Genomic DNA, 968228 nt, shown 5'->3' with positions numbered 1-968228 from the left:
AGCCTAGAAATTTTACCTGCCCACTATATATAACATTATCAACTTTGAAGATATGGAATTAGAAATAAAGCTGGAGCACAGTTTAGGAAATTACTACGTCCCTTCTTTGGGGGGAGTTCCAATACAAATGAAGGGGGAAAATATTAAAATATACATTTCAATAATAATGAATTATCTTGGTGGTAGTCAAAAAAAATAAATGATGCCCAGAACAATGAGAGCTCCACCATATAATGTCATTGGGAGAGCCACAGAGTCTGGGAGACTTGGGGTCTGTTCTTGGCTCTGTCACAAATTAGCTGTGTGACTTTAGCCAGTTCAAGTCAACTGAATTCATTTTAGTCATAGAATACCTCAATCTCTGATGAATTAAATTTAAGTCCCCTGAGGGGTAGTGAAAAGGAGCGTGATGGGCATGGATTTAATTAAATTCAATTGAATAAATATAAAGATCTACTATGTGCCCAACACTGTGCTAGGGGCTGGGGTTATGAGGAATAAATTAAAATAAAACAAAACAAGGACGTCTCGGCTCTCAAGGAGCTTACACTCTATTGGAAGGACACCATGTGAACACAATTAAGTAAACACAAAGTGGTTTAAGAGGCAGAGAGTGCTGAGATCTCGGGAGGATCAGACCTCATGTAGGAGGTAGGGCTTCAGCTGTGCTTTGAAGAAAGGTGAGGAAGGAGTGGATAGGCAGAAACGTTGTCATCGCTGAGGAAATGCACACCAAAAAACCATACAGGGTATCATCAAATGGAAAAGGAGGTAGTCTAGTTATGTAGGAAGGGGGAGAAATAATGGACAGTTAATTCTTATGCTCCACTGGTCCCTGCATATTATCACGATATCTAGAAGTCTCCTAGAACCTTTCATGATCTCTAGCAGAAATATATAGAAAGACATGAACAAGTCAGACAGGGTGAGAAGGCACAGAAGATTTCAAGCTTCACTGTGGGAGGAAATATTCATATGAAAACGATCACAAATCTACTAAAGTAGTGAAAAATAAGTAAAGACATAAAAAGAGTTGGAATGGGGAGCAGTATGGTAGAGCAGAAAAAATGATAGATTGGAAATGACAGGATATGGGTTTAAATCCCGGTTCTGATACATATCTGTGTGATCTTGCACAAATCATTTAATCTTTTGGGGCCTCAGCTCCCTCATATGTAAGGTATTGTACCTTTAAAGTTCTGCCCTTTGACATGGCTGAGTTTATTTAGTCTGCTTTTCTTAGAATTCTAACAGAGATGTTTCCTTTGACAGAGGTCTGAATCAGTTGTTTTCTTCATTTGAATGTGACAAGATATACTATACTGAAAAGGTATAGACAGCAGAACTGTTTTCTGATTATGGAACCAATTTAATTTATTATAGACAGAAAATGAAAATTTTATAACTAAGAATAAGCCATGGGAGGATTGTTCCCAGAAAGGACCTAGAGTGGGAACCTAGAAAGATTAGAGGAGAAAGCAAGAGGTGAAATGATAGGTTTCAGAATTGCATCATCTAAGCTTGAAGCTAGAAGTGAGGGATACTACAATTGCTGTTGAAGAATAAGTCCAGGTGAGCCAAAAAAATCAATCAAACTTGGAAATAGAGAATCAGAGAAGTCACCAACAGATCAGGTAGTTTAGAAGAGCCATCATGCCTAGTGAGTCAAGCACAGCATGGATTAACTAAGCTTACCAATAAAAGCATTTGTTCAACACAGAAACTATGCTTCTCAAGGACCTTTAATATATAGTTTCTAAGATGGGAAGATAAAAACAAAATTTGCAGTTCTAGAGCTGTGGAAACATGCGTTTTCCTCCTTCATGTGCCTCCTTAGCAGGTTTCTGTAAGTATATGACCATTTGTCCCCACAGATGCTGAGTGCATTGGTGGGAGAATGTAATATAAGTTTATGAGTGGATTATAGTAGATTTACTATTACTGCATTTGCCTTAATATACGAGGGCCTATGACATTATTTTACCTTATTGCTAAATAAATGGTTATGTTTAAGATCTAACAGTGTCATCATTTTGAGTGGCTTGTTTATGAAAATAGAAATGAATCAATGGGGACTATAAAGTGGTAAGTGGAGAAAATGTACCCCACAAAAAGACCCTGAGAGAATCTGAGTGGTGGTCCTTCTCTTTGAATCTAGACCTGCTAGTGTGAAGGCAAGTCAGAGTGAGCAAGCCAGCTCATAGAGCAAACATCCACACACCCTTTGTGAGGGATATGAAGTACTATGTTGTGGCTATCCCACACACTAGTTACATGTAAAAGGAAGGTTTGAACTAAATGGTATCTCAGGTCCTTTCTAGCTCTAAATCTATGATCCTATAATCTACTAGAAGCAATAGCTAGTTATTTCAAACACATTCATGTAAAGTAAGAATGAAATTAATTTAGTAAAAATTCAGAATGCCACACGAGCCAGAGAGAGCTATGCAAGGGGGAAGGAAGACAAAGAGACATTGTTTTGATTTTTAAAGGTATGTGGAGACTGAAATGGGAATAAGGGAATTATGAAAGACAAGCAGAATTAATCACTGCATGAATTTAATCAGCAAAAGATTTTTTTAAACCAAGAGGCTCAATAATATAAGCAGCTTCCATAATCACAGACTCCAAACACATACAACAAGAGATAAAATATTTAGTCCCATAAGAAAATGATGTGGAGAATACAGTCCGGATGAGAAATGACCAGGTTCTAAAATGGCAGTTTCATCACTCATAAAGGAAGAGAGAAAAGACTTACCTGGTGGGTACTTTTGATCACTAGGGAAAACAGAGGATATTCAAGAGGTTGAATTATAAGGAGAGAGTAGTAGAAACGATTATAAATGCACAAATGCACCTTCGCTGCCTGCAGCACCAGAGAACCTCAGAGGTAACTTTCTGTGATGAGCGTTTAGCAAATAACCAATGCTATAAAGGAAACTTATATAAAATTATCCTTCATGTAAAACAATGACAAAATGAGTAAAAATTCCAGTAAGTAAAAAAGTGTATCTGGAAAAAAATGATACTGAAATGCCCACTAGTATAGGCTAGGCTCATGAAGATCTGTTGGGGATAACACTCAATCCTTCCTCTTCATTCCTATTGCCACTAGCCTGTTCTAAGCATTCATCTCTCTCTTGGACTATACTGCAATAGCTTCCTAATTAATGGAGCTTCTATATCCCAGTCTCTCCATTCCAGTTCTACCAAAATAATCTCCCTAAAACTTTGTTTTCATTAAGAACTTTCTCATGATGGCTACAATACCTCCTTATAGCTTCCCAAACCAATTCCACATTGTCTAGGCTAGCATTAAACAGTCTATCAATACACTTTACCCTTGAGACCTTAACTTCCACTGCCTTTAACACAAACCCTCTCCTAAAGTCAGGTTAGCCTCATTATTTCTTTGACACAGGTCAAGCAATCAACAAGTATTCATTAAGTGCTTGCTGTTCTAAACACTAGGGATTTAAGGATGAAAAAGAAACGGTTCCTGCCTTCAAGGGGTTTTCTACATCCTATTGAGGGAGAAAATAGGTACGCAAATAAGCATATACAAAATAAATGAAAAAGAAATACAAGGTGATTTGAATGGGGTGGGGGGATGCACTAGCAGTAGAGGGGATCAGGAAAGGACTCATAATTGTTGTTCAGTTGCGTCAAACTCTTTGTGATTCCATTTGGGGTTTTCTTGGCAAAGACACTGGAGTTTCATTTCCCAAAGATATTTTGGGGTTCAGGACATACTGGGAAAGTCTACAGCTTCCCTAGGATCATTCTTCTTCAAATTATAGAGGACCCTAATATTTAGGGAGTTCTATAGATACAGAGATGGGTTGATTCTGGGGGTCCTTAATTGAGTATTCTAAACTATTAGACACCTGCTAAAATCTTCCTAAGGGTATGAGTTGTAGACCAGCTATGCTCAGACCACTAAAGATATCAGTAAAGGTGTGAGGCCAATAAGTAAATGAAAGATCTTTCCCACCCATTCAATAGGCCTCAGGTGGGGCCAACAAAAGGAGGCTTGATTAGAGGCAGGCCCACACCTTTGTGATGCCAATCAGTGATTAAAGACCTTTCCCATCCACTCAATAGACCTCAGGTGGGACCAACAAAGGGAGGCTTGATTAGAGGTAGGCCTACCTCCTTTACTTAGTAAGCACTAAGCCTCAGGCCCACACTCTTTTGATGATTGGATGTAAAGCCCTCAGGGCCGCAAAAGAGTATAAATACCCAAAAGGTAGCTATAGAACTCAGAATCTGTAGAGAATTCAGAAGTCAGAAGAGAAGCCAGAATTCAGAGTCCACAGAGCTGCAGAAGAGAGTGATGAGGAGAGAGTGGAAACCAGGGAGCTTCAGAGAACTGAGGGGGGAGAGAATGAAGGCAAGCAGACAGTTAGGATTCATGAGTGATTATTTACAGGGAAGACCCTAATGGGGGGAAGGTTACAGGATGACTTGGTTACTTGCTGTAATACTGTGTTATAATTTCCTTGTTACTACATTGAGGTAGGCTTACAGGTTTTGGAATATAATTACTGTTATATCAAATTGGGGTTCTTGGTCTTGGGATTGGATTCTCTGGTATCTAAATAAATGTTATACTTCCTCTGCCTTCTACATAGAGAGTTTTTCATACTTTGCAGTTCCGAACCATTCAGGCATGTTCATGGTCATCCACAAGGTCATGAATCTTGCCTTACACAAGGTAATCAGTGATTTGTAGCAGATCACTACTCCAAGATGTCCAGCCAAATCAGGCCATGTTTGCTTCCTTGTATACCTGGACTAAGAACAAGCCAAATGAAAAGAGGGTAAGGAGGAAAGGAAGACTGTATTTCTTTTTGGCCTAATGCCTGGCTTTCCTTATATTCTCTGCCTGATTTCTTTTTTGCTCACTGTGATGTGTTTTAGGGGCTAGATATAATTCAGTACTTATTTTCATGGCTGCTTCATGGCCTCTAGTGTCACAGAATAAATGAACATAAGAAACTCCTATGGGTTATCTGAGTATATTTTTTCTATCTCAAAAATATTCCAATTCAAGCTATTTATGTGAGTTCTGCCTCTGCAGTTCTGATGGGAGGATTTGGCCAGGCAAAGCAAATGAGGAGGAACAATGCAGCCACATTCAAAAGGATTTAGATCACTTAATTGATTGAAGTAGCAGATGGCAAATGCAGTTTGGTACAAAGAGGGAATAAATGAATTAGTCTGGGAGCAAAGAGCAAATCACGGGATGTGTGTTAAATGCAAGGGCACTTGTCAGAGTCAAGCTTTGAAGAAAACAAATAAACTCACTGAATCATCAATTTTAGTACAATCCTAACAACTGATTCAGGTATTGACAGAATCCTATTCATTCTTTTATTCATTTGATAAACATTTATTAAGTGCCTACTGTCTATAGAGCATGGTATTAGGCTATGAGGAAATATATTGTTTAGATAAAATCTGCTCTTTATCCTCATGGAAATTACACTCTAGTAAGGAAATAAGATTCAAAAACATGTATAATTATAATGCACAATATCATATGGAAAGTGCATTAGGGAACCTTCACTGAGTCCTACTCTAATGCCTCGTTATTGTGTGACTCTGGTTTCTCAAATGCAATGTGAGAAGAGCTAAAGCTCTGGGAGTTTCTCCTACTAGGCTGGAAAGACTTGAAGTAAGATCTCAGCAAGTCAGATCAAGTGGACAAGCTTTTATGAAGCGCTTACTATGTGCCAGGCACTGTGATAAGCACTGGGAATTCAAACACAAGCAGAAAGAAAGACCTACCTTAAAGGAGGTTATATTCTAATGGAGGAAGATTTCAGCCCAGCTAAGCACTTAGAAGCTCATCACTGAATGATGATAACCATGGTCACTGGCAAAACAAACAAACAAAAAAAATTACAAAATCGTTATCAGGTCTGATCTGAGTAGCAGAAAAGGGGGAGAAGATGCTGGGAATAAGACAGCTTTTTTTTTGCCTATCTAGAAATATTAGCTTAGCTATCGATATGCTAAATGTAAGATCCTTGGCCATTCAGGGGATGCCCATCAATTGGAGAATGGCTGAACAGATTGTGGTATATGATTGTGATGAAATACCATTGTACTATGAGAAATGATGGGGGGGAGGGGCAGAGCCAAGATGGTGGTGTGAAAACAGGCACTGCTTGAGCTCTCCCTCAAATCCCTCCAAACACCTGCAAAATTGACTCTAAACAAATTCTAGAGCTACAGAATCATGAAATGACAGAGTGAAACAAGTCTCCAGCCCAAGACAGCCTGGATGGTCACTGGAAAGGGTCTATTGCACCATGCTGGGAGTGGAGCACAGGCCAGCCAGAGGCACAGACCAGGCCAGAGCAGACTAGGTGGAACAGGCCTCAGGGCACTGAATCACTGAGCTGTGGTAGTTTCCAGACTTCTCAACCCAGAAACACCACAGAAAACTTAGCAGGTGTATTGGGAATCAAGATGGGCTCTTAGCACTTATTCAACCAAGTGCCCTTGAAGAGTTTGGCCTTTGTTTCTTTGATTAAATTAGGAGTCCTTGATGACCTCCTTGCCTCAAAGGAAAGCCTAGTTTGCATGGGTTTGAGTGGCATGTTTGTGACATCAGAGGCTTTTAGACCATGTGGGTTTAAGTAGCATTTTTGTGATGATTTTAGGTCACATGGGTCCTAAGGGGAGTTGCTAACTCCAGAGCAAAGAGTAAGAGCTTAAGTTCTGGTCACTCAGATGATGTTTGATGATGGCTAAAGAGCACGTAAAAACAGAAGACAGAACTATTTGCTTAGGGCTCTCACTCTTGGCGGTGCACTGATGTGAAAACTCCAGGCAGCTGTAGTTAAGAGCCCTCCAGCTTGTAAACCTGGATGTTTGGTAACTATGAATTGAGATTTGAATCAGACAAGATCTGTCTGTTGATGTTTGTAATTTGTTTGTGTTTGCTCTGAAGTTCAGGATGCTGGCTTTTTCCCCTGAGCTGAGTGAATGATATTTATATGTTGGATTAAAGTAAGATTGTTAACCCCATAACATTGCTTTCCTTAGTAAAGCAGATCAAAAGAACCTGGGCTTGCAGTGTTCTTTGTGCTGGTTGTTGTTGGTTTTACACAGCCACAGTAGCTCCTAGCCAAATTGTTACAACAGCAGGTCAGTGGGAAAATTGTTGGATCTGGGTGAGAGAAGTATGTGGTCCGGCCCCAGGCCAGGGGCAGCAGAGGTGGCTACAACTGTGGCAGCTGCTTCCAGAGCTCCAGGCCCACAGACTGTGGGGGGAATCAAGTGGCTGATCAGAGCAGGAGTGCAGGAATCTCTTTTATGGCACTGAGGCAGGGTTCTCTTGCTTTGCTCTACTTGGATCTGGGTCACAGTCCTGGTTGGTGGTCCTTGGGGGAGGAGGAGCACTGGTGTGGCAGAGCTTGTGGTGGCTGTGGAGAGGGAGTCCTCCTAGTAGTTACACGGTGGAAAGGAGTGCTTGCACTCACAGACCAGGAGACTTATGATGGAAAATGCTATTCATCTCCAGAGAAAGAACTGATAGAGCCTGAATGCAGATTGAAGAATACTTTTTTTTTGCTTTTTCTTTTGGGGGGAGTTTTTCTATTTTGGTCTCTGTTTTCTTTCACATAATTGCTAATATAAGAACATGTCTTGCATGACTACAAGTGTCTAATCTATATCAAATTACTTCTCAATGAGGGGGAAGAGGAGGGAGAGAGGAAGAGAATTTGAACTCAAAATCTAAAAAAAAATGTTAAAATTATTTTTACATGTAAATGGGAAAAAATAAGATATTACATATTTTTTTTAAAAAAAGATCCTTGTCCAGTGACCAAAGAATGGATATAAGAGGAGCTAAATTATATGCATCTTGACATTCTTGATGTCAGTGAAACTAGAAGGCAAAAAGAAGTTGAAGCTAGATGAAAGGATGACTTCAAGGTTCTCCCTGGAGAAGAAAATAAAGGAGATTGCAGAATGAGTTTTAATGTGCAATCAAAGGCAGTAAGAAACATGATTTCATGAACACTTGAATATCTTGTTTAAGAGCACTCATGACAAGCATTTCCAAATGAAAACTCTCATGAAGATAGTTGCAACCCAAATGTGAATATCTGTTGTAGAGGATGAGAAGGTAGAGAAAACTATGAAGAAACTAATAGGACCTTCCAAATTAAATCAATCTATTCTTTAATATTCAGTGACTTCATTGCAAAGGTGGACAGGGTGAGGAGAGTGAAAATATTGTTCAGGAGTAATAAGAGTGGCCAAAGGTTTATAGACAATACATAAACCTCAAGCCTATATATCATTAATGCCTTCTTCAAGAATAGAATCTGGAGGCACTGAACATAGCACTAATTTAATTACAAAAATGAAATAGCTTCCATTTTAACAAATGTCATTTTAATAGAAAGGAAAGGATTGATTATTGATATGGGGCAATTTCAGAATCAGCTCTCTGTATAGTCAGACCACTGATTTATTAGATCTAAGATCAAAAACACCATCAAATTACAAGAAAGCATAAAGATGAGAAGATTGAGTATGCAATTAAACAGCTTCAACATGGCCACACTGAAAAATTGGAAATGGATAAAAAAACAGAAATCAACACTGATAATCACTACGGTATAATGAAATTTAAACAGTGTAAATCACCACAAGAAGGAAACTAAAACTGCTTACAAATGACTTAAGCCTTAAAACACTTGGTTTTATTGAATGGAGAGAAACCACTTTAAAAAAATATAAACTTGATTGTAAAATCTTACAAAGGAGAATCATAGAAGATTACAAACAATATTACCTTACAAAACAATGAGAAGCAGTAGAGAAAAAAAACAGATTTATAGAAAGCTTGACAAGAGAACCAAATAAGCCATATCATCTTGTGGACATTCAAGGACAAAACTAGAAGGAGGCAACATGGCACACTGGAAAGAGCTAAGTCAGGAGTCAGAGAAGCTAGGTTCAAAATCTCACCTAGAAAACCTCTCCCAGAAAAGAGCAGGCTCACAGTTCTTTAATCTTGCCAAAAGCTATGAGTCTTTACACCCTGTTAACAAAACCCAGACAGAAATTTTTTTGGTAACCATTGTGTCTGGAGCGGAGATTATAGTCCCTTGTCCCAGATTGTTATCTGATTTAAGATTTAAAATTTTCAAGATATTTTCTGGCTTGGCATGCAAATAAATTGAACAAGAACTAGTGGTAAGCAAAAGAGGGAAGGTCATTGTTCTTCACCCACAGACTGCCTTTATCAGGGAGAGGTTTCCTAGTGACTATGTCCTACTGACTAGAATTAAGATATCTGGCAAACGTTCCAGAAGAGACCATAGATCATAGATCTCAAGCTGAAAGGCACTGAAGAGGTCATATAGTCTGTTCCCACCATTTTACCAATAAGGAAGCTGAGACTTAGGGAAATTAAATGACTTATCCCAGCTCTCATAGGTAGCCATTTTAAATGATATTCGAACCTAAATCCTCTGACTTCTGAGTCAGTGCTTTTTTCACTGCATCATGCTGCTTCCAGTGTTCATTTTCTTTTCTGGAAAAAGAAAGTATATGTGGATTTAATGGAAAAAATAAAGGTGGAGTTAAAATATAGAAGAACATAGTTATTTCTACAATTAATATACTCTACTAATTGGTAGACCACTGACTATTTTATGTAAAGAGTTAAATAAGTGAACTTTGTGGAATTCTCTAACCTTTTCTTTAGTACTTTTACCCAACTCCTAATGCCTATTTTGCCCTCAGCTAAGAGACAACTAATCCCTTCAAGGTGTTAGTCAGAATGCTTTGCTGTTATTTCACCCATTTGAAAGGATTATTCTTAAATACTCAAAGTCCTTTAAGCCTGATAGAAATGGTAGTACAATGTTAGGGATTTCTATAGGTAGTAAGTATATTTTTTCATCAGCTGGATCTGCTGAATGTCTATCAAACCTTACTTTTTAAAGGAGAAAATAGAATACTTTCTTCACGGATTATTTCATTCCTTATACTTGTATCTTCAGCACCTAGCATAGTGCCTTGCTCAAGGTAAGAGCTTACTCAATGCTCATGGATTGAGAAATCAATTGATTGATATGTCCTTATTGATTCTGTATCCTCCTGAATTTTTATCCCTATATCTATAGGCTCCTTCCTTACTCCTTTGAAACATGCCTAAGTCTCCTCCAACCTTAAAATATTTCTTCCCCTCAAGCTATCATCCTTTGTCCTTCCTCCACTTCTCAGCCAAATTCCTTGCAAAAGCTGTCTAAAGCCTCTGCACTCTGTCTTCCAACATAATCATTCCACTGCTCCCTCCAAAGTTACCAATGATCTCTTAATTGGGATATCTAATAGTTTTTTCTCAGTTTTCATACTTCTCAACCTATTTACTATATTTGACATCTTTGACCACCCCTCCTGTATACTCTCTTTGCTCTGGGTTTTGCGACATTACTCTCTCCTTACTCATCTGAATGCTTATCTGAATCTACTTCCCTTGCTAGCTCATCATCTATATCACACTTCTGAATTGTGGGTGCTCTCCAAGGTTCTGTCCAAGACCCTCTTGGTAACCTCATTAGCTCCCATAGGTTTAATTATCTATAATATAGATTCTATATGCTGGTGACTCCCCAATCCATATATTCAACCCCAATCTCTCCTCTGAGCTTCAGTTCTGCATCTCCAATTGCCTATTGGACATTTCAAACTGGATGTTTCAGAGAGATCTTAAATTCAACATGTACAAAACAGATCCCATTATCTCTCCTCCCCCTCCATGCTCACCCCCCCCCCCCCGCCTCAAACCCAGCTCTCTTCTAGATATCCTTATTTATGTTGAAGGTAAACTATACTTACAGTCTCAACACAACACTCCCCCTTATTCCACATATCCAATCAGTTGTCAAATCTTACCATTTCTACCTTCACAATATCTCTTTCATCCAATCTCTTCTCTCTACTCCTATAGCTACCTATAGCTGGTTCAGACCCTTATCATCTCTCACCTAAATTATTTCAATATCCTTTTAACTGATCTCCCTCTCTCCACTACAGTCCATCCTACACAAGGCTGTGAAAGTGGTGTTCATTAAATGTAGCCAACTACATCACTGGCCTGTTCAATCAACTCCAGTGGTTTCTTACTGCTTCTAGAATAAAATATTAATTTCTCTATTTATCTTTTAAAGCCCTTTACAATCTGGCCACAAAATATCTTTAGAGCCTCATTTGACATTACTACCCTCCTCCACCCAGTGTGAACCACACGAACTAGCTTCATACATGATACTTCATTTCCTGCCAAGTACCTTTCCATTGACTATCCCCCATTCCTGGAAAGTACCTTGAGTATAGTAAATGCTTAATAAATATTTTTTGACTGACTTTCTCCTCACCTAACTCTAGCAAAATCCAACTCTTCCATCAAGACAAAGTTTGTTGTTTTTGTTGTTCAGTCATTTCAATTGTATCTGATTCTTTGTGACCCTCTTTGGGGTTTTCTTTGCAAAGATACTGAAATGGTTTCACCATTTCTTCTCTGGATCATTTTACAGATGAGGAACTGAGGCAAACAGGGCTAAGTGACTTGCCCAGGGTCACATAGCTAGTAAGTGTCTGAGCCAGATTTGAACTCAGGAAGATGAGACTTCCTGACTTCAGGCCTGCCACTCCACCCACTCTGCCACCTACCTGCCCAGACAAAGTTTAAAGGCCACCTTATAGGAGAAAAAAACAAGCATTCATCAAGCACTTACTATATTCCAGGCACTCTGCTAAGCGTTTAATGAATATTATCTCATCTGATCCTTATAAAAAGTGTGAGAGTTAAGTCTTATTATGATCCCCATTTTACAGCTGAGGAAACTGAGGCAGAGAGTAGTTAAGTGACTTGGCCAAAGTCACATAGTTAGTAAATATATGAGGTCACATTTGAAGTCCTGTCTTTCCAACTCCAGGCTCATCACTCCATCCACTCACTGTACCACCTGGCTGCATGAAACCTTTCCTGATCTCCCCAACTGCTAGTATCCTCTCTCTCAAACTACCTTATATTTAACTACTTTTATTTTTTAATATTTAGTTTGCATTTACCTGTATAGTACTTAGAATCTCTCCCTTAGAATGTAAGCTCCATGTGAACAGAAATCGTTTCATTCTGTTTTACTGAATTCTGAACTATTCATTTATATACCAAGAGCCTAGGATGGTGCCAGGCATGTAATTGGCACTTAATAAATGCATGTTGAGTGATTGATGGATTTGTAAGTGTTGGGTTGCTGTTCCATCTATCCAGTAGAAAATAAGATCTTAAGGACAGGGACTTTCATTTCTGACTCTATATTTTCTGCTTCTAGTATAATGCCTTATATACAGTAGGCATTTAATAAATGTTTATTGAATTAGATTGAAATTATATAACTCAGATTAAAGGTGCAATTTTTCATGCAAAAAAGAAAGACTTTTACAAGAAAAATTATGAGGTTCACAAATAAAAAAAATCTGCTCACAAATATCTATATTTCTCTTACTGTCATCATTTTAAGAGGCGTGTGATCACTGAAGGGAAAAATTTGGCCCTCTTTTTGTTGAATGCTTCTTGAAAAGAACCATGGCCAATTGAACATGCAATTGCATACTTAATAACATGAAAAATACAATCAAATTTTCAAAAAGTTTGAGGGAAAGGTGTTTTACCTAAATCAGCCATACTGAACAGTTTTCCCTTTTGCTCATTAACATATAAATGCTCACTTATTTGTGTCCTAATTCGTTCTACACAAATATTCTTCCAAACACAGTAAGTGCCCTATAATATTAGCTAACAGTATACTGGCAGTTAAGATACAAATTCTACTTAAATTTTTTCCCTCAAAATCATGTCCTTGAATCAGCAAAGTTTGTGAAGTTTCATCACATTTGCCTGGAAAATTCTTAGGTCTTCCAAAACCTAAAGAAGCCTTCCCTGACCTTTTGCATCCCATCCAGAAACTGTTTTCCCATTCACTTTTACTTCTTCCTTTCACTGCCTAACTTCTTTAATTTTTTTTTTTGTATATCACCACTCCTCACTATTTACTTTCTTCTCCACCCTTTGCAATCAGGCTTCTGTCCTTTAACACCCTAGTAAAATTTCTCTAAGGTCACCAATAACTTTCTAATTCCTAAATCCAATGGCCTTTTTCAGTCTTCAAACCTTTTGGTGCCTCTGTAGTTTCCAGTACTGTGGGCCACCCTCTCCAAATAGCTTCCTTCTTCTCCCTTGGCTTCAGAGTTACCACACTCTCTTGATGCTCCCCCTACCTCTCTGATTCTTCCTCTCTTTTCTTTGCTGGATCCTCAATTTTTCCCCAACTTTTTAATGTGTGAGTTCTTCAAAGGCCAGTCTTCAGCTGGCCCTCTTCTCTTTTCTCACTATATTCTCTCCCTAGGCAATCTCATTCATTTCTTTTTTTTTTTGGAGGGGGGAAGGCAGGGCAATTGGGGTTAAGTGACTTGCCCAAGGTCACAAAGCTAGTGAGGATGTCAAGTGTCTGAGGCCAGATTTGAACTCAGGTCCTCCTGATTCCAGGGCCGGTACTCTACTCACTGCATCACCTAGCTGCCCCAATCTCATTCATTTCTGAAGCTTCAAACACTACTTCTTAGAAAGCTGAAGTCTTTCTTTTTCAGTATTAAGTTGGAATCAATGAAATAATGGAATCATTACCAGTACCAAGCCACTATGCTGCTGACTCCCATATCTATATATAAAATCTTGATCTGTCCTTTGATCTCCAGATCTGTGTCTCCAAATGCCTATAGAACATTTTTACCCAGATGATCTTAAAGGTCAAGACTTATTTACCTGCTGCTAGCATGTAGAATAGAATGGCTCAGTGGATGCAGCACTGAGCCTGGAGTCAGGAAGACCTGAGTTCAAATGTGGCCTTAGATACTAGCTATGTGACCCCGAAAAAATCACTTAACCCTGTTTGCCTTAATCCCCGGAGAAGGAAATGGCAAACCCAGTATCTTTGCCAAGAAAATGGGGTCATGAAGAGTCAGACAAGACTGAAGTACAGCAAGAAGCATATAAGATGCTGGGTGGGGCTACCCGCAGAAAGAAAGAGCAAGGGGGTACCCAAAGATACCCCTCAGTGACCTACTTTCCACTCACAGAGAAGATCTCCTACCATGTTTTAGAACAGATTTGGACAAACTGAAGCATGTCTGGGGCCAAGTATTTGAAGGGCTGTCATATGGAAGTGTTATCAAGTAGAAATGAATTCTTCAACCATGGTAACCCATGAAATAAAGAAAATTTGATCAAGAGAATATTATATATATATCTACTTTTATATCTCTATAAGATTTTTATGAGAATATGTCAATCAATCAACAAGCCCTTATTAAATTCCAACTATATGCCTATGAAATCAAGGGCGCATAGCAAAGTCAAGTTCAATGTGTTAAAACAATGGGCCAAACCTAATAAGAGAAAATTTACTGGGGATCAACATAAATTTTTAAAAATAAACTTGTCAAGCACATATTTCAAGGGCTTCCTTGATAAAGGTATGGAAGGGGAACAGACAGACTTTCATGAATAATGTTTTACAGCATCTTTATAGTTTTGCAATTGGTTAAATGGTCCAGAAAATAGAAAATACTACTGTGCTTTTTGTATGTGGAGGTTCTTCTTTCAACAAGGAGTTTCTCATCCATATACTCATGCAAAATTCCCTGAAATGGATTACAGCTGAACTAATTATGTTCAACAAATGTCTTATTTTAAATATCAAGCAAGTCATAAAACAGGAATATGTGTGCCTGCCAAAGATGTTTACCACTGACCTGGAGGTTATCCAATTCCGAATCCAAATGAAAGAGGCACTCCTGCTAAATGGTAATGTAATCCAGAGGATCCTATTTGTGGATGATGTGATAATTACATCAGGCTTGTAACATCTTTAAAAATCTCCCAAATGAGATCTATAATTTTGTAAAAGTGTTTGACCTAACGATCCACATTAGAAAAATAGAGTGGATGAAAATTGCACTTTTGTACAGATTATGTTGTAGACTTGAATGGAAAACCTATGAAGCTGGGTAACATATAAAGCTTTATATCAGCATATACGTTTTGGACAGATATTACAGGTGGACAAAGAATTATGTTTGGAATTTATTAGGAGACAGAACAAGCTATGTCTTCTTTGGGAAATGGTACAATTTTTTAAAGACCACAAGCTGCTCCCTGAATAAAGGCCCATCTTTTTAATATCAATATTCTTCTGATAATACTATACTATATTGCACTGAATCACAGCATCCCAGAGTCTCCAAAGAATTAAAATTGTAGGATACCCAAAGGACAAAGACAGGATACATGGTACGGTGGAAAGAATGCTAAATTTGGAGTCACTTGACCTGAGTGTGAATCTAAGCTCTAGTACTTGGATGGTCACTATGTGACCCTGGGCAAGACCCTAAACCTCTCATAACCTCATTTTCTTTATCTAAAAAATGAAAGGGTTGGCCAAAATGACCCCTTGGGTCCTTGCTAGTTCTATTTGTATGATTTGATAAGCCTGAGAATTGTATGGGAGAAGTGGGATAATGAACATTATCAGAGAGTTGGATGAATAGAAAAGGAGATAAGAGGTCATGTCTGAAAACAAGGGACAAATAATGGACAGCTTGTTCGCTCTCCAACACATTGAATAGACCTAATTCTGGGGATTTGTGAAACAACATAGACAAGAGTTGTTAGACAATGAAAAGGTGTGGTTGGGATGTAATCTGAGGGGTGAGGAGTAACTATATTGATGATGTCACAGACCCTTTTGTGGAAGAAGGATTAGCCTTGGTGAACTGAGTCTCCGAGAATATAGCTAAAATTGAGCAAAAGTGGTGGGATGGTAGATTTAGCTTGGGGACAGGAAAAAAAACCCTAACAATCAGATCTATCCCAAAGTGAAATTGATGGAAAAGGTAGGAAAGGAGGAAGAGAAGGGAATGGGTTTCCTCCCTTCACCGTAGGTCTAAAGCAGAGTCTGGATGACTACTTGTCAGGATGTTGTGGTAGTAATTTTTATTTAGGTATGGTTTGGCCTAAGTACCTTCCTCTGATTTCCTTTTAACTTTGAGATTCTATGACTCTGTAATGTTTAACTTTTCTCTCTGCTTCATCTGACTATTCTATCCCTTAAAATCTCCCCTATCCATTTCCTCCTTTCTCTTCCCATTGTTACTACCTTAGCTCAAGCTCTCATTACTCCATACCTTGACTACTGAAATTAACCTCCTTTGTACTTCCATTCTTTCTTCCTTGTCCCACCCAATTTATCTTGTATATTCCTGTCAGAATAATATTTTTTATGCACAGGTCTGGTGATTATACTTCCCTGCTCAAAAAATTTCTAGGACTTCATTGTTTATTAAATTAATGTTCAAATTCTTCTGCTGATCATTCGAGGCCTCTGATAATCTGATGCCTGTTTAGTTTTCCAGACTTAGATATATTATTTCCTTCCATGCACTCTAGGCTCTAGCTAAACTTGACAATTTTGACCCTGAGCATGCATTGTGTTTTCATGCCTTTGGGACCTTGCTTAAACTTTTCCTAATGTCTCTCATGCTCACCCTATTCTACTTTTCCTATTTAATTTTTACCTTTTCTTTAAAGTGCAACTCAAATGCCACTGTCCTCAGGAAGATTCCTATATATAACTTCATACATAACAACTTTATCCCCAGACCTCAAATAGTTTGTCTTTGGGGTAAGTTTCCAATTTACATCATAAATTGTATATTATGCTTAAAACAGAGATCTTTATTCTGGAAAATTCAGCTACCCTAGGTTCAGTGTAGGGCATTGTGGCTAATCATAATTATGCAAATGTGGCTTAAGTACCCATTCAGTTCATTCTCTACCAAGAGACCAAACAGGAATCATAAATCAAGGAACAAAGTTTTAAATTAGGAAACAATAACAAAGTGACAGAGAAAATCAAACAACAGAATAATATTTCTCAGCTTTCACACCACATACAAAGGGATACAATCTCAGATAGGCTTCCATGCTTATAGGGAATGGAAACCAAGACTTTCAACTCCAATTCTAGCATGTTTTTTTCTATACCAAAACTGATGGGGTGCTGCGTCCTGGACCCCAAAAGGTAAAGACCAAGTCTCTGGAAGCAACCCAGAATCTCCCTTGTTACAGGCACATACAGAACTCACCTTGTAGTTCCTCAGATAAAGGCTATCAGTATAGGCACTGGTGTGCCTGGCCCAAGAACTTTGTCTCTGGCACCTGGAATAGAACTTTCTTGGTGCTCCAACAAAGCTATCTCTGTTGACACCCTGAATTTTCCCATATATTCCAGCAACCCTCACCCAGTCTACTTGCATATACTGACTACTCCCTAATCTCACCCCAGATCGCCTAATTAGCATACTTGGCTTTCTTTTCCCTGTCCCCTTTCCATATAAGCACCAGCATCATCCTCATTAACTTGCAGGTTTCCTAAGAACTTTGCCAGCTTCTATAAGTGTTACAACAAACTTTGCCACTTGACTGAAAGATGGTTTGAGTGTGTGAATTCATTCCAAGTGACACTGCCCTGTACCCTACCCTGCCATTTTGGAGTTCTAAGCACCCCTAAATCACATCAAAAACTCTTTGATTAAAAAAAGTCCTCCATACATTTTTATACCTTGTACTTCCTTCCTGCCTCCATGTCCCCCAATATCACTTTGATCTAGTGGCAATGGCCTACTTACTGTTCCATTCACAAAACCCTGCCTTCACCCATCTTCAAGAGTTCACTGGCTGTCCTCTATGTCTAGAACTCTCTCCTTCCTCATTTCCTGGCTTTTCTCACTTCCTTCAAGTCTCAGCTAAAACCACACCTTCTGCAAGCAGCTTTTCCAGATCCTCCTTAATGCTTTCTCTTGATTGATTATCTCTTACTTAGCCTGTATATATCTTGTTCGTACATGGTTGTTTACAGGCTGCCTTCTCCATTAGACTCTGTGCTCCTTGAAAGAAGGGACTATTGTTTGTCTTTCTTTGTCCCCTCAGTGCTTAGATAGTGCTTGGCATACAGCAGATGCTTAATAAATTCTAGTTAACCAACTGAATCTAACATAGCAAAATAAAAGCCTTTTAACGGTAAGGGTGGTTCGCAGGAATTATAGAATGATTTAGAGATTCTTAGGTTGAAATCTCTGTTCCCCAACCACTATTTCTGTTGAATCATATTCTTAGCATGTTTTTCTTTAATAGCAACATATGAAAGTAGCAGAGGGAGTCTGTCACTTTCTTACCCTTCATCACTAAGCATGCCTGGTGGTCTTTGGGGAGATATTACTAGCCTATAGATCTTGAATACTAGGAATGGAATTTTCTGTACATATCGAACTATTTTGGAGGCTCTCACACTAAAACTATGAACCTTTAAAATTACTCTTTTTGATGAAGATAGATTTGAAATGTCAGTACAACAAGTGAAAAGATTGAGGGCATGCATTTGGACTTGTTCTAGGAAAGGTGGCAGACTTTTTGGGCCTATCAGATCACCTGAAGTTAAAATTAAGTAGGTATGATAAAATTCACCCTCAAAATAGGATATCATTTTCATGACTTTATAGGTTCTGCCAGACATTAAAATGAGCTTTGGACCACATGTTAAAGCGCTAAGGAAATCCCCATGGATCTAAAATAAATTAGACAGCGTACCTAAAGGAAATTCATGAACTGGGCCTTTCCTTATTAGGTTTTCTAAGTCTCTCCTGGGAATCTCTCTCCTGGGAGGCTAGGAATATGTGTGGCTGCAAACAGACCTTTGTTTTTCTTGAGACAAAGTCAACACAGTCAGCAAAGGAGATATGACCAGGATTAGAAGCAGGAAGAATTACCACTGGTCAGTGTAAATGAAAATAAAACTAAGGAAAATATTTTAGGGTCTGAAGATTTTTTTTGAACCTCTATCAAGTTAGGATATGTGGTCACACAGGAAAATCGAAGCCTGAGTAGATCTAAGAACTTATTTAATTGCATGTGTCTTGGGGGAAGGGCTGTGCTAAATTCACATTCTAAGGATCTCCTAGCACCAGTGACAAAATGCATGCAGTTTTAGTTGGAAGCACTAGTAGGGATCATCTAATTGACCCCCTCATTCTACTGAGGAAGAAACTGAATCTTAAAGAAATTAATTTATTCACCCAAAGTCACATAGCTTGTTTGTGGCAAAACTAGGACTAGACTCTCAGCTGGTAGAGAATTCTCTCCATGGCACCACGCCATCTCTCATATACTATAATGCAGATAATAAATTGTAAATATTGTAACAATAACCCATTTTCCTTTTTTCTACATTTATGCTGGAATATATTCTGGTCATCAGTGATGGTAGCTTTTAAAAATAATCAATTTCATGGCAAAGTGGAAAAAGACAAGAAATTCCATTCAAGATGATTTATAAATTGAAGGTCCTACTAATAATAGATTGCCTTTATAAGAACCTTTCATATCCAAAGTACTTCACAAACAATAGTTAATGAATTCCCCAAATCCCCATAGGAATATACACATACATTCATGAGTTCACTAGGAATATAATTTATGCCAAGCAAAGAATAAGACCTTTGGAATACAAAGCAGCATTCCAATAAATTATAATTATAACTTCAGATCCAAAATAAATATCTTTAATTTTTAAAGTGGTTAATTTAGCTCAATGAGAAGTTTTTATTTGGCTTCTAGAAATATAAATAATAATGTCCCAGCAATGCCTAGGAGTTTCAGGGTTTGGATCTTACAGGCAAACACATTCCATAAAATTAAGTACTTCTACTATGAGAAAAGGTTACACTCAGCAAAACTGTGCCTTGGATGTAATTTGGTTTGGGTGCCTAATCCTTCTCTTTCTCTGCCTTTCTCCCTGTCTCAGTCCTCTCATCCCTTCTTCCCAAAGATCTCAAGGCCTGAACAGATGTTGATCCTTCCTATGAGGGAGAAAAGCACCTGACAAACACTTTCACACTAAGGTGTTAGTGATTTTTATGTTATCCCTTTCTAGGAATATTTGTGTTTTAAATAAATACCCTGGGTGAGGATAATGTGCGAACTGGCTCTTCCCAACGCCTGGAATGTTTCTCCATTCTCACCTCCCACCTAGAGTGCCTGGCTTCCTTTAAGACTCAGCTCAGCCTCCTTCTGCAGAGGTCTTTCTAATCATTTTGGTTCTCTTACAGAGGAAGGAGAGAAGGTAACCTACAACATCTCTTAACATTTTAGTGTGAGTTAATTTTTCTCTTTCTTTCCTCTAGGGCAGCAATAAATCTCTAGATACCTGGGGGATACTGAGAAGGGAGAAAAGGTTACTCACAGGGGAGGTGAACCAAAGGAAAAAAATTCACCTCATATTTCATTTTACCCAGGTCTTATTCTGATCCCAGTTAAGGGAGGGGAGGGTCAGAGGAAGGAGGAGGGGCAGGGCAGGAGGGAATCCTCTTTTCCTTATTTATCTTTATCTGCTGGATCAACCATCCTGGATTTGTGGCAGGATTCAAAATATGGACTCCCTCCCACACCCCTTTCAACTATTCCCTGGATTTAAAGGTCCAGTCTTTAGTACTGAGAATTTGAACTGAGCGAAGTTTGTATTTAGCATTGTTACTTTTTTACTTAGGCAAATAGAGATTTGGTGAACTATCTGAAGACTCATTCCAACCTCATGCTGTAGATTTTTAAGGTCAGCAAGATCTGTCTCCAGATCATCAAGAGAGCTGGTTTGTTAGGTCAGAAACATAACTCAGTTAAAGACTTAACAAAAGCATTTGTAAAAAGTTCCAAACGACCTTTGCATTGTTCAGCTCCTCCTAATAAAAACTAGAGAACTTGCACCATCATCATCATTGATAAGCCAGTTCTTTTGAAATAAGTGCTTACTATGTGCCAGGTACCAAGCACTGGGATGATACGATGAAAGGTAGAAACATGATCTCTGCCCTCAAGGAGTTTACATTCTAACAAGGAGCAAAAAAAAAAAAATGCAAGCAACTATGTACATACTAGAGAGACACAGAGTGGACGGAAGGCAGTTTCAGGCAGAAGGCACTAGCCATGGGGGAACTGGGAAAGGGTTCTTTCAAAAGTCTTTTTGCAGAAGGAGAGATTTGGACTGAATCTTGAAAGAAACAAGAGAAGCCAGGATGCGAAGGTGAAGAACAAGAGTGTTCCAGAGGGACAGCCAGTGGAAAGGCAGAGTTGAGAAGAACAGGAAAGCTAGGGTTCTGGATCATAGACTCTGCAGAGGGAAGTAAAGTACAAGAAGAATGGAAAGGCATGAAGAGTCCAAGTTGTTAAGGGATTCAAAAGCTAAGTGGTGGATTTTATATTTAATTCCGCAGGTAATGGGGGTAACTTGGTAACTGAGGAGGGAATGAGACCTGCGCTTTTGGAGGATTACTTTGGCAGGTGACTTGAGGCAGAAGACCAACTATCAGGCCATTGCCATAGGCTAGAAGTGAGATGATAAGGGCTTACACAAGCATGGTAGTTGTGGAGGGGAAAGAAGGGTACATATAAGAGACATATTATGGAGGTAGAAACTACAAGACTTAGTGATGGATTGGACATATCGGGGGGGAAGATAAATAAGGAGGTGAAACCAAGGTTGCCAGCCTGGGTGACTGGGAGGATGATGGTGTTTTAGACAATAATAAGGAAGATTGTAAAGAAGAGAGCTTTTGTGAAGAAAGAGAGTGACTCTTTCTTTGAACATTGTGAGTTTCAGATGTCCATGTGAGGTTCAGTAGGTAGTTGGAGATGTGAGAAAGAAGATAGAGAGGTTAGGACTGGATAAATAAATTTAAGTATCATCTGCATAGAGATGATAGTTGAATCCATGAAAGCTGATGAAATTAAGAAGAGGATGGTAGAGAGAGAAAAGAGAAGGCCAAGGATAGATCCTTGGGTGACATCCACAGTTAATAGGAATGACCTGGATAGATTTATATACTTCTTAGCCATGTATAGTACCTTAAAACAAATTGACCCTTTATTGGGGTATAAAGACCTTATTCCCTCTCCCCCCGCAAATGTGGAAAATCAGAACTACTACACACGTTATTTATATCATTTACAAATTGCAAGGCAATGAAATCATATTTAGTAAAGGACTTTTGAAGAAGGAATTCAAGTTAATTGGAGACTAAGGAACTTAATTCTAAAGACCTGGTGGGTCAAAGAGCAAATTATAGAAACAATAGAAAATTTTATCAAAGAAAATGACAATTATGATACAATATACCAAAACTTAATGGGATGCAGCTAAAACAGTTCTTAGGGAAAATTTTATGTTTCTACACATTTTTATCAGCTGAAAAGAGAAAGGATAAACCAATGAATTGGGCCAAAAAGCCTAGAGCAACAAGTCAAAAAACCCCAAGTAAACAATATCATAGAAATTTTGAAAAGCAAAAAAGAGATTAGTAAAATTAAAGAGGAAAAACCCATTGAAAGGAAGGAGAAGGGAAGGGAGAAAGGAAAGGAAAGGGAATAATCTATCACCTACTATGTGCTGGGCACTGTGCTAAGCACTTTTACAAATATTATCTCATTTGATCCTTATAATAACCCTATGAGGTAGGAGCTGTTATCTCCATTTTATAGTTGGAAAAACTAAGACAACTGAGGTTCAGTGACTTACCCAGCTATAATATATATATATATATATATATATATATATATATATATATATATATATATATATATATATATATTTGTATATAATACCCAACTAGTTAAGTATTTGTACCAAATTTGAACTCAGTTCTTCCTGAAAAACTAGGTATTTTCCCCCAATAAAAAAATTGATAAATGGTTTATCTTATAAATAAGAGAGATGAAAGTCAATTGCATCAAAAATGAAAAGAGAGAATTCACAACAATTGAAGAGGAAATAAAGAGAATTATCAGAAACAATTTCCCCCAATCATATAACAAATAAGACTAATAACTTATAGGAAATAAATGAATATTTATAATATTTATTAAAAATAATAAACAATAAACAATTTATTAAAAACAAAATGAAACAATAAAAATTTTAAAAATTAAAATACAAATTTATTAAAAAATAAAATGTACTAACAAAAGAAAAATAAATTATTTAAATAACTCAATATCAGAGGAAGAAATTGAAAAAGCCATAAGGAAAATCTCAAGTAAAAAATTCTAGAACCAGATGGGTTTAGAAGTAAATTCTATAAATCATTTAATGAAAAAAATATAATCTTATTATTATATAAACTGTTTGCAAAAGTAGGAAAAAAGAGACCCTTCTAATCTCTTTGTATGATACAAATATTTTTAAATTCAATTTTATTTTATTTTATTTTCAAGTACACATTCTCTCCCCCTTTTACCTCTCCCATACTCCATTGGTTACATTGAGAAAGCAAAACAAGAGGGAGGGAGAGGATTCGGAACTCAAAGTTTTAAAAACGAATGTTAAAAATTGTTTTTACATGTAATTGGGGAAAAATAAAACACTAAATAAATTTTTTAAAAAGAGAAAGCAATACGAAATCTCTGTTCCAAATATATAGATATTGTCTTTATTTGCTTTTGACAGGGAAAAAAAGAGTTGAACTGATTCACCAAGGAACTGTGGTAGGGAAGAAAGGAGTGTGTAGTTTGTGAAGTAGTCTGGGGAAGAACTGAGGGGTAGAGGTCACACTGAGGATGATGAACAGAGTTAAGGGTTAGAAAGCAGAGGGAAAGCTAGAATGATAAAAGACTAATCAAATAAAGGAATTTCAGAGTTCATGAACATGGAAGTGGAGCACTTGTGGGTGATGGCAAGATCAAGGCTACGACCGTCTCTGTGTGTAGCTGAGATGGGGTGGAGGGGGATCATGGGAATAGCCTAGACTGAGAAACTAAAAGTTTAGGGTGTTTGAGGTAGGATCAATATCAAAGTCCCCTAATATGAGGTCAAGAGAAAGGCAAGGCAAGAGGGTGGAAAGATTGTGAGCCAGGCACTGAACTCATTGAAGAAATAAGGAGAGTGTCCTGGGAATAGATAGCTAACAGCTACCAGTGTCTTGATTAGATGATGAATTTGTATTAAAAAGAACCTCAGAGGAGGAGAGGTTATTTAGTGATGATGGGAATAGGAGAATCTGGAAATGGCAATGGAAAACAAGGAGGGTTCTCACTCCCGCCTACCACCAGTGAGTCAGGGTAGATGAGCAAAGTGCAACCAGTACTAGACCTTTGCATTGTTTAATTCTTCCTAATAAAAACTAGGAAGAATTCTTAATGTTATAGTTAATTTAATTCTTCCTAATTAAAAATAACTGTGGGGAAGCTAGGTGGCACAACGGCTGGATGTCAGACTGTAACCAGAATGGCCTTTGTTTTCTTTGAGTGACTCAATTTATCTCAGTGAGCTTTACTAGGTGCTAAGCCCCAGGCCCAAACCCCATTAGGTGTTAACGTAATCCATGTGGATGTGAACTTCCCCGGGTCCTAAGGGGAGGGGCCAACTCAAGAACCAATCACCAGAGCCTGAGCTCTGGTGATTCAGATGATGTTTGATGTCTGAAGCCCTATAAGAAGGGAGGACAGAGCCATTTGTACGGGGCTCTGGAGATGGTGTTGATGAGGAGACTCCGGGCAGCTGTAGCTAAGGAGCCCTCCAGCTTGTAAACCCAGATGCTGAAACTTTGTTGAACTCTGGTAACTGTGTTAGGATTTGAATCAGACAAAGTCTGTTGATGTTTGTAATTTGTTTGCATTTTGTTTTGAAGTTCAGGGTGCTGGCTTTTCCCCCTGAACTAACTGAATAATATTTGAATGCTGAATTAAAAGTAAGTTTGTCAACCCCTTCACCTTGCTTCCCTTGCTTAAGCAGATCAGAAGAACCTGTGCTGTTGGCAGCTTTCTGGGTGCTGGCTGTGGGTGAATCTTATACCCCCATAGAAGCTGCTACCCAGATTGTTAAAACATATGGCGTAGTCGGCAGGATCTGCCTTTAACAAGGAAGCATGGCGTGTTGGGGTACTGGGTTGGTTGAATATTTCCCAGTTTTTGGATTGCTCTTTGTACTTGGAGTGGCTATGGTTCTGTGAAGCCTCAGGAGCAACAAAGTCCTGAAGGAAAACAGGCCGGTGGAAGTGCTGGGCGTGGTTTCCCAGGGGCCCAGAGCAGGAGATAATCCCTTCTTCCCAGGGCTTAAGCTGATAAGCCTGGCCCCGGAGGACTGTACTGAAAGGGTGAATATCTTGAGATTATATTATATATGGAGCTTTGAAACAGGAGTGGAGAATGGCCTTGGAGACTTGGAGGATGGCCTTCCTACAGATTTGGCAGGAGGGGCTGGTGAGGAGAAAGAAGAAGCAGACAGCAGCTGCCAAAATATTGATCCAAGAGACTGCCTGCATGAGAACTTTGGAAAGGTGAGAGCAGTGAGCTGCTTTCCAACTGACTTTGGTGAGGTGAGCACAAAGATGGGGAACCACCTACAAAGAGATTCCAGAAGACGCCAGGTGAGGCCAGCTGGAGTTGGAACCCAGGAGCCTGAAGTCCAGCCCTGGGGCAAGATGGAAAATTTGCAGCAAGGCACTGAGTGTGCCTTTTTGGTCCCTTCAGCTTGGGCTGCTTGGGATCCAGGAGGGAGGCATGGATTTGTTTTTGTTGGGGTGGGGGAAGTGCCTTGGACCCCCAGGGACCCCACCCTGTTCGCTTTATTGCCCAGCGGACCCTCGGGACTTGGAACTGGGGACTGGAACTTAATGGGGAGAACAGACTCTAAAAGAACTTTGTTTGGACTCTTTCTTTGAAATTGGGACTTTGGGTGCCAATGGAAGCCTGCAATGGCAGTTTGGGGAGGAGATATCCCCAAGAGAACTCTATTTGTTTGTCTGTTTGCTTTAGGACTTTACTAACTAAAGCATGCCTATGCCTCAGGGTACTGGGGAAAAAGCCTGCGATGGCAGTGTGCTGCTGAAGAAGCACTTTATTTGGACACTTTATGAGCTTAAGAGATTAACTTGCTTTGACCTAGGGGTGGACATTTGAATAGTTAACAATTATTTTGGGAATGATTGATTGAAGAAATTATCTTGCTGGGACCTAGGGGTGGGTCACATTTGAATTGTAAATCAATATTTGGGAATGTCACTGAATGATATGTTTTGCTTTATTATGAATGATATGTTTTAGTTTCCTTTGTAATTGGATCACAGTGTATGTTCTAGGATACATGGCTGATTAGATTGTGTATCCTAGAACAAGGGGTGGAGTGTAACCAGAATGGCCTTTGTTTTCTTTGAGTGACTCAATTTATCTCAGTGAGCTTTACTAGGTGCTAAGCCCCAGGCCCAAACCCCATTAGGTGTTAACGTAATCCATGTGGATGTGAACTTCCCCGGGTCCTAAGGGGAGGGGCCAACTCAAGAACCAATCACCAGAGCCTGAGCTCTGGTGATTCAGATGATGTTTGATGTCTGAAGCCCTATAAGAAGGGAGGACAGAGCCATTTGTACGGGGCTCTGGAGATGGTGTTGATGAGGAGATTCCGGGCAGCTGTAGCTAAGGAGCCCTCCAGCTTGTAAACCCAGATGCTGAAACTTTGTTGAACTCTGGTAACTGTGTTAGGATTTGAATCAGACAAAGTCTGTTGATGTTTGTAATTTGTTTGCATTTTGTTTTGAAGTTCAGGGTGCTGGCTTTTCCCCCTGAACTAACTGAATAATATTTGAATGCTGAATTAAAAGTAAGCTTGTCAACCCCTTCACCTTGCTTCCCTTGCTTAAGCAGATCAGAAGAACCTGTGCTGTTGGCAGCTTTCTGGGTGCTGGCTGTGGGTGAATCTTATACTCCCATAGAAGCTGCTACCCAGATTGTTAAAACACAGACCTAGAGTCAGGAAGACTCCTCTTCCTGAATTCAAATCTGGCCTCAGGCACTTATTGGCTATGTGACCCTGGGCAAGTCACTTCACCCTGTTTGCCTCAGTTTCCTCATCTCTAAAATGAGCTGGAGAAGGAAATGGCAAACCACTCCAGTATTTTTGCTCTCCCCCCCCAAAAAAACCCAAAACCTAATTGTGGTCACCAAGAGTCAGACATAACTCAAATGACTGAATAACAACAAAATAAAATCTAGAGAAGCTCAGGAACTTGAATTTTCAAATTAGTCTGAGTGTACTAATTAACAGTTTTCCAATAAAAAAAATTCACTAAGAAAGCTTATGTTTATGTTGTTTACATACACATGCTGCCAGATTCAAACTGTTGTGCACTCCAAATAATCTGTCATATTTTTTAGGATTAGAGAAAATCAACTCAGTGACAAATAAGAATAACAGAAGGATGTATATGGGGACAACAGGTGTTTTCTATAGCAGAACTTCCATTAGCTTCAGGTTTCATAGTTGGTTCAGTTAGGGATATTGTACAACACTGGAAGAGAACTCCAGTCTTTCAAATCAATATCTCTATATACATATATGTTTAGATATATAGATACAGATTTGTTGTCGTTTGTTTTGGTAGTGTCAAACTCTTTATAATGTTGTTTGGGTTTTTGGTTTTTTTGGCAAAGATACTGGAGTGGTTTGCCTTTTCCTTCTTTGGCTCATTTTACAAATAAGGAAACTGAGGTAAATAGGGTTAAGCGATTTGTCCAGAGTCACACAGCTAGGAAGTGTCTGAGGCTAGATGAGGTCCTCCTCATCTAGGCCTGGCACTCTATCCACTTTGCCACCTAGCTGTCCTTCATTTCAGAAGATGACCAACTACATCATGGGCGATATCTTGACTTATGCATGAATTGGATTAAATGAGGCAGAGTCGCACAAAGTCATCAGCCTCACTCTTTCTTTCAGAATCATTGAAGTCCAGCGGCAGGACAAAAGTCAAGATGACTGGTGGTAGCCCAGGATGTAATGGATGACTTTGGTATCTTTGAAGCCTGACCAACCTCTAAGCAGTCCACAGAGCCTGCTTCAGCCACTTTCATGGCCATTGGAACAAACTGTTCTCATCTACCCATTCCACCAGGGGAAGTTTTCCCATGCTTGTAGTAGATATCTCCCTAACTCATTGACAGGTTTGAGGCCTATTGATTACCCTCGACCATCTGCCAAGACAGTTCACCAGGGTGTGACTGCTGTGGATATATTGTATATAATATATATGCATAGTTTATATATATTATATTATATATTACATATGTTTTATATATGTGTATATATACATATATATGTACATATATATGTATATATGAATAGCTTCTTCAAATCACAGATGAGAGTTGGGTGTATCAGGTGGACACCAAAGGTGGAGGAGCAGCCCTGAAAAGGGCAAAGGGCTTGGCAAACCTTCACACCAAAGTCCTCCTGAACACTTCATGTACCCCTTGTACATATGTACAAGGAGATAGAGAAAGCTATCTTAATTCCTCTTACACTAGGTATAAACATTTTCCATCTTACAAATAGAAGTATGGAAATTGTAACCACACAAAATGTAGTGTGAAAAATATTTTAGAGTATCTTTGTAAATGGTAACTCTCTCACGTTGAGTACTAAGAATTGACACTTATATAATACTTTATGCTTTTTTCATTGACGCATGAGACAAATAACAGGTTTCTGTAACATAATCTTTGAGGTTTGCCTGAGGTTCAGAGATGTTAAGCAAATTATCCAATGTCGCAGAGCTAGCATGTATCAGAGGTATGATTTAAGTTTTCCGGACTCTATCTACTATATTGCCATCTTACAGTGAGACAGGAGGTATGTTGTGGAAGTGCTATTGTTTCGATTTTAAAATGAGTAAACAGAAGCTCAAAGAGAGGCTACATGATTTGCTATGGTCACCCAAGTAATAAATATTGAAATTTGGATTTAAACCCATTTGTCCAAAGTTTGTTCTACTGACTCAAAGTCCAAAGCTTATTCTACTACAAATCCACCTCCTCAAAAAAATAATTTGTGGTTCATAAGTGATAAATATGGATTTCCAGGTGTAGAGAGCACTAGCTGTGCTGTTGTAGCTGGGGCAAAGTGGGACAAAGGTCAATAGAGTTTCAGAATTCTCTGGGCAGCCCAGATGTTGCTATTTGCATAGAACTGGGGGCCTGTTTGGGGGAAGTTAAAAATTTCCTAAACATGGTGTCATTTAATTCCTTTTTCATTTGAGTAAGTAAAGCCCTAGGGAGATTTAAGTGAGCCAGGGTAAATCCTGTTTAATGAAAGAGAGGGCCCCAAGTACAGAGAAAGACCCCAAATATAGAGAGGCCCGCATGTAAGGAGAGGAGTCATCAGGTGGAGGCAGAATAGACATCTCTAGCTGCTTCTTCCTCTGCCTTTCTCCAAGGAAAACTAAATCCTGACAAGAAGGAATCAGGAAGTTGCAGCTGGGCAACTAGGCTAGAATTATATCTATCTGCTCTCTTGAATATTACTAGTCTAGGTAGTATGATAAGGTTCGAGCTAACTTCTGATCACTTTGTCCTCATTGGGAAGACGGGGGACCTCTAAAGCTCTATAGCCAAGGCTCAACCCCTTTCCCATAAAATTCCAGTTCCACAATGAACACACATAGAGAATAGCAAAGAAAACTCATTTATCCAAATCGTAGCAAGACAGAAATCAGAAAAGGTATACAGAGGAGGATACATACCAGATAATGCAGAATGAAGGAATTCTCCCATTGGGAGTGAGGTAACTCAGCTCACTCAAGAGAGTCCTGGATCTTTCCCAAGTCTCTAATGTAGCAAGTTGGGGATGAATACCACTATTTCATTTCACATCTTCCCAAAGTGTTTATTTCTTTTCTTTCAGCAAAATGAAGTAGGATTAGTCTCTTCCATCTTGTCTGTCAAAGCTGGAAACAAAGTGATTTGACTTAAAGCTTGGTGAGTCCCAAAGTGGGCTGGTGTGCGAAAAGTCCCAAAAGGGGACTGACTGACTTTGAAGTGTCCTTAAAGGGGGACCAATCCTTGAAGAGTCTCAAAGGAGACTGGTTAAGTCAGGAGCTCCGTAGCCAAAACCTCTGCCTTGAATAAGGGCAGAGCCTTCATGTCCACCAGAAAGGAAGAAGTCCCATACCAATGGGGGCAGAGATGTGGTATCTGTCAGGGGATATCTGAGATGCCCAGTTGGGAGGGCGTGCCTGGCAGGGAACAGGAGCAACGCAATGACATTAGTAAAAGACATCAGTAGCTTTGTAGTGTCAAATACATGAGCTTGGGCCCTGGGCAAAAGTTCCCCTACATATATATTCCTTAATGAAGGTAGCCTAGCCATATGTATTTCTGATGTATAGATGATCCATTCAATTTTTATAAGTCTATTCTCATTCAATGTGCTTGTGTTTATAGGAATGAGATAAAAATTTATAGGGGAAATGTTCCATATGTTATTTTATTTATATTGTTACATAAGGGAATACCTTTATTATTATTTTAATGAGATATATGACTGGCTATATTAGTAAAATACATCCGTAGAAATTCAGGAGCTATAGTTGGGGAGACATTATGACCAACAAAATACATAGAACCTAGGGTAGCTGAGGGGACCAAAGTGGGAATGGTGGCAGCTTACACAGGTAATTAATTTGAAAAATGGCTTGGTAAATATTTTAAAATTATTTTCAGGTTTGTTTTTGTAATTATCCCTGACAATCTTCCCAATTTAATACAGAGTTAGGCAGTGTGTTGTAGAAGATTAGGGGCTGGATTAGGTGTCAGATCTAGATTCGAAACCTGCTTCTGATACTTACTAGCTATATGACCATGGGAAAGTCATTTCACTTCTCAAGCCTCAGAACACTTTTCTATTTCTATACTTCCAATACAAAGGAAATCATAAGTCCGTGACACAATGCAAATTTAGAACTGTCAACTGGATGGAACCCGCCTCTAACCTGTGGGTGGCCAGAGTCAAACAAAACAGGCTAGAGTCAAATCAAACAGAAGTTGAATTTCAAAGGGAGGGAAACAGCTTGCAAGCAAGGACATATGTGGCAGTGCCCTGGCCCTAGCTGGGGGGGGGGGGGGCGGGGGGGCGATGGACCCGAGGCAGTGTGGGGAGATCTCAATACTTATACCAATGGCTACTCGGGGAGCTGTAGCCCTGACAATGAGGGGTAACAGCAGCAATGAGACAAGTTTGATTCATAGCAGGACTTCATGACCAGAACTTGTCTGAGCTCAGTGCTGGTCAAAGCAATACAATAATTATGTGATTTTGCCAGAGGGTGAGATCATCCAGAGGGTGAGCATAAAAGATTGCTGTTATACCAAGCTCAGGGCATAGCTTGCTTGCTGGGCCTTAGCTCTGGAAAACGGAATGTCTCCTGATATCTTGACAGAACTGTCAGCAATCTATCAGACAGAAGGTTTGAATATAATGGAAATGCAACATTTTGGAAAAAAATAGGGGAAGGCAGCTCCCAAAATTAGTTCTAAAAGTGTTTTTGAATAATGGCAACATTAAGGGAATAGGGGTATAGCCTTCCAGAGTAACTATTATGAAAAGAATCACATTGGTTTGGACAGGCAAGTTCAGGAATGTTTGTTTAAGAAATCAGTCTTGTTACTTACATTTAAATCTCATTTGAGAGTACAGTAGATGAGTGTAAAGAGAGCCACTTCACAGTCAGGAAGACTTAGGTTTGGGTCTTGCTTCTGAGAGAGTCTGGCTTTGTGACCTGGGCAAGCCATTTATGCTCTCAGTGGTCTAGACTCAATAAAGAGCATAAATGGCAGAGCAGCCCCTGACTGGCATTGCTAGAAGGAGTCTTCATGTAAGAAATTTACTATACTAATGAAATCACAGGTCCAATAAAAAAAAATTCATATATATGACCATCAGGATATAACGAGTATAAATCTATAATACGCTGTTTTTGTTGAGACGTGACCAACCCTATGGAGTTTTCTTAGCAAAGATACGAGTGTGGTTTCCCATTTCCTTCCCCAATGGATTGAGGTAAATAGAGATTACGTGACTTGCCCAGGGTCACACAGCTAGTGAGTATCTGAGGCCACATTTGAACTCAGGTCTTCCTGACTTTAGACTCAGCACTTCATCCACTGAGCCACCTAGCTGCCTCAGTGTAGCATGTAGATCATGCTATAGAATTTCTTCCAGGGCTACTTTCCAACTCCTAGTCTCCCTAGTGGCTGGGTTCCTAGTAAATTGCTACTACTACCAGTAGGTGCTATCTCTATTACTGTTGCTCACGAGTCCCTATTGGTGTGTTTCCAATTAATATCAGTCAATCAGACCTCAATTAGGTTTTAGAAGTATTTACTAAGATGGTATAGTAAGAAGGCTTTGGACAAAACATTCTTCTTAAACCTAGGACATGTTGTTCCACCAACACACAATTTCCATGGTGGGGACACATCACAGTCCCTGAAACTAACGCTATCCTCTGGAGATTGTTCTTCCATATGAGAGGGATGGCTCACAGTGAAGTTCCCTCACTAATACACTCTTACATTCTTATCTCTCTTTGCTACATTTTGCCAACTAGTTAGGTGTTAGTTTCATTTCCTGAGAAACATGTGATTTTCCCGAAATGATGAAAGGAAATTGAAACTGAACCTCAATAACCCTTTTCTGATTGGTCGCCCCCAAATTTCGTAAAAGGAAATGCAAAGTGAGGTTTTGCAAAACACAGTCCTCTGATAGGGTACAGATTAGTTATGAATAATTATAGTAATGAAGGATAGAAATGGCTTTGCACCATTAGTTAGCCTTAGTAGGAAGATTGTGAGCTTCCCTCACCAGCCCATGGTGAGGTAGGATAGGGGTTAGAGGTAGGGGTTAGGATTGGGATAAAAAGAAGCCTGTGAGCTTCCATATCTTGCACTCCCTGGCTGCTGCTGCTTGAGCAACCTCGACCTTGCTCATGAGAAAGAATAAAGGCCTTTTCTGATCTCTGACTTGGACTCCAAGCTTTTGATTCTGGTGGTTGTCATCCCACACACATATATAACCACTTCCACTGCCATGAACCACTACTGTTTAGGAGGCTACCTCTGATGGGAACTCTGGGTCTCCTGAACTCATGAGGTTGTTTGGATATTTCCATTTTTTATCCCCATTTGATTGGACCTTTTTGGACTTAATCATAGTCCCATGCCGGGTACCTTACCCTCCCATCTTTCAGCTTCCTTTTATGTATTATCTTCCCCTATTAGATTGTAAGGTCCTTGAGGGCAGGGGCTGGCTTTCTTTTTTGCATTTGTGTCCCCGCCATAGTACCCGGCGTATGATAGACAGTTAGTAAATTGACTGACTGACTTACTCACCTAAGATCGGGAAAAAATAAATATAGATTGACATGGCCATAAGCTCAGAGACCCCACTGCTGAGTGGGGGACAGGGCTGATACCCCTCTCCCACCTGACTTTTGGGACCAACTTTAAGTAGTCCAGCCTCATCACAGACACAAAAGAAAAAGAACAACATAGGGTGGTGGGCTGACCCTTTTGCGTTCCCAGTCAGCAACCCCTGAGTCATAAGGTTTTTGGTTCCTAGACAGGTGGAAGACTTTTTACTATCACAAAGTGCAAACCCTTGGGTCATCCATATGGTTGATTGCACTGATACCAGGCTGGGGATATTTGCACATGCTTCAAAGTCTTGGTTTCATAGGCTAGCCCATCCATTGTTTGACAAGGTTAAGTAACAGGAACAGTGAAAAGAATCTCTTGCTCCATTTCCTATCTTCTGAGGATATGCCTGAGAGAGCCTCAAAGGGGAAGCAGGTCCAGTCAAAACAAAAATAATCAAAAGATCCTTTAAACTGTATTGCTTCATCTAATCTATGCTTTTGCCCTTATCAAGCTTTCCCTGGTACAGTATCATATTTACTAATTTTCTGTTATTTATCCTCCTTACCCCACTGTGCCCACCCCAACTAATTCATGAGCTCCTGTAATGTCAATTAAGTTGGGTATCTTTGATTGAGTCTTATTAGGTGCTAAGCTCCAGGCCCAAACCCTTATCTATTAGGTGCTAAGCCATTTGGGTGTGAAGCCCTCAGGGCCCTAAGGGGAGTTGCTAAGATCAGAGCCAATAGTAAGAACTTAAGTTCTGGTTGCTCAGAGGATGTTTGATGATGGCTAAAGAGTGCATAAAAAGAGAGAGCAGGGCTATTTTCTTAGGGCTCTCCCTTGTGGTGGTGTGCTGGTGTGGAGACTCTGGGCAGTTGTAGTTAAGAGTCCTCCAGCTTGTAAACCTGGATGTTCAGACTTTGTTAAACTCTGGTAACTACGAAATGACATTTGAATCAGACAAGATCTGTCTGTTGATGTTTGTAATTTATTTGTGTTTGCTCTGAAGTTCAGGGTGCTGGCTTTCCCCCCTGAACTAAGTGAACGATATTTGTATGATGGATTAAAGTAAGATTGTTAACCCCTTAACAATTGCTTTCCTTAGTAAAGCAGATCAAAAGATACTAGGCTTGCAGCATTCTTGTTGGGCTTGTGTTGGTTTTTTGACCCCACAGCAGCTGCTAGCAAGATTGTTATTGCAGCTCCTGGAAAGTGCAGGGGGGAGAAAAATAGAGGAGACACACACACAGAAGAGAAGAGAAGACTGTAGGGCCTTCCCCAGAGTAGACAGAAACTTATTGTTTGTTGAGTTAAATTAGAATGGGGTGTGATTGATGTGATGGGTCAGGAAGGAGAGACAGTAGACTTACCTTCCTCATTATGTTTTGTTCAGGCTAATAAAAGCATTAGTTTAGTCTCTTAGAGAATACACCAACTAAGAGGCCTTGGGGAGGAGGCAGGGCAGCTGGACTGAAGGGCTGAGTGGGAGGAGGACGCCAGTAGAGGATTAAAACCTCAGCTGCAGACAGTCAACATGTGGCTAATCAGAACTCAACTGTGTATTTTGGTAAGGACTCTTGAGGTCTCAGTAAACTATCTGATGAGTATAAACTCTAAATTACTCTCCCTGCCTCTCTGCCCCTTCCACATATACACAACAGGGAGCAGGACTGAGTGGGAAAAGCTAAAACACCAATTTCTCTCTGCCTGTTCATTTTCTAGCTAGGGAAGCAATGTCTCAGAGATATTATGGAACTTGCCTGGGGTTATGCACACCTGAAAATGAAGCTTCCCCAGCCAGTCTTTATCCTTCCTCCTGAGCTACTAGATCTGTTTCAAATGGGCTTTATGACTTTGGGGCACCATTTCAAAAGGTGCTGTTAGCTCAAACAGGTGTGTGCCTTTAGCTGAACTAAGGCTAGTTTCTGAAGAAATGCACTAGGAGGTGTACCCCCCTGGAGGAGAGCATTGTACTTCCCTTAATAAACACAGAATATTAGTGCTGGGAGTGACATTGGGGATCATCCCATTCCATCTTCTTAATTTGCAGAGGGGGAAATTAAATAAGGGGTAATACCTCGTCTATATGTGGTAGAGTTGAGCTCTGAAACTAGGTTTCCGGGACAACACATTCAGGGTCTCCTGTTCCCCTGTGAATGCCAGATGTTGCAACAGCTGACGTCACAAAGTTGTATGCTCCTTTTGAAGTACTTGATTTTTTTTTTGTTCAGTTGTTTTTCAGTTGCGTCCAACTCTTTGTGACCCCATTTGGACATTTTCTTGGCAAGGATACTGGAGTGGTTTGCCACTTCCTTCTCCAGATCATTTTACAGAAATGGAAACTGAGGAAAATAGGATTATAGTACTTGCCCAAGGTCACACAGCTAGTGAGTGTCTGATGCTGAATTTAAGCTCTGGTTTTCCTGACTCCAGGGCCAGCACCCTATTCACTGCACCACTATAGAACTCTTCTTTTGATCCTGAAAAGACTTGGTGTTCCTACCTTAACCCACCCTCCAAAAAAATATAAAAGGGACTTCTAGAGTAGAGATTTTGGAGCAGGATGTTGTGTCAGTTCTCCAAAGTCAACCTGAAGGTGGGTAGGAACTAGTAGCGAGCAACCCCCAAACCTATTCAACAAGTGTCTATTAAGCAAGGCACTGTCCTAGGCGGTGGCGAAACAAAGACAAAATGCAACAGTTCCAGCCCTCGAAGAGCTTATTCAACATATAAGCAGGTGTGTGTGTGTGTGTACATTTATATGATCATTGAGAATAAAACAGAAGGAACAATCCTATTTTACAGATGGGGAAGTTGAGGCTCAGAGAAAAGAAGAGACCTGGTCAAGGCCACCCAGCTGGTCTATGGCAGTCAGAACCAGAACCCTAGTCTCTTGACTCTTCCTTCAGTTTCCTTTCCTGCTGTACTAGCTGCCTTTATTACAATTTAATAATGAGCCTTTAGAAATGCACTTAGGAAATATAGATGAGGCCTGGAGCCCTTGTAAGTATTTCAAAGAAGGTAGTGAAATTATGTTGGCTAGGTGGCAGGAGTGCATAGCGTGGATAGAAGATTCATTTTCCTGAATTCAAATCTGGCCACTAACTGTGTGACTTTGCCTCAGTTTCTTCATCTGTAAAATAAGCTGGCAAAGGAAATGGCAAAGCACTCCCAGTATCTTTGCCAAGAAAACCCCAAATGGGGTCACAACTGAACAACAAAAATGAAATTAGCTGAATGGAGCCATCTTTGACACTTCACCTTCCCTCCCAACAGCTGCCAAACCTGATAAACTCTGTCCTTTCTACTGGTGTGGATGGCCTCTGGGGTAGGAACAATAGTTTAAATCTTGCCCCCAGGCAAATTAGGCTAGTTCTTTCCTTCAAAGGCCTTGAGGATTTCCTTGAGACTTGGTTGGTTAGGGGACTGAAGCAGAAGTGCTGCCGGAATAAGATTAATATGCAATTAGGAAGTATTTAACAAAGTAAATAAAAACACAAGGAAACATAGATAATGTTAATATGTGGTTTTCTAAGTCAGTATTTAGCTTGCAGGTATCCTAAAGTCTGCTTTAGTGACCTGATTTCTATTTGAGTTTGATTCCTTTCAAGACTCAGAATGTTAATGGCACTCTCTCATCACCTGAGTAAAAACACCCAGGAGGAGCTGGGGAGGGTGGGGCGGGCAGAAAGGAGCTCTGGTTTATCACAATGGACTCAGAAGGGAAATTGCTCATCTGAATCAACTTAATGTGTCCATGTCTATCCTTGTTGAATACCCTTCTCCTGCTATAGCAAAGTTAAAAAAAAAACAAACCGTTGAATGACCTGTGAGTATCTCATTTGTCCTAATGTTGACCCAGACCTCCCAAGGGACTTATCTGAGTCAGGCCTGGTCCAGAACAACTGACATTGTAGCACTGAAACATAATGAGCTCATTGAAGCAGGAATGGACAGTACTTGAGGAAGGTGAGCCCGGATTTGGCCTTCCTGCTTACTTGGTGGTGTGTTTGGTGAAGCCTTTAGTAAACAGTGGTTATTTCTGAAAAGGTGAGCCTTTTCACTCCTGGGAGATTCTGGAGTAAATTGTACAAAGATAACAAGGTATGTTCGGTGTCCTTAAGAAATGTTTTGGAAGATAATTGTGGTAAACTGTGTTTTAGGCTCTTCAGCTTTGTTAGACTTTCCAGCCTGGTAATTGTAGCCTCCTCCAAGTTCCACTAGAGAATTTCTTCAGAACTCAAGTTTACTTTCAGAGGAGCCTGGAGAGATTAAATTTTGGAGGAAGGACAAAAAGATATTCCCCTCCTTAGAAAGGGAAAGATTTGGAAGAACTGTTGCACTTAGTCTTTATCGGGACACGATGTCTTTGTATGACTAGTGATCATTATCATCCAATTTACTTGGAGAGGGAGAGGGTATGGGGAGGTAGTCCCCTGAAAAGAGAAATTTACCTGCTTTAAGAGAGTCATATTAGCGTAAATGTTTGTGGTTTTGAATGACTTTTTGGGAAACAAAGCAACTGAACAGGTGGTCCTGGATCTTATAATTGTATATGGACATTGCCAAGCCATTGAAGAGTGGCATGAGGGATGCCTACTGTAAAGGAATGTGAACAGAGACAGATCCCTGGAATTTTAGGATTGTCTAAGGACTGTACTAAAAAAAAAAGCCCAAACCAAACAAACCCCAAAAAACAACAAACTTGTTTGAGGCTCATTTGTTTTTTAATTTGTTATATGAGAGTAAAAATACAATTTTGTCACATAGATTTTGTTGTGATTCTTTGGTGCAAGCCACCGGGAGGAGGTACTTGAAAGGACAATGCAAAATCCAGAAATATTTCTGGAATTGGGAATATAGACAAATGTGCCATTTGTACCCCATTTAATTAGCAGAGGACAGAAAGGAGGGGTGCTATTTCACTTTTTAAAGTTCGCCTCTCACTCTGAAGAGCACAGAACTCAGGTCCCTGTAGTATATTCTCAAGCCCAGCAGAAATGTTGTTCAGTTGTGTTCAACCCTTTGTGACCCCATTTTGGGGTTTTCTCGTCAAAGATACTGGAGTGGTTTGCCATTTCTTTCTCTAGGTCATTTTATAGATGAGAAACTGAGGCAAATAGGGTTAAGGATCACACAGCTATTAAGTGTCTGAGACTGGATTTGAACTCAGGAACTGAACTCTTCCTGGTTCCAAGACCAGTGCTCTATCCATTGCACCACCTAGTTGCCCTCAGAAGAAATGACTAAATGGAAATAAAACATATGTATTGGCCTGGACTTCTGGCTTTGGTGCTTTTTGGATTTCTTTTGCGTTTTCCCCCAGCACAGGAGAGCAGAGTCAGGGTATGTAGTATCAGGGTAATGGCAGCACAGGCATGAAGCAGCTGTCTGCCTAGCGGGGCAGAGTCAGATCCACACATCTCAGGTCTACAAGCTCAGGACCTAATAGTGGCAATTGTTTTATACTGACACAGGAGGTAGCCATTGACACCGGCAGAGCAGGCAACATGCAGAGACACTGGTACATTTGGTGGTAAAATGCAGGGTCTTTGTAGCCCATTGTGTTATCTAATGTAAAGCTTACTGGCCCCTCCACATAGTTGCCAAGATAACATCAATAATCATATTTGATTCTTCCTCAGGAAGGGCTTGCAGAACTAAGGGGGTGTCACTGTTGGGAGAGAATTTGACTCATGGCAATAAGGGGGCGCTGAAAGTGGCTAACTAGCCCTCTTAGAAGAAGAGGAGGGCAATCCTTCAGAGGGCACTCATGGGACAAAGATTTTCCAACCCTACCTCTTCCTTGGAATTCCCAGAGAGGGGAGGTTCTGGCTGGTGGACCAAGGAAACCTTAGGGGTTGGAGGGATGGGGCAAGTCTCCCCAGGCCTGTGATGAGGAATAGGGAATATGCTGGAAGTGTTATCTTTTTTTGTAGTAGTGTTTCCGTTTCATGGTGTGTTGTGGTGTCACCATTTCAAAGAATCCAGAGTCAGACCACATCTAATCCAAGTATAGGTATCTATTGAGGATTGATGCCCCTCAGAAGTGGGCTAGGTTCCAAGAGGAACCAGCAACTCAGTAAGACAACACAGGCAAATTTATAATGTGATGATGCTGATTACGCCACAGAAATTAGGAGTATTAAAAAGGCAGGAGGGGTTTGTTAAGGGATTAGGTAATAGGGGAGGGTCCCTTCGATGGTTCGGTGGTCAAGCATCCTGGTTGTGTTGCTTTCTGATTGGCTAGCTATTGTGGTCCTGTCTGGTCAAGATAGATAGTTAGGTATTGTGTTCTTGTCTCGGGCTAAATGGATGATGTGATTGTGGTTGAGTACAAGGACATACCTGTTCAAATATGTGAATTGGATCTGGGGGCAGTGGCTATATTGAGTTCGGGGGCCTATGGTGTGGTTAAAGCCAGCTTGTGTGGTTAAATCAGGACATGCCTGCTGTTCAGTGGGGCCCATAAGGAAGTTAGAATACTGGGGCTGGCAGCTTTATTAGGATTCCACCATTCCAACCGCCCGCCCCCCCCCCCCCCCTGCAAAGAACTCATTTGGAAAAAAGAGACGAAGGTCTCAGCTTTTATAGTTTCTTCAGCCTGAAAAGGGGCATAGAGCTGTCTCTGTCTTGATGCGTCCTCAGGAAGTGGTTAACTGGAACTGAGCATTGGCCACATCCAGGGGGTGATGGGTGGTTATGGGCTGGTATCCACTGTTTTCTACCAACTGTATAGGTGAATGGCATGTAGTCTGAAAAACACAAATCTGACAGGCAAGTTCAATATGCAGAGCCCAAATATCAGGAGAGAGAAACTAAGAGTCCCATTAGAATAATTTACATTTGTCACACAGGATTATCTGATCTTGATACTTTCCCCAAATTTTCTGCTCCGACTCCAATTCCTTTAGGAGGTTCAGATGCTATTGAGGAAACATAAGTAAAAACACGTTTGCAGGTAGAAGCTTTCCACCCCTGGGTTCAATAGTTATACAAATGAATTTGCTTATAAGATGCTAGCTTTACTCCAATTTTAATAAAAACTCGGGAGGATACTTTAAGTATATTAATTCCAAAACAGTGCATATCAATAAGTTGTTTATAATAAAGCATGTTTGTCCCTTTAAGAAAATTGATATATAACCTATATTAAATTGATTGCCTTCTCAATGAGGGTGGGTGGTGAAGGAAGAAGGGAGAGAATATGGAACTCAGAGTTTAAAAAATGAATGTTAGAAATTGTTTTTGCATGCAACTGGGAAATAAGATATACAGGCAATGGGGTATAGAAATCTATCTTGCCCTACAGGAATATAGAAGGGAAGGGGATAAGAGAAGGAGGGGGTATAATAGAAGGGACCTCAGATTAGGGGAAGGGGTAATCAGAATGCATGCTGTCTTAGGGTGGGAGGAGGAGAAGAGATGGGGAGAAAATTTGGAAATCAAAATCTTGTGGAAGAGAAGGTTGAAAACTAACAATACATTAATAGAGAAAAAAAAGAAAATTGATTGCACTGAAATTATCTTTCCCAAACCAAGCTGAAGAGGTTTCTGATTTAGTTTCAGTAATTAATAGAATAACAGCTAGGTCCCTCAATCATTTGTACCAATATCCAATTATTCTTACATTATTTTGAAACATTTAAGGATTCATACATATGAGCATGTGTATATATATATATGTATATATATATATATACATATATATATATGTGTGTGTGTGTGTGTGTGTGTGTGTGTGTGTAGTAATAGGCAGATGGCTAGCCCTAATACCCACTTACTAATTTGTTTAGGATGTAGAAAGGAATGTAATTTTTAGGCTGAATAGCTCAGATCTTAAACACACATTTTATTATAATATCTCAGATATATCCCAGTCTTAGTCTATGGGATAATGATTACCATTGTGCCTGGACCTTTGTTTCACAAATTTCTTTTCCCTTTGTCTAATTATTTCCATATCATTCAAAGAGAATGTTTTATTCCGGGAGAATGTTTTATTCTTTCACTTGACTAGGCAAGTAAGCAGCTGACAAGCCAGAATACTAATTTATCCAGTTGTTTGGGATATAGAATTCAGGTGGAAAACAACAAGATTTCCCACACTTGCATTGTGCTTGTATCTTTTACTGACCACTTGCTCCGATTATAGAAATTCGCTATAAAAGGAAAAAGCACGGATATGATTATACGGGATAAAACATCCTTAGCTCTGTTTGGGTTTAGATAAGATTTACGGTTATCAATTCCACCTCAGCCAGACTCAGGAATAGCCAGGTGGGAAACTTTCCTGTTCACAGGAACACAATGGGGAAACTGAGCCAGGAGATCCCACCTTGGGCTGATATCAAGATCTATGCCTAAATTCAAACTCAAAATCAGTGCAGTTCCAAGGACTTTTTCATCAAATGACAAGCCTCACCCATCACTGCTTAGGGCTAGATATAATTGTTTGTACTCTTATGGAGTTGCAATAAGCAATAAAAATTTACCAGAACTTAACGTACACAAGGAATTTCACTTAACAGCTTCACTCTTTTTTCTTTTTCAAGTTTAAATTTATCCTGGTGTAAAGACAAATCATTATTGAGAGCATTTCTATATTATACATAAGCTTGCAAATTTTGATCAAGCCAAGTTCATTGTTTAGGAGCTCCATAACCCAAACAGCCCCTCCGGGGCTGATGATCTTGCCCACCAGATGGTTTCCAGGGATCTGGCAAGTTTACAAAATGAGGGAAATCAGCAGGGACACAGAGAAGGGGCTGCCTGTCCACCCCATGATATTCTTCTTCTGGACTGATGAAAACCACATACTTTCTGTGTGGAAAGTCCCCTATTTTCAATCTTTAATCTGTTTTACCCTGAATGATTTTTTTTTCCTTGCCAGGATGTCTTTCGGAGTTCCCATATTTTGTTTTTAGAATCCAAATATATGGTAGCTCACACACAGGACCTCCAGTCACCCTATATAAGTAAGCCCTATATCAGAGGCAACCTTGGCCATCAGAAGCAACCTTGGCCATCTTCCCAAGGGAGGGGAATAGTGATATCCACTCCATCTACTGTTAGAGCTGCTGTGGGACCAATTTTAGGTTTTAATATAATGATAACCCCAAATAACTTAGTTAACAAATTTACAATTTTCATTAGTCACTGAGCCAAATTTTTTAGTTGTAAGAGAGGGTTAGCAGGGCTTAATAAAATGACATAACTGGTTTTAAACAATTTTTTCCACTCTTTCAGTTTCAACAAAATTGAGATTAAAAATTGTTTTGTCTAACACCATTTCTAGCTCACAATGGTCACTCAAATTTTACAATATAAGAGAATTTTAAAATACAATTTAGAAATACAGTAATAACACAAACAGTAAACCTCAGATGACATTAATTGCATTTCCAAATCATCACATATAAAAATTATTGATAGAAGGTTGGGCTCACCAAGTGCAGAGGCTGGCTGGCTTCTTACTCATACTACCCTGGCTCATCCCCCTTTCCCTTCTTCCCAGAGTTACAGAAACTGATGAGACTGAGGCTGCTTTCCTAGAGGGGAGGGCTTCGTGGTGCTCAGGGGCCCAGGGCTGTTGCCAGTGGGGCCTCAGATGTAGCTGCTGCACCTCCCTTCTCCTTCTTTTCTCCATGTCCGGGACTCAATTCCCTACCACTATCTTTTCTTAATCTGTCCTGTTTTTAGCCATTCTAACTTTTCACTATAGCCTGAGCCTAGTCAGAGCTGGGACTACAGGGTGAAGGATCTTAGGAATATTCTAAGCTTTTACTCAAGTAAACTTCACTTCTACATCCACCCCTTAAAAACTTCTGTGAGAGTAGGAGTTTTGAACCTGCCAGTCAAGGTAAGGGAGACTCTGGGAAAGATCCAGTGGTCCTCTCCCCTGTACTGGAGAGTTAGGTATTGTGGGCCTGTCTTGGTGTTATGGTAATTAGAATGGGACTTTTTTTTTTTTTTACTGTTTTCTTTTGGAATGCGCAGGTAATCAAGTACCTTTGATGAGTTTTGCTTTTCAAATGTAATGGCAATCAAAGTGGACTTTTTGTTGTCTTTGTTTTAGAGCGCTTCTCAGCACTAAGGAATCTTTGATTGAATCAGGAGTCTTTGATGACCTGCTTACATCAATGGAAGGCCTGGATCACATGGGTTTGAGTTGCATGGTTGTGACACTGTTTGACCCTGAAGAAGTGTATATAAACTCAGAGGTTAGCATTTTGCCTTTGGGGGCACACTCATTGAAAGAGTGTTGGTGATGAGACTGGGTAGCCGTTGAAGCAGCCCTTCCCACCCCACTTTGAAAACCCAAATGTTGGTGCTTCTCTCTCTGGTAATTGTTTGTGCATTGCTTGGACAGACAGCTAGAAGCCTGTCTGCTGATTGGTGTTTATTTGCTCTGTTTATATAATATATGCTTGTAATTTCTGTTTGTATTTTCTCTGAAGTTCGGAGTGCTGGCTTTTCCCCCTGAACTAAGTGAATGGTATATGCATGTTTAATTAACGTAAATGTTAACCCCTTAAAGTTGCTTTCCTTAGAGAAGCAGATCAAAGAACCTGTGCTAGCAGCCTTCCTGCATGCCTTTGTTGTTGGTCTTTCACCTCCACAGCAGTTGCTAGCAACATTGCTGTTACACTTGGTCTAAATGGATGGTGTGATTATGGCTGAGTACAGGGATAGACTTATTCAAATATGTGAATTGGATCTGGAGGCAGTGGCTAGCTAGGGGCAGCGGCTGTTTTAAGTCTGGGGGCCTTTGGCGTGGTTAAAGTCAGTTTGTGTGGTTACATCAGGACATGCCTGCTGTTCGGTGGGGCCCATAAGGAAGTTAGAATATTGGGAGTGGGGGCAGCTTTATTAGGATTCCATCGGTAGTCTTGATGTTCTGCCACTTCTCTTGTTTATGGTCACTTTTTTTCACATTGAATTATTCACTATGAACTATAAAGATTTGGACTTATTTGGACCTTGGACTTGGTCTTTCTGAGGACTCTCCCAGATTCAGTCACTGCTTCCTGGAATTGTTATATTGTTTTATCTTTGACATGTTCCTCTTTTCATTTTTGTCTCTGTCCTTTAGTCCTGTTTGAATATGAAAACTTGAGGTTGACCAGTAACAACCTTAAATTACATAATTTAAGAGGTGGAAGATTCTCTGGGAGACCTTCAGGATGTTATCACCAAGGGGTGAAATGTATTTGAAGTACTAGCTTAACCCTTCTTCCCATGAAAATTAGGCTACTTTTCCTTAAAAGATATCCAGACCTTCCTTGAGACTCGGTTGGTTCAGAAGACAGACTGTTGACATCTTATCACAGTAAAAAAGATTCCTTGAGGAGCACTGGGGTGGGGGCTCTGATGCTTGGTTGGTGAATTACAATGGGTAACTCGGACAAGGGAGTTTTGCTGAGTTGAATCAAATGCCTCTCCTGTGAGGACTAACTAAATTTCCTTTTGTTCTAAATGACCTACCATTGTTTCTTTTTGTTCCAATATTGAACCTAAAGTACCAGGGTACTACTGGGCCTGAGTCTGGTCCAGCTTTAGGCAACTGCAGTTTTGTGGGAGTACAACATAATGAGATAGGTAAACCTGAGTTGGCCTCAATTTTCCTATCTGTAAAATGAGAATAGTAAAAGCACCTGCCTCATAGCATCGTTGTGATGTAACACATGTACAGCCCTTTGTGATCTCAAAGCACCAAATAAATGCTTGCTATTATTACTGTAACTAAAACACACCGAAGCATTAGTCTAGTCAGTGACGCCAAAAGCAAAGTCCTTTGTTTGGTACATATTAATTCATACAGAGGAAAGTTTGATACTTAAGTGAGAACCCAGGTATGAAAACCCAGAGGGGAAGGTAGGGGAAAGAAGAGAAGAATACAACTAGAATTGTGAGTGCTCTCCCAAATCAGACCATCAGCTGCTACTTGGAAAGCAGCATGGCGAAAGGCAGGGATATAGAGAAATAGATGATGAGCAAGCCTCGAGCTCAGTGATCTTTAGGCCTTCATGAGAGAAAGAAGGGAGTTTAAAATGCTGCTGGGAGAGGCGACTGGCTGTACTTGGTAGGTGTCTAGGTTATGCCAGTGTAACCAGAATGGCCTTTGTTTTCTTTGAATGACTCAGCTTACCTCATTGAGCTTCCCTGGACGCTGGGGCTTGCTCTTCCGGGGCAGGACCAGAACTTCCTGTGTGATGAGTCATGGGGCTGGCTGAGGGGAGGTGTTAATGTCTATGCTAGGGGGAGGGGCCAACTCAGGAACCAATCGGCCCTGGTCATTCGGGCGGAGCTTGATGATGTCAAAAACCCTATAAGAGGGGAGAGGACAGCTTGAAGATTCTTCTTTTCCTTTTCCGGTTGGAGCCAGCGACAGTTACATCGTCAGTTACAGCGACCGTTACATCGTCAGTTTCAGTTGCAGCTTCAGTTACAGACACAGACACAGCTGAGGCAGGAGCTGCCAGTAGCAGAGCTGATCTACGGGAGGAAGCTGAACAAAGACTTCAGGCCAGTGGGTAATCTTATTACCATCGAGGGGGAAGCATGATTTTGCTTTACGCAATCATGCTTCTCTGTAGCCTCCTGGTTACTCTTGCAAGGCGTACTTATTGGGCCTGGAAGATTTTGATCAACATATCAAAATGGGGCTTCTGGTTCATGGGTTGGTTACTGTGGAGCCTAAATAAATGTTTTGATTCTTCTGGCCTTCTACTTTGAGAGTTTCTTATATCCGGCGGTTCCGAACCTTTCAGACATGTTTATGATCCTCTTTGAGATTATAAACTCTGCCCTCCTGATACATTTGGCGTCACGAACAGGATCGCTAGGTATAAGATCTCTATTTAGAAGCAGAACAATTTCAGAGGAAGAGATGAATATCCCAGGATGGGAGGATCCATTTTATTCCTCCCTAGCAAAAGAATTGGCTAAAAAGCTGGACCCTGTGAAAACTGGGAACCAAGGCTACGGAAAGGAGATCCTAGGGATTTGGAAAAGTGTTTACGAGAAGTTGGGATTCAGTCAGGGGCATCACTATCTAGGCAAAGCTGGATAGTGTTATCAGCCTACCGGCTAGTATACGAAAGATTGAGATTAAGTGAAAGACATGGGGGCACTCCTACCCCACAGGAAGAAGAGGAATCTCAGATAGCAGGAGACCAAACTGACTCAAATGAGAACTTTTCTATTAATGTGGCTAAGAGCAACAGGAGACCAAAAAAGCCCAGAGTGCATTTCAACCCAGCCCAGAAAGAGCCTGACTGCCTGCTTCGTCCTAGCCATGGTGGCAGAGGAAGTGAGTGGGGAGAGAATGAGACAATGTTAGGGGCTGAGGCACAAAACACTACTGGGGTTCAGGATGTGCCTCACACAGAGAATAGGAGATGGTTAAATGATCAAACAAGGGCTCGACCCATACAAAGGAGGAAGACAGAAACCCGAGGTGAAGATTCAGTTACAAGGGAAATTCAGGAAGATTTCTCACCGCAAGAGGTCACAGATATTTTGAGTAGATTCAGCCAAAGAATAGGAGAACCATTGATATCTTGGATGGTAAGACTCAGTGATCAAGGGGCCGGTGGAATATCAGTAGATGGGACAGACTGCATGAGATTCATAGGTATCAGCCATGATCCTCTAGTTCAACAAGCTTTTAGGGAACATCATCAGCAAGGAGATGGTGATAGCAGGACTACTCTGTTGGCATTAGCCGCTGTGGGATGCAATAAGAGATATGCTACTGATTCTATGTGGCCCACTGAGCACAGACCCTGGTATTCACTTAGAGATTGTATCATGAGACTAAAGGAGGAGGTAATGAAGACTGCCATTATGACAGGAACTGCAGACAAATATTACAATGATTCAATGGAACTGCCTCATAGGAATTTAATAATTAGGACAGCTCCCCCTGCTTATAAACAACTAATTTTGAATTTATTACTTGGAGAAGTAGGGAGCCGTCTTACAACAGTGATAAATAAGATTTTACAGTTATATGACTTAGGTGACTGGGGAAGGGATAGATCTCCTCAAGAGAGAAGGGTGAATAACCAGCAAACTTGGCGCCAAAGGAGAGTAACAAGGAAAGAAATGTTTACTGCTTTATTGAGAGCAGGAGTAGGTTTTGAAATGATAGATGGAATTCCAACCAATGAATTATATAGAATGTACAGAGATAAAGGCCTTGATAACAGGAGAGATAGGGAAATCAGAACTGCTCCTGCAAATGCTACAGATGTTGAACCTTCATACCCAAGTGAATCACATGAAAGGGAATACTAGGGAACAGGCCAGGCCCCAGCCCAAATTAAGGAAATACACAGGCTGGATTGTAGACCTCACATTAACTTGACCATATATTGGAAAAATGGGTCAAGTACGGTAACTGAGGCATTAATAGATACTGGGGCCGAGGCCACCCTTATTTATGGAAATCCAGACAAGTTCAGCCATGGAACTCCTATTACCATTACAGGACTAGGAGGGACTGAAATATCAGCCAGACAAGTTAAATTGATGATGAAAATTGGACAGTTGCCCAAGAAAGAATATAGTGTGGTTATTGTGCCTATTCCTGAATACATCATTGGAATAGACATTTTGAAGGGTATGACCTTAAATTTACCTGAAGGGAAATACCAATTTGCTGTGAGGAAAATAGGCATTAATGCAGTCTTAGTGGGGAAAATCAAGATGGATCCAATCACTTTGCCCGAACCTTCTGAAGTAATTACTTTGAGGCAATATCGTGTGCCAGGTGGGCAAGATGAAATTGCCAACACTATAAGAGAATGTGTTGAGGCAGGAGTGTTAGTCCCTACAACTACTCAATGGAACAACCCTGTCTGGCCAGTCCGAAAGTCAGATGGAACATGGAGGATGACAGTAGATTATAGACAGCTGAACAAAGTGACTCCTCCCTTGTATGCTGCTGTCCCAGACACGGTTACTTTAATAGAGAGAATACAAAAACATGAAGGGACTTGGTATGCAGTTATTGATTTGGCCAATGCCTTCTTTACGATCCCAATAGACCCCAAGCAATGGAATCAGTTTGCTTTTACTTGGCAAGGCCGACAGTATACATTTACACGCCTGCCGCAAGGATATATTCATAGCCCAACTATTTGCCACAGGATTGTAGCTGAACATTTGGATGAATTAAAGTTACCTGGTGTACAGCTTACACATTACATAGATGACATCATGATACAGGGAAAGAATATAAAGGAGGTGGAGGAGAGTTTAGTATTATTAATTGACCATATGAAAAGCAAAGGATGGGAAATCAACCCCGCAAAGGTTCAAGGGCCAGCTCAAACTGTAAAATTCTTGGGGATACAGTGGAATAGAGGACTGCGAGAAATTCTCCCACAAGCTCGACAAAAAATCCAGGATTTTCCCACCCCTACCAATAAGAAAGAGGCCCAAAAGTTCATAGGGCTGTTTGGTTATTGGAGACACCACATCCCACATTTGGGACAGATTTTAAAACCCTTGTATAAAGTCACCAGAAAGAAATATGAATTTGACTGGGGACTTGAACAAAGTAGAGCTTTTGAGGAAGCAAAGGCTGCTATTCAATTAGCTCTAGACTTATGGCCTATGCAAAATGGGCCAGTGGAGTTACAAGTGACTGTACAAGATGACTATGCAAATTGGAGTCTGTGGCAAAAACAACAAAGCCGAAGTGTACCTTTAGGCTTTTGGTCAAGGAAACTGCCCTCATCTGGAGTGCAATATACACCTTTTGAGAAGCAGCTGTTAGCTGCATATTGGGCTTTAGTAGAAACTGAGCAACTAACTCTGGGTCATGAAGTGGTATTAAGGCCTGGAATTCCAATTATGACTTGGGTAATGAGTACCCCAGCTTCTCACAGAATTGGACATGCACAAGAGGCAAGCATAATCAAATGGAAGTGGTATATTCAGAATAGGTCCAGAGCAGGCAAAAATGGAGTTTCTGCTCTACATGAATCTGTGGCGAACATTGATACTGAGAGCAATGAAAAGCCCCTTGAATCTAAGCAACAGATGGTACCATCCTTAGTGAAATGGAATAATGGATATGACGGACTAAATGAAGAACAGAAGAAACATGCTTGGTTTACTGATGGGACAGCAAAATATTTAGGACAGAAGAGACATTGGAAAGCAGTAGCCTATAACCCCTGTACAAGGAGAACTCTGGAAAGTTCTGGGATAGGTGGAAGTAGCCAATATGCTGAACTGATGGCAGTGCATCAGGCCATCAGAGCAGAGAAAGGAGGACAGTGTCATATATTTACTGACTCGTGGGTGGTAGCTAATGGATTAGCTACGTGGATGCCTATATGGAGAAATCAGAATTGGGAGATTCATGGCAAACAAGTTTGGGGTAAAGAGTTATGGGAAAATATATGGGACATGTCTTTGGTTACAGATCTGTCAGTTTTTCATGTTGATGCTCATGCAACCCTGACCACACCAGAACGTGAGTACAATGCACATGCGGATCGACTAGCAAAGATTGCTACTGAATGTATTGTCCCTACTCCGACTCCAACTGATGACCCAGCCTTAGCAAGATGGGTCCACCAGACTGCTGGCCATTTAGGGGTCCAGGCCACCCATCGATGGGCACAGGATCGAGGTATCAGTATTTCTCATGCGTTGTTAAAACAAATAACAGAGGAGTGTTGTATATGCCAATTAGAAAAAGAACGAACTCTTCCTAGGATAGTTACTGGAGAAATAGCAAGGGGAAAAGTTCCAGCCCAAATTTGGCAGATAGATTATATTGGCCCACTACCCCAGGATAAAGGATGTAAATATGTATGTACGTGTGTTGACACCTATTCAGGTGTACTAGTGGCTTGTCCTTATAAAGACGCAACTCAGAAAAACACCTGTAAAACTCTAGATATTGTAAGTTTATATTATGGAACCCCAATGCAGATTCAAAGTGACAATGGGTCACATTTCAAGGGCAAAGAAGTGAAAAGATATTGTGTGTTGAATAATATAGAATGGATATATCATATTCCATATTACCCACAAGCATCTGGGCTAATTGAAAGAATGAATGGATTGTTGAAAGAACAGCTGAGAAAATTAAGCTCAAATAATTCATATCGACATTGGAAGGATAATTTGTCTATTGCCTTACGTAATTTGAATAATAGACCCTTAGGGGGGAGTACACCTCTAGCCAGAATGATGACCCCAAATCTGCAGATCAGAGAACAGCAAACATGTGAGATCCAAAACATTGAATTTTGGACTGTGAGGGAAGATGTCCCACTACCAAGTCCAGGAACACCTGGTTCAGCAGGATATGATTTACATTGTATAGAGAATTTTAGGTTAAATAGGAAAGAGATAAGAAAAACCCCTACTGGAGTATGTATGAGAATCCCCAAGAATCATCTTGGATGGATATTACCTAAACCAGGATTAGCGGCTCAAGGAATACATGTATTGGCTGGAGTGATAGATTCTAATTATCAAAAAGAAATTGTTGTGACACTCCAGAATATGGGTAAAAACCTGTACAATTTTGTAGAAATGATAGGATGGTTCAAGTCATTATTATCCCCTGTGAAAAAATACCCTTTGTGAAAACTGACCCTCCTCCCAAAATAACTACTAGAGGGGCAAAAGGGTCTTGCTCCATTGATAGAATAAAGTCAGGAGCTAAGGTATGGGTAAAACGGAAGCCAGATGATATTCCAAAGGCTGCAGAAGTTATAGCCCATGGGAAGGACAACACTGTAACAGTTGTCTATTCAGGGGAAAATAATTACCAAATCGTACCCCTGAACCATATATTTTACCGTGAATAGGTTATAATAATAGATTCACAGACTATTCTTTTTGTCCTTTGTTTTGGCTAACCTTGTTGCTAGTTTTGTTTCCTTCAGGCTTAAGCACCCTGCACTTTCCGGTGACTGCCTAAGCATGTAGCATTCTTGGAATTCCTGCCAGCTCGTTAAAGAAATGACCTCTGGAATGGGACTTTTTGGGGGCAGGGCCATCTCTACATCCAATTTCAGCATGAAGAAGCTATGGAAAATGAGACCTTCACCCCTCACCCCAAGATTTTGAGCCCCAATCGTTCAAGGGGGGGGGTGGAAATGATGATAGTGTTCTGTTTACTTATTTTGTGTTATCCTTGCTGTGTTGTTTTATTGTTATGATATTATTGATCCTATGTAATGGATACAAGGATTTAGGGGTGGACATTTGAATTATTAATAATTATTTTGGGGATGATTGATTGAAGAGATTATCTTGCTGGGACCTAGGGGTGGATCGCATTTGAATCGTTAACCAATGTTTGGGAATGTCACTGAATGATATGTTTTGCTTTATAATGAATGATATGTTTTAGTTTCCTTTGTAATTGGATCACAATGTATGTTCTAGGATACATGGCTGATTAGATTATGTATCCTATAACAAGGGGTGGAGTGTAACCAGAATGGCCTTTGTTTTCTTTGAATGACTCAGCTTACCTCATTGAGCTTCCCTGGACGCTGGGGCTTGCTCTTCCGGGGCAGGACCAGAACTTCCTGTGTGATGAGTCATGGGGCTGGCTGAGGGGAGGTGTTAATGTCTATGCTAGGGGGAGGGGCCAACTCAGGAACCAATCGGCCCTGGTCATTCGGGCGGAGCTTGATGATGTCAAAACCCTATAAGAGGGGAGAGGACAGCTTGAAGATTCTTCTTTTCCTTTTCCGGTTGGAGCCAGCGACAGTTACATCGTCAGTTACAGCGACCGTTACATCGTCAGTTTCAGTTGCAGCTTCAGTTACAGACACAGACACAGCTGAGGCAGGAGCTGCCAGTAGCAGAGCTGATCTACGGGAGGAAGCTGAACAAAGACTTCAGGCCAGTGGGTAATCTTATTACCATCGAGGGGGAAGCATGATTTTGCTTTACGCAATCATGCTTCTCTGTAGCCTCCTGGTTACTCTTGCAAGGCGTACTTATTGGGCCTGGAAGATTTTGATCAACATATCAAAATGGGGCTTCTGGTTCATGGGTTGGTTACTGTGGAGCCTAAATAAATGTTTTGATTCTTCTGCCTTCTACTTTGAGAGTTTCTTATATCCGGCGGTTCCGAACCTTTCAGACATGTTTATGATCCTCTTTGAGATTATAAACTCTGCCCTCCTGATACAGCCAGGCCCTTGTGACTGCTCCTAGACCGATGGAGAGGATGCCTGGTTCTTTTGTCATGCATAAGGGCAGCTTGATGACAGGTGAAAGGTCAGGGGGTTTGTAGGGATAGTGGGTCTGGCTCAAGTCTTTCTAATTTGATTTTCTGCCTCCGATATCACAAGTAGGGAAACACCAGAAATTGGCCAATGAAATACCTCCTGTGCCATGGGGAAAGTAAGAAGAGGAGCAAGGCAGGAGAGAGGAATGTATCTAGAGCAAAGAGAACTGGTTATAAGAAAGATTAGCTGCTCTCCACCACCCCACACAATTGGAGACTTTTTGAACCAATTTAAGGTCTTTTCTAGTTCTGAGTTTCTATACATCTGTACCAATTCTGTATCAATTGCAAAAATCCTTCTACATAGTACGTAAGAATGACAGCATTTTTATCCTTTCTGAATTAAAAATATGGTAGATTGAAGGAGCAGTGGTTAATTTCTATTTTAATCAAGGCTAGAGATATAATTCATAGCAGCTTCTTAACCAAGAGGAAGCAACCAGATAGTAGGCCAATAAGTATTTATTAAGCACTTACTATATAATTAGTGCTGGGGATAGAAAAAAAGGCAAAAACATACAGGATAAATTGGAAATAATCAACAGAAGAAAGAGACTGGCATTAAGGGGACGAGGAAAGGCTTCTTGTGAAGGGAAGGCTATGAGGCAGAGACAGAGCGAGTGAGTTCTGGGCACGAGCAATAATAGCTGTAGTCTAGAGATATGGAATGTTTTTTTCTGAGGAACAGCGAGGAGGATAGTGCCACTGGATCTCAGAGCTTGTGGAAGCAGAGGAAGGCATAAGAAAATGGGAAAGTTAGGAGAGGGGTAGGTTTTGAAGAGCTTTCAAAGTCAGATTATTTTCTATTTGAACCTAGAGGTGATAGGGAATCACTTGAGATTACTGAATAGGGGTCAGCCCTGTGCTTTAGGAAGGTCATTTTGACAGCTGAGTGGATGTTGAACTGGAATGGGGAGAGGCTTGAGTCAGGGGAACCTCACAGAGGGCTATTTCAATAGTCCAAGCTTGTTTGTCCTTTGTTTTCGAAGAGGACCATGGCATCAGGGAAATGATGACGTGACTTACGGTTGACTTTGATTTGAGGGAGGGAGGGCTATGCAAGGTTACCAGCCTCACTTTCTCCTCCAGAACCATCTGGGTCCAGTGGCCTGATATTCATCCGGAGGACTGGAGAAGCCGGTGGTGGGATTCAAATGAATTAACAACCAGTTCTCCACAGAACCAAGCCAAGGAGCTGTCCCCGCTGCTGACGTGGCTGGCACAGGCCCTGCCCCCACTAACAGCCTGTTTGTGGAACTCCACCTAAAATTAAGTACTGGAACCAGTGGGTACCGACTGAATCCCGCCACTGGAGATGACCCAGGATGCAATGGGAGAACTTGGCCCTTTTAGGCTCAGGCCTTTTCATGTACTCACTTAGAGTGAGGTAATGCCTATTCAGTGAATAGGCCTCTTTAAGAAGTGAGTCAAGGGATGGCCCCTTTAATTAGAAAAGAAAAAGAAAAAAAATCAGGGTGGGAGAAGAAGACCCTTAGGGTTGCTGTTCCAAAGAGAAACAGTTATCATTGACATTCACTCTAAGCCAGGAGGGCCCCAAATACAGCTATTAAGTGGAGCTTGGGCAGGGACCTATTGTGGTCCAATCATGAGCTGCAGAGTGAACTGGGTTGAAGGTTTTGAGAATAGTCCAAGCATGAAGGTGGTAAAGGCCTGTGCCAGTGTCAGAAGAGAAAAGGGGGTGTATTTGAGGGATGTTACAAAGGTAGAATTGTAACACTTGGAAACAGATTGGATATAGGGAAGAGGGCCACAGAAACTGAGGAGTTGAGGATGACATCTAGGTGGTGCAAAAATAGGAAAGTTAGGAAGAGGGGAGGGCCTGTGGGGGAGGAAAGATAATGAATTCACTTTTGTCAAGCAGTAAATCAGAGGCTTGGACATTTGTCTGGGCTGAAGAATGGTATGTTGACACTTGGATCGTTTCAAGGAAAGTAACAGAATTGTAGCATGCTAAAAGTAAAGAAAAAATACCATTTCACAGCATCTGCCCTTCCCCTTTCCATCTCGTCTTCTGCCACTGGAATGCAAACTCCTTGAAGGTAGGGACTGTCTCACTTGGTTTTCTTTGTATCTCCAGTGCTTGGCACATAGCAATAAGCCCTTAATAAATGGTCTGTCTGATCATTCGTCTGCCCCTCTCCATCTATCTATCATCTAATTTTCCATTGCCTTTATAACTAGTATCCCCACCCCACCCCCACCCCCATCCCAAAACTTCTTCCAGAAGATAACACATTGTGGATCAGGTACACCATAAAACAATGTGTCTGTTGAGAAGAATTAAGGGTATTTACAGGCAATGAGAAGTTTTTTAAAATTTAAATTTTGTTTTCAGTTCCAAATTTCCCATTCCCCTCCTTACCTATTGTGAAGAGAAGAAAAATAAAGCCTGTTACAAAAATGTATCATCATGTGAAACAAATTCCCACATTAGCCATGTCCAAAAAAATAAAAATAAAAAAGGTAGGAGAGAAGGAAAAGATTTATACTCTGATTTATACTCTTAAGTCCATCAGTTTTCTACCTGGAGATGGAGAGCATGTTTCATCACAAGTCCTTTGGAGTTGTGGTTGGTTATTGCACTGACCAACATTCATAAGTCTTTCATAGTCGATTGCCTTTACAATATTGTTGTAATTACATAAATTGTTTTCCTGGTTTTGCTTACTTTCTCTCCATCAGGTCATACAAATCTTTTCCAGCTTTTTCTGAAACCTTCCCCTTCATTATTTCTTATAGTACAATAATAGTATTCCAACAATTCATATATCACAGCTTGTTTAGCCCTTCCTGATAGGCATCCCCTTAGTTTACAATTCTTTACTATCACACACACACACACACACACACACAAACTGCTATAAATATTTTTTACATATGGGTTATTTTCCACTTTCTTTGAACTCTTTGGGGGGCGCGGTATAGACAAAGTAGTGGTATCTCTGGGTCAAAGGGCATGCACAATTTAATATCTTCTTGGACATAGTACTAGATTACTTTCCAGGATGGTTGGACTAGTTCACAACTCCATCAACAATGAGTTAAAAAACCTGTTTACCCACAGCCCCTTCTGCATTTGTCATTTTGTGTCAACTTTGCAAATCTGATGGGTGTAAGGTGGTACCTCAGAGTTGCTTTAATGTGTATTTTTCTAATTATTAGTGATTTAGAGCATTTTTCATATGGAAAATTTTCGTATTTTCATTTTCTTGTAATATCCAAGCCATTATTTATAGCTTGAATTTCTTTCTCCAAAAACTGCCTGTTCATATTCTTTGACCATTTATCAATTGGTCAATGGCTTTTATTCTTAAATAAGTCAGCTCTTAAACTGAGTCCTTAAATTTGGCTCAGTTCCCTGTATATTTCAGAAATGCGATCTTTATTAGAGAAACTTGCTGAAAATATTTTTCCCCAATTTCTTAAATCTCTTCTAATTTTAGCTACTTTGGTTTTGTTTGTACTATAACTTTTTCATTCCATGTAATCAAAATTGGCCATTTTATCTCCTGTGAACCTCTTTACCTCTTGTTTGGTCATGAATTCTTTCCCTATTCATAGATCTGACAAGAAATTCCTTCTTTGATCCATTAATTTGCTTATGATATCATCCATTATATCTCAGTCATGTACCCATTTGAGGCTTATCTTGGCATATGGTGTGAGATGTTGGTCTCCACCTAGTTTTGGCCTGACTTTTCTAGTTTCCTCAACAGTTTTTGACTGATAGTTGTGATCTTTGGGTTTATCAAACACTAGGTTACTTTGCTCATTTGCTTCTGAATATTGTGTACCTTATCTGTTCCTTTGATCAACCTTTCTATTTCTTAGCCAGTACCAAATTATTTTGACAATTATGACTTTATAATATAGTTTGAGATTAGCTACTCTTAATATTTTTCATTGATATTTGATATTTCCATATGTCCTTTTTGTTTCTCCAGTTGTTTTGTTAGTATTTTTTCTAGGTCTATAAAGTTGGTTGTTTGAAATGGCAGTGGATGAGTAAATTTAGGTAGTATTGTCATTTTTGTTATATTGGCTTGACCTATCCATGAACAATTACTATTTCTCCAATTATTTAGGTCCACCTTTATTTGTAATTCTGTTAATATAGTTCCTGTATGTGTCCTGGCAGGTAGACCTAAGTATATTATGCTGTTGGTAGTTATTTTTAAATGTAATTTCTCTATCTCTTCTGTTTTTTTTTTCCTTTGGCACTATGCAGAAATGTAAGTGATTTCTGTGAATTTATTTTATATCCTGTAATTTTGCTGAAATTGTTAATTGTTTTGGTGTTTTTTTAGTTGACTAGGGTCGTCCAAGAAAGCCATCTGCAAAAAGTGAGGTTTTTTTCTTTGCCTAGATTTATTCCTTTAATTTCCTTTTCTTATTTCTATAGGTAGTATTTCTAATATGATATTGATTAGTAATGGTGATAATGGACTTCCTTGTTTTACCTCTGATCTTTCTGGAAAGGTTTTTACCTTGTCCCCATTACATTTTAGATAGATACTACTTATTTTAAGGAAAGTGCTATTTCTATGCTTATGTGTGTGTGTGTGTGTTTGTTTAAATGGGACTAGGTGTTGTATTTTGTCAAAAGCTTTTTTTTTGGCATCTCTTGAACTAATGAACAACTATGTTGTTTTTTTTTATTAATATGGCCAGTTATGCTTATAGCTTTCCTAACCAGCCCAGCATTCCTAAAATAAATCCAGGAACTTGATATGACCCCCCTTTACTTATTTTTCAGAGACTTTATGTAGTATTAGAATTGTTTTTTCTTTCAATATTTGGTTGAATTTGCTTATACATCAATCTGGTCCTGGTTCCCCCCAGGGGTCCATTTAAGCCTTGTTCGATTTCTTTTTTCTAAGTTAAGAGTTATTTAAGTATTCCATTCTCTATTGCTAATTTGGGAAATTAATATTTTTGAAAATATTCATTCATTTCATTTAGATCACCAGTTCTACTGGCATATAGTTGGGTGAAATAGCTCTTAACAATTGCCCTGAGAGATTTTGAATGTAACCATGTGGTTGTGGCCTATCTGTGGGAACTTATGGTTACTAGTAGGAAACCCAGGCTGAGTGAACAAGTCAAACACTGAGAAAAGTGGGGTGTCTCACTCATCTAGGTGAAGTGCGAGGCCCTGGGTGTGCTATTGTGGGAGTGTTGATATCCCACATTGTTTGTAGGCCTGCCTGTAGTACCACATGAAGGTGTAACACCCACAATTCCATCTCCTATGCCTCCGTACTGGCTTTCTCCCATGCCTGAAATGCACCTCCTCCTTAACTCCTCCTCATAGAGTAACTTTCTTCCTTCAAGATGAAGCTCAGGTACCATCTACTGCATGAAGTTTTCACTGATCCCCCCCCCCCAAACACTAGTGCAATCTCTGCCAAATTACCTTGTATTTAACTATTACATATTCGTGTATTAATAATATATTTATGTTGTAAATATTTTTCTGTGTACTTGTCTCCCTCATTGTAAAATGTAAACTCATTGAGAGGAGGCATCATTTAACTCTTTGTACTTGGATCCTCAATGCTGAGTACATAGTGGGCGCTCAATAAATACTTGTTGAATGAAAAGCGTGTGTAAGATGGGGCTTAAGCTATATCCTAAAGAGAGGGATTCTGTGATGATGCAGAGGTAAGGATGGCGTGCACTCTCAGCAAGGAGGACAGCTAGAGGACACTTGGGGACCAGTGATAGAGTGACTTGTGTGAAGAACACAGAGAAGAACAGTTTAGCTGTATCATAGAATATAGGATGGGGAATAATATATAATGAAATCAAAATGATAGCTTGGGATCAAGTTGTGAAGAGCATTAGAGGCTAAGCAGAGGAATTTAAACTTTATTCTAGAGGCAATTTTTGTTGCTGTTCAGTCGTTTTTGCGTTGTGTCCAGCTCTTCATGACTCCATTTGGGGTTTTCTTGGCAAAGATACTGGAATGCCTTGCCATTTCCTTTTCCAGCTCATTTTACAGATGAAGAAACTGAGGCAAATAGGGTTAAACCCAGGGTCACACAGCCTGTAAGTGTCTGAGCCCAGATTTGAACTCAGGAAGATGAGTCTTCCTGACTCTGGGCCTGGTGCTCTATCCACTGTGCCACCTGGCTACCCCAGAGCAATAGAGAGCTACTGAAATTAAGTAGAAGAGTGAAATAGTCAATCTGTTAACATGCATTTATTAGGCACTTACAATTTGCCAGGGATTGTGCTAAGTGCTGGGGATAAAATGAAAGGCAAAAGCAGTCCCTTCAAGGAGCAAACCTTCTCATGGGGGAGAAAATGATAAATAACTGGGTCTAGACAGAGTAGATAGAAAGCAGTCTCTGAAGGGGAAAGCACTGGCACCTAGGGGCCACAGAAGGTGGTACTTGGATGATGTCTTGAAGGAAGCAGGAAAACTTGAGGCAGAGATGAGGAAAGAAAGCACATAGATAACCAGTGCAAATGCATGAAGCTGATGGTTAAACAAGTGGATCATTGTAGTTGGATACTTGGAAGGAGGTAGAATGTATGCAGAATGTACTAGAAAGGTGGGAAGAATTTTTTATTTGTTCCTAGAAGTACTGGAATTTAGGGAATAAGGAGGTAACATGGGCCAATCTACACTCTAGGAAAATCCCTTTGGCAGCTAAATGGAGGATGGATGGGAGTGAGGAGGTGGTTCAACAATGAGACCAATTAGAAGGTTACTGCAATAGTGCACGTGAGGTGCTGAGGACAAATCTAGGGGTGGGGAACCTTGGGTGCGGCCTTTTGACTGAGTCCAAGTTTTGATTTGTTCTATGAAGTTTGGTTTCAGTCAAAGGGCTGCACTTGAGGACCTACAGGGCCTCGATGCTGCAGATACCCCACCACTAGGGTGTTGGCTGTGTGAGTCAAGAGAAGAAGATATATACCAGCGACAAGGTGAAGGTAGAAAGGACAAGATAACAACTGATTGAAGAAGAGGGTGATCATCAGCAGCAAAGGTAGAGAGAGGCCAAGAAGGATGATTGGAAAAAAGGCCTTTAAATTTGGCAAATGAGAGATCATTTGTAACTTTGGAGAGAGGAGTGTTAGTTGGATGATGATTTTGGAATCCAGATTATTAGAAGAGAGTGGGTGGATAAAAAGTGGAGGGGTGGCAAATGTAGATAGCTTTCCAAAGGAGCTTAGACAAGGAGAGGAGAGGTAAAGGATGATAGCTAGTGGGGATGGCAGTATTAAGGGAGAGCTTTTTAAGGACCAGAGGGGCATGGGCAGGGAATGTACACAGAAAGGAAGGAGCATGGGTGAGACTGAAGACAAGAAATTGGGGGCAGTCTGTTGAAGGAGATGAGATCAAGGGTGCAAATACAGGGGTTAACTTTAGAAAGGAGATCACCTCTTTGTCTTACATGGTAGTGAAGAAGAAGATAGTGGGGGGAGATGTTAGTGATATGAGGAGGGGAAAAGAGGGAACTCTCGGTAAATTAATTTTTTGTCTGGAGTCAGGAAGATCTCTGTTCATATCCGAACTCAGATACTTGCTAGCTGTGTGACCCTGGGCAAGTCACTTCACCTTGTTTGCCTCATTCTCTTCATCTGTAAAATGAACTGGGGGAGGAAATGGCAAACTGCTCCAGGATCTTTGCCAAGAAAACCCCATATGGGGTCATGAAGAGTGGGATGTGACTGAAATGACTGAGTAACAACAAAAGATTGGCCATGGAACAAAGGAAGGCAGGGAAATTGAGGAATTGTGAGTTACCCTCCATTTGTGTGTCTTACAAGTCAACCTCACTACCACTGTAGGCCAACTTTGAGCCCATTCTTCCTATAGATGCTGTGTTTTTGGGGGAGTGCGCACAACTGTATAGAAGGAATGATTTGTGCCACCTGTACTTACTTTACCTAGGGGTGTCATTTCTGCTTTTCCAGTTGGAAAAAGCAATGGAGATCAAGTTAGAGTCAGAATAAGGAAGATGCCTTATGATATATATCCTTCCATTGTGGTATAATCCCTGCCCAAAACACTTCCTGAATGGCAGAGGGATCCCTAAAAGAGTAGGTCCTCTTCATGGAAGATGCTTATTTTGTTAACTTGAGTAAGGATGTCTTTTAGTAATATGTTCTTGGGGCTATTTCACTCAAATTACTGGCATGGGGCAGAAAGGGAGACAAAATATCTGTGAAGTTAGGGAGACACTGGCTATAGTAAAAAATAATAAATAACAGCATATTTCAAGTACAATAGGCAACAAAATGGCTACTGCGGCAACTCAAGGGTCTAGGTTGTAGTCCCAACTTTGCCATCAAATACTTGTGTGACCTTGGGCATGCCATTTCACTTTTCCTAGCCTCAGTTTACCAATTTATAAAATAAAGTAGTTGGTCTAGTTGATTTCCAAGGTTTTTTTCACCTATTAAATTTCTATTGCTTCATAACTTTTCTCATCCCAGACAAGTAATGGGACCCTTTATGTTTTTGTTTTCTTTTAAAATGTTTTCTTGATGACATTTTCTTTTATTACATCACTATTGGTTCTCAAAGTCTGTTCCTGCTTCCCCCACCAATGTGGACCTGTCTCTTGTAGCAAATAAATTCAACCAGGCAAAACAAATTAACACATCAGTCATTTCTGAAAACGTATGCTTCATTTCACACCTATGGTCCCACCTCTCTGCTCTCTTCATCATCAGGTTCCTAAAGACCCAACTGGACACCAAAATCTTTAAATGTTGTGTTTTACATTCTTATAGTCATCATGTAAACGATACTTCTATTTATGTCAGTTCATATGAGTCTTTGAGTGGAACCTCTTAAAGGAGGGTCAAATTGCTAAAGTTCTTCCTTGATGTTTGGACAATCAATTAGGAGGCATCTTTAAAATTAAGTCCTTTGTATAGGGATTCCCATCATAGGGATTTTTGTTTCACATAAGTTAGGCCAAATTTTATAGCAGATGTTTACCAAAATTGCTGAAAAAAAGTCAAAATTGTAGGAACAGAATGCATTTAGAAACCAAAAGATACAAACAATATGGAAAATTTACTGAGACCAGAAATATAAAGTTGTAAAATATGGAAAAATGTAAATGGCAGTAATGTATATAAAACATTTTCACTTTTCTTAATAGATCTTACACACAATAACTTTCGCATGGTATGACTTGATTAAATAACTACCTAAAAACCCAACCTGAACATGACTTTAGGAAGAATCAACCTCAGAACACTGGTATGGCGTTTCCTCTTGGTGGGCAAGGTTGCTAAACTGGCAGAGATTGAAGTTAAATGATGTGGAAGACTTCAACATTCAGTCTGCTTGTTTTGGAGAGCTACTGAGCAATTCAATTAAACCACATGTTGCTCTTTGCTTCAAAAAAAAAAAAGCCTAGATGCTTGAAGAAAATTCATTAATATAGAACAATCAAATCTAAGGAGCACAAACAATTGACGGTTGATATTTTTAAAACTACTTTTAGCAAAATTATTTCAGATTCTATCATGCTTGCAATATTTTTTTTCTTCCTTAAAAGGAAAAGAGGATTAAAGACTTAGAATTGGAAGGGGTCCCATTCAGTACCACTTCTTTATATAATGAGAACAGTGGGGCACACACAGTTGGATGGTAGAGCAGAGGCTAGAAGACAGGGGCTTTCTGAAGTACATCATCCTAGCTTTAGTTTAGCAGAGAGACAGTAAACCCCAGAGAAACAACTTCTGGTCCGGCTGCCAGAGGCGATTCTAGATCACTGCCTATTATGGCAAAGACACCAAAGGACATTTAGTGGCAAATCTCTAGGCATCAAAGGCATTTTCTTTATCAGAACCATAATAGTTTACATACAGTATCTCATTTGATCTTTTACTGACTCATTTTTAGTTCCTTAAAATACTGGTGTTCATTCAAAAGGCGTCTAGGTGTTTTCAACTTTGGTGGGTAGTAGGAAGCAGAGAGAAGAGGTCACCTTGTGGTTTGAAGATTACAGAGACATCTCCAAACAATAAAGTCTGAGAAATGACGGCATTCCACACTAAGGTATTTAAAAAAAGAAACAGATGAGACATATTTGAGACAGAAAGATGTTGATTTTATGGTTTATTGTCACATTAAAAAAGTAATCTTACTGATGAATTAATATTTACTTTTTAATATAAAAGTGCTTATTCTTACAAATCCTTAAGGCTCATTCTGTTACATTACAGTAAGATGTTTTACCATTCCAGAAACTGTGCTACATGGGTTTCGTATGAATTATAGAAACAGCAAAATCTCCAAACAGTAAAACAAGTTGTCCATGATTCCATTATCTTTGTACATGTGAACTTTAAAATCAGACAAAATACACAAAACCAGAAACAAATCATTAATAATAGATAGGCTTCCCACCCCTTCTAAACCTTCTGCCATTGGAACATATGCACTTTGCTTTAGGGGTTGTTTGTCTGGAATGGGACAAATATAGCTGTGTTTAGACACCAAATTTATTTTCTGCCCTTTTACAGAAAGGAAAGAGGGAGAAGAAAAAAAGAGGATTTCATGTTTATGCTGAATTAGGCAGATATGAAGAACCACCAAGTTCAAGCCCTACAGGTCCTCGCATTCCAAACTTCTAGGAAGAAGTCCAGGGGGTAAGAACAAGTCATGAGGAAATGACTGAACTTATTTACTGTCTATCAACTTTCATTTCCTTTAGAATGAACAGTTCATGAGTTCTGAGAATGAAATGAAAGAGTGAACCTTATCAAAGTCACTGGTCTGCATTCATGGCATCTAGTAATCACTTTGCTCATATTACTAAAATACATAGATAAAAGCATATGATTTTGACCATCATTAGTAATATAATTTCCCATTTTGATGCATAGTGAAATCGTCACACCTATTTCAGTTAAAGTAGCCACTGTGTAGCAACATAAATTCCGGGCTTTCTCCGTAAAAGGGTCCAAATGCGTTGACAAATAGCCCCTAAATGAATCTCATGTAACAAAAATAAAATTAAGTTATCTTAATATAGAATGAACAGACAAAATGAAAATGGTAACTGACCTAATAAATACAGCACTTCAAATCATTCATCAGTGCTACAATGATAATATGTACATTTTTACAGCATAAATTACTGTACAGAATAGTCCCATTTTAAAAAAATTGTTCAATTCTACAATCACTATGACCAATTCCTGTAAGCAAGGGACAAGTGAAGGTCTATAATTTGGCATTGTAGAGACTAACGTCTGGGTCATTGGAAAAGTCGAGTTGGAAATGAGTTGGGCTCCTGAGTTGCCAGTGGCTTCCAGAAAGCCAAGAATGTGAAATGATATGTAATGTAAGGACTTGAATGGAATTTGATGAAGCTCACAAGGCCAGAACATGATCCTTGATATCCTTGTGTTATATTACTATTGCCTTCTCTATGAATCAATACCAGTTACTGGCATGACATAACTATGGAATTTTAGGTTCCTGAATGAAGTGATGCAAACTAAAAAGGATTTTAACAACTTGATCCCACAGATGAACAAATCCTAACACCTACCCCTGAAAGTTTCTTGCAACTACTGAGAGTTACTGTAGGAAAATATTTATTAAAACTCTGGTAGGGAAAAAAAAAGATACTGTTAGAAATGAAACCCACATTATTAGCAGTTACACTTTATTAATGGGTTTTAATGCAGCTAATGCAATCATATGGGAGATTTTCATTCAAATAGCCACCACACACTTGCCAGAATTGTGGATTAACCCCCACAAAAGCTTCGCTTTGTCTCTGGATTTAATTAGGCAGGATTTTGTAGGAGATTACATCCATTGACCATTTTCGGCAGCCTCAGAGGAGAAAGGGCTGACAAAGTTGTTCCTAGTGGCCCCAAAAGGGGAAGTTCTGATATTCACAGTCATTGTTTTATAAAGTTTCTTGTTAAGCTCCAGGGCCAGCATATAGGGACAATTGGCAACCTGACTGATGCTTTATCTAAATGATACCCAATACTAGATGAAAATTTCATTTTATCATTTACATAACCGACTTCCATGACACAAAATCCCCAATGATGACCTGCATGTTCCAGTTTTCACCCAGATACTTGGTATTGTGTAAATATGCTAAGCATCTGATGGCCCAGACAAACTTAATACACCTTTTTCTTCACCTGGTATTGATAAGTGATTGGTCCATAACTAACCTGACCATCCGAAGGGGCCTCTCTTAGTCTACATCTTATTATAAGAAAGGTTTTTCTTTTCCTAAGCTTAGGACGGACCCAATCCCTACGCTGGCAGATCTTACCCTCAGACCAAGGCCCTGCAGCAGACTTTCAGATACATTTTACCCACAGAAGGAAAAAAGTCTGTATGTCCTATTGTTCTCATTCAGTCGCATAGTATTAAAGGCTATAGAAAGATCAGAAAAGGTTCTCATTACTAAATTAGTGTGAAAATAGCGCCCAATTTTTAGACTAGGTTCAGCAGCAACCACTTAGACCCTAAAGCAAATGCCTGAAGCAAGATTTTCAGTGATCTATTTTCCTATTTATGGGGAGGTGGTGGAAAATAGTAACTTGAGGAAGATTCTTCCTCTTTTTAGCAAGATGATCTCATATTTCCCAAGGCCAAACAATGAAAAATAAGTATGGGTCACAGGAGGGTGGAGACTAAGTCACCAACCATAAGTTACTTAGCAACCCTGATGCACCTGGCAAAGAGAGTACACACACTCTTGTTTGCTAATTAGTACGCTGCACATGGCTAGAAACAGGGTAGCAACAAAGGTAACATCTATCTCCCTCACATACTGGCCAGAGGGAAAATTTCCCAGCCTTGGGAATCTGTATTTCCCTCCTCCCCAATCCCAAAGGTATAGAGATTATTCTAGTCACCCTCTCCGGTTTCTAGCTTTCTGAATTGAAGTTGAAGCTGGGAATCTTTCTTAAAAAGGTTATCAGTAGGGAGTATGGTTTTTCCATCTCGTGATTCCCACAGGTTTGAATATGGGAGTTTGCAGAGGTACTGAATGTTCTTTATGAGTGCTGCTGCTATAGTAACCACATTAATACCTCCTGAGCGCTTGGTAACTTGGGATCTCAAAGTACATGAACAAACCTTTGATTCTCATGTTGTCTCAGTGAGGTAGGTGTTGCTGTGAATCTCATTTGCCAAGGAAGAAACTGAGGCATGGAGAAGCAGCTTTGCTCAAGGTTACATACCAGAGGGCGGTAGGAGGGATGGGATTAAAAGGTCACACTCCCTCCACTGACGTACTACAATTTTGCTTCCCCAGTGCCCCACGTGACTTGACTCTGTCCTATTGAAAAGTCAAGATGCTAAATCTGTGACTTCTACTGTACTGCATAGAGGGGAAAAAAGAAAAGGAACAATGCAGGTCACAGATAAGGGCATTTTGGTCTGAACTGACTACTCTAGAAATTGCAAGGGATTATTAAATAGTATACAAATTGCTGAAGAGTTAATATTTATATTTTACTACACAAATATGTCTCTGTGTATTTGTGAAGACTTTGGTGATGCTACAATAGTTTCTCTAACTAAAGATGGGGGTGGGTTATGCATAGGATTATTGCCATCATAACTTATAGAGCCATGTCCTGGCTTTGTAGTGATCTGTATACTGTCAGGGCAAGATGACAAAAGGGATACAAAGAGATTTCCTTTAAAAGCTAGATTATCTTTAGCCACAGTGAATAATACACAACCCAGGAAGACAGTCTCCAGAGGCACATCTCTGGATATAAATCTTTTTCCCTTTTCTTCCTAGTTTGCGTAGTCTTGAGTATCCAAAGCCACCACCCCGAATTCCAGGGGAAAATATCAATTTTTACCTTATGGAAAATTGAAAAAAAATTAACAATCATTGATAAAAAGGTGGAAGGGACCTTAGAGTCCAGTGTTCAACCTTCTAATTTTACAAATAAGGAAACTGAGGCACAGAGAAATTACATGTAACTTGTCCAGGGTCACACAGTTGTTAAGGAATAATAAGCAAACTAAACAACTTATATGTTCTACCAAGGTCTACAAAACTTCCAAAGTTTAAAACCATCTCTAGGAACAAAAATGATTTTTGCCATATAAAACAAACAGGCTATTATTTAGTTTTTTACATCTCATCAATATGTACTGACACTTAAACACTACAGCTGGGCCCAGTGCTCACTAATAATTACTGTCTTGCATTCACTCCTCAGATCAATGCATTTTAAAATTGGCTGCAAGAGGTAAATTGTCAACTTAATACATGGGGATTTAATCCCTTGATTCCCATTAGTGTGAGTGAGAGCTGTGATGCTAAATCCCTCTGCATCCCATCAACAGTGTACCACCCCCCCAACAGACTTACAGTACCAATTAATTATAAAAATGGTCATATGCAATTAGTTAGAGAGGGTAGTTTTTATAATTTTCCTTATGTCAAACAAACAAGTGTAGTCTGAAAGCAGAGTATTTCAGTATGGGACAAAGGGAAAACGAATCAGAAGCCTAAATGATTAGTCAGAACAATTTGTTGATTTAAAAGCTATTTTTTTCTTGGAAATGGGAACATGACAAAATAGAACTGACCCCAAATTTAAAATTCAGTTTTATTATTGGTTTTCACTTTTCTTTTTACTTTTTGTGAATCTCCACTGGTTCCAAGTTTCAGTTAAAATGGAAGCACTGCAAAACAAAAAGTGATTCTGTTGGAGTTTAGCCCTCAATCAAGTTTAACCCAAGGGGGAAAAGACCACTGTCCAAAGGATACCTCCTCATTGGAAGATCTCTAATGCAAGGAATACAAAGTATTCTCTCCCTCCTCTTTTGGAGAATGACCCAGTCCTTCATGATCAGTGCGCCAAAGATCCTGCTGAGGGATTAACTGAACCACTGTGACTAGATGGATGTAACCTCTGAAAGTCCTCATTGCCACTTTTTGGCTAGATTATTTGTGAGTAGCTCAAAGAAGTATGGCAGGACGAAAAGTGAAAGGGCTTGAAATAACTTCATTGAAATAAACAAAGGTAGAAAGAGAGGTTTCTGAAGGGAGAGACTTAAGATGTCATTTTTTTTTAAAAGGAGTTCTTTTTCCTACACAGGAGGGACATAACATGTCAAGTTACTGTTCTAATACCTGCATTTCCTGAATTAAAAGTTCACATTAAGCTTTTTTTTTACAGGGCTGGCAAAGATTACTGTATAATGAATGGTGCCAGGAGTTGGAAAATGGCAACTGCAAGTCAAGTCATTTGCTCCTTCAGCTTAAGATGAGCTCAGACACTTCATTTCAGCACAAAGACAAGATAACTGGCTATTTAGGGGTAAATAAATCTATGTCAGACTAAAAAATACATGTGTAAACATGCATTTTGAGGCCTTTTGTTTCTTTTGGACAGTTCTCTGGTGAATTAGGCTTGTGTGTGTTTATGTATGTGTGTGCGTACGTATAGAGGGCCTGTACAAGGCTGGGAGGGGCAGCATAAGGAAGGAACGGTAGAATTCATGAAAAGAATATATATCTTTGCATCAAGAATTAGGCTTATTATGCTAATTATCTAGTGGGTACGCAATAAAAATATGCATAAAAAGGATGTTTCACGAATGAAAGATATTGATTTGAAAAACATTTCAATTTCGAATTTTTCTTATAAAAATTTATGGAATTTAGTTGATATTCTTTACTTACAGTTCAACTTCTCCCATTTTACAGCATAAATCACTTAATGTAACATCTGCAACCTCAGAAAGGCAGACATGTTTATAAATTCCAATTTCATGAAGATTAAAAAAAACACAGATAAATCACAAGAATAATTCTGTACATGCATTAAGGCTGGTGACTGCTAAAGTCTCTTGGGTATCTAGAAACAGATAAACCACAATGTTAACTGGGTGTGCAGAGTGTCTACTTCCTTAGGAAAAAAAAAGTCTGCTTTTTTGTGTAATATAGATTTTTTTTTAACAGTAGCTCTGGAAAAACTGTGAAAACTGTGGAAAAATGTTATTTAAAAATATACATGTATACATGTGTATATATACTTCATATATATTATACATAAATACTACTGCACAGTTTCAAAGATGTGATCTTAAGTAATGATTAGCTGCACTAATTAGTTTTGTAACAATTACTGCACTTCCAAGGTGAAATGAACATCCAATGACATGTACTGAATATTTAGGCACTAGTAATATCCTTCAGACTGACTACATTTTTATGGTTTAGCTGTACTGTATACATATATTTAAATGTATTCATTTACACAAACTGCATATTATGTATGGAGTGCCAGAAATGTACACATCATGATGCAATGCATATAGAATTGTTATAAATGTGATAATTGATTTTTAGTGCAGAAAGTTTCCTTGTATTGCATTTCATGTGCTTAAATGTGGTAAACAATTTGAAAGCACTTCAACTTATTTTTATTCCATCTCCTTCATTTTGTGGGACTGAATTCTTATCTACAATATTAAGAAGTATGTGTTTTAACCAAATCTCTCCCTTTGCATAATTCTGCACGAGTCTGATTTGTGAAGGCATATCTAATCAAAATATTTCATAAGGAATGTATAACAAATGCCAGATCTTGGCTTGGGATATATTTGGATTACTCCCATTTGAAGGTAATTCTGTCATTGTGATTAAGGACAAACTCCTATTAAAGTTGTTGAGGGCTTGACCTCAATCAAGCCCATATTTGGTTCCTGAGAACATAATTTGTCTTCAAAATTAAAAAGAGGTCAAATGCAAAGATATATAGAAAACTAAAAAAATGAAAAAGGATGGGATAGGAATGACTTTTTTACTAACAGCAATCAAGAGAAGACCAGTCACTAAAATTTTCTGTTGTCACAGTTCTTCTGTTTCCAAATGAAACAGATGCTATTGCCTCACCATTGGGGCAGAGGAAACAAATACCTGTGATAGAATCATCTACTCTAATCACCAAAATGACCCACTGTTAAAAGCCTTGTTTGAAATGATCATTGCTAAGTCACCAACCAAAATGTTGTCAACATAATGAGTTTAAGTATACTTCCTCATTTAATTCGGTTTCATGATTAGATCAGGGGTTTACCAAAAACCAAAATGTACATAACTTAAAAAGACTTAGCAGAGATACTTCTGATGCAAGCTATGTTGTAGCATCACAGGAGAGTATTCAATCATCCTGAATTGCAAAGCATCTCTACGGAACACACTGTACATAAGAGGTCTAACCTTTCTTCTGAGTTCATAAGAATAAAAAAAATTGTGTGACTCTAAACTCTACATATGCAACTAAAGTTTCCAAAAGAGAACATAATTGTAGCGATGTGCCAATTACTAGTTAGAGATATGTATAAAGAAAATCTATGCAGCACATAAGGTGAAATGAATATTGAAAAAAATAATACTGAGTTAATATAACCCAAACACCTTGAGACAAAAGCCCAAGAAAAGTTTGGTAAGGCCCTCACTTACTGAGGCATAAACTTCCAAATTAACTTCAAAGTCATCACCAAGATACCTTTAGCATTCATACAACTTGAAACCAGTAAACAGAGCTAAGTAATTTTGGTGGACTTGACTTTCCAACTAGGTATCAGGCTGAAAAATGGGAAACATACCACAACTAAAGGAATGAGAACCTCAGTACCTAGAAACTGGGTGTAGGTCAGCATCTCTTCTAAATCCCTTTTAGCTCTACTGCCTTGAAGTAGTTCAAGCAACATACTGTATCACATCCCTTCTTTAGGGTGACCTGATATCACATATGCAATGGTGGTATCAGTAGGATGCATTATACAGATATAAAATACACATATGTATAAACACACATATGTATATGCATGTATATGTGTGTACACACACACACAGAGTTTGGACATGCTAGGCTTTGGAAAGATATGGCTATTTTTTATGACCCAAAGGTTTTTTTTTTTCTGGGACACATTTTCTTAACTCCAAAGCTCAAATTAGAAGTGACAAAATCTTATTAAGGCTATATTTCCAATGAAAACTGAAAACAATAAAAGATGTCAAAAGAGTGAACATAAAGTTAATAACAAACAGAAATGCATTGATGGCAAAGGGAAGTATGCATATGACTTACTACAGAGGATACAAATAGGCATTGATCTCTGTTGACCTAAACGAAACTGTAGTTTTTGTTGCAGGATTAATATCACCCCTCAGCCCTCTTCTCAATAAAAGGAAGCTTGTCAACAGTGACTGGAAATGTTTCCCAAATCAAGAAATATTAAAGCCTTGCACTAGTAGATTATGCAAGAAGAGTGAGAGGATTATATGGAATTATTATAGTAAATGGTTCTTAGCATGATAAGCAGCAAACTCAGACTTTTGGTAAGGAGACAGTCTAGGTTATATCTCGATTTGGTCTACATTTGCAAGAAAGCTATCATGGAAAAGACTTTTAAAATTTCTGGCAGTTAGATAAGACAGTGCTCCATATGGCCATTACAAAAGAGACAGAGAAGTGAAAAAGGTATGTATATGTGTGTCTGATGTCATCTGTATAAGTGAATTCTGCTTTTCAATTGCAAAGCCTTGCCACATGTTTTTAATATCCATTTAGGTTCCAAGCCGTTGGATTTTTCTTTTGTTCATTTTAGTGCCATAACTACCACTCTAATGGGGATGGGGGAGAGAAGAAGGAAGAGGAAGGTAATTAGGAAAAATCTCTTTTGCTTACTGTTGTATTTTTTAGGTGATAATAAGGCTGAATGATAGATGAAATTATAATAGAAAAGAGCAATAATTAAGGTAACATGAAATCCACTGAAACTTCCTGCACAAAAAATAACATATTCAACTCCATTTTTCAATTACTCATCAACTCACACCAATCTGCAAGTAGGGGGGAGATAATATATTAAGACTGAAAAAACGACTGAAAATAATGTATGTTCTAGGAGCATCTAAACTGGCAGTCAAGCTTTCAATGTGCTTTATTGCACTTGATTAACTAACCCATGAGATTTTGGCTTCATTTTCTAAGAATCCAAGGTATAATATTGAAATTGAAAGCAAATAGTGTGTGTGTGTGTGTCTGTGTGTGCGCGCGCATTTTCTCTAATCAGATGCTTCTGATTACTTCTGCCTATCCTAAGGTTATGGAGACTACAGGAGGAGAAGATGAATTCTGAAGAGCTGCATATATTTTACAAATATACACAGACAACCTCAGACACACCCACACTTACAAACACACACACACACTCCCTAGAAAAATATTGTTCGATGCTGAAGAAATATTCACCTTCATTTGGATAAATGCTGTGACTGAGAATTTCGGTAGCACAGTGTCCAGAATAATTGAACAGTCCATGGGAGATTATTACACAGTCCAGCTAAATGGCACGCAATCACTATGATGAGTGAACACTATTTCGCAGCCAATGCAGTCCTTGCTGGGAGTACTGAACGAGGTGTTCCATACTGCTATGCAGGGTGACGGGCCCCATCAGCAAATCCAGATCGTTAAAGAACTCTAGGGAACAGAAATAGTCATTATTAAAAGAAAATCCTGTCACATCTGCGAATGAAATCACATTGAATAACTTGGGAAAAAATCACTCATGGCTTCTATTCATCAAGGATTCTGTCCTGTTCATGGTACTACCACAAATATCAGGAAAAGGAAAAAAGGATGGAAAGGTGGAAGAAAAGGAAAACAGAAGAGTGAGACAGAAGAGAAAAAGGGAAAAGGAACACGAAGATAAAGGGATTACACATTAACAGATTATCGAGAAGGCACACAAATCACAATATGGGACATTTCTGGATCAAACTAAATGATATTTTTCATCATTCTAATCTCTCAGTCTGTGCCCTGGTTGGTGTATGGTTGTTTTGTGCCCTGTGAACATGTAGTCAAAGGAAGCAGCAATGTTTTTCATGACAATTTTCTCACTGGCGTTGGTACCATGTTTCTAATGGGCATCCAGTCAACTTCTGAGATTGAGGAAAAGGGCTGTGGAGGCAGCAGAGTAACCATAGTTGATCCAGAGATGGGAGACAGAGCAGGAAGAGGTGGGACTGTCCTCACCCTCCTGGTCGGGGGAAGATGGCTAGGAGCTCTGCTCAGCTTCCCCAAGGTGGAAATGAGAATGCCAGGCTATTGGGAGAGCAATGGAGGATGGCTGTAAAAATATCCCTATTTTATCTTTCATTCTCTCTGCCTCAGTGTGCCACTGATGACACCTTCTGGCATTGGGTATTTTGTTGTGTTTCCTAGTGAATATTTATGGGCTGATGTCTTGTTCCTTCAGCTTCTCTTCCTTAACCCTGGAAAACATCCTATGCAATAAAAATAACCTTTAAAAACAACAAGAGAAATGGTCCTTATTTGGGAAAAAAAGGTTCAACCCTTTTAGAATCTCAGAATTGGAAGGAATCTGAGGTCCAATCCATAAACTGAACAGATATCCCCCCTTTCATGCCCTTGACAGGGAGCCATCCAACTACCACCTTTCAAGGAATTCGCTAGTTACTGAGGCAGCTCATTTGGCTTTTGGCCAAGAAGTTTCTCCTTCTATTAGGCCAAAACCTGTTATCTGCATTTTTTTGAAGGTACTACTCTGGGAATGAGCAAAATAAGGCTAATAATCCCTTTTCCACAGGACAATCCTTCAAACAGGCAACAGAATTTATCCTAACCCCAAGTCTTTGCTTCTTCAGTTTCTTTGATTTATCTTCACATGATGTGGTTCCCAGTTTCCAAACTTTCTCCTAGTTTGGATATACTCCATTTATGAATGGCTTTCCTAAAATGTGGAACTTAACAGCTGACAAAAGTCACAAGGCAGTGAGGCTATATTTTGTAAGAAGGCAGTGAGGCTATAATCTCCCTTGTTCTGTTTACCACACTTCTATTAATGCAGCCCAATTACATTAACTTTTTTAGCTAGCAAGTCAAACCTGATGCTGTATCATTTAATAAAAATACTAACACTAGTAAGGCAAAGTTAGACATCAAGGAAGATAGGTAGCTTTACGTAGGCAGGAAAAAACACCCTAATGATACTGTCACGATCATTAGCTCTCCTGATCCACCAAACAGTTTTCATCCATCACTTTCCTCCCTTAAGCAAGGTACTTAGGTGGTCCAAGTGCTTGGCTTGCAGTACAGAAACCTGGAGTTGGACTCCTTAGATACTCACTAGCCGTGTTACCTTGGACAAGTTATTTCACCCCTTTCTACCTCAGCTTCCTCACCTGTAAAATGAGGATTATAATAGCACCTCCCAGGGTTGTTGTAAGGATCACATGAGGTGACACGTACAGCCCTTTGCAAACCTTAAAGGTGCTATTGCTCCTATAATCATCATTATTCCAAGGAGTGATAATTGTTGGATCTCTCATAGGTCACCCAATGCAAGAAAGAGATTAGAGCACCCTCATGGGGAAAAAGGGATGAGATCTAAAGTACCAGGATGAGTCAGGATCTGGAATTCCTGGGTACACAGGGCAGAGTTGGAACTGGGAAGCCAGCAGCCAGGGAGGGGATCTAAAGCCGGATGGGTCTCCACAGAGATGCAGCAGCATACCAGTGCAGAAGTGTGACTGCTGCTCTTTGCTTTTTTATGTTTCTGCCCTTCTTTAACTGGGGTGATATTTCTCACCTTCTCCTTTCTATTATGCTAGGCTGGATGCTGGCCTCTCCTCCCTCACTCCCACTGCATCTGTGAAGCAGTGGGAAGGATATCAGCCTTACCTTGGAACATCTCCTTGGCCCTTGAGGCCATGAAATGGGGGGACAGTGTTGCTGGAAGCCACTTTGTTTATAAGCCACTAAGATTGTAAGGTCTACTGTGTCAGCCTCTGACTCCCTCAGGCAGATGTTAAAGACAGGGACTGTAGTGTGTGTCAGGAGTTTCAGAGAAACTTGCAAAAAAGGGTGTGTTCTTGAATGAAGGAAGGAATTTTGTCACAAAAATATCTGTGGTGGGAGACAGAGCCATGTAGTCACTTTACAGGAGGTATTATCATCCAAGGTGCTGTTCACAGCTGTTATCCATGTCAGACTAAAGAAAGGTGACATGGAAAGGTGAATCTTTAACTGGGAAGCATACAATAGTACAACCCAGAAGTGACATACAGAGTGAGGTAACTAGATAACTTCTTTCAAGAACAGGCTGGTAGCTTCAGTTGCAGTGGGATGTTCACTTTGGGGGAGAAATTAAGCTACACTGGCCAAAATGGGATTGCATATCTTAGGTGGGGCTAGGTCTATAACAAAATCCAGTGTTACCATCACCCATGGATAGAAGAGGGTTGGCAGGGTTCGCAACAAACCTATCAACCCTGCCCTCCCCCTGCCAATTCCTTCCACTGAAGTCATTAGCCAGAGTACATATTTGACAAGACTAGATAAGTCTGAAGGTGATTCATCAGAAAAATTTCCGTCAAAGGTGACTGTGTGTAAGATATAGAACAAGGCCTAGTAGCCTCATGATAAGTCACTATGGCAAAGGTAGAATCCTGCTTATCAAAGAGGATACATGTGTGACCAGAAGTATAGAGATACATCTGAGACTGACCTTTATTCAGCTGTAGGTATTAAGCCAGCCTGGAAAGTGGACATTTAGGACAGAATATAAGCAACCAGTTAGCGCTGCCTGATCTGCTCAGGCAGCCCTGGCTAATATTGAATGGCAAGAGAGTTAAAAGTTTGTGGGAGGGCCTATCTGATACACTTGGTACCCAAATTCTGTTTTCTGTAAAAGCATGTTTGCCTGCATATTGTGATGGCGAAAATGAATTAACTACACATGGTGCCCAGTGGATTTAACGTTGATTGAACTGTCCAAGCATTCCGAAGATGTTTCACATCCTTATGGTGTGGGGGAGATAATGAGATGCTCCATGTCCCCAAGGTGGTACTTCCCTACTATATATGGGACTTTACCTGTGAGCTGCTCCTCCCACACTTAATAGTTTTTGTCTTTACCTATCAAACTCGCAGGGATTACTGTGAACAGGGTTGGGGTGCAGAGGGCAGTAGGGCCTGTGAAGGAATAGCTCTCACAAAGACATTGGATGCATGATCATAGGGCTTAGATGACTCAGGGACTTCATGCCTTCCTCGTTCCATGTCCACTAGACTACCAGAAAGTCATGCGGTGCCTCAGCCGGCTTTAGAGAGGTGCAAGAATGTTGCTGGGATCAGTTTGAACCCGAGGCAGTTGTTAAATTTTCAGTGTGCACATTTATACCTCAGAACTCAGCAAACAGCTACAAATCCAGGCTTGTTGTTTTGTTAATTGTCTAGATTTAAGAGTGATTGATAAAATGTTAATAATGCAGTGGCTTGACCACTGTCTGCTACAGGCAGTTTGTACTACCTAAGATGCTGTCTAGGACACTAACTTGGCTTGGGGTAAAACCTTTTCTCTCCCCTCCTCCCCCAATCTAGTAAAAGAAATACAGAGTCCAAAGCATCACTGTAAATCCAAGACGAAGTTGGCCCTGTTCTTGGAAATATTAATTCTAGGAGCTGAGATGGAAGCAGGAAGGCAGGAGCAGGAAATGGAATTTCAAGTTAAGATGTTTTCTATGAAGAGCAGCAAGTATTTCCAGAAGTGATGGTGAAATGACCATCTGATATAAAATGCCTCCTCTGAGCTTTGTCACTGAAGTGGTAAGCATTCCCTATTCCTATGCCTCGCGTGTACTGGGTATACAACAGCTTGGGCATCAGAACCACTCCCTTCTCTGCTGCAACCATAAAGCTATGGGAACAATCTCCTCCCTGGATAATGACAGAATGCCATTCAGAAGCTGACTTTTTTCCTTTGCTGTGGAATAACCTTGTCATTTCTGCCTTTTCTTTACTCAGTGCTTAAAAAAAGTACGGTGCTTGCCACATTTATTTTATTCTTATATTTTAGCAGGCTCCTAGTGGGGTTGCAGATAGAGGGCAGGAAAATGGAGGTAGGAATTGACTCTTAGGTCACAGCCCAGTGTGTCTTTAGTCTGAAGTCAAAGAAGTCTGCCCAATGGTGCTGAGCAACCATGGGATTTAAAAAAATACACACATATACACAAATACATATATGTAATCCTTGAGTATAACTATAGATCTGACATTAATTTTATGTCACCAATATTATAATGCTCTATTTTCCCTGTGGGGGTGTAAAGGTAGTTTACTGACATTTCTCAAATTCTCCATCATACCTTTGTGAGATAGGTATGCACAGAATACTGGACTACATTGTCTGTCACAGTGAGCCAGTGTGGAGCAGAACTCTCTCCTGACTGCAGGCCCTGTGACGACATAACAACAACTAATAAAAACTAGCATTTACGTTGTGGCAAAGCACTTTACAAACGCCATCTCAGTCTATCCTCACAACCACCCTGGGAGGTACGTGCCATTATTATTTCCACTTTAAAGTTAAGTGGCTTGCACAGGCTCATAGAGCTATTAAGTGACTGAGGCTGGATTTGAACTCAGGTCCTCCTTAATCCAGGTCAAGAGCTCTATGGACTGCACCTCCTAGCTGCCCACATCACCGCACTACTATGCTATTTCTGCTTAGTCATACTATAAGAGGTGCTATTGGCGACACACTGGTCATCCTGATGAGCTATGTACGGTTTTGGTCAGGTGTCCACAGCAGAGTGACCAGGATTCTGTAAGGGGCTAGAACCCACAACACCTGAGAAACAATACTGAACCTAGAGAAAAGAAGACATAGAGGAGGCTATGACTGTTTTCAAATATTTAAAGAGCTCTCCATGTGGAAGAGAGGTTAGCTACAGCTACACAAAAGCATGGCTCCAGAGGGCAGAACCAGAAATAATGGAAGACTTTTGGTCCAGTATACAGAACCAACAATTAGAACTGTCCAAAAACAGAATGGGTCTATTGCAGAAGTTAGTGATTTTCCTGCCACTGGAAATGCTTAAATGGAGATTGACTACTTTTGGGGGACGCTGCCTTAGGTTAGAAGACTTCTTAGTCCCTTCCAATGTTAAAATTCTATGATTTCCTCAAATCTGGCTCCAACTTTATCTCCTACTATTACCCTATGTGAATCCCTTCTCTAGTCAGGAACCACGGTAACTCAGGAATTTTAAAGATTTTCAACTTTTTTCTCATCTCACAATGTCTTCCCCCCGCCCCCCATAAGGAGCTCCCTGGCCCTTATTCACTGATCCTTCCAGGCCCAGTTCAAATGCCACCTCCTTCATGAAACCATAAAGCCACATGTGACCACACCATCCTCCAGTTCTCTTCTGAACTCACACAGAACTTAATGTCTGGGACATTACTCATCTGGTACTTAACATATGCTGCTTATGTTATCTGTAAACTCTTGATGTCAGAAACTGTATCTTACACTTCTTTGCATGCCCCACCAAAAACTATACATAGTACTTTCTTCACACTAGATACACATCAAATTTGATTGAGAAAAACAATGCCAATAAGGAGGTAAAATCTGCCAACAAAAGCTTTCCGCTGGCAATATGGTATAATGGAGAGCATTCTGGAGACATGAATTTGAATCCTGGCTCTAATATTTATTATTTATTGGCAAGTCACTTAGCATTTCTGAACTTTATTTTCCTCATTTGTAAAATGGGGATAATTCTTTATTGCCTACCTCAGAAGGTTACTGTGAGGAAATCCCTTTGGAAAATTTAAGGCCCTATACACACGTGAGTTATTAGTATGCCCAGGACCTAATCACAGCACATTCACACTTAGGTACATGATAATAATAGCTATCACTGCCATACAGTGTGACATTTCAATAGAGCTTTAAGGTTTCCAAAGTCCTTTCCCTACAACTGGGTCATTTTACAGGTATTATCATCCTCATTTTATAGATGAGAAAACTGAAGAACCACAGAGATGAAGAGACTTGACCAAGGGCAGGTGATGGTCTTGTAACTACAATTCCACTGCTTTTTCTAATGCTAGTAAGTAGTGGGTAGTGCTGGGACTCCAACCCTAATCCTGGGACTCCCATCCTAGCATTTGTTACCATGTGCTGTGACAGCTGAACCATATATCATGCCAACAGATCACCTGCTCCTCTGGACTCTAGCTAGTGGACCAGTTTTTTTTATTTTTACATTGCATACCTCTGTTCTCCTTGGCGAGGTTGTCAGCCATCTCCCAGTAGTCATAGCTATGCAGAATGCTGTTGGTGATGCTGACATGGTTGGCTGCCATCTGATGGATCCTATGTGGAATGCTAATTATGGACGATGGTGAAGGGGTGCTAGTGCTTGAGAGACTCCCCTGAGATCCCACTGAGCTGACTGGAGAAGGACTGGGAGACATGGGGGATGGAGTTCCTGTGCTCCTGCACAAGAGAAGATTGAAAAGCAAAACACTGAAGAGAGGTAAGTGTGGGGTGGGGTACACAGGACAATACTTGGGTGCACTTGGATATTAACAAGCAGTTTCATAGAGTCATGCAGAATTAATTTCCATTCACCAATGTCAACTTACTTTCCACTGGCACCCCATGGAGATGGGGCCTGGGCAGCTTTAGATGAATTCTGTGGAGGGAAGGAATGGATTTACTGAGGGTTCAATTTTCTTGAGAAGCAGAAGAACACATCATTACAAACTTAGAGAAAAACATATAAATTGAAATCAGAGACAGAAAAGAACTAAAAAAATATGAAAAGAATAAAGAATATGCTTTACATTCAATCTAGAAGCACATTATTCAATATGCCTCAAGATAGGTCAATAAAATTTTAATATGGTAAGAAGACCACATTACATGAGCCAAACATTTATATCTACAAATTGAAAAGAAATTTTGCATTTACCGATAAAAGTTGTTAAATGGACAGTTCCTAAATATATATATTTTTTACAACTAATAATGCTTTCTTGAGTGTTAATCTGTAGCACTGTTATGGGGCAAAATGTTTTTTGTGATGCTGATGTGAATTTTTCCTCTTTGGAGTCTAAAGCACAGGCATCATCTTGGTTCTGCAGAGAGAAGTGTTGCTTTGATTTAGCAAACTGGAGAAAGCTAAGTACAGAATAGGTATCACAGAAGCACTTTATGAAATGGAGACTGAATTTTTACTTCATGTAAGTAGCGTTATTCAAAGTTACATGAAACAATCCGTCAGAAATCTGAGGGACTATGGCAACAGGTGCCATGTAAAGGAGGGGGAAAAGCTCCTAATAGATAAGCCACTATTGTTTTTTTTTCTAGAATCAAGAATGACACTTTTCTGAATCTAGCACTAATAGATAGATCAGCTTTGTTTTCCTCTCTTAGTTATTAAAATTTAGCCACCCAATATGGGCTATCACAAGTATACCTTGGCTGTAATAAACCTGAGCAAAAGAGTTCTATGGTACCAGAAACAGATGAAGCAGGAAAGAAAATGCCCAATTCTTCTTAGCTGTCCTAAAAGTTGAAGCCCCATAATTTAAAGGAACGTGGGTGTGGACAGAAAGACCATCTTTTAGTATTAGCTTTGCATTGGGAAATTGAATTCCTTTCCACCATACTGTCATTTTTTACCTAAAGGTTTTATAATGACTGAATTTCAGTCAAGGTTTCAATAATCTCTAGTTGTAAATACCTGGTTTGTATTATAAATTTCCAAAGGAGAAGAATCATGTCTTATGTTTAATATGGTACCTGTTCTGTACTTACTCTTAAAGATAGATTGGAGACAATGGACAAATAAAAAGATAATCATCATTACATCAGGGAAATTTTCTAATCCACTCCTCATTCATTATGCTCAGTGCTTACATTTAGCTGAAAAAACCTGAACTCTTCCCTTTAACATAGGGTTACTCTTTTTCAGAATTTCCTCTTAGGTGCCAAAGTTTAAAGCATTTACCACATTTTCTGACTTTGACTCCATTTTCCTAAAAGTCAAAAATAAGGCCATAGCCATGTTGTGTAGGTTCTGGTACTCTTCACATTTGAGAGAGATTCTATTTGGTTGACTATGGCTTGGAACACTTTTCAATATATTTTTGATAAACTGTTCAGTTGAATGCTATGAAGACAGCAGCTGGAAAGAATATCCTTTTTCCAGGTAGGAACATGAACTGTTTCTATTTGGTTCACATGGTCTCCAGGACATGTAAGAGAAAATTACCTAGTGAGGCTAGAAACAGGCTTTCTGGGGAGTGAGGATGGCAAGTGACCCCTAAACTTCCTGTGAGGTACATGCTGATTGGTGACTCCCTGGCTGGGAGTGCCATATATATCTTGAGGAACACAGTCTCCAGTCTATTCTACCACCACATCAGCTACCTTGCTTGTCTAAGGCTGACCCTATCCAGAGGGGTCCCCTTTGATTGATGGGTCCTCTCTGAGAAAGATTAGGAGGGGGGATATTTCATTTTCTTTTTCTCACAGGAAACTTAAAGAGTTGCTTCTACATGAGTCAATAGGCGTCTCTGATATGAATGAAACTAGACAAAGGAACTGTTGCTATGGTATGTGAAAGATCACAGGATCGTAGCTTTAGAGCAAGAAGGGGCCTTACAGCTCTTAGACCAGTTCTCTTATTTGAAATGAAACTGAAGCACAGAGGAGTGAAATGACTTCCTCAAAGTCGCCTAGGTAAAAAATGGCAGAGGATTATGCTATAGAGAATGGTGAGCTCTCCTCTACCTAAACTGAGGACAAAACAAGAGGAAATATGATTAAAGGGCAGAATGAGGCCTTTGGATTAGCTATAAGGAACAATGTCTTGATAAGATGACTAAATATTAGAATGAGTTGATGAGTGATTAAGTGTATTCTTTCTCTTGAGGGGTGCTTATCTTGGGGAGGGGAGGCATGGTACATCCTGAAATAAAGAGATACATTAGATGGCTTTTCCAAGGCCTCCTCAATTCTAAAACTCTGTGATTGTGTCATAAACTGGCTTCATATACACTGAGGGAACACACGGTCATCTGCCTGAAAGCAATGGATTCTGTCCATCTAATCACATTTATCCTCAACAGGGGCTTTAAGCAATATATGGTATATTGAATATACTATGTTCTATAGCCATGGTCAAGTTACAAGCAATTTACAAAGATGATACCTTGAAATAGTCAATAAGTGCTTTTGAATACTTTACAGCATGGTCCCTTTTGAGTCGAAACATCCGCCAATACAGAAGAGCCAGACAGCGGTAACTATAGCCCAAAAAGAGAAAATCAGTTTCTTAAGAGTAGTCATAAATCTTAGATAAAACTAGAAAAACATCTTCAAACATATCAGTTGTTTCAAGGCACTCATTAGTTATAGACTGAGGTTCTGACACACCAAGTCAAATCTACATTTAGAAAAAAATTTAAATTTGAGAAGATCTATACTTCATCACTAAGTGATTGCTCAATACAGTACTGAAATCACAAATACATTCATCAGCTTCACAGTCCTTTTTTAGGGAGCGTGAATAATGGGGCTTTTCATCGCCTCTTAGTTTTCCTTTTACACCACTAGAGGGTAGTGTCTCCCTGTCACAAGTGAGTTGAAGGCTACAGGGCAGGAGGAACAAACTCCTGGATACTGAGCAGTGTAAGGAAACTGCTATGTCCCCGTTTCTCATTGTAACACTGCCTCAGGTGCTTGGCTGATTTTGAGTCTGCTCTGCTGGGAAAAAGAAGCAAACTCTTCTTTCAAATCTTCTTTCCTCACTTTATGATTAATCTACTACTTTTATTAATTAGGGAGAGTTTACATAAAGCTGGAAAAAAATGTAAGCAGTTTTTTCCTCTGAAACACGCACTTTCTTTGGTGCCTTCTCCCAATATCTAGTTTATTCCTCTCTTTATATTTTTATAAATCAAGTGGCAGTAGTGTTAACTGGCACACCAGGTATAGCACAGTCATCTACTGTTGTATAGATTTACAGGCAAAACTCGGCAATCAGAGTCACAATTCAGAAATATTTTCTTGAAGGAACATATTAGAAACCCCTCAGTCCATAAGGAGTAGCCGATCTTTTTATTTTGTGGTCTGATTCGTCAATTTGTAGACCATAAATTGTACATATAAGCTACCTGCCAGTGGAAATTACTTTGAAGTTTATCAAAAGTATGGAATAATTTGGTTCCTTCTTAGGAATTTCCCCAAAATATGACTTAGGAATATGAAGTGATATGCCCTGTGAAGTTGGGATGGAAGAATCATCGTTACCATCATTATCAGTGTTGTTAATAGCAGTCGTATTTGTACACTGCTAAGTCCCTACACAGGACTGTATGATTTTATTATTCTTGCTAATAGCAGTCATGTGAGAGGGATGATAATCGATTACATAAGGATCATAGGATTTATTTTCATTATTAATAGTCACAATTAGTGCAATGGTTATCCACTACAAAGAAACACAGGACTTCAGAGCTGGTAATAAACTTTAGAGATCATTTAATCCAACTCCCTTAACTTACAAATGAGGAAACTAAGGCCCCAAAGGTGAATATTAGTGAACGTTTAAAAAATAAATTCTTTTACTATCGAAACGTGTTGAACCTAAATAGAAGAAATCATTGAAGACAAGACAAATTTTATTATGCAACAATAAAAGGGTTTTGAATAACAAAAAGCAGTATGTCTAAAATTAATGGAAAATAAGTAAATTGGAAAAATAAGAATGGGAAAATACTTGTAGTAACTATCTCAGAGAAAGGTCTGAAAAATAATTCATAAGGAGTGGATCCATAGCTCTACAAGCATCGATACGGTCCTGAATGGAGCACTGATCAAAGGATACAAATTACACAATTTATGAGGGAGGAATTATAAAGTATTAACCACAAGAAAAAATGCTCAGACTTCTTAATAACCAAAAAGTTGCTACTTTCACACACTCTGAAAAAAAAACACAAAAGTTGGCAGAACTTTGGGGAAATGGCACTCTATAGATTTGGTAGGGCTATAGACTGGTACAAACATTTTGGCAAAATGGCAGTGTGCAATGAGTCACAAAATAAGCATAACATAACTTAGCAATTGCATTGCTATGACTTTATCCTAAGAACATCATAAAGAGGATCTATATCTATAATAATATTCACACATACCCTATTAGAACAGGAAAAACTGAAAACAACCTGTATGTCCAACAACTGGAAAAGGACTGAATACATTATTTCTCATTAATTTATTCACTCCATAAAGCCCTAGTTTGTCACTTTGTTGCGGTGAGCAGGACAGCCTCAGTTTTTGAATACTATGCCAATGGAGCAGAAACTCTGGCAGGTTTTACTATTCTGGAAAGGTTTTCAGTATGGTCTTGGCAATAGACTGAATCTGCTTTCCAAGGACCAGCCTAAGGACAGAGAGGCCCATCATGCTAGGCTAGCCACTTGGCAATTAATTTTTTTGCCCATGGCAACCCATGCAACAAGGAAAAATACAAAATGGTCCTTCTGGTAACTCTAGTGATGGTGGTGGCAGAAAAGGGGCAGAAGATGCCAAGAATCACCAAAGTTCCAGACCATTACTAGGTTAGCCACTGCTACCCTAAAATGTAAGCTCTTTGTCCAGTGACCAATGAATAAATACACTACTGGAAGAAATGGATCTTATAAATCTTGATATTCTCACTATAAACAAAACCAGAAGACAAAAGGAAGTTGCAGCTAAATGGAAAAATGGTTCACAGATTTTTCTTGTAAAGGCAAACAATAGAGTTGGTAGAATTGGTTTTATTGTGCATCTAAAAGCAACAATAAACATAATTTCATGGGACATTTGATCATTTTGATTAAAATGCTTACTATAAATAGTTGTAAAAAGATTACCATGAAAATAGCTGTAGGTTATATGTCAACATCTGTTGTGAAAAATGAATAGCGAAAATCTCCGAAACACTTGATGACATCCTTCAAACTAAACCAACATACACTTTAATATGGACAAGTACATATAAGGGAAGATAGCAAACAAAAAGAAGGTAGTAAAATGTGGTTTAGGAATAAGGAGAGACAGAGGACAGAGACTTTTAGGTCATAACGAAGTCTTCTCAGACATAACGTCTGAGCAATATTTTTTTCAAGAGGAGAACAGGGAGGTATCGGACATAGAGAGCACCAAATAATACTATTATTATAAAAACTGAATATATTTTTAACAGACAGGAAACGGCTGGTTATGGATGTAGGAGTCATTTCTGAATTAGTGTTCCATCTACAGTTGGATTTCTGATTTTATTAGTATCAAATTAGACTTGATAACTGTAAATATCAATTTGGAAGAAAATATTTTAAAAAATGAGATCTGGGATGCGAGGTATCTTTAATGTGACCTATTCAAATAAGTTAGTGATGCCAAGAAATAAGAAATAGAGAAAATAATAGACCTCAACACAGACTATCATAATTTCCTAATGAAACTTAAGCAATATAAATCAAGTGCTACAAGAAGGAGGCCAAATAAGTCTACAAAGTATGTCACCCAGTAAACAACTTATCTTGCTAGGTAGATAGAGAAGAAGCCAACTGGTTTAGAGTATAAACCTTTATGTAAGAACCCGGAGAATGACCAACAACTCTATTCAAGAGGACTAATGATAAGGCATGCCACTCATCTCCTTACAGGTGATGGGCTCAAAAACTGAGAATGAGACATATATTTTTGGGAAATGGCTAATGTGGGAATCTGACTCATCTATCCTAAGGGTCTTATTTTTCCTTTTTTTAAAAATTTTCACCACGAGGGAGTGAGAAGAAAATAAATGATTAATTGAAAAAAAATAAAAAAATTACTGTGAAGGCCAGTGGAAGGTTATGGATAGCTTTATTCCATAAAACATGAGAAATACCAGGAATAAAAATAGATTTTACAGAAAATTTGATGACAGACCCAAGGAAGCCAAATCATCCTTATACATTAAAGGATGAAACTGAAAGAGATGATAAATATATGAAAAACTGGAAAATGTCTGTAAAGATTTTTATAACAAGCTGCTTCCTCTATTAATGAGAGGAACCACCACATTTAAACTCTAACATCAGTTCCCAATGTATTATATGTGAGCAAATAGAAATGGCATTAAAGAACACAGATGGGAAGAACAGTTGGATTAGACTAACTATACAAAGGAGACCTGTGATGTATGAAATTTAATTTTAAGGATACTGGAGAATCACTTATGAAGTTAATCAAGAAGGGGAGATAACAAAGCTTGAAAAAGATCTTGAACTTCATATACAGGCTATGTGACCTTCGGCAAGTCACATAACATCTCAATACCCCTGGCAACTCTAATAAAATAGGTTGCAGAGAAAGTGCTGCTCCGTATTGTTGGAGAGCACTCCCTTTACTAGTGAAATAAGAGATCCATTCCAAAAACAAAACAAAAAGTGACCAAGAAAATATCAATAATGCCTGACTAACATGCCAGCTTTCAATGTCCAGAAAACCTTTATGAAAATAATTACGTCTATGGAGGTTATGTTTAATGAAGGTTTGATAAGACAATATTAGCCTTTTGCAAATGATATTCTATGGAAGACCTTATCTTCACAGTCCCATAAAAGACTAAAAGGTGTGCTAACACAAACCCCTTTGTGCTTACTATCTGTTGAGTTCAAGATATTGTTTCAGTAGATAAAAATGACCCCTTCAAGGCTCTCCTCTAACAATGAACCTCCTATGCATGTATCAAAATCATATGGGATTCCTTAAAAGATGTAACGACACGATTGAGATCAAGCAAAGTGTAATAAAAGAAAACACGCCTCCCAAAGGCACTTGCCACTGTTGTAACCCGTGTCCTCTACAGTCTATATGCAAGAGAGATTTCCTACAGACCAATCAATCATGTCAGGCACTGTGCATGGCACTAGGAATACAAGTGCAAAGAATGAAAACTATCACTACTTGAAAGGAGTTTTCATTCTAAGATGATGAGGTCCTCCAGGTGTGCTTGTTTGTGAGTGCTATGTTTATCATATCAAATCTCTGAACACTGCAAAGCCTCCTAAATGAGATCAATGATCACTTGGAAGGGTTTGGTCTATTTATCCACATGAATACTCAACGGAATGAAGTGATTATGATACAGACATACGAAAAATCAAGGGAATGAACAATGCTTATGAAATATTTAGATGGACAATTCATAAACCTGATCTTTTCAGATGTGTAACTTGAACAGATACTGTGAGTGTCCAATGCTCTGGGCCCAGAAATAAACAGAAGGAAAATGGTTGTACTGATTTTGGGAAATTACATGGTATTTTTAATGCCCTCAAATTTCCTGCTGAAACAAAGACCTATTTTTATTTAATACTCATATTATTCTGGTGATGCTGTATGGAGGCTGGTCATGGAATGTCAGTCTCTTAATAATTAAAGTTGTGGGGTCCCCAAAAAAGCAATGGAGAGTTAAGTGGTAGGTATCAACATACTACCAATGAGTAGCTGTACAGATGTGAGACTGGAAAAGGAGGTGGGCTGGTAACACAGGAATAAATTGATGAGGGATAAACAAGAGGCATGTCATTTGCTTTATTGTTATCTACTTGAAATCTAGAGACCTACAGAAAGGCCCTCAGCGCACTGAGAAGACCATCTGTGGAAAATGAACAAAGAAAGCACAGGGAGGGATGGAGTACTCACATCACTGAGAGAAAATATCTACTGAACTTTAAAAAGTATGTGTGTGTACATATATATGTATGTACCCACAAACGTGTATATGTATGTATATGTATGCATATATACATACACACACATCTTAAGAGAGTGAGAGAAGGGAGCAAGGGAGAGAGGCAGCATGAGTGGGTTAGACTAGGTAGCCTCTGGGTTCCTTCTAGCCCTGTATCCAATATGAATATAAAGAAATATTATGGTATTGTAAAAAAATATAAAGCACATAGGGAGAAACTTATATGGAGATGATGAAGTACTAAATGAGCAGAACCAAACCTGTATATATACAATGACTATAAAGACGTAAAAAGAAAAATAAAATGAGAAGAAAGGAGGAAAGAAAACAGAATTGGAGGTATAACAACTTCAGGGAGGCCAGACGGGACACAAACAAGAACATTTCCTTTGTTAATTCCTTTTGTTCCATCTTGTTAAGGGCTAAAAGTTTTCTCTAAGATTTCCTCCCTCTTTTAAATGTTTAATTATTTTTTGTCCTTTTAAAGTTTATTAATCTTTTCAAACTTTATTAGTGTTTGTAGTTATAATACATTTTTAAAAAAATGTAATAAACCTGATCTTCAGTTTGCTACAAATATGAGCTTTAAAGCATTATCTTGGTTCTGCTACACTAATCCTACATGTAAAACAACAGATGAGTTATTATGATTGTACCTAAAATGTTAAACACAAAAGAAATTACACGGACATTGGTACGGTTAGTATACAAGTCATTAAAAATCCAGACCCATCAAATGCTGAAAAACTAATTACCTTGATGTACTAAACCTGACCTGTCAAATGCCAATCATTAAGAATTGCTCAGGCATACCTGCAGAATTCAGGCCATTCACAAGTCATTCAAGGATTGCAGTTGAATGGCTTCTAGGAATCCCCTAGCCTCCAAGGCAAGATCTACCATCTTGAGGTCAGGAGACATGACAGAAAGCACCCTCTTCTTGCGTTTATAGCACCTAGTTTAAAAGAAAACCACTGACAGGGCTGGAGATTTGAAATGAATCATAATATACCTACCATAATGCAGCTAATTGTTTGTCCTCTGGAGTGGCATTTGGGCCTGAGTGAGTTTTTAGTCTCATAGCATACCTTAAAAAAAAAAAGTAAAAGAAATAAACATGATCATCCCATGTAAACAGTAGAGTATGCTTTGTGTTAAAAGTGAATCTCCCAGCCCTTTCAGGGCTTTACATAGTGTTTGCCACTGTTTTCTTAAAAGCTGGCTGAGGTCGCTCCTTTATCAACAGGCATTACGTTATGATGACTACAAAAGAATGATTTTTATGTCCATTGAGCTACTTTCTGTTCTTTAATAATACAAGTTCAAATGCTACAAATAGCTAGAAATGCTGCTATTTCAAGAAAAAGCCATGTAAACAGTAACATGTCCATTGCTACAAATTTCTATAGACAGCTGAACCGCTGAGTAGCTTGACTGAAGACTGAGGCAGTGCTCAATACTTCCAGGCTTGCATCCAAAAGAAGCCTCATCTCTTACACTTCTATAAATGTTTGGATTTCCTCTTTTTTCTTTGTTTGGAACTCTTACTTTGACAGCCGTATAAGTGTCTTGAATGCATTTTAATCTATATTTTGCTTCTACAGATGTTTGTTAAGGGAAGCTGCTAGCTTTTATGGACTGTCCTTCCATTTGTTGCTCTAATCATAGTTATTCATTTTTCTCCATAAAACATCCAATTAACAGGCAGAATTTTTGAGAGAACTTTCAAGCCACTTCTACATTTATTGAGAAACTTGAAGGAGAGAATTATACTCCCTGTCCCTATCATTAAAGCCAGTTTCTTTTATTTGTGTTGCCTAGATATTTAAAGTGAAATTGGTGTTGTAGTCTGAATTATCTAGATCAGGCCTGCACCACCTGCTGCTGTCTCAGGCTGCTTGCAATACTCCAAAGGCTTTTGGAGAAAAATGTAGAGGAAAACATCCTTTGTATATAGAGGAAATCCTCTGGCGTGCTGCAGGCCCCAAGTTGTGCAGGCCTGATCTAAATAAGGGCCTTAATTAGGCAGTTAGGTGGATAGAACACGGGACCTGAAGTAAACAAGACCCTAGTTCAAATTCTGCCTCAGACCCTTAATAGCTGTGTGACCCTGAGCAAGTCATTTAATTTCTATCAGCCTCACTTTCCTCACCCATAAAATGAGGACAATAACGGCACCAACCTCACAGACTTGTAATAAGGATAGCACTTTGCAAACTTTATGGCATTTTTTAAATGTTAGTTACTGCTATTACGAGGATGAATTATTCATTATATCATGCGTGTGATACCGGTCACAGTTCTAGCAAGGAATGTAAAGAATTCTGGAAGGAGGTAGTTTATTCCTGAAAACAATTATAATTTTGAGACCTCCATTCTGCCATTCTGCTTTACTGTCACATTACGCTGGCAATATCGTGCTATTGAAGCAGCAGGGTGGTCTGGAGTCAACACAATGCTTAGGTTATCAGACATATCTGACGTCTTCTGAAAGCTGGGCAATGCCATCTCACACAACTATAGTGTCTTTGAAGATTATGTATTCTGATACCGAAATGACAATCGTGAAGGCCAAAAGTATCTACAGAATGTAGTATATGAATAGAGTTGGTAACAGTACTTCCCCTCTATGTCAATGTATATTAGAAAGACTATGGCTTCCAAGGTGTGCTGCAGTAGGAAGAACACTAGTCCCAGTCTTGCCATTTACCAGCAGTGTGACTGTGGAGTCAGAGCCCATCTGGGCTTCAAGCTTCCTCATCTGTAAAAGTGAGAGAGCCGGATTAGGGAGAGGGGACCTAACTCTAAGGTCCTCTCTAGTGCAAAACGGTCTATTATTCTAAAATGATTAAAAATCTTGAATATAGAAAGGAGATTAAACAGGGATATGGTCAGTGTTAAATCACAAGTAACACTGACAAGAGTGAATCTGAACTTTTCACTAAATTTTAGAAAGGTGCTAGTGTTGGCACTAATTTCAAAGAAGTAGTACTTTAACACTGGGCTATAAGCAATAGGCCATTACAGGATATAAAACACAAGGAGGCTCAAGAGTTTTAATCAATTAAGTAATATAAGTATATTAAAAATTATAAAGGGAAAGTTAAGGCTATATTTTTGGACCTAAAAAATATGGAGGATAACCATGCTTTTTCACAAAACATTTTTTAGTGTTACCATTAGAAAAAGAATAATGGTACAGGTAGGCAATGGATTCACCAAGAGGATAAGTGTTCCATCTTCTCATTGTATCTCTGGCCAGAGGTATGGGGGACATAAAACAGAGGAAATTCAAACTTTGGGGTTTCACTGAGGATCCTGCGCTGAAATGACATGAACATGTTATAATTGTAAGATATGATGTTATGGATGTGTTTATTTAGGAACAGGACAATAGTGGCTACCATTCTTTCCTATGGCTCCCATCGGGGTCTACTAATGGTAGTCATTTAGAGATGAATTGTAGCATAACCCTGTTGCCCTTTCCAAGCTATTCAATCCCAGTAGTTATCATTAGCACCCATCAAGAGTTATTATTTTTTGTACTGAACATTATTTTTTGCAGTGTGGTGTTACAGGGATGGTGGTTTGTGTTCATATCTCACACACAATCAAATAAGAAATACAGGTAAGTGATTCTTGCTTTCTAATTCCTTACCTGATGAGTTCTACTGTTTCTGAGTACATTGTATAGGGAGATTTAGATTCCATTGGGCCTTGCTCCATTGCATTTCCACACTCAATAAATGACAGGGCTGCTTCAGCATAATTCAAAGCTTTTCCAAATTTTTCCACCTAAGCAGCAGAATAAAAACATGGTCTCCCTTAAGAACAGTTATAAAACCAACATTCTCATAGTATTTTATGTGCTTTACTGAGATACCTAGCTTATGAGTTTCAAAAGTCCTGTTAATGAGGCTGAGAGAAAGCAACACTAAATTCGAAGTGAGAGTCTAACACAAAACAAAACTGCTAATAAACGGGGTAAATCTTGGCACTACCTAAGCCCTTCAAACCAAACTCAACACAAATAAAAATTGCCATATTTTAGGCTTTTTAATTGAGTCTTGCTATTTATCAAAATCCAGTTCGATAGGAAAGTAGACAAAATTTACCAGCTTACTATTACCACTCAGGCAGCATAACCCATACGGCGCGTATGTAAAATAAATATTACGCATGGTAAAATGAATTCAAACAACATTCTTTGCTACAGATGTTCCATAAATTGTGACTGGCTTTAGTTATATGAGCAAGTGGTTATATGCAGAGTTGTACCTCACCCATATAACAGGTGGCGATTATTTCGTATTCATAATTCAACAACAGCAACTTCAATTCAACAAAGATTTATTAAGCTTCTAATATGTGCAAGACAACCTACTAAATCTAGCCGGCCTCAGCCACGCTCCCCATCCCATTCAGGCCTCCTTCTTACCATTGATTTCCACCTCTGGGAATCATACCGACATTGCTACTGGGAAGGGAAGTCACTCCATTCCCCTAGGGCCACAGGTACCAAGTATATCACTTACCAAACCAAAACACCCCTCCTTGTCCAACATTTCCCTATATGTGCTGTCTTTTCCTATTAAGAGTATAAGCTCCTTGAGGGCAGGGCGTGTATTTTTTTTAAATTAGTAACTGCTGTGCGTGGCATATAGTATGCACTTAATAAATGATTTTTCATTCATTCCAGATGCTTTTTTCCTAGGTCCTCAGAGATAAAGGTTGATATGATGTAGATCCTGCTCTTGAGGAGCGTTTTGTGAAGAGCATGTGTTTGGGGAAGATATATACACAGGAGGTTCTAGGGAAAGGTTGGCTGAGAAGACAGATTTGGGAATTTGGGAGATGATAAGTGAAGCCATAGAAATGGAGGAGGTCACTAAGAAAGAGAGGAAGAGAAAGTAATATAGGGGTCAGAGGAAAAGGACGAGGCAACAAAAGAGAGAGAAGAACATCAGAGAAAAAGAAATAGAACCATTAGAAAGCAGCATCAGAGAAACTAAAGGAGAGTGAACGAAAGAGTAAGTAGCCAACAGAATCCATTCTACAGAGGTCAAAGAAGATAGGGACAGAGAGAAGGTGAGTTAGCGGAAACAATGAGCATAGACTGTTCTTCCTAGAAGTTCGGCCATAGAGGTGAGGGAACAGTCAGTTCAGGAAGGCAAAGGGTTCCTTTAGGATGGGGAGGCATGATTTTACAGGGACGTAGGATCATCTATTTAAACCTGGAAGTGACCTCAGCAGCCAGAGTACAAGTGTAGAGTATAACACCTCCCTTCTGGGGAAATCAGAGACCAGAAAGGTTAAAGGCACAGTGAGTTGAATGACTTTCTCAATCCCAAGCACATTAAATAGCTGAAGCAGGATTTGAACTTAAGATGTATTAGCTTTTACTATGACTCTGTGAGAGATAATTGATAGAACAAGAGCATAGAGGAGATGGGTGGAGATGTTATCACTCATTCAAAGGTTTTATACAGTTTAGAGACTTTGGGGGCAAGATTCCAAATTGCTTTAGAGACTGGGTAGGCCAATTTACAGCTCCACCAAGTGTATACCAGTGTACTTGTTTTCTGCTAGCCTCTAAATTTTTTTTTTCTTTTTGTCATATTTGCCAGTCTAAGACATGTGAGGTACAACTTCAGAGTTGTTTTAATGTGCATTTTTAACTGGAGCATTTTTCATATGGATATTGATAGCTTGGATGTCTTCCTTAGAAAAATGCTTTTTCATATCCTTTGATCATTTACTAATTGCTAAATATCTGTCATTCTTATATACTTGTATCAGTTTTTTTAATATAGCTTGAAGATCGGCTCTTTATCAGAGAAATTTGCTACAAAGATTTTCCCCTTCTAATTTTGAACATATTGATTTTGTTTGTATAAAACCTTTTAATTTTATGTAATGAAAATTATTTATTTTATTTTCTAAGATATTCTCTCTCTTTTGTCTGATTATGAACCTCTCCTCTATCAATAACTGCAAAAGGTATTTTCTTCTATACTCCTCTAATTCATTTATGATGTTACCTTTTATGTTTAGGTCATATGCCATTTGGAACTTATTTGGAGTATGGTGTGGCACCTTGGTCTAAACTGAAATTCTGTCAGATTGCTTTCCAGTTTCTCAAGCAATTTAAAAAAAAATAGTCTATACCAGAGTAGTAATGCTTTCTGGGTCACTGTTTTACTATATTTGATGTTTTTCTTGAATATTGCATACTTAAATCTTTTTCTATTTTTTTTAGCTAGTACCAAATAGTTTGCATGATTACTACTTTGTAGGACAGTTTGAGATCTGGCACTGCTAGGTCTCCTTTCTTCCAACTTTTCCCCACTATTTCCCTTGATATTCTTAACCTTTTGTTCTTCCAAATGAATTGTTATTATTGTTTCTGGTTCTTTAAAGTAATTCTTTGGTAGTTTCCTTAGTTTGGCATTGAATAAACAAATTTTGGTACTTGTCTCACTGGCATGGCCCAATCATGAGCAGTTAATACTTCTGCACTTAGTGAGTTTTTTGTTTCTTCAAAGAATATTTTGTAGTTTTATTCATATAGTTCCTGTATGTTTCTTTGGTAGGTGGATTCCTAAGTATTTTATATACTCTGTAGTTATTTATTTATTTTTTTCTGTACTTATTTTTAATAGAATTTTCCTATCTCCTTTTAAGATTTGTTGGTAATTTACAGGAAGGCTGATTGATTTTGTGGACTTATATGCTATTATTGTGATGAAATTAACTGTTTCAATTAATGAGTATGCTGTGCAGTGCCTGGCACAAAATAAGTGATTAATAAATACTTGTTTCCTGTCGTCCTTTTAGTCGACTCTGGCTCTCCATGTAGACTATCGTATCTTCTGAAAAAAGTGACCATTTTGCTTCCTTTTTTCCTGTACTTCTATTTTTGATTTTTTCTTCCTGTCTAATTTCTAAAGCTAGAATTTCCAGCACTATGCTAAATAATAAGGGTGATCATGAACATCTTTGCTTTACTCCTGATCTGACTGCAAAGGCATCTAGTTTATCTTCAATACATGTGATACATATTTCATACGTATAATAATATAATATTTGATACATAGAATATTGCTTTTGGTTTTAAGTAAACATTAAATAACATTTTTAAGTAAACATTAAATATTAACAAACATTTATCACATCAAGGGTAGGGTCCATTTATTCCCAGACCTTTAGTATTTTTTTTTTTAAGGAATGGGTGCTGAATTTTGTCAAATGCCTTTTCTTAATCTATTGATGTGATTTAAATTTTTGTTGTTTTTATTATAAATGTAATCCATCATTATTAGTTTTACTAATATTGAACAAACCTTGTATTCCTGGTATAAATTTTACATCATAAAGTACAATATTTATCATGTATTATGGTGACTTCTTTGCTAATATTCTACTTATTTTTTTTTGTTTTGATATTCATTAGAGATACTAGGCTATAGTTCCCCACCCCCCATCCTGACTCTTCCTGGTTTAGGTAATGACCATATTTGTATCATACAAGGAACTTGGTAGGATACCATTTTTCTCCTGTTCTTGAAAACCATTTATATGAGACTAATTGTTCTTTCAATGTCTAGTAAAATTAACTTCTGAGTCCAGCTGGTCTTAAGTCTTTTTTCCTTTGGAAATTCATTTGTGATTCATTTTTTCTTTCTGAGATTGTATTACTTAAATTATCTATTTTTAGTACTGTTTATTTGGTTAGTTTATATTTTTGTAAATTTTCACCTAGTTAATTTAAACTGTTAATTTTATTGGCATATAATTGGGCAAAGTGATTTCTAAATAATTTGTTTTCTAAATAATTTTTTTTCACATGTGATTTCTCTTTTTGCATTTCTGATACTGGTAATTTGGTTTTCTTTTAAAATCATAACAGCTATTTTTATTTTGTTAAAAATAGCTTCCTATTTATCAATTCTTTTTTTTGCTTTTAATTTTGTGAAACTTTTCTTTGATTTTCAGAATTTACCTTTTGACGTACAATCTGGATTTTAAAATTTATCGGTTTTCTGGTTTTTTTAAGTTTCATATCCAAGTCTGATATTTTTTAATGAGCAATGTGATTAGTCACATGAAATTTACCCTGAGAACTCCTTTAGGTATATCCTCCAAATTCTGGTATGTTGTCTTATTGTTTCATTTTTCTTTATGATATTTTCTATTGTTTCTATGATGTTATTTGACCTAGAAATTCCTTTGAACTGTCATTTAGTTTCCATTAATTTTTATCCTTCCTTCCAAGACCTTTCTTGAATATAATTTTTATTGCATTTTGGTCAATAAAAGATATGCTTAGTAATTGTGTACTTTTGCATTTTTTGTGAAGTTTTTATGCCATAATACATGGTAAATTTTTGCAAAAGTGCCATGCATAGATGAAAAACACGTATATTCCTTTCTATTCTAATTCAGTAATCACAAGAGAGTTATCATATCTAACTTTTGCAACATCCCATTTAGATCCTTGACTTTTCTGGTTGGTCTTTTTTGCTTGATTTGTCAAAGTCTGAAAGCAGTACTTAATGTCCCCAATAATTAAAGTATTTATATTTTTCCCTGTAAATTGATTAGCATTTACCTATTTGGTTTGCCATTTGGGACATATATGTTAAGTACTGGTATTAATCCATTGTCTCTGGTATCTTTGGGCAAAAGGTAATTTCCTTGTTTCATCTCTTTTATCACGTCTATTTTATTCTGTTGCCTTATCTGAGATCATGATTCTTACTCCTGTTTTTTTGAGTCCACCTGAAGTATAATGAATTCTTCTCTAGCCCCCTGTTTTAACTCTATGTGAATCTTTGTTTCAAGTTCTTATAAACAATTCTTTATTGTATTGTTTTCTAATCCATTCTGCTATCCATTTCTGTTTTATATGCATTCACCCAATTCATGTTCATAGTAACGGTTCTTAATTGGGTATTTCCCTCCATTCTATCCTCTTTTTTGTTGATTCACTACTCCTTTTTTCTTTTGCTCACCCAGACTCACATCATAGATTTTTATTTTTTTCTTTACTTTTAATCCTTCTATTATCTTCACTCTAATGATGGAGTTTGTTTTGCTTATGATTAATCCTTCCTTTATTCTCCCCTTCTTCTTAAAACCCACTTCCTTCTTATTCCCTCTTGTTTTTCTGTTGAGTCTGATGCTCTCCTACACCAAGCTCTTAGTATGTTAGAGTGTGTGTTATGTGGTGTGTGTGTTGTGTGTACATGTGCATACGTGTGAATGTCCTTAACTGTTTGCTTGGTTCAGAGGAAAGTGAGATTTCATGGGATATCTAGTTCCTCGAAACCTTTCTCCACATTTGGATAGTTTTTTTTCCTATACTTGAATTATATAAAATAGTAAGTTCTTCCTTTCTGTTTCTCCTTTCCTCCTCTTTCTTTATCTTATCTGGAAATCATTACAGCAGACAAAAAACATTCATAGATCTCCCTGTCAGTCTTATTTTGTTCTATGGATCTTGAAAATGTTAAGGTTCAGAAGGGACAATTGTTTCTTCTCCCTCTCAGAAAGTAAACACTTTCTCATCGTACAGTCTCAGTTACTCCAATGTGTTTGCCTTTCTAGGTTTCTCTTGATTTTGTGTTTGCATCTCAAAGATTCAACTTAATTCTGATCTTCATTCACCAGGAATCTTTAAAAGTTTCTTTATTTGTCCATCCATTTAATTATTTAATTAAAGGGATTCCCACTCCCCCCACCTCCCCCAGTAGGACTATAGTCAATTTTACTGAATAAACTATTTTTTGGTTCTAAGCCTTTATCTTTTCCCCTGTGGAATAACATTTTCCCCCCAAGCTCTCCTGTTCTTTGAGGTATTAGGTACTAAATCTTGTGTGATCCTGACTGTGACTGCTTAGCACTTGAGCTCTTTCTCTCTGGTTGTTCCAAATATTTTTTCCCCTTTAAACTGGAAGCTCTGGATTTTAGTTATAGCATTCCTGGGAGTTTTCATTTTGGAATATATTCTAGGATGTGAATGGTGGATTTTTTCAATTTTCACTTTGTCCTCTAGTTCTAAGAATTCTAAGCCATTTTCATTTATGATTTCTTATAATATGGTATAAAAGTATTTTTGGGGGGGTTATGTTTTTCTGGTTGTTTTAGATTGTGCTTGACCATTTTTCTAGGTCAGTTGTTTCTGATAGGCTATTTTTCTGTCTCTTGATTTTGTTTGAATATTTCTTGCCTCACAGAGTAATTTAATTCTTTTTGGGCTGCTCTAATTTTCAGGAAGCCAGTTATTTGGATAAAATTTTGTACCCATGTACTGAGCTTTTTATTCTTCCAATTATTTCTTCTAGAGCTCTCACTTCATTTTTATTATCTTTTTAAACTCTTGTTTTATGTCTTTCAGGAATTCTAACAGACCTGTGGACGTAAACCATACCCGTATCTAAGACTCTGCTCACAGTGGCTGTGGAGTTACTGTCTTTCTCTAGGCTGTGTACTGGATGTGGCTGGATGCATGATATTTCTTTATCACTGATATTTTCTATAGTTATTCTTATTTCAAGGCTTCCTTCCTGAAAAATGACATTTTGTCAAGAGCAGGCTTCAACTGCTCCTGAACATCTGGATAGGTGGGTGGGTCCTTGTCTGATCTCTATTTTTATTTGAGGTTCTACTGCTTTCCTAGACCACTTGTATTTATTTTTTTCAAACAAGCATTTTACAAAGATCTCATTTCGTTCTTATAACCACCCTAGGAACTAGGTGCTATTATTATTATTACTCCCATTTCACAGCCGAGGAAAACGTGGCAGACAAAGTCACACAGCTCTTAAGTGTGTCTACGACTCTCAAGTCCAGGGCTCTCTCTGCTGAGCTCCACGCGGCTGCCCCTTTACTGTGCAGACTGACAGCTACCTTCTCTTTAAGAACTCTGTCCAGTCTTCTGACAGGAGTGCTTGACTATACATTTGCCTGCCCTGAGCTTTTCTGGCTGACACTCTCCAAGGCTGTGACAGTGCTTCTCCTTCTGCCAACCTCAGATGAATGAAAGTACTTACTGTAGTTGAATATTACTTGATATGGCACTCTTTTTATTTTTTTTCATTCTTTTTGTTTGGAGGGGGGAAGGCAGGGCAATTGGAATTAAGTGACTTGCCCAAGGTCACACAGCTAGTAAGCATGTCAAGTGTCTGAGGCCGGATTTGAACTCAGGTCCTCCTGACTCCAGGGCCGGTGCTCTACTCACTGTGCCACCTAGCTGCCCCACTCTTTTGTTTTCTATTCTCTGGAATACTGTTACTTCAGTTATAGAGACTGGAAAGTTTTGGCAAAGCTGTTTTCTTAACTGGAAGACCTCTCAGGTGCCTTCAGTTTGAAAATCCTGTCATCTTCTCTATCAGTGCAGTCTACTTACTTTAACGTCTACAGAGCCTTCATCCTAGACTAAGATCTTTTTAGGCAGACATCAAAACTTCTATTTTGTGCCCCTCCCTTCCATCACAGTACCTACAAAATATAGAGCTCTTTTTCTGTTTATACTCAAATAACTGTTGACCGACAAAGATGTGGCAATACGAAGGCTTAAATATCAACAGTTCTGTAACATACACAACAGATTTTTTGGGAAAGCCTCTCTTAAAACAATAGTAATTTCCACTCTGTGAACTTTCTTTAAAAAAATTCTTTTTAACTGAATATCTTTAGATTTTACATTATCCAAAGTCCCGAGAGCTGTGATGTTGCTGAGAAAAAACAACACTGGTATTGCTGGATAATGGTCATTTTGGATGAAGAACTATGAACTAAGGGTGTGTGCGTGTGTGTGGGGGTAAGAATCCCATTTAGAAAAGGCTTTATATACCTTGCTTAAAAAACTTAAGCAACTGAATCTGTAGTTCTTCATTATAGGGCATCAGCCAAATGAGTAAAATTATTTAGTTTACATCAATGATGATGACTTTGATGTCCTGTCTGAATCACAGCAGTTTCACCATTTATAGCAATTCAGATATGTCCTTCCTTTGGGCAGAGAAATGTAAATACCACAAAAGTTTTCCTGGAAAATAATTTGGTCCTAGGACTCCTTGTGTGACCCTTTTAGCAAGTCTTTTAACCTCTTTGGGGTTGTTTTCTCATTTCTAAAATGAAAGGGTTGGGCTAGATAATCTTTTAAGATTCCATACAGGTCTAAATCTTATTGGCTTATGATAAACTCAAAGGCTAACAATACAGAAAAACACAAACTTTGATTAAAAATTTTTTTAAAGGAAAAAAAAATTCCACTACCTACTGCTCTGTTGGCAGTAGTTACTAATTAAGCCTTAGGAACAAACTGAAATATTCATTTATACAGGGCTCTCTCCCAGTCAGACATTATTGGCTGAAGTCATAGTTTATTGGGCTATGAGCACTTGATTATATAAACATTTCTTAATTTAACAAACCCAGCCATCCTTGTAATAGATTTTATAATTACCCTAGCTATATTGCACTGATGATGAAGTTTCAGTACAAAAATAATTCAGAAGAACGTTATCTGGAAAGAAAATAGCCTTACCATAGCGTCTGCTTTATGTTTCATCCGTTTAGCTTCTTGCATAAAATAATCTGCACTGCGTGGCCTACCAAGAAAGAATAATATTACATTTTATTATTTATGAAGTATAAGTTTTTAAAAAGATATTCTTTCTCTTCATACAAACCTCTGCTGCACAGATTAAAAACTGCATTTTCAAATTACTACCTATATGTAGTATAGCATTCATTGTTATTTTCATTCTTTCAAGTTAGTGATTCAAAACAGCAAATATAGGCTGATAATGTGCATTTACAAACAATGTAATAAAGACTCTAGATAACTCTGATAGCTCTGATTTGCGAATCTTGTCTCAAAGTACACCTAAGAAAACAAGTTTTCACAGAGCATTTAAACATGAATGATGTTTTTTCAATTTAAAGGCTGTAAAGATGCCTTGCAATAATTGTGTGCATGTGTATGGGCAAGTGTATTTATTTACGTATCCAAATGAAAACATGTGCTTTCCTTTACCCCTACAATAGAAACTACATTTGTGTACATACAATTATTTTGGAACATTATATAAAAATGAAATGAGCTAATGTCCTGTGATTATATTCTACTCACAATGAAGTTAATTGTAAAATGATGTCTACCTTGTAACAATGCAAACATGGCATGTATTCTCTGGAGTTCTGATTAGCTAGCTGGTAAACATTAACAGCAGACGTGCATTATTAAAAGCAATAACCCCAGCCAACATAGGTTCTGCCGGGACTCAATTGGCTATATCTAAATATGATATATCCAGGTCCCAATATGATTTTGCATAGTGGCCTAGAGTCAACTATGTCCTGGCATAGGCTACATTAAGAGACAATCATTGGAACATTACTTTTTTAAAAGTTTAGTCTAATCAGTTGTTATTGCTTCTCCTTTTGCTTAAATAATCATGTATATGCTTATCTGTTTACATGCTTTATCTGCCCAGCTGAATGTAAGCTTCTTGAGAGCAGGGGCCATTTTTCATTTTATCTTTATATTCTTAGAGCCAAACATAATATATGGCACATAGGAACCATTTAGTGCTTGTTGCATTGTAATGTGATTTTGTGTGTGTGTGTGTGTGTGTGTGTGTGTGTGTATAGATCCATACATAAACATTTTCTTTTTCCTTGCTCCCTACTTTAGACATAATTAGCTTAGATTTTTAGCATCATGGAGTGGCTTGTGGTTTTTCTTATTTAAGTACACTCAGTCCATTAGTGGATGCATGATTAGTCAGAATGCCATCTCATTTCAATATGCACTAAGTAGTGATATTAATAAGAAACTGCTCAGCTTGGTAGAAAAACGCTTGTTTTGAACTACGGATGATCTCAGAGTCTAGTGCAGACATCGGCTTACTTTAATATCTGAAGGTCACAGGATTGTTACCTTGGCAATTATTTAGCAACTATCCTCTAACAGAAGTCAAAATGCTATTTTTACAAATGTTTGGAGAAGGAAACCATATTGTAAGCACTGCTGTGGCTATTATCAGGTCAAAAAATCTTGAGAAAGATAGACCATAAATGACTTGCCCCAAGGCACACAGGGAATTAACACTGAAGCCTAAATAGAATCTAGGTCTCCACAAGTTATTTTCCACTAGATTACTTTACCACTTAGTGTAAGTGTTGCTTCCCTCCTCCCCTTTCTTTTTTTTTTTTTTTGCTAACTCATATTGAAGGTAAGAAGAGTAAGATTTTCAAGGAGATAAGCTGCAAAATATCCTGTTCAAAACAGTTAAAATTGAACTTGTCATCACCTTTGGCTCATCATTTCCCTTCTGAAGTTCCCACTTTTAGTCAATAGTACTACCCTTCCTTTAGTTGCCAGGCTGTATGTAGATCTTGTGTTCCTTTTCGACTCTTCCCCTTTCCTAATCCTTTTAAAAAGTAAGTCTGTTATCCAGTCCTTCCTTCTAAATAGCTCTCTCCAGTCCAGCCATCACTACCCCAGTAGAGGTCTACATCACCCCTTACTGTAACAAGCTCTTAACTGGGTCCTCCAGTTTTGCTCCCTTTAGTTCATCCTGAGTACTGTCCCAGAATGTTACTAGTATAACATACCTCATTCATTATGCCATTTCTCTACTCAAAAACTTATAATGGCTCCACGGTGTTTATGGGATCAAAAACAAGTTCCTCATCCTGACATTTAAAGCCCTTTATTATCTTAGCTATAGAACCCTATTGTTACCACTACACCTTTACACACATCTACCTTTGTTCCAACTGAGCTAATCTTTTTACTATCCTTGGAACATGCCAACTTTCTGCCTTCACAATTTTATTTATGTCATTTCTACCCCCCCACCCCAGAATATCATTTCACCTCAGTTCAATTTTCAACTGAAAAACACTTATTGTAGTTTTCCATGTACTTTAAAGGAAGCATGGCATGGTAGATAGGGAGCCTCTTAAAAGAGTTCAAGTCTTTCCTCTGATCCCTATTAGTTAAGTGACTCTGGGCAAGCCACTGAACCACTCAGTGTTCCTGAAAACTCTCTGAGACTACAGCTTTTAGAAGAGGTATTGATTTACACCGGTAGAGGAAGTAGTCTCTGGGAAGTCCATATATCAGTGAACTCACAAGTCCAATTTAAAAAAAATGTGCAAAGCACTGACCTAAGCACTCATCATTATAGGATCATAGATCTAGATCTTGAAGAGACCTTAGTCCAACCCCCTCATCTTATAGTTACGAGAACTGAGACCCAGGGAAGTAGAATGATTTGCCTAAGGTCATATAGGTAATAAGTGGCAAAATTAGGATTCAAATCCAGGTTCTCTTACTACAGAGCCATACTATGAATTTCACTTCAAGCTCCATTACTATTTTACCTGCAAATCTGGTGTATCATTAAGGCAGAATTCATGACTTCAAAAATAACTATGAATATGCCTGAATGGCCCAGAATTGCAGGATATAAGGAATTCTCTAAGTAGAAGGCAGAGGAGTTAAAGCATTTATTGAAACTCAAAAGTAAAAGACCCATGGACCAGTGTCCCCAATTTGACATCCTGGCAAGAACCTTCCAAAACTAGTATGCCCATCTCACAACAGTGACCAGGAGGCCACAGAAAAACATTATGGCAGCAAGCCAAGCCATACTAGTACTTCCCACCTCACCCCCCAATCAATGCCAGGGCCCTCCAGCAAGAAGACCACCCACTGGCCTCAAGCCCCTGCTCAGTACTCTCCGGTCTCCACGAGGGTCAGTCCTGCTTTTTTGTAGTGTCTGCTGCTGTCACCGCTGCTTCTGCCACAATCTCCAAGCTGTGTTCTGCTAGCTGACTGCTTCCTCTCTCCTTCAGCTCTTAACTGCTCTCACCAACTGCCTCCTAGCTCTGCTCCAACCTTTCAGCAAGCTCCTCCCACCACAGGTTTCACGTCATCATGTGTACCAGAACTCAGGCTCCTACCATTGGCTCCAGCCCTAGCCACTCCCCCCAGGACCCTGAGAGCCCCGCCCCCGAAGTCCATTCAAATGGGTGGGGAAGATCTTCCCACTCACTGATTGCCTTTACATCTGGCCATACCAATCTCTTCCCTTTCTGACTTCCCATAACACCATCTACACCAGAGAGGTCAAACACAAGGCCCAGGGCCCCAAGGCCTTTAACATTTCCCCAGTACCTCAGGAACCAGATTAAAATGTAATGGGAAATATCTAACAAAATAAAAATACAACAGAACACAGATAATGTTAATATGTGGTTTTCTAAGTCTGTAGGATCTTTATATATGGTTTTGTGGCTCCAATTCTATTTGAGTTTGACACCACTGATCTATACCACATATTTTGGTATTTGATTATACTTTTTTATTGTTCTCAAGTAGTTTAGTGCACGTAAGTATTGTCTCCCAAGGAAGATTAAAAGCTCCTGGAGGGGAGGGGCCGGGCCGTACTATATTCTTCTTTGGTATCCCTGATAGCACTTAAGAGATGCACAGGCACTGAATAAATACTTGTTGAATTGAATTTCTGACGAGCTAACACAGCTACAGTGGCTTTGGGAGAGGTTCAGCATCCTGGCCAATGAGCCAGAGAAGGTCTCCATGGCAACTTCAAAAAATAGAGGAAAAATTCTCTATTTCATTATTTGTTCCACATTTTGGTATGAGGTTAATCATGTTTCTCTTGCCTTCTTTTGAAGAACTTGTCATGAATAGAATGTAATTTTAAATGTACTCCATTTTCATTAAAGGGTTTTTCCCCCCACAACCCTCTTCTGTAATAATAGTTTTTGAAATCTTATTTTTTAAACCAATTTCTTTCTATGATAATCTCTTCCTTCCTTATAATAGTTGTCCATAATTATGTTGAACTCAGTGTTTTAATATGCAGAAATGTATCTTTCAGCTTAATATGACTGTTAAGATACTGAAAGTTACAAATTACAAGGTAGTACTACAAATGATTTTTTTTTGTTAATTCCCAGATATCCTGGGAACATCATGAGGGCCAAATGCAGCTGCAAAAATGGCTTAAGAACATCAGATGAAAGATGTTCTACAAAGAGATACAGTGATGGGTATGTCAGAGGCACTACCCTCGTTCTTGGGCCTGAAGAACAGCACATCATCTAAGTCCCATAAGAATTGAGCCTGACCATCTGTCCATTTTCCCATTTTAGAAGATTTCTGGTTCTCTATCAGGTAACTATAAAAACCATTGTGAATTCATCCAGATTGAAGAAACAGTCATTTGTAGAATGATACAATAGATCAGGCAGCAACAAATAAGGATTTGTAGAAAAATAACCAGTTTCATTTTTAAGTTACTACTGTGGCAGTTACTGAATATAATATGGCATAGGTACTAACATAAAATTTAATTTTCTCTGCATTCAAACAGATTTTTCATCTAATCTTTTATCTTTTATATGGCAAACCTAGAGAATTTTCTATTTCATTTACATAATATATCCTTTCTACATTGTTTCTCACGGTGACAACATTTTATGGTGATACATTAACAAACCTAATAAAAGTTCAATTAAATGTAAATGTAGCCAAATACATATTTTGTGTTCTCCTAAGATGGGATTTCCAAAGCATTATAAAAGCCAAAGCTTAGTCATTTAAACCTTTGTGTCCAAGAACTCAATACAACAATAGCAGCTTGAGGACTTCGTTCAAATGTAATGTTTTCTTTTCTTTTTCTCTTTGCCTCCCCCCAACATATGACCTTGGTTCTAAAAAGCAGCATGGTTTTCAGTCGCCCCCAATATTTCTTCTGGCACTTGGGTATTAAAGCAACTCAGCTTTCTATTCTTTCTTATGGCTGAGACAGAGCTGAATGGTCTCCCACTGAGCGGCTGGCAGACTTCTTTCTATAATTCCTACCTATGTTAAATGCCGCCCCCAGGCATAGCCATAGTGTTTTGTGAAAACTGGCAGTGATGAGCTCAATGTGTTTGAACAAACAGGTTCCCCAGCAAGGCAGAAATCTGGATAATTTTCTCAGGGGATTCTGAGATCCAAGTAAGGCAATTGGAGTGCAACATTAAAAATGAATTAATTGTCTGGTTTTCAAATTATTATTTTATTGATTGGTAAAGTCCAAATCTTCTGCTGTGCGAAGAAAAATCCCAAGGAGTTTAATAATTATCTTTAACACATAAGCTCATGTCTCAGAAATCCCATTTTAAGAAAGTTGGTGCTTGAGAGGGAAGTCTGCTAACATCAAATGCTAGACCTTGTTCTGTATGATAAGTATGTGGGATATTCCTGATAAAAGGCTGGAATGCATTCAGCCAGCAAGGATACCAATGCAACTTTTGTTTCCATGACCTTGATGTTGGCTTGGGCAGCAAAGTCCCTGAAAGCTTGCTTCCCAGCAGTGCAGTTCTGGTGATTATTCATTGTATTTCTTACAGGCCATATGCCCCTGCAGACAACTGCATCTCTCATGGCCAACATGCACATGTTTTGCAGGATGCACAAGCTAAAACTGGCAGATTTTTGTCATTCAATCAAAAGCAACTTTCTAAGTGGAATATTATCAATTTGCTGATTGTTTTTCTCTAGGCATGGAACTTAAAATACCAGAAAACTCTTACTATGATTTGAGAGGTAGCAAAAACTCTAATTAGGTTGGGGGAGTGGCTAGATTCAGAAAGACTGGAGTTCAAGTCCTGCTTAAAACATCAGCTGTGTTACTCTGGACAGACTTGGTCTGAGTTTTCTTACCTGTAAAATGGGGATAGTATAGCATCTCCTCACAGGGTTATTATGAAGATCAAATGAGGTTCTGAATCTTTAAGCTTGTATATAAATGTTAACTTATTGTTTTATCATCATTCTTTTCAAATCTAGCATTCTTTTTGGTTGAAAGAGAAGGTATTATTAAATGTACTCAGTGAGGAGATAAGGCTTTTTTAGCCCAAAATATACATGAGTACTATATTTAGATTAATAAAGCCCTACTAACAGCTTCTGAGAAAATAGGGTAAATTCAAGCATGAGCAGTAAACAGAGCACTAGGTTTGTAGCTCAAATCTTGGCTCTGTCACAGGTCTATGACTTCAAACAAGAGACGTGACCTTTATGGCCATCAGTTTTTTTTAAATCTGTAAAAGCAAGGGGTTGGACTGGAGGGATTCTTAACTTGGGGACTCTGACTTGTTTTTAAAATATTCTGATATCTATATTCCAATATAATTGGTTTACTTCCTAACCCTATGTATTTTATTATATGTATTTAAAAACATTATTCCAAGAATTCTAGAGGCTTAATCAGACTGCCAAAAGGGTTCCTGACACACACAAAGATTAAGAAACCCTGGCCTTGATCATCCTAGTTCTAAATCAATGATTCTATAATTTCACTGTATGAAATCACCAAATGTTTTGAGGAAAGGAGGTGCTCTTTGGGTGAAAAGATGACCACAGCAACCTCAGGAAGATATAGCTTAGGAAAGAATTTCAGATGCTGTCTGGTAGCCAAGTCACGCTGAGACATTCAACCATTCGCTGAAGGGCAAAGAGATCCTTCCCACTTCCATAAAATCAAAGCACTATTATGAGCATACTGCTGACCATGGTTACATCTGAAATATCTGGCCCCCTCACTTTTTCCCACCTACATCTGACATGTCAAGGCCTTCTAGGAATAATTTTTTGAGGGGAACCTTCTCTTAAGAGTGTGAAGTTTAGGTAGCTTCACTACATGTTAGCACTCCGACTGGAACAGATGGGATATTTGGTGGCTTGGCTGAATGCAGCTTTCATGACTGACTAATGTGAAATATGGGCACAAGACAGCACATTCTTCAGGAGTAGCAGCAGGCAGACCTGGCACTTGGGGACCACTGTCTTCCCAACAGTGGCAATATGGCTGGCTGGAACTTGGTGGCTTATTTTCCAGCCAAGTGATTTTGCCACTTAGGTCTGTTCAGGACTTCTGTATTGAAGCCTCTGCCATGTGGTATTTCTCTCTTCAGCTCAATAATTCTCCTGTCAATAATTACAATCCTGGATTTATTCTAGCTCATGGCTTTTGGGGATTAATGAGATCCAACAGTGACTGGGGATCAATTTGAGCCAAATGTTGCCACTAGTTGTCTTAATTTTTTTTTACTGAATTCTTACTAAGTTTGTTATCATACCAGTGTCACCTTAAAACTCTGGCTGCCAAATGGTGAAGATGCAGAGTGTTGGAGAAAGCACAAGTCAGCCTGACACTCTGGGTCTGCAACTTATGAGGAACAAGCTGACCTGGATAACATTTTTTTTTCCAAAGTGTTTGCTCAATCTGGTTCTGCCTGCCACATGCACAACTTCTGAATCATGAAGGTATAAAAATTGCTTGTGTTTATTTAGTAACTGACAAAGAATAAGGGGCTCTTTTGAAACTTAGTCTTGAAGGCTCAGAATTTAAACTTACACTATTGTTGGTTCCTTACATTCCACAGAAGTAGAAGGGTGAAATTGTTAGAAAAATTTCTCAGGGAACCTTGATTGTATCTCTCATCAATTAATATTTCTATTATATTGTAATAAAACTACTTTTGTTTTAAAGTGGCAGCCCAATGAAGATCACAAAATAAATGTCACTATAGCACCTTTACCTACTGGCTCACTGTAAGCTCTCATATTGGATTTTGCAATTGTCATATGCTCATCCAATTTTGAATCGAATTAGTCTTTTTCTTCTTCTCTTCCCTTCTTCTGATACCTCCCTCTGGTCAATTTGCTGCTCATTATCACCTATACCAAAGGGAGGTCAAAGTAGGGAAGGAACAGAGATGAAATTCTAATCTCTCAACGGGGCTATTAGGTAAAAAGTTGAGGAAGAGGACATTGAAAACATTCATTCAAACTGTTGTTTTACCTGTTGAGAGCTGAGGATAAAGGGTAGACAAGCCCAAATGCCATGTGTAATAATGGAGAACTTGGATAACATGCCAGACTCTTGGTCAAGCAATTTTATTTGCAAGCCCAGAATTACAAAAGTCCAGTCCTAAGCCACTTTTAATTTCGTATACTTTGTGTATACAACAGATCCAGGAGCAAATCTGTTTTAGAGGATATGCAATCTTATTATAACATCTAAAAAGAAAAGGCAGCACTTACTTTTGCTCTTAAATCTTGCAGGAAATTTTCTGTCTTTCCCACTTCAGTAGAGAAGTTGCTTTTTTCTGAGTTGCATATTTATCTTATTTTTATGGATTTCAAATAACTATGGGGCACATGGCAATTGGAACATGCAATCTATCCGTGTCGTATATGTGTAAGAGGTTTTAAAAATTTTTATTGTTTCTATCTCCATAAAAGAGGAAGCAGTTTTATTGTCGATGCCTGCCAGAGAAATCATATGTATTGCTAATGGGAAGAACAAGCGATAAAAGCCTCTTAGTTGATACAGACAGTGGCAAAGTTGTATTAGTTCCAGGGACAGCAGAAGGAAAACATTTCTTCTTATAAGTAGTCCAAGAGCAGCAGGTTGAGGCAAAACTATTTTATTGTTGCTGCTTCTGACTCAGTCTTCATTCATACACATTTTGGACACATCTCTGCATTTTAGTTTCCAGCACATACTTAATGTATTCTCTACATCCAGCACTCAAACTTATGTGCAGGCAGTTTTTTAAGTTGAATCACCTTAGCACATTGATGACTGTGCTTGACTAAGTACAACAGTGACAAAAAAGCATGGTGAAGAAATGGAAACACAAGAAATATCATGGAATGAAACCCAAGGTCAGGCTTCCAGGAGTGATAAACTTGGAGTAAAACCCTGAAACAATTTTTAGTGTAGCCTCTGTTTGGCCATGTTGCATTTTGAGGCTTAGGAATAAGAGTCATAGATTCTCAATATATGTTTCTACGTTGTCCTTAAATACAATTCTGCTCTATCTATATTCTTTTTTTCTCCCTAATGCTTAAAGTTTGTGTACAAGATTGATGATTCCCTTCTTCAATACTGGAGACTAACTAGTTTCTCCTCCCTTATACCCTTAAAGTATAGCATGTTATCACACTTCCCAAGGGTTTCATTAAAACCCCTCTCACTGTTCAGTGGGAGCCCTTGGAGATGATTAGGGAGAAAAGAGGAGCTGGTGTGCAGCCAGGAAGAATACAGGGAAATGAGATCCAATAGGGTTTGCTGCATCAGCAGACAGAGGAGAAAACAATACCACCCCTACCTCCCCACTCCTGTGGACCACCTTTTGTCTCAAGTCTAGTCTATTTGAAACTAATTCAATTTTAAAAAATTTTCATTTTTAATCTAAAATTTCCCTTGCCCTTCCCTTGCTCCTAAATTTTTCCAAAGTTCAGTTAAGTAAATGAAGTCTACTACTCATGTAACCTCTTAAAAATCACTGACAATATCTATACTCAGGATCTGTGTTAGGGGTTGGGGAGTGCAGGAAGGGAACAACAGAATGTTATTCTGCCACTTTTTTTGGCCACCTCTCAAGCATCTCAGAATGATACTTTTACTCATTCTCTCCTGCTTTTTGTTTTCTTCTATTTCCTGGATAGCAGAAATGGATTAACACAGGGTTGGAGGTAGCTGGAGTAAGTTTTGGTTGGGGCACGTACAGAGAGAGCATTTTTGCTCAAATCATCTCAATCCTCTTTTTCCCTCCACTTCAAATACCATCTATACTATCGGTATAGTACTAGGAGGGAGAGTGGGGCTTCCATTAGAAAATCACTCCTATTCTCTGCTGGCTGGAGTTTAAAAAGTAAACACAACTACAGTAATATAAAACTATCCCAAGTCCAATATTCAGGTGCTGAGAAATCTGTTATTGCTATTGTACATATGTGTGCATATCCTGACCAAACATTCTAGGGCAAAACAACCCCAACTGTTTCATGAGTTCAGCTGATTGTGTGTAGCTATAGCACATCGACTTCAAAAGCCCATGGTTTGAAATGAAGAAGCAACGTACTTCTACTAAAGTAAGTTAAAAAAAAGGCATTTAGAATTAAGGACTCAATTTACTTTATGAGCTTAAGTACGTAACTCACTAAGCCACATGCAAGAAACTGACCGTACCATAATAAGTTAGGAGAAACTAGAGCCATAATTAGAGTGAGGCAATTGGGCCTTTGCTCCAGAGCACCAAAATTTAAGCAAAAATTTGACACACACATACTCTTTTAGTACCAAGGAACTTAGCACCTAAATGCGAATAGTTAGTTAAAATACAAAGCCACCAGATCACTGGAAATGTTAATAAAACCAATCTGTGAGCCACTGTAGTAATTAATTCCCCTTACCGCTCAACTAAATTAGTCTTAATTACTTCTTGTATTATTTTCAGATCATGAATTACAAACTTAACCTATGGGTATGTTTTGTACCGCTTGCTTTGAATTCTAAAATTGTTACAGCTCTGAAACAAACAGACCATATTATAAGTTAAATTCTGTCTCAAAAGGCCTCTACCTCATTTCCTAGTCATAAGTTCCAAACCATGTCACCTGCACTCTGCACATCATCCTCATCTTTCCACTAGTACCTAAAACTCTAGGAATCCTAGGAAGTTGAGCTCTGATGGATGAACTCTTGCTTCATCTTGTCCCTAAGCAGGTCTTTATGACCCTCTCTGGCTACCTCCATTCCATGCCAGTGTGTGCATGATACCTCTGGATGCTGCCTTCATTTCCAGTTACCTTTCATGTGATGTCTTTCCCTGCCAGGATCTAAGTTTACTGAGTACAGGGACTGTCATGTCTGCTTGTACTGTGATTCCCAATGCTTTGCACAGTGTCTGGCACACATAAGTGCTTAATTATCTATCTCCCTCCCTCCCTATTCATCCAACCTCAACATAGTAACAAAAAAATCCCATACTCACATATCATCAAAGATGAGCTTTTGTCTCCTGCAGTCTCTGTGCCCATTGGATAATGGTGACCATGGCTCTGTCTGGGGTCGTGGTTTATTATAGAAGAGAATGTTTTCTGAGCTGTTGTGCACTGTTTTCTAGATAATAAACAATACCAAAATATTTGAGAAATCAGCCATCTAACTGAAAAATTAACATAAACCACAACAGATTTTTTGTATTATAAATTACAACCTAATTTACTCTTTTTTTTGTTTCAAGGAATAGATATGACTATTTTGTCTTTTCAGGTCACAAACACCAGTTTCCATAAACTGCTTTTTGGAAGACTGGAATTTCAAAGTGATATGCAGAAAAAAGCCAAAGATAATTACTACAGGGTTTTGTTTTGTTTTTTTGAGAAGGAAAAAAAATGGAGCACTGTTGTTTTGTGGAAGGAAAAAAAAAAGAAAGAAATTAAGTACCTTCACTAGGGAAAATGATTTCCTTTAAAGCAGCTAAAGTAATTTTGCAGGATTTATAGATACAGAATTCTATCTTTAAACATGGACCTATTTCATACGAAAAATGGAAGGTTAAATTCTGTAGGGCACAGGAAGGAATGTAACCCAGGAAATCTGACTCTACAATTTGAAAAACTGAAAATTCTTTTTAGAATATAAAATAATTTATTCATTTATATTAATGAGCCTTAAAAGTGCACTGATAAAATTATTTCTAAGATTTAAATCTATGATACTACAACTCTAAGACCTTTACTTAGTAATATCAAAAACATCTCTCTAAAATTGAAAGCTACAATTTTTGTACTGAGGAAAATTTGTCAGGAATGAGGATGTCCAAAGTTTCACCTACTATTTCATGAAATTCCATAGATATTACCTATAACAATAAGGGAAGAAAATGATTTAAGTAATTAAGGACAGGCAAAGGAGAGGCAAAATTATCTCTGTGGATGATGTAATCATTTACTTTACCTGAAAATTCTTCAAAAAATTTTTGTGAGTTTATGGCTGCACAAAGGTCCTGTGAGATGGTGAGGTTTTTCCCCACCTTGAGATTTATTTTGGCAGCTTTTCATTTCATTCCCCTCCTCCTGCCCCAAGTTCAGCTTTTTTTCTAGAGAATTGGATTAAGATTCAGGTTTAGCCAGGATAGCTGCTAAATGAGAATTGCAAGGCCAAGTTTCCTGACAATGATAGTAAGTTTTATGTTCCTGGATGGTCTTATTTATCATCAATTAACAGGTTAAAGAAACATATATATTTATTAGACCTTGCTTTTTCTCACCCCTTTATTATTAGTAAGCCCTTTCTAAAGGGTTACCTGATTTCTGTCACATGTGGAGCTCCTGTCAATTTTCAAGAGAAGCAATGACTGTTAAAAGAAATATGGCTGGGAAAACTTTGTCAAGAAGATTGTGTCCTGAAGTTATACTATTGTTAGGCTTCATAGAGAAGAACCACCTGCTGTCAAAGTCTCTTCTCATTGGAGGGATTCCATTCACCAGCGGGGTTCTCTCCACAAAAAGAGGGTGCTGTAGCAGTGCTGCCTTTCTGTGGTCTATACTGATCCATGAGAGAGCAGATCAGAAGGCACTGGCACACCTCAAGAGCAGGTTTCTGAGATACCTACTGCCCTATATGATCCCACCCCCAGGGAACTTTCTGAGCAAAGACTTGTTTCCAACCTGCTATTTTACATCGTCACCAAAGGATGTATTATTTTTGGCTGTTTTCTTTTGAGAATTGAAACCGAAAGCTGTGGGAAATTATTTTTAAAGAGCAAAAGAGGCTTATAAATAGTTCTTTTTTTTTTCATCTTCCTGAGCCCCTCAAGAGCCCCAATTGGGAGGGCTGAGAGGCAACTCTTTTATACCGGATCTCTTGTAAAGCAGCAAGTCAGCATTTTAATGCTTTGTTGGCAATAGGGATAGGGTTGGGGAGGGGTGGGAAGGTGTGTGGGAGAGGGAGAAATTCCAAGTTTGCATGTGAATGTTTTAATTAGGAAATAACAACATAAAAACTTACAGCAAGGTCTCCAGCATGGGGCTGCAACTGATTCTCCGTCTTATGCTTTTTGCTGGAGGAGATGGAAGTGAACAGACTGCTGCCATTAGGTCTACTGGAAGAAGTTAAATCATCATTGGAGTATTTGTGTTTTGACACATCTGAGAGGGGTGAAATGGGTGACCGAAGCATTTTCTCATTTTTATTTATTGGTATTGCCAAGCTGGAAAAGGAAATTACAGTAATGGAATGTCACAAAGCCGGCACTGAAGAAGGTAAATGTTTTATATATTACCAAAACCTCCAATTTAAGACCTGCTGGCAGGGAGAAGTTTAGTAGGAATTATTATTCCTGGAAATGACTTTATGGTATTAGGACCAAAAGTTCATTTGCAAATTTAGATCATGGTTTCCTCTGCCATGGAGGGTAAATTGCAAACCTGGAGTTAGCCTAAAAGTGTATCTCTTTCTAATAATTATAATAATAACAGTGATAATACTTATTAGGCATTCTTCATCTGAGGACTTCAAAATAGTTTACGAATATTTATCCTTCTTTTATATCCACAAAGCATGGATAGTAAGCAAGTAATCATGATATTAAAACATCTTATTCCAGGGTGACTTTAAAAAATTAATTTTACCAAATATTATAACAAATAAAACTCTCATTTAAAAATCAGGCAAACTAAGTTCCAAAGTGCTCTGCGAGACAAAGCTACCACTTTCAGTCATTTAGTCTATGGCTTATCTGGGCACCACTGAATCAGAAACCAGTAAGGGGATAGATGTGATTAGAAGCTAGAACTTTTGTCTTCTATCCCTTTGCTCTGCCTATAAAGTCACTCTGCTCATTTGTGCTGAGCTTACTCTAAGGACAAAAGATATACTCTTGCTCACCGCCTCATAAAGTGTGTTTTATCATACTAATAAAAATTAACAGGAATAATGATAGTACCTCAGATTTATAAAGAACTGTTGCTTAGAACTCAAAGTATCTTCCTGTCTACTTTGCCATTTGTCCTTATAACTTTTCTGTTAAAGATGAAAATAAGGTTCTACTGGATAAATATTTTATAACAGATCTCAAAATTTTGGAAGTTGGTGTATAAATCACAGGCATGTTAGGGCTATAGCTGGGTTGATGGGACAAACAGATTATACAGTAAGGAAAAACTAGGAATAGTACGGATAATTTCCAGTTAATTAGGAATGACTGCTTCAAAAAGCAGTTATCCTAAGCAAGCATAAGCCACAAGAAAATCTGGCTCACAACTTCAGTTCTAGAACAAATTTCCAAAATATCCTTGGAACCCTGAAGAGATTCCTTTCAAGTTTCAAACCACCTTCCTTAATGTTGGAAGTAACATCTTCCTTTCAGTTGCCTCCCTAACTCTAGCTGCTTGGATGACGGAAAAAGGAGAAATGTCTACTCTTGGTGAGGGCCGGGACAAGAGGAGAGGCAGGTACTCCTAGATTTCTAGGCTAGGGCTTCAAAAAGTGGAGTAAGTGGGTTGGTATCTCTATTAGTCCCAGAATTATTTAGCAGTAATAGTTCCCATAATCCCAGGGGGACCCTTAAGAAAGAATGCAACTATACTTTATTCTGAAGCCATATCTGGGAAAGTAGAGTCCAAAATACATCATGAACTATGAACATAGCTTCTACAGCATTCTCCAAACTATAAGGGAAGATTCCAGTTTGAAAGTCCATGGTTACCATTCTCAGGAATATGTATTTCTCTCCTAATCAAAGCAATGGGGGAAGGGGAAGGCAGTTGTAGGGAAGGTAAAGATACTTTTCATATTTAGAGAGCTGGCTTCTACAGGTTCAAGGACATTTGGAAATGTGTTTTGAAGTAGAAAAAGGGGGTAGGGTTTACTCTGTATATGCTATTGGGGAATAAAGGCTTCTCTGGTTGGCAGATGAGATTGACAAAAAATTACTAGATACACTGATCATTTTGGGAAGTGGTTTCTGTAAAGTTACTCGAAGTACCCTGTGACCACTATTACATGTGAGTAAAAAGGGGAGCAGAAATATCCCATGTGGGGACAATCAGTATCAGAATTACAACTGTGGTTCAGACTTTCTTGGGGCACCAAAACTGGGTCATCTTGCAATTGATGAACTAAGGGTGGGGTCTTGGAAGAGCATGTTTTTGCAACCATGGGCACTTAAGGCTCACTAAGTTACTTAGGTTGAGGGAACTAGGTGGCACATTAGACAGAATGCTGGACTTTAAGTTAGGAAGATCTAAGTTCAAATTCAGCCTTAGACACTAGCTATTTGTCTGTGGGCAAATCATTTAACCCGTCTGCCTCAGTTTCCTCACCTGTAAAATAGGGAGAACAACAGCACTCACCTCTGAGTTGCTGTGAAGGTCAAATGAGTTGATATATATAAAATGCTTTGCAAACCTTAGAGAGCTATGTAAATATTAGCCACTGAGGCTGTTTAAGCCTAATGAAGGCCAGTTTTCAAAATGGAAGTATTCAAGCTAAACTAGCTTCTACATCTATAATCTGAAAAAGGATTTCCCCGATAACCACTTTCAAAAAATAGCCATTACTACAATTTCCTTTTCAGTTACATTCAGGGAAATAGGGCGCAAGAAGCATTCGCTTGGGATGTCATGAGCTAAATATATGCTGATATGAGGACAAGTCTAGTGTGCCCAATTCTCAGTTCTATTTGGAAATTTCAGTCTTCTTCCTAAAAAAAGCTTTATGGCAACGTGTGTGCACTTTCCCCACCCACCCCTCTAGCTCTCCAATTTCCTCTTCAAGTTTTAAGACTGCTTTCCATCTTTTTCTAACCTTTCAGTTTACATTTTTATGTGTTGTGGTGAACATTAATCTCCCTTAGAAAATTCTCCTACACACAGTCAGGGAGACTGAAGAATCTTTTAATGCTAGTACAGAAAAGTTTTGTATTTCTAAGTGGGAAGGAATTTCTATCAAACCTGTTGTATATAATCTGGGACCCCCTTAGAATACTATTCTCGGTAGCATGCAATGTGGTATAATGCAAGTCCATCCTAGACCCCATCCAAGGAAAGAAGGGAGTATTACTAAAGGTCCCAAAGGGCTTCATTATCTGTAGGCAAGAACTTCAAACTCATCATGTACTATTTCAGGAAACTCACACATACCCTGTACCCTAGGTCACCCTGCGGTATCATAGATTTCTATGCCTTGCAGTGCAGTAACTAATCCTGACTTCAGGGACTCGTAGACCCAGAGCTGGAAGGGATCTCAAAGTATATCTAGTACAACCTCTCTCATTTTATAGTTCAAGAAAATGAGGCCCAGGGAAGTTAAGGTTACATAGGTAGTAAGTGACTGGGGTAGGATTAGAACCCAGGTCCTCTGACTCCATAGCCCATTTTTCTATACTCTGATATCTCCCCTTTCTCAACACTGTTTTTCCAAAACAACTAGGAGGATCTCAAAAAACGTTAGCTTCAGATAAAGCCTATGAAAGAAAATATGGCTCTGATCACAGCTCACTCTGCTGTTATTCACACTGTCTACGTGCATGCGTGTGTGTTTGTGGCATTAGGGCCTATCCATTGCTCTGCAGCTAACACTGATATAGGGCTTTAAGGTTTCAAAGTGCTTTACACGTATCATCTCACTTTATCCACACAACAACCCTGAGAGGTGGGGGCCATTATTTACTCCCATTTTACAGATGAGGAAAATGAGGCAGACAGAGGTTAAGGGGCTTGCCCAGGGTCATACAGCTAGGTAAATATCTGAGGCCACATCTGCACATGAGTCTTCCACATTCCTGTGTACTATGGCACCCCTCTGCTGCCTCTCATCCTGCTTGTTATTCATTCATTTTCACTTATATCTGACTCTTCACAAACCTAGCAAAGATACTGGAGTGCTTTGCCATTTCCTTCTCCATCTCATTTTACAGATGAGGAAACTGAGGCAAACAGGGTTAAATGGCTTGCCCAGGGTCACACAAGCTAGTAAGCGCCTAAGGCCAAATTTCAACTTGATCAGTCTTCCTGACTCCAGGCCCAGGCCTCTATCTACTCTGCCACCTAGCTGCCCTTCATTCTGTTTGCATGCATCCTACTCCCCAGTGTGTCTCAGACAAGGGTTCAACGCGTAGCTGGGGTGTGCTTGTTCTGAAGTTACCCAGGTGCTCTGCCCTCACCCTAGAGCACAGATTCATTAAGCCAACATTCCTGAAAAACTCCTTTGATCTCCCCTCTCTCCATGTGCTTTTGATTAACAAAAATACTTTCTTAATCTAAACTTTGACCCTAAGCCAATGTTCTTTCCTTTACATCCTCCAGGTCATCTCCCCATTCTGTGACGGGAGCATTGAGGCCATTTCTGAATGCTCTGAAATAAAACTGAGAAGAGCAAACACCTGTTTCTCACCCTGCTACTGTAATTCTCTTCCTGGCCTCCATCTTCACATACAGCAGACATTACTAACGAACTGGATCACATAGGATCCTCCTTTCCCTAAATTTGGGAGGTAATTGCTATGCGGTGTGTTCAAATTGTATATTATATCATTATGTATATTATTTGAATGGTTAAAAATTAACTACTGGCATATTAGAGCTAGGGGGAGATTTGAAGCTTTATGAATGACACAAAATCGTATGTCCCAAACTAATTCCATTTGGGCAAAGTAATTATCCCTTCACCACAGGGGCAGCAGTCAGGTACTAGGATAGTACACTCTATCACCGAAGACAAGTAACAACCCTCACCTAACTACAACTCTGTGATTCAACTCCAGGTAGATTTAGAGTTCCAACCTGGGTCTAGCCATTAAGAAGCTGGCCTGGCCGTGACATGATATACAACTTTTGAAAGTTTTTTTTTAAAACTAACTTTACATTAAAAAAAATTTTAATTGATATCTTGGGTTTTTTTTTTTACATCACCAAAAGTTCTCCCAGTATCCCTTCCCATTCTCTCTCTCACAGAGTCATCCTACATAATGGGTTGTTGTCTGTCCTTCATGCTCAAAGAGGACCATGACATCAGGGAGATGATGTCATGACTTACAAGTGAACTGGATTTAAGTGTCAGGGAGCGGTGAGCAAAGTCATCAGCCTCACTCTTTCCTCTGGAGCTATCTGGGTCTAGTGACAAGATGTAGATCAGGACAACTAGAGATGGCCCTGGATGTAGCAGGAGGCCTTGGCCTTTCCCAGATCTCAGTTTGACTAAGACAACACCCATTCAGTAATTAAAGCTAGGTAAAAGTGAGGCAAAGAGTGGCCTCTTTTACCTAGTTTTGGTAGGGGGTGGGAAGAAATCAATCCAGGAAGGGAAGACCCTCTGGGTTTCTGGCCAAAACAGAACAGTTGCTATTTACACTCACTCTGAGATATCAGAATCCAAAGAGTAACCAAGTGACACCTGGGCTGGGCCAATCAAGGACAGCCAGAGTAATTTGGGTTTAAGACATGGTCCATAAAACAAACAAACAAACAAAAAACCTCAATCTATCTTGCTAGATTTCAGTCATCAAAATTTACATTCCTTTGGGCAGAGCACCCGCAGGTAAGGGTATGATTCCCTACGTGGACCAAGGGAGAGGAGGGAGTGAGGGAAGAAAGGAAGGAAGGAAGCTTCTACATAACAAATACTATGTTAGAGGAGAGGAAAAACACCAGCAAAATCAATACACTGATCAATACACTGAACGGTCTGAAAATATGTACAACATACCAAAGCTACAAACCTCCCACCTCTTTGAAGGAGTGGGTAGGAGTGTCTTTTGAAACAGTTGTTATCGCTAGTAGCTCAACTTCAGATTCAAAAGGAAAACACATACCTATTGGTATTCAAGTGGCAATGGCTTGTCGATGAAGTGCTGTTGGCCAAAGTAGTCAGTCGTGAGGAACACTCTTTCTCTCCCTGAGTCTTCTTGATCTCCCTAAATTCCTCCTCATTTTCACACTGTATGAAGATAAGGTTAAAAAGGATCACCTTTTTTAAAAGGCAACAGAAAATAACTCATGATGGCAGACCCCAGTAGAAGAAGCCCCTAAATTACTCTTGTTCATTCATGTTTATTAAGGCGGCCTGTTTGTAACACTCACCCCTACTAGTGTATTTTCACAGTAAACCTTCCACTGAAATAGGATGAGATTCCGTTGTATTAAAACAGCTTATTTAAGAGAAAAACGATAACTCCATCATCAAAGTACTACAGAGAATGTTTTGAAGGATGATGTCTTCTCTGCCAGCATCCTGGGCCAGTATTTAAACCCTCCAAAAGGCAGGCCAATTCTTAATTAAGATAGAAACGTCAATTTAACTTGCTCTGGCATATTTGGGAACTGGAGCAGAGAATGTCAGAACAACTGTGTACCCTCTGGGCTTAGAGCGGTGAGGTCACTGACAATTTGAGAACTTTCTTCTGAAACTCATTACTCCTATGAATTTAAATCAAAGACTAACTGTAGTTAGTGTCCTCAGTCCTTTAAATTCAGTTAACTTATTATGCTGGAATATCCTAGGATCCTTAAGAATCTTAACCCACGGGGCAGCTAGGTGGTGCAGTGAGTAGAGCACCGGCCCTGGAGTCAGGAGGACCTAGAGTTCAAATCTGGCCTCAGACACTTGACACTTGTACTAGCTGTGTGACCTTGGACAAGTCACTTAACCCCAATTGCCCTGCCAAAAAAAAAAAGGCAAAAAAAAAAAAGAATCTTAACCCACCTGGAAATGATGGGTTTGGAGAAATGGAAGATTTCAGGTTTGGTGGGTAGTCCTACAACTGTACTTAAAAGACACTTGTTTCCTTTAGAAGGGTATGGAGTCATTGGAGTACAGTGTAGGTTGTGCTAAACAAAATTCCATTTCTCCATGACATCAGGATTCATAGAGGATTTACTGCAAGCTGCAGGTCAAGTATACATATCACATGAGAAGTGGAATTATCCCACATCCACTGTTTACCAAGGATTGGGCTACTTCATTTAGGACAGAAAGTCTCTAACTTTTTATCTATCTAGCTGTCAACGTATTCCCAATGGCCCCTGTCTTAGTTGTTCCCTGATGCTCGAGCAAAAATATTAGTCTAGGGGGACTTACTCAAAGATCCCTGATTGCCCCCACCTGGCCCAATAGATGTAGCACCGTATGGCTCAGAATCTTTAGGAGCCCGTCTTACTACTCTCCCAATCCCAAACATTTTATAGGGACTCATAATGTGCTCAGTGTCTTATGGCTCCATAATGCCTAGTAAAGGGATCCATGAAAAGTGTTTCCTTCATCTCCGCAGTACTTGATTTTATTGATTATTACATTAGATCATACAAGGAATACTCTATATTAGCCATACATTACATGCAGTCTTATAAATTAACTAAATAAAAAAGGGCAGGGGAAAATGAGTACTTTAAATTAAGAAAAGCGCAGCATATAAACCTGTTTCCTCAAGCATCCACTTCCTCTCTACCCCCAAATGTTTCTGAACTCTCAGTGTCTCCTAGCAGTGGTTACCCAGAGCACTCATCTCACCTCTGGGAAAGTACTGGTGCCATGTGCTTTAGTCTAGGGAGGATAACTGTGACTTGAACTCCTTCCCTAAAAGAATACCTGTATTGGACTTAGGACAGTAAGAGTATTGGCATTTCCCCCCCTAGTTTAGTGGCACTACCAAAACCTGATCCTAAGTTCCAGGGAAATCTTCATGGTGGTAAAATATACCCTGCATCTTATTCTCTGCATGCCTTTTCACTTCAGGGGAATTGGGAACTATTTACCCACCTCCTCCACACTTTGGAGTCAATTTTGCTTCCATCTTCCCCATTTCAATTGAATTCAATAAGTATTTATTTAAGTGTTCCCAGTATCGCTGGTAGAGGTAAGGGAGCTTAGAAAGGGCTCCTCAGAAAAGAGTCCCACATTCATTTATTTTTTCAAAAGTCCCTTTGTCCAATCGTGCCACCCCTGTCACTAAGCCTTCTCTCAAGCAGTTTGAAATGCCTGTCCTCAAAGACATCCTGGGAAGCACGAATAACCTCCCTTACTTTTAGTGCTAAACCACCCTCCTACTCAGAAAGCTTTTCATTCAGTCTTGTCCTCAGTTTGCCCTCAGAAGGTATGGAATTTGAAGATGTGGAGCATGGAGGGAGGAGGAGGATATGAAGGACTCCTGAGAGTTACAACTTTATGGTCCTAAATAGTTAGCTAAAGTTAAAGTCTTTTCAATGCATTGAGGCCTTCGAGGTTCACTGAATACATCTGTATATCCCAGGATTCTAGGAGAGTTATGAGATAATGGACTGGGTCACTTACAGAGGTTGCTGCATCTCCTTCCCTGGAGACTTTCAATGTTTCTGAAAACTGGCCATGAAAATAAACACTGGCCCATGTGTTCAAGGCCTAAAAGAAATTAGTAATGGCCTAATGAATATTAAGGAAGCAGGCCAAAGAAGAGTTAAGTCCCGTCCTGTCTTTTTTATTTTCATTCTGTTTTATTCATGTGGGAATCTGTGTTTGCAGAAGGAAGCTTTGAGCATGTCTACTTTAGGTAAAGGTTTCTGTTCACTTAGCCTATCGATATGAGAGCCAGAATTGGGAAGTAAGAAAAGCTAGGCGAAGTAAATAGTAGGAATTGTAAATGTATGAGAAGGCCAATGGAAATTTAAGGGCCAAAGAAAATATGTGTGGATTTGATGATTACTACATGATTTGGTGGAATTGCATAATAACATTATCCATCATGCCATGAAGAACTATGAGGTCAAATTATTATGGAGTATTTGGTGGGGGGGGGTATTTCAGTAAGCAAATACTTAACACATGGAATCTCATGGGATCCAATCTTACTCTATTGTGAGATGTGTTATAAGGTAGTTTTGATGTTTTTGCAAGTTTGAGACAGATAAGCACTATTTGGAGTGGGGGGTGAGGGAAGGAGTTTTAAAAATAAGTTTTGCTTAGAATTGGGGAGGAAACAAGTTGCTTTCAATGAACTCATCTACAGAAGTCGGTAAGGCATTATTCAATAGATTCTCAATGGGTCATTGGAAGAGCTTGGCTAAAGTTCCTGAAGTAATCACCCAACATTTGAATGATCTATCACATCTCTACTTCTAGGACAGTGAATACATCAATGTTGGGCTAAAAACAGACCGATGGCTGCTACTTCCCCTTTGGCTCAGTGAATCTGAAATGGCAAAGTCAAGCTCTCACAGCAGGAGGATGAATGTTAATTGTAACTCCTTACATTTATGTTGTATTCTTATTGTTGTTAAATCATCTTCACATAGATCTCTTGAGTTTTATCCTCATTTTACAAATGGAGAAATTGAGCGAGATGATGAGAAATGCTTCTCGCAAAACAAAAAGTAACTAAGTATAGTGAACTGCTGTCCGAGAATACAACTAAAACCTAGGATTCCTGATTACCTATCTAGTGCCTTTAATATCCAATTACCTCAGCCTCCAAAACATGTTTGTGAAAGTGCTTTGAAAGCTGTAAGATGCTATAAAAATTTAAGAAGGCTAAATTTGCACTAATAATTAAAATGGTGATAATTTAAAGAGCTTGTCCTGAATTTTGATCACTGTCAAAGGATACTAGGGTCAGTTTTTTACTGGTGTTTCCCATTGTTACCTAAGCTACTCACGTATGGGGCTGATGCCTCCCCTGTGCTCAAAACTTCCAATTCCCATTTCCTATATAGCATAAAGTCCAAATTCCTTTGCCTGGTATTCTGTAGCTTTCACAATTTGACCCTTATCTTAGAGAAATCCTCTGGTCATCCTCAAACAGGTCTGAGTCTTATTGTCACCTGACCTTTCACCTTCTTGCTGCTTTGCCTTTGTTACTGGGGATCCCCACCTCCACCTTTCCTTCCTGGACTGTCCTTCCTTGCATCAAAATGCTACCTATCATCTAAGGCCCAGTTCAAGTCTCCTTTCACCTGTGGATTTTCCCAGATCACTATCCATCCAGAGATGTTCTCTCTATCCCCAGAATACCTGCAGAACTTCTTGGGTCTTGTCCACTCTTCGAGTACTTACCTTCTGCCTGCTACCAGATACTTTTGTGGCTTCTACAGGAAGCCATTTTTCCAATGACCCTAGAAGCTACCAGTAGACAGACTGTATGTACCTATTGAGCCTTACACATCTCTGTGTCCTTCAAAGAGCCTACCTAGCACGGGGTCCTGCACATAGCAGGGGCCCAACCACTATTTACCGAATGAATGTATCTATCACATTGAATTTAAGATGTCTACTGGATGGAGGCATATTAGATCTGCTTAGATGATGTCTGGTAGACATCTTGACAGCAACAAGTCCAAAACAAACTTCATTATCTCTCCCCCAAACCCTATTCCCCTTTCTCCCTTTCCTATTACTTTAGAGTGTAAACACTATCGTCTCAGTCCCTCAGGCTTACAAACCTCCAAGTCTTCCTGGCTTCCTCACTATCTCTTGCTCTCACCCCCCAGCCCCCACCCAATCTTCCGCCAAGGTCTGTCCATTTCATCTTTGCAACATTTCTCCAATATGCCCCGCCCTTCATTCCTCTGACACTGCTACCGCTCTGGTGCCAGCCCTCACTACCTCACACCTGGACTGTTGTAATAGCCCAGTAGAGGATTGCCGTGCCTCAAATGTCTCCCCGCTCCAAACCATCCTACACGAAGCCTCTGATCATGCCACACTACTTCCCCATCCCAACTCCAGTGGCTTCCTGAAGCCTCCAGAAGCAATACTCTGGAATTCAAGACCCTTCCTAACCTGGCCCTGCTACCTTTCCAGTCTTCTTATACCTTACATCCTGACACACAGTGTTTGATTCAGGATACTGGCCTTTATGCCGTTCCATGAACAGAACACTCCATCTCTTGGCTCTGGGCATTTTCTCTGGCTCTCCCCCACATCTGGAATGGTTTCCCTCTTCTCCAAATACTGACCTCCCTGGCTTAAGTCCCAACTAAAATCCCACTTTCTACAGAAAGCCTTCCCCAACCCTTTTTAATTCCAATGCCTTCCCTCCGTTATTTATCCTGTACACAGCTCACTCTCTATATATTTCTCCGCATGGTGTCTCCCATCAGATTGCAAGCTCCTTGACAGCAGGGGCTGTCTTTTGCCCCTTTGTGCAAACTTAGTGCTTAGCACAGTGCCTGGCACCTAGCAAGCGCTTAATAAGTGTTGACTGAACTGACCTGACCACAGATTGACCCAGGGTTCCTCCAACCCTTGCCTCTAGTCCTCAAACAAGCTACAAGCTGACCAGGCCTGGGGAAAGCCACAGGCCTGCCCCGTAAGCCTACCTTACGTTTCCGCTTAGTTTTCGGCAAACCCTTTTCCACGGGCGGCAGATCTGGGGCGTGATTCTGGGGGCCGGGGTCCGTCTCTTTGGGGCCGGGGGCGGCCAGGGCGATGGAGGGCTCCTGGGGGGGCGAGGGCTCGGGGATCCTGGACAAGAGGGCCAGGTCGATTTTGACCCAGAGTGCCTTGACCTCGTCGCTGTCCTTGAGCGGGGAGAGCAGCTCGTTGCGGCCAAAGGGCACCAGGGTGTAGAACTGCTCCTCGAGCTCCTTGGCGGCGTCGCTCGACGTCCTGGCGTTGATGGAGCCCACCGCCTTGTTGGCGGTGCCGTTCCCGGGGCCGCCCTCCCGGAGCCGCTGCTCACCCCCCGCTGAGGCCGCCCCCGCCCCTGCCGCCGCCGGCGCTGCCGAGGGGGCCGGGCCAGCGGCCGGGGGTTTGAGGCCCGGATAGTCCTCCTGCTCCGATTCCGGCTCAGAGTCGGACGAGGACGACGAGGATGAGGACGAGGACGAAGACTCGGTCTCAATGAATTCCTTGGACTTGGGGGCCGTCTTGCTCAGGCCCCGCGTGCGGCGCTTCTCGCAGGCCGCAGCTGCCGCCGCCGCGGCCGAGGTTGCCGAGCACGAGCGCAGCTCTTTGCGGTGGCTCGTCCTGGCGCCCCCGCCGCCGCACGGCCTGGTCTTAGGGGGCTCGGGGGTGGGGCTCTCCACCAGCACCTCGCTGGCCGCCAGCTCCTCGGCCGGCGGCCGGTGGCAGTTGGCGCCCTCGCTAGCTGAGGCCCTCTCCGTGGTCGTGGTCGTGGTCGTGGTCGTCGTCGTTGTCGTCGCCCTCCTCGGGGGCTTCTTGCAGGCCGACCTCCGGGGTGGGGGAGGGGGCGGTGCGCCTGCGCCTTCCGCAGCAACCGGGGTGGGCCCTGCGGGTCCCGAACTCAGAGCGGCGGGGACAGCGGCAGGGACTGCAGGGGGCGCTGTGGGGGCGGCGGCGGCTGTGGGAGGCGCAGGCGCAGTGGTGGGAGGCGACTTCTGCTTCACCCCTTTGGTCCCGGGGGCCTTGTTAGCAGTCCTAGGCCTCTGCTCCTCTTTGCAGGCGCTCTTGATCTCCTTCTCTCGGAGGCCCGTCTGGCAGAGGGTGTTTAACTTCCCGCACTCCTGTACCTCGTCCTTCCCCCGGCTGTAGTACTGGCTGCCCTCTGACCCGTGGCTCTCATTTTGGTTCAGGAGCGGAGGCTTATGGGGATTCACTTTGTTGAGCCATTTATCCAGCTGCCACTTGTTGGAAGAAGCTTGTTCTGGCTAAAAAATCGGAACAAACAAATAAAAAACACACCTCAAAACGTCTTTTATGAAACTTAAGGGGGAGGCCTGGTGGTTTGGGTTTTTTGATGGATTCCTCTGGATGTGTGAAGGAAGACTAAGGAGTAGTGTTTGAAGCAGACAGGGAAGATTTGTCTATCATCCCTCAGCCGGAGGGGGAAGGGAGAAGGGTGATGTCATCCATCCCCACATCCTTGATTGCTCAAATGGACTTGCTGTCCTAAAAAGTGAAATGGCATCCTGCCTCTTCCTCATCTTCTCCAAGCATTGTTAATATGCTCCTTAATGGATATTTTAAAAATATATATTTTTTCATTATAATATAAATTTATTATTTATTATTTTATTTATTTATTTAATATGCTCCTTAATGGGTATTTTTAAAAATATATATTTTTGCATTACAATATAAATTTATTATTTATTATTTATTTATATTATTTATTATTCTCTCACTTCCCTACCCATTGGGAAGGCAAGAAATAGGGTATTCATTATACATATGAAGTCATACAAGATGTTTCTGCTTCATGTATATTTTAATAGTCCTCTTTGAACACCTAGATGGGGGTGGGGAAGGTTGGTAATTTTTTTTTATTTCTCCCTCCCTGTCAGTTTTTTATAATTTAAAGGTTAACTTAGCCCAGAAACTGCCTCTGTTCCAAGGCATTTCCATTCTCAACCCTAATTTTAGGAGTCTGTTGATAAGAGCCTCTTAATGTGCCGTGATGATATCAAGTTGGGGAGAAGTAGATTGTGTGAGGAATAGAAAGATATTTTCTAAAGTGAAATGTATGGCAGTAAAGAATTGGTAACAGGTGAAGAACCAAAGTGCAAGGGCCGCCCCCAAGTACATGTAGCAAAAAAGACTGCTTATTTGGGAAGACAGGGTATAGTCATCTCACAGTAGGAGCATTAACTTTAGGGAAATTACTAGGTTGCTAAGGTTGTATTCAGTATGTTTCAAAAGGGACTGGTACTTGTACTTTGCTCTGTCAGCCTGAAATCCATCTTCAATCCCTTTAAATCCCTATATTGTAGAAAGCAATGAAGGCAGTGGAAGCAGTGACAGAGATTCTCCCTGGGAACATACTGTACTAACTAGGGACATTTAGGTAGGAAATAGTCATTTCTAGTGGGGTTAGTGCCGTCTAACACCCATCATCATCATCACAGAAAATAAGGACATTGACATCTGTTGCTATTCCAGTCAGTCTTTCAGTGACAGGAATGTATCTGAAATATTTTCACTTTTCCAGATTAAAAGAAAATAACTGAAAAGAGAAATGATCAAGTAAATTCTACAAAGATTTGCCCTTTATTAATGTAATAATGATTATGAAGTAAAAAACTACTATAGCACTTTAAGATTTGCAAAGTGCTTTATGAATGTTATTTCATTTGGTTTTCACATCCTGGGAAGGTGATATTATGTTCTATTGGGTACTATTAGATCCCCATTCTGCAGATAAGGCAGCTGATCAGATAGGTTAAGTGCCTTCCTATGGTCACAAGCCTAGGAAGTAACTAAGACTGGATTCAAACTCTTCCTTGACTCCAGACTTAGTGTTCTATCCACTGTACCACCCAGCTGCCTACCAAAGTATATAAAGCAATTGTGGCTAATCAAAATGAATGAAATGCAGCATGCAGTGGTTTGCAAAGCAAATGCCTCTAGAAGCTCCTCAACAAACAGAGGTTAGCGGAAAGCTAATTTAGTAGGACTTAACACTTTTGTGAAATCTAAAACTGGCCTCACCACTTTTTTTCACTTTGGCAAATCACTGGCCATTTTAGTGCATGAAGTTTTCTGCCTTTAAAATAAAAATGCACTAAATGTTGGAGTGTGTAAAGATGTCTTTGAAAGCTTTTTTTAAAAAGTTGGGGACCGCAGGAATTTTTGACAATGCACAGGATTTGCAGCTGCTAGCCCCACTACTTGAATAGTGGCACTTCTTCAATTTCTACTATTTTAAAGTCCATGCTTTTGCTCCCTCATATAATTAGGCAAAAAAAACACATACATACATCTGGGCTGTAGCCAGAACCCTGTCATAAGCAGAAATTCCTCAGAAAACAATAAAACAGTGAATAGAAGGGCGAGATAGAATTTAATCATTTTCTTATAGGGACCACTGACTGATTTAGATTCCTTCATCCTACAGAATACTAACAGAGAAATCTTCCCAATATACCATTTTCATCACACCATTTCCTGCTCAAGAACCTAATGGGATCCCTAAATTGCCTACCAAATACAATTCATATTTCTCAGGCTGGCATTCAAGACCTTCCACCAACTATCCCCCACTATTCTATCTCTCACCGCACTCCAACTTAGCCAGTGTTGGTCCTTTGAGAATGTCAGATATATATTGCAATTGATGGCAATCTTACTTTAGGGTAAAATACCACTCAGCCTCCTTCAATCACCTTGGAACTTATGTAGAAACAATTATTTAGCACCTTATTGTGTCATCTTTTGTTTCTCTATTTCATTTCTATCGAGATTGGAAGCTTTTCAAGGGTAGCACTACATACATATTCCATTCCTTTTGTATCCTCTAAAACCCCTAGCTGACTGCTCAAAACATTTTCGAACTGAATTGATTTGACTTGTATAGTCACTCTGCTAGAGTGCTAAGGGCATTCTCACTAGCCCTGTACCAAGTGTAATCTATTGTTCTAGCCTGGCAGCATTCTACCCTCAGTCTTACTAATCCAAATTCTGTAATCCTTTAAATTACAGCGTAAGTGTAAACTCTTAGATGATGTCTTCCCTTGACTCCACCTCCTCCACAGTGATTCTGTAGCTAACTTTGAGTTTCCTTATTTAAACAACTATTCCTGCACTGCCAAGTATTGTCTTGGTTTTGTTCTCTTGCTATTTATGCCATCTCCCAAATAGATTGTAAGCTCATTAAGGGCAACGCTGCCTACTTGTGTTATAGCTTCTATAGTACCTAATGCTTTTTAGGCAGAGGAAACTTAATGAATGAATCCCTATTACTTTTTATATGATGACTCTCTAGTGAATCCTATGATGACATAGAACTTTGTGTGTGTGCCAGAAAAAAAAAGATGGCATAGGAATGAAAAAAGCATCTTTTTCCGTATTCTAGAGAGCAGTTATATGAGGATGTATAAAATAATGGGAAGGAAGCTAAAAGGTAATTCCAAAATCTGAGTCTTGAAGCAACTAAGGGGATGGGATAACTCACCAGTTATGGAAAAATGGGACGCAGTCACTCTTTCATGTTAGCTCACGGATATAACATCATTATGCTATGGTGGTTTATGTAAAATAAAATGGCTTTCAACAACTCAGGCTATAAATAACTCATAAAAAATGGAGATGAGTCCAGAGGATTTTTTCAAACAGGCAAACTAAAATATCTGCTGGTACCTCAGGGTATGAAATCTCTCCTTCTTGTACTTTGGGATGTTATCAGTGATAGAAATGGCATCCTCAGCAATTCTATTTCAAAGCAGCACAAGAAGATACAACCCTAGGATCTCAGTTTGTTATGGGGATTTGATGGCATCTCTAAAGCATTAACTGGTTTAGGGTTAGGCAAGATGACTTTACAGAGCAGTTTGTTACATAGAAACTACGTTCTATGAGATGTTATGAATGGACAATTGGGCAAATGATACTGTGGTACAGTTTCATGATCTAGAACACCATAGAAATGTATTGTTATTATTATTACTACAGTAGGATCTCGTTAAATACAACTAATGATGCTTTTATTTCCAGTGTCCAGCCCAATGCCTCGAACCTAGTAATTGCCTAATAAATGTTTGGTTGATTGATTGACATTAATTAGGGCAACCCTATCCCCAGAACACCTGTACACCCACCGTAGAACTGATGGTGAAACTATGAAGTAACTAGAGTGATCGTAAAGAGTGATTTTGTGGAAACAAGTTTTATTACTTTACGATCACATCTTTTTTGGTAAAGAAGGGAGATACATACTTAGCATTGTTGGGGAGTACACTGTAGGGTAAAATTAAATTCTTCTCAGATTGATGTTCTCTATATTTTGTAATGGAAAGAGCACTAGATTTGGACGAAGAGCATCAGGGTTTGAATCCCAGTTCTGTCATGGGCTATTTGTGTGACTGGGAAAGTTGGGTAACTTATGTGCATAGCTCTTGGCTTGGGGACTAGACCTATGATTTCATTTGTATGAGGAGCTCCTGGACGAGTGAAATCATTCTGCCAATGCAGATCAACATCTAAACAAATTTAGAGTCTAAAGAGTTGCCTGTAGCAATGAGACTTGCTCAGGGTAATATGGCCAGTCTGTGTCAAAGGCAGGACATGAACTCAGTTCTTTCTGGCTCCAAGACCAGCTCTCTATTAATAAATGCTTGGTTGATTGCCTGAAAACTTATTAAACTTCCTTGGGCTTCAGTTTCTACATCTGCAAAATCAGGCAGCTGGACTAGATGACCTCTAAGGTTCTTTTCAGCCTTGGGTCTATGCACCTAAATTTTGGACATATAAATGAATAAATATACCCACATTTTTTTTCCTTATGGGAAAAACCTGTTTAAATTGATTCCACCTGTACAGGAAGAGTACATTTATTATTTTTTTTGGGGGGGTAGGGTAGTGCGCTAAGAAGAAACATTTATTTTTTGTCAAACCTATACATTATTTCCTAGAAACAAGACTTAAAATGATAGAGTATTATTAATATATCTTATGCTGCTCCTGCATTTTATACTCTCATATTTTTACTCATAGGTGAGCGAATTACTAGGAAAGGTAACTGGCCTCAGGCACCTTTAACTATGCAGGATCTTTTTTTAAGAGACCTGTGATCTAGCTCTTTAGTCAGGAGCTTCTTTGAATCATGCTCTGTTAATTGACCCCACATTGTTGCTGGCGGAAATGTACAAGGGAGCTGAAATCTTTGTAATTACCTCAATGACATTTGGAAAGAACCTACTTTAAAGAGAATTGTAACTGTGATCTTCTTAGCTAAGTTTTCAGTTTAATTTAAGGAGGTTTGAGATTAACATTTTATCAGAAAACTGAAAGATCCTGGACATTATGCATTTTACAAAGGGCCTGATACTCTTTTTACCAGGACATTTCTTACCATTTCTTATCACTAAACTCAGTTTGTTTTTTTTTTCCCTCTAAAATTATGACATAAACATTTCTCTTTTTATATTTGGAGGCCTGTTGTCTCTTCTGTTCCCTGCAAGTGGGCTGTGAAGAACTCTGTTAACTGCCCTTATGTGTTTTTGTTGACTTCAGATTGTACAGAAGTAATAAGAGTATAGCTTCTTTAACATGTAGGGTTTTCTCATTCTTTAGGTAACTGGAGTGGCTCTGAGTGAGGAATTAAAAACAGCTGTGGAGTGATATTACATGCCTTCAAGGCCCCTCTCAAATGCCCTCACCTTTATGAAAGCATCCCTAATTTCCTCAACTGTATCTAATTTCTCCCTCCTTTAGACCCCACATAGAACTTTGTTTATACTTCTTTAAGGGTATGGATAGTGTCATTTATAACATCAGTGTTTGTGTATTTCTCTCCACCTCTCCCCTCCGCCCCCAAAACCTCTGAGGTTATAAGCTACTCAAGGTCAAGGACCATTTTTATCTTTTATCTTCCTAGAGTCATACACTTAGAGCTGGATGGGTTAAAGGTCATCACCCAGAGTCTAGTCTTCTTCTTATACAGATAAAGAAACTGAGAGAGGCTAAATGTTTTGCTCCAAAGTCACTCAGGAAATAAGTAGGAGAGGGATTCCATGGCCACTGTTCTTTTCCATCACACCTCGGAACATGACTGTTGGAAAGATGCTTATGTCTAGAGAAATGAAGAACCCCTTGGGAACATTTGTCACCTAAGGAGTAGCTGAGGATAGCTGGAAAAGAAGGGGCCAGCCAGAAGCAATGAAAATGGCCTGAGGAGCCCCTTATGGAGGAGAGTATCTAAAAATCCAATGTTAATAGCAGGAGCAGAGAAATTAGTAACAACAGATAATGTGTCTGCTTCAAAGATCTTTCCTCTAAGATTTGCTTTTCTTGGCATGTGTTTATGGGTAGCATAAACAGTACTAGTCTTACTTTTTGAAAAGAAAAGGTGAATGCATTAAGTGGAGGGGAATCCTTATTTTTTCTCCATTATCCACAACTTTAGTAAATCTCATTGTAGTGCCTGTACTACCCTAAGACACCACTAATCCCCACAGGAGCAGCTCCCATGGGACACCTGAAAGAAATTAAACAGTGATTCTAGTGCTTTCCCTCAATGCAGAGCCACTTTTAAATGATCCATCAAACAGACACATTTTAACTAAGCTTACCTGGGACTGGGGGTGGGGGTGGGTGGCACAGTAGAAAGAGCATTGACTTTGGAGTCCGAAGTCTTGGGTTCAAGTTCTAGTTCCGATACTACCTGTGTGACCTTAAGCAAGTCTCTTAACATCTCTGAGTCTTGGTTTCCTCACATGTAATTGCAGGGGTTGGACTAGATGACCTCTAAGCTCCCCTCCTGCTCAAGATCTATGATTCTATGAATTAATTCCATAGTAGGCGGTTAGAACCTCAACCATATTAACATCGTTTTTAACTGTTGGCCCAATTTCATGGGCCTGTTTAGAAATTTGATCCCCAAAGTGGTGTAGGTAACTTTGTGAGTTCAAAAAAAAATCTTAGAAATGAAACTGTAATTCATACCAACTTCATGTTTCTACACTAAGGTACAGTTCCTTTTTATTGCTTCTTTAAACATCAAAGTCTATTTCAGTTCCACGACTAGAAATTTGTTCTCAGCCCTCCCCCAAGAATATTCACACTCTGAATTACTATTTAATTTTTCCCTTTCTGCTTTAACATAGAAATAGCAATGATTTTTATTGGAGCCTTATAATGTCTTTATATGAGACACCTAGATCTTCTCCAAAGATACTCATCATGGCAATAAAAGGTTTTATTATTATTTGTAGGTTGATACTAATTTTTCTTTTTATATCTTCACAAAGAAAACACGACTAAGAAAGTGTGGGATTTTTTTTTTGCTAATATTTATAGCTCTCTCTGTCCTTCTAACCCGTGACGAACTGCAAAAAGGTGAGGCCATAGCCATGTCTAATCCATAAACCCCCTTTCTCTGTGATTTATATATGGTCACACTTATTAGGCCATGAACTTTTCTATCTAGTTATTGCCTCAGTTGACCCCTAGTGAGACTTGATCCATAGGTTATCCTTCATCTGCTGGGTTCCCTGAATACCTGGCAACAAGGGAAAGCCAGGATGGATATCCGAGAGACAAAGAAGGGCAATAGCCCTCATGCTTCAAATGCAGGCCCTTTCGTACCCACAACAGCAGTGGGGATGGGGGAAGAGCAGGGAAAGTGATTGAAAACAATAGTTGGCTAACTGATAAATAAAGTCTCTCTTCCTAATGAGGGGATTTGGCTTAGGATAGCTACCAGGCCTGGATGGAGGGTCTGGGAGGACTTGGGGAGGAAGGAGACAGGGGTCTGGCCTTATGGAAACACTTAGGAGAGAGGAAAACCGAAGCAGAGGGAGGGGGCCAGGAGCTGTGGGAAGACTGGGGGGGGACCTTACCTCTGGGCTGGAGTAGTGAGACGGTTTACTGCCTTCACTCCCACTAGAGCTGCTTTCGCTCTCCGAGTCGGAGCCGGAGCTGCTTTCCGAGTCGCTGGAGCTGCTGCTGCTGCTGCTGGAGCTGCCGCTGCTCGACCCCTTGCTAGAGAGGCCCGAGGGTCTGCTATTGGCCTGCTGCTGAACCACCGCGCTGCCAGCCCCGAGGACAACCCACCGAGGAGGAAAAGAGAACAACATAAACAAACACAAAAACATCACTGGCTCCCTGTTCTTTTTGTCAAGGCTCTCTAGCCATAGCTATGTGTATACCTACAATTTGGAATTGGGACTTAAGAAAAAAAAATCAGGGTTAGTAGAATCCGTCTGGAAAAAAAAAACTGGGCCAGGAAGTTGATGCCTCTAATATTCGGGCACTGGTTACATATGTGTCAGTTTTAGTAGGGAAGAAACTTTCCCCCCCTCCCCCCCCCAATTGCCTATTTCTATTGTGCTGATGCATGGGGGATGACTTTTCAGGTGCATTTCAAAGTCTGATATAGCAAGAAAGGAAGAGAAAAAACAGTGCTCGAAATGCGCCCCCAAAAGTGTAGAAATGATTGCTGATTACTTCATTATTGTGGCTAAGGAGAAGCAGAGAGACTGCAGGGATTAGGAAAAACAAAGTGGTTAGAAAAATTGGCATGTTCTCTATTCTGCTTTATGCCTGAGTTTTCTTGGAAGCTTGGGCCAACCCATGTTATATTATAGCTCTGTCTCCTCTCATCTTCCTGCCTACACTCAGTCTGATGCTGCTGTCCCCACACAAGCAGGGTCCCCATCACAAACAGTGAGCTTCTTTTGCATCCTTATTGAAGGGCTGAGGCCTACTGCATGCACATTTTTAGATTTCTAGACTTTTAAAATTCAACCCCAATGCAGCAGTTTACAGGAATAGCATTTTAAAATTCATACTTGATGTTCACATTCATACTCAAATTTGCCAGAGCATAATCATGTACTCAAAGACAACAGGAAAAATTTACTCTTTCCAAAGGTAATTAACCATAAAAATTCAAATAGCATACACCCAAGCAAAGATTTTTTCTGCCGAAAAAAACCACTCAGCACTCACAAAATATTTGACATTTTCAAGGTCCTTTATTAATTGAATTGAATAAGAAGTGAATGTTTGTGTGTGTTTGAAAACTAGTTTAAAAACTGAGAAAACAATAGTTCCTGGAACACACCAATTCATTTGGTCAGCAAAATTCCTGTTTGCCATTTACTTGTCGCTTGTTGCTGGTATGGGATTGTATGTTAATAAATAACCAGCTAATTGGAAATTATCCACATTATGGTTCAAAGTGCATGATATCTTAGATTAAATGAAAAACTTTTAAAAAATAATTTTTATTGTTAGCTTTTGGTTCTACATATTGCCCAGATTTCTCTTTTTAATCTCTTCTCTTCCCTGTTCCTAGAGTCCTTCCTATCCCTTATAACAAAGAATTTATAAAGGGAGAGAAAAAGAGGAAGAAGATAAAAATTTCACTTAAATGTATGAACGAATCAAAAAAGTCTGATGTTGAATGCAGTGTTCCACACCTATGGACCCCAACCTCTACACAGAAACAGGGGAAGGCATATCCTCATATCTCATCTTTGGGGGCAATTTTCTTCTTTATAATTTAGTAACATTCAGTTTTGATTCTTTTGTGGTGGTGGTTCTTTTCATTTACAGTGTTGTTGTCAGTGTGTGTATTGTTTTCCTGGCTCTACTTTAAGTAAAGGACTCTTTTAGCTTGCTTTTTAAAGTAGACATTGTTCACCAGGACAGACACCTATAATTTCCATAGTTCCCTGCTCCACTCTTCATGCACCATGGAGGTGACTCCGGACTTCTGAAGGCAATGTCAATGAAGTATAGATTGGAAAAGCTCTGAATAGGGTCATACAGACAGAGAGAATAGGGTACAACCTACTCCTTCACTACCAGCCAGCCTAGCTATGTATGGAAAGACTCATCATCTGAAAGCTGACTAGTAGAAATGGATTCTTGGGCCATAGTGACCGACCCACCAAACAGATAAAAACAGTCATCCATAAATCTCAGGTCAGAATGTTATTAAAGCAACAGTCTTGTTTTTCTCAAAAGAAGGACAAAGGAAGAAAACAGCTTATAGAGAATTTGAAAACAGAAATGAATTGTCTAGCACAAGGGTTAAGGGAAACCAGAGTTTGAGAGCCCTCATGGTTCTGATTCTTTCCCAGAATGTCACTGTCAATACCTGCTGCCCGACAAACTTCTTTAACATCAGAGAACATCTGTACATTTATGCTTTTCCCTGGCTGCTATGATTTCATTTCCAGGCCATCATTTGTGTCTGGTGTTGAGTGAGGAATCCAGAATTTCTAGACAGAGGATAAGGGAAGTTTGAGGATAAAAGGACTGTAATATATCTTTCTTCTCTCCTGACCTAAAAATCGATCTTCCCTGTTAGCTAAATAGAAATGGCTACTATTGCTGGAGTCATAAAAGAATTGTTAGACTCTGCAGGAACATCTGGAATCCATGTTAAGAGTTCTGCCGGTAGTCTCCACCAAAATGAAAAAGCCACATGGCAAAAAATGCTTCCCAGTTTCAAGGGATATGCAGGGAAGAGGGATGTCTCTCTTCCACACTTTGGAAATGTAGTCGCTGAAAACTGGGAAATCAAGATGAATAAAGAACACCTCAATTGGTTCTGGATAATGGATATTGGCTTTGATCACTGACTAGTGTGTTCAAACTGCTTTAAGTTAAAAAAAAAGACAGAACATATGGGGTGCTAGTTATTAGAGTACATTCATGCTTTGTATATTTAGTGAGATACTGCCACTCCCAGGGTGACTTACTAGATTTTAAAAACTGTACTTTAAATTTTCAGTAAAATGTGCATTAGGCAGTCAATATATTTCCTTACTTTTATTGCCACTATCTCATAGTAATAGCACCATTTGATGCCAGGTGGGCAGAATTTAAAATGTGAAATATATGTTGCCAAAAATGAATTCCTCAAGTTAGGAAGTTTATCTACTTTGACAAACTGGCTTGCTTTAAAAAAATATTTAAAAAAGAACAAACAATTTTGAGGGATCTTTTTTTTATAGTTCACCTGAATAGAATGTGGGATTTAGAATGTATCTGTGCCCAAGGCTAAGGTGAAAGGTATAGACCATGAGGAATGTGGAGCCAGGAACGTTGACTTTCCCAGCATGGGGGCAAGTCATTTCTTCTTTGGGACATGCTTCGGTTGCTCCAGGATATAAGATCAGGATCACCTCTACCTTTATTTCAGGGAAGCTGGCAATTACTCCTTGAGGATAGCAGTGCTATTGAAACACCAAGTACTCTTATCACTGTCACCATTACATGAACTAAGCTGGTTCAAGTCCAGCAGGGAAGCTGTCTTGGAGGGTGACTGGCATGACCCAGTTAGCTGATGAGGACAGGAACCTTAGTCTTAATACAGTGACAAATAAAAAGAAAGAAATTCACCAAGTCACAAGGGAATCCTAGCTACAGAATCAAGAAGATACAAAAAAGCCTTCATGAGAGGGTCCTTTAGGGTATGTGTGCCAACAATTAAAAATCTAAAAGTTAAAAAAAATTCAATCAGTCAGATGATTGCTTTTGTCTATAAGATGCCAAAGAAGTGGTTTGACCAATCTTTTTTTTGAGTTATTTAAAAAATCAATTATTTCAGTATCATGTTGACACAGAGGTACAAAATTCCTATGAAACTAAAAAGGTGTGTAACATTTTTTTGGAACTTGAGTAGTACCCAGGATAGTGCCCTGAACCTTGAAGACTCTCAATAAAATTTTTATTGATGACCATAATATTGGAATCTTTCTTTAGCCAGAACTACTCCTAAACTTTCCTAAAATAATGCTAGCTCACATTTATTTAGGACTTTTAGGGTTTATAAGCACTTTCCTCACAACAACCCCGGGGTATGTAGTACAAATACTATCTGCTTTTTGCCGATGAGGAAACTGAGGCTTATAGAGATTAAATGACTACTTGCCTGGAGCTACAAAGCTGGTAAGTATCAAAGCCAAGTCTCAAACTCAGAATGTCTGCCTCTAAGACCACAATACCAAGATAACTCTTAAGGATTTAAAGTCTCTCTTTAACTGCTAACCGATCTCTGGGAAAGGAGTTTCCAGAACCAACAATCTTGACCGCCAGGGAACACTTCTTTACATGTAGCTTAAATTCCTTCTGCTACAATTTACGCACATTCTCTCTTGGATGGTTTGTTTGCTTTCTGTGTTTTGGTTTCAAGAAATATTTTACTGGTTTTGTGAGTTGTTTGACTAAGTACTCTGATGCTTGAGGGAGTTCCAATTTTAATCTAAACTGTGTGCTCATCATGTCCCTTCTTTAGCTGCCAGACTAGTCTTTTTGGGAATCTGGCCCAGGCTCAGTCTGAACATGGATCTTCAAAGAACGTAGCCCTAGAGTGTAAGCTACTGTGAAAGAGGGGTCACACCTTTTGAAATGAACTGCCTGCAGCCTAGCTCATTTTGGACCCCTGCATAAATAGTGAAGGATCATTTTGATACTTTAGTTAGAAAGCTATTTGGAGACAAGACTTTTCATCTATTTAGTATTCTATAAAATGTGCCAACAGTGCCTAAAACTAGTGGGAATTCCACATGTATTACAGAAAGCTACAGTTCCTTCTGACTATATGCTCTGTGAATACTCCATAAACACTTGTTGATTTATTGACTAATATCAGTACCCTGACAACATTATTCTTCTTGCCCTCTACCTCTCTCTCTCTCCTTCCTCCCTCTCCCTCTTTTCCTCTCTCTCCCTCCTTCTTTTTATCAATGTTATTTAAGTACCAAACTACATTTACATGGTGGGAAATGAGAATGATAAAAGCTTATCCCCTGGGGCCCTGGCAAAACAAAATTCATCCAAATACTGTGTAGATTCTTCTTAAAAGAGATGGGTGGGTAGCACTAAAAGTATTCTTATTTTTTCTATAGTCTCAGGGATTTTGGTACCTTAGCTATGAACTTAAAAAAGCTTGTCACTGATGCCCTATCACCAGGCAACTGTGAAAGCCTCATTAGAGGGGGGATGCTTTAATTCAAAAGAAGTGGAAACTTCCTGACACATAAAGATAATAATCATGGGGAATCTTAGTCCCCTATTGAGATATACTCAGGGTAGAGTGAATGGGGTTTTGTTATCAGGGTACTGAAACCTAGATGGTGCTGATATCATTCATATATTTCTCTATCAGTTTAGAAATAACGGAACCTACACCTAATTAGCAAGAATAATTAGTTGAAATATGGGAAGCTACCAGATGTTTTCATTCCTCCCTAGTAACCATATCCCAGATGAGGTCTTCTATGGCCACTCTGACCACTGAGTATTACCTGCCCCAGCAGGGCCTTGCAATATTCTAGGGTCTTTACCTAGAGGGGCCTGCATTCCTGGACCTCTGTCTCTCTGCCTAAATAGAAGCCTGTACTGTAGCCTCTTCCTCACCCCACATGGTGCTTGCCCTTGGGATATTTTCTGAAGCTTTCTCTGGATAGGAAGGTAAATACGTATTTATATAGTGCCTACGATGTTTCAGGCACTGTGCTAAATGCTTTTTATGAATATTATCTTACAACAACCCTGTGAGTTAGATGCTACTCTTTAATGTACACATTTTACAGTTGAGGAAACTGAAGCAAACAGAGGTTATGGACTTACCCAGGCTCCCACAGCTAAGTGTCTGAAGCCAAATTTGAACTCAGGTCTTCCTGACTCCAGGCCCAGCACTTAATCTAATGGGCGACTGGATGTCAAAATAATTTATTATTGCTCTGGCTATCTTGGTATAACCTGATTCCCAGGTCAAGGAATCAACATGACAACTGAAAGTGCTTACTCTCAAAAAACAAAATAAAACCCAAACCCTGCTTTTCTATAGTTTAGTAAGGACATCTTGCCTACTTCTCTGAGAACTGATTTTAATGGAAAAAAATTACTACCTGTCCAATGGAAGTAAGCAAGCAACTCAGTCATATAGAGGAAGGTTATCTCCAGCATCTAACATGGTGCCGGGCATACTGCAGGTACTTTCAAATGTTTGATGATTGATGTGATACACCCAAAAGAGGCTAGGAGAAAAATGTTGTCAATTCTTCTACCTACAAGGCTAATGTTCTTTCAAACTGTATTATATGATTTCTTTAGGCTTAGTGTCTTCTTCTTTAAATATTAAAAACTCACATTTATAAGTTACAAAATATTTTCTTCGCAAAACCCTGTGAATTATGTAGATGTAATCTATTGCCTGCTAGCACAAGGCTATTCATGCTGGTAGACCATGTCTTAGAACGACAATTAAAAAAACATCCTGGACAAGCCCCACAAATGTTACCTGCAGTCTAGAAAGGAAACTCTGGGTTTACACAGTCTTGGTTCAGTTTCATAAATTACTCTTTGGTTTATGTCCCTACCAAAGTTTTTCCCTGGAACATCAGAATTTGACTCACATTTAGGTGTCCACAGGAAAAAAAATTTCAAAAGAAAAAGGGCCTCAGTTCTCATGCTAGTATTCAGGCTAACAAACGCCCATTATAGTATTATATAGTGCAGGTTTATGTCTAGCCATGACTTAATCAGTGTTCCTCAAATACAGCGTTAAAAGAAAAAGGCAAGTTTATGCCTTATCAGATTGATACCATCCTTGTCTGAATAAAGGTCTTATTCATGTTTACCTTATTGATAAGGTGTTAACATCGACAAGGGGTTAAGCTTACAAGGGCTTCACTTTATTGAGGAGACACGAGAACACACATCTTCTACGTGATATGATTATTCCCATTTTGTAGGTGAGAAAAATGAACTAATAACTTTTTAGTAAGTGCTCAAACTCAGGTCTTTGGACTAAACCTAGTGCTCTTTACCTTATGAAGGAGTGTGGAAGGAAATTTGAGTTGAAGCTACAACTGTGTACTGTCCAATTCAGAGGTCAAAGATCAAGGTCAAGAATAATAATTAGCATTTTGTGTAGTGTTTTAGAGTTTGAAAAGCATTTTATGAATATCTAATTTCATCTTCACAACAACCCTGGGAGGTAGGTGCTATTATTAATCCCCCCCTCTTTTTTTTTTTACAGCTCAGGAAACTAAGGTAGACAGGTTAAGTGACTTGTATGAGGTTACACAGCTAGTAAATGTCTGAGGTCAAATTTGAACTCAGTGCTCGATTTCAACTGGGCCACCTAAGGGCTTTAAGGTTTGCCAAGGACTTTATATACATTAATTCCTTTAAATCCTATAAGATTTCCATAAGCTCTATCTGCTGATTCAGCCATTCCTACTGGGCTAATATTAAATTGAGGAGTCTGAATTCACATAATGCAGGGCTGTCCAAAATACGGCCCACGGGTTGCACGTGGCCCACAGTGCAATTTTATGCAGCCCCCCTGTGGGTTTTAATTTTCATGAGTGAAAAAATAAAATAATAATTTATATGGACTGCGTATTAGATTTTTTAATTCCATCACTAATAAATAATCTTGTTGATGTTAATTTTCTTTGGTGTTTTTAAGCAGTATTATGGACGGAACATATTGCATGGAATTTTCAACCCATCTGTGGGATGTGTTCCATCTGTACGATGCAGACTAGTCAGTATGTACCTACCTTTACACTGTTGTGTCGTCACTTTGTTGTTTTGTGTTTGCTTTCAGGCTTAGTGCCTTTGCCTGTCATATTGATGACGCACATTCCCCCACTTTCTATTAGCATACTGTATTTTTTATTTTGGGTGCAGCCCTCGAATAATTATTTTATTTTAATGCAGTCCTAAGATAACCTAAGGTTGGACAGCCCTGACATAATGGATTAGGGGCAATATAAGAAGGTATACTGAGATATAGATTATAACTGGTAAAATGGAAAGACTCTTCCTTTCCCTTTTTTCCCTATGGGAAAGCAATGGAGGAGAGGAAAAATGTTTTTTTATTTTGATTGTTGTTGTTTGTAACCATACTCACCATCGGGTAAAAATTTAAAAAGTTTACAGAACTGAAAAATATACTTTACAAGACATAATTATCAGACCTGAAAAGTGGCCCAAGTCCTGACTTTAGTAAGGGATAAATTGGAAACAGCCTGAAAACTGAACTCCTGCCAAAGAGAAATATAAATGTAGGGGTACCAGTATCTTTTCCCCTTCCCTTACCCCACTGAGTAGAGCTTGCCTAAGGAAATACATGCTAGAAGATGGAGAAATACTTAGGTAGGACCAGTAAAACTTTTGATGTTCTTGATTGATTTGAATAATCCCATCCAGGTGTTTAAGAAAGCTAATTAGGGAGAAATCTGGGGTTTTGTAAACTCCTAAAGTAATGGAGAGTGTTCAATCAAGAACGGAATCAAGGTTTGTGGTCACTATATCTGAATCTAGAGTTTGTGATGGGAACTCTCCTAAAGGTGGAGCCTAATAAGGGATCAAACTTTTCTATGGCTAGAGGCCAACAAGGTGGCCAAAGGGAATAACATCGGTAAGAGAGAGTCTCTGGTTTGGGACTATATTACTGAGCTGGGTTGCACTGCAGGGATAATTGTCTCCCATCAGCCAAGGTGAACCCCTAAGGGTTTTTGCCTTTGGTAAAAACCAAACCAAACTACAGAGACCTCAAATGAAGTTTTTTTTTTGGATCTTTCCTGGGCCAAGAAAACCATGTAGTTCAGTAAATGAACCAGACCTAGGACTCCCTGCTGGGAGCAATTAAAAGCATCATTCAAGGTCATCTGCCACAATCTAAAGCAAGAGAAAAGCCTACATATTTGGTACTTCAAGTGACTAGGATTTAGCTCAATCTTTGGGAGTAAGTTGCTCATCAGAGAGTTCAAGAAGGGTTCTGTTTTACTTTCAATAGAATTTGCCTTCTTTATATTGTGAATTGTGTGCTTAAAAAAAGGAGGTAATATCATTGTACCTCCCAAAATTTTCCTAGATTCCCTAATTCTACCCAGGGCCCTGGTGTCAAGAGAGTCTTTGAAAAAAGTCTTATGCACCAACCATGAAGAGAGGCTGGCAATATATAGTTTGCATTAGTATAGTGTTTTATAATACAAAATAGAGTATTCACATGTTCTTATCTGATTTTCATACTATTCTAGTTGTTAAATAAAAAGACAACAGAGGAAGGTCTCCAGAATATCAGATGAATTCCCCATAAGTCTTGGCAGAAAGACATGAACAAGGATTAGACAGAATGATGGGGTATAGACAGGTCATCATCTACATTGGTGAAAGGAATATCCACCTTGGCAATAGCAAGGAACCATTGAAATATTGGGCTAATAACCATATGAAGGAGGTAGGCCGGGAATAATCTTTTTGAGATGAGGAAGATGAGGCACTGAGCAGAAGTAACTTGCTCATGGTCACACAGGAAGCAAGTAGTGGAGGTATGGCCAAAACCTAGGTCTTGTGACTTTTTTGGGGGGTGTGGGTGGGAAGTGAGGCAACTGGGGTTAAGTGACTTGCCCAGGGTCACACAGCTAGTAAGCGCCAAGTGACTGAGGCTGGATTTGAACTCAGGTCCTCCTGACTCAAGGGCTAGTGCTCTATCCTGTGCCACCTAGGTACCCAAGTCTTATGACTTTTAAGTCCTGTGTTCTACTATGCTGCCTCCTTGAGATATAATTATATTGATTCTTTGGAAGGGATTGCCCAAAGGATGAAGAAAAAAACATGTAAAAAATCCCAATGATACACTATGGGACTATACCAAATTAATACAGCCTGAGAGATACACAAAATAATTAGAAAGCCAAAAAAGGCCTGAAATTTAAGAATTGTGAGAATGCTGGCAAGAAAGAGATTGCTATTTTCAGTGAGCATTGCTAAAAATGTCCGGATAAATTTACTTAAACTGTATATGAAGAAGATTCCAGATACATGATGACATGAAGCCCAATCCCTTCATAGCCCAAACAAGAGGGGGAAAAAAAGAGTGGAATGCTAGTCCAAAATGTCCCAGGATGGAAATGACAGCGAGGAAATACCAAGGGAAGCCAGGGCTGCAAATAATCAAACATTCCAAGTCACTAACTGCACTATTTCAGATCTGCGTCCAAAAAATGTAGTGCAATAGTGGGAGTTAAGGAGGCAAATCCAGAGGAAAGGGCTGGAGATTTCATTAGGGATGACCATGAAAGGAGACAGCACATGGCAGTACTCTCTGGATTTTCAGAGCTGGATACAGACTGAATGATTTAAAAGAATATATTTTGTTTATTTTAGGAAAAGGCTGGGAATTGTAGAAGGGACTTTTGAGGTCATATAATCCAATGTTTCCATTTTGCAGGTAAAGAAATTGAGGCCCAGGACAATTCACTCAGATATCATCACAACTTCTGTGAAAGGCATAATAACTGAGATCTATTAAATGGTTAAATATCTACACTTCTTTTGGCCTGGTTTATCATTTTCTTATTAGTATGAGTTGGCTTTTCCTTTCTCCCGGGAAGCTGGACAGATATATCCTTTATCTTTTCCTTTCAGTGTGTGTCTTTGCATTTTTCTTTACAAGTATAGAACTAATACTTAGCAGACCTTGTTTGCTTTTAAAATTTAGTCTAATATGCCTCCATTAAGTCAAGACAATAAGCATTTATTGTGATCTTGCTATGTGCCAGGTACTGTGCTAAGTGCTGGAGATACAAAGAAAGGTAACAACAACAACAAAAAAAAAACCCCACAAAAAAGCCCGTTCTTGCTTCCAAGGAGCTCACAGTCCTGTGGGGGAGGCAGCATACAAACAATTACGTACAAACAAGATATCAGAAAGGACAAGTTGGAGATATTGTTGGAAGGAAGCCATCAGCAGCGAGAAGGATCAGGAAGGGTTCTTTTCAGAAGAACAGATTTTTAACTGGAATATGAATGAAGTCAGGGAAGCAAGGAGACAGAGATGAGAAGGGAGAGAATTCCAGGCATAGGGCATAGCCAGTGAAAATGCCCAGGGTCAAGAGATAGAGGTCAATGAAGCTAGTGTCTTTGGAACACAACATGTAGGGGAGAGTAAAGTGTAAGAAGACTGGAAAGGTAGGAAGGGATCAAGTTATGAAGTGCTTTGAAAGACAAACAGAGGATTTTATATTTGATTCTAAGCCACTGGAGTTAATTGATTAGAGGAGTGATTTCTAGGTGCCAGGCACTGTGTGAGGTACCAGGGATATGAGGACAAAATAATTAGAATGCCAGACAAAGTAGGAAGAGAATATACCAGATAAAGAATGTAGAGAGGCAAAGACTTAAGAAAATAATTCCTTGAAAACTAGAACTGGGAAAAAGGAATCTAATGATGTTCTGAGTCACAAAGAAATAATAAAACAAAATCAAAAGAATGAAAAAATAGAAAAGAATGTGAAACATCTCATCAGAAAAGCAACTGATCTAGAGAACAGATCAAGGAGAAATAATATAAGAATAGTCAGACTGCCTGAAAAGTATAATTAAAAAAAATGAATCTTGATACATTACTGCAAGAAATTGTCAAGGAAAATTACCTGTAAGTTCTAGAACAAGAAGGCAAAGCAGAGAGAAAAATCCACTGATTGCCACTTGAAAGGGGTCCCAGGAGGAAAACTTAGAGTAATATCATAGCCAAGTTTCAAAGCTCCAAGGTTAAGGAGAAAATATTGGAAGCAACAAGAAAAAAAAAACAACTTAAATATCATGGAGCTACCATGAGGATTACACAAGACCTAGCAGCTACTATGTTGAAGGACTGTAGGTCTTGGAATACTATATTTAATGGAGCAAAAGAGCTGGGGTTATCACCAAGGGTAACTTACTCAGCAAAGTTAAGTATGATCTTGAATTAAAAAAATGGACATTTAATCAGCTGAAAGACTTTCAGGTATTTGTGACAAAAACAGCAGAACTTAAGGGAAAATTTGACATATAACATCCAGGAGAAATATAGAGTATACATTAAGGACCAATTATAAGGAACTCAATAAGATCAAATTGTTTAATTCTTATATGTGAAAATATTGTCAGTTCTATTATTTGGGTAGTTTGAAAAAAAGGCTTGGGCTGAGCTGAGTATGATGGGGTAATTCTAAAAAAAATAAAACTGTATAGGGAGAGAGAGAAAACAAGGCAAAAAGAAAAAAAAACTGATACAGAAGAAGCTAGTGGGGGGGGGTAGGTAGTGCAGAAACCTTACTCTCATCGGGAATGGGTTAAAGAGGGAGCAATATCTATATCTAGAAAAGTATAAAAGTCTTCTAAATTCAGAAAGAAAAAAGGGGGAGAGGATAAAGGGAGGGATTTTTGGAGCGGAGCGTAGGTTAAGGAATAGGAGGGCAAGGTAGCAGGTAGAAGTAAAGCAGAGGAGTGGGGAGGGATAGGAAAAAGGGCTAGAAGGATAGTGAGGAAAAATAGGAAAGAGGAAAATATACAACAAGTAATTAGAATGTGAATAGGATGAATTTACCCATAAAATGGAAACTGATAGCATATTAAAAATTTGAATTCAATAATATATTGCTTTCAGGAAATGCTATAAAAATAAGAGATACACACAAACATAAAATAAAGGTCAGGAGTAGAATTTATTACGTAAAAAAAAGTAGGGGCAGTAATAATGATCTCTCAGACAAAGTTAAAGCTAAAATAGATTTAATCAAAAGAGAAAAATAGAGAAACTACACAATGTGTCAGCTATATTATTCAATATCATTTTAGACCATTTAAAATAACTAGACAGTATAAAATATCTGAGAGTGTATCTGCCAAAACAGCCATAGGAACTATACAAATATAAATATAAAACACTTTTATACAAATAAAGTTTGATCTAAATAATTGAAATGATATTTATTGTTCATGGCTAGGTAAAGCCAATATAATAAAAAATGACAATTTTGCCTAACCAATCTATTTATGTAATGCCATTCCAATTAAAATACTAAAGTAAAAAAAATCTTACTGAGTTAGAAAAAATAATAACAAAGTCCATTTGGAAGGACAAAAGCAGTAACTTCAAAGAAACTTGGGAAAAAAGATACAAAGGAAGCATCAGTATCAGACCTTAAACCATATTATAAGGTGAGAGGATTAGTATTGTTGAAATGTAAAATGGATAATTTTGATTATTTTAAATTAAAATTTTCTTGTATAAATAAAACCTATGCAGCCAAGAATGGAAGGAATGCAGAAAATTGGGGAAAAAACTTTCATAGACAATCTTTCAGATAATGTGATGGGGTTGGAATAATGCTGTGGTGCAGGAGAGGAGGAGCTGGTTGATTTGGAAAAACATGGAAAGACTTGGACTTATGGAGGAAGATGTTATCCACTTTCAGAGAAACAGATAACAAGTGGAAGTAGATATAGTACAGCCTTACATACATGTGTATGATTGCATATGTGTATCTATGTGTATATTTATAGCTATCCATTTATATGTATATATGTGTGTATATACACATACATAATACATACATACATATTATATATATACATATATATGGAGAGAGAGAGAGAGAGAGAGAGAGAGAGAGAGAGAGAGAAAGAGAAAGAGAGGCTTAATTGTGAGAGAGATAGAGACTTAATTGTAGTCTTCCGGGGGAAGGAGGGAGGGGAAAAATTAAGTAGAAAGTACACAGCAGAGAACAAAGGAAAACCTACAAGGAAGCAAAGAAAAGCTGGACAGCTTTGAAAACAATGTACAGAATTTATTATATAGGTTTTCTTGAAGTGGAAATTTATTGCTTTATATTGAATCCTCTCATGTTCTGTTGCATACATGGCAATATTTTTTTTTCTTATTGTGTATTTAAGTTTAAAATAAATTTAAAAATTTTTTTAAAAAAGAAAGAATCTGGAGAGGAGATCACATACAAGATGTACCAGGTAGAAGGAAAGTGTTATTGTTATTAAGGCAGAGTATTTGATTTCATTTAATGTTTCCTAGAAAAGCACTGCCAAGAGCTATCGTGTTCATCAACTGGATCTTCTGACAAAACCAGGACTTAATTATGTTAAAGTAATGCAAAAAGTACATTGTGTAAAAAATGTAAAAATGTCTTTTTTTTTTGAAAACTAACAACCCTATGAAAGTAGGTAAAATTATAAAAGTGCTATTGTACCATAAGAGTAGGTATTTCTAGAAATTAATATTCACTTCCATTATTGTTGGGGACCAATTTCTATCCCTGGGTATCAACCCCTGTGGGGCAGCTGATATCTTTCAGCAATTAAAAGGGAAGCCTAGAGACCCAGATGGGGTAAACTGGAAACAGTTCAACAGTAAGGGGAAGAAGTATGAGAATGTACTTCATTTACTCTGGAGCTAAGAGTGGAACCAGATTTGGAAAAGACAATCAAACTCTAAGGAAGCCTTGGGCAACATGGATCCCCAATGTCCTGAAAATACCTCATATCCCAAGGGAAGGTCACGAGAAAATAGAATGTGCCACGTCTGGCAGAAATTTTTTTTTTTTAACAGAGAAAGCTCTAAACTTAGAGATAAAGCATGGCTCATATTTTATCTCATGCTCCTAGGATATCTGAAAATTTAGCCATTACAGACATAAGAATCTAATGATTCTACTTAATCTACTTGGGCATTTGCATACTCTTAACAGGGCGAGAAGGAAGCATCCTATATGAAAATTAAACATTTTTAAACAACTTTGGACCTCCAAATGCTTAATCACTGTCAGACACTTGCAATGGTCAACTCTACTTGGTGGGGCTTCAGTTGTTTCCTATGTTTCAGTACTCTAACATACTGAATGCCAATAAATAGTCAATTCTTAAGCTCGTGTACCTATTTGACTCATGATTTCTGGCTTCTTTAGACTCAGGGAGTTGGCTTATTCACGGTTGTGTTAAAACCTTCTTGGGTTCATGAACTTTCCAACTATACATGTGTGTGAGCACAAATATTTATATAGATGCATATATGTATACATAAATATATGCCATATAAAATATATAAATATTACAAAGTATAATTTTATATATCACAAATATGTTATATTTACATAGATATATGAAAATATATACATATATATCTACATATCTTCTTACCTACTAAAGGTACAGATGGTAAAATCTTCTTTCCCCTGCCCCTCCTATCAGTGTGGCATGCTTAGCCTAACTTCTTAACCTTTTCTGGATGTGGGTACACCGTTTCACTGGTTTTGGAGAGAAGAAATGATTTCTAAATCTCTTGCTCTGAGCTTTGGGTGTCATCTAGATGACAGTTTTATTTGAATAGTATCATTTTAGTTGAATAGTATCTTGTATGGGGCACATGAAGATGGACCTTTCATGAATGAAACAACAAAGGAAGAAATCTTCAACTATCTGGGATCAGCCAAAATAATCTCTGATTTTGCTGAAAATAGTTCTTCAGGTAGGTTCTTAACTCATTGCCAGTCACAGTGAATAAGACACCAATCATCTATTTTACATCCAAGTGTTTGATTTTGCTTACTTTAAGAATTGTCTTTCTGTCATCCCTATTTCCAAAACAGGCATTATTGAGTTTGAGAATTTGATTTTTGAGAAGCCAAAACAGATAACAACCCCTGCCACTGCTGTCAGTCCTGAACTGAGGTCTTTAAATGGGTTGGATCCCTCTGTTCTCTTCCTGGAGATGGAACTGTTCCCATGAGTCTATTAATATCTTTGGGAAACAGAGAAATGTTTTCATACCTCATTCATGTAATGGATGAGATCTGAAATGGGAGTCATGATGGGTGAGAACCCTGGAGGTTGTTTGGCCTGTCACAATATATAATGCTTCTCTGAAAAGAGTGCATTAGCTTAGGCATGCCACCTCTGCTCAGTACAGCTAATAAAGTATCACTGCCAGGAACTGGAGTTCATAGAGAGACTCCACCTCTATTTTAACACTGTCCTTGAAAGTGGCTTAAGTAGCTTGTGTAAGCTCTATGTGCCCACAGCTGACCAAAACCTAAAGCATGCCAGTTCTCCGTGCCCAGTATCAGGTGCATGGTACATGGTTTCCCTCAGTGATGCCAAAAAACAAAAAAAAAATCACAAGACAAAAAGAATCTCCAAAGCAGGACACTTTTGAGTCTGTCTGTCTGTCTGTCTCTTCCCTCTGCACCCTCCTCTCTCTTCTGTCACTTTTCTGCTTCCGTCTGTCTCCTTTGTCTCTCTGTCTGTCTCTATCTCAGGGGAGCATCCAAATGACAAAAAGCTAGATGAACCCACTGGTATGACTACTTTCCCGCTGGGAGGGTCTGCAAAAATGAAATAAGGTGAAGGTAATCCGGGTATTAATGGCTTTCTTGGTCAGAGTGTGGCAGGCCTGGCTCTGCAAGATGAAAGGGTGCTTGAAACCTGGTGCTGCATTAACTTGGGGATGAAGTGATTAGTCAGCAGGCTGACAGCTGTGCCAGATTCCAATGTATGCTCTCCACGGCTGCCAAGTGTTTGCTTGTCGCCCCAGATAAATGGAGCATCAGCAGTGTTTTATTTGACCTGCTCACAAGAAAAATAAAGCAACTCTGACTTCCTCGGCGTGTTTGTCATTGACCTTGCATCTGCCCGATGGGAGCAGGAAGCCTCCTCTCTGAGGACCTGAGCTGGTTAACTCTTAGTCTGATGGGATCTACACCAAGGCCAAGACAGTTTGCTCCTTTGTTCAGACCAGAAAAGAACCTACCTTCTGTTAAGATAACTGCCTTTACACTGGAAAGGTCCTAGTAATGCATCATCTCTCTGGGGTAGCAAAAGAAGGACTTGTGGTGCTTAGAGATCCCCAGTGATATTGGGATGTCAAAAATAAATGCTACATGAGCCTGCCTGATACAGAGGGAAGCAAGTTTATCAGAATAATTTTTTAAAAAGCACTGACTCTAGGGTCAGAGCACCTGTCTTCAAGTCCTGGTTTTGACATCGACTAGAAATATAACCTTGGGCAATTTACTTAACCTCCTTGGGTTTCAGTGTCCTTATCTGAAAAACAAAGGGTTTGGACTAGAAGAGCTTCTGGGGTCCCTTCCAGCTCTAGATCTATGATTCCGTGCTACAAAGTGGTCCTATGAATCCATGAACAGGTATATATTAGGAATATCCACCACAGACCCCCCACAATACTAGATTCCATAATATGATGGGACACCATATAGTGAAGCTCTAGTAGACTTTGAATTTGCAAAGTACTTTAAGTTCCATGGTGTAATTGGATAGAGAGTTGGACTCAGGAGGATTTGGCTTCAAATCCCCCCTCCCCCTCCTTTCTTCCTCTTCTCCATCCTTTTTCTCTTTCCCTCTGTTACCCCCACCCCCCAGTAAGTTACTTAATTTCCTAGGCTTTAGGTTACTCATTTGTAATAAAAAAAAGGGAGAAGCAACTGGATCAGGTGACTTCTAAGGTCCTATCTGGCTTTAAATCTATGATTCCCATTGTGATTTCATCATTCATGAATTTATCTAAATTCTTCTTGACTAGATTTATTCTTAAGGAGACTCTAGATGGTCCATCCTTAAACTTTTGCTCTTTATTGAGTTCAGTAACCCTTGATACAGTAGGATTTCATCTATTTTTTATATGTATTTATTGATATTTTCTTTTTTACATTATTATAGTATCCTATGCATTCCTCCCCCTTTCTCTCCACAGGAAAAGAGTATTTTTCAGTGAGGGAAAAAAAAGTCAGCACAAATGATCTCTTTATTGAAAAAGTCTAAAAGCACGTGCAATGTGTAACACCTGGGGACATCCCACCTTCTAGAAGGGGTAGGTTGGAGTAAACTATTTATTAGTGATAGTAGTATTAGTAGTAATAATGATTCCTTACTTTGTATGTAACACTTTTAACTTTTCAAAGTTAAAATCCATTATATCACTTAATCTCATAAAATCCTGGGAAGTAGGAAAGATGGGTATTTTATAATTACTATTATTGTTGTTGTTAAATTTTATTTTACAGATTCCATTATACTATGCTATTTACTGGGAAAAAGAAAAAATTCAAATGACAAAGTCCTTGCCCTCATGAAAGTTACAGCCTAGAAGAATAGTACACATATTATATATATATATATATATATATGCATATATATATACACACATATATATATACACATACATATGTTAATATCTAAAACAGATGAAGGTAAGTAGTAGAAAGATAGAAAACATGTTTTGTCAAGTCCAGGGGGGAAAGGTTGTTACTGATGGGAGGTTGGGGGGAGAGGGAGTAACGGTGAAGGCTTTGTATTTAAAAAGATGGGCAGGAATTCAACACGGAAAGAAGAGAAAAAAATATTTCCCTGTCACAGGGTGTCAGAGCAAATGCACAAAGGTTAGAAAGCAAAAGACATTTTGGGGGGCTGATAATAGGCAAGTTTGACTGGACCAGAACGTTGGAAAAATATAGTAGCATCATAATACGCAGAGTTTATGAAGAGCCGAAAGATATTAGATTTTACTTGGAAGTCATAATTCAAGGGGTTCAAGAAAGCACCTAGTGAGGAAATAGTAGTGTTTGTTGTAGACAACATTTTCAGGAGTTTGGAAGTGAAGAGGAGAAATGGAATGGCAGCTGAGTGAGGTGGAATAGCAAAGGAACGAAGGAAACTGAGGCATGGGGTACTGAAGTAATTCACTCAAGGTCACGTAGTACGGGAACTAGAGAACCCAGATCTGATTTCCACCCAATCTATGAGGAAGACACTTCCCCCAGTAACTGCTACAAATAATCGATCCCTTCTTGTGGCTTAAGGAGCATTTTTGACAATCTTGCCTAGTAAAATTTCTCTTATTTTTCAGAGCTGTAAGGACCTGTCTTCTCCCACTATACTTTCTCATTCCTGGTGTTTCCCCAAACTGTACCTGTAAAGTTTAACTCCCGGCTGTTTATGTCTAAGTGATATGGGCCATTCCAAGTATGGAGCAGCCATAACAAACTTTTTTTTAAATGCTTCTTTACAGACTTTATTTGACTGTCCTAACTTGTACTTACACATAGACATTTTCCCTTTCCCTTTCCATGAATCTGGCTGGTTTAGTACAAAGCACAATACAGTAATGGTCTTGAAAATGGGCAAAGCAAACACCCAAGGGAGTGTTGGAGGGAAGCATGGAGATGAGGCTGCTCTCAGATCTTAGCTTGGATCATTTCTGACTCCTGGGAGTTCTCCTCCAATACCATCTCTGTCTGAATAAGCAAAATCCAGTTCTCTCTTGTGTTTAAAGCAAATAAAGTGCATCTCTGAATATCAGCAGCATGTGGTGTTTAATTTGCATCTCACCAAGGAATACAAGACACAAGGAAGATGAGCTAAAGGGATTTCTAATAGAAACCGAATTATAGTTTCTGAGACACAGAGCTGTGGCCAGAGTAGATCAAGCTGTGATCTTGTTAGCTGTTATAAATTAAGTTGGGTTTATTCCTTCAGCTTGGAAATCCTAGAGAAAAACATTTAGGGAAATTATACAGGTGATTCAGCAGGAGGCGCTGCTCCTAAGTTTGTACAATACTGAAAACCTGATGCAGCGTAGGTGTGAAGATAAGAGTTTTGCTGAAGCTTATTCAGTTGAGATCCTTGACGTCTGTAGTAAGTGGTATTCTGCTAGCAATGGATGCTAGGGCACTCTGGGTCCTGTAATGGAGATGAGCTTTGGAGGGTCCACTTTAGCAGATGGTTCCAGGAAGAGCACAGCTATCAAACCAGGTCATTTTGTGTGGAGCTCATGATGCTGTGTATGGCATTGTTACCTTTGTTCCCACCTACTTTCCCTTTTATTGTAGAGAGAATCACCATTCTCCCAGTCCCCCATTCTTGCAATGTAGGAGTCATCTTGGATTATCTCTCACTGCGTCCCCATATTCAAGCTGTTACCAAGGCCTGTGGATTTCGCCTTTGCAATATCTCTTGAATACACCCCCTTCTCCCCTCTGAAACTGCCACCACTCTGAAGCAGGCCTTCATCGCCTTACACCTTGATTATTGCAATAGGCTGTCTGCCTTAAGTCTCTCACCTCTCCAGTCATCCTCCATTCAGCCATTAAAGTGATTTTCTCAAAACACAGGTCCGATAATATCATTCCCTTCCTCAATAAACTCTAGTGGATTCCTGCTGCCTCCAGAGGCAAATGCAAAATGTTCCGTTTGGCATTCAAAGTCCTTCATAACTGAGCCCCCTCCTACCTTTCCAGTCTTCTTCTACCTTACTCCCTGGCACATACTCTCAGACCCAGTGATAGTGGCCTCTTGGCTGTTCTGAGAACAAGAATAAGACACCCCATCTCTCAACTCTGGGAATTTTCTCTGGCTGGCCCCCATGCATGGAAAGCTCTCTCTCCTCCACTCCAACCAGCAACCTCTTCCCGTTTTCCTTTAAATCCTAACTAAAATCCTACCTTCTATAGGAAACCTTCCCCAACCTTCTTAGTTCAAGTGCTTTCTTTCTCTTAATTATTTCCTATTGATCCTGTATTTAGCTCACTTTGTATATATTTATTTACATGTTGTCCACTATCCCCATTAGACTGTAAGCTCTTTGAGGGCAGGGACTGTCTTTTGCCTCTTTTTGTGTCTTCAGCACTTAGCATACTTCCTGGTACATAGTAGATGTTTAATAAATGTTTGATTGATTGATAGTGTGGTGCACTGGTGCCAAATTTCTAGTCAGAGAACCTGAGTTCAAATCCTCGCTCGATTTACTATCTGTGTGACAAATCATTTAACTCCTCTGTGCCTTAGTTTCTTCATTTGTAAAATGACGATATTGAGCTATGTGACTTTGGATATCCATTCCAGCAGTGCGATCCTGTGATCTTAAAAGACCAGGGAAAGCTTTGGGAAGTTTGCAAGAGGTCAGCAATAGTGGTCTGGTGCGTGCGTGCGTGCGTGTGTGCGTGTGTGCGTGTGTGTGTGTGTGTGTGTGTGTATTGGGGGGGTGGTGCTTCTGAAGCTCTGTGAGAGGCAGAAAGAAGCTCATTCCGAGTATCTTTGTTACCTTGGGTGTTTGTAGGTATTCTGCAGGTGGGCCTTGCATTGTTCTAGAAGTAAGTCCTAGACTACATCAAAGAGGTGAAGATAAGTCCTGCAAAGTTAGCAGGGGAGCCAAATTTCTGATCCTCTGTGACAAACCTCAATGTCCTGTCAACTGGAACGATTGCCTCACAGTGAACGTATTCTGTGACACTTTACGGTAAATTTTCATTGCTGACACCATTTAGGACAAAAGAACAGATAAATGGAACCTATAGATAATCGGGTGTTTTTTTTTTATTCACTACTCGTTTGATCACTCAAGCCCAAACATACTCTATAGCAGAATGGCTAAGAAGTTGCTACACAGTGACTTAAATTCTTTCTCTTTTTTTCCTTCTGCTCAGATTCTGATAGGTGTGCTAATGATCAGTGGGAAGAACAAATAGAATCAGAGAATTTAAGAGCTGGAAGCTATCTTAGAGATCATTATTTCAACCTTCTCATTTTGTAGTTGAGGATAATGTAGGCAGAAGGAAGGGGAAACATGAGAGGTACAGATCATCTACTACTCACCTAAAAATGAGTTGCCTGGTGTTTGTTATTCTGCCTTTTCTCCAAATAATAATTCATATCTGTAAGATACTTTTGTATTTTCCTGACAACTACTCCATGAGGAAGGGATTTCAAATACTATTAACCCCATTTTGCTCTCTCTCTGTCCTTCTTCTCCCATCCTACTGTGCAGAGCAGTGGGGCTTTTGCAAGGTCATCTAACCATGGCTGTTCTCTCAGGCTGACTCCTAGCTAAGTTCATGCATCTTATCCCATGACAGACTAGTTGTGGTGAGATAAGATTGGAGATCCTTGCCAGAGCCAGATAGCCAGGACAGAGAACATCACCTTCTGTTACTGCCTCAGTCTTGTCCTGAGTTCACTGGATGGAGCCCTGAGTCCATTCTCTGTATTGGAAGTCTCCAACCTTTCTGCCTCTGTTTCTGGTGATCAGTCCTACCAGAAGTGTAAATTAAACAGCTTGGAGAAACTGTGTCATTTTCTCTCTTTTGCCACTCTGAAACAAATGCAGACTGTACATTTTTTAGAACTCCTGGGTCCAGATTAATCTTATGTTTGGGGGGCTTCTGGAGACTAGGAGACTGGTGGTTTGCAGCTGCATGATGCTTTCTTAGGCGCTTTATTATTTTATTATGCACTGTATGATAGCTATTCTGTACTATTTGTTTACCTATTGTTCCTATGCTAAGAGTGAAAACAGAGGTATATAGTAGTATGTATCTATGTGTGTTTGCTTCCAAGAAGAACCAATTTTCTTATGACAGTCACAGGACTACAGAGTGTCTAGAAAAGGTTGGGGGCTCAGAGCTTATTTTTATTGGGTAAATTCACAAAGCTACACCTTCCCCTGCTCCAGTGGTATATATGAGAGAGAGAGAGAGAGAGAGAGAGAGAGAGAGAGAGAGAGAGAGAGAGAGACACACACACACACACACACACAGACAGACACAGAGAGAAAGTCACTGACTCTTTCAGGAACTTCCCTAACACTTCTGTTCCAACAAGATAGGCACAAAACACCTGAGTAGCAATGGGACTCCTCAGGGCCTACTAATGCAACAGACTAAAAAACTTAGGTGTAGAGAGACAAAGTAATTTGCCCAAGGTTATACAATCAGTAACTATTAGAGCCAGCATTCAAACCCAAGCTGGTCTGACTCTAAATCCAGTTGTTGCTGTTGTTTGTCCTTCATCACAGAAATGATGACATGACTTGCAGTTGACTTTGATTTGAGTGAGGGAGGGCTGTGCAAGGTCATCAGCCTCACTTTCTCCTCCAGAGCCATCTGGTTCCAGTGACCAGATACTCAACAGGATAGCCGGAAATGGTCTAGGATGTAATAGGAGACCCTGGCCCTTTCAGGCTAAGGCCTTTTCAGGTTCTTACTTTGAGTGAGGTAACGCTCATTCAGTGAAATAGGCTTCTTTAAGAAATTAATCAAGGGATGGTCCCTTTAATCAAAACTCAAAAAAAAAATCAAACTGGGAGGGGAAGACCCTCAGGGTTCCTGGACAAAAGAGAAATAGTTACTATTTGGTATTTACATTCACTCTATGCCAGGAGTGCAGGGACCAATCTATGAGCTCCAGAGTCAATTGGGTTTAAGGCTTGGTTTTTCTGGCTAGATTTCTAAATCCAGTATTCTTTCCACTACACCATGTGGCCTCTCCTAAACCATGTTGCAGTTTTGTTGTATAACAGTTAAGCCTTTGCCATGTTCTCTGTTTCAGTTGTCACCTTCCATCTTTTTAATCGTAATTCAAAGCTTACTGAATAATTCTACCATTTGTATAAGGAAAGGGTTCAGGAAAGAGACAAAGAGAACATCTGATTAATGGTAACCGTATCAGTTGGAAATAAGAGTTTGGTTTTAAGGCTAATTGGGATTTATGTGTCAACTTGTAAGAATTTCCTAAATACTAAATACTAACTATTATGCTCCAACTTTGCCAATCTAATGAGTGGAACCCCAGAATTGTTTTAATTTGAATTTCTCTATTAGTGATTTAGAGCATTTTTTTTCATGCAGCTATTGATAACTTGGATTTCTTTCTCTGAAAACTGCCTATTTATATACTTTGATCATATATCAATTAAGGAATGGCTTTTATTCTTAAAAATTTGAATCAGTTCCCTATATGTCTTAGAAATGAGATCTTTATCTGAGAAACTGGCTTGCAAAAAATTTTTTCTCCCATTTACCTGCTTCTCTTCTAATTTTAGCTGCATTGTGAACCCTGGTCTTCCCCCCAATCCAGGGCTCCAGTGTGATTAAATTAGTTCCTCTATATAGATTTGGCATTTTGAGAGGAGCATAACATCTTTCAGGCCTCTAGAGTCACATTTCATATGTGAGAAAAAAGAATTTAGTAAGGAATTAGGACTGGAGATGAACCTTGAAGGATGTACAGGTTTTATATACACAGAAAAGAGAAAGAAAGGCATTCCAGGTAAAGTAGACAACAAGCAAAGGCTTAAAGGTAAGAAAAACCATGGAACACTGGGGCAATTAAGGAACCTACACTAATTAGAGGTCATATGTTAGCAAATAGTGAGGAGAGAGGTTGTATATGAAATAGAAAGGATGCTGGGCCAAGAGTCAGAAGACCCGAGTTCAAATTCTGATCTGTAATTTGTGACAATGGAATATAAGCTCCTTGAGGGTGGGGACTTCAGCATAGTTCCTGGCACATGGTAAGCACTTAATAAATGCTTGTTAACTAAATGACAGCCTCTATAGACTCTTAGCTGCCTCTCCTAGAAAAAGGGGAACTGCATACTTACTTTCCCTTGTCTGAAGCATTGTTTTAAGGAAGGTGTTTTGCAAACCTCAAAGTGCTACATGTGATTTATTGTTTCTCTTTGATAATTCATACTACAAAATGAATTTCCTTGTTCAAAGGTTTGGGGGTCATAGTGAAAGGTGCCCTAAGAAACTGGTGCGGATTGAGAGATTTCCTATTGAGTGTGAAGCTGGAATCCAAATAAGAGGGGAACATAGGTAATTTAAAACAGCCATTGTTGTCAGGTAGAGAACCATCTAGCAATCTTATTGTAATTCAATGCCACAGTCACCATGCTGGGTGTGTATTGGCCTGGGACAGCTTGGTAGGGATTCTGTCAGCTGTTGATGGCCACATCATCTCTTTGAGCTGTACTCCACTGAGGCATCTTGCCAATTCTGATGCTCCCCCAAAAGTAAACAGAGGAATCTCCACAGATATTTTAGATTTGAAAAATTGACATTTCACAGCAGTAGCTGAGAATGTACTGAATCTGTGATGGGCAATTATAAGAATGACATTTTATTTAAAGGGATGATTGTCCAGGGTAGGGCATCTGTACTTTGTGGATCACTGAAAGTGGAAAGGTTGGCTCATGGGTACATGGAGTAAAGGAAAAAAAGAAAGACAGCAACAGAGAGGGGGAGAAACGGAAAGAAAGGGAGGGAGAAAAAAAAGGGAGAGAGAGGAAGTGGAATAAACTAGAATGTGGTCAATATAATTTTATTTGCTTTAATAATCCTGAGTGTGGTGCCAATATGTCTGGGTTCTGTGGCTCCCTGGCTGCACTGTCACACGGTGTGTGATCAATCCTCACTCCCATGAAATGAGCCGCCCACTAGAAGGGAAACATCACTAGAATCATATGACATTTCCATAAAAATCTCAGCACTAAACCAGGCCATATTTTGATGTAGCTTTCTCAGTAGATTTGAATAGCCCCAGTGCTACATGGCCCTGGGAAGAAGTCAGGCCTCTGTATCCTGACTGCTTGTTTCTTTACTGAAATATATCCCATTTCCTTGTCACTGAGCCAGCATGACCAAGAAAAAGACACAGTCCTTGGGGTATTCCTTTGAATTGATCTACCCTGTTTCCAAATAAATGTGGTCTTTCCTTTTCCAAGAAAGGAAAAGTGAGTGGTTGGTGCCTGTATACGTAGACTGTTTGGGGGATGGGTCTGAGGTGGGAGAGGGTGATGATGCTAGGTGTTCAAATTGGTTCTGATATGTAGATTAGATGTTTTCAGACGAGAATGCATTTGTCCACGCCACTTGGGTGCCATTCAACACATGAGAAGTCCAAAGATCCAGCTTTGAATTCTGGCACTGCTACTCACCTATGTGAGTTTGAGCAGATTAGTTCATTTCTCTGTTCCTGTTTCTTCACCTGCAAAATGAGACCTGGCCTAGAGGATCTCTAAGGTTTTTTCCAACTCTAAACCCTATTCTTCAGTAGGTCTTTTAACTCTAAAATTTAACTGAGACTCATACCCTAATTTGGCATCATGATATGCCCCTGGCATCTAGGTCCCAGTTCTTCTGCCACTTGGGGTTGCACACCTCTTTGGCATCCTCTTGTCTCCTTCCAAAAATACAAAAAGTACAGGTAACCCCATAGACTATTGGGGAAATGACTAATTACTTTGGAGATAGTCCAATCCTACCTATCTACTTTCCTGGATTCCCTTAACTGCTCACTAAATCAGAGGTTACTAAAGAAACATTTTGCAGACTGTTTCTGTATTACTTAGGTGGTGACAATTCTGCAAGCTTAAGGAGGCTCTGTGGAGCCAGGATTTTAAATAAGTAGGAGTCTCTTGTAATTAAAATAATTTTGAATTAAAATTGCCACTTCAGTAATTGCTTTTATATTATAATATTTACTACCAGTACCACTGTGTAACTTATCACATTAATTACAGTTGGAAAAAAGTTAGGTGATGAATAATTAATACAATGTGATAACCAAGGAGCATGCCGCTTTGGAAAGACAGCCAGAAAGAAACTGTCGGAACCAAGCTCCCCTCCCACCCTACCCCCCTCCAAGCCCTGTTAATGAGAGCCTAGTAGTCTGACAGCCATGTGCTTGCAGGTGATACCCCTGCTATTGATCACCTGCTGTTATCAGAGGTCAAGGGGAAAATTTCTCTTTGGCCTTGTCAGTGAGGCACCGGAAACAGATCAGGAATTCTCATCAGTGGCAGCTGGGTGAAGCTTTCACTTTATTAAAACAGACAGTTTCCTCGGCCCAAGTAATTCAGCAAAGCATAAATTAGAAACAGCTCCAAAGGGTCAGTGAAATTCTGGAGCAGCAGTCCAAGCTTCATAAAAAATGTAAGGCTGATATTTTCCATAAGCACATACAAGGTTAGAGGGAAGAGAGCACAGCAAGGGGTGGAGGGAGCATTTCTGCAAAGCAGCTTCCTGGGTACACACAAACAGCCAAACCACTTCCCTACCACTTGCCAAATAAAATCCATCGAGGCAATACACACCCGCACCCACATACACACCTACTCTCACACATGTATACATACACGAGCTGTTGTTTTTGTCCTTAGTTCTTGAAGAGGACCCTGACATCAGGGAGATGATGCCATGACTTGCAAGAGAATTGGATTTAAGTGAGGGAGGGCTGTGCAAAGTCACTTTCTCCTCAGGAGCCACCTGGGTCCAATGACAAGATATAGATCAGGACAACTGGAGATGGCCCCGGATGCAGTGGGAGACTTTGGCCTCTTAAAGTTAAGGTCTTAAAGTCTGATTGAGGCAACACTCATTCAGTGATTGAGGTTGGGTAAGAAATGAGGCAAAGAATGGCCTCTTTTACCAAATCAAAAAAAAAAATCAATCTAAGAGGGGAAAACTCAGGATTTCTGGCCAAAACAGAACCAACTGCCATTTACATTCATTCTGAGCCCTCAGGGCCCAAACAATGACCATGTGAGGCTTGGGCTGGGACCTACTGTTGGCCAATCAATGAGAGCCAGAGTGATTTGGGTTTAAGGCAAATAGAGGATGAACGGCCATATTCTGTGCACTATTTCAACTGGAACTAGGACAATTCATCCCGATGCTTGAATTGGTAGGAAAATAAAGGAAATCAGGTGTCTTCATTAAAAAGGTGTAAGACAGAGGTTTCAAACTCATCTGCAAGCCCAACCAGCAAAACTCCTTAGAGAGGTTAGCGACCCAGATTAAATTGTAATTTTGAAATATTTAACAAAACAAATAAAAATACAACATAATGTTAATTTATGGTTTCCTAACATTTTTATAATACGTATTATCTTGCTGTTTAGTCACGTCTGACTCTTCTTGGCAAAGATCCTTCTCCGGTTCATTTTACAGATGAGGAAACTGAGGCAAATAGAGTTAAGTAACATGCCCAGGGTCACACAGCTAGTGTCTGAGATCAGATTTGAACTCAGGAAGATGAATCTTCCTGACTCCAGACACAGCGCTCAATCCACTGCGCTACGTAGCTGCCTTATATATGTATCATGCTTTACATAGATTATCTCATTTGAGCTTCATGACAGCCCTATGAGGTATAATACAGGTATAATCTTCATTTTACAGAAGGAGAAACTGAGACCAAGGGAAGATAATCCCATGGCCAGAGGGATAGTAAATAACAGAGGTGGAACTTGGTCCTTGGTCTTTAAAAAATTTATTTTTTTAAACTTTATTTAAAATTTTATTTTTCAAATCCACATCCTCTTAACTTACTCTCTGTGCCCTCTCCCTGCCCTGCCCCCACACTAATTGAGAAAGCCAGAAAAACAAAATCCATGTCACAAACGTGCACAGAGTCCTGCAGGGATCTGTTTCTTATTTGAGTTTAATACCAATGATGTAAGATACCTGTTTCAAAAAATATTGCTAAGGTGGCAGCTAGGGGGTGTGGTAGATAGAGTGCTGAGGTTGGAATCAGGCAGACTTCAGTTAAAATCTGGTTTCAGACACGAGCTGTGTGACCCTGGGAAAGTCACTTAAACTTCTGTTTGCCTCAATTTCCTCATCTGTAAAAAGGGGATAAGAATAGCACTTATCTCCCCAGGGTTATTTTAAAGCTAAAAGGAAATAATAGTTGCAAAGCCCACAAACCTTTGAGTATTGTATAAATGCTCGTTATTATTAATTATTATTATTATTCTAAATATACGACACTAGCAGAGAAAATTGTAAGCTTCATGTAGACAGGGACTATGTCTTACGTAATCTTCTTTAATATCCTCCCTAGGGCCTGAGCACAAGGGAGTCACTCAGCAAACCCCTATTTAACTTCCCATGAGCCCAACTGAATAGAAGAGCATTGAGCTCACATGATCTCATATTTATAGGCATAGTTGTGGAGGAGGCGGTTCACTACTACCCCCCTCAACACTTACCCTTATCGCCAGCCTCACAAACAGAAGTTTGGGTTCCTCCAAAGTCCCCTGAAAGTATGCTATTCAATATGAAATTCTACATACAAATCCTGCCCCCTCCCCCAAAAGCTATTGGGATTTCCTTAAAATGGTTTTTTATCTAAGAGCAATTCTTTAGCAAGTGGATACCCCATTGGCCTTTTGATTGAGACCCATTTTCTAGTGCTTTTCTCTGTCATGAATTTTTAAAAAAAAGATGATATTATAATGACTTAAAGTAGAAAAGTGATGCCTGTGACAAACAGCATCTGCAGCAAAATGTCTAGGCTATTATACTGCTTGAAATTTTGCAAAGCATCTTTGTACTCTTTCAAGGTTAGGCAATAATATTCTAGACAAAATGACAAGTGAGAAAATTAATTATAATTAATCACAGATCTGGCAGTTTGGAAGACCTAGGAAGTCATGCTTCAGGTTAGGAAAGCCATATATTAAATGCAATGTAATACAACAGACATTGTGATGGAAAAAGGCAAAAACAAAGAGGAATAAAATATCTTCCTGGTCAATTACAAAGCTGAAAACTTCAAGGTTAAAATACCGTCATTTAGAGCTTCAGACCAGCTGTGAGATAAGTCTTTATGCAACCATTTCCCAACGAAATAAAACCTGTTTACATCTCAGCACCCGAAACATATGCTATCCAATTTAGAATCCCAGAGTTACCATGTGAATCAAATAGGACTTCTATAAAAAGAAAAAAAATGCCAAATTACTTTTCAGCCCAGGTGTACAGAATGAATTTACTGAAGGGCCGTTAGCATATCCAAACTAGCTGAGCTCTGGCAATCCTATGTTGCCTGCTATTACAGTTGGACAATAGCATATTGAAAGATGCTATTTTAGAAGAAGAAAAAAAAGGTATTGCTAATCATGTTGCACTTAGTACGGATATTCCCTCCCCTCGTGGAGTTTTAGTGACGACAGCAATATCTACAAATGGAGACTCCACTTTGCCAGATGCCTCTTCCTTATCACAGTTTAATTCTTATGCTCAGAGCTCAATGACAATTGACACGGTTGCAAAAAAGACTGTTAAATTGCCCTCAAGCCCCCAAATCTGAGGGGCCCCTTAACTTCATTTTTGCATTGAAAACTGCATCATAGTGACTCCTTATTACAGGGTCCTTCCTCCAGTCCCATACCAAATAAAAGCAAAAGTGATAAAATTCCTTTAGGGAGCAATTCTTTTCCTTTATGCTATATTTTCTTTTTTTGCTTCTGAGGCAAATTCTTCTTAGAGCAATATTATACCACAGACAGGCCAGTTCTACTGTAGGGGTCAGGTTCCACTCTAGGCACTTTTCTGGTGATGGGTGTTGTCCTGGGCCTTCTTCTCTTCTCTCACTACATTATTATTTCATTTGATGACCTCATCAGCTCCTGGGGATTCCATTATCATTTTGACGCTGAAGATTCCCAGATCTACTTTTCTAGCACCAGCTTATCTCCTAACCTCCAGACTCACATTTCTAACTGACTATTGGATATTTCAAACTAGATGTCCCATAGACAATATTAAATTCATTGTGTCCAAAATGCAATTCATTTTCTTTATCCCCAAACCCTTTCCTTTTCAGAGCTTCCCTATTACTGCTGAGGGTACCGCCAGCGTCCCAGTCATCCAGGCCCACAACCTAGCTGTCATCCTTGATGACTCACTCACTCTCTTACCCCTCTATCCAGACTTTTGTCAAATCATGTTGACTTTTACATCCATAACATCTATTGTTACATCTTCTCTTATTTCCTCGGACACTACCGCCATCCTGGTGCAGGCCCTTATCACTTCACACACTAACCTGCTGGTTGGTCTCTCTGCTTCAAGTCTTTGCCCACCCCAGTCAATCCTCTGCTCAGCTGTCAAAATTATCTTAATGCACAGGTCTTAATATGTCACCCTCCCCACTCCCATTCAATAAAACTCCAGTGGCCATCACTTCCAGACATAAATACCCTGTTTGACATTCAAAGCCCTTTAACCGGGCCCTGTCTTACCTTTCCCGTCTTCTTCCATCTAACTTAGCCGTGGGCACTCTATAATCCAGTGACACTTACTTGCCTCCTTGCTATTCCTTGTATAGGACATTCCATCTTTCCCCTTGAAGTGTTTTCACTGGTAGTCTCCCATGCATGGAATGCTCTCCTTCCTCATCTCTGGCTCCTGGCATCCCTAACTTCCTTCTGTATGTTGTCTCTCCATTAGATGGTAAGCTCCTTGTGATAAGGGAACTGTTTTCTGCCTTTCTTTGTATCCCCAGTGTTTAACATAGTGCATGTAGGTGCTTAATAAATGCTGGTTGACTATCTTTTAAATAGTGAAAATTTTCTATCACTAAGAACTCCTAGAAAGAGCAGATGAAAACAGGTGAATGCCCCTTGGTGATGAAGTTTCCATTGGATGACTACTAGATAGATAGATAGACAGATACCTAAGCCAGACGAAGGCTGCTCTGTTGTTCCCTTTTTCTGTTCAGTATTCTCCAAACATACTTTCTTATTACAAATTTTGTTACCAGAGGTAGAAATAATATAGGAGGCACAGGGATGCATTCCAGGATGTCAGAAAAGGGAGTTACACCATACAAATCATAATACTAATGAAAGCAATGTCAAATATTCCAGGAGACATAAAATATGCACCTGGGATTCTTGTGGCTGACTGAAGGGTTAAGGGGTAGGGGTGTGTGTGCGTGCGTGCGTGCGTGCGTGTGTGTGTGTGTCAGAGAGAGAGGGAGGGAGGGGGAGAAAGAGAGAATAGAGAAGAAAGGGCTCAGGCAAACAATAAAAAGCTATAGTAAGGGAGGATCTAGAAAAAAGGAAACTTACTGGGCTGATCTGTGCTAGGGAAAGAAGACTGCAAATGTGATCTGCTATTCCTAGCAGTTCCCTGGGTATAGGCCTCCCTTCGCCTAAACTGGATTAATACTCCCAAGGGACCCCATCCGATAAAATCACTTTAAAGGGGCTAACAATTTGTACTACAACCAATATTGCAAAAACGAACAATTTTTAAATATTTAAGAACTCTGATCAATGCAATGATTAACCACGACTCCAGAGGACTGATGATAAAGAATGCATGCTCACCTCATAAGAGAGGTGAGGGAATAAGTAGGATGAGACAAGCGTTTTTCAACAAGTCCAATGCAGGAATCTGTTTTGCTTGACTATGCTTATTTGTTATAAGGATTTTGTTTTCCTTTGGGAGAAGGGAAGGTAGGAAGGAGAAAAAAAAAACTTGGTAATTGAAAAAAAATTAATTAAAAAAGAGGCTAAATCAGATTTACCTTTAAGGACAGCCTAATATGTTCCATGATTTCAAGGTCTCCTTGCCCCCCACCCCAAATTTCTCCTTTCTTACTCGCAATTCTCTTTAAAAAGAAAAACAAGACCAACTTTATTACAAGGGGATTTTCTTCCTAAAGGAATTGTTAATTGAGGTCAGCCTCATTATCTTGGTCAGTAATGAAATTACAGGTGCCCAGGGATTGTTTGGTAAGATCTCCTTTACCCCAACTTCATTGCAAGTGACTCCTGGGGGCAAGTCATCTCACCTCATCTTTGGTACCCCTCTTGCTATTGCTTATTGCCCCAAGAAAAGACGTGTGGGTGGATTTCATCTTGCTAAGAGCTATGGAACCTGGGTTTGTTGGTGTGGCTGTGAGGGCAAAAATTGGCCCTTCTTTTGGCACGTTAATGAGTAGTTAATACTGTTCCAGCTGGAGGAAAAAAAAACCACCATGAAACATAATTCTTGGGAAATAGTGCAGGTTCACTCTCCTAATCGCAACAAGACGTTTAAATAGCACTAGTACACTTTTCAAATTCTCTGTCTGCTTCTGTTTTAAGTATAGACAACAAAAGGGAGAGGCTTGAAAGCCCATGTTTAAGGATCTCAAACTCTACTTCTTCAGATAGAAAGAAGCAAGGATGGATGAAACCAAGAACTCATTGGATGGATATCTTCACATCTGTGTATAGTTGGGATGGTACTGGGTAGGATGGAATCCCAGAAGTGCCAGTACTCTGGGGGAAGGTAAAAATCTGACATCTTAGGCTCCTACTTAAGAAGCCTTGATGACTCTCTATTACCTTTAATATAAAATACAAATTTTTCAGCTTAGGTTTGGCATTTAAAGCCTTTGACAGTATGCCTCCATCTACCTTTCTAGGCTTCCTGCTTATCACCTTCCCCTTATCCCTATGCATATTGCAGTCCAGACTGACTGGGCTACTTGCCTAATTCTGTGCATTTGAACAGGCTCCACTCCAGCTCCCACTGTCTGGAAGACTCTCCTTCCTTACCTTTACCCCCAATGGGCTCTCTCCTCCACTTCAAATAATTGTGTATTTTCTTATCTGTTTATGTGTTGTATCCAGCTTCCCTCCCTTGCTCCCTATACACTGTAAGCTTATTGAGGGTAATCCCTGGCCCTCACCAGTGCCTTGAAACATAGCACTTAAAATACTTGTTGAATTGGACCGGGTTTATGCAGAAAGAGTGGTATTATAGTAAAAGGAGACCAAGAAATGTAACTTGGAATAGCTGGAGGAAATGGGAAAGTTAAGTCTGTAGTGTTGGGTTTCGTCTTGTTCTTGGCTATGTAAGAACCATGTTTATTTGTGCTTAGATCCTAAGACATGCAGGAAGGAAGAAATATTGACAAATCTTATGACAAATGGCTACTTAATTCTTCAAAGGAAAAGCATTTTTTACCATTTTAAATGGCTATCCTGGATTTTGAAATGGTGAACATTTGGTAGACAGCATACAGAATAATGATCAAAAAGAAGGAATGACCCAAGTTTTCAGGGCATAGGTCAAATACATCAAGAGTTATATCCAGCAAAGACAGTCCTTGTCAGAAGTCAAACATTGCTGACCCTTTGTTGATATGTTTTATTCACATTTAGAAGTTTAATTGGAGAGCAGAACAAAGAGGTCTCAATTCAATTAAGGGAAAATAACAGACTGACAAAGGGCAGACAAAAATCAGCAACCCCTTTACACTCTGTTGTCAGAATTTAAAGCATGTTTCTGCTGACCTTTATGACTAAACCTGGAATGCACTAGAGAATGAAGGCCAATCCAATTTTGTTCATATAAATGTTATACAGGCAGAGGTGAGGACACTAGAAGACCATGGGCATATGCAGCCAGTCAGTCACTCAGCTAGCACTTATTAAGCACCTATTATATACTAGGCACCAAGCTAAATACTGGGGATATAAAGAAAGGGAAAAGACAGTCCCTGCTCTCAAGGATCTCACCATCTAAGAAGACAACATGCAGTTAACTATGTATATATAGGTTATATACAGGGTAAACTGGAAATAATCTCAGAGGAAAGGCACTAAGATTAAGGAGGACTGGGAAAGGACTAGAAGATAGGACTTTATCTAAGAACCTGGCAAGCTAGGAGGCAGAAATGACAAGGGACAGAGTTCCAGGCATGGGGGACAACTAGCAAAAATGCTTCAAATAGAAGATGGAGTATTTTGTCTGAGAAACAGCAAGGAATTCTGTGTCATGGGATCCTAGAATACATGGATGTGGAGGTGGGGTGGGGCATAAGGTATAAGAAGACTGTAGGAAGTAGGACGGTGCCAGGCTATGGAGGGCTTTATAAACCAAAAAGAACATTTAAAAAAATTAATTTATTTTTAGTTTTCAACATTCACTTCCACAAGAAACAGAAGATTTTTCTATCTGATCTTGAAGGTAATAGGGAGCCACTGGAGTTTACTGAATAGAGGGATGACACGGTCAATCTTATGCTTTAGCGGATCAATTTGATAGCTGGAGGAAGTTAGGTTGGAGTGGGGGGAAGACTTGTGGCAGGAATACCAACTACCAAGTGATTGCCATAGTCATGCAGGGAGAAAAAAATAACCACCTTTTTCTAGAGTCAGTCAGCCTTGATCTATCAGAATGAAGAACTCAGAGCTGGAAGGTACCTCAGAGGTCATCCTGTACAACCTTTCATTTTACACGTGAGGAATCTGAGGCCCAGAGAGGCTAAGCAATTTGCCCAAAGTAACACAGGTAATAAGTGATCACACGGTAACCAGCATCGATATAGGAATGATAGCACCTGGGCCAGAGCGATAAGGATCAGCACTAGATTTAGCTATTGTCTCTCCGCAAGGACAAAGGATTCATCGTACAGTCTGTTTTAGACTAGCTTGCTGATTGGTGCTTGGAACCTAAGGCAAACAGGGATCCCACATCCTTGAAAGAATTGTTACTTCAGGCTATGAAAAGAGATGAGCAGTGGGTAGAAGGAACAAAAAGAGAAAAAAACCACATCAGTGACAAGAATCTGTTCTATGTAACCTATCACAGTTCTGTGGGGGCAGAAATCAAAGGAATTTCAGCTCAGGGGGTGGGGTGGTATAGCTGGTAAACAAACTGATTTCATCACCCAGATACAAGCATCAAAATTCAAAGCCTTTGTTGACTGCAGTCTAGGAAAAAAGGGGATTAAAAATGGTACCAAAGTCTAATAGTGGCTAATGCAACTGAATAAACAATTGGTTGTACATGAAGACAGGAGATGGATCAGGCACTTAGCAGGTTAAGACTGAGGGGCATTCATAGATCTGTGTGGGATAAAGGTTAGGGCATGGTGGCTCATTTCTATTAGTCATTCATTTGCACGAATGCCAACAACCCAGAAAAAATAGTTGGAAGGGGGTAGGTAAAAGGTTAGTTTGCTCCAGCTTTGCAGGGCACATTAACCTTTCGACAGGAGGAGGTGAGCTCATTTGGCTCTCAAACGGAGTAACTAAACAGCTAAGAGCCAAGAGTTGCTGACACACTTACTGAAGCCTATTTCTGGAAGGATACTTGAAAGATTGAATCACTGGTTGGTAGGCAGTGTGAAGGGGAAGGTCTTCCAGGGAATAATGAAGATCCTGTCCTCTAAAGTTCTGATAATTGGAGCTATCGATCAATCAATGAATATTTACTAAGTCCCTACTATGAGCCAGGCACTGGGGACACAAAAAGAGGCAAAAGACAGTTCCTGCCCTCAAGGATCTTACAATCTAATGAGGGAGACAACATGCAGATAAATATATACAAAGCAAGCTATATATAGGGCAGCTAGGTGGTTCAGTGGAACACCTTCCTGAGTTCAAACCTGGCTTCAGATGCTTATTAGTGGTTTGACCCTAGGCAAGTCACTTCATCCTTTTTGCCTCAGTTCCTCATCTGTAAAAAGAACTGAAGAAGGAAATGGCAAGCCACTCCAGGATCTTTGCCAACAAACCCCCCCAACCCCCCAAAAGGGGTCACAAAGAGTTAGGCACAACTGAAGAACAACATGAACAAGCTATATACAAGATACATAGGAAATAATCAACAGAAGGGAGGCACTGGAATTAAGAGAGACTGGGGAAGGCTTTCTGTAGAAGGTGAAACCATGGTGGTCGGAAGTCAGGGGGCGGAGGTGGAAGATCTGGACTTAGAGTCAGAATTAGCTCTGATGTAGGTAAATTTATACTATGGTGTTGAAGAGGGAAGGTGGGAAGAAGGAAGATAAGAAGTAGAGAGGAATAGAATGAGATACTTTCATTAGATACCAAATGGATTGGGGATAGGAAAGACTGGCTGAACTATAATGATAATTGGGGAGCAAATATTGAAAAATGAAAAAGGAGTCTATCTGCTAAAGAGGCATTAAATACTTTACTGAGGAGACCTAGTGTTGAGTACCCGACTAGTCAAAAGACCTAAATATGTTTACCAGCTGTACTACCACTTTCTAGCCAGCTGTATTTATGACCATGGTCAAGTCACTTCCTTTTGCTGAGTACTAGTTTAGGCATATGAAAAGTGGGATATATTTGGACTGCATACCTCATAAGGTTCCAACAATTATTAAGCGCTTATTATATGCTCTGTTATGTACCAGAAACTGTATTAGGCACTGGGAATAAAAGGACAAAAATAAAGCAAGTCCCTGCACTTAAGAAATTTCAAATTTCTTGCTTCTATTCTAAGTATAGACAACAAAAGAAGGGAATATAATGTATATGTTGAGTATAAAAATATGTTACATATTATAAATATGCAAATATAACACAAAACAATATAATTATAAAATAAAAATTATAATAAAATACAAAATAATAACCTGTATTTATAGAGCCAATTAGCCACCCAGGCAGAGGTTAACAGAAAGATCAGAAAAACTAAGATGACAAATATTTATTCCACTCTACACATAGATTATCAATTTAAGTAAACATGCAACCAAAGAGGTCAAGTTTTTAGGTTTAAAAAACCCATTGGCTTGGTGCAATTTCCCCTCTCTTTTGACCCCTTCTTATGCTCAATGAAAAGATATAAGATGGAGCGATACATTTGTTGGATGAAAAAACACAATGCTAAGGCACTAGAATCGCATTTTTGGTATCTTTTTAAAATTAGTAATCTTGTTTATTTGTAGTTGAGTTTCCTTTAGGCTCATTTGAACTCCTTTCAGACCTGAGTGAGGACAGGGTAATCAGATTTATAAAAGCAGGAAAGGGGAAATGGATTGTGCTTCCATGGGTAACCTGTTTGGTTTTTTAAATCTTTTTTTTTCTTTTTGGAGGAGGGGAAGGCAGGGAAATTGGGTGACTTCCCCAAAGTCACATGGCTAGTAAGTGTGTCAAGTGCCTGAGGTTTGAACTCAGGTCCTCCTGACTCCAGGGCTGGTGCTCTATTCACTGCACCACCTAGCTTCCCCTCTTTTTGGCCATTTTGACTGAACCAATGAGTAGTTAGCTACTCAGTATTTGGCTAGTCCATCCAATTAACTCAGTCAACTGGTTGTGAGAAGAGGCACGTCTATGATTCTTCTTCAGAAAGAATTTTTATGGGATGTCAGGGAAAAAGTATTGAAACCCATCCATGTTATAGTTTGAAGATGGCTAATGCTAAGAGTTCTGTTGTAAATTAAAAAAAAAGAACAAATACCACATATCATTTAGAGCTTCCATCTTTGTTTTAAAAAAGACTTGTGCATGGTTTCTCCTTAACGTATACTTATGCACTTACACGTTGCAAAGAAGGGATTCTTTAATCAAATATAGACTTCATGAAGGCAAGAACTGGTTTCCATTTTGTTCTTATACACCTGGGACTTAAAACAGTGCTTTGTACATAAAGGCTCTTAAAAAATGCTCTTCGGATTGGGTTGGATTGTATTGGAATATGAACTCTGGCATCAAGAGAGTACAATGTGGTGACAAATATTTGTTAAAAATAATCCATAATTTAAAATTTTTCTTTAGCCATTGAATCAGAATAAATGTGAATAATAGGGAAGGAAAATCCAAGGCTAAAACTATCAACATAAAAGCATGGTTCAATGATTCTTATTTCTAGGGAGGTAGGAGAGGATTCATTCTAACTCCAGGGAAATGTGGTTTAGTCTCCTATTTTGATGCTTTGTCCTGACTTGGCAGGCTAGTGAGACTGGTTAACTTAGTCATTAAAGCAAACAGTGCTAATGAGTCCAAGGCTGCTTAGCTTTGCTCCATTCTTTTGCCGCAAACTGTACCCATAACCACAGCCAATCACTTCACAAAGGCATGACCTGAGTCACAAGAGAGGCCACTCCAGACAGAGTAAATTGGATTAGCACACAGCCATCACCGCTAATGCAGAAACAATTTAAAGCACACATAATTACAACAAAAGTGATCATGGTGATAATGATAATGATAGTCATTGGGCAGAGAGGATTCTCCTGGCCAGAATTCAAATACACCAACCCCTAGGGAGAGATGTAGTTATTTCTTAGTCACTACACTTAGAAAAAAGAAATACCTGACCTCTCTGAACATACTTAGCACAGGCACCACACATACACACAAATGAGTAGAGGATTTTTATGTCTTTTGTTTTGGTCTAGGTCTGTGATTTCAGTGGTCTGGGGAACTCCTTTTATGATACACATCAGCAACTGGTTTGTAATTTATACTTTTATAGCATTGCCTGAGGCACTGAGAATTAAGTGACTTGTGCATTGCCATACAGTTGGTCTATGGCAGACGCAGAATTTGAACCCAGGTCTTCCAGACTCCAAGGCTTGATCCTTTATTCACTATACTGCATTGCCTTCCCTTATATATGAGAGCTTAGGTCATTCTGGGAGTTCATGTATATTCATGGTAATTTCCATAGCCGTCTAAAAGGCTTAAGACAATTGAACGTGTCAAACAAGGGAAGAATTGTGGTTTAACTGAATTTTACCAAACAACCACTTCATTTTTATATCTCACAGACCAGACAGTAAGTCATTACTAATCTACATAATCCTAAATCTCCCAAAATATCTTAAAGGGCAATTAGGGATTTTATAGAATGTGTTATTTATTTACTCAGAAGGCTCTAATAGCCTCTTCTAAGCTACTATCTTCTGTTGTGTAAAATATCTATTTGGGACCTTTTAAAATGCGTATTATTTACCTGGTAGAGCTCAATGGCTTCTCTGGAGCCATTTGGCTCTGCTGTGTAAATTAGTACTAGGAGGGGATGAAAAAAGAAGCTGATGTTTAGACTTGATGGCTTGCATTTGCTTATATTCAGGGGTTATGCTTTATTATGCTAATAAACAGGAAAGTGTTGCAATATATACTCACTTTATCAAATCTTTGCAATGGCCTCACTATTTGCCTACACACCAGAAGGTATTGTATGTATACCTACGGGAAAGAACAGGCATCTGGGCTAGAGAAATACTTTGTTATGGGCACTGACGGTGGTGGATCGCTCTGCATGATGACCATAGAGATATTAAAATACCTTTCTATTATGCCATGGTGGCCTCGATTCATGTTTTTAAGAAACTATGGAAATAGGTTGGGCTAGAACATGTCACATAATAATAAGATCTAGCATTGATATTTTGTTTTAAGGTTTGCAAAACACTTTACATGTTATCTCATTTGATCAATGAGATAACTATTTGTTAGAAAACAGTACCACCAAATGGACACTACAATAAAAAGAGACCACGCCTCCCCCCTATAAACCGATCATGTTTTGGAAAAAACCTAAGCATTATTTTTATAACATGAAAATGTTTCGCTTCCTTTGAACATAAACTTGGATGGCAATGCTGAAGAATTCCAAGCCATGAAATGAAGAATAAGTGTCTTTAATCACCAGAAGGATTATGAATGGATGGGATGAGTGGAAGAATTCGGGGTTCACAGGTGATTGTAGGTGGTGGTGGAGTGTCTGGATGTGCCTCCTGGAAATTTAGCTGCAGGGGGTGGGGGGGAGAGGTAAGGACGGGAGGGCCTTTAGCCCTTCCTTACACACTTCTGTGCTCACTTTTTGGAAGTGCTGAAGGGGTGAGAGATGGGAGTGGAGGGAAGTGGGGCTATGGTTGCTGGGCCAGTAGCTTGCCTATTTCAGTGATTAATGGGTATAAACATTACGCAGAGCAGAGAATACAGGAAGGAGTTGAAAGGAAATTTATCTCCCCTCTGTGACCAAGGAACTCACAGTTCCTAGTATATGGGAGAAAATCAGGAGGAATATGAAAAAAAAAAGTTTCCAAATGAGATATCCCTTCCATATGTCTTGGAAGTATGGAAAGAAATAAAGACTTCTATACCAGAGGTATCAACCTTGCCCAGCAGGGGAGGAACAAGATTAAAATGTAATTGGGAAATATTTAATAAAATAAAATACAAAAACATAGATGATGTTAACATTTGACTTTCTAAGTTAATATACAGGGATCCTTCTGTATGGCCTATTTCTGTGTTTGATACCACTATTCTACAGTACAGAATTGTGCACTTGTGTCCAGTACTTTGTGACCCCATTTCGGGAGGTTTTCTTGGCAGAGATACTGCAGCAGTTTGTCATTTTCCTTTCCAGCTCATTTTACAGATGAAGAAACTGAGGAAAACAGGGTCAAGTGACTTGCCCGGGCTCATGTAGTAAGTAAATGTTTGAGGCCAGATTTGAACTTATGAAAACGAATCTTCTTTACTCCAGGCCTGGCATTCTATCTATGTACCACCTAGCCACCCTAACTATAGAATTAAGCCCATCCAAAAATGAGACTGTATTTGTAAAGTGCATAGCATGGTGCCTGGCACATAGTAGGTGCTTAATAAATGTTTATTCTTTTCCCTTCCCTTCTCTCTCCCAGAATCTAGAACAAGTCTTCAGAATCTAGAACTGACTATAGTGTAGGTTGGTGACATAAATCAGCATTTTCCTTTTAACCACCTCTTAAAGCTTTGGTGCCCGTAGTGCCAGTGGCAAAATCCTACGAACAGTAACTACAAATCAGCGTGGTTTTTTTCTTCCCTTAAATTACCCCAAAACATAAAGCGTGTATACAGTATAAACAATTAACAGATGATGATGTTATTGGCATTTTAGAAAATAATGAATCTGAAGGAGTTTGTATTCCTGTAATCATATTCCCATAAAACAATCTCCACGTTATTGCCAGTGAGCTGGCTGGTAACAAATATGAGTATTTGATAGGAGAGCCTCAGAAACTTACTGGCCATGTCACTGTGGGTAAGGCATTTCTATGAATCCCAGTTTCTTCATCTCTAAAATCGTGATAATACTTCCTGTCTTTAACTCACATAGTTGTTGTGAAGTTAAAATAAGATCATTTGTGTAAGGTACTTTATAAATCATGAAATGCTATAAATTTGTCAACTCTAATAACAATTGTTCTTTCTTACTCTTGATGGCCAGTAGTATAGATGGTGAGACCTAAATGAGACTGAATTTCATCGGACTGATGTCACCTACCTTTAAAACTGACTGCGTATGGGAAAACATTGGAAAAATCTAAAAACAGAGGTGGATATAGTATGTGCAGACAGGCAGCAAGGTGGTACAGATGGAAGGCTGACCCTGAAGTCAGGAGGAAGACCTGGGCTTAAGCTCTGCCTCTGATACTTACCAGTTGTATGACTATGGGCAAATGATTTATCAGGCTTAGAACCTTTAAGACTCCTGATCTGCGTCAGTGGCAAGAACATCCACATTGGGAGTTTCAGCATTCATACAGATGAAATTACAGGTCCACACCCAAATACAGGGTGTCGCAAAAGCTTCAGTGCTGCTTTTAAGTTTAAAAGTTCAAAACTATGCTAAGACTCTTGGGATGACTTGTATATTAAAGTTTAAGCTTTCATAGTGTAAAACCACACTAAGATTTTTGGGACGACATGCATATTAAAGTTGAATCTTTCATAGTTTTAATATTAAGCTTTCATTAATATTACATTTTAATAGTTTTAGATATGTCTCTGTATTTGGCATCTAGCTTAGGTGTTTGGTAAGAGCTTTTAAAATAAATGTTTGCTTTAAAAAAAATCCTGCTAAAAGTATAAGGGACCACTGATTTACATCGACGATCAATGCTTTAGGATGAAAAAAAATATATATGCACATATATACATATGTATGTATGTGCATATATATTGTATATCAGGATTTTATCCTCTTATTGCTTTATTGGATTGTGTCATTTCTTCCCAGCTAGATTGACAGAGGCCTCTTTTTCAACTTTTTTTGTATATCCTAACTTTCTCATGTAGGTCTTCATTCTGCTCTCTGAAGCAATACAGAATAAACCTAGTCCCTCTTATACATGACAATTTTTCAAATATTTGAAGTGTTTTACTGTTTGTTGTAAGTTCTCATACATAATAAATATACCCATGTAATCTATATGTATGTCATTGATCAGTTGAATAAGTCAGCATTTCTTTAAACACTTTTAGCAGGGCATTTTTTCAAAGCAAACAGTTATTTAAAAAGCACTACACTGGCTGCCAAAGGAGATGCAAAAGAATTAGGAAAAAGGGGCCCCTGTCAATCTAGTTAGGAAGAAATGACACCATCACATGGAACAATAGAGTACCTACAATAGAACATACAATAGAGTATGTGATCAGACATTTGTCTGATCACATACACACTGTTCTCAGATGTGTTGAGGGAACACAAAGTCAGGTCAGGGACATCCGTTCCATGACGGCAGCAATGATTCTATAATCATTCTATAATCTCTTGTCTATACAGGGCATGAGACAGGAGGGCATTCCAAGCCAGGGCACCAGAGCAGGCTCTACCGATGGTTGCACAGAGTGGGGGGATTTCGTAAGCCTTCTGTGGGTGAGGACAAGAGTGGTCTAGTGGGAGAAGAGGGACTGAGTCTGTGAGTAATGACAGATGGCATACTGTAAATATGGAGTGAGAAGTACCACTGATGGAAGATCTGGAGTTGAGGAATTTAGATGGAGTAGAGACAACACTGGAAGCTCTTATGCAGAAGATGATGTAATGAAACCGGTGGTTCGAGGATAACCACCCATAGTGGGAGAAATATTATCATTATAGCTGCATGTACAAGATGGACTGAACAGAGGGGAGAGTGAAGGCAGGGAAGATCGGATGAGAAGGCTATTAAAAATAATCCCATTATGAAGTTATTAGAATCCTGGACTAGGGTGGTGTGGAGCAATATGGAAGAACTAGCAGGATTTGGTGTCTGTATATGGGGATGAATGAAAATGAGACAGAGCCCTTGGGAGCTATAAGATGAAAATGTTAAAGGTTTAGTATACTTTTCCTGTAGAGGTTCAATTTAGAATCATGAGCTCTCTGAGTAAGAAAGTGGGAGCTTGTCTATTCTCTGTTTCTGATACAGAGGCAAAAAAGTATGATTTATTCAGTAATAGAACCACTTTAGTTTTTCCTGTTGGGTTCATATTTTTTGCTTTTTGAGTTGTTTCAGTCATGTCGGACTCTTTGTGACCCCATTTGGGGTCTTGGCAAAGATATTGGAGTGGTTTGCCGTTTCCTTCTCCAGCTCATTTTACAGATGAGAAACTGAAGCAGACAGGGTTAAATGACTCGTCCAAAGTCACAGAGCTAGTAAGTTTCTGAGGCAGGATTTAAATTCCTGAAGATGTATCGTCCTGGTTCCAAGCCCAATGCTCTATCCACTGTGCCACATAGCTGCCTTCTGGGTTCATATTAGACCAGTACTAATTCAGAACTGTTATCATACAATAATTATTCTTCAGTTTGTATGATAAGAATTCAAATATAGGGACAAAATCATCGAATGTCTCTCAAAAGTCAGATCTCATAGAACGTAAAGAGTTGGAAGTAAAGTTAAAGGTTATCCAATCTTATTTGTCATCCATCCAGTGCAGGAATTCCTTCTAAATCTTTGCCTCTTCTTTAATATTTCCAATGCCAGGAAACTTACTACTTTGGAGGTAGTCTGTTTCATTGTTGGACAGTTCTAGTGGTTGGAAGTTTCTTATATCAAGCCAAAATCTGCTTCCTTCTAACTTTGGCTTGTTGGTCTACTTAGTTTTGCTCTCTGCAGCAATATAGAATAAGTCTAGATTCTTTTCTATGTGAGCGTTTTAAAATTTGAAATGTTCATTAACATTAATTAATAACTATTAATTAAATTAATCATTACTTATAAACACAATTACTATAATGCAATTATTATTTACTGATTCAATTAACATAACATGATTAATTATTACTTATTAATCTTGAAATGTTTATTTTTCATATTTGAAATATTTTGCTTGCTCTTAGCCTTCTCTTTCCACAGCCGAAAATTCCTCAATTTCTTCAACCATTTCACATTTGACATGGTTGCTAGAGCTTTTACCATTGCAGTTATCCTCCTCAATGGAGTTCTAGTTTATTAAGGTTCCTTAGGCCATTGAGTTTCCCACAAACCACAGAAGAAACACCAACATAACTGTAGGCAAGATTCCTTGCATAATAGATTTAGCAGCACTTTCTGCCTAGCAGACATGAGTTCTCTGGTAACTCCTGTGGCTAGTCTAAGAGGGTGTACTGAATTAACACTTTTCATGACTCTGCTGTCCCTTTTCAGTTAGGATGATCACTATTAGTAGTAACAAACTAAATAACACTATTTATTGGAGAGCAGCATTTGGCAGACAGTGGGTCTGTTCTGGACTTTATCCAAGTTGGCATAGTTTCTGAGTTAATATAAGGATTTTGTTACAAAGCGGTCTCACTCAGCCAATCTCTGGGCATAGATTCCCCCCAAGAATAGTGTTAGCGAAAGTGCCACACTGAAGGCTAGAAAATCCAGGGCTTTTCAAAACCAAGATATTCATCTTTTTTTTCTGTCCCCTAAAGGGGCGCCTAGCAATTTTATTTACTCCTGAAAGGCATGGCTCTTGACTTTATATGGAAAGCTAGGCAGTGCAGTGGACATTTCAGATCAGGAAGACCTGAATTAAAATCCAGCTTTTTTTTTTGTTGTTGTTGTTTAACTTTTACTAGCTTTGTGACACTTAGCAAGCCACTTTATCTCTGTGCATCTCAGATTTCTCACCTGTAAAATGAGAATGATAATGACACCTACCTCCCAGGGTTGTTGTGAGACAAAACGAGACATTTGTAAGGCATTTTTGAGGACCTTGAAGAGCTGGTTTTCATCACCATCTACATCATTATCATCATGTTAACAATGTACCACAACTCTGACTTTCCTCACTGGGATGTCAATAAATTGCTAAGATATTAACCAAAAAATTACACTTATTTGCTAGTAGGCCTGAAAAGAGGTGAAGGCATTACTCTCAACCCCATTTTTTACTCTCTCCTTGGCTCTTAATTGAAGCTCGTTCAAGGTGTAATCTCATAAAGACAGATGTGGCCCTAAAGAAACCTGCCTCTCCTGTGTTGAGCCTTGTCTCTTGCCACTCACTAGAGGTGGGTTTCCACTCTTTTTTTCAATTTGGACCATTTTAGATACTGTAAATGGCATAGAGGTTAAAACCTTTCAATTTTCATATACTCTACACTTCCTTCCCAAAAGGAATTGAAGGTTTGAGATTATCTGAAGTAGATTGGAGAAAAGATCAAAACTAGACGATATAATGTGCTTACAAAATCCCAGACAGCTCAGTATTCAGCTGCCATATTACCTCTGGGTTCATAACGAACAGCAGTGGAGGGGTATTCAAGATAAGTGGATCTTGGACCTGAGACACTGCCAGATGGACAGACAGGTTAGAGCCTAATGATTCATCTCTGTGGCTCATAAAAGCATAGCCATTTCTGGAATTGTGAGCTGATATTTCAAAAGACCATTATATGCACAATTTAACCACATGGCCATTCATGCCCTTTGAGTGCCATCAGATTAACAACTGCTTTCATGTTGGCTTTTCTTACTTATTCATTCATAATAAATACATTCTCCATCTTTCTCCTAAATATTTCCTATTTCCTGCCCAATGTGATTTATTTAGTTGGAACGACACTACCTTAAAAAATGTAAATCTATATTTATATAAATATATATTATATATAAATATATATAATATATAATAATATAATATAATAATAAATAAAAATATATAAAACTATAATAAATATAAATACAATTTTAAAACATATTAAATATAAAATCCAAGTTATTGCAAATAATACTTAGATATCACAAAACATATTAATTCCTGATCTGTTGCTATAAAGCATCCTTACTAGCTCTGCCCTTTCTTTCAGAAACAGATGGAAGTAGTCCAAGTATATGATTAACTTCTTAGTCCCAGCCATTTCCTCTTGCTCTCCTTCCTAGATTTCAGGATTGACCTCTCGCTTCTCTGCTCAGCTTGATAAATCATGTGAATACTTTTTTTGATCACTTATCTCCTATTTACTACCTATGAAGGAAGATCAATCATATGTGGAGGCACTTCATATTCTATACTCATATATGTTCTTTCTAACAGCATTTTGCTTTTTTTTTCTAGCAACTTGGGCTCTCTTCTTGTCCCCAGTGTCTGTCTATAGTACTAAAGACATGCATACATCACCAACTGAGCTCATGCAAGCATGCAGATATACTCCCCTTAAAAATTAATTTCATTTCAATTTGTTTCACTTCAATTTTTTTTCAAGAAACATTGAATGCCTGCCTATCCTGTTAGCTCCATAGCAGCAAATGGTAATGGGTGAGAGGATCCCAACTAGAATCGGGAAGATGGGACATATGGTCCCCATCCCCAGGCAAACTCTCCAAGATTTTAAGTTGCAGATAAGTTGTGGATCTGCATCAGTGGAGGGAGTGTCCACACAATGATGAATTCATAGATCTAGAGACCCTCTGCCTCCCATAAATTCCCATTCAAGGTAAATATACCTGAGAAGCAAAGCTATAATAGAAGAAAGGGGACCGCAGACTGGTGTTTCTCCTTTTCATACATAGGATTTCTTTTAATTGAACTTTTCTTTTCTAAAATTTTTGTTGTCCCCTTCTCATTCTTGCTCTTTTCTTTATCATAAGCGTTAGTGGAGTTGGTCAAAGAATATTGGCATGCTGGCCATCTTAATTGCATGTCATTAAAGAGATCTATCTAAGACTCACCAATGAAAAACCGTTAATAGTCAGTGGGAGAAAAGAACAATCATGGCCATCCTGATTCTAGATGGTGCACACCACCATGCTCAGTCTCTCCTTTACTAAGTTGCTTTACTGAAGTGATAAAAAGGTACAATGAGCAAGCCGAGGCCTGATTTCTCACACTGCCTTGCCAGCATTTTTTCAGTTCTGACCTCAAATATGCCTTAGATGATTGTTGCTAAGACACAGACTGAACCCAAAGCTCAGATGGAACCAACGAAGGGCAAAGGCTTTCTGGGGAAGGGGCTGAATCCACAGACAGGATTTTGGCTAATGGTCTCCCCAATTTTAATTTGTTAAGATTCAGTTTTAATCACTGTACTCCTGCTGATATTGAAAGGATACTGTCCTAACAGTCAAATTACTGGTTGTTCCAATAAAACCAAAGCAGGAAATAAATGAAGCAATCTTGGTAAAGACCAGCTAGAAAGAATTTCAAGGCATCTGGCCAGCTCCTCCCTGATGGCTAGGTACCTGAACTATTTCAGAGAGATGAGATGCGGCTACCTATTCTCAGGAAAGGAAATAGCACAATTTCTGTTTGTAGCGTATCTCATAAGGTCTTCTCTTTGAGTCTTTCCCAGGAAGGTAAAATTCCCTTTGTCACTGGGAAAAATTGATGTTAGTAGTTATTTTCTGTGACATAAAATTATGATAATTGATGTCCCTAAGAGACCACAGCATTCTGGGCTTCATAAAGGAGAACATTTGAAATAAAATATTAGCTTCAAGGGCAGGGACTTTTTGTTTTTAACTTTGTATCCTCAGAACTTAGCTCAGAGTGGTGCATAGTAGGAGCTTAACAAATGCTAGTTGACTGACTTTTGGTGAAGTTCTACTGATATGATTTATGTAAAGCATATTATAAATGCTGGCATTTATCAAGCCCCTACTATGTGCCAGGCTCTGTGTTAAGCACTGGGGATGTGAAGAAAAGCAAAAACAACAACAAATCCCTGTTGTCAAGGAGCTCACAGTCTAATGGAGGGGACAACATACCCCTGTTTTCCCACAATATATTACACAAGAACCCCTTGACATCTGCATTTTACTGTTTAGGAAGCATGGTTATGGAGAGGTGAGACAACTTGTATATCTAGTAAGTGACCAAGCAGAGAGGTTCAAACCCTGAGCTTTTGACTTCAAATTCAGTGACCTTTTCACCACCACGAAGCTATCCTTATAGCATGTTCACATCTCCAGTTGTCCGGATCTATATCTTGCCACTGGACACACACAGTCCTCCCTCACTTAAATCCAATTCATTTGCAAGTCATGACATCATCTTCCTGATGTCATGGTCCCTTTTGAGAAGGAAGGACAAACAACAATCTGTGAGTAGTAAGAGCTGCCCCACTTGGGACCCAACTGGTCAGTTCCAACTGGGCAATGCAGCTTACTCCTTCCTTCCTTCTTCCTTTCCTTTCTTCCTCTCTCTCTCCCTATATAGGGTATCATACCTGCAAATTTTGATCGCTGAAACCTCAAGATATCTTGGGGTTTACAACATAGATTTTTTTTCTTTTTTGGAGGGGGGAAGGCAGGGCAATTGGGGTTAAGTGATTTGCCCAGTAAGTGTGTCAAGGGTCTGAGGTCACATTTGAACTCAGGTCCTCCTGACTTCAGGGCTGGTGCTCTACTCACTGCGCCACCTAGTTGCCTCTATAGATTTCTTTTTCAAGGACCATGCCTTAAACCCAAATCACTCTGGTTCTCACTGTCACTGATTTGGCCCTGATAGGTACCAGCTGAAACCTCATTCTGCCATTCTTTGGGTTCTGATGGCTCAGAGTGGGTGTAAATAGTAATTGTTTCTCTTTTGGTCAGGAACCCTAAGGGTCTTTCCCCTCCCTGACTCAATTTTTTGACTAGGTAAAAGAGGTCATTCTTTGCCTCATTTCTTCTAACCTAGCCTTAATCACTGAATGGGCTGCCTCAAAAAAGCTGAGACCTTGGAAAGAAAAGGCCACTTTCTCTCTTTGCATCCAGGACCATCTCTAGTTGTTCTGATTTATATCTAGCCTCTGGGCCCAAAGGCCCCAGAGGAGAGAGTGAGGCTGGTGACTTTGCATAGCTCTCCCTCACTTAAATCTAATTCACTTGCAAGTCATGTCATCACCTCCCTGACGTCATGGTCCCCTTGGAGAACAAAGGACAAACAACAACCATATCTGGAATGCTGTAGGCAAAGTGAACTGCTGTTCTTCCTTTATGAAGTTGGAGAAAGTAAATGAAAAACTAAAGTAATGGGGAGGGGAGAGGGTGTAGGAGTTGATGGATGTGGACACCCTAAACTAGAACTTCAGAAAGTGAAAAAGATAAAATCTGGGAGAGGCTATAATTTGTCCATAAAATTCTGAAGGATACGAATTTGCTCGCCAAATTCTAGGAATTCATTTTGTATAGCAGGTGGCAAGTTTATGGAATTTATTAATTTATAGGATCAGAGGATTAGAATTAGAAGATTATCTAATCTAATCCCTTTGGCAGCTAGGAGATGCAATGGATAGAGCATTGGTCTTGGAATCAGGAAGACTCATCATTTGTAGTTCAAATCTGGCTTCAGACGCTAGCTGTGTGACCCTAGATAAGTCATTTAACCCTGTTTGCCTCAGTCCCTCATCTGCCAAATGAGTCGGAGAAGAAAATGGCAAGCCACTCCAGTAACTCTGCCAAGAAAACCCCAAATGGAGTCACAGAGAGTCACTCATGACTGAAACCACCAAACGACAAAAACAACACTCCAATCCCACAAGTGAGTTCAAGTCCGTTGAATTTAACAGAAACATTTATTAAGCACCCACTTAGGGCACAGCGCTGTGCTAGGCACTAGGAAAGATACTAAATTTAGATAAGATACAGCCCCTGTCCTTGTGGAGTTTATCATCTAGTAGACATTGACAGGTGACAGAGGCAGAAAATAGACTGAAGTGAGGTTTAGATAAATTAATGAATTATTGTTCAATAATAGAGCTTATTAAAAGATGCTAATCTTTTGAGTATGATACAGTTAGAGGGCATTCACAATTCTTCACAAACTGACTTAAGGTACCACTTACTGTTTGAGCCATAACACTAGACTGGAAAGAACAGAAATATGACCTCGTATGGCACTTCTCAATGCAAGTTTATTCAAAAGCATATGCAAATTGAGGTAACTATATTCCCCACCTGACTTAGATGGCCTAAAATTCATTAATAAAAAATATTGGAAAACCTGAACCCAATTAATTCAAAGCCTGCTTTTTTTTAATCCCTTGCATTTTGAATTAATGAGTTCTTACTGTATCTCCAAATGATTACAAATGCTTCTCATTTATGGTGACTTCTCCTTTGGCCCTAAAACATCCACAAAGCCCATGGAAGTGGTCAGCAAAATAGACCAGAGTAGGCAGCTTTTTCTTGCATTATTAGGGTCGCATTACAAAGTCAACAAATCATTTTGAAATCTCTTTGTGACTAGAGTTCACATAATCCCAAAGAATAGGCAAAGGATACTTTTAGACACTTTAGTAGATACTATTCAGGTATAAATTGTTGAACCCAAGGTAAAAAAAGCCCTAACATATACACTTGAAGATATAGCATATGTATAAGAATGATACTTTGTGTTGTAAAGAGCTAAATCTATTTGATAAATATTTTCATTTTTTTCCCTTTCCCTCTTTCCTATGAGGTCTATATGTTTACTCATTTATCCTTATATTTACTTGCCAGAGTGAATTTGTTTCTGCTTTGGGAGATATGTCTTTCTTTACCATGTTTAGTACAGTGCTCTGAACAGAGTTGTCATACAATAAAGCAATAACAATTATTTAATTTAATCAATTAAGAATTTTAGCTTATTTGAGCGTGTTATAAAATGGCATAAGTTAGTATCATTGCTAGTCCAATGTCTTTCAAATTTTTTTGTACGCAAAGTGTCTTATCTTCTGGAAGTGTATACTAGAATTTTATTGGTTATATTACTGGGTGACTGCTTTCTGTGCTTCCAATCATATCTTCAAAAGGATTTGGTGTCATCCTAAAAATAGGTTTAGGTGAAGTCCACCAAAGTTTACCACCATTGCTTTGTGTTTTAAGCTGAACTATTTTTTACCTCCATATGTTTTGTGGAGAAGGTAATTTATTAAAGAAGGAAAAATGACAGTATTTTTAAAAAAGATAATATAGAGAAAAATAGATAAAAGGAAATACTGTGTCAGAAATAAAATGTGTTCAGACCTCCAACTTCCTTTTTCTTTTCAAGCAACAAAACCCTCCACAATTTGTTTGTTAACTGCCAAATTTCTAAAAAGCCTTTCTAAGACATTTCAATGGCAACTAATCTCACAACATGCAGAGTGTATACAGTTTGTCAAAATGAAGGGTTTTCAAGGGAAATAAAAAAATATGATGTTTATAAAACTGAGGTGGAATAAGTTTGGTGGTCTCAGTCTACCACCCGTAGAGAATGCTTTTCACCCATGCACAACAAATAATTCAGCCTAAGTGACAGATTTTGCTCTGGAGAAGCACTGGACTGAGCTGGTTTACAGAGTCAATTACTGCTCATTCTAAGAAAAGAGTGAGATTGGGGAATTGAAGGCAGGGCTGGGGTGGGGGTGGAATGCATCACAGCATCACAGGCTTCCGTAGAGGGGCTGAGGGTGAGCCAGACAAGGTTCAAGTGGCTGCCAGGAAAGCATGGGGGAAAAATCTCTTTGTGCCACTGTATGACATACTACCTCACTTGTAGAACCTGGTAGTTCTTTAACTTACAGGCACCAACAAAAATTCCCTCCTGCTGTGTCAAAATGGTGGGGGGAGGGAGGAGAAAGAGACCTATTTCAGGAAGCTACTTTACATCTCCTAGTTCAACTGTCCTTTATATAGTCTTTAAGGCAAACTCTAGTGCCAAATGCTGCTCAACCATGTTTATTTATTATATTTACATGTCTTATTCTGTAATACAAGTGAGAAAAAAACTAAACAATACAAGGAAACAAGAAATGGGGAACACGGAAGCATGAATTGTTGGGTTTTGTGCATAAAGCATTTCAATGGAGAATCTCATCAAAAGAAAGATAACTTTCAGTGAAAGGATTTGGAGAAAGTCAGAAGAAAACATTTCAAAATAAATGAAGTACTTATTGCTAAAAAATAAGCTTAGATTTCAACAAACTCTAAAGCTCACAATTTACTGTATCATTCATGCTTTCCCCACCAAGTTTCTTATCTCTTGTCTCATAGCACAACAAGGGATTCTGCACACTCTCTATGAAATACAACAAGACTGTGATTTTTGCAGTAATAAACTCCACACATGCATGACAAATCCAAGCATGCAAAGTGTTTAACATCCCAGTTCACAGATACTTTGGGGACAAAAATCCGATTATGAATTATATGCCACAATAAATAGGGCTCAACGTTTCATAAAGCAATTTATAGTTCATAAAAATGACAAAATGTACCTGTCAGACAGAACGCGGAGAGCAGATCTCTGTGCGGCCTGCTGGAAGAAAGGGCAGAGATGTTTATTTTATATTCTGACTTTTAAATTATGTGCTCAATCAACACTTAAGAAAAAAACGTGTTACACACATTTTTGTCATGTGGCCAAATTTCAAACTACCAACCAAGTAGCAGACAGTGTTTCATGAAATGAACATTCCAGATGAATAAATGTGAGACTCTGTGATGTACACCATCACACAAGAGAATTGTCACAAGGCAGGCGCGGTATTTTAGGGAGTAAGAACTCTTATTCAGGTAATTTTCAGCAAGTTTAAGGATGTCAAACAAGGACAAAAATTCTCCTTTTACTCTGATCCCTTTCCCCATGTTTCAGCATTTTTACCTGTAAGAAGACTGTCTGCTTTGATTTTTTTTAACACCGTTCCGCCTGCCCCGTACCGCCCACCAAGTTATAATTTTGGACCAGCAGTCGGATTTATGGGAAGGGATCTGTCTTCCTTCATTAAACTCTGCTCCAACTTTTCCACATACCTCCTCTTTCTCTGAACTGTCTCTATCCTTCCCCATTCAACTTCTTGTGTTTGGTTGGGAATTAGGATAAGGAGAGAACAACAGACTGTCCCATATATTCTCTTGCCTCTAACTCTAGTGTCATTCTTAGGAGGCACAAAGATGTTTGAAGGTCAAGACTGACTTTAGAATAGTCCAAGATATAAAGAAAACGGGATGTGTTTTACTTGGTAGGTTTGTTGTGCTTTACTTGGTCATTGCACAAACCAGAGCTCCCAATAGACTGGTAAATATGGATAACTGGGGAGCTTCTAAAATATTCCTATATATTACTTCCATGATACTGATAGAGTTGGCAAATGGGGAATCTTCAGAATGCAAACACCTAAAGAGCAGAAATGTCACTTAAAAAATTTTTTTTACAGCAAATAATTTTACAGCAAAAGATTTTTCCACAGCAAATAATTCTGGTCCTCTGCATGTCAGTACCTTTTTTCTTAGCCAAGTTAATCAAATCAGTTAGTGCATTATTTTTGAATACCCACTGGATGCAATGTCTTTTACTAGGCAATGTGGGTACCAAAGAACTAGGAGAGATAGTCCTTGACCTTAGAGAGATTGACACCTAACTGGGAAGTCTGAAAAGAAAAAGACCTAACTTTGAATACATTTACAAGGTACTGTGTCAATAAGAAGAGGTTAACATGATGTCCAGTGTGTACATATCTATGAAGGAATACAGGGGCAATGGAGGTAAACAGAGCTGGATGTTGTCCAAGAAGGAAGGTATCCTGGAAGAACAAAGTGTTGAAAGATGGAGAGGGGCTTGAATAGGTATAGAGAAGAGAGGCTGGAACGGAACAGCACATGCAAAAACACAGAGCTAGACCCCACAGTACTGGGCCTGGAGTCAGGAAGATTTAGTTCAAATCTCACCTCAGACACTCACTAGCTGTGTGACCCTGGGCAAGTCACTTAACCTCTGTTTGTCTTAATTCACTAGAGAAGGAAATGACAAACCACTCCAGTGTCTTTGCCAAGAAAACTCCATGTAGAGTATGTCTTCCTTTGTATTGCCAAAGCTTAGCATGGTGCCTGACACACAGTAGGTGCTTCATAAATGCTTGCTGTTTGACAAGCATGCATGGGTTGTGATCTGTATCACTGGAGGAAGTACCCACATCGAAAAGATCATAGATCTGCTAGCTATTGAAATACATTGTTTTCACTCTTCATTTTAAAATCAGGCCTTTCCCCTCTTCCTTATTCTCATGTCTATCTCCTAAGAAAGTTCAATCTATAGTGTTTTCACTGAAGATGGCAAGTGTTCAACATATAAACACTACATATTCCAGATTCCCCAGCTAAAGGGATTTATGAAACCCAACAGGTTTTGGGGAGCCAAACTTGAAAAACGGCTTGGCTCACTATCATTGGAAAGTCCTTGATGAAGACACATGAAAAGCTCTGAGTTCCCCAAAAGAAAAGTGACTGTCTTATTACCATGATCTTGTTACTCCAACTGACGTTTAAGAGTTAGTACGTCCTGTTTTACCTAACATTGAGAATGAAAGCTGTGACCAAAAGTCAAATAGCGATTTCAAGCATCGATTTCTGGCTTTCCATGAGAGACTGTGTTTTTAGGTTCGGATCAGCGCTGTTAGTGTATTTTAAAAGCAAACAAGCAAAACGACATCTACCAACTAAGTTTCCAAGATACTGTCTTTCTCCTCTACTCACTGGTCCTTAGCACAGGGTTAAAAAATGGTAAAGGATCACTCAAGAAGCATTTATCATAAGCTGTTCATAGTGAATCAAAGTGAGTTCTAAAAGGATTTTGGAATTAGGCTAGACGAATAGAGCTGGAAGGGATCTAATTCAACAGCACTGCCCTGCCCTCCCATTTTAGATTTGAGGAAACTGGGGTTAGACTTGCCTAAGAGTTACATGGTTAGTGACAGAGCAAGAAATGGAACCCAGGTCTCTTGATTCCTAGTTGTGTTTATTCTTCCAGGCTACTTTTCGATCTGCTCTTTGTAACAGATAGCTTCAGTGAATGTCACTGTAGTCTTATGAGAATCAGAAGATGAGTATTGATAGGGTCTTTTGTACTAAAATTTCCAAGGTCTCCCAACTGTGTAAATTAAAAACCCAAAAGGCCAATCATCAGGGTTTAATGCAACCCCTCGCTTCCTCTTCAAAGAAAGAAAACTCATTTTCATGTTTTTAAAATATTTAAAATACTTTAAAATATTTTCATCATGGTTAATTTTTAGATTTTAATTTCTGCTTCTCGCTTTTTTCTCCCTTATTACCACCCCCCCGCCAAAGTGTACAGTTGGGAAAGCCCCCTTTCAGTTTAATAACAGGGACAAAATGGTATCTTTCATAAAATAGTATTATCTTCCTATGACTGATCACTCTACTAATATTTCAGCGCTATTTATGTAAAAACTTAAGCAACAGGGTGGTACTTAGTACCATCTATTGCTTGCTCCACTATTTTTAATAGTCTGATTTTGATTGTGCTATTTAATTTGCATTTTATTTCACATCATTAAAAACTTTACTGAGGACAACTCATCATCCATCAAGGAAAGAGATGAGAATATGTTAAATGTTCTATATAATTCCTTGAAATAAGAGACTGAGCTAGGTGTGTGATTTTTTAATAAGGATGATGGCTTTAGATTAAAATTTGATACCACAAACCATGCCCAAAGACTTCTAGAATTTATGACTGTAAAAAAAATCTCCTTTGGTTTCTGTACATTATTTCATTTTACTGTTGGAAAGTAATGAAATAAATAAACATTGGATTTAAACTTTACTACAGGGTATGAAATAGCAAAGAAAAAATTACTTAGGTGACTCATGAAGTGAAGCCTGAAAAACTACCCACAATAAATTAGATGAATAGCCCAATTTCACTTGCTCAAGAGCCATAGATTACAGGGAACCAATTTTCTCTCTTCCCAGATCTCCCCCTTTCATCTCCACACCCCATCCAAACTTCTCCATTACTTTACCCTAAGCAAAACGGGTTATGGATACATTTAAAAGAATACTTCATTGATCTGCCCTGGGTTCATTAATCATTCATAGACTTGTACCCCAAGTGTATGTGAGACAAAACAAGTTCTCTGCCAACAGTAATCCTTTTCAGGTCTCATTCTCTAGAGATTATATCTCCTCTTTCCTTTCTTTACTGCAGTGCGCCTAGTGCCTGGGAACCTAATCGGCAGATATTCAGGTTTCACTGTGTACTAAATGAGCTACCAAAATTACTTGAAGTATCACAACGTGCAATGTGTTGTTGAAGGGAAATCAACGAGGAAATTAAATGCTTTTGTTGTAATTGGGACAGGACAAAATCAAGAGAGAGTTCATGGTTTCTGGAGCACAGGGGTGGAATAAGGTGAGGCTGCTGAAGCTCAGAGGGGTCCGAGGAAGCTCCAAGCCCTTATAATCACAGAGAAGACACCCAGAGGCTCAGCTTGTCAGGTGACTATTTGGTGGCAGCAACAAATCACAAGGAGACCTTTCGGAAGTGCTTTTAGTCATTATGGTAACCAGAGTACTGGACTAGGAATCATAAAGATCCATGTTTAAATTCTGCCTCAGACATTTTCTAGCTGGTTGACCTTGGGCATGTCATTTTCTCTTGGTAGAGAAAATGTTGACTATGCGGATTAAACTTAAAAGCGTGCAGGATTCCCTGCCTCTTCCCCTCACCGGGGCTGGTTGTTAAATATTTACCAGCACATTCCTGTATATACACACACAAACACTACACACATATGTATACACACGCTCATGCTTACATTATACTTTAAGGGCCTATGATCTCATCCAAGGAGACATTCCCTCCAAAAGGAAAAATCACAACTCATCCATCCTCATCCTGTGCACTTCTCATAAATTACACAAGGGGTCTCATTACCTAAAAGGTCTTCCTCCAGTTTCTTGACATTGCTTGCATACCAGCAGAGCACAGCTTACGTGACTGACCCACTTCCTTTTGCAGACATCTCTCTTTCCCTCAATTTTTCATTGCTAATACAAATTACAACTCACAGGAAGGGAACAGGCAGGTTTCTACAGACAGTATTTTACAGTGGATCACATAATTATAGTCACATAACTTCCTGGAAGAGGCTGAGACTAAAGCATTCCTCTGTACTTATCACTTGTTGTTGTTGGTGATTGCTGACTTTAAAAAGCATCTGATTTGGTAGAGCAAATGCTGCTTTAAAGGTTCTCCTCCAATGAGATATCTTCCCCCATATATATGTGTATATGTAACACATATACATATATAAAACCACACAAGAGTATTTTAAAGATGTAAAAAATGAGAAAACTTTGTTCAATGGCTGTCAGATTATCAAGCAAGGAATAAAACATGGAGACATATTGGTATGGGCAAATGCCTTGCCGAAGGGGTTTGCCATTGTCATGGAGGATGTCTACCACAAAGGCCAAATCAAAGACATACATTCACAATAGAGATCTATGTATATACACACACATACACACACACATATGTGTATGTAATTATATACGTGAGCATGCACATGCACACATATACATATGTAACATGTTTATGTTACAGTTAGCCGTGAAAGTTAGCAGCAGGAGCAATAAGGGATTGAGGATCTCAGTTTAAGCAAATATAAAGCGCAAGGAGAATATTTCAATGACCTACACCTTGTGCTTCAGCAAGAACTAAGTCATAACTATGCATAGCTGAGGCACATCTGATGGAAAGAGAACAGTGTTCCCATGGTGGATAGGCCTGCAGAGCAGGACTATACTTCCCGTGATGCTATATGGTAGAGATGTAGACCGATGGGTGTGAAAAGCCTTCTGGGAAAAACGGAGTTTTAAAAAGAAGTTTTCCTGGGGTGACTTGGAACTCAGGAGTTCTGGGACAAATGAAGAGAAGAGAGTTAAAGTGTTGGTACCAGATAATGACCTGTAAGAAGAAAATTCAGACCAAGATCCAGAAGAGAAAAATGCCCCTCTTGGGGATCCAAGAAGTCTTGCGAGATGACCATTACCTGAGAGGGAAATCTGCCTGAACACAGCTTGAAGGCTGAAACCACAGGCTATGTCTTTATTTCCTAATATTCCAGCTCCAGATACCCTAAGGGGATACAAGACACCCTAAAATCTAAGGCATTTGTTGTTGAGAATAATGTTACTGAGCTCAGACCATTCACAGACCCAAACTGGGACTGTAGATCAGTGGGCTTATGGATATAAACTCACTCACAGGGGGAATGGAAACTGGGGGTATGGATGCTGACAGTAACTGATAATTTTGCATGAAACCTCAACAGACAATACTATGTGCCATGTTTCTGCATTTGTTTGATCAACTGCGTGTAGCTATAATCTTGATGTTATAGACTGTACCTGCTTGTGGCGTATACATCTGTAATAATTACTAGGACTATGCTATATGCAAATTAGCACATGTTTAATGTTAAGTTCCTACAGCAATACATGTGTACCTGATACATTTGTAGGGAGTGCGTGCTTTTTTTTTTTTTTACCAGAGTGTGAAAAGAGGATGTAAATCCAGTGTACAGACACATATCCAGTGAGAAGAGGATTCTTTTTCCCTTGGAGCAATGGGCCACAGAGATGGGCCTGACTGGACTGGTATAGAATGACATATTCCACAGAGCACAGAGCTGTGTGACCGTGGCAAAAACTCTAATTGATACAAGGACTGTTTTGCAAAGATGGAAGTTTAAAAGGAGATTCTTTCCCCCCAGGTGGCTGTCTTAGAAACCAGAAACCCAAGTGAGACAAATAGTGGTATAACTTTCATGTTGGTCACAGACAGGATCCCTAGGGAACAGAGGGAAAAAAAGAAGATCTCCTGACACAGTCAAGACCTTGAGGAGAGGCCTTCAAGATTGCTAGGGTGGTATCCAGTCCTTCAGGCAATATGAAGCATGCTCAACGGCAGCTATCAATAGCAAAAAGACAAGTAGAAGCGGTGAAAATAGAGGTTGGTAGTAGTTTTCAGCTTTGGTGGTGACACTGATCACACTAAAGGTGCATGTGGTCTTCCTCACACTGGAATGTAAATCTTGGGGGAGTTTATTTCCCAAATAATCTTGGGAGGGACCAAAAAGGAGTACTGTACTCACTCAGGAATGTGCATTTTTACAATTATTGTGTTTTTTTTTTTTACAATTTTTGTCTATCCTACTTAGATATTTTCTAGTATTAAGGTATGTTCCCCCATGCTTTATTATTAAAGTAGAAACTAAATTTAGAGGACCTAAGAAGCTTTTAGGAAAGTGGATGGGGACAAGAGTCAGCTGTGATAGATCCTAGTAGTTCTTCCTTCTCCCTTGGATCCCTAATATATGTGGATCCAGAGTTGAATGGCATGTGTTACATATATATCCATAAAATATGGGTTTATTTCACTAGTAGAAGGTGAAAGGATTGAAGGCAGCACAGTAGAAAGAGTACCAGATTTCCAGTTGGAGGACCTACACTTAGAATCTTTACTTAATACTTGTGTGAGCCTGGGCAAGTAACAACTTCTCTGCATCTCAGTTTTCATAGCCATAAAATGAGAGGGTTGAACTAGATGGTGATCAATATTCCTTTGCCCTCAAAATGCATGATCCTATGATCAAAAGGAATGCCATTCTATTTTCTAGCTTACCAGGTAAAATGAAATGTTCCTTGAAAGACATAAAGAGATCCTTTAAGGGAAAAACAAAGACAAAAAAGAATTAGAAGAAGAGGGGGAAATTCAAACCAGTTTTGGGAGCCCAAAGGGTAGAAGCATGCAACAGAAAGAAGGACTATTTAATATTTCAAACTCTTCCCCTGGAAGTAGGGCTGGACCTCTGGGAAGTAAGCAGTTTCTTGGGCTCTGTGGAATGATAGGGATTCATGTTTGCTACCAAGGAACATGACATTCCATATTGTTTAGAGAAAGAAAGGAGTCACGTTGGTTGTTGGCTCCCTGCTGGATAGGAACTGACCTTCACAGATGCAGACCTGACATAAATAATTGGGAGGGTATATTGTCTTCTTAAAGTATGTATTATGGGATGAAATGGAGAGTCTCTTGAGACTTGTCAAATCTGATGATCACTACCCACCTTCTAGTGATTCATGTAGGCCAAATGATATTGCCAGAATCTGGAAAGATTTGCTGGGGATGATAAATTTCCACACAGGAAACTAAAGGCTATAACGGAATATAGGTGATGTTTTATCTATTGAAAGAGAGGGGCTTCAGAAGAAAGACAAAAATATATAAAATAGTGAGGTTAAGAGATGGTGGTGCTTGAGAATAGGACTTGGATAAGGTTTTCATATTCAAGAATGATGGCCATGGGAAGATCTTATCAAATGAAGGCTGACAAAATATATTTGCCAGGAGACTTGAGGATCTTGTCAAGAGGGCTTTAAATTGAAACCACCATGTGAAGGATACAGCTACTCACATGCACTAAGCCTGAGCCAAGTCACAATTATGTGGGGTGACTTTGGCTTTGTCCTAAGACACCAAAATCAGAGCTGGGGGGAGATCACACTTCCTACAAAGGAGATGCTTCCTCTTCCCAGTAACCACAATTCTTATGGCTCTTGGTTCTAAAACAGTTTGGCTGCTGCCCTTAGGTCTCCATGGCTCTGGTACTCCTCTCCCACGGCTCACCTTCTTTCCTCATCTCCTATCAAGTTTCTTATATCATCATCCATTTCCCAGTTTTGATCAGTTAGTCCTTAATATACTTCTATCACAATATCACTTCTTAGGCATAGGTTGGACTTTCTTGGCATGATTATATCTAGGCTTGTAATGTCCTCTATACTACCACTGTCCTCTGCCCCCTTCAACTAAATTTGACCAAAGTATAAAATTTTCTAGTTAAGGCTCAGCCAGAATCTCAGAGACTAACGCAGGATAAAGAATATCAATGGAAAAGCTCAAATAATTCATAGGATGAAATATCCAAGAAGAGAGGGAGTAATACAACCTATTGTTCAGTCATTTTAATTGTGTCTGACTCTTTGTGACTCCATCTGAGGTTTTCTTAGCAAAGATACTAGAACAGTTTGCCATTTTCAGCTCTTTTTATAGATGAGGAAACTGAGGCAAATAGGGTTAAGTGAGTTGTCCAGGGTCACACAGCTAGTAAGAAAAAACTCTATAGCCTTAGTTATTTACACAAAAAAGGTTGAACATAACAAACCAAATAAACTAGAGCTGTAACTCATGGAAGCAAATTATAGCTCCTAGGTATTACCAACCTTTGTTAGAATGTGACAAAACTAGATTATGATAATCAAAGGGCACAATCTATTTAAAAGGAACATGGCAGAGAAAAGTAGAAATGGAGTAAGATTGTATATCAAGATGATACAGTCATGTGAGAAAATCTACAAACTGTATGCTGTACAAAATTTGGGTAGAGACCAATGGAGGGCATGAACAGAAGTGATAATGTGGTAGGAGTATATAATGGACTAGTTGGTCATTATTGGGAAATGGATGATTTCTGGAAATAGATCACAAACGTGGCAAAGAGGGATGATCCAGTAATGATTCTGGCACATCTGCTGGAACTTTCTGTTAGTTAAAAGTAGAGTAGCTGATAAATTCTTGAAAATTTCATTCTGTTTATTGTTGTGGAATAAAAAAGGGAATTCTGAATGTAATACTGACTAGTTGGAACTAGTTGAAGTAGAACCATATGGAAATTTGTATATGTAGAGAGAACTTCTGTGTTGGGTAGAGATAAACAGAAGAGGACCAATGTTCTTTAAGTTTGAAAATCTGTACAATAAAGGAATAAACTCCAGGAGCTTCATCTGGTCTTTTGTCCTTGCCTTAACTTCATTTGCATGCCAATCAAAGGGCCTCTTGGGAACAAGGTGGACCTTACTATCCTCTACTATACTCCTGTGAATGGCTTTTTTTCTTGTTTGTTCCTTGTTTGTTTGTTTGTTTGTTTTTTTTTTGCATGAAGAGTAAGAAATAGGTTTTAGGACATAGGCTTACAATCTCTGATTGTAAGGAATTTCCTAACTCTAAGTCAGATACTTGTCTGGGACCTCAGATCTTCTATCAGCAACAGACAAAAAGACACAAAAAAAGAACAGCCTTAAGCTTAGGTCAAAGAATTTTGCTGACTTTTTTCAGCTTCCTGGCTAGGTGTGGTAACTCAAAGTCTCAGCTAGGCACTAAAAGAATATCTGCTTATCTTTATAAAGGAGAGACTTTGTAGTTACTACATCTTAGCAGATGAAAACAGAAAGTAGTACCAGATGCATTCTTGAAGAGCTAAAGTCCAGCATATGGTAGCACAGAGCAGGTTGGTGACCACAAGACTAGCAGAGACATCAAAGAGAAGCAACATGACGGACAGCCCAGAAGACATGATGCCAAGAATAGATTATATGATGCTCTGTAAAAAGCAGAGCTGTGATGTCCCGAAGTGAGTAGTAGCATGATGATCTCGACATCTGTAACTCCATAGCATCAGAGATGCGCATTGCTTTGGCCATGCGTGTTCCTGTGTGTATATGTATGTGCATGTGTGTGTGCATGCATACACATACTCTCCACACATGTGTCTTGTCCACATGGGTTTCCTGGTGTGTGCCTTGTCATTTAAATTGTCTGGCTTCATTTTCACTAGACACACATGTTCAGCATATGCGCTCTTTCCCACTGGTAGTGTTGTAACTTGTAGAAAGAGTATATCTGTTATGAGCAAGGGGAATCCTTTCTGGTTACTCTTCTGTGCTATTTAGTTAGATATCCTTCATTCTGTACTGTGTCCATCTTCTGGCTGGGTGGTAAAAGTAAAAGCATGGGTGGGGCTCATGAGTAATGATTTTGGGTGGGGGCTGATTCACTTATTGCCTCAAACTTGGGGTTCACTATTTTGGGGACCCAAGAGTGAGGGAATCCCAGGTACCATGAACAGAGAGGTTTGAAGCATGAGTAATATGAAACGGGATGAATTCATAAAAGAGTGGCACAGTCCTGTGAGGTGAGGGTCAGGAATGACAAAAACAATTATAACAAAATAAGTTTAACACCCAAATCCAAGGACGAGAAGAAGAGCCTTTGTTGGGGGCAAGAAGAAGCCCAAAGGAGTCAAATTAATGCTGCTTGGGATGAGAGAATGGAAATGATTCAACTCTCATTTTATGTGGCTTTTCTTTACTAAGGAGAGCAGTTAAGTGCCATACTTATAGTAATTGCTTTGTAGAGATTTGTTGTGATGTCTGATGACTTAAGGTAAAAAAACTTTTTTTTGAGGGGGGAAGGCAGGGCAATTGGAATTAAGTGACTTTCCCAAGGTCACACAGGTAGTAAGCGTCAAGTGTCTGAGGCTAGATTTGATCTCAGGTCCTCCTGACTCCAGAGTCAGTGCTCTATTCACTAAGCCATGTAGCTGCCTCTAAACAAACATTTTTAAAGTGCCTCCTCTGAACAAAGTACTGAAGTTAAATGATTGAGATACAAAGATAAAGATGAAATATTCCCTGCCCTCAAGAACCTTCTGTTCTACTGGGGGCATACACTATGAAAACAGATAATACATTTATGTTCTCCTGGGGTTATTCATACACAATGAACACAGATAAGTATAAAAAGATAATTTGAGAAGGGAGAGAGAGAGAGTACTAACAAATGGGTGATCAGAAAAGGTTTCCTGTAGGAGGGACTAAGCCTCAAGAGAAACTAGGAAGTCTAAGTAATAGAAGTGAAAAGGGAATGCATTTCAACTATAGGGAACAGCCTACATGAAGGAGACTGGAGATGGAATGTCAAGTTTGGGGAATAGCTAGTAGGTCAAGTTGACAGAGAACTGGGCATTTGATAGACTGAAAGTATAACAGTTAACATTATATCATTCCTGCCAGAAATGTCCATATGATTTCAGGCTACATTAAGAGAAGCATAGTGCCCAGAATATAAGAATTAACATTCTTCAGTCATTTTTCAGTCGGTCCAACTCTTTGTGACCCCATTTGGGGTTTTTCTTGGCAAAGATACTGGAGTGGTTTGCCATTTCCTTCTATAGTTCACTTTACAGATGAGGAAATTGAGGCAAACAGGGTGAAGTGACTTGCCCAGGGTCACACAGCTAGTAAGCATCTGGGGCTGGATTTGAACTCTGGTCTTCCTGGCTCTAGGCCTGCCACTCTATCCACTGCACCACCTAGATGCCCAATAATTTGTCTCTAGACATGACAAGCATTTCTAGAGTATCATATTAAGATCTAGCCACCACAATTTAGGAAAAATAATGATAAGTTGGACTGTGTCCAATGGAGAGTAACCAAGAGAGCAAGGGGACTCAAAACCATGTCTTACTAGGATGGAGTGGGGGGATGTCCAAACTGGAGAAGAGGTGACTTAGGGTGTGATATGTCTGCTATTTTTAAGTACTTGAGGGCTATAACATAGAAGAAGAATTAGACTTGTTCGTCTTGGCCTCAGAACACCTAGAAATAAATGGGTGAAAATTGAATAGAAGTTGATTTCGACTCAATACAAAGAAAACTTTCCTATGTGTTGGTTTCACAGGTTCCGAAACATGGTCTGAAGACAAGCTAATAATGGTTCATCTGGCCTTGATCTCTGAAAACAAATTTCTTCAACTTAATAGCTACGAAAGATGACACTGCCAAGGGGGGAGGGGTAGTGGAAAAGAGAAAGAACAGCATATGGAAATGAGCCAGGGCTTAACATACCAACATGTCTTTTGCATGTGTGGTAGAAAGAGGGTTATGTATGGAGTCAGAGCCTTCTGACTTGGTTTGAATTTATGCTCTTTTCTTATCTAACTGTAGGACCTTAGACAAGTCACTTAACCTTTCTGAGAGTGAATTTCTTCCTTTGTGAAATGAAGAGGTTATACTAGGTGCCCTTAAAGGTCCCTTCTATCTTTAAATTTAAAATCCTTTAATAAGAAGAACTACTTCAAAGGATAATGGCTTGTCTCAGGAGTAAATGGATTCCCTATCATTGGAAATCTTCAGTTGAAGGCTGGATGACCATTTTTCATGGAGATTGTAGAGGGGAATTCTTGTTTAGGTATGAATTGGATGAGATGGCTTCCCAGATTTCTGGGCATCTACTCTAAGCAAGCTATGTTAAATGTGTGGTGTTACCAACTAACTTCTGTGATTAAAAAAAAAAACTTAACATAACCCACTTTGTTTTCTTTTAAAAGCATGCACACAAAACTCAATTCCCACTAATTATGGGATTGATTCTGTTTTGTACTTCATGTTCCCAAGAATTTTTTTAAATATATTTGCTTTTGAAAGAAGGACAGTACATTTTTACAAGTAACAATGTATGATATCTTGCCAAGACCGTTCAGCCTGAGAACTTCAATCTTGAGGATCAGTATGTGATATAAAGCCAATGTTGAAAGTTTAAATTCTGGGTCCCCAAGCCAAAATTCTAGGGGACAAAAAGGTTCTTTTGCTTTTTGTTCAATACAAACTAAACAGATACCTTAAGAGGAATAGACTTCCCACAATACAGTTCTTCTTGGGCAATACTCAGACTGATCACTCACAATGTCAAGGATCTAAAGGAAAGTCTTCGTAAGTACATATAGTCAAAAGGATTTCCAAGTTGAAAGTTCTCCACACTAATGAAATCAGAAATATATACATACATACACACACATATGTATACGTGCACACACATATCTACATATGTTAATATACATATTGTCAGACAGGCATTTATTAATCATCTATCACATGTTAGTGGGAATACAAATATAAAAAATGAAACAATTCCTACTCAAGTGTTTTATGTCCATTAAGGGGGAGCTAACAAGTACACACATGAGCATACACAGAATAAATATGAGACTAAACACAAATGAGTTCAAAGTAGTTAAATATGAGGTATTTTAGGAGACAGGGAACTGACAGTGGGAGGGATAAGTAAAGGCTTCATGTAGGAGGTGGTGCTTGAACTGAGTACTGAATGAAACTAGAGAATCCAAGAGTAGGGGGTGAGAGGTTAGTGCATTTCAGGCATGGTAGATGGCCAGTACAAAGGCAAAAAAAAATAGGAAAGGAGTGCTATGTATGAGGAATGGGAAAAGGGTTCCATTGACTGGACCTAGAATATATGAAGGGAAGCGATGTGTAATAAGGCTGAAAGGTAAGCAAGGGCCAGCAAACAGAAGAATTTATATTTATTTGAAGAGGTTATAGTGAACCACTGGAGTTTATTGAATTGGGAAATGACATGGTGAGACTTGGAAGCTATACAGAGGATAGACTGGATAGCGTAAAACCTGAGGCAGGAAGCTCAAGTAGGAGGCTATTACAATGGTTTGTTCAGGTGAAAGGTGAAGAGGGCATGAACTAGAGTGGTGATTGTGTGACTGGAAAGGAGATAGATGCAAGGGATGTTGTAGAGATAAAAGGGGCAAGAATTTGACAAGTGATTTTATATATGGAGTGAAGGAGAGTAAGGAGTTGAGAATGACATCAAGATCGCAAAACTTGGATGACTAGAACAATGGTGGTACCTTTGACAATGGGGGAATTACAAAGAGGGATGCTTTGGGGTATGTGCGTGGAGGGTGGGGGAACGTAATGAGTTCTATTTTGGACAGATGTTGAATTTGAAATGCCTATGGGTCATCTGACTTGAAATGGGAATACGTAGGGATTGTTTCATTCTTTGTATTTGTATTCCCAGAATTTAGTGCCTGGAACATAGTAAGTGCTTAAATAAATAACTGCTGATTGATTGAAACTCAGGCAGAAAGACTAGGGATTGATATACGAGTTTGGGAATCATCTGAAAAGACAATAGTTAATACTGTGGGGGCTGATAAGGTTATGGGGGGGGCAGAAGAAGGGGGTGGAGAGAGGGAGAGAGAGAGAGAGGGAGAGGGCGAGAGAGAGAGATCACTGGCAAAGAGAAGTTTAGTTGAGTGAAGTTGGAAGTCAGAATGGATAGGGTTGATAAATCAGAGGAGAGGAAATGGAGGAACTGAATGTAGACAACTTTTTGTAAGCATTTGACTAATAAAGGAAGAAGAGATATAGGATGTTAATTTGAGAGAATTATGGGGCCTAGCAACTTTTCTTTTCTTTTTTCTTTCTTTCTTTCTTTCTTTCTTTCTTTCTTTCTTTCTTTCTTTCTTTCTTTCTTTCTTTCTTTTTCTTTATCTTTGTTTTTTTAGGATTGGGCGGACTTGGGTGTGTTTGTAGGCAGCATGGAAGGTACCAGGAGATAATACCATAAAAAAGAAGAGGAAGCTCATGGCAAATATTCATGACTGCAAGTAGCCTAGTGCCCTTAATATATTTAATGAGGAACTTTCTGGTTTTTGGTTTTTTTTGAAGGGGGAAGGCAGGGCAATTGGGGTTAAGTGACTTGCCCAAGGTCACACAGCTAGTAAGTGTGTCAAGTGTCTGAGGCCATATTTGAACTCAGGTCCTCCTGACTCCAGGTCTCGCGCTCTACTCACTGCGCCACCTAGCTTCCCCAATGAGGAACTTTCTAAGAGAGTTAGGAAAAGTGTTGGATTTTTAAGCAGAGGTAATCCAATATTAATGCTCTCAGTTCACTTCCTTCATTCCTCAAAAGTTCTCAGAATCACTATTCATAATCTCCATCTTCCTTCTGTTCAAAAAGAGGTATTCCAACTTTCCACCCAGGATAAACCACTCACCTATACCCTTGGCTCTTTTCCCTTTCATGTCCTCTAGTATCAACTCCAATTTTTTTGCCCCCTCTGCCTTTTGCATCTTTAATCTCTTCCAATACAGTCATTTCTTCCCTTCCCTCATTCTAAAAGAAGCATCATCTGACTTATACACCACACCCAACTACCATACCATCTTTCCTTCATTCCTAAACCTGAATATATTGACTCTACCAGATACTGCTACTTCCTCACTATCTCTCTCTCCTTACATGCTTGGAACTGGGTGTCTGCCCCCATGATTCTATTAAAAATGGTCTGTCAATGGCCATCAATTACATTCTAATCGATTTGTCTTTATTCTCATTCTACACTCTTTCCATAGTGACCTAATCCACTCCAATTGGTTCCAATTGATACCAGTTCTGTGTAGAGGACTTCCAAGTCTGTATCTCTATCTCTGACTTCTGTTCTGAGCTCCAGATCCAGTTTTCTACCTGCTTATAAGAATTTTCTATCTGGCTGTTCCATTCCCACCTCAACTAGCCAAAACCCAACTTATTTTCTTTCCTCCTTCTGATATCACTGTTCCTGCCTGTGGCCCCACCATTTACCCTGTCAAATGAGATAATATTTGTAAAACCCTTACCATAGTGCCTGACACATAGTATATGTGTCATAAATGCTTCTTTCCTTCCCCTTTCATTCTTTTCCCCTATCTCTTCTGCTCATAACCTTGGAATAATATTTATCTCTTTTCCTTTCCTACACCTTTAATAGCCAGTCAATTACAAAGCCCCAATCGTTCTACTTTGTTTCCTCCTTTCTTTTCCCATGGTGAAAGCCATAGTGAAAGCCTTCACTACTTCCTTCCTGGACTGCCATAGTAGCCTCCAAACTTCTTGTATTTACTCTCTCTCTCCCTCTTTTAATCTGTCCTTCGCGTCACTTGCCAGAATATTTTTTCTTAAGCAGAAGCTTGGTTATGTCACTTCCTGTTCAAAACCTTAAATACTTCCCTACTGACTCCTGAGTTCAAATTCTTTTGTTGTTCAGTCATTTCAGTTTTGAATGACTCCTTGTTATCCCTTTTGGGGTTTTCTTGGCAAAGGTACTGGAGTGGTTTGCCATTTCCTCCTCCACTTGTTTTTACAGATGAGGAAACTGAGGCAAACAGGGTGAAGTGACTTGTCAAGGGTCACATAGCTAGTAAGGGCTGAGTCCAGATTTGAACTCACAAAGATGAGTCTTTCTGAATCCAGGCATGACATTCTATTCACTGTGCCACTTAGCTGCCCTCAAACTTTTACCTGGCAATGAGAATTCTCCATAATCTTGTACCATCTCACTTTTCCAGCCTTGTCTCCTCCTTCTCTCCTACCCCAATGCATTCTATGCTGAAGCCAAACATGATTATTCTCTGACTTCATGAACACACTCTCCCACCTCTGTGATTTGGCTCACACTATTCCCTATACCCAGAATGTTTTTTTTCTCTTCCTTTCTCTATTGAATTTTTACTTATCCTTTAGTTCCCAGTGAGAGCTTAATAAGTGCTTGATCTAACTATCTAAGGTGCAACTCAAATGCTACCTCTTTCCTGAATCATTATCTAAAATTTCTATTTTCTCCATATTTAGTAAATATTTGTTGAATGGGTGAATGACTGTTAACGGAAGGACAAGAGCTCATTTTTTTGAAAAATGATTTGGGAACTTTTTGCAACTTGGAATATGGAGCACTTAAGTTGATTTGATATTACTGCAAATTTTAAAACTAGATTTAACATTTTAAAAATGAAGAGGTAAATTATGTTTTGGAAGCATCTCCTAGTCCCAAAGTTGTACCATCTTACAGTAAGAAAATGCAGAAAAGAACGTGCAAAAAAAATTTAAAAAAAGATAAAAAAAGCAAAAGTTGCATCATCTTACAGTAAGATCATGCAGAGAAGCACAAAATTTACCACACGTTGCAGCGTGGTAGAAGGTCAACATTATACAGAGGAACGAGCATTGGATTCAGAATAGTAGGACTCGTATTCAAAACCTGATTCTGCCACTTTCTACTTATGTGGCCTTGGATAAGTGAGTTAGCTTTCCTGGGCCTCAGTTTCCTCACTTGTCAAACGAAACAGACTAAATGGCTTCTGAGGTCTTGTCAGGTTCCAGAGCTGTGATCCTATAACTATGACTGCCTTTCACCTCTGGTGACACATTCATTCAGCTCAGCATTAGGATTTGTTTAAAACAAAAGATTTCCTGCTGGGGATATTTGGAGCTGCGTTGATTGTGATTGACTGACTGCCTAAATGTATGATTACTTCATTCACAGAGTTGACAAAGACCTGATAGACAGTAGTTTCCAATTAACTGAATTCTCATCAACGATCCTGTGTTAAAAAGAAGCCAATACATTCCACCTGGATGTTTAATGCAAAATTTAAATGGAAAACAAAGGAAAAAATACCCATGGTGGCTTTTTTCTTTCTCTTTTTATTCTGCCCTATGGCTTAATATTCAAAGTATCTACTTATTTTTAATAGTTCCTAAAGTGGGTAGCTCCTTCCATTTAAAAACCACTTTAAATGTTCCTTTAAGTAGTTTTCATGTTCAAAATTATTCAATTAAAAAAAGTTGATGATTAATTCATCAAAACAGGATGCAATGAACATATGATATTTAATTGCATAGCATTTTGAGTAATTCTTGCTTAGGGGTGATTCACTTGACTACGCATCAAAATGATTAAAAAAATTCATTTCTGATGCAAGCAAAATTTGATTTTGGAACCTTGTCCCTCTAACTTGGTCCTGATTGCTTCTTTAACTCCTGTTTATATAATTCTACAAAATTTTGGCAGAATTCGAGAGCACATACCAGGGTGTTGGCTTTTATGAACCCCATGGGATGTGAAAGTCAAGCTGACTGGATGAACTTTGGCTACATATTCCAGACAAGCACAATGACTCTATTTATCCAGACTTGGCAGCCTGATTGCAGATTGACTCTGTGGGTAATAAATTTTCACAGCCACAGAAGTTCAGCAGCAACCAACCTGATCCTGAGATGAAAAATGCACCCAGGGAAGCAGAGTCGGGTTGCAAAAATATGCAAGATTATTATTCCATGTATGAGTACCAGTCACCTAATTTATTTGATCACTGATTGACATGCATGGCACACTGATTTCAGAGGCCTTTTTTTTAAAGCTCTGCTTTCTGTTACGCAATTGTCATATTATAAAAGGATGAAGGGGTGTGTGGGGGTGTGTGGAATGAGCCATTCACATTGCAATTGGCAATCTGCTTTTAATATTACACTCCAAATTGATTTAAGTTATCCAGTGACCTCTTCTGCAAAGAGCAGAGAGTTGGAAGGAGAATGTTTCTGGTCCCATTCCATAATGGAGGGAACCTCCCAAAAAGCAGTAAGTATCATGATTCAGTGCTCAAACCTATCTTACCTACCACCTTGTCATTTTGAGGCAACAAAGCTTCAAATACTTTCTGAGAGACTTGAATGAGGAAATTATTACTTTATGCATTATAAATCAAAAAGAATTGGCTCTTTAACTTGCAGATTTATGTTAACTACCTAGCTATCTATTAAATTAATTGTGTGCTCTTCAAATATTGATTGGGGATTAAAAGGTAACTTTTCTTCGATGTGTGTGGAGTAAATTATGCCAACAGGAAAATTTCCCTCTGCAGATTATATCCTATGATCGCTGCCTGTAAAATTAAAATTGTCAGTTTAAATGAATAAACTATGCTCATTAGAAGAGAAAAATGCAGTTATATAATTAAAATTAAAAGACTGCCTAATATGTGTGGATAATGTAATTACTGCAAGCTGTAGACACACACAGAGGCATTCAATTCTGCTCCCTGTTCCTTTTACCTTTTCTTAGTTCCTAAGCCCATATATTTGTCATCTCTGCAACATTGTCCACAGCTGACATTATCTTGGCTGCTCCTTATTGAGTCTTAATCATGTGTTCCTCTCCTCATGTCTTGGCCAAAGTAATTTCATCTGGATCCTTTCTCTGGGTATAACTCCCTGAGCTTTCCCTGGCTTAACAGGCAAGAGCTCATCATTTCAGAAAAAAGACTTTTTAAAAAATGATCCATTCTTCTCCCTTTTCTTCACTTCACAGATTTCAGCTGTCCCATGTCTTCTAAATTCTTTCCTTTCTCTTATGGCACTATGTCACTTTGGACAGCTAAGACCAAGAGTTAGAGAATAAGAAGCCAAACATTATTCTAATTGGGATAAGGATAGGGGCTGGAACTATGATTTCATTGATATAAGGAACTTCCAGGTGAACAAACTCTTTCTCCCAATGCCTGACCTTTTCTTTCATTGTATAGTCTTACAGAGTTGTCTGTAATGCTGCTACTCAGGGTCATATAGTTAATACATGTCAAAAGCAGAACTAGAACCCAGGTGTTCCTGGCTTTAAGACCATCCCATATTCGCTATGTCAAGCTCTCTGTTTAATAACCACCATAACACATTACTAGCTCACACAAGATTCCTTGGAAAATGCAACCACAAATAGAGGATTCTTGTCAGTGATCTTCCCATTATCAGGGTCAAGTGAATTATGAGAAAGGCAACATTTTTGCCAAAGGTGTTTTCCAATGCCACGCAGAATGTCCTACGCAAAGTCCAAAAGCAGAGGATATTCCCATTGGCGGATATGACTGTGCTGATTGTCTTATACCCTGGAAGAGTCCACTCCAGGGACTCTTCATTAAGGTAGCACAACACAGTGAATAGGATGCTGGGACAGGAAGCCAAGAAGACCTGAGTTCAAATCTACCTCACACAGTGTAACTTAGGCCTCCGTTTCCTCATTTGCAAAACGAGAAGGTACAGACTTGATGATGTTGCAGATTCCTTGGATCTCTAAATCTATAATCCTATGGTCTATGTCAGGGGTAGGGAACATTTGGCCTCCAAGGTCCTTGGGTGCAGCCTTTTGACGGAGTCCAAGTTTTACAGAACAAATCCTTTTATTAAGGGGATTTGTTCTGTGAAGTTTAGATTCAGTCAAAGGACCACACTTGAGGACCTAGAGAGTCACATGTGTCCCTGAGGCTGCAGATTCCCCACCTCTGGTCTATGTTGACTTGAAAGAGACTGGCCTAGCAACTTCTACGGGAAGAAAACAACTAGATGAAAAATACATAATCCTCAAGGAGTCTGTGTGTGTGTGTGTGTGTGTGTGTGTGTGTGTGTGTATCCACTTTTTGTCCATTAAAATATAATCAATTTAATTCTTTTCATGATGCCATTTGATGCCCGACATATCCAGTATTCCCAAGTCTTTTTTTAAAAAAAGTATTCATACAATAGGCACTAGGCTTCTGCATCATCTATAAGCCTTTGACCTTTCTTATTTCTTATATGCCATGGTTTCCAAAATATTTTTCTCTGTCTTCCCCAAAACTTCCATTTCCACTGAAGTCAGTGAGTGTTAAAAAAATATCCTGACTCAATTCAAATGACCTTATTGAGTTTTTCATAGTTTTTTCTCTGCTTCTTCATAGTCTGTGACAGATGCTGGTACAAAAGCTGCAACTATTTTCAAGGTGGTCTTTGTGTATATGCTGATCACGTTCACTACAATGCACTACAACAAGATGTCCCATGAAATATTGTTCCTGTTGTGTGTAGATACAAAATATAGCCAAATATATGATGCATACCCCAAAATATAATCTTTTATTTCCTTTTCTAAGCTAAGACTCTGAGTCATCCTTTCATTTGGCTGCATTTTGCTTTTACCTTCTGATTTCATTTATAGTGAGAATGTCAAGCTAGATATGATTCAGTTCCTCCAGTAGTGGTAGGTCAGTGGACAAGGATCTTAAATCTAGAGTACCAACAACTAAGTTAATGTTTATAAATGGTCTAAAACTAATGTTGTCTTAGTACTCTCTGGCCTCTTTTCTACCACTGTGTCACTGTTACCATAGAAGCAGAAATGTTCTACAAAAGACTGATGACCATATATGTTTCCTTTTAATATCCACTAAGAATATTCAATAAAATAAAAATATAGAGCAGCACTGGAGTAGAGGTTTCCCATAGACTCCAATGCCTCATTGTAATGTGATGGTGACCTTGTGTTTTCAAAGGCTATGCCAGTTGAGTGCAAACTATGTCAGATTCCACAATACTCTTTCCTAGTTAACAGACTGTATCTGCTTTTGAAGGCCCAGGCACACTAAGTACGGGAGACTTATCACCTTCCTAAGCTGATGGTGGTGGACAAAAGATGGTGAATTAATTCACTGGCAATAGTCTTCTCTGGTGCTTCTTAAACTGTAGGTCACAACCAAAATTTTGCAACGGTAAAAGGTTTCTGAATGCACAACGACCAAAAATTAATAAAAAAATCAAACACACAATGAATCTGAGGTGTTTCTGGCAGCACTTGGCTGTGTTGCATTGAGCAATTTCATTGCAGGATTGGTTCTGAACACAAAGCATGTCCTCAGGTCACACAATGCCAACAAAGACTGGAGAAACAGGAAAAGGGGTCTTGGGTGGAAAAAGTTTAAGAAGCTTTGCTCTACACAATGGGGTAGGTAACTTTATTAATATAATACTGTTGAATCTAGAGTGTGTCTTTCCTTGAGGAAGAAGACAAAGGAATCCTGTCATTTGGTGAATTCAGACGTTTAATTAAAAGAAGCAGAAATAAGATTCAGGTTCTCACATTTGTTTTGTAAAGTTATTATGTTGCATGGCACTTCCTATTAGAATACTACTAAACAACGGGTATCTCCACTAAAATTATCCCAAGACAATATCTACAAATGAGTGATAATCTCTTTTGTTGTTGTTCAGTCATTTAGTATGTCTGATTTTTTATGGTCCCCTTTGGGGTTTTCTTGGCAAAGATACTAGAGTGGTTTGCCATTGTCTTCTCCAGCTCATTTTATGGATGAATAAACCGAGGCAAATAGGGTTAAGTGACTTGCCCAGGGTCACACAGCTATTAAGCGTCTGAAGTCACATTTGAACTCAGGAAGATGAGTCTTCCTGACCCAGGCCCAGCACTCTATCCACTGAACTACCTAGCTACCTGATAATCTCTTAGGATTGTTGAATTAAGGCAAATGAAAAACAGAGGAAATCACTTCTTACAGAAAGGAAATGCTGAACATGACCACTACAATGTACAATGACAAAATGTCCCATGAAATATTGTTCCTGTTGCTTTTGGATATAAAATATAACCAAATAGATGATATATAACAAAAATATAATCTAAATATATCATATGTTATATATAATTAACATATAAATGTATTAATATATTTATTAATATGTACATGTAACATTAACTTAAAAACAAATTCAGATTCTGTCAGCTTGTAGTGAATTCAAACTTAAAAGTTAGGGCAGAAAAATTGTGCTTTTTTGTTTCAAAATGTCTGGTTTTCTCTACTCTTAAGTGCCTTATTCCTCTCTTATTACAGATTCCTTTTCCTGCTAATCTTCCATCATTTGGAATTATCTATATTTGCCAAAATCATTTCCTGACTTGTCAAATTTCATCTTATATCCAGTCTCATATTTCCTCTATCATCTTTGACATCTTAACTTCTCTCATAAAGCAACCAAAATCTATTTTTACAAACCTCACAATTAGTTTCTGACTTTTCTCGAAACTTTCTTCTTATCTTCAATTTAAGCTCCGTCCACCTCTGCATCTATATATTACTTGAATTTTTGTGTCTAGACAATCTAATCATTTTGTGGCATTTCATGCTACCTTTGTATAAAACACAATATTTCAAACTCAACTGTATTATATCAATACTCAATTACATGTGAAAATAGTTTATGAAGAAGACACTGAAATGTCTTCATGTCTATTACATTCTTGTCACTGTTGTTGAAATGTTAATATAGCTAATGGGAAAACAGAACCTCAAAGGCTTAGAGATTTAGTTTTTTGTATTTTGCTACTACAAAATACAAAATAAAAAAAATACAAAAAAATAAAAAAAATTATAGGTGTACTGGTGAGTGACATATAGGATTATCTCAGGAATCTGAGATTTCGAGCTAGAAAAAACCTTGGAGATCAGTTAGTCTAATGCTCTGGTCTTGCTCAAATTCCCATTAGTAGTAAATGGCACAGATGGAATTTGAACCTAGGTCTTCTGTTTCTAAATCCAGTGCTCTTCAGTTGAAGACACATTAATTAAATGCAATCTTTTTTTTTTCTCTTAACTGACTTATATTAACAGTATTTGTAAACCACCAATTGATGCCTTGAGGGGATAAATCAAAATCAGTGAAGAATGTTTCAAGCAAATCTCTCAGTGAAGACGAATAACCTGTCACTAAATATGTGAATCTATTATTCAATTCGACAGTTTAGCTAACCTCTACCATGCTTCCTCTAAATATTAATGGTGTCGGTATAAGAATCCTTAATATTTAATATGTTACCGCTTACATGTTGCATTAGTAAAGATTCTGTAAGCTTGGCTGGTTAGGTCAGGGTGCACTGCTAATGAAATCAAGGCCACAGATCTGATCCCTCTGAGGACACTTAGCGCTGCAGAGGAGAAACTCATTTTCATGGTCATAGGTTAAACCCCTGGTCCCCAATCCCTTGTTTTATAAATGCATGTTGCTGGTCCTACTGGGAACTGAGTGAAAGAGTCTGTCTACCATCACAGAAGCAGCTCAGAACACATGTCTTACTGACACCAGGCTAGGAGCATCATCTTTGTTTACAAAGGGAAGAATAAAAAATAAATAGCTCACCTGCTCATTCTCTTCTTCGTCACTACTTAACTTAAGGTCATCTTCTAGCATTCTGGAAGAAAGGGAAAAAAAAGGTGTTTAGTTGACATAATATTTTAGCACCAGAATGACATTTTTATTTCAATAGACATTCAATAATGAGGCCACTTATTTAATTTGCTGACTTTTATGTTTGTTTGTTCTCTTAAGTCCCTTTCCTCCTAAGCATTTTGCAGACAGCAGACTCCTACTTCACGACCATTAATTCCCACGATGAGAGAAAATGAACAAGAAAATTAACCTTGGCAGGAATATGACCAAAGGGTTCTTTCCTTTATTTCTGTAAACAAACCATATGTATCCTCTTTTGAGGGGTCCTTCAGACAGCACTTTTGCTCTTATTCTATAAGGAAGCTGGTGTGACTATAAAAGTAATATGACTGATTTTCAGGTAAACATGCCAGAATTTATGCACCTAAATGTGTGCTATCCTGCTAAAAGGAGTCCATAGACACCTTCTGCTGGCTAGGGGCAGCAAATTTGTCCTTCAGAGACAGTTTATAATCCACACAAGGCTTGTAATTCAACCGACTCATTAACTTACATTCACAACTTTTTTGGCCCAAAATTTACCCAATTCAATCTTCCACCTCAGCTTTATTCATTTGGACTTAGATCCAAAAAATTTTCTGTTTTTCTAAAAAATAAAATACAACCACAGAAGGTGGGAATGTATCACCATTGGGAATATTCAGATAAATTTACTTGAAGGCAATTCTTCCACCTCCAAAAATATTTTAAGCAATGGTAGCATCATTGGGGTAAGTGTGTTTTCCTAAGGTGACTCCATTAAAGAGGATAATGCTCACATGGATGTGAAAGATCTAGTACATACGGTGAAAAATCAGTCACATGAACTAATATGTTAACATTTTTTAACCACCTTTTGGACACATAAATGGCTTATTATTATTAACAATAACATTACCCCTGCAACAGATAAAAGGTTTAAGCCTGGAGAAAACAACAAGGAATTAATCTGTCTTGGAGATGGCAATGACATCTCTATGGGACAGATCATTTACTCATTGTCTAGGTTCATTTCCCTTTCTCTATTCTGGGGCCAATAAAGTCAAGTAAACTTTCCCAAAGTTATCACTTAAAATTAAAGTCAAGAAAGTAGTTACAGCAATTTTATGGAGTTTGTGTCTAAATACATATGAAACATGGTGAATTAATTGAAATTATTTCCCTTTAACATAAATACATAGAAATAAACCTAATTTGTAAGCTAACACAAATGTTTTACCTGACCATTGGAACAAATGTATAGTTTTCTTAGCTAACTATTTTGAAGAGGACAATACTCTCATGGATGTGTAAATTCAATTACTTTTAAAAAATCAGTCATGTGATTTTTGTATTCTCCCAAAGTATTCTAACTAAGATCTAGCACCCAACTTTTTATCCATAAGGCTAAAATTTAAACTTTTAGGGATACTTTTGATCTAGTACACAACTTGCTTTGTATACATATATTTGTTTGCTTGTCTCCCCATTAAACTGTAAATTCCTTGAGGGAAGGTGCTGTCTTTAGCCTCTTTTTTATATCCCCAGTGCTTGGCACAGCGTCTGGCACACAGTAGGTGCTTAATATATGTTTATTGATTGATTAGTGCTACAACAAAATTATATTCTCATAAGAACTGCCATATACTAGGTCCATCCAAGCCAGATTTCTGTCATTATAGGGTCATGTTCTGGAATGCCATGGTTGTTCTCCCTGATGCCAACATCAAAAGGTTAAGACTGTCTCTAAAGAACGTGCTTAGCTTTTCTTAAGAGCCCATTATGATTCTATCATCCATGACTTTTTAAAAAATATTTTGGAAGTAGTTTTCAATCTATACCGTTCCTTATAATGATATGTTGTAGTGGAAACAACCTTGAATAGGGAATTAGAAGGCTTGAATTCTAATTCTTTTGCTCTGATCTACCTGAGTGACCTTCAGAAAATGAGTAATAATAATGATAATGTGACAACTGACATTTTTATAGCACTTTAAGGTTTAAAAAGCAGTTTATAAGCTTCCCCTCGTTTTGTCTCTCATGATAAATTCTAGAAGTTGTTGTTAATTTGTTTCGGTCATGTCTGACTCTTTGTGACCCCATTTAGAGTTTTCTTGGCAGAGATACTAGAGCGGTTTGCCATTTCCTTCTCCATCTCATTTTTACAGATCAGGAAACTGAGGCAAACAGGGCTAAGAGACTTGCTCAGGGTCACACAGCTAGTGAGTGTCTGAAGCCAGATTTGAACTTGAGAAGATGAGTCTTCCTGACTCCAGGCCTGGTGCTCATCCACTTTGCCACCTAGCTGCCCAACCCTGGGAATTAGGTGCTATCATCATCCTCCCTTTTTAACAGATGAGTAAACTGAGGCAAACAAGTGTCAAGTGCCTTGCCAGGGTCATACAGCTAGTAAGTGTTTGAGGCTGGATTTGAATTCAGGTCTTCCTGACTCCAGGCCCAGAATGTTATTGCTTTCTTCACTGAGCCATCTAAAAGTTTCTTAAATGTTCTCATCTGAATGTTCTCCAGTTGAAGGACTCAAATGTCATTTTGGTGACAAAAACTGGAAAAACAGAGCAATATTTCCCCCCCTTCTTCTTCCTGCTGAGAAAACAGCAATTGTAATTTTGTTCCTCTCAAGAAGGCACAGCATTGTAAGAATTCTGTGTCCTGAAGTATGGGTGGTCCCCTTGGTGGGTAAATGAGTATATGGAAGACAGGCAATCATTTCAAACCACCTTCCTGTCACCGTGCCTAAATCACACAAGGGGGTGGCTAAGGAGTTTAATCTTCAGGTGATTAACAGGGCATGCTTTTCAGGCCCACTGACAACCTGAGGAAGAACACACATATCCACAAAGGGCGTGCAGCCCAGTCATGCTGCTAGAATTAGACATAAGTGTCTGTCAACAGGGCTAGGAAACACCTACGACAGGAAATTCCCAGGAATTGAGGGCAGTTGTGGGAGCAACTGAGAATGCAGTCATCAGTCCCTCCTTAACCAGGATAGCAGGAAGCAGCAAACAAGTATTATGAGCTACGAGGTATCTTCTAGAACAATCTAGTTCAACTCTTATTTTAGAGATAAGGGAATTACAACCCAAAGAGGTGAAGATACTTGCCCAAAGTGACACAGTCAATTACAGATCGGTCCACTTGTGATTCAGTAGTGATTTCCATTAGCCATGTCTAGTCTCTAAATCATACTAGCATAGAGAGAGAAGTCTGAGCTATAGAAACTTTGGGGGGATTAAGGGTGGAGCAGACCTGAAATTCTAATTGGTATGAGAAACTCCTAATGGGCAAATTCCTTCTACTTATGCACATTAGCACCTGCTCTGGGAATCAGAGTCTCAGAAAGATGATTGGGGCCCCATAGCCATTATATGTCAGAGGCAAGACCTGAAATTGGGTCTTCCTGACTCAGAGGCTAGCCCTCTATCAAATACACAGTACTATGAGACTGCATTTCTATAGAAATATTAACAGGCTAAATAACACACTAGGGTTGTTTTTGTTTTTTTAATTAAGAGAAGAGGGGGTGGGGAAGGAAGAGGCAGAGCTGTCAGTAAGAATTCCTATGCCTGGGGCAAATTCTGTTGGTCCATGTGAGCACCTGTAACCACTGAATCTATCATTTGTCCTTCACTGTCCAGTTCATGTTCCCAAAGGGATTGGGATAAAGGCAGGCCTTGGGGCAGGGTAACCACAGCAATGGGATCCTGGGGCTGATGGCTTAGGCTGGGAGGGGATCGAAAAGAAAGGATTTGGAATGCCAAAACCTGAGTGTTGGCACCTGGAGCAAAGTCCCATATACTTGTGTTATGCTTTTTAATATCTCTGAAGATGGTACAGAAGAAAAGGATGTTGCCCCCATTCTAATTTCTAAATGAAAACTGTAAAACCTTGACTATTGGCCTTCATGATGAGGCACTGTATCATGCTAAATTTGTTAAATAGTATTCTAATTTTTTTTAGTAATTCCATAATCTTTACCAAAACAAGCAGGACTTGTTTACATTTTCTGAATTAGAATAAATTATTTATAAGAAATCAAAATATGGGTCTAATTTTGTAAACTTTTTAAAAATAAGTTTTTATTGCTATCTTCTGTTTTTTAATATCACCATAGTTACCCCAAGTATCCCTCATTCTACCCCTCCAAGAGAACCATTCCATATAACAAATAATACTTTATAGAAAGGGAAAAAGGTCAGCACAACTGGTCAACACATTGAAAAAGTCTGAAAACATGTGCGATGTGTGACATCTGTGTACCTCTAACCTCCACGAAGCAGCCTTCCCTCACTCAAATCAAAGTCAAGGGCAAGTCATGTCATCATTTCCCTGATGTCAATGGTCCTCTTTGAGAACAACGGACAAACACAACAACTTCCACGAAGAGGTAGGCTGGGGGTGTCCTCTCAGATCTCTTCATTTGTGTCCTGCTTGATCTCTATAATTTTGTTACATTTATTTTTTATTTTTGGTGTGTAGTTCTTTACATTGTTGTCGTTACTGTGTATATTATTTTCTTGGTTTTGCTTCTTCACTCTGCATCATTTTTTATAGATCTTTCCATGCTTCTTGGTAGTCGTCACATGCATCATTTCCTTCAGCACAGGAGTATTTCATTATATCCATGTATCATAATTTGTTTAGCTATTCCCCAATTGATGGGAATTTACTTTGTTTTTTATTTTTAGCTTTTACAGAAAGTACTACAATAAATATTTTGGAGTATATGGAGACTTTTATTTTTTAACATTTTAGTTCCTTCATTTGCCTAATTCGAAACTGCTTTCCAAAATGATCATACCATTTCACAGCTCTACTAACAACAGCCCTCTTATAGGCCTCTTCTTCCATAACCCCTCCAAAATGGGCTGTTGCCATTTTTGGTCATTTTTGCCAATTTGTAGAATGTCAAGTGAAACTCCAGCATTGTTTTGATTTGCATTTCTCTCATTATTAGCGATTTGGGTCATTTTTTCCATGTGGTTGTAAATACTTTGCAGCTTCTTCATTTGAGAACTATTTGTTTATATCCTTTGACCAAATATTTACCTATTGAGGAATAGCAATTAGTCTTTTATACATATATTAATTGATCATATATCTTAGACATCAAACTCTTATCAAGAAATTTGATACAAAGATTTTTTCCCCCTATTCCAGCGCTTCTTACTCATGGGTCATGACTCCATTTGGGGTTGTGAAAAATTTGGCAACAGTAAAAGATTTCTGAATGCACAACAACCAAAAATTAATTAAAAAATCAAACGCATAATAAATCCAAGGTATTTCTGGCAGGGCTTGTCCATATTGCATCCCACTTCGTTGTAGCCTTTAGCGCTGAAGACAAAGCATGCCCACTTTGCACTGTGCATGCTCTCAGACCATGCAACAACAACAACAAATTTAAGAAGCCACGCCCTATTCAGCTACTTTCTTTCTTATTCTGGGTGCATTAATTTTGTTTGTGCAGAAGCTTTTCTGTTTCAGGTAATCAAAGTTATTTATTTTATCTTCTATAATTGCCTTTATCTCTAATTTGGTTAAGAACACATCTCTTACCCATAACTATGAGAGACACATGATCTGTTACTCTTCTAAAATAATATGATCTTGAAAATTAAGGTCATGTTAGAATGTATTGTAGAATATGGTGTTGGGTGTTAGTCTAAAGCCCAATTTCTATCAGATTGCTTTTCCTTTTCTCCAGCATTTTTAATCAAATAAAGAGTTATTTCCCAGGTAATTTATGTTTTCCACTTAAATAAATAATGAATTATTGAGATCTGTTGTTTCTGATTTTCCTTTATTCAGTCTGTTCCATTGATCTCTCTATTCTTTAACCAATACCACATGGTCTTGATGAGTGGTGTTTTATAATATATTTTGAGTTCTGGAAATGCTCCTCTACCTTCATCCCTACTTCTTTTCATAATTTCCCTTGATATTCTAGATATTTTGTTTTTCCAAATGCATTGTTATTATTTCATAAAGCTCTATGAAATATCCCCTTGGTAACTGGATTGGTTTGGAATTAAAAATATATATTAATTTTGGTAGCGTTGTCATTTTATTCTATTGGCACAGCTTCCTTATGAGCACTGAATGTTCCTTCAGTTATTTAAGCTCTTTTTTATTTCTTTAAGGAGTTCCTTGTAATTGAATCTATGCAAGTCTTTTGTGTGCTTTGGGAGGTTGATCCCCAGATATTTTGTATGTTTTATAGTTGTTTGAAATGGGATTTCCCTTTCTATAATTGTTTCTTGTGTTTTGTTATTATTTTTATAAAAATGCTGTTGATTTTTAGAGATTTGTTTTGTAGCCTGCACCTTTGCTGAAGCTTTGAATCGTCTAGGTATCTTTGTTGATTTCCCAGGATTTTGCAAGTAAACCACGATGTCATGTGCAAATAGGGAACGTTTGATCTCCTCTTTAGCCATCTTTATGCCTTTAATTTCTTTTTCTTGTTTTATTGATATCGTTGGCATTTTCAGAACTATATCAAATAATATTGGGTGGATGGGTTATCCTTGTGTTTCTCTGCTGTGTTTATCAGAAAAGGTTGTAGTATATACACATTGCATGTGATATTTGCTTTTGGTTTTAGATAGATGATTTTTATGATATTAAAAAAAGGTCCCTCTATGCCTATACTCATACTATGTCAAAGACTTTTTTTCTGTGTCTATTGAAAGGATCATGTAGTTTTGGATGCTTTGGTTTTAGTATGATTAATTATATTGATTGTTTCCTAACATTGAATCATCTTGCATCCCTGATATAAATCCCACTTGGTCATAATGAATGATTGCTTGGATAAATAGCTGTAGTCTGTTTGACAGTATTTTGTTTAAAATTGAGTCAATGTTCATTAATGATATTGGCATATAGTTTCCTTTCAGTTTTAAACCCTTGTTTAGGTATTAGGACTATATGTGTCTTATAAAAGGATTGTAGAGTGCTTTCTTTCCCAATTTTCAAGAATAATTTGTAAAGTATGGGTACTGACAGTTCTTTAAAAGTTTGATAGAATTCTCCTGTGAATATATCAGGACTAGGAGTTTCTTCTTTGGTAGTTCCTTTATAGATATATCTATTTCTGAGATTGGGTTATTTAAGGTCCCTTTCTGGTCTTCTGATAGTTTGGACATTTTATATTTTTGCAAGCATCCCTCTATTTCTTTTGTGCTCTCAATTTTACTGGAATATAAGTGCATGATATGTTCTGATTTTTAAAAAAATTCCTTCTAGTTTTGCTGTGATTTCACCTGGCTCATTTACTGTTTTTATTGATTTGATCTTCTGCTCTCTTCTTTTTTAATCTGATTAGCTATGGGTTATCAATTTTATTTGTCTTTTCAAAGAAACAACTTTTAGTTTTGTTTATCATTTCTATGTTTTTGTTGTTTTCAACTTATCTATTCTCTAATTTTTTAATATCTCCTCATGTTAATTTTAGGTTTATTTTTTGGTTTTCCAATTTTGAAAAATATATGTTCAGTTCTTTTAAAATATTTTGTTCATGTTTGTCTGTAATGATATGATTTTTTCCTAGGACTACTTTAGCTGTAACCTCAGAAATTTTGACATGCTTTTTCATCATTATAATTTTCTTTTACATAGTTATTATTTCTATGATTTGTTCTTTGACCCATTCGTTATTTAGGATTTCATTGTTAAGTCTTTATTTATGTCTATCTTTTGTTTGTGGTCCCTGAATTAATGACTATTTTTATTGTGTTCTGATCTGTAAAGGATTCTCTTTCCATCTTTTTACATTTGTTTGCAGTATCTCTGTGCCCTAGCATGTGGCCAATTTTTGTAAAAGTTCCATGTGGTGCTAAAAACTATGTATATTCTTTTTCTGTCTCATTTAGAAGACATCATAAGTCTTTTAGTTCTACTTTCTACATCAATTTGTTCAGTTCCATATTTTCTCTTTTATCTTTCTGTTAGACCCATCCAAAATTTAGAGAGGAATATTGAAATCTCTCATCACTATTGTGTTACTGTCTATGAATTCTTGTAGCTCAGATGTTTCCTTTTTGGATTTGGGCATTTGAAGCATATAAATGTATTAATGATATTGGTTTGTTGTCTATTATTCTTTTCAGCATAATAGTTTCCTCATTTATCCCTTTTTATTTTTTGAATGCTTTTCATTTGTCAGCATGATTCCAACTCCTGCTTTTTTGGATTCACTGAGTAATGTCTTTGTTTTTTAAATGTGTTTCTCGTAAGCAACAGATTTTAGCGTTTTGTTTTCTTATCCAATCTGTCACTCTTTTTTTGTTTTATTCGATTGTTTAATATATTCACATTTAAAGTTATAAGTCAGGTTTATATTTTGGTCCATCTGTCTCTAATATTGAGTTTTTTCAAGCTATGATTTTCCTTCCTCTTCTGCTGCAGATGCAGTATTATGTTAATTAATTACTTTAATATTTTTAAGGGGGTCTTATTCTCACCAGCTCTCTTTTTAAAATTAATTTATTTTCAGTTTTCAGCATTCACTTCCACAAGATTTTGAGTTCCAAGTTTTCTCCTCATTTCTCCCCTCCCCCACCCCAAGACAGCATGCATTCTGATTACACCTTTCCCCAATCTGCCTTCTCTTCTATCACCACTACTCCTTATCTCTTTTCCTTCTATTTTCCTGTAGGGCAAGATAGATTTCTATACCTCATTGCCTGTATATCTTATTTCCCAGTTGCATGTAAAAACAAATTTTAACATTCGTTTTTAAAACTTTGAGTTCTACATTCTCTCCTTTCCTCCCTCCCCACCCATCCTCATTGAGAAGGCAAGCAATTTGATATAGGTTATACATGTGTAGTCATGAAAAACACTTCCATAATAATCATTTTGTGAAAGACTAACTATATTTCCCTTCATCCTATCCTGCCCCTCATTTATTCTATTCTCTCCTTTGACACTGTCCCACCTCAAAAGTGTTTGCTTCTGATTACCCCTCCCCCCATTTGCCCTCCCTTCTATCATCACCCCCTCTCTTATCCCTTTCCCCTCTACTTTCCTGTAGAGTAAGATAGATTTCCATACCCAATTGAGTGTGTATGTTATTCTCTCACCAGCTTTCTTCCTGTCATACCTTATTCTTTCCCCTTGTTTGTTACCCTTTTCCCTTTGGGATTTTATTAATTCCCTTTTCTTGCCTACTTTTATCTAGTTATATAATTTCCCCCTTACCCCCTCCCCCATACCTTTTTCCTCTCAGTCAAGTAGATATTCCTTCCTCTCCTCCCTTTGAACCAGTCCTAGTCATTAGTTTTTTAAATTTTATTTTTTGCATTCCTTTCCAAATAGGATTTCTCTCACTCTCTCCACTGTCCATCCTCTCTTTCTGTCTACTCTAGACATTTATTCTCTGATTAATGACCCCTATAATTATTTGGTCTCTCTCCTTTCTCTGTATTGCTTATACAATCAAAAGTTCCAAGGTATCCATTTTAGGCTCTCCCTTAGGTGGCTTTTGCCTTGTATGGCTTGTGCCATGGATTTTCTTTTGCACTGCGCCTCACTCCCAGGCAAGGTGGGAAGATATTGGTCACTAAGGGAAGTATAATCTTTTATGGAGCTTATCCTGGGAGAGGAAGTGTGCTCTTCTGAGGGTTGGCATCCTGGGGCAAACCCATATATGTCCTTTACTAAATATTGCTTAAATGCTAAGTATTTCCACATGGAAGTCTCATTGGCCCCACAAATTAAAGATGTTCATCATTGTTTTCTTGAGATATATTCTTTCCCCTATTTATGTTAATGGCACATATCCTTCCAATCACCAAACTTGAAACCTGGAAGTAATGTTTTAGTCTCTTTTCCACTAACTCTATATCCAATATGTCATTCGGTCATGTTGTTTCTGCCCCCACAGGTTTCCTATCCAACTTACCCTTTCCATTTCTTTGTCAGTACCCTAAATTCAGATGCTTATATCCCCTTGCTTAGACATGAATGTGGGAACTGAGGGTTGTTATTAGACTACTGAATTAAATGGAACATCTCAGCTGAAAGTGTTCTCTCTCTTCTCGGATTTTTCTAGCTCATTTTGGCTCTCTGCTCCTTTTCATCATACCTTTTATCTTACCTTTTATTATATTTGTCTGCGTACATATCACGGCACTCTCTAAGCTATAAGTTTTTTCAGGGAAGGGACTATGTCAGTTTTTAATTTTTATATCCTCAACACCTACCACAGCACCTTCCACATAATAGATATTTAATAAATGTTTGTCAAATTGAACATTATTCAGGTAAAAAAGAGATGAATCCTGAGGTCCACAATTCTTTTATTTTTGACCAGACCGATGATTTTAATGGGGGCAGCTAGGTGGCTCAGTGGATAGAGTGCTGGGCATGCAGTCAGGAAGACCTGAATTCAGCCTCAAGAACTCACTAGCTATGGGACCCTAGGCAAGTCAATTAAACTCTGTTTGCCTCAATTCACTGAAGAAGAAAATGGCAAATTACTCCAATATAATCATCATCATCATCATCATCATCCAATAATAAATCATTCTAATATCTTTTCCAAGAAAACCCCATGTATTGGCATGCTCTGATATACTGGGTCATCAAGAGTAGAACACCACTGAACAATTGCAAAACAACAATGATTTCATTGGTGTAGGTAAAGGTTCATATCTGGCTTCATCCACTTACTAGCTGTGTGGCCATGGATAAATCACTTAACTGCTCTTTGCCTCACTTTCCTCATTTGTAAAATGGAAATGAGACCTACTTAATAGGGTTGTTGTGAGGATCAAATGAGATAAGATTTGTAAAGTACTTAGCACAGTGCTTGACCCAGTGGATGCTATATCAATGTTGGTTTTTATTATTATTTTGAATAATAATAATAATAATAAATTGGGAGAAATTTCTCCCAATGCAGATCAGTGCCTCCTTTGAAACTTTATAGTATTAGAAAGTTACCCAGGTCCCTAAGAGGTTAGGTGATTTGCCCAGTGTTACACCCCTTACAAGTATCAGAGGTGGTACTTAAACCCACGTGATTTTGACTCTGAGGCTTGCTTTTTATCTGAAACACCATGTTTGCTCTCCCAAATTCTACAATAATAATGATCAATACCCACTGAATATCACTGGCAAACAGAATAGAGTTTTCAAGCACATTTATTATTATGGTGATTGCTTTTAATTTAATTCTATTTGTTTTTAAGGAAAAAAAATGTTTTAGGAATATGAGTAGGTAGGTAACCTTATCAGATATTTATTCCTGAAGGAGAGGAAGAAGTGGGTGAATTACTCCGGGTAGGGATGAAGGATGTTATTGAGGAAGAGAGACCTGGATTCTAGTGCTGGCTCTGCCAAAAACTAACTGTGTGACAGGGAATAGGTCATTTTACCTGTCTGGCCTCAGTTTTCTTCTCTGTAAAGTGAGGTTGGATTATATGTTTTTTTAAGCTCCCTTCTAGCAGTTTCCCTTCTCTGCCCTTCTTGCCACACCTCATTTCATTAAGGTTTGAGGTTCCATGAAGTCTGCAAAAACATTACTTGAAACAAGACTCTCTCATAGTCATCAGGGCCTACCCCAGGTAAAATTGGGAAGCAAAGTTTGTTCAGTGTCCCTTTACTGTCTTTTTTGTACTCTTTTTCTGTTTGGACATTTGCTCCTCCTCAGGTGCCTGATACCAACATCCTCACTCCCTTTTCCCCCCACTGGTCCTTAAAAGGCCCCTTCAGCCCGAAGGTGAGTTTGACCTTTAGTGTCCAGATTCCCATCCAGAGATTCCTCAACAAAGCTTCTTAGAAACTTGGGAGGGGGAAGGATCATATTTCTGGTTTCATAATTACTGCAAGGTTGACTAGATGGGTGTTACTTTTGCTGTCAGTGGTTTTAATCCCATTTTCTCACATAAGGACTAAAAAAAAAGCACCTAAGAAAGTCATACCCACTTCTTCCTCCACAGTGGAGGCCCCTTTAGGGAATCAGTTGTTGGCTCCAAATTTAGGAGTCCCTTAAGTGAACCTGACTGTCTGATGATGAAAGGACAGTAAAATATAACTTTGTGAATTAAGGCCAGAAAGAAGAGGTGCAGGGAAAGGTGTAATTTATGGCCTTAACACCTGATGAGCTGTTAAACAGCTGTCAGGAGAGCTCTCTGTGGTAATCCAGTTAGCTTTTAGTGCCTAATTATGACTTCACAGTGGAGTCTGAACTAGATAATTGAGAACTGCCACACTTAAAGGACTCAAACAGGGTATTTTTTAATGCAATTAAGTGACTGAGACCCCGTCCATGCTCCACTTGGGAACCGTGTTAGACAACAGTTTCTTAAAATTATTGTCCCTAGCATGTTATAACATGCTTCCTGAACACAAGGTGGAGAAGGATAAAAAGACTTAAAAGCCACTTGCTGAATGGCCTGGAGTCTTCAAGCAGGGCTGAAAAGGCCTTCCAGGAACTCATCAGAGTCATAGCATCATAGAAGTAGAAGGCTAGAAGGGCCTTTAGAGATCATCTTGTTCAATTTCCCTCTTTTTATGGAAAAAAAAGGTTTTCTTTGATTTTTTTTCTTTTCTTTCGTTTTAAACAAGTCCAAGTAACTCAGAAATAGAGCCAAATATAAAAATGTTTCCTTTGAGTTGCCAAGTACTACTTACCTCAGCTAGGTGGCACAGTGGATAGAGTATGGGGCTTGGAGTCAAGAAGACTCATCTTCCTGAGTTCAAATCCAGCCTTAGACACTTACTAGTTGGGTGACCCTGGACAAGTCACTTAACCCTGTTTGCCTCAGTTTCCTCATCTGTCAAATGAGTTGGAGAGGAAAATAGCAAAGCACTCCAGTATCTTTGCCAAGAAAACCTCAAATGGGGTCACAAGGAGTCTGATGTGACTGAAAAATGACCAAACAACAACTTAACTGGCTTTCCTTTTTATTGAAACTCAGAACTGGAAGGTATCTTAAAAGGCATCAAGTACGACCTCCTTGTGGCACAGGTGAGGAAATGAAGCTAAACCACCTGCCCATTATCACACAGAAGTAGCAAGAGCACCAGTACTGGAATATCAAACTGTGGGACTGAATGTGGACCTGACCACGGAGTACACTAATGCTCTTACACTGTACCATAGCGGCCTCCAAATTTAAAAACTTCCTCACCACCATCACTTGAAATTTTTTTTATTACAGCTACAAACTATAGTGGGGGAAGCTGTCTTTCATCTCTCTCTCACTCACACACACATCATCCATACACACTCTCAAAATTACATTTTTAATATTTATCATCTCTTCAAGGACATTCATGTTCTGACATGTAGAACCCAAAGTGCATCAAAATGTCTTGTTTCAAAGCACCATATACCAGCATCTTTCCCAGAGAAAGAAGGACTTTATCATCAACCCTTGTAGGTTTAACGTTTGGCTACAGTATTTTCCCTGGATATAATTTTTTAATCAGGGAAAAGAAGGAATTTATATTGTATATGATATAAACATTTTATGAAACACAAAGAAATCCATAGCATCTTTAGAAGGCAGAAATAGCTCACACATTTAGAGCTGGGGGAACCTCACGTGTCATCTAGTTTATCACCTCAACTCTTCTACCAGTCGTGCTGATAAATGTTTAACAACCAGCTCCTGAAGGGGGGGGAAGGTAAGCATGACCCAATTTTAAATTTAATCTGTGTTATCAACATTTTTTCCCATTGCTTTCTTCAGTCTCGACAATTAACAAAATAATAAATCTGGCTCTGATTTATAATGTTTCCCAACTTCTGAGGTTACATGCTCACATTGAAAATTTAACAATTGACTCTCGAGTCACTTACAAGCTAGCTCCAGGACACCCCCACCTCTACTTCATTTTAGAGCAGAGGAAACTGAGGCCCAGAGAAGTTACACAGTATTGTTCTCAAATAAATCTGTGTCCTGTAAGCAACAGACAGCTTTGGTTATATCTAAATTGAGTTTCAGGTATTACTGAGCATTCATTTCCTGTGTTCTGATTATTGCCAGCAAGTATTCTATGCCTGCACATTCTGGGAACGTTCACATTATATGTAGCTATACAGTCATATTGGCTAGGCCCATGTCTTGGTGCATTGGTCCAATTTGTTATTCTCATTACCTCAGCTACCTACCAATAACAGATGGCCAACTGCTTCTATTGCTTATCTATATTTTAAATAGGTATTCCAAACAGTCACATCATCTAATTAAAAATGTAACGTTAGGTGTTTCACAGAACAGTGATTTTTAATTAATAGGATTTCGCCAGAATTTTTTGCTATTCAGACGCCTTAAAATCGAAATCTTTTATCTTTTAAAGTTCACTCCATTTTGCAACATGTTTTAATGTAGTTTATCTGGCCATCATCTGAAGATGAATGGGGGATAGAGCACAGCCCTGTACGGGAATCTTCTCCATAACATTCTGGACAGTTGGTTAAATAACTAGGGAACAACTCATTATATTTCTGGACAGATGATTGTTTGAAAGTTGTCATTTATGTTGTTCTAAAACCTGCCTTCCTGGAACTTTCTCTCACTGAATATACCTTCTATCTTCCAGAGAGGGCAGGTCATGATATATGTCTAATCCTGCTGGACCTCTATCCAAATGCACTTGGACGTCTCACTAGCATCTCAGACTCAACATGTCCTAAATGAAGTGCTTTATGTTTCCTCCTAAACTTGCTCTTCCTTTAAACATCTCTATATTTTTAAGAGGACTACCATCCTTCCCAGTTATTCACGTTCATAACCTTGGAATCATTCTGGATTCTTGCCTTTTCCTTACTCCCCACTTTCGATCCGTTGCCAAGTTTTGTCTATTCTGTTTCTATAACGTCTCTGGAATTTATCACTTTCTCTTCACTCATACACCCATCACCCTTGTTCAGGCCTTCATAACATCTTCCTTGGATCACCTTAATAGCCTACTAATTGGTATCCCTCTCATCTCTAAGATATCCTCCACACAGTAACCAAAATAATCTTCCCAAGACATATGACAATGTCACTCCCTCTGCTCAAAAACCTTCTATCATGATACAAATGACAATTACAATAGAGTAAAATGTAAACCTGTTGGATGACTTTTCATTTTTATCTTTTTATACCCCATCCCTACAATGATGCCCTGTATGTAGTGGGTACTTAACAAGTATTACCTAAATTGAACTTCAAATAGTAAGCCCTTCTGATATCTGAAGGCAGTGACTACTACATCAATATTTTTTTTCTTTTACATTCCTAACACCTGCAGTTTCTTCACTTGCGTAATGTGATCTCAAAATCCTTCAGCCTGGATTTTGCTATCTACCTAGGAAAATGCCATTTTGTCAATGTTCCTCTGGGGGCATGTTCTCCAGAACCAAGCACAATACTTTCAATGTATCCTGACAAGAACAGACTACAAGGGGATTCTCGCCTACTCTATTCTAGACATAAAACTTCTATTGACTTGGTCTAAGATTACATTAACTTTCCTCTGGTAGCTACATTACACTACTGACTCGTATTGAACTTTCGATCAACTAAAACTCTTAAGTCATTAAAAAAATTTATTACCATTAACATAGTTCTCTTACATCCTGTGCTAGGGCTGATCATTTTTTTTTAAATAAAGCACTTTGGATGTCTCTTGTGTGCTTATCAAGGACTGTGTTTTCTGCATATGTCTCATCTCCTTACTAGCTATAAGTCATAATGAGAACAGCAGACAGTATCTTACCTAAATTTTATAGCTTCCCTAGTTCAAAACAGCACTCTGTGCACAGTAGCTGTTTAATAAATGCTTGTTGAATTTAATTCATTGAATTTTTGAACCTTAGTTGAAGATTTTCCATTTATTCCTACTAATTTTCATCATTAGTTTTGGCCATATATTTTTGAGTTTTGACTGTGTCACCAAATTTTCAATTATTCCTCCTAGTTTTGTGTCATTTACAGATCTGATAAACATAATTTCTACAGCTACATTCAAGTAATTTCATAGTACAGAGTGCATATCAGGCTCTGAGGCACATCACTAAAAACTGTATTTCAGGTTGGCATTGATCCATTAATCTACACTCTTTGGAGAGGGTTATTCAATTGGCTATAAATCTACCTAAGTTTAATAGTATTATTTAGCCTATATCTTTTTTATTTTGTCCACAACATTATGAGAGTCTTTGTCAATATCCTGATAAAATCAAGGTATATTACATCCATGAACTTAAGTTACTTTACCATGTACTAGCAATACTTATCAAAAAAGGAAATCAAGTTAGTTTGCAATAATCTATCTTGGTGAATCTGTGCCTGATCCTAGTGAACAAATGTCTCTGAATGCTCCAAAATAAAGCACAGGTAAAGGTGGGTGAGGGAAAAACCTATAGGGAAAGAATACCTGGATTGGACACTGCAACTGGGAATGTTGGGACATAGACAGCCTAAGGATATTAGGCACCTAATACTTAATACCTAAGGGAGGGTGCCTGAAATCAGGGAAGAGTGTTACAAATGAGAAATAGCTAACTTTGTGTATTTAACAATTGTCTCCTAATGGTTGTCTCTGAACCTTTTGAAAAATGCTATTCAGTCTTACAGTCTAGACCATATGAAGGTAAAGAAAAAAACCCAACAATAACAGTGTTATGATTTTCAGTGCTGGAAAGGAAAAAGGAGGAATTGAGAAAAAACATTGATAGACAGCAGCCAAAGAAGTCCAGGCAATGCTTTTATTGAATCCAAGGCATCCTCCTCATTCTCCCTGATTTAGTTCTAGTCAAGGCTGAGCTGGCAAAGAGATTCAAGATGCCCTCTCCTAGCTCAACAAATTTCTTTTAAAACATGGCATTAGAGTTGTGATAACACTTTGTTGAATAGTCTCAGACTATCAGTAATAATGTATTCAAATACGAGAAAAAATATTTCAAAACCAGATTTGGAGGGAGATAAAATTAAGATTATATAATGTCATATTAAGAGGGGGCAGTCTGAGGAAGCAAAGCATGGGTTTAAGGGTTGAAGGTAACTACAAATCAGATTTTTGAGGCATTCATTGGAATTTCATACATCAGCAAATTTTTCAATTGCAACAGCTTCCAGTCGGGTCAGAGGACCTGAGTTCAAATATCACCTCTGACATTTATTACCTGTGTGACCATGAACAAGTCAGTTAACCTTTCCGGGCCTTAGTTTGTTCTTCCCTAAGCTAGGTAGCACAGTGGATAGAGTAATGGGTCTAGAGTCAGGAAGTTGTTTTTGTTTGATCATTTCAGTTGTGCCTGAAGCCAGTTGTTCCTGGCTTCATTTGGGGTTTTCTTGGCAAAGATACTGGGAGTGGTTTGCCATTTCCTTCTTTACAGATGAGAAACTGAGGCAAACAGCGTTAAGTGACTTGCTCGTGGTCACACAGCTAGAAATGGGCAAGGCCAGATTTGAACTCATGAATATGAGTCTTCCTGATTCCAAGCCCAGTGCTCCATCCACCTTGTCACCTTAACTGCTCAGGAGTTAGGACTTGAATTCAAATCCTGCCTCAGACACTTAGTAGCTGTGTGACCCTGGAGAAGTAACTTAACCCTGTTTACCTCAGTTTCCTCATCTGTCAAATGAGCTGAAGAAGGAAATGGCAAACCACTTCCATTATCTTTGCCAAGAAAACCCCAAATGTCAGACGTGAGTCAGACATGACTGAAAAATGACTGCATAACAAGATGAGGAGGTTAAACTAGATGGCCTCTGAGGTACCTTCTGACTCTAGAGACTCTGATCTTTAATTTCGCACCCTTCCCCCGCCCTTCCCCAATTCATTAAGTCCATTGTACATGCATGCTCCACTTATATAACATCAGTTCCCTGCTAAAAAACAAACAAAACTTTCCATGACTCTGCTTCCTAGAAAACAGTTCTAAACTCCTATGATTTTTAAAGTCCTTCATAGTTGTATGAGCTTGGGTACACTATTTCACTTCTTTGGCTTTAGTTTTCTCACTTGTGAAACGAGAGCGGACTATACTCAATGATTCCTTAGGCCTGTTACAGCCCCAATGGTCTATGGTTCTTTGGGTCCTAGTGTCTATATCAGGTATACCAAACTAGAAAAAAAAATGCAGAGAAAAGAAAGGAAAAAGAAAAATAAACTAACCCTAGAAAGCAACAATCGAAAAGTGGATTTATGCGGTATTTGAATGTGTGTTATGTTTCTTGTAGGACTTAGAGCCGGAAGAGATCTTAGAAATAGTATAGTATAACAACTAGCATTTATACGATACTTTAAGGTTTACAAAGCACTTTATAATGTCATCTCATATGAGTCTTGAAACAACCCTATGAAGCAGGTTCTATGATGACCCCCATTTTGCTGCTGATTTTACAGATGATTTGTAGATGAGAGAGATTAAGTGACTTGCCCAGGGCCACACAGCTTATTTTTATCTGAGGCGGGATTTGGATGCAGATCTTCCTGATTTCAAGTTTAGTAATCTATCTGCTATGCCACCTAACCATCTCATCTAGCCCAACCATTTTAAAGATGAGGGCCCAGGGAACCCAGAGACTTGCACAGGTCACACAGATAGTAGAAGAGGCTAGGTTTGAACCTAGGTCCTCTGACCAAATCTAATGCTCTTTTCATTATACCAGCTGCCTCTTATACTACCCAGACTGTAAGTGCCAAGAGGGCAGGTACTGAGTCATATGCATGTTTTTGTATAGGATTTAGCATCAAACAGCATTTCCAGCTTTTAAAGTCTCTAACTCTAAAACCTAGCATTCTTTTTGAATACTGTTATTCCTCTAACCTCTTTTATTAAGAAAAGAAAATGAGATAATCAGGGCCATTCTGGTCACTCTTGAGGAATTACTTTGCAAGCTTTATTTCTGTAAAGATTTTGAACATAGGCAGCCAACGGAATACACTTGTGCTTTTCATTCCTCAGGGGGTCCTGGCTGCTCTCACCATGTGGTCCTCCTGACTTTCTGGCTAATGTTTCTCTCTGACAAGTCCCAAGGGGACCATGGTAGACAGCTACCTCTGCTTCCTGAGAGTACTTGGAGGCAGGTCTAGCTTAAACCAATAGGCAAAAGGGAAAAATTGGCTTGGATTTTTCAAAGGAGCTCTCTGTATTAGAGGTATATAGTCTCAGGCAGCCTAAGATTTTGCATTCAAATTGATAACCAGGAAATGAGCTGCGTATTCCATCAACCATGAAAAGTCCTGATACAATCTTGATTCTCTGAGTAGGATAAAATGAGTTTATACTGAAGTTAACATCTGGAAGGTCAGTGTATTTCTTGGCTCCTTTTTCACCATCATCATGACCTGAATTCTTACCTTTTCTTGAAGACCGGACTCATTGTGAAAGACCCTGATATTGGGAAAGACTGAAGGCAAAAGGAGAAGGGAACAGCAGAGGATGAGATGGATGGATGGATGGTGTCATGGAAGCAATGAACATGAACCTGGACAGACTTTGAGAGATAGTGGAGGATACAAGGGCCTGGCACGCTGTGTTCCACAGGGTCACAAAGAGCCAGACACAACTGACCAACAACAACTTTCACTCTCGCTCTTCCCACAACAGAGGTTGATTATTTCACCTGTTCTCTATAGTCCAAAGAGGGATCCTGCCAACCTCAGTTACATTGGTGCCAAGGAGTGATAACACTATCAATATCAGTATTTCTTCCTCTTCCTTTCTTTCTTTTCCTTTACTTCCACCTCGAGAGGGAGCATGGACAAATCTCTGCCTTGAGAATCAGAGGACCTGTCTTTTCTATTTACTACTAACATAACCTCTGACAATGCTCCTCATTTATCTGGGACTCAGTTTCCTCATCTGCTTCACACACTGCCAGAAGTCAGCCCACCTCTCTCTAGCACCCTTTCTTACTTAGCAGAAAAATGGAAACTGGGTTGTCATAGTTATTTCAAAGGTGGATGGTGAATAGGAGAAATGAATTGATAGAAAGAGAAAAAGATAATCATGATATTTTAGAGTTGAAGGCCATCAATAGCCATCTTGTCCAACCAATAATTGAAAAGGAATCATTACCATAACATACTCTATAAGTGTTCATCTAGCCACTGCTTGAAGACCTCCAACAAGGGGCAACTTGACACCAGCTGTGAGAACCTATTCCATTTTTAGAAAGCTCTAATGATCTGGAAGTTTTTCTTGCCCAGGTCTAACTTTGCCTTTGCAATTTCCACTGATTGCTCTTACTTCTGCCTTCTGAAATTCGATTTATGTTAATAAGAAATATCGCATATGTGTATAGTTCTCTGCAAAGCATCACACATATATTATCTCATTTGAGCCTTACCACAACCTTGTAGAGAAGGTATTATTATTTTCATTTTGCAGAAGGGGGAGCTGAATCTCAAACAAGTTAAGAAACTTGTCCACAGCCAGAATTGGAAAGTATTAGAAGCAAGATTTCATCTAGTCCAACTTCCTTATTTGATAGATGAAGAAACTGAGGCCCAGGGAGGTTAAATGACTCACCCAAGGTCACACTTGCCCAAACATTAGAGAAAGGATTTGAATCCAGGTCCTGTAATTCTAGACCCCGCACTCTTTTCTCTATATCATACTTTCTACTTCATGGTACACTTCCCCTACAAATTTCAAATCGTATGTTACTAGCAGTTTTTGCATCCAGTCTCCTGTCCTTTAAAGCTATTTAATCCTGATGGCTTTTCCCTAAACCTGGAATAATTCACTAATCACTTTTCATGCCAAGACTTTTTCCATCTTGGAAATGCCAATCTCATTGGCGGATGTCACGATGCTCCTTACCACCCAATTTCAGCTGTGTTTGGGAACTGATAAGTACATCCTCCTCCTGTCCTAAATCAGGCAAATGAATCTAGGCATTACCTAGCATATTTCCCACCTGGTAAGAAGTGACTCACAACCACATGGCCCAAAGCATTTGGATATGTCAAAGGACTATAACTGCAAACCCTACCCCCAACCCCCACCCCCAACAGGATTCAAAAATATAGTCAGTAGATGACAGATAAGAGATTAGCAAACAGATCAAAAGAGCCATTTGCCAGGGCTTCAATGGATCTTTTAGCAAGTTGTCTAGGCATTGTTCAGTGCATTACCAGAAGTAAATGTCCTCTCAAAAATGCTGTTTCCACGTACTACTTCAATGCTCCTTGGAAAGAACTATTTGTTCTTGAACTCAACGATGGAGATATACTTAGAAAAACACAGTCACAAAATACTTAAGCTAATTGGAACAATAAGTCGGGTAGGTCAGAAAAATGAGGCTATGGAGTATTAATGTATTCAGTGCCCTACTAGAATGCACAGTCTTTATCACCTAGAGAATTAAATACAGAAGAGATGCTTGAAACACATTATTGTATAGTAATAGAATTAGCAATTTAAGTCAACAGCAGGCTTACTAAAAGGAAAGGTGCTCCTCCTCTCACTAGATTTAAACATTAAAACTATTTCAATGCTATAGTTAAAAAAATTCAACTGGCTAAATACTTTAGACTCTTTGAAATGAAAGGCCATCTCTCAAAGTAATATGAAGAACATTTCTCCATATGGTTAGCACTTGAAAAGGTGAATTTCTAGCCCTTGTGGTAAATTAGGCAAATGAGGTGAGTTATGAATTAATAGCAGGGAGGCCAAGAGGAAAGGGTTCTGCTACTGGCTTTGATGGAACAATGTCTCTAAAGGGCTATCCCATGGAGTCAGTACTCTATTCCACGCTGGCCAAAGGTGGCCTGGAAGGTGACTTTTAGTGGCATACAATTGAGAGTGTTGGAGAGGGATGTGGTCTGATACTTGTTGGAAGAAGAAAAGCCTAGGTCCTCCAATGCTGGAAATCTGAGGGTTGGGAAAGGAGTTCCTAATATTTACCTGACTGGCTGTATCTGAGTGACTAAGGATACATTTCCAAATCCATGTAGAACTAAGATGGAGTAAAGGAGGCTTTGTCTCAGGATGGGAGCATTTAGAGGGGTGTTAAAAATACTTGTTCTTTGCTACTGAAGAAGGACATACTAGAGCATGGTGACAGGATATGAGAAAGTATAGTGGGAGTGGTCCTGTTATAGCTTCTGCCTTACCCTGGAGGAGGGAAGCTTGGCCCCAAATGGGGGAAAAAAGCATGTTCACTAGCAAGAATCTCCTGAGACACACAAAACATTAAGCCAGGTCGAAGTAGTGGAGGTTAGAACTGTTTGTCATTCCACTCTGGCAGAGACTGAGGGTAGTCTTAGCTCACTGATTTCCCTGGAGGATCATGCTGGGCCACCTACTTTGGGGTGGGCAATCTTGAGGCTAGAGGGCGCTTAGGAAAGAATGAGGGACTGCCCACCCTATTCAACTGCTTATCCTTAATGATGACACTGTGGAAGGCCATGTGACCCAATAAGCCTTGGCTAAAAAAAAATTGGACTGGGAATCAGATATCTAGTTCCTGGTTTCTGCTCTGACACTAACTCTGGGCTTCTATTTACCCTTCTGGAAAATGATGGGGTTGAACGGTTTCTAAGGTCTATTCTAAGTTTCCCTCCTCTGCTTCTGATGCTTCAAATTTCACCCCCATTTCTCAGCTGCCTTCCCATTCTCAATGTTCCCCCACCCCCTGTGGCTTTCTCACCCTTGGAACATCCTTCTCCATCTGTAGCCCTCTTCCTCCACTGTCAAGAGGAGTCTCCCTCTTAAAGCTTCCATCTTGAGGATGGGCCAGCCCATGCCAGCCATCCTGCATCACTCTCCTGGCTCTGCTTCTGACTCTCTGCTCTTCAGCACCATGCCCCCCTCAAGTGTGCCTTTTCCATCCTTCTTCCCACCAACTACTTTTCACTTCTCTTTTACGTACTATCTCTGCCTATTAGAATGTGAGCTGTCTTTGAGGACAGAGACTGTCTTTCTTTTTTACTTATGTTTGTATCCCCAGCATTTATCACAGTGCCTGGAATGCAGTGGGTGCACAACGAATGCTAACTGACTTGATTTTACCCCATCTCAGTTCAGCCTCAATTTCATTAAGTGTTGAATAAGCCTTACCATGGCTAAGTTACTTCTGCTCTCTGTGGTCCAACTTTCATTCATTGTAAAAGGAAGAGGTGGACTAAACCATCCCTAAGGTTCCATTTGCTACTGGTGTGTGTGTGTGTGTGTGTGTGTGTGTGTGTGTGTGTGTGTGTGTGTATGTGTGATTACTTCACCCTCCCCACCATCCCCCAGTAAACCAGCCGTTTTTGATTCCACATATGAAGAAGCAATTGACCTTAGCACTTAGTCGTTAAGAATAATTAGTCAGAATAGGAAGTGGGTGGAAGTGAATAAACATTTATGTAGTAGCTATCATATGCCAGGCACTGTGCTGGGTGCTTTACAGATATCACCTTATTTGATCCTTACAACAATCCTGGAAGGTAGGTGCTATTATAATCTCCATTTTATAGGCAAACAGAGGTCAAGTGACTTGACCACAGATACACAACTAAGGGAGTATCTGAGGCTTGCTTTGAACTCAGGTCTTCCTGACTCCAGGTCCGACATTCTATCCACCATGTCACCTACTCATTTAATAAGTAGGAACAATATCTCCCTGGGGGAAGCATCCCTAGAAAGAGCCTCTTGTTATCTGGGATGTGGTCCCCTCTCCAGCAAATAGAGGCCCTTTCCATGTTACTTGCCCCCGGAGCAATCATCCATAGTTATGGCTTTGCATATAGCCTCTAACTGCCCTCCATACACTGCTAGAGAAGGCTGCCACCGCTCCCATTTCCTTCTCAGCCTTGAAGAAGTCAATGAATGATTTCTTAACAAATCTCTTGGAAAAATGTTGCTACCCCTCGGCTTATACCTTCGTTAGAGGTACAAGAGTCGCCATGTGGAAAGTGTATTTAAAAGACATAGTAGGTACTTAATAAATGTTTGTTTACCTGACTTCCTGATGTGTTATTTCCCATCTCTGTTAAGCATCTAAGTCTCTTTTTTCTTCCCTAAGAGCCATACACAAAACATTTAGGCTGAGAAAGAAGCCTCCAACCAGAGAGAGAACATATGAGTGCTCAGTTTTTAAAAATATGCTCCTTCCTTAGTGCTAGATTCATATCTGAGATATTCATCCTGTAGGAAGTGTGCCAAAACTTCAGAACTAGTCACTCACCAGCCAGTGGAAGGAAAGAACCAAGAGCTAAAATTCTGGATGACTTATTATAACTTCTTACTTGATTCTTTCCCTCCTCTTCTGTTGGCGGTGTTGTTCAGTTGTTTCAGTCATGTCTGACTCTGTGACCCCATTTGGGGTTTTCTTGGCAGAGATACTGGAATGGTTTGCTATTTCCTTCTCCAGCTCATCTTACAGATGAGGAAACCGCGGCAAACAGGGTTAAGGAGTCAATAACCGCTCTTCGAACCTTTGGTGAGACAGTGAGGATGTATGAGTATTCTGGAGTCCTTTTAGAGATGCCTTGGAGGAGAGGAATTCAGGCGTACCTTGCTTTTATTTTTACTTCCTTCCTATTCACCACTTGGCCATTCATAATGCCTTTTCAGTATTAACTTCTTGCCCTCATATGAGACACTCTTTCTCAGGCTTTTTCAGATCACTGGGCATGCCTGTGAATTATAGGAATGCCTACTGCTTGAAGGAGAAGGAAATAGTGTAAAAGTCCTGTAAGGGGGTAGGTACTGTTACCCCCATTTAACAGATGAGGAAATTAAAGCTGAGAGAGGTAACCATCACTTGCTAGGGCTCATAGAGCTAGTATCTGAGGTAGGATTTAAACTCATGTCTTCCTGACTCAAAGCATTCTCCTTGAGATCAGAGATTGTTTAATTCTTTGTATTTGTATCATCTAAACTTAGCATGGTACTGGCACACAATTGGAAAGGAAGAAAGAAAAATATTTATTACATGCTTACTATGGGCCAAGCACTATTCTAAGTGCCTAACAAATATCTTCTCATTTGATCCTCACAACAACCCTGGGTGGTAGGTGCTATTATTATCCCCCTTTTATAGAAGAGGGAACTATAAGGGGTGGGTGCCAACCCCGGGGCTGTTAGGACCCTAGCATTTGGCCTGTTTCCTGGGTAAACCAGACAGGCTTAGTAGGAGTGGAACAGCAGGCACCCGGAGGAAGGGCCTCCTTCCTTGGGAAGCCCCTGTAGTCACCCTACACATTCAGGCAGAGCCTGTCCACGAGGGACACACAAGCCCATAAGGAGGGACCCAGCTGGTCATTACTTAATGCTCTTGAACTGTTGCCTAACGCAGTGCTTTGTTACTTTACTTACTGGACCATCTTTGATACTTTACGGGGACATCCTGCCTCGTGTCTCACATAGCCCACACAGCTCTGATACCATCTTGCAACATGCCCGAGCATTCCCATGCCCTGGTAGATACCGTAGTACAACATTTCCCCTCGTTCACATATCCCTACAGATACCGCTGTGAAACAGTCCTGCTCTTTCCCATACCCTTGGAGATACCATAGTGCACCATACATTGCAACAATCCAGATCCTTCCCATGCCCATACCGATACCCAGACTGAAACAAAGTGCAACGGTATACCCGTACTGCAACATTGCTATCCTGTCCCACTGCAACATTTCTGTTCCTTCCCATGCTGTCATCCTCATACCCATTGGCCACTTGCTTATGCTCATGTAGTACAAACCCTATAAAAATGGATGATTTCTCCCAATAAATCAGAGTGCCTTCCATCTTGACTCCCGCCTCATCATTGCATGCCGAGACAGGTCCTTGGTGGACAAGGACCCCCAGAGGAGAGGAGACCCAACAGGGAACTGTGTCTGAGAGGGTTAAGTGACTTGCCCAGGGTCATACAGCGAGTAAGTGTCTGAGGCTGGATTTGAACTCACATCTTCTTGACCCTAGCCCCACCACTCTATTCACTCCATCATCTAGCTGAAGTAGGGACTTCACAAATGTTTGTTGATTACATGGCTTAGAAACAAACTTTAACAATCTTTGGTCCAATCCAGTCCTTCATTTTACAGGGAAGGAAACCAAGTCCCAAAGATGTTAAGTGATTTGCCCAAAGTCACACAGGTAGTAAATAATAGAATTAAGAATCATCCTCTGAGGTAACTCCAGATCCAGTCCTCATTTTTCTTATGATGATCTTGATAAGTCTGTAATACGTCATAGAAACTTGAGAGCTTTTGATTAGACTGCAAACTTGATATAAGCGATATTAGACACTAACAAGTATCAAAGGTTAAAAGCCCCAAATGGAGGAGATAAACTCAAGACAACACACTGGGACTGAATTATATCCTGAAGAAAACTGCATTGAAATTTACAGTCTCATAAATGACTGACCAATCATTTAAGGTAGAAGGGCATCCATTTTTTAAAAACTTATTCCTCTGATTTTTCTTTTGTTATTTTTGTTGGGTGAGGCAAATCTGATTTAAAGTCAGAAACTTCTTGTCTTAGGTTCTTAAAATAAAACCTTAAGCCTGTTCTTTTTGTTGCCAATCCAATGAAACGAACTGGGTGGCCTGCAAGGGAATTGTTTAAGAAAAGAAGAAAGTTTAGCACCCTTTTCTTATCTCTCCCAGGACTCTATCCATTCTAGTAAAACATAAGTGACACAGACAATTAATAAAAAATTAGGAAACTGAAAATTTATTTTTTCCATTTTGATGCAAGGCTGACTATGATTAAGTGGTCTCTGAAAATATTAGACTTTATAATTACCTTTCTCCATCTCTCTCACCAAAGAACTCATGAATAGTAGAGACCTGTTTGTACTAATATTTCTATCAAAATCTGAGCTATGCTTTAAGACTATATCTTTTTATGAAAATATTCTCTCTTCTAAGATTAAAAAATAATAATTCATTCAGTAAAGATTTTTTTTAAAGTTACAATGACTTTAGGAAAATTAGTTTCTGAGCTTGATGTACTTTGGTATTAAAGAATTCCGTTTTCAAGGATGAATGAGTATACTGGCTGAGAGGTAAACAATGTATAAAAGAATCCTATTCATTGTTGGCTAGACACTGAGAGTAGAGTAGATTTTCCATTGAAGTAGGATGTTTCCCCACATGAATCTTGTGATATGCTTCTTTCAAAACTCAATTGTATTACAATCTAGAGTCAACTCTTAGATGTATATTGAAAGGCATTTTTTGTGTGTGTGTGAGTGTGTGTGTGTGTATGAGACACTACAAACTGATGTAGCTAATACTTACCTACTATCAGCAGTTTGTGTTTGCAACCTAATTGGTTAAGTGATGGCTGCCATCCTCATACCTAAACTGAATACTCATTGAATCCGGAAGAGTGATAAATTGTACTCATATTTACTTTTTTGTTCCCATTGCTAATTGGTGGGGACAATTTCCTTGGTTTTAAGTTGGTTATTGTTATATTGTGTGTGTGTGTGTGTGTGTGTGTGTGTTTGAAAATTCTTTTGATGTGGTAAGAGGCCCTAATTAGGATAGTGAATTTACTTACACTTAAATAAACAATTGGTTTGAGGAAGAAGACCTAATACAGACATAATCCTACTAATGTACTGGATAATGATGGAAATTAGCCAGTTCAGAGACTTTAACCAAAACATATACATGTGTGTGCTTGAAAGGCTACAGCTGCGGTTCAAGCACACATTTATGATTAGGCCAATTAGCCAATCAAGGCATCTTTATTATTCTTTGCAGAATTCATAATTATGATGTGCTAACAATCAAGTTCATTTCTCTGCCTTCAGATAAGAACACAATAAGATCTCCTCAGACAAATGAGGCCCTGTTTGGACTCAAAGCTATCTGGAGGAGAAAATCCTATAATCCTTCTCAGGTATTTGCCCAATTGTCTGGCTACAGAATAGCAACATGTGAAGAGAAATAATATGAGAAAAGGATGTAAAGGTAGGATGTCACTGTATTTTGGAGGGCCTTGAATGACAGGCTAAGGGGACTTGGCTTAGTAGATAATTGTCATCAAAGGCTTCTGAGTAGAGGAATAGCACAATCATCTTTGTCCATAAGGAAGATTAATTTGGCAGTGACTCAAAGATGGTTAGTAGTGGATACAAAGTCAAAGCAGGAGAATCTGTGAGGCTACAATAGTGCAGGTGGTAATAATGAGAACTTGTATTACAGTGACAGCAGAGGGAACAGATTACAGGGGATGTTTGTAAGCAATATTGCTAAGGCAAAAATTGCCATGACTGAGCTGCTTATCAGTTGGATTTGAGAAATTAGGGAGAGGGATCAATCAAAGATCACAATAGGGTTCCAAACACGGGAAACTGGTGTCTCACATGAGTGAATGGACGGTGCTACTAGCTGAAACAGGGAAGCCATATGGAAGAATATGTTTTTGGGAAAAAACAGTAAGCGTGGTTTTGGTATGTTGAGTTGAAGGTGCTTCTAGTGCAGCTATATCTGGATAGATGCAATATTTGAAATTGTGGGAGTAAATTAGATTGTTCAGGGAGAAGAGGCTAAGGACAGGACCTTAAGGGGATGGTGAAGGAGAAAGAGAAGGAAGGAGTGGGAAAGAAGTAGGTAGAGAACCTAAATAGTGTTGCAGAAGTTAAGCGAGTTTTGAGTTTTGGTATATCCAGAAGGAGGGACTAGTTAATGGAATCAAAGCTGTTGAGGGTTACAAAGGATGAGGACTGAGAAAAGATTATCGGATTTTGTAATAAGGGGAATATCAGCGACCAGTCGCCTTTGAGAGCATCATTGCCCCTATGGGAAGGAGAACCCCTTATTCAGGGTGTATTCTTACAAGTAGCAGAGTAGATGAATACTCTTAAATCATAGGCAGATTATTTTTAGTGAATATAGTTATTATCTCAGACTTTTGCATTGACCTATAGCTTTTTGATAAATCAAAAAGTTAGCTTTTGCTCAAAGTGTGGGTTCAGAAAGGTAGAAAGTTGTGAAGAGTAGTGACTAGTGAATTTCTGAAGTGACCAACCAGGTGGTTGGGAGTATGTATGGGGGCAGATCTGAGTGGGGGAGACAGACTGGAAGGACAGGAGAAAGTGAATGATTATAAGTTATAATGAGGGTTACAAGTAGTCTAATTTAGATCAGGGAGTAGGAGAGCTAGAATGATAGGATTCTATGGTCAGAGAGTGAAATTTTAGAGTGCACATAGTAGATCTCGTGACGGGTGCATTTTCCTTTGATCTTCAGAGCTATACGTAGGACTGTGCTGGTACATGGCTGAAGGAGATGGAGGTAACCAGAGTGGAGGAGAATGGGGAACTGTGAGATCAAAGTGTTCAAAGGGATCCTCAAATACTCAAATGGCACTGTGATCTATTTGCTGTAGTTCCAACAATGCAGATCATAACCCACTCATAACTGCCCATTGTGTGAGATTCTTCCACAAATTCACCACAGGGGATTCCTCACTTTATCTCTTGACGTTGGAAGGATGCTGACATAGCTCACAAATTATCCACTGGTTATTTCTCCCGCTCACCATCTGAGCAGCCAATCTTCTTTTTCAAATCGCACATTTCTTTGATGACATCACTTACTCAGGTTCTTCTTCATAGTTTCTTATTATTATGTTGCATCCTGCTTCCACACACCAGGCACTTCTCCATTGCTCTCTGAGTGATATTCATTTTGAATTCTTCAAATTCATAGTGTTCTCTAACTCATACTTTAAAGGGTTGTTGTGATGATCAAATGAGACATTTGTAAAGCTCTTCGCAAAGTGCCTGGCACATAGTAGGTGCTATATAAATGCTTCCTTTTCCCAGCCATACAATACCACCACTGTCAGGAAGGGGATACTGGAAAGACTAAGCTTAGGGACAAAGACATTAAGGAAGTTTAGAGAATGACTTGGATGGCCATCATAAGGAAGGAGACAGGGTGGAATATACGTTCACCATAGGTTTTACTCTCCATCATTTCTGTAGCATTATTTTGAACTCTTTCAAAGTTTTTTGCACACCTTTCCAATGAGAGGGTCCAAAACAGGACACATCCTCTCATGAGGGCTCCACATCCTCCTATATTCCTATTGTACTATGAGACACAATAGTGCCTGTGTTTCAAGAGTGATGGCTTCTTCTATCTTGCCCATCTACCTGCTTTCACCCAGGCTAAATTTAAAGACAAAAAAGAGTTTGTCTTCTTACTTGTGCCATACCCAGCCCCCAACCTGAGACTTCTTAGGGGGTTTGCACACCCTTGTATTCTGGGAGGTAGACCGAAGTGGCCATCTTGATTCACATCAGCATCTTAAATAGCCAATGACAATGGATTTGGACAATTAATGAAGTCATAACCTGACAGGACAGAATTCCTGATACCATTCTCATTCTCCCAAGTAGTTTAGTCACTGAAGCCACATGTCCTCAGAACTTTCAGCAAGCTGTGAATAAATTGAAGCTTTTCTCCTAATCCCCCAATGCTCTATGCTTTGGAAATAATAAGCCTATCATTTAAATGTAAAGAAGAAGAAACTTCTTTATGGCCATGTCTCATATAAAAAAGCATTCTATTAGGTATTCATTGAACTGGGGAGATTTCTACATGATCCCCAAACCAAGGCATTTCCACGAATTCAGCTCTAATGTTACTACCTTTGTAGTACTTTACATATTATCTATGATACTTTGAGAATTTTTCATTATAAAACTAATCCAGGACAGCACTGTGCCTAAATCAGATAATACTAATCTCCTAAAAATAATGATCTGATATACACCGAGACCAATTCTCATCACCTTCCACATATTCCTTTTTAGAGTGCATATGAAGGGGGGAAGGGTGGGAATTTGGCTTAATATTTTAATTCCATTTTCAGTTGTGAGCAGCTAACTGGCTTTTACAATAGAAAGCCTGGTCACTCAGCCAATATGTACCTGTACCCAGCAGTTAAATGCCCCTTAGAAATTCTCTGCCCAAAGCAATACATAATCTATCAAGCAGGCCCCATAATAAACTGAAATCAGCCATATCTATTGAAAAGAACTGTTCCATTTACCTGCCTGGAAATACTGTCAGCAGCACTATTCAAAGTCATTCCTCAATGAGCCAAATGCTTTAGTGTTTCCCTATGGTTTCTGATTGGGTGTATATTTTGCCTTAGGTGAAGTAATCTAATGTTGCACAACCTAGCAGCCAGTCTCCCCAAACAGAAGGCTAGACCAGCCTCTTTATGCATTCATCTATTTGACCTTCATGTGGCAGAAAGGAATCTCACTGTAAAAACATATATATAATTCCTGTGAAAAAGCCTGAGCTAAAGCACACAGTTCTGACTGCAGAATGGTACTTCAAATGACATTTTAAGTTAGAAACTTAAAGAAAATCAGGGGAATTGATCAAAATCATAACTCTGCAATCATAGATAATGCCAAAACAGTGTCATTCATTGCCTAAGGTCAGGGGGAAAAAGCCTCAAAAGAAGGGATCCCTGTCTAAGAAGGTTTTTCTTATTTTTTTGCAAAGACCAATTTTGAGATTGTTACTTGAGGGCTTAGAAGCTGAATTACCTTGAGGGCTGGCCCTAGGCAAAATTATGGAGGAGGTACTCTTAGGTGTTTTTGCCCTTAGGTTGTTCTCTGGCTGCCTTGCCCCACCCCTATGTGTGGTTCTACATCTGGCCCTGGATAGTATTCCTCATCCATCAAAGTGAATCTTCCTCTGGACCATTGTCTTAGGGCTTAGCTCTTAGGTGACAATGGATGCTAATAGATTAGTCAGATCTGCTAATGTGTTAACTAGCTATAGACAAGTCACTTCATTTCTTCTGGACTTATTTCCTTCTCAGGAAACAGAAGTAAAACAACCATGGCGTGAGTATCTCAGATTTCTCTCTGCCATCTGTTTTCATAATCTTATCCATCCGAAGCAGTAATTCCATCACTTGACTGATCTTTTGCTTGCCCCAACATAGATAAATCAACCCTTTTTGTTGTCTTTAGTGCTCATCACTAGCCTTGGCATAGGTACCCCTGACATTGTTCTTATAGGACCATGACCTTATTCATATTCATCCTTAGTTATGTGACCTTGTTTCTATCTTATATGCATTTTCTATATAAAGTGAATATATTCCCCATGATGAGGACAAGTTGACTTCTAAGTTCTTTTCCAGCTCTGAAATGCTCCTTCTATAATGTGTTATCCTGCTTAGGTTCCTTGAATTCTTGGTTCCTTCCTCCCTCCCTCCCTCCCTCCCTTCCTTCCCTCCCTCCTTCCCTTCTTCCTTCCTTCCTTCCTTCCTTCCTTCCCTCCCTCCCTCCTTCCTTCCTTAGAAGGTCTTAAGGAGATGGTTGTGGTGGTGGGAGCCTCTAATTCCAGCTCCTGGGGAAGTTGAGGCTGATGGCTGTCAGGCTCTAGAATCCTTAGCTCAAGTAGGCTATGCCTATTATATGTTGTTAAATTTGGCATTGGTATGGTGAACTCCTAGAATGCAGTAGGGCACCAGATTGCCCAAGCAAGAGAGAACCAGCTCAGGTTAAAAATGGAGCATGACAAGTAGCTGATTAGCCTCTGCATTTTTTGAGTAGGAGACTTGGTCTTAAATAAAAATAAAATAAAATTGATCTTAATGAATGACATTTTTCTTTTCTCTTACTAGACTGGTGATCTCATCACTGAGGAATTTCTTTTACCAATGCAGCAATGGTCTCTGAAGCTTATAGTTGTATTAGAGTTGTTTGGGGACACTGAGAAGTTATTTGCCCACGGGTCACACATTCAGTATGTCATTGAGATTTGGGAACACAATACTTTCTGACTCTAAGGCCAGCTCTTAATCTACTCCATGCTGCCATTTATAGCAGAAATTTCAGCCACTGGTGGAGGAGAAATTTTTCATCACCTGGGCCTTTTGACTTCTACTCAACCTATGGTTTTATACTATGCAAAAGTTCTGAATTCTACAAAACAGTTTAAGGGGGTCTGCAAAGAATAGAGATGTAATGGGGTACAAGCACACACTGGAGAACTGTTTGTTTTGCTTTGAAGTCACTGATGGCTATATTCTTTTGGTTTTAAATATTATCATATCTTTGCTTATTAGAGATAACTAGGTAAAATCTATTAACTTGAAGAGGCAAGAAGATATGTGTTAAAAGAACCCACCATGATTCTGATGATGAAACAAACACCTACAAACTTTGTTCAGGCACCAAATTCCACCAAAGAGAACCAATGGAAATAAATATGATTATAGCTATCATAAATGTGGGTTTACTTCCAAAGGTTTTTAGGTTCAATATATTATTTTTCCTAATTTCAGAAACCTGAAAAAATTACAAGCATATTTATGAGCAAAACACTGTAAATTTAAGAATGAATCTCTTGAGTTTTAAAAATGAAAATATAATGAACTGAAACAACCCCCTTCCCCACATTGGATTCTAAAAATGAAAGCGAAAATGAAAATTGTTTAGAAGCATCTTACAAGGTAAGCCTTTCTTTCCAAGCTAAGTAAACGTTCCTACCCCTCATGTATTCTGTGTTGGAGCCAAACTGGGCTACTGGCTCTTCCTTGTACGTAATATTCTATCTCCCATCTCTGTGCTTTTGCATAAATTGTCTCCCATGCCAGGAATGTCTTCTCTGCACTTCTACTCCATGGAATCTCTAACATCCTTCAAGACTTAGAGTCCAGTGTCAACTCCTTCTATGAGAGGCTATTCCTGATTTTCCCATTAATTAAGACATGCCCCTCTTCCACCTCTGCCATTGAATTTAATTTGTATTTTTGTATATATTCTTATATTGACTTATTTGGGGACATATTATTTTCCTCAATAGAATGTAAACTTAGAAGTAGAGACTTGCATTTCTGCCTCTGTGGCCCTAGAACCTAGCCTAGTGCCACCCCATAATAGGCCTGCTGAATTGAATTAGCAGCCAAACAATTTGCCTTTTCAATTTTTCTTTTCTAGGTTGGGGACACGGTGGAAATGTCAGTCAAGTAAGCTGGGAGACAGGCATGGGGAGAAGAAAGAAAATCACATAGAGGTCCAGAGCTTGATTACAGGTGCTGTGGGTGGTACAATGATGAATTAAATAATTCTGTCCTCAAGAAAACTACAGTGCTATAGAGCAGAGGTGTCAAAGATGCTGCCCATGGACCACATGGGGCCCATAACACTCTCAAGTGTAGTTTGAACCAGATTAGAATGTAACAAAGAAAAATTCAATAAAATGTTGATATTATTAATATGTAGGTTTCTAAGTCAAAATGTGGTCTGCAGGATCTGTATTACAGTTCAGTGGCCCCCATTGTTGTAAATGAGAACAGATATGGAATAACTCCAGTATAAAGCAGAGTATCTTTTATTGTTGTTGTTCAATCATGTGCAACAATTTGGGACCCCATTTGGGGTGTTCTTGGCAAAGATACTGGAGTGGCTCGCCATTTCCTTTTCTAGATCATTTTACAAAAGAGGAAACTGAGGCAAACAGGGTGGAGTGACTTGCCCAAGGTCACAAAGTTAGTAAGTATCTGAGATCAGATTTGAACTCAAAAAGATGAGTCTTTCTGACTCCAGACCTGGCACTCTATCTACTGTGCCACCTAACTGCCCAATACCTGCAGAATACCATAGGCATGTACAAAGTGCTGTAGGGGCACAAGGGAGGAAGAGATCATATCCATTTGGGCAAATTAGCCTTTATAGAGGAAGTATCTTCTGACCTGGGATTTGAAGGGTAAGTTGGATTTCAATAGGTACAGCATTGGGGAGGGTAGTGGAAGGGGATCTTAGAGGGAATAACATGAATAAAAGTATGGATGTTGAAAACTGGATTCTTTTTCAGAAATAGTAAATAGTCCAATTTGGCTTAATGGCAAGGCATACAAAGGGAACTTGTGGGAAGCTAGAAAGGTAGGCCCTCTCCGTAGAGGACCTCAAATGCTAAGAAGTTTGGATTTTTTTTTCTGTGGGCAATTGGGAGCCACTTAAAGTTTTTGATTAGTGAAGTAACATGATCACTGTACTTTAGGAAGATTAATCTGGCAATGGTGTGTAGGATACATTGCAAAGCACTTTGTAAACCTAAAATGCCACTGCTGAACTAAATTGTCTGGGCTATGTAGAATGCTGACTTTGTCTTTCTGTTCTCCTTTGATATAAGAGAGATTTTTGTTTTTAATTTATTATGGTGATCATGTAACCAGGAAAAGAAAAAAACAAGTTCCCCTTTTGCTGGAATAATGCCTATGATTACAAATGATAGATGGCCTTCTTATCCATATAAAAACAATTTTTGAAATATATATCCTCTACCTTACCATGAATACTATCAACCACACCTCAATCAGTAACAATAATAAACATATTTTTGTAAGCAAGAATAAGAAACAAGTAACACAAAACAAATAATAAATATATTTTATAAAAAAGAAGAAAACAAAAACAAATAAATACGAAATGTAAAAAAAACCCTAAAATGCTATGAGGTGGGAAGGCCAACGAGGTAGGAATATGACTTCATTTCTACATGCCTTATCTAAAAGAAGCGGAAGAGATAAACATGGTAGTAGAGTAACACTGCATGCTAAGAATATATATTCACAGGATGAAATCCAGGAAGCTGAGTGGGGCTGGGGAGAAGCATGATACAGGACATTTGGGTGATGATCAATAGATGGAAAACTGTAAATGATGTTGTGGGTATATGCTATAGACCACCCAGACAGGAGAAAATAAGTAAGAATTTCAGAAAACAGATTAAAAAAAACAGCTCAGACACAGAGGCATGAGATAGTAGTGATGTAGGTTGTCAAACTATCCAGACATCTCTCTTAGTCAAAAACAAAGCATCTGAAAAATTCTTGACTTGCTTGAATGTTAATTTCAGTCTTCAAGAGATGGAAGAAGTAATGAGAACTATTATTTTAAAACTGATTTTAACCCATAAGAAATAACTGGTGGCTGAAGAGCGTATGGGAGGAACTTTGGAGTCAAGTGACCATTTCATCTTTGAATTGATGAAAGAAGAGAGGAAAGCCAGGTATAGTTTGACATATACAGACATGGAATTTCACAGGATTCAGAGAAAGGAAATGTAGAATCCAATGACCTAATATCTTTCAGGTGAAGTTGGTCCAAATAGGATGGAAAGCTCTCAAGAATGAAATTCTGAAGACACCTGTAGAAATCATCCCAATGAGAAAGACCAGCTGGGGCTGTGTTTCCAAAATAGAAGCACAAGGAACTCATCAACAAACTAAAAAGAAAAGTATAGAAGATGAATCAAGGTTGGTCCTTTAAGAATAGTATCAGAAGTGCTAAAGCTCCAAGTGAGCTAAGACTAGTGATGAACACTAAGGAGAACAGAAAGGGATTATGTAGCTATGTTGGGGGCAAGAGGAAGACCAAAGAAAGGATAGAACTGCTGCTGGGGATGCAAAAGATTATGAAAACCAATGACAGAGAAGTTCAAAATATACTTAACTCTCATTTTGATCCTTTTTTTTCTTCCAAGGAGAATGATCTTTGAATAGAGAAAGGACAATGCAAGGTTAACAAGGAGTTGTTGAAAAGACTGAGTAGATTGCTATAGAGCATCTAACTGTTCTAAGCAGATTCAAGTCACCAGATCCAGACCAACTGTATCAAAGTACTGAAAAAAAAAACACCAAAACCAAACAACATATATGATTGTTGAGCCATTTTTAAAGTACCTTTGATAAATCAGGGAGGATAAGACATGATATTAAGACTAGAGAAGGACAAATACTGACTTAATTTTCATAAAAGTGAAGGGAATAGAATCTGTACACTATAAACCAGGGAACTTGACTTCTATTTCTGGCAAAATTCTAGAACATATTATTAAAGGGATGGTTTATGAGCACTTAGAAAGGGAAGTGGTAATTTCTAAGAGCTAGTCTGGCTTCATCAATAACAGGTCATGGCAGAATAACCTCATTTCCTTTTTTTTGACAGGTTTACTAGGCGAAAAGATGAAAGGGATACTCTCAATCCACATATTTGGATTTCAGCAAAACATCTGACCAGCTTTTCTCATACTATCCTTATGGAGATAGGATGGAGAGACATGGGCTAGATTATAGTACAGTTTCATGTTTTGGGGACAGGTTGAAGAACTGAACCTAATGAGTAGAAATTAGCACATCAGTGACAGTTTGGAGGGAAGCCTGTAGTTGAATACCATGGAAATTTGGGCTAGGTCTTTTGCAGATAAGACTTTTATCAATGACTTAAAATGAAAGTATAGAAACTTATCAGATTTACAGACAGTACCAAGTTGGGAAACACAGATGGGATGATAGACTCAGGATTGAAAAAGATCACAACAGGCTAGAATAATGAGCTGCATCAGATAAGATAAAATTTATGGGGATAAATGCCAATTCCTATATTTACATTAAAATATCCAGTATAAGATGGAGAGGTCAGGTAAAGCAACAGTGAAGCACGTCCAAGTAGTCTAGTCGACTACAAGTTTAATATGAATCAGCACAGAGACGGAGTAGCTAAAAAAAAAAGCTAATACAATTCTAAGCTTCATTAAAAGAAGCAGAGTATTCAGGAACATGGAGGTGACAGTCTGATTGCACTCTGATTGCCAGACAACACCCAGAGACTACAGTGTTCATTTCAGGGCATCATGTTTTAGCAAGTACATTAACAAAGTGGAATATGTCTGTCCATAGGAGGGTAAACAGGATGGTCAAAGGCTGGAAGTTGGAAATTATTGATGAAAGAACATGGGAACATTTAGCCATGAAATGAGAAGACTAGATGGAGAATTATAGTTTCCTTTATGACTTGATGGTGTGTCCTACATAAAAGTGATTAGACTTGTTTTGCTTAGCTCCAAAGAATAGAACTAAGATGTACGGGCTTTGGGGAACTGAAAAGTTCATATGAGTTAATAGTATGGCACAGCAGCCCAAAAAGCTAATATGATTTTGGGCTCTATTAAGAGAGGCATAAAGCTTCCAGCAATGAGGAATGATAGATCTCTGTGCTCTGCCCCAGTCAGACATGTCGAATACTGCACTATATTTTAGAATACTGCACTAATAAGCTGAAGAGTAATTTGTTGTTGTGGTTCAGCCATTTCGAACTCTTTGTTGGCAAGGATCCTGGAGTGGTTTGCCATTTTCTTTTCCAGTGGATTAAGACAAATAGAGGTTAAGTGACTAGCCCAGGGTCACACAGCCAGTCAGTGTCTGAGGCCAGATTTGAGTTCAAGTCTTCTTGACTCCAGGCCCACTGTTCTATCTACTGAGCCATCTAGGTGCCTCCTGAGGCAAACAGAGGTTAAGTGACTTGCCTAAGGTTGCAGAGCTGAGTCTGGTTTGAATTCAGGTCTTCCTAATTCTAGGTCTAGCGTTCGATCCACTGAACCACATAGCTGCCTCGTGCAGAAGAGTAATTAGACAAAGCCCTTCCTGTGAAGGGCCTTGACTTCATGCCATAGGAGGATTAACTGGAGGAAATGGAGAGTTCTTGCCTTGAATAGACTCAAAGGCAACAAGATGGTTATACATGAACTGTATGTAGGTATTTGAAGGGCTGTCATATTGGAGATGGCTTGGTCTATTTGCCTTCAGACTGTAGAATTAGAAGCTGTTGGTAGAAGTTTCAGACAGAAAAATTTGGCTTGATAGAAGAGAAAAATTTCCAACAATCAAAGCAATCTCAAAATGGAATGGGCTTTAGTGGGTTCTCCTTTAATATGGACCATCAAGCAAAGATTGGGCAAACACTTGCTGGGTGGGTTGAAGAAGAGAGTATTCGATTGGATAGGACAGCAGCTGGAATCCTTTTGAATTCTGAAATCCTGTGATTCCAGGGACTCTAAATCCTAAACTACTTTGAGATAAAGTAGGGTGGTTCTTGACCCTGAAGGCAGTAAGGAAACATCAAAAGAATATGATTATCTTCTATCCAGGCAGGAGCTCTGGGATTATTGCTTTCTCCATCTTCTAATTCCTCAGGGGTTCTTAATATGGGACCTGTGAACTTATTTTTAAAAATATTTCAATAACTGTATTTCCATATTATTGCTTTCCTTTTAATCCTATGTATTGTTTTTATGCATTTAGAAATATTAGTCAGAGAAGGGGTTATAGGCTTTACCAAGCTGGCAAAGGGGTTCATGATTCAAAAATGGTTAAGAATCCCTGCCCAAGAATCTCATCTATGTCCTAATGTTTATTCAATGTTAATTCTTTTCTCATTTATATATGCCTATCCTAGTAAATCCTTGTAAATTGTTCAAGAGAAGCATTCTGCTCAACCATCTCTTCCAGTTTTATACTTATTCTAAACTTTTTTTGGCAATCACTAAATTAAATTCTTCAAAATTTTTTCACTTTTAATTCAACCTCACTTTTAACCATGTTGATGGAAAGAAAACCCCATATAAAATAGATATTATTTATTATATTTCCTTTATTCCTCTGCACCCCACAAAATAGCCACTCAAACAACTCTATATAGTTGGTCTTTTGATATAAATAAGATTATAAATGTACAGTAAGACTTTGTTAAAACAAAGATAAAAATCAACATCAAAATTGAAGGGATAAAAATGAAAGAATATGATATGTAATTTAATTATATCTGGACCTATTTAATTAAACTACTGACTTAAAGGGAAATGGAAAGATGGATAACAGCTAAAACACTGACACAGTCATCATTTCCTACGGAAGCTGAACCAATGTAAACCATCACCACAACAAGGAGAGTGAAAGAGGCTGGAAACTATCTTAGCCAGCAAACATTTCATCTCTTTGTCAAGCACAAGGGAAACACCCATTTTGTGTATAAACTCCTTTGTAACAGCTTTTGAAGGAGTGCAACAGAAGATTATGAGTTATACTGGGATCATAAAAGAAGAAGCAGTGGATAGAAAAATGAGTTCACAAAAAAATCAGATCATCCTGAGAGCATTCAATGATGTAACTGCAATAAAGAGACAAAAAAACTGGAAAAGATCTGTTAATATTTCTCTTACAAACTATTTTCTCAATGAATAGTACAATCACAGCATTTGGACTCCAACATCACAGTCCCCAAGTTAATCTTATAACTATGACATTTATAGATATGCTCAAATATCATGAATTCTGATAATTAATGAAAATTTTTAGTAAAACCCCTGAAAAAACTCTTCCTGAGTTTTCCTTCTGAAAACGATATAGGTAAGATGAGAAAACCAGTCTTTGTTACAGCTACATTCTTGGTAGACTCAACTAGAAATGAAACCTCTTTCAGTGTTTTCTTATAACATCTTGTCCTGCTGTTTCCTGGAAAGCCATTAAATTCTTCAGTTTCATCCCTTATAGTTGTAGTTTCAGTCAATTTTAACTGGGTTATAAATGGGATTAAATAGATTGCCACGTGCTTCATTTTTAATAAGTCTGGAAAATAAATTCCATCAGCAATAATAACAGGGCTATACAACTGGGAGAACCTCCAGCAAAGTCTCAAAAGGTATTTATCACTCCCTTAAGTAAACAATCCTCTGGACAATGCAAGTGATTATACCTCCTGTCAGTAAAAAGACACTGTAGTGGTTGGACAAGCTCAGCAGAGCACATAGTGAACTTATGTGGTTAGTTGATTTGAACAGGAGAAAAATTAATTTAACGGGAAAATGCCCACAATAGGGGTACTGTTGTAGAAAATGTAGAAATTCATTCTGAGGGAGGTCTCCTTTTGGTAAAAAGATTTAATGTTAAAGGCTTTGGGAAGAACAAAGGCAATATAATTATCTAACAGAATATAATATGTATGAGGCCTTAAGAAAAGCTTGTACCAATCTGCCAGTCTGGTCACACCATGGAGAGCACGTCTCATGGGTTCTCTCCCTTTCCCTCAGTTTTCTTGTGAATTTTTTTTCTTTCTCAACATTTAGAAGAGATCTGGGAAGCAAGTACAGACAAACTGACAGTCAAATTTAAGAACCCACAGATTGCAGAAGGGTTGGAGTACAGGAGAGGGGGAGGACAGGTCAAGTAAGGTTAGAAAAGTGCCGTTAAAATACAAGACAGGGTGTGGCTGCCTGGTTATCCTCACATACACCCTTGGTCTGGAACGGACCCACGTCTTCACTCTCTGTTCTGAAGCTTTCCCATCCTGTTCATGCCCAGAGAGGACCATTAATTCCTTCCCTGGCAGGGCACAGTCCCAAAGAATAAGGGAGTGACAGATGCTGATCTGGGTTGCTGTTCCTCACTGTCACTTTCCTGGACGATGACCTTGTGACTGAGATAGTGGAAGAGGAGCTGCTGTTTCCCTTTCAAGTCTCATCTGGCCCCTTCAGCTCCCCCTGACCCTCACTTTAGAAACAGACTTAATTTACTCTTATAATAATCAGAGACTTGACAGATAATTTAATACAATTCTCTGACTTTACACATGAGTAAACTGAGATCTAGAGAGATTAAATGATTACTATTTTGTAGTGCATACTATCTTTTACATGTGTTTGTTTTCTTGCCAATTTTCTGCACACTCCTTGAGGAAGCTTCCAAAATTGAGATTGCTTTTAGATAGGGATGAACAAGGTGGATATAAAGCCCAGACCTACACTGAAGCAATCAATCGAGAGTATAATATAGATGTTAATGTAAGAGGAGTCCAATGAGAATGGCTAAAGAGTTGGTCATGTCCTGTGGGGCTTAGATAAAAAGAAAAGAAGCTACTTAGGAATCTGGTGTCCCAAGAGCAGGCTAGCCTCATGGTGGAGCATCTTCTGCCAAGCCCCTGAGAATTGCCTTGGAGGTTGAGGGGGAAAGACTGTCTCCATCTCCCTTTGCCCTATGAACGTTTAAAGGTCAGAAGATTTGGACCTTCCATCGGCATCCTAGTAGGATGCCTGGAGTGGCAATGGCTCCTGGAAATGTTTGTACTAGGGGAAAATAAACTAGACATACTTCAGAGTCCAGCAGAAAGCTGAATTGCTAGCATCTCACAGCCTTTTCTTGGTCTTTATCCTTCTTGGACCATCTCTAGCTTTGAATACTGTAGATCAGCCTCACCTACTGGATACCTTCTTCCTCTTAACTTTCTTGACCTGCTCCTTTCTGGTTTTGTCCTGCATGTCTGAGAATTCCTTTTGATTTGCTTATTGAAAGTTTATCATCTAGGTCCCACACCTTAACTATGGCCAACTCCTCAGTTTCTGTACTGGGAACCCTTAGTTTCTTTCTCTATGCCTTCTCTTTTAATGATCTCATCACCTGTCACGCATTCTATTAGAATTTCTTTATGTGACTTCCAGGTCTACACATTCAGCCTAATCTCTTTTCCGAGCTCTAGGTGCATCATCACCTGTCTATCGAGCATCTTAACATCATCGTGTGTGTGTGTGTGTGTGTGTGTGTGTGTGTGTGTGTGTGTGTGTGTGTGCGTGTGTGTGGTTCGGACCTTTGATTTTGATTTCATCAGTGTAGGGAGCCCCTGGTGAAGAAATTCCTTGTAGCAATGCAGACTGACAACTGTTTTGTGACTTATGGTCATAGCAAGATGCCAGAGACAGTATGTGGCTGGCCCAATGTCAGTCACATGGCCAGTGTGTGTCATGCACACAGGTATTCCTGACTCCGAGATCTTTTCACTATCTACAACTCTTATCTTCACCTCAATGTGTCCAAAAGGAACTCATTATCTTCCACCTCAAACCCACTCCTCCTCCAGATGTCTGTGTTTTTGCTGAGGGTACCACTGTTCTTCTAGTCACCTGTTTGTAACTTCAGAGTCATCTTTAACCCTTCTGCTTCCCTTTTACTTTTCATCTAATCAGTTGTCAAGTCCTGTTCATTTGCCCTCCCGACATCACCCATATCCTTTCCATTCATATAACCACTAGCCTAGTTTATGCTTTATTTCATTTCTTGGATTATTGCCTTCTAATTAGATCCTTGGCTTCTAGTCCCTCTGTCCTTCATTCACAATATAGTTTGCCAAAATAATCTTCTTGAAGCACAAGACTGACCATGTTACTCGTCTGCTTAACAACATTCAATGGCTCCCTATTGCCTCTAGGAGAAAATCCATGTTCCTTAGTCTGGGATTTAAAGCCCTTCACAATCTGACACCAATCCATCCATCCATCCATCCATCCATCCCCTCTTCCTTCTCCTTTTCCTCCTCTTTCCTCTCTCTCTCCCTCCTCCCCCATCCTCCTTTTTCTCTCTCTTTTTCTTCCTCTCTCCTTCTTTCCCTCTCTTACTCCCTCTCTCTTTCCCCTCCTCCTTCCCTCGAAACATAAAGTTTACTTTTCCCTGGCTTCTTTCACATTACTTTCTGTCATGGAATCTATATTCTACTTATTGTTAGCTGAAGTTAGCATTCCATGTCTTACCTTTCTGCCTTAATATAGGCTGTCTACCATGCTGAAAATGTAGGTTGAGTTGAGCAGTAAGGCTGGAATCCAGGCTATAAAGGGTTGATAAATGAGTGGATGGAAAAGGAAGGGGAGACCTCTTAGAATCCTTGGCGTTCATGATTCAGCTTATGTGCTATCTCTTTTGGGAAACCTTTCCTCATTTTTCTCAGTTATTAGTAATCTCTTCCCCAAGTCATATGTATAATGTTTATCTATTTACATGTTGAATCTTTGAGGTAGGATATAAGCTTCATGAGGGCGGGAACTCCTTTATGTTTTGTCTTTGTAATCCTAGCACCTACTACGGTGCTTTGCACACGGTGGGCATTTAATAAATATTTGTCTGAGGGGATTGGAGTGGAACCTATTACCTGATCCATAGAGGGGAGCTCCCCCTCCTCCCACGCCAATGTCCCTCCTCTAACAAGAGATTGAAGGTTCCTTTTTCGCCTCCTGCCCTAGGTGCCCTTGTTACGGCCTAGCTCAGAGCCTAAAACTTTTCCCATTGAGAAGAACGCCAGGGCTCAGGTGAAGTAAAGTTTGAGTACGTATTGCAGATTTTGTATGTTCCCCTCAAAATGGCAATTTGTGCGTCGTAGAGGCATCATCAATTCTGTGATCACAGAGGAACTTCTATTGTTCTTCCCTTAGCCATAGCTATTTTTACCCCATGATGCTGAGTGCTCCTTTCTGTCTTGGTGTGCTTCCTCCTTTTGAGGAAAAGTAGTCTGTCATTAAATTTTTTTTAAAGGATTCTAAGTAAAAGCAAGGGATTTTTCTTACCTTATTTTTACCCAGTTTGGTAAACAGGAAAGGCAACGAAAACACTTATTTTATTTTCACCCAAATGTATCATTATTTCCAATGTCAAGGCAGTCTAAAAAAACACAGCTTCTCCATATAAAGACATGGTTTTCATTCCTCTAGAGTAAGGATTCTTAACCTTTTTTTTGTGGATCTTAACCTTTTTCATGGATCCCTCTGGCTATCAGGTGAAGTCCATGGATCACTTCTCAAAATAATGTTTGTAAAGTTATAAAAAACATACACAAGATTTGAAATGGTATTATATGTATTTGTAAGTACAAAATATAAAATACATAGGATCACTAAAGCTTAAAATTGTACTAAGACTTTTGGGACATCCTATGTTGAAATATAGCTATGAAGATATTTTTTAAACAGTAAGTTTTTGGACCCCAGGTTAAGAACCCTTGCTCTAGGAAATGTTTTTCAGACATTTACAAGCCAAGGAATTATAGAAGAATTTTTAAAATCCACCCAAAGAGGTTAATAAATAGAATAAAATCCTCTGGATGGATTTTGTTTCTATGGGATCAAAATTTTGACTTCAGAACAACCTATTTGACTCCAAATGAACCTAGAGTTAGGAGCATAGGTTTATAGAAGAGGGTAGCACTTAGCCTTAGTTATCTAGGGGATGGGGGGGATAGTAAAGACTCACATTTCTACAGTACTTTGAGATTTGCTAAATGTTTTGCTCATGGCAACCTTATGAGATAGGGCAGTACAAGAACTATTAACTCTCCTTTACAAATGAGGAAACAGAAGTTGAGGAAGGTGAAGTGACCCTTGGCTGTGGGTTCAGAGCTATTAAAAGTCAGGACTGGGATTCAAAGCCATGTCTCCTGATTCCAAGTTCACTCTGTTATACCATGCTATTTCTATAATCTGTAAAAAGAAGGCTAATTAAGTTGGATCTTTGGAAAAGGAACTTTTTGTTCGGGTACAGGTTGGACCAGATGTCCTTTGAAGCTCTTTCCAGCTCTGAGATTCTGTGTCCTGTGGTGTTTACTCATCTGTAAAACAGGAGGAGGGGAAGAGTGGGACTAGATAACTGCTAAGCTTCCTTCCAACTTTAAATTTATGATCCTATGACATGGGGTACTTGATAATAACATATGCATGTTTCAGAACAAATATGGAATTTGATTTCTAAATATAGAATTTAGATATGGAATTTAGCTTCCAAATCCTCACCTTTTTTGGGGGGGGGGGTTGTTTTAGTTCAGTCTTGTCTGACTCTTTGTGGCCCCTTTTGGGGTTTTCTTGGCAAAGATACTGGAGTTGTTTGCCATTTCCTTCTCCAGCTCATTTTGCAGATGAGGAAATTGAGGCCAACAGGGTTTTAAGTGACTTGGCCAGGGTCACACATCTATTAAATATCTGAGGCTTGATTTGAACTCAGGAAGATTAGTTTCCCCGACTCCAGGCTCAGCACTCTATCCACTGTGCCACTGAGCTGCCCATTTGGAATGTCTCCAAAAGAACTGCTACCATATCTCATTTTATACCCAATGACCTGGTGCAGTTATACAGCCCACCCTTTTACAAGAAGAAATCAAACAATAACATGCCCCTGCCTTCCCTGATCCAAGTATTCTCACCTCTCATGCCAGCAGGCGTAAGAGCTTTTTCTCACATTTCACAAGGCTACATCAGCACTTCCTGTATAAGGCCTTGTTTTTGGTTTAGTTTAGCTTTTTAGCCCAGCTGTTAAAATTTACTCTGGAAAGCATCTGGGTATGTTGGCAATACTGCCCTGGCAACTTGTAAGAAAAGCGACATTTCTGAGACATTAGCTTGCAGTAATGTTACGTATACTTCCTTAAAGTGACTGATAGGACCTAGATGAGAAATGACTTTTAAGCTACAAAGCTACAGTTCAGAAAATGACTGATGTGGGAGTCACATGGTGTTGTGGAAGGGATATTGGGCTGGAGGTTGGGAGACCTAGCTTATAATCCTTGCTCTGCCACTCATTTGGTGAATTGCTTTGGGTAAGCCTCTTAACTTTTCTGGGTCTGAATTTCTCCATCTGAAAACTGAAGGGATTAGACAAGATGATATCTGCAAGTTTTTTGAGTTCAAATATTCTAGGACTCTCTGACTCCTGACTGATTTTGGTGGGGTGCTACCATCTTGTTAATAGCCGGTTCTACAGATGACTAGAAATCTAATGACTGAAGTAAAAGATTTAGTGATGACAATGTAATTCAAATAAATGAAGCACAGCCATGGGACTTTGGCCAACCATTAAAGATGGTCATTCTCTAGATTCTCGGCAGCTAGGTGGCGCCAGAGTGCATGGAGTGCCATTCCTGGAGTAAGAAGACTAATCTTTGTGAGTTCAAATCTGGCCTCAGCCTCTTACTAGAGGTATGACCCTGGACAAGTCATTTTACCTTGTTTGCCTCAGTTTCCTCATCTGTAAAGTGAGCTGAAGAAGGAAATGGCAAACCACTCCAGTATCTTTGCCAAGGAAACCCCAAATGTGGTCATGAAGAGTCATACATGACTGAAAAACACATTTTAAATTTTAGAAAAGCTCCAAAACGATTTTTTCTGATTTTGACACAGGGATCAAAATAAAGAGCCACAACAGCTGTCATTGATGCCTGGGGTATGAGAGGAGGAGATGTAGACCAAGTAGAAGATTTAGACCTGGAAGGGAGCCTTAAAAATCATTTCATTAAATCCCCTCATTTTACAGATGAGGAACCTGAATCCCCAAAAGATAGAAATGACATGCCCGAGGCTATACACATACAAAGAGCTGGGATTTAAGCCTAGTCCTCTGATTATAAATCATTGTTCTTAACACTACACAAATTTATTTCTTGTCCATCACCACCTAGATCCAGCTGTTGCCATGGAGAGCAATAAGTTTGGGGGTGGTTGGAGCTGCCTAGTTGCAGCAAACTGAGAAGAAACTAGAGGGTGGGCCTGGCTATATGTTAATGTTAACACATGTTACCGAAAAATGCCAGGTGTAGGAAATTTCTCATTTTTCACATCCCTGTATCTTCTTTTTTATCTTGAGTTTCTTCAGCCTTGCCCTGGATCACATTTCTTTGCTTGCTTCTTGGACTTTGACCTTGATTCTTGTTCTGACCTGCTTTTACTCCATATAAACACTGATAACATAGATCCTACTAAAATGGCTGGAGAATTTGTGAGAGTTAGAAGACAAACATCTTATGATCATATAGCAGGTAAATCAAGGAGTAAGTGGCAGAATTCTGGTTTCCTTTCTTCTTCTGTCTGAGCACCATAGAAATTTAGAGTTGGGACAGAGCTTAGCGGTTATCTAGTCTAAACTTCTCATTTTATAGCAGAGGAGACCAAGGTTTCAGAGAGATTAAGTGACTTTCCCAAGAGCACACAGTAATAAATAGCAGAACTTGAACCCAAGTTTTCTGACTCTTCAATCTAGGGCTCTTTCCACTATCCCAACACCTTACAAATCCTACCTATCCTTCAGCGTCCATTTTAAAGTTCCCCTTCTCTAGGAACGGCAGCTAGGTGGCCCAGTGTATAGAGCACTGGGCCTGGAGTCAGGAAGATTCATCTTCCTGAGTTCAATTTGGCTTCAGATAGTAGCTGTATCACCCTGGGCAAGTCACTGACCCTGTTTGTCTCAGTTTCCTCATCTGTAAAATGAGCTGGAGAAGGAAAAGGCAACCACTCTAGTATCTTTGCCAAGAAAACTTTAAAGTGGGTCATGAAGAGTCAGACATGACTGAAATGACTGAACAACAACAAACCTGTGTCTTCACATAGTCCGACTCTGTCCCTTCTCAGAACTTTCACTGTTTCCAGTATCAGACCAGTTAGAACTTTTTTTTCCTATTGTGTGTATTTAGCCTTCTCTCCCCAAATGAGGTGTCAATTTGAATGGGTCATAGTATTGTATTTCCTATGGTGCCTTGTATTTCCTATAGATACCGAGTACTAGATAGCTACTCAATACATGCTTGTTGAACAAACAATTGATTTCCCAACTCCTAAGGCCATGTTTGGTCCTTTGGGCCATGGGACAATCTATAAGCCTTTAGATACTATAATCATAGCATTCAAATGTTTCATTAAGTGAAGTATTACTGAATGGATTTTCTATTAAATATTTTCAGTGTCAGTAGTCCTTTTTAGGAAGATATTGGGAGACAGACCAGGAAATATACTCTTATTTTGCAAGAGAGATGAGGAATTCAAATCATTTGTTCTTGCACAACATCTCTGTTTTAGGTAACCATTACATTACATTCTCTAGATCTCAACTTTTTCAGTGTATGGTGGGCAGGATGAGTTAGAATAGCCACTCAAGTCTTTTCTTTTTTCTTAACTTTTTTTTGGAGGTGGGGGGGTAGGCAGGGCATTTGGGGTTAAGTGACTTGCCCAAGGTCACAGAGCTAGTAAGTGTGTCAAGTTTCTGAGGCCATATTTGAACTCAGGTTCTTGACTCCAGGGCCAGTACTCTACTCTATGCCCCACTTAGCTGCCCCTCAAGTCTTTTCTACCTTAAAATCTCTGATCCTATAATCCTTTGGCCCAACATTTATAAAGTGACTTTTACATCTGTTACCTCATTGGATTGCTGCAGTGACTTTCTGAGGTTGGTAGGGCAGGTATTTTTAGTTTTGTCTCCTACAGATGAGGAAAACAAGGCTCAGAGATGTGACTGACTTGTCCAAGGCCACACAGATAGTAAACAACCGGGTCAGGGCTTGAATCCAGATCTTTTGATTTCAAGTTTTTGACTTTTTCTACTACATTGAATTCACCGACATACTATCTATATGATATACAGCTCTCATCATAGATACAAAATTTTCTTTTTATCTTTAAAAGAACCTGTTAGCTCCCAGAAACTTAATAAATAAAATATCTCCCAAACTAAAAACACAGTATTACATCTACTTTTTTGTATTGGTAAGAGACAGGTGGCTTTATTTGTCGTGTATTGTTCTAAGTATTCTTGGGCACATATGAGCATTTTAATACTATAAAATAAGATCACTGATGAAGCAGTTGAAATAAAGTGGCCATAGAAATAAAGTGGCTCAATCACAGACACTTTTATACTACCCAAATAACTCTCCAGAATCTGTGAAAAACTACTTATTGGAAAACTACCCCCAACAGGCTGTTTACTGGACCAAGAAAACATTGCTGGGCTCACCAGTCTTCTGTTATCACCCTCCTAGTGACAGCAGTTATAGCTCTTACTACCCCAGAGCTTCAAACAACAACTAATTGCCCACGAAATATATCTTTTTTCTTTTTTTGCGGGGGGAGTAAAGTAAAATTCTCACATGAATTGACTGCAAAGTCAATTTGAAATAATATCACATAAAAACCAGAGCTGCTTGGAAGAACAGGAAGGAGTTACATTTACACATCTCCATTCTCCTCCAACTCCTGAATGTTCACATTATGACATATTATTATACTGAAGCACAGATGATTTACATGCAGAAATCTCACCACAGGGAACTAAAACTCTTAACATCCCCACAGAGCAAGGTGAAATTTTAACTCTGTTTATTTTTATACTATCATTATTTAAGATCTGCATACTTTGTATCTGTCAAATGTACAACCAGTGAAGGATTCCTTTATCTTATGCAGCTAGGTATGCATTCATTATTCTCTAAAAAGGGGGAGAATCAAACTTACACTGTATCCTTGGCTCCTCTTTTCTTCCTTCTTGGTTTTCAGAGGCCAAGAAGTTGGATTAAATAAGACACATTGTAAGCTTCATTGTACAATGAGTCCTCAGTAACTACTTATGGATGGGGAAATTACCAAAGGCTGGGGCTCTCTAAGGAAGGCTATTTTGTTACTCCCTCTGCCTTCCACCTTCCCCAGGGAATGAAGAAAGCTCTCTTTACTTAGAAATCTAAATGGTGGTATCTCTCTCCATAAATTCTTTTCAGCCAAAAGGTTTCAGCTAGAAGAGAGAATTCATCTGGCTTTCCATAAGTAAAGAAGCCACAAGAAGTAAGAGAAAACAAGGAATTTTACAAGCATTCTCTTCTGGTTTCCTGAAGATCTGAAGATTCTCAACTCCATGTGAAATCCTGCCACCCACTGAGGCAGGCTTTGCCTTATAGCTGTATGCAACTAGGCATCCTGCAGGGATGGTTATATGGTACTCCTACATTTTATCCATCCATCATTTTCTGAGTGGTGGAGCCGATCAGCCATTGTATATCTTTTTACCTGCAAATAAGCAGGCCAATACTTAAACTCTAGGCATCTGAACAGAGAAGAGTATTTTAAAAAAAATGGCTAAAGACTAAATGATGTTAGGGAAGAACAATCAATAAACTTGTAAATTAGGGTTTTGTTTATATTTCTATTATAAAACCTAAACCTTTGTTTGAAATAAGGAAGATCTCTTACTTCAAGTAAGGCCACAGGTGATTAACTGTTTTAAAGTTTTACATAAGTGGATTATTATTATTATTTTAACTCCTACTCCTACTACTAGTAGTCATAGTGGTAGTAGGCCTGGTGGTGGTGGTGTGTTAAAAATAAGCCAAACTAAATACTGGTTTTCAGATAACATTTTCATGTTCAGACTGTTTCATAAAGAAGTACAAAGTTAGGAAGTCAGAAAACCTGACTTCTGGTCCTGATTCACATATCAGCTCTATGATGTTTAATTCTGTATCACATCTGTAATATGGAAATGCTAATATCTACCCTACCTACATCACAGGGTTGCTGTCATGACCAAAGGTGATAACAGATGTAAAAAAAAAACCCAAAGGTTTAAAGCATAATAGACATATATGTTTTGCCATATATATGTGTGTGTGTGTATATGTGTGTGTGTGTGTATTATATATATGCATACCTTCATTACAAAGTCATTAAAAAAGGTAAGGTCTCTCCTATGATGTGATATGATTTCCCAAACTTTTTTTTTTAATTTAAAATCAACCTAGCCAGTGACAGGCTATTTAAATTCAATTCTGAGTAGACTCCAAATTCAGGATTAGGTAGAATGTTCTAGACCTAAACAAACTCCAGACACTTCTTATCCCTGTCTATGGACTACTGTTTCATCAGCTTGTTGGAGTTTTTGAAACTTTTTTTCTTTTCCCCAGGACAGTTTCACATCTTTGCACATTACTAATGATACAATCCTTGGAACACAATGGACTTCACTACAAACATGAGAGCTGTCTAAAGCTGATCCAGTACATTACTCATTCATTCCTTGGGTTGCCCAGGATTAGGATGCACTGTTATTGTCATAAGAGGTGCAGGATTTGGAAATTCTACCAAGTGACAGCTCGGAGGGTGTTGATCTTGGCTCACTATTTTATCTAAACTAGTCCAAGAATGCTGACTCACTCAGGATTTTGGCACTTGAAGGACTAGCCCTTGATTCTGAGACAGTGGAAAACTTTTAAATCAATATTAGATACAGCCAATAACTTCCATCCATTTCAGCACTTGATTCTTCAGATGTTTTCCTAGCAATTTACAAGGGTCACCACGAAATGGGGTTAGATGTTTTCTGAAAGTATAAAAATTACTCTAAGAGAGGGGTTCTTAACCTCTTTTCCGTCATGAGATTCTTGGTCAGTCTGCAATCCTTCTCAGAATAATGTTTTTAGATGCAAAAAATAAAATACTTATAGGATTATAAAGGAAAACTATTATATTGAAATACAGTTATTTAAATATTTTTAAAAATAAGTCAGCAGACCCCAGGTTAAGAAACTGTGCTCTAAGAGGCTGATAGGCACTTTCAGATTCAAACTGGGTCTTACTTTAAGCATGAAGTCTGTGGAGTGACACGGATCAAATTTTCCATATCTTCTTAGGAACTTGACAATGGATGTTTAACTGGATGACTTAAAGCTTAATCGATTTTTTTAAAGTTACCTAGTAACATGCATATGTAGAATCAAAGTGATACATGGCAAAGAATCATTGAGTAGGCAAAGCAATGTGGCATACTGGGCAAAGCACTAAACTGTTTGCTAGATAGCCTGCTGGATTTGCCTCCTGGCTCTGCACCTCACTTATCTGACTTTTGGACAGATCACCTTTCTTGTCTGGTTCACAGCATCTACACTTGTAAAATAAAAGTGTTAGACTACATAATGTATATGTTCCCTTTCATTTCTACATAGGTTTTCCTTTATATTAGGCACCACTGAAATAGATTGTTTTCCTTTTCTGTTTTTTTCCCCCTTCCTTTTGGTAGGAACATTTCAGCAAAGAAAAAAACCCTAACAACAAACCACTTAATAAAGAGAACACTTGCAAGCATGAAAAGTGGATCATCTCATCAGAAAGTGTGAAGCACCCAAATCCTACAAATCGATTTTGAAAGTTCTCATGACTTTCCTAACTTTGAATGGCAATTCAAAAGGCAAAGTGACAGATCTTGTGAAAGGCATGAGCACCATGTGGTGTGTCAATGAATAAAACATTTAAGTGAAGAAACTCTTTACCTTTTATTCATTTACATAGTCTCCACTGAAACTATTTATATTTCATGAGGCTTGCCTGAGCAAATGAAAATTAAAAATCTAGGCAAGAGCAGAGCTTCATGAATATACCTCTCCAGCTGGAGGTCCTTTACTACCTCATGTTTCCACCAGTTTCCGATGAGTAGCCTGTTGTTTATTTTGTCCTAATCCAAATCTCTGGACCACCGAGTCACCTGGGGTGTGGCAGAAATGTAAGAAGAGTGATCATATTGCTTACCTAAACAAAACTCATCTATTATCAATACCGAATTCCCTGATGTGAAAATGATATGTTCCCTGATTCATCAAAATAGGACTGGGGAAGTCACTTTTCTGTGGGATTGTGGCTCGTGCCTTTTTCTAAACCTAGATGACCTGAGTTAGCGCCTAGGAAAGAACAGTTTTTGGTGATATAGAGACAGACCTCAAGTCTCCAGTAGTGAAATTCTGGCTTCTCCTCCGTGGGGAACTTGCATACTCAACCCTTCTGCTTCCCCCTCCTATGAGAAACATGCTGTTGGGACCAGGGAGCAAAGAGATACTAGTAGGCAACTGGTCACTTTAAGAAGCTCAGTGTGGGTAGACAAGACAATAAAGATCTGGTTGAGAGCTCAAGTGTGCTGAAAGAGGAAAAATATTCCTATGAAAATTCCTATCCATTTCCAGGGGAATCTAGGGTGCCCAAGATCGTTATGCTGGCTAGTAGGTATATAGGAGTACTGATTTTTGTAAGGAATTCTTCTGTGTTTTAGTCAGGGCCAGATATATGCAAAAGGTTCTAAGCTCTGCCCTCCCCCCATCTCACATAATCTGAGGGGTGCTGAAAGATACATTGGCTCCAAATATCTCTCCCCAACAGGCAATATATTGGTGCTTGAAATGCCTACATTATTTACCCCTTGGGGTTTAATACAGTGAAGAGGTTTGTTAAAATGCACATGTGTAACATATTAAGCCTTTATGAGCCATTAACACTTTAGGTAAAATTCATTTATCAGATTAGCAAATCACCTAGTGGGGGGCCCTTATTCGAGAATACAGCACAAAGCAGATAAATTATAAAGGGAAAAGGAGAGAAAGAGGAATAATTTGGAGAGTTTCGAAATCTAGAATTGATAAGTGCAAGTCTATGGTGGGCAGCATGAAAACAGTGCAGGGAGGGGCTGCACCAAGAGGAAGAAGGGATCAAGGGGAGGGGGAGGATTTGAACTGCCCAAGACAAACAGTCTGTTTCAACAATTTCGCCTAGAGTTGGCCCTGGTCTCAGCGAAAGCATGGCTCAGTACTCCCCTTAGAATAACTGTGAGACACACACATGGTGTCTTCAACAGCCTGAGGTACAGCAGTGTGTTCTCACACTTCGGAAACCTCCTTAGATCGTTTCACACCTGTGCTCAGGGTAAACAGACAACATAATACTGACTGGCAGCTTCCCCAATGCCAAAATACCACCCAGGAATTAACTCAGCTGTGTAACATTCAAGTCAAGACTCCACTTGCAGCCACCTCAGCAAGCTGGCTGATGAGAAGCTTGGCAATAGGGAGACAGAGGAGCTACTGCAAAAGAAGAGGGGAAAGTCTTTAACATTCATTAGGCACTCTAGTACATCCTTAATTTAGGATACAGATGAAGAATGGCACACTAAAGGGGACATGGTCTTGTAGCTTGAGAAATACAGGCTCTGTAAATGCCTATTGGAAGCAGGAGGAAAAGTGCTTAACATCTCTAGCACCTAATGGCTCTCTATTTACATAATTAATGACTGAAGTGCACTGCAAAATGACTGTGGGCTCTAGAGAATTGTGCTGTTCCAATTATTAAAAGTTTAGTTTTCTCATTAGATGTTACATTTATTCTTTAAAAATTAGGCATGTGTCAGCCTTTGGAGACCATCACTTTTTCTAAAGGTGCCATAGGTAATAATAATTAAATATGACAATGACCACTATTAATAATAATAAGCCCCTAAAAATTCCAACTCGAAATCCCATAGCCATGGTTTGTGAGGCAGACAGTGGCATAGTTGGTTAACAGGCTACCCACAACCCCCGAATGGATGAAGCTCATCCTCAGGTTCCAGGAAACTAGGCTTGAAGCAACAATCAGGCCTGGCATTGCTTTCACCAAAGGTCAGGCTTATACTGTGTCAAGAGGGGAACAAGTAGTACCCTCCACCTGTACCTCAAGAGGAAGTATTAGCAGGGTGTAGAAGCAGGAAATTTCCTACATTTTTGTGGTGCTTTTTTTTCTCCCACACTCACCCTGCTGGGAACTAAGTGGCAACCCTTCCTCAAGCCTCCATGGATTAGATTCTGAGTTCCCTGAGGGCAGAGACTATCATTCGATTTTCTTGCACTGCCAGTCTTAGCACATTGTCTAGAATACATTGGTGTTGTTCAGTTGTGTCTGACTCTTTGTGACCCCATTTGGGGTTCTCTTGGCAAAGATACTGGAGTGGTTTGCCATTTCCTTCTCCAGCTCATTTTATAGATAAGGAAACTGGATGAAATGACTTGCCCAGGGTCACATAGCTTGTGAGTGTCTGAGGTCACATTTGAACTCAGGTCCTCCTGACTCCAGACTCAGAGCTCTATCTACTGTGCCACCTAGTTGTCCCCAATATATGGTAAAATGTGACAACTATATTGAGAGAGAGATAAACAATATGTTATTAGAGTTTGGTGAAGAGAGATCATCCAGTTAGGGGTATCACAGAAAGCTTCACAGAGGAAGTGACATTTGAGCTGGGGCTTGGTGGGTGGGAACAATTTTGAGAAACAGAGAAAAGCCTTTTAGGAGTAAAGGTCATCATGAACAAAGACACATGGAAAAAGTGCAAAGCATCTCTCAAGAGAGACAAGTAGTCTAGTAGGCCAAAGAATAATGTATATATAGGACAGTATGGAAGATGAGGTTTGAAAGGTAGTTTGGGCCATATCATGGTAGGCTAATGTAAAGAGTGAGATTGAAAACATTCCAGTTGGCTCTATGCTCTGACTAGTTGGGGAACAATTTTTGAATGAATCAACAACCACAATGGAGTCTGACCACCAACTTGAATCAATCAAAGCCATCGTGCGAAAGACTGGGTTATCAATTATATATATATGTATAAAATATATATAAAATTATACATTCGTATAAAATATACATAAATTACATATATGTATAAAAGGTAGAAACTATTTGATAAAGGAGGGAGGGAAGAGAAGGGGAGAAGAGATTATGAGTGGATGGATTAATGAGGTGACAAAGCATAGTATTTCCACCAAATCTTTGAAGAAAGGGAGGACTGAATAGTGACCAAAAAATGGAAATATCAAATAGAATCACTGGATTTTCAGGTAATAAGAGGTCCCTAGATACGATTAGTTTCATACCCCCTCCCCACGCCACTTCTATCCAGTCTATACACAGACAATAACAAAACCTGCTGCTTCATTACCCAAATTTTTCCAGTAAATTCAATTTTGCCTCAACTACAAAGAGGCCAGGGATTAACTAGAGATAGATATAAATGTACAGTTAGGTGGGGAGCCCAATCTCTTGTCTAGGTTTTAGGAATTTTCCTAGCTGGGGGCTCAGAGCAACTATAATTGAACTCAAAACCTTTCATCAAAAATAAATTTCCCGAAGCCAAAAAAGGAACTACAGGGACATTATATTACTCCTTAGTCTTAAAACAAACTAATTGGTTTGACAGGGTATTATAACACTAAGCTTAGAGTTTGGTGATATGGTATAGTTAATAAGTGCTGGACTTTAAAGTTAAGAAGACTTGGGTTTGAATCTCACCTCAGATCTTTATTAGTTCTGTAACTCTGGGCAAGTCATTCGCATTTCCATGTCTTAATTTCTTCATTTGTAAAATGAGGGTTGGATTAGTTGATTTTTGAGGTAATTTCCACATCTAAATCTATAATCCTCTGATAACATAAACAATGTGGTTTGGGTAGATTAATCAGTTAGCAGTGTATAAGGCAGTTTAAAAGAAAGGCAAACTGGGAGGCTTTCGTGGTGCCAAGCACTGTGCTAGGTGTTGGGGATACAAGACAAAATGAAAGCAGTTCTTGCCCTCAGGGAACTTATAGTCCAGTTGGGGGGAGACAATGGGTATAAAAATAAGAATATACAAGACGTATTTAAAAATCAGTACAAGATGTTTTGGAGGGGAGGGACGGTGCTAGCAGCTCTGGGGAGTCAGGAAAGTCCTCCTATACACAGAACTTGGCATTTGTATTGAACCTGAGAGATTTAGAGGGAAGGAATTCCAGGCATGAACACAAAGAATGGGGGCAAGAGATGGAGCAGAGTATATGAGGAATAGCAAGGTCAGTTTGTCTAGACTGCAGTGTGTGTATGTGGTAAGGAGTGACGGTCAACAAGGGTAAATAAAAAAGTAGGCTAAAGACAGGCTGAGGAAAGGATTTTAAACGTTAAAGAGAGAGACATAAGGTAAGAAGAATAATGAGGAGGCCATTGCGAGAGTCCAGGAGAGGAATGATGAGACCCTGACCTAGGGTGGCGGTTACACTAGTGGAGAAAAAGATGCCAGAGATGAACTAAGGTGGTGGCGGGAGGAATAAAAAGGAAATCGGATGAGAACCGTTATTTAGGCAAAATCAATGGTTTCTAGGCAACATAGAGAGAGAAGACTCTTCATAAGTGACTGAAGTATGAGTCCTAGACGACAGTGAGAATAAATTCCCATGGACAGAAGTAGAAAAATCAGGAAGAGTAAATGGGTTTATGGCAATTAAAGTGTAAGTGTGTGTGTGTGTGTGTGTGTGTGTGTGTGTGTGCATGCGCGTGTGTGCATATGCACCTGCGGGTGCACACTTGTGTATATATGTATGTGCATGTGCATGTGTGTGTGTGTATATGTGTATGTATGCACAAGTGTGTGCATGCGCGCGTGTGTGTGCATGTGCGTCTGTGTGTGAGTGTGTGTATGTGACAAACACACAGCGAGTTTAATTTTGCACATACTTGATTTAGGTACCAGTGGAAATGTCCAGCAGGCAGTTATGAAAACAAATCTGGACCTCAGGGGAGAGGGGAGGGTTGGAGATAGAGATCTGGGAGATCTCGACATGGAGGTGATAATTCAAACTGTGGTAGCAGATGGGAGCACTAAAAGAAAGAATACTGAGAAAAGCTAAGTATTGAGGAGAGGACATTAAGGAATGCTTATGTTCAGGGGGCTGGAGGAAGAAGGAGAACTGTAAAGAAGAAAGTGAGTCCCAAGTTAGTTGAGAGGAGACAACTAGGAGAATATAGTGTCATGAAAGCCAAGGGAAGAGACTATTTCAAGAAGGAGGGAATAGTCAAGTGCGACAAATGATGTGCTGCAGTTGAGAAGGGTGAGGACTAATAAAAAGCCATGGGATTCGGCAATTAGGAGATAATGAGTAGCCTCTGAAATAAATTTCTGTAGACTAATGGGAAAAAGAAATCAGATTCCAAGGAGTTAGAGAATAAACATGTGATTAGATAGCGGAAACAACTAATTTAGAATACTCTTTTGTAAAGCTTGGTGGCAAAAAAAGGGAAGACACAAGATGGTAGCTTGAGTGAGCAAAGGTGTGATTTAGGTTGTAGCTTTCTATTTTTAATTTTTTTTTAGGATAGAGACATCTTAATTGTTTGTAGGATGTGGGAGAAGGAATTCATAGACAGGAAGAAAATGAGGATGGGTATGAGAGAGGAGATAATTGATGGGTCAAGGATGAGATTAAGGGCACAGGTGGAGGGATTAGCCTTGGGATCGTGAAGAGACACTTTCCTTTGAGATTGTAAGGGATGATTAGAGGATGGGTAAAGACACAGAGAAATACTGTAGTAGAAAGGAGGGATTCACAGCATGATGTGTGCTCAAAAATGGCACTTAATTAGTTATTATCTTTCTCCAAATTTTCTCTAGTGGAATCCAAAAGCTTGAAAATTCCTTGCAAAAATGTCTTGGAATGATAGAAAGAAAAATGAGAATCAGGAGATTTGGGTGAGAATCCTGCCTCTGTGCCTTCCTAATAACCCTGTGACTTTGGGCAAGTCATTTAACCTTTCTGAAAATCAGCTTGATTTTTTTGAATCTCACAGAATTATTTTGAGGGTCAAATGAGATAACATATGTGAAGTACATTGTAACCATAAAGTACTATTAAAATATATATAATTATTATTATGTTATCCCATTGAAAATCAACCTATTTGTTATCATATGAAGAAAAGTAAATGATAATTAATGGTCAAAGAATCCTGATGAGGATAGAAAAAAAAAACTTGGGATAAAATTCTTTGCAAGGAAATAATTTACATTTAAACATAAATAGTTACTAAGTATCATTGTACTGATGTTTAACATAAAGTTTCTAAAGAAAATTTTAATTTTAAGGAAAAGGTAAACAAAGCATCCTCATGCTTTTGGAATAAATGATTTTAGGATTATAATTAGATTTGCCTCAGTCACTGACTCACTTTCACAAGTGATAGTTGACTATTCCTTTGCACCATGCATGGCCTCTGGTCCAAATGGCTCCTCCTCCTAGTTTCTGACTAAACTGGATAATATACTCTATGATGATTTACAATAAAAGCCACCCAAATAATTGGATATGTGGGAATAACTGCTCTCTATAAAAGGCAATAAAGACTGTAAGCTTTGGTATATTTTGAAGATTTTTCCCATGATGTATCTTTAAAGAAGGTCAGGAATTTTATTTGTGTTTATCTGAGATTAGCACAAAACATCCCTGAAAACAAATGACAGGGCTCAGCATGGCGGAAAGAATATGAAGCTGATGGAAAAGTCAGTGACAGTGGCATAATTTACTATTTCAAAAGAGAAACGATACCCGGCAGATTCATAATTAATTTTGTTAGTGAAAGTCCATGCACCATTAGGTTGATTTTTTTTCTTAAGCAATAGCAGCAGCAGTATCAACAAAAGAAGAGCCTGGCATACAGTTGTTTGACTTTCGTAGAAACTGTAAATGCCATTTTTTAAATGCCTCTCAAAGAAAGAAAAATTTCCTTTCATCTAAAATGATGGCCTGATTCTTTTCCTGCCTCTAAGAGTCTTAGATGTGTCATCTGTCTGGTCTCTAGGTTTACCAGCACATACTGAAACTGTCAATTCCTCGGCACTTTTGGGAAGTGCAGGTTTGCATACTAAACAGACAATAAACCCCTCAAAGGCCACATTCACAAAATATGCAATAATCCTACTCTTAAAATACTGAAGGTGTAATAGTAACACGGAAATGGTCTTACCCCGAAGAAGGCTGGCTCCAGCTGTGGCTAAGCAAGTCAAAAACTAGTAAACTTGCTTGTAATAACATCCTAACAAATCCAAAGGTTTTTCCCCCATCCACAGTTAAAAAATCATCTCCTATAGCAGTGTGTGTCAAATCCAAGTCCAAGGATTAAGGCAAGAAGCTTGCTTATAGTAATTTGCCTGGTTAGAGATAAAAAAAATTAATCTGTCTTGAAACTGTCAGTTAAATATTTTTAAAGCAAAAAAAAAAAACACTCTATTCCAGGCAGAACTCTTAAGATCTGCTACGCGGTGGCAAATTCATCTCTCCTTCAGGTATCTGATATCTCTCTGTGTTTCAAAGCAAAACAAACAGAAAAGTTATCCATGAAGCTTTGAGAGATTCTTGGTAGTCACAGATGAAATTCTTCAGCTTTCTTTGATGTTAAAAGAGACCAAGGATCCCACCGAAAAAGTACTTCCTTGCAATTAAAAACAATCAGTATTCCAACAAAGCAGAAAACTAAGGGTTCTTCAGATCCCGAAATCTTTCCATTCCTGGATGAGTTTTAGTGTTCAGATGTTAATAGGATGCCTGGATTTTTAAAAAACCTGGCTAACATTCAGACTAAAGAGTCTGTGAAACAGACTTTTTCCATCCTATGACCTCAGTCTTAGGATTTCTTCCTTACAAAATGTTAGTTATTTTACTTGGCGTTTTGCCAAAATTCTGTGTGTATCTCTCTCCCTCTCTCTCTCTCTCTCTCTCTCTCTCTCTCTCTCTCTGCCTCCCCCCTCCCTTCCTCCTTCCCTTCCTTCCTGTCTTTCTCTTCCTTCCTCTTTCCCACTCTCCCCTTTATCTTTTTTTAAACCATTGTTTCTGCACTAAACCAAGTTGAAGTCTAGCTTGACCTACAGTGTGCTTAGGTTTTGGAGGGTGGGCAGTGGAGAGGAAAGGGGACAGCAAAGGAATCAGTTTACAATCATCATTCAGAGTCGAAAAGCCAGAGCTCATTCTGGATTCTTGTCATTTTTTTATGTTGTTGTCGTTTCTTTTAACATATAATTTGTCTGCTCAATTTGACTGCAGTTTTTGTCTTTGCTCAAAACTCAGGGGACAAAACAAGTTGTATTAAATGCCTATTTTTCCATAGCATATTATAGCTTGATAGTGTGTAAACTATATATTCACCAACACTCTCCTGGGTAGTCCAGGGTTTCAGATTTCACCCAGCATTCACCCAGCCTATAGACTTTAGAAAAGCGGTCACCCAGGCAACAAGGAATCTTAACTGAGTAACAAATCACTTAAGAATCTTATTTTCGATTAATCATTTTTCTTAAAAAAAAATCAATGTGGAACACAGTTTTTAAAGGCATTTAAATAATTCTCTGTCACTCTCACATTCCCCCACACTACCATTATATTTTGAAGTCATGCTGCATTAACTCAATTTAACTCAACATTTTTAAAGTACCAACTATGTGCAAGGATAGAGAGAAAAACTGGAAAACAGTTCTTGTCCTCAGGGAGCTTACATTCTATTGGGGAAATGGATTATTTAAACAAATAAATACAATATAATTCTTTTGGAGGGGAAGGGAGAATACACCAATGACGAGGAGTTGGAAAAGACTCTTTGTAGGAGGTGGCAGACAATAAGGATTCTAAGAGGCAGAAGTAAGGCCAGGACTTTTCCCACTATATCAGTAATTTGGTTTTTTGTTGTTGTTCCTTGAACCCTTTTCAACCAGGACAATAACAAAAGGTGTTGTGATCTCCCAGAGTAACTTAATACATTATGCATAATGATTTGCAATTATTTATTGCTTAGGTGCTATTAGAAAATTTTTCGTGCTAACCCCTTTGCTCTACCGTCTGGAGTTCTTTACAACTAAATGGGAACCCCTGCATCATGCCACAGCTGCTTCCCCTGTAATCTGATCCCTCATTTCAGAGGCAAGGAAGCCGAAGCTGAAGCTTAGCCAGGTTCTGGTGAATTGTTCAATTTCACAGAAGTGGCAGAGCCGGAATTTGAACTCATGTTTTCTAACTCCTTTCTTAATTTCTGTGTCACATTACTGATTCATACGGAACTTTCAATGAACTGAAACTACTAATTTTCTTTTTCACTAATGAACTAAGCCAATTTTCTCCCATCCTGTACTTGTGCAGCTGATTTTTTGAACTTAATCGAAGGATTTCCCTTTTCATTCTTTGTCAGTGTCATGGTTTTTGTCCATAGCTCTGGAATGTCAGGCTTTGGAGTGATAGGACCTGGGTAGGAATCTTGCCTTTCATATTAATACTTGGGTGACCCTGGACCTTGGATAAGTTTCTTGTCTCCCCCCCCCCACCCCAACCCCCCACATAGCGCTCAGTTTCCTTACCTATAAAATGAAGAGGGGGCAGCTATGTGGCACAGTGGATAGAGTACCTGACCTGGAGTCAGGAAGACTTCTCTGAGCTCAAATCTGACCTCAGATACTTACTAGCTGTGTGGCCCTGAGCAAGTCCCTTAACCCTGTTTGCCTCAGTTTCCTCATCCATAAAATTAGCTGGAGAAGGAAACGGCAAAACCACTTTAGTATTTGCCAAGAAAACCCCAAATGGGATCATGGAGGGTCAGACACAACTGAAAAATGACGACACAAAATGAAGGGTACAGATGGACTAAGTGGCCTCTGACGTAACTTTAATAACTAGACACTATAATCTTAAGATCTTTTTCGGTTGGTGGTGTATTAGCTATCCCTCCAAATCTTGTGTCATCTGCAAGACATCTATGACTTCATCCCAGTTAGTCCTTAAAGGGCTGAAGGGATCAAAGTTGAGGAGAAAACCTTGTAATATTGCCGCTAAATATCTCCCCTGCCCCAGTTTCCCCTTGGTTCATGACAGCAGAGGTGACTCCATAGTGCAGAATCAGATTAAAAATGTAATTGGGAAATGATTAGCAAACTAGTAGGAACACATAGATAATGTTAATTTGTGGTTTTCTAAGTCAACATACAGCAGCAGGGATCCATTACTATTTGAGTCTGACACTACTGCATTATGGGATCATAAAATCATGGATTTAGAGCTAAAAAGGCCTCTAGAGTCCAAGTAATCTAACTCCCTCACTTTAAAAAAAAAGGAAACTGACACTCAGAAAAATAAGGGGCTCGTTGGAGATCATCTAGGAAGGAAGCGGCAAATCCAGGATTTGAAATCAGACTTTTTGACTCCATGACCATAGCTTATCCCATTATGTTTAAATCAGAGCTCTTTGAGTACAGGTGGTGAACCTGTTATGAATGCACCTAATTCAACTGTTAACCAGACTGTAGACTTGATCCTTGAGGTTGCCATGGAGAGACAAGAAGTCGAATTATGGAAATCCAGCTGGGGCAGCTAAGTGGCACCATAGAGCATAGCGTACTTGACCTAAATCAGAAAGACTCCTTTCTGAGTCCAAATCTGGCCTCAGACACTTAGTAGCCGTATGACCCTGGGCAAGTCACCTAACCCTGTTTGCCTCAGTTTCCTCTTCTACAAAATGAGCTGGAGAAGGAAATGGCAAACCACTCTATTATCTTTGCCAAGAAAATATCAAAATGAGGACACAAAGAGTTTGCAATGACTGAACAACAAGGCTGAACTATCTATGTTTGCAACATTTTCTTGATGTAACAGTCTAATATCCCTAAGAAAAATACCCTCAAATAAAATGAGATTAGTGTGACATGACTTATTCAGTCATGCTGGCTCCTAACTGATCCCAATCTATCTGCCTAATCATGCATGCAAAAATATTTCAAGGCCAGATTATGGTACATTGTAAAAAGCCCTAGATTTCCAGTCAGATGAGCTAGATTCAAATCCTTACTCTGCCTATTACTATACGTTTGTCCTTACACAATTCATCTCTCCAAGTCTCAGTTTCCCTATCTAGAAAATGAGGGAGTTGGACTAGATGATCTCTGAGATCCTCTCCAAGCCCAAATTAATGACCCTATCACATGATCCTGTTCTGAGGGAACTCTAAGTGGAGGGGGAAATAGTACGTAAGAAATAACTGGTATGTAAGGAAGAAAGAGATATATGAAAAGTTTCAAGCAAAACATTATGAGAAATATAGGAAGGAAGAGATTACATTTACACTGAGGGTAGAAAGTGCTGTCAGTGGAGAGTCCATGGAAGAGGTTGGAGGCGGGTTTTGAAGACAGGAAAGAACTTCTTTGTGAAAGAAATATTTGTGTTTGTGTTGGGTTGAGATAGGGAAAGTTATTTAATGATTTATTTTTATGAAAATTATTCTAGGTACTCTCTGGAGGATGGTATGAGCAAAGGCAAAGTATGGGAGAGTAAAGGAGAAAAATAAGAGATAAAGAATAACCAACTTGGCCAGAACATTGAGAACATAAAGAACAGTAAGAAATCAGGCTAGAAAGGTAGTTTGGAATGAGATTTGCAGGGCCTTGAATGACAAGATCAATAGTTTATACCTGAATATCTGTGCAAAGGGGAGCTACTAAGAATTTCTCAGGAAAAAAAATGATGATCATAGTAGAACATTAGGAAGATTCTTTAGGTAGTAGCGTAAAGGAAGGACTGGAGAAGGGAGAGAGTACAGGCAGTAATGTTAGTTAGGAAGTTATTATGAAATTCCAGCAGAGGGGTAATGAGGGCCTGAATTAGGGTATTTGGAATCAAAATTGAAAGATGAAAGATATATGTGTGTGTGTGTGTGTGTGTGTGTGTGCGCGCGCGCGCACGCGTGTGTGTGTAGATAGATAAATGGATATATAGTTAGCTAGATAGATTGATAGCCTGAGTAGAGTTGGCAAGACTTGCAGCTAATTGGATATGGGAGGGCAAAGAAGATGGAAGTCCAAGATGCCTGTGAGTGAATAATATAGGCAACTAGAAGAATACTGAATAGAGAAGATTGGAGAAGGAAGGATTTGTGGAGGGAGATCAAGAGTTCTGTTTTAGACATTTTGTATTTGGCACATCTAGGTAGAAATATATGGCAGACAGTTGGAAATACAGAACTGAGGCTCTGGGGAGAAGTTGGGGTGAGATTTGGGAGTCATCTGCTCAGAGGTGATAATTGAAGTTATAAAAGTGGATGAGATCACCATGGGAGAAAGTATAGATAGAGAAGAGAGGCAAAATGAAAATCTTTGAGGACATCCATATTGAAAGGTGACGAAGAGGATAAGGAGCCAATAAAGGAAAAAAGAAGGGTGATTAGAAATGTGGGGCAACCATGAGACTAGAGTAACATGGGAGCCGAGGGAGGAGAGAATATCAAGGAGGAGTTGGAAACCACTGTTAATGCTACAGAGAGGTCAACAGTATTGAAAACAAAAAAAGGGCCACTAGGTTTATTGCTAAGGAAGTTCTTAGTGACTTTGGAAAGATCTCTTTGAGTAGAGTGATAATAAGGACTGAAGCCATATTGTAAGAAGCTGAGGAGCTAGCAGGCAGGGAAGAAAGCAAGTGTAAATTAGTTAATGATAAACTACTAGTAAGAGATAAATATGAGCATGCCAACAAAAATTGTAGGATTCAAATGCCATTAAAGCAATATAAGATTGTCATATCTTGAGAGGTAAGATTAAATATACCAATCTGCTACTAAAGTTTTAAAAGGCAAAATAAAAAAAATTCATTGTGCTTTGTTTCATGAGGCATAAGACAAAGTACGTTAGATTTGGAATCAAAGAATCTGGATTAAATACCACCTCTTCCTGGCTGTGTGCATTGCGCAAGCCATTCAACTTCTCTGGAAGTTCAGTCTCCTTGCTTGTAAAATGGAAAAACTGGACAACCTGACCTCTAAGTTCCCTTCACACTCTAAATCCATGCTGTTATGATCCTACATTGACTAACATGAATTTAAGTTGATTTTTGGACACCTAGGTGAGCTGAGATGCTATTTAGAGTCTGTGAAGCATTCTGTAAATTTAAAAAAAAACTGGAAGGAAAGTTCCTATCTGGTGTTTAAAATGGTAGAAGCAAAAGTTGAAAAGAGAACACTAATACTGGCCAACAGGGAGAGAAAGAGAGAGAGAGAGAGAGAGAGAGAGAGAGAGAGAGAGAGAGAGAGAGAAGAGAGAGAGAGAGAGAGAGAAAGAGAGAGAGAGAGAGAGAAATAACCTTGAAGAACCTAAGAAAAGACACTTCAGCGTTCACAGTTTACTGAAATAAGAGTATTGGGTTTTTTTAAGCCAATAAATACTTTTTTTCAGTATTGCAAATAAAAACGTCCTTTTATTTTAAAAGATTTTTCATAAACGTCTTAGTTCTGATAGTAGTAATCACAAGGTTTGTTTAGTGCTATGTAAAGCCAGTAATATTTCTTTCTATAAAACAGGAATCAATTTTTCCATTCTATTGGTTTACTTTAGGAACCCGTTTCCTTTTATGAGAGTACCCAAAGCATTTGTAATTTCATAAGCATTGGGCCTGATGATGATGAGGGAACTCCCTGTACTGATAAAGACCCACAGATTATAACCTATTTATGACTTAGTAGAGAAATCCCAGAGAGCTATCCGGGACAGAAAAAGATTAAGCTAATTTGCCCCCAGTCCCATAGCTAGTGTCAGTGTCAGGATTTGAACCCAGGTCTTCCTGATTTCAAACCCAGCATAACACTTCATGTTTCTACAACCGTCTCCTATAGTTTAATAAATGCTTTTCTGTTAGTCATTTAATTGTTCTCACCTTGATCTGAAGAAATAAAGTATAGTAGAAGGAACATCAGAACTGGAGTTAGGAGACCTGTGAGTTATTAACTGTGTGACCATGGGCAATTTATTTGTAAATTAGTAAAAAGGGATGATGATTATATCACCTGTCTCATAAGATTATGAAAAAAGTATTTTATACATGAAAAAAGTGATACACAAATGTGATATTATTGGTCATTCTGTTTATTGCAAGATAGACTTAAGTTACCAACTCTCTTTGTATTTCTGTAACATTGCTAGCATTTGGTCCCTACTCTCCATTCTCACAGCCTCTAGCCTTGAACTGCCTAAACCCTTCTCATCTGTCAGCTGGGCTATTGCAACAGAACCTGAATTGGTCTCCTTACCTCCATTATCTCCTGTTTTCAGGTAATTTTCCACACAGCTGAAAAAAATCAATATTCTTAAAACTCAGATCTGACCATCTCACTCCCCTACTCAAGTCTGAACTCTTTTACTGTAGTTGTTTAACCAGTTACAACTGGTTCTCAAAAATTCCTAATGACTTCCTATTTCCTCTAGGATAAAATATCAATTCTTCAACCTACAATTTAAAGCCCTCTGCATTCTGGCCCCCATCTACCTGGCCAGTCTAATTTCACATTACTATCTTTTATGTAAAATATGTTTTAATCAAACTGTCCTGCTTGCTAGTCTTCATGCATGATATTTCATATCCTACTTGCAGGTCTTTGCCTAAGTCATTTCCTATGCCTAGAATGCATTCTTTTTCCATCTCTATCTCAAATAATTCTTAGCTTTCTTTAAATCACAGCTCAAGTGACACCTTCTACCTGAGGTTTTTCTAGATCCCCCACCTCCCAGGCTTGACCACGGTAAAGACTAAGATAAACAAATGCTAAATGTTTCTAGATAGTTTAATATTTTGCTACTGCCTAATTATATACTGTGAATACATACATATGTGATCTATTTGTGTACATATATTATATATACACATATGTGAATATCTGTGCATATACGTGTTTATATGTATGTGTACACAGATATTCTGCAGGTACCAGCAATGCTAAGTCTGACTTATGATATAGCTCTGGCTTTATAATCCCAGGATCAACTTGGAAGTGTTAAAGCTAGGCTCATGATAACCTAGTTCTTAAAACACTTGAATTAAGGTGCTTCTGAGTTAAAAGGGGTATGTGTGTGTATTATGTTTGTCCATCATCTACCATTCCATCTATTTCCCTACAGTATTACCTCTGTGTCTATATGTTTAGGGATTATTTAGGAGGCAAAGAGCAGGATGGAATTCTCTGTTAGCTGAACTTTGGAAATAGTGGTTAAAATATTCTACATGCTTTTGTGGGGACTGCATGAGCTGATTTACTGAAATAAACTCTGACACCATCAGAAGGTTCACTTTCCAAGTCAGGGTTGAGGTAAACAGGTGGAACAGGGCAGTGAAGCCAACATTTCACTTTTGCCAGCTCCTTGGTTTGTGGATAAATACCAGACTTCAGCCTCTGCTATTTTCAAGACCTCCATCACTCTACAGAAACACTAACCTCATTCATTATCCGAAATCATGCTTTTCTTTTTCTTTCTTTTTCTTTTTTTTCCTTACAGGCTCTCTGAGACACAGTTCTCTTGAAAACATCATGGGGATATATCAAAAGCAGTTACAGATAAGCTAGACAGGCATATGTTTGGATAGAGGAAAAATTCTTCCTTAATTATCTCCTCTATCCCATTCTGTATCCATGGATTGCAGTACAAGCAGTTTTGGGAGACACCTTGCTCCCCAGCTATGGAAAGCATCAGCTGTGTAAAGTGGGAGAGGAAAAGGAGTCGGTGACTCAAAGGAAGGAATTTGGCTGACAAGCACCCACCATCCATCGTCTGAGGGCTTGAAACCTAACTATATTTAGTAGAACAGAAAGCCTAAGTCCAGCTGATGCCAAGGTTTAGTATTTATGAATGAAAATGTGAAAAATGTGTGCTTAACATATTCCATCCTGTTGTGGTCTTTATATAGTTTCATCACAACAGTTTGGAGAGAATGTTATAAAAGATATATGGAGAAAATGTGGCAGGTCTTTTGCTCAAAAGCCCATTGCACTCTCTGGGGAGGAATGAGAAGAACAACAGAAAATGTGTTTTTTTGTTCATTTTTTGTTGTTTCTGTGTTGGAGGATCAAAGAAGGGATGAGGCCACTGCTTGGAGTAGATGAGATGATAAAAATGGATGTCAGTGAAGACACTGAACTACTCAACACTTATTTTTCTTCTGTTTTCTCTTCGAAGAGGAATGATCTTTGGATTGGGAAGGAGAGAACATAATTGTAGCAAGATAAGGGAGGAGATGGTTAGGCAACATCTGGCCACCATCAATGAGTTCAAGTCACCAGGCTCACATTAAGTGCATCCAAGAGCGTGGAAAGAGCTGGTAGATGGGATAGCTGAGTTGCTGTCAGTGATCTTGTTAGTTAGTTAGTCAGCAGCATTTAGTAAAAGTCCCTACCACTTGCCAGGAACTGTGCTAAGTGTTGGGGATATAAAGAAAGGCAAAAACCCACCCCTGTTCTTAAGGAGCTCAGTCTAATGGGGAAAATGGTGTGCAAACAACTATGTGAAACAAGATAGATAGAGGATAAATCGTATGCAATCAATAGAGGGAGGGCAGCAATATTACAAAGCATAAGGAAAGGCCTCTTGTAGAAGTCAGAACTTGAACTTTAGTTGGAGTTTGAAACTTTAGTTGGAGCTTGAAGAAAGCCAGGGAAGCCAGGTGATAGAGGAGAGGAGGAGGGAGGGAGGAATTACAGGCATGGGGAGCAGCCAATAAAAATGCAGGGGGAGATGGAGTGTGGTGTGTGAGGATCAGTGATGAGGCCAGTGTAATTGGATCACAGACTATACGGTAGGGAGTAAGGTATAAGAAGACCGGAAAGGTGGGATGGAACCAGATTATTAATGGCTTTGAATGCTAAACAGGATTTTATATTTGATCCTGGAGGTGATGTGGAGCCACAGGAGTTTATTAAAGGGGATTTTGGGGATAGAGGGATATAGTCTGGTTTGTGCTTTAGAAAGATCATAGGGAATGAGAGAGGTACTGAAAGATTGGAGAGTAAAACATACTTTCCCAATCAGAAAAAAGGGATGAGGGAAGAGCCTGGAAACCACAGACTACAAACTTGACTTCCATTCATGCAAAATTCTAGAACACATTATTAAGTAATTTGTTACAATAATATAGTTATATTACTATAATATTGTTAATAATATAGCTGGGATAATTTGCGTGGACCTTTAGAAAGGGAAGCAGGAATCACTAAATGCCATAAGTGATGTCATCAAGATAGATAATACTTTTAAAATATTACATCGCATCCTCATAATTCAGCAAAGCATCTGACAAAGTGTCTCCTGCTACATTTGTAAATACAGTAGCAGAATAAACAGTAGATGATAGCACAACTAGATGGAGATGGAATTGGGTGAATGACCATGCCCAAAATTTAGCCATTAGTGAGGCAATGTCTACTTGGAGAAAAATGCCCTGGCAGTCCTAACTTTGGTCTTATGCTATCGGACATCTTTATCAATTATCTGAATGAAGCTATAGATGACAAGAAGCTTGGAGGGCTAGACAATATATTGGATGACAGGATCTATGAAGATATTGAAAAGCTGGAACAATGAGCTGAAGCAAATGGAGTAAGATTTAATAAGCAGAAATGTTAAGTTCAACACTTGGGTTCAAAGAATCAATTTCACAGTTACAAGATGGTTTAAGTGTGACTAGATAACAGTTCCCGTGAAACATATCCGGGAGTTTTAGTGAACTGCATGTTGAAAATTGGATAGCAACTTGACACAGGACTTTAAAAAGCTAATACTGTCCTAGGTTGTATTAAAAGAGGCATAGATCCTAGAAACAGAAGTAATGGTTATATTACACTTGGATAGGTTTAGGTCACATCTAAAGTACAGTGTTTGGTTCTGAGCACCACATTTTAGCTAATAGCTAAAGCTTTAAGGCCTGCAAAGAAGTTTACAAAGATTATCTCATTTGATCCTCAGAACGATCCTGTGAGGTAGGTGCAATTATCATCCTCATGTTACAGATGAGGAAACTGAATCAGGCAGAGCTTAAGTGGCTTCCTCATTTATCACATAGCTGAGGCAGGATGCAGCATATTATCTGCTATACAACGTAGCAGTCCAAATTTTAGGGAAGATACAGGTGCCATATAAGGATCAGTTGAAATAACTGAGGATGTGTAATCTGGAGAAAAGAAGGTTTAGGTGGTACATGGTAGCTGTCCAAGTATTTGTAGGATTGTCATATAGAAGAAGAATTAGACTAATTTTCCCCTAACGGTGGAATTAAGAGTAAAAGTAGGGGAACAGATTTAATGTATGATTAAATGTTTAATGTAAGAAAAAAGTCTCATAATTTGAGCCATCCAAGAATAGAACAGGTTGCTTCAAGATCCAGTGGGTTACTCCTCATTGGAGGTCTTCAAATAAAGACCCATTGTTGGGATTGTAGTAGAAGACTTTTGGATCAGTTGTGGTCTGGATCAATTGGCCTTTGGGATTCTGTGCTTCCGTCAACATTTATTGAGTGCTTACCATATGCAAAGCACATGCAAAGAAATAAATAACTAAAAGGAAGTCTGTATAAGTAACATTTGTTCTCAATAGAAGGAAAGCAGTTTTAATAGCTGTGTCCAGAAATGGAGTTGCTTTCCCTATGAACTTGCAAGCTTTTCTTGTCAATGGATGTATTCAAGCAAACAGTTGATGACCATCTTTTCACAGAAGGGATTCCTGCTCTGGTGGGTGTTAGATTGGAAAAAAATTGATTTAGTTACATTTAGAAAGGGAAGATTAGGAGACCCCTTAGTTCTCTCCCAGCTATCAGATTATATGATTCTAAAGGCAATTAACTTCAAAAGTACACTTTTATGTTTTTAAAGGGAAGACCCAGTTGGGGTAGGTCCTTCTACTCCCCAACCTTAGCTTCCCTACCACCATTAGTCTCTGCAGGGACTCCTCCCCCCTCCCCCAACCATTCTACCAATGCCCTCTATTTGACCTCTTTTCTTCTGGATACTGATCTCTGCATCTCTTCTCCTTACCTCCAGGAAGGAACCCAGAACCTCCATTCCCCTATAACTCTTGGGACCATTCTCTACTTCCCAAAGATATTAGGCTGGGCTCCTCAAGTTCCCTTCCCTCTTCCCCCAAATCCCTAAGGGGTGAACTTAGCTATTCATACCACTTGGGCACATGGAATCACCCATTGTGGTTTCTTTGGTAAGACATCCACAGGAAGTCTATGCTATACTATCTATCTGCCTTTGCCACTTTGCCTTAAAGACCACTAAGCTTTACCATTTGCCATTGCCAAGCCCTCAGGAATTTCCATCTGACTTGCCAATGCACCCTAAGGATATTCGAGCCTTGCCATCCACCCTGATGTGGAACCCTAAGGAACAGCAGGCCTTTATCTCTACTCTCAGGCTGAACTCTCGTAAAGGCATTGTCTCCCCCAGTTAAAATATGAACACCTTAAGAGCAGGGATGGTCTTGATATTTTTATCCATATTCCTAGTGCTCAGCAAAGTGTTGGCCACACTGTAAGTGTTTAACAAATACTTTTCCATTCATCCATTCAAGGAATATGTATTAGCACATGGTTACAACAATGGTCTATGTCTGTTTTTTTGAGAATCAGCTTAATTTAGTAAGGAGGGGATCATCACTAATAATCTGGCTATTTGGAGATGAATTATTTGGCTATGGCAACACATGAAACAAAGAAACATACAAAATTATTTCAGTCCTGTATGGCCCTTTTAACGTCTGTAGTGACATTGACACAGTGCTAGAAAAAGGGTTGAGAAGGCACTAGGAGTCACACAATTTTTAAGCCATCTTTAACATGAACAAAAATGTAGTTGCCCTAAGTGTGAGATAGTTGTTCAATGACCAACAAGTTGACATATCACTGGAGGAATTCAACCATATCAATTTTAACATTTTCAGTATAAATGGAATCAATTCAATGAACATCTGAAAAATTCATTTCAGTTCTATTCAATTCAGTTCAACTGAAACCAAAAGATAAAGGTAGTTGTAACTAAAAACAAAGATGTCTTAGAGTTTCTCCCTGGAGAACCAAATGAAGGAGTTGACAGCATTGGTTTTCTCATGCCTTCAAAGGCTTTAGGAAACAACACTTGGTCATCTCATTTTGCAATACTCATGTTAAGTATTTGCAAAAAGACTTCCATGAAGCATCCTATGGGACAACATCTGTTGCAGAGAATGAGAAGGTAAATACAAAGAACTACAATATGATCCTCTAAATTAAATCAACATATCCTTTAATACTCAGGGGCCTCTATATGAAAGATGGCAAAAAGTACATTGGAAACATGTCTCTGGAATAAAAAATGAGAAGTTCCAAAGGCTTACAGACTACACAGAAGCCCCATACCTGCTTATTATGTAAACTTTCTTCAGAAAGAGAGTCAGGAAACATTGGACGTAGAAAGCACCAAATCATCTCATAAAAATAAAATCCATCATTTTCTAACAATCACCGAATAAATATTTATTAAATGTTATTTGCTAAGTGTTGAGGATATTAAGAAAAAGCAAAATCAGTTCCTGCCCTTAAGGAGTTTTCATTCTAATGGTAGAGGCATCATGTACATAAATTTGTATCTTCTTCTTCTTCTTCTTCTTCTTCTTCTTCTTCTTCTTCTTCTACTACTACTACTACTACTACTATTACTACTACTACTACTACTACTACTACTACTACTACTACTTCTACTTCTACTTCTAGTTCTTCTACTTCTTCTTCTACTTCTACTTCTAGTTCTTCTTCTACTTATACTTCTAGTTCTTCTCCTTCTTGTTCTTCTTGTTCTTGTTCTTCTTCTTCTCCTACTATTACCCCTACTATTACTCCTCCTCCTCCTCCTCCTACTGTTTGTATACAGCAGAGAAGGAACTGGAAGATGAGGAGAAAATGAAGATTAACTACTGAGTGCCAATCTGTTGGAGACGATGGGAGAGGATGGAATCAAGGGTCCGTGTAGAGAGGATGGCCTTCGCAAGCAAAAGGGCCACCTGGTCATTGAAGACTAGAGTGATGTCAGATGAAGAGGAGGGAGAGAAGCAAGAAGTCTAGGTGAATTTTTAGCAAAGAATGAGGTACTAAGCTGAGAAGGTAGAGGGATCAGTGGTATGCTTAAGGGCAGAAAAGAAACTCCTTTATTAACCATGTTTTAAAAAAAAACCCTTAATTTGTTCTCCGAGTCCATCACCCCTCTATTAGGTAGCATGTTTCACCACAAGTCCTCTGAAATCATAGCTGGTTGTTGTGATGATAACGGGTAATTGTTTGTCTTTATGGTTTCTCTACTTTATGGTTTCTGTATTTTAAAAGATTTTAGTACCATCCTAATTTAGTATTATCTGTAAACTTAATATAGTAGTCATTTGGGAGTCCTATGAAACGCAGCAGTTATCATACTGCATAATACTTACGGGAAGTGGAGTGAGAGGCAATGGGTAGCTTAGCATCACAATAGACAATCACCCTGCCAAATCCTGCCCTTCATAAAATAATGGAAGTCTTCCAAATGCCAAGGGAAGGCCTGTTTTCCTAGAATTCTACTAGTATGATGACAATCTATTAGATTCTGTCTGCCAGAAACTGATGCTTTCATCTGTTCAGATGCCTTCTGCCTCAACCAGGTAGTCTCAATTCCTTGGTTACCATAGGTTGGTCACACAGGGAACCATTTTATAAAAATGAGAAGCCTGTGGCAGAAAGGCTATCTTAGTAATCAAGGTCTTTTCCTGGTGACTTGCATTTGTTCTTGTGCCTGCTTTGATCTCCCCGCCTAGTCACTTCAATTTCTGTATATTTCCTGGTTTGTGACCATCCACTTGGACTTTGGACCTTCTACTTTACCTTGCTCTTAGACACACGTATCATGCTGGTTCCAGTCTGTCTCCTAAGGATCTATCCCACTGCTTACCCTTATCTCTACTGACCTACTTGGTCCTACCTCTTGATTCCTCAAGCCTTGCATTTGCTTTCATGACCTCCAGTCATTGCTCTGCACTCATGATTTGTTGCTGCCCTCACACCAGTGTAACATCATCACTAAAGGGGTTTTTAAGAAGCTTCAGTCTACAATTCCTCTAGTTATCTTTCAGTATCTAGGCAAAGTGGGGTAAAGCAACTGATTGAGGGGTGGCTTTGCTCAAATAATTGAGAGTGGAGCCAAGCTTCAAGTTAATCCCCACTACATTCTTAAACTCCTCCACAGGGCTTAAAAGTAATTCCTCCGACAATTTATTTTTTTACATAAATTGTGGCAGATAAGGATATTGAGTTAGGGAAACCAATTTTTTTAGGGAATGGACTTATTAGAAATTCATAAGGAAGGATTCCTTTAGTCATACCCAAACCACTATTACAAAACCCATCCTATGCTGAATGTGGTTTTCAGAATGGCTTTTAAATGTGTAATCCTAGGGTTTTCCCCAATGTATTTCATAAAGGTGAGTGTTGCTGTCATTTTTCTTGCCCGTAAGACTTTAGATTCACAATTTGTAAAGATGCATATTTTAAAAATTATTGTTTTTCATAATTGGTATGGGCTAAAAACTGAATTCCAAATAGTTTACACTCTATCATATGTGTTTATTTAAGGCTCACATATTACTGAGCATTAGCTGAATTTTTCAGAAAGTTCCATCTTTTTCAATTCTCCAAAACCCCTCCAGATGGCATTAAAAGGCTTTTCCTTTTAGCTTCTGTTGCAATGCCATTTTTAAAAAATGGCCATTATTTGAACCATTTTAGACCAAAGTACACTATTAGCCACTCACAGACATCATAGGATCAGAAACCAGGGCAACATTATTACATAGGTTTAAAATATGCATATGTATATTTATACATATAAATGATGAAGATATGTGAATGTATATACTGTATGTATGCAAAACAATCTAGTAAATTAAATGCTGTCTTTCATGAAATCCACACAAAGCTAACAAAGCCATTTCTTAGTTTATGCTAAAGGATATTTTTCTGGAATTTCAGAAATAGAGATTTTTCCACAAAGAAAACTCCTTAGTAATGCTTTCTTTTGACTGGACTTCTTTTTGTGTGTGATGACTTGTGGACATGAAACAAACTGATTTCTTGTCATGCTCACATAAAACAGCTCTTTAAATTTAAAACAATACGAGGCAGAGGTCATATATTATGGGTGTTACATCCTCAAACCCACAAATCTTCCCTATCAGGAGGAAACATTCGTCATTCCTCCAGTGGGATTAAAAAAAATGACTTTTCTGAGACAACTCTGTTACTGATTCATGCAAGTCTAAGGTGAGTTCATTTTTTAACCCTGAGATTATTTTTTTTTTAAATTCCAAGTCCATCAACTTATTGCAAAAAACTACCGGTAAAAGAGATATCCTTAGAGGCTTTGTAAGATGAGAGAAAAAAATGGTAAAAGATGGAGTGTGAAACACGAGTCTTTTACAAGTGGATCTTTCCCTAGTTTATTTCATGATGGCTTTTATTAACTCAAAAACACTAACAAAGTCTTGAGAGATCAGACATAACTATAATTGGATGTCAAGCAATTCTGAGGTGGGTGAAGTTACACACTGCAGTCTTCTAAAATTACATCACAGACATGTATAATATGGTATCTTTCAGTGAATGTGACAAATTTGCACAATTATGAAGACAGTCTTTATGTTAGGATAGGTTAATTCTACAGAGTTAACATTTCAAATGCCCTATCCAGCCTCCAACACACACACACACACACACACACACACACACACACACACACACACACACACACTCTCTCTCTCTCTCTCTCTCTCTCTCTCTCTCTCTCTCTCTCTCTCTCTCTCTCTCTGTCTCTCCCTCTCCCCCTTCCTCCCTCCCTCACACACACACACACAGAGACACACACTCACTCACACCCGCACTCCCCCCCCCCCAAAAAAAATTCCATTATATTTGCATGGTTCAGTAGAGGACCATTATTTTATCTCAAGATCACTCATGCTAATGATACTAATGAACTGAATATGCATCTGCACTTAAAAAATGTTTTAAAGAAGGACATTAACACAAGAGAGAACCACAAGCTTCCTTCTGTTTTTTTTTTTAAAAAAAGTAGTCCAACTATTCTGTATCACAAAGCAGATTAAAGAACAGTTATCTTTTTTTTTTTTTTTAATGCAATTTATTTATGGGAAGGGAAGAGGGAAGGGAATTTGGAACTCAAAGTTTTAAAATCAGATGTTCAAAAACAAAAAAACTTTTTGTATGCAACTAAAAATAAGATACACAGGCTTATCTTGAATTAAAACATGAAATCAACTTACGAAGTATTTGATGTACCATTGTCCGGACTCTTTGGCTCAGCATCACCTTTCTCTTAAGAAAAGAAGGAGGGGAAAAAATACAAAGAATACATGAGTATAACGGTCTTCAAGATTTGAGAGAGATAAAATACATTCTCATGCTCATATTAACAATATTGCAAAATGTGCAGCAGGAGGCTTTTTAAACATCCTTTACAGTGTGCGAGCCGGATTTGCAAAATAATTTCTTCTATGCTATCCAATTGCCCAAGCAATGATTTATAAGTAGGTACTAAAGTGCTATTTACAAACAACTAGGGGGCTCAATTCAGGAGACAGTGCCAAAGTATGCTTATCTTAGAGAGAGAATCTTCCACTTCATTTTATCACAAATCTAAGGAACTAGATTCTATTAGTATTCAACCACCAAGGCACCTTTTGCTTTGATCCCATTTGTAAGCACAACCTAAACTGAGTCAGGCTGGATCAATACCTAGCCCGGAGAAGTGAAGGGAACATTGAGGTCTTGCCACATGTCATACCTTTCCCATGTAGCAATTTCCCATCCAGAGCCCTGTCAAAATGTTTTTGGGAGTCCTATGGAAATGGAGAATGAGATAGAAACCAGAAAGCCTTCCTGACCATCTGAGGGGCTCATTAAAGAAATGTTTCTGTGGTCTGTAGTCATTAAAGATTTGGCTTGGTTTGGTTTATGGAAGTAGAGAGTTTTAACTGTGGGGCCTATATCCATTTCACTTTGGGTAGGTTAAAGGCATTTACTCTTGTGATAGGCATAATATAATTTTTAGCTACTTAACGCCAAATGTTTGCCGTATGCTCCTGAAAACTGTTACACGGTTTCTCCTTAAGAGGTAGATCACTTGAGAGGTGGGTATTGTGATCATGTACCTCCTTGGCTCTGTTTCCTAGGCACATTTGTTCAAGGTTGCCAACTGCTTTGAGATATAAGATGAAAAATCTCTATATACCCCTTTGTCATAAATGAATAAATTGGGCTTTTGGTTTAGCTATTTCTAGATATTTAGGGTAAAATAAGGATACCTATTGTTACAATTTGAGAAAAGTTTGTTGTACACAACTTAATTCCAAGGAATTAAAACAACACTTCCCAAGTTCTACCATAATTTGCACCAAACACATAATGAAGCTTACAAATATATCCATTATTAACTGGATACCAACCCAAGCAGAAATGTCCATTAAGTGGAGATTTTTTTTGTAGTACTCAACTTTCATAAGAAAGAGGCAAATTAAACAAACTATTATCAGAATTTAGTAAAACCAAAGCAAACCAAAATATTCAACCCAACTTTCTGGGTATGTGCTGAGCTCAGCACACATTCAGCTTGATCTCTGTCACTTTCTGTGGTTGCATCTATAGAGCTGTGGAGTGAAAATTGATCTTTATAGAGATGACCAATAAGCAATAAAATGAACTAATATAATTAGAAAGGGCTGAAGCAAAAGAGTTTATGATTAATTGCAGATAAATCAGAATTCTCAATTAAACAGAATACTTTGTATTCCATAAGTATTTTGGTCAGCTTAAAAATTTTTTTTTGCATTATTACCCTTACTTTATGGATGGGAAAACTATGGAGCACAGATAACTCTGCTTAATTTTTGCTTAAAGATTTATAATGAAGTAGTAGAAAAGCTGACTCTGGACCTTCATTTTTCTGATAACAAATGCTTTGTTATATTTCAAGGGCTAGGGAGTGTGTGAGTGTGTGTGTGTGTGTGTGTAGAAGCTACCTATTTCCTGAAGCCTTGGGGTTAAGTTGTGGGGTACAATGCAGAGAAAGAAGTCGACACATAAGACGGCATGGGGTGTGGTGGACAAGGGAGGCCATTCTGCTAACTGCATTCTGCTTCTCACTGGCAAGCTTGAAAAATCATAGGAAAAACGTGTGGCAGAGAGGGAGTATAATGGTGGCAAATGCCTTGAAAATCTATCCCTTAAGATTTAAGATTTACCGGTAGGTCTTAATCTATTGTTTGAAGGGGAGGGGAGAAAGTCCTGTTCTGTACCATTCCAAATATATTGTCATTTACTAGCCTTTATCTGCTCCCTTCCCAGAATGGAAGCAACCTCAGGAGGGACTGATTAGGTAAGCAGTTTCCATTGAATGTGTGTGGTGCCGGCAGTGCCCTAAGCAATGCAGTGATAGAAGCATAACTATACAAAAGGACCAGAGCCCGATACATACTGTTGGTTTTCCTTCCTAGGAGAAAGGAATCACAGCAAAGCAAAAGATTTCCCCCATTCACCTCTCCCTGACTGCTGCAGCCATATTGTTTCCTGGCCACAGTGACCCCTCTTGTTTTTCTCACTCTTCGTCACTCTTCATTCATACTATTATAACGGCCAATTTAAAGATGAACAGTAAGGATGTTCGTTGTTCTCCATAACTTAGACATGCTGGTTGTCTACAGCCTTGGCACAGGCTTGAACTCAGTAGATACACATCCTCCCTTTCTAGGTCCTTGATTTAAGTGTGTTGTCCTCTTTACCGGGCTCACACACTTTTACGCTATGTCAACGGTAGTAGTCAGTGGCCTGAATTCTAAAGCTTAATTATGATTATAGGATTCAACAACTAAATTAGGGGATAAAATATTCTAAAAGGTTTTCCATACTACCCCATGAAGTTAAAATTCAGTGATGGAGGGCTAATTTATGGAGCTACTTGGTTAGGTTAGAACTTGGTCCCACAAAACTTTGCCCTTACCTTTCTTTTTCTGGTAGCAAAAAAACTATTGTTATAACAAGCATAATTTCTAAATCTATCTCAGAAACCAGATCCCTGTACTTGATCCGTGCCTACAAAATGCCCCTTCCTCTCTTAATTCTCTACAACCCTTCCCATCCCCCCCCCAAAAACTCACTAGGAAATTCTGTCATAGGATTATAGTTTGCAGGATCATAGATTTAGGGTTGACACTTTCTTTAGAGGTCATTGAGTCTCATTTTATACATAGAGACAGATGAGGCCCAGAGGAGTTAGCTGACTTGCCCAAAGTCACAAATTTGGTAAAAGTAGTGAACTCAGACTTCGGACCCAGTAGTTTTTTTTTAGTTTGTTTTGTTTTTGTTTTTTACTATATAAGCCTGGTCATGAAAGAAAAAAAAATCAGGCAAAGCCAGTTGTTTGAATTTCCCTGGTGACCACATGTGAATAGTCCTAGAGTCCTCATCCAGGCAGAAGCAGAAGCAGTAGCAGCAGTAACAAATTAGTAAATTTGTTTTTGAGCTCACACTTTGATTGGAAGTTTTGTTCCCTGGTTTAGTTTTGTGATGTAGCTATTTAGTTTAGGGAGGACTTGCCGAGGTCCAGTTAATTAACTCCAGGTCAGGAAAAACAAACCAATCCCAGGCATGCTAGTACAGTTGTCACCACCAGCAACCACAACCCCTGCACATGCTCCTTGTACAGGTAGCTCTAATTGCTTTAAGTAAAGCATAACTGATCTGACTTATAATTTTCTCTCAAAGCAGAATCCCCCCCCACCCCATCCTTCCCCCTTCAATTTCAGGAAGCTGGTTAATTTCTCTCCCTCTTTATGGCTTGTCACTAAGTACACCTCACACAGGCAATTAAATGCAACCCACAACAAACAGGCCTGGGAATGGAAGGCAATATCATACGTTTCAAAACACCTTGTGTCAGAAAAAAAAGAACTCAATAACAAAAGCCAATACAATGTTTCTGTTGCTCTAATAAATATATTTTACTTTAAGCAATAATGCTGTTAAGGAACCCACAGGTGGAGGGATCCCTGATCTGATTACACGTGGGATCTGGGGTCTCAGTGGCTGGTTGGCTTCAGTCAAATCAGGGACAAGCTGCAACTGATTATCAATTCTCTTAGCAGCGCTCACTGTTGTAGCAACAGAGACAACAGAAAGGGCTTTGGCATAGGGGAGGGATACAACCAAGCCAGACAAGACATTTATGAAAAACTGGAGAGTAAGGGCTTTCAGCAGCTTCAATATTGAGAATGAACGAACCTTTCTAGGGAAATTAAGTTCAGAATGATGGACAGAGATGATGGCTGTTCACATCCTTTAAGGAAGTATAGAATGCAAAACACTCCCCACATCTTAAAACTATAAATGATGCAATTTTTGGAGTTAATTTCACATGTTTAAAAAACGTGAGCTGTTAAGGATCAAGTGGCGTTATCAATCTTCAAATTGGTGGGGCTGAGGGAGTGGGATGGAGTGGTAGAAAGTAATAGATACTAGAGTTTTCTGAGTTGGGAATTTTCAATCCAGTAAATGGTTTCTCTCTATCAAAAACCACCAAGCTAGACTGCTTCATAGCAGACCTGGCCATGTGACTGGACACAGTAGGATTGACAAGAAACACAAACTGTCACTGAATCTATTTTGTGGTAACTCGTGTGCCCATCATTAAAAATCCTGAAATTATAATATGGCTTTGTGTAGCCTGTTCAGTCTTAGACATTTATATTTTACTACAAGGAGGAATGGTTAAAAACAAATTGGACAAAATTGGGATTAAATGTTTTCCAGATTCATACCTCCATCTTTGCATCTCCAGTATTGACTTTACCTATAGTAGGTAGGTACTCAATGCATATTTGCCACTTCTGATGTCCATGCCTTATTACTACTGAACCCAGTGTTACAGGATTATAACATCATGGACAGGACAAGCAAAGGAGATTCTCCATTGGAAGTGAAGCAGTCGATTATGTAAGATGGAGATGGAAATGGTGATACAGAAGAGCTTAATGGCTGACTGGGGCCAGCTGCAGTCTTGACCTCAGTCTTGCCACTGAACTCTGATGACTCTGGAGGAGGAAGTGAGGCTGATGACTTTGCACAGTTCTACCTCACTCAGATCCATTTCACCTGCCAGTCAAGTCATCACCCTTGTGATTTCATTGGACCTCCTTGAGACTGAAGGATGAACAACAACAAAGGCTGTCCATTTAGTTAACTTGAAGTAGAGTTTTAATTCTTTCCTCTGTAACCCTGATACATAAACATTAATCTAGTTCAGTTTACTAAATTTTATTTTTCTGGCACTTCTATAGGACCTGGCATTCATTATCATCATTATATATAATGCATTGGAGTTGTTGAAAGAGCTCCAAGATAGGTTTACTGTTTACTGAATTCTGCTCTATTAGTGAACAGTATAAGAAACAAAATTTTAGTATTTTATATAATGATTTCTTTATATAGAGATTCACTATCTATTTTAACATTTAAATTCCTTGATGTTTTACCAAATAACAGTCCTAACTTTTTCTTACATTTTCACCTTGACTTATTAAATCAAATTTAGTCTTATGATAAATAATTCATCACATTGACAAATGTCAATTCTCCTTCCCTAATATCTCTCACATCTATCCCATTTTCTCTACTCACACAGTTCAGGCCTTCATCATCTCTCAACCGGATTACTGCAATAGCCTCTTAATCAATGCCTCTGTTGTCCTCCATCTCCAACCCATCACCACACAGCGGCAAAACTGATATTCCCAATGGCCAGGGCTGAACATATCACTCTCCTGCCCAAGAAGCTCTAGTGTCTATCACTCCCTGTTTAGCATTTAAAGCCCTTCCCAGTCTGGTTCCAACATATTTTTCCAGACTGACCCCATATTACTCCCCCTCACATACTTTGTTCTTATCAAACTTGCCTATTTGTGGTTTCTCATACACGGCATTAATATCTGTTGCTTCTGCATCTTTGCTCAAACTGTATTCCATACCTGGACTCATCTCAACTCTCCCTTCTGCCTCCTAGACATCTTTAGTTCCCTTGAAGGCTCATATTAAGGTCCATCTCCTCTTACAAGAGCCCTTTCCCGAGTCCCCAATTCTTACTACTCTACTCAAAATAATTTTGTATTTATTCTGTACATTGTCTCTGTATTCATCTGTGAAAAGGTGGCAATTAAAAGCCTTTTGCTTTGTTAAAATTGAGAATCCTAAAAATTTTATGTAGGTACCTTGTCATGTAGTTTCAATGTGATACGATCTATTGAGAAAAGCAGACTTTTAGAAAATGGTGCAATTAATTTGTTCGAGCTATATATGTCTATGTAAAAATGGTGACAAGAATACTGGACATTCTTTAAGTACTTTGTGATCTACTTGTTTGGCTTGACTGAGTACATGTCACTGTGAATTCCAGGAATTTTTGGTCTCTGCCTAAAACGTCATAGAAACTTTAGTATCATATAAGGAATGTGGTCTTTGTATATCTTACATTTGTAGCCAAGAGCATTAGTAGCGTGAAATGTCACTAGAAAAAAAATGGCATGCCTGAAGAATCAAGGTTTATAATGCACCATTTCTGCATAATAATTTAATCACATTATAGTGTATTTGAAAAGCAGAGTGGAGTAGTGGATAGTCAGCCAAAAAGACCTTGGCTGAATTCCTGCCCCTGACACATACTGGCTATGTGAACCTGGGAAAGTCACTTTTCTTCTAAGTACTCTAGACTCAGAGATATCAAATTCAGATAAAAGCTGCCAGTGATGGGGGAAAGAACCAGATTAAAATGTAATTAGGAAATATTAGATAATAAGATACATAATATATAAATAAATAAAAATGTAATACAACATAGATAATGTTAATTTGTGATTGTTCAAGTCAACATGCAAGAGGCAGCTAGACAGCTTAGTGGATAGAATGCTGGGCCTAGAGTCAACGTCCGGTATTCTTGTCACTGCTTTTTACGTAGACGTATATAGCTCTAACAACTTAATTGCACGATTTTCCAAAAGTCTGCTTTTCTCAATAGATCATATCACATTGGAACTACATGACAAGGTACCTACATGAAATTTTTAGGATTCTCAATTTTAACAAAGCAAAAATGTTTTAAATGCAACATGTTCGCAGATGAATACAGAAACAATGTACAAAATAAATACAAAATTATTTTGAGTAGAGTAGTAAGAATTGGGGACCCAGGAAAGGGCTCTTGTAAGAGGACATGGCCCTTAATCTGAGCCTCCAAGGGAACTAAAGATTTCTAGTTAATTTCTGGTTTTTGAAGTCAATATGCAAGAGGCAGCTAGATGGCTTAGTGGACAGAGTGCTGGGCCTAGAGTCAGGAAGACCTGAGTTCATGTCCAGCCTCAGAAACTCACTAGCCATCTGACTCTGGGCAAGTCACTTAACTTCTGTTTGCCTTAATCCACTGAAGAAGGAAATGGCAAACCACTCCAGTATCTTTGCCAAGAAAACCTCCCCAAAAGGGCCATGAAGAGTGGAACGTGACTGAACAACTGAACAACAATAATAACAAATCAATATGGAACCAATAGGAATAGTTTCTATTCTAGTTTGACACCGTAACGCTAGCCAACTCTTTTAAGATTGTATGTTGCTAAGAAACTGTTGACTCGAATTTGGAGAGGGAGATTTCCTCACCTTAGAGTTCCTTATACAATGAAATCACCAGTCCAGTCTCTAACTCACAGTATATTTTTTTAAAATGTCCTTTTTCCTCCCTCTTCTCCTTGACAACTTCAAGATGAAGGCAATTAGAGGTTTTGTGCACTTATTATTCTGTTGAATCCCTCTCGTAGCATAAAATGTTTAGAATCAAATGGAGGGACACCATGAACAAAACAATAGTAACTCCTTAGTAATTTCTGGTCATTGGTGTTCTATGCTTAGCTTTTGTAAGTGTTGAAGGATCTTATAAAAATAAACGTCTTTCCTTCTAGTTTCCTCTATTCATTAGTGAATTTATTATTTTTCCTCAGAATTCTAGTGCCTTTGGCCTTTTACTTCTTTCTTGGTACCCCAGCTCACAGTAAATCCCAGCTGATGGCAGGATAATTAAGTGACATTGCTATATGCATTCTCACAGCATTATCTTCCCATACTGACCTTTCTCTAGCAAAATTCTGCACTGTGCATTAACAGCCTGCAGCATCCTAACACTCTCCCCCTGGATGTCTTCCCCCCACACCCAGTGGGTGAGCACTCAATTTCAAAGCCACATCTTCTGGCTCAGAGTGTTTTTCATCTTCAAACACAGCTTTGTAATTGGCAAGTGGTGCTCTCAGCTGGCTGACTGGTCATGAAACTAACAAAATACAGCCTTTGTTGGTATGCTTTAATGACATGAACTGGGTAGGTCATGCATTTTTAATACACAGGACAACATTAATACCAATCAGGGGTGCCAGGAGAGAGAATTAAAACAGAGCTTCACAGAATGATTCCATCCTTTCTTTGACGACAAAGCCTAAATGTTTTACTAGTCACTAACTGCAATATGGCTCCTCCTCCACCCAATTGATGTCAGTCTATTTTTGGAAGACTCTATGGTACATACCCAGCAAGGTACTGCTTTTCTTTAAAGTAGCCTCTTGGGAGTTTTACGGCAATTTAGCTTGGGGCCCCTTGACTAGCTTTCTTTCCCCACCCACTTTCTTTTAATTTAGGAAACCAATTATTTACCCTTTAAAAGTTGTTGTCTTCCCACATATACTAGGGATCAACTTTAATGAAGCAAGCTGTTCTTTCCAACTTCAGAGAAACAGCATTATGAAAAATAGCATTTTTTATACCCTAGTCTTCCTTCCTCTGGACAACGATAAAGGAGAGTTTCAAGGTCATTCCTAAATCTTTTGATTCTTTACTTGAGCAAAACACTGGCCACTAAGTCTTGGGTTCAAGAATCAAGGCTCAGCAGTCAATATTATTTAGTCCAAGTTTTTCTCTTTCTCTCTCTTAATTTTGTTTTCTCATCTACTTTATGGGTTTCTTCTTTGTTGTGTGTGTAATCAGGAACTCTTCTGTCTCCCAATAGGTCATGTTCCAGCTTCCCCGCCATGCCTACCGAACCCACCCATTTCATCTGTAATGAAAGACCGTCCTTACTTGGATTGTTGTGTCCAGTGGATACATGCTGAGAGTCCTAAAACGACAAAAAGGGAAAAAATTAATTTGTAATTTCTTAAAAAGCGAAAGCAACTTGAACAAGAGATACATGGTGTATCATCGGGAAGCAAATTATTTACTGCAATCTACTATAGTGAAGTTTCATATGAAAGTGCCTAGTATATAGGTACTCTAGAGAAACATTTTTGTGCCACTTCTTTCTGTCATTGATGTTCATTTTCTCCCTTCCAACTTCCTTAACTTGCATCTTGCCTTCCTTCAGAATGCAGATTAATGGTTCGTGATATTATACAGAGAGAGCCAGGAGGGACATTAGAGGCCATCTTGTCTAACTCCCTCATTTTACAGTTAAGGAAACAAAGAATCATGGAGATTAAAAGACTTGTCCAAGGTCTCACACAGTAGGCACTTGAATGGGATTTTAACCTATGTCTTTTAATTCCAGAGACAGTGTACTATGCTGCCTACACCCCGTTTTTGAAGATGAGGCAGAGACGCTACCAATTCTGGTGCCTTCCTATTTGAGACTGTGAAAATCCTCTTCCACACTATTTCTGATACATAGAAAAGGAATCTGCTTTCCCCTCATATCTAGAGACTGAATTTGCATTAAAAGTAAATTATACTTCTGATCTTGTTTGACTTGAGAATTCCCCTCCCTCCTGCTCATGAAGACGTACACTTAATCTAACACATCGGGGAAAATGAGAATAGGAATAAGTAATGACAGGTATGAAAAAGACACTCAAAACAGAACCAGCATTAAAAATATGGTAGATTCCCTATTTTAGATTGGTTTTATAGAACAGGATTAATATCCACTTTATAGGCTGTGTTATTTGAAATTTTTACTACCCATACTCTAAATTAGGGGGATGTGATTTGACTTATATTAGGTCCAAATATGTGGGGGAGATGGGACCAAAATCTATATAAATTGACATTTTTAAGAGTCTATGATACCAGAAAGTGGAAAATAAACCTTTAGACTGCTTTGTTTTACAACCAGTACAGTATGACATACCCGGATATTTAATAAGCTAACACTACATGTAATGATGGATGATGAGAGGTAGTGTGGTGTAGTCGAGCATTGTCTTTGAGTCAGAGGATCTAGACTTGAAGCTTAGTTCTGTTACTTACTACTTGTGTGACCTTGGGCCAGTCATTTAACATTACACTAAGCCTTAGTTTCTTCACCTACAAAAGGAGGGGGCAGAAATGGATGGTTAAGGTGCCTTCCAGCTCTATATTCTATGATACCGTGATATAATTGTGTCCATTGGTTTAAGAGAAACCATAGCCTCCATAATAATGCTGAAACTAAATGCTAACTAATGCTGACTCTATAAGGTAGAACACAAAAATTAAAAATTCCCCCCGCCCCTACCCTAATGAAATTTTGGAATAGAAAACTGTGAGGTACAGGGAACACATTTCTGACAAAGAAATGCTGATAAGTAGACTATCCAGAAGTAAGTGTCTCAAGAGGATTAGTTTCTATCTTTTGTATCTTAAATAATTCAGAGCTTTTGTATCTGAATATGAGCTGTTTTAAGCTTTTGAATATGAAAAACAGGTTTGATGTTACTTAAATACCCCCTTCATCTACTAGAATTATTCTCTGATGTTCCACTGGAGTGTAGGGGTGATCTTGAATACTCAAAGGCTATGCTAGCTGAAAACAAGCTCAGGTAAGCTCTATAGAGCTAGAAAGTCTTTGTGTCTGGCCCAGGTGGTGGGCCACATGCCTATCATTGAAGGCCAACTAGCTAAGTCTAGAGAGGCTTGTCACCAGTTTGTTCGTAGGGTGATAAACGTTTTGATGACCACAGCTCCCAAAGATGATCTACTACATCCCAGAGACGTTGTGACATACATTTGCCCATTGAGAAAACACCAAGTTGTCAATTCCAAAAGCGTGTCTTAATTGGTTGTTTAGAGAATCTCATCCTTTTGCTGTGCCATGAATAAAAACTGAATCAAAAATGGCAGAGGTGATGATATGAAACAAGTTTTTTAGTTGAGCCCATTTCTTTCATGAAAATTCAGTGTGATTGTTATTAAAAGTGTGCAGTAGGTATTACAGGGAATTAACACTTTTGATTCCATCTCAGTGGGGAGGTGCTGAAGAAAGTACACAGAAAGTGGCACCAGAGACCTGAGATAAAATCCTCGCTCTGCAATGTAATTCTTATACTATCTCAGGCCTCAGTTTCTTTATCTATAAAGTGAAGGGTTTAGATTGGGGTATCTCTAGCTCAGAAATCCTATGACCCTACCTTAGTCATCTTGAATCACAGACAGTGACCAATAACCATAAATTATTAGAAGGCTAAATTGTAAACCGACACCCAATACCCCAACCCAAGCAAAAACAAAATGATGACACGTACGGTGATAACTACATACTAAAGAGCAAAAACATTACATGTATAAAACACCAAATTTCCATTAAAATGTCTGCGAAATGAAGGAAATATTGTCAATCACTCAAGAAGCATTTTTAAAGCACTACTTACATTCTACATGCTATGCTAAGGGTTGAGGGTATCAAGCCAAACACCCACCTCCCCCCAAATCTCTCCTCTCTAGGCACTTCCATCCCATTATCATTGTTATTTTACATGAAGAAAAAATGGAGGCAAAGAATTGTTAGGCAAATTGTAGCCAAAATCATTCCGGAAGTTTGAGGAAATAGAGATGAGAATCGAACCAAGCATCCTTGAACAACATTCACTATTCCATATTACTACGTCACATTTTCACCTGATGCATAATTTGCCATACAAATTGAAAATCACAGTATTCCCTCTACTTCAGAAAAGATTTGAGGTTCTGGATAAGACATGTATGGACAAAACAGAATATACTTCAGTGGAGGAGGGAAGGAATTGAGAATCTCAGTCAAGAGAGATGAGAAGAAAAACGGATCATGTATTTGGTTCCAATTTTAATGACAACTATGACAAGAAAGTAGGTAGGTTAGATTACCTACACAGAGTTTTCCGACAATGCAAAATAAACAAATTTGTCTGCAGAGATATTTTTTTTTCCTGTTCCCTGGACACTATGGACACTAGATTTCAAGAATCATAGTTCTGATTCAAGGTATAGCAATTGTTTAAACAGATGGATCTCATATGGACAGTCTAAAAGGCCCCAAAGCATAACATTAAATCTTTTTTCTTTTCCTTTTTGAAGGCATTTTTTTTTGTGAGGGATTGAGCTAATGTAGCCAAGGTTCTTTGCTTTCTGCTGGTTTGTTATATTTGTTTTAAGATTTTTACTATGTTTTTGGTTACACTCAATAACACTGTTATGAAATATCCACGTGGAAAATAATTTTATAAGGGGAAGAAATACAGAGAACATGAGGAAGAGAAAATATAAATTCAATCACATTTTAAAAGACTTCACAAGGGCATTCCCTTTGTGCTGGATTTCACCGTCATAACTCAATCATTCAATGTATTAAAAAGAACTTTGTATATTGCAGCAGGTACTGTGCTAGACACTAGAAATACGATGACAGTAATGTTATTGTTTTCTGCCCAAGTTCTGCTTCAACAACCTACTCCGATATGGAGATGATCTTAGGTTATAGGAGACTATTAGAACTTGGGCAGATCTTATCAAAGGCTGAGTACGAGCCTGATGACAAGATTCTCTTTGTGACATAAAGACCAATCTAGATAGAGGTAGGGAGTCTTACTGTGAGAATTCTAGATAACAGGCGATTTTTTTTTAACCATAAAACTTCCATAGTTGTGAAAGGTTTGTAATTTGTGTCAATGGAGGGAGTACTCAAGATGATAATGTCTATATTATTAATTATGGTTATGATGATAATAACTATCATTTATAATAGCACTTTAAGATTACAAAATGATTTTACATATGTATATATTTTACTCACACACATATTTGTGACTAATGGTAGCCATATCTGGGCGGGGGGGAAGAAAAAAGGAAAAAAAAATTTACATGGTAACTTTATTATATATTTAAAATAAATAGCAAGTTGTACATAATAATAGATTTGCAGTTTCATGTACGATCGTCCCTTGTTATTATACTATGTTATGGAAATGCCTATTTTACTTCACAAATTAAAACTAAACAAAAATTTTAAAAAAGGTTTGCAAAATGCTTTACATATAGTTATTTGATGAAATCACGGAGCATAGAATCATAGATCTAGAGCTTGAAAGAACATGAGGGCTTAGTTAGTCTAATCTCTTTACATATGAGGAAACTGAGGTTAAAAAGTTAAATGGGAAGGAGTTTAAATGACTTAGCTGAAGTCCCAAGCAGTTAGTATAAGAGGTGGGATTTGAACCCAGGGCCTCTGATTTCAGAATCTTTCCACTGTACCCTTTTGAGCTAGATACTGATAGAGTTTTGAGAGTAAGAAGACTTGTGGGCTCCAAATTATTCAGCAAGAATAAGTGGGATGACATATAGAAAAAAATAACATTCTGTATAGACACCAAGACAATACATTATATGGTAAATTTTTAAGGGACTCTAATGAGCACTTCACTTATCCATATAGACCATACAGAAAGGCCCCTAAGTGTGGGGTCAATATATTCTGCCCTGTATGGCCAGTCCTTTCCTAGGATCTCTGTTCACCAATGTGTCAACAACTAAGAGTATTCCCATTGATGGTTTATGTAGGTTGATCTGTTTTTAGATATTAAGTTATCCATAAAACGTACTCCTGGGACAGGCAGATTATACAATTTGGGTTGTTCTGATCAATAATGATATGTCAACAGTCTGTAATTTGCTTTTTTGTGTTTTCCAGATCACTATTCAATTGATACTGGGACAGAATACCAACAGTGTGAGAAATTAATTTCTCTCTTGTATTTAATAACTAATTATTTAACCAAGACCAAGGTTTTCCCCCTTTTCTACTTCCTCATTCAGAAATCAACTAGTGTGAAAGATTTACCCAGGCCAAGATCTTGACAGATAGTAAAAGAAATTCCAGGTTTGGGTTAATGGGTGTATTCCTGCTCATTGTGTTTGCTCAGAGAGGTCTGGGGAAGTGTTGATTCTCTTAACAAGTGATATGGAAATTGATGTCTCTATTGACCAAGATTTGGGTGATCTAAGTGTACCCCAAGATCCTCATTTTATGGCCCACCTCCCATTGTGTTAACCAATCAGATTTGGTTGCCATCCCTCAGGTGCCACCTACTCTTTGAAGGGCATATAAACTGTAAGCCCCCGCCATGAGGGGTCTTTGGTCTAACAGAGATGGCCAAATGACCATCCTTTTATTGATAATGTGGTTTGAATTTATAAAGACCGTAACCACTTATGATTACATAGAAGCTATTCTGTAACCTGCAATTTATTTTTTTATTTATTCAATCCCAGAGGCTCAAATACTTTCAGAAGTGCCCTCCCCCCATGTTCTAAAACTCTTATCACCAATGGGGTGTGAAGCAGGAGGTATTGCTTATGCCAAATTTGTCATGCTTTTGAACAAGACTTGCAGATGCTGATGAAGAGCCAGGAAAACACACACACACACACACACACACATGCACACACGCGAGCACACACACACACACACACACACACACACACACACCACTTCTAGAAAAACTCTTGAGCATTTATAACAAAAACTAGTTTCTGGAGTCAGATGTCACTGATGGACGGCCATAGGCAGAGAATTTTTATTGTTGTTTCATTGGATTTTTTTTTCTCTTGTAAACATGCCTTCTTTGGAACCATTTAATGCCTGTTCGCTCATCCTTCTTGTTGTTTCTACTGGTTTACCTATATGGAAAAAACTGGCTCCCTCTGGACCCTGCAGTAAGGCAAGATAATCCTAAATAGTCCTTCAGACTGGTAATGATCATTATAGGAGGAAAAGAAAAATCACCTGGCATCATTCCACACACACACACACACACTCCTTCCCTCCTTTCTTATCAGAACATTTTTAGCAAGTAAAATACATTGAATTGATTTTTAGCTAAAGTCAATTAAAATGTTCACTTTTAGGTAATGCCATGGCAAATAGGGTTTTAGGCCAAATACATATTTTTTGGAAGCATGTTACACACCCTAAAGGGTGTGTTTAATAATACGCTTTCCAACCTTGAAGCACTTTCTTTCCCGAATGCTCTCTTTCATTCTCTCTAATGCAGAAAGAGAAAGAAAGGCAACAGGACTTTCATTTCAGTAATGATGCTTGAATTCCTCTGTGTAATGCTTTTTAAAAAATCAATTGGCAAAAATAATTTCAGACCGGGTGTGATTCCACCAGACTCGGCCCCTGTTGCTATGCGAGAACTATGTGAGGTGCTTGTGAGAATGACATTAGGTTTGGACACTGGTTTTCTGAGGAGAGAAATGAGTTCTACAATTTGAGTTCTTTATTTGCATTTCAAAACTTAGGAGGCTGCTACAGAAAGGAAGGGAAAAAAGGAAAAAAGAAAAGAACATTCTCTCCTCTCATGGTTTGAACACCTGATAATGGCAGGCTATTCAAAAGTGTCCTATCTTTTCTTTACCAAATCCAATTACTTTTGAGGTCTGAAGAATGAGGCAGAAAAGTCTGGCGGTGTCCTTCCAATGAATTTGAGAATCCAAATTAGCCCCACAGGGAACAGAAAATCAAAGTTCAGTAGCCACTGATTGTACCATATGTTATGTCCCTCAACACGTAGATATAATGGGGAAGTACATGGAACTACTTACCTGACGTATTTAGTAGCGCCTGGCATGCAGAAAATGCACCATTAAATTGACTTTCCTTGAGACTTCAAACAGCCCCCTTAATCTTAATGTATGTTTTATTTCATTGTTTATCTGCCTACGTGCACATGATGCTCCTCTAACTTCTTCACTGATTCCAGCTCCCATATAGTTACAATAGTGATAGCCTTTGAAACTTTAATGGCCTAATTAATAAATTGCAAGTCTCAAGCTGTCAGGATACTAATTAGTTGAGATACAGGTTAAAAGAAGTGCATTATGTGTGAAAATTAATGATGGTCATACTCTATTTGTAAAGGCTGAATTAGCAGCACATTCTATGAGCTTTTTGGAAGGGAGGAGCCTTAGAGAAAATGTGAAGTGTTACTACACTTTGATAAAAAACACATTTAGTTTTCTCTCTGAGCAAGAGGAGAGGGAGGCAGGGAGAAATAACACCACTGAAATCCCCTCAGCAGTCTGGAAGATGCCTCATTGAAATCTGATTTCCTCATTTAAAATGAAAGCCCTCTTGTTCTACGCCAGTACTACGTGCAGGAATTTTGTACTAGTGGGATGCCAGATATAGCTACAGAGCACATTAAAAAGCTAAGTAATGAAGTGGGAGTTTGGGGGACAACAGGAGACGCTTTCTGTCACTATCTCTGACTTCACTCCTATGGCACATGATGAGGTTGCCCTTTCCTTGCCAAGGCAAATGCCACTAAAGTGTACAAGTGATCCCAATTTGTGTCTTCTTCAGCATATTTTCCTCTCTATTGTCTCTATTCCCTCACTTACTTTCACTCTCTTCTTGTCTACTGGCTGCCTTCTTACTGCATACAAACATGTCTGCCCACTCCGAACAGCTTCAATCGATCTATACATCCCCACTAGGTATTGCCCCATACCTCTCCTTCCTTTTGTGACTAAATGCCTCGAGAAGACTTTACAGCAGGCACCCCACTTTCTTTTCCTCACTCTCTTCTTAACTCTCTGTGACCTGGTTTCCATCTTCATCTTTCAATAGAAACTGCTCTCTCCAAAGTTATTAGGGCTCCCTTAATGGCCAAATCTAATGGTCTTTTCTCAACACTCATCCTTCTTGATCTCTCTTTAGCCTTTAATACCGTTGATCACTCATTTCTTCTTGATAATCTCTTTCTCTAGGTTTTCATTACACTCTTGGGATCATATTCTTACTTCCTGGTTCTCCTCCAACCTATCTGACTGCCCATTCTCAATCTCGTTTGTTTGTCCTTCTGTGTTATACTCTCTAAATGTAGGTGTTCCATAGGGCTCTATCCTATGACGCTTGCTCTCTTCCCTCCATACTATTTCACTTAGTGACCTCAAATTAGCTTCCATGGATTCAATTATCATCTACCTCTATGCTGAAAATTCTCAAATTTACTTATTCAGCCCTAAACTCTCTACAGACTTCCATTCTCACATCTCAAAATGTCTATTGGCCATCTCGAAGTGGATGTCCTGCAGACATCTTAAACTCAACATGTCTCCAACTGAACTTATTATCTTTCCCCCCAAACTTCCTTCCTTCCAAATTTCCCTATTATTGTTGAGGGCAACACTAATCTCCCAGGCACCAAGACTCACAACCTAGCTGTCATTCTTTACTCTTCACTCTCTCACACATCATATCGAATCTGTTACCAAGTCCTGTTGATATACCTTTGTAACATCTCTCATATACATGCCATTTTCTCCTCTGACATTGTGACCACTCTGGTTCGGGCCCTCATCACCTCACACCTGCAGCTCATTCTCCATTTGGCTTGTTTGTACATAGCTCTTTGCATGTTATCTTCCCATTAGACTATGAGCTTCTTTGAGGGCAGGGATGGTCTTTTACCTTTTTCTGTATCCTCAGCACTGAGTACAGTGCCTGGCACAGAGCAGATACTTAATAAATGTTTAGTGACTGACAGACAATAGATGACACCCTTCACATGTCCCAGGTATAGCCTGGTATTCAACCATATCCAATTAGTGTTTCTTGAGACCTGAATGAGATTTTTAAAAATCTTATGTCATGAAAACAACTTATTATACCAATGAATGGCTATTTCTGCTTTTGTCTCTAACACAGCTGCCTCTCATTCCAGAGGCTGTGCAAGGTGAACTGGAATTTCCCATAGGGGATGGGGTTAATTTCACAGAGTCCAGTTTTAAAAGCTCACAGGGTATCTTAGCTCACTGAGTGTGATATATTTTGGAAATCTCTTAACAACTTCAGGTCTTTCCTTCTATCTGATTATTTCCAATCTTGCTGACCCTTGCTTTGGTCTCAGATTGCTCTTCCTATACCAGTTATGGTATCCCACTGCTATGCTTCCACTGACCAGTAAAGAGTGACTTCACTCACTCACTCTATCATCTATCATCTATCTATCTATCTATCTATCTATCTATCTATCTATCTATCTATCTATCTGTCTGTCTATCTATTTATCCTGTTTTGATATTTTTGCTATGGTCCTGGATCCATGTTATCTGGTCCTGAAAGACCTCAGCCTATACCACGGAAGACTCTCAATTCTTCCCATGCCTTCAGGCATTTCCCTACTGGAAAAGATCCAACAGGCCAGCAGGTTTTGATTTGTCTTTTGGTATGAGATAGCTCTAGAATTTTAGGTCTTACATGAGACAGAGACAGCAGCTGGGTGGCACAATGTATAGAGTAGCGGACTTGGATTCAGGAGCACCTGAGTTCACATCCTGCTTCAGATTCATACTAACTGTGCGACCCTGGTCAAGTCAGTTAACCTCAGTTTCCTTACCTGTATAACAGGGATTATAGCACCTAGCTCACAGGATTGTTGATTAGGGTTAAAGATTAAATGAAATAATACTAATAAAATGCTTTGCAAAGTGCAAAATGCTACATAAATGCAAACGATTATTATTATATTGCCTAGTGATATCAGATGATATCAGAAAAGTTCACTATAGTGTGTGTGTGTGTGTGTGTGTGTGTGTGTGTGTGTGTGTGTAAGGTCATTGCTAGCCAGCTAGCCCCAGTCCTAGATTCCATACTGTAACACCCCCCTCTACCCTCCCACAACTATTAAGCTTGTTTCCTACACCAGCCCTGGCTCCTTAAGAGTTCAGGGATCCAAATGTTCACCCTGATTTACTACACTCTAGGGATTGCTCTGTTGACTGGACGCTTTGTCCCTCTGCCAACATTCCAGTCAATTCCTTGGGAAAGCAGGGGTGAAAGGCCAAAGTAGGAAGACAGTTTTAGGTCCTCTGAGTGAATACCAATCAATCAATAGAACTTGAAAAAAATCTCATTAAGAAAGAGTGGTATCAACAATACAGTTGAATAAAATGTTCCATTGGTACAATTCAGTTAATATTTAAACTGCATGATCCATTTTATTTGGCTCTGAAAGCTCCATTTGCCATAATGTGGACATAGCCAGTTCTGCTGCATATAGGGGTATTATTATAACAATGATAAAGTAAATTCTTTACCTTTTTCTCTTTATTTTTTTCTGGGTTATATTAGGCTTTGACAACTGATCAGATTATCTTTGTTCATGGTTACAATAATGAGAAACAAGCATATAAAATGTATATCAAATTACTTATGGTTCTAGCTCATTCGTGAAAAACTTTAAAATTACATTTTGTGGATTTTTTTTCTGTATCTTTCCTTCAGTAAAATGTAAATCTTCTTGAAAGCCACAAAAATACCATCAGCCGTCTCTCTCTCTCTCTCTCTCTCTCTCTCTCTCTCTCTCTCTGCAATTGGGGTTAAGTGACTTGCTCAGTGTCTGAGGCTGGATTTGAACTCAGGTCCTCCTGATTCCAGGCTCTGCACTCTATCCACTGGGTCACCCAGTTACCCTCCTCTGCTGTTTTTTGAGGTACTAGTGAGGGGAGGCTAGAGGGGATTGTGGAAACCCAAAGAAACAGATTCCTTTTTCCTTGGGCAGAGATGAAACCACCAAACAAAAGCCCTTATTAAAGTCTTAAGTCAGATTTAGAGAATAAAAAAGTCTGAAAAATTCAAGCAAGATGTTAAAAGCAAGAAAAAAATTAATTCTGTATATTTTTCTTATAATAATCCAAAGAAGTGAACTGGCATTGGGATCAGAAAGACCAGATTTCAAGTCTTGAATCTGACGAGTGACTAGTGTGACCTTGGTTGAGTCACTTAACTTCTCAGTACTCCTGGGCAAATCTTTAAGACTACAGATGACAAATAACTGATGTGTGTTGGTCAGGAAGTTCTCTCTCTCTCTCTCTCTCTCTCTCTCTCTCTCTCTCTCTCTCTCTCTCTCTTTCTGTCTCTGTCTTCTTCTCCCTCTTCAGACCAGGCATTCCTAACCTCAAGTCTATCTCACTGTCTGCTTTTACCAGCTGCCTTATACCTATAGCTATATCAACAATGATATCAGAACTTCTTTGGTTCGGGTTTGGGTTCGGCCAAATGCTCCTATTTTAAAAGAGACATGTGACTTTGCAAGCAATATTCATATAAACATGTTATGCAGCTGGTGGTACAGTAAAGAGAGAGCCGGGCCTTGAGTCAGGAAGACCTGAGTTCAAATTTGGCCTCGTGTACTTACTAGCTGTGTGACCCTGGGCAAGTGAGTTAAATTCTTTCAGCCTCAGTTTCCTCATCTGTAAAGTGGGGATAATAATAGCCTCTACATGGCAGGGTCGCTGTGAGGATCCAATAAGATAATAATTGTAAAGTACTTTGCAAACCTTAAAGCACTATATAAATGCTAGCTATTATTACCCATTATTTGAGATGAGTAATTAGTAATTATTTGAATAACTATTAATTATGCGGTTAGATTTGCTAACAATTATAGTACTCGTGATATTTTGCACAGTACCAGCAAGTTCTACATAAACAAGGCTTCAAGTTTTACAATTTTGGGATGGATAAATGTATATCTGTGATATTATTTAAGGACAGATATTTCTACCTATATAGAAACAGCAAAGATTAGAGCATAAAAATATGGCACCTTGTGATATCAAAGCATATGACTTCTGAATTATGTAAAGTCTCACCTTATTTGGAAATGAAAACTTGCTGGGTTCTAATTTACCAGGTGTGTGAATAGCAGAAAGGGGTGGAGGCCAGGAATGGGTCATCTCCTGAAAAAGTAAAACAAAGCACAATGTTGTGACATGGGCAATATTTAATAGACGACTTATAAAAGACTTATATAAACAGTTTTCATGTTGACTTGGGGGAGAAAGGACACTCTATTTCCTTTGCTTCTTTTTAAAAACAGAGTAACCTTCCAAATCTCTTTTCTGTCATTACTGACCCCTTGAATTTCCTAATCCACCAATGTGCTCCATTTCTCCTAATAAACAACAACAATATCCGAGCTCGGGCTAAAGCACATGCATGAAGGACACGCTTAGCTTTATTAGAACTGAAATCCTTTCCTAGTGTCACCGGAATTGAGCCTATGGGAGAAGAAAAAATATGGTGGGGAAAGTTTTATGGACTGCAATACTGAGGTTCTCTAAGACTACGTTCCAATAATGCATACATGTTATGTCAAAGAATGCAAGGGACGGTTTCACTTGATTCAATTAGTTTTGTTTTGCAAATATGCTGGAGTGACAGAGGAGATGCTTGGTTTTATGATGAAATGCTTGCATGAAACCTCTCAGTTTATCAACATAAATGTTGTAGGTAGACAGGCAAGACAATCTCACTTGTGAGATTACAAGGACGCCAAAGATAATTTCATTTTTATGTCATAGTACCAGACTTTTAATACAATCCACAATAATTTAGAATAGACTTCTGGCTTAGAGGTAAGCAAGAGAGTTTACTAATGAGATTGTGAATCCTCCTTTGTGCCTTTCATTTCCAGATCTGAACATACACAAAAGCAACAGCTGATCCCTTTTAAGATAGAGAATTCCTCTTCACTTAGCCAAAGAAATGTCCTTACCTCCCTGCTTTCAATTCAATACTTTTATTAAGCATATGCTTTCTGCAAGGCAGTGTGCTAGCTGACACAAAGGTGGAAAACAAATATTTTACCCTCGAGAAGTTTATAACTAGTGGGAGGTAAGAAGCATGTACAAGTAACCATAAAACAGGCTAAAGTATGGATAAGGTCCTGAGGAGTGTGAATAATGAATCCTTTGAAGTGGTCGCATGTATTCAAATTCATACTATTTAAAGTTATAATTACATAAAATACAGTCATTTGGTCCAGACCAATGAAAATATGTAGTGTGAACCCGAATCATGTAAACACTTCAGGGGACTCATTATTTGTACTAATCAGGACCTTCCTGTACAGCAGAGAATAGTATTAGAGATTCAAGGTAGGGTAGAGAAATCATTTCTTGGGTAGCCAAGTCTTCAAGGAGGAGAGGGGTGCTGTCTGAACTGGGTGTGGAAGGAAGATAAGGATTTCTACAGGAAGAGATGTAAGCAGATTTCATCGCAATTATTAGGGGACAGTATGATAGAAGGTGGGAAGGGAAGACAAAAATTCAATGGGAATGTTAAGTAGTCCAGAATAAGATGAGGGGGAGTAATGTGAAAGGAGATTAGAAAAATAGATTTGAAGTAGATCGTGGACAAGCTTTGATGCCTAGTTAGGAAGGTTGGTTATTTTTCAGTATAGGCGATGAAGAACTACAGAAGGTTTTAGAAAAGCATAATTCACCAATAAGATTACTCTGGTGGCAATGAGGAGGATGTATTGGAGCCATGGAGATCAGTTAGGAGGCCATTAAAATAACCAAGACAATTTGGTGAGGACCTAAACTACGGTAGTCAGAATGGGATTGGAAAAAAGAGGAAGAGGGGAAGCTGGATCCAAGATAGCAGAGTTATCATCTCACATGCTTTGTAGATACACACAGAAATTCAGCAGTTGACTGGATGTGAGGAAGTGAGGGAGGCAAATAGTCGAAGATGACTAAGTTTTCAAGACTGGGTGATTGGAGATATAAATTCAGGGCTGAGGTTGGAGCTAGATAGAGATTTAGGGATCATCTGCATAGAAGTGATAATTAAAACTACAGAAATAGGTGAGATCACCATGGGGGCTTAAAAAGAGGTGAGTGTCAATTCATCAAGACTGAGTAACAGAAGACTATTTCTTTTTCCCTCATAATAAGCATAATAGCTGGTATTTCAGGGAGGAAAATATCAAATACATTAAATACCACAGAAGAGATGTAGGCTTATGACTTTTAAAAGTACCATATTGATTATTTATAATTTTCAATGTTATAGCAACTAAATATGAATGCAAATTAATAATATTTATTATTGAATATTTATATTAAACAACATAAATTAACAATAATTATTACTGAATATTTCTATCAAACAATATAAATGAACAATATTTATTACTGGATATTTCTATTGAACAATATACATTGACTACATTTATTACTGAATATTTCTATTAAACAAAAGGACAATGGTCTAGCTAGTTCATAGTCTTTTAGAGCTGGAAGAAATATTGGAAATGATATGGTCCAATCCTGTCATTTTACAGATGAAGAAATTGAGGCCCCAGAAAAGGTAAATATATAGTTCAACTGTTAGCAGCAGATCTAGGATTCAACATGTGATCACCTGACTCCCATCCCAGTAGTACCAACTATTTCTCAAAGACAGAAGTGTTTTCTATTCCTTTGATATCCCTTTTCCCAAGTATCTAGGCCTGTGCAATTCTTCAGATATAGTAGACATTCCATAAATGTTCTTTTTATTTAATATTTTCCCCATCTATTTTCATTCATGATATTGATCTATAGTTTTCATTGTCTATTGCATCTCTCCCTGATTTGTATGTCTGGACCAAATCTGTCTCATAGAAGGAATTTGACAAGGTGCCCCTTTTACTAATTTTGCAAATCGTTCCTAAGACAGAAGTTATTTGCTCTTTAAATGTTTGATAGAATTTAATTGTAAATCTACCTGGACCAAGGTTCCTCCCACACCCCCCCCCCAACTGACTTTTTTCATTTATGCTTTCTTCAATTTCTCTTTCTGCTATGACTTCCTAGATTGTTTTTGAGAAGTGCTAGGGCCAAAAATTTTAGCAGCCTTTAGCTAATTGGGTGATGAATCTCTCTGTATTTAGCTTGGCTGGTTGTAAGCCCAGAGATATCCAGGGTCTGATCCCAGGCTCAGACTCAAAGCCTTTTCAGTTTGGTAAGACTAGCCAGAACTTTTGAGAACCCCTGATTATGTCTGTGGCAGTATGAGACTTTTAAATGGAACTTCAGTGGGGATGTATGGGTCTAAAAACACGGCCCCCTCCATGTTTTATCCTTCAAAGTTTCCTTATATTCTGCCCTCTATATCGCTCCTTTGACTTCCTTAGTTGTTTTCATTTCTCCATACACTCCCTCCCCTCCTCTGCTCTTCAATTCTTCCTCACCTAAAAACCAACCATTCAACTGTCTATTCTAAGTTTAGCCTCATACTTATTACTGTGCACCTAGTGAACCCAAATTCATGGGCACAACCTAGTTTATACTGTGTGTTTAGATATTGTCATGAGTATATATAGAAAGATTTATACTTAACTGCAGGAGTCGAATGGAGGATATGAAAAATTGGTACAGTGGAAAAAGATGTGGAATCAGGGAGACTCAAGCTCGAATCCTGATCTAACGTGAGCTACATGACGCAGGCTAAGTCACTTAACCTCCTTCAGCCTCAGTTTTGACATCTCTAAAATGGAAATAATAAAAGTACCTACCCTCATGGGGTTGTTGTGAGGATCAAATGAGAAAATATATGTAAAGTGCTTTGAAAAACTGAAAGCACTATAGTGTGTAAATGTAAGGTCTTATCATCATCATCATTATTATTATCACATCAGCCTTCTATGTCATTCTTCCCCTTTGTGGTTGTTATTTTAGCATAAATTATTAGCAATGATTTCTTCCCTGTATCTGAATGCCCTGCATGGGTACATTTTGTTTCTCCTGACTGGAGGCAAAGAAAGTTAAACTTAGTCCTGGGTCACCTTAAATGGGGAAAAATTCCCAAACACGTTCAGAGCTTTGCTTTGATTAATATCTACCGGTAACAGACAATATCAAATAAAAATATATTTAATAGATCAGCCGTTTATTATGGCAGTGATTAAAGAGTAAAACAGCAGGCAGGGCAAGGGTTAGGGAATTTTTAAAGAGACAATAACACCGAAATGTCAATGCAATATAGCTCCCTAGCTCTGGCTCCATTTTTGAAGATTAAGTGCTTCTGTGTGGCTCTTTCCGTTAATGAGGGAGTACCTGGAGGAATAGCTTTGCTTATGTGGCTGCTTAAACATTCAAGTCAAAGAGAACGCCCAAGAAAATAAGAATTAACAACGTGGTGTATTTTAATATATGTCTGCTTGTAATGAAGGTACAATAGCCGTGTGGATTGATTGTCCATTAGATTAACTTTTCCTGCAGGGGTTGTGCAGGAGAATTAAGTACATGTAGGCTGCACACTGACCCAAAACAGAACAGTCGTTAAAGAGAATGTTGGGATTCTTTACTGTGATTTTGATTGTTTGGGGTAAGAGTGTCAATTTTTTTTCCATTAGAAAACATCTGAAATTACAATTGGAGGATCACAGACTTTGGAGCTAGAAGGAGCTTTAGAGATCATCTAGTCCATACACCTTAATTTACAGATAAGGAAGTTGAGAATGCAGAGTGGTTATAATGAAAGTCATTTGGAAAACGTGGTTGGACTTCAGTGCCTCAAGGATTCAGTCAACCATTTTACTACCTCAAGAACCTTTGATTTCATTGACAAGGTTGTATTCTCTCCCACAAATATTAATTTTGTTCACCTATTTCTGGAACCTGAAATGCTGTGCCCCCAAAATCTTGTCATCTGCAAGTCAATCCTTTGGTTATAAACTTCCCTGATACGGGGTCGCAACTCATAGTTTAAGAGGCTCAGAAAGGGTTACAAAGAGAAAAAATTTAAGAAGCCCTGGACGAGACAATGTCTGCCATCTTCAAGTTTAAAGTCAGAACGTTTTCCAGCTTAGTAGGACCTGCCTGATCTTGCATTCTCTTGACATAGAATTGAGAACTCAAGACCACCTCCATGCTGGAGTGAAGAATTAAGAGCAGGACTTTAATGGAGCTTGATATGTAAGTACTCGATTGATTTATGTGTAGCTTTTTCATTATGCCTCTAGTCTAAAAGAAAGCTAGGTTATTGCTTTCAAAATCTATCAGACCAGCAAAAGTTTTCTTGGCTCACAAAATTTCACTTCTTTGGTACCATTCCTCTATCCCCATGGCTGTTTACTATCTCTTTTACCAATGGGCAAAGATTTGCATAGAAACAGAATTTTCAAAGTCAGTGACTCTAAAACAAGTCATCTCCCATCCCATTCTACAAATTCTCCTGCCCCTTTTCCTACCTGCATGGCTTCCCTCCCCCTTGACCTTCCTTCTCACTTTAGAGAGGATCAGGATCTTACTCCAGAACTCAAAGGCTTCAAGGATCTTCAACTTTGAGTTTGGGTTCTTGAGAGATTTAAATTTCTAAATAGGGCTAGGCTGCCATATAGCCCCTTGCAGAAAAGAATAGTTGTTTAGTAAAGCCTCTCCTGTAGACCATGGGGATTTAAACTTAGAATGTAAGTAAACTTTTCATATAGTCTAAGTGGCTATGTCATATAAGTCTATAGCTCTTCACATTTTAAATGCCCCTACTATGGGGCTAGTCAGTGTTCTAGCTCACTATTATGGACTCTTCAAAGTAGCCATGGCTACCTGACAACAGTCCCATGGAACACATTCACCTAATCTGTGACCTAGCCATCCAAGGAATATTTTTAGTAGCTTCCAGTGAATGGCTGCCTTTTTCTATTCACAAGAATGGAATAAGAGAATGTTAATTTTGACTATAATGATGTTTTTCCATTGACACAGATTCCTATAAAACTCAAGGGAAAGGGAAACCTCTTGTTCAAGTTTCATTCCAGGCTGAAGCTAAAGTTGATCTACCATACCAGAATTTATTTTGGGTTCTAGGTATGTGGGCTAGTGATAATTTTTCATGGCTGATAGAGAGGATTAAGTCAATTGATTACAAACAGTATATTTTATTGCTGAGTACTTTTGAATCATTAGAGAAGGAACTACAAGAAATCTCAGAGGCCATCTACCCCAACCCTTTCATTTTATATATTGAGCAGTTAAAAGTAACTTGTACACATATAAAGAACTTTGTCAAATCTATAAGAGTATGAGTCATTCCCCAATTGATAAATGGTCAAAGGATATGAGCAGGCAGTTTTCCAGTGAAGAAATCAAAACAATTTATGATTATATGGAAAAATGCGCTAAATCATTATTGATTAGAGAAATGCAACTTAAAACAATTTTGAGATATCATTTTATACCTATCAGATTGGCTTAAATGATTGAAGGAGAAAATGATAAATGTTGGAAGGGATGTGGAAAAATTGGGACACTAATTAATTCTTGGTAGAATTGTGAACTGATCCAAAGATTTTGGAGAGCAATCTGGAATTATGCTGAAAGAATTATTAAACTACCTATGCCCTTTGACCCAGCAATACCACTATTTGGTCTATTTAAAAAAAATGATTAGGGAAAAAGGGAAAAAAAACCTATATGTTCTAAAATGTTTATAAAAGCTCTCTTTGTGGTAGCAAAGAACTGGAAATTGCAGGGACGCCCATCAATTGGGGAATAGCTGAAGAAGTTCTGGTGTGTGATTGTGATAGAATGCTACTGTGTTATATGAAATGATGAGCTCAATGACTTTAGAAAAACATGGAAAGACTAGCATGAAACAAGCAAGAGTAAAATGAGCAAAACCAAAAGAACATTGTATACAGTAACAATATTGTTTTAAGAATGACTTTGAGTGAATAAATTATTTTGACTATTATAAATACCCAAATTAACTATAAAGGATGTATGAATAAGATGCTATCTGCATCCGGAGAAAGAACTGATAAACAGAAGTATGCATAGAATAATTTTATGTACACACATATGGTATATATGGTAGCCATCTCTAGTGTGGGTGTGAGGGAAGAAAAAAAAGAAATTTACATGATAATTTTGTTATATATTTGAAAGGAATAGCAAGTTGTGCATAGTAGATTTGCTGTTTCATGTGCAGCCATTTTTTTTATTGTACCATATTATGGAAATGCTTGTTTTATTCCATGAATTAAAAATAAAATAAATTTTTAAAAAAGTAATTTGTCCAAAGTTACACAGGAAGTAAGCATGAAAGTTGGGATATGGATCCAGGTTCAGCTTTAAATAATCCATTGAAGAAGACTACCTAGTTACCATAATAGAATCTGAATTTGCCAGGCTCAGGATACTTATGGAAAAACAACAGCAACTGCAGACATGAAGGAATATACCCTCCCAGAACAGAAGATAGTCCTTGCTTAAAGGAGATAGGAAATAGGAAATATAAAACTCACTTTGGTCTGAAATTGAGGGAGTAAATGTTTCCCATGACTTTGTAGTTAAAGATGTAAGGGCAAAATGTTTTTGAAACCGTATTTTAAAACGTATCCAATGAAAATTTTGAGATCTTAAGAGTTTATTTTCCTTTTAAAGTAATGACGTATGAGGTTGTCTCACTTATAGTCTTCTTGACTCCAATTCTTTATTTATCAACCATCAGACTAATCTACATAACATAATTTTGACCTAATCCATCATTTATTAAATGTTTATTATGACCACTCTAAACTCTTCATTGGCTCCCGTTACATTCAGGATAATCAAATTTCTCAAACATTCAAGATCTTCCTCAATCTACCCCAGTTTACCTTTCCAACCTTATTACCTATTACTTCCACACGCAATTCCTCTACTCAGTACTATACCTGATCTTAGCCTTGAGACCAAAAGTACAAGAAGCTCCAACTAGACTAGTCTGTGAAGTATTTCAACTTTCCCCCTTTCTCTCCTCCTCATCTTTGCTGTCTCACTGTGTTCTTGATCAAAAATCCTCTCTCTCTCTCTCTCTCTCTCTCTCTCTCTCTCTCTCTCTCTCTCTCTCTCACACACACACATACACACACACTTCATTGACTTTCAAAAACAGTTCAAATGCCTGCCTGCAATCACTTCCGTTATCACCCTGTTTTTACAACACTCTTCCATCATTCATCTGTACCACTCATTTGGCAGGTGTCATATTCTACATTGTATTGTTAGATATCTTTTTACGCTTAAGTTTCTTATCCATGCCAGCTAGCTTGTAAGCTGCTTGAACATACATGGTCTTTATGTCTTCAACAGTGTCTAGAAAAAGTTTGTGTTTGTTCAAGAAAGAGAGCTAGCTTGTAATAGTGGAAAGAGACCCCAAACTGGGGTCAAGAAACCTGGGTCAAATGGTGGGCTCTAATATTTATCAGCTATCACTTAACTTTCTAAGTCTCAGTTTACTTATCTATAAAGTGGGGGCAATAATAATTAAATTACTTGCCTCACAGGGCATTTGTGAGGGAAAGACTTTTTGCAAACACCATACAAAAGTGAGATATTATTATGAATGTACTGACTGATTAAAATCAGTCTTGAACTGCTTTGGTGAGTCATCTAACTTCTTTCTGTCTCTCAATTCCCTTGCCTATATAATGATACTAATGATACTGGAAACTGGATGTATAATGGACTTGGAAGAAGATTGCACAAATTGCATAATAACTGTACGGTATAAGAATCTTTGCTGTCATTATTTCTTAACCTCTTTCTCCCATGACAATTTCCAACTTATTACCCATCGAGGACTCTCTGAGGGGAAGAACGTACTGTACCTTTGGGGCTTGGTGGATGACTACAGCAAACTCCAGAACTCCTTAAGATGAGCAGTTTATTCCTTTTCTACCCACAACAGCAGATGAATCCTGTCACTCATGACTACAAATGTAACACAGCACAATGTATTTCTAAGTGCGGTGGTAGGTGTTGCAGATTAGAGCTTCGTCTGGTTTGCAGTTTCACTATCGGAATCATCCCTCGGCTTTTCAGTTCTTTCACACATTTTATTCATGTTATGACACTCTTATCAGATAAGTGCCACCACCAACAGAACATAGTAATTTTTATTACACTGTACATGTTTTAAATGCTGGGAACTACAATGGCGCTAAATGTGGCAAAGGAGAATGGCACTTCAGAAGGCCTCTGTGATATGGAGCACTTTCTAGAAGACTGAATCAGTGAAAACTTTTAAATGAATAGGATGAAAAACTAGGGAAAATTTTTTGATTTATTGGTGGGAAATAAAATCACAGTGGACTGATAACACAATAAATGAGTCAGCCTGTCCTTAAAAATTGAGTCGAACAGACATAATCATGACAAACCTGCCTTGACAGACATGTGCAAGCTCAGTCCTGTTCCTGGTCCCTCTTCCTCAAATTAGAGAGGGAAGGCCAGTGTCAGTGTCCAGTGGTATGGGGATAGATTCATGAAGGTGGCTACACAGGTCATTTGAAGAGGAAAGATACCAGAATCTTCTGGGAAGCTCTTGGATGGATCTCAGTAAAGTCAGTTATTCAATATGCATTTATTAACTGCTTACTGTATGCCAGACACTATGCTAATTTCTAGAGATACAAAGAATGTAAAAAAAAACCCCATAGTGCCCGCCCTCAAAGAGCTCATATTCTAACAGGAGAGAAAACACACAAACAACCAGAAGCAGCTCAGTTTTTTACTACAAAGTAGATACTTTACATAATTGTTTGTATGCTTTCTCTGGGCCCACCACTTGCATTTGACTATCAGCCCATTGAGAGCAGGGACTTTTTCTTCTCTGCCTTTCTATTTCCAGTGCTTCTCTTGGTGCCTGGCACATAGTTGCCAATGTTGTTCAGTTGTGTTCACCTCTTTGTAACCCCATTTGGGGTTTTCTTAGCAAAGATACTGTAGTGGTTTGCCATTTCCTTCTCCAGACTCTTTTTACAGATGGGGAAACTGAGGTAGCCAGGGTTAAGTGACTTGCCCAGGGTCACACAACTAGTGTCTCAGGCCAGATTTGAACTCAGGAAGATGAGTCTTCCTGGCTCCAGGCCTAACACTGCATCTGTTGAGCCACCTAGCTACCCCATAGGAGGTGGGACTATGTGCTACTGTGGCACATGTAGGTGCTTAATAAATGTGTGTTTATTTGACTTGACCTGGGGGTCTGATTCATTATGGTACCTTTGGGATCCCTCTATTACAAGGGATTTTTCACCTGGGCCTTGTGAACTTGATTATTGCATATTTTGATGACTATTCTTCAATATAATTTATCTTCTTTGTGATCCTATGTATTTTATTTTATGTATTTAAAAATACTTTTCTGAGAAAGAGTCAATAGGCTTCTGCAGACTGCCAAAGTACTCCACTGTACCAAAAAAGGTTAAGAATTTCAGGTGTAGGATGATCCCCGCCATGTCTAAAAAACTTGAACTAAAATATCCTATCATGTAGTCAGCCAAACTGATGATCTCGGTCCCAGAACATTCATGCCAATTCTTCTTTCTTACCACAACCCCCTTCCCTGGGGAACATGATATATAGTCACTGCTATTAGTGAAAACTCCTGTAAAATCAGTTGCTGCTGAGGTAAAAGAAATGCCTTTTCTTCTCTCCATCAGTCCCCTCTGGGCACCAAAAGTAGAGCTTAGGCATCTAAGGTGTCAGAAATTCAATTTACAGCTGCCAGGAAAACAGATACAAATAAACAAGCAAATACCAATAACAAAATAAAAAAAAAGATGGTGACCAAGAAACCTAATACAATCTTGTTTCTTTAACTGGAAATGCAGGGAAATAAATTGTACATTGCCTCAAAATAGAGGGAATAGCAAGCAGTAAGTGCACTGATTCTTCCTGGCAATGCTGCTCAAGGTCACACACAAAACCTCCGAATGGGACATTAGCTTAGATGGGTACATCTCCTAATTTAATTTGTTGCATTGCCAAAGCTTCTTAACTTATTCTCTCTCTCTCAATCTCAATCTCTCTTTCTCTCCCCCTATCCTTGTGTCTCTTTTCTGACCCCCGAACATATTCAATAAGATTAACCATGAATAGCCTAAGTTGGTGGGGTGCCCCATATGGATCAAAATCAATAGGAATCCTGGAAGCTGTTTTAAATGCCAGGCAACAGCCTAAGGAAAGAGCTTTGTATTAGATAACTAGGTGACCTCATTAGTTTATGGAAGGGTAACACTGGTAAATGCAACCCTGAGCCTTTAGGATGGAAATGGTGATGGTGGCCTTGGTCTCCTATATCACACTTCTGAGGCATGCCCTTTGGTACTCTAGGCTTTCATGTGTCAAAGGCTCAGGCCATGTGGCATCTGGTCTTTCATCGTTACCTTCAGAGAGTAAGGAGTCTGCTATTTTGTTGTAAAGAAATCAATCTTAATGCCACTAGATACCTCTGTCCTCTGACCTCTGTTACTTGAGCTGACAATGAAAACTCGACCCACAGAGAGGATAAGACCATTCATTAGAGACAAAGATTCCTTTTCTTTTGCCTTTCACTTCAAGTTTTCAGGATCGTTTCTGTTCCACAGTTCTGCTCTTTATTTTGTTGTGTGCTTTTTTTCTTAAAAAAAAAAGGAAGGGGAGGGGGCAGGAAACTATTTTCTATTCTTTGCGTTTCAAGTCATGAGCTCCTTGTCCAGCTTATTTACTTAGAATCTATGGGGATGATATTTTCTAACATCCATTTTTTCAGTCTTACCTGGTTTCTCTCAATTTACATTTTATTATTCTGTCTAACATGCTATAATTGTAATGCTATGTTACTTTGGGGCTATTTTCTTTGAAGTGAACATTGCATAAAAATTTTTTTTAAAGTAGTAAAATCCACATCAATGGAAGTAATGAATGTTGAATTCTCAGAATGTTCATGCTTATAATAGAGGAACCAGATTTTGATGTTGATTGCACAAAATAGCTTCATGAATTTAATGGCCCTTGTAAAATCAGAGCGACCACAACATACACGCACTTCAAGTCCCTGTTTGTACATACAGATGACTTTCAATTACCTGTAGGAATGGTAAGGACTAAGGCCTGGGATGATCCAAAAATCATTTAATTCTAGAATCATGATGAGTTTTAAAAATTATATAAAAAAAAGAGTGGGTCTGATCTTCTGGATATTCGAACAAAATCATAAAGCCACACATTGGGAAGACTTGGGGGAAAAGCTGGGAAGCCATTCAGTTTCCTCTTTATTCCTCCCTGCTAGTGGTTCCTTGTTGGAGAAGCAAGGAGATCCATTCTCCTGCTCCTTCGATACACCTTCTCCTACCACCCAATTTCCCTTTTTTACCCACAAAACGGTTTCCTTTTTTTTTTCATAGTTTTTTATTTTTTCCCAATTACATGTAAAGATAGTTTTCAACATTCATTTTTTATAAGATTTTGAGTTTCAATTTTTTTTTCCCTCTCTCCCTCCCATCTTCCCTCCCCAAGACGGCAAGCAATCTTATGCAATCATGTAAACATATTTCCACATTAGTCATGTTGTTACCATCCAATTTCTAAGCTATTATTCTTGCAGGGCAGAAGACAGGCTGTTCAGTAGACAGAGCATCAAGTCTGGAATCAGGAAGATCTGAGTTAAAATCTGGCCTCTGGCACTTACTAGCCCCGTATCCCTGAGTAAATCACTTAACCTCTGCTTGACTCAGTTTCCTTGACTGTAAAATAGAGATAATCATAGCACTTACCCCCGAGAGTTGTTGTGAGGATCAAATAATATTTGTAAAGCACTTAGCGCAGTCTCTGGACCATAATAAGCACTATGTAGATGTTAGCTATTATTTACATATTTCCATAGATAATTATTATCTTAATCTAAATGACCTTTCTTGATGGATAAGTCAGATCTATGCTGGGTTATAGGCAGTGAAGATCAATACAGAAGATAAGAAGTTAACAAAGGGATTGAGAGCAAGGAAACCTGCTCCATTAGCTGGTCAGGATTCATCATCCTTGGCATTTAGAATGGGAAGGGATGGGGGCAGCTAGGTGGTACAGCGAGTAGAGACCTGGCCCTGAAGTCAGGAGGACCTGAGCTCAAATCCAGCTTCAGACACTTGACACATTCACTTAACCCCAATTGCCCTGCCTTTTCCCCCTCTAAAAATTAAAAAAAATTAAAGAATGGGAAGGGGCCTTAGCTTTTTGCATTAGCTGGCGGACCCCAAGAAAGCCACTGACCATTTTGGAACCTCGGTTTCCTCATCTATAAAATGGGGCTAAGAATACTTGTACTTCTTATCTCTTATGATTGACATGGGGAAAGCAACTTACAAACCTTACAGTATGCTATAAATGTAAATAATAATAATTATTATAGCTAATCAATAAACAAGCAATTATTAAGTACTTATTATATACCGGGCACTGCTTTAAGTGCTGGAGATACAAAGAAATCCCCTCTCCCAGCCAAAAAATATAGTCCTTGTACTCAAGGAGTTTACAATCTAACTGGGGAGACCTTATTGTTACTATCTATTTCAAGCCCATCTTTTTCACATTAAGAAACTGACAGATAACTATTGGCAGAGGAGAGATTGGCAGAAGGACACAAAGAATTGATTCTATTGTGTATTCCTAAAAAAGCAGCAGTGTTCTTAAAGAATGTCTACTTTAAGGACTGTTTGGAAAAGTTGCCTTTGTTAAAAAAAAGGCAATTATAATTTAAAAGATCTTTCCACATTCTGAATTTTGGACTTGTCCATTTCTATACCATTTCTGAATTAGAAGCAGATGAAGCAGATTACGTTTATAAGAAGAGAACCAAATTTTAGATCCGTTTGCTCGAAATGGTCACTGTAATCAATTACTCCTTTGGCAATTACTCCTTGTTCTTGGCTTACACAATACTTTGAAGCTAGCACTATGTTAGGCCAGATACGTGACTTCCTAGCAGCTCTGTAGACAACATTTAATCCTTATAATGACTCAAGTTTGTAATATCCAGAGATTCTTTCCTAGGTCCAGAGAGTCTTTCCTAAGGGAATAGAACTTTTTGGGATAGATGTTAAGGAAGGGAATCCTGGCTAGGGTGCTAAGTATAGCAAAGGGGATGGGTAGCAGACTTGTGAACTATTCAACCTGCTGTAGAAGGTTCACAGAATGTGAGAATCAATGATAACCTTGCTGGTGTTATTATTCAGTCATGTCTGACTCTTCATGACCCCGTGGACCATACTGTCTGTGGGGTTTTCTGGGCAAGAATTTTAGAGTAATTTGCTATATGCTTCTCTGTCATTTAGAGAAATAGGACCTTACACATCAATTATCTTCTAGATGAAAACACTCATGTTACATTTGAGGAAACTGAGGCTTGGAGTTACAATGCTTTCTGCCTTGTCATACATACAAGGATAGCCTACTACTTAGGTTTCCTTGCTACTAATGTAGAGATCTTTCCGCTACACCACAGCTATATCTCTATTTCCAGTTTACTTGGCATGTCTTTGCCTTGGTCACCCTCCCCCACACCAAAATGAGAATTGAGAAATGTGGATTAGACCAAGACTTGAGTATCTTGGCTATTGTGGGTACTGGCATTTCCTAGGGCTTCAGTAAGGGGAGGGGATCAAAATGAGAGAGCACATTTTCTTTGCTTACTCTTTAATCTATTTCACAGAGTTAATTATTTAATGTTTAACTGGTTAATTATTTACAGCCAAATAGAGGCTATAATAAAAGCATGCTTATTAAACAATAATTTGCGTCCCCAACTCCCTTTGCTTCTAAACCACTCTGTGAGCATTTAGATCAAGGACCTCCTCTGATTTAGCTGGATATCTGGAATCAATTTCTAAGAAGTGACCACTGCTATGAAACCAAAACCATTAGCTTTTTCCATAAAACCTGGTTTTAGGTTCTAAATGGCCTAGAACATTCAATTCAATTCAAAAAACACTGATTAATTTCCCACTATTTATAAAGCACTGTGTTGGAAAAAACAAAGCTAAATAAGATACTAACTACTGGCTTCATGGGGCTTATGTAATTTAGTTGGGTAAGAAGATACATACAGAAATTACTACAATGCAAAATATAACCCGAGAAGCACATAAGAGAGGAACACAGTGATAGGACAAGCTTCACTTTGCTTTCCTCACTACAACCCTCTATAGTAAGCAGTTAAAATATTATTCATATTTTACAGATGAGGAAAAAAGATTAAGCCCGGAGAAGTTAGATGACTTGCCCGTAACTGCTCCTTTGACATTTGGCTCCTTTTCCTTAAGAAACATGAGAGAAGGATTAAGGTTTAAGTGCACAGGAGGATGTGAGCAAAGAAGAGGAGAACCATAGCTACGGAAGGTTCCAAAAATATCTCCCTAAGTTAGAACATTAGGGCCAAATTAAACAATGAAACATAATCAGGATAAATATAAAGTTGTGCTCCCTCAACATCAACTTCACAAATACAAGATGAAGGTGGTGTGGCTAGATTGCAATCTTTTTGAAAAAGATTGAAGATTTTTAGTAGAATGCAGGCTCAACACGTCAACAATGAGACATTTCTATGATTTCATTCCTAGAAACTTCCCTAGCAAATGTCCTCACAATAAGTCCTTAAAAAGAAAAAAGAAAGGCTGACCAAGATGCCCATGCCTGTGCATCTTTACCTACTTTTTAAAAGGCTGTCCTCGTATGTATGAGAAGGCAGAATGCACTGTATATCACTTAGCTCCTTTAAAGTTTTTTTTAGCTGTCTTGGTTCAACAAGAATGATTGTGAGTCTTACAACATTATCTTCAAAGACAGACTGACTTTGTATTGTAGAGGAAATGTCTATTGAAATAATCCAAATACTTATAAGTCAAATCGGGCACATATATATTTAGAATGCCGTGTCCTAGAAACAGCATAATTGAAATCCAACCAAACCCCCCCCCCCGCCTCAAATAAAACAAATGGTTGCATTCTGTTTAAAAAGAAGGCATGGATTTAAGATAGGGAGGCTTGGAGATTTACAAGGAAAAGAACTAATATAGAAGGAAGAAAGGAGAGGGTATTAAATTAGGACAATACATTTTTAGCCAAAAGAAATGGCAGCAAAACCAAAATGAGAAAGAATGAATCTTCAGTAAAAGGCTTAAGATGAATTTTGTCCCTGGGGAAAATATATTTGAAGAGAACAAAGACCCAGTGATAAATGAAGAGGACACAAAATTAATGATGATTAAAAAGGTTGAGATCCTGAACTTAATGGCTAGACCTTTCTTTAATAGAGGAAAGGAAGAAAAGCCATTTAGGAAATTAGGAAGAGAACTTCTAGGAGAAGTTGAGAAGGAAGAGTCAGAGAACTGCAGGGATAAACCAACAGTTTCCATATTTGCTTAGACAGATATCATTCTTATTTTTGGTAGCAGTTCTATTAATCAGTCACTCAACAAGCATTTATTAAGCACGTACCGTATTCCAGCTCCAACTAAGTGCTAGAGATATAAAGACAAAAACAGTCCTTGCTCTCAGGTAGCTCACATTTCATTGGCAGAGACAAATATGAAAATAGTGAAGTACTTACAAGACATATATACAGAGAAGAGGGAAGGTAATTTCAGAGAGAAATCTCAGAGGCACTTGTAGTTGGCTGGACCTGGAAGGACCACCTGCAGAAGGTGGGATTCTAGGTGAATCTTGAACAAAGCCAGGAAAACTGAGAGGCAGAGGTAAGGAGAGCATCATTCCAGGTGTGGGAGGCAGCCAACTACTGTGCTAGCCTCTCTGGAGCAGATGCCTACAATCATAATGAACAGCTTCATGTGAAAGACAGATGTTTCTATATGACTTTACTGGAGAGGATCCCTGACAGCATTACAGCAAAATGAAAATGTAAACAAGGGGGAAGGGGAAAGAGAGGGAAGAAGACTGAGGGGACTTCCAGATGGAGCAAATGAGGCAATACCCCAGTTTGGGGATAGCCCTGGGGGAGGGGCTGGGAAAGAGTATGAAATCAAATTTGTGACTATGTTTAGACTTGCAGCCCCTGCTTCCCCAAAGTCATCTCAAATCTCCTCCATGCTTGTTATGGGTGTCAAGCAGCCTAACTAAAACTTCTGGAGCCAATGATACCTAGGGAACAACATGAGGATTATCTTCAAATACATCTTATGAAAGAAACATTCTACTTAATCTGGATAGATCATAGAACTATTATTTTAGAGCTGGAAGGGTTCTCAGAAGCCACTTAGCCCAATCTCCTTATTTTAGATCTGAAGAAACTGAGTTCAAATAGATAATGACTACTAGAGGCAGAATTGAACTCAGGTCCTCTAATTCTGGAGCCAGTGTTTTTAGAGGCCCCAAATCAATAGATCAATCAACCAGGTATCTTAAAAAAATGCCTACAATGTGCCAGACACAGAGCTAGGCACTGGTAATACTAGAGATGTAAATACAAAAACTGAGACAATTCCTTCTTATATGAAAGAAGTATATACACACATACACAAACACACACACACATACACACAGCATAAATACAAAGTGAATAAAAGTAAATATATACAAAGTAGTTTAGAGGAAATGGGGGAAGGAATCAGCAAGGGCTTCATGCAGAACAGAAGTATCAAAACATAGTGGGTCTGCAATACTCTCGAGGGTCCCCCTCCCCTAATTAGATAAAATGCATTTGGGAAATATTTAACAAAATAAATAAAAATATAATAGAACACAGATAATGTAATATGTGGTTTTTGAGGTCAATATGCAGCCCACAGGGACCCTTATGTATGGTTTAGTGGCCCCATTTCTATTTGAATATGACACCATTGATGTAGAAGATGGGGCTTAAGCTACATCTTAAAGTAATACAAGGACTCTGTGAGGGTGATGGGAAAAGGAAATGCTTTTCAGGTACAGGGGATGGATGGCACAAAGATACAGAAATGTGATATCGAGTTTTGTATGTGAGGGACAGAGAGAAGGCCAGATTGGCTGGATCACAGAATGTGGGAGAGGAAGTGGTAGCTAATGAAGCTTGAAAGGTAGGTGGGGCCAAGTTATGAAGTGCTTTAAAAGCTAAACAGAGGAGTTTATATTTTATCCTGGAGGCAACTGGGAGATGCTGGAGTTAATTGAATAGGGGAGTCCCATGATCATCTCTGAGCTTAAGAAAAATTATTTTGGCAGCTGTGTGTAGGATAGGCTGAAGTGGTGAGAGGCTTGAAGCACAGAGACTAATTAGAAAGTTATTGCAATAATTTAGGTGAGAAGTGATAAAGTCCTGAGCTAAGGTGGTGACTGTATGAGAAGAGAGAAGGACTCAGAGGCAAGAGGTAGAAATGGCAATATTTGGCAATAGACTGAATATGAAGGGGAGTGAGGAGTCAAGGATAATTCTTAGATTATGAACCTGGAAGACTAAAAGGATGATAGTGCCTCTAAAAGAAATAGGAAAGTGTGGAAGAGGGAAGAGTTTGGTGGGGGAAAGATGATGAGTTCAGTTGTACACATGTAAAGTTTGAGATGATTCCAGGGCATCTGGATCAAAATGTATAAGAGGCAACTGGTGATGAGGGACTGAAGATCAGGAAAGAAACAAGGGCTGGATATATAGCTCTGGGAGTCATTTTCATAGAGATGATAGTCAAGTCCAGGGGGGCTAATGAGGTTACAGAGAGAGACAGGCGGGGGGGTGGTGGGGTGGGGAGAGAGAGAGACAGAGACAGAGACAGAGAGAGAGAGAGAAAGAGACACAGAGAGAGACAGAGAGAGAGACCGAGAGACAGAGAGAGACAGAGAATAGGGTGATTAGAGAAGAACATTTAGGATAGAATCTTGGGGAACAATCACAGTTAAAGGACATGGTAGAAATGATAATCTAGCAAAGGAAAAAACGGTGTCGTTAAATATGTAGGAGAACCAAAAAAAGGAGTAATCTCACATAAAACTCAAAGAGAAGAGGAACATCTAGGAGGAAAGGGTAGTCAAAAGTGTCAAGAGCAGTAGAGTGATCAAGAAGGATAAGAACTGAAAAGAGATTGGCAGATGTTGCAATTAAGAGATCATTGGACTTTTTCCAGTTCCTGGCTTCCAAGATGACCAAGAAGAGGAGGAACAAGGGGCAGGGCTGCGGCCACGTGCAGCCCAGCACCCAAGGACAAGGCCATCAAGAAATTTGTCATCTGCAACATTGTGGAAGCCGCGGCCGTCAGGGACATCTCCGAGGCCAGCGTCTTCGACTTCTATGTGCTGCCCAAACTGTATGTGAAACGCCATTACTGTGCGAGCTGCGCGACCCACAGCAAGGTAGTGAGGAGTCGCTCCCGTGAGGCTCGGAAGGATCGGACGCCCCTGCCGCGATGCAGACCTGCAGGTGCTGCCCCCAGACCCCTTCCAAAACCCATGTAAAGAGCTATCTGTCCATCAACATTCCTGAACTGATCAGAGGAAAATAAAATGGTTGGTCTATCTTAAAAAAAAAAAGAGAGAGAGAGACAAGGTTGGAAGCCAGAACGCAAAAGGCTGATGAGTAAGTAAGAAGACAGAGTAGAGGAAGCAGGTGTAGACAGCTCTTCCCAAGTAATTTTAGTGAGAAAGAGAGAAAAGAGCTAGGATGATAGCTTCTGAGGATGCTAAGGTCAAGCGAAGGTTATATAAGGGGATGGGAGATTTGGGTAATATTTGAAGGCACTAGGGAATAAAAAAAACAGTAAATAGGGAGAGGTTGAGAATTCAGAAATAGGGATAAGGAATGATTAAGGATGAATATGCTGGAGAAGACAGGAGATAGGATCAAGTACACATGGAGAGGATATGGCCTTGGCATGGAGAAAGGCCACCTGTTTGACAGAGATTACAGGAAAGGAAAAGAGAGTGAGAGATAATGTCAAGGGCTTTTGAGATAAAGCAATTTGTCCAAAACTACACAGATAATAAATGGCAGAGCTAGGATTTGATCCTAGGTCCTCTAGTTCCAACATCTTGTTACTTCTACCATGTTGAAGGCAAGAAGAACTTTATTAGCAGGATTATGTTACTCAACTGGCAGAATATACACACATTACCTTGTATTGTAGTTATTAGTTTCATTATCTTGTATCGTGTATGCTAAAATTTCATATTTACACATAGGAAATGCTCAAGAAATAAGCTTTTAATGAATAAAGGTGCTATATTTCAATAATTAGCTAGAAGAAACAAAGCACAAACAGAAGCTCAATTATGGTTTTATACTAATTATTCTTTCTTATCAGCAACACAAGTTAAAATTCCATATGTAATTGATACATAGATTCATGTGTGTGTATGTGTGTGTGTGTGTGTATGTGTGTGTATAAGGAGAGACTAGGTTTCCATCATGTTAATCCTTTTCCAGCATATTTTTGTAAATAATTTTACATTTTCAGGCAAATACAATAATAAACTTTTACATTTCAAAATGGAGGAAGTGAAGAAAAGACATTTGCGTATTTGTTGTGCCAAGGTAGATTTGTTTGGGAGGAATAGACCTTCCCTAGGGCAGCAACTGAATCAGTCTAGGATCAAACTGTTTTGAAGCCAGATGCCAGCCATGGCATGAGTCAAAGTCCAGATACCAAACACTATTAGATTGATAGAGATGAGAGTCACATTGTATAGGCTTCTGAGCAGAGACATAGGAGTCAGGATCCTGAAGTATCCAATGAGACCCTCCAGGCAGGCTGGTGTTGGAGAGATTATAATCAGACCACCACTATAGTGAGAGGCACCCGAAGAGCTTCAACTACCAATCAAGCTCCTATCATTCTGCTGCCTTTAGGCTGAGTCTAGTCTAGAATAAACACTGGTCTTCTCTAGTTACTTGCTTCCCTGCTGAAGTCTGTGAACTGCCTGCTAAGCACTATGTTTGTGTGATGCACATAGTGGGTGGATGATTGCTAAGCCACTGTGGAGAACAGTGGCTATCTGAGCAAATCTCTTTACTTCTCAAGACCTAATTCTTCTTCTATGTGTAACCCCTGTCCCAAGGCCATTGGCATGGGACTTTCTCCCTATTGGTGGAGATGAAGACCATGCCTTGTGTAATGGGTGGGCAGAGTTGATGAGAGGTTTGTCATTGGTTACCTTTCTGGGATTCATCATTCCGGAGATCCTGGCTTCCAAATTCATGAGAGAAGATGGAAGAAGCCAACTCCACTTCTGGCTGCTAAAGGAAAAGACTCTGGGACAGCATGGGAGGAGCCAGCAGTTTCTATTATCACCCTGTTGCCAGCTTGCTACTCTGGAGATTTCAGGGAATTTCTCCTTGGGCGGGATCCAGGACACACTTTCTCTTGGTTAAGACGAGTTATCTTGCTCCCAGTGGAAAAGTTCCTTCATTCTGTATTGTCTAGTACATATTCTCCTATGTATACCTTCTCCGATTTCTGTTTTGCTATGACTTGGATAAATGGGTTTGCTATTCTCTTTGTGTACTCATTGTGAAACTGATATTAGGTGGGAGAAGAGTCAAGCCTTGGAAATAGAGCTTGGGGTCCCCCTTCCCCTCAGAAATGACAAAATGATCAAAAGTTAGATGGAACTTGACCACACACCCTGGATTAACAGTATTTAAGGCAGCAGATAGATATGCTTCTAGCCCAGCACCCCTCTCTCTGAGGAGGGCAGAGTGGTGACTTCTACCCATGATTTCTTGCTTCTTCTCCTGGCAGAAATGAACGTCTCCCTTGGGAGTAATAGAAGGAGAAAAGGCTAGAGATGTCTGTTTATTCTGTCTCCCTTTGAACCACACACAGCAGCCCATTGCTGCACATGGCTCCTCTCTACTCATAGGTCTCTATATCCTTACGTATAAAGGCTATCTGACCTCCGAGATCCCTTCCATCTTTAAATCTATGATTTTTGGCAATTCTCTAGGATGTATCATTAAAAGGGATAGTTTGCAAATACCTAGAAGAGGAAGTCATGATCACTAAGAACCAGCATGGCTTCATTAAGACTAAGTCATGCCAAACTAACATAATCTCCTTTTTTGGACAGGGTTACTAGATTGTTAGATTAGGGAAATACTGTAAATACAGTTTTTCTGACTCTGAGCAAAACCTTTTAAAAAGTCTCACACCCCATCTTTTTGAATAAGATTGAAAATGTGGGCTACGATGATAACACAGGTAGTTGAATTCACAACTGGTTGAACGAGCTTACGCAAAGTGCAATGGTTAGTGGCTAATGATATCATCGGCTTTGAGTGAGGTCTCTGTCTTTAGGTGGAACTGAGTATAAGAAAGAGAAAGAGATTGCATCTAGTTCTCTAAGAAAGGTTATAACTTTTGCTGCCAAATTAATCTTCTAAAAACACCTCTTCTATCGTGCCACTTCCCTGATTAAGAATCTTTGGAATCTGGTAGGCGATCGTTGTCAATCAAATTAAATCCAGACTTCTTGGTCTAACATTCAAGGCACTTCATAATATGTACTTGCTTTATTTATACAAGCTCATCACTAACTCCTCCTTTGTTTAAATCCTCCTTTAACACCTCAGCAGAGTGTGGCTATGGCCTCATGTTTTTGAAAGCTATGCCAGTGTAGTATAAGTCCTATTAACCTAGTCAGATCCTATTAGCCTAGGAAGACTTTGGGAATGAGACTGGTGGTAGATTTTTGTTATCTGGTCTTTTCTTGAGTGCCTCTACTGAAGGAAAACTTGTTAGAATGTAAGTTCCTGGAGGGTAGGAGTTGCTTCATTTTTGCCCAGGTATACCCAGTACCTAGCATAGTGCCTGGCATGACAGAAGCTTAGTAAATGCTTGTTGGTTGATTAAGGCACCCACTTTCACTTGGGAGTAGTTCTAATTATTAAGAAGTTCTTGCTCATATTGAACCAAAATATACTTCCCTAAAATTTCTACTAGTTCCTTTTGGTAGCCGTCAGGGTGATGTTAGTCTTTTTTCCACATGAGATGCTTTAAATATTTAATGGCTATCTTAATGGGTTCCTTCCCCAGCTTTTCTCTCTTCTACGAAAAAACACTCAATTTCTTTAATACCTTTTATCCCTTTCATTGGGGCAGCTAACTGGTGCAGTGGATAGAGTGCTGGGCCTGAAGTCAGAAAGACTTATCTTCCTGAGTTCAGATCTGGTCTTGGATACTTCCTAGCTGTGTGACCCTGGGCAAGTCACTTAACCCTGTTTGCCTCAATTTCCTTATCTGTAAAGTGAGCTGGAGAAGGAAATGGCAAACTACTCCAGCATCTTTGAAATGGAGTCATGAAGACTCAGCCATGACTGAAAATGACTAAACAACAAAAATCCCTTTCATATCACTCACCTAGACTGTAGGTTCCTTCAGTGCACTGAGGGACCACAAATACTTTTTAAACCTCTTCAGCATTTTTTATAATGATGAACCTAAAGAAGGTATCTAATAAAGAATTCTTAAAGAGAGGATTTGTTTTTCAGAGTAGTTAGACTCAATAACCTTTAGAAATGCTAAGCTGAGGGTTTTTTGTTCTGCTGCATGAATGGAAATAAATTTTTTTTGTTGGTATTTAGGGTCAAAATAAAAAATAAAATTAAAGAAGAGATTGGATTAAATGACCCTTTTTTCCTTTCAAGGACAGCACCATATTCCCTGTCACCTCAGTTTTCAAGCTTGGTACTATCCTTAACTCCTCAGTCTCTATTAATCCAAATATAAAATGTTGCTAAATCTTGTTTCTACCTCCACATCATCTCACATCTGTCTCCTTTTCACTACTCACAAGGCCATCATTCTGGTTCATCCCCTCATAACTTATCCCCTTCTTAATTAGTATCCCTGTCTCAAATTTTTTCTTCTCTCCAATCCATCTTCCACATAGTTGCTAACATGATTTTCTGAAAATACAGGTCTGGTTATGTACTGTATAAATTCTGATGGTTCTCTATTGCCTTGAAGATTAACTATAAATTCGTCTGTTTGGCTTTTAAAGCTCTTCACAACCTGGACACAGACTTTGTTATTCCCAAAACTTAGTACAGCATTTGCCAACATTAGGTGTCTCATAAACAACTGTTATTGTTAAGGTAGTTTCCAACATTTCAATTCTATGACTTATGCTTGCTTTAGAAAGTTGTGCTATTATATAAAGTTGAACATGCAAGAATCCATACTTTAAAAGAGGCTGAGGTGGTAGAGCAGTCACAACACAACACAACATAACAGTAGGAGGCTGGTAGAATTGGCAACTGAAATACAATTTATCTGTTACCTACCTCTCCCTTGTTGAGAGGGTGTGGGGTATTTAAGAGTTCAGTTCTCTGAAGGGTTTCAAATAATGGTGGAAAAGAGTGAATGCACCAGATATTTCTGGAGTTTTTCAGAAGTGTGTTATTTTGGCTACTAACAAGGGACCAGCAGCAGAGTCAGGATTATCTTGGACAAGTTTCAAGGAATTAAAACAAAGGATAAAAAGAATGAGCAAAAAGAACAAGGGTCAAGCTGTTTACCTAGCGGAGACAGATGGTTGTATTTATGTAGTTAGAGGAGCGGTGCACAAAGATTTCCAAAGTTCCCAACTTGGCGTACTTGCCAAGAAAATGCTTCAGGTTGGCAGAAGGTAGAAACCCTGTATTGGGTAAATATTTAGCAACATTTAAGCATTTTTACACTAATATCTCATTTGTGGCAGAACATGTTTTATGTTCTAAAATCACTTTCCTTCCTTTTGGACAGAAGGATCCTGTTTTAGAAGTGATAATAAAAATCAAAACATAATCACCTGTCGAGGACAAATGCTGCACCTGTGAGACTATATTTCATATAAGCCAACTTCCTAATTATAACACAGAGCTAGGACTGGCACAAGGCAGAAAGCTATTTCAACCATTCCAATGGTGTTTCCAATATCACAGATGAAGGGCTGCTGGTGTAACCATGAAATATCACTAAAATGCACTCCTATTCTCTCCTGGCACAGTAAATGACTTGTTCTGGGGTCTGGTGTTATGCTTCAGTACAATTCCAGAGACTGGTCACGAAGCCTGCCCTGAACCATCCAGTTAGAAGTGATCTCTCCTCCCCAATAATTTCATTCCTCTTTGTTCAACTCTCCTTTTGCATTGGCCATAGGCTAGCTCATGTTATAGCTATTTGTCCATATGGCTTTTCCCAAAACCAGGTGGGAAAGGTGGTAGTGGTGGTGGGGGCTGTATTGTCTTCTGTCTTTATAGCTTGGGTGTCTTGCACAGTATGCTGCACGTAGTAAGAGTTTAAGAAATGCTTCTTGAGTTAAATCATCCTCAAATTTATTTAGTTCACTAGTTAAAGTATAGGGCATAATGTTGTGGGAAAAATCTTGCAAAAACTTAAAGTGCTATATAAATGTGAGCTGTTATTATCATTAGGCAAGTCATGGTCCCTATTCTGTATCTATCTAGGGATATTCAAAGACAAACCTTGAAATAACATCTGTTTATCTACATACACACATATATGCATAAACATATGAGTGTACATATATGTATGTATTTATGTAATTAAGCTAGATTTCTGGTTTTTTCCTTCTTTTTAAATAAACCAGATTTCTGGCTAACTGTGATTTAATTAGTTCAGGGATCTCAGATTAGTCTCTCCTCTGCAATTTATGGTATCAGAGTTGTCTAGTGCATTGAAAAATTAGGTGACTTGTCCAGGGTCACATAGCCAGTACTATGGGAAGGATAATTTGAACAGAGGTCTTCTTGACTCTAAGACTAAGTCTCTGTCCATGGTTTGGGACTCTTCACCCTAGGACCAATATTTTTTTAAAAAATTTCAATTAGATTTTAATTTTTAGTTCACAATACTTAGTGCTACATGTTCTCAAGTTTCAAATTTTATTCTCTTCCCTCCCCTCCCCTCTCCCCCTCCAAAACAGCATGCAATCTGATATAGATTGTATATAAACCTTCTCATTAAACTTATTTACACAATAGTCAAGTTGCAAAGAAGAATTATTTTTAATGGAATGAATCATGAGAGAGAAGAAACAAAACCAAAAATGAAGAAAAAAAAGAGCAAATAGTTTGCCTCAGTCTGCATTCAGACTCCATAGTTCTTTGTCTGGATGTAGCTAGCTTTTTCCATCATGAATCCTTTGGAGCTGTCTGAGCCTTGTATTGCTGAGAACAGCCAAGTCTATCAAAGTTATTCATCACAGAAGCAATATGTCTGTGATTGCGTACAATGTTCTCCTGGTTCTGCTCCTCTCACTCAGCATCATATCATGTAGGTCTTTCCAGGTTATTATGAAGTCTGTATCTTCCCCATTTCTTATAGTACAATAGTATTCCATTACATTCATATACCACGACTTGTTCAGCCATTCCCCAATTGATGGGCATCCCCTTGATTTCCAATTCTTTGCCACCACAAAAAGAGCCGCTATAAATATTTTCGTACATACAGGTCCCTTTCCCACTTGTGTGATCTCTTTGGGATATAGCCCTGGGAGTGGTGTTGCTGGGTCAAAGGGTTTGCACATTTTTATAGCCCTTTGGGTATAGTTTCAAATTGCTCTCCAAAATGGCAGGATCTGTTCACAGCTCCACCAACAATGTATTAATGTTTCAATTTTCCCACATCCTCTCCAGCATTTATCATTTTCCTGTTTTGTCATGTTAGCCAATCTGACAGGAGAGATATGGTACCTAAAAGTTGTTTTGATTTGCATTTCTCTAATCAATAATGATTTAGAGAATTTTTTCATATGCCTGTAGATATCTTTAATTTCTTCCTCTGAAAACTGCCTGTTCATATCCTTTGACCATTTCTCAATTGGGAAATGGCTCTTATTCCTATAAATTTGGCTTAGTTCCCTGTATATTTTAGATACGAGGCCTTTATCAGAGACATTGATTGTAAAGATTTTCTCCCAATTTTCTGCTTCCCTCCTAATCTTTGTTGCATTGGCTTTGTTTATAAAAAAACTTTTCAGTTTAACATAATCAGAGTTATCCATTTTGTATTTTGTAATGCTATCTCTTGTGTCATGAATTCTTCCCTTTCCCATAGATCTGATAGGTAAACTATTCCCTGCTCTCCCAAATTTCTTATAGCATCAGCCTTTATTCCTAAATCATGAACCCGTTTTGACTTTATTTTGGTCTATGGTATAAGATATTGGTCTATGTCCAGTTTCTGCCATACCATTTTCCAATTTTCCCAGCAGTTTTTGTGGAATAGTAAATTCTTAGGTCCAACATTTTAATGACTCCAACCATGCTTTACCTTCTTCACTGCTGGACTCTTTCTTACTCTTCCCACACCATTGCCCTTTCCTAACTCCAGTTTGTGGTGGTGGTGTTCAGTTTTTTTCAGTCTTGTCCTTTCCCAACCCCATTTGGGATTTTCTTGGCAAAGATACTATAATGGTTTGACATTTCCTACTTCATCTCATTTGACAGGTGAGGAAACTGAGGCAAACGGGGTTAGATGACTTGCCCAGGGTCATACAGCTAGTAAGTGTCTGGGGTCAGATTTGAACTTAGAAAGATGAGTCTTCTTGACTCCAGGTCAGGTATTCTATCCACTGTACCACCTAGTTGCCCCCTCCATAAGAATGTAAGTGCCTTGAGGGCACAGGGCATCTTGTTTCCTTGGATTTATATTCCCAGATTTTAGTACAGTGTCTGTCACATAATAAGAACTTAATAAATGCTTTATCTATTAATGTCTTCAAGAGGATCATCAAAGGAATTAGAAAGACAGGAAAACAGGGATTCAAATTCTTCCTCTGACACACATAAGAAAAAAAAGAGAAAAAGAAATTTATATTATACTTTTATTACAAATTTAAAAGGAATAGCAAGTTGTACATAATAGATTTGTAGTTTCATGTTATTATGCTACATTATGGAAATGCTTGTTTTATTCCATAAACTAGAAATAAAATAAATAAAAATTAAAAAGAAATGAATGTATGGTCCTAGGCAAGTTTTTCACCTTATAGTGCCCCAGGCAACCCCCCAGGACTGTAAGTTAGAGAGGAGTTGCCATCTGAATTGTGAAGTGAGTTTCCACACCTGGAAGTATCTATACCCATGAAATCACAGGTCCAGACCAAAACAATGAACATGTACACAGTAATGAACTAGTGCCAGCCATATAAATGGTATGATGATGAGGGCTATTAGAGAAAGAAGTAGTAATAACTGTGGACTAGAGTGGTCAGATAAGGAGTAAGAAGCTCTCTTTTGAAAGAAGAGTGGGATTGAGGTGACCAGGAATTCCATTGAAGTCAGGCAGAAATGGGAAGGCACAGGATCTATTCATGAAACCAACCTGGCTGGAGAGGCAGAAAAAAAAGACTGAAGAAGTAGGATAGGGAGAGATCCTGCAGGTCCTTGAATGATCAACTAAAAAGGCTGCAATTTTCCCTGTTGGCAATGGGGAACCAATGAATATTTTTTCAAATATGGATGTAGCATGAAAAAAAATGGCATTTAGGAAGATTACATTTGGCAGCGATGTGTAGTATAGAGTGAAGGAGGAAGTGACTGATGGGAGGGAGAGCTGTTTCAACGACTACTCTAATAGTCCAGGAATAAGATGACAGGTTTGAAGGGATATTCATTCCCTATGGTGCCTCTTTGGGAAAGGTTACTAATGAGCATAAAGTGTGTGGGGGGAGGTCTCAGTGTCAAAATGAAGCTTTTTAGGAGAGAGATGGCTGTTTCCAGTCTGATTCCAGAATTGGGCTACTTCCCAAGGCAATTATGAGAAGGTTTCATGACCCTGATGGGTCATGAGAGATGACTAGCAGACTGTGCATATTCAACAGCCATTTTTTGGTATTTTACCCCAACTACACCACTTACTATATAGCTAATAGGGCTGTAGGGCACTAGGTGGCACCATAGTGCACAGAATGCCAGGCCTGGAGTGAGGAAGACTCATCTTCTTGAGTTCAAATCTGGCCTCAGACACTTACTAGCTGTGTGGCCCTGTTTGCCTCAGTTTCCTCATCTGTAAAATAAGCTGGAGAAGGAGATAGCAAACCACTCCAGTAGCCAAGAAAACCCAAGAGAGGGTCATGAAGAGTCGCACACGACTGAAACAACTGACAAACAACCATGGGGGTTATACCAAAAGTTTTTGGTGCGTGCCTGGTATAGCCACAGTTTGAAGGGAGGTTAAACTCAGTGCGACATGGCAGTACACCACTGAATTTGGAGTCAAAGGCATAGGTTTAAACATTTTAGAGGCAACTAGGTGGCCAAGTGGTTAGAGCACCGGGTTTGGAATTAAGAAGTCCTAAGTTCAAATCCAGCCTCAAAAACTTACTAGCTGTGGGATGCTAGACACCACTTAACTTATGTCTGCCTCAGTTTCTTCATCTGTAAAACGAGCATAATAAAAGGATATAAAAAAGGATATAAAATAAAATCCAGGATTGTCATGAGAATTAAATGAGATAATATCTTAGCCATTATTGTATAAAATATAAAATAAATAATATAATAATATATTATATAACATATAATATAAATCTTAGCTATTATTATTATTTATTACAGTTATCATTATTATCATATATGTCCAGACCTTTTAAGCATCTTCAGGTTGAGAAAGCATGTTCCCCCTGATTTTAGGCCCTCCATGTCTAAGACGTCATAATGAGTGCCTCCTCCTCCTCCCTCTCTCCTCACTTCGGCTGTACTACAGGTACCACAGGGTTATTGTGGAGAGAGTACTTTTGTCAACCTTAAAGCACTACATAAATGTGAGTTATTGTTATTATCCTAGTTATACTAGGCCTCCAGCTATCTACAGCTATGGTTCTTCTTAGTGGCATATGGTTTATTTCCCTGGCTCTTCACTTCCCTCTACTTCTGTGAAGTTTAGGGGGGGAAGGGAAGAGCAGGACCCAAGAACGGCCAGAACACACAGGAAAAGCCAGGCATGAAGGTATGTAGAGCTTGAAGTAACCCTCTTTACCCCTTTGGGGGATCAGTTAGCTCATTTGTAAGATGAGAAGATTATGCAATCCAGGAGTTCTTAGCCGGCGGTCCACAGACTCCTTGGTATCCATAGACACATTTGGGTGGGAATTTGGATGGGAAAGAATTATATCCTTATTTCACTACCTTCTAAGTGAAATGTAGCATTTCCTTCAGCTTATGATTTAAAAAAATTATTTGGAGAAGGAATCCACAGGCTTCCCCAAACTGCCAAAGGGGTGCACTATCCAAAAAGGTTAAGAACTCCTGGACAAGCAAATTTCTAAGCATCTTTTGAGTTTTAACATTCTATGGTTCTGAATATGGCATGGTAGCACTTCCTTACCAACAACCCTTTCCCTTTTTGTCTTTCTTTTTTTGAGGGATGGTAGTGGTAGTGATGGGTGTCAGTTATAAGAGGAGATAAACCTATCAATTAAAAAGCACTACTATATTCAGAGCACTGCTGAGGATAAAAGAATTATAAAATAAAGTCTTTGCAAAGTCCATAGTCCAGTTGGGGAGACATGACTAAGACACACTAGACAGAAGAGAATAACACCAGACAGCATAAAATTAGTGCTGCATTAGTTAGTAGAGACCATAAGATATAGTATGTATAGTGTGTATATATACTCACACATACACATGTGTGTCTATATGTGCATGTATATAGGGTTCCTGCATATATATGTGTATGTATGTATATATAGTGCTCCTAATTGCAGCCTTCCTTAGACCAAAGAACAAGTGAAGACTTGATTTTTCTTTAACTAGACTTGAGATGCTCATCTATACACTATGAGAATAGACCTGTACAAATAATAGGTGCTCAATAAATGCTTCCTGTATTGAACTACTATAAAATACATTCCCCAAAGGGAACTGATTCAATTAAACAAACATTAATTGAGTACCTCCTAAGGACAAGGCCCTGTTGGCTGTATAGAGAATGATATGGTACAATTCCTGGTCTTGAGGAGATTTCAGTCTAGTAGGGGAGATAAAATGATGCGTGAATAACTAGGACACGAAGTTGGCCAAGTCAACAAGCATTATGAAGATCTTACCATGTTCCAAGCACTGTGGTAAGTACTATGAGTACAATTTCAAGCAAGAAGAATGACAGTCTCTGCCCTCAAGGAGTTTACATTTTAATGGAAGAAGGCAAAACATAAAAGGGTGTTGAGAAGCAGAGGGAAGGTACCCACAAGGGGACATGGTGGCAAAGTCTGGAGTCAGAAGCAGAGGTAGGAGAGGAATGACAGAAAGGCTGGCCTGGGATCTTCTTCAAAATGGAGGTTTTTGGGGAATAACTCACCAATGGGAGAAGAGAGCCAAAAGGGTGGATGGCTATTTCAGAGGGAGAAGACCACTAGGGATGAGAAAACTTCAAAACAATTACTGGAAGGGTATGAGACATTTAAAGTGCCATTAGAGTTCACAAAGGTGAATCAACATGAATTTGCTGGGTATCTATAATGTACTGGTACAATATTAACCAATCAAGAACATTTATCACCTACTAGATTCTAGGAAAACAAAGCTCTTAAGGAGCTTATTCCATGGGGTAGAATAAATATCTTTTTTCAAGGAATTTCTATATGCACTCTCAAGACAAGACTAAGGCACATGAACCAATGAGAAAAGATGAGATGACATATAATTAGGTGCTAATTGTGTGATACAGCTTATCAATGCTGTAGGAGGTCAGAGAAGGTCAACATTAAAAAGAAAAAAGAGATGTTTAAATCCACAAACAGTTAAAAAGGAGCCTTAATCTTAATGACCCTTGGCATTCTCTTTTTAAAGAAAATATTAGCTTTAAAAAAGAAAAAAAATATTTGGACTTTGAGGATGGGGAAGAAAAAGTCAAGCTTATAGATGAAGTATAGCAAGCACTGTGAGAAAGTACCAGCTAAATTACTGAAAATTGGAAGGAGTAATAAAAGAAAGAGGACACAGTGTTATTTGTCCTAATACTCTGTGACCCTAGGCATGTCCATCACTGGCTTCTGCATATGGTGTGTGTGTGTGTGTGTGTGTGTGTGTGTGTGTGTATGTGTGTACCGTGTACCATAGAACAAGTGAAGACTTGGTCTTTCTTTAACTAGACTGGAGATGCATATCCACACATTATGAGAATAGAGCTACACAGTAGGTGCTCAATAAATGCTTATTATATTAATATAAAATGTCTCCCAAAGGAAACTAATTCAATGAAACAAACATTAATTGAGTACCTCCTAATCATATATATAAATATATATATATATATATATACACATACATACAAACATATACATATACAAATATACACGTGTGGGTATGCATATACATATGTGTGTCTATGTATATATATCCACATATGCATCAGACATTGACTACTAATTCGTCATTGGATCCATGATCTCATGAACTTGGGTACTCCATATAAAAAATAACTAAATGAAGGGACATATATTACTTGACCCAATGTGCTTCTTCTTGGGGCTGTTCCTCCCCAGAAAATGGGATCTATCATAGAACCCCAGACAAAGTGAGGAAGTTTATCTAGGTTTCCCAGAGATGGCAGCCCTAAGAAAGGGTAACAGGTATCTGCTGTGAACAGACAGTGTAAGGTAGAGTCAGTCTTCTGAGGGCTGATCCAATAATTCTATTGCCTCCAGACACAGTCTAGAAGGGGCAGGGGATCCTGAGGACTTCTTTTCTGTTGCAGACTATAGATGTGCAAAGAGATTAGGCACAGGGCAAGGGCCAATAGGAATACTCCCCCAGGAGGTAATGGCAGACCTGGTTCAGTCTCTCTGGCATGCCTCCTTTGCAGATGCAGTGAAAGCCTTGCAAGTGAACTGTCTCCTTCACTCTATCAGGAAATATAATCCACTTTCTAAATTGAGGAGAGTTCAAATAACCACCAGTTATGAATTAGCTACGTTCAAATTAGAAGGGCTTTATATCCTATTCAACCATTCAAAATGAAAAATTTGGCTTTTCATGGGAAATCTACTATCCATCATCAAGATGGAATATAAAGCACATACTTATCCAGTAGAGAAACAAGGTCTTTGTATGTATGGTTAGCATATAATAAAGACAGATTTCAGTAAGTTTATTTCAGGCTTGAGAGATTGCAGGCAGAGCCATCCCTGGGGTGATCATGGTTTCAGTGATTAGGCAGTTGGAGCTATGGAGCAGTCCCTGGTGGCAACAATAACGGGTGGAGAAGGTGGGGGAGAGAGATGGGGTTGGTTCTGCCAGCTTAAGCCAGAAAGGACCTGAGATGCTCACATACACACAATTAGATCCTTCATCACCAAGGCAACCCACTGGGGCAGGCTGACTGGCAATTGTCCTCCCCTCTCCCCTTTTCACAAAACCATCTCTCACTCCATGTTATTTTTTGTGACATTTTTGCCCCTGCAAGGCTGTACATGGTGTACATATTAACTAGATTTCACGTTGGGGATGAAGAAAAGGAAAAGAGAGAGGAGACATAGTGTTGTTGGTCCTGATACCACGTGACCCTAGGAATGGTCCTCACTGGCTTCTTTATATGGTGTATGTATGATAATGACGATAAATAGTGGCAGCTAACATTTATATAGTGTCCTAAGGTTTGCAAAACACTTTACGTATATTATTGGATGCTGATAACACCTAAAAAGTAAGTGCTATTATTACATCCATTCCATAGATGAGGGAACAAACTTAGTGAGGTTTAGTGACTTGCCCAGGGTCACACAAGCCAGTGAAGATTCAAACTCAGGTCTTCCTGATGCTGAGTTCAGCAGTCTATCTACTATGCTATACACACGGTCATATACATATATGCACACACTTAAATACAGGTTTGTGATACACACACAAAAAAACACACACATTTATTCACATGCCATAAAAGGTGTACCAAAAATCTTCATGCAGTCTTAATCTAATCTATTAAAAATATTAAGCTATTTAAGCTTCAAACTGCTCTAGGACTTTTGGGACACCCTATATGGCATCTGTGTATATGCACAAATATATTCACGTGTGTGTGCGTATGCATACATGTACACATGCACAACCTGTATTTCTATGCATGTGTATGTTTGATCGTATATATTCATTTATACGTACACATATAAACACATATGTACAAGGCAGTGGCTGATCCCAGAGTTAGGAAGACCTGACCTATTAAAGACTGAAACTACATTAAAGGCTTTTGGATCATCCAGCAAGTATATTTGTATATTGTGTTTGAAATACAGCAGTGGAATTTAGCTGGTTCACACCGGTTGCGGTACCTAATTTTTGATTGAGTTAGGCAAATGGTTGTTAGCGGGGACAGGGCCTACAAACCAGTTGTTAGTGGGGGTGGTATCTCAGCTCGGTTCCCTGGAGAACCCGTTGTTAATTCATTTGAATCCCACCATTGTGTGTGTGTGTGTGTGTGTGTGTATACACATACATACATATATATATATATACATACGTATATATATATATATACACATACCTATACACATATAAAATATGTATCTTTGAATCAGTATACATTATGCATACTATATATCCATATGCAATACATACATATAATATATGCATATGTATGTTGATCACAGGCACACCTACGCAGAGATATTAAATAGAGACCAGGCTGTGATTTGTCGCTGGGAGAAATGATACAAAAATCACCAGTTGTTCTTTTATTCATCCTCCTGCAAGCAGCCTTTCCCTTGTACTTTGTAAAAACAGAGCTATATAAGGAGAGAGGTTAGGAGCAGTTTTCTCATAGCACTCAGTAACTTTCTTCTACTGAGGACAAAGAACCTTTGGGATATAGAGGCCTCAGAGGGGAAGGAGAGAAGAGAGTCATTCAAAGAAGAGTTCAGAAACTAATGGTGATCTTGGCCTACATGACTCTTACCTAGGCACTAAAGAGAAGATGGACTAAGGAGAAAAACTTTGTTGTCACTGGCAGAGACAGCTGATTGAGGAGAGCTATTGCCTTTCCCTGTCAGGGAGAGGCTTACTAACCACTGTACCTCATTGTGGATGGAAAGATAGAATAGCAGATAGAACCTCAGCAGAAAAATTCAGCCAAGGTCCAGTGGGAAGATAAGTGCATGCTATGTGCCAGACACTGTGCTAAGCACTTTATAAATATTATCCCACTTGATCTTGTTTGAGACACAACAATTCTGTAAGTTATTTTTTCCATCTTACAATTGAGGAAACTGAGTCAGACAAAGCTCAAGTGACTTGACCAGGGTTACAAAGCTAATAAGTGTCTGAAGCTGGATTTGAACCTAGAAGTTCCACACTCCAGGCCCTGTGCTCTAACCATTGTTTCACTTAGCTACCTTCCAGGTGAAGACCACCTAGAATATAGATACTATGCCAAGCATGGAATAGTGGAGACATGATTCTCACAGAAAGGCACAGCCAAGATATCACACCTGGCAGGGAGCACCAGACGAGTTGCACATGGGAGGAAGCAGAACTGGCAGAAAGCAGTGTGATGTATCAAAAAAAATGCATTAGCTTCTATAGCAACAGAGGTGTGGGTTATCCCTACAGATGTATACTCTGGCTACACATGTTTTCCACATGTGTAGGCCCCTGGAGTGAGTTCTGTGTAGGTCCACTTTTCCCACTGAGGATGTGTGTATTTAGGAGATGGAGCTCAAGGTTTACGGGGGAATGTTCTGTCGTTACTTTTATGACTATGCTATTTCATTAAATGCCTTTACTTTGAACTAGGTGTGCCCTCTGGCTGACTGGTAAAAGTAAACACATCAGTAGGAGATCATGACGTATGGTTTGTAGAGGATTCTGACCCACAAAGTAAGCAGAATTTGGGGTGGTTTTCTAGGGGTCCATGGGTAAGAGAAGCCCCAAATGCCACATGTATATGTATGTACACATATCTACATTCATGTTACTTCAATGTGTTTATACAGATATAAACAAACAATACACACTGCACATATGTACTGTATGTTTATATTATATAACTAATTTGTATTTTTATCTTTTTGTTCTCTTTGTTACTTTAAAACTGGGTTTTCTTAACCTGGGGCCTGGGAATTTGTTTTTTATTTTTAATAACTGTATTTACATATAATTGGCTTCCTTTTTATCCTGTGCTTTTATTGTCTGCATTAAAAAAAATTTATCCTGAAAAGGGGTCCACAAGTCTCACCAAAGATGTCAAAAAAGAACCTTTCTTTACACTCTTATGCTTCTATTAGAGGGGAGTCAAAACAAGAACAGATTCCATCAGATTACCATGTGTGTACACAAACACACACATATATATCATACAACACATATATTTTACACACGCAAACACACATATATGTACACACATACATATATGTGTGTTATATATACACACATGTACATATACATGTGTGTATATATAGTGTGTTTATGTATATATATATATATGTCTATCTGATACACACACATTTTTCTCTCTCTCCTAAGCACTTTACAATGATTACATTATTTGATCCTCATAACAACCCTGGGAAGTAAGTGCTGTCACTCCCTGCATTTACAGTTGAGAAAACTGAGGCAAACAGAGGTTAAGTGACTTGTGCTCACTTGCACAGCTAGTAAGGGATTGAGGCTGGATTTTAATTCAGGTCTTCTTAATTCCAGGTCCAGTGTTCTATCCACTGGGCTACTTAGTTGTATCTATATGTATATATGCATATATATATGTATGTATGTATATGTGTATACACACACACAGTCAAGAAACATGAAGAAAGCAGCCTCTACTTTTACAGCACTGAATGCCATATAATAAGAATGCTCAGAGGCAAATGCCAAACTCCTGTTTCTTTATCAGGGACTTTTGAGAAGAAAGCCAAAAGAGAATACGAATAATTTCAGAATGAGTAGTTGACATAATTAAAGTTATTGGTAATAAAGAGTTCAGTCACTGAGGAGCAAATCAATAAGAGGAATTCTGTTAAATGAAATAGTCTATCATGGAATGTCTCTGGAATGGCTGCTGGTTTTGGAAAAGCATAATGTCCTAGTGAAAGAGCATCTTGAATCTGTAATGGGTAGAATAAGCAACAGGGGAAAATATGCTCATTTATAAAACAACAGTGAACGATGCTATTGACAGTATTGGCAACTCAATTAAGAAGTCTGTTAGTGATGATCCTAAGAAGGCAAGCACATTTTCAATTCAGATCTTCAATGAGTGAAGTGATGTTTGTTCACTAATACAGTATTAATATGTATCTTGGAATCCATAAGCATACACATCTGATAGCAACAGTAGCTAAAAGTTAAGTACTGTGAGAAAATATATTCCAAGCGGTGACAGATGTTCTCAGAATAGTTCCATGACAAATGATGTAGGATCCTCAACTGGTAAAGTACCACACGTGAAGAATATTCAGTGGCTCGGCATCTAGCCAAGTTCAGGTTTAATGTTATGCAAATGGTTAGAATTGGTTGTTGTCATTTTGGGGTAGATGTAATGGGAATGTTCAGAGAAGCTAAGATTATGCGTAAGTTAATTATTTCTCTGGGCCTCAGTTTCCTAGATGATTTCTAAGGTTCCTTTCAGCTTCTCTACTCTGGGATTCCTGCTGTTTTTAAAGGCAGTCAGTAAAAAACCCACAGGATTATGAAATGAGAAAGTTGCTAATGTTTATCTGCAGTGAGTCCAGTGTCTGTCTGTCTGTCTGTCTCTCTCTCTCTCTCTTCCCCGCCCCTCCCTCTCTGTCTCTCTCTCCCCAATCCCCTCCTCTCTTTTTGAAATACTTAGCCTCTTCAGGTTGCCATTGTCTTTTTTCCCCTTTCCTTTTCATCGAAATTTGTTGTCGATCATTTTTCTTTTATTAGAATTTGTTAACCTGTAACCTCCTCTGGGAATATTTTCTCATTAAGATTATCTCTAATTGTGGGATGAAGGAAGGCACCGTGCTGAGTGCTTGACAAATGTTATCTCATTTGATTCTCACAACAACCCTGGGAAGTAGTTGCTATTACTCTTGCTTCCGTTTTACAGTGGGGAAACTGAGGCAGACAGCTATTAATTGACTTGACCAAGGTCAGGCAGCTAGTGTCTGAGGACACATTTGAACTCAGGCCTTTTTGATTCCAAGCCCAGCATTCTATCTCCTGGGTTACCTAGTTGCTTCATGTATGAGAAGTTTTTCCCCCACCTTTGTAAATCGTGTTTTAGGCATTTCCTTGCTAGCAGGTAGGAGAGGGGGGAAGAAGAGGGAATAGAAGGAAAACATGGGAGCCAGGTAGTCAGTCAATCAGTCCTTCCTTTTGCAATTCCTTCTTGGTCTGCATATGGCCTGCTCTATTTGGTGGCTTAAAGGTATATTTTAAGTACATTACTGCTTCCTTACTTGTGAAACAAAATGTTGATCTAAAAAGAGGCAGTATTCTGGAAAGAGTCTGGCTGTCTAAAGGAGTCATGGAAACTGGATGCTAGTGACAAAAAAAAGGGAAGGATGTAGAAAGTCATCCTTTGGTTTTATGGTAATTCATATGGTAAGGGAATGTTCTAAGTCTTTGGAGAGAAAGACTGGAGTGGCCTCTTCATTTTTAAAATGCCATTTCCCTCGTCTAGCGCCTAAGATGCATTCTTGTAGAGACAAAGGCCCCTTCCAATCTTTTCATTACCAATCAGATAATAATCCAATTGGATCTTAAAAGCACAGGGAAGGCTAAGTGCCTACATTGAGCACAATTCCGATAAAAGATCGCTGTGACCCAGGCTCCATGCTTTACTTAAGCAGCCACAGTCAGGGTGAGTCTGCGTTCACCAAAAAGCTTCTTAGCTGTCTTTGTTACTTTAAAGCAGGGTTTTCTTAACCTGGGGCCTGTGAACTTGGTTTTTGTTTTTTATTCTTAATAACTGTATTTACATATAGTTGGTATCTTTTTAATCCTTTGCATTTTGTTTTTTGCATTAAAAAAAAGTTATCCTGAGGAGTCTATAGTCCTCACCAAGGTGCCAAAGAAGTCAATAACCCCAAAAGGGTTAAGGACCTTTGTTTTAAACTCAGAATAGAATCAAAACAAGAACTGATTCCCTCTTCCCTCCATTTCTTCCCCACCCTACCCCCCAACTCCTCTAGGCCTTTCCTAGAGAGGAAAAAAAGTCCTCTAGGCATTTCCTTCTATGCTTCCCCCAACCTGGCCCCAACCCTTCAAAAACAAGACAAAACCAAACCAGGATATACCTGAGACTCTTCCTCCTCAGGCCTGAAATCCCTTCAGTGCTACATAAATACTTTGGAGATGGAGGATTTCATTGATGTGTGTCCTAGACCTACCAGTTCAGATGAAACCTCACCATGCAGATGATTTAATGAGTTACTCTGGTCATCCCTCTAGTGTTTTCTGATTTCTTCAGATTTAGCAATCATAGGCCTCAGACTCAGACCCACAATCTGTCTCTGGACATGTAGCTGAAGCTTGCTAGTCCCTTCCAGAATTTTAGCCTTTAATAACTGTTATAAATATACTCACATTGTCTAGGAATAAAATGATACACGTTGGGAAGCCAGGAACGTTTTAATTATGTTTTACATTTATTCGGTCTGAATAAATGGGTATGTCCCCTGAACAGTCTAAGGGGAGTACAAGTATTCAGATGGACCCCCGTCCTTTTATTGACTCCTACTTCGAATCCCCCTCCACTCTTCATCGGCCAGATGCAACCCCATGACTGCCTACGTCATGCCCTCCTCAAATGGCTCCTTTTAGCATGCATACAAGACTTTCACCCGATCAGAAGCCTGGTTTCTGCTAGATCACAGCTGATTAGAACTGGTTCTAATCAGTCACCTGACTTACGTTCTGCTAAAGTTGGGGCAGAGGGAGGGGGGAGAGGCAACCTTTAACAATATAGTTAAATAAAAACTCTAACTCTAACGCTGGTTCTCTGAAGGACCTGAGATGTTACTTAATCTAGGGGATCTAGGTGATGCCAAACTTAAATAGAAATGGATTCCTGTGACTTAGAAAACCATAAATGAACATTATGTATGTTGTATTGTATTTTTTATTTATTCTGTTAAATATTTCCCGATTATATTTTAATATGGTTCAGTGGCACTGGGGATGCCAGGGCCTGGTGTAGTGGAAAGTGTATTAGACTTGGAGTCAGGAAGGGCTGAATTTGACTCTTGTCTCTGACACTTAATAGTTATGTAACACGAGCAAGTAATTTAACCTCTCTCAACTTTGGTTTCCTCAAGGGTAAACTGGGGATAACAATAGCACCTACCTCACTGGGTTGCCATGAGTATAGAATGAGAGAGCAAATATAAAGAAATATAATGTTTGCTTTGCAAATGTTAAAACACTGTAAATGCTACTGCTATTAGTTATAACAATAGCTATTGTTATTAAGTATAAGGGGCAGCTAGGTGGTACAGTGGATAAAACATTGGGCTTGGAATCAGGAAGACTCATTTTCATGAGGTCACATCTGGCCTCAGACACTTACTAGCTGTGTGACCTTGAGCAAGTCACTTAACCCTGTTCGCCTCAGTTCTCATCTGTAAAATGAGATGAAGAAGACGATGGCAAACCACTCTAATATTTTTGCTAAGAAAACCTCAAAATGGGGTCACAGAGAGTCAGGTATGACTGACCACCAACAACAATGACAACAAAATTGGTATTATCGTCTATGGGCCTCAGTTTCCCCAACTGTAAAATGAAAGGGATGAATTGAGGTGATGTCACAGGCACTTTCCAACTCTGAAATCTGGGTTTCTATGAACTACATCCCAGAACATCTACATGATGACCAATAATAATAGGATCATACATTTAGAGCTGGAAGGGACTTAATTTACATCTGTATCCCTTTTGATCCTCTTTTAAGAACCAAATGAAATAGGTAGGGCAGATAATATCATCCCCATTTTACTGCTGCGGCTCAAAAAATTTAATGACTTACTCAAGGTCATATGCTAGGTAAATGATGGAGTTGGGACCAGAATCCAGGTCTCTGGCTCTTCCTAGTTCATTGCTTCTTTTATTATGCCATGCGTCTGTCTTCAATTACACCAAAAATGTATTTTCAACATAAATCAAAAGAAACACATCTTGCTCAAGACTAGAATTCAGAAATCTTGATTTCCACTGAAGAATTAGTCTATTTATATTGATTCAAATAACAGAAAGAACTACAGTCCGTTGATATTGCATTAGAAAAGGCTTTTTCATTTGTTACAGGAATAACTAAATGTGGCAAAAGCAGAAGGAACTCCCATACAGTTGAGAGAAATTTTGAAACATAGTATTGCTTTCTAGGGAATGGGAATAGAGAATGTGAGAAGTTTTATTTAATGCTCCATGTGGGAAAATGTTGAATGAATTGCACATATTCATTTTATGTTACATTTAAACCTATGCAAAGCTTTACCATGGCAATGTCTAAAATGAAGCAGAGAAATGATTATCCAGATGCTTCAGGACGTAAAGATTAAAACATTTGTCTGAAATATACAGGTATTTGCAGAGAAGTAGGTATTTCCCCCCTTTAAATTATTCAGATGATTGACTCAATTTTCAATTTTCCTTTGTATACATAGATACAGACTTACTCCTGGATTTAGGGTATTCACATTGTAATAATTACAAACAGAGTGCACTGAAAAGGCTTAATGTCGGCTTTTACCCAAAGCCCTTTAGCCAAAACATCTGTAAGTGCTGTTCAACATTACAAAATAAAGAAACAGGACTCCCTTTTCATGCTATTACTTTTTTTAAAAAGCATCAATTCTGCCAGCAGGAGAGGAAGAAAAAGAAGAGTTCAGTAAAGAAAAGGTCAGAGTCAGTATGTTAGAATTTTTAAGATGTTCTAAAAGTCAGCCACTGAAGACTTAACAGGTAAACTTCCTAAAGTCTAACCTTTGTACCTCTGCATTCTAAGGGGGCCAGCTACTGAACCTGCAAATGATTTTGGTGATATGCTGTTTGAAACCATTCTTTAAACATTTTTAACCTTGATCTACAACACCGGTCTTCAAGAGACTCACGTCCCTAGTCACCTCAGCTCTAAAGCCTCTCATTCAGATTCTCCTATGCTTTATTTCTACTGTAACATCAAAAGGCCAGGTCCCTGGGACTCAGCCTGTACCTAGGGAAGCCAATGGAGAGTCTGACCACGAGGAGCTGGCAAGTGAGCTCAGGGCAATATCAATGGGAAATGATACATAGAGATACATAGTGTAATTAGAGAGGAATGCATAGAGGGAGATTTCTCAAGATACAATAAATCAAAATAAAACAAAAGGAGCAAAATATTTTAAACTAATGACATTTATAAATGCAACAGCAAAAAGACACTTATGCTTGCTTTGGCCCAAGATTATGCAAAAAGATCTGTCTGTTTTCTTAAGTTTGCATATTTTCCAGACAATTCATTTTAAGTATCCAAAAAGTTTCTTTTTTTTCTAACTGTTTTAGTCAAGTTCCTATAGTTTGAGAGTGCCTAATGAGGAACAAAGAAAATGAAATTTATAGTTCCTTGGAACCTCGATTTAACCACTTAGCATTCTAATTTATCTGAGTCCCTCTGGCAAGAACAGAATCTTGGGTGAAATCCATGAATCACGGAAGGAAAATAAACAATAAGCAGATTCTGACATTTAAGTTTTTAAAGAGAAAGGCTATTAACATCACCATTTATCCAGCTTGAAAATGGTAATAAACCATGCACTGTGCCCCAAGGTATTTACCTCAATTCTTTCCCTTCAAAACTTCGGACGGTGGGAGTATGCTCCCCTACTAGATTCTAAGCTCCTTGAGGACAGGGACAATGTCTTTTTCTTATCTGTATCCCTCACAGCATAGTGCACCATACTATGTAGGCGTTTAATGTGTCTGTTGAATTAATGAATGAATAACTTTGAGATGCACAAAAGGGGAGAAATCTTTCATGTTTCTCCCCTTTCCTTTTCAGATTCTGTAGGAAGGTTTGATTTAGGCTTATTTGTCCTACAATAGTGTCTTTCTAATTGCTTGTACTACCTCTCAAGGCTAAACTTGGGTTCCTTTTACAACCAATGTACAAGTTAGAGAACACAAATGGCAGTCAGCAATAGAAATCCTTTTGATTTGGGGACAATTTGTTTTTGGAAACTCTTATAGCAATGTTGTATTCAAGTACGAAATACACTAATCTTATCTAAGAAGGCTTAACTTACATATATCTCATAAAAATACAGCTATGCAGACAAAAATATGAAGTGCTAGGAATTAAGAAAAATGAAGAAAATCATTTGAGGATTGCTTTAAACTACACATTTTTCTTAGGACTCACAAGAATTTGGGAACCAATGAAAAATGTATTCTCTCTTCAACCAAATATCTTAATTGAAATCCATCACAGAAAATCAGCTAGCTTTGTATAGCAGACTTCACAAAATCCATGTCCTACTTGAAAATATCGTATGATACAGTGCTTTCATATCACAGAACGATTTTGAGGATAGAGTTCTTCTGATGACCACTCCAAGGACCAAAAGCTAAGGAATAAGAGTACCTTGATCCATGGAATTCTCCCCTATTACCTAGGGACATAAATATAGCAAGCCTCCAAGAAATGCTCCATAGGGTAAACTGAAATACATTTTGACCAATCAGTACTGAAGAGCTCTTTGGTGCTCAGCACTGATTTGTGGCCATTACAGCTTCATTATCTCTTTTGAACATGTAATTTCTACTCAGAAAATTACTATTTTGGCAATACAAAACAATATAGTCCGTCTACCATTTGGGGCATTTTTTATTGTTATTTAAATTTCCGATTATTTTTTAATTTATGTCTTTTGTTTTTATATCATCTTCATTTCAGGATAGATGCCTCCCACTTCCTACTCAGTCTGACTTTTCTGGGTCATTCTTATATGATCCAGAACCACTACCACAGTAGAGGGACCAATAGTTCCTATGTGCCAGAGGCGGGACAGCTTAGTATTGTCCTTTAAAGTTCTTCCCTTCCCCTCTTTTATTTTTCTGAAGTGGATTACTTATGCTCCTCATCCTAGTGAAATCTGGAAGGAAAGTTACAGCTCAGGAAACTCTGGCTCACATCCCTAAGGCCCAGGTTGGCTACAGCTGTTGCCATAGGGTAGGCCCAAGGATCTACTGTGCTCCTCCCATTAAGCAACTTCCTTTGGAAACTGAGCTAGCCCTCATCTGGAGGATTTGAAAGTGCTTTGCTGTATTCTAAGGCCCCTCAGGTTGTTTTGATATAGTCTGGAGAGTCTGAGTTCAATCTGAGGCCCTCAGAACTCAGTCTAAAAATTCAAGGGCTCTTAACCTGTAGTCTGTGAACATTTTTAAAAAACATTTTGATAACTGCATTTCAATATAATTGGTTTCCTTTGTAATTCTAGGTATTTACTTTGTGCATTTAAAAAAAGATTCTGAAAAAGGGTTCAAAGGCTGCACCAGATTGCCAAGGTGGGGCTCCATGATGCAAAAAAAAAAGAAAAGAAAAAAGAAAGAGGCTCAATATCCCTGGTCTAAATGAATTAGAGACTTACCTAGGGATTAGAAAACTGAGTTTCTATCTTTAAGTTAATTTCCAAGGGCTGCAGGACCCTTTTATAGGTTACCCCAAATGTAACTTTATAAGACCAGGGTAATTTTGGAAATCAGTCTGGGGCATGAAAGAGACATTCTAGGACTCTTTAAAAGGTGTGCCCAGAGAAATTAAATCCCTTAACCACTGTGAATCAGAGAATTGGGATGGGAAATAGGTACAGGCAGGGGGTGCCCCAAACTCTGGCCTACCAGTAAGAATGATGAAGCTTAAAGGGCTGTAAGACCCAATCACAGGACAAGTGAATAGAGCAAGTTCAGAGACCAAAATATGTAAAGCTGAATGAGGAGGGGGTTAGTTCTTTATCCTTTAATACAGATTCATAAAGACCTTGTGTAGCTAAGAAACAAACAAACAACTTTCTACCTTAATAACAACTTGTTGCCATGATATCTAAAAACAGCAAATATAAGAATTCTCCTCTTAAAACTGGTATAGGCTTCAATTTTGCTAAGCATAAGACAGTACTTCTGTCAGTACTATTTTGTTTTGCTATACCTGCGAGCACATTTGATCTATAATCACGTAAACACAGTGCCCAAAAAGTTTAATATATTTGTGTTAGGGCACTCCCCATCCCCCCCAAAGAGTTTTTCTATTATCTTTGTAGCTTGAAGACATTAAAGTTTAAAAGTGTACTAGGCCTTAATCCCAGTGTAGAATCTTGCTTTCCTGACAACATGTATTCACAATGTCCCCCTGTCTGGCCTATAACATTTCTGGCTTGCAATAGGAATGGAAATTACTGGCTCTCAGAAACTGGATTACATGTTACTATTATATCATTTGTCTCTTGTTTAGCACCATGCATACTAATGAGGTTGAAAAGGCCCATTTCCACAGCTACCTCCCTACAGTTAAGCTAAGGCAGGAGTTCAGCAGGTCAGGGGAAGAGTGACTTCAAAGTTACTGCAGTACAACCCAGAATTGGTTTGTCTGTGCCTAATAAAAACCCTGGCTGACTCATTCCAAGTTTTAATCTATGCGACCACTATAATAGGAAGACAGTAAAATAGAGAATTACATTAATGGAGTCTCCAAGTAATGAAATTATATATCACTACCTCAGTGTCACATTCAGGAATTAGGAGGCCATTTCTAAATTCAGAATGATGATAGAGCAGTGGACGCAATGTGCCTTTAAAAGGACAAAGCTGGATCAAGAATTATATTCAAATCTTTAAAATTACTTGTAAAGGTCACAACTACAGAGAGGATGGGAAACACTGCTTAGATAGGATAAGGACCTTATTCCCTTTCTCATTCTTTTTTTGGTGTTTTTTTTTTTAAATAACCAAACCTCTTCAGAGGTTCTTAAAGGTCTATTTAAATAGTTGTTTTTCAGTTTAGGTTTCTGGGAGGTACTTAAAATGGAAATTCTGAGAACATTGAAAGATGGAGGATTTTTCCTAAGCCAATGCTTTACATGACCAGAATCTGAAGACCTGCAATTTTTCCAACTTTTCAGGTCCTGCACACTCAAGATAATCAGAATAAGGATAAAGGTTTTAGAAGGAAGTTTGGGGGTGGGGGTAGGGGTGGGGGGCTGGTGTCTCTATTAGACAAATAATAAATGCCTGTCTCTTCAAGATTGAGATTCTATTGGTGGCATTCTATAGCTGTGAATAATAGAATACCATGATCTTAGAAGAATCATAAATAATTAAAGGGCAAGGGGAAGACCTACAATGATAGGTGAAAATAGGCAGCAGCATATTGTCAATGTTGGCTTAGATGTAAGAAAGGGTGTAAATGATGTTACCAAGGACAGAAAGGGATGTAGACCCATCATGTACTGAGGATAATGTACAGGAGATGGGCAAACTACAAAAAGAAATGTAAATGTATAGAGTGGCTCTGTTTGGTATGTGAAAGCCTTTATAAATTTGACTCTAGCCTGTCCCTCTGTTTCATGAGGTACCACCTTCATACACTAGTCTCCTTGCTGCTCCTAGAACACAAAATTTCATTTTCCTTTAACATGCATTTGCCCGGGCTTCCCACCATGAATACGTTCCTCTTCACTTTTGCCTCTCAGAAACCCCACTTTCCTTCAAAGCTCAGTTTAAGGGCTATCTCCTATGTGAAGCTTTTCCTGATTCCCAAACCTGCTCAGGTCCCTTTGCCTCTACAATTAGTTAATTAATTAATTAATTTTTAAATTTAATTTGCATGTATTTTTAATTGATTTATTTTTAGTTTTCAACATTCATTTCCACAAGATTTTGAATTCCAAATTTTCTCCCTGTCTCTCCCCTCTCCCCACCCCAAGATGGCATGCATTCTGATTACCCCTTCCCACAATGTGCCCCCCCTTCTATCACCCCACCCTCTCTTATCTCCTTCCCCCTACTTTCTGGTAGGGCAAGATAGATTTCTATACCCCATTGCATGTATTTTTTTATTTACTTATACATATATATGTTGTTTACCTTGATGGAATATAAGTCCCTTGAGGGCAGAGGCAGGGATGATTTTGTTTTTCCAGTGTCTGGCATATGGAAGGTGCTTAATGGATCCTTTTTGATGAGAATTGACCAGGATAAGAAGGTATCGAACTGTTCTCTGCTTTAGTATTCCCCACTTATTTATTGTTAATGGTTTTGGGGGCATCCCTTCCACCAGTGGAGGAAGTATTAAGCATCTAAGTAACAGACAAATATCGACTTGAAACTTCCTCAAGTTTACCTGTTCTGAAGTTCCTTCTCTTCTGTTCAGCTTGTACAACGTATCACATGTACTTTAGAAAGCACAGGAGCTAACTGGAGGTCATAGGATGACGTGATTTGATTAAAGACAGTTCTACTTCCAAAACGACTAGCATTCTTACAAAAAAAATTAAAAGCACGGAACATTCTGTTCCTTCTCAGGCATGCACAATGAAAGGGTGACTGTTGCTCAGTCCTGGTATGAGGCAGCAGACAACTAAGCATCTCTTATTTTTCAGCTATAATTCAGCCCAATCGTCAGGCAAGTAGGAGCCAGTGGAAGTGTGACAGATCCTGAAAAGCAGTTTGTCGTTTTTAAACCATGGTGTTATAAAGTGAGATGATAAAAGAGGAAAAAAAAACCCTGTATCTTCAAATTAATCCTTTTATGCCAAGGCACAGTAAAACATTTTGAGGAGTCTGGCTGATTTCAGAGAGGGATAGATTCAGTATGCCATAGAGCCTTGTTCCTAACCATATTTTAGCCCCAGTGGCTGGATTCACAAAGTGCCATCTGTTTCTGACACTTGGTCTCATTAGGACAGCCATTTTTATTGATATGTCCAGTAATGCTCCTAATACTATCTGAGCTAAGCATTATTTATTGTATCTCTATATACAACAATATTAACACAGTCAAGCACCGGTATCACTACTTGAGGGCATCATTAAATTCAGCCAGTGTTCAGTGAGAGACTTAATGATGGATTTAATGGTATTAAATGGGAAAAAATGCCCTTGGCCTTTACATTCTCATTTAAAAACATATAAAAGAGTAGTAATTCAGGCAGTTATACTTCTCTCAAAGATTTTGCTTTAAATCACAGTTGGCAATAGGAGTCAAGGGCTGTGTGCTGGCTCATACCATTTTCTGACCAAAGCCTGCCATGTTTGCTGTGTCCTAATTAGCAAACTGATAGGAAATTCAGCTCTTTCATTCAGGGGTTGGTGAGCTGCTCCATGATAAAGCATTAAGGCCATAAACTATTGTTAAAAATGATCAGCTCAGCATTACCTATAGACTGCATTCCACTGGGCACTCATTACCTTGAGATTCCAACATTTTAAGACATGATCATAGCCCCCGATCATCAGCATGAAATTTTATTTGATTTTTGATTAAAATGTAATTCTGTGGGTTGGTCTTTTGGGGCCATAGGAATAAGGTAATAAATTCCTGTTCCCAAAACATATCATCTTGGCAATTTCTACTATTCCGCATTTTGTATAGTTTTGATCTACTTGTGAATGGTTACCCCAAATGGTTTAACAAAGATGGCTTGCTGGGTTTGGTGGTATGAATGTATACCAGGGGTGGGGAACCTGCAGCCTCAAGGCCACATGTGGCCCTCTAGGTGGCTCTTTGACTGAATCCAAACTTCACAGAAAAATCCCCTTAATAAGAGGATTTGTTCTGCAAAACTTTGACTTAGTCAAAAGGTCATGCCCAATAACCTAGAAGGCCACATGTGGTATAAATCTTGTTAAGAAGGAGGTCCAGGCAGGTGATGAGTCCAGGCATTCTGAGATCTGGGAGGGCTAAAGTCAAGTGGGTATCAGCACTGTCTGGTACCAATATGGTTGAGCTCCTGGTGTGTGTATGTGGCGGGGAGAGGGGGGGGCAGAAGGAGGGAGGCAGGCACCAGGCTACCTAAGAAGGGGAGAACAGGACCAGGTCAGAAATAGAGTGAGTCAAAACTTCCACACCCATCAGCAGTGGGATCAGGCCTCTGAGGGGCTACTGCACTAACTACCTGGGCCAGATGAAGGGACTCAGTCTCAAAATGATAGTAACAAGATAAAACAAACATAAAAACAAAGATATTCATCCATCCCTGTACAGAGGCCGAGTCAAAATAGTGCAAATAAGAATCATGATCCTTTAAATCCTTATCCTACTCCTTTGTCTATATCCATCCTAGCAAGCTTAGACTCTCCATGTGCTGGCTTCAAGAATGGTTTAGGTAAATTCATGGATGAAATATCCATAGTGAATTTTTAAAGAAAAGGTGGGGGTGTTCACGGTACCTTTTGGCCTTCTGAGAATGTTGCTCTCCTCTGAATAAACCCCTAGTTGCTGCTGTCATTGACAGAATACTGGGCTACATGGACCATGGGTCTGGCCAAGTTTTTAATCACTTTTCAGAAGTTTAAGAAGCAAAGCTGCTACTGTCTCCTATTTACATCGATAGTCTAGAAAAATTGGGAGTGTGACAGCAGTAAAGATTATTGCTGAATTTCTGAACTTTCACGAGGTTCTTCTAGTTACCCGGTCATCAAATAGATGTCATACGGAATGTTTCTCTGGGACAATATTATTTGTCCCTTCTTGTTTTGGTAGCACTCACTAACATATTTGAGAATTCAGATGGACAAAGTCATGAAAAGAGTGGCAGAAGTTCCCATTCAAGGACACAGCTACTATTTCCCTGAGGAAGAAATGGCTTCATTTATGTCCTTCACCCATGCTTTCAGCTCTTGTCAGGAAAAATAAACATCACTGGCAGAAATACCAACTCTGCAAATTAAAAGATAACTACAAAATGATCTTCTTTGCATTTTAAAGCAAATTAGAACATCATTCAACTAATTTCAACAACGAAGGGAGTATGGATCAAGTCAAAATCACAGTTCCATGGACCCTGGTAATAATATCTAAAATTAGATCCTTAGTGGTGGCTCAAATAAAAATAAATGGAAAATGATTGCTCATCAGGAAATGCATACATTCTCATCTGAAACTCCATTGCTTGTGATAAATTCCACTAACAAAATGACTACTCAAGCATTCCGCGTCTTGCCTTTATAAGATAATGCTTCTTATCCCCCCAAAAAATGTGTTTACAGTATGGACAAAGTGAGTAAAAAAATGTGACAGAAACACTGGAATCTTGAGCCCTCTTACTTGCCTAAATGCTAAATTAAGAACCCCTGGACATGCTGAAAACACAAGGCAAACTCAGCAACTCTAAGTATTCATATAAAAATTTAAGAGACTTAAAAAAGAAATTGTTAATAAACGTACCATATGCTTTCGAACATTTAAACACAATGGGCCTATTTAAAAATTCATTACATCAGTCTGAGAAGTTAATAAATGTTTGGGGATCTTTGAATAAAATGTACTAAAATGGAAACCCTTGAGAGTTGGGTTCTTAGCTCTGAGTTTTGGGAATTTCATTGCATGCAAAGATTAAAAAAAGTTTCTTTTAAGGAGGAATGTGATTGCTTTAAGCCGTTTATTCCCAATGTCCATTAAGTGACTACAGAATTCCACTGCTCTGTTATGATTGTGATGATCATTTAATGCTTGTCAATTGTTCAATGTACTAGATAGATGTATTCCTGCTGTCTCGGAACATGTCCATAATATAGGTGGGAGTCCACTTTCACCCTCTGGGGGAGCTTGTCCTCTATTTGACTAAATTAAACTAGAAAAGAGAATGGATGCCAGATTCTTGTGACTTTCCAGTCCTTTTGCTCCATGTTAGAGAAATGGTATATGCGAGATGAATTTATTTACCAAATTTTAAGAACAATCTAATTTTTTCTTTGAAATTTAGATTTCTGTAGAACTAAGTAGCAAGAGAATTTTGAGAAGAGACTACTGAGTTATCTCTGATACTGACCAAATCTTTTTTAAAAGTACATTAAAAAAGAGACTAACATTAGATTTATGTGAACACAGCCAAATCACACAGGAGAGGAAGATTTGGTCTGCTCCATTCAAAGTAACTTATAGAGTAATAAAAACATTAAGTAGAGAGAGTATGGTAGAGTGCATAGAGGGCTAGCCTTGGAGTCAGGACTATGTGAATTCAAGTACTTCCTCTGACACATGTTAGTTGTGTGGCCATAAGCAAGTCACAAACTCTAAGTAACCCTAGGCATCTTTCTAAATCACAGAGAAGTTGCTAATTTGCTTTGGTGGAGGGAATTCACACACTGAAAGTTTCCTAAATCTTATGAAAATCAGGTCCAGACACCCAAAATTAAAAAAAATTAAAAATAATAGTTTATGTTTACATAGTGGTACAAAATTTGCAAAGTTTTTTTTAATAGTATCTCATCTGACCATCCACTAAAATATTCCAGAACTCCATTGTAATATAGGGGTGACTATGGATTCTTGAAGCCTATGCCAGTTGAGCACAAGGTCTGGCAGGTTCTATAAAGGTGGCAAGGATTTGAGTTCGGGCTCAGCCGGAGACTTTATTTTTCTGGTCTAAGACTAGTCCACGCGAGTTTAGAGAAGTTCATCAACAGGTTGGACATAGGAAGGGAAGAGACCAAGGAGGGAAAGGAACAAACATTTATTAAGTTCCTGTTATGTACAAGGCATTTGGCTAATAACTTTACAAATATTATCTTATTTGATCCTTATAACAACCCTGGCAGATAGAAACTATTATCTACATTTTTACCATTGAGGAAACTGAGACAGACAGTGATTAGGAATCTTGCTCCGGGTCACACAGCTTGTAGATGCCTGAGGATGGATTTGAACCTAAGCCTTCTGAACTCTGGAGTCTAACACTCTGCAACCTAGCTGCCTCATAGAATGATGAATTGTGTGCTAAGTCACAACTAAGGTGTGGCAACTGGGGCTTTTGCCCAAGGTCCCAAATTTATAGGATACTAAAAACATTTGCAGACCTTCAGCAGGTAGAAATTACAAATTTAGCACATAGTAAGCAAGAAAAAATAATTTAAAAAAAGGAAACTACTATACAGAGGGATGGTATTAAATTCTTTTCTTCATCCCACACATTCTAGCTTCTTTCACAATGGCCTCATATTGCAATTCCAGAAGTGGGAGGTGCTTCATGATATTTGTCCCAAGCGTGGTTTATGGTACTTGTCTGAGGAGCAAAATTTCTTTAGTTTCTCATTGTCTGGCCACAATAGTTCACAAAGCTCGTTGACCAAGTGTAATAACAATGTTGCTAGCAGCTGCTGTGGAGGTGAAAGACCAACAAGAAGAGCACGCAGGAGGGCTGCTAGCACAAATTCTTTGATCTGCTTTTCTAAGGAAAGCAACTTTAAGGGGTTTACAATCGCACTTTAATTAAACATACATACATACATACACACACACACACACACACACACACACACACACACATATATATATATATATATATGTGTATATATATCGCTCACTTAGTTCACGGGGAAAAGTCAGCACCCTGAACTTTGGAGCAAATACAAACAGAAACTACAAAGAGATCAACAGACAGGCTTTGTCTGATCAAGACATCACATACATAGTTACCAAAAAGAGAATCATCAACATCTGAGTTTTCAAAGCTGGGGGGTTCTTTAATGGCTACCAGAGTCTTGTCTGGTCAAATCACATAACACTCTTCCGGTGAGTGAGAGCCCCCAAAACAAAACTCCAACCTCAGATCTTATATACCCTTCTCAGAGTCAGAGGGTATCACAACCATGTGACTCAAACCTGTGAACTAGGTTTTCTTGTTTTTTAAGCAGGTCAAAGACTCTTAATTCAATCAAAGAAGCAAAAGACAACAAAAAGTCCACTTTGCTTGACATTACTTTTGAAAGGCAGGACTCATCAAAGGTACTTGATTACCTTAACAAAAAAAGTCCCACCCTAACTACCATAACACCAAGATAGGGAAGGGTTGCACTCTAAATCCACAGAGGCAGCATGGATATATTTTATTACTCACACTGGTAAAAAACTCTACATCCTTGAAATATTGAAGTATCCTCATAACAGTCTTGCAGATAGAGAGTGCAGGTACTCTACAGATGAGAAAACTAATACTTAGAAAAGTTATGTGATTTCTCCAAGGTCAAATGACAATCATGTGGCTGAGTCATTCCAAATAAAATATACTGCATTAGTCTGGACATAATAGCCTGGTTGTGTGTGTGTGTGTGTGTGTGTGTGTGCATGTGTGTGTGTGTGTGTGCATGTGTGTGTGTGTGTGTGTGTGCATGCGCACGCGCATGCGTGTGTATGTGTATGCATGTGTGTGTGTGTGTGTGTGTGTGTGTGTGTGTGCATGCTTTCTAATGGGCCTCCTTGCCATGGTGTACTGGATGGACAGAATCTTTCAGTTTATAGAATCAAAAAATCTGAGTTCAAATATGGCTTGAGAGACTTCCTACCTGCGTGATCCTAGGGAAGTCATTTAACCTCTGTTTGCCCCAGTTGCCTCAATTGTGAAATGGGGATAATAATAGCACCTACCTTCTAGGATTGTTGTGAGGCTCAAATGAGATGATATTTATAAAACACTTAGCCCAGTGCCTGGCACATAGTAGGTACTATGTAAATGTTTAGCCACCCTTCTTTCCCAGATCCCTCCCTGCATTGGCATAAATATAGGGCCAGACTTACAAAATAGTAGCATGAAGGAAATTTGCATTTGGCACCCCACAAAATACAATTTTGACCTTGACTGGTGAGGGAAGATATGGGTAGCAGAGTTGTACCAATGACCTTTGACATGCAGACCCTTTCCCAAAACCAGCTGAGATTAGGACAGAAGTAAAACTCTGAGCTGCTAAATTAAAATGTCATAGAGGCAGAACTCTGGCAGCTGTGGTGTTCTTGAAATGTTTATTCTGGTATATCTTGCTGGTGGTAATTTCTATAAGCACATGTATCATTGACCCTATGCAGATAGAACCCAAGGTCATGTAGCGATACCCAAACAGCTGGACCACCCATCTATTTTTACAGCCAGTTAAGGTCATTGTAAGGTTGAGTCAATCAATTATATGGAAACTTGCAATTAATAGGCTAGTTTTATGTAATTAATAGGACTGAAATGACCAGATTGTCAGTGTCATAGCCAGTGTTGTGACCACCTTGGATACACAGACTTTATTCTACTTAAAGAACTCAGATAACCTTTTCCATATGAGAGGCAATATGGTATAGTGATAGAGGGCTAGACTTGGAACTCAGGAAGATTCCGAGACTGGGTTCAAATCCCACCTTAGACACAAGCTGTGTGACCAAAGTCAAGTCACATAAATTCCATCAGTCTCAGTTTCCTCATTTGTAAAATTATAATAATGATACTTGTAATGCCTGCCTCAGAGAGCTGCTATGGATCCCAGATAAGAGAATGTAAACAAATTTTAAAACACTGCTTAAATTGTTAATTAATATTATCTTATTACCCAGGCAAAAATTGTTTCTTAGGCTAGGTTTAGTTTCCTCTGCAATCCAAATCTTCACACTGCTGTCAGACTTACTTTCTTTATGTATAAATATGGCTCTGTCATTTCTCTTCTCAAAACCCTCTGATTACTCCCTCTTGACTGAGTTGAGTTCAGACTCTGACGCCTGAAATTCAACACCTTCCATAAATTAGTACATTCCCCTACCTTTCTAGCCTCATCGTGGCCTATTTCCCATTGTGTAGTCTAAACATCAGACCAATTCCCTGTCCACCATTTATGACCCGTACTTTTCTACCTTTACTTTTGTTTTGTTCCCATTCTCCTTAAATGTCTTCTACCTCTCTCCACTTATTATATTCCTATCTGCCTTTCAAAGCCTAACCCAAAAGGAACCTCCTCTGGGAAGACTTTTCTGATCTCTGCCCCTTCCCGTACAGGTTTTAAGTTATTTCTCACTCTTCAGAACATTATTTTGTTTGTGCCTTCCTAACACACTTAGTAGGAATGATTTTGCATTATACTTATTCATGTGTCACCCTTCCCCCTTTAGATTGTAAGTTCCATGAAGGCAGGGACTGTGTTTTATCCTAAACTTTATCTCCTGCCAATGCCTAGCTAGTACAAATATTTTGCATAGAGAAGTGCTTGATGAATGTAGTTGAATTGTTCTGATATTGTGCTAAATCTTGATGAAACTCAATAGGACTAAATTATGAGTGATTATTTTTTCCACTACAATTTTTCTTTATCACATTTGCCTCATACCTGTTGTCAACAATCTCTGTGTAGACTCTGTATAATTGTAATTCCTTCATAATCAATTTAAAAGATTCTACATGGGACTTTTCTTTTCCCTCTCCCCCCTTTAGGTAATGTTTCTTTTAATAATTCATTCATTCATTAATTCTTTGTTTATAAATTTATCTTCATAGATACAAAACTCCAAATTTCAAGCCATCGGTAAATGCCTCATCTGTTGGACCTGGCCACTATAGTTTAAAAGAAGTTTACTGGAAATTTTAATGAATGTTCTACCTTAAATATTTACTCGTTTGTTTCCAATCTTCATGAAATGTTCTACAGTCGTGGACCACTATATCTGCAAAGGAATTGAGGTAACTGTCTTCTCATATCTCTTCTTTGGAGCCTGAGTTGGTCTTTGTAATTTCACAACATTCATTTTCAATTGTTTTGTAGTTGTTCTTTCTATTTACATGGTTTTCTTTATTGTATATATAGCAGGTATCAACCTCTTTGATCTCAGGACCCCTTAATACTCTTAAAATTGTTGTGGACCCCAAAGAACTTTGGTTTATATGGCTTAGATTGATACTTTGCATATTAGAAATAAAAATGTATTAGTATTACTGACCTCAAGGACCCCCTGAAGGTCTTAGGGACCCACAAGAGTCTCCAGACCACACTTGCAGAATTGCTAGTGTATTTTGTTCTCCTAGCTCTGCTTACGTCATTTCATTTGTCTTTCCATGTTTCTCTGTAGTCACAGTTTCTTGCAGCACACTAATAATCCATTACATTGATGTATTATTTGTTTTGCAATTTTCTAATTTATGGGTGTCCACTTTGTTTCCAGTTCTTTGCTACCACCAAAAGTTCTACTATAAATATTTTGGTGTGGATGGAAACTTTCTTTTTGTTAATGACCTTCTTTGACATATATATATGTATACACACACACACATACATATATATATATGTATAATACACACACACACACACACACACACACACCTACCTAGCAGTGGAATCCTCAGATGAAAAAGTATGGACTTTTTAGTTACTTTATTTTTATAATTCCAAATTGCATTCCAGTATGGTTCTCCTAAGTTCCAGCTCTAATTAATGATGCTTGGTGTACCTGCTTTCCACATCTTCACTAACATCATTCTCATATTTTTCCATCTTTGCCACTCTTCTGGATATGAAGTAAAACCTCAGCTTTGTCTTGATTTGTATTTCTCTTATTAGCGATTTGGAACAGTCTTCCATATTATTGTTAATAGTTTACAATTTTCTTTTTGACAATTGTTTATTTATATATTTTACCATGTGTAAAGTAGAAAATCATTTTGGTCTCATATATTTGTTATTTGTCTACATACCTTGGTTATTGAATCCTTATCAGAAATATTCAATACAAAATTTTTTCTTCCATTTGACCGATTCTCTTTTCCTATATGTGTTAATTTTGTTTGTGCAAAAGCTTTTAAATTTCATGCAATCAAAATTATCTATTTTATCTTTTATAATGGTCTCCACACCTTTTTTCGTTGAGAGTTCATTTATCACTCATAATTATGATCACACCCATGTGATCTTCTCTTCTAATTTTTTATGGTATGATCTTTAACATTCTGGTATTATTTCCTTTTTTAATCGTGGAATATGGTATAAAGTGTTGGTCTGAGTCTAATTGCTGCTGGGCTGCTTTTCAGCTTTTCCAGTAATTTTTATCAAATAGGGAGTTCTTTCCTAATTTAGGTTTTTTAATTTATTGGACATTGGGTCAATAAGTTCAATTATTTCTGATTCTTCTCTATCTGATCTGTTCTCAATCTACTTTTCTATCTTTTAACCAGTACCAAATAATTTTGATGATTGCTGCTTTATAATATAGTTTGAGGTTTGGAAGTACTATTCATCCTCCATGAAGATTCAGAAAAGAAGAACAAGAAAATGTGATAGGAAAATCAAGAAAGTAGTTTCAGAAAATCCAGAGGAAGGAGTCTATCTGAAGAGAAGGTGACCAACCATGTCAAATGTTGGGTTGAAAAAAGGTCATTAGATTTGGTAATTAAGAGATCATAAGAAACTTTGGAAAAGGAAGTTTCAGTTGAATGATGAAGTCAAAGATTACATTGTCTTAGACCACAAAATGTGTGAAATATGATTAAAACTTAGCAGCGTCTTTCAAGTAAGGTAGTTCTATACTCTCAAACAGCAACAGTCATGCCTAGACTCACTTGGATGGTCATTCTATTTGAAGAATAGAACTACTACACTCCACTCTTGTCAGGAAAACCCACCAGGTATAAGATGTTTGATTCAAAAATATTCACCAATTTATTGACTTTTACTTTTCACATCTAATTGCACTACCAATAACACTCTTAATCTTACTCGTGGGGTCTAGCTTTACAACTCTCGTGCTAAAAGTAGATTCAGAAAATTCAACAGACACTGTTAACACATACGTCCTGAAGATTGCGCCTTTGGTGCTTGTAATTGTATATTGGGTCCAGCTATTAGCCATTAATTGGCCAAGTTCCTTTATTTTTGCTAAACTAAACCTTCTCACTACTTAATCATTTTCTGTTGCTCTTCCCATAACCACTTCCTTTAGAACTATTCTGTTTTCTTTGTTAAATACATGCGTGTGCAGGTTTTTACATGTGTATTATGTATCAATTATCATATAATTACATAATTACTGTAATTGGATTTAACTACATAATTAGGATATGTAATTACATAATTAAAACATGTAATTACCAGGTTAAAAAAGTTATGAAAATTCTTTAAAAATGAATTATGCATGTATGGTATGCGACTTTAAAAGTTCTCTATTTAGGCTAGCTAAAAATCATGATTTAAAAAAACTAGTAAACTTATCATGCCATGTGTAGAATACATGCTTTCAAAGTTTTTACATACTAGAAATAAGTATATTTTGATATTATTAAAACATATCTAAAAGTATTATATTTGACTACAATTTTCACGAGGGTATAAACTATGTATTGTCTTAACTTTGTATCTCCCAAAGTTGTTTAAAAAATGTTTGTTGAATTGAATTTTGTGTTGTGGTATGGGGAGGAAAGGTGGCTTTTAATTAACTTTACATGGGGTCTGAATTAATTTCTTTTCCAACTTACACTTGCACATTAAAAGTTTCCCTGTTGATACCGACAGCACATATTGAAAGAATGACTTCTAAGTAAGTGCTAGCTATGACAAGCTTGAAAAACCCTTACCCGGCAGGTGTTTTTGGTTTACAAAACTCCTCTAGTGGGAACCAGGTTTACTGAACTCATCCACAATGTGTACAGTGAAAGGTAAAAATATTCAAAATACCTACAAATCATTTGCCATGTAAACTTCCCTGTTTAGCTCCAAGCATTTCACTGGGTTCTGAAGACAGCTCCATGAGACAAGATCTTTGACCTTAAGGAATTTGGACTCTAAAAAAGGGGTTCCTAACCTTTTTTATAGATGTGTGTATCATGGACCCCTCTGGCAGGCTTTTAAAGTCTATGGATCGCTTCTCCGAATTTTAAGTGCATAAAATAAAATACTCTGGCTTATAAAGAAAACCAATTATATTGAAATACGGTGACCAAAATATTTTTTAGAAAACAAGTTCACAGACCTTGATCAAGAACCTCTATTCTAAAGGAAAATTATGAACATTAAAAACTATAATTGCCAATGATAATTAGTGCCAGCCAGTGTGACATTGACTACCAGCTTGGCCAACAGGTGACATTGCAAAAATGAAAACAAAGTGGTTTCCGTCCTCTTGCTATAGTCTACATTCCATAACTATTTTTAGGAATAAATTTGTATATGTGGCATTAGTTGGGGAATACTGAGAAGGGACTGGGATAGACCTATGTTTAGATGAAGGAAGCGGCTGCTTATAGTGTATAATTAAGAGATTGATCTACCTGAAAATAGTTCCTTTTCTATTATGATGAGATTATTAACCTGTAAAATTCACACCTGGCTTATTACTCTGAATAAAAAAAAAGACAGGGACATCATCTCCAGAAGGTCGGATTTAACATATAATTAATATATAAGAGGATAATGCTAAACTGTTGTCAAGTTAAATTTGATTGGATTAAAAAAAAGAAAACAAATAAACAAAAATTCCTACTGCAATAGTTCTTACCCTAAAAGCTTATATTCTACTTGAACTGAAATCTGAATTTGCTAGCTGAGTATAATGATAAGAGCACTGGATTTAGAGTAACAGAACTCAAGTTGGAAGCCTCGCTCTGACATTTAATAGTTGTAAGATCTAAAGCCAGTTACATAAACTCTCTGGGTCCATTTTCTCAACTCGAAAAATAGGGATCATGATAATGCTTGCACTAGCTGTTTCATAGGGTGGTTGTGAGGATCGATGATAAAGTAAACATGAAAAAGCTACATCTGAATGGGGCCTTTTTCAGCCTCTAAGTCAACAAGCATTTATTAAGTGCCTATTATATACCAGGCATGGTGCTAAGCACTGGAAATACAAAGAAAGTCAGATAAAAAAGTGCTCACACACACATATACACACACACTTGCGACTGTGCGTGTGTGCGTGCATGTGCGTGCGTGCGTGCGTGCGTGTGTGTGTGTGTGTGTGACTTATAGGAGCAAAGGATTAGATATTTAGAGTTGGAAGGGCCTTTGAAGCTGTAGAAGGCCTTAAGTTTGTATGGCACAGTTAGGAATTCATGGTGGAGACAGCACTTCACAGAGACCTAGAATGAGCATAGAAGGTGCATCGTAAACCATTCTTTAGAAATAAGTAGTCGGTTTAAGGAGCAGTGAGGTGGCACAGTGGATACAATACCAGGCTTGGAGTCAAGAAGACTCATCTTCTTGAATTCAATGTAACCGCAGACACTTCCTAGCTGTGTGACCCTGGGCGAGTCACTTCACCCTGTTTGCCTAGTTTCCTCATCTGTAAAATGAACTGGAGAAGGAAATGGCAAACCACTCTAGTGTATCTCTGCCAAGAAAACCCCATATGAGATCATGAAGAGCTGGATGTAACTGAAAAACTACTCAATAAGTCTCCTCAAATTCCAAATTAGGTGACAGACAGAACCCTGAGTGATTCAGTGACTCACTAAATGAAGTAAGGCCTGCTTTTGGTGATGAAACAAACCCCATCAAAGTCAGGCTAAGAAGATGGTACAACTCTTTTGACCTGATAGATTCCTTACTCCTAGTTGTTACTATAGGGAACAGGAGGACCTAAGTTCATCAGTATATTATATATATCCTTCCTGTTATCTAGCAAAAAAAAAATCTTTGCTATCTGCCTTGTTGACTCAATCTCACTAAATGCTGACCCTGTACTTGGCTGAAAGAGAAGCTATCTACTGCAACTTCCTCGTTTTACAAATGGAGAAAATGAGGCCCAGAGGCTGAAGGTGTTAAGTGACAGAGGCAGTATTCAAAGCTAGGTCATCTGACTCCAGAGCCAGGGATTTTCCCACTGCCCCTAGATTTGACTTGTTACAAAAATAAATATGTATCTGCTATGGAGAACAGAGTGTCCTGACATTAAAAATATATGAATTTATAAAATGCAATATTAAAGAATTTCCTTAGTTCGTCATGATACTCCCTAGGTGGCCACCCATCTTACCTACTCCTAGTCTCATCTCTGAGTGGAAAAAGGGGGCCACCAAAAAGGAAGAAAGAAAATTGTTCAAAGAATAGATCCTGGAAATCAAACTTGGCCTATGTCCCAATTTTGGGGAGACTGGGTGGGGCAGAAAAGTAAAAAAAAAACATATTCTTCATTCTCTTCTTCTTTTTCCCCCCTGTCCCAACCAAAGTTTAATTTTTCTGTTATAAGTACAGGTTAGGAAGTGGGGGAGGGTGGAGAATAGAAGCGGGATCAATATCATTCGTAGGAGGAAGAAAAGAAAAGGAACATTTGGGAGGTGGGGAATGGGATAGGGGCTGGCCGGAGAATTCCATTTGTGGGGAGTGAAGTTGTTCTAGAATCCAGCGGTGGCCACTTGTTTGTCATCTTTCACATCTTGCCCTGACTGCCACTACAATTATTCTGATTTCTGATCCCAGAGGGGAAGAACTCTACATCTCTCTCTTTGTATGAAAACAAATGGTGATGAACCAGAAAACTAATGATTAGTACTAATGCATGTGTTCTAGGTTAGAAACCCAAACTCAGTTGATAAAAACCTGTTGTTGCCACTCCCCCCCCCCTTCATCTTTCTTCCTCCCCCTCCCCCATTCTCCAACTAATGGATGAAACCTCAATCAATATAGCCAGGAAGAACTACAGAATCAATAACGGGGCTAATTTAACAGAATTAAGAAGCTACTTTTTTTGTAACGAGAAAGCAGACACCTTTTCAATAACCGCACTATGATATGTTGCCTAGCAACAAGATATAAAAATGATGTACAATGCCAGTAACTTCTTTCACATATGAAAACAGCCCCCTGCCATGGCAACTCCGTAATGTACTTTTCTCAACTAGAACTCCACAGACACTATTAATGCTTCCTTCTTCCGTAATATACTCTGTTAAACAATCATGTGTTTTTCTTAGTGCATTAAAACGCTGTATTTATTTAATGATTACTTTGTGATACGGCAGCCACAGTAAAGGGAGGGTTTTTTTTCTGTTTCCATTTTAAGCTCACAGGTTTGTTCCCTGTGTAGAAGTACTCGAAAGAGAGGAAAGGTAATCAAACCGTTGGAATGCATGTAAGAAAGACCGGGCGGGGGGGGGGGGGGGAGCACGATGATATTTTATTCGTTTTAAAGTGAAATGGAATCATCCGATCAAAGCAATTAGCATGCAGTACCGATGTTCTTCCAGGTGATTTTTAAAAATCCTTTTAGAAGATGAAAGAATTTTCTAGAAGGCAAAGAAGCCTTCCAGCATCCTTGGGGAATGGAAGTGAAGGTTAAGCAGGTGAGGAGAGTAACAAGCAGAAAGCTGTTGAGGAAGTGATTAGTGTAGCTGAAGAAATTGGCAGAGGAGAAGCTAGGGAAGCAGTAATGTCAGGAGCTGCTAAACCTAATAACAACAAATTATGATGATGACAACCATATGCATTTGCGCAGCACTTTCACATACATTATCTCATTTAACCCTGATGGGACTCTGTAGGGGTAGCTAGTACAAGGGTTAAAATTCCCATTTTACAGATGTAGAAACTGAGGGTCTGAGAAGTGAAGTGACTTATTTAAAGTCTGCAGTCAGTGGAGCATAGATTCAAACCCAGATTTTTCTGTGCTCTTTCTGCTTTATCACCTGACAATAAAGGCATTCTTTGAGCAGCTACTAATTGCTAATTATTTGGCTAGTCAAGTGCCAGAGGTTGGATTTGAACCTGGGTCTCTTGACTCAAAGCTCATTGATCTTTTCCATATGCTGTAATGTTTCCAATCTGTACTTTCTTCAGAAGGTTGGAGTCCCCAAATGGGTGGTGATTTTATGGGATGGGCTAGGGGTTATGACAACTAGTGCTTTGTTTTTAGATTAATTCTTGGCAGAAAAAAAAATAAGATGCACTCAGCCATAAATCCTTCAGTCATGGAGACTTTTTGATGCAGGGAAGTGCCCCTAGAATTGAGGATCACTTCCTGGATGAAATTGTGACATGACAAAATTCTATATTCCTTCCTCATTTAAAGATCTTCTTAGTTTGAACTTATCTGCAAATTTTTTTTTGCAGACATCTTTATATCTTTTTCTTCTATGTTTTCCCAATCTCCCAAATTTCTTTCTTTTATTCATTCATTTATTCCTTCAATAAACGTTTGTGTGATTGTTCCTTTGTGTAATGTACTGTGCTAGGCATTGAGAGAGATACAAAGAAAAATGACGTATGGTTCCTGTCTTCAAGGAGCATGCAACTTACTTGAGTAGCAGGTAAAGTATGTACATGATAATTATAACGTAAATAGAATGTTATAAATAAATAATAGAGGGGAAAACATAGTGCTGGGAGAGGGTAGAACTTCGAAGGGAGAACTCATTTCTGGCAGAATTATTTCTGGAGGATCAGATTCATGGAAGAGAGTGCAGGGTTTTGGGAACTGTGAGTATAGTCTTGGTTTTTTTTTTCTTCCAATATTCCTTCTGTGCCTAGTGTAGTGCTCTGTCTGGTAGGTTCTGAATAAATGATTTTAATCAATTAACTATTTATGGGAAAGGACAGAAGGACCAAATGGGGAACTGAAGGGGCTCTAAATTCCATCTTCTCTAAAATGTGTAGGCAGGCTGACCAGTCAGTTATTCAACTGAGGCCCTTTTGGGGATAATTTAATATGAGTGTGTTTGTAAGATCTAGCCTGATAGAGATTACAGGCACGTGGTATGGAAAAGCCTATTAGTTATTATTTGAAGCAAATATTCTCTGAGATAGGATGTATTATCTATGAGTAAGAGAAGGGAATTTGAAATGAAGACTACTCCATTCTCTCCTAGCATTCTCCTGGGTTGCTATGCAACCCAAGACTAGTCACCAGACCTTACCCTAGCATCTATGACCTCACCTAGCTTCTGTTATCCTCATCTAGAAAATAATTACAATGCCTTACGCTGTCAGTCAGTCAACAAGTATTTATGGAGTGGCCACAGGGTAAGAAGGAATGAACTTGCTCCTCAGCCAGGCAAGGCATATAGCAAAGAATTAATTCAAATACTTGGACAGGTTAGGCAGAAATAGAGGCCTCTGGGTGCCCAGAACATCTGACTAATTAGGTCTGTACTCACCTGGCTCTCAGGAACTTTCCATTCAGTATTTGAAAATCCTCAACTGCTTACTGGCCAAATTGTTTTGCATGCATGCGGTTATTTGTTAATCTCTCATAAAGTTTTAAGTCCTGTTATAGATAGAAGTATATGAGACAGGGCCCCTAACTTCAGGGAGTTTCCATTTGAAGGGGGAGACAATATACAAATTCAAATGTTAACTATTACCAAGAAAGAATAACGCTGGTATAGGAATAATGGATGCCATATATAAACTTCTCCCACCCAAGTCCTACTCAAATGCCTTATAACATCTTGAAATGACTCCTGGATTCCTAAAGGCTATGCTGGTGGAGCCCAAGCTTGAGAAGCTGCAAACAAACTGGAAAGGCTTCGAGTATGGTCCTGGCAATGAATGAACTGTCTATCTATCCTCTGAAGGCCAGTCTAATTAAATATCAAAGTACATGGCATAATGGATAGATTGCTGTCCTTGGAGACAGAAAGACCCGGTGTGAAAACCTGCCTTAGATACTTCCTGGGTTTGTGTCGCTGGGAAATTAATTTAATTTCTCTGAACCTCAGTTTTCTTACCTGTAAAATGTTGCTAAGAACAGCAGGATGGTTATGAGACTCAAATAAGATATTGTATGTGCTTTGCAAACTTTAAGGCAGCATTTAAATGGCAAGTATTATTATTATGATAATGCACATACAGTCCATATCAGAAGTAGCACTCTCTCATTTCCATTTTACAAATGGAACGTTGGGAGTAAAGAGGTATATAACAAAGAACACAAAGTGAACCTCTCACCGAGCTGATGAGGCAACTTGGTGTTTTCTGTCAGCCCTGGGTTTTGTCTTCCAGGCCATGCTGTATATATTAGTAGGAGAACCAGCTGAGAGGCATTATACAGGGCAAATCACAATACAGTTGAAGAACAACATAGCATGTTCAGTTCATGTCTGCAATTAAAATAGATACCTTGTTTTATGTTTCAATTTTGTGTTTAAAAAAAACATAGACTTGCAGTAACCTTTGCCTTCCGTGGGTATGCATTCAGATATATATATATGCATATATATATATATATATGCATATATATATATATATTAAAAAACATACAGTTGCTCTTTTCTTTCCTTTTCCTTTTAACAGATCTTTGAAAGTTGTTCTATTTCTTCCATTTATTCTAAAGTCTTGGGTCAAGAATCTAGAACTCTGTGATACGTTCATTTTGAGGCTGGGAAGGGGGATTGTCCACTGGTAATATCATACATTTTTGTCTCAGTCACAAAACAAGGCTGACTATTCCTACATCTGGCCCAAGAGATGTACATTTAGTTCTCTGAGTTTGATGTGTAGATATCTGACTCAAGAACTAAATGTTTCATATCCTCCAACAAAATTTCCTCCTCTTCCTCCCTCACCCCAACTTCCCCAAACTAGATACTGGGGGCTTCTAAAGGAGCCAGGAGGTGAAATGTTAACAGAACTTGAAAAGTCATATGTTGCATTCACTAGGCAGCTACTCGGTATAGTGGATAAAAAGCTGGACCTGAAGTCAGGAAGATGCAAGTTCAAATTTGGCCTCTGACAATTACTACTTAACCCCCGACTGTGCCTGGCACATAGTAGGGGCTATATGCATGCTCGTTCCTCTCCCCCACCTCCCACTTCCTAGTTATGACTGGTAGCAGACCATGTGATAGGCTGAGTTGTGTTATGAAGACGAATGCGGAAATCTTACATCCTCTAAGGAAAGATCACCTTTCTGGCTCCATGTTTTTCATTCACTGTATACTCTGTCAAGGTGTGACTCTATGTGGTTATATGGATAAAAGATAAGGAGAAAAGCAGTCATTTGTATAATATAGAAAAAATATAAATATGTAAATGTATAAAGGGAAGTCAAGTGTGACTCTCTTCTCTAATTGCCTAACATGATTCCCACTAGATGCATAAATTACAGTTCCTATTAACAGCGCTATGAATAATAATCAGTTTACTTTCTGCCTTGTATCTAAATATACTTTCTATATGATTTCATCTTTTATTCAGCTGTTTAAAAGCAGAACATCTAATTACAGTTCCTATTAGTCTACATTAATTTTTTTTTTGCCACAGAGCATGTGTGATGACTGATTTTCTAAAAACAGACAGAATTCTTTAGCATATGGAACAAATCGTGTTATTATTAATGCATTCCCAGATGACTCTGCATTTCAATTCCCTTAATTATTTAGTCATTGCTGATTATGTCTTTTCACAATTCATTATCCCATTTCCTGCAACGTGGGCATTTTATTCATTAAGTGTCAAAATGAAGGGCTTGACCTCCAAAAAGATAATCAAGAAATAGTGGCACTTAAAAAAAAAAGGTCTGGGCCTTCTTTACGTGATCATTCTTCAATATTTTCATGACAAGTGATAACACTAACACTAGTACCAAATATTGAAACTGAAAATTCCATAGATATGTTTAGGGATCTGTGTTTATGTATCTAGCGAGGGAAATTTTTAGGGGAGGGGCATTTCTGGGGAGGTAAAAGGAGTGATAGGGGAAGATACAGAAGTTTATGGCCAGACATCTCTAAAGGTTGTGACACATCACCATTATCTATATTTCAATGACATAATGGCGTCCTTATTTATAATAAAAATATCTTTTATTTAGTAGACTGCTGTATTTGTTTCTTCCCAAAACTAAATGAATATTAAACTGTATATAAAACATTAAGAAATACTGGGAAGCAGGAACAGGAAGCATTTCTATATGTTAAAGGTGACCTTGCTTTGATAATGTTCAGTTCTACTCTCTAACTAAGATCCTTTCAAAGTTAAAAAGCAAGGTCCTGCCCCAGAACACCAGCCAGGTCGGTGAATTCTTGTCTTTATGTAAATTTTGATTCAACTATTTCACTGGTGCTCTATGACAAAATGCACAGAATTCAAAGAGAGCAAAGGTAGAACCATGGTCGGGGGCGGTGGGACGGAGAAAGAAAAATATTTCAACTGGCTAAAGTTTCTTCCTTATCTAATAAATGACTTGAAGATTAGAGGGATTCAATTTAAGTTTCTCCACCCTTCAAGACCACCTATACCTGTTTTTTGTTGTTCTTGTTGTTTATTTTTATCCAATTGATATATTTTGGGACCATTTAGGTTTGAAGCTCTTGAAAAAGGCAATACAACAATGAGCTTAAAGGCAGTATTTTCTTCACACCTTTCACTAGTGTCAAATCAGGATTCTCAAGGGGCCTTCTTCCTAAACATTTCTAAGTCCTGGGAATTTCCTGAACCTGACCCTTGATTGACTGATGATTTTAATTCGTTGCTGAATGGATTTTTGACATGGTGAATTAGTGATACTGTTAAGGGCCCTAAAAAAAAAAACAACTCTCAACAATAAACAAAAAATTTTAATGACTTATTAGTTTTTTTCAGTTATTCTAGAATGTAATATATACGCACTAGCTTTCCAAATTATACATTTGTTAAAAACATGATTTTTAAAAATTATAGTTAAGTCCAAAAGCTTATATGAATTGGGAATAAAGATCAGGAGAAGGTGAGGCAGGTATTCAAAGTAATCTACAAATATGATTCAATTTATTTTATTTTGAAATACTGAAATGATTTGAAATCATAGTACCTCAGAGTTGGAAGGGACCTAAGAAGCCACTTAGACTGACCTATACCTGGACAAGAATACACTCCACAAGATTTGGATGTACAGAATTTTCAAAAATCCAATATTGCACAATTTAAAGTAATTCTTATAAATATTAGAGACTGGACCTTATGATACGGTGTAAAAATTCTCTTTTCCAGGGTTATCTAAAATCATCTTTAGGGTATATAGAGATGGAAATTTTTAGGTGGAGGTGTATAGGGGCATACGTGACTTAACAAAACAACTACAAAAAGAAAGGGATGCATTACATTTAAATTTGAATTTAGGTTTATAAGCATAGGGAAGAGGCACCAAAAGTAAAAGAAGCTAAAGATGTCTGGTGAGACAACAAATTTGCAAGCTTCCAATGACCTAGTGCTCCCCACACAGGTGTTCCTCATCCTTCCTTTTGCACCCATAAGAAGTATAGGCCTATCTCGCTTTTCATAACACACATACTATATATGAATTATATTTTTGGCAAGTGAATCACAATGTCCAATTAACCTGAACACTGTATGGTTTCAGAGACATTATATAAAACATTTTTTATATTCAATTCAATTGAATATATTTAATTTATCTTCAATTCCTATTGGTTCCTGACACTTCATCTCTGTATTTCTAACTACTCCTACCACAACTCTCTCCTCCTACCTCTACACCAATATTCCATAAATCTATGCCTCAAGGAATTAAGGAAGCTTAGTAAGAACTCTATTTTAAACCTCCTTTAAAGCAAAGAATCCTCAAGCAATGAGAATCATAGCCACCTATTTTAAAAGTTTGAGTTATTTGTGTCATGGGAGCTCTTTAAAGTGAGGTATTCCTCTAATGAATGGAAATGAAATATTTATTTCAGTCTGATAAATGTAGAAATTGGTTTAGTTCCCAAAATGTTTCTGGCTGGAGTATTCATTGTGGCCCCCAATGTGTAGAGCACACTATGCTTCCCATAAAATTCTGAACCCTTAAGAATGTGCATCTGCATAGGATTGGCTGGCAGTAGAAGTTACCTATGTGGAAAAGAGAGAAGGAATGGGATTTTTTTCTTCTTCTGGCACAAAATTCATTATATTGAACTTTATAGCAAATGAATACTTCCTAATTCAGCCGAAGTAAAGCTGCTCTGAATCCTAAATACTGCCAACATCTTCATTAAACTCTGATTCCTGTCATGTTTAGGAAAATGAAAATTACTCCCATTAATGAAACCAAGTTGACTCAGCTAAAATGTAGTAGTAACAAATAGTAAATTGGATTTATTCTGATGTCTGCAGTTATCCAGACTAAGCAACCTTTCAGAAACCAAAATTCTTTTCTTTTGTAAACTTATCAGTCAACAGAATTTAGTAGCCAGTATGTGCTAGGCTAGGATAATCCTTGTCTCCTGTTACAGTTATTTTAAATGTAGCCCTGTTCTAACAACAAAAGATCTTTAGGCAGGGATTCTTAACTTGAGATCCATAAACTTAGTTTATTTTCAATATTCTGATAACTATATTTTGGTGTATTTGATTTCCTTTTTAATCCTGTGCATTTTATTTTAGGTTCTTAAAAGCATTATAGATCTATAGGCTTCATTGGGCTGCCGTAGGGGGTCCGTGACACACAAAAAAGTTAAAAACCATTGTCTTAAAGTAAATATGGTTGTTCTGTACTAAAAATTGATGGTTAGGCACAGTTCAGAACATGAGATGGAGAAAGAGAAACCACAGTAGAAACTAGAGGTAGAGAAAGCTCAGGGATAGAGAGCATTACTGTAGCCAAGGAGGGGAAAGTGTTCATAGGTATTTTAAAAGGCTTAAAGAGAGGTCAAGGGGGAACTGAATCAAGATAGCAGTCTGTAAAAACAGATATGGATTGTGGATGTCGAGCAAGCTTTAAAAAATCCTAGTCCTAGAATCTAGCAATATGATGAGTGTCAAGTGACTGCCAAGAAGAGGAATATATTTTTCAAATATCTTGAGGGTAAGGAGTATTTTATTTTTGGTTAATATACCTTCAGCATCAAGCACAGTGCCTATTATTATTATTAGCACTTCAAAAATGCTTATTAGATTGAATTGAAATTAGTTTATACTTGAACTTAGAGGTTATTCCTGAAATGTGGTCAGAAAAAGATCTAGTTCCTCCATGCAGTGGATTAAGAGAAACAGCCCAGTTCAATTTAGGGTGATACATATTGGAACTGCACACCCAGCCTCAGGTTCAAACCAAGATAAAGCTTATAATTAAACCGGGTACCTGTAATTTTCCTAGGGGCATATAATTTCTACTGCAAAATTTCTCACATTGCAGTAGATTTTTCCCTGTATGTTTTTGCCTGAGATAACCCAACATGGAAGAAGAGGAGGGAGCAGTGTGGATGAAGTCAAAATTATGGTGGAGTTACCAGAGCTTTACTCCAGGGAGCAAAAGCTCGAGTCCTGGGATATTTGTCAATGGGACTAGTGTCTTGAAGTCTCTGATTCCTCCTTCCCTCAATTGAATTTCTCTTTAAATACTAATTTCAGGTGCTTTTCATGTTGTTTATCTTATGAGGGGAAAATGCTAGTCTAAGAATAGGCAGAGGCTATAATTCCAAGGTCAAAATCTAAAGAAAAACTAAGCAAAAAAACATCCCACAAACATTTGTTGTGTAAATTGACAAATGAACAAAGGAGACATTTAGTTGGCAGCATCTTAGTCTTTTGTGATGTAGATAGTAAGATAATTTTTGATAAATTAATAGCCAAAGTCCTTGCCCTCAAGGAACTTACAAATCAATGGATAAAATAGGATAAACACAAGAAAATTACAAAGGAGCACAAGTAATTACAGCTGAAAAAAGACAAAGTACTGATAAGACTGCAGGGCGACCTAAGCTGAATAGAGTTAGCCAGGGAGGTAGCATGGACAAAGTGAGCTTGGTATTGTGGTTTGGTCAAGAAAAGAGGTTTTAATCATTTTTGTTTCATAGTCCGCTTTGTCAGTCTGGTAAGGTAAGCCTACGGACTTTTTCAGAATTACGTTTTTAAATGCATAAAACATATAGTGTGGCAAAGAAAATAAATTATGTGGAAATACAGTTGTCAAATTTTAAAAAAAAAAAGGTCACAGACCCCAGTTTAAAAACTCTTGGTCTAGGAGACAATAGGCACAAGGAATGGTATGGGAGAGTGCAGGGAAGAGAAAATGACAGGAAATGATACAACTAGTCCTCTATTTCCCATCTCTTCCCCCTAAATCCTAGAAAAGATGGGAAGAACTGGTAATGGTATCAGAAAACACTCTCTGTGTGAGAGGGATGGGGGCGGGGAGGCGGGGGAGAGAGAGACAGAGAGAGAGACAGAGAAAGAGAGAGAGACAGAGACAGAGAGACAGAGAGAGACAGACACAGAGATGGACAGAAACAGAGAGACCCAGAAAGAGACAGAGAGAGACAGAGAGACAGACAGAGAGAAAGACAGAGAGATGGAGAGACTAGGATAGGAAGAAAAGGCATTGTTGGATAGGAAGAAAAGAAATAGGCTCCTGGGAGGGAGGAGAAGAAAAAAAAGAGGATAGATTCATGAAAAAGGAAGAAAATGGTATGGGAGAAAGGTGGAAAAGCTAAAGAAAAGGTGGATTGTGTCTCAGTTTCCTCAGCGCAAAAGTAATTTCTAGGAAATACAGGAAGTCCTCCAGATTTTTGCAAGAAAAGTAGGATATTTTTTAGTATTCTATTACAATGCTTTCATTAGTAAAATAATTTCTAGGAAATACAGGAAGTCCTCCAGATTTTTGCAAGAAAAGTAGGATATTTTTTAGTACTCTATTGAAATACTCTAGTATAGTAGAGGTGCCCAATGCGGCATACCATTGGTGTTTAATGAGTGGTACAAGAAATGAAGTCTCAGTTTCTATAATACTAATACTAGCTATGATAGGTAACATTTATATAATGCTTACTAGGTTCTAAGCACTCTGGTAAGTACTTTACGATGTTGCACTTGATCCTCACAAACCCTTATTATCTCCATTTTACCGATGAGGAAACTGAGACAGGGATTAAGTAACTTGCCCGGGGTAAACATCTGGAAAGTGTCTGAGGTTGAATTTGAATTCAGGACTTCCTGACTCTAGGCCCAGGGCTCTATTCACTGAGCCACCCAGCTGCCCCATGATTCTGAAGTTACCTTAATTTGTGTTCCCAAAAGCTCGGATAGACTTTGTATGTCCTCTCATACAAATGCATAGCCCTAAAGATCTCTAGTCACTGTTATAATTAGACTTGCACATGGTGTAGTGGGGTTGGTGCATAGCGTAGCTAGCATGGAGAATGGAAAAGCAGCCGACCTTGATTCAGAAGAGACTGTGGCTTGAATCTAGCCTCTCCTACTAACTAGCTGTGTGACCACAGGTGAGTCATTTCCCCCAGTGTGAACATCATCTGTAAAATGGGGATAATAAGGCCCACAAGTGCCAACCTCACAGGGTTGTTGGAAGGATCAAATGAGGTTACGCATCTAAAACACTTTGGTAACCTTAAAGTGCTCTATAAATGTCAGCTGTCATTATTCTAGCCAGTTTGGCAATGGGAGGAGTCCCAGATGCTTTCCTCTGAGGTTAGGACTGAGAGCTATCATTGTACCCTGTCACCGTGGAAGAGCAATATGTGTCCAGGGGCTGATGCCAGAGATTTCAAGGAAACATTCTTTGCCTTTCCTAACCTGGACTCCTACCCCACCTTCCACAACCCATCTTCTACAACTGAGGAGAAGGTGCAGAAGGATACAGCTAGCACCACAGTGACTAAAAAATAGTGGGGGCATTAAGGTACTATATCAGCAAGCACCCTGGCACGCCCAGGATGGCCTGTTAGCACAGGTTCTTGGATCTGCATTTCTTCAAGGAAACACAACTTGAAGAGGGTTAACAATCTTACTTTAATCAAACATATATAAATCATTCACTAGTTCAGGGGAAAGGTCAGCCCCCTGAATGTGGAGAAAATACAAGCAGAGAAAGATCATTCACTAATTCAGGAGAAAGGTACAGAACACAAGCAGAGAAATTAGCACAGAGATCAACAGACAGGGCTCCAACTGTCTGAACAAAGCAATAGATACATAGTCACTGGACAGGGAGCGCCAACATCTGGGTTTGCAAAGCCGGGGGGCTCCTTAACAATGGCTACCCAGAATCTCTTCTGGCCAAATCACATGAACATTCTTCCTTTGAGTGAGTTCCAAAGTAAAATATCACCTCAGAATGTATATTATATATGTATGTATATATATATATATACACATACACACATGTGTATATATACATGTGTGGAAATATTTATATGTATGTATATATACATATGTGTATGTATATGCATATACATACATATATACATACATACACACGTATATACATATATACACATACACACACACATATATACTTTTGGCTAATAGGCTCAGAGCCAGAAGGCATCACAACCCTCCAACTCAGTGCCTAATTAACTTAGCATCAAAAGGTGTGAAAGCCTTCCTGCAAGCAAGCTTCCCTGAAGCAAGCTTCCTCTTAAGCAAGTGCCTCCCCCAATGGGCTCTATGTGACTCAGAATGTATCACAGCTGTGAGCTGGGCCAGAGCTCAAAGCAGCAAGACACTCGTGATTGAAATACTTGTGTACCTTTAGACCTGGAAACATGGCCCCTGTTCCAGGAAAAGTGGGGACATATGTGATCACATAGGTCTATTAATGAACAGGGAAGATCTTATATTCCATTAACCCTACAGGTATAGAATTATCTGTGTTCCCCATTGCCCCATTGTAGACATAACTGTGGAGGTTTAGGCTATAGTTCAGTGAGGACCCTGTTCCTCAAAGAGATGAAATCTCACTGCATTTAAATGACCAGACTCTTTTTGGTGGAAGGAAGGTCCAATATACGCATCATATGCGATCATGGTGGGCAGCTCAGTGGCATAGTGGATAGAATGGCAGACTTGGAGTCAGGAAGTCTCATCTTCCTGAGTTCAATTCTGGCCTCAGATATCTACTGGCTGTATGGCTCTGGGCAAGTCACTTAACCCTGTCTGCCTCAGTTTCCTCATCTGTCAAATGAGCTGGAGAAGGAAATAGCAAACCGCTCCAATATAAGTGCCAAGAAAACCCCAAATGGGGTCAGGAAGAACTGGACATGATTGAAATGACTGAAAAACAACAACAACGACATGTGATCATAGACCCTCCACCACTGGGAAAAAAAGGTGATTTTTCAAAGAGTCAAGCCAAAGTGCTTACTAATACAATTTCCTAAACATTTGTCCGCTGAGACAAATATTTTGCCTAATGCTTTCTCATTTCATTTTCTTACAGCTGTGTGTTTTGCTTTTGATGTGGTACGCTCTTTTAAAAAATGCATTATTAAATGGACAATTGTTTCACCCCCGGAGCTGACATTCTGCCCCCTGCTTATTCTTAACAAATCTCCTTTTTCTCTCCTTTTGTGCTGAGGTGATTAATCATCTCCACTAACCCTCAGCTGCTGCTGGCCTTAGTGGATGACTCCAGTCATCGTAATCTCCTATTTTTAATATTTAAGAGTTTATTCACAAGGCTTTTTTTTTCAGATCACAGGGGGCTGTCAATATCACATAAAACAAACAACACAGATGATGTATAATATATGTGTATATGCAAAACCACCAAAAAACAAAAGAGCTTGATTTTTCACTCTTTGCTTTCTCTCTCTCTCCCCCACTCCCCAATGACTGACTTCTCAGGGGCAAGGGGAACAAACCAAGGAAATGGAAACTACAAGAAGCCAAATGATAAATGTGCATTTTGTAGAGCAGAGCAGAGGGTTTTTTTTTTAATCTCACTGTCTTTAGAGAACTGTTGCTATCTAATTTCTACCTGCAATCTGATCTTCTCCAGTGTGGCTGTTTTTTCCTCCATACCCTCTGGTCGTTTGCAATAGCGATTTTGGATGACTGCCTTATTTGAAGCACAATCCTTTGAGGCTCCTGGATTCTTATTTGCAGGTTGCTTTGCAGAGAAGCAGCTCTGGAGGATTTTAAGGGTTATGTGTTTTCTGTCATTGCAAACAATTTTAGGGAACGTTAAAAGGCTTAAAAGGCTCATTAATTTTTTTAAAGTGTGGTCTCTTTCGCAAACATAATGTGTTATATGGAAGTTCAAAAGCACATTGGGAGAACTGACCAAACAATGTCTTTTAAGTCAAATAATGCAGTGTTATTCAATGGTAAGGCAAAATGATTCAGAAACTGAATGTGTTGAAGCGAGCATCGAACGATGTCATCTACTAACTGGTGTGGTAAATTGTGTTATATTATTTCCTTGAAAGTCATTTTATAGTTACATATGGTTAAATCATTTTATGTCCTTTGGCATCAGTTTCTTCACCTGTAAAATGAAGGGAGTGGTGGGGGGAGGGGGAGAGAAGAGAATGGACTATATCGCCTTTAAAATCCCTTCCAATTTTAAATCTATAACCCTATAATCTATAATCGAGCCTGTCCAAACAGCTCCAATTCTTCAGTTAACAAGCATTTATTAAGCATCTACCAAGCATTACTACTGTGTGCAAATTTGCTAAGCACTGGGAACAGAAAGAAAGGTATAAGTCATTTCTAGCTCTCAAGGACATACAATCCAATGGTGGAGACAACATGCAAACAACTATGTATGAAGAAGAAATATACAAGATAAACTGGAAATAATCCACAGAGGCAAAGCACCAATATTAAGAGGAATCTCATAATAATAGGACATAATAATAGGACAGATATTGTTGGTCTTAGAAGATTTTTACACAGGTCTCAGAAATTTGGCCAGAAATAAGGGAACACAAGCTACTTTAATGTGCATATAAAGTGTAAAGTAATCTGTAAGTAAGGATCTCTGGGCCTTTGCCAGTAGCACAGGACAAAATTAAAGATATATTGTTTACACATGCATTCAAAAATGCTAAAGTGAATTTAAAGCTGCAATGAATGACTACTGTTTAAAGCCATCATCTTTCACAGGAAAATTAGGAAAATATAATTATGAGGGTAGTAGGTCCACCCCCTTTACCTTAACCCTCCACCAATAAACACAAATAGGTCTGTTTGCTATGTTTGGGGTGGGAGGATCCTAGCTCCATTTATTAAACTAAAACAAACCAATGCTTTTGTAGCTCATGGCCCTAATTGTGTTTTAGGCCAGTATTTAAGGCAACTATAAGAATGGCCAAAGGACTGATTACTTTTTCTAATCTGTTACCCTCAAAGTAAAAGCAGGCTAAAAAAAATTCTACTGGTCAAGAGATGATCTCCGGAAGATACCCAAGACTCAAAAAGGATTAAATTTGTAAGACTGAAAGGCCTGGCCAAGATTCTTGCTGCTGTAATCTCTTTATTCACAATATTCCTAGAATCATGGGCTTCTAAATAGAAGACATTAAAAATAACAGAATAAAACCACCATTAAACAAGTACGTGAAAATGTTCCCAATCTTTAAAGTTAATGGAAGCGAACATTTGAGTTCAAACCCCTTTTTGCTTTGCTGAAAACCTAAACCAAATTTCATTGTGCTGAGTGAGTTCAGAAGCAGATGAATACTATACAAGTAAATCAAATGTACTTGAACCAGCAAAACATCATATAAAATTTAATGGCAAAAAAAGAAAATTAGATTGTTAAAAGCCTTTTAGTTCTGCAATTCTAAGTGGTTATCAGCACCACAGGTAAACAATCTTTTTAAAATATGTGATTATTATCAAGTATTCTAACTTTTTAGTGTCTTTATCCCTTCAATTGCATGTATTTCCTCAGAAAATTGTCATTTTATAAAATGAGAATTATTCTAAACTTTTCTGTTCATGTGCCATAGCAATTTGCAGTAAATCATTGTAATTTAGCACCCTGCAATTTGTAGAAGTTAACAGGAATTTTTCGATGTTATTTTCTGTATTATAAATACATCTTCACCCCCCCACCCCCACCCAGGCTACCCTGTGTAGTCCTCTTTGGTGGGATGTATAAGAAATGTTGCTAGAACAGCTTTAGGCAGATCATACTAGGACTGATTCACAGTGCATATAGCAACAGATAATTAACAAAATTACCCTGCAAATTCATTACCTTGATTCCTTAAACTTGTGCATTTTATTCATTACATATCAAAACGAAAAGCTCTGTCTCATGAAAGATAATCAAAATACAAGTGATGGATACAAAAGGTTTGAGTTTTCTTGAAATATTCTCTAGGAGTAAGGATTGTAAAGGCTCTAATAAGCAGACTGCTTTTACAATTAAAATCATCAAGGAGAACATCCCTGGTATGGTTAAAAATAAGTGGAATTTTATTGACCCTTAGATTTTGTGTAATGATGTTACTTGAACAGATATATTAATGTCTGTGTGTTTCTCAGTGTTCCAAATAAATCTTTATTAATGTATCTAAAGAATATCAATACCAGTAACAATTTCTAGCTCTGATACATTTTAAGTCTTTTAAGGTAATGAGAAACTGTATGTGTTCAGTTTATAGTTAATCATGGATAAACATTAAATTATGTATGTATAATATTTGATATTACATAGCAAAATTTAAAAGTCCTGTCTCATCTTTTGCAGATAACAAGCCCAGAAATACTGCAAAGTCTCCTGGATAAGAACCATAGCCATTTCAAAGAGTTTGGCTTAAACTTCCACGAGATCCACATGCCTCTTATCCAGATCTGATATATAGTTAGTTGAATAACTTACAGAACACACACACACCCCCACACACATACATACATACATTGGGCAGGTACTACAAGAGGACAATGAGTTGGGTCCAAAATTAGAAAGGAGGAAAAGAGAGTTTTGAATTATATTTGATAAATTTCAAAGCCCCTTTAATGATCCTCAAATTCTCCCTGAAATAAAGGCCCAAATTTTCAAAATCAATACTTATGTTGTTGGATGGCTGTACATCATGGAATATTATAGTCTGTGAAGAATTAAAAAAATAATATCTCTTAGAATACAATGGAGAGGAACACAGTGATTGTGAGGAGACTATATCACATAACAAAAAATTATGAAGAACCAGAATAAAATGATGTCATCAAATCAATATGTGATTGGAAAAAGAAGGGGGGAAGGACATGTGGTGAGAGTGGTGAAGATAATCAATAGCCAGTGCTCCACTGATATCCCTATGATATCAAGGGAAAGTGAGGAAGGTTTTGTGGGCAAGTTGGTTGGGTGAAACACTTGTGGCAAACTTATGGAATGACACATATGAGTCACATAGGATCAGCAAACATGTACAGGGTTTAATTTGTAACAGTGGAGGGAACATTAACATCACACCTCTGCTGCTTATTGCTTATAGGATCTTGTGCAGGTTTATTAGCCTCACCGCACCTCAATTTAATTCCTCATATGTAAGATGAAGGGGTTGTACGATACAGTGTCTGAGGTCCCTTCTAACTCAGGATCTACTTATAATCCTCTGACCAATGATGTACTCTCATTTTGACTATTTTATGCATATTATTTTATTGGAAGCAGGCAGCATATATTTTAAAAAATACTGGATCTGCTGTTAGTAGATATCTGAGCTCATGCCTTGGCATTTATAAGCCATAGCTTCCTCACTTGGGCTGTTGTAAGGATCAGGTGACATAGCGCATGTAAAGTGTTTTTGAAAGCTTTAGAACACTACAAAATCAACTTTCATTATCTCCACTATACAGATAAGGAAATCAAGGCTCAAGAAGGAAAGTGACTCTACCATGGTTGTGCATACAGAAATGGGAAAAAACAGCACTTGAATCTGGGTCTTTTGATTCCAAATCCAGGGTCCTTTCCACACTGTATCTCACATCGAGAATAAAAACAACACTTAACAGTGATTAGGAAATCAATATAGCAAAACGCAAAAGAAATGTTAAGTATGTACCTACCCCAGCATTCTTGATTTGGCTTAAGGGGATGCTGCCATGCTCTTGGTTTCATGAAAACTAAGGCGCACTCAAATTTAGAGTAAGAAAAAAAAAAACTAGGCAAATGCTGTGAAAACCACAATGAAACACGCTGATGACATGTATTATGTTAAATCATGCATACTCTAATCATAGATGTGAAGGTTCTTTTATTGAAAGGTATTATTCTGTATAAATAGGTGCCTCCTCCGCATTTGAACTTTCATTCATTCACCCAACAAGCATTTCATTAAGTGCAGACCACATGCATAGCATGTGTATTAAGGCACTGAGGAAAACCACCTCTCTAGTTCATTTTCAACCATTTCATTTCTTTTTGCTGTTATTGTTGACACACTTTACAAGGCTAGAACCACAGATAAAATAAATCTTGAATATGTTTAATGCCCTAAAATTATGTCAAAACCCAACACAGTCAGTTTTAAAGTATACCCAGAAGAAATTGTGAATATGATCCTTTGAAAGAGCCTGGAAGGAAGCCTACAGTTGTCTTTCATTTAGCCATAAAGTATTTTCTGGCTTCCTTTACTTTTACCAATATCACAGTAATGATGGAACCAATAGCGTCATTAATCAGAAGAACATCACCACTGCCATGTAATTTTTCTCCCATTTTTAGAGTGTGTACCCATAGCACAGCCACAGAATCACAGAATCAGAATTACCAAATTTCAGTGCTTGAAGGTGATCTCAGAGGTCATATAGTACAAAACCATAACTGATCAGGAATCTCCTTTAAAATACTGCCAACAAATAGTTATAGAACCTCTGCTTAAAGATGGAGAACAGTAGAACTAGTGCCCATAGGCATGTCTTTCAAACTAATCTGTGCCCCTTGGCTCATACACTAAAGTGGGTGGATACTTGAATAGATTGTGGGTCTCCCTGATCCTACCCTAGCTTGCAATTGAACTCATGGAGATTCTTGTCATGCCAAAGTTTAGGAGGAATGAAATTTAGTAGAACTTCTTGAGTTTTGCCTTACATTATTCTTCCCATGTACTTTATTGCTTCAGAAAAATTAGATAATTGTTATCCTCTGAACGTATCCTATAATGTGCTACCTTTGCTCATGTTATTCCCCATACTTCAGTGTACATCTCTGCTGGTTCATATAGATGATCCTTAAGACTGCTTGCATTTCTAAATCCTATGATTTCCCCACTGTGGGCACTATTAAATCTTCTTAGGTTTACTAACATCATTTGGTCCCAGCATTTTGGCAAATTGGGGCACCTCACAGCCTCAGAAAACATGGACTAAGAACCTAATATATGTATTGCAGAGGCACCTGTGGTGTAAGGCATAGAGAGATAGCCATGGAGTCAGGAAAACCCAGGCTTAAGTCTTACCTCTAACACAGACAGAATCTAACCCTAAGCAAGTAATTTATCCTCTTCTTACCCTTATTCTTTTAAGCCCACCTCTTCAATGAAAACTTTTCTACGTTTCCCGGCTAGGTGGTGCAGTGGTCAGAACTCTGGATCTGGAGTTAGGAAGACCTGAGTTCAAATGCTGCTTCAGACACTAGCTGTGTGACCCTGAGCAAGTCACAACTTCTGTTTGCCTCTGTTTTCTCAATGGTAAAATGAGGATGATAACAGCATCTATCTTGCAGGGTTGTTGTGAGGATCAAATGAAATAATATCTGTAAAGTGCTTAGTACAATGCCTAGCACATAGTTGGTTCTATATAAATACTTATTCTCTTCTCCTTCCCCTGATCCTACCCTTAATCCTTCTGGTACTTATCTCTCATATTATCTCACAGAACTCTAATGTACTTAATGTATTCAAGTTTGTATCATATTTATTTTTAATATCACTTTTTTGGTTTTTGTTTTGTATTTTTTGGAGGGGGGGGGAAGGCAGGGCAATTGAGGTTAAGTGACTTCCCCAAGGTCACACAACTAGTAAATGTGTCAAGTGTCTGAGGCCAGATTCGAACTTAGGTGCTCCTGACTCAGTGCTCTACTCACTGCGCCACCCAGCTGCCCCAAATATCATTTTTTTTGTAACCTCTAATAGACCACGGGCTCCTTAAGAGAAAGGATCATATTTTATTTATTTTGTCTTTCATTCATAGTCTAGCACATTGCAATCCACATTGGAGGCATAGGGGGCAGGAGGGATATTTGACTTCATCTATGCAGGTGAAGATTTCAGCACTCCCTCTTACCAATCAGCACCTCTTCTGTAATTCGTAATCTTAGAGAATAATCTGGGGCATTTTGCTTAGGGTTAGAATCCATCTGTATCAGAGGTGAGATTTAAACTTGAGTTTTCCTGACTCCATGGCCATTTCTCTATGCCTTACACCACAGCTGCCTCTGCAATACATATGTTGGGTTCTTAGTCCATGTTTTCTGAGGCAGCGAGGTGCCCCAGTTAGCCAATCATAGCCAAAATGGTGGGACCAAATGACGTTAGTAAATGTAAGAAGATTTAATGGTGCCCACAGTGGGGAAATCATAGGATTTAGAGACAGAAACAATCTTAAGGATCATCTACCCCTTATTCATTTCTAGATGCACCCCTATCAAAAAAAGAGAGGGAAGGATAAATACATTTTATTTATTAATCACACTGCCCTGTGAAGTCACATAATCTGCTCATAAACATGTTAGCATTCCTTACCTTTATGTAATCATAAAATGTTAGAGCTTAAAGGTCACCAAGTCCAATCCCATCATGTTATAGATGCTGAAACTGAGCTCTGAAAAGGTGACATGATTTGTTCAAGGTAACTAATTAGTAATTATTATGGTCAAGAGAAGACCTCTGGTTTTCTGAGTACTCATATGGTGCTCTTTTCTACCAGGATGTAGGCTTGCTAGCATATATCCTTTTCAGATGTTTGTCTAAGCTTTTATTTTAGCTTTACTTTGAGTGTTTATTTTACTTGCGATAATAATGAGGTGTAGCATGGCTGCTTCACTATATTTATGCCAGGATTGATTTTGCCATTTGGCTGATGCTCTTCTTCCCTAATGGAAGCAATGCTGTGTAAAACAAATGAATGAATTTACAGGGGACTGTGAACTAGTCAAAGAAACTCCAGCCTGATTGTGGTCTGGCACCCAGAATAAGTCCCCTCTCAGTTCCACTCATTTCTTCTTTTTGAAATGAGATAACACCTCATAACACAAATGGGAAATCAAACAATAAATGGTTATTTACTGCCTACACTGAATTTGGAGTTAGAGGACCTGTGTTTAAATCCTGCTGCTTACTACCTATGACCTAGGGCCAATGGCTTAACCTCTCTACAAAATGGGGTGATTGAACTACATGACTTCAAGGTCTCTTCTTGCTGTATGAATGATAACTAAGTACAGGGTGCTGAGCTAAGTGCAATGGGGAATACACCAGAATGGACACATAGGATTTGAACTTAAGTAGCTTATAATTTAGATGGCAAGGAGGACAGAACAAATATATTAAAAAATAAAACTAACAATATAAGGCAGCCCATGCTAAGAGCCAAACTGGTGATGAGAATATCTAGCTTTATACAGGATATATACATACATACATACATACATATATATATATATATATATGTACACACACACACCCACCCCCTATATATAGGTATATATACCTATATGAGTATGGATGTGTACATATATATGTATATGTGTGTATATATACATATATACATAAATATGTGTGTGTATATATATGTGTGTATATATATATATATATATATATATATATGTATATATGGATTCTTGAGGGGAGGTCACAAGTGACTTTGGGGATCAGGAAAGGCTTAATCAGAAGGTAGTACTTAAGGTATGTCCTGAAAGAAACTAGGGATTCTAAGAATCAGAGGGGAAGAGGGAAAGCAAATTTTAGACATCAGAGAGAGAGACAGTGAGAAGGCACAGAGATGGGATAGGGAGTTTCTTGTATGAGAAACAATGAGAACAGTTTGAGTATATGGAGAGGAATAATGTGTACAGATAATTAAGTACTAAAGGAGTATAGAGGAGTGAGCATTGTGGGCTAGGGTACTTAGGAAAAGTTTTATGGAGAAAGTGTGACTTCAACTGGAACAGATTCTAATACCCTGAAAGGGCACTTATTGCATTTAAAAGGAAGCCATGAGCAAAGGCACGAGGACAGGACTGCCCTAGGGACAATGAGGAGATTAGTTTGGCTACTGCAGAGGGTTCATATTAAGGAGTAATGGGAGAGTAATGACTGTAGCGGCAGTTTGGGGCCAGATTGTGGCACGCTGAAAGTGATGCTTTAGGAAGATCCATTGGACCATGGTATGCAGGACTGAATAGAAACACAAAAGATGTGGCACAGGAAGGTCAGTTAAGACAGTCTTGTAATGGGGATCAGGGCCTGGATTGGTGGTGGCAGGGGAAATTATGAATGTGAGAAACATTGTAAAAGAAGAAACACATAGGACATGGGGATCGATGGGGAAACAGTCGAAGATCACTAGAAGGCTGTCAGGGTGGTGGTGTTCAGTTGTTTTTAGTCATGTTTGATTCTTTGTTAGCCCATTTGGGGTTTTCTTGGTAGAGATACTGGAATGTTTTGCCATTTCCTTCTCTAACTAATTTTATAGATGAGGAAACTGAGGAAACAGGGTTAGGTGACTTGCCCTGGGTCACACAGCTAGTGAATATGTGAGGCCAGATCTGAACTCAGGAAGATGTGAGGTTGTGTGATTGAGCAAAGGAAAGGGAACATTGAGAGCATCAGAAAGGTCAAGAGAAGGAGATGGCTTTGTGGAGAATGTCTAGTTTTAGACTGGTTGAGTTTAGGATGGTAACAGAATATCAAGATGGAGGTCACTATCATGTAGCAGGAAATGAAGGACTAGAACTTAAAAGGGGATATAGAAAATAGAGAGTGAGCACAGGTTTTTTCAGTAGGGAATTACATGGTCAGATCTGTTTACTAGAAAATTTGTTAATGTAGTTTTTGTTCATAGGATGTTTTGGAGAAGGGGAAAAACTGGAGATTAGCTAGGAATCTGGTGTGAATTAGTCCAGATGAAATGGTGAAATAGGCTGAATTAAGGTATTGTCAGCATGAATGGAGAGTAGGGGAAAACGTTGAAAGGTACTAGGGTGAAAGAATCAATAGTATTTGGCAAAAGAAATGGATAGTTAGTGAACCAGTAGGTATTTATTAAGAGTCTACTATGGGCTAGACACTATGATGGGCTAAGGGAATACAAAGACAAAAAACGGAAAATCCTTGCTCTCAAGGAAATTACTTTTTCTCAGGTTAAGAAGAAGGTAATCCATTAAAATGGTTCAGTGCCACCTAGATTGTCAGAAGAAGTGAAAGGGATTTACCCATCACCACCAATATCTCTTTCCATGTTGTCATTGAGATACTATCCAGAATCTCTATTATCCGGAGCCCTTTAGGTATGCTCATGTCTTGGTCTTTATCATGATTGTATACTGTATTGTATGGATTGTGCCCCTCAGTCTGACTTTGTAATTGCCTTCTAAAACTGTCTTGGCTGAAACTTATGCATCCCGGATTCTAGTGCTGCAGAAACCCATTAAACTCTAAACAGATTTTATTTGCTGAACAAATGTTAATGCCATTCTACGTTAATGGATAATGCAACAGAAAGCACCTAAGTATTACAGCACTGGAACCTTTAAGGATGAAATATCGTATAACTTGGAAGACTGTCTGTTGCAAACATATGTCAGCCATAAGGGCTTCAAGACCTGATCTCCCATCTTCTCAGAACTCAGATATAATTTCTCCCTTGGTTAAGTGAATTTTGCAATAACACACAGATTTATTAGGTCCCACGATTAAAATACACAGAGTAGGAATATAAAATGCTTTAGAACATACTGTTAGATTCAAATGACTCTAAGGCAATCACGTCAGCAAAAAGGAGATGGAAGAAAGGGGAAGTCAAGCAAAGGGTTGATAACTTTAGGTATCAAACATGCATGTTCATGTGCCCAGAGGCACCCATCTGGTTCTTAGATATCATGAATAGAAGAAGCATAAGCCTGGACAACACAATTACCACAACTATTCTATTAATGAGCAGTGAGTCACTGACAAAATACAGTCTTCTCTGATTCATTTATAGTTACATAGTGGGTCCAGAAAAAAAGAAAATGAGTGGAAATTGTGTACCGAAATCTTTTTATTTTTAAAAAGTATCTGTATGATCCATCCCATCCACCATAAAAATAAGCCCATAACTTGTGGAATAATAGTCCCAGTGGTAGAAAGTCAAGAATACACAGGGTGATATTCGCTATAAGTCACCTTCATAGCACTGGTCACATATACAGAATGAATAACAGGACAAAACAGGGCACTGGCTGAGCTGCGGAAGGGCTGAAGTTGATAATGTGTCTACACTAAGACTGGCACTATTATGGTGAGCCCATGGGAACAGAATGCCACCCAACTGCCCTAAGGTGAACTGTAACAGGTCAGAAAAATGAAGTAGGTTAAAGCTTTTCTGCTGATGATTATTGGAATCAGGCTGTGAATGACAACGGCACTGTCAATCTGCAAGAAATAGAAGAAAGAAGGAAGGGAGGAAAAGTACAAATTAAAGCTGAGTAAAATTCTCAATCTCATTAATAGGAAAACTAGCAAAGAAAATGCTTTTTAGAATGCCCAATAGAAAGTAAGCTCCTAAAGGGATAGGACTGTGGTATTTTTGTCTTTGTATGTCTATTGGCTGGTATGGTGCCTTGCACATGCCCTTAATAAAGGTTTGTTGAATTGAGTAAATTGCATAAGGTTGAATTTATTTGATAATCTTAGTATTTCAGAACACAAGCCTAGGTAAGAGTGTCACAGTCACATATATGCAATTTCTTGGGCCAGTTGTCACTTTTACCTAGATGGAGGCACTTACTCTGTCCAGAAACATCACCTATACCATCACCAAGAAATGGGGAGAAGGTTCAAGAAGGTCTAGCTTGCTATTATTAGTACCCTGGCTTCTGGCTGCTCTTGGGCTTCTACAGAATACTGCTATCTGAAGAGTTATAGAAAAAAAACCGTATTAACCAGTGTTTTGTAGATATAGATATACATATATATGATGTGTATATGTATACTATATATTTATAATACTTATACATATGCGTACATAATAATCGTTAATCATAACGCTATCACCTGACAAAATTTTAATTTAAGAGGCTCTTTCAAATATGTTCTTTCATTCAGTCCAAGACTTTCTTCTTCTCTATAGTCAATCCACCTCACAGACTCTATGACAATGTTGGAAATACTGACATAGCTATGTCACTGACATACCCAGGTATGGTACGATAAGTGAAACTGGGAAAGTTGAAGTTCAGTACTGTGGACAGTGACTGAGCAGCATGAGAATGCATTCTTTGGGAACACTATGACTAAAATCTTATGAAAGGAACCCTTCATTTTATTTTAAGTAAATAATATGCTTTAGGTGTACGCATTACTGAATTCCTTAGTCAAATTGTAAACACTTTCCGAAACATGGAAGAAAAAGATGAAGTGACTATTTCCCACCACACCATCAGGTTTTACAGGAAAGAAAGACAGAGGGGGAGATTTTCATTCTGAGGTAGGGTAAGAATTAATCTCTCATGGCCTTTTATGCGTCATGTACAAATACCATGATGTGCCAAAGGAAGACTATTTGCCCTATTAACAATATTCATGAATATTCTGGTCCCCAAAGATGTAAATACACTGAAACTATAAACACACACAGAGGTGAGAGAGAGAGAGAGAGAGAGAGAGAGAGAGAGAGAGAGAGAGAGAGAGAGAGAGAGAGAGAGAGAGAGAGAGAGAGAGAGAGAGAGAGAGAGACTCAAGTTAGAATGCTGCCTTAGGGCACCTAATGGGTACTCAATAAATATTTATTGATGAATTAATTGGTTGAATTTAATCTGAAACAAACATTTGAATGAAGAAGATAGAATAATTTAATACACATTTCAATACCAGAAAAGGCAGGGGGGGGAAGACCTGCCTGCTTTTGACAAATGTTTTCTAAGTTAAATTGCCAGGAAAAAAATCACAAGACACTCAACAGATCAATCTTAAATACAGTATTTGGCCTCTTTGAGAGACATATGATTATTTGACGATATCTGCAAGAAAGAAACCTGCCTTTGAGAACAGCATGATTACTAATGTAGAATTCTAAACCAAATAACTATATTACTATCATTCAATAACAATTCTAGAAAAAAAGTGTGTATGATGTCCAAAAGATAGAAACATATTAAAATGAAGTTTTTTTCTCCTGCTGGGATTTGCCATACCATCTGGTCTAATTTGTCTTGGTGTTTTGCCCAGTAAAATATAAGCTTTCTGAGAAATGCAAATTATTAGGTTACTACTCTGAAAAAGAAAATATGAGTGAAGAATATGGGTGGTAGATGACACCCTGATTATAAGTTTGTCTACTTAAGGAAACACTCAATATGGAAACATATCCTAACCTAGACTAATCTGAGTGTGAAACTGTTTCACACAGTGAACACAAAATAAAGGTGACTGTGATGAAGAATTCTGAAATACAAATAGTAATAAGGATAATAATGATATGCAAAACAATATGAAAATAATTTATCAGACACTGAACACTACCTTCTCACTGGAGTGCTACCAATTCTAATTAAGTTTAGGAGAAAAAATAGGAAGCCAACTCCTGCTTCACTTGAAAGGTACAGACCATTAAAGGATGATTTTAAATATTGGTGTGAAAAATGGAAGAATCCAAATGTGAACAACAGTATATATTTTCATTTATAGTTCTATCCTCCTATCTTCTTGCTGATAAATTTAGTGTAGGTAATCCTTGTTTTTGCCAAGAAACCATGACATCCTGTAGCTCACCTTGTTTCCTTCCAGAAGCTTTATGACAGAAAACATGATCTAGACAACAAAAATGATGCTATAGGTAATCATATATATATATATATATATATATATATATATATATATATATATATATATATATATATGTGTGTGTGTGTGTGTGTGTGTGTGTGTGTTTAAATTGAGGGGTTGAGGATAGAAAGTGTGGAAGGTATCATGGGTCTGGTAGTTCCTACTTTGTTCCCATTTAGATTATATGCCCAACAATAGGATAGATGGGATTTTAAAAAGTTCCTACCCGTAATATTTCTTCAACACAGCTGTTATCGCCTGATCCACTGTCCTGAAAGCAAAGGAAAATATAACTGTAAGCCAGACACACCAAATGTTCTTAGGAAGGGCAGTCAGACAGAGACAGAAAGAGATATTAAAGACAGGCCCCAGATGAACAAAAATGAAATGAATTTTGAACTTAAACCATTTCGATATTGGGGATATACAAAGCACTGCCAGACATGATCTCCTAAACTTAGGAAATTGGGGAATTTGTATTATACCTTTGGAGTCCCTTCCATTGCTGCTCCTCCTACCTTGAACCTCTACCTAATTGTTCTTCTGGTTGTCAGGCTCTTTTGGCTTCTATTATGGCCTTTGTCCTTTACAGTCACAGCTGAATAGGCCAAAAGCCCCTTAGGATTGGCTTAGCAATGGTCTCCTAATTCTCTACATGCCCTAGCATGCATTTCTGACCATATAGCTTTTTAGAACTGTCTTAGGTTCTAACTCAACTTTCAGGGAGTAAGCGCTCGTTGACCTTGGGCTACACCTGCAGAGTACAGCAGCCATGTGTGAAAACAATAAAATATCAATAACAAAAACCATAAGCTTTTATAACTAGGGGGGCACCTTGAAAATCACTTAAAATCTAACCCCCTAATTTTACAGGAGATGAAACTGAGACATGCCGACGTAAGGTATGAGTAGCAACTGGAATTAACCTTGCACCTCCCAGTTTACAAAGCAGTTTCCCTAAGATAGCCCTTTAAGGTAGGCATGAAAAGTATTATTATCCCTATTTTATACATGAGGAAAATGACCTGACCAAGGTCACCAAATTAGTAAACTGCAGAGCTCAGGCTCAGGCCCATGTCTTTTGACTGTAATCCAATGTTCTTTCTATCACATCACACCTCCTCAATTATACCATGCAACTTCCAGTACAATGTAAGCCTAATTAATTATTGAAGATGTATTTTCTTTTAAAATGGCATTTTAATCAACTTCCTAGAGAGCTAAATACTACATTGTATCGGGATATGCACTGGGCTTAGATGTTAGTTGACCTGGGTTTAATTCCTAACTTACTAGTTGTGTCATCTTTAGTAGTTCACTTAAACTTTCTGAATCACAAGTTTTTTTTTAAATAAAAATCACCTTTTGTTTTCATGTCATCTTTATTTCCAAATAGTTCCCTCATATTTCCTCTATATGGTGAGCCATTTCTTATAACAAGCATTATAAAAGAAAGAGAAAAGAATAGAGAGTGAAACTAACCAACACATTAACCAAGTCTAATGGGATAGTCAGTGTTCTACATCCAAAGTCCTCCACCACTGGAAAGAAGGGAGGGAGGTACATTTTCTCCTCTCTTCTTTGGGACCAAGTCACTATCTTATACAATGTTCAGTGTAGTTGTTCTTTCTATTTACATTATTGAAGTCATTAGGCATATTGTTTTCTTGGTTCTGTTTATTTTTTTCTATATCAATCTGTTCATATATTTTCCCATGCTTCTCTGAATTCTCCATATTCATTTTTAAAAGCAAGACCCCATTGTTTAGCTATTTTCCAATCGATAGGTACCTATTTCCACTTCTCTGCTATTACAAAAAGTGTTGCTATGAAATTTTGGGGGTATATGGAATCTTTCTTTCTGTTATTAATCTCCTAAGGGTATATGCCTTACACTGGGATCTTGGTATTAAAGGGCAGATTTAGTCATTCATCTATCCATCCATCCATCCATCCATCTTCCTATCTTCCTTCCTTCCTTTCCCAAATTACTTTCCTGAATGGTTGGACCAACTTACAGTGCTACCAACAATATATTAATGTTATAATATAGTAAAATCTTTTTGAAGTCCTTCTAACATCGACTATTTTCCTCTTTTGTCATCTTTGCCAATTTATTGGGTGTGAGGTGAAAGTTCAGAGTTGTTTAGATATTCATTTCCACAGGAAGGCAGCATGGTACTGAGGAAAGAGCATTCTTTGGTGTCCTATAAAATACATGGGTTAGAATTCTGGCTTTACTGCCTATTACCTGAGTAATTTTTGATAAATCACTTTACATCTCTGGCTCTCACTTTCTCCATCTATAAAATGCCACTGTGGAGTAGATCTTTTATATTTGCATTAGTTCCCTTTATATCTTGATCTAAGACTCTCTTCAGAGACTTTCGATGTAACGATTTTTAAAAATCAGTTTACATTCTCCATTCTTTTTCTAGTTGCATTGATTTTGTTCATGCAAAAGCTTTTCAACTTAATGTAATCACAATCATCATTTTTTTTCTTTTGGGATTGCGTTTATTTTAGTCTGAGTTTCTTCATCTACAAATTGGGGATACTAAAACTTGTGTGACTTCTCATACAAGTCATGATGCTGTTAGAATCAAATGAGATACTCAAATACTCAAATGGATCTAGAATTTTTTCATTATGGAAGTTCTCTCCAGTGATTTAGATTGCAACTTTGTGTTATATAGCCTGCTCATACTCACCATGCACCTCTCAATTTTCTTGCTTGTTGACTGACTGTGTGATATGTAGAAGTACTTCTTGAAGCTTAAAACATTATATAATTGTCAGCTCTCATTTTTGCATATCCAACTTTACTTCAAAGTACATACAATACTCATTCATAGGTACAGTACAGCCCCAAAAGCTTACATGAAAGCTCATTACTCAGAATAATTCTCAAAGTTAGTTGACCCTTCTCTCCATCTTAAAAACTCTTCCTCCTTTTGTTTCCATGATACTGCACTCCTATGCTTTTTCATCTATCTCTCTGATCACTCCTTTTCTGTTTTCTTAATTTCCTTTTGCCCCTTGAAAATGAGTATTACTAAAGGATCTACCCTTGTTCCCTTCCCTTCTCTATTTTCCTTCCTTTGAAAATCCCATTCATTTTTTGGTTTCATCTATCACCTCTATAGGAATATCTCTCAAATCTTTTATTCTCTCCCCAAGGCTCTAGTTCCAGATCTTTCTGGATATCTCCATTTACATTAGTACCTCAAACACAATATGTCCAAAAGTGAATTCCTCATCTTTCTTCCAAAATCCATCCCTTCCCCTAATGTCTGTGTTTCTATTGATGGCACTGCCTCCCTTCCAGTCACTTGGGCTCCTAAATTAGGAGTCAGCATCTTTTATTCTTCCCTCTTCCATACTTGCTGCATCCAATCATTTTCAATTCCTGTGAATTCTAATTCCACAACATCTCTCAATCCATCTCCCTCCTTCCCACTCTCATTGCAATAAATGAACACAGTGTAATATTATCATACTATTGAGAAATTATGAAGACTACAGAAAAACATGGGAAGATTTGCATAAACTGATACAAAGTGAAAACCAGGAAAACAACACATATAATGATTACAACAATACAATTGCAAAGAACAAAACCTGAAACTGAACACTGTATAATTATAATGACCAGCCTTGTTCACAAAGAAGAGATGTAAAACACATCTCCCTCCCTTCTTTGTAGAAGTGTGAGACTGAGTGTGAAACATTGCATCTATTATCAGAATTGTTTAGTTTTCTTAAGCTGCCTCTTTCCCCCTTCATTTTTGTTCTTTGTTGTTTGTTCCTTGTTGGGTTGGGATGGATGGAGGGATGTATTTGTAATATAAAGTAGTATAAATATATATTATGTATAGATGCAATATATAAGTATAAATATATAATATAAAAACAAAAAAATCAAATTTTAAAGACCCGCCATAATCTGTCTTTCAACCTACCTTCCGTATCTTTTACTACTCCTTTTCATGCAGGTTACAGTGTAGTCAAAATAGAACTTTCTTCTATGCCTCATTCCTATCTTACCTTCTCCCATTTCCACACTTTTGCTCATGTTATCTCCTATTCTTGGAATGTATTCCCTTCATTTTCTATTGAAATCCTTTCTCTTCTTGAAGGCCAACTCAGCTGAGTGCCTCCTCCTCAATGAAGCTTTCCCTGGCTGAAAGTGATATCTTTTCTTCCTTCAACCACTCACAGAACTTGAGTTGAATTTCTTTTTTACACTTATCATATTTTCCTTCCTATCACATCTAAATGTACATATTCACATTGCATCTCCCTAAGTGGATTGTAAACTCCTTGGAGACTGTACCACTTATTTACTTTTATCTCCCCAGTATGTACTTCAGTGCCTTATACATATTAGGTATTAGTGAATATTTGCTGAATTAAATTGAATTACTATACTTTTTTTATTGGTAAGATGACCACGATAGAGGGGAAATGTTTCCTACAACTTTTTGTAACTTGTTGGGCATTAGAATTCAGAAGGAAAGCATAATTGGCTTCAGTTGTGGAGCATGGCTTTTCTTCCTTGGAAAACACAGTTCTCAGAAATTACACTACCCTGGTGATGTCCTTTCCATGGAAACCACAGGACTTTAAAATGGAGAGAAGTACTTCAGCCTTAAATCCTTTTGTTATGTGCTGAAGTGATTTCAAGGGGAAAGTGTGCTGGTTGCCTCGTCTGCTGGTATGTGTTCTGCAAGCGACACTTGGGAATACTTATTTATAGCTCTTGAAGTGCTAATGGATGCATGTTTGCTAGGTGTCCAATGCCTAGCAGTAGTACCATGAGAGTATAATTTTTGAATTTCAGTGGAGCTCTGGGCTACTAGCCACGCTATTAAGGGTATGTGCAAACCTCAGTCCTCTATTTATATGGTCCAGAACATCCCAGAATATGACTTTTAATTCATTTCAATTCAGCATATTCTTACTAAGTGGCTACTATGTGTAAGGTGATAGGAACAAAAAAAAGAAATAAAAAATGAGACAGACTTTGACTTCAAAATGCTTACAATCTAATGGGGGCAGGGAATAACATGCATACAGATAACTATGAAACAAAGGCAAGCAATGTGCTGTTTGGAATTTAAGAGATCGGTTTTAGTTGGGATTGTGGGGAAAGGAATGGAGTAAGTAGTAGCTGAGTTAGGCCTTTCAGTTATGTCAAAAAGCATTTATTAAGCACCTACTATATGTTAGGCACTATGTTAAGCACTGGGGATATAAAGAAAGGCAAAAATAGCCCCCATCCTCAAGGAGCTTAGAATCTACTAGGGGACTCAACATGCAAACTATGTACAAATAACATAAATACTGGATAAATTGGAGATAAATTTAGAGGGAAGGAACTAGCATATTGAGGAGGACCTTCTTGCTGAAGGTGAAAATTGAACTGAGACTTACAAGAAGCCAGGAGGTAGAGATCAGAAGAGAGAGAATTCCAGGAATGGGAGTAGGGGCACCACTGAAAATACAAAGAGTAAGGGGATGATTTTTTTTTCTTTTTGAAGAACAGCAAGGAGGCCGGTGTCACTGAATAGCAGACTAAGCAGAGGCGAGTAAAGTACAAGAAGACTGGAAAGGTTGGAAGGGACCAGGTTTTGAAAGACTTTGAAAACCAAACAGAAGATTTTATATTTGCTCCTGGAGGTAACAGAGAACCATTAGGAGTTTATTGAATAAGGGATGAAATGGTCAGAACTGTGTTTTAGGAAGATGACTGGTGGCTGAGTCAAGATGATGAGGGCTTGCAGCATGGTAGTGCCAATGTCAGATGGGAAAGGAGGCAAATAATGAGATGTTATGATAGAGTACACAAGACATTGCATATTGAAGTGAAAATGAAGAGTCAAGGTACAAGGGTGTGGTTGAGTCATCTAGCTAGGTTGCTACATTTTTTAATGTAATCATTTATATCTGGGAAATAGGCTACAGATAGGGCTTGGTTTATTGTGCTGATTGTCTAGACCTAAGAAAGTGATAGAAAAAAATATTAATAATGAAGATTAAACTTAAAAGTGTGTCATTCATGTATTCCTACCTACCCCACTCTCCCAGAGAGTTGTTATTGAACAGTTACTAGAATAAACCTGGTCAAGGATGACTAGATTGCAAGCCTGGATGACTGGAAGGAGGGTGGTATCCTTGACAGTGAGAGTGAAGTTAGGAAGAGAGGAAGGTTTGGGGGAAAGGATAATATGTTCAGTTTTAGATGTGTTGAATGTAAGATGACTACAGGACCTCCAGTTTGAGATGTTCAATAGAAAATCAGATGAAGAAGCAAGACTATATACAGGTCAGGAGAGAGGTTAGGGTTGGATAAATACATCTGAGAACCATTTATATAGAGATGATAATTCAATACATAGGAACTGCTGTGATCAGCAAGCAAATAGTATAGGGGGAGAAGAGGGCCTAGAAAAGAGCTTTAGGGGCCACCCACAGGTAGTAGGTAGGACTTGAATATAGCTCCAGCAAAGAAGACTTTGCCATCCCTTGGTCCTCTAAACCTTCCTCGGGGAAGAGTTGTATAATTATTCCTCGGTATTATACTGGCAGCAGTGTTGAGGAGATAATCGATTTTATATTATAGTAAACAATAGACTACAGTGCATTTGCCTTTTGCCACTGTACATGCTGGTGCCCGCTCTTCTGCCACTGCTATTGGGACCTGTCTGGAGCTACCCAATAGCTCATTTCTCTACTGGCTCCCTCCTCTCAACCTCTAATGCCAACGTGGTCCATACATGTGTCTGCTGCCTCCTCAACCTGCTACCATGGTAGTCCATGTTTGTGCCCGCAGCCCCCTCCACCAGTCTGCTGCCATGGTGGTCCATGTCTGTGCTTGCTGCCCCACATCAGTACCACTGGGCTCACATTCATGCTTGCTGTCCCTGAGGCTTGCAACTCTGATTGCTGTCTGCTCTGCCAAAGTCAACCACTACTCTCTATGCAATCTTAGGACAGTTTCTTCTAAAAAGACCTGAGTTCTCTTGCCCTATTCTGGGACAGAGAATAATTGTAGGCCTAAGCATTATTAATCTGCTAAGGTTGAGGCCTGACTGCTTGTTATGCAGAAGCTTGTGGTAGAACTGTGCTGCCCCTGCCCTCCTCTGTTTAGGGGGAGTGCTATGGGTAGTACTTCTACTGGGACCTGACCAAAGGAGGATAGCTTCCTATGTTGGGTGAAAGACCCATGGAAAGAAAGAAGGGACTTCAGCAGATGAGGAAGGAATCTATTCTAGGCATAAAAGAACAGAATGAATAAAGGCACAGAAATGGGAGAGGGATGTACAAGTGTGGGGGAAGGGGGAATAGATATGACTGACTTGAGTTTTCCTCATCATTTGTATTTCTTTTCTAACCTAATTGAAAATTTTAATATCTGAAGGAGGCAGAATAATGTCTTACTAATATTTGACTCTGATGTCTCAAGATGACATGGAGGAGTATATGAAGGTTCTTACAGACTATACCACTGGGAAAAAAAAACAAAATAGCTGTACATTTCTTAACAGAGAACATTCTTGGATAAATCATCATCAGGTTAGTCACTGAGTGAAGACTTTTTTACATCATAGCAATGTATATAGAGGGTAGAGAAGTGCTCTATGAGTCACGAAATCCCAGGTTCAAGCCTTATCTCTGCCAGACACTGTTTCTATGATTATGGACAGGTCATTTAACTTTTTAGGGCCCTAGGCAATCCTCTATAAATTACAGCAAAGGTGCTGGCCTGCATTAGTTGAGGGAGTTTCTTCATCAGGGAATTTCCTGTACCATTGAAAAACACCAAGGGATTGTTATGTGTGTCAGTGGAAGGCATCATCACAATAAATCCTGGAAATATTGAAATAAGCAATAAAGCTTCACTTTCTCCTCTCTGTGCTTTATTACCATACACAATAATTTCTGAATTTAGAAATTTAAGCATTCAATCCTGACAGATGTATACTTATTCTAGTAGGCTGGGCTAGATGCCTCCTAAGGTCATTTACGATTCCAGGATTCTGTGATTATGTTATCATTTATGTGGGAAGATGACATAGAGACCCATTCACAGATAGCACCATAATAAAAGTCCAATTGGTTCTGTAATTTGGCCTTTCTTCTAAAATGACACCATTTTATCAGCTTTCATGAATATGAATCTGATGTAAGCTCAAGTCTTTAAAATTATCTTTTCCCAAAAAACATTTTTAATATCATGTCACAGTAAAAATCTGGGGTAGAACAGAACATAGGATCTGCTGTCAGATGGTCTGAGTTAGGATACTGGCTCTGCTACTTAAAATCTGTGTTCCCTAAGGCAAGCCACTTCACTTTTCTAGTTTTCAGTTTCTTCATATGTAAAATGAAGGAACTGGACTAAATGATTTTCAAGTTCCCTTATAGGAATTTTTTATTAGTGGAAACCTGGGTTGAGATATAGTACCAATAAAGAAAACAGCACCATAATATTTAGGATTAAGATCCAAGTGTATACCATCAAAATATATTCACATGCCTAGCCAACCTTTGTTTTAGAACAACACCATATCCATTTATGTACCTAAGGCATTTCCCTGCCATTACGTGTTGTGAGTAGAGTCTGGAAACTTTTAAGTAAAGTCTATCACATTATAGGCCACTTAGTAAGTTATGACTGAAAAAGAACATTAGCTCTGTCTGTAGAAATCACCCCATTCTAGTTTCCTCATTAAAGTTTATTAATCATAGAAGGCAAGGTGCTACTAATGGTTCTAACAATTCATGGACACAATAGAATTGCCTGGCCCTGAGAAAGCATGTCAAGGTCAAAAGTTATAAATAGTTTTTACTCAAAGTTCTTTATAAATACCCCTGCTTTTGTTTCTCTTTCCAAAATTTTGCTTTAGTCTTGGTGCCTGGCACCAAATTAAGTGTCTGTCTCTCAGGTCAGGAATCCTCTGAAATCTTCAAATTCCTCATAGCCCCAACCAAACTTGACTAGGTATTTCTGTGGAAATATAATATTTGAAATATAATATAATAGAAAGCCACATTAGGACCCTCTGCTACTTTACAGGCCAACCTTCAGTAATACCACTGTAGAAGGGGATTGTAGACAGATGATATATTCCCATAAGGCTTAGGGTGAACAAAAAAAAGCCTGAAGGAAATTCATTGAATTACATTTTCCATAAGCCTATTAATGGACTTCGGGTAGGAATCTTTGCAGAATCCTTAAATGACTGGGAAGTCTTATGATAGAGACAGGATAGTTCAGAGTTGGCACACAGACAAGAGAGTTGGGGAAATATGGCTGCTGTGTACAGATTATGCTTGTCCTAACTCAGGCAGCAGAGACAGTAGCAAGTGACCTCAGCACACCCTAGCATGTAACTGTTGAACCAACAGAAATAAACAGCAATCTCTACTGGGCTCTTTACTTACTGGTCTATTAAATCAGCACTTGTAAGTCTTTTGTTGTGAGTATCTCTAGCAGTATTCCAAGAGTGGGGAGGTCTATTGTTTCAAGAGACTGAAGAGTCAGTTGGGAACCAAAGCGAGCTCTCCCAGGAGATGTAGAAGACTAAGCAGTCATTTGGAATTGTCAAATTCAATTCTTTGTTTTTACCTTGATATTGTTTCAGCAAATGCCTTTTAATTTTAAGTATTTGTCATTTGGCTTGATCTGTTAAAAGGAGATGCCTTAAGAAGAGCTCAGAAGTATGTTTTTTGATGGAAAGTTACCCCAACAGTGCTAGATGGTGCAGTAGGTAGAGTGCCAGGCCTGGAGTCAAGAAGATTCATCTTCCTGAGTTAAAATCCCACCTCAGACACTACCTATGAGATCTTGGACAAGTCACTTAACCTTCTTTGCCTCAGTCATCTGTAAAATGAGCTGGAGAAAGAAATGGCAAACCACTCTAATATCTTTTACAAGAAAACCCCAAATGGGGCCATGAAGAATCAGACATGGTTGAAAAATGACTGGACAGCAATAACACCTCAATGACATTCGGAAGCAAGGGTCCTGGTACTGCTGGGGTTTTGGAAAAAATTCTCAGGGGAAAATTTTTGTTAAAGTTGGTCCAGGCTATAGCATTAATCTGGCACTTTATAATTCATGTCTCACAGGCTTAACAGTAAATTGAGACAGTTTGTTCTGGTTTAAGGATCTAAATCCCAGTTAAACAAAACAAAACACTCTACAAGCAGCTACCTGAGGGAGGCATCCATCCCTCAAAACATTGAGTCATCAAGGAGTAATGGATTTGGTGTCAAATGGCCTGTGTTTGGATCCCAGCTTTGCTACTCATCATGTGACCTTGGGCAAATCACTTAATCTCTTCTGAACCCTCTGTTCCCTCATCTACAAAATGATGGACTTGAATTAGGCCATCTCTAGAGGAGCTTTAAATCCTATGATCCTTTGACAATGAGTAGTCCAACCCCTCCTATGGTATTCCCCTGTCCTTAACCTGTTCCTATTCCCAATTTACCTACTGAGTGACAAACTGCTTAAGCTAAATCAGAAATTACTCATTTAAAAAACCAAAAAGATGGACTGCTTTCCAAAATCTCTCATTGATTTAATCAAGAATAACGTGAACGAATTCTCATTGTGGATTTGCCTAGGAGACAGCGATGCACTAAAAAGCCTCTTTAAATTAAACTTTGGGGTTTGACTCCATAAAGCTAAGTTCCTTCTTGAATGCCACAGTTTAATTACACTTGATGTGACTTATATAAATGGCAAGTTCCTTTTGTGATTTCCTTCTACCCAAACCCATTTGTTTTCCATTGTTCCCATTCAACAAGGGAGTGAGACTACAGTAGTAGTGTGCCCAGCACTGCTTCTGATAATTGGGGGTTGGGGAAAGATGATTTCGTTTTGGGGTGAGGTCCATGGGGCAGTTCCAAAAAAGAACACATTCATGGGATCTGGATGGGTCTCAATCCATCTCCTTTCAGGATATTGCCCTTCATCTCCTTCTCCCTTCCCTCTCCTATTCTGAAAAGATTTCAAAATGCAGCCAGGGTCAGAATGTTCTGAAAGGCAGGCTCAGGAAGTCTTGGTCTGAAATTACATGTGTACAGCCAAGGTACAGCAGAATGGTCCTCAGATCCTGAATATGCTCCTGATGCATTGGAGGTAGAAGGTAGGGGTTGGGAGGAAAGTCCCTAAAGAGTAGAGAAATGGATATAGACCCTCAGAAGTTAGAAGGCGATAGAATTCATCTTTTCCTAAATTCAAGCTCAGCATAGCATGGATGTAGGATGGGACTAGAGGGATAATTCACCTTCCTGGATTCTTCTTCATGTTCCTGTTCTATTATAGTCAAATCCTGTCCTTATATTTGCATGATCAGCTGCCTCTAGGTCCATAATTTCGGTGTTTTCTAAAATGATCCAAAACTTACATATGATGTACATCCAGAAAAAAAAAAACAAGGCTCATATTTTTCTACTACAAAATTTTACTTTCTTTGGTATGGAATAAGATCTGCATAATGTAAATTTTAATTACACTGTTATGTTTTGCTGTTTTTTTTTCTTTTTGTGGTTGTTATTTCATGCCAACTTACTGAGCGGTATTTATACTGCCTTTGATGAACCCAACTCATTTGCCTATCATTACATTCCGAAATCTGTCATAACAGTCTCACCTCATGGAAACTCCAATGAGACTTCAATTAAAAGCTAGCTCCTCCAGCTCATTGTACTCCTCAGAAGCACTGCCCATCACCACCCTTTCTCACAGAGCTGCCCTCCCCAAACCCTGCCAAGTAAATACACCCCAGCTCACATTCTGCCAGAAAAATAGAAGAATCTGAGCTCTGGGTAACTGTAGCTGAAGAAATAGCCAGAAGCAGCACATCACAGAAAGCACAAGGTGCTAATTACTATGCCAAGCGCAGAGCTCTAGAAGACGCAAGACTCAAGAAGCATAGGCTTCAGCGAATCCTTGGGAAATGGAATGTCATTCCACCAAAGTGAAGAGGCAGGCATTTTATTTGCTATAGAATTTTAGCTCCTTACTTGATCAGTCATTTTCAAGGATGAACTTTTTTATTTTTTTTTTTATTTTTGGAGGGGGATGGCAGAGCAATTGTGGACCTAGAGGCAGTTGATCATGCAAATATAAGGACAGGATTTGACTATAATAGAACAGGAACATGAAGAAGAATCCAGGAAAGTGAATTATCCCTCCAGTCCCATCCTACATCCATGCTATGCTGAGCTTGAATTTAGGAAAAGATGAATTCTATCTCCTTCTAACTTCTGTGGGTCTATATCCATTTCTCTACTTTTTAGGGATGCCCAACATCACACAGCTAGTAAGTGTGTCAAGTGTCTGAGGCTGGATTTGAACTGAGGTCCTCCTAACTCCAGGGCTGGTGTTCTACTCACTGTGCCACCTAGCTGTCCCCAAGGCTGAACTTTTAATATAAAATAATAATGTTGCCGAGAGCCACAACTCTTTTGTTTGTTTGCCGGCACTCAAAAGAGCTCTTAAGGCATTTTCTTGTTAATTATTTTCCCCACAAAACCTCAAAACATCTCTCTGAGGAAGGTAGGGAACAGACATTATTATCCTCATTTTATAAGGAAGCAGAGGTACAAACAAATTAAGTGAGTGGCCCAAGGTCCTGGAGGAAGTGAGCCAGGATTACCATGAATGTTCTGAGTTTCTCAATTCATCGCTCCAAAACAATGACCATTATACTTACTTTTTCAGACCAGAAGCACCTTAACCCCACTCCTCAACCCCATGTCACCCTTTCCCATTGTGTCCCTCTGCCAACCTTGGCAAGGGAAGCATGCTGTTCAAAAAGGGGTAATGTGTAATCATAAGCTCTTGTCCCCTATCTCCAACTTGACTTCACTCTGTATAGGCTGTCTCCCCCCAATCCATTATGTTGACCACTAGAAGGCTAGACTTACTTAAACATCACTTACAGCATGTCACTCCCCTACTAAAAAAAATTCCAATGGCCCCTTAATTTCTACCACATTGAGCCAAAATTCTCCCCCCTGGCTCCACCCTACATACCCAGACATATTCCTCAGTACTCTAGAACAAATTCTCTTCACTCTAATTAGGTCAGTTTTTCACTGGCCTAAGGACCTGTCAATCTAATTTCAAACTTCATGCCTTTTTTCATGTAACCCCTCTTGTTTTCTTGACAAAGATACTAGAGTGGTTTGCTATTTTATTCTCCAGATCATTTTACAGATGAGGAAACTGAAGCAAACCAGGCTAAGTGACTTGCCCTGGGTCACTCAACTAGTAAGTGTCTGAGGCCAGTTTTGAACTCAGGAAGATGACTCTTCCTGACTCCAGGCTCAGCATTCTATACTACAGTGTATCCACTACAGTGCTACCTAGCTGCACAAAAACCCAATATAGTCTCTCTGGACCTTCTATTCCACTAAAGAATATAGCATATACTTAATATACAAAGTGTATGCAAAACAGTTTCAAGAGGTAGAAAGTATTAATAACTAGGGCATGGGGGTAATCAGGAAATGCCTTGAGTCAGAGGTGGCATTTGAGCTGAGTTTGGAAGGAAAATAGGAATTCTATGAGGTGAAGGTATATTCCAGATATGGAGGACCATTTGTGCAAAGGTCTGGGGGCAAAAGATAGAATGTCTAGCAAGTCAGTTTGATTGGAATAGCGAGTATGCAAAGAGGAGTACAACAAAATAATACTATTAAGACAGATGGGAGCCAGATTGTGGAGGGCATTAAATGCAAGGCTGGAAAATTCGTACTCCATACCAGATAAATGACAGTCATTCCCACTGTATAACTGGACAAAATGTACGTTCTGACCAACCCATTTTTGTATTTGAAATACATTGGCTAAGTCAGTAAAGAGTAATAATGCTTGAGATATTCAGGCCTAACCGAAATGCTGCATAATATACAAAAACTCGCTGCAGCATCTAAAATAGCACTTTATCTACATCCTTTTCATAAAACTATTTTATATTATTTATCTAAATAGGAAAACTTGTTAGTTATTCTGCTGATCCTAGTAATTTCTATTAAAAGGTTCAAGGGATGACTAAGTTCATCATTTCAACCGAATGCTACTTCATAGTGATTGTTGCTGTTTAGTTGTTTTTCAGTCATGTCTGACTCTTTGTGACCCCATTTGGGGTTTTCTTGGCAAAGATCCCAGGGTGGTTTGCCTTTTCCTTCTCCAGTTCATTTTACAGATGAAGAAACTGAAGCAAACAGGGTTAAGTGACTTGCCAGGGTCACATAGCTAGTAAATGTCTGAGGTCAGATTTGAACTCAGGAAGATGGGTCCTGACTCCCAGACAAGTACTTTATCTACTGTGCCACCTAGCTATCCCTTTGCAGTGATTAATTTACTAATAATGCAGTTCCTACTATATGAAAAACACTGTACTTAACAATTGTAGAACTGGAGAGAAGTATAAAATACATTCTTGGCTTTCAAGGATGTTATAAGGCAGTTGGAGAGAAAACACTTCCCAGTGAGGTATAACAGTAGTGTGCAAAGTTCCAAGAATAATAATCAGAATTGAAATCTTAATAGTTGGCCTTCTGTACAACATTTGAGAAAGCACTTTATGTAAATTACCTCACATACCTCTTAACAGCCCTATGATGTCCAAAGCGTTAAGACCAAGAAACACAAATTAAGGCCTCTACATTTTTACTTAAGAATGAAAATATCGATATTTGAATCAACTAGGAAGTTATGTAGAAAATTAGCAATGAAACATCATTTAAATATTTGGAATAATTACCAGACACAATAATATTAGTTTTTTAAATCCACCTCATAAGCTTACTTCTGGAAATATTGTTGCACATTCCATCCATGTCATTAATTTTTATCTAAAAGACTCTTGACAACCCCTCGGGTTTTGATTTGCAATTAGCATATTCATTCTAAAGGGTCAGTCACTTCAAGATGATTGTCTTCAAGGTGAGAAATCAACTACAGATTATGTTTAGACATTGTGGTCCAGGGCAATAGGTTACCTCTTCACTCCAGTGTGAAAGCAGGGGAGGGTGGAGGGTATAGGTGTGGGTTTTTTAGGGGAGTAGGCCTATGCTTACCACCCAACAAAGAAACCACTGCTTGACAACAAATATTTTGATGGAATCAGCATTGGGACCAATCATCTAATTAGCTACCAAATCTTTTATTCTGTCTACAAACCCAGAGGCTATTGCTACAAGCATACTTCTAGTGATTGAGAAATGAATAAAGATGAAGTAGACAACCAACTCCCTCCCTGCCCCAACCAAAAAAAAAAAGCATCTGACAATGCAGATGCTGAAACAAGAGCTGTAACCTTCCTGTGACATGCTCCCCCATACAGACAAAATTTTCCCTTGTACCCTCCTTAGAAAAAAGGATGGTGTTAGATAGTTCTGTTGAATCTGTGCAATAGGAGACTACATCCCTTGGATTCTAACTAAAACGAAATATTTCTTAGTGCTATCATGACAGCCATCAAGGTAATAAAAATCACTTCTCATTGCTAATCTCTCCAGTCCTCCTTATAAATGTTGTTTCTCTCCAGGTTACTGATAGACTATGAATACAGATTAATGATGGATTTCTGAGCCAGAGCCCTTCTCCAAAGACACCCTATTTAGTAGAACTGCCATCCTATTTAGTATATGCCTACTCAAAATATCTTGTATTCCAAATAGAATTTGTCATAGAAAACAGTGAGCATTCTACACACACACACACACACACACATATGACACAGAGGCAATGAAATTTCACTTTCGTTCATTAAAAGAAAAAGTAGTTCCTCTAACAATGCTTCTGAAATTAAAATCTAGGGGAAGGGTCTCTGAGTAGGAGGGACAGAGAAATGCCTGTGTTAACAATAATCTACAAATCTGCAAGTTTTAATAGACAAAAGCCACTATAAATTGGTATGTATAGATTCATGGCACCTAAAAATGCTAATTCCATTTAAGCACCCCATTCAGAGGACCTAAAATTTTGGATCTAGAATTGGTCATAGGAATGTTGAGGCTAGCAGAAGGAATCCTAGCGTAGTAGAAATTGGCAACTCAGTGCGAGGCTGATGAGACCAGCTGAGGAGAGATAATGCAAGGTGAGGAAAAGGGGTGGGGGTGGGGGTAGGGAAGGAGGAGGGTAGAATTGACAGAAAAGAAGAGGAAAGGCTATGAAAGGAAAATTCTATGCACAATTTTTGCTTGGTAAACTGAAATTTAAACTTTGCTCCTTGTGAGAAGGAAATTCAAGACATAATCTGGATCCAAGAAAGTTAAGTGCCTATACCTTTTGAGTAAAGATTTCTACCAATGATTATTTGATGACTTCCCATGGAAAAGGGTCACCAGGGACCTGATCTAATAGCAAATAGCTTTATGACCTTGGGGAAGTGACATAACCTTTTTGTGGCTCACTTGCTTCATGTCTCAAATGACAATAATAATACCTCACAGAGTTGTTGTGAGGAAAGTGTTAGTTACCCATTAGAGGACTACATAAATGTGAGTTGTTATTAAGAAAGCCACTTAGGTATTTAGCATAATATTCTCATTGGTACTATCCTAAGAAGTTAAGAATACAAGTTTAGTAATAAGGCTGAAAAGATTATAAATATTTGAGTATAAAAACACTATGAGAAACCCAATAAACAGAAACAGCAAGCTTCTGAAAACAAAGGACAGGATCTCTCTTAATTTATCTAATGGACATATGGCCTTTGGAAGTAGGTGAGAGCCTTTGGATATTTGGTGTTCTTCAAGCTACTTCATCAAAAACAGGTCATTCCAGATTAATCTCATTTACTTTTTTTTAAAAACAAGGTATTGATAGTTTAGACAAATGCTATAGGCACAACTTTCCTAGACTTTAGAAAAGAATTTTACAAGTCCATCATGCTGTCTTTCTGGACAAGATGAAGAGATGTGCATGATGTGATAAGAGCAGGTTTATTTAGAACTGGTTGAATAAGATCCAAAGAGTAGTCATTAGTGGATTCATGTCAATGAAGTTACAGAGTATAATTCCCCCTATTGCCTCCGCCCTCTTTAGATATGTCCTTGGACCTGTCCTATTTAAATGTTTTTTTAATCAATGAGTTGGATAAGAGTATATATGGCATGCTTATTATTACATGGCAGAAAGCTAGGAGAGAGAGCTAACACACTCAACAGCATAGAATGATGAGCTAAATTAAAAGAAGATGAAATTTAATAAAGTCCTACACCTGGGTTTGAAAACTAACTTCACAAGATGAAATGCGAGAGGCTTGACTAGTTCATGTGAAAATTTATCTAGGGGTTTTAGTACAATACATGTTCAATATGAATCAATAATATAATATAATATAATATAATATAATATAATATAATATAATATAATATAATATAATATAATATAATATAATATAATATAATATAATATAATATAATATATAATATAATATAATATAATATGATATAATAACAAAGGCAAAGGAACCCTAATGCAACCTTAAGCTGCCTTAAGAGACGTCTGTTATTTACAATGAAGGTGGCAATAACCTCATTGAACATCGTCCTGGTTAAGCTAAATCTGAAGTAGTATGTTCTATTCTGGGCATCATATTTTAGGAAGAACATAATAACAAGGGGAACATCAAGAGAAGAAAGCCCAGGATGGTGAGGGGCCTTGAAATCATGCCCTACAATGGTCAACTGAAGGAACTTAAGATGAAGTTCTAGTCTAGAGAAGATTTAGGGATGATATAAATGTTTCCAAATGTCAGAAGGGTTTTTCAAAAGGGAGTATTATTAGACTTGTTCTTCTCAGCCTCACAGGGCTAAACTAGGGACTCACTGGAAGTTGCAGAAAGGCAAATTTAGGCTCCAGGTAAGAGAAAAAATCCTAATGATTAGTGCTATTCAAATTGGAATGAGATCCCATAGGAAATAGTGGTTTGTCCTTTCCTGAATGTTTTTTTGAGTATAATGACCATTTGTCAGGGATGCTGTACAGGAGATAGATTGGTATATTTTGGACTAGATGGCCTCCAAGGTGCCTTCCAGCTCTGTGACTGTGATTCTGTGACTTTCAGGAAGGGAAACAGGAGAGCTTGCAACAGAAAGTGCAATTGAAACATTTGGAAAGGGACTAATGGAGGAGAAATCAAAGAGATAGGGAAATACTTAGGTAAGATATCAAAAAGTCTAGTAATACAGAAATTTGAAAAGTTGAGTCTTAACTTGTTATTTGTCTATAACATTCTCTTTTTCTAAGTATTTTTATTCATGGTGAGTAATATTACTGGGGACAAAATTAGCTGTATTTGGGGGAAGAAAACTTGATTATCTTTCCTTTCCCTTTGAATTAATGAAAGTCTGAGGCCAAAACCCTAAATCATCCATGTTAGAGGAGAAACAGATGATACCAAACATCAAATATTTTTATTTTTTTCTTTTCATCTTTATAATATTAATCAATCAATTTATTTTTAGTTTTTGACATTCACTTCCGTAAGATTTTGAGTTTCAAATTTTCTCCCCATCTCTCCCTTCCTCCCACTCCAAGACAGTGTGCATTCTGATTACTCCTTCTCCCAATCTGCTCTACCATCTATCACAGACCCCTCCTTCTCTTATCCCCTTCCTTTCTGTTTTCCTGTAGGGCAAGATAGATCTCTATACACCACTGCATGTATATTATTTCCCAGTTGCATGCAAAAACAATTTTTAACCTTCATTTTTAAAACTTTGAGTTCTACATTCTCTCCCTTCCTTCCTCACCACCCACTCTCATTGAGAAGGCAAGCAATTCGATATAGGTTATACATGTGTAGTCATGCAAAACACTTCCATAGTAGACATGTTGTGAAAGACTAACTATATTACCCTCCATATTCCCTGTCCCACCCTCCATTTATTCTGTTCTCTCCTTTGACCCTGTCCCTCCTCAAAAGTGTTTGCTTCTGATTACCCCCTCCTCCCATTTACTCTCCCTTCTATCATTCCCCCATCTCTTATGCCCTTCCCCCCCCCCCCCACTTTCCTATGGGGTAAGATAGATTTCCATGCCCAACTGAGAACATCAAATATTTTTAAATAAAACTGTTCACTTGTAGTGTGTCATACCATCAGGCAGACAATCAGTAGTCAATCAATTATATTTGAAGACTATTACTGTACAAGGTCAAAGTGATATCAGATATTTGTTGCCGCTGATGGTAGCGATATCAGATTATATAGATTTTATCTGAGGAATTTGTTTAAAATAAGTATGAGAGAAATTGCATTTTAATGTTACTTCATTTATATCACTGCATTTTAAAGGTGCTTCATATTTTTTGACCTATTTTCATAAATATCACCCTGTTTGATCATTTCAAACACCTAATCAATAAATGGGAGGTAGGCATTACTATATTCATTTTAGAGAAGAAGGAAGTCAGAGACCAAAGGGTTAAGTGATTTGCCTAAAGTCACACAGTGGGTTGGTGGTAGCGCCTAAACTAGAACCCACATCTTTTGACTCCTATTCAATACTTTTTCCATGACTTCTCATGGTTCCCCCAGGCCAAGTTCAGTGATATGCCTGTGCTACTTAAGGAACCATGAAAATGAGCAAGTGTTAAGAGCTTAAAAGATATTGAGCAACAGACCTAAAGGAAATTGGATACACTTGATTTTGGCTTAATATTACACTTTTGTTAGATTTGCCGAGAAATCTGTGTCTGTAGGGGAAATATGAGGGGATATGCTATAAATAAATGCTTGCAATTCTCTAGCTGGGAACCAGCTGGAGCAGAGAGGTGTGACTGCAATGGAGAAGAGGATAGCTTTGGTAAATATGAGTGAGGAACTTATAGATATTTCTGTGGGCTGGTAAGGATTTTTTCAGACCTAGAAATTTATTTTTCTTAAAACAATGTAACTCTAAGACCATATTAAAGCATTTCGATTTTTTAAAAAAATTGTGAACTCTGTCAACTGCAACATGCTTAATTTTGCCAATGTGGTTACAGGGTTGGGATTAGAAACCATTAGTAGGATATAGGGAAGCGAAAATGCTGCTGGTGACTTCTCTCTGATTAATTAATTTAATTTAGTGCTAGAAGAAAACTTATAAGTGGTCTAGTCCAACCCTTTCATTTTATATACTTAGGTATGGAAAGGTTACATGACTTGGCCAAGATCACATAGGTATTAAGAGGTAAGAGACAGGATTCAAACCCAAGTCTTTTTGGTTCTAAACTCAGTACTTTCATTGGCATAGGGGACTCTGAATGAGGAGACTTCTTCTATTAATGCGGATCATTACCATATTTCACCCCATAATCATCACACCCTGGTTTTTTTAGTTCAAATATTGGTTCATAACCTTTAGTTGAGTAATCGTCTCATGGTATAATTCTGTTCATTACACTGCTTAAAAGGTAAACAAAGCAGCAATGTATTCACCAATGCATTGTGAGCCAGAAGCCTAGAATTCTCAGTGCATGGGCATTGTCAGTATATTTTGGAAAGCTGACTTGTATGGTTTGTTTAGAGCGCTGCAGTATTAACTCAATGAAGAGCTTTAGGTGTAAGAGAAGCAGGCCGGCAAACAAAGCTCTCATGAGTAAGTCACATGATATAGTACGACTTGCATCTTCCCAATTTTAACATATATTCATGAGCATTCCATGCATTCTAATCTTGCATGAAAGACAGCTGAGTAAGAAATGATTTTAAAGTAATACTGGCACAATTTTTAAAGCTTCACACAATGGTCACACCCCACTTTTTTGCAAAAAAAAGGCATAAAATCTGTGACAATTATGTAGTGAAATATGGCACCTGCTCTGTAATTTATAATCTAAGAGATTTTCGTGGGGTGCATAGTGAAAGTGATTTGGCTAGAATCACAGAGCCATTACATGTCAGAGGTGAGCCTTCAACCCAAATCTTTCTGATTTAGAGGGCAGCTCTCTGTTCACTAAACTGTGCTGACTCTCATGAGAGAGCTAACCCTTGAACAAGCTGTATAATCTTATACCTCTCATTAGAGTATTTAAAAAGAACCTCAGACCCCTTTTCAGAATGATGTTTTATAAAAGAATAAAACAAAATCCACAGAATTTCAAATGAAACTAATAATATTGAAAAAATTATCAAAATATTAAAAAGGACCCAAGTTCATATACCCAAGATTAAGAACTCCTGGTCTAGTCTAACATATGCTTGGACAAAAATTCCCACTTCGATATTTCTGACAAGTGGTCACCTCACCTTTGCTTAAAGGTCTCTACAGAAGGGGAGTTGCCTAAACCAGAGGCAACCCATCCCAGTTTGGAAGAGCTCTAATTTTTAGGAAAGTTGTCCTTACGTCAAGTCTAAACCTCTCTTCCAGTCTTGACTTTTGACACGGGGCAGAATAAGCCTTATCTATCTTCCTTTTGAAAGCCCTTCAGAAATTTGAAGATAGTCATCAAGGGACATTAATATTAGCTTATCCATAAGCATGCTTGGAAAGGATCTGAAACAACACAGGGAGAGATGTCCTTGGAATACCAATAAGAGCTATGTCTACCAGAACCAATGATGTCTCATCTGAAGAGCCTCCAAGCAATGGGGTATTCCTTGACCCCATGCATGCATGTGTGGGTATCTATGAAAGAAAGGAGAGAAAGATACAATGAGGACAGAGGCATTTCAACCTTCATTGTTCATGAACCTCCCTGTGAGAGGAGAGAATTTTTAAAAAAAGTACCATTGGATAGTATTGACTTGATGATAGAAGATCTAACTGTATACCTCCCCTACTGTGTACACACACACATGCACACACACACACACACATGCACAGAGTTTGGCCTAGAAAAAGGTTATACTAAGCATGAAACAAATATATTATTTTATGTTGCACAAGCATTGAGGAATTCATTTATCTACCCACCAATTCATAGATTCGTTCATTTTGTGGAATCAAAAGGGGAGAGCTATATCTTTCAGCTTTTAACATGAGAAACTATCTTAGAAGCTGGCCTCCATTCTGTATAAAATGAGGAGTCACATTTTCCTTTGTCTCAAGCCCTCCCTACTTCTGTCCTTGCTTCTAGGCTGATAAAAAAAGACATGCTTATTTCTGGAAATATAGATTAGCTCACCTACAAGGGCAGTGTGAATAGAAGTCCACCATTGTTCCTGAAGCCTTCAAGCCCTAAGAAGGGCAAGTGACTTCTTAAAGGATTTCCCTCTAGCCACATGTGTATCTATGTTTTCTGTATTCCTTTAATAAACTTCTGGCTTGCCATGAGCAAGAAGTGGTCTTTTTTTTTATAACCATGCCAATTCATTCAACATCTATTTCTTTGTTTTCTTTTTTTTTAATTAATAAAACTCTATTTTTCTCTTTTCTACTTCATCACCCACAATAAACAAAAAAAAGGAAAAAGGAAAGAAAAAGAGAACCCTTTTAATAAACATACATAATAAAGCAAAGCAGATCCCTGCATTGGCCATGTCTTAAAAAGTGTGTTTTAATCTGCACCCAGAGGCAATCACTTTTCTGCCAGCAGGTGGATAGCAAGCTTCATCACTAGTCCTCTGGAATCATATAGTTGCATAATATATGTTTATTAAGCAGTATGGAGAGTGAGTTTCCACATCTGGAATTTCCTACATTGATGAAATCACAAGTATGTAATCAAGTAAAAAAAATTGGGCTCAGCTCTGTGCTAGGCACTGAAATGACCTAAGATAACTTTTCTAGGGGAAGTTGGAAGGAAGAAATAGAGATAGTTTGAACTTTCCTCAAAGATGTAAATGAACACTTCCCTCTATTTATGAGAAGTAAAGGACCTCAAAAAATTTACAAGGAAAGGCCTGCCAGGGGTGGAGATGCATCTTTGGACTGGGGCCCTCTACCAATGATGCCAAGGAATCTCGATGGTATCCATTTACCCAACTACAATTTTCCCCAATACCTTGTGGATGATCCTCCATATATAAAGAAATACTTGAAGTGATGCTCTTTGTTTGGATCACATAGGAGTGACACAGCCTTCCCAAAGAGCTTTCGCCATTCTAGCATGATCTGTTCTCTAGAATCTGTCCATATGGGAACCATTTTTTGCTATGTCTAATGCTGCCTGGTTGATTGGTTGATTTGGTTGATTTGGTTGATAACATTCAATAACAGGGCTACCTTACTACATAGAACCAAGTAAATTCTCTGCGTATTGAATCCTTATTTCCCATAGACTTTTATTATAAAATTAGAGCTTTGTTCTTTTGGAAAAAAAATGGCTGCAGGCTATAATAATATCACACTTAAGAATGCAGCAAGACTATTTAAAGGAAAAATGATCATTTTATGATAAAATATGAATAAGAACACTCAAATCAGGTTAAAGAAAGATGAATACAAATTAGCTGAAGTTATTTTCTATCTGGCTCATGGCTTAAAGGCCTAGGGGAAAATAACAATAGCTTAACTGAAAAATACACACTGGACTACAAAGTCATCCAGTTCCCATTAAACCTTTCTTGCCTTATGCAAAAGGATAACACGCAATCCCAGATCCTAAGCCACTTTTTTAGGAAGAGGGTAATCTGGTCTGAAGTAACAGTGTATTGAACATAGTAAGTACTTATTTTTTGTTAGATGAATGAATGCATTGACAGGAGAAGGAATTTAAAATTTACTGAAATGTAAAAAACAAAAACAAACCCAAACTAAGGCTAAATCCATTAAGGATGTTGTTGGAATGATTCCTGCTTTGAGAAACAGGTTGGACTACTATAAACACGAAAATATCCTTGAACGCTAAGATTTTAGGAGGTTAACCTTCTTGATATACCTAAGCCTTCCCTTCATTTGTAAATGCAATGGTAAATTTATATATCACATTTTAATATAATAGGAATATACCTGCATCATTTGTTTATACGACAAACTTTTTAAAGATGTAGTGAAAGAATATTACAAAAGTATCAAACTTAAACTATGAAAAATAGCAACTGCTACTCTAATATCCAGTAAATTAAATGGATTAATTGGGTAGAGATTTGACAGATTTTAATTAACAATAAATCAATAAAACTATTCAACATGAAAATCAATTACATCCCTGTTTACAATATTTAGCTTCAAACATTTCTGTTTTGCATGCATGCAATTAGCAAGCCATAAAAGATACCATAAATAGGAACATAATGAGAAGAACTGTTCATAATGATAATTGGTATTCATTCCCACGGAGCTGAAGGTTAATGTGGTTACAGGTTGCAGAAAACAAAGGGTTAAACCCATAATTTGCAGAAGTCATACTCATGCAGTATTTATTATACACTTAACCCTGTAACAGCACAAAGTCTTACATTAGAAAATAAACTATAAACCATGCTGCAAACTGAAAACTGGGAAGTTTTTCATTATTGAGGTGGTAGGCAAACGGGGGCTATGATATTCATCAGAATTGTGGGAAAATTGATGGTTGTGGCTTACTTGAATTTTGACTTCTAGTTCTAGCCTAAATTGGTAATGGTCAATTTCCAGCTATTGACTTTTATGATTTCTGTTTTCCCCAAACCCAAATGAATAAAGTCAGCGTTCTGCACCAATCATGGTCCTGGAAAAATGTTGCTAAAGCAACTGGTTTACTTAGAAATTCGGAGCAGCCAAACAAAAACATTAGAAAAGGTCCTTTCCCAGTTTTTAATGATATAATCAGCAGATCTTTTGTTCCATTGCAATGGAAAGGGTATGGGGGTTGGAGGGAGAAGCAGAGGGTGACATTTGCCCATATGAAGAAAGAAATACGAGGACCTTCACCCTTTCCCAACAAACACCAAAATCATCTGAGCACAAGCAATGCCTACTTTTTGCTGCTTCACATGCCACTTACTTCTCTCTGTCTTTTCCTTGACATCCGTCAGTTGTTGCAGACAAGCTTTGAAGAAACTTCATGTGCAATTATTCTTTATGGTCTGCTTTAAGACTAAGTTTCTATGAGTACCTTGCACATTTAAAAAGCAGAGTTATTTGCAAGTAACCCTCAAAAAATATCTAAGTACTTGATATTAAGCAATTAGGTAACTCCTACATATTTAGAAGATTTAGCAAAAATGAAAGCTAAGTACAATGTGTTGTGGAATCTTAGAGGTCTCCGGAACTCTTATTCCTTGTTAAATAGGCAGAACTTTGAATTGGTAGATAGGGAGCGAGGTTATAGCAAACAGACTATAATTTATCACAGGATTTAGAGCTCAAAGGGTCCTTAGAGATACAGTTCACTCCCTTTATCCCTGTCTCTATATGAGGTGGGCCTTCTTGCCAAGACAAACCCCTCTACATGTGATCTAGCATACTACCCTTCTCACTTCCCCCACCCCTATTCCTACTCTCTCACTAATTGTCAGTCTCTCCATGACTACTGGCTACTTCCCTGCTGCCTAGAAATATGCTCAAGACTATATATTCCTTAAAAAACCTTAACCTGATACAACCATCCCTGCTAGCTATCATTCTAACCCCTTTGATGGCTAACCTATTTGAGAATATTGTCTACAGTTGGTACTACTTCCTCTTCTACTGTCTTCTAAACTTTCTGCAGTCTGGTTTCCAACCTCATCATTCAGCTGAAACTGCTCTCTCCAAACTCTTATCTCTTAATTACCAAATCTGTTTTTTTTCCTCAATCCTCATTCTTTTTGACCTCTTTGCAACCTTTGCTATTGTTGATTATCCTCTTCTCCTACATATTCTCTCCAATTTAGATTTTCATGACACTTTTCTCCTGGTTTTCCTCCTACCTGTCCGACTGCTCTTTCTCAATCTCCTTTGTTGGGTCTTAATTCAGGTGACATCAATTAACTGTGAGTGTCTCTTAGGTCTGTTCTTGACCCTCTTCTCTGTATTATTTTCCTGGGTGACCTCATTAGCTCCCATTATTATTATCCAATTATTAGCTCTATGCAGATGATTCCCAGATCTATTTATCTGGCCCTACCCTCTCTCCTAACCTTCAGTCTCAATCATCATCAATTGCCTATTGGACATCTCAAACCAACTGTCTCATAGATATCTTAAACTTAAGATGTTCAAAAGAGAACTTATTCCCTCACTCCAAATCCTCCTGTCTTCTGAACTTTCTTATTTCTGTTGAGGGCACCATCATCTCCCATCACTTAGCCTTACCACCTAGATGTCAACCTTAAGTCCTCATATACACTCACCTCAAATATCCAGTGTATTGCCAAGTTCTGTCTTTTCTACCATCTACCTTTACAACATCTCTTAAAGATCCCCTTATCTTTATTTGCATAGGCCACTACCCTGGTGCAGGACCTCATTGCCTCCTGGCTGAACTTATTTCAATAGCCTTCTTCTTGGTCTCCCTGTATCAAATCACTGTACATTCCAGTCCACTCTCTTAGCTGCTAAAGTGGTCTTCCAAAAGCAAAAGTTTATGTCACTCTTCTACTCAACAAACTATAATGGCTCCTGATTACCTCCAACATCAACTACAAAATCCTCTGTCTGGGTTTTAAAGCTCTTTATAACATGGCCTCTTCCTACCTTTCAAGTCTTCTTACACTTTACTCTTGTCTGCAGTTCACGGACACTTCCCTTTTTGCTATCCCTCACACATGACATTCCATTTACTCTAGGGCCTTTCACTGGTTATCTTCCATGCTTAGAATGATCTCCCCCCTCTTCTCTGCCTCCTGGCTTCCTTCAAGATTCAGCTCACAAACCAGAGGCCATTCCTACCATTTCCTGTTTCATTGCCTTTCATCTGCAGCCAAAGTATTCACTCTAACTTTAAAATTCACCAAAAAACCCCCAAACAAACCCCCAAAACAAAAAACAAAACAAAAAACCAAGAAAACTAACTCAAGAACAAGCCCTGAAGAAGAGATATGGATAGACTCCTTCTCCTATTCCTTAACAGAGATCCATGTGTATTGCATACATTTTCAAATCTTTTTGATATATTGCTTCTTTCTTTTTTCCCCTCCTTAAAATATTTGTTATATAGGATATCTCTGTGAAGGGATTAAAGGAGGGGTGCAAGGGGAAGTTCAGGTAATATAAAACATAAAGATATACAAAAAATTATAAAATGAATACTAAATAAATGAAAAGATATATAAAACAAAGATATATAAAAGTTATTTTAAAAAATTGCAGGTCACGTCTCCCTCTCAGCATATTGCCTGCTGTTACAATGGATAACCGGCCTAAAGAAAATGTCTTATGTAACTGGAGGGAACCCTAAAACACATTTTCCTTTTCCATTGCTGGCTTTAGGTTGGAGTTCGTCCTCTAAAATATTTCATATCCTGACCTAATAATTGTCAATTGCTTCCCTGTGATTAGCTTGGGCAACCCATAAGTCAGGCCCTTATTTCAAAAGCCACTTGTAAAATCCAGTGCTAGAAAGTGGAAAATCTAAATCTGCCAATACAAATCTAAATTTACCCAAGATGTGAAACTTCCCTTGTAATGTCGGTTCCTCCTCTACTTTAGAAATTGAGGTTTTCATTAAACAAAGATGAAGTTCTTTGCCCTTTCTACATAAATGATAACTTTCTATGGAGGTTTCTGAGGAACAAGCTTTGCTAAATGTTTACACACACACACACAGCAAAAGTGTGTGAACTCCATCTATCGTTTCTGAGTGAAGCACTAAATTTTGAGCTAACAGTTTATGTGATAATAGTTTAACTCATGTTCAGGACTCTAGGCTCACATAGGCTCATATATCTTTGTTCCTAAGGACTGAGCCCAGAGGTCCATTTTTTCCCTCTTTGGCACATTGTCTATGCCTGGTGTTAATTCCAGAAAAATCTAATATACTCATGGAATATAGCTGATCTTTAGCCTTCCCCAATGATAGATAATAAGGTGCTTACTTTCCATATAGTTCCACCACTCTACCATATAGTTCCTTCCACTCATTCTACCAAATACATCCAGAACAGTATTTATTTCACCCAATAGAAAATGAAAAAGATGCAAAATATTCATAGGAATCTGATGCAAAAATCCTGTGACACTCGAACAGCCCATAAGTTTCCCCAGCTATTTCTCCCCTATGCCTTTGGAACTAGACTTTGAGTTGATATTAGGGCAACCATACAATCTCATCAAGTCTTATCGTAACACTACATGATTTAGACTCTCCCAAAAGGTAAACATATTTTTGGAGCTACTGAAAAAGTAATCCACATTCCACTGAACCTAAGCTGTCAAACTAACTCACTGGCTTTGCCCTCCACATACAGTGTTATTCAGCAATTATGTGAATGATCTTCCTCCACAGAAAAATGAGTTTAGGAAATCCCTTCCCTCTGGAAATTTGATCCTCAAACTCCCAAAGTTGAGGGACCTCAGTCTCGGCAACTCTTGAACTTAGGTTTACTCAAAAGGCAAAAAAAAGCTATTGCTGCCCAGGAAATCTCCTTTTTCTGGGTAAAGGAATTGATTCCTGGATTATATTGCCTAGGAAATTTAAAATCACCTTTCCTCTGAAAAGAAGGTTGGAATTCAGGAGTATTGTTTGGTACCTTCAGGCTGTATGCAAGCAAATGTGACTTGGCTGTGTGCTTTTTGTAAGAAATTGATCAATGCCTTGGCTGCTAAGCTGTCTATTAGGATGAGATCGCACATTTTTAGACACTCCAGTCTCTGATTTGTGCTTGGAAACCATGAGCAAGCACATGTAACTCCAGTATGCTCCTACCCCAAGATTCCTGGGGGAAGGAGAATGCACAAGCACACAGATTTTCCTCTACCTCTTCTTCCCCTCTCTTATGCTGGTTCACTCCATTATGTGCCTGTCTATTTTCTGAAGGTGAAAAGACAGTCCAGAAGAGAATGCCAGCTGCTCTGTCATCTTGTTTGTAGAGACTACAGAGAGGAGCAACTCTGCCAGAAGAATCCATCCTTCTGAATCTCATATGGTTAATCCTTTTGGAGTTCTCTGTGTCTTCTTGATAACATGCCATTGGGGGTGCCCACGCTCCAGGGAGATCTGTGCCTTAGATGCCTACAAACAAAGGTCTATGACTTGCAATCTCATCAAGTCGATTAGGGAAACTCATTGGTATGATCAGGAATGCAAATAATCTCCATTAAAACATCACCAATATCAACATTTCTATCTCGTCTGAAGGAAGGTAGCCCCTTTTGGTGTCTCTGCTCAATTTGCCTCAATACACACAAACTAATTTTTTTTCACCTCTTCTTTACATAGGACTATGGTTCAGTTAGTCTATAAGGAATCTACCTGAAGTCATTAAAACATCTTAGGCCACTGGAAGGAGATGGAAACCAGTCCATATAAACTGAAGACAATCAGAATTAGTTATTTAACAGTTAAATGGGCTCTATGTGATGATATATTTAGCTATCTTTTGAACAAACTAGGCCTCTTAACAGACTTGTCTTAAAAGATGTCACCAATAAAAAGAATGAAGAATACTTAGTAGCAATCTTTGTAAGCTTATTTTCCCATGCATATGGTTTCCCTTTAAAAAGAACACCTACAAGCAGCTTTTTTTTTTCTGGGCTATTTCTCCTATTTACAATTTCTTCTAAACCTATTGAACAACAACAACACCAAAAACCCTTATGCTAAAAGTGTAATCTCATCATCTACTACATATGTATATGTATATATATATATATGTGTGTGTGTATGTGTGTGTATGTATATACATATACATATATGTACATACGTGTACTTCCCAAGGGCCAATTTATTCAGTATTCAAGAAGAAGTCATTTTTTTTAATTCAAAGGAAGAAACAAGATTGCTCATATAAAAATTCTCTTGAAAACTCACCCAAGTAATATCAAAGTGAATGATATTATGTAAGAAAATTGATCTAGGGTTTCTGAAACTTAAATCCTGTCTCTTGCTGTTCACTGTCACCTTGCAAAAGTCATTTACTGTTTCAATTCCTCTGTTTTCTATCTGTAAAATGAAAGTAATATTCTTACCACCTTCCTATGTCACCAGGCTAAAATGAAGATACTTTTAAGTCTTTTAGATGGATGGGATGATTAAAAGGACAGCATATAGTCACCAGAAAAAAATTAATATGTAACACAACATAAAATTTAAAAGAACTATAGCATATAATCAAAATGTCTATATAATCCCAAAGATACCAGGGAAAAAAACAACCTCTTAAACAGCTTCACAGAAACCATTTCTATAAAGGTAGAAAAGGAATCACTGGTTTTTGCAAAGAGATTTTACAAATAATATGGCAGTATAGCAAAATGCAAATGTGAAGTGCTGCTGTACCATCTGTCCAATATTACAGCAATACTGGGGAAAAGCTCTGAAAGAAATGATGTTTGAAATCATTAAAAAAAATAAAGTGTCAAGTTTAAAATACCCAAGAACCTTAAAACCAGCATCAACATATTCAGCAAGCATATGGCCCTCCATCAGGTGAAAAAAAATACCTCTGCTATGCATTTTCTACTTCAACTTAACTGTTTCTATAAATGTGTTTCCTTTTCTCATTTGACTACCTTTCTTCCTATTGAATACCTTGAAGTTTCAAGCTCCTCTAATTAAGTCTGAAATCACAGTAATCATTTAACCCCTTTGAAAGTATCTCAAGAATAAGGTTGGGTAACGAGGATAGAGGAGGAATTTAGAGGATGTGATTTTAGGAAAAGAGATCATTCTGGCTCCTGACTGTGCTCTAAGATGATAATAATGTTAGTTTTACTAGGTGAGTATATATAAGCTACTGAAGCAAACCATGCTTTCAAGCTTATTGATTCACAGTGATCTCATCCTCCTTTGAACCAGACCATTTACAATCTATACCACTTGTCTAGCAATTAATTACTCAGTACTTGGTGACATCTCCTGTATTATTATATTACATGGCTATTTAATTCTTGTATTTAACTTGTTGTGTGTTTATATGCTTTCTCTCTTGTTGGATTGCAAGCTCTTTCATGTGTTTTGAACTTATTCCCCTTCAGTATCTACACTGTACGGTAACTTTCACATGATAGGTAAGCAATAAGTATGTGTTGGTTGATATATTGACTCAAAACATAAAATTGTGCTTAAATACTTGCTTCGTTGCAGGAGGGATATAAACCAGTCCTATAAGCAGGACCTTTGTTGTTTTATTTCTAGATGTGTTGATATTTCCATTCTCTTTTGCATATTAGTTTGTATGTCATTTGCTTGTCAGGAGTCCTTGAAAACTAACCATTCACCATTCTGACTAAGCATGCCACCATGCTTCAGCTGCCTTCTTCCTTGGCTTCTTTCTCCCATTGTTGAGTTCTTCCCTGAACTTCCACTTTGAAGAAGAACCCCATGCTTCCTTCCCTGCACTTGGTGCTTCTCCATCCACCTCAATAGCATCTTTCTTTCATTGGTGAGATGCTTAATGAACTTCCATGTTGAGGAAAAATCCAAATATGCTCCATGGGTAACTTCCCTGACTACCATTTTCAGCTCCCTTTTATGTGCTATCATCCTCCATTAGAATGTAAGCACCTTGAAGGCAGGAACTATTTTTCTTCTTGATTTTATTTGTATCCCCAGCACCTAACACAGTGCCTGGCATATAGTAAACACTTAAAAATACTTCTTGACTTAGCTTTTTGACTTGTCTTAATCATCACCTACACCAAGCAGGGCCTGAAACAGTATAGTTCTTCTTAACCTGGTAACTTAGTTCACATTGAGTGAGAAACAATTTATTTCCAAATGGGAACAGAAAGAAAAAGCCTGAGTGGAGAAATGAAGCTATTTTCTCTGGAGTCAGAGCTCCATTTTTTTTAAAGAAAGAAATATAGGAACAATAGACATAGCTATTTTAAAATATATGAGAAATGTATTTCATTGCTGAATGTGGTTTTTGGATTATCTATGCCTTTCTGTGCTTCCATTAATAAGCATAAGCAAGAGATGACTGCCTATGGATAAGTAATAAAACATGTTTGTGAAGAATCCTCAAAAATTCCTTGCTTTTCTCAGTTATCCTGAGAAAGGTTTTGACTTATGTTCTGTAAGACAGAGAAATAATTTGCTGGAAGGGAAGAGGATGTACGTTTCAGAAGAGAAGGACCAAAGTAATATAAATGACCTTTATGGTCATCTAGGTGCTAATGAAACCCTAGTTAGAAGTGACTTAAACAGCTATTTTCAAAGTCCTCGGCTTACACAAGGTACTTTTTTTTTGAGCCTTCCTAGTTCTGCTACTCCATTCTTTCACACAGGACCCTTGGGGAGAGAGACAATCAGGGGTGTTAAAAAGGGCTCTGCCTGTTGTGGGAACAATCCTGCCCAGAATCAGGCTGCTTCATCTCCTCCTATGAACAAGTCACAGAGACTTATACCAAACAGCTGGAAGAAAAAAAAGCCAGTTAAGGAAAAGATATTGAATCCTACAGCTATTTCCAGGGTTATCTGCAATCACTGCCATGTACGGAGGACTCGAATAGCTGCCCAAGAAGAAATTTAGTTGGGGGGTGGGGGGGCGGGGAACCTGCTGGATATTTAGAGTACCAATAAAATAGTGAAATTAGCACTATATTTCAGGTAGGTAACAGGCAGGATGGGAACTGCTAGCCACGGCTTTGCTTTACCCAGCCAATAGGCAGCATTCCTCAATTCAGAGGTGGCCTCCATCTATCCATGTATGCCCTCCAGGTGTTACTTCTGCAGTGCCATTGGCCAAGTTGTGGTTGAAGAAGGATGAGCTTGGGGAAAGACATGGCGATGGCCATGAAAAGAATGAGGGATGGCGACAAAGGCAAACATCACATTGTCAAGAAAACAGGTTACCAGAATAAATACTTTCTAGGATAAATGCTTCCTTTAGAGCAGACCTCCTAGTATTTGTCTAAGGATATTCTTGCGAGCTGATTATACAGTGTCTCCCCAGCATGGTATGTGTTTGAGCCTAGCAATATAACTGAAAGGTTTTGATCAATATTTCAACTTTTAAAAATGAAAAGTTACCTGAGGTATATTGATTCTATTATTGGCTCATAATTCACCTCATAAACCAACTACAATGATTTATAAAATATAGAGGCATTAAGTAATGGAAGGCTTTGAAGTGTTTAAAATTAATTACAGCTAATTTGTATAAAACTACATGTTTGACTCAGCACCATCCAGTGTCATGGGGTGCACACAGTAGGTACTTAATAAATGCTTATTGATTAGAGAACTTGAATAAGCTATGAAGACAAAAACTGATACAACTGTCCACAGCCAGTCATATATTATAACTGATACAACCGTCTAGAGCTAGTCATATATTATAATTGCTATGAACAGATTTATAGCTATCACATGATATATATGTATGTTGCTTTTTCCTTTATATTGCTAAAGATTTTGTTTCTAAAACGTGACAACTAAAACAAGATGAACCTAAGGCATAATGATTGCTGCATTTTCAATCAGAGTACTTGGGCTCAAATTCTGGCTTTGTCACTTATTCCCTGGGCAAGTTGCTTTAGCTTTCTGGGCCTAGTTTCTTCATACATAAAATAAGAAGGTTGGAGTAGATGACCTCTAAGGTCCCTTAGAGCTGTCAATTAAAAAAAATTTTAAAAATGAACTTTATTGATATTTTTTGTTTTTATACAATCTGAGTTTCCCTTCTGTGGTGTTTTTTCCTCCAGTCTCCCAGAACATCATCCCATATAACAAAGTGTATTTTAAAGAAAAATTAGAAAAACACAAATAAGCAATTCAGATTAATACACGGAATGAAATCTGACTTCATATGCAATGTCCCACATCTGTGTATCACCACTTCATACAGGACTAGGGGGAGGTGTCTACTCAAAGTTCTTCTTTACTGCCATCCAGCAGTAAATTATGGATCTATGAAGGAGGCAATGTAATATAAGGAAAGAAAGCTGGATTTGGAGTCACATATGCCCAAGTTCAAATACCAGTTCTTCGACTTACTAGCTGTATGAGTTTGGGTGTTACTGTACTCTGTGGAAAATGAGGAGGTTGAACTATATTTTCTCTAAAATATCTTCCAGCTCTAAATCCTTTGATCATAAATTATACAACACCATTTCCCCTCTACATCTGCTGAAACAAGATATTTATCTTGCGTTCTCCTAATTTAAGGATATACATATTATTATAAATATAGTCTGGTCCAACATACTGTGGAAAGAAGAAAATTTCTGTGGGACTCCTTGATTTCTGAAAATTAACTGCAGGGATCTATGGTTGTGTCCATAAGACTATAAATGTGTGCAGTACAATGTTAAATTTTAAATGAGGGAACTGTTTTGCACCATAAAAACATTTTTTTTATCAAACCCTTATTTTAAAATAATTCTACCTATTGTTTTCACCTTCTAATTGAAAAGGAATAATTTCTATCTTGATTGGTCTTCAACAACCTTTTTGAAAATTATGTAGCTGAAGAATAGAAAGGGAGAAAAAAAATCTTAGCTCAAACAACGCTACACCATGGAATTCCAGTTTACAAACTGTCTAGCAAAGCAAATCAATACACAGTCTAAGAAGTATCTAATCCCCAGTCTACAGAGTTACCCCACTCCTTTCATGAGTGTTTTCTCCCCTCTGCCCCCAACTGCCTTTTGTTCTTCAATCTAGAGACACAGCAAGTGATTGGCCTACTTGAATTATGGTATAATAGAATTGCAGATTTGGAGCCAGAAAGGATCTTAACCATCTAGTTCAACACTTATAGCAAAAGAAACTGAGGCAGATAATGATTAAGCAACTTGCTTTAGGTTACAAGGTGGTAAGTGAAAGACCCAGCATTCAAGCCTAGGGCTTCTGACTTCAAATCCAGTACCATTTCCATGGGGCAGGTAGATGGCACAGTGTATAGAGTGCTGAGCCTGGAGTCAGGAAGATCTGAGTTCAAATGTGACCTCAGATACTTCCTAGCTGTACGACCCTGGATAAATCACTTAACCCTGTTTGCCTCAGTTTCCTCATCTATAAAATGAGCTGAAGAAGGAAATGGCAAACCACTCCAAAATCTTTGCCAAGAAAACCCAAAATGGAGTCATGAAGAGTCAGACATAACTAATCGACTAAACAGCAACAACAACCATTTCCCTAACATCATGTTCTCTCCTACTTTGATATGAGTTACTAAAAACCTTCAGCCTTTCCTTCCCTGTCTGCCTAAAGTAATTTACCTATATTCCCTGGAGATTTGTGGGAGTGGTCATTGTTGCTTCTGAGAATGCATGGTTATCCCAACCACCTGCCCCCTTTTCCTGCGTGACTCATTTCCTGGGGAAGAGAAAGATTTCACACAGCAGCAGAATCTTAGTTGATGGAGAATTTGATGGCCATCTACTCCAATCCATATCTAAGCAAGAATTTCCTTTACAATGCACCAAATAAATGGTTATCTTGCCCTCCCAGGAGGGTCTCCAGTGAGGTTGTCTCATACTTCCTGAGACAGCTCTTTTAGATTCTAATTCAGGGGTTCTTGACCTTTTTTTGTATCATAGACTCCTTTGGAAGTCTGGCAAAGCCTATAGACCATGGGTGGAGAACTTGCAGGCTCAAGGTCACGAGTGGCCCTCTAGGTCCTCAAGTGCGGCCCTTTGACTAAATCCAAACCCTCTAGCTTCTCAAGTGTGACCATTTGACTCAACCTAAACAATTTGGAGTCAGTCAAAGGGCCACACTTGAGGATCTAGAGGGACGCATGTGGCCTCAAGGCCTCAGGTTCCCCATCTCGGGTATAGACTTCTCAGAATAATGCTTTCAAATGTACAAAATAAAATTCCTAGGATTACGAAGGAAACCAATTATACTGAAATATGGTTTTAAATATTAACAAGACAAACAAGTTCTTGGACACCAGGTAAAGAACTGGTATTATAAATGTTAGGAAGTTCTTAAATTAAACCTAAATCTCCTTCTCTGCCCACTGATCCTATTTCTGTCGCTAGTATAAAGTAGTTTCTACCATCTTGAGGTAGAACTCAAAATTATTCTTCCCAGAAAAATGATACTATAAAATGTTACCACATATAGTTGGAAGAGTACAATTACTACAATGCTTCAAGCACATTATGCATTAAATAGGCTTTTGTGGGCTGGCCTGGGAATACATCTACCACGGATAACTTATTTTAGTGGGAAAATGTGTTCTGTGTTCTCAACAACCAACTTAACGTACGAATTTCTGGAACATAGCCTGCTGGGGACTACTTGCCCAGGAAAATATTTGCACCATACAGACTCTGCCTTAATACCAGAAACATGAGATTTTGTTTAAAAATCAAAACTAGAGATGAATTTGCCTTAATATTGGTACCATCTCAAAGGGCCTCAGCTCCTATGGATTATATTTCAGAGAGAGAGAGAGAGAGAGAGAGAGAGAGAGAGAGAGAGAGAGAGAGAGAGAGAGAGAGAGAGAGAGAGAGAGAGAGAGAAAGAGAGAGACAGAGACAGAGAGACAGAGAGAGAGAGACTAAAGGATTTTGAAAGCTCTGAATGGAGTTTTTCAGGGAGGAGAAAATGAAGAGAAGAAAGAAGCATTAGGCTGATTCCCTTTGAAAAGGTATTTATGTTACCATGTCTAATTTCTACTTGCTTGTATAATTATCAGGAGGCAATTCTGAAGTCATTTAAGAGTCACGGGTGACAAATAGGACTCTTATTTGTAGTAGGAAATAATAATGTAAGTAATAGTTAATAATTTATATAAACGCCCCACTATGCGCTAAATACTTTACAGAGATCACCTCATTTTGATCCCCACATAAACATTGGGAGGTAGGTGCTATTATTATCCCCATGTTACAACTGAGGAAACTGAGGGACACAGAGATTCCTGTGACTTGCCCAGGATCACACAGCTAGTAAGCATCTGAGGCTGGATTTAAAGTTTTCTGGACTATAGATATCCGCTGCTAAACCTAACTGTGGTTTTGGGGTTTGATGTTCTGTTAGTATGTACAGGTATGCAGGTTTGAATAAGATTGTTCAAGTTGAATTTATTTTTCAAAATACAACCACCTTTGGAATGAATACTTTTTAGCATTAAATTAACATATAATCCTATTAGGTATCTGTGTTTGGGTGTTTCATTTGCAAACTGCTCCAGTCTCTGTGCTACCACGTAGGCATAATAGTGATCAGAACACAATGGTACACTCGATTCATTTGCATTAATTGTCATCAATTGTCACAATCTGTTTATAAGACTGAATAATTTTTAATCCTAAAATAATTATGTTGATCATCAGATGATTCTGTACTATCTTGTTTTTGGAAAATGTGTAATACAACCGCTTTGTTGTTGTACATTAAATGGAAGCTTTTCTCATTACATTGTGTGAGCTTTCCACTTCTAAGATCATTAAATGGTATCCTTTTAAAAGTTCATCGTGGAAAGATGTGCTATGTGCCCATAGTCCTTGCTCATTATTATGTAGAAATGTAAAATATTGCTATTATTATGTAGAAACATACAATAAGATTTAGAATTCTCATACTAAGTCATAATCAGTATCCTACCTCTGAGCCTGGCTTTGAGACTGCATAAAGGCATGGGGTTTTCTTCCCTAAGACAAACTCAAGATCGAGAGATTTAGGATGTGTTATTACCAACATCACTGGGCCAGCTAGGTGTTTTAGTGGATAGAGTACCTGGCCTGGAGTAAGGAAGATCTGAATTAAAATCCAACCTCACATACTTACTAGCTGTGTGACCCCAGGCAAGTCACTTAACCTCTATTTGCCCCAGTTCCTCATCTTTAAAGTGGGGACACTCTGGAGAAGGAAGTGGCAAATCACTCCAGTATCTTTGCTAAGAAACCCTATGGACAAAAATAGGGTCACTTAGAGTCGAGCATTACTGAACAGCAACACGCAGCACTAGCTTCACTTACTAAGTTATGGGTCCTTCATCCATTAATTTACTCAAACTCTTTTTTAACTTATTCATCCTTTTTAAACTTTGTCAAGATTTAGAGACAAAGGACCTTGGTTTGAAACCTGTCTCTGCTACTTAGTACCTGTGTAACCTTAGAGAAATTACCCCATCACTCTGGTGATTGGACTACATGACCTTTATGGTTCTTTCTAGAACCTCTATGGTTCTTAATATCCTTGGGTCTTTTGCAATAATGAGTTTCATACCTTATTGGATTTGTGAGCATTTCCTTTTGGATGTTTTCAGTTCCATTATAACTAGTTTGTATAATTTTTTAAAATTATTTTATACCTGTGCACATTATTGAAGTTAATTTGCCATTTTTCTGATCCCTTGACTAGCCTCTAGAGAGCTTTTTACAATTTACCCCAACTCAAGCATAGTCACCAAATCTGGAAGTATTTCCTGATCACTTATAAACATGCTAAACATTTTGGATTCTCTTTGGATTTTGTCAAATTTTGTTTCAGTATTCATACTCTTTCATTCAGTGAAATGTTACTCATTCCCATACTTTGTTTCCTGCCACCAAGACAATTCCCTCAATTACCATACATCCCAACCCCAATCTCATGGTGATTCAATCTTTTTAATAGCCTTTGGTGGAGAAATTTTGAAAATCACAATAATTCACATGCTTTGGTTCCCCTTCTCCACAGGTGTATTTACCTCTTTAAAGAATTGTATTACATAGACTAGGTAGCCATGCTTTTCCCTACAGAAACCATATTGCCTTTCCCCAGGGTATGCTGGCAAACTGTTAACTGGCTCTCCAAAAAGTAAAACGTATTAACAACACACTTTCAAATTTTACTGGCATTATTACCATTTCTTCCATTACTTTCTTAAGTTCAAGCAGTCAACAAATCAGTAAATCAAGCTGTTAGGTTCATTTAACCTATTTCTGAGGTACAAATATCTGCATTGAAAATCCAGCCAGTTAAAGCTGACTCCAGCATACCCTTGCCTTTCTCTCGATGATCTGTTTGGTTACCTGTTGAGAAATAGTATTCTTTATTATAGATTCTGGTAGCTTGTGCGGGCTACAAGCAAGACACAGTTTGGTTCCTTGAGTTCTTTCTAGAACCCGAATAATGGAGTCCCATTAGTCACCCACCTGGCCTTTCTACTCAGTTGCCATTTGTAACGACAAGTTATATATTTTGGCCAACAGTTTTCCAATTTCTTTCTTGAATGCCTTCCAAATGCTCAGTAGGTAAACACTACCAGTCCTGGTAATTCATCTATACCTCCTCTGTACAATGGTTCTAGAACATTGTGTGCATTTACCACTATTAAAAACAGAACTCCCAACCTTTTTGCTTTGAAAGAACTTGGGAATGAGAATTGGCCAAAATTTCTCATTAATGACTGAAGCAAAGAATTAATTTAGTTTCTCTTTTATCTTCTTTTTATTTTTGAATCTACCTTTTGCACTCTGATCACACCAAGTAGCCGCACTGGCTCTCTAGCTATTCTTGTCTTTCATATATTTAAAGAGTATCTTATTATTGGCTTTGAAATTCCTTTTGAGTTTCTGACAAAATTCTTTTATGGTGTGCCTAATTTCTTATTCACACACCTGATCTGCCATACTTTGTAGAATACCCTATTCCCCACACTTGGATAATCTTTTTCTTCTTTGATGTGTTCCCCAATGGTAATATCTTTTTTTGTATCAATTAATTTGCAGATGACTGAATTATGGTGCTTGCATAGAATCATAGGATTCCTGAATTGGAAAGAATCTTAGAGATCATAAGATCATAGTTTTAGATATAAAAGGGATATGAGAAGTAGCCTGCTACAACCTTTTTGTTTTATAGTTGAGGAAATTGAGGTTCAGAGATGTAAAATAACTTGCCTGAGGTTGCATAAGGAATAAGCAGAAGAACCAGGATAAATACAATTCCTCTGACTTAGAATCTAGTGTCTTTTCCAATTATATCAAGTTGTCTCATAGATATCTCCCTTTAATAATTAATAATAACTAGCATTTATATGGTGCTAGCATTTATGCATTTCATCCTCACTATAACCTGGCAGGTGTGTGCTATTACTATCCCTACTTTATAGATGAGAAAATTGAGGTAAAGAAAGGTTAAATGACATGTCTAGGATCACATAGTAAGTCCAAGGTTGGACCAAAATATGGTCTTTTGGGGTGCTTTGCATACATTTAGCCTGAACTTCCAACAAAAGTGTTCTTAAAGAATCTACAGACTTCTTGTAATTCTTTATTTTTCTATTACCTTTCTTTTTTCCTAATACTTTCATCCTATCATTATTTCCTTTTTGAAAACTGAGAAACTAAGTGACAGATCGTTTTCATTTTCCATAGTCCACCAGATTCTTGGCTCATCGGTGTGGTTCTGATTTCTATGGAATAGAATACATAGATATTTCTAGAGTGTTTTTTACTCACCATCCAGGTCCAAGCTTATTACATTTCCTTTCCTTATGGATTCTAAAACTGTTCAGGGAAATGGTTATTTTTCCTATCTAAAATCCTTATACTGATCTAAATCCTCTCTGGGGAATAGATAGCATACCCATTTTACTGCCTGGTTTAATTTTGCAGCTTCCACAGTCTTGTTTAACACTTATAGCTCAGCATCATTATATTGTAGTAAAGCAATCTAAAATTTCAGCCTACAGTCAGTTTTTTTAAAGTATGAAACTTCTACTCATGAAAATTCATAGTACTTCCTCTGTTCATATAATCTTAAAGCTACATAATTTCTGCTAATTAAAAAAGGAACCCTGATAATAGCACACTGTGAATCTGATGGCTATTGAGATCAAGGGACAACAGAGGAACAACTTGATATGGGTGGTCACTGGCAGCTGTGATGTATTAGAGGAGCTAGAATGTCTCGAGAATGTTGGCTAAAGCTTCTATGGAGGCTATGGAAGGACATGCATTAGAATCAAACTGGATAAGAAGTTTTGGATGGATTATAATCTTCATTGGTGGAGAGTTGAGATACATTGATTAAATCAAGGATCCATTAAAGTTTCAAAGTAAAAAAACTAATAATTAAGTTTTTGTATATAACCATAATTATCCTTCTGCAAATGTGGATGAATCAACCAGACAAATTAAAAAGACTAAAAAGTTACATGAGGACTTTACAAGTGGGAGTAGAGAATATCTGGAAGTTTTTCTTTGGTCTTCCTGGTTAGCCTCTCTTTCACTGTTAATAGTACTACATTAACAGAGCTACTGTTGGGAAAACTAGAAAGCAGTCTGGCATTAAGTAGGTATGTACCAACATCTCATATCTTATATCAAGATAAGCTCTAAATGGGTAAAAGGGTAGTATCAGAAACAAATTAGAAGAGCAAGGAAGAAATCACCTGTAAGAATTGTGGATGGGGAAGAGTTCATTACCAAACAAAGTGGTGGGGGGACAGAGAAAGAGACAGAGACAGAGATGGAGTGCCAGAGAGAGGGAGAGACAAATACAGAGACAGAGGGAAGATAACAGAAGGTAAAATGGACAATTTTGATTATATAAAATTTAAAAGTTTTTACACAAAATAACCAGTGCTGCTAAAATGAGAGAGAAACAGATAATTAAGGGAAAATTTTGCAACAAGTTTCTCTGATAATGAATTCATTTCTAAGATAAATTGTACAGGGAAATTAGTCAAATTTACAAGAATCAGAGCTATTCCACAATTGATAAGTGCTCAAAGTATATGGTCAAAAACTAGGCAGTTTTCAGAGGAAGAAATCCTAGCTATCAATAGCCATATGAAAGATTCCAAATCACTATTATTGGAGAGATACGAAAGAAAACAACCCTGAGATTCCATCTCACACCTATCAGATCGACAAAGCTGACAAAAAAAGGAAAATAACAAATGCTGGATGGGTAGTGGGAAAACTGGCACATTAATGCATGATAGGGGAGCTATGAACTAGTAAAGCCATTCTGGGAAGCAATTTTGAACTATATCCTAAAGCTATTAAATTGTAAGTACCCTTTGATTCAGGAATACCACTACTAGGTCTATACCCCTAAAGAGATCCAAGAGGAACAGGACTCCTATGAACAGAAATATTTATAGGAGCACTTTTTGTGGTGGCAAAGAATTGGAAACTGGGGGAGAGTACCCATCAATTAAGTAATGGCTAACAAAGTTACAGTATATGTATGTGATGGAATACTATTGTGGTATAAGAAAAATTCATGTAAACTGATGCAAAGTGAAGTAAGCAGAACCAGGGAAACAATTTATGTAGTAACAGCAATACTATAAAGACAAATAACTCTGAAAGACTTAGGAACTCTCATCAGCACAATGACTAACCATAACTCCAAAGGATTCAAGAGAAAACATGCTATTTCTACCTCCCGATAAAGAGGTGATAGACTCAGAGTAGAGACTGAACCATATTTGTGGTTTTTTTGGAGTGGGGGATGGCCAGTGTGGGAATTTGTTTTGCTTGATTACACATTTGTAATAGGAGTTTTGTGTTTTACGTTCCTAATTGGGGTAGGTGGAGGAGGTGGGAAGAAGAGAATGAAGATCTGAAAACAAATCTAAATAAATAAATTGAAAAGTACTCAAAAATTTGGGGTTGTGAGTTGTGAAGCACCTCCACAGCATTTAGCACTATATCTGACATATAGTAAATGTTTAATGTGTGATGATTTAATGAAGACTGACTGATACATGCTAATCTCATCTCCAAAAGAAAATGTGAATTCTTGAGTACAAGAGCCATTTTTAAAATATTCCCCAAATAGAAAATTCTCACTGATTACCTTTTAATTATTTGAATGGCTGATAGCAAAGAGTTTTGTTGGTTCCTATTATGTTAGAGTTGAAATCTGTCCTGTTATATTCACATATCTATCAGCATTAAAATGGGAAAACTTAGGTAGATACTGTTAAGACTCTTGTTGACATATGTTGCTTTGGGAGTCAATGTCAGTAAGACAGGATGAATAAAAATAGAAAGAAAGTATACACAAAAGCTCATTAATATTTTAATAAAACACAAGAATTTTCTTCCCGCAAAACTTGTCAGTTGACATGTGAGCATCCTGAAAAACATAACATCATAGAAAGGTGATACTGAGACCGTGAAGAAATTATTAAAATCCTATTCAATTTTTCTTCTTCTAAGCTTAAATCTTGTAGATGCCAATGACCATACAAATATTTTTATTTTCCAACTCATTAAAAATAAAATTATGATTATTGGGTGTCAACTATATGTTCCAGTAAGACATGAGCTATGAATTACACTGACAAAGTCATTCCTACTGACTTGCTACACAGTTTATTTCTAAGGCAGATAATCCTAAAAAGTACTTTTATTAAAATAATTTAAAATATAAACCAAATTAGTAAAATTTCTCCACAACTATTTCTCTGAAAGAGACAATGAAATAGTATAAATTCAAAACTATTTTTATAGATGTCTGTCCATTATGCTAGGTAAAGATTATATTATTCGTTCAATATGTCCATTTATTAATGATAGCAGTTTGAGGAAAACTAAAGGTATGAACTTTTGTGAGGAAGGATAATTTTGCCATTAATTGTGGAGGTTTTGCTTTATCTTTTTTGGGGCATTAAGAATAAAAAATATTTTTTCTTGTGCCTTAAGGTTAACAAAATGCAGGAAAATAGAAGTACTCATATGTTGCTAATGGAACTGCAAATTAGTGGGACCTCTATGGAGTGCAATATTGCCTTATGTTGTAAGAATTCAGCATTGTAATCCAGTTCCGGACACATCTCTCACAGACAAGGATATGGCAGGTAGATAAGATTAGTCATAGTTAATAACCTGAGAGTCTACTATGAAGAAAAAAAGGAGATGGAAAAATTGTGCCTTCTAGAAAAAACTTTAATTTGAAATCCATCATGCTGGAAATATGTTACTACCATTACACTGTTGTAGTAAACCCTCAGATTTTAAAATAACAGAGGAAAAAAGATAAGAAACATTTTCAGAACTCATTGTGCCACCACAACAAAAATGAAGGTGTATGTCATTCTCCTACTCCCAACGTCTACTGCAAGCAATCATAATCTTCAAGACAAAAATAAAAGAGATGATTATTGTTACTGCCTTAACACTTCACTACTGTGTCACAGCTGTGGGAAACAGCTGACCATTGTTAACCAATCAGAAAGGATTTATTAACCACTTACTATATACCAGGCACTGTGCTAGAGAAAAAGGAAATGGCTCTTGCCCTCAAGGAACTTACATTCTATCCTGTCCTATACGATAATGATAACAAACTAAAAAAAATGTGCTCTTGGAGAATAGGTGTGGGTTCTACTGAAACATGACACATAAGGCCTGTCTTACACAACAGAAAACAGGGCACACGCAAGAGACAGAGCAATAGCGAGATTTCTATCTTGTGTCTGCTGACTTGATGAAGTAATAATACCATGATGGCCCTGGGCTCTGAAAGCTCTTCAGGAAGTCTGACTGCTTAGAGAAGCTTGCTAAGACAGTAAAGCCTCCTCCATGATGATAAGACCAATTATGCCAGAATGCAATGTCCTCACAAACACGTTCCCCATTACCAGTGGAGTAAAACAGGGTTCCATTATAGATTCCATTTTGTTCAATCTATTTTATGTTGCTGGGCTTGAGGGAAAAAAAAAAGGGGTCCTGGAAGCTGGTGTAATAATACTCTACTTCCAGTCCTCTGGGAAACTCTTTCAAGTTAATAGGCTACAAACATCCTGAAAGGTCCTTAAGATAGGCATTCAGGAAATGCTGTATGCTGATGACTGCACTCTCAAAACACACATGCAAGAAATTATGGACCATTCTGCTGAGTGTGCACAACATTATGGACTGACAATAAGCCTCGGGAAGACCAAGGTTATGCATTAGCCAGCACCAGGGAAATGCGAGACAAAGAGTTTCATCCAGAAAGTATAACTGAAAACTGTCACTGAAATTCTACTGCACTGTACCACAGCTTGTACTAATGACTAATCAAAGAGTTGAAAAGGAGACTAAGGTGCTAACATGTCAGGGGAGAGGGAGAGGAGGAGAGGGAAGAGAAGGATTGAAATGGAGGAGGAGCAGAAGGAGGAAGGAGAGAGAGAGAGGGAGAGAAGGAGAAAGGAGAGGACGGAGACAGGGAGAAAGAGAAGGAGAGAGAGAGAGAGAAGAAGAGAGAAAGAAGGGGGGAGAAAGAGAGGGAGAGAAGGAAGGAGAGGGAGACAGAGGGAGAGAGAAGGAGAGAGAGCGAGAGGGAGAGAGGGAGAGAGAGAGAGAGAAGAAGAGAGAAAGAAGAAGAAGAGAGGGGGGAGGTGAGAGAGAGAGAGAGAACAAATATCAATTCTAGGTGAATCTACAGGAAGACAGGGATTTAATAGTAGAGTACTGGCTTTTTTGTTGCTAGAAATTTGGACTTGCCCCAGAGGCCACTTCTTATTTCTTTTTCACTTTCAGCAGTAGCATTCCAAAACTAAATTCAACATTAAATGGCAAATAAGTATTATCAACACAGAGGTCCTGGAAAACAGAAGATCTGCTAACACTGGGGCGATATTAGCTGGAAGACAGCTTTGCAGAAAACATGTGGAGGATGGGTGACAGCTAGACAGTTAAGCAGATGCTCTATGGTGATTTGAATGGAGGTGAATATAACAAGATGGGTGGGCAAAAGAAATGCTTTTAAAGCTCACTGAATCACAACTTTAAATGAAACGTAGCTGTGAAATTCTAGGTGAAACAACAGCAGAAATTAAGTGATTGGATGGCTCACTTGGATCTTGGATTTAGGAAACCTGCAAGGCAAGATGGAGAACAGCAGACAGCAGCAGACCTTGGAAACAGTTTAAGGAAAACGTGTCTATCAGAAAGGTTTGTTGGTCCTACTGTTCTTTTTAGCTGTACATGGAAAACATCACTTTTGAAAGCAAAAGCCTCAAAACACAAAGGGTACTGTATCAAATGCTTTACATCACGTCAAGTCAATAATTAAGTTAGGTTTCTGGTGTCAGCAGCAAGGGAAAAAATCATAATGAATAGTAAGTAACCTGGGAAACATTTACCTGGGCCTAATAGTATGGGAACGTACCTAGGAAATTAAGAATGAAATGGATGGTCCTGTGGTGTCAAGTGGAAAAAAAGGTTTTAATCACTAAAGTCAAGAAGTTTAAAAGTTACTTTGTTTTCCAAACAAAGTTTAACTATCAAGTGTAACTATCAAGTGTGTGCTTTAATGTGAGGCATATGTTATGCAAACAAGTCAATACTTCCTAACAACGGGGTGTTGAAAAATTTATCCAGAACAGGGCAGTTGTACTATGTATGATTTCAGGTCAGAGACTAGTTGTTAATGCCCTCAAAAACTCTGACTGTAAAAGAATCAGAGCCATAACTCAATTCAATTGAACAACTATTTATTAAGTACCTACGTTCAAAGCAATGAACTGGATCAGGAGATCCAACCATTCACTATTCTGGGGGACAATTTGGAAATATGCCCAAAGGGTTATAAAACTGTGCATACCCTTTGATCCAGCAATACAAGCACTAGGTCTGTATCCCAGAGATTAAAAAATGGGGGGATGGAGTGGGAGGGGAGGAGGACCTACTTGTACAAAAATATTTATAGCAGCCTTTTTGTGGTGACGAAGAATTGGAAATTGAGGGGATGTGCATCAATTGGGGAATGGCTGAACAAGTTGTGGTACATGATTGTGATGGAATATTATTGTGCTATGAGAAATGACGAACAGGATGCTTTCAGAAAAACCTGAAAGATTTACGTGAACTGATACAGAGTGAAGTGAGCAGGACTGGAGAATATTGTACACAGTAATGCCAATATTGTATGATGATCACCTGTGAATGACTTAGCTCTTCTTGGCAATACAGTGCTCCAAGACAGTCCCAAAGGACTCATGATCAAAAATGCTATCCACCTTCAGAGAAAGAACTGATGGCATCTGAATACAGACTACAGCATACTATTTTTCTCTTTCTTTCTCTTCCTTCCTTCCTTCCTTCCCCTTTCCTTCCTTCCTTTTTTTCTTCCACAAATATGGAAATGTTCAACAGGATTACACATGTATAACATATAGCAGTTTGTTTACTGTTTCAGGAAGAGGGGAGGGAGGGATAGAATTTGGAACTCAAAACAAAAGAAAAGAATGTTAAAATCATTTTTATATGTAATTGGGGAAAAATAAAAAAATTATTTAAAAATAAATATATGCACACACTTAGTAAAAAAGAAATGGATTGGGAGAGAGACCACTATGGGCATTTGAGAGGAATAATAAAGGATTAGTCTTATATTAAGCCAGAGTTTTTCAAACTATGGGGCACTACCTCTCAGGGAGGAAAATGAGACTTTAGGTGGTGTATTGGGAATCAAGATGGACTCTTAGCACTTATTCAACAAAGTGCCCTTGAAGAGTTTGGCCTTTGTTTCCTTGATTAAATTAGGAGTCCTTGATGACCTCCTTGCCTCAAGGGAAAGCCTAGTTTACATGGGTTTGAGTGACATGTTTGTGACATCCGAGGCTTTTGGACCACGTGGGTTAAGTCGCATTTTTGTGACTATTTTAGGTCACATGGGTGAGTCGCATGTGTGATTCACCTTTGGCCCTGACCAGGATATGTAAGCGCAGAGGTTGGCTTTCTCTTTCAGAGCTCTGAGCCGCAACAGGAGTGGTGCGTGACTCTAGGCCAGCTGTTATTAGCTCCCTGGCTTTGATGTTGATGCTTCTCTGGTAACTGTATATTGTGATTTTGTCAGACAGAAATCTGTCTGTTGATTTGTGTTTATTTGCTCTATTTGTATTTGCTCTGAAGCTCAGGTTGCTGGCTTTTCCCCCTGAGCTGAGTGAATGATATTTGTATGTTGGATTAAAGTAAGATTGTTAACCCCTTAACGCTGCTTTCCTTAGTAAAGCAGATCAAAAGAACCTGTGTTGGCAGCTTTCTATGTGCTGGTTGTTGGTGGGTCTTACACCCGTACAGCAGCTGCTAGCAGATTGTTGCAACAGGTGGGAGGCAGAAAGCAATGGGCAAAATTACTGGATTTTTTTTTTTAGCACAATCCTGCATAAATACTCACTTTTTTCAATGGAAAAAAGTGCAAATTTAAAGTAGCAAAAATAAAACTAACACACAATTTGCTCAAATGACATTGAATATGGCAGTGATATATACATATGTAAATGCCCCTATAGACATATATACATGTATACATACATACATACACATGCATACACACCCACCCCTTATAACTGCTACAGTTTAAGTGGTATCACTGAAGTAGGTGTAGCCTCATAACAGAGATGAGTTGTGTTACCGCACTGATTGCTGTATGTGTACATAGAATGAGTAAACTAACAGTTAAGCAATCTTTGTGTGAAAGCTGAAAGTACCATAAGTACAGCATACTAAGCTGGCCTATAACTATTCTCTACAATTAGAGAATAGTTATACCTGTTAAAAACTTCAACAATTAAACTTAATTTTCTTAATTTTATAATACCACTATGTAATTTTTAAAAAGTGAAATAATTCATCTTTGTGATTTTTAACTAGTGTGATGAGATAGAAAACCTTCTGGAGCAGTTGAAAACAGTATAAGCATAGGCGATACAAATAGTTTTAGTAGCAGAAACACAGAAACACAAAATAAAAAGCCCAAATTCAGAAAATCCAATCCACTATGTTTATCACTGCTATTCACAAGTAGTTTAATGTTGGAAAAGAAAGACTATTCTTTGCTTTGTAAGAATACTTTACACAGAGATAGTATGAAACCTAATAAAGTGAAATGATACATTAAAAGTATCGGTGACATTGATAGGACTAATTGCATCATAAAAGACTTTTTACGGAATTGCTAAGTGTAAAAAGCCTCATTTGATAAGACAAATATTGATGCTACCTGCAGCTATTAATATAGTAAAAAATGATGCTTGGTGAATCATGTGTAAAGCGGCTTTATATTTGCAGATAATACAATGGAAAGAATTGTTTATATGGCTTTACAGTTAATTAGTAGAGAAAGCAAAATCTTCCTATTTCAACATTTTTTTTTTGAGTGGGGAAGGAAAGGCAATTGGGGTTAAGTGACTTGCCCAACGTCACACAGCTAGTAAGTGTATTAAGTGCTTGAGGCTGCATGTGAACTCAGGTCCTCCTGACTCCAGAGTCGTTGCTCTATTCACTACGCCACCTAGCTGCCCCATCCTCCTATTTTATATTGCAAGTGAATGAAGCAATATGTATATTTCATTTCATATATGTATAATATATGTACTAATTGGATCAAATTGTTAGTAAAGATTCATTACTTGGCAAATTATTTGCAGCAATGCCACATCATGAGAAATTTCAATATAATTGAAGGATTTTTTAAAAGTGAAAATTATAAAACATGGAAGAATTGTATTGGTCCTTGCAATGATGGAGCTTAATTTATGTTGAGAGAAAGTACAGGTCTATGAGCACTTGTTAAAATACATCCCTTTGCGAATTTTGGATACACTGCTTCTTCACTGACAATTACGTATGTCATAAACTATAAGTGAGGTGCTCAAGTTTCAAAGTACTTTGAAGGGTAACTGAGCTAAAAAGAAACTGCCATTTTTCTTTGCAATGATAATATAGATGGAGTAAATTCATTTTATGACAAAAAAATTCCCCACAAACTTGTGTATTTAGTGGATGTTTCTGAAAAACTGCACTTTAAATAGATCAATACAAGGTCCTCAAATTTGGATTGTAATCCAACAAAGATAAAGTGACTGGATTTGTGAAAAAGAGTTAAGGATAATAAGTTTACAAGATAGTATTCCTTGCAAGTGAAATAAAAGTTCAAGACCCACTTATTACTCATTTAGCTAGTCTTCAGAAGCAATCTGACAAGAGAACTAGGTTCCAGGCCATGTGTCTACCACCAACTAGCTGTGTAATATTAGAAGTCGTTTGATTTCTAGATCCTAGATTGTTGATCATAGATCACAGAATTAGAGGTGGAAAAGCACTCAGAGGCCATCTTGCCCAATTCCCTCATTTTGCAGAAGATGAAACAAGATTAATGAGGTTAAGTCGTTTGCTCAGGGTCACACATCTGAGCTTCTACAATATTATAGGGAATATTTATTCCTTGGAATCACATATTTGGTAGAAAACGTATGATCTTGACTGACAGCCAGAGTCATTTACAAAGGTGTCTAACACTCTTTTGGAGGTAAGCATGCCCAGGTCTGAGCCAGGAGTCCTATTGCATCACACAGAAGTAGCGGCTGGCGCTGAAGTGGGGAAAGGTTGGATCATTCTCAGAATGGTTTACGGAGAGTGAGTTTAAGTCCCTCTCAGACAACTGATTACTGCATCAATGATCCCAGAGTCACTTCACAGACTCACAGAGCTGTGAGGGTCCTTGAGTAGTCCTCTAATCTGTTCCCCTCCTTCCTCTTTGGGACTCTACTCTAACCATTCTAGGAAGGGAGCCATCCTTTTTCTTAATAATTTCCACAGAAGGTGACTTCACAACCTCTCTTGGTAATTAACACATGCTGGAGCCTTACATCTCAGTGCCAGGATCCTTTTCTGAATATTTAATTTTTAAGCCCATTTCCTCTTGTCTGCCTCTTTCCCCCATCCCCACCTCAATTTGCTATATATTCCGTCAATTTCACAAGAGTTCTGCACACAGCTGTTCTGGGTCAGAACAAGCCGAGGCTCTGGAAATAAGGACTTGGGTAGTTATGAACCCAGGCATTCACTGGGGTATTTGGGGATCAGGATGAAATCTCCTTGGTGTCCTATTTCCTGAAAGAAGTGATGGAGTGCTAATGGTGCCCCTTGGGGCAGCTAGGAACAAGATGGGAGAGACAAGGAGAGGGCTTCTCTCTCCCACAGCTGCCAATCTGGTGCCCTCTCATTAACACCCACATCCTTTCTTTACATTTGTGTGTGTATGTGTATTCTTAAAGGCCCTTTGACTGCAGCTTGTGTACTTGAAACATGTCATTGAAAAAAATGCACAGATGGGATCTATAAGATTTAGAGAATGCTTTCACAGCTTTTGAAAGTGTGCTGTTGTTGTTTTTTCCCCTCGTAGGAAAAATATTCTTCTATTTTCCTCCTTCCTACCCATTTCCACTCTCCCATCCTTCTTTAGAACATGCGTGTTGCTGAAACCAATGCTCTGGGTAATAATAACCAATCGTACAGCGATTAGGATCTAGTTCTTTTGATTTGGCTGACTTTTTTTACCCTACAGCAGCTAATTGTATCTGCTAATCATGTCTTCTATAGTTCACAGAGAGGGCACCGCATCTAAAATATATTCAACATTGGCTGAAACCTATTGAAATTCAATGTAGGGCCAGAAGGGGAGACAGCAGGGCAGGCAAGAGGGGAATTTGACAGGTGGTACCCTGAGGGAGCCTGAATCCTGGTGAGAAAGAGGTGATTTGGGGGAAGGGCACTTGATTTTGGTGTAGAAGTTCTGAGGAAAAGAAAGAGAAACTCAGAGTGTACAGGATGGAGAATTCTTGAGGTTTCAAGATACTAGAATTGTGATAGAGGAAGATTTAGGAGAGTGGAGGGAAAATAGCAAAGAGGCATTAGTTTGTCCTTAGTGGGGATGGTATAGACAAATCAAGGACTGCCCTCAGTGTGCTCTAGTAGAAAGAGAATTGGGATCTGGAATTCACTTAAGCTCCTTGAGCCTCAGTTTCCACATCTGTAAAATAGAGGTTTGAATTAGATAATCACTAAATTTGCAACTTTCCTTTAAAGATTGGCTCAAGCATCATTACCTAGGCAAAGCCTTTCATGGTCCCTTTCTCTATCTCCTTATGCTATCCCTACAGAAAAATTACTTGTACAAAATTTTCATGTATTTTCTATCTATTTATATTTGTACCTGTCTCTATTTATATTTGTACCCGTCATTTTTAATGCCACCCAAGGATGAGTACTATTTTGTTTTTGGCATTGTAACCTTAGCACAATGCATGCAACATATTAGGTGATTAAAAACTGCCTGTTCATTGATTACCCTCTGCTATAAAATCCTGCTTCAAAGGGTGATGCTCTATCAATTGTACACAGCATCCCACTAGCTGGCTCTAAGCCATTTCTCATTTAAATTTTTCTGTATCAAACTTGCTTGCAATCAAACCCTGTCCACCCTGCATGAAATGCTTCCTCTGGTCCCTGAAGAGCACTCTATATTCTTCAAATCATGGACTAGAGCTGGTGGTGCTGAATGCTCCAAGTGTGAAGTGATATGTATTACCTCTGAGTGTTAGGGAAGTCTTGCTTTTCCCCTCTGATCCAGATCCAGAGCTATCTCGTGTGCTCCATGACTACCATGCCACAGGGCTCCACCTGAATACCACCTCATCTTTCCTTAGGGGCTATCCTGCTCCCTTGATCTCCTGGAATGATATTCCTATCACCTCAACCCATAATGTCCCTTCTAGCCTTTGCTGCTGACCTCCACATTCACTTCCCTTTCTATAACACAGAGCTAAAAACTCACTCTCTTGCCAAGAAACCTTTACAGAGAGACCACATGGTTCTCTGGTTACTATAGCTCTAAAAGTGAAATTCTGATGGCATAGACCCAATTGATTCAGATGAGGAAAAAAAGGAAAGTGTTTAAAATAAGATCAAGGAAAAGCTCTGCTTGATATAGATAGGATGATGATTGATGCTACAGAGAAGATGAAATTGCTCAATTCCTGCCTTTCTTTTCTCTACCATGGAGAAAAAAATGACCTTCAAATTGTCTTTGGGGCCACTCATACAATATGATTTTTCAAAGACTGTGATGTTCCAAAATTACAGTCATAGAAAATTGCTAGGAGAATATTTGCGTTAAAAGATGGGTTTTTATCCCAGGAAATAGCACTGTGAACAATCTAATCCAATCCTACAAGCATTCCCAAATACAATATACCCTCCTGTCCTAATCCTACTCAAATATAGTCCCAAGTCATTGTCTATCTGCAGTATCTAACCCAGACATATGTAATGATATATTAATGCAATGGCTTGCATTATATATAATGTTAAATATAATGTAATTTGACCCCGTATCATAAACAATATACCTATGAACAATATGAATTGTATTGCCTGTTCATAATGCCTATAAACAAACCTATGAACAATAGGCATTTTTCATCCATTTAGTTTTTCCTGTATGGATTGCTGGCCTGTCTCAAGTAAACACAGATCTCATTGAAGAAGCCCTGTAATGTGCTGAGACTTGATGTAATTAGCACAGCATCGTTTACAAACAGGAACATCCGAGGGCCTTCACCATCTATAGGTTCTTCTTTTTAGAAGAAGATGGCACAGGTCATCTTTCATGTTATTAATAAACACCTTTGGTAAAGGATAAATCTCCCTGTTTTATGCCTACCTCAACATGAATGATGAGAGGACCACTGAACAAAGTTATCTTGATGGTTGCATTTATCCTGGAATTTTGTGTGATCTCAACATAAGCATGAAAAACCTCTTGTAGGTCTTTATAGCTAGATTTGCTCTACCAAGGAAAAAGATTTTTTTCTAACTGTAACCCCTGGCTCAGACCACAATTCCAACCTACATGGATTCAGTTCAACTTTGAACATTTTTCAGCTAAGTAATTCTGTGGTGTGTGCTACCATCCAAGATTAATTCCAAAGAATATCAGAACCCAATTCATGTATAGGTCTCCCAAAAGAAAAAAAAAATCCCCCTGCAAATATTCAGGTTAATAAGACCTTAAATATAGGAAATCCCTATTTAACCCACCAAAGCAATTACAGAAAAGGGTTTTTTTCACCTGAATCCAGACATACAAGAAAACCTCTTTTCTCTTAGGGGTCCTACCTTCCCCAAAGACTTGTATAGTCCTCAGGGATAACAGTACCAGAATAGGGGTGGGGCCAGGTTATCCCTTCTCCAGGCCGTAGATCTTTCTTTCCTGGGGGGCCAGGCAGACCCCTATTTGAGAACCCAATATATCCTGAACATGCTTTGTAGCTCTTCTTCCTGACTCAGTACCTCTACTTCCAGTGAGGACATCTTTGTTCCCTCCTTGCTACTGGGTCTGTTTTGTTGTCCTTGCTTCTTTTCTTTTAAGGATGGTCATAATGTGTGTTTCTTCCCCTTATATCTCCACCTCAGGAAGACTTCTCTGCAAATACTGGCATTCATTCCCTTAGGAAGCCTACTCTCTGCTTTTCTTGTTTTCCCATCTGGCACCAGTCCCTTAGCACACATGGCTCCCTTCAAGGGCTGGATGCATGGATGGAGTTATCTCCAAGAAACTGAGTTTATCCTTAGTTCTGTCCAACTATCACTCTGAGTGTTTCTGTCTAATCTCAGTTTGATAAACCAAATCTAAGGGTATATCTCTGATGTGTAAACTAGCTGTAAACTTAAGTCACTTCCAGAAGAAAGCCTTCATCATATTATCAATGAGAACTCAAAGCAAGAAGGATTTCCACCTTGTCAAGGAGACAAAAGAGGGAAAGGGAACTTACTCTTCTGGGTCATGCTTGGGTATATCTGCTAAATAAACAACATATAATAAACACAGCCGGATCCGGTATTCTTTTTATCTTTTAGTCAACTGCGTGACTGTAAATATGTGGTCTATTGCAGAGAAATATTTGTAAAAGCCTCCCTACTCTTTTCTCATATTTTCATCAAGTACACCCTTGGCACATGTGTAGCTCATTCTCCTAAAAGTGACCTTATGAAGATGAGAAAATAGGTCAGTTGTTATTGACATCCTTTCAATATCAAGCCAGTGGTGTGCCAGATATATGTGTGTGTGTGTGTGTGTGTGTGTGTACATATGTAGGTATACACACACACGCACACACATATATGTTTACACATACACACAGAGGAAGAAACTCCTGCCCTTAAGAAGTACATAGTCTAAAGGGAGAGAAAACCCAAAAACAATCAAGTGGATAAAAGATATACGTAGAGTCAATGAAAGGCATTGAGTGAGACGGAAGGCATTAGCAACTAAGAGGAGTGGGGAAGTCTCCCTAAATAGACAGGATTCAAGTTGAGTCTTGAAGGAAGCTAAAGAAACTAAAGTAAATTTAAACTGAAAAGTGTAGGTAATGGGGCTCATCACTGTAGTGCAAACGCTTGGAGATAGAAGACAGAGTATTGGAGGTAAGGTCTGGATTGTAGCATGAATTTAGAAGGGTAAGATATAATAAGGTTGGAAAAGTAGAAGGGGCTAGATGAAGGGTTTCAAATGCCAAAGACACGTAAATTTGAATTTGGAGATAATAGGAAGCAGGGGAGCGACATATTTGGTACCACAGTTTAGAAAAATCACCTTGGCAACTGATGGGTTGGAGTGGAGACAGACTTGAGGCAGGGAGATCATTTAGAAGGCTACTGAAATCTAAGGTTGGAGAGAAAAGATTGTATGTGAGAGATTTGGTGAAGGCAGAAGTGACAAGATTTGGCAGTGGATTGGATACATGGGATAAGTGAACATGTGGAGTCAAGATTGACATTAAGGTTGCAAGCCAAGGTAAATGGGAGTACGGTGGAGCCCTCAAAATAACAGAGAAGATCAGAAGAGGGGGAAGACATAGGAGCAAAGATTCTGAGTTTTGTTATAGATATTTTGAATCTAAGATAACTATGTGACATTCAACTGGAGACATCCAAAAGGTAACTGATAATGTGGAAATGGAGCTCAGGAGACAGTGCAGGGCTGGATATATAGATGTGGGAATCATCTGCATAGAGATGATAATTAAACCTATGGGAGCTAATGAGATGACCAGATGAGGTTATGTTTTGTCCGTTTTTGAAGAGGAATATGGCATCAGGGAAATGATGACATGTCTTGCAGTTGACTGATTTGAGTGAGGGAGGGCTGTGCAAGGTCACCAGCCTCACTTTCTCCTCTGGAGCCATCTGGATCCAGTGACCTGATATTTATCAGGATGACTGGAGATGGGCCAGGATGCAATGGGAGACCCTGGCCCTTTTAAGCTAAGGCCTTTTCACGTACTCACTTTGAGTGAGTTAATGCCCATTGACTCATTTCTTAAAGAGGCCAGAGGAGGTAGTGCTGAAGGAGAAAAGAAGGCCAAGAACAGCCCCTTTTAGAAACACCTGTAGCAAGTGACGTTGTCACAGAGACAAAGACACTTAAACTCACTGAATTTTAGTTTCTTCCTCCACAAAATATGGATGATAATACCTATAATACTTACCTTGAAGGTTTGTTGTGATGGCCAGGTTGAGATAATGTGTAAAAAGCACTTTGCAAACTTTAAAGTGCTATGTAAATGTCCATTATATACTAAAGAGGGAGGGAGAGAGGGAGAGGGAGAGGGAGAGAGATATTCTTTCCTGACTTTTACAGGTGAGGGAAATGAGGCCTAAAGAGATTTAAACAGTTTGCTCAAGGTCAAGGCAGTAGCAAAGCTGAGAGTAGAACCCAGGTCTCTTGATTCACTGAACAAAATTAAAACATCCCCATCAGATCGTCATCACATTGCTCTGTCAAAATAACTTCCGATATCAGTGGGCCCAATGGAGTGAGCAAGTTCAAGTCATTTCAACAAATATTTATTAAATATCTGTTATGTATAAGGAATGACTTAGGATAAAAAAAAACAAACAAAACCCAGTCCTGACTCAAGGAAATTACCATTTACTAAGTTTACTTTCTATGTGAGAAAATAGCAGATATAAGACAACATCAGACAAAGAAGATGAGTCCAGAGAGGGGGGAAAATAAGTTTGCTGCTGCGCAGTACAGCAGGTAGAGTGCTGAGTCAGAATCAGGAAGACCAAGATTCAAATCCTTCCTCTGTCTTTTCCTAGCTCTGTGACCTTGGGCAAATTATTTGATGCAATCAGCTTTAGTTTCCTCATCTGTAAAATGGAGATAACAAATAGTAGTTTCTACTTCACTGGGTTATTATGAGATAATATACATAAAGTACTATATAAATGCTTGTCATTCATTCCTTTCAGTAGGGTCTGACTCTCCGTCACCCTATCTGGGTTTTTCTTGGCAAAGATACCGGAGTAGTTTGCCATATCTTCCATCTCATTTTTACAGATGAGGAAACCAAGGCAGACAGGGTGAAATGACTTGCCCAGGGTCACACAGCTAGTAAATGTCTGAGGTTGGGTTGGAACTTGGGAAGGTGAGCCTTGACTCCAGGGCCAGCACTCTATGCCCTATGGAGCTGCCTAGCTGCCCCCATACAAATTCTAGCTGTTAATTGCTACATGCTGCTGCTGCTTATGACAGTTCTTTTTCTGCCTGCAATTAAGTTCAGCTTGATGCAGAGATGTGAAGAGGGAATTGGTGCATCACAGACATCAGTGTGATCTCACCTAGGAAGATAATTCCCCAGGATGAATTTCCAGTAGTGAAGCATACCAGGCTTTGCCTAGAAATATCACTTAACTCTGGCCCTCTTTTCTTTTGTCCTCCTACCTTTTCAGAGCTTATCTTCTCAGAGAGAGGGAGGAAAAATGTCAGGTCATTAATAGTTATGGGCAATCAATTAGTGGTCTTAGCATTTACGATGTTATCTAAAATTTCAAGATATTCAACCATCAGCCCAGTATTTTAATTTAAACTAATCGAGTTTGGGGCAAGAGAGGGGAATGAGGAGAAAATTCTTGCTGTTGATATTTTTCGTGAGATCTAAGCCAAACTGGCCTTCTTACTGCTTCTCATACACTGCACTCTGTTGCCTGTCCCTAGGCCTTGCTATCTCACTCCTCCTTGAAATTCATTCCCTCCTCACCTCTGCTTCTTAGAATTGGTAGGAACTTTCAAGAGGCAGTTCAAGCATCATCTTCTAACATAAAGTCTTTCCTGATCCCCACAAGCCTTCTCCTCCAAAACCATCACATTTCTAAGATTGTTCCTAAAGTCTGGACACATAGGCAAAAATGCATATTTTCAAGAAACAAAATGAATGAAATTTTCAGCAACATTTTATTTGATTGGAATATTAACAAATAACATCTTCAATATGATTTCCATCATTTGTGATGCAAAAGTGGATGTGCTTTGTGAGATTCACGTGAACTTGATGCAATAACTCCACATTGCCGTCAATTTTAGCACATTTACTCTTTATGTTTCAATCAATTGTGTTGCATCTGTGATTTTTGTTGAGTACACCTTCTCCTTTAGCATACCCCAGAAAAAAGAAGTCAGGGGGGCAAAGGTCTATTAATATTCCAAATATTTCAAAATATGCATTTTTTTTCCTATGTGTCTAGACTTTAGGGACACCCTGTACTTTGAATACACACACACACACACACACACACACACGTACGCACATGATCATTCTCTGTGACAAAATGTAAATTCCTTGAAGGTAAAGGGTATTTCAAGTTTTGTCCTTGTATGTAACCCTAGCACTTGGCACACAGTCACCATTTAATAAATGCTTGCTTAGTTACTGAACTAGCAACATGTTCTATTCATCTCCAAAGTTCCATGAGCCTATAAAAACAAAGTTTTGGATTAAATCTCAAAAAGAATGGACAACCCATTCCATATAAACCACATCTATATAATTAACGGCCACAAAATGTAGTTTCATTCAGTTTACAAAGAAAAGTGGTTATGACTCAATGTCAGGTTTGGGCATTTAAAGTATAACCAAGTAAAAAGGTATATGGATGAGTAAGTTGTAAGGTCTTTCAGTGAAACATATTCCTGAGACAAGCATCTTGGCCTTTAGAATTAAAATAGATCTTTGATAATAGCTGAGAGGTTAAGGGTGAGTTTAAGAATATAAACATTTATTTACCTGGATTAAATTTGAATTTTGTTTAAAAAAACACCCTGAAAGTTTCACAGTCACAGAATTAGACCCCTCTTTCTGAAGAAGAGATTAATCCGAAAATGAATGGAAGATTTGTGCATATGGACTGCAGTCATGGACATGATCAACCCACCTGCTGGGAGGAAGCAATAAAATGTTGGCTCATGGGACTGAAAGAAACATCAGGACCAGTCGTAATGATGGGGATAATAAAATAGGCAATGATAATTCCAAAATCATGTTTTTCCAGATCCTACTCTTTAAATGCAATACACATTATTTATGTGAAAAATTTTTGAGTAATTCCCAATGCTGTCTGTAATGATTCCTGCAGATTTTCATGAAAGATTTCTAAAAAGCATTTCTTTTGTTGGCATTTTGATCTTTCTCTCTACTTCCTTCTTTGTATAATTGTAAGATCTGAGCTTATATCTTCTGCACTCAGTATGTAACCTTACCAAATGCTCAAAAATTGAATGAACAATAATTTAGTTCAACAAATATTTATTGAACACTTCTTCTGTACAAGGCACTGTACTATAGATGTTGGGGATGCAAAGATGAGTGAGACTCAGTTCTTGTCTTTGTGGAGTTAATAGTATAACTGGAGAGATAAGATAGAGACACAAGTCACTATAATGAATTAGAACATGATTAATGTATAGAAGAGGTACAAAGTAGTGAATTGCTATAGAAAAACTGGTGAGTTCCCAGAATCCTCTGTCTTTTCCGGAAATGTAGACACCTGTTCAATATTGCCTCAAGAAAGGAATGGGGGAGGAAGTCTGGGAAAAAAGAGGAAAAGAGGTTTTGGTTGAAGGCAGTAATGGGATTTTGGATACCCTCCTAAAAAGTAATTGCTGTAATATTGTGGTCTAGCTATTCACTAGCTATTGTGCAAAAGGTAGCATAGCATCTCCATGCTGTATATGGGTTTCATATTTCTTGAGAGAATATTTTCAGTAGAGTTCATGAAACTGTTCCAAAAAATGCAATTCTACACTCCAATAGTCCTTCAAAAACAGATCAATGTTACTCTGGAGGTCTTCTAGGAAAACACCAAAATCCTGATTTATTAATCAGAGATAGTGGTATTTGAGCAAAAGCAAAAAAAAAAAACCAATAATGACATAAAAGTGAGGGCAGCTAGGTATCACGGTGGATAGAATATAGACCTGGAGTTAGGAAGGCTCATCTTTCTGAGTTCAAATATGGCCTCAAACACTGTCTAAGTTACTTAACCTTGCTTGCCTCAGTTTCCTCATCTGTAAAAGGAGCTGAAGAAGAAAATGTCAAACTATTCCAGTATCTCTGCCAAGAAAAACCCAAATGGGGTCACAAAGAGTCAGACATGACTAAAAACAACAGGACAATAAAAGTGAGAGACATAGAAACCTATGTGCACAATGACAATATGCGTAAGCACACACATACTCACATGCTCTTACGGTCTTGTCAAAGCTCCAAGTAAAACTATCCTTTGCCTAAAAAATTGAAATCCTGATCACAAAAATACCTGCTGCCTTTTAAGTTTTAGAATGCTGCTCTATTACTCTCCCCCCAGGAGAACTAACTTATAAGGCATGTATATATAGCTGCATATTCTAACAGCAATGATTCATCTTTGCAGCTTTCATTAAAACATGAAAGTTCAGAATGAAATAGAAATAGTGTCATTTATTCATGTTATTTTAATTCTAATGATAACAACAATACGGTTATCTGTTCATTAAATTTCTAATGAAGCCAGACCAATAACTCAAAACTGGATTCCTCAGTAGACTATCCATTCAAATTGTTGGCATCAAAGGCCATTTGATAAGCGAGAGTTAAAATTGGTGTCAGGATTTTACTGTAAAAAAAAATCACCCTGGCTGCTGTGTTTCTGGCTGTTTTATTCCCATCCTGCTGGGTAGTAAAGATCACCATAAGGAAGCAAGAATGACTCTAGTAAAAGGAATGAAATTAAGATCAAACACTTGCGCATCGCATTAAAATGAATGGAATAAAGCCACATGTCATCTGGTTTTACATGCTTCCACTGAAAGCACAACTGTGCTCTGGGGGCTGCCGAGGTGCCTCCCTGTGACATCTTTCACTGTGATGCCTGTGATTCATACATTGTCAGGACTGTTTTTCCTCTCTAGAGGGACCAAACAGAAGTTTGCCCTTTGAGAAAACCTCCAGGGTGAGTCACAAGTGCAATCAGTAGGCTCTCAAGGTGAGGGTGGAATGTGTGGCTGGGAAAAGAAGATTGTGTGGTATAAATGAGTGTATTCCGGGTTATGTAGTCAGGTCACGTGACTGAGCTATATGGGAAGTTTCTCCATCCCTATAGTGCAAGGCAACCCCTATGAGTTTTCTACTCTGAATCACTCTGCATGGAGGACCACCAATGTCTTTCAAAAGATGGGGAAATGCAGCCCACTGAGTGAGTATGCCAATATACAGTCAGGGAAACAGATGGCCCAGGAAGAAGCAATCTGCTAGAATGTTGGGGGTGTGGGAGTGGGGATACAGGTTTGACAGGGACTGCGCAGTGGGGAGAATGGAAAGCAACGTGTAGACAATGATGGTGGAGAACTGTTTGGAATCAACAGTGGGGAAACAAGTAGTAAGTTTGCTAGTAAGTGTTGAAACCCAATCCCTACAAATTCCCCTTCTTGTGACTCTCTTTTGCTAGTCATATTCAGTTCAGAGGCAATCAGCACAGAACACTTTACTTTATGGTAGAAGTAAAGGTTACATGCTATTCCAATAGGCTTTCTATTTCTGATCGAAATGAATCCAAACTGAGCTAATTTGTGTACAGCTGCAGGCAATATAAACATGGCTGTTTAGAATTCTTTATATAGTATAAGCCTTTGTACTCCATACTTCATGGAAGTTAATAAGTAGGTGTCAAACTCTGAATTAAAATTCCCAGAAGAGGACACAGCACAAAGGACAATAAAAATGATTTTTAAATAATCATAGGGATAAATAGCATCCACTTCTGACAAATGTAAGTGCTGGCATAAAATGTTATTAGGCTACAGAGATTTTCTTTTGTTCAGGAAGTATGTTTTATTCTCCAGCAATGTCATTCATCATCCTAATGAGCCCTCAAAATGTAAATTAAATAGCAAAGACTGATTCATTCGAAAAACATCTTTGTGCTGGGTGTTAAACCATTTTTCTACTTTTATTCTTATATATTGGTTCATTCTTTCATTGAAGAAAAAAAAGGAGCCCCTAGTACTTGAACACTTTATGGGGCAGGTTCATGCAATGCATATTTTCAGTAAACAGTGTTTACTCATTCTCTGGCACTTTTGGTACTGCAATTTCAAGGAAAAAAATCTCATTTTAAAATGTTGCACCCTGTAAATTATATTTGATCCAGAAAATCTCAGAAACCTGTGTATGCATGTGCTTTTTTGTTTTACTCAGGAGTTATTTAGTCCAGGGAAACCCTCAATAGAAAAGGATTAGTGGAAATTTCAAACAGCTCTAATTTACTGAACTGAATGCATTAACGGCTAAGCAAACACCATTTCAACCATTAATGATAAAAGAATAAGGTCGTGAGCTAAATTAGTTGAGATTTCTTGTTATGTATTGATAACAACATTACCTATTCTTACCATGAATAGAGAAATCAGGTGTTTGTACTTGACCTGAATTTATGCATGAGCACGCACATGACAACAAGAGAAGCTAGTAGCAGAGCTTCTCTGGAGTCAACCCAGAAAAAATACAACAGTAAAGGAAAACAGCAGCAAATCATGTCTCATTTTGGCGTGATTGGTCCTTACTTGCCTTGTTCTCTCTTTTTCTCTCAACCCCTTTCCCTACTGCTGCTGTAAATCATCATACAAACACACACACACGCACACGCACATATGCACACACGAGTATATAAAATGAAGATACAAATAACTGACTGCCATAGTAAAGTTTGACATTGTGAGATTTAAAGCCCCAATCTGAAAAATAAATTATCATTAAGAAATCAAGGTATTTTGGTGACATTAGATTTTTATGAGGTCATAATGTAGCAGGAATACCCTAGAGGGGTGGCTATGTAAGAAACAAGCTGGGAAGCGATGTTTCATTGCCTGAGTTCCTGAGATGGCTCAAGACCAACTGCTGACCCGACTCCAGCCACAAACCCAGGAGAGACGATGACTGATTCACTGGTGCAATTATATTTGAGGAGCATCAGTGGTACAAATACAGCAATGCATGGTATTCTGGGCCACCTCTGGATGACAGGTGTCTTGCTTTGTATGTTTGGCTGATGGCAGAACATGCTATGATTAATGACACCTCATTGTGAATTTTGCACATTTCATCTAGTTACACTGTGTTTCTGGTGTGTGTGTGTGTGTGTGTGTGTGTGTACATGTGCATACATGCGCCCTCATGGTGTGTTCCCACATGTACACATGGGCAGAAAATCAAAGATGCATATAATTAATTTTTAACTACACTACATGGCAAGACCCATTGCAGTAAGAAAATTAATCGTTTAAGAGGTTGAGCTTCCTGAGCCCAAGTCAATGGCATTTAATTGTTACTTATCAATTATAGCGTCATGCCCATTTTGATAGGTGCATTGATTGGCATAGGACCTAACTCTTGATGACTAGACAGATGGAGATATCAATGTATGGTATAAACAGAACCCTAAGGATTTCTCTATGCAAAAGGAAAAGTGAGGTTGGGGGGTAGGAGAGAATTTGTTGAAATGAGAAATGTTTAAAGAATTCTTTACTACAGAGAGGGTAATATGATGTATTATTGTTATAATCATATTATTGTTTTAAGGGGAAAAAAGAGAGACAAAGATTTCCACAAGGAAGCCGATGCCTTCCTCAGGGACTGGAAAGGGAACAAGCTAACATATAGAAGTACTGTTTCATTTCAGACCCCGGACAAGGAAAACAATGTATTATCCAGAGTGGTGTGGGGGTCCTACTGTGCCAAATGTGAATCTTAACCTTTGCAGTATGTTAATAATTGATAAGAATCCGTGCTAGTATGGGACCTTTGAAAAAAATTTGAAACTATCACACATAAAACCTTTCAAGTATAAGAGAAATAAGCAACCCCCTAAAGGTTTTCTTAGAAAATCTCCAATGAAGGAAGATCTCACAGTCTGAATTTATAGTCTTTTAACCAGATCTAAAATTCCAGAGAATAGGTCCCATGTCAAATGACTGACAGCACCACTAGGAGCTGTGCAAAATAAAATACATGCTTCATTAGTCCCTCAGCTGAACTCTTGAATCCTCTGGTGCAGAATAAATCTCAGCCTTTAAAAATAAATTCTCTGCTGAATTAACATCTCAGAATCATTAATCTTTGGAGTGACCCTTCAATTTCATTTGGAAGAGAACAACCACATTTCACAAGAATCCTTTTTCTTTTGGGGGCAGAAAACCTTTTCAAGGAGGAAAAAATATCCTCCTTCTTTCCTAGCATTCCTATTCAGATCCACAAGGTGGCTTCTTTCTACCCCCCTCTGCTTTACATTTGAAATTTCTAAAATATAACATATACAACTCCTCACCATGGTCCATCTACTGAGCTAGCAAGGGACTGAATTTATCTGTAAGAACATGCTTGTATTTATATATTTCCTCAGCCATCTGCTTAAAACCAGCCTTCTTTTAAGCATTTTAATTTCCAAATTGTAAGGGTGGGAGGGGGGGAGTGTTCCCTAACTACGAGAAGGGTTTGTAACTTGGTGTCCATGAAATTACTTTTGCCAAAATTTTTTTGGTAATTATATTTTGCTATAATTTATTTCCTTTGAAATTTTAGGGGTTTTATTTTGTATGTTTAAGAAGATCATTCTGAGAAGGGTTTGATAGGCCTCACCAAACTGTTAAAGAGGTCTATGACCCAAAGATGGTTTAGAACCCCAATAATAAAGTTTCAGTTATGCTACAGAAGGATATGAAGTTCATTTTTCACTGTAGGTGAGATAGCCTAAACAGAAACTGATTTCAGCATTCCTAATTCACGTAGATCAACGAGCTACCATATATTAATCATTTTGATTTATTTCATGAGTTCACCAATATTAAAACTGGAACCCAGGGTTGCACAAAAGCTCTAATGCACCTCACTTTACAAATAGATGTGTTGCTAAAAAAAACTTCATGCAAATTCAACCATGTTATAAATATGTTAAAGGAGCTTATTGTATAAAGAAATCTGATATTAAATCCATTGGAAAACTGAAAAACACTTTTGTAAAGTTAGTTTTGCTTTACCTTTTGAAAATTCATTTATTTTAAAATTTATTCTAGATTTTTATATCTTGGGTTGGCTTAAAGCAAGGTTCAATACATTTTATACCACATTTAATTCTGAAGACAATACATATCAGCAACCAGAGGAGAGCAATGTAGGATTGGGGCCAGATATCTATCCAGAAGTAGATTCTCCCGACACTTTCCAAGATGAATTATTATCTCCAGATAGGCTTTTCTCCTCCACACACAGTACATACATTCTCACCTCTGTACTTTTTTTTATGCTGTTGAGACTCTGAAAATCTCTCTTAAAGGACATCCATTCTATACACTAACATTAGAATAATTTTACTACTAGCTGATGTCACTTGTTTGCTCAAAACTTTCAGAGGGTGCCCATTTACTTACAGAATAAAGTACAAACTTCATAGTGGCATCAAGGCCTTCCACAACATGCTCCCCATATCTTTCTAATTTTATCTCTTGCTGTGCTATCTAGAATGGTGGCAAGTACACTTGGGTCTAAAGAGTGAGACAATCTGGATTTTAATTGTATCTCTGCTACTTCCCAATCATGTGACATTGAGAAAATCAACCTATCTGAGCCTCAGTTTCTTTATCTGTCAAGTAAACAATAATAATATTTGCCTTGCCTATTTCACAAGCCATTTTTAGGATCAAACATAAAAATATATGTCAAAATACTTAGTTAACTTTAAATATATTAATGGAACTCTCCTTACTGTTATTATCTTATTTATAATATGTTTATTATATTATTATTTATATATTAATATAATAGGTTTATATTTTATATATTTATATTATTTATTTATGAATATATCATATTCATTCCTCTTTTTTGGCTTTGCTCATGGCATTCCCCTAGTCTAGAGGCCTCTTTCCTCTCTCACGGTTAAATCTCATCCATCCTCCAACGTTCATCTCAAATCCTACTACCTCTTCTGTGAACCTTCCCGGATCTTCCTCTTAAATATCTATAGTACTTACTGTCAGTACCACTAACTTGACACAACTTGTATAACCTTCTAATGTTAGTTCACTTTTCATCTGTATGTGACTTTTCTTCCTGATGAGACAGTATATTCCTTGAAGGCAAGGACTGTATCATATTTTTTTGTATTGCTAATATATAGTAAAGTGCATTAAATATAGTAGGTACTTAAATATTTTTAAACTCATTTTTTTCAGGTGTTGTCTTGGCAGAGACATTTCCTTCATTTTAAAGATATGATTTTCACCAGAAGAAATTTAAAATCTAAGGTATATTGTATTTGTACTTTAACAGGGATAGGGCTGAGGGTGAGGGTGGGATAGAAGATATTTATGACAATTCTGTTCATGATCCCTGGATAGCTTAGAGAAGGTAATGGCTGTAGAACCCCTAGAATCTATGGATATGGACACAGATTTGTGGCAGATTGGTTAAATTTTGGACCCTTGGAGGGGTCTTGCCAATCACAGAAATTGAGAACTGGAAAGGAGTTCAAAGATCATCGAGTCCAACCAATATCTAAACAGGAATCCCTGCTGCTTGCTCTTCCCTCTCCTCCTCCCTCCCATTAGCTGTTCTCTGTTTAATTAGTTACACGTTTTAATGCTTACAGGGTTAGCTCTGTTAAGTACCAGGTATGACTGTTTTAGTCGCCTTGATGGTTGTACAAGGACTCTTACTTGTCCTGATGGGGCTCATATTACCCTATCTAGCAATGTAGTGGCTCCAAACTCAAATATAATTGAGACTTACATAAAGATCCCCGTGGCTGCATATTGACTTATTTTAAAAATGCAATGTTAACTGTGTTTTTTTATTTTATTAAATATTGGCCAATTGCACTTTACTCATTTGGACTACATGTGGAGACAGTAGGGCATAATCATGAGTTCGACATCTCTTGTCTACTGCCACATAAACATATTCAGGAACATGTAAGATAAAGCATATTCTTTCTAAAACTGTGCTTTCTTACCACCCTCAACATATTATTTACATAATCTTGTGATGGGGTAAAATATGGGTGCTGTGACATTCAGAGAAAGAATGATGACTATCCTATTTTAATTTCCTTCTTTGGAAATTTTAAATGCCTCATCTTAATCAATCAATCAGCATTTATTAAGCACCTACTATATACTAGGGAAACAAATACCAGGAATGAAATCATGCCTATTTTAAGGAGCTTATGCTCCAATAACTTTCCCTTTCCAAAGGAAGCAACATAACCTTAATACCTGGTACTCCACTTCATTCAAAGTAGACATCATCACTTCCCATATATTTTGAAATCATTGGTCTAACTCTTGCCATTGAACCCTTTCCCCACAATAGATTTTTACCCTGAGATCACCCCCCCCCACTCCTCCAACCCCCTGCTACCCTCAGTCCTAACTTAAAACAAACGCAGCTAGTCCGTTCATTAGGAATTTCACATGAAAAAGAGAAGTACATTCAGGGTCAGGAGACTTTTGCAATGTAAATGGCCAAATTCCCATGTCTTGACGACAAATTAATAGAGGTACCAGGCTATTACTGCATTCTTCACCCTGGAAAAATTTAAAAAGGTCCATGTTCCCTCACTGGTCACCAAGTGCCTGACTGTCCTTTGAGGCTGTTAAGTGGTGCTAAAGCCATATATAATGTTTCATGTAAGAAATTATATTAGCCAAACTGAAATGTTAATAACAATAAAGTAAAAGGAGCTTTAGGGCTTACATATTACATCAAACTGACAGGTGCTAAGAAGGATCACGATAGCATTTGATTTATGTACTATTGCTATGGCATATGAACAACAATATTAATGAAAAAAGGCTTTATTAGATCAATTTGCAGTTCAATTTTAAAGATTAGTTTCTAATAGAAAGGAACCTAGGCTCTAAAATATATATATTTGCATTGTCACATAATCTCCCTGTCTTTAACAAAATAACAAATTCACCTTAAAGGGACTACCAGCTCCTCTTAATATTTTTGGAATCTCAGCACTGAAAATAATGGGGTGGATGACTCATTCTGGGAAAGCTGTTGAGGCAGCCATAATACCTATATCTTCCTGTTTGTTTGAAAAGAATATATGCAAAAAAATTGATTAGACCTGACTGGCCATATTCCTATCTTTTCCTGCCCTCCCCCACCCCCTGAATTGACAAGGACACCAGAAAGCTTGGTTTTACTATTCAAAGATATGTGGAAGGATGCTGCAGGTAATCGGTTCAACTGAAATATTTCAAGTGATATTCAGTGGGACAAAATTCTAATACACCATTGTCAAAGATTCAATACAAAAACAATGAGTAGTACCTGTGGCTTTCTTAGAGAGTATTTATGGGGACACAATTTTTTTAAAGTTTCCTTTTCTGGCCCATCCGCAGAAAGAGATGACAATTATTAACTGCCTTACCTATGTAAGATAGGTAAGACAAATTAGGAAGAACAGGTTGAGCTAAAGATTAAATTTTGACTTAGAATTTCTTTACAGTTGGGTTTTCTTGTACTTGTGTGTAGGTATATATGTATATGCATGTGTGTGAGCCAAACACCATAATTTTAAGATAGTTGTTTGCATTTATTAGCTTTAATCAAATCCAGTAACTATTATGGCATTAACCATGCAACACTGTCATACACAATCAAGCTTAGCACTGAAAACACAGCAAGAGAATTAACATAATATTTAGGGCTGTCACCTTAGGCAATTTCAAACTAATGGTAGAATAAGCAGCTTATTGCTTTAAAACATAGAAAGGAAATATCTATACGTCTATACATATATGTGTGTGTATATATAAATGTATACATACATACACATACATGCACACACATATGTGTGTATATATGTATACACAGATGTGTGTGTATGTGTGTACTGATTATATCTATCTGAGATGCAAAGACTTGAGAGATTTGGAAGAAGACCAGGTGCAGAATAAAATGGCCTCAGTTGTTTACTATAGCACGTGTTCTGACACATATATAAAGGATTTAATATGAAAATTATATGCACCAGAACCTTATTACAACATTATTTTCTAACAAGTCCTGTCCAGACAGATTTAGCTCCTGAAATACTAAATAGACAAAGTAGTTTCACCCATAACATGGAATCTCCCAAATAACATCATATGTTATTTTCAGTAAATAGGAGTTTATAACTAAATATTAATAGTAGGAGAAAAATGTACAGATTTTTAAACTTTAAGCTTCAAATAATTTTAAAATTATTTTCTGAACAACACTGTATACATATTAAGGATATGATAGTTACAGGACTGTGGGTTTTTAGTAGCAAGTAAACAAATTGGTCAGATTAAATCACACATTTATCTGCACATAAATGCATTTTAAATCCTTCCTATTTCTTGTTCACTAGTTTCTTTTATGTGTGTGCATAAAATAGTACTCCCTTTGAAAATCCCTAGCACATAATAATTATTATTAGTCAGTACTTCTGATGGACATCTGACCTAAGGTATCCTAAAGAAATCTTTCTCTTTTGTCTAGTCTAATCCATCAGTAGTCCTTCCAAAAAGACTAGGGCATTTGCACATCAAAAATGAATTTTTTAAAAAAGTATGCAGCTGTCACTTTCAAAAGCATTGCCTCTTTTCGGGGAAATGTCAGCAATGTTATTCTTGGGTGTCCCTCTGCCCAAGAGGCCAATGAGGGCTGAACAATGAAACAAACAAGACAGCTAATCAATAGCAGTCACAGCGCCATTTTTTATCCTCCAACATCTTCATTTTCAACTCAGTACACATCATTATAGAAAGAAAACAGGACCGTCAATCTTCATTAGTTTTGAATGCTTTATGAAAGAATTAATTTTACTGTCATAAAACAGTGACACAATTGCATGCCCTTAAACCTTTCACAAAAAAAGGAAGAGACTCAGATCGCCTAGACATGAAAGCAGTGATATAGCAATTCATTTTCTTCTTTGTTCATAATACAGTATTAACTCACACTGGATTTTTGAAAGAAACCAATAGGCTTCAAAATTACTCAAGGCATATATGGATGGTGTAGGTTTTATTTTTTTAAAGTACCCACTGTAATTTGTGTTAGCAAAGCAATTTAAGCTTTCATGGTTCAAAGTACTCAGCTTTTCAGACTCTTCCTCAAATAACCTTTAAGGTACTCGGCGATAATTCCCAAACTCCGAAAGAACAAAAAAACAAAAAAACAAAAAACCTCCAGCCTCTAAACTCCACAAAACCTTGCACTGAACCTGGAATATTATGGTAGGTAGGTTTTTTTTACTACCTTGATATCCTTCAAAGAATGATGAGCTATCACAATGAGAGGATAGATTTAGGGCTGGACAGGACCTATTTGATTTAGGTTGGCTTTGGGAACCGAGAAAGTCCAATGAGCATTAGCAAAGCTGACTTATGATAGCCAAAGAAGAGAAAATGATCTCAGGTCTACCTAAGATCTAGTGGCAAAAGCCTACTTTGATGTGAAGTACCTTATTTCACAGATCACTTATCCCATCAGTGTGGAAATTGTCATTTGCTGATAAGATTCCAACTCCTCCATGCTTTAGGTGATGGTCCTTATGGCTAAAGACATTTGTGAATTATTGATGAGTATCTCTAAATGACCCTGTGCTAGTTCTGGACCATGACTGTTGATCAAAAAGTATTTATTTAATAAGTGCCTACTATGTGCCAGGTACTATGTTAAGAGCCTTTTCAGCTTATTAGAACCTTCTAGAATTTGTGCTTCTCTAGACTGTGAGAAACCAGGGTCACATGACCCATATGGCAATGTGTTTTCCTCACCTATGCATACTTGTTTTAAAAAGTGCTTTGTTTTTCTTTTCTTTTTATTATTATTATTATTATTATTAATGATGATGATAATTATTATTAGTTAGCAAAGCATTTTATATGTTACCTAGTTTGCTCCTTTGATCTTTTATTTTTTGCCAATAACCTTCCGGTCAGTGGGGATAGGGATAGAGTAGCAAAAAAATTAAAAAAGGAAAATAGAATCACTGAGTCACCTCTAAAAAAAAATCAGAGAAGAAACCAGAAAGAGCCCCAGAGAAGCAGGCAGTTTTAAAAGGTACAAGCTGAACTCATACAATTAGCAAAGAAAGCATGCTGTACGTAAGAGATTTATAGTTTTTTTGTACAATCCTCATTTTATGTTTTGTTATGCATGTAGAAATACTTGTTTTATTTGGTTTTTATTAAGATCAAATACAACATTAATTAAAATGAACAAAATTACAAATTTTTAAATGAAAATAAAGGAGAGACAGAGACACAGTAGGTCACCTCTTGGCCCTGATGAAGCACCTTCCTAGGACTTTAGCTGATCTATAGCAATAAGGCAAAATTTAAGTTTGAAAAAAATATAACGCTTCATTCAAAATAATAATAATAAAAACAATAATAATAACAGGCATTCATATGACACTTTAAGGTTTGAAAAGTGTTTTATTTCACAGCTGCATGTGACTTGTCACTCCTACCAGCCAAACTATATAAAAATTTCACAAATATGTGAAAATACAATAAAACGTAGATAATGGTAATATGTGGTGTTCTCAGTCAACATGTGAAATTGAGTGGCCCCCATTTTTACCTGTTTGATACCACTGCATTCCATTATGTCATGTCATTTTATCCTTATAATAACTCTTTGAGGTAGAAACTATTATTATCTACATCTTACAGGTAAGGAAACTGCACCTGAGAGAGGTTAAGTAACTCGCCCAGGGCTACGCAGCTAGTGGGTATCTGAGAAAGAATTCAAACTAAACTTTTCCTGATTTCAAGGCCAGCACTCCATCCTCCATGCCATCCATTTGCCTCAAAAAGCAGTAAAATCCATCATTACTTGGGTAATTCCTGCAAAGGCATTTTGGAAGAAATAGGGCCTGGTATATACAGAAAAGTGACACATTTATGATATGATTGAGGGGAAGCATAAACGTTCCTGTGCCCTCAATTATCCCCACCACTGACTTTCTATGGGGCTGATTATAAGCATTTAAGGCTTTGAAACCTACTAGCTCTGTGAGCACGAGGATAGCATGTCTCTGAGTCTCAATTTCTTCATGTATAAAATGAAGATGATAATCCCCACATTCCCAGTGTTGTAAAATTCACGTAGAAACAAGGGCCATTACATCCTACATGAGGATCCCTGTGGGCTGCATACTGACTTAGAAAACCACATATTAACATTATCTATGTTCTATCACATCTTTATTTTGCTAAATGTTTCCAAAATTACATTTTAATTTGGTTCCTGTGATACTTGGGAGGGTTATAATTCAGGCTTCTTGCACCATCTAATTGATCTGAAGTGAGGAAAGACTTTGCAAACAAAGCATTATGTAAACAAGAGTTATTATTACTACTACAACTGATAATACTGATACACATAATAATTCATCATTTCTTGTTAAAATGTAAATGTTCTTGGAAGGGTAACACATTAAGCTATTAGTCATCATTAACATTTGACTATGAATTAATTGTCAGATTGCTTTTCAGGTTAGATCTGACTCCCTGAGGAAAAGGATCCTACAAAAGTAGCGAATTTTGAAAGCGGAGGGATAAGTCTGGAGCAAGGGCACTGGGAGGGAAGGTCTGTATTGAACAGCCTAGTGAGGGAGCCTATGCTATCAGAGGGGTTGTAACACTGGGAGGTTGAAAAGAAGGCCCTACCTGGATTGAGGATCACGTACACTAAGAGAGGAAGGGAGAATGTCAAAGATGAAGAGGGCCACCCTGTCCCCTCTCACCTCTCTACATGTTCAAAAGGCTTCTCTACCCTTCCAAATGTATAATGGAATCTCTAGGGCAGGATGGTGAGGGCAAGGGAAGAGACAAGGAAAAAAAAAGAAATTTACGTGATTAATTTGTTATGTATTTGGAGGCAATAGCATGTTGTACGTCGTAGATTTGCTGTTTCATATGCAATCATCTTTTTTTTATTGTACTATGCTGTGGAAATGCTTAAAAGAAAAAAATGCAAAAAATTTTTAAAAGATATTTTTAAAAAAATGATAAACAGGGCCTACTTTGTAGTTCTGCGGAGGCTCATATTTTTATCCTCCACTCTAGATGGAGCCCCCTCTGCTTAAGGGTGTTGTATAGTTTAAGAATTTACATCTCTATCAAATAGGCAGATGTTTGGAAGAATAGGTTTAAAGTGGGGAAAATATCCCTCTGAAGGTATTTTCTGTTATCTAAACAGTAGTTTGTTTTTTGTTAAAAGGCAGAATATGTATCACCAAAAGATAGAGAAAAATAAGTAGATAGATAAATAATTTGATTGCCCAAAAAGTCTATCAAAATTACTAAAAAACAGGTGAATTATGCAAAAGATTCAATTTTAAGAACTAAATGGTGAGTCGTTATCTCTATATGAGATCCATAGGCACCATCCTTTACCTAGGGGACCTTTTAAATTTAAGAGATAGCATAAAGACTTTGGATTAATCTCTTTAACTTTCACATGGTAGGTAGGCTTTTTTTGCATTTTAATTTTTTAATAAATGCCTCTTTACCATCTTGGTCTCTTAGATGGTTCAAAACAAAGGACAGAAGCAGAAGTATATTAAAAGATAATAAAATGGACCATCCAAGAGGAGAGCTCCATTCCGGACCACCATTACCATTTCCTTTTATGAGTCACCCCACTTTGGACTCCATAAACTATTCAGTAAAGTGACTAATAAGTCTTTTAGTCATAAATTTTAGAATTCTTGATCAAGTTCAACAAAGAATCCTTGTTTTATCCCCAAACATGGTTGATTAATACACATCACGATGCAAGGTAGGACTGGGTGACTTGGATCCATAGGTGTGCCCAGAAAAGGTGCCAGGTGTGTCCTGAGGCAGAAAGCCTAAATGTTTGCCTTGGGGTGCGTTTGAGACACCTGGCCCAGTTCTATTCACCCCTAAGCTTGTATCAGAAAGGGGAGGGGAATCACAGTCTACAATGTACGGTTGTTATGGTTATAATTCTGTAGCATATAAATTCTGCAGTTTAATTCTGCATATATAAATCTGTAGCTGTTATGGCTATTAATGAAATCAAATGAGATAATAACTGTAAAGAACTTAGCAGAGTGCCTGACACATAGTAAGCACTATATAAATGTTAGTTATTAAAATTTTTTCAGTTGTCTCTAATTATGGCTTTCTTATGTTCTCAAATGGGGAGGGGGTTGAGGTGGGAGGGTGAGAAGGTGGATCTCGGCTGATTAAAACAAGTAGAATATTTTCAAAAAGATTTTAATGGAAAAAAGTTGTCCTTAACTAAGAAATTATTTCTTTTTTTAACATGGTATTTTATTTTTTCCAATTATATGTAAAAATTTTAACATTTTTATAAGACTTTGAGTTCCCAATTTTTTCCCTCCCTCCTCCCCCTCTCTCCTTCCTAAGATGGTAAGCATTTGATATAGGGGTGTGTGTGTGTGTGTGTGTGTGTGTGTGTGTACATATATATACATATATACATATATATACAAGCATGTAAAACATTTCCATAACTAAGAAATTATTTAAAATTTTTAAAATTCCATTTCCCTTCTATACCACTCATTCCTCCTTTATTTCTAGAACTACCTTCTTATCTTCGGTGACTGAAATTCTTATTGATTGAATCAAATACCCTGGTGTGTGCTTAAAATCCTGAGATCTGAATTCTTTGGGGGTTTTTCTCTTAAGCCAATTTTTGTTTCTGTCTGCTTTGATTCTTTTTCTTTCACTGTCATCTGCTTGAAGTATATGGTTGCTGCCTTTTGCCTGACGAGATTGTTTTGACAACAGGTTTTGTTAACCCTACAAGCAAGATTTAAATTATTTATCTATTATTTCCTATTTTTCTTTGGGGATCTAATCTGGTATGGCTGCTAGTATTTCATCACCCCTTCAGATGTACATCATCTACATTCTCAGAATGAAAGGTTGGGTTAGGGGACAGACATTGTTATACTTATAAGAAGCCGGATCCAGGCAATATAGAACAAAAACAGCATAATCTCATGGAAAAATAGCTGAATTCTAATACAGATGAATAAACAGCTGGAGTATAAGCTTCTAGAAAACAGGAACTATGATTTTTAGATTACCTCTGCGTAACACCCAAAATAATATCCCATGCACATTGGTACTCAATAATATCAGGGAATATCTGATAATCATCCAGGTGAAAGGTGATGAGGATTTGAAGTAATGTGGTAAATGTATTTATTGTTGGGGGCAGAGAGGAAGGCAGGCGGCAGACTGAGAAGAGAGAGAGATGTGAAGGTGCAATCGATAGGCCCTGGCAACTGATTGGCTAAGGAGAATTAGAGAGAGGAATGAATCAAAGATGACTGCTTTTTCAAGTGTGAACAAGTGGGAGAATAGTGGCACACTATTCTCATGAGTAGACAAGAAGAAATTGGGAGAGGTAAGTTTTGGTATGAATATGAATTCACACTTGGACATATTGAGCTTGAGATATCAGCAAGATGCGTCTAGACAGAAAGCTCCAGTAGGCTGCTAGAAATGTAGTATTGGAACTCTGGGGAAATGAGGGCTATGTTATATACAAGGCGTTCCAAAAGTCTTAATGCAGCATAACGTGTGCATGTATGTGCATGTGTGTACACATGCATACATATTTGTGTGTATATATACATATATGTATCCTCTAGTCATATGTCATTTAGTTGTTTCAGATGTGTCCAACTCTTCATGACCTCATTTAGCATTCACTTGGCAAAGATACTGGAGTGGTTTGCCATTTCCTTCTCCAGCTCATTTGGCAGATGTGGAAACTAAGGTAGGGTTCATTGTCTCAGAGCTAGTAAGTGTCTGAGGCCATATTTGAACTCATGAAAATGAGTCTTCCTGACTCCAGGCTTGGCATTCAATCCACTGAACCCCCAGGTGCCTCTCGCTGCTTATTGATAATAAGTGGTTGTCATCATTTATTTCTACAGTCTCCCAAGCCCATCAGTCAGTCACTAAACATTTTCTAAGCATCTACTATGTAGTCAGACAGAGGTACTATCTGAAGCTATGGAATTAGAAAACATGACCAAGGAACAGAAAGAAAGAAGAGGCCAAACAATGGAGCCTTAGGAAACATTCACATTTACAGAGGGTAGAAGGATGATGATGATGATGATCAGGTAAAATATACCAAACACAGGATGTCCCTAAAATGTGGACACATAGGCCAAAATGCATATTTTCAAGAAATGAAATATTAACAGATCTTAGCCCCCTTGACTTCTTTTTCTGGGATATGCTAAAGGAGAAGGTGTACTTAATGACAATCACAAATGCAACATACTTGATTGAATGCATAGAGTGAATGTGCTAAAATTGACGGCAATGTGGAGTTACTGCATCAAGTTCATGTGAATCTTGCAAAATGCATCAACCTTTGCATCACAAATGATGGAAATCATATTGAAGATGTTATTTGTTAATATTCCAATTAAATAAAATGTTGCTGAAAATTTCATTCATTTCATTTCTTGAAAATATGCATTTTTGCTTATGTGTCCAGACTTTAGGAACACCCTGTAGTGTTTCAGAGAGGTAGGAAAATCAAGTGAGAGCAGAGTTCAAAAGCCAATGGAGGAGAAAGCATTCAGAGTGAGTATTCACCACTGCCACATGTAGAGAAAGGTAAAGGATGATGAGTCATCTTGGAGAGAAGAGTTTCAGAAGAGTTGTAGCATCAGCAGTTAAATACAAAGGGCTGCAAAAAAAATGGATGATAAGGAAGTAGAGGCTTATGAGTGCAATCTTATTTTGATACAATTTTCTTCTAAGGAATAAAACAAATATTTTCTTCCTCTAGTATTGGCTTCGTTTTCTCTCCCCCTTCTCTGTATTCTTTGATTAATGGTCCCTGAAGAATAACTTATTCTCTTTGATTCTCCATGCTATATTACCTAAGAGAAGAGCTACAGAAAACCTCCTTCAGTCTGTTTTCTTCTCTCTCTTCTTTCTCCTGTAGCAATGTTGACTCTTGGAGCAAGGAGAAAACAGGTCAACTCTGAGCCACAATTCTGCTTGTAGCAACCATCTTTGTTGCAACTTAGTGTAGTGGCCAGATTATTTTATTTGGATTCCGGTGGCCTAAATTTGAGTCCTAGCTGTGATACTTACTAGCTGTGTTACCCTGGGAAGGTCATTTTACCTCATTAAGTCTCAGTTTCCTTACATAAAAAATGAGGATACTAATACTAATATTACCTATCTCACAGGTTGTTGTATGGAAAGCATGTGAAGTGCTTTATAAATGTGAGTTTATTACTGAGTTATTACTAGTAATAACTATAGTTATGACCATAGTTATTGTGAAGAAGGCAGAATCAATAGTTATTACTAGTAATAACCGTAGTTATTATTGTTGCATTTGTGTGGGATTTTCAGTGCTGTGCAGAAAAAGGTAATGGCAGATAGGGAGATAACACTGCTTTGCTGCTGCTGATAATCTGGGAGCTAGTGATCTCAATTCCCTCAGCTAAGAATCTCAAGCTTTCCCATCTGAAGCCTATTGATTCAGCAGTTTGGGAAAACTGGTATGAGACAGTGCTATGACCCATCATTTTATAACTGGTCTCTGTGTATGGGGAGGAAAGAAGACGTGAGGAACACTAGCATCCTCAAGACCCTTTAAACATGGTGGCTTCCAGTCATGCTTCACATCCTACTGAGTATACCGTCTCAGCACAAGAAGGGGTACCAGCAATCTCTACTTCCTTCCTTCTGTCTATAACTCACCAGCTTTTAAAATGCCTAAGAGCCAAAGGCAAAGACAAAGGGTGGGAGTTGTGGCCTCACCATCGACCTGTTAAAGTTGAAGGCAGATAAATGACTAAAATTAACTCATTATAGATCCTTAAACATGCCAGAATCATAGTAACCATGTTGAAAGTCATTTCAATGACATTCAGTCTTTCATTTACTCATTCAGCAAACGTTAACTGAGTGCCTACTAAGTACAAGGCATTGCGGCATATAGTTAGTTAGTTAGTTATTTTGTGTAACAATTAGAATGTGAACTCCTTGAGGGCAGGGACTGTTTTTGCCTTCCTTTGTATCCCTAGAGCTTGATGCAATTAACATGGCACATAGTAAGCACTTGATAAGTTTTTGTTGACTGACTAACAAAGGAAAGATCCAAGACAAATTTGTATGAAAACTTGAGGAAAGAGAGCATTTTCAGTTGGAGCATCAGGGAAGACTTCACAGAAGAAACTTGTCTTGAATGAACAGTAGTCTAATATGTAGAGGGAAGAAAGACATGTATTGTAGTCATGGGGGCATGGCCTGAGTGATTCCATGGTAGCAGAAGACGGCAGGTTGAGATAACGGAATTATCTAGTATGGATACTCTAGCTTTGGCAAGAGTAAAGAACAGTAACATTAAATTAAGCTGGAAAGGTAAGTTGGATTCAGACTTCATAGGGTCTTAAATGTCAGGATAAAGAGTTTGTATTCTGTCTCATGGGCCAGCTAGGTGGACAGTGGATAGAGTTCCAGATCTGGAATCAGGAAGACCCATCTTCATGAGTTCAAGTCTGGCCTCAGGCACTTATTAATAGTGAGACCCTAGGTAAGTCACTTAACCCTGTTTGTCTCAGTTTCCTCATCTGTAAAATGAGTTGAAGAAGAAAATGTCAAACCTTTCCTTTGCCAGGAAAACCCGAAAGGGGGTCATGAAGAGTCAGACATGACTGAACATCATCATTCTGTCCCATAGGTGAAGTAACATCATTGAGAGTTTTTCAATATGGACAACTCTGTGCATCAAGAAGATTGTTTGGCAGTTATGTGGTGGATGCACCAAGGAGAGACTAGGCACAGAGACCAATTTGAATGGCACTACTAAAGTCTAGCCAAATGTGATCAAGGCCTGAATTAGTTTGGTGGCAGTGCATCAGTGATTGGAGAGGACAAATAGGAGAGATATTATGGAGGTAGCAACAACAGAATCTGGCAAATGGATGTGAGCAATCACAAAAATGGTGGTACTATAAAAGACTGAAGTTATTTCAGGAGAGGTTTGGCCTCTAAACCAAGTGTTTCAAACTTTTTTCGTATCATTGACCCCTTTGGAAGCCTGGTGAAACTTATAGACCCCTTATCAAAATAATGTTTTTAAATGCACAAAACAAAATACAAAGGAGATCAATTACATTGAAATATAGTTATTGAAATATTAAAAAAAACAAGTTCACAAACTCAGGTTAAGAACCCTTGCTCTCTAGACCATATACTACCAAGTAGAAGCTTCTGGGAACTAAAAATAAACATCACTAATTTTTTAAAATTGGAATTTTTTTTACATTTAAATCATTTAGGGTATTTTAAACCACTTTTTTTGTAAAAAAAAAATACAGAGGATTTTAATTTTAGAGACACTGAAGCAAAATTATATTAACAAAAACTACGGAACAGAAACTCTAAGTATGTAATATTTAAGGCAAGATGTTCCTGTAACTCATTTAAAAAAATTATGAGCAGGTTTATAATGCCAGGGTCAATTATCCACTATGAAATAAGAATCATCTCTGATACAGATATGTAGAAATCACCATTCTACAGTACCAATGATAAAAAGCATTAAGAACAAATTGGTGGAAGGCCTTCGTACATTTAGATCAATAGTATCTTTCCCTTTCTATATTTATAAAAAGAATTTATTCTAAATTGGAAAACCATTTGAAAATAAAAAAGACTAGAAAGCTCTACCTTTTAAAAATGTATTAATAATCAGAAAGAAGAGTGAAGATTAGGTTAACCTATTACATAAACGTATATTATCTGAAACAAATAGTGCATTAGATATTATTGACTTAGTTGTTGACATTATCTCTTACCCAAGGAGCTTCTAGGCAAAACCAGAAATATTCAGAATATTTCCCTTCATAAGTTACCCTGTCCCAGTCCCTAATTATTGAAACCTAGAAGTATCTGCCCTAGCTTACAGTACTGACTCTAGGAGAAGCACCTTTGTTTTTTAGTATCTTGCACATCTACAAAATTTTACCTGAGAACCTCTAAGAAGTGATGCTCAGAAATAAAGTAGATTTGACTTAAATCAATGTTATTTAAATTACTAGTCAGGAAGATTCAGTGGATCTATTTTTTTCACTAAAAAAGGTGCATTTTTGTTTTCTGATAGAACTGGAACACACATTCTGTACTGTTTAGAGATGGACATAGGCTTCATTTTTCAGAAAGTACATACCAGACATTTAAAGGATTTACTTTCCCCCCATGACATATTTTGAAGCTATCTCAAAAATTAAATGATGGCTTGGTTATTTCATTTGCTTACTTTATATTCCTCAAATATTCATGATTAATCTGTTGAATTCCTCTTCCAATAATTTCACAAGTATTTGTTTCATTTAGTTTTAGAAAGTAAAATAAACAAACCGTTATTTAGTTTTTTGGATGCTTCTGTGGAAATATCAAAGTACCAAAACACTAAAATAACTAAACCATCGTTTCATTTTTTGAAACTTAGATGATTTATTTCCCAGAGTAAATGAAACAAATATCTGTGAAGTCATTGGGAGAGGAATTCAAAAAGTCATTCATGGTTATTTGAGCTGCAGTTATTCAACACTGTATTAAGAGGATACAAACTGTACTCTCTCAAATGCCTGAATAACAAATATTTGAGTTACTTTACAATTGCAGTTACAGTTTCTGAAAATTGTTGATAAACAACAAGATATTAGATTATTTTAATAGTGGAAGGAGAAATAATTTTTAATTGGTTTTGCTATGTGAAATGCGGTCAGTCAAAAAAAAACATACACACATATACAATGAATTATTTCTGCCCATTTAAAACGAGAAATCTGAGAATTCAATACAATTCATTTGGCCCTTCATCATCTGGTCTCACTCTGCCTGCTCAGTTATCCATTAGTTTCCTACTTTTCTTATACCCTCAATTTCTTGGTCATTGTGGGGAGTCAGAATATTCCTTGCTCCCCAATAAGGCTTCCAGAATCTACTTTTTCTGCTATCATTCAGCAACCTTCCTTTTTTGGAAATAACTTAATCCAAATTTACCAGTCGGTCTAGATCCTGCTAGCTGTTATTTATCAATGTCTCCTCTCCACCCCCTGGATATTCTTTCTTTACTCAACGAGCTCAGTGATAGGTTCACAGTTTTTTTCTCCATCCCAACTCCTGCTCTCACAATGGACACTTCAATGTACATACTGATGCTCCCATAAATATCCTTCCCTTCCTTTATCTACCTAATTCCCATGACCTCCTCCACTCTATCTCAGTTTTATATAGAATTTCATGCCATTGATCTCATCATCACCCATAAGCATTCCACTTCCATGTTTATTAGCTCTGAAATCCATTTATCCGATCATTATCTTTTATAATTCCACCTTTCCCTATGCCTTATAACCCACACTCTAGTCTTCATTTTCATCTTCATTATAACTTCCATTTGCTCCACCTTTCAATTCTTTTCCAGACTACCTTCATTGACTATGTTCCCCTTCTTTCTTTGTCTTGTCCTGTTGGTGAGCCAATTAAATGCTCCATTATCATCTACTCTCAAATCTTTCAATCCATTCTCATGTTGAGAAGTAGACCTTTCCAAACCCCAACAATGCACTGTTCAAATTCTTTGCCTCCTTTTCAAGTACCATTGAAAAGGGTTTAAAGAAATCAGGAAACCATGATGACTAGGGTCCATTAAATATATGTTCTCTAACTGAAACTGGACCCTTACTGTAAGATCTCTAATCAGTTTGCTATCCTGCTCTCCAATAGAAGGTATTCAAAATTTGCTTATCTTTCATCAATTTTGACACAACATTCCTCTTTCTGCCTTAGCTGAGGACCTTGCCCTTCATCAAAAAAAAGTTGAAGGCATTCACCAAGAACTCCTTCTTTTTCTCTCTTCCTCAACTCATATCACTCAATCATCTTTCCTCAGTAGCTCCTCATTCATTCTGCTTTTCCATGACAAGAAGGCCCTTCTCTTTGTCAAGGCCAACCCCTCTTCTTCCACCTAAGTCCTCTTAAACCAATTCTTCACTCTCACATTACTTTGATTCCCTAGATTCTTCCCTGCCCTTCTCCTTCACTCCCCTTAATCTGCCTTCACAGTAGAGGATCTACTGTTGGCCACTTCAACAAGGTACTAGCCTTAGCCCTTGCATGTGCTAAGGAGACAGGTCAAAGAAAAGTATTCAGTGGTGGATTCTTCATACATACTTGGTGACTTGATCATATAGGCTCTGTATCTTTATATTTTAAAAGAATGTATAATGCCAGATGTTGAGGAAAATGAACATACCAACTGCTGGCAAAACCCTCTTTATGGGCAATGTTAATTTCCTTTTCTTTTCTCCTCCCTCTTGCACACAAAAACACACACAGACCTGCAAACAGACCCCTCCCCCACCTTGGCAGGTTTAGACTGCGGTTTTCCTGAAACAAAGGTCACTTGCTCAGCTATAGATAAATAAAAATTCACAAGCATCTCCAAGAAAATCAATATAGGTACTAAAAAATCTAAGTTGATAATAAATTTTAGTTCCCTTTGCACATAGCTCAGGAATGTCAGTATTTACTGGAACCACTGTAATATCAGATATTTCAGAAGAATATTGATTTTGCCACTGAAGTGTGACTAAAGGGATAAATAAACTGCTCTTGGGGTCAATCGATCCATTTATCTTCACTGTTATTTTATAAAAAGTCAAAGTAGCATAAACTTTGATAAATAAATGTTATCATGAAAGAAATACTGCTGACGTAGAGATTTGAGGGAAAAGAGACCATCCATTCTCCTCTCTGAAAGCTTCCAAATTGGCTTAACATTTTGGAAGCTCTAATAATAATTACTAATATAAGACAATATCTTTTCACTGGCTCTGTATACTCCATGGGGACTCAAACAAAATTTTGACCCATAAGATCAAGGAAAATACGTGCAATAAAGTCAAGTCCATGGGGAATTGAGATGTAATAGGAACTAACTTCTTTTGTTTGATTTGCAAGTAATTGCTGCGGTCCCTAAGGTAGACTTTTGATATTTTGAAAGTATGTTTGGAAGCTGCGGGGATATTTAGGATTTGAAAACCAGCTCTGTTGCCTATTCTGAAGTGGCTTTTTATAGCTTTATTGTCAAATCAGGCTATAGCAAAAACCACTTAACTGAATCATGATGATCACATAAAGATTTCAGTGTAAGAACGTGAAGATCCTAGCTACGGGGTGGCTGTAATGGGACACAAAATCCAGGCAAGGGTTGTGATAGAAGGGCAGGAAGAGTGGAAATTCTGTGAGGATGCTATACTTACTATGAGAAATTATCCTCGCAAAAAGGTTTTACTGCAGTTGTCTAAAGACAATGTAACCGCTAAATGAAACACAGTCCTGATGATGGATCACACACAGGGAATAGATACTACAATCTCAGCAAGATAACAACCAGTCAAATTATTATGCACATAGGAAAAAAAGCAATAGCAACAGGAAAGGAAGAAATCTCCAAATTCTGGCAGTTTGGTATACACACCCTCTCAAAGGGCTACAAAACTTTTAAGAGTTTCTTTTCCATCTTTGTAGCTCTGACAGTATCAGTAAATCCCCTTTCCCAATATCCTTCTTCCTTAACCATCTAGGGTCCTACAAAATTAGTCCTTCCTTTTACTAAAATTTTCAGTAGTCTCCAGTTACTTCTTTCCTTACATAAAATAGTTTTAAGGCTCCAGTTTCCTGATTTCCTTCATTTCTGCCTTTACTTACCCCCATCAGGGCCTTAGTGGGAACTGTCAGAACAATAGGAGGTAAATTGGCTAAAGAAGTAAATTTCTAGAACCACCTGACCCGATAGTTCCACTCCTGGTTATATGTCCCAAAACAGTCAAAGAAAAAGTGTGTGAATACAGACACATACACGTATATACACATATGTGTTTATATACAAAATATTCATAGCACCATATTTTTGAGGTAGAAAAAATAGAAACAAAGTGATTGATTGAGAACAGTTGAATAAATTATGATGTACATTGAAATGGGATACTATTGCATTATAAGATATTATGAACAGGAGGAATAAGAAGCATGAGAAGCCTTCTGTGGGTTGATACTAGGCAATACAGACAATGCACAATATATACAAATTGGCAGTCAGATGACAAACAGATGGAATTCTGGTCCTGGAGTCAGGAAAAAACCTGACCTCAGACTAGCTTTACTAGCTAGGTAGCCCTTGGCAAGTCACTTAACCTGTCTGCCTTATTTTCCTAAACTGTAAAATGAGGATTACCATAGTATCTACACAACATGGTTGTTGTGAAGATCAAATGAGATAATATTTGCAAAGGGTTTAGCACAGTTTCTGGCACATAGCAGGCATTTAATAAATGCCTCCTTCCCAATCTAAATTAAAATAACACCAAAAGACAACTAAATTCAAAATGAACAAAAATGTGCAATAATGAATACAAAAGTCAGATAATCAGAAATGTTGAATGTGGCAGGTACAGACATAATTGATATATTAGCTAATTCCATTTGACTTTTTTTGGTTGTTGTTGCACATAAGAGTTGGGGAGTAGAGGTATAAGGGGCAAAGACTATAATTTAATAAGTCTAAAGTAAAAATTATTTTGTAAAAAGTCTTTCTGGGTGCTGTACCACTGTAAGCACATAAAAATGTTGACTAAAACTCTTTTGGGTAATGTGGAACAAGGATTCTGGCAAGACAATTATACCAGTCAGCAAAATAATCCTGCTTGAAGGAGGGGCAGAAGAAAGCAGGGAAGGAGTCAGAGCCACGGACTATAGTTGAAGCTCTGATTCTTCCCTTTAACTCTTTCCATAGCCAACCTTCATAAAACTAGCCTGGCAAATTCCCATGATCCTAAGGTCACTAGAATGAGTTTACAGAGGCAAGAGGCCACTGCTGTTCCTTTTTCTTTTCCTTCTTTCTCCTCACCACTCAAAGGGCAAAAAGTGAAGGCTCCCCCAAAGACCACTGGGTAAATGCCTGATTGCCCTTTGGGGGTAGTCAATCCTTGACATCTGGAAAAATAAGGTTTTTTGTGTCAGCAACTCAGCCATAAATTTGCTAAAATATGACTACCTGATTTTATGGCAATAAAATGAATTAGATAAACCAGATCTCTTATTTGGCTCTCTTTGGGAATTTTTTTTTCTCCTCAGCTTCTTCCTGATGACTCATAATCCCTTTGGGTTTGGGGGGGACCTGTTTTACCCTGTGCTTGCCATTCATTGCTTATATTTTACCTAATCCTTTGTTATTTTGCCAAATTTACTGACTGTTGCACATCTAAAATGCTGGCCCCTTTATTTGGAAAATGAAGTCATTTCTCAGCTTTTTGAGTTTTTCCAAAAGGGATATATGTGTGTGCCAGTACTTACATATTTAAATGCAAGTTTAAAAGGTATCACAACAGAGATATTACTTTACTATTGTAATACCATATAATGATAATATCATACCACAATGTGAGGGTATTTTGTGTCTCCATAAAGCATCTTTATCAAAGTGTTCCTTGAATAAGGCAATAAATGAGTGTATATTCAAAATGTACAGTCATAAAATAAAATGGAACAAATTTATAGATACATACATACTAAAAATTATTGCTTTATAGATTTTTAGAGGTTATAATAAACTTATTCTTACAATTAGTGATAAATTGCTATGAATAAAAGAATGAAATAAATACCATTTCTTTTACAAATGGAGAAATTGAAACACACAGATGAAGTGAATTCATCCGAAGTGACTATTAATCTAAAATCACCATTAGATTGTCAGTTTCTTGAGAACAAGTATTGTTTTTTGCCTTTGTTTGTAACCCCAGCACTTAGAATAGTTCATGGCACACAGTAGGTACTTAATAAATGCTTACTGATTTGACTGACTTGACTAAGGTCTAGTCTAGTCCAAGACTTCAGTGGAAAAAAAATCATTCTGAATACACAATATTTTTTGCATCCGTTTTCAAGAACCTCTACTTACTATTCAGCAGTATAGGTATATCTCATTACATATGAAAGAGATATTCCTAAAACATTGTGTATCCTTGGAAGGGCATGCTAGCCACAGTGCTAAACTTCTTTTTTTTTGTTTTTTTTTCCGGGGGGCGCAGGGCAGTTGGGGTTAAGTGACTTCCCCAAGGTCACACAGCTAGTACATGTGTCAAGTGTCTGAGGTCGGATTTGAATTCAGGTCCTCCTGACTCCGGGGCAGGTGCTCTACTCCCTACGTCACCTATCTGCCCATAAATTTCTTGATTATACAATGAAATGGATCTAGGATCTCATTAAGTTGGGTGTTCCATGCAGTGATGCAGATCATAGCCTACCTATTCTGTGTAGCTCTTGTTCATGTCAAAATCTTCACGTATTTCTACTATATAAGAACCCAACTATTTAAATAGCCTCAACATAGGGACCTCTTAGATAGATTTTCATGATATCTTACACTCCTGAAAAAGTTGGAAGACTGTTTTTTGAGATGAGAATTCAAATTACTAATCTGCCATTTCATTTTGGCTGCTTCAGATGTACATTCTACACAAATTTTGCATGAAAAATTATCTGATATGTTCATGTCTGCCATATTTTAAAATGTATTTTTCCCAGAATTTTACTTTTAGCTTATAGTAGATATCAGAATTCTCGTAGAGACTTTTAAATATGACTGAGTATACACCAACTGATCAATAAACAAGCAGTTATTAAGCACTTACTGTGTACTAAGAACTATACTAATCGCAGGTCTTAGTTCCCAACTCAAAAACTTACTATTGTGTGACCTTAGGGAAATATCAGCAACTTCTCGAAGACTCAGTTTCCTCATCTATAAATGGGGATAAAACTACTTTTTCCCTGCCTTCAAAGTGCTTACATTTTATTGGGGGAGACAGCAACAACAACAAATAACATAATAAAAGCTAGCATTTATGTAGTGCTTTAAGGTTCTCAAAGCACATTACAAATATCTCATTTTACTCTCACAACAACTGTAAGAGGTAGATGTTATTATCATATCCATTTTACAGATAAGGAAATGGGGGTAGACAGCAGTTAAGGGACTTGCCCAGGGTCACACAGCTGGTGCCTACGGCAGTATTTGAACTTAGGTCTTCCTGACTCCAAGTACAGTGCTTTTGCTATTGTGCCACCTAGTTGCCCATATAATTATATAAATAATAAATATAAGGTAGTTTTGGGAGGAAGGAGACTAGTAGCTAGCGGCAATCAGGAAAAGCTTCATAGGGAAGGTGGAGACTTGGCTAAGTCTCAAAGGATTCTACAAAGCTCAGGAGAGGAGGACATGCATTTAGAAATGGCAGACAACCAATGCAAAGCACAGTGATGGGAAATGGGGTGTCATATGTGAAGATAAGCAAGAAGGCCGATTTGTCTAGACTACAAAGTATGGGAAGGGGCGTAGTATATGATAAACCTGGAAAGTAGAATGGGGCCAGATTGCAAAGGCCTTTCAAAGTTAAAAGGGGGAGTTTATTTTTTATCCTAGAGGCAAGAGTAAATTGTCAGGCCTGCACTAAAGGAATTCAACTTTGGTAACTGTGTAGGATGAATTGGAATGGTGCAAGATGTGAGACAGGGAGACCAAACAGGAACCTACTGCATTAGCACAGGTGAGAGACATGATGAGGGCTTGATCTAAGGTGGAGGCCACATGATTACTGAAAAGATGCTACAGAGAAATGACAGAATTGGTGACTAATTGGATATATGGGGTGAGTCAGAACTGAGAGTCAAGGGTAAATGTCAAGATCATGAGCTTGGGAGATTGGAAATCTGGTAATCTCAATAGAAATGGAAAAGTTTGAAATTTGGAAAAAGGGTGGATGCTTGGGAGGAAAGATAATGAGTTCTACCTTGTAAAAGTTTTTTAGTGGCATAAATCTAAACTTAAAATTTGTCATCTTTATCACTGTTGAAGTTACTAAATAGCCAGATGATGCTACTATCAATCACAAATCTCAATATGGCTTTGAACTTGATAATATGCAAATATTCCTTTCTACCCAACTCTAACTGTTGCAGATTCACTGTGCTCTCACAATAAAGGACCAGAATTCACTAAAGGAAAGGAGGATTCAAGAAAACCCTTTTCAGTAACTGAATTTGATAGGTCTCTACCATTAATTTCATTTGCCTTCTTTGCTAATAACTAGGCACATCCTTTATTGAAAACTCTTCTATTTCTCTTGATAGAAATATTTCTCTGTAACCAGTGATTTGATTGCAAAGTAGGTTAGTGATACCATCTCTGAGTGTTCCATCATCACAGGATCAGAGATTGTGAAACGAATGAGATACCGCAAATAATCTTTTTTTTTGGGGGGGGGGGGGGGGCAGGGCAATTGGAGTTTTGTGACTTGCCCAAGGTCACTCAGCTAGTAAATGTGTCAAGTGTCTGAGGCCGAATTTGAACTCAGGTCCTCCTGACTCCAGGGCCAGTGCTGTACTCACTGCACCAACTAGCTGCCCCAAAACTGCAAATAATCAAGGCCAATCCACTCATATTACAGCTAGGCAAAAAGAGGTCCAGAGAGGTACCATAAGTAGTAAGCAGCAGAAGTAGGATTTAAACCAATTCTGACACTAGATCTCAGTTACACACACCATTGTTATTCACATTATTGCTATTTTTTTAGGGTTACAAAGCACATTTCTCATAATAATCCTGTGAGGTAATCAGAATACGTAGTTTTATCCCCATTTATAGATGAGGAAACTGAGTCTTCGAGAAGTTGCTGATACTTCCCTAAGGTCAATAGTAAGTTTTTGAGTTGGAGTTAAGCCTAAATCTTATCAAGACCAGTGCCCATTCCACGACATCCCAACAGTTATCACTGGGGAGAGAGGTTCAAATTTTCATGATCCTAGATCTTGTGTCATATGGGGCATGAGTCTGTCACACCTGAAACAAATCTGTGTTTTCCCTATGTAAGAATGCAGTCCAAGAGAGTGTAAATAAGTTCATGCTTCTAGAAAATAATGAAAACCAGGGGCAGTATAGTGCGGTAAAGAGATTAATGGGTTTCAGAGCACTTGTGTTTGAATCATATCTCTGTGGTTTACTATCTGAGTAACTACAGAAAAGTCAGTTCATCATTCTAGTCTCAGTGGATTCATCTGGAAGATGAAAGGATTGGACCACTTGCTAGATGAGGCACCTTACAGCACTGATCCTTTAATCTAGTGATGCTATTTTCTAGTATTATAAAATAAAATGTATATTATTCCTTAAAGTACAATTCTACCATGTTTATAGGCTAAATAAGGTAGTACTTGTGGGGCAGCTAGATGACACAGCAGAGAGAGTGCTGGCCCAGCTGTCAGGAGGATCTAAGTTCAAATACAGCCTCAGTCATTTACTAGCTATGTGACCCTGGGCAAGTCACTTAACCCTGTCAGCCTCAGCTCCTCATCTGTAAAATGAGCCTGGAGAAGAAAATGGCAAACTACTCCAGTATCTGCCAAGAAAATCCCAAATGGGGTCACAAAGAGTCGGACATGACTAATTGATGAAACAACAACAAAAAGGGTAGTACTTGTAAATGAATTCTAGTTGGCTGAATTTAGGGCGCTGGGAAAAGTCTAAGTTGAGAATGTTTTCTGGCTTGAGGCCTATGGTATTTATATTTGATTTGGAATTAATTCTCTTTCTCCTCTTGCCTCAATATTTTGTTGTGAGATGGGCAAGCATGTGTTGAAAGCAACGCCAGGCTCTGTGACGCTACCGTTGCCTTTACTTAGCTACAATCCTCTATTTCAGCAGTCACTGTACTGTTGCTAATTAAAAGATGGCTTTATGTTTGCTGACACATTTTCGGTAGAAGTAATGATGATACTGACATTTTCCTACACTGATTTGTCTCTTCATTCATCAACTTTGCTTTTTTTTCCTGTCTCTCCTAGTGTTCCACCCTTTCTTTTTATTAAAATAATTTCTCAAAGACAAAAGAAAAGTCCCAATCAAGAAATACCAGTTTCATACTCCGGCCCACCCCTAAATTCTTCTTACCTTATGACAATTGTAGGCTATTCCTAGAATTTAAACAAACTCTGTTGGGGATTTATTTGTGTTTTCTCTCCCCTTGTGTTCCTCCTTTCTTTTTCTCAAAGATTTTTCTTCCCACCCAGCCTGTACTTCTAATACCATACTTTTTAGCTTCCTCCTGGGTGAACATTTCCTTGCTATATGGCACCCCCCCCCAGGTTATTTCCACCCACTTCTGCTGCTGGGGCCTGCCCACCCACTTTCTCCTGAGATGCTCTTCTTCTGGCTGCCTACTTTGCTCCCTTCTCTCTCTCCTTCATCCTATCAGCTAGGTCAGCACAATTTCCATGTTTCAGCAACCTCTAAGCCTTGCTACTCCTATGTTATGAAGGCGTCATAAGATAGCACAGTATCTTAGAGATGGGACTCTGCTGCCTACTCCTTTGCATAGCATTTGCATATCACTGTGTGTACTTAGTGGGAGAATGAGAAGCAGAGGCAGCGGGCCAATGGTTGACTGCTGTTTCTGCCCTGCAGATCTGCAAGGTCCCAGCCCCGAGTCATTGGATACTTGCCCAAATTCCTGCTGAACCAACTATGGGCTGTTTAAAGGGGCATCCTCCATTGAGGACTATCAGAGTGTTTTTAGTCACTGTGACCTTGCATGTATAAATATCTATGGAGAAAAACGTATAATCTGCCTCTTGTTCATACCCTAGGCCTCTCTCTTTCCAATGTACCTGACTATACCCACCATGCATACATGTGAAGTAGTTTTTATGACAATTTAACCATTTTTATCATCAGTTACAGACAATTTCTTTTAATACAATCTCCATTACTAATTATTATGAAATCTAAGGGCAGAATCACATCATTTTATTGTTCTGTTGTACTTATTCATCACTTCAGACCCACAAACAGAGGTACTACATAAATTTTAGTGCATCTGTGCAAACAATAAAACAGGACTTTTTGTTTCAATTTTATATTTTAAAAATTGTCATAGATTTTCATGATTTTCACTTAGCTGTCTACTTACTGGCAACTCTGCTTGTTAAGGACTGCAATAAACCAACTGAAAAATTAAGCACTCCACTTTCTCACATTTTAAGTAATACATTATTTTAAGAGTCCAGTCATTAAGAATTCAGTTGGTATTCACGCTAGCAGCACTGATCATAATGAATTCATTTGGTATTCATACAGATGTTATAATGTATCATGCACTCCACTTCCATTGGAGAGTCATTCTAATTCAGTAGTTTTTTATTCCCTTAATTTGATAAATGAGCTGATAAACTTTACTCTGAACAATGAAAGAATATTAAAACTAGGCTTGCCTAATGTGTGGCTGGAGACACAAGAGGAATGGAAAGCTTGATAGGACCCAGAACCACAATAATCTGACCTTTTTTTGGATGCCCAGTACAGCTATTTTTCAGACATCCTCAAATATACTAATGCTTTCCACAAAGCAAGACGCAAAGGCAAAACTCCTTTGATTTCAGTGTGTGTGTGTGTGTGTATACATATACACACATACATATATTTGTGTGCATATATGTATATGAAATATTATGTACGTATGTATTAAAATATACATGTTTAATGTAATATTACTTATATTGTTACAGATATATCTATCCATACATACATAAATCTGTTGCTCTTAAAGGAAACAATTTCCTATGACTTTCAAGAAGAGCTTGTATTATAATTTGAAAATAAAAGCAACTAGAGGAATCTAATGAGATATTTGAATTCAAGCAAGACTATACATAATACAGCATGGAATGTACTTAAATTGCTTAGTTCAGTACTTGGATGAACTTATGACCTTATCTAGTATCTAATACAGACTGAAACCCACGCACGCTTTCTCATTCTACGTAACTCATGTCCATGTATTCACATAAATCCTCCACAGGGAGACCACCCTTCATGCCTCTAGCTTTCCTTAGATCTCTTGACACTTTTATGGACATCGATGGAATACACAAATGTGGACACAAAATGGAACACACACTGTCAGTTATTTCTCATCCTTGCTACATGACTAGCCCATTTGCTTTTCCAGTGACACAGTTCTCTGATTACATACATTGTAATATTTCTCTGGTGCAATTCTTCATTGGTCATACATTGCAGCCTTCTCACACCCATAATGCACCTCTCTGTTGCCCTTTGGGTAACTAATTCTTCAATATTAATTCATTGCAGATCATGATATTCCATGATTCAAAGTCATAAAGCATCAATGGAAGAAAACTGTTCAAAAACATGGACTTTTATTTTAGTGAGTAGTTTTGAGTCAGTAAAATAATCCACAATTTTCCCAAGGCTATCCAGACCACTCTCTTCCTCTTACTTAATTATGATACCAGATCACTGTCCATTCATAGAGACTATCCAAGTTATATGTACTGATGGGTCAGTTAGGCCAAGTTCTTTGGTCTCATTATGGGTCCCATGTAAGATACTATGCAATGTTTTGTGCTTTTATATAATTAGTACAATGTCTTCCATGAATGAGGGCATTTAGAAGACTTCATAATCTGTAACAAATACTTTTCAGTACATACTCTGTGCTAGACATTCTCCAAGATGGTGGTAAATACCTTTTACAAGTGTGTTCCTTTATGTTCTGTGTATTGCTTCACATTAGTCGTCAGAGGATCACTGAACAAAGGTATTTCCATTTCAAAGAATCTTATATAGTTCTGATACGTGAAGAGGAGACCCTCTGTTGGAGGAGAGTTTTAATTTTTTGAATTAAAATGAATGAGAATGAGAGTGGCCCTTTAAGTGCATTAGTTCACTTTTCTGAGACACGAGTTTGCTTCTGAGAAAAGTAGTTTGAATTAAGCCTGAATTGAGTCTTAAAAATTTACTTGTCTAGGGCATGGATTACTAAGATTTTTAAGAGACTCAGCTGCTGAAGTTAAGTCTGGCTCAGAGTTCTAAGATAGCAATAGTAAAGAAAAATGAGAATATGGGCACTAAATATAAGTAATGGTGGAATCATTCACACACAAGACCCAGAGTCTAATCCAGAAAGACAAGGAAGAAAAAGGTAAAAGGACACTTCAGAACTGTGTTATAGAAAGAAGTACTCTCCTAGTACTGTCCCTCACAGCCTGATCAATTGGTTGGTTAGTAAGAGCCTGGAATGATCTTTACTATCACCTGAAGCTGAGAAAAGGAATAGAAAAAATATACTATGCTTTCTATTTTTACTTTCTGTTGAAGAATAAGGGGTGGAAAGAATATATTCTGCTCAGTGTTTGGATTTGCTGCTGATAAGAAGAGAAGAAGTAAAGACAGAAGATACTTCTCTACATTGTCATCTGTTGTGGCTAGGGGGTAAAGGAGATGAAGAATGTCACAAAGAAGCATACCTGGAGAGGCATTTGCCAACTTTAGGATAAAGATCATCACCTACTTAGTAGAATGTAGCGCAACTACTATTAGAATTGAAGGCTTGAAGTTGTAAGTGATGGAAACACAGTTAGTATTGAGGAGTAAGTCTAGCTAAACAAAGAAACAGCTTAGAAGCAGATAATCAGAGATGTCACACAACTAATAAACTAGTTTGGCTGAGATATCATGTCTAATGAAGGGTTAGTCAAGCACAGTATGTATCAGCTTAGCTTAGCAGTGAAGTCATCTGTTCAACACAAAAGTTATATTCACCAAGGAAATTTTATATTCACTTCCTGAGACAGAAAAAGGACCTTGAAGTTCATAATCTCATAGTTGTGAGTTATGCTGAGCACATTAATTTTCCTCAGTCATGAGCTTTCCTGACAGGTTTTTACAAGTATGTTCCAATTCTCACCCACAGATACTGAGTACATTAGTGGGACAATATAATGCTGGTGTATGTGTGAAATGGGATACATTTATTCTTACTGCATTTGCATTATATGAGCACCTATTCTGTTTTAATTGTATTATTTTGTTTTTGCCATATTAAATAAATGATTATGCTAAAGATCTAATGTTTCATTAAAATGACTAGTTGAGTTTGTGTAAAAGGAAACACATTAGTGGGGGCTCAATAGCTATAGTTGTGAGTAGAGGGGTATATTCCCTCATAATAGGTCTACTCCTACAGCTTTTACAGAGTTTAAATGAAGTCATGTGGTTATTGGACTTCTCTGGGAACCTAGACCTGCCAGTGGGAGAGCAGGCCAGGGTCAGGGAGTGAGTGTGGAGGTCCATGATAGAGGCACAGCATATTAAGCATTACATTGACATTTTCCTCTATCAAATTAAATGCTATTTTGTAGTCAATAAATAATAAGAACAGTGAGATCTTGTATTCTCTACATCTTTTAGTCAACTGCATGAATGTAACAATGTGGTCTGTTATAAAATATTATTTATGAAAGCCCGCCAATTCATTTTTCTTCATTCATCCAAAATGTCCTCATTGTGTACATAGAATATTCTCAGGAAAGTTGGTAATTAGTGATATTCTCTCATTTATTTGGGCAGTGTGTATGTATGTTTGTGTGTTTGTGTGTGTGTGTGTGTGTGTGTGTGTGTTGATAAAACCTGAATTTTTCCCATGCCTTTGCTAACCTCTCTTCTTTCAGATACCTTGAATACCCTCTTAATTATCTATAGAAAACAAACAAAAAATGCCATTCTTCCCAACAATGGCATTTAATCCATAATCTAACAACACTTTTGGCCCAAGATTCCTTACTTCAACCTAATTTTCTCTTGTTGCAATGTAAACATACTTATATACTTACACACATACTTATGTACTTAACATATATTTATATTTGTATATTTAACAGATTATACAAAACAAAACAAAAAACTAATGGTTACCATGAGGTGTGTGCTGCTGATAAATGTTAAAAACTGGCTCTCTGGGGAATACAGATACATAACACACTTTTAAGTTTAATCTGCACTATTAATATTTTCCCATCATTTTCTTAAGTCTAGATGATCAATAAACAATAAATCAGGGTCTAATTGTAAGTTTCCTGCCTTCTGAAGTGTTAATTTTCCAAATTAACAAACTCTTGCTTAACTTATTACTAGTTTTGTCTCAAGTATAAAGAAATTTATTATTCAACAGAAATGCTAGCTTTGGCTAAATAAGCCAAATTTCCTTATTGTTAATAGGTCATGTTTTCAAGTCCTGTAATTCTTTCTGTTGTTCTCTCTCTTAAGGACCTTTCTGATTTCATTCTTATAATGTGGCACCCCAAATTAGTTATTATTCTGTAATAAAGGCCTTGGCAAATGTTGATGATAATTACTTTCATTATGATTCCATGTGCTAGCTTCCTCCCTTTACCTATAGTTTATATTCAGGACCTGGTTCACTATATTACCTTGCTTAACCTCTCCTTGGCCTCTTTAGTTCTTATCTTTTTCTGTTATACTTGTTTCTAAGTACCTAGTTCTTCAATCTCATCAATTCTTATGACCTAATCCCAAGGGTGTGCTGGTATATGTTTATTAATAGACTCTTGAGGTAAAACCTACAACACAGTTTTAAGTTGAATCTGCATTATTAACATTTTCTCCTCCACTTTCTTAAGTCTAGACAACCAAGAAAACAAATCAAGCCTTGTTTTGTAGCATTTGCTGACTTCTGACTGCAAATACTCACACTCAGGATTTAACAATTGGCTCCAGCTGATTTTTCCTGGCTCCAGCACACTCCTGCCTACTCCACCTCAGTTACATACAGAGATAATCATATTTTGATGTTATCATTACCCACAAGTGTTCTATCTCCTTACTTACAAATTCCTTTATCTAATCATAATTTTTTTTTGTTGTTCAGTCATTTCAGTCATGACTCATTATGACCCCGTTTGTGATTTTCTTGGCAAAGACACTGGAGAGGTTTGCTGTTTCTTTCTCCAGCTCATTTTACAGATGAGGAAACTGAGGCAAACAGGGTGAAGTGACTTGTACAGGATAACATAGCTAGTAAGTGTCTGAGGCCAGATTTGAACTCATGAAGCTGAATCTTCCTGACTCCAGGCCCAGCATTCTATCCACCGCACCACCTAGCTACTCAATCCCAATCTTTTAGCATTCCATATTTCCCTATGCCCAACCACTCTTGACACTGCTCTTTTTTCTTGTAGAGATCTCCTTTACCTTTATCTCTCACTTCTTTCTCAGGACATCACCTCTGCATTGGCTGCATGTTCCTCCTCGCCCTTTCTTGACCCTTTGGTGAATTACTTCCATTCTATAATATCCTCTACTCATCACCCTTGTTATGTCACCAATCACGCCTTGCCAAACGCCAACTATGGATTGGAACTACCATCATCTGTCTACTTTATTCTTAATCATATAATGTTGAATGGAGGTGGAGAAACTCAGGAAACCACATTGACTGGGTCAGCTACAAATTCATGTTATCTCATCTCAACTAGATCCTTACTGCAGAAAGGCAAGCATTCCATTCCTTCTTTATAAATTCAATATCCCCCTCTCCACAGTGGCTATTCCAAGCCGCCTCATTTCTTTTCAAGCCTTTCATGGTACCCCCAGATCCCACTCTTTTGGCTGAGGACCTTACCTTATACATTCTCGGTAAAATTTCAACCATTCACCAAGACCTCCCTTTCTTCCCCATCATCTCACATCATTTAGATATTTTACACTATCAAGTCCTCTGGTCTCAGATGAAGAGGCAGCCCTTTCCCTTTCCAGGTCAATCACTCGACACACACCCTTGATCCTATCCCCCTCTGTCTTCTCTAGCAGATTGCCTTTATCACTCCAAGTCTCATTTATCAGCCAAATTCAGAACTGGATTGGGGTTGCCCAAAGTCACACAGCTGGTACATGTGTCAAGTGTCTGAGGCCAGATTTGAACTCAGGTCCTCCTGACTCCAGGGCCAGCGCTCTACTCCCTGCACCACCTAGCTGCTCCATCTTCCCCATTCTTAAAAAGTCTTCATTTATCCTACCTATCCATACAACTATCATTGTTCTCTTCTCAGCTAAACTTGAGAAAGCCTTTTATCCTTTGAGTCTCAACTTCTTTTCCTCTCTCTCTCTCTCTTTTAAATTTTCATCAATCTGCTTCTGCCCTAATCATTCAACTGAAATTGTCCTCTCCAAAGTTATAAATGGACTCTTAGTTGAAAATTCTAATGCATTGCCATTTCTAAATTCTAATAATCCTTGATCTCTTTGTAGTGCCTTCACCGTCGACCACTTTCTCATCCTGGATATTTTCTTTTTTTATAGGTTTACTAGATGATTCAGCTCCCTCCTGGTTCTTTTCCTCTTTGACTAACCACTCCTCCTCAGTCTCCTTTTTTAGTTTTTCATCCATGGTCACTACCTCTAACCAGGGGAATTGCCTCCAGTTCTGAATTTGGCCCTTTTCTCTATTCATTCTATACTGATAACAACATCAAAAAGCATTTATTAAGTGCCCATTATGTGCTAGGCATATATGCTTAGTGAGCACTGGGAATACAAAGAAAGACTGGTAATATTATCAGCTCCCATGTGTTCAATTATTATTTCTATGGAAATTATTCTTAGAACTATATATTTAGCCCTAATTTCTCTCCTGAGCTACAGTCACACACCACCAACTGCCTCTTGGACTTCTCGAATTTTATGTCCCATACATATCTCAAACTCAACATATTCAAAACAGAATTCATTATCTCACATTCCATCCTAAACTTTCACTTCTTATGAACTTTCCTATTCCTTCCAAGAGCACCATAATTTTCCCAGTCACCCAGGCTTGCCATCTCAGTATTGACCCTTCACTCTCACTCACCCGATCTTTGCTATATCTTGTCATTCCTATATTTGCCACATCTCCAGTATATAATCCTTCCTCTCTATTCTCAGAGCTATCAACCTAGTTCAGATCCATATCGATCTTCTCACTTCAAGTTTCTCCCTTTTCCAATCCATGCTACACCCAGTTGCAAAAGTGATTTTCCTAAAATGTAGTTCTGTATCATTCCCTTGATCAATGAGCTTCTTCGGCTCCTTAACATCTCTAAGACCAAATACAGATTCCTTTGTTTGGCGATCAAAGGTTTTTATAACTTGGACTCTTTCTATTCTTACAGTCTTCTTCCCTTTACTCCTTCCCATGAACTCTATGATCTGGTTATAATGGACTATTTGCTGTTCCTCACACAGTACTCCATCTCCCATCTCCCTGCCTTCACAATGCCTGTCCTCCATGTCTAATCTAGGTTGCTTTTCCTCCTCACCTTAGCATCTTAGTATTCCTGACTTCCTTCAGGACAGCTCATCTCAGATTACCTTCTATCTACTCAGTATATATCTGGTAACTAGCACAGATGGTAACTAGCACAGTTCTTGGCACATGGTAATTGCTTAATAAATTGTTGACTTTTAAAGTCAATCTTCACCATATATTAAAAAGATTCCATCTTTACATCGCATTTTAAGATCTGGAAAGTACTTTCCTTGCAAAGCTCTTTGAGCTAGGCAAGAGTATAAATACCATTATTCTTATTTCATGTGAACCTCCACTAAAGTCTTACACCAATGACTCGTCACAACATGAGGGTGACCCTGGGCTTTTGAAGATTCTATACCAGGCTGGAAAGGCTTCTAAAAGTCTGTATTAGCTTTCTGAGGGACAGCCTAATTAGAAAATGGATAGTCTTACCAATAGAAGGTTTGACCAGAAAGTAATATCTTTTTTAAAATGAGGTTTGAACTTTAAAGAAGTAGAATGATTTTCCCAAGAGTAGACAGATATGAAGGAACAAAATCAGGACTCAATTCCAAATCTTCTGACTTTTTCTACAAGTTCTACACTCCATTGCTTTCTTATGCTTTGTAGCTATGTTGTTTCTGCATTGTAAACTGTCCTGTTTTATTTTGTTTTTAAATCAGACTTATTCTAAAACACTTGTTTTCACTGAAGTTATTCTCTCTCCATCTACTCAATTTGCCACTGGTAATTTTGGATGGATCCTCTTTTAAAGAGATGAATAGCCCAGCTTTCCCCCTCGGTTCCCTGTCCCCACCCAACTGATTGAGGTCATTTGCATATTTCATAAACATCTTATATATCCTACCACTCATGCCACTGATAAGCACGTTAAGTAGTGTTATTTTTGTGCATGGAGGGACTGTGTCCAATCTGAGTTACAACTCGAAATTGTAAATAATGAATTCTCCAGAGTACTGAATTGACTTGAAGAGTGTCTAGGAACTAGTACCCTGACATGCACCAGGGGGTGCTTGATAAATATTAATTGAATTAAAATGACCTATTTTGAGTCGCATAATTCTTAATGCTTGTACTGGGAATAAACAAGTTTCTATCCAGGCAATGACAAATAACCCTCCTTTACTTATTTATTGAGCTTGGGTTGTTATGTATTTATTAATGTTCTTTTGTTTACTTTTCCCCAGAGACTAACAAAAAATACCTGTTTAATATGTTAGGATATACTGTAGAAGAATCTTGCCCTTGTGTAACTGAAGGCAGAGGGAGACTCACACTAGGTAAGGCATGTTCTGTTTTATAGTACATTGCTCAAAAGGCTACAAATTAAGGAGCTCAGGCTTGCTGGGCTGGGTAAGTCACTTAACTGAAGTTAACTGCTTCCATTTCTTCATTTACTAAGTGAGGCTAACATTTGTCATTTGTTTCCTGATGGGGTTACTCTGAGGACAATTGAAATCTCCAAAGAAAGTCTCAACACAAAGACCAAATAAGACCCAAAATATGATTTCTATTTGTGCATGCTGTGTAATAACCCTATTGACTTCCCACCCTTATGGTTGACTCAGTGCTGCCTGGGTGTGGATTTCCTGTGGTGGTGCATATTAGCCCATTTATTTTGCCAGTTCTCTTGACAACCTTGCCTTTGACAGCAAATTGGCCTGTGTTATAGAGAGCAACAAGCACATATGTGGTTTTGTGTGTGGCTATTACATCTCAATTCCTTTCAACTGTTAATACTGTCTTATATGTTTCCACACACAAATATATAAATGTGTGTGCACATGTGTGTGTAAATGTCATATATAAAAACTAACACATCTTATGTTGCACATGTGAATATATTTAACAAAATGGGGATCATGAAAACTTGGTATGGTCTAAGAATGAGAAAAAGAGAAATGCAATGTTTACTTGAAATGGAAAATTATTGGATAGATCTTACCTTTTTTGAAATTTTAAAGGCATTTAAACTTTTATACTTTTTGTCACAACTTGAGTGAAGAATGACCACAATTGTTAGGGTCAGGAAATGGATATGCGCACCACTGCAGCTGAAATCTATGATCAGATTACACTTCAAGTTGGAAGACTCAGGGAACTGAGCAGAACCAACAAATAGTTACAGTGTTGGGGGCACCAGCAAAGGCAGCATAGAGCCTACTGGATTCCTTGGGAGGGGGTCAACATTTACCCAACAACATAATGGACAAGAAGAAAAATGCATCAGGGAGCCGGCATTTAAACCAGTCTTAGCTGTTTGCCTCAGTTTCCTTAACTGTAAAGTGGAGATAATAACAGCACCTACCTCCAAGCATCGTTTTGAAGATCAAATGATATAATATAATAATGCACAGTACCTGGCACGTAGTAGATGCTATATAAATGCTTATTCCCTTCCCTTCCCTACCACAGTGGATAGTCAAGAAGACCTCAGGGTCAAGTCCCATCTACGACACAACGTTGACCATGTTACCTACCCCAGGCATATATCTCTTACCTTTCAGTGTTCTAATAAGTTGTTCAGAAGATATCAAAGCCTATTGGTAGAATTTTCTCATCTAGGAATTTCTTCTACCAACAAAATCACAGGGTCAGTCACAATTTTTACATTGGACAAAGATACAATTTTAAAACTCATGTAATAAAAACGCATTATTTTTTTCTCTTCGCACTCTACAAACAAAAGTAAATTAACTTTCAGAATTCCTTAAGAATTTCTGCATTTAAGTCACTACCAAATTAATCTGACAAATGGAAAAACTACAGTAGAATAAAAACCCAAGCCATTCCAAACCCTTAAGCTCAAGAAAGCAGAATGTATCTCAGAATAATATTCAATTCAATTCATCTAACATTTAACAAGAATCCAGTAGGTATAAGGCACTTTGCTAGGCCCTGTAGATACAGATAATTCCTGACCTCAAATGGTATATTCTTTTAAGCTGTAAGGAACTTTAAAGACCTTCCAGTTCAAACCCCTCATTTTATTTTCTAAGCCTTATTGATGTCTTTTATTTTTGCATCGTAGCCACTTCCATATATTCTCTTCTCTCCTCTACCTTGTCACATACATACCCCGGTCAGATAACCCCTCCCCCACAAAAGACATATTGTGTCTGAGAGTATATGCAACCTTCCATAACCATAGTCCCTCACCTCTCCAAAAATGGAGGGAGGTACATTTACTTACTTCTTTGGGGTTATTAATGTTGCCACTCTTCATTTTTTTATATGAGAAAATCTAGGTTGAGACAATCTATTTAAGGCACATTCCCCATTGTAAAACCTTTATGTAGCAGAAATAATCATAAATTCTGAATTATTCAAATGTCTACAAGAAATATTGCACTCTATGCTGGTTTTAAAATTTAGACACATAAAGAGACTCTATTCCATCTTTAAAAGACAACATGATCCTAACAAGAATTGCTAGTTTCTCTATTTCTCTACACTTTCAAACCGGGCATTTGAAGGGTAGTCTCAAGGTTTAAAGAGCTGCAACTATACAAAGGCTGATATATTACAGGTGACTTATTTAAGTCATACAGAATTTTACTGATCAACCCTGGGATTGCAGAGCATATTGGAAATGCAGGTGTTGCGTGCTACTTTCAAAGATACAACTTTGACAAAATGAGCTTCAGTAACCAGCACCAGCTGCCATTGTTTAATTGTTTCTAATGTTATTTCACTTTATATTACAGAAAACTGTCTTACAGAAGCCAAACCCGAACCTTATATACCTATAAGATGTGAACCATAAAGAAGTGACGGCAACTTCTATTCCAAACTGAAGTCTTGATTGGAAATTCCAAGAAGCACTGAAGATTCAAAAGCAATTTTAAATTTAATTAAAATTTATAAATATTTATGTTTATATACATGTATATATATTATACATGTGATAAAATACATAACATTATATTTTTCCTAATGAATCATTGGGGAAACCGCATTTTGAGATATAAATTGATATATTAATAAATTGATAAATAGATATGTTCATATTCCAATTTGTATCTCTAAGGGTAACTTTCCTAAAGGTTCATTAGGAAATAATATTTTAATCACATTTTTAAGCATTATGAAATAGCCTGGGGAAGAAGTATCCAAATTAAACAGGTAAGTCCTTGGTCTCTTGTTTCCATCTGTAACTTAGACAGTAATCAGTGTTTATTGACAGCTTCAGAAACCTTGGGTATCTTGTTGAGTGGAAGTAAAGCAGTGATGACTGAAATAACCATTTTTTTAATTTCAAAGGTTGTAGAGAAGGCTCACTTTAATATAGTAGGGTCAATTTTCATTTCTTCAAGTGATTAACCTATAAAATTTAAGGTCTCTCTATTTATTAACTTGAGAACCTAGAATTATTAAAGGCTCAGGGCAAAAACCTAGGGTGACCTGTGAAAAAGTATTTGCCCATGAAACTGAGGATCAATATTTCTACATCTAACTAAAGTTTTATGCTTGATGACAAACACAGTTCATAAATGTCACTTTGCAATTTGCATCAGTACAAATTATTAGCAAAAAGTCACAGAGTTGGCACGTTTGCTTCCAAATACCACATAACTTGTTACAACATGTCCTCAAATTTATAACTGTGCTGTATGTTCCCATTAAGACCCAATAAATAACTTCTCTGCACCACTGGTTATGAAGATTTTTCTTCTTTAGGGTGCCTTCCAAGTACACAGAGCTTTTAAAAGGTCATATTTTTAACCCAAGTAAGTGTAGCCACATTTCTCAACAAATGAGCACTTATGAGCAGAAATCACAAGGGTTTTAAAAGAAATATGGGAATACACATCCAATCAAGCTACCATAAATCTAAGGAGAGCCCAAATCTCATACGGTTACATTTCCCAATAAAATAATCTGGGGAAAACTAATCCTTAAGTCATCATTTCCCTATCAGTTATTGATGATATCTTTCTCTGAGGGAGGATGTGTTCAGCTTCTAAGAGAATAAAAAGAAAACGTTTTATATACAAATGTTCTCCTCTGGGAGAAGGGGAGCTGGACCTCATGGCTTTGAATAGAAGCAGAGAGGAAGAAGGAGGAAAAGGAGAAGCATAATTCTTCACTAGGTACTCTAGGTATTGCCTTGATGTTTTTGTTCAACACCTAAAAAGACAATTGGCTCAAGCTAGGAAGGGAGAAACAGAGTATTACAAAACAAAAAGAAGACCCAAAGTCTCTAGTTGAGAGATGTAGGACAGTGAGTAGGAGACGGAGGAAGGGTGCCCATTCCCATCTCCATCACTTACCCATGAACACAGTCTCAGTGTAAATTTCTCCTAAGCCCTGCCCTTCTCTATTACCCCCTCTTGCTGATTCCCTAATCATCTGTTGCTCAGTTTCGGGCTGAGATTGGGATGACAGGGAACCTGATCATGGGAGTTGTAAGACAGAAAACAATACGTAGGTTCCTAGCTCTAATCTGTGTCCTCGGAGAAGTCATCACATGTACATTCAGGCCTGCAATCCTCATTCAGTGGAGCTGGCAGAAGAGTGGGGATGACCCGGCCTGCACTGACAGGTGCAAATATGGTGGACAAGCACAAAAGCTACTGTTAACTCAGGGAAACATCTCTAAAGGATTCGAGCCCCTGCATTCGGAGTCATTATCGCCTTGTACACTGTGCTAGGACCCCTAATAAATGTTGGATTGAATCAGATCAAATCATCAACTGACATTTTAAAAAGCACTCATAAAAAACAAGTGGTGGCATATTAAGTGTGTGTGTGTGTGTGTGTGTGTGTGTGCGTGCAAAACATAGTGAGGATAACAAGTTCCCCTGATACTAAAGGGCATACAATCTCATTGAAATAAAGCAGAGAAATACTTATGAGCAAAATGTAGACATATATAGGCATGTGGATGTCTACAACAAAGATTAAACAACGTGTGGGAGCAAAAGCACATTGACTGAATTTGTTATATATGAATAAGCATGCTATTTCACTTAGAAAAGAAAGATGCCAAGGTAACCTTAAGCTTGAGCTCTGAAGGATAAATATTAAAATCCACTACATGGTGCATGGTGTTCAGTATCATTCAGGATTGCTTGGTACCCTGTACAAGGACCTGTGGTTACAGAAAGTAAGAGGAATAGTCTGATAAAATAGGATCTCACCTGTAAAATGATCTTGTGGCATGTGTCAGAGACACAAACATGTCATGGCTGACACAAACATGTCACAACTGACAGCAGGGAAACACCTTCCTGCTCCTTTACACAGATGTTTAACAGCCAGGCTAAGACAGATTACTGCTGCCTGGAACGCTGTGGCTGCAACTGGTGGGGTGTCTTCCATGAACTGCCTAGGGGGATAGCATGAATTTGGTTTAGTTCAAATTATGTCATTACCAGGGAGATCAATCTGGAGAAGCACAGGCAGACCAAATGGATACTGCCCAAGAAGTAATCCAAGGCTCAGTCAGGAACCAACAATCCAAGCTGGGGTCCAAGGCCCACAGGAATCACCAATAAGAAGGTATGGAACTGACAAAGCTAGCAAAGGCTGTGACAAGGTATAGTGTGATTAGCTTCCTGCTAGCTAACATCTGCTTTTTTGCATGATATGCTGACAAGTGTGCATCATGTTTAAGAGCTTTGATGCCGCAGCTTGCACAATAAAGGTTTCATGGGCAGGAAAGCTGGTACAGGAAGGAACATGTAATTAGGAGACTCCCTCTTACAGTGTCATGAGAGCCCACTTGTTTTGGAACTTGTGAGTGTGAGCTACTCTGCTAAGCATCCATTCATTTAGAAGTAGTCCAGCAAAGCAAATTCTGTCTGTTTATCTGTAGGAATTGAGAAAGAACTAAGAAGCTGTCTTGAGCTGGTCAGACTGATACTGAAGAGAATTAACTCCACACAAGGCATATGTAGCCTTCATCTAAGTGTATGACTGAGGCTTTCCATAGCTTCAGTCTTTCAAGGCATTATATAGTGGGAGGAAGGAAGGACCTAGGTGACATGGCCCCTTGGATTTACTGATTAGAGCTTCTACTGTAGTTAACACATGGAAGAACACACACACACACACACACACACACACACACACACAGAACATAGAATATTCTAGTTCGAAGCAGGCTGAATTTGGAGTAAGAGAACCTAGTGTTAAATTCCAGTTTGGACCCTAACTGCATGACCTTGGGTGACATGTTTAAGCTTTTTGAGCCTCAATTCCTTTTTTTTTAAGGCATTTAATCAATGGTTATTGACTGCTATATAAACGGCTTTGCAAATATTAGCTCTTAGCATTACTTGTATTAGGTATAGTTTTGATCAATTCAGTGCCTCTTTATAATGATAATAACTAGTGTTTATATAGTGTTTTAATATTTATATAGCCCTTTCTTAATAACCATCGCTTGAGGGAGGTAGTGAAAATATTATTTCCATTATTCAGATGAGGAAACTGAGGCTTGAGCAGTTGAATGATATGTCCGTGGTCACATAGATGATGAGATCCTGAGGCAAAATTTGAACTGATGTCTCTTGACACCAAACCCAATGATGTATCCACTCCTTCCAACCACCTCTCATGAGTTCACTTATAAATTGAATGTGGCCTGTTAAATTAATATGAAGAGAAATACTGGCATCTAGCATATTAAATGGCAAATCACTCCAGTATCTTTGCCAAGAAAACCCCACAAAGAGTTGGACACAACTGAACCACACAATGCAAAATCAAACCCCTAATGGGGCAGCTAGGGGGCACAGTGTATCTAGTACCAGGCCTGAAGTCAGGAACACCTGAGTTCAAATCCAGCTTCAGAGACCAACTTGTGACCCTGTTTGCCTCAGTTGCCGCATCTCTAAAATGATCCAGAGAAGGAAATAGAAAACCACTCCAGTGCCTTTACCAAGAAACCCCAAATAGGGTCATGAAGAGTCAGACGCGACTGAACAACAACAAAAATCTGTTAATACTGGAAAAGTATCAATCTCTAAAACAAGAGAAAGGGTGAAGGAAGAGGAAACAGATTTAATGATCCTTATAGATAATTAGAACTGGACAGGGATCTTACCTACCATGTATTCTGATTCCCTGATTTTGAAGATAAAAAAAACTGAAGCCCAGAGAAATAAAGTAACTTCCCTAAGGACATAATTGTAAGTAGCAGGGTGATGGATTTGAATTCAGTTCCTTTGACTCTTAAAAAAGGGAAGGTGGAGGAGAGAATTATGTATAGGGCAAACAAAAAAAAAAGTGTGTTAGCAGTGGGAGTGACTTACAGAAAAGCCACAGATATGGAGGAAACTCCTGGTAGCTTCCTTCTTGGAAAACCACATTTGCCAATAATACTTTTAGGAAGCACAAAACAAAGCACCACTTTCCCATCCAAATGGCAATGGGCTGCTTGCCCAGTGGGAATCCCTCACTGGAGCCTAAAGATCCCTCTACAGCAGCTGCTTCCCCTACAGGCCATCAATTTTGGTCACCACAGGGATTTATCAAGTAAGACATTATGGGAGAGTTCCTACCAAAATCAAAATTCCCCAGGAGAATATGTGGCAAACCATCAGCAGGGGGATGTACGACCGTGAATTGTCAATTCTATTTAATTCAGTCCAATAGATGTTTCACAAAGTCTGTCACTTACTGAATTCTTAGAAGATGCAGAAATTCCATCTAAGCCTTTTAGAAGGTGAACAAGGTCCTGGCTCGTACTTGTTTCCTTCTAAGAATGCCCATTCCTCTTGGATTATTCCAAACCTACTCATTTGGCAAGGAATCGCTCCAGCCTCACTTCCAGTCTTTTTGTGTATACATCTCATTAAGGGCTACGTAAATGCCAGCCATGGTTATTATCACTATTACTGTGTTCTCTATTAATCTCCCCTTTCTCTGAGCTCCTATTGCTCTTAGACCCAGCGACACACAGTTTAACATTTTATTCATTATAAATTATCTTTTCCAGGGACAGCTAGGTGGTGCAGTGAGTAGAGCACCTGCCCTGGAGTCAGGAGGACCTGAGTTCAAATCTGACCTCAGATACTTGACACATTTACTAGCTGTGTGACCTTGGGCAAGTCACTTAACCCCAATTGCCTTTCCTTACACCTTCCAAAAGAAAAAAAATAAATTATCTTTTCCTGTTCATTAATTGTTTCATACACATTACTCTTCTCTCTCTAGCTAGCCTGGAAGTTACCTGAAGGCAGAAACAGTATCTTTTCTAATTCTGTAATGGGCACTGAGCAAAAATGGAATAAATACTTATTGACTGACAGTTAAACAAGCCGCAAGACTTCCTTTGTCAAAAGGACCAGAATGCAATGTTCCCTTTCGAATTTCCAGTGTTCTATGCTTTTACTCTGAAGAGGTAGGTGCCTGTACTTGTTAATCACAGCTTTGGTTCTTGATAGCCTAATTTACATGCCTACACAAGACACAACATTACCTAATAGTAAGAATAAATGATGAAAGTTGTTTGCTATCTGACAAGGAAACTGCGTTATCCCACCACACAAAGAGCACAAAGAAATTCTATTATTATATTTATTGTTTGGACTATTACATGAAAATATTACAGAAATAAAAACTCTCAGCAGAAAAAAAAATCCTAGTAAGCTCTGTATGACTCTAGTCATAACGTGCTGGTACACAATCAATTCTGATAAAAGCTTTTCTCTTTCAGTGTACTTTAGTTGTCCAATGGGAATAAGTAATTTACTGTTTCTTCAAACCACACTATTGTTTCTTGCTATTTTTTTAAGTGACTCAGTAGACCTGGAGTTGGAAAGACCCGAGTTCCAATCTGCTTTCGGACACTAGACTAGCAGTGTGGCCCTAGGCAAGTCACGAAATCTGTTTGCTTCAGTTTCTTCAACTATAAAAACGAAGATAATAATGACACCTACCCTCTAAGGGTTGTTGTGAAGATAAAATGACAGAATATTTGAAAAAAGCTGTGCAAAACTTGGAGTCCTATATACATGCTACTTATTATGATTACTAATAATAATAGTCAATAACAGTGATTTGTTCGTCTTTTTCTGGGCTGCTTTATATTATATTCAGTCCTTACAAGCTCTGTATCTTAGAAGTCAAAAAGTTGAGCCTTTTGAAAATATGTTATTTTGGAAGCTTTCAGTCATATTTCAATCATATTATGAAGTCATTTTAATCTTTCAAATTAATTTGAAAAATTTAATTAGATGTAATGTTGTTTCACTTTTCCTATATGTTAAAGAAGGTTGCCCGGGCCTGGTACTCTATCCACTGCACCGAGACAAATGTAGACACACACATATGAACACATACCAGAAAAATACAGAAGATACGGAAGGTTAGAAGATAGACGGGGAGAAGTTAGCAGCTGAAGGGGCTAGAAAAGACCTCCTGGAAGTGATGCTGCTTGAGAGAAGTCTTAAAGGCAGGGATTCAAAGGGGGCAAAAAAGGGTACCATAGTTAAGGGAGGGAGTAAGGGAGAAGTCTTCACATCTGTAAAGTGACCTAAATGGCCCAGCGTCAGGAAGACTCATCTTCCTGTGCTCAAATTTGGGCTCAGATACTTACTAGCTGTGTGACCCTGGGCAAGTCACTTAACCCTGTTTGCCTCAGACTCCCCACCTATAAAAGGGGCTAGAGAAGGAAATGGAAAAACACTCCAGTATCTCAGCCAAGAAAACCCCAAATTGGGTCACAAGGAGTCAGACATGACTGAAACTAATCAACAACATTTTCAATCTTCATTTCGTTCAATAAAACACGTATTAAACGACTACTACCTACATATGCCTTATGAACTTGCTTGGATGAAAATATTAATATTGTATCCACTTTAAACTATTAGTGCAGGATATCACTTTCTCAGTAAAACACCACATAAACTACTTTTGTCAACAGTTCTTAGGAAAAATACGAAACATAGTGTATCAGGGACATGAATATTTGTTATTTGGGTAGCGTTGCCCTTCTCCGTGATGAATCACAAGCGCTCGTGCTGGGAGCCATTGGCTGCATCGTATACCATTGGTACCCCCAGAGAAATTTGCATTACCTGGCCCAGCTGCTATAGAGGAAGATAAAAAAATGGGAAAGCAAAGAAAGGAGCCCTTACATGGAATCACGACTCAGTTGGGAGTTGCTGATCAAGCGGAAGATAAGTTGTCCAGGCACTGGAGGAGAGAGAAGGTTAGCGGTCACCATGAACCTACCCAAAGCAGAAAAATACAGATGCCCTCCAAACACGAATGGGGGTGCTATGGAAAAAGTTCTGCATTTGTGATCACTGGACCTGAGTTGAAATCCCACCTGTATGACTTTGGACAAGTTATTTTATCTGTTTCTTCATCTCTAAAATGTAAGGGTGAACTAGATGACCTCTGAAGATTCCTTCTGGCACTAGATTTACGAGCCTATGAGGATATTTCAGCTGCCTCAGCATCTGGCCATGCAACCCTAGTGAAAAGTCACCAAGTCCTAAATACAGCAGAGGCATTCTGACCCTGTTCTGGAAAGAGCTATTACACAGGGGGAGGAAAAGTCATATAAGTAGAGAACCCGGAAAGCAAAAGTGAGCTGAGGACAGTTACAGCAATAGGAAGGACTTCTTGTGCCTGCTGTAGAATTTCTTATGGCAGAAGATCTAAGAACAGATTGTCATGGAACTGCCAAACAAGGTAGAGACCAGGAAAGGGAGAGCAGCTGCAAGGAATCAGGGATCAGAGAGAGGGGTCAGCCAATAAGCAACAGGGCAGAGTCCTGACATGGAAAACTGAATCCTGAGTCCTTCTTCCTTGTAGGGGTTCCATCTAGGACAATATAATAGAGAGCTACAGATAAAAATTTCCTGTAATTGGGGCAAAGTCAGGCGTAGGGTCACCTGGGGTGCAGGATTCTAGGAAAACAACACGGGGCAAGTATGGGAGCATTCGTAAGAAGATGCTTACGAGCTCTTGGTATCAAAGACCTGGGGCAGAAAAGCAAGTCCCAAGGACAAAACTGCCAGTTCTGCCATAGGGGAAGAGCAGGAATGGGCAGGACATGAGAGGAAGTGACCCTAGTATGGTAATATCTCCACACTTTAAATTTTCCATTCTGGGGGAACAGCATCAGTTTGTCCCACCCTAGTTACATCTCTGGTGCTATTAGTTATATAGCCTGTACAGATCCCTATAGAGAAGCAGGAGCCCAGTGGGAATTCAGATTGAGATGTAGTGTGTCTATTTTATCTCACAATTTGGACTCTTTATGAGCTCAGATAATAGATCTTTTGTCCTGGCTGGCAGTCCCATCTAAAATTTTAAGTTTCACGGATTGTATCAGCCTCTGTGGGGAGGTGGAGTTCCAGGAGAAATTTGCTTATGTTCCTGTGAGCTTGGGGGCTTATATTTTTTCTTATGAAAACCTATCCTAAGGCTTATGTCCTACCAGCCTGACTACTTTTCAGAGGACCTGGAGGAATGTTAGATATTGACATTCCCAGCTTTCTACCTAAGTGAAAGACAACGAACCAAAGACATTTAGAGGGCCCCAAAATTATCCTGGATCCTTGGTGTTAGGAGGGAGCCTCAGGTACAAGGCACAAGGAAAAGGGATTGGGCACCTAAAAGTCCCACAACATTTTATTTCATTTGTACTGGCCTTTGATATTTATCAGTCAAGCCTCTCATCTTCCTAAATATTTCTTCCTCCTTCTCCCCCCTCCTCTCGACTCCGCTCCTAAGCTCAATAAATACTTGTTAAATTAAAATGAATTTAATTGGAACCAAAAGTTAGTGTGTACAACATGAACCATAATTTCTGGTCCATGTTGGAAATAAACAGGAAGTCTGGGATCTCACTGTTCATTAGCCTCTGAAAATACTCCCAGGGGAGGGGAGCAGGAGAGAGAGAGAGAGATTCAAGAAATATTACTAAGGAAGTAGAGTCCAGGATCAAACATCAAAGAGGAGATCAAAAGATACTGGGAACTGTCATCACTGGTCAATGGGATTTGTGTGCTTAGAGTGCTGGGACCTGGGGACTTTATAACGTGCAGTTGTGCTGTCCTGAAAGGTCTGGACATTACTATTTTGAATTGTATCACCGGAGATATATGTAGCTATATATAAATATGCTTTCTCACTATTACTGTAAATGGGAATAATCTGTATAGGGAGCTCCTGGTGTGGGAACTCCTTCTAACAAGGATCATGACCTATTCATGACTTATGTCTTTTACTTAGAAATTCTCAGAGAGTCTTTAGACGTTAAGTGACTTGCCCAGGGTCGCATAGCTAGTAAGTGTCAGAGGTGGGACTCCAAGCCTTGTACTCCATTTGCTATGTTGGGTTGTCTCTACAATGGGAAATCATCATTGAATTGTAAAGCTCTTATTTTAAAATTAATTGCCTCCATCACAATCTTACACAGGATGTTGATGAAAAATGTTAGAAAAGCATTAATATTCCCCTCTTAAATATAATTTTTGTTGTTGCTGAGTTGTTTCAGTCTTTTCTGAGTTTTTGTGACCCTGTTTGGGTCTTTCTTGGAAATGATATTGGAATGGTTTGCCATTTCCTTCTCCAGATGAGGAAACTGAGGCAAACAGGGTTAAGTGACTTGCCAGGGTCACACAGCTAGTAAGTACTTGAGGTCACATTTGAACTCAGGAAGATGAGTGTTTCCCATACCAGGCCTGGTGCTCTGTCTGCTTTACTTAATTACTGCAGTAATTCATATAGTTCAACCAATTAAAATCTTTCAGTTTCCAATTAATTTAAATATTTGTAGCTTTCATGGATAACTGAGTGATCTTATTTGGATTCCTACCATTTATTTCATTTTACAATTCTCTTGAACACACAAACATATTTTTCTCAGTGAGTCTGACTTTTTCATTACTGAAATAGGTGATGGAATACAAGGCCAGTTCCTATTTGTGTAAATTAGCTCCTCTGGCTTCACTTCAGACAACTGCCAGTGCCTGTTTAGTGCTAACAGCCAGGTCTTCTTCAGTTATGGAGAATGGAAAAAATGAAAAAAATAGTTCACATTTAATTATTACAATACACTTGCCTCACAATAACTGTGCGAGACCCAGAGCATGGCTACAGCACATCATCTAACTTAGCTTTCCCTTTTCGGCAAGAATAGAGATCATTGTTACGAAAATGGTCCTTGTACTGATTAACTTATGCTTTCTACTAACAAGCAATATAACATACCGACAAGATCTTTTAACATACCAATCTAGATCTAACATACCAAGTTAATCTTTTTTTGCATGTGTCATAGACTCCTTTGGCAATCTGATGACGACCATGAATCCCTTCTCATGATAACATTTTGAACATATAAAATAACATATATAATATATAAAACATATAACATATATAAAACATATATTTACAAACAAAACTATGTTGAAATAATTATTAATTTTTTTTCAAAGTTCTCAGATTAGACCTCAGGTTAAAAACCATGGGTAGAGTACAGTGATAATAGAACTCTAATATAAATTAAGCGTCCTCCTAGTAGACTACATTTACCTAAACATTTTCTTTGGTGCACACCCAGAAGAAGCTCGTTATTTTTCTCACCTCTAGGGCTGCCCCAGGACCTTTTCACAGATCTTAGTCTCTTCTAGGCTGTTGGTGTCTTTTCAAGGAAGGTGTTAATTACCTCCTTGACACTTCTCCATTACTTTGTGAGTATTAAAGGCTCAGTTTCTCTATGTCAAGGTCATTACTGAATTTCTTTCTAGAAAGCTTTTCTGAATATGGTATCTAAGACTGTTCTATATGTGATTCCCTCATTTACACAAAATAATTTCTGTTTTTTACATTCTGTCTTCTTAAAGGGAACAAACACGATTCCTTCTTTCAAAAACACAAAACTAAATTGGGCACATTTTAAACAAATAATACAGGTTTCTTCACAGGCAGCATTGTAGAATCCGAATTCAATTTTAAAAGTTACAATAGAGGGAAAGTCATAGGCAAGACAGGTCTGGGTTCTATTCAACCTTTATCTACAGGGATGCAGACCTCCTCCCAGCTGCCATCTCTATTAGACCAAGCTCTAAGTTGCTAAAAGTAAAAATGGCGCCCTAGGGAGTCAATGGATTGTTTTTACAGATACAATGCTGATAATGTGCTGTGCATTAACTTCAGTCTAAACAAAATCTGAGATGCTCACAAGTGTGCAGATTGGCAATTTATAGATACAAGCTCCCAATGCTGAAACACATATGGAGCAGCTAGAAAGAAACCAGCTCCAGGCTCAAAAACCAGCAAGTTCTTTATTGAACACACATTCCCCAAGTATTCTCAAGGGCCACAATTAAAAGTTCCACTAACTTAAGGGCTAAGTTGTATTTCTGCAAAAAAGAACTATTTGCCAACGACCATTGGGATCTTTTCAGTCTAGTTGAGCAAGTCTCATTAAGTCCAACAAATCTGGCCATAAAAGGCAGAATGCAAAATGAAATTGAAAATTCAGGGGTACTTGAAACACATATACTGAACTGCATGGTGAAGTCATTTAAGCAGAATTTTTCTATAGTTATTTTTTATATCAAAAGGAAATAATCCAGCTTTTTGATTTGATAAATTTGTTCCACAAAGAGGAAATCAAAGCTTTCTTATTTTGTTTATCTCTCTCTTACATACTAACATGTTCCTTTTTGCACTGTGGTGGTGAATAGAATACTTCCTACCTTCTAACCTTTACTATCTGTGTGACCCTGGTAAAGTCACAACTCCCTATCCTGTTTGTTAACCTGTAAAACAGGGGTAATGATAGCACCTACCTTGTATAATTGTTGAGAGAATAAAATAAGTTTACATGTGTAAAACACTCTGTACACCTTAAAGCCCTATATATTCTAAGAAAAGTTAGTGATCTGACTCAGACTTCTGACAATGAACTTTATTGGACCTTGAAGCAGCAGCATAACAAGGGGAAAAGACCTGGGACCAGAATTCTAGTCCCAGTTCCATAGTGAGTGAAACTGACCAAACTTTGGTCATTTCCTCTTCTTAAAAATGAAGATAAGTAATGGAACGCTAGTGTGCTATAAGAAATGATAAGCAGGAGGATTTCAGAAAAACCTCAAAAGACTTACATAAACAGATGCAAAGTGATGTGAGCAGAAGCAGGAGAACACTGTACACAGTAACAGCAATATTGTACAATGATCAACTGTGAATGAATTAGCTATTCTCAGCAATACAATGATCTGAGGCAATTTCAAAAGGCTCATGAAAAATGTTATTCACCTCCAGAGAAAGAACTGATGGAGTCTGAATGCAGATAGAAGCATACTATTTTTCACTTTATTTTTTGTGGATTGTTTTTGTCTGTGCTTTCTTTCCCAACATGACTAATATGAAAATATGTTTTGCATGATTACATACATAGAACCTATATCAAATTGTTTTCTGTCTCAGGGAAGGGGTATAGGAGGAAGTGAGGAAGAGAGTTTGGAACTCAAACTTAAAAAAAAACAAATGTTAAAATTATTTTTAAATGTGATTGGGAAAAAATATTCAATGAAAAAAATGAGGATAATGAAGCCTACTTTCAAGAATTATTATTAGACAGATCAAAAGAGATAATGTAGGTGAAAGCAATTTGTAAAGTGATATACTGAGAAGTATTATTGCTATTTTTCTCCTTGAACTTCCCTAACTTATTATTCAACAAGCAAACAAGGCTTTGTTTACTAAGTGGCTTACTTTGTGCCTAACTGCATTATGGGTTGGTGGAAATGCATATCTACTTGTCACAATCTCTGCCCTCCAGGAACTTATAAGGGAGATAAGACACACATGAAAACTGTTAAATAACAAAGTATGGAGCCAAATAATTGATGAAGCATCTACATGGTGCAGAGGATAGAGTTCTGAACTTGTAGTCTGGGAGATCAGAGTTCCAATAATGCCTTAGAAACTTACTAGACATACGATCCTGGATCTACCTTCTCTGCGACTCAATTTCTGTACTTAATGGCCTATGATGTGCTTTTCAGAAATAAATCTATAATCCTAAAAAATGCCAAGGTGAATGAAGGAGGTTAGAGGAAAGAAGGCCTCATGAAGGAAGATGGATAGCATTTGGAGGCAAGATGTGTACATGTGTGGGTAGCATTAGCAAAGCTTAGAGTAAGATACAACTAGCATTTTAGGGAACAGTGAAGAGATTAGCTTGGTGAAGCAGAGGGTAGCAGATAAGTTTGGAAAAGTGGTATAAAAATTACAAAGCTTTGAGTGCCAAGAGACAGTATGGTAGAGAAGAAAGTCATTAGATAGTTAGGGGACCTGAACTGGCCATTAGCTAATTCTGGGAAAGTCATTTATCCTCTACAAGATACAAATGATTCCTGGATCTATATATCTATCCCCACTGTCTCCTGAGCTTCAGTTCTGTAATACCAACTTCCTATTGGACATTTCTACTTAGATAGATTATGAGCACCTCAAACACAACATATACAAAATAGAAGTCATCCTCTTTCTTCTCCAAATCTACCATTTCTCCCAACTTCCTGTCAAAATCTCTGTCAAAAATTTCTGTTAAAAATACCATTATACTTCTAGTCACCCAGGTTCACAACCTCAAAGTAATTTTTAACTCCTTACTCTACTACACTTCCTATATACAATCAGTTCATAAGTTTTGTCAATTTTACTCTCAAAATATTTTTCACCTCCATCCCCTTATCTCCACTCACACAGCCACCCTTCTATAGTCCTCATTTCTTCTCATCTGTACTATTTCAGTAGGTTCCTAATTGTTCCCCTTGCTTCTATTTTCTTCTCTTCTCTAATCCATATACAACACACAAATGTCAAATTTACATTTCTAGAGCACAGGTCTGACCATGGCACTGCCCAAGAAGTGCCAGTGGCTTCCTCCTTTCTCTACTATAAAAAATTCCAATGGTTGGCTTTTGAAGCCTTTCACAATCTGGCTCCAATTTACCTTTCTAGACTTTTTAATATTATTTTCATTCATGCATCTTATAGTCCAAACAGTGGTGCAATGAATAGAGCGCTGGACTTGGAGTCAAGAAAACTCATCTTCCTAAGTTTAAATCTAGCTTTGGACACTTACTAGCAATGTGATCCTGGGCAAGTCACTTAACCCAGTTTGCCTCATTTAAGCTGGAGAAGGAAATGGAAAACCTCTCCAGTTTTTTTCCAAGAAAACCACAAATGGGTCACAAAAAGTCAAATACAACTGAACAACAACAAAGCAATTTTCAAATATTTGAACAACAACTATGTGGAAGAGGGAGAAAATGAGCTCTATTTGGAGATCAGAAGTAAACACAAATAGATGGAAGTTTAAAAAGGCAGATTTCTGATCAGCATAGAGGGAAAAGTTCCTGACAATTAGAGTTATCTAAAAATAGAAGCATTGCATTGGAGTAGGGAGATGATAGTGACAGGGGATGAATTTCCCAATGACTACTACCAGTCTTCAATAAAAGCCTAGATGGCAACACGTTGAGGATATTGTATACAGGATTTATGATTTCAGCATGATTTGGATTGATTGACCTCTCAGGTCCCTGTTAAATCTAAAAGTCTATGTTTCTATTAATTTTAAGGCTGAAATTAACCTTAGAATCCATCTATTCAAACATTTTTCATTTTACAGATGAACAAGTAGATAAGGCTTGGAGATATTAAGAATTATGGGATTTAGAGTTAAAGAGAACCTTAGACATCATCTAGTTTAACCCTTTCATTTTGCAGAACAGACAACTGAGGGCCAAAAGGGTCTTGTTTAAAGCCACATAGCTATTGAATATTGGATCTGGGACTGGAATCCAATCTTATGATTCCTACTTCAGTTCTCTTTTTACAACATACCAGGGAGGGGATGGGAGAGGTGGGGAGGTACTGGAGGAAAGGAGGCCATTCAGGAAATTTGTTTTATTTTCAGTTGTGGGATGATAAGGATGGGACAGTGGTGGGAGATAAAAAGAACAGATGTAGGAGATATTTTAAAGAAGATACTACTTCTGTCCTTTTCAGGCACTCTGTTATGCCTCAGCTTAATCAACAGTAAGCTCTTCACATAAGATGTTTTTCTTTTTTCATAATTATATCAGCAGGTTCAGTTTCTGTTGGGGAAAAAAAAGGAACAGAATATGTAGAGATAATACCTTTGTATTAGTTGAGATAGGATCAGTGTTTCCCTGATACAGTTCCTTTCTTTCCACCTACACATGAAGAAGCTTTGCCTAAAAGAAATTGAAGCTTCCCTGGGGGACCTCATTGGTCCCAGCTTCCATGATTCAGTTTCCTGGTCACTTAAGTCCCAGCCACTGGACTAGGCCTCACAGGCTTGGTGGATTTCTGAAGACCAGTTAAATCACCGTGTCATTGCCCATATCTTGCCCTGATGACCAGATACATGTCCATATGGAGATGAGGGAGCTGTATCTAGAGAGATGCCACCGTATCCTTGGTGCATACCCTTACTGTGTGTTGTGGCAAGAGGTAAACCTCTCTTTGTAATCTGTCCAGTGATGCATGGATGCCTCATCTCATCTCAACATTGATCTTAAAATAATAGTGATGGCATTAGAACCACCTCCAGCAGTGGTCAGTTCCCTTCCCTCCTCTCCCCTCCCCCACCGCCATTTTTCTTCAAATACTAGAGGATTTTCACTTCCATGAACATGAAAACTCAGCTTCTTCAGCTTCCAAGATTCCATATCCATTACTTAATCAGTTTTGCCATTGCCACGAGTCCTTTTTGGTCTTTGGTAATACCTACTTGTTCCAAGAGCTTTACTTTCCACTACAACTTCCAACATTGATCCAGCAAAAATAGCAATGTCCTAAGGTTGCTGAGTCTGTCATGTGCTATATTCCAGAATTAGAGCCTGCAAAGATCAAAACCATAGTGCCAGAAATTCTAAATTCTTTGATTTTAATTATCATGTGGTTGATGCAGTTTAAAAAGGGCATTCTAATTAGGGTTACAGCACTGAATACTTGTGCTTAGGTTTTATTTATTGATTTAACTGATTGCTTTCATCTTGCTTATACTGATATAACTTAATGTTTACTATTACATTGGCATAGAAAAACTGTCCCTATCTTGCCAAACTTTCCAGTGCCATTTTCCCACAAGATGTATTCTTTGCCATTGCCAGAGAGAAAGCAACCTCCTCCAAGAAAAGAGATTTTGAAAGGTGAGTGAATAATCCTTCATAACTAGACAGTAAAGATGCTGCTCATGGGATTTGTGTTCTGGAACTGATCTCTGGCACTGGAACCACTATGTCTGCACACAGGACAAGTATCCAAGGGTGTGTATCCTTTGCGCATCCACCAAGTCCACCCCTGCCAAGACCATCTGACCTAAGTTGGTACTCATATCCCTGACATTACCAGAGGCTCTGGCACTGTGAAGGGGTAGAGGAAGGAGTGTTAAAAGTCAGGGAACATTAGGAGGTAGAAAAATAGGGCAAACATTGGCTCTTAGAAGAGTGTGGCTTAAAGTGTATTGTTTGGAAGACACTGAACTGCTTTTTCACATGCCCCAGGATGCTGTGTCATTAATGTGCAATATGATCCCCCTACAGAGAAATCAATACATGGTTATTTAGCACCTGTTTTGGCAGGACAGCATGCTAGGAGCTTGTTTGCAAGGAGCTTACATCTAATGGAACTGCCCAAGGTATTATTGCTCCTTTATGTTGTGGTGTTATATACAGCTACTACATATGGCTCCTGAAAACTATATCAAGAAGACCTGATTTCAAATGCTCCCTGCTCCCCTAGATACTTACTAGCTGTGAGACCCTGGACAAGTCATTTAATTTCTTACTTCCTCAGTTTCCTTATCTGTAAAAGCAGGATAATAACAGCCCTTACCTCTCAGGTTTGGTGTGAAGACAAAATGAGATAATGTTTGCAAAGCACTTAGTTAACCTTAAAACTCTATATAAATACAGGTTATCATCATCATCATTATAGAACTTTGAAGTAGATTTTTAAAAATATAGTTTTTATGTTTCAATTTTTTTTACACAAGTGACTCTAACCCACTGCTCTTTCTTGTTGAAGACACTCTATCTTTTCAGTCATCCAAGCTCACAACCTTAGCACTTCACTCTCCCTTACCTAAACCTGTACAAAAACTGAGATGAACAAGATTCAAAAAATAAAGTAAGGCATTTATTCAGGGTCAAGGAATTGCAATCTGGAACAACGCACTGTCTTACTCAGACAGGGAAGTGAAGTGAGGGGAGTTACAAACAGAAGTTGTAATCACTCAGAAGGGACAGCTAGGTAGATAGAACAATGGAACAGTGGGTGGGTCACAAATTATTTATTGTGGGGTGATAGCACCTTCTTGGAAAAAACACAGGATTGGTTTAGGCTGCTTCTAACCAACAGAGGCAGGCAGCTGACCCAGCCCCAAGACAGGGTCACCTGTAGGGTCATCAGAATAGCCAAACTGCAGAAAGAGAGGGATTATAGACGCATCCCTGGAGCTATCTCTGTCTGGGAACAGTGGCAGTTAGAAATTGCTGGCCACAGCAAAGATTTCCAGTTTACCTTGGGGCAGGGAATGATCAGAAATTGCTAATCAGAATAGGGCAAGGGCTCCAGAGTTTCATAGGGACGGACTCCCCACATCCAACCTATCACCAAATCTTGTTGATTCTACTCCCAAAACATTTGTTTATATCCATCACTCACATGATCAAAGTACTAGTTAAGGCTCTCATCACCTTTCATGTGAATTACTAGAAAATCATCCTAATTAATCTCTTTTCCTCCAGTCTCTTCCCTCTCCAATCCATCCTTCACACAACTGCAAAGCTCATAATTGGTGAAACACCAACCTGATCGTGTCACTTCCCTGCTTAGGAAATTCCAGTGGCTTCCTCTATGCCTCTAAGATCAAATATGAACTCTTAAGTCCAACCTATCTTTCTAGATTGATCACACACTAATCCTCTTTGCTCATACTATATTCTAGGCAAATTAGTCTCATTGCTGTTCACTGTACATGACATTCCATTTCCTGCTTTTATAACTGAGCTGTCACCTGGGCCTGGAAGGTTTTCTCCTTCTCTCTATCTCTTAGAACCTCAGTTCAAGTACCACTTCCTACAGTGAACCTTTCCTGATCTCCCCAGTTGTTAATGTCCTTCCTGCCCAGAAATTATTTTGTATATATTTTGTAAAGACTTATTTGTGTACATGCTGTTTCCCTCCAGTAGAATGTAAGCCCCTTAAAAGTAGGTACTGTATCTTTTTTGTATACAAAAAACCCCTACAGCACAAATCCCAGTGCCTAGCCCTAGCACATAGTAGGAGCTTAATAAAGCTTGTTGGATTAGTGAATCCTAACTAATGCTTCTCTCCAATCCTTCTTAGCCAATCTGATCTTGCTTCTTTTCCTCATATTATTTTAGAGATCCAGCAGCTCCTAAAAGAAAAATATCTCACTGTGGTCACACATAGTCCAGGTATGCCACAAATGTAAATTCCTTTGACACCCTAACAAAGGAGTATTAGAAAAGTGAGGCACAGTTCATGGTATTTCCACCCCTTGATTTCATTCAGACCTAGGCATGCACTAATTAATGTGGCTGTATTATGGCTATTTCTACCTGTTTTGGTTAACTAAAATGCAAACACGTGAAAAGGCTATAGGCATTTTACCTTTCCAGTCCTCACTACATCCCCAGTGGTCTAGGCAGGCAGCAAATATTACCCCCATTCCTCTCTCAGAATCAGAGCTCTAGAAATAGGACAGCAATTAAGTAATTTTCCAAAGGTTACTAAATGAGTCAGTGGCAAATCCAGCCACAAGAGCCCATCCTGCGCTTTAACCCTGAGAAATACTAAGTGTCACACCAATAACTAGGAGGCAGTGAAATGTATAAATTGGCTATTATTGAGAGATCACAGGGACTGTGAAGGGCTATGTTCACATCTCAGACTGTGTAAAGCTATCAGATGGTGTGACTGAAACACTAATAGGAGTAAGAAAATTGCTGTTTGAGGCCAAATAGCTTAATGAAAACTTCAGCTTTGAAGGTAAATAGCTTTGTGCTGTAGGTCTTTTTAATATGCAGCATGGAAAGCTTAGAAGCCTCTCTTGAACACAAATTTCCTAAATCCTCATCGATATTCATAGGTAAAAGCAGATATTTATAGGTTGTCTTCACACCACAGACTCCTCTAATGGTACCTTTACAAATAAAGCAAATAGGTTTTTGTTTGTTGACATCAAGAGGGAACTTGCTTGTAACTGACTGACAAAAGAGTCTTCCTAGAGAATCCAGTCACAGTATCTGCACATAGCACTGCTTTGAGGTCTCTTGCTATTAGACTTCTCCAGCTAAGTGAGTCTCGGTCGGCTTGCTCCTTGACAAGAAATGTACGATGAAAACCCAGAACACAAATGGTGTCATTGGTTTCTAGGTAGGACCCAGTGATGTACTAGGCTAAGCCAATATCCCTCTTGTGCTTCTGCACATCTGTCTCCTATTCTGTACCAAGCAGGATCCAACATAACCCAACTATTTACAACAGTCTTTGTTCAACATTGTTAAAATGTTTTACACCTTTTCCTATTTTGAATCCTCATTGTTTACACAACCCTGGTGTTAAGGTATTCTGTTATCCTTTTGTGAAGGGTCAAGATTTAACATCTACCTAAGCTACAGTGTTTGATCCTGGTAGCCCATTCCTTGGTGTTGAGAACTGATGGATGGCTCATGCTGCTTGTGTAGAAAGCTCACATCCATATTTACCATTGGGTCATTTCAGCCAAGGGCCTTCTGTCCTGAAGGTATCTCCTAGTTGGTGAAAAAGCTCCAGTGACATCTGTTGTCATTGTGTTACCCTGGACTTTAGGGGTCTTTTGATAGATCAAGAGTAGCACATGTTATATTATAAACAGAGTTTGATCTGTTTTCGTGAGAAAGAACAATATAATCCTTGGATCATCTTCAACCCCTGAGGGCACATTGGCCCATGTGATGTAGTCATAGCTATAGCCTATGAGAATTTTAATCATACCAGGCATTTTATATAAAACAAGTGACCAACAAATAATATTAAGTCTTGTATTTACTTGCTAAATTTAATTATAGCTTTAAATAGTTCATAATGCAGGATCATGACCTGAAGAAGAGTGATGAGAAGAACGAGGCCACCATATGGCTCATCCCATAAAATTATCCAGACTGCATCTAATAGTTGGGAAATAGCAGCAGAGTTGCCACATTTTGCATGAGCTACAGAGACCTTTGGGTAGAGAAGGGGTTGGGATCATAGATTTAAAGTGGAAAAAGACCTTAGTGGCATGCCCTGAATACCAATGACACTGTATAACCAAGCACACTCAACTTTCAAAAGGACAAGAATTTCAGGGGTAAGGTCTATTTGCTGTGGGAAAAGTGATGGATTTAGAGGTAGAGAACCTCAGTTTGAATCCGAGCTCGGCCAATTACTACCTGTATGATCTAGGAAAGTCATTTAACCTCCAAGGTCTTCTGTTTCTTCATCTGTAAAATGAGGGGGTTGAAGTAGATGACCTCTAAGGTCCCTTTCATCCGTAAATCTATGAGCTTATGATCCTATTATAGGTTGCAAAATTGGTAGTGGAGGTGGTGACAGTCATCAGAGCAGATGTCACTGTTTCTTTCTCACATTTTTTCATGAAGGCGGCGTGGTGAAATTCCGGGTCTATCAACAGTGGCAGGAATATCATTATATCTGCCAAAATTCACTTATTAATTCACCAAGCAATAATTAATGTTTCATGTCAATAAGTCAATAAGCTTTTATTAAGGGCCTACTATGTGCCAGACACTAGGGATACAAAAAGAGGCAAAAGGCAGTCTCTGCCCTCAAGGAGCTCACAATCTAATTAGGGAAGCAACAAAGTAAATAAATATGTACAAACCAGCTGTTTACAGGACAAATAGGAAATAATTCATGGAGGGAAGAATTAAGAGGGGGTGGGAAAGACTTCTCATAGAAGATGATATTTTAGCTGTTACTTGGAGGTCAGAGAAATCAGAAGGCAGAAATGAGGCTGGAAAGTATTTCAGGAAATATTCTGACAGGAGCCAGAGGAAATGCCCAGAGCCAAAGGATGGGAGTGTTTTATCATTACCTAAACAGGAATCTCCTTTGCAGCTTTCCTGACAAATGGTCAACTATACTATGAGACTTCCAGTTATGAGGAAACCTACTACATTTTTGGGCAGCAAGGTGTACCTGTAGCAAGGTACAGCAAGAGGGCTGTACCTAGAGTCAGGAAGACTCATTTTCCTGAGTTCAAGTCTGACCTCAGACATTTACTAGCTGTGTGACCCTGAGCAAGTCACTTAACCCTGTTTGCCTCAGTTTCCTCATCTGTCAAATGAGCTGGAGAAGGAAATGGCAAACCACTCCAGGATCTGGGATTGTGAAAAGTCAGAAACAACTGGAAATGATTGAACAACAACACCTACCTCCTGTAGGCAATTCTACGTTTGGCTAGCTGTAATTATTAGGAAAATTTTCCTTATGTGGAGCTATAATCTAGCTGGCTGCTATTTCCTTCCATTACTTTGAGTTCTATCCTTTGGGGCCAAGCAGAACAAATTTCATCCCTCTTCCATTTACACCCTTTCAAATATTTGAAGCCAGTCATCACATCTCCTCTAAGTCTTCTCTTTGCTAATCATTCCCAGCTCCTTTAGTCTGAAGAAGCACAGAGTACATGTAGGGGAGTATTGCCACCATATTATTCTGATGAATTCTCAAAATGCTGAAACCCTGAAGGGGATGACCAAACAGGCTAATCTTGGTATGCAGCAAGCAAATTGAGAAAGCAGCACGAGGTGCTCTGTTTTCATTGAAGTAGTGGTAACTGCCATAAAGAAGAAAAAGAACCACAAAGACAGGCCAGGGCTCCTAAGAAAAGATAGCCTATGTGGACAGGGTGTGGAAAACATTGGAAGCAAGCCTTCTTGACCACACTTACATACAGAGATAGAGACAGAGAAAGACAGATGGAGAGATAGATATACATATTAATATTATCAGCAGGAGGGTCATCTTCACTTTCTAAAAGGCCACTGTCCAGAATAATCTCTGAATAGCAAAATTTAGGACTAAACTCCACAGCTTAAAATTCTTCACAAATGTCAAGGTGTTATATTTTCAGTCAGTCAACAAGTTTTAAGTGCCTCTTATGTTCCAGGTTTTTTGCAAAGTGCTGGAGATACAAAGGAAGATAATTCCTGTCTCAATCTTGTCAGCAGAGAAATATACTAAAATTAAAAAAAATAATCTATCATGTACACTGTGGATCCTCAGGGAGCTATCAGTTTTCCCCAAAATTCAAATATTAGCACTTCACACTTCTTTGGCTATTGGATTTGTATAATTATTCCTTAATATTCCTGGCTCTAAGTGTGTTACACTGTATCAGCCTTCCCTTGACCACCCTCACTATTTACCAAAGCTCTCCAACAAGGAAAAAAATCCTATTTGCATAACATTTTGATGTGTTTTGGTTAAAATCGAAGAAGTAACATATCAAACAGAGTTTCAAAACTCAAGTGATCCCAAGAAAGTATACAACTAATTATGGTACAAAATCAGAACTAACTAAATCTAAATGAAGACCCAGTGACAAGGTGATAAAATGATGCAACTCTTCATTTTATACTAAGAACATGGCTAGTTTTTTAAAAATTATTTTTATCCTGTCCTCAATGTTTCCTTGATGTTTGTCTCCTGTTACTTCTCACATTACTCACTAGAAAATGCAGCTCTGCTAAAAAGAGTATCTTCTTACAGCAAAATTCCTTCTTTAAGCATGCCACATCCTGATGGACCACACTAAACTGCTGTATCTTGATTTAAATGAAGATTTCTATTTTAGTAAATTAAACAGGAGATACAAAAATTTTGACCCAAATATCATCTCTGGGCCAAAATGTAAAATCAGAAAAAATGAAATAATATCCCTGGGCAAAAGAAGAAGGTGAAATCATTTCAAAGTGGTTTGTTTAGTCCTTTAATTAAGAATGATTATCACTTAGAATTATGGTTTGATATAAACAATGGGTAGGCCAAGGAAGACACAGAGGTGAGGAGAGACAGGATAAAATCCAGAGAATAGAATTTGAATTTCATAAAATGGATTATGTGATTTGCTGACATCAATCAATCTGTCTTGAGAAGTTAAGATAAAGGAGTCTATGGATGGATTTCAGACTGTTCATGAATTTGGATGGGAAAAAATATATACCCTTATTTTTCCTAACCTCCCAATGATATTTATCATTTTCTTCGATTTTGAATTTTTAAAAACATTATTCTGAGAAGGGGTCCATAGATTTCAGCACATTGCCAAAGGCTTCATGACACAAAAAGGATTAAATCTTTGGACTACAGCAAAGGAAACCTTATTTTTATTCCCCAATTTATTCCTAGGGCTAAATTTCCCCAAACCTGGCATCTCTCTGAGCTTTTTCCAAGTCTTAATTCACAGCTAAGTGAGCTTAACATCTGAAGATTAGGTTTGCAGGACCACCTAAGTTTTACTTTTAAACGCTATGTTTTAGTAAGGATAAAATATGAATATTTATTCTCTGATATTAACATATTCTTCTTTTTGCTTAAAAAAGGTGGGGGGGCACAATTGGAAAGGGAACAACAACCCTCAGGCCTCCATGAATTTCGATGCAGGATGAACTACTCCCTCCCTTCACCACACATTTTTGTGGTAGCCATGGTTGTGAAACAGTGCTCAAATTATCATAGTAAGAGAACCGACATTCCCTTCAGAGTAAGGATCATTTGGTATGATTGCTGCAGTGCTAGGGTGTTTTGTTTTAATTTGGGTTTTTTGGTGGTCCTGCCTTAGTAGTGGCCAAGTATAGAAGGAAATCAAATCATTCCTTTTGACATTTGGAATACACGCAGAATTTGTTTTGGAAAAGACATAAGAAGGTGATTGCTGGTAGGAGAGATTATCCTGTCAACATAGAAAAAGGCTAAACTCCTGCAATCAGGGACAGACTTCTTCTGATCAAGGGCAATCTGCTGCTTTAGCTCCAAAGCTTTGATTAATACTTGTAGCTGCTATGCAGATGCATTGCAATACAAGACTAGCCTAAGGGCTTTTATATTTCTTTAAAGGATCAGCCATTAATGGGCTAAGTTTACCACTGGGAACCAGGGAACTAGCCCAAAAACACAAGCTCAAATGTATTTATTTTCCTATCTATGGTTTTCACGCACCGTGTATCATTTCTATGAGGCTTTAATGAGAGCCAAGAGGTGTACGTTACAAAAAACACATTTATAATGGTGCTCGGTGCAGATCAGAGCATGATTTAGTAACTTGCCTAAGCTTTTACTTGCACTGGCATTGCAATCACTAGACTTTTAGACTTAGACATTAAATTCCTGGGGAAGGAGCTTTTTAAAATCACAAGGAGGGCTTTGTTTTTGTTTTTTAAAAACAATTTTATAATCTTGATTATGATCTCAAGAAGGTAAATTAGCTTCTAGAATACTGTAATTCTAGGATCAGTCTCCTTTATTACAGAATCAACTATAATGATAGTGTACCTCTCCCTCTCTTTAATTTGATTAGTTTGTTCCCTGGGTTGATTTGTTCTTGCCCTCATTCCTCTCCGTCTTCAGGCAAACCCTGACCCCTACCCCAGATACACAAAGGGTACTTGTGGGAAGATTTTTTTTTCATTGTCCCAGAAAAAGGTATGCATGATTTTATATCTCAGGGTACCAAATCACAACCTATTTCCAGAGACACTGCCTCAAAGACTTAGCAGACTGGGAAAGCTGGGGTAGTAGAGGCATTACCCCAGTGTCCCTCAAGTTAGGAAATTTTTATGATTTTGAAAAGAACTTCCTTCCAAAAGAGAATCCCAGACTATGAACTACCCTGGTCTGCTATTCTTCTTCTGAGCCATTAGGGATTTGGAAGACTGGGGACCTCCCCTGTGACAAGAAAGCAAGTGGAACTGAAACCCTGAGATATACAAGAGGAGGTAAGTAGAGAGGAGAACAGTCCCCAGGAGAAGACAGCAGAGAGCAGATTAAAACAAACCAACAGACCATGGCTGATAATGTCTAATCCATAACTCCTTCCCACTCTTCCTCTGCTTCCCTAAAAGACACAGTGGGGAAGTTTCCTTTACCTGCCTGACCACTTCATTCCTCATTCCACTTTGACATGTGGAGAGTAGGGAGGGAAGGAATGAAAATTCAATCCCACTGTTACAATTCATATTCCCATTTTCCATGCTTTATTTTAATCCTTGTTTATGTTTCTATACTATCTGAAACTACTATCAAAGTATATGGCTCTTGACAGTAATTTGAGTCCAACCCAAAACGTATGCAGTTTGGGACTGAGAGAAGGGAAGCTCATACAAACAGGACAGGAAGGAGTTTTAAGCTCAGGCTGAGGTGAAAGTCTGGATTTCTGGAATTTCTGGAATTCTAATAATATTCCAGAAGCTATTAATACTCTAGACTTCTTTTTGAACCCAAAGAAAACCTTAAAGAAGAAATGAGCCAGTAGCAATGAGAGGTCAAAGTTGATGTCTTTGTTGAAGTGATGACACCCTCCACACAAGACCACTTGGCTACAAACTACATAATAGTACATAAAACCTCATGGTACATATTAAGCATGGCAAAGATTTAAAGAATTAAACAAACTGCCCCTTCTAGACATTCTTTGTTGCTTTCCTCCATGTCAACAAGCCCCTCCTCTAGCATTTTTCTTTTCTTTTCTTGCTGTTGTGTCTCACTTCTACACCTGGCCCAAGGCTGGTATAACTCTAACTCAGAACCTACTTTAGTGATTTGCACATGCAAGCACTTAATAAATGTTGTAGCAGTAGTAATACTTGTGGGTTAAGAAGTAAATAATTAAAATACAATCCTATGGATGACTCCCACCCCTAGTCAATTTCATTTGCCATTTGACTTTTCCACTCTGCTGTTTAGCATAACACACAGACTCTACTAACGTACACATATTTCCAATTAGGTCTTTTTATGGATGTTAAGTATGTATCTAGAAGTTGCAATGCATTAATTTTACAGAAAAGCAAACTGAATTTGCTTGTCAGATGATAAATAAATAAGTACGTAATAAAATAAGATTTATACTTCCAGGCAAAAGCAAGATGGAATGGACAGTCAAAGCCAAAGCTCTAGACCTTGATAATTATAGCTCATGTTTATTCAGCACTTTAAAATTTACAAAGAGCTTTTTAAAACAAACCTAGGAAATAGGCATTGCAAATATTTTTATCCCCATTTTACAGATGAGGAAAAAGTGTCAGAGAGGTTAAATGATTTGCTGATATTTGAAAAATGTCTCTGGGCCACAGGTCCATGATTCATTCGGACATACCACACTACTAAATTTCATTCTCAACTAGCTAAATCAATCATCTCAGTTTCCCTTTTAATGACTGCAATGCTGAGATGCACTAAAGATTTTCTAAATCAAATCTGTGACTTCATTGTTATAAGAAACTTCCAATAAAGAAACTCCCTCAACCAATTCAGATCAGTACCAGCACTGCACCTTATAGTCTCAGAGAGTTGTCTGGGCACTGAGTGAGCAGTTACCATTCTTACCTGAGGTCACACATCCAGTCAGGTTCAAGAACAGTGACTAAAGAGAACCAATTGTTAAATTTTCAGTGTGATCATTTACACAGTAAATGCCACAAACCAGGGCTTGATTTATTGTTTTGTTCACTGTCTTGACTTAATATTAATAATGCAAATTAGATTTAAGAATGTGTTCTGGATATATTCCCTGTCCCCCCTCCAAAAAAAAGGCTGTTTGTTAAGCATTTACCAGCATACCATTGTTCAGAAAAAAATTCTATGAATAATATTAAAATAATGAAGACAGAGTAAGAAAAGAAAACTTCAATTCAACTGAGTTCAGTAAACATTTATTAAGTGTTTACTATGTGACAGGCACTTGCTGAATGCTGAGGAAACAGAAAAGAGGCAAAAGACATTTCTTGCTCTCAAGGAGCTTAAAATCTAATGGGGTGGGCAACGTGCAAACAAATATAGAGAAAACAAGCTGTATACAGGACAAAAAGGAAACAATTTACAGAGCGAAGGCACTGGAATTAGAAGGAGTTGAGGAAGGCTTCCTGTGGAAGGTGGGATTTTAGTTGGGACTTAAAGGGAGCCATGGAGCAGAGCAGGGAGAGTATTCCAGGCATGATGTACAGCCAGAAAGAATTCAAGACAAGGAGTATCTGGTTTGTGGAATAGCCAGGAGGTCAGTGTCACTGGATCTAAGAGTACTTGAGTTGGGTGTAAAAAAGACATAAAAAGGTGTAAAAAGACTGCAAAGGTAGAAAGGGGCTAAACTGGTCTTAAATTGGATCAAGAGGGATTTAGGATAGATGAATGGAAGTACTTTCCAAACAAGGGAGTTGCTAGCAGAATCAATTAGTGGAACAGATCTGTACTGAAGTGGTCTGTTTAAGGAAAGAAAAAAAAAGGCAACCATTTCTCTATGATACTTTGGAATCATAGAATGGTAGACCTGGAAGAGAGTTTAGAGATCATCTGGTCCATTGTGTGATAAGCCAACTGAATTTAAGTAGTTTTCCCAACGTCTTATAGCTAATTAATAGCAAAGTAGGCCATAGAATCGACTCTCTTGAGTAGCTATTTCCTTTGCATCACATTTAATGATAATCCTGCTCAAAAGGCTCTATATCTAGATCTACATCAATTCTGAAGTCTTTCCCAAGCTATGATTTGATGCTTGTCACCGACTTGTCTCAATGGGGGCATTTTCAAGATTGAAGGATGAATGTGCTACCGTGTACTATATAGTTCTAACTTTTCAAATTCTTTTTTTATCAGACTTATGGTTTCACTGGGGTTAGGAACCTTCCCATGATGAACTTCCTCTACAAATATAAAATGGCACTTTCTCTGCAATTTATAGTATTAGAGTTGCCTGGGGGCACTGAGAGGTTAAATGATTTGCTCTGGGTCCCAGAGCCAGCATGGGACTCTGAGGACAGAATTCTATCTACTAAGGCCATGCTGCCTTCCCTTTATTGCTAACAAAGATCATAGATTTCGAGCTGAAAGGGGCACTAGAGGCCATCGAGACCAAACCCAACACTTTACAGATGAGGAGTAGACCTGAGGTCATGTGGCTTAGTAAGTGGCCATGCTAGAATCTGAACCTAGGTCCTTTCGCTCCAGTTCCCATGTTGTTTTTTTCACTGTTTTATTCTGCCTCTCTCAAGGTGACACAGTTGTATATGGCACTCACAAAACACAGAAGGAATGTTTCCTGACCCATCTTCCATTCTGTCAGTGGGAAAACCTTAGTGGCCAAGCTTTGGTTTTTTTTTTTTTTAATTTGCCTTTGTATCATTTTCCTCCTTTCCATCCCTATTGTCACACTCTCTGAGTTTAAACCCTAATCAACATCCAACCCATACAGTGTTGCCAGGTTAATTTTCCTCATGCTCTTAATTTGTTCATGTTTCTCTCTAGCTCACAACCCTTCAATGGCACTCCAACTGAATGAAATTGGCCTCCTTATTGTACAATTCTAGGCCCTCCCCTCCACAGGTGATACTTTCCCATTGTAGCCCTGTGCTTCAGCTTAACAGGACTGCCAGTCAATGTGGTCTGGGAGAAACAGTGATGGATTTGGAATCAAAGAATTTAGGTTCATTTCTACCTGTTGAATCTCATCAACTTAGTTTCTACTTCTTCCATGAAGCCTCCCATGATTTCCACCCAAAGAAATTGATTTTTTCATATCCCTTTATAGGACCTTTTATGTGTGGTTATCTTATTCTGTTCTTAGAGCAGACCTACAATTTCATTGTTACAGGGAAGTCTCAGAAAGAAAACTCCATCAATCAGTTCACATTAGTACCTGCTCAGTCCCTTATAGTATTAGACAATTATCTGGGCATTGATAAGTTAAGTGACTTGACTAGGGTCATACCACCAGTCTCTACCAGAATTAAGACTTGAACCTAGGACTTAATGATTTAATGGTTTCAGTTTTTTCATTTGTAAAAGTGACTGATAATTTATGAAGTCAGGGCCAATATGCCCAGTTCTTTGGGTGCTCACCAGGAAAGAAACACTATTGGTAGTGGGAAACGGGATGGCAACCACACTTTAATTAGGTACAGAGAGTGTGGGGACAAAAACGTACAGAAAATATGGAGACAAGTGGCAAAAGGAGTGCAGATGCTTTGGGGATGGGATGGAGTGGTGAAGGAAGGCAGGTCGTATGAGGAAGAAGATGAGGATGGGGAGAGGTAGAGAGTATCACTCATGTAACTATAGATTAGTGTTGACAGTACTAGGCAGCATGGACCCAATGGAAGTAGAGAGTGTTAGGGGGCAAGTTTGAGTTTCATTTTTATAGAGTTTTTGAGGGAACAGACTAACTCTTATCTATATCTACCTTGGAGTTAGTTGATTAACAGATCCAAATCATCTCAAAGTTGTCAGTAAAATTTATAAGTTAACATGTCCATATCATCTCAAAATGATCAGCGCCTTTTGGTGTTTTGTTGGTCTTAACTGTGGATATCTGGAACTTGTGCGAGATTGACATATATTAGGACCAAAAGGCCCTGACAGCAACACCTAGGTGGCTTCTGCTGATTCAGTACATACCACCAGTTACTATTATTAAAGTGACCTTCCAAAGATCACACAGGTACTAGGTATCAGGGTCAAGATTTGAACCAAGATCCTTTGGCTATAAAAATTGATCCTTAAAATAATAAATCAATTAAGAATTCTCCTTTCCCTCTCTTGGTCTTTTCCCACTGGGCCACCCAGAATCCATTCAGCACTTCTGGGAGAAGAAAGGACTCACTATCACAAGGGTGCCCTTTCCTCTCTTCCTCCCTGTCTTCTCCAGGCTCACACCTCCTAAAATACATAAGGACTGCTTGACTGAGATTAGGTGGGAGTCATCAACTCCATTCCTTGTACTAAGATGGTAGATGGCCAGGCCTTAACATCTGCCTTGCCTCTATGCCCTCTAGATCCCTGGCACTGTTATCTGACCAACTGAAACCACCTAACAACCCCTGGTCTTTGCCAGATGCCTCATCACTGCTCCCTTAAGACTTCAGGACTTCCTATCCTGCTTGCAGTTGAACTTTCTTTTATGCATTGTCTTTCCTTATTAGAACATAAATTCCTTGAGGGAAGGAGATATCTCATTTTTTCTATTTATATGCCCAGGACTTAGCACAGTTGTTAGCACATGGTAAATTCTTTGTTTTTCCTTTTTTTTCAGGGGGGAAGGCAGAACAATTGGGGTTAAGTGACTTGCCCAAGGTCACACAGCTAGCAAATGTGTCAAATGTCTGAGGCCGGATTTGAACTCAGGTCTTCCTGACTCCAGGGCTGGTGCTCTACTCACTGCACCATCTAGATGCCCCCCATAGTAAATTGTTAATAAATGTTTTTCATTCATTCATTCTTTGAGGCTTTAGAGGAAGGGTGGGTCTTGAACCACAAATCCCAAGAAACCAACCACAGATGTCATATTTTCATCATGTTAGCATATGGAGCATTTAAGATTAGAGAGTTTGGCTAACTCAGGTATTTGAACAAGCCAGTCATCATTCTAATAAATAAGTCTCAGCCACTGGGTCCTAATAATTACACTATCCAGGAAAATCCAAAAGGAGAAAAGGCTGTTGTAAAGTAAGACTCTAGATTTTATTATTATTTATGTGTGTGTGTGTGTGTGTGTGTGTGTACACCAAAGATATAGAAAAGTGTTTTCTGCTGCTTCTTGGCTAGCTTCTGGGCTTATGTTATTGATTCTTCATGCAAATGTTTGCAGCAGCAATGACCTGATAGGGATGCAAAGGGAAAATAATTGGTGCACCATTGTAAAACTACTCTCTGGTTTTTCATGGAGCTAGTGGGAGCACCGAGAAGAAATTTCTTTTTGCCCTCTGAGACTCCATCCCTGGGAGAGATAGATTTAGCTGTTAGCTAGGTATTAATTGGGGAATCTATCTTTGCTGGTGTGGAAAGATTAGAGAGGGAACTCAGTCAGCTGAGGATCTGCTAATCCCTCATCTGCAGCAGTTGGTGCCGCGATGCCCTCTGGGTAGGAGTCCTAAGGAAATCTAGAGGATCATTTACTGACAGTTTCATGTGCTGAGCTGCAATGCCTGCACGGCTTTGATTATGGGTGTTATCCTAATCTGACCACCCGGCAACTAAAGGGACAGGGAAGCCAGCTGTGTTCCAGAGAGGCTTCCTCAGAAACTGCCAGAAGGATTACAGAATAAAGACGTTGCCTCTTACTGCCAAGTCCTCATACATTCCAGTACAGACAAAAGGAAATGCCACTTCAAGGACTATGCTTAAGCAAACAGTTTTGGCCTGAATGCAAACTTTTAGCCGAGAGGACTAGGAAAATGGGTCAATCAATCATTTCAAAGGAGCTCAGTCCTATATAAAACTTTCAAGTCCCTAGAAAGGAAGGAACAATTAGCAAATCCAGCTTGTTTGGGAAACCTGGCTTCAAGGTTTTTTTTTTTTTTAAAAAGGGGAGGGGGGAAGAAAGAGACTTGTGAAGTGTAAACACACTTATGGAAATGTAAACATACTTTCAAGTACTAATAGCCCTCATCAAAGCCAAATCCCTTAGTTAAATAGACAACCAATCTCTGGAATAGAAAGCTAAATACAAGTATAATACACAAATTGTCTTCCTTTACTCAAGGAAAGAACTGGAATCCAATCTTTATCAGGGATATATTCTCCAATCATGCCACTTAGGAAAACCTAAATCAGTATTTAGTGGAGAGCTTTTGAATAGGTCCATAACATCTCAAAATGTGAGTAAAAAAGTGGCTGGAAGTAATATGGAACAGGAAAGTTATACCAGACTAAGTATGGGATAGGAGTTCAATAAATACTTACAATCTTTTCCATAAGGGAGATGATTTTTGTGTTTGAGGACCTGGAAGAGCACGTATAATCAAGAGGGGGACAGGGTACTTAAAGAGCCTGGCATAACTGACATCCAAAACAGGGAAGAAGAAACATATAAAAATAAAAGAAAGGCTATGAAATTTAGGACAACATGAAGGGATTTTTGGTAGAAACAATTTCAGAAACTAAAATCTAAGTCCCAAGCAATGCACTGTAATAGTAGAAGCATTTTAGTGGAATGAGTGCTAAACGCCAGCCTTTCATTCAAATCCTCAGCTTCCTTTTTCTGTAATATGGGGACGAAAATCCGTGAAGGTTAGCAGAAAATTGTTTTGCAAACTTTTTAGTGCCATATAAATGTGGAGGGAATACCATATTGATGAGACCCCAGGTTCAATTGACATGTGTTATTATGTTAGACAAAAAGGGGTTTAAATAAGAAAGGTAACAGAGTTTTGGGGGTCATGGAATTAACAAGATGGCAGACTAGACAATTTACCACAGTGGCATGAATTTCAAAGTCTCTCTTTTATTTTTACATGCTTCTTCTTCCTCTTCCTGAATATCAGTTCCCTATGCCTTCACATCTCTTGTCTGTTTATACTCTCCTAGTTCTCTAGCTCAACAAAACATCAGCTACCCTACCAGGGAAATCAGGAAAATGCCACAAAGGAGGAATTATGTACAATGTGTAGAGCATAAGATCATAGTATCATAAGTCTTGAGCTAGAATCAATCTCAGAGGTCACTTTCTCCAACCTTCTCACTTTATAGTTAAGGAAACGAATTCCCCAAGTCACAGAAGCAATAAAAATCTGAGGTAGAATTTGAATCCTGGTCCTCTGATTTCAAAGCCACTGCTTGCCCCACTCCGATTATAGCTGAATCCACAAGAAGAAAAAAATCTTAAAGTAAACTTCTTATGAATATAAGGACTGGAAAATGCTAACCTTTAAAGCATTCACTCAGCATCTTACTCCCACCTCCAACAGCATCCATGCTGCTAGCAGGGACAAGATGATCTGTAGGCTTGCATCTAGGAGCCCATACTGGGATCCCCTCATACTGTTGACACTTTGTTGGTACACTATGTCTTCCCCTCACCACCAATAAGTAGTAGGCCTTGATGTTGTCCAGCCGTGTGAGGTGGAGTGGGGAGAAACATTCTTCCTAATGCCTAGATTGTCCGTAAAATTCTAAAGGCTGAAGTGATTCTGTGAATAATACCCAGCCCACTATCCTCCAAACCTTCCAAAAGTCACAAGTGCTAAGTGATCTGGGCATCTATACCTAGGAGGTCAGTGACAAAAAGAAAAGTCCAATATATGCCAAAATATTTCTAGCAGCACTTTTTGTTGTGGCAAAGAACCAGAAGAAGAGCAAATGCTACTGATGGGTTAGGGAAATTGTGTTACATGAATATAACGGAATATTACTGTGCTGTAAGAAACAATGAATGCAGAAGATTGTGGAAAGATTATATGAATTAAATCAAAGTAAAGTAACCCGAACTAGGAAAACAATCAACAGAAAGACTACAGCAATGTAGCCAGAAAGGAAAGCAACAGCAGCCACAAAATCAAAACTGAATGCTGCAAAATTATAATGACTGAGTCTGACCCCCAAAAAGAGATTTTGGAAAACATTTCTCCTCAATTCTTGGCAGAGGTGGGAGATTGTGGGTGTAGAACACTGTACGTAACATCAGACTTTTTCAATATGGTGGTTAGTTTAGTTGGACATGGTTTATGGCTTTTTTTTTCATTATAAGGGAGGGATTTTCGAGATAGAGGAAGAGGAAGGGTACAGTGGGGAATGTACTAGATAAAAGAAAGATACAAATAAAATTCATTTTATTTTTTAAAAGTAACAAAGAAGATATGCAACTTATCCGGACTTCTGTTTTATTATTTAAAGTTGTATGTACAAGTGTTACTTCTGTATTGACTCTGTTGTTTTATCTTCTGGAAAAACTGAGAAAGCAAAGAAGATTGATTTTTTTCCCCCTAGATGCTTAAGAAAGAAAGGGAATGTAAAGTAGTCACTTATTCCATTTGGGGGATTGCTTAGCTGCTTCCCTGACAGATCCTGACCTGTGTTTTACTTTTTTAAATTAGACAAGACTTCAGGTAGACGTGCTTAATTTGTCCGGAGCTATTATGTTACCATGGGGAAAAATGAATGAAAACATTGAATAAAAACAAGTTTAAGTAAATTCTAATCTGTTATTTCATTTAATCTTTACAACAAGCCTATGAGGGAGATGCTATTATCCCCATTTTTCAGGTGAGGAAACTGAGGCTGAGAAGGGTTAAGTGATTTGTCTATGGTCACATAGCCAGTAAGTGTCTGAGGCAGAATTAGAAGGCAGGATCCCCTGACTACCACTCCAATACTCCATCTGCTGTGCCACACTAGCATTTTAAAGTTTACCAAAGGTTTTTATCAAAACAACGGTGTGAGGTAAGGCATTACCTCCATTTTACGGATGAAGAAACTGAGTCCCAAAGAAGGGAAGAGACTTACCCAATATCATACACTTAGTAATCATCAGAGCTATGATTTGAGCTCAGTTTTCTCCTGACTTAAAGATCATCATTCTTTGCACCGCACCACATTTTAATCTGGGGTATACAGGCACAATGAAAGCAGTATAAAAAGTTCTCTGATGTAGCAAAAAAAAGAAAAAAAAAGCTTTTAATAGGCCCACCCTCTTAAGCCAAAGAAAATCACTACATAAATTACCATAGTTTTGCATAATAGCCTACAAGTCACTTTTTGCAGACCTTAGTTTCAGTTTAAGATGATATTATATCTAAAGGGAAGTTTTAACAATTGCAATAAGAAAGAAAAATCTACCTTAGATGAAAGCCTAATTTCTGTGCAGAACTTTGGAAATACTGTAACACATTAAAGTACAACCAAATGTTCTTATTCAATTTTTTAGCTTTACACAGGAATAAGTATGGTTATTTTTGTTAAAACTAAGCTCCCTGAAACATTTGATATTATGGCTGTTTTTGTTTAGTTAATGAAGCATTTTAAACTAAAAAAAAAAACCCTTTCATTTCTCTCATTATCTGTTTATGGCACTAATAAGGATTACTTGGCCAGTGACAATATTATCAGCTTTCTACTGGGATAATTCTATTCTAAGGTTGTAAGGGTACATAAAGGCTTTATATTTAATTCTCTCTTAATGATAACCATACTGTCCTGGTGGGGCTTATGGTATTAAGATTATACTTAGATGGGCTGAAGAGTGTGGAACTAAAAGCTAATTGGGTGCAAAGGGGCTAGGAGAATCCTCCTTCATAAACACTCAGATCTGAGCTTTCTCAGTAATGTTTACCCCAGAATGTATAATATATATCTGAAATAGTAAATGATTCATGTTATAATCTTAAATTAGCAAACACATCCTCTGGTTCTTCTATGTATTTATGTGACATTACACTTAATATTTCTTTACAGTCTTTCATCTGTGACCGTAACAGTGCTCTGCATAAATTAATCATGGCAACATGCCTCTGAGGTGAGTAGCTCTTTCCTGATCTTACAAAGAGGGCACAGAAAAGGAAAATAATTTGTGCAAGGTCACAAATCAAGGGGTAGAGTCAAGAGAATAGTCTTGATTTGCTTTTATCTGCCTCTATCTTGCCTCTCATGCTTTAATATCTAGGTTTTTTCCTTTCTACGCCAACAAACCATAAAGGTACTATGAAAATGTTTGTTAACATTTTTCAAATAGTGGTGATGGTAAATTAGTATCCTCAACACTAAAATTCTATAAGACTAATAAACATAGAATTTAAAGTCTGTTCTGTGATTTTGTTGTTGTTTTTTAGGACAAGCCTCTGCTGGCCACTATAACTGCTGAAGTTGATAGCAAGCCAAGAAAACCAAGCCTGGGACCCAGAGGTAGTGTCTCTGTGGTAGTAAGTAATGGGAATGGGCCTGAAAAGGGAGTCTTTGGCAATGAATAACAGGGAAGAGAAGGGACGAATGGAAATCCCAGTGTTATTACTTTAATAGAAACCAGATGCCTGACAAGAATTCTCTTAGTCTCATCCCTAGTGAGTGTCTTTGAGGCCCACGGAAAACAATACTGCAGTATAGAAGGATTTCTAAAATAGGGTAAAGAGATTTGGTTAGAGTTTAAATCTCATAGTTAGAAAATTCAGCAACCCCTTTTCTTACAGGGGACAGTAAGAAAGGAAAAAATGGCTTGTTCATCAAAAGACTGTCAAGGAAGTCTTTAATTCTTATGCTGTGATTCATTCAGTCTTTCATACATACACATGCAAATATTTATTAATATGCAAATCACTCACTGTCACACACTCAACCATCCAGCAACACTGGGCTTCTTAGTATTACAAGAACACTATATTCAATCCCTGACTCCGTGTGTTTTTCCTAGCTGTGTGTCCCCTCCAACACACCTCTCTAGAATGGTCTTCCTCCTCACCTTTGCCTCCTAGTTTCCTTTAAGATTTAACTCAAGTCCCATCTTCATCAAAAGGACCAACCTGATCTTCCCCCACCCTCCCATGCTGGTGCCTTCCCTCAGAGATTACTTCCCATTTACAGTGTACATATTTTCTATTTACATAGTTGTTTACTATTGTCTCTATTAGAATGTGAGTTTCTTGAGGGCAGGGACTATGGTTTTTTGTTTTTTTTTTAACTTTCTTTGTCTTTTTCACTGTTTACCACAGTGACTAGTATATAGCAAGTGCTTAATTAACAAATGCTTGTTGATTGCAGAGGCACTGGGGGAATTATTAAGTTTAGATAAAATGTTTAGTCCCTGCTATCATGGAGCTTATAGTCTAGGAAGCTGTACCATTTTATGGGTCATAGGTTAACTACTTCATATGATCCTATCCACTTTTTACTGTATATAAGAATAGACCTCCCCTGGGTAGGTGAGGGAGGCACTCTTAAAGGTATTTGAAGGGAATTTTGGAAGACTCAAGAGAGAATAGCTAAATAGATACCATAATTGGGTGCGAAGTGGCTAGGAGTATCCTCCTTTGTAAACACTCAGATTTGAGCTTTCTCAATAATGTTTACCCCAAAACGTATAAGCTAACTATGAGAATAGCAACATAAGTTTTCAAGGTCTATTGGTTAGCTAAATAATGACAGAATCTATTCTAGTGGTTATCTAGGCCAACCTATACCTGAACAGAAACTCTCTTTATAATATTTCCAACACATGTGGGTGGGTGCCACTAACTTCCAGGGCAACCTATTTCATTTTGCAACAGCTCTAATTGTTAGATCTTTCTGCCTCTGCAATTTCTACCTGTTGCTTCTATTTCTGGACATGAGGTCAAAAAGAATGCTGAATACCTTTTTCACATGCCAACCCTTAACATAAATGAAGGTAACCATTAGAGGCCATTTACAATCCTGAATACCCTCAATTCCTATAGCTCATCCTCACCATCCTGGTTGCTCTCCTTTTGATTCTTTCCAACTTGTCAATGTGCTTTCTAAAATGTTACCTGGAACTGAAAACAATATTCCAGATGTAGTCTGATCAGAGCCAAGCACAGTGGACCTATCACCTTCTGTGTTCTGAACACCATTTCTTTAATGCAGCTGTTCAACACTGAATTCAACTTTTTGGCCACCATGTGACAATGTTGACCTAGTATGAGCTTGAAATCCACTTAAAAAACCCCAATCCTGGACTTCGTATTTATGAAGTTGATTTTTTTTAAACCTAGGGTATGACTTTATACTTGGTTCTCTTTTAAGTCTAATAAGATCAGACTTATTCTAGCCAGTGGAGACCTCTGATAACCTTTTAGTTCTCTAGTATCCTTCTAGCCTGTGGAGAACTTTGTGCATCCTGACTCTAGGATGTTTTCATTATTCCCTTCATTTTTTGTGTCTTCTGTAGATTTCATGAACATGTTATCTTTGCTTTCACCCGAGTAATTGTTAGTATATAGAGCTTTATGTTTTGCAAAGTGCTTTACAAATATAACATTTGATCCTCACAAAAACCCTTTATAATCATTTTTAGTAGATCAAGAAATGGTGACAGACAGAGGTTAAGTGACTTGCCCAGGGCCACACAACTAGGCTGGTAAGTTTCTGGGGCCAAATTTAAACTCAAGTCTCACTGACTACAGGTCTAGCACTCTTTTCACTGAGCCCTCTATCTGCATTAAATGGCACAGGTCCGAAGACAGAGCCCTAGGTACACTTCAAGAGTTAAAGATCTCCAAGTTGAGCCACATGTGACTTCTACTTGGATGTAGATGGGCCTTACGACGATAGTACCTACCTCACAGTGCTGTTATGAGTACCAAATGAGATAACATATGTAAAATGTAAAATGCTTGACTAACCTTAAAGTACCACGTATGTGCTAGCTATTATTATTCAATAAGTTCCAAGTCTCCCTTTTAGGTTTATGTAACACCCAAATTATATAAAAATAAATAGATTTTAGGAGGATTGGAGATGAAATTGTGGTCAGCAATACGGGGTCAAGCAGTTTTCCAGCTTTACCTTTATTTCATATATCTATGTTCTCAGGGAACAATGGTCACTATCTTAGAGACACCGGCCAACCAGGTGAATTAGTCATGAGTTATATATCTTGGTAGCAATTTATTTCCTAAAATGTCCCGAAAGAAGAAAAAAAACTCTAATTTTCTAACTTAGATTTTCCCCTAAACTTCCAGAAAAATAAATCCTAGCATATCAATGTGTAAATTTTTCCTCATTTTAACATCCTTAAACAGATTTATTAAATTCAATAATTGTGTAATTATTACTTAATTCTAATTTAATGCTCTTCATTAAGAAGAATTGAACCAGGAATAATAAATTTCTCATCTGCTGTCTTTTGCTCATATTTTATAGTCCATATTTAATCATGGAATCTGGATACAGTTGAGTATAGTCTTCAGTTGATTTTGCCATTTTATGTTTCAAATTGGCACTGTATTTTGATCTGAAGGTAGCATACCAATTTCCATCATGGTCTCCATTTCCAGTTTTGTTTGGGCAGTCTTTTAGGTTGAATAAAGACTCTGATTATATGGCTCTTGTGCTTTTTGTGCATTATATTATCCCTTAATATAGTTTATATTGTCTTTTTTCTCTTTATCTTCTAAAATCTGAGTGAGCCTGTTGTGGTGTTGATTAGTCAGTCTATATTAAGCATTATAATATATTATATTATATTATATTATATATAATAATCCTATATTAAACATTTATTATGTGCTAGGAACTTTGCTAAGCACTGGGGATACAAATAAAGCCATACATACACATATGTGAGTGAGTGAGAGAGAGAGAGAGAGAGAGTCATATGTGCCACTTTGTGAATGCTGGTTATTGTTGTTTTTCAGGACAAAATTAAAGTTCTTTATATGTATTATCTGTTCTATTACTGGTACTTTTGTACATCTGGACTCAGTAATTTCCTAATATATGTGAAGGAAAATATGAGCCAAAATTAAAACAACATAAATGGAAAGAAAAACAACAACGAAATGATACCACACTGTGGAATTAAAATGACCAAGTTCAGCCACAGCAAAGAGTTGAGAAAATGCCTCTCCTTCCTTTCCCTACAGAAGTAGGAGATTATGGGTGTGGAATATTGTACATACAGCTGGACACAAATCAAGGGTTAATTTTGCTGAGCTGCTTTTTTTTCCCTCTTCCTTTTTTCAATTTTTGTTACAAGGTATGGTTTACTGTGTGCGGTAAGTAGAAGTGATGTCTTTGGAAACAAACATGATATAATGACAAAAACATAAATAAAAATAAAACAACATTTAAAAAGACTACTTATTTTACTCTAACTTAAGCAGAGGCAAAGACTTGCCTAGGTATTTACTGGAATAATTTTTAGAAAATGTAATCAGTTAAGTTAAAAATGTGAAATGTGAAATATATGTCTATCTAAATCATGGGTGTTATATCTCTGAGTGGTGACAATATCAATTTTTATTTGAAAATGCCTTCAAATTTTGAGTTTTCTTCTAAAAAAGATTATTATTTGCCTCTATTGTTGGGATAAAAGAGATTACTCTAGCTTTTCCTTGATGCTTATTATACTAACTAAGAAACCCTATTAGAGTGGATGAGACCGTTACATCTGTTAAATTGTAGGGTCTCTATAGAAGACGACTGTGTGGATTTTCATTTTTGTATCCTTAGCACCTGGCCCAGCATGACTGCTCATCTTTGGCATGATGCTTACTAGTAAACCAAGTTATTCCTTTTTTTCTCTGCTTCACTCTTAACAGTCTCTCATTTTCATAAAGATAGTAGATGAGGAACAGACTTTGGGAACAGTCTGTTCTTTTATTCATCTTTCCCAAGCTCGTCCCTACTGACTCTGGAAAAAAAAAGAGGAAATACTGCCTAAAGTGGCATTTCTCCTTTATCAGCTCCACTCCTTGAGCTCATGGTGAATGAGTCAAATTATGAAAATGACTATTCATACCTCCACACAAACTCATATATTTTACATTCCCATCAGGTATCTCCATATATCCTTCAACCAAGATGTTTGGAGTAACACTAACATCAAATGAAATGAAGTCAATACAAGGCATTCTTGGCACAAGGTAGCAATGTTGTTAATGAGGTCTCAGCAATTACCCATGTGTACCTGAAGGTGAATGATAAACATAGAGCTCCCACATACTAAGCCACAGAAGTACAGGGCTAGCGGAGATCTTAAAAGGTCAACTTGTCTACTTCCCTGCCTTTAGGACCTTACGCAAACCTCTCCGGAAGAACAATGGATTCATACATGAATTTATACTTAATAAAGTATAAACCAACTGAAGCAGTCTTCAGAAGAGTCTTTAATGAGATGGAAAGAGCAGTTAATCTTAACCCCAGAGAATAACAAATGACTGAGGGAGGCTTCTGAGCCTAATTTCCACTCTGTTCATCACTCACTAATGTGCAAAGAATGTAATGACAGCCTTGTTAATAAGTATCAAAAATTTATCAGTCCACACACACTTTTTGTTAGCATACCTTCCTTCCCTCGTGGAGTCAAGCCAGGAAGAAAGTGAACTGTTAGCAGTCTTATTTGCCCATGTTAGATTGTTACTTGCTTTGGGTAAATGGCTGTTTGAAAAGTCTGAATGTGTATTAGAACATAGATCATATCTTTCTACTAGGTTTACATCTTGATTTGGGAGTGGCTAAGATACTGAGGCATGGTCTTGGTTTTGCATACAATCAAGCTAGTGCTTTCAGATAAATATAAAGAATAGAGTAGATTAAAGTTGTCTTTCTTGGAAAAAATCCAAGAGGAGCCAAGCAGTATAGTAGAGTGTAGAATCTGAAGGCAAGAGGATCTGAGTTCAAATCCGGCCTCAGACTTGGCATCACAAATGACTTGTTGATTCGCTGAGGACAGAGAAAACACTAGCACCTAAGACATTCATAGATTTAGAGCCAGAAGGGAACTTAAAAGTCATCTTAGTTTAGCCTTTCCTTTTTATGAACAAAGGGATTGAGATCCAGAAAAGTTAAATGGTGTCATACAGATGATAAGGAGTAGAGTTGAAGCCTGGACATCTGAATTCAAATCTAGCATTTAGTGAAGTTTTGGATAAGAGCTAGGGCAATATTTGTCTTGAGATTATTCTCTAAAATGGGTTTTTAGAGTAGACTAACTACTAAGAGGCCATATAGAGGGAGGTAATGAATAGAGTTGGCATCTCAGTTAGAAAGACATGGCCCTGAAATCTACCTCTGGTACATACTGGCCAAGTGGCTCTAGGCAAATCACTTAACCTCTCAGAATACCCAGACAATTCGGAGAGTGTAAATTGCAAAACAGTTGTAAATCCACATCAACGGAAGGAGTTGCCTCACTAAGAACACCATAGACAAATAGCCTTAACAGGTACAGATTTTAAAAAAAGGAAAATAATGGCAGAAACAAGATAGGAGAGTAGGCACATCTGACCCACATAAGAGAGCAAAGTATTTCCAAGCACCTTAGCAAAATCCTTATATGTATAGAATTCTAAGCTAATTAGGAAGACATCCTGATGCAGTGTAAAAATAACTGCATTTTGGAGTCAGAAGACCTGGATTCAAATCCCAGCTCTGTTTCATGCCATCTATATGACCTATTATTTAACCTTTCTTGCACTCATTTTCCTCATGTGGAAAATGAGAGAATCAGATCAAAAAACCTCTGAGTTTTCTACAGTTCTGACTCTATGACCCCATCTGGTTCTGGAGGGTCCTTGAATTAGATATTATTTTATCTATTCATTAAAGCAGATTACTGAAGGACTTCTAACATGGTAATATTCTACTAATTTAATTCAAGTTGTTCTATGTGCTTAAAAGCAGCAACACTGAATTTCTTTAACAATATTTGATAATTTAAACTTTTCACTTATTCAGACCAATCTTCCTTGCCACATTAATTTGAATTAATGAAGGTCTACGGGCTGGGTTTTGTTCTTTTTATTTACTGTTTCTGAAAGGTTGGGTTGCAGAATGACTTGAACTGATTCCACATCCCATGCCAGGCATTAAATTCAGAGCCCTGTATTCTAAGGTTGAACTCTAAACTGAGGTAAAGAATATCTGTCTAATCTAGGGTTACCTCCAATCTGAGGTAAAGAATATTTATCTGGAGATGATGAGCTTTTGAACCTACATGAAGTTCTACTTTATAAATTAGTCTAGGATACCATTCTTTTTGCCTAAATATTAGACTTCTATTGGTGCTGACACGTTTTACTACATAAGAATTTTATGTCTTACCTCTTTTTTACCTTATTCTTGTTTTCTAGGGGAATAATGCATTGGAAAAAGGAGTAGACCAATACATGGGTCTTGTCCAAAACAAGAGAGATTAGTTGCCTTTATTAGCTACTTGAAGGCTATTTTGTTAACCTCAGGTGGACCTTCTGCTCTCAAATAGCCTGAAGGATTCCCTTCTATGTAAGATTGACAAACTCATACTTAAAGATATAATTTTGGAGAATAAAGCATAGTGGTTATATTTCTTGCGATAAAGAAAAAGTTTGGTCCCTCAAGTAGCTAGAAAAGGGTTTTGGAAACAACATAGTTACCTCACAGTAAATTATTTAGTCCTTATTAGGAAGACAGCTGAGAATAAAAACCAGTGGTATTCAATTTACAAAAACTCTTAACATCATTCAAGTTTCTCAAACTGCATAATCTGAAAATATGCCAGAAGAATCATGGCATGTCAGTCTTCCACAATTCTAATTTTATTTGAAATCACGTAATCTCGACCTCATGGAGAAGGGTAATTGGATCTATAGCAGTAGGGGCTTTGAGCCTTTCCATTTGCCCTGAAGCTACACTTTCCTATATCTGTTTTCTCCTCCAACTGGAGTATGAAGTTCTTAAAGGCAAGAAAATCTTTCTTTCTATTTGCATCCTCAGCACTTAGCACAGTGAATGGAACACGCTTAACATTTTTTTTGAAATGTTCATTCATTCCTGCATAGTCAGTCCTTTATTTGAAGTCAGATCTTTCATCAATCTCCTTTCTGCCTGTGTAAGATGCAAAAAGGAGCCAAGATTACTGCCTTAGGTTGTTGTTTGTTCTTTGTTCTCGAAGAGGACCATGACATCAGGAAGGTGGTGCCATGACTTGCAAGTGAATTGGATTTAAGTGAGGGAGGGCTGTGCAAAGTCACTAGCCTCTCTCTGGGTCCAGTGACAAGATATAGATCGGGATGACTCACTGGCTTAGGTATTCTTTCAAAGAATGTATTAAGTCAGAAAACAGGAGTAGGAATTCCTTAGCTCTTTTTTTCTGGTCAACGTCTCTCTTTCTGAACAAAGTATAAGACAGAAGAAAAAAGGGTTGATGAAAATCCCCCAGCTCAGTGAACATATAAGAAGAACTAAGTGATATAATGTCCTAGCCCCATTGGACCCCCATATTGCTCACAGTCAGGAGCAGAGCTCAAATCTGAAACTGATTACTGAATAAGGAAATTAAGAGAAACAAAACAAAACAACCCTTCTGGTGAGGACAGCAAAAGAGACTTTGTGAAGAGCAGATGAAGAAGATGTGTGGGTCTAGCCATGTTATTTCCCTGCTGCAGGAGCTCTATATTGTCTTGAGGATTAAACACAAAACTCTTCATTTTGGCATTTAAAATCTTTCACAATCTGTCTCCAAGTTACCTTTCCAGACTCACCAAGAATAACCCTTCTCCCAGTTTTATGCATTCTATGGCCCCACAGACTGGTGCATTTGCTGTCCCAAGTCACATGTGATATTCTATGGTGCATTTGCTGTCCCAAGTCACATGTGATATTCTATGGTGCATTTGCTGTCCCAAGTCACATGTGATATTCTATCTCCCATTTCCGTACCTTTTCATGGATTATCTCCCATGCCTGGAACGTACTTCTTCCTCATCTCTGTCTTTAGCACTCCTTTCCTTCAATCAATCAACCATGTAACAAGTATTTACTATGTTCCAGAGACAACTTTTAGGTGAAGGAGATACAAAACCAAAACTGAAATGGTCCCTGCTGCTGAGGACCTTACAGGTCTAGTCAGAGAGGTAATACACGTGCATTTGTGTGTCTGTAGATATAAACAAATGGATACAAGATAATGTTGGCAAAAAGGCACTAGCAGCTGGGGTTACATACAAAAGATGGTACTACAATGTCTGTGGCTACCAATTAAATACATAGTAAACTATGTAACTTTGGAAAAGCTGCTCAAACTTTCTTGATCTCATTTTTCTCATCTACAGAATGATAAGGTTAATAGATGATCACTAGAGTATCATATAACACTAAAACTTAGAGTCTAAGTCCAACGACACTCTTGACATATGAAAGTATTAAAGAATTTCATTACTAATAAAGTAATGCGTTTACTTGGCACTATAAAGTTTGGAGTTGGTGTTGCCTATATTATCACCTCCATTTTACAAATTCAGAAACTGAGGCTATGAGGTCAGCTGAATTATCACAGAGTTATTAAGTGCCTGAAGCAAGATTTGACCTTAGATTTCCTAAGCCTATCCTCCTCTACCTTGTATAACAGTTAGTGTTCACAATTAGGGGACTGCCAGAATTTTCTATTATGTTATTTCTAGCTCCAGTTTCAGTAAATTAACAAAAATCAATTGCTTATTTTTTTATTTTATTACAAACTGGAATGTTTAATAACCAGAAACATTCGCATACATCAAAATTTTTAAATCACCCAACAGAACTATTCTGACACTTCTTTGGAAATCCTTTGGAAGATTTCCAGTCATCTCTATTTTAAGGCAAGAATAAAAATACACACACACACACACACACACACACACCCTCTAGTTGGCCACAATTTAATGCTTTATGGATCTATGATCTCATTTATGTAGTCATCCCTCTACCAGTATGGAATGCCACTCATTTATACCTTCTCTGCCTGTGTAACTCTGCCATATCCATCCATAAATGATCCATAGAATATCTACCCAATACATTGGAAGCCTTCTTTTAATGTATCATTGAAACCAGTGCAACTCTTGAATCATTCATCTATTGTTCCCTTTCTTGCTGTATGAACAATGGCCCATTTTTGTCTCTGGTCATACCTGTCCTTTATGAGATTTTACGTATTGGCTACAGCCTATGGATCTATCCTTTGCACTGTCCTTGAGTCATTTTTTAGTCATGCCTGACTCTTCGTGACCCCATTTGGGGTTTTCTTGGCAAAGATACTAGAGTGGTTTGCTGTTTCCTTCTCCAGCTCATTTTACAGATAAGGAAACTGAGGCAAAGAGGGTTAAGTGACTTGCCCAGGGTCACATAGTGTCTGAGGCCTGATTTGAACTTAGGTCTTCCTGACTCCAGACCTAGTACTCCATCCAGGACGCCACTTGGCTGCCCTATCCTTTGCACTACCTTAAGCAATACTTTTGTCTCCTATTATAGTCTTTTCTCTGTATATTCCTTATTTTCCCTAACAGACTTTAAGTCTCATTTAATCTTTATATGATCAGCATTTTACCCAGTGTCATGGGTATAGCAGATGCTTAATATTTGTCAATTGAATTAATTGATCTAGAAGTAGGGGAAAGACAATATTGAGGCTGAAATTTAACTTTTTTCTGGTAGATGAGTGAAAATAAGAAATATGAAGTACCTAACTTTCATTTCTACATCATTTCAACCTGATAGTTTCTTTTAAAAAATCAATAAAAGGCCTAGAATGCGTCACTCATTTCTCTCAAATTACTATGCCGTACAATGTAATGAGACTTTGAGTTCCTCAGTACTTCAAAAAACTCTTCCCCTGTCATTAGTTTTCTAGATAGTGCAAAGAAATTTAAAGATCAAATCTCTCAAAGTAATTTGATTTGTATGAAATGGACAACAAAGCATTACTAATGAAGTGACTTTAGCTAAATTGTAATTATATGTGCAACTGCGTCAACTCAAATTGGTCAAACAATTAGATGATTAATCATGCAGGAAGTATAACAGCACAATTAAACACATTATTTTCCCATTCCTTTCTTAGTCAGGTGTTTCTACTCTTTGAGGTCAGGATACCGGATTGCAGTTGTGTTGTTAATTTGTTATTCCCTGTCAAATACGAAACAAACAAATAGAAACGAGAACACTGTATACGTGGAAGAAATAGTGAGAGAAAGAGAAAGAACATACATGCTGAGTCTAATTCTCCTCTTCTGAAAATGAGATGTAAATTTAGTTACGTGTGGTCATATGGGAAAAGGTTTCACGATATTCCAAAATCACTATGTTCCATTTGTAACAATATTAATACCACCTACCACTGAGAATACTGGGAAGGTATCATTATTTCAATTTTATGCATACATAATACAATGCCAACATCCTGACAAGGTACACTTTTAATTCAATAACACTACAAAGCAACAATAGCTAACATTTATATAGTGCCTAATATGTACCATGCAGTGTGCTAAGAACTTGACATTTGATTCTCACAACAACCCTGCACTATTATCATCCCTATTTTACAATTGAAGAAATGAAGGCAAAGAGACAAGTAATTTGTCCAACATCACACAGTTAGTATTTGAGGCAGTATTTGAAATGAGGTCTTCTTGACTCCAAACCCATATAATATCCTCTGAGCCACCTAGATGACTCTACAGGCTACCATACCAGAAATCTTGACACGACAGATGTTTAACTTTACAGAGAATCAGAGTCTACACTAATCAATCAACTTACACATTTTTTTAAATTTCTTTTTTGTTTGTTTTTGGAGAACCTACAGGATAGTAGGTCCTTTGGTAAGAGAAATATAAGCCAAGGTCCTCTCCCTCAAGGAATTTACTGTCTAGCTGGAGGTTAGCAGGCATTCCTTCCCCGTCTGTGTTCCAGACTTCCTCCACCATGCCTTGGAAACCTCTTGAGGCTGGAAGTTCACTCCATTCCTGGAACTCATACACTAGAAATATCTTCTGTCCCTGTGGCTTCTCCCTCTGATTGGACAGCTAATTGAAGAAGGTTGAACAGGACAGCCATATCTTCATTCTTTTCCAGCCTGCACTCTGAACTTTCTTTTTTAAAAAATTAATTAATTTATTTTTAGTTTGCAACATTCACTTCCACAAGTTTAAAATTTTCTTCCTCTCCCTCCCTCCCTCCCCAAGATGGCATGCAATCTTATATGGGTTCTACACATACATTCCTATTAAATACATTTTCACATTAGTCATGTTGCATAGAAGAATTATAACAAATGGGTTAACTTTCTCTAACGTGGTGGGGTAGAGAACGTCTTTCATTCCACTTGTCTTCACATTCCCAATTCTTAGCAAAGTGTCTGGCACGTAGCAGGTGTTTTATAAATGCTTGCTGACTGACTGAAGGTACATGAGTAATCATAACAAACAACAGAGACACAGTGTAAGCCAGCATACAATTGTCTAATTAAATGTTCCAGAAATGTTATGGTGTCCCTTGTTTTCAGTAGTTCCCTCCCCGCATCCTAGGAACCCACTATGTTCATAAAGTTCTTTGCAGTCCAGAGTCCACCTCCAAGAGGTAGCCCACCCAGGCCTGTCCTTCCATTTGGTGCCTGACTTTTTATTAAGCACCAACCAACATTTCTCTATTTTGTATCTCCTTTTTGCAGAACCTTGCTAGGTAAATAGGCTAGTTTATCTAATAAAATTGCTTGTGCAAAGGTGTTGATGATTTACCATATTATTTATTGTATATTCCTTTATTTTATTATTCATTTATTTACTTAGTATTTATTGTATATTCCTTTCCTAAAAAGTATATTTCCTTTCTAACAGAGGTCTTCTGAGATTTAGGAAAGAGGAATGAGGACAGAAATTCTGTATACTGTGACAAACTGTCAAGCATGCTATTTTGGAATCATGAAATAATGTTCCATTGGCGTTCACACCATTCTATCTGTGAGCAGCCTTCACAGAGGAGCTACCTGAAGACTGAAAAAAGGTAATTTAGTATCTTTGCTTCAAAAATGAAAAAGGAATGACTCTAAGTCATAGAAGCTCAACTTCTATGTTCTCCTGGAATCAAACGAGATAATGTATGTAAATCTGCAAACTTTAAAATGCTTGATAAATGGGAGCTGCTATTGTTATTCCATCATCTTTCTCATGACGTTGAGATAGAAATGGTCCTGAGATAAATTCCTCTTCGGCTTTTGTTCTTTTACGTTTATTGTTCTGGTAAACAAAATAACTATTTTTGATATTGTAATGGCTAAATGCATGTCTGCATGTGAGTGTGTGTGTGTGTGTGTGTACGTGTAATTACACCTAGAAAACAAATGACCACAAATTAAATTTGCAAACAGTCTAGAAGATATTAACAAGTGCTGCTTTATAGTCAAAAGTCAGCAAACATTTATCAAGCACCTACTAGGTGCCAGACAATGTAGATACAAAGAAAAATAAAAGGCATTCCTTGCCCTCTATCTAACGCAGCAGACATTAAAAGAAGTCAGTAAGTGGGAGAGAAGGGAAAAGATGTCTTGCAGCCAGGAGAGGGTATCTGACCTAGGCCCTCTTCTTGAACAGAGAGTCAAGGAGGAGTTTTATAACTAATACTTAATAGTATTACTAGACACAGGCATTTTCCACTAACTATGGGTGACGTTTATCAGTTGAAGCTTCCTCTCTAATCTTCAGTGTCCTTCTTCCATAAAATAAAGGGGACTAGAATAGGTCATCTCCATGGTCCCTGGCAGCTCCAAGATTCTGAGCCTAAGGACAAGTACAGTCCAATTAATTTAATCTATTCTCACAAATGTTATAGATTCAGGTTAAGTAGAAGATACGACTAATTGACTTTGGTGGGCCTTTAGATTCAAAATTAGTCACTGATCCTGAAAAAAAAGTAACATACTAATGTCTTTCATAAGACATCATAAGAAAGGAGGCCTTGGAAATATTGAAGCAAACTTAACAGAGAGATTGAAGGCATTGAGAGAACCCAGAGGATTTAGAGGTAACTAAGAAGCACAGTAGAAAGAGCATTGGGAAATCCTGAGTTCAAATCCAGCCTCAGATACTTATGAACTATGTGACCCTGGGCAAGTCACTTAATCTCTGTCTGCCTCAGTTTCCTCAACTGTAAAATGAGAATAATAATAGCATCTACCTTCCCAAGGTTATTTCAAGAATAAATTGTAATAATAATATTAAATGCAACAATAATATTAATAATTAACATTAATCAATAATTAATATTAATAATTATTAATGGACATAGCTGTAACTGTAATGATAAATATTAATTATAATAAAATTTTAATTAATTAAAACTAATACATTAATAATAAATTAAAATCAATATATTAAAATTAATTTAAACTTAACATAATATTAATAATTAATTAAAATTATCACAACATTAATAATTTATATTAGTATAATATGAATAATTAATTAAAATTAATAATTGTGATAATATTAATTAATGATAATTAATAAACAATAATAAATTGTAAACCACTTAACACATTGCCTGGTACATAGTAGTCACTTTTTGCTTATTCCATTCCATTTCACCTAATTTAGAGCTAGAAGGACCTTAGAGATCCCTGTAATCTACAAGTGATGAACCTGAGATGCAGAGAAATGAACAGGATTGAAGGAACAGATCTGGGATTCAAATCTAGGCCTTTTGATTCCAGACCCACTATTGCTTTTATTACCTGAGGCTATAACCTCAACTCCCTTTACTTATATATTTACCCTACAACAATGACTCATAGTGCCTTGGAGTTGATGTTGATTTCTTGTAATCTAGACCAATAGAATGCCCTCTCTGGTAGGGAAACTACTAACTAGAAAAGTTTCAAGTATGGGCCCAGTGATGAATATGTCCATGGTCAGAGGACCAGACTGTCAGGTTTGGAAAAGGGCAGCACAGTGGATAGAGTGCCGGGTCTGGAGTCAAGGAGATTCATCTTCCTGAGTTCAGAGCTGGCCTCAGATGCTTACTAGCTGTGTGACCCTGGGCAAGTCACTTACCTCTGTTTGCCTCACTTTCCTCATCTATAAAATGAGCTGGAGAAGGAAATGGCAACTCACTTCAGTATCTTTGCTAAGAAAACCCCAAATGGGGTTGCAAAGAGTCCAATACAGCTGCAAACGACTGAACAACAATAACAATCTTTAGGCTGGTCTCATGGTGATGAATTATAACGAGATTGGGATATTATTAGTAGAGGGGTATGCCCACAGTTTTGAAATTACAGATTCTTGAAGTAACAAAGTATTCCCAAGAGAGGAGCAAGAACAAGTAGATATTGATTTATAATGTTGGAAAATAGGATTAGTGAGGCTTTAAAAAAGCCACTAGAAAAAAAAGAGGAAAGTGGGGTAATGGTAAACATGTAGCGTATGAAACTAGGCTTCTATTATTACTAAAAGACTATTGGGAGTTCCATAGCTCTAGTCTACATGATCAGCTTCCAAATTCTTTTTAAAATTTTATTCAGATAACAACCCTTCATTCAAGAAGCATTTCTCTGGATTACACAACTGTTAAGTGAATGCACAGATGGTAAGAAGGTCATCTCACTAAAAAAAAAGGGCTGTAACGCATCAACGGGGAACCATAAGATGTGATCAGCAAACAGAGCAAGTCTATTGCTAGTTACTTCAGTTGGTTGAGACACCATAGTGACATGACCAAGGTCATGGCTTTGATCCCTAACGGGCCAATTAGCTTTGCTCTGTTCTGTGGCCACAGATATCTACATCCGGTCTACAGAGTGTCGATGGCACAAATCCAATAATACTCCTGGAAAACACCACAAAGGATATGGTATATAGATAATGTTGGACATCATTAGTGATACCTTTATATATGAAACACAATAATATATCAATAAAATTGATATATTGGAGAGTTAGAAATCACTTTAAGACCAATTCGATAATCTAATAACTACAACTTAATGCATGATTTAGATGTTTTCCCAGCTTTAGAATTTGATTCAAAAATAGCAAAGCCTATTTTTCCACTGAAGCACAAAGAGGATGATTTTATGTGATATTTTATCAATATGCATTGATCTAAAAACAAATAAAATAGTGAATCTGTATACAAATTTTCACAAGATAAGTAAGGATCCATGTGTAGAAAACATCGCAAGCACAGTATTTAGAAGTGCTTGGATTAGCTCCAAGGTAGTTGAACAAAAATGAGACTAATAAAATATAATTAAACATTAATTACTGTAACTATCAAAAATAATTGACTTGTACAAAACACAGTACCCCTATTAAAAAAGAGAAACCTAAGGGTGATAAAATATATATATATATATATATAAATATATATATGTATAGTATTCTTTCCTGTAGACATAATAATTGCTGTGCAGCTATTAAATTTATAGACAACTGTTAAGATTCTTCTGTGACTCTTTAGTATTGTGAATCCAAAACAGTTTGATAGAGAATTGTCTCCAAATAAGTCCTAAGTACTATTCGGCACCTTCCCAGTAAATACTATCATAAAATCAATGACATGTGGGAAGAGTAAATGAAACTGAATCTCACACCATTTATACATCTCTGCTAGAAGAAGAGAGTTTTCAGGTAGGAAAAAATATGATAAACCAAGCTACATAATTATGTTGGTGAATAATATGATAAGGCATTTTAATGAAATTAACCACTGGCCAGCATAAGCCAGTGAAGTCATGCTGCTTTTTAAAAAGAAAATGAAATGTTTTAAAAATATTTTATTTTTTTCCTTATGAACTTATTTCTTAAAGTCAGATAAAGATGAATGAATATCATAGAGAAGACACCCTCATGTAGAAATTGAGCTTCTTCAGATCTTAGGATCATAGATTTAGAACGAGAAGGGCCCTTAGAGGTAATCTAGTTCAACTCCTTCATTTTACAGGTGAGGAAACTGAGTCCCAGAGATATTAGGTGACTTGTCCAAGTTATTACTTGGCAGTAACTGACAAGAGCCAGAATTTGTACTCAGGTCCTCTGCCTCTGCGCTCCAAAATTCATGTTCCTTTCACTGCAGTACTTTACAATTTTATTTTAATCTATTGTGGAAGCATTTAATAAAATGAAATATGAAACTATATTTACTGAAATCATTAAGTAATAAATCCATGTTGGGGACAAGGAGATTCAGAAAAGGGGAGGAAGGAATAGCAACAAAGCATCCAGTCTTAGAAATAACATGGAATTTCTTTATCCCAATTGTGTTAGGGGTATTGTGAGGCTCCAATGAAATAATGAATGTAAAACACTTTACAAATCTTAAGGCACCATATAAATGCCAGTTATTATCATCATTATTATTATAGTCTCCAGGCTTCCAGTCTGGTGATGACTTCGTTGTCTGAACCTTCCAATACATTCCTGCTGAGCTCAAGCGATATTTATAAAGCAAAAAAAGAAGTATGGGGGCAGCTAGGTGGCGCAGTGAGTAGAGCACCGGCCTTGGAGTCAGGAGGACCTGAGTTCAAATCCGGCCTCAGACACTTGACACACTTACTAGCTGTGTGACCTTGGGCAAGTCACTTAACCCCAACTGCCCTGCCTTCCCCCCTCCAAAAAAAAAACAACAAAAAAAGGGGTATGCAGACAAATATTTAACAACTGGGATTGTCCTGGGATGGTCTGGGGATATGAGGGAAGGTAATGTATGGACACATAGTTTTAAGCTTATTCTGCATTATTAACATTTTTAAAAGTCTAGAGATGAACAGCAAAACAATACATCAAGCCTTGATTTGTAACAATTGCTGATTTCTGAGGTGTCAATGCACTCTGAAAATTTAACAATGTGATCTCAGCCACTTAAGGTTAGTCCCAACAGACCCCTGAACTAATGGGGGAAGAAGATTAACCTGTACTTTACTGGCAAACTATAGTATACCACTGAATTATCAAAGAAATGTAGACCTGAAAAAACTTTAGAGAGCTGGTATTTTATGAAAAGGAAAAGAAACATGCCCCAGGTTACACAGCTAATGAGGAGGCAGAGGTAAGACTAGAAACCAGGTCATCTACCTCTTTCCTGGGTGGCTAGGATAGAGAACTGGGCCTGGAATCCAGGAAGATCTGAATTCAAATCTGGCCTCAGACACTTCCTAGCTGTGTGACCCTGGGCAAGTCACTTAACCCTGTCTGCCTCCAAAGCCAAAAGCAAAGAAACCAAACCCAAATGGGGTCACAAAGAGACACAACTGAACAAATACTTTCTTTCTAGTCCAATATTCTCTTTCTTGCTTTGTATTTTATCTACCAAGGTTCTGAGAGACATCATAATTGTGCTATGCAAAACCATATGAATGCTCTTTATATATCAGCATTAAAATAAAATTTCTACAGCTATTTGTAATTTTCCCTACAGTCATGTCATTAGAAGAGTTGTGATCTATATTGGTGAAAGGAATGTCTACTCACATGGAATCACCAGTTCCTTGTACTAACTGAAGTAGGTTAATAGGTAATGGATCTCATTAGATTAAGGGAGTCCCAAAGAGGAAAATCCCTTTAGCAATAAATATTGGTACCTCCTATGCCCTTGAAAATCTGAGAATTTCTTGGGACACTTGGAAGTTTATTGACTTGCCCAGAGTCACAGACAGTATATGCTAAGAGGAAGCTTAATAGTCATATTACTGTTAACAGGCTGTTACTTAACACTCTTTTCGGCAGTCTTAAACCCAGACCTTCCTAAGTCTGAGGCTAGGTCTCTATCCACCAAACCAGGGGTGGGGAACCTCAAGTGCAGCCCTTTGACTGAATCCAAACTTCACAGAACAAATTCCCTTAATAAAAGGATTTGTTCTGTAAAATTTGGACTCAGTCAAAATGCTATACTTGAGGACCCAGAGGGCCACAAGTGGCCTCGAGGCTGCAGGTTCCCCACCCCTGCACTAAACCATATTGCTTCTTTACCTAGTAATAAGAAATTACAATCATCCCAAATTAGACATGCCTTGATTTTACTTTAGCACAAGATTTAATTATTATGAAAAATTCCTTAAACCTGCCCATTTTGAATAATTCAAAATTATACTACTTAAGAAAATTGCTGACATGTTACATGTGCACTTATGCTTTTTCATATATTGTTCCATGTTATTACCATAGGAGAGTACCCCAGAGAAGTTATGGTAGCGAGGTTCTGTGAGATGAGCAGGAAACAGAACAGGAAATTGGTAATTATGAAAGAAACATTATAATAGTCCACTGCCAACTTTGGCTCGGTTTGAAACATGAGCCCTATAAACATGTGAATCAGAATCTAAAACTGAGGCTAAGTATAAAATAAGTTACTTCCTGTAATCATTACTCCTACCTGTAAAGTTATGATTTATTGGATTTAACTATTTCAGAGTTAAACTATTTCATCAAGAGATCTTTAAAGATTTCTAGGTCCCTGTATCATCATTAAGAAGTAATCACTCTTCTATTTCATTAAGTGTGGCATATTTAAGAAAGATCATTTTTAGGAAAAGTCCATGAATGCCTGAAAATAATTCATCAGACCCTTGTAGGGGAGTGACTCTTCAAACCTGGGGGTTTTGTTCAGAAACTGATTAAAATCAAAAGACACTAATTGGTTTTCCATGCTACTTAAAATTACCTCAATAGGATGCCAAATGAGAAAATGTAGCCATATGTGCACATTGGGTGGGGAAGGAGGTAGGAAAGGGAAAGAGAAGCAAAGGATAGAATAACTTGTTTTATTTTTTTTTTAACAGTGAAAAAGCAATAGCATCAACTCATAGAAAACTCCCCAATCTGTCAGCCTCCACGGAGTGTTCAAAAAGCAGTGTTCCTTCCAAAGATGGTTTGAAGTTTTAAAAGGACCAACTGGGCCATTTCAGGTTAGAAAGATCTTTCAGATAAAATAGCACATTACTGGCAATAAAGAAACAAACTGTCAGGCTGCCAAGATTTGTGGGAGATAAAGTCTGCACATTAAATCATTTTCAGAGGGAAATCCACTTAGGATCTGGGAAGAAAAGGAAGTTCCTGTTATTGTTTGATGTATTTTCTGCATCTGAAGTGAGAGAGGCAAGTCAGTCTTTCAAAGATACAGCTGTACATACATTCACAGGAGAAGACGACAAGCCAGGAGGCATAGTAATAGCCCTGTCAAAAGACAATACAAATTATAGATGGCAGCTGTGGCTGGTAGGGGCCTCTTGACTAACAGCATCTAGCATAAGGGTTGGCATGTAGTAGGTGCTAAATAAATGTTTGGTGATTTGACTTAATTTGACCAACCCCCAAATAAATGGGACTCATCTAAATAAATAAAAAGTATTATGCTTAGAGATAGGGTGGCGATAGTTCCATTGTACTCTGCACTGGTCTGCCCACAGCTGGAGTATTATGCTCAGTCCTGGGCATTAAATTTTAATTGGAATACTGATAAATAGGTTGCTATGACAAAAAAAAATCCTCACCTAGGATCCAACCTTCTAGTGAAGAGCTTTTTTTGTACTCAGTTGGGCTGGTCTTTAGACACAGGCACAGTCTTTCACCAGGTATACATCAGACACCTTTTCAGCAGGACAGAACCAGTCAGATAAAGCTTGTACGCCACAGGGGACATAGCCCTTAAGAATCTAGGGTCATCCTGAATGCCAAAGTGAGATACTAGAAATGTGCGATCTCATAAGAATCACAATAGCAGAGAATACAAAAGGTAACAGAAAGATTCATGTTGGGTGTAAGTGCATTGTAGCCTATGACTAATAGTGATTGCCAGATCTGCAGTGTCACAAAAATATTATCAAAGGAAATATATGACCAGAAAAAAAGTGGGTCAGTCACCCATCATGCCCCTAGCAGCTCATTATTGGGAAAATCTCATCATCCTACAAGAGCCTATCAGTCTTGGTACTCTACCTCTTCACCCACTCTCTACCGCTTCAATTGGAAGGTGGAACTGTGAACTCTAAAAGCTCCATTTAAGGAGGGAACTCGGTTCAGAACATCTCATTTCTCACCCGGTGGAACTACTTCTGAGTTTTCTATTGGTACTCTGCCTCCTACTTTTCAGCTTCATTTTGAGTGTTGTCTTTCTCCAATTAGACTGCAAGTTCCTCCAGGGCAGGGAGTTTATTTTTCATATATGTATTCCCAGAGCTTAGCACAGTGCCTGGCACTTAGTAGGCACTTAATAAATGTTTATTGATTAACATAGCAAGAGTAAGAGATATATCAGTCTGGGGTTGCACTGGTATCCATGAGATCTTAAAAGAACCAAGACACCCTTCACATTGTTGGGTATATTCCTCTATAGAGGATTTATGGAAAGATTTGGAGAACTGCACTGAATGAGTGGATGCCTGGGGGTCTGCACTGGTTATGGGGTACTCAGTACTTCAGTACTCACACTGATGAGATCTATTGCCCTGTTATATTAGGAATGGCTTAGACTTAGATAACCGGGAATTTTTAACCTGGAAAAGAGAAGACCTGGGGGGCACATAATAGCTCTTTCAAAAACAGGAGTGGATATTATAAGGAAAAGAAAGTAGGCATTCTTTTAGCTCTGGAAGTCCTGGAATAAGACCAATGGGTAAAAGTTACAGGGAGGAAGATTTTAATGGCTAGGGTGGTTCTGAAGAAGGAATGGACTACCTTGTAAGCCTGTGAGGTCCCTTCTAGTGTAATTATTCAATTAGAATAAAGATAAGCATCTACAACATCTATCAGGGCTATTATAGAGGAGATTCTTACATTGGATGAGCGTTTATCCTACATGACATCTAAAATTCATACCACTTAGATTTTATGATTCTAATGAACAGATGTATTTTATCATTTTAAAAATCCATATCCGTAATATTCATTTCATCAGGCACTCCTGGTAAAATACTATTAATAGTACTCAATTACATATTCATCAACAAACTTCTATGATTATGCAATTCTACAAACATTTTAAAACTTTTTATTGATATATTTTGTTTTTATATGACTTTGATTTCCTAATGTATTCTTTCCCTCCCCAGCAAACTATCCCTTGTAATAAAGAATAAAAAAGAAAGAGAAAAAAGTAGCAGATCAGCAAAACCCAACAAATGCATTACCTCATTGTGTTCATAACATCATAGATCTAGATCTGGAAGGGGCTTTAGAGGCTATCTAATTCAGCTGCTTCATTTTACAGATGAGGAAACTGAGGCCCAGATATGTAAAGTGACTTGCCCAAGTGTTCTTCTGAAGACAGGATTTGAATCCAAGGTCTCTGATTCTAGTGCCAGGGCTCTTTCCATTATATTATACTGCCTTATTCCTTACCCATAGTTCCTCATCTTTCTTTTCTCTCCCTCTTTTTCCTTTCCTTTCTTCCTTCTTTTCTTCCCTTCCCTCCTTTCCCTTTCTTTCCTTCATTCCTCCCTTCTTCCTGTCCATCATTCTCTTCCTTCCCTCCCTCCCTTCCTTCCCTCCCTCCCTCTTTACCTCACTCAGGCTGGAACTGCTGAAACTACCAGTGACAGTTCTGATCCCACTCTGATCAGCACAGGTGCTTTGATCTGCTCCAAATCTGACATGCATCAATTTACCCCTCCTTTAGGCAACAGGGTAACCCTCTGGTCCCAGGGGTTCACCATATTAATGTTGAACTTAGTAGGGAGACCCAATCCATCTACACTCCCAAGTCTTCAGCACTCCTGAGCTCAAAAGATCCACTAGACTAAGTCTCACCAATATCTGTGATTACGAGTATCTATCACCATGCCTGGCAGCGTGTGCTTTCTCATTTCTTCTCCCAGGCCAAGCTGGGTCATTATAATTACATAGCTTTTAGGGTTTGGTTTTTTTTTTTAATAAATGTGTGGTGTGGTGTGTGTGTGTAGACACAGACACAGCAGAAAGAGACGGAGAGACAGAGGGAGAGAGAGATGGACAGAGAGACAAACACAAAATGGAAAGGTACCTATCCCTGTATGCAAGAAATTTAAGTGCCTTGGCCAGTACTTATCAGAGTCATGACTTGAAGTCAGCCATTTCTGGCTTTGAGGCCAGCTGTCTCACTACTTTGCCATGGTAGTCCTCATTTTAGTATTATGCTCCACATCTTACATGGGGAAACTGAAGCACATTGATTGTACCCCAAGGTCCTGGGTTTCAATCTGTTTTGTAGTAATGCCAAAAGAAATGGAAAAACGCCTCCAATATCTGGTGTTCAAATTAACAAATTTGTGAGCATTTTTGAAACTAGTTTTCCTTTAAAAGCTGCCATAAAATTTTCCTTCTTTATCCAGTTGTTCTTATATTTTTATTTTATAACTGCTGCATTTTTATTTTGCAAAAGCCCTTGATTATTTGCCTGGGAGCTGTCTGCAAAATATTTTTTAATAAAAGTTGGTTTTCTCCTATTGTCCACCATACTTCTGGACTCTCTTTACCTTCAGAGCTGTGTGTTCAGACACCAGAATAAAATAATTTTATATTATCCCTTGCAAAACATTTAGAAGGCAAGTTGGCCTTTTAAAAAGTATAAATACATGTTCAAATCAAATAGGTTTGATTTTTGGATTATCTATTCTTTGGGATTATTTATGACACTTAGTACAGATAATCCCCTCCCCTTACAGATAATCACAAGTTGACTGCAAATAGATTCTGAAATTCTACGTGTCACAGTTTTCTGTTTTTCCAACTCATACTAGTAATCATTTGTTCATATTTAAGCAACCCATATTCACACTGTCATCCTTCCCTCCATTCTTAATCATATTCTTTTCTTACAATTTTTAAAAAGCTGTTTACTACCATTTTAGATACAAGATATAAGAAAATACTTCAAGAAATTACAAGGTCATATATAATTTTACACTTTCTTGGTTATTATAAGGAAAATGGTTTCTTTGAGACTTCATTTGATATTTCTGTTTACAGTTATGCTTTATATTTACAGAGAAAACCACCAGCACCAGATGGGTTGGCCCACAAATAGCCTGCTGGGATGCAGCATTTTATTAGCAAAATGCTATTCTCTCTCCCTTTCACCCCAAATATTTCCTCTCCTATCAGAGTTTAGTTTATCCCACAAATCACTCTATAAAGATTTTTAATTATACCCTTTTCTAGATTATTCTATTCCCTGTCTCATCATCATTCCCCAAAGCGATGGTGCAGAATTGGAATGGGATGTTGGAGAAGGTGGCGATCTGGCCCCCAGAGAACCAGAATCAAGGGATTGTTTAGGGACATAAACAGTGTGTCATATAACCTTTGCTTGGCTCTGTCTCCCTAACAGTATCATGCCAGGCCCTGTTCTCCAGCTTCTTCTACTTGCCTTTCTTCTACGGCTGTGTTATTTTCCTGTGAGCTTTCTTGCTTTTCTGCCAAATCTGTGACCCATTTACACAGAGCTTTGGAGTTCTGGCTTGAACTGCAGTCACATGCCCTTCCACATGGTATTCCACCTGCTTGCTAAACTGGAAATCATACTGAGCCTGTCACCTTCTCCTCTGGTGGTAGGACTTTGCTTTCAGATATCATAGGTATTTTAAAAGCCTTTCCATAAAAGCTTTCCCCTACAATCTTCTTTTGACATCTGACAACCCTTCTTTCTACCTCCCCAGTGACACAGGAATTAGGGGCCCAAGTTGAACCTGGTAATGGAAGATTTTGAAGCTAATCTTACAAGGAATCAGCTCTTTTTCTATGTTACTTCCTGTTTCTGTAGTCAGTATTTTCAAGAGGACTGAGTGAATATAAGAGACACCAAGAAATAATGGAGTATTGGATTTGGAATCAGAAAGACCTTGGTTTGAATCCTATGTCAGACAGTTATTAAGTCACTCGGACACTTAACTTCTCTGGGCCTCAGTTTCTGTACCTGGAAAATGAGATAGTTGGATTTAATTAAATCTAAGATCCATTCCAGCTCTAAATCTATGAACCAATGAGTCCAAAAATCTGAGAAACTGTTAATGTTGACAGAAAACCTCTGATGAAGTTGGAACCTACAGGATAGTTTTGGCTTTCCTTTAGAAGAAGCTGGGAAATTATGGCTCATCTTGGTCCACGCTATTATCAGCTGCAAAAGTAGCTGGAGGCTCATTTCCAAAAAGTAGTTATTAATAGTTCAGTGTCAGACTGGGAAACATATTGATCTCTCCTTCCTGACACTCATAACACTTAGTATCTAAAACATTCATTTAGCAATTAATCATGGACTGCCTCATGGCATCTTGTTTTGTTCCCTTGTGCTATCATTTAACTCTTATATTAATTACGGTTTTGTATATTCACCTATTGTCAGGTTGTAGTATGTTTACTTGTATTGTAAAAGATAACATTCAGGAAAGTTATAATTGGAAAAGGAGATGGGCCTTTCACATAGTAACAATGGGGAAATGATCTCTGCTGGCCTGGGTGTTGTACTATTTCCCATAGAAACTTCAAAGAAATAGAGAAATGCCTCTAATGAGTGGAGTTGAATGTCTGTGGAGGACTTGTGAGATGTGTCCGTCGGAAGATGTAGATGGGTTGTGACCTGCTCCATTGGAGCAAATTTCCCACATTAATAGAATCACAGACGCACTTACATATCCACTGATTATTTATATTTTTATGTATTTATACTTTGCCTCTCCAGTTATATATTAAATGGTTCAAGAGTGAGAACTAAGCCTTATATCACTATATCCTTCAGAGTACTTAGCATAGAACTTTCCCCACAATTAGCATCAAAGAATATTCTTGAAGTATGTAATTCCTCTTAACTCGCTGCTCTTTAATGGAGCATTTTATCAAAAATGTAAAAGTTACTAAATTACTCAGAGTAGGTTGTCTCTAGGAAGACTACCTATTAAGGATATTCTAGAGAGGTTTCCTATTCAGCCACATGTTGGACTAATAATAATAATAATAACTAGCACTTACACATCACTTTAAAGTTTGCAAAGCACTTTACAAATGTTATCTCATCCTCACAACAACCCTGGAAGGCAGGTGTTTTTATTAGGATCTCTATTTTACAGATGAGGAAGCTGATGTAGACAGAGGTCAAATGACTTTCCCAGGGTCACACAGCTGATAGGTAGTGAAACTCCATGTCTAGTGCTCTACCCACTATGTCACTGTAACAGCAAGCACCCTACTATACCCAGGATGGCCTGCTAGCACAGGTTCTTTGATCTGCTTTTTTAGGAAAGACTGCTCAAAAAGGGGTTAACAATCCTACTTTTAATTACATTCATTATTAGTTCTGGGGAAAGGTCAGCACCCCAAATGCCAGAGAAAATACAAGAAGAGAAATTAGCACAAAGACCAGCAGACAGAGCTCTAACACTAGCTACGCGATCAAAGCAATATTGCTATATACTTTACATACATCACTGGATGAGAGAGCCTTTACATCTGAGCAGTTGGAGAGCTCTGAATATATCACCTTGACCAGGGAATCAAAAGATCTTTCTCATAAGTGAGCCCCCAAAGCAAAACCTCACCTCAGAGAATATTTACACTTTGGACTAACAGGCTCAGAGCCAGAAAGCATCACAACCCTTGTGAGTCAGTGCCTAATTAGCATAGTACCAAAAGGTATGAAAGCCTTCCTCCAAGTCCCTTAATGGACTCCATGTGAGGCCTATTAATGGATAGGGAAGATCTTATATCCCATTAACATTACAGTTGCTTAATTGTATAGGTGACCTTTGAGATCCTTTCTGACTCAGAGATTCTGGAATACTCTGAAATATAAATCCCTAATAGGAAGTATTTCAAAAGTTTATTTGTGAATTAGCTGCTCAGCACTTGGGACTGAATTTTTTCAATGAATAAATGTGACAAATGGTGGTTGCGTTTCCAGGCTAGCCCATAAAACCTTCTTTAATATATTATATAATTAAACTAACTTAATAGTAGAAGTCTTATAGAAACTAGTATTAGAAGGGAAGCTAGGTGGCCTCAGACACTTCCTAGAGATGTGACTCTGGGTAAGTCATGTAACTCTCCTTGCTTCAGTTTCTTCAGCTGTAAAATGAGATGGAGAAGAAAATGGCAAACCACTCTAGTATCTTTACCAAGTAAACTCCAAATGGGATCACAAAGAGTTGGACATGACTGAAACAAAAACAACAAAAACAAACTAGTATTAATCGCATGGAAAAATATGTTCCATGTTATAAAGTAGTACATTAGAACATATTTCCTTGTGCCTTTGCAGTGAGATAAAGGACTTCTCTGTTCTGGTAGCAGAGATTGCAGGTAGCTAAGGATGTTGAATTCCTATGGGCAAGTGGAACAGAAATAAAATGTTCATAAATTAGAAAACTAGAAACTGAATTACATCAATGGGACACCCATCCTTTGTGAAATGCTAAGCAAATTTTGGTACATTAATCCAATGGAATATCACTTTGCTATAAGAAAATATAAAAATAGTGATTACAGAAAAGCATGGAAAGACTTGCATGAACTGATGCAAAGTGAAGTAAACAGAAAACAGCACACACAACACACACACAATTCTGCTTGGCAGAAATAGGAGGTCCAAAGGTATGGAACTTGGCATATGCATTTTTTTCAATGCATTGGTTGATTTTGCTGGATTTTTCTCTTCATTTTTTTCTTGTGTTTTCTTTTTTAAAGAAGTATTTGTTATAATAAATTGCATCATCTGGGAAGGAGAAGAATACAGGCAGAAATTTAGGTAATGCAAAAACAAAAGATATCAATATAAATCTATTTTTAAAAAATAATTGTCAATGAAAATGAAGATAAAGTAATTGACTAGGGCAAAAAAACCCAATCTACATCTATGTAAGAGAGTGTCAGATCAGTATTTAAAATATTTGGTAGTGGTAGTGAATTGTAAGATAAGTGTGAGCCAGCACTAAGCTTTGAACTTTAAAATGCAAACTTTATAATGTAATGTATAAATAAAAGTTTAAAATGTAGCAATCATGAGATAATCTATGGTAATTCTCCACACTGAGCTCTAACCTAGATTTTTAGTTGAATACTTACTTGAGTTGAAATAAGGACGTGATATAGAGAATTTCAAAACCACTCAAGTGAAAAGCAAGTGAAGTGATTAAACATTTGAAAAAGGATCCAGGTAATGGTTACGTCTGAAGGGGTAGAGTGGAAATGTACATGAATAACCCTAATGGGAAGGAACAAGCATTTATTAAGCACCTACTCTATGCCAGGCACTATGCTAAGACTTTTATGATATTATTTCATTTGATCTTCACAACAACCCTGGGAAGTAAGTATTATTATAATCCCCATTTTATGGTTGAGGATAATGAGGCTGTCTGCAGTTAAGTGATTTGCCCAGTATCACATAACTGGTAGTATCTGAAGCTGGATTTGAACTTAGGTCTTCCTGACTCCAGGTCCAGTGTTCTATCCACTATACCACTACATTGCCTCTGGGCAGAGATATTATCCATTACCATGTAAGTGAGTAATGTGACTTTACAACCAAGTCTCTAGATCAGATCACTTTATGAGGCCTTAAAACACAACCATACTTGACTATAAAAATTATGAGATATTCAATGGAAATGCTTTCCAAAGGAATGCTGTCTAGTCTCTTTTTTTAATGAAAGATTAGATTTAAAAAAATACAGTTTGATCACAGTCTTGTAAACAGGGAAAGAGATGGAACTTTTAAAAAAAATTTAATAGTATTTTATTTTTTCCCCAGTTACACATCAAGAAAATTTTTAGCACTCATTTTTACAACATTTTGAGTTCTAAATTTTTCTCCCTCACTCCATTCCCTTCCCTCTTCTGAAAATGGTAGGCAGTTTGATATAGTCTATAAATGTTCTATCATATAAAAATATTTCCATATTAGTCAACAGTTGTGAAAGAATAAATAGATCAAAAGGGAAAAAAGCCATGAGAAAGACTAAAATAAGCAAAAAATATGCTTCGATCTGTATTCAGAGTCCATCAGCTCTTTATCTGAATATAGATAGCATTTTCCTTCATGAGTCCTTTGTACTTGTCTTGGATCATTGTGTTGCTGAGAAGAGCTGAGTCATTTGTAGTTGATCATTACACAATGTTGCTGACACAATGTTTCCCTGGTTCTGTTTATTTCACTTTGCATCAATTCATGCAAGTCTTTCCAGGTTTTTGTGAAGTCTGCCTGTTCATTGTTTCTTATTGCACAACAGTATTCCATTACATTCATGAACTACAGCTTGTTCAGACGTTCCCCAATTAATGGGCATCCCCTAAATTTCAAATATTTTGCCACCATGAAAAGGGCTGCTAAAATATTTTTGAACATGAGTCCTTTTTATTGTTTATTGTTTTTATTAGATTTCTTATTTTTAGTTTACAGCACTCAGTTCCACAAGTTTTTGAGTTCTAAATTTTCTTCCCTTCTCTCCCTTCTCCTCTCCACCCCCCAAGACTGTATGGAATCCAATATAGAACACGTAAGTCCTTTTCCCATTTTTATGATCTCTTTGACCTAGTAGTGGTATTGCTGGATCAAGGGATATGCACAGTTTGGTTGCCCTTTGGGCACAGTTCCAAATTGCTCTCCAGAATGGTTGGATCAGTTCACAACTCTATCAACAATGCATCAGTGTGCCAACTTTCTCACACCCTCAACATTTATCATTTTCCTTTTATGTCATATTAGCCAATCTGATAGATGTGAGGTGGGACCTCAAAGTTGCTTTAATTTGTAAATCTCTAACCAAAAGTTATTTAGAGCACTTCTTCATATGCCTATAGATGGTTCTGATTCCTTCATCTGAAAACTGCCTGTTCATACCTTTTGACCATTTATCAATTGGGGAATGGCAAGGTGGAACTCTTGATGCCCTTCTAACCCCAGTGAAAGGGGAACTGACTTCCTCATACATCCACAATTCAATTTTTTAGTCATGGGGCTTTTCTGGTCTCCTCTTTTGAAAAACTCTTTTGCAACTGTATGCTTTCTTCATTTCATTACTATTCCAAGAGATTTCTCAACCATAAGCACTTTCAGAGTTAGAAATACCCACCCTAAATGTTCAGCCCCAAGGAGGGTGTTTCAAATGTGTGCAATTAAAAGAAGCTATCCTTCATCCCCACCCATTTAGTTGACTTATCATTTAAAAAAGAAAATTATTTCTCTAAAGAAAACTTAGTTGACATTTCTGCTCTTGCATACCTTGGAATAAAACAATTTAGCATGTAGTTATCTCTAGAAACAAGGTAGGATAAATGTCCTCATCATATTCCAGTAATGGATAAAACATGAAGTAAGCAACAGTATGATAAGTACCCTAGAGGGAATTTGTTTGTTATGGCAGACTTTTTGTAAGTAATCCACGACAGCTTTTGGTTAGGAGGGTTTTTTTCTGATGATGTTTTCCCACCATTCTTCCTTTACCTGATCTGCTCTCGCCACTGGCTTTTCCTCCTCATCCCCATCCTGGAAAAATTTTTATCTTTTATGCTTTTCTGATAATTAATATTACTCTCTATTTATATCCTCTGACTTAGTGATCCCACTCGAATGGGCATATACCACCCAGAAAGTCAAAGATAGAATCACAAAGTCAGTACATGCCAAAGTATTCCTAACAATACTGTTTTTGTTGTAGTAGAGAATTGGAAACAGTTAAAATGGCTGAATAAAATGTAGTTTATCAAAGATTGCTAAATAAGCATGAATTTGTTGAGTGTCTACTATGTAGTGCTTAGAGTTACTGTAGTATGGTGTAACATATCTACTACTCTGCTACATTCTGGGGATACAAAGATGAACTTAAACAGTCTCTGACTTTAGAGAGTTTGCATCCTATCAGGAAAGATCACATGTGCATAGGTATATTCTTGTGTGTATACACACACATATGTATGTATATATACATCTATATATTCAAAATATGTTAATATAATATTGTGCCAAATGTAATCATAACTATGAGAACTTTATTGAAGCATGTACAGATATATATATATGTACATATATATATATATATATACATATATATATGTGAATTGATGCAGAATAAAATGAGGATTTAAAGTAGAATCTACATGATAGCCAAAATTATTTAATGAAAATATCACCAAAAGGAAGGCAAACTCTGAGTAACGGCAAATCCAGGGAACATACTATAAAATATACCTTCCTCCTCTCAGCAGAGAAGCAGGGAACAATGGGGACAGTATGCTGTTGTATCCCTGGTCAGAAATAGCATATTGGTTATTTTTGCTTAATAGTTTTCCTGTGTGAAAATAAGATGTTAATATTTCCCTCCCCAGGTGGGGTGGAATTTACCCAGGTAATAGCTGTGATATAAAAACAAGTGGCATCAATAAAGCATTCAAAAAGGGAAAGTTTCTTAGTTATTTAAAAGGCTTTAACTATTTGAATGAATAAAAATACATGTATTAGTTATTTACTATGTGCAAAGCCCAGTGCTATGTCCTGGGGATACAAATGGAAACCAAGACAGTCCCTGATCTCAAGAAGCTCACATTCTAATGAAGGAGACCTCCCACATGGAAGATTTCAGCAGCAAGTCATATGCAAAGGTCTCATGGTCCTTGGGGTACTGCAGCAAAACAGATGGCAATGCCTCTCCCTTAATATCATTTCCACTGATAAAATCATATCCATTTCTGACACTGAGCTATTGAATAGTGTCAAAACCTTTCTTTTCTGTGCCTTCAGTAACAGTGGCTATAGCACCTGCTGGCACAGGTGCCAGGCGGCATCTGCACAGGGGGTGCATCACCGGATGATGACTGAGGGCACTGGGCTGGAAGCATTGCCATTCCCAAGGCTCTTGGGTCAGAGTCTTAGACCCCTACTCCATTGGCGTCTGAGGGGAGATGATGGTCAAGGTGGTGGCATGGGCTTAACTTATTTGACCCATGTTGCCTCCTGTCTTTCCTTTTCAAAGGGAAAGAGTACAACTTATTTAACCTTTCTTCACAGTTTTCTCATCTGTAAAATCAGGATAATAATAGTACTTACCACTCAGGCTTGTTGGGAGGATCAAATGAGATGATTTTTGTAAAATTCATTGCAAACCTCAAAGCACCTTATAAATTCTAGCTTTGTTGTTGTTATACTAAAAAGAGGTATAAGAAAACAGGAATTTAGGGGTATTCTATCCAGCACTAATAATACCCTATGTAGATGGATATGTACTTTGACTTAGTAAGGCAAGAGGGTGGGACTATGGATTTAAGAACAGTAAATAGAAGAGAATTGAATGAAAGTAACTGTTACTTTTGTTTTTTATCTCCCTGTTTTATAGCTGACAAAACTCAAATGACAGCAAGTGACACTTACAGCAAGGTCATCCAGGTGGTTAAGCATCAGGTTGTTATTGTTAATCATTTTTCAGTTGTATACTGCTCTTCATGACCCTATTTGGGGTGGTCTTGACAAAGATACTGTAGTGGTTTGCCATTTCCTTCGCCAGCTCATTTTTACAGATGAGAAACCAAGGCAAACAGGGTTAAGTGATAAGTGACTGGCCCAGAGTCACACAGTTAGTAAGTGTCTGAGGTCAATTTTGAACTCAGGAAGATGAGTCTTCCTGTTTCTAACCACCACCTCACTGCCCCAATGGAAGTAATAGTGTGATCTAAAAATCAAACTTAAATGACCGGAATCGCCAACCCATGTACAACATGTGCTGAATGGAGAGGGAGACAAAGGTCAGCAGCATGATTTTTGTTTCTCCCCTTTTGTTTGGGTGAAAGTCCTTGTGGTATGTGAGACGCTGGAATGTTTTGCAAGACCTCCCCTTCCATCCATGACTCTTCATTAGTGTTTGATCACAAGCTTGTTACACATCTTGACTCACTGTCATGCCTTTGTGTATTGACACCAAACTCAATTTCCTTTACTGCAAATCATGACCTTGAATTCACTTTGGATTATATTTACTAATATAATTGAACAACTATGCTCGTTCAACTCAGCCTAATCATGAATCATTAGTAGCATTATCTTTGTCCGTAGAAGATGGATTTTAGTAGAAGTAGCAGCAGCATCTAGGAAGTCTGGTCCATTTTTCTCAGAGGAGGAAGACTTAATTTTAAAAGTTGACAGATACTTTTAATAACAAATCAGACAGCCAGCTGGTCAATAAATATTGACTACTGTCTGTTAGACACTATGCTAAGCACTGGGGATACAAAGAAAAGTAAAAAATAGTCCTTCCTCTCAAAGAGTTCACAGTCTTGCAGTTCACAACATGCAAATAATTAGATACAAACAAGATAGATTCAGGATAAAATTGGAGATGAGCAAAAGAGGAAAGGCCCAAGCATTAAGGGAGATGCGAAAAGATTTCTTTCAGAAGGCAGGGTTACAACTAGGATTGAAGGTATACAGGAAAGTCAGGAGGTAGAGTTGATAAGGGAGAGAATTCTGTGCATGGGGGAGAGGCAGTGAAAATGACCAGAGTTGGGAAATGGAATCTTATAATAATAAGGAGGCCAGTGTCATGGAATCACAGAGTACATGGAGAGGAGTAAGGTGTAAGAAGACTGGAAAGGTAACAGAGAGTCAGGTTATGAAAGGCTTTGAATGTCAAACAGAAGATTTTATATTTGATCCTAGTGATAGGGATGGGGAGCCAGTGGAGTTTACTGAATTTAGAGGTGGAGGGACAAGGGTAACATGATCAGGGCTGCACTTTAGAAAGATCCTAGAGAATGAGAGAGATACCAAAAAGCTAGAGATGTAAAGAAATAAACTCAAGCTTTCTAAACCTGAAGATCCATTTATTATAATCTTTGGCAATATTCACATGGAATTTGCACAATAGTATCATGCATTTATGTTTTCTCTAAGAAGCATGAAACATTTTACAGATGTTATCCATTTCAACCTCCTAACAATTCTCTTTGTACTCATTTCTAAACACCACATGAAGAAAAACAAAATATGGCATGACAGAATGCAAAGTGTGGACCTGCTATGTGAGAAGAAATATCGTTTTCTGATAGGGGTTAGGATCGGAGAAAAGGGCAAGTGCTACCACAAAATAGAAGTTATGGGCCTTTTTAAATCCACAGATGAGAACGAGTTATAATTCTAGTAGAATATTTCATTCCATATCAAACAAAAGGAAATATATTTTTTCCTTTCCAAGGCTAAGGCCTCTACCCACACGTAGATGCAATCACTTGGCCACTCATTCAATATCTAGCTCCTGTACTTATAACTTCCTTCTCCAGAGCCTTTAGTCTTTTCTTTTCCATTGACCCATTCTCCTTTGCCATTAAACATACACAGAATCCCCTGCTTTTAAAGAGCTTCTGTTTGACCTTGTTGTCTCCTTGAAATATTATTCTATTTTCTCCTTTCCTTTCAGTGGTAAAATGGGTCTATACCCATTGTCTCCATTTCCCTGATAAACAACCTCTGTTCTTATCAATCTCTTCATACTATTGACACAAATGTCACAAATATCTCCTTGCTGCTAAATCCAAAGATCTTTTCTTGGCCTTCATTCTCTATAAACTTCCTGTTGACACTGATCACAAACTCCTTCTATAACCACTCTTGTCCCTTGGCTCTGCCTTTATCAGGATCCTGATTTTATCTCTTATTTTTCTGATATCTCCCTCTGTTTCTTTCACTAGCTCCCATCCTTCCCTATCTGTTGGTTTTACCCAAGACTCAGTCATTGAATCTCTGTTTTCTGTATGATCCATTTTCATAGCGCCAACTTATCACTTTTATACAGATGACTTCCAAATGTACATCTCTAGTCTTCACCTCTCACTTGTGTCTGGGAAACCTTTTTCAATCCTCTTGAATTTTAGTGCCTTCCTTCTGTTGAATTTTTCTAATTTATCTTGTATAAAACTTATTTGTACATAGTGGTTTGCATGTTGTCTTCCACATTAGATTGTAAATTCCTTGAGATCAGGGACTTTCCTTTGCCTTTCTTTGCATCTCGAGTGCTTAGCATATAGGAGGCAGTTAAAAATGTTGATTGACTAACCCTGCAGTTTCATTATCTCCTGTTGCTTCATGACTAGAAGCAAGATCTGAGCTTTTGTCTCAGCTCCATTTACTGTGTGAATTTGGATAAGTCAACCTCTTTGAAACTAATTTTCTTTATAATTAATACCTCCCATTGTTGTTTTATAGACTTCTAGAAAACACTGATTGAAGTACGTGTGGAATAGAAGATATTACTATTATTATTCACCCCATAAACAGGCATCCTTCCTGTATTCCATATTTTTGTCAGTGGTACAACTCGTAAAAGTGTGTGGTCTCCATCATTCAGGCTCAAAACCTTTAAGTTATCTTTGTCTTTTCCCTCTCCTTTACTCCCAAATCTTATTAACATGCAAGTCCTGTTTCTTCTTAAGAAATCAATCATAAATATTCCTTCTCTTCTTTCCCCCACTAGGGTCCTACCTACTAATGCTTAAATTGTCATAATAGCTCCTTAACCGATCTAACATTTCTCAGTGTTTTCTTCTTCTAATCTGCCCTATTGCCACAAGATTAATCTTCCTAAAAATACTTTATGCCTTTCATCTGTGCATAAATACTTGATAGCTCCCTATTGCCTAAAGGATAAGGACCAAAGTCCTCTTACCTTTATAGTTAAACTATCCTACTATGCTACAATGTAAACCCACATTTATTAAGTGCCCATTATTTGGTAAGGTGCTATGCTAAGTTCTGGACTACTCCAAATGTACACAATCCTTTCCTCTTCAACTATAGTTTAAGATCGTTCAAGACATGTTGTCTCAGAGGAGGTGTGGAACAATGGGAAAGGCTCTGATTCTAAAGTCAGAAAATACTGGTTCAAATCTTGCCTTTCAGATTTACCTGCTGTGTGAACTGAGGCAAGGTGACTTAACCTCCTTGGGTCTAAGCTTCCTTCTCTGTAGAATGAGGGGTTTGAAATAGTTTGATGAAATCCCATGTAATTCTAGATCCTATGAGATCAAGAACTATGTATTATTCTTCTTTCCTATCTTCCATATTACATAACTAAATGTTAAATTTTTATATGCTAATCAATTGAATCTAATTCTAAACAGAATGTATAGGTTATACCCAAGATGGATATTTGGGATTATTCTAGGTTCAAGGATAACCAAGAATCTAGTTCTGCATTAGGTAGTCAGGAAGAAGATATAAAGATCAATCAATAAATACATATTGTAAATAAATATAATAGTTAGAATGGTTGGAGACTATAGCTCAGGAGCATTCATTTGGAATTGTTTCCTGAAGTCAAGTTCATGGCAAGAGAAAAAAGATTTAGATTGATTTCTACTACCCAATTCATTTACACTAAACTTCAAAATTCTGACGTATCTGTGATTTTTAATGGTAAAAAAAATACCTAAATTCATTAACACATTAAAAAAAACTCAAATTGGATCCATATCAGCCTAGAGCCCTCCCAATGGTCACTAGAATCTCTCAGCAAAGGTCCAGATGATGACTTTTTCAGGTCATAATCAATCCACTAGATATTCCTAACTTAATATAGCAATGGTTGATTGTAACTTAGCACTTCAAATCCTAGCTTAAGAGTCAATGATTGTATGGTAGGTAAGCAGAGGCTAGAAGAGAATGTCAAGTCAATTAAGGCATCAAGGATTTATTTATTACTACGTGCACAACTAAGCACTGGGAATACAGCAGCAGCAGCAGCAACAACAGTTACAAAACAGTTTCTGCTCTGAAGGGTACATTCTGATGGGAGAGACAACACTTAAACACATCATGTCTACAGTATGTCCAGTTTGAATTTTTTAGGACTCAAGCTAGATAGAAGGTTATTCTATTATGTATACCCAGAGCCTCCCAGACATTCTCAGCATGCAGGTTTGAATTGGAGCTAGTGAAAACTACGGCTTGTTAGAGGGGAAACTTTGACTCAGGATAAGCTGGAGGACTGATGGAACAGTACCGGGTTGAACTCTACTCTAGAACAACTCCAAAATCTAGGAATCTCATTTTGGACTGAGAACCATGTGTAGGGGTTGCTGATCTCTCCAGAGACTGTCCATCCCCAACACTCTACCCACCTTCAGTCACCCATACCAATTTGGACCTGAATAACCCCACAACCTCAAATAATCATTCAGATATGTTTAGGAGTCCAGTGAAAATTTCCGGTGAAATTCCTATACGTTTTTGGTATTAGAGAATAGTAATTATAAATTAACCATATAATTCCTATATATTTTCTGTATCATAGCATAGCAACATTCTAGGTATTGGTCCTTTACTTTAGGGGATGTACAGTGTGGGTGTTACCACACCAATGACTAGCTATTTGTATAGACATACCTATCTATGACAAGTGACATATGCATACATGTGATATTTTCACTTAGGATTTTATTTAACAATGTAGTATGCATAGATATTCTTTGCCTTCTCCCACACTAACATGAGGAACTTTGGGGGACCTTTTTCCAGCCAGTTGGGTGGATATCAGTGCACCATGTCAACTACTCAGACACGTAAGGCTGGAAATGGTCTCCTCCCCACAAGTGTTGGCTTAGAGCCAGGCAGAGAATATCTGCTCATATTCAAAGACTCTATTCCTGTATGCTTTTTCCTCTCTGGCATTTTATTATATTACTCTCTTAGTTTGCTTTTTTCCTGTCTGACTACTCATTGTTAATCTCATTTGCTCATCATACATATATATCATGCCATCTAATTGTGGGTGTTCCACAAGGTTCTGCCCTGGGTCATCTCCTCTGCTCCCTCTACTATCTTCCAGCAAGATCTTCAGTTCCATAGGTTTAACTATCATTTCTATGCATATGGCTTTCAGATCAAACTTTCCAGCTGCAGTCTCTTCCCAGGGCTTCAATCTTGTATTACTAATTGTCTGTTGTACATCCTATCGTCCTATTGGAAGTCTTAAGCTCAAAGTTTCTAAAACTGAACCCATTTCTCTTTCTCCCTAAACCTGCCCTTCTTCTATACTTTCCCTGTTTCTTTCTAAAGGGTCACCATTCTTCCAGAATATCATGGGCATTATCCTATACTCCTCACTCTCCTGTATCCCATATATCCAAACACTTGCCAAATTTTGCTGGGTTTACTTCACATCTCTAACATCTGACCTCTTCTCTATTCACACAAGTGCTAGCTTAGGTTGAACTATCATATTCTTTCACCTATAGTATTGCAACAGCCTCTTAATTGGTCTCCCTCCCTTAAGTCTCTTCTTACTCTAATTCATTCTAGAAACAATTGAGGACCTCTTGTAACTTCCTAATCAACCAATTCCAATGGCTTCCTATTTGTTTTTACAAACAAATACAAACTACTCTATTTAACTTTTAAAGCCCTAGACAAACTGGCCTCTATCTGTATAGCCTTGTTAGACATTACTCCCCCATGAATACTTTGCAATTCAGGTAAACTGATCTTTCTGTTCCTGACTCAGCACTTCATCTCCCATTTCTGTACTTTTGTACTGGCCACCCCACACAAGTGTAATGTATTCCCTTTTCATCTTCACCTCAGATTTCCTCTCTTCTCTTTAAGGTGCAGCTTGAGGAACATTTTCTACATAAAGCCTTTTCCCCAACTGCCAGAGCCCTTCATTAACAAACTCTATCTTATTTAACTACTTTTTATTTATGCTGTATATATTTTTACATGTACTTGTTGGCTCCCCCATTAGACCTTCATTGCAAGTAGAAATTACTTCATTCTGTGTGCATATATTCCCTGTGTCTGACTATAAAAGGTGCTTAATAAATGGTGTTGATTGGACCCCTTCCTTGACCAGTCTTTCCATCACAACAGTATGGTCCATAAGCTGACATATCATGAAAGTCCATTTCAGTTCTTATTATCTGGATAGTGACTGATTATAAACTTTTCAAGCCATTTTCAATTTACCTTGTGCAACTTTAAAACATCTGTATTCTCATGGCCTTTAATTGCCATATATTGATTATTTGCTGCTGTAAGGTTAGCTTTTTACACCATTCTCCAGTGACACTTAACCCTCGCTGATCCATTATATCAAATCTTAGCACTGGCGGAACAAAATATACCTTGAAAATTCATCCACATCATGATTGTACCCCTATAAAAGTACATTTCTTTTAAGAATGGATGCAAGTAGTAGGGGATGGGAGGTAGTTCCTCATTACTCATGTTAAGTTTTGGTTTTTTTCTAGGGGAAGAGAGGCTTCTTCTGGCTTTTTTCTCTCCTACATTCATTTAAATAAACTATACCCTGAAAATAATTTTCTTTCCCAGCTTGGGAACTGCAATTATAAAGAGTTATTTATTAATTATGGTTTTGTTTTAAGTACACTGTGGATGAAAAAACCCTTTTAAAAATAGACCTCAATTTTCCTAAGTCTGTGTGGAGGAAATCCTGCCATTCTAAATATAAGACATCTTATTGAAATACCTCTGAAGGTCTGAGTCGTGTAACTATTAAGGTGGTCATTTGGTCAACTAAACACTTTCTCTAGTCACTCTAGCTTCTTTCTCGCAATCAGCCAAACCTCTCTAAGACAGGAGTGATGCACAAGAGATAAAGCAATTTCATCTGCCTTTATAGTCTAGGATGTCAAGAACCCTAAAGATGTAAAACCCCAATGAATAACAGAGAAGGCTTATCCCTAAGATGTAATGTGTTCACTCAGTAGCCCTCACCTACTACTCACCATGCTCAGGCTGGACTGTCCAAGGCTACCCACAGGCTTGCAACAAAACTCTTCAGGATCATGGAAAACCAAAAGGCAGGAGCTTGCTCTGGTTGGGAAAAGAGAGTGGCAGCACCCTATACTACAACAGAGCTCAGTCCCTAAACTAAGGAACAAAGGGAACTGTGGCAAGATATTAAGTGTGTATGACTGTGTGGTACTCCATCAAACCTGAAGGAAGAAGGCCAGCATCCAGCTAGGGCCAGTTCTGTTTCTCCCCACATTCCTTGATTCACTTGGGACAGAGACTGAGACCAGTGAAACATGAAGTGCTCAGTGTGGAAAAAGGCAAAGAAAGCTTTAGGGTTCAGATTCCCAGAGAAACCAGCATCAAAGGGGAAGGAGTTAGAAACTGAGCAATAAGGAAGTAGAAGAGGAAAAAAAGGTCTCAAAGATCTCTGGAGAAATAAAACTCATTTAAAGACCTTGAGCATAAATAGATAAACCAACAGGAAAAATATAATAGAAAGGAATATGGCCTTCAGATTAGCTAGGAGAGTCCAGATATCTATGAAACCCTATTTCTGATCTACATTTAATAGATATCTAAGAATAAATATTGCAAAACAAAGAAAAATGAAGCAATATCTACTGAGTCAGATGAGCATGGAACCATAGTAGACTGTTCCTGAATGATTTAAAATAAAAATAAGAAATGTGAAAGCAAAATGTATGGTCTGCACAACAGAGATAATAGGCAGAACAGAAAAACTTGAAACCACAGTGACAAGTCACGGAAGAAACAAAAGAGTGAATAAGTGATTAGGAATGCAAAGATACATAAGTGAAAGACAATCTGTAAGAACAGAAGAGATAACCAAAAAGTAATAATATTAAAGAAAATATGTTCTCCATACAAGCAAAACATCTTGATCTTGAAGATAGGAGGAGTTGGGACAACTTAAGGATGAAGAACATGATGGGTCAAAAACCTGAACATTACATGTAACAAATAATAAAATGAAACTTCCCAGAATATTTGAACACAGTAAACAAAGTACCAATCATAAGACTCCACAGATTGCTTCTAAGAAAAAAAAACTCTATGTTGTAAACTCCAAGGTTGTGATTAAAGTTAACGATTCTACTAACAAACAAAAAATTCTGCAAGTAGCCAGCAGAAAAACTTTCAAATATGGAAGAAAAGAAATTCAAATAACAAGACTATTTTATATCTGTTACAAACTAAAGAAGGAAGTGGAATAACATATTAAGATGTATAATAGGACTCTACCCAGGTCATTGGCAGGAGGATGGTGGGGGAAGGGGCAGAAGGTAAAACAAACCCCCCCCAAATTTTGTACTTTTTAAATTGCCTACACATGATTCTCATTTGTTTTATTTTTTCAAGTAGATTCATCTACATAGGAGCCTTTTGAGGGAAATTATTGCTGCAGTTTTGAGGCTAGCATAGCTTACTCAGCTTCCATATCTCTTGTTATATTCATCTGCTTGGCTCCATTTCATTTTAAAGTGGTTATGACAGAGCTCTTGCATTGTGACCCTATTGAGGGGTAGGGGCAGAGCATGTCTATTGAGAATTTTTCTTCTAGAGACAGGGATACACCGAGGCATTTAAAAAATTGCATTAAGACTGTAATCAGAGCATCAGAGACATCCAAGCCAGCAGAAATATTCATTCGTATATGGAGTCCTATTTCTGATCTACATTTAAACATCACTCTTGAAGAAATTTAACTTTGACTATAATTTTCAGAGTAGGAAATGAAGGAAGAAGAGGAGCATGATGGAAAGGTTACATGTTGTGCACTTTAAAATAATGTTAATATGCACAGCTAAAGTTAACTTGCACCATAAAAGCTATCTTTCTCATCTATACTTTTTCTTACTCCTTGCTTTTTTTTTAAACCATTGATTAAAATGTTTTGGGGAATTCAAAAAAATAAGTAACTCTTTTGAATGGCTATCTGATTAAAACTGACTGAGTGCTTTCATTTTATTGTATCCTAGACTTTAGGAAAAGGCTTAGCTGATGCCTGGTGACTTCGTTGAAACAGATTGAAACCAATCTATTTTAACAGCTGTATGCTTATCAATAAGTGTACTTAAGCACAAAAGTAAGCACATTGCTCAACAATTTTGACACTGTCTGGCGGTACAACCACAGAATCTATGACCAAATAATCTCAGAAAGGAACTAAACATCATAATAAAAGGAGGCACACTTCCACATGTCCATGCTGTCATTTCTGAGTTGTAGTCCAAAAGCAACCTACCAGCTGTTGTTAAATTGTACTAAAAATGCACCCAACCCAGCCCACCAGGCTTTTGTCTCTCTGACCAATGAGAAGAGGTAAAGAACTTTGATTATTAGGTATTTAGTAGGTAGTGACCAGTTTCTTCTGGGGCTAAGGTTTGATTTTGAAGGAAACAAATTAAAAGTTGACATTTGTCATCGCATTATAGAAATAAAAGACCAATTAATGAGATCTCATTTGAATCTAATCTCCTCATCCAACCCTCCCTTTGAGTACCCACAGTGAATACCCATATATTTGCATGGCAGTGTTGTGACACATGTAACATATTCATCGTGCTGCCAAGTTGAATAACGATGTGAGAAACTCATCACCATGCGGCAGGGTAGCATGGTGACACTGGAGAGAAGCATCATCAGGTTGCAATCCAAGGTAGTGACTGAATAATGAATCTGAAATTTATGCCCTGATCCCTAGTGCTTAGCACAGAGAAAACAGTAAGCCTTTTCACTCACTTGCAGACATTTCATAGGATTGACCTGTGATTAGAGTAATAGAGTCAATAGTTACAATAAGAATCTTGAAAAGCATATGTAGCCTTGATGTTGGGAATCATATCGATCAGTTTGTGGTTAAGGCATCTTGATTCAAGGTTTAGCTCTGCTCTCACATCTAATGATGGGCATGGGTTGGTGAAAGACACTGCTGTACTTGCAGGAGAATATGTTCACCTATGCTTATGCACTAAACCCAAGCATACTTACCAAACAGTTTTTTAAAATTTACTTTTTTGGTTACATTTTAAATTGCAAATTGTCTCTCTCCCTTCTTCCCCACCTTGCACTAGAAAAGAACACCATTTCACTCACACACACATGTATATACATGCACATATACATATGTACACATATACACATGTAAAACACACATATACACATACATATATACATGTTTATACATTATATATGTATATGTATAAACTATATTATGCAAATTTCCATATATCAGTTCTTTCTCTGGAGGCAGATGGTATCTTCCTTCATAGGTCCTTCGTAGTTGATTTGAATATTTATAATACTTAGAACAGCTTAGTTGTTCACAGTTATTCTTCAAACAGTATTACTGTTACTGTATACAATGATCTCGTGGTTCTGCTCATTTCATTCCTCATTGTTTCATGCAAGTTTTTCCTGTTTTTCTAAAGTCAACTTGTTCATCATTTCTTATAGCCTATTAGTATTCCACCACAAACCACTTGTTTAGCCATTCCCCAGTTGATGGGCATCCCCTTAATTTCCAGCTTTTTGCCACAACAAAGAGACCTGCTATAAATATTTTAGAGCATATAGATCCTTTTCCTTTTCCCTGATCACCCTGGGAAACAGGCATAATAGCGGTATTGTTGGGTCAAAAGATATACACAGTTTCATAACCCTTTGGGTGTAATTCCAGATTGCTCTCCAAAATAGTTGGCTCAGTTCATAGTTCCACCAATGGTGTATTAGTGTCCTATATTTACTGAATTGCTGACCTTTCACTTCAGATCTTAACATGGCAGCAGAAGAAAAAAACTAAAGAAAAAATCAGACAAAATAGGAAAACAAAAAGAATGGATAAAAGAGAAATCTGCTGATATATTGTTATAGATGACATATAGATATTGTTATAGAAGAGGAAAATATGGCAACTTGAGAAAAATTGAAATTAAATACAGGAAGGTTTCCTCAATGAAATACTTGTAAGTACATCTTACTTTGTGAAATGTGTGTTCCTAAAAAGGTAATTATGAATTAATTTTTAAAAAAATTGAATCCTGTCCTTTGACCCAGAGAACCCCACTGATGGGCATATATCCTAAGGAACTTAAAGAAAAGATTCCATAGGTATCAAAATATTTATAGAAACTCCTTTTGTAGTAGCAAAGAACTGAAAACAAAATAGATTTCTGTTGACTGAGGAATGAGTAAATAAATTGCATTACATAGATATAATGGAAAATCAATGGCAGAAATCATGAATATGAAAAATACAAAGAAGAATGGAAAGATAGTAGAACCAGGAAAACATTACATACACAAATATGCAACTACTACAGGGTAAATGCAAAGAGCAACAACAGAAAATGAAACTGAATAATACGTAATTTTAATGATCAAGTTGGACCCTAAAGAAAAGATAAGAAAATGTACCTCCCTTCTTTGCAGAAGTGGAGGACTACTATAAGCAAGGAATACCGAAAATATTATCACACTTGGCTGTTGAACAAAATTCTTTCTCTCTCTCTCTCTCTCTCTCTCTCTCTCTCTCTCTCTCTCTCTCTCTCTCCCTCCCTCCCTCCCTCTCTCTCCCTGGTTTTTATAAGGAATGTTTTGCCATCTTGGAGAGGAAAAAATATTTTTGGAAATTAAAGTGACATAAAAACAAAAGCTATCAATAAAACAGCTTAAAAATAAAATCAAATAACATATGACAGAAGCTTGTTATTTAAAAGAAGCCAGAAGTGAATTAATCCTTAAAGTGGCACAATGAAAAGAGCATAGGACATTCAGAGTATGAAGACCTGAGTTCAAATCATATGTCTAAAACTTCTTAGCTTTGTGATGTGACAAGTCGTTGAGCCTCATTTTTCTATCTAAAAAAAAGAGGAGATAATGCCCATACTACCGCTATCACTGGATTGTTGGAAAGCACGCACACTGTAAACCTTACATCATAGTGTAAATATAAACTATAATGACTAAATTTGATTTTTCACACATCACTGTTTCTTGTCATGAAGGAAAACTACATTACCAATTGAATGTATAATTTTTTTAAACTAATGAATTACTATGGTCTTAGTGATGCCTTTATAAGAATCAATTTGGCACAGCAGATGTAGCTAAATGAAATTCATGTGAAAAAGTCTTGAAGGTTTTAATTAATTACATGTTCAATATAAGCCAACAATGTGATGTGGTTGCTAAACAAAACTAAAGTGATCTTAGACTTCACTAATAGATGAAGATGGTGCAGTATGTGGAGTAGAGGGCAGAGTCAGAAAGATCTGAGTTCAAATCTGGCTTGGGATATTTACTAGTTGTTTGACCCTGGGCAAATCACTTAATCTTTCTCAGTCTTGGTTTTTTCATCTATAAAATGGGAATAATGATAATACTCTATCTTATAGAGGTATTGTGAGGATCAAATAGAATTGAATGAGTTAACATATGAAGTACTTTGCAAACGTAAAAGCATGATATAAATCCTAACTATTATTACTATTATTAATTAAAAGAGGTGATAGAATGGACAAATCATCTGCAGAATACTGTCTTAAGGTATAAGGGATACATGTTGGAAGGATATTGGCAAGCTGGAACAGATCTGGAGAACAGCTACTATTATGGTAAGGAAACCCGAAACCATGTCAAGGGAGGAGCAATCAAATGACTGGTGAAGTTTAGCTTGGAAAAGAGAAGATTTATGAGAAACATGAGTATTTTAAGGGCTATCATGTGTTAGAAGGATTAGAATTGTTTTGCTTCTCCTAAGAGGGAAGAATTATCTACCTCATAAGATTTTTGGAAAAGCACTTTATAAATCAAAATACTACATAAATGTAAGTTAATATTATTTGTAAGATTATTACTAATACAAACATACAAATTATAAGGGAACAGATTTTTGATCAAAATAAGTGAGACTATCCTAACAATAATAGCTATATTAAAATGCAATAGAACATCAAAAGAGTGATGATTAAGCCTTTTTCTCACCTCTTGATAGACACAATAAGCTAGGGGTGGAGGAAGAGAAATAAATTTGCAGATATAGCTAATACACTGATTTATATTCCTCAATTATACTTATTCATCACAAGGATATACATTTATTTGGGGAGCAGTGAGTTGATGGGTGGGTCATAATAATATTACAAAAAATTAAGGATACAAGAAAAGTATATCCTTGAATTATTGTTTAACCATACGGAAGAGGAGAAAAGAAAATTCAGAAGGGGACACAGGCAAGCAATTGATTACTGTCATGTCAAATTTAATATATACTTAAAAATAAACTGCAACAGACATTTTTAGTTTCATGTGCAACCTTCTTTTCTGTTCTTAGAATAGTGGACAGTTCATGTTTGTTGATGGTTAAGTTCATGATAGAGAAGAAAACTTATAAGTAAAATAAAAATGAAATTATCTTCCTTATGAGGTTGAGAGTGTATCAGTGGAGGAGACCAAACAAAGGAAAAAGATAATTTATGAAGGAAATTGTAGAAGGAATTGATTCATGGAATAGTTATTGAATTAGATGATGTCAGGGTTCCTTTCAGCTCTTAGATTCAATGATTCTTTATGTAGCATCCATTCTTTAACTCATTCTTAAACTGGAAGAGCAATTCCTCAGTCAGGATATGACTTTTCCCTCCCTCTGTGATTCTAGGGGTCATCTTAGAATCAGGGCCAGACACTGTCATCATCATTATCTTCGTCATCATCATCAGACACTTATACTCCAGCAAGATTACAGACCCCACCAAAATTATCTTTTCTCCACCTTTTAATAAAATGTTAAATATTTGATGTGATAGAATCCGTGGTGATGCAAACACTGTTTTTATGTTATTTTTTCCTGCTGTCATACATTATGAGCCTGTGGAATTCTATATAGCTAGAGCTGGTGTTTCACTAAAACCACACAATTCTTTAGCTTAAATTCTTGGTTTTCTTTTTAAGCATCTTAAAACTCTCTTTAGCTTAGATAACTGCCTTTAAGTACTTAGAGCAACTCTCCATGACCTACTTAAAAAATAGAAACCAATTCTGAGTGAGAAAGGAAAGAATATGATGATACAGCACTGAAAACTGAATAAGTAACTTTCTTCTTCGTTTCAGCGAATTTGAGTTTCACTGATAGGAAGCTCCCAGTCTGGAAGAAGTAATGACTGGCTATTGTCACTAAAATGATTTCAATTTTTTTTCAAAAGGGAAAAGAAATATATTAAGTTGATTTGAATTTTCTATTGCTAACTTTTTCTTCAGAAGTCAAGGAGGAAAAGTGAATGGAACTGGAATTAGTCATCTTGGGGAAATGTCTTGGGGTCACCTTCTTTGGGATCATGAAACACATGAAGTATTCTCAATAATAATCTGGCAACCACTGGCTATACTTAGGATATAATGTCATCATGATGATGATGAAGATAGTAATAATAGCAATGGCATTTATATAGAACTTTAACATTTATAGAACACTTTACATTATTTCCTTTGCCCTTCATGACAACTCTGTAAAGTTATATTATTTATGTTATAATGTATCATATATTATCTCAATTCTATAGATAAAGAAATTTTATCTTTAAAAAAATAGTCACTTGATCTAGAAACTGGTATTGGTGCAATGTGAGTCAAGGTCTCAGAATTGAAATTTATAGAAACTAGGTAAAATAGAAAACAAACAGCGTCATAGAATGGGTTTTAAACATCAAAAAGAATGATCAAGACCATTTACACAGCCACAGATTCTAACAGGAGGGAAAAACCTGGAAGGTCATTGAGTACAACCCTCTCATTTTATAGAGGAAGAGATTGAAGATAGAGTTAAGTGAGGTAACATAGGTAACAAGTATCAGAAGCTGGAAATGAACCCAGGTCTTCTGATCCCAGATCTAACATTCTTCTTGAAGTACCCCTCTCCTTGTAGATCAGGCAGATTATTTTACATTTGATGTTTTCTTTCCAGCTGTAGTTCTAAGAGTGTGAGTAACTTAGTAGTAGCAAGAACATTAGACTAGGAAGTCTGTAGAGTAGGCTTCTCCAGATTATAATCAGCCAGCAGATCTTACAAAATCTATCTCATAAGCATCTTTTGTTGTGAGGTTTCTTTCTATGCTGCTTAGCTAGTATTCTGCACAGAAAGAGGAGTCTTATTTGACAGCTTCACTATCAGAAACCCTCACACCCCTGTTATCATTGCCCCACTATATTTTTGGGGAGCAGAGGAGTAATGCAGGGAGCTGTCATAAAGGGAAATGAATAGCAATGCTTACTTTTCAGTAAAGTTGGACACCTTGCAGTAAAATAGTTCATTTAATTCCTCACTCTACTACTTATGACTGATGGGAGATACACACCCCAGAATAATAGTGTGGTACTCTTTGATGCCCACCTTGAGCTAAGCAGTGACTATCATAGTGGCATTGAATAACTTTGTCCACTTGGCATTCCATCAATAAAAATGAATAATTTACATACTTTCAGGTGAGCTAGATTAATTAAAGTTGTACCAGGAAGCATACAAATGTCAATTATGTTCACTATTACTTAACTTTTCCCAAATGTTCTTTTTTTCTCTTTATAGAAGTCTAATATTATGTTTCTAAACCAACAGTCTGCAGATCATTGCCAGTCTGTGCTTTTCTTTTCTCCCAGTCCTCTGTGGCAGTGGCTCATTCCCCTTTCAAGCTCAGTATTGAGACATTTGTCTGTAGCTTCAGATTTCAGATCTGACCCAAAAACTACTCTAAAGTAATAGGGTCCTTGAGGAGATATCTTAAAAGGTTGGAGGCAAAACTCTCCTGCTCTTAAACCACTTTGCTTCTGCCTTCCTCTCTCTTGCTTATGTCCACATCTTACAAACCAGTGACACTCTCACTGAAATATTTAAAGATTAGGAAGAATTGGTGCAAACAGAGAGCACCGACATGAAAAGAAAGGATTCTGGGGCAGCTCCCTTTCTCTATGAAATGTGGACAAATGTTCATAAGCACATAGATCTAGAATTGGAAGAGATGTCAGAGATTCTATTCCAACACTCTCTACTTGTCAATGAGAGACCCAGAAAGGCTGAGTAACTTGTCCAAGGTTATATAAGTGGTAAGAACCTGAGATGCAATTTGAACACACACCTCCTGTTACTAGGATCACTGCTCTCTTCCCTTTACCACACTGATTCTTGATAAATACGTTATTTTACCATTGTGTGGGGGGGGAATTAGAAAAATCATTACCAAATTATGTACTTGGATAATGTGACAGATGCTTAAATCCTAAGTTTAGGAAAACAACAAGTTGAATTTTGTCAAAATAGAGTGACCGTCTTGATATTGTGCGTGTATGCATACACATGCCCACAATACACTTGTTTTGTGGCTAAAGTGCCAACATAGGCTAGTACCCTCTGAAGGGAAAAACATTTAGTAAATTAATGAATTATGATTCTACTAATAATGCTAATGTCAAGACTAATTATTCACTAAACAAAGGTCTTATGTTTATTTTAGAGGTGTCAGCATATGAAAGCAGGCATCATTACAGACTATTCCCTGAAAACATTAACTTGATGTGCTGCTTCAGCCCCAAAGGCCAGCAAGATGCTGGGCATCATCAGGAAATGCTATGGAAACAGAAACACTGAATATTATTCTGCTCATGTCTGAAGCAATAGTTTGCCCATACCCGAGATACCATGTACCACTTCAGCTATCACAACATAGACAGGAATGGACTGCAAAAAGTCCAGAGCAAAGCAATACAATGATTAAGGAGATCAAGAGGCTACAATATGAAGACAGATTAAAAAGTAAGAAGCTTTTATCCTAAGAATCTATCAAACAATCAATAAGCATTTGTCAAACTTCTATTATGTTCTAGGAACTGTCCTAGGTGCTGGGGCTACAAAGAACCAACTAGCTATTGTCATTAATGAGCTTGCATTCCATTGAGGGGAAACATGTACAAATGCGAGTACGTGCATAATATATACAAATAAATACAAGGCAAAGATGGAAAGACTGAAGAAGGAATGAGGATGGAGAAGGTACAAGTCATGATTTAAATAATGAGAGGTATAAATAATGAACACGGAAGACTTTACCAAAGTTTGGCCTACTACAATAAGTGAGCATCCTGGGCAAGAGTTCTTAACCTGAGGTGAATAAATTTATTTTAAAAATATTTTGATAACTGTTTTTCAGTGTAATTGGTTAACTCTTGTAACCCTGTATATTTTAATTTATTAATTTAAACACATCCAGCCCAAATGAATGAATAACGGACCCAAAAAGGGATATAACAGGAAATTAGGATGCTTGGGGTACAAAATTAATCTGTATGATTGACATTGAAGAGAGGCAGTATAGTACAGTGGAAAGAATATTGAGTTTGTCCACTGAATGTGGGATCATGAGATGTGAGATGAAATCCCAACTCTGCTGCTTACTACAAAATCTGTGTGACCTTGAGCTATATTGCTATATATATATATATATATATATATATATATATATATATATATATATATATATATATATATATATATGCCTCACTTAGGCATTTAATCTTTCTATGCCTCCATTTCCTCATCTGTAAAATAAGGAGGTTGGATTAGATGACCTCCAATATCCCTTCCAATTTTAGATGTATGATCCTCTAAAACTCTACCTGTCTACACCCTACTTGTCCATACTACATCCTCCTCTTTTACTGCTAGAAACAGAATATTGAGCTGTATAGGTGATGGGCTTAAAACTATTCTAGTAATTCTTATGTTTCCTATACCTGGCTTCCTCTTATACCATGCAAGACTTGTGAACGTCAGACATAGATGTAAAATCCAAAGGCAGTTTCCATTATTAATGCCTGATATTAAGTTAGAACCTTTATACAAACAAATAATTACCCTTAGGAATAGATGTGGAAACAAAACGCACTCAATTTCTTAATTGCTCTTAACCTGTTTCAGACTGTAACCACATTAGGTTAAGATAAACAGCAAGAAAAATGTACTCAAATTACTAGTATTAAGAAGGTAACACTCTCCGGAAGGCAAAAAACCAAATTTTAGATGTGTACATACCTCTTTTTAAGGGACGATCTATAAAATAAAGCCATACCTGCCCTAGAATGTGTAGAGGGTATAAACTAAGTTACTAGAAATACCATGAAGTCCCCTGGGGCAGGTGCTCTAGATATCAAGGTAGTGGCATTGGATGAAGTATTTCCAGAATAGCGTTTCTTAACCTTTTCATTTGTGTCATGGACCCTTTGGGTATCTAGTAAAGCCTATGGACCACTTTTCAGAATAATGTTTTTAAAAGCACAAAATAAAATACATAGAATTAGAAAGGAAACAAATCCTACTTAAATACAGTTGTCAAAATATGTTGTCAAAAGTTCATGGACCCCAGGGTAAGAACCCCTAAGTAGTGGTAGAATATGATGAAGGATGGTCCCCGAAGTTAGGCCTTTTTCTAGTAGGGAAGTATTACAAATACATTTGAACGTATGTCCACACTGGGATAAGAATCAGAGAAAAGGGAACATTTCTGTTTGAAGGGGTTCCCTAACAAAAATGTTTCTGGGGCATAAGGCACAGAGGGATCAGAGGAAGCACTTGCTTCCCTGAATCTGCCTCCTTGATAGGTTGCTAGTTGGTATGGTGGATAGAACATAGGGTCTGGAGTCAGGAAGACCTGAGTTCAAATCCAGCCTCAAATGCTTATAAGCTGTGTGTCTCTGGGCAAGCCATTTAACCTCAATCTCCTCTCTGCTTTAATTTACTGTGAAATATGAATAACAACAGCAGCTACCTCCCGAGGTGGTTGTGAGGATCGAAGGTGATGATATTTCTAAAGTGTTTAGCACAGCATCTAGTAGGTAGTAGAAACACTTAATACATGTTTCTCTTTCCTTCCTGACTGAATAGTTTGCATATCATAGTATTAGATTATGAGACACTACACCCATTAAACCCGAGTAAGGATATTCACATTCTAGAGGCAGCAGCGAGGAGGCGTGGTGCAGAGTATTGGACTTGGAGTCAAGAAGACTTGACTTCCAATCCTATCTCTGATAGTTATTTAGCTGTGTGATCCTGAGCAAGTCACTTAACCTTTAAAGGTTCACCTCATTTTCCTTATCTGTAAAATCGGTATAATAATAGTACCTACCTCTCAGAGTTGTTATGAAGATTAAATGAGATGATAACTGTAAAGCGCTCTCCAACCCTAAAGTGCTGTGTAAATGGTATGACTATTGTTATTATTATAAAAAAGGATTTAGGCGTGTTTATATGTGTGCTCTAGAGGCAAAAAAGACTTCTGAGGTCCTTTGCTGAAGGCACGAGGGAGAGATCACTTTTTTTTTCTATATTCTATTGTCTACTTCCTTCTTCTGAAACCACTACATGGTCTTGTCCACCTTTCGCATTTAATATTTTCTTTCTTCTAGCACACTTCACAATCAAATGATCACCCAAGAATTCACATTTTATATAAAGTATGTGAATGTAGATAAGCAAACACTTCTGAGTACCTCATTGTCTATATTTCTTACCATCTGTGGTTTTAAAGCATGCTACTCACCATAATTATGTGCCCTTAATTAAGTATAAGTTGCTAGCTAATTTTTTTAAAATGCAAAAATACATGACAATGTCCTCGGGTTTATAGCATCATTACTGTTATATCATGCTATTCAGCCCTGGCTATTGCTTGACTTAAGCTAATAGAGTTTTTGCTCTATTCATAATTGTAACATCCATTCAGGAAATAAATATTTTGCTGTTTTCTTTTCCCCGGCTGCTCAGCAACCTCATTTCAGCCTCCAGGGCTGTCTGGCATGCTTGGCTCTAGTGCCAGGACAGAAGACACATGATGAGCCATCAAAGACACGATGTCAATGTTTTCCTCTCCTCCACTCTTGGCATATACTCACACTAGTACTGAACATAATACTGGCTGTGCATTAGGTTGGAAATTAGAGGTGGGGGTTGTTAGGGGATAATCATTGGAAGCAATTATACCTAAATCACCCAGAAAAATATAAGGAAATCTATTTACTAATGTGCAATGTATTTTTAGTCCTCTAAGGAATAGATGGTTGTTTTCTTAGGAAGGGTCAGATTTCTGGAAATTCCTTTTCCTGGCTCCACAATGACTATACTAATTCATCTTAAGGACAGATTACAGGTGTTCTCTTCTGATCTGAACCTTGCTTTGCAATCAACTTAAAAAATCTCTCCCTATTTCTTTTTATAGAGAACTATGTGGTTTAGTCATTGGTTTTAAGCAGATTGTAGCCCTGGATATTATATTGGGGAATGCATGGGTCATTTTATTTATTTACATATTTTTATTGGAAGGTAGCGGAGCTGTGGTTTCATTGACCTGGGAAATTCATAGTGTGAACATTTTCTCCATTGATATAGTCCTTCAATTCATTTTGTAATCTATAGTGCTTTGGGTACTGAGAGGTAAATAACATTCCTATATGTCAGAGGTCTTCCTGACTCCAATCCTCTATTAATATCACACTGTCTCTCCCCCTTAAAATAAACCTCAGTAAATGTGATTTCTTGCCTACCTGCTTCTCATATAATCTGCCTAATCATGTCACTCATTCATTAAAAAAATACTTTATTGAATGATTACTATGTGCAAGGCACTGGACTAGGTTGGAATGATGAAGGATGCAACGATGAATAAAAAATTCATTATGAAATTGACAATCTGATAGGAACAAGTAGGATATGTACGCAATTAATTACAAAACTAGATGTAACCTACAAGTATGATAAATAAAGTATAAAGGGCTACATTAGTTCAGAGAAACGGTAAATAGCTACCTTCTTTCTGAACTAACCTCGAAAAAAATTTACAAAGTTATTAAAAATAACACTTTGTGACTGTAGACCAAAGGAAGACCATAAATGCAAGTCATTTCAGTTGCCTTTCTGCTGGCTACAATCCCGGGTTCTGGTGATTAAGCTTTAGCTAAGAAATCACGCAGTGCCCCAAAGAGTTACAATGAAGATGTTATACAAGCACAGCTCTCCCTCTGAAATCAGGGAGAATCATACGTAGGCAGCCAAGGATCATATCGGACCACAAGCTTGTTGCTCAGGAAATTCAGTACAGAGTGCTAAGGCAACAGACACTGTACCAATACTAAACAGACTCGAAGAGCATAAACACAACAGCTAAATGTGGTCAAGGCTCTATAACCACAAACACTCATCAAGTTACTTGCATTTTTGAATTTTATTCTGATGTGAGAGATCCTGATGACATGCCTTCATTAGCTTCCTATCTTCAAATGCCAACTTGTTTCACTGGTTTGCAACATGATGGTTAGTTTACACTTACACATACACATATGAAAACTCTAAACACTGAACATCTCATAAAATAGTGTTTTTTGAAAAAAGGAAATGGGTAGAAGAAAACAGGAAAAAATCAAAGGATGAGACATTAGCTCATATTTGTGTAGGTTTTAATGTTTGCAAAAAGCTTTACCATACATGATCTCATTTGACCCTAATAATTAATAATAATAATAACAGCTTTATTTTATATTCATATTTTACCTTAAGGTTTGCCAAGCACTTTCTAAATATCACATTCGATTGTCACAACAATCTTGGGAGGTAGAGGTTATTATTTTCTCCATTTTGAAGATGAGGGAATTGAGACTAGGATAGACTAAGTGACTGCCCGATGTCACACAACTAGGAAATGTCTGAAGTAAAATTTGAACTCAGGTCTTCTTGACTCCAGGTTCAGTATGGAATGGAAATTCACTGCACCAGCAAGCTGCTCCCCCATTTTACAGATGAGGAAACTGAGGGTTGGAGAGGCTAACTGAAAGACCAAATAATAACAACTTTGAACCAAAAGAGAGGGTTCATTAGTAGAGGAAAATAATGGCATATTTCATTGACCAAATTCACTTAGCCAAACAAGTCAAGAATGAGAATAAGCTTCTTTAGAGCAAGGATGGTGTTTTTGCCTTAGAATATTAGGTTCACATCTTACTAGGCATGGAACAATATATATGCATGTGTATGTGTTTGCATGTTTGTGTATATATGTGTGTGTGTGTGCATGTGTGTTTATGTGCATGTGTGTATATGTGTTTGTATATATGTGTGTGTATATATATGTGTGAATATATTGTGTATATGTGTGTGTATGTACTTATGTAAATATACATATATATATATATATTTTTTTTTCAATAAAGATGATAATGATCACTCAAACCCTGTTCTTCGCAGCCCTTTCCTATCTACTCTCCTCAGGTCTGGCCTGTGGAAAATAAAAGGCCCTTGGGTTGGGGGACAATGCAGGGAAAGTGGGGCAATGGCTCAGTACTTGTTAGAGGGCTGTACCTCCCCGGGGACACCTCTTGACCCAGCCACAGTTGGTGGTGCTTGTGCCAGGTACAAAAATTCCTAGTTAAAGTTCTGTTTTATGGAATTACTGATGGCATTAGGCCTACATAGAGCCTATGACAGGTTTAAAATACACTACATGATTTCTAAGCTTAAACCAGACTTAAGCTTAATCGCCAGACCCTGACCCGAAAGAATTAAAACAACAAAAATGCTACTGATAGGGGAAAAAAAAGAATATCAGTAGTAAGGGGGAAAAGACTGTTACAAGTTCTAAAAAAATCACAAGTAGAATAAGCTTAATGGTGATTTAGTCCATTTACTCAAAGAATACAGATATTAAGTCTTCCAGTGGTTTCTTTGAAGAACAAGTCCACGACTTCTTTGTCATCTCATTGTTGGGAGTGAGATATATATCCATCCATCTATCTATCTGTCTGTCTTTCTGTCTGTCTGTCCATCATCTGCATGCACACACATATACACAATGACATTTCACAGGCCAAGTTCACTTACTGTAGAGTTAGAGACCTAAAAATAGAGATTGTTTGAGTGTGTGTGTGTGTGTGTGTGTATGCTGTTTCCCTGTTCAATACCTGAATTATTTTAAGCCAGACTTGAGTAAAGGCACTAGATTACCAACAGGTTTATTCTATCCCTAATTTCTTAGAATCTGTAAGAGCACATTGCATACAAACATAGATACATGTGAGTGCAAAAACATCACACCACTATTTTTTCTGAATTAAATACACGACTGTGTAATTATATTTTCTGTTCAATTCTCACATTGTTAATTGCTGTGATTATCATTACTTAAAGTCTTAATGAATGGGTCACCATGCATCAGATCTTATCAGACACAAAAATATTTCATTCTATATTCAAGAATTTGGGATCTTTTTGGTTTGTATGAAAGACAAGATCATAGGGCCATACATTTAAAGTTGGAAAAGACCTTAGAGGTGACCTGGTCTAACCTCTCATTTTATAGCTGAGAAAAATTTCAAGTTTGTTTTGGTTTGTTTTTATTTTAACCCATTCACCAGGTTTAAAAAGCAGAACTAACAATTCAGATTGGGGGAAGGGGAAATTAGTTTTCATTGAATTTCTTAAAAAACAGAAATTTTAGAGATTAAATTATTTAGACATTTGTACTATCTAGATCTAAACTTAATTAATGCAGTAGTACATAGCACTATCAGGGAAGTAGTTTGTTTCAAAGGATTTAGAGCAATTATTTTCAACTCAAAATTTACAACAGTATATATGGTCTTCAAGAAATTCTAATTCAAAAAATATCATAAATTCTAAAACTTAAATTAATTTTAATTGCTTTTTTATATAAGTAGATATAGTTCAAAGTGACTATAAGTTCATGTATATATGTACATATGTATGCACTATAAGTGTACCTACATATATATGTATATTTCTGCTAGCTATATTTGTTTATATACATATACAGACATATGTTTTGGCTGCATGTGTATATGTGCACATGTACATACATGTGCCTATGGCTAACTTAAAATACAGGTATGTACATATACATACATTTATACACACACGTATAGCTAACTAAATTCCTACCCTATGCCTTATTGTGACTTGGAAGTGACCCTGGGGTCTCAAAAATTATACTTGCAGAGCACAATTTCTGGTGGAAAAGCTTCAGTTACATATGCAACAAGGGATTCTGTTTGTCACCCAGTGATTAACCCACTTAAATGAGAAGGGGATCATCATAAGAATGTGGCCTGCAAGCATTTTTTTTTCTAGCCTTCATGGTTGAAGGACATACTCAAATCATTGAAACTAGAGGTCCTTGAAGCACACAATACATATATAAATAATACAAATGTGTATATATTATATATATATATATATATATATATATATATATATATATATATGTCAATCCTCCCAACACATACCTATTATGTAGTACTTTTTGGACAGAGGCTATTGTAAAATTTAACAATGGCATAACCCCCAAAAGACAGAAAGTCATCAATAAAATCTATATATTGGTTATTCTGATTTTTAACTTTTAAATGATAAAATAAGACTCAAAGAATAAATAGTGCTTTTGTTTCCAGATTTGTCTGAAGCATAAAAATGCAATGTGTTGAGGTATCACAGCTTTTCATTTTTCCTTTGGTTATTTTTAAGTTTCATGATACAATGTCAATTACCTTTAAGAACATGAGCAAGAATATCAAACTCATTTTTTTTACCCAAAAATCACAAAAGGGAAAAGGTGGACATGGCTACAAATGACGTGATTTGGGAGCTGAAGAACTAAAATTCAAATAAAACTAAGCATAGATCATTTTATATGAAAAAATTTATTACATTTTAAATATTTTTAAAAGTACCCAAGGAATTTATAAATTATGTATGGAATAGAAGTCTTTTCTAGTTTTAAAAAATGTTAGTCCTCTCAGTTTCCATTTTCAAATCAATTCAAAGCCTATCATTGTTCACTACAATATGAAATCTCCTTAGAAAAATAATATAGGGTGCCCTAATGTTTTGATGTAAAAAAACAACAACACAACATTTCTAAGTTGACTTATAACCATGGAAGATGAAGTGAAAAGTTCAGCTTTGCATAGATCCAATAGATAGTGACTCTCAGCTTTAATAACTTTTCAGAAGGATGGAAAAATAAGTAGAACTGAAAATGAGGAGCATTAAGAAATCTATAAACTTTGAAACAAAATAGTATGTTACTACCTTCTGTTCCAGTTCTGTAAGGTCCAACTCACTTGTTTTTTGGTGTTTTTTTTTTTTCTGATCAGGACATAGTTCATTTACATGAACTGCTACCTAAGATACTTGCCAGAACACTTAACAACTCCCTCATTTGTTTGGTGGTTTTATAGGTCTCTTGTGCTAGAGCAGAGGTACAGCAGCTTGCAATGCACAAGGAGGAAAGATAAAACTACCCTGCTGTGCAGATTTAGTCAATTTGCACTGGCTCTCATACAGAAAACAAATTGCAACCACTCACAAAGAGTTCCCTCTCTGCACTGGCAGCCCTGACAAATGCAGACAAAAATGAGTAAATCAGGCAACTTCACATCAGGAAGAAAAAAAATGGCTACTACTCCGACAGCTGCTATCATAATTAAGAACAGATTTCATCACTAAACTCTTGCTGGTTATGTCTGCAACAAAACAAATACACAGATGTGCTACATTTACATACTAAAAATTTTGCAGTGAGTAACCAAAGCAAATTTGCATTTTTGTTTTAAAATATTCTCATTTTAATATGAAACAATTGCAGGGTTGTTTTCCCCCCTTTTGTGTATGTGTGTAGTAAAGGGTGCCCTTCCCTTCATCAAGATCATTGACTGTATAAAATAGAGTGAAATATCAATTCCTAGGAAATTATATTTCTATCATGAAGTTTTACAATGGAATTGACTCCAACATCCCACTGAACACATTTTCCCTTTAAATATTTGGTATAAGAATGCAGGGATATGCATATATCCTTCTTCAAATAATAAGAATGTGGTATCAGTTCCTTTTTCCTCACAAAATTTGCCAAATGTATCACTATTTGTTTTATTCAGATTTAAAAAATATCACATGGTATATAAAAATAACAGAGATATCACGTGACTTTTTAAAAGGTAAATCTTTCTTAAGTAGAGAAATAAAACAAATGAAATTATAAAATATCAAATATATATATATACACACACATATATACATATATATATACATATATATATACACATATATAGGTTAAGATAGCTAAGACATCTACAAGGGTTACTGAATAATTCAAACCCCAAATTGGTCTCATTTATTTTGCCACATTTTATATGTGAGTTACCCCATCTCCCAATTAGAAAGCTTTATGTCACCTAAGAAGAAAATTTTATTCCTCAATAAGCTTCACCTATTCACAAGGTTTTACTGAGTGGCAAAACAAGCTAATTATTTTAATGTAAATTCGAATTATAATACTCTAAGAAGGACCATTTCATCTTTTGAAATTGTACCAATTACCACAATAAGGCCATGAATGCTAAATGAATATTTATTGTGTGCTACATTTTCTCCTAATATCATCTGAAGCAAAGGACCAATGTTAAATCACTAATTTCAAGTAAAGTTTAGTTCCAAGTTGTTCTACCATTATTGGCACTTTTTTCTAAGGAGCAGGCAGTCCACCTCTAATAAAGAGTCAAAGATTAGAATTACTGAACACAAACGTAGCGGATGAAAAATACTCTATATCCTCAATCTAATGAAGTATTTTCAATTGCAAGCAGTGTTTTCCATTTGTTACTGGAGAGACAAAAACCAATACCCTCTCCTGTTGTATAATTATACAAGATAGTACTGTAATGTTTTAGCAGGAAGTCAAATACTGCAGTTTTTATTAAGAGCTGCACTTTCAGAATCTAAAGTTATACTATAAACAGCTTGAATAGACTACGGGGAGATGTAAACTTCATAAATTAGTGGATGATGATGTTAAACTCAGTGTCCCCCTAAGAGTTCCCTGTACTCCTACACCCTCATAAGGTCTTGGGTGTACTAATAAGGTAATAGGTACAAGCATAATCACGTAGACCACTACTTTATCTTAAGTGGTTTCACAGCTGTCCTCCTCAAATGGTGATCATAAACCCGTGAACCTGGGGTCAGAGACATAAAGGGGCTTTCTTTGCCCTTAGAGAGCTGCCTCTTTGACCTCCTCCTCCTTTATGCCTGTTCATTGACTTGAGTATACATGCGTAGACTGAAATTTTGTTCTAAGATCTTGACTTCTCTATGTAATTTATGTGTTAAGAAGAAAAAGGAACAACCACTTAACTACAGCCATTGTAGTAAACTGTGTAGGGTCCACATTTATGAAAGAAATCCCCTCCCACCCCCACCACAATTCAGAATAAGGAAGGATGGTGGATATCACATTCAATTAATTGCCTGGATTGACACATGAAATGACTGTCAGGAATAGTGCTGTTTTAGATGTTTCCCCAGAATTCCCAATCATGTAAACAAGAGCTGTAGAGATTTAGGGTAGGTATGGGGCTCATTTAATTTACTTTAGACTTCTACTGGAATAAACAACATGCATAGACCTTTGAAATTATAGTGCCTGGCTGTATGCATTCTTTATGTCTCGTCTGTTTAGGGATTTCAGGGAATTTTTCCTTTTCTAATATTTTGAAATTTTTCTATAGATCATTTCCTCACCTTACAACCCAGATTCTCCACAGAGTCTTATGCTTGTGATTCTCACATATTCAGATCTATTTATCTAGTCCTAACCTTTCTCTTGACCTCCAGCCTTGCATCTCCATCTGCCGACTGGACATCTTGAATGGGATGTCCCATAGCTTAGACATCACTGCCATCCTCCCAGAATAACACTTTTCTCCCAGTCACCCAGTCTTGCAACCTAGGGTCACCTTCAACTCCTCAGTCTCTTTTATAACCAATCTCTTACCAAGTTTTGTCATTTCTATCTTTCCCACCTTTCTTGTAAATACCCTCTTTTCACCCTGATATTGCCACCACCCTGGTATAGGTTCTCATCACATCATGCATGGATTATTACAATAGCCTTCTAGTTGATTTCCCTGCATCAAGTCCCTTCCTGGTAGAGCTTATCCTCCACTCAGCAAAGTAATTTTTTGAAGTGCAAGTCTGGCCATGTCACCCTTCTTATTAAAAAAAACTCCACAGGCTTCCCCCTACTATACACCTCTCCATGTATTCTACAATACAGTGACACTTGCTGTTTCTCCCACAAAATACTCCATCTCTTGACTCTGGGAATTTATACTATCTCCCATGCATGGAATGTTCTCCCTCTTCATGTCTGTCTATTGAGCTCCTTCAAGTCTTGGCTAAAATCTCACCTTCTGCAAGTATCCTTTCCTGGTTCCACTTAAGACTAGTGCCTTCCCTCTATTGATTATCTCCAGTTTATCATGTATATATCTTTTTTTTTGTGCATAGTTGTTTGCATGTCCCTCACATTAGGCGGCTACCACTTTGAGAAAAGAGACTGTTTATTTTTCTTCCCCTTTATGTCCCCAGTACCCAGTGAGTGGCTATGCACATAGTACTGCTCAATAAATGTGTGTTGACTTGATATCTAAAAATTAATTCAGATTGGTTATCTAGAGGTGAAAAAAATGAACTACGAGTTGGAGTTTGTTATTCATTAGTTGTTTGACCTAAAGTGAGAATTAAAACTTGAGTCTGTCTTTCAAAAGCAAAGTGAGGACAATTATGCTTACTTTTGAAGTGGGTAGAGTTTCTCATATGAAAATATACTCCTATGCTATTAGACAAATGAATAGGGTGTAAAAGTCAGTATGTTAAGGGTGTTGTCATTTTTTTTCAGTTATGTCTGACTCTTTGTGACCCCATTTAGGGTTTTCTTTGCAAAGATACTGGAGTACTTTAGCTCATTTTACAGATGAGGAACTGAGGCAAACAGGGTTAAGTGACTTGCCCAGGGTCACAAGGCTAATAAATGACCGAAGACAGATTTGAACTCAGAAAGATGAGTCTTCCTGACTTTAGCCCTGCTGTTTTATCCACTGTAATAACTAGCTGCCTTAAAAATCAGTATACAGTATTGTTCTGCACACAAAACCAATGCAGCCAAGATTAAAAGGAAAGCGGGACACTGGGGGAAAAAAACTGAAACAAGTTTCTCTGATAAAGGCCTCATTTCTTAAATATGTAGGGTACTGAGTCAAATTTATAAAAATGTGAATCATTCCTCAATTGATAAATGGTCAAAGGATATGAACAGACAGTTTCAGAAGAAGATCAAAGCTATATCATATGAAAAATGCTCTAAATCATTATTGATTAGAGAAAAGCAAATTAAAACAACTCTCAGGTACCACCTTACCCCCATCAGATTGGCTAACATGGCAGAAAAGGAAAACAATAAATGTTGGAAGAGATGTAGAAAAATTGGGACACTAAGTTGTGAGCTGATCCAATCATTCTGGAGAACAATTTGTAACTATACCTAAAGGGCTATAAAACTGTGCATTCTTTGACCAAGAATTACCACTACTAGGTCTGTATCCCAAAGAAATCAAAGAAAAAAAGAAAAGGATCTATGTATATGAAAATATTCATAGCAGCATTTTTTTTGTGGTGGAAAAGAATTAGAAATTGAGAGAATATCCATCAATTGGAAAATAGCTGAACAAGTTGTGGTATATGATTGTGATGAAATACTATCGTGCTATAAGAAATGATGACCAGGATAGTTTTAGAAAAAAACTTGAAAAGATGTATAAATTGATGCAAAGTGAAGTGAGCAGAACCAGAACATTGTATACTGTAACAGCAATATTGTATGTTGATCAACTGTGAATGACTTAGCTTTTCTGGTCAAAACAATGATTCAAGACAATTCAGAAGGACTTTTGATTAAAAATGGTATCCACTTCAGAGGGAGAACTGATGGAGTCTGAGTGCAGATTGAAAAATAATTTTTTCATTTTTCTTGTCTTACTTTTTTTTCCAAAATGGCTAATATGGAAATATGTTTTGCATGATCTCACATGTATAATTAACATCACATTTCTTGTCTTCTCAATGGGAGAGGGAGGGAGAGAATTTGGAACCTGAAATTTTAAAACGAGAATGTTAAAAATAAATAAATTTTGGAAAAATAGTTTTTCACCATTTTAAAAATAAACTCTGATTCTTAAAAATGTAAACTGAGTAGATCAAGGTACTAAAACCAGCAGAGTCATAATTAACAATTTTCATACTGTAGGGGAAACATCATTAAGCCATGCCTATGATAAGCAATGCTAAACATACCTGCAAATAAACACTGGGATGGGAGACGGGTAGGTAGGAGGAGAGACTATGGAAAACTGTGAGGTCAAGCCTTGGGGCAGAAGCAAGGCATACCAGGAGCTCAAGTGGTATAAATTTTTATATTCTCTTTGCTCCAGAGCAAAGTTCCAGCCATCTTGCCCAAGCTACAGCTCTGTGAACTCAAAGTTTTATGTAATCTTGAAACATCACACATTGGTATTTAACATTACCATCTCACAAAATGTTAGTTCTGGAAAGGACCTTAGAGATCATCTAGTCCAATCTCCTCATTGTAACAAATGAGGAGACTGAGTTTCAGAGAAAGCCTATGACTTTTTCAAGGTCACACAGTTGCTTAGTATGTCATTAACTTAGGGGACACAGAGGGACATAAAATGATAAGAATCCTGGAATCACAGGAGTGGAAAAGAACTTAAGAAGTCCATCTTCTTCCATCAGAGCCACATTTATACATGAGCTAGACCAAGTTGATCCTACACAACAAAGCTCTGGGCATGTTTAAAATTCAATGTTTCATTTTCTTTTTCTCATTACAAATGCATATGAGGGCCCAATGAAAAACAAATTATTTATTCTAATAATAAGATTATTCATTGATATCAAGAGAGTAGTTTACTGCATTCACAAGCTTACAAAAATTTAAATTAGGAAGATGAGATACCATTCATACCTGCTGGATATTGCTTTTCTTAACCATATAGCCATACAAGCTATTTGAGCTCTAGAGTTTCATTGGAAGATAATTTATTCCTCCTACTTAATGGCATACTTACTGAACTGGCCTATGTCCTATAGCAAAGTGGTCAATAAGACTGATGTCTAGGAGGTATGAGCTCACAAAAGGCCTTATTATCCCCAAATAGCTACATTTTTTCCTTTAAACCCATATGTCTTGTGATTGCAGGGTAAACACACTTTCTTTTGTACCATGCTTCCTCATCAAAAGAAATATCATATTCACAAAAATCTTAGAATCTGAAACTGAGTGATCATCTAGTCCAATCTCCTGTGCAATTTAAAAATCTCTTCTACAGTATTACTGAAAGGTTGTTCTCTAGCCTTGGCCTGGATACTTCTTTTATTTTTGGCAGGGCACTTGGGGTTAAGTGACTTGCCCAAGGTCACACAGCTAGCACATGTGTCAAGTGTCTGAGGCTGGATTTGAACTGAGGTCCTCCAGACTCCAGGGTTGGTGCTCTACTCACTGTGCCATCTAGCTGCCCTGGACTGGATACTTCTAACAATAGGAAGTTTACACCTTTGCAAGAGATAACTTTTCCACTGTTGGACAGCTTGAATTGTTAGAAAGTTCATTGTTCTAGTAAGTTAAATTCTTCCTCCCTATAACTTCCATCCCTTGGCCTTAGTTTTCTAGAGCAGCACAGAACGTGAGCTTACTTCCTCTCCCACATGACATCCTCTAAAATATTTGAAGGAAACTATTGCCTTCTCATTCATTTACGCATAAGCCTTGTTGTGGTATCAGTTCTCAAATACTGTACCAGTAGAGGACAGGCTCAGGCAATTTTTCCCAATCTGGAATGGCTTTAAGTACGTTTCTGGTGACAGATTTTGTTTTCTGTCTGAGGCTTAGGCTAGTTAAATACAAAGAGTCTCATTTCCAGACATTGTAGGTGATTTCTTTTTCTTAGGGGAGAGGTTGGAGAAGGAAGCAGGATTAATGTGAAACTGAAAAAATTACCAAATGGCCCATGGTCCTGTTGGGCTCCATTTTGCTTCTGCAGCGGTAGTTTAGAGTAATAGAAAAGAAATCGGGATGGTATACAATGAATGGGCTGAAACTGGGATGAGAGGGCCTGTGGTTCAATTCCAGTTCTGCATGACCTTAAGGCCAAGACCAGCCTCTGAGTCATATGGGCTGTGTGCTCATCAGCAAATCGCTTTATTTCTGAGTGCTCTGTGTAATTCTTTAAAACCAAGGGTTACAGGGAAGGTGCTGACCTACGTTGATAATGGGAGTCACCTCATCTCAGAGTTCCCCATATCAATGCAATCACTGCCCCTGCTTCTCCTTCCCTCTCTCAGTCTCTGATCTCTAGAAGTTTGTGTTTTAGTTAGGAAGGTTCGATCTACATTTACAGTTTAAGACAGTATACAATTAAGCACCAAAATGGGTTGTGCAAATGTGGGCTAAAATAATCAAGGCAAACTTAAAACTCACAGATGAGGAAACTGAGGCAGAGTTAAGTGACCTGCCCAAGGCCACACAGCTAGTAAATGTCTGAGGCCAGATTTGAACTCAGGAAGATGAGTCTTCCTGACTCTAGGCCTGGTGCTCTATTCACTACACCACCTGGCTGCCCCAAAGTAACTTGACCAAGGTCAAACAAGTAGTAAAGGGGAGAGCTACATTTGAATCCAGGATCTCTGACCCCAAACCTATTACTCTTTCCATTGTATCTACCTTCAGAACCAATGTTTCAGAGGGTTTTATTTTTCCTGTTTGTTTTCACTAGGAAGTAAGGGTATCATTTCTGTGTTATTCTAAGCGCTAAAGTAACAGATTATATTAATATTTGCTACTAGACTATTGAAAGATTTCGAAGAATATCTCATCTGATTTCCTGTACTCAAGGAAAAATGGTCAAGTCAGAAAGTGATATTTTGGGTTGTTTCTTATTATGATTCAGAGTATTAAAAAAGTCTCAATTTTTAATTAAAACCGTCAGGACTTTATCAAAAAATGTTTCAGCTTTCGTGGGTGTAAATGGAACTTTTCCACTTAGTAGAAGCTGTTTCAATTTGCGGAGGTTGGGGAAGCAGGGGATGTACTTCAGGGAAAGCCATGCAAATTTATTTTTGACTGGTATAAGCATATTTAAGATAACTTGACTTCCCCATATCCTTTAGGCTTAAGCCTAAATTTTGATTTTTTTTTTTACATTTGAAAAACATGCACAACCGGGCATATTCTAATTTTTAATCTTACCAGATCATGGTTTAATCAACAATTTATTTTATTTTTTGACTTCTCCTGGTTATTTAATCTGTGAAATACAGTTCAGAGGGAAAATCCAGCTATAAAACCTGTTGGTGTAAAGATAAGCACTTTATTTAATATCCAATTAAATGTGGTCACCAGAGAAATCACAGCTTATGAAACTTTATCAGAAAAAGATTAATCTATTTCAGGCTTAACCCAAAATGTCATAAAAGAACTCATGAATTTAGATAGGAATCCACTTATTATCCAAAGACATTTTCATACTGAGTAAGAATGGCCTACATTGCTGGCTATATTTATACTTAGCTCAATCAAATTCCTGTGCTTTGTATCTGTCATTGATTTGGGGGGCAATTACCAAACTATGATGATGAACTAGGGTACATCAGAAGGTCTTTTCTGATCCTTGAACAACTACTGGAAATGTTTCAAAAAAATACACTGAGCTCCATTCTTTTGGAATTAAAATTATTTCACGCAGATGTCATTTATCCTTGTAATATTGCTGAGAATCAGGGAAAAAAGGTATAAAGGCACCCATTTCTCAGATACCCAAGGGTATTAAAGAACTGTCATATAAGAAATTAGTAGTAAACTCAAGGCCTAAAAACCAGGACCCATGATCACCAATTCATGCATCCTTCCTCTATTTAGCCCTGGTTTTTGTAAATGGAAGTGATACAGAACTATTTCCCTGTTGTCATTTGGAGGTTATCAGCATGGCTTATTCAGAAGGTTCATCACATTACTTATCTAAACATATAGTTTTAAGGAAACCTAAATAACTCTGCCCTTATATTCCTAAACCACAAAAACACCCAATCTGACCCAGTAATGGCAACGGTTCCTTCCTTTTATTCATACGCTTTGTCTTATTGCTTCCAAGTTTTGTGGGCTATCCCTATTTTGTGTAGCCACTACGTATATCTCAGATGGCTGAAGCTAAGCTTGCTACATACTTTGGCACCTCGGGAGCGTAACCATAGATTCTAAAAGCCTCTTCAAAAGAAAAATAGCATGTTATAGGGAAAAGAATCTTGGAAATGCAGTATGAAGGTTGGGGTTCAGGTCCTGAATGCCCCATAGTAGTGCTATGTATTACCTTAGATAAATAATTTAACTCCTTGGGCCCCAATTTTCTTGCCTGGCTATCTCACAGGGATGTTGTGAGAATTAAATTAACAGTTAACATAAAAGCACCTTGTAAAAATCACAAAAACAGTTCAATTAGATTTATTGAATATTTATTCCTGTTACTTTGTGCAGGGTACTACTTACAGTGTTAGAAACACAATAAAAATGAAAAATAGGTCTAGCCCTCTATATTGTCATTATTATAAATTTTGAAATTTGTTATATTAATCATAAACCAGAGTATATAACTAAGTTCACAAAATGCAATTGAATAATCTTGTCACCAATCCTATAGTTTAGAGAAACAACCAAGGCTTCTGCTAGCTAGACTCATTAGTCTTAGCTTAATGGTTTAAAGCTATATAAAATTTAAAGGAAGTGTGTTGGCAACCAAAAATGGGCTCCTTAGCACTTAGTCAACAAGTGCCCTTGACTAGCTTGGCTTTTTTGGTCTCCTGTTGCTCCTAGCCACATTAATAGAAAAGTTCTCACTTGAGTCAGTTTGTTCTCCTGCTATCTGAGATTCCCCTTCTTGCCGTGGGGTAGGAGCGCCCCCATCTCTTTCACTTAATCTCAATCTTTTGTATACTAGCCGGTAGGCTGATAACACTATCCAGCTTTGCCTAGATAGTGATGCCCCTGACTGAATCCCAACTTCTTGTAAACACCTTTCCAAATCCCTAGGATCTCCTCTCTGTAGCCTTGGTTCCCAGTTTTCACAGGGTCCAACTTTTTTAGCCAATTCTTTTGCTAGGAAGGAATAAAATGGATCCTCCCACCCTGGGATATTCATCTCCTCCTCTAAAGTTCTTCTGCTTCTAAATAGAGATCTTATACCTAGCGATCCCATCCTCATCGCCAAATGTATTAGGAGGGCAGAGTTTATAATCTCAAAGAGGATCATATATATGTCTGAAAGGTTCAGAACTGCCGGATATAAGAAACTCTCAAAGTAGGAGGCAGGAGAATCAAAGCATATATTTAGGCTCCACAGTAACCAACCCATGAACCAGCATCCCCATTTTGACATATTGATCAAAAGCTTCCAGGCCCAATAAGTACGCCTTACAAGAATAACCAGGAGGCTACAGAGAAGCATGATGGTGTAAAACAAAATCATGCTTCCCCCTCTATGGTAAAAAGATTACCCACTGGCTTCAAGTCCTTGTTCAGCTTCCTCCCGTAGGTCAGCTCTGCTACTGGCAGCTCCTGCTTCAGCTTCGGCTGTGGCTGTAGCTATAGCAGCTTCTGGCTCCAACGGAAGCTGTTTTTAACCATCTGGCTTCTGCGGGGGGTGTAAGGTACGCCGGGGAAAGCACAGGTTCTTTCGATCAGCTTAAGCAAGGTGAAGGGGTTGACCGGGAAAGCACAGGTTCTTTCCATCAGCTTAAGCAAGGGAAGCAAGGTGAAGGGGCCGACAAGCTTACTCCAGTCCAACATACAAACAGCATTCAGTTCAGGGGAAAAAGCCAAGCTAGTCAAGGGCACTTGTTGACTAAGTGCTAAGGAGCCCATTTTTGGTTGCCAACACAGGAAGTCAAGTATTTTTTAATATTTTCAAAAAAATCTGCCATGTCATAACTATAATCTTTTTTTAACTTATGATAGCCAAATGTACTCTTAATTTGGTTTCAGGGGGAAGTGAGAGAAGTGTGGAAGCAGAGACACCATGGCACAATATGGCAGCTTCTGCTATGATGGCTACTTTGCTACTGGGCAAGGGAGGCAAAAAGTATCCCATCTGGTAGCATCCTATTTTAACTTATTGTTGTTGCTAAGCAGATGCTAATTCCAATTATTTCCACGTGGCTGAAAAACTACAAGCCTATTACCATCTTCCAAATTTTAGTACCTTGGGAAAAAGCCCTACTCATCTGATCCTAGTAGCAACTCTGATTGCAGATACTGGGCATCTAAAAGACATAAGACATGAGCCTATGTCCTCAAGGAGCAAGTTGGGGAGACAGAATATGAATATTATAAGGAGCACGTGCTAAGTTCTCATGGGTAGCATTGCCAGTGGATTCTATGAGAGTTTAGAGAAGGGAAAGACCATTGAAGACTGTGGTGGTTGGAGAAGGCTCTGAGGGAGAGGGGAGACTTAAGCTGGGAGTTGAAGGAAGGGTTTAGATAAGTAGAAAGGAAGGGCCAAGGCATTCTGGGTATGAAAAAATGGTGTGATCGAAGAGTGAATAAATGAGCATCACCTATTTGAGGAACAATAAATAGACATCTTATTTTAACCAGAACAATGAATCTATGTAAGGGAGAAAAGGGAGACTGGAAAGTTAGGTCCACACAGCCAGTATAAAGCAGAAGCAGAGCAGAACCTAGGTCTTCCTGGCTCTGAGGTCAGATCTCTAATCTTTGTGCCAGAGCTGCTATAAAGTACGTGCTTATTAAATGTTTCTTGAATGGTGTTAAGAGAACTTCTACCAAGGTAGAAGCAGTGTAAGAGATGGCGGCAAGAAGTGACAGATGAGGATGCATTACAAAGGAAGACACAAAAAACAGAGACAGAATCAAGAATGGCTCCAAGGTTTCAAATCTGGGAGACTAGCAGAATGGTGGAATTAATAATGGAATTAGGCAGTAATGGAGGGGCAGGAGCTAGTGTGGAGTAAAGATAACAATCGTCATAATTCATTACCCTAAATTATAAAGCCTAGTGTTGATGCCAGAGAACAGATGAGAAATTATATCTTTCTCCTTTTGGTAGAAATGTGTGATGATATGAGTGTGAAAGGTGTATATTATCATATGCAATCCCTGTGTTGGTTGGTTTTGCTTGGCTGCTTTTCTTTTTTGAGGGATCACAGGTGTTAGAGGAGAACTATATCCTAAAACAGTTATGATGTAAAAACAAAAGGTATCAATAAAGTCTGTTATTTAAATTTTTGAAAAAAATCTACTCCTCTGAAATTTATTCCACTTAGGTTTAGAATCTTAGATTTTATATGTTGTACCCTACTCATGTATGTGTATGTTTAGCTATATTTATGTAGATATATCTATATTTACTTAAAGATATATAGATCTATATTTAGATGTAGATACAGTTGCATACACACACATACACACACGCGCACGCACACACACACTCCCACAAGTCTGAGTTTGAAAACAATTATACTAACAAGGCATTTATTTTATGCTAAACTTTCATAACCTCCCCCCTTTTTTGGCAACAATTTAATCATTTGTCGGATTTTATAGTCTTTTTTCTAAATTCACATTGTTGGATTTTTCTGCTGATTAGAATAATTTTATATGCCCTTGGGAAGAAGATACTTCCTTTTTTCATTTTCCCTCAGATTTTTGATCTCCCTAATTAATTATTCAATCCAATTGTACCTTCAAATCTCAAGAGATCAGAAAACCAGGTTACTACAATAACCCATGTTCTGTTCAGAACGCTAATTCTCCATTTATACTCCATCCAAACTGCTCAACTCCCTGTTCCTCAAACATGTCTACCTCAGTGACTCATATCTATTAGGAGCTCAATAAATATTTGCTGAATGGATATACTTCTGATTGGGGGGAGAATAACATCCTGAACTCAAAAATTGATAAGGTGCTATTGGTCCAAAAAATTAGGGAATCACTGACTAGAGTATCATAGAGTAGGTTTATCTAAGTCTTTACCAAATTTGCGTTAGCCTCCTTGTTCAGAATCATGAAAATAATAGCTTAAGCTCTACATTAGTAAGTTGGTGAATAGGCAGAAGAATAAATATGATGTGTCTAATTTTTTTAAAAGCTCAAAAGGGGAAATTGAGACATGGGTAAGTCACTGTAAAAGCAATATAATAATAGCTTTAAAATAATTACTTGAAAATAGAGATATAACAAATCTTCCTTTTATCTAAGGTAGTGGAAAGAATGCTGGATCTGGAGTCTGGGAACCTTGGGTTCAAAACCTGGCTCTACAACTTAATATGTGTGTGATCTGGGATAAATCAATTTGCCTTGGTTTCCTTATGTAAAAAATAAAGGAGTTGGACTCATTGATATCTAAGGTCACTTACAATTCTTAATCTATGATCTTTTGAGTCTATGTCCAGATATTCACAACTCCATCTCTCATACAAAAAAGGCATACTCATGAGTAGATATGCCTGACAAAATATAAACTCCTTGAGGGCAGAGACTTTTTTATTTTTGACTAGGGACTCCCAAACCTCGTACGTGTTATAATTAATAAATGCTTCTTTGCTGATTGACAAAGAGAGTGATTTTTCTCAACCCCAGTTTCAGATTCATGAATGTGTATAAGCCATGTTTTCAAAAATTCAAGCATGAAATGAAAGAGAGGAAAAAAATAAGTCTGTTGGATGGCACATTTTTCTGCAACCGTGAATACCAACACAAAAAATGTCATCTTCTGGGTCAAAGGATCATCTCTTGTTCGTTTCCACTGAGGCAACCCAAATTTTATATCAGAGTTCTATGAATAAATCCACACTAATGGCTAAGATAAGATTCTTCCATTTAACGACTAGTGCAGATTTTCTGATTTTAAAGAGACCATAAATCTCATACAAGAATTTCACAAACTCAAAACTCCAAAGAAGTGTTTTTCCTTACTTTTGCGTCTACCTGGAAGTATCAGAATACTGTGTGCAGTGCTGTACAAAATGGCGAAGTATTTAAAGTTTCTCATCAATGAAGATCTAATATACAGAGATATTAAGTAGACAGGCACTAAACTTTAGATAAGCTCAAAAAATTTATGTAATGGGTGAAAAAAAATATGTACTCACTTCAGGGAAATATGCTGTGGCTAGACTGGTGTAGACCAAATAGTCGTTGACTAAAATACTGACTTTACCAGGTGGTTGTGATGTTGACAGAGCCCACATATTTACTATTTTAAATAGGAAAAGATAAATGAGCCCAAGTACAGTACATCAGACAACATTTCTTAAGGATATGTATTTAGAATAACACAGTATTGTATTAGCACATGGTTTGATTGTACCTGTTTCAGAACAGCTTCTAAAGTAAACTTTTTGATTAGGCTATGAAATCACTAATCACCACAGATAACTGGAAGAGGAAACATGAGAAAACACAATCACCAAAAACACACAGAAAAGCTCTCACTGAAAATGTTGTTCATGGAGGATGCTGAGATACTTAGCACAACAAATTCAACAGGGATAAGACTAGATCTGTGATTTGATTGGTAAAGGGAACTTCCAGGTGAGGAAACTCCTTATGCTGTTGTAGGCTAGCACCTTCTTTGCAGCATATTTGTTGTTAGTAAATCATTTTTCACGCATGCCCGACTATCTGTGACCCAATTTGGGGTTTTCTTGGCAAAGACACTGGAGTGGTTTGCCATTTCCTTCTCCAGCTCATTTTACAGATGAGGAAACCGAGGCAAACATGGTTAAGTGACTTGCCCAAGGTCACATGGCTAGTAAGTATCTGAGGGCAAATTTGTACTCAGGAAGATGAGTCTTACTTCACTCCCAGCACTCTGTCCATTGCACCACCTAGCTATTTATTAACATTACTTATGTTCTATTGTATTTTTGTTTATTTTGTTAAAAGTTTCACGGTTATATTTTAATCTGGTTCAGGCCCACTGGAGAGTTGCTGCAGCCATGTGTTTGACATCTCTGCCCTAGAGTACTAACAAATTGAGTGACTTGCCCAGGGTTGCACAAGCTAGAATGAATTAGAGGTAGTTTTTGAACTCAGGTTTTCTTGCTTTTGACGCTGATTCTCTCGAGATACACACACACACACACACACACACACACACATACATATACGTATATATGTAGATGTATATACATTTTATATATATATATATACACTATATCTGGAGATTAGTAAATAATAACAATTATAATTGAATTGTCTTGCAAAACATCTATAACATTATAATATTTTAAATGCCTTAAACATTGCAAAAAATTTTTGAAAATCATCAGGCCTGCAAAAATCTATTCAGTCAGCAAAACCTGCATTGATTGCACCTACATTTACCAATGGTTCTTCTTGCACTCCCCATTCTTCTGCAATCTCTGCCTCTAAGCCAAAGGAAAGAGAGGTCCATGTATTCCAAACAAAATGAAGGAAGGAAGAAGTGGATTGTCTAGAACTCCTTTTCAACCCACTGACTTTCATTCTGCTTTTGGTTTTGTTTTGTTTTTTCCCTAGGGCAAAGCATACATGTTTGATTTTATACAGGTTGCATTTATGTATATCATTAAATATGGTTTCTCTTTCTTCCTACAAAAGGAAAAAAGAAAGTTATGTAATAACTTTATTAAATATTTGAAAGGAATAGCAAGTTGTACATAAGAGATTTGTAGTTTCATGTACGATCATCTTTTTTTTTTCCTATTCTACTATGTTGCGGAAATGCTTGTTTTCTTTCTTAAGTTCAAAATAAGATATAGAATTAAAGTATATAATGAATTCAAAAAAAGAAAAAAAAGTAACTGCAAATTATTTGTGAGATGTATTTACTTCTCGGTTCACACAAGACAGGAGGATTGGGTTGGTGGGCAGCACAGAAATTAAAAGAGAAGTAAGACTTTAGCATTATAAGTTCTAGTCCTTTTTTAGGATCATAACTACACTCTTATCCCTAGAAGGACCTCATCTGGCGTGTAGTACAACTCCCTTTTTTTATCGATGAGGAAGAGGAAGTCCAGAGGTCTTTTGGTTTGCCCAGTTGTCAGTAATAAGTGGTAGAGCCAGGGGGCTTCAAAAGTAGGTCTTCTGATTCCAAATTAAGAATCATCTTTCCACCAAGACATCAGGTCCCCTTTTCTTCCTGATCCAGCATTCCTCTATTTTCTCAGATTGCTTCACTACCCCTCAATGTCCATGGCTATTTAGGTCAGATAGGGTGGAGAATTAGTTGAAGTTGCCCCCAAGACATAGTTGTTAACTATCTGATCATGGTTAACAAGAAGACTAAACAATGATATTGCACTTGGGACCCTGTCATGGATCAATGGGAGGTCATTTGGAAGGTCGGTAAGTGTGCAAAAGGTTAGTTCCTAATATTAATTACATATTCCATTCTATTGCCTAACCTGAGTGTTTTTCATGTGTCCAATTGAATATAATTTTTAACAAGCACTACCAGGTGGATTCCATTCAAATCTAATGTTAAAAGTATTATGAAGACTAGGGCAAAAACATGCTGCAAAGTGACTCAATTAGAGTGAAAATATTTCTTTTTAAAGCTACTTTATACCCTGTGGCTTCAGTAAGGTATGCTTGAATGAGTCATTCTAAAGACTTATTACTTGAAATTTTATAATTTTTTTTCCCTAAGCCTCTATTCTGATGTCTTATTTAATTGGAAATTGAGGGCACATATGTTCTACTGTATGCCTCTGCAAAGAAAAACATTTATGTGTACATACGTATTTATACACTCACTCACACACACACACACAATGTTATAATGCTTTACAAGGAGCAACTTTGATGCAAGAGGTGGTAATCCCAATCCCTTAAGGCAACTAAGCGATAAATATGCAAGAGTGATTATTTTGTTCTGCATTCAGGTTCAATCAGTCTTAAAGGTTTCACTCTTTTTAAATACACAGGTACAGTGGTTCTTCTATACACATTTTCTTTCAGAATTCCATTAATTCTTTATTATCTCCTCTGCACTTGTTTTTGTTAGAGGTGGTTCTAACTTTGTGTCTGGAAATCTTCACATGTTTTTATCACATTAACCGGCAGCGTGAAACTCTGAAGGGGTAGCAAACAGCCTGGAAAGACTCTGGGCCATACACTTAAACTTGAACATAGATGTAATATGGCTATTAATGCTTGGATTGGATATATAGGGCAGTATAAGCACATATAGTTGTAGTGTAAGTACAAATAAAATGTATAACCTGTTATGATGGAACCAGGGGAGCAAGTTTTATGAGAAATAAGAAAACATGCAGGGATAAAGTAAAAATTTCATATAACTTCCCTCAGTGCTCCTCCCCCAAGTACCTCCATCCTAATTAGTAGTTTCCCACCTACTCTGCTGAAAAACTTGGTTTTATGGTATGAATTTTAAAGACTCTGGAGGGGAAAAGGAGGCGTAGAAATAACAACATGACACAACAGGGCACATTATATTGTACTTTCCTGACACCTTCAAAGAAGGGTTATGGAAACCTAAGGTTATTTTAAGTTCTTTGAAAGCACATTACCTTTCAAACAAATGCTGGCTGAACATAAAAGAACAAATAAAAATGAAAACTTTCCCCCTTTGCCAAGCTTCATTATGACCCACCTGTTACAAATAAAGGAAACAACATTCTCAACCACAGGAAAGACCAGGGGTCAGCAACGTAGAAGAGAACCTGAGGCTGAATTTTCTTATTCTTGTTAGTCTTTGCTCTGTCTGAACATTACCATGTATGTGTGCCTCTCTCTCTGTCTCTTTGTGTCTCTCTGTCTGTCTCTCTCTCCAGCATCATGTCTCTGAAATGCCAGTACTTCCCTAATAATCCAAAGTAACATGTCATGGGATTAATTTTAGACCTAGAAAGGACCTTAGGAGTCAAGTATTGCAAACCCCCTCATTCTACTGATGAAGAAACTGAGGCCAAGAGAAGCTGATTGACTTGCTGAAGGTCACACAGGTGGTAACAACAGTCTGAATTTGAACCCAGGTACCCTGGCTCCATATCCAATATTTGTTTTCCCCGTGGCACCACACAACTTCTGTCCTATATTATTTTCACTGATTGCCATTACTGAACAGCTTTACAGAACTGTATGTAACACGTAGCCAGTTTTTGGGAAGGGAGATTAGTGGGGAAAAGACTATTGTGCCAGATGGGTAACCTGAGCCCAAGAGCACGCTTCATGCTGTCATTTCATCACTAAACAATAAGGTACCACCATATTTCAGTATATGAAAACGTAACACATCTCAAATATAATTAAGAAATTTAGAATTGCATGAATATGTAATGTACACATTGCTCTACAGATGCTTTTTTCCCTCGACAGGCTGGTGCCTGCTTTAATTTGGAAACGATCCATTTTCATACAAAGGTAACCAAGAGTGACAGGAAATCAGACGCCTACATTATTTATCTTTTGTGAACTTTTCTTTAAAACACACACACACACACACACACACACACAGCAAAAACCCTCAGTTAATTGCATTTCTAAGAAGCTATTTGGTAGAACCACAATGCTACCTATGTCTTCTGTACTTTCACAGCATAAAAGACAATTTTAAGATTCCTCAAACTCATGCCTCTTACAGATATTTACACATATGTCCTAGAATACATATTTTAGAATGACTGATTTTAGCTAATTAATTTTGACTACCCACCCCCAACCAGTGTTTTGGTCTCTTGGATGAATTATCAGATTAAAAATCTGAATTTATAATCATACTTAAACTAAAATGTGGGTTGTCACTTTCATAGTAGTTGCTAACACGATTAAGGTAATATTCACTGGCTTCCAAAAGCATCCAGTCTCCAGTCACCAGAAACTTTTAGCTGTGGCAGTTTAAGTCATTTCAATTAATTAAAATAACGTGAACCAGAAACTCTGGGTCAGAGTGGTGTAATTCAGATGTTTTGGAATAACCTTGCTGAGACTGTAACACTTCCCATGCAAATTTGTTTCACCCTAACTAGCCTAAGTTAAAAAGAAAATAAAAAAATCAAGTGTCCAGATGTCTTTTCAGCGATAGGATTCATATAAGTAGAGATTTTTTAAAAATTAGGTAGCCCATAAAACACATATTTTATTCTTAAGTTTTTTGTATTATTTGACTTCTTCATGTTTTTTTTTCTTTTTTGGTTTTCCATACCCAGAAAATATATACATATATACATACATATATATATATATATATATATATATATATATATATATATATATATACATACATACACACACACACACACACATATAATAGAAAAATTCTACCAAAATACTAGGCTAATCCAAAGTGGTTTTCCAGGACTCAAAATGTCACTTTATTAACAATGCTATAACTTTACTACATAGCAGTCCTTAATGTCTGGATTCTATTAATAACTGGAACACTGGATTCTGAATTACCTTATGAGCTCAAAGGGACTAATCCATAAACTAAAAAAAATATTCCATTTGGAAATAAAGTTTGGTATACTTCTGCCATTCATTAAGATCCTTGCCTCAAATCTAAAAGTGGCCCCCCTTCCAAATGAAACTCCAGGGAAAATTCATTTTAATGAAGGGTAGGGCTCAAGAAAAAAAAGACCCTTGCTTTGATACTGAAAATATGTCTTTTATTAAATGAAAGAGAGAGAGAGAGAGAGAGAGAGAGAGAGAGAGAGAGAGAGAGAGAGAGAGAGAGCGCGAGCTTGGGAAAAAACTAGCAAAGAGGCAGGTGCATAAGTTAAGGAAGTCCCTAGATGATTTTAACTTCCAAATAAAGTTTCAGGGAATTTTTTTATACTAATTATCCTGTTATTGAAGAATGAGTAATAACAAATAATTCACCATAGTAACAGATGTGGAATATACTGCAAAGGATGAAAAGTTCAGGAAGTGCCAGACCAGACAAAAAGCGTTCACAAATTTTCAAATTTTAATACACAAAAGAGAAGGTACTTATATTAGATGTAGAAGACATTTAGATTTGTTTTTAAATTAATTTACCCTTAAAATTAACTTACAAGAAAAAAACTAAAAATTCAAAACTTTCTAATTCTGTATTTGTATTTAATTTCCTCAATGCAAGTGTAAACACCTTGAGGGCAAGGCTATGTTTTATAACTGTTTGTGTCTCCCATAACACCAGCATAGCACCTTGCACATAGCAGATATTCAATAAATATTTTTGTTAGTTTCATTTGTGTCTACACCATATCATAGTCAAGTCACCTGATTTTTTCCACTGAATTGACCAGTTTTGGCATTATGTAAACATAATCTTGGTGAATAACTCTAAAGAACACTTCCAAAAGCATTACACTATGAAGATGCATAGTAGCCACATGAAGCCCTCATGTCTATTCCATGTTGAACCACTGACCTCTTGGATAAGGGTAGTCAAATCATAGCAGTTCCTTCAAAATTAATTTCTTCTGTAAGGTCAGGCAACAATAACCCTGACCACACAATTCAGAAGTAATTGATGTCAGAACTAATGATACACACATATGCATATATACATATTTTAACAAAGGTACTACCTAAGCAAAAAGTGTTCATATCCTGAAAACTATTTTTCTGCCATATGAACCCATTGTATTTGCTTTAAGAAGTAAATATCTGCTCTGAGCTGTACTCATTCATTGATGACCTTAATCATCTTCCGTATCATGGTCTGGGATTTCAGGGGAAGAATTGAAAATATTTAATTATGCACCTGCAATTGATAATCTTGAGCTCTTCTTAAAGGTTTGCAAAAACAAAAACAAAAAACTGTATTTTGTAAGATGAGGGAGAATAGACGTAATGTTACAGATGACATTCATAGCATTGAACCAATACTTATGAAAAGTTATTTTCTCATCATGAATAGATCTTCAATTAAAACAGACAACTGTTATAACATCCTAATTCTATCTCTCTCATCTGCTTCACAGAACTGTGCTTTTAACATCTTCGGCTAATCTAACAATTTGTTTAAAACAAAGACAAAATTTTATCATAAACTGGCCCCAACTTCCACATCGGTGTTGACTCTGAACAACTTTCCTTTTCTACTATTTTTCAATCTACTCACTTCAGTCATAGATTGCACTCAATAAAACAATGTGGTATGGAAGAAAGTTTGGGTAACACAAGTCACTCCCACTTCAGTCTATCTTCTACTCAGGTGTCAAAGAGATCTTAATTGCAGGTCTGACCATGTCACCCCCTTCTCACCACTCAACAAACTCCAGGGATTTTCCATCACCTCCAAGATCTATAAAATGAGAAGCTCAGAATAGACGATCTCTAAAGTAATTTCGAGCTCTAGATGTTTTGATCAAATATTTGGTAAAGGTGGGAATAAGAAGGTGGAGAGAAAGTATTCCTTCATTGCTGTCCTCTTCCACTTGATTAGACTAAGTGATGTCCCTGTCCTATTCTACTCTAACTTGAAATGAATGAAACCCTTAATAGAATAAGAAGACAGCAGCTCTGCATAGGATGTTTTTCCCCTGTGTGGATCTCACCATTTCAGGATATTTTCCATTCTTGATGATTAGAATTAGTACTAGGGAAGTATCACCAGATATTCAAAGGTAGGTCCTATTCCAATTTAGCCAGGTTTAGAAATGCTTTATCTTTAACGGTAACTGATGGTGATGGCCATGAAATCAAAGAGCCTAATGAGATAAAAACCCATCTGTTTTAGCCCCTTGCTAAAATGCTTTAAACAAATACTTAAACCATGCAGGGCAGATATAAGGATATGTGAATTAATTTGACTATGATTAATTTTGTAGGGTTGTTTTCTTAAATCAAAAAGATTGGAGATACTTTTGAAAAGAAGTAAAGATAAAAATGAACACATTGCCAATTACTAACCCCAAAATTCACAAACTTTTTCAGTTATTGCTTTTTAAAATTGTGTCCTCTATAGAAATTTGGGAAACATGAAGTTTTTTAAAGGTTTCTCTGAGAATATTAGCTTTATCTTCAATTAATCTATGGAGATCTCTAAAACTGTTCGATTCTCAAAAATTTTGAGTCATTATTTTCATATATCTAACCAGAACACATCAATCATAAGACATTTATTTCATTTCATCTGATTATTAAATTGATTTTTAAAAGTCTTTTTGAAACAAATTGGTATTTAGTGTTTGGAAGTGTGGTTCTAAATGAGCCTGCTGAATGATCTATTCTGAGCTTTTACTTTAGAGATGAGCACATGTGAAACCAGAAGCTATATGCCTTATCTCAGACTCATAGAACAGACTGTTAGAGGTGGAAGAGATAACCTTCCAAAGTAAGGAAACTGAGTCCCAGAGAGGTTAAATGATTTGCCTAGGGTCAAACAGCTAGTAAGTGCAGACCAGGGGTTCAAATATGTCTATATAATTATATTAAATATAACATATATTTATTTAAAACTGCACTGAGACTTTTGAATAGCCTGTACAGATCTCTCTCTGTCTTTGTCTCTTTCTCTGTCTCTCTGTCTCCCCAATATATATGTATATATGTATGTATGTGCATATATACACACATATGCATAAATACATGTACATATACATAGATTTGTATACATACATATATGGGTATGTGTGTGTATTCATGCTTCTTTAGTCACTCGTTTGAGAAATTCAGCTCTACTGTGTATAGAACAATATGCTAGGTACGGAGGAAGAAACAAAGTTGAGATAATACACAATCTTTGCTACTATACATAGGAAAATACACAGAAGTGACAGTAACTTCCTCTGTAACATGCATTTAAAATATCTCTCTAATGTAAAAAGCTCACTTTAGATCCAAACCCCTTGTTAATTTATCTTTAAACATGAAGTATTACAATAAAATGTCACTTCAATTTATCAATAGATTTATTTGCCCCTTTCATTTTGTAATAAAATTATTAAGTAATTAGCACAGAAATCAAAATAAAAACCAAGAGTACTTAAGCTTAAAGACTCCATGATCTTTTGTACCACTAAGCTTATTTCTGAGAGAACCAGAGTAGAAATTCTGATTAGTAGCAAAGAACCCAGGCCTCAAATATTCCAAATACTGAATGAAAATATGATATATTTATGTATTCATGATATAGAAGATCTTCTCATTAAAATAACCCCTTTCCAAAATCATTATGTGCTTCATTTTGTACTAGGACACTAAGGGATTTTTTATAAACTGATAAAAACCAATCCATTAAAAATAACCTTTTCACACATTAAAAAATAATCATCAATCATTTGTGTTCAAGTAGTTTTATTTCCACCATGTAATGTACTTAATTGTATGTCAGACAATATAGAATTTTTTCTTCAAAATATCACCTGGATACAATGGAGTCATGTCACCACTACAACAATAAAAGCTCATAAACATGATCCCTTGGCTGAATTTAAACACTAAAAGTCCTGATCTTAGTTGAGGTTTTTTTTTAAGACCACAAATTATGTTTGTGTATTCCTTTACTGATTTCCCTATATATGTATACGTATGTGGATATGTGTGTGTGTGTGTGTGTAAAGAGAGGGGAATATTTTATGTATAATATATAAGTAGGGGAATCAGTACGTTAAACACACATATGTACACATATATGGAATTGATATCCATATTCATGAATTAGAGAAAATGGAGGACTGAAATTAAACCTCAGGCCTGACAAATGGTCACTCATGAATCATTAACTTACTCAGCAATTCCATGAAAATAACATTTAAAAGTGACTTACCTCTCCTTGTTTGGGAATGCTAAATTTTGCTAGCTTGGACTTGGTCCTAGATGATTCAGCTTTATTGACAGGCACTCCTCTGTAGGATGCACAATGCACACTAGTGTCTGTTGAAGACTTGAGTTTAGGAGACTCATCAGGGGCCTGGTCTTGGCCATCCATTGGCCGAACATAAGCAGTTGGTTTCTGCTGGATTAGACTTGGTTTTGAAGCAAGAGAAGGAGGGAAGTTCTGAACACAATGCCCACCACTGCTGTGTTTGGCAGACATGGTAGATGTCCTTTCTTGAGGTTGAAGACCCATTTCCACACTGCAGCTTTGTTTGGACCGTGACTGCTGCCTGCTGACGCTGTCTCCAAGCATGGTCCTTGGAGGTCCTGGTTGTGCTGAGTTGGAGGAGGAAGAAGAGGAAGAAGAGGAGGAGGAGGAGGAGGAGGATGTGGGGCTTGAGACACAGTGTTTAGGTTTCTCGTTACTGGTTTTTTGGTTAGCAGATTTGAAGTCACTATTGTGTGAATCAAGCAATCTATGCCCATGCTTGCTTGCCCTCTGCTGGCCATCAGATGTAGGATGCCCAACTTTCTGCCAGCCCATGGTGACCCTCTTGCTCTGCTGCACAGGTACAGCTGCTGGTGTGGAAGATGATGTGCTGCAGATGGGAGGCTGGGTCTGTGGTCTTGAGTCAGCAATGAAATGCTCATCTATTTTGTTCATAGGAGTCTGTGGAACCCCAGGTTTGGGAACTCCAACAAGGTGACTCTGATTGGATCGGTCAGTCAAGAAGTCTTTCATTTCATCATAACTGCCTAAAGTATTCTGGATCCGATTTGAGAGCTCATCCCCCTTGTTAGTCTGGAGGGAAAAAAGCAAACATGCTATAAAATATAAGAGAGAAGAAAACAAAACAAAATAAAAATGATACTGTGTGCCTTTATTAAAGACCTTATAGCAAGCAGAGCTGCCTCCTTTAAAAAAGAGAGCTAAGGGATGGTATCAAGATGGGATCCTCATTGTCTCTGAAGACATTTGTCAACATTCTAAATCCACCCTGCACTGGAAAAGCTATAAACAGCCTTAGAGTACATAAAGAAGAAATCTATCACTGGTATCATGTTGCAGTTAAAATATATTACCTGGAAACCAGAAAATTTACTATTGCAACTACACAAAGTGATTCGGATTAAATCTCTTTGTGATCAAATTTTGGTTTCTTTGTAGTCCACTGGAAATCTTGCTCAAAAATTCAGGTTGGCCTCTTAACTGCTCCAATCTCCATTCCTCCCCCTCCCCCTGGTATAATTATTCTTTTCAGAAACAGAGTGACAGGCAAGAGAAACCAAATAGTAGTTTGAATAGGCATTTGGAGCTAAGGTTACAGGAAACCTATCATCCTGAGCTTTCCATAAGCTCCATGAAGCCCTTGATATCAGTGAAATTTCCTGAAGAAAATTAGTTTTGGAGGACAGATTAGATTTCTGGTATTTAGTGCAAATAAGAAATAATCCATCTATTGTTTCTTCATTATCAACCCAAAGAGGCACCCAGACTGGAAGCACGAGCCAAACATGTTAAAAAATGTAAACCTGACCTCTTTTTTGAAAAAATCTAACTGCTTTTGCTAAGTGCTTAGTGATTAGGGCAACACAGCCTTCACCTGGGGAGCTAATTAGACATCCAACAAGTTATCTCATTGCTGAAATCCTTAGCAACCTTAGTAATCCTTAGCTCTAATATAAAAACATTTGATATTTTACTAAGTATGCATAGCCACTGAAGATATGTGAAGTAGAAATCAGCATCTGGTGAGGTTGGAATCAACATCTGGTGACTGTGTTGTCTCCCTTGGACTGCACAGGGAGCAGGACATTCAAATTTCAGCATTTTCTCCCATTACTAGATTCTGGCATAGTGGGGGTGGGGGGCAGTGGGAGAGGGAAATAGAGAGGAAGCAGCTGAAAAGCATCTACCTTGTAAGGTTCACTGAAGAGGGAGTAACTTGTACTAAATGCACCATCATCCTGCTGAGTTTCCTGATTCCTCCTTTCCCGTTCTTTCCTCCGTAACACATTTCTGTCTGGTTCATAGACACTGCATCCAAAGAAAGAAAAGAGAAAAACCAAACTCACACAAATTTAAAGGGCAAAGCACAATCCAACGTTAATACAAGTGCAGAAGTCTGCTTCCCAGACAAATGGCAGTGATAACAAGAACATGAATCAGATTAATGCCAGTCCAATCAGGCGGTACAAGTCAAGGTCCCTGGATACACTAGTGCTTTCTTCACACGGAGAACAGATAATTAAATTCTTTGGGGGGGGGCGGGGAAGAGGAAAAAAGAAACTTGGGACAAGCTCTAGCCTGTACTGAACTTCTCTGCCTGAAATGTGAAAGAGGAAATATCTAAGCAACTTTGACAGGAGAAGACTGAAAGTAATCTTAAAGCAGACGGTAATTACAGCTATGTGTAAATAGAAATTATGAGCATATTTCCACTTATGACATATCCTCAGAGTGTTATATGGGAATGCTCCTTTTTTTTTCCATGGCTGTGTTTCTGTAGTGATTCTTTCATTAACTAGCTCCCTAAAGAGCTGTTAAAACTACATGCTGGAGTGGTTTCCACAGTTATGCTCCTTCTTCTGATCTCTGTTAATCAGCCAAGTCGTCAAACTACTACTGAATCAATTCTTCCTTCTGATATATTTGACACCATCACTCCTTCTAACTATGAAAAATGTGTTGGGAGGGAGGGGGTACAGGCAATGAAGAGGGAGATAGGAAATTGAATTATGTCATTCCATCAGACAAAAAGAATTAGATGGTTTTTTGCAGAAGAAAATTTAATGACTATTCTCCCAAAATACAAATACAAGGTAACCAGACTCCAGACAAGAGAAAGAATTAAAGAAGTTCCCTATTTCTTTGTTATAGAGGAAACAAAAGACTCAGTTCCACCCATAAGAAAGAAATACATTGTTTTGCTGATGGAGGCTCATAAGATCTTTCAAGTAACTAGACCAGTTCTTAGTAAAATAGATAAATAAATAAAAATAGTAATAGCAGCCACAGTAGTAGGAATAGTAATAATAAATGTCCTCAGTATACTCAAGTGAACCAACCAAAGTAACGGACTCCTAAATGAATGGTTTATTGAATTCTGAGCAGACATCAAATCTTTTCATCACTTTAAGAAATTACCTAAGTTACAAAATAAAGGGTTTTTTGTTCAGTTATTTTTAGTCATGTCCTACTCTTCATGACCCCACTTGGGGTTTTGTTGGCAAAAATACTGGAGTAGTTTGCCATTTCCTTCTCTTTCTCATCTTACAGATGAGGAAACTGAGGCAAACAGGGTTGAGTGACTCGCCCAGGGTCACACAGCTAGTAAGTGTCTGAGGCCAGATTTGAACTGAGGAAGATGAATCTTCCTGACTCCAAGTCTGTCGTTCTACTTACTTTAGTGCAAAGAGCTATGATGTAGGCATCGGGAAACCTGGGTTCTAGTCCTAATTTTTTTTGCTAACAAGCTGTGTGGTTTTAGGCAAATTACTTGACTCTGCTTCTCAATTTCTTCATTTATCTGTAATTTGTTTCCCATACCACCCAATCCCTGTTAATGTAATCACAGAGAGGGAGGTGTTGAATGAAGAGATTGGGTTATCTCATTACAAAGTGTGACTGTATCCCTGCTAATGGGGTTAGAGAGGCAGCTTGCCATTGGCTAGGAAAAGATTGACCCTACCCACAGTGACCTTTAAAAACTAAGCTTGCTAGCCCTGGAATTAGCAGAGACCCGGGAAAAGCAGAGATGGCTTTGTTTCTACCAGGGAAAAAGAGTAAGTATTTATGTAGTGCCTACTGTGTGCCAAATACTGTTTTAAGCATTTCACAAATATTATCTCATTTGATCCTCACAACAACCCTGGGGAGGTAGGGGCTATTATTATCCCCATTTTACAGTTGAAGAAACTGAGGGAAAGCGGGGTTTAGTGACTTGCCCAAGTCACACCACTCTTGTCTCAGGTTTTCCTGATTCCAGGCTCGGGACTCTACCAGAGAACACTATATTTATCAAAGATGCTTTGCAGTAGAACCACAACGTATCTCAATAGCACATAGCACATATACCAGGGAGAAAAAGTAGAGTTAACACTGGCTGGAATCACCTTCAAGGATTATGACCCTAGGCATCAGAGAACTCCAGCCATGGAGTCAAAGGAGAATCAGCCCTGAAGTTGGGAATTGAGTTATTGAATACAGTAGGCCAGGGAACCCAACTAAGCAACTGGTTCTGTAGAGATACATTCCTGGTGGCCTTTTAGAAGTTAAACTTTCCAGTACTGGACAGTCACACAGGTGAGGTAGGAAACAGTTTTGTGGAATGTGACCCCTACATAGAAAAAGATAAAGAGAGGGTAGCTCCAAGGGGAGGGGCTATCTTTAAAATATAATAATACCTGCCCACTGAATTATCTTATAGTGCTGTTAGGTGGATAAATGAAATAATAGAATCTAAAATACTATGAAAAGTTGTATAAAGTGCTATGTTATGAAATATATCACCATTCTGATGATACATGTTATATAATAATAGTAATTATTATTAAGTGCTATTGATTGAAGTTATCTGAAGAAAAACATGATTCATACTTTATTTTGTTCAGCTAACATTCTAGTAAAATAAAAAGTGTTTTCATGTAACAGTAGGGGTCATAAATAAACACTCTTAGCTTAGTCTGGTTACCTAAAATTCAAATCAGCTGTTCAAATCCTTCAACATGCTTCAGGCAAAGCTCTTAGAAAGCCTGAGGCCATTTTATTTAAATTTAAGATTATGGAATGTTAAAATGCCCAGAAGAGGTAGCCTATTAGCATTTTAATACATCTTTGGTAATTTATTAAAAGCTATTAGATTTGGGAGTCCAGACGGTGACCTTCCTGTGAAATAAGCCCCAAGACCAATACCACACCTACAAAAAATGCTCTGAATAACTATGAAAGTGACCAGCCTGCAGAGGCATGGGGTCTAAATCACCCCCCAGAAATTAGACTGCAGGGTCTTGGAAGAAGAGGAAATTGTACTTTCTACAACCTACACTTTTCCTCAGCACTTCATTTTCTTGAAATAGTATTTAGCAGGCAGTACAAGTCATAGAGGGTTAGCTAGGTGGTGAAATGGATAGAGTGCTGGATCTGGAGTCAGGAAGACCTGAATTCAAATCCAGCCTCAAATACTTACTAGATGTGTGACCCTGGGCAAGTCCCTTAGCCCTGTTTGCCTCATTTTCCTCATCTGTAAAATGAGCTGGAGAGGGAAATGGCAAACCACTCCAATATCTTTGCCAAGAAAATCCCAAATGGGGTCACAAAGAATCAGCCATGACTGGAACAACTCGATGACAACAACCATGACAACAACAACCAACACAAGTTATGGAAGGATATGTATCATTTGGGGATTTAAATAAGAGAGAAATCCCTAATGTACTCATCACCATCTCTTAGGTGCTGACTTTGAGGAGATTCTAACTGCTTCAAGAAGGGGACTAGTTTGTATTTCATGTTCTACATTACGTCCCCCACCATTGCCTAGTAGAACGTAAGTTCATTGAGAGCAAGAATGATTTCATTTTATCTTTGTATTCACAGTACTCAGTACAATCCCTGGCAGTATTAGGTTAGTGTCTCTCTTCCTGACTTCCCTATTGCTGTAAAGAGCACCGCCATATCTGACAAACTGATTCACAGGGTGAGGATACACAAATTCTTTATACATATACATGTATGTGCATGTATACATGTATATACCATACACATGTATGTATATGCCCATACATAGCCATCCTAACATACGTACATGTTTGTGTATATATATATATATATATACATATATATATATTGTAATGAAGAGTAATGAATTAGAGTGAATGAGAAATCATAAGCTCTAGGAATGAATTTCTAATTGGTGAATTTGAGAAGGAGTAAAGAGGGGCAGCAGTTATTCTTTAGAATGAAGGCAAAAATCTTTGTAACATCTCCAAAGCTATAGCATGCCTGTGGTTATCCTGTTTATGCACAAGTTAAGACCTTGAAATCCTGTCAACATTATCTCTTTTAGGCTGTAAACTTCCTGCGGGCAGGGAGTTGGGTCCATGTAAAAATTTCAGCATTCCTACTCACCTAGCATAGTACTATAGACTTCATATGCTTTATGACAAGGCTGGGATGACCAATTCATTAATCGGCAAGCATTTATTAACTCAAGTCAGTAAGCCCATACTATGTGCCAGGCACTAAGCTAAGCCCTGGTCAACAAAAAAGCTCAGCCCTCAAAGAACTCACAATATAATGGAGGAGATATCAAGTAAAAATCTCTGTACACAAAAGATATATACAGAATAAATTGGAGATCATCTCAGAGAGAAGACAGTGAAACTAAAGAGAATGAGGGATGGATTCTTTCATAAGGTGAAACTGTAGTTGAGACTTGAAGAGAGAGAAAAGAGAAAAAAAAGGGGAGTGGAGACTTTAGAACAGATACTTAAAGCACAGCTCACTCCCTGTAGGATTAGCACTGGTGGTCAGACATTTAAAAAGAGTGGAATGGGAAGAGTGAACCAAGAAGAAAAAGTCCAATGAGATGTACAGGTCAGGGCTAGGTATATTTTAGGGACAGCGAATAATTATAAGAAGGGAAGGGAAGGGAAAGCACTCTTTGATCAGTCCTGTCTTATTCCCCAGCCTATTTATATTTCTAGGTGGGGATCATGTATCCTAAAATTTCTATAAAGTTCATGTATGGCAACTTGCCAAAACGAAATTAACCATTACAATTTCGCCCCAAGCTCCTTCCTGCTACCCTAGACTAAAATTTAATGCATCTAGTCCTATGGAATGTTAACAACATAGATTGACCGTTACACACCACCTAACCATCATTCAAGTAAAATCAGTAAGTGTTGTCTCTATGTCTCTATTATGCCATCAGCACTGTATAGGATTCTTTACAACATAGAGGTGCAAACAGCCCCTTCCTCCTTATAGCTTATGATCTTAAAAAAGGACAGATGTACACATGTCTTCCTAGAAGAATGAAGGAACTAAAATAACTTCACATCTTTTTAAAAAATGTTCTCATCCTCAGTACAAGAACTATTCACAAATATACACATGCATATTTTGCATATTATATACATGTTTATTCATATACATGCATATATCAAAATATGTCATGTGTTATATAAAATATATTTTATATATAAAAGTGCAAATTATATATACATATGCATATATAAACACATTTAACTAGCTTGTGATTTTATTAGTATAGAGAATGCTTGATGAAACTCATTTTACCACTTGAGATCTGTACCTGATTTGAAATGTACAGTCTTAGAGAGATGTCTAGGAGGGCTGACAGCTTAAGTGACTTCCCAGGGCCACAGCCTATATGTATCACAACATAACTTGAACTCATGTCTTCCCAACTAAGAGGTCAGCTCTCTCTCTACTGTCATGCTGGCTCTGATAATTTAACTCAGTGGAATAGCTTTCATCTATTCAGAAAAAGTGTCACTCCATTAAGGAGTCAGAGCATCTACTCTTGCCTACTAATCAATACCCAGACCCTCTGTGAGGAAATCTCTCCGCTTGGAGGTAGTTCTGCATCTAGTCTGCAAAGAGCTCTTCCCACATTCAATTTTAAGGAATGACAGGTACTACTGACTCAATTATAATTTTTGCTCCTGCAACATCCATTATTAAAGATGAGTCCACTTCTCCCATCTTGTTTAAAAGCTGTGCAAAGAACATGATATTTAATTCTGTCAGGAAGGAATCCCTTCCATCCATGCTGAAAAATTAGGTCAGCATCTTTTATAACAATTTTCTCAAGTCAGAAGACAATCATGATTCCTGGTATGTCACCATTCATGTACATTAATTTCATAAGTGTTGAAAGTTGAGAGTTGTGTATCTTTGTTACTAGCAGATGGCACAATCTCTATCAGTTGTAAAGCTGCTCCCTATTTGCATGAAAATCACAAGAATCACATTTCCCCAAACGTATGTCACCAAATGTATTTATTTATTTTGCTTGGAAGGGAGAGGCAGCCAACTGTTACATTTTTATTTATTGCAGATGCTTTGAGCCCATGCAAAAATAAGCCTTTTAAATCAGCTTTTTAAAACTTCATAATTTTCTTAAAGTCCCCAAAAGAATATATCTAAGATGTGTCATAACATAAGACACAAACCGATTTCAGATAATTTCCCTTTGTATTTTTAAAAATTGAATCTACAAATTAAAATGGCTTTCTGAAGGGAGGCCAAAATAATTCCAATAGGTAAGTAGTAGAAGATATCTAAACATGAAATTATCACTTTCAAAATTAATTTATTCTCGATCAGATGGTGACAGCATGAGACTAAGTAATAATAATATCTATGAATCTTATAGCTTCTTCCTTCCACTGAGTGCAAAGCACTTCACACATATGTTCCTTAATTATTCTCGCAACATCCCTTGGAGAAAGGCAAGGGGGATAGAGGATAGGAGGTATGACTAGGCTAATTTTAAAGATTAAGAAACTTGGGCTAAGAGGTTAAACACCAAAAATATGCCATTAAATAGGTAGCATGGAGGGGATACTACTGTTCAAGGTGCTGTGCTCATCTCTAAATTGGCACATGAGTTACCAGCCTAGTTGTTGTAACACTAATGTTACATCTGTAGAGCCCATTACTTATAAATAGGGAACATGTGCTTCAGCAGAAGGAAAACAGGGTGAAAACAAAGAGAGGTTGTTTCCCAGCTCAGAGAGAATTACAAGGAGATTTGGGGGAATAAAGACTTGGCTGTTCTGATTTTCTTTTATTATCTTATACTTCAGGGGCACTAAAGGACAAGAGTCAGTCTCATTCCTCAGAACCTAAGAAAAGACATTCCTTTGTAAATTTAGAAATGGTGGCAGGAGGGGAGCACAAGAGAAAGATGAGTAAATAAATAGGGATTTAGTACAAAATATAAACCAAGAGGGCTAGTGATAATGGTGGTATCATCACTAAAGGACTCAATGTTTTCAGTGGCATCTTCTGTTTCTCAGATTGTTAGACAGGGATCTGGCTGTGAGATATCACCCCACCAATTTGCTGGGGTTGCTAGGATGGAATTTTCTTTCCTTCTCTCTCACTGAGCCATGTGCAACCTTTCTGAAGTATGTACTCTGTCAAAAAAGATGGTTTTCCCAAAAGAAGAAATAGAATTCTTCAGTCAACATGGTCTATGGGTAGATGAACTTCTCTGCCAGAACATGTAGATTGTCTTAGCTAAGGAAAAGCAACCTATTCTAACTGTTAAAAGATATGAACAAATAGTTTCCAAGAGAAGAAATTCAAGTTGTCGACAACATATGAAATAATGCTCTGAACCACTAATAGTAAGATAAATGCAAATTAATGTAGAAAATTAGCCAATGTGAAAAAATATGGAAACAGTTAATGCTGGAGGAGTTGCAAGGGACTAAATTATTCATATATTTTGATCCAGCAACCTCCCTACTGGACATATATTTCCAAAAAAGTCACAGAGGGAAACCTCTATTAGATACCACTGTGATAGCAAAAAGTTTGAAATAAAGTGGGTGCCTATCAATTGGGGAATGACTGAAAAAAATGCAATGTATGACTGTAAGGGACTATTATTGGATATAAGAAAATGATGAATAAGAGAATTTCAGAAGACCTTGACAAGAGTTGTATGAACTGATGCAAGTAAGCAGAATCGAGGGAACAACATACACTGTAATCATTTCAATGTAAAAGAAAAAAAAAGAGTAAACAACATCAGAAATCTGATCAATTAAATAGCCAATCTTGACTCCCAAGGACTAATGATGAAACATAGCTTCCTTCCTCTTAGTAGAAATAGGCTACAGGAGTTAAATGAGGTATATACTTTCAGACATTGCCAATGTGTTCATTTTTATTAAATTTATTTCTATATTAGAAAGGAACATTCCACTGTGGGAAGGGGTCAGTATTGGACAAAGACACTGATTTTTAAAAACAACCAATAAAACTTTTAAAAAAATTAACCAGTTCTGAAGGGAAGAAATCCAAGTTGTCAATAGATAGCCATATGAAAACTGTTCCAAGACAGTGATAATTAGAGAAATTCAAATTAGGGTAACTCTAAGTTTACATCCATCAGATTGGCAAAATTGACAAAAAATGAAAAATAACAAATGTTGTAGGCACACTGATGCACTGTTGGTAAAACTGTGAATTGGTTCAGCCACCCTGAAAAGCAATTTGGAAGTATGCTCTAAAAGTTACTAAATTGTGCATGTCGTTTGACCCAGAGATAGCAATACAACTCAAAGAAAGAGGAAAAGATCCTCTAGATATAAAATATTTATAATAATTTTTTCTGAAGCAGAAAAAAACTGGAAATTTATGAGGTGCTCATTAATTGGGGAATGGTCAAAATTATAGTATATAAATATAATAGAATATTATTGTGCCATAAGAAATGAAGAGCCAATTTCATAGAAACCTAGATTTGTATGAGCCGACGTAGAGGGAAGCGATAAGAACCAGGAGAACAACGTGTACTATGATAACAGTACTGTAGAAACAGAGGGTTTAGAAAGACTAGAACTATGACCAAAGCAATGCTCAATTATGATTCTAAATGATAAAGAGTGCTACAGTTTTGGCAAAGACATGATGGACTGTATGAAGAATAAGACACATTTTTGGTCATAGACTCTATGGGAATTTGTTTTGCTTGAGTATGCTTACTTCTTACAAAGGATTTTTTTTTCCTAATGGGAGGGAGAAAAATAAATGCTTGATAGTTGGAAAATAAACATTCTTAAAAGAAAAAAAAATAACCTGTGAACTGGTGTCTTTGCCTGGGTTCAGATACAAGTGGGGAAAGGGTGAAAAACAGGAAAATGGGGCCATAGCTTCGCTCGCTTTACCTTTTGGCTTGGAGCTGGCCTGAGCTACTGGATATAATATATGAATTTGGCATAGGCACACTTTTAGAGCCTTGGACTTCATAAATTAAGTGATTCCTAGCTATAGGTTCTTAAATGGACTTCATGGACTCCTCTTTCCTGGGGTCTATGAATTTGGGTAAGGAAAAAAAATTGCATCTTTATTTTAACGAACCTCCAACTAAAATTCAGTGTTTCCTTCAATGATTATTTTTAAAAATTATTCTAAAAAGGGGTCTATAAATTCCATCAGACTGCCAAAGGGGTCCACGATACACACAAAAAAGATTTAAAAGCCCAGCTCCAAGGCATAAATGGATTGACTAATGAATGACAGGGCAGACAGACACAGGAGAAAGCAAGGGGTAGAAAGAGACAAGACACTGTGCAATAAAAACTCCCCATCATCCTTTCCTTTCTGGAGGAGAAATATCAGCAATTCAGGGTAATTAAAGAAACTTAATCAAATGCTCTCAATCTGTAACAATTGTTTTTAATTTAATAAGTCAAACTAATTAAAATATCTCATTACTGTTAAAGAGGATGATGTTAGATTGGTAATCTTTTTGTTAAGTTAGTGAAAAGAGGAGCTAAGAGTACTTGAAAATTCTCCCTTTAGCTTGTAGTGAGAGCTGGGGAAAAGGAAGATAGAAAGCTGAGCCACGAGAGCAAGTAGAAATGAATCAGAGATGGGTTAAGAATGCTTCCTGACAACAATCATTTCCTCGTATCTAACCTAAATTCCTCAAAGCCCATTTCCTTTTGACCTACATTTTGTGGAGATAAACAGCTGGACAGCAACCTAAAAAACAATTCCTCATATATTGAAGGACATTTCTTTGTTCTTCTACTGCACATGAAATGACTCTAGCCTTCTTTTGTATGTGCATTTATTTGTATGCTGTTTTTAGGTTAAAAATAATTTAAAGCTGGAAGGGAACTTAGAGATCACCTATTCCAACTTCCCCCAATTTTACAGACAAGGAAACTGAGTCCAAGAGAGATTAAATTACTTGCCCAAGGTCACAGGGTGCAAGTAGCAAAGCTTGGATTTGAGCTCAGAATAGATTCTGAATTCCCTTTTATTAAACCATATTTCATAAAATAACAATTCTTTCCATTTTTGTGCACTATCCTAATTTATTCAATCATATGTGATCTCAACATACATACACATGTATACCCACATATGCATATAGGCATGTATTTATACATTCACTTATACATGGAAGTATAAATACACACATATAACTAGGTGGCACAAGGGATAGGGTCTGGAATTGGAGTCAGAAAGACTTCAGTTCAAATTCTACCTCAGATACTTATAGCTATGTGACCTTGGGCAAGTCACTTAACTGCTGTATGCCTCAGTTTCCCTATCTGTAAAATGAAGATGGTAATAGCACTTATCTCCCAGAGTTGTTGTGAGGATAAAGAGGAACTATTTCTAAAGTGCTTTTCTAACCTTAAAGTGCTGTATAAATGCTAGTTATTGTTATTGTTATTAATAATAAATGTATGTCAATCTACTCCCCTACAGCTTTATGCATCATGTCTGTAACTTTCAAAACCAAAATATTCCTAGCTGGCCACCCCTCTTCTATATGTTTTGTCTCCTTCTTTAAGAGTACAAACTCCTTGAAGACAGGGACTGTATTCTCTTTTCTATTTGGATCCCCAGCATTTAGCACAATACTAGGCACATAATAAATGTTTAATAAATGCATCTTCATCCATTCATCCAACCACCCCTCTGAATCTTTTCCAAATTTACTCCCTTAAATGAAAGCTTATAAGGAGGAGTATTCTTATAAGGATGTAAATTTCACTGAGTGTTTTAGGAGAATTAGTTCATAGCTACAAGAGGTGAAACTTCTATTCATGAATTTTAACACTAATATTTGAGCTCTTTAAAATATAACAGCACTATATACATAGTTAACTGAAACTCAGCTTTTTATCTATTATCACCCTTAGACTTTTTTTTTTTCTAGCATACTGATACTGGTCACGTTGTTCCTAATATTTTTTAAACTATTTTTTTCCTTCTCTAAGGAAACTATTTAGATTTACTAAGTTCAGCTTTACTGCATTGCTGTTCATTTCTGGCCACTTTTCTTAATAATAAAGTGGATACTAATTCTAATTTCTCTAAGATAACTCTTAAAGATCTTTACATCCTAGGATGTCCTGATTTGTCCACCAAGACACAAAGACAGGTGTTTTGTGTAATAATAAAGATGTTAAATCTGCTACTGCTTAGTTCAACAAACATTTATTAAGCACCTGTTTTAGGTAATAGGGATATAATGACAAAAGTGAAAAATGGTCTAAATTCTCTTCCAATTCTGACTTTCTGTGATCCTGGGATTTCTATGCTAGGCTTAAAATCCGTATCCTCTGTGGGTAATGATGCACCAGAGGCTTTGAATTTTCACTATAAAAACTGACTTGACTCGTATTTCAATGCTGTCTCCACCATTCTTTCTTGGAGAGAATGAACCATTTTACTTGTATCTTTGCATATACTTCGTGAATATTTGTTGGTTGGCTGGTTCTACTGAGGTACAATGGCAGCTATGTGATAAAGTGAGTAGGGCGTTGGACTTGTAATCCAGAAGACCTGAGTTCAAATCCCACTGAGACACGCGGTGTAGCCCTATTACCATGGGCATGTCATTGAACCTGTTTAATCACCCGTAATAAAGAGAACAATAAAAGCAGCTAAATTACAAGGTTATTGTGAGGATCAAATAAGCAGATATAGTAAAAGCGCTTTAAAAATCTGAACGTTCTATGTAAGTGTTAGTTATTATAGAGCCCTGACATTTGAGCTAGGTGGCACAGCAGGTGAAGCTCCAAGCCTAGGAGTCAAGAGGACTCATCTTCACGAGTTCAAATCTGGCCTCAGACACTTACTAGCTATGTGACCCTGGACAAGTCACTTACCCCACTTTGCCTCAGTTTCCTCATCTGTAAAATGAGCTAGAGAAGGAAAAGGCAAACCTCTCCAGTATCTTTGCCAAGAAAACCCCAAATGCAGTCACAAAGAGCAGGACACAATGAAGAAAAGACTAAACAGTAACAACCTAATGCTTAACTACCTGAGTGACCTTGGTCAAAATACCACTCACCCCAGTTTTCTCAGCTATAAAACAGAGAGATAAAGATGACCTCAAATCTCCCTTCCAGCTCTATGTTTATGGTCTTATGATCTTTTTACTGTGGTGGCTGCTCTGCATAAAAATTCTCCAAGGAATCATGATAGAGCCAATGTTTTTGCTTCTGCTTAAACAGGCAGCTAAAATTTCATGCCGTGTTTTTCACATCTTTATTCTTTCTTCTAATTTTACGTTTATTTAGAATTTTGCTCTGTAGAGTTAATGATTTGACTCTACACAGAATACTTATTCTGAATTTACTCATGTTAGTATCTAGTTTTCTTCTAAGCCAGTCAATTTTACCATGAGTGTTTGGCATCTCTAATTTCCTTTTGAAGAGAATGTTCTTGCCACACAGGCTAGTGAATTATCTATTAGCCTTTGGACTCCTTCATTTTTTTGATCCTCAATTACATTTTCATACATATATGCATATTTATGTGTGTATATATCTATGTGCACAAATATATGTATGTGTATACACACGCATTACTATCATTGCTTGTGCCTATCTTTGAATAAAAGTTATCATCAAAGTATCCAATGACTTAGTTTGAAGATCTTGCCAAGTTCTTTAGCGACTTTCTTTACATCTCTAATTAATAAATATTTATTAATGTTTAATTAGATTGATTAACCTAATTAAAATTAATCAAATAATAAACATTTCCAACCATTGAAACAAATGTTGGTACAGAAGGTACACTTATCTCTAAGGTGGCTTATCTCCTGCCTATTATGCGCTCTAGGAGGTTAGATGACCTAGGGATACTATGTTTCATATTTTCCTTTTAGTGCTTATTAAATCAGCTCCACCAATTCCCTAATTTGCACCTCGATGGCAATCTGTGAGCCATTCTTCCCTCTACTCCAACTTCTCAGCATTTTCTATCTTTGTTCATAATGAAGACATCATTTTGAATGCAGTTCATATGAGTGCACATGTGTGAACTCTTTGATTAGTGGATAATAAGGAAAGCACACTGTGAGTAGGAAGAGTTAAATTAACATTAACAATTAACAAATTGTAAACAGTCATGCAACTGTACATCCTCTTCCTCTCAGCTTCTTAGGATTACAGGAGATTTAGAGCTGGAAGGGACACTCATTTTACAGATGAGAAACGAAGGCCAAAAAGGTCAAGTGATTTACTCAGAGTCACACAAAGCTGGGATGAGAACACAAGACCCTCTCACCCCAAATTCAGCATGCTTCCCACTCTCCCATACTGTTTTTTTTTCTACTACTTCAACCTTACCACTACAAAAAGCTAAACAGAACTACATGGAACTGAGGGCCACTTTGCAAATTTTTTCTGTTTCACAGGTCACCATAGCCACACTCCCAGCACCCAAAAATATCCTACACGGTCTGGTAATGAACTTCTCTGATTTAGCTAGCTACAACCTCAGAAAGAACACAAAAATCTGTCATCAGAATCACATTTGGAGCCTTTTCAGATTGGGAGAAACTGCTGGAGTTTGTAGTTTGCTGGCACAGTCTTTGAGAATCAATACCACAATGATGCACAGAATAGGACTTTTGTATAGGTTACTTAATATCTCATAGAGCCAAGGGACCTCTGAGGCTATCCATCCCCACTCCCTCATTTTGGGTAGTAAGAAACCGAGACCTAGGGAAATTAAATGACTTGTCCACCATTTTATAGGAGTTGAGGTGAAATTTGAACCCAGGTCCTTTGACTCCAGAGCTAATGTTTGAGTTACTGCAAAATAATTGCCCATGTCCTAGAGAGCATTAAATTTTCTGGCAACAAAAAAGTATGTATAGGTTAAAAAAACAAGCATATTCTAAGTTGTACCTCTTTATTCCCCCTCTGAGTTGTACCATAGGCAGCTATTTATCCTGTCAACCCCTACACTTGGCTATAGTTGCCTAAACACTTTAAATGTTAGTAGTCATCAGATTTAGTGGCATTAATTAGCAATATCAATGTTGCAAAAATATAAATCTAACATTTGCCAGACATCCCCGCTTGCCCAGTGGTGAAGGCGTGTATTTGAGTTGGGCCTTTCATTCATGTAAAATAGAGCTGTGTGGCACTATTAAGTTTATTTATTTATTATTTATGTAAAACAGAGCTGGGCAGCACTCTTAAATTTTGTCAGCAGGTGACAGCCAACTAATGCATGATGTACCACAGCATAAAAATTTCAAATCTGAGCCTTCATAAAATTAATTAATTTCCCAGTTTTATTGATTCTGTAAAACCAATTCCTAAGTAACAGGTTTCTTTAGAATGAGAGATTACAGCTAATGCAAAGTGTCCTGTTTATTGACTAAAATGCATACACCAGTGCCATTGTGTTGCCAAAATCTAAGGGGGGAAGGATGGCTAAATTCTGGAGCCAGCAAAATAGAAGTTGTTGCCAAAAGCCTAATGAAGGCATCATCCTTTCTCCTATTCCAAGAAAATCTAGAGAATACAGGGAAAAATGGGGAGATTCAGAGTTTCTGAACTGATATTCCCAAACAGATCCTCATACTATTTCCGTATTGTTTTGCCAATTAGTCATGTCCAACTCTTCATGACCCCATTTGGGGGTTTTCTTGGCAAAGATACTAGAGTGGTTTGCCATTTCCTTCTCCAGGTCATTTTATAGATGAGGAAACTGAGGCAAACAGGGTCGAATCACTTGCCTGGGGTCACACAGTTATTGCTATAGGTCTGATTTTGTTGTTTTGACAGGAAATGAGGGAGCCCAATGAGACCTCTTCAAAGGAATAGCAGTGAAGGTCTGAGGAATTTGGGCTGTGCTGCAAGTTGCCCGAGGTCTTAGGTACATAATACACCAAAAGCTTCCAAGATAATGATTCTGCCTTCGGTAACATCTGGGTCTTTGACAGCAATTTCTGAATCCTGCTTTATTCTCTCAGAGGTTCAAGTGTCAAAGGTGGCAGGACCCTAGCAATGAGAGGTCACAGAATTGTTGACACAATGCTTTCATTTCAAAGGTTACAGATTGGTTCTTTACTGGTCACTAACTTGGTCCCGGGTTCCTGTTCAACTTGTAAATTATGACGGTTTCAAATCTCTCATGTTAATGGACTCTAGTGAGCTGTTACAGAGACAACAGCATTTCCAAGGGTAAATGATTTTCTTAAGGAAAATTGAACCCTTGGTGCACTTAGGAAAAAAAAAAGTGTTGAGCTTTGATGAACTGGTAACATACTCACTAAAATTCAAGCCTGTGTTTCAAGTCACTTTTTTTCCAAAGGAGAATTTTCCTATAGTTTAAGCAGCAGAAGTTAATTTGAGGATTTTTACAGTATCTTTTTCTTTACAAACTAGCAGTGCCACAGGGTGAAGCAATTACTTTAATTTACCATTTTTCTCTTTGATTGAACATAAAGAGATAACAGAGTCTCAAAAAGCAGTGGTATAAAAATCTGTGCCTCTATCCATGGACAAAATACCTACTATGCTTTTTCAAAGGGGTTACCTTCAGGCAGCAGCACAGAATAGACATCAATCAATGCCACATGTCTAAGACAAGATTGATGTTTACTTTATTGCTGCTTTTCATCTTACAGCCAATAAATTACTTTTTCTCCACCAAATGCCTAGTTAAATTTCATTTTTCACTTTGCAGTATCCGTTTTTAAATTTGAGCTCCCAGCAGTTTTAAACTCCTGATACACTGAAACACTTCATCTTTCATATAGCTTGCTTCAGCTTTAACTACCAGGAACCATCACACAAACATGATTGTGACCAAGGAGGGTCAGTAATGAAGCATCATGTCCTGTATCATGAAAGTTCCAAATTGCAAGTCAGTTGACTTCCTATGAATTCCATGATGGACACCCAAATAAGGTCAGACTAAGCATGTGAGATTTAGCAAAAATATCTCAAGATGTGACCCTGGGCAAGTCAGCTAACCCTGTTTGCCTCAGTTTCCTCATCTGTAAAGTGAGCTAAAGAAGGAAATGGCAAACCACTCCAGTATCTTTGCCAAGAAAACCCACGAAGAGTCAGACATGACTAAAATGACTGAACAGCAACAACAACCTCAAGGCACAGAACACTACAGAAGCCCTGAAGCACTATACGTTTACCCCAAAGGATATCTAAGATTCTTCTAGCTAGGTGGCATAGCATGTTGAATGCTACACTTGGAATCAAGAAGATCTCAGTCCAAATCTTGCCTCAGTCATTCAGATACTCGCTGTGTGACGTTGAATAAGTCATCAAACCTCTCTCAGCCTCAATTTTCTCATCTTTAAAAATGGGATAATAATAGCACCTACCTCACAGGTTTGATGTAGAGAATGAAAAACATAAGTAAAATACTTTGCAAATCATTAAGTGCTATATGAATGCTAGCTAGCTCTTCCTGAGACTGCTTCCTAAAATCATTGTTTCCACTTAGAACTACTAACGTCACCTGGGCTTCAGTAAAAGGAGAAAGAAAGAGAAAGGGGGGGGGGCAAGGGAGGAGGTGTGAGAGAGAGAGGGAGAGAGATAAAAGGAGAGGGGGAAGAGGAGGGGAGGGGGAGGGGAAGGAGAGGGAGAGAGAATAGAAAGCAATTATCATGGGATTCAGGCATAGTCTGATGGATTAAATGACTTTATACCTACAGGAAAGAAGCCCCTTGCCTTGTAATGAATGAAAACTGGGCTGTATCTACCACCATCTAACCACCATGTTCTCTATAAGGTAAGTATAACCCACAATGCCAGGTTTAGAATCTCTAAGAAAGTCCCCACTCTTCCCTGGATGAATTTGGCTCCCCAAGGGTATTTCAGGTTAACCCTTCAGAAGGGAGTGGAACAAAGGATGATGGGCCTCCAGGGGGAGCAGGGAAGGATGATGTCATGTACAAAGTAAGCCAAGTTAACAGACCTGTGGGTGTGGCAAGACAGCAGTTGTTTTTTGCCAATATCTGTGTACTAGATAAGCTTCTCTCCTACTAGGGTTAGCAGCAACTGACTTCTAAAGTCATGGAAAAGCAGAACTGGATTGTTGTTTAGTTGGCTAGCTCCTTATACTGTTATTCCAAAACTGTTTGTTTCCGAAGGAAGGGGAGACAGTGAACTAAGGTCTACTTCTATATGGTGGACCAATACTGGAAAGCAGAAGGGGGCATGAGGAAGAGAGCTGTTATTCTTGGATGGCTATTCCCACATGCCTTTGTGTAACTCTTTGTTGCAGAAGTCCCTATATACTGAGCCATACTATGAATTACTTTGGGTCTTGGGTATAGAGAATACTAAGGGGTTCCTGACAGAGATGAATCAGTGTCATGGGGTCAAAGACAAGCTGTGTGCTTGATAACAGCTTCTGAGCTAGTCTATTTTCTCAGGTGTGCCTGGGTCAAAAGTGACAGCATTCTGGCTCTGAGAAGTTGTACCACTCCTACAGGAATGTTGGGTATTATTTTTTGGCAAATTCTTTTTACAAGCAAGTATCCAGTCCTACTACCATCCAGGCACATATGTCCATATGTGTGTATGTATGCATACATATATACATATGTATACATATACACACAGTCATGCAGGCACATCTTGATTTGCATATATTCCCAGTTCTCTCTGGCCAATGAAACACAGCATGATATAGTGGCTAAAGAGACAGCCCTGGAGTCAAGAAGATGAAGGTTCAAATACTGTCTGATACGATCTCATTATGTAACCCTAGACAAACCATTTAACCCAAGCAACTCTTTAGGAGGGAGTGCCCTGATTTAGAATTCTCACTACCAATGAAAAAGCAGGTTCAAAATTAAACGACACCCCAAAACCCCATTCTTACCAATAGTTTTAGGGGGTATTATTTGGTTAAGAGAGGCTACAGTGCATATATCTTTTGAATACCTCACCAGAATTAGCACGTGAATTGTTGCCCAGCTGGAGAGACTGTCTGTCATATTCTATTGAGCGCTAGACTTAAAATCAGGAAGACAGGTGAAAATCTCTCCCCAGACTCTTACTAGTTGTGTCAGTCTGGGCAAGCCACTCAAACTCTCTGCACTTCAGTCTCCCCATTTGTAAAATGCGGGAATTGGACTCAATGACCTCTAAGATCCCTTTCTAGCTCCAAATCTAATATCTTATGAGCTTCTGAAGTGTGAAGATTTCTATGTGGCTGAAAGGAACTTGACATATGGAATTGAGTGGCACAATCTTGAGGAAGTCCATGATCACATATATGGAAAGAAGGAAACAAACATTATGTTATGCCCCCTATGAGCCAGGCACTGCATTAAACACTTTACAAATATTTTCTTATTTGATCTTCACAATAACCCTGGGAGGAAGGTGCTATTTACAGTCGAGTAAACTGAGGCAGACAAGGGTTAAGATTTGAAGACTGAATTTTAACTTGGGTGATCGTGACCCTAAGCTAACACTCTATCCACTAGACTAGAGCATCTTGCTACCTATGGTGGCATATTATTTGACTGATAGAAGTTCCATAACAAAGCCCAACCTGACTTGATGTCAGGTACTAGAACTGGTAACCATGGCCTGAGGATTCCCAGGGAGCTTTTAGTTGGCAGTGGTTGCAGCCACATACATTATTACTGACATCCAAGTTTTATTATGGCTGCCAGGAACACTCCCAGATCAAGGCTTTTTTTTTTTTCCACCAAAGAACCAGATGGTAAATAATACATCAGGCATCAAGGTATAACCAAAGCACTTCTTCCTAGAAATGAAGTTCCTAGTACCACTACTCAGCTTCATAATCACCCTCAGTCCTCTGGCTCTATGTGCCTGAGGAGACCTGTATTACACTATTTCCCATCTATGTCATCTGCCAGTTATTCTTGATCTAAACCTTCCTTCTCATACTGGGCTACTAGCCATCTCCTCTATCTTATCTTCAAGCCTCTATTAAGCTTCGTATATCTCTCTGCCACCTCATTGGTCCTATTTGTTCCCACAATCTGTTCATCTAATAAGACAACTATTTCTAGAATTTGCTATAGCCTAGTGGGGAGAGGATGCCCCATTAAGGAACCCTTCAGCTCCTTTTAAATACCTCAAAGTGGATCTGTTCATCTCATCCAAGAACTAAAGGCTATCATGTATTACAGCAGTGAGTTGTCCTGCTGCTAGGTTCACAACAGTGATGCTGGCTCCCTGTTTCCAGCTAGCAAAAAGAATAAGGATCAGTCGGTGTCAGAGGAAGATAGAAGTAGAGTCACAGAGCCCTAGCCAATTACCCTGATGGAGAAACCTTTTCTTTAGCCTAAGACAAATCAAAGGCAATATGATACCTTGGATGACTAATAAGAATGCTAATGAAAATGGGCTTAAAATTGGAATTTGCACCTGTGAATTCAGGTTTTATCATAAAGTCATTACTTTCAAGAATACTAAGTGTCAAACAAAATCAATGCAGCTAAAATTAGAAGAGAAACAGTGAACGTTGCAGCAAGTTTCTTCAATAAAGATCCAATATTCAAAATATACAAGGAACTGATTCAAATATATAAGGAAAAAAAGGCTGGTGCAAAGTGAAGGGAGCAGAACCAGAAGAGCCATTTATATAGTTAATAACACGGCAAAGAAAAAACAACTTTGAATAACCTAAGAATTCTAATCAATGCAATTACCAGCATGAATCCAAAGGATTGGTGATGAAACATCCTACACTCTTCGTGTCAGAAGGGTGATGAAATCAATGTGCAGAATAAGACATACATTTTTGACCGTGCCCAATGTTTTGCTTGACTATGCTCATCTTCTACAAGGATTGTTGTTAGATGAGAGAAGAGGGAAGGTTACACCCTACTTTCTCAACCAGGTTCTTCTCTTTCCACTTCTTTAAGTAAATAAATCAAATCTTATATGCTCATCTCCTGTGAGGTTTCTTTTCTCAGATTAATAAGCTGTCACCTTTAAAAACATATTCCTGAAAGGATAAGATTTAGGATAGGAGTAATTTTCAGTGAAGGAAATAGTAAGTTCTTGGTGATGAAGGGGGCGAGTGGAAATCAACCACTGGGGAGCCACGGGCTCATGTAGGGCACCTAAGAAGGCAGCATGAAGGTCCCAGGCAAGGAAGTGAAGCCCCTGAATGATGGAGAACCTAGAGGTATAGGAATAAGAATAGCTGCATGAAAGAAGGTCAAGAAAAGTGAAAGGTTTGTGCCCCCTATGAGACAGAAATTCATATCACGTGTATAAATGCAGCTAGAAGCCAGTATCACATATGAAACCACTATGTGAATGAATACTGTTGATTCCAATGTACAAAATCTCACTATTTTTCCTGGAATGTTCCTCGATAAACTGGACCCTGCACATGTTATTGACTCAGAATCAGTATTTCATTTCAACATCTTCTTGTTAACTCTCAGACTGACAGTCATGGTTCTTTCTGGCACCTCAGTGGAGATTAGGTTTTTACTCTAGTGTGCATACTTTGGAATGACTAGTATCCTTTGCCTTTGATTCTGGTTTAATCCCCCTAGACTTTTGGCATTTACACCAAAAAATACTTTGAGCTCTGCAAGGGCAGGCAGCTGAAAAGGTGAGGGATTGTTTACAAATAAAACAAACTTACTGACTTCACTGTTTTGTCCTAGGTTGACCTTAAATGCAAATCTTAACATCTCTGGATTCAGTTACTTCATCTGCAAAACATGAAGAATACTTTCACTGTTTACCTCACATGATTTTTGTGAGGACTAACGGGTCATTTTTGGAGTAGATATGGAGTTCTTAACCTTTTCTGCATCATAGAATCCTTTGGCTAGTCTTTTGCTGAAGCCTATGGACCCATTCTCAAAATAATGTTGTTAAATGCGTAAAATAAAATACAGAGGATTTATAAAGGAAAATTACCTCTGAGGTCCCTTCCAGGTCTGAATTTATATTAAATAAATCACAGAGTTTTGTCAGCTGTGATCGATCTTTGAGGAAGAGCAAATCCTACATGAAATATGTGGGAATGGATCAAGGAAAGAGTTGAAAAATAAGTTGGCCAGGCATCTTATTCCCCCACTTTAAATACAGTCTATAATTATTTCTGAGAAGTAGAATATCCAGCAACTTCTATCATCAACTGTCATCTCTATAGTGATGACCTACTTACTACAGCAGAGCATGGATATCCTTGATCCAACCTCCTCTGTGTACAAGATTAGGTCCTGTGCTAGTTTAGAGGTGCCTGGTTAACCTGCATCTCCTGTACTTGTATTTACTGATAACTCAGAACACTGACATGTAGTACTACTGCCAATGGGTAACATTCTCAATTTGGCCTACTCTTGCAATACCAACAATCAGCAGGTCACCCTGGGAATGGTGGGCCATTTCAATGTTGCAACTGCTCTGAGGGGCACCTGCCTTCCAACTGGTTTGCTCCACCTTTCAGCCAGCCCTAGGATAGCAGTTCAGGCCTACCCACCCATACAGCTGTGTAGGAACCGATGCATGGTTAGCATGAAGTAGAAGATGTCTTCTATGAAAGATCCTTGTCTTGGGCTTCACGCACTTTTTCTTTGCCCTTTTCTAATAGAGGACATAATATGTACACATATAAGATGATAGTATATGACACATGTGTGTGTATATATATATATATGTACGTATATGCATATATATATATATATATATATATATATGTTACTATCTACCTACATATCTGTGTCTTAACTTGTAGTAGATTGTATTGTCCATGTGGGATTATAGATTTAGAACTGAAAGGCAACTTTCATTTAACAGAGGAGGAAATGTCCTCAGCCCAGAGAAGTGATTTTTTTTCCTGTTTTGTTGTTGTTGTCGTTGTTCAGTCACTTTCCAGATGTTTCTGACTCTTCGTGAGTCCATTTTGGGGTTTTCATGGCAAAGATACTAGAGCAGTTTGCCATTTCCTTCTCCAGCTCATTTTACAGATGAGGAAACTGAGGCAAAGAGGATAAAGTGACTTTCCCAGAGTCACCCAGTTAGCATCTGAGGCTGGACTTGAACTCAGGTCCTCCTGACTACAGTCCTGGCTCTCTAGACATCTAGCTGCCCTGTCCAAGGTTACACAGTAAAGAAATGACAAGAGATAGGATTTAAAGTCAGGTATTTCAACTACAAATCTAGTGCTTGTATCACATTTTCTCCCACAAGGTGAGGAGATCTTGCCTTATATATAAACTTTGTATCTGTCCCAGGACCTATCACAGTGACCTGTACACAGTAGGTGCTTACTAAATGTTTATTGACTGAATAAATCACAAACCTTTAGAACTGGCTTAAATCCATTCTTATAGAAGTGGATAAACTTTCCTTCCACCTACTTCAGCATGAGTTTGATGTGTCTTTCCTAGAGCCAGGGGCTTAAGCAACTAAGGATATAGATGTCAAAACTATATTCCCTGGTGATTGAGGTCCTATTGTGATACCCCTGTTGACTTAAAGTGTTCTCTTAATGGTGGGAGGTCATTAAGCAGTAAGTAGTCCTGGTAAAGCCTTTTATTAGTCAGTGATAAGGCTCTGCCTCATAAACTTTCAACTGAAGCAGTAATCAGAAACCCTATTTTGCATAGGAGACTGGAGTATTGTTATTCACCCTTTGTTCTCAAAGAAGACCCATGACATCATGAGGGTGGTATCTTCACTTACAAGTGAAATGGATTTCAGTGAGGCAGGGCTGTGCAAAGTCAAGAGCCTCACTGTCTCCTCCAGAGTCATGAGAGTCCAGTGGCATAGGTCAGGATAACTGGCGATGGCTCCAGATGCAGTGGGAGACCTTGGCCTTCTCAAGCTAAAGTCTTTCCCAGGTCTCAGTTTGTCTGAGGCAGCACCCATTCAGTGATTAATGGCTAGGTAAGAATTGAAGTAAAAGATGGCTTAGTTTGCCTTCACAAAAGACTGGGGAGAAGAACACCCTCAGAGTTTCTGGCCAGAACAGAAACAAATGCTATTTACATTCACTATGAGCTATCAAAACCCAAGCAATGACTAAATGAGGCTGGGCTGGGCCCTATTATTGACCAATCAGTGAGAGCTAGAAGGCCAGCTAAAGGGTTATATATGATCACTAGCAGCTGCATTTGAACCCGGAAGCAAAAGACAAAGCAGGATCCATCAATCAGTCAACCAGCATTTATTATACAGGCACAATGAGGTTAGGCACTGTACTCACTGGGGATACAAATGAAGGTAAAAATCATCTCCTGCCCTCAAGGAACTCACAGTCTAATGAGGCGTCAACATCAAACAACTATGTACAAATAAGACATATACAGAATAAACTAAAAGAAATCTCAGAAGGAAGACACTGAGATTAAAAGAGGAATGGGAAAGACTTGTTCCAGAAGGGATGAAAGAGTTATTTAGCTGCTTAGATGGATCCATGATCTCATTTGTGTGGGTACTCCACCAATGCAGATAGCATCTCTCCATTGCTTTCCATTCTCAGTAATTTTTATCCATGCCCTTCTGTAAATCTTCCACTCCATACACTGGAAGACTTCCTCTAACTTTTTTGATATTTCATGTATACCATGAAAATATCTGTTGTTTCTCATTGTTGCCACCACTGGCACAACTCATTTTTCAGTTATACATATAATATGTGTATGTCTAATTCTTCTGATATTTCATGGATACCATGAAAATATCTGTTATTTCTCACTATTGTCACCACTGGCACAACTCATCTTTCAGTTATACTGATACATTTTTACATCACTTCATTTGCACAAGTTACCACTAGTCAGCTGCTATGTCCTTCTTATAGTCATTAGGCATCTTCCCAGCACCCTTTGGGTTGCCTGTAATTTTGATTATGTCGAGCTTCTGGTGTTCTGTGATCCATAGTCATATAACATCAAAATAATGAATAGGATTTAAAAAAAAAAGATAAGTGTTGGCAGCAGGAAGCAGTTCCAGATTATGGTAAGAGTTGTACAATTCCAAACATGTGGTCTGGACTGAGCTATCCTTCCTTTTCAGTTCTGGATCCACCTCATCACCCACCTGCAGCACCTGTCCAAACAACTCATGAGCTGCCTGTCCAACTTACCACGTCAATATCTGGGCAATGTGGATTCATCATCTTCTTTATTCCTCCAGGGTTGGTAACTAAGCTGATCTTCAAGGGATCATGGATCTCAAGAAGGAGATTCTGTAGTATCTGGGGGCTTTATGCAATCAGCACAATGTTAAAGACAAGCATTTGACCATTGAGAGGTAATGCTTTTACTATTTGGATTTTGTGCAGGACATGCTCCTTACTGATATTGGCCAAATCGTTTGATTTGATACCTCACTTGAAGTTGATACTCACTGAACAAGTAATCACATGTGCATGCACATACGTCGGCGCACACACACACACACACACGCACTCCTAAGGTACCAAATGGTCACAAAACAAAGTTCTCTCTATGGTTGCATCCAATATTGAATTTTTGGACATTCTTCCCATATGTGTGAGAGACACCTTGTTTGAGGAGAATCTTTAAGGCTTATTTTTTTTCTACTGAGTCAGATGCTTTTTTGAAATTAATAATAGGAAAACAAAAATATTTTTAATGTGTTACATTCTGCAAAAACTGTGAATTACTTCATGCTGGGTGTGCTTTTAGGGCATTTTGTTAATTTTACATTTTAAAAAAACTTGTCAGTAAATTAAATTTGATAACAGAAGAAACAAAATAAAGGTAATTAAATGGTATCACTCTATAATTCATTCTGTAGTAGTAATGATGGTGGATGACAATGGCAACTGTGACTACAGCTAATATCTGTTACTTTACAATTTCAATAATAATAATGTGTATAATATGTGCTGTAAAACATATGTGTGTATTGTGTTTCTATGAGGGTTCCAAGATGCTGTATATGGGGTTTGCCAAAAGGCTTAGCGAAGTTTTAATTTATTAAAGCTTTATTTACATATGTTTATTTGATCTTCACCATAACCCCATGAGACAGGTACTACCAGTACTATTATCCCCTTTTTATAGGCAAGAAGACTGAGGCTGAGAGAAAATAAGTGACTTGTTCATAGTCACACAGCTAGAGGTACAAATCAAACCCAGTTCTTTCCCAATGCTAGATCCAGTGCCCTTATTTTTTGGGAGAAATTTGACATATATCATCAGGTATTTGATAATTAGTATATACAGACATATCCCCCATGATGGTAATAATTAAAAAAAACCACCATAAAAGTACAACTAGGATGCTATGAATATATTCTAACACTTCCTGTTTTCTAAATGGTTTTATTTTCAATTTCTCTCTGTCTCACACACAGATGCCTTCTTGATTTCAAGTTGAAAAACATCCAGAAATGGCCTACACCTCCCACTTCTGTTCAGAATGCTGAACACTGGCACTTGAGAGTGCCTAGGGCAGACAGTGTTATTATGCATGTAACAAATACTGAATTTTATAAAATATTCAGCAAATAAGAGACAGCATATTGTGGTGTTTAGAGAGCTGGCCTTGGAGCCAAGAAATCCTGGGTTCAAGATCTGCTTCTGGCACATACAGATAACCCTGGACAGATCACAACCTCTCAGTGCCTCAGGCCACCTTCTAAAAACTGTAAGTTGTAGACAATCTCTATTGGTAGAGGAAGTTCCTCCCTGGGAGTTTTTTATACTGCCGAAATCATAAGTTCAGTGATCTTTTTAAAAAATAAATAAATATTTGCCTAATGAATAAATGAATGAATGGAGATTTGCATTTATTTTTGCCAGTCTGATAGGATAATTCACATTCTATGGGATTCTAATTTCAGCCTCTGGATTTTTGAACCACATCCTCATATTTCTGATACACCTGGATGGAAGCGCTTTTCTGCTGAACCTTACACAAAATACACACCAGTCTCAGAATTAGGTAAGTTTACCACCGATGCTTCTTCTCTCACATGACCTCTCGCCTTTCTCTTCACTAAGCAGGAACTAAAAATACCCACTGACCTAAGTGGGAGAATTCTTCGATTCTCTTAGTATGGCAGTGGCGTGTGCTGCCAACCAGAAGATGGAGAAATGGCTGACAGGTTCATTTGGAAATATTTAGCCTCAAGAAATTGAAATAGCTATGCCCTACTGTATGCACACACACACACACACACACACACACACACACACACACGTACATATATATTTAATTTGGCACAGAGAAAAATAGAGAGGCCATTTCTTCCTTTTTGCAAACGAAACCCCAATTTCCTAACAGAAGTTACTGTACTATCCCACAGCATCACAGTAGGGCAAAGGTGTGTCGGTGGTGTCAAACTCAGGTAGCATATTGACTTTGAAAACCACAAATTAACGTTATGTTGTATTGTTTTTAAATGTATTTTGATAACCATTTCCCAATTACATTTTAATCTGGCTCAGGCCAGCATTTTGCAGACAGAGCGTTTGACACTTTTGAATTAGGTGGCTGTATCAATAATAAATTGCATGATGATCCAGGAATAAACCACAAAATCAAAAGGTCACCTATTAAATACAGGCAATAGCATTTCCTTCCACTATGACCTTGGGTCTTCTAAGTCCTCCTTCCTTGCTTCCATATTGCACAAACATTAGACTTTTAACTAGAGTTCTAATTCTGATGCCATCACAAACTATGTGACCAAGGGACCAGTTAATTTTATCATACCTTAGTTTCCACAACTATAAACATACATAAAAATGCCAGTCCTGTCTGCCTCCCACGATTATTGTGAGACTCAAATGAGATAACAAATGTGAAAAGGATTGAAGAGCACTGAGGCACTATAAAAATGTAAGGTATTATTGTTATTATTAACATCTTTGTATGCATTAAATGTGACTAAAATACTTGCCATTACATTCTCACCTAGTCAGACCTGGAAATAACTGGTCCAATATAATTTTACTTCTTTGGATTTTTTTTGGAGGGGGGAGGGACAGCCAATTGGGGTTAAGTGACTTGCCCAAAGTCACACACAGCTAGTACATGTCAAGAGCCTGAAGCTGGATTTGAACGCAGGTCCTCCTGACTTTAGGGCAGGTGCTCTATTCACTACACTACCTAGCTGCCCAAATAATTTTATTTCTTGTACAAGAAGACTGATCTACCAAAGTCTGTATTCCCAAGCTATGGAACAGTTGTGTAATTATACTGTTTCTACCCAGAGCACCATAGGAACCTTCAGTTCCTGTTCATTAACTTTAGGGTCTTTTTAAAATTCTGCTGAAGATATGGAGAGAAGAATGGGATTCAATCTGGGATAGTGTCCTTCAACCCAATGTCCAATGCCTTTCCAGAGATCTCAAGGTTCTATTAAAAGTATCTGGGAAACTGCATGGGCAGCTGTTGACTGTTCCACCCAATCGCTCTAAACTCTAAAGACCTAAAGATGTACAATTGGGTCATGCGCATGTTTAATCCTCAAAAAAAGAGGTTTTGCAGAGACAAAACATGACCACCTTTACAATGGAAACGTATTTATTGATACTATGCTGAACATGGTTTTAGTTTATTTCCCTTCACTGCGGTATAGCAGCAGCACAGAGTCCTAGGCTTGGATTAAGGAAGAACTGAGTTCAAATCCCACCTCTGACATATACCAGCTTCAGGACCATGGGCAAATGAATCCTGTTGCTTCAGTCCTTCATCTATAAGATAGGGATGAACTAACTAACCTGTGAGGCTCAAATAAGGTTTGCTATTGTTGCTGTGGTTTATGTGGAGAAGCAGATGCTGTGGACACGTGGAGTCAAAGAATTTAAGTGACTTGTGGCTCTCTATCCCCTTCAGGATCAAATATAAAATCCTTTGGTGTTCAAGTTTTTCACAACCAACCTTAGCACTATCTTTCCAGCCTTTTTACACCTAACACTGACCCTCACCCACCAACACATACTCTTCAATCCAGTAATGCTAGTTTCCTTGATATTCCTCAAACAAGACACTACATCTCTTGGTTCTGGGCATTTTTTTTTTTTTTTTTTGCGGCTGCTGCCTTCCATGCATGAAATGCTCTCCCTCCCCATTTCCATCTCCTGGATTTCCTGGCTCCCTTCAAGTTCCAGATAAAATTGTACCTTGTATAGGAAACTTTTCCCATTCCTTCTTAATTCTAGTGCCCCGCACTTCTGATTATTATCTTAAATTTATTCTGTAAATAGTTTGTTTGTACATAGTTGTTTATATGTGTTGTCTCCTCCATTAGATTGTGAGCTCCTGAAGGACAAGGATTTTTTCCCCCTTTCTTTGTAACCTCAGTGCTTAGAACAGTCTTGGCGCATAGTAGGTGCTTGATAAATGATAACTATGTGTCAGAGACAGAAATTGAACCTGACTCAGAGGCCAGTATCCTATCTGCCTATGTTGTTTAAGTGACTTTCCCACATTCATACAAGCAGTGTGTTAAAGGCTCAACATGAATTCTGGTTTTCCTGAGGACATTTTCTACCCAGTACATCATAACTGCTTATTATTAACTGTAATTGATCTATAGCATCATCACATACTGAACTATGGCCCACAATCACCTGGATATAACACTGAGCCATAAAACTTAATGAAAAATATTTTAACACACATTTAATATTTGTTATGTCACTATACCAAATACTCATAATATCCTTGCTTCATGGAATTAAAAAAACTTTCATAATTATCATCCTGCTCTTCTTTCTCTTTAGTCTCTCCCTCTCTGTATGCAAAATGGAGATACACAAGTCATCCCAATCATTTCAGCAAGAAAACCCACTTTACTTTTGTCATCTGGGCGTTTCAAGCAAAGGCGATATTTTTCTATTGGATATTCTGGATAACTACCTCTAGTTCATTTCAGTTTTCATTCATGACACAGTCTTGGCATGAGGATGCAATTAAAAAGAGGAGCCATGTTCAGGAATTCACTATGTAACATCGAAATTCTCTTAGGGGGTGTCCTTAAAAGCTTGGTATTTTTTCTCTTGGCATTAGCTATGTGGAAACTGTTATTATCCTCTTTAAGCACTTTAGGTCTACACACCACATGGCATCATTAAGAGTATTTAGAATCTTCTCTCTTAATTTGGACACAAGTGGTCCCTGGTTTAGAGAACCTTCAAGTGGCTAGATTGGTTCCTGGACCTCCCCAGGTATTTTTTGATGGTTTATTTCTAGGGTGTAACCAATCCAGAATGAATCACCTGGGTTTGCCTAGGCTTTAATTTATATTCCTATGGTGGTAACTGCATGGCCTTTAGGCATTTAGACCAAGGACAATGCTAACAACTGCCATGAATCCCATGACCACAGGGTTATTCCAGCCCCAAACTGCTTAAGCACACACTAGCTAGCAGCACTCTTGGACATTCCAAAGTCTTCAAGGGAGCTCCAAGTTTTTCTAACAATAGTATTTACTCCCTTTAATAAGTCTCAAGATATTCATAAGATGAACCAGTTCTATATTGACAACAGGAACCCTTTGGGGTATTGATTTCTTAGATTCACATCATTCATCTATTCAAACTTGTTTGCTGTCTGATAAAGACCATTTGGTGCTTAGTTTTGAGTTAGTAGGCAATGAAGCACAGATTTGAGGATCAAAATGAATTGTTCTTCAGGATATGACTTCTGTTTCCTTTGTTCTAACAAATGATCTTCTAAGCAGATGTTTCTAATGACTGATTTTCCATGAGTATGACCAAATTTTAGATTCTTTGGGAAATGATTGCGAGCAATATTAATACCATTTCCTATCATTAATATTAAGTATAATTAGATTTTCTTAAAACTCTAAAATCTAATTGTTACTATTTATACAATTCATGAAACATTCATTTAAAGTGACTCCATCTTCTTTAACATTTTCTTACTGTTGATTGGTCTTCTAATGTTATATAGGTTTTCTATCTAGTGGCCTTCATTCCCAATAGTCAATGTTCCTCAACTTTTGTAATGCCTTCATGCAGTCCTATATTGACATTAACTGCTTCCTTGAATTATACCTCTTTGCCTGGCATAAACTACATCTGTGATTACATAGATTATTTCTCTTTTTCTAGAGTTATACTACAACGTTTTCAAAATCAATCAATACAAGCACTTAGCTGCCCTTTGGTAACGATAATGCTGTCTTTTTCTTATTTAGACCTTAATTGTTTTATACAGACACTCATATAGAGCTGTTCACATCTAGCCATTAAGAAATAGCCAGGTAAATTTTTATGCTATTTTTATTCAGAAACACTTCTAAAAGCATCTTTTGTTCTTTTCATATCAAAATAAGATTGTTGTGATTATTCTATCATAAAACATACTTGATAACCTCTCACATGCCCTGTTCTGAATCTCATAAAAGGCAAGTGAAGCAATCACATGCTCCAACTTTGAGCAATTTACAACTCAACAGATGACGCATGGACCCGAAGCAAAAATTAACTGGACCTGTAGGTAGTTGGGAGAGTACCATTCAGTGTGCTAAGTATTATAATATGTGTGTGTGTGTGTATATACATATACATATATATGTGTATATATATATATATATATATATATACACACATATGTATAATAGGCTCATTGCATTTATATCCTAAAAGACACTCCTTTCATTCTGTTGGAAATAATGAAGTTTTTGCCTTCTTGAAAGGAACCAAAAAACCCAAGAAATATTTATGAAGGTATCTTAGAGAAATGCTCTGAAGAAAGAGAACTGTCACTTTGAACAATTACATTAGAAAAATGGACAAAACAGCTATTCTACCCAAAGGAAAAATTTTTTCCAATTCAACTCTCCAATTTATTTAATTGAAATAGAGTGTGTTGCAATGGCTTAGCCTTAGAGCATAGTATTTGGCAAAGTCAAAGTTTCAGTTTTGCTTGCTGAATGACTACAGGTCTAGGAAAGACTCTGTCCATTTAGTCCATTCTCCTATTCTTGGGCAGGACCCAAGAATATTCCATTAAAGGAAGATGTGAATCTGTCATCATCTTAAATAATGGCAGGAGAATTATATTTCCCAGCCTCTTTTACTTCATAGGCTAGCCCTAACCCTGCAAATATCATCCATGTGTTTAATGAAGAGAACTTGGACAGTCTTTGAAATTACATTATGACAGGGCCTTCCATGAGAAATTGTCTTTTGACAATTTATATTAAACTCCTTAAATCTTAGTCTACTAGCTGATGAAGTCCAGGCTTATCATGAGAATGAATGCATGCAAACTTGTCACTGGCTCAACAAAAAGAATCTAATGGTATCTTAAAAGTTAAAATGAAATTTGACATGTTAAATTACTGCTGCAATAATCCATAATCAGAGCTCTATCTTCTGTAGGTTTGCAAAAGTTTATAACAATTTCTAGTGAACTAAGAGTTGGTAGGAGGGGAAAAACACACACAACATATTAATATAAGATTTATTTCCAGATCATAAACATAAATATGCATAAGAATATTAATGCATTTACTTCTGAAATTCTCATACTTAAAAGTACTATCTGGCTTATAAAACACAGAGCACATGATGTTATCATTATGTAATACTTGCTTTGAGGGTGTGTGCAATTGGAATTTATATAGTGCCTACTATGTGCCAGGTGCTATCCTAAGCACTTTACCAATATCATCTCATTTGATTTTCACAACACCCCTGCGAGATAGGTGCTATTATTATCTTCATTTTATAAGTTGAGAGAATTAAGGCAAAACAAAGATTAAGTGACTTGCCTAAAGTCACACAGCACTGGTATCTATCTGAAGCTAGATTTGAACTCAGGTTTTCCTGACTCCAAGCCCAGCACTCTATCCACTGTGCCACCTCGCTGCCCAAGAGACAAAAATATAGTGTGTCATCGGGGGCAGCTAGGTGGTGCAGTGAGTAGACCACCGGCCCTGGAGTCAGAAGGACCTGAGTTCAAATCCGGCCTCAGACACTTGACACATGAACTAGCTGTGTGACCTTGGGCAAGTCACTAACCCCAATTTCCCTGCCCCCCAAACCCCAAAAAACAAATATAGTGTGTCATTATCAATGTCAGCTGAAAATATCAGCTTAAAAGAGAAAGAAAAGTATAGTGTACCATCAAATGAATTCGTGAAAATGTGTGTATTTTATAAACAAATCAACATTTCCTGTTGTCTATAATCATGGCTAATGACTCAAAGTTTAATAGGGATAATCAAGAAAATAATGTAAATGCCATATTACGTTATATTTCACTAAGCTTAGAAAGATCTTCTGTGATAGTCTTTTGTTTATGCTAAGGCTTTTTTTGTTTGTTTGTTTTACTACAGAGGTAACGTAAAGGAGTAGATCATATCCTGATCTTGGAGTCAGGTTCACATCCCGGCTCTGACACTAATTGTATGACCAAGCATGAGACTCTGAACCTCATTTTCCTCCCAACAAAAAGGATTACACCTTAAGCACCTATTTCACAGAGATGTTGTGAGTCTCCAATGTGATAATATATGTAAAGTGTTTTCGCAAACCTGAAAGAGCTATGTGTACATATATGTCAACTATTGTTATCATATCATGGAAATGACACCACTGCTTTATGCCAAACAAATACCTTTCTAAGGTCATCTGACTCTTGAACATTAATCCTCCACTAGATCGCAGCAGATTAGCCATTCAGGGAATTCTCATGACCCCCGTTATATAGAATATACAATCACTGAGATTCAATTTCATTTACGAAGCACCCAGTAACGTGCTAAATCAGACCAGAAAATCAATATCAAATACTTATTCAAAAATCGGTTATCACTTAAGTCATTCTAGTAGCTAGAGCAATGCCAACACTGACTAAGCAGGCCTTTGCTGCTTTTATTTTTGAAAAGCATGTACTTTCTGATCAACAAAGCACCTAAAGAAATATATTTTCTTTAGTGCAAAAAATAAGTATGGAAAAATACGTTTACAATAGTGCATAAACGTGTTAAAAGAGTAGTGTAACTATGTACGTACAAAGACACTGAATATAAAAATTAAAAATAAGTCCACAGAGTTATTGGTCAGACCTATCACAAATCCTAGAATAACAATTGAGAGACAAATATATTAATTCCTTAGTCAATTTAGAACATAAATGCTAAAGATGATGATGGACTATTATCTTTCAGTGGAAATGAAATCTATTTTTTCTTTTCTCTTATGGAAAGAAACAGTAAACTTTTCTAGTGGGTTAGTAACTTCAACATACTTCTTAGAAAGTAAGAGTCAAACTTTTTCTTTAAAACAAAGCTTTTGGTTGAGTTTGTATTTTGTTTCATGCACCAAGTATCCAAGGAATTAAGCATGTAGCCATTGGATCTAAGGCCTGCACATACAAAGAACCCAAACAGGAGAAATCATAAACCCAAAGCAACATAATGAATTGATCCAATTACCATCCAAATTCCAACATTCCTGCAAGGTCAAACTAGCTCTCTATATACAACATATTAAATGTCTCCAAAATTAATTGCTGTGTGTGGATGTTCTTTTGTCTTGCTGAAGGAACTAAGATCCCCAGGTATCATCATATCCCAGAGTCCAGCTCAGTATCCTCTCTTTCTTTTCCTCTGAAAGGTAAAGAATCCACTCATGGAAGCAGGAAATGGAATCAGATCCTTCCTATCTCCCAGGAGTCCACTCCAGCTGCAGACACTGTGGATCACCATGGCACAAAAACGGGGATATATCCTTCCCTTTTCGTGCTCAATCCCGATGCCAATACAGCTTTGTTCCACTCCACTGAGGCATAAACAATACACCTGTGTGCTGCCCATTGATATCTTTAAGATCATTAACTCAAATTTTAATTCGAATGCACCTGTGGTGCCATTTACTAAGATGACTAAACAGTGTGCACAGAGGCAAGTGTCATGAGGGTGCTTGGGTCAATAGTTAAGCCCTCACTTTTCTTTGAGTTACACTCTTCTAAAAGGTGGCTTTTACCTATGGGTCAGCGTGTATAATTAAACTATTTCCTAATGCGGAAGTGTGATCATTTCATTTTGTCCAAATGGAGCCCTCCACTAATTGAACTGTGGTATTAACAATTTCTTTCTCTCCAAGAGGTGAGTTGTTAACTAAGGTAACCCACTGAATCAGTAAAGAGCTATGGCTTTAAGAATTATGATTTAGAAAAAGGACAGATGTTATTTCCCTGATGCCTTAGGGTTCGACCATCTTCCATACGCACTTTGTCTAATGGTACTTTTTAGGAGCCAAAACCCATTTTTTAATAATAATAATAATAATATTGATGATGATAATAAACAACTAGCATTTATATATCAATTTAAGGTTTGCAAAGTTCTATCTCATTTTATCCTTACAACAATTCGGCGAGGTTATGTGCCATCATCATCCTCATTTTGGATGTGAGAAAATTAAGTCAGAGAGAGGTTGAATAATTTGCTCAGCATCGCATAGCTAGTAAAAATTTGGACTCATTTACACCTTATTTGACTCCATTGATCTATATCCACTCACTGTATCACCTACCTTCTAGTACGTGACTCCTGAAAGAGATACCTCAAGACCAATGGAAGTTTTCCCTTTAATAAAAAGAAAATTGGTTACGTCTTTCTTGAGCACCTCTGACTTGTAGACAATAAAGCTGCAACCTTGATCCACACCTGGCTGACACTTGCTAACCCAGGCCTATGCTCAAAAATGGAAAACATTTTTGACTTTTGCTACCAGATATTTCCCTATGCAGGCTTTCATAGGTGGCACAAAAGAAAAATGTTATTCGGTTAACCATAAAACTCTAAAAATGCAAAATATAGGCTCTGCTGTTGGGCTACGTATACTTGGATAAACTACTACTAAATATTTTTAATGAGATACTTACAGCTAAGTCATTCCATTTGGAGATTTTATTTTTTCTGAATAGAAATACAAAAAGAGAGACAAAAAATAAACTAAGCTCAGTCTGAGGAAATAACCATTTCTATATCTCTATCATCTCTCTCTCTCTCTCTCTCACACACACACACACACACACACACACACACACACACATACACACCTCACAAAGGCACAAATTAGGTTCTTATATATGTAGAATAGTTTAAATGTCAATTTTTCCTGAATATGATGGCATGATCTAAGGGAGGATTAGGGATTTTTTCAGAAGTGGCATACTAAATCTGCATTGGTTCTCAATGGCGCAGTTTGGTAGGAGTGATACATATCCATAATTCACCCCCTTCTACTCCAAGCTGCTGGGACTGGTGGATGGGATAGTCATAGGGATCTGTAACCAAGAGGCAGAGTACGCCACAGAATAATTGAGCATTTGGATTCACCTGTACAGAGAGGGATTAGGCTCCCCTAGTCTGTTAGAGTCTGTCACTCAAGGCAGAGTTAGGGGTTCTCTAGAAGGAACAGTATACCCTGAGATTCAGTTCTGTGATCAGAGATGAAATCTAAGAGTCCAGGAGCCCTGAAGTGAGCATTTATTATCAGGCTCTCCTCCATCATGAGAAATAAATGTCCTCTCAGCAAAATGATACAGGGGAAAAGGATAACTGGATTTGGACTCAGAAGACCTGTGTTCAAATTCTGACTTTGGTATTTACCCATGTGACTTTGGACAAGTCACTTTATTGTCTAAACCTCAGACTCCTCATTTACAAAGATGAAAAGGGTTGTAATAAATAATTCCTAAAGTTGGGTCCATATTCTTGGTTTTGGGGCAGATTAGAACGATTTTCAGTGACATCTTCGATACAGACACCAGGAACTGATGACTCTTGGTATGGGAAGATATTCCAAGTTCTTTTAGATTCTTTAATTCTATTATGTGTGCCTTCCCAAACTGACTTTCTTCTTTAACGCCTCACTTTCATTTACAACCTATAGCTAAGCTAAAGGGAAATATATTTCTAGGAGGTCCACAGTAGCACTAATGTGAAGCTTGAAGACTATACAAATTCCTGACACCATAGCAATAAAGGACATTCATTGTAAAGCCAGTTTACCATTCGCCAGGTAGCAGTAGGCAAATCTAATGTTCAGGTTACCTTTTCCATTTGGGTCAAAAAATAGTGAGTATGACTTTAAATTAAATCAGAGGAAGGAAACAAGAATTTAATTAAGTGCATACTGTGTGCCAGGCAGTGTGCAAAGCACTTAGCAAATACCTCATTTGATCCTCACAATAGCCCTAGGAGGTGGGTGCTGTTGTTCCTTTTTATACTTGGGGAAACTGAGGAAGAGGTTAAGCACTTTCCCACAGTCATGAAGCTAGAGGGTATATACATACATATACACATAAAGGTAATATGAATTATCAATACTTATCTAAGTTCCAGTATATTACTGAGGAAAACATCCTACTACAGGAAAAATAAACACCATCATTTATATTCCAGACTTCTAAGTCAACTAATCTTCAATGTTTTGTGCTTTAGATGGCAGGTAGGGCAGCTGAAGCTAGGGTTTATGCTTGCCCAATTAATCAAATAACCTGTGTGCCACTTATCCTTGGAGCCTGCATGAGAAAAAGCTCCACATGCCCCCAAATCATATAAATTCCATGGTTTCCTATTCATTAAACCCAGGTTGGCCTATGCTGATCTGTCATATTTTGACATGTAGCCACAAGGGATACACAATCAAAATTAGGAGGAAGCCTTAGTTAAAATTGGCATTCCCTACTCCAATGAACAATTTATGCCCATACATGAATAAAAAATGTACCTATCTCCTCCAAAGGATGAATATTAAACTGTTGGCAACATAGACAGGTGTAACTCATTTACACATCTTACATAAAGGCTTTTTTCATGCTATTACATGAGCATATAGTTGTGGTATTTGCATCATAGGTAATACACATGCTATGTGTGCTTGCATGTAATGCATTTTTACCATTACCGCTATCATCAAGTGACATTTATTGAGTACACCTGCACGTAGTGCTGTGTTGGAAGCAGACTAAAGAAAGTTATAGACCCATCCAGGCCTTACTGAAGCCTATTGTGAAATGAGAAACATCTGCATAGACAACCTGACAAAAAGCAAATAGAATGATATAACAGAGATTTGGCAGTTGTGAGCAGAACTGAACGAGTATGGAGAAACTGAATGCTAGCTGCAATGCACTGGAGCAGAGTTCAAGAAATTATGGCTGGAGGAGGGTAGGCTAGCTTCTTCATTAGGTCGTATAATAAAGCACCTTAATTATTAAACCAAAACAATTTAAAGGGGTGAGTGTTTACTTCTTCACAGCCAATATTTTATAATGGCAATTTCCTTTTTCGTATTACTCATTTATTTGTTTTCCCATTCCTAAATATGTCCACAGTGTGTTAAAAATAAACCTTTAAAAAAGAATCACTTGTGAATTTATTTAAGGAAGATGTCTTTTTTTAACCCTACAAGTAAAGGCTCAAAGACCCATAGATTATAAATGTTTTGAAATTACTCTGCAAGCAGAAACAGATTTAAATTCCTTCGAATTCCTCATGCTCTGAAGCTGTGACATTAAAATGACAGGAACCCTTTCAATATCTGAACCATGTGATAGAAGAAGAATCTCTCAAGCTACCAAGATAACTAACTGCCTGCGGAGCTTGCCAAAGAGCCAGATGCTTTTTACAAAAGAATATCAGTTTGGCTTTGGGAAAGAAAAAAATCTGTGGTCTCCGTCCAAAAGTGGGAAGGCAGGTGGGCCAATGCAATGTCTGATACATGTTGTTACCCAGTCTCCTCAGCAACCGCCGATTCTGTGGATAATAAAACTTTGTTACGATGCTTTTTGAAGGTACGAGGAAAATATATAGCCGCTACCACACGGTGAGGGGCACGGGGAAGAGAAAGTAATTGGAAAGGTTTGGGCTGGGGCCATGCAAGCTGAGCTCTGAACAATATTATGGGGGAAATGTGGTATTGAGGAATATGCTAAATGGTTCCACTACTTGAAATTTTTATTTTGACTGAAATGTAACATACTTGAGAGAAAAAATAATAGCTGGGGGGGGGGGGGCGAACCTTCACAAAGCAAAATGCTGAAAAATGGAAATGGAGATTTTTTTTTCTATCAATCCATCTCCATAATGAAATATAATTCTATACTTTTCTTCTCCTAACTTCATTCAAGAATGGTAGTTATAATTTAGTACCCCTCTATAGAACAATAAGGTTTCAGATTTTTTTCTCCTTAATCACGTTTTTAGAAAAGTCCTGATCATTTGCATTCATTCTCACAAACATCTTGCAAGAGTACACACAATAACTTGGCTTAAAACTTAACAGATTCAAAGTGTGTTCTTTTTGTCTTGGAAAATCTAGACTTCAGATCTAAAGCTGCTAAAACTCTGCCTTGGAATTCCTCTGAGGTCAAATTCTACTGCCAAAATTATTTTTTTTAACATTCCTAACACTGGTAGGCATTGTGAGAAAGTAGTGTACCTTGTGCTTTCATAATTAGGCAGCTAACACCTGGGCATATCTGTCTCTTAAAATTAGATATAACTTCAGCAGTTCCCTTCTTATATGCTACTGGGCTAGGATTCAATCTATTCAGGAACCAGGTTGGCAGTCAGATATTATCTTTGCTTTACTCTTCCAAAAAGCACTGCATGCAGCCTTCTAGCACCCAGCATTAAAACTAGGCAGAAAGCATCTCAATTAACTGTCAGCCCCTCAAGTGATAAGAACTAGCATTTATTAAGGTATTTACAATAGTACTAAGTCACAGAGGTAAATTGTTATCGCTGTTCAGACGTGTCAAACTCTCTGCGACTCCATTTGGGGTTTTCTTGGCAAAGATGCTGGAGCAGTTTGCCATTTCCTTCTCGGGCTCATTTTACAGATGAGGAAACTGAGGCGAACAGGGTTAAATTACTTGCCCAGAGTCACCTAGCTAATAAGTGTCTGAAGCGAGATTTGAACTCAAGAGGACTAGCCTTCCTGCCTTCAGGCCCAGCACTCTGCACTGCACCACCTAGCTGCCCTATGAGTCACCCATGGAAACAGAGAATGTATGTGTCAGAGACTAGATTCAAACTCAGCTCATTTGACCTCTATTCCAACACTCTTTTTACTATACCATGTGCCCCCAAAAGCCCTTCTCAATACAGAAGATAGCTAATAACAGTTGACTGATGACAGTATTATTTGCATGTATATACTAGCAGCAGGAAGTAAAGCAATTCAAATTCCTTTGAGACCTCCACATTTTGAAGCCTTTTTTTGGAGTATTCCATGGCACCAATCAGGATCTCAGATTCCTATGTTGAAGCAGCAAACAGGAGCAGTCAGGGCAAGGGGATAGAAGAAAAGATTTGATTTCTCATCTTTTTTCTTCCAGTAGATTGGCCTGTCTTTGCTGGTTCACTTGCTAGGGCTCTAGATATTTGGCTGTTTGTTCAATTTTCCTTGACCTCTGAGATTGAGCTCATAGAGTAGTTTTTATGTTTTCAACTACTGAAGGATGGTGTTTTGGAAATGTTTGAAAAATAAATAGGCAATTCAGAGGCCGTGTCTACCTTACACAAATTCCCCACAGTGGTTACCTTCCACTGTCACTGCCGAATGTGCAATGCCACAAAGAAAGGAATGAAAGTGAAAAAGGCTGATTCAAAATGGAGGTAAGGAAGATAAATGTAAGAAAGCAACTTCTTTTCAAAGGAAGAGACACAAACCAGTGGAACAACCCTGAGAAATATAGGTCTGAGAGAAAAAAGTAAGGGGACTGAAGGGGTTGGGATTGTTGATGGAGAGGCCCTGGCCATTCTCTTTACGGAATCACCCTTTGAATTTTAGCCAGGTAGCCAGAGAGGCTATGAAATCAACACCGAAAGGTTCTACCCAAAGCATCCACTCTCCAAAAGCACAAGTCATGCTTCAAGAGTGAGTAGTACTTCATCCAAATCACTGAACTTACTCTGCTTTTCAGGGTCAGAACAAGTGGCCATCAGGTTGCAGTCACATGCTGTGGGAGTAGTAAGGGACTGACAAAGCTCAGTTACAACTGGATTTCTAAAAGCAGGATTTAAGGGGGAAAAAAAGCAAACTAGAGATATCCCTTAGGGAGCTTGAACTATGACCAAGCATTAGGTCACTATGTTATCCTGGCCTAAATGAAATAAAAATTCATGAATGGCTCAAGACCACAATACAAAAGGCTACACCAAAGTCTAACAGAATCTTAGGTCTAGGATCTTTTTATTAAGCATCAGTACACTTCGAAGGGAAGTGGGTGAAACTGAGTGCCAAGCCTAGGGGCAGCAAGACCCAAGTTCAGATTTAGCCTTACTAGCTGTGTGACCCCAGGTAAGTCACTTAAACTTCTGTCTGCCTCAATTACTCCATCTGTAAAATGGATATTATTATGATACATGGTATAATTATTATGACCATCAAGTGAGATAATACAGTAAAGTCCTTAGCACAGTACCTGGCATAAAGTAGATAATTAATAAACATTTGTTTCCTTCTTTCCCTAGCAAGGGGGAGGCTCAGAAATTATTTCTAACTAATTAGATCTTGAAGAAAGAAAACATACTATTTTAAGTCTTAAGTGTGCTTCAGGAAACTATTTCACAACAGAACTTCTCTTAGTATGAGAAAAAGTAAGTCTTTTATGACTATTTTAGTAAAACATAAAAGAATTATGGAAAAGAATGTATATATATATATATCTATATATATATATATATATCTATATCTATCTATCTATATATACATATACACACACACACACACACACCTATGGGAAGGAGGGGCAGCCCCAGCTCTGTGGCTACAGATAAGTCACTTAACCTCTCTGTAGTGAAAGTAACTTTCTAAGACCATAAGATTCATCTCACTTCCCCTGGAATCTCATCAGTTTTTGATGCTCAACCCCTTCCCAACTCCCCTGGTTGCCTCTCCCCCTCTAATTGGAGGGTTTCAGGGTCGACCACAAAACTCCTCCTAAAGCCTACTTTATGGAGGGCTCAGGACATTCAGAGCTTTTTACATCTGTGGTTTAGACTCCTTAGAATATCACGTGGTACCCCTTGGGTGCCCCTCCTCTTTTCAGCTTCCTTTTGTGGGCTGTCTTCTGGCATTTGATTGTAAGCGTCATGAGGGCCAGGACTATCTTTTTCTTATTTTAAATTGAATTCACAGTTACACTGTGTATGTGCCCCAGGATGAAAACTCCCTCCACTGATGTAGATTGGCAAATCATTTGTAATTTATAATCTTATAAGGTTGCCTAGGACGCTTAAAGTTTTAATTAACTTAACCTAGTTCATACAGATAGAATTTGTCAGAAGTAAAATTTAAATTCAAATCTTCTAGGCTATCTACTATTTACCTATCTACTTACTGGTCTACCCAACTATCCATTAATTCATCCATCCACATGAAAAAGATTGTATCTGTTCAGATTACATTGAGTAGTCAACCCGTAGAACCTGTCTATAAATACACATATTTGGGTCAAACAGCACAAATAGACCAAGCATTTAAAGAGGAAAAGAAGGGCTAGCTGTAACCTCTGGGGAATTGACAAGCTCCTTTAATGAACACAAACTTCTTCTGGGTTCAAAGACCCAAACAAAGAAAGTCATGGAAGGGGAACATCTGGGGACATGAATATATATCTTCTGATTCTTCTTCCAAACTCCTCCTCCTACACCTACCTCACACAACGACTTCCAACATATATAGCCTTTTTCTAGGCTTGCAATTGAAATCTTTTTAGCCTGGTAAGACTAGAATTTGTGTTCCAATGAAATAGGCTTCAAGAATCCAGAACCAACACCATACCATAATGAGACATTAGGGTCTTGGATCATAGGATATGATTTATAGCTAAAAAGACCTTGGAGGAGTAGGGTATATGTATGTGTGTATAGAACATATGTAGTATGAACTACAGGGTGTTCTGGTATCTAACTCAATTTCCTGCACATAGTAGGCTTCTTGTAATATTTTGTTACTACTATATTACTTCTGTAAATTACCAAAATATATTACACTGGATAGTCTCAAACTTTACAATTGTACTACCCAAATATGTGTTTGATATTCAAAATACAATTAAAAATGTCTTATACTTTATGTTTCATGCTTTTCCTCTCCAGTTAGCAAACTGAAGATCTGGGCATTACACAAATATTAATGAAGTTTTACCGGGGAAACAACCTCAAGACAATTCTGATGTTTTGATTGGATTCCATATTTCCTACTCTATCTTCAGCCTCATAGATAAACCCTGGAGCATGCAAGCAAGTCTGTTATTACAGATAAAAAATTTTTAAAGAGGAAAGGTTATTAAAATTTTTTAATCCACGATGTACACCTTTCACAGTAAAAAAAAATCCATCTCATCTGATTAAATCTTCAGTTTAAATACCAATAGTAAAGCTCTGAGTCCAAGTTTATAAGGGTACTAAAGCTCTAACTCTGCTTTGAATCATCACTGTACTTGTCACCATCCCTACAATGTGCAAAACATCATATCCTTTATGACAAATTAAATCACAAAGCTCTTCCTTGTGTGCCCAAGTCTTTCTGTTAGCACTGCCCCTGGCCTTTTGACTTCTGCCAGTTGACATCATAAAAAAAAAAGCCCTTTGAATGATATTTATTTTCAGAAACAAACATCATTGCAAAGCACTTAGTAATAATGTAGTATGTGTACTGAAGAGACAGACTCAAGGGAATCCAAATATTTTATTGCATAGTGGATATTATTGCCATTGTACCTGTCTATTGCCATATTTAAGCCATTCTCAATATTTCTTTTCAAACCATACGCTGTCTACAATACCTGCAATGATGGTACACCTGCATATTACCTACAGGAATCACAACAGTAAATATTCTGTCTTACCCCTTGTCAGAACTGTCTAAGGCTCCAGACATATGACATATATTTCAAGAATGAACATGTTTCTGTTGTTTACAATTTAATAAAGATAAAACCATGACAAATATCATAGGCTATAAATAAAGACATTGACTATTGTACTGTGCCATTCATCACAGGGATGAACAAATGTTAATTATAGAGAATTTGAAAATGAGACTTGTTAATGTCATTTTTAATTTAGAATGTTACACTGTAAATGTTTTCCATTGTGTTAATTTACACCTGTTATCTCTGTCTTCATTATTAGGCTTATACTGGAGCAGCTCTCTGTGACTCTGAAATTTGCTTAAAACGGCAGAAACAATTACTAATTAGAAGGGCATGTTTACTTTAATTATATTTATTTCCTAGTCTAGTTTTATATGTAACGGCACTACGGAAGTGTATGATTTAATTAGTAAGACACATTTATCTCAGGCAATTTCTCAAATGAATATTGCTTTCAAAAGATGTCAAATTCCTTCCATTCTCCATAAATTCTTTCAATGATATTTTGCGTGGAGAATGCTGTGGACCATTTCATCAATGACCTTGGTATTTTTAATTTTAGTTTTGGAATTTGTAATAATTAGAAATCATCAAAAATAGATAGAATATATAACATATATGATTATAATTTAATATATAATTAGAAATGATCAAAATTATGTTTCAATTTAAATTAAAAGGATTTTAAGAAAATATTTAAATCACTATATACAAAATTTCTGAGAATGAAAAAACTCAAACTCAACACAAGAGTTTAACGTATTCATTTGAGTCCAAGCTAGTATGGATTTTTTATATATTGACATTCAGGGTCAAACCTTAAATCTATATTAGAAATCCATCTTTAAAATACACAAACCAAGTTCTATTTGTGATTTTTCAATAAAAAGCTCATGTATACATCTTGTGCAATTTTGCCTCTGTTGAACATCATCCAATTGAGTGAATATTTTTAAAATATTGTTATTGGCACATGACTCTTGAACAATTAAAAATAGCCTAAATACAATTCTTTCCATACAGATTTGTAGATAACAGATTAATGTGCAAGTCTGAATGCAAGGTGCCTGTATTTTAATATTGTTAAGTATCAGCACCATTGAGTGCAGAAGGCTTTTTAGTCATCTTGCTAACTCATTACTCAAAATATTCCTGTGAAATAGATTTCAGCTGCCTGCTTGCCCACAGCTTGTAGGCCCCAGAAGGAAACTCTTGGCATAGAACACTCAAGAAACTTGCTCAGGGACCGACAAATCAAATACTACCAACCCTGATTATAGCTGCCTTGCTTGCTTTGTGGTATATGTTTATCCATTTTATGTGTTTTAAAAAAAAAGATGATTACTGTATATTCCGTGACATTATTTTTACTAGTGAAAACACATTTTGTTTTACTCAGCACACATCAATAAGTGTAGCATTTTTACCAGAACTAGTAGAAATCCCCAGGAATTCTGAAATACAAAGTCCCACCTCATTCCCCCAAGCTATTAGCAAGTTTACATTACCACTCCATTCTGCCATATGCAGATCAGTTTGACAGCCTCCACTAATTTAAATACAGCAGTCAATGCTGACAGCCTGTTCAAGGTGGCTGCGCAGTTGTAGTTTGACTAATGTGAATTAACAGCAAGCCTACATTTCCTCAGAAGGAAGCCTTAAAAGCAAGGTTGTGTGAGATGGAGGATTCTCCTCATCCAAGAAAAACGAGCTATGATTTTCACTCCTGGCTTTCAGGTAACCTGGCTCACATCTAGGGATGCCGACAAGGAAAACAATTCAAATATAGGGAAAACAAAGATGGTGACATTTTTAAAAATTAAGTTTCTGACTTTGCTTTAAGGGGGTGCCTACATTTTACTCCCTGAGAAAATGGCGAAAATGGCATTAGTCACATTGCAAATATGCTATATTGTATCATTTTTAGGCAATAGATGGCAATGCATAATGTTGTTCGTACATTTTTTTCCTCCTATAGTTGCCCGATAGTGTGGATGAAGGTCTAAGAAATTAAGCGGATGATAGAAGCGTGGAAATCTAAATAGAGCAGATGAAATCGATCAATAGGACATCAAGCTTGCTGGAGAGACCAGAACAAAAACATTTTTAATGCACTCTTTGGACAATGCATACAGCCGTGAATGGAGAACATTACAGAAGGCCTGACCTAAGAGGCAAGTCCATCAAAGTATTAGAACAGCCTCTTTCAATTACAGTCCCCCAAAGACATGGCAATACACTTGCTATTTTGGAAAGCTAACTTTCCTTTAGAAAATGAAAGCATGCGGGAGGCGATACGTGTTATGGGAAATAAGAGAGGTTGCAAGTGAGGCAGATTAGCCAGGAACGACCCCACATCCTGATGCAAAGCTGTCAAAAGTTAAAATGAGGCAACCTGCATGGTTCAACCCACCGTTAGAAGTGCTTACCTTCTCTTTCCGGGGAGTCTTGGGGCTGAAGCTAATTGCTTTCAGAGCTGTGAGGAAACTATTAACAGTGATCATGCAAATGTGTGTGGAGGGAGAGAGGGAGAGAGGGAGAGAGGGAGAGAGGGAGAGAGAGAGAGGGAGAGGGAGGGAGGGAGGGGGGGAGGGGGGCTGTTTTTTAAAGAAGGGCTGGGCCAAGATGTGGCATGGTTATTGAACCTGGTTAAGTTTCAGCAAAAGTAACCATTCCAGCTCCAGTTACTAAGGAACCACAGTAATTAGATTACAATCTTTCCAACACCGTGGGAGAGGTATGATCAATTAAAGCCAAGATCAGTTACATTATTTGGTTTACCTAAGTAATGGACCCTTAAATGCAATCAATACTTCTCCTGGCCCTGAATCCTCAAGACCCTGGATGTATTCAACAAAGCAGTTAAATAGATTTTCAAATGATCTCAGGAATTTTAAATCAAATAATTAGGACTGAGCCTGGAAGGTGGGGGAATGTGTTTTTTAAGTAAATATTTATATATATGTATATGGTAAATATTTGCTCATTCCCTTTTTTTCCATCATGTGTACATTACATTCGGTGCCAAATGCCAGTTACCATGCAAATTAAACTGTTTTGTGGTGCCCTGATACAGGGTCATAACAATTCTTTATTATTTTTATCCTAAAATGTTGGTTCTGGAGCCCATTTTATGTGGGAAAGACTAGCACTATCTTCCTCCTACTGCATCTGTTTGGGCTTTATTGGAGGGGGAGGGCATTAATCAGTGTTACCGTTGAATAAAACCCTATAGGTCTTTAAAAAATGAATGAGGTTGGTGATTGGTAATGAAGAACAGGAGAAATCTCACTAGCTCTAACATTCAGGACTCTTCCCCCACCATGACTACAGGAGGAAGTGTCGGATCATAGATACGACCATAGACCTAGTCTTGAAATGATTTTAGAGGCCACATAGTCTACTCCCCACATTTTTCAGGAGAAGAAACTGAGACTCAGAAGACTGATGACTTTTACCCAAGGTAACATCAGAGGCAGCCTTCACTCCCAGATCCTCTGATTCCAGAAGCAATATTTAAAATACATATTCATATGTGTATATATACATATGACAGAGACAGACTGGATCTCCTTATCTCATCCTCACCAAAAGGGCAGTGGCTGTTTACCATCTGGGTCCTACAGTGATCAATCAGCACGAGAGTTTTGAACCACTCTGTTTCCACCTGGGCTGATTGGCCCCTCCTTTGATATCCTGGTGATCCTGTTCCTGAGCATTCATTATGTTAAAGCCAAACTTACTCCAGAAACCCGACTGGCTTAGCCCCACTGCAGCTCAGAACTCAGGATCTGGGCCTCAACCTTCCCTTCCACAGGGAGTACAGCCCTGTGCTTCCGCCACACTTGGCTTTCTGCCTTTCAGATTTCCTACACCTGACTAAATTGCTCAGGCCCATCTTCGTCTAGGATAGATTCACAAGAATTGTTCTCCAATACACCGGGCTTCCAGAGGTCATCTAATAGTAGGACCAGAAGCTGAGTGGGCCCAGGGGTCATCAGAGACCTAAGTGGATCAATTTATCAATACATGTCTCTTGAAATCAAAGTGTACTTCCAAAAAGAGTTTCAAAAACCTGGAAAGACTTACATGAACTGAGGCAAAGTGAAATGAGCAGAACCAGGAGAACATTATACACAGTAACAGCAATACTGTATAATGATCAACTGCAAATGACTTAGCTATTCTTAGCAATACAATGATCCAAGACAATTTGAAAGGACTCGTGATGACAAATAGTATCTACCCCAGAGAAAGAACTGATGGAGTTTGAATGCAGACTGAAGCATACTATTTTTCCCTTTCTTTGTTTTTTTTTCATGTTTTCTTTTGGCCTATGTTTTCTTTCACAACATGACTGATATGAAAATATGTTTTATATGATTACACATGTGTAACCTATATCAAATTGCTTACTGTCGCAGGAAGGGGAGAGAAGGAAAGGAAAGAGAGAATTTCGTACTCAAAAATATTGTTAAAAATTGTTTTTGAGCGTGGCTAGGTGGCACATAAGATAGAGCACCTGCCCTGGAGTCAAGAGGACCTGGGTTCAAATGTGGTCTCAGATATTTGACGCTTACTAGCTTTGGGACCCTGGGCAAGTGACTTAACCCCAGTTGCCTAGCCAAAAAAAATTGTTTTTACCTGTAAAGGTGTAAAAATAAAATATTATTTAAAACAAAAAAAACAAAAGGAGTTTCTAAAACTATTCCAGATGACACAAAATGTTTCTCAAAGGGACAGGAAAATAATGCTATATAGATTGGAAAAAGGAAGGATTCTTTGCCAGACCTACCTTTTATTGCTTCCACAGCACATATAATGTTTGTCTGTACGTCATGGAATGTCAAATGTAATATGATTTTTAAAATATGTGTTTTTGGTATACTTACTATAATTATGAAGCTATGGAAATTTGTTCTTAAATTCTTTTTTTTATATGAAGTTGCTGAAATATTTTAGAAAATGATCCAGGACATATGGTGCTGGATTTGGAACGAGGGGACCTGGGTTCAGAGTCTGACTGATGTGGGATGGCAACCTGAGTGATCATTTAATCTCTCTGAGTTTGAGGTGACTCATCTGCAGAAAAAGAGGTTTGGATTAGATGATCCTAAAATCCCTTCCTGCCCTAAATCTGTAATCCTAAGTAGCATGAGATAAAGTATAGAATAATGACAATAACATAGCTAGCTTTTATATTAAATTTATATAGCCCCTTTAAGATTTACAAAGCACCTTACATTTTTATCCCATTTAATCCTCACAACAACCCAGTAAATCTCAGGTTGACAGATGGGGGAATTGAGTCTGAGAGAAGTTAAGTGACTTGTGCAAAGGGTCACAGAACCATCAAGTATCTAAGGCAGGATTTGAATCTAGGTCTTCCCGACTCCAAGTCCAACACTCTATCCACTGCACATTGTTTTAATATTATACTTAGGACACGATGGGCTTTATATTTCTCTGCCATAATAGTGGGGAGCAGTAGCTCAGATAATTTCAAACAATGGATAATTAAAAGATTATATACATATATTTCTATAACTATAATTTATACTGTATTGCTACATATTATATATATATATATATATATATATATATATATATATAAAATTTATATCATATATTTCTATTGTTGAAAGGAAAATTCTTCATTTGGGCTTTTCACCCTGATTAACAAAGCAAAACTCATGACAGAGAGAATTAAAAGGACTTTGTTCTAAGTACATCACGGTAGCAACATGATGACAGACTGATCATTGAAGATCAGCAATGGCTTCAAGATGGGAGCAGCTTTTGTAAGCAACTTTAAGAAAATCCAGAGAGGTCCGCCTCAGCAAAAGAGGTTGGGCTCTTGCATCTCAGTTACCTCCCAAGGTAGCAAGAATGTGACAGTTTGCCGGTAGGGGTACAAAGGTCACAGGTAGGGTATGGCTTGGATAGTGAGCAATATCAAGGAACTGGGTGATGCCTCCCCCAACACTGATTGACAATCAGGACTGAGAACAATGAAATGAGTCAACATAACTTTCAATACTGTTATCAATTTTACATGTATATACACACATTTGTTCCATTTGCTAAATTATGTTTTATTTTAAAGCTAATTTATTTACTCTTAACTCCAGTATCAAAATAAAGCCCTTGGGCATTTAAAACTCTTTACAAGCTGACCCCTTTATACATCTTTCCAGTTTTCTTACATGCAGAGGCTGTGTCCTGCCATCTTGGTTTACTGTTCCCTCCCATGACACTCCTTGCCTGTGTACCTTTGCACTGGTTGTTGCCCATGCCTAGAATATATTCCTTCCCAACCTCTCAAATCTCTGTTTTCCTTTAAAGCTACTTCCTCCAGGAGGCCTTACCTGGTCCTCCCAGTTGCTATTGCCCTCCCCTTTAAAGTTACCTTCCACTTATCCCATATTTGAGCTGGATAAGGAAATGGCAAACCACTCCTCTATGTCTTCCAAGAAAACCCCAAATAGGGTCACAGAGAGTAGGACATGAGTCCCAGAGGGTAGAACATGACTGAAAAATGACAACACACACTCCATATTTATCATATATGTACTAATTTATTTATCTATCTACCTACTCTCCCATTAGAATGCAAGATTTTTGAGGGCAGGGATTATTTTTACTTCCTCTTTCTATCCCCAGTGCTCCCCATAATACCTGGCTCATAGTGAGAACTTTAAAAATGCTTGTTGATGGATTATTCCTTAAGTTCACAGCACCTGAGTTCCTGCTGGGTATAAATGTACTTATTGGCATGGTACTTCAAATTTTGTCATTTTCAGTTAATTGAGAATTAACTGTAACAACAAACATCTGACTATCCTAAGTGTCAGTCTTTTCTTGGCATTGAGAGAAGCATGCTATTTTAAGGTACATCAGAAATTTGAGTGTAACAGCGACTTGAAATTATTTTCTTCTTCAATTGTGTAAATGCTTCAAGAGCAACACCCCACAGGGATGCTAATTGGTGCTCTCCTTTGTGTATCCAGCTTACAGTTCCTTCTAGCCAAATGGGCTGCCAATACCAGACACCTCTGGTGTAGATGAACCAATTAAGTATTCCACCACGAAACCCTGCCTTATGGGCACCTCTTTCTCATCTGCTTGACCCCATTATAGGATTAATAGAAAGGAAGCATTCTGTGAGATTGGGAAGAATCTGGAACAGTGGAAGGTGAGTTTATGAATAAAATTAAAAGCCCCAAATTCAGGAATAGGGTTTCTAGGGCTTTTGAGCTATAGCCACTTGCTTTGGTTCATCTGATACTGCAGCTTCTCTGGATCTCAATTAATTCCATTCTCCTTGCCAATATAGTTCTACTATTCACAGGAGCTTTTCCTAAAAAGGATCCTCTCATTTCTAAAATTGCTAGAAACTGACATACTCCAGATTCCTTAATATCTCAAAAACTTCTAAAGCATCATATCTTAAAGTTATGCATTTCCCCCCTTCTTCACTAAAAGGGTTATTACGATTCAGGGATTGCAATAGCTATTTGGATCTTTCCCACTTTGGTGAACATAGTTTCATATGCCTTCTCATACGCATCACCTCCAGCCTAATGGTCTACCTTTTAATTCTATATTCATTAGAGGGATAAACTGAATTGAATTTGATGATCCATGAGCTTCTAATGGCTCTGTATGTACCGAGAGCAAAAATCTAAGCATCCCTGACCATTATCCTTAATAGTTCACAGAACAAGAATGAACTTCAGAAGTCATATAATTTAATTTTGTGGATGATGAAACTGAGGCCCAATGAACTTAAGAGATTTGCCTGAGGTCACATAAGTTATAAGCATCATAGGTGGGACTTGAACCCAGTTTTTCTGATTCTAGAGGCAATATTCTTTACACTACATGAAACTACTTTCTATTTTCCCTTGGCCAGTTACTATCTTTCTAAAAATATTTCTAATACTTTTACAATGTTTATAATTAAAATTTCACTTAATCATAGCAACTCAGTATTAGAAAGGCCTTTAATCACTTAGTTTAACTTCCCACCCAAAGCAAGAATCCCAATGATTGCCTCACTGACAAATTACCTAACAAGAGGGAGAGATGAGGCCAGATAATAAGTAGAGTGAGGTAGATTCAGAAATGTATAAATGATTAGTCCCAAAGAATTGCCATTAACAAGTTGATGTCAATTTGGAGCACCCCAGGGATTTGTCTTTGGCCTTTGCTTTTCAACACATTTATCAGTGACGTGGATGAGGACACAGACTGTACACTTATCAGATCTGAAGATGACAGGAAACTGGGAGGAATATGTTAGATACAAAAATCAGGATTCAAAGACATCTCAACAGACTACCATTAACTACTCGTGGGACTTTGAACAAGTTAGTCAATGTAACCAAACCTCAGTTTCCTAATCTTTAAATTCATAGGATTAGACTAAATGAGCTCTAAGCTTCTGTGATAGTTCTAAAGACCTGGAACCCAGAGTCCATAAGGCTCACTTACAGCAATCTACCTCTATCCAAGATAATCGGCGTTGCTTGTTTTTTTCTCTAGGATTTCTGCCTTGCTACTTCCTAGAAACTTCCATGCCTCATGCATAGATGGATAGATAGATAGATAGATAGTTGAGTCTGGGTCTCCCCACAGTACTACTAGCAGCAACCAAGACATAGGGTCTTGACTGTTACAATGATGGAAAACCAACTCTACCCACCTAAGTCAGAATCCCTTCTGCCCCACTCCCCGAATCCATGACTTTCTGCTGCCTCAAGAAGCGGCCCTGGTGTAGAAGTGAAGGTAAAGGTAAAAGTGATTGTGCAAACCACTGGGGAAATGGATGTGTCATCATTCATCTCTTCCTCCTCTCGCCATTGCCTAAACTCCAGTGCACAACAACTAATCTGGGGTTTATGTCTCCCTCATTATGACTATCTCCCCATTTTCCTGCCTCTGGGTGTTTTTTTTTATCCTTGACCCTAGTACCATGAGAAAAGACTAATTACATATGAGTCATTGGTCTGTCTGACACACAGCCCCCACTCCCATCCCTCATGCCATAACTGCTATTAAAGACAGATAGGCCACTCCCAACTCTAAATCTTATGGTCATACGAGCAATGATTTTAACATGGAAAAATTCATCATATATATGATTACACACACATATATGGTATTTGCCTGCTAGTGCATTGTATGTCTGGTATACAAGGACCAGTCTTCTCTAATTTCAGAGAGGCTAATCACCAGATAAGCTGCAAAATGATGAATTTTCAATTATAACAACTCTTGAAGCCCATTTAGTTTTCAGGAAAGGGGCTGTAATCCACCCCACTAGAATAAATAAATAAATGATTGCATATGAGGTAGATAGATGGATAAACAGATAGCTCAATCAATCTTGTTAGGACCCACCTAAGCTTATACTCCACTGGCATAGCTTTTTAGAGCCAAAGGCCACCTCTATAATACGTGAGGGATCACAGAAAGGCTCTAAAATGGAAGAAGATATAATTTAATTGGGACAAGTGTAAATTACTGCACCTGGTTCAAAAGATTCATGTAAAAGTACAGGATAAGTGATGGCAAGACAGTTCACGCAAAAAATAATATGATGTGTTAGTGGGCGTAAGCTCAATATGGATCAACTGGGTTATGGTATCCTATGAAGCTAAGGTGCTCTTAGAATGTTTTGAGATAGAATATCCCAGAACAAGGGAGACAATAGTTTCACTCTATTATAACTTGGTAAAACCTCATCTGAAATACTTTGTTCAATTCTGGGCACCATATTTTATGAAGGACGTTGAAATTTGAGGCATTCCAAAAGTGAGTATACTAGAGTTATGCCATATTGGCAATAATATGGTGATGTTTGGCCTAGAGAAGAGAAGGCTTGAGTTGACAATGTTAATCATCTTCAAAGGGCTATCATTGGAAAAAGGTTTTGATTTTTTTTCTCCTTAGCTCCAGAGGATATAACTAGGAACAATGGGTGGAAGGTGTAATGTAAGAGACTTGATGTGAAGAACATCCTAACAATTAGAGCCATCCAAAAGTGGAACAGCTGCCACAAGGAGTACCGGGTTCCCAGTCACTAGAAATCTTCAAGGAGAGGTTGCTTATCATTTTTTGGAGTTGTTACAGAGAAGATTCTTGTTCAGGTACTGAAGTAGATGATCTCTAAAGTCCCTTGTAACTGAGATTTTCTGGTGATGGGGAGCTCACTAGACTACAGGGAAGCTTTAATATTAAAAATTCTGTATCTTGCTCTGTCTTCCTACAACTACTGCCTCCTTGTACTAGTTCCACCCTCTAGAGCGATGCAGAATGAATCGAGACAGCTTTTACAGCAGAATAAGTCAATTTCTCTTCCACGTGACACTACAAATATATGAAAAGTTACATCATTTTCGTAGTTCTGACTTTTCACCATTCTAATTACCTTCCACTGGACATTCTTCAGTTTGTCAATGTTGCTCTGAAAATGAAGCACCCAAAACTAAACTCATTACTCTAATGCAGGGCTGAGTAGAACTGTCACGTCCTTTGCTACAGATATTGTGCTTCTCTTGATAGAGCCTAAAACTGTATTACTTTTTTGACAGGTACATCTTATTATTGGATCCTCATAGTATCATAGATTTGAGCTTGTAATCAACTAGCCCCACCCCCCTACTGCTCAGCAATTTAGTTGAATACTTATCATGCATCTAATGTATACAAATTTAAGTTAAAAAGGTTGCTGCTATTATGGAACTTACAATTTGGTAGAGGGGTATGACACACACAGCAGCTAGGTGGCACAGAAGAGTGCCAGGCTTGGAATTAGGAAGACATCTCTTCCTTCCAGTTCAAATCTGGCCTCAGATACTTACTAACTGTGTGACCCTGGGCAAGTTACTTAACCCTGTTTGCCAGATTTCCTCAAACCACTCCAGTGTCTTTGCCAAGAAAACCCCACATGGAATCATGAAGAGTCAGACACAACTGAAAAACAACTAAAAAAACAACAACTCAACTTGGCACACGGAGAAAACAATAATATAATGTAATATAATATAATATAATATTATATAATATAATATAATATAATATAATGTAATGTAATGTGACGTGACATGACGTGATGTGACGTGACATAACATAACAATATAATATAATAATATAATATAATATAACATAATATAATATAATATAATATAATATAATATAATATAAAACAAATTGATACATGAACTATGAAGTGGGAGAAAGGCAGTGTGGTGAATTGGATGAAACCAATAGCAGCAGGTTTGGAATCAGAAGACTTCGGTTTGAATTCTGGCTCTGCTCTTAAATGTATAACATTGGTGAAGTCATTTAATGTTTCTAGGGTTCAGATTTTTCATCTATAAAATTAGAGTTGGACTATAATTTCTGTTGTACCTTCCAGTTCGGTATCTATGATCCCTTGAAATGTCATTACCAACCAGGAAGATCAAAGATAGCATCATGGAAGAGAAGGGGAAAGAGGACACCCTGGACATAAGTAACAGCATAGTTTCCCCTCCTCCTTATTTGTGCAGATGACTTTTTTTAAACCTAAATGGAAGACTTTATATTTACCCCTATTAGGTTTCATCTTCTTACTCTCAGGCTGTTTGCCAGCTGTCAGTTGAGAAAATTGGGCTAGATAATCTTTAAGGTACCTTCCAGCTCTAACATTTGATGATTCAATGATTCTTGGGTGAGTTTTATTTATCACTTCTTACTTGTCAGTTAGAATTATGTCCAAAGTAGGAATTTCCTTCAATTCTCCCTCTACCTACTGAGAGAGAAATTCTCATAAGTGATGATGCTCTGCTTTCAGCAGAATGATAAATTCTCCATCACCACAATGCCTTACCCCATGCCACTTTTAGAACCAATATTGCAGAAGCAGTATCCATATTCTTCATCTATCTAAGTGGTTTACAAGCCACTCCCACAACAATATCGTATCTCAGTGATGAAAGTAATAGATCATGTGGCCCTAAGTTTCTTCTGGCATGATTATATCATCCTATATTGCTTTTTCATATGAATAAGCAGAAGTAGCTAGCAGTCACATTTGATGAATCTTAGCAGGCTCTCTGTAATACACACTCAAGGAAGACAGCATGTATCTTGATTCTCTTGATTAACTAATTCAACTTTACACCCCACTGCCTCCATAACCTTTACTTAGCAGAGAGTCACCAACCAACATGAAACAACTCTTCTTCCTAGGGCTTGTAATAGTATTTTTGTATCTACTTTCTCTGGTGAATAATCTTTATTATTCTGTTCTAAGACAGTACTTCACCTTTAGAAAGTCCTAATTTACTTTCTGTGGGAAAAGCATTATATCTTCAGTAGTACAGAATTTTTTCTCTGCTTGACATTCTTTTGCTGGATGGCTCAGTGGATAGAGTACTGGACCCGGATTCAGGAAGACCCAAGTTCAAATCTGGCCTCAGACACAATTCCAGAGTGACCCTGGGTAAGTCACTTAACCCATTTGCCTCTGTTTCTCAACTGTAAAAGTGGGATAATACCTACCTCCCAGGGTTGTTGTGAGGACCAAATGAGATAATATTTATGAAATGCTTAGAGAAGTACCTGGTATATAGTAGGTGCTTAACAAATCCTCTTTCCTTACTCCCATTTATAATCCCTTTCTGCCCCCTTCTGATGCCTAACAAACCTCCATTTTTGCTAATAAACTGTGGCATAAGAAGCTTTTCATCAATCCCTTCTCTTCTGTTACAGAAACCAGCTTGTACTGGTCTAGCACAAGTTTTCAGAAAGGAATTCAAATATATAAGACTCTGCATTTTTCTCTTTCCTGGGGATGAGAGACCTCTGCAGCTCTTGCTGGTGTACCATCCCAACCTCTCTTAATTGCTGCAGTAACATTCACTATCAGGATTATCTCTAGTCATTCATCTGAGCCATATAATAAGAGTTTATCTTCTAAGGAAGACCATGCCATAAGGATTGCTCAAATAAGGACAGGAAAGCAAATTAATAGATGAGTCCATGAGCAATGACAGTTGACTTTTACATGTATTTTATTATCTGAAATTCCCAACAACCCAGTGGGGTAGATATTACTATCTAAATTTTATAGACAAAAAAACCGAGGCTAACACAGGTCAAACAACTTGCCCATGACCACACTGCTTTTAAGTGTTGAAGGAAGGTGTCACCATATCTATAGTCCTCAATCTACTATACCATAATACTTCTCTCCATGGGACACATTTTGTACTTTTCATACATAAAATCTAAGCCAAGTTGTCCAAAAAGTTTCTAAAACAATTGAAAAGCTTCTATAGGAAAAAAAAAAAGATTTGGGTAAGTGGAGGAAAAATGTATGGTGCATTTTGTAGGTTGAGTGAATAGATGGTCTATACTTAAATAGACATGTTGGTTAATGGAAAGTCAGATAAACATGGCTACCCCATACATAATAACTATATAATCTACATGAAGGATGCTATAAGAAATTAATTTGCCTATTATGGAATATGTTTTTTGTGAACCTAAGAGAAACTGTAATTTTGATTCACACATCGCAGACTGCCAGGTTTAGCAAATGCACAGCCAGGTGGTGTTGATGAGAGTTATGTGTTAAGAGCATGATCTTAAGCCCTCAAACTGCCCACGTGTTATGCAGCCCTTTGTTTCTTGGTTCAAACAAATAAAAAATTAGATTAATAAGCCCTTGTTAAGAGAAACAAAGATTTAGTTAGTAATAGTAAAAAGAAGACCTAAACAATCATGCCTTTTATGTATGTTTAAATTTGGGACCACTACATTAATATATAAAGTGATGAGACAACTCTTCCATGAGTGTATTCCAAATTCTACTTTATCTGCAATTCAAAGCAGATAGAGGAAACTTCCCCCTAATCAAGAAGGTAAGTACTTATTCCTTTTGGATCCAAGGCAAATCACAGCAAAATGGAAACCAGACGGATAAGGCATCTTAGACAACTCATCAGGGGTCTAGTTTGCTAGTTTTGGATTCAGAGGCCAACCCAAGGCTGCCAAGAGGCTGAAGAGTCAGCCAAGGAGTCAGATGCCATTACTGGAAGAATACTACTCAGTGTTTGGGATCTATGCCCTGTAAGTGCCTTTGAGAGAGGACAAAGAAAGCTTGGCTGCAATGAATACCCAGCCGGTCCCCAGAGAACAAAAACTTGGGCTTTCCCACCAAATTTCTGACATGTTGCTTTTTTCAATAAATAAGTTAAGAACAGTGTAACTAAACATTACTAATTCATTCAGTTAAAATTTATTGGATGACCAATGAATACCTGATGATGTTCTGTGCCTGGGATGGCATTAGGGAGGTGGTAGCAACTATTACAGAATGACAAAATGGGATGTCCAACCTGGAAGATGTTCAATAAACACATGTAGTGGAGGGGGACAGCATAGGGGGAGGGAGAGACCTTAGAAGTAATTAGCATGGAATGAACTGAATCTTGCAGACATTAATTAAATGCCTACTATGTGCAAGGAACCTGTTGCTTTGATACTGTACATTCATGAATGAGTCTTTTCTTAATTCAGTCCCCAAACCAGGCATATTCCTGGATGACCCATCCTTCAAAAACTGTTTAGGGTTAGGTAAGGGAAGATGGGAGTGAGTTGGTCCTTCTCTGCAATGACGTGAAGATTGGTATTAGATAATGATATCCTATAGCACAGGAGTGTGCCAGTACTCATAACATATGTTTAAGTTTAATCCCCATTACTTTCTTAAGCCTAGACAATAAATCAAACCCTGATTTGTAGACTTCGCTGATTTCTGTCTGAAGTGTAAATGCTCACATTGAAAATTTAACAATCGGCTTGAGCTGGTACAAGGTGGCCTCTGCATACTCCTTCCTGTAGGCTACAGAGCTGAAAATGTCTCCCTCCATTTTTTTTCCTTAGGGTCATAAGCCACAGTTGGTTTCAGAAAATCCCATATCTTGCTCATGCACCAACAGAAATGCTAAGAGTGTCTAAGACATCATGCTGTAATGATGAGAGCATCTGTTTGGGGGCACAACCCTGCATGCTCCTTACCCGCTTGTTTTCCACCCTCTGCATGCACCCTTCTGAGTGTGCAAAGCGTTAACAAACGGAGTTGTGCAGCACATCTGCTCTGTGCTCACTGCCGCAATTCCCATAGATTCATTATCATTAGCTGCTCTCCTTTTTACATCAGCCAGCCAGAAATGGGGATGAGATAATGAATAATACTCAGGGGAAGGAAAACCCCTTTTTCAGCTGGTTTAAGTCATGCTGATAATGTGCACACACCACCTTGCATTTACTATAAAGCTCCACAATTAGTTCATAGACAAGTTAACCTTCTCCCTCCCAGAAAATATAATTCATGCACATTTTATACCATGCAGCATTCTGCTAGCTATTATCCATCATTTACAAGTGTTATTTGTCTATAAAAATGACACTAAATTTTTGAAAAATGAGTCGGCTCTGCCTGCTTCTGGCTGTGTTTTAACAAATGGTACCAACGCAGAAGGCTCTAAGTCATGTAAGAAGCAATTAGTCATGGAAGCCATAAATATTTTTTAAAAGGATATAAATGATTGCTTGTCCAGATAGTAAAAAGTCTAAAGGCTGATACACAATAAAATAGGGGTTAACATAAAACAGTACACTTCATTATTTATTGTTAATAAAGTTAATCAAATTCAGTGCTTCTTACTCATGCATGCATTTAAATAGAAACTTGAACATGACATGCATATTTATGGAATACAGCCTGAAAGATCATTATCTGTAAAAAGAAAATCCAGCAAAGAAAGGATGCATAAAATGTAGCTGTTATCTTGTTGCAACATAAACTGTTTTACTTTAAACACAAATATTTATTTTAATTAAAACTATTAAGCCAAATAATATTTTCCACAACTGACAACCATAGCTAAAGCATGAATTCTAGAATTCATGCTGAAATAATTTTTGGAAAGAAAATGAAGGAGAAAAATTTATTCAGAACCTATGGTTTTATATAATCGTATCATTATTCTTCTACTAAAAATTGCTGTCTCCAAAAGGTCTACAAATCTTTAATTTTTAAAAAAGTCATCAATTAGTAATTTCTAAATGCATTATTTTCCAGCTAAGTTTGCTCTATTTTAAATATCTGCCTAATTAGATTATGAGAATTATTAAGGACATCAAAAGATACAAATTAACTTCATTTCGTATTTTGTTCTTCAGTTTTGTCTGCAAACAGCTGAAATTCATCTTAAGAAATCATTTTCAGATAAAATTACAGCTTGGACATTAGTTATAAATCAGTGATAAAATACGCTAGTTAAGAGGTCAGGGAAATGAAAACATGTATTAAGTCGTAAAATTCCAGAAGAAGCAACCATGCTAATTTTATATCCTATATAATATCTTATTCAATAAAGGGTCAGATCTGCATCCAATGTTGCTAAACAGTTCATTCAGAATTGAAAAAACCTACAATCTATCTTTTGGGGATGGTGATTTTTTTTTTCTGGAGAAAAAGACCAATAAATAAATAAATAAAGCCATTAGTGTAAGTGCAAAAGGAGAGCATAGAATCTTTGAATATTAGTTCAATCTTTCCAATGTAGAGACTATTATTTATTTTCAACACTTCATTTGGAAACAAAATGGAATTGAGTCTAACTGAGAGATAGAAAAGGGGAAAAACATGCTCCCAAGGCCTTTTATCCAGAAGAAAAAAATGTCAGTGGAGAGTGGATATACAGAAGGCAAATTTAAATTAGTTTCCATAGTGTTGTCTGTTTCCTACAGCTAGAAAAAAGCCAAAATGCCACTTCTAATTATATTTTTAATTTCTCAGATGTATTTTATTAACTCTTCTTTTATTGCATAGTTAAATATTCTAATTGGCATATAGTAGACTTACAGCTACTAGATTATCTATTATACTTTAATGTGTTTGTAATGGTCTACAGTATTATAGTGCTGGCAGGCCTACTGAGGTCCCATTTATTTCTCCATTTAAAATGACTGCATGATGATACAAGTTAAGTAGGTCATAAGAATATTGTGGTTTGTATCACTGCAAACTAAAACTTTCTGTCTTCTATCTTTAAATGACTTAGGAGAAAATGTGGAGTCCCCTTGCAACTACCCCAAAAGAAGACAAAATTATAATATTTTTTACTTCTAAACTGCTATTTCATTTTCAAAGCAGTTCACCAATATTAATCATTTAATCCCCAGAGCGCCTCTGCATTCTATGTGAGATAAAAATGCTAACATTTTTAACTTTAAAGATGGAGAAACTGAGGAACAATGAAGCAAAGTAGTTCTATTAAGGACAGAGGAATTAGGGTTGGTAAATCCATGAAAATAACCCAAGTTATTTCTCTAGTAGAGCATTTTGCCCTCCAGGGAGTAGTATCTGTGGTCACAAGCAGTAACAATTTACTGACTTTTGTTTCCATTCAGACCGCTGATTTACCTCTGGACATGACCAGAACTCACTTTCCACCACTCACCTAGCATGCTTAAGTAAGATCTATACCTACTTTTTCTTAACAGAAAAAGGCTTGTTGTTCCATAAGACAAGACAGACAATCCCATGCCCTCCCTGGTGAGACCTAAAATGTTTATTTCTTTCAGTTCAATCTACCTCCAAGGAAGCAGCTGGACATTCCTACTGGGGAGAGCTCTTCACTTATAATTGACTCCTAAAAAGAAATGGAGCAGAAAAAAAGAACAAACAAAAAAGCGTCTCTTCCAAGCTTATGTGAAAATAAAAAGTGAGAATGTTATTGTGACTTAGATTTTCCCCCTAAAATAGGCAGATTTTCTAGTGATTTGGTCTCCTCCTTCCACCCTGTTGAAAGTATCCTGCCCTTGACAAGACAAAACAAAACCAAAACACAGATGGGGTTGGTCTTCAAGAAATCACTGTTTCAATGACCAGCTAATATTGAACTTATCATAATTGTCATTAGTAAGTAAAAACAATACTATTTGTTTCGTCTAACACATTTTCCTGGAGAAGCTTGAAAACACAGTTTAGTATTTTTACATATTTTTCTTTCCTTGGCTCATAGTAGGTACTTGATAAATGTTGATTGATTGACAAGAAGCAGGTGGATAGTGTAGTGGATAGAGCAATGGGCCTGCAGTCTGGAATATGGGGAATCAAATCCAGTTAAAACATTTATTTGCTAACCTGGGCAAGTCACTTGACCTCTGTCTGCCTCCATTTTCCCAATAGTAAAATGAAGATAATGATATCACCTAAGTGAAGATCAAATGAGATTATATTTGTAACCCACTGAGTGGCCTAGCACAGAGTAGGCCATTAATAAATACTTCTTTCCTTCCTAAGAGCTCTAGATGTATAATCCTATGAATGTTCAAAATTATCTTGTTAACCGATGAGAGGGCTGAGATTCTGAGAGTTTAAAGCGGCTCGGTCAAAGTCCTACAACTAAGTAGAAGCAACTAGGACTAGGCACCATGTCTCCCCTCCCTCTTTGCCTTGTGATTTCCCCTGTACCAGGCCACCTGGATAGTCTTTGTAGGATAAAGATATGGATTTTTCCCTATTGCCCAGATAGGGAAAATGAGGCATAGAATAGCTTTAAAAGGCTCAAGGTCAGATATCCAGCTAGTGGCACTATAGGGAATAGAATCTGAGTCTTTCTTCTGATTTCCCAGTCCAATTCTCTCTTCCTTACATAATGGCCCAAAGGAGACAGAAAAGTCAACACAAACAGAGTGTCAGATGTTATTTACACTGCCTATAATAAATGTTTGTTCCAGAAGAAATAGTTCAAACATGATAGGAAAAAGTTTAAACACAAAAGACTGAAGGGTCCAATATAGGAGAAAAAAATAATATGTTTGTTTTTAATAATACAGTGAAGGAACTGTTCAGGAACAGTTTGTTCTTTTGTAAAGACTGCCCTTGTTGTACAGCCAAGGTCAGCAAGATCATGAACTGTTATCCACTGAACTAGAGATGCTTGCTCAGATCTACCTACCTCATTTCTTTGACAAGGTCTTGGTTTGTATTTATGTGGAATCCTCCTAGTCTGTGACCTGGTTTGTACTTATTTCAGTCTTGAAAGTTACTCATCAAAGGATATTTAAGGAAGCCCAAGGTCAAAATGGTACTTGGCAGGACTGGAACCCTGGTCTTCTGACTCCAAATTAAGTGTTTGTCTCTAGTTCCACAACAGACTTTGTACCTGAATTCTGATGTGGAGGCAAATGATCAATGGTCAAGAAAGGGGAATTTCTGGGTGAGGTGACTCATGCCTTGTAATCCTTGCTTCCAGGAAGACTGAGGCTTGGGTTTGAGAGTAATGAACTTCACTAGGGTTGAACTGATGGGGTGCCCACACTAAGTCGCACATTAATATGGTGTGCTGCCTAAGGAGGGGCCAAATAGCCCAGGTCAGAAACGGGGAAAGTCAAAGCTTCTGTGCTGATTAGTAGTGGGACTGAGGCAGTGAGTGGTCCATGCCTATCAATCCTGGGTGAGATATAGAAAATCAACCTTAAAAAAATATGTAGGGGGAGAACTTGACTGGGAGAGTAGGGTGGAATAAAAGATCAAAATATGCTATAGAGAAAAAAAAAATAAGGCACATAGTAAATTTTCCTTTTTTTCTTTTCCTTTTGGTCTCCTGTAAGCAGGGGTATACTGGAGTCATCTTCAACAGCTGGAAAGAGCCTATTTTTAAATTTTCTACATGAGCATTTATACCACAGAAATCAGCAAATGCTACAAATCAGGATTTGAGCTATTATTTTGTTGATTATCTAGACTTAATAAAGTTATGGGGAAAATGTTAATAATGCAGATTTAACTTAAAAGTGTTCCATGGGTACTTTTTTTTTAAAGAGAACCAGTTGTTAAATATTTACCAGCATGCTACAGTCTATTAGACAATCAAATCTGTGTCTAGACTGAAAAAGAAAAGACTTTAAGTAGGCCTGTCTTAAGAAAGCCATCTTAAACTCTCTGAAGATTTGCCATGGGGAAGGAGTAAAATTATTGTCAAGTTAAGTCAATATGTATTTATTAAATGCTTATTACATCCTAGGCACTGTGCAGGGATACAAATACAAACAAAAAGAAAGACAGCCCCTCCCCTCAAGGCAGTGACACAACTTTCAAATTGATAGAAGCTTCCAGAAGCAGGCAGGATAGTGAGTGTATAGAATTCTGGGTGTAGTATCAGGAAGATCTGTTGTTGTTGTTGTTCAGTCATTTCAGTTGTGCCCGACTCTTTGTGATCCCATTTGGGGTTTTCTTGGCAAAGATACTGCAGTGGTTTGCCATTTCCTTCTCTGGCTCATCTTACAGATGAGAAAACTGAGGCAAACAGAGGTTAAGTGACTTGCCCAGGGCCACACATCTAGTGAGTGTCTGAGGTCAGATTTGAACTTAGGTCCTCTTGACTCCAGGCCTGGTGCTCTATCCGCTGAGCCACCTAGCTACTCAAGGAGGATATGAGTTCAAATATAAATTCTGACCTTTACTGTGTGGCCTTGGACATAATAGTTAACCCCAGCTACTCAGTACTTTTCTATTAAGTCATAGATGGATTTTAAGTTGCCTAATGAGAAGCGTTCCATACTCAGATTATAGTTTAGATTTTTCCCTATTTCGTACATAAACTTCAAAAAATTTAGGATTTTCCAACAAAGGAAGAGGCTTCCTCATTAAACAGAGGGTTCCCCTGACAAGGAAAGCTTTCAAATAGAACCCAGATAACCATCTGCTAAAGATGTCATAGAGAAGAAACCCAAGTCAACTGAGAGCTTAGCTAAATGGGTCCCTTTTTATTTCTTAACCTGTGATTTCATCTGAGTAGGGGACTCTTGGTGTGGAAATTCCACCTGCCAATGCACGACATCAACTAATCTGAAGTTTAAGATTTTAGAGAGTTCACTGAGGGCTCTTTGAAATTATATGACTTGCCCACAGTCACACAACTAGTATATATAAATAAAGGGTAGAACTTGAACCTAGATTTTCCTGACATTATGGCTAGACTTCAATCCATTATACCAGGGCTGTCCAAAACACAGCCCTCCTACAAGCATAGAAATTTAAATAAATGCTCTAAAAAAAGCCAAGCTACCACAGAGCTCTCACTAAAATGGCAAATCAAAATATATTGTCTATTGTTTCGATAAAAACCTAAGGTTGGAGAGCCCTGCACTACACCATGATGCCTCCTCTAAAATTTTCCATCTGAGATTCAGCAATTCAAACTTTGTGCTTCTAAAATTAAACAATACATTCTGCTACACTGAGCTACTATTGGTTAATACCAGATCCATCATTTCTTATGAAGAAATATTTTGCTACATCGCAAGTATTTTCATTTCACAACCGTTTACTTATCTTCCATTCTTTAATGCATGGCATAATATGCTGAGATTTAGTTTGCTGTTATTGTTGCCAGTCATACTAACTTTAATGTTTACAGAGCTTTACAGGGTCTGAATAACCAAAGGACCATAATGTTGAGAGCTAAAAGAAATCATAGGGATCATTGAGTCCAACCTCTCATAATAATAGTTCCTATCTATGAAACACTTTAAGGTTTTCAAAGAGCTTTCCTCACAATCCTTTGCTGTAGATCAGGCAAGTATTATTATCCCCATAAGGCTCACAGGCTGTGAACACTCATTGTCATATAACTAGTAAGGATTCAGACCAAAGTATCCTGATTCTGCATAGACAATTCTGTCCACCACACCACACGACTGATCGATATGAGCTAAACAGAAACGCAGTGAGGTAAGAAATGGGATAATTATCTTTATCCATTTTACAGATGAAAATACTGAGGCTCACAAGGCTTAAATGATGTTTCCAGGGTCACACAGCAAAACATGTGAGAACTGACATTTTATGACTCCTAAGCCAAGGCTAGTTAGATCAACATGTGATATTACCTATGTGAATGTTAATTTAAAATTACTAATTGAATGTAAAGCAGCTTTTACCCCCCTTTTAAAAAATTAAGTATTTTCTTTTTCCCCAGCTACATGTTAAAACAATTTTAAATGTTACTTTTTAAAACTTTGAATTCTAAATTCTCTCCCTGCCTCCCTCCCCATCTCCCCTCATTGAGAAGGCAAGCAATTCTTCAATATAGGTTGTACATGTATGGTCATACAAAACATGTCCATGATAGTCATGTTGTGAAAGAAGACATAGACAAGAAAAAAAAAACCTCAAGAAAAATAAAGTAAAAAAGTGCTTCGGTCTGTATTCAGACACCGTAAAGTAGTTTTAAAAATTAAAGAATGTGTTATCTATGAGGCAATGTCAAAGACCTGTGGTATCAGAGTCAGGAAGAACTGGGTTCAAGTCCCATTTCTGACACATACTGATTTAGTGACCTTGGACAAGTCACTTAATCTCTCAATACCTCCAGGCAATAAATCACAAAGAAGATGCCTATCTAAAGGTGGTAAGGGGGTTTTCCTCATTGGTACTTCCCTATACCAATTAAATCACAGATCTAGTACATTTCTTTTGAAAACTCATAAATAAGAAATAAAACATTGTTTCTTTAATTTAAAACTAATAAAAATAAGCTCTTCTCTAGAAAAATCCCACTTCCATTTTTACCCACTGAGGGATAAGCCATAAAGAAATTCAGGTACTTTCTTTCTTCTACTTCTCTCTTTCTACACACACACACACACACACACACACACACACACACACACACGAATCTACCACTTCAAATCCTGTAAGGCATTCTATGTAGAAGTATCATCATATTCTGACATTTATTTTCCTTGCAAATGGAAAGTTCCACACATATCCCTCAGAATCTTTTTCTATTCTCTAATTGCAAACTGGCATCTCTAGCCACTAAGGCAACATGAGTATAAAATACCCCTAGTCAGGAAGGAAGAAAAGAGGTAATTGGAGCAATTTATATCAAGTGAAAAACTGTCTCTGAGATTCCTGTATTCTTAGTTGCAAGTGATTAGACTGTTTCTATTTGGGTGATTTTATACAATAAATTTTAAAGAGTGGTTGCTTAAGCACATCTAAAGGTTAAACCTCAAGCAGCTAATCTGTATGTAAGAACGAGTAACTGTCAAATACTTAACCTTTTGTAGATTAAAAATGTCTGACTAACAGGTTTGAAATCACCATTGCTGTAATTGTTTTAAGTAGAGATTTGAGCATTTCAAGGAGATATATCATTTTTGAGCAGTAATTTTATGCTTCAGGTTATGCATGTCCAAGACTGATAAAATCATTGCCTCTCATTTAAAGTTATATTCTGGACTCATGGAGCTGTATCTCACTTGCACCACAGATGCATTCCTGAAAAGTTTTGTGTAAATGGACATCGGTAGCCAAGTCACATTTTCCCATTGACCTACATTATCCCTTTGGAGATTCATTTTCTCTCTTTCTGATTAATCTCAATTGGCAGGGGCTCCTAACTCTCTGGAACTTATTCTTTATAGCTCCTGAGGCCAGAATTAGGACCAGCAGATAGAAATTAAAGGAAGACAGATTTTACCCCAACAGAAAGAAGACCTTTCTAGTAATTACAGCTGTCTAGAAATGGGAAAGGTTGCCCTATTAGACAGTGAATTCCCCATAACTGGAAATGTTCAAACAGAAGCTGGCTTGGCCACCTGTCAGGGATGCTGAAGAGAGGATTCCTGCATTTGGTAGGAAGCTGGACTAAATGACCTCTAAGGTCCTACCAACACTAGGATTCTACACTTCTATGCCAGTCTTCCTCATCTCCCTTCTTCAGTCATATAATTAATAATTAGTAATCAAACACTCAAGTATGCTTTGAGAGCTCAATGGGACTCCTCCCCCCGAAAAAAACAAGGATCCCTTTGTAATACAAATAATTACAAATCTTCCCTTATCTGTTTTGTAAGCTTCAATTTTTTTTCTTATAATGGAATATACCTTTACTGTTTTTCAGTAGCTGCAAGATTACTGGTTGGAAAAAAAAAACATTTTAAAATGCAAATGACTAAGCAAGAGATTGAAAATGCTGTTATGTTCTAAAAGCAAACACTGGTGTACTAATATACGCGCAGAGTGCTTTTGATTAATTACTATGGAAAATGTGCTTTTTGAATTTAAGTTAAAACACTTTAAAATATTTTTTAGAACACATCAGTTTATCCTTGAATGGAAACTGTGGAGACAGATAAGAGAGAGTTTAAAGCCAAAAGGACTAAGCAGTGTAAGACAACAGACTAAATATCAAACATGGAAAATGTTCTGGGAATGGAATACTTCTATTCATATAGATCTGGGACCTCATTGATACAAGATCATTACTTTAGTGATACAGATTAAAACTTAAATAGCTTATAAGATTAAACATACTAGTCTGGTCTTCTCATGAGTTTACTACAAGTGGTTCACCCTAAAGGTTGAGGACCTGCCTTCCTTTCTCTTGACATTGCAAGAAAACAAGTGGAGTATCCCAGGTGTTCATCAGCTATCCCTCACATCCATGACAGGCCCATCTTTTCCTAATATACATTTCTTTGATACCATCCTCAGTCTGATTCTGTTTCTCTCCATGGTTCCTTAGTTATCACGTATTGCAGTCTGGCTATAGCCTCTCCATTACCTTATGGGTGATATTCATTTTTAATTCAATCAATAAATCAATCAACAGAATTTAATAAGTACTTATTTTGGGCTAGGGCTAGCCACTATGCTTGACACTGGGGATACGACACAGAAATGAGACAGTCCCTGCCCTCAGGAGCCTTATGTTATATTGTGGTAGGCCATATACTTATGTACATACATACATACATATATTGAAGTTCATGGAAATTAGATTTCTCCAACTAAACTGTAAGTATATATGTACATACACATATACAGACATATACACACATATGTATGCATACACACACACACACACACACACATATATATGTATAATTCTTCAAAGAGGACAGTGTTTTTTTGACTTACATGGATACCTTAGAAAAATATCAGTATTAAAAAAGATAACCCTGTGCCATGTTAAGACTATATGAGTACATGGGTTTGAAAGGCACACTAAAATGAGGAAGCATCTCATCCCTCAAAACATAGCTTACTTAGTAGAAAAGGTTGCACGATTCTAAAACATAGAATCTCACAAGTTTCTCATAAGTTTGAAAAAAAACCCTGTAGTCTGTATCTTTACCCAAAGATAATCAAACCAAGTGGGCCCCGTATATCACATCTTAATGTCATCATTTGTAAAGCCTGGCCAAAAGAATTGGCCTTTCAATGGGGACCTGTAAAGGAACACCTACTAACTGTAGCCGATGCTTGGTCAATGTTAAACAATTAAGCAAATGAGCTGACACCTTCTTTTGGAAGCTGGATAGTAACTGCTTTCTCTTTTTTTTCCCTTTTCTTTCTGTGGGGAATCCTCTTCTTCTGTCCTACAGGTATTCATTGAAAGTTCCAGATCCCCAATGTGCATTTATTCTATGCACATACTGCACAACAGATGTGGTTATCTGCAGGTACCGGATATTTTGAATCCTGCCTTGCTCAAGTAAACAGCATTCATCATGTATTTTTGTGCCTTCAGATGTCTGTTACTAAACACAAACAAGCAAGGATCACTGAAAACCGGAGGTTTTTGTTTTGGAGTTTGATGGCTGACTAAAGCTCCTGAATTTTAACTATAGAAGAATGCTTTTCTGCCAAGTCCAATGCGCATGCTCTCAAGCTGACCTCTAAATGACCCCATCACCTTTAGCTACTACAAAAGGAGGCACGAGTAAGTATGGCACCACTACCAGTAATAGTGCAAAGAGACAGGAGGGGGTCATTTCCAGGACAGCATATGGAAGTGGGTACTGACCTATGCTCTGTAGCGATGCAATTTCTGTGATAGTTTATTCCTGACCTGTCTCTGAGCATGGAATGCCAGCTGTGCCATGGTGTAAAGTGGATTGTCGTGTGGATTTATCCATACCATATCCATTAAGTCACCCATGGGAACCAGCATTAGTAAGAACTCTCTGAAATAGGTATTCTTTCTTTTTTTCTGTTGGTAAACCTGGAGTTCTGGGGGGAGAAAAAACCCACAGGAAAAATTCAGTCTTCAGGGAAATAGGAGAAGGAGGCCTTAATAATAAACAGGAAAGCTTCCGGAGCAATACTCAAAGCTTCATCTTTGTGTTTCTCCTTCATAACGACAGGGTTAATTCCATGGATGCTAAGAATTCTCTATAGGCAGTGCAAATATTGACCTGCTCCATTTTGTTATGCTAAAAATTTCTACACAGTGCTGCCAGATAGTTTCTTCATGTCCAGGAAATTCTGACTGAGAGGCAAACAAAAGTGTCTTTGCTTTGCCCTTCTCTTATCCTTCCATCTCTCCTTCTTTGTCATTTTAACCTCAATCCCACACCAAATGCCAGTCTTCTAGCTTTCGACTGAGTTCTCCCTACGCTGACACCGATAAAACCATTTGTCTAATTAATTTACAGTCTCTAAGTAGGAAAGAAGCTGTCAATGGAACAATATTTAAAAGGCATTGCCAGTAAAGCATACTACTTTAAAATCAAAATTTGGGGAAAATGTTTACTAAATCTGATCTTGGTTTGGGGATAGAGGCTTTTTTTCTCCATTCTCATTTTTCTACTGTTTATAATAAAACATGTCACACTCATAACGTATTCATCCAGAGGTACAATACTGTATCTCATTTTGTTATAATAAAATACAATGCAGAGCTAAATCAAGAACAGAGTCACCTCTTTCTCAAATGAAGACAAGTTCACATATCACAGGTTAGAAGTTAAAAGACAGGTACTTACTGTCATTATTCAAAGACTACTGTCAAAAGCTTTCTGATTTGCATTCCATGGAAATTAGATTTATTTTATCCAATCAAACTATAAGTGTCATACCTAAGTTTGGAATTTTTCCATAAATAGCTTAAAATGAATAAAGCAAAAAGGGAGTCTAGTAAAATTGAAGGCTACCCAGCATAATGGAAAGAGGGATACTGCAGGGATACCAAAGTCCTAAGTTCCAATTCTGACTCAGTTCTTAAAGGGCTTAGCTTAAGCAAGTCACAAGATTCAACTCAACATTTCTTAATTGCCTTCTATGTGCAGAATATGGGGCTCTCTGGGCTGCTGTTTCCTCACCCAGCTGTTCTCCTGCTTGGTTGTACTTCTCTGGACTTTTCCATCATGCTGTAGCTGCCTTCTCACCCAGGGATTTCCTTCGGTACCTAGGGCCTTCTCACCCTGGAATAACACCATGCCCTTCTCCCATTGTTGAACTTCTTCTACAGCCTCCATTTTGGGGGAGGGTCTAAGGCAGCCATGTTTCATTCCCCTCCCACATGTGATTCTGACTCTGCTTAGCCTCCATGAACCTGTATGGGTACTTTCTCCCCTTTCTCCTTTTCAGTTCCTTTTATGTGTCATCTTTCTTCATTAGAATGTAAGCTTCTTGAAGGCAAGAACTTTTTCTTTTCGCTCATATTTATATCCTCAATGCTTAACACAGTGCCTGGCATATAGTAAGGGCTTAATAAATGGTTTTTGCCTGCCTATTAAGCAAATAAGTATAACTTACAAGATTCCTTTTAGCACTAAAATTTTATGATTCTTGAGGACAATGTCTCATATTTGTATACCCAGTGCCTAGCACAGTGCTTGACACACAAGAGGTGCCTAATAAAAACTTGTTTTATTGATGATTCAATATTTCTACTTTACATGTGAGACTGATATGGTAAGTAAAGGTAAATATTGTTAAAATGCTAATTTTTAAATGATAAAAGCAAGAAAATAATGCAGGTATAAGAGACACTCATCAGCAGGACAACTTGGGTAACATTCTATCACAAATGAAGATATTTCCAAGTGTGGCCCAACAGAAGGACCATGAAGAGTTCTTATTGGATCATAGGACCGCAGATTTAGGGCTAGAAGGAACCTTAGACATTATCTAATCCAAACTCCTCATTTTATCAAAGAGGAAACTAAGGTTATGAAAGGTCTGACCTTGGGCCACGGAACTTGCTCATCTTGGTGAACTTTCTGATGAGTCAGGTGAGCACCCTCTGAACCCCAGAAGCCCCCGATTTCTAAACCTGAACTCAAGGCAGGGTGACTCTTGATCACCTTTGAGTCCTTGCTGGACCTAGAGTCGGGAAGATGTAAATTTAGATGTGACCTCAGATACAGCTGTGTGATCCTGGGAAAGTCACTTAACCCCTGTCCACATCAGGTTCCTCATTTGTAAAATGAGGATAATAATAGCACCTACTTCCTAAGATTGTTGTGAGAATAAATGAATCGATATTTGTAAAACACGTTGCATATCTTAAGCGTTATATGAATTCTAGTTACTATAATTAGTATTTTGTTTATTATTGCTATTATTTCTGGATTCTGAAATCTGTCATCCTCTGTCCCTCAACTACCTGTTCCTTTTTCTTCTATCAAACCCACCAAAGCTTGATCCCTGGTTTTAACAATTGCATCCTTTTTCTCATCTCACTCAATGCCACATACTCCAGACTATTTCTTGGGTTTATACATAAGGAGGGAAGAATATATTTTATTCAGAAGGCTATATAAGGGTGGACATGAGGACATAGCAGGAAAAAGGGCCCGGACCAAGGGCCAGAAGACCAAGGTTTAAATCCTGATTCTGATACATATTCCCTATAAGATGTTGAGATTGTTACTTAACTGAGGGGGAGAAGGGAGAAAGGGGAAAGGAGAGAGGTAGAATGATTGGCTTGGACCAAATGATCGCTCAGGTGCCTATGAGAGAAAGCTTCCTAGTACCAAACTGGATGATTCCTAAATGTTCTAAGATCTAGGTACAGTTCTCCTAGCCTATGGTGGCCCATAATCTTCCTTACGCTTTAGTAAACTTGGACCCCACACAGTTCCCCAAAGAGAATACCAAATTTCATACGCCAGAACACTACTCATGACTGTTGAAACTGACGTACCAGTGTGCCCTGTCCAACATTCGTTTCAGAATCAGCCATTGCAAAGTCCCTGTAGGGTGGGGCTGTTTTCTGCTTTGTTTCTATTTCCTTAGCATTCAGAGGGCTGTCGAGCATTGAATAAAAGGCTTACCTGGTACCAGGTGCTGGATTAAATGCTGGAGATACAAAAGAAGGCTAAAACATTGTCCCTGCCTTCATGGAGCTCCCATTATAATGGACGGGGGAGACTCTACATAACTAACTACATACATTTATAATACATGTAGAGAAGCTAGGAAAGTGATTTCACATGAAAAGCATTAGCAGCTGGAGAGTCCCTGGGAAAGGCCTTTCTGCAGAAGGGAGGGTTTGACCTGAATCTTGAAAGAAGCTGGGGAAACTAAGTCAGAGGAGAGGAGGGGCAGTATTCCAGGCATGGTAGACAACCAGCGAAAGTGCAAGGAACTGGGAGATGAGTGTCATTTGGGAGGAACAGCAAATAGACTCAGCACACAGGGCTTTGAACTCAGCAGGCACTTAATTTCTTGCTGATGTCCCTGTAGCTCCTGTTTGCTGGTGGGAATTTGGCTCTCTACTCAGTCACTGCCTAATTCCATTTTTCCCTACCAAGGGGCAGATAAAAAAACCATAAGGAAGTAAAAACATTGGTCTTAATATTTGAAAAATGGAATATACCACCACTCTAACTCCATAATTATGAATTAGAGTAAATGCATAGAACATTTTTAAAGAAATGTGATACTATTCTTCCTGTTTACTACTTCATACTCTTACTAGTTACTACATGTAGTAAACTTAAACAAGTTTAATAAAGTGTTAAAAAGCAGAAATCCTTTAGAGAATCTACTTGGTTATTATGGCTAATAATATTATTCTAGTACCCCCTCAAGGCTAGAAGTGTCAGAGGTGGCTTTTGAACCACATCCAATATCTACTATTCCACATTGTTTCTCATAAGGAGAGAATGATAGATACTATCAAATCTCAACTGTCCTTTTTAATGGAAAGCAATAAGTAGATGGATAATATGTCCAATAATCCGAAACATGCAATTTAACCATTAGTTTTGAACTCCTCTCTTTGCTAAAAAAAGAATGGTGTAGTACAAAAGAGCACTGAATTTTGAGTCAAAATTGGTTTGAATCCCAGCTCTCCTACCTGTGTAGCCTTGGAGAACTTACTTTACCATCTGTAGGGATCAGTTTTCTCACCTATAAATGAAGGAGGTAGACCAGGTGATTTCTAAGCCCTCTTCCAGTTCTAAGTCCTATAACAAAGCTACATACAATAATGTTTTTTGTTTTGTTTTTTTTTTACTTTGAATTTCACCTTCTCTCCCTTTCTCTGCCAGAGAAGCTAATGAGCTGTGAACTCACCAAAAGGCCTACAGCAAGGTGAAGGTGAAGCAGCAAAAAGACCTGAACTGAATAACTAGTTACTGAATCATCAGAAACTGTAATAACTGGTATTTCACTGTGGTAAAAATAGTGCTACAATAAAATTCAACTAATTATAATAAATGCATAAATAGTAATTATTAAAAGATATTTTCTAAAGAAATGCTATATTATTACTTCCTAGTTATTACTTCACACTCTTACTAGTTACTACATGTAGTAACTTGGACTACTTTAATAAAGCACTAGGAAGCAGAAATCCCTAGAGAATCTGCTTAGTTATTATGGTTGATAATATTGTTGTATTGTCTCCTCAAAGCTATCCCTCTTCCCACCTCCCCCTTGCCCTGCACTTGCAGGTTGGGTTCCCCAAGGTATAGCTACCTTTGGTTCAAAATATTCTGTGGCACTAAAACGAAAACTCACGAGCCCCCACTGCTGTGTTTACCTTTAAAAGTCAGTGTTAGGAGGGGTTGCTCAAATCAAAGGTATTTGCTGATATGGTTTAGTGTAATTAATTATAAGGAAACAATACACCCGAAAAACTGTAGTGTACTCTTCCACAAATGCACAACATGTTAGTGGAAGTAGTAGGTATATTAGTAGACACATAAATAGTGTATACATGTCGTCCAGGAAACTCACACCTCTGGTACCTCAGGGCCTTGATATCTTTTCCCTTTTCATGATATCCTCATACTGCTCCTCTTGAGTATCAGGCTGCTCATCTTAATCTTTAAGCCTATTCTTCTCCACAACTCACAGAGCTCATACTTCTCATACTACCTGTGGCTTCACCTCTCTCCTTGGAGAATGAAACTGGTTTTCAAAGAGCCACAAGAGTCATGGTGTATCCTTCCATCAGTCCTCCAATGCCATAAAACTAGTCCTGATCAGCTTCCCCCAACTATATTACAACATGATGATTCGCATTTATTTTGTACCAGACCTGTGAATTCGTTAGTATAAAAAAATTCTGAGGAAACTCTCTCTGCCAACATAGACTGGTACCTGCTTTGCAAATTATAGTCTTAAGGAGTTGCCAGGGGCATTAAGAAGTTAAGTGACTTGCCCAGGTCACAAATCCAGTATGCATCAGAGGCAGAGGTGATGCAATCTCATCAATGTGGGTATCGCCTTCAATGATGCCAAGCTGTTTCCATTGCATTTATAAAGGATTTAAGAGCCCAATAGATGAGTAGGCATGGATGCTTTGCAATCTGTATCTCTGAAGGGAATGCCCACATTGGTGAGATTATAGATGCACTGAAGTATTAGAATATTTATACTATCAAAGCACTTTTTAAAATTCTTATAACAGGGATACTAATGATTTGTAATTAGCATAACAATTGTTCTTTTGTAAATGGTTGCTATCAAATTGAGATACCATATACAAACTGATTTGTATTAATATCAACCATTATTATTCTAAATTGTTTGAAATTTTCTCTATAAAAATGCTTCAGCACACTCCCAATATCTTGTTTCCATTATTATCTTGCTTTAACTCTTTTAAAAAATAGACTGCAAATTTAACCTTGAGACCCATCTTCTCTCTAGATTCTAAATTACAAGGATCTAAATTAATGAGGTTTTTTTTTTTGAACACTAAAATATGGTATAAAGCAGAACTACAACTAGATATATGGTACCCTGTCTTGGGATGGGCAATCTAAGAAGCCAAGGAACCCTTCAGATATCCAACACTGAGGAGTGTGCCCTGTATTTAGCCTGTCTAATAACTTGATCTATGACCTTGAGGAACTAAGAATTAAGACGTACAAAGCCACTGCTACTAGTAAAGAGGCAAATGAAAGCCCACCTTTGTGTGCTAGAAGAGAGAAGGGGAGGGAGAGGTGGCAGGAAGCCCAGACAGGTGAAACAGAGCTAATTAAATGTTTAAAATAAGACCTTATAAAGATCTTCATTCCATCCAATAAATAGACTGTGTAATCATGCAAGGAGCAGTTATGAATACAACCTCTTCTTTAACTGGAACATAGACAAGAATTTCATATTCCAGGGGATATCTATTGCCACATTCTAGAATAAGCAGTATATTGTAGTGGGAAGAACGCTGAATATGAAGTCAGAAGATCTGGTTTGGAGTTTTAGCTCCATTGCTTGCTCTGGGACCTCAGGCAAACCAACCTTTCAGCACTATAGTTTCTTCTTTAGAACAGAGGTCATAATGCTTGTACTACTTATCTCACAGAGTCATTCCCAAAATGAAATAAAATACTATGTAAAGTACTAGGGAATTAACTATAAAGTGCTATGTAAATGTGGTATTATTGTCATCATTATTATTATTTTAGTTTCCTTTGGTGGGTACAGAAAATTGGGAATTACGCTTATGCAGTGGTATTAGTGTAAATTCTCAACCCTAAGCAAAATCCTGCAAACCTCTTGACTCCATCTCACTGCCTCCAGAAATAACCACACAATGAGCCCTGGAAGGCTCCCACCTTTTGTGTCCTCCCAGATACCACAGTAACTGCTTGGACAGCAGTCATGCCTCTATGGAATATGGTGTTTTTCTTTATTAATAAAACACTCAGAATCAAGCAGAAAACATTTTAAGGGCAAGAAAGAAGCAAGATAGTTTGCCCAAGCTATTTGTTTCCTTTCTCAAAAGTACTTGAAAGAATCTTTATTAAGATATCCTTCCCTATGACCTTCCCTGAGGGTGGAATCTTTAGAAATAAGCAGTCAAACAAACTATGTGAGCCATGATTGGGGAATGGCTGAATAAATCGCTATATGTGAATGTAATAGAATATTATGGAGCACTAAAGAATAATGAATATGAAGAGCACCAAGAAATATGGCAATAACTATCTGAAGTTATGCCAAGTGAAAGACCCATATGACCCACAACTATGTAGAGGAAGACAATTTTAATCAACAACAAAATTCATGTTAAATACAATAGATGATATTAACACTACCTCATTCAAATAAAAAGTACAGCTTTTCTTTGCTCTAAAAACCAGTAAAGAAGTGGCAGGTATAGTTCTAAGGATCGTAGCTTCAGAGCTAGAGGAAACCTATATCCAGCTCATTTTATATATGATGAATTTGAGTCTGTGAGGGATTCCTGGACTTCTCAGAGATCACACAGCTAGTAAGTGGCTACAATCCTCTGACCCCAATACTCTTGACTCCATATCCATCGTTCTCCATACTATACTACCCAACAATTACTCTGGGAGATTCTTTTGCTTAACGCTTTAGAGGATTATATTTTGCTTGGAGTTTGTTGGTTTCTTTGTTCTGTAGGAGGGGCAAATAGGTGGCTAGGTGGATGGAGCTTTGGCTCTGGACTCAGGAAGACTTGAACTCAAATCCAGCCTTAGACATTTCATAGACGTATGACCATAGGCAAGTCAATTAACCTCTATGCACCTCAATTTCTTCAACTGTAAATTGGAGACCACGACAGCACCCACCTTACAGGGTTGTTGTGAAGATCAAATGAGATAACTGTAAAACAGTGTTGGACATACAATAGGTGCTAAATAAATGCTCATTCCTTCCCCAATATCCTGCAATAAGTATCTGAGATTGTTTTGCTTGACCTTTTTGAGAATTTTGTTTTGCTTGGGTTTTTTGTTCGTTTATTTTAGAAGGGGTCTTTGGGAGCTTGTCCTTGCTTTTAGTTTTGATTTCCTTTTCTCCATAGTCATATGTTTGAATATTTGTATGTGTTTAGGGAAGCTAAAACAAAAACATTCAATAATTTTCCCTAAAGAAACATTTATTTTTTTTCTTGGAAAAAAGTCAAAATAGACTAGTCCAAAGATATAGCTACCACACCTAGCAATTACTACAGGGGTTGATTGTATATGTGTGTTGGGGGATTCTTCCAATAGTGAAATTAGAATACTGTGCAAATACAATGACCCTTATATGTTTCCATATTTCACATTAATTTAAAAAGAATAATTACAGTAATTCTAATTAATTAGAATAAAAATATTGCTAATAATTCATACTTACATAGTGCTTTCCTCACAACAACTCTGTGAAATGATTAATAATTACTCCATAGAAGTTCTGGCCAAACTTCCAAACACACTATTATCTGTTGCTGACTAAACTGATAGCAAATACAGTACCTTTTTTTCTTATTATCATCAATACTTGCACAACTCAGGAGCTACAGAGCTTTGTCCTCTATCTTCCACTTTAGACCTATAAGGGAACCAGTAGGCCCCTGTCCTATATAAATAAGGCAGCTGACATCCATGAAGTCTTTAATGAAACTGACACTCAGAAGGATTATGATTTATCCAAGATAAGGTGGCTAGTGAGTGTCAGAAATGACATAAATAGAGACTTGGCTTTGAATTTCAAGTTCATTGAGGAGGCAAGTTGGCTTGAGTCAAAGGCCTAAGTTCAAATCCTTGGCTCTATCACTTAATTACTTGTGTGTTCTTGGATAACCCCCTTAACAAGGGCAAGCTTCATTTTCTTCATCTGCAAAGTAAGAGGGTTATTATACTTGAGAGACTCAAAGGTCCATTCCAGCTCTAGAGATATGATCCCACAATTTCTATTTCCATGATAACACATGGCCTCTCACATTATTAACCTCTAAGTGGCACGAGGTAACCTGGAGACTTAGAACATCAATTCAAACAAAAGCACTTATTAATCACCTACTATATGTCATGTTAGACACTAGAGATATAAAGACAAAAATTAAATAGTCTCTATATTCAAGGAGTTCACATTCTACTGAAGAAGACAACATGTAGATACATATTACAAGCTGTGTGACCCTAAATCACTTAACACTGTTTGCCTCAGTTTCCTCATTTGTAAAATGAGTTGGAGAAGGATATGAAAAACCACTCTAGTATCTTTGCCAAGAAAATCTCAAATGGCATCATGAAGAATCAGATACAACTGAAATGACTTAATAACAACAATGTATATATAACATAAATAAAAGGTAATTTGGTAGGGAAGGAATTAGTATCTGGGAGACTGGGGAAAGGTCTCATGTATGATGTGGTATTTAAAATGACCCCTGAATTAATTCTAAGAGGCAGAGGCAGGGGTGTGTTGGTAAATGTTTATAGAAAAAAAAATTATTACATATGTTTTAGGTTTAGTCAGCACTATTAACACTTTCTTAAGCCTAGACAATTAACAAAAAAATCAGGCCCTGATTTAATGTTTTCCAATTTCCAATGTGTAAATGCTCACACTGAAAATTTAACAATCAGCTAGCTGGCTCTAACACACTTCCTTGAAGAGGTCAGACAACCCCTGGTACATTCCTTATATTTCATCCTATACATCTTCTCTCCCATATATGTGTACTAACAATGGTTTGGACTTAGATGCTAGTATCTATCTTGCAAAGAAAACTAAAAAGCCAAAATGGGCCAGAAAGATATTATATTCTGAAGCCATGGGATAGCCTGATCATGTTATGATGAATTGGGAAGAATAAGGGCAAAAGAACTTCCTAAGTTCTGTGGGAAGTTGGTTCTGATTTTTATATTAATGTATCAACTGCCCTAGACTTCATGTGCCCCTTACTGAAAACAAAAGTCAACTCTGTCTGACAAAGCGGTCTACCCAGATAGTCTCCTGTCTGATGTCACAACAATTATAAATACCACCCTCGCAGATAAGATGTATACTCTGCTTCATGGTTTTGTCTAGGCAGCTATTAACACTCTCAGTGTCAGAACAGGTCTCCATCCCAGGGAATTTCTTTCCTTTAAGAGGATTTGATAACTTCCTAGCACTTAAAAAAATCATCACATGAGAAGAGATAAATGTTACCTGTTTTCAAAGCCTCAAATGCTGCCCTTTGCCACTATACTTTTAGAGAATTTAAAACCTATATCCCACCAAATTCCCCATGGGACAGGACTTAAAATACCTGTGACTTTGGCCTTTAAAAGCTGTTTGCCTTTCCCTCTGCTCAGCTGAAACAGGGCACATACACTATGTTACTCTTCTCCTTCAAAAGACCTTGATGTTGACTCCATTCTGGTTGATAAAATGGTCTCTCAACTAAGTAGCTTTTTTCCCACTATTTTCTTCTGTTCTTCCTTTCAATAAGCCTCCTGTTAAGGGCTGAGAAGCTGAGTCTGGATGCTGCTTATAACACTGAAACAGAAGGTCCCTCATGAATGGTAAAATGATTTAATCTGCTAGCAATATTTCTTTCAAGGTAGGAAGCTGTAGTCTCCTGGGCCAATACAATGCTATCAACATTATATATGCTATTTCTCCCTCCTGATCTAATCTAATCTAGGGTCTTGGCTAGCAGAAAAAGGCAGACTATAAAAAGAAGTGCTACTACCATTTACTTTGTCCTCCTGTCCATAGTGGCCTCAAATCTCATATTAACACTTTGTTTTTCACCTCTCTGATGTATTTATCCCATATTAATATGTTTTTATAATTATCTGTGTTACAATTTATCTGCCTACTAGACTTTAAACTGCTTTGCCAACAACAGGTGCTTAATCCAATGTGAAATTTAGTTTTATTGAATAGAATTTGGAAGGATGTTTTCAGTATTGGGGCCTGGGGACTTGTCCCTTGCCCTATTTAATTCAACATTTTTAATCAATAACTTGGATGGAGTCAGAGAAAGCAAATGTGTTAAAGTTGCAAATACTCCATAGCTTGGAGGGAAGGTAATACATTAGACAACAGAAATGAGATGAACATAATCTTGACCACTTAGAACAATAGGTCAGGCCCAAGAAGACGAAGTATAACAGAGACAAATGTAATATCCTACATTTAGGTTTACAAAGAGCAACTGCATAAGTAGATGCTATGAGAGGCATGGATATACAGCAACATTTCATGTGAAAAAAACCAGAAGTTTTAGTGGATTGCAACTCAAAAAATGTCAGCAAGATAACATCATCCAAAAAGAGATCATGAAAAGAATATCTCTAAAGTCAGAAGACCTGAGATCAAATCCTGCCTGTGTGACTTTGGGTAGGTCACATAATCACTCTGGACCTCCGCTTCTTCATTGGTAAAACGGGTTTATTGGACTAGTGTGAAGCAGTAGATAGAGTGCTGGAATTGGAGTCAGGAAGACCCGGGTTCAGATCCCACCTCAGATATTTACTAGCTGTGCTATCTTAGGTAAGTAATTTAATCTCTCTGTTCTTCAGATTCTTCATCTGTAAAATGGGTTTGGTAGCAGGGAGGTTGGACTCAGTCCCTAAGGTACTTTTTAACTAAACAATCTCTGATCCTAGGTTCCTTCCAGCTCTGGACCTAGAAGCCTATGACCTTATATTAAGGTCTTTCCCGATCTCCCTTATCTGTTAGTAACTTCCCTATAAAATGATCTAGCATTTGTCTTATATGTACTGACATATGTATGTTTCCTTCAAAGCACAGCTCAATAGCCACCTCTTTCCTAACCACCCCCCATATAGTTTGTATGTCCTCACATAGTACATGTAGTAGTCTCTCCTAATCCCCCATGCTTACCATGCCCCCATTGAATATAAGTTTCTTGAAGACAGGAACTGTTTCATTTTTTGGTCATTGCATCTCTAGTGCCTAGCATAGAGCCTGGCACAAAGCATGGGTTTAATAAATGTTTTTGATTGATTAACAGATCGGACTGCTTGAATAAAAGTTTAGCATCCAAAAAAAGAGACACATGAAGATCCCATTGTACTATGCCCTGGGACAGAGCACATCTGAAATATGGTGCTAGGAAGAATATTGATAAGAAGAAAAGATAAAACTAAAGACAAATGGAAGAAGGGTTCTAGGGCAGTCAGAGGACATGAAACCATGCCAAAAGAGAACGGTTGAAGCCAGCTGGGGATTTTTAGGCTGCAGAATGAAGATTTAGGGAGGACATATTAATTGTTTCCAAGTATTCTGAGTGCTGCCATATGAAAACATTAGTCTTTTTTCTATTTAGCCCCAGTGGGTCCAACTAGGAATAATAAGTGGAAGTTACAAAGAGGAAATTTTTAGCTTGATGTAAAGAAAACTTTCCCAAAAGATAGAGCCAAGACAAAGAGGAATGAGCTGTCTCAAAAGGTAGGGATTTCTCCATCACTGGAATTCTTCAAGTGAAGAATAAACAATAAACAATACCTGATGCTTAATAAATGTTGATTGACTTGACTGAGAGCTATGTGATGACTTCGCAGAGATGTTATGCAAGGAATTTCTGTTCACTAATAGGTTGGATTTGAGGACCTCTGCAGTCCCTTCCAACAATGGTGTCTTGTGATTTCGTCATGTCATCTCAATATAAGTGATCTGACAAATATTTATTTAAAAAAACCTGCTACATGTAAAGCATACAAAGATGAAAACAAAACAGTACCTATACTCTCATGGAGATTACACTTTGCTGGTTGAAGTGAAACAAGGAAGATTCACCTGAGGTAAGCATCAAAGAAAAGAAGTATTCAAAGCAGCGAGAAGGCAATACATTTCAGCCATGAGAAATAGCAAATACATAGAGGAAGGAGTTGTAACATTGAATTCCAGGAATAGCTGTAGCCTAGTTTGGCTGGAACACAGAGTTCATGAACCAAAGTACTAGGGAATAAGGCTGGAAAGGTAGGTAGGAGCCAGATTATGGAGCGAATTAGAAACCTGGCTAATGAGTATGTATTTTATCCTTGAAGCAAGGGGGAACCACTCAAGGATTTTGAGCACGTCAATGACATGGTCAGACCTGTGGCTCAGGGACATTATTTTTGTTAGCCGTGTAGAGGAGACGTTTAAGAGGAGAGATTAGAAACAAGAGCAATGAATGAGCTATTACAGCAAATTAAGGCAGGGAATAATGAAGGCGTAGAATAATGTGGTAAGTGAACAGAAGGGGACAAGAGATGTCATGAAAATATGATCCACAACACTTGGCAATTAAGTAGATTTGAGGGTTGAAGAAGAGAGACAAAACTGGAGGATAACTGCAAGGCTAAGAACAAAAGTGAATGGGAAGATGGTAGTGCCCTTGACAGAAAGAGAGAATGGGGCGGGGGGGGGGGGGTTGGGAGGAAAATGAGTTCTGCTTTGTGAATGTTGACTTTGTGACATCTAATAAGAAGATTGTAGAATTTGAATTTGGGAGAGAAATTGGAGCCGAGTATGTAGATTAGTATGTAGTATGTAGAGAGTCTCCTGTGTAGAGATGATATCTAAGCCTGTAGGAGTAAGTGTTCCTAATGGAAAGCCACTACAAAGTGGGCAATGACTTGTTAAATCACCCTCTATATATATACACATGCGCATATATGTATATGTATACACGTACCTTTATATATGTGTATATATAGAGATAGAGTAAGAAACATGGTGGGTATATAAATATACACATACACATAAATGCATAAATATGGAGAGATTTGTCTAATAAGTCTCTCATATATATATATAAAGTCAACAACTAAACATACATATGTGGTATACATATAAATACATATGGAGATGAGTTTACAAGTCATATATAGACATATGTATGCATATATGTGCATTCATACATATATGTGTGCCCACATAAACTTTCTACTGCACTAAGACTTTCAGGACACCCTGTATCCATATATACACATATGTGTGTTTATAAGTATATATGTATGTGTTTATGTATAATAAACTTAATAAACTTAAAACTGCACAAGATTTTGGGGACATCCTGTACATATAATAAACACATATATGCAAATACACACTTACAGATGTACACACATATGTTTATGTACATACGTACATATATGTATATATTAAACAAATATACAGGCCAAAAGAATTCCAGAATCAGAAGAGACTTTAACAATCATTTAGTCCACCTGTCCCTTTGTCAACATTGAGAAAACATCTCAGAGAAGCGAATTGACTTGCTGATAGTCACTGAACTAGTTCAGAGTTGAGTCAGCACTGGGGTTCATGCCCTTGTTGACAGCCTGCCTTCGCATATGCATACTCATGGCTCCCTCTATGATCTGCTACTCTTTCGGCAGTCTTCCCCATGAGAGAAAAACTTCGGTTGATGGACCAACAATGAAGGCACTTTTTGTCCATTCCAACTGGAACAGAGGACCTCTGGCTCTAACCATTGGTTTGAGAATTTAGCTCAAACCTGTTTGTCTCAGTTGGCTGCAAGCTCTAGCCCAGCCTATCTTTGCCCCAGGAAGAGATGGCCTCTGTCCATGTCTCAGACAACGTATCTGACACAGGCACAGAATATAAAGCCAATACTAACACTGAAACCTGCAGAAGATGCTGGAAATTAATATTAACAGGTTTATCCAGTTATAAGTCCTATGATGATCCATGAGAAGCAGGCAGCCAATTTCTACTGCTTAAGTATCTAACTCTTGTACATAAACCTAGATAAAAAAATCTAGACCTAGCAAAGAATCATCACACAAAGCATACTTATTTGTGACTCAATGATGAGCTAGCAGAGTAAATCTAGAAGCATTCCGAAGGAGTTTCTCATGGCTGAGGCATTATTTATTATTATTTACTATTTCTATCACTGATATCAATAATATAATAGTTTGCTACTTAAATCTATGGAGAAAATGTTAGACGGTAATGTAGACACCAGAAGGCAGGAAAAAATATAAATTGGAGAAATGGCCCATCACGTAGAATGAAATTTTACTTAGTCAAGTGAAAGGTAGTATATTCAAAGAGGAAGATTGAACTATATTATAAAGCCAACTGGACTGTCATCCCCTTGTGATTTATACAACATTCCCCAGACAGTCTGACGTAGTACTTTAATCATAGAAAGTACTCAAAAAATAATTGTCCATGAGCTCCTAGATTTAGAACTTTTAATGACCCAAAAGTATTGGTTCTGTAGTCAGTGGAACTGTTCAAACCCCATTCCTGACATTGCTACCTTCCTGACCTTGGGCAAGTCATTGAACCTCCCCGGGCCTCAGGTACTTGTTTGCAAAATGAAGATATTAGGATTCCTTCCAACCTTAAACCTCTGATCTGATTATTCTGTGGAGTTGTTGTTATTCAGTCTTGCCCGACTCTCCATGACTCCATGTGGGGTTTTCTTGGCAAAGATACTGGAGTGATTTGCTATGTCCTTCTCTAGTTTACTTTACAGATAAGAAAACTGAGGCAAACAAGGTTAAGTGACTTATCCAGGGTCACCCATCTGAGGACCTCAGAAAGCAAGTGATTTTTGCAAGGTCAAATAGGTAGTATGTGAATCTAATTCTTATAACATCAAATTCAGTATGAGTGGGGGGAAAAGAAACATTACATACTATACCAATAAAAGATGAGAAGTGATTGGGCAAGCATGAGTAGAAAAGAAAAAGATCACCAAAGATTATAGTAGATCCCAGGCCATATATGATCACAGACTTATGAAATATTAGAGCTAATTGAGACAGCAGAGAAATAGCTTAGTTATCTCGAATAGTGAAGTGTTGTGAATAAATACGTTTTCTAGGCAACCAAAAGAGAAAGTTGTGTATGAAATATATTTAAACTCTTATTTGATGACTATCTTCCTGAATGCATTGCATACTTCCCTGCCTTAGTAAATGTAGTATGATGCTTCAGCATTTTTGTTATAAACATTAATTAGTGAGATTTAGAGCTGAAAAAACCCAACAATTCTTAAATATTTCTTCCAGTCCAACTCTCATTTTATAGATGTAAAACTGATGTTCACATTAGGGAAGTAAATTTTTTCAAGGTCACAGGTAGTAAGTGGCAGAATTGAGTTTCAAACCCAGGTCATCTGATACCAAATCCAGTCCTTTTTTATTCTTCTACTATTCCATACTTCTATTGTAGATGTAGAAAGTATAAGATATTGTAGTGAATCTATATTGAAAAATTACCCATACTGAAATGCACTGTGCTTTAGACTGCCTCCAAATGCCACCTGGAGGGTTTCTGTTTCCCTCTCGGGACCATCTCTTCTCTTTTACCTTGTCACTGAATCTGCTTCCTGCCCCTTGGTACCCCTTCCATTTCTTTCTGCCTCCATGCTTGTTTCTACAGTTTTCCCCCTGGTTTTATGGCTATTCTGAAGAAATAAGAATGCTAGATGTCCAAGTGCCATATAACTGGAATGTCACTATATCAATAACATAGGTTTTTGTTACATTTAATATTATTCAAGCCCTGTCAAAGAATGAAAGCTGTCTGCCCTTCCTTCCCCTTGCTTTTGCAACTATACAATTTATTTTAAGTCATTACATTATGCCTTGGACTATTTGAGTAATATCCTAAATTAAGGACAGCCAACTCAAAGATACCAGTCAGAATTCACTAATGTCATTTAAAAGAACATAACATCCCCCTCAACCTCCCCCCTACCAATTAATTTGTTGTCACGAAAACATTTTTTCTTTTGCTGATTTGTTAGACTAATTGTCTTCTGTCTCTAAATTTTAATATCATTTTAGGCCTTAAAAGGACTTAATATTATTTCTAACTGTATAATCAATACTATTGATTTTTCTACATGTTTGCTTCATAGGCCATATATGAAGATTTTAGTCCACTTTTGCTCAAAGTAGTTCTCCTGAAACCCAAGCCGATCACTCATATTCAACCTTAAAATACATAAACTAGATACAAGAAAGTCTATATAGCTCATCACCAAATGGAAAATGGGAAAAGATATATATATCATCTTAGGGACAAACATAGCAAGAAATCACCATAAATATGCTTCAAGGTACAAATACTTAAAGATGCATTCTAAGATTCTCCATCAAAGGAGCTACAGTTTTCACCTATACTCTCATTTAATAGGTAAATATGAAGGGCCTGCTTCTATTCATATCCACAGAACATAGGATGCACCTGTAAAATGAGATCTCTTTAAAGTTAAAAAAAACTCGAATACCTCATATCTGGGTAAACTTTGAAAAATGACAGCAATTAGAAATTGTACTTGGGTTTTCTATGAGCTGGATTTAGGGAAAAGGGTAGATTCAAGACATTTAGTTCTATAGTTGAGAACTACTACCAACCCCTTGGGTTTCAGTTAGAGAACCTGGTCACCTGTACTGCTAATTATCACAGGGAAATGTCAACCAAATTATTTAGAAGGTAAAGCAAAGCCAGATCAGTCCAAGAACTGTTTAACAACAATCTGTAAAGAGGGAAATGGATGGTACAGAAGTCAATACTCAAGAATTTGACAGTGAGGTCAATTCAATTTAATTCAATAAACATTTATTAAGGACTTATATGCAAGGCAATCTGCTGGACTCTCGGCATACAAAGATAAAAATGAAAACTTGCCTGACTGCACCACTTACATTCACCTGGGGTTGGGACTAGGAAGACAGAGAAACTTGGAATTCAGAAATACAGAACACGGGGAATAAAATGTAAGGGTGATTAGGATCAGGCATTCATTCTGGTTTTTTTTTAATTCATTTAGTTTGCCACAGCAACTATAGACACATTTAGTATGCTGGAAGTTTCCATGCTACATTTTCCATTTGTAGGCAGGAGAGCATTAAAAGAGAGCATGTGAAATCAAGCAAAACATATTTCCATACTAGCCATAATGCAAAAAAAGCAAGAAAAATAAAGTGAAAAAATTTGTTTCAATCTGCACTCAGACTCCATCAGCTCTCTGGAGGTAAATAATATCTCAACTCCTTCAGAAGTATGTTAGATAATTGCATTGATTAGAGTAGCCAAGTCATTCACAGTTGATCATGGTACAAAATTGGTGTTACTGTGTATATTGTTCTCCTGGTTCTGCTCATCTCACTCTGCATCAGTTCATATAAGTCTTCCTGGGTTTTTCTATAACCATCCTAGTTGTCATTTCTTATAGCACAGTAGTATTACACCATAATACTATGCCACAACTTGTTCAGCCATTCCCCAGCTGATGGGTATCCCCTCAATTTCTAATTCTTTACTACCACAAAAAGCTGCTAGAAATATTTTTGTACATATAGGTCCTTTTTTCCTTTTCCTTTGATCTCTTTGGGATACAGACCTAGAAGTGGTCAGAATGATGTTTTCAAATTCATACAATAAAATACATAGGATTACAAAAGAAAATAATTATATTGAAATATAATTATCAATTTTATTTTTTAAAAAAAATCATGGAACCTAGGTTACAAATCCCTGATATAAATAAATCACTCTCTACTCATTTTCCTGTCTTTATCATTCTGCTCTTTTTTCAGCTAGGTGGCACAGTGGATAGAGCATTGGCCTGGAGCCAGGAAAACCTGAGTTCAAATCCAGCTTCGGACACTTAATAACTGTGTGACCCTGGACAAGTCACTTAACTGCCATTTGCCTCAGTTTCCTCATCTGTAAGGCGGGGATAATAATAGCATCTAGCTTCCAGAGTCATTGTGAGGATCGAATGAGGCAAAAACTGTAAAGTGCTGAGCCCAGTCCCTGGCATATAGTAAGCACAATATATTATTAATTAACATATTAATAATATAATATAATAAGTTGTATAATTATACATATTAATAATAATAATAATATTCTCATATTCAACCAACTTGATGTGTAACTCACAGTGCTCCTAAAATACCACAGAGGCAGGCAGTGCTCTCTGATGCTTAAAAATAGGACCAATTTTCAGTCACATAGATGCAGCAAAACACAAAGACAAAATGGAAGCCAGGACCTGCTATAAGTCAAAGGAAGGCTGAGACCATACTGAAAAAGCCAGGCTGGGAAAAGACTGCAATCAGAGAGGTAGCCAGAAGCCGGCAGTCAAATCATAATCCAAGTAGGGAGGAAAGACAACAGGAATAAAGCACTAGCAGTAAGACTTTAAAACTCAGATTCTTGCTGGTTTCCTGCAGGAGCAAGAACCAGTTTCAAGATCTGGCAAATATAGGTTCTGTAAGCTGAGCGGGAATTATGCACCAAGGGCAAGCATCACACACCAAGGATCTCAATTAGAAGTGGAGGGGAGGGAGCAAAGGAGAATGGAGAAAAAGCTCACTCTTAGCCTACCACCTTGAACTTTCCCATTTTCACTCATTTTCATTTCTAGCTTGGTGCAAAATTCTATCGTTTCTATATAGTTAAAGGCCCCTTAAACCGGCATACTGGGACAAATAGCTAGTAATTTCATCTCACTTGTTGTTGTTGATCCTTCATTTCTGAAGAGAACCAATGACATCATGGATGATGTCTTGACTTGAGCATGAATTGGATTTAAGTGAGGCAGAGCTGCTCAAAGTCATCAGCCTCATTCTTTCTTCCAGAGTCATTGAAGTCCAGTGGTAAGACAAAAGTCAAGATGACTGGTGATGGCCAGGTCATTCCAGTTACAGCTTTGTCAACAAGCTGTAGCTGCTGAGTCATCTAAGAAAAATGATAAATAGGTTAACTTGACTAGAGTGGGAAGTGGTAAGGGGAGGGTAAAAGATAAGGATAGATTCTGATACAGATGCTCAGTCTTATTCTCCAACCATAGGGGAGGAGTTTGGGTACCAACTGTAGCAGTTCTCTCTATCCGGGACTTGAGTAGAGACTATTAGAACAAAGAAGAAATGTGATCACTGCTTTTTCTCCTTTGATGGAGCTCTTTCTCTTCCTCCTCTGTGTCATCATCATCATCATCAAAGCAATGAGCATGTATGTGGTGCTTTATGTCCTGCAAAGCAATTTTTTTTCACTCAATCAGAATTATTTATTGGTAAATTGCTCAAAGATACAAAATGACCCTGGAAAACAAGTGTTCTTAACATTCACTTCCAGAGGTAGAGGCTGATTGCATCTTAGTCAAAGGACATACTGAGATCTCATGGGATAACAAACAAATGGCAGGTATATAAAAAGAATTTAACAATATGTTTTTCAGTTCAGTATTTTAAGTGATAGCTCTCCCTGAGAAATATTTTTACTTAAATGTACCTAGGGCTTAGTTTATGTTTCTCACTTTGCATATATATATATATATTTTTTTTACTTTGTTCTAATATAGTTTATAAGGACTAGTGTAATTCAATAGCTGATCTTGAAATATTTTCTTGTCCTCACAATAATCCTTAAAGGGCTATTATTATCCTCATTTTATAGAGAAGGAAATTAAGGCAGATAAAAGGTAAGTGACTTGCCCAGAGTCATACAGCTAAATGAGTGCCTGAGGCCTGATTTGAACATGCCTGAATTCATTTCTACTATGCCACCTAGGTCATGTAACTATGGTCTAACTTCTTCAGTCTCTTAACATTCTGCAGCTACAAACCCATCGTTGTTCCCTTTTCTGTGAAAGCCATTCTACAAATGAAAATATAGTCCTACTATCGTAAAAAGGAAAGGAATTGGGTCAAGTTGTAATGTGATATCCAGTACCCTTCAAATTAATCTTTGCACATTCCTGTGCGCAGTTAATCCCTTTTATTTCCTGTTGACTGAGAGTACTCTGATAATGATGAACAGACATAAAGGCATTAAATCGTAGAACTTGAGAACTAGAAAGGACTTTAGAGATAGAAGAAAAATATCCAAGAAAGAAAAGAAAACTGAAATACAGTAAAAATTCCCTCAAGAAGTCCCTGTTTACAATATTTTCCAGAGCAGTACATTGACTACTGCCTAATTGTCTTTTTCCTTCATAATTTTTCCTAGGGAAGAAAATTTTAGTACCTGGTCTGTTGAAATGCTTCTTTAAGAGATTGAGTACATGAAAGCGCTCGCTCGCTCTCTCTCTCTCCCTCTCTCTCTCTCTCTCTCCCTCTCCCTCTCCCTCTCTCCCTTTCTCCCTCTCCTTCCCTCCCTCCACTCCCCTCTCTAGCAAGGCAATCAGAGTTAAGTGACTTGCCCAGGGTCACACAGCTTCCCTTTTTGTAAGCTTTAATTATCCCACTATGGCTTCCCCCCATGCCCACAATATTTTAAATTGGAGTCTCCAGAACTGGGGGCATAAGAATTATAGATCTAAAACTAGAAGAAAACTTAGAGGTCACTGAGACCAATCCCTTTATTTTACAGATGAAACAACTAATTACTAGAGAAATTGAGCAATTTTCCCAAGGTCATTTAGGTAGTAAGTGACAGAATCCTTTGACAGTGGAACATCTTCCAAATGAATACAGGGAGTTATCTGGCACAGCGGCTACAGTGCTGGTGCTGGGGTTGGGAAGACCTGAGTTCAAATCCAACCTCAGACACTTCTTAGTCCTGAGTTGTAAGGGGTTGGTGCCGACCCTGGGGCTGTTGGGACCACTAGCACTTGGCCTGTTTCCTGGGTAAACCAGACAGGCTTAGTAGGAGTGGAACAACATGGCGCCCGGAGGAAGGGGCTCCGCCCTTGAGAAGCCCCAATAGTCTTCCTGTACATGCAGGCAGAGCCCGTTCACGAGGGACACACAAGCCCAGAAGGAGGGACCCAGCTGGCCATTACCTAATGCTTCTGAACCACTACCTAATGCAGTGCCTTGTTACTTTACTAGGACATCTTTGATACTTTACGGGGACATCCTGCCTCATGCCTCACGTAGCCCATGTAGCTCTGATACAGAGATGCTATCTTGCAACATTCCTTATTATTCCCATGCCCATGCAGATACCCGTACTGCAACATTTCTGTTCTCTCCCATGCTGTCATCCTCATAATCATTGGCCTCCTGCTTATGATCACACATTGCAAACCCTACAAGAATGGATGATTTCCCCCGATAAATTGGAGTTGCTTCCACCTTGACTCCCGCCTCATTCATCGCGTAGAGAGACAGGTCCTTGATGGTCAAGGACTTCCAGAGGAGACCCCAACACTGGGTAATTCATTTAACCTCTGCCTCAGTTTCCTTATCTGTAAAATGTAAAGGGGAGATAATAGTAGCACTTACCTCCCAGGGTTATTACAAGGATCAAATGAGAAAGCAGTTTGTAACATGCTTTATAAACCTTAAAGTGCCACATAGATGCTCGCTAGAATTTTTTTTAAATGACAATAAAAGAGGCAGAGGGCATTGAGATTTAGTATATTCTCTGTAGGAAAAAAGGACTGGAGGAGCATAACTGACTAGTGACCTCATGGATTTCTCAGTATCTGCTCTAGAGGGTAGAGGAATATCTTCCAGTCTTTCAAGATTGGGGTCCCTGAGGCTAGGATCCCAAAGGTAATTTTTATCTTTGCAAAGGTTAAGAAATGGAACCCATTTTTGAGGAGTTCTACAATGAATGGTCCCTAAACTTCCAATGCATAGTACTCTCATGATTTCATATATACTTGATATGTGAGTGTGTATGTATATAGTGTATATACATTATATATGCACATACATACATACATGTGAGTATACATACATACACACACACACACACACATATATATTTCTGATAAAACTCTACTGCCTGGCTGGGCCATTCTAATGCTTAACTGTTTACCCTAAAATACTGTACTCTGCTTAACAGCAGGAGGAGAGATTGATCACTGTGTTCCTGGCATCTAGCCAAAAAGACTATATAAAAATCCCTTGATCCTGCCACAGCAGCAAAAACTGTATTGCCATCAGTTATGTTAAGGCTGTTGTTGTTAATAATTTGAATATTGCAGAGAGGAGAGGGGGAAAAAAAAACAAAAGCACCATAGCAAGGGTTGCATTAAAGCTATAAAAAGAATATAAGGAGCTGTTGTGTCATGATTTTATTATTTAGTAGTTGACCTTCAGTGGAACTCAAGCTACAATTAATATCTATAAATCTCCTTTGAGTACAGTATGATATGCATTTTATATGATAGTAATTTTAATAGAAGTACTTGATTTCTTAAGCCATTAAAATACAAAGGTGGTTCAATTTAGTACTAAAATCCTGCCTTAAAAATGACATGTTTCATCATCATGGCATTTTGTGTTTAGCAAAATACTACTCCACACCGATTTTTTTTGGCAGTTATGTTTCACTGCATCCTCAAGCAAAAAGATAAATATCAGTAAGCCCATTTTACAGACAGGAAGCTACCCCAAATAAGGCAAGCCTAAAAACCTTGCCCATTATAATACACTAAGTAAAAGAGAAAGGGGAAACTCTATAGGCTGTGAATTTGATCATTTTTCCAAATAATGTCCTATAACATTATGATATTTCAATGGCACTATACGTAACAATGAAGAGGGAAGGGGGAGGGGGGAGGAAGGGAGAGAGAGAGACAGAGAGAGAGAGAGAGAGAGAGAGAGAGAGAGAGAGAGAGATGGACAGACGGATGGACATTTGGATAGATGGATGGATGGATATGTAGCTAGGTAGATGGATAGTACAGTCATCCATTCTTTCATCTGATCCTCAAAACTATAAATTGGGATAGTGCAAATCTGAACATTCATACTTTATAAATGACAAGATCGAGGTTGAGACTTTCCTGAGGACACAAAGCTCTAACATTTTGAGGTTCTGTAGACCAAGATACTTAACTAATTTTGTGTCACACTTTGGCAGTCTAGTGAAACCTTTGGACCCCTTCTCAGAATAATGTTTTAAAATACATAGTATTACAAAGAAAGCCAAAAGTCAATGAAAATAAAGATCTTCCCCTTCCCCATCCAAGTTCACAGACCCTCTGAAATTATCCACAGACCCAATGGGAATCTATGGACCTCAAGTTAGGAACCTATGCTGTAGACCATCTTACTCCATCAATGTTAGCTTTCCAATGAGATTTTCAGTTCAGTGGCAGCACTTAGCTTATTAGCTTATCTTTTGCATTTCTGTGTGTTCCTCGCAGTGATTGACATACTACCTTGCACATAGTAGGTGATCCACAAATATTTATTAAATTAAAGGAAGTGGTAGTGAGTTGTGCCATATAGCAAGAACTATAGATGCTGTGAATTCCTAGTCTGTAAGTGGGAGGTTGGGTAATGACAATTTCTGCAGTTCAGTTCAGAGTTCTCTTAAATAGCTACATAAATGACTACCCTTTGCTTATAAGAATCAAGAAACTCCTTCAAGGTGCACAGCCCCAACTTTAAGGAGTGTGGGAAGACTGGGGAGTGGCCATGAGTTGAGGGCTATTGTGATGCTTATTCATTAAGAAAGCTTCAAAAAGTTTCCAAACCCTTTATACAAACTCTACTTCATAGTAAAGAACTGGAACCAAATTGGATGCCCATGCATTAGAGGATAGATAAACAGACTGTGGCATGTTAATGCAATGGAATATTACAATACTGTAGGAAATTATGGATACGATGACTACAGAGAAGCAGGGGAAGAATTATATGAATAGATGCAAAGTAAAGTAAACAGAAAAAGGAAACCAATGTATGCAATGAATGACAATGAGGTAAATGGAAGAACAGTCATAGCAAAACCATCTAAAGTGAATGCTGTAATTACATTGACTAAGGTTGGCCCCACAGAAGGTCTACATTCTGCTTTGCAAAGGTGGGAGACTGTGCATAATGTCAGCTTTTTTCAACACATTGGTGAGTTTTGCAAAATGTTTTTTCCTCTATTTTTTATTCTGTATCTGAACAAAAAAGATAAGGTTTTCTGATAGGAAAAGAAGGGCTATGCTGGGAAATCAAACTATGTAAAAACAGAAGATATCAATAAAATTTATTTTTTAAAAGTGCTTCTATAAGAATTATGAAGCAGATGAAGCTCCCTTAATTGAAATCAACAAACACTTACTAAATTCCCACTGAGAGTACATATGTTCCCTAAGGCTTTATACTGGGCCCCCTTCTCTCCTATACTCTCTTTCTCGGTGATCTCATCTGCTCCTAGGGGTTCAATTATCATCTTGATGAAGATAACTCCCAAATCTACATACCCAACCCTAATATCTCTTCTGAACTCCAATCCTGCACTAACAAGTACCTGCTATATATCTTCAGATGGAGGAACCATAACTCAAACTTAACATGTCCAATGTAGAACTCACTCTCACCCCTGCCCCTGCTGTCACCCCCTCACCTAAAACCTGACTCCTCCTCCAACCTTGCATATTTTTGTTGAGGACATAACTATCCTCCTTGTCCCCAGCTCTGCAATCACAGAGTCATCTTTGATTCTTCGGTTCTTCCTCACTTCTCTATCCAATCAATTTGGATGTCTTATATAATCTGCCCTCAACATAACTCAATCTAAAAAAATATCCATTTTTCTACTCTCTAATTCATCATTCAGATAGGTGCTAAAATAATTTTCCTGATGTGCAGATCTAACCATATAACTCCTCTGCTTAAAAAAACATCCTCATTGGTTCCCTCTTGCCTGTATAATAAAAAAGGAAAGTCCTTAGCCTGGCATTGAAAGACCTCTACAGTCTGTCTCCAACCTACTTATAGAGAGTAACACCATCCTTCCAGTCCCTCAGGCTCACAACCTCAGAGTCATCCTGGATTCCTCACCATCTCTCGCCCTCCATATCCAAGTGTTGCCAAGGCCTGCCAATTTGCCATATCTCGCAGATACGTCCCTGTTCTCTCCTTTGCCCCCACTCTAGTGCAAGTCCTCATCCTCTCACTCCTGGATTACTGCAATAGCCTGCTGGTGGGTCTGCCAGCCTCAAATCTCTCCCCACTCCAATCCAAACTCTATTCAAGCCACCAAAGTGATTTTCCTAAAACACAGGTCCAACGTGGCATGGCTTTCTATTGTCTCCAGGAATAAATATAAAACGCTCTGTTTGGCATTCAAAGTCCTTCCTAACCTGGCCCCCTTCTACCTTTCACATCTTACACTTTAATCTTCAACATATACTTTTGACCCAGAGACACTGGCCTTCTGCCTGTTCTATAAATCATTCCATCCCCCGGTCTCCCCTATGCCTCGAATGCTCTCCCCATTCCAATTCTGACTACTGACCTACCTGGCTTCCCACCTTCTACAGGAAACCTTCCCCAACCCCTCTTCCCCACAGCCTTCCCCCTATTAATTATTTCCTATTTACTCTCTATATAGCTTGCTTTGTATATGTTTGTTTGCATGTTGTCTCCCCCATTAAATTGTAAGCTCCATGCAGAGCTTTTTCCTCTTTTTGTAATCCTAGTGCTTAGCACAATGCCTGGCATACAGTAGGCTCTTAATAAATGTTTATTGATTGATTGAGGAGACAATAGTCCAGGCAAGAGTTAACAATGGACTAAATTTTTGAACGGTACAAGACAAAGAAGCATATAATTGCTAGCAGTGGGAATTGAAAGGAAGGAATATGTGATATGCAAGAAAAGAAATAGGAAAAATGATATAGGAGTAGAAATGATAAGGCATAGCAATTGATTGATTTTCTAAGATGAGGGAAAGCAAAATGTCAATGATGACACCAAAGTATTAAGCCTTTGTGAGTAAGGGTAGGAAAGATTAAAAGAAGTGAAAGAGATGGAGAGAGCAGCAGGTTTTAGAGGGATTGTGAGTTTAAAATCTTAACAGAGTTTTATTGTAGTAAGAACTAAAAAGAACAAAACAGTGGATTCCACTTATTGGAATCACTATATGATAAACCAGGTAATAGGCTCAAAACTATTCATAGTATTATCCCATTATAGTCGGTTAAAAGGAGATTTTAAAACTCATATTGGTAGGCATTTGATGCTTAGCTTCCAAAACTATTTAATGGGAAAACACTCTCTGGAAATAAAAATGGAAGGCATGGACCTAGAGATAAAACCTAAAGTAAGAAAATTTTACAAATGGAAATTTCTTGAGTATATGTCAAATTAAATATATTGAGCTAATTATTAGGTGCAAGATCCTGAACTTGGGTTTCTTTCAGAAGTACACATTGAATTTTGTTCATTATGATTTGTGAGATTCTAGAGGCTCTTCAATCATGATGTTTGTAGAAACTAAATCTTTATAGCTAAACTATGAAATATTAGGAAATGTTTATTCCTTTATTCCTCTTTTGAGTGTTCATGAACTTCCTCATAACGATATATCACAACTAAACAAAGGAGAAATAGACAGTCTGTAGGAAAGAAATGAAATCAAAATGTCTATGATCAGTATTTCAATGAAGTAAATAATTAATAGGCCTAAGGAAGCATATTAGACGTTGTTCTTCCTATTCAGAATCACTAAGAACACTAAAAGTGATTTTAATCTCACCTAGAGATGTTGAAATGCAAAACAGAGCATCTTTTCCCCCCAAGATTTTAAAAATATCTTTTTTACCCCTTTGAGAAAAAATGTTTTCTGGCATACCTGCCATCCTGATAAAAAGTAAGGAAAAGATCCTGTTGGTTCTCTAGGCAAGTAAGTTGAGTGATAGGAATTAGAAAAGATTTTCTAGGCATCAAAAGATCTTCAGACAGGCCCATTAAAGAACAGCTAATCTGTTGAAGTTTTAATTCTCTTCTAATGGGTTTTCTTCAAAGTACTTTACATCAGTAGCAATTAGTTCAAAATATTGCCGCTTATGTCCTCATACAAACTAGAAAGCATGATTGCATTTCCATTTATCTGGTTTATATTTTCACTTTGTCCCAGTCTCCTACAGGTCTTAGATCCCACTAAGTGCTTCATAATGTTAGTTAGTCACACTACTCAATTTCATTAGAATTAACTAAGGGGGAAAAAATCACTTCGTACTCTTACTCCAAACATACCTGAATGTTCAGCTCGTCCGGTGAATATCAAAGATGTACATGTTCACACTTAATGATTGTAGATTTCAGAAGAAGAAGGAAACATACACTGGTCTCCCATATTTTTAAATTCAGGAGGAATAAATTGGACCAAAGGCAATTGCAGGCTGTGAGTTTGTTCTGATTTGCTTTTGTCATGCTGCACATTAGGGACTCTGAAATGCAGAACCTTAGGCATGGTGGGGTGATAGGACTTTGTCCCAGGGTACCAACATTTAAAAAGTGTCCGAGAATACTTGTTGTCTTTCAGCATTATGGAAATAACTGAGCTTGGCATGGAGTTAGCAAAAAATAGTTAAAATTTTGGAAAAGACAAGATGGCTTCCTCTCCATAACCATAACTATATCCCAGATACTCTTTCCCTGGTCTGGCTCTATCCTGTTCTCTGCTCACTCTCCACCCGGAATTAACTGATTTGAGGATCAATTTTGTGCTTTTTTCCTCAGGTGCAGGAATTTCTAGTTTAAGCTTTGTTGAAATATGGAGTTTCACTAAAAGCCCTTTACCCGTTCTTGCTTGTTTTATCATCACTTATACTTACTGGAATCTCAGTCTTGATCCCACCTATATTTTTTATTAAAGTGTTTGAAAGTGGCCTTTTAGAGCATAAAGCTGTTTGCTAAAGTTCGTAAAACTTAAACTAGTTCTTTTTTTTAATCACACAACTCTGTCTCAACATTTCTCAAGAAAGATAGGTACCTCACTTTTAATTCATAATTCATTGGGAGAGCTGGAAGAGTTATGAGTTATTAGATTATGAATGTATGATCGATAAAGTCTTATTCAGTTTTGTGTTCTCCACCATTACTTGCACACAGTAGGTACCCAATAAATATGTTAAATGACTTTTAATATAAAAGTTCACAATAAAAAACTATTTAATGAATAGCTTCTTAATAGTTAAATATATATTTCCTTTTCATGTTATGACTGCCAATATTTAAAAATTCATACTCCATTTTGCTAAATGCTTTCTAAGACTTTCATCTAATAATATTTCATAACATTCATTATGGAGAAGAGTAGGCACAGTATTCTTTTCCTAAAAATAAGAAGCAATTTCTCAGAAATAAAATGGTAGATAAACACATAGTCTGATTTATAGTGATTTCCTTTTTTTCCTTTTGTTTATTTTCACCTATTATATGAATGTTTGGTCATTTAGGCTGTTAACATTTCACTGGTTTCTTTTTATTGACTCTCTGTCATACAAAGTCAGAAAGTGGCTATTGAAGGCAGTAAAAAGAAAAATTAGCAAACAGAAGAGTTCTTTTATAGTATAATATATATACTCATAATGTGGCAATTCCTAATGTGACTCCTTGCCACTAAGAGAATTGGGATTGAAGAGTGGGCAAATAACTGAGCAAATTATTTACCATTTTAATTTAAAGCAAAGTTACTGATTAACAGTGCCCCTAAAATTCGGTCCACTTAGTAATTTTTTATTTCTGTGCAATTAGGCAAACCAGATAGATGCCATAAACAACCTTTAGAGCTTGTTGATTTGGCAATTTAATCTGAGATGAGTAGAATTACTTATCTTCAGGTTTCCCGTAGGAGAGCACTTTGATACAATGTCATCTTATGAGCTATATTAGTAATTAATGCAGCGATGAGAGGAGGGGGAAACAGATATAAGAAGTACCCAAATCTGGTCTATATAAAAATTGAGAACATGACAACAAGCTCCACTCCCTTGGAGGTCAAAATAATTTAACTCATGCTTTTATACCATATGCTTTAATCCATCAGACTTCATAAGAAGCCTGGGTCATTGTAGGTCAAGAAATTGGAGAGGAAACATGCTGGTATTGAACAAAGCAGTGATCATAATGAAATAAAGAGCATTTATTCTACTGAAGCAATGAGGCAGTACTAGACCTGACCCCCTTAGTACCAAGGGCAATGAGATACTAGCAATGCTATCATAGAGATAAAGCACTAATTTAGAAACTTCTTAGGGTCACTAAAGCTCTGGGACATTTAAGACTTGGTTCTTTAATTTGCCTGAATTGGAAACTGGGGTAGCGGTGGAAGAGGTTGCGTTTGTGTGCTCTGAGGATGGATAGGAGTGGCAAAAGGAGGAGTCAGGAAGAAAATTTGTATCATGAGAAATTCAGAAGAACAAAATGAATAACATCATCATTAAAGGGGCTAGGTGGGACATTGAAACAGAGTTGAAAAGTGGAGACTTTTTTCTTCAGTGGTGTTAAGAAGATAGTCTAGCCTTGATCGGTAGTAAAAAGGGCCATCCACCTGGCAGAGTATCATTAGTTGTCCTCATGATTACTAGGGTTCTCTCCATTAGTTATGTGTGTAAATGTGCATTATGAGTATATAACATTTTAGAGTCTTAGAGAGATAAGGGACTCTTGAGAGGTTTTATTCCAACAATCTCATTTTTTAGTTTAAGAAACTAAATCCAAGAGATATCAAATGAGTTGCTAATGGTCACAAAACTAGAAAACAGCAAAGTTCAGTGTACGCTATAACAGAATATGATTTTTTAAATCTACTATTGAAACTTCTCACTAATTTGGATATAATACCCTCCCTTACTCCATTTAATTTTAAATAGAGGTGATTTTATTATTCATATACTAATAATGATGGGTCAACAAAAACATATTGACTACTATATATGTGCAAAATATGGTGCCAGTTGCAATGGGAGATACAAAGAAGAATATGCTATAGCTCATATTCTCAACAGAAGGAAGCTTTTACTCAGTTTATCTTCCTCCAGGTTAATAGATGCTTATTTCATTCATTAAACTAGCACAGGCCTAAGGCCTAGAAGAAATTAGGCTAATCCTAAGAGAAATCAGGTCAAAAGAAATTTAATAGAAGTTGAAAATTCAACCTCTGGCAGTGGTTTTGTTTTTCTCTAAGTCAGAGAATGATCGTTGCTATCAGGTGTATTGAGTTACCATGAAAATAGTTAGTGTTCTTTAAACCATGCTGCAAAGCTTATGTTTTCATAAAATTCCGGGATCAGAGATTTAGAGCCAGCCATCTAATCCAATCTCCTCCTTTTGATGAGGAAACTGAGACCCAAATGTCATGGTGGATCTAGGATATGATTCTAGATCTTCTGAATCCAAACTCTGCACACTTACTACTCAGCACGCTGATCCTAATCTTAATAATTTCTAAAGGAAGAAAATCTGCAAGTTCCCTCCATTACTTGTTTCAATGTCTCACAACCCCTTAAATCAATTTGTTTTGCCTAAATTCCCTCCTGATACAAATTAAGTCCATTTCCTCTTACTGTTTCTTCAAAGATGGTTAACTTTTATATTAATAACCCTCTTTATGGGATCATAAAATCATAAGCCTGGAAGAGGTGTCAGAGGTCATCTGGTCCTTACCTATCATAGGCACAACCCTGAAGAGAAATCTTAAGGGGGTCTGTATGAGGAATACCTTTTACAAAATCCAGATTCCATCTCTACGTTATTTTCACTCTTTTACTGCCATACTGTCATTATAGTTATTAATAAAGTTATAATCAGGTGTTGAGGTAGATTTCAGCAGCTGTGGTGAACAGTTGTTACCATTTTCTTCATCCATAAAACTTGTCAATGATGTGGTTTTATGACCATGCAAATAATTAAAAGAAAATAATATGTAGATAGTGTGCTTTTTCTAGATTTTAAATACTGACAAACCAAGCACTACTGAAATGTGACAGGAAGCCATACTCAGTTCAGCCATAGTGATGTCTCATGAATTAGAACTCTACTGATTCAAAATTTTCAATGAGTGAGACAAAGTATTGGGTTTTAAATGAGTTCTGAAGTTTTTCTTAAGTGGTATAAATATAGACTTATCGGTATAAAGCCTGAAGGGACTTCATTGTTCATCTAGTCCAAACCTTCATTTAAAGATGAGATGCATAGAGTTTAAATGCTTTGTCCAAAGTCTTGCCTATAGTAAGTGGAAGAACAAGGGTTTGAAGCCATTACATCCATTGGTTATCGATCAATGCTTTTTTGTTTTTGTTTTTTACTGCAAGGCTTTGATTTTAATGATATCATAATACATAACAAAGGTCCTATTATAAATTACATTTTTTGTCCAATAATATCTCACTTTTATATTGCTACAAAGTTGTTTATTAATGTGTAGTTTTTAAAAAATATATGTGTGTATATATATGTATATGCAAATGTGGGTTGATGAAGAATTGGACATGACTGAAATGACTGAACTCTATATATCTATCTATATATATATATGTATTCATGTATATACATACATATGTGTATATATCTCTCTATATACACAGAGATATAGATATCCATTCAGAGAGATGATATTGACAAATGATAGGTGATTGATATATAGATGATAGATAGAGATGATAAACAGATAAACAGAAAAACCAAAATCTTAGCACTGGAACTTTAGGATCAGCTTAGGCAACTTCTCATTTTATAGCTGGACAAAATAGGACCAAGGATAAATGACTTGCCCAAGGTCACATACCTAACAAGTGGCCAAGTCAGGGCTAGAATTTATATTTAGTTGTGTGTGCATATTTACATATGCACACACACATATCACTTGAATGTAAACAATGAAAAATTATTTTAGCATTAGGATTTTCCACTAATTTGGATAGAATACTCTCCCTTGTTCTGAATAATTCTGAATTAATGTGATTTTACTGGTCTTTATTAGATACTGATTTCCTGACAGTGAGAAAGAAGCACATCCTGAATTGGCCATGTTTAGGCCTTTCACTAATCCATTAAACAAATATTTACTTAGTACTTTTTGTTTATATTTCTTTCCTAATATCTGATGCTTACTAGTTCTCTGTTTCCAAAGCCTGATATATTCCTCATAGGAATCATTATTCCAATTGCTAGCATGCCAACTCAGCGTACAGTTTACAACCCCTCCATTCCAGCTATCTTTCTTCCAATCATTCCTAAATCTCCCCAGGAAAAGAATATATATATACACACAGACCTATAAATCTGGAGGACTGTAGGTCACTAAGAATGTCTGGAACCATCAATACTGAGTTTTATCATTACACATAAAACTTTGGGGCTCTAGGGTGTCAACTTGTTCATCTAGATGGTTGAGAGTTTAAAAAAAACCATAATCTTGCCACTTCCCCAGTTTACTTGGAGCTTCATTTGCACTCCTAATTTTCTATCCAGATATGAGAAGGAAGAGTAATACATTTTCTTCCAGATTGTAAATTGTAACTCCCCTGAACTCTGAATATCTTAACTCATCCTTGGGGCTTTAATACAAATAGTGGGGCTGGGAAGGAAGCTAGCATTCTGGTAACTCCCCTGCCAGTCAAAAGCTCCAATCCATTTACGCTGTGCATACTGCAAGATTTTGAATCTGCTTTGTTTAAAAAAAAATAACTCTAGGAGAAAAATCATCTGAAAGGGTTAGTTCTTAAAGAAGGGGGAAAAAGTAATATCTGTTATATTAAAATAGCTCTTTTTGTCCCCCCTTCAAAATGAAATTGGACATTAATAGGTAGGTCAGCATTGCGCAGCATAAAATGCATTTTCAGGAGCATAAATGTAATTTTGATATGAGACATTGTAGACACTGCTCATGATAGCTGCACTGAGCTCTCAGAAATATACAACAGTAGCCGTAGCCACAGCAGATCAGCACTATCCGGGTAATCCATGCACTTTATTCATTCTTCCCTAAGCACAGTCAGTGCAGTTAAGGGTAAATGTTTCATCCTTATACACTTACACATGCATATATTCATGTGCTGCACCACGGTACGGAAATGAGCTAACAGATTATACAATTTGATTTCATATATCAGATCTATAAAAATACAAGGAAAGGGCATTGGTATGGATGTAAATTAGATTAGGATGATTTTTTCTCCATTCGTTTTGATGCTACAGTGTATTTCCTCAGGAAGACAGCTTACCCTGGGGCCTCTTAACCCAGTCACCCAATCAGGTAGGTAACTTCCCCATCTACCACAAAATGGTGAATCAAGAAGGCTGTTCAGCACTCATGGGAAGAGATTATGGGTCACAATATTTAGAGCTAAAAGAAACCTTAGAGGTCATCTAATTATACTCCTTCATTTTATAGCTGAGGTTAAGTGACTAAGTTCACATAGGTAGAATGTGACTGAACCAAGATTTAGACCTATCTCACAAACTGAAAATCTGGGGTTTGTTCCACTCCACACCATAGAAGCTTTAGCCATGGTGAGGAACCTGAGAAAACAGGATTGGAAGGATCTATCAGCTACTCACCAGCACTCTCCATAGCGCCATTACACTGATCTGGGCCTCTTTTTCTGTTTTGGCTTGCTTTTTGTTGCAGAATCAAGGACTAGGAAAGACACTGACCTTTGTAAGACAGAGTCTACATGCTAGCAATGCTCACCACTCACAACCTTTCAAAGAAATGACAAGGTAGTTCTCACTTGTCACATGAGAGAAGAAGAGAGCAGGGTATTGCCAATATGTCTCTCTTCTCAACAATAGAAGGTACCCAATTCCAAAATTCAGAATCACTAAAAGTAAAAATTTTAAGTCTTACTTGAAGCTTTCTCACCTGTGTTTCTGAGTTTCTAGAGTTTAACATCATGTTTCAACTGGAGTCTCACCCTGGAACCTCCCTCAGCAATGAGGGTTTCTTCACCCTGCAGCATCTATCCACCTATCCTTATAGTCAGGATTCTCACATGGAAAATCTTTCCACCATGCCAGCCTCCTCATATTGGTGAGTTCTTTCCAGTGCCAATTTTGCAAAGCAACCTAGCCTGGCCAACTCTCAGCTATGCTTCTTCCTTTCTGAACTTCAATATCACGCCCATAAGAGGATACCTTCAACACCTCCCTTTTCTAAGTAGTCTTCTTTCATTAAAATGTAAGCCTCTTGAGGACAAATCTTTCTTTTTTCTAGTTTTTGTATTGCCACTGCTTAGCCCTAAGCCTAGCACATAGTCCTTAATAAATATTTTTGCTTTCTTATGGCCATTCAGCAGCACCTTAGGCTTCTGAAAGTTGGCTTTTTATGCAGATCCATAATAACAATTTCCACATTATTCATTGAGTTTTATAGAAGGCTCCTTCCTATCCTATGTTTTTTTTCTTCTGAGGGTCCACCAGAGTACAAACCTGTTGACCTTGGAGTGTGACAGATAGCCTATGTCTTTAATAAGGTTTTTGTCCAAATCATTTGACTATGTCATTATTCATGTTATTTCTCTAAACCTGCTAAATGGAATTTTCTTGAATGCGCATGGAGAGGCATCAACAATGCTTTTATAAATTGAGGCAATAAATAAATAAATGCATCCTCCACCACGGGCCTGGCCTATAACCCTTTTAAGCACCGAGCTCCAACTGAAGACAATGAGAGCCTGACATTCAAAGCGTAGACTAAATTAGTGGAAGTTAATATTGCATTAGAAATGGTTAAATGCAATTAATCAGACAACACATATGTTGAGCCATCATTGTACAAGATAATATCATTGCCACTGGGCTGTGATGACAGTAGAACTCACAAGGGAGCCAAACCATACAAGAGAAATACTTCACTGCCCAAACAAAAATGGTTAAATTCTGTCTCAAGCATTATTATCCCTCTGTCCTTTCCTTTTTCTCCTACTTCCTATTTGAAGCACACTTGGCTCTAAATTTTCAAATGTTTATTATCCAAAGCAAATTATTAGCCCAAAACTAACATAGAAACAAAGAATCTCTGAGTTAGAAGGGGTCTCAGATCTATCTATGCTATCCTGTGACTAAACACAAATCAATATCCAGCTTTCTCTCAGAAATGTCTAATGAGGGTTAAGTTGCAGGGGTATTCTAGACCTGCCAACCAGAAGATTGTTAAATTTTCAGTGTGAGCATATATACCTCAGAAATCAGCAAATGCTATCAATCAGGGCTTGATGTATTGTTTTGTTGATTGTCTAGACTTAAGAAAGTAATGGGAAAATTTAATAATGCCAATTAAATTTTAAAATATCTTGTAGTACAATTTTTCCCCTTTTGGAGAGCCAGTTGTTAAACATTTACCAGCACACTGCCAATGGTAAATTTCTTCTTCCCAAGGCACTTGTGGGTAATTCTCATTTTAAAGGAATTTTACTTAATGAGCTAGAGAAGGAAATGGCAAACCACTCTAGTATCTTTGCCAAGAAAACCCCAAATGGGGTCATGAAGGGTCGAACACGAATGAAACAACTGAACAACAACAAAAATTCTACCTCAAAAGTAAATTTGCCTCTTAGAAACTTCCCCCACCCCCACCTCATTCAGATGTATCCCCTAAATCTTCTCCAGGCTAAACATTCTCAGCTTCTTCAACCCGTTCTCCTATTCCACAAACTTAAAGTCCTTTACCAGCTTGGTTGTCCTTCCCTGAATGCTCCCCAGTTTATAATGTCCTTACTAAAAGGTGACATCTCAAAACTGAACACAATACTGTAACATTGACTGCCCATGGAAGAGAATAGCATTACTATCATCTCCCCAGTCCGGGACACCATGCTCCCATACAAACAGCCCATGACTGCTTTATTTTTCTTAGATGCTTTATCTCACTGTTGACTCATAGCAAACGAAGTCAAATAAAGCCTTGGATCTTTTATTTTTCCCAGACAAACTCACTGTCTAAGTACACCTCTACAATTTTGAATGTGTAAAGGTGATTTTTTCTGAACCAAACTATAAGACTTTACATTTATTCCTATTAAATTTCACTGTTATTAGCTACAATTTAATGTTCTAGCTTGTCAAGATCTTTTGAAATCCCAACTTGATCATTTATTGTGTTATCTATCCCTCATAGCTTCGCGTCACCCACAAATCGGATAAGCACACCATCTATGCCTTTATCCAAATCACTGATGAATTCCCTTCCCCCAAAACCCCATCCCCCACTACTTCACAGTATATTTCGAAGACTCATGGCCCTACTGTCCTTTGGTATGCTTCACAAATGAAAATTGATTTTTAACATGTCTAAACAAAACCCAATTATGATGGTGAATGTATAACTCTCCTTACCCAAGTCCCAAAGCATATGTCAAAGCAAAATAGAGACCACCATCACTCCCTTCTATGTCACCCCCTTGACACAATACACCCCTTTGTTCATATTTTCCTGATACAAAAGGATACAGGGAATTTTCAGTGAATCTGTCCAATAGTACAATAGCTAAGTGTGCCAACTTACTATACTGCCGTTCAGAGTAATGATTGTGGAAGGTGGCATGTGGTACCTATAATGGGGGTATCTAAGGCTGATGGCATTCATTCTGCACTCCAGGGAGAGGGCAGGGTTGTCTTTCTAACAGGACACTAGGGAAAAAGCAGTTTCCAGTCTCGGTCCCAAGACGGTAGTACAGTGATTCTGTAAAGAATTGTTCCCCAGAGTCCCTGGGAGAAAAATAACTTATCCTGGGACCTGGGTGTCTGCTAGAGATTCCAAGAGATCCCTGACAAACCCAAAAGTGTTGAAAAGTCTAACTGTAGCCCACAGCACAATTTTGTCCCCTGATAAGCTGCTGTGGTAGCTGGAGGATCACAACTGTGAAGAGCAGATAGGAACAACTGAAGTAGGATGAATAATGGTTAACCCATTTAGTCCTGAATTTATATTTGCCCATGGATGTCTTCGTTTTATTTTGTTTTTAATTTCCTACCATACATTGTCCCCACTTGGGCCCAATTAGACCAAGAAACAAAACAAAGTAAAAATCACACCAGGATTTTATTTGACAGAAAGGCTCAGAATAATAAAAATAAATGCTGGACACAAATGTAACCTTCAGGCATTGTGAAATGCTAATGTTATTCTATAAAAATCCAGACTCGCACCCCCCCCCCAACTCTTCCACAATTCATTCTCAGACTGCATCCCCAGAGAAGACAATCCAGTATTTCCAAATAGCTTTTGAATGTCAAAGGGACCTTCGCTCCCAGGTGACAGCTATTTAAACTGACACATAGCACATAAGGTTCCAAAATAAATATCTTAAACCTAAGTCATTCCTTCACAAACATGTAAAAACCCTCAGAATTCCATAGGATAATAAACCCTTATTTCAAAAATAAGCTGTGAAGTTTCAAAAAGTAAAAGCAGATCTGCGATTTCCCAAGGTTGATGCTTATTAACCTGTGCAGAGAAGACTACTTTTTAAGTAAACTACCAGAGAGCTAATTAGCATTTCAATGAGAGATGATACCAAATCTTCTCTGATGCTCCACAGATATGAAAACAGCTCAGGTGTGACAAGAGCAATTTACCTAAGACTCTCATACCCCCATAGGAGTCTCCTGTAGAACTTTCGAAAATTATCATGTCTACATAAAAGGTAACTCCAAATTACTTTCAGGCATAGAAGAAGACAAAACTGAAGTATTATAGGGAACTGCTCTCAGAGAAACAGAGTCACTTCAAATCAACTATTGGTCCAACATTAATGATGATGAGACCCATTGGGGAGGAATTAAAAGAGTGTATTTACACCTTACCATTGGGATATGAAAGATAAAAAAATATAAAAATGAATCAAATAAATGAATTTTGCATCGTCCAAAATCTGTCATCCTCCATTAGTACACACAGGCAAAGGATTTAGTGTCAGAAGGGATCTTAGTGCTGACTTTGTCAAATACACTGCAGAAACCACTTCTATGGTATTATTCAGATAGCTCTCCAACTTCTATTTGAATACCTCTAGAGATGGAGAGCTCATTATATCCTCAAGCAGTTCATTCCATATTTGGACAGTTCTAAATCTTAGAAAGTTCTTACTTATATTGAAATGAAATCTGTCCTTGTAATTTCTACATATTCCTCTTAGCGCTGCTTTCTATAAATTTACAAATCAATATACCCTCTTCCAGATGACATGATTTCCCACCTCTCACACCATCCTGGCACAATTGGCTATATATTAATTTCTATGGAAACCAAACAGTGATTGGCTTGACGTAATTTAATGACATCCGTGATGCTAAATGAAATCACTCGATGTGATGGTTTAGGCTAAAGGAAAATGCTAAAGATGATTTAATAATTAAATACCTACATGTATTAGTAGTACAACCATAAATAGTGGTGCATTAATCTGCTATATATGTGCATATATACAGAGGCAGTACAGCCTAATGGACTGAGAACTCACCTTGGAGCCAGGAAGACTTGAGTTCAAATCCTGCCTCTAAGACATACTGGCTATGTTTTCATAGTCTGTTCATATACCATTTCACATGACCTGTCAGTGTTAGGGGTAATGCTCTAAGACTACAAGTTTCAGAGAAAGGTGCTGGTCTGCACTGGAAGAGGGAAATATCACAAGCTGAAACAAAATTTCACCAGGCTATCCTCAGACATGGAACATTGAACTGGATGGGCCATGTGTCTAGCCCCATAAAAGGCTTTTCATATGTTCACATTTGTTTTTAAAACAATTAAGTTTTTGAGGGGAAGAAGTAATCATACTTAGCATTCATGGAGCAATTAATAATATTATTTAACATCACAACTTTGTGGGGAATAGCATTATGACTGCTCCCATTTCATAAGTGATTCAGGATGGGGAACAAGAGCCTAAGGCAAAACAGAGTCAGGACTAGAGACAATCAAGTTCAGAAATCTTACTTAAATTCCTAGGCTTAAAGAGAATGGACAATCCTCAAAATAGGTTTGTAGTTTTGATTTTTAAATACAAGGAAATATTATGTTATTATAAAATGCTATTAAATCATAGTTCACAGTTCTTTGTTTTTGTCACCAAGGACCTTGATACCATTACAATATTTTTAAAATTTATTTTGGGTGAATATTATTTTATCAAAGAATCATTACATTCACTATGAAAAATCTTGCTACCTAGTTTGAAGGGTTACCTGTTTTTGTAGAGTTTTCATTTCAATGTGATTTTAACTATGTTTTTCCCAAAGAACCTTATTGAGGCAAAAAAATCTAAAATTTAATTGTTGATCTATTGTTTAGGTGAATCTTCGCAAAATTACATTTTTATCCTTTCACAATACTTTTCTTCAATATTTCAGAGATATATGATTTCATCATTGTAGGTACGCCTTCCACTGGCATCAAGTGCAACCCCTTTATAGCTTAGGAGGTGGTCTTTGAGAAATGCCATGGCTGAGAAATTTATTACACCATAGCCAGCCTAGTGATTAGCTTCTCCATACTTAGCTAAGCTGGTCGTCAGAAAACAGACCCATAGGCTATTGCTGAGATCATTCCTGAAATCTTTTTCAGACCAAGAACCTTAGCATATCCACAATCATCTCTATTCTACAGTGAGGTATCCAAATAGAACTTTATTCTCAATATTCTACTTTTCACAAAAGAATCAGGAGCATAAGAAGGAAACACTTTACCATGAATAATATATCCATCCTTCATTTTAGTAAGCACCCACCTACACACACAACATGTGCTGACTGTAGATATAGTAGAGAAAGGATGAGTATTAAATACTCCATTTACTGTAATTATGAAAGCTTCATCTTACAAATAAATTAACACAGAAAGTATTTGGGTAAAATGGAATCAATATTGGGTTATGTTCAATTAAATTCAGATTAATAAATATCTATTCAAGATCTACTATATACAAGATCCTGTCCTAAGTTCTGGAGACACAAAGATAGATATGACACTAATACTGCCCTCAGGGAGCTTCTAATCTAATAGGGCAAATAGAACATGTCTATAAATGACTATGATATAAACAATAGCAAAGTTTTAAATTCTGGACAAGAAGGTTTTCTATCTTTACAGTAGTGGTGGTGGTGGTAGAAGTGGCAGTGGTGGCAATGGTGGTAGTTGTATTATCTTTATTCATATCTTTATTGTTTTGCATTTCAATAATGACTTTCTACCCAATACCTAAGGTATGTATCCCTAATTTATTTACAGAATCCAAATTAGAATTTTCAGTACTGTTATTTTGGAAAGGAAAATCTGTTTTCTTCAGTTTCTGAAGCCATGTTATTAACTAAAAAATCCTTCATGTATTATAGGAAATACTGTGTCAATATCTTTGTTTCTGTCATGAATTAATCGGTAATTGTGATTTTATCATTTCTAGAATGTGAGCTGTTTGAAGGCAGTCAGGGACTGTCTTACTTTTTGTCTCCTACTTCTGGCACTCTGCTCATAGGAAGCCCTTAATACATGCTGATTTAATAGGGCTAGACATTAAGAAGGACAATGAGGATGCTGCCATCCTAGTGGGGAGTATATGTTGTCATCAGCATGTGCTACAAAGGGAAGAGGAGTGGAAGCTAATGCTGTAGCAAAGGCTTCAGAAAGTTAGGATGAAGGCCAAGATTGGACAAGAGTGGAATAGAAAGAGTGAGAGGTCCTTTACCCCCAACCGTGCAGAAAAAAAATCACTGAAGCAGAATCATGGGCAGAAAAGGAAAAGGTACCCATTCCCAGATGTCTGCTGCATCTGCTTTTCCCAAACGGTGGCTAAGAAATGAGAAGTAGAGTCATAGATGAAACTAGGGGTCACAATGCAACTTTTATGATATATTTTAAATGAAAAGTTGAGGCAGTGATATGAATAATTTAAGCTCCAAAAGCTGCTCTTTAGAATCAAAAAGAGATTTTGCTTAGTTAGTCCACACTGTCTACTTAAATTATCAAATTTATCCAGTAACAAATGGACTAAACTCTTCATTTTGCCTGCATTAAACATAGCCTTAAGCATAAACATTTGGGGATATCTGTATAAATAGTTCTTTGACCACCAAGCTTCCACTATGCTACGTCAGATGCAATGTCAAGCCATCACTGACAGACCACAACTTGTTTTGTGGGAAGAAGAAAAAAGAAATGCTTGCCAATTAAGAAAATTATTTTGATTGACTTTTAATTCTATTTTGCTATTAGGAAAAAACCCTAAAGATTGGGTTTTCCTGTTCTGAGTAATCAAGAAAAAAGGATTTTTTCCCCTTTATTTAACTCATGCTATGCTGGTTTTAGATTTACTTTGGCTGATAAAGAAAAATTATACCTGCAACATTTTCCTTCAAGTGTATATTAACTTTTTGTTTTCTGAATTATAACTTTATCAATAACACCAAGCTTTGCCAGTATGATTCTAGAATTGTTTTGGCTATCTATAAATTTTAAACCTGATAAATGCCATAAAATTTGCTTTCATATATATACATATATAACATATATGTATACATATATGTATGTACATATGTATATATGCACATATACATACATATACACATGCATGCATACACACACATATATAAATGGTTTGGTGAGTTTATGTTTTTTTTAATGGAAGATAATATCCAAAAGCTCAGAATAATTTTAACTGAATTACTGTTAGACTTCATGAAATATTTATACTAATCCTAGTTCACAGAATCTCAGTATCAGAAGAAACCTGAGAAGTCTTGTAGTTTAACTTCTGAAAAATGCAGGAATCCCTTCTCCAAGTGTAGGGTCCTTAAAAAAAACACACCTTAATTCACAAATTTATTAACTTGTGTGAAATGTGAATTCAGTATCTGGTTTGAAAAACTAGAGATACTGCCCCAATCATATCAAACGCACGGAATAGTGACTAGAGCTGTATAGGGATCCCCCAGATGATGAAATTCCCCTTAACAGTACAGGTCATAACTTTCTCTACAATTTATAGTCTCAGAATGTTGCCAGGGCACCATGAGATTAAATAACTTGCACGAGATCAACTACCCAGTATGCGTCAATAAGTGGGACTGGAACTCAGGTCCTCCTAGCTAGCTGTAAGGCCTTCTTTCTTTCCATTATGCCATGTTGCTTCTCTTGATCTTTTTTTAAAGGTTTAAAAAAAAAAAGAAAATCTGATCTATATATGCCTGGACTTTTTGAAAAAAAAATGATGTTTTTCTTTTTACTTCTTTATATTGTTTAAAAATCATAAATGTCTTGGAGTTAACCCACAATCATGATTAACTACCTTTTAAAAGCCAAAGGGTTGTTTCTGTTTCATTTTCAGTCAGCAAATGGACAGCAGCATCCAAAATAGCCTGAAATAATAAATTATTGTCCTTGCCTGGAAAACTGCCCTTTAAAATGAGTTAAACTCATTTTAAGAATACATTTGTACCTGGAAAGATATTGCATTTGTTCCAAGATCCAACATGACAAAGATATAAATTCCTTCAATAATAGGCACCATACCTAAAAAGCTGAAATAACCTCAAGTGTAGGAGCCATGAGCAACCCCATGGTAATTAGTATCTGTTCTACAGTAATAGCATGTTTTATAGTCATAGTCTATCGGCTCTTTGAAGTTTTCAACTTAATGGATAAAAGTTTTATTTCATTAAGGCCCCATCTTTGTGCGTTTTTTAAGAGGCAACATTATGAGCAGGAAGCTGCCCTAATCATGAGATCTTTTAAAAGAGGCTGTTCAGTAACACATTGGCTTTTGTGTCCAGGTTTTTGGCTACACCTGTCATTGAAAATACAAAATACCGTCACTGAAACACTAAATAGCAAAGGTTTAAACAACAAACTCAATCCTAATGTGATATGTGGCATTTATGTACCAGTTAACCCAAAACAGCATGTTTCACATTTTTAAACAATGGGTGCTAAAGGCAAAGCACTTCGAGTTTTAAAGACATGTGAACACTTAACTGATCTGAAGCAGAAAAAGAAAAAAGAAAAGAAGAAATTGTCCAGCTCCACAAATAAGTGATTACCAGAGGCATGACAACAACAACAAAATGCAGTTAATATTTCTGTTCCAGCAGATGTTCCTCCCCGTAAATATTAAATATAACACAAGTTCCTCCAGGAATGTGCAGGCAGTAATTTCACTACCTGAAGAGAATGGTTCCAAACATTTAACAGATAGTGAAAGGACGGAGAGGGGGGATAGAGGGGGATGATGAAACAGCCAATAGGATTTTTAAGACAACCGCAACTAGAATTGAACTGCTTCAAGCAGCCTTTTTTACGTACAGCAGCTACTCGTTATGGGAAGTCAATGCAACAGAACGGGGAGATTTGTCCCTGGCTCCCCATCCTCATACTGCTAGCAGCAAGCATCGAATAAAAGGATAAATGGGGGGGGGGAGGCTAGGTTGGGGTTGGGAAGTAGGAGGAGCAGAACAACAGAAGTTGATGGGTGGGATAGGGATGAAGAGAGGGGGCCCAGAGGAATTATAGACCTCAAGGAATCAGTCTCCCTAAACCAACATCTCTGGAATTCCCCCATTGAAGACATTCATCTCTTTTCCTGCTTGCACACTTTTCCTTCCCAGGTGGGTGGGTACTGGAGGAGAAAGAAGGAAGCCAGCAAGGTCCGGAAGGGATGGGAGGCGAGGAGGGGGTGGGGGCAACCAAGCATCCTACAGGGCACAGTGCTCCGCAGCACCAACTCCAGGACGCTGCTGGTCTGAACTAGTTGGGGGAGGGAGGGTGAGAGGTGAGAGGAGGGAGGAGGGGGTGAGGAGAAAGGGCGGAAGAAAGACGAGGGGTTGCTTCCCTAGGCACCAAAGACATGTTCTAGAAACTGGTCCCCCCTCTTCTCTTCCCCTCTGTTTCCCTTCCGGGCTGAGCTTCGCCCCTCGCTCCTTAGACCATTGGCCCCTTGGGCTGAAGAGGCCAGAGTGGGAAGTGGGGAGGAGGACGAGAAGCTGGGGAGGCGGCGGAGAGGGTGCATTCATAGGATGGGGGAGGCACAACAGAAGAGCAAAAAGAAGGGGGGCAGAGCAACCCCTCAGATGAATCCCTACCTCTTCACGTCTCCCCCACCCCACGGTGATCGACACAGACATCCCCCTTCCCGGGTGCCTCAGGTGCAGCAGTAGCAGTTGCAGAAGGGAGCTGAGCAGCCTTCAGTCCTCCCTCCCCTCCTCCCGCTGCCTGTCAAAGGCAGAGAGTGTCAGGACTCACCACAGAGACTCCAAGTCCCATTCCTGAAGCAGGGCTAAGTCGAAGCTGTCCATGGTGGGATGTGTCAGCGCTGCCGCTGGTGCTGCCGCCGCCGCCGCAACCCAGGCTGCTTCTGCTGCTGTGGCTGCTGCTTCTGTAGCTGCTGCTGGGGCGCTGCAATGAGAACAGTGCGTTCAAGGTGCATCTTAACTGCGCCGAGGAGAGAAAAGCCCCCCTCTGCCTGGCTGCCTCCCTCCCTCCCTCCCTCCTTCCCTCCTCCCCGCCCCTCTCCTCTCCCCAGCTTCCCCTCCCAGGAGGGTGGCTGTGGGGCTTTCTCAGGCTCTCAGTCTCCCCCCACCTCCCCCTTGCCTTCTCTGCACGCAGGCAGCCGGAGAGCAGCGGCTGGCGGACACACACACACACACACACACACACACACACACACACACCACAGACTCACTCTAGAGAGCCCTCCTCCCCCACTCTCCTTCTCTGCTTTATCCTCCTCCCTTCCTCCCAAGCTCCCTCCCCCTCGAGCGCAGCCACTCGCCCACTGGCGGCTCTCCTCTCTGCTGCTGTTGCTGCTGTCCTCTGCCTCTCTCCAGCCTTCCTTTTCTCCTCTGAGAGAGAGGTGTGTGTGTATGTGTATGTGTGTGTGTATGTGTGTGAGCGTGTGTGTGTGTGTATGTGTGTGTGTGTGTGTGTGTATGCGCGCGCGCATGTGTGTGTGACTCACTCGAGACGGGCGCCCTCCCTGTGCACGCTGCAAAAAAACCCAACAGCTGCTCCTCTGTCTCTCTCGCCCCCTCTCATGCTCTCTTCCCCCCCCCCCCCCCACCTCCCCGTCAGGCTCTTAGGTATCTGGCTGTACTAGCAGGCCACACTTCATATTTGTGGCGTCTTTCTTGTATTTTTCTTTGCACTTGACTCTTTCTCTGCCACAGAGTAGCCAGAGTGTTTTGTGAGTGGGCGAAGAATAAAAAAGGGCATCGAATCGAAGGACTCCTGGGGGCCCTTGAATGCCTTCCAACCAGTCTCTTCCATCACCATTTCTTTCTCTTCCGCCCATCCCCACCCCCATCCTTTCCCAGCTCCGACTTGGTCTTTACACACTTCTTTTCCTTTCTTAGAATTCATTTGACCCTCGGGAGAAGCCCCTTTTAGGCAGGGTTGACCGCTTCTGCATACCTGGAGGAAGTGATGGGGAAATTCCCTTGACCCTGAAGGAAAGATCAGGGTTAACTTGTGAAGCTTTCCAGCAGCGAAGTAAACAGCTCATTTAAAATTTCTCGAGTTAATAAAGTTAAGTGAATAAATGAGGAGAGGAAGGAAATCACTTCCAAGGGGACTTGATCAAAAGCTGTGATTTGTTTTTTAGTAAAAGGCCTGGCATCTGAATTGTACAATACTCTGAGCCATCCTTTCCCAGGTCTTTTTTCTTCCTATTTCATTATGGGGGGAAAAAGCTGCCTTCAGATATAAAACTCGCCCCACCTCATTTCTATCTGATTTATTTGAGACTCCTTTAAGAAACAGCACATTACTATAATTAAGTTAAATGATAAGAAATTCAGTTTCCTGCAAGAATGATAGGACAGCCTTTTTGTTTAAAAGTTATCTTTGCTATTAATATAGTTCTGCTTCTTTAGCACTCCAACAGATTTATGAATTCATTGTTGTAGATAAACTTCTTTGGGGAGATCCTAGAAACCATCTTTCCTCTCTTCCTTTCCTGTGTACCTTCATGATTTGCAGTAGTAAGCAAAGACATAAACAAAAAATGAAAATAAATAAAAACAACAAAGCTATCCACCACCTGGTGGCCAACCTTCTTTTGATAAACTTCTCAAAACTTGTCTATGCTCTAAGTACTCTAATAAGACACACCAGGCCAACACCTTTCTGCTTAGTGGTACTTGCTCCAGCTTATATTCTATTGGAGTAGTTTCAGAGGACCAAGAATCATTTCTATGACATTGTGAAGCATAGATAGGAGTAGTAGTTTAGTAAAAGATCGTTATTACATCCCTAAATTAAAGGGCATTTACCCTCTTGAGTTTGTTTAGTCAGAAACATGTTAAGGAATGCATTTCTAGGGCACAGTTACAATACCTTCTCTATATATAGAATGTAGAATACAGAAATTAAGATGGTTTTCTCAGTTCTTCGGCATTCACTTCTTGGTTGCAACTGGTCCATGTGTATGCCTTACAGGAGGGGGGATCACAGCATCATAGATATGAAGCTGAAACGGACCTGATAGTACATCTGTAAAATAACCCTTGTATTTTACAGACAAAGAAAATGAGGCCCACCAGGTCACACATATGAGAAATGGTACAGCCAGGATTCAAACTCAGGTTCTGTGACTTAAGTTCTGGGGTCTTTCTAATGTACCACACTGCCTAATGTGGGCGATGAATGTAACACAGATACCTAAAGTGTGTATCGAGAGTGGAGGTAAAATGAAGTTTGGATCTTCCTGACCATGATAGCAAACTCCAAAACTCCTCTCCTGAAAGTCCTAAATGACATAGAGTACTCTTGCTCCATCTTGAACAAGAAGTGCCAAATTCATGTTTTGGAATGGGGACCTTAGACAACTGGAGACCCTTGTGAAAATTATATAATCCCTCTATTCCTTAGTCTCTCCCATTAGTCAAGCTGGGAAAATAATCCTTAACACCTCACTAGCCTCAAGAAAGGTGGTTTAAAGATTAATGAGCTAATGTCTATAATAGATTTGGAAGATGAAAGGATCAATAAAATGCTGAATGTTATTTGACATTACCTGATAACACAAAGCTTTTTCAGTTTGGTTGGATCTGGTTGGCTTAGAAAATGAGTCAATTATTACAGTTCTATAAAGATGTTGGTTCTCATCTTTTTTTTTTAAATCACCCCCCTCCTCCCACCACACATTCAATTTTGAAGTGATTATTTCTTTACCAGCACTGATGGATATAGGATTTAGACCTGGAAGGATCTTTTAGTTCAGTTCCCTCAATTTGCAGGTGAGGAATATGAGGCAAAAATCATGGAACTAGTTAATGTTAACAGCCTGGACTAAAACTTGGGCCTCTGTAGACCAAACTACCTTCCTATGAGTCAAAGGGAGGGAAAAAAAGATAAATTAAGATGGAATCTGCTGAGAGAGGACTGACTGAAACTCAGACAAGTAAGATTCACAAAACATGAAAAAAGCATGTTTGAAAAAGCTCAACTGTTACTATAAAACCCAAAAATCCTAGACATCTTTAAAATCTCCACCCTCAGTATGAGAGAATAACAAAGCTAAAAAAGAACAGAGAATGTTAATATAGGAGAAAATACAGGTGTGAGAAGTAGGATTCCCAAACCACAGTCTGCTCTATAATACATTTAGATAAATCTGTCTTCATAATATCTCTTTAGCATAAACCTTTGAAATGTTTACCCAGGCAAAAGTGAGATGCATGAGACATCAAGTCAGTGCTCTCAGGGAACAAAGGAGAAAGAGAAGAGAGGAAACGGGGGAGAGAAAGAGAGAGAGAGAGAGACAGAGAGAGACAGAAAGAGACAGAGAGATGCAGAGAGATACAGAGAGATACAGAGAGACAGACACAGAGAGAAAGAAAATTATGGAAGAGTTCTCAAATTCGGCTGCCTTAAAAAAAGGTGGAGAGGGGATATTCCCAGTACTTTAAAACTGTCCAATACACAACCATCAGAGCTATTTGGGAAGCCTCAAATGTAAGTAATGTCCTGACCCACTTACAAATCTGACATTCCCTTCCCTTCCCACCAAATATGTTTATACAAAGGACTGCATGAGAACAAACAGAACCATGTTTATTGCGAGTTCTGATACTGTGTCTTGATGCTAGAGATAGGTATCTGCCCCTCTAATGTAGGCTGAAGAGTAAATAAATGGTCCCAGAGAAGAAAAAGGACTCAAAACTCCTCCCTCCTTTTTTTATAAGCGCTGTCTCAGCAGCTTAAGGGTATTACAGTATATTCTGGAATGAATTCTCTGAAATGGCAATTAGAGTATAAAGTAATAAGTAGATCTATATTTTAATTTAAATAGTTTCTCATTTTAATGTATAAGTGTACTTGAGCCTAAAGCAATTTAGATTTGGGTGTTTAAAAACATTTCTTCCAGAATAAATTACTATTAATATGAATACATGTTCATCCATTGAAGTATGAACATGGATCATGTATTGGAGAAAGTGGAGGAATTTCGAAGAAACCAAGATCATAGTTATAGAATACATTTTTACTAATATATCATGGAAACAGACCTAACTAAAAAGTCTTATAATCAAATATGAAAAAGTTAATAGGAAGAGTTATAGGAGAGTATTATTACTCATTCTTATTTATCTGGCTTATTAAGCTATTCCCCATTATCCAAATGAGAGGTGAGTCTAAGTGATCAAAAATGTAAATCCTTGATATAAGACAAAATGTGAGTCAGGATTTTCTACATGTTAGAAAAGACAACCTAAAAGAGTAAATTTTCCCCAAATAAACAGGGTACTACACAAATATTCCTTCAGCCAGTGACTGTATCTGTTTGGTGAATTCCACCAAGTAGATATGCTATATTGGCCTTTGTGCAGACTGAAGAGGATCTTGTGACCTGGGAAACTTCTCTCCTGGGAATGATCCAAACAACACTACTATAATCTCAATTCTCAGAAGTCTGTGTGAGAGGGTATGTAAGAGGGAGAGAGTGGAATTGGTGAAAGGAATTTTTCAGGATTTTGGAACTGGTACTTTTTTTTAAAAAAACATCTTTAATCAGGCCCAGAAAAGATAATATGGTTCAGCTGACTATACCAAAATACCAGAAGAACTAGATTCAATTAAATTACTAATTCTAGTATATTTTTTTTGAGGGAAAGGAGATGGAGGGATTTTTTTTAGATTACATACACACACAAATACACACATATACATATGAAATGAAATTGTTAAGATACATAACTTCAACTAGTCTAGGGGAAAGGGTTCCCTTTTCTTTTCTTTCTTTCATGTCCTGTCAAAACCCAAACTTAGATCCCCAAAAGTCTCCTAGTAAATATATCAAGAACAAAAAGATAGTATCTAGAATTTCAGCTGTCCTAAAGAAGTCTGGCTCCTTGGATTAGGGCCTAAGAAAAGGGAAACCAAAGAAAACCACATGCTGCTTAACTAGCTAGCATTTTATAATGATGGCAGGAGTTAACTGCATAGGGAATCATTCTTTCTTATAAGGTTATCTAATAATAGTACATATGTATATGATACTTTGCTTAATAATCCTGTGTTAGGTATTATCCTCATTAGAAATGAGGAACTACTTCTTCAAGATCAAATGGCCATTAAGTGGCAAAATCTGGTTTTGAACCCACATCTTCCAATTCCAAGTCGTAGGACTCAGTGTCACTATATCATGCTATACTGTTCAAGATCAACTAAGATCTCTGCCTGGCATCTTTTCTCAATAGTACTAATTCCCAACCTGTGGGCTAAGGACCCCTAGAGGACTGCAAAGTTATTGCAAAGGTCCCTTGTATCTTCCTTGTATGTCTGTATGTCTGTGTATGTACATGCACACACAAACACGCACACACGTGCGTGCGCACGCACACACACAGCATAGTCGTTTTGATCTTTATTTAGCTCCAACAAAATATGCAGTGTGACTCATAATAAACAAGCAGACGTACCTTCTGTAGACTGAATAAATAATGTCTCACACATATATATTGCTATTTTCCAAATTATGTAGATGTTGAGATTAACAAAATACAAATTATTTAAAATTGTTGCTGAATTTATAGTAGCTTTTAGTCATCATGTATTTTTCTCAATCAAAGTACACTAATAGCACATGGGAGGGCAGGGCTGACAAATGTTTTATTGTTAAAATGAATTGCCCCTTGACTTGCTCCTTTCCCAGTTTATTTCAATTTTTGTATTATATATTTAAATCTACTCCCAATATCACCCCTTAGGCTCCAAATCTAGGGCTCTGAGAGGAGCATTAGGAAACTCTCCAATGAATTCACCACCTTGGGGTGCAAGAAAAACATGCCACCAGACAAGCCACAAGGCTGACTGTATAAGACTTCTGATTTCTAGAGTACTGTTCTCACCATAGCATGGAGGAAGTGCTCCCTGATGCCTATTCCCTGTCTGTCTTTAGGCACACAATCCCTGAGGAAAGAGGGCATGAAATAAGACCCTGGGGTTCTCTGCCTAACCATACCTCCACCTCTCAGTGTTACCTTCATCTCTGGCTGCTGACCCTTATTAAAGGGCTTCTTTTTCTGAGGGGAGGAAGAAGGGGTGGATGGAGGAAGGAAGGAAGGAAGGAAGGAAGGAAGGAAGGAAGGAAGGAAGGAAGGAAGGAAGGAAGGAAGGAGAGATGGGGGAGGGAGGGAGACAGGCCTCATTTTAATCCTGGTTGGGAAGCACTACTCAATAGCTGGCCCTGGAAGACTATTCTAATATTCTGCTCAACGCTAAAAGCAAGCACCGGGCTCTTGGTTTTTCTGGGGGGCCTCTAGATATTGCTTCCCCATCCTTCCTCTGCCACTATTATAACAGTACTTGCTCTAAACCCCTCACTCCATGCTGTTTCTTCATCCAGTGGCTGTTTCTTCTGTAGTGTTACTGCATCTAAAGGAAGCAGGATAGTCTGTCCTTCCTCCCCCCTCCCACTCCCCCACTTCCTGCTTGAAATTCACATTTTAAATGTGCCCATCTTGGCTGGGCCTCTAGCAAGTACCACCCCATCTAGACATCCCCTCATAAAAGGCTGCTGTCGTGACTTTTCCTCTCTACAGGTATCTCTGGATGGTTACATCCTGTGTCCCTGTGTGCCTTTTTTTTGTATCATTCACCAGGCCCAGAACAGATGGTGTGGCTGTGCTGGCTGTCATCACTCCTCCTAAGTTTCCATGGAAACATGGGGCATAGGGACCATCTCTGCCTTGGGCTCTCTTATAGTATCCTGTGGTGGAGGACTTGTGTATCCGCCTTCCCCTTGCCTGCACTCCTACCCAGAGAGTTTAGGGGGGTGGTAATGTGGCTTCTTAGGAAGTTAGGCCGGTTCCAAGGCCAGGCTTGGGTGTTATATATCCCTCAAATATCTATAGGACTTACTAATGGAGAGACAAAATGGGGCAGCTCCTGCTGTGGGAATCATCTTGATATGGCTCAGGCCATATCATTTTGGTGGCATACTCAGACAGCCTCTTTAGCCAACCAGCTTCAATAATGCCTCCCTAAGTCTCAGGTACCAAAAAAGGGATTTTTTCCCCAATCAATTCATATTTATGGAGCACGTTCAATATGCAAGTCACTGACTGCCTTGACAGGTAACATTGTCCGTATTTCTGGAATACCAGTTTCCCACTTGCACCCCCACTCCCAGTGCATGTCATGGCTAGAGGGTCTTACAAAGCTCCAGAGCCTTCTTCATTCTTTCAAACCTCTTCCCTTCTCTGTCATTTAGTAACATTACAAAAACTACTATATGCATGTGAAGGGGTTCTTGAGGGTAGAGGTGAAGATAGATACACACACACACACACACACACACACACACACACACAAACTCCTCTATAAACTGAGGGAATTTTTGGTAGGGTGAAGCATGGTAGAGAGGAAAGATTATTAACTAGACTGGGATTTAAAGCCCTAGGTTCTAGTACAGGCTCTACCCCTAATATTTACTATATATCCTCCAATGCTCTAGGCCTCAGTTTCCTCATCTGTCAAAAAAGGAGGTTTTATAAAATGGTCTCTAAGGTCCCTTCCAGCTGTGACATTCTATGTCTCTAATGAGGGGCATGCAGAATTTTCATGTCATTCAAACGTAAGATAAGCCAAAGTTAATATTTAAAACATGGCAGAAGATCTGTCAGGCTTGTTTATATAATGAAATAAGCATTTGTCCAATTATGGAGTCCTTAAAAATAGGGCTGATTTAGCAGATGTGACATTTTGAGTTTGTTATAGTAAAAATTCCATCCATAGATTCCTTTGGTGATATAATAATAAAGCAGTTAAAACCTGTTAACTGCTTTGTGGTTACACAGTGTTTTATACATACATATATGTGTGTGTGTATGTGTGTGTATATGTATATATATTCTAAGAACGATAGCATAGCTGTCATAACCTCTGTTTTTCAGCAAGGAAATTGAAATTCAGAGGGGTTAACTCACTGACCGATTACCTCAATGAGCCTACTTAGCGGAAAAGGCAGAACTTCAATCTAGATCTTCTGATAGCATGTTCAGTTATGCTTTTCATGGCACCACATCACCCCTCTCCTTACATATATTAAACACCTATGTTAGGCAGGTACATTCTTTGACTAGCTTCATAACAGAAAACAGGCATGCATGTTGAATATGAAAACTCGAGAAGAAGAAAAATAAAAAGAATAAAACTAGACCAGGAAAAGTTTCCTATTACAGGTTATTTCTTCGGTTCATTCTTAATCAAGGATTTCCTGACCTACTGCCAGGCCACAGTATAAAAAGAGTTCATAACAGTCAATCAATCTGTCAGCTAGCATTTATTAAATGCCAACTATATGCCAAGCACTGGGTGAATCTAACACTAATGTCCTCTAGCCCTAGTGATGATTTGGGCTTGTCCTCCTGACCCAAAGCAAAATAGTATTAGGGGTCACTCTCAAAGATGTGATGATGGGTGATGATGTGAGTGAGGTATAAAATTAGGCAGAAGAGAGGGTAGCTAGGTGGCACAGTGAGTAGAGCACTGGCCCTGGAGTCAGGAGTACCTGAGTTCAAATCCAGCCTCAGACACTTGACCCGCTTACTAGCTGTGTGACCTTGGGCAAGTCACTTAACCCCAATTGTCCTGCCTTCCCCCCCCCCTGCAAAAAAAATAAAAGAATTAGGAAGAAGATGGAGTTCATCATAAATGTTTTCAATTTTCTCTTTTGAATATGAGGCAAAGTTCTAACAATTAGGGCCCAGTTGAGATTACATAACACAAATTCATGGTGGACCCAGTTAGCATTGTTCTATGACTTCCTCCAGAATCAGAAAAGGCGGACTGTGGGAATAATACAAGAATGGATCTTGCCTGGTCATAGCAGAAAGGGGCAAGGGATTTAAGCGTAAAGGACACAGCAGCATAAAGTCGTACTGGCTAAATTTAGTGCAACTTGACGTTCAAAGTTCAAAGTTCATTTGGTGGAAATTGATTACTTCGTGCTCCACACCTACATGAGGGGCAGAGTTGGCAAGAACTTGGAAGAAGAGAGATCTTGACCTTCTAGACTAACAATATTTAGAGGAGAAAAGAAATATAATTCTAGCTTGTTTGAGGAGAACAGAGGGACCAGCCTCCAGCCCCACCCTTCTACTTCTCCGCCTGGGAGAAGAGTAGATGGAGGAGATTTTAGAGGTATCTATTTATGCCTCCCTCTAAAACACATCTAGAAAGACCCAGGTGGACACACAGAATCTACATAGGCACAACACAAACACACACACACACACACACACACACACACATACACACACACACACACCTCTTAATTGGCAAGATTTTGAAGGAAGGGATATATGTCTAGAGCTGGGGTATAAGAAAGCAAGGAGACGGTAGAATGATGAGACATTGTAGTGAGTAGGTTTGGGAGGGATGAGACCAGGGAGCAATAAGATAACAAGAGACTATCAGATGGAGGAATTTTGAATGATGGGATCAAGGGTAGGAGCTCAGCTTATGTTTAGCTGATATGGAGTGAGGATAGAGTTAACAGGAACTGAGGTTGATTCATTGAAAAGCCAAGGTGTTTGATAAGACATCAATGTATGTTTTGAAGTCTCCACATATAAAGATGGGTGTTAGAAAGGCAAGGAAGACTATAAGCCAGGTTCTGAACTTTTTAAGAAAGGAGAGAGAATGACTTTGGGCCTAATAAATAGCATTTTAACTTTGGCAAAGCACTTTATAGGTTATCTCATTTGATTCTCAGATCAGTGGATGTAGATAAGGTCATACATCTGGATGGAAGGAAGTTCAAAGGAAGACATGTTGTTGAGTGGTAGAAATTGGATCCTAGGAAAGAGCTCGGAGTATGCCCACTCATCTTGAACCAATGTGATGTATATGACAGGGAAGGGCAGTTAGTTATGAGAGAGGGGGACATTCAGTAAAGAGGATATCTAGAGATAGTGTGTTCTTGGGGGAGCCAGGGTTCCATGAATTTAAGAAAGAAAAAAGTCTAAGACGAAGGCAAGTCCATTAACTCTAGAATGAGGATTCTGAAGATATCACTTAACTTCTCCAAGACTTGGTTTCCTCATCTGTAAAATAGAGATGATAAAAATCTGGAGTGTCTACCTTACAAGGCAATGCTTATAGAAGTTGCTTTGCAAACTTTAAAGTCCTGTGTGTCAGTGATTTTTATTATTGTTCTAAACAAAGGAGTTGAGCAAGAACAAAACCTACATAGGAAGTGGGAAGGCGGGAGGGGAGAAGAATTTGCAAGAAAATTTAAGAAGTAAGTTACAGGATGACTGTGATAATAGCTAAATTGTTTTCTTTACAGCCATAGATACGCCACATTCAAGAGTCCTCATAAATGGTACTTAGTATCTTTATGCTGTTGCCATGATAATACTAAAAACAGAAAATGTAACAAAAATGGCTTAGAATCCTGTTTATGATTCTCTGAACATAAGCTTACATTTCTAGTCCATCCTAATCCCAAATAAATCAAACAGTAAGTGTGATGCATAGCCCAGCCTCTCTTCCATCCACCTGCTAACTACCACTTACCCACCTAGGATTGTGACCCATAAAGACCAGGTCTCATCCTGGGGACTCAGAACAAAGGTTCATCTTTTCTCTTTGGTTTATTGCCCACCCTGCCACCTGGAGTTAATCCAGGAAAATCTCCAAAATAAAGCTCAGTGTAGTTCTTTAATTTCCCCAAATATTGGTAAAAAGATCTTCACCTTCTAATAATAATAATAAAAAGAAGAACAGAAGCAGCAATAACTAGTATTTTTATAGCACTTTAAGGTTTACAATGCGCTTTACACATTATACCATTTGATCCTCAGAACAACTTGGTGAAGTAGATGTGATTATTAGCCCCAATTTATAGATGAGGAAACTGAGACCATGTATGAGGCAGGTTTTGAAACTGAGTTTTTCTGACTCTTAAGTACAACAATCTATCCACTACATTACCCAACTGCTTCAAAGATACTCAATGTACAACACAGGTATCAGTTGTGGGACACAACTGTACCCACTCAAGAAAAAAGTATATGGTACCAAGGGCTCACAGGAGCCCATGAAAAACTACATAACCATAAAGTACTTAAATAGGCTAGACTATTGGATTTATTAAGAGACTGCTTAATAGACACTCTCTATTCATATACATATACTCTGAGAAACTCATTATGGAGGACGAGGAGGAAAGCAGGATACTGCTGTCTATAACATAGCCTCTAGCTGTAGGAGTCATGTTGGCCACCTTTTCCTGGAGAACATTGTTAAAGAAATATTTTTTTTCTGTAGGCAGTCTAGCACCTGAACATTGTCATTCAGGAAATCTCTGACTTTGGAGATAACCCCAAAGTCTAAGAAAGTCAGTTTCCATGAACTTTAGTTTTTAAAAAGGAAAGAAAATGGCAGAAGAATATGACCAAGAACTGGAAATCCAGGAACTCTCTTCAGGCTCAACATGCGCAAGTTGTAATCTTTTTCTTCAAGTAGAGGTACAACCCTCACTGCACTTTGGTCTGGAAGTCTAGGACACAGCCATGTGCCATCTCATAGCTTATCTTTAGAGACCATAGTGGGGAGTGGGCAGCTCTTTAAACCACAGTCACTACCGTTTGATTCTTAGTTGTCAATCATCTTAGAGGCAACCTTTGTCACTGGGAACCGATGAGGGGTGTTGCTGTGTCCTTTCTACAAAGCTCACCTTGGTAGGAGGAATCCCTTAAATGAAGGCCCATGTCCTATAATATCATGAATTTGATTGGGAAAGGGCTTATAAAATTTATCAGGGACTTCCCTGTTGAACTTCCTTACCTCTAATTCACACACAGACACAGACACACACACAGACACACACAGACACGCAGACACACACACACACACACACCTTAAACAGGCATTTCATGCCTGTTGCTTTAAGAGCAATGAATTTAGTTAGGATTATTTTCTGATAGTCAACTTTTAGGTTATCTACTTTCCAGTGATCATTAGAATGGTTAATTACTGTTATATCTTAACAGGCTATTGAAAGGTTTCATTTCTTGAGAATAATTTGCAGTAAGAATGGAAATCATAATGGTAAGAAATAAGATTTGGGACTCCCTTTCCCTCACCAGACAGAAAATGTGCAGATCTTTTTTCCTGATTCTTTCCCCAACAACAAACTAATTACAGCTGTATAGAGCTGACTTACCCCATGGGGAGTTTAGTAAAACAACTAATTAATGTACTTAAGTTCAGTGTTTTGAAAATGTAAAATGCCTAAAACCAAAACAGTATTGAACCGTATGACAGAATCACGAAATCTTGGAGAAGATAGGAACCTTAGTGATCACGCAGCCTAACCTCCCTAGAAATACAGAAATTCTTTGTTACAAATTCTCTGACACTGTGTTATTAAGCCTCTGCTTGAACAAGATCAGTGATAGGGAGGTTACTATCTAACATAGTAGCCCATTACAATTTTTAACAACTCTAGCTGTTAGATTGTTTTCCTGTCATGGTGAGATAGAAAGATTCCTGGGCACTTGGCAGCAGAAAACCTGAATTTTGTACTCTGCCAGTTACTAATTATGTGACCTCAGACAAGTCATTTAACTTTTATAATTCTGTTCCTCATCTCTAAAATGCTGCTACTACATAATTTTATTACCTACCTCTTAGAGTTGTTAGAAATTTAAGGGAAACCGTTGGGAAAACCCTCTTAAATTAAACATCAGTCTGGCAGAAATTAGGCTTAGACCAAGATTTTGCACCATATTCCATAATAAATTCCAAGTGGATACATGATCTGAATATTAAATAATCATACCATAAAAACATTAGGAGGAACAGGTCACATGCCTTTCACAACTATGATTAAAAGACCAATTCTTAACTAACCAAAAGATAGAGGCAGCTGCAAAAAATAAACTTTTTGATTATTTTGTGCAAACAAATTAATGCACCTAGGATGCAATGTAAAGTGACAAAATGAGAAAAATATATCAGATTTCCTGGCTAAGGTTTTGGTATCCCGTATAGATAACTAAAAGATATATGACCAAAAGCCATTCCCTAAGAAGATAATCAAAGAATATGAACAAACCATTTGTAAAAGAATGACAAAACACTAACTATATGAGAAACTATTTGAAATCACCAATAATAATAAGAATACAAATTAACACAACACTGACATTTCATCTCACACCCAGAAAATCAGCAAAGAAGATAAAAGAGGAGAATGATCAATGTTGGAGTGATTGTGGAAAATCACTTTACTGGTAGAGCTGTGAATTAGTCCAATCATTCAAAAATGCAATCTTTAATTATGAAAATAAAGAATCTAACATATCCATACTCCTTGGTCTAGAGATCCTACTCTAGGATTTTGCCCCAAGAAGGTTACTGACAAAAAAAGTTCCATACACACAAAAATATTTATAGAAAGTTTTTTTTTTGTAGCAGCAAAGACCTAGAAACAAAGCAGATCCCTATCAATGGGGAGATGGCTAAACAAAGTGTGGTACATGAATGTAATAGGATATTACTGTACTGTAAGAATTTATAAATAAAATAAATACAGAAAAAATATTGAAAGACATACATGAACTGATACAAAATAACAGAAAGCCTATAGAGAGATGAATGTATAGTTACAGATTTACAAATATATAGATAAAGATACAGGTATAGATATAGATACAATTTAAATGAAAGGAATAGCAGTGGTATAACAACTGAAAATGAATGTTGTGAAATTACAAAGAACAAACTTGGTCTTAATGAAGAGATGAAAGGAGATACTTCCTTCCCTGCCCTCCACTCCTTTGCAAAGGTGAGGGGATGGTTGGTAGGGAGTCCTTGTGTCTCACACTATTGCATATAGGGTCAGATTGTGTTAGTTTATTGATTGGACTTGTTGGTTTCTCTTTTTTTTTCTTTTAAAAATTATTATAAGGGATGACTCTCTGGGGGCAGGGAGTGAAAGGAAAAAATACAGGGGGGAATTTAGAAGATACTTTAAAAGGATATAAAAATTTTATTTTAAAAAAAAGAATTGGAAGGGGAGTCCCTGTTATATTTTATTAGGTCCCAAAATAATTCAATGGTATTATTTTGTTTAGAGACATCTAAGAGAAACTTCCCCAAGGAGATGGAGTGTTCAAAGAGGACTAGCACTTCTGATGTGAGGGCTTGCTGAGCCCTTTTGAGGGCTGCTCACCCACCTTTGGTGTCTACCTGGTACTCAACTCTCATCTGTGACTCCAAGAAGCTTTAATATACTTATGGCCACACCCTGGTAAACCATTTCAGCAGATAGGCTAACCCAGGCTGAGGGTACCTGATGGGCCTCAAAACCCAAGCATGTGAAGACTTCCCCTGGGTGAATGGGTAGATGAGAACAATTTGTTCCAATGGCCATGAATGTGGCTGAAGCAGGCACTGTGGAGTGCTTAGACCTTGGTCAGACATTGAAGATGCTAAGGTCATCCAGTGCATCCCAGGCCATCTCCAGTCATCTTGACTTCGTCTTAGCATTCTCCTTTGATGAGTCTAGAAGAAAGAGTGAGGCTAATGACTTTGTGCAACTCTTGCCTCACTTAAATCCAATTTACTCCTGATTTGGTCCTTTTTGAAAGCAGGACAAACAACAATGTAGAAATGCCTATTGTTTTGTTTGTTTGTTTTGGGGTGGAGTTTTTCTCCTGTATTCTGGCACTAGGCCTCTTTTATTTTATTTATTTTAAATTTTTTCGATCAGCAAAAGACATTCTCATCTCTTTCCTGCCCTAACCCATGCCCCCCACTAGAGAAGAAAATAAAAATAAAATCCCTGTTACAAAAGTGCATTGCCAAGCAAATAAATTTCTGTATTGGTCAAGTCCAAAAATATGCATCTCATTCCACCCTCTGAATTCTTTACCTCTTTTGTGAGGAGGTAGGTATCGCATTCTGTTATTTATCCTCTGGAATCCTCCTTGGTTATTACTCTGATCAGAGTCTCTAATTTTTTCAAAGTTGTTTTTATTTACCACATTGTTATCATTGTGTAAATCATTTTACTGGTTCTGTTCACTCACTCTGCATCAGTCACACAAGTTTCCCCAGATTTCTCTGAAAATATCTCCTTCATTACTTCTCACAGTACAATAGCATTCCTTTGCATTTATATACAATAACTTGTTCAACCATCTTCAACTTATGGGAACTCCTTCATATTCCCAGTCTTTGCCACCTCAATAAGAGCTACAAATATTTTTGTACATCATTTGTTAGAGTTTATTTTGCTTAAACTAAGTCCTCCCTTAATCTACCCCCCCGCCCAACTCACCCTTCCCCATTTCCCCTTTTCCCTCTTGTTTCCCTATTGAGTGTTGGGGGCAAAAATGTATTTCACCTAATTCAGATTAGTTCAAGTATCAGCTACTCCTTCTTATTTATGTAAGTATCTACTTGTACCCTCTGATTATGTGAGGTAATTTTCTCTAACCTTCTTTTCCCTTCCTCCCCCACCCCAGTTTATTCTTTTTCCCTTCTCTTTCCAGTCTTCTCTTAAGATAATCAAGCTGTAACAGAAACACTCACCAGGCCTTCTTTAATTAGACTCTATGACTCCTGATGATGATGAGGTTTAAAGAGGACTCTATGTACATATATAATCTCTCCATATAAGAGTGTAAGTAGTTTATTCTTGTCTAGTACTTTAGTTCCCTGTGATTGTTTGTTATTATGTTTTTGTCTCTCCTAACTCCTGTGTTTGAACTTCAAAGTTTCAACACAGCTTTGGTCTTTCCATCAGGAATGCTTGGAAGTTCTCTATTTCATTAAAGATCCACCTCCCCTCCCCCCCAATAGGTTTATACTCAGCATTGCTGGTTAAGTTTACTTGACTCTAAGCCTTTACCTTCTGGCATGTCATATTCCAAGTTCTGTGCTTCTTTGTAGTAGTGGTTGCTAAATCATGTGTGATCCTGATGGTGGCTCCTTGATGCTTGAATTCTGTCTTTCTTGCTGCTTGTGGGGTTTCTTTCCCTCTGACTTAGAAGTAAACATAGCAACCAGGCAGGGGCAAGGAAGCTCCTTAGAGTGGAAGATACCTTTCTTGCAGTAGAAAAGAAAAAGTGGGATGTTAGGGGCAGGTCTAACACTTTCACCCTGTTAGTTCAGGTTCAATGTTAGGATGAAATAAGGCATTTGAAAGTCATTAAATAGTTAACAAAAGGAGGTTTCTGTTGCCTGAACACAGCAAGTTCATGCAATAAGGTTACAGCAGCACTTCTCTAGATATGTCCCCCCTCATCTCCATATCAAAATTTGTCTGGCCAGCAAGACAGTGTATAGTTTGCTTGGGTGGTCTTCACATAACCACCAAGCCAGAGGGGCACTAAATTCACATGGGTCTTTTTTGTGCCCTTAGGTGACCAGGAAGCTTTGGGGACAGGGCTCAATCAAGGCCAAGGAATATCTGGTTCCTTTTAAGAAAAGCTAATACTTGGTTAGGAGAAACAAGGGAACCCCAGTCCTATCACGTGGTGGAAGAGACACAAGGGAAAAGAGAAAGCACAGATTCAGGAGGGTGGTACCTCTATTCCCTAATTAAAAGGACAGCCTTATGACAAATCAATAAAATAGCTGCTAAAAAGAATGGTGTTTCAGTGTGATTCCTGAGCTGTAACCTTCTTAGCCATGCTTATCATAATTCCATATACTTGGTGCAGACAGTTATATTTTTATGAATTTTACATTACTTTCTGTCACTCTCTAGGCAACAATATAGAGTTTATTACAACATAAAGGAAAATTCATCCTGTCGAGCATACATTAGGCCCATCCCAGAATCTGGTGCTATCATCCTGCCACCGACCGATTTCCCCGCCAAAGGCAGGAGGAAAGTCAGAGGAAGGACTTACCTGGGCCTGTTCATCAGGGCCTTGTCACAAAAGAATTCACACAGTTGTGATATAAATCACTTGAGATGCCCAATTAATGGCAAAAGTAGGGATTTACATGAAAAGCCTTTGTCATAATTCAAGGAAATTAATGTCAGAGAATATAGTGGTTTTATAATCTTAAAGAGTAATGTTCTTCTAGGCGTCTCCATGTTCATATTTAGTAGACTAGGTGCCTCCCCTGATCCCCCCACTCAGGAATGACCTTTCCCATCTGACCCCACATAAGATTTTGTTTTGTAACACTCGAATGTGCCCATCAAGTAGCTGCTAAAAGTATCTCTGTGCTATAGTTACCTGTGTTAGTGTTACAAACTCCATAAGGGTACCTCCTCATCTAAAATCTTTATCACTTAACCCACTATTCTGAACATGATTAGAACTTAAGTGTTTGTGGTTATAAAAGGAGCACTGCATTGACAATCAGGAGATCTGGATTGAAGTCCCGACTTAGACAAGTCATTTCAGTTTTCTAGGCCTTAGTTTCATAATCTATAAAATGGAGTTGGACCACATGGTCCCTCAGTGTGCTTTGCAGCCCTGAGATTCTATATTACTATGACTAAGACTTGAATTGTTTTGTGTTTTTTATCACTTTCTTTAACAGCAGCGTTTCTGACTCTGGGCAAGTTTGTTAGCTTCTGTCAATTCTTGATTCTTTGTATTTGTTTAGTAGGGCTAATAAAATTTGCTGCCTACCCAAATAGGGGGTTGTTTATAAAGGTTGAGACAATAGTGGTAAAGTGCTCTGACAATATCAGATTTTAAAAAAATCTATTTAATGTTTATGTAACATCTGTCACCATACCAGCTAAATACTTCACATCAGTCTGAGACAATCATTTATTCATTTTCTTTATTATTCCTCATAACACCCCTATAAGATAGGGTATTTCTACTTTTTACATAAGAACATTAAGGGAATCAAAAGGCCTTATATCTCATAGAGGAGGGGCCCGGAGAAGAAACGTAGTAAATTAAGAACCTTACTAGGTTTAAGCTGCCCATTTTAGGGTCAGCAGCAAGTATGACTTTGGAGGGAATAACAGCATTGCTCTTATAAGCTGTGTATGAGGTACTTTGAGGTGTTCAAAACTTGTTTTCATGATAAGAACAGCCAGTGACAACATAGATTACAACAATCGATACAAGGACCAGCAAGAATTTTAAGACCTTTAGAACTAAAGCAAGTCCTGAGATTTAGAAAGAATATGCCTTTCTTGGCATATCCTGAAAAGAATGCAGGAAGTCCCATGCCATTCTATATTCCCACCATATCCAGGGATAAATTATTCCCCCTGGTTATTCAGCATGTAGCTCCATTGGAACAGTTAATTCTTCTAAGGTACCATCCGAGTGTGAATGAATTTTAGTTATATCAGGTTTTAATAGCAAAGTGTGGATTGTTTAAAACAGGGTGGGGGGTCTGTGTGTGAGAATAACTTCTTACACAGGTAGAAGGGAACAAATAGTCCCTGTTGTGTTGTCATAGAAAGTCCCTTCCATTTCTGAAATTCTATGAACCATTAACACATGGATGTTTGAACTGCAAGTATGTCCTACTTTGGACAAATCAGGTAGATAAAAATATGTAGTAGTGGTGTCAGTAGTAGTAGTAGTTCTAGTACTAGTACTAGTAGAAATAGTAGTAGTAGTAATAGTAGTAGCAGTAGCGTCAGAATAAGGATGAAGACAAGGAGGAGGAAGAGAAGGAAGGGGGGAGGAGAGGGAGGAAGAAGGAGGAAGAGATGGAGAAAGGAGAAAGAGATGAGGAAGGAAGGAAGGAAGGAGGGAAGGAGTAAATTGTTAGGATTATTAAAAAGATTCTTTATAAGAGAATTCGCAACAGGATCTATTTAAATGGCAAGCAACTTATGAAGAACACACATAATAGGAGTAATCATGTTCATAATTCACAATCAGATCTATCAGCATTTGCTGCAAGTGGGGCACAAAGCTTCCAAAGACCAGAATCAAAATAATTTTGTGCATGTCATTTCCAGATGTGTTGAAATAATTGGATCATCAGCTCACACTACCAAGTTCTTAGATTCCTGGTCAATGGTTAGCGGTCTTGCAGGATTCAATGAGTTAGGCAGGTTGACTCTTTATTGTCCATCATCTTTACTATACAAACCACCCAGAATTTATCTTCTGCTTTCATCCACCCATTACTTCCCCTCTGCCATGCTCTTCATTTGCCATACAATTCCACTGAGAGATTTCCCACATTTTTTTTCTATATCATGCAGTGTGACCACAAGCTTCTGATCTTCATATGTTGCTATGGGCCAACATTCTGTGGGCTTTCAACATTTCTGCCCTGATCCTCATAGGGGCTTCTTCATTGATCAACATTATTCAGACATAGTTGAAACTATTCTAAGCTACTTGGTACCTTATGGTCTTTTCACCATTCCTGCTGTGCGTAGCAATGGTGTGAAATGAGATATGCTTGATACTTTCCATGTAAGTTTTCTGAGGTTTCCTTAAATTTAAAAGTGAGTTCACGACAGGAAAATACCTATATGGATGTTAACACCCTACTTATCTAGAAGCCAGATTTCTGGCAACTTCAAATATCACACTAAGTTAAAAAAATGGCTGCTTAGCACCTAAAATATTTCTCACAAAGCTTATACTTTGTATAAGTAAATATGCTTTACTCCATAGACAAGTCCTCTGACCCTCACTTAGAATCTATTAACTCTACATATAATTCTAAAGAACTTGGTTATATAGTTTCCCAACTCAGAAAACAGATATTGAAAACTACAAATTAAAGGTGACAACAACTGATAGCACAAAGATCTGTTTGAATGATGTTGAGGAAACAGAAAAAAAAATCTAAAAATTAGACACAAGAAATAAATACAAAATAGTGTAGGCCATTTAGTGTGGGGGGCATACAATTTTATGTACCAAATAGCTTCTGAGAGTATCACTGTATTGATGTCCTCTAGGAATTTGTAATAGAATAAATAAATAAATGAATTCATAATAGAATAAATTCTCAACATTGGAAATGACCTCAGAGGCCATCTAATTCAACCTATACCTGAATCAGGAATCAATTTCACAGCATCTCTGACAAGTGGCCATTCATCCTCTGCTTAGAGATATTCCCTGATGAAGAATGCATTACTTCCTAGTGTAGGTTAAGAAATTTTTCTTTGCACTGAGCTAAAATCATCAGCATGGTATAATGGATAGAATAATAGACTTGGGGTCATGAAGAACTGGGTTAGAATCTTTCCTCATATACCTACTGGCTATGTTGACCTGAGCAAATCACTTAGCTTTTCTCAGCCTCACTTTTCTTGTTTTTGAAGTGAAGAGAACAGTAACAACAGCATTTATCTGGCAAGGGTCAAATGAGACAATTTATCTAAAGTGCTTTGAAAACTTTAAGGGGCTATATAAATGTCAGTTATTAATATCTGTCATCCATTGATCCCAGTTCTGGCCTTTGAGGCCAAACGGAACAAATGTAATTTCTTCCACTATGACAACCCTCCAAATACATATGTGTGTATGATGTGTGCTTGTATGTGTGTGTATATATGTATATACATATGATACATGCTACATCTTGGGTCAAGAGAAAGTTAGGTTCTAAAGTCAGTGTATAGTCAAATCTGTCCTTGAAAATCCTTTTAAAATATCGGGCCATTGGACCCAGATGGCTCTGGAGGAGAAAGTGAGGCTGGTGACTGCACAGCCCTCCCTTCCTCAAGTCAAAATCAACTCCAAGTCATGTCATCATTGCATGGTCCTCTTTGAGAATGAAGGACAAACACAACCTGGGAGTTGCCTCTGCCTCTGCCTCTGCCTCCTCTCTGTGTTCCATTTGGATGGTTGAAGGCTACCTCCTTAACTTCTGGTTTACTGGCTAGATTTCTCTCTCAAAAACTAGCCTTAAACCCAATTCAGTCTGGAGCTCATAGATGGGACAATAGGTCCCTGCCCTCCTAGCACAGAGTGAATGTAAATACTAAATAGCAACTGTTTCAGGAACCCTGAGGGTCTTCCCCTCCCAGTTTGATTTTTTTTTGAGTTTTTATTAAAGGAGCCATCCTTTGATTAACTTCTTAAAGAGATCTATTTACTGAATGGGCATTGCCTCACTCAAAATGAGAACCTGAAAAGGCCTTAGCCTGAAAGGGCCACGGTCTCTCAATGCATCCTGGGCCATCTCCAGTGATGCTAGTGAATATCAAGCCACTGGACCCAGATGGCTCTGGAGGAGAAAGTGAGGCTGGTGACTTTGCACAGCTCTCCCTCCCTCAAATCAAAGTCAACCGCAAGTCACTTTAGCATTTCCCTGATGTCATGGTCCTCTTTGAGAACGAAGGACAAGCACACAACAACAATCACCCATGGAACATAGTACAGTGTCTTTAAATAATTGTGTCTGGAAAGAGGCTAGCGTCTCTATAAAGGAAGGCAGTCTAAAACTGAGAGCCGACAGAGCTGAGACAATTGCTACCTCTATATCTATTGTCTATAAATCAAATATAAAATTCTCCACTAGGCATCCAAAACCCTTCACAACCTGCCCCCTCCCTTCCAATCTTATTACACCTTACCACCAGCCCACCCTTCAATTCACACCCATACACACTAATGCTGAAGTTCAGTGACAAGGTCTCCTTGCTTATCCTTAAACAACAAATTCTGTCTCCCAAATTGGGCATTAGACTGTGAGCTCCTTGAGAACAGGGACTGTCTTTTGCCTTTCTTCGTCTTCATCATCATCATCATCATTATTTTGTATCCCCATGCTTAGCACAGTGTCTGGCAGATCATAGGCACAGTAAATGTATACTAATTGACTGTCTGCTATGGAAACAATTGAATGTATATTTCTTCCAAAATCCCTAGCTAAGCTATTCATTAGAATCATGTGTGATTATATTAGAAGTCGATGACATAGTCACATAACGATTTCTTCCGGCTTTACCTTAGGGCAAAACGGGAGGTGAGGGAGTCAAAGGGAAAACAGAACTACCTAATCAGGTATGCTGGGAAGGCCCAATAAGGCTGTCCCTCTCATTACTTATATTGGCCTAAGAAGTAGGAAAAGATTATGGGGATAATGAAAAGGAATATCCGATATCACACAATACTGGGGAGGTGATAATTAAATTCACTGGAGGTGACATATTCACAAACAAAGACTGTAAGGAAAGAAGAGACTGGTTGGTGCCTAGGACAGAGCTTTGGGGATTCCTTACAGTTAGGAGGCTGGTTCATAGGGATGAACCAGCAGAAGGGACTGAGAAGGTGCAATGAAACAGATAGGAGAAGAATCAAGAGAGAGAAGTCATGGAATTCCAGACAGCAGAGGATATCCAGGAGAAGAAAGTTGTCAATGGTAATAAATGCTGAAGAGAGGTGAGGAAGAATGAGAATTTGGTCATTAGATTTGGCAAATAAAAGAACATTGGTAACTTTGGTGACAGCACTTTTCTTATCTGTAAAATGGGCATAAAAATACCCCTATCATCCAGCTCATAAAATTGTTGTAAGGCCCATATGACATAATATGCATAAAGTATTTTGCAAACTTTAAAGTATCAGTTAGTTCTGACATATGTGGACAAATAAGCCCATTGGTTATCTGCTAATACCAAAGAACAAAGTTACATGGATGCTTCATGAATCCTGCATTAGCTAATAAGGAGCTCTGCAGAATGTGAGCTCTACAACTAGCTGCAACTTACTCCTTAAAAAAATAAAAACTTTCCAAATGATAACTATTTTGACAGAACTCTTTAACTATTCATTTCCCTATCATAGTAAATAAAGAATATTCATTTTAATTCATCCTTTCCTTGGTGACTCAGGCTCATTAGCTTAAAGAAGAGATGTCTTAGGGAGTACAATGGAGTTGTATTATACAAGCATTTAACTTAGAAGATTCAATTGGGCAAAAAAGGGAGAGGGGGGAAACAGAGACAGAGAAAGAGACAGAGAGACAAAGAGCCAGAGAGGAGGGAGGGATGAGTGAGAGAGAAACAGAGGGGGGAGAGGGAGAGAGAGACGGAGGGGTGGAGGGAGAGATAGAGATAGAGAGAGAGACAGAGACAGAGAGAGACAAAGAGACAGAGAGAGAGAGAGAGAGAGAGAGAGAGAGAGAGAGAGAGAGAGAGAGAGAGAGAGGGAGAGGAGGGATGGGAAGGAGGAAGAGAAAGAGAGACAGAGAGATTGAGACAGAGACAGAGAGAGAGACAGAGAGAGAGAGACAAAGAGACAGAGAGAGAGGGGAGGGATGGGAGGGAGGAAGACAGGGAGAGAGAGACAGAGAAAGAGAGAGAGAGGGAGGGAGAGAGAGAGAGAGGGAGAGAGAGAGAGAGAGAGAGAGAGAGAGAGAGAGAGAGAGAGAGAGAGGATGATTTGAATAGTGCAAGTGATTCTGCCAGTCATTCTATCTGATGAATATATGCCCTACATATGCATTCAGTTGCCAAATCCTAAAATTTATTTTGCCACAACATCTCTTGCATATATCCCCTTTACTTCACTATCTAGCCATCAACCTACTTCCAGGCCTCTTTACCTCTTGCCTCAGCTACTGCAAATAGCCTTCTTTCAAATGGACTCCCTGCCTTGTTTCTCCTCACTCCAATCCGTCTTCTACACAGCTGCCAAAGGGATTTTTCTAAAAACATAGATCTGATCATTTCATCCCCATACTCAACAAACTCCAATGTCTCTGTATTACTTCAAGGATCAAGTATAAATTCTTCTGTTCGGCATTTAAAGCTCCTCACAACTTAGGGCCCTTCCATTGTTTCTAGTCTTTAAATAGATTACTCCCCTCCACAAAGTCTGCCCACACTGTCTTATTTGCTATTCCCCACACAACTTCCCCATCACCATACCTTACACGGGCTATTCCTAATGCCTAGAATACCCCCTTCCCTGCTAATCTTCCCCAAGTAGATTCCTTGGCTTACTTTGAAATGCAGCACCCCTATGTCCTACAAATAGCCTTTCCTGGTCCTCCCTCTCAGATGCCCAAGCCATTACCCCTTAAGGCTACCTGTATCTATATTTTCTCCCCTATTAGAATGTAAGCCTCTTGAGAACAAAAGTCAGTTTTTGCTTTTTCTTTAGTGTCTAATAAATCATCTTTAGTGTTTAATAAATGCTTTCTGATTAACCGATTTGCCTAATTGGCATAGCTAGCAATCATCAGAGGTGGAATCTGACCCCAGATATTCCTGTTTCTAAGAATAACACTCTAGCCGTTATATCCTACCATATTCTTCCCACAATGGAAAGTTCTTGCAAATACAGATTGCATGATTAGCAATACTTTTCCAAACTATGTAGATATGGCCTTTTTTTTGCCTTATGGCTATACGAGGCCTTTCCATGTTTATAATTCTGAATCTCAGTTCTTTAACTACCCAAAACCTTCCTTCAATATGAACAGTCCATGTCTATTTGCTACAAGGTGATCTGTATCTGCTATTTCCCCAGAGTTCATAGTTAGAGAACAGTATCTGAAGTTGTGTTATCCTTAGTTAAAGCACATTTTTTGCCTCTCCATAGAACTGTCCATTTCCTTTCACCGTATGTTAGCTCGAGTGCCTGCTGTCTGCCTTCTGTACTGTTCAGACAGATAACATTATATAGCATGTCTACAAACACACTTTCAGTGCTGGTAGACTAGCTTTATTGTAGGGCATCATTGCTGGCCATACCGTGTGAACCACTTTCAGGTGAGAATTGACTTATTGGTTTACAATGAAGAATGAAGAAATGAAAAGGCATTTACAATTTGTGAAGAATTGTGGCAAATAATGAGGATACAAAGAGAAAAAGAAGACAGTTCTGCAGCTAGGTGGTGCCATGGTGCATAGATTGCTGGGCCTGGAGTCAGGAAGACTCATCTTCTCAAGTTCAAATCCAGCCTCGAATGCATACTAACTGTGTGACCCTGGACAAGTCACTTAATGATGTTTGTCTCAGTTTCCTCATCTGTAAAATGAGCTGGAGAAGGAAATGGCAAACCACTCTAGTATCTTTGCAAAGAAAACCCCAAATGGGGTCATGAAGAATAGGACATGATGGAAAATGATTTAACAACAAACACTTACAATGTGTGAAGCATTGTGGCAAGTGCTGAGGAGAAAGAAAGAGAAAAAGAAGACAGTCTCTGCTCCAAAGGTCCGGTGGTCTTTAGGTTGCAGGAGCAAAGCAGCTGGTGAGGCATCTTCTTTAATGTCATTTCCATTGATAACAACCTATCTATTTCTGATGTTGATATATTCTTAAGCCAAGAAGCTGGGTGGGATGTCTAAGTCCCACAACCATACAGAAGGTGGGATGGTACAGATTTTCAGTGTAGCCTGGGTTTTGACATCACCCTTTGGCTACAAGTCTTCTCAGGGACAAATCGGGCTTCTTCATTTGGTTTTCTGCATCTGATAACATATAGGACAATGGGAAGGAGAGAGAAAAATGTCCCCTACCTATCATGTAACTACAGAGAATGAGACAAGGTAAGAATCTAAGATAATTAATTGTCCACTGATCTGAATTCTCTTACCCATGTTGATATTTCCAGTGAAATCAAGGGTTCTATGTTTGCTGCAATGTCCTATTGCTGTTTCAGTAGATAAGTATAGGGTATTTGGGTGCTAATCGGAGACAAAGCCCATTTTATTTGAGAATCTAGACTGCTATTTACTAGGTACTTAGGAGTATGATGCTGAGCCAGATGCCTTGTGATAAGTTGAAAGATATGGTTTTTGCCTTCAAGAAGGGCCCATTCTGGAGAAGACAGAAATAGACGTGGATCAAAGCATGAACCAGATACTCAGAGAGCATAAAAGCTACCATGGGAGTCAGTCTGGTGTTTTGGGAAACTGTATTAACTCTTCCAATCCACTAGGGTACTCGTTAGTGAACTGAAGCTGTAATTTACTCAATGATAAGAGTTAATGTAGCTTTCTAAAGTACTTAACTTACTCCCAGGGAGTTGCTTACACACTAGAGGAATCTGGCTCACTAATCTTTAACACTTGTCATAATTATTTTTCTTTTAGTAACACTATTTCCCCCTTGAGAAACTCAAAATTATAACATAAGAAATGAAGAAATATAAATATGTGATCTTTCTTGATAAGAAGTAGTCAGTTGTCGTTGGGGAATTTTTTGGTAACAAAAGCTTTTTTTTCAAAACAATTATATTTTCTCATTTCTGGTTCTGATAATTGAATATTTTCACTTCCATATTTATTTAAGTTCTTTAAAAGGTGGTACCATGTTGACTTACTGGGAAAGAAGGGAATTATTAATTAAACTTATTTAACGTGTAAGATGAAAATAGTGCTGATGCATTTAAATTTGCTTCAATGAGCTGCTAGGGTAGCAGCTAAGGTTAAATGATTTCATACATCTAAAAAGGAATGAGAGATGTTGTCATATAGATCATTTTGTCACCCCTAGGGGTCTCTAAAGGATTTCTGTGCTTACTATAATGTGCAGTTCTGTTGGTGTGGGTGCTACCTCCAAAAAGACAGAACTCAACCTCTCTGTTTCTTTAAGGCCTTTGTTAAAAGAATTCAGCATCAGTTGGCCAAACTTCTGGAGATAAGCCTTTCTAAATACACATGGTCTGTTCTCCAGACAATCAACACACAGTCCATTTGTAGTGCTCAAAACCTTTCCAAGTTGGTAAGACCTTCCAGAGATTACAAACCAAGGGCATAATCTTTGAGAACCCAGGGCCATCTGTACACCATGATGAGGGAAGCATCAAAGGCGGATTCATAAATGTAACTAACATATCAACATGAAAAGCAAAATAATCTATAACTTGGTGTGTTCATATTAGATTTTCTAAATATCTAAATGATTAATGTGCATATTTTTTTCATTCTCATCAAGGATACTTGGTGTCATTGGTACAGATAAAGATCACTGTGGTACATAGGAAAGAGCAGGCAACTAGATGGTGCAGTGGATAGAGGGCCAGGTCTGGGGTGGGGAAGACTCATCTTCCTGAGTTCAAATCTGGCTTCAGACACTTACTAGCCATGTGACCCTGGGCAAGTCACTTAATCTCATTTGCCTCAGTCATTTGCAAAATGAGTTGGAAAAGGAAATGGCAAACTACTCCAGTATCTTTATCAAGAAAACCCCAAATGGGGTCACAAAGAGTCGGACTTGACTGAAATGACTGAACAACAATAAAAATAGGAAAGAGCACTGGATTTGGAGTTAGGGGACCTGTATACAAATCCTAGGTCTACAACCCATTAACTGTTGATTTGAAAAAGAAAGTTAATCTCTTTGGGCCTTGGCTGCCTTATGTGTTAAAAGAATGGGTTGGACTAGGTGGTCTCTGAGGTCTCTTCCAGCTTTTGATCTAGGATCTTAAGAAATGAAATGATTCTAGACATTCTCTAAGGTTGCCTTGAGCTCTGATCTTATGGCTATGCCCAGACCACCTGGGCCCACTCCTTTCTTTTGATACCACACAGCCTATATTGCTCCAAGGTATTAAGAGGAAGGTCTGCATACCACTCCCATTTTCTGACAGCGTGAAGAAACTATAGGAAGTATTAGCCAAAGTACTCATACTCATTACACATATGTAAGCTTCCCAAAGTCAAAGTTAGTGATGATAATAACTCATCTTTGTCATTTTGTCTTCATAGCTGCTCACATAGAAACTATCATTCAGTAAAGCTGGGAAATAGCTCTGACACTTACTACCTGTGTGATCTTAGATGAGTGACTTAACCTCTTTTGGATCTATTTCCTCATCTATAAAATAAAGAGGTTGGATTAAATGACCTCTTAGGTCCATTCCAGCTCTCAATTTATACTCCTAAGATGATTTCAATCTTAATAAATGCTGCATTTAAGGACATCATTTTTATCATATTTTATGGGCCACTTTCATATTAGTCTATAAAACCAAAAATGACAATAAGCTCAAATGAGCTAACATACGTAAAGCACTTTGTAAAATTTAAGGTTCAATATAAATGTAAGTTAGAGAGATGAAAACAAAACATGCCAAGTGGGCTTTGTCTAGAGCACTGGCATCTAGTCAGGGTGGGGCACCCTTCCTTTATGGCAACTATTGTCTACACAATTTGCCCTGTGATCCTCTACCAGTCTCCTTCACCATATGACTTAATTACTCCTGGGCTACCACCCACAGTGTCCCATTCCTGTAATGCCTCTTTTCATGGATTACTTTATCTCACAACCCCTACAGGACACATTAGAAATATTTCCCAGAAGATGGACAACTGCCTATCCTGGTCATCCCCTCCCAATATCCAATGAATTTCTCCTAAGCTCAAGAATTCCTTTTTAATTCTCCCCTGAATTATATGAGTTCTTTTTTGAAAAAAAAATTAATTTTAATTTATGGAATAAAGCAAGCATTTCTATAACATAGTACAAATTTGAAACTGCAAACCTACTATGTACAACTTGCTATTCTTTTAAAATATACAACAAAATTATCATGTAAATTTCTTCTTTATTCTTCCCCCTCCCCACCCTAGAGATGGCTACCATTAGACACAAATAAGTGTGTGTGTGTGTGTCTGTGTGTGTGTGTAAAATTATTCTATACATACTTCTTTTTATCAGTCCTTTCTCTGGATACAGAGAGCATCTTTTCTCATATGTCCTTTATAGTTAATTTGGGTATTTATAATAGACAAAATAACTTATTTGCTTGAAGTCGGTTACTGTATACAATGCTCTCTTGGTTCTGTTCATTTCACTCTTCACCAACAAAGATGAAATTAAAGCAACTATAAGGAGTTATTTTGCCCAATTATATGCTAACAAATTTTAAAACTTAAGTGAAATGGAAGAATATTTACCAAAAAAAGTGCCTAAATGAGCAGAAAAGGAAATGTAATATCTAAATAGAACTATTTTAGAAAAAGAAATTGAACAGGCCATCAATGAGCTTCCTAAGGGAAAAGTATGAGGACCAGATGGATTTACAAGTGAATTCTATCGAACATTTAAAGATCAACTAGTTCTAATATAAAATAAATTATTTGGAATAATAGGTAAAGAAGGGATTATATGAGTTCATATGTGGTATAGAACTATATACCTTTTAAAATGCTTTCACACACATTATCTCATTTGGTATTCATAGTGCCTGCAGAAGTAGGATGGTTTAGTGGTTACAGAGCCTACTCGGAAGTCAAGGAGAACTAAGTTCAAGTCTTACCTATGACACATTGGCTTTATCATCATAGACACGTCACTCAGTGTGCCATTCAGCTTTCTAGGACTGTAGGTTGCAGAGTTGATGCTGTGTTGGTAGAGGGAGTTCCTTACAGCAATGAAATCATAGCTCTAATCCTTCAAAATGAAATCCCCAATTCTGCAGAGTAACTGGTGTTTTTATTTCTATTTTATAGGTGAGGAAACTGAAGTTCTGAGGGGGTCACCTTAGTTTTCAAAAATTACACAGCATCTAAATTACTATTGATCAGAGAAATGGAAATGAATACAACACCTCACACCTATCAGATTGGCTAATATGACACTAAAGGAAAATAATAAATGGTGGAGGGGATATGGAAAAATTGGAACACTGATGCACCGTTGGTGGAGTTGTGAACTGATCCAAACATTCTGAAGAGCAATTTGGAACTATGCCCAAGGGGCTATAAAACTGGGTATGCCCTTTGACCTTGCAATAACACTACTAGATCTTTATACTCAAAAGATCCATAAAAGAGGGGGAAAAACTCTTTGTGCAAATATTTATAGTAGCTCTTTTTATGGTGGCAAAGAATTGGAAATTGAGGAGATGCCCATCAATTGGGGAATAAATGAACAAGTTGTGGTATATGATTGTAATGGAATATTGCTGTGCCATAAGAAATGATGAACAGGATATTTTCATAAAAACCCTAGAAAGACTTACATGAACTGATACAAAGTGAAGTGAGCTGAAAAGGAGAACATTGTACATAGTAACAGCAATACTGTATGATGATCAACTGTGAATGACTTAGTTATTCCCAGCAATACAGTGATCTAAGACAATTCTGAAGGACTTATGATGAAAAATGATATTCATCACCAAAGGAAGAACCAATGGAATCTGAGTGCAAATTGAAGCATACTTTTTAAACTTTATTTTTTTTGTTTTATTTTGTTTTTCGGTCTGTGCTTTCTCTCATGACTAATATGGAAATATGTTTTGCATGATTGCACATGCATAATATATATCAAATTGTTTCTTCTCTCAGGGAGGGGACAGAATTTTCAATTCAAAATTTTAGAAAGTGACTGTCAAAAATTGTTTTTACATGTAACTGGGAAAAAATAAAACATTAAGAATGAAAAAACTAAACAAAAGAAAATTGGATGAAAAAAATCACACATGTTACCAATAGACCTGGCATTAGTGATCTTATTTCATAGGATCCTAGACCCAAAGGGACTTCAAATTCCATTCAGTTCAACCTCCTTATTTTTAGATGAGGATACTGAGGCCTAGGAAGTTTAAGTGGCTTGCCCAAAGCCATGTAGGTAGTGCAACTGTAAGAATCAGAAGAAAGACTTGAACCCAGGTTCTTTGACTCCAAAGACTTCTATGACTTCTATACTCGCATTTTGTTACCCCACATCCATTTTTATTTTACCTTTCTCAAGAGAAATCTCTTGAAATGATATTGAATGGATAAATTAAATGAACAGGAAAGAAGAAACCTGAAGGAAACGCTGTATCCAATTGGCAATTACTACTGGTTAGAGCTTGGTTAGATCATAAAGAGACCATTGAGAGGAGCTAAATGAAGAACTTTTCTTTCCTTTTTCTCAGTGGTGATTCTAGCTTATTTGGGACATTAGTAATTGAAACACAATAACGGGAAAGATTTTAGGTATGGAGGTAGTGGTGTCAGTGGTTATGAGGAACAGTAAGTGGTGCAGTGGCTAGAGTGCCCAGCCTGGAGTCAGGAAGTCCTGAGTTCAAATCCAGCCTTAGATAATTACTAGCTTCGTGACCCTGGGCAAGTCACTTAACCCTGTTTGCCTCAGTTCCATAAAATAAGAAAGAAATGTCAAACCACTCCAGTATCTTTGCCAAGAAAACCCCAAATAAGGTTGCAAAGAGTTGGACATGATTGAAATGAATGAACAACAACCTCTAGTTGTTTGCTGCCTCTTTCCTAACAAGAGGAAGTTTGTCATCTGATGCTTAGTAACTTCCATCAAGTGCAAACACATGGAATTCTTTTTTGTTGTTGCCAAGGTAATCAGAGTTAAAGGACCCGTGCTGAGTCACATGGCTGTTGGCTGGTAAGTATCCGAGGCTGAATTTGAATTCAGGTCCTCTTGACTCCAGGGCCAGTGCTTTATCCTTTGCCCTACATGGCATTCTGTAGGATGAAGGCATAGCTAGGTGATGGTGGTGCTGCTGCTACTGCTACATAACCAGCATTTGCATGATCCTTTAAGGTTTGCAAAAACTTTTGAAATAAATCAAGACAACCCCAGGAGGTAGGTGCTTTAATTATCCCCATTTTACAGACGAGGAAGCTGTGGTAGACAGAGGTTAAGTGAACTGCTCAGGGTCACACAGCTAGTAAGTATTTGAGGTTGAATTTGAACTCAGGTCTTCCTGACTTCAGATCCAGCACTCTTAATAAGTCCACAATGAATAAAGCCTTGGCAGTAATCTCTGACTCTCAGACAATCCCAATTTCATCATCACAGTTGACAAACAGCAGCAGTCTCAACTTTAATATACCAAAATATCTATTCTGATTAGATTCTTGAAATAAAAATCTCTAATGTTTTGGGGTATGGTGTGTGTGTGTGTGTGTGTGTGTGTGTGTGTGTGTGTGTGCTTTGTACAGAATCGTGAACCAATATGTTAGAAATGGGATCACATGTTTTGGGAACTAACACAATTACACTGCATGACCGTTTCCTGCTATAAACAAGAAGTTTGATATCAGGTTCCTCATCACAAATTCAACATTTTATTCATGCTCCGAAGACTTGATATTTAGGCAAAACCACAAAACCACCTACCTAGCAGTTTTCCTGGCAAATGTGCTACAACAAATTGTATAGTTAACTGTCCACATTACAGGCAAATGGTTCCTGGGTATTTGACCAGATCATTCCAGGAAGCAGTTGACTACCCTGGGAATAGAAATCAAGCACTTTGGGGAAAATGCTAACTTTTCCCAGCTCCTTGGAGCCATTTAGGAAATTACTATTGTGATTCGCTAAATGGTACACTAGTCTAAAAGAATTAACACTCTTTCCAAAGGATCTAGCTTTATACCAGGGAGTAACTTGCACATTAAAATCATTGTACAACTAGTGTTTGTAGCCTGAATTTACTTAGAGCTGTCCATGAAGAGGAAGACTAGTTCACAGTGAATTCTATGCGATATAGTCCCATTAAAAACTGTACTACACTCATTCAATTTATTCATTCAGAGAGCATCTATGAAATATCTGCTATATGCCCAGAGATGTGCATGATGGCTCTCCAATGAGAAACATAAGCTCAGAGCAGTCTTTTTTAAATTTAAAATTTTATTTCAAATTAATGTTTGACTTTTGTCCTTGTATCTCACTTAACCTCTGTCTACCTCAATTTTCTCATCTGTAAAATGGGAATAATAAAAGCACTTCCCTCCCAGGTTTGTTTTGAGGATATAATGAAGTAATACTTCAAAAGCCTTGCCTTAAATGTGTCTGGAACATTTATTAAAAATATAGAGATTAATTTGGAACTCAAAAGTTTAAAAAAACCCAAATGTTACAAAATCATTTTAACATGTAATTGGGGAAAAATAAAATATTATTTTAAAATAATAAAAAGATAGAGATTTTAAAAATACACAAATGAAAGAGCACCCATACTGAAGGAACGCCTACAAATTTACTTATAGAAATAAATAAAAAATGCAAAGTAAAGCAAAATCATTTTAGAAGGGAGGTCACTAGCAACTTGGGGGAAGGGATGAGTCAGAAAAGGTCTTCTGTCAGAAGAGACACTTAAACTAGATTTTAAAGGAAGCTAAGGATTCTAAGAGAGAGAAACAAAGAGAGACTATATTCCCTCTTTGATGAGAATTTCCAAGAGGAGCAATATATTCCAGGAAGAGGGGGTAGTCTGTTCAAAGGCACTGGAATTGAAGGTGGAATGCCATATATGAAGAATAGAAGGTAGACCCGTTTCTCTGTAGGGCAGGAAGAAGAAGAAGAAGAGGAGGAGGAAGAGGAGGAGGAAGAGGAGAGGAAGAAGAAGTAGAAGAAGAAGAAGAAGAAGAAGAAGAAGAAGAAGAAGAAGAAGAAGAAGAAGAAGAAGAAGAAGAAGAAGAAGAAGAAGAAGAAGAAGAAGACGATGACAATGACGATGACGGCAGTAACCCTGGAGAAGTAAGCTGGAGCCAGGTGGCAAAGGTCAATCTTGCAGCATTGTATCTGTTCCACATATTAAGGAGGTGGGGTGGGACAATAACCTTATGTTAGGAGGTCCCTGGTTTTGTGAAGTGACCTGCGTGTACCTGTCTGGGTGTGAATGCTTCAGGTGGTGAACAATAGGGTTATTGCGTAGCAGCCACGACACTTCTCCAGTGTATTGTAAACAGTCTCATAGAACAGCCATGGCACAGATAGATAATACAGCAAAAATCTCCTAAACCAATAATGACAGAAGTGATGATGGAAAGGTATTTTCTAGTCACTCAGGTTAACTACTCACATTGTATTTCTAAACAAAGGTTGTTGAACATCTCCTAAAACGCAACCATATTATCTGGAACAGACAACATTAAAGATTAGATAATGAAGACTGATAAAATTCACAGCTGGAAGTTAACACACAATGTAACATTTATAGATACGCATTTCCCTGACACTGGGTTACTAAATGCTTCAATACTGTATTTAAACAAAGAGATGGAATCAAGAAGAGGGCCACTCTTTGAAACAGCTCAACCTACTTAATGCCGGGCAATTCAGGCCCTAATGATGTACGTCATTTTTTTTTTTGAGCCAAACAGAGCTAATGGTAATCTCAGCAAGCTACAAGGTACATTTTCAGCTCTCAAATCACTTGAATGATTATGATTTTTCAACCCAATATTATTGACAAAATTTAAATGCAGTTTTTCCTCAGAGAGGAGGCCTTTTATGAAAGAGGGGGAAAACCATAGGAATTAAAGAGATCATGCTGGATTAGCGGTCTATACACTTACAAGTCAAATGAGAGGCTGCATGATGTAGCTTATAAGAATCAGGAAGGCGTGGGTTCAAGTCCCAGCTTGGACACATAATGTCTGGGTGGAGTATGGACAAAGTGTGTGTAACTCCTCAGTGCTCTCAGACGCTAAGACATTACTTCTAAGATTATAGGTTGTGCGGATTTACATTGGAAGAGGAGAGTTCCTCACCCAAAGTTCCCTATACCGATGAAACCATAGGTCCGGTAAAATAATAATAATAAACAATAACAATAATATCCAATGCTAAGAACTATTACCCCAAGTATATCGTCTGATCTCAGCCCCGCCTAAAGCATGATTGTCTCCTATGCACCAGGAAAGGAACAAGAACTTGGTGAAAAATCAGGAAAACAGCATATTCATCACTCCCTTTTGTTGGCTAGCACCCAGGTTCCAGCACCAACCATAGGAAAAACATTACATATGACATGCAAAGAGATGGATTTTAAAAATCATTTTGTGGACTTTGCTTCATTGAACCAATCTTCTTTGCCTCGAGTATTCTTAGATGACTGTCAGTAGGAGCATTTGAGTGATGAAGCTATAAAGAAATAATAGAAGCCAAGGAGCAAGGGGTCCCTTTGGGGACTCAAGCTTCATTCCACAGGGAGTATCTTGTTGTTCATATGGTGGCAGAAATTGAAGTTATAAAATAGTATACTGTACTAGACTATAACTGAGGCCTCATGTTGTATCAGGATATAGTTGGTGTTCCCCAAAGCATTTCACTCTGTCATCATGCTAGCTCTATTGGGACATTTGGGTGAAAAGAGGACACGAAATAGTAAGAAACACTGCCCATTAAATAGGAAGTTAAAAGGACTTTCTAAGTCTAAATCAGATAGAGAGCAAAGGCAGAAACATTGCCCCTGATGAGCTGAAAATTGAGACTTAATACCCATAAGCACTACCTAGGTTGTTTTATGCTCCAAAGATGTTGAACCCTGGAACAAGATCTTACCTTTGCAGACAGGAAGCACCTGTTATAGTCAAGGCTCTGAGGACAGATTCTCCTTGCTGAGGGAGAGAATGGGTGTATGATGGCTCAGAGAGGACCTATCTAAAAGAATTGTTAATTAATCTTTTGAGTTTTAAGGTAAAAGAGATATGAGAGTGTCCTGTCTTTCTCTTGTGGGAGAAGAAACAGCACTTTAACTGAGGATACTAGCTATAACTAGAAACTTGAAGCAGAGAGATGCTCCACAACCTCATGCCCAGTGGAGCCATACATGGCATCGTCACTGACCATAGGACCAGGAAAGCACCACTCATCAGTGCCACGTAATACCAGTAGGGAGCAAATGCTGGTGAGATGAGAAGCTATGCTCACACGCCTGACAGAGACTACCCATTTGGCAGAGATTGACAGTAGGAGCAGTAAAGGTAGTGCTAAGATCATATCACTATTGGCTAATATGATATAAAAGGAAAATGACAAATGCTGGAGGGGATGTAGAAAAATAGGGATACTAATGCATTGTTGATGGAGTTGTGAACTGATCCAACCATTCTGGAGAGCAAGTGGCAACGATACCCAAAGGACAATCAAACCCTTTGGCCCAGCAACACCACTACTAGGTCTTTATCCCAAAAAGATAAAGGAAAAAGGAAAAGGACCTTTATGTACAGAAATATTTACAGCAGCTCTTTATGTGGTGACAAGGAATTGTAAAATGAAGGGATATCTATTGATTGAGGAGTGGGTGAACAAGTTGTGGTATGTGATTGTGATGGAATACTATTGTGTTATAAGAAATGACAGGAGGGATGGTTTCAGAAAAACCCAGGGAAACATATACAAACTGATGCAAAGTGAAATGATCAGAGCCTGGAGATAACCATCTGCAGAAATAGCAATATGGTAGAGATGATCAACTGTGAAATACTTTGTTACTCTGATCAATATAATAATCCAAGCCAATTCCAAAGGTTGTTGTTGTTCAGTCATTTCAGTCATGCCAAACTCTTTGTGACCTCACTTGGGGTTTTCTTGGCAAAGATACTGGAGTGGTTTGCCATTTTCCTCTCCAGCTCATTTGATAAATGAAGAACTGAGGCAACTAGGTTTAAGTACCTTGCCCAAGGTCACATAGCTAGTAAGTGTCTGAAGCCAGATTTGAACTCAGAAAGGTGAATCTTCCTTACTTCAGGCCCTGCACTCTATTCACTATACCATCTAGTAACCCATAATTCCAAAAAATTCATGATGAAAAATGCTATTCACATAAAAGACATATGAAGAAAGATGTGTAACAGCAATGCTACTTGCCACTACTGTGGCTGTGTGAGGCCAATAACACCAGCACACAGGAGGGCTGCTAGCACATGTTCTTTGATCTGCTTTTCTAAGGAAAGCAACTTTAAGGGGTTAACAGTATTACTTTAATTAAACATACATATATCAATCACTTAATTCAAGAGAAAAAGTCAGCACCCTGAGCTTCAAAGAAAACACAAATGGAAGTTACAAGCAGAAATCATGTAAGCAGAGCAAAATAACACAAATCAACAGAAAGGCTTCTAGCAACCATCTGACCAAGACATTACATAGATAATTACCAGAGAGAGAAGCACCGACATCTGGGTTTTTCAAAGCCAGGGGGGCTACTTAACAGCTACCCAGAGTCTCGTCTGGTAAATTATACTACACTTTTCCAGTGAGTGAGCCCCAAAACAAAATGCTTACCTCAGAGTACATATACACTTCTTCAGGGTCAGAAGGCATCACAACCATGTCACTCAAACCTATGTGACCTAAGCCTTCCTGTGACTTAAGCAGGTCATCAAAGAATCCTGATTCAATCAAAGACTCTCCTTGATTGAAACAAAGGCAACACTCAAAGGTACTTGATTGCTTTAGCGCTGAGAAGCACTCCAAAACAAAAGACAACAAAAAGTCCCACTTTACTTGCCATTATAAGATGTTATCTGCACCTAGAGAAAGACTTGATAAATAGAAGTATGTATAGAACAATCTTAAATATGTGGGCCTATTTGTGTCTAATGGTAGCCATCTCTAGGTTGGGGGGGAGGGAAGAAAGAAAGAATTTTACATGATAATTTTGTTGTATATTTGAAAGGAATAGTAAGTTGCACATAGATTTGCAGTTTCATGTGAAATCATCTTTTTTAATTGCACTATGATATGAAAATACATGTTTTATTCCATAAATTAAAAATTAAAACATTTTTTAAAAAATTCTATCCATCTCCAGAGAGGGAACTGATGATGTTTGAGTGCAAATTGAAGTACAATTTTTTCACTTCCTTTATTTTTCTCAATTTTGTTTTGCAAGGTAGCTAAAATGTAAATATGTTTTGCATGATTTGACATGAATAATTGATATTAGATTGCTTGCCTTCTCAATGGGTAGAGGAGGGACTAACTAGGAAGGAGAGAATTTGGAACTCAAAACTGTAAAAAAAAAAAAAGAATGTAAAAAAATAATAAAATTGAAAAAAAAAAACAAACCACATGACATCACGACAAGAAAGTGATGGTTCTTCAATGTCAGAAGTATGAATTGCCCCCCTACATGTATGCTGTGGCCAAATATGTTTTGAATTTGTTTACCACTCTTTATGTGTGTCTTGGCCACATGAGTTCCCTAACTGTGGGCCTTTAGACATGTTTTTAAGTGTGCCCACTCTTCCCACTGATGTTATGTGTACTTGTGGGAGAGTATACCCCAAGCTTATGGGGAAGATTTTTGGTATTAATCGTGTCTTTTGACTAATAAGAGTAAACATCTTGGTGGGGATTATTAGATATGATTTTTCGGTACATGTAGATATGGACTCAGAGAAGACCTTGAACCTAGAACAGTTGGACTGGGGGAGACAGTAAGTTAGCAGGTTCCCCCTCCAGGTGCTACATGTGAAATAAATGAAATTTCTATTCAGTACCCCGAACTTTCCTCTTCTGTACCATTTTCCTCCTTTTCCTTTCTTGACTCTCCCAGTGCTCCCAACGTGTCATTCTCTAGCTTCACCTAGCAATTAAGGAATTTGATAAACTAATCATAGTAGGAAAGAAGTGCTCTGGTGCTGACTGACTGAGGAAAATTTGAGTATCAAGCTATATTAACAGGGCAAATTGTGGATTATTATAGATTAAGTTGTCCAAAATCATACCACTTAAGGAAACATCTACTTTGCTTGTTGTATGAAGCCTTTATTAGAACTATATGAAGTACAGTTGTTGCTCAGGACCTTCCTAGCAGAATTCCCTGGGATCCCACATAGCTCCCCCAATAAGAAAAAGTGATGTGGAACAACTGAGATGGACACAAACAGAAGGGAGGCAAATTCTCTACCCATTCTAACGTTCCTCCTTAACCCTTCCTTACACACCCTGGTTTATGACAAACTAACTTCTGCCCCTCTTAGGTCAAAGAATCAAACTGATAGTGTGCCGTGGCTGCCAGAATGAATTTGTGCAAAAAGATAGAGAGTTAATTAACACTTGAGAGTTAGAAGAGATCCAAGGTTTGAGTTTCAGATCTGACACTTACTGGATAAGAAAAGTCACTTCCCCTTTCTAACCTACTCAGGATTTCCTTATCTGTAAAATGAAGGAGGTAGATTGAAATGGTGACTAAAGCACCTTTTACCTTTAATATTCTAATATTTTTTGTTTTAGTTTGGTTTTTGCTTCACACCTATGATTTCATTGGTGAAGGGAATATCCAGTTAGAAAATGTGTGGGTTACCAATTCCTTTGTAACTCATAATTTTAAGGATTTACTTGAGGTACTGAGAGGTTGATAAGTTTGCTTACGATCCTACAGCTAGTATGTGTCAGTGGCAAAATTTGAACGTAGCTCTTTCTGATTTCACTTGGGTAGCAAGGTGGTGCAGTGGACGGAGCACCAGGACTGGAGTCAGGAAGACTCATCTTCTTGAGTTCCAGTCCAGCCTCAGACACTTACTAGCTGTGTGACCCTGGACAAGTCACTTAACCCTGTTTGCTTCAATTTCCTCACCGGTAAGATGAGCTGGAGAGAGGAATGGCAAACTACTCCAGTATCTTTGCCAAGAAAACTCAAAATGAGGTGATGAAGAGTCGTACACTACTGAAAAACAACTGAATAACTTACCGATTTCAAGGCCAAGTCTTTCCCTATATACAATGGAGGACATGAAATAAAATGAAGCAATGAAAGAAAAAGGGAATTCCAGACCATGTTGTAGACCATAACAAATCTGCTGATTCATCCAGCTTATTGACCAGAGGGAATTCTCCTAGGGGCAGAGCAACCCTCTTAATGGCCATAGACAACAATACCCTTCAGAGAAAAGGTAAAACCTCAGACTATTTCACAGTGAGTGAGAGAAATGAGGGTTAGAGGCCTGAATGGAGAAATAATGGTATATATCCATTGAAACAATTTCATTTTCAGGGTGGGGGAAAAGCCATGATCTGTTTGGCCTTTTCCTGTTCATTATTCATTGTCTCTGCCTTTCGTCTCTGGCCCTTAGAATGCTGCCACAAAGCATTTTACTAGTTATCTGATTGTCATCCTATTTAACATGTTCCGTGGTCTGCTGGCTGATGATAGTTTAAGCGGGATTTAATTGGTAACATATTGTCGATTGAATTAAGTGCCATATGATACAGATTTAAACCATGGTAATTTTTCCATAAAGAAAAATCTGTCAACAGACTACAGCAGAGAAACAGCTATAAATCAAATTGTCATGTTTATTAGTTATTGCAGGAATCTAGTTGTCTTGTATTCATTATAGTCCCTTTTTTAGCACCTATAAAAGCTATAAAGAGGAATATTTGCGCTAGGTGCTTTTTAATAGGTTTATATTTGTATACAGACACCTGCTTGTATTTTAATCATGTGAAAATGGTGGCATTTTATAGCAAGAAAGTCTGCACTTTTATTGTTTTCTTAAATGATGAAAAAAATGTTTTTGCAAAACTACATTTTAAAACATTGAGAACCTTTGACATTTGTGATTTTTCTCTCATTTCACTTGCTTTTTTTTTTTACTAAAAAGGGATTTCAGTGTTTTTCGCAGTCATATCTCTATTAAGTGTAGTATCACAGTTCTTTTTGTTTTTCTCATGTAAAGAAAGTGGTAAAACACATTTAGAGCTTTTCTAGTGTAGTAAGATTTTAGGTATTCAAGGTCTTCTACCACCTCATACCATTCTACCTTTGGAGACTGGTCTACAACTCATTTCCAAGTGTGTTATGCTCTAGCCAAACTACAAGACTCTATGCCCCTAGGACCTGATCTGCACTCTCCCCTCCATGCCTTTGCTCAGTCTCTTCCCTTTGCCAGGAATGCCCTCCCTTCCTGTTTTTTACAGTTGAATTCTTACATATCCTTCAAGTACCATCTCAATATCCTTTAAATTTTTCTCCATGAAGTCCAACTGACCACTCCAGGCGCCACCTAGAATTTTGTCTTGTATTTCTCTAATGTACTTATTAGATAATCATGCAATATTGTTTACCAAACCCACCTGTGTTAGTGTCTTACTCTCCTACTAAGCTTTTTTGGGGCAACTAGGTGGCACAGTGATCAGAGTGTGTTCAAGATGATTATAAAAGAAAATAAATGGTAGAAACCCAGGTAAAATCACTCAATTATCCATGAAGGCTACAAATATTTAAATTAATTAGAAACTGAGAGATTTTAATTGATTAGTTCAACTGTACGAATGGATGCCATAATTAGGTGGCACGGGAGATGGAGCACTGGGCTTGGAGTCAGGAAGACTCATCTTCCTGAGTTCAAATATGGCCCCAGACATATACTAGCTGTGTGACCCTGGATAAGTCACTTAACCCTGTTTGCCTCAGTATCCTCATCTACAAAATGAGCTGGAGAAGGAAATGGCAAACCACTCCAGTACCTTTACCAAGATAACCCCAAATGGGGTCATGAAGAGCTGGACACAACTGAACAACAAGAAAACTTATCTAAACTTTATATTGCCCCTGGCACCTAACACATACATAGCTCTGAACGCTAGAGGTGTTTAATAAAATTATTTTTGACTTGCCGAATAATATTTATGCCTATATATATATGTGTGTGTGTGTATATATATAATAATAGAATACAATATTATGTTGAAGAACAGAATATAATATTGTTTTTTCTAATGTATATGAGCAATGTGCAATTGACCATAAAGATTTTGAATAACTAATTGAAAAATCAATGCCCATCCATTTGTAAATGCTGAGCAAATTGTGGTACATAGATACAATGGAATATTACAGTTTCGTAAGAAATAACAAATATGATAAAATACAGAGAAGCACAGAAAGATATACATGAACTGATGCAGAGTGAAGTAAGCAGAGACAAGAAAATAACACATTCAATGACTGCAATAATGTAAAAGGAAAGAACAAAATTAATTTAAAAAATCAAAAAACAACTATTGCAAATTTACAAAGAACAAGCATGGCTCCAAAGAAGAGACAAGCAGATGCCTCTCTTCATTCATTTCCAGAGAGAGGACATGGAATATTCCCAAATGTTAGAATATTACATATTCAGTTCTTTGATATGCTCAGTTTTAATTTTTTTTTCTTTTTTTTAAAAAAATACTTTGTTATATAGGATGACTCTGACAAGGGGAAGAAAAGGGATAGAAGTGATTTAGGGGATGTAAAAAGAAAAGATATCAAAACAAATTTATTTTTAAAAATAAACTAAAAGTACTCTAAACTTTTATAAATGCCCTTCAATAATAGGCCCTTTTGATTCTCCTCCCTACCATTACAATTCTGTAAAGAATGGCAATGATGTTGTTCTAATCCTATACATTTCTCTCTTTCACACATTTATTAGATGAACATTTACTAAGTACTTACTATGTGCCAGGTGCTGTGTTTGGTTCCTTTGTACCTGTCCTTGAGATATTGTGAGTAATCAACTCTCAGTCCATCAGGATAGTAGGGTACAATGTATAGGGCAGTGTACTTGGGGTTAGGAGACTTGGATTCAAATCCTGCCTCTGACACTTATTGGCTGTGGTCAGGGACAAATTACTCTGTGCTCTGTGCCTCAATTTCCTCATCTAGAAATAAGTCCTAAGGTGCACATGTACAGTCACACACATGCATCCCCCTTCCCCAACTTGCATACGTTTCCCTTTGAGTTTGGTAGGAGAGTGAGAGACCATCCATGGGGAAAGGCTGTTTTCCATTTGTATGGCTATGCAGCATTGCATATTGTGGGCTAATTGTGGTCTAATATACATAGCTTCTTCCAAACTAATAGTTTCAGCCTCGATTACAGCCTTTAGCAACTTGTGTTTCCATAACCTGTAACCATTATATCATACAGTCAAGGTCAGCAACTGCTTCTGTTCAAGCAAAATTGCCTTAAAATGCTTCATATTTATATAAAATGATGTGTTTTTTTTCAAAGCACTTTCCCCCACAACAACTCTGCAAGGGAAATGATGGAGGCACTCTTATCTCTAGCTTGCAGGCAAGAAAGTCAAGGCTTAAATGCTCCTTAATTTGCTGACCATCATATGGCTAAGCAAGGATCAGAACTAGGACTCAAACCCAGGTCTCTTGATTACAAGTCCAGCGTTTATTTGTCTCTCTCCCCCACGCCCCCTGCCCCGACTATACCATGTTGTATTTCTTCAACAACTTAATTGTTGATCCTAAAAGTGTAAACAGAATTACAGTGAATGACTTTGCTAACTGTCCGTCCTTGCTCTGGTTATTGCCTAAGACTGCTGCACTAAGAATATGGGGTGCCCCAAAGTCTTAGCATTGTTCTAAGCTTTAATAACTTAAAACCTCACAGATACTTTTGGGATGCCCTCTATAAAGATGAGGTTACTGATCCAACATAGTCATATTCACTGGAGATGACACCAACTACCCCTAAGTGTTCTGGCCTACAATTTAGAGGTGGGGGAGAAGAGGGTGTTTTGCAATAGTGTGATGGTTTGCTGTGAGCCATCCATATTCTTTTATCAAATATTTCTTGCACCCAACAACATGCATTTATTTATTTTTTCATTTAACAACCATTTATTTTCTCTCTGTGTCCTCCCTCTTCACTCAGTGGCAAAGAACTGAAAATGAAGGGGGTGCCCATCAATTGGGAAATGGTTGAACAAATTATGGCATATGGTATAAGATTATAAGTAATGATGTATTATACATATGTAATGGTATACTATTGTGCTGAAAAAATGGCAAAAGGGATAGTTTCAATGCAACATCATACATTTATAAAATTTTGTGTGCGTGTGTTTATGTGTGTGTGTCTATCTGTTGGTGATGTGTGACAGTATTGTCTGACCCCACAAACAGCAGCAGCAGGCAGAAGTCCTGGCCCCAGATAGCTCCTGGAGTCTGGTCTTTTAGGAAATACCACGACCTATTCTTGTAATGGTGTATAGTTTAATCCATACACAGCTGGGCTGAATTAGCTTGGCTAGACATGGCTTCAGACATATGTGCAAATATATGTATATTTGGCAATGTAGGTATACCAAGTCACACTTCAGTCATGTTCAACCTTGAGTCAGTTATTTAACCCAACTTTATTAAGCGCTTACTATGTGCCTGACACTTTGCTAAGCACTAAGGATACAAAGGTAAAACACAATCATTGCAAAGTTAGCAAATCCTCTCCCTATCACTCATCCCCATGCTGATCATGCCTCACCTATCCCACAGTCCATGGTTTTATGACTTTTGAGATGAAAATGATTCATCTTCAAGTATTTTAGGTTCCAGTTATGGTAGACTTGGGGCCCTCTGTGAACTTTATGAACTTGGTGCTGGTCCAGTGATACAACATATCCCAGAGATCTCATTCCCACCTGGCAGTAGTCAAAGCAATTGATGGACAGCCACTTCAGTCCAGACCAGTTATCTAGGTGACAAAATTCCTAATGTCTTAGTAGGGAAAGATCAAAATGTACTTAGCCCAAATATAATAAATTCTTTTTTTCCACAGAAGTACTGAAGATCAGGTAGCTGGGACAGCATTTATCAGGTGGGGCTTTCCTAGAATAGATCTCTTCTTCTCTACCTTTTAAAATATATAGTCCAGTTAAAATCCAAAGCCCAGTTCAAGTGCTGCTTTTTACACAAGCCATTTCCCAATCCTCCCTAGGTGCTAGCATCTTCAAAAAATTGCTTTGCATTAATTTTGTATATATTTCATATATACTTATTTATATATCCTCTGTCTCCCCTGATAAAAATGTACATATGTACACATACGATATATATGTATATACCCATATACACACACACATATATGTGTATATATAGACTATCTGGTTAGACTATAAGCTCCTTGAGGAAAAAGACTGTTGTTCAGATACCCCTGAATTTTCTCTAAGTCTCATTAATTTGATGTTTCAAAGTCAACTGGACCAGAGGATGGTGGTTTATCTCAGTGACAACCTCATCCACATCTGGGATCTTGTCTAGCATGCCAAATTGGTTAAACCCACAATAGCTCATGCTATTTGTCAAATTTTAGAAATATCAATTTAAGAGAGAGGGGTTGGAATTCCTGAGGACATAACAAGTTGTTAGGGAGTCTATGTAGATCCAGACAGGAAGGAGGTTACACAGTACTAGGGGATTACTGACTCAGTGAGAATCTGTAACTGTTCCTTGACTTCAATGGGAACTATTGCCTTATTATTCTCAGGTTTCCTGCCTTGAAATCACCACTACCACCACCATCGTCATCATCATCATTATCATTGTAGAGGGTTGGGGAACCAGGAAAGAACTCTTGTAGTAAGTAGGGTTTGAGCTAGGTCTTGAAGAGAACCTGGGAAGCTATGAGGGAAAGGTTAGGAAGATAATGTTCTAGATATGGGGAGATAACCAGGAAAGAAGTACGAAGTCAAGAGATCAATATCATGTATGCAGAACAATAAGAAGTCCAGTGTTCTTTGGTTCTGGAGTATGGACAGAGGAATAATGTGTTAGAGGTTTGGCACTGCCCCTTGCTGATTTTCTGAAGTGTCTCCAAAGCTGTTCGATGGATACAATAAGGGAAAGGAACAAGGATTTATTAAATGACTACTGTGTGCAGGCAGTGTGCTAAGTGCTTTGCCAATAGTATCTTGTTTGATTCTCACAATAACTCTGTGAGGTAGATATTATTTCCATTTTACAGTTGAGGAGGCTGAGGCAGAAGTTAAGCGACTTGTCCAAGGTCACACAGCTAGTGTCTGAGACCAGATTTGAACTTAGACCTTCCTGACTCCAGGCCCAGCACTCTATCTACTATCCCACTTAGCTACCTCTAAGGAAAGATGCATTTGATGGTCTAAAGAATGTATTTATCTTAACTCTTATCTTAGTACGTCTAGATCTGCATAAACATTCATCATGGAGACTGATAATTCAGTACTATAGTGAGGTCTGTCCTCTCTTAGACCACATCATGCGCCTCCATGTCCCAGCTTTGTACGTGTATCTTCTACAAGTTGACTAATATAGAAGTTTCTGGAAGAAACTTCCTGCCACCAAAGCCACAATTGACAAGAGACACCATCTCAAGGGGTAACTAAACATTGTCCACGCTCACCAAAAGAGCCTAGAGCATCTTTGGACTCCCTGGCAGCACCATCCATGCCCAATCCACTGGGTGTTACTTTTCAGTAAGTTCAGTTTAGTTATTATCTATGTTCCTGGATACTCTAAACTATATAAGATGACCCATGGCACAAAACGTGAATTGGACCACCTGATGTCTTTGTCACTCCAATAGGCCAGTCTACATACTATCAACACTGTAGCCACTAGATCTCAACCACAGCTATTAGAGTTCATCCGCCAATAGCAGGTACGGTATTCACATTCTGTTGTTGTTCAGTCATGTTCAACAATTCATGATCCTATTTCCTCAGCAAAGATACAGGAGTAGTTTGCCATTTTCTTCTCCAGCTTATTTTACAGGTGAGAAAACTGAGGCAAACAGGGTAAAGTGACTTGTCCAGGGTCACTCAGCTAGTATGTGACTGAGGCCAGGTTTGAACTCAGGAAGGTGCATCTTTCTGACTATAGGCTCAGGACTGTGCCACCTGGCTGCCCAAATATGCACATACTTGGAATCAATTATTCACCTTTTAAGCAAGGCTAACATTCACACTCAAAGACAAGTCATATTTGGACATGCTCTCTTCAACCTGCGTGTACCTACATATCCCTGGTTAAGATCTATGGGCAGCGCTTTAACTCTACCACAACAACCATATGCTAAGTTCTGGGGATACAAGAGGAGATGAAAGATGGTCCCTGCTCTCAAGGAGTTTACAATCTAATGGAGAAGACAACATGCAAACAAACATTTCCATTTCCCAAACTTTCTATTAGGTTTCCCTGGGTTACCACATATCTTTGGACTGCTTTACTGAAAGTCCTTCAGGTAGATATTCACCTTTCTGTGGCATATTACAGAATAGTGATATCATCTAATGAGAAGATAGAACATTTTAACAGAAATCTAAAATACTATTTTTGCTGTTATACATCCTTCTATCAAAACGACTAAGACACCCAACTGCCTACTCTAGAATTCTGTTAAAATAATTTGGTCCAATTATCCACCAAAACAGCTCTCTTCTATTTTAAACATGTTTTCACCAACAGGTTTTTCCCCCCTTTAGTTACTTTGTGTATTATAATTCCCAGAGTCAATAACTACGATATGGGAGAGCTTCAGGCTCTCAGGTTGAGTTGAAGTGTGTCGTAATGGCAACCCAAATCATACAGACAGTAGACTGACCATCATTATACTCTCAGAGAGCCCTAGAGTGTAGAAAGCCAGATCTTCCTATTTCCCCATAAACCCCACACCAGCAGACCTTCCAGAACACTAGCATAAAGGGCCAGGACCCTCTTCCCCATGAATCAAGGACTCAGTGCAATGGCCTCCCAGCTGGGATGGTCATCATGGTACTTTTTCCCTATATCCCACAAGCCTTTGCTACAATAGGCTTGCCTTCCTTGAACTGTCCCCTCTGAGCCTTCACTTCTGAGTCTGATACCCATTCACAATTAGCTGTGTAATTGGAAATGGGCAAAAGGAATATGCCTTTCTTTTCAAGATATCCTCAACTCAAGGAGGTAGTAGGGATATTTTAAGTACCAAATGGCCTGGCAGGGGTATAGGCCTGAGAAAAATGCAAGGGAGCCAGCACACAACTTGCATCCTCAGAACCTTCCACCAATCTCACTTATTCCAGCCTTGGCCCTGGGGTCTAAACAGGTGTTGCTATTGGGAGAAGGCTGGGCTAAGGAAAGATACAGAAAAAGTGTTCTAAGAAGATTTGAGGGAGAAGGAAAATGTGTTAATAGAAAGCTTCTATTCCTCCAGGAAGAATCATCTGCATAACTTTGAGATGAGAGAGCTTTATTTCCTCACTCACTTCCTGGAGCTGTCCCTGACCAGGACAGCATAGAAAGAGAAGGCTTTTACATTGTAAATATGATTGTCCTTCAGAGACATGTATGCAATTGCTTTGGGGTGAAGGCCAAGGTCATCTTGCCACTGACTGCACAGTGACCTTACATCTGAATATTATCTCAGGCCTCACCTACTGTTGGTTGTATCTGCTAAGATAAGAAGCACTCAGCTTCTCTTATAACATTTGTTGTGAGAGCACTAGGGTGAGAGGGTTAGTAGATGTGTGCACGTGCATGTATATATGTGTGTGTGTGTATATCGGTGGCTGGCAGTAGATGAGAAAAGTGGGACAATACAAAAAGGAGGCTTTTGCATCCATTCAGAAAAGCATTCACCAAAAGGGAGCCCTTGAAAATGTAGTTTTAAAAGATGCTTTTACACTCTTGGTAGGTGACATGATGTTACAGAGCATGCCCATCATCCATAAGAAAAATTGCCGCATGATCCTCGCTGCTATTCATGAACATGACGTACAGCAGTCACTGCCGCAGCAATATAATGTTTATGGGCAGTAGCAAATAGAGAAGAAAGAGACATGAACATAATTACAGAGAAACTCACTTGCATGCTGGTACCATTTACCAAGGAGTAAGTTGCGTACAAGTGAATTTGCATACAAATGAGTTGCTGACAGAACAATAACTGGACAGTGATAAGACCTTGCACACTTATTAAAGTCTGTCATTACCGAAAAAAAATTAGCATCATGTAAATTTAAACGTTGATCTTCTCTAATCCAAATTTTAAATAGGGTTCTGTTAGAATTTGCAATTGTAACAGCTTCGAAATTCAGAATGTTAAGCATGTTTTTGTAAAAAGTAATGTATTAGCACTCAGTTCTGGGAGTTTTTACATATAAGTTTGAAAATCGAAATGTGTGTATTTATACGCAAATATATATATTATAATTATGTATGTGAGTTGCAACAATATACGCATACACATGTTACTGTATATGGACGTGTGTCCATATAGAAGCAGTCTGGTGTACTGGATAGAGAACTATCTTCAGAGTTAGGAAGACAATAGGGAAAGGGAAAGAGAGGGAGGAAAATGGAAAGGGAGGGAGAGGGAAGAGGAAGGAGAGAAAGAAAAAAGGAGGGAGGGAGAAAAGAGAGAGAAGAGAGAGAATGTGAGGGAGATAGAGAGAGGCAAAGAGAAGCAGAGAGAGAGAGAGACAGAGAGACAGAGGGAGAGAGAGAGAGAGGGAGGGAGGGAGGAGGAGAGAAAGAGAGAGAGAGAGGGAGAGAGGGAGAGAGGGAGGGAGGAGGAGGAGGAGGAGGAGGAGGAGAGAGAGAGAGAGAGAGAGAGAGAGAGAGAATGTGAGGGAGAGAGGGAGGGAGGAGGAGGAGGAGGAGAAGAGAGAGAGAGAGAGAGAGTAAGAGAGAGAGAGAGAGAGTAAGAGAGAGAGAGAGGGAGGGAGGGAGGAGGAGGAGAAGAGAGAGAGAGAGAGAGAGAGAGAGAGAGAGAGAGAGAGGGAGGGAGGGAGGGAGAGAGGGAGGGAGGGAGCAGGAGGAGGAGGAGGAGGAGAGAGAGAGAGAGAGAGAGGGAGATTTTCTCTCTGTCTTTCTCCACACACACAGAAGATGAGAAAAGGCTTTTGTAGTTGTTGAGTTGTTTCAGTTGTGTCTGAGTCTTTTTGTGATCCCTTTTGGAGTTTTCTTGGGAAAGGTACTGGAGTGGTTTGCCATTTCCTTCTCTAGCTCATTTTACAGATGAGGAAACTGAGGCAAACAGTGTGAAGAGACTTGCCCAGGGTCACGCAGCTAGTGTGTGTCTGAGGCCAGATTGGAGCTCATGAAGATGAATCGTCCTGACTCTGTCCTCTGTGCTACCTAGCTGGCCAAGGAAGGGCCAGACTTGTGATTACATTGTTAAAGGTAAGTTCCAGCTGTGGAGAATCCCTCTACTAATGCAAATTGACACCTCCTTTGTAACTTGTAGTCCAAAAGTGCTGCTTGTGGTAGTGAGAACTTAAGTGATTTGCCCAGAATCACATAGTCACTGTGTGTGTGTGTCACAGTTGAACCCAAGACTTTCTGACTGAGGCTGGCTCTATAGCCTTTATTTGTTTTTCAGGTTTTTTTTAAGTAAAAGAAACCAATAAAGCATTGAGTACTACAGTGTCCAAACCAATGGGCACTAAAGACCTCATAAGGTTCTTTGAGACCAGAGGCCTAGTTCTTTAGTCTTATCCTTGGTAGTCTCATCTAGTGGATCTCCAAAGCACACACTTCTCTTTGACTAGAAGATTTGCAATGAAAGGAGAGGGAATGGAATAGGGTATAAACTGAGCTATATATCCTTTTACTGGTTCACACTGTAGAAGTGATATTATCTGTGAGATCATTTATGGAATCATCTAGGAAAGGATGACAATTTTGTTGCTGGAAAACACTCTTTGGCATTTTGAGGATCAGCTTATACAACCAACCATGCAGATTTGTTTTCCTTACAAGACCTGTGTGCCTCCAACATGTGGATGTTTAGAACAGAGCGAACCAAAGACATTAAAAGTTCTGGGGTCTCCCTGTACTAATAAGGCATTTTTATAAATAAAAAATGGAGATGTCCAAAGGAATGTTCACTGCCCAGGGTATCCTACTGTAGCATAATTCTAATTGTTTTCAAAAGCATCAGCTCCTTATTCTTCTGTTGTTATCTAAAACAACACTTTCTGGTCTATTTTCCTATGTCCAACAGATTAGCTGAGATATACGCCCTTTCAAATATCAATTACAATTTGTTTGCTTTTTAAGTTTGAATAATTCAGTCTTCTAAATAAAAGTAATAATAATTCAGCCTTCTAAAGACTTAGCCTATCTGGAATGATAAAAGCAAATTGGGGCAATATTAGGCCAAACACATTTTTCTGGTAATTGGCCTAAGCAGGATTCCACTTTCTGGGAAATGTAGTAGCTAAGTTATATTAGCAAGTAAATTTTTTTCCTGGGGTTTCACTTGAAACCATACAAATACTTGACTTATTTCAGGAGGTAATAGTCTTCTCACTCTCTCCCCACACTTACCCCACTAGCAAATATAGTATATCTCATTTTGCAAGGGCTCTAAGAAGTCAAGGAACCTTCTTGTAAAATGAAGTCCAGTCATATTCTTATTAACTTTTTCTTGTTACCATCTTAAAGACTTCAGACAGGTTTCATACCGACAGTTTTCACTATTATCCCTCCCAAATTTCCACATGCAGAGGGAAAATTTCCCATTGACCCAGAAGTCTTAAAGTGTCAATAGTCTCTTATGGATTTCAACATTGTTTAATTAATGACCCAATTCTCAGGACATGGATTTCCTTTCCTAAGATTGGTCAGTAGGTAAGGAGGAGGGAAGGGGAGAGGTATAGAAGAAGAGAGAGAAGGAGGAGAGCAGGGAGGAAGAAAGAGAGACAGAGAAAACAGAGACAGAGGCAGAGAAACAAAGACAGAAATAAAGGGAGATGTAAAGATAGAGATAAGCAGAGAGGTTAGGGAAAAGACATCCTAAGTAGGCTCCAATATTTGGGCCTGTGTTCCACATTTTTGGAACATACAGCTGTTTTATTTCAGCAGAAAAGAAGCAGTTACACAGTTTTTCTGGAAACTTGTATAAACCAGGTAGGGATCCAAATGAAAAGCTGAGTGCTTCTCTCATGCCCACTTAGCCTAACCATTTTTTAAAGATTGAGCTGCTTATCCAAGCATGTCTGTTTGATTCATATTCCAGGAATAGAGATTTCATAATCACTTCCCAAGGACACTTTGGTCTTTAAGTCTCAACAAATCAAAGTGGAATTTTTAGTTGTTTTGAGTTGTTCTTTCTGGGAGATGCATTTTTAATGGCACATCCTGAGTTGAAAAGTATGAATCTGGGGAGTATGGACCATGATGACCATATGTATGAATCAGAAAGAAAATTCTGGAACAAATCATTTTCTGACAATAATACCTGAAAGTTTGTAATTGTTTACATATCTAGTTTATTACAAATGTCACTCCCTCCCAAATAATCCATTGGGTAATGGTGTCCAGAGGGCTTTGTTATTTTCCAATTAAATTTTAAACATTCTATGGGAAAAATGAGTCTGACCCTCTTAAGAAACCTCAATACAACTTCAACAGAAAATGTACCTACAATAAGATTTTACCTTTTATATTGCTCTTCTCACAACACCATTCTACCACCCTTAACCCTACCCCAATGAATAATTGCTGATGAGTTGTGACAAAAGCACATGGCTGAATTAGATGTATGTTTACATGCTGCATGAGAGAAATGTGCCTGACGGTGGATCTCCCCAAACCAAGAAATGGTAGAAACCAAGGCGCTGATAGATTGCAGAAGCATGTGGCAGAACTAAGCATAGAGAGAATAACACTGACAATATTCCTAAGTCCCAAGGTTGTAGGGAGAGGTAGGAGGAAGATTTTGAGTTCTGAAGCAGTGTCATGCTAGAATATAATTGTCTAGCCAGAAAAGGGAGCTTTGTTGAGTAGCACTGATGCAGAGGATTGCCTCAGGGTAACCTCAGTTTTGAGAATTTCTTTTGGGGATCAAACTTTTCTAGAGGGAGATATTCTCACTCTTCAGAGAGGGGAGATAACTCATATAGCTCCTGAATATAGTATTTAGCCTTTGAGAAAGAAGAGGGTCACCTGCATGGTTTCTGAGTAGCATCCTGCTTAGAGAACAAAACCACAATAGGAAAGAAGGTAACGAAATCTGTACCTTGATATCCCCCATCCATTATGCTGAGTTATTGAGACAGTGCAGGTCCAAAGGGTCCCAGATTGTGTTGTTGTAAATCTTGGGGGCACTATGTAGGACATAGTAGAGGATGGAATTAACCAGAAGGTTCAAATACTGCTTTAGCAGCAACCCCAAATTCATTTTTTCTGAGGAAACTTGTGGTCTATTTGGGTGTTTTATGTGATTCCATATCTGTTAATGAGATTCTGTGAGTATTTTAGGTCTCCTGCATTTTATTATGTGGGTTAAAAACTGTTTTTCTCCACGCATAATCATTATTAACTTGAATGGTTTTATGAGAGCTGGGGATTCTTTTTACCTACATGTATTATGTCTTGGGGTACCTAGATATTTATTTTGTATATTTCTCGAGAGTAAGCTCCACGAAGGGGACAAAATGAGCCAACAAGAGAACATGACGATCTCAGGTCAGCCCCTAGGCTTGAACCTATCTCCCAGGGTCTTTGGAGAACTTATATTACACCTGTATTTTACAAAGCAACAAATATGGTAATTTATATACAGGTGCTCAGTAAATGTTTGTTCAATGAATGAGACTATTGGCATAGAATGGACTATGCCAGGTAGATAGGAAAGCATTGAATTTAAAGATAATGGAGAGATTTGCTTGTATGTTGGAGATGGTGAGAACAGTAGGGTATGTGACCAAAATGCTAACATAAAATTGGAATGTTTTAGAATTATGGAAGTGACCCTTAGAAATCCACTCTAATCTGCTTAATTTGAAGATGAGGAACTAGACCCAAATATGTTAAATGATTTGCCCAAGTTCATGTAGGTAACTGGAGGTACCACTCCAGGTCCACTCCACTGTGCATTGATCAAATAAAACAATTTCTTTGAAGTGTTAGCAAATCCTAAAGCACTGTGTGTACACATATGTATATACATGTATAAGCTATTATTGTTTTTGTTCTTATTATCATTCTATAGTCAGTGGAGTTCAGATGAAAACTATGCTGGGTCAAGTCATATCCTGCTGTTGTTCTTTAATGTTTAATGTTCATCAGACTAATGCATGAATGGATAAAGATGATTGCTTTTTTGTAATTGATAAAAAGGGTTGGTACCTAAATTTATCTTTTGTAAGCACATTGAAAGCATGTCCAGGACAACTTTGGCAGTGCAGAGGATGACATGAGTGATAGATACTTTACCCTCTCCTCACACGGTTTTGATTTTTTCTGCTATATCTCTATATTTTGAAAGCTTTTCATTTCATGTAGTTTGGAGATTATGAGCATTCAGTATGGTGGCATCTGTTACACACATTGTTATGTCTTTGTGATTATGAGAATTATATTTGTCTGTGATTATACTCTAGGTCTAGTACAATTTATTTGTTGAATTCTGAACAATGTTTGGGGGTTTGTATTTGTCATATAGAGATGTGTAGTTTATGAAGGATAATGAACTTCTGGTGTATACTTCTGGCTACTTGATCATATATTTCTAGGCATCGAGTAGATGATAAAGTTTTTTGTAAGCTACCACTGTTGGGTTGTAGAGTACAGTACAATATAGATGCAAAATTGGCATCAATCAATAAGTCCAGGTTCCTTAAATACCTTTCTATAATTTCCAGTAACAGTGATCTTTTCCTTTTGCCAGAAACCTCTCCATTTTTGCACATGAATCTGCATGATAGTTAATTGCTAAATACCTCTTTGTTCACACACTTTTGTTTGGGTTCATGTGGGTATGGACCCCCTAGAGGATCTTTTGGTTCCACTCTTTGACCTCAACTATTTCATAGACTTTAGGGTAAACCAAATTTAAATCCCCGTAGTCCTTATTTGTTGCCAGATCTACTATTGCTTTGGGAAGCAGTGTCTGGTCCAGAAACATTTCTGTACATTTTAAAGCAGTTTATCATGTGATCAGAGAACATTTATCAGTCCTCTTCCACTTTTTTGTCAATCTTTTTATACCTGCCTTGGGGTGATAGACTCTATGTTTTATTAATATTGGATGGGTACTTTGTATACTAAATCCAAGCCTCTCTATCTTACTGTTCCAAAAGGGCATGTCAAGACTGGTAATGATATTGGTTTTCTTATAGTTACTCACAGAAGACACTCCATCTCTCAACTCTGTGAATTTTTGCTGGTTGTCCCTCACACCTGGTTTCTTCTCCCTCCTCATCTCCATCTCCTGACATCCTTTGGGTCACAGCTAAAATCCTACCTTCCTCCTTTCCACCTTCATCTCCCTTAATTCTAGTGCCTTCCCTCTAAGATAATTTCCAGTTTATCCTGTTGACATACTGTTTCTCCATGGTTGTTTACATGTTGTTTCCCACATTCAACTGAGTTGGTTTTACATGGTTCAAAAGAGGAAAAGAGACTGGTCCCTTCAAGAAGTCAGGTCGTGAAATGAAGAAATCATCTACAAGGTGGGAAGGGTGAGTGATTCATTCAGTCTGGCACAAGTTGTAGATCATCATGTTGGGTGCCACCATTTTGAGAATAGCAGTGCAGAGCACAAGGGCTTACTGGACAACTTTGGCAGAAACAAATTAAGAGCGGTTATTGCTCATGGAGTATCAGGAAGTCATTAAGGAGACATTTAACAGCTTTTCTTTAGGAAAACATGGCAGTAGACTGAGAGAGATGGGTCCAGGAATAATGAAAAGATTCTGGGGAAGGTTAGAAGTGAGAGGAAAATATCAGCATTTTTCAACACAAAGGATAGCAAATATTTCCATAAGTTGGATGTAAACAATTAAATAAGAAGAGGCTATTTAATTTGTAATTAAGAGCAGCACCTGCTCCTATACCAAGCCTTTTGTCAAGTACCATAACTTTAGAAAATGAAAAATAAGCAGTTCTGAAAATTTTAAGAATTGATTTGAAATTACCTTACTTGATGAAAAAGACGAGGTAATTCTTATTTTAGTGTATTGTTTTATGAGTCATAATGGGAAACTATGCAATACTGCATAAAACCCCAGACCAAGGTCAATTCCAAATATATAATGAATAACTCATAGTTATTTTCTTAATTTAAATGATTTATTTGCATCTCTTCACTGATGGAAGGAATTGGGATTGTGGGCAGCTCCAAGAGAGACATTTTGTAATGAGGTCAACAAAAATAGAATACATGTCTAAACTTGTCAATACATGTATCCATTCTGATTTTTTAGCCTCCAAGTCAAAACATACAGTGTACCTGCAGATATACATTTGATAAGTGACTATATTAAATGTTTGCTGGTATGTGTAGTGGCTTATTCTCAAACCCATCTGTAATCTTGATTTATCAGTTCACTGCAACAGTACAGAGTGCAATTCATCAATACCTGCCCATTCTAAGTGATTCTTATCTACTTCTTCCTATGTTTGTTTCAGGAAGTGGGTTGGAGACCTTCCTTGATTTTTCTTGGCATTGACAGGATACCAGCATTCTGGCTGTCCACTTTGTCACATGTCCTGTCCATCTTGTATTCCTTTCATGTGGTATCTTTTATTCCTGTTCTTCGTTGGTTATATATTGCAGTCTTTTCATGCCCACATGTGACTCTACATTGTCCTCTGTGATATTCATTTTGAATTTTTCAGAGCCAATTACATACCATGCATTGCTGCCATATAGTAACATCAGGAAAATGTTAGTATTAAAAGATGGGCCTCTGCTTTCATGGGAAGCTTGGGGTCAATAGAGGAGTTTTTACATTTCTCAAAAGCTGTTCAGCCACTTTCCTTCTCCTCCTGTATAACTCTGAGCCAAATTCATTGTCCAGCTGTACTGCTTGTCCCAGACATGCATACTGACAGAAAGCTCTATGGACTGTTAGTCCAAATACATGCTTAAATCTGGATAATAAACATTTTTCATCCACTTAGTTCTTTCTGTGTGGATGGACAACCCAAACTTCTTTGATTACAGATCTTTTTCAGGAGTATCTGAAATGTTCTGGGGCTTAATACAATCCAAAAAAGGAAGCATCTAAGGGACCTTACCATCCATAAGGAATCCCTCTTCAACCTGAATATCCTTTATTGCTATGCTGGATAATTTCAGCAAGACTATTTCTTCTTCTTTTATGCCTCTGATTATTTTCAGAGGGTCACTGAGCAGGAGGATTTATGTTATTTTGTCTTTCAAGAAATTTTGAACAACTTAGATACATGGATGAAGATTCTTTGTTGTAAAGAACTTGTAAGGTGGCATTTTGTTGAATATATTTTGTGAAAGCCTACTTCTATCCAATAATACTCTCACTGAGGATGCCCCCAATTCATATATATGGGGAAGGTACTTCATCTTTGTTTCTTCATCTTTGTTCTCTTAAGTGTTATTTTTAACTCATCTACAAGTACATCAAGTATATTGATATTAGGGTTCATGTGCAGTAGTTCCATCTTCCTGATCCTTCCTCACCTCCTTAAGTGACTCACTGTCCCACTCACCACAAGGGTTTTTCCAAACTATTTCATACCTCAAACCTCTCATGGGAGGTTCCGCCTTCCCCCACCCTCTCAGCTAAGAACCTTTCTTCATATTTCACTAAGAAAATGGAGGCCTTTTTTTTTTACCAAGATCTCCCTCTTCTACCCTTCTCCTCATCTCACAGGACTCAGGTGCCTTCTGCCACCACCTCTTCCTTCAACCATGTATGAAATGAGGAGGTGATCTCTCTCCTTGCTGAAGCAAATCTTTCCACAAGCACAAGTGAACCCATTCCATTCCATCTCCTCCAGCTGATTTCCTCCTCTACCATCCTCACTCTCACACTCATCTTCAGTCTCTCCCTATCTACAAGCTGCTTCTCTGCTACCTATGAACATGCCCATATTTTCCCATCCTCAAAAAACCCTCATTTGATCCAACCTGCCCTCCAGAGCTACCATCTTATAGCTAGCTCCTTCCCTTTGTGGCTAAAGTCCTTGAGAAGGTCTTATAATAGGAGCTTTCACTTCCTTTCCTCTCACTCTCTTCTTACTCTTTAAAACCTGGTTTCTGACCTCATCATTCAACCAGAATTGCCCTCTCCAAAGTTACCAATAGTCTCTCAATTGACAAATGATTCTCCTATTTCTTGAACCTCTACACCATTTGACACTATCAATCACCCTCTTCTCTATGCTCTCTGCTTTCTAAGTTGTCATGACTCTTTTCTAGTCTAGTTCTCCTACCTTTATAACCCTCCTTCTCAGTCTCCTTTATTGAATCTTCATCCCTGTCATCATTAATGAATATCCCTCAGGATCTATCCTAGGCCCTCTTCACCCTCTATATTATGTAACTTGGTGATCTTATCAGCTCCCAGTAGATTCATTATCATCTCCAGGCTGATATGCTGACCTCAAGTCTCAAATCTCCAACTGCTTATTAGGCATCTCAAACTGGACATTCTAGAGACATTTTAAACATACCACATTCAAAACTGAACTTTTTATACTCTTTCCCCTGACCATCCCATCTTCCTATCTTTCCTATAACTATCAAGAGTACCACCATCCCCATAACCTCATTAAGTAGATATCATTCTCAACCCCTTATTCTCAACCCCCATATCCAATTTGTTGCCAAAGCCTGTAGAGTGTATCTTTATGACATCTCTTGTACATGTCCCTTCTCTCTTGACACTGTCATCCCTTCATTACCTCATGCCTGGACTATTACATTATTCTGTTGGCAGGTCTCCCCTTCCTCAAGTCTCTCCCCCACTTCAGTCCAACCTCCACTCAATTGTCATATTGATCTTTCTAAAGTACAAGTCTGACCATACCATCCTCTTATTCAATCAACTCCAGGCTCCCTATAATATCCAGGACCAAATATAAAATCCTCTGGCATTCAAAGCTCTTTATAACTCGATGCCCTTCTACCTTTACAGCATTCTTAAACCTTACTTTCTCCTGAGCTCTTCACAACTGTCCTTTTTGCTGTTCCATGTATAAGAAAATCCATCTCCCAACTCTGGGTATTTTCATTGGATCTCCCTCATTCTTGGAATTATCTGCTTCTTCATCTCTACCTCCTCACTCTCCTGGCTTTCTTGAAGTCTCAGCTAAAATCTCAGCTTCTACAAAAAGCCTTTCTTGGTCTTTCTTAATGCTAGTGCCTTCCCTCTGTTGCATGTCTAGAATTTCTCCTGTATAAATCTTGTCTATGCATAGTTGTTTGCATGTTTCCTCCCCGATTAGACTCTCTACTATCAGATCAGGGAGTGTCTTTTGCCTTTTCTTGTTATCTCTAGTGCTTAGCACAGTGGTGCTAAATAAATGCATTTTTGATTGACTGACTTCCATTTTCATCCTTAAATGCTCTTGGAATGACTTTGCTTAGTTGGATATCTTGCCAAGTTTTCCTTAAACTAGTTTTATGCTCCATTTCTTCTCTCTGCTTTATGAGATGATACTGCTCATAATCATCCATCATCCTTCTCAAGATTTTATAAACAAGTTTATATTCTAATCTGGTGTTGACTTTGGCAGCCATCTCTCTCCATTTGGCAAATAAGTCAGATGTTTGCTGACTGAGGTACTTTTGGGGGTCATTTGGTCTCCTTGTTATGAAAATTAATTTGCGTTGGTTAAGCTTCTGGATAAAAATATTTTGATGTCATTTCTGTTGTCCATTTCCCAAATTTACAATTTTCATTTACTTCTTTAAATAGTTCGGCAATCAGGTGTTTCAACTGTACACCATGTCTTTCTTTCGTTATTTTTAAAAATTAATTCTGATGGTAGCTCTGATGAGTCAATGGTCTGACTGTACACAGACAGCTGACTCAGGGATAACCCAACATCAATAAATAGTCTTTTCCTGTCCAAAATTTACTCTACTGGTGTGTACTAAGGAATGGCATATAGCAACTGGGAGGTGGGGGAAAGAATTTGCTGAGAATTTTTTGGTCTTTTAAACCTTTACTTAATTAGGATATTTTATATTGCTTATAAAAATAAAGCAGTTAACTGTTCTATTATATTTACATATCATACTTTATACATACATATCATATATACATAATAGATTACATATGTATAATATATATTATATATTATACTTATGTAATCTATTATGTAATCTATATATTATACATATGTAATCTATTATGTAATCTATATATTATACATATGTAATCTATTATGTATATATTTAAGAATATATCTTTAAACATGTGTTTGCATGTATATTTATGTGTATATATTTTATAAAATATATTTTATAGGCACATATACATATTTAAGAAAAAAACACAAAGGAGTGGATAATCTGCTAAATCTTTTTTCTTAGTTATAAATGTGTTACAAGGAAAATTCTTTGTTCAAGTTTTTGCCCTGATTAATGAGGCAAAACTCAGGAGAAGGAGAATTAAAAGAATTTATTAAAATACATCAAGGTAGCAACATGTTGACAGGCTGATCATTGGAGATCAGCAAGGGATTCAAGATGGAGGTAGCTGTTATTGATAACTTTCATAATGAGATAAATCCAATTCAGATAGGTCCAGGTCAGCAAAAGTGGGTGGGGCCATTACATCTCAATTACCTGTACATGATGTTTGACAGGTAGGAGGTGATCTACTAGTGAAGAATAGCACTAGTACAAAAGCTGCAGACTTGTGACTTCTCCTCCAATACTGATTGACAAGCAGGGCTGGGAACAATGGATCACTGAGTCAGCATAACTTTCAATACATGCCTGATAAATGCCTATACAGTTAAGGACTAAGCTGTACCAAACTGGCATAACCACTCATACGTTCATGTGGTGGAAGCCACAGCGAATGCAGTCATAGTGCCTACAAGCATGTGGAACCTGTGGCCTCGAGGTCACATGTAGCCCTTTAGGTCCTCAAGTGTGGCGTTTTGACTGAGTCCAAGTTTTGTAGAACAAATCCTTTTATTAAGGGGATTTGTTCTGTGAAGTTTGAATTCAGTCAAAGGGCTGCACTTGAGGACCTAGAGGGCCACATGTAGCCTTGAGGCCACAGGATCCCCACCCCAGTAGGGAAAGGTAATTCACTTCTACACAAGTATTGCCTAGCTAACCACTAACTCAAAAGTTTTAGAGATGGGTAGGACCCACACTTTTGCTTTTGATATGAATTAATAGTTTACTTATGAAAACATCTTTTGCCCATGAAAAATTTTATGGAGGCAGGAGTGTTCAATGGAGAAAGCACTGATGCCCAAATGAGAGGACTTAGAGGTCAGATCCTATCTCTAAAGCTTCCTACCTCAGTGACCTTGGGCAATTAATTTCATCTGCCTAGCTTCCAAGTACCTCATCTATAAAAAGGGGCGGGGAGTAGGAGTAGATGGCCTCTGAGGTCTATTGAACTTGAATGGGATGGATAATTGTGAAGACTTCACAGGGTATGTCTAATGGAGTAGGAGAGGTTTTGGGATTTGGCTTTGTGATTTTGGAAGGTCCGGGCCTGGAACTGTGGGCATGCCCTTCCCCCTCTCTCTCAGATGTTTGAAGATAATGAACTTCCTGTGAGCTATTTGTTCTCTGCTCCAGGAAGGTCTCTCCTCCCCTCCACCCCATTTCTTCTCCTAGACTTTCAGACGCCACCCTGGCAGTTGAGTTCTGAGAGGGAAAAACCTGAATGGACCAGATCAACCTTGGTCCTCTGTGTAGTTTTCTTGCCTAGACTGTAAGCCCACCTCCCAGCCAATGGTGAGAAGGAATGGAGGTGGGTGGGAATCTTTTCACTAAAGAGTATAAATTAAGGCAGGTTCCCTTTTACCTTGCCTCCTCCATTATGGAGGTGTGCCCAAATCTTGCAAGGTTTGTAAAATAAATTTACTTTGTTTCTCCTAAGGATGTCTCTCCTATTATTTAAAAATCCTGTCCCATACAAACCTCTAGAATTATTTTACAATTATTGAAAGTTATGTTGCCTTGGTGACCCTATTGAACCTCATTCTGCTTGTTAATCACCCAGCCTGCAGCTTTTGTTTTACCTGCTCTCCAGAATGTACCAGGTCACATCCTACCTGTTAGCCTGCACACACTGCCAATTAAGGAGGAGCTGAGATGCAATGGACCACCCCCTTTTGCTGATGTGGACCTATCCAAATTGACTTTATCTCATTACAAAAGTTATCAATAAAAGCTGGCTCCATCTTGAATCCCTAGCAAAGTGCTGCTACTCTGACATATTTTTTAATAAACTCCTTTTAATTCTCTTTTCCTAAGTTTTGCCAAAGGGCAAAAGCCCAAAGAATTTGTCTTTTAGCATAATCTTATTTATTCTTTCCAACAATTCTGGTGAGGGTTTTTCATGTCAATGCTCTTTGTTCTCAGGAGAAAATAAGAATAAGTAGAGACCATGGGATCTTGTGCTCCCCCCACCCCAGGAGTTTAAGAAACACCGACCTTCAGGACAATTCTGTATTTTCAGGGTGTCAGAATTTCCCACACTCTGACCATCTGCCCGTGACTATTTATGTCAGGTTGTGCAGGTCTCATGACATTTTAGGACTGTCACTGGCCTTGTGATCAAAACAGACATAGGAGCGGAGCAGGGCAGAAGCTTGGAGGGGGGCACTACCCATAAGGACTGATTAGTAACTTGCTCAGAGAACCACCCTCAAATGTGACTAGGAAGGATGCATCTATTAGACAATGCACGTTGGGTTTTTCCTTTCATTTTCCCAGTCACTCAAAAATTCCATGCCAGTTCCGCCAGCCAGAGCCTTTGATTTTTTTCATGATAATTGGGGCATTGTTAGTGTCTTCCTCACCTCACCACTGCAAGGCCTCCAAGGGTCTTTTCCATTCTGCCTCTTCTTTCATCGTCGGTTGGCCTCTTGCCATCCTGCTAGAATCTTTTTCCTGAGCCTGAATGATTTTGGAGACTGTGGAATATTTATGCCAGTCTCTTTGGTAAGATCTTACTGTTTCAGCCCAGTGCACTGTCTCATTTTATTCAACAGTTCAATCATCTGGGCCAGAGAAAAGACCACTTGCTTGCTTTTCATTCTATCAAACTGGGCAACAGTCAGAGTGAACTGACAAGTGCTGAAGTATGCTAATTTCCTAAGAAGCCTCAATTTGCACCCGTTAATGATCTGCAACATCTGGGATGAGGCAGGCATAGAGATTTGCAGAAATAAGCCCTAATGGTTGCTAATTTCCAGTGGCACCAACAAAGTAAGTCAGTCAGAATGGGGGTAGGCAAGCAGCTCTAATTGTACGTACCAGAGTGGGCTGTTTTGCATAGAAGCAGGATGTTTTTGAATACAATTCTTGCTTAAAAGTGAGCTTTAAAAAAAAGATTGAGAAATGGATAACTTGGGATTTGGAATAATTTGCACAAAAATTCTATTTGCATAAAAGGCCCAATGTACCAGAACAAGGAACCCTGGTTGTTATAGCTGAATAAATCATCCTAAGTGATGATCACGAAAATTTTAACTGCATAATTTTCTAACATTTCCATACCTTCTCTCTGTGAGACATTTTTTATCTGAAATTCTTACAGCTCTCAAAAGGAAGGTTATAAAGGCAAAACTAAGTTATTTTTCTCTCTGTCCCCAGAAATAAAGTTGAATCCTTTCAAAAGAGGCCGTTCTCAATCCTAAACTTAACCTATCTTAAAACTATAACAAAAAAAACTATAACAAAATTCCAAATAGAGAGGAATTAAACCCTAGTGAATCACCACTCAGAATAATTATTTTCTTGTTATAATCATAGCTGTTTTCTAAAACCTAGGGTGCATTGTTCTGATCTGCTTGCCTCCCTTGTAACCATCAGCTGGTTTCCAGTTACAAGGATCAGCCTGGAAGGAAATTAAGGCCTTTTTAAGCGCTAATAAAAGACCATCTCCTCCGCAAGTGCTGTTTGTATTGTGTTTATCATCATTTGGCTGGGAGAGACTCTAGGAAATGAAAAGGAGATTATTACACAAGAATACATATTGTAAGGAGAAATAAAGATGTGCCTATCAGTTGTGTCATATAACAAAAATTGGGAAGTGCAGACACAAGATGCTTACTGATGCTCACTTGTTGGCTTGGGTATACTGAATGAGAGCACGAGATGGAGAAAAGGGAAGAGCATGTGTGTAGTTGGGTTTGGGACACAGTTTGGCAGTTTTTAGCATGCCTTTTTTATAGCAACTAGGACCATTTATTACTAAATAAAAGCATTTCAATGCCTTCCCTCTGTTCTTTGTAGCTGTATAACCCTGGATACTTAGATGTGGTGATTATGGAGGATCAGATGGATAACTGTCCACATTGATTTTTGATGAGTGAATACCATTATGTTGTACCCTGGCACTGCACTAAAGACAATTGCTTAAGAGTCCAAGATTAACTTACAATTAAAAAAAATATACTGGCTGGGCAAACTAGTGAAATCTTCAATCTGAAAGAGAGGGAGGTTTCCATTCCATTAAGTAGTGCTTAATGGACTGAGAGAAATTGTGCAGCAGGTCTAAATTTAAGGAGGATTTAAAGTATATAGCCTAATTACATATTAGCCTAAGGGTTTATTTATTCTCTATGTACTCCTCTCTCCTTAACTCTTCTGTGACGTACCCATAGATGGGACAGGGTAACCAGCGGTACTACCATAGTCAAGGGCAGGGATGCCAGAAAGTGTCAGTGCCAGCTGAGTTCTGAGTTTCATAGTTCTGGGTGGCTGAAATAGGCTTAAAGGGAAGTTGCCTTTCAGGGATCCTTGAGGAAATAAGTTTCTTTTCTTTTGCAGATGTTCCTTTTACTTTGTAGTATGTTCTTTGCCTGGCAAATGGTAAATGATTCTTACTTGGTCTTTTGGACAGGTGGCCTTTGTGGTATGGATCAAATCTCAGAAAATGACCATGGCTTAGACTTGGGAAGGCCCCAGTCGGATTGTGTTTTCTTCCCCATCAGGCAGGCAGGCAGGAAGACTTGGCTCTATTGCCTTCCTGGTACTTTCTAACCTTCCTTCTACCTTGGAGCTCAGGCTTGCTTCCAGTATCATGTGTGTGTGTGTGCATATGTGTATGCATGTATATGTATATACAATATGTACAAATATATGTACAAAATATAATATATACAGTATATATTATGTACAAAATATTTATACATATGTATATGTGTGTGTTCCCTCCCCCTTTCTCTATTAAAATGTAAACTCTTTAAGGGCTAGGATTATTTCAATTTTGTCTTTGTAGTCTCGGTAGTTAGCACAATGCTTGGCACATAGGAGGTGCTTAATAAGTACTTGCTCATTAGTTGATTTGGTTGGAGGCAACGTATGTTAAGGCTGAAAATCTCAAGTTCTGATTCTCAGCTCCCAGCTCAAACCAAACTACTGAACAAAATTTCTGACTCATATCATTCTTATGCTCTGGAATGACTGTTCCCTAAATCTGTACAAATCCTACCAGTGCTTGAAGGCCCCAGAATACTTACACCTGCACGAATGTCCAAACCACACTGATCTTTCTGTTCTCTCAAATTCTATTTCATTTATGGTTTTATACTCCAGGGCTGTGCCAGAGTCAGCTGAATTAAAGCCAAATGTAAAATTCTCAGTATAAGAAGTTGCACCTCAGAAATCCACAAAGGCTACAAATTAGGACTTGATTTATTCTTTTGTTGATTGTCTAGATTTATGAAAGTGATGAAGAAAATGTTAATAATATAGATTAAATTTAAAAGTATGTCCTGCCATACATTCCCCCTCCCCAGAGCCAGTTATACATTTACCAGTATACGTTTGTTTATATCTCACTAACTGCCCTTAATTGTGCACTGATACTATCATGTTACTTTGGCATTTATGTGTTAGTCCTATCGCCAACTAGAACATAAGCTACTTGAAGGCAGGGTCTCATATGTCTTCTGTGCTGCCCACAGCACATGATACAGGGTTGGCAACGCAGCATGCCCACTAAATCGATACTTATTGATTATTTGGTACTGAGCATTCTGGACACAGCTTTTCCTTCCTCATGCTAACCCTCACAAGTGAGTTTCATTTAAAGGTATGGATGATGAAAGAGAAGAGAGCTGTCTTTTAGAACCTATAGCACTTACAATAGTGGACTCACCTACATTCTACACCTTTCATCTTCTAATCATCTTCTAGTTCACTTAATATGTGAAGAGAATACCAGCCACCCTAAATTAAGGACTGATGATTTTGTAGGTGTGGAAACTTCCTCCACACCAACTCTGTCAAGAATTTATAGTCTTAGGGGATTGCCTGAGATCCTGAGAGTTTAAACAACTTGCCTAGAGCTAATAAACTTGAGGAAATGTTTGATCTTAGGCCTTCTGGACATTAAACCTAACACTCTCTCCACTGAAAGGAAGCTAGTGGCACAGTGGGTAGAATTTTTGGCCCTAAGCCTTCCCAATATCAAGCCTACCACTCTGTCTATCTAGTCTACACTCCCTCTAATCTGAAAGGACTACTTATGATTAAATTGACTCCTTCTGACCTAGGTCCAGAAAAAATGTTGAAAATATTGCTGTCAGAAGCATTAGAAAGGAGTCTTACCTATCTTGTACAGTCTTATCTATCTATCCATCCATCTACCGGAACGAATAAAGAACATTTAGGCAAGGAAAGAAAAGATGAAGAAAGAAAAGGACACAACCAACCTGATTTCACTGAATATAAACTGTTATAGCACTGAAATTAGATTCTCCATCTTAGGGTCTAAGACAGGGGCCACATGTGGCCTTCTAGGTCCTTGGGTGCTGCCTTTTCTCGAAGTTTTACGGAACAAATCCTTTTATTAAGGGGATTTGTTCTGTGAAGTTTGGATTCAGTCAAAGAGCTGCACTTGAGTACTTAGAGGGCCACATGTGGCCTCAAGACCACAGGTACCCCACCCCTGGAAAAGACAAAGAAACAGAATGCAAGGGTAGCACATAAAAATGTTATTTATTAGGTAGAGTACTTTTAGTTCTATTTAGTAGCTAAATAGGAACCCTATTCTTGATGAGGGAAGTAATTCTGGTCTTTTTTCTAAAACAAACCCATGGGAGACAAAAATTGAGTGAATCTGTCTGCTACGGAGGCTGTTGAATTGACCCTACTTACCGTTTGGTGTGGCTTTGGTTATGCTCTCTGATTTGGGATTAGATTTTTTTCCCCTGGTCTGTCAACGCTTTTGGCAAATGTTAACATTTTAATTCAAACCCAGTTCTGGGTTTATTTACTACGTTTTTTCCTACCATGTGGCAGTGTTATAAAGAAGTGACCAACCTGGGGCTTATGAGTTACATACAGCTGCAGGGAAGTTAGGATGCTGTCAGATGAGAATGAGAGCAAAGCAAGAGCCAGGATATCAATTGAAACAAAGGAAAAGAGACTTGAGAATCAGGAATTTGTCAAATGTATTAGAACTAAGACATAACACAAATCCACCATTCTCTTTTTTTCCTCCTTATTTGAGTCCTCTCTAGTTTGTACCCACCCACCTTGAAACTTCCCACCACCTTCCTGCTCTCCACACACCATCAAGAGAATTACAGGTGTGGGGTCATGGGCAGTGTTGTTCTGTGGCTTTACCAGAAGAAGAAAGCTGACACAGAGTAATAAGAAAAATACGGATAATTTATATTCTTATCTTTAAAGATTAAATTCTAGCTAACACTCACTATAAAGAAAGAACCATTGGCAAATTCATGAAGTTCCTTCCATCCGTCCTTCCAGCCCTAGCCAGGGTATATTTGAAAAGAATAAAAGGAGGCCTGGATCAGAGACAAGTGAGTCTTCTTACGTGGGTGGCTTTTCATTCATATCTGCATTTGTGTTCCTCTCTGTCCCTGAGTAGTATCTCACACTGCAGACCTTACTGCAAGCTGCTGAGGATCTTAAGGCATTTAAATATGGAACAGTAATGACTATGTGTCATAAGGTCAATTCAAGCCATGGCCTTGGCAAAGTCTTCTGACCCCTTCTTTATTCTCAGGCATACAAGTCTGTGCCAAATAAAGGTAGTACCACCCTTGCTATAACAGGTCAAAAGGAGCCTGACACAAATATTATTTCATTTACTAAGGATTATCATTAAGTCAGAAGACCATTTAAACAATTGGCCTTGGGAAGAGAAATCTGAATAGGAACATAATTCACAAATTGCTAAATGTTCTTGCCATGCTGAGGATATTAACCATGTTTAGTTCTTAAGAATGGCATATTCCATTTTTAGGTGTGACTAATTCAGATGTGGTTATAGTTCAAACTGTGGTAAAAATTCTACTGTTCTCAGTTTGAAACAAAAACAACCACAGAGGAAGTTAAACTAGAAATGGCTCACCCTTTCCTTTGTTTATGTATAGGTGGGATGACATGAATAGCTTACTTCCTACTTGTACTATGTAAGAAGTTGAATGGAAGCAAAACAACTGTAAAGCTCCTTGAGAAGGTAAAGACAGGTTAAAAAAAAACTATATTGACATTATTATTAAAATTGTGAAATTTTGGAGGCAGCTAGGTGGTGCAGTGAGTAGAACACAGGCCCTGGAGCCAGGAGGACCTGAGTTCAAATCTCACCTCAGACACTTGACAAACTTACTAGCTGTGTGACCTTGGGCAAGTCACTTAACCTCAATTGCCCTGTCTTCTCCCTCCAAAAATTTTTTTAAGTTGTGAAATTTTATAAGAATAAGCAGTAGTATATATCAACAAATACCAAAACACCTGCATGAAAAAGTTTTTTTAAAAATCAGTGGCAAATTTATAGCAATTGGGTAGTTGAAAGAGTGGAATCAAAAGATCTGGATTCAAATCAAAGTTCTGAATAGGTCATATTATTTTTGCGGAAAAGTTGGAGAGTGATTCATTAGACAATAATATAATCAAATCTAAATGGTCAAAGGATATGAACAGGCAGTTTTCAGAGGAAGAAATTAAAGGTATCTATAGTCATATGAAAAAATGCTCTAAATCACTATTGATTAGAGAAATGCAAATCAAAACAACTCTTAGCTACCATATCATACCTGTCAGATTGGCTAACATGACAAAGCAGGAAAACGATAAATGTTGGAGAAGACGTGTGAAAATTGGAACACTAATGTACCCTTGGTGGAGTTGTAAACCAATCCAACCATTCTGGAGAACAATTTGGAACTATGCCCAAAAATGTGCATTCCCTTTGACCCAGCAATACCACTTCTAGGCCTGTATCCCAAAGAGATCATACAAATGGGAAAAGGACCCACATGTACAAAAATGTTTAAAGTAGCTTTTTTGGTGGTGGCAAAGAATTGGAAATTGAGGGGATGCCCATCAACTGGGGAATGGCTGAACAAGTTGTGGTATATGAATGTAATGGAATACTATTGTGCTATGAGAAATGAGGAGTAGGTTGACTTCAGAAAAACCTGGAAAGATTTGTATGAACTGATGCTGAGTGAAGTGAGCAGAACCAGGAGAACATTGTACATAGTAACAGCCACATTGTGTGATGACTAACTTTAATAGACTTATCTCTTTTTTATGTTCTTTTTTTATTAAATTAGATTTTTTATTTTTAGTTTACAACACTTAGTTTTACATGTTCTTGAGTTTCAAATTTTCTTCCCTTCCCTCCTCTCCACCCCCAAGACAGCATGCAGGTCAATATAGATTCTACATAGATCTTCGCATTAAACTTATTTACACAATAGTCAAGTTACAAACAAGAATTATGACCAATGGAATGAATCATGGGAGAGAAGAAATAAAACCAAAAAAAAAGAGGAAAAAAAAAGAAAGTGAATAGTTTACCTCAATCTGCATTCAGACTCCACATTTCTTGCTCTGGATGTAGCTCGCTTTTTCCATCATGGGTCCTTTGGAGCTGTCTTTCTGCCTTGTATTGCTGAGGAGAGCCAAGTATATCAAAGTTAGTCATTACAGAATCAATATATCTGTGGTTGTGTATAAGGTTCTCCTGGTTCTGCTCCGCTCACTCAGCATCGAGACTTATCTCTTCTTAACAATGCAAGAACCTAAGACAATTCCAAAAGACTCATGATGGAAAATGCTGTCTATATCCAGAAAAAGAACTATGGAGTCTGAAGGCAGATCAAAGCATATTATTTGCGCTCTCTGTCTCTCTTTCTCTTTTCTCCTTCTCCTTCTCCTTCTTCTCCTTCTCCTTCTCCTTCTCCTTCTCCTTCTCCTTCTCCTTCTCCTTCTCCTTCTCCTTCTCCTTCTCCTTCTCCTTCTCCTTCTCCTTCTCCTTCTCCTTCTCCTTCTCCTTCTCCTTCTCCTTCTCCTTCTCCTTCTCCTTCTCCTTCTCCTTCTCCTTCTCCTTCTCCTTCTTCTTCTTCTTCTTCTTCTTCTTCTTCTTCTTCTTCTTCTTCTTCTTCTTCTTCTTCTCCTTCTTCTTTCTTGTGGCTTCTCCCATTGGTTCTAATCCTTCTTTACATATTACATGCCATCTCATGGTGGGGGAGGAGAAAGATGGGGAGAAAATTTGGAACTCATAATCTTGTAGAAATGAATGTTGAAAACCAAAACTAATATGTATGTAATCAGATAGTTCCAGAGCTGGCTGAATAGCCAGAATCAAAAGGTAGTTACTTATTAATATTTCAATGTCAAAATGACAAGAGACCTTCAGTGAAGTACCTCAGGGATCTGTGCTTGACCCTGTCTTGTTTAAAAATGTCTTCAGTGGTTTGGATAAAGGTATAGATGGTATGCACACCAAATGTGTAGATGACATAAAACTAGGAAGGATATCTAATACAGCAAATGAGTAAATGGATTCTGATGGGCTCTTAGAACAGAGGTTCCCAAATTTATTTAGCCTACCACCCCCTTTTAAAAAAATTACTGAGTGATCCCTTGGAAATCGACTTTCTTTAACTCTTTAATGGTTATTTTTTTGAAATTTGAGTCATTTTGAAAAATATTTTTTTTTAAAAATGATGCATCTTAAATTTAATAATTTATTATAAATCTGCAGGTTTTTTCTGCATTGAAATTTTGATGACACAATATTGCATCATGTAAACATAGAGTATCATATTGTAAACAAGTCATTACATGCACATATTCCTACCAATACATGCAAGACTTCCCTACAATGCATGATATGCTTGCTTGCCAACACTTGCTTTTTAAGACCTGTGGGCAGACTTGACCACTGATTGGCTATAGCTTGCATTTTGTGTGTTTATTTGGAAAATGATGTAATCTCTATGACTTTAACTGTGCTACAAAGCAGATGAAATGTACAGTTTTTCAAAATTTTCTTAGCTTCTTTTCTTTCCTTATGCTTCCACCCCCCCATTTTTATTCAACACCTCCCAATTATATCCAAGGCTACTACTGTACCCCCCATTGTTTCAGCACCCCCAAGGGATGATATTGTCCACTTTGGGAACCTATGGGCTAGAGCATTGGGCCAAAAGTAATAAGAGGAAATTCAACAGAGATAAATATAAAGTCTTGTCATCATTCAGTCCTTTCAGTCAGAGCTTACTTTTTATGACCTCATTTGGGGTTTTCTTGGGAAAGATACTAGAGTAGTTTGCCATTTCCTTCTCTAGCTCATTTTACAGATGAGAAAACTGAGGCAAACAAGGTTGAGTGCCTTTCCCAGGGTCACACAACTACTAAGGCTGGATTTGAACTCATAAAGATGACTGTTCCTGATGCCACATACAGTGCTCTATCCATTACACTGCCTAGCTGCCCCTAAAATCTTACACGTTGGTGAAAACAAAACAAAACAAAATGTGTAAAAAAAACCCCAAAACAAAAAACACTTTACAAGTATAACATGGAAAAACTATGGTTGGACAGCAGTTGTTTGGAAAAAGACCTAGGAGTTTTAGCAGGTTGCAAGTTCAATATGAGTTATTAGTGAGTGGGATAGTGAGGACCTCTCATGGAATCTGGGTCTCAGCCTTTCTGTGAATTGAGTGGGATAAATAGAGGTGGGGACTTTTTGGCAAGGCTCAGGGCTTCTGATTGACAGCTAGGCCTAAGTTTCAAACTACTAAAAATCCCCTGAACTGTGTCTTCACCAAATAAGGATAAAAGTGTTCTTAAGAGTTGTTTTTGGCTAAATTAGCATTTCCTTGTTCCTTGTACCTGGCTTAGATTTCTTGCAAGATTGTGAGCCTGAGCTCCACCAATGAGAGTGAAGATCAGAGGTGGGGGGGGATGAAATGCGCTTGGGTATATAATTATGCCTTGCTTTCTGTACTGTGTCTCTCCTACTAGCTCGCTCCTGGTGGTGATGACACCCTTTCTCGTGAGATTGTAATAAAGAAGTTTTCTGTTTCTACCTTGAGAGACCTCTGACTCTTTTAATTAATTGCTAGCAGGTGGTCTCACCCCATACATTAGTGTGATGTTATAGCAGTAAGGCAAAATTCATGACCTTGGAAAGGGCAATGGACATGCCTGAGTGGTTCGGAATCAAGAAGTATAAGGAATTCTCTCAGTAGAAAGCAGAGGAAGTATAACATTTATTTAGACTCCAGAGGATAAAATCCAAGGACCAATGCCTCCAATTTGATATTGTAGCAATGATATTCCAAAATCGATAAGCCCACCTCCCTGTGGTAACAAGGAAATTATAATAAAGTATTATAGAAAGGAACGAAGCCATACTTGTAACTTCCCCTGCTAGGGCCTTCCTATAAAAGATCACTCAGGAAACCTAACTCTCCTCAATCAGCACTCTCCCCTACAGCTGTGCCGACTGCTAGTTTCTTGAATTTTGCAACTCTCTCTTGTTTAGCACTCTCCACTCTGTACTCTCTCGATGCTGACTCTCTGCTTCTGAATCCTGTTGCTCTCCACTCCACTGCTCCCAGTTCTACTGCTCCCAGTTCTGGGCTTTCTTTTTATACAGTCCTAGCCATCTTCCGATTGACTAGAACTCAGTGCACGTACCATTGGCTCTGGTCTTAGCAACTCCCCTTAGGGCCCTGAGGGCTTCATACCCACATCAGCTTAGCACCTAGTATGTAGGGGCTTTAGGCCTACTTACAAACAAAGAAATAATCAGGCCTTCCCACCTAGGCCCACCTGAGCCCAACTGAATGGATGAAGAAGATCTTTGATCAGATTAATACTACAGATGTGGAAGCCAAAAATGCTAGTGCAGTCTTGGGCTATATTGTGAGAAGCATAAGTTCTAGGAAGAAGGAGGTGGTAGCTCCTTTGTACTCTGCCCTATTCAACCTTCAGTTAGGATACTGTGCTCATGTGTGGGCACCATGATTTGATAAGAACATTGACAAACCAGAGAGCAACCAGAAAGGTGAAGGGCCTTAAGTCCATGACATATGAGGTTCAGTTGAAGGAGCTATTTAGCCTAGAGAAAAGAAGACTCTAGGCAGGGCTACCTTCAAGTATCTGACTAGCTATTACAGTGGTGGAAGGATTAGATTTGCTCTGTGTGTCCCCCAAAAGGCCAAACCAAGTGCAAGATGGAAAGAAGCAAGTTTAAGTTTTGTGTCAGGAAAAACTTCCTAACAATTAGAGTTGTCCAAAAGTGGAATGACTTCCCTCAAAGGGTGGTGGGATCCTCCTCCTTGGAGGTCTTCAAGCAAGAGCTGGATGATCACTTGTTGGGTATGTTATAGCAAGAATTCCTTTTGTGTATGTATGGGACTAGAAGGCCATTGAGGTCTTTCCATCTCTCCAATTCTGTGATTCTGTATTTCCTTTATTTACTCCCTGTGTGATTTTGAGCAGGTCATTTCATTTTTATGGACCTCAACATCATTGTCTTTATTATTTTTAGTATTATTCATAATAATAATAATAGCTGGCATTTATAAATTCTTTAAGATTTTCAAAGTTCTGTTCATATGTCATCTCATTTGAACCGTATGAGCTTTGAGATTCCTGCCAGCCTGAAATCATAGGAGTGTAAATTTAGTGATGGAAGGGACCGTAGAGGCCATAAAGTCTAATCCTCTTGTTTGGCAGATGAGTGATGGAAGCCAAGAGAAGTTAAGAGACTAGCCCAAGGCATCACAGGTAGTAAGCAGGAGAGGTGGGTATTTGAACTGAAGTCCTTTTCCAAACACATTGCATCTATAATCCTATGTTTTATTTACACAACAACCATCCAGATTTTGAACTAAACCCAGATATTTAGCACTGTGTAGACATGATCATATATGTTGGACATAGCTTCAGTTCAAGATATATGTGCTTTGAAGGGATTCTGGTTTAGTGTGCTTAGGGAGGCAAAAACATTTTTAAAACCTTAAAATAGTCATTCTTAATCTTTTAGCATCATGTAACACTTTGGCAATCTTGTGAAGTTCATCAACCCTTTCTTGGAATAATTTTTTTAAATGCGTTAGATAAAATACATAGGATTACAAAGGAAAGCAATTATATTAAAATTTGTTTTTAAGTTCATGGACTGCAGGTTAAGAACCCCAGCCTTAAAAAGAACAAAGCTTCTTTAAGCAGGTTTTGAGGAATTGTAAGAGGAAAGTGTTTTGAGGAGACAAATTGATTGATTTCAATTTCCCAACTAGTTTACACAGTCAGGTACAATTTCGTGGAGGCTTCTTTTCTCCTATTTTAACTTTTTAAGTTTTATGAAGGTGAAAGAAATGTTTAAATTGACTCCAATTGACTAGTTATCCATGTAAATGTCAAGTAAATTTTTAAAGATTTTATTAAATTAACTCTGCTATGGGGGCGGAGCCAAGATGGCGGCTGCTAAGCACGGACTAGAGTGAGCTCCGCACCCGAGTCCCTCCAAAAACCTATAAAAATGGCTCTGAACCAATTCTAGAATGGCAGAACCCACAGAACAGCAGAGGGAAGCAGGGCTCCAGCCCAGGACAGCCTGGATGGTCTCTGGGTGAGGTCTATTCCACACGGAGCTGGGAGCTGGGAGCTGGGAACGGAGTGGAGCAGAGCCCAGCCTGAGCGGCGTGGACGATCCAGACCAGAAGCCGGGCAGAGGGGGCCCTAGCGCCCTAAATATGTGAGCTGCGGCAGTTACCAGACCCCTCGACCCACAAACACCAAAGACTGCAGAGAAGGTTAGTGGGAAAAGCTGCGGGAGTAGAAGGAGTTCGCGGTTCGGCTTCCAGCCCCTGGGGCAGCGGAGGTGGGGCAGCTACAGCTGTTGTTACTTCCGGCTCCAGGCCCACCTGGTGGGAGGAATTAAGTGGCGGATCAGGGCAGGAGTGCAACAGCCTGCTGAAGATCTAAGCCCAGTCTGGACTGGGGGTCCTTGGGGAAGGAGGAGTGCGGCTCTGACAGAGTTGGCACCTCCCCCCCAAACGTAGAACATAAAACTCGTTAGTCTACAAGCAGTCATACCCCACTGAAAAACTCAAGGGTCAAGTTAGTTGGTTGGGAATATGGCCAGGCAGCGAAAACGCGCCCAGATTCAGTCTCAGACTTTGGATTCTTTCTTTGGTGACAAAGAAGACCAAAACATACAGCCTAAAGAAGACAACAAAGTCATAGAGCCTACAACCAAAGCCTCCAAGAAAAACATGAACTGGCCCAGGACCATAGCAGAACTCAAAAAGGATTTGGAAAAGCAAGTTAGAGAAGTAGAGGAAAAATTGGGAAGAGAAATGAGAAGGATACGAGAAAACCATGAAAAACAAGTCAATGACTTGCTAAAGGAGACCCAAAAAAACACTGAAAAATACACTGAAGAAAACAATACCTTAAAAAATAGACTAACTCAAATGGCAAAAGAGCTCCAAAAAGCCAATGAGGAGAAGAATGCCTTGAAAGGCAGAATTAGCCAAATGGCAAAGGAGGTCCAAAAGACCACTGAAGAAAATACTACTTTAAAAATTAGATTGGAGCAAGTGGAAGCTAGTGACTTTATGAGAAATCAGGATATTATAAAACAGAACCAGAGGAATGAAAAAATGGAAGACAATGTGAAATATCTCCTTGGAAAAACCACTGACCTGGAAAATAGATCCAGGAGAGATAATTTAAAAATTATTGGACTACCTGAAAGCCATGATCAAAAAAAGAGCCTAGATACCATCTTTCAGGAAATTATCAAGGAGAACTGCCCTGATATTCTAGAGCCACAGGGCAAAATAGAAATTGAAAGAATCCATCGATCGCCTCCTCAAATAGATCCCAAAAAGAAATCTCCTAGGAATATTGTTGCCAAATTCCAGAGCTCCCAGATGAAGGAGAAAATACTGCAAGCAGCCAGAAAGAAACAATTTGAGTATTGTGGAAACCCAATCAGAATAACCCAAGATCTGGCAGCTTCTACATTAAGAGATCGACGGGCTTGGAATGCGATATTCCGGAGGTCAATGGAGCTAGGATTAAAACCTAGAATCACCTACCCAGCAAAACTGAGTATCATGTTCCAAGGCAAAAGATGGAGTTTCAATAAAATAGAGGACTTTCAAGCTTTCTCAGTGAAAAGACCAGAACTGAATAGAAAATTTGACTTTCAAACACAAGAATCAAGAGAAGCATGAAAAGGTAATCAAGAAACGGAAATTGCAAGGGACTTACTAAAGTTGAACTGTTTTGTTTACATTCCTACATGGAAAGATGATGAGTATGATTCATGAGACCTCAGTATTAGGGTAGTTGAAGGGAATATGCATATATATATATATATATATGTTTATGTATATATATAAGTGAATGTGTATGTATATATCTATGTGTATATGTATGTATGTGTATGTATGTGTATATATATATGTGTTTATATATATATATATATATATATGTAAAAGAGAGAGAGCAGACACAGGGTGAGTTGAGGATGAGGGGAAGATAGCTAAAAGAAATAAAATGAAATTAAGGGATGAGAGAGTAACATACTGAGAGAGGGAGATAGGGAGAGATAGAATGGGGTGGATTATCTCGCATAAAGGTGGCAAGAGGAAGCAGTTCTATGGGAGGAGGGGAGAGGGCAGGTGAGGGGGGAATGAGTGAACCTTGCTCTCATCAGATTTGGCCTGAGGGGGAATACCATACATACTCAGTTGGGTATCTTACCCCACAGGAAAGAAGAGGGAGGAAGATAAAAAAAAAATAAAAGGCGGGGGGATGATGGAGTGGAGGGCAGATGGGGGTGGAGGTAATCAAAACAAACACTTTGGAAAGGGGACAGGGTCAAGGGAGAAAATTCAATAAAGCGGGATGGGTTGGGAAGGAGCAAAATGTAGTTAGCCTTTCACAACATGAGTATTGTGGAAGGGTTATACATAATGATACATGTGTGGCCTAGGTTGAATTGCTCAACTTCTTAGGGAGGGTGGGTGGGAAGGGAAGAGGGAAGGGAATTTGGAACTCAAAGTTTTAAAATCAGATGTTCAAAAACAAAAAAAGTTTTTGTATGCAACTAAAAAATAAGATACACAGGCAATGGGGCGTAGAAATTTATCTTGCCCTACAAGAAAGGAAGGGAAAAGGGGATGAGCGGGGAGGGGGGTGATAGAGGGGAGGGCTGACTGGGGAACAGGGCAACCAGAATATAAGCCATCTTGGAGTGGGGAGGAGGGTAGAAATGGGGAGAAAATTTGTAATTCAAACTGTTGTGAAAATCAATGCTGAAAACCAAATATGTTAAATAAAAAATTGCATTTAAAAAAAAAAATTAACTCTGCTATAATGCATATATTCCCAACACAAAAGTGCCATGTAATGGAAAGACTGTCAGAGTAAGAGTCACAGCATCACTAAATGTTAAAGTTGCAAGGGACCTTAGAGGCCATCTAGTACTATGTACAGCTGAAAAACATACCCTCGCCAACATACCTGTCAAGTAGAATGGAATGGAATGGGTTGGGCAAGCACTCTTTAAGCTCTGTGTGCTAGATTGGGAGTGGAAATAGAAAAGACAGTCCCCTGTCATTTGAGGAGACTACATAAAAAGGGGTATAGTTTCATGGCAGATGGAAAGGATAGGCAGGACTTGGGATCTGGCAGGTAAAACAGTAGGACCTTGGAGAGCAATGGTAGCACAGGTGGTCCCTACCAAATGACTATTGGGAAGGAGATAGTGGACCCAAGGGTTGGAGTGGAGTGGAGCTATGGGTTACCTTAAAAAAAGGCAGGGATGAAGGGGCCAGCACATGGTGGAAATTAGATAACAAGGTTTGGCACAAGGGAAGGGATAGCTTCCCCATGCTTCCTTCTTGTGTGGCTGCTGGTGCTTGTTCAGCCTCTACTTGAGGACTTCTGTTGAGGATGAATCCACTGTTTCCTGAGGCAATGGATCTCACTTTTGGACACCTCTGATTGTTGGCTAGTTTTTCTTCGCCTCAAGCATAAATCCGTTCCTTTGTGACTTGTACCTAATGCTTTCAGGTCTGTCTTCAAAGCCAAGTAGAATCCATCTCATTCCTATGCCATGTCAGCCTTTCTGTTGTTTGCTCCTTGAGGACAGGAATGGTTTCATTCTTGTCTTTGTATCTCTAAACTTTACAAAGTGCCTGACACAAAGAACATTCTGAAGAAAAGCTTATTGAGATCCAAGACAATTCCAAAAGACTCATGACAGAAAATGCTAATCGCATCCAGAGAAAGAATGGTGGAGTCTGAATGCAGATCAAAGCATGCTGTTTTTACTTTTTTTGGTTTTTGGTTTGTTTCTTCTTTCTCTTGGTTTTTCCCATGTGTTCTGATTCTTCTTCCACAACATGACTAATGTGTAACTATGTTTACCATGATTGTACAAGTATAACCTGTATCAGATTGCTTGCTGTCTCGGGGAAGGGAGGGGAAAGGAAAGAGGAGGGAGGGAGGGAGGGAGAAAAATTTGGAACTCAAAATTTTATAAAAATGTATGTTGAAAACTATTTACATGTAATTACTAGTAAAATACTACAAAGAAAAAATAAAGTTGCAGAAGAAAAAAAGAAATGCTTATTGAAAAATATTATTAAAATAAAAATAGCTAACATTTATATAGCAAATTTAAGGTTGCATGCTTATTGACCAATTCACTGATGACTAACTTTCCAGGATAAATATGCTTCATTCTTTCAGCCAGTACTCATGTAGCATGAAGCTCTTCACTGTCCTGGCTGTCCTTCTCTGCATGCTCTCCTTTGTTAGGATGCCCTTCCTAAAATATGGTACCTGAAATTGAATGCAAAATGCTTTATGTGATTTGATATGGGCAAAGTACAATGGGACTATCACCTCCTTATATTTCTTAACCCAGCTTAAGATCCTTTCTTGTATGCCATATCACACAACATACTCATGAGTCCACTGGTACCCTAAGATCTTTTTCAGAAAAAAGGGTCTCTAGTCATACTTCCCCCCATCTTCTACTTGTGAAGTTGATTTTTCCAGCCCAAGTGTAAGACTTGACATGTCTCTCCATCTTTTTCTACAAGAACAACATGAGAGACTTTATTAAATGTTTTGTTAAAATCTAGTTAAACTATAACATTAGCATGCTCCTGACCTACCAATTTAGTAGTTCTGTCAAAAGGAAAATAAGGTCAGCCTGGCAAGACCTGTTTTTAGATTTAAAATATAAGGTCTATAGCTATCTTTTATTGTTATAGAACAATATTTCCAATTCTGAAGATATTTCTCTCTCAGTCTCCCCCAAATTGAACTCTCCTTTGTAATAAAGAAAAACTATTCAGAAAAAGAAAACTGATTCAGTGACTGTTTCTCACAATGTATACAATAATCTTTCTTAGTCATCCCTGTCTCTCTGCTGAAAGGAAAGAGGCATGTTTCACTTTCTGTTTTCTGTTATTCTCACTGGTTTTTCTAGTGCTCGGAATTCAGCTTCCTTCTGGTGAAATCACAGAATTTCATAATTGGAAAGAACTCTAATGGCCATCCAGTATAATGTAGACATGAAAAAGAACACCACTCACAACATACATAGAAAGTAGGGTTATTCAATCTTTGCTTAAAGAACTCCAGCAGAGGGGAATCTACTACCTCATAAGGCAGTTTAAATCACTTTTGGATAGTTCTATATTTTTTCCTTATATCAAATCTAAATTTTCCTCTATGTAACTTCCAAATCAAAGTCAAACTCACTGGTTTGGAGTGAACCAACTCCCTTCCCTTCCTTTTATGAAAACTGGGGCATTTGCCCTTTTCTGATCCTGTGGCATATTCCCAGGTCTCTGCAGTCTTTCAATAATCACCGCAAGTCTCTCAGCCATCACATCTGCAGTGTTTTTGGCACCCAACAAGTTAGTTCATCTGGGTCAGGTACCTAAAACTCCTCCAGGACAGTGAAATGACCTTTAATTGTCTCCTTATCTTGGGTATCATCTCATAGAATATGAAAGTTGGCCATCTAGTCCAAAATAAATTAAGTAGCTCAACATTCAGTTGTCATCATCCCATCCAATCCTTATTTCATCTTCCTCTTTCCCCCAATAAAGCTAAAAATAACAACCATACTTGGTCCTTTTCTTTCTTTCCCAGCCTCAGTTCGCTATGAATGTTAGTATCCTGGGCCCTATTCTCTCCAGATTGTACCATGGTTTTGTATCAATTTAGCTGTCCTTGCTCTTATCTTCAGTTCGTTATTTTTTCATCAAAAAGTTGGTTGGTAAGTTCCCTATGTAACCACATTGATCCCTTTGGACATCTCCCCTTCTTCCTCCTTACTGGTGTTATTTCTCTTGTGCCCACAGAATTTTACACTTAGGAAATGTCCCATGCTGCCTCTAATGACTTCCCAGTAGATTTTTTGTCCATGGTATCCTACCTATCTTTCCTCTGAAGTCTTTGAAATCTCTCAAAATCTACAATGCACTTCAGACTGTTCCTGGCTTTCCTCTCCTCTATCACAAGTTCTAAAACAGAATCAAAATAGTCATTTAGTTCTAAGGTTCTGATCATTTCCACCCTGAGCAACCAATTCCTCCTTTATTTGAGAGGATCAAATCCACAATTTCCCTGGGCTGGTTCTTCCATTTTCTGAAGGGTAAAATTATCATTAGGTTAAGTTAAGAAATCATTACATTTTCTGCTTTTTTAGGAAAGGGGGAAAGGGAAAGGAGGAGGTGGGGAGAGAGACATAGAGATGGAGACAGAGAGACAGGGAGGCAGGGAAAGGCAGAGAAACAGAGACAGAGAGAGACAGAGACACAGAGAGACACAGAGACAGAGGCAGAAGAGAGACAGAGACAGAGAGACACAGACAGAGACACAGAGACAGAGAGAATAATTGAAGCCCCTAACAATAATATGTCATATCTCTGTGCTTGGGTTATGATATTTCCAACTCCTCATATCTTTCCTCTTTCTATCAAGGCAATCTACAGTATACCCAGAAGTCAATAGTGATTCTGTTTTCACCTCCATTGATCTTTATGCCCAAAACTTTTCACTGCACCTCCCCCATCCTGGATTTCCTCTTATTATCTTCATAAACAATGCTACCCCAAACCCAGCCACACACACTTTTACCTATTCTTTTTTTTCTTTTAAATAAAGTATACCCTTCCAGAGCCACATTACAGACATAAATCTCATCCCCTCAAGTTTCAGTGATTCCTGTGAGATTAAATTTATCTCTTTGCATTAGGAGCGCTTTTCCCCTTTACTAGCAAGTAAGGTAAAAGTACCCATATTATATGTATTTGTTTATAGACGTCTAAAGCCATGGATTTTTATTAATGGGTGTTTTCATGGATTTTGTCTCCTATGAACTCCTGGGTGTCTCAACTGCTATTCTTTCTACATTGTAGCTACTGTCTATGGCAGGGATTCTTAACCTTCTCTGGATCATAGTCTCCTTTGGCAGTGTGCTGAAGCTTACGAACCCTTTCTTGTAATAATGTAATTAAATTAATAAGATTTAAAAAAAGAAATTAAGTATGTTGAAATGATTACCCAAATGCTACCAAAACAACAATAAAAACAACTGAGTTCATAGACCCCCCAGTTAGGAATCCATGCTTTGCGGATCCATGGTGAGTTTTCCCTCCCTCTTTCTTTTCAATTTAAAGCCCTTCTCATTAGGTTTGCAAGTGTCCAAACAAATGCCAGACCTAAATTCTAGTCCTGCTTCCGTTCCTAATTTGCTGTGTGACTTTGGAGACTTACATAGTTTCTTTGTTACTTAGTGTCCTAATGTATAAAATGAACCTTATAATTCTGTTATTATTAATGTCACAGGTGATTGACAGGAAAAAAATGTGAAAGTGCTTTGAAAAGTATGAAGTGACAGGTATTATTATTAGTAGTTTTGGTTTCTTCACTAGGTACACAGTGGTGCAGTATGGGGAACCTGCGACCTGGAGGCCGCAGGTTCCTCACCCCTGATTTAGATCCATAGTATTTAGAAGAATTTAACTATCCACCCACAGTGTTGAGCATTAAAGTTCTTTGCATTGCTAATGTTCTATGACTTTATCAAAGAACATCTTCAACCTGAACCCTACAGCATGCTATCTAGAAGTCATGGGGATCTTATAGGTATTCTCCATGGTCTTTCAAAGTGGCCTCCAGATTCATAGGAAAACTATTAAGAGTACGTGCTGCATGGGACCAGGAGATGGGTCTCTTAATAATGTCTCAGGAAGGAATGAGAGAACATCTGGGGAATCCTGACCATCGGAAGTGGTTTAATTTCAGTTAAATATACAATTTAATTCTATTCTCCTAGAACGTATTGTGCATCTTGTGGTTGTTATTGAGTTGTTCAGTCGTGTCTGACTCCTTATCACCCCATTTTGGGGTTTCCTTGGCAAAGATACTAGAGTGGTTTGCCATTTCCTTCTCCAGTTCATTTGACAGATGAGGAAACTGAGGCAAACAAGGTTGAGTTACTTGCCCAGAGTCACACAGCTAGTAGGTGTGTGCGGACAGATTTGAACTCAGGAAGATTAGTCTTTCTGACTCCAGGCCCAGCACTCTAAACACTGTACCATCTAGCTGCCCCAAACTAAGCCAGGGTTGGATACAAAAGAAGTGTAGAGCATAGAGTAGTCAAAAACACTCCCCATCATCAGCTTGTGGCCCATAACACTCCTGAACTCCTTAAAATGCAAATGGGAAATATTTTTAAAAATAAATAAGAATACAATAAAACATAGATAACATTACATTTTAAAGGAAGTTAATATGCAGCCTGTAGGGATCCTTATGTATGTCCACATTAAGGGAAACTTTCTATTTGGGTTTGATATCATTGGTGTGGAGCATAGTGCTTGCCTCTCAAGAGCTTTAAAGGCCAGTTAAGGCCATCTTAGGCACTATGGTTTTGAGCCTCTCCCCTTCTACCTCCCACCCCCATTACAGATATCAGCATGAATGGGAAAACCACAAGGCTGTATAGAGTTGGAACTGATAATGGCAGAGAGGTCATCCTTTCCATTTCTGTCATTTTAGAGATGAGTAAACTGAAGCCAAGAAAGCTCAAAGTCATGTCTAGACGTTAGACTTGAATCTAAGTCTCCCAATTCAAAGCATTTTTTTTACTCTACCATAACAGGTTATGAAGCCCAGAGTCCTGAAATTTAGCGTTTTCATAAAATATCCCCAGTATTCAGGGAATATATGACATTAGGAAGGGTGCTCTCTCTCTCTCTCTCTCTCTCTCTCTCTCTCTCTCTCTCTCTCTCTCTCTCTCTCTCATGTGAATATGCCATTTGGAAGCAGAAAGACCAAAATAGCCCACTAATGGTCAAACTCTGTTAAGCATTTGCTGCCTTCCATCACAAGCCAACCTGATTTCCATCTCTGGACCTATATGCTTTTGACAACTGTCTTGCTCTCGGGGAGAGAACTGTCACATATGACTGCCATCAGCTCTTCAAACCAAGCTCTTTCCATTGTTTTCATGCTGTATCAACTATGCCTAGATCAAGTGCTAAATTAGAGCTTACTATGAAGGATAGTAAAAATTGTGATATTTGGAAAATGTTTTCAGCTCTCAAGTACAGGAGACCTTCTTATTTTCCCTGAAAGAAACTATATTTAAATAGACTTTTGGGGTACATACTATCTATTTAAAAAAGCAGATTGGAGAGGAAGTCAATGATAAAAAGAAAGACTACATATGCCCCAAAATATTTACAGCAGCATTATCCCCCAAAATATTTATAGCAGCATTTCTTATTGTAGCAAGGAATTGGAAACAGAGTAGTTTTCTGCAAACTTGAGAATGGATAAACAGATTTTGGTGTGTTAATATAACAGAATATTTTGCTGTAAGGAATTACAAATATGATGAATATAGAGAAGTGTGGAAAGTTTTACATGAACTGATACAAAGTGAAGTTAGCAGAGCCAAGAGAAAAATGTACACGATGAATACAAAAATATAAATGGAAGAATAACCAAAAAACAATGAAAAATGAATTATTAAAATTATAAAGAACAAGCTTGGCCCCAAAGAAGCACTATGAAAAGACACATCCTTTCTACTCATTCTTCCTCTCACTACATTGCAGAGAAGGGACATAGAATATTGGGTCAAAATTTTTTTTTTAATGTATTGATTGGTTTGGACAATTTTTTCCTTTCTTTTTCTTTTTACTTTAAAAATGTCTTTGTTAGATAGGATGGCTTTCTGGAAAGGAAGAAGAATCAGGACATAAGGGGAAATTTAAGCTATGTAAAAGAAGAAGATACCCATAAATATTTATTTGTTTAAAAAGTCAGATTGGGAGATAGGCCTGATTTAGAATTTTTAATATGCAAGTTTGACCTCTTTTTCCCCCAGATATATGGATTAAGAAAATGAGGAGGTTAAGGGGAGGCCAACTATAAATTATTGTTCGTCCTTCGTTTTCCAAGGAGAGCAATGACATCATGGAGAGATATCTTGACTTGCATGTGAAACTAGATTAAAATTAGGCAGAGTTGCACAAAGTTCTCAGCCTCACTCTCTCTTCTGGGCTCTGAAGTCCAGTGGCAGGACAAAATTCAAGTTCACTCGCAATGGTTGGGGATGCAGTGAATGACCTTGGTGACTTTGATGTCTGGCCAAGCTCTAAGAGCTCCGCAATGCCTGCTTCAGCTGCCTTCATGGCTGTTGACGTGAATTGTTCTCATGAACTCATTCTGCTAGGGAGAGTCTTCCTGTTTGGCTTAGACATCCCCCAAATTAACAATGGGTTTGAGGCCTATGGGTTATCTTCAGCTTGGCTTAGCCCATCTTTAGTTTTAGCACAGCCAAATAAAATGAGAAGTTCCAAGTGCAAATGAAGGCTGTAGAATAGTAAGGAGGGAAACAAGCACTTATTAAATGTTTAACCATGTGCTAGGCACCATGCTAAGTGCTTTACAAATGTCTCATTTGATCTTCAAAATAACCTTGAGAGGTAGCTGATAACTATTATCCCCATTTTACAGTTGAGGACACTGAGGTAGACAGAGTTGAGGTGCCTGTCCAGGATCACACAGCTAGTCAGTCTCTGAGGCCAGCTTCGGACTCAGGCTTTCTTGACTCAGTACTCTAACCACTGAGCTACTTAGCTACGAGAAGAGACTGATCTGATCTCTGGGTCCTTTTTTTTCTTACCATCTGCACATGAAATAAACATTTTATTTAAAAACTGGTTGGTTGGTTGTTGTCTTTCATTCTCAAAGAGGACCAAAACGACGCCAATCTGCTAGAGTCAAGTTTCAATGTGTCTGATTGTGGCTGATCAGACCATATGAACTTGGAATGCTCTACCACAGGTCAGGAAAAAAATAGCTTGTGTGAACATTTGGGGTGGATATTCCAAATCTGCGCATCCTCAGTTTCCTTTGAGCTGTCTCAATTCTGCTTTGCTCATAGAGCACAGCACCTTTTCTGATGTGGGCATGCCATGCTGAGTGGTCCTGTGCCAGTGTCTCCCATGTCCCACAGTCAATTCCAAATTTCTTAAGAGAGACCTTGAGAGTGTCTTTGTATCACTTCTTCTGACCACCATGTGAACACTTGCCCTGTGTGAGTTCTCCATAAAATGGTCTTTTTGGCGAGCGGACGTTTTGCATTTGAACGACGTGGCCAGACCATCAGAGTTATGCTCTCTGAAGCAGAGTCTGAATGCTTGGCAGTTTAGTTTGAGTAAGGACCTCAGTGTCTGGCACCTTATCTTGCCAGGTGATCTTCAGAATCTTCCTGAGACAATTCAAATGGAAGACATTCAGTTTCCTGGCATGGCGCTGGTAGACTGTCCAGGTTTCACAGGCATACAACAATGATGTCAACACCACAGCTCTGTAGACCTTCAGTCTGGTAGTCAGTCTAATACCTCTTCCCTCCCATACTTTCCTTCAGAGCCTCCCCAACACTGAGCTAGCTCTGGTAATGCATGCATCAACCTCATTGTCAATGTGCACATCCCTGGAAAGTGCACTACCAAGGTAAGTGAACTTATTCACAGCATTCAAAACTTCTCCATTTGCTATAACCAATGGTTCCATGTATGGATGGTGCAGTGGTGACTGATGGAGCACCTGTGTTTTCTTGGTGTTAATTGTTAGGCCAAAATTAGCATAAGCAGCAGGGAAGTGATCCATACTTTGTTGCATCTCAGCTTCAGAGGCTGCATTGAGTGCACAATCATCTGCAAACAGAAAATCATGCACCAACACTCCCTCCACTTTAGTCTTGGCTTGTAGACTTCTCAGTTGAAAAACTAAGTTTTCTTTAAAAGTAGATCTTCCTAAAAGCAAACAGCATAGATAAAAAACACTTTCTAATTTAATCACAAGTTGGGTCTGTGACAGTTTTTAATAAAGCCATTTATTGGTTAAGTGTGAACCAAATACAATTGTGAGTAACCAGGTGGAATTTGTATCATCAGAAAACTAAAGTCTATGAAATGGGGCAGAGGGCAGGAAGCCTTTAGGACCTTACTAAGGGTTTTAAATGATAGGGAGTCTGAACAGTTCAGCTACAATCACGAATTAGCATCAAGTTGCTCAGACAGAGTCTATTAAAAATTAACAAAATAGTCTGAGATTACTATTTTAAGCATTATGAATCAGAAAACAGAGAATATGTAGCCAAAAAGATGACTAGTCTTAATTCTTAATAGCCAAGTGTAAGGGAAATGGACCAAGATGAGCTTTCAGACAAAGAAGTGGCAGTCAGCTTTGAGGCAGAGACACGGGTTATGGCTAAATTTAAGAAACAGTTTCCAGGGGAGAAAAATAAGAAGAGTCAATAGATGCTTCCCATCAGTTGTTGAGTTCTTGCCAGTTGAAGGAAATGTGGATTAAAATTATGGAGCATAAAGTGAAACACTGCTTATTAGTAATAGCATAGATCTCGGAATTAGGCTAGAAAATCTGTATTAATGGTAAATAGCCAATCCTTGTTCTCTTCAAAAACAAACTGCATAATGGGTGTGTTGTTTCCAGTCCAATGCACCAAGATCATCATGCAAAATGTCTCAGACCTTCAGAGAAATGCAAAATGAAAAGATTGAATTAGAAGAGATGGATGCATAAGCTAAAATCAGAAGTTTTCTGCATCAGTTAACATAATTTTATTCCAACTGAAACCAGTCTTCAGGAGTTTTATTCCTCAACTAAGGGGTACTCTATGAACATAAGGTCTAAGAAAGAGGCTTTAGAAACCAAGAAAATTGATTCAAAAATAGAATCCCTATCCTGCCATCACCAAGAAGAAATGCTTTCTTCCATACTTAATGAAATTTAACATATATCTTATGTTTCTTATTAATTTCATTGTGTTGAGTTTGCAGGATAATGTGTGTACATGTGCATAAAATCAAATATCTTTGCTAATGTTACAAAACGCATGTTTTACACATATGGAATCAACTAATTCAAAGATGCATTGAATGAATAAATATATGAACCCTCAAAATAACAATGATGATCCTCTATCACATACTTATATTCAATCAAAAGGCTTAGGAGCTCTTAAAGATTGTACCATTTATTCCCACTAATTCCTTAATTTAAATATTTTTGTGGTGATATCCACACACCATGTTCTTGTTATTAAAGTAGGAATAGGTACTATTATCTCAATTTACAACCGAAGAAAATGAGAAAGGCAAAAGGCTTTAGAGTGGAAAACAACCTTAGAAATGATCTAGTCCAACTCACCCACATGCTAAGGTGCTCAAGAGGAATGAAATCTCTTGCCTAAAGTCACATCAATAATAAGCCTAAACAGTATGGTGCCAGCATAAAATAAGCATTTAATAAATGCTTGTGCCTAGCCTTGCTAAAAGGTATGATTATGTGTTAGAAGAGAGATGAAACTCAATTGCCTGGCTCCCTGTTTCTCACTCCAAAAGACCTCACTGCCTCCATTTTTTTCAAAAAATCCTTTTCACTTCCCCATCATCAACCAAAAGGGAGGGATATATATTAAATGCCATCAGGTATGCAGTTCCTAAATGGACAAATACTTTGGGGCTATACTCAGATTTTAGTGCAACTAAGTGAGTTGTACTGGTCATGCAAATAATTTCTTTGTAGATGTGAAATATGTGATCTTTTATCTTTATTCACTAGCACAATTCTTCATCTTGAGTTTTCATTTATCACACCCAAACCATCTGTCAGACAAAGAGCTAGAAAGGGGTCGATGAAAACACATCTCAATAGGCCATGTTAAGAGACACATGAAGCAATGATGGCAAATGAAGCAATTGACCTTAACAGTCAACAATCAAGTGTTTGCCATTGCGTCAAGACATAGGGGTTCAGTACTCTTTGAAGCCCAATACAGAAAGAACACTATGTGGATGGAGGGGGGAGGTTTTGCTGCCTTAATCCCCAAAAGTGATTCCAAGAGAATTTTTATTTTATGGCATTTATCTTGAAATGCGATTTAAAACACACACACCCACACCCACACCCACACCCACACCCACACACACACACACACACAACTGAAATTCACTTCAGAAACATGAATGTGTTTCTCTCTTTCCTTCTATGCAATTAAATCAACTGGTTTTTAGACAATCCCCCCCCTTCCAAATTTCTCATATGAGACGCACTGAGGCAAATGGGTTCAAATACAATTGATGAAAGTTTTAGCAGTGAATTTTAGGTTTCACATGCTTGAAATTGTTGTCTTTAGCACTCAGTTGGTAAGATTATAATATTTCCTTCTCATCTCCCCATCCTTTGATTCTTACATTTCTTCTCTGAATCTTCTGTGAAGAGGCAATTCCACCTTCTGCATAGAGGGTATTATAGTATCCCAGGCTTTCGAGCTATGTCTTTAGAGCTAGAAGTCATCTACCCCAATCGACCCATTTTACGGATGAGGAAACCAAGGCTCAAGAGTGGTGGAGTCTCTTGCCTAAGTCATAGTAAATACCAGAACTAAAGCTTGCACTGTCTCTAAATCTAGAGCTCTTTCTTCCCTACCATGCCATCTTCTTTTGATTCTTTCAGTCATCTAGAAGGTCTTGATGTCAAGCTTCTCAGTCTATCATTCTCACTATATTACTTGCCCACCTTCTTCTGTAGTCATACAAGTACCATATATAAAAGAATATTAATACTAGCAGTGTTGATATCTTTCTTAAAAAGAGAGCAGTGGGGCAGCGAGGTGACACAGTGGACTGAGCACTGGCCCTGGAGTCAGGAGGACCTGAGTTCAAATCTGGCCTCAGACACTTGACATTTACTAGCTGTATGACCCTGGGCAAGTCACTTAACCCTGATTGCCTTGCCCCACTCCACCCCCCAAAAAAGACAGCAGTTAATAATAGTTTACATGGTACTTTAAAGTAGTTATCAGTCCTGTGAGATACATGGAGCCCAGTATTATTAGGCCCATTTTAAAGTTGAGCAAACTAAGTTTCAAAGAGGTTGAATGAGTTGCTTAGGGCTACATAATTAGTAAATGTCGGAGGTGAGGCTTCCTAAAGGGAAGGGGGCAAGCATTTGTTAAATGTCTGCTATATGTCAGTGCTAAGCATTTTACAAATGCCTCATTTGATCCTCAAAATGACCCTGGAAGGTAGCTGCTATTATTAGAATACATAACAGTGGGGGAAACTGAGGCAGAGCCTAAGAGACTTGCCCAGGGTCACACAGCTAGTAAGTATCTGAGGCCAGATTTGAACCCAGGTCCACCTCACTCTGGGCCCAAAGCTCTATTCACTGTATCATCTGATTTCCTAAGTGCTCTTGCCAGTATACTCTATGGTTTTTTTCCTGCCATTCAGCCTCTTCTTTAACCAGTAGCAGACAGAACTAGGAAAGAAATCTCTGACTCTATTCAATATCTCTATTTCCCAGACTAGGGCTTTTAAAACTATATCCCCTAGAACTCTATGGTACCCAAGGGTATCTCAAAGGTATTCTGTTAAAAAAAAGTCATCACTGTGAGTATATACAAACATATATACACACACGTATATGTGTACACATATACACACATACATAACCCACATGCGCATGCATACATATTTAATATGCATACCCCATGTATGTATCTATATACGTATAATCTATGTGACCCCATTTGTGTGTGTCTGCATATATACATGCCCCCACATGTGTGTTTATGTATGTATCTATAACTAATATAACATAACTTACACCTGGCTCATGGCCATTGCGTCATACTTGAGACTCTTGGGAATAAAAAAATTCAGAAGAGCTCCATAAAGTCTGAAAATTGGAAATCCCTGCCCTGGACTACATAGCAAGCTGTATTTGCCATGCTTATCAAAGTGGCCTCTGACATTTTTTCCATAGATTCTTAAATTACTATAACTTTTCTAGGGAAAAAATGAATTCAGACTACTGGAGGAAATATATATCTTGCCTGTCGACTCTGTGTAAGATCAAGGGAGTACTTCATTCCTTGATGCTAATGAATTATAGGACTTGGAAAAACCTCAAAAGGCCATCTAATCCATCCCCTTCTCCAAGATCTCCAAGAACCCCAAGGAAAGGAATTCCAGATGTTGCACTGAGTTTTTTTCCCCTGGTTTTTTCCCTTCCTTACTACATTTTTTTTAGAAGAGAGTGGACAGACATCTGTTTGACATGAGATAGCTATACTCCTACCCAGTCAGAGATTAAGAGGAATCCTCTGGGATTCCTGGATGCCATAACTTTAGGGACCTTTCCTTGTAGTTCATAAATTTTTTAAACTCTATGCTATCATGGTATTTTAAAAAAAATTATTATACTTTAAAAATGAAAAACAGGTTTATTGTCCTATTATTTTATTTATAAGCTATTTCAGCATTTAAATTCCTATTTTAAGATTGAAATGTAAAAATAAGCTGTTAATGCAGCTCTAGTTTATTTTTGGCAGTCAGGTAGCACAGTGAATAGAGTGCCAGGCCTGGAGTAAGGAAATTCATCTTCCTGAATTCAAATGTGTCCTTAGACACTTACTAGCTGTGTGACCCTGGGCAAGTCACTTAACCCTGTTTGCCTCAGTTTCCTCATCTGTCAAATGAGCAGGAGAAGGAAATGGCAAATCATTCCAGCATCTTTGCCAAAAAAAACACCCAACTAGTCAGACATGACCAAAATGACTCAAGAAGAGTAAGTTTCTTTTTAGAACAAGGGCTATAATGTTGTCTAAGAAAAACTAGATTTAGAAATAATTAAAATTATATCCCTTTATTGATTAAAATTAAAGAGGATGATCTCCTTGGGCCATCATTAAATTACACTTTTAAAAATCTTAACAAAATAACATGTGGGGTCAGGGGCAGAGTATGGGAGTGTAGTTTGGAACTCGAGTAGATTTAGAACAAAACTTGCGGTGAATGTTATAAGGAGTCAGAAATTAATAAAATTATCAGGGTTGACTCTATGCTCCCCAGAAGGTACAGTAATGAGTATGAAAATAAGGATGAAGATGAACAAAATATAGCCTGCTCCTTCAGTCCAATAGACACTTGACAAATATTTGTTTAATTTTGAACTGAGATATGACATAAACACAAATCTCTGCAATGTAAGATCTTGTTTTCACCGTGAGAAGGAGGGATAGGGAGTGGGCCTGAGATTTCACCGGCATAGGGAATTCCTGGAGTAGGAAAAACCCTCTATCAAGGTACCACCTTCTTTGCAAGCTTACAGTCTTAGAGGGTTACCTACAGCACTGACAGGTAAAGTGACTTACCCAGACTGATACAGCCAGTATGTGTTGGCATTTGTGAGTGTATTCATTATAAGCCCTAGCTTGAATTTATGTCTTCCTAGCTCAAGGGCAACTTTCTGTCTACTAGGCCACACTGCCTGTCTTGATGCCATAATACAAACCATGTGCTATGGGAGTTCAAAGGAGGGAGATCACTTCCAGCTTTGAGGGTGTGGGAGGAGGACCAGAGAAGGCCATGTGGAGGAAGGGGCATTGGAGCTGGGTCTTGAAAAACAATATTTTTGACAGGAAGAAATGGGGGAAAGTATTTTACATGGAAAGAACTAGAGAGAATGTGTGAGTTATTGGGCAATTTCAGGGAGTGGCAAATATATTGATTTGAGTGGAGGATACAGTGCGTACCCAAAGTTAGTGTGAAAGTTGACTAGAAAGATTAATTGGGGCCAGATGAAAGAGGTGCTTTAAATTTCCAAGCTAGGGAGTTTGGATTATTCAGAAGGCAGTGGGGAGCCTTTGAATATATTTCAGCAAGGGAGTGACATGATGGTTGTTGCTGAGTTGACTTTTTGTGACCTCATTTGGGGTTTTCTCGGTAGAGACACTGGAGTGGCTTACCATTTCCTTCTCCGGCTCACTTTACAGATGAGGAAACTGAGGCAAATGGGATTGAGTGTCATGAAGCTAATAAGTGTCTGAGGCTGGATTTGAACTTATGAAGATGAATCTTCCTGATTACAAGCCCAGTGCTCTATCCACTGTGCTATCTAACTGTCCCATGACGTGTTTAAAGCCATGCATTAGGAAGACCCATCTGATAACAGGATATAGGGAAGAAAATGAAGTCAGGGAAGCCAGGTAGAAGACTTTTGTAATACTCCAAGCACGAAACAGTGAGGTCTTGGACTAAGGTGGTAGCAGTAGAAATGAACATGAAAAGGATTGATGTGGGAGAAAAATATAAATGCAGAGCTGAAAAGACTTGATGTCTGATTGAATGTGAAGGAATGAGGAAGATTAAGAGGATGACACTGATATTTCAAATCTAGTTGATTGACAAAAAAAATGGTGATGCTCTTAACAGAAATTAAGGAAACAAGAGACTGAATAGATTGGGTGGGGAGGAGAAGATAATGAGGACTTCTCATCCCCAAACTTGATGAATGATTATCTGACCTATGCATGAATACTTATAGTGATGGAGAGATCACTACTTCACAGGGTCATAAGTTTCATTGTTGGACAAGTCTGTCAGAATGCCCTGAGCTCCGACCCACTGACATACTCTAGGAATGAAATAAAGGTGTAGAAGGTAGACTTCACATCGGTCTTAGAGATTCACCACCAAAAACACCCCTTTGATGTATTTTGTGCCTCAGATCTTGGGTGGCTCGGTAAAAAGGTCCATCAGGCCAGTTAACACCCGCTAAAATACCCTAACAGACAACCTAGGAAACACCCTGAATTGGAAGTGTCATTGGTCTAATCTGTTTTCTCTTTTCTGCCTCCAAAACTATGAAGTTCTACATAGGCAGTATCACAAGGACCAGACTCAAAAAGAAGTAGTGGGCTCCTGCTTCTCACTCCTTATATTGGCTGTAGGTAGCCTGGGTATGACAGAACTGGTATGATCCTCAGGGCTAGCACCTCCATCTCTGGTCTTTCCACCCCCACTCCCCCACTATACCCCAACTGCCCTGCCTTCCTTACTGTGCTAACGCACACCTTACCCTAAACCAAAACTCATTCTCTTTGCTATTTCTGCCCACTGGTCCTAGTCCTCCCCTCAGGGGACAGAATGAATCAACTCCTTCTTTCACATGACAGCCTTTCAAATATCTAAAGACATAGGCCTTCTTCGCTTTCACTTCAAAGGTTATTATATTCCAAGTGGCAGACAAGTTGCAGACCAAAACCTCACCGATGGACACATCTCGAGTGACTCTCTATTCATTTCACCCTTGAAACATTTTCACATCTGCCTCATTTCACTCATTCACGCTGACATGGAGATTTCATCAATGCTTTTAGCAGACAAGCTGGAGACAGTTATAACCAACTTAGAAATCCATATTTATTTATTTTCCCTTTCAGTTTATCAAATAAGCGTTAATAAAAGGAGACAAAGGAGGCGCACCAGGACAAGACGTGTGTCAGAGAGTCGGCTGGCATAAGGACAGCAATTTCTCAGTTGTTACCAGCCCTTGTCACCAATGCAGAGCAGTACCTTCTCCCCCAGCTATTAGGACATCACCTCATTTATATGGTGTACATGACTTGTTTCATTTTCCTCCTGCTTGAGGAATCATCATTCCGTTTAAGAATCCCTCCCTGATACAAAAGCCTTGGCATCATGGCAACAAGAGGAAAGCTGTGGAAGAGAAACAAAGAGAACCCTCAGAAGTGACCGCAGTCCCGCTCAGATGACTCATAATAACAGGATGAAAGGTCTTTCCAATATTTACCTCACCTGTTCCTACCTGCTTTTTTCTGAGCTCTGAGTTATGGGGCTAACATGCCTCTTCTTGCTCAGGTAGAAGTTACAGTTTCTCCACTCACAGGCTTATAGCACCCTGAGATTTGGCCCCCGCAGGTATTCTCATTAGGGATGAATTCAAGTAGATCAGAGATAGAAAGGAAGCCAAGGGTGAAAGGTTTCCATTCCCTAGTAATGCCAATTTTATCATCACTTACAATAATTCCCCACTGCCAATTTTATCATCACTTACAATAACCTCCATTAGGGTGGTAAGGCATTAAGTTGAAAGTTGATTGCAAATAATCGGAATGATTTCACTGATTATATGGAGTCTGATTCCTGCCCCCACCCTGCTTAAAATGGAATTTTGAAACATTTATAATTCCTGAAACTGGGACTTATAGAAGTGAAAAGACAAGGATGCCGCAGAACAACAAAAAAAAAATAATGAAAAGATTTTTAAATCGAGTAAATGCCTGATGATAGAAAGGAAGTCAAAATTCTCTGAGAGGAAAATGGATGAAAGGGGATTGAGAATCTAGAAGGCATTTTTCCCTTTGGATTTAATTCACCTTTACTCCCCTGGGGTCAAATTAGCCTGTTTACTACTGATCAGTGGTTCCATGTGCCTGGAAAATCTGATACTTGTGTCTGATCTCACAGATTGATGACCTGTGCCGAGCGCATTGTCTTTTTAAGAATTAAGTATAATTTGCCAGGGTCTGAATTTTACGAGTCTCCATAGCTGTGAAATGCTTTAAGTAAAGGATATAGAACCTAGGACGCATTATATTGTCACTTAGTGAGGCTATAAAGTTTTGTCAGTGTATCCATTATAAGCCCTAGCTTTCAGGGGGCTACAATAACTCAGTGGAATTTTTTTTTAAATCAGGCTGCTAGTTGAAACTTGGCATATATAGACCCGAATCAAATTATTTGTTTCAAATTTGATAAAAGACCCTTTGGCTGGTTTTAAGTTTATGAGATTATAAATGTCTTATGCCTCCCAGTCAGTGCCTGGTTGTTAGGGATGCCTTTTTTCTTGGCTATTTCTGAAACTAAAAATTATTTCCTTTCATCAACAGAAATTTTCTAACCCATTACTCAATAATTACTCCAGTGTTTATGGCCATGGTGGAATGAAAAATGACCTGAGTGTTAGTAATAATAATGATGATGATGATACCTTGTATTTGTATATTGCTTTTAACTTTTTCAAAGCACTTTCACAGCTATTATCTTCTTTTTATTTTCAAAACATGCCTGTGAAGTAGGTTGAGAAACTACTTATTATTCCTGTTTTCAAAGTAAGGCAGGTAATTCCCCTAATTTTCCAAATGAAGCAACTGAGGCCTAGAAAGGCCAAGTGACTCGCCCAGGGTCACACACACACAGAAAAAGGATCCTAATTGAGATGAAAAAGAAACCAAAAGTTTTCAAAGGCACTTTTCTGAAGCTTGAAAATGTGGTGGTGAGGGTCACTTGCAGAAATTGAAGGAACATCATAAGTCACTAGGCTAATAATACCAAAGACAGCTTTGAGGCTTGCTGGATCAATACCCTTTGAACTGAAGAGTCTCCCTCTTGGAGTAAAGTTGCTCCATTATTCCTTTTTAAAAGTAATTAAAGGAAGGCTTGAGTTCTTTCTCCCCAAAGGTTTCTAAAGAGCTTTCAAATAATGCAAATAATTCAGATCCTAATGTGTCCTCAGATAAGGGCTCCCGAGCTTCGTTGTACATGGCCTCCCTGTGTATTAAACCATGTCGTACCCAATCGCAGCTTCTCTAGATATTCACGTGAAACAAGAGTTAATTTTTTTTTTACTATGAATGACAGAGAAATTCCCTGGAATTCTAACTCTGCCATCTGCAGATACATTTAACACTTTGAATCTTATGTGTCCAGGAACCCTGAAAATTCCAAAAAATACAGGGAAAGAAGGCTTAGAGATCATTGCTCTGCCCAGTACCTTAAATTTGAACGTTCCTCCTCTAATAACTTTCAGCCCTTTTAATAAGAAAAGGCAATTGGCAGTGTCTTTGAATGAACTAGGGCAAGAATCCCTTATGTAAGATTTTGCCTTGTCGCACATAGTCTATGGAAAGATGGCCGTAAGTGGTTATTGATAAACTGTTCACAGGATCAGAGGGTTAGAGCTGAAAGGGATTTCAGAGGCTGCTTAGCCCATCCTCCTCATTTCACTGATAAGGAATCTGAGGCCCAGAGAGGTTAAGTGATTTAAGTGATCTAAGGTCACACGAGTAGTTAAGTGACAGGTATTCGACTCCAAATCCAGCTCTCTTTTCCATTATACCAATCTGTAATTACAACACCATCAAACTGTATTTGTAATAAGCCTCTTTTTGTGTGGGATGATGTACTAATTAATAGGCTCATTTCATGCCATTCAGGGACATATACCCAACATGGGATGGAAGCAGATCTAAAGACCTGTACTTTCAGGTCTTTAAATTAGGCTCAAATATTCAATTTTCCATGTGTTCCTCTATGTTAAAAATAAAATTGAAAAGGAAATCCCAAAATGATCTAAATACAAAACAGATGAGGAGGATATGTTGGAAGCACCTGCCTATCATTAATATTCCTTTTATTAAATTTAATTGGTTAATTGATTTGAAAATAAGCAACATGAAAACTGGATGAGGTAAAATACACTTGGGCAAATATTTGTAGTTTCCTTCATGGACTACTATGATAAAGGTATTTTACTTAATTTAGCTTAAAAGTAGTCATCAGTAGCAGTTGTTATCATTTCCAATTACTGATAAAGCATTACTAATTGTGTGTTAATGTGTACATGTGGAATGGGACCAAGATGCTATCTTAAGAACACCTCCATTTAGATACAGGCAGAACAGTTGGACAAGAAAGAGAATTTTGTTTATCAAAAGCGATCACATCAGAAGACCAACAATGAGCTTGATGACCCTGAGAAAATTTTCTCTTCTATCTCATCTGGTAGCATACAGTTTATAGCCATTCTTGTTAATAGCACTTTCTCTGGATAATCTAGATAATGTTTCATGGAGAAAATTGATACTTTAATTATAATGTAAAAGATACTAATCTCTCCAATGCAGCTCCTACGACAATTCTATAGACAAGATGCTGTATTGACTAACTTGTTCATTGAGCACTAAAATGACCATCCTCAAACCATCCCAGTGGCTAGCAAAATGTCTGGCACATAGTGGGTGCTTAGGAGGTGCTTGTTACTTGACTGACTGAGTCTTTCTGTCTATCTCACAATAACTACACTGCAGATGCCATCAATCCCAAGTGGCACTGCATGAAGCCAGCAAGATTTTAGAACTAAGAGTCATCATTTAAGCAGAAGGAGGAATCTCACAAAGTAGTCTGTCTTCGGCAGAGAGAATTGGTCGTATCCAATGAGAGCAGGAAGGCACCATATACCTTCTGGTGCAGGGCTGAACCCTTCCAGAGATGAAACCACATCCTTTCAGGAATGTCCATTACCATTCAGTCCACGTACCCTCCCCGAAAACAGCCCAGACCTACCTAGGAAAAAAGGAATGTTAATTTGCCGATTAGCCACACCACTCACCTCCCTGCTCCAGAGCCACCTTCAAACTGACAGCATTAGCATCATAAGGACTCCAATGAATGCTGGAATGACTGAAAGAAATATTACACATTGGCAAGTTTTTTTAGGCACACACCACAAACAACCCACACCCCAAACTGGCTCTCTGTGAGGCTTTCCTATGAATGAGAGAATGTTGATACAACTATGTAGTCACGTATGTACTTTACATGCATACCTCTGGGGGTAGACGTTCAGGATCAATGTACATGTGTGTGAAATCCATGTAGTGGTACCTCCTTACTACCGTCTTTGGCCACACACATCACAAAGGCATCTCTGATAATAGGTTACATTGATGTGAACAGCCAGCGTAAATATTAATTATTGGCTATGAATCAAAGCAGTTTAGGAATGACTATAAACCTTCCCAAAACATCCTGTTAAAAAAAATCAGCCTGTAGAAGCTGGTGCCAACCCTATTTTTACACTAACCCAATTGAATCCTTAATGCCAGACAAAAAGAAAATCATAGCTTAACATAAACTAGTAGATGTAATAAATAATGAACAGCACTAACAGCTTAACATCATAAGGGAACAGATGGAAAACTTCCCTCCAGAGATCATTGCATCTAGTATTAGAGAATGAGTTCCTGGACGTGCACAGGGTGAACAGTTCAAGCCTGAATTACAATGAGATTGCTAACACTTTTTATTATAAATATAAGAATTTCATGTCTCCCTTTTAGGAAATACAATGATTACAGCACTCATCTGTTTCACCCAGGACGTGAAAAGCAAAATGCAAAACCTCATGCCCCAGAAGCATGGATGACACAACCCAATCAGACATGCCGAGGTGCTCCATGACTCTTTGTTTTGTATGGCAGTGCTACAATGCCATCATCTGTCCAGGAAAAGAATGGGAAACCTGTCAGTCTGCTAACAGTTAAGCGAAAGGATGGGCATTGGTAATGAGTGAATACTTTCATAAGAAGAGCCACTGTAGACATTGGCTAAGCATCCTAAGCCATGATTAATGGCTAATGACTCCTCCTTGGTGATGTACAGTGCTTCGATGCTAATGACCCTGAATTTTAGATGACAGGGCTGCAATCAAAGAGCTGTTTCTAGGATAGCATTTCCCAAACTGTGTCTCATGAAACCCTGATGTTCTGCACAAAGCAAATAAATGGGAGTTTAATTAGGAAATGCTGATGCTATCGACTTTCACCTTTCTAAAATTGGAAATATGAAATTATAGGTGAATCAACCATATTATTTGTCACAATTTGGGGCATGAAAATAAATTTAGTATACTGAAAGGAAAAGAACAGAGCCAGAAGAACAGAGTACATGTACGAGACTGTGTCAAAAGAGAACGAATGAGCAAAGAATACTGATTAAAACTTCGATGGAGTGACTGAAGAGTTGTTATGAAATTTCACGCATTGAAATTGTTGTTTAACCATAAGTAGATGTAAAGAATATTTAACTAGTTGTGTTGGTGTTTAATATTGAATTCATAATAAATAATTTTAAAACAAAATTAATTTTCTTTATTTTTTGCCCAAATGTCCCCAACCCACTTTTATCCTAGGGTTCCCAGAACTAACTTCTGTGGATTCTGGCAATATAATTCAAGCCCAAGAATACTCCACAGGCAAGATACTTCAAGGAATGTGTGAGTGAGGATAAGACAGAATGAAAAGGTAGAATAGGCAGATAGGAGTTTTACCTCCTTTAGGCTCCCCTTAGCATACATCACCTAGGGACCACACAGAAACATTGATTAAACAATCTTCATTCCCTACCTAGAAATAAGGTCAATGAGATGCTCATTTCACAGGTGGGTACACCAAGGCATAAAGACTCAATGATCTCTCAGCTTCCTGCAAGCCACAATCGCATTCATGAGCTTCCCAACATTCATCCCTAGGTACTAATCTCTATGTATCCTTGGTTATTTCCCTCACTGAACCTATTTTGCTCAGCTCCAATTGAGCAGTAGAAACACATACGCACCCTGTAGTGGAAAGAAACCTGGATTGCAGAAACAGGGAAGCAATGTGCCTAATGGCTGCAGTCATGTAAATGAAAATAGCACTAGAAGGCAACTCAGGTTAATTGCGATCAGTCATCTCGGTCCTGGAGAATGAATAATAAACTGTATTAGCCTCCTTCTGTTAGATTGGTAGGTAGCTATAGGGCCACAGGGGCAGATTTTTGTATGTACTGTCAGAAGTTGTCACTTTATTTATTTATTGGATTTGCATAACAGTTTTTCTAGGTTTCAAGTGAGGTTTCAAAGTGATGTTTAAAAAAACCATAAAAGGTATCAGTAATGTATTTTAAAGTACATTGCAAAAGTTAAAAGGGTCCAATGATCTGGGTTCAAATGCCAAGCCACTTGACCTCTGAGTCTCACTTTCCCTCTATAAAATAAGAAGGTTGAACTAATTGACTTCTAAAGACCTTTTTAACTCTATATGCATGCTCCTTTGATCGCTCTAGAATCCCCAAGTCCTAGAAAGATTTCAGTATCTATCCCTGCTTCTCAAAGACTCAAATGAAAGTCCAAGCAGCATTTGGCTCAGCTATATCAAACTTTTCACCACTGATCAATCTCCCATTTCTCACCTATTATCTTTCCATTGTAAACCTATTCTGCCAATATTAACAATCTCTTTTGAATTATACTTTTAATTTTATAAAGGTTCTGCAAAGCCTTCAAGACCAAGATTTGCATAAATGCACCATAAACAAGACTCCTCTGTGATTAAGACTTGTGGACCATCCAGAATATGGCTGCGTGATTATTCCCCTTGAGGCCCTGAAAACAGTATGTGGTCTAAACCATTGCCACCCTCCAAAGCTCAAGGCCAATCACATCTTTATGCAATCAAATAGCCCAATTCTTCCAAATTTAAAATTTGCAGTTATACAATTCCAATGCAATGCAAAATTGCAGAGATGTAAAATGAGGGTCTCTCTAAGGAAAGCTCTAAAAATGAGAGATTTCTAAAGATGAATGGGCTCTCCCAGGAGGTGATAGGTTCTTCATTACTTGAGGTCTTCAAGCAGAAGCTTGAATGTGCTTTGGGGATTCCTACTCTGGATCACACTGGACAAATTAACCTCTGAAATCTTTTAACCCTAAGATTCTCATCATGTTTTTTAGCTGTGTTTCAACTCTATACTGATCTTCTGGTACCTTCCAGATGCTACATTCCCCACACTGATACATGAATGGCTTTGAACACAGACTGTTGCTGTTGTTCAGTACAGTATCTGACTCTTTGTGACTCCATTTAGTTTTTTCTTGGCAAGATACTGGAGTGGTTTGTAATTCCCTTCTCCAGCTCATTTCTTTCCTCCACATGAGGAAACTGAGGTAAATAGGATTAAGTGACTTGCCAGGGTCACACAGCTAGTAAGTGTCTGAAGCTGGGTTTGAACTCAAGTCCTCCTGACTCCAGGCTCAGTGCTGCATCCACTGTGCACCACCTAGCTGTCCTGGGCATGTGCTTCTTGTTGTTTGTCCTTCATTTCTGAAGAGAACAATGACATCAGGAAGATGATGCCATGACTTGCAAGTGAATTGGATTTAAGTGAGGGAGGGCTGGGCAAAGTCACCAGCCTCACTTTCTCCTCCGGAGCCATCCTGGTTCCAGTGACCAGACACAGATCAGGACAGCCAGAGATGGCCCTCCCTGAGCATGAAGAGGAGGAGGAGGAGGATTAAATGAGAGAATATTTGCCTGGTGCATAGTAGGTACTTAATAAATGCTTATTTCTTTCCTTCCTTCCATGATGACTGTTTTTGTCACTGTTCATCCGTGTTTTTGAGGACCAATGACATCATGAGTGATATAGTGTGAACTGGATTTAAGTGAAACACAGTTGCACAAAGTCACTTTCACTTCCTGAGTCATTGAAAGTCCAGTGGCAGGACAAAGGTTGAGACAATTAGTGATGGTCCTAGATATAGTTAATGGTCTTGGCCCTTCCATGCCTGACTAATTAGTCAAGGAACTTGACTACAAGCAAACAAGGAACTTCTGTTCTCAAGGAACTTCTATTCCAACGGAAGAAGACAACTCTTCCAAAGGAACTAGAAAGGCTCGGGGATAGATGGCATCTATAGTAAGGTAAACTTCTTGAAATTTTTTTCTTTGTGTTTATATTTTCAGTGCCTAGTAGTCACTCAACTGAAGCACAGAGATGGTAAATGATTTGCCCAGGGTCACATTCACAGTACCAAATATGGAATTACATTCGTTTCTGCTAGACTTCAAGTCTAAATGCTCTAGCTACTGTGAAAAGCTACTCTAGCAACTCAAGACAGGGATTATTCCTGCCATTTTAGAGATGATGAAACCAAGGCTGAGAGAATGGTCAGAGTAACTTAGTTTCAAGAACATATATCTATAGGAATTCTCATATTAGCACATGGATGTATAATTTATAAAATATTCTGGGAAAAATTTCCTTCCCCTCCCAGTAGAATGCAGATACTATTTCATTTTTTTATCTTTTCATCTCCAGGGTCTAGGTTGGTAACTTGTACATAGTAGTCGTTTAATGAATTTTTAATTGAATGTGTTGAATTAAATTTGGATAATAACTAGTCAGAAGGTTCAACTCATCACTGGCATGGTAAAGATATCATTATCAGGATATCAATCGTTCCCATGGCATATGTGGTGTTTTTTTTGAGTCCAGACTCTAATCCTACAACTGTTTTAACCAGTATAATCAAAAGCTTTTTTAACTTTGGTCTGAATCAAACTAAAACTGTGTGGGCTCTGGATGGAAAGTGGCACTTGTGGCTTTCCTCTTCTTATTTTGTAAAGCAGTTTATCCAGTTATCATCCAGCTTTAACCTTTAGTTTTCTTGCTATGTGACTTGCCCTTTAAGAATTGTTGGCATTGTAAATAAAACCACTGGCAAAAGTTTTCCACAGTAAAAAAGATATAAGGATATCGTGTAAGTCTTTCTAGTTTACAGAGATCTTTCCCCACAGTCACCTTGGGAGGTAAATAGCTCATGTATCATCCCCTTTGAACTAAGTCTCAAAGAGTGTGACTTGCCCAACTCATTTGGCAAGCAAATGGAAGAACTCAACCTCACATCCAGGTCTCCTAATGCCAAGCTAATAGTCCATCTACTGAGTAAATTAAGAGAACATTCTACTCCAATCCCATTGTTCAGCAGATAACAAAACTCAGCCTGAGAGACCATTCCAAGATCATATAACTATTAAGTGATAGATCTGGGATGCAAGGATTGTTGGATTTAGAATCCAAGTTTCCTGACTTCCTTTCCAGGTCTCTTCCACTGTACTTGCTGCCTCCCAACAATACTGCCATGCTAAAGAAAATTCTTTCCGTTCAACAGAATCTATAAAGCCTGGATCTATAACCTCCTAAGCATCGTCTTGTAGGAGGAGCCTCTTATTATAATATACTGCTACATTGGCAAACGCCATCATTAAAATTGAATGAAGACTTTCATTAAAAGTAATCAGTGACACCTTGCTAGATGCATGTTCCGTCATTAGTGGAGTTACACCCCAGGGTGAGATCCATTCCAAGGTGAATTGGCTATTTGGGAGAGTGAGCAGGCACGGGGCCACCATATCAAATCAAATCATATTAGCAAATATATAGGGAGCACTCTGAGTATGAAGAACACCCACCTGGGCACTGTGAGGATGGGAAAAGGGGGGTTATGAAGGCATAGGACATAGCCTCTGACCTTGAGGACTTTACAATCCAGGTAGCTGGAGATGTAAATGACTCAATTATACATGTAGATTACTCTTTACTCATAAAAACTCTCCCAAAAACAGTGTGAGAAAAGATAATTTTAATGGTCATTTCAGTTATATATAAGCATTTATTGATTGCTTACTCTGGGCTAGGTACTAAGCACCTAGTAATCCCAAGGCATTGTCCATGGTGCTGGGAAAACCAATAAACTCTGCTTTCCCCACACATCATTGCTAAGGGAGGGAGCTTGGTCACCCCCCGTCCTTCTTATTTTTTTCCTTGCCAGGTAAGCCTTCTTTCCAAAAACAGTGATTTTTTTTTCTAACACACTTCCTTTCCCTTGCACTCACATTCTCTTCACCTCCCATGCTTTCTGCCTGCTGCCAGCCTCCAGATCTGTCTTAATGACTTGTAGATCTGTCTAATCAGGAGGTGACAAGGCACTCCCCAGCCAGCCAGCAGCAGCAGCTGCATTGGATTGCGGCCCTCCTGAAAACCCTCTGCTTCTGCTCATAGTTTTCAATCCACAGTGTATTTTCTGGCTAGGGCAGCAGAGTAGAACAGCACCAGCAGCAGCAGCAACAACTAGCATTTGTATAACATCTTAAGGTATCCAAAGAGCTTTACAAATACCTCACTTGATCCTCACAAGGACCCTGGGAAGTAGACGCTACTATTCCCATTATGCATGTGAGGAAACAGGAACAAACAGAGGTCTGTCTGCTGCAAGCATCAACTCGACTCCTCCAAACCCAAGGATCTATCAGGACTTGCCCCCATTTCCCCTTCTCCCCCACCCCCAAATCAGTTGTGTTAGATACCAGTCTTTCAGGAAACATCAGTTATAGCCTGGAGATGGCCTCCCCTGCAAAGCCTCGGTTCCTTCCATTTTTTTCCAATTGAGAATTCTGCAATTTTTATTTTGTTTCCTCCAAGTCAGGGTGGGCTGCTCAATAACATACGCTCAATGTGATAGTATCTACCCTCATTCTAAACTTTCCCTGTTTCAAGTGTAAAATAAGGACTCTTCACTGGGTTTCATAGTGACTATGTTTTTGGTAGTCCACAGAGAAGTGGGGTTTGAAAGTTGTATACTCTTGCTGATTCTAGCCCACATTCCTTCTGAATTACCATGATTGTTTATGAAAATTATCTCTAGCAAAGCCATATACAGTTTAGCTTGGAGGGAACAAAACCACTTGACTGACCTAAGGTCAAAGAGATGTAGGTGTCAGAGGTGTGACTTAAATCCAGGACTTCCTGAGTTCAGATCCAATGATCTACCCACTGTGACCCCTTGTTGCCAGTGTGGATTTAAAAGCAGAGATTCTGGGCTGGGAGGAGATGACAGCGCAACTGAGGTTGTCTCCAGTCTCACCCCATGCTTAGCCTTGGGTAGCTTCTTTCCAGCTCTCAGTCTTTTGTCTTGGAGTAGTTTGCTTCCATAGCTTGTGTAGCCATGAGAGAGTTGGCCATGGAGCCAGGAATACTTGGGATCAAGTCCCATTTCTGAAATATTCTGTCTCTTTGAACTTGGACAAACTACTTAACCTCTCAATGCCCTTGGCAAGTCTCTTAAGACTCTAAATTGCAGAGAAGGTGCCAAGCTACATTTGTAGAGGGAGTTTCCTCAAATGGGAATTCCCTATGCCAATGAAATCACAGGAGCTAGTCTCTATCCTAGACTCTATAGCTGCTGACATTTTCTACATTAATTCTTGGGGAAAGATTGATGATATCTACTTGAAGAAAGAAAAAGAGAAAAAGCTCTCACTTTCTGGTGGCTCAGTTGGGTGACCTGAAATAACTGAATGGTCAAGGGAAATTTATCTCCAAAATGTGAATAAATAGTAGTATGATGCTTTCTACCCTGACACTGCTACTGAAGAAACCATGAAGGCAGCCTTTGTCTTTTTGTCTCCTCGGGATCATGTAGGAGCTAAGTGACTCAGTCTTCAGCATTCTCCTAGGAGGAGCTAGATTAGTTCATGGTCCGTGGCACCCTCATAAGATTACCTAGAACAGGGGTTCTTGACTTTGTTTGTATCATACACCTCTTAGGCACTCTGGTGAAGCCTATGGATCCTATCTCAAAATCAAGTTTTTAAATGAATAAACTACATGGGATTTGGAGCAGCTACGTGGTGTAGTGGTTATAGTGCTGGGCCTGAGATCAGGAAGACTCCTCTTCCTGAGTTCAAATCCAGCCTCAGATACTTACTAACTGTGGGACCATGGCAAGTCACTTAACCCTGTTTGCCTTGGTTTCCTCATTTGTAAAATGAGTAAGAGAAGGAAATGCAAACCACTCCAGTATCTTTGCCAAGAAAATCCCAAATAGAGCCACAAAGAGTCATACGTGACTGAACAACAAAAACCCGAATGGATAGATTTCAAGGTATCTACAAATTTGGATGGGAAATTTTTGAATCTTTATTTTCACTAACCTCTAACTGAAAGTTAGCGTTTTCCTTCAACTGTTTAAAAATATTATTCTTAGAAGAGGTCCGTATGCTTCACCAGACTGCCAAAGGAGTCCATATCACAATTAAAGTTAAGAACACCTGTTCTAGAATGAACATCTCATCTCGAACAAGAGCCTGGAAGCCAATCTGAGATCTTCCTTGCCTCCTCGCCCCCTCACCCCCACCCTCTGCATTTCCTATATCCCAGGATCCTCATGTCTTTTTTCTTTAATCCCTTTAAGCTCTGCTGTCAGCTATCTGCCAAATTGGAAAAGGATCTGATAGATATATGCACTCTAAGGTATAAATAACGAACATATTACTCCTCAGCTAAAGTCCTACCCTGATGCTTCGCTGTGGTGAAGAGGTAACCCTGCATTGTCAGGAGGGGCACAACAAGTGGGTCAGTCAATAATTGTATGTTTGCTACTAGGCACCAGCTTATGTTTTAAGAGGCTTACCAAGAGGAAGGAGGATACCAGATCATGATTTTTTTGTCCACAGTAACTCATCAAAATGTCTGTTATAGGGGCAGCTGGGTGGTACAGTAGATAGAGCACTGAGCCTGGAGTCAGGAGGACCTGAGTTCAAATCTGCCCTCAGACACTTACTAGCTGTGTGACCCTGGGCAAGTCACTTAACCCCTATTGCCTCCAAAAAAATAAAAATTTTTCTTTTCTTTCTTTTTTTTTTTTTGGAGGGGGAAGACAGGGCAATTGGGGTTAAGTGACTTGCCCAAGGTCACACCGTTAGTAAGAAAATAAAAATTTTTAAAAATTAAATGTCTGTTATGGCATGAAGAGGTTGTGATATTCATTGCAGGGGGACCCCAATTTGGAGGGGGCAGGGATAGCACGTACACCATGATGAAAACACAACTTGAAGTATGCCTCCCTGATGAGTAACTGCATTTTTATAAGAGGCAATTTCAGCACCTAAAGGAGTAGGTTCCAATTGTAAAATGTTAGTCAACTATAGCTAGGGAGGGAGGCCTCCCCATGCCCTCAGATGGCGCTGCTATACCTGTGTTGGTACTACCTTGTATGGTCCAATGCCTTTTCATGTTTATATCTTGTCTTCACTACTAGTTTGCAAGCTCCTTGAGGCAAAAGGACGATGTCTTGCACCTCTGTATGCCCCACGTTGCCTTAACTGGCAATGTCTATTGTTTAATGAAGGTGAGAATGAGAAAGATGATGAAGATTGAAAATAACATTATATAAAGAACAATGGAACTTCAGGCAACTGGACTCAAATCTGGGCCCTCCCACTTACCAGCTTTGTGCCCTTAGACAAATCACTTTCCCATTCTGATCCTCAGTTTTTTTTTATAAAATGAGAGGGTTGGACATTTGTAACTCAAAATCTTGTGGAAATTAATGTTGAAAACTAAAAATAAATAAATTAATTTTTAAAAAGAAAAAAATGTTACTTTAAAAAAATGAGAGGGTTAGGTTGCCTAATCTCCGAGGTTCCTTCTGCTCACACTCGAAAACCTCTGTTGCTATGATCCTAGGACGCTTGCCTACTCTGCAGATTCATCATTTTAGCTCTGCTAGAAAATATGGCTCCTTTCAGAAGCACCGGTCTCATTAAGAGAGCATGGCGGCTATGCGTATATATCTTTGGCCTGAAGAGTAGAAATAGACGTACACAGGCAGCATGATGTAGGGGAGAGAGTGTAAGGCTTGGTGTCAGAGAGACTTGAGTTAAAATGCCGCCTCAGATACTTATCAGCAATGTGACCACGGACCAGACATTTATCTTTCCCAAGTCTCAGTTTTCTCTGTATAATGGGGATAATAATATTTGTACCTCTCTCACAGGGTTGGTATAAAAATCAAATGAGGTGATATATAATAAATCACTTTGCAAGCTCATATGAATGGCAGATAAAATTATTACGGTGATAATTTAAAAGATTATAAAACTGAAATTGGCTTTTTCAATGTTTGAGCTCTTTATTTTGTTCCTACTTGTTTTGTGTGGCCAGAATCGGAAATACATGACCAAATCAGTTAAAAACTTTTGGTTCTTTCCTGAGTTCCTGCTAAAATACATTAATAATAAAGTAACATTAATGTTTAATATTCTACTAAAGGGTTTTTCTCCCTTTGGATTAGAATCAACACCCTTTTATAATTGCATCTGGAAGTTGCAAATAATCTCTGACCCTAATATTTTCAAGTATGAATGGAAATGCTTATGTACAATCAATGCAATCTTTCTGAGCATTCCCTTTATCTCGCCAAAAAAAAAGCTTGACTTTAGTACTTTGGTCCTGATGAGAAGTAAGAACATCAAAGTACAACAGTGTGGAAAATAAAGAGTATTGTATCCAGGTGGTTAAGAGGCATGCTGAAGCAATAATGCTGCTGTTGATCAATGTTCTCTTCCTGTTTCTTTTATCTGCGTTTATTCTCAAAGGAGACAGACTTGAGGACCAAAGTCCTCATCCTCTATGCACAGAATAAGAGTTTCAGCCCAAACTCCATACTCTAACCCAAGACCATTGTGCTATACAAAAAGAAGCCTCAGGCAGCATTCCTGTTCTCCCTGAGTTTATGAGCCTAGATATCTCTTATAGTTTTCCTCCTTCTTCTCTGATTGCCTCCTTTGTGATCTACCTCTCTTTGTCTCCATATTTCTTGTCTGCTAAAGATGGATGTCCCTAAAAACTCCCATCTTCTCTTCATTCTATATGTTCTTGGTGATCTCACCTACACCCAGAGTTCCAATCATCACCTCCATGCTGATGATTTCCAAATCTTTACCTTCAGCCCTGACCTCTCTCCGGTTAATCTGTGCCTGTTTGCCCTACCAATAACTCATACTCAATAGGTCCTTTACTAAACTCAAATTATCTGTCCTTCCTCCCAATTTCCATAAATCTATTGTAAATAGTCTATACAAATCCTAGAGCTCTACATAAAGTTAGTTATTATTATAATCATGATTGTGATTATGTCACTAAAATCCTTCCAGTTATAAACTTTGGAGTTCTCTTTAATTCCTTCTTCTCTCCTGAAGTGATCAGTTACTAAGTCCTCTCAACTTTATTGTCTCAGTATTTCTTGAGTCCAGCCCCACATTTTCATTCCTATTGCAAATGCCGTAGTGCAGTCCTTTATCATCTAATAACTAGACAATTGTAATTGGTCCCTAACTGGAGCTATACTCTTATTGTAGAAATCACCAATATCATTTCTTATTAGAAATAATTATGACACTTTGAATGAGATCGTAACTAAGTGTCCTTTTTCAATAGGCACTAACAGTTATAAGAATTCCAAAGAATTTTAAGTAATTGTGGTAATAGTAAATTCTGACCACAATAGGAACAAGAGTTTCCTATTAAGTTAAAAATAAATATTTCTCCTATTAAGTAAAAAATAAATATTCCTACTATACCTTCATGATAATCTGGTCTTGCCTACACTAATCCATTCTTTACACCACTGCCTTCATGATTTTTCTAAGGCACTGCTTTGATCATGTCATTCCTTTGCTCAAGAAGCTTCATTGGATTGCCATGGCCCACCAAATAAAGCACATATTTTCCCTTGGTATTCAAAGTCTTTCACAGATTGCCTCTAATCTGCCTTGCCAGTCTTATCTCACACCATTCCTCTTCATTTATGATGTGTTTAAGACAATCTACTCACCTTCTCCTCTTTTTATCTTAACCTTCTTCCATCTTTGTACCTTTGATCATGCCATCCTGCAGCATTTGGTTGTATTCCTTCCCTAATTCTGCCTGTCAAAATTGTTCCCCCGCCCCTTTAAGGTACTACCTGGATTTTGCCTCTTCTACCCAGTTAAATGATCTTCCCTTCTTCAAATTTCTCATGGCACCTCATTTGGACCTTTATTTTGCATTCATGTTCCAATTTGTATTGTTGTCTTAGTAGAGTTTAAGTTCCTCATGGATGGGAGCTGTGGCCTATTTCATTTTTTTTTTATCCTTTGCATCTAGTATAGTGTCTATGTAATCCAGCTTCCACTCAAGTGGAGGGGAGGGTCAGCCAAGTGCTACATGGGAAAGCACTTGGAAAGAGATGCTGACAGTCTGTATCTAGTAAGAGATTTATTGGGGGGCAGCTAGGTGGCGCAGTGAGTAGAGCACCAGCCCTGGAGTCAAGAGGACCTGAGTTCAGATCTGGCTTCAGACACTTGACACACTTACTAGCTGTGTGACCTTGGGCAAGTCACTTAACCCCAATTGCCCTGACCTTCCCCTTCCGAAAAACAAAAACAAACAAGGACAAAAAAAGAGATTTATGGCATTGGTACCAGAGTTTCTTTAGGGAGACAGCTAGACAAAGGTCATTGGATGGAGGCAGGGGAAAAAGAAAACAGCAGACACTGGAAATGGCAGACGTGCATGGAAAGCTGGCCCCCATCAAGTCTCTAGACTTGCTGGCAATTCTAGAGACTATTTGAATGGACTCCCTCCAGGTGAGAATGCCCTTTCTTCCCTTGTTTGAAGTCAGATTTCATTTTACTCACAGCTACAGAGCTCATTCATCCTTGTATGTTCTTTGTTATAGTCTGAGCTGTACAACTTCTCCAGCTTCTGTTTGCTTGGATAAATGAGTTTACTTGCTATTTGCTCTTTGTGATAAGCTATTTTTTTAGTGAAACCAGCAGCTGGCAAGTATAAGCTGAGGGCTCCCCTTCTCTCTTAAGAGTAATCAGGAAAATGGTTTCCTTTTGAACTTAGACTTGTAACTGGTGATACCTGAAGAAGCAGATAGATATAATTATAGTTCCATACCCCTCTTGGAAATAGATGAGTAAAGGTGCAAGCACCCATTCACGGCCCTCCTCTTACTTCCCTCAAGGTAGAAATTATAGTCTCCTTTGGGAAGGGGGTGCTCCAGATTCCAGAGGTATCTATCTATCCCACCATTTCAACATCCCATGAGGAATACTACCTCAGATACCCTACTCTCTGTTATTCCTCCTACCTCAAATAGGACATATAGATATATATCCTATTAAACAGTAAATTTTAGATAGATAGATAATCTGTTGTCGTTGCTGTTTCAATTGTGTCTGACTCCATTTGGGGTTTTCTTGGCAAGGATACTAGAATGATTTGCCATTTCCTTCTCTAGTTCATTTTACAGATGAGGAAACTGAGGCAAGCAGGGTTCAGTGATTTGCCCAGGGTCACACAGCTAGTGGGGCCAGATTTAATCTTCCTGAATCCAGGCCCAGCATTCTATCCACTTCACCACCTAGCTGCCCAGATATATAGGGTCACAAAGAGTCAGACACAACTGAAAAGACTGAACAGCAACAACAAGAAATATAGATGTGTATGTGTACATGTGTATGCATGTTAATGTCTACATATGTACATACACATGTAAATTATGTATATATGATACAAATAAATGTTAAACAAACATTATATAGTGGAGGATAGGGGAGGATGAGACATGGTATTGGAAATTACTAGATGGGGAAATTTCCTCTACTAACGTAGTCCTCTACCTTTTCTGTAACTTAAAGCCTTGCACAGTTGTCTAGAGCCCTTAGAGGTTAAGTGATTTGCTCAGGGGTCGCACAATCTGTGTGTCAGAGAAGAGATGTGAACTCAGGTCTTTCTAGCTCCAGGGTCAACCTACTCTCCACTTTGACATGCTGTCTCATATGTAGTGGGAGCTGGTTTTTTTTTTGGGAAGGACTTGATCATTGGTGGTTATTATTATTATTACATTTCATATATGTTTATATATTCTGAGTTGCATGTGGCTAGGCGGTACAGTGGTTAGAGTGCCAGGCCTGGAGTCAGAAGACCTGAGTTCAAATTCAGATTCAAACCCTTACTAGCTATGTGACCTTGGGCAAGTCATTCAACCCTGTGTGCCTCAGCTTCCTCATCTATAAAATGAGCTGGAGAAGGAAATAGCAAACTACTCCGGTATCTTTGTCAAGAAATCCTAAATGGGGTCACAGAGTCAAATATGACAGAAATGGCTGAACAACAACAAATATGAGTTGTATTGTGTTCTTCAACTTGCAAAGGCAACTTTTCTTCTTTGCATTTTGCGAATTGTGTGCCTGGCAGGGGAGTGTATGACAATACTTTCAGGATGCTGTATAGTTGGCTTGTGAGGTTCTTGGGGTGGAAGCAATGAGCCAGAGGTGAAAAATATCCCAAAGGCTGCCTAGGACCTTGGTGCAGACACTGGGGTCACCACCTAATGAGTGGTAATTGAATTGAACCGAAAACCAAATCCAAAGAAAAGAAACAGGGCTTCTCCAAAGGGAGATCCATTAAAGGACATCTTCCAGGGGACAATGATAAGAGATTTCATTTAATGAGTGATTAAATGAACTGGAACTACTCTTAGTACTTTACCTTCATAAGACTTAAACTTCACAGTATAAATACCCAAAATGAGAATAACAGAATTTTTAAGTTGGAAAAGACCTCTGAAGAAATTTAATTCCACCTTTATCTAAACAATAATTCGCCCAACATCTCCACTAAGTTTGTCCTTCAGTTTTTGCTTGAACGCATCCAGAGAGAGGGGTCACCTATTAACGCCCAATGCAGCCCTGACTCTGTGACCTTGAGTAAGTCATTTAACCTCTATTGGACTTGGTCTCTTCAATTATTAAATGAAGGGGGTGCACTAAATGATTTCCAGAGTCCGTTTTAGCTTTATATCCTATGGGTGGCACTATGAATAGAGAGCTGGGTCTGGTGTCAAGAAGACCCAAGTCCAAATATACCTCAGACACTCATGCTTACTTGCTGTGTGATTTTTGCTAAGTCTGCCTCAGTTTCCTCAACTGTAAAATGGATGACAGTAGTCCCTAACCTCACAGGGTTGCTATGAGGATGAAATACGGTAATATTTGTAAAAAGTACCTAGCACAGTGTCTGGCACACAGTAGGTGCTATATAAATGCTTATTTCCTCCCTCTCATCCCTTCTTCTCCCTCCTGCTTTTTAAAACTAGATTTTGGTCCCAATTTTCAAAAGGATCAGTCAATAAAACGTTCATTTAAGTGTTGGCATTAGAGACACCCAAGATTTATTGTAAGTGAAATTGACTGGATTTTTGGATGCAGAGAATTATAAAGTTGGCTTCAGAAACAACAAATGATGCTTCGCTCTCACTTTCTCCCATTTGTAGTGATCTCTTCCACCACATTCATATGTATTCACTTTATTTAGAACCCTCCTTTGCCTTTTTCACATCCTACTTTGTTCCATATTTATTTGTATTCACGTATATCTTCTCTGTTAGGCTGTAAATCACCCAAGGAAACATGCATTAGGAAAAGAGAAGGGAACGAGCATTTATAGAATGCTTATTCTGTGTCAGGCACTGTGCTGAGCATTTTACAAATATTAACTGGTTTAAATCCTCACAACATTTTACAAATGAGGAAACTGAGGCAGACAGTGGTTGCCAAGGTCACACAGCTAATTAGTGTCTCAGGCTGATTTGAACTTATCTTCTTGCCTCCAGGTCCAGAGCTCTGGGCAATGTGGTCCCCTCTAGCTGCCATCATTTCTTCTTTATATCCCCCCAAATTAGCAGAGTTTCTTGCACATGGTAAACATTTGTCAAGAATCAGGAAATGGGGATGAATAGCTGATTCTGCCACTAACTCACTATGTGACCTGGGACAGATCACTTCCCCTGTCTGGAAGGCAGTTTCTTCATCTGTAAAATCAGGCAGAGGGATTAGATGATCACATCTACTGATAATATTCTGTGAGTCCTTGAATTCTTTTTTTCTGAAACGAAATTTGTCATTTCATCGGCATAGGGAGGTCCCCATAAGAAACTTCCTCTTCTGCTGCCCATCAACACGCCTTCTCTAAAGTCTTTGCAGAATTTCTGGGGACACTGAAAGGTTAATAACTTGGCCGTGGAGGCAGGACAAATTCAGATCTTCCTGGCTAGGAAGCCAGCTCTCTATTGACTATGCAATACTGACTATGAATTCATAGACTCTTTTAAATAGAAGAGGATTTTTTTCTTATGGTGAAAGGCATCTTTTTTTCTTGAAGGCCTAAGTCAAAAATTCTCAGAAATATTTCAATGAGATAGACAATACTACACTTGAGTACCCATTCCCTGTATTTCCCTCCCTTCTTTGCAGAAGTGGGTGACTGTCAAAAAAAATAGAGCATATACTATTGGATTTTACTGATTTGTTTATTAGTTTGATGCTACTATCTTCCCCCACCCCCTTTTTATTCTTTGCTGTCAGTGTGGCTGGTTCAGGGAGAGGGGAGAGAAATATATTGGAAAATAAAAATGACATAAAAAATATCAATAGAATATTTTTAAGACTGCATTATCCCTTTGTTTCCCAAAAGGGATTTTCCCCAATTTGAACATTTTAACTAAGAAGTAGACACGCATAAATAATAGACTAATTAATAAGACGTTAGCAGGCTCAGAGTCAGCTTGTTTTACCCTTCTCTACTCTCCACTGTTGTCGAAAGCATCATGTTATGGGAGCCACCTGGAGGCTAAGACTACGTGATTAATTTCCTGTGTTACTTATCAGGCATCTGACCAGAGAATATCCTTAGAGTAGTCATATTCCTTCTCTCCCTTCCTCCTGTGAACCTCCAACCCTTTCACTCAGGAGAGACTAAGGCAGCTATCTCTTCATGCCCCGAATGGATTCTTTCAGCTACTGAGCTCTTAGGTAAGCAATGACCTATATAGTGTTTAATATGGAAATAGAGTCGGTATTTATTCTAGGAGAGGAAAAAAAACATTCTGACCCACTTTCAGACCATAACAACAGGTACGATTAGGTAAGTCGGCATTTCCGTTGACTCTGCCCTAACAGCACAACTGCTAATGACATTAGCTTCTCTCCCAGGATTTGTAACTTAATTCAGTCAAAACCAGCCCCAGCAAGGGCCAGTGCTATGCTAGGCTGTAATTCATTTGTCAGAACATGGCTGAGTTATCTAGGGTCTGAATTAGAACAGCAAATTCTTACCCAATATGCCAGCTGAAGGACCAGCCTCCGTGGCTGCAATGAATGTGCACAGGCATTCCAATGAAGCTTTTCAAAAGGATTTTTTTTATCTCCCTTTTCCCCAAATTCTCCGGTTGACCTAAAAAAATAAAGCTTAGAATTATTTTTTTCTTGGAAATGTGGAGCAGAAAAATTACATCCCCACTGTCTTTTGAAGGATCTGAGATACCGTACAATTTTTCTCTATTTGAGAAAAAATATAGACAAATTCATCTTAGTAGTCCCATAGCTGAGTAGGAGCAGCACCTTGACAAAACTAAAGAAGAAAATCTTGTTTAAAGAAAGAGGGAAGGGCCAGCTCCCTCTTCCCTCCAATCTGTTCTACATATCACAACCTGATCTTCCTTCCAGTTCCATGACTCAATCCTCTGTATAGAAATCTTCAATCCCTCTCTACTCCCTACTGGGTAATGTTCAAACACCATTGCCTGACATCCAGAACTTTCCAAAAATCTGGCACCATCTTTCTAGCCTCATCCTATATTTTTCCCTCCATATCATCCAACCTGGCTTACTCTGACCCCTGAATATACCCTACTCTCTGTTATTCCTCCTACCATTCCTTTTACCTGGAAGATTCTCCTCATCTTGTCTGTTGAAATTTTACTGATCCTTTAAAGTCCAAACTAAATGATACCTCCCCCATGAAGCCTGCTCTGATCCCTGTTGATAAAGATCATTTTCCCCTCTGAGACCTCACATAATACTGTCACATCTCCATGATATGCTTAGTGTATCATACATTACAAAATTTTATTATTATCTGTATCTGCTTTCTTATTACTCTACTGAACCCTAATGTACATGAGTATCTCATCTACTCTGTCTTTCTAAATTTGTATCTGTTGCAGGACCTAACTTAAGAATGTTTTTATTCAGCCTCTAACAGACTCAAGACCGTTATGTCATGTGATTTCAGGGGCCAATGAAGGTCTCCTCGTTTCTTAGATCTTTCCCCATTTCCTTGATGATTTCCAAGTATATGTAGGAATTTTATCCTACATTTCTCATAAATTTATGTATAAGCAATATGTTTATTGATTTGAACTGAAATACCAACACTCTTTAATGGGCTACAGAGCCTCCATGCTCTAGGTAAGAAGATGAAGGAGGGGAAGTTTGTCCTCACTGCCCTCAGACCCTCTATTTGGTTTTCTTTCCCCATGGCTCAACACACTCATTCTCTCTCTAGCAAAACCTGATCTAAAGAAAAAGATCCAAAATTCTTTCAGAGTACACAGTAAGGCTTACCTTTCTATAGGAAGCAAACCTTAAAATAAAAGGATAAAATTCCCACATAAACTTGGAAAACATTGAGGAAATGGGAAAGATCTAAGAAATAAGGAGATATTCATTGGCCCCTGAAATCATATGAAATAGCGGTCTTTAGGCCGGGCCCATTAGAGGTTGCCTAAGATTATAGAATTATAGGTTTCAGAGAATTACAGACTAGAAAGAGACCTCAGAGTCTATCTAATCCAAAGGTGTCAAACATGTGCTCAACACTCCATTGCTGCTAAACCAGATAAAAATGTAATTGGGAAACATTTGACAAAATGAATGAAAATAAAATAGAACATAGATAATGTTAACATGTGGTTTTCTAAGTCAATATGTGCAGGGAGGGATCCTTATCTATGATTTTTATTTGAGTTTGACACCATTGATATAGGCTACCCCCCATACCAAAACAAAAACCCATTTTCTAATGTTCCTAGCAACTAGGTGATGCAGTGCATAGGTGGTCCAGCCTGGAGTTGGGAAGACCTGCATTCAAATTTGGCCTCAGACACTTCTAGTTGGGTGACCCTGGGCAAGTCACTTAACCCTGTTGGCCTCAGTTTCCTCATCTGTAAAATGAGCTGGAGAAGGAAATGGAAAAACACTCCAGTATCTTTGCCGAGAAAACCCCCAAAGGGGTCACAACAAAAGGAGGCAGACACAACTGAACAATGTACTTAACAATAAGGGGCAGCTAGGTGGCATAGTGAGTAGAGAATCAGCCCTGGAGTCAGGAGGACCCGAGTTCAAATTCGGACTCAAACACTTGACACATGTACCAGCTGTGTGACCTTGGGCAAGTCACTTAACCCCAATTGCCCTGCCTTCCCTCTCCAAAAAAAAAAAACAACCCCAAAACAATGTACTTAACAAGTGGTCATCCAGTCTTTGCCAAAAGACTTCTGCTGACAAGGAACTCATTATCTCCCCAAGCAACTGACTCTTCTTCTGGTATCTCTAATTGTTAGGAAATTTTTCCTTACATTAAGCCTACATCTGCTTTTCTGTCATACCCACCCATTGCTTCAAATTCTGCCTCCTGGAGCCAAGCACAAGTTTAAGCCTCCCTTCTATCTGACAATTCTTTTCTTTTGAGGCAATGGGATTAAGTGACTTGCCCAGAGTCACACAGCTAGTAAAGGGTCTGAGGTGAGATTTGAACTCAGGTCCTCCTGACTCCAGGGTTAGTGCTCTATCCACTGTCCCACCTAGCTGCCCTCCATTTGGGAATTCTTGAAGACAGCATTCCCTTCTCTAATCATTCCTTTTATGGGAGGATCACAAGCCTCATCACCATCCTACTTGCCCTTTTCTGGGCACTCTCCAGCACCTAGACCTGAAAATGGTACTCTAGATATAGTCTGACCAGGGCAGAGTAAAGAGGAACTCTCACCTGCCTAGCCCCAGACAACAAGCTTGTCTTAATGTAGCTTAAAATCCCATTAGCTTTTTGGACTGCTAATCTACTGCTATCATACTGTTGGCTCATGTGGAGTTCATAGTCAACAAACTCCCAGATCTTTTCTGTGTAGCAAGCCACTTTCTCTGTCTCAGACTGGTGAAGATGATATTTTTCAACCCAAGGAGAATTTTTTTCCATAAGAGCTAGAGTTATGAAATGGATAAAGTGTTGGGAAATTAAGGTCAAGCCATTTTTCAGTCTGCTTCACAAATAAGCATGGTGCATGTTTAATAGGCCAGTGGAGAGGTTGTTTCTGCTCAGCTAGAGAAAGCAGAACTACATCATAAAGCTCAAAAGCAGTGACCTTCCCAAGAAAATCCATGAAGTCCACAAAGTTGGTTTTCTATTCAACTAGTCTTTCTCTTTCTGTGCCCCTTACTCTCCCCCTTCAATAGGATTCGGGGTGGGTGGCTTCTCTATTTCTCCAAATAGCTCCCTTGTCCCATATCTGTTAAACTAAGGGGAAAAGCCGTTCATGGTGAATTAGAAGAGGTAGAGTAGTTCAGGGAATGGGCATTAACTCTGGATTCAGACTACCAGGTTCAAGTCTTGCCTTTGAAACTTAATCACCCATTAAACCTCAGGCAAGTTGCTTAATCTTCCTAGGGCTTAATTTATTTATTTGTGAAATGATGGAATTGGACTAGATGGCCACAGAGGTCCATTCCATCTCTGGATCGATAATCCTAGGAGAGACATATCAAATGCTATCATTGAGGGATATGTGTATTTTAAGACTTGCCTAGGGATAGCAGATCCAGATCTCAGAGTCCATTTAATTCAGTCCTCTCTTTTTCGCAATGAAGCAAGTGAGACCCAGGGAAGTTAAGTCACATGTCCAAAGTCACACAAGTAGTCTTAGAAGCAGGACTTGAAACAGGTTTGACTCTAGAGCGAGGGCTGGTTCCATGTACCATGCTGCCTCCTCTAACTTATAATGAAAGGCTTTATATAATGAAAAGCTCTTAAGGTCAGGATGGGTTTTTAGATTAGAGAGCTGAAAGGTTCTCTCTGCCTGAGTTAACTGTCTCTGATTTCATCTATTTGTCCAAATGGAGGTAGGAGAGAGTTGTAAGAGAGATCTGCAGAGGATTCTTTCCCTCGTTCCTGCCCTCATCCACCCACCTACCCATCCATCCACCTATTGGATTCCTACTAGGGACAATGCATGTTGCTAGGGTCAGTGGGAGAAACAAAAATACAATCAAGACCTGGTTCCTTTTTCCTGAGGAGCTTACCATGCAAAGGAACAGAAATATACAAAAGCCAGAACCCCTAGAGCACAGTCCCAGGGAAAATGCTTTTAGAGAGACTGCTTTTACCTGAGCACATGTAATGATAGAGTTAACTGCTATGTGTTGTTCTCATTAGATTGCTTTCACTATTTTCTTCAGGGGCAGTGCCAGGGAGAAAAGTTTCCCACACCACTGTTGAAGTCATTGGCATTTGAATTAGTGGGTGCTCAATATATACTTGTTGAAGTGATTTGAATTTCATCTTGTTGGTCTTAAGGTTGTATTTATCTTTTGGCAACAAGGGAAATTAATGACAGTGCTTCAGGGAGAGGTTCCTTGGATGAATGGAGAATGGAGGAGGTGGGATGAAGGGAAAGGCAGTGGAAAGAATTCTTACACGTAAGTCCTTTTCTTTTCCTCCTTAATCAGAGAGGGAAAATCAAGAAATGATGTCAGGCACTGAGGAAGCACTGCCAGACTTTATGCTTCACCTAAGGCTTCTGCTTCATTTTCCAGGTGGGGCTCATGGTACTTTAACATGGTACTTTCCAGCTGGCATCATGGTATACTCACATCTCATCTGAGTTACTTAGGTAAGCCTGGCATGTAGGCAGAGACAGACACTTCCTATTTCATATTATTTCAGAGGCATTTGGAAGTACGATTGCTCCCTTCCTCAAAGAAAAAGAAAAAAAAATTCATTCACCCAATGACCAAGATAACTTCATACCTTCAGAACCACAGATTTGCAAGGGAAAGAAGCAAGGCATAGTGCAGTAATTATAGAACTAGGGCCAGATGGGTCCTCAGAACTCAGCTAGCCCAACCCCCTCATTCTACAGATGAGGACATTGATGTCCAGAGAGGTCACACAGGAAGATGGGATTTGAATCCAGATCTTCCTACTCTAGAGTCACCATTTTTCCTTTTTATTTTTTCCATTGAGTCTTTACCCAGATTGAAAGTACCATGACCAAGTAGGTGGTACAGTGGGTAGATCACCAGCCATGGAGTCAGGAGGACCTAAGTTCAAATTCGGGCTCAGACACTTACTAGCTGTGTGATCCTGGGCAAGTCACTTAAACCTAACTGCCTCACCAGGAGAAAAAAAATAATAATCCTGTCCATCACCACAGCTAATTGGTACCTACTCCATTTCTAACATGGGTTGGTTTGCCCCTCCTTAAGCCCTGCCTCTCTAGGGCTCACTATATTGGTGAAGGACTTAGCTGTTTAGCACACTGCAGCTCAGAACTCCCAAGCCCAAGTGATCCCCCAAACTGCCTCCCTATTAAGTAGCAGGGATTACAGGCATGTACTCCTGGCAACCAGTGCTTTTTTGTGTACTACAGTGGCATATAGACTTCTAGTGCAAGGGGTGCTTGAATTTATAAATAAGCAAAAAGAGCTTCTATAGAATAAATTCTAAAGAATACTGTTTTTCAAATATATGTACATGCTGTTGTGATTTTTAAAATATAGTCACTTCAAAGCATTACTGAATTAATTGCAGCTTTTTTCATACATATACACGTATATGTATATATGTATGTATGTATGTATGTATGTATTCCTCAACCAAAGGATAATAATTGCATGAGGGATAAAGAAAAGTCAAGGATGAGTACTTTTTGTGCTTAAGTTATTGGGAGCACGATGGTGGCTTCAACCAAAATAAGAAGGAAGGGAGGAGAGAGAGGTTTTGGTTTAGGCTTTTGGTTTTGTTTTATTTTGTTTGGGTTTTTTTGGGTGGGGAGATGATGATGAATTCAATTTCCTACATGTTGAATTTAAGGTCCTGACAGGACATTTCATGGTGGTAGTCCATAGGCAGTTAACAAACAATGAGGGATTGGAATGAAGGAGCGAGTCACCACTTGATGTGTAGAATTGGGAGCCAACTCCAGAGACAACTTTTCACAGCTTTGTCTCACTTGAATCTAATTCACCTGAAAGCCAAGACATCACCCTCCTGATGTCATTGGTTCTCTTCAAGGACAAAAGACAAACCACAACCATAGTCATAGATGTAATTATCTCTCCTCTCAAATAGTGTGGCAAATTTCCAACTAACTACTTCTATGCCCCGAAATTTGTATTCTATTTTATGGCATTTATCATGTACTACTTTGTATCATAATTATTTTCTCTCTCCTACTAGATTGTAAACTCCTAGAAGGTAGGGATTATGTCTTTTCTCTCTTCACATAACTCCATAGTACGTTTACTCGAAGAGTTGACACTAGAAATGTTTATTGAATTAATTATCTTTAAAAATCATTCCTCTGTCTTCTCTTGCTTTGCCTAAAAATCCTGCTGCCTTTAACCTTTCTTTCTAGGTCTTTGAATTTTCTCACACTTGACTTAACCTTATGACTCCTTGCTTAACTGTCTGAATCATCCACATCTGTCTCTATAGATTACTACATTCAAACCACTTTTCATTCACTCACAATTCCAGGAGCAAGAAGAAAAGTCTGGAAGTTAAGTGAGAGAAATTTTTCTTTCATAAAAGGTGTCAGAACAAACCTACTCAAATGTAATAATAAACCCTTGATTTTACGAATGGCTCCTGAAGAGAGCTGGAAAGGTTCTAATGGGGTGTTAAAATTGGAGATTAATTGTTGAATGAATGCCTAAGAAACTGTAATGAGCTTTTCATGTTTCCTCTTTTTATAAGTGGAGTTGAATGAGTTATGTTATTCACACTTTTCAAGTGTGAATCTTAGCTAAAGGAGCTTAATTATGTTTAGGCAAAGCCTTGTGAAAGCAACATGGTGACTTCCGAAATTTATTTTAAATATAGTACTACAAAATTAAGCTTTTCTTATTCTTAAAAAAGTCAAATATTCTTTCTGATTTTATGAGAAAGTTATTCTGCCATTAGGTAATGACTTCAGCCAGGTTTGTTTTTTACTAGACCCACGATTTCATTGATGTTGGGAACTGCCACTGAGGAAACTCCTTCTACCACTGGAGAATAGCCTCTGCTTTGCAATGTAAAGTTTTAGAGTTTTCTGAGGTATGGAGAAGCCTTGTGCAGGATCACATAGCCAGGAGGCATCATAAGTGGGACTTGAACCCAAGTCTCCTTGACTCTTCATACTAGTTACTACACCACACTGTCTCTCATACTAGTCAGTTTACGGAATTTTAAATGGATGCACCCATGCTTGTGAAGGGAAATGCAGACAATGCATCATCACAAAAGACCTAAGAACTCTGAGCAATGCAATGATTAACCATGCTTCCAGAGGATCAACAATGCATCATGCCACCCATGTCTTCACAAAGAGATGATGGACTAAAATGCAGGCGGCATACAATTTTGGATATGGCCTATGTGGGAGTTTGCTTTGTATGAGTATGTTTATTTGTTACAAGGATTTTTGTTTATATTTTTGTTTTGGGGTGTGTTACGGGTTGAGTTAGAGCTGAGCCCTGTCCTCCTCGGACCTCCAGGCCCAGGGGCCTGCTGAGATTAACTCAGGGCTTTGGGATGTGGGTGGAGCCAGGAGGAGGGGTCTCGCCTTTGTTGCCTCCCTAGAGATTCCAGGTCGGACCTGCCTGACCACGTGGAACTTCCGGCTCTCTGGCAGAGCATGTGGAACTTCCGGCTGCCTGACCACGTGGAGTTTCCGGTCTTTGCCTGGACTGCCTGCCCGCAGGGAGCTTTGGGTAGTGTGGGAGGAGAGGGGGAGGAGAGTAGGCGGAGTCAGGGCGGTCCTAGGACCCAGGTGTATTAGCTTTACCTGTCTTTCACCCATGGAACCAAAGAGTGTACCTACGTCACTAAAGGTATAAATGTGCTGCTTGCTGAAATAATAAACGGAGTCATTCACCATCTTGTTCGGCTCCCGCCCCGTACATTGTCCGCGAGATCAGGTCCTTTGCTTAGGCAGAGGCCTGGGGCTTGGGGGGAACCCCGAGCGTAGTTACGAGGCTTCGGGAGCCCGTGACAGGGGTGGAATAGAAGATAAGTACAAATGCTTGATAATTTTTAAAAAGCATTAATTAGCATGAAGTTAATTCAGGAGAAACAAAGGTCCAAGTCAACTGTTTGGGGCTCTCCTAGACGTCACACTCAAGTGCCCCTAAATCTTTCAGGAATTCTAGATCTAATACCTCATAGGCAACACATAACATGTTTACCAGGATGTCTAATGGGGCATTACAATGGGAAATTAATTGTTGAATGAATGTCTTTCATCATAATCATTAGCATCAAAACAATTTGATCTGAGCAATGAATCTTGGAGTCAGAAGATCTGAATCCAAATCCTAGTATTGATATTCACAACCTGTCTGACCTTGGGTAAGTCATTTTATCACACATTTCTGAACCTCTGTTTCTGCACCTGGAAAATGAAGGCAGTGGGAGGAGATAAGCTCTAAAGGCTCTTCCACTTCTAATTCCTCTATTCAAAGATTTATCTGATTGCCGGCTGAGGAGAGTCTTAACTAGGGCAGACCAATAAGGGTTATGCTTAAGGGTGCTGCAATGCAGAGGGTGCCAGGCAACCCTTCTATTTCCTCAATAGGTGGAAACAGCTGAATTTATTATGTAGTCAATAAAATAATTAAATAGACAGCTACTAGATGGTCTGCTTCCTTCCCTAGACCCCTAGTGAACTCCCAACTTGCCCAGCTTTGCCCTGTTCCTGCTAGAATCAATCTCCCCACAACAGCTTTGAGGTATCCCACCCAAAGTGGTTAATGTCCCAAGATCTCTGTTACTCCTGACTCCATGAGGTTGTATGCCAGGGTCTTTCCTACCATTTGTCCTTGTGGCCCACCTAAGGTCAAAGATCTCTCCCAGAGGTTTCTCTGCTTATCATCTTCATCTATTTGCACTGGTTGAGCAAATTGGTGCTTGCCACAGGCACTAGAATTGTAGTTATTGCTCTGTGACTGTGTTCAAGTGTTGAAGATACAAAAGAAAGCCAAGTTTTAAGGATACAACCCTTACTTTAAAAATAGAAGATTTCATACAACCACCATACGTTTAGTTCTTTAAAAGAAAATAAAACAACAGATCCTTGTTTCAAATATAACCAAAAATTGGACCCCCTCTAAAAATGCAGCGGCAGGCAAGCACTCACAAAGCAATCATTTTTCTTATTAATATGTCCTGTAGCTTTTAATCAAAGGGACAAATTTTAACACAGAGCAAATTGCAAAGGAATATGCCCATATTAAAAGGAGTGCCCCCTGCCAGAATAAGATCAGCTTTACTAATCTACTCCACAAAATTCATTCAGCAAACATGTTAATCACCTTCTGTGCAGAGCACTGTGCCAGGTGTTGTTGGATATACATGGTTTAGATAAGATATTACCCTGGCCCTAACAGCTTTTAATCCAGCAGAGGAATAAGATACAAACACAGATGACTATAATATACAGTATTACATGATCAGTGCATTCGAATTGCTACACAAAGTGCCTTGAGAGGCCGTAGGGGCTATTGGAAAGCATGCTGGGTTTAGAGACAAAAGACTTTGTTTAAATCTCTGGTGTGCTTTTTTTTTTTTTAACCTTTTGCTGTTCAGTTGTTTTTCAGTCCTGTCTGACCCTTCGTGACCTCATTTGGGGTTTTCTTGGCAAAGATACTGGAGTGGTTTGCCATGTCCTTCTCCAGCTAATTTTACAGATGAATTTTTTACATTAGAGAAGCCATATAAGGTTGCATATGTGTGTTTACATGTCCCCATACACATACGTGCACATATGCATATACTGTATACTACATGCACATACACATTAAATACACATATGCATAGATACATGCTGCCTATGTGCATATACATACATGTGCATTACACATACGGTATACATTCAGGTCATGCTATAAACCACATATAATTCATGATTATATATACATACACAATGTATATATACCATGTATTGCATGTGTGCATATGTACATGCATATGCTTATATGTGGTACACATGCATAATGTACTGCACACATGTGCATATATATGTATATACACATATATCTGGGGATGTGTATACATGTACATCTATGTGCATAGACATGTATGTATATATTTATTTAAACATGCATACACACAATGGAGACCTTGTGGATTAATGGCTTAGAGATCTGGACCTGGAGCCAGGAAGAGCTAGGTTCAAGCCTAGCTTCTTACATAATAGTGGCCATATGACCATGGGCAAGCCACTAAACATTTCAGTGTTCTAAGCAGCTATCTAAGACTACATCTTAGAAAAGATGGCAATTTCCACTGGTAGAAGGAGTTTCCTCATCTGGGAATTTGCTATACCAATGAAATCAAATATGCTGTTCTTATACTAAACAGTCTCCCTATAAATAAATATCTCTATACAGAAAAATTAACATGAGATCATATTATACCTCAACACTTGGATGCATCTATGATTTCTTCAATGCGGCTATTCCTTCGAATACTCCAAGCCCTACCCTTCTCATTCCATAAGACTCTTTGTGTCTTCCTGGGGCCATCATGCAAATGAGGGGTTCTTAAGCTGGGGTCTTTGGACTTGGTTTTACACTATTTGGATATCTATATTTCAATATAATTAGTATCCTTCCTTCCCGTGAGTTTCATTTTATGTTTTTAAAAGCATGATTCTGAGAAGGGTTCCTTAAGCTTCACTAGAATGCCCAAGAACTCCATGGCACAGAAAAGGTTAAGAACTACTGGCCTGGATCTCTTGGTGTTACATGGATAAGCAGGGGAGCATTCAGTGTATTCTTCAGTTTTCCCCTGTTCTTGCTAAATGAATGATTCACCTCCTTTTCCAATTCTACAGCTAATGGCTGACATTTATATAGTGCCATATAGTTTACAAAGCACTTTACATATCTTGTTGCTTTTGGATCTTCATAGCAACCCTCTAAGAAGGTGAGTACAAGCACTTTTACAAGTAGGTAAACTGCACTCTGAAATACAGCAAGTATATGTTTGCCTCAGGTTTCCTTTCCTCATTATGCTTTGCTTGGGTTAATTGAGTTTGCATTGCCTGTGATCGCATCCATTAGTAGTCAAAGAGGCCATCTTGGAGCAGTAGGAGAGCCCATCTCCATCTTGGAAAATGGGAGGAAAAAGAATCTGGGATTTTTCAAAAATATGCCAATGGATAATCCCTAGTGTGGATAATTGAGAGCTGACTATACATGCTTGGGTGACTTGCATTTGTATTATTGACATTAAATCTTAGCAATACCCCAATATATTTAACAGGTAGGCCACTCAAATAGATAAGCTTACAAACTATGTGCCCTCTAGAATGATGTAGTAGCCCTAGAGGGGCAGTTAGGCAGCACCATGGACAGAGCACTGGGCTTGAAGTCAAGAAAACCTGAGTTCAAATTCAGCCTCAGACACTAGCTGCGTGACCCTGGGCAAGTCACTTAACCCTGTTTGCCTCAGCTTCCTCATCTGTAAAATGAGCTGTAAAAGGAAATGGCAAACCATTTCAGTATCGTTGCCAAGAAAACCCTAGATGAGATCATGAAGAGTTGTATATGAATGAAAAAACTGAGCAACAAGTAGCTCTAGAGGATAAATTTCAGAGAGAGAGAGAGAGAGAGAGAGAGAGAGAGAGAGAGAGAGAGAGAGAGAGAGGAAGAGAGAGAGAGTGCAATTATCACATACGTGGTAAATTTCAGATACTGTGCTAAGCACTGGGGATACAAATGCAAGTAAGCAAGACAGTCCCTGCCCTCAAAGAGCTTATAGTCTAACAGACAAAGACAAATCATAGCGGGGAGCTAAAAAGGGGGCCAAGGCATTTGTAGAGTGTCATGATATGGAAATAAATGATAGAGGACTTATTAAGTGCTTGCTATGTGTCAGGCACTATGATAAATACTGAGGATATGAAAACAAGACAGTCCCTGTATGCAAGGAGCTTACAGTCTAGTGGGAGAAGACAACTCATAAAATAGGGCTATAAAGCTGGAGGTGGGGAAGGAAAGAGGGTAACTCAGAGGACCGATGTGGAGGTGGAGCAGCCCAGAGAGAGATCAGAAAGCTAAATGAGCGGGGAGACTAGGCATCCTTAAGATACAGTCATCTGAGGCCGTGACTCACCAGTCAACAAGTCATTCCTAGGTGGTCAAGGTATGAGCCATGGAGGTAGTTCAGACCTAGCTTCAGCCTTACTAGCTCTGTAACCCTGGGGAAGTCACTTAATAGTTCTTTGCCTCAGTTTCTTTTTTTTATGAAAAAAAGGTTATTTTTTTCTCCTTGAGTCCATAAATCATTAAATCATATTTCCAAGTTATATATTTTGAATCTTTCCTCTAAAGTTAAAGTTTGATAGTTTTCTCAAACTACCTATTTTGAAATTTTTCAAATGCCATTATTATTTGTCATTGTATAAGTTCTGTTCTTGTTAATGTCCATTTTAATATAGCATATATGCACACATATAATAAAATTTAAAATTCAAAGATATGAGAAAGAAGGATACAATCAATGCCCTACTTTACTAATTAGGTATAGATAATTTCCTGTAATTATGTGGATTTACATAATCTCCTAATAACCGTAAATTGCTTTTTTTCTTTTTCTCTTTTTTAATTTAAATTTATTTATTTAACATATTTGGTTTTTCAGCATTGATTTTCACAACAGTTTGAATTACAAATTTTCTCCCCATTTCTACCCTCCCCCCCCACTCCAAGATGGCATATATTCTGGTTGCCCTGTTCCCCAGTCAGCCCTCCCCTCTATCACCCCCCTCCCCTCTCATCCCCTTTTCCCTTCCTTTCTTGTAGGGCAAGATAAATTTCTACGCCCCATTGCCTGTGTATCTTATTTTTTAGTTGCATACAAAAACTTTTTTTGTTTTTGAACATCTGATTTTAAAACTTTGAGTTCCAAATTCTCTTCCCTTCCCACCCACCCTCCCTAAGAAGTCGAGCAATTCAACCTAGGCCACACATGTATCATTATGTATAACCCTTCCACAATACTCATGTTGTGAAAGGCTAACTACATTTTGCTCCTTCCCAACCCATCCCGCTTTATTGAATTTTCTCCCTTGACCCTGTCCCCTTTCCAAAGTGTTTGTTTTGATTACCTCCACCCCTATCTGCCCTCCCCTCCATCATCCCCCCCCTTTTTTTTATCTTCCTCCCTCTTTTTCCTGTGGGGTAAGACACCCAACTGAGTATGTATGGTATTCCCTCCTCAGGCCAAATCTGATGAGAGCAAGGTTCACTCATTCTCCCCTCACCTGCCCTCTCCCCTCCTCCCACAGAACTGCTTCCTCTTGCCACCTTTATGCGAGATAATCCACCCCATTCTATCTCTCCCTATCTCCCTCTCTCAGTATGTTGCTCTCTCATCACTTAATTTCATTTTATTTCTTTTAGATATCTTCCCTTCATCTTCAACTCACCCTGTGTCTGCTCTCTCTCTTTTACATATATATACACACATATACATATATATATACACACATATACACATATAAACACATATATATATACATACACATACATACACATACACATAGATATATACATACACATTCACATATATATACATAAACATATATATATATATATATATATATGCATATTCACTTCAACTACCCTAATACTGAGGTCTCGTGAATCATACACATCATCTTTCCATGTAGGAATGTAAACAAAACAGTTCAACTTTAGTAAGTCCCTTGCAATTTCCGTTTCTTGATTACCTTTTCATGCTTCTCTTGATTCTTGTGTTTGAAAGTCAAATTTTCTATTCAGTTCTGGTCTTTTCACTGAGAAAGCTTGAAAGTCCTCTATTTTATTGAAACTCCATATTTTGCCTTGGAACATGATACTCAGTTTTGCTGGGTAGGTGATTCTAGGTTTTAATCCTAGCTCCATTGACCTCTGGAATATCGCATTCCAAGCCCTTCGATCTCTTAATGTAGAAGCTGCCAGATCTTGGGTTATTCTGATTGGGTTTCCACAATACTCAATTATTTCTTTCTGGCTGCTTGCAGTATTTTCTCCTTGATCTGGGAGCTCTGGAATTTGGCGACAATGTTCCTAGGAGATTTCTTTTTGGGATCTATTTGAAGAGGTGATCGATGGATTCTTTCAATTTCTATTTTGCCCTGTGGCTCTAGAATATCAGGGCAGTTCTCCTTGATAATTTCTTGAAAGATGGTATCTAGGCTCTTTTTTTGATCATGGCTTTCAGGTAGTCCAATAATTTTTAAATTATCTCTCCTGGATCTATTTTCCAGGTCAGTGGTTTTTCCAAGGAGATATTTCACATTGTCTTCCATTTTTTCAATCCTTTGGTTCTGTTTTATAATATCCTGATTTCTCATCAAGTCACTAGCTTCCACTTGCTCCAATCTAATTTTTAAAGTAGTATTTTCTTCAGTGGTCTTTTGGACCTCCTTTTCCATTTGGCTAATTCTGCCTTTCAAGGCATTCTTCTCCTCAATGACTTTTTGGAGCTCTTTTGCCATTTGAGTTAGTCTATTTTTTAAGGTGTTGTTTTCTTCAGTGTATTTTTCAGTATTTTTTGGGTCTCCTTTAGCAAGTCATTGACTTGTTTTTCATGGTTTTCTCACATCCTTCTCATTTCTCTTCCCAATTTTTCCTCTACTTCTCTAACTTGCTTTTCCAAATCCTTTTTGAGTTCTTCTATGGCCTGGGGCCAGTTCACATTTTTCTTGGAGGCTTTTGTTATAGGCTCTATGACTTTGTTGTCTTCTTTAGGCTGTATGTTTTGGTCTTCTTTGTCCCCAAAGAAAGAATCCAAAGTCTGAGACTGAATCTGGGTGTGCTTTCGCTGCCTGGCCATATTCCCAACCAACTAACTTGACCCTTGAGTTTTTCAGTGGGGTATGACTGCTTGTAGACTAACGAGTTCTATGTTCCACTTTTGGGGCTAGGTGCCAGCTCTGTCAGACCCGCACTACTCCTTCCCCAAGAACCCCCAGCCCGGGCTGGGCTTAGATCTTCAGCAGGCTGTTGCACTCCTGCTCTGATCCACCACTTAATTTCTCCCACCAGGTGGGCCTGGGGCCAGAAGCAGCAGCAACTGTAGCTGCCCCACCTCCGCTGCCCCCGGGGCTGGAAGCTGAACCACAAACTCCTTCCACTCCCGCAGCTTTTCCCACTAACCTTCTCCGCAGTCTTTGGTGTTTGTGGGTCGAGGGGTCTGGTAACTGCCGCAGCTCACATATTCAGGGCGCTAGGGCCCCATCCGCCTGACTCCAAGTTTGGTTGTTCCATGCCGCTCAGGCTGGGCTCTGCTCCACTCCGTTCCCAGCTCCCAGCTCCCAGCTCCGTGTGGAATAGACCTCACCCAGAGACCATCCAGGCTGTCCTGAGCTGGAGCCCTGCTTCCCTCTGCTTTTCTGTGGGTTTTGCCGTTCTAGAATTGGTTCAGAGCCATTTTTTATAGGTTTGTGGAGGGGCCTGGTACGGAGCTCACTCTAGTCCCTGCTTACCAGCCGCCATCTTGGCTCCGCCCCCTCCTTTTTCTGCCTCAGTTTCTTTTACTGTAAAATGGAGCTAATAACAGCACCTACGCTCCAGGGTTGTTGTGTTTCAGGTGAGGTAACTGTAAAAAGAGCTTAGCAAGTGCCCGACACCTAGTAGATGCTATATAAATGCTTATTCCCTTTCCTTCCCCCTTCTTGCTAAGATATAGCTGAAGTTCACCTATCTGAGCCACCCAGGGGTGGAGTCCAAGCTTGCAATGGAAGAGAGATGAGGGTGTTTGGCCAGAGTGTAAGCAGCATGAGGAGATGGTGACATCTAAATACAAAGTTGTTGTTTAGTTATTTTTCTGTCATGCCTGATTCTTTGTGACTCTATTTGGGGTTTTCTTGGCAAAGATACTGGGTTGGTTTGCCATTTCCTTCTCCAGATCATCTTACAGATGAGGAAACTGAGGCAAATAGGGTCAGGTGACGTGCCCAGGTTCACACAGCTAGTAAGTGTCTGAAGCCAGATTGGAACTCAGGAAGGTGAGTCTTCCTGACTCCAGGCCCAGCAGCAATACCCATTGCACTACTTGGCTTACCTGCAAAAAGATACATGCCAAGCTTTACCATGTAGCTAAGATAAAAGGTCATAATAAACAAACATTTCAACTAACTAGCTGCATGACTTTGGGTACTTTATGTTTCTGGGCCCCGTTTTCCTTTTCTATTAAAAAAAGGAGGTAGGTAGGGGCTGGACTAAATGACCCCCAAAATCTGTGATCTCTAATCTATGATCTCCAATCTAAGGGTCCTATGTACAGCACCCAGATCTCTGGAAGTGCCTAGTAGACGTAATCTAACAATGACAGGAGATTGGCAAGGCTCTTTTGGAAAGTGCCAGCAACTTGTCTGAATGTGGAGGCGTTCTCACAATGTCTTCTGTAGACTCCTCTCAACCAAAACTCTGCTGATTCAGTGGTAATTTTTCTGCACTTTGGCAGTAGAAGAGAAGGGACCAAATATATTTGAAAGAAGAAAATGTCAAGGGGTCATAGGATTTCTAGTTCCAAGAAAACTTGGAGCTCAATTGATCTAACCCCTTCATTTTATAAGAGTCTAGTGAATAAGAGGAGGCCCCTTGAAGGAAGAGAATGAGGTGTGGCGATGGGCAAAGGGTCATTTTGTACTCATGCTTAAAGATGAGTTACTAGAGGGGCAAGTCCCACAAATGAAATAAAAAAAAAACTAAACATTTGGGGGCAAGGCCTGGTAAATGGATGACTAACAACAAATAGCTAATAAAACTTGGTTTCAAACCAATGTCCCAAGAGACCTCTTCCTGCACAATGCTGCCCATTGATTGAGCCCAGGTGTAGGCAGCACAAGGTCATTTTCATTTCCCCTTCCTGCGCCTGCTTTCGGCCTCCCTCCTGCTTCAATCCCAAGGGGAGGCTAGTTCAGGAAATGGCTGTAGTTCGGGGAGAGCACAGAATAGTGCAGAAGTATGGGGCAGCTACAGGGAAGTGAAAGGATTTTCCCCTCATCTTACTCCTAAAAGCAGATCTTGTAACAAGACACTCTAACAAACTCTTCTGGTTAATCTCTCAGAGGATATGTTTTCACCCACAGCTTGAGCAAAATTTTGAAGTAGCCAAGGATTCTCTTTACTTTGTTTATGTTCTCGTTCCCCCTTTTCTGTCCTTGGAAAGATCCATCTTCCTCTCTCCTCCTGCCTGATCCTAAAGAAATCATTTCCCTAATAGAGCATTGGGTTTAAAGTCAGAGGACACAGGTTCAAATCCCACATCAGATGCTTTCTGCCTAGGTGACCTTGAATAGATCACTGTTCTCTTTAGGTTTCACCTTCCTCAGCTGTGAAAGAGAGAATTGGACTAGGCAGCCTCTATGGTCCTTCCAGAATTAAATCTGCTCTCCTACAATCTGATGTGACTTATGCCAGCCTCACTTTTCTCTGCCCTGGACATTGTAGGAGGGTCTTAAGCTCTGCTCTCCCTTCCTCAGTAGGTATTTGCATTCTAGGAGATGATCCTGGAGGCTGAAAAACCTTCAAGACAAGCTTTAATGTTGTTATTTTGTAGCCCTATGGAGTGGAAAAGAATGGGAAAGCATTTATTAAGTGTTTACTATGTTCTAAGCTCTAGGGATACAAATAAGACAAGGGAGACAGTCCCCGATCTCAAAGGGTTTGCCTTCTAATTAGGGGCAACTACACACAAAGGAAAATTCAGCTTCAGGACCAATAGAAAGACCCAGGAGTATGGGAGAGAAAAACTGGCAGCATAGATAGTAAGGCCTATTAAGCCTTGGGAAGGAAGGGAAGATAGCCACAGAACCAATGACTTGGAAAGAGGGTAAGGCTTGGTCAAAACAGAGTTGTGGGTTACCACAGGGAGATGATGGGAACAAGACAGCAGCCATGTGGAAGAGAGGGGTCAAGGGTGTAGAAAGATCAAAGGGAAAGGGGCTGGGGTGAGGTAAAGGACAGTTCCTGAATCTAGGCTTGGGCTTTGGGCTGTTGGTTGGTTTCTATTGGGAGAAAACTATCATATGGTGGTTGGGGGAGTTGCTTCTTCCTCGTGGTCTTCTATTCCCTCACTACATTCTCTTAGTGATCTCCTCAGCTCCCATGGGTTTAATTATTATCTTTATGCAGATAACTCTCAGATCTACATACCCAACTCTATCTTTTCTAAGCTATAGTGAAATATTTCTAACTACCTTTTAGACATTTCAGACTTGTTATTCTGTAAGTATCTGAAACCCAACATGCCTAAAAAGAACTCATCTTCCTCCAAAATTTAGAAATTGCCCATTTCTATCAATGGCACCACCATTATCTTCCCATTTACCAAGGTTCACAACCTTGGCATTATCTTTGACGTCGTCTTATCGCTTTCTTACCCCACGTGTCCGATAAGTTGCCAAATCTTGCCACTTCCATCTCCACGAGATCTCTCACCTCTTTCTCTTTTCTCTATCCACAGAGAAATCACCCTCGTTCAAGCCCTTATTAGTTCTCCTCTGAACAACTATACTCTCCTAATTGGTCTCCCTGTCTCAAGTTTTTCTCTTCACAGAAATACCAAAGTAATTTTTCTTTTTCTTTTTCTTTTGTTAGGGTGGGGGATTATTATTTACTTATTTTAAGCATTCTTTAAAAATTTTTTGAGTTCCAAATTCTTTGTTTTTCTCCAGCCTCTCCCCCAACCATTGCGAAGGCAAGCAATATGATATCAATTATACATGTGAAATCGAACAAAACATATCTCCACATTAGCCATGCTGGGGGAAAAACTTACTATTTCCTGAGGTTCTAAAGAAAAGATACTATCAGACCCATGAACTAATGGAAGATGTACCCCAAGCTGAGACCCAGAGAGATTTTGTGACCTGACGATAGTCACACAGCTAAGTGGTAACAGAGCCAGGTTTTAAAAAATTATAAACTTATAGTATTGTAAAGGATTTGCAACAATACCTAGTCTGACCTTCATCCTCATATGACCTTGTATAACTCCATTTGGGTGACACAATAGAGGCTTTCTTTCGCAAAAGTCAGACAAGCCAGAAATGCTTAAAGTTAAATAAATGCTTCATTATAGTAGGCTTTTCTTTCCGTATTTAATTTTTATTTTTCTCAATTACATACAAATGAAAATTAACATTCATTTTTAAAATTTTGAGTTCTGAATTCTCTCCCTCCCTCTCCTTCTTCCTTGAGAAGAGAAGCAATTTGACATAGATTATAAATGTGCAGTCATGCAAAACATTTCCATATTAGCCATGTTATAATAGGTTTTAACTCATACAATGGAAAACATAGAGGCTAACATGAGAAACCCAGGAGCAGAGGTGGGGGAAGGGGGATATGACAACAAGGAGAGAAGGGTTCAGGGCAAAGGATACCAAAGGTGACAGTCACTTAGGGAGGTCAGAGAAGTCATCAGAACGTAAGTGCAATGGTCTTGAAGCCACAGCAAGAGGAAAAAAAGACGTTGAGGGATCATTCTGTAAGAGACCACCCCCAGATTTGGCACATCTAGTTTTCTAATATGTTTACATCACTTCTAGTTGATGAAATGGATATTTGGGTCCTTCATCAGGGCAATCTAGTGATGGGAGGGTGGGGTCAAGGGTTTGTGGGATTTTACTTAGGCCTATATGACTGTTTTCTCGTCTCTGATATCACAGGCATGGAAAGTTAGAGACTGGCCAGGGGCAGCCCCTGTTATACAAAAGGACTACATCAGACCTCTAAAAGTTTCCAGAAAAGGGTAGAAAGAGGGAGTCTTGACGAAGGTCCATAATAGATGCAGACTTTCAGAAAAGATTCAAAGTCTCAAATCAGAAAGATGTTTTATCTTTCTTGTACTATCACACTTCCTAATTTTACAGATGAGTATGTTAAATCTGTAAGAAGTTAAAAGTAATTTGTCCAGGAAATTCCATTTAAAGTAGTTACAAAAAGAATAAAACATTTAGTAGTCAATTTACCAAAGCATACTCAATACTTGGCTAGATCAAGTTATTAAAAACACCTTAAAGAAATAATGCACAACTTAAATAGCTGTGGTAATAATCAGTGTTCCTGGCTAGGCAGTGCCAATATAGAAAAATGACAATACTCTCAAAGTTAATTTACAATTTTAATGTTATACCAAACTATCAAAAGAATACATTACAGAGCTAGAAATAATAACAACATTCATTTGGAAGAACAAAAGATCTAGCATATTGAGGGACTAAATTAAAAGGTAGTAATGAAAAGGGAAGAGTATTTCCATACCTCAAACTGTATATAATTATATAAATAAAGCAGCAGTTATCAAATTATATATATAGTTTGATTTGTATATACATATCAAATTATATACATATATGAACATTATATCAATAAGACAACAGTTATCAAACTATATATAGTTTGATGTATATACACCAAATTATATACATATATAATTGTGTATCATTTAATATATGTATATTATATTTTTATATATATATAGTTTGATACATGTATAAAGTATATATCAAACTATACACTATGTATCTCAAACTATATATAATTATATAAATAAAGCAGCAGTAATAATTTGCTACTGGTTAAAAAATAGAAAAGTATATCAATAGGCAAGGGAGAATTAGAAATAATGTAACTCGATAGTGTTTGGTAAACCCTAAAACATAAGTTTCTTAAAAAGAACTTCCTATTTAGTAAGAATTACTGAAAAATTTGAAAAGCAGTCTGGGAGAAATTAGTCTTAGGCAAACTCTTACTTCACATTCCACAATAAATTCAAAGCAGAGAGATGACCTGAATACTAAAGATGATACCATTAAAAAAAGTAGAGGAGAAGCAGTTAATATAGATTTCACAGCTATGGATAGGAGATTAATTTTTAACCAAACAAGGATTAGAGGCAAGTACAAAAGATAAAATAAGTAATTTTGATTATATGAAATTGAAAAAAAAATTGCACAAACAAAATTAATGCATCCAGCTTATGAAGGGTAGCAGTTGAATGGGGAAAATGTTTGTATCAAATATTTCTCATAAGAGTTTGGTATACAAGATATGTAGACAACTAACAGAAAAACATAAAAAGTAAAAGCTATTCCCTAACATGTAAATGGTCAAGGGATATGAAAAAACAGTTCTCAAAATAAGAATTACAAATCATTAACAGCTATATGAAAGAATGCTCCAAATCAGCAGTGTCAGACTCAAATAGAAGTGGAAGCCAGAAATTCATACATAAGGATCCCTACAGATCTCATACTACTTAGCTTTTTTCTTTTTTTATGAAGTCATACAGAACATATTTCCACATTTGCCACTGACTTAGTTTGAAAATGTAATTCCATCTATACTTTATTGTATTTTTAGTTATTTTGTTATATATTTTCCAATTATATTTTAATTTGGCTCAGCTGCACAGGGGAGTAGTCAACTGCACTGGGCTTGTGTTTGACACCTCTGCTCCAAATAATAAGAGAAACACAAATCAAAACAACCCTGAATTTTCATCTCAGAGATGACAAAAGATGGGAATCGTCAATATTGGAGGGATTATTGAAAAAAGGAACATTAAAGCAGCAATGGAATTGTGGATTAGCACAACTATGCTGGAATTCAACTTGGAATTAGGCAACTAATGCGGTTCCATGCCCTTTGTCCCAGATATTCCACTGCTAAACATATATCTCAAGGAAGTCAATAACAAAAATAAGGCTTAATACATACCAAAACATTTCTAGCAGCATTAGAATATGTGTGTGTGTGTGTGTGTGTGTGTGTGTGTGTGTGTGATAGCAAAGAAACAGAAATAATGTAGATGCCTATCAATTGGAGAAAGGCAAAAAAAATTGTTACACAAATGCAATGAAATGTTACTATATTCTAAGAAATGATGAATGTAATGAATACAGAAAAACATGGAAAGATCTACATTAAAGGATGCAAAATGGGGTAAGCTGAGCCAAGAAAATTGAATATACAGTGGCTACAACAATGTGGACGGGCCAAGATGGCAGATTGAAAGCAGCGACTCATCTGAGCTCTCCCACAAATTCCTTCAGGATTTTCTAAAAACTGAATCTGAACAAATTTTAGAGTGGTAGAATCCACTAGGAGACCAAGTGTGGCAGATTTCCACCCCAGGACAGCCTGGAAGGTAGACAGGAAGGATCTGTTTCACAGGGGTGGGAGAGCACAGAGCACACTGGCTGCACCAGTGCAGATTCAGCCATAGAGGAGCAGGAGCAGCCCGGTGGACTGAATCACCTGTGGCAGTGGTGATTCTCAAACCTCCCACCTCAGAACTCTGTAGACCTGGGTAAGAGAGAAATGTAGGGCTTGTGGCAGCAGCAACAGCTACTCCTGGAGCTATCAGGCCACAGATTAAATATTTGAAAGTTATCCACTTGAACTTCCAGGAGCCAAGATGCCACAGTAAACCATAAATGCTCTCACCCTGACCCTGCATTGACCTTGAAAAACCCAGAGAATATTGCTCCAGTTAAAATCCTGGAATAGTGGAACAGCAAAATAGTGGAACCTGGAATAGCAGCAGTCTTTTAGCTCGGGAGGCTAGGGAGATTGATGGGAAAGGTCCCTCTTGCTGTGGCTGAAGGGGACCGGAAGTGTCCCAGCAAACCACACCTCAGCAGACCAGCAGGAGATCCTGAGCCCCAAGGAGGTGGAGCTGACAAACGCCAACACCAGGACCCCAGGCGTGCCTTAGCACAGCCAGGGGAATCGGCAGACACCAGTGTGGTCAGCAGCTAAGCCTACCCGGGCTCCAGCCTAGGAGAGGAGGGGACCTCCAGTGGCCAGACCACCCCTCTACCTCACACCGTGAGCTTCAGTGTAACCCCCAGGGAAACTCAGAGAGACTTCACCTAGCCTCAGCCTTGTCACACACCAGCCAGTTCCAGCACCAGGTAAGCTGCAGCATTACATAGCTTCTAGCTTTTAGAACCAGAGGCCACAGCACACAAAACCAGTAACTGGGCCCCTAGTTCCCAGTACAAGAAGCTTGGAACAGAGTCCCCTGTGCCCCAGAAGCAGAGATCCACTTTAAAAGCCAGGAAAGAGGCAACTACCATGAAGAAGAAGCAAACTAGAAAAGTAAAGGCCATAGAATCTTACTATGGGGACAGGGAAGATGAAAATACTAATTCGGAAGAGGACAGCATTGACAATATACCCACATCTGAAACCTCAAAAAGGAATATGAACTGGTCTCAAGCCCAAAAAGCATTCTTGGACGAGCTCAAGAAGGAATTTAAAAGTCAAATTAGAGAGGTAGAAGAAAAACTGACCAATGGTTTTAAAAATATAATTGACAAAATGAAAAAAATAATTCATTGAAGAAAACAACTCCTTAAAAAGTAAAATTGGCCAGATGGATAAGGAAGTATAAAACCTATCTGGAGAAAATAACTCCTTAAATGGAAAAATTGGCCAAATAGAAAAGGAGGTAAAAAAAAAACCTAACTGAAGAAAACAATTTGTTAACAATTAGAATTGGGCAAGTAGAAGCTAATGACTCTATGAGGCATCAAGAATCAGTCAAACAAAATCTAAAGCATGAAAAAAATAGAAGAAAACATAAAATATCTCATTGGGAAAACAGCTGACCTGGAAAATAGATCCAGGAGAGAAAATTTAAGAATTATTGGTCTACCAGAAAGCCATGATGAAAAAAAGAGCCTGGACAAAAAAGAGCCAAGAAATCATCAAGGAAAACTTCTCTAAAGTACTAGAACAAGGGCAAAATAGTCATTGAAAGAATCCACTGATCACCTTCTGAAAGACATCCCAAATTGAAGATGCCAAGGAATATTGCAGCCAAATTCTAGAATTATCAGGTCAAGGAGAAAATACTGCAAGCAGTCAGAAAAAAAAAAAACCAATTTGAGTACTGAGGAATTACAATCAAGGTCACACAGGACCTTTCAGGTTCTACATTAAAAGACTGAAGGGATTGGAATATGATATTCTGTAAGGCAAAGGAGCTTGGACTACAGCCAAGAATCAACTAACCAGCAAAATTAAGCATAATCTTTCAGGGAAGGAGATGGATATTCAATGAAATAAGGGATTTCCAGACCTTCCTGATGAAAAGGCCGGAGCTCAATGGAAAAGGCATAAAAAGGTAAACAGGAAAAAGAAAAAAGAAAAAAAATCTTGTTATTCAATAAAGGCAATGATGATCTTGTTAATCTTGAGAATTGTATTTTTAATGACATTTAAAAGGGATATACCTAGATAGAGGGTGCGAGTATAAATTAACTGATGTGATAATAAAAAACCAAATTAAGGGGTACAAAGGGATTGTAATGGAGGAGAGGAAAGGAGGAGGCAGAAAGGGGTAAATTGCCTCACATGAAGAGGCACAAAAAGATATTATAGTAGAGGGACAGAAGGAAGGGAGATGAGCATTGTTTGAGCTTTACTCTCATTGAATTTGGTTCAAGGAGGGAATAACATACTTAGTTAAGAAGAGAAATCTAACTTGCCCTACAGGCAGTAGGAGGGGAAAGGGGAAAGAAAAGGGAGTGGGTGGTTAGAAGGGAGAGAAGAAGTAGTAAGGGAAGAGGGGAAAGGGAAAAAAAGGGAGTGGGGCTGATAGAAGGGAGGGAAGACTGAGGGAAGTGATGGTCAAAAGTAAAACTTTTTTGAGGAGGGGAAGGGAGAAGTGAGAAATAAAATCATAAATGGGTGGGAAATAGGATAGAGAAAAAAGACACAGATAGTAATCATAACTGTGAATGTGAATGGGATGAACTCTCCCATAAAATGGAGAGACATAGCAGAATGGATTAAAAACCATAATCCTACAGTATGTTGTTTACAAGAAACACATTTGAAACAAGAGGATTCACACAGGGTAAAGTGAAATAGAGTATATTATGCTTCAGCTGAAGTAAAAAAAGCAGGGGTAGCAATCCTAATCTCAGACAAAGCAAAAGCAAAAATAGATCTAATCAAAAAGATAAGGAAGGAAACTATATCCTGCTAAAAGGCACCATAGACAATGAAGTAACATCATTATTAAACATTTATGCACCAAGTAGTATAGCATCCAAATTCTTAGAGAAGTTAAGGAAGTTACAGGAAGACATAGACAGCAAAACTATAGTAGTAGGTGACCTCAACTTCTCCCTCTCTGAACTTGATAAATCTAACCTAAAAATAAACAAGAATGAAGTTAAGGAGATGAACAGAATTTTAGAAAAAGGTAGATAGACCCCTGGAGAAAATTGAATGGGGATAGAAAGGAATATACCTTTTTTTCAGAGGTAGGTGGCACATACACAAAAATTGACCACGTACTAGGACATAAAAACCTCACAATCCAGTGCAGAAAGGCAGAAATAGTCAATGCATCCTTTTCAGATCATCATGCAATAAAAATTATATGTAATTAATGGCCATGAAAAGATAGACTAAAAATTAATTGGAAATTAAATAATCTAACCCTAAAGAATGAGTGGGTCAAACAACAAATCATAGAAACAATCAATAACTTCATTCAAGAGAATGACAATAATGAGACAATATACCAAAACTTATGGGATGCAGCAAAAGCAGTTCTTAGGGGAAGTTTTATATCTCTGAATGCTTACATGAATAAAATAGAGAAAGAGGAGATCAGTGAATTGGGCTTGCAACACAAAAAGCTAGAAAAAGAACAATGTGGATGAAAAGAACAACCACACACAAAATGAAATAAAAATAAATAAAATTATCCTGGCTCAAAAGAAGAGATATGAGAGGGCACCCCCAACACACTGCTTTGAGGAGTGGGGAGGTTCACAGGTTATACATTGCATGGGCTTTTAGTCTTTTTCAGTGTATTGATTGATTTGCTGACTTTATCCTCTTATTTTTCTTTTCTTTTTTCTTTGACTTAAAAATACTATTTGCTATGTAGGGGTGGTTCTTTGGGAGGAGGAATATACTGGATAAAACTGTGATGATGTAAAAAAAATAGCAATAAAAACTTAAAAGAAAAAGAAGCAACAAACAGGATGGTACACAATAGCACAGAAAGACTTTTGTGAACTGATGCAAGGTGGACTAAGCAGTCACCAGGAAAACAATCTACATAATTACTATAACAATGTAAATGGAAAGAATAACTACAAAATAATTGAGATTGATTGTGTTTTGGTGAATTTATTATGAATTGTGAATTTATTAAGAACACACTTGGTCCAAAGAAGAAGGATGAGAAGACACTTCCCCCCCCCCACCTCCATTGCAGAGCTGTGGGGGGTGGGGGTGGGGGAGGGAAGGTGGGATGCCTATGAATAAGGAATACTGCATAAAATGACAGTTTTTTTCTATGTATTGATCAATTTTTATGAATTTCTTTCTCTTTTTAAAAATTCATTTTAATAAAAGATGGGTCCTCTGGGAGTGGAGAGAAAGAGATATGTAGGGGAAAATCTAGCTGATGCAAAACAAAAGATATCAGTAAACATCTCTTAAAAAAAACTAACTTGTCCAGGGTCCAAGCTAGCTTGTGGTAGATTTGAGACCAGAATTTAGATCTCCTAATTCCTTCTAGGCACACTTGTCATGCAGTGGATAGAGCATTGCCCCTATAGTCAAGCACATTTGAGTTCAAGTTTGGCCTCAGATCCTTACTAGCTATGAGACCCTGGACAAGTCTCTTAACTTCTATCTGCCTTAACTTCCTCAGCTGTAAAATGAGGATAATTAATAGTACCTACCTCCCAGGGTTGTTGTAAGGATCAAATGAGATAATATTTGTAAAATGCATTGCAAACTCCAAAACACTACATAAATGCTAGTTATTATTATCATTATTATATTAACTTGGGGTAGTAATAATTATTTATTAATAATTAATTTACTATTACAACACTACCACATTAACTTCTAGTTTACATTAGAGGTGTTAAATTTGCTACTTGGGAGGCCACATGTGACCTACAGAATTTCCACGTGGGACCTGAACCAGATTACAATGCAGCTGGGAAATGTTAACAAAATAAATAAAAATACAACACAGATAATGTAAATTTGTCGTTTTCTATGTCAATATGTGACTAATCCATTTCTGTTTGAGTTTGATACCACTGGTTTACCCAACCAGAGTTTTATAAGACTTTAATATTCTCCAGGATTTCCTTTTTCTCATAAACTGAACAGCTGTGCGCACTTAATATATAATTAAATGGAACCATCTCATCTTTGGGGGCATTCTTTCCAATTATGCAAGAAGCAACTCATCCACACCCACCCATCATGTGAGTAACTCTTGTCCAGATCTTCCCTTGGTTTTACCATGGGAGGTCCAAATAATGAGTTGGGTTAAGTTACATGCCATCCATTCCAGAGATAGAAAAGGGGGAACACTGAAGGGTGAATTATCTCCTTTTAACATCCATTGCGTGGGCCACTCTTACTCCCTCAGTGGCCAAACCGCTCCCATGTAGCTTGGCTAAGGCACTCTACCCACCCACCCCGTGCCTTTCAGCTACTATGTCAATTTTGGGACCAAAGAACTACAAAGGGATTGATGAGTCACCTCAAAGTAACAAGTCCTTCAGCACTGATCCAGATGATTGATAGCCTACCAGGAGGTCACATAGACCAAGGGAAGTGGGGAGGGCATTTATCTATTTTTCTCCATTACACTGGGTTTCACCTCCATTCTTCCCATTGTTTTAGCAGGGCAAGGCTACTTACAATCAATCCTTCTTTGTAAGATTTTACCAGCAAATTTATATTCTAAACCCATGTTTTCTTAGTTTCCATATCTCTCCCTTGGCAAGTAATTCGTATTTGCTAATTCTGGCAGTTTTTAGATTTTTTTGCTCTCCTTGTTATAGTAATGTATTTATATTGGTTAAATTTCAGTATGAAATTGTTATAACAAATGTCCTCATGTTGTAACAGGCTTCCTCCATCCGTTGTCTGTTTTTTGCACCAATAACATTTAAATAACTGGTAAGAGTTACTTTAATTGCATAGAATATCTTTTTTTTTCTTATTTCTATTCTTTCTTCTAACTTTGTACTAATTTTAATCTTTGCTCTAACAAGTCTGTGATACATACAACTAATTCAGGGATGGTTCTCACATCAATAATAAGGCTTTTCTTTTGGTCCATTAAGATATAATCAGTTTGATTTTTCCTGTTATAAAGTGCTCGGCATGTCTAGTGCCTCCTTATCCTTTGCTTGAAGAAAGTATTAATAATCCATAGACATCCTGAAGATTATCTGTAGACTATAGGTCTCTGGCCTTTCCTGTTCCTTATTCCTTAATGGTAGTGTATACATGGCTATATAAAATGATACAATGGAATCTGTTTTTTATTGATGATGAGAATTTTTTTGGAAGCCACCTTCTTGGAAACTTCACCAGAAAAAATTCTTAGTTAAAAAAAAAACATACTACTCAATAGAGAATTAGGTTATAAACTTTCAGAGCTGGGGCTATATGCTCAACTTTCCTCATATAATGACTACACAATATGAACATCACTTATGGGAAGAAGAATAACACCTACTCATTGCTTTGGCACTCTATGATGAAACACTTTCCTTACAGCCACTCTATGAGGTAGGTAGAACAAGCCTTATTATCCCCATTTTACAGGTAAGCAAACAGAAGCTCACAGAAAGGAGTAAAAGTCACAAAGCTAGTGAGTAGAAAAAATGGTACTTGGACCTAGGTCTTCTGAATCCAAATCCAAACCCAGCATCCTTTCCATTCTGCTATGGTGCTTCATGTAAAATGAAATATGGTCAGCAACCTGACATTCTTAGGAAACAAACCATGTTCTTTTCAGATGTCACATGTAATTTTTTTTTAAAAAAAGAACAAACTGTTCACTCTTTAAACATGATACTGGAAGAGGGGTGAAAGGGAGGGAGAGAATCTGGAACTCAAAATGTTAAAAAAACGAATATTAAAAAATTTGGGGGGGAATATTTAATGAAATAAAGAAAACATACATATGTATGTATGTATTTTAAAAAGCAGGATATCAATTAGTTACTAGTCTATCTATGCACTAATTTTAGTCTGCTTTGGACTGAACGTGACATCACATATTGTCTGTCTGTTTCCTGCAGAAACTGCAGGACCCCAGTCTGCGATGATATAGTGGGATCAAGTCCCGTCAAGCTCTTCATCAATCTCCCAGCCCCTGGACACACTAAAAGAGCAGAACCTTTCTTTGCTCTAGAATAGCATCTTTGGGGTAGAAAATAGCATTCTGACTTCACCAATGAAACTAATTCATGGAAAAACTACCTTGATTTGAATATCATTTGCATTTAAATTTCCTAACAATTATAGCTGTCTAAAAAGGGAAGGAGTGGGTTTTCCATTGTTAAAGGGTTTTTTTGTTTATTTGTTTTGTTTTGAAACACAGAGGCAGGAAGACCATCTTTCGGGGATATTGTAAAGGCACAGGGTTATTGTTTGGTTATGGTTTTGACTAGATGACCTGTGAGGTCCCTTCCCACTCAGCATTTTTATGGTGTTGTGATTTAGGATTGGAGATGGAAGCCACTACACCACCACCCTACACTGTTCATCTTAATTAGCTCTGCTGAAGGGTGACAGGGATAGCAAACATAATTGACAACCCGTCTGTCAGGGGCAGTCTTGACTCAGGCTAGTGCCTTGTTAATTCAGGCTTCCAAAATGAGGCACTCATATGTCATTTAACAGTTAACAAAATGAGGTTTACTTAATCATAACATAGAAAGGATATTTAACAAGGATACTTCATCACTTAGCTTGGGGAGACCAGGCCCCCGTCATATCTATAGGGGAAGGTGTCTGGTCAACAAGACAGTCTTGAGATATCTGCCAAGTCTGAAGGGCTTTGACACAATATGGATGAGACTTTGTATGTCCTTAGATGACCTGGAAGCCATATCACTATGGTCAGAGGCTACTAGGAAGCTTGGTCAAAGAATTAATTAAGGCTATCTTGAGCCTAGCCTTCTAGCCAATCAAGTCCTAGAGACAGCTTGGCTACCTTTCTGGGAAAAACTAGCCTAACTTGCATGGAGGGAAGAGTTGGGATATTGGCCGCATCATATCATACCATCTCTTCAGCCAGCCGGTTTGGCTGGCTTGAATTTGACCTCCATTCTCTGCCCTCTTCCACCTTGAAGTGAATATTTCACTAACCAGCAGCTAAAGGGTATGCGGGCAGCAAAAGAACAAAGCAACAACCCCCAAATGATCCACAAACAGAATAAAGTAGGTTATTTCTGTGTTTTTTATACTTTTATATGATTTTACCTTCTCCAGGTTTTTGAGGACCCCTAACTAAATTGAGGATTTGCAGAATTATGCTGTATTTCAGTTAGAGTTACTGCTTTCTGGTTTGTAGAATCATCAAACTACAGCTAGAAGAAGTAACCTCAGAGGCCATTTAATCTAAGGTCATCATTTTACAGATGAGGACACAGAAGTACAAGGAAACTAGGTGACTTGCTCAAGGTCACATAGGCAGTAATTTTCAGAGGCAGGCCTTTAACCCAGATCAGGGGTGGGGAACCTGTGGTCTTGAGGCCACATGTGGCCCTCTAGGTCCTCAAGTGCAGCCCTTTCACTGAATCCAAACTTCTCAGAATAAACCCCACATGTAGCCTGGAGGCCTCAAGTTCCCCATCCCTGACCCAGGTCCTCTGATTCCAGAGCCAATGCTGTTTTCCACGTTTACCCTAATCCCTCTGATAACCTTTCTTGGTTGTCCTGCTTCCTCCTTGAAGCCTTCCCCAAGCCCTTTCGATGTCAATTTTTTTTGTGAACTCCTTTTGGACTTCACAGTTGAACCCTCAATTATAGTCTTCCCTTTACTTTCTTTTTAGTTGTCTCATGTGTTTGGTTAGCCTCCATTGTCCAGCTAGACAGGACAGGACAGGAGTATAGCCTAAGGCCTATTCCCTCTGCTATTGGACTCTATGATTACATAGCCTTTATAAGATCCTGGACACTGAGCACCAAAAGGGTCTTCTCTCCATGACTTGCTGTCCTCGCCCTGAGTTTTATTCCAAGTTCTACTTCCAAGGAAATCTCAAAAATAAAGAGATCATGTCTAAGTTTCTCTTAGGAATTTAGCAAGGTCATGTGGGAGTAGTAGGGGAAGCTAGGTGGCACAGTGGGTAGACAACTAGGTCTGGAGTCAGGAAGACTGATCTTCCCAAGTTCAAATATGGCCTCAGACACTTACTGGCTGTGATATCCTTGGCAAGTCATTGAATCCTGTTTGCCTCAGTTTCCTCAACTGTAAAAGAAGCTGGAGAAGGGAAAGGCAAATCACTCCAGCATCTCTGCCAAGAAAACTCTAAATGGGGTCACAAAGAGCCGGACACAATTGAACAACAACATGGAGGTAGCATCGTCCTAAATTCCACATAGTCACTCAGCATACAAAATGGGTATTGGGAATGGGACAGCCTTCATTTTATCCTATAAGAAATTCATGATATTCTATGAACTCACAGGAATCTATGAACAAACACAAAAATATAAAGCAATCAAACAACCATCAGTTTCCCTTGGAAGGCAAATGACCTTGAGGTTGCTATCAGGGCAATCCTTGGTTATTTTGGTGAGTCTCTTTTCCAGAGTCCTACACAGTTTCCTCAAGACCTGTAACACGTTCCTATGATTTAGGTGCCCCTGCTCAAAAGTTCACATACTTTGAAAACTACTAAACAAACAATCCCTTTTCTATCCAACCTATACCATCCTAGTAATTCTCTGGCTTTGCTTTCCAAATAGGATGCTTTATCAAGAACTTTGTGAACTTTCCTCTTCTTTTTCCAGAGAATATGGCACATCAGGATATCTTATTTCTGGAAGAGGGGTCAGTAAACAATAGCCCAAAGGCCAGATCAGTCCACACCCTGTTTTTTTTTAAGGTCTGAGAAGTGGGTTGTATGAAAAACAAGCTGTGGCCAGATTTGGCCCTAGGGCTGTAGTTTGGGTACCAGAATTTCAAGAGAAGGGAATGGCAAACTTTTGAAGTTGGGGACTCATAAAATGAGGCCTTCAATAGAACTCCCAAAATTGATGCTGCCTAGGAAATCTTCCCTTTTCTGGCTAGAAGGTTAAATTGTGGCATCTCCTTGCCTAGGAAATTCCAGCTTCCCCTCTTTTCTACATAGGAGGTTAGCATTAGGAAATCATGTCCTTGAAGTCTCCTCTCAAGCCATGCTTTCTACCACCACCATACCCTTCCACACTATAAATTGTGATGACTACCCCTAGATAGACTAGGGCAAAATCCTCTCTCTCCCTCTTGCCAGAATGAAGATCCATTCTGTTCCACTCCAATCCAAGGAGCTAAACAATAGGGAGAAAGTTGAACTTGTGTGTCAGGTCACTTTTATACACCTGAGAAACCGAGGTGGGGGGGGGGGCTTTTTCTAGCAAGAATTCACCCCCAACCCCAATTCTGTTACCAGTCATTCTGGAGGCAATGGTATTTGCTGGAAAAACACTCACATGAGTTCCCTGGGCCCTTGCCTTACCAAGGCATTGCCTCATGTAAGGCAGGAGATCTTAACCTATTTTATGTCACAGGCTCTTCTGGCATTCTGGTGAAGCCTGTGGTCTTGTACTCAGAATAAGGTTTTTAAATAATTGAAGGAAATTCTAAATTTTCATTAGAGATTAGTGAAAATAAAAATGTATTTTCCCCCCAAACAATTGTAACCCCTCTGAAAGCTATTCATGGATAACCCAGATTAAGAACCCAGGATGTAATGTTTCCTTTAGACAAACATCTATGCCTTGTAATCTCATCAAGCTAATGGAAAAACTCATTAAATTGATAAGGGAATCAATCCCCTGATCATCTCCTCTTTCAGGAATACAGTCTCTGATATCCCTAACAAAACTTAGTGCTGTGTTAGGATATGTATACCATAAGCTCTTCATAGATACTTTTTGATTGGTTGGTAGGGTCTTATTTTACTCATTTTTTGTGGTAAATTCTAATAATTTCCAAGCGAGGCACTGAGGTACAGTGGATGAAATTCTCAGTTTCAAATCAGGAAGGCCTGAGTTGAGGTCCTATCTCTGGCACAGTCAGATATGGGGCTATGGGCCAATCTCTTGACCTTTGAGTGCCCTACCATATTCTATAATAATGTCATAAAGTCTTACTCTAAGACTTTAGCTTCCACTCTAAGACTATAAATTATTAAGATTTTTCAATTAATATCAATGGAGAGACTTTCCACAGGTTTAGACCCACTCCCCTCCCCTCACCAAAAATGATCATCAAACTCCTTTCATTGAGCATCTGAGGAGGCAGGCAGGGCTCCTGAGGCTTTTTCTTAATACAGCTCTTCCTTTTTGTACAAGAGAACCCAAGTTAGGTAGTTTGTGACAGGAATCTTCTATGGTGCCTTGTCATCAATGGTCTTTAAGCCATTTTCCAGGGTGACTTTTTTTTAAACCAAGGTTTTATAGAAAACAATCTCGAGTAATCTTCTTTTTAAAAAAAGAAAAGACCAATGCTCCACCACGGATAACAGAAACCAATGCTTTTTTTTTTAAATAAAACTGTCAGCCAAGTTAAAAAATTCTTTTCATCACACCCTGCTGCCTATTAGAATGAATGAGGAGAACTCTGCAGCCCTAGCAGATAGATACCCTCTGCAAAGCTCCAGCCACTCCCCAGGGACATGATTAGTGTCCAGGGTTCTTGTAAAGCGATGGCAGACATGTGAATCTGATTACTATTCAGATCAGCAACAGGGACCAGGCTGTCTGGGAACTGACATCACCAGGTAAAGAAAAGGGCTTTTACTGTCGATTGAACAAATTCTTACAACTCCCATTGTGTGTGTGTGGAAATAGATTGCAGCACCGTGGCCATATTGGGGAAATTGTTTCCAGTTTCTAAAAAGCAAGGGATGTGCTTTCCCTGTAATGCCATTTATTATTTCATATCATGTAGCAAACCTCCCTGCTCTTAGAGAGGAAGTACTGTGGCCTGCTGGCCCTAGTCCAGATGGGAATCAATCAAGGGCATAGACAACTCTCCCATTTCTGCTGCTCGCTTACTATATGACTTTAGTTAATCACTGACTCTCTCTGCGCCTAGTCACTCGGTGTCCATGGTTCTTTGTCAGTAAGAACTAGCGTTCATTTTTAAAAGACCAAAACTACAAACTCTCCTTCTCTAGCATTAAGAGAAATGTAATAAAAAGTATGGGACAGCTAGGTAGTACCGTGGACAGAGTACCAGATCTGGAGTCAGGAAGATCTGAGTTCAAATGTGGCCTCAGACACTTACTAGCTTTGTGACCCTGAGCCAGTCACTTAACCCCTATTTGGTTCAGTTCCTCATCTGTAAAATGGGGACACATTGGAGAAGGAAATGTGCAAACCACTCCAATTTCTTTGCCAAGAAAACCCTATGGACAATGTCCGTGGGGTCACGTAAAATTGGACACAATAAAAAGTATACTAGACTAGGGAAAGCTCGATCCATATCTTGGTCTAGCCTCCTATGAATTGGTTACTAGCTGTGTGGGGAAGCCACTTAACTCTTCTGCGACAGTTTCCTTATATGCAAAACAGGAATGATAATATTTACACTACGTGCTCCATTGAGTTGTTGTGAGGATGTATAAAATATGACACTACAAAGCATTATCTAAAATAAGTTCAGTAATCTAAATGCTTTCTGAGATTACAAATTTAACTTTTCTTAGACAATCCAAGTTTATCTAAAAGCTCATCTTACAGTTATCTCTAAAAGGAATTGAAATCACTGTGATTATCAGCAGAGGCCAAAATCTTAGAGTATGTCTAAGACAATAATGATTTTGACTTAAGAGTTTGGGAAAAATGAGAAAAAGGATTTTGAATTGGTGCCCAGAATTGATTGTTTCCATATTGGTACAATGTAAAAACATGTTAACATAAAATATAGAGTCACAGATTCTGAGAGCTAGAAGGGACCCCATAGACCATCTAGTCCAGCCTATCTCTGGCTGAGAATCTTTCCTACAACATACCTGAGAAGTCATCAGCCAGACTCTGCTTGGAAAGCTCCAGAGAGAAGCAGCTACTTCCCCCTGAGGCAGCTCCTTCCCCTTTGGGATAGTTCTAATGGTTAAGCCTAAACTGCTTCAGCCAACACCCTTGATCTCCCTGCCAACTGAAGAGATACAGCAGTTCAAAATATAAACTCATTAGTAAAATATGGTGGAAGATTACAAACTATATAATAAGAAACAGAAGAGAGAAAAAAACTATTTTAAAAAGCTTAGTGAGACTCCCAACTAAGCTAAGTCATCCTTTAGGAAGGGGGTGGATATCAAAGGTGCGGGGGGGAAAATAAGGTCAAACTTTATTACTGCCAAAGGAAGAAAAATGCAATTAAGTCGATAACTACCTATTCATATGCCTACTGTCTAATCTTTACAAAATTGTTCTGAGAATGTATTATACCAATGATTCTTAATTTGGGGTCCATAAACTTATTTTTTAAAAAATATTTTGATGTCTGTATTTCAATATAATTGGATTTGGGGCTAATACTATACATTGTATTTTTATTCATTTAAAAACCTTATTCTGAGAAGTACACAGGCTTTACCAGATTGCCAAAGGGCCCATGATCCAAAAAAATTTAGAGAAAGTTCACCCTATACACAAATTGAGAGCATCCTTGTTAAGGGGAAAGGCAGGCTTTAGCCAAAAAACCTACAACAGACCACATCTTTAGTCAAATAATTAATTGAAAATTGTAAACACTACCAGATTCTACTGTTCTTATTGTCTGTGGAGAATTTTTAAAAGGTCATGTCAGAATCAGGCAATATTCTTTAAAATTGTAACAGAGATTATTTTATTTTAAAACCCTCTGACCATTAATATTGAGAGAAGCATAAAGCATGAATACATATATTTACCAAAGGTGTTTGCTGTTGTCATAGAGAAGGTCCTACAGAAAGTCTGAATGCAAGAGAGATTCCTTAGAGATGATGAGGTACTCCAGATGTGAATCATTGCAAATGATATTCTGTAGATTGTGTCAAGTATGGGGTCATTGCAGAGCGTAATGCATGAGGTCGGTAATCACACAATAGTTGGCTTAGCTATCCATCCAGGAAACATCAAATCTATGAAGAATGTCTACTATCCAAACAATGGTGTACATCTGGATGGTAACCCTTAGAGCTTGCCCTATAGTCATATAGCTTGGACTGACACTGAATACGGACAACGAATTGGGCCTAGAGCTAAAGAAGAGAGTTCAGTTGGATTACCTTTGGGAAACTACAATTTTTCCTAACCCCGAAGCTCTTCCCTGAAATGACATCCCATCTTTTTTATACTAATATTTTTCTAGTATTGTATAGCTGAAGTTCATGCAATACTATAGTCTGAAGATTTCAAGCTGAGAGTTACTCATATTGCTGTAACACGTTACTTACTCGGGAAAAGCAAAGTAGCAAGTTTCACCAAAAAATGTATCACCAGATAAAAGAGATGGGCTAGTCACATTGAGAGAATGAGGGATAACCACCGGATGGTTCAAATTTTTCATTGTTCTTCATTCAATATTGAGAGATGTTGAGGAACTTCACCATAATATTAAGTGGATGCCTAGTAAAGGATTTATGGGAAAACATGGACAAGAATTGCACTGGACAGGCAGGCATATATAGGTTGCCATTTGCATCTTTGATCGGAGTGCTCTCATTGATAAGATCATAAATTCATCGAAGTATCAAAATAAAACCTCTCTACAACTTCCGTCTGTGGCTCCCATTCTGCCCTTTGGAGCCAAACACAATATATCTTATCTCTTTTTTAATATGAAAGCTCCTCAAACTCTTAGTGATAAATATCTTGTCTCCTCTGACTCTTCCCTAGGTGGCAGCACCTGCAACCACTGCCTTTTTGGTGCATTCTTTAGTGTTCCTATCATTCTACTCGCTCTTTTCTGGATATGCTCTACCCTGTGTAGTTCTTTCCTAATATTTCGTGCCCAGAACAGAATACAGTAATCCAAATGAGGTCCAAACACTCCAAAAAATAAGGGGATTTTTATCTCCCTGATCCTGGACACATCTCTCTTAAGAAAGCCTAGAATAGCCTTAGAGTTCTTTAGTTGCAACATTGACAAATCAAGTTTGCAATTCAACAAAATCCAAGATTTTTTTTTACAGAAATTGTTGTCTACCCAAGACTTCTCTACTCTATATTTATGAAGCTTACATTTTAAGCCAAGTATAGAATGAGGAGAAAGAGGCGAAGAAGAGGGGAAATAGATTCCATGTTGATCATTCCACAAAGCTGGGTAATATCACTAACTCACTGGATGACAGGGTCCAGATTTAAGATCTCAACAACCTAAAACTATGGGCTGAATTGAATAAGATGAAGTTGATAAGTGTAATTTATGAAAATGGTAAGTAATGAAAGCAGATACCTAAGTAGCATAGCAGATAGGTGCTGGGCCACAAGTCAAGAAGACCTAAGTTCAAGTTTGACCTTAGATACGTAACTGTATGACCCTAAACAAGTCACTTAACTTCTCTGTGCCTCAGTTTCTCCAACTACAATGGGGATTATAACAGCATCACTCTCACAGAGTCATTGTGAGGACTGAATAAGGTAATATTTGCAAAGTGCTTAGTATGTGCCAATTCTTCTTATTCAATTCAGCCCATAGTTTTAGATTGTTGAGATCTTCTTGAATCTGGACTCTGTCATCCAGTGAGTTAGCTATATCACTCAGTTTTGTGGAATAATCGATATGGCACCTATATCTTCTTAAAAATCATTGAGAAAATGTTAACAAAAGCACTGGGCCAAGGATAGGTCCCTGGTAGATTACACTAAAGACTTTCCTTCAAGTCAACATAAACACATTAATTATTACTTTTTGGGTCCAGTCATTTATTTAACCAGCTCCAAATCCACCTCATTGTACTAACTCCTGTTTCATAACTCTCCATCTTATTCATGAGAGACTTCATCAAGTGTTTTGCTAAAGTCTAAGTTTGTAGCATTCCCCATTCAAAAAAGGAATCAGGTGTCAAACTTGAACACCACTGGACCAGATTAAAATGTAATTGGGAAATGTTAAAACAAAAAATTAAGAATAGAATACAACAGTATGGGGCGGAGCCAAGATGGCGGCTGGTAAGCACGGACTAGAGTGAGCTCCGTACCCGAGTCCCTCCAAAAACCTATAAAAAATGGCTCTGAACCAATTCTAGAACGGCAGAACCCACAGAACAGCAGAGGGAAGCAGGGCTCCAGCCCAGGACAGCCTGGATCGTCTCTGGGTGAGGTCTATTCCACACGGAGCTGGGAGCTGGGAACGGGGTGGAGCAGAGCCCAGCCTGAGCGGCGTGGACCATCCAGACCAGAAGCCGGGCGAAGGGGGCCCTAGCGCCCTGAATATGTGAGCTGCGGCAGTTACCAGACCCCCTCGACCCACAAACACCAAAGACTGCGGAGAAGGTTAGTGGGAAAAGCTGCGGGAGTGGAAGGAGTTTGCGGTTCTGCTTCCAGCCCCGGGGGCAGCGGAGGTGGGGCAGCTACAGCTGTTGTTACTTCCGGCTCCAGGCCCACCTGGTGGGAGGAATTAAGTGGCGGATCAGAGCAGGAGTGCAACAGCCTGCTGAAGATCTAAGCCCAGCCTGGACTGGGGGTTCTTGGGGAAGGAGGAGTGCGGCTCTGACAGAGCTGGCACCTCCCCCCCAAACGTAGAACATAGAACTCGTTAGTCTACAAGCAGTCATACCCCACTGAAAAACTCAAGGGTCAAGTTAGTTGGTTGGGAATATGGCCAGGCAGCGAAAACGCGCCCAGATTCAGTCTCAGACTTTGGATTCTTTCTTTGGTGACAAAGAAGACCAAAACATACAGCCTAAAGAAGACAACAAAGTCATAGAGCCTACAACAGAAGCCTCCAAGAAAAACATGAACTGGCCCCAGGCCATAGAAGAACTCAAAAAGGATTTGGAAAAGCAAGTTAGAGAAGTAGAGGAAAAATTGGGAAGAGAAATGAGAAGGATGCGAGAAAACCATGAAAAACAAGTCAATGACTTGCTAAAGGAGACCCAAAAAAAAACTGAAAAATACACTGAAGAAAACAACACCTTAAAAAACAGACTAACTCAAATGGCAAAAGAACTCCAAAAAGCCAATGAGGAGAAGAATGCCTTGAAAGGCAGAATTAGCCAAATGGAAAAGGAGGTCCAAAAGACCATTGAAGAAAATACTACTTTAAAAATTAGATTGGAGCAAGTGGAAGCTAGTGACTTTATGAGAAATCAGGATATTATAAAACAGAACCAGAGGAATGAAAAAATGGAAGACAATGTGAAATATCTCCTTGGAAAAACCACTGACCTGGAAAATAGATCCAGGAGAGATAATTTAAAAATTATTGGACTACCTGAAAGCCATGATCAAAAAAAGAGCCTAGATACCATCTTTCAGGAAATTATCAAGGAGAACTGCCCTGATATTCTAGAGCCACAGGGCAAAATAGAAATTGAAAGAATCCATCGATCGCCTCCTCAAATAGATCCCAAAAAGAAATCTCCTAGGAATATTGTTGCCAAATTCCAGAGCTCCCAGGTCAAGGAGAAAATACTGAAAGCAGCCAGAAAGAAACAATTGGAGTATTGTGGAAACCCAATCAGAATAACCCAAGATCTGGCAGCTTCTACATTAAGAGATCGAAGGGCTTGGAATGCGATATTCCAGAGGTCAATGGAGCTAGGATTAAAACCTAGAATCACCTACCCAGCAAAACTGAGTATCATGTTCCAAGGCAAAATATGGAGTTTCAATAAAATAGAGGACTTTCAAGCTTTCTCAGTGAAAAGACCAGAACTGAATAGAAAATTTGACTTTCAAACACAAGAATCAAGAGAAGCATGAAAAGGTAATCAAGAAACGGAAATTGCAAGGGACTTACTAAAGTTGAACTGTTTTGTTTACATTCCTACATGGAAAGATGATGAGTATGATTCAAGAGACCTCAGTATTAGGGTAGTTGAAGGGAATATGCATATGTATATATATATATATGTTTATGTATATATATATAAGTGAATGTGTATGTATGTATGTATCTATGTGTATATGTATGTATGTGTATATATATATGTGTTTATATATATATATATACATGTAAAAGAGAGAGAGCAGACAGAGGGTGAGTTGAAGATGAAGGGAAGATATCTAAAAGAAATAAAATGAAATTAAGGGATGAGAGAGTAACATACTGAGAGACGGAGATAGGGAGAGATAGAATGGGGTGGATTATCTCGCATAAAGGTGGCAAGAGGAAGCAGTTCTATGGGAGGAGGGGAGAGGGCAGGTGAGGGGGGAATGAGTGAACCTTGCTCTCATCAGATTTGGCCTGAGGGGGAATACCATACATACTCAGTTGGGTATCTTACCCCACAGGAAAGAAGAGGGAGGAAGATAAAAAAAAAATAAAAGGCGGGGGGATGATGGAGGGGAGGGCAGATAGGGGTGGAGGTAATCAAAACAAACACTTTGGAAAGGGGACAGAGTCAAGGGAGAAAATTCAATAAAGCGGGATGGGTTGGGAAGGAGCAAAATGTAGTTAGCCTTTCACAACATGAGTATTGTGGAAGGGTTATTCATAATTATACATGTGTGGCCTAGGTTGAATTGCTCAACTTCTTGGGGAGGGTGGGTGGGAAGGGAAGAGGGAAGAGAATTTGGAACTCAAAGTTTTAAAATCAGATGTTCAAAAACAAAAAAGGTTTTTGTATGCAACTAAAAAATAAGATACACAGGCAATGGGGCGTAGAAATTTATCTTGCCCTACAAGAAAGGAAGGGAAAAGGGGATGAGAGGGGAGGGGGGTGATAGAGGGGAGGGCTGACTGGGGAACAGGGCAACCAGAATATATGCCATCTTGGAGTGGGGGGGAGGGTAGAAATGGGGAGAAAATTTGTAATTCAAAATGTTGTGAAAATCAATGCTGAAAACCAAATATGTTAAATAAATAAATAAATAAATTGAAAAAAAAAAGAATAGAATACAACATATATAACTTTAATCTGTGTTTTTCTAAGTCAATATGCAGCCACAAGGACCCATTTCTATTTGAGTCTGACATCACTTGTTTAGTACAATCTATTTTTGGTGAAGCCATGTGAGTTTTTAGTGATCACTACTTTCCTTTCTAATTGTTCACAAACCATACCCTTATTAATATGTGATAATTTGGAATTAGGTAAAGAAAGTGACAAAAAATATCCCATACTTAATATATCTGAATGGAGGGTGGGGTCATGAACTCAAAACTTCCATTTAAGAAAAGACTGCAGCTCAGATATCTCTTCATTTATCACTCAGTTTGACTTTCTTGGGACTTCTCTGACTTGACTTTTCCACCATCCACCACTGTGGGTAACCCCCCCACCTGCTTTTAAAGTATTTTTGTGTGTTTTGTCTTCCCCCATTAGATCGTAAGCTCCCAGAGGGAAGGAACTGTCTTTCTTTTTCTTTCCTTTTTATTTTTGCATTTGTAACCCCAGAGCTTAGCACAGTGCCTGTCACAAAGTAGATGCTTAATATTTGACCCTGGGCAAGTCACTTCTGTTTGTCTCAGTTTCCTCAACAGTAAAATAGGGATGATAATAGTATCTACCTTGCATGAGTTAATATTTGTAAAGTCCTTGGTACATAGTAGGCATATATATCATTTCCTCCTCTATAGTCTTTGGCCCAGAGATTCCATAGCTAGGAATATCCAAAGGAGGTCAATCAATGATAAAAAGAAAAGCTTGAAATACACCAAAATACTTACAGCAGCACTTTTGTTGCCCCTCCCCACCCAAATTGGAAATAAAATAAAGAGCCATCGAATGGAAAATTGTTAAATAAGTTGTGGTACTTGAATGGTATGGAATATTAATCCTTTGTTGTAAGACAAGATTAATTTGAGGAATAGAGAGAAAGGCAGAAAGGATCAATGGATGCAAAGTAAAATAAACAGAACCAGGAAAATATTATGTGCAATGCCTATAATAATATAAATGGGAAAAAACAACAAAATAATAAATTCTGCTCAAGGTCAAACCTTGCTCAACAGTTAAAGTCAGTACTCAATAAACATTTACTAAGCACCTACTATATGCCAAGCTCTGTTCTAAGTGCCGAGGATACAAATATGAAAAAGACAATCCCTCCCCTCAAGCAGCTTGCAGTCTAAGGAGAGAAGACAAAACACAAAAGAGATGAAAAGCATAGGGAAAGGGAATGGTATCCAGTGGTAAAAGAAGTTCAAAACGAGTTGTCTAGTAAATAGCAAAGCCAGAATTTGGCCCAGGTCCTCCGACTTCAAAATTCAGTGGTCTTTCCACCGAACTATGTTGAGTCCCAGCTGTTCACTTCCCAAAGTTATGCAGTCCTCAGGAGGCTCTCCATCACATCCAAGATATATTCACCCAGAAGACACTAGACCTCTTTGTTTTTTTATGTCACATTGACAAATAGCTACTTCAGTAACCCTCAGCTGGAATTCATCAACCAGCATGACTTCTTCTTCTGATCATTATTGGATGACCTTTGGCATTAATGGATGACCTGATGGGAACTGTGGATCCACATTATTGTTCTTTGGCACACAAGAATCTGTTTCCTCTAGAGATGTTCCAGCTCTCCTTTCAACAGGAAGAGCTGCATGGTTATCATTACTATTGTAAGGGTTCTATCGTTCTTCTTCTTCCCTTTCTTCTTTGTGTTCTAGCCTTCCATCTTCCAATCTCCTAACACAGGTAAAAATTCCACTTTGCTTTTTTATATCTTTTCTTTGCTTCCTCCTTGAATCACTTCTTCCATTTCAAGATATGTTTCATTGTCTCTAATCACTTGGAGAATAGGAATTTTTTCCTATGCCTTTTTACTTTCTCCTATAGGGTAGAGACTTTTTTTATGTATACATAGTTATCCTACTAGACTATAATACAAACAGCAGGCTCATTTCAAGGTACAAAAGAATTCTCCTTACCCTCCATATTTGCTTTTAAAAAGTTGTTAGTTCTTCATCTTCGTGGCATCATACATGTAAGGACCCAGCGACCATCTAGTCTAAATCCTTCACTTTGCTATAATGGTGAGTGGGGGGTGGGGGGAGATGATCATGGAACTCCTTGTCATTTGATTTCCCCAGAACCCACTTGATAAAATTATAAAATGTAAGGGGTAACAGAAACATTAGGACATTGATGAAATTATAGAATTTAAAGGACAGGAGATAGACACAGTGTAGTATTAAATTAAGTGTAAAGAAATATTCACACTTTATTACTTCTTTATGAGGAATGAAGAATTCAATCTAAGTTGATGTAGTTATAAGGTCGCTAGCAACTGGTTGACCATGGAGTCAGCCATTCCCCAGTGACCCTTAAAAAGCAACAGAGATTCTCTAGGGAATCAGTCAAGGAAGAAGACATCTCTGAGGAATGTGAGCGTTGTTAATCAAGAAGAGAAACAGCTATGGAAGAAGTCAGCTCCCAAAAGAAAATAGATAGAATAGGAGGATTTCTCTCTACTTTCCCCATCCTATTGGTTGTGGTATCTTGTGGTATCACTCAGCAGGAGATACTTTGCCAAGTAGGAAGCAGGACCAGAAAGCCCAAGCATAGCAGAGATGCTTCCTCCATAGGTTTGAGGACATTGTGTGAAGAGAAAGGATACCAGGGGTATGATGGTCAACTCTGGATGACTTAGCTATTCTCAGCTAAACCCCAAAGGATTTATTATGAAAAATCCCAGCCACCTCTAGAGAAAGAACTGGAGGAGTTCGAATGCAGATTAAAGAATACTTTTTTTACTTTCTTTATTTTTCTTGTTTCACTTTTTTGGTCTGTGTTTTCTTTTGTAACATGGCTAATATGGAAATATGTTTTGCATGACTGCATATATAATCTATATCAAATTGCTTACCTTCTCAAGGAGGAGGGAGGAGAGGGAAGGAATTTATAACTAAAAAAATTTTTTAATAAATGTTAAAATTCTTTTTACATGTAATTGAGAAAAAACTTTCAAAACATTTTTTAAAAGGAAGAAAGGACACCAGGGCCCTGAAACATCAAAGGAGTAAGTCACCTTGACACCCATGATGCTAAGTATGTGACCCTCTATTGTTCTACTCTATGTGTATGGCCATTCTTCCCATTGACACTGTATGGATGGATGGATGGATGGACAAGCATACTCAAGTTTATGGATGTATTGTTTTGAAGCCATACAATGCCATATGTTCATACAATGCCATCTTAGCAAGAACCTTTCCTTTGAACTAATTGTGTCATCCGGCTGACTACCAAAGGTAAGTGCCCTGGTAAGGGCTCATGAGATTTTAGGAATGCTTACTTCCTTTGAATACCCCAAACCTCTTATAATTGCCCTCTAAAGAACTCAATCTGCTAGGTGCAGGTTGGAAAGGAGGGTGATAATCCAGAGAATGGAATATATTAGAGATGAAGGAACTGAGGCCCAAGGCGCAACTTGCCCAATGTCACATAGGTATGAAGTTTTTGGTAGCTTTATTCAGTAACCTTGGCGGCTAAATATTCTCTTAGTGTGTTCCTGTCCTTTTTTTCTCGTGTGCTCTCGCTCTCTCTCTCTCTCTCTCTCTCTCTCTCTCTCCCTCTCTCCCTCTCTCCTTCCCTCCCTGGGCTCTTTATTTCTCTTTCTTCCCTCCTTTCTCTGTACCTTCTGAAGAGGTGAAAGGTGGAGAGGTGCTCGACACCCCAAAATATTGACGCACCGGGTCCTGCCGAAAAAATTCGACTCAAGCCTTCTTAGCCAAAGAAAAAGACAAAGTTTATTAGGGACCAGCTACAGTGGCCAGATCCTCCAGCAGCCCCGCCATAGGCTAGACTCCTAAAGAATCTGAGCGCCTTGTGAAGGCAAGATGGGATTTAAATACATAAAAGATTGTGGGAAAGATTGAGGGGTTGTCTGGGGTGACTGGTGGGGGGCTTTTGGGATGGTCCTGAGGGGAAGTCTAAGGAAGATAAGGTGGAGCCAGAGTCCAGGATCCAAGAGAATGGGATCAAGGGCAGGAAGTTCCTGAAGGAATATCAAGGTTGGGAAGTAACTGAAGGCATGCATGTCTAAAGTAACAATAGAGGGAGAGATTTGGGCCTAAGAAGAATGCGAGGCTATAGCCTCAGGCTAAAACCGAATCAAGCAGGGAAGAGTCTAAAGACAAATTGGCTTTTTTGGGGGTTAGGAAGAAAAGGTCTCTGGGCCTGTACCCCATCACTTCCAGGTCAGAGATTCTGACTTTGACAATAACATGAATAACAAGAGTCTCATGTATGTGTTGGTCACTAAGTACATGACACTGCCTGGTGAGAGAAACAATATTAGTAGCAGCATTGGGGTAGTGGAGGTAACCAGCTGAACAACATCAATCTGACACGGAGCAGGTACCTCGTATATATTCACTGAGTTGTATTGAATTGAATCAAGTTTGGGATGCACCACCAGTCACACCTCACACAGCCTGGAGGCATAGTCTTAACCTCAGAGACCATACGTACCACTTCTATCTTGGCCTGTTCCTATGATGGGACCTTCCCCCAGAGATGTGCTATCCTTTCCTTAGTATCATGGTGTATATGTGCCAGCCTTCCATATGTATGTAGGCCTTCTACCATTGTTTTAATTGAGAAAAACAGTGTCCAGCAGAGTCGGGGAACATTGTACTCTCTCTAAAGATGTAGCTCATTCCTGCATCAAATATCAGTAGAACCTGGGAAGTCAACATTCCTGCTCTAGTGCCCTCCACCATTCCCCTCTCCCTCCTTTTTATGAATACACAGCTTTCTTTCGTCGCACATTGAGGGAGGTCAGACATTTTCCCCTTTTGTTATGAAAAAAATCAAGGAAGTAGTAAAAGTGAATGGAGAACTGGCCTCAAAACCAAGAAGACTTGAGTTCAGGTTCAGATTCTGACATAAACTGTGTTATTCTGAGCAACTCACTTAATCTTCAATGCTCTAGATGCCATTGTAAGACCATAAATGACAGAGAAGGTACCAATCTGCATTGGGGAAAGGAGATTTCCTCACTGGGGAATTCCTTATACCAGTAAAACCACAGGTCTGGCCTCTATCACCTACTTCACAAAGAAAATCTATTTCTTAATGGCAAAAGACTCTCCTCCTATTCCAAAGAGACAGGAAGCAGCCAGACTCGTCTTTGAGTAAGAGAAAGAGCATTGTGATGTACTATGATGGAATTTTTTTTTGGTTTGGGCTCTTTTGAAACATTTCCTTTAAAAGGAAGTAAAAAGCTACATTGCTCGTGCCATGGGATAAGTAGGCCCAACTTTCGAATTCTTCTTGGTGAGTTTGATTATGGACATTTCTGTTTTTTAAATATTTTATGGGCTTTTTTTAAAATTGCAGTTTTAAATTTTTGTTCTGTAAAGTTCCCAGAGCTCACGAATGCATGTTCCTTTTTCCTGCTTCTTCTTACCCCATTTCCCAACTCCCAACCTAATCCAAGAATCGCTCTTATATAACTTGCTCACTTGGGCCTTTTGATTTGGGGAGTTCGGTTTCTTAAATGAAATCTCAGACGTAAATGAAATAAAATACTATATATCAACTGCCTATCTTCATGAAGCTAATGGGACCTCCCCACTCATTTATCCTTCCAGCTGATCTCAAGATACTACTTCTTTGGATATATGTAAACTCTCTGTCCCACTTGGGGATAAAGCTTAATTTATTTAGAAGACAGAAGGAAATGAGACGTGAAGATAGAAGACAATCGACAAGCATTTTAAAGGGCCTACTGTGCGCCAGGCACTGTGTTAAGCACTTTCCTCACAATAACCCCAGGAAGTAAATGCTCTTATTATTCTCATTTTACAGCTGGGGAAACTGAGGCAACCAAAGTTTTGCCCAGCATCATACAGCTGGTAAGTATCTGAGGCAGGATTTGAACTCAGGTCTTCCTAACTCTGAACTCAGCATTCTATTCACCAGACTACTTATCTGCCTCAGTAAAGGCAGAGATATTTGTATCAGACTATATATTAGATAGACTGGGTGCTTTTATTGCTTGCTGGTTAAACATTGGTATGCTTTCTTGTTAAACAGTAGTTCTTCCTATGTGGATAATGTCACACATTTGCTTGCTCCCTGCCCCCATTCAGATGTGAGCTCCTTGAGGGCAGGGGATGTTTTATTTTTCTATTCATATCTGCAGCACTTAGCACAAGGCTTGACCCTAAGAAAGTACTTAATAATTTATTTTAATTTATTCTTTCTTCCATTCTTGAGTTCTGAATGGGGCCTCAACATACCAGGCCTCTGACACTATAGAGTTATTTGTACATAAGAGACAGCAGCCATCCATAAGGCCATGCAACCTGAGGGTCTCATCTGCATACTGTGTATAAGAATTTTCAAGGGCAAGTATAAGCCACTCCAGTTCCCTTTTAGCTTCTCTCCTCTGCAACCCCCCACCAATTAAAATGTCCGAGAGTCTCAACGTGAAGATTCAGAAGTAGAAGCCAAAGATAGTCCTTTTTCTCCTCACCCATTAAAACCCCAGAAAGTCCAAAGTAGCAATCAAAAAAGCAGGGGACCAGAGATTATACCCCAGGAACAAGGGGCCCCATAAACTACAAAGCCTCAAAGATTGAGTCCATTATTCATACCTTTCTGCCCAGAAATGTTTGGTTTGGGTGACATTTGGTATGATGGTAAAGGGTTGAGTGTTACACCTCCAGGGAAACCAGAAATAAGCATGAATGGAGGGTCAAAAGTAGCCATATCTCATCCCTGTCAGAATCAGCCACTGTGGGTGTGTATCCTTGCTATTTTGTTGAATAAAAATAGAACCAATGATATCTAAGTGTTCAGGCACTGCTTCTATTTTGGGGCTGAAGGGAAGTAAAGCCTTGCTATTGTGGTCAAACTCCAGAGACAGAAGGGACTGATTACCCCTGCTCACCTTGGCAAAAATCGAGTCTGCTCTGTCCCCATGCCTCCCATGCCACCCCAAAACAACCAGCTAAAGTGTGAAGAGATGCATAATTTAATTAGTCTCAAGCATCATTTTGATGGACCTCTCTCCTAATGAAGAAAAAATGTAGGAGTTAAACAAATGAGCACCCAACTTCTCTACATTAAACAAACAGACCAATAAATGTCAACAGAGAGATCATCTACTAATTGGCTGGTCCCTAATCCTACTGGTGGGCATTAAATTTTTATCTTTTAGTTAGGAAAAGTATTCCAGTTATTCAGAGGTACAGCTTGTGTGTGTGTGTGTGTGTGTGTGTGTGTGTGTGTGTGTGTGTGTAGAGGGGTGGGGAGGGATGCTGCAGAAACATCACAAAGACTTCACAAAGAGTTCATAGGGTAACAGATTTAGAGATGGAAAGGTCCTTAAAGGTAATCAATGGAGAAACTGAGGCCTAGATAGGTTAAATGACTTCCCAAGGTCATAAATAAGAGAGATGTAATTTGAGCCCAGATCCTCTGACTCTCCTCATTCTAGAAATGAGGAAACAGAGGCACCAGAGAAATTTTAAGTGATTTGCTCAAAGTTACACTTAGTAAGGAGAAAAAGTCCTCTGACTAAATGTCCAGTGTTCTTTCCACTACGTCAGGGGTGGGGAACCTGCATCCTCAAGGCCACATGTAGCCTTCTAGGTCCTTGGGTGAGGCCTTTTGACCGAGTCCAAGTTTGTCTTACAGAACAAATCCTTTATTAAGGATTTGCACTATAACATACTTCCCCCAAGTTGAACATGTTCTATTCTATTTCATTTCTGGTCAGAAGACTTATATTATGGGTAGGGGCTCAGGCTTTCAAGGGAGCAGAACTGATTGCCCACCATGATGAGATGTGGATCCATTCAAGTAAACATAATTAAATGCCTACTGTGTGCTGGGCATTGAAGCTAGACAGTTAATAGCTGGTTTTTTTTAAATTCCTCTCCTTGGAGTGCTTAGATTCTCCCAGGGATGTCACACAAAAAGATAAATTTGATCATTTGAAGAGGGACAGCATACTATGGAGACAAAGAATGACTTCTCATAGCAAAGACTCCTCAACTAAGCCTTGGAGAAAACCAAAGATCTATTAAAGTGTCCAACTAAGTATGAGTTCCCTGGGGAACAGAACATGGCTCAAGACTTCCACTGGAGGAGAAGCTTCCTTCTGTGATTTTCCTAAGAAAAGAGGGGGCTGACTGTGTAACAAACAAGGCTTGACTCAACTTCAGATAAGACACTAGCATGGTATCTCTAAAGTCGTATGAACACTTATCATTAATCTTCTATCTATTGGCAAGTACCATCTTTTCAGGGCAATCACAGAGTTAGACAGATGCAAATGACTTTCCCAAGGTCATAGAATAAGTTGGCGACAAAATTAAGAGGGAAAAAAAGTTCACATGTACCTTATGAGCTCAGCTAAGAGTCAAATCCACAGAGACTTGAGATGCTGCTGCTTCAAGACTCTTGTATTCCTAATATAATCAGATTTAATAAAATATGGATATTATGTAATAAATACTGTATTTTCATAAATCTGCCTGGGAGATCAAGTAGTGTAGTAGAAAATATTATGAAATATGAATCAAAATCCATTATATTCATCTCTGTGCATCTTGTATAAATCTTCTTTACCTGTGAGGCTCGTGACTATAAAAGAATGTTTCAGGGACAGAATCTGGATTCTACAGAATACCTGGCATTTTCCCTCTGGGACAGTGATACATCATCATAAAGCATTTATTAAATGCCTATTTGCACATTGCTCTCTATTAGAGGCCATCCAAAGTAATTTAACTGATATGGTCTCTGCTCTCTGGAAGCTGACAATCTAAGAAATAATATTGACAGAGACAAAAGAGATTACAGACAAGTGAATAACCACATTGTTGGGGGGTGGGGTGGACACTCAGATAACCACAAAGTTTTCAGCACCTAACTGATGAATATCCCAGACAGACAAATGGAAGTTATATATATTTCCCCATCTTTTCCCACCTGAATTTAACCTTCCATCTGGATCATTTCAGACAATGTCCAAGGCATCCTGGGTTAAACACAGAACAGCATGACTGGTTTGTAAAGTTCTCTCTTCTCCCACCATCTCTTTTCTTTCCCCTTGGGAGGATTGTATACAAACTATGCTTCTCCATTCTCTTCTGTCTTTCACTATTCACATCTCAGTTAATTCTAACTTGGACAATCTTCCTTATATATAAAAAGACTCTTTGACCCCTTTCTTCTTTATATTCTCTTTCAACTCTTGCTAAATACCCTCAAAAAATGTCACTTCCTTATTCTTTTTCCATTCCATTTTGGACCCCCCAAAAATGATTTTAGTCCCAGCTAATGAGCAGAGGAATGTGGTAATGATGACATGTATCAAAGGAAATAAAAGCCATAAGTTTTAAGTGAAATTAGACCTAATAAACAATGTCACAAACTTCTAAAGCTTTGAAAGTACCCAGAAATCCCCTTCAGATTCCCCACATATGTCTCCAACTACCTATTCATGCCCCTTTAATTAAACCCATTTTTCCTAAGCTTTCAAAATAAATTGAGACAAAATCATCCTTATTCTTATTTAATTTTATTGTCTTTCTTTTTTTGTTTAGTTGCTGGTATTGCAACAATCCTTTTCTATTACTTTTGTTTCAAATGTACAATATTTCACTCACATTATGGATTAATAAGTTTTGGGGCGGGGCCCAGCCTGGAAATGTAACCACTATTTATAACATTCATTTTGTGGGAAAATGTTCTCACATTCCAACTTCCAAATAACCAACTTACAAACAAATTTTTGGAACACAACCAGTTTGTAAGCTGGGAACTTTCTTATCCAAGGAGAAGAGTAAATACATATAAGACCACAACTATCATGGTGTAGTAGTGGCTGGATAGCTGGCCTCGAAGCCAAGAAGACTTGGGTTCTTTGATACATACTGGCTCTGTGACCCTCACTAGTCACTTAACTTGTAGAACTGTAAGTTTCTATATTGGTAGGGGGAGTCTCCTCACTGGGGAGTTTCCTGTACCAATGAAATCACAGTCGCAGTTCCAATACCAACTTATCCTACTATCATAGGATGTGACATTGGAAGGGTATCCGTAGACAGCATCAGCCCCCTTTATCCTTTGTTGTTGGTTTTCAATCGTTTTAGCTTATTTCACAGGAGGAAACTGAGGCAAACAGGGCTAGGTGACGGGGTCATACAGCTAGTAAGGGTCTGGGATTAGATTTGAACTCAGATCTTCCTGATTCCAGGCTGGGCACCCCATCACCACTCCACCTAAGCTCCTCTTTATCCTACAAATGAGGAAAATAAAACTCAGAGATAATACATGATTTGTATAATGTCATAGAAGTAGCAAAGTTAGCATTCAAACTCAAGGCCTTAACTCTAAATCAGTGGACTTCCAAAAACCCAAATCTTTAATACAGACATATACACACATATATTATATATTTTAATATATAGTATATATATACATACATGTATATATACCTATATATTCATATACATATATATGTGTGTGTATATACACACAGACACACACACAGTATATTGGGCAGACATTATGAGTCTTCCATGCTTAGTATATGGGATGTCCCAAAAGTTTTGGTGCAGCTTTAAGCTTTAATTGTTTAAAACTGGACTGGAACTTCTGAGACACCTTGTAATGTCCCAGGAGAGATATGGTGCTATTTCTTAGAAGGTGGATTTGAGAAAGTTAAAAATAAGATAGTAGGGAAAGACCTTACTTGGGACCGGTCAGGTGTAATTGCAAGCAGACTTTGTTGTCTTTTGTTTTGGAGTGCTTCTCAGCACTAAGGCAATCAAGTGCCTTTGAGTCTTGCCTTTGTTTGAATCAAGAGTCACTGATTGGAAACAATATATGTGATGTGGTGCTACTGATTAAAGATCTTTCCCACACCCTTTTGCTAAGTAGGCACCAATCCCCAGGGCCCTAAACAGGGTATATTACGCTCTCAGGTTGGCATTTTGCTTTGGGGGCTCATTCATTGGAAGAGTGTTTGTGTGGAGACTCTGGGTAGCTGTTAAGGAGCGCCCCTGGCTTGGAAAATCCAGATGCTGGTGCTTCTCTCTCTGGTAACTTATGAATTTAATGACTTGGTCAGACAGCTAGAAACCTGTCTGTTGATTTGTGTTATTTCCTCTGTTTATATAATTTCTGCTTGTAATTTCTGTTTGTGTTTTCTCTGAAGCTCAAGATACTGTCTTTTCCCCCTGTACTGAGTGATAGATGTATATTTAATTAAAGTGAGATTATAAACCCCTTGAAGTTGCTTTCCTTAGAAAAGCAGATCAAAGAATCTGTGCTAGCAGCCCTCCTGTGTGCTAGTGTTATTGGTCCTATACCCCCACAGTAGCTGTTAGCAACATTGTTGTTACATCATGTTACCTAAAAGTATTAAGCCCATTTTACAGATCATGTCTATGTAATGGGGCCATGGAGAGCTACACAGAAGAAAAACATGATTAAAGAGTTGGTAGATTTTGAAAAGCATGTAATTTTATGATAAAGAAATTTGGATTATTTCACTTAAAGAATAGAAAACTGAAATCCAAAGCTTCAATGTTTTACCCACTGCCCTTCATAAGGGAGATGTTTGTTTTCTCACACAAACAAGCACGTGTCTCATGACTATATGAGGGTGGTACTGCACCTCTTTTATGGACACAACCTCTCGTGGAAGGAATTCACTGTCTCTTCAATATAAATGTGGCTTCATACTTGCCCCTGGCCATACCTTCCTCAAATTTATCCTTATACATGCCACTCCTAGAATAGTTAGAGATCTGATCACATCACTCCTCTGTTCAAAACCCTACAAAACCACCCATTAACAACCAGATGAACCCCAAATTCTTCACTCCAATATTCAGAGGATCATAGATGTTGTTCAGTCATTTCAGTCACGTCTAACTTTTCATAACCCCAGTTGAGATTTTCTTAGCAAAGGTAATGGAGTGGTTTGCCATTTCCTCCTCCAGCTCATAGTTGAGGAAACTGAGGCAAACAGGGTGGAGTGACTTGCCCAATGTCACACAGCTCTTAAGTCTCAGAGGCAAGATTTGAACTCAGGTCTGCTGACTCTAAGTCCACTTCTCTATGAATTGTATCAAGTCAAGGACCTTTAAAATAGAGTTGTCAAACATGTGACCTAGCCTGCAGAATGTAACAGAATTAGATTTAAAAATCCTCTGGAAATATCTAACAAAAGAAATAAAAATACATTAGAATGTAGATAATTCTAATATGAAGTTTTCTAAGTCAACATGCAGTACAGAAGGATCTTTTTGTATGGTTTGGTGGCCCCATTTCAATCTGAGTTCAACACCATCACTCTACAAGGTGGTCACCTTCCTAGCCTTGTACTGTTAGCTATGTATCTGACACTCCGGGTGTACTGATCTGCTCACCATTCCTCATAGCCATCCTGACCTCTCTTACTTTCATGTATCTGTTCGTCAGTGGAATTTGCTGTTGTTTAGTCAATTAGTTGTAGTGGCCACATTTGAGGTCTTCTTGGCAAAGATACTGGAGCAGATTTGCTATTTCCTTCTCCAGATCATTTTACAGAAGAGTAAACTGAGACAAACAGGGTTAAGTGACTTGCCCAGGGTCACATAGCTAATAACTGTCTGGGGCCATATTTGAACTCAGGTCTTCCTGACTCCAGGCCTGGCTCTCAATCTTCTGTGCCACCTAGCTGTCCCTTAGTCTGCCACATAGGAGGTTCTTAATAAATGCTTGTTAACTGATTAATGTGTGGAATCCCACCCACTGATAGATTGTAGGATCCATCATAAAGACATAAACTGTGTCTTATATAATCTTCATATTTCCCTCAAGGCCTAACACAATGTATTGTACATATCATACATTTAATAAACATTTGTGGAATGGAAGGGAATCAAGTAGAATATTGGTGTTAAATTTTAAAGAAGAGTATCTAGGTGGCACAGTGGATAGAGTGCCAGGCCTGCAGCCAGGGAGACTCATCTTTGTGAGTTCAAATCTGGTCTTGAACACTTACTAACTGTGTGACCCTGGAGAAGTCATTTACCCCTGTTTGCTTCAGTTTTCTCATCTGTAAAATGAGCTGGAGAAGGAAATGCAAACCACTCCAGTACCTTTGCTAAGAAAACTCCATATGGGGTTATGAAAAGTCAGACACGACTGAAACAACTGAACAACAACAACATGGTGAAATAAAAAGCACTGTGTCTGGGAGAGAACATTGGATTTGGCGTCAGAGAGGCTACAGTTGAGTCTTCACTCTACAGCCACATCCTGATTAGTGCAAATAATGAATCCCCTGAAATAGCAGCATCTATTTGAATTTGTACTATTTGAATTTATAATTATATAAAATATGGTCATTGGTTCCAGCCTAATGGAAATATGTAAATTGAATAATATGACCACTTCAAGAGATTCACTATTTACGCTAATTGGGACCTGGTTGAAGTACTCACCTGTGACCTTGGACAAATTGCTTCAGTTCTGTGGCCTTTCATTTTCTCATTTGTTAAAAAGGGGGTTTGAACTAATTCCTTTCAGTTTTAAATACCATAAATCTATGGTCTCTCATAGGCTATTGTATTGTCAGAGCTGTAAAAGACCTGGAGAAGTTATCTTGTCCATGATATGGGGCAGAATGCCTTAGCCAGCTGCTGGGAGCATCACTTCCCCTGAACTCTCAGTGCACCTTACCTCCATGAATGACTTTAGTACTTAGAGAAATGGAACATCAAGAGAACAACGTGTCATCCAGCTCGGAGCAGGCTACCGGCTATGGCTAAGGAGGAAGGAGAAAGTAAAAAGGATTGCCAGAGCATGAAGAGTGAGCAGGGTCAGAGGAGGGTAAGCAGCCCAAATTCTGAGGGTTGCCCAGGCCTTTGAGTGGAATGGACAAAATGTGCTTATTAGTAAGACACTATTTCCTTTTTCCATCTTGTTTTGTTCACTTTAGGGAGGTCTACCACCCGGCAAGATCCCTACCTCACTCTCCAACCCCTAGGGTGTCTCTGTACTTTCAGGGGCTCTTCAGACAAGAAGGCACCGAACACAACCCAGACACAGGAGAGAGGTTAATGGAGCCCGCATCTTGGCATGAGTGTATTAAGTCACAATGTTCTATTGTTTCAAATTCTCCTTGCTGGTGCCAGGTGGGGGTAGAGAGATTCTGTCTTAATAGACAACTGTGTTCCAGCTTTGCAGACTTCTAGCAGTAGATGGACAAAAAAATATTTATTTTTCATCAACTTCCATCTGTGTATTTTGAATAAGTGACAAATCACACTAATAATTAGTTCCTTAATTCCCTCTTTGCCCTATAAGCCTCCTTGCTTGCTAGAAATATAACCAAGTGCTTTATTTACTCGTTCTCAGCAGATAGTTTTTTTTTTTAAAGCATCCGAACTCTTCTGAACCAGGGGGCCCAGAAATCTGGCTCTAAGGAACAGATGTTTTAAAGAAATAAACTTTCTATTACTTTCATATCATTCTTGGCTTCTCCTTCCCTCGATTCAGATTGGTTCAACAAACCCACTCGCTGTACATAGGACAATATACCTGGTAAATATTTTAAAATTTTTTTCATCAAGCACATTTGTAGTGGTAATGGAGATGTCAAGAGTCCCGGTCTACCTGGTTTGACTTTGTGAGTTTAAGAAAGGAAATGGGGTCTTAGGAACTTAGGATAAATACATTCTAAGTTGCTATAGTGGATATGCACATGGGAGGAGAGAAAACCAGCCTTCCCATAATGCCATGGGGCCAAGGAATAGCATTGAAGCACTGATAGGAAAACAATTCTCACTTTCTCATGTGACAGGTTCAGATGGTTATTCGGTGAGAGTTGGGATTTCTGGGAGCAAAAAGGAGGTATGAGCACAGGAGAGAAGAAGTGAATGGAAATGGTGACCATGGTGGCAATGGCAGAAGAAGACAGAACCAGAGTTACAAAGGGATACAGATGCAAATGGAAGCCAGAGTAAGAGGGGCCAAGACTGCAACAGAAGCTGGCCATGAAACGAGATGCAGACACTGCCTTCATTCACCAAAATTCTCCAATTCTACCTGGGCTACTAAGATTTTCCCTAATGGTGTTGGGAGTTTGACTTTTTGGAGATGGAGAGCCTGGCTGGCCCCTCTGGAAAGAAAGACGACTAGTAGTTTTATTGAGTCAAAACAAGTCTCACAGACAAATCCCATTAAGTTTTTATATGGTTTAATTTTTAATTAATTTAATTTATAATTTAATTAATATAATTATTAATTAGAAAATATTATTAATTTAAATATATTAATAATTTGCTAATATAATTGTATTTAAATATATTAAATAATTATATTAAATAATTAATGTAATAAATAAATTTAATTAATTAATTGTTTATTATTAAACACGTTATATGTCTAAAATGCTTAGTAGTTTTACTTGTTTGCAGGTGAGCTAACAAGTTCCCCTAGGGCAGGGGTTCTTGACTGTTTTTATGTCATGGACCTCTCTGGTGTCATGGACTACCTGGTCAAGTTGATGAATCCTTTCTCAGAGAAATGTTCTTAAATGCAAAAAATAAATTACAGGGGGTTACAAAGGAAACTAATTCTATCAAAATAAATTATCAAAATATTTTAAACAAGTTCACAGACCCCAAGTTAAGAGACTTTGCCCTAGAGGAAAGTAGAAATGAGGTAAATTCAAATATTCCCAGGGAAAGAGAGAAAAAGACTGCCAGGGTGAGAATGAACACAAGTTATATAAAATATATTTAAAATATATACACTATATCATATATAGTATGCAAATAATAATATTTTAACAAATCTTATTATTAAAAACTATTCCCAGAAGGTTAGCCTGTATTTATCCCTCTTCCCAAAGTTCCCCAAGTCTGTTGAAGGCATCATCATTTTACCAATTTCTCAGGTTTGCAAACTTGGTGTTATCTTTAATGCCTCACCCCACATAACCAATCAGTTGACAAATCTTGTCATTTCTACCTCCACAACATTTCTTTGCATCTGACCCTATCTCTCAATTCACAAAGCTACCACTTTTCTCAAGCCCTCATTTCCTTTCAACGAGATCATTGCAAGAGACAGCTAGGTGGTACTGTGAATGGAGCACCAGCCCTGGAGTCAGGAAGACTCATGGTCATGGATTCAAATCTGACCTCGGACACTTATTAGCTGTGTGACCCTGGGTAAGTCACTTACCCCTGTTTGCCTCAGTTTTCTCATCTGTAAAATGAGCTGGCAAAGGAAATGGCAAACCACTTCAGTATCTCTGCCAAGAAAACCCCAAATGGGGTCATGAGTTGGACACGACTGAAATGATCCCACAACAGATTTTTGCAACTTCTTCCTAATTAGTCTCCCTACTGTGAGTCTCTCTCCATATCAACTGAGCTTCTTCACTGTTGCTAAAGTGATTTTCCTTAAGCCCAGATCTGATCCTATGATTCTCCTACGCAATAAACTCCAGTGGTTCTCTATTGTCTCTAGAATCAGATCTACATTCCTCTGTTTACCTTTTAAATCATTTCACAATCTTGCCCCAACCTACCCTTCCATCCTTGTTGGGGCATTTATCTTCCTGTATTCTCCAGTAGCTCCAAACTAGCCTGCTCGGTTCCTCACACTCCATCCTCATCTCATAGAATTCTTTTCTTCCTTTCAGATACAGCTCAAGCACTACCTTCTATACGAAGGCTTTCCTGAGGCTCTCCACTGCTACTGTCCTCCCTAACAAACTATTTACTGTATTTAACTACTTCATTTATTCTATATATTTTATATATGTTCCTTTCTAAGCTCCTAGGGAGGAGGAATTGCGTTTACATACCTACAGCCTGATACAGTGGCTGGTACATTGCTGTCATTGTTCAGTGATGTCCAACTTTTTCCCCGTTTGGGACTTTCTTGGCAAAGATACTGGAGTGGTTTGCCATCTCCTTCTCCAGTTCATTTTAGAGATGAGGAAACTGAGGCAAACAGGGTTGAGTGACTTGCCCAGGGTCACACACCTAGCATCTGAGGCTGAATTTGAACTCATGAAGATTCATCTTCCTGATTCTAAGCCCAGGGCTCTATCTATTGTGCCATCTAGCTGCCCACCTGGCACATGGTAGGGGCTTAATAAGTGCTTGATTGATTAATCCTGGTAAATCTGAACCTTAACTTTGTGTCTTAGATTCAATAGCTTCCTTCAGGGCTCAACTCACCCATCACAAAAAAATCCTTCCCCTAATTTGTTCTATCTCCCTTCTCAGACTGTATTTACTAATTAATATAAATTTTGTATCCTCTCACCTGAGTAGAATATAAGTTCTTGGAAGACATATATTATTTTTCATTTTGTCTTTATATCCCCAGTGTCCAACGTATTGCTTTACACACAGTAGGCACTTGTTAAATTGGATCGGATACACTCAAATAGACCTGTGATCTCACAGCTATGACCATCTTGTCCAATTCCATCATTTCCCAGATGAAGAAACTGAGGCCCAGGCAGGTTAAATCATTTGCCCAAGGTCAAATGGGTATTAAGAGGTAGGATTTGATTCCAGAGCCTCTGATTCCAAATACAGTGATCTATGTCATTCTTCTTCACTGCCATGTTTTCGACAGTGACATAGACCAAACTCCATCCATCCTAACCCATCTTGCCAGTCTTCTTTGCTTTCTCTTGAGAACATAGGTAATGCTGACAGTGGGGCCCATGGGCCAGCCACTGGTTATCCCTCCCTCCTGCTATGTAACCAGCCCATCTTCTTTTATTTTGTACTTTTTCTTACATTTCCCTGATGACATCCTTTATTCCAGTTTTCTTATGTGTCGCAATCTCCTCCCACCCACCATATGTGTTTCCATTGTGCCCTTTGGGTTATATCGATTTTTAATTTCTTGGACACTGTAGTGTTCTATGACTCACAGCCATACTTAGAAACAGCAGTAGACAATTGGTAAGATTTTACAGATGAGTTAATATTTTAAACCTGTGTTGCCCTTGACTTCCTTGTTTCCATTTGGCAACTAAATCAAGTGTTTGCTGTGATGAGGTGTGTTCTAGGCTCTTTTAATCTCCTCATCATAGCATTTTGTTAAATTGGTTAAACTTTTTATGTACTTATTGTAATATCTGTGAATGTATGGGATATAGATCAAAGAAAGGACATATGTGATAGGAACATATATAGGACATATATAATGTGTATGTGCACACACTCATAATACATACACACACACACACACACATATGTCCTTTCTTTTATCCATATCCCATTTTCTTGGCATCAATACCTTGCCTAAATGATACTTAGATCCTCAAAGACTTCAATGCAAAGGTGGAAATAGGCAAGGAGGGTGAAAAATAATTTGGAAAATAATGGGCTAACGATCAGGAATGACTGAGGTCGAATCCCTGTAGACTAGACAGAAGCCTCATGCCTATACAATATAAGTGCTTTTTTTTAGTAAATGGTATTTTATTTTTTTCCAATTACATGTAAAGATAGTATTCAACATTTATTTTTTATAAAATTTTGAGTTCCAAATTTTTCTCCCTCCTTTTTTGAGAAAAGAATCAGAGGGTATTCTATAAGGTAAGCAGTCAAAAAATGTATATCAAAATAGTATTAAATTGACTACATTTTAACAGATAGAAAATGACTTGTGGGAATCTTTCCTAAATCAACTATCTATATATAGAAAGACCAACAACTTGTTAAAGCAAAAACCAAAATTAGTATAAAGCCAGAAGGGATGGGGATCGGGCCTGGGCCTATGGTTTCATTGGTATAGAAATTCCCAGATGAGGAAGCTCCCTCAAAGAGGGCTAAAAGAAAGAATAAAAATGATGCATGTTGTACAATTAAATGCATTATATATACATACATATGAGTCTTACATATGAATTTAATATTTTTAATTACATATTAGGACAGTTTCTAAATAATGGCCAATAACTGTATTTTAAATGTATTTAAATGTAGGTACTACTGAGTCTCTCTCTGTCTGTCACTTCTACCAGTTCCAACAGTCTCTCAAAGGCCAAAGAAGATTGAAAATAGAAGATTTGACATCTGAAGGTGTCAGGGTGAGATGAGAATTAGGTCTGAGGCTATGGGGATCTATACCTTTTCTTCTGAGATTCAGGAAGATTATTTTAAGAAGGAGAGAGAAGACAAGGGCACACAAGTTTTGTTTTTGTTTTTTTAAACCTCATCTCCCTTGCCCTTCCTGAAACGGTCTTCTTAGCTCTCAAAACAACCAACCAAACAATTGGGGGGGAGGGAGGGAACAGGAGAGGGCTTAAATTACATTAGCTCCTGCTGACTTAAGCACACCCAGTTATACTATCTCCAACACTCTCTTTAATCTATCCCTGCCCAGCTTCATCTTGTCCCCTGTGAAAAATGAGTGTCTGGAATGGTGGCCCTGGGCATGGCAGGATGCCAAGCTGTGTTCCCCTGCTTCCTCTTGGGAGCCTGAATGTAGCAAAGCAAAGTCAAATGCTTTCCTCTTCTGCCATCACTAAGTATAGTTCCACAAGTTTCCCAAATCAGGGTGTGTTAACTCATCACAGTAATTAGCAATTTTCTGATATCATACTAGCACCAGTTAATTATTCCCTAGGAGACAAAGAAAATTCATGGGATGCAGCTGGTAAATCAATAAATTCTGCTCTTGAGAGAAGCATAAATAGTTATTGTGTCATTAATCACACTGCATAGTAGCTTTATGAAACCCTCTGTGAAGAGGAGCTCAACCCTAAGGTGGTGCTTTCAGAGAAACAAAAGTAGGGAAGGTTGGGTCACTGCAAAGTGGGGCTGTATCAGAAGCAGCCCCTAAGTTAATCTCTGCCTCCCTTAACCTGGCCTGTCTCAAAACCTCCTGACCCAGGAGTGGGGAACCTGCGGACTCCAGGCAAACAAGAAGTTTAGATTCAGTCAAAGGGCCGCACTTGAGGACCTAGAGGGCCACAGGTAGCCTTCAGGCCACAGGTTTCCCATCCCTGTCCTAACGTTCCTAGAACAAGCTCCCCCCATCTCGATGTCCGCTCACCTTACTAACTGCTCTATTGATGTCAGCAATACCTATAAGAATATCGGACTTCAACTATATCAGATATAGATATGGAACAGGGGTTCTTAACCCGGGGTTTGTGAACAGAATACATACACACATACATGCATCTATATACATATGTATTTATATACACACGTGTGTATGTACACATACATGTGTATGCGTCTGTGTATATAGACACACATGTGTATGTATATATAGTTGTTTAATTTGATAACTACTTTTATGTAAATATTTTCCATTGTATTCCTATTACTTTCGTTTTATATATTTGGAAACATTCTGAGAAGGTCACCAGACCTCCAAAGGGGGCCATGACATAAAAAAGGTTAATAACCCCTGGATTGTAGGGTCATAGACTGTTAGGGTTGGAAGAAAACCTTAGAGGGTGTATAGTCCAACTTCCTTATCTTGCAGATAAGGATACTGAGACCCTCTAAAGGTCAAATAATGAACTCTTAATAAATCTTTCCTTCCTCAGACTTTCATGGCAAAATCTAACCATGCCACTTGCTAATGAGCAATGTTAATTTGTTTCCATTGCCCTTTCCCCTTCCCAAGGTCTGCCATAACACAACTAATCCACCTTTGGGCCCTCCCACTCTCCTGAGGCTGCTTTCTGCCTTCAAAAGTTGACATCCAGCTAAAATGGCAAACATACTAAATAAAGTATTAACAATCCATTCTTCCAGGCAACATATTGCTGTTTTGACAATAAATTAAGATTAAACTGTCATCAAAGGATAATGTCTTAATCCAGAGGAGTGATTAAATTAATATGGAAACTTTAGGCACTTGGGAAGCCTGGGGCTGGGGGCAGTACTGGGAGAGGGAGTAGAAGATGGGCAGAGATATTACAAAAAGAATAGGGTCATTCCAATCACATCATATCGGGCAGCCTTTTACTCTGACTAGCCCTATTTAGCTGTGAGAGCAGGAATGAGTAATGCAAAAAGAAAATAAAATTTTGTTTTGTGGCATACTTTACATATTAAACTGTGATATAGATTCTCTTCTGTTTTGTGTGAATATGACCATAGACTATTAGGTCCAGAGAGCAGAAATCATCAGTCATCAAAAACCCAAAGTGACTCATACAAAATCATAGAACAAATTAGTGATAGAACCAAGACTAGGTCAATCACCCTTTATCTATCCATTCATTCAAGGGGTTGTTGTGTTTGTCCTTCCTCCTCGAAGAAGACCACGACATCAGAGAAATGATGATGTGATTTGCAGTTGTCTTTGATTTGAGTGAGGGAGGGCCGTGCGAGGTCACCAGCCTCACTTTCTCCTCCAAAATCATCTGGGTCTAATGGCCTCATATTCACCAGGACAACTGGAGATGGCCCAGGATGCATTGGGAGACCCTGACCCTTTCAGGTTCTCTCTTTGAGTGAGGTCACGCGCATTCATTCAACAAGTAATAAAGTGTCTACCATGTGTCAGGCACTATGCCAAGTTCTGGGGATAGGAAGAAAAAAATGAAACAGTCCCTCCCCTCAAGGTGCTTGCATTCTAGCAGAGGAAACAACATATACAGCAATTGGTAAATACAAAACAGGCAGAATAAATACATAACAATATGGAGGTGACCAGGTTCTTTTGGGGTTCAGGGAAAAGCACTATTTAACACACTTACCAAAACTGAAGAAATGACACAGAGGTGCTTGAGTTCCACCAGATCCTGAGAACCCAGGATTCCTCGTGCTCACATGCTCACTCAGTTGGGAAGACTCCAAACCATTTGGGATAAAGGTCATAGCTGAGTGGTCCAGTCCTCTTGTTCCCACCCATGACATTCTCGCTAGAGGAAGGATTGCTTAAAACGTAGGATCAGTTGTTTCCATGATGATTAGTCAGTCCACAAGAGTTCACCTCCCCCCATCTCAAGCTATGTACTTGTTCCTAAGCCTAGCATGCGTTCAAATCTGGCCCCAGACACTTACTAGCTGGGCAAGTTCCTTAACCACCATCAGCCTCAGTATCCTCAACTGTAAAATAGGAATAACTACCTCTCAGGGTTATTGTGATGATGAAAGTGAGATAATATTTGTAAAGTACTTAGCTCAATGCCTGGCACATGGTAGGCATCAACAAATCCCTCCGTCCTTCCTTCCTTCCTTCTTTCCTTCCTTCTTTCCTTCCTTCCTTCCTTCCTTCCTTCCTTCCTTCCCCATATCTGTCACATGCAGTGATCATGGTTTCTAAGTCAATGAGGAGAAATGAGCCCTTCTCCATTCCCTCCTTTTAGACATCTATATGGGCATAAATAATATGTCATAGAAGTCACAAGACCAAATGAAGACCTGGAAAATACATGTAGTTCAAATCCCTTCTTTTATAGATGGATAAACTGAGAGCCAGAGAGGTTAAATGACTTACCTATGGTGACATAGTCAGCTCTTATGACTTCAAGTTCATCACTCTCCATTGTATGAGGTTGCAGGGGAGGTAAAATCTTCAGGCCCTGAATGATGTGGCTCAGGAACACTCTAGCTTCCCTCCGAGCCATTTTGTGTTTTGGTTGAGGTCATCTTGAACTCTACAGTATCCTAGTGTGTAAAGCCCTGCTGAGTCAACCTCGTTGTCATAAGTGCTTTGGCAAACACAAGGGAATAATTTCACTTATTATTTTAAGAATAGTTTTTCCAAACGCAGGGATGCATATTCAAGGACAAACATTGCCTACAGGGTCCCTAAGGCCTGAATTGTGCAAATCACTTCTGCCTTTCTCTTGGGACCCAGGCTTAATTTTTAGCCCATACAAAAAAAAAAATCTAATTCTTAGGGAATGCCAATCCAAAAAAAAAAAAGTCAAAACATTTCTTAAGTGCCTCCTGTGTGATGGGCACTATGCTAGGAGTTGCAATTAACAAAGACAAAACCAAAAACATGTCCCTTCTCTTAACTAGTTTGCATGGGATGGCAGGGACCAGGAGTACAAAATAAAAGGTTAGAGCAGGAGGATGAGCAGCAGGTGTGAAGGGCAGAGTGCATTGCCCCAGCCTGCCTTAATCCCCAATCAGTCTAGTAATCATTCCCAATGGTCCCACAGTTGTAGAAGGTATGGGCATTATAAACTACACAAGCAACCCCCAGCCTAGGACCCCTTCTGCTGATGATCAGTTTACTTTATGAGCAAAGGGATTATTTCATGAAGTTGTGATTTGGGGACCAAGATTGACATTTATGCCAGGAGCTCACAAACAAGAGCTAAAGAGAATTTGGACAGTTTTATCCTCTATTACCATCACATTATTTCATGAATTTGTCATACCAACTCCCCTTCTCTCTTGCCTTTAGGATTTCTGGTATTCGGGTCTGTTTTCTTTTCTCTCCTGGCTCAATCAAACAAAAAGCATTTATGAAGAATTTCCTATAGGCCAAGCACTGTGCTAGGCACCGCAAGATACAAAGGCAAAAAAAAAAAACCAGCCCTTGTCCTCAAGGAGGTCACAATCTACTAAGGAAAATAACTAAACTGGGGGAAATTGCCTCAGTTTCTTCATCTGTAAAATGAGCTGGCAAAGGAAATGGCAAACCATTCCAGTATCTTCACCAAGAAAACTCCAAATGGGGTCAGAGAGAGTTGGACAGGACTGAAAAATGATATAACGAAAACATGTGTACATACATACATACAAAGGAGATGGGAGGTAATCTATCAGAGAGAAAGACAGTAGTAGCTGGGGGGACTGGGAAAGGAAAGGCATCCAAAAGATAGTGGGGTTTCTGCTTCAACTCTAAGAAAGCCAGAGAAATGAAGAGACAGAGATGGGGGGTGGGGAGAGGAGATTTCCAGGCATAAAAGTCAGCCAATGTTAAATTACAGATAGGATACGGTATAAAATATACAAGGAAAAGCGAGAAGGCCAGTGGAGCTTGATCACAGAGTATGTGAAAGGCAACAAATGTAAGAAAACTAGAAAGGTAGGCAGGGGTCAGGTTACAAAGACCTTTAACTGACAAAGGTCTTTATATCTGATCCTGGAAGTAATATGAGCCACTGGAGTTTATTGGGTAGCGGGAGGACCTATATGACCTGGATGGTCAGACCTATACATCAGGAAAATCACTTTGACAGCTGACTGGGGGATGGATTGGAGTTGGATAGAGACATGAGGCAAGGAGACCAATTAGAAGAACATTGCAATAATCTAGGTGAGAGGTGATGAAGACCTGAACAAGGGTAGTGGCTGCCTGAGTGGAGAAAAGGGGATGTATATGAGAAATGTCATGAACATAGAAATGACAAGATCTGGCAATGGATTAAATATGGTGTGTGTGGGGGGGGGGGAGTAAGTAATAGGGAAGAGAGAAAAATGATTCCAGGTTGTGAAACAGGATAACTGGGAGGATGGTGGTTTTTCTCCACCCCCACCCCCACACCAGTAATAAGGAAGTCCAGAAAAGGAAAGGGTTTGGGGGTGGGGGAAGATAATAAGTTCTGTTTGGGACATTGTGAGTTTGAGATGTCTGTTGTTTATCTCTCGTTCCTGAAGAGGACCAAGTTTGAGATGTTTATAATGCTGTTGGTGGTGCAGCCCTTTAGTTCAGGAGAGCAGAGCTAAATACGTAGATCTGGAAATTATCTACATAAAGTTAATTGAACTCTTGGAAGCTAGTAAGATCACCAGGTAAGAGAGTATAAAGGGAAAAGAGAGGGTCCAGGAAACAGCATTTGGGAACAGCATAGTTAGTGGGTGACACATGGATGAAGAACTGGCAAAGAAGACTGAGAAGAAACAGTCAGGCAAAATAGAGGAAGAATTGGGAGAGAATAGTGTCACCAAAACTTCAAGAGGAATTCCAAATTCAAGAGAAATCCAAAAGGAAAGAGGATGTCCAACATGACAAATGCCTCTGTTTGTAGCCTTTGGTCAAGAAGGTTGAAGATTGAGAAAAGGCCGTTAGATCTGACAATGAAGAGGTCATTGGTGACTGTGGAGAAGACAGTTTCAGTTGAATGATGATGTCAGGAGCCATAATGCAAAGAGACTGAGGAGAGTTGATGGAGGTACCTGATTTAGATAATTTGCTTCAAGAGCTTAGTTGAAAGGGGAAGAAGAGATATGGAGTTAGAACTAGTAGAGATGGTAGGATCAAGTAAGCATTTTTTTAAAATGTGGAAGAGACCTGGATTTGTGTGTAGGTAGCAGGAAAACAGTCAACAGTTAGGGAGAAGACAATTGATAAGAAGACACTAGAGAGATAGAGGGGTCAATCTACTGGTATGTGATCAAGGGTGCATGTAGAGGTGTTGGTTTTGGCAAGGAGAGGGTCATCTCTTCATCTGTGCCAAGAATAAACGAAGAGATGTGAGTAGAGGAAAATGTCTGAAGGATGTAAGATGAGAAGAGAAAAAAGGGAGCTCTCATCTGAACAGCTTCAATTTTTAAAATGAAATATAAAGCAAGGTCCTCATCAGAAAGGGATGGGGGAAGGGGGAGAAAAGTACCATGCAAGGCTTGAGGAGAGATGAGAAGGTTTGGAACAGTGCCTATGGAGAGTAGGAATGTGAATTGGTTAGGGACGAATAAAATGATTTCCTTGCTGCGGTAAGGGCTCAGTTGAGATAACATAACATAAATTTGTAGCGGATACAGTCAGCACTGTTTTGTGATTTCCTCTAGCTGTATTCAGCATCATGTGAATAAGAGTGAAGGAGACAGATGGTGAGAATGATCTAGGGTTGGGGTTTGACAAGACATGATTGATAAAAGGACAAGAGAATTATGTAGAGTTAAATTAGATCACTAAGGGTTTGAAATAGAGAAAGTAGAGAGGATAGCCAGTGTAGGGGTGATGTCCTAGGAAAGCAAGGACAGGTGGGGAAAATGGAGGTCAAGGTGAGGACAAAGAACATAGGAATTGTAAAGCATAGGGGAAATGCAATGATAAAAGATTATGATCAGATAGAGTGACTTTGGAATTAATGAACATGGATGCAGAATCCTTGAGGGTGATGGTAAGATGAAAAGTAGGACCATCTCTCTCTATAGCTGAGGTAGAGTGGGGGAGAAGGTCATGTGACTTAAATAGACCAATAAATTAGAAAGTTGGGGTATCGGAGGGAAAAATCAATATGTAAGTTGAAGTCCCCTAATGTGAGGGCATGAGTTGGGGTGCAGGAGACTGTTAGCCAGACGTTGAATTCATTGAGAAAAGGAGAATGTCTTGGAGGCAGATCATAGCCATAAGGATTTTCATTGGGCCATAAATTTGGATAGCATGAACCTCAAAGGAGGAGAGTTTGATGAGTGGTGGTGGTGTTAGAGTGAGAATCTAGAAGTGGCAAGGAGTATTCTGACTCCCTTACTATGACCAGTGAGTCCAGAATGTGAGAGAAGGTGTAGGCAGCAGGACTCTCCAATTACAGTTTTTTCAAAGCTAGGTGAAAAACAAGAATCACTATTACTGAAGCTTGAGTGTTCTTCTTGTTGTTCAGTTGTTTCCAACACTCAAGTACCCCATTTGGGGTTCTCTTGGCAGAGATACTGGAATGGTTTGCCATTTGCATCTCCAGCTCATTTTACAGATGAGGAAACTGAGGCAAACAGGCTTAAGCTACTTTCCCAAGGTCACACAGATGGTAAGCATCTGAGACCAGATTTAAAGTCATCTTGGTTTCCAGCCCAGTGCTCTATCCACCTAGCTGCTTACCTTGTCATAAAGTATTAAATGACAGGATTGAAAGTAAATGACTTCTAAAGTCACTCTCAGATCTAGCTCTGTGGTTTCATGATCTTATCCTTCTCAGCTAGACCCTGGTGGGCTCCAATGATTGGTCAAAACATAGTCATTTTTTGTGGGTTGTTGTATGTGAGTTGTTGGTCAACCTTCCATCTCCTTACTTCCCTCCCCCCAAATCCATTGCTAGGCCATTGCCCACTCTGAGGCAGGAAGAATGAATTAATGAACAAATGAATGAGTGGAAAATCATGTATTAAGCATTTACCATGTGCTAAGCACTGGGGGTACAAATAAAAAGGTAAGATAGTCCCGGCTCTCAAGGAGCTTCCATGCTAATGAGGGAAAGAATACATATAGAAGATTTTAACTGCGAGCAGATGATGACTCTTCATTAATGTCATTTCCAGTGATAAAATCATATTCATATCTGATGCTGAACCATCTGACAGTGCCAAGGACTATGGTGGTAAAAATGTCCTTTTCTGGGTCTTCAGAAGCTACAGATGAAGTGCCCACAGAAATAGTTGTGGCAGTTCCACAGGGGTTGCCTCTGGATCCAAAAGCTGGCCTGGAAGCAGTATGGGTGGTCTAGGGCAGTGGTGTTAAGCTCAAATAGAAATGGATCCCTGAGGATTGCATATTGATTTAGAAAACCATAAATTAACATTATTTATGTTGTATTTTGTTTTTGTTTTGTTAGACAGTTCCCAATTACATTTTAATCTAGGCCAAACTTTGGAATTTTGCTGGTGGCATGCATTGTAATCCAATGTTAGGTAGTTTGATACCTCTGATCTAAGGAATGCTGCCCATATAGAGGGAAGGAGGCCAAGGTTTCTTAGGTTTCCCTGTTCAAGGTAAAGTGCAATTGTGGAGCAGTTGGTAGTGGCAAAAAAGGTAGCCCCTTCTCCTCAATGATTTCTCCCCTTGGCGACGGCTGCAGGACCCCAGTTAAAAACAGGACTGGAGAACACTCCTATTCCCAAGGGTCTTGGGTTTATGGTCCTGGGCTGTCTCTATTGGGCTATCCCAGGCAGTGGTAGTTAAGGTGATGTGGGTAGTTTGACTTTTGTGGTACATGCTGCTTTCCATTTCTACCTCAGGTTGCCTTGCTACTTCAGTTAGGCTAGTACGTCTACCCCATTGGTGACAATTGGTCAGAAGTTGGTGAGGAAGAGTCTCACCCATGCAGGATCCAGGTAGAGTAAGTAGCATGAATTTCATCACAGACCACCTGTGCTCATTAGCTCAATTTGGTTTTTATATTTATTTGTCTTATTTTTAATTTATTGAATAAAACAAGCGTTTCCATAACACGGTATAATAAAGGAAGATAATTGAACATGAAACTGCAAATTTACAACTTGCTCTTCCTTTTAAATATATAATAAAAGTTATCATGTAAATTTCTTTTTTTCTTTTTTTTCTTCCCTTCTCACCCCTGTCCTAGAGATGGCTAACGTTAGACACAAATATGTAGATTTATGTAAAATCATTCTATGCATACTTCTATTTATCAGTTCTTCCTCTGGATGCAGATAGCATCTTCCTTCGCAGGTCCTTTGTAGTTCATTTGGGTGTTTATAATAGTCAAAATTATTTGTTTGCTCGAAGTTGTTCTTAAAACAACATTGCTGTTACTGTATACAGTGTTCTCTTGCTTCTGTTTCATGCAGGTCTATTTATGTTTTGCTAAGATCATTGAGTTAGCTCAGTTTGTACTATGAAGGTCGATTGTTGTTCAGTTGGTTCAGTCATGTCCAACATTTCAGGACCCCTTTTAGGGTTTTCTTGGCTAAGATACTGGAATGGTTTGTCATTTCCTTCTCCAGCTTCATTTTACAAATGAGGAAACTGAGGTAAACAGGATTATGTGACTTGCCCAAGGTCACACAGCTAATAAGTGTCTGAGGCTGGATTTGAACACAGGAAAATGAGTCTTCCTGACTTCAGGCCTGGCACTGTATCCACTGTGCCTCCTAGCTGCCCCAAAGGCTCATTTCCCTGACCTTATAATACTGGCAGCAGACTTCTTTGTGTGGATCACCAAGAAATCCTACTTCTCCTGCCAACATGGCCCAATGGAAGAGCCACAAACCATAACTGAAAACATGCAACACTCTCCCATGCAAAGAAAGCAAGACAAGACACCAAGTGTTACAAGGGGAGGGCCATCCAAATATACCATGAGTTTGCTCACCACCTGAATGGGAATGAGGGGGTGGCAGAAGTGGGTAGTCAGAGAGAATAACTGTCTGCCAGTTATTTATAGAACCAGTGCCTCATGGGTAGGTGATCCTGACTTTGAACTTCACAGTAAATTGACTATCTCCTGCCACTTTCTGCAACTCTGGGAGGAGGTGGGTGAGATTCAGTTGCTTCCGTGGTGTCAGTATCTTGACCTGGATTTTTGTGTGGATTTATTCACGCCAGGAGCCAATTTGAAATGCCAAGCTGGATTTCCCCTGCCCCCAAGTCCATTTTTGAGTCTCTTCTCTCTAGCTCTCTTATTCCCCCCCACCCTGCTCCGTTCCTATGCCTTTTGGTATGTGTTCAAGGATCTAAACTAATTTTCCTAACAATTTCAGCAAAACATAATTAGGAAAGTAATGCAAAGAGAGGAGGGAGTGGAGAAGGAGAGGAGAAGTCAGGGAGTATATTCTAAATCCCAATATAAATTATTTAGGGTAATCCATGGTAAAGAATTATCGAGGCTCTGCTCTCTTCCATTACTGCAGAGAGGGGAGAGTTAACTAGAAGAAGAATGGTTTTGCATTTAGAGAGACAGCCCCTTCAGCACAGGCCTCTTGCCTCCTGCTTTTGGCACAAATCAGGGGATATTTCTCTGTTATTTCTGACAGAACCAGGGCCATCAGATGCAGCAGAGTGCTTTATACCTCTCCACGGCAGTCGAGAACAGGGCCTAATGGGCAGAGCAACCAAAGCAGAGGATCTTTTCTAACTGCTGTTGTCAGGGTCTGACATACCAATGAGCGAGGCCTCCCCTTCCCTCCCCTCCCCCTAAAAAAAATTATCTTCACCATCTGCCACAGAGCCTGGAAATCTAGCAGTTTCAGGGCTGGAAATGAGAAGGCCAGGCTTTGCCACTAACTAGCTATGTTACCTTGGGCAAGTTTTTTCCCCCCTCTCTCAGCTTCATTTTCTCATTTGTAAAATGAAGGGGGTAGGGCTAGTCAGTCCCTAAGGTGTCTTCCAGGCCTAGCAGTCTATGATGGGCTGCCAATGCTTTCAAAAGTCAGAGAGAGCATTATGAGGAGGCTGTACCTACATGGATATTTTGAAGGAACAATTGGCAAGCGTCCAGAGGAAGGCAACCTGAAAGGATAAAGGCCTCCCGGGTCATGACATTGGATGATTTGTTGAAGGTGACCTTGGCTAAGTCACTTAACTTCTGCCTCAGTTTCCTCAACTGTAAAATGAAAAGAATAGAAGCACTTACCTCACAGGGTTGCTACAAGGATCCAATGAGATAATATTTGTGAAGCACTTAGTGCAGCGCCTGGCACTGACAGCTGCTATGTGAACGCTAGCTATTACTAGTATTATTTTTATTACATTGAAAAGAGACAAATGTTGGTTTTAGGTAAGGCAAAATGTTCTAACCAGCACAGCTTTGCAAAAGGGGAATGAGCTGCATTGGAAGGAAGTGAGTTCCTCCTTGTTAGGGGTCTTCGGGCAAACACTGGACAGCTGGTTTTCTGATATGTTGTAGAGAGGAATTCTTTTTCAGATATCAGCTGAACTAGATCACCACTGAGATCTTCTCCAAATCTGAAATTCTGCAATTCTATGACACTGGGCAGAATGCCCTAAAATGCCAACTGCCCAGCCTGTCATTCTACCATTATGGCTTCTTTCTTTTGGATACTAAAATCTTTTCTATCTTGGAAAGTCCATTTTTGAAAAATAAATACACCTAGAAAGGGGCCACATCTTAATGACTAGTTGGTAGTGGATTAGAAATGGGATAAGAATATACTTTATTGCTGATTGTCTTAATTTTAGGACCCTGAAACACTATCCTTAGGGCAGATGTCTCCAAATTTCATTAATTCTTTGACCAAAGGTGCTCAACTACATAGGGCAGCTGGGTTGGTGCAGTGAATAGAGTACCAGGCCTGGAGTCAGGAAGACTCCTCTTCCTGAGTTCAAATCTAGCTTCAGACAGTTACTAGCTGTGTGATCCCGGGCAAATCACTTAACCCTGTTTGCCTCAGTTTCCTCCTCCATAAAATGAGCTGGAGAAGGAAATGCAAATCTTACTCTAGTATTTTTGTGAAGAAAACTCCAAATGTGGTCACAAAGAGTCAGACACAACCGATCAACAGCAAAACTGCATAACCTCAGTACCAAGTATTGGCATTTGCCATGTTGTTCCCTCCTCTTTCTCAAAGGAGGCTTTGAGGAATAGGAATGTGGATTTTTGTGGACCTTTCCCTGAATCTCCCCTTTATCAGTTCCCCCCGTTTGTAGTATACTTGATGGGTAAATCCAATTGGAGTTGACTGGTATCATTGGTCCCTGATTCTGCCTTAATTCTCCACCCCCTCTCCAAAAACACACAAGTGAATGAAAACAAGGACAACCCTACAGCCATAAAAAAAACCCTACTGTACTGCGGCTTCTAGGATACATATCCTCTTCCCTGCTTCTTCACCTACTTTCTCTGACTGCTCAGTTGGTTGACTTCCAGGTTTGGGGGTTCAGTGCAGTCAGAAGTTTTAAATTACAGCTGCTGTATATTTATCCTTATGATGGATCACTAGTCCATAGCTTAAGTATTTTCAGCGTCAGTTCATCCAAGAGTAAATCTTGAGGAACACGTCTATAAAGCTACTGTGATAGTGGATAGTCTCCCTAAAAAAGCACCTTCCTATCCATGCTGGAACATGGGAGAGACAAGACATTTGTCAGCATTTGGAAAAATCTGAAAATTATCCTTCCTGTGTTACTCTCCACCGAGAGTTCTGACTGTAACATTGACTAAACGCCCATTCTTTGTGATGAAAAATGATACTTCTTGCCCCCAAGGGGTTTCTAATCTATTGGAGGCAGTAGGTATTGCATGCCAACAAAACAGGATAATATAGCCTAGAATACAATGTGGCAAAGGATACATACCCTAGAAAAACTTGAAGAGAGGGAGATCACATTGAACTAGGAGTACCAGGGAAAGCTTTAGGGAGGAGGTAGCACCTGACCTTTGTCTTGGAGGGAAAGTTTTCAATAAGCAAAAGGGAGACAGTCATAAATCTGGCATGGAGAATGTCCTAATCGAATGTACAGAGGCGAAATAGGGAAAGATTAACTAGAGGAAGAGCAAAAACTAAAATAATACATCTTAATATGTTATGGAGAATGGAATTTTCAAACATTTAAATATGTGCATTTATAAAAAGTAATATTGAAAATTGCTCTTTTCTTCCCACTGCCTTCCATGTAGTTTTTAATGCTAAGTAGTTGCCTACCTCAAATCCTGACTTTGTGTTGGAAGTACCAAATGACTGATAACTTCTCAAGGGGTAATCATTTTGCACTTTTTCCATATATGTGGATGCTGCTAATAGTGAGAAAATGAGGAGTTAGAAAGATAACTGGGAAAGGAAGTATGTGGAGGAATAGAAGGTGATGCCTAAGGGAAAAGGAATAAGGGTGATCAATTATTTGCCTGGGACTACATTGCATATTCCCAGAGGTCAGGAACTATGTCTTATACCTCTTTAAGAGATAATATATTATTAGAAAAAGATACAAAACTTGGAATGGGGAGGCCTTGGGTCAAGTCTCAAATCAATCATTTTATTAGCTCTGTGACTATGGGGCAGTCACTTCTGTGAAGTGAGCATGATGGTATTTTCACCACTTCCTTCAGAGGGTGGCTGTGAAGACAAAATTAAATAATGTATGAGATAACTCTTGGAAGCTGGGTTTCTAGCCAAGTTTGGTGCATTTTGTCTGATACTCTCCTAGTTGGTGGAGAGAATGCTTACACAAAGCTACATACCTGTGTGAGGGGTGGAGTTAGCAGAAGAGAACTGGAATGGAGAGACATTCTTTCTTTGAGAGAGGACATGTTTGGTGCCAGAATCTCTTGGAAACCAACTCTAGATGTGGAAAGAGACAGACTTTGGAAACTGTGGCATAAGCTCCTCAACATGCCCCTGATTTCCAGTTAGCCTCGCTAGAGACTTCAGGAAATGTCTCCTTGGATGATATCAGAACCTCTCTCTCTTAGTAGAGCTAAGATCTCATATCACTCCCATCTAAAGAACTCATCCACTTTTATTTTCTGATGTATTCCACTCTATATACCTTCAATTTCTGTTTGCTATTTGCTTGGATAAATGGCTTTATTAACTTTCTCTATTTGTGATGGTCTTTTGTGTATCTAGTGTTTAGTGGAAACAAGTTAAGCCTGTGGGGGTAAGTTGGAAATAATTGCCCTTCCTTTAGAAAATAATAATCAGGGAAGCAACATTTTCTGCTTCAAACCAGTAGGTTCAGTAATATTTAGGGGAGCAGATGTAATTCTAGTCCAGAATCTCTCTCAGAGACTGGAAAACAGAGCTACCAGACTCCTACTTTCTTCAAGGCAGGAGTTGCAGTCTCTTCTGCAGAGGGGTGAGCAAGATTCCAGAGTCATCTATTCATTCTTCCCACAAGTCACATGTCAATAACCAAATGAACATGCATACATACAAATGGGAACACACACATATCTTACTTATTATATAAATGTGAATTATTATTTGTATCCTCTGTGGAGGATACTGTATACTCTCTCTGTACACAGTAAGTACTCAGTGATTCATTCATTTCTTTTATTTGAGATAAGGAAATAACAGGAAATATTGGATCTGTAAGGCAATTACGATGCAAGGTTCAGGTAGAAATAAATATTAACTTTCCTAAATCTCCTTTTCCTAAACCTCGACTCAGCTGAAAAAGTTGGGGACCCGCTAAAAACGTAATAAATCACAAAGCAGAGATATCAGGATCCTACATTTAAAGCCCACATCTCCCACTAAATTACTGTGTATCTTTGACTGAAGACATTGAATCTCATTGCCACAACTTCCTTAAGTGAAAATATGAAAAACCACTCACTTATCAACTGTTTACTAAATCACAGAATTTAGAATTGGCAAGACGCTATGAAATCCTCTAACATTAGCCCTTTGAGAACCTCACCAATGCCTGGCACAGAAACAGAAAACATGGCTTCTGTCCTCATATAACTAACCAATGTCTACCCAAAGAAACAAAGACAATGTGTATTTAAGTGCTATACTACGTCACACGGCCTTTAGAAATTCCTACAAGAACTTTCCAGGAAAAGAAACATTTTATTCTGATCTTCTAGAAATTTCTAGAAGGAGGGCTATATAGATTCCTAGAAGCTCAAGCTGGGAGGGACCTTGGAAATCATTTAGTCCAGCTCCTTAATTTTAAAATTGAGAAAAATGAAGCCCAGAATGGTGCATTAATTTGTCCATGATGACAAACGACCTATTTCCCACCGGTCTCCTGAGGCATGTCAGTCAGTCAGTCAACAGGCATTTATTAAGCATGTAGTCCCTTCTGGGGCTGAACGGATTGTATAACCTCTGCCAGGTATTGCTCCCTATTGGCCTCATGTGGTCAATATGCTTTTCTGGTTCTACGGTTGTTTATGCTCTTTGCTGCTGGGTAAATGATTATGCAGTTTCCTATATCCTTCCAGCCTCAGGTAGATGAGAGTAAGAGTGGGCTTTACCATATATCTTTTTAAAAATATGCTTATTTTTATGAGTATTTTATAATCTGTGCCTCCCCCTTCCCCCTACTGAGCAAATTTTTAAAAGTAATGAAAAACAAAAACCTTCCTTATAAAAACTCATAGTCAAGTAAAACAAATTCCTACATTGGTCATATACAAAAACGTCTGTTCCCTTTTGCATTTTAAGTCCATCAACTCTGGCAGGATGTATTGTTAATGTATCAAATTTATTGGTAATGTCTTGGTAATGTAAATAGGAAGATCTTTCCCATCCATTAATAGGCCCATGTGATCTTCCTAAGTCACATGGAAGCCTAAGTCCCATGAGTTTGAATTACATGAAGCCTGTGGTGGAAGGAGCTTGCTGAAGGGGGTGGAGCAGGAAGGGTAGAGCAGAGCTGAGAGGAAGTCAGTCAGAGCTGGGAGAGAGACAGTGGGAGTTGCTGCTTGGAGAGAGAGGAGGCGGTCAGAGAGCAGCACTTAGTGTGAGTGGGAGCCAGGGAGTGGTTCTACTTGAGGGTGTTCATTTTCTGGGAAGGTCTGACAGAGGGAAGACTTGGGGATGTTGGTGCCCCCTGCATCGATAATATGTATAGATTTCTTTGTTGCTATGATGGATTTGGCTTTCTGGTGTTGGGATTTGGCTTTCTGGTGTTTGAATAAATGTTTTGCTTCTGTCTTCCATGTGGGTTGTCTGTTATATTTTGCGATTCAGAACTATGCCAGCATATTCATTGCCACCGAGGTGCTGTGAATATCACATTGGTGCAACACAGTAGTAGAGTGCCATGTTTCATCTTTGGTCTTTTGGACCCATGGTTTATTGTGGTATTGATCAATCCAATCTTTCAAAGTTGTTTTTCTTTATAATATTATTGTGATTGTATAAAACATTATCCCGGTTCTCATCCCTCACTGTATCAGTTTATACAGGTCTTCCCATTTTTCTATGAAATTATCCATTTCATCATTTCTTATGGCAATATATGTTTTTTAGTGTATGTCCCAGGGGTTTAAGTTTTGGATCTTTTAGTGAGGCAGTCATCATAATCTAGTACCAGACTAGGGAAAAACCATGAATTGTTTTTCTCCCATTAAGAAGAGTGTGTCCATTTGCAGAGGCTTTTTTTCCTCTAAAAAGAGAACCTTCACCTCCAAGGGCCAAGCTTTTAAGACAAAATAACCAGTCAACTAGATGTTTAGTCTGTCTTTAAAGGTTCTTTCTACTAACCAGGGTGAAGGTCTCTGTCCCAAGACTTTATCTAACTTAGGGTTAGAAAGTTCCTGTAACTCTTAGTTAATTTCTGATTGCCAAATTGCATCCTTGCAGAATGATTTCAGGGCACTGCTCTTTTAACAAACCACTAACGGCTGTTAGGATCTGAGCCCTTCCTCTACTATTTTCTTAACCCTGAGGTTCTTTTTGATCTCCTATGGGAAGGGGAAAAGAAAGGAAAAAAAAAGAACTCCAAGAGAAGGTTTTTGGAGGTATTGCCTTCAACCTCAATCTTTGTTCCAAATCGCTGCCTTGATCACATATTTGTGGCCAGCTACAAGCTTTAAGCTGTCTTGTATCCACAATGTATTTTCTGAATGTCACCTGAAATACTATTAAAAGGAAGCTTAACAATGAGGTCGGATTTGAGCTTGGCCTTGTGTGGGTAGGCACTGGCTATATAAAGAGAAGAGAATTTGGCATTCTGAGGTTTTTTGAGTCGGGAGAAGAGTTAAGGGAAATACAATACTAAAACCTCTATCATTAAGTTGTTGCTAGGGAAATCTAAATGTGATTAGAAGGTGTATTACCGAGAAATTCCTAATTGGAGGGTGAACTATCTGTCCTTCCAGGGGTAGTAATACTGTCTGAAGGTCTATAGTTAAAGATAAAATTCATCCACCTTCCCTTATAAAACAAACTAGTGGTTAGCTAGGTGGCCCAGTGGATAGAGCACCAGCCCTGGAGGCAGGAGGACCTAAGTTCAAATCAGATACTTGATGTTTACTAGCTGTGTGACTCTGGGCAAGTCAAGTAACCCTGATTGCCTCACTGAAAATAAAAAAAAATGTTTTTTAAAAACTAGCACAGCTTTCCCATTCTCACTACTGGTACCCTCATCCTCTGGTTCCTCCAGGATTACCACTTTGGAATTATTCTTAACTTCTCTCTATCATTCCCCTGCCACATCCAATTAGCAATAGCCTGCGGCTAATGCCCATTCTTGCTCAGCCACTTATTTAATAAATATCGGCATTTATTAAGTGCCTACTATGTGCCAGGTAGTATGTTTGATGTAGTACAAAAACCAGACAAACAGTCCCTGCTTTCATGAAGTTCAGTCTAATGGGGAGACAACAGGCAAATTGATTCTATACAAACAAAATATATACAGAATAAACTGGGAAGGCACTAAGATTGAAGAGGACTGGAAAAGGCTTCATGCAAGAAGTTGGTATTTTAGCTGAGATGTGAAGAGATCCAGGGGAGCCATGAAACAGAGATGGGGAGGAAGAGGGTTCCAGGCATGAGGGACAGCTGGTGAAAATAGTCAGGAGGTGGTGTGTTATGTCTGGGGAACAGAAAAGAGGCCAGTATCACTGGATCCCAGAGTACATGGGAAGGAGTGAGATGTAAGATTAGAAATGCAGGAAAAGGCCCAGATTATGAGAAGCTAAGCAGGATTTTATATTTGATCCTGGAGGTAATAGGGAGCCATTGCAGTTTGTTGACTAGGGGCAAGAAGATATGGTCAGGCCAATGTTTTAAAGGAAGATCATTTTGAATGCCAAGTCAAGGATGAGGATTGGAATGGGGAAAGACTTGAGGTAGGGGACCCTACTGTTGAGGTTTAAGGGTGCTTAGGACCTCAAAATAGCAACATGCCAGGTCCTGCCTGAATGAATTCAACTCAAGCCTTCTTTCAGCCAAAGAAAAACAAAGTTTATTAAAGAGTTGCCATATTGGGTAGACTATTAAGGAGCCTGAGCATTTGTGACTCTAATGCTAGCAGGCCAGATTAAATCTGAGCTAGATTGAATCTGGGCACCTTCATGGAGGCAAGGTGGATCTTACACACAGAAAGACTGTGGGAGGGATCTAGGATGGCCAAGTAGTCTGGGGTGATGGGAGGACGTCCCATTGAGGAGGAGTCTAGAAAGGATTTTGATGGGACTGGGGTGACTACAGGTCAGACTCCAGGAACCAAGAGAACAGAATTAAGGGTGGGAAGTTGTTGAAGGCTCCCTGGAGATAACAGACAATGGAAGGCTAGGCTGGATCAAGGGTAACAGATTTGTGCATGAAAAGCCAGATCCAGTGGGAAGATTCAAGGAGAGTTCAAGATGGGGTTTTCCAGGGCCTATGGACCAATGGGACTCAAATTCTTTTTGGGGAAGGGGTGGAGGTCTCGCCTTGAGCCTGTGCCCCATCACTACCAGTAGGCTACAGAAATAGTCTGGGCATAAGGGGATCAGGGCCTGCCCCAGGGCGATGGCAGTCAGAGGAGAAAAGGGGGAGAATTCCCGAGATGTCATAAATTATGGAAATGTCAGGACTTGAGGGCAGATTGGAAATGGGGGAGGGGGAGGGGAAGCAAGCATAATCAGAATAACAAAATAGGAGGGGGATAAAGAAGGAGAGGGAGATGACAGAGAAGTGGGGTTTAGGCAGTCCACATTTCAATTCAACAGACATACCCAAAGACAAAAAAGTAACCAAATAAATAAGCATTTATTAAGCTCCTGCTGGGTAAACACTGAAGATACAAAGAATCTCTACCTCAAGGAACTTACACTGCAAGTTGGGGGTAGGGGAGAAGGGAGGAGAAGGGAAAAGAAGAAGAGAAGGAAGGAAGGAAGGAAGGAAAGAAGGAAGGAAGGAAGGAAGGAAGGAAGGAAGGAAGGAAGGAAGGAGGGAGGGAGGGAGAGAGGGAGGAAGGAAGGAGGAAGGAGAGAGGGAAGGAAGGAAGGAAGGAAGGAAGGAAAGAAGGAAGGAAGGAAGGAAAATCAGGTTTCAAAAAAGGAGGAAATTTTTGCCCTTAAGTTCCTTACTTTCTATTAAGAAGGATACAATACATATACAGATAATTAAATACAAAGCTCTTACTATGTGCCAAGCATTGTGCTAAACGCTAGGAATACAAATGCAAGTAGAAAGAGAATCCCTGAAGACAACACATAATAAGGATCTGAAAAGGGATGGGGAGGAAGGGATGAAGGTACCTGGCACGGGGCATGATACAGAGCAATTTGAAGAAGAACCAAGAGCTACCACCTCAGTAAGGAACATGCATTTATTAAGCACCTACTGCATGCCAGACTCTGTATTGAGCCCTTTACAAATATCATCTCCTCCGATCTTCACAATGACCTTGAAAGATAGATACTATTAAATATTATTTCAATTTTACAGTTGAGGAGACTGAGGAAAAAAGGGTTAAGTGACTTGCCCAGGGTAACACAGCTTGTAAGGGTCCGAGTTCGAACTGGAACGTAGGTCTTCCTCACTCCAGGCCCAGCGCTCTATCCACTGCACTATCCAGCTTGCTTAGGGGCAGTAGAATCAGATCTCTAAAGCAGAGGTTTTGAAAAGCTAATTTTTGTGTCATGGACCCCTTTGGCGGGCAGATAGGCAGTTCAATGGTTAGAGCACTGGGCCTAGAGTCAGGAAGATCTGAGTTAAAATCCAGCCTCTGACATTGGCCGTGTGACCCTGGGCAAGTCACTTCACCCTGTTTGCCTCAGTTTCCTCATTTGTAAAATGAGCCGGAGAAGGAAATGGCAAACCCCTCCAGTATCTCTGCCGAGAAAACCCCAAATGGGGTCACAGAAAGTCAGACAAGACTGAAATGGCTGCACAACCACAGGCTTTAGCAGCCTCCCCGTGCTCTGAAGGAAGCTCAGGATTCTAAGGGATGAAGCGGAGGAGGCTCATTGGGTGCCTTTTAGGGGAGGAAGTGATAAGGGCAAGGACCTCCTTTGCTGCCACATCCTAAGATCTATCGCTGGAATCAGCCATGCTGCACTCAGGCTTGAATGCTCCAGTTCAATAAATGACAGATGTCCTATGAATAAGTGCGTCAGTACCGAAAGCATCCATCCCGGTTTTAGATTTTGGCCTTCAATCGGGCCTTTTCTAGGAAACACACAGCTACTGCCTCAGTCACACCCACGTCACTGTTCGGCAGTTTTGTGGCTCTAGTTGGAAAAGAAGCTTGTTTTCCAACTCATGCTACTAGGGAACCTTTTCTTCGCCTCATCTCACTGCCAGCCCCACCCCAACCACCCCTCCTACCCCCCATATCGAGGTAAAAAACAAAACAAAACAACTCTTTGTTCCTAAAAGCAGGGACAATTTAACCTTATAAATTTGATGGAATACACGAGTCTCAAAAATCTGTGGGGCTATTCAGAAAAGATTAAATGGATTCGAACAATCCATTGAAAAGAAGGACAGCCATTTACACAACTCAAGATGCATTAAGGACCTTGGCCAAGATCAATATCTCACTGCTCTCAGTACCCTCTCTGGAATTGTTACAGGCTGTTAAGTTTGCGTTTGTGGACTTTACTTCTGGTATCCAAGGGGAAAGTTTCCTTCTCAAAGAAAGGGCAAGTGGATTTTGCATCAGGGTAAAACTATTTTTTTTTCTTTCCCCAAAGTAATTATGTAAAGGGGAAGGCACAGAACCAGGAGTCTGGAAACCAGATTCATAGCCCAGACTCTCCCTGTAGCTGACTGGGTGGTCTTCATCCTTGGACTTCAGGTTTTTTTTTTAATCTCTGAAGGGAGGAACCCAGAGAATAAAGCATCCCACCCTCCCCTCTGAAGCGAAGTGGAGGTCTACAGGCATAGAATACTATGTACACTGGTAGGCATGGTCTATATTACCTCTTTTGTTTTTACATGGCAGGGTTCAATGCTGAAAAGAGGGATGTAGTGGACTATATCTGGAAGGACCCTGGCATCAAAACACAAGGCACCAGTAAAATTAATTTAGAATAAAGAAAAAAAAATTAAACAAAAATAAACTAATTGAAAGTTGAGACAAAATAATCTTTAAGCTACCTCCTATAGGTATAATAATAACTAGGATTTATATAGCACTTTAAGGTTTTCGAAGCACTTTACCAAGGTCTCATATTATCCTTACAACAACCCTGAAAGGTAGATGTGCTATTATTTTTGTTTGTTTGTCTATGGCAGGGCAGTTGGGGTTAAGTGAGTTGTCCAAGGTCACACAGCTAGTAAGTGTGTCAAGTGTCTGAGGTCACATTTGAACTCAGGTCCTCCTGACTCTACTCAGTGCGCCACCTAGCTGCCCGATAGGTGCTATTATCACTCTCATTTGACAGATAAAGAAACCAAGGCAGGCAGAGGTGAAGTGATTTGCCCAGGGTCACATAGCTACTAAATGTCTGAGGCTGGATTTGAATTTGGGTCTCCTGACCCCAGGCTTACTGCGCTACTAGGCGTTAATTTATTTAAGAACATTTATTATGGATCTACTTTGCGCAGAGGGCAGCTAGGTGACACCAGGTCTAAAGTCAGGAGGATCTGAGTTCCAATGTGGCCTCACGCACTTACTAGCTGTGTGACCCTGGGCAAGTCACTTAACCCTGTTTGCCTCAGTTTCCTCATCTGTAAAAATGAACTGAAGAAGGAAATGGCGAACTACTCCAGTGTCTTTGCCAAGAAAACCCCAAATGGGGTCACAAAGAGTTGGGTGCAACTCAGTAAAAACAATGTCAAGCCTGCCCCTCATACTGGTGCAATAAAAATTTAGAAGAGGCATGGTCTCTGCCCTCGGAGTTTGTTCTAGCACTGAAGTCACATGATCTTAACTTTCTATGCTTCTGTGTTTCACTAATGGGGTTACTAAAGTAAAGGCACGTCTACTCCAGCACCCACTTCCGCACAGAATGTCTCCCTCTGATTTGAATACATCTTGGTTCTGTGTGTGTTTACTTCTATAAACAGAGATCCAAAGCCCACTTGCATAGGAGAGAATGATTACTCGATGCAGCCCATGCCAGCAAGAAGGGGCAGAAGTGGCAAGTTTACCAAAGAGACATCCCGGTCTTCTGACTTTCAGCTTAGAGAGAGAAGACACTGAGTTTAGTCTTTAGAGAGAGATAACTAAAGGGAGAGAGACTTTGAAAAGAAACTGACATGTGGAGGAGCCAACAACTCAATACTATCTTTATCCCCAGCTTGCTACATTAGAGAGTTTCCCCTTGAATGAGATGTGGGATTCTCCTCCTAGCTTTCTACAACTTTTTACACCCCTCAGGTAGGCACTGAACACAGAGTGATCAATTTCTGTCAAGGAAGAGAGAGCTAGGTAGAAAAACTTCGAGCCCCTGGTTCCGCTTCAAGAGCACAGAGTTTTACCAACAAATATCAGACTGGGTTGACTGAAATCATTATTTGTTTGGGGATATTAAGACACTCCCAAATTACCCCCATAGAGAAAATACTGCCAGATGGGATTGTTTGCCCAAAATATTTAGGCTGTTACGATGACAGAAAACATTGCACAATTTTTCCTTTGCAAAAATGACATTCCACTCTCCATCATAGACACAGACCACAGAGGGCTAAAACCAGGAAAATGTAGTTGACTACCAATTACACGTGTTGATTTATAAGAGATCTACAGAAAAATTTAAATTCCCAGCTGGCATCTTCCTGTATGCAACTGGTGTGTGTCCCAGGAAGGCAGGCTAATTTTAATATTAGCCTATGCCAAATGTGATTAGGAAGGTAAATCTGCTCTGGAAAAAAAATCATGTTGTGTTCAAAAGAAAATTAGTTTTTGATAATCTGCTGCTTTGGACAAGTTGCAGTACTGCCTCTTTCCATTACCATAGACAGCTGAGAGTTGACTGCATTCTGAATTTCATCTATTTGCAGCAGACCCCATTTATTTACACAATGGACCCCAGAGCCCTGCAGTTTCCGGCAATATTGGAGGACATAGATTCACAAAATTAATGACAATAATAATAACAGCTTACATAGTGCTTTAAGTTTGCAAAGCATTTTATATGTTATCTCCTTTGATCCTGAAAACCACTCTGAGAGAGAGGAGCTATTATTATCCCCATATTACGGATAAAGAAACTGAGGCTGACAGCAGTTAATAACTTGTCCAGAATCCCACAGATAGTGTCTGATGCAGGATTTGAACTCAGGTCTTCCTGACTCTAGGTCCAGGGCTAGAGCTCTAGGTCTATCTGCCTCCTCCTGTGCTTATTCGACCACTGGTGGTAGTTGGTCAGCAGTTGCTGCTGTTGGCAATGAGGAAGCCTCCTCTCTAAAAGAATTTCTCCCCTCAATAAAAATACGGTGTATTTGTTATGACACAGAAATGGGACTATTCTCCAACCCCCAGTTAGCAAAGAAGTAGGATAAGTAGAACCCCTCCCCCGAAGAATCTGTCCCCTTCCCCACCTCAACAAATTCACAATGCCGATGGGGGATCTTCCAGTGGTGTGAGTGGAGTTAGAAACTTTATTTGAGGTGGTAACCACATCTTCTTCACACTTTCTTTCTCCCCCAATAATTGTGTGTTCACTTTGTAGTGATCTGCACCTATGTCCTGTACCCCATGCCACTTTACAACCCATGACCCTGTCATAGCTCCCATGCTCTGTTCAGCTCAGGTGCTTTTCTCAGTTTAACCAGCAGCCCACTCATCTGGCCCCAAAAGCTCCCCATTCTTAATACCAGGGGTATTGAAATCTCACACTTATTCTAGTGTTTCTCCTTCCTTCTCCCAGTAATCCCTACTTTCTTCCCATCAATCTTTGTATCTTAGTTTCTCAGTACATGGTATAAGATTTTGGCCTATACCTAGTTTCTGCCATACTGTTTTCCTTAGTTTCTCAAATTAAATCCAGATGTTCTGACTTTCTACCCAATGATGCCTCCCAGAGTACCACCCTGCCTTATCTTTTTGGTTTTAAAGTCTTTGGGGACAAGAGAGTCTTAACTTGGGGGTCTGTGAACTTGTTTGGTTTTTTTTACAATTTTTGATAATTATATTTCAGCATAATTGGTTTCCTTGGTCATCTGATGTATTTTATTTTATACATTTAAAAACATGATTCTGAGGAGTCCATAGGCTTCTGAGAATTTTATGATACAAAAGAGGTTAAGGATTTGTCCCCTGAGTTTTAATGGCCTCCTTTCAAAATGAAAATATTCTTAGGAGAAGTCATATCTTAAGTTCCTCTGAACTCACACTTTAGCTGTTAGCAGTTAACACCTTAGCAGGAATTAGCTTTAATATAAATTTAATGTAATTAACTGAATGTCATGTAGAAGATAGAAGGCAGGGGTGATGCTTTTCATAGGAGGATGTTGTCAGTCCATACCATATGAGAGAAGTGAATCCTGATGGCTATTTAGGACAGTATCTTGCATATGTAGATCCTCATTAATTATTTGTTGAATTACTAGGTAATTCAACTAGATAGCAGATACATCCTGAAAGGAAATGAATTGCTTTTCAGTGATTCCATGGATCCCAGGCATAAGAGTTGATGGGAGAGAATTCAATAACCCATAATTTGAGAAACTAAGCATACAAAGACTGATGGGAAGAAATGGGTAATGGGCAAGCTGCAAGCTACCTAAAGCCCAGGTGTGGAAAGCCAGTGACCGGGCCCGTGGTCCCCAGCATAAGAAGGTTGGGACAGTGCCCCCCCCCGGTGCTCCAGGAGCAGAGCTCAACTTTAAAAGTCACAAAATATTGACTGAAAAATGAGTAAAAAAAGAGCCCTGGTCATAGAAGGGAAGCTCAAAACACAAATTCGGAAAAGGACAACGATGTCAAAATGCCCACATGTGAAGCCTCAAAGGGAGATATGGATTGGCCTCAAGCCCAAAAAGTCCTTCTGGAAGAACTCGAAAAGGATTTTAAAAATCACATTAGACCGGTAGAAGAAAAATTGGGAAAAGAAATGAGAGATACAGGAGAATTATGAAAAAAAACGAACAGCTTAGAAAAGGAAGCACAGAAATTGACTGAAGAAAACAACTTCCTAAAAAACAGAATTGGCCAAATGGAAAAAAATCCACTGAAGAAAACAACTCCTTTAAAAGCAGAATTGGCCAAATGGAAAGGGAGGTACAAAAGCTAATTGAAGAAAATAATTCCTTAAACATTAGAATTGGGCAAGTGGAAGCTAATAACTCTATGAGACATCAGGAATCAGTCAAACAAAATCAAAAGAATGAAAAAAAGTAAAAGTGATCCCTGTTTACACTGAAATGGAGGCTTATTTTAAAACGGTATTATTCATGTGAAGAGAGGTAAACTACGACCTCTTCCACCACCACTACCAGGCTGAAAGTCAGGAGAGATGGGTTTAAATCCTCCAATCCTCCCTCCTCTGCATACAACCTGCATGACCCTGGACAAGTAACTTCACTGTAGAGTATATTACTTTCTTCACCTGCAAAATGAGGGCATTGGGCTAGATTGTGATTTCCAACCTTAGGGGATGTATAGACCCTTTTGAAAACCAAGAAGTTCTATGGGCTATCACATGATAGTAATTAATATTAGTAAAAATAGAATTTGTAATCACCGGGTGAGGAAATACATGGTGACCAAAACCTATTATGAATTCAATAATGATTTTATTTGTTTTTTGTTCATTGCAACACAGCTTGTGCATTCATTTGAAAAAATGTTGATGTGTTCCTATAAATAATAGGAATTTTTATTTATTCAGTCTTTGAAAGGTGAACTGTGATATCATAGAAAGGCCATTGGTTCTGTAAACAGGACATCTGGCTTCAAATCCCAACCCTGGCACATGGTATCTGTGCATCCCTGGTTTAGTTGTCTTCTGAGCTTCCTTCTAGGTCTAAGCTACGATTCTAAGGTATGTTTGCTGTTAGTCTATATATTTGTGTGAGTAAATAAAAATCAAAGTGATAATGTTTGGTAACTACATAGAATATAGACATACAATTTTATATAAACATACATACACATATAAGGAGAAAGAGAGACAGACAGAAAGGCAGATGGAGAAAGTGGAACAGAGAGAGAGACAAAGAGAGACAGAAAGATGAGAGAGAGAGAGAGAGAGAGAGAGAGAGAGACAGAGAGAGAGAGAGAGAGAGAGAGATATGTAGAGACAGACAGATGGAGAAAGTGGAACAGAGACAGAGACAGGAAGAGACAGAGAGAGACAAAGACACAGAAAGATGAGAGAGACACTGAGAGAGACAGAGAGATTAATTGATTGATTAATGGAGGTTGGGAACGTTGGAGAATTATTGATACCTAATGCTCTCTGCTGGCACTTATACCCAAGATAGGCGATGATTACAGGCACTTACCCACAATTAGGGGCAAATGAGACGAGGTCGCGTTGCTTTTTGCTTCAGTGACCTTGGAAAGGCAAACCTCTGGGATTCAGGAGGCTAGAGTTGCTGCTAACGGGGCGGAGTGTGTGCCAGCAATAGTGGGAGCTCACAGACAATCCTGCGTAATGGATTCAGACATCCTGGGAGGCGCTCTCTCAGTTCTAGTGAATATTTCAACAGGATGTGACTTTCCCTAAGGGGCCACTGTCTGCGCCTCTTGGTACAATAGAATGGGGCATGTTCCTCTATACTCCATACTTGCCCCTCCAATCCCCCCAATTAGGCCCCAGAAACTACTAAGGAAACCTATAACCCGAGAACAATTCCCTAAGTGCCCGCTGACTTGCTAAGAGTCACTTCCTCTCTGGATCTCAATTTCCTTAGCTGTAAAATGACAGAGATGGATTAGATGATCTTTACGTTCCCCTCCAGCTCTGAGTCTAGTAGTCAGAAGGACCTGGGTTCAGAAACTTCCTGAGGCTAATTAGCCGAGTGAACACGGACAAATTACTTAGCTTCTCTGAACCTCAGTTTCCACGTGTTTGCGGTGGGAATAACATCCATTGTGGGGGCAGCTAGACTGAGCGGTGGATAAATGCTAGTCTTGGAGTCAGGAGGACCTGAATTCAAATCTGGCCTCAGATACTTACCGGCTGCGTGACCCCGGGCAAGTCACTTGACACTGTTTGCCTCAGTTTCCTCATCCGCAAAATGGGCTGGAGAAGGAAATGGCAAACCACTCCAGTATCTTTGCCAAGGAAATCCCAAACGGGGTAATGAAGAGTTAGACATGATTAAAAGCAACTGAACAAATATCTATAGTATTTTCTTCCTAAGATTGTTTTGAGGTTCACCATGGATGATATAAGTAAAGGGCTTTGTAAATTTTAAAGCACTATCTATTTAAATGTCAGTTATGATTTTCAATAATCTAGGATGTATAAAATACCAGCTGCTACTATGTCTAAGTGCATCTTACCCCCTGGCTTATGAGAACAGGTCAGGAAATATTAAAGATCTGATTGTGTTTCCCATCTTCATTTGGGAGTGGTTGGCATCAGAAGAGAAATCAAAATACAACTGTGGTCCGCTCTTCTGGACTCCTCTGTGTTGTTTTCTGTTGGCATGAAGGAAGCCCTAGGTTCAGGAGAATCTTAACTCCCCCATATCCCTGTTTATGACTGTTTTCAAGTTATCTTACAGAAGCGCAGATTTGGAGATTGAAGGGAGCTTAGACACCACCTAGTCCACCCCTTTTACAGATGAGAAAACTAATTCCTAGAAAGACGGAGCAACTTGCCCACAGTCCCATAGGTGGCAGGGGGCAAGACTTGAATTTGAACCTAGCCCTCTGACTCTAGATACACTCTGTAGTGATGATATTGGGTGTTTGTTTCCCCTCTGAGGGTCCTCCTTCCCTCTGCTTGCTGTCCTAACTTTCTTCCTCTTTCCCTCTCTTTGTCCTCTGACCCTTGACAGAAGAAACATATCAGGTGGTCGGAACTCCTTTAGGTCCCCTTTTCTACTTCAACCCCTGATCATAGATGAAACACTTAGAGTTGCCAACTGCGAACAGCTCTTAAAATCAATGCTCGTGAAGCCTCAGACTTAATTAGGCCACCAAGCGCTGGCTGGCTCCAGCTTTACCCAGCAGTAAGTCAGCCAGTCAACAATATTTATTGAGTGCCCGCAGGACTGGTGTAGAGTTCTGAAAGCCTGGGGTGGGGGGAGGTGTGGTGAAGAGGGAGGAAAGCCAGAAGCAAGAGAAAAGGAGAAAGGGAAAGAGGGGGGAAGGGAAGGAAAAGGGGATCTGAAGAAGAAAGAGAATAAAAAGAGAAAGAAAGAAGGAAAGGCTATCAGAGAAATGGAAGACAAAACCCTTGTTCCAGAGGCAAGGTCTGAGAATATGACTGGGGGAATTCCTAAGAAAAAACATACTTCTCTGTCAGTTTGGGAAGGAGACTCTTTTGATTGAATTACCTGGGTAACTGAGGTTGTCGATTTGGTCCAGGACTCACTTTGGCAGGAGAAAGAAAAAAAAAGGCCCCTGTATTATTTTAACAGGCATGCAGCTCCTTCCCTGCTGTGACCATGTGGTAAATGGGTCTTAGGATCTCAGGTAACCTTCCTGTTCCTTTCAAGTGGGGATCTGTAGCTTTTCAAGCACAGGAAATTCCCTACATTGGGTTGAGAGGCCTCCTTGTCCTCAATCCTACTGCCTGTGTCTAAGTCTGTTAATTTCCACTTATCCCTAACATGCGTATGCATGTGTATATGCATGTGGATATGCATGTATGTATGTGTGTGTGCATGCGTCTCACACACATACCATAAATGCATGCACACACATAAATATGAACACACATTTGCACAATACATCCACAGTAAATTCATGTATAGGCATGCACAATTGTACATGCATATACTGTGTACTATGTGCATGTTTACATACACATGCATGTACGCACATTCTTATACACACATATATGGGGAAAGGAATAAGCACATACATAGTGCCTTCTGTATGCAGGCACTGTGCTGGGCATTTTACAAATATTACCACACTTGATTCTTACAACAACCCTGCACAGGAAACGGTGTTATTATCCCTGTTTTATAGTTGAGGAAACTGGGGCAGTTAGATATTAAGTGACTTGACCTGGATCCCACAGGTATTAAGGGTCTGAGGCAAGATTTGGACTCAGACAATAATTACAATAATTATTATAATTAATTAATAATTCACTAATATAATTTGAACCCAGCCCTCTGACTCTAGATACATTGATTCTATTGTTGTATATATTATATATAATATTATGTAATATATCCTTAATATCAACTATTAACATACAAATTATTAATATATTAGCTATTAAATACATTATAAAATATTACATATTATATAATAATACTATATATCATATATTTTAATTTATTAAATACATTATCAATGTAATATTGTGTGGTATGAAATAAATTATATTAATATAATAAATTATTATTGATTTAATAAATAATTGTTAATATTATTGTTGACATTTATACAGTACTTATTATTATTATGGTAGCTGACATTTACATAGCACTTATGCAATTGTGTATGCCTATACATGAATTTACTGTGTATGTATTGTGCAAATATGTGTTCATACGCATTATGTGTATGCATGCATATAAGTATATTGTGCATGTAAATGTGTGTGCATAAATGTCTGTGTGTTTATGTGCATGTGTGAGATACAGACATACGTACAAGCCTGGCACTGTGCTAAGTGCTTTACAATCATTATCTCATTTGATCCTCACAACAGCCCTGGACAACAGTCAAGGAAACTGAGGCAAATAGCTTAAATGACTAGGAAGTGAGTGAAGCCAGATTTGAAATCAGGTCTTCCTGACTCCAGACTGGGCAGTCTATTGCCTGTACTATCCAGCTGTCTCAGTACCACATATATACATCTACACAACGTATCCATGTGTGCGTTTTGGTTTTGAAGGCTCAGAGTGAGTGTAAACAGCAGTTGCTTCTGTTCTGGCCAGAAACTCAACCCTTCAAGACTGATTCATTTATGAAGGCAAACTAGGCTATCTTTTGCCTCAACTCTTACCTAGCCTTTGATTATTGAATAGGCGTTGCCTCTGACGAATGAGACTTGGACAAGACTTTAGCTTAAAAAGGCAAGGTTCCCCATTGCATCCGGGGCCATCTCCAGTCACCCGGACCTATGTCTTGACATTGGTCTCAGATGACCCTGGAGGAGAGAGTGAGGCTGATGACTTTGCACAGCTCTGCCTCACTTGAATCCAATTCACTTTCAAGTCAAGACATCACCGTCTTGATGTCGTTGGTTCTCTCAAAGAAAGAAGGCTGAACAGCACACACACACACACACACACACACACACACACACACACACTAACCCAAAACAAAACAAAACAAAACCCCCCACCAGCAGCCCTAGCCACAGCTGTATACTTGCTACACTTACCTTTGCCCAGCTTGGCTCCGCCTATACAACAGCTGTTGTGAATCCCAGCTATGGGGGTCCTATTAACACAGCGTGGTGGTGTTGTCTATTTGGCCTAATGCCAGCTTCCACCTTCTGCCTTATCTGAGCTACAGCTGTATCAAAGCAGCATCTGTGTCCTACAGGGCAGCCACTGAGAACAAGCTGCCGGGGGTGAAATGAAAGTGTCCATGTGAAAAGAAAAATTTCAAACCAAGGACCAGGTTTGGGGATCGCTGTTGGAGTCAGCAAAAAAGTGGCCCTTGGCACTCATCTCCTTAGTTGGCCAAGAAAGCTCTGTCAGAGTAGCTGAGGCCAAGAAAGGAATGCTAGGTTTTATTCCCAACTTCACACACGGATTTGAAAGAGGGGAGTGTCGGGTGAGGATCCAAGGAAAGAAAGGGGAAAAGGAAAGAGGAAGACTAGGCAGGTGTTTGTGTTAGGCTTGCTTCAAGCCTACAGTTCCCACCATTTTTGGCCACTTGAGCTGTAGGACATCAGCTAGCACCATGCTATCAAGGGATATAAGAATGAATGCATCCTGAACTGAATGAATGAAAATACAAAATCATAGATTCAGAGCTGGAAAGGACCTTAGAGGCCGTCAAATCCAAATGCCTTCCTTTTACAGATGAGGAAACTGAGACTAGGAGAGATGGAATGACTTGCCCCTAGGTCAAAGAGCTAATAAATGTCTGTATCAGGATTTGAACCCAGGTCTTCCTGACTCTGATCCTAGCATCACCTATCTACAGCATCACCTAAATGCTTCACGTTCACTAACTAATGGGATCAAAACAGGTTTATTGACTTTTTACTCCCTTTGGTCAGGAAGAAGAGTGCAGGACCCCAGGGGAATAGGATTCAGGAAGTTTTGATGCTGGGATGAGAAATACAGGGGAAAAAGGATGCCCAGGATACTGGTTAGGGGTAAAAGGAGATACAAGCTACAGGACAGGAAGCAGAACCAGGGAATGAGAGGGAAAAAGGAAAATGAGAGAGACTTTCCTTTAGGCTATTTCTAGATCATTCTAGGGTTAGCACCCTCAGATAGAAGTGGAAGAAGGAGGAGGGACCCTCTACCAGTTCTCAAGAAGAAGGAACAAGACCTTCTACAAAGTGGTCCAATTTCTGTATTGGGTTGTTGTACCTTTCTAACACTGAAGTGTGTGTGTGTGTGTGTGTGTGAGAGAGAGAGAGACAGAGACAGAAAGAGAGAGGGAGAGTGATTCATTCTAGCTATGTATGGAAACTAACCTCAGCATGCATGAGTGAAACTGCCTGAGTCCCTCTCCCCTTGAGTCGAAAATATGTTGAGAAGCAGACTCATAGCTCCTTAACACATAGAAAGTGCTAATTTCTGAAGAATGAGTAGTTCCCCGTGCTTGATTCAGTTACTATTTATCTTTCTTATTTTGTTTTGTTCTGTATTTTTATTTATTTCCCCCCACAATTTGATTTTATTTTTTCCAATTACATGCAAAGGTAGTTTTCAACATTCACTTTTATAAGATTTTGAGTTCCAGATCTTTTTCTCCCTCCATCCCTCCCCTCCCCTCTTCCTCCTCCCCAAATCAGCAAGCAATCTGATACAGGCTATACATGTACAATCATATTAAACATATTTCCGTATTAATCATATTGTGATGGAAGAATCAGAACAAAAGGGGAAAACCACAAGAAAGAAAAAAGTGTTCTCCTGGTTCTGCTCCCTTCACTCAGCATCAGTTCATGTAAGTCTTTCCAGGTTTTTCTGCAGGCTACTTGCCCATCATTTCTTGTAGAACAATAGTATTCCATTACATTCATAGACCACAACTTGTTCAGACATTCCCCAATTGATGGGCACCCCCTCAATTTCCAATTCTTGGCCACCACAAAAAGAGCTGCTATAAATATTCATGTAAATGGGGGTCCTTTTACTTACTGTTTATCTTGCATTGTTTTAACTAAGCTAACTCTGCTTTTCTATGATGTTACTTTTTTTGTTCTGGCTTGTTCAAGGAGAACCAGTGGAAAAGGGGGCCCGTGAGCGATGGATTGAAATAGATTATTATAACTTTAGTACCAGGGACCAGAAGTAGCCTATCAGGAGTTACATTGGGAGCCTGGGTACAACATTGAACCCGGGAGGGTGGACTTCTTGTCCCCATACTCAGATTTTGCAGGGTAGAGGGAAGGTCTCCATTACTCTTAAATCTTCTTCTCTTCCTAATGTTTTTTTTTTTCACAACACTGGTCCCGGGGAGGGACAGGACTCTAACTCAGACCCCTCTCAGAGACAGGACTGAGAAGCCTCTTAGTTCTAGAACCTATTGCCATGTTTAGAGGCACGACCTCCTCTACCTGTTTCATGAAACCATCTGAGAAAAGCAAAAGCAACTCAATCTTCTATAATAACAGTATAAACAATAGCTAGCATTTATATAGTACTTTAAGTTTTGCCAAGCACTTTATAAATGCTCTTATTTGATTCTCACAGCAACCCTCGAAAGTAGAGGTTAATATTTATCCCCATTTTACACATGAAGAAACTGAGGTTATAACAATCCAATACCCAGACACTAGATCACTTGTTGCCAGGAACTCAACTAGGACAAGCACCTCAGACACTACGCCCTAGCTGTGCCATCATGGGATGAAGCAAAGGAACTGGCTTTGTCCTCTGTCCAGTCCATCTGACACATGTCAAATACCAACTCGATATTTCCAAAACACAAATATGACCACATCACTCTGTGACTCAAAAATCAAGATTGGACTAGATGACTTCTAAGGTTGCTTCTAGTTCTAAATCTATGATTCTCTAAAAGTGTTCTGTTGGGCTTTATACAAATATAAATATATTTGATAAATTGGGAAATGGAGGGGACATAAAAATAAAATATACTAAAACATTTTTAAATGTATCACTTTTACCTTAAAGAACTGACTAAGGGTGCTAATTATTTTTTTAAACCCAGTAGGTAGCATACTACTGACAGCCACTTGTCATTAAGAAAAAGTCAGTAGATTCCGGACATGTCTTTGTTTTTTAGAAAAATGCATAACACCTTCAAGTGTGATTGCACTTTCAAGCATTTTTCCAGGACATAGTCTATAAACCTCTATGTGGAGAAAATATTGGCATATATAATATTTTTAGAGGAAAAGTCTTACAGATTTTTTTTGTTTTCCTAGCATTTGGCAAATAAACACATCATGGCAAAGTACTTGCATCTTTCCAATAGTTGAGGCTAGAACTCTGCAAATTTTTCAGTGCATTGTATAGCTTTTTCCATATTTTTTCTTTAATACATATTTTATTCTTCCTGTGGATTATTTCATGAATTCAGACATTTGGCTAAGTTCACACATATAGGCGACTCTCTCAAACAAATATTCAAACAAAACTGTGTTACTATTAATCTGGAAGTTCCCTCCAAAGATCAATCATTCAATGAGCACTTATTAAGCACTGACTGTGTGCCAAGCACTTTGCTAAGCACTGGGGACACAAAGACAAAAAAATGAAATGGCCCCTGGCCTCAAGGAGCTTCCATTCTGTCAAGCATGTCTGAAGGACAAAAACAACATCAGATATGGGAAATAAATACCAAATAAAGCAATATAAAATATATACAATAGAGGTACAAGATAATTTGGGGAGGGAGGGCCCTAGCAGCTCAGATTTCATATTGAAGATGGTGCTAGAGCTAAATCTTGAAAGAAATGTGAGATTCTAAGAAGCAGAGGGGAAGAAAGAATTCATTAGCCACCAAAGTGATTTTCCTAAGCACTGGTCCAATCATGTCACTCTGCCCCACCCCCCATTTAATAAACTTCAGTGGTTTTGTCTTCAGGATCAAATACAAAATGCTCTGTTTAGTATTCAGAGCCTTTCATAATCTAGTCCTCTCCTACCTTTTTAGTCTTCTTCCATACCTTATGTACAAACTTCTCTTCCTGCTTATAGCTTATCCCATGTGCTAGCTCAGCACTTTGCAGATGATGAGCCAGCTGCTTCTGATTGTGTGTGACTCAGCGCTGAAGGACTCTTGCATTCTGAGATGACAAAGCATCCCCTTATTGGCCACTGAGCAGAAAGAGTCAATACTCATGCAATCTTTCGGCTAAACAAGTAACAGAATGCTGTTCTATTCTGCTGGGAGATTGAGACTTCAACACCATCTGAACATAAAGCAGTTTGTGGGACTGCAGAATAGGCATTGTTACATTTCACCTCAGCTCTGCACTGTCCTCTCAAAGTCCATGTCAGCTGGTCTGTCAGGCTGCACTTAACATCTTCCTCTTGTTGGTGGTTGTCTTCTCTGATGCAGAAACTTCCCCTGAGTCCAGTTGGTTATCTGCAATGAACCTAGGATCCTTGAACTTTTCAAACTCACAAGTTCAGCTGGACATGTTTATTTTGAGATTGGTTTTCAATCACCTGTCAGGGAGGGAAACACAAAATAATCCCCCTATACCAGTTACTATTTGGCAATAGTTGCCATGATGCCCACGATGAAAGGATGGTGGTGGTGGTAAGGGCACTGCCCCAATGACCAACTCCTTAGAGCTATTTGTAACTATGGCAAATAGGAGAGAACCAGTCACTCCCTTTTTAAGTTTCATTTCTGTATAAGTATATATAAAAGTGCAGCTAGGTGGCATAGTGTGCTGGGCCTAGAGTCAGGAAGGCTTGAATTAAAATCTATCCTCAGATACTTACTAGCCATGTGACACTGGGCAAGTCACTTAACCCTGTTTGCTTCAGTTTCCTCATTTGGAAAATGAGCTGCAGAAGGAAATGGCAAACCACTCCAGTGGTTTCCCCCAAATGGGAGCACGTAGAGTTATGTAGAGTTGGACACAATTGAAAAAAATGACTGAATGACAACAACATCATCAAACATGCAAAATAAATTCTAAATAAATACAAGATAATTTGTGGGGTAAGACACCAGCAGCTGTCCTCTATGTTCCTTGCCTTGTTATATCATTGCTTGTTATATCATTGTTCATTGTCAAACCCCAACCCTGGATTATTCCCACCATGATCCAAATCATCTGTCTTCTCCAATCTTACCTGGGTAATGATAAAAACCCCACTGGAGGAAGCCCCACAGCTATGTTTTCTAGGTTCATTACAAATTTATACTATCTAATTTCAATTACATCCTTAACGTTGTATGACAATCATTTTATTTTTCCACGACTGACCCTGTGTTACATTCCCAAGATGGCTGTTCCAAACCTTCTCTTCTTTCCTCAATTCCCCTACAGCAGCATGTCCTCCCCTCCCTTCTCTCAGCATTGTCCCATTGGCATTTGAAACTCTACATGTCCAAAATGAAATTCCTTATTTTCAGCCCCTCCCCCCAAATTGCCCAAACATCCTTATGTTTCCCCCAAACTCAGATCTACCACATCAGAACTATCCTTGACTCTTCTTCCCTTTTCTCACTCTGAGCCTGAGGTAACACTTCGTATATATTTTATATTGATCTATCTCTCCCCAGTCTAATTCATCATCTGCCAAAATGATTTTTCTAAATCATAGCTCTAACTGTGTCACTCCCCTGCTCAATGAAGTGCAATGGCTCCCAATTGCCTCCAGGAACAAATTTAAACTCTTTTGTTTATAGCATTTAAAGCTCTTCATAGCCTAACCTTTTTCCTACTTTTCCAAGTTTTCTTATTTTTATTTCCCTCTACATAGTGTTGTGGTTTCAACAACACAGGCACACTTAGAAATACCTGTACATGACCAACAGCAATTGTAGTTCCTCCAGCGAGACACTCTATCTCCTTTCTCAGTGTCTGTGTCCTGGAACGCTCTGCTGTTTCACTTGCATGTCTTTAGATTTCCAGGTTTCCTTCAAGCCTCAGCTCAAATCCCACCTCCAGGACTACTTTCCTGCTCACTCCTCGCCAGCTACTAGTATCTTCTCTTCTCAGTGCCTTCCACATATCTTGCAGAAATCTGCCTAGTTATTTATCTTGTCTCCACAATTAGAATGTAAACTTCTTGAGGACAGGGGCTATACCTTTGTCTTTATATCCCAGGAGCTTAGCCCAGGGGCTGGCACGTAGTAAGCTTGTAACAAGTGTTTGTTGACTGACTGACATGTCCCCATTTCTCCTCCCTCTCCTCCCTCCACCATGTATGTGTGTATGTATGTATGTATGTATGTATATATATATATGTGTGTGTGTATGTGTGTGTATACACATATATATACACACACATGTGTGTGTATATGTATGTATTATATGTATATATGTGCATACATGTGTATATATAGGTATATATTTATGTATGTATATGTGTGTGTCTATTTGCTTTTGTGTCCCCAGTGCTGAGCATGATGCCTGGTAAGTGTTTAATAATAGCCTGTTGAATTGAAAATATGTTTTTACTTCTTAAATGTATTGGTCAATTATACTCCCTTTTTTGTCTTTAAAAAACTTGGCAAGGATGGCTTTTTGGGAGAGGGAGGGATACCGGGAAAAAACTATTACGATGTAAAAAACAAAAGACATCAATAAAACTTATTTTTAAAGAAAGAAAATTTATTTTTACATAGCTTCCTATATGAGAATCATCATCGTTAACATATTTCAGGGTCCTTATTCTTTTTCTCAAAGAGAAACCTCAGACTTCATCTTGGAAAGACAACTCCCCCTGCCAAGAAACATTAGCAATTGCTCCTGCTCCACAATTTATAGTCTTAGAATGTGGTTCAGGGCTACATAGGACATACAACAACTTGAACCCGGGTCTTTTAAAACTCAGAGGCCAGCTCTCTACTTCCCCACGGTGCACCTCTGCTCTGTACTTCTATAGAGTCATACAAAGATGTCTTTTACACCACTTCTCAAAGTAAAATACTCTGACACCTGTTTACGCCCACCCCATGGCCTTTGGGCTGTCTGCAATGAGGAGTCTTCAGAGCTCTTTGGCCCTATGGTGCCACCTGAGAGAGGGTTGGTATTAAGGACATGGTCTCTTGAAGCACAAAATGGCTCAGGATCACTGGAAACACCCTGCTGCTTGCCAAAGGTGATCCAGCCTTATCTCTGCACACAATAGGCCCTTGCTAGAGGTTTTCTATTGTTCCAATTTCTTTTCTCAAGACCAAATTGCTTCAGAGACCACCAAATGAGGTAGAAATGGTTCCTTCATTCATGGTGCTGCATTGCCCCCTTGTGGTTATCTGTAAATCTCATCACAATAGAGCCTAGAGCTCGTCATAACCTTCAAAATCAGAGACTCTGGAGGAAAGGAAAGGACTTTATAAATCACCAGGCTCAATTCCCTCGACTAGAAGCTGGAGCTTAGTATTCTTGTTGTTGCTATTTGTATTGCTCATTTTTATCCTCGCCAAAAAATAAAAAAGCCCAAACCCAAAAGCGGTGAGGTTGATGGTATGATGATTCTTATCCCCATCTTACAGATGAGCAAACTGAGGCTCAAAGGCATGTTGGCCATGGAATCAGGAAGAGCCAGCTTTGGGTGAATCACTTGACCTCTCCGGGCGTCACTTTCTTTAACTCCAAAATTAGGGGGATCGGACCAGATCACTTCTACTGTCTCTTCCAGCTCTAAATCTGTGACCAGGGTGACTTGTCCAAGGCTCATAGACTCACATCCGCATCTCGTGGCTTCTGTTGCAGGGTTTTACATTCCACCCCACTGTTTCTCTTACTCCTATTCATGCTTACCTGTTTGTGGATTCACCCTTCCTCCTCAACCCCTAAAATTCATTTGATGTCCACATGATGAAAACAGCTAATTAGGAGCTGTGGTGGAGTGGAATTCAAAACCCAGCTCCGCCATTCACCAGCTCATTAATCTTGAGTTATTACTTTCATTTCATGTGCCTCCGTTTTCTTATCTGTAAAATGGGGATAACCATTCCAGAGTTGTTAGGATAACTTGTTACCCCAACATATATTTTATTTTTTAAAGAAAATTTTAAAGAAAAATATATTTTCTTTTTTTAAAAGGAGTTTTGTAGATGTCTTTTGTTTTTTACATCATCATAGTTTTCCCAAAAAGCCATCCTTGCTAAGTTTTTTAAAGACAAAAGGGGGAAGGGAATGGGAATTAGTACAATTGGTCAATACATTAAAAAAGTAAAAAGATATTTTCAATTTAAGAAGTGGGATAACTTCCAGAGTTGTTGTGAGGACTGTGAGGTAATGTTTGTACAAATTTCACAAATCTTAAAGTGTTACATAAAAGCTAATTATTATGAGGAGCAGTTAGGTGGCTCAGTGGATAAAGCACAGGTCCAGGTATCAGGAGGATCCAATTTTAAATTCTGTCTCAGACACTTACTATCTGTGTGACCCTGGCCAAGTCACTTACCCCTGTTCGCCTCAGTTTTCTCATTTATAAAATGAGCTCGAGAAGGAAATGGAGAAACACTCCAGTATCTTTGCCAAGAAAACTCCAAATGGGGTCACAAATCAAGCCAGACACACCTGAAACAATTCGACAACAACCAAGCTATTATGATCAACGGACCTTTCTTTGCACAGTCATATCTAAGTATGATCACATTTTTGAGAAACAAGAGGATGTTGCCAATATTTCTGCAGCTGCCCACTGTAGATAATGACAGAGGTGGGTGATGAGAGGGGAGGGCTAAATAAATATTTCCCAGAAATTTCCTGAGTTCATACAATCATAGATTTAGAACTGGAAGGGACCTTCTCAGGATCTTCTAGTCCAGGGGTGGGGAACCTGTGGCCTTCTAGGTCCTCGAGTGTGGCCCTTAGTCAGTCACACTCGAGGACCTAGAAGGCCACATGCGGTCTCGAGGCCCTCAGGTGTGGCCCTTTCACTGACTCCAAGGGCCACACTTGAGGATCTAGAAGGCCACAAGTTCCCCACCCCTGACTCAACTCCTCATTTTACAGCTGAAGAAACTGAGGTCTGGAAAGACTAAGAGAGATGATAATTGTACAGTGCCTGGAGCATAGTAAATGCCATATAAATATTACCCATGCTGATAGAATTTGTCCATGACTATCCAACAGAAAGTAACAGTGGTGAGATTCAACCCAGGGTCCTTTGATTCCAAATACACATTACTCCTTCCATACATACTATGGTCCTGCCAAACATCTCAGATTTCTCACTGGCTATTCCTCAAGCCTGAAATACACGACTATCTCACCTCTACTTCTTAGAATTCCTCCTTCTTTCAAGACTCGCCTCAAGTGATACCTTCTACATGAAGCCTTTACTGATCCCCCCCACTGTTAGTACCTTCATCCACTCTCCCCAAAATTATATGTTATCTATTTTGTGTATACCTATATACATCCAGACTGCCCCCCCTTTTTTTACTAGATTATAAACCTTTTAAAGGCCGGAGCTGTTTTCCTTTTGTCTTTGTGTCATTACTTGGCTGCCATAATGATAGGTACATAGTTGGTGCTTAATATATGCTTATCTGTTGACCGATTGCTCGTGCATCCTTTTCTCCCCACTTAGTAGTCAATTCATTTCCTTTTGAGCGTCAAAACACTTTACTACCTTTCACCTTATTCTGACCTCCCATTGTTTGTATACAAATGCTCTGGCTCAAAGAAAACTCAATAAATCTGAATTTATAAAACTGACAAATCAGAGGGTGAGATTCATATTGTAAAAGGGCACTTGGCTTCAAAGAAGCATGGGGGGAGAGCTCCATTTAAATAAAAGCTTCTCTAGTGCACTTAAGTTTATAGATCATTAACCACTTGACAAAAGCCTGGGGACAGAGAAGTTTAAAACTAAGAGGTTCCTAGTCATTTAATCAACATGCATGTTGGAATCAAGATGGCAGACTGAGAAGAAGCACACAGCCTAGGTCTGTACTAGCTCTTCTGAATGATCTAGAAAATGTAGGAGACTAAATTCTGTCTGAGAAAGTCTAGAAAAAGCCACAATGAATCATTGTTTCCAGCTGAGGGTGGCTTAGGGATAGGGGTCTGGCCAGGATCACAGGGTGGGGGGAGCATGCCAGCATCCAGGGGCTGAAAGAGGGCACCAGGACAGGAAGCACCAGGGCTGAAGTAGTGATGGGTTCAGGAACGGGTGCCATCTGGCAACTCTGTCATCCACTACCCAATCTGAAGTCATGGTGGAGAGGAATGGGTCATAAACATAGCTGCATACTGAGCAAGGAACAAGTTCCTAAATGCATCTGTGTGTCTCTGATTGCAGGAACAGAATGATGATTCAGTTCTAGCCTTTAGCCCAACATATAAGCTTTTTAGTGGAATAGTCAGGTCAGGATTCTCAAACCAAAGAAGAGCCAACAATTTAGTTACTCCAAACATGCAGAGCTTCCCAGCTGGCTAATGAATCCATCAGCAATCTACTCCCCAAAATGGACAGACCCAGACCTGGGATAGGAACTTGCAGAGGTTAGACCAGGAGGGCAGTAAACAGACCTCCCCCCAGATCACACCACTTTAGGTGCACAGAGAGCTTGCAAGAGCCTAGCCAGAGCTATGAAAGCAACAGACATATGTGAAAGGACAGAAACTCAGGTCAGACATCCCCCTAGAATTGAGAATTGGCCAGTAATAAGTAGGCTGGAAAAGAACAAACAAAAGAGAATAACCTAAGAACATCTACAAGCAAAGCCTCAAAGAAAAAAAATATAGCTTAGACACAAGGCCAACAAGAATTCCTAGAAGAGTTAAAGCAAGAAGTTGGTTTTTTTTAATATAAAAACTTATTTAAAAACCAAAGAAGAGCAGCAAATGAAATAATGGGAAAGGAAGAGAGAGCTAGAGAAGAAAGACATGAAAAGAGAATCAATGGCTTAGAAAAAGAGGTACAAACCTTTCTGAAGAAAATAATTCTCTGAAAATAAGGATTTGAATAAATGGAAGCTAATGAGTCCATGAGACATCAAGAAATAATAAAACAAAGTCAAAAGTCTAAACAATAGAAGAAAATGTAAAATATTTCATAGGAAAAACAACTGACATGGAAAACAGGTTGAGGAGAGATATTTTAAAAATCATTAGACTACCTGAAATCCATGTACCTAAAAAAGGTCTAGATATCATATGTTTAAAAATCATAAAATAAAATTGTCCAGATATCTTAGTACTAGATGACAAAGTAGAAATTGAAATAATCCGTTGGTCACCTGCTGAAAGAAACTCCCCAATTAAAACACTCAGGAATATTGTAGCCAAGATCCAGAACTCCTCAATCAAGGAAAAAATTTGCCAGAAAGAAAGAATCCAAGTCCTGAGGAACCACAGTCAAGATCAAACAAGATTTAGCAGACACCACTTTAAAGAAAAGAAAGTTTGGAATATGCTATTCCAGAAGGCAAAGGATCTAGACTTGCAATGAAGAATAACCAACCCAGCAAAACTGAGTATAATCCTACAAGATAAAAATGAATCTTTAATGAAATAGAGGATATCCAAGCAGTTCCGATAAAAAGATCAGAGCTGAACAGAAAATCTAATACACAAAACAGGAGTAAAGAAAAGTGTCAAAAAGTAAATATGAGTGAGAAATCATAAAACATAAAAAAGACTAAACTGCTTATGATTTTATGGATTTACAGAAGGCAATAAACAGTAAACAATAAACAGTAAAACAATAAAAGTGAGGGCCCTCAATTCACCTGTCTCAAACCTAGATAAATGTAACCAAAAAATAAACAAGACATTAAGGACCTGAACAGCCTATTATATAAGTTAGCTTTAATAGACCTCTGGAGAATATTACATGGGAAAAGAAAGGAATATACCTATTTCTAAGCTGTACATGTATAACAATAATGCTGCTTCCAGCTACTGTGGCTGTGTAAGGCCAATAACACCAGCACACAGGAGAGCTAGTAGCATAGGTTCTTTGATCTGCTTTTCTAAGGAAAGCAACTTTAAGAGGTTTATAATCTCACTTTAATCATTCACTTAGTTCAGGGGGGAAAGTCAGCACCCTGAGCTTCAGAGAAAATACAAACAGAAATGATAAGCAGAAATTATATAAACAGAGCAAATAACACAAATCAGCAGGGTTTCTGTCTGTCCATAGCAATACATACATAGTTACCAGAGAGAGAGAAGCACCAACATTTGGGTTTTCAAAGCTGAGGGGTTCCCTAATGGCTACTCAGAGTCTCATCTGGAAAAATCACAGGAACGCTCTTTTAATGAGTGAGCCCCAAAGCAAAATGCTAACTTCTGAGTATATATATATATATGCTTCTTCAGGGTCAGAAGGCATCACAATCATGTGACTCAAACTCATATGACTTACGCTTTCTTGTGACTTAAGCAGGTCATCAAAGACTCTTGATTTAATCAAGGACTCTTGATTCAAACAAAGGCAAGACTCAATCAAAGGCACTTGATTACCTTAGTGCTGAGAAGCACTCTAAAAGAAAAAACAATGCAAAGTCCTACTTTGCTTGCCATTACAACATGAAACCTTCACAAAAACTGACCATGTACTAGGGAATAAAAGCCTCGCAAACAAATAGAGAAAAGCAGAAATACTAAATGCATTTTTACCAGCCATAACGTAATAAAAATTTTATTCAATAAAGGGCCTTTTAGCAAAGATTAAAAATTAATTGGAAACCAAATAACTTGATAAAAAAGAACAGCTGAGTCGAAGAATAACCATCATAGAAACAATCAATAAGATTATGACAAAAATGACGCAACATGCCAAAATTTGTAGGATGCAATCAAAATAGTACTTAGAGAAAATTTTATATCTCTAATCAGCAAACATTTATTAAATGCTTATTATGTGCCAGGCACTGTGCTAGACTCTAGGTAAACAAAGACAAAAAGTTCAACGAACTCAAATTCTGTTGGCAGGGAGGGGAGAGAAAGATAGATAGAAAAAATATATATGTGTGTATACATATGTAAACATAATATACATATAAAATATATATGCATATAGTCATGCTTATATACTTATATATGTATATACATACACATACATACAGATATATTACATATACGTGCATATCTGTGTGTACATGTGTATATACCTATGTGTATATGTGGGGGGTGGGGGAGGCTTCATATAGAAAGTGGTGCTTGTTTGAAAAAAGTTTTGAAGAGAATTAAGAGCAGAAGTCAGGAGGGAGTGCATTCCAGGCATGGGGGCTAGCCAGTTCAAAACTTTAGAGATGATAGATATAGTGTTGTATTTGAGGAACAGCAAAGAGGCTGGTTTTTATATAATTAGGCTGGGAAGAGAGGTCAGCACCCACTTACAAAGGGCTTCAAAAGCTAAAAAGAATATTCCATTACATTCAAATATCATAATTTGAACATCCATTCCTTAATTAATAAACACCTTTATTAGTTTTCAGTTCTTTGCCACTATAAAAAAAGACACGTATGAACTGATGCAAAGTGAAGCGAGCAGAACCCAGAGAACAACTTATGTAATAACAACAACATTGTAAAGATGAATAATTTTGAAAGACTCTAGAACTCTGATCAGTGCAATGAACAATCACGATGCTTGAGGGCTGATGATAAAGCAGGCCACTCACCTCTTGATAGGGAGGTGACGGACTCAGGGTCAGATTGAGAAATGTATTTTTAGAAATGGCCACTGTGAGAATACATTTTACTTGATTATTTAAATATGTTATTCAAAGGTTTTCTTCTTTTTTCAATGAGGGCAAGGAAGAGAAAATTGGTCCCTATTACCTGAGGAAAAAAAATTTAAAAAGTGGTGGGGTTTCTTTTAAAGCCAAAAAAATGAGCTTATATTCAATCTTCCAGACAGTAGGGAGCCATTGGAACTTATTGCATGGAGGAGTGACAAGATCAGACCTGAACTTTAGACAAATGACTTTGGTAGATGTGCAGATGGGTTAGAGAGGTGGACAGATGTGAGGCAGAGTGGCTAATTAGTGGTCCAGTCAAGAAATGACAAGGGCCAGAACTAGGATAGTTATCTATGAGACTCAGAAGAAAGAGGAGGAACATGAGAGATATTGTGGACGTAGAAATAATATTTGGCCAATAATTCTCTATGGGATAAGAGAGACTGAGGAAAGAAGGATAATACTGACATTTTGAATCTGGGTAACTGGATGAAAAGTGGTGCCCTTGAAGAAATAAGGCAGTTCAAAAGTATGGTTCGTTTGATGGGGAAAGGTCAGGAATTTAACTTTGTATATGTTGAGTTTGAGATGTCTGTGGGATATACCTAGCTTAAAATAGCAGATAGGTACTTAGAGAGATGCAACTAGAGATCTAGAGGGAGACAGGCTAGATATGTAGATCTGGTAGTAATTTACCTAAAAATGTTTGTTAAATCCATGAGAGCTGATAAGGTCTCTGAGAGTAGAAAAAGAGGAGAAGAGAGCCCAGGATGATCCTTTGGGGGTATATTCACAGTCAGGAGCTACTATATGGAAGATAAACTAGTATAGGAACCTGAGAAGGTGTAGTCAGATAGGTAGGAAAAGACCAGTGTCAAAAAAAAAAAACCCAGAGAGGATAAAGAATCAGGAGAAGTGTCAAATACTGCAAAGGGCCCCAGAAGAATGAGAAATGAAAAAAGACCATCAGATCCGGCAATTAAAAGATCATTGGTAACTTTGGAGTGAACAACTTCAGTGGAGTCATGAAGTCAGAAGCCAAAGTGCAAAGGGCTGATAAATAATAATAAATAATAAAGGGTTAATAATAATAATAAAGGATTGTAAATAAGAGGAAAGGAAATGGATGCAAGAAGAATTGGTAGTTTTTTCTCAGCATTTGGCTATGAAAAAGAAGACCTACAGGATAATATTTTAAGGCGATGGCAGGCTCCAGCAAGAGTTTCGTTTTGTCTTTCCTAAGACGGGAGACATTTGAGCATGTTTGTAGGCCTGAGGCAAGCAACCAGTAGGTAGGGAAAGACTGAAGATTAAAGATGGGGGTGGGGCTGATTTTGGAGACAAGCTGCTGGAAAAGATAGCGGGAAATAGGATCTAGGGAATCTGCAGAGAGGTTAGTGTTGGTAAAGAAAAGGGCCACTTCATCAGAGAGTGGAGTTAAGTGAAAGACAAAAAGGGATAATATCAAAGGGTTTTATACTGTGGGGAAAAGAAGAGGGAGTTCATTGATCTCTATTTTCTCAGTAAATTTTGAAGTTCTCAGTTGGGGTGGAGAGATGCCATGGGAGATTTGAGGAGAGAAGAATAGGTTTAAAACCACCTCCATGAAAAGTTAGACAGAAAATCAATTAGGGAGAAGTAAATAGATTTACATCTATTTGTTTATTCATTGCTGATGGAGTGAGCCCAATTGGCTTGTTTGTATGATAACTTCTAGCTGAATTCAATAGCATATGAATAGGAGTGGAAAAGGTGGATAGTAGAAATAAATAGGGTTGGGATGAGAAACCACAAGTGTTTATAAGATAGTCAGGTATAAGATGTGAGTGCAGAGACTAGTGTCAAGTTGAAATGATCAAGACTGGAGAGGAAAGGAAGTAAGGTTAGAACACCAAGGATAGCCTGAATGAACACTGAGGGATAGAGAAATTAAAAGTCTTAGTAAGAATAATGAATGCAGGTAGGAGTAAGGCATTGAGAGATGGCAGGATAGATTATGATCTGATAAAGCAGTGATGGCATCTTCATTGAAATGGGACCCTTTGGGTGATGGAAAGATCAAAGGTGTGACCATTTCTTTGTGTACCTGAAGTAGATGGGAAGAGTAGGTCATGGGAGTTGAAGAGATTGAGGGATTGGGATGTTAGAATGTTTCAGGTGGCATTAGCGTGCATATTGAAGGTCGTTAGTATAAGGGCAAGAGTTATGGTGGAGAATAAGACTGTGAGATGCTTATTGAATTCCTTGAGAAAGGAAGAAGAACGCCATTTGGTGCTAATAGGTAATTGTGACAAGGATCTCGATTGGGTAATAAACTTGAACCAAGGGGAACCTCAAAGGAGAGCAGTCTGAGTGACAGCGGCAAAGGGTGAGTTTACAAACAGTAGAAGGAATTAAGAAGTATTCTATCTTCCCCTCCAGAACAAATATATGAGAGCTATGAGAGAAAGCATAGCCAGGCCTGGAGAGAGTAGTTAGGGAGATATTGTCATGTGGTGGGAGTCAGGTTTCTGAGTGCAAATAGATGAAAAGAATCTAAAATGGAGAGTTCTAATGGGAAAGGAATTTTGTTAACTTTGTTTAGGAGTTCCAGAGGGTACAGCAAAAGGGGTGGACAATGCTAGAGGTTCCTATTACATGCCAGGAACTGTGCTAGACTCTGGAAATGCAAAATAAAATGTAAGAGTCTATGTTCAAGGAACTTATATTCTATAAGGAGAGACAACATGTACACAAAAGTCTACTAAAATATATACAAAATAAATATAAGATAATTTGGGAGAAGGGCACTGGCAGCTAGAGAAAGAACAGGAAAGGTGACCTGGAGAAGGTCGGGCTTGAGCTAAGCTTTGAAGGAAACTTTTCATTTTAAGAGTAGATGGTATGAAGGGAGTATATTCCAGGCATCCATCAACTTAAGGAGCAAGGAGATCTGGCTATGAATTCTAGCTGTGTCATGGATTAACTGTGGGCAAGATACTTGGCCTTTTTGAGCCTCAGTTTCCCCAGCTGTAAAAGGAGGGCGCAGGGGGAGGATTTGATGTTCCTTAAGGTCTTGGAGTCGGGAAGACTACTACTACTAAGTGGCTGAGGTCGGATTTGAACTCAGGTCTTTCTGACTAGGATTTATAGCCAGGTCTCCTCGCTCCTTACCACTCCCTGCATTCCATCACCTCCCCATCTCTAGTAATATTTTATTGATAAAATACAATTCTGTTTGCACATGGCTATTTTTGATTCACCTATCGCACGAAGAAAAAGTACACCTGTATGGTCTCTTGATGATGGGGAACAATTTCCCGGGGAAAGCTGATGCAAATAAGCACTTTGCAAAAAAGGCTAGGCCCACAAAATGAAGATGATTCTATTTTTGACTTGTGTAACCACCGGCCAAGGCGTGTCCGAGCCACTAATGTGTATTCGAGCTCTTTGGAAAGTAAACAGCTTGTGCTTCGTATCAGCAATAGCTCTTTGCCTGTAACTCACACTTCTGAGCTCTAGTGAATGGCAGTGACGTTATCAGACCAGCAGATGGCGCCCCAGCCACTGAGTCATAGGCTCAGAATCCCATGCAATTCACATTACTTTTTTTTTTCAGATTTTCACTTTTTTTAAATCAAAAAATTAATTCTTCTCAATGTATTTTTTTAAGTTTTATTGATGCTTTCCCCTTTCCTCTTCAGACATTTCTCAGGACACAATGCTCTTCCTCTTCCTGCCCCCCATCCTCCTTTTGTTGTTGTTGGTCAGCCCTACCCTTCGTGACCCCATTTGGGGTTTTCTTGGCAAAGATCATGGAGTTTTTTGCCATTTCCTTCTCCAGCTCATTTTACAGAGGAGGAAACCAAGGGGAAAAGAGTTAAGTGACCTGTCCTGGATCACACAGCTAGTTAAGTGTCTGAAGCCAGATTTGAATTAAGGAAGACTAGCCTTCCTGACTCCAGGCCTGGAGTGCTACCCACTGCACCACCTACCTGCCCTCTCCTCCATTTAGCTCTCCCTACCACAAATATGCATTAAGTATCCATTTACTCAGCTACATTTATTATTAGATACTCTTCTAAGTGTACAAATACAAAATGACAGTGGCATAGACTATGTTCAGGAATCTTATGATGGAATCAAAGGGATGAACTGAGTCAGAATCCTAGGTCTGCTACATATGTAACTTTGGGCCAATCACTTCCCCTCTCTGAGACAGTTTCCTTCTTTATAAAATGAGACTAGATGTTTCCTGAATTCCCTTTCAGTCCTAGAATCTGTGGTCCTCTGATCCTGTGATCTCTAATACTAGTTATGAAGCAATTAAGTACACACTGAGTGACCTGAAAGATTCAAGGAGGATGGGTGGGGCTTCTAGTTAGGGAAATTAGGAAAGATGTCATACAGGTGGGGCAGCTGGATGGTGCAGGGGGGAGAGTGCTGGCCTGGAGTCAGGAAGACCTGAGTTCAAATCCGGCCTCTGACACTTACTAGCTGTGTGACCCCGGGCAAGTCACTTAACCCTGTTTGCCTCAAAGGAAATGGCAAACACTCCAGTATCTTTGCCAACAAATGACCCAGATGGGGTCATAAAGAGTCAGACACAACTGAAATAACTGAATACATAATGGCAGAACCTGAAGACTTTGAGGGAGATGTATTTCCAAAACTGACAGTGGAGGTTGGTGAATAGGTTCTAAAAACAAACGTGCCAAGTCCAAATACCCAGAAGGCATCAGAACCTTGTGTAAAAAACTGAACTCATTAGCTTTACCCCTAAACCTCCCCCCAAAACTTCCCTATTTCTGTCAAAGGCACCACCATCCTTCTCCAAGTTCATAATCTCAGCATTATCCCCAACTCCTCACTCTCACCACCCCAGAAATTAAGTCAATTGCCAAATCTTATCATTTGTTTTCTCTGCAACATCTCTTGCATCTGGATCCCTTCTCTCCACTCTCCTAGCCCCCACCTTAGTTCAGCCCCTCATCATCTCTTGCCCACGTCATTGCAACAGCCTCCTCATTGGTCCTCCCCCTTTGGGTCTTTCATCACTCCAGTCCATTCAATATACTGCTGCCAAAATAATTTGCCTTAAGCACAGACCCAATAATCAACCCCCCATTTTGGTTTTTAAGCCCTTTACAATGTGACCCCAATCTAGCTTCAATCTAGTTCAGATTCATTGGACATTATTCCCCCTCCTAGCCTCTTCAGTTTAGCTAAACTGGCCTTCCCACTGGGAAGATCCTGTGTGGTGATTGCCTTTCCTAATAAAGCTATTAAATTCATTCATGAATTCTCTTGTTAACAACTATGTTTGGGGTTGCTCAGGGTGGTTATTTGGGTTGTGGTTAATATCTACCATAAATAAGATGTACTCAGGTTAAGATAGAATGCTTGTTATAAATCTGTAGTAATAAGATATCTTAGTGTTTGAAAATTTTTCTGTTTCATCATGTATTCATTAATATAATTTGCAGAGAGGCAGGGGAGATACTAGTTTAAATGAATGAATAAATATAGTAACATTTTGCTAGTAACAAACAGTAGTTTGTCTTAGAAGAAATGAATCTTGGTTTTGAACTGGATACATTAATGTGTTTTAGATATATCTTAAGATGCTTTCAATATCATAAGGTCATCAGGATGACAGTCATAATTGTGAATTTCATGTTTCAACAATAATTGAAAATATTAGTGTTTCTGTTAAACTCACAAAGATTGTTGAAATACTTTGAAATATAGGTGGTGAACTCACTAACTATAATTTTATATCTATGCTATTGTTTCATTTTTACTTTTTAAAGTTATGGCAAGTAAAAATAAAGCAAAACTTAAAAAAATGATAAAATGAAACCCAAAGAATGAAAAATAGAAGAGAATGTGAAATATCTCATTAGAAAGACAACTGACCTGGAAAACAGATTGAGGAGAGATAATACAAGAAATGTTAGACTACCTGAGAGTTATGATAAAAAAAAAAGAGTCTAGACACTATACATCAAGAAATTATTAAGGAAAATTGCACTGAAGTTTTAGAACTAGAGGATAAAATAGAAATTGAAAAAAATCTACTTATGACTACATGAAAGACATCCCAAAATGAAAACTCATAGAAACATTATAGCTACATTCCAAAGGTCCTAGGTCAAAGAGAAAATATTACAAGCAACTAGAAACAATTTAAATATTGTGGAGCTATAGTCGGGAAACACAAGATTAAGCAGCTTCTACATAAAAGACTGAAGGGCATGAAATATGATATTCTGAAGAGTAAAGGATCTGGGTTTACAACCAAGAACAGCCTACCCAGCAAAGTTGAGTGTAATCCTCCAAATAATTTCTTGAAGTATATTTAATGAATTAAAAGACTCTCAGGCATTTTTGAGGAAAAGACCAGAACTGAACAGAAAATTTAACTTACAAGAATCAGGAGAAACATAAGAAGGTAAACATGAAAGATTAATTATTAGGGATTTAATTAGGTTAAATTATTTTATTTCTTATATGGGAAAATGTTATCTGTAGTTCTTAAGAATGATATTATTACTAGGGTAGTTTGAAAGAGCATACATTTATAGAAGGCTTGGGGTTAAGTTGAATATGACGGGATGATCCTAAAAAATAAAGTTGGATAAGGAGAGGTAAAATGGGGCAAATTATCTCATTCAAAACAAGTATGAATGGAAGAACTGTTATAGTGAAGGGGAGGAGGAGGAGGTAGATGGCAGGGAGTATGGAAACCTTACTCTCATCAGAACTGGGAAAGGGCATAACATACACATCTAGTAGGATATAAAAGTCTTCCTAACATATAGAGAAACAGAAAGGCAAGGAGACAGTATAAGGAAGGGACTTTTAGAAGAGTGTGCAGATTGGGGGGGGCAGCAGTCAGAAGTAAATAAGACTTCTGGGGAGAGATAGGAGAGATTGAGAGAGGAGAGAGAGACAGAAACGGTGAGGAAAAATAGGATAGAGGAAAATACATAACTAGTAATTATAACTTTAATTGTGAATGGGATGAATTTACCCATGAAACAGAAATGAATAGTAGGATGAATCAAAAACCAGAAACCACCAATATGCTGTTTAGAAGAAACATATTTAAAAAGAAGAGACACACATGGAGTAAAATTAAAGGACTGGAGTAGAATTTATTATGCTTCAGCTAATGTAAAAAAAAAGCAGGGGTAGCAATCATGATTTCAGACAAAGTTAAAGCTAAAATAGATTTAATGCAAAGACATAAACAGGGAAACTACATTATGCTAAAAGGTACCAAAGATAATGAAGTGATATCAATGCTAAACATATATGTAATAAATGCTATAGCACTCAAAGTTTTAAGGAAAAGGTAAATTAATTACAGGTGCAACTAGATAGAAAAACTGTAATACTGGTGTACTTCAATTTTTTCCCTTCCAGAATTAGATGAATCAAATAGAAATAAGAAAGAAGTCAAGGAGATAAATAGAACCTTAGATAAGCTAAACATGATAGAGATCTGGAGAGAACTGAATGGGAATAGAAAAGAATATTCCTTTTTCTCAGTGCCATGCGGCACCTTTGCAAAAATTGACCATATATTAAGAGATAAAACCTTTATAGATAAATGCAGAAAAGTAGAAATGTTAAAAGCATCCTTTTCAGATCATAATGCAATAAAATAATATCTAATAAAGGACCATGGAAAACACAGATTAAAAGTTAATTGGAGACTAAAAAACCTATCTTAAAGAATGAGTGGGTTAAAGAACAAGTCATAGAAACAATACATAATTTTATTAAAGAGAATGATAATAATGAGAAAATATACCAAAACTTATAGGATGCAGCAAAAAGCAGTAATCAGAGGAAAATTTATATCTCTAAATGCTTACATCAATAAAATAAAGAGTAGAGCAATGAATTGGGTACATAGTTTTGAAAAAAGAACTAGAGAAAGAACAAATTAAAAACCCCTATTTAAACACCAAATTGTAAATCCTAAAAATTAAAGGTAAGATTAATAAAATAAAACTTTAATAAATAAAACTAGGAGTAGGTTTTATGGAAAAAACAATAAAATAGATACATCTTTTTTGGTGTTTCAAAATTGTTTTATTTAATTTTAATTTTTTTCTCAATTACATGTAAACAAAAAATTTAACATTCAATTTTTAAAAAAAAAATTTAGCTTCAAATTCTTTCTCTTCCTCCCCATCTCTGAGAAGGCAAGCAATTTTATATAGATTATACATGTGCAACCATGCAAAACATTTTCATATTAGTCATGTTGCAAAAGAAAGTACAGGTCCCAAACCCCAAAATAATAAAGTTAAAAAGCATGCTTCAATCTACATTCAGACTCTATCAGTTTTTTCTCTGGAGGTGGGTAGCATTTTTTATTATGAGTCCTTTGGAATTGTCTTGGGTCATTGTATCACTGAGAATAGATAAGTCATTCAGAGTTGATCACTGTACAATATTGCTGTTACTGTGTACAGTGTTGGTTAATATGATTTTTAAAAAAGAGAGAAGAAAACCAAATCATTAGTAGTAAAAAATGAAAAGGGTGGATACACCACTAACAACAATAAAATTAAAGCGATTATAAGGAGCTATTTTGCCCAATCATATGCCAATAAATTTAACAACTTAAGTGAAATGGAAGAATACTTACAAAAACATAAATTTCCCAGATTAATAGAAGAGGAAATAGAATATCTAAACAAACCTATTTCAGAAAGAGAAATTGAACAGGTGATAAATGAGCTTCCTAAGAAAAAAGGTATCAAGATCAGATGGATTTACAAATTAATTCTAACCTTTAAAGATCAACTAATTCCAATATTAAATGAATTATTTGGAATAATAGGCAAAGAAGGAGTGCTACCAAACTCCTTTTACCAAACAAATATGATGCTAGGACCTAAACCAGTAAAAGAAAGGAAGGAAGAAAGGAAGGAAGGAAGGAAGGAAGGAAGGAAGGAAGGAAGGAAGGAAGGAAGGAAGGAAGGAAGGGAGGGAGGGAGGGAGGGGAAAAGAAAAAGAAAAAGGAAGAAAGAAAGCAAAGAAGGAAGGAAAGAAGGAAGCAAGAAGAAAGAAAGAAAGAAACAGAGAGAGAGAGAAAGGAAGGAAGGAAGGGGAAAAGGCAAAGAAGAAAGGAAGAAAGGAAAGAAGGAAGCAAGAGAAAGAAAGAAAGAAAAAAGAAAGAAAGAAGGAAGGAAGGAAGGAAGGAAGGAAGGAAAGAAAAGGGAAGGAAGGAAGGAAGGAAGGAAGGAAGGAAGGAAGGAAGGAAGGAAGGAAGGAAGGAGGGAAGGAAAGAAGGAAGGATGAAAGGAGATCTAAGCTCAAATCCTAGCTCTACCACCTGCTGCTTGTGTGACTTTGGGGCAAGTAATTTCTCATCCTGAAGCTTTTGTTTCCTCATCTATATAATGACATCTTCAGGCTAGATGATCAATCAGGTATTTATTAAGCACCTTCCATGTACTAGTCACTGTTCTAGGCACTGGAAGGAATAGTGGGCACCTACTATGTGCTAGGCCCTGTGCTAAACTCTTTGAAAATATTATCTCATTTGATCCTCAAAACAACCCTGGGGAGTAGGTGCTATTATTATCCCCATTTTCTGGTTGAGGAAACTGAGGCAAATAGAGGTTAAGTGACTCACTTGAGGTCTCATAGTTCATAAGGATCTGAGTTTAAATTTGAACTCAGGTCTTCCTGACTCCAGGCCCAGAATTCTTTCCACTGCAGTTGGGGACACAAAAACAAAAATGAAACAGGGCATGCCCTCAAGAAGCTTACATTCTATTGTGAGAGACAGTATGTGCATAAACAAATATCCACAACAGATATTTAGAAAATAAATGCAAGGTTAAAATTTTAGGGAGGAGGAGCAGTAGCACCTGGGAGGAGGGGAGGGAATCGGCAAAGTACCAAGATGCCTGGATGGAAGATGAAAAGTCATGTGTGAGTAATAGCAGATATTCTATCCTAAGGTCTCTTCCAATTTTAAAATCTTCTGGTCCTAAGTGGGCTGGGGTATTGTTGCCAGGCAGCTAGTCCTTGCCCTACCTCTGTTGCCTTGGTGATGGTGGATTAAAGAAGGGAAACAAGAAAAGAGCTTTGAGAAAGTTGAATGTTGATTGTCAATAAGAGCTTCAGGTATTTTAAGTGCCAGTTTTCTGGGTTACCACTCATAGGGCTCTTGTGATGAATAAATCTGCTGGACTGGGAGTCAGTTGAGTTAAGAAGCATATATCAAGAGTTTACTATGTGCCAGTCACCATGCTAAGCTGGAAATATAAAATCAAGCAGAAATATATTCACTGCCCTCAGTGAAGTTATATTCATATAGCAGAAGGTGAGGCAAAAAAGGGAGCTAAGGGGTGCAGGGCAAGAAGTGAGGCTTACCTGAAAGGAAGAAATGAATGGTAGAGAAAACCTGGAGAATCAGGAGTGCAGCCTAGAGAGGAACCATGGGTGTTTTCCTCCCAAAAATGGAGCTTCTGGGGAGAACTAATCAGAGGAAGGGGCCACAGAGGTGGTGAGTAATTCTAGTGTGAAGAGTCCAGAGGTGGGAGTGAGGAAGTTTCTTGGGCATGGTAGAGTCAACTGACACCTGTACTTCTCAGCTCTGCTGAGACTGGAAGACACACACAGGCACAGTCTCACTGTTAGTGGTGCCAGCCCTGGTATTTACAAGTCAATGGATTTCCTCACTGGGCTCCACTGAAGCCACTTGCTGTACCTAGAGAAGAAGCTATAGCTGCCCTTTCCTTGTCAAACCAACCAATACTGGCCACCATTTTTCAACTTTTCCTTAACGCCTCTGGTAGAGGCAATATGTTGTTGTGAGGGTGCCTTGGACTTGGGGGAGTCATAGATTCATAAATTTTAAAAGGGAAGGGAACTTAGAGGTCATACAGTCCAATCCCTTCTTTTTACAGATGAGGAAACTGAGGCCCAGAGACATTAGCAAGTGGCATAGTGGGGATTTTTTTGAATGGGGGGGGGGGACTCTCTATGTTCATATCCAGCACTTCCAATTACATTCATTTCTACAAACACTTATTGAGTCTTGCCAAGGAGCTACCTCGTGTTAGGTGCTGGGGAGGTTTACATTGGGGGGCACAAAAAAGGGCAGTTCCTAAACCTTTTTGGGGTTCAGGCCTGTATTTTGGTCTTGGGTATTAAGCTTCAGTGTTTGTATTTTTCCACGCTGAAGGGCCTGTAAATTTCCACAGGATATGTACAGGCAGATGGAGGTTGATGGCAGGCCCTCAGCCTTGGCTTTCACATAATGAGAAGAGATGGTCAAACCTTTCTCTCTCAGAGGAGGGAGCGATGTGGCTCCTGTTGAGCCGGCCACGCAAGCCCAGAGGGCCTCTTTTAGCTGGCGTCCTTCCTCATGGAACTGATTTGTTTTTCCTTTGGGCACATGGCTTCTATAGCCCTATAGTGCATAGATAGCCCCGCTATCTTAGGCTATTTCCTAACTGCATCTTGTATGTAACCTTCAATGAGCTTGGTAAGGAAAAGGCTTTAGAAACTTCTCTCCCCTCTTCTCTCTTCCCCAACCCACCTAATAAGTGCTTGTTGAATAGATTTTAAGTGAATGAATGAATGAATGTCCATTAATTCTACCTGCCCAACTAGATTGTGAGCTCCTATAAGGCAGAGGTAGGCTTGTGCTTCTACATGCGCTTCACTACCTGGCTCAGTGCTAGGCACATGGTACCTTGCTATTGCAGGTTGTTGAATAAATGGATGGAAGATTGAATGAAAATACAATAGGTGTACAGGAAGCTATTGTGTGCGGTAGATAGAAAACTGAGCCTGGAGTCAGGAAGACCTGAGTTCAAGTCTGACTTCAGATGCTTGCTAACTGTGGGACATTGGGGAAGTCAATTAACCTCTGTTTGCCTCAGTTTCCTCACGTGTAAAATGAGGTTAATGATAGCATCTACTTGCCAGGGTTGTTGTGAGAATTAAATGGGATAATTGTAAAGTGGTTAGCACAGAGACTGGGGCAGAGTAAATGTTATATAAATGTTAGCTACTATTACTGCTACTACCACCACTACCACCACTACCGCCACTGCCACTACCACCACCACTACTATGACCACTACCACTTCTACTACCACTACCACTTCTACTGCCACTACCACTACTATTTCGCTGCTACTACTACTACTTCTGCTGTTACTACTACTACCACCACTATCACCACCACTACCACTACTACTACCACTACCACTTCTACTACTACTACTATTTCACTGCTACTACTACTACTTCTACTACTACTACTACCACCACCACTATTACTGCTGCTACTACTACTACTACTACTTCTATTACTACCACCACCACTATTACTACTACCACTACTACCACTTCTACTACTACCACCACCACTATTCCTACTTCTATTACTACTACTACTACTACTTCTATTACTACTACTACTACTCTTGACTGATTGTTGGGCTATATGACTTTGAACAAGTCATTTCCCCTCCAGGAGTTTCTGCTCCCTCATCTTTAAAATGATGCTGTCCTGCTGGCTCAGAGATAAGGAAACTTGATTTCTATGTTTATCTTGTTTTCCTCTCACTGCACCCAATCCAAGTTGAGAATGTGGAGGTGTGATAGGGGATGGAGAACCAGAGCTCCAAACATGAGAGATTTCCCCTGTCCTGGTCTCAGAAACCCCTAATTAGAATCATACAGTCATAGATCTGGAGCCCAAAGGGATCTCGGATATCATCTAATCACTGCTATCATTTTATAGATGAAGGAACTGAGGTCTGAGGAAGGGAAGTAACTTTGCCCAAGGTCACAAAGGAAGTAGCATCCGAGGTGGGATTTGAACTCAGCACCTCTCATTGCAGAACCCAGTGCTTGCTCCACTGAAAAGTGAGTCTTTCAGGAAGCAGGGTAGAATGTCTGACTCTCTAGCCTTCCTTAGCAAATTGTGCAAGGGTGGCAGTTCTGATTTAGGAAATTTTCCTTCTTTCCTTCATGAAAATTAGTAACTGCCCCATTACAGAGAAGCAATTTTATAAAATGTCATGTTAAATTCTCCTTATTCTACCTCTTAGGACTGGAGAAGAGGTTTAAGTCCTTGTGGTTCAGAAGGAGAAAGAAAAATGGGGAAAGAGTCTTCAGTATTCAGTCATTTTTCAGTCATGTCAGACTCTTTATGACCCCGTTTGGGGTTTTCCTGGCAGATATATTGAGTGGTTCGCGATTTCCTTCTCCAGCTCCTTTTACAGATGAGGAAACTGAGGTAAACAGGGTTAAGTGACTTGCCCAGGCTCACACAGCTAATAAACGTCTGAGGCCACATTTGAACTCAGAAGAGGAATTTTCCTTTCTCCAGGCCCAGGGTTCTATGCACTATGGCATCACCTAGTGGCAAAATTCAGTATTTCCAGGGTTATTAAAAAATACTACCTTAGCCCTGCTTTCAGGCCTTTCTCCAAGGCCAAGAGCCAGAGGGTGAAAAAAAAAAAAATTGACTTCTTTCTGCATCCCACGTTCTGCCTCACCAAAGGTACACTTCAGTGTAGCTCTTGTTGGAGAACATATATCACCTTTTGGTGGAAGATCTGGACCTGTGATTTTGATGACTAGATTTAGAGCAGAGGAATCTAGATTTGAACCCTGTCACTATCATTGTACCACCTGGCTGACTATGGACTAGTCAAATAACTCCCCTGGCCTCAGTTTCCTCAACTGTAAAATAAGGAATTGCGCTACACCAGGAGTTCTTAACCTGGGGATCGTGGACTTGTTTTCTTAAAAATATTTTCGTAATTGCATTTTCATAGAATTTGTATTTGTGTCTTGTATTTATTGATGTTGTCTTGTATTTATCGAATTTTATGCATTTGAAAACATTATTCTGAGAAGGGGTCCACAGGTTTCACTAGACAGGAAAAGAAATCTATGACATTCACAAAAAAAAAAAAAACCAAAAACTAAAAAATGTTAAGAACCCTTGGAATAACCAGTTGCTGGATTACAGGACTGTAGACTGACAGTTGGAAGGGTACTTGGAGGTATTTCATGCCAAACCCCTTCATTTTATAGATGGAATTGAGGCCCCCAAAATGACCTGCCAGAGGAGACACAGGAAGTAAATGGTAGAGCTGGAGCTATTATGATTCCTCTCAGTTCTATGATCCTATGATCACTTCTCCAAGGTTCTTTAGATCCTGTGTGGAAACTCCCTCCACCAAAGCTGATCATTGGCCTGGAGTAGGGGAAGACCTGAATTTTAAGCTTACCTCAAAAAATCCCCAACTTTATATGACCCTAGGCAAGTTATTTAACTGCCCTAAAATGGGGATAATGATAGCATCTACCAAGCAGGATTGTTATGAGGATCAAATGAGATATTTGTAAAGTCTATAGCACTGTGCCTGGCATATATTAAGTGCCTAATAAGTGTTTCCCTCCTTGGTTACCTAGGGACACCGAGCAGGTAAATGATTTACCTAGGGTGTCTCAGTTAATGGTATCCAAGGGAAGTCTCGAACCCAAGTCTTCCTGGCTTTAAGGCTTCCTGACTTTCCTTATTGGTTATGCCATGCTGCTGCCGCTGCTGCTGCTGCTAGGTAAAAGGCATAATAAGCCCCTAAGATGGGCACACTTTTGGCCACACGCTGTCCCCGGGATTCCCGAGACCCAACCAGCTGCACTGGCCATTTGGTCCCCTGGAGAGATCTCTGGTCACCCCCAGCAGCCTGGTGACAGGAAATCCCCGAGCTCTGCCTGTAGATTCGCTGTTCTCATTACCCAAGCTCCGTTTATCCTAACGGTTTCGCTGGCTGCCAGGGTCTTTTAGTGGAAAATAGCAACTCTTCCTAAAAGGCCTCTTTCTGAAACGGCATCTAAGTGGTAAAGAACCCCAGAGAGGCAGATCCTGGAAGTAACCGGCGCCTCGCTTGTCTGTACTCGGGCTGCACGCATTGTTCCGAACATTCACGCCCATAGCATTCAGGTGACGGCAACCAAGCTTGAGACCCGCCAGGAGACAGAGCAGTTATATTACTGCTGCGCGGGGAACAAATCTGGGACTTGTTTCTGTTTCCTGGCGATTACTGGCTCCCTTCTTCTTCCCCGCACCGCCCCCCGCCCCCATCTTCCTTTTGGAAACAATGACCAGTCACACACCGCGGCATCCCCAAGCTTCCCAGGCAAAGGCCAGTTTCTCCAAGACTCTTGGATTTTGTGTCAAGTCCATTCAGGCTGGCTGGCCTTTGGCAGATTTCAATTTGAACAGGCTTGGTTTCTTGTCGCTGGTTTGGACGGGATGGGTAACCGTGCTGCCGCCCTCCTCGGGGGAAACAGTCTCTCCTGGACCTTACAGCTGAAAAGGACCCAAGAGACCTTCCAGTCCTCTTTCATTTTTTATGCCGTGATGGAGAGGCGCAGACAGCAAGCGGCAAGATTACAGCTTACTGTTCACACCCCGGCCTCAGAAATGACTGCATTTTACACACACACACACACACACACACACACACACACACACACACACACACATAAATGTGAATGTATGTAATTTTAAACTTATTTGTGTTATTGTTCCCCCTTCTCCCCTCAAGAGTTTCGGTTCATTCACTGCGGGAATTACCTCATTTTTGTATCCTCCAGTCCCTATCACAGTATCTTACACATAGTAGGTGTTTAATGAATTCTTGCCCAAATGAATGAATGAACAAACTGCAGGGTGTGTTTGAGCAGCCTCTTAGCCCTTAATGTCTATAGACACATAGACATTAAACTTGACTCGAATAAATCCAAGTTCAAACACAAGGTTAATGATTTGCATTTCATGAGCCATCCTAAAAAAAAAAAATACCCTTACCAATTCCAGGTCCCTTAGTACTGTGCCTATCAAGGCTGGTGGCAAACATGTCAAATAAAGCCTTGCAGTTTGGGATAGGACTTTGTGTGTTTATGAACACGGGTATGGGGTCCCCCCTCCAAGTTGGGGGAGGTGGGGAAAAGGAGGCACACGATGTGTGTATGTGCACAAAGTTAATTCCAGGTCGGTGAAATCATGAAAGGGGAGGTCTGGAGCAATTCTTGTGCCTTCTGCCTTTGCTTCCCTTCCAGCTGAGCAGAAACAGCTGCATGCCCCCCATCTCTGGTCTGCTGACCTTGGCCAACAGGTGGGGAGTCATTTGTTCTTGAGTTTTAAAATGAGCTTGACTTCACAGAATGAAGATGACCTCTGCGCCATGATCTATTCAACAGCACAGCAAGACTTTTACTAAGCATATATTAATTGCCTCCTAGGTAGAAGTCACTGTGCTATTTGCTAGGGATTCAAAAATAATACTAGCAAGAATGTATATAATACTTTAAGATTTGCAAAAGCACTTTAAAATACCCTCTCGTTTTAGTCTCATGACCAACCCTGGGAAGAGGGTACTGTAGGCAGCAGCAGTGGATAGAGTGTTGGACCTGAAGTCAGGAAGATGAGTTCAAATCCTGCCTCAGACACTGTGTGACCCTGGGCAAGTCACTTAGCCTGTCTGCCTCAAGTTTCCTTAACCATAAAATGGGGAATCATAACAGCAACAACCTCCCTGAATTGTTGTGAGGATCAGATGAAATAATATTTGTAAAGTTCCTGGCACAAGTAGGTACTATATCAATGTTTTCCTCCTCTTCCCCCCACTTATAGATAAGAAAACTGAGGCATACAGAGGTTAAGTGACCACTCAGGGATTGCACAGCTAGGAAATATCTGAAGCTAGATTTGAACCGAGGTCTATCTTGACCCTAGGCCCAGTATTCTATCCTCTGTGCCGACTAGCATCCAACTAGGCAAATAATCTCTGCCCTCAAGGAGCTAACAGTCTATTTACATTTATATGGCACCTTAAAGATTGCTACAGTGATTTTAAAGCACTTTATCTCCTTGGTGCCTGATAACGATCTTATGAAGTGGGAACTCTGCAACAATTCTCTTTTTGTCAGAATGCAGGATTTGAATCCAGGTCTTCCTAAAACAAAATGCAGTACTCTGTCTACTGCATGGTGATGCCTCAGATCAGTATGGTGGTGAAAGATGTTCAGTCAGACCCATCTAGTCCAGCTTTAAAATGGTCACTAAACTGTCAACAGATTTACATGACATATTTACAGCTTTTAACTTTTCAGAGCACTTTGACTGACATTCATTGAGATTCATTTTATCCCCATAAAGTATGAAGTAGGTAGGATAGGCATCATATTCCCACTTTATAGATGAGTCAACCCTGGGAGGTGGGTGCTAGTGTGATCCCTAGTTGATAGTCGAGGAATCTGAGACAGTGGTGGTGGAAGACAGGCCCCAGGTAGTCAATTTTGTTGTGGCAAGACCTCGGTCTTATTATCCCTATAGCAAAGCTCCTTCTCCATCCAATGCTAATGCCTTGGAGAAAGGAAGTGCTTGTACCTCTGCTTGTACCATTGGATAAAGCTCCATTGGCCCTGTGTTAGCTGAAAACGTAGAACCTCTCTACATGGAAGATTTCGATGACCGATCATTAACTACATGCTAATGATTAATTATGTGCATTCAAAAAAGAAGACTGTATAACGGAATGGGATGGGTCATGGGGTGGTAGAGTGGAGAGAAGTGCTTACAGGAGGTGTTTAACAGTATGTGACAAGCAGTCAGGTTTGAAGGATGCTTTGATTTGCTGCTCAGAGTCCTCTATGGGGCTGTACCAAATGCTTTCATCACAAAGCATACAAATTTTTCTGTCCCTAGGAGAATTATAGGGGTGTGTGTATGTGTGTGTGTGTGCCTGTGTGCTAGACGGAAACAAAGATCTTCTAGACCTATCCTCCTCGCCCTCTGCTTCATTTTACAGATGAGGAAAATTAAGCTTGGAGTTTAGTGACATAGCTAACTAGTGGCTATTTCAAATCCCACACGTTATCTTATTTAGTTCTCATAACTCTATGAGCTGCGTAGTAAAGTTTAAGAAACAGTGCTTAACACAGTGCCTGGCATATAGTAGGTGCCTAATAAATGTTAGTTGACTGACTAAATAAATGCTTTTTTGACTGCTGAATTACATCTATTGTACAGATAAGGAAAGTGATAAAGATAATGATGACTCCTAGAGACTTGCCTTCATGTGACTATGAAGTGGAAGGGCTAGGAAACAAACC

General features: G+C 38.5%; 1 protein-coding gene across 1 annotated transcript; it reads right to left on the bottom strand.

Annotated features, from left to right (window-relative positions):
* Positions 1-71856: 71856 nt before the first annotated feature.
* Positions 71857-730643, bottom strand: AFF3 (AF4/FMR2 family member 3). Its single transcript, XM_036747397.1, has 23 exons — positions 730544-730643; positions 616648-616768; positions 615223-615532; positions 614681-615066; positions 395615-395659; positions 307969-308055; positions 296164-296200; positions 287268-287319; positions 210146-210197; positions 186135-186175; positions 133413-133602; positions 125117-125786; positions 124497-125086; positions 119024-119148; positions 113221-113422; positions 111200-111327; positions 99870-99933; positions 90975-91111; positions 88333-88404; positions 81737-81830; positions 79161-79210; positions 78788-79011; positions 71857-72176 (listed from the first exon to the last, which is right to left on the bottom strand). The coding sequence occupies exons 1-23, from the start codon at positions 730594-730596 to the stop codon at positions 72055-72057; spliced, it is 3852 nt and encodes a 1283-aa protein (XP_036603292.1). The 5' UTR covers positions 730597-730643; the 3' UTR covers positions 71857-72054.
* Between the last annotated feature and the right edge of the window lie 237585 nt (positions 730644-968228).

The sequence above is a fragment of the Trichosurus vulpecula genome, chromosome 2, assembly GCF_011100635.1.
Source record: "Trichosurus vulpecula isolate mTriVul1 chromosome 2, mTriVul1.pri, whole genome shotgun sequence".
NCBI lineage: Eukaryota > Metazoa > Chordata > Mammalia > Diprotodontia > Phalangeridae > Trichosurus > Trichosurus vulpecula.
This window is presented reverse-complemented; position numbering and strand designations above follow the sequence as displayed.

Bases quoted from the DNA above. Each gene is read 5' to 3' on its own strand.
- AFF3 (XM_036747397.1), bottom strand. From the start codon at position 730,596: ATGGACAGCTTCGACTTAGCCCTGCTTCAGGAATGGGACTTGGAGTCT. The intron at 395,660-614,680 runs GTAAGTCACTTT...CTTTGCTTTCAG, and splicing joins GCATTCCCAAACAAGGAGAG to GACAGTGGATCAGGCGATAA. The intron at 72,177-78,787 runs GTATGCAATGTA...TCTGTTCCCTAG, and splicing joins CCTCGCCAAGGAGAACAGAG to AGTTCTTTAACGATCTGGAT.